The 1111768-nt window shown below is 44.4% G+C and overlaps 10 protein-coding genes and 1 long non-coding RNA gene across 27 annotated transcripts in view; 6 read left to right on the top strand and 5 right to left on the bottom strand.

The window, feature by feature from the left end:
- Window positions 1–19945, top strand: part of LOC119661690 (protein bunched, class 2/F/G isoform) — a 121505-nt gene extending 101560 nt beyond the window's left edge. For both annotated transcript variants that reach the window (XM_038071136.1, XM_038071135.1), the window contains exon 4: window positions 17926–19945. In XM_038071136.1, coding sequence (XP_037927064.1) covers window positions 17926–18150 — 225 coding nt within the window. In that variant the 3' untranslated portion in view covers window positions 18151–19945. The remainder of the gene's footprint in view (window positions 1–17925) is intronic.
- Window positions 19946–29178: 9233 nt separating this feature from the next.
- On the bottom strand, window positions 29179–56324 carry LOC119654153 (E3 SUMO-protein ligase ZBED1). 2 transcript variants are annotated; one of them, XM_038059323.1, is made up of 8 exons: window positions 55960–56324; window positions 47107–47825; window positions 46727–47048; window positions 46536–46669; window positions 30144–30311; window positions 29912–30069; window positions 29670–29848; window positions 29179–29505 (listed from the first exon to the last, which is right to left on the bottom strand). In XM_038059323.1, exons 2-8 carry the CDS (start codon window positions 47794–47796, stop codon window positions 29180–29182), a joined length of 1977 nt encoding a protein of 658 aa, XP_037915251.1. In that variant the 5' UTR covers window positions 47797–47825; window positions 55960–56324; the 3' UTR covers window position 29179. The 2 variants fall into 2 exon arrangements, with proteins under 2 accessions (XP_037915251.1, XP_037915245.1); XM_038059317.1 differs by having other exon boundaries at window positions 56034–56323.
- Window positions 39076–40646, top strand: LOC119654168 (isocitrate dehydrogenase [NAD] subunit gamma, mitochondrial-like). The gene has a single exon (XM_038059344.1). The coding sequence runs from the start codon at window positions 39252–39254 to the stop codon at window positions 40500–40502; it is 1251 nt and encodes a 416-aa protein (XP_037915272.1). The 5' UTR covers window positions 39076–39251; the 3' UTR covers window positions 40503–40646.
- A 488-nt stretch (window positions 56325–56812) lies between the features above and the next one.
- LOC119654164 (transmembrane protein 184C) lies at window positions 56813–76783 on the top strand. Its single transcript, XM_038059330.1, has 7 exons — window positions 56813–57112; window positions 57170–57447; window positions 72942–73077; window positions 73146–73216; window positions 73384–73489; window positions 73583–74361; window positions 76091–76783. The coding sequence occupies exons 1-6, from the start codon at window positions 56813–56815 to the stop codon at window positions 74339–74341; spliced, it is 1650 nt and encodes a 549-aa protein (XP_037915258.1). The 3' UTR covers window positions 74342–74361; window positions 76091–76783.
- A 7466-nt stretch (window positions 76784–84249) lies between these two features.
- On the bottom strand, window positions 84250–84767 carry LOC119646235. The gene is made up of 2 exons (XR_005248702.1): window positions 84507–84767; window positions 84250–84435 (listed from the first exon to the last, which is right to left on the bottom strand). It is a non-coding gene; the product is annotated as an uncharacterized LOC119646235 (long non-coding RNA).
- Window positions 84768–90677: 5910 nt separating this feature from the next.
- LOC119646419 (phospholipase A2 group XV-like) lies at window positions 90678–108603 on the bottom strand. Its single transcript, XM_038046865.1, has 6 exons — window positions 108191–108603; window positions 97861–98232; window positions 97542–97769; window positions 91286–91457; window positions 91103–91225; window positions 90678–91039 (listed from the first exon to the last, which is right to left on the bottom strand). The coding sequence occupies exons 1-6, from the start codon at window positions 108288–108290 to the stop codon at window positions 90814–90816; spliced, it is 1221 nt and encodes a 406-aa protein (XP_037902793.1). The 5' UTR covers window positions 108291–108603; the 3' UTR covers window positions 90678–90813.
- A 409-nt stretch (window positions 108604–109012) lies between these two features.
- LOC119646936 (cell division cycle protein 23 homolog) lies at window positions 109013–123040 on the top strand. The gene is made up of 5 exons (XM_038047627.1): window positions 109013–109916; window positions 109977–110156; window positions 110221–110385; window positions 122194–122630; window positions 122737–123040. The coding sequence occupies exons 1-5, from the start codon at window positions 109148–109150 to the stop codon at window positions 123004–123006; spliced, it is 1821 nt and encodes a 606-aa protein (XP_037903555.1). The 5' UTR covers window positions 109013–109147; the 3' UTR covers window positions 123007–123040.
- Window positions 123041–129590: 6550 nt separating this feature from the next.
- Window positions 129591–138172, top strand: LOC119646445 (protein FAM92A-A). Its single transcript, XM_038046896.1, has 7 exons — window positions 129591–129858; window positions 129927–130086; window positions 130631–130771; window positions 130842–131066; window positions 137494–137661; window positions 137728–137913; window positions 137969–138172. Exons 1-7 carry the CDS (start codon window positions 129719–129721, stop codon window positions 138107–138109), a joined length of 1161 nt encoding a protein of 386 aa, XP_037902824.1. The 5' UTR covers window positions 129591–129718; the 3' UTR covers window positions 138110–138172.
- On the bottom strand, window positions 138165–138995 carry LOC119646446 (heat shock factor-binding protein 1). The gene is made up of 2 exons (XM_038046897.1): window positions 138790–138995; window positions 138165–138719 (listed from the first exon to the last, which is right to left on the bottom strand). The coding sequence occupies exons 1-2, from the start codon at window positions 138886–138888 to the stop codon at window positions 138564–138566; spliced, it is 255 nt and encodes an 84-aa protein (XP_037902825.1). The 5' UTR covers window positions 138889–138995; the 3' UTR covers window positions 138165–138563.
- A 44256-nt stretch (window positions 138996–183251) lies between these two features.
- Window positions 183252–673925, bottom strand: LOC119660736 (voltage-dependent L-type calcium channel subunit beta-2). 11 transcript variants are annotated; one of them, XM_038069443.1, is made up of 12 exons: window positions 673630–673925; window positions 673391–673544; window positions 661219–661668; window positions 506655–506690; window positions 245428–245544; window positions 245137–245358; window positions 234356–234473; window positions 218015–218514; window positions 217760–217927; window positions 203381–203498; window positions 203022–203075; window positions 183252–184016 (listed from the first exon to the last, which is right to left on the bottom strand). In XM_038069443.1, exons 3-12 carry the CDS (start codon window positions 661309–661311, stop codon window positions 183595–183597), a joined length of 1848 nt encoding a protein of 615 aa, XP_037925371.1. In that variant the 5' UTR covers window positions 661312–661668; window positions 673391–673544; window positions 673630–673925; the 3' UTR covers window positions 183252–183594. The 11 variants fall into 11 exon arrangements, 10 of the variants coding, with proteins under 10 accessions (XP_037925371.1, XP_037925362.1, XP_037925340.1 ...); XM_038069434.1 differs by lacking the exon at window positions 673391–673544; XM_038069412.1 differs by lacking the exons at window positions 506655–506690; window positions 661219–661668; window positions 673391–673544; window positions 673630–673925 and adding an exon at window positions 306548–308752.
- Window positions 673926–940869: 266944 nt separating this feature from the next.
- Window positions 940870–1084454, top strand: LOC119652351 (protein abrupt). 5 transcript variants are annotated; one of them, XM_038056425.1, is made up of 7 exons: window positions 940870–941040; window positions 959704–960537; window positions 960711–960894; window positions 960995–961297; window positions 968716–968941; window positions 1075855–1076511; window positions 1080776–1084454. In XM_038056425.1, exons 2-7 carry the CDS (start codon window positions 960200–960202, stop codon window positions 1081267–1081269), a joined length of 2202 nt encoding a protein of 733 aa, XP_037912353.1. In that variant the 5' UTR covers window positions 940870–941040; window positions 959704–960199; the 3' UTR covers window positions 1081270–1084454. The 5 variants fall into 5 exon arrangements, with proteins under 5 accessions (XP_037912353.1, XP_037912342.1, XP_037912363.1 ...); XM_038056414.1 differs by having other exon boundaries at window positions 960711–960909; XM_038056435.1 differs by lacking the exon at window positions 960995–961297.
- The last annotated feature ends 27314 nt before the right edge of the window (window positions 1084455–1111768 follow it).

Here is a 1111768-nt window from a genome sequence, read left to right as displayed (position 1 = left end):
AACTGGTTATAGGGTACCTATTAATCATAGTATCTCAAGCAAGCCTATAACCGTTCGGAATTTTAGTATGTTCCCTACTTCCAAATCTTTCAACACTACATCTGGTATTAAGTGTTCTCCCAGATGCCTTGACCTACTTTGCACAAGTGTATTACACTCCACACAGAACCTGCAGGCAGTGTCGGAGATATCCCTAGCTTCCCTAGGTAATAGTTAAGCTGGCAGTGATCAGTGAGAATTCCCACTATGATTCGGAGCTTCTTCTTGGTGTAGTTTAAGCAATCTTTTGTGCGTTTGGGTTCGTATCCCCCAATGAACACTCTGGACTGCTCCATTCCTGGCAGACCCACCCAGTATAGTTCCCTCAACCGTTCCTCTTCATTTGTTAATGTCATAGCCATGAAACCGTTTCCGATTCCACAGAAGAGTTCTAGCCCGTGTAAAGGCGTCCCTGCTCCTTTTTTGGCTAGTTCGTCGGCTGCCTCATTGCTTTTCAACTCAAGATTCCCTGGAACCCAGTCTCTCAAGGCATTTCCATACCAGTTTAGAATTCACCTGGCTGGAACTAAGTGCCTTGTTCGCTGTTGGACTGTCAGTCAGAATAGCAACATTCTGCCCTCTGTAGTTCCTTTGGGGATTAAATGAGGCACGTCTGTCTATGGCGTATATTTCCGCCTGGAATATGCTAGTATACTAGCAATGACCCCGGCACCCGTTCCCTCTGCTGTGAGGGATCCGTCAGTGTACCAAGTAATCAGTTGCTGTCACAGTTTGCCTTGTTACTCCAACGTATTTCAAACTTCTTATGGCAGTAAAACCTCTTTGTCATGTTATCCCTTCCAAGGATGCCGTTGGGCATGTCTTCATTGCCTCACGGATACACGCGCAAACCATTCTTTGGAGTTTGTGGAACTCCCTGGCTTGTGTGCTGACTTCAGTTCTTTTTGCCCGGATTGTCGCTCCATAGGTAATCATTGTCCTTATTATTGCAGTGTATATCCAAAGTAGTTTCTTCGGGGTGCAACCCCATTTTTTCCTGCTATGGACCTACAAATCATCAGAGCCTTTGTAGCTTTCCGACAAGTGTTCCCGACATGCATCTTTCAGAGTAATTTTTGGTCCAGCATAAATATTTGACCTCTGTTTCTCGTTTCACTTCCATGTCATGCAGCCTTATGGTTCTCAGGTAATTAAGCCTACGTTTCCTAATTAATGGTACAATAGTAGTTTTGGCTGGATTGATACGCAGTCCCACCTTCTTGCATCAGGCAGTAGTAACCCAATTTGGATTCTATGACATAGGGAATAAAGACCACTTTGGCCCGCCTTCATTCCTTTGGTATAAATCTCAGGGCTATGCTGCCCTTTAACACCCTTAGAAGAGACTGCAAGATGATTTCTAGGCCTCTCTGGATTAATGTTGGGGAGAGAGATGCAATCTACTCCGGGTGATTTCAGTGGCTTAAAAGGTCCCACTGCCCACCTTACCTTAGCTTCCGAGCATACCTCTTTTGCTAGTTTTCAGTTCTCTTTTGTTGCCTTTTTATTCGTTGTTCGGGTGTCAAGCAGAAGTTTGTCGCCTAACGCCGTGGGGAAAGGCCCCGGGAAATGAGTTCTACTTTAGTACCTTGTGTGCTGCCCTTCCTTTTCGTGGCATTCGATTATTCTTCTTTCGAAACTATCGTAGAGTTTGAAGATGTCGACCGCACTAATACGACTCCATTCGTTTCGTACTCGGTCAACTAAAGATGACGATTTCTTGGAATAGGTTCCTTGAACAATGTAATGTAACCCACAGATTTTCAATGGGGTTAAGATCGGGTGAGTTACCAGGTCAATCTGTCCAAATCACAGGAACCGTATTGTTTGACCTTTTGGATACTGACTTTTGCAGTATGACAGCGAGCTCTATCTCGCATCAATAAATTGGCAAAATTCGATTTCGATAATTTTCGCTGTTAACAGTGCGATTTTCATCTATGATTATAGGCTCAGATTTTCCGTATAAACTGAAGCCTCCGGCCATCATAATTTCAAGCCCTTGTTTAGTTTGTTCCATTGGCTTTATCGACTTTGGATTCGATGTCCCTACTCATATGTTCTGCCGATTCGGTTCTGGGTAGTGTTCAATTGGACATTCGTCCGTAAAAAGGATGTGAGCTCGTTGTCATCCGTTGCATTATCTAAAGTAAAGCCTTCATCGATTAGCCTTTTACAGAAACTTTTCCAATCGTCAATATTTTTTTGAGTCAAAAATAGTTTCGTTGACTTTACGTAAGCATGTTTTCCCCCAGGAACAGCTTCTGATGTCATCGCTGACAGTTGTCCTTCATAATTTTTCCCACGCCATTGAAATTCTGGTGGTTCCAACTTTACCCTTGACAAGCGCCGATAACAGGACAGAGGTTCTACCACTTTTCCAGAATTCCTCAAGCTGTCCTGCAGGCCTTGTGTTCCATACTTTCACGGTTTTCCATGAAACTCCAAGTTTGTGGCTGATCGTAACAGTGCCGAAAATGAAAATTGTTCCGACTTTTTTGAAAATTATAATATATAAGGCAACTATGATCTGTACCCCTAGATACAACACCATATTCCACCTATTGTCATGCGGACTTCAACATGGATGATCTCAAGGAAGTTCTTGCGAAGCACAAGAGTCCGCTCCGAAGAATGATAAGATACTTTATTCTTATGTAAACTGGCCGATTGAAGAAACCAAATTACACTTTCCGAGCGCACTTAATGGGGCTTGGAGGGCCTTCCAACTGCCACAGGAATGAAGGAGAGTCAAAATTATTCCAATACATAAAAACCACATTGGCCTGAACAATACTATGAACTTCAGAGCTATTTCCCTAATACACATTTTCGTCGAAACTTTTATTGGGTTCTCAAGGAAAGACTGTCCTTTTTTTCTAGAAACAAAAAAAGGTGCTTGCGGAGCATTGTTTTGCGTACAGAAAAGGGAAATCGACCACAACGTGCTTAAACGCGCTATTGCTGAAAATATCTGTTGCCAAGAGTAAGGGCAGAGTCGTGAAAGCGCAGCAAAGCGTACCGACGAGTGGACCTACTCCTTGCCAAAACTATATTAATAATCGTTTGCGCAACAATCCATATTGGATCAGGGAGAGAGAAAAACGTGCCATTTGACATATACTCTTGCACCCTTCGTTTTCTGGAATACAAGGAGCTGAAGCTGGATGGAGTGGTTGTGCTCGGTAAATAGTGGCCTCCCCCAAGGACGTGTTTTAAGCCCGATGCTTTTCAATCTGTACATAACCTCGCTTCACTCCAAACTCAATGACTCAACAGACATCTATCAATACGCAGATGACTTTGTAATGCACTTAATGGAATAGGAGGATCAGACGATCATCCTAAGTGGCCGAGATCGACCTAGAGGGAAGAGACAAGACTGAAGTTCCATCAAAGTGCTCGGTAGACACGTTCTTACACGCCTCTGCCCTAGCTGGGCTTGGGAATGTGGCGGGGTCGTTTGAGCACTTTGATCCCTCGTGTATCATTAATACAAAATTAACGTGTCTATACCGATGTGTGGGTCCGCACCGGATTTCAAACTAGACAACAAAGGAAGGAATTCGTGACGGCCTAACGAATAAAAAACAGTACGCGAGCTAAAACTGAAAAATAAAGAAAACGGCTCGACCGCGCGCGTGGAACCGTAAGTCTCCGGACCAGAGTGCCGCGATCGAGAGGAAAGATCCACGACGGATCACATTCCCGATCATGGTTTCTTCTGCCTCAGATCGTGATTGAGGCGTGGCCCCTGAGGTTCTCTCTCATCCTTGACATCCTCAGGCCATTATTTCAGAGGATGTCCCTAAATTTTCGACTCCTTATTCACAACTCCCGCAAAATTCATGGATGGCCAAAATACCATTCCAACCTCAAAAATTGTTTCACCGGTGTGCAGAAAAACTTCCACACACGGTGCTTGTTAAGGAAGAAATAACAATCGAGTTGTTCCCCGTCGCAGAGTATGAAATAAAAAAAAACCAACAAAAGGGATCGCGAGAATTCAGTCTTCCTCGTCTGAAGTCAGAGAGCCAAGTGAAGATGAATCATCGAGGACGGAACGGCACAGCATATAGCCGACTACCTCCGTATTCCATCAAGGATTCACCTCACCCGACACTTCATCCCTACGAAGAAGAAAGAATATTTAATTTTTTCCAAACTCTGAAACGAAAAGATAGCCGTTTCACATGGAGGTAGGGAAAGACATTCCTCAGAAGCTCGGACGGCAATACCTTTCAGCATATAACCGCAAAGGCCCGTAGATCCAGAGACTTCCGGAAGGCAATCACCTACGAGACGTTAAGTCTCAAAGGCAAACACAACAAACGACTAGCTCTTATGGGATTCTACCAAGGATAGGGCAGGAAACTCTACGTTACAAGGTGAGAAAGGAAATTGAAGCTTAGGAACAATTGTTTCCAGGAAAAAAGACATGAAACCTAAAACTAGAAATATGAAGCCGGGAACAATGTTAAGAATTTATTGATTCTCAATTCGACACCATCAAACGAAGTTGTGAGCCGAAGTAGGCTATCTTCTACTGATTCAGAAAACCTGCAAATAAGAAATTAGGCCTGAGTCCAGGAAATGTTGGGTCCCACGTTGGGCGCCATTTGTAAGGAACTTATGGGGAATAGGAGAGGTCCATAGACGATCATCATAAGTGGCCGAGAACGACCTAGAAGGAAGAGCTACCCCAGAAACCTAAAAAGTTGGCGAAATCGATCGTGAAGGTCCGCCCGCAAACACACGTTAATTTTGTATTAATGTTACGTGAGGGATCAAAGCGCTCAAAGGACCTCTCCACATTCCCGAGCCTGGTTTGCACAGAGTCGTGCAAGAACGTTTCGGTGGGGCTTCAGTCTTTGCAGGCGGACCTTCACGGTCAATTTCGCCAACTTTTTAGGTTATTGGTCATTTACCATCCCATGGTAAAAAATGGTCTATTGGTAACTAATAAGAATTTCCAGCAAGCCTTTGGTAATTTCAAGATCTATGAGGAGGAAAGAAGGGTGGGAAACCTACTAGTCTGGAGTGGGTCAGAGTAGGGAAAGAATGGGAACAGATGCGGCTGGGTAGTTAAAATCCAAAATGAAATAACCGAACTCAGGAATAGTGGTTTTGGCCTATATGGAACTGATGCAGCAACATCGGCTGTGGCCTCCAGCTGCGCGGTAGTCCCTGACTACCCTCGAGTCAAAGTTGGCTACAGAACGGAAGCAGTGGCGTTCCTCTCTTCTGCACTGAATGGGACAAAGATGGCCACGCAAATAGCAAAGGAAAGATAAAAAATAAGATAGCAATAATCACAGACTCCCAAAAAGCCTGCACTCTTCTGGAGATGCAAGTTATTAGACATCCCATTGTCTGGAAAATAATTGACGCCATAGCGAGTTCTAGCTTCGAGGAGATAAAAATAATGCTCAGCTAAAACTGGAATTATTTTGAACAAGACGGCCCACTCAGCAGTAAAGGTAGCCCTAATCAGTGGAAGCACCATAGTTTTATCCTTTGCAGCTGAGATTGTACTATGTGTGGAGGATGTACTACAGGAAGATGAATACCAGGCAACGCCGAGATTAAAAGGCAAAGATTTCGCGGCAATCTTTCCGGAACTGCCCATATGCGTTAGCTGTGTCTAAACTTTTAACACGTGCCCTGCCTGTTCGGACAGGCTCCGACACAATTGCGCTTTCAAGTTTTGGTACAAAACGTAGTGAGTGGGATACCTAACCTAGAACGAATCTGACAACACAGGGTCCGGAGCCAAAAACGGAGTGACATTTGGTACACATAAACCAAAGGCATGACCAATTCTCTTCCCCAAGTACGATCATCGTGGGCCGGACCAGAAAGCTAGCTCTCTCTGTTAGCCTGCCGGGACGTCGTGGGACAACTAAAACCTACAACAGTAATAACAACAAAAGATGGATCAAAGGATCTGTATCAAATTTTGTATGAAAAAGAACCTTAAGTACGTTGAAGCATTCCGGCATATGGTGAAAGTACCCTTGGCCCAAAATAAGGTTTATCGGTCGTACAAAATTTTCTCAGAGGACCGAGAAGATGTGAGTGACGAACATCGTGCCAGACCTCTAAGCAAGTCAACAGCAGGCGAAAACATTGATAAAGTGAGTCAAGCGACGACGGCTTTACGGTTTCTTACCAGGGCAGAGGCAAATCGTCAGACGCTGCCTCACCTCTGCCCTGGGAGCAGCGTGACCGTAGCGGCTCGCAGATGTTGAATGCTCCTTTATATAATTCGTAGAACAACTGCGAGCCGCTACGGTCACGCTGCTCCCAGGGCAGAGGTGAGGCAGCGTCTGACGATTTGCCTCTGCCCTGGTAAGAAACCGTAAAGCCGTCGTCGCTTGACTTTTTTTAAAAGTTTGGGTGCAAGCCCTAAGCGAGGGGTCCGTGGACCAGGAAAGAGGGAGTAAGTTGCTCCCCATTTGGTCCGGTCCTGCATTAAGTTGATGCGGACTTAGGACCCCCTTCATTCTCAAAACGAATTGATAAAGTGAAAAAAAAAATAGTATTGGCGAATGGTGGAGTCAGCGTTAGAGAAGTTGCTGAGGATCTGGACATATCGACTGGCTCGTGATATTCGATTTTTACCAATGATATGGGGTAAAGACTGGTCCTCGCGAAATTCGTGCCAAAATTGCTCAATTTCGACATTGCTAAGAAGCTCTGTCCGCGAGGACCCAAATTTTCTCCAGCGGGTCATAAATGGTGGCGAATCATGGGTTTGTGATTATGAGGTTCCGCACGAGCCAAGACCGGAAAAAGTACGCCAAGTCCGATTGGATGTCAAGGTTTTGCTTACAGTTGTCTTCGATTGCGAGGGCGTAGTACCACAGGGTAGAATGGACAATAAGGAATATTACCTGTAAGTAATGCACAATGTACGCGAAGCAATCTTCAGGAAATGCCGGATTTGAGAAAGAAGAAAAATTGGCGTTTGAACCATGATAACGCTGCTGCTCACAAGGAAGTGTGCCATTGATTCGCCAGACCTGATTCCTGTGATTTTTGCTTACTCCCGAAACTAAGGCGGCTCATGAAAGGACGATGCTTCCCCACGATTGAGGAGATTAAGACGGCATCGAAGGAGGAGCTGAACAAAAAAACAATAAATTTTTGAAAAAAACAAAGTTCGCGATCTTTTTTGAGCAGACCTCGTATGATTTTTTCAAACCATATGATTAAATCCGGTCTGCAAAATATATTTCATTCCTGTTTTAGGCTCTTTGTTGGCCGTGAACCTTTATATTCATTGTTTTTTCCAAAAGCATAGCTGTCTGAAGGGATCAAATCAGAGATGCAACAGGTTTAAATAGTCTCTATCAGCTCACTTGTCTCTCTGGCTTTCGTCAAATACCCAGAAGAGAATACCAGCGCAAGTGTCCTTAGAACAATTACTACGTCCACTTGCGAAATAGTTCACTATGGGGTTTTGGTTCTTCATCTCTAGTTTCCATTAACTCATCCATCCTGAATGGTTCAAAAATTTCTCTGGGTTTATGCTGGAAAAATCCAAACTCAGTCCTACCCAAGTTTATTGATTAAAGTCCTTCCATTTATTGAGTGCAATTGTGACACCTATGTCAATTATTTTCTCGTTTTAAGATATTGCTCAATATCATACCCACAATCATTAGTAATATCCACAACAGTTCTATGAACTTTCATTCTTGTATTATTTGCCAATTTATCATGAGTGTTCTGCACCATTTTACCAATCGTTCCCTCTGCAGGACGTCCAGACCAATCATCGTTGTCCGTGCTCATATGGCTACTACGAAATTTTTCATATGACTTGTAAATCATTGGGGTCGGCGGAGTAGAAACACCATGATTATCTGGCTTGCCTTCATTTTCTTTGCTTTTTGTTTATCTTCAATAAGAACACACAATTAGCATGTGTTCATTTTCGAATCGAATCGAAGAACTCAATGAACTCTCAGAAGATAATTAATAAAATATATTGAACTAAATGTGTTGCAAGTTCCTGTATGATGTGTTTGAAACTCATGAAGGTCAGCGTTAAGTAACACGTGGCTACCTCTGTTTTATGAACTTTTTCAAGAAAAAAAGTTGGAAATAACCAATGGGGTTTTTCGATGTAACATATCTGAGTGCGAAATTCTTTAAAAATATTAAATGAAGGCATGGGGAATACCACGTCGGAATGATTTTTGGATTTGTACTTTTTCAGACATCACAATAATACTTCCTTTCTTTAAAGCGGCGGATGACACCTGCAGCGAGATTCTGCAGTCTTCCTTAGCATGTTTTTGGTGTTAAATAAAATCATATTTTCTTGGCCATTGTCAGTTTTAAGACCTGATTTCAACCGACTAAGTGCAATTTTTTTTTTTAAAATTTGAAATATTTGAGAGCATCTAGCTACCATTATTTCCAGCAGACCCACTAAAACCACCCCCGACTCTCTCCAAGCCCCGTGGAACCACCGTACGGTATTACATCACAGGGCGGAGTCAGCTCATTTTAGCTTCGTCTCTACGCGGCGTACGTAACCGCGCTTTTCTGATCTTCTCTGCCTTTCGCAGTTTGCTCTGGATAGATACGACCATGGAGTTGATCGCATCCCAGTCTTCCTGACATGTTAGCATTCTTCGCACCAGATTCTCTGGCACAAGCACCTCTCCTAGAGTCTCCCCTAGGCTCTTCCTTTCCTCCACAAACCTTGGACAGTGGAAGAATACATGCTCTGGGTCCTCTGGGACTCCATCGCAGTTTGGACAATGGGGTCAGGTATCCAGTTTAAACCTGGACAGGTACTGGCGATATCCTCCATGCCCCGTGAGAAACTGAGTAAGATTATATTTAATCTAACCGTGTCGTCTCTCCAACCACTCCTTGATGGCAGGGATGAGCCAGTGTGTCCACCGACCCTTTCCCGAGCGTTCCCAACGCTCTTGTCATCTATTTAACGATCTCTCCCTTTCGGCGTTCTTCGTCTGCGATAAAGGAGAGATAGACTTCGCATTATATATATTCGTCATCTCGTCTGCCAAGATGTCAATGGGCATCATTCCAGAAATGACGAATGCTGCATTATCTGAGACAGTCCTGAATGCCGAGCACACTCTTAGGACTGTTCTTCTGTAGACTGAACTCAGTTTGTTACCGTTAAATGTAACCGGCAACCGCAACTGGCTATAAGCAACCTGGAAGCATGCCGTGGCCCTCCCACGTTGCATCATTCTTGCCAGGGCCACACTCACAGTGGATGCTTTGTCATAGACATACTGCACATGTGCTTTATAGCTAAGCTTCCCATCTATCATCACTCCCAAGTATTTGATCGCAGGCTTAGAAGTGATGATATGATTCCCAATTTGAATACGGACAAAATTTCTTTTACGGCGCTTGGTGATGAGGACCGCCTCCGTTTTTTCCTCCGCAAGTGTCAGACCAGAACCTTCTAGCCAACTCTTAACAGCGCTGATCGCTTCGCATGAGTATAACTCCGCATCTTCGAGATGCTTTGCGACAACAACCAGCGCTATATCATCGGCGTAGCCCATCACCGTGGCTTCCTCCGGAAGGGGAAGATTAAGAACATCGTTCTACATAATGTTCCACAGCAGTGGGCCCAGTACGGAGCTCTGTGGGACACCCGCGGAGACAACGTACTCTTGGGGTCCGTCATCGGTGTCATACCAAAGCCTCCGTTCTTGTAAATAGCTGTTGATAATAGCTGCAAGATAAGCGGGAACACCAATCTTCGCCAGAGATTCCCGTGTTAGGTTCCAATTGGCCGAATTGAATGCATTTCTCACATCCAGGGTCACCACTATGCAGTATTTGCTAGTACTGCCCCTTCCGTGGAAAGCATTTTCGGCCAAGCCAGTAACCATTTTGATGGCATCAGTGGTTGATCTGGCTTTACGGAACCCATACTGCCGATCTGAGAGACCTCCCTGGCTCTCAACAACCGGGAGTAATCTATTATATAATAGATTACTCGCTTTTAAACACACAGTGTCCAAAAGACAAATAGGTCTGTAAGAGGTTGGCTCACCTGGTGGTTTGCCAGCCTTAGGCAGTAGCACCAACTTCTGTCGTTTCCATGATGCAGGAAATATCCCCTCGGACATGCACGCTTCCAGCAGACATCTAGCCGCTTTTATGGTAATCATGGTATGATTCAAACTAGCCAAAAATTTATAATTAAAGGATTGGAGTGGTGACACACACGGTACGGGTACTGAAATGACGAATACTCCAGCTAGAACCGCAAGCTATGAGTAAAATTGATCGTATAGCCATGACTATAAAAATACCAAAATTTACCCTTTCCTACTCAGTGGCTGAAGCCTTAAATCTACTTTTAATGGTTAGCACTTCAGAGTGATTCGAGATTCTAAGAAATCCCATATGATGAGTTTTCACTGGCTAAATTGGATTCGCTGGGGGTCTTTTTGTACGATGCATTAAGCATTATTATTATTCTGTTAAGGGAAAGTCGCACCGCCTCCTTGAAGAACTATTGTGCCCCTTTTACTGGTTATAGTGTACCTGTTGATCATAGTATCTCAAGCAGGCCTGTAACCGTTAGGAACTATAGTATGTTCCCTACTTCCAGATCTTTCAGCTTTGCATCTGGTATTAAGTGTTCTCCCAGATGCCCCGACCTACTTTGCACAAGTGCCTGACACTGCCCCAGGACGTGCATAGAGGTTTCGTCCTCCTCCTCACAGAACCTGCAGGCAGTGTCCGTTGATATCTCTAGCTTCCCTAGGTGATAGTTCAGCCGACAATGACCAGTGAGAATTCCCACTATGATTCGGAGGTTCTTTTTGGTGAGGTTTAAGCAATCCTTTGTACGCATGGGTTCATATCCCCCAATAAGCACCCTGGACTGCTCCATCCCCGGTAGGCCCGCCCAATATAGTTCCCTCAACCGTTTCTCTTCGTTTCTTAGATTCATAGCCATGAAACCGTTTCCGATTCCACAGAAGGGTTCTGGCCCGTGTAAAGGCACCCCTGCTCCGTTCTTGGCTAGTTCATCCGCTGCCTCATTGCCTTCCAACCCAGCATGGCCTGGGACCCAAAGTATCCAGACCTTGTTGGATGAGCCGATTGTATTCAGTCTCTCAAGGCATTCCCATATCAGTTTAGAGTTCACCTGGTTGGACCTAAGTGCCTTGATCTGCGTTAAGCATAGTCAGCTGAATAATGACCAATCATAGAGAGCATTATTAATCCCGACATATACGTTCTGACAGCCCTGTCAATTACGCCTGAACGGCCTGTCCGGCGACCGTCAGCCCGATGTCTCAATCCACAATCGAAGGAGTTCGCCTGATGGCCGAATCATTTTTGTTCACCGGCCGCCTTTACAGACCAGCTGGATCTATCGTGTAACAATTGCGAGAGAGGCGTCTTCGATGGTAAGGTCGCGGAATTTGCGCTGACGAGAATTCACTGCCCAAGATTGGTCTGAACATCCAACTCGATGGTAGGCGGCCGAAACAACGGTAGCTTGATACGCTGGATGGGGATTTACGGTAGCTTGATACGCTGGATGGGGATTTAAAAGCCTGGCGATTGCATCCAGATCAGGCATTTGATAGAACAAAATGGCGAAACCGATTAAGACAAGCCGACCCCGCTTGTGAACGAGACAAAAGCTAAAGAAAAAGAAGGACAAGATGAAAGAAACTCCTCGGGATTCTTCGGATTTCTTCTTTTTAATCGTTGCACTTTTACAACTTTTATTGGGAAGGTGTTTCCTTCGAGGAATCGAAACACATAGTTTTGAGGGATAAAGGCTCTCTTCTCCTTCAATTTTTCATTTTTGGCAAAATCGTTCGCATTTTTTGCAGTGTTAATTGTGACCCCACAAAAACGCGACAAATCGATTTTCTTTGCGTCATTGATATTGTTTAATTTGAAGTTTTTGATCGCTTCGAAAAAACTGAGACCATCCAGTCTTTTCCTAGATTCGTCTGGGCGAAAAACCTTGTCAACTAACACTGGGAAGGACTTTTTAAGGATGCCTTCGTCGTAGGTGACTATTTGCGCGTCCCAGTCGTTTTAGGGGGACCTTTTCAACAGGAACTAAAGCTGTGGACTTTGACATCTTGGAGGCATGCACAGGAACAGAAATGGCTGACTTACCTTTTTGTTTGTGGACAACAAAAACTGCTCATGGTAGGACCCACGGCACTAACGGACAGAAATTAAGTCGCAATAAGACTAAAATGTCAAGACAAAACAAAGGAAAAGGATCATTTATGAATGTAATAACCCAGTTTTCAACGTACTAAACTTGAATTGAAGGAGGAGCCAGGCTGCCAATATATCAAAAAACGATGGCTTATGACCATAAGAGCCCCAGTACACTTACTTGCTGGACGTACCTCATATTCATATATAAGCAGACTATTAAAGAGTACATTCGAGCCCAGGGTGAATATTGGTGAACCTCGGCGCAAAACCAAGATTTCCGAACTTCCTTACTAGGGCAGGCCTAGATACCGGTTCTTGCGCCGTTGATGATGATGATATATCTAATTTTGTTAAAGTCTCTATTTCGGTCTTTCGAGAGCGCCTTACTCAGGCAGAATCAACTCTTCTCCCTCTCATCAGACAACTGAAATATAACCAAAGGATCACAAGCTATTCGTCGGAAATGAGCCAAAAATTCTAAAGCCACTTGTGAGCAGCGGGTGATGCATTCGTTGACCGCCTCAAGGCCACAATTAGCGTCAAAGGCGATCATATTGGAAACTGCATCATCAGCTCCAAATTTAAAATGTTTGTGAACACTTTGGGCCAATAAAATGCAGTTTTTTCGCCTCACCAGTATTATTCTGATAAAATGTCGACTGGCATCAAGCGTTGAACATTTTCTGTCATTCTCTTGGTAAGCTAAAGTTGTTTTGATCCGTTGACATTGTTTTCTTCTTTATTTATCTAGATTTGGGGTGTGTGATCTAGATATCTACTTGTCTGAGATATATCTCTACAATAGTTTGGGGGCTATATGGTATGTTTGAAATTTAGTGCGTAGGTTGGCTGTCCTCAATTGAGGATTGATTAAAGCCGCGTAATATTTTAAAATGATTGAAGAAGGTCATTGAAACTATAGAAATGGGGATGAAGGAGAAAACAACACCAGAATATTGGCCATTACTAAACAAGATGTTCGAAGAATCTGTAGGCTCGGAAGCTGTTTCTACCGTATTCTTGAGTGCCGGGGCATTTCAAAATAATGTTGTGTTCTAGAATTTTCCTTGACGGCTGGATGCACCATGCACCACCATAAATGTTTTCTTCTTGTAATATCTCATTTTCATTGTCTTTTCCTTCAATTTCAGAATCACTCTCATGTTTGCTCAGTATGTACTCCCCCTCAGATTCACTTTCATGGCATGGCCTTTTCTCTACCGTCCATTTTAGGCGAGTTTCTTCAAAATTAGGGGCACCATATCTCACAATCTTTACCCTTTTCGAACGACCAGGGGCATTCTGATTAATCTTCCGCTGGCTCCTGACATACCGTTTTGTGAGCCTTCTGGAATAATCCTGTGTGTTCAGCGTCCTTTAGGTGAATCATTCTGTCTTCCTTGCCATTCGAAGATTCACTTCGTGCTAATTGCCGACGATAGGTTTCGCCGATTGCATATGATGGGTCATAGGGGCGTTGACCCTCGTTCACCAAGATGTGAATGGGGACCATGTCTGCTATCCCAGAAGCTGCTTCATCTGATGTTGTACGTTAGGGGGTTGCGATTTTTCTTCTATTTGCTTCCGTCTTCAAAGACGTTGCCCAGACTGGGGCTGCATAAAGCAAGATAAAACCACCATATACATATCTGGCAACATTCTTGCGAACAATGTAGCCACTCTGATAGCTTTGGTTTCGAAATTTTTGAAAATGGGACTTGAATTTCAGTCTTTGGCCAACCATGATCCTCCTGACCTTTATTGACGTTTGCTTCCTTCGGTTTTATGTTCTGCGAGCATAAGATCAGCTTCCTCTAGCCAAGATCTGATTTCAAAAATTGCCTCGTTTGTGAGTACTTCAATCTCTTGTGCCACGACAGTCACTCCGATGTCGCCTTCGAAACCAATGATTGTCACACCTCTGGGCAGTTGTAACTTTAAAATTCCGTCTTATATTATGATCCACAGGAGGGGACCGAGGATTGATCCTTGTGGAACTCCACAGGTTGTTCTATACGTAGATCCACCGTTCGAATCGTAATACAATATCCTCTCCCGGAAAAATTCCGTGACTATGTGCACCCGGTATTTAGGTTAAAGCTGCAATTATTTTGCTCCATTTTGCCATATTGAAGGCATTCTTTACGCCGGAAGTAACTATCGCGCAAGATTTATTGGCCTTCATTGCTTTTTCCGCAATTTCCGCCACTGTGCTGATCGCACTGACAGTAAATCTTGCGTTTCGGAATCCGAACTGCCTGTCTCAGAGATTACCCTCCTTTTCTGTGAGTGTTATAAGCCTGTTGAAGATGATCCTTTCGAAAAGTTTGACGATGCCATTTAGCAGGCATATAGGCCCATAAGACGAAGGATCTGCCAAAGGTGTATTTGGCTTCGGGGTTAGCACAAGCTTCTGTTTCCTTCAGTCTTCTGGGATGATTTCATCTTTAAGGCACGTCGTAAATGTTTCAGCGAACCACCTAAGAAGTGTTTTGACAGCCACTGTCAGTGCTTTATTCGGAATACCGTCTAAACCTCGGGGTTTATTCCTGCAAACTTCTTCGCGGACTTCTTCAACGGTTACTTTGGGTATTTCATCGGGCTTTATCTGGACAGTGGGTAGGTTTGATTCACTTGAAACTTGTGGGAAGAGAGTACTAATGATATCTCGCAGGAAATCAGGATAGGTGATCGTTGGTGAGCACTTACCCTTGGTTAATGCCGTGACTTCCTTGTATGCACCTCCCCATGGAAGTGTTCAGTTTTACTTCTAGAGATAGCTCTTCAGACTCAGGCCGGTTAATGCTACGTTGACTGCGTCTCCTGGCTTTAAGGCAAAGTTTATGAGGTTCTTCGATTTCGGCATTCCATCAGAAGTTGGGCATTCGTTTCTTGAGTACAGTGCGGCGGGGCATGGAAGCGTCACACGTTTTTTTGCATCTTTTCAAGAACCTGCGTCACCTTTTCTTCTACGTTTCCCACCAGTATTGCTTTTTGCAGAAGTATTTCCGCGGACATTTGCTTCTCAAGTATTTTTGATGTCTAACCCGCTACTGAAGTTTTCTTGATTCGTTTTGCTCCTGTCCTACGCTCCGTTTGGAGGATGATAGTTTGATGGTCACTGTGCGTGTATTCCTCGCCCACCTGCCGTTGGAGATCCTTAGATAATGTATCGCTAACAAACGTAAGATCTATCACCGATGCCATATCCCGTCAATTGGCGCCACCAATATTTGCTAGAACGACATTCAGACGTGAAAATACTTCAAGCAATATGCGATCCCTAGCATTTGTTTCGCATCTACCCCAATCTTCGGCCCAAATGTTAAAATCGCCTGCTATTATTATTGGGTTGTGGCGGCTTGCTTCGGAAGGTAATTTTTCCCTCATCAGTACGAATTCATCTAACATGAGGCTTGGCGCAGTGTAGCGTCTTCTGAGCTATTGCTCTTGCTGCTTCTGTCTGATACAAAGACACCACTGTGGAAATCTTTCTAATATTAGCATGTAATGGCAACGTCAATTTCATTTTCAAGCACGCTTTGAGAGAGCAATTTCTGAGTTGCCTAGCAATGGTTTAAATTCAGCTGTAGGAACTTCATTTACGAAAAGCTGAAATCTGACATCTGTAAGTGTCTGTGATATGGTCGATGCTACCCTCCTGTGTTTCTCTGCATAGCAGGCATTTGGGATTCCAAATTCTATTTTTTGGCAATATGCTCTTCTTCTTCGCATCTTGCGCACAACTTAGATCTATCATACTTGCTTGAACAGTTTCTAGATATTTGTCAAAATTTCAGGCATTTGAAACACCTCTTTGACGATATCTATTTTCCCAGTCGACATCTGAACCAGCCGACACGGATTTTGCCAAAAGCAATAGCCTTTTCCGCTGCTTCGAATGGTAAGGCTATTGTGGCCATCTGAGTACCACCGTATGCATTACGGAGCCTTATCACATTACAGACTCAAGGATCGAATCTAGCCCCAGTTGAGTCTTTAAGGCCTCGCAGATTTTCGCTTTTATGGTGATCTCATCTAGGTCCTTGCATTCAATAAGCATTGAGTCCTGGCTCGCCTTTACTTCCGCTGTTTTGACCAGTGACGACTCGGTCTTCTTATATAAATCGTGGGATTTATTCTCCCCAAGCCTAAACTTAAGGAGCAAATCGCCTTTCTGCGTGCGTCTTACTGGTTCACGTATTCACCCAGGCTCAGGCCAACTGACTGCAACTGTCTGTCTTCACTTTCCGCAAAATTTCCGTATATATCAGCTCGATTGTGGATTTTATAATCAGCGCATCTGGCCGCGACCTCTTTTGCGGCCTACCTTTTCTCTCTACTTTAGTCCAATTAGAGTCACTGACGCATATCTCCTGATGGTTCGGTGGACTTTCACCGGATATGTTTGCCGATTGCATCTGTTGTGTTTTACCCTTCTTGCGCTTTGGAGTTCTCTCTTGGGATTCTCTATTAGTGTCCCTATGCCGTTTGCGGGGTTCTATTATTTCTTTTTCGTCTCGAATGTGATCCACTAGTAGGTTATCAGCTCTAGTCCGAGTTCCAATCAATTGTATTGTCTGTCCGTCTGTCATACACATTTTTCTCGGAGACAATTGCAGCAATTGACACCAAATTTGGTGGAAAGGTGGGAACTGTGTGTGTGATATCTACGTCGCATTTAAGTGGGAGGGGGGTCCCGTACATGCAAAAGGGGGATGTCAATTTTTTTTCTTCATCAAATATAGTCATGTGGGGTATCCAATGAAAGGTCTCGGTTAATACTTTTCGAAGCCGGTCTTAGTTTTAGAGACTTTGAATGTCAAATACACCAAATGTTTCATACCTGAACCGTCCAGTTTCCGGTTTTCCGACTTATTTAGAGCTATATATGTAAACTTAACATTGTCTTCTTCCCCCAATTGCTCCCATTTTTTCTCGAAAGATCTCAGGCAACCACACCGACTCTTTCGGGTTTGATAATAACATTCTCTGATAAAATCTCAACTTTGCCGGGTCTAATCTCTTCCAGATTACATATCACGATCTTATCAAATCCGATTAGCTTGAAATTTGTATTGGTTTTTTCCATAATTAGCCTATTTCAATGCATCAAGTGGAATTTTGTAATCTTGTTGAGTTTTATTACTTTATTTTTGTGCGTGTTTACTTGGTAGACTTCATGGCATTACTTTGAATTTAGATTCATCTTGCAATTGAAGAGGTCATTCCGATTTTCAAGACGACAATCTGTCTGTCTGTCTAGCTCGTGCGCTAGTTTTGTTATCATATCGTAAAATTGTTTGGTAATGGAGAGAATTGGTGTACTCGTCAAAAGTTTGGTAGGTTTTTGGGTAATGTTCTTAGGTACAAAGATCGGGGTGTTTACGTGATAAATAGAGTCAATGTTGCCCTTGTTGGTGCAAGAATTTTTATTATTTTTTAGTACTTGAGGAAAAGACCTCTGAAAGCTAGCGATAGTTTCCAGTGAGTCGAAGGGGGCGTTTTCATAATATGAATTTGAAAGGATGAAACTAAATTTGCACGTCTGGAGGGGGAGTGTCTCTGAATCAGGGGATCATCTTTAACTTTTTGTTGTTACACTAAACAAAATAGATAATCTTTTCGGTGAACGTAAAGACTGATGCCAGGATATTGTTCTTAATTTTTCAGGATCTTGTGAAATCTCATTTGATGATTGCTGTCCGGGAAGAAGTGGAAGTCCTTAAGGAGAAAATCGCCGAACTGATGGATCGTATTAATCAATTGGAATTGGAAAACACAATACTTAAAGCTAACGTATCACAGGAAACATTATCGCAATTATCAGCAACAATGCAAACGGCTTCAGCAAAACCTCCGCCGAATCCCAACACAAGCAACGGACCTATCTCATAATTAGGAAACTATTTAAATTGTGACATGCAATTGTCGCTAGATCGAATTTTCGGATATACAACAACCACTCTTATTAGGATCGGATGCTTAATCAAGTAGAATATTAAGCGAACATTGATATGACTAACTAAAGTGTAGCCAGATGACTAATAACTACTCCTTGTGTATTGCGTAGTTGATATCCTATTTTCGAGGATTTCCTTTTATTTCACAAAAGCATGTCGTATATTACTACAAAACACACCATCAATTCGTCCAGTGTTAACGGATGGATGTTTGTTTGCATGAGAATGTGCGGAATAATTCACAAGTGGGCTTGGAAGCGACCATAACTCATAATACAACACACAGAAGACAACAGGGCTTCGCTCCGTGCGAGTGATTCACATAACATATTCAAGTTTACGAGGAACAAAAGTGAAATATCCCCCGCAGGATACCCAAAATAAAAAAAAATGTGATAATTTGCAAATGTAACTAAAATGAAATTTAACGAGTAATATATTTTTTTACAAGATAATTTTCTTAAACGGAGAAGCATAAACATATGTAATGATTTACTGTAAATAGAAAGCGCATTATTACATACTGTAAAAACCGAGGAGGGAGGGGGCAGCGTTTGCAGACTGTGAAGAAGGCCCGACTGAAGTTGAATGGGCGCAGTTCGACTCGGAGTCACGGGTTGACCCCGTCGGGATCCTACTTGATTCTGCAAAGCCGTTGCGATTTCGGGAGGAATAGGAAATATTGTTATTCGCCACGCGCGACCAATTATGTAAAATATTTTATTTATTACTGTAGTAGCTTTACGCAGAATTATTTTTATCAAGAACCATTTTACAAGATGTAAAAATGAAATACATGAAGTACGCATAGTGTAAAAACAGCTGACAGTTCAAATGATTAAACGCTGAACGAATTCTCTATAGAAAAAAAGATATGAATAGATCATATTTCATAATCCTATATAACTATATAGCATGGTAATATTTAATATCTACACATAACAACTAATACTCTGACGTATTAAGCACCGCCAACAGTTTCATTACACTACTCGTCCTCAATCATTCGCAAGATACAAGAACGCAGCCGTATCTGAATCATTGGCAAACTGTGCGAGTAATTTTTCATTAATTTTCCATTACATAAATAAACAAAAAAGAAAATTGTTAGTAGATACCGAGTTCCAACAATAGTTCTTAAGCAAGTAATCTAAATGGAATTATGCAAATACATAAACTCGAAGAGACATATATATGTAGTCGTACTGTCTTCATTTCGTTTCTCTTCTTTTTTTTATCGTTAATTTATCAAACTATAGTATATAAAGCAGAGATAAAGACGAAAGATAAACCTAACAAGCAGAATAAACACTTAAAGGTACGGTTAAGTGTGGATTAAGTACACTAATCTCCTTTCATACACACACACACACATACATCGCTGTCCCTTGAAAGCGAAATCAGAAAAATTAACAAAACCACATGGAAAAAATATTTAAAAATAAATTTAAAAGATGAAAAACAACAATTGTTACATAATTAAATTGAAATGAATTGAAAGCCAAACCATTGAAAAAGATAAAGGCGCTATTTAGCTTTGCATTGACAACCAATATCTAGCACTAAACTTACTCTTCAATCGTGGATTTTAGAGTTAGACCGTATTAAGTCCATATAAGTATGATGGTAAGCTTTTAGGACTGAAATTGTTATTGTGATATTTGTTTATTTTTAGTGAAATAAAATGGAAAATTTTCAATTTCATTTCGAAATCCTAAAAAAACAAACACTCAAAATTTTTCTTTCGGACTATGCACATTTTGGAATTGATTTTAGAAAAAAAAACAAAAAACAAAAATGGGTTTAATACAGGACTAGCTCTGGGTAGAAGGTTTAGGAAGTTGTCTCCTCTTCTGGAAGGTTGCAATCCTCTCGATCAGACCGTAGCAGGGTTCGGATGTTCAAAATACCCGTGAGGTCTTCACTTGTGTTTCAATCTTGTGTTTAAGTCATCACCTCGGTATGATCCTTTGAACGATTGATTTGGCTGAATTTGTATGTATGATTGCGAAATACCTGTAAGTTCCTAAAGCTTTTTTTCTTGTAGGATTCTTGGTTCTTTTGTTTTTTTCATTAAATTATCGTTTGACGAATTTGGCTGATTTTTTTGAGTGCTTTCTGAGCGCATTTAGGAACTTGTTTCTCAATTGGAGGTGTGCCTCCTATTTTTTATTTGTCTCACTGTGTGCTTAGCGCAGTTTAAAAAGTGGTAAAAAAACTTAAATGGCGAACGCAAACAAAACGAACGAGGAGAATTAGCTGGCTGCGTTTATATGCATCATGAAATTGCGTCGCTGGTCCCAACTCCCAGCGAAAGACGCAGCAAGGGCTGAAATACCCGACGAGACATCGGGATGCGCAAACAGAGAAGAAAACTCGCAAAGGGATGCGGCATCTGCAACGGAGAAGGGAACCTAGACAGTACCACGCAGTGCAATAGTTGTGGAAAGAGGCACAGTGAGAACTACCAAAACTAACCAAATGGTTTCGAATATAAGGCAAGTGGGAGCGCTGTCAACTACTCCGGCGAAAGCTGAAGAGGAAAGGCTCCTTAAGAAATGTGCGACGGTTGTGAAGCGCATGCCAGCTGCGACGGTCCTCCAGTAAAAAGTCAGCAAAAGGGTGAAAAACAGACTGATGGAGTTGGAATAGCTCCTGGACAGAATTTCATATTATAGGCGGACATGGAGAGTAAGAGAAAATGCGCGGCAAGCAGGAAACCACCGCGCCTCCCGATGAGAAATACTGCGAGTGCCAAACGGATAACATACGGTCCATTGTAGGGCGAACGGGCGAAAAAAAGAAGGGAGGGAGGGGCATTTAGAGGAGATTTCACTCAGGCTCTCTCCAGGGCTTAAAAGAAGAAGGCGAAGAGGGACATGAGAGGAGAATACGCCGAGTCATCAGAAAAACCTCTGCTTAAAATTACGGCGGACACGAAAATAAAAGTTGGGGAGACGAAAGAGTACCAGACCGCCAGCTCTACTTATTAAGGGGTTATATACAGTTAGAAGGCCGAAAAAAGCCAATTTTCCAGAATTTTTTTTGAGAAACATTTTAAAGTTATTGATCTAAATATTTGAACATATATTATGGTATCTTTTAGCAATATTTTCAGACTTAAAACTAGTAAAAATATTTATTTGGACAGGAGCTATAGCTGATCTCCGGAAGCTCCTCTCAAAAAAGACGTTTTGCGGTGACCACTATATCACTGAACTGGAACCTTTGAAATTAAAAAACCAAACAGATTTCGTTAAAGTAATGTTAAATCTAGTAATTAATCGAAGGAATAAGCAAAATAAATTTTTTTGACAAAATGGTGGTTTCTAGAAAAAAAAATTGATTTTCGGCCAAAATTTCGGCCTTAAATTGTTTATAAAAAAAAAAGTATTAATCGGCAAGATAAAATCTTCGATCAATTACTAAAAAATATATTTAAGAAGCTTGTGTCAAAATTTGAGATCAATCGGTGTAGCCATTTTTGAGTAATGTTGGTCACCGACTTTGAAAACACCATTTTGAGAAAAACGCGTTTAAAGTTTGAAAAGCACTTTACATAAGATGAAAAATTTTTTTTTTCAACTTACATGGAGTCGTCTATTCCAGGACCATATAATAAACCCTCCGTCACTTCGGCAGCTTCTAATAACTCGAGCTGATGTTGTCTGCGAGCCATTCTTCCATCTCGGGTGCTCTCACGCGCTCTGATATCGGAAATGGTCACGCGCTGCTCATATTCTTTTTCAGCATATGAATGCGCATTGGGTCCAAGTGTGATTCCTATTGCCTTCATATAATATAATAGTGATGCCATTCCTTAGCCCACAAAATTTTGCTACACCTTTTAACCCTAATCCGAGGACTCTCATGACAAATAAAAATCGTTGATTTATTTCATAAGAGTGCGCGACAAAAGGACTAGAATTTATGTTACGATCTGCACACTTATCACACAGCAAAACAATTTTAAAACCAAGTCCTCGTCCAGAAGCAGTTTGAAACTTCACATTTCGGTACAGGTCTTACATTTCACATATTCAGAAATTGCTGCAAACACTGTTATACAATTTAAAATGCGATACTCAACAGACGGATCACGCGGAACTGAGATTTCCTCTTGTTCTTTTTAAATTTTTTTGCCGAGGCACTGAAACTACTTTCATCCGTTTCGGCTGTTTTTGGATTAAAAACATTTTTTCGCTTTTTTGGTCTCGACTCACGTATTCGAGATTTTCTCATTTCTCTAGAAGCCTTCATTTTCAAATTACAAGTAGAATTTTAACGAACTCACAAGTTTACTGTTTGGATTAGCTGCTTATAGTGACTACCACTCTTAAATATTTTCCAGTTTGGGGAGAGCAAAATTAAAATTTACCTTTCAGGTATAAAAACGACAATAACACACTGATGTTTTACCCATCTAAATACATTAGAAGGGAACATTTAGAATAGGTAGGTGCACAAAAGGGACACAGCGTTCCAGGTAAGCGCTGCCGCTCCGGCCTTATGCTTCCAACCGCTCTGAAACGCCTTTTAAAATTTGCATGTAACTTCGAAAATATTCACCGGAACGATATGAAATTTTCTGTGTGTATTCTTAAATATATGTACATTAAGAAAATAAAATAAAAAAAAAATCGTTTTTATGAAAATTCTAACTATATATAACCCCTTAAATCGACGGAAAGAGATAAATAGAGTATAGTCGGAGTTATTCTACTATGCTAAATCCTATCTGATCTCTCTTGGTGACAGGTCCTGCGACAGGTCGACCAAGAAAATGCACAGAATGTCGTTACAAACATGATCATCGGATTGAGTCACAAGCCTCGGAGAAATGCTAGGGCGTCCACCTCAGTCGACGCGGCAGGACGGGCCGCGGTCCTGTCGAGAAATGGGCAAGGGTTCTTGACGCTTGGACGGCGTCAGGACGTAAGCAAGTTAGTCCGCACACAACGAACAAAACAAATACGTGTCTGCACACTAAATGTTGGTACCCTAACTGGAAAGACGGAGGAACTCGCAAGACCCCTTCGGAAAAGGTGCATTGACATCTGGGCTCTGCAAAAAAACTCGATGGTCTGGTGCCAAAAGCTGCGACATTGAACGCGAACGCGGTAAAAATGGCTACAAACTTCTCTATTTTGATAATCCACACACTCAATATGGTGTTGGCATTGCCATCTCAGAGGGTTTCCGTGATGCTATTAAAGAAGTCGAACGATTTGATGATTGGCTGATGAAGCTCACCATTATATCAGCTGATCGCACTATTTACTTCTTCACCGCGTATGTACCACAGACAGGTCGACTTGATGCCGAGAAAGATGCCTTCTGGCAACTTCTCGATGAAAAGACTTGTCACGTGCCTGCTGACGATTACATAATCATTGCCGGCGACCTTAATGGTCATATGGGTGAAAAGGCAGACGGTAACAGGTGCCATGGGGGAAAGGGGTTCGGAGCGCGCAATGAAGTTGGCGAGCGTGTCATCGATTTTGCGGACACCCATGACCTTGTACTTATGAATACATGGTTCATCAAACGATTGTCTCATCTTCCCACATTTTATAGTGGGAACAATAAAACGCAAATCGACTATATTCTCATTAGACGCTAACATTTTACCACTGTCACTGATTGCAAAGATACGTTCCCTATGAGAACATCGGCCGTTGATTGCCCTCCTGCGAATTAAACCACCGATAAAACAGCGTGAGGAACGCACTGGCCCCCCGCGCATTAAATGGTGGTGATTTGGTGAGAAGAAAGAAGAAACGGTCTCACTCGTGCGGTTGCCAACCATTACGAATGTGGAAGAATCATGGAACCAAATGAAAGACACGATCCACAAAGCGGCCTCTGCAACCCTCGGGGTCACCAAGCCGGGTAAGCGGTACATCAACCGAGATACTTGGCTTTGGAATGATGATGTTGAAATGAAGGTCCGTGAAATGAAACGCCTCTACCACAAATTTCTCGACGATAAAACCTGCTAATTGGCAAATTTATAAGAATGCCAACCATGAAGCAAAGAAAGTGGTCGCTGTCACCCGAGCGAACCATTTCAAAAATCTTTACAATAAACTGGACACTCGGGATGGCGAGAGAGATCTGTATCGACTTGCTAAAAGCCGTGATGAACGCACACAGGATATCGAACACTTCTGTTGTGTTAATGACAAGAACGGTACTTTGCTTACCAACCGTCGAGCCGCAACGGATAGATGGCGAGAATACTTCGAGCAGATTTCAACTGAAGAATTTGCTCATCCACAATCATTGCCGACATTTGGAGCAGTTCCACCAGTCAGCGCAACTGAAGTCGAGGAGGCAATAAAACAAATGAAATCGGGGCAAGCAACAGGACCTGACGACATCGCATCTGAGCTCTGGAAAGCGAAGAGCTGGGATCCAACACTGTGGCTCAGTGAATTCTTTAACCGGGTTATTCAGGAAGGAAGAACACCATCTGACTGGCAAGAAAGTACCACTGTTCCAATATGGAAAAAGAAAGGTAGTCCAGCAGAATGTTCAAATTACCGTCCGATCCGGTTATTTTCCGTATTCGCGAAATCGTTGAAATAACCGTGAATCAAGCCGGATTTGTCAAGAACTGCGGAACTACTGACGCAATACACGCTGCGCGGTTACTCATGGAGAAACACCGAGAGAAGCATCGCCCTCTTCACATTGCCTTTCTGGATCTAGAGAAAGCGTTTGACCGTGTACCACACGAACTCATCTGGTATGCTTTACGACAACACTTCGTGCCAGAAGAACTCGTGCGCTGGGTTCAATTGCTCTACCACGATCCGAAAAGTAAAGTTCGAAGTATGGCGGGTGTATCAAAACCGCTTCGTGCCTCTGTTGGAGTTCATCAAGGAAGTGCCCTCTCACCACTCCTCTTTGTCCTTGTTGTGGACACCGTCACACGGGATATCCAACGTCCAGCGCCCTACACACTGCTTTATGCAGATGATGTTTTCCTAGCATCTGATAACAAAAATGATCTCGAGCATCTTGTTCAAAAATGGAATGATCGCCTCATGCGACACGGTCTCAGATTGAATTTAAACAAAACTGAATTTTTGACGACCGATCCCCATGAAACAGGCACAATCACTGTCAGCGGCAGTGATCTGCCCAGAACTGAGCGATTTAAATACCTCGGGTCAACGCTATCAGCCAATGGAGAGCTGCGTTATGAAATTGCTTCACGCATTAACGCAACCTGGATGAAGTGGCGTTCCACAACTGGTGTCCTTTGTGATCGACGTATCAACGAACGTCTCAAATCTAAAATTTACCGCAATGTCGTCCGTCCAGTCGCTCTCTATGGTTCTGAGTGTTGGCCGACCATAAAAGACAATGAACGGCGTCTTGCGGTAATGGAGACGAAGATGCTACGTTGGACTAGTGGCGTCACACTTTTAGATCACATCCGAAATGAGGATATCCGCGATCGTTATGGGGTTGCACCGATCGTGGAAAAGTTGCGAGAGAGGCGTCTTCGATGGTATGGTCACGCAATTCGTGCAAACGAGAATTCACTTGCCAAAATTGGTCTGAACATCGAAGTCGATGGTAAACGACCAAAAGGCAGACCTAAGCAACGGCTTGATACGCTGGATGGGTATTTGAAAGCCTCGAGATTGCACCCAGATCAGGCATTCGATAGAACCAAATGGCGAAACCGATCACGACGAGCCGACTCCGCTTGTGAACGGGACAAAGGCTGAAGAAAAAGAAGATTTGACGTCGGATACCAGTTGGCTCAGCTGTGAATGAGTACCTGAGTCAAATCAGGGTAATAAGTTCGGGCGAGCGCAATGTTGACCACATTGCCTCCTACAGTGTACTGTAGTGTACCGTTACGGTCTTAAATGAACACTTTAAGGCCCTGACCCAATTGGATTGTTGCGCCAATGATTATTATTATTATGGAGAGTAAGAGAAAATCCGCGGGAAGCAGATATAACCGCGCCTCCCGATGAGAAACACTGCGAACGCCAAACGGATAACAGACGGCCCATTGTAGGGCGAACTGGCGAAAAAACGAAAGGAGGGAGGGGCATTTAGAGGAGATTTCACACAGGCTCTCTCCAGGGCTCAAAAGAAGAAGGCGAAGAGGGACAAGAGAGAAGAATACGCCGAGTCATCAGAAAAACCTCTGCTTCAAATTACGGCGGACACAAAAATAAAAGGTTGGGAGACGAAAGAGCACCAGACCGCCAGCTCTACTTATTAAGTCGACGGAAGGCATGACTTTTGCGAAAGTCCTCAGTAAAATCCGTAACAAGGTGAAGCCCGAAGATAGCGGAGCAGAAGTGTCCTCCATTCTTAAAACGAAGGGTGGTGGAGTCCTAGTTGAACTAGGCCCGAGGACAACAAATAGATTTACGTTCTGTGAAACAGTCAAGGGGCTTCTGGAAGAGAAAGCTTTGGTTTTCAGCCTGGAACCCATGTGTTCTCTGGAAATCCGAGACTTTGACTGCCCCACAGAAAAGAACGAGGTAGAAGAGGCCATAAAACGCGAATGTCCGGAGGTAACCAATACCGGGATTGGTATCACATTTGCGAACTTCCGAGGTCAAATACTCGATGTGGTGGAAATTGCAGAGCAATACGCGAGGAAGCTTCTAAACAGCGGGAAAATCAGGATTGGTTGGGTAGTGTGTAGGATACGAATCCGGAACGCGTCAAACAAATGTTGCAGATACTTGGATTATTGGCACACGTCTGCAATCTGTCGGGGACCTGACGGCAAGATGTCGTAAATGTAGTCAGGCAGGCCATAAAGCGAACACCTGCAACGAAAAGGAAAGCTGCGTCCTATGCAGGGACCGTGGCCAGAAGGAAATGAATTGTCGAAAAGACGAGAACATTACTGGTAGTTTTAAACATCGAATCCACCCCAACGATCTGGCGCTCTGGCTACAAGGGAAGAATTCCTGACGTAACCTTTGGGTCGGAGTCACTGGTGGAACAATGGAGTTCTGGAAGACTTCTTGACAAGTAACCATCAATATATTGCCTTCGAAATGTTGAACACGAATTCTCCGGGACAAAAGGGAGCACATGGGTTCAACCTTAAGCCCTTCATATCCTTTAGTGCGACGTGCCGCTATAGCATCATTCAGGGTGTATTGCTTAATTGGGTGGAAGAGAGAATCATTCAACCCTCAGAGTCTAATGTAAAAATAATTAAAGCCCAGAGGTTCACAAGAACTGACAGTGAAAACAAGGAGGTCAAAATACCCACGGCTAATATAAAATAAAACTTTCTGGGAGAAACGCTGCCGGAGTCAGTTATAATTGGGAAACGCTATTTCATAATAGAATAGCAAATCGAAAATTTACACGACCCCTGGGGCGAAAAATAACCAAAAATGAAATGAAATCATTCGCGTGGGTGATGCCTTGATCGAAAGAGGAGGCCGCCCCGATTACGGAAATGCATGAATTTTCTCACTACGATGCCGGGAAGGCGATATATTGCGGAAAATCGGCTGGCCAAAATCCCAGAAAATTGAAAATTTCCACGACCTCCGGATCGAAAAATGAGCAAAAATTAAGAATCGTGGAATTCGCGTGGGTGATGCCTTGATCGAAAGAGGAGACGGCCCCAATCTCGGAAGTGCAAGAATTTTCCCGCTACAACACCGGGAACGCGAGATATTGTGGAAAATCCACCGCAGGAGAGGCTGGCCGAAAGCTAAGAAAATTGAAAATTTTCATGACCCCCGGGTCGAAAAAATGACCAAAAATGAAAAATCGTCGGATTCGGGTGGGCGATGCCTTGATCGAAAGGGGAGACGGCCCCGATTTCGGAAGTGCAAGAATTTTCCCGCCACGACGCCGGGAACGCTAGATATTGTGGAACATCGGCGGCAAGAGAGGTTGGGTAAAATCCCTGAAAATTGAAACTTTCCACGACCCCTGGGTCGAAAAATGACCAAAAATGAAAAATCGTCGGATTCGCGTGGGCGATGAATTGATCGAAAGGGGAGTGTAAGAATTTTCCCACTGATATGCCGGGAACGCGAGATATAGCGGAAAATCGGCCGCGTGAGAGGCTGGCCGAAATCCCAGAAAATTGAAAATTTCCACCATCTTCGGGTCGAAAAAATGGCCAAAAATGAAAAATCATCGGATTCATGCTTCAATTTTCTGGAATTTCCGTCAACCTCTCGGGTGTCGGATTTTCCGCAATATTTCGCGTCGTCGGCATCGTAGCGAAACAATTCTTGTATTTCCGAAATCTGGGTCGATCCGTTTTGATCAAGGTCGGGGCCACGTCGGCATGGCATAAACCCCAATAGAATTGTCGCCCTTTCTCAACGTGATCTTTGCAGTGCGACCCAGGTGCCCGAACGCACCATGGGCCATCTTCTGGGCAACTGTCCCTTCGCACGGTGATCCCTGGACGACATATTCGAGGCTTCGAGCGACCATGGAGCGAAGTAGAATATCTCGACTACACCATCTGTTCCGAGGATAAGCTGCATTTCGAGTGATGGTGGCAATGGAGCTAATACTCCACTGAACAAGTTTCTTAAAGTAGGATACTATCTGCAAAGGATAAGAAGTCCGGCCTCTGCAACTGCATTCCAATGCAACAAAACATGTTGTTACTAAAATCTCTCCCTGTCTTTGCCAAACGCCACCTTCGCTCTGAGAACGGACGAACCCAAAATCGTCATTCGTCCTTGCCTGGGACAGAGATTTCCCTGTGGTACCTGTCGCCTTCTGGGATTTTTCTCCTGAAAACTGTCGAACAACGATGGACGAGTTTTTTCTTTATTATCTGTAGGCAATGATAAGAAGTGTTCGTTTGTTGAACAGAAGAAAAAACCTCAACACCCGCTGATTGTTTCACGCTCTATTTCTGATTAAGAATAAACGTCCCATCGGTGGCTGCCCATTCACAGATAATTGAAAAAGTAGTAAAAGCCCATTCACGTGTCATGCATTTTATTAAAATGTAAAAATAACAAATTTCGCTCGCAATCACTTTTAATCATTTGTTGCTTATTATAAAAATCGATTTGTTCTGTTATGCTTCGCTTAAAATTATTATTCACAGTGGCAGGTATGCAAAGGTAGTTTTGTGCAATTGCTTTCAGGTTCCGGTAGACGTAGCCGCACTCGTGCCACCAGGTTAGCGGACATTGCTCCATATCGCACAGTTCGTTCATATACTTCTGAATTTCCAGCTCGGACGTGGTTTTCACGACTTTTGAGTTGTGTTTCAATTCGTTGCTTTGGAAAAACATTTTCAAACCTGCAAGATGAATTCTGTTGTTAGAGGAAATGTTGACCTATTTGACTCTTATATATCTAAATGGGAATATGACATGCTCCACCCCGGGTGTGGGTTTCTAAAGGATACTGAAAAAATCCTTGGGTCGAATTCGGAGCGACAAAGGCTGACAATTCTTAACTTACTTGATCTTCGTATGCTCTGCTTGTCGCCCTCGCTCTTATCACTACCGTTAGTCTCATCTTTGGCTTTTTGTAGCTTGGAGCTGATAATATCCTTGATCATTTGGAAGTTGTCGGTGTAAGTATAGTTGAGAAACCGCGGGTCAAAGAAAGTTGCTTCCATGAGGAATGTTTTGTGAATGCTGAAAGCATCCGTTGTGAGTCAAAATGAATTCAAACAAAAGAAATTCAAGTTTTTGAGGTACCAATTAATTAATTTCCGGCTAACGGTTTCTTTCAACGTAGCAACAATTGTGGAGTCCTCGTCATAAAGGCAGAAATATTCGTTCAAAAGCTTTGTAGTCAGCGGTTTCAGTAGTGAACATAAGGCCACTGGTTCGTCAGATAAGGTTTCAAGTGTTACCTAGAAGGAGGATCAATTCTCTTCTTATTAAAATGAACAACTGAAATTTTTAAAAATGTACTGAGTATTCCTACCTTTAATGGAGACAGGCAACAGATTATTTCCTTTGTTTTGTCAAGAAGTTCGCTGGCTTCTTCGGTCCATGAAGAGTATGAGTTGGAATATTTGTCATAAAAGTAGGTTAACAGGTTCAATTTCGTTAAGGCAAATTTTTCATGTAATTGTGGAATGGTTGAGTCATCCTATTAGAGAGAAAAGGAAAGAATAGCTGTAGAGTAGGAACAATAATAGAAATTATTGTTATTGTAGGCTAAAATCTTTATTTTGAGTATTTACTGTATCTCCGGAACCACTTGGTGCCTTCTTCAGTATAAAATCTTGATGCAGTGTTATATTCCCAAGAAAAAAAAAATGTTATAGATTGATGGATTGCAGGACGGGCAAGGAACTATCCGGGTTAATGAAGCCAACTAAGAAACCAGACCTATTCCACAAAATTGTCGCGGCACATCGGAGGCAAGAACCCAGACTGCATTACCGACGGTGACAATACCTCGGCCGACGCACTGAATTGCCGCCGACACATTTGGCGGTCTGGCATGAGGATGGCGCGTTGTATTCTCACTTCCTTCTTGTGTTGACCACCGGAGAGAGTGGACGCCGGCCGCAACGCGGTGTAGATACAAACCTTCATTCTACGCAGATAATAAACTCTAAGTGAAGGACGTTTACAATATTTTCTCTTTTGAAGAAATAAAGTTCACTACAAACCTAGTGGATAATTATTATAAAAAGTAGTAGTAACAGAACGTGCTAAAAAGCTAAAGAAAGTGGCGAAATTGATCCTGAAGATTCGTCCGAAATGAATACAGCTCCACTAAAGCGTCCCGTAATAGAGTATAAAATCAACAAATCAAAAACCAGGGGAAACGAAAGAATTGAGTTTTTCTTGTTTAGAATCAGAGAATAAAGTAAGGATTCAACATTGAGGAGAAAATAGGCACAACCGAAGCGAACTGCGAAAATTGAAGTTCCGCTTGGAAATACTGAACCTCCGCTAAAGTGTCCCGTCGAAACGCGCTTCAATGCTTCCGTGCAAGCCAAGCTCAGGAATGTGGTCATTACAAATGGTGTTCGTCTTTCGTTAGGTTATTATTTCTAAGTTATCACAATCTCGGCAGATGCCGGATTTTACCTAATACTAGCACTAAGTGCCAAGCATTTAGGCTTGGACGGCCCTACCTACTTAAAAACTAAAGGGGCGCTGGTGGTGGTGGCCGGTGGTAGGTTAATGGGAGAATCCGTCGAGAACTCCCCGCAACATCGAGCACGTATGCAGAATGGTGTACTTCTGCATGATTTGAACCAAACTGTGCGAAAGTCCCAGTCAAGGGAAGCCGTGAGGGATTTAGGTACAATACCTGTAGCTGACAATATTATGGGAACTACAACCACCCGCTCGAGACGCCAAATTTCTTTGATTTCCCGAGCCAATGGCTCATATTTCACCTTCTTCTCCACGTATTTCCGTTCGAGGTTGCTATTATGGGGGATACCAATATCAATAATATACGCGGAGCGACCCGTCTTGTCAACTAACAGTACGTCAGGCTTGTTGTGTGCAGTATGGCGATCAGTCAGAACTTACCGGTCCCAATTCATGCTGTAAGCAGAACTATCAAGTACGGCTTGCGGCTCATATCGGTAAACCGGACATGTTCCCGTGATCAGCCCATGCTTGTATGCAAGGTTTTGATGGATATCCTTACATACAGCATTATGCCTGGTGATGTATTGCACCGGTGCCATAACAGTTCAGTCAGAAATGAGATGGTCCAACGTCTCTAACGCAGAACCACACATCCCGCACTGGTCGTTCTCCACCCGTTCTTTCATGATGAGCTTTTTATAAGCTCCGATGGCGACCACGCCATCCTGAATGGCACACATGAACCCCTCCGTCTCTGCAAAGACCTCCCCAGCACACAGCCATCTGTTCGACAAATGGCTGCCGAAGACAATTCACGTGTTTACCGTGCATTGCCTTCGACTTCCATTCATCGATCCGCTCTTGGTCCAACTTCACCCCACTCAGAGGATTGAAAGATCGATCCTTCAAGTTAACTGGAGTCAGCCCATAGTCTGCCTTACAGACAGCCGCATGGAATGGGTTCCGCTTGCTCCTTGCTGTAAAAATAAGCGCGCAGCGAGTCGACTTGACGACGATGTTGTACCGCCACGTCAACAACGCCCCTACCTCCGATGTCACGAGGTAGGTTCATCCGCTCCACGGCAGACTTTGGATGATGTATTCAGAATTTGGACATAGTTGTCCGTATCTGCTGCTGGACGTTTTCCAGATCGGTCTTCGTGCATGGCAATATTCCGAATGCATAAGCCAGTGAAGGGGGAGCGAATACATTCAACGCGCTTATTTTATTCTTCCCCGAGAGATGCGATTTCAGCACCAGCTTTACGCGTCGCAGGAATTCGGACAGCAGAGCATCCTTCAGATCACCAACTCGAGCATGCATTCCGTGCAGAATTCCTAGGTACTTGTAGAAGTCTGTCTCGGTCATAGCTTAGATGTGGAGGTCACCAATGCTATGTCCGGCATGCGGCTCGTGATGGCCTTTGCGGATGGCTTGAATTCGACACTTGTCTAATCCAAACTCCATCCGAATATCACGGCTGAACATGTCTATTATTCGCAACAGACTTCTAAGATGGTCGTCAGTCCCAGCATACAGTTTGTGTCATCTAAGTACATCAAGTGTGTCAGTTCGCACTTAGCACGTAGGCCATATTTTATTACAAAACCATGCCCTCTAGCATCATTCAGTAGCCATGAAAGGGGGTTCAGCGCCATACAAAACCAAAGGGGACTCAACGAATCCCCCTGGAAGATGCCCCTTCGTATACAGATGGGCTCTGAGGTATTAGCACCCTCAGATGTACGGACTGATAAGGTGGTATGCCACTCTTCCATGACTGTCGCCAAAAACTTTATTAGTTTCGGATCAATGCGATACAAATGTAGGATATCGATTAGCCAGGTATGCGAAACGCTATCAAAAGCCTATTATTATTATTATTCTGTTAAGGGAAAGTCGCACCGTGTCCTTGAACTATTGTGCCCCTTTTACTGGTTATAGTGTACCTATTGATCATAGTATCTCAGGCAAGCCTATAACCGTTAGGAACTTTAGTATGTTCCCTACTCCCAGATCTTTCAGCTTTGCATCTGGTATTAATTGTTCTCCGAGATGCCTCGACCTATTTTGCACAATTCCCGGACACTGTCCCAGGACGTGGTTAGGTTACAAACAAGTGAACCTATAGAAGATAGCTTTTTCCTACTCCCAAGGGATCCGACAGGAGGACAGCATGTCGCCGATGCAAAGACCTACAACAAAAACGAAAAGTGCGTTCTCTGCAAGGATCGTGGCGTGTCTGGTGAAAGTGTTGCACACAGTGCGGGATGGTTTCCAGTCTTCAGGGGGGATATAGCAAGGGCTACGACACAACTAACATGATCTGAATCCTACAAATTAACATGCACCGAAATGCAATCGTCCACGAGTTGCTAACGGAGTTCACTGCGTAAGTAAAAGCTGGTCTAGTGCTAATCAGTGAGCAATACTGGAACAAGGACCCGGCTTCATGGTATCTCGACCAGATACCGCTGCCATCTGGGTTGGGGAAGACACTCGACTCCGTGTTCTTACCCAAGGCCGGACTTTCGGTGCAGCCTCGATGTTATGGAGCACACGGTTTCGAGCACGGAGAGGCGAGTCTTGCTAGGCGATGACTTTAATACTAGGGCCCTTGAATGGGGCACGCTATACCAAGATTCCAGAGAAAAATGGATTCTGGAAATAGCAGCGAATAACTTCTAGTTTTAAACACCAGATAGACGCCAACGTTCCGGCGCCCAGCCTGAGAAGGAAACATCCGTGACATATTGTAACTTTTGCGTCGGAACCTCTGGCATCGTCGGTGGACGGGTGACGAATCCTAGAAGACTTCTTCGTAAGTGACCGTCACTAGATCGCATTCGAAGTGACGTTATTTGCCAGGGTGCTCCCTCCCGTGCGGAACATCGCGAAATTCGTCGAAGCTCTTGAACCAGGCAGAGTTGCGCTTCAGGGGGTGGTAGTAGTGCAGCTAACTCTGTCGTAAATTCAGGGATGGATCGGATAACCCCTTCCCCCCGCCAGCCTGTGAAGCTTCCATGTCCGGAGCGGCTCCAGCCGTGACAAGCCTTGTACGAGGGCATATCAAATATAAACGGTATTGATTTTTTAAAAATTACTTCAGTTACTATATTCTATTTACAAAGGTGTCTTAATGTTCTATATATTCTCCTGATAAGGGAATACATATTTTGCCGGGAATTGAGAATTTTTGAATCCCGTTGTCATAAAATTTCTTTGGGCGTTCTTGAAGCCACTGCCGCGTCGTCCTCAAATCCCTTTCATCCAAGCGCTCTTTTTAGTGACACAAAAAGATGGATATCGCAACGAGACAAGTTCGGACTGTAGTAAGGATGTTCTAAGGTTTCCCAGCCAATGGAGTCCAATTTTCGTTTCGTTAAATTGGTTAAAAGCGGCTTTGCGTTGTCATGAAAAATAATCGCGTTTCTGGTGGATTTTGTCTAGCTTTTTCGCTGAAATGCCAATTTCGCAGCATCGAGCATTTTGCAGTGATACTGTGCATTAATAGTGCGTTAATTGTGGAGAAAATCGAGATGAATAATACCCTTCCGATAAAAAAACAGTTCCTCTGTGAGTCTACGGACCCCCTCGATGTTTTCAGCGGTAACACTCATTTTTGGGCGACGATTTTCTTAGATTCTCGACTTCCTCACGCCCTCGGGCCTTGGAAACGGTATTTTCTCCGAATTGTACGGGCAATAGCTCCCAAATTTCAGCCGAATTCACTCCCTCACTCATGGCCAAAAACTTAATAATAATTCTTTGCTTCACGGATACGTGCACTTCTTCCTCGCTCATGGTTTCCTCGATACTAAAGGGTTCCGGAGAATTACAGTCAGCCCCCCTTTTCAATAAAGGTACCGGCTACCTTGTCGTCAATCCTTTCCAGGTATAATACGCCTTTGGAATCTTAACAAAAAATGAGTCCCGTTTATATTTGATACACCTAAAACGTACTGGTGGATGGCCGAATTTGGCGCCCTACGGAAGGAGTGTCATAAGTTCCACTATTTGGCACAATGTGTACACGCCCGTGAGAAGGCATGCGCCTGAAGGCAGAGTATAGATCAGCAATAATTATATAAATAAAAGTATAGCTCGGGACTGACAGAACCCACTTAACGAGGTAAATAAGGACCCGTAGGGACTTGGTTATTACCTGGACACCCGAAAAATTAGAGCGATACGAAAGCCCTGGATACTAATTATCGACCAGATGGACCGCATTTACGACAGCGCGGAAGGCGTCGAGGACTGCCCGCTTTTCACAATAAAAGAGCTCAAAGAAGCAGTGTTTACCATGAAAAGTAAGAAGACGCCAGGTCCTGATGGTAAACTGGTGAAAGTTTCCAAATTGGTGTCCTGCCAGACTTGCTACTCGGGGCGTTCAATGCCTGCCTGAAGGAGGACACTTTTCCTTGTTGCTGGAAGGTGGCGAGACTCACGCTAATCAGCAAAGGCAAAGGCGACCCTGAGCTGCCATCTGCATATGGAACGCTGTGTATGCTTGACACGGCCACGAAAAGCTTATCAGAACTAGACTCGCTGAAGCGATACGTGCTTCCGGAGACTTATCCTTCACAGATAGCCCCGTGTTGAGAGCACAAGACTGTCGTGGTTCAAATCTCACTGGTGACAGTGTATCGATTTGTATCGTGATTTCACGTCGGATACCAGTCAACTCAGCTGTGAATGAGAACCTGAGTCAAATCTGGGTAATAATCTCGGGCGAGCACAATGTTGACCACATTGTCTCCTATAGGATGCTGCAATCATGCCTTGAATGAAGTGCTCTAAGTTGATTTGGCTGTCCCCCAGTGTGTTAAAAAAAATTTGGAATGCATGAGAAGTCAGTTATAACTTTGAATGGCAGTAGATTGTTCAGGCCTTGCCGAGCTATGTCTATATCGGCAGTTTCCCTGTTCTCACATTCATTTCTCCATGTTGCTGTCCAAGTTTGTCTTTTTCCTTCTTATCTTGCTACGACAATAATTCATGACCCACATGCCCAGTGGCCTTGATAATCACGCAATACTTATTATTCTTAGCGTCGCCCGGTACCTCAGAGGTTGGGTTCGTTACATCGTTTACCTTTGGTATCATCTAAATATCAGCCCAGAATGCATGAATACTTTGGGTTGGAATTTCTTTCCTTTCTCTGATATTTAATTCAAATTCCAATTAAAACTGGAAAATCTATTTCTTGAAAGAACTGAAAAGAGGGACGAAGACGGCTACGGTTTCGTACTAGGGTAGAGGCAATTCATCAGACACTGCCTCACCTCTGCCCTGGGAGCAGCGCTCCCTTTGAAAATTCGTAAAATACAGCAAGGGTACGACATATATTCAGCGTAAATCCGTCCATAGTTCGGACCAAAGCTTGGCCGGAGCTAGACAATTTCTTTTTAGGGATTGAGGAGTCCTAAGTCCACAGCGTGAGGCAGCGTCTGATGAGTTACCTTTGGAATCTGGCATGCAAAGTAGTATCACTGGAGCGAGTGAAATGGGCATTTAACTCTTTCCATAGATACAAGTCTGCAGGTACGGATGGCATCATCCCTGCGCTAGTAATAGAAGGAATGGATGCCCTGGGTCTACACATTCGGAATATATATCGTGCATGCCTAGCACACGTTTATATTCCAATTAAATGGCGGGATGTGAAGGTGTTGTTCATTTCCAAACCAGGAAAACCCACCTACACAGACGCTTTCCATGGATCAGCCTAACGTTCTTTCTGCTAAAAGGACTAGAAAGACTAGTAGATCGGTTCGTAAGGGATACACACATTCCTAAGTGGCCACTTCATCATAGGCAACACGCCTACCAGAAAGGCAAATCCACGGAGACAGCACTCCATGAACTTACATCAAAAATTGAAAAGGCGATGTCCGAAAAAGAATGCGCCTTAGGCGCATTCATGGACATCGAAGGTGCCTTCAATTATGCCTCATTCGCGGCAAGACAGCATGGAATCGAACCGCTGCTAATAAGTTGGATCCTTCACATGCTAGAGTGCAGAAAAATCCACATATCGGTCGGCCAGAAGTCTATTGAAGCAGGATGTCTCAGGGGCTGCCCACAGGGAGGGGTTCTCTCTCCACTGTTATGGCTCTTGGTAATGGATACCCTCCTGTGGCTCGTGGAGGACAAAAAAGTCTTCGCGCAAGCATTTGCGGGCGACTTAGCCGTAATAATTACCGGCAAGTTTGCGGACACAGTATATGACCGCTTGAATGCAACGCTGCATGTAATCCACAGCTGGTGCCTCCGCAATGGATTCACGGTGAACGCTAGGAAGACTGGACTAGTTATGTTCACTAGGAACGTCAGGTGGGACAGCTATACGCTACCCACCTTAGCAGAGGCGGAAATCCAGCCGGCACAAACAGTCAAGTACTTAGGAGTACATTTCGACTCCGTGGAACGTGGAAGCATCATATCCAGGAACAATATCAGAAATCCTGCAGATTGCTCTGGTGCTGTAGGAATGCGATAGGTAAGACCTGAGGACTTTCACCTAAACGGATATACTGGATGTATACATCCATAATAAAACCCATTTTGATGTATGCATGCATCGTCTGGTGGCCAAGACTGAACTTTGCTAACAGCAGGAAGCTGCTAACGCAGATTCAGAGACTTGGTTGCCTAAGTATTACTGGAGCAATGAGTACTACGCCGACTGCGGCACTTGAAGCTATCCTCACTTTACCCCCCATTCACTTGGAGGTGAAACGGAAAGCGGCCAACGACGCATATAGGCTCGATACCATTGGGGCGTGGAAAGGCGGTCAATCAAACGATCATGCGTCTATCTGGAAATTCCTTGAAAAATATCCGGTAGCCCTGATGCCGACCGATCATATGGTTTCCAAATTCGTCTTTGAAAAGACATACTCTGTCGTAATCACCGAAAGAGAAGGATGGTCGTCAAGTAGCCATGAGTCTTTTCAGATTACAGACCTAATAATCTTCACCGACGGGTCAGTCATGGAGGATGGATCGGGTGCAGGGGTTTTCTCGGAGAATCCGATTATAGAACTGGCCCGACCCCACGCCCGACTCCTCGGAAAAATGACGACCATATTCCAGGCGGAGCCGAGGGTCTTTATCCACAATGGTGGGTCCAGAACCAGCTCTTGGAATCCGACCATCTACTGTCAACCGAGTGGAGAAATTTGGACTCTTGCCGGCAAGCGAAAATCCTTGTGAAAGAGCCTAGGGCCACTAGAGCGGCATTTTTGTTGTCCCTTAAGAAGTGGGACATGAAAACCGTAGTTGTCTTCGTCTCTCTTCTCATTTTTGAACTTTGGGTGTTAACCCGAAAAGAGGAGTTCGTGGACCATAACGAGTTGGAGCAAGTTGCTCTCCATTTGTTCCGGTCTGTCATTAAATGGATGCGGACTTAGGACTCCTCTTCTTCTTTTTCTTCAGCCTTTGTCCCGTTCACAAGCGGGATCGGCTCGGGACTTAGGACTCCTCAATCCCTAAAAATAAATTCAAAGAACTATCGAGGCGTGTATGTCGGGAAATATTTTTAACTTTAAAATGTTGATACCAACTGCTTTTTCCAAAGAACATTTTGGGAATTAGATGATAACGTTTTAAGAAAGTCCGGGGATTTTTGTTTATCATATTTAGGCTTCCGGAGGCTACAAAATTTGATTCACAGGAAAGATACTTGTCCCAAGGGTTCATAAAAAATTGGAATTCTTATGCGCCTTTACGATTTTACCCTTAAAAGTTACACACTGACCGATTGCACTAAGGATGCATTGATAGAACTTAGTTTAGTAGGCCCTGCTGTCCTGTAAATTTATTTGTTTCCTTTATTATTGACACAATTTTTATATTTTATTAAAATATTTAAAACTTCATTACTTGAGCTGTATGGAAAGTGTCCCTACATAGCATAGCTACCTCAAACGAACAAAAAATCAAGAGCGCCATTTAAAGGCCAAAATGCAGTCTATTTTACGCAAGAACGTTTTCAACCATGCGAACTTTTTCAAGCCGATTTCTCACTACGCAACTGTTGCAGATGATCCCATAGAAAACCGTGCGTTGATGACCCATGAATATAAAAGGGAGATCCGTAAATTTCCACCATCCGTATATGGCGGTATACATATTCTCACCTGCGTTTACAGCACGGGTCTAGGTTTGAAGTTGTTCAATGCTGTCCGAAGGATTGTAGATCACAGTGGAGCTCCCGTATTTTGGGAATCGTTCGCCCTACCACAATCCAAAATAAAACACCATTATATCGAAGAGATAACACAGTCGATACTTCGTAACAGAATAGCAGTGAAAAGCAATTTTGAGTTGGGTCGAAAAAATTTTGGAGAAGGTTCCATGTCCTATGCCAATAATTATATAATAAACTCGTTGGATTTATTTGCTGGTATTTTGAAGTTCCGAACTTTCGAAGGACTCAAAACTAAACACAAGAATGTCGATATGGCGGTAGTTTTCCAGAACAATTGGGGTGATTTCCATAATCTCGAATATGAACCAGTGAAAGGGGTCGTCGAAAGTATTCGCGTTGCACATGGTCCCCTCTTTGAAAAGCTTGTCGTCTATGCATGTAACTACGCAATGAGACGAGGACGTAAAAAAATAAGCATAGTCCATCACAAGATACACATTTCAATTGAGCAATCTGAGCAATTGTTCCTTGAGACTGCTAAGAAAGTCCAGTCAAGATTTCCTGAGTTAGAATTCGAACAAATGAACCTCCGTGAAACTATCGGTATCATCTTCAAAGATCCAAGCTACTTCGATATCATTTGTCTGACAGATAGATTTGCATCACCCGTCGCTTCAGCACTCTGTGGAATTTGTGGAGGACAAGGTCTCTTTTCTGGAGCCAGCTATAACGAGTATATAGCCATGTTCGAGCCGGCTGAAGTGAAATTGTGCTTAAGAGATAACAGATTGCTCAAAGGACCTAGTCCTATAGCCGTTCTCACTTCTACTATTGGAGCATTGAATTATGTCGGGCTGGGACAGTATGCGGACAAAATAGAAAAGGCTCTTTATAAAACGATTTTAAGTGATAAAATAAGAACATTAGATTTGGGCGGAAGGGCGTCAGCGACACAAGTTTGTGACCAGATAATGAGAAACATCGATGAGATAGATTATTGCGAGGCTAAGGAAATTCCGGAGGGTGGCAAGATCAGAGAAAAGAAAGAAAGTCCGTTGTTTTGAATGGCGCGCAGTCAAGTTTGCTCGTGAAATCGTGTCGAATTGTATTCTAGTTTGATATTTTATCCTTGGTCATGTTGACTGATTATTGTAAATGAGGTGTAAACACCGTACTTGTACCAATATGGATTATAACAAAAGATGATGAAGGTTGTAGTATTTATCTGATCCCATTTCAACCGGAGGAGGAGAACAATTTCTTATCATAAATTTCAAAAATGTCTTCATTAAAAACACCCCACACCTTGGCTCATTTAAATGGTCGTTGTAAATTCAATTTCGTTTTTAAAATTATAAAAATCGAAATCACGCACATAACGAGCCAGACGTACTCATCACGGCATGACTTCCACAAGCATTGATAGGCAAAACTAACTTCGAACAGGGGCAAGGCAATTCAGTGAGCTCCTTTCCTTGAGACTCAAAGGTACGAACCCTCCCCCAGCTCTCACTTCACCTAGTCGAATCAGCAAACTAAGGATGAGCTGTAGGCTACGATGCCACTTGTCACACCGCGGGGTTATGCCATTTTATGCCAAATATATGGCTGAGATGATAACTTGGATGCGAGCGGTTCGGAGAAAACACTAAACAGGGACAATAGCAAACGGTCAACAAAAGATGAATGGAACTCAAATAAACTTTCAACGTGGTAGAGTTCCGACAACGACAATCAGCTGGCTAATCAGTACCGACGATCTGGGTATAGTATTCGCCCAAGAGCCTTTTGCAGCAGACTGAAGAGTAGCCATGTTTGGCTATGTAGAACACAGGCTGCATCACCAACAACAGAGATGAAAAACTTGCTAATTTACTACTAACCCTAAACTTATCCACACACTATCACGTGGAGAACAAAAGACGAGGTGGAGGTACTGATCCAAACTTTGCTACTAAGCGGCGGAGAGATAAATGGCGACCGCCATCTCTTATGGAAATAGAAGTATGCTGAGAAGAAGGCATCAGGAAACAAGATGTAGTTTTTGGAATAATTGTGTTGTTAATCTACGACAGAAGAACACGTTCAGTATTATTTGAGAGCAAAAAGGACAGATGAATGGGAGAAATATAACCGAGCACTTATCTAGTACGGTAATGACTTTCGTAGAGCAAAAAGGGACTCATGAAGGAAATTCTGTGAGGAAATGAACTGCCAAAAAAGATGCGACTCCAGAAGAACGTAGCTTAAGATCCAGTTAACCCCGTTGAAATAAACACGACGAATCGTGAACAATAACTGGAAAAAAAACTCTGGCAAACCTTCTAGAAGCTTGAAGTAAAATCGTGTAGTGAAATCCAGTAAGACGAATTGGTCCCCTATAACAGGACAAAAACGGACGACTGGATATTAATGAATTCAGTGGTAACTTTGACCAAGATGTAATGGACGATAAATTCATTTGAACCCTAGATTAATGGAACTAATGGAACAGCAACTAGTGAACATAAATGGCAACAATCAGCTATATGCCGGAGGCATGAAGGTAGCTTAGAGTAGTCTTCCTAGCAATAACAGGTCGGGAGCTAAATCCAGGCCAAGGCTAGGACCAATTAGATTGGCCTTCTTCCTTGTCAAAACTGTAAAAAAACCTGGTTGAGAAACACATGAGGGAATGGTTGATCTCTCTACACCCCGACCAGCATGCTCACCAAAAGTAAATCCTATGGAACAACTTTGCATCAGCTAGTACGGAGCACTAAAACTGCTTTAAATAACGTAGAAACCACTATCGTTTTCACAATAAATGGACGTTTCGATAATATTTTCGGATTAGGGAGCACTGCAACTAAATTACGACGATCACTGCTAAAAGACAGGCTTACTCAATCACGTTTATGTGCCCCAGTTTTATGCAGAGAGTGTTTACAGGGCTACTACTGTGCTACTTTGTAATAGAAGAACTACTGATCTTACTAAACAATATTCTTATTATAGGAAAATACCTGCAAACGCTCTCAAAGAAAGCTTCCCCTTGTGTCCAGGTAAGACTCAGCACTACTTCATGTCGGCTTAGATGCTGGGTAAGGAAATAATTAATTTCGTCATCTTTTCTGTTTAGCTACAGACCTAAGTTTCCAAAAAATCGCGCACTTCATATGACTCATGACTCGCTTTCACAAGGAAGTAGCTACTCATCCAAATTAGGTTGCCATTCTTCTCGAGCAATCACCTTCCCTAAGTCCTAGCCTTTGCGCTTGTGGCTAATCAATCGGGAATAGCTAAAAGCCCGGATGAAACAACAGGACAGACCTTTGACGAATAGCGCAACCGATCACGACGACCCGACCCCACTCCACAAAGGCTAAAGAAAGAGAAGAAAGGAAGATAGTAACTGGTTTTGTGCGCCTTAGCAAGGCAAGCAACGCGAATCACTCCCGCGATTACCATCACAGCCGGTTTTGAGACAATAACGTAAGCGATCAAGAGTATCAGCTCATACCTCCGCGCTCTAGAGTAGAATGTTGCAGAGCGGTGCATTCATGAAAAGGCATCTCCTGCTGGAGGCATGGAGTTAGCGTTCGCCGTTAGCAGATTGAAGGCCAAAACATGATTTTATAATCGTCTTACCAATCGCCACGCATCAATACGAAAGTCTGCTTTGCCCCTGTTCAACAGCACGTCTGGTTACAATTGTCACAACATACATAAACGATTATGCGTGACTCTTCTGGCATGTCAAATCTTGGCGGACTATCAAAGAAAGCGTTCCAAGGATCTGGCCCTCTAGTGTCTCATACAGAGGAAAGCTGTCTCTCAAATAATCCCTCAATATCCGCTAAAGGTAGCCCGGCGCATGAAAAGAATTTTCGAATACGCCTAGTATATCTGCCAATCTTTTAGGCATTTCTGACATCAAGTGATACGAGGAGTACTATCCGGCCAGATCCACGACTATACGCCTCAGTTCGATAAATCGCCTCCATGAGAGCATTCACTGTGAATCCCTTGACTCTAAAATCAAACTACATTGAGGATAAGTTCACGGCAGGAAGTATCACTTCAGCGAGTCTACTTCTGATGAACCTTTTGAGTATTTTCCCGACTGCGTCAAGTATACAGAGTAGTCGGTATGCAGAAGGTAATTCAGGATTTAATTTGCCATTGCTAATCAGCACAAACCTCGCCACGATCAAACGAAAAAAATTTCAAAGTTTATTTATCAATAATTTTCGAATGGTGCAAGCGAAAGTTGACTGGGCAACTCGTTCTTGACCCTGCTGCTTATAAGGAAGTTTTGCTTCGATAACATATTATTGGATGCAGGTAAAGCGATTGGCCTTTGTTGAGATGATTGTGCATGCAGTAATGCAACCCAATTTGTGGTTGTTTTTGCTTTTGCTGCGCCGACTTTGGATTTTGAAGTTCAAGGTCGGGGTCAACTCAACCAAGGAAGCCGTAAGGAGAGAAATGGCCAGTTAGAAGAGGCGTAGAAGCTGGAGGGGTCGAGGGAGAAAACACGGAAGAGAAATAGGAGCAGAGAAGGTCGCATGATTGTTTTGGGGAGTTAGCAGTGGAATCAGTAAACTTGATGGAAGAAGGGAGAGAAACGGTGTCAAGTTACCGCGGGCAAGGGGGACTTCGACGCTCAACAAGTACCTTTTATGCGCTTTTTTAATCATGTACTTCACAATGGAGCGCATATAGTCTTAAAGTGAGCAAGGTCACATCATTCTTCGAAGCCCGAAACTTCTTCCGCAGTGCATGTTTTAGATGGACTTTATAAGGATCTCCGTTGTGAACCAAATTGGGTACGAACGCAGGCGAGCAGGGAAAAAAGGGATATAACAGGAGAGGAGATCGGACAGGATATTGTAAAAGGTGCTAAGCGTTGACTTGCATAATATGTAATCCCAGCTGATAGACGCTTAACCTTCAAAATTGGCTTTGAAAAAGTTGAACTTAGTGGATTTACGCGTAGTTTTGGAGTTTGAACGGGGGGGCTCTGCTTCAAATTCAAGTGAGGTGTGGTGAGCATCAGTTTTGACATACGGGGATCTGCAAAGAGATAAGGAGAAGTGGCGCTCAGGGAAGTTGGAAAGGAAGAGATCGATAGTGCGGCCCAAGGAGTTCTTGGTGGTATTGAAATTCAGGACAGAGTAAGTGTTCATAAAGGAAGAAAGTAGAAAAGAATGGAAGAGGTTGTTGGAAGGAATTGGCAGACTAGAATGATTAGGCGAGTGAAGCATGGGGAGGTTAAAATCTCCGTAAAGGAAGAGAGAGAGGGAAGGGAATCTGATAGTAAGGAGTACAGACAAACTATCAAACAATTCTTCGTATAGATGAGAGGGGCAGGCACAGAGGACGTATATACAAAATAAAATGAACGCGAGGGAGTTGAGCAGGGAGACACGAAGAGCAACACAGTCAAAAGGATAGCTAGAGGAGTAGAAGATGAGTTCTGCGCGAAGTGTATTTTTTATTGCAATTATGACTCCACCACCTATGGACTTACGAGATGGATCCCGGTCCTTGCCACAGCAGAAAGTGGAGTATCCTTCGGGGAGTTCGGAGTTTAATATGGCATCGTCGAGCCAGCTTTCAGAGATGCAGATGGCATGGCGTCGCTGAATCAGCACGGATAAATTGGAAGCCCAAGCTTAGTTGTTAAACCCCTAACATTTTGGTAAAACAGAGGGACAGTAAACACGAATCCAGTTATATTGCTCGGCTAGGCAGGCGGGTTGTCTTGGAATTTACCTACGAATTGGTGCGTTTATATGGCTTGATGAATACACCTTCAAGCTAGAAAAAAGGATTGCTGACGTCAAATTCATCAGGATAAGTGACCTTGAAAGACGCTATCACTCGGTTGCTGTTGCTATTGTTTGTTTGACATAGAACAGAGAAGAAAGTATACTAACGTTGTCCTTTATGTACTCCAGTGTATAGCCCGTAGAAGTTATTAACGCTAGCCTGGAGATAAACCGCTGTTTAGGTGGGGAGGTCACCTTCAACCCGGGGCCACTGGCACGGATGAATGAAGTGCCAGAATATAGAGCAGCGACGGGAAGCGGAACTTCGTTGGTAACGTGAACGATGTTAAAAGGTGGGGCGGCTGTGTCCCGTCCCGTTGAAGTCGCGATGGAGCGAGACTGGATTGGAGACTCGGTGGGCCGTAACTCTTCAGTTGAAGCAACCCTGATGTTTTTTGCTTTAAGTTTATTCTTAGGTTCTTCTTTTTTTTCTTTAACTCAAATATATTTTCATTCCTATTTATACTTTTTTTCTTAGTTTATACTGTGGTAATATTTCTTCATGTTTCTTATAGCTATTTTGCTACTGAAATTGGTGGATGAGTTCAAACTACAATTAACTACACCTTCTGTGATGGAAAAGCCACCCCTGGTAATTATCCTTAAAGCTAACTCCAGATGGCGAAACCAAATCTACGATCTTTGTAGAGAAGGCAACTCTACCTGCTCGCATTTGTTTCATGCTGTTCTCCTATCAGGACCTCAGTAGGTTGTAATCGTTTGCCTATAATCTAAACACATACAGCACTTGATGGGAGCTACCCATATTAGTAGCCTACATACTACCCAACCAATTCTAATGTTTCCATTGTTAGGAAGTTTTCTTGGGTATTGTTCGGTAACTTCCACCAAAGCAAGTTTTCGGTCTCGAGAATTCCTGGAAGTGGTTACACTTCCGCATAGGCCTTTTCTTGGAAACAGTTAAAATCTTAGATTTCCAGAATCGCCACTAGACCAGAGCCTCCTCCTCTAATAGATTTGACCGCCTTACGGAACGTACCCTTGCCGGTTGTTCTTTGATTCAATTCAGTGAGGACGGTTTTATGTGCAGATTCCCTTCTTTGTTTCCTCGCCTTTTCCTTTGTTATTCCGAAGAGTACACCCACCCTTGCCCTGAAGCTCCGAACCTTACAATGCATCATACAATAAATCACAAGGCTACAGAATGGGGGCACAAAACCCAATCTTGCACAAGACATCCATCCATCTATCCTCTCCAAAAGTAATCATTTACATATGTGCAAATTAGTAACAACAAACATAAAAGCTACTTCCACTTACTTGACAGGTTGTAGGCTCATTTGCTTTCAGGTACTTCTGCACTTCTTCATAAACGCATTCAACATGCGGCATTTTAAAGGCTAATTGAAGACACTCCTGTATCACTGTTGCAAAGCACGGGACAGTGGGAATTCCTGGAGAAGATAGTGCTATCAATTTTTACAGATATTTAAAAAAAACGTATCTTTTACCATGCGCAGTGCAAAAATTATTTATGATATCCTCTTCATAGTTAGTAACGGCCCCCGAGCATTTCGTCATATTTATGCCTTCGAAAATATCTAAATTTATACTATCAGATATGCAAACAGTCTTAAACAGAAACTGCTTCAATCGTTGCTCATTTTGCTGTTGTGAAATGAAATTAATATAGACATTTAGGAATTGCATTTGCTCCACATTGGTCCAAACTTCAAACCCCAATGAGAATGAATTTTTGTTCGCGTGCGACTTAATTGTTTCGAGGTGGCTGTTGAAAGTTGTTTGATATGAGTTTCTCAGTTGATTTTCGATCTGAGGGGGAATATTTAGAAATTGGAAATGTTGTGAAGTTGTCATGAGAATTTGTTACCCGTTTTCTGTTTGGCAGTACAATGTTGGGAGAAATAGTAAAAATAAAGTTGGTGAAGCCTTGGCCTTCCACTATTGACGGTGGCAATAAATCTCTGGTGAGCATGTCTGTCAACGATTCGTTAATAATTTCCTGAGTTGGTGCGGCCGACTCGTCGATCTCTTCCACTTGGTACGTCTGAGGATCCAATGAGGAACTGAACTCCTGATAATCATTCCGTTCACTAATCTTTTCCGAGTCATTTTCAAGTATGTCATTTTCAACTAAAGCTTCGATGATTGCAGTTTGCTCATTAATTTTTGTCTGCTCCTCATCAGCATTCAGCTCATGGAATTCCTTCTCTGATATAGCCTTAATGTTTCTAATTTTCATTTTGCAATCTTCGCTACTATCCGGATTTTTGTCATCTGTTTTCGTTCTTTTCCGATCATTTAGCTGGTACAGAGCATCAGGATGTTTCGCTACTAAGTGTGTCCGAAGATTCGTTGTGTTCTTATTGTATGATATGGCCGTGCTACACAAAGTGCATATTATTTTTTTCTTTGTAACTATGTTGTTGTAGTTGTCGCAGGGGAATCCAAAATATCGCCAGTAGGGGCTTCTCATTGTGGATGGGACAACCATGTGCGAATATTCGAAGAGTTCGCTGCCACTTACTTGGGTTGAAACGCATGACGAATCAACGTCCATCTTGAGTTAAATAAATTGTTCCCAAATATCTGAAATAGAAAGAAAACTACATTACACATTGAAAATTGATCTGCAGCATTGTTATTGCATCTTCCATTCTGTAGCCACAAGGCCCTACTCCGTCGACAGGTTCTTCAGACGGCTACTAGGACATCCCTGTTTTGGCCTCCACCTAGCAAAAGCGACTATTAATCCTGGGGCTATACCTAAGTCTCCGGGCACCCAAACACTGGCCCCATATGTATTTCCCAAACCAACGGTTAAACCAAATGAAATTTGATCTAGCTTCTGTACTTCAATAGTGGAGCACGTTGGCGTTGAACGGACTCTCTCCTACTTACTCACCCTGATCCAATTGAACTGTCGCGCCAACAATTATTATTATTATTATTATTATCAGAAGTACATCCAGCTTACCTCCGATGCCTCTCATGTGTAAAACTGATAAAGGATGGCACCCCGGCCTTTTAGGCACAATGGCATATTCTGGTGGGCGCAGTGTATTTTTATCAAACTTTTCCAAAGTAACAAAACTATGACAAAAGGACAAAAGTTTCCGGGACATCGTGCTTCACGGGCCAACATAATTCATTCGTTTATTATTGCTCTTCAGCTCAACTTTACCATAAACCACTTAAATCGTACTCTTGATTTTGTCCTCTTCGACCTGCTTATGTGTTGCTGGATTCTATCTGCAGGCGCATCCTACACTTAAACTCGTTGGTCTCAATTCCCATGTTGCGTGCAAACTACCTAAATTCAACTTTCAAAAGGCCAACTTACAAGGTCTGAATTTAGCCCTGTCAACTATCCACCGGGATCTCATTCTCATTTCCTTAACATTCGAGGAAACCCTTGTCTCTTTTTATACCTTTATACCGTTTTCTTGTTAGGCCCCCTATATAAATCCCAATGGCACCAGTGAGATTTGAACCACCCTTCCGCATGACAGCATTGTGCTCTAACCACTCAGCTATCCGGACACACTGGGGACTCATTAACAGAATTTAATTTATTGTCCCCATTTTTTCCCACAAGTTATAGGGAAGCAGTCAGCCTGGAAACGGAGTTCCAATGGTGCAATGCCCCTTGGTTACCTCCAAAGGTAGGGAAGATATTTGGAGGGGAGCCGCTGAAAAACAGTCTGATGTCACTGCAATTCATCCGATAGGCGCGTCGATTCCTTCACCTCGGTTACGGATTTTTGTAAGGAGGCTTAATCTCCCAACAGAAAAATAGGTACAAGAAAACAAACACAAATGAAAACGTCCTACTTGTCTGCGGCTCTCATTTACATGGGTAACTCGCGACATTTATAGCTGAACCTGTGGTGGGTCGTAACCTCAATATTCTGCCACTGTTTTCCATTGATGGGCTATTTAGGTCCCTAGGTTCGCATGACACTACTACCAGCTATGAATTTGCTAATTTTAGGTGTAAGCTCCGGCCATACAAATGATAATGGCGATCCTCTTCTTGCAAATTTATCTGCCCGTTCATTGTCGTTAGTACCTTTTCGGCCCTTAGGACATCCCCATACCAGTTTATATTTAGAGTTTTAATGTGGCCTGACTATAAGAGAAATTATAAATTCTAATGCGTTGATATTTCTCTGTAGTGTCTGATTGACACACAAGTTTACCGCATTCATGTTAATCTAGGGCCTATGACATATTGTGTCTCGGATCCATTTCAAGTATCAGTCCTAGTCCGTGGATTTCAGGAAAAACTGAATGGGAGTCACTAAGGCGCTTTCGGACATACCCACTCTTCCCCAAAGTCGGTAACTTTCACGGTATTTAAAATTCACTCAATGTCCCAAATATGAAAGCAACTTAGAAGCAAGGACTTTTTGGAACCATAAAGGCTTGTGTGTGTATGACTTTGTTTTGTTCCGCGAAGCCCCGGCAAACTAAAGATGCAAACTAATAACATCGGTTCGGCTTCCGATGACTCCAGATGAGAACGACGTGGCAGGCTGTTGCATATGTCAGCCATCACGAAACGTTGTTCAGTGGCCAATGAAGCTGCTCGTATGCAGTTCCTGCTTAGGTTCCACTTTCTGGGGGAGGAGCGATTGAAATCAGAATGTTCACATCCTCCGTACTGAAAGATACTTCCCAGAACCAGGGCTTCTAGGTAGCCCGTGGCACCGTGCGCCATGCATCTAAGAAAGCAGAGTGCGGAAGGTTATGAGAGAGGCCAGCCACCCTGGTTCGTTTAATAGTCACATTTGCCTTTTCATTATAAAAATTGCAGCTGTGCCCTTATTTTTATTATTAAACACGTGTTTCGGATACAACATGTGTCCTTCTTCAGTGCTTATTTTGTAATGATTTGTTTTACTTAACTATAAGCCTTATACCCCCCCCCCCCTTAGACCAATTAACATAACTAATATTTAATTAACTAATTTGTTTGAAATTATAATACCCCCTTAATTACTTACCCTAATTACCTGGAATAAACTAAATGAACAGTTGCCCATATCGGTGTTCAACAACCTGGCGTTAATTCGTTTAAATATTTCTAGACTTTCTGCGGCCTCTAGTTTGTGGACTTTTATGTATTTTTTGTATGATGTCCACATTGTCCCATGAAATGTTATGGCCGCTGCCGCTATATGTTTCGCAATTGCAGACTTAAGATGCCGTAGTGGGTTTTTAGTTGCTAGTTCCGGTTCTTTAGTATCGTTTTGTCTGTCCTATATATATATACTGGTTTTATAGATTCCGCTCCCTTCCTCTTTGGATTTTGGGTCCTTTACGCTCCTAAGTCGCGTTTTAAGTTGTGCATGTCTACTTGTTGGGACAGCCTCTATTTTAAATCCTTTAAGCGCATTACTAATCCTACACAACGAGGTGTATGTAATGCTCAATCTCACTGTTGTCTTATCATTGATGCCTGGCAACGACATCAATTGTTTCCTATTATTGATAGCCTGTTTCTTCCTTATTATAGCGTCTATAATGTCGGTGCTATAACCGTTCTTTTTCGCGGTGTCTTCTATATAAGCCAGTTCTTTGATATATTTCGATCTGGTTAAGGGGATGTTTATCATTCTATAAACCATGCTGTGGAGGACCGCGAATTTATGCTGGTATGAATGGAAAGAGCTGCTAGGAATGACTCGTTGGTTGGATGGGGGCTTCCTGAATATATCGAACTCGAGGTCTTCCCTGTTTCTAATGATTTTGATGTCCAGGAATGGTATTTCTCCCATTTGTTCAGTCTCCATAGTGAATATAATATTTTTATGGAGCTGTTTGATTTTTTATAGCAATCCATTCAACAGCGATTTGTCCACCATGGAAGTAAAACAAATCATTACAAAATAAGCACTGAAGAAGGACACATGTTGTGTCCGAAACACGTGTTTGCTATCTCAAAATATAAAAAGAAAAGATTCTATAGTTAAATTGGAAACCTTTCCGTTTTAATAGTTTAATTTGCTTTGAAGTGTTCAAAGTACAATATGGCAGCTCTCATTTTTCATTGGTAACAACCGCTCCCGCAGTTCGTTTTACAGCACTTACGTGTTGAGGGGGTTGCAGGAACTACCGACTCTTTCCCTTCCACTTCTCTCACCAGTTCTTCGGGATAGTGTACTTCCAAGAGGGTCTACACCGATTCCAGTCTGGAGTTCGTGGAAGTAGCCCCACTTGGTCGACTCATTCCTTTTATTGACTATTCACAGCCTTGAAATCTCTCTTTCGCTTTCCAGTTCCTCACAATACGCTCTAAAGGAGTCTCGTTTCGAACACCTAACAAGACTCTTATATTCATTCGATAAGTTTAACTAATCCTCATTCTTATTGCTTTTGCAAGAACGGTTCGGAAGTCGTTTGGTTGATTTTCTGAGTTTTTACAGTCCGCGGTTAGCCTTAGTTGCCTAGGGAGCTGCAGTTTATTGCCAAGAAATTCATTGAACTTTGTCCAAATCGTTTTCCTAGAACTCCGTCCTCGTATTTCAGATTGTTGACCTGCAGACTGTGTGGGTGGTCAAAGGGTAGTATAGGTCCCGGGGCGAAACGTGGATTGGTACCCACGATGGAGCATAAAACCTGGGAAATGCCTGCTGAACCAACACCAACAGCTCTACTACCAAACCCTATCTCCACCTCCACGTGGTGACCGCTGGGAGCTCTTTTTTGACGAAAAGCTGCAGACGGAGAAGGATGAAGGCGAGTCTCCCGCGCCTAAAAACGGGACAAATTGTATCAACTGGTCCTCCAGGTTGGGGTTTGGGTAGGGCTGACAACCCTACACGGAAAACAACTTGTTACGAAGCCACAACAGGAGCCTCGGACAGGACGGATTTTAGAACGACGGACCCGGCAACGACAACGGAACAACGATTTGCGTATTTTCTCATGGAACGTGCGCTCTCTGTACAGAGATGAAGCTGATGAGCAGCTAGCCGATACCCTGTCCCAATATAGGGCTGATATAACAGCGTTGCAAGAGATGCGTTGGACAGGGACCGGTTTCCTGGAGAAGAGCCGCTACACCATATATTATAGCGGTCATCCAGTAAACCATGTGCTCGGAGTAGGTTTCTTAGTCAGCCAAAAAATGAAACCTGCTGTTATAGGCTTGGAAAACATAAGCGAACGGCTATGCACTCTGCGCTTGCGAGGCAAGTTTAGAAATATAAGCCTCATAAACGTTCACGCTCCTACAGAGAAGACTGCACAGTCGGAGAAGGATACCTTCTACGAGGCAGTAGAACGAACCCTCGAAGCCTGTCCCAGATATGATATCAAAATCATACTTGGGGATTTTAACAGCCAAGTAGAGAAGGAGCCAGTATTCAGGCGATACGTTGGCTCCCATAGCTTACACGAGAAAACAAATGATAACGGACTGCGGACTATTCAATTAGCAGGGTCACACGAAATGGTTGTTGGAAGTACCTGGTTTGCGCGGAAAGCGGTCCACAAACATACATGGGCCTCTCCAGATGGGGCTACTTTCAACCAAATTGACCACGTGTTGATCGAACGCCGCCACCTCTCAGCCTTGATGAATGTCAGAACATATAGGGGGGCCAATATAGACTCGGATCACTATCTCGTTGGCATGGTGCTCCGAGCTCGAATAACAATACCACCTAGAATCCCCTCTGACAATCAGGTGAGAGTGAACACTGAAGCCATCCACAACACAACCTTCCGCGACACCTATAAGAGGGAAATGGATGCCGCAATAATCACAGTCAACAGAGGACCTGGAGATGAAGCATCAACAAATGATCTTCACAATCACCTGAAGAACGTTATCATGGATACGGCCACAAACATACTTGGCCCCAGCCGCAAAAGGAGTCGGAACGGCTGGTTTGACGATGAATGTAAGCTAGCAACGGAACGGAAGAATGCCGCATACCGAGTAATGTTGCATTCTCAAAGAACGCGGGCACGCGCAGAGACTTATCACGAACTCCGTCGAGTGGAGAAGCGACTTCACAGACGGAAAAAGGAAGCCTGGGAGAACCAACAAGTCTATGAACTAGAAAAGTACAGGGAGCAACCGCACCAGGCGCGCAAGTTTTACCAACAAGTCAGCAGGATGAAGCCTTATACACCTCGATGCTCATCCTGCCGAGACAAAGAGGGAAATCTGATTTCCGACAGAATGGGCATATTGGAGCGATGGGTTGAGTACTTTGATGAGCTACTGAACAACCAGAACATCGGCGAGTTGGAGGTCCCGCCAACTGAAGACGACGGACAAATACTGCCACCACTAAGTTCAGGAGAAACAGTCCGTGCAATTCATCGGCTAAAAAAGTCGCCAGGAGCCGATGGAATTACAGCCGAATTGGTTAAATATGGAGGCGACCAGTTACATCAAGTGGTTCATCAACTTGTGCTCAAGGTATGGGACAGCGAATCAATGCCTAACGATTGGCAACGGGGCATTATCTGTCTCATACATAAAAAGGGAGATATAACACAGTGCAGCGATTATAGAGGTATCACGTTGCTGAGTACCATCTATAAGATATTCTCCACTATCTTGCTAGGCCGGATAGCCCCATACGCCCAGAACATCATTGACCCATACCAAAGAGGCTTCACTCCAGGCAAATCAGCAACAGATCAGATTTTCTCTCTGCGGCAAGCGATGGAAAAACTGTTGGAATATGGACAACAGTTGCACCACCTGTTCATCGCCTATGATAGCATAGCCAGGGGTAAAACTGTACACGGCCATGAGAGAATTCGGTATCCCGATGAAATTAATAAGACTGACTAGGCTGACCCTGACCAATGTGCGAGGGTAGATAAAAGCAGCAGGATCACTCTCAAGAACATTCGGCATCAACAACGGTCTACGACAAGGGGATGCGCTAGCATGCGTCCTCTTTAACCTGGCCCTCGGGAAAGTGATCCGTGATGCTGAGGTAAATGCAAGAGGTACGATGCTCTTCAAGTCCACCCAACTACTGGCCTATGCTGACGATATCAACATCATGGGAAGAACCACCCGAGACGTACAAACTGCCTTCATCCAGATCGAGCAGGCGGTAATTGGCGCGAGATCTTGGGCTGCACATCAATGAAGGCAAGACAAAATATATGGTGGCAACGTCAGCACCGAAGACGAATCAACCAACAACATCAAACCGCACTGGTCAAACACGAAGAAGAATAAGGATAGGAGAATACAACTTTGAGACCGTTGACAATTTCTCCTATCTAGGGTCGAAAATCACAACCGATAACAGCTACGATGATGAAATCCGCGCACGGTTGTTGTCAGCCAACAGAGCCTATTTCAGCTTACAAAGACTGCTCCGCTCGAAACGTCTCACCATAGGGTCAAAGCTCTTACTGTACAAGACTATGATCTTGCCAGTCCTCATGTAGTCCTCGGAAACTTGGGTTCTTAGCAAGAAAAATTGCGAATTCTTGGCCGCGTTCGAGAGAAGAATCCTCCGAAGAATTTTTGGCCCCCTACATGAGGATGGACGATTCCGTAGCCTACATAACGACGAAATCTATGAGCGATACCATGACCGTCCGGTTGTGGATAAAATCCGGCTCAATAGGTTACGGTGGGCGGCTCACTTAATCCGTATGGATGAGGATGATCCCACCCGGAAAGTCAAGGGCAATATCTATGGTAGAAAAAGAAGACGAGGCAGACCCTGCCTAAGATGGAGCGATGGCGTGGGTCAGGACGCCAGACAGCTGTTAGGGATATCGAATTGGTGGACCTCGGCGCAAAACCGGGATGTCTGGAGTTCCTTATTAAGGCAGGCCTAAACCGGATACCGGTTGATGATGATGATCATTAAGGTCGCCGGCAATAATGATATAGCCACCAGCAGGCACGGGACAAGTCTTTTCATCGAGAAGTTGCCAGAAGACATCTTTCTCGGGATACCGGTTGTTGCGCCGTTGATGATGATGATGACCTGCAGACTAAATTCTAAGTATCGGCAATCTGGCAGTGATTGTTAGGACAATTAGTTCACCATTTTTCGGTCGCACGAAAGTAGGGAGGTTGCAGTCATGAAACCCATTAAATAGTTTCTCTCCTGTGGGATTGCATTTGCTACTGTCAGAGGGTAGACTCGTGTCGGATATGTATCACGTTCATCAAGAGGAACAGATCTGCCCACTCATAAGCCTTACTGATGTCAATGGATAAACCGAAGGCTTGTTTTTTTCGGCTCCTCTCGATGGAAATGTGTGGAAGAATTTGGTTGGGGCAGGAGGCAGCGGAGCTGTGCCTGATGGAGTTGTTGTTGGGTATGTGGTAGTCCTTGAGGCACTGGTTAAGCCTGGCTTTCCCCGTAGAATTCACAAGCTTAAAAAACACATTTAATAGTGAGAACCTGAAGTTGTTTAAATCATTCTGGGACCTTTCTTTCTTTAGAAATGGGACCAGTTTTATTTCCAACCAGTCCTCCGAAGGGGTCCGGCTGAAAGAGATCTCTTTCAACGCCCCAACAGCTCCAGAAAGGCTAATCGCGTGAAACACCCAACCTAGAGAATCTAGGCATGATTAGAAAAGGGCACCATCTGGCCTTTGCATAAAAAGCTAAAATTTAATTTACAAATCCAATGGACTCTGTTCCCGTTTCTGAAAACTTCAGCTGGAAAACAAACACCATACAAGAAGCAACAATATTCCCAATTATTTGCCTACAAGTTGTTCGGCAAAGCAGAAACTTCAAAATCCGCATACAAATCTGCGAGTATCGAAATAAAGACCGCCATTACCCGAAACACTTCTGCTCCTGATCGGTATTTTGTGAGACTCGTTCGTCGTCTATTTCGAATCACAGAAAACTGTTATGAGAACTTCAACAATTTACACAACTTTAACATCACTTTCTTCAACTGTTTAGCACTAAATTTAAACCGCTTTTTGATATATACGCATTTTTTCGTTATCTTTTATTTCGCGAAAGATGTTTGAGTGAAATGTTTGCCTATTTGACAACGAGAGCGTTACCAGACTAGAGAAGGCTTACTAAGCGGTGGAGTAGGTGTGTTTCCCTGGTTTACTTGAAGTCATCTGATTTGCTCGCATGCATTTAAAAATCATTTTCATTAAATTTGTCAGCACCATGTTCTTGGAGTATCGCTTAATAAGGCTTAATTTTCAAAACGAAAATATCGTATAGTTGCATTTACAATTCGTCCTCACGTGTACACCCCCCGCGCCCAGTGCATTCGCTGTCAGCTGTTTCACGTAAACATCTCGAATCGACATTTGTGTGCAATTGCACTCATCGTTTGACGTTTGTACTTTCACTTGAGTTGGCTGTCCGCGCTCTCGGTGTTATCGTTCGAGTTGGTGTCAAAACAAAAGCGTCTTGTGATTCATAATCCCGAGTTCCGGACGATAGTTGCGTTTATCTTTCCAGTGTCCCCGGATACAAGTGATATCTAGCGTTCATGAAAGATTCGCCTCGCCTATCAGCGGTCGTTGAGTTGACTCGTAGAAGGTTCAAGTGCAAGAACAAAAGCGATTTGCCGTCACAGATGCAGTGAAAATGTGTAAGGGAAGCTGGCGTCAGATTTGTGGCGAATGGCGACTATGGATTCGTCCACTGCTTATCCTAATTTATGTTCTGTTCGCGATCATTATCATTCCGCTGCTAATAGTGAACTCGGTGAAGGACGGGTTCACGCGCAAGGATCAGTTGATTCTGATTGGGGGCCTCTTTGTGCTGGCAGCTGTCCCCATTTCAGTTTGGCACATTACACAACATATCATCCACTTTACGAAACCCATTCTGCAGAAACACATCGTACGGATACTATGGATGGTCCCGATTTATGCATTAAATGCGGTAAGTGGTTGACCGTCTGGTGTCGAGTGGCCTTGAGTTGATGTCCTTGTCTTTCAGTGGCTGGGTCTGCTGTTTCCCCAACATTCGATCTACGTGGATTCCCTGCGAGAATGCTACGAAGCCTACGTGATTTACAACTTCATGGTCTACTTATTGAACTACTTGAATCTCGGCATGGATTTGGAAATGAGCTTAGAGCATAAGCCTCAAGTGAAGCACATATTCCCGTTGTGCTGCATGCGACCGTGGGAGATGGGCCGCGAGTTCATTCATAATTGCAAACATGGAATCTTGCAGTACACAGTGGTCAGGCCGATAACGACGTTCGTGTCCGTGTGAGTATGAGTTCTTCTACTGTTTTGGGAGGTTCGCCTCCGATTTGTTATTGGCAATTCGGTGTATATGTCGCCGGTGCAACCATATGAGTTTTGTTTACGAACTGAGCAACAGAGTGAGGATTGTGCTCGGTAAACAATATCTAAAAATAGCTTGGCGGTTGTGATTTCTGAGCTAAATCGATTGAAGACGTTGAAATTGAAGGACGCGTTGTTGGCTATCGTTCTGTGGTGTTTATGAATCATAAGAACAACAGATAATGTACGATAGGGGCATCATAATTGAGCGTTAATTATAGTGTTGCCTCCAGTTGACAGATATATTGGGTTGGGGAAAAAGTAATGTCGTATTTGTGATCGAAATTTGACGCTTTATTCAACATACTTAGAATTATCCGATTTAAGTCAAATATGCGCCATTTTGTTCGTAAACTTGTAGCCATTTAGAAGGCAACTTCATTATTCCCCCCCCAGCATGGCCTGGAACCCAAAGTATCCAGACCTTGTTGGACGAGCCGAGTGTATTCAGTCTCTCAAGGCATTCCCATACCAGTTTAGAGTTCACCTGGTTGGACCTAAGTGCCTTGATCGCTGCTTGGCTATCGGTGAGAATAGCTATGTTCTGCCCTCTGTAGTTCCTTTGCAGATTAAAGGAGGCACATTTGTCTATGGCGTAAATTTCCGCCTGGAATATGCTAGTGTACCTGCCCATTGGCTCAAAGTACATTTTCCTTGGACCAATGGCACCGGCACCCGCTCCCTCTGCTGTGAGGGATTCGTCAGTGTACCAAGTAATCAGTTGCTGGTTTAAGCCGTATGTCGCAGCTACGCTCTCCCAGTTTGCCTTGTTACTCCAACGTGTTTCAAACTTCTTATCGAAGTGAAACCTCGTTGTTATGTTGTCCCTCGGTATCAGTAATTCGGGATACCGCCTAGAAAGGATATCAATCTTCCTTCGATTTAGGCAGCTCCCCGCCTCACTCATACTACCGGCCATCCTGAATGTTGATCTCCTTGCTTGCATCTGTATGTGCAGATGGAGAGAGGTTAATCCCAGAAGGACCTCCAGGGATGCCGTTGGGCATGTCCTCATTGCCCCACTAATACACACGCAAGCCAGCCTTTGGAACTTATGTAATTCCCTGGCTTGTGTGCTGAGTTGGGTTCTTTCTGCCCAGATTACCGCTCCATAGGTAATCATTGGCCTTACTATTGCAGTATATATCCAAAGTAGTATCTTCGGGCTGCAACCTCATTTTTTTCCTGCTATGGACCTACAAGTCATCAGAGCCCTCGTGGCTTTCCGACAAGTGTTTCCGACATGTGTCTTCCAGATTAGAACAATGTCGTCCGCGTAGCCCTGGACTTGTATTCCAGTATTAGTTAACACGTCCAGGAGTTCATCCACTACCATACTCCACATCAACGGCGATAGTACTCCACCTGTGGACAGCCTTGAGTGGTGTTCATGATAATAGAATTTGTACCTGTTTGTACCTCTATTTGTCTGCTTTCTAGCATTTTGCCCGTCTAGAGTGCCAGGGTGTTTCCCACTCCTTTGCGGCTCAGGGCATCCTGTATCTCTGTGTGCGATGTGTTGTCGAATGCTCCTTCGATATCCAAAAACGCGCACAGTGCAATTTCTTTTGTTTCTATGGCGTCCCGTAGTACCTCTGTCAGCTGATACAGAGCAGTTTCAGTTGACCGTTCTGCCCGGTAAGCGTGTTGACAGTGATGTAGGGGATTACGCTTTAGAACGTTAGTTCTAATATAGTTGTCTATGACCTTCTTCACCGTTTTGAGTACGAACGATGTTAGGCAGATTGGTCTGAAAGATTTAGGGTGAAAAGGATCCTTTTTACCCGCTTTCGGAATAAAGACCACTTTTGCCCGTCTCCATGCCCTTGGTATGTAACCCAGTGCTATGCTCCCCCTTACCACCCTCAGAAGAGACTCTAAGATAATTCCTAGGCCTCTCTGGATAAGTGCTGGGAAAATGCCATCTCCTCCGGGAGATTTCATTGGTTGAAAAGTTCCCACTGCCCATCTTAGCTTCGCTTCTGAGCATACCTCTTTTGCTAGTTTCCAGCTCTCTTTCCTTCACCTTTTATTCGTTGTTGGGGCCGAGGGGTAGGACCCCGGGAAATGAGTTCTGAGAAGCAGGTGTGCCCTGTCCTCCTCATTCTCGGTGAATGTCCCATCTTCCTTTTTCATGCAGACAGAGGATATTCCCCCGTCTTTGGCTACAGCCTTGTACAGCCTGGTTGCTTCTGTGATCTGTTCAATCCCTTCACAGAATTCCCTAAAGCTGTTCCGTTTCGCTTCCCTGATCGCGTTGCTATACGCAGTCAGTGCATTTTTATACCTCCGCCAGTCCCCGGTTTGTTTTGCCCGGTTAAAGAGTTTTCGTACCTACGTTCTCATTCTGGCTAGGTTCCTGTTCTACCATGGTACATCCCTTGATGACTTGACTGTCTTAGCCGGACAGCTGGCCTCATATGCGTCAATGACGATTGTGTTGAGGTCTTCCACCACCGTTTCTAATTCCAATTCGCTCTTGATGTCACCGCCCCCTTGAAGGTGGGCAATGTTGTTGCTCAGGTGCGTTGTGTAGGATTCCCAATCCGTTCTCTTGGGATTCCTTATTATTCTTTTTATTTCGGAGTTACCCTCAATCTCGAATTTGATTATCCTGTGATCAGACATTGAGGGTTCATCCGACACCCTCCAATTCCTGACCATCCCGTTCATTAGGGTATTTCCTAGAGTTATATCTAGTACCTCTTGTCTGGTTCTGGTCACAAATGTTGGAGTGTTCCCTACGTTGTATATCTCTAACTTATTACTAAGAATAAATTCGAGAAGGTACTCACCTCTACGATTAGTGTCGCTGCTTCCCCACACTTCGTGGTGGGCGTTGGCATCGCAGCCGAGAAGAAGTGGTAACGCCCTCTCCTCGCAATACTCCGTCAGCTTTGCGACTTGTTCCGGTGGAGCCCGGCTCTCGTCTCCTGGGAAGTATCCCGATGCTACAACTGCCTCTCGAGTACTCCTCCCGCGTTCCAATGAGACTTGGATAGCCACAAGGTCCCCGGTTAAGAACTCTGAAAGACATATGTATTTTAAATTACGTTTGAGAATTATGCAAGCTCTTGGTTTTTCACAAGAGGAGTCCCAAATTACCTGCATGTCTCCTCCTTGCAGACCGCGAATCTGCCCCCGGTACACCTAGGGCTCCTGAGTCAGCACTATTCCAATGTTCTCCTTGGAATTTGCCCTTGCAATCACTGCAGATGCAGCTCTCGCATGGTGGAGGTTTATCTGGGCTATCTTAGTGCTGGCCATTGGCTCCGTTATTGTTTGGAGCTCTTCTCCACTGTCGGAGTGTCACCCTCCTCCTCCGACATGGCACTTTCCTGCGCGTCGCTGTCCACCCCGAGCCCTAGGAGTCCTAGGTCTAGGTCGTCCAGCTTCTGCTCTTCACTGGGCAGCAGGTCTGTTTCCCTGGTTGATCCAGTTCTTTCCGCCTCTATGGCTTTCGCGACTTCTCCAGGGACCTCGGTAAGTTTTCCACCCGATGCCTCCTCCGAGGTCTCTTTCCTTAGCTTTTCCTTGTGCACATGCACGGGTATGTTGCCAAATCGGTAGTTGATATGACAACTCCGACGTTTAATTGCCTCTAGGGATCGGTCATCTACCCCGATCGTGAGGAGTTTACCCTTTCCCTCCACCTTGCTTCTGAAGACTCTCCATAGTCGAGTATGGAGATCTTCATTCTGAGCAATTAGGAGTCTCATAAGGTCTTCTGTTTCTATTGCCGCGGCCTTTGGCAGAAAAACTGTCACCATATGGGCTCCTGGTATATCATTCCCAGCACATGTTGATAGTGCTACCCCTTCAAAGCCTGGCAATCTAGAAATTATGGTTCTAACCCATTCTGCGGTGCCTTCCGTCGCGCAGTCCACCAGTATACGGCCTGGTCGAAAGCGTATCCCGGTGAACACCAGTTTCGACGTCCAACCCTTGATCATCTGCTTGACGACAAGTTCCTCAACGATTTCCTGTTCTTCCCGAGTGAGTATTTGCTCGGGAAACCTTTTTGGCAGTATGGCCAGTCGAATGCCCTTGACCGCACTAGCATAGCTAATGCCGGGCTTCCTGGGTCCTGCCTTCACTCCTGACCTGCCCGGGTTTTCTCCTCCCGTGGGTTCAGGTCTGGATTTTTTGGGAGCATTCCCTTCATGCGGGCTGATCTCTGTTGCTCCTCGCTTTCTCGGCTCCAGTAGAGATGGCTTAGGTCTGTCCTGAGCCTTCTTAAGGGCCTCTTCTGGTTTCAGGTCTTCCTTCAGATAGCGCAGGTACCATTTAACCCCGGCCCCACTGAGACCTGTCTCCTTCCTGACGTCTGTTATATTTATCTCAGACGTGCTTTTGCTGGTCCCTGCTCTTTGAGCAGTGGTGTTCGTTGGCTGTAGTCCACGCAGTATATCAATGCTCACCTTGGATCCACTGCTTGACGTCCCAACTTCTCCCTTCTTAGGTGTAGTCACCTGGCTCTCAGTAATTCGGAGACGTGCCTCCGCCTGATTAACCAGTTTTGGTGCGGTACGGGGCCCCGCTTTTTTTGGTTTTTGTTTTCTTTTCTAGTTTTGTACTCATTTGATTCCCACGAGTATGGGGGTTAAGAGGTCCGCCGTGCCATAGCCCCCCGTAGCACGGTAAGGTCTAACTTACTCACTGAGGCGACCAGGTATCAGTGAGGCTCCGTTCGAATACAGTCAGTTACCCCCGACTGCAAACTATCCAATGGGCACGGTTTGCATGACACCCTGGATTGGGGAAGGTGTTTTTCGACTCCCCAGTCTAGATCCGTAGCGTTTTGTTAATAGTAGGGTCACCTCGTACAGGGTGTGGCTATCACCACTCACTAACGGTCTTGGTAGACGAGAAGCTTGGCCCCTGAAAAGGCACACACCGTCCCAGAGGAGAGACAATTCATCCTTAGAGAGAGATAGGTTGGCCTCAGGGAGCTATGTTCCGCATCAGTCTATCCTGCAGTGCACTGCTTGACCCCTTCCAACTTATTAGCACCAACAACGTTTTGCATGGACCGGAAGAGATGATAATCACTTGGTGCCAGGTCCAGACTATACGGTGGGTGCGGTAGGACATCCCATCCGAGCTCCCGTAGCTTCTGGCGGGTCATCAAAAATGTGTGAGGCCGAGGGTTGTCCTGGTAGAACACAACACCATTCCTATCGATCAATCATGGTCGCTTCTGGTCAATCGCCTGCTTCAAATGGTCGAGTTGCTCACAGTAGAGGACCGAATTGAGGGTCTGGCCATAGTTGAGCAGCTCATAGTGGATGATTCCTTTCCAATCCCACCAAACACACAGCAAAACTTTCCTGGCCGTCAATCCGGGCTTGGCCATGGCTTGCGCCGGCTCGCCGCGCGTCGACCACGATCTTTTCCGCTTGAGGTTGTCATACGTGATCCACTTCTCTTCACCAATCACCATCCGGTTCAAAAATGGGTCGAATTCCTTCCGTTTCAGCAGTGCATCGCAGGCGTTGATTCGGTCAAAGAGATTTTTTTGCGTCAACTCGTGAGGCTCCCAAACGTACGTTTTGGAAACCAATCTTCTGCAAATGGTTCCAAACGGTTTTATGGTCTGTACCCAGTTCCTGGCCAATCTAGCGAATGCACACATGCCGGTCTACTTGGATGATTTCGACGATTTTGTCGGTTTCTACGACGATTGGCCTACCAGGGGTGTATCTTCGACATCCACTACACCAGAACGAAATCGATCGAACCAACGCTGTGCTGGGCGAATCGTTACAGTATCGAGCCCATAAACTTCACAAATTTTTTCGACCGCCTTCGTTGCATTTTTACCTCTCAGGTAGTAAAAACGTAAAATATGACGAATTTCTTGCTTGGTGGACTCCACCTTTGACGCACTATAACCTGAGACTGAAACGTACGATCACAACACTGTCAAAGATACACTTGTAGCACAGATTGTCATCTTCAAATCGCCGTATAGTATGACCCGATGCGATAAGTACAGCATAAGATATGTTTAATTGCCCCCATCTATTGACAAAATACGTCATCATCAACGGCGCAACAACCGGTATCCGGTCTAGGCCTGCCTTAATAAGGAACTCCAGACATCCCGGTTTTGCGCCGAGGTCCACCAATTCGATATCCCTAAAAGCTGTCTGGCGTCCTGGCCCACGCCATCGCTCCATCTTAGGCAGGGTCTGCCTCGTCTTCTTTTCCTACCATAGATATTGCCCTTATAGACTTTCCGGGTGGGATCATCTTCATCCATACGGATTAAGTGACCCGCCCACCGTAACCTATTGAGCCGGATTTTATCCACAACCGTACGGTCATGGTATCGCTCATAGATTTCGTCATTGTGTAGGCTACGGAATCGTCCATCCTCATGTAGGGGGCCAAAAATTCTTCGGAGGATTCTTCTCTCGAACGCGGCCAAGAGTTCGCAATTTTTCTTGCTAAGAACCCAAGTTTCCGAGGAATACATGAGGACTGGCAAGATCATAGTCTTGTACAGTAAGAGCTTTGACCCTATGGTGAGACGTTTCGAGCGGAACAGTCTTTGTAAGCTGAAGTAGGCTCTGTTGGCTGACAACAACCGTGCGCGGATTTCCTCATCGTAGTTGTTATCGGTTGTGATTTTCGACCCTAGATAGGAGAAATTGTCAACGGTCTCAAAGTTGTATTCCCCTATCCTTATTCTTGTTCGTGCTTGTGTTTGACCAGTGCGGTTTGATGTTGTTGGTTGATTCGTCTTCGGTGCTGACGTTGCCACCATGTATTTTGTCTTGCCTTCATTGATGTGCAGCCCAAGATCTCGCGCCGCCTGCTCGATCTGGATGAAGGCAGTTTGAACGTCTCGGGTGGTTCTTCCCATGATGTCGATATCGTCAGCATAGGCCAGTAGTTGGGTGGACTTGAAGAGGATCGTACCTCTTGCATTCACCTCAGCATCACGGATCACCTTCTCGAGGGCCAGGTTAAAGAGGATGCATGATAGCGCATCCCCTTGTCGTAGACCGTTTGTTGATGTCGAATGGTCTTGAGAGTGATCCTGCTGCTTTTATCTGGCCTCGCACATTGGTCAGGGTCAGCCTAGTCAGTCTTATTAATTTCGTCGGGATACCGAATTCTCTCATGGCCGTGTACAGTTTTACCCTGGCTATGCTATCATAGGCGGCTTTAAAGTCGATGAACAGATGGTGCAACTGTTGTCCATATTCCAACAGTTTTTCCATCGCCTGCCGCAGAGAGAAAATCTGATCTGTTGCTGATTTGCCTGGAGTGAAGCCTCTTTGGTATGGGCCAATGATGTTCTGGGCGTATGGGGCTATCCGGCCTAGCAAGATAGTGGAGAATATCTTATAGATGGTACTCAGCAACGTGATACCTCTATAATTGCTGCACTGTGTGATATCTCCCTTTTTATGTATGAGACAGATTATGCCTCGCTGCCAATCGTCAGGCATTGATTCGCTGTCCCATACCTTGAGCACAAGTTGATGAACCACTTGGTGTAACTGGTCGCCTCCATATTTAACCAATTCGGCTGTAATTCCATCGGCTCCTGGCGACTTATGATTTTTTAGCCGATGAATTGCACGGACTGTTTCTCCTAAACTTGGTGGTGGCAGTATTTGTCCGTCGTCTTCAGTTGGCGGGACCTCCAACTCGCCGATGTTCTGGTTGTTCAGTAGCTCATGAAAGTACTCAACCCATCGCTCTAATATGCCCATTCTGTCGGAAATCAGATTTCCCTCTTTGTCTCGGCAGGATGAGCATCGAGGTGTATAAGGCTTCATCCTGCTGACTTGTTGGTAAAACTTCCGCGCCTGGTGCGGTTGCTCCCTGTACTTTTCTAGTTCACAGACTTGTTGGTTCTCCCAGGCTTCCTTTTTCCGTCTGTGAAGTCGCTTCTCCGCTCGACGGAGTTCGTGATAAGTCTCTGCGCGTGCCCGCGTTCTTTGAGAATGCAACATTACTCGGTATGCGGCATTCTTCCGTTCCGTTGCTAGCTTACATTCATCGTCAAACCAGCCGTTCCGACTCCTTTTGCGGCTGGGGCCAAGTATATTTGTGGCCGTATCCATGATAACGTTCTTCAGGTGGTTGTGAAGATCATTAGTTGATGCTTCATCTCCAGGTCCTCTATTGACTGCGGTTATTGCGGCATCCATTTCCCTCTTATAGGTGTCGCGGAGGGTTGTGTTGTGGATGGCTTCAGTGTTCACTCTCACCTGATTGTCAGAGGGGATTCTAGGTGGTATTGTTATTCGAGCTCGGAGCACCATGCCAACGAGATAGTGATCCGAGTCTATATTGGCCCCCCTATATGTTCTGACATTCATCAAGGCTGAGAGGTGGCGGCGTTCGATCAACACGTGGTCAATTTGGTTGAAAGTGGTCCCGTCTGGAGAGGCCCACGTATGTTTGTGGACCGCTTTCCGCGCAAACCAGGTACTTCCAACAACCATTTCGTGTGACCCTGCTAATTGAATAGTCCGCAGTCCGTTATCATTTGTTTTTTCGTGTAAGCTATGGGAGCCAACGTATCGCCTGAATACGGGCTCCTTCCCTACTTGGCTGTTGAAATCCCCAAGTATGATTTTGATATCATGTCTGGGACAGGCTTCGAGGGCTCTTTCTACTGCCTCGTAGAAGGTATCCTTCTCCGACTCTGCAGTCTCCTCTGTAGGGGCGTGAACGTTTATGAGGCTTATATTTCTAAACTTGCCTCGCAAGCGCAGAGTGCATAGCCGTTCGCTTATACTTTCAAAGCCGATAACAGCAGGTTTCATTTTTTGGCTGACTAAGAAACCTACTCCGAGCACATGGTTTACTGGATGGCCGCTATAATATATGGTGTAGTGGCTCTTCTCCAGGAAACCGGTCCCTGTCCATCGCATCTCTTGCAACGCTGTTACATCAGCCCTATATTGGGACAGGGTATCGGCTAGCTGCTTATCAGCTTCATCTCTGTACAGGGAGCGCACGTTCCATGAGAAAATGCGCAAATCGTTGTTCCTTTGTCGTTGCCGGGTCCGTCGTTTTAATATCCGTCCTATCCGAGGCTCCTGTTGTGGCTTCGTAACGGTTGTTTTCCGTGTAGGGTTGTCAGCCCTACCCAACCCCCAACCTGGAGGACCAGTTGGTACAATTTGTCCCGTTTTTAGGCGCGGGAGACTCGCCTTCATCCTTCTCCGTCTGCAGCTTTTCGTTAAGAAAGAGCTCCCAGCGGTCACCACGTGGAGGTGGAGATAGGGTTTGGTAGTAGAGCTGTTGGTGTTGGTTCAGCAGGCATTTCCCAGGTTTTATGCTCCATCGTGGGTACCAATCCACGTTTCGCCCCGGGACCTATACTACCCTTTGACCGCCAGACAAAATACGACATTTCTTTTTCCTCAACCGAATATGAATTTAACCCTGTTGTTTGCTGTGTTTTTTTTTGTATCGTGTTTCAGTTATGATAGGGCTGCTGATGCTTGACAATATGCTTTGGATTTCACAAATGCTGATGTATTGTCTACAATTTTAAGTCGACCCGCAGCATATAGTGGGCTTGAGAGGATATGGCTGGTGAAAATCTCTATCCCAGAACAATCACTGCAGCACAATCTTAATCTGAACCTCTTCTACCACTCAAAGGTCGGAATTCTTTATAGCATGCAGTTTACTAAAAAACAATTTAGTAAACATAAAACTTCCCACAGAAACAAACACTATAACCTCATGCCTACAGACTGTAGGGAAAATCATTTTTTGCACTAAAAACAATTCTAGGAAGTCAAAAGGGCTGATAGGACCCATCCATAAAAGCTCCTACGGAGTTTTTCTGGCCACATCTAACCCAAGGAGGTGCGGCGGCACATTGGAGGCACGAAGCACGAGCGCATCGCCTTGATGATGTGCCGCCACATCACTCCGCTCCCACCTGAAACCATGCTCACGTGATCCCGCCAATAGACTTACTAGGTGAACCTAACGCTTCGCGGGCGCTTTTTTTTGAAGCGTACGCCGGTCCATCGAACGGTTTCAATCTCGACAAGGAGACTCACTTGGGCCCACCTCGAACGTCGAGCTTGTGGGGGTGCTCACCCCGCTCCAGAACTCTTAAGGGGCCCTCGTATGGCTGTTGCAGCGGCCTCCGAGGAGCGTCCACCCAAATGAGGACCTGTGAGCACGTCTCGAGGTTTCTGAGGGTGTCGATCTCCATTGTTGTGCGTCGGGAATATAGAGCAGCTTCGAAACCGCGTCTCTGAGCAGACGCAGCATGCCGGAGTCGCTTAATCCTGCCCTAATATCCAGCACAGCGTCAGGTGGAGGCGCAGATTCTCCCCGTACACCATCTCCGCGGGGCTGGCCATGAATTCCTCTCGGTAGCCCGTTCGAAAGCCACGGACTGGCCATTGGACTGCGGATGGTATGCAGTAGTCCTGTGCCGTTTGAAGCCAAGAAGCATGCCCAATTCCAAGGAAAGAGTAGACTCAAATTGTATTCCCTGGTCCGTGATGATAACGACTGAAACACCAAAACGCAGATTCGACTCTCGGCAGAGGGCCTCGGCACATGATTGTGCCGTAATGTCAGCCAGAGGTATTGCTTCAAGCCACGGCGTAAACCTGTCGATGATTGTGAGGCAATACTTGTATCCGCGCGAGTTTTGCAAAGGGCCAATGATGTCGAGATGGATGGTGTGGAAGCGCTTGGTCGACATAGGGAATACGTCTACTTCCTTTCTTACGTGCTTGTTGACTTTGCACTTCTGGCACGCGAAGCACTGTCTGGCTCAAGAGTTTACGTCCTTGTTCATGGATGGGCATTGGTATTTGGCAATGTCTAACCGATTCATATTTCTGATGATTAGGTGCCCAAGATCGTGTATTGGGTTAAATACTTCCCTGCGAAAATCGGCCGGAATGAATGGCCTAGGTCCCTTGTACTGAGGTCTCGCAGAGTAGGAGTTTAAACCAAAGATAGGAAATTCCTTGAACTTGCATTTGGAGTGTGTATCTGTTCTGCGTCGTCTTTCTATGCTTCAGCGATTGCCGTATAATTTACCGCGGCGTCAGCAACAACATTGTCTTTTCTAGACACGTGTTGGATATCAGAAATGAATTGGCGGATAAAGCTCAAGTGCCGAAATTGCGGAGGGGACGCTTTGTTAGGCTTTTGTTTCAAAGCAAAAGTGAGTGGCTTATGGTCCGTGAACAATGTGAGGGCCTGTCCTCAAGAAAGAAGCGGAAGTATAATAGTTACGTTGAGCTGGGTTGAGTTGCTTTGAAAAGAACTTCAACGGTTACTAGGTTTGATTCCACTTCTGGTGAAGACCGGTGCCTACCGCTTTATCTGAGGCATCGACGAACACAGGGGAGCATCTGGTCGTGGACGACCTCACGGGAATCTTTGGTTTTGGACCCAGAGAAGTAAGCGTTGAGGATCGCTTGGTGATGAGCGGCCTTGGGCTAGAAACTACTTTAGAAGTTTAACATGCCCTTCGCATATCCTTCACCGTGGTTGGCAGGGACAATTTCTTAATTGCTTCTACCTTGCCTGGGTCAGGTTGGATTCCGTCAGGGGTAATCATGTGGCCGAGATATAGGTGATACGCCTTGGCTAGATCCAAGGCCATGAAAATAAGGCAGTTTGTAAATGATTGCGTGAAATCATGGATAATTGGAATAGGGTACCGGTCGGGAAATAACTGAGCATTCTGACCCCTGTAATTTCTGCATGAAGTCCATTCGCCGTTTGGCTAAGGGACCAAATGAAGTAGAGATGACCAACAGCTATTGGAAGGTCTGCGTGCGTACACCGCTGTGAGAAATTACTTTCAGTAATGATGTTGCGATATTTTCTGAAGAGTGCGCGACTATCCGAATGCCTTTTTCAGGAAGCAGACCTCGACCGTGATTGCGATCGATATCAACCCCCCGAACGCAAAGTGCCTACCGTCGCTGTGAGCTTGAAAACTGCGTCCGCAATTGTCGTCACCATTGCTTTGAGGCCGTCGACATCCCAAGTCGCGTCTCGGGAAACCGTCGCGATTGCGGGGCGTGCGTACACTTCGTGTACTTTGTCAGCCGTGGCGGACAAAACCTCCAGCGATCCCGAGTCCGCACAGGCAAAGGTGGCGCGAGTGCTCTTCGGGAGCCGCTGCAGCCAGAGGGACTTCGGTAACTTAGAGCCAACCATATCCCCATCCAGGTGCTTGATTTCTTGAAGAAACTGGCTGGGGGTACGGTCGCCTACCGTCAGTTCATTCAGCAAGTGATTAAGCTTCGCTTCCTCACCCATCGCCGTATCAGCTGCTCTTTTAGACGGACGTAGGAGCAGTCCTCCAGTACTTCCGTGGCGAGTTCAATGGTCTTCTCGTCGGGACCGATTAGAGCTTGGTTGAAACGGATGGCACTCATTGTGACGTCAGCCAGTGCAAATTGCATCTCTGATTGGCGGAACTACGCCGCTGGATTGCGCCGGCAAAAGGGGCTGGCTGGATCTTGCAAACAAGAGGAGCGTCTTAGATAGGAAAGGCAGACTCGTCACCGGAAATCATTAGGCAAAGTCCCGAGAAAATTGATAAAGCGAAAAATGCAACGAAATTGAAAGTAGAATTTCCACCGCCGATTAATATTAACCACAATCCCTAAACAAAAATTGTCTAGCTCCGCCCAAGCTTTCGTCTGAACTGTGGGCGGATTATTATTATAGTTGGTTATAATTCGCACCCTTGTCGAAATTTGCGTATTATAAAAGGGAGTGTATAACACCTGCGAGCCGCTTTGGTCGCGCTGCTCCCAGGGCAGAGATGAGGCAACGTCTGATGATGATGATGCCTCTGCCCTGTTACGAAACCGTAGCCGTCTTCGTCCCTCTTTTAATTTTTGTATTAGGGGTGTTAAACTCAAAAAAAAAGAGGAGTCGGTGTACCATAAAGAGTAGGGGCAAGTTGGTCTCTATTTGATCTAGTCCGACATTAAGTGGATGCGGGCTTGGGACTCTTCAATCCCTAAACAAACATATTAACGGAATCGATGCAAGCTAAAAGCCTACTATCGGCAGCCATGATGAAGGAGTACTCAATAATTGCTCTAAACAGGATTCTGAGATTGAAATTTGCTAATGTGCTAACCGACGGTTCCAAGTGCGTTTTTCTTGCACCAACGATTCCGGCATCTGCTCCATCTGCCGTGAGGAATCCGCCAGTGTACCAGGTTATTCGCTTGGTTTGCCCCTTACCTTGTTATCATGTTATCCTTTGATATTAGTAATTCGGTATACCGCTTTGAAAGAATATCAATTTTCCTTCGACTTAAGCCGCTCCTATCTCACTATTACTCGTTCGTTGTTGGGGTGTCAGGCAGGATGTTATCGCCTTTCGCCGTGGAGTAGGACCCCGGGAAATGAGTTTTGGGAAGCAAATGTATCCTATCCTCCTCATTCCTAGCAAATGTCCCATCTTCCTTCTTCGGACAGACAGAAGATATTACCTTGCTTTTGGCTATTCCTTTATACGAGGTTAGACAAGTAATGAGACTGATTCCATAAAAATCGTATATTTAAAAATTATTCTACAATTCTGTCATCCCCTTCAAAGTGGGCAACTCTACAGCGATTCCAGCGCGTTTTCCACTCTTCGTAACATTTCTGGAACGCTTTGACTGAGATGTCCGCGAGTACCTTCGTCACGGCCGCTTGGATGTCCGTAATTGAGTCAAAATAGGTTGCTTTGACCACCGATTTTGTTTTAGGGAACAAAAAAAGTCACATGGTGACATATCATATCGATCAAGCAGTGTGGGATGGTTTTCCACTTGTTCCAAACAGTCTTCTGCGACGGTCATTCGATGCTGCTTTTGCTCCTCAGAAAAGTTCTTTGGAACTATTTTCGCGCACAATTTTCTCATCCCAAAATCGTCTGTTAAAATTTATCTGACTTTTTCACGGTTCAATCTCAGTTCGGAGGCCAATATTCGAACTGCTAAACGCCAATCTTCACGCATTAGGGCACGCACACCCTGCGCATTCGCGTCAGTCTGCACCTCGACTGGTCTCCCGTTCCCGCCTCGTTTTTACGCCCCTCCCTTAAACTCTTTATGCCATCGAAACACCTGGGCACGACTAAGAGCACTATCACCAGGCACTTTTACAATTTTAGCGTACGTTTCCGAAGCTGTTTCGCCAAATCTGGTGCGAAATTTTATCGCGACGCGTTCCTCTAAATTTCGTTTTTCCATTTTCGTGACGAGCACCACCAGCACACATCTACTCAACACGATATAACAGACGAACTAAACAAGCTTGAGCGATGGTGAATATATCAATGGAGTGGCGAAGGATGCCGGGGAAGGGGAAAGGAATTTGAAGGTTGCAGGTTTACCACAATCGCGGCTATAAAATCAGTCTCATTACTTAATTGTCTAACCTCGTATAGTCTGTATGCTTCTGCGGTTTTGTTCATTTTACAGAATTCCCTGAAGCTGTTTCGGTTTGCTTCCCTGATCGCGTTGCTATAGGTCGTCAGTGGTCTTTTGTTTCTCTGTCAGTCCCCGGTTTCTTACGCCCGGTTGAAGGATTTTCGCACCTCCTTTCTCATTTTAGCTGGGTTCCTGTTTCACTAGGGTACGTTCCTTGATGACTTATCTTAGTCGGACAGCTAGCCTCATATGCGTCAATACCAACTCTATTGACGTTCACCACAGTTTCTACCTCTATTTCGCCTCTGATGTCATCGCTCACCTATAGATGAGCCATGTTTTCTTTTAGGTATCTTGTGTAGGAGTCCCCGTCTGTTCTGCTGGGACTCCTTATTATTCTATCTACTTCCGAGTTATGCTCATTTCCGAATCTTGTTACCTAGAAGATCTAGGTCTAGGTCGCCCAGCGTCTGCTCTTCACTTGGGAGCTGGTCTACTTCCCTTTCCGCCTCTATGGCTTCCGAGAGTTCTTCGGGGTCCTCGGTATGCTTTCCCGCCCGGTGCCTCCTCCGAGGTGTCCTTCCTCGGCTTTTCCCTGTGTACGTGCACAGGTATGTTGCCAAATTGATAGTTGATAGGTCAACTCCAACGTATGGCAACGAAGAACCGTCGGCGTAAAAGTCAGTTGGTCAGAAGGCAGAACGGGCATTGGATAGGTCACACATTAATGAAGAATGGCAATTTCATTGCTGGCCATGCCATGCAGTAGAACCCACTATCCGTGGATGGCCGACAAGTGGGTGGTCAAAGGATGACTTGGTGCAGGACTGCGAGAGCGGAGTGCAAGCTAAGTACATAATTCGCTGGTATAGTAAATGCTCAAGGTGACTTTGTAGAGAAACAAATTTTCTATGCTCTACCGTTACATATGTATGTACGTTTATTATCAAATTAGTAAGACAAGTGTAAAATCGTAAATAATTGATTTTTTTTTCGTTTTCATTCCAGCATCTGTGAGATAGGCGGGGTTTATGGTGAAGGAACCTTTAAAGCAAATGTTGCTTTTCCATATATTATATTTGTAAATAATGTATCCCAATTTGTCGCTATGTATTGTTTGGTATTATTTTATCAAGCCAACAAGGTGAGCTGACTATTGATTACCTTCAAATTGGTTTGCCCAGGGGAAGTATAGCATTTGGATATTTTCAGATTGATTTGAAGCCGATGGGTCCAATACCAAAGTTTTTGTGTATTAAAGCGGTCGTTTTCTTCTCATTCTTGTGAGTATTTTGAAACAGTCACTTATTGTCGCAATGAGAACATTTTAAGAATATGAATTTAGTGTGTGTGGGTCAAATTTGGTAATTCGGTTTGCCTGTCCAAATCAGCTTGAAACGAAGCTTTATATCTATTGTTAATTATAGCGTGTGAATTCTCCCTTTCATAGCCAAGGCGTCATCATCAATTTCCTAGTATATTATGGATACATTAAGGGTATATTTGGTGCCGATGACGAAACAGATGATGCAAAAGGGTTGGCATCAGAATTGCAGGTAAAAGATAAGGACATGGGGATAGTTTTCTTTTTCAAGTTATTGGAATATGGCATTTTTTGCAACTTACTCTTTTATCATTCGTTTTGTTAGAACTTCCTTATCTGCATTGAAATGTTTCTGGCAGCATTGGCTCACATCTACAGTTTCCCACATCAACCATTCCACCTGCCACATTACACTCAACACCGGAGCTGGTATGATGCATTACTAGCAATGCTCGACATATCAGACGTACAGGAAGATGTAAGCGAACACATAGGAGTTGTAGGAAGTTCGCTAAGTCGACGATTCCGCGGACGAACAAACTATCAAGTGCCTCGTAGCGGCTCAAATAACGAGACCCAATACTTGATACCGCATATGAGTGCCTCGCAATGCTATCAGAGCGGACTGGAAACTGGCCCTGCAAATGCAATATCAAATGTAGCCTCAACTTCAGGTAGCCAATCGAAAAATAAGTATGGAGCGTTTGATTCTCACCGGCAACAGGCACCGTCATCAAATCAAGGCATAACTATCATTAAAGAGGCGAGAGAGTACTCTCCACACCACGGAGCCCCTACGTCGTCCAGTAACTTTTTGCTGAATCGTTCCGGACCGGGTGCAGGTGATTCAAGTATATCAATGAAAAACGACATAACGACAAACACATCGTCGAAATCTGAGTCGACTTCAGTGCATACAGGTGCTGTGGCGAGTGGTAGTGGAAGTGGCACTCAATCGAATATAAGAAAATCAGATAGTAGTGCCAGCGACTGGCTAAGTACACCAACAGATGAAATGATGGGAATCGATGTGAAAGGTGTCGAGAAGGACCGGATAACATTCTTCACGGACCCACGAGCATAGAGGGGACTTTTATCTATCATGTACGTTTATGTGTTCTACAATTGGCTTTGCTTTGTAGCATCTAAGCTAATTCCATCATTGTGATGTGATTTACGTTCTAGTGAGATGTTTTTGGCGAGAACGTCTTGCTGAGCGCACTAGTTTGAAATATTTTCTCCATTTTGAAAGGGAGAATTTTCAGAATCAATTTAAAGAATTTCAAAACATCGATCATCCAAATGAATGGTTTCCAAAGGCTGATTGCAAAGAAGTAATTAGTGCAAGTTTCGACTTTTCCAACAATGCTAACACATCGTTCAATAAGTCCCGGGACTAACTATGAAAACAACATTTTATCGGCAAAATTCTTTATTATTCATCAACATAATCTCCTTCAAGGGTAATACAATCATTCCAACGCTTCTCTAACTTTTCAATGCCAAGTTTGTAGAACGATTTGTCTTTTGACTCAAAATGAGCCTCAGTGACAGCGATCACCTCCTCATTTGAGCCAAATCTTTTTCCCTGGAGCATCTTTTTGAGATCCGCAAAGAGCCAGTAGTCGCTGGGGGCCTGATCCGGCGAGTATGGAGGATGAGGAAGCAGTTGGAAGCCTAATTCGTTGAATTTGGTCATCGTTTTGATTGACTTGTGGCACGGTGCGTTGTCTTGATGAAAGATGACTTTCTTATTCTTCATGTGTGGGCGTTTTTTCGCTATTTCGGCCTTCAAACGATCCAATAACACTATGTAGTAGTCGCTATTGATGGTTTTTCCTTTTTCCAGGTAGTCAATGAAAATTATACCATTCGCATCCCAGAATACGGACGCCATCACTTTAGTGGCCGACTGTTATGTTTTTGCACGCTTCGGGCGGCTTTCACCGGTCGTACGCCATTCAGCTGACTGCCGACTTGACTCCGGAGTGAAATGGTGAATCCATCTTTCGTCCACTGTCACATATCGACGGAAAAAATCCTGTTTATTGCGAGTAAACAGTGCCAAACAGCTCTCCGAATCATTGATTCGTTGTTGCTTTTGTTCCATTGTGAGCAAACGCGGCACCCATTTGGAAAAAAAACCCTTTTCATAGCCAATTTTTGGTGCAAAATAGTAAATGCACTACCAGTTGATATGTTCACCATCTTAGCTATCTCGCGCACTGTCATTTTGCGGTCATCCATCACGATTTTCAATACTTGCTTGGTGTTTTCGGGAATTACTCCCTCATTTGGCCGACCCGAACGTTCCGCATCATTTGTATCAGCACGACCGCGTTTCACGTCGAAAACCACCGACAAATGGTTGTTTTCGACGGAGTAGAGTCCGGATAACGGTTTTCAAGCCATTGCTGAGCTTGAACAGTGTTTTTTCCCCATTAGAGAACAATGTTTTATCAACACACGAAACTCGTTTTGGTCCATTTTTTCACGATTGCAAAGCTAGCGTCACTTTAACCACTATACCTTTCTTGGTTATGTTTCGAATTACATCAAATTTTGACACATCATATCTGAAGGTTGGTACTTCTGAACCTTGGTATATAAATGGCATTATTAGTGCCATCTCTACGCTAGTCCCGGGACTTATTGAACGATGTGTTAAGTTCTGATCATGACCAGGTTGATTTCCAAACCTGATAATTCAATATAAGATTCAATCATTCATATGCTTCTGAAAATTCCCCCGTTCATAGTGTCCTTTTTAATAACTCTCATATCCTCTTTTTTACTTAAATACGTATTTATTAATTTATAAATTGTGATTAAGAGACCGAGTCGGCTGTTGTGTGGAAATAACCGCCTGAAGCGTGGCGAATAAGGGCGGGTAGTTAATTACATATATTCATCGCTTATATCCAACTTTTCAACTTATTGTTATGCTACGAGTATGTTCCGTTTAGTTCTAAGACAGATTAATAAGTAAACGTCTTTTTGTTACTCTCATTTTTTTAACGATATTTATTCATGTTCGATACATTTTCCACATTTTATTTAAGGCAGATTATACAGTGATCAATGCTTAATAAAATCATATTAGATAGCCTATGACATAGCCTAGCAAACTTTCCGCAAAAAAAAAATCTAAGATATTGCTGCGTCCATGCGTAGCTTTTGTGTATTTAAAAATATTGAAGATAAGACTTTGTTACCGAAGAATTTAAAAAGAAATATATAATGTTAACAGAATTGTAGATATAAACACTTTTTTCCAATCATTTTTTTTATATATTATGCAAAACAACTGTAAGATTCATAATAAGAACAGCTTTTCGTGTTTTATGTTGAGAAGTAAAAGAGGAAGATATATTTATAAGCTTTGGGAAGGAAGTAGGAATAACTATTGAAAAGTATTCAGCGTCTACCAGAGATTGTAACTAAATTCATTGTTTTGGAATGAGATCAAATCACATGGATAACATTGATTCCAAAATAAATATAGATATTTATATTTCTAGTCAAATATGTGGTTTTACTTTCATTTCCTTATTAAAGACAACAAACTCACTTATTTCAATTTGCATTTATTTAGATTGTGAGACATTTATCCAGTTTGGGCATAGAAGCGATTCTGCGGGCCTCCCTTTAGAGGCAAAGGTCACAATTCCTCGGAATCCTGACGACTGACGTCTCGATACCTCTTATTACCGCTACTGCTGCCTTTCGTGGCAAAGTTCAAAGCCAATCCGCCTTGTCTTTTACCGCTTCCGTGGCTGGTGGATACGTTCGGGCGGTATGTTTTGGAGGTGTGTTGATTGGAGGCAGGCCCAGTCCGGATACCGGTTGTTACTCCCTTGATGATGATGATTGGAGTCCATTGGATAGTCCTGTCACTCGGAATCCTCAGAGTTGGTACTGTTGTCAACTTGCTTGTCGAAGTCTATATGTTGATTCCTTTGAATGCTGCAGTCTCCAGGAATGCAGGCTTCAGGCGTAGAAATGCTGATTTCTTTTCCGTTGAAGTCAATTTTATATACGACTTGGGATATTCTGCTCAGGATCCTATGAGGTCCGGAGTACGGTTGTACTAGCGAGTCCCGTCGAAGAAAAACGTGAGTGCCGGTTTCCAAACTCTTGTCTCGAAAAACTTTACGTTGACAATGATTTGCAGCTCGCACGGGTCGAAGTGTTCGCATTGTTTCTCGAAGTTGCTTGATGAATGTGTTCGGCTAGGTGTGTTTATTTTCGAACGCTATGAACTCCCCTGGAGACACAAGCGTTTTTCCGTAGAGTACTGGATCCTCCGATATCGCCCTTATAACTATTTTGTAATTGAAGTAAAACCGTTGGAGGCCTTAACGGGATCATCCCGTGTGAAGGCCGTTATTTCGCTTATTTTAGAATTTTTTGTAAAGAACCGGATAAAGAAACAAATATGATTTTTTTCACCATATATTTATTAATATTTTGAGCATGCGTAGTAATTTTTCCAACCCAATCACATAGCTCATTATTGAAATACAGAGCAATATGTACATCCATTTGTTTTCCCGCTACCACGCTAGAGGGCGCTGTGATCATCTTAAAGAAAAAATGTAAACGATATTTTAACGTGCGGACTTAATCACAGTCCGCAAACTAGGATTATTAAAAAATATTGGAAGCTAAATTTTTAGTGCCTTGTTAAACTTTTTTTCTGTAAATTATCCTATTTTTCGAACCGTAGAAATATGTTCTAAGTCGTGAAAATTTCAAAGAATTTCATTGGATGGATTTTGGGTTAAAGTGACAACAGATTTTCAACATGCAGTTTCGAGAAAAACGCTTTTAAAACGTAGAATGCGATTTTCAACCATCAAGTCTTCTTCTTCTTTTTCTTCAGCCTTTGCCCCGTTTACAAGCGGGGTCGTCTCGTCGTGATCGGATTCGCCATCTGGCTCTATCGAATGCCTGATCTGGGTGCAATCTCGAGGCTTTCAGATCCCCATCCAGCGTATCAAGCCACTGTTGCTTAGGTCTGCCTTTTGGTCGTTTACCATCGACTTCGATGTTCAGACCAATCTTTGCAAGTGAATTCTCGTTTGCACGAATTGCGTGACCATACCATCGAAGACGCCTCTCTCGCAACTTTTCCACGATCGGTGCAACCCCATAATGATCGCGGATATCCTCATTTCGGATGTGATCTAAACGTGTGACGCCACTAGTCCAACGTAGCATCTTCGTCTCCATTACCGCAAGACGCCGTTCATTGTCTTTTATGGTCGGCCAACACTCAGAACCATAGAGAGCGACAGGACGGACGACATTGCGGTAAATTTTAGATTTGAGACGTTCGTTGATACGTCGATCACAAAGGACACCAGTTGTGGAACGCCACTTCATCCAGGTTGCGTTAATGCGTGAAGCAATTTCATAACTCAGTTCTCCATTGGCTGATAGCGTTGACCCGAGGTATTTAAATCGCTCAGTTCTGGGCAGATCACTGCCGCTGACAGTGATTGTGCCTGTTTCATGGGGATCGGTCGTCAAAAATTCAGTTTTGTTTAAATTCAATCTGAGACCGTGTTGCATGAGGCGATCATTCCATTTTTGGACAAGTTGCTCAAGATCATTTTTGCTATCAGATGCTAGGAAAACATCATCTGCATAAAGCAGTGTGTAGGGCGCCGGACGTTGGATATCCCGTGTGACGGTGTCCATAACAAGGACAAAGAGGAGTGGTGAGAGGGCACTTCCTTGATGAACTCCAACAGAGACACGAAGCGGTTTTGATACACCCGCCATACATCGAACTTTACTTTTTGGATCGTGGTAGAGCAATTGAACCCAGCGCACGAGTTCTTCTGGCACGAAGTGTTGTCGTAAAACATACCAGATGAGTTCGTGTGGTACACGGTCAAACGCTTTCTCTAGATCCAGAAAGGCAATGTAAAGAGGGCGATGCTTCGCACCGTGTTTCTCCATGAGTAACCGCGCGGCGTGTATTGCGTCAGTAGTTCCGCAGTTCTTGACAAATCCGGCTTGATTCACGGTTATTTCAAGGATTTCGCGAATACGGTTGTCAAGAATGCGTTCAAAAATCTTCATGGTATGGGAAAGTAACCGGATCGGACGGTAATTTGAACATTCTGCTGGACTACCTTTCTTTTTCCATACTGGAACAGTGGTACTTTCTTGCCAGTCAGATGGTGTGCTTCCTTCCTGAATAACCCGGTTAAAGAATTCACTGAGCCACAGTGTTGGGTCCCAGCTCTTCGCTTTCCAGAGCTCAGATGCCATGTCGGCAGGTCCTCTTGCTTTCCCCGATTTCATTTGTTTTATTGCCTCCTCGATTTCAGTTGCGCTGACTGGTGGAACTGGTCCAAATGTCGGCAATGATTGTGGATGTGGAGGATGAGCAAATTCTTCAGTTGAAATCTGCTCGAAGTATTCTCGCCATCTATCCGTTGCGGCTCGACGGTTGGTAAGCAAAGTAGCGTTCTTGTCATTAACACAACAGAAGTGTTCGATATCCTGTGTGCGTTCATCACGGCTTTTAGCAAGTCGATACAGATCTCTCTCGCCATCCCGAGTGTCCAGTTTATCGTAAAGATTTTTGAAATGGTTCGCTCGGGTGACAGCGACCGCTTTCTCTGCTTCCCGGTTGGCATTCTTATAAATTTGCAGCAGGCGTTTTATCGTCGAGAAATTTGTGTTAGAGGCGTTTCTTTTCACGGACCTTCAACCATCAAGTCTTAACTGACCATTAATCTGCTATACCTAATCCATAAACCTTAGGTTTCTTGAAGAAACCCATGTAAAGGCTTCAATTCTTATGATTTTAGCGAAGTCATTTAAATGTCATTTGGATCGATAAATACCGAGCTTTATTATGGCGATCGACATAAACCTGGCATGTGACATTTTACCTGTTTAACACTGTAATTTTTTGCCCATATATTCTACACTATGCCTAGATACAATTGATGTAAAAAAAAATCGATTCCTCGATGTCAGCGTTCCAGTATTCCGTTCGCTGCGGGAGGACAGGGGGTTGTGTGGCCCATTCGTTTTGTTAGGGTTTGGAAAAGATGAACTCCAATTTGGTCCCCTTATCTGTAGTCACTGTGTGTGGGACGCCGAACAGGAAAATAAAAACAGGGAACAGGGAAATAAACTGTTGCAAAGGATGCGGCCGTTTGATCCGGGACTGGTATTGCGTCGGGCCATTATGGGCAGACAATATAACATATAAGACCATTCGCAAGACTCTCGAACAAAACCTCGATCCAACCCCAAGGAAGTGTCGCACATTATCTTTCTCCGATCACTGCATGGAAGGCTTTCGAGCTACAGCGGTGTTCTGTTTGATTGATTTTAAAAGTATCTGGAGTTCAGGATTCTCTTGGTGTTCCCTGGTAAATTCGTCAGCATTGATTGCAGCAAGCAAGTTGATTGTTACAACGCTCGATCAGGAACTTTGTCTTTGTCACCCTGAATATGCTTTATATTGTTGGTGAACTCCGAGAATGAAGCTTAGTTATCGGGTTTGTCGCCGTGTTGCTTTTTCTGTTTTCTTCTGGAATGCGTACGTAAGGGGCTTGTAATCCGTCCGGCCTGAGAAATCTCTGGTCTCCAGGTAATGTCTGAAGTATTTTATGCTGTAGTGAATGGCGAGAAGCTCCCTGCCATAAACGCTGTAACGTTTTTCCGTACCAGAAAGCTTTCGTTGTCTTGCAGCTGTTGTTGTAGGACTGAACCGATTGTGGTGTTCGATGTACCCACTACTAATGAGAAAGGTTGATTTTTTATAGTGAACGAGAGTTATCGTGAGGGATTCTTTGCTTGTGCTCCGGGCTCGAATTACGACACTACCTACAATCCCCTCTGATAATCAGGTGGGAGTGAATACTGAAGCCATTCACAACACAACCCTTCGTAACACCTATAAGGGGGAATGGATGCCGCAGTATCAGCAGCTAGCAGATGTCTTGGAGATGAAGCCTCAATAAATGATCTTCACAACGCCCTGTGAAGAGGGTTACCTTTGATACGGCCACAAACATACTTGACCCCAGCCGCAAGAAAAAACGAAACGTTTGGTTCGTCGGGGAATGTATGCTAGCAATGGAATGGAAGAATGCTGCATACCGAGTAATGTTGCATTCTCAAAGAACGTATGCACGCGCAGAACATTATCACGAAAGTCGTCGAGTGAAAAAGACAGGGAGCAACCGCACCAAGCGCGAAAGTTTTACCAACAAGTCAGCAGGATGAAGCCTTATACACCTCGATGCTCATCCTGCCGAGACAAAGACGGAAATCTGATTTCCGACAGAATGGGCATATTAGAGCGATGGGTTGAGTACTTTGATGAGCTACTGAACAACCAGAACATCGGCGAGTTGGAGGTCCCGCCAACTGAAGACGACGGACAAATACTGCCACCACCAAGTTTAGGAGAAACAGTTCGTGCAATTCATCCGCTAAAAAATCATAAGTCGCCAGGAGCCGATGGAATTACAGCCGAATTGGTTAAATATGGAGGCGACCAGTTACACCAAGTGGTTCATCATCATCAGTTGTGCTCAAGGTATGGGACAGCGAATCAATGCCTGACGATTGGCAACGAGGCATTATCTGTCTCATACATAAAAAGGGAGATATCACACAGTGCAGCAATTATAGAGGTATCACGTTGCTGAGTACCATCTAGAAGATATTCTCAGCTATCTTGCTAGGTCAGATAGCTCCATACGCTCAGAACATCATTGGCCCACACCAAAGAGATTTCACTCCAGACAAATCAGCAACAGATCAGATTTTCTCTCTGCGGCAAGCGATGGAAAAACTGTTGGAATATGGACATCAGTTGCATCATCCTTTCATCGACTTTAAAAACCGCCTATAATAGCATAGCCAGGGTAAAACTGTACACGGCCATGAGAGAATTAGGTATCCCAAAGAAATTGATAAAACTGACTAGGCTGACCCTGACCAATGTGCGAGGCCAGATAAAAGCAGCAGGATCACTTTCAAGACCATTCGACATCAACAACGGTCTATGACAAGGGAATGCCCTATCATGTGTCCTTTTCAACCTGGCCCTGGAGAAAGTGATCCGTGATGCTGAGGTAAATGCGAGGGGTACGATCCTCTTTAAGTCCACCCAACTACTGGCCTATGCTGACGATATCGACATCATGGGAAGAACGACCCGAGACGTATAAACTGCCTTCATCAAGATCGAGCAGGCGGCAATCGGCGCGAGATCTGGGGCTGCACATTTATGAAGGCAAGACAAAGTATATGGTGGCAACATCAGCACCAAAAACCAACCAACCATCAACATCAAACCGTTCTGGTCAAAAGGGAAGAATAAAGATAGGAGACTACAACTTTGAGACCGTTGATAATTTCTCCTATCTAGGGTCAAAAATCACAACCGATAACAGTTATGACGATGAAATCCGCGCACGGTTGTTGTCAGCCAACAGAGCCTATTTTATCTTACAAAAACTGTTTCGCTCGAAACGTCTCACCATAGGGTCAAAGCTCTTACTGTACAAGTCCTCATGTATTCCTCGGTGACCTGGTTTCTTAGCAAAAAGAATTGCAAACTCTTGGTTGCGTTCGAGAGAAGAATCCTCCGAAGAATTTTTGGCCCCCTACATGAGGATGAACGATGATCGATACCACGACCGTCAGGTTGTGGATAAAATCCGGCTCAACAGGTTGCGGTGGGCGAGTCACCTAATCCGTATGGATAAGGATGATCCCACCCGGAAAGTCTATAAGGGCAATATCTATGGTAGAAAAAGAAGACGAGGCCCTACCTGATATGGAACGATATCGGTTGTTCTGCCGTGCCGTTGTTGATGATGATGAGAGTTGAAATTTTGCTGAGTTAGAAGTTAAATTATTAACGAAATTTTTACAATATTTACTAAAAAAAAAGAAAAACCTTTGCAAACGCGAAAAAAAAATAACCATCGATTTCTTCCAAAGTAATTTTAGTCTATAAAAGTAGTTATGAATTAATTGCGTTGATTTTGCTCTAACCTCCCCAGGTAAACGTCAGTTCTCCCATTTATTTAGGGTTCTCCCCATTATGTTAGAATCGGCAGGGGCGAACGTTTAGGTTGGGGTGGGCCGCCATGTCATCTGGCCCCCATGAAGAGGAAAGGAAGACGGAGGCCACTCGTTGCGTAGATGCCTGAATCGGCTCAGGGCTAGTCCTTTCCCGTTGATCTTGCGCGCTTTAGGTTTTTGTGATTTAGTCCCCGCTCTTGTTATGCCATTTAGCTCCGTTGGGATTGAAATTTTGGATGGTATCAACCGGGCTTTTAGTATTGAGTCAAGATATGTGCTAGCATTCGGGTTAGCTCCAGCATCTATGGTCATCTCTCTATTTCAAAATTCGGTACAGATTTTTAGGCTTTTGTTAGGGTTTTCCTGATGTCTGCCAGTAACACATTGCATGATTAGATTATGCCACATGTTGGCTTATCGCACGTCCTATCAAAGTACGCGAAAAATCGTAGATGGCTTTACGTTCCTTAACAAGAAGGGCGACAGGGTCACTCCTATGATCACCATCACAGCTCTGAGGTTTTGCTGACATTCCCATACCAGTTTAGATATGTTTTGGTGTGACACAACAGTTTTTAATGCCGCCTGACTCTTAGAGAGAATATGGACTGTTGCACTTTGAAAAATCCAATTTTCTTTGACAGTAAGTCGGACTTTAAAGCTATAACTTCGCTCCAAATCCTCTTAATATTCATGAACCTTGTGATGTCTTCTACAGTCCCGTGTGATTCTAACTTTAACTTCAATTCTCACGAAGTAAGGTGCATGTCGTTCAAATGATGGTGTTAAGCGAATTGTAAAATCTAAGATGGATGATAGCCTTTGGATCTTTGGAAGATCCTTGGGAAATAAAGAGTATACCTTCTCCCGATGGAAAATTCTGCCAGTTACGGCCAAATGCAGATTCAAAAAAAATCATTTTGCAGTTCGTGTTTATTCATGGTTTTTATAAAGTCGCCTTAACTGCTACAGTCAATAAAGAATGAAAAGAAGAAACTCGCCTTTTACCACTCTTGTATTGGCCTTATTAGCTGCAATCGGAATTTATACAACTACTTTCTCCATTTCGTTTCGTTTGTGGCATCTTCCTAGAACTAACTTCTGTGGAAAAGAAAGAAAACATCTTTAAAAAAACGCAAATCAAATAAGGCCCGCATTTTGGTGTTATATACCTTCTAATACTATGACTAAAGTCAGTACCCCAGCCAGCATAAGATCAAGTTTAACGATAATATCAGCCAAGAATTCCAGAATTAGCATGTTTATGCGCAATAACTCGCTTCTTTTAACACATAACAAAACGCAATTGAGAAGTAGATCTAATTTGGTGGTGGTAAGAATAGGGAGCTTCTCTCCAGCTTGGTTGAAAGGCGTACATACTAAAATAGACAACAAAGCGTCAATCAAACGCGTTCATCGTATCACTTTATTAGATTACTTTGATTAGATTAATGAAATGAACTAATTCCAAATAGGGGAAATGAGTTAATTCGGGAAAAGCATATGATAGGTTGCATGACAAGTTTTTTTTCGCAGTTCGTGTGAGATTATAGCACATAATTAAAAAATAATTTCATGTTTGGATCTCAAAGCGTGCAAACTGCAGAACAAGTCTCAGCGTAGTGGGCCGCATGGCGATCAAAAACTGAGAAATCCACTCTTATTTACCACCTACAGCTCTGCTACCAAATCCTACTCTCACCTCCACGTGGTAACCGTTGGGCAATGCATCTGCAACTAACGAGAAAGGGTCCCGGCGGGTTCCTTGCGCCGGAAAACAAGGTCTTAAGCTATGGAAAGGTCAACCTGAAAATAAACCTAACGAGCGCAAAGTGCATGGCACACGTCCCTGGAATACAATTTGGATCGTTGATTTTGGGCTGACTTTTGCAGGATTCTGAAAAAAATCCACATTTGTTACCTGAGTACGTAAGGTGAAATCTTACCAAAATGCCATTCAGGTGAATGTTGTGAACGCCTCCTTCCCGTTGAAACCCTCAATGTTTCGTCACCATTAGGTTGGTGGTGTAGGTTCAAATGGACTATACCTGATTAGCACCAATCCAGCTGAGCGTTAGATCCCATAAGGGCTTGCGTCAACCCGGGCATGTCTTCTTTGATTACATAGATAACCATGGGATCACTTAGTGATTACACACCCGGACACACAACGGAGCGTCAGCGAATGCGAATCCCAAACGCCAATGAACGTGAATATGTACGTGGACTTATTTCCACAAACTCAGTGGGCAAATTAAAAAATTGGTCGAGATGTTGGAGGTCGAAAAAAGACGTTTCATTTATCAAACAATGAGAGTATTAGGGCTCTTTATAAATTTACGGAGATTGAAAAGAAAGAAGCGATTGAGAAAAATAACTCCAGGATAAAAGGCTTCCGCGGTAAAGAGTAACAATATCCCGAATGTGGACTCCTCGAACTCGAGACGCACGAAAGAAATGACACAGAAGCCGCGAATGGAGAATGCAATTGTTACAAACCTAAAACGGATGGACGATAGAGAAGTAGTTACCTAGAAACAGATGGCGAAGGAAAGCAAAGAATTAAAAAAACCGAGGCCCGACGTTATTTTGATTAAGAAAACGGAGGAAATGTCGTATGCGGACTTAAAAACCGACCCTAAATTGGTGAAAATGGGCAAAATGGTGTCCAAAATTAGAAGGACTCAAAACGGGGATCTATTGCTAAAACTTACCGAAATAGGAGAAAAATCAGCTGAGTTCAGATGGACCATTGGAGAAGCCCTAGGCGTACAAGTAGAGGTTAGAACCCTAGTCCATCGCATTACCATCGAATGTAAAAACATCGATGAAATTACTACCAAGGAGGACATAGTCGCGGCGATTCGCTCTCAGTTTAAAATCGGGGAAGCATGAACCTTAGCGGCGCTTGTCCTTCCTGCAGAAAGCGCGAAGAAGTTTTTGGAAGTAGGAAAAATAAAAGTAGGTTGGGTTGTCCGTCGCATCCGGGAACAGGCGATGATTACAGTGTTTCAAATGAGGAAGATCGTTCCAAGCTATGCAGGAGATGCGGAGTTGAAGGCCATATAGCGAAGGACTACGATAATGCACCATAATGTATGTTCTATAAAAAAGACCAGGCAACAGATGCTAGCCACATAGCTGACAGTAGTAAATGTCGAGTGTTCAGAAGGGCCTTGAATACTACGAAATCAACATGAAGGTAATACAGATAAACCTCAATCGTTGCGAGGTGGCTCAGGATTTCGTGGCACAAACTATAGTAGACGAGAGATCGGACGTGGTTTTAATCAGCGAATCATACAAAATACCAGATAAAAGTGCATGGATTCATGATAAGAGTAAATAGGCCGCTATGTGAGCATGCGAGGAGCAAGCGTTCCTAGAAATCGAAAAAAAACGGCATCAACTTTTACAGCTGCTGTGCAAGACCTAGTTGGACAATAGAAGAATTCCAGACAATGGTAGACCATATGGTGACAGATGCAAACACTAAGGGTCCACTAGTTATCGGCGGTGACTTCAACGCATGGGCAACAGAGTGGGGTAGCAAGCATACTAACGTCAGAGATTGAAGGCTACTGGAAACGTTTGCGTCTTTGGAATTGGGAATTGCAAATAACGGTGAGGCAAACACCTATCGCAAAGCTGGTATGGGTTCGATTATAGACATAATTTTCGCCAGCTTTTCGCTTCCGCCTAAGTTGAGGTGGTATGTTAACGAAGAACTCACCAACAGTGATCATCAGGCGGTCGTGTTTGAAATCAAAGAGCATAGAATGGCATAGAATTTCAAAGTATCCAAAATGGAAGGATAGCCTCTTCGATGAACATGCGTTTGACTTGGTAATGAACTCCGCCAGTATGGTGCAGAGAAGTTGACCAGCTAATTCAATCTTCAATGCCGAGAAGAGTTCCTAGCAGAAGAAGCTCACCATGCTACTGTGACGCTGAGAGCAAAGTGCCTGCAAGCCCGAAGAAGCGTCCAACGTTCGAGGAGAAGATTGGACTTTCAGGAGCTGCTCTTCACATTCAAACAATTAAGGCATGATTTGCGAAAAGCCATCAAGCAAAGCAAAAGCAGATGCTTTAAAAACATCTGCAACGAAGCTGGGTTTACGTCAGGGAACAGTTATTAAATATTTTTAATTTCGGCATGGTCATAAAGGAAAGTGCCTGTCATGTGCTGCTTCTTCTCTTCCTCAGCTTTGGTCCCTTCAAGTGGAGGGGTCGGTTCACCTGGATCGGGTAAGCCACTTCTTTTGATCGTAAGCTCGGCCCACATGAAATTGAGAGGCTCTTAAGTCATTGTTTAGCGTATGAAATTATCGTTTGCGCGTTTTGGACGTGATCTTGACAGGGAAATTGCTCTCATTATTGTTGGTAATCACTAAGCGTTTGGAACCGGAGAGAGCGATGATTTGTCTCTCTTCATATTTAGACGTAGTCCTGAAAATTTGAGTGAAAATCTTGAAATCATTTTGCACGGTCATATGGGGTCGAGTAGCTTTCAAGTCACCATCTAGCATATCATGCCATCGTTGTTCCGATCGGCTGTTTGGTTGTTTCCATCGATTTCGATGTTCAGACCAATCTTTACAAGTGAGTTTTTGTCAACCCATACCATCGAAGACGCCTACGAGCGGTGCACGTAACGTAATCACCTGGGTATTTATGAGACGCTACTGAGTTGTGGGCACTAACTAAGGAAGTTAGCCTTGTGAAAGTATACTTTAGGATTTGTCTCTGTATCCGGAATTCACGTTCAAATAGTTCCCCAAAGTTAATAGGTTGGTATTGTTGAGGAGTTTTCTAGGCCTGCCTTAGTAAGGAACTTAAGACACCCGGGTTTTGCGCCGAGGTCCACTAATTCGATACCCCCAAAAGCTGTCTGGCGTTCTGACCTACGTCAACGTTGTATCTCAGGCAGAGTCTGCCTCGTCTTCTTTTTTTGCCATAGATATTGCCCTTATAGACTTTCCGATTTTATTCACAGCTATACGGGCGTGGTATTAAGCATATTAGCAAATGATATATATGGGAGACACGAGCTTTCAACCGTTAAAAGGCAAGACTCGTGTTTGGGGATTGTATTACGCAATAATGGATTACGTCCGATTCAAATCCTTTGGCTGAGAGCTTCAGAGATTAGTATCTCCTTTCAACCAGAAGCGAATTGCGAAATTTCTGAACCTTTTAGCATCGGAGTTGATACGAGTCTATATTTTGAAAAGTTGAATCTCTCTCCAATGACCGTTGGCTAATCTTTATGAATTTGTTCTGAAACTGAATCCTAAAGAAAATAATCAGCTTATTTCGAAGTAATCTTGAATAATTTTCTCAGCTCCCACGAAAATCCTTTAGTACTTTGGAATTAATCGTTGCCACCGAAGCCAACATGCAAGAACAGTAATAACCTCTCGTCTGTATAACAATAACATTCCGTTTCACTGGAGTTTTCTCAGGACGATATTTCGATGCATTCCTCCTTCCTCTAGGAAGAAGACAAGCAAATTAGCCGAGGCGCACTTCGAGTGCTGCAGATTTATCTGCGTTACCCTCAGCATGATCTGCTTGCGTGGGGGTTCGTCAGTCCCCGTCAGACCATCGATCGTCATCTTCTCCAACAGCTCGTTGGCGACGTCGATTGGATCTAGGTCGTCGTCCGGTTTTGCAGAACGGAACATTTTTACTTTTGCATTCCTGACTCCGAACCACACTTTATAGTTGACTTTTTCCAGTACCTCCAGGCATTCTTCGTTTATACGGAGTAGAAAAGATTGGCTGTTTGTCTGGAGTTTTGAAGGCACAGGAATTGGACGAGCTTGTCCTTATCTATGCGGATCTTCGGCAACCAGATGCGAGCGACCAGTCTCCTGGAAATCTCGTCGTAAGGGATGACATTGAGCTTTACGTCCTCCCAGGCGTCCGTCGCTGATCTCAGTGGCGCACGAGCTGAGAAAGTCCCTAGAGAATTGGTTCTGGCAAGCTATAAAGTGGAACCCACGGGCCACCTGAGAGGAATCAAAGCAGGGAGTGAGTCTCGTGTGTTTGCCTCCAGTGTCCAGGAGATGCTCAAAGACCATCCCCGACAGCCTAGCCTCAACACTGGTCCACACCTCCGGCGCTAGTTTACCGCCAGCGCCACACGTAAGTGGCTCCTGGCTGACGTGAAGTGCTGCGCACTTTTCTTCGGATGTTGTTTAGCGTCTGAGCTCTTGCCCACTCTGCTCCGCTTGTGATCTTTCTTGACCTGGTCTTGAGATCGATTGCATTTCAGAGCGATGGGGTTCGCCTTTGCGGTTTGCTATTATACATATTTCCCAACAATCGCCTGGTATTTGGCGAAGTCTTTTCCATCCCGTGTCCGGATAGCTGAGTGGTTAGAGCACAAGGCTGTCGTACGGAAGGTCGCGGTTCAAATCTCGCTGGTGGCAGTGGGATTTGTATCGTGATTTGACGTCGGATACCAGTCGACTCAGCTGTGAATGAGTACCTGAGTCAAATCAGGGTAATAATCTCGGGCGAGCGTAATGCTGACCACATTGCTTCCTACAGTATTCTGTAGTGTACCGTTATGGTCTTGAATGGAGTGCTCTAACACACTTCAAGGCCCTGATCCGATATGGATTGTTGTGCCAACGATTATTATTATTATTAACAGCGTATAGAGTGGTGATGTCTAAGGGAAGAAATCACGGCAACTAACTTGTCCGACAATGCTGGCATCGATAGTGAAGACACTGTACTCTACCTAAGACGTTGTGCAATTGATCAAGAGTGAGGAAAAGCCATCATCAATGACGAGGATAGCTCAAGGAAAGATTGATGGATGCATAAGCTGATTCCGATCATACGTATGTGGGTCAATCGTCGCCACAGTTAACGCAGTTTCTATTTTGTCATGGTAGATACCGCAAATATCTACACAAGTTTGGGCATGACGAATCGCCAGCTAGCAAAAGAAGACGCGAAGCATGCAATATTCTATTGCAGTCGCTTCGTGGCGTGGAGCACCGCGCACCTTCTGGTGGAGCGCATGCGAAGACAAATGGCAGGAATTAGTGTAACTAATATGCAAAAAGAGCTATGTATAGCGGAAAGGAAAAGGCGAGCGAATTGCTATACACGGCCCCGTGAAATAATATCTAACGACAGTTCCGCGGGGTGAGCGGTTGAAAGATGCATGGGAGTGATTTAGTATGTGGGCGCGGATTTACGTCCGTGAATCGTGCACGTCAGCGGTTTCTGCCAACGTCTTTGGAAGATTCCACATCATAATTTGGCCAAAAAACCTAATATTATTCTTAAAACACAGTTTTTTTCTATTTAATTTTATTATTTTTATTTTATTTTTTTTTTCACTATAACTTTGGGTATGATAACATTCAGACTTTCGAGCTTACACCTAATAAAATCCACAGCATTCAAAGCGACATGGGAGCAGTTTCTTTCAGGCAATTAAAACGAGTTTTAAAACTATGTCTCGATTGATAGTACATCCACAATATATTTAATCACATCCGCATTCGTTAAGATCCCCATATGTTCAGCCTTATCGAAACCTTTAGAGTAAATCTTTTGAGTTTGGAACTGCTCCCAGTATTTACAAGATTGGAGGGATCGTGAATTGACGGTTCCATCGCCATCACCCATAACTAAGGTGGGTTTCTCCGAAACGCTTACGCTTTTCTTATATCGCAATCTAACAGGAGAGGAAGAATTATTTATTTATCAATTATTCCCTGCAAACTTATTTTCTACTCACTTTTCAACTGTATCAAGTCCAGTTCCATACAGACAATGTACTTCAACATTGAGCGGGCTGAAATTCAGAGAGTAAGTTATGGTGTCTTTGCGCATTTCCCAGCCGGTCGTATAGTCTAGATCACTGGAAAACAAGAAAGTTGATTAGTGTTTGAACAGATGGTGTTCAATCAATGGTACATACGCAAGGAATTCTTTCAATTGAGCCATTGTGTATTGGCGGTCAGGCGTTTCGACAAGAACTTCGTTTGGCTTCCAAAACAGTGGAGACGGGAGTAACCAGCTCATTGAGGGATATGATATTTGTAGTGGACGCAATGTTTTTCCGCTTAATGCAAATGAACCCAAATCGTCTCCTGTAAAGTTGAAAACGAGTCGGTGATTTTGATTAAAATGTGATTATCCCAAAATCGTAAAATTAAGAGCGTTCAGAAAAGCATAAAGAACCATTTCGTAGTTTTAGCGTGAAGTGAAGTAATATAGTAATATTCTTGGCAATGCAAAGTAGCAGACGAGAAAGGATGAACGGCGAGTTCTTCGTCCCGTAAAACAGAGATGAATCGACTAGTCTCCAAGTTTGGGGGCTGTGCAACAGACCGATAACCTGCTCTCAATATACTTTTTCTTTGGAACCCGAAATTGAGGCTCGAATTGGATCGCAAATACAGCGATGGCTACGGCAACGGTAGAAAGACTACGAGTTTGAAACCTGGAACTTGTGCTCCTTGATCACAACTGGCACCCTCAGAGGACTGAAGACGCAAGGCAGGGACGGTTCTGTAAAAGACGAATTCTATAGTCGCCTTGAAATCACTTCCCATGTATGACGTGAAGATAGTACTTAACTCAAAGATTGGAAAAAAATTGGTCCATCGTGGCGCTAAAGGAGCCAGAGTCTCCACAATATAACCAACGAGAACGGGAGCAGATTCATTGTTATTGTCAGTCTGACGAGTCATCGAAATCTGCATTAATGGGCAGAGCATCGACGGGCGTCGATCAATTTGTATACCTATGAAGCGTGGTTTCAGCTGTCGGTGGCTCTGAACAGGATGTCACTCAACACATTAAAAGAGCTAGATCCATGTGGCCTTGTCTAAAATCTGAAAATGCAGTGTTCCTTCTGCGTTGCTATTTGGGAGTTGCACATGGAAAGTGACCCCCATTGTCACTGAAAAGCCTTAAGTCTGTGTACAAGATATTATCGGAGTATCTGGCCTGGTACTATTTCAAACAAAGAAGTTGAAAGACGTATAGGCCTGCCACCTGCGGGCGATGTGATCGGAAGGTCGAAGTGACAGTGGATAGGCCACACAGCGACAATTCCATTGGTGGCTGCAGTAGAGGAGTGTACGCGTTCCGCAATGGAATTGTCCGCACGAAGCAACAATTCTATTGCTGGCTGCAATAGAGGAGTGTGGGCGTTCCGGAAAGTCTTGAGGGAAGTTGAAACGCATTTCCGCGAACCGTAAATGATGGTGCGTAGATGTGGTTGACGCGTTATACCCTACCGAAGGCTGACTTGAATGATATCATCACAAAACCGGAGAGTTGGGATGACATCAAGTCACAATCTGGGTCGTGGAATGCTTTCCTTCAACAGGGATAGATAGAATAAGACAGAGAGAAAGAGGATGAAAGAGAAAGAAGAAGGGGGAGAGAAAAGAGAAAGTGCATAGAGAGTAAAAACGGGAGGGAGAGGAGAGAAAAAAGGAAGGAGGAAAGGAAAAGAGAGAGTGGGAGATAAAGAGCGAGGGAGATAGAAAGAAAAAAGAAGGTGAGAAAAGAGGAGGGGAAAAAGGGCATAGAGAAAGAAAGAGAAAAGGGTATAAAGAGGGAAAAGCAGAGGGAGAGAGAAAGAGAAAAGGAGAGGGGGAGCGCGAAAAGGGGGGAGAGAAAATGAGAGGGAGTGAGAGAAAAGCTCGAGGGGGGGGGGAAGAAAAGGGAGGGAGAGGGGAAGAGGAGAGAGAAAGAGGGCGATAAAGAGAGGAAGACGGAAGCAGAGAGAAATAGAGAGAGGAAGATACAGAAAAAGAAGAGGCGAGATGGAAATAGGAGGAACAAGAGGGTCTTCCTCTTCCTTTTTCTCTCGATAGAGAAAGAAGGAGAGAGGAAAAAGAAAGAGAGAGGAGGTTCAATATAAATTCATCAAAAACACATTCCGAGGAAGAAGTTCCTGCCCCCTAGAATCTATGCTGACTTAGTCAGCCCGTCGGCCAAATCCTTAATACGTAAGTCCAGAAACGAATATCGGACCACTGTTGAAAACTCACTGAAGTGCGGAAACTTCAAGCCTTTCTGGTCCCACGATCGCAGCTTCCGCTGTCCTGCCCAGCTATCCCAAACCAGCTCCTGCCAAACCTCTTTTTGCTTAAAACTGGTCAGTCCATCTCCCTTCTCCTATGCCTTATTTTCAACACAGGCCTCGAAGAAAATCATTTTCCCGGCTTGTGGAAAAAGGCTCAAACTATCGTCTCTAAGCGTTCTCTTTTGATGGCTGCACATTCCTCTTCTTCTCCCCCCCCCCCCCTATCTGGCGTCCCACAGGGATCTATTCTGAGTCCTTTATTATTTGTATTTTTTATCAATGACCTTCTCCCCCTTCCTTTTCTATGTCGTCGCCTGTTTTCGCCGTGTTTTCCTTCAATATAACCTATAGACCCTCTGGATCGTTGATGGTCTGCTTATGGTTTAGCGCTAAACTTAAGAAAGTATCACTCTATGTGCTACATGCGTAAATTATTCCACTTAAGACCTTGGAGTCACTTTCGATATCCATTGCCCCGAAGTCACCAATCGGGCAGCAAAATTGTTTGATTTTGACTCCCTCCAACCCTCCTTAGCTCTCTTCAATTCCCTTGTGAGGAGTACCCTCGAGTACTGCTCCGTGATCTGGTCACCTTCCCGTAACTGTGATAGTCTTTCATGAAAATATCCAACGTAAATTCACCCGTTCCCTCTTCTTTAAGAAAAACTTCCCTCGTGCGGGCTACCCCTCCCGCCTCCGCTTTCTGAGACTACCCCCCTACAACAGCGTAGATTCTATCTAGATTTATGCATATTTTTGGAACTCTCCTCCTCGGCTCCGCCTCTAACGACATCACCTGTCGTCCTGCCAGGCAATTTTAACGTGCCCTTTGCAAAGTTTGAAGTCTCCTTCCATTCCCCGATTCCTAGACTTTGTCGAAGTTACAACGCACAACAGCTTGGCCCCTTTAAACTTTATGATTATTACTTTTTCCTGCTCCTGGGGCAACAAGTAATTGGATAATTGCTTTACTAAAAAAAATTTTCCCTCTACAAATATGCATTTTCAGCGACTGCATATCACTTTCCTCGGCGCTAGGATTTGTATGAAGAAGCTTTTCCTATATTTTTCCCGCCTGTCAGGATGGCTCAAGTGGATAGAGCGCTGGACTGCCGTAGCGGAAGGTCGCGGTTCGAATCTCACTGGTGGCAAAAGCATTTGCTATCGTGACTGGATGTGGGACACCAGTCGACTCAGCTGTGAATGAGTACCTGAGTCAAATTAGGGTAATATCCTCCATATTACCTTATACAGTGTACCGTTTAAGGTCTTGACTGAAGTGCTCTAACACACGTCATGGTCCTGATCAGATTGCATTTTTGCGTCAACGAATATTATTATTATTATTTCCCGCCCTTCGAATTGTTCAATTGAATCCTGATCAACACTTCCCCAATGATTCCTCGACTCGCCGATGGAGCAGAGACTATAATTAGTTTCTCAAATACGTTTCTTGATAATTTTAAATAGTCTGGAACCACATGATCCACCGGATTTAAGTCGTTCCGATATCCCCGGAACGCGTGGTGAAACAGACAAAACACATGCTTACTCTGGATTGACATTCCAGAGAAGAATAGAAGAGAAATTGAAAGTAAATCAGCGGATATGGCCCCAATTTCTCTTCTGTTGTTATAGGAACAGGGAAGCAGAGTCCAGCCGGGTCGGATCTTCAGAGCCAGCCCGTAGCATTCACGAAGGAAAGCAGCTCTCCGACCCTGCAGCTAGAAATCTCACTGAGGTCCCCAAAGAATGGTTTACCCAGTGTCCGCAGCCTGACTCGAACCAGAGCTGGGCAATCGCAGAGAAAGTGCATGAGGGTTTCCCTTCCTTCTCCGCAGCTTCGGCAATGCGGGTTGTAGGGTAAGCCGAGCCTAGCGGCATGGTCCTCTATGGGCCAGTGCCCCGTGCAGACCGCCGTAATCTTGAAAGCATTTGCATGCGTCTGGCACAGGAGCTCTCGTGATCGGGCTATGTTATAAGCGGGCCAAATTCTCCTTGATTTGGCACAGCTTGTAAGCCTTCGCCATCTCAGGCCCGCGGCTGCTAGGTAGTGCGAGTAGACTCGGCCCCTGACAGCCACCAGCGGAACACCGACTGTATTCCCCGAGGGACTGCCAAGAGCAGAGCCTTGCCCGGCCAATCCGTCAGCCCGCTCATTCCCCTCTATGTTCCTATGCCCGGGAACCCAGAGGAGAGTGATCTTGAGCGTGCCGCCCAGATGGTTGAGCGTGTCTCTGCACTGCCCCACCAACCGGGAAGATATCGTCGTTGAGTACAAGGCCTTGATGGCCGCTTGGCTGTCGGTCAAAATGGCTATGTTACGCTTGGGGCTCGAATCACGCTCCAGCCATCGACAGACTTCCAATATCGCCAGTACTTCCGCCTGGAATACACTGGTGAAACCTGGGAGACCATACGACTTGGATACACCATGTGTATTCGAGAAAACCCCCGCGCCGACTCCATAGGCCATCTTTGATCCGTCCGTAAAGAATACCGTGTCGTAGTCTTGCAACACGCCGCAGGTTTTCCACTTTGCCTTGGTTGGAAGGTCCACAGCAAAGTTTCTCGTGAAGTTCAGCTTGCGTGTGACATAGTCCGTGGAGGATGCCCAGATTTCTCGAAGTATTTCATCTAGAATGTTGCTGTGGCCGTAGGACTTCGCTGTCCAGCATCCAGACTCACGTAGTCTGACGGCACTGCACGCTGCAACATATTTGATGTGGAGGTCTAGGGGGAGGAGATGCAGGAGTACATTGAGAGCATCTGCCGGGCAGGACTGCAGAGCCCCCATAGCACCTGCACACGCGGTTCTTTGAATCCTATTAAGCTTCGTTCTATTGTATTTCTTCTTCAAAGCCTGCCACCATACAATAGATCCATACGTCAGGATCGGACGCACTACAGCGGTGTACATCCAGAGAACCATCCTCGACCGGAGACCCCATTTCTTCGCAAAGGTTCTCTTACAGGCATAGAAGGCTATACAGGCCTTCATAACCCTCAGTTCTATGTTCAACCTCCAATTTAGCTTAGGATCCAGGATTACACCCAGATACTTTACATTAGAGGAAAGAACCAATCTTTGTTCATTCAGCCGTGGTAGATGGAATTCAGGTATCCTTGTCTTGGTGGTGAATAGCATCAGTTGCGTTTTGGTTGGGTTTATGCTGAGTCCGCATCTTGCAGCCCACAGGCACACCTTTCGCAATGCTCCTTCCATGATGTCGCTCATAATGGACAGAAACATCCCTGATACTAATATCACCAAGTCGTCGGCATACGCCACCACCTTCACCCCGCTGCTGTCCAATGTACGTTAAATTTTGTCCATTACTATTAACCAGAGCACCGGTGAGATAGCACCATCCTGGGGCGTGCCTCTGTTCACAGCTCTGGTCAAGTGGTTGCCTCTCAGATCGGACTGGATTATCCTGGTAATCAGCATGGAAATATAATGGAGGATACGAGGTACACATTCTAGCGTTATTGCCTCGTTCCGGAAGCTGATTATCCTATCATAGTTCTTCTGAATTATTATGTCTTGAAAATTGGCATACCTTGCCAAAACTGACAAAATGTCACCCCTCTCGCTTCAAGAGCTGACTGACTTACGCGGTGTTCTCAAGTCATGGTTTTTCGTTTCTTGACAATAAATAATGCCATGAAAATCTTCTACAGTTTCTTATCAAAAAATTTCCTCGTAAAATCGACTTTCTACTATCCTAATTTCAACATAGCAAAAAGAATGTTTGCTGATATTGCAAATAAATTGTGTATATGAATCACTTTCACCCTAGTCTTTTCCCATGGTACGAAAAATAAGAAATCAACGCATCACATTTCACTATTGCTTCCATGGGAAACGATACAGCCGTTGAATGACGAATGTAGTTTTGTTAAAAAAATTCGCTTAGTTTCAACAAACAAATTCTCAATTTTCGTCTTATCATATTACGGCCTCTCCACAGTGATAAGGCAATAGATTCCGAGAAAACTGCAAAGTATTGTAAATGAATCGCTAGAATTTATAAGTGTTTACTTATCAATGTGTTCTATTTACGTGTGCCATTGAAGGCTCTTTAAAAAATGATTCCACAAAGCATGGGGACAAGCTACAATCACATACCCATTGCAAACACTTTTACAGCTTTTATGCTTCCAGCCCAAGCTCCTGCTAAGCTGATTACTCTTCGAATATATTTATTCTTCCATTCGTCGGGAAGCTGCTGGAGCAAAACCATTGTCATGGGACTGCCCATACTGTGTGAGATTATTGTCACTGCAGTATCATTGTTCAGCGTATAGGTGTCCTCGATCAAGTCTTTCATATCGGAAAACCATTGTTTGTTTTCATCTGAAAATTTAAAAAGCACAAATTAGTAATGCAGGTTGGCCGGATTTGTAAACATATTAATTTTTTGCTACATAAAGGAACTTTTACTTACTTGGGGCTTTTCGGAAATCATAGGGGGCACCTCTAATTGATTTCATCCGTTCGTATCCGAGCGGGATAAGAGCTTGAGAGATATCCTGAAAATATTTTCCAGTTGAACTATGGCTTGGATCGATCCACTCAACAACTTCTGGATTGCCCCAACCAGGCATGCGAACTTCAACACCCGGAGGATTGTATGATTTTCGTGTTACATTATCGTAGATCAGTCGCATGTTGTCAATAAAACAGTCTATGACGACTGGTACTAAGAGTTCCATATTGAGCCATATATTGAACCAATCAGATTGCTTCTGACAAATATAGTGAACAACATTTGGTTTGTTGAGCTTAGCTTCCACTTGACTGCCTCCATCGCCCGGCACTGCAAAGAGAATTGAATTTGCGATTTTAGGAAATTCTTTAAATTATTTCGACAAGTGCTAGCTCTACAACTATAAGAAAACCAAGGAAATCCACACTTCAACTTGAATACTCTGATCTAATAGTTGAAGCATTTTCTGGCCAAAACCTTATGGACGTGATTACAGAGCTTTATCGACAACGAAAGAATATCCCATTCGAACGATAAGGAGGGAATTAGAACCCACCATTTATTGCCATTTCGATGGACATTTTGATGGTGCGAAACGCAATTAGAGATATTTGCGGTTGGGGTAATAAGATCTCCTGTGCATGTGGGTAAAAGCATCGACAAACTCGCAAAATCGAAAGCAGGTCAAATCGATTTATGATTTAATGGCTCTGAGAGATTTTGCAATATTTGCAGAGCAATATCGTAGCTTCTTGCTTGGGGAATATAGTTGGGGGTTGCTCAAAGCAGAAGAGAATTTGCCTGCAATTATCTTCACTTTGGGGCCAAACATTGTAACTGCTTCCTCTTGACAGAAAGTTAAGGTAGTTTCCATGCCTAAGCCTGGGAAAGATGACTATTCAAATCCAAAGAACTTTTGGCAAATCAGCTTAACATAATTTTTGCTAAAATGTCTGGAGAGACTGATTGAGCGTCACATTCACGAGAAGGTGCCAAGGTCGCACCCACGAAATGAAAACCAACGTGGAAAGTCCTGCGAGTCTGCTCTTCGCTGCTCTCACTTCTCTCTCTTAGGTGGCTGTGCTAATTGTTGGCCACGATGTTATTATTTACAAAAAGGAAGAAACTGAATGGTCTTTGTCTTTCAGAGATGAAGGATACAATCCTTCAACTCTCTGAAGAAATGAAATATTTGGGAGTTATTTTAAACAAGAAGCTTCTTTGGAACAAACATGTAGGGACTTAGGCCTGAGGTAGCAATGTGGATATATGTTGCTATCATTAGGCCTGTAAAAGTATTTAAACGCACAAATAGAAAAACACAAAATTAGTCCGTCAATTTGTCTTTTATTCAATGTTTCGTGCTCGATATTCGACCGAGATCTTTTCTCTTCTATAATCTTCTTTTATCTAACTATTTCACGGCTTATCTCCGATTGAGATCCTTTCTTATCTTAAAGCGTAAAAACTGGACAAGTGGAAGGGTTTCAAGCTAAACCTGTTTTCACACACACAAATTCACCACACACATGTATTATTGGAAGATCTCCGTCAAGATCCATTCCCAATTTTCTCATTTGTGTAGGATTGCAAGCTATGGCAACAAGTTAGTACGTCTACTGATTGCGTGTTACCATGCTCGTCCTACACGTTTAACTAAACCTCTTCCACGACAATTATGTAATTACATAGTTTTCATCCGATTGCGCATTGATAATCAATGAGTCGGAGACACCTTAACTTTCATTGCACATTCCGAATACGAAATAAGTGAGAGATATAGAGCTCATATTTTGTCTCAGTTTTAGCTTTTTACACATTTCGATTTCACCACTTAACAAGGCCGATGTTCGTTTATGCATCCGTAGAGTGGTAGGTTAAGGTGAAACAAAAGAGTTTTCAATGTAAACTAGCCACATTGCAAAGAACTATGTGTATCACCGGTGCCATGAGCACCATATCCGGCGCTGAATGCATTGGTCAATTTGCAGCCCTTGGATATGTTTACTCAGAGAACTGCACGAGAGACTAATTCGATTAGATCTATTGGGAAACAATGGACGTGGGGGAAACAGAGCATTGAAAGATTGATTGGGAGAACTGAATCCAGTTTTCGCAATGCCTTCTGATTCTCGGATTTCCATACAACTGTTTGGTAGAAGATGTGACTCCCCTAAATCATTAGGAATATGTCGTTTGAGGTGAAACCCACGGAAGGAGGGATACCACCGCTGGCGGCAGTCGCCGTTAGGGTGCCTTCCTTTTAGCGACGCAATCCGGCTGCGTGATTCACACAGCTGGGAGCGTAATTTGCGCTGGCGGACGCCAAACGGTTCAACCACACCATCATCGATCTCGACGAGGATACCATCGGGCTTATTTCGCTGAATGAGCTGACGTTAGGCGACCGTAGCCCCAGCCAGTTGCTTCCTGAAATGAGTTGGGTAGGAATAAGGTTGGTTCAGAGCTGCTGAAGTCTTTCTGGCTGCAGCGACTTCCATGGAGCACCAGCGCCATCTTGGCCTGTGCGGACTCGGGATCGCTGGAGGTGTTGTCCGCCATGGCTGATAAGGTGCACGAGGTGTACGCGCGCCCCGTGGTCACGGAAGTTTCCCGAAACACAACTTGGGAAGTGAAGGACCTTAAGTCCATGGTGACGACACTGGCCGATGCGGTCACAAAGCTCGCCGTGACAGTTGGTACTTTACCATCGGAAAGTAGATCTCGATCGCAATAACGGTCGAGGTCCGCTTCCCGAAAAGGGCGTTCGGGTAGTCGCACGCCGGGACCCTCATCGGCCTCGACGGTTTGTTGGTACCATCGGAAATACGGAGCTCCAGCGACTAAATGTATTACCGGATGCACGTTTAGCACAACAAAAAACTAGGCTGGCTGGGTGCCCGGCGACGGCTACTCGAAGCGCAGTACCACGTCGCCTTACAATCTTCGACCCCCTGAGCAGACGTTTCTTCCTGGTCGACACGGGAGCTGAGGTGTTGGTTCTCCCTGTACTCCGTCCGAACACCCTAGTTTCGCAATTTCTACGACTGGCGGCCGCGAGTTCTTCTCCCATCCGCACCAATGACTATAGGCATGTGTTGGTCTTCTCCACTTTATTTGGTCCCTAAGCCAAACGGTGAATGGCGGCCATGTGGAAATTATAGGCGTTTGAATGCTCAGACAGTTCCAGACCGATACTTCATTCGCCTCATCTATGATCGCAATCGCTTACGAACTGCCGTGTTTTCACGACTTTGAATCTAGCGAAAGCGTAGCACCAAAACCCTGTCGCTCCCGAAGACATACCGAAAACTTTACGAGTTCACCAGAATGACTTGCGGCTTGTGCAACGCTGCGCAGACTTTCTAGAGGTTCATATACTCCATCTTCCGAAACTTGAACATTTATTTCGTCTACATGGATGATGTTCTGGTCGCTTCCTCTTCAGAATCTGAGCACTTGGAACATTTCGAGTGCATTTTTCAACGTCTCCTTGTCCTAAACGTTGAAAAATGCAGATTCCTCCAGAGGCTGGGAAAAATTCTCGACCATTTGACGGTATTGAACCTGGCCCAGACAAGGTTAAGGTGGTAAAGGTCTTCCCCTTACCAATCACGGTAGAGGATCTGCGAAGGTTCTTGGGCATGTTAAACATGTATTGTCGTTTCTTGCCTAAGGCCGCTCATCACCAAGCGATCTTGAACACCTACTTGTCTGGGCCCAAAACTAAAGACTCCTGCGAGGTTGCTTGGTCTCCTAGGTCGTCCATGCGTTTGAGTCAGTCAAACAACAGTTTGTTGATGCAACACTGCTGGCATTTCCTCAGCTTAATTCACCCCTAGCTGTGTTCGTCAGTGCATCAGATACAGCGGCAAGCGCCGCTCTTTACGAACGGGTATATCAAATCAGGCGACCGTTGAACTTCTTTTCAAAACAGCTCAACCCAGCTCAATGCAACTACAGCGCCTACGATCATGAACTACTCGCCGCGCAGAACTTCAGAGCCTGAAGGTAAACTCCAAATATAAATTCAAGAAGTTTCCTATTTTCGGTTCAAACTCTTATTTACTCTGCGAGACCTCAGATAAGGGACCCAGGCCATTCGTTCCGACCGATTTTCGCAGGGAAGTATTTCACGCATACACGATCTTGCGCAACCAGGCGTCAGGACGATGAATCGACGAAAAATACTTCTAGCCGTCCATGAACAAGAACCTAAACTCATGAGCCAGACAGTGCATCGCGTGCCAAAAGTGCAAGGTCAACAGCACGTACAAAAGGAAGTAGGTGTATTCCCTAGGTCTACCAAGCGCTTCCACACCATCCTTCTCGACATCATCGGTCCTTTGCGAGACTCGCACGGATTCAAGTATTGCCTCACAAGCATCGAAGGTTTACGCGGTGGCCTGAAGAAATATCTCTGTCTGACATTACGGTACAATCATGTACTGAGGCCCTCTGTCGAGAGCGTATTCCGCGCTTGGGTCTTCCAGGCGTAATCATCACGGACCAGGGAATGCAATTCGAATCCACTCTTTTCATGGAGTTAGGAAAGCTTCTTGCCTTCAAATGGCATAGGAGGCGTTATTGGCTCGCGACGATCCGTCGTGATCGCGGTCCTTGCCTTTCGTCCTCCCTACCACCCAACGAGAGGAATTCACGGCCAGCTCCAGATGATGTGCGATCAAGCGACTCAAGAATGGTGCGTCTGTTCAGGGACGCAGTTTCGAAGATGCGGTCAATCCCACCGTCCCGACACGCGACAGCGGAGGTCTACCCAACCAACATTCGAAGACCCCTTTAGAGTGCTGGAACGAGGCGAGCACTTGTTCAAGCTCGACGCTCGAGGTGAGCTGAAGTGGGTCTTCTTGTCGAGGCTGAAGGCTTTTTTTCAAAAAAAGGCCCGCGGAGTATTAGATTCGGCCAGTGACCCTCATTGGCGGGCATCCGTGTGGTGAATATGTGTGTGTGAAAACAGGTTTAGCTTGAAATCCTTTCACTTCTCCAGTTTTACACTTTAAAGTAGATAAGAAAGGATCTCGATCAGGGATACGCCGTGAAATAGTTAAATAGAAGACGATAGAAGAGAAAAGATCTCGGTCGAATAGATACGACGCGAGCACGAAAAATTTCAAATAAATTTAAATTGATGGACTTATTTTGTGTTTTTATATTAGTGCATTTAAGTACCTTACACAGTCCTTTGATCCCTTCAAAAACCGTTCAGAAATATAGAAATCGATAGAACTCTGTTTCTAGGTTGAATACGGTGGGACTACTCTGGGTACCCGGTTATTGCGGTGTAGAGGGAAATGAAATCGCGGATGATTTAGCAAAAGAGAGTTCAATTCCCCCATGTCTGGACCGGAACCAGCAGTTGGGGTGTCAGTAGCCTTAAATAATGCTGCTATCAAAAACTGGGAACAAGTTTCTCATAAGAATAGGTGGATGAGCCTTAATGATGCTAAACACACCAAACTTTTCCTGTCAGAACCAAAGAAAGATACGGTAACGTTTATCCTGTAGAAAAGTAGCCGGGCATATGTTCACAATAGGAATTCTCCAAGATGATGCGTATCCATCCTGTAATGAGGAAGCGCAATCCACGAAACATTTTCTACATGAGTGCCTCGCCTATGACGCATCATACATCCGATTTTTGATGCTGATGTGCTGTAACTGGAGCAATTAGCATCACATCTACTAAGGGGAATCCTGCGATACATAAACGAATCCGATATTCCGTTAGACGGGGAAATCGAGTAGAATGGACGACTATCCCCATCTCAAATACAGACACACTCCCCTCTTGGTCGTCTCCGGCCACTCATGATGTTCTTTGGCCATCGCCAATCCATTTTGTCATTACAACTGGCACCCCACGTTGGACTCTCCTTAAATAAGGGGAATCCTCCAATAGAATAGCCTGAGGATGCCAAGGCAGAGAGAGAACCTCCACGCGCACTGTGGAGCCGTTTTTTTTTATTTTATTTCAGGTTTATCTCGTGTGATGTTATTTCGCTAGGCTCGTGCGAATCACCCTCTTTTTGGGATTTTCTAGACTCGGTATGAGCCCACGTACAGAAAAGGACACGTGAATTTTGGTATAATGACACATGAGAGATCGACGTGTTCAAAGGACCCCCATATTCCCGATTCTGGCTAGCACAGGGGCATGTAAGCAATTGTCGACGGAACACTCTGGATGTTGATTGACCATCGCCATTAACATTAATAGAGGAGCTCACATAATTTCCACCCCGAGCCCGGATTTTCTTTTGATTGTCCTAACAGTGCTACATCCGCTTGTTTTATTTAAAATTTGGAAAAGCAGATACCTCAACAGCACTCAAGTTTAGGTTATTCCATACCAATGTTCTCTAGCTTTTAGCCTTCGGTAACACCAGTCCCTGCCGAACTCCGCCATGCTATTAACATAGTATGCTGGTCCCAAGCCCAGGTAAAGGAGGAGGGTTTGAGGCAACATACTCTGTACTATCCTCAGTAAAAAAATAAAATGCTGAGATCAGGGAAAGAGATAAATAGAATATAGTTGGAGTGATTCTACTATGCTAAATCCTACCTGATCTCTCTTGGTGACAGGCCCCGCGACAAGTCGACCAAGAAAATGCGTAGAATGTCGTTACAAACATGATGATCGGATTGAGTCACAAGCCTCGGAGAAATGCTAGGGCGTCCACCTCAGTCGACGCGGCAGGACGGGCCCCGGTCCTGTCGAGAAATGGGCAAGGATTCTTGACGCATGGACGGCGTCAGGACGTAAGCAAGTTAGTCCGAACACAACGAACAAAACAAATACGTGTCTGCACGCTAAATGTTGGTACCCTAACTGGAAAGACGGAGGAACTCGCAAGAGCCTTTCGGAAAAGGTGCATTGACATCTGCGCTCTGCAAATAATCCGATGGTCTGGTGCCAAAAGCTGCGGCATTGAACGCGAACGCGGTAAAAATGGCTACAAACTTCTCTATTTTGGTAACCCACACACTCAATATGGTGTTGGCATTGCCATCTCAGAGGATTTCCGTGATGCCATTAAAGAAGTCGAACGATTTGATGATCGGCTGATGAAGCTCACCATTATATCAGCTGATCGCACTATTCACTTCTTCACTGCGTATGCACCACAGACAGGTCGACCTGATGCCTTCTGGTAACTTCTCGATGAAAAGACTTGTCACGTGCCTGCTGACGATTACATAATCATTGCCGGCGACCTTAATGGTCATGTGGGTGAAAAGGCAGACGGTAACAGGTGCCATGGAGGAAAGGGGTTCGGAGCGCGCAATGAAGGTGGTGAGCGTATAATCGATTTTGCGGACACTCATGACCTTGTACTTATGAATACATGGTTCATCAAACGATTGTCTCATCTTCCCACATTTTATAGTGGGAACAATAAAACGCAAATCGACTATATTCTCATAAGACGCCAACATTTTACCACTGTCACTGATTGCAAAGTCGTTCCCTATGAGACCATCGCACCTCAACATCGGCCGTTCATTGCCGTCCTGCGAATTAAGCCACCGATAAAACAGCGTGAGGAACGCACTGCCCCGCCGCGCATTAAATCGTGGCGATTTGGTGAGAAGAAAGAAGAAACGGTCTCACTCATACGATTGCCAACCATTACGAATGTGGAAGAATCATGGAACCAAATGAAAGACACGATCCACAAAGCGGCCTCTGCAACCCTCGGAGTCACCGAGATACTTGGCTTTGGAATGATGATGTTGAAATGAAGGTCCGTGAAAAGAAACGCCTCTACCACAAATTTCTCGACGATAAAACGCCTGCTAATTGGCAAATTTATAAGAATGCCAACCGGGAAGCAAAGAAAGCGGTCGCTGTCACCCGAGCGAACCATTTCAAAAATCTTTACGATAAACTGGACACTCGGGATGGCGAGAGAGATCTGTATCGACTTGCTTAAAGCCGTGATGAACGCACACAGGATACCGAACACTTCTGTTGTGTTAATGACAAGAACGGTACTTTGCTTACTAACCGTCGAGCTGCAACGGATAGATGGCGAGAATACTTCGAGCAGATTTCAACTGAAGAATTTGCTCATCCTCCACTTCCACAATCATTGCCGACATTTGGACCAGTTCCACCAGTCAGCTCAACTGAAGTCGAGGAAAGCAACAGGACCTGACGACATCGCATCTGAGCTCTGGAAAGCGAAGAGCTGGGACCCAACACTGTGGCTCAGTGAATTCTTTAACCGGGTTATTCAGGAGGGAAGAACACCATCTGACTCGCAAGAAAGTACCACTGTTCCAATATGGAAAAAGAAAGGTAGCCCAGCAGAATGTTCAAATTACCGTCCGATCCGGTTACTTTCCCATACCATGAAGATTTTTGAACGCATTCTTGACAACCGTATTCGCGAAATCGTTGAAATAACCGTGAATCAAGCTGGATTTGTCAAGAACTGCGGAACTACTGACGCAATACACGCTGCGCGGTTACTCATGGAGAAACACCGTGATAAGCATCGCCCTCTTTACATTACCTTTCTGGATCTAGAGAAAGCGTTTGACCGTGTACCACACGAACTCATCTGGTATGCTTTACGACAACACTTCGTGCCAGAAGAACTCGTGCGCTGGGTTCAATTGCTCTACCACGATCCGAAAAGTAAAGTTCGAAGTATGGCGGGTGTATCAAAACCGCTTCGTGTCTCTGTTGATGTTCATCAAGGAAGCGCCCTCTCACCACTCCTCTCTGTCCTTGTTATGGACACCGTCACACGGGATATCCAACGTTCAGCGCCCTACACACTGCTTTATGCAGATGATCTCGAGCAACTTGTTCAAAAATGGAATGATCGCCTCATGCAACACGGTCTTAGGTTGAATTTAAACAAAACTGAATTTTTGACGACCGATCCCCATGAAACAGGCACAATCACTGTCAGCGGCAGTGATCTGCCCAGAACTGAGCGATTTAAATACCTCGGGTCAACGCTATCAGCCAATGGAGAGCTGCGCTATGAAATTGCTTCACGCATTAACGCAACCTGGATGAAGTGGCGTTCCACAACTGGTGTCCTTTGTGATCGACGTATCAATGAACGTCCCAAATCTAAAATTTACCGCAATGTCGTCCGTCCAGTCGCTCTCTATGGTTTTGAGTGTTGGCCGACCATAAAAGACAATGAACGGCGTCTTGCGGTAATGGAGACGAAGATGCTACGTTGGACCAGTGGCGTCACACGTTTAGATCACATCCGAAATGAGGATATCCGCGATCGTTATGGGGTTGCACCGATCGTGGAAAAGTTGCGAGAGAGGCGTCTTCGATGGTATGGTCACGCAATTCGTGCAAACGAGAATTCACTTGCAAAGATTGGTCTGAACATCGAAGTCGATGGTAAACGACCAAAAGGCAGACCTAAGCAACGGTGGTTTGATACGCTGGATGGGGATTTGAAAGCCTCGAGATTGCACCCAGATCAGACATTCCATAGAGCCAAATGGCGAAGCCGACCACGACGAGCCGACCCCGCTTGTGAACGGGACAAAGGCTGAAGAAAAAGAAGAACACCAGTCCCTGCCGAGTTGCGGGTGTCCCTTTGCCTGAATTGACGATTGGGTCAGTTATCGTTAGATGTGTTGATTAAGGGGTGGAAATGGCAGTGGGTAGATCACAATTAAAGAAAAGGCGACGAATGCATTGCTAGCTAGCTTTCTCAGAGTGACCGATAAACGAGGGATTCTAGAAGCATTTGGTACAGAACAATAGAGGAATGTAGGTCTCTCGGGAACACCTGGGGAGTGCTAATGGGCATCTTGTAGAGCCGAAAACGGTGGCGCATTACTCCTTTCTCTTCTGCCTCAAAATTTTATGATACCTACATTTCACATTGTATCAATTTAATAAATTGCGTTTTGGGCTCTAAATTACACACATAAAAGCCATAGCAACCACACAACAAACGTGATTTGTTGTATCTTCCGCGAATCTCAACTACTCTTACATATTCTGGGGAATTCATTCATTTTACGGGTGAGTTGCAAAGCAATAACAGATAATTGCTTGTCATTATTCTCCTCGATCATTCACGCCAGCTGGGAAGGTACAACGACACCCGATAGCGTCGTTTCCACGCTTCACATGATGCTAATTGTTTTCAATTCTATTCTGGGTCCTATGTTTTGCGAACAGAGTGTTTGGACTCAACTAAGCATTGGAATTGATTTTTCACTCCCGCCGCTGAAAAGTCCTTCAAATCTTAATCCTTTTTGGTTGGCTACTCACCGAATATCACTGGCGACAGCTTCTCCGGAATACTCCTGGCTGCCACAAAGGAAGCCAGTGAAATCGCACTAACAACACAAATCACTAATCGAATCTTCATTTCCCGAACAGGCCACTATTAGCTCCTCTGACAAAAACTAAATATAAATTCGAGTCTACACGGAACAAAGACACATCACACGAAAAGAACGATTAACTTAGCAAATTGAGCGCTTCTCGCACTGTGCCCGATACCGCCGACCGTTATTTACTATCTGAGATTGACCAGCATCGTCTGATTCTAAATCTGCTCCGCACTCGACCTTTTTGATTTATCGCAAAAAAGTTTGTTGTTGTTATTCGCAATCAGTAGAATCACGGCCACGGCTAGTAATGACGATTGTCGGGGAAAGAAATTGACATTTGCAGGTCATTACGAAACGGAAGACAACAACAAATAAGATGTCAACATTAAGATGGAAGATATTTGCGGAGGAAGAGTTGGAGGAGTATTACCAGGACGTGTGTGGTTAGGAAAAGGGGGCAATACATGGTGGGTTTTTCACAAGTAATCAATCGCGTGATGAGTTTTTCTCATATGATCATGTGTACTTTCAATTCCGTTCTATTAACGCCGATTTTTCGAGTGTAAAATTAGATCCCAAACAAACTTTTAAAGATCCATTAGATAGCCTTTGACTTTAAATTTTGTAAAATTGATTTTTATTAAGTTTTTTCTTCACGATATTAATTTTAACGATCAACAATTATGTCGTCCACTTCCGGTAGAAAACTTCAAACCTCGAACCGGTTCATATAACTGAAAAGTCTTGACATCTCCATGCTATGGCAATGCCTTTATCTCCACTGTCATTACTCCAACCCGGTGAAGGTTATGTTTTAGAACAACAACAACCGTCGTAAACATTCTAAAATCTCTGACTTGTATACCTCAGCCGAATCACGAAACTCCCAGCAATGACTGCCGATATTTTCAACTTGCAACTTCCAGAGGTGAAGCGGGATCTCTACGCGGCCATAATCGAGTGCAATAAACGATGTCTGACGCGAACCGCCAAGTGGTTGGCCGAAATGAACCACGGACTGGGCGACATAGCTGTGCCCGAAAATGTCCATCAGGATGTCTCGTCCGGTATAGCAGAGAAGGAGTACGATGACTACTATCTGGCTAAAAGTTACTTTGATTTGAGGGAGTACGACCGGGCTGCGTACTTCACACGGAACTGTGAGTCGCCGGTGCCTCTGTTTCTACGTTTTTACTCGACTTACATGGCCCGAGAGAAGAAACGCTTGGACAGCATAACAGATAATTCGAACCTGAATGACAGTGGATATATCAAGGACTTATCGGACTTGTTAGCGCAGTTAAAATCGCTGCACAGTCAAAGGAAACTGGATGGATATTGTCTGTATATTTATGGAGTTGTTTTGAAGAAGCTGGACCTGACGCAAAGTGCCGTGAATATCCTGATAGAGTCTATCCACGCTTGCCCGATGCTGTGGGCATCATGGGTTGAACTCTCACCGCTGATTACTGATAAGGAAAAGTTGCAAAGTCTGAATCTGCCGAAGCATTGGATGAAACAGTTCTTCATAGGCTACGCGTTGATTGAACTGTACTTGAACGACGAAGGATTGAAACATTATGAGGAACTGCAGGCGGCTGGCTTCAACAAATGCGTGCACATCACCTCGCAAATGGCCATCGCCTATCACAATAAAAGAGGTAAGTTGCCAGCATATCGAATGCAAGGCAAGGAAGGTTGCTTTAGTTTCCTCGTTCTAGATGTGGATAAAGCCATTGAGGTCTTTCGCGGGCTGCAACAAGTTGATCCCTATCGACTAGACAACATGGATACTTACTCAAACTTGTTGTTTGTGAAGGAGCTGAAAGCAGATATGGCGTATCTGGCGCACAAAGCAGTGGAAATCAACAAATATCGACCGGAAACGTGTTGTGTAATAGGTAAGGCGAGATATCGTCCTTAACAAAACGCGTTTGAAATCGAAATTTTCTACCATGATTGCAGGGAACTACTACAGCATACGAGGGGACCACCAGAAGGCGATCGTCTACTTTCAGAGGGCGTTGAAACTGAATCCGCAGTATCTGGCGGCCTGGACGCTGATGGGGCATGAATTTATGGAATTAAAGAACATTAATGCCGCAATTCAAAGTTATAGGAAAGCTGTTGGTAAGTTTCAATCCTTTTATATCAGGTAAGAAAGCGTGGTCGAGTGGTTAGAGCACTAGGCTGTCGTACGGAAGGTCACGGTCCAAATCTCACTGGTGACAGTGGGATTTGTAGCGTGACGTGACGTCGGATACCAGTCGACTCAGCTGTGAATGAGTACCTGAATCAAATCAGGGCAATTACCTCCGGCGATCATAATGCTGACCACATTGCCTCCTACAGGGTACTGTAATCCTGTAGTGTACCATGTACGGTCTTGAATGAAATGCTCTAACACACTTCAATGGCCTGGTCCAATATGGATTGTTGCGCCAACGTTTATAATTTCTTTAGTTGTCACAGATGCTGGATTTGACCTAATACTAGTGCTAATTGCCAAGCATTGAGGCTCGGACGATCCTACTTAAAAGATAAAGGGGCGCTGGTGGTTGTGGCCGATGACAGGTTAATGGGAGAATCCGTACGGACAATCAATCGCCTGAGAATATCGATGTACATTGGGCTGCCATAAAAAATGCTCTTTTCTCAGGTGCTACACACATGGTGGGCCACGTCTCAAAAGAGCGTCATAAGATCTGGCACACTGTGGAATCGTGAAAGCGAATCGATAAAGGGAACAGGTTGAAGGCTCTACTGATTGCTGCAGGTGTTGGCGAGCGTGACGCGCTGGAACTTCCATGTCAAAACAGAATTTGTTATTGCACTGGTCAGGGAAGTGGAAGATATGGCAGATCGCAATGATTTTAGAAATGTATACCGCATCACGAAAGAGCCAGCATGCGGTCACAAATCTGCCGCTGGCTCTGTGAAGGACTTTTTTTCTTTTTTTTTGAAGGGGGGGGGGGGGAGGGTAGGTGAATCCATTTGCGCATACAGTGTTGGACTCCCGTCTCGGTACGTCGTCGGACTACTAACAAAACACCTCCCCATCGTCAGAGAGGTAGTCTGGAACCATTTATCACATTACTTCGGGCTAATCCCCGAACTCTCCCGCCTTACGGAGCCTTCAAATCAGGGAATTCCTTTCACCAACGGGAGGGGAGAGGAGGAAGGGAACTGTCAGTTCAAGGAACCCCCTGCCATCCGGCTCCTCCACCGGTTGAGTTCTATCTTCTTAGCAACGAGAAGGGCCCGAACGTAATAGGCAACACGTTTCCACCTGCCAGCAGTCCTCAGCATCTCTTCGACAATGTTGTCTGGAGAGAGATCCCCTGTGTTTAAATAGAGCTGCTGACGAACCCCATCCCACCGTCCACAAGAAAAAAAAGTGTGGTGGGCGTCGTCCAAAGCTCCACTGCAAAACACATAATCCGGAGAACGCGCCTTTCCAATCTTGTGCAGGTAAGACTGAAAACCTCCATGCCCACTTAAAAATTGGGTAAGGAAATAGTCAGTCTCACCATGTTTCCGATTCAGCCACGCACCTAAGTTGCCGATGAGCTGCGCAGTCCATCTGCCTCTAGTTTCATTTTGCCACGAGAACTGCCACTCGTCTAGAGTGTGCTGCCGTTCTTCGCGAGCAATCACCTCCCTTGGCTCATCTCCCTTGCGCTTGTATATGGCCTGATGCTCCTTAGCAAGAAGGGCAGCGGGGATCACTCCCGCTATCACCATCACGGCCGGTTCAGAGACAGTGCGGTACGCAGACGCCACCCGCAAAGCTCCCCGTCTCTGTACTTGCGCGAGGCCTCCACGATATACCTCCTTGTTAAGAGCGCCAGCCCACACCTCTGCGCCGTAGATGTAGGACCCCCAATGTTTGCCGGTCGCGGAAAGGGGTCGCCTTTCCCTTTATGGATCAGCGCAAGCCTCGCAATCTTTCAACGAGCAGGGAAAATGCTCTCTTTCAGGCAAGCGTTGAATGCGCCGAGCAGTAGGTCTGGCCGGTGTTGGAATAGCAGTTTGTATACCTCTGCTGGAGTACCATCGGGTCCTGGCGCCTTCTTGTTTTTCATAGAGAGGACTGCCTGTTCCAACTCTTTTATAGAGAAAAGTGGACAGTCCTCTGCGCTCTTGGCTCCGACGTCATCATCCCATACGGGGTGCGCAGGGAAGAGTGCCCTTACAATGCGGTCCATCTGCTCGGCCTTAAGTGAACAGTGTTTCCGCACAGCCCCGATTTTTCGGGTTACCATTTTGTAACCGAGTCCCCACGGATCCCCATTCACCTCGTCGACCAGATCTTGCCAGCAGCGAGCTTTGCTCTTGTTTATTGCGCTGCGGAGTCTCCTTTTGGCTGATTTGTACTCCATCATTATGGCGGAGCCTGTGACACTCCTTCCGAAGCTCTGCGAAGGTTTGCCGCGCCTCGATGTCTTCCTGGGCATGGGGGCTCCGCAGACCGTCGTTATCAAGTTCATAACTGAATTTACGACAGTTTCAGCTGCGGCGCCACCGCCCCCAGGAATACCCTCAAACTTGGCCCCACCTGTTCCCAGAGTTTCGACAAACTTCCCGGTGTTCACTTTCGCGACATTCCATGCATAGAAAGATCGCCGGGGTGGCGCACACCGAGAGTTTGTGTCCACCACTTCGAAAGCAATATATTGGTGGTCACTTGCCGAGAAGTCTTCCAGAACTCGCCACCCGTCCACCAGTGATTCCGACGCGAATGTTACGTCTGGAATGCTTCCCTCGCAGACCGGGCGCCGGAACGTTGGGGTGGATCCGGTGTTTAGAACTACCAGTCCTGTTCTCGCCGTCATTTCCAGAATTCGTTTCCCCCTGGAATCTGTGTGAGACATGCTCCATTCAAGTGCCCTAGCATTGAAGTCACCCCCGACCAGGGCCAATCCGTGCCTAAGATAGCGTCCTCCAAAGCATCAAGCCTCCGACGAAAGTCCGGCATCGTCTCATTCGGCGTAAGATAGATACTAAAAAACGTTATCCCTGAACACCGAATCCAGACAAAGCCGTCCCCTCGGCCTTGGGCAAGAACCCTAAGGAGGGTGCCGTTCCGAACCCAGATGGCAGCGGTACCTGATATGTCAGGGTGCCATGAAACTCGGCCCTTGTTTTGGTACTGCTCACTGATGAGTAACTAAATCAGCTTTGGTCTCCACAGCGAACTGCGCTAGCAACTCGTGAGCAGTTGCACTCCGGTGCATATTGATTTGTAGGATGCGAATCATGTTGACCGTGTCCTAGCTCTTTCTAATTCTGCTCTGAAAACTGGACACCGCCCCGATCCCGCAGTGTGCCCAACGCTCTCATCAGTCGCGCCACGGTCCCTGCATAGGACGCAGCTTAGAAGCTGTTTAGAAGCTTCCTCGCGGATTGCTCGGCAACTTCCACCACAGCGAGTTTTTGGCCTCGGGAGATCGCGGAGGTGATACCAATCCGAACATTGGTTACCTCCGGGCATTCGCGTGGCCTCTTCTACCTCGTTCTTTTCCGTGAGACAGTCAAGGTCTCGGATATCCAAAGAACACGTGGGTTCCAGGCTGGAAACCAAAGCTTTTTCTGCCAGAAGCCCCTTGACTGCTTCACAGAACGTGACTTTATTTATAGTCTTCGGGCCTAGTTTGACTAAGATCGAAGGACCGTAACAGTCGAATTCTCATTCACGATGATGAAGAACTGAAGAAGTGGAAAGAACACTTCACCATGGTTCTTAACCGTATCACATCCGGTAAGGTTTTTCCTCTTGTGGATGAAATGGCTGGTCACTGTAACATGCAGATACGGACCGTACCTCCTAGCAGAAGAGAAATCATTTCGGCCATCAATGCACTCAGATGGAGTAAAGCCGCTGGGCCTGAAGGTTTCCCCGCAGAGTTATTTATCGCTGCACCTGCAGTTACTGTAGATTTGGTACTTACACTCATACGAAAATCTTGGGAATCCGATACCTTTTCCTGAGAGTGGAAAAAGAGGATGATCATTAAGATCCCAAAGAAGAGGACCCGCTTTCCGTGTGACAATTGGAGGAGTAGCTGCGTGCTCCCTGTTATCGCAAAGATAATAGTTAAAATAATCCTGAAATGCATGAAAGAACATCTACAAAGCTTGATCGACAAAGAGCAGCGGAGACAACTAGAGTTGGAATGAAGATAAACAGCAACAAAACCAAGGTTCTCAGCCTGACGGGTCATCGCACTCTACCTATTTCTGTTAATGACCAGAGTATCGAAGGCTTCGATCAATTTGTATATCTAGGAAGCGGTTTTTCTACAAACGGTGGCACCAAACTGGATGTTGCCCGACGCATTAATAGCGCTAGATTCACTTTTGCTGCCCTGTCTAAAATTTGGAAATGCAGTTCAACATCTCAACATCAAGATCAAGTTGAGGCTGCTCTGTGCTAGTGTTCTTTCTGTGTTGTTATATGGGAGTAGCTGGCTACGCCATGCAATGCAATCCACTCTCTTAAAATGGTCCCAAGAGCCCTTGGCGCAGAACAGTATAGAATGAGTGCGAGCATCTCAGAAAAGCATTGCAGGTAACCGCGAGCGATGTCGCTTAGGTGTGGTTGACCCGCGATACCCCACCAAGGGGCGAAGGGCAACGATATTTCATAACCGTAACGCGATGGTTCATCAGGACCTTTTCCCAACAACAGTAGTGTCTGGTGTTTACATTCTCCACCAGACGTGTCTGGAACAAATGTTTCCATATTCACTCACGCAGAGAGTTTTCTAAACCTATCGTTCTTGTTTTGACCTACGCTTGAGATTTCTGCGAGCATCTTTGTAGGTAGATTCCTTGATTGTCTGGTCACTCGTCTAGTACGGTAACATACCGTCGAAGCATTCATGTCCTCAACTTTTTGGCTTGTTTCTCGAACGGAATACGGTTGCCTGATGGTTTATCTAAACCCCGCCAGCCACGTTCAGTGCGGCCTGTCAATTACGTCGGAAGAGCCCGCAATGCACCCGGTCACCAGTTGAACTGAAAGCGCCATTCACCGGCAAGCGGCAACATCATTAGTTCAACTCTGGACGTGGAAGGCCATTAGACGAGAATTTGAGATATTTTTGTTTGTGTGAATTTATCAAAAATGTTCACTAACGATAAATATACGCATAAAATTCTTGTTCAAAGCCTAAACAAACATGAAATCCTCGCTCATAAACCAAATAATAATGTCTGTTCGATTGGCATACAGACCAACTGCATCCCATCCACGTTACGGTCGCCGATCAAATGCGGACTTTTCAGGCGTAACTAACAGGCTGAACTGAATGTGGATGGCGGGGCTTTAGTATAGTGTACAGTATCGTTCTGATTCATGTCGTCAAATGGCAAAGGATTTTCCTTTTGACGCTCGACACTTTAACTTTTTTTGGAATTTTTTTTGGCAAAATTGAAATCCTTTCAATTTAGGGTCTTCAATTATGATGCGGTAATGTGAAAGCAAAAATTCAAAAGTTTCCTTATTCTGTATATTTGTCTTTATCGTCCGAATCATGATTATAATTTTACCTTAATAAACATTAAAATGGCAGAGTTATAAAGAAAAAAAATCAAATATCGCACCTTTCCTTCATGTTTTTCATTACCCAAGATAACAGTAAAAGAAATATTAACGTAGTAATGGTGGTAATGGTTTGAAGAGGGTAGGTAAGTATCATTGGCCGCTCCGAGGAGCCTAATTAGCGTTGTGGTGCGCCATTTTGATGCCACAGACTCCTAAGACCGTGACTGCTGTTATGAGAGCAGGGAGAAGAGTCCAGTCGGCACGGATCTTCAAAGCCAGCCTGTAGCATTCACGAAGGAAAGCCGCTCTCCCAGCCTGCAGCTAGAAATCTCTCTGAGGTCCCCAAAGACTGGTTTACCCAGTGTCCGTTTCCCTTTCTTCTCCGCAGCTTCGGCAATGCGAATTATAGGGTATGCCGAGCCTGGCGATATGGTCTCCTTTGAACCAGTGCCTCGTGCAGGCCGCCTTAATCTTGAATGGTTTTGCACGCGTCTGGCACAGGATCTCTCGTAATCGGGCTATGTTAAAGCGGGCCAAATCTTCCTTGACTTGGCACAGCTGGTAAGCCTTCGCCATTTAAGTCCTGCGACTGCAAAGTAGTGCAAGTAGACCTCGGATCCGACAGCCGCCAACGAAACACCGACTGTATTCACCGAAGGGCTGCCAATCCGTCAGCCCGCCCAGTCCCCTCTATGTTCCCCTGCCTGAGAATCCAGGGAAAGATGACCTTGAGCGTGCCGCCCAGACGGCTCAGCGCGTCCCCGCACTGCCCCACCAGCCTGGAGGATGTCGTCGCTGAGTACAAGGCCTTGATGGCCGGTTGGCTGCTGGTCAGAATGGCTATGTTATGCTTGGGGCTCGGATCTCGCTCCAGCTATCGAAGGAATTCCAAAATCACCAGTACTTACGCGTAGAATACACTGGCGACCATGCGACTCGGATGCACTGTATGCATTCAAGAAAACCCCCGCGGTGACTCTATAGACCTTCTTTGATCCATCGGTAAAGAATACTGAGTCATAATCTTGCAACACGCCACCGGCCTTCCACTTTGCCCTGGTTGGAAGGTCCACAGCAAAGTTTCTCGTGAAGTTCAGTTTGCGTGTGGCGTAGTCCGTGGGGCATGCCCAGATTTCCCGAGGTATTTCATCTAGGATGTTGCTGTGGTCGTAGGACTTCGCTGCCCAGCATCTGGACTCACGTAGTCTGACGGCACTGCACGCTGCAACATATTTAATGTGGAGGTCTAGGGGGAGGAGATGCAGGAATACATTGAGAGCATCCGCCGGGCAGGACTGCAGAGCCCCAGTAGCACCTGCACACGCGGTTCTTTGAATCCTCTTAAGCTTCATCCTATTGTAGTTTTTCTTCAAAGCCTGCCACCATACAATAGAGCCGTACGTTAGGATCGAACGCATTACAGCGGTATACATCCAGAGAACCATCCTCGGCCGGAGACCCCATTTCTTTGCTAAGGTTCTCTTGCAGTCATGTTCTATGTTCTATCTCCAATTTAGCTTGGGATCCAGGATTACACCCAAACACTTTACATTAGCGGAAAGAACCAATCTTTGTTCATTCAGCCGTGGTAGGTGGAATTCAGGTATCCTTGGTGTCTTGGTGGTGAATAGCATCAGTTCTGTTTTGGTTGGGTTCCTGTCGAGTCAGCATCTTGCAGCCCAAAGGACACCTTTCGCAACGCTATTTCCATGATGTCACTTATAATGGACGCAAACATCCTTGACACTAATATCACCAAGTCGTCGGGATACGCCGCCATCTTCACCCCGCTGCTGTCCAATATTCGTAAAATTTCATCCATTACTATTAACCAGAGCACCGGAGAGATGGCGTCATCCTGGGGCGTGCTTCTGTTCATAGCTCTGGTCAAGTGGTTGCCTCTCAAATCCGACTGAATTATCCTGGCCCTTCTTCTTCTTCTTTTTCTTCAGCTTTTGTCCCGTTCACAAGCGGGGTCGGCTCGTCGTCGGTTTCGCCATTTGGCTCTATCGAATGCCTATTTGGGTGCAATCGCGATGCTTTTCAATGCCAATCAATCGTATCAAGCCACCGTTGTTTCGGCTTACCTTTTTGGTCGTTTACCATCGACTTCAATGTTCAGACAAATCTTGGCAAGTGAATTCTCGTTAGCACGAATTGCATGACCATACCATCAAAGACGCCTCTCTCGCAATTTTTCCACGATCGGTGCGAGCCCATAACGATCGCGGATATCCTCATTTCGAATGTGATCAAAACTTGTCACGCCACTAGTTCAACGCAATATCTTCGTCTCCATTACCGCAAGACGCCGTTCATTGTGATCGATTGCATTTTAGAGCGATGGGATTCGCCTTCTGCTCGTCTACCAGGCATTTGTTGTTGTATTCCTCAACAATCGCCTGATTTTTAGCGAGGTCTTTTTCATCCCACTCGTCGACAGCGACAGCAATCTTGCTGGGAATATGCACGTTCTTCTGGTACTGGCTCTTGAGCAGGACGCCAGTGGACCTTCGCTTCTTAGTTGGTTTCCGATGACTGACGTTTTTGTCGGTTTTCACTATTGAGGGATCCCCGACGTCGAGGGATTCGGGTTAGGGGCATTATGCTTGGTACTCGCTGCATCCAGTTTGAAGGCAGTGGATTCCAGGCTGGAAACCACTAGTGCGTCTGCCACCTCACTCCGGGAAGTCCTTGCGGTTGATTTCAGCACAGCGGTGCTACGACTGGCACCGAGTGTACTGCTCTCGACGACTACTGTCTTCTGGCTGGATGCCAGCAGCTCGTGCTCCGATGGTACGCCTGGCATCACCCCCTCTTCTTATATCGTCGGTTTTTAAGGTTTTGTGTGAAACAAAACCTCATTAGAATCGAGACGGTGTCTGTCTGTCCGTCTGTCCGTCTGTCTGTCTGTCTGTCTGTCACACTCGATTTATTCGGAAACGACTAGACCGATTGTCACGAAAATTGGTGAGAGTATGTAATCTGGTGATCCCTTTACATGCAGTAAGTGGCGCCATCTTGTGTTAAGTTTAAGGGGGGCTCCCCGTACATGTGAATGGAGGGTGCAAATTTTCTTTTCACAGAATGTAGCCATGTACAATTAGTACTTTTCGAATCTGGTTCAATATTTGATATTAGATGAAACATAGGGGAGTGAGGGTTCAAAATATGACCCACAAAAAGTGTAACAGGTCTCGTTCTCAGAACCTATCCAACCGAAAAATCTGAAAAAAATCACAGTGGTGCATCTCTACGAAATCTAGGCCTCAAAATATATCCGGTTCCGATATCTGCACAAATAAAGTTAATAATAGTATATTTCCACATCTTAGAAATTTACCCGGCACCCCCCCTTATGTTCATCCCAGAAGTACAAAATTTGGCATGTGTGTAACGAAGAATATAATGCACAGTTTGGTCAAGTTTGAATAAAATGCAACTATTATTAACAAAGTTATAGGGGGTGAAACTTTACAATTTTTTGTGAATTTCGTGCACTCTACAACCCGCATGACGTCATCATCACATATCAATTCGTCAATACCACAACGAAATGAATTCTTATGAATTGGGTCGCAGACAATTATTTTGTTTTAGTTTTTTAGTTATTTGTCAACCAGACATGTGCGTATGTAGGTATATAATATATGCGTGCTAATGAACTTTGCGGATAGTGCCTAATTCAGCTAGATATAAGACGTAAATCGGAAATATGGGTACGATAAATTTAGATACGTGCATATATGTGTACAGTAGGTAATAGGCAGTTTGTTTGTTTAGGGTGAGCGTGATATCTATGGCTCTAATATGTACGTATGTCTCGTAGTTTGGAAAAATATGAAGGATTATGTTGGATTTGTAACTATATACGGACAGAAAAATGTGCGTCTCTTACATAAGATGAACACAAAACCTTTATACCCGAAGCGCGAGCTTCCGGTATTCCGACTTGTTTTATGTTTAAAATTGAGTCCATGTCTTGGTCCCACGAGTAGTCCGGGAAGAATATCCACCCTGGCTAGCCCGGGCACCAGGGCAAGGGTCTTATTTGAAACTGAAGGTGTCCAAGGTGTTCACAGTTCGCATACAAAAGACCAAGCTCCCCATTGGCCACGCAGTCCTCGGCGTATGATGTTCCACCTTCGCTTGGGGTTCTTTTAGCACCTTCTCCAGGGCAGGGAGGACGATCCCCGGGCTGTTGCTTCGGTCCATCCTCCCGCCAGATCGACTTGCCCCTAACACATGACCAGCAGGCAAGCAGATCCTCCCATAAAGCCGTTCCACCTGCCAAATCACCGACACCGACCCTATTACTGTCAAGGTCTGCGCTAATTGTGGAAATTTGCTTGTCGATTCGTAGGTAGTCCGCGAATGGAAATTTTGAGCGGCCCTACAGCGATGCAGGTTATATTTACTATCGCACAGCATGCATTTGGGTTCTTCATCGCATTCACTAGCAATACGAGAATTTTCCCTGCACCTTCTGCTTCGATCAGATTGATGGGTAGGACTTGCACATTACTTCGAGATTCCTGTACTTAAAACATTTGAAACATCTCTTGCAGAAGGTCCGCCGACAAAGGCTACAGAAAACACATCCAATGTAGGCTTCCTCTGTCCATTAACTTTTTCAATCGGGATCAGCTTTCATCTTTCTTAAGTTGTCTGGATAAGATTGGATGCCGATTTGCTTAATGGCTACCACCTACCGAGGTTTTTGTTTCTTGATCACCTGAACGTTACCTTAGTGTTCCTCTTTTCTTCGCAGGCTGGCCAGGGCCAGTAGTTTTAGGGGTTTTCTTGAGAGGAAGTGATGATTTTCCCCATTTTCTTCAGATTTCCGATTTCTGATTAATTGAAGGTATCCAAACCATCGTGACGAGGACCTTCCCACTTATGTGGTCCAGCATGCATATCGTACATGGCAGGGGGCAGGGGTGTTATTTAAGGGGAGGTTCTACACTTGCGGTTTTAGGAAATCGTTTTTTTTTTAATTTGAATGTATCTACGAATATGCCACACAAGAATTTTACCGAAAACATATTCTTTCCTAGGTTCCTGGGGCCTCGAAGGTACCCATCTCCAGCCTTTTCATGCGTCTAAGCGCGACGCGGTCGCGACGTCCCTTTTCCAGGTATAGATTCTTAGAACGGGTTTATTTCTTTGATTGGTTTAATTTGTGTGAAAGGGTGGGTGCCTTTCTATTGTGTAATAGGAAATTCCTTTACTACGTTCAGTGTCGAAACGAGCTTCGTGTTGAAAACATTCCAATGGCTCCAATTTCGAGGTTTTTGGCTTGATACGGATTCGAAATACAAGGACAAGAAGGGCTATAATCGCGTGGCTGGACGTACGAAAAAGAGAGCAAATAAGAGCCTTTTTTGGCTGAGAATAGTATGGAGTAAACAAGCGCGTTGGCGCGAAAGTTGAAAAACAGGCGGTCGTTGGGAGCTACTATTTCTGCTGCTTTTTCCTACTGATTTTGTTTTGGTCTTTGCTCCTATTTTCGCAAATGTTGTCTGCAAACGATGTCATGGAAAAGTCACATTTTCCCAAAGTGATAAACGTGGTGCGGAATTCAAACTGACAATGCACTGCGGTAAATGTGAGGACAGATTCGTATTGTTGCGACATTACAGCGATTGTTGTGGGTTACAGCGGGAAAGCACTTGACACGCTTGTCAAATTTAATTTTTGTCAATCGTGCAGTAATCAAAAAACATTGATGGGCGAAAATTCCGACGAATTTGCAGATTGGTTCGCAGATCACGAGGAAGATTGTTCCATCAATCATGAAGGAAGTCCGGGAAAGATGGAAATTGAAGCGATCGTAAGCATGTTTGCAACGTCTCAATCGAAGCACGGTTTCAGGTGCGTTCGATACATCGGCAATGGGGACAGTTAGACTTTCAAACGGATTCTCGATTCGCGGCCGTATGGGGACGAAGTAATTATAAAAAAAAGAGCGTCGGTTACGTCGGGAAAGAAAATAAACCTGTTGGTGGAAAGGGTAAGGGGAAGTTGGCTGATCGGCTTATTGGACAGCTCACAGTAACATTTTTAAGGGCGGTCCTAGGTCGCGGAATTCAATTTTGCATTTCTTCAAATACAGTGTGAAAGTAGAAGGATGTGCCTTTCAATAAAAAAGAGTTTGTGTCGATATTTTTACTAGATCCTTTCAATTCCCAAAATATAGGCACGATTTAGCCTCTCAAGTGTAGAATCTTTAAGGGTATATCCTGTATACTAACAGACCAAAAGGGCCATTTCGTTTTCTTGGTTAGTAAAATATTTATTCTTCGCAAATACGGATCCTTCGATGGCCGGGAATGACAGGACCTTCTTCTCCGACTCTTTCACTTAACTCCTGTCCATTTTATTTGCAGAGGTCAACCGACGGGACTATCGTGCATGGTACGGTCTCGGGCAGGCCTATGAAATACTCAAGATGAATTTCTACAGTTTATACTATTTCAAAATTGCACACCAACTAAGGCCCTACGACAGTCGCATGTTAGTTGCATTGGCTGAAACTTACGAGCGCCTAGACAAAAATCCCAATGCCATAAAGTGTTATGAAAAAGCCTGCAACGTGGGTGATATTGAGGGTGTTGCACTTTTCAAATTAGCGAGTCTTTATGAGAAATTGGGAGACGTGGAGAAAGCAGTTCCTGCGTATGTTCAGTTTTGCATGGACGAAAGGGCAACGTGTGATAAGCAGTCACTGTTCCAGGCTTACATTACTTTAGCGAATTATTATGAAAGCAAAGGGAATTATGAGGAGGCATCGCACTATGCGTATAAGTGCTTGGAATCTGACGAGGTAAGTACATTGTTATAGTTGAATTTTTGTGTCTATAATTTATAAAATAGCATTAAGAAGGGTGAGTAGATCATCATCATCAAATTGTTGTTTCCATCCATTCTAGAAAAAATCAGAAGCAAAATCTCTTTTGAAAACCATCGAGAATAGACGGACACACCGACCAGCTACACCTCATTCAGCCAGTGAGGACATCGATTGCCATGAAGTTTGGATGGATGAAACGGATATGGTCATAGAGAATTCGCCGAGTGGAGAAAATTCCTGTACAACCGAACCGATTGCCAGACAGGACGAACAACAGCCAGTACGGGATACTGGCGATTTGAATGATCGAGATGACGAATTAGATATGTCGACTATTTCAATGGATTAACAGTGGTTATTTGTTAATAAAGAAAATTGAAGGATTAGAAAAAGTAATTTCTGTTTCATTTGATTTGAAGAATTTTGTTTTTTTGTGGATGTTATGCTTCCTTCAAAATTTTGCGGAACGGGAGTAGTCTGCAATTATCGACGAACCAGAAAAAAGACCCCACCAGACATGAGTTACCACTCGAAAAGGAAGAGAAATTTTAATTATTTTGGACTAGATAAACCCCCCGATTATCTATTTCGAAGAAAAGTCCATGAAATTCCGTTATCCAATCGAGAAGGGGACGATGTTGACAACCTTATGAAGGTAGGTATAGGACCCTGTTCATATCTAAAAAGATGTTGAGACTGAGTAACATTTCATGAACGTGGGACGATCAAAGTCCCTCCCGAGAAATAACTCATCAAAGTCCTGCGACTAATTTTAGTAGGGGTAAATCTCATGATTGCTGCAGTTAGCGCAACAAGGAAATTTTCACCTAGTTAGATTCGATGGCCAAGGTCACCTGATAGCAACTAACAGTATTTTGTTGCATTTGACAAAGTGAAAAACTTGTTTGACAAAATAAATCTCATATATAGTACCTATTCGAGGTAATGACATAATTTACACGTTAAACGCTACGCATAGATTGACGAAACAGTAGTTCTACATAAAAGCTGAAACTCCAAGCCAAGCACCTGAAACCGCTTATTCAATGACCATTTTTGCCAATCTGAGAACGCTTTCCAGAGGCGGACAGTATGGGGATTCTAAGTTGAAGGAAGTCCTTCGAAGTTTAGGGAGCAGTATTCCGTTAATAGCTCTGATAGCAGCCTTTGAATCTGTGCAGTAGCTACCTATTGTTACTAAAGTTGTAAAGTTCAGCCTTGGCCACCAAACGATGCATGCATACATCAAAATGGGGTTTAATATCAATGTGAATATCCAGTGACCCGTTGTGGTGGAAGCCCCTAGGTGTTAATATAGTAGTCCTGCAACTCTAGAGTAACTTGCCAATAAGTAATACCTAACGGCGCCAGCCAGGAATGTGCATATCCTTTATAAGACAATCTACTAATTCTTTCAGTCCTTTTTGTCGCCCTCTATGGTTCTGAGTGTTACCCGATTATAAAAGGCAATGAACGGCATTTTGCGATAATGGAGACGAAAATGCTGCGTTGGACTAGGAGCATAACACAGCTTGATCACATCCGAAATGAGAAAATCCACCATTGATATGGAGTTCCCCCGATCATGGGAAAATTACGAGAGTATGTAATTCGCGCTCGCCAAGATTAGCCTTCACTTCCAAGTCCATGGTAAGCGACCAAAAAGCCAGCCGGAACAACGGTAGCTTGATACGGTAGATGGGGATTTAAAAGCCTCGCGATTGAATCCAGATCAGGTCTTTGATAGAACAAAATTGCGCAACTAAGCACAACAAGCGGACCCTGCTTGTGAACGGAGAGGAAGAGGAAAAATAATGGAAGTTAGACTGATCTTTTGGACGTTCTTTGCACCCGTGTAGCAGGGCTTCCCTGGCTAGAGAAGTAATTGGAAAATTAAGTTGGGCCAAGCAAGTGCGATATATATTCCGAATATACACAGCACCCATTCCGTCCATTACAAGGGCAGGAATGATAGAACGGCAAATTTGCGTCTGTGTAAATAGTTATATGTCATTTCGTTCACTGAAGCGACAAAACTTTGTAATCCAAAGTCCAGTATCTGAGTTGAAGGCAAAATTTGGCTGTTGGCTTGGGTTATAATTTTGGATTCTGTCTCAGAACTGCACTTCCTGTGTGTGCTTTTTGTTTTTGAACGTAGTTTATCCAAATGCTGGCTACGTTTTTCGATAAGGGAAGCGTCTCCATGATAATCGTTTACCCGACCTTATGATTTTCTTCAGAACTTTCTGACCTCCTTTCTACTGGTTCCAGTCAACAGCTGAATCAAACTTCAGAGTTCAGCTGAGCAGTGCCTTTGTCGTTCTCTTCTGTTTTGCTATAAACTAAATTTCGCCGTGCTATTTTACCCTTTTTTGGGATACTGAGGGGCGGGTCGAAAAGGCTACATACAGGAGGACCAACTTCAGCGTCAAAGAAGCACGGAATCTCATTATGTACCTTTCGGGTAGGGACGAGGCGGTTGGTAAGTAGTTTTGATGTGTCGATGTTGCCTAGATGGTTTTCTTGTGTGGGTTTTTTCATCTTATCTCAACTGGAAACGGATGCATCCGAAAGATTGATCTTGAATGCATCTAGATACGTATTTCCTCCTCATTTCTTAGGGGAACAAACATGGATCTATTGTCGATGATGCTGTGCGTGTTTGCTTTCACTAATCTTCCCATAGAGGAATTTTGAAGTATCACTCGCTCAGTCATTCCATTAAATCCATTATCATTAATTCGAAATAAATCTTTAAGGAAGCTTTGCCTTTGGTTCCCACTGGGATGTGCAAAGTCATAAATAGCTGTGCAGCCCTTATGCGCGGAATTTGCCTCAACTCCCGGCGCGGTCGAATGAGTACAAGATTTTCCCGTCTCCATAAAATGAAGAAATACAAAGTTAAGAGCAAATCTACGAAAAAGGTTGTGGGATCCGTTTCCTGGGACGCTGAAGGAATTATGGTGGAATATTTGAAAAGGGAACCACCATTACGGGTTCTTACTACGTAGGGCAAATAAAAAGACTGCAAAAGAGAACTCCCTTGTGTTTAAATAAAGTTGGTGACAAATCCCATCGCTTCTTCCACAAGAAAAAAGGTGTGAACGGCGTCGTTCACGATGGATACCTGCGATACTCCCATCCTTCTCTGGCCTTCTAACGTCTAATAGAGCACGGAGCGTTCTCTCAGATAATCTCTCAATATTCGCAAGAAATAGTTTAGCAGTTTTCTAATGTAGCTAACATATCAGTACATCTTACGGAATTGAAGGCATTTCTGACATCAACCGTTATGAGGTGCACTATTTGTCGAGGTCAGCGGCTGTGTGTCACGACTCGATGAACCGCAACCAAGACTTACATGACAGCATCTACTGTGGATTTCGCTGTTCTGAAACCGAAGTGTCTTGGGGATAACTCTCTGACAGCACGTATCGCTTCACCAAGTCTACTTCTAACGAACTTTTAGAGCACTTTTCCGGCTGTATCAAGCATACAAAGTGTCTGGTATGCAAATGGCAGCTCAAATTCGCCATTCTCTTTGCTATTCATCGCAAACCTCGCCACCTTCCAGCAGGAAGGAGAAATGTCCTCCTTCAGGCAATCGTTGAATACACCGAGCAGTAAGTCTGGCCGTTGTTAGAACCACCAATTTGTATACTTTTGCCAGGGTAGCATCGGGTCCTGGCGCCTTTTTGTTTGTAGAGAGTACTGCCTATTCCAATTCTCCGCGCTGGTGTCGAAAACCCTTACGTGATGGGCAGGAAATATTGCCTGTACAAGACGGTCCATCTGCTCGGCCTTAAGTGAGCCTCGATTTTTCGGGTTAACAGTTTATAACCGAGTCACCATGATTACCCATTCACCTCGTCGCCTAGATCCTGCCAGCATCGAGCTTTGCTTTTATTTATCGCATTGTGGACTCTCCTTTTGACTCATCTATATTCTGTCATTCGGGCGCATGCCTCCTCCCGGTCGTTTAAGCCTTGTGTAAGGCGGCGGAATTTAAGACAATTCTTCCGAAGTCCCCCAAAACATAGAATGTTTCCCATCCTTCGATGCCACTGTCCACGCACAAGGGAGTTATCGACAACCACTTCTAACGCGATGTATTGATTGCCGCTTGCCGAGAATTCTTCCAGAGCTCGCGATTCATCCAGCAATGATACCAGTGACTCCATCGCAAAAGCTATGTCGGGAATGCTTCCTTTGTAGCCTGAGTGCCAGAATGTTGCTACAGTTCCAGTGTTTGAAACGAGCCCTGTTCTCGTTGCAAATTCAAGAGTCCGTTTCCTTCTGGAGTTTGCGTGGTCCGCCTCATTGAAGGACCATGGCACTGAAGTCTCCTCCGACCAGGATCCGCCTCTCCGTGCCCAAGAGGGTGTTCTCCAGAGCATCAAGCTTGCGTTGATAATTCGGCATCGTCTCATTGTTGCAGAAACCCTGACAAACCTTAACTCTAAGAACCAAATGCAGACGAACCCATCCTTTCGCCTTGGGCAAGAACCCGGTTGCCGTCCCTAATCTAGATGGCAGCGGCACGCAATAAGTCGAGGTGCTGTGAACCTCGGTCCCTGTTCCGGCACTGTTCCTTGATGAACATTAAATCAGTTTTCATCTCCGCAGCGAAATGCGTTAGTGACTTATGAGCGGTTGCAATCCGGTGCATATTGATTTATGGGATGCAGATCATGTTAATCGCGTCCTATCAAGCGCATAATGATTCTTGCATAGAACAACAATCTCATTTCGTTTCAGGTATTTGCCTTATGACCTACCTGGCCGCATCTTCGGCATTCCGCCCTCCTGTCAGGTCCCCGGCAAAGTGGAGACATGTGCCAATAATCAAATCATCATGAAGCACTTGGTGGGGACGACTGAACCAACCAACCAATTCTGATCTTCCCGCTGTTAAGAAGTTTCCTCGCCTATTGCTCGGCAACTTCCATCATAGCTGGTTTTTGGCCTCGAGAATTGGCAGAGGTTATATAAATGCAGGGATTAGTTACCTTCAAACATTGGTGATTAATGGCCTCTTCTACTTCGATCTTTTCTATTAGGCAGACAAGATCTCGGATTCCCGCAGAGCACGTGGTTTCTAGCCTAGAAACCGAAATTTTCGCTCCCAATGGTCTTTTGACCGCTTACAGAACGTACTTTTTTTACTGTGTTCGGACCTAATTCAACGAGGATTCTACCACCCTTCGTTTTCCGACTGGAAGATCCTTCTATTCCACTGTCTTCGGGCTGGATCCTATAAAGGATCTCGCTGAGGACTTCCGCAAAGGCCTTACCTTGCGTCGGCTTAATGGACAAAACTTTCCTTCGTCTCCCTGCCTCTTCTTTTCGTGCGCCGCCATTCGTGTATGCTTTAAATTTAGGCAGAGGGTTTTCGCTGTGTTTCTACGCCTTCTTCTTTCTTACCCCTAAAATCTCCTTCAGATTTGCCTTTTTCCCTTTGCTTTTTTTCGAGTTCCCAATGCAACGGACTATCCGCGATCCGTTTTGCGCTTATGGTGCATTCAGTAGGGGCACGGTCGCTTCTGCTTTTTGCGCATCCTCTGTTCCTCTCTATGTTCGCCTGTAGAAGAAAATGTGGTCAAGGGGTTCCTCCAGCTCTAAAAGCCCATTTTTCACGTCTTTGTTGACGTTTTTCTGAAGGAACATTGTAGACCATATGCGCTTTGCAACTGCTACTCATTTTCTGATAAACGGTTCCTCTTCGGTTTTCGCAGGACAGTCGATTGTGTCTCCAACTAACCTTATATTTGAAGCCATCTGCCCAGCTTTAGCGGTCTCCTCTGTGCCTATTTCTGGGATAGCAGCACTCAATCGTACTGCAATTGCCATGACCGCCCCGAATGTCGCATCATTTTGCGAGTTTACTATATTTGGTTGTATGCATCATCCCTCCTTCCCTATGCTTTGCTGTAAGTGGCACATTTCTCCTTCTCATCCTTGTTTGTCTCCATTTGTTTTACCAGTGCGTTGTGAGTAGGTCGCAATAGTCAGGAACGATTGTATCCTCGGGGACAAAGTCCTTACACCCTGAGGTCCCTGAGGTCCGATCTATGCTTAGCTGATCCTGAAACTTAGGAACGGATCAAAGTTCGCTTGGAATAACGCGGTCTATACCGGTTCAATGCACACTACCCGACAAGCGTCCCGATGGGGCTAGCACCTCATACATGCCACCACCTTGGCTAAGCTAAGCTCACATCATTCCATTGACTTCAGTAAAGAATTATCAACTGCCCCGGGGACTGGTAGTGTGTCCTGGCTTGTATCAGTCATTAGCAGTTTGCTCCTCATTGAGAAACTTTCTCGAGGCTACTACCTAGGGCGCAGGTATAGTGTCAGCTAGGGGGTCAGAACTAACTTGCCTGGGAACCTCGGGGACGCCGCTCTTTGTATCGTAAGTGACCCGCTTAAAGACAGCTGATGACTCCTGAGGGGTCGGGGTTTGATTATCGCTTTACTTCAGGCTCTCTCCTTAACTACAGTAAAGTAGATAGTACTCGAGGGGGTACCAGAGGATGTATGTAAATTAGCCAATTAATACACGCATAGATAGATAAGGTTTTGGTGGTTTTATATTTTTTTTTAGGTCAAAGTGTTCCGCTCAAATGCATTCCAATTTTAAGTAGTGAACAATAGGCTTACTCTGATTGGCATCGCTCAGAACAAGCCCATATATCTTCCTCTTGACCTTTCGCTTTAATTGATTAAATATAAAAGGCATAAGCTCCTACCTAAATCAACTAATTAAATTCTGGCAACACAATAATAAATGGCACACTCAGTTCTAGGCAGAACCATTAAATATGCGCATAATTGATCAAATAATCCAAATCCAATGGTTCCCAGATTTACACTTTCTTAATGGCTGCCATGGTGACCAGAACTGACCACAACAAATCAAATCCCAGCGAGAGGTTTTACGTCAAAATATTGCAGTTTGTCGGTTTTCGTCCTGATTGAAGTAACATATGGAGGATATCCTTAATTTTCCTTAACAATTAGTAGTTTTCGCTTCTCGCTCAAGTGATTTAGGTGCCACAATGATCAGCAAGGGGCGATCAATGTTCACCCCCGAAAAGGACAATCGCATTCGTATCATGAATGATCGTATAAACTTTGTGGAGAAACATTTTGGGGAATTATGTTCGGCATTTGGTGCATATACAAGAAAGCTGGGAAGGTGAGTGGATATGAAGGTTATTGCGTTTTATTTTTGAGGTTGATTAATGTAAAAGTGCACTTTTTCAGGTACAGGGATAAGCACGATGAATTGGCTAAAGCATTTCAAATGTACTCTGAGGAGGAACCTTTCAATAAAGGAACCGCAGTGGCGCTGGACAGTCTTACAAAGGCTATAACCTTTCTAGCTGATTATATGGATATGGAGGTCCAACGACTTGAGAGCAAGGTAAGATTTTGGGATGTTAATTACGGAACTAATTTTGATCCTTGTATCCCTGATCTGGTTGGAATCGACGATTCCGTAGCCTATATTATGATGAAATTTATGAGCGATATCACGGGTGTCTGGTTGCTCAATAAGCTGCGGTCAGGCGGGTCATATAATCCATGTGGGTGAGGATGATCCACTCCGGAAAGTCTATAAAGGCAATATCTATGGTAGAAAAAGTAGACGCCGAAGATCCTGGCTTAGACGGAATGATAGCATAGACTAGTACGCCAGATAGCTATTAGGGATATCAAATTGGTAAACCTCAGCACAAAACCAGGGTTTCTTGAGTTCTTTTGAACGGCAGTCCTAGATCGGGCAACAGTGTTGGGGGTTTTCCTCGAAATGGGGTATAATAATGTTTCATTTGAATCATGGATGGTCACCCAGGGATACTTGGCAGGATAGAAATTGCTTAAATTATAGCATGAGTGGTCCAGACATAAAATTGCATTCCATTTCGTTAACAAACATTTCTATACAAATACATTTTCCCCTCTAGGTAATAAATCAACTGACTCCCTATGAGAACTATTGTCGCAGCACTCGGGAATCATTGAAATCAGCGATTCTTATACGTGATAAAGAGTTAGCACGAGAGAAACAGCTCATGGAAATTCGAAGTAAATTCACAGCCAACACCGTAAGTACTGAGATCTCCAGGTCTGGGAAGCCTATGTGGACCAATTTACAGATTTGCTTCAAATTTACAGTCAGCTGCTGACTCGGAACTGCTCAAAGTTAAAGTGGAAGTGAATCGAACAAATAAGGATGTGGAAAATGTTATGGAAAATTTCGAAAAGCGTAAATTGAAAGATATTAAAACGATACTTTTGGATTTTATTGCCATTGAAATGAAACAGCATACAAAAGCGTTGGAAATTCTTACGGCCACATATCAGGATGTTGATGATATTGATGAAAAAAAGGACTTTCAGGTATGTTTAATATTAAAATAGTCTGGTTGGTTCGGCAGTGGTATTCTTATTGAATATTGAACACTTCTGTTGCATTAATGACAAGAACGGTACTTTGCCTACCGACCGTGAAGCCGCAACGGATAGATGACAAAGCCTAATTAGGGCGATCAGACCCGACTCTACACGGGGACTCATCTGAAGTGGCAATTGGTCACGAAACTTTACCTTTACTGGTACCATGGGACCCGGGACAGCCCCTCAATTCACATGCTGCAATAGATTTTCTGTTATTTGTGCGTTCAGCTCGGTTGTTGCGGTTGGCCCCCTGGTGAGCGCTTCATGAGGGTTGTTGGTTATGTTCAAGCGAACAGAGACCTTCGGGCCGCGACATGGTGTTTCGTTTCGATACAGGAGCCGTACTCCTTAGTTCGATAGAGATTTAGGTAGGTCTTCATCCACCAATATGAATGCTGAGCGATGCGCTCGGTATAGATTGGTACCGCTGTAGCTTGTCGCAGCGGGGCTATGATTGTGGTCAATCCGTGTCTTAAGAAGACCATAGGATTAAGTCCCCGAGACAATTACCCACGTAAAACCATAGAGATAGTAACTGTCAGCGCAACTGAAGTCGAGGAAGCAATAAAACGAATGAAATCGGGGAAAGCCACAGGATTTGACGACATTGGATCTGAACTCTGGAAAGCGAAAAGTGGGATCCAACAACGTGGTTCAGTGAATTCTTTAATCGGGTTATTTAGGAAGGGAGAACACCATCCGACTGACAAGAAAGTACCACAGTTCCAGTATGGAAAAAGAAAGGTAATTCAGCAGTTCAGAATGGCCTGAGGAAGTTGGGAATAACCATTAAAAATCATCGAAGTTGATCGAATGAATTCAATTGAACATTTTTGCAAAAAGAAGAATTATGCTACAAGTTTTACCGGCTGGTCCCGAACAGAACGGGAGAAGAAGTTTATTTATCGATGAATTGGGTTTCAATCTTTATGTTCGTAGAAAGCAAGCTCGCTCTCGACGCGTTAATCCTGCTGTTCTAACCATAACAACACTTCGAAGAAGAAATATAACCCTCATAATAGCCATGAATAACCAAAAAATAGCCCATTTTAAAATCATTCGTCATCATCAACGGTGCAACAACTGGTATCCGATCGAGGCCTGTCTTAGAAAGGAACTCCAGACACCACGGTTTTGTGCCGAGGTTTGATATCTCTAAAGGCTGTCTGCCGTCCTGACCTACGCCATCGCCTCATCTCAGGCAGGATCTGCCTTGTCTTCTTTTTCTACCATAGATATTGCCCTTATATACTTTTCGGTTAGGATCATTCTCATCCATACGGATAAGGTGACCCGCCAAACCACAATTTTTAGTTTTCAATGTAAATATATATTTCCGGAGCAACTTACCCCCTTCATCAGTAAAAAGCTACTAAAAACAAATGCCATTATACGGTTATTTTATATTTATTGACTAATTAATTAAATTATTTTTAAAATTTTTTGAAACTATCAATCTAATTACCTGTTAATTACCGCGGCGAGTCTTATTAATTTTGAGGGGCAGTTACCTGAATTTGTGTTTAATAACAGCGTCGCGTCGGTTTGTATGACGCAAGACCTCAAGCTTTTCCTGTTGAATGCTATGGTCTTCTTCGACTATGTGCGCTGCCACTGATGATCTTGTGCACGACTTTTGTTTCCCAACACTACTTACCACTTCCTTGATGTGTTCATTAAATCTAGTCGTTATCATGCGTTCAGTCTGTCCTATGTATATCTTATTACAGTCCCTACACGTCATTCGGTAGATCTCGCTTTTTTCCTCCGCTTCCAAAGGATCCTTGACGTTTCCTAGTAAATTCCGTAAGGTGAACGATCGACTTGAACCTACGACTTCCAGTTGAAACTTTTTTCTCCAATTCCTGATGTTGTTAAATAGGTAGAAATACGGGATACTTATCCGTCAAGTGATTGCCTCTTTATGCTGCGAGAATAGTGTTATATAGGCATGCCTTTGTGTTGCTTGGTTTTCCTTACTATCAGCTTCTCAATAGTCTGAGGAGTATACCCATTCTTAATAGCGGTGCCAATAATATGCGGTCGTTCCTTATTGAATCCGTATTCCGAAAGAGGGTATGTGATCAGTCGGTGAATCATGCAATTATAGGCTACCATTTTTTGGGTAAATGTATGGTGTGAAGTTGTTGGTATTGTTTTCTCTCAGATCTAGGAAAGGTAGAGCCCCATCCTTTTCTACCTCTAAAGTAAACTCGGTTTTATGATGAATCTTGTTTATAGAGGAGATAACCATGTCGATATCGTCTCTTCTAACAATCGCAAATACGTCGTCTACATACCTAAACAACACTTGAGGGATTATTCGCCCATCCCTATGTAGGGAGCCAAAATTTCTTCGGAAGATTCTTCTCTCGAACGCGACCAAGAGTTCGCAATTTTTCTTGTTAAGAACCCAAGTTTCCGAGGAATACATGAGGACTGGCAAGATCATAGTCTTGTACAGTAAGAGCTTTGACCCTAGGGTGAGACGCTTCGAGCGGAACAGTCGTTGTAAGCTGAAATAGGCTCTGTTGGCTGCCAATAACCGTGCGCGAAGTTCATCATCATAGCTGTTATCGGTTGTAATTTTCGACCCTAGATAGAAGAAATTTACAACGGCCTCAAAGTTGTAGTCTCCTATCTTTATTGTTTTCGTTTGACCAGTACGAGTTGATGTTGTTGGTTTTTTGGCGCTGTCGTTGCCATCATTTACTTCGTCTTGCCTTCATTAACTACTTTCAGTAGTGATGTTGCGATTTCTTCTGAAACTTTAAAGAGGTTGCGGGGTCTATTAATGCCTTGTTCTGAAGGTCCACCAACAGTTCATAGTGACACAGGAAGTCTGCGTTTAAAATGATGGTGCTAATGTCCGCCAAAACGAATCGCCACGAAAACGTTCGGCGTAGTCCGAGACTTACGCCCACTTGCCTGTAACCATAAGTGCAGATGGGACAGCGAACCTAGTTTTTGTTGCATTAAAAGTGCATCCGGCGGTACATTTAGTCGCTTGTTCTCCGAATTTTATGGTTTACCCGGAAGTCGTCGAGGCCGATGAGGGCGCCGGCCTGCCACTACCCGAACACAATTTTCACGAAACGGACCTCGACCTTGACTGCGATCGAGATCTACCTACCGAACGCAAAGTAACTACCGTCGCCGTAAGCCTCAAGACTGCGTCCGTCAGTGTCGTTACCATTTCCGGACCGGACTCTTAGATGGACGGAGATTTATGCGCCTTCATCGAAAATTGAAACGAAAAAAGTTTATGCGAAGTACCTGCTTGTACCCGTCGCAGAGCGCCGAAGGTTTGCGCTATCGACGTAGTTTACGCCGTCGGCTCGTAGCATTTTGATGGGATTTTGTACCATGTGTCCGTATTCCCAGATTTTCCAACTCAATTAAATCGCACAAAGGCAAAATCACGACGGGGTCACCACTTTAGCTTAAATTTGTTCTAATGGCAATTAATAAACTGAGTTGAAGTCTTGAAAGACGTTACGAAAATCCACCCACGTTGCTTGCACTTTGGTAGAAAACTGTACTGATGTCCACAATCACACAGCGAAGCCGAGAAAAGCGCTAAACCATTGTGCAGGATTTTCTTATTTTTGGGAAAGCGACTACTCGCGCCGGCTGGCTGGATAAGAAGGACGCAAGTGAGCACGCCGGCCTCTTGCTAGGCCGTCAGTCGTGTCGGCAGAGGCGAATTCTATATGGTGTTAAGGGCTCGCGTCTCCGATATGTCACCACAATGTGCAGCACGAGATCTTGCGCCGCCTGCTCGATCTGGTTAAAGGTAGACTGTACATCTCGGGTTGTTCTTCCCATAATGTCAATGTCGTCTGGGCGTAAGGGGTTATCCGACCTAATGAGATAGCGGAGAATATCTTATAGATGGTACTTAGCAACGCCATACTTCTATAATTGCTGCACTGCATGATGTCCCCCTTTTTATGTACGCTACATATAATGCCTCGGCGCCAGTCATCAAGCATTGATTTGCTGTCCCATACTTTGAACATCAGTTGATGAACCACTTAGTGCAGTTGGTCGTCTCCATATTTAATCAATTCGGCTGTAATTCCATCGGCTCCTGGCGACTTATGGTTTTTAAGCCGATGAATTGCACGGACTGTTTCTTCCATGCATGGTGGTGGCAGCATTTGTCTGTGGTCTTCAGTTGGCTGGACCTCCAACTCGCTGGTGTTTTGGTTGTTGAGCAGTTCATCAAAATACTCAACCCATCGTTCCAATATACCCATTCTGCCGGAAATCAGATTTCCCTCTTTGTTTCGGCAGGATGAACATCGCGGTGTGTAAGGCTTCATCCTGCTGACTTATTGGTGAAACTTCCGTGCCTGGTGCGGTTGCTGCCTGTACTTTTCGAGTTCACATACCCGTTGGTTCTCCCAGGCTTCCTTTTCCGTCTGTGAAATCGCTTCTCCGCTCGACGGAGTTTGTGATAGGTCTCTGTTGACTGCGGTTATTGCGGTGTTACGGAGGGCTGTGTTGTGAATGGCTTCAGTATTCACTCTCACCTGATTGTCAGAAGAGATTGTAGGCGGTGTTGTAATTCGAGCCAACGAGGTAGTGGTCCGAGTCTATATTGGCCCTCCTATATATTCTAACATTCATCAATGCTAAGAGGTGGTGGCGTTCGATCAACACGTGGTCAATTTGGTTGAAAATAGTCCCGTCTGGAGAGGTCCACGTATGTTTGTGGACCCCTTTCTCTGGATAATCCGCAGTCCGTTATCATTGGTATCCCTATGTAAGCTATGGGAGCCGATGTATCGCCTGAATTCGGGCTAAGTTCCTATTTGACTGTTGATCTTCAAGTATGATTTTGATATCATACCTGGGACAGGCTTCGAGGGTTCGCTCTCCAACTTTGCGGTCTCCTCTGTAGGGGCGTGGACGTTCATGAGGTTTATATTTCTAAATTTACATTGGAAGCGCAGAGTGCATAGTCGTTCGCTTATATTTTTAAAGTCGATAACAGCAGGTTTCATTTTTTTGCTGACTAAGAAATCTACTCCTAGCACATGGTTTAGAGAAAATGCGCTGATCGTTATACTTTTGTCGCTGCCGGGTTCGTCGCAACAAAATCCATAATGTCCGAGGCTTCTTATGTGGCTTCGGGTTCGGGTTTTCCGTGTAAGGTTGTTTACTCAACCCCCAACCTGGAGGACCAGATGGTATAATTTGTCCCGGTTTTAGGCTCGGGAGACTCGCCTTCGTCCTTCTCCGTCTTCAGGTTTTATATTCCATCGTGGGTACCAATCCACGTTTCGCCGTGGGACCTATGCTGTCCTCTAACCCTTAAGCTCATTATTGCAGGAAATTGTAATGCGGTCCGTTTCAAAGAATTTTTGACGAAGCTACAAGAGAAAATGGAAAACACCAACGGTGCTGTGCTGATAATGTAAAATGCAGCTATTCACATAGCGTCAACAGTTAAGGAGAAAATGCATGAACTCGGGTTTAATGTCAAGTACCTCCCTCCATACTTCCCGTAATTAAGTTAAGCAGAGAAAGGGTTTTTTTTTAAATCAAGATATTTGTGAGGAAATGTCCGGATAGCTGAGTGGTTAGAGCACAAGGCTGTCGTACGGAAGGTCGCGGTTCAAATCTCGCTGGTGGCAGAGGGATTTGTATCGTGATTTGACGTCGGATACCAGTCGACTCAGCTGTGAATGAGTACCTGAGTCAAATCAGGGTAATAATCTCGGACGAGCGCAATGCTGACCACATTGTCTCCTACAGTCTACTGTAGTGTACCGTTACGGTCTTGAATGAAGTGCTCTAACACACTTCAAGGCCCTGATCCAATATGGATTGTTGTGCCAACGATTATTATTATTATTATTTGTGAGGAACGTTGTTTCCAATGTGGATGGAGAACATATCCTTTCCAATATTATTGAGGAAGGGCGAAAAACTTCTGAATTCGAAATGGAAATTTCTGATTTTGGAATGGTATTAAATTCAGAATCAGAAAAAAAATACTAGCGAAGGCGCAGGACCTACAATCTCAGAATGTGCACTAATTACAGACCGGTTAGTTGATCAAGGTTGAAATATGGAAACTCTTCCAACTTCTGCAACTAGCTCAAGGTCTTCCACTTTCGTAGGAATCATTCATGATAAAATCACTCAGTTTCTTTTAGCAAGAATTGAAAGTTTTAACAAAGTCCGTGCATTCCGTCAGGCAGTCGAGCATTCTGACAAATCAATTTTTCTTTTATTGTTTTACTCGTAAATATTTTGGAGTCTAATGCAAAATCAGCAAAGTTTGCTTGCTGCTGCTCTCAACTACTTCCGGTACCTTTTCGTGGCCACAATTGATTCGATTCTCTTTTATTTTAAGGAGTTCAAGCGTGCGCTGAAATCCAAATTGAACACATTTTCTAAAACGAGCCGAAGAGCGCGTTCGCAATCGTTGGAGAGCTTGGGAATACCAAGACCTTTACATTCGAAGAAGTTGGGCCTCTCAAGAAGTCATCGAAATCTAGCCCGGGCAGCTGCTGGCAAAGAGGTGGTTCGACACGACCTTTACTTCGTGCGATGTGATCAAATTAAATATTTTGTTTTCATATTTCAGAGCGTTGAATCAGAAAACTCGGAAGCCGACGACGATGATGATGATGATGACGACGACGAGGAGGAAAGGCTGCCGCCGCCCGATCAAGATTCCGCCTCTGAAACTTCCGAAGAGGAGGACTCTACTCTGGACGATGGGTGTCCCGGGCCACGTTCGAAACCAGGCAAACTTCTTGCATTTCAACGAGTAAAAGATCGTCAATAGTTTCGCTGAAATGTTTCTTGATACTCATCACTCCCAGGTTCCCACGTTCAAGACATTTTGCGAGGGCGTAGAGTATTCTGCACAGGAACGAAGGGACATGGATGCACTGAAGCCGCCACCGCACACCTCCCATGCCGTCCAGATCAATTCAGTGAATGGAATCCCGAAGCGACGATGAGCGCTGCTAGGACTTTGTTGTATGGTTTCTTTTCAAGTAAATAAAACACCCGAAATTCACGTACACAAGTTGTTTTTTTTTCCTTATTACTTTCTGCTTGCTGGTTACATGTTAGGTGAACAATTCAGTGCTTTTGAGATACAAACGTTGACAATAAAACAAACCGTGTGGAGTTATCGAACTCGCGGGTCCCGCTCCAGTGGCTGCAGGTGATAACGAGCGAGTTCAACATCTAATGAATATGCTTAGAAATAAAAACGACGTAAATGTTACAAATATTGTGTGTAATTGAGACGACGACATGTTTCCACTATGACTAAGGTTTCCTATGCTCCACACTCCGTACCGACTAAGTTATGCTAGATGAGGGTGCTGGGCGTCGTATGGCTGATATTGCTGTTGATTGTTCCGCCCCTCACAGCCTGTCACCGTCGAGGGGCAGCTGAGCTGGGTCTCACTTCTCCGGTCCCTCGACGCCCGCCTGAGTCATCAGATCCGCAATGCTCTTCTCGAGGTCGTCTATTCGGTTGCCCATGTCGTCGATTCGGGCGATAATTTGATCGGACATGGATTGGAATTTGTCCTGAACGTTCTGAAGGAGGTTCTGCACCTGGAACGGGGGAAAAGCGAATGAATGAGTCTGTCCCCGGACGGTGGTTTGGTCGAGACTCTGAGCTTACATATACCGTCAGTTCCTGCATGTTCTTTGGATCTGCGTTGCTGTTTAGTGAGTAGTTTTGATCTAAGTCGCTGTCGATGTCCGCCTTCAAGTCCGTCATTATGACGCTGAGTGGAATTTTCGCTACGAAACAAAGACTGAAAAACTGCGAAGGTAAACCACACCAACCAGGCACTGTAGACACAACAGAATGACCAGATGACAGTTGACAATTTGTGTTTTCCGCAAATGAAGGTGGATTCTGGTGTTTTAAAGTGGTGGGTTGTCATAGAGACGGAATTGTTTACGATATTTCAACAATGAGAAAAGAAGTTTTATCGATATTTATATGGCAATGGTGAGGGCAACGCAGGTGGTACGAAATGTTGGCAATTGGGTAATTTCCTAATGAATTTTAATTTATCGCTTCATGTTCTTTTGCATTTTTTTCATAGTTTGATTGTCGATGATTGAACACTATTCGCGCGGTATTTTTTAAGCATCGGATCGTATTGCATTGGTTGCAATCAAAGAAAAAAATCATTTGAAATATATTGGGTTGGGGAAAAAGAAATGTCGTATTTGTGATCGAAATTTGAGGCTTTATTTAACATACTTAGAATTATCCGGATCAAAGATGGCCTATGGAGTCGGCGCGGGGGTTTTCTCGAATACACACGGTGTATCCAAGTCGTATGGTTTCGCCAGTGTATTTCAGGCGGAAGTACTGGCGATATTGGAAGTTTGTCGATGGCTGGAGCATGATTCGGGCCCCTAGCGTAACATAGCCATTCTGACCGACAGCCAAGCGGCCATCAAGGCCTTGTACTCAACGACGACATCTTCCCGGCTGGTGGGGCAGTGCAGAGACGCGCTCAACCATCTGAGCGGCTCGCTCGAGGTCACTCTCCTCTGGGTTCCCGGGCATAAGAACATAGAGAGGAATGAGCGGGCTGACGGATTGGCCAGGCAAGGCTCTGCTCTTGGCAGCCCCTAGGCGAATTCAGTCGGTGTTCCGCTGGCGGCTGTCGGGGGCGGAGTCTACTGGCACTACCTAGCAGCCGTGGGCCTGAGATGGCGAAGGCTTACAAGCTGTGCCAAGTCAAGGAGAATTTGGCCCGCTTATTACATAGCCCAATCACGAGAGCTCCTGTGCCAGACGCGTGGACATGCATTCAAGATTACGGCGGTCTGCTCGGGTCACTGCCCCATAGGGGACCATGCCGCTAGGCTCGGCATACCCTACAACTCGCATTGTCGAAGCTGCGGAGAAGGAAGGGAAACCCTCATGCACTTTCTCTGCGATTGCCCAGCTCTGGCTAGAGTCAGGCTGCGGACAGTGGGTAAACCATTCTTTGGGGACCTCAGTGAGATTTCTAGCTGCAGGGTCGGAGAGCTGCTTTCCTTCGTGAATGCTACGGGCTGGCTCTGAAGATCCGAGCCGGCTGGACTCTGCTTCGCTGCTCCCATAACAACAGTCACGGTCTTAGGAGTTTGTGGCATCAAAACGGCGCACTAAAGCGCTAATTGGGCTCCTCGGAGCGGCCACTGATACCTACCTACCTAGAATTATCCGATTAAGTCAAATATGCGCCGTTTTGTTCGCAAACTTGTTGCCATTTAGAAGGCAACTCCATTGTTCCCTCCTCCTTATAAAGCCCCCCCTCTTTATTTGTAAAAAACTCAGACAGCCAGTTTTCGGAAGCCTCTTTTGAGGCCAACTTAGTAGCTCCAAGAGCGTTTTGGATGGACTGAAAAGATGGTAATCACTTGGTGTCAGGTCCGGAAAATACGGTGGGTGCGATAGGACATACCATCCGAGTTCCCGTAGCTTCTGGTGGGTCATCAAAAATGTGTGAGGCCGAGCGTTGTCTTGGTGGAACAGAACACCATTCCTATTGACCAATCCTCGCCGCTTCTGGTTAATCGCCTGCTTAAAGCGGTCGAGTTGATCACAGAAGAGGACCGAATTGAGGGTCTGGCCATATTTGAGCAGCATAATGGATGATTCTCTTCCAATCCCAACAAACACACAGCAAAACCTTCCCGGTCGTCAATCCGGGCTTGGCGATGGTTTGGGCAGGCTCGCCGCGCTTCGACCACGATCTTTTTCGCTTGAGATTTTCGTACGTGATCCATATTTCATCACCATCCGCTTGAAAAATGGGTCGAATTCGTTCCATTTCAGCAGTGCATCGCAGGCGTTGATTCGGTCCAAGAAATTTTTTTCCGTCAGCTCGTGTGGCACATCTTCTGCAAATGGTTCCAAACGGTTTTATGGTCCTTACCCAATTCCTGGTCTGGTCGAAATCATCCAAGTAAATCGGCAGGACCAGACTGCCGGTTTACTTGGATGATTTTGACGATTTTATCGGTTTCTACGACGATTGGCCTACCAGCACGGGATATATTTTCGACATCCACTACACCAGAACGAAATAGATCGAACCAACGCTGTGTTGTGCGAATCGTTACAGTATCGAGCCCATAAACTTAACAAATTTTTTTGGCCGTCTTCGTTGCATTTTTACCTCTCAGTTAGCAAAAACGTAAAATATGACGAATTTCTTGCTTGGTGGACTCTATCTTTGACGCGCTATAACTTGAGACTGAAACGTACGATCAAAAAACTGTCAAAGAGACACCTGTACCCCAGATTGTCGTCTTTAAATCGCCGTATAGTATGACCCGATGCGATAAGTACAACACAAGATATGTTTAAATGTCGCCACCATTGACAAAATACGAGATTTCTTTTTCCCCAACCTACTATATGCTTAAAATAAAATTTATTCAAAAACGGTTTGGGTAGGTCTTTGGCCACTCCGTGGAGTCTATTTACTGCTGCAGCATTTCGCCGATTTTTCACTATTTCCTGGTTGAAAAGGCCACCGCAAAATTCCTTTTGAAGCGTAGCGTTGGAAATACTTAGCATTCTCTAGTTACTTCATCTTTTTTTTCTCGCACATAACACGGAGGATGAAAATAGTAGAAAGACATGCTCGCTCCAACTCGATCGCCCAAACGTCGGATGTAGAGCGAGCGATATAGGATTCGCACCCACTAAAAACCACCCCCGGTCTCTCCAGTCCCAGCTCCGTGGGGACACCATTTAAGTGTTACTTCGCGGGATGGGTTTGCTTTTAGGCACTTGTCCTTCTCCTCGCTACTACTGCATTTTCACGATTGCGGAGGAAACCTTACGCAAGTTCTCCTTCGACCTCAGCATCTACGCAGCTAAGTTCTTTGGGCTGACGTTCCTGCCCAACGTTCGGTTTAGATTTCTGCTCTCCATTGCGAACCTTGGGGAGTGAAACACCACATACTCTGGATCCGGTGAATCGTTGAATCCAAGGCGGTATGGATACTGCCTGCAGCAACTACCGTGTTCCATGAAGAACTGGCGGAATGAGCGTCCACCGGCCCTTCGTAAATTCGTCCCATCTACGTTGCCAGATATCGTTCAACTCTGACCCTGTTGCATTCCTGCGTTTTGTGTGCCCCTCCATATGTCTGCCATGGTACAGCAGACCCATTTCTTTTGCCTCAATGTCGACAGGGATCATGCCCGCCATTCCCAGTGCTGCCTGCTTCCGTCTCTGGGAGTTTACAAGTGCCTCTGCCCACATAGGTGACGAGTAAATAAGGATGGATGGCTAGAAGCATCCTCCGACAATGTTTCGGCCCTCCAATAGTTGGTAACCTTTTTGCCAGTGCCACGGATATTTCTGCTTCCGTCGCGTAGACTTCCACATGCCCTGGGTGCTTATGCAACCATCGTAGTACTCTATGGGACGAAAAGAGCAACCATCCCATAATACATGACATTCAACAACAAGAACAAGAATCGTTGGCGCAACAATCCATATTGGATCAGGGCCTTGAACTGTGTTTGAGCACTTCATTCAAGACCGTAACGGTACACTATAGTACAATGTAGGAGGCAATGTGGTCAGTATTGCGCTCGCCCGAGGTTATTACCCTGATTTGACTCAGGAACTCATTCACAGCTGAGTCGACTGGTATCTGACGTCAAATCACGATACAAATCCCCCAGTGAGATTTGAACCGCGACCTTCCGTACGACAGTCTAGTGCTCTAACCACTCAGCCAAAAAATGAAACCTGCTGTTATCGGCTTTGAAAACATAAGCGAACGGCTATGCACTCTGCGCTTGCGAGGCAAGTTTAGAAATATAAGCCTCATTAACGTTCACGCCCCTACAGAGAAGACTGCAGAGTCCGAGAAGGATACCTTCTACGAGGCGGTAGAACAAACCCTGGAAGCCTACCTCAGATATGATATCAAAATCATACTTGGGGATTTTAACAGCCAAGTAGGGAAGGAGCCAGTATTCAGGCGATACGTTGGCTCCCATAGCTTACACGAGAAAACAAATGATAACGGACTGCGGACTATTCAATTAGCAGGGTCACACGAAATGGTTGTTGGAAGTACCTGGTTTGCGCGAAAAGCGGTCCACAAACATACGTGGGCCTCTCCAGACGGGACCACTTTCAACCAAATTGACCACGTGTTGATCGAACGCCGCCACCTCTCAGCCTTTATGAATGTCAGAACATATAGGGGGGCCAATATAGACTCGGATCACTATCTCGTTGGCATGGTGCTCCGAGCTCGAATAATAATACCACCTAGAATCCCCTCCGACAATTAGGTGAGGGTGAAGCCATTCAGAACACAACCCTTCGCGACACCTATAAGAGGGAAATGTATGCCGCCATAACCGCAGTCAAGAGAGGACCTGGAGATGAAGCATCAACAAATGATCTTCACAACCATCTGAAGAACGTTATCATAGATACGGCCACAAACATACTTGGCTCCAGCTGCAAAAGGAGTCGGAACAGCTGGTTTGACGATGAATGTAAGCCAGCAACGGAACGGAAGAATGCCGCATACCGAGTAATGTCGCATTCTCAAAGAACGCGGGCATACGCAGAGACTTATCACGAACTCCGCCGAGCGGAGAAGCGACTTTACAGACGGAAAAAGGAAGCCTGGGAGAACCAACAAGTTTGTGAACCCGAAAAGTACAGGGAGTAACCGCACCAGGCGCGGAGGTTTTACCAACAAGTCAGCAGGATGAAGCCTTATACACCTCGATGCTCATCCTGCCGAGACAAAGAGGGAAATCTGATTTCCGACAGAATGAGCATATTAGAGCGATGGGTTGAGTACTTTGATGAGCTACTGAACAACCAGAACATCGGCGAGTTGGAGGTCCCGTCAACTGAAGGCGACGGACAAACACTGCCACCACCAAATTTAGGAGAAACAGTCCGTGCAATTCATCGGTTTAAAAATCATAAGTCGCCAGGAGCCGATGGAATTACAGCCGAATTGGTTAAATATGGAGGCGACCAGTTACACCAAGTGGTTCATCAACTCGATTGGCAATCGTTAGGTATTGATTATTATTATCTGTCTTATACATAAAAAGGGAGATATCACACAGTGCAGCAATTATAGAGGTATCACGTTGCTGAGTACCATCTATAAGATATTCTCCACTATCTTGCTAGGCCGGATAGCCCCATACGTCCAGAACATCATTGGCCGATACCAAAGAGGCTTCACTCCAGGCAAATCAGCAACAGATCAGATTTTCTCTCTGCGGCAAGCGATGGAAAAACTGTTGGAATATGGACAACAGTTGCACCATCTGCTCATCGACTTTAAAGCCGCCTATGATAGCATAGCCAGGGTAAAACTGTACACGGCCATGAGAGAATTCGGTATCCCGACGAAATTAATAAGACTGACTAGGCTGACCCTGACCAATGTGCGAGGCCAGATAAAAACAGCAGGATCACTCTCAAGACCATTCGACATCTAAGACAAGGGGATGCCCTATCATGCGTTCTCTTCAACCTGGCCCTCGAGAAAGTGATCCGTGATGCTGAGGTGAATACAAGAGGTGCGATCTTCTTCAAGTCCACCCAACTACTGGCCTATGCTGACGATATCGACATCATGGGAAGAACGACTCGAGACGTACAAACTGCCTTCATCCAGATCGAGCAGGCGTTGATTGGCGCGAGATCTCGGGCTGCACATCAATTAAGGCAAGACAAAATATATGGTGGCAACGTCGGCACCGAAGACGAATCAGCCAACAACACCAAACCGCACTGGTCAAGCACGAAGAAGAATAAGGATAGGAGAATGCAGCTTTGAGACCGTTGACAATTTAAAAATTACAACCGATAACAACTACGATGATGAAATTCGCGCACGGTTGTTGTCACCCAACAGAGCCTATTCCAGCTTACAAAGACTGTTCCGCTCGAAACGTTTCACCATAGGGTCAAAGCTCTTACTGTACAAGGTTATGATCTTGCCAGTCCTCATGTATTCCTCGGAAACTTGGGTTCTTAGCAAGAAAAATTGCAAACTCTTGGCCGCGTTCGAGAGAAGAATCCTCCGAAGAATTTTTGGCCCCCTACATGAGGATGGACGATTCCGTAGCCTACATAACGATGAAATCTATGAGCGATACCATGGTGGGCGGGTCACTTAATCCGTATGGATGAGGATGATTCCACCCGGAAAGTCTATAAGGGCAATATCTATGGTAGAAAAAGAAGACGAGGCAGACCCTGCCTAAGATGGAGCAATGGCGTAGGTCAGGACGCCAGACAGCTTTTAGGGATATCGAATTGGTGGATCTCGGCGCAAAACCGGGATGTCTGGAGTTCCTTATTAAGGCAGGCCTAGACCGGATACCGGTTGTTGCGCCGTTGATGATAATGATGATGATATGGCTTGATGAATACACCTTTAGGCCAGAAAGAAGGGTTGCCGAGGACTTCAAATTCGTGTGGATAAGTAACTTTGGAAGATGCGATCACCCGGTCGGTGTTGTTGTCTTTTGTGAGTTTAATGCAGGACAGAGGAGAAAGTAAACCAACTTTGCTCCTTATATACTCCAGAACATCGTCCGGAAGGTAAGGGCTAAGGAGTTCTCTGAGTTAGTTAGTTAGTTTAGTTAAATGGGGGGAGCCGCAGCTCCGAGCGCTCAGGCCATTATTAGGCCCTTTGTACTATCCCCGTAAGTTGCCTATTCAATGGCTTCCCGCCTACGGTGTTCGCAGGCTTTAGCGAATCTGAGAACATTCTCAAGAGGCAGAGAGTGTGCAGATTCTTCATTGAAGAAAACCTTGCCAAGGTGTCTTCGTCTGAGATCTGAGGATGCCGGGCAGCTGCATAAAAAGTGCAGGGCTGTCCCTCCTCCTCCTCACATTGGCTGCATACAGCCGAAACCATTACCCCAATCTTTTCCATATGGTAGTTTAAGGGGCAGTGTCCCGTCAAAAGCCCTGCTGGGGTTTTCATGTCCCACTTCTTAAGGGACAACAAAAATGTCGCTCCAGTGGCCCTAGGCTCCTTCACAAGGATTTTCGCTTGCCGGCAAATTTCTCCACTCTGTTGCGTGAATCCTTGCAATTTCACTCTTCAGAGTAGACTTGATAGTAGATGGTCGGATTCCAAGAGCTGGTTCTGGCCCCACCATTGTGGATCCAGACCCTCGGCGAGCCAAACTGTCAGCCTCCTCATTACCGACGATGTTAGAGTGCCCCGGCACCCACATCAGGAATGTTTCGTTCAGTCGGCCAAGTTTCAGCAGCACCTGATGACAACTCCACACCAACTGGCTTGATATGTTGTTGCCATTTAGTGCTGATAATTCCGCCCGACTGTCGGAACAGATTCGAATGGTGCGACCCCTCCATTTTTGTCGCAGACATTCTTCTGCTGCCAGTGAAATAGCATATATCTCCGCCTGGAATATGGTCGTCGGATGTTTTCCAAGGAATTTCCAGATAGACGTATGCCCGTTGGATTGGCCGCCTTTCCACGCCCCAATGGTATCGAGCCTATATGCGTCGTTGGCTGCTTTCCGTTTCACCTCCAAGTGGATGGGGGGTAAATTTAGGATGGCTTCAAGTGCCGCAGTCGGGGTAGTACTCATTGCTCCAGTAATACTTAGGCAACCAAGTCTCTGAATCTGCGTTAGCAGCTTCCTGCTGTTAGCAAAGTTCAGTCTTGGCCACCAGACGATGCATGCATACATCAAAATGGGTTTTATTATGGATGTATACATCCAATATATCCGTTTAGGTGAAAGTCCCCAGGTCTTACCTATCGCACTCCTACAGCACCAGAGCAATCTGCAGGATTTCTGATATTGTTCCGGGATTCATATCCACGTTAACTTGGAGTCGAAATGTACTCCTAAGTACTTGACTGTTTGTGCCAGCTGGATTCCCGCCCCTGCTAAGGTGGGTAGCGTATAGCTGCCTTAATGCTGCTAAACAGACCAAACTCTTCCTGTCAGAACCAAACAAACATACTGCAAAGTTTATCCTGTCGAAAAGCAGGAAGACTTGCAGAAGTATTGTAGGCATTCTGACTGGCCATAATTCAGAATAGGAATTATCCAAGATGTTACGTGTCCATCCTGTAATAAGGAAGCGAAATACACGGAACATTTTCTATGTGAGTGCCCCGCCTACGGAAATCAGACAGACAGACATTCAACTGATTTTAATAAAATTTTGTTTCACAAATAAAACCTTAAAAAGGACGACTGGAGGACTGTAGCTAGGATTCTCTCAATCTTCAAACATTAAATTAGTTTCGGCCAAGCTGTAAAGTCTGAACAAGGTGGTTTTTGTGCTGGTTAAATTTCGCACCCATATTGTCTTTGCGGATATACTACTGTGATAAAAAAGTAAGGTGAAATTGTCATTTAAAAGTCCAGGACATTAGGAAGACAAGTAATTTTTTTTTTAGGATGGTAGGACTGTCTATAACCTCTGTCATGTGTCTGTTGGTCAAAAGATTTAATCATCTCATCTCATCTCCATTTTTCGATTTTTACAATGGGTGATTTTGTTGAGAAAAGAACTTGCATCAAATTTTGTTTGCGGAAAGAATATTCTTGTGCGGACACGTTGAAAATGTCGCGGAAGGCCTTTGGTGATCAAACTATGGCGCAAAAAAAATTTTTATAAGTGGCACAACGAGTTCAAAGCGGGCCGAGAATGCATTGAAGAAGAACCGCGCCTCTGAACGACCATCAACGTCTACCGACGAGGGTCACGTCCAAAAAATCAAAGATTTGGTTCTTGAAAATCATCGATTGACAATTAGAGACCTCATTAGTAGTGTTGGAATATCATTTGGCTCAGCCTAAGCCATTGTGAAGGACGTTTTGTATCTCAAACGCATCAACTCTTAGCTGGTGTCAAAATCGTTCAATTTTTCGGAAAAAAGCGTCGCGTTGTTGTTTGTGAAACTTTGCTGTCTGACTTTCAGGACCACTTTAATTGCATCATTACTGGAGACGTGGCTCCGTGCGGCTTCTGGCTATTCAAGAAACTCAAAAGGCCAATGCGGGGACGCTGTTTTGACACGACTGAGGAGATAAAAACCGAATCGAAGAAGGTTTTGAAGTCTGAAAAAAGACTATTCCCACTGTTTCCAGGACTGGAAAAAACGTTGGCAAAAGTGCGTTTTATCGGATGGAGATTACTTTGAAAGGGATGAAATTGATTTGGAAGAATAGATAAAGAATTTACATTTTATAAACAAATTCACCTTACTTTTTGATCACAGTAGTATATAAGTTAACGTCAGCATATTAACTTCAGCATAGACATCGATATCGACCGGACAGACAACACGCGCGGTATCACCTGAGTCAGCGGTCATCGATACAGGTGAAATCAAAACAAATGCATAATTGGCAAATTGCAATAATTCGTGCTACTTTTCATGTTTAGTAGTAAGAATTTTGTAGTTAGTCTTTAGCAGTATATTGTAGATTACACATCTCGAATAATAATTAAATTTTTTAAAATAAAATCGTTGATGGTTCTTTAACTGGCGCCCGAGCAGGGACCACACTTGCACAAGCAACATAACTATCTCGCGCTAATTGAAGTGTTAACTTTTTCCTTCATTCGGTATCCTTTTCTACGAGCAATAACCAAGCCGTGTCAAAGGAATCCAACGCGAGTTTAATATTGTGTGGAAGCGATAACCAAGCAGCCAATAATTAACCTGTGATTACCCAATCGCACGAGTTGCAGTGTAGCATCGTGGATTCAGGCTCCTTAGTACTTTAACAACCAAAGGAAGGAAGAGGACCAAGCCATCCAGATCGAAGTAGTGGTCCGAACCAATTTATAATCATTGTAAGCCAGTCAACGAGATTTTGTCGAAAAATAAGTAAATTTCCAAGACTAGGAAATGGAAACGACGATAAGGTTACTGTAAGTTATCTCTTATTAAAATTAATTGAATTTAGCAAAAACTAATTAAATTGAAAAGTAAATTAAGGAAACTCATTACAATTGTGTAAAAAGATTAACAAGCAATTAACACAACAAGTGAAAAAAAAGATTCCGCATGAAAAAGATATTTTGTGATTTTATGGAAAGTTATTGAGAAATTTTAAAACAGTAAATAGTGGAAGGTAATATTCTGTTTTGAAGTAGATTTTTACGATTTTATTGAATTTAATTGAATTTTTCAGTGGCTGGTAAAATTTTTTCCCTTTTGATTGACAGTTTGTAATGCGGTGTTGTTGATTTTAAATAAGGTTTTTGGATACGCAAACGGTTAAATTGATTATAATCAGTGTGAATTTTCGGTTATTTAGAATTGCAAATCTCGATTAATCAGCTCTATGTCGAACCCAAATAACCTTATAAGACCGTCAAGACTAGGAGCAAATAATATGCCTCCACCAATTCCTGAGGAAGGAGCGGAAATTCCTCAAATAAATCCCAACCAATTCTTTCCGTAATACCAAATAAGATAGTGGGTTATGCAGACGTAGCACTGGAATCCTACAATACACCCCTGAATTGGGAGAAGATATCCAAGTGCCTTACTCTTCATTATGCGGATAAACGGGATTTAGGAACCCTTGAATATCAACTAACTACTTTGGTTCAGGGTACAAATAATATTCCCGAATTTTACCAACTTGTTTACCACCACCTCTCCCTGGTTCTCAATAAGCTTTCTGCTATGGATCTCGGCCAAGAGTCAATGAACGTCATGAGGAAGGCTTATAGGGATAAGTCCTTAAATACGTTTGTCAGAGGTTTAAAGGGTGATCTACCGAAGTTACTGAGTGTTAGGGAACCTGCTGATCTGCCACAGGCATTACACCTTTGCTTGAAATTGCAGAATATGGACTATCGTACACAACATGCAAATAATTCACAAGGTTTGGCGCGAAAGCCACATTTCTCAAATTCCCCACCAGTTTCTCCAAGAAGGAATATGAATTCTCATCCGCAACCGGTTCCTGCACCCAGACAAGGATTTTATCCGGAATTAGTACATAATCCGCAATCTTTTAATTCTAACGGTAGGATGAACTGGCAACCCTTGCAACAGCAGCTGCCATTTCCAAACGCAAGATTGCATCAAAACCCTTCTTATAATCTGCAGATGAGACGACCGCAATATCATAATCCCCAACCACTCCCTCCTAAACCACAACCACGCCCGGAACCAATGGACGTGGATAGGTCAATTAGGTCAATGGCTGTAAACTATCAAAACAGACCGAGAAACATACCACCGATCGTTGCACCGAAACGTAATGTTCCACAGCAGGATCATGGACCGAACAAACTTCAGAGAACATTCTATACGGAACAAACGGACGAAACCGATCCAACATTGACAGACTACAAAGAAAACATGGACAAAGAGGACGACAATTACGAACAGAGCATCGCCGACTACACAGAAGGACTCGACGAACCAGAACATTTGGACGATATCTATTTTTTAGACTAAGGTCCTCTTCGCTACCTTATTTCGAACACGTTACAAGGAGCGGAGAGATATTAAAATTTCTTATAGATATCGGCTCAAATAAAAATTATGTGCAGCCGAGACATATTAGATACCCAATTCTCAATGAAAAAAACTTTTATGCAAATTCGGTCGGAGGGAACGTTAAAATTAGCCAACACTCTTTGATATCACTTTTTGGACCAGAAATAGGGAAACTGAAATTCTTCATTCTTCCGACTCTCATCGCATTTGATGGGATAATTGGAAACGACACTCTGAAACAACTAGGCGCGGTAATTTATACCCAGGATAATTTTATGACAATCGGTCCAGGCATATCCATACCCCTTAAGCAGCATATCTCAGAAACAGTTAATAATTTGAATCTTCGGACTTCGCATATGACCGAAAGCCAAGTATCCAAATTGATGAACGTCTTTAAAAAATGTCCTAGTATTTTTGCTGACCCTGACCAGAAGCTAACCTGCACCACTAACGTTAAAGGGGAAATACGAACTACCACCAAAGATCCTGTTTACACCAGATCCTATCCCTATCCTAGGGCTCTGAAGGACGAGGTTGAAAAGCAGATCAACGAACTTCTACGAGACGGCGTCATTCGCCCATCTAAATCCCCATATAATTCACCCATCTGGATAGTTCCAAAAAAACCCGACGCATCAGGCCAGAAGAAATACAGACTTGTGGTCGACTTTAGGAAACTAAATTCAGTCACCATTCCAGAGGCCTATCCAATCCCCGATATTAATGACGTTATTGCCAACCTCAGTAAGAAAAGATATTTTGCAGTTTTAGATCTCAAAAGCGGATTCCATCAAATACCTCTCCTAGAATCCGACATAGGAAAAACCGCCTTTTCAATAAATAATGGTAAATTTGAATTTACTCGTCTTGCTTTTGGACTAAGGAACTCACCACCCACTTTTCAACGCGCCCTAGACGACGTTCTCAGGGAACACATCGGGAAACGGTGTGAGATCTACATCGACGATATAATTGTCTATGGTGAAAACGAAGACGAATTTTTTGACAACTTACGGAAGGTTTTAGAGACTTTAGAGGTGGCGAATCTAAAACTACAGGCAGATAAGTGCGAATTTTTTAAAGATGAGGTAGAATTTTTGGGCTTCATTGTTAGCAAGAACGGTGTTAAGGCAAACCCGAAGAAAGTAGAAGCAATAGTTAATTTCCCAGTACCCAAAACACTCAAAGACTTTAGATCGTTCCTCGGGATGTCGGGTTATTACAGACGCTTTATCAGGGATTATGCTAAAATCGCCAAACCCCTAACACTGCTTTTAAGAGGGGAGGATGGACTAGTGTCCAAGAACATCTCGAAAACGAAGCCCATTCATATGAGCGACGAAGCCATAAAAGCATTTAATAACTTGAAGAATTGCCTCATTTCCAATGACGTTATTTTAATGTACCCTGATTTTGAAAAAGAGTTCGAGCTGACGACCGACGCCTCAAACCATGCTATTGGCGCGGTTTTGTCTCAAGATAACAAACCCATAACCTTTCTGTCCCGGACTTTGAGCAACACTGAGGAGAACTATGCCACAAACGAGAAAGAGATGTTGGCCATCATATGGGCTCTAGGCTCGTTGCGGAACTATTTGTACGGTTCAAGGAAAGTGAAAATATTCACTGACCATCAACCGCTAACATACGCGCTGTCCAATAAGAATACCAACTGTAAGATGAAGAGATGGAAAGCGATACTAGAGGAGTACAATTATGAGCTAAGGTACAAGCCAGGGAAACAGAATATCGTAGCTGATTCCTTGTCGAGACCTCCTCAGGCAAACGCCATCAACTCCGTATCTTGTTCTGAGCACAGCGATGATAGTTCCTCGCATAATTTAATTCCGACGGTAGAGGTACCGATTAACGTATTTAGAAACCAGCTAGTTCTTAAAATCGGAGAGGAGGACAGTTATCAAATCATTCATCCTTTTAATAACTACACTCGTCATATCATAACTAAACGCCAGTATAACGATACAGACTTTATACAGATATTCAAGAGGTATCTTAATCCTAACACCATTAATGGACTACAGACTAGTGAGGAAAATATGGGCAGAATCCAACAGACAGAATCCGGTATGCGCAAAGAATTGTAGAGGATATCCCTAATGAGATGGAGCAAGAAGAGAGGATTCTTCGCGTACACCAGCGAGCTCACAGAAATGCGGAGGAGAACAGAATCCAACTTTTGGAAAACTTTTATTTTCCCAGAATGTCTTATAAAATTAAAAATTTGGTAAAAAATTGTAGAATTTGTAAAGAAAATAAATATGACCGACACCCTAGTAAACCCTTCTTGAATCCAACTCCCATTCCGAATTATCCCGGTCATACTGTGCACATAGACATCTTTTCGACTGAAAAAAAATTAGTACTCACCGCAATAGACAAATTAACTAAGTTCGCTCAGGAAAAAATTATTCCCTCCCGTTCCATAGAGGATATCAGACGCCCTCTAATAGATATCTTATTCTACTATTGCGTTCCACAATTTGTTGTTATCGACAATGAGAAAGCATTGAACGCTGCCTCCATAAAATCAATGTTAGAAAACGAACTGCGCATTAACATCTTTAAAACTCCTCCATATAAGAGTGAAGTTAACGGCCAGGTGGAACGTTTCCATTCAACCCTCTCAGAGATTATGAGGTGTCTCAAATCCGAAAATCCCCATCTCGATTTTGACGAACTTCTTGCGCGTGCCGTGAACGAGTACAACCATAGCATTCATTCCGCAACAAAGAAAAAACCAGTAGAGCTATTCTTCGGGAGAAACCCCAGGGTCAGTCCAGAAGATTTTGAGCAAGCTCGTTTATCTAATATAGAAAAGATCAAACGGCGACAGGAGAAAGATATTACTTATCATAATAAAAGAAGAAAACCAATCAAAAATTATCAGCCAGGGGAGATCATTTACATTAAGCATAATAAAAGAATAGGTTCGAAATTGACGGTTAGGTACACAAGGGAAGTTGTCCAGGAAAATAGGAATAGTACTGTTATTACGGAATCAGGCAAGACTGTTCATAAAAGTAATATTAAAACGTAATTGTTTTTCACAGGTTTATTCTTCATATTGTGGCTGGAAGCGTAGAAATTCTGGACTACACCAACTCTCAGATTGTGACAATAGACTATGGACAGGCAAAGATACAGACGGGGAACTTTAAAATCGTCCATGATGTGGACCTTAAACAATACGACAGACTGCTACTAGAAATCGAAGGAACTTTAAGACAAGACATTACCGTTGAAAATCCCTTACACCCATATTTAGAACACGAGTTGCAACAAACTCGGGAATTGTTGGATAATCTTAAACCTAGAGTAGGAAAACGTTCGTTAAATTTTTTGGGTTCAGCGTGGAAATGGGTAGCGGGCAGTCCCGATCATGAGGATTACGTTACGATACAAGACAAAATTAATAATCTACTTAAAAACAACAACCAGCAGGTCATCATAAATAAATCCCTTAATGAACAGTTAAACAAGTTAACGAATGTTGCAAACAAAATTGAGAAATTTGTAAAGACCAGCCAAGATTATAAGCAAGAATTTGTAAGTTCCACGCAATACAAACTAAAACTTATCAAGGAAGAACTTGTGAATATTAGATACGCTGTAAATTTTGCCAAAAGTGGAACCATTAATACAATGATGTTAACCCCAAAGGAGATAGAAATAGCTCTCAATGTATTAGATAAAGAAAAACTTCCCTACTCTACACCGGAGGAAGCTTTAGCATTTTCTAAGGTGAAGGTTATTTCCAATGATCTGACTTTATTGTACATTGTTAATGTTCCGGTAACTTCTGCAGAAACATTTGCCAAAATTTTAGTAAAACCGGTCAAGAAAGGAAATGCAATAATAGAAATCTTTAGTAAGTTTATTCTGAAAAATGAAAAGAAAATTTATAGCATTATAAAAGAATGTAGAGGAGAAGGTCTAAATTTGGCCCCTGCTGGTAATTTGGCCCCCTACGATTCTACGCGACACAAAACAGCCACAGATAAAAACGCCACTGTGCAACAACCACAATCTTAACAGCTGTTTTTTCATGTATCCATATGTCATTTAAATGACAAATGGTAGAGACAAATTCTAGTTTCTGTTCTTTGTGTTCTTCTAACTTTCTTCCAAGAAGATATTTGTTGTCGGTATTCCTGTAAATGTGGCATGTTTAAATGGTGTTTTGTGCTAAAAAGTTTTTACAGGTTCAGCAGTATTACATATCAAGGTAATGCTGAAGCACGGCTTACTTTTCGTTTTATTTTTTGCTTTTTTTTTCTGTGATTGCATAAGTCTAATATGGCCCCCCGTTCGGTTTCGATTATGGCCTCCGGGGGCCATAATCGATGTTTGAAACACAAAAGTATTAAAGATTGCTGCATTGTTTCCTATAGATGCCCCGGAACAGCATTATGTTAACCGTAGCCAAAAAGAGGAAAACATGGGACCCGGAACAAATGAAAAAAGCTATAGATGCAGTCAGTAGTAAGACGATGGGTTACAAAAAAGCCGTAAAAATGTTTGGCGTACCGAGGACTACATTAAGAAGGTTGTTGCACGATCTAGGAGAGTCTGAAAAAATTGTTGAAAAACCGCTAGGCAGGAAAACTGTACTTCCACTTAATATAGAAAAGAAACTCGTGGAGTATATTCTTCTAATGGAAGCGAAATACTATGGTCTAACACGAATAGATGTTCGGCGAATGGCCTATCAGTTAGCTTTGAAAAATAACACACCCAACAATTTTACAAAGGAAATAGCAGGGCGTTCGTGGTTAGACCTTTTTCTACGAAGACACAAACACGAACTTTCTTTAAGGAAACCATTAGGAACATCTTTTGCCCGTGTTTAAGGCTTTAACCGTGAGGCAGTAAAGGAGATTTTGAAGGCGGAAATGGAAAAAATGCGATACCCTCCTGATCGCATTTTCAACGTTGACGAGACCGGGCTGACAATCGTTCAATCTAAAGTTCCTCAAATAATTGGGAAGAAAGGCAAAAAACAAATAGGTGCTTTAACTGCTGCGGAACGAGGATCATTGATGACCGTGGTTTGCTGTATGAATGTTTCCGGGTTTTTTATACCACCCATGATGATTTTCCCCAGAAAAAATTATTCCGATATACTTATGAAAGGAGCTCCGCATGGTGCTATCGGCAAAGTCCACCCATCCGGCTGGATTCAAACGAATTTATTCACCGATTGGTTTCGTCATTTTCTTTCTAAAACAAATCCAACTAAGGAGTCGCCTGTACTGTTAATACTCGACGGGCATTACAGCCACACTCGTAACATTGAACTTCTGGAGTTAGCTCATGAGAACTATGTAACAATAGTTACTCTTCCACCTCACACCACGCATAAATTGCAGCCCCTGGATAAAACCTTTATGGGGGCACTAAAAACCTATTATAGTGAAGAAATCCGAAATTTCTTGTTGCATTCCGATCGGTTGCTTAAACCCTACGATATCGCCGAATTGTTTGGTCGAGCCTATCTACGAAGCTCAACAGGAGAAATCGCTGCAAATGGATTTCGCGTCACCGGAATCTACCCCTTTAATCCGCAGATTTTTTAGCAGAAGCTCAAGTTTATAACGATGAGAACACTTCCGAAAACCGCCCAGGGAGCAACACACAGGAAAATTTGACTTCATCGCAAAGAGATGAGTTGTTGCATCATCAGTTAAACATCATAGTTTCACCAGAAATTATTCAACCAATACCAAAACCTAAAAATAAAACTTCAAATCGAGGGCGAAAACGTACCACACCAAAAGTACTCACTTCTTCTGCATATAGAACACACCTGGCAGATACATCAAGTGCTTCAGATGGAAATCAGAATCCTGACAATATCCAAAGTCGTAGCCGTGGAGGGAAAACCACTGTCTCAGATGAAAATCATTTAGACACACAATCCGACAGCTTCGACGAAGGACCTTCAAATGATAAAATACCGACGAGCTTAGATGCAGAATGCTTATTTTGTGATGCAAGGTATTCAAATGACCAACAAGGGGAGGAGTGGATTCAATGCCAGGGATGCAATTTATGGGCTCATTGCGTTTGTGCGGGAAACGAAGGAGATTATTATATTTGCGATTTTTGCCGATAACTTTATTTTATATGTATTTTATCTTGATTTCGTTTTTATTATGTTCATTATTATTTTTTTATTAATGGATTTACTTAATTTTAAGAAAAGAAGGTAATTTATTGTTTATTTTTTACTTAATTGTTAAGTTTTGGAGAATATTTTTTAAAGAATTTTTCATACTTCCAATATGGCCCCCGGGTGCCATATTACCCACACTTTACATCAAAACCAAAATTTTGGATACGTCGAAATATACGATTTTGTTAAAAATATATGGAATTTTATCATGTTTTTTCCTTACGAATCAATGACCAGGAGAATATTGAAATGCATAGCACATGAAACTTGACATGCCGATCTTCATTTTTCTTTTCATGCTCGAAAAACAAAAGGGGGGGCCACATTTAGACCTTCTCCTCTAACAATATAAACAGGTTGTCAATATGTAATCAAATGAACTTAATAGATATTAGTAACACTTCTTGTATTCCTAGATTATTATTGAGCTCTGATTCCAGTTGCAATAAAATTAGCGGACAGCAAGTACCGACATTGGAAGAAATTACATCCGGCATACTTCTCGTAAATGATTATGAGGGACTCGTAAATATCAATGAAACTTCCCGTGAGCTAAATGGCACTTTTATCATAAAATTCGAAAATGCAACGATCAATCTGAATGGCCAGTCATTCTCATCTAATGATGCTTCATACTTACAGCCTCTACCTGCAATTTTCCAGCCAACACCACGAGAGAAGAAGTACAAAGAGATACTTTCATTGGAGTCAATCAGAGAACTTCATATTAACAATTTCCACGAGTTTGAGCTAATGAAAACCGAAAATAATATCGTAAAACTTACCAACTGCGGTTTCGCCATAATTCGTGCTACTTTTCATGTTTAGTTGTAAGAATTTTGTAGTTAGTCTTTAGCAGTATATTGTAGATTACACATCTCGAATAATAATTAAATTTTTTAAAATAAAATCGTTGATGGTTCTTTAACTTATATATAAGGGATTGATCTACACATGGACCACTTTTGGTCATGTTGCTTCCAAGGCAGTGGTGAAGAAGCGTCTGATGAAATGGCTCTGCCATGGACGTCAGTCGTCCTTGTTTACTTTTGCTATGATTCTCTACACTTGATCCCAAAAAATATTACTGTTAGCAAATTCTCTTTAACATTTTGTGTCCCATTTAGGCATCCTTGTATTAACTTTCTAGCTGGAGAGATTAAATGGTTAACATAACCAAAAACAAACAAAATTTCAGTTTGAAAATCGTAAGCAATTTATATTTTTAGTAATAACATTACATAGATTATTTTCATCTCCTCATCTTTCATCATTAAATTCCAAGACAATTTCAGAAAAATAAAACTGAATCATTTATATATATTTATCATATATTTAATTGAAAACGAAAATAAAAACAAAATATTTTAATACTTAAAAATTCGTTCTATGTATGCGTATATGAAAACGTTTAACAGTGTTTTGCAAAAATTTTTGCAAATATTTTTGAAACCTATAAGAATCAGGAACAAGGAACAAGAGTCAATACAAATATAATATAATCCAGAAAACAATGCGATTCAATTAATATATTATAATATTTACTTTACATTAATATTAAGAACCACTTTTTTTTGTTGTTGTAATAAAAACAAAAGGAAAATCATCTGGATTCTCTCATATTTTGGGGAGGGGGAGGGTTAGAGGATGAAACATTTTGTAAGCGTTTTGTCTATTTTTTGTTGATTTTTTCGTTTTGGTTTTGCGAATTCTGATGATGCTGAATGATGGATTTGATAGTTTTATTTTGTTTTATTAAAGTTTTGCCTTTTTTTGTTTGGATATTTTCCCCGGTAGTAACTATATCCACTCCTTTTTCCTTGTATTTTCCTTTGTTGGTTGGATATTGCATTCAGTTTTTCCTTGTTTATCTTTCAATCAAGTCGTTATTTATGAATAATAAAAAAGATGATTATTCTTGTTTATTAAAAAGTGTTGTCTTTCCAATATATTATATATATACTTTTCTGAATGTTTTTTGTTGTTTTTTTAATATTTCTTTTTGCCTTCAAATATTTATTTATATATTTACCTAATTTGCAATATTTTTTTCTGATTTCTTCTTACTTGTTTTTGTTTTTTGAATTATGTAAAAAAATTTATATCATATTATCATATTTTATAGTTACATTTTAAATATTTATTTTTTACAGAAATATATTTATACCTATTTACCTTTAGTGAATATTTTTTTTCATGTTTTCATTTTTTGGTTGATTTTGGATATTTCACTTAGTTTACAAAGTATTTAAGGATTTTCTATTCAATGGAAACAAGTTGTCTATAAGAACAAATGGCAAAACAAATAAGGGAAATTTTATCTATGAAAGAATTCTTATTTTATCTAATGAAAAATAAGTGCATCATTTATTTATAATATTTATCTATTTTACTAGAACTTTTTATTTTAAACGGTAAATCAAAGAATGATCGTATTCCATTAAAATTTGTTTCTTGATTTAGTAATATGGCTTTTATTATTCGATTTTTTTTGTTATAGTTTTCCATTTGTTACCATTTTTTGTTCGTTTTTGTAGGGGTGCAAGAATCTTTCGATTACTTTTCTTGATTGTTTACCACTTTTGAGTTTCAGGTTTTGGTACATACTTTCAGTGTATTCTATGTTTTTTTTCTCGTACTCTTCAACTTGGACCTGGCAAAATATTTAAAGTGAATTTCTATTAATAAAAATATTCAACTCTGTTTACGGTGAAATTATCAGCAGAAAGCGTGCCTTCTTATAATTTACAAAACTTAAAATGGTTTCTTGTAATTATTGCCTGTGGGATTTCTTGTCTAACACAATTTAATGATGCTTTAGAATAGTATACAGTTTGGAATTATAATTCTGAACTACACTAAAATCTGATTGTTCTTTCAACTATAATATTTTCACCGTAAAAAAGACTAATAATCCATACTTTGAACTATTTAATGATTGAAAATAGAAAACAATCCTTATGAATTCGAGATTTGTATTTTTTAAACATTCACAGGTAAAGCATTTTGAATTAAGATAATAAATATTTTGCTCCTAGCTATTAATACATATCTGTCATTTGTTTTTGTTCATTTCAAATTTAAGGTATGTATTATAAATACATTAAAGATCTGCAAAGATGCACATAAATATGATGCGATTTATATTTAAGTTTATAACGCACGTATAAAAGAGAGCACTTAGGAATGGGTCAGGTCAGATATGACATTAATTTATTTATTAACAATTTTCCATTTATACATTTTAACACTGTACATTTGTGAACTGATAGAAGAAAGTTAGATCTTAAATTTGCTATTCAACTGCTGCTATTAAAAAAAAAATTAAGAAAAATGGTTGCTCCAGTTGCACCACTCGAAGTGCCGAGGATTTTTGTTAAAGTATCAAACAAACATTTGAATCTGAATCTTTTTCTAAAGATTCAATCCAACTCGTAGTACTATGCTACGTCAGTAAAAACTATTTTAACTATTAAAACAAGTAGGGAAACCGGAAGCTGGACGCTTCAGATACGAAAGGTTTTGTGTATTTCTTAGTACGTAGCACGTAATATATCCATATATTATGTGAGAGTATCCACTTTCGGGTGATATTGACATTCATAGTCTTCAATTTTCAAAGAAGTAACAATTTTGATGTATTATAACTTTGTTAGTAATAGTGCAATATTCACCAAACTTGGTAAGATCATGCTCTACATTATAGCCTACATCACTTCGTGGTGTTAGGATGAAGGATGAAGGTATTTCGGAGCCGTGGCACCATATAGTGGCAGCCTCCTGATTTTCTTCAGATTTTTCGGTTTGGTAGTTTCTGAGAATGGCCCCCTTAAAGAAACGACCACTTTCAACCCCCCGCACTTCCCACCTTTGAAAGAAATGTAAAAACTAAGACCGGCTTTGAAAAGTACTAACCGAGACCTTTAATTTGATACCCCACATGACTATACTTGATAAAAAAAAATTTTACACCCCCCTTTTGCATGTATGGGGACCCCCCCCTTAAATTCGACGTAAGAGAATGTAACTCACTGTATGTGTGAGCGTTCACAGTTTCCACCTTTGTACCAAATTTGGTGTCAATCGCTATAACCGTCTCCAAGAAAAATGCGTGTGACAGACAGACAGAGGGACAGACAGACAGACTGAGTTAAATTACTGTAAGCAGTGGAGGAAGCGGAGGACTCCGGTGGGCTTCCCACTAGCAAAATGGCTAGTGGGGAGTCTCCACTGTTACCTTCTAGCGCGAGTGATCCTTTCAAGGAGAGCGCAAAATTAGTGCGATCACCAGCAGCGAATTCGACGGAAAAACGCATGTTGGGCCCTAAGAGTAGCAGCAGTGTAGTTACTGCTGAAGCCGAGGGTGACGCATTTACGAAGCTGGGATCGATGATTAATAATCTAATGGAGTACGTTAACCAACGCAATAATGTACACCACGCGATAAAGGATCAGGTGCGTTCTATTAGGGCAACTTACTTCAAGGCCAAAGAGGAGGTGAAAGCACGGGCAGAAGCAACAGTGCCGATAAGCCAACAAAAAGCTATGGTTGCCGTAGCAACCCAAACCACGCAGAAGACATCTCTTCCCAAAAAGCTCTTTGGCAAAGAACTCTTCCAAAGGGGAAATGATATCTCGGAAATTCGGAACAAACGATTAAGAGACCCAAATGAAGAAGTGCTATCTCCCCAACGAACAGCAAAAAGGAAAAACAGATGCCGGTGCAACCTGGGAATGACGGAAGATTATCTGGGCATACGGAAAAGGCCACTAACAGCGCCGAAGACACTTGGACTAAGGTAGGACCTAAGAAGAAGCTGCAAAAAAGAGCCAGGCCGGACGCGCTAATAATAACAAAAACCAGCGAGTTGACGTACGCGGAAATCTTACGCAAGGTTAAAGCAGATGCCTCCTTGACGGATCTGAGTGCAAATGTCACGCGGATAAGACGAACACAGAAAGGCGATCTGTTGTTCGAACTTAAAACTGGTGACGACGGAGGCGAAAACCTACGGAAAAAAATTGAAGCATCACTAGGTGAGGCTGCGGCGGTCAAAATGAGTAAGGATTCGGTGGTGATCGAATGCAAGGATTTGGATGAAGTCACCACAAAATCTGAGATCTGTGAGGCCTTGCAAACCCAATTGGGATTACAATCAGTGAGCGAGTCTAATGTGCTACGACTTAGAAAAGCGTACGGTGACACGCAGATAGCGTCGATAAGTCTTCCTATTGAAGCAGCGAAAAAGGCGATTGCAGTGGGCAAAGTACGTATTGGATGGGTGGTCTGTCGGTTACGGGAACAGAGTCCAGTACATAAGTGCGATAAGTGCTGGCAGGTTGGTCATATAGCGAAAGCTTGCACTAGCTCCCAAGACAGATCAAATTTGTGCCGCAAATGTGGAGAACAAGGCCATTTGGCAAAGGACTGCAACGGAATGCCCAAGTGCGTATTCTGCGTGGAAGCAAAAAGTAGTGACAGTGCCCACATTGCAGGAAGCAGTAAATGCCCAGTGTTCAGAAAGACGTTCATAAATAAAGCCAAATGAAGTTTATGCAACTCATTCTGAATCACTGTCGAGCGGCCCAAGACCTACTTTCCCAAAGCGTATTCGAGAACAACGTCGACGTTGCGATTGTATCTGAACAATACGAAAATCTGCATAGCGGAGTATGGATAGCAGACAAAATCAGTAAGGCGGCAATATGGAGCTGCGGAAGCCAAGCGATAGTAGATGCGAAAAAACATCCAGAAGATGGGTTCACCCGTGCCAAGATTGGAGGGATATATATCTATAGTTGTTACGCAGCATCGAGCCTCACATTAGAAGAAACCGACCTGAGTTCGAGGAGCTACACGTGCAATATAAAAATGCGAGGAAAAAATTGCAAGTAGCTATCGCAAAGAACAAATCCGAACATTTCAAGCGGATGTGCACTGAAGCTGACTCTGACCCATGGGGTGGCGCATATAGGTCGGTGATGTCATCACTAAAAGGCGAGCGCTCCCCACCGATTACTTGCCCAGAGTTGTTGCAGAATATAGTGAACCCTCTATTCCCAGTGGATCTGAATGGCACAAGTCTGCCTGCAGTACACTTAAATCCCGACGAAGTCCCGATAGTGGTAAATGAGGAGGTTCTAGACGCAGCAAAAAGATTGATTGAAAAAAAGACTTTAGGACCGGATGGAATCCCTAACATTGCCCTGAAAGTAGCCGCCAGGACAGCACCAGATATGTCTGCCCAAGTTTTCACGGCATGCCTTAGGGAAGGAGAATTCCCCGAGCAATGGAAGGTACAAAAGCCAATACTCATTCCGAAGGCAGGTAAACCATTGGGTGACCCCTCCTCATATAGGCCGATATGTCTGGTCAATACCATTGGCAAACTATTTGAACGAGTAATATATAACAGACTGCTCGCTGTTGCGGAAGGTGGGCCAAGACAAAGTCGACGTCTTCTGCTCTCCAGGGTAGTCAGCTCCGTGCTACTCTATGCAGCTCCAGTTTGGGCAACTGCTCTGAATAACAAAGTGAACTGCCGAAAATTGGGAATGGCGTATCGGTTAAGTGCACTCCGGGTATGCAGTGCATATCGGACAACATCAGGAGAAGCAGCATGTGTACTAGCAGGGATGCTCCCCATAGACATCTTGGCGAAAGAAAGTCGGCGACTCTACGACAAAACATATGCAGCTGGAGAGTCTAGCGCATTTCGTCGGCAGCTGGCACGGTGGGAATCTATCGAATGGTGGCAACAGCGATGGGACGAGTCCCAAACTGGTCGTTGGACATACCGTATCATTCCGGATATTCGGAGATGGTTTGAACGAAACCATGGGGAATTAAGCTACGAGTTAACACAATTCCTGAGTGGAGATGGAGGTTATCGTGTTTATTTACATCGATTTGGTCACGACGAATCACCATGCTGCCCAAGATGTGGTAACGTGGCTGAGAATGCGGATGCATGTCATATTTGATTGCCCCAGGTTCACCGCGCACCGAACAAGAATGGAAGCGGTCGCACACAGGCGTTTAACACCCGAAAACATTGTGGAGTTTATGCTGGAGTCAACGGATGTCTGGAACCAGGTCGTAAGGGAACTGCAAACTATTCACCAACAGCTTAGGCAGGAAGGGCTACGACGAAAACAGGGAAGGGAGAGAACCATAATGAGCCGCAGTTAAAAGCTGATCCAGCCCCGCGACGCAATACTTGATAGGAGTTCCGTGGGGAAAGTGGAATGAGAAGGAGGTGATTTTGGTGAGTAGAAGTCTCACATAACTGCGTGGCAGGAGCCAGCAGTAGGTTTTGAACCTTTCCACCTTCCAACATTGGAAAAAAAAAAAAAAGACAGACAGACAGACTGACAGACATGGTTTTGGCTAACGAAGGTGCTGTAAACACCTTCCAGAAAGGGGGGTCAGGCTCCGTTGTAGACCTGACCTTTGTCAGCCCTTCGCTGGCGCGTGGTATGCCCTGGTGCGTCAGCGACCACTACACCCACAGCGATTACCAGGCAGTTTTCTTTGAGACATGTGTCGAACCTCAGGGCAAAGAGCTATCATGCCTGAAACCGTCTGCAAAATCTTTGGATGAGCAGAGCTTCTTAGAGGTGTGGTTAGATCAACCTGATATAGCAGGCGCCTCTACGGAAAGAGCTGTCCATCTGGCTCAATGCATCGCCAAAGCATGTGACGCGTCCATGCCTAGAAGGTGTTCATTCCCCAGTAGAAGACCAAACTATTGGTGGAATGATGAACTGACCGGCCTTCGATCAGCCTGCCACCGAGCCAGAAGAGTGGCTCAGAGGGCGGTAGGTAGAGTCGAACAGGGACAAAAAGAGCTCACCTATAAGGCAGCCCGCAAAAACCTCAAGTTCGCCATCCAGCGAAGCAAGAGGGAGGGCTTTAAGGAGCTCTGCTCAGAAGCGAACATAAACCCGTGGGGGAATGCCTACAGAATCGTGATGGGACGATTCAGAGGCCGTTCATCTCCGCAGATCACGTGCCCCACCCTCTTGCTAAAAATCATCCAGGGGTTTTCCCCCCGCAAGAGGAGAGCACCGACACATTCCAACCACCTCTGAATGTGGCGGCAATTCCGCCAGTCACCAGAGACGAGTTCCTGGAGATCTGCGGCAGAATACAATAAAGCACCGGATCTGGACGGAGTACCGAATAAGGCCCTTAAGCTTGCCGTGAAATCCAGGCCGGACATGTTCGCTGAGTTGTTCGAAGCGTGCATGTCCGAGGGAATATTTCCAGCGGTATGGAAGCGGCTGAAGTTGGTGCTTCTGCCTAAGCTTGGTAAACCTCCAGGTGAACCATCCTCATACCGACCCATATGTCTTTTGGACACGGTGGGGAAAGTGCTAGAGCGGGTAATCTATAATAGATTACTCCCAGTAGTTGAGAGCCAAGGCGGCCTTTCAGATCGGCAGTATAGGTTCCGTAAAGCCAGATCAACCATTGATGCCATCAAATTAGTTACTGGCTTGGCCGAAGATGCAATCCACCGAAAGGGTAGTAGCAGCAAATATTGCGTTGTAGTAACCCTGGACGTGAAAAATGCATTCAATTCGGCCAATTGGAATCTAATCCGGAAATCCCTAGCGAAGGTTGGTATTCCCGCCTATCTCGCCGCAATTGTCGATAGTCATTTAACTGAAAGGAGGCTCTGGTACGACACTGATGACGGATCGCAGGAGTACGTCGTTTCCGCGGGTGTCCCGCAGGACTCCGTATTGGGCCCACTACTGTGGAACATCATGTACAACGATGTACTTAATCCCCTTCCGGAGGAAGCCACAGTGGTGGGTTACGCTGACGACATTGCACTGGTTGTTGTCGCAAAGCATCTCGAAGATGCTGAGTTATACTCAAGCGAGGCAATCAGTGCTGTCAAATGCTGGCTAGAGAGCTCTGGTCTGACGCTTGCGGAGGGAAAAACGGGAGCGGTTTTCATCACGAAGCGCCGGAAGAGAAATTACGCCTGTGTTAGAGTCGGGAATCATATCATCACTTCCAAGCCGGCCATCAAATACTTGGGGGTGGTGATAGACAGGAAGCTCAGCTATAAACAACACGTACAGTATGTTTGTGATAAATCATCCAAAGCTAGTATGGCCCTGGCGAGGATGATGCCGAACGTGGGAGGGCCACGGCATACCTCTAGGTTGTTTATAGCCAGGGTGGTGACCTCAATCATGCTCTATGTGACCCCAGTTTGGAGCGAGGCGTTGCGGACGTCAGTTAACACTAGCAAACTGAATGCAGTCTACAGGAGGACAGCTCTGAGGGTATGCTCTGCCTTCAGGACTGTCTCAGATGATGCAGCATTCGTCATCTCTGGAATGATGCCGATTGACATCTTGGCAGATGAGATGGCGAATATATACCATGCGAAGCCAATCTCTCCCTTATTGCAGACGAAGAAGGCTGAGAGGGAGAGGTCCATAAATAGATGGCAAGAGCGATGGGAACGCTCGGGAAAGGGTCGGTGGACTCACAGGCTTATTCCTGCCATCAAGGAGTGGTTGGAGAGACGACACGGTGAGATTAATTATAATCTCACCCAGTTTCTCACGGGACATGGAGGATATCTCCAATACCTTCACAGGTTTAAATTGGAGACCTCACCCGACTATCCAAATTGCAATAGAGTCCGAGAGGACCCAGAGCATGTATTCTTCCACTGCCCAAGGTTTGTGGAGGAAAGGAAGAACCTAGAGGAGACTCTAGGGGAGGTGCTCGTACCAGAGAATTTGGTGCGAAGAATGCTAGCATGTCGGGAAGACTGGGATGCGATCAACTCCATGGTCGTAACTAACCATAGCGAACTACGAAAGGCAGAGGAGACCAGAAAAGCGCGGTTACGTACGCCGCGTAGAGACGAAAGGGGACCAAGCTAAAATGAGCTGACTCCGCCCCGTGATGTAATACCGTACGGTGGTTCCACGGGGCTTGGGGGGAGTCGGCGGTGGTTTTAGTGGGTAAGAATCCCACATGCTGGCGTGTCCAGGCCAGTGTCTTTTGAAGATTTCCACCTCCTCAAAAAAAAAAAAAAAAAGACAGACAGAGGGACCTGTGCGGAGTTGCCAAATCTCCCATCAGGCGCATCCCTTCGTGCGGATAAGGGAATGCTCGGCGGATGCGTAGGAATATGTACATATACGCATTTGGAGGTGTGCGTGTATGGGCATGCTTATGCGCAGGCCGGGCAGGTGGGAAGTAAACGCCCGCCCGTGGATCAAAATTGGCTATGGGAAGGATACCCAGAAATAAAACCAAACATGGAGGAACAGAAGGAGAATAAAGTTACGGTGCAGGGCTTCGGAAACCCAGTACCGGCGGCTTTTGGGAGTGGGCAAGCAGGCTCCCGGCCGTCTGCAGTGCCTCGGTGGTGGATTACTTGGCCACCGTTACATAAAATACTACAAGTAGCCTGGAGAAAGAGGCATTTAAAAAGAGTACATTACTCCCGAGAACGCCTGTTCAAAACCCAAGAAAAGATGGGGCACAAACTGGTCAGTTATTAGTCCATAGCGGGGTAACTACACCTGGTCGAAACATGTCGCAGGACTTAGTGGTTGATCCATTTAAGAGAAGCTCGACGATCGTGCGATCTCCTCCGAAATCAACCTTGATGAAGGAAGGAAATCAGGGAAGCTCTCGGAAGGCTAATAAGTACGTAAGCGCCCAATGTGAAAATTAAGCGGAGGAGCTATGTCAGAGTCCGGAAGAATCATCGTTTGCCCTACTCGGAGGTAAAATAGTAGAGTTGTCTGAATTTATTAAGGACAAACACAACGTGCACCAGGCCATCAAAAACATGGTCCGTACCATTCGGGTACTATACAATGGTGCCAAGGAAGAAAAAAACGCCTCGAAGAAATCAAGCGTCACCCAGGCAACACAAGTGACACCCCCTCAAAATCCAAAAGGCGGTAAACTTGAAAAGAGGAGTAGAGAGTGCGCGGACGATTCTTTCGGATCCTTACAGGACGCGAAAAGCCAAAAAGGCCTCTCACGGGCAAAAGGCAAGGGAAACAAAATTACCAACATCGTGTAAACTGCGGCGCCGGCTCCAATTGACCCAAGGGAGGCAAAGCCTCAAAAAAGGACCTAGGAAGCATGGACCAAGGTTGGCGGAAGGAAAAATACAACGCAGAAAAGAAGATTACGGCCCGAGTTAATCATCATCTCCAAAAAAGGCGATATGACTTACACCGATATCCTTAGGAAGGTCAAATCCGATCCTGAGCTAATGGACCTTGGAGAAAACGTCAGCCGAATCAGACGCTCCCAGGAAGGAGACTTGATGCTGGAGCTGAAGAAGTCTCCGGGCAAAAGGGTGGAAAATTTCCTCGGCAAGGTAGAGAAGTCTTTAGGAGAAGTAGCTCAAGTACGGGCCAGAAAGCAGGAGCTTGTCATAGAATGTAAGGACATTGACGAAATCACGACCAAGGAGGATATCCGTGACGCCTTAGAAAAGCAGTTCGAACCACTTGGCCTGCAAGATTCCGCAATTAGGGGACTGAGGAAGGCATACGGAGGCACGCAAACGGCAACCATAAGCTTACCAACTGAAGCAGCGTTCAAACTGCTGGCGGCAGGGAAAGTAAAAATATGTTGGGTCGTTTGCCGACTCAGGGAGCAGGTGTCCCTTAAGCGCTGCTTTAGATGCCTGGAATTCGGCCACATAGCGGCGAAATGCACCGGTGACTGTGACAGGTCAAAATGTTGCAGAAAATGTGGGGGAGAAGGCCATATGTTCAGGGAGTGCAAGGCTGAGCCTGAATGCATGCTCTGCAAGGAAAAAAAGGGCGTCGACTGTCGGCACGTTGCAGGCAGCAGCAGATGCCCAGTGTTTAGGCGAGCCTTGAATGCAGTAACAAAATGAGGTTGATACAAATCAACCTCAACCACTGCGAGGCAGCGCAAGACCTTCTCTCGTAGACCATCTATGAGAAGGGAATCGAAGCTGCCATAATCAGCGAGCCTTATCGCAACAATAAGAGCGGTGTCTGGACTGCAGATGAAACTGGCAAGGCGGCAATATGGGCGTGTGAAAATCAGGTCATTCAAGAAGTGATGGAGATTCCAGAAGTTGGATTCGTCAGGGCAAAAATAGCTGGTATCTATATATATAGTTGCTATGCTCTACCAAGCGCGACGATAACAGAATTCGAAGGAATGCTAGGTATGCTAGTCTCGGATGCAAGAAGTCGAAACCCCAAGATCATAGCTGGTGATTTTGATTTGATTTGGGCAGTCGCACTAGGAACACCAGGGGCCGTATCCTGCTCGAGGCTTTCGCGGAGCTAGATTTGGTGCTTGCCAACACAGGAAACGTTTCCACTTTTCGTAGGACAGGGTCGGGCTCAATAGTCGATCTGACATATGTGAGTACCACATTGGCGAGGAGAATGACATGGTTTGTCAGTGAGCATTATACTCACAGTGACCACCAGGCGATTTTCCTCCAGATCGAATATGGGCCATGCGTCGATGCGTGTTCCCGTGAGGCTGGAAACCGGGGCTGGTCCGTGAAAGGGCTTGAGGAGGATGCATTCATAGAGATGCTATTGGAAGGCCAAAGTCCCGGTGGTGCGGCTACGGAAAAGGTAGAGCAAATGATGGGACGCATAACAAGAGCATGCGACGCTGCTATGCCGAGGCGACGAGTTCTCGCAAAAAGGCGCTCAAACTATTGGTGGAATGAAGAGATCACGGTGTTACGGGATGCATATTTTCGTGCTAGAAGGATCTGCCAACGATCTAGAGCAAGACCAGACTTCGACGAGAAACGACTAGCATATGTGAACCTTCGAGGTAGGCTTAAGCAGGCTATACGGACCAGCAAGCGAGAAGGAAGGAGCTTTGCAAGGAGGCAGACCAAAGCCCCTGGGGAACAGCGTACAGGATAGTTATGAAGAAGATGAGAGGGCGAACACCACAATTGACCTGCCCGCATCTTCTGCTCGATATCGTGACGGCGCTCTTCCCCCCGGATAAAGGTGAGCGCAAAAAACACAAGCGAGCACTGGACGTCTACACCATACCTGCGGTAACTGAGGAGGAACTTACGCAAATTTGCCGGAGAATTGGTGATAACAAAGCACCTGATCTGGATGCTGTTCCCAATAGTGCCCTTAAACTCGCTGTTAAAACCAGACCCGACTGGTTTATCAGCGTGTTTGAAACATGCATGATAGAAGGAGTTTTCCCCGACCGGTGGAAGAGGCAAAAACTAGTTTTGCTCCCGAAGCCGAATAAGCACCCAGGATGGACTATCGGAGCGACAATTTGGATTTCGTCAAGCCCACTCAACGATCGACGCCGTAGACGTTGTTTTGAAGCTGGCTCGAGACGATGTCGTCTAGAAAATGCTGTGCCGTAGTGACATTGGACATGAAAATTGCGTTCAATTCCGCAAGCTGGGAGTGGATAAAAAGTTCACTGGCTGAAACGGGTATCCCTAGTTACTTGACTAAGCTCCTCAACAGTTACCTTTCGGAGAGGACACTGTGGTACGACACGGATGAGGGATCCAAGCAGTACACCGTCACCGCAGGAGTACCACAGGGCTCAGTGTTGGGTCCTCTCCTGTGGAACGTCATGTACAATGGGGTCCTTGTCCTTCCCGTGCCAAAGGAGGCCACGATAATCGGTTTCGCAGATGATCTAGCTGTGGTTGTCGTCGCGAAAGAACCTGAAGACGTTGAAATGTACACTAACGAAACCATTAGCGCCATAAAAGCGTGGCTGGAGATGGTTCAGCTTGACCTTGCAGAACAAAAGACGGAAGCGGTCTTGATTACCAATCGTAGGAAGAGGAATACGATTAATATTCGCGTTGGTAGTCACGTCATCACTGCGAAGCCGGTTATCAAATACCTAGGGGTGATGATTGACGCTAAAATCAATTTCAAGGGACATCTGGACTATGCCTGTGAGAAAGCGGCAAATACCAGCGTATCATTAGCGTGGATGATGCCTAACATTGGAGGTCCAAGGTACAGTCGCAGATTACTTGTGGCCGGAGTGGTTCGCTCCATATTATTATACGCGACACCAGTTTGGGAGGAAGCATTAGCGTGTGAGAGTAATCGTAGGAGAGTGAATATGACTTACCGCTTAGTGGCGCTAAGGGTGTGCAGCGCCTTCAGAACAATATCAGCCGAGGCAGCGTGTATTATTGCGGGAATGATCTCGATGGACATTCTGGCAAGTGAGACACGCTGCCTGTACGAGACAAGGAAAATGAATCCTCTTGAAAAGGATGCAGAATGCCGAAAGGTGGCAAGGCGAGAGTCGCTGGAGAAGTGGCAGAAACGGTGGGATGACTCGCAGAGGGGTCGCTGGACCCACACTTTGATTCCCCGTATTGAAGAGTGGATCCAGCGACGACACGGTGAGATTAACTACCATCTGACGCAATTCCTGTCAGGACATGGCGGTTACAGGAAGTACCTGCACCAATTCAGGCTGGATGATTCTCCCTTGTGTCCTGAATGTGGTTGCAACACCTGAGGAGCCGGAGCATGTTATGTTCCACTGTCCACGATTTCTCTCAGAAAGGAGGAGTCTGGAAGACTCCCTGAAAACCACCCTAAGCCCGCAGAACATCGTCGGGGAAATGTTGAAATCGGAGGGAAACTGGTGTGCGGTGAACGCCGCAATCAAACGAATACAAGAGGAACTGGGAAGAGCGGAGCGCGCAAGGAGGACACGAAGAACGGAAGGCGTGTCTTTCTAAGATTTCCACCTCCATCCATAAAAAAAAACAAAAAAAAAAGACAGACAGACAGACAGACAGTAAACCGATTTTAATAAGGTTTTGTGTTTACACAAAATCTTAAAAATTAGCACTATGAAGAAAGAATTAGCACTATGATGAAAGAATTAGCACTATGAAGAAAGAATTAGCACTATGAAGAAAGAATTAGCACTATTCAACCATAACCTTTACCTCCAAGTATATATGAGCATAAAATTTAGCAAATACAAGACCTAACTTTCCGTGAAGAGAAAAAGGCTCTTAAAAACTTATCATACCCTTGATTTCGTAGCAAAAATTATACTTATATATCGCTTGATTATAATTGAAAAATGAATAAATAGTATACTTCTATTTTCCGTATTTCTATCGTAAATAAAACAAAATATATGAGATTTTTGTGCATCGTAAATAAATTTCTCAGAAACTACCATTTCAAATTTTCACCATGCACATTGGAATATTCCAAAAATTTAAAGGGAATCAAAACAAAATGTATACATAGAGAAAACAGTTTAAGCTCGACATTTTTCCTTTCATCTACATTTTATTAAGGAGAACGTATATTTTTTTTTAAATAAATTCTCAAGATTTATTTAACTACTAAAAAATGGAATATCAATTTCAACATTTATAAAATGATCCACAAGATTTGCCCATTTGATCGCTCTAAATTAATTATTTCTCCAATGTAAATATCAAATTTTATTTATTGCATTTTTTATATTTATATAATTTATTTTTAGGTATTTACAAAATTTTCTGGAGTTAGTTTTTCAATTTTTTAATTTACTCGTTTTCCTTGTTTTTTAATTTTTACTATTAAAAATCATATTTTTTTTATATAGTTATTAATTATATTCAAAAAGTTAAAGCTGACACTTAAAAATATTCGGATCAGAAGTGAAATCTTTGGTCATTTTTACAAATGTTGAAATCCACATTTTGATAATTTTTTAATCGATTTTCGGTCTACAGCAAACCGATACAGAAAAAAAATTATTTAAAATAAATGAATAAATAAAAACTTTCATTTCAAAGCTTATAATTCTTGAACTTGGTTTTTTTCCTTCCTTTTTAACAACGATTTTTAAAGATTTTTATTTTTAATTCTGTTTTATAATATTTTGGCACTTAAAGTTTATTAGTCCAGTAATAAGAATACCCTGCTCATAGTTGAGTTTTGAATTTAATTGGAGTTGGAGCAACATCTTGCAAACGAACAAATTTTTAGGGGAAATCAATTGAGACGTGAAGAAATTAGTTTTCAAGCATTTTGGATAATTTTTGAATTGCAATTTGTAGTCAAAAATGGTGAAAATTTAGTTGAATGGACGGGGAGGGAGTCGTAGGAAGAGGGGTTCAAGAAGAAGAACTTTTTTGAACCGATGGGGCTGTTTCGAATAACTAACATTCCTGGAAAATCCTCTTCTCTCTCTCTCTCTATGCGGGCCTCCGCGATTCAAAGTTTCTCTGTGGAAAATATGTAGTGGAAGGCCACTGAAAACAAGTCAACTCAAAACTGGACGCTATCCCTATTACAAACTTTATTTGAGGAGTTTTCAGTATGGATGGTATTTGGGATTTTTCGGTTAGGTAGTTTCTGAGAATGGGTCCGTGAAAGAAATGATCACTTTCGATCTCCCGCACTCCCCACTTTTTCAACAAAAGACAAAACTAAGACCGGTTTCGGAAAGTACTAACCAAAACTTTCCATTTGATACCCCACATGACTATATTTGAAAATTGACACCTCCCTTTTGCATGTATGGGGACCCTCCCTTAAATTCGACGTAGAATTATGTAACTCACTGTATGCATGAGTGTTCACAGTTTTCACCTTTCCACCAAGTTTGCTGTCAATCGCTACAACCGTCTCTTAGAAAAATGCGCGTGATTGACAGACAGACAGACAGACGGACCTGACTGACCATCTCCCATCAAGTGCGATCCCAGGTGGCGGATAGGGATCAGCCTGTCACCGAGCCAGAAGAGCGGCTCAAAGAGCGGTAGGCAGAATCGACCAAGGGCAAAAAGAGCGCGCCTATAAGGAAGCCCGCAAAATCCTCAAGCTCGCCATCCAACGGAGCAAGAGGGAATGCTTTAAGGAGCTCTGTTTAGAAGCGGACGTAAACCCGTGGGGGAGCGCCTATAGAATCGTGATGGGGCGATTCAGAGGCCGATCATCTCCGCAGATCACGTGTCCTTCACTCCTGTTAAAAATTATCCAGGGGTTATTTCCTCAGCAAGAGGAGGGCATAGACAGCTTCCAGCGACCTCTGAACGACACGGCAATACCGCCAGTCACCAGTGACGAGCTGCTGGAGATCTGCGCTAGGATAGGAGATAATAAAGCTCCGGGTCTGGATGGCGTGCCGAATAAGGCCCTTAAGCTTGCCATGAAATCCAGACCGGACATGTTCGCTGAGTTGTTCGAAGCGTGCATGTCCGAGGGGATATTTTCTGCATCATGGAAACGACAGACGTTGGTGCTACTACCTAAGGCTGGCAAACCTCCAGGTGAGTCAACCTCCTACAGACCTATTTGTCTTTTGGACACTGTGGGCAAAATGCTAGAGCGAATAATCTATAATAGATTACTCCCCGTTGTTGAGAGACAGGGAGATCTCTCAGATCGACAGTATGGGTTCCGTAAAGCCAGATCAACCATTGATGCCATCAAAATGGTTACTGGCTTGTCCGAAGATGCAATGCACGGAAAGGGCAGTACTAGCAAATATTGCATAGTAGTGACCCTGAATGTGAGAAATGCTTTAAATTCGGCCAATTGGAACCTAATACGGGAATCTCTGGTGAAGATTGGTATTCCCGCTTATCTTGCAGCTATTGTCAACAGCTATTTACAAGAACGGAGGCTTTATTATGACACCGATGATGGACCCCAGGAGTACGTTGTCTCCGCGGGTGTCCCACAGGGCTCCGTACTGGGCCCACTGCTGTGGAACGTCATGTGTAACGATGTTGTTAATCTTCGCTTGCGGAGGAAGCCATGGTGGTGGGTTACGCCGATGATGTAGCGCTGGTTGTTGTCGCAAAGCATCTCGAAGATGCTGAGTTATACTCATGCGAAGTGATCAGTGCTGTTAAGGGTTGGCTTGAGAGTTCTGGTCTGACACTTTCGGAGGAAAACACGGAAGCGGTCCTTATCATCAAGCGCCGTAAAAGAAATTTTGCCCGTATTCAAATTGGGAATCATATCATCACTTCTAAGCCTGCGATCAAATACTTGGGAGTGATGATAGATGGGAAGCTTAGCTATAAAGCACATGTGCAGTATGTCTATGACAAAGCATCCACTGCGAGTGTGGCCCTGGCAAGAATGATGCCGAACGTGGGAGGGCCACGGCATGCTTCCAGGTTACTTATAGCTAGGGTAGTGAGTTCGATCCTGCTCTATGTAGCTCCAAGTTGGGGCAAAGGCATTGCAGGTTACATCTAACGCTAACAAACTGAGTTCAGTCTACAGAAGAACAGCCCTAAGGGTGTGCTCGGCATTCAGGACTGTCTCAGATGATGCAGCATTCGTCGTCTCTGGAATGATGCCGATTGACATCCTGGCAGATGAGATGACGAATATATATAGTGCGAAGTCTATCGCAGACGAAGAACGCCGAAATGGAGAGATCTCTAAATAGATGACAAGAGCGTTGGGAACGGTCGGGAAAGGGTCGGTGGATACACAGGCTCATCCCTGCCATCAAGGGGGGGGGGTTAGAGAGACGGCACGGTGAGATTAATTATAATCTTCCTCAGTTTCTCACGGGGCATGGAGGATATCGCCAGTACCTGTTCAGGTTTAAACTGGATACCTCATTCGATTGTCCAAATTGCGATGGAGTCCCAGAAGACCCAGAGCATGTATTCTTCCACTGCCCAAGGTTTGTGGAGGAAAGGAAGAATCTAGAGGAGACTCTAGGAGAGGTGCTCGTACTAGAGAATCTGGTGCGAAGAATGCTAGCATGTCAGGAAGGAATGCGATCAACTCCATGTTCGTATCTATCCATAGCAAACTGCGAAAGGCAGAGGAGACCAGAAAAGCGCGTAGAGACGAAAGGGGACCAAGCTAAAATGAGCTGACTCCGCCCCGTGATGTAATACCGTACGGTGGTTCCACGGGGCTTGGGGGGAGTCGGGGGTGGTTTTACTGGGTAAGAATCCCACACGCTGGCGTGTCCAGGCCAGTGTCTTTTGAAGATTTCCACCTCCTCAAAAGAAAAAAAGAAAGGTGGCGAATAGGGGCGTACCTATTGATGTGTAAATATGAGTTCATGCATTTTTCTTTTCTGACTGTGCCACGGGCTAGCGTTTGCTCATTTCTGGTGGGTGGACAAAAATGACTATGGGAAGGATACCCACAAAATAAAACGAGCATGGACGTATTAAGAAAGAGTAAAATTACGGTGCAGGGGCTCGGAACCCCAGTACTGGCGGCTTTTGGAAGTGATCAAGCGGGCTCTCGGTCGTCGATATCCCTCGATTGTACGGCCTCGGTGGTGGACAATTTGGCCACCGTGGCATCTAATGCAACAAGTGTTTTAGATTTGGAAAAGGAAGCGTTCAAGCGAAGTACCACTCTACCAAGAACACCAGTGACAAAATCGAAGAAGGATGAATTGAAAGCAGATCGCTGGACGACAAAAACAGCAACAACACCGACCGCACATATTCAAGAGGAGCAGCAGCAGGAGGTACTCCAGGACCAGGAAAAGGACCCAGTCAGAAGAAGTTCGTCAACTTTAAGATCTCCGCCAATGGCAAACATGAAAAAAGATAAAACGGAGGGAAGGTCAATGAATGCCAAATGTGAAGGACTATTTAAAAGTAATAATCCAATCAGGATTCATGGAGAGCAGAGTCCTGAAGCAGAGCTTGGTGCAAAAATAGTTGAGCTGTCTGAGTTCATCAAGAACAAGCACAACGTGCACCAAGCCATAAAAAATATGGTGAGAGCTATTAGAGTGCTTTACAACAAATCTCAGCAGGAGGAATGAAATTCCAAGTTCAAGTCCAAATCTGTTGCCCCAACGGTGTCACAGGTGACCCAAGTGACACCTAATCGTATTGCAATCAACCTGCCACTAAACATGAGAGTGCAGGAAAGAAATGTGGATCCTCTGTAAAATCAGCAGGCAGTTAAGAGGGGAAAGGCTATACAAATAGTTCCGAAAAACCGAACTAAAAGCAGCGAAGGGAGAAAGCAGGTCCCTCAGGTGCGAGTTCCGGCAATCGAATCGGCAAAATCCAAGGGGAATGAGAACGGTGGATGGACCAAGGTAGTTAAGAAAAATGACAAAAGTGCGAATTCTCCCAGCAATCTACAGCAATGGAAGTTTGTCCTACGCGGAGATACTGGAAAAGGCCAAAGCTGACTCCGACCTAAAAATGTTAGCAAGATTCGAAGGACCCAAAAGGGTCAACTCATGTTTGAGCTGAAAAAAAACTAGCTTGGCAAAAACTGATCGCTTCCGAACTCAGGTTAAGAACTCATTTGGGGAGAATGTCAGAGTACGGACCCAAAAACATGAGGTCTATATCCAGTGCAAGGATTTCGATGAAGTGACATCCAAAGGAGAAATTTGCACTGCCTTGATGGAACAGTTCCAAGTTGGAGGACCGTGCCGAGGAGTCCATTGTGAGTTTGCGGAAATCCTATGGCAATACTCAAACGACCACATTGTGATTACCAGTGGACGCAGCGCAGAAGTTATTGGCGGCCAGGAAGGTTCGAATCGGATGAGTTGTTTGCCGTCTGAGAGAGTAGATTTCTCTAAAGAGGTGCCATTTTGCGAAGGCATGCACTAGCAACATCGATCGGCCCGACGTTCTCCGCAGATCACGTGTCCAACCCTCTTGCCGAAAATCATCCAGGGGTTATTCTCCCAGCAAGAGGAAGACACCGATACATTCCAGCGATGTCTGAATTTGACGACAGTTCTGCCGTCACCAGAGACGAGCTACTGGAGATCTGCGGCAGAATAGGAGACAATAAAGCGCCGTGAAATCCAGACATTTTCGCTGAGTTGTTCGAAGCGTGCATGTCTGAGGGTAAGCTTCCGGGTAAACCATCCTCATACAAATCCATATGTCTTTTGGACAATGTGGGGAAAATGTTAGAGCGGGTAATCTATAATAGATTACTAGCGGTTGTTGACAGTCAAGGTGGCCTTTCAGATCGGCAGTATGGGTTCCGTAAAGCTAGATCAACCATTGATGCCATGAAATTTACGGGTGTGGCCGAAGATGCAATTCACGGAAAGGGTAGTACAGCAAATATTGCGTGGTAGTAACCCTGGACGTGGTTCTGGTATGACATCCATGACGGATCCTAGGAAACGTTGTTTCCGCGAGGGTCCCGTAGGGTTCCGTATTGGACCCGCAACTGTGAAACATTATGTACAACGATGTACTTAATCTTCCTCTTCCGGTGGAAGCTATGGTGGTGGGTTATGTTGACGATAGCGTTAGTTGTTGTTGCAAAGAATCTCAAAGATGCTGAGTTATAATTAGGCAAGCCAATCAGTGCTGTTAAAAGTTGGCTAGAGAGCTCTCGTCTGACACTTGCGGAGGAAAAAATGGAAGCGGTTCTCATCACTAAGAGCGCCGAAAGAGAAATTACGCCTGTATTAGAATCGAGAATCATATCATCACTTCCAAGCCGACCATCAAATACTTGGGGGTGGTGATAGACAGGAATCTCAGTTATAGGCAATATGTGCAATATGTTTGCGACAAATCATTCACTGCATCCCTGTCAAGGATGATGCCGAACGTGGGAGGGCCAAGGCATGCTTTCAGGTTGCTTGTAGCTAGGGTAGTTAGTTCAATCCTGATCTATGCAGCTCCAATTTGGGGAAAGGCATTGTAGGCCGCATTTAACGCTAATAAACTAAGTGTACGCAGAAGAACAGCCCTAATGGTTTGCTCGGCATTCAGGACTATCTCAGATGTTGTAGCATTCATCATCTTGGGAATGATGCCCATTGACTTCTTGGCAGATGAGATAACGAACATATACAATGCGAAGTCTATCTCTTGCAGTCGAAGAAAGCCGAAAGGGAGAGATCTCTAAATAGATGGCAAGGGCGTTGGGAACGCACGGGAAAGGGTCGATGGACACACAGGTTCGCCATAAAAGAGTGGTTCGAAAGACGGCACGGTGAGACTAATTATAATCCTACCCAGTTTTTCATGGGGCATGGAGGATGTCGCCAATACCTGTTTAGGTTTAAACTAGAAACCACACCCGATTGTCCAAACTGCAATGGAGTCTCAGAGGACCCGCAGCATGTATTCTTCTACTGTCCAAGATTTGTGGAAGAAAGGAGAGGTACAGGAACCAGAAAATCTGATGCGAAGAATGCTAGCATGGCAGGAAGACTGGGATGTGATCAACTCCTCCTCCTCCTTGGCCGCATCTATACAAAGCAAAGTGCGAAAGGCAGAGGGGACTAGAAAAGCGTGGCAATGTACGCCGAGTAGAGACGAAAGGTGACCGCCCCGTGGTTTAATACCTTATGGTGGTTCCACGGGGCTTGGGGAGGGTCGAGGGTGGTTTTAGTGGGTAAGAATATCACACGCTGGCGTGTCCAAGACAGACAATAAACCGATTTTAACAAGATTTTGTTTTACACAAAACCTTAAAAAAGATGACAGCAGTTGTCTTGGGTTGAGGGCGCTAACATTTGTATGATTCCTGTTCAGTCCTTTTTGGAAGATACGGCACCCATACAGTGTTTTCATTGTTATTGCCCCCTCCCCCCCCCCTTTAGAATTGGCGATTTTGACACTGAAGACGCTGGATAGTCAAGAAAACCTTTCAAGGCACCGAATTGGAAGGACCATTGAATGAAGGTTTGTAACAAATCCCAGAAGAACTTGCAGAATTAGTAGGAGTGTTGCAACCAGGCATTTCCGCACTGGAAGCATAAGAAATGATCCGAAAGGAACGAAATTGTGTACCATACGAATTGAAGGCGAGAGACGTGTAAAGGCGTTTTTTCAAATCTGAAGAGAAGAAGAAAAGACGGCGCTGGCGATGAAAATTGGATCCACTACGAAAACCTCTAGCGAGAAAATTCCGGTTACCCGGTCAAGAATCAACATCGACGGCAAAGCGAAATACTCACGGGTCGAAGCTCACGCTTTGCATTTGGTGGGAGCAGAAGAGCGTCCTGTACGAGCGAAACCATCACGGCCAGAATATTCAAAAAGACATGACAAGGTGATTTTTCAACTTGATAATGTTCGGCTGCATGCTGCAAAACCCGTCGAAACTGGTGTATGCTACCCCACCCGTTATGCAACCCAGAGATTGCTCCTTCTGATTTCTTTTTTCCGATCAATTGCGCATGGGCCAGTTGATCAACACTTTCGTCCTTACCAGGAAACCAAAAAGTGGCTCAATTGGTACATTATATCAAAAAGGAGGAGGAGCCCTTTTCACACGGAATCCGTATGATACCAGGAAGATGGGAAAAAGTAGAGACTAACGACGGACAATATTTTGAATAATCGCATTGCAAACATTTTTTCATAATAAAGGTTTAATGTTACAAAAAAATAAGGTATTATTGCTTTCTTAGCCAGGGTCGTCTTTCGGTACCAGCGATCATCCGGATATCTTCTAATATTCGCATTCTTCTTGAATGGGGCATGCCTCAATCAGACTCCAGAGGGAAACGGATTCTGGAAATGGCGGCGAGAACACCAATACGACGTTCCCCCTGCGTGTGGAATGTCGCAAGGGTGAACATAGGAAAGTTCGTCGAAGCTCTTGTAGCAGGTAGGGCCGCGCTGGGGGGCACTTCGTAAATTCAGTGATGAATCTAATAACGACGGCGTGTGAGGCTTCCATGCCCCGGAGAGGCCCCAGGTGCGACAAGCCTTCTATGTACTGGTGGACGGCAGAAATTGCCGACCTACGGAAGGAGTGTCATAAGCTCCGCCGTTTGGCACAACGTTTGTACGCCAACGGGGAGGCATGTGCCATAAAAGCACAATATAGATCAGCAAAAAGGAGACTCCGCAGCGCTATAAATAAAAGCAAAGCTCGCGGCTGGCAAAATCTTGTTAATGAGGTAAATGATGACCCGTGGGGACTTGGCTATAAGCTTGTCACTCGGAAAATCGGGGCTCTGCGGAAGCCCTGCATATTGAGCACCGACCAGATGGACTGCGTTGTGCGGGCATTGTTCCTCAGACACCCTGTACGGGTTGATGTAAATAGCGCGGAAAGCGTCGTGGATTGCCCCCTTTTCACAATGGGAGAAGTCGAAGAAGCGGCTCTTATTATGAAAAACAGGAAGGCGCCAGGTCCTGATGGCATCCCGGTGGAAGTTTACAAACTGGTGTTCCGCGAACGGCCAGAATTGCTGCTCGAAGCGTTCAACGCGTGTTTGAAGGAGGGCATTTTTCCTTGTCGCTGGAAAGTGGCCAGACTCGCGTTGATCAGTAAGGGTAAAGGAGACCCGAAGCTCCCGTCTGCATACCGACCGCTGTGTATGCTTGACACGGCCGGAAAAGTGCTCGAGAAACTCATCAGGGGTAGACTCGCTGAGGCGATCTGTGCTGCCGGGGACTTATCCGCAAGGCAGTTCGGGTTTAGAACAGGGAAATCTACAGTGGATGCTGTTATGGAGGTCGTAGATGTGTTTAATTGAGCCGGGGAACACAGCCGCCGATCTCAACGGATAGTGCTCCTCATAACGCTTGATGTCAGAAATGCCTTCAATTCCGTAAGATGGACAGATATGCTAGGTACACTAGAGGACTCCTTTCACGTGCCAAGCTATCTCTTGCGGATATTGAGGGATTATCTGAAAGACCGCTCCCTGCTCTATGAGACGCTAGAGGGCCAGAGGAGGATGGAAATCACGTTGGGAGTAGCGTAGGGATCCATCCTAGGGCCGGACCTCTGGAACGCTTCCTACGATAGTCTGCTGAGACTCGATATGCCCGAAGAGTCGCGCCTGGTCGGTTATGCAGACGGCGTTGTGGCACTTGTTGAACAGGCGCAAAGCAAACTTGGCATATTGATGCGACAGGTAAGCGGATGAATGACTCATGGTTTCAACCTTGCGCTGGAAAAACCGAAGTAGTCATCCTGACCAGAAGGAGAATCCCGACCTTGCGTCCCAAATCGATCGGCGAGTTGATTATAGAGTCAAAACCAGCGATTAACGGTTTTTGGTTTTTGGTTTAATGCTCGACTCGAAGATGAGCTTCTTCGAGCAAATCAAAGCAGCCGCGCAGGAGTCGCGGCCTTGAGTCGGCTAATGGCGAATGTCGGCGGCTCTGTATCAACTAGGAGACGTCTCCTCATGGGAGCAACGCAGTCCGTCCTTCTCTATGGTGCGGAGGTATGAGCTGATGCCCTTGACAAGGAGGTGCATCGTAAACGCCTCGCTCAAGTGCAGAGGCGGAGAGCTTTGCGAGTGGCGTCTGCTTATCGCACCGTCTCCGATCCGGCTGTGATGGTGATTGCGGGAGTGATCCCCGTTGCCCTCCTTTCCAAGGAGCGCAAAGTTTTCTATCGCCGTAAGATCGAAAACTTAAGAGAAGTGGTTGCCCGTGAAGAACGTCAATGCACCCTTAGCGAGTGGCAACTTTCTTGGCAAAATGAGCCAAGGGGCAGGTGGACTGCGCGGCTCATCGACAAATTTGACCCATGGTTGAACAGAAAGCACGGTAAGATTGATTACTTCCTTACCCAACTTCTAAGTGGGCATGGAGGTTTTCAGTCTTACCTACACAGCGTTGGGAAGGCGCGATCTCCTGATTGTGTGTTCTGCAATAGAGTGGCGGATGACGCTGAACACACCTTTTTCTCTTGCGAGAGGTGGGACGGCCTCCGCCAGCAGCTTTATGCAGACATAGGGGAGCTCTCGCCAGACAACATTGTCAGAGAGATGCTGAAGAGCGCTGAAGCTGAAGGCTAGCCCGAAGTAATGTGTCAAACGGTTCCAGGCTAGTTTTCTGATGACAGGGAGGTGTTTAGTTGGTAGTCCGCCAGCGTGCTGTTGCGGGAGCCCAACACTCTGTGCGTAAACGCATTCACCTACCTTACTCCCAAAAAAAAAAATATTCGCATTCTAAGATATCGCGATCGAACTTCAGATGACGGGAAGATAGTCATACCTGGGTTGGATACTGCCATCCGAGGAAATGTTAGACGTAGATTTTTTCTTTATTTCTAATTCGAGTTTCACCAAAATTCTTAAAATTGCATTTCATATAATCACCAAAATGCCGAATAAAATTGAATTAAATAAATTAGCAGAACAGTTCAGATTTAAATAATTACAGAATATGCTATATTATCTGTTCATATCGGAAGAGCAGTATTTGTAAGGCAACAACAATAGGATGCGGCCTACGATTTATCAGTCAGTATACGTTCCTAGTGCGGTAGAATGTTCCAACAAAACCCTAAAAATATTAAGAAACGGCACTGGACAATAACGTTTTTGTGTTGAAATCACATGTTCATATCTTATATGATAGTATAAGGATGACAAAAGGCATCTTTTCAGTTTTATCTCACGTGTTTAAGCCTATATTTAAAAAAAGTGAGAAAAACTCTTCTTTTATTAGAAAGTAAGCGATACTCGTACCTGCAAAAATTTGTGTGAATAAGTTGAAGCTGTTTAACATATTATTAGCCCTATTTATTGCTTAGTTGTTGAAAATAAGACCTACTTTATATCTGAAGGTTGAAACAAAGTTCAGAGTTCAAATGAGTGTATCAAAACCGACCGCTACCGATACATTCTCCTTAATAAAATTTATCGCTATCCGAATCAACGTCACCATCCTTCCCGTCAATATTGTTGGAAACATTAATATCATGATCGTCATAATCTTCACTATAGTCATCATCCTCGATGAAATTACAATCGACCTGATCCCACCCCTATATCCACGATTCCTACATGGCATTAAGTACTCTCCTACTGCTTCCGCCACCTCGGTGTGGGCTGTATTCATCACGATCACGCCTACTTGAGGATTGCTGTAAGGACTGACTCGATGGGGGTGGATAACGTCCTCCGTCCCGATCGTGCATTAGGTCAATATCATCACCGCCGCCGCCACCCCCGCGCCCTCGATGTCCTGATGACATGTGTCCACCCCGACTCGTATAATCCACACCATAGTTTCGTTCATCCAGGAGATCATCACTATTCAAGTCGTAGTGCATCATATCACGTTCACGAGCGTGAAGTCGCTCCCGCTCCCGATCACGTTCACGCTCCCGTTCACGTTCCATCCGCTCCATCCTTTCTCGGTCCCGATCACGATCACGATCGTGGCGCGTTGTAGAGCGCCTGTTGTGATGATAGGATGCACCTGGGGGGGAGGGGCAAAAGAAAAATTTATTACTGAATTTGCCTCTGGTAGGGGGTTGGTCATAAGCTTGAAAACATATTAGCAAAGATTTAAACAAAAAAAAACGGACACTCCTGAAAAAAAAACTCAACAATTTTGGGGACTGTCGCAATCTTGTTTGTAGTTTACCAAGCTGTCGTTTGCCAATTCGCAACAAAAGTCAAAGCAAGCAAATTATTTTTAAGGACGAAATACTTGCTCTAGAGGCCAAAGATTAAAAACTAAACACACAAAGACAAAGTATAGCGTTCTGTAAAAATAAGTAGAAAAACTGCAACTAATTAATGAGGAGTCTATTGCCATGAATGAATGGTCTAGGTTGGCCAGTTGCTATGTGTTACTACCTAAATACCCTTTCCATATGGCTAAAGTATGAGCTTACCAAAAAACAACCTACGAAAATACAAGGTGCGGCAGCATAACTTCCTTTTTTAAAATGCGCGCCACTCAGTTAGTTGATGTCATAGCGGAGCGCTAGTGGTCCCGACATGGTTCAGTCACCATCATGCGTTGGAATAGTGAGGAGCGTGCCTTTGCCGTTGAGGTTTACTTTTCATGCTATTGTTTTTTTAGCGATGAAGCCCATTTTCATTTGTGTGGGTCGGTTAACAAACAAAACATGCGCTACTGGGCTGACACCAACCTTCGAGAATTGCATCAAAAGCCTTTGCATTCACCCAAAGTCACAGTGTGGTGCGCAATTTCCTCAGCTGGAATTATTGGTGCCTGGTTTTTTGAGGAAAATGAGTGTTACAGTGACAGTGAATTCGGACCGGTATGTAAACATGCTACAGAATTTTTTTTTCCCACGGCTAGAAAATTTGGATTTGGGGGACACTTGGTTCCAACAAGACGGTGCAACAGCACACACTTCAAGAGCATCGATGGCTGTTTTGAGGGAACACTTTCCAGAGCGCCTTATCTCAATTAGAGGCGATTTGGAATGGCCGGCACGCTCTCTCGATCTGTCCCCTTGTGATTTTTTTCTATGGGCTTTTTTTGAAATCCCGTGTTTATGTGAATCATCCAAGAACCCTACAAGATTTGGAGACCAACATCCAAGAAGAAATTGCCAACATAACACCTGCTATGCTAACAAGAGTCATGACAAACGCCAGAAATCGGTTTACGCAACGTATGGAGAATGTGGGACGTCACCTAACAGATTTGATCTTCAAAACAATGTAAATAAAAACTTTAGACATGTACCTACATTATAAAAAATAAATAAATATTTTCTGATGCATACAAAAGTTTTTATTGAGTTTTGAAAAAAGGAAGTTATGCTGCCGTACCCTGTATATATGGTCCTAGATCTTTTCATCATAATACTGGTTTTTAGTGACTTAAGGCTATGGGAAACTCCTCCTACAACAAGCCGTAATTCTGCAATGTACATCTACTACATAGTACGTATTGAGTCCTATCATAATATTGCATTGAGGACTGGAACTTCACGTGGTAGGAACAAGGACGTAGCCCCAAAAAAACCCGAAAGATGGACTTTCGACGAAAAATAAATGATGTATCGAAAAGAGCTGCCAAAATTGGAAGCCTGTTCCTAAAGATCCAACCTGGATCCATCCACACAGCTAACCAAGTCATCGTTGCTGCTGATGGTACGGTAACGCCGAATCGCATTACCTTAATATAAACGACCCACACCTGAAGATGTCAGTGATCCTTGTGTGGCAAGTGTTGCATCATTATGTCGGAAGACGATGAATTGGCTGGTACCGGGCCAACCTTCTAGACAGATGACTCAGCGTCCTGGAGCTCGGGGACCAAGCAGTGGACTGTAGGATAGAGCAACGCGAAATGTAGCTTCCTGAGGGCCAACCTGTCTCTCTTTGAGGTTGACATGTGAGTCTCCAGGAACGAAGCCTGCCGTCTACTAAGACCGTTAGTAGGTGGTGTTAGTACGAGGTGACCCTACTATAAACAAAACACTACGGATCTAAACTGAGGTGTCGAAAAACACCCATTGAATAGTTTGAAGTCGGGCATAACTGACTGTATTCGAAAGCCTCAGTGAAACCTGCTGGTCTTAGTGAGTAAATTTGACTTTACCGTGTTACGGAGATCTATGATATGGTGGACCTTCTGACACTCCGTGGGAATAAAATGAACGAGCAATTAAAAAAAAGTGCCTGTGACAGACAGACAGACAGAAGTTCCCATGGCAAGCGAAAAGGAGGTCCTCGAAGCTGCGGATAAAATTGTTGGAAATAAAGCACCTGGCTTACCTTACCTTAAAGAAGGAGCATTTCCTACACAATGGAAGAGGCAGAAATTATCATAATTCTAGTCCCCAAGCCAAACAAACCTTTGGGTGAAGCTTCGTCCTACAGGTCGATATGCCTTCTAAATAATACTGGCAAACTATTCGAACAAGTAATCTATAACAGATTAATTCGAATTGCCGAAAAGGAGGGCGGTCTCTCCAAAAATCAGTTCGGTTTTCGAAAGGGGAGGTCTACAACGGATACACTTGTCCTAGTAGTTAACACAGCTAAGACCGCACTTGGGGAGGGCAAATGTTGTGCAGTGATTACACTTGATGTGAAGAATGCCTTCAATTCCGCTAGATGGAGCAAGATACTTGAGTCCCTAATTAATTTAGGCGTGGCGAAGTACCTGGTGCGTATTGTTGCCGACTTCCTAATCGATAGGATTCTGTGCTGCGAATCAGATGAAGGAATGAAATCCTACCAAATGACATGCGGAGTACCACAAGGGTCTGTCCTAGGGCCACTCTTATGGATTATTATATATAACGGGGTACTGACCCTAGACCTTCCTACTGGTGTGGCCTCCATTGGTTTCGCGGACGATATTGGTGTGACGGTTGATGCACGCCTTCTCGAGGAAGATTAAATCCTGAAAAAATCAAAAATGACTGACGGTTTCGTCCAGGGCAGAGGCAACTCATCAGACGCTGCCTCACCTCTGCCCTAGGAGCAGCGTGACCGAAAGTGCCAACAGGTGGAAAGACGTGGAAATACGACAAGGTTGCGAGTTATATTGGACTTAAAACGCCAGTCGTTGTAGTCTAAGCTAGACTAAGGCTAAAGCTAGGTTGTTGTTTAGGATCTGCGGGATCCTAAGTCCCCATCCACACGATGGTGGACCGGACTAAATGAGGAGCAACTTACTCCCACGTTTTTTAGTCCATGGATCCCTAGTTTGGAGCGTAGCACCCCAAGCATTACAAATTGAAAAAATCAAAAATGACTGACGGCCGTTGGACTCACAAAATCATATGGGATATCCGGAAATCGATCGAGCGACCTCATGGCGAAGTAGGTTTCGACCTAACTCAATTCTTGAGCGGACACGGAGGCTATCGAGCATATCTGAAGTTGAAAAAGTGATTACAGCCATCGGAAAGAAGCTTAGGCAGGAGGAAGTCATCCGAAAGAATGAATGCGAGAGGAACACGAATGTTGACATGAGCGCAGAATAAATTCTGATCCAGCCCCGCGACGTAATACCAAAAGGGAGTCCCGCGGGGAGAGTGGAAGGAAAAGGAGGTGGTTCTAGTGGGTAAGAGTCCCACATAACCGTGTGGCAGGAGCCTGCGGTAGCTTTTGAAGCTTTCCACCTTCCATCGGGGGAAAAAAAAGACAGACAGACCGGACATGTTCGCTGAGTTGTTCGAAGCGTGCATGTCCAAAGGAATATTTCCAGCGGCTTGCAAGCGACAGAAGTTGGTACTTCTGGCTAAGCCTGGTAAACCTCCAGGTGTACCATCGTCATACCGACCCATATGTCTTTTGGACACGGTGGGGAAAATGTTAGAGCGGGTAATCTATAATAGATTACTCCCGGTTGTTGAGAGCCAAGGCGAAAAGCCAGATCAACCATTGATGCCATCAAATTGGTTACTGGCTTGGCCGAAGATGCAATTCACGGAAAGGGTGGTACCAGCAAATATTGCGTGGTAGTAACCCTGGACGTGAAAAATGCATTCAATTCGGCCAATTGGAATCTAATACGCAAATCCCCAGCGAAGGTTGACATTCCCGCCTATCTCGGTGCTATCGTCGATAGTTAATTAACTGAAAGGAGGTTCTGGTTTGACACTGATGACGGACCCCAGGAGTATGGTGTTTCCGCGGGTGTTCCACAGGGCTCCGTATTGGGCCTAGTATTGTGGAACATCATGTACAATGATGTACTTAATCTTCCCCTTCCGGAGGAAGCCACGGTGGTGGGCTACGCTGACGACATAACACTGGTTGTTGTCGCAAAGCATCTCGAAGATGCTGAGTTATACGCAAGCGAAGCAATCAGTGCTGTTAATAGTTGGCTAGAGAGCTCACGTCTGACACTGGCGGAGGAAAAAACAAAAGCGGTCCTCATCACGAAGCGCCGGAAGAGAAACTACGCCTGTATAAGAATCGGGAATTATATCATCACTTCCAAGCCAACCATCAAATACTTGGGGGTGGTGATAGACAGGAAGCTAAGTTATAAGCAACACGTGCAGTACGTTTGCGATAGATCGTCCACTGCTAGTATGGCCCTGGCGAGGATGATGCCGAACGTGGGAGGGCCACGGCATACCTCTAGGTTGCTTATAGCCAGGGTGGTGACCTCAATCATGCTCTATGCGACCCCAGTTTGGAGGGAGGCATTGCAGATGTCAGTTAACACTAACAAACTGAGTGCAGTATACAGAAGGACAGCCTTGAGGGTATGCCCTGCCTTCAGGACTGTCTCAGATGACGCAGCATTCGTCAACTCAGGAATGATGCCGATTGACATTTTGGCAGATGAGATGGCGAATATATACCATGCGAAGCCAATTTCTCCGTTATTGCAGACGAAGAACGCTGAGAGGGAGAGATCCATAAATAGATGGCAAGAGCGGTGGGAACGCTCGGGAAAGGGTCAGTGGACTCACAGGCTCATTCCTGCCATCAAGGAGTAGTTGGAGAGACGACACGGTGAGATTAATTATAATCTCACTCAGTTTCTCACGGGACATGGAGGATATCTCCAATACCTTCACAGGTTTAAATTGGAGACCTCACCCGACTGTCCAAATTGCGAGGGAGTCCCAGAGGACCCAGAGCATGTATTCTTCCACTGTCCGAGATTTGTGGAAGAAAGGAGGAATCTAGAGAAGACTCCAGGAGGGGTGCTGGTACCAGAAAATCTGGTGCTGAAAATGGTAGCACATCAAGAGAATTGGGATGCGGTCAATTCCATGATCGCATCTATTCAAGATAAATTGCGAAAGGCAGAGGAAAGGAGAAAAGCGCGGTCACGTGCGCCGTGTATAGAAGAAATGGGATTAAGCTAGAGTGAGCTGACTCCACCCCGTGATGTAATACCTTATGGTGGTTCCGCGGGGCAGGGAGAGAGTCGGGGGTGGTTTTAGTGGGTAAAAATCCCACACGCTGGTGTATCCAGACCAGTGTCTTTTGAAGATTTCCACCTCAAAAAAAAAAAAAAAGACAGACAGACAGACATTGAACCGGTTTTAATTAGGTTTTGTTTTACAAACAAAACCTTAAAAAGGAAATAAAAAGAAAACCAATCACAAACTGGCCAACCAGGCAGAGACACTTCTCTGCAATAGTGCGCCAGGTGACTACACCCAAAAACGAAGAAGTTGGAAAGTCAAGCAGTGGAGCCAAAGTCAGCATTGTGAGGAGTGCAAAACTTCGTCTGAGATCAGTATATCAGCCGTCGGGAAGGCGACAGGTCTCAGTGCGCAGATGCTAAATAGTATTTGCGTTTTTTCAAGGAAGTCCTGAAACCAGAAGAGGCCCTTAAGAAATCTCAAGACAGAAAAAACTTAGGGGGAGTCTAGAGTGGGTCAGGGGTGAAGATAGAAGCCAGGAGATCCGCCGTTGGCTATGTTAGTGCGGTCAAGGGGTCGTCAGCGATCTTTAACGAACAAATCGCATTATATATGCGGTCTAGGTAGTAGCCTGGAGAAATTTTCTCGATGAAGTGCAAACTGCTAATGACCGATACACGTCGGGACACATTGGGAGCCTCCGGAGTCGTCGAAAACTCCTTGCTGACGATGTGCGCTTAGCTTTGACAAGGTGGTTGTTATGGCGTTTATCAGGGATCAGCCTCTTTGCGACCGTGGTAGGGCAGTTCAAATGGAACCTGTGTTAGTAGACCGCATTTTCCCGAGTGACCGCTAATTCGTCCGTGAGTTGCGGGATCAGCCAAGAGTAGATTAGGTCCGGGAAAACTGGGCTCTGACCCCGAGGGTATATCTGTTACTGACTATTGCGGCCCGTTCTGTTGCACACGATGTTTTTGTAAAAAGTTCAATGGAGAATAAAAATAACATAAATGAGGAGTTATTGGGAACGGAGAAAGCGTTTCTAATGAACTAACGGGATTACGATGTTCAAACGACCATCCCAGGTGTCCGTGGACGACCTAGAGGGAGGAGTTATCCCAAAAACCTAGTAAAATTGAACGTGAAGGTCAGCCCGCAAATACTGAAGCTTAATCCAATTTCTCGGTCGACACGTGTCTGCACACCTTTGTGCTAGCTAGGCTCGGAAATGGGGGGGAGGGGGGGGGGGGGGAATGGTCCTTTGAACGGATTTTGAAAATAATCACACAATCATGGGGACTCGCGTAAGCCTTGCGAGATGAACTGAAACGCGAGCTAAAACCTGAAAATAAAAAAAACGAAGGCTTGGGCGGGCCCATGGACTCGTAAATCTCTGGACCCAAGTGTCGCGGTCGAAGGGGGAAGATTCGCGACGGATGACAGCCTGAATTCTTGTTTCTTCTGCCTCAGATCTTCAGTGAGATGCTGCCTTTAAGGTTCCCTCCCTAGCTTGATCCCCTTCCCGCCATTATTTCTGAGGATGTCTCTAATACTTCGCCTTTGGCCAATTCTCCGACTTCAAAGAGCAAAGATTAGATTGGCAAGGATATCGTCCTGATTTCGTCTTCATCTTCTCTCTTTGTAGGAAGGAAGTAAAGCATGAGCGTGCGGCATTTGATTGGATAACGGGGATCGCAGCTCCGTTCCGGGTCCGGCCGTCCTCAAGGGTGCATTCTCATTTCGTCTAAGGATTTCGGATAAAGAAGAGTGGATTCTCGTCTTTCTCTTATTTTTTTTTGAGTTTTGCCTATTTATCCTCCTATTTCGCGACGGGAAAGGACTCGTTCAGTGTTTCTTCTACTGAGTATATTTGGTACAATTTTTGGGGTTCGGGTCCATGAGTTTTGTAGGAGATTTGGAGTTGGATTGAAGGGAATGGAAGTTCCTCAAATTTTTCCACTTAGTTCATTGCAAGTTGGTTGCGTTTCTGCGCAGCATGAAAATGCATGGTTCGTCGCGGAGCTCGGCAAAGCAAGCAGCATGGTTTGAAATACCCAACGGGAGATCAGGATGCGCAAACAAAGAAGAATACTCTCAAAGTGATGCGGCACTCGGAACGGAGACAGTACCCCCCAGTCCGGAAGAGGCACAGTGGAAACCGCTAAAACTGACCAGGTGGCTGCGAATATAAGCCGAGTGGGAGCACAGTCGAATGTTCTTGCGAAACTCGCGCGGTCTGCGACGTTCCCCCAAAACACATCAGCAAAGTCGTGAAAGATGGGCTGATAGAGCTCCTGGATCGGATTTCGAACTACAGGTAGGCATGGAGAGCAACAGAAGATGCGTGAAAAGCAGAAGAAGCCGCGCCCCTCTGAGAACCCCGCAAGCGCCAAATCAATCGTAGATAGTTCGTTGCAGAATGAATTGGGGGAAAAACGAAGGGAGGAAAGGGCATCTGAAGGATACTTCAATTAGGCTAAGGGGGACGAGGCTACAACACGCTGCGTTGACAGAACAACTTCTGTCCAAAATTAAGGCTGATACGAAAGTTGGAGAACCAAAAGAAAAGGTGGTGAGACGACGGAGGGACAGACCGCCAGCTCTGTTTATTAAGCCGACGAAAGGTAAGGCCTTTGCGGGAGTCCTTAGCGAAATCCATTATAGGATCAAGCCTGAAGATAGCGGAGCAGAAGCGTCATCCATTCAGGAAACGAAGGGTGGTGGAGACCTCGCCGAACTAGACTTGAGAACAACAGATAAAGTTACGTTCTGTGAAGCAGTCAAGGGGCTACTGCGAGAGAAAGCTTTGGTTTCAAGTCAAAAACCCACGTGCTCTCTGGAGATCCGCAATCTTGACAAAAAAAAAACGAAGTAGAGGAGAACATCAAGTGCGAATGTACGGAGGTAATCAATGCCAAAGGTAAAAAACTCACTGTGGTGGAATTTGCCGAGCAATACGCCAGGAAGCTTTTTGACAGCGGGAAGATCAGAAATGGTAGGTAATATGTAGGATGCGAATCCAGGCGTCCTAGCCAACTGAAACCTATGCTTAGATTAGGGGCATACATCTGAACCTGATAGGGAAAAGCCAAGAGAGCAACATGTCGCATATGGGGCCTGGTAAGCCATAAAGCGAATGCATGCAACGAAAAGGAGAGTTGTGCTCGGGAGCACAACCACTCATGAGTTGCTAACACAGTTCGCTGCGGAGATCAAAACTGTTCTAGTGCTCATCACTGAATAGTACAGAAACAAGGATCCAACTTCATAGTACCTTGTCGGGTGGTACCACGGTCAAGGTCATTCGATAGGCTATCTTACCGAGAACATTTCTGAAACCAATACTCACTCGTGAAGAGCAGGAAATTGTAGAAGACTTTGTCGGCAAGCAGGCCCCCAAGGCAGAGGTGAGGCAGCATCTGATGAGTTGCCTCTACCCTGGACGAAACCGTTAGTCGTCTTTCTTAGTTTTTTTAATAATCCGCTATTAGCAATTTTTTTGTGGCCTAGATGTCATATAGAGCTAACACCATGATTTCTGTAGGATTTTTGTATCGTGTGTAGTTTTAAAGAATGAGCCCTGGAAATAAATGATGTTTTTCTGCCTTCTCACCCCTCCCTCTTTTCAATTGGCGCCTGCTTTGAAAAGTACTAATTAAGTCCTTTCGTTTGATATCTTACATGACAGCATATGAGGTCCATTAGAGGCTTTTGCCCAATTAGATCTGGCTAACTAAGGTACTTTAAAATTTTTTTGAGAAGGTGGGCCTGCCTCAACCGTTGACCTGACTTTTGTTAGTCCTGCGCTGGTGCCTGGTATGGTCTGCACGTTACTGAGGAGAATCACAGTGACATCAACCGCATTCGAGCGTAAAGGGTTAAGGGGAGACTCCCTAGTATTGAGAGCCGGACCCGTTTAAAAGAAGCTAAACGATTATGAGATCTCCCCCAACATCCCAAGTGGAAAAGGACCTGGGCCAAAGGAACTCCGTTAAAAAGAATGTGGAACAGAAGTCAGACTTGGAAAAATCGTCCTTCATTATGTTTGGAGACAAAATTGTTGAGATGTCGGAATTCATCAAAGATAAACACAACGTGCACCACACAATGGCGGGAAGATTCAAAGGACAGACTTGAAATTATTCCTTGGACAGTAGCACAGCCAACGCAGGTGACACCGAACCGTATACTCGTGGATGGACACAGGAAAAAGAGGGTTCGGGAAAAGGAAGACGAACATTCAGAAAATCAGCAGGCTTCCAAAAACCAAAAAGGCGTACCACCCGCTTTGGAGAAAGGGCCTAAAACCTCGGTAGGCGAGAAAATAGTGCCTAAAACACTAGCGCCACGAACGGAGCCGATGTCTTAAAGGACACTCGGCAGCTGGACTAAAATTAGACCAAAGAAATCAATAAAGAAGAAGGTGAGAATGAGGATCCGTCCTGAGGCCATCATCATTTCAAGCAACGATAATATGTCCTATGTGGACATAATAAGAAGAGCGAAAGCTGACTCTGATCTCAAAGACTTGGGGGGGAATATAAGCAGGAACTGAAGGAACCAAAATGGAGATCTCATGTGGGAATTGAAAAAGTTCGAAGAGAGCAAAGCCGTAGGCTTCTGCAACCAAGTTAAAAATTTACTTGGAGAAAGTGCTGCCGTATGGGATCGCCATACAATGTAAGGACGTAGATGAGGTCACTTCTAAGGTGGAAATCTGCACTGCCTTAGCGGAGCAGTTCAAGCTGCACGACGTGCCGGAGGCATCCATTGTAAGCCTTAAAAAGGCGTATGGAGGTACACAGACAGCGTTCATCCAGCAGAAGTAGCGCGGAAGCGGATGTCGGGAAGGTCCGTATTGCATGGGTAGTCTGTCGTCTTAGAGAGTAAATCTCATTGAAGAGATGCTTCAAGTGTCTCTTGTACGGACACCTAGCGAGAGTGTGCACAAGTGAGGTTGATCGGTCTAGCCGATGCAGACGTTGCAGTGAAACAGGCCACAATGCTTGGGATTGTAAGAAGGATTCCAAATGCATGTTGTGCGATGAAAAGGAAGGTGCGAGGACCAAGCCATATAGGAAGGTGTGAGGCAGCCCACAAGTGGGTTCATATAGGCAAAAATAGACGACTTATACGTCTACAGCTGCTATGCTCCCCCCATGATGTTGGCTAAATTCGTGGACATGTTGGATAAATTGGACTTGGATGCAAAAGGGCCTATACCAAAAGTAACTTCAATGCATGAGCCACAGGATGGGAAAGTTCACTGACGAATGCACCAAGGTGTCCAATGCTGGAGGCCCGCGATGCACTTGTAGACTCCTTATAGCTAGAACTCTATACTGCTCTACGCAGCACTAATTATGTCAACTGCATGTAATCCTCAAAAGATGAGCGTGGATTACGGAAAGACTGCCTGGAGTATGCTGTGGTTAAGGAACCATTTCGAACGATTCGGGCTATGCATTAGTCATAATGATGCCAATTGACATTTTGGTCGATGAGATGGGACGCATCTATGTTGGACCCGATTCTCCTTCTGATCCGCACGTGAGAAACGCCGAAAGGGAGCAATTGTTATGCAGGTGGCAACAACGGTGGGAACGGGCGGAAAAAGGTTGATGGAACCACAGATTGATTGCCAGCATCAAGGTGTGGGCAAAGAGAACGCATGGCGAGATAAACTATGATCTCACGCAGCTTTCCACGGGACATAACGGTTACCGTAAATACCTCTATAGGTTTAAATTGGACAGCTCACCCAACTGTTCCAGCTGTGATAGTATTCCGGAGGATCCGGAGCACCCGGAGCATGTTTTCTTCCATTGTCCCAGATTTGCAGAGGGAAGGAAGAGTCTATAGGAGACGTTGGGAGGAACGGTAGCACTGGAGAATATAGTTGGTAAAACGCTTGCGTGCCCGGAGAACTGGAATGCAGTGAACGACATGGTAGACGGATTCAGTGCAGGTTGGGACAGGCAGAGGAGACAACAAAGGCGCGGTTGCGAATGCAATCAAAGGATAGAGCCGTGTCCACCCCACGATGGTGGTTCCGAGGGGAAGAAGGCACACGTTGGCATATGTGTACCAGTGTCTTTGGAAGATTTCCACCTCTAGAAAAAAAAGACAGACAGACCGTCGGACAGCGAGGCAGCATCAGATGAGTTGCCTCTTCTTCTTCTTCTTCAACGGCGCGACAGGTCAAATTGGCTCCTGGCCTCCAGGATAGACTTCCACCAGCCATCTCGATCTTTTGATCGCCTCTTCCTTTTGCAAAATTTTAGCAGCCTTTTACTGGCCTCGTCCACTGGGTCCCCCCAAGGTTTGTGTTGTGGGCGACTAGTATGGTCTGGCACGTTAGCAAGGATTATACCCACAGCAATCACCAGACAATTACCTTCGAACTTCGGAGACCCAACGCTCAGAAGAACATCAGAAGGAAGGACAAAAGCATTGGACGAGCAAACCTTCATGGAAGTGTGGCTAGAACATGTGACCATGAGGATGTGGCACAATATATCGCCATAGCATGTGACGAATCCATGCTTAGGAGATGGAGTGTCCTACTATCATAAAAGACCCAACTACTCGTGGAATAGTGAACTGGCTAGCCTTCGATTAGCCTGCTACTGTGCCAGACGATCAGGTGCAAAAATAGTATGAATATTAGGAGCAGCAGAGCAAGAGGGAGTGTCTTAGGGAGCTTTGCTTTGAGATGGATATAATATAGAATTGTAATGGGATGACTCAGTGGTCGACCCAACCCTCTTGTTGAATGTCTTCCAGGGCCTATCTTCCCAGCAAGAGAGGGGCGCCAATATCGTTCAGAGATTTTTGAATCTACCGGCAATTCCTGCAGTTACCACAGACGAGATGTGGGGGATCTGCAGCAGAATAGGCGACAACAAAGCTACAAGCCTGGACGGAATTCCGAATAGGCTTTTAGTCTCACCATCACATCTAGACCGGGTATATTTTCTGAGTTGTTCGAATCGTGCGTGTGAAGGGCATATTTCTTGTACCCTTGAAGCGGCAGAAGTTGGTACTGCTGTTTGAGGCTGGTAAATTACCAGGTGAACCATCCACTTATATATCACATGTCTTCTAGACACTATGAGGGAAATATTAGAGCAGGTAAACGATAATAGATTGCTCCCGGTTGTGGTTGGAGCCAAGGAGGTTCCTCAGAACAGCAGTGTGGGTTCTGTAAAGATAGATCAACCATTTCACATCCTGTGCGGAGTTGCCAAATCTCCCATCAGGCGCGTCCCTTCGTGCGGATAGGGGAATGCTCGGCGAATGTGTCATGGGCATTCACATGCACGCATCCGGAGTTGTGCGTGTATGGGCATGCTTATGCGCAGGCCGGGTAGGTGGGAAGTAAACGCCCACCCGTGGATAAAAATTGGCTATGGGAAGGACACCCAGAAATTAAACCAAATATGGAAGAGGAGAAAAGTAGCTTTTTTACGGTGCAGGGCTTCGGAAACCCAGTGTCGGCGATTTTTGGGAGTGAGCAAGCGGGCTCCGGGCCGTCGATATCCAACGACCGCAGTGCCTCAGTAGTGGGAAACTTGGCTACTGTGGCATCTAATGTTACAAGCGTACGGGAGGAACTTGAACTGGCTCCAGTGATGGACCCGTTCAGAAGGAGCTCGATTTTTCGGAGATCCCCTCCCACACGGGCACAAGCCCCCACGATCGCTACCCCCAGTGGGAAGCGTATAGCGGGAGTCTTCGATGAGGAAGAATCACTGACGCCGATCCACCCGAGCGATGTTTTGGGCAATGATTAGTCTGGAGCTGCCTTTACTGCCCTCGGTAAAAAGATCATGGAGCTGTGTGAGTTTATAAAGGAGCGCAGGAACATTCACCAAAATATAAGGGCCATGATAAGAGGCATCCGTTTGACGTACGGCAAGGCCCAGGATGAACGAGTAGGGAAGTCGCCGATTGGAAAAGTGAACCAGGCAACTCAAGTAACGCCGGTTCAAAACACAAAAGGGGAGAAACCGGGGAAGAGGCTGCGCAAGAAGCTGAATGACTCAACAGGTCAGCAAACCCCGAAAAGAAAAAAGGACTCAACTCCGAAAAAGGCGGAGTTCATGAAAAGTACGTCTGAAGCTACCAGTGAAAATACTGCAGTGGCTACTTCGGGAAAAGGGATCGAACCTTCAAAGGCGGATGCGGAAGCTTGGAGGAAGGTAGAACCGCGGAAAAAAAGTTATCGGAGGAAGATTAGACCGGAGGTGATTTTCATTTCCAAACGGGGCGAAGGAAAGTGAAGGCAGACCCTGAATTCACCAATTTGGGAGACAACGTCAGCCGCATTAGACGGTCGCAGAAGGGAGATCTTATATTGGAACTTAAGAAAGCCAAGGATGTAACCGCGGACAAATTCTTGAGCCAAATCGGGAAGACTTTAGTACAGGAAGCCGACATAAGAGCTAGCAGGCCGGAGATCACTATAATCTGCAAAGATATAGATGAAATCACGACGAAGGAGGAGATTCGCGAAGCGTTGGAGAAACAGTTCGATCTTGCCGGACTACAAGAGTCAGTGGTGAAAACGCTAAGGAAAGCCTATGGGGGAACACAAACCGCCATCATCAGCCTACCAGTGGGGAACGCACTCAAACTGTTAACAGCAGGGAGAGTGAGAATAGGCTGGGTTATGTGTCGCCTTAGGGAACAGGTGGCGTTAAAACGGTACTTTAGATGCCTTGGCTTTGGTCACATTGCGAAGGCATGCACTAACCCAAATGACAGGTCAAAGCAATGCAGGAGATGCGGAGTGGAAGACCATATCAGCAAGGACTGCGGAGCTGACCCAAATTGTCTACTGTGCAAAGAAAAGGAGGGTGTGGATTATCGACACATTGCGGGCAGCAGCAGGTGCCCGGAATACAGGAGAGCCCTTAGCACAAATCGCAGATGAGGTTGATACAAATCAACCTCAACCACTGCGAGGCGGCGCAGGATCTACTCGCGCAAACCATCCGCGAGAAAAACATCGATGTGGCTATACTAAGTGAACCATACCGAAACCGCGGTGGTAGCGTTTGGGTCAAAGACCAAACGGGCCAAGCAGCGCTCTGGACTTGTGGAGAACAAGCCTTCCAGGAAATAATGGAGCACCCGGAGGAGGGCTTCATCAGAGTGAAGGTGAAGGGCATCCACATCTACAGCTGTTATGCTCCACCCAGCGCTACACTCGTCGAGTATGAGCGGATGCTTGCTGCTCTTGTTTTGGATGCAAGAGGACGTTGGCCGATCATAATAGGAGGCGATTTCAATGCGTGGGCTCTTGAATGAGGCAGCCGGATAACTAATGTCAGGGGACGTGTCCTCCTCGAAGCATTCGCGGAGCTGGACGTGGTACTGGCGAATGTTGGGTCTTCGTACACTTTCCAGGGAAGGGGCCTGGGGTCTATAGTGGACCTGACATACGTGAGTGCCACTTTAGCCAGTAGAATCGCTTGGCATGTCAGTGAGGACTATACTCACAGCGACCACCAGGCAATCTGCATAGAGATCAAGGACGGATCGAGCTCGAAAAAGAGTTTTCGCAGAATGCCGGGTGGTATGCTTGGCTGGACAGTGAAAGTTTTCGAGGGGGACACGTTTTCCGCGGTGCTCAAATCCGACATATCCCTGAATGGTACGGCTGGAGAGAAAGCCACGCAGATCACTCGATGGGTGACGGAAGCATGTGATGCTACTATGCCCAGAAGGCGATTACTCCCCAGTAGGCAACCCAACTACTGGTGGAACAACGAAATCGCAAGTTTGCAAGCCGCATGTTTTCGGGCAAGGAGGCTTTGCCAGAGGCTCAGGGGAAAACCCGGTGGCGACGGTCGAGAGGATGCACACAAGCAATTGCGTGGCCGCCTAAAGGAAGCCATTCCCGGGAGCAAAAGGAACTGCTTCAAACAGCTGTGCGACCATACCGACATAAACCCTTGGGGTGAGGCTTACAGAGTGGTGATAAAAAGGCTGCGGAAATCACCCCAGGTGACCTGTCCGCGCTTCCTGAAACAGATTGTTACCACTCTGTTCCCTCACCACGAAAATAGGGGAAGGCAAATTTTTGTGCAGCTAAATGACGGCATAATACCGCCTGTAACTGTGGAGGAGCTGCGGGAAATATGTGGTAGGTTCGGTGACAACAAGGCCCCAGGTTTGGATGGCATCCCCAACCGAGCTTTGAAACTGGCAGTGAAGACTAGGCCCGACCTTTTCGCCAACACCTAAAAGAAGGAATATTCCCTGCCTAGTGGAAAAAGCGAAAGTTGGTGTTGCTTCCGAAGCTTGGCAAGCCACCTGGAAACCCAGCGTCGTATCGTCCTATCTGCCTGTTGGATACAATGGGGAAGATGATGGAGAGAGTCATCTACAACAGACTCTTGCCCATCGTAGAAGCCAACAATGGTTTGTCGGGACGCCAGTTTGGTTTCCGACGCGCCCACTCTACGGTGGACGCAATTAGCATGGTGGTAAACCTGGCAAAAGGTGCACTGATTTTTGGCGGCTGCTGTGCCGTGGTGGCGTTGGATGTCAAAAACGCATTCAACTCGGCCAACTGGAATAGAATTAAAGGGGCGTTGGCTGACATAGGTGTCCCCGGATACTTAGCGAATTTGGTGGAAAACTACCTCTCAGAGAGGACTCTCTGGTACGGGACGGATGAGGGCCCCAAAGAGTACATTGTCACAGCTGGGGTACCACAGGGATCGGTACTTGGTCCCCTGTTGTGGAATATCATGTATAATGGGGTGCTGGCAACAGTGAGAGCGGTAAAGTCCTGGCTAGAGAAGGCCGGACTGACCTTGGCGGACGCGAAAACGGAAGCGGTCTTAATAACGAAACGCAGGAAAAATAATACTGTAAAAGTGGAGGTCGGTGGACATACGGTCGTATCAAAGCCGGTTATCAAATACCTGGTGATAATAATTGATACCAAATTGAGTTTTAGGGAACATCTAGAGTATGCATGCCAAAAGGCAGCCAGTGCCACCACGGCGCTTGCAAAAATGTTGCCAAATATTGGTGGACCGAAACACTGCCGGAGGTTGGTGCTAGCCGGAGTGGTGCGCTCCATCCTGCTCTACTCGTCGCCTGTGTGGGCAGAGGCGCTTGCAAACTCTCAGAGACGGAAGCAGGTGAACTCGGTTTACCGGCGGATGGCTTTGAGGGTTTGCAGTGCTTTTAGAACCACATCAGATGAGGCAGTATTGGTGGTGGCAGGCATGATCCCGGTTGACATTCTGGCCAAAGAAATGAGTGTCCTGTACAATGCAAGACATATGGAGGGGCATGCACAGCGTAGAAATGCGGCAAGGTCAGAGTCGCTTGATCTCTGGCAACGTAGATGGGACGAGTCTATGAAAGGTCGGTGGACGCACAGGCTCATTCCCAACATTAGGGTGTGGTTTGAGCGAAAACATGGGGAGACCAACTACCACATTACTCAGTTCCTCACGGGGCACGGTGGTTGCTACAGGCAGTATTTGCACCGCTTTGGGTTGGATGATTCTCCGAACTGTCCCAGATGCGATGGCATACCGGAGGATCCAGAGCATGTGATGTTTCACTGCCCACGATTTGCGATGGAGAGAAGGAGCTTAAACCAGGTGCTGGGCAGGAGCGGGACCCCGGAGAGCTTGGTTACTGAGATGCTGGAGTCCGAGGAGAAATGGCTTGCGGTTGGCTCTGCAATCATCCAAATGCAGGAGGAGTTGCTGAAGGAACAAAGAAGGAGGAAAGCCGGAAATAGGAAAAGGATGAGGGCCTAAGAGCAAACCTACCCCGCGAAGTAATACCTGAATGGTGGTCCCGCGGGGCTGGGGCTGGAGAGACCGGGGGTGGTTTTTAGTGGGTGTGAATCCCACACGCGCCCGCTGTAGTTCTGTAGTCTATACAAGGGATGATGTATCAAATGATTGATGGAAATTCATTGATTTTTTGAGAATGAACAAGAAAAATATCTAACGACAAAAAAAAATTGACGAAGAAAGGAAATCACATTCAAAAATTATTCATCGAATTGATGATGAAGAAATGTCTGAACACAAAAGCCAGGAGAGTTTTAATATCACTAAGGGAATCAGGTAGACTGCACACATTGTCATGCACGGGAGTATAATACTTACGAAAAAATAAATGATTGACATTTTTTTGAATTAAAACATAAAACACAAGTAGACGTTGACTAAATAACACATAATAGTTTGAATATAGTGTTTGGTTGAAAAATATTAGCTTATCAATGATAGTGACATTTTTATAGCCGCAACACCGGTTGTTGTTGGCACAACAACTCCTGGAGTTACTAAATAGCATAAAAATAAATTGCATTTAATAATGTCGCTTTTATGGGGGAGATTTATATTTTTGTCTCTTATAAGTTCTAATTCAATGTGTTTTCCATGGAATTAATAAGATTGAATGATGAATAAATTTAAGCAGATGCTGGAGAAGCAAGGGTTTGACATGATTACTCCTAGGGTGTAGATTTAGGACCCTAATAAACTTTAAGAAGGAAGGAATAGTTCGATGTTGGTAGTTCTTTGAATGCGCAACAACCTACCCTTGAATAAGCAATGGTTTTTTTGAAAAAAAGATACTTTCCGATGTATCTTTATTGGTTTATCGTTAGCAAAGTTAAGTCTTATTTGGAAATAGATATTTTTTATGAAAAAAATCGTGGTTGTTAATCAGTTATTACAAATGATTTAAAAAAAAATAATAAAAAATCCAAACCAAGAACTCTTGGAGTTAGCTTGAAATATCTAAACCGAAAACCATTTTATTAATAAACAAAAACAAAAAATAAATATATTTAACATTAAATACTAGACAGAAAAAAAATAATAAATAAAAATTCAGAAACCTGTTTCCTATGAATTTATTTATTTTCGAATGAAAAGGAAGTTGCCGGCATTTTGAGTGGTTGTCCTATGATTGATATGATGCTAATTGTTTTAACAAAAAAGGATTCTTATGAAAGGCAAAGAAAGCTGCATTTGATTTGGGATATTTTATGTATTGATCTATTTATTTAAAGATTCAATGTTGATCCTGGAATATCATCTGGAGTAAAAGCTGAAAGTAGAAATGCGCGTTTTGTGATGTCTTTTGTAAAAAGGCTGACATGTGGTGATTTTAAAACTAAAATATCCGAATTACTACTCCCTGGACTTTTGTAATTATAAATATATTAAATATGGAATAAGTTTCTGGTGAACGAACGATTAATTTTCAGATAGAAGAGCTTCTAATTGTTTTTTTCAGATAATAGACAGGAAGACTATCTAGTTGAGGAGTACTTTTTCTAGTAGATATGATGCTATAACACATAACATTTTCAATTTCTATCCATACTTTCTAATTTATCTTTTAACTATTCTTTGGATGAAATAGAATTCTAATTGGAAGTTAAAGAAAGCAAATAGCTTTAGATTAATTAAATAATTGTTGAAAACGTAAGAAAAATACTGTTGAGTTGATATATATGCAAATTTCACAAATAAAAGTACACATACGAAGCCTAACGCAACATTTTCAACTGAAGCATAAATTTGTTTGTTGCATAAACAAATTGTTACATGAATTCTTTTTATATATATATATATATATGTGTGCATGTTTACCTCGTTCGCGATCTCGTTCATTTTTATTATAAGCTTGTGATTCCCTATCAGCTACTTTGTTTTTTTTTTGTTTTTTTTTTTCGGTGAAGAGAATAGAAATGGTAAAGGAATACCAGTTTAAATGTGATTGTTTCGTTCAAGGATATTAAATCATAATTATGAATTATAACAGCAATAATCAAAATATTTTGTGCAAAAATAATTTTTTTTTTGATATTTTATCTGAAAATTTCAAAGATATTTGATGCCTGCTTGTTGTGTGATATGCACTTGCAAGGAAGCATGTGATTTGATTTGATTCCGAATTGAATTATAAATGAATGGTTGGAGGGATGTTTTGGTGTTGATTGGATATTTACCTGGTGGTGTTGGACCCATCCTAGGCTGCTCCGTCGACGGTGACGCTTCCTGAGATGGGAGCGGCCTAGGTACTGTTGAGGCTGGTCGTATAGGGGGATGTGTTGCTCTCCAATATGCCTGGAATTATTTGTAAAAAAAATTAGATAATAGAATGTAGCAAATCATTGATATTGTGAAGGTTTTCCACATTTCATATGCATAACAACAATGCCCTCTAATGAAATCTTCAAAATGGATACCGTTGTGGCGGCACATCGGAGGCGCAAACCTGAACGCCATTGTGATTTCGCCTCTGCCGCTGCATTGAATGACCGTGGACAGAGTGTCAAATGTCAGGAATGAAATTTTGTCATTTCAGGACTCTGATCTCATCCGCTGGCCAGGGAAGAGCCATTGTTTTGTGTTGAATGAATTCAGTGACAGTTTATAAACTCTAAACTTAACTCAAGGCCAAATATAAAAAAATGAAGTTTGTAGTAAATATTGTGCAATACTGTATATGTTAAGAGGAATCAAATGGACAGTGAAAGAAAGCGGATCTTTTGTTATCATTGTGGAAAACGGTTCCCCAAATCATCCTGATTATTTTACTCAGGAACTCGTACACAGTAGCCCAGCGCTCTAACCATTGAGTCATCCGGAATATGTAATAAGATGACGCGCGAGGGAGTGATGCATCCAAAAGGATATATTCGAGAGCGAAAGTTTTTCCTGTGCCCAGGATTGAGTCAAGTTTTGGGGTTGGGACAGCATATTGGCCATCCTTGGGTTCAGGGCAGTGAGTGCCTTTTGGAAGTTTTAAAGCTTTATTTTCTAGAATGTTTTTATTTCTTAATTTGATTAATTACACCATTTGGCTCTTTTAATATTTATTTTATTTTTTTGTTTGACTCTTGTGGACATAATTGCTTTCGTTATTTTTCTTCTTACCTGATGCCGATTTTATTGATTTCTTAATCTTTGTCGCATTTCTTCTTTTCTGCCTTAGAATTTTGTTTTTTTTTTGGGTGGAAAAATTGTTCATCCTTTCTTTTTTGTCACTTTATGTTTTTCCATCAGCTCATTGGAGCTCTGCTGAGCTTCCTTTTTCGGCGCATCACAATGGTTGACAGTGGCACTAGGCCATGAGGAAAGTTGCCGTAGAATTGGTTGGCCCTTCCATGCAGGATGCGTGAGTGACAGGCGCTTATAATGCCTCACGTTCAAGAACGATTAGCTGCAGGCAGCCTGGATCGTCTAATATCGTCTCAGCGGATTGTGGCTACACTAGAACGCAATGTAGGAAGATGTAACCAGTTTCGTTTCCGCTTGGAAGTAATGGCCAACTTAATCCTAAGAGGGGATCTCAGTCGGCTATATACTCATATACACACTCATTCCAGACCTAAGGTACTAGATTGGTACTGGAATTATCATCAGTCTGTCGGAAGAATTAAGGCTTTTCACCAGTGGTTTAGGGACTTGTTAGATGAGTGGGATATTTTTGAATTGATGCCAGGCCGCACTCAAGATCTATGCAAGTATTTCGATAGCTGCCTAAAAGGTATGCGTCCACTAGCTGATAGGTTAGAAACTTCCTTAATGGCAATACGGCTCGGGAAATTTAGACAAGCGTCTCTCAAACAGGCTCTCTAACCAATTTGGAGAGGATGTGAACATGTAGTCTATTTCAGACAATCCTCAGTTTGAGGATCAAGGTTTCAGTTCTAATTTGCTTTGCTGAAATTCTTAGAACAATAGGCATATGTAGGAATGTTGCTTGGTAGATTCTAGAGTATTGGAATACGATTGCGGGTGAGTTTGCGTTCAAAAACTATGGTTGGTGACAAATTGAGTAGCACAAGTGATTATCATGAGTTACAGCTTCAGTTTGGGTAATGCTACATCAGAATTTTAATAAAAAAAGCTTATTATTGAGCCTCGAGGTGAAATGAAATTCAGGCCCCTGGAATAAACTTTTTACTAATCGCAGAAGGGAGTTTTACAGTCCCACCCCTGCTAGCTTTCCGCGGTATTCCCTTCTTAAATTTCAGGTTGCGGTACGAACAAATACGTGTATCCAAAGGACTCCTCCACCTTACCGAGCCTAGATAGCACAGCGGCATGTAAGCATGTGTCGAACGGACACTGTCAATTTCGTCAACATTTTAGATTGTTGGGCCTGGTCACTTCTGATCACCTCGGATTGCCCACCGCCCAAACCACTGAAGTCATTACAAATCGACAAGCGTCAACGTTTCCTAGGCTTCTTATGCTTCCTGCGGCGTTAAGCCTAAAAAGAAGAATGTTTCTCTGATGACTGCATGAAGCTACTGAAATCGCTGAACGCTTAATAGCAACCCACAGAGAATCACGCCACCAAGGTTTACAAATGCGACTCCATCCTTAAAACCCCAGGCAATAATTATCTGTGCCTTCCACAGGCAAACTGCTTCCGGAGAAACTATCGCGGATATCATCTTATAGCACCCACTACTGAAACGTTGGTTGCAATTTTTGTGACCAGGGAAGACAAGCCCATCTCCTTGTCAAATCTCAATCTGGGCGTTTTATGGTCACCATAAGCAAGTGCAGGGTTATAATGCCAAAATTTCGGACGCATCGGTCAAAATTGCTCGGAAGTTTTATTTTACTTAAACTACGATCAAACTGGAAGCTACCGGGGCAAGAAATTGCCAAAATCGGAATTGAACTGGGAAATCCTCGATCAAGTAAATGGTAGCCTAACTATCATAGATTTTGATCAGCATAGGCATGTTACCTCAAATGGGCTTTTCACAAATATAAAAATAACGACAATGCAGAATACAAAGCATTACCCTCTTGGATTAATTGCCTGAATACAATTTTCCGGCAAATAGTGGAAGATTTTTGCAACACAATTCCCGATTGGCGTCAAAATTCCGCTAGCGGCAAACTAGCGCCGGAGGTGTGGACCATTGATGAGTCCAGGCAGTCGGAGGTGAGTATCTCCTGGAAGCCAAACGCGAATACACGGGATTCATCCTCTGTTTTGATTTCTCTTAGGTGGACACGGGTTCGACGTTATAGCTTGTAAGGGCCAAATTTATTCCCTACGACGAAATTCCCAGGAGACCGGATGTTCGCATCTGGTTACCGAAGACCCGCTTGGATAAGGATAAGTTCGGCCAATCCCTGCGGAGGAACTCCAGACAAACAGCCAACCTTTTCTGCATATAAATGAAGAGTGACTGGAGGCACTGGAGAAGGTAGACTTTAAGGTGCGGTTCGAAGTCAACGCAAAAGTGAAAGTGTCCCACTCTTCAAAACCGGACGATGGCCTGGATCCTATCGATGCCCCTAACGAGCTGTTGGAGAAGGGTCGACGGCTCGATGGGTTCTGATGAACCCCCATCCCCCTGCAAGCAGATCATGTTAAGGGTAACGCAGATAAATCTGCAGCACTCGAAATGCGCCTCGGTTAATCTGCTGTTCTTCTCCTAGAGGAAGACACCGATATTGGGTCGATCAAATCATCAGAAGAGCTTCTAAGCAAATAAGATAATTTATTCCACAGTGCAGCAGGCGGTGATCACGATGGGCCTAGAGCATGTATCCTCGCGAGGAAGAGTCTCTAGGATTCTCTGTGTCTGAACCTGAGTTCTGCGATTTAATCGATTTAATCAACTGGAACAGGCGGGGGCAGAGAACGTGTATATTTCCTCGGTATACATGGCTCACGACCGATCAGCTCCACCAAAATAACTACAACATTTGACGAGGGTCATATTAACAAAGAAGACCAACCTGTTGATAGGCTAAGACGCCAATGCAAGGCATACACTTTGAGCCAGCTCGAAAAGCAACGAGAGAGGTGAATCATTCTTTGATTTTACGATTAATAGGAATTTATCAGTGTGGAACGGGGGCAGTACACCAACCTTGCATTTGCCCTGCTCGGAGAACTGTGGCAGTTGGGAGGGGGTCCTTGATATCACTCTACTAACCGGTAATGGGATTCTTAGAGTGGAGAACTGGAGAGTGTCTGCCCAGAGATCCTTCTCAGATCATAGTTGGATACTTTTCAGTCTAGATTTCACCTCAGAAGTCTCCAAATCCTTCAGAGACCCTAGGAAGATCGACTAGAGGAAGTTTGGTCAAGTAATTAAGAACAAACTCTCCGGTGTGAAAATTGGCAAGATTGGCATGAAAGACAAACTGGAGTCAAAGCTTGGGGCTCTGGAAAAGGCACTTGATACCGTCTTTAAAATCTTATGCCTTGCTAAATACAGCAAAAAGACTGCCACCGTGGTGCATGAAAATCTGTCCAGCCTCAGGAGGCTGACAAGGGAAATCTTCAATATCCGCTACAGACATAAATACTCGTAGTCATACAAGGACTGCTTGAAGAAGTATATGTTCGCCATCAAGACCGTCAAGAGACCGTCTTGGTTAGACTATTGTCAGACCACCGAAAGCACCAGCGAATCCGCAAGGCTCAGTAAGATTCTGTCCGAGAGACATAGAAGTCCATCCTTCCTTAAAAAGTCGGAAGGCTCCTGGATGGAATCTTCTAGTGAAACCTTGGAACTGCTGGTTCAAACGGATATTCCCACCAGCGAGGAGGACTGTGAGTCAGAACCTTGCTTGGAGGGCTTGCGGCCACCCCAGCTGTGCGAGACTATCAAATCGGTAATTACCGAGGGTAAGATCGGTTGGGCTATAAACAACTTGTCCGCATATAAATCTCCAGGCCCAGATGGCCTAATGCCAGTCATGCTACAGAAGCAGCAGGAAAGGGTTGTGCCGTGGCTTGTTGAGGTTTACCGGAGCTATATCTTTTTTAGGGTCACAGTCTTGGAGACGTATACGAGTGGTCGTCATACCGAAAGCGTGCAGGCGCGGTCATGGGTCCGCGACCAATTAGCCTCACCTTTTCCGTGTTGAAAATCCTAGAACGTGTCCTTGGACTTCCACTTAAGGGCGATTATGGAGAGAACATCTTTTTCTAAGTCCTAGCATGCCTAATTCAAAGGCAAATCCACAGAAACTGCTCTGCACGAGGTAATTGGCATGGTTGAGCGGTCACTGCAGTACAAGCAGTATACCCTAGCTGCTTTCTTGAATATAGTGGGAGTATTCAACAATGTTAGTACCAACGCCATCAAGGAAGTATTGGATTGGAGGGGTATCTTACGCAGTGGATTATGTGAATGCTAAGAACCGGGATAATCCAGTCGGATCTGGGATAGTCTGCGGAGTCGATGCGGGGGCGCTCTCAAATACACAGAGTGTATCCGAATCGTATGGTCTTTCAGGCTTCGTTGATATATTTCAAGTGGAAGTATTAGCAATACTGGAAGCCTGCCAATGGCTGGGGTATAATCCCAGCTAAGCTATACTAGCTTAGCTTTCTAGCCTGCCTTATAACTGACGATCAGAAAGGTGGAAAAGAATGCCTTCTTCTTTTCTAGCCTTTGTCTTGTTCAGAAGCGGGGTCGGTTCGTCTCGATCGATTGTACTATTTTACTTGGTCAAAGGCTAGATCGGGGAGGGAGTCAAGAGGTTCTCGAATCAGCATCTAGCGTATCAAGCTAGTCTAGATGGAAAAATACAATAAAATAAATAAAATTTCTTGAGCTGAATGTTTAGGTATGATACTCGACGATAAGGTCAGCTGGAAAAGACACATTCTAAAAAGAAAGGGTGAGCTAAATGTTAGATAAAGACAGATGTACTGGTTGCTGAGGAGGAGTTTCCAGCTCACCATCGACAAGTTGTTAATTTATATATAAACAGGTTCTGAATCCTAAATGGAGGGACTGCGCCAAGCAAATTAGTTTGAAAGTTGTTCAGACTTTCCAAAACAAAGTGCTAAGAAGCATAGTAGATGGTCCTTGGTATATTCGTTCTACATAGTGACCTGCGACTATTAATTGTTATTTGAGGTAACCAATTAAGGGCAGTCACCAACTCCGCCATGCTATTAACATAGTATGCTGGTTCCAAGCCCAGGTAAAGGAGGAGGGTTTGAGGCAACGTACTCTGTACTATCCTCAGTAAAACAACAATAAAATGCTGAGATCAGGGAAAGAGATAAATAGAGTATAGTTGGAGTTATCCTACTATGCTAAATCCTACCTGATCTCTCTTGGTGACAGGCCCCGCGACAGGTCGACCAAGAAAATGCATAGAATGTCGTTACAAACATGATGATCGGATTGAGTCACAAGCCTCGGAGAAATGCTAGGGCGTCCACCTCAGTCGAGAAATGGGTTCTTGACGCATGGAAGGCGTCAGAACGTAAGCAAGTTAGTCCGAACACAACGAACAAAACAAATACGTGTCTGCACGCTAAATGTTGGTACCCTAACTGGAAAGACCGAGGAACTGGCATGAGCCCTTCGGAAAAGGCGCATTGATATCTGCGCTCTGCAAGAAACCCGATGGTCTGGTGCCAAAAGCTGCGACATTGAACACGAACGCGGTAAAAATGGCTACAAACTTTTCTATTTTGGTAACCCACACACTCAATATTGTGTTGGCATTGCCATCTCAGAGGGTTTCCGTGATGCCATTAAAGAAGTCGAACGATTTGATGATTGGCTGATGAAGCTCACCATTATATCAGCTGATCGCACTATTCACTTCTACACCGTGTATGCACCACAGACAGGTCGACCTGATGCCGAGAAAGAAGCCTTCTGGCAACTTCTCGATGAAAAGACTTGTCACGTGCCTGCTGACGATTACATAATCATTGCCGGCGACCTTAATGGTCATGTGGGTGAAAAGGCAGACGGTAACAGGTGCCATGGGGGAAAGGGGTTCTGAGCGCGCAATGAAGGTGGCGAGCGTATAATCGATTTTGCGGACACCCATGACCTTGTACTTATGAATACATGGTCCCTCAAACGATTGTCTCATCTTCCCACATTTTATAGTGGGAACAATAAAACGCAAATCGACTATATTCTCATAAGACGCCAACATTTTACCACTGTCACTGATTGCAAAGTCGTTCCCTATGAGACCATCGCACCTCAACATCGGCCGTTGATTGCCGTCCTGCGAATTAAGCCACCGATAAAACAGCGTGAGGAACGCACTGGCCCGTCGCGCATTAAATGGTGGCGATTTGGTGAGAAGAAAAAAGAAACGGTCTCACTCATACGATTGCCAACCATTACGAATGTGGAAGAATCATGGAACCAAATGAAAGACACGATCCACAAAGCGGCCTCTGCAACCCTCGGGGTCACCAAGCCGGGTAAGCGGTACATCAACCGAGATACTTGGCATTGAAATGATGATGTTGAAATGAAGGTCCGTGAAAAGAAACGCCTCTACCACAAATTTCTCGACGATAAAACGCCTGTTAATTGGCAAATTTATAAGAAGTGGGAGTTTCATGGTGGTTGTGGTTGTGCTCAAGCGAGAAGAGACCTTCGGGCCTCGACGTGGTGTTGCGTATCAACACGGGTGCCGTACTCCATAGTTCGGTAGAGATTTAGGTAATTCTTGCATCCACCAGTATGAATACTAAGCCATGCACTTGGTATAGACTGGTACCGTTGTGACTTGTCTCAGCGGGGCTCTGATTGTGGTCACAAATTCAATCCGTGTCTGAAGAGGACCGTAGGATTAAGTCTCAAGACAGGTGCCTACGTAAAACACTATGGGCTTCACTGTCAGCGCAACTGAAGTCGAGGAGGCAATAAAACAAATGAAATCGGGGAAAGCAACAGGACCTGACGACATCGCATCTTCCCATACCATGAAGATTTTTGAACGCATTCTTGACAACCGTATTCGCGAAATTGTTGAAATAACCGTGAATCAAGCCGGATCTGTCAAGAACTGCGGAACTACTGACGCAATACACGCTGCGCGGTTACTCATGGAGAAACACCGTGAGAAGCATCGCCCTCTTTATCTATCTCTCCGGTGCTCTGGTTAATAGTGAGTGGGTTGAAGGTAGTGGCGTACGCCGACGACTTGGTGATATTAGTGTCAGGGATGTTTTCGTCCGTTATGAGTGATATCATGGAAGGAGCGTTGCGAAAGGTGTCCCTGTGGATGACAAAATGCGGACTCATCATAAACCCAAACCCCCTACAAAAAGGGGAACTGATGCTATTCATCGCCAAGAATAGGGCATCCTCCAAGTATCCAAAGTATCTGGGTGTAATCCTGGATCCTAAGCTAAATTGGAGGTTGAACATAGAACTGAGGGTTAAGACCGCCTGTATAGCCTTCTATGCCTGCAAGAGAACCTTTACAAAAAAATGGGGTTTCTGGCCGAGAATGGTTCTTTGGATGTACACAGCTGTGGTGCGTCCAATCTTAATGTATGGTGGCTGGCTTTGAGCAAAAAGTACAATAGAACGAAGCTTAATAGGATTCAAAGAATCGCATGTGGAGGTGCTGCTGGAGATCTGAGTTCTGCTCGGCAGATGCTTTCAATATACTTCTGCAGCTCATCCTCCTAGACCTCCACATTAAATACGTTGTAGCTTGCAGTGCTGTTAGATTACGGGAGTCCGGATGCTGGCCAGCGAAGTCCTACGGTTATAGTAAAATTCTGGACGAAGTGTCTCGGGAAATCTGGGCATTTCCCACGGACTATGCCACACGCAAGCTAAGCTTCACGAGAAATTTTGCTGTGGACTTTCCATCAAGAGCAGAGTGGAAGATTGGCTGCTGCAATGCTATGACACAATATTCTTCACCGGTGGATCAAAGATGGCCTGTGGAATCGGTGCTGGTTTTTTCTCGCATACGCACAGTGTATCCTAGTCGTGTGGTCTCCCAGGTTTCGCCAATATATTTCAAGCGGAAGTACTGGCAATACTGGAAGCCTGTCGATGGTTGGGGTATGATCCGAGCCCTAAGTGTAACATAGCCATCCTGACGACAGCCAAGCGACCATTAAGGCCTTGTACGCAGCACCGACATCCTCCAGGCTGGTAGGCAGTGCAGAAACACCTTTAACAGTCTGGGCGACGCGTTCAAGGTCACATTCCTCTGGGTTCCCAGTCATAGGAACTTTAGAGGGAATGGTGGGGGAGGGGGGCTGACCGATTGGCTAGACGGCGCTCTGCTCTTGGCAGTCCTGCGGTGGGTACAGTCGGTGTCTCGCTGGTGACTGTCAAGGGAGGAATCTACTCGTACTACTTAGCAGCCGCAGACCTCAAATGACGAAAGCTTACCACTTGTGCCAAGTCAAGGAGGATTTGACCGGCTTATAACAAAATCCGATTACGAGAGCACCTGTGCCAGACGCGTGCAAATGCATATAAGATACGGTGGCTTGCACGGGGCATTGGTTCATAGCAGACCATGCCGCCAGGCTCGGCATACCCTTCAATTCGCATTGTAGAAGCTACGAAGAAGAGGGGGAAATCCTTAGGCACCACGGACACTGGGTGAACCATTCTTTGAGGACTTATGGGAGATTTATAGCTGCAGGGTGGAGGAGCTGCTTTCCTTCGTGTTTGCTACAGACTGGCTTTGAAGACCTGAGTCGGCTGGACTCTGCCTCCCTGCTCCCATAACAGCAGTCACGGTCTTCGGAGTTTGTGGAATCAAAATGGCGATCTACAGCGCTAATTGGGGTTCTCGGAGCGGGCACTGATATCTACCTGCCTACCGCTTTCTCTATGTGAGAAAAGATTGTGGGGGAGGGTTTAAGGGAATAGTGCATCCAGTGGCATTTGTTGCCATTCAGTGTTAGCTTGTTGACCGAAGACCAACGGGCTAAATTGTCAAGGTTGGACTGTAAGAGAGCACAGTCCAACGGAAACGAAACAGAGGCAAACAATTTAAGGTCGTCTGCGTAAAGCAAATGCAGGCAGGTGGGGATGGAGGCGAGGTCATTGATTAAAAACAGAAAGAGTAGGGGGCCAAGTGTAGAGCCTTGGAGAACACCAGAGGAAGGAGAGAAGGAACGAGATGAATGACCATGAAAAGAAACTTTGCAGGAAAGGTATGAGAGATAGGAGGAAAGCCAGGAGATGACTGAGAGAAGGAAGTCTAGTAATGAAAGTTTGGAGAGGATAATGTTATGGTCAACGGTATCAAAGGCTTTGGAAAAATCGGTATAAATAGCATGTACCCTCTGTCGTGAATTCAAGCATTTAGCAAGAATGTTGGTAAAGATCAGAAGATTTGAAGCCGTTGATCTATGTTTCACGAAACCATGCTGCTCTTTGACAATGAGGTGACGCGGTCAACCAGTCGTTGACGTATCTTTCTAGGATTTTGGAGCAAGAGAAGAGAAGAGAAGAGAAATGGTGTAGTAGTTCACAGCAAGGGAAGGGTCTCCGCTCTTGAGGAAAGGAATGATAAGGGCCTGTTTCCAGAGACGGGGAAAGTAGCATTCATCTAGACTTTTGTTGTAGATTATACACAGGCGAACACAGAGAGGGGATCTGATGCTGGAGTTAAGTAGATCCGCCGACAAGTCGGCCGATAACTTCCGCGGGAAGGTGGAAAGTATACTAGGAGAGGAAGCTGAGGTAAGAGCTCGGAAACAGGAGATAGTGGTTGAATGCAAGGACCTAGATGAGGTCACCTCACGGGAGGACATCTGTGCTGTGCTAAAGCAAGAGTTCAACCTTAGCGATATAGACCAGAGCGCCATAAAAAGGATGAAGAAGGCATATGGCGGCACACATACCGCTATTATTAGTTTGCCGGCGGAATCAGCTATTAAGTTAATTACCGCGGGCAAGGTAAGAGTAAGTTGGGTCGTGTGCAGTCTCAGGGAGCAAATATCTCTAAAGAGATGCTTCAGATGCCTCGATTTCGGCCATTTTGCGGCGGCATGCACTAGCCAGCATGATAGGTCCAGGAGTTGCAAGAAGTGTGGGGAAGAGATTGCACCGGAGATCCAAGGTGTATGCTATGTAGTGGGAAAGATGGCGTGGATGACCGGCATGTCGCGGGAAGCAGCAGATGTCCGGTATATAGGAGGGAGCTGAACCCCACAGGCAAATGAGATTGATACAAATCAATCTCAATCACTGTGAGGCAGCTCAGGACCTGCTCTCGCAAACCATTCGAGTTGAATGTGGATGTCGCGGTTATTTGCGAGCCGTACAGAAACCACGGCAGTGCGACTTGGGCGGTGGATGCGTTTGGGAACGCCGCAATCTGGGCGTGCGGAAGACAGGCCATTCAGGAAGTCATGGCTCCCCCGAGGGGGCGAAGGTCAACGGTGTCCATATTTACAGCTGCTACGCTCCTCCTAGTGCAACCTTAGCACAATATGAGGAGATGTTAGACAGTCTAGTGTTGGACGCTAGAGACCGCAGCCCTAAAATCATTGCGGGCGATTTCAACGCGTGGGCCCTGGAGTGGGGAAGCCGATCGACGAACACCAGAGGTCAAATTCTGTTGGAGTCATTTGCGGAGCTGGACATCGTGCTGGCCAACGTTGGATGCGTTCCCACCTTTCGAGGATCGAGGAAGAGGGTTGGGTTCGATCGTTGACCTGACATTTGTTAGCACTTCACTGGTGAGGGAGATGGCTTGGCAAGTGAGTGAGCACTACACCCACAGTGACCACCAGGCCATCTTCCTCCGCATTGGGAACCGGGGAAGCAGTCAACGACGCTCTGGAGGTGGAAAGGCTAAGGCGGTTGGCTGGTCTATCGAAGCTTTCGAAGCTTTCCTGGCCGCATTGGAGGGAGCCCATGATCCGGATGGAACAGCGGTGGAAAGGGTCACACAGCTGTCTCAGCGTGTAACCGAAGCATGCAACGCTACGATGCCACGACGACGTTTGCACCACGGCAAGAGGCCAAACTACTGGTGGAACACGGAGATCGCTGCCTTGAGATCCTCTTGTTTCCGAGCGAGGAGACTTTCCCACAGGACAAGGGGAAGGCTGGAGCACCAGTAGCGTGAGGAGGAATACAGGAATCTGCGAAGCAACCTTAAGAAGGCCATTCGGAGAAGCAAGCGGGAATGCTACCAGAAGCTCTGCATGGAGGCCAATACGAATCCGTGGGGTACAGCCTACCAAGTTGTAATGAAGAAGATCCGCGGGAAAAAATCACCTCAAGTGACATGCCCACTTCTCTTGTTGCAAATAATTACAACTCTTTTCCCGCAGCAGGAGCAGGACGAAAGAGAACCTCAGCTGGCAGCTCAGCAGGACGTCTTCTCGATCCTTCGAAGAGGAACTTTGGGAAATCTGCAGACGTACTGGGGACAGCAAGGCTCCGGGATTGGACGGAATTCCGAACAGGGCTCTGAAGGTGGCGGTCAAGGCCAGACCAAGGTGGTTCGCAAACACATTCGAAGCGTGCATGGCGGAAGGAGTGTTTCCCGCCCAGTAGAAGAGGGAGAAGCTGGTCTTGCTACCGAAGCCCCGAAAACCACCCGGTGTGCCCTTTTCATATCGCCCTATTTGTCTCTTAGACACCATTGGGAAGATGTTGGAGAGGGTGATATACAACACGCTGCTCCCGTTCATCGAGCTGGCGGGTGGTCTTTCAGAGAGGCAATATGGGTTTCGGCGAGCCCGTTCTACGGCCGATGCAGTAGCAAAGGTCGTGGAATTGGCTCGAAATGCAATGGCCATGGGCAAATGCTGTGCTCTGGTGACACTGGACGTCAAAAATGCTTTTAACTCAGCCAACTGGGGCTTTGGCCAAACTGGGTGTTCCTAGCTACTTGGCTCGGCTCATCGAGAGTTACCTTTCGGACAGACTTCTCTGGTATGAGACGGACGACGGGCCGAAAGAGTACATTGTGACAGCAGGTGTGCCTCAAGGTTCTGTATTGGGACCGCTGCGTGGAACATAATGTACGACGGAGTGCTTGGCCTGCGCGTGCCGGAGGAGACAACGCTGATTGGTTTTGCGGACGACCTGGCGGTAGTTGCAATTGCAAAGCATCCCGAGGACGTGGAGCTTTATGCAAATGAAGCCATTCATACCATCAAGTCATGGTTACGAATGGCCAAGTTGGACTTGGCGAACGAAAAGTCGGAGGCGGTCCTCATTACCAACCGTAGGAAGAACAACACGGTTACCATCCGGGTTGGTAATCGAGAGGTCGTTTCAAAATCGGTTGTCAAATACCTGGGGGTGATGATCGATGCCAAGCTGAGTTTCAAGGGACACTTGGATTATGCGCGAGAGAAGGCAGCAAATACCAGCTCATCCCTTGCAAGGATGATGCCTAACGTGGGAGGGCCGAAGTATAGTCGCAGGCTACTCATCGCGGGAGTGGTGAGGTCGGTCCTGCTATACGCGGCCCCTGTCTGGGCGGGAGCGTTGAACGACGCTGTCAACCGGAGGAAGATATGTTCGGCATACCGGCCAATTGCGCTAAGGGTGTGCAGCGCATTTAGGACGGCGTCGACGGAGGCAGTGTGTGTCATCGCAGGAATGATCCCTATAGATCTTCTAGCGAGCGAGGCACACTGGCTCTACGAAAAACGGAAGGCAAATCCAGCCGAGGTGAATGCGGATTTCCGAAAAGCCATCAGGAGAGAGTTGTGTGGCAAGTGGCAACAACGGTGGGATAACTCCGACAAGGGCCGGTGGACCCATACATTGATCCCGTGTATCGAGAAATGGGTGGACCGAAAGCAGAATTGAATTATCACCTGACATAGTTCCTTACGGGACACGGTGGCTATAGGAAGTACTTGCATCGCTTCGAGTTGGGCGAGTCTCCCAACTGCCCTGAATGCGGTGCTACATCCGAGGACCCGGAGCACGTTATGTTCGATTGTCCCAGATTTCTGCAGCAGAAAAGGAGGTTGAACAGTATCTTAGGGGCGGACATCGAGCCCTCGAACCTGGTGGAAGAGATGCTGAAGTCGGAGGAAAACTGGATGGCGGTAAATGAGGCAATAGCCGTGGTGCAGACGAAACTCCTGGAGTTGGATCGAGCTCGGAAGGCGGCGCGACATGGACGAGCTGGTATAGCGAAGCAGAGCCTCCCCCGCGAAGTAATACTTCACGGTGGTCCCGTGGGGAGGGGCGGAAGAGTGGGGGTGGTTTTAGTGGGTGCGAATCCCACACACTGCTGCAACCTGCAACACTGCTCCTCCATCCATCCAAAAAAAAAGAGATTATACACAGGAGGAGGGAAATGTGTTTTCTACAGTTAAGGAGGAAGAGATTAGGAAGCCCATCGGGGCCAGGTCCGACATTGGGGTCAAGATTACCAATGAGGAACTCAACCAAGGAAGGCGTAAGGAGAGGAATGGCTAGAGGTTCGGGGGAGTCTGTAGTTATGAAAGGTGTAGAGGGTGGAGGGCTCCACTAGCGGAAATCCTGCGATATATAAACGAATTTGGGGTATTCTGTAAGGCGTGGGAGTCGAGTAGTATTTCTGAAAATTCTATATTTCATTGGTACCTATGAAAGTATCTCTAAAAAAAATTTACTTACTTCTAAATATTCGGCAATATGTTCGCAAGCATCGTCTAATTGATTTTCATCTAGTATCACATCGAACATTTCTGGCGGACATTGGGCTAACTTTTCGGCGGCAACCATTTGTACGGATAAATTTTTCGCCTGTGCTTTGCCACGTGATTTGATTAAACGCTGTAAAACCTGGAAGAAGCAGGAAAGGATTAAGGTTAGTTTGCAGTAGGGTAGGGTAGGGTAGGGTAGGATCCTCCCGGACCGGGGGGCACTCACCTTACTACTACTAATTTTTAAATAGACTATAGTTGGCGCTAGTGAAGTCTTCGCTAATTGCGACGGATGATTGATTGTATCACAATCGAGTACGACTAATTGTAATGTTCTCGCTAATTCGAATATCCTTTCAATTTCCGCTTGTACTTCAGCTAAACACGACGACCGACTGTTGGATCGCTCCATAATGGCACGTTTCGATGGATTATTCATAAGTGAACGTTTCGCTAATGATATATCCGCCATGACGCGTGTAATTATAATTTTGCCAGCGAATCGATGTTTCAGAAAATCGAATAAAGCTTTTTGCATCATATCGGTGACTTCGTATCCTTTTAAGCTTGGACCCACTAAGACAACAGGACGCATCGATGGCACCACGTCGTAGGGTGATGATGTCTCCTGTTTTTTGAAAAATGGCTTTCGTTTCTCCTTGGTTGGTGGCGTGGCTAATGGTGTCTTCCCGTGACGAGATGGTCCCATAGAATCTGATTCGTCGCCTGATATTAGTATCAAGAATATTTTTTGCTCTTATGAAATAAATTTCTACTCACTACGGCGCCATGAGTTTTGAGTAAAAAAATTTTCTTTTCGATTAAGAAAAAACTTAAAAAAAGAAAAGTTTTCACTAGTGAATTAGTTTTTCTTTTTTTCGTCATATTTTCTGTTTTCTTTTCCCAATGGATTTTCTTTATATTTCGCTATCTGAACTTGAAATTAGTTTATGAGATTGTTGTTAACAAAAATAGCTGAGCTGAGGGCGGAAAATATGTTAGTCATGTCGTTGAAGTTCCAAGTATGGATCGAGTATTTGCACGAAAAACGGATATGGAGCACACGAAATGGAAGCAATGGAGATGGAAATGTGGAGGCTGCCTCGTCTAGATGTTGTCTTCAACACCACATGAAGCGGGACATGCATTACTCACTACGTCACTACATCAATAATCACAACAAATAAACGCTTTCTACTATTGTTCTGGTGGAAGCCTTCGGGGGAGGATGTGCATATTCTGTGTTTGTACTAAGCAATTTGTTCGAATGTTGCACTAGGTCATGCAGGGTTTCGAGTGTGGTACCCAGTAAGGGGGCAGTTGAAAAGAGGACCGTGTACGAAATGGTTATGAATAAACAAATCAAAAGATACAAGAAATGATACAAACTGAACAGTTAAAGGAAATAAATAAATAATTAACGATAATAAAAGTAAATTAAAATTGGAATAAAACGGACCCTTGGTTTTAGATAACGAACCTCAGCCTACCTTTGGATGTAGTGGGTGAGTACGTAGAGTTTGCTTCAGATTTTCTATCCTATTTGTCTTCATTACTGTGTGCATAGGCTCTGCTTTAAAGAGGAAGTAGTAAGGAACCTAAGTGGTCATACAACATCGTACAATAACGTCGGTAAGGGGGTGAAAAACGGCCTAATGGAACTGGAAGAGCTCCTGGACAAGATTTCATACTATAGGCGAACATGGAAAGTAAGACAAAATCCGCAGGAAGCAGAAACAACTGCGCTTCCCGAGGAGAACACCACGAGTACCAAACGGATCGCTGACAGCCCATTGCAGAGTGAACTTGGTAAAAAACGAAAGGAGGAAGAGACATCTGAAGGAGACTTCACTCAGGTACTCTCCAGGACTGAAAAGAAGAAGGCGAAGAGGATCAAAAGACAACAACACGTCGCGCCATCAGAAAAACCTCTGCCAAAAACTAAGGCGGACACGAAGGACGGAGTGCCAAAAGAAAAGGTGGGGAGACGAAGGGGGACTAGACCGCCAGCTTTGCTTATTAAGCCGACGGAAGGCAAGACTTTTGCGGAAGTCCTCAGCGAAATCCGTTACAAAATCAAACCCGAAGACAACGGAGCGGAGGTGTCTTCCATACGTAAAACGAAAGGTGATGGAGTCTTAGTCGAACTAGGTCCGAAGACTATAAATAAAGTCACGTTCTATGAAGCAGTCAAGGGGCTTCTAGAAGTAAAAGCTTTGGTTTCTAGCCTGGAACCCACGTGTGCTTTAGAAATCCGAGACCTTTACTGTCTCACGGAAAAGAACGAGGTAGAAGAGGCCATCAATCGCGAATGCCCGGAGGTAACCAATGTCCGGATTGGTATCACCTCCGCAAACTCCCGAGGCCAAAAACTCGCTGTGGTGGAAGTTGCTGAGCAATACGCGAGCAAGCTTCTAAACAACGAGAAAATAAGAACTGGTTGGGTAGTGTGTAGGATACGAATTCGGGCCGCCCCAACCAAATGTTACAGATGTTTGGATTATGGGCACACATCTGCAAACTGTCTGGGACCTGACAGAAGGGCAACATGCCGTAAATGCGGTCAGGCAGGTCATAAAGCGAACAGCTGCAATGAAAAGGAAAGCTGCGTCCTATGCAGTGACCATGGCGCGACTGATGAGAGCATTGCGCACACTGCGGGATCGGGGCGGTGTCCAGTTTTCAGAGCAGAACTGGAAAGAGCTAGGATACGGTCAACATGATTCGCATCCTACAAATCAATATGCACCGGAGTGCAACCGCTCACGAGTTGCTAGCGCAGTTCGCTCCGGAGACCAAAGCTGATTTAGCACTCATCAGTGAGCAGTACCGAAACAAGGGCCCAGTTTCATGGCACCCAGACATATCAGGTACCGCTGCCATCTGGGTTCGGGACGGCACCCTCCTGGGGGTTCTTGCCCAAGGCCGAGGGGACGGCTTTGTCTGGATTCGGTGTTCAGGGATAACGTTTTTTAGTATCTATCTTACGTGGAATGAGACGATGCCGGACTTTCGTCGGAGGCTTGAGGCCTTGGAGGACGCTATCTTAAGCACGGATGGGCGGATCCTGGCCGGAGGTGACTTCAATGCTAGGGCACTTGAATGGGGCATGCCTCACACAGATTCCAGATGGAAACGAATTCTAGAAATGGCGGCCAAAACAGGACTGGTAGTTCTAACCACCGGATCCACCCCAACGTTCCGGCGCCCGGGCTGCGAAGGAAGCATTCCAAACGTAATCTTCGCGTCGGAATCACTGGTGTCGCTGGTGGACGGGTGGCGAGTTCTGGAAGACTTTTCGGCAAGTGACCACCAATACATTGCTTTCGAAGTGGTGGACACAAACTCTCGGTGTGCGCCACCCCAGCGATCTTTCTGTGTATGGAACGTCGCGAAAGTGAACACCGGGAAGTTTGTCGAAACTCTGGGAACAGATGGGGCCACGCTAAAGGGTACTCCTGGGGGCGGTGGTGCCGCGGCTGACACTGTCGTAAATTCAGTTATGAACCTGATAACGACGGTCTGCGGAGCCTCCATGCCCAGGAAGACATCAAGGCGCGGCAAACCTTCCATGTATTGATGGACAGTGAAAATCGCAGAGCTCCGGAAGGAGTGTCACAGGCTCCGCCGCTTAACACAACATCTAGGCGACCGGGGGGAGGCATGTACTATAATGATGGAGTACAAATCAGCCAAAAGGAGACTCCGCAGCGCAATAAACAAGAGCAAAGCTCGCTGCTAGCAAGATCTGATCGACGAGGTGAATGAGGATCCGTGGGGACTCGGTTACAAACTTGTAACCCGAAAAATCGGGGCTCTGCGGAAACCCTGTTGACTTAAGACCGAAGAGATGGACCGCATTGTGAGGGCACTCTTCCCTGCACACCCCGTATGGGATGGTGACGCCGGCGCGGAGAGCGCAGAGGACTGTCCACTTTTCTCTGTAAAAGAGTTGGAACAGGCAGTCCTCTCTATGAAAGATAAGAAGGCGCCAGGACCCGATGGTATTCCAGCAGAGGTGTACAAACTGGTATTCCAACACCGGCCAGACCTACTGCTCGGCGCATTCAACGCTTGCCTGAAAGAGGGCATTTTCCCTGCTCGTTGGAAAGTTGCGAGGCTTGCGCTGATCCCTAAAGGGAAAGGCGATCCCGAACTGCCGTCTTCATACCGCCCATCAGAAATAGACTCGCTGAAGCGATATGCGCTGCCGGAGATTTATCTCCCCGGCAGTTTGGTTTTAGGGCAGGGAGATCGACAATTGATGCTGTCATGCAGGTCGTGGACGCCGTTCAACGAGCAGAGGTATATAGCCGCCGAACTCGACGGGTGGTGCTCCTCGTAACGCTTGATGTCAGAAACGCCTTCAATTCCGTAAGATGGAAAGACATTCTAGGCACACTAGACAATACCTTCAACGTGCCGAATTATCTCTTACGGATTTTGAGGAACTATCTGAGGAACCGCTCCCTGCTCTATGAAGCACTAGAGGGTCAAAGGTGGATGGAGGTCACGTCGGGGGTTGCACAGGGATCCATCCTAGGGCCGGATCTCTGGAACGCTACCTATGACAGTCTGCTTAAACTCGACATGCCAGAAGAGTCGCGCCTGGTCGGCTACGCAGATGATGTCGCAGCGCTTGTTGCTGGACGCGCTGTCGAACAGGCGCAAAGCAGACTCGGCATATTGATGCGACGGGTAAGCGGATGGATGACTACTCATGGTTTCAACCTTGCACTGGAAAAAACCGAAGTAGTCATCCTGACTAAGAAGAGAATTCCGACCCTGCGTCCCATATCGTTCGGCGAGTCGATAATCGAGTCAAAATCAGCGGTAAAGTACCTCGGGTTGACTCTTGACTCAAAGATGAGCTTTTCTGAGCAAATCCAAGCAGCAACAAACAAGGCTGCGGCTGGAGTTTCGGCGTTAAGTAGGCTAATGGCAAACATTGGGGGTCCTACGTCTAGTAGGCGACGTCTCCTGATGAGCTCAACGCAGTCTGCCCTGCTCTACGGTGCAGAGGTATGGGCTGGCGCTCTTAACAAGGAGGTATATCGTAGGCGCCTCGCGCAAGTACAGAGATGGGGAGCTTTACGGGTGGCGTCTGCGTACCGTACAGTCTCTGAACCGGCCGTGATGGTGATCGCGGGAGTTGTCCCCGTTGCCCTTCTTGCTAGGGAGCGTCAGGCCATATGCAAGCGCAAGGGAGATGAGCCAAGGGAGGTGGTTGCTGCAATGCAAATCTATTTTCAAGATTTATCAAGGAATTATAAGAAATGATGGTGCTTTACACAAAAGCGACCGGATTGAAGTAATGCCGATTGATAATCGGGAAACCAACCAAACTCAAATAGCCAAGGTCTGAAGGGCTGAAACACCCGACGAGATATCGGGATGCGCAAACAGAAAAGAGGACTCGCAAAGTGATGCAGCACCTGCGACGGAAACGGCAACCCAGATAGTACTACACAGTCCTACAGTCACGGAAAGGGGCACAGTGGAAACTGCCGAAATTAACTAGATAAGTTCGAATATAAACGCTGTCGACTATTCTGGCGAAAGCTGAAGAGGAAAGGCTTATTAAGAAATGCGCGGAAATAGGGAAATGCATGCGATCTGCGACGCTGCTAGACGAGCTCTCGGGCAGAATTTCGTACTACAGGTGGACATGGAGAGTAAGAGAAAATTCGCCGGAAGCAGAAACAACTGCACTTCCCGTTGAGAACACCCCGAGCGAAAGACAGATCGCAGACAGCCCGTTGAGGAGCAAAGTGGGGAAAAACGAAAGGAGGAAGGAGGCTTCACTCAGATACTCTACAGGGCTCAAAAGATGAAGGTGAAGAGGGATAAGAGACAACGACACGCCGCGTCATCAGAGTGGTTTCTTTGAATTGACAATTCCCTGATTTGAAGGCTCTGAAAGGCGGGAGAGTTCGGGGGCTAGCCCGAAGTAAAGTGACAAACGGTTCCAGGTAGCTCTTAGGTGATGGGGAGGTGTGTCCGGCGACGTTAAACACTTTGTGCCTAAATGCAGTCACCAACCCTACCTCCCAAAAAAAAAAAGACTCTACCTAAAATTTAAAAACCTGGCAACGAATTTCGAGAAGTTATAGTAGCTACAAACTCGCACACCCAAAATAGTAGGTTCAAAGAAGTAGGCGGGCTCACCCTCTGGAAGATCTGCTAGGAATAGGGAGAATCTCATCAGGAAACTAAACGATATGGAATCTATGTCACCGGATAAACGATTAGTGTTATTCAACATGAAAGTATTATTTCCAAACATTCCGGTGAAGGAGGCGTTTCTTTACCTGGAGGAATGTTGAGTGGATGTTATGCTGGAGTTCCGAACAAGGTGCACCAAAATCTACTATTTACGATGAAATTGAAGATGGCTCCCATTTATAGATTTCGAAATTATTAGACAAAAAGGGGATCCTCTTTGACAAATGTAGGAAACCAACCTACATGCAACGAACGATTCCGGAAAGTCCATGCCACTCCAGTCTGCAGCAGAAAACTGTCGTCCAATTACTTGAGTTATCGAAGGTCAAAAGTCGGCAAAGCTTCTCAAAAATGATCAGTACTAACCTAGATCGACCACAATAGACCAAAAAAGGAGGAATCCTAAAAAATGTAGGCCTGGACACAAGGGGAAGAAGCTTCGATTAGCGTAGGATGACCACGGGGATTATATTGTCAATTCTACTTAAAACGTGTCCTGGATGAGAAATGATCAATTTAAAAATTAACCATTGAAAAGATGTACAAAAAATAGAAGACCAGACTTATGTTCCAGGGTACATCTTTTCGATCAGGACTACTATTAATACTAGTGGATTGAGCAACGGGCAATACAGAAAAATGGTTTATATCCTTAGATCCTGGAAAGTGTTTAGGAGCAGTTCACGATCATGGTGCTTCGAAGTGGATAAAGAAGAATGAATGTGTCATCAGATATAGGTTCCAGGTTAACCAGCTTGGCTACATGCTTCGTTCTATTTAGTCGTATTTAAAGCTATGAGTGGACAGTACGCTCTCTCGTTTTAACTAAGGAAGGAACTCTTTGTGATTTTGATTCATTGAAAGGCACAGTTTCCTGTGTGGAGTTGTCAAATCTCCCATCAGGGGCGTCCTCTCGTGCGGATAAGGGAACGCTTGTTTTTTATGGTGTAGGGCCTCAGAAACCCAGTACTGCCAGCTTTTGAGAGTTGGCAAGCGGGTCCCAAGCTATCGATACCCAACGATCGCGATGCCTCAGTAGCAGTATAAACTTGGCTTCTGAGGCATTTAATGCTAAAAGAAATATTAGTGGAGTGGGAATGAAATCCACACAGGATCCTTTTTTAAGTCCTCGAAGTTTGAAAGGTCACCACCCAGGGGAACATTATCCCTCAGCGGACGAGATTCGATGCAGGTCTCGGAATGGAATGCAGATAGATCCCGGATCGATAGTCTTTGTCTCTTTTACAAGCGAGGCCGGGTAGTCCTGATTGGTTTCCTCATTTGGTTCTATGAAAAACCTGATCTGGAGACAATCGAGAGGCTTTCAAATCCCCATTCAGCGCATCAGGCCACCGTTGTTTCCGCCGGCCTGTTGGTCATTTACCATCGCGGATCGACATTAATACTGCAGTTGGAAAAAAAGAAAGAAGAAGGCAGCAAACTGCAACAGTTTTTTTTAATTTGAAGAACGCATAAATGAACTCTATTAGTTCATCAAGGAGAGGTGGAATATCCATCAAAATATCAAGGCTTTGATACGGGGCATAACACGCGTGGAAAAGTCACGCTAGAACACGGGTGGCACCTCCTCAACATAAGGTAGGTGAGGACACGGGTAAATGGAGTAGAAACAGTTTTAGTGAACCTCTTGGTACCCTGCCAGAGGTCAAGGAGAAAAAAGAAAAAGAAAGCTCGGTCAGCGAAAATTACAGGGAAAGTCGGTAGTTCCTCGAATAAGGGCACAATTTTCACAGAAGGGAAAGAATCTATAAGTCGCAGACCAGAGCAGAAGATAAAGGTGAGCATCAAAAAGCGGCAGAAGAACAAAAAGGAGGTCACTCCGGAAATAATTATTATTCCCAAGAAAAGAGATATTTTGTACGCCGATATACTTTGGAAGCCAGACAGCAGACCACAAATTGACAGACTTGGGTGGTAGTGTGAGCGTATCAGGTGAACACAAAACCAGAACAGGAGCTAAATAAATCCAGTAAGAAGTCAACGAGGGAGCGGAATCGTATGGCGAAATGAGGTTGATATTATATAAATCAATCTGAACCATGATATTGAACTAGCCAAGGTTGGATGCTTGCCCATCTTGCTCTGTAGAGGGCTAGGCTCGACCGTCGATCTGACTTACCACAGTACCTTGTCGAGAGGACTGCCGAGTGAGTGAACACTACACCCACAGCGATACCAGGTCATTTCTCTCGACATTGGAAATGGAGAAGGCGACAGTCGAATGCGCAATAGAATTGAAAAAACCAGGATAGTTGGTTGATCCGCTGGAGCTTTCGAGGAGGAGTCATTCCTGCTGGCTTTAGGAGGTCACGCCCAAAGGGAGTGATGTTGGAAAAAGTGAGTTAGTTATGTCAGCGAGCAACTCCGATTCTCCAGTGCTGTGACCGCGCTTCCACCTTAGTAAAAAACCGAACTACTGCTGGAACCAGGAAATCTTCCTGTTTGAAGTTTTCTCAAAGCACGGGAGAGAAGCCAGAACATCGGGAGCTGACGAAAGAACACTACGATCTTTGGAATAGTCTTAGGAAAGCCCTTCGGAAAAGCGGAATTGCAGCAGGCAGGTGTCCTGAGAAAAATACGAGCCCGCCTACATGGTTGTATTTAGCAAGAATCGCGGGCAAAATTCTCCCCAAGTGACTTTCCTCCGACTCTTTTGCAAAGTAATTGCAGCTTTTTTTCCCAAAACTTTAAGAAGTGGACCTCAGCCAATGACTCAACAGGACAGTTTCTCGATCCTCGAGCCGACTGTGAGGGAACTACAAGAGATCTGTGGACGAAATGGGGATAATAATGTCCCGGGATCGGATGGAATTCCGAATAAAGGCTTGAAATTGGCTGCTAAAATGGGGCCCATATGCACATTTGAATCGTGCATGGTGGAAGGAGTGTTTCTCGCTTAGTGGAAGAGGCAGAGATTGGTTCTGCTTACGGAGCCCCAAACACCACCAGACGCACACTCCTCATATCGTTCTATTTGTATTTTATACACATGAGGAAGACGTTGGAGAAGGTGATATACTACAGGCTGCCCTTTTCACTGAGCAGTATGGATTTCGGCGAGTTCTATCTACGGTTGATGCGATAGCAACGATCATAGATCTGGTTCAGAAGCCGTTGGCCGTTGGTAAGCGTTGTGCGTTGATGACACTGGATATCAGCAATGCCTTTAACTCGGTCAACTGGGTTTGGATCAAAGGCACCTTGACTAACCTGGGGGGTCCTTTGTTATTTAACTCTGATATTCGAAAGTAGCCTCTCGGAGAAAATTCCGATTATCTGGCCGAAAGAATATTTCGTGGCAGCAGGTGTTTCTAGAGGCCCCGTTTGGGGTCTCTGCTGTGGAACATAATGTTTGACGGAGTGCCTGACCTTTATGTGCCAAAGTGGTAACGGTTTTACAGACGACCTGGCGATAGTGGTAGTTGCAGTAAAACCATGTAAAACCATGTATGCTATCAAAGCATGGTTAGGAATGGTTAAATTGGACCTAACGGATGAAAAGATGGAAGCGGTCCCTGTTACAAACCACAGGAGAAACAATTCTACGCAAGCGCGGATTGGTAATCACGAGGTCGTTTCCAAATCGATCATTAAATATCTGGGTGTAATGGTTGATGCCGAGTCGAGCTTTAAGGTGCACTGGAGCGAAAGAGGGCAACAAAGACCAGTTTATCTTCAGAAAGGTTGATGGCTCATATCGGAGGGTTAAAATATAGTCGCCGGTCGTTTATCGCAGGGGTTGTGTAACCTATCTTGCTATACACGGTTCTTGTCTGAGCGGGTGGTCTGGACAATGCAGTGAACTGGAGAATGCTGACTTTGACGTACCTGTGAATGGCGCTGAGGGTGTGCAGCGCATATAGGTGAGTATCGGTTACGGCAGCGTGTGTCGTCATGGAAATGACTTCCTTGGATCTTCTAGCGAATGAGGCACATTGTCTCCACCAGAGAAGGAGGACGAATTCGGCGGATGTGTTGCAGATTTTTGAAAAGCCTAAAAAGGAGCTATACAGGGGATGGAAGCAACGGTGGGATAATTCCGGAAAAGGCATTAAGTCCGGGCACTGTGAAATGGGTCGAATGAAAACAAGGAGGTTTGAATTACGGATATCGTAGTTATAGGAAGTGTTTGCATCGCTTCATATTGGGTGAGTCCCCCGATGGACCCGAATGCGCCACTACACCCCAGGATCCGGAACATGTTTTGTTTCGTTGTCCGAGATTCGCGGATGAAATAGGGAAGTTGAACGGCACCCTCAATGTACGAGTAGTCATCTGGCGAACCTATCTAGGCGAGGTCTGGCCTGAGCGTTGTTGAGCCGTGAAGACCAGGGACCGGAAAAACACAGGCTAGCATGATACGTGCCACCTTGGAACGAAGCATTGACGGGTTTTGTTTTGTGATTTCGGAATAGAGCTTCCGTGCCAAACATTCGTGCTAACAAATCCTTGTGCTCTTGGTAGGTGGCCTTTGAGAAGCTCGTTACAGGGGTCAATGTATCCTAAGCCCTTAGAAAGCAATGCCCATACAAGTTGAGTATTCCCAAGAATTGCTTTCCGAAAGTCCCGAATGGCCTGAACTTCAAGCGCAGGAGGATTGATACCTTTCGCCCAGAAGATGTACTCAAGGTATTCTACCTCCCGATTGCCAAGTATGCATTCGTACGGGTTGATGCTCCGCATTAAGCGGAATGGTGAGAAGCTGCCGTAGGAGGTATTGCTAGTGGTCGTATGAAACCACAGAAATGTAGTCCAAGTAATACCTTGCGAATGGACAATTGTGGAGGAAGAGGTCAATGGTGCATTGGAACGATTGGAATTCGTATCTTGACCCATCGATGAACTAGTGAGCTTGAAGGGACCGAATAGTGTTGTAATGGTTGTTTTTGAGATGTCGTTTCTCCGCCATATGTATCAGGTAGTAAGTTTTACTAAGGTCGATTACATAATACCTTCCATTACATTTGGAGAAAGTTTTTGATGATGGACAAAGGATAATAACAGGGAATTTGGTACGTACTCAGATACCAGTATTTGTTAATGATTTGCCTTGTACCATTGGCTTTCCAGAAGAGTTCAAGTGGGCTTGCTTCTTTATTGGATGACGACTGAACGATAGCACCTTGAATCTCTTGGTGACTTTGGAGCGAGAACGATGGGCCTACGTGGTCACTCGGAGATAGTAGGACCAAGTGTTTGAATCTTTTGGTTTGGGAGTAGGTATGGTAGATGACTGTGCTGTGAGGAGAGTAGACACCACTAATTTCTTGAAGGTGTGATGATGGAGATCCTGCGTTGCCTTATGAGGTGAGACCAGTTGGCGAGTGGAATAGCTGCTTTCTCCCTTGGATGTCAAAAAGGAGCTCGTAGTAGGACGAGAAGTTTGCCCCGATGATGGTGGATGAGCTGCGATGATGAGCTTTTGATCGAATGCATAGAAAGGGAGATTAGTTGGGCCATGCTGAAGTTGTGTATACCGACGGTGGAGACGGAAGAATCTATCGAGAGTATCCCGCCCGTATGAAATTATTGCTCGTTGAGATTAGATGCTTTGAATACGTTGGGCAATTTACTCACATTTGGGGGAAACCGTTCCTCCAAACTTTTACCTGAGGATCATTTTGATGCTGGTGCGCTAAGCGATATGTCGGAAACTTTCCAGACAATGCGAGAGTTGAGAAAGTCTTGGTTACTTTCCGTTGCTTTCTTGCGAAACATAAACATTGCATTATGCATTCTGCAACCCTGAGCAAGATTAGCTGAAGACATAGTAACCCTTTGTCCCTCCTTTCTTGTATGCAGAGCGCGACAGTTGATTTCTTGGATGAGGAAATAACAAAGGTACTCTTTGTTTAGTGTCATAAATTTCGGGTTATTACGAGCGAGACCCTGCCAGGAGGGAATCAGAAAATGAGAGAGGTATAGACCAGGAACCCAGCTATTTTGGTTTTTAGACAACCTCGTATTCAATGAAGAGTTTGGTTTTTTTTTCTTCGGGTTCACATGGGCAGCATTAAGCATAATTAAACATTTTGTAAGGGATGTTCATAGTGAGTGGAGAAATTTGGAAATACGTCAACCCTGACAATTTGAATAAATGCGAACTGTTGCCCTACAAGTGCCTTTAGCTCTCAGGAGAGTCGCTATTACTTTTTCTTCATTGTGGCTGGGGTAGCATATTCTGTTATGGAATATGTAGTCAAAAGGTTTTGCACTATATCTGGTAGCAACTGCTGGGCATTGTAATATATCGAAACCTGGTTGTCCGGTTGTAGATGTCATGTCAATATTATTTACTGGACTAATGAAGAGGAAGATCAGAATGGACTAACGAATGTGGCAAACTCATTTTAAGTTTTGAATTTTTCAGATGAGTCCCAGCTAATACTGTAGCTGTGTAGTGGACGAATCTCTTCAATGAACTAGGAGTTTTTCTAGTGAGGAGTCTGTAACTCACTGGAAAGTGGACGAAGGTTAGAACTGAGGGACGGATATATATAGCTTCACTGTAGCTGGTTGCAATATCGGCTTTGAAAGGAGGAGATATGGAAAACTTTGGTCTGAATAGCTGAAGACCACCACAAAAGGGAGGAGGGGCGAAAACATAAAAACTTTGTGGTCTTGTAGATTACTTAATCAGGAGGCTGCCATGACAGTAGTAGTTAGGTTTAAAGTGCAGACTAGTCCCGCTTTATCATTAACAGTTGAACAATTTCGATCGCAATCAGGGAATGTGAACAATTTTATTTATTTATTTATTTAATTAATGGACAACAAACAGATAGAATTCCAATTAATTATTGTCCTCAGGAGGAGGAGAAAGCAAAAAACTTATCCTACGTTTAAAATTACTTAAAGTAGGGAAGTTAAAAGGACCAAGCTGTTTTGCATTATAATTTCGGCAAAGCCTGGGAATCGGGGAATGAAAATAGACTTTGAGCTCCGCGAAGGGCACGTTGAAAATATCTGCGTTACGTGTGTCATAAGACGCAGGACGGCAAGTGATCTCGTCAGCGGCGGAGCAGTCCATCAGGCCCGAGGAAAGTTTAAAGAATGTGCATAGATCCAGAGAGGATCTACGCTGTTGAAGGAAGGGAAGGTTTAGAAAGCGGAGGCGGGAGGGATAATCCACACGAGGGAAGCTTTTCTTAAAAAAGAGAGAACGGGTGAATTTACGTTGCACATTTTCAAGGGCAAGACAATCACAGTTACGAGTGGGTGACCAGATCACGGAGCAATACTCGAGGGTATTCCTCACAAGGGAATTGAAGAGAGCTAAGGAGGGTTGGATGGAGTCAAAATCAGAGGAGGAGCGAAGAATAAAGCCTGACAATTTTGCTGCTCGATTGATGACATCGAGGCAATGGGTGTCAAAGCGGAGCTTATTGTCGAAAGTGACTCCGAGGTCTTGAGTGGAATTTAAGCAGGATAAGGAATGTCCGTCAAGCGAGTAGGAGAAAGAAGTAGGTGAAGATTTTAGGGAGTAGCACATAGAGTGACACTTTCTGACGTTTAGCGCTAAACCATTAGTCGAGCACCAACGAACCAGAGTGTCCAGGTTATTCTGAAGGGAAACACAGTCTATAGGCGACGATATAGCGGAAAACAGCTTAAGGTCGTCTGCATAGAGCAAACAGGGACAAGTAAGGAGGGGAGGAAGGTCGTTAATAAAAAATAAAAATAGCAAAGGACCCAGAATAGACCCCTGTAGGACGCCAGAAGAGGGGGAGAAGGAGCGGGAAGTACAGCCGTACAAAAGAGACGCGGCAGGATCGGTTGGAAAGGTAAGAGGCAAGCCATAAAACAAGTGGTATGGGAACGTTTAGGGACGAGAGTTTGGATAGAAGTATCTTGTGATTTACAGCGTCGAAGGCTTTCGCGAAGTCAGTGTAAATGGTATGCACTTCTTGCCGTGAATTTAGACATTTGGCGACAAAGTTGGTAAAGTCAAGCAGGTTGGAGGCAGTGGACCTACGTTTAACGAAGCCGTGCTGTTCTTTCACTATGTGATGGCCAAAGTGGGCGGACAACCAGTCGCTGACATATCTTTCCAGGAATTTGGAACAGGAGGAGAGGAGGGAAATGGGACGGTAATTCTCGGCAAGGGAACGATCGCCACTTTTGTGAATGGGGATAATGAGAGCCTCTTTCCACAAGCTGGGAAAATGATTCTCTTCAAGGCTATTGTTGAAAATAAGAGATAGGGGAAGGGAGATGGACTTACCAGTTTTAAGCAAAAAGAGGTTTGGAAGACCATCGTGGCCAGGTCCGACCTTGGCATCAAGTTCGCCAATGAGGTATTCGACAAGGATAGGGGTAAGTAGGGGAATGGTAGGCGATGCGGGGCAGGCTACATCTACTATCGGGAGGGATTCGGAGGAAGGGGGAGGAACATAGGCTGACGAAAAGTAGCGGCAGAGTAAATCACAAGATCGTTGGGGGGGAGTTAGCTGAGAAGCCAGAGAATTTAATGGACGGAGGGGATAACTTTGCAGGGCAGCGGGAGTTGCGAATGTGGGACCAGAAAGGTTTCAAATTTCCGCGCTTTAATGAGTCTTCCACGCTGGACAAATATTCGTGTCTGGACTTACGTATTAAAGATTTGACCGAGGAACGAAGGGATTTGAAAAAAACTAAGTCAGCAACGTTTCTAGAAGACAGGAACTTCTTTCTCGCAGTCTGTTTTTGACGTAGTTTTTTGTGAATTTCAGTGGTGAACCAGACGGGGTAAGAGCGTAAGCACTTAGGAAAGGAGGGAACGTAACAAGGAAGAAGATCAGATAAAATGGTATAGAAAGTGTTGAGTGCTTGGTCACATGTAAATGGAGAGAGCAGGGGGATTCAGTTGATTGACGCCAGGGCTGAGTTCAGACCTTCGAAGTTCGCCTTACGAAAGTTGAACTTGGTAGGCTTGCGAGCGACAGGAGAGTGGAGTCGGGATATCTGAACATCGAACTCGAGAGCAGGATGATGGGCGTCAGGGGCAACGTAAGACGGAGCATGAAGCGTTATAGCGGAAGTTGGTGGAAAATTCGAAGGGAGTGGTGGTATCAACAGTACCAGGTCGTACTGCGGCACGGTGGTCTGAGCATAGGGAACTCATCACATATTGTCTCACCTTTGCCCTAAGAACAATGTGATCGCAAATGGTACCTAGGAAAAACTTTTTCATTTTGTCCAAGAAGCCGGTTCTGTGCACCAATGAGTACCCTTTTTACGAGGCAGTAGAATTACCGAAAATTACCTAAAATTTTTTAAGGAAAACTTGCAAGGGAAAGCCAGTTAAGATAGGAAAAATCAAAGCCCAATTCGAAGTCAAACGGGACAAGTATCGGAGAGAGTTGGAGAGTAAATTCCCAAGGAATCTTTCATGGACAAGATTTAGGGAGTTGCAGTTGAATTTTTGCAGCACAGTAATGAGTAAATCAACATCAGGAGATGAACTAAATCAGAAATCAGTAAAAGGATCAATATACGTACAGCTGAACATATTTCAACAATAGCAAATGCTTACTCCTTGACTTCGACTAAACGTTTCTTGAGGACTGCAATAAGTCAGCATAAATTAGAGATAAATTCAAAGTAATTTTTTTCTATATCAGTACAAACTTAGAAAATAAGCAAAAAACTGTAACAAATTTCCATTTGAAACGATATTCTTTCAGAAGAAGCTAGAAAAAGTAAGATAGTTTTCAAAAATACGTTTGCACAGAAAATACAGTTAAATATTAAATTTTTCTTATTATTTAAAAATTTGCTTCTCTCCAAAACGATCTTTGATGCTTCTTCAAATTGGTTGGATCAAAATAGGTATTTTGGGGATATTTTCAAAATTTTTTTTATCTTTTTTCGATTGTATCTGATCCTTTAGTTGAAGGAACATCAAACCTTTATTAAAAATAATTATGGTTTATCTTTGGTTTAGCTAAACATCTTTTCATTTTTTTGATATTTATTTTTAAAGAAATTCAAAAGATAGAATTACTTTATGATAATTTTAAGATAATTTTAATTTATTTGCCACAGAAAATTTTACGGAAGATATTCATTTCCTTTCCATCAACATACGTTATACAGAGAATACTTGAGAAATAATAGTTATCACATATACACGTACAAATATGCACGAGAAACAAGAAGAGTAAATTGTTAACGATTTATATTTAATTATGAATATATTTTTTGCTTTATTTTGCTCATTGGAAAATATACGAAGGGAATTTAAAATAAAAATAAAATAAATATATTTAAATAAATTATAAAAAAAATTATAAAAGAAAAATAAATAAATAAAATGATAAAAATGGAAAGTGTGTCATACCAGGTGTAGGGGGTGTGCTACCACGTGAAGGCTCCGCACCTGGTACTCCGGGGCCACCTAAATTACCGCTGGATGATCCTTTTGTTGCGTACAGTCGTGAGGATCGCGCAGCGGATGCCTGAAAAAGTAAATATATAAGACTGAATGTAGATATAAATTTTCTTTTTGAAAATATGGTAATGTAGGACTGATGTGCCTTCATTTATTTAATTTAGAAGAAGTTGTAAAGGTTCTTTGAGGTTACTATAGGCATTATATACCAGGTGTACTCCTAATTAATTTCCGTTTTCTTTTTTTGGATAGATGGCGTTCTATGTTTTGTGTCGCTGTTGGTCACACATACCTGTCATTTTATTTAGTTGTTGTCGAGTGTCTAAAATGCGTTGACGTTTCTCCAAAAAGTTCCTCTAGCAAGTTTTTATTGCCCGTCAAATATGTCGGCGTATGTACCGAATTTCGAGCATATACTCCATGCATTGCTTTTCATGTTCAATCAAGGAAAAAAAGTGTCCGAGAGCCAGTATGCACTTGTGGAAGTTTATGGCGATCGTGCATTAACACTTCGAACATGTGAAACGTGATTTCGACAATTCGAAAATGGAGATTTTGACCTGAATGACGCCGCACGCGAAAATCGTTTGATGACGCTGAATTGCAAGCATTATTGGATGAAGACAGCACGCAAACGCAACAACAGCTTGTAGATACGTTGGGAGTTCGACAGCAAGCAATTTTAAAACGTCTACGAGCCATGGAAAAAATTCAGAAGTGTGGAAAGTGGGTGCAGCATGAACTGACCGAGAGACAAATGGAGAACCGAAAAGTGACGTGTGAAATGCTGCTTCAACGGTACAAAAGAAAGTCTTTTCTCCATCGAATTGTTACGGGCGATGAAAAGTGGATTGTCTTGGAGAACTCTAAACGCAACAAATCGTGGGTGAGTCCAGGTGAAGCATCGACATCGGCGGCACGACCAAATCGTTACGGTCGGAAGGTCATGCAGTGTGTGTGGTGGGACCAGACCGGTGTGATCTACTTTGAACTGCTGAAACCTAGTGAAACTGTGAACGCCGTTCGCTACAAAGAACAAATGAAAGATTTAAGCCGAAGGATTGCGGAGAACTGACCAGAATATCGAGAAAGACAGAAGAAGGTGATTTTGCTCAACGACAATAGCGACACGCTGGAAAAACTCAAGTGGGAAGTGCTTTACAATGCGGCTTACTCACCACACCTGGCCCCATCGGATTACCACCTCTTTGCCTCATTGGGCAACGCACTTTCTGAGAAGCACTTCGACTCCTCCGAAAATTTGCGGAAATGGCTCACTGAATGGTTCAACTCCAAAGACAGTCAATTTTACTGGCGTGGTATTCACAAATTACTAGAGGTTGGGAGAAATGTGTAGAAATCGATGAAAAAAATTTCGAATAAAATAACTATTACGGTTCCCTTGGAATTATGTGTTTTATTCACAAAAAAACCGGAAATTGATTAGGAGTACACCTGGTATATGATTGCATGCCACTCTTTGTTGCGGAATAGCGCGCTCGCCGTTACCTGAAATACGCTTCAGTTCCCCCCACGACTTCTCGAGACGCTCGCATTCTTCTCTACTGTTCTGCGCTAAGTGCTCTTGGGGCGACCCACTCGTCGGCCATCTTGGGAGAGTGGATTCCACTGCATGGCATAGCCCGCAATACAATTGTCACCCCGCCTTAATGTGTGACCTATCCACTACCACTTCCGTCTTCTTATCACATCGCAGACAAGGGCCAAGCCTGTGGGCCTGTGACGAGGCTGAGCTGCGAGAGCTTTTATCTGACTTAGAATTAGGACACCAGCGGTCGCCGCATCTCTTGCGAATTAAAGACGCAACACGAGTGTCTGAGACGTTCCTCAAAAGATTATGCCTGCACAGGTTGCCTAAGGATATTCTTAAAATTGTCTGCGCTTCAGAGGTTGCGAATCTCCCGCGCCTGGTGGAAATAAGAGACAGGGTTCATGAGGTGCGGGACTCGGTGGACGTGGCAGCCATCGAGCGCGACAAACAGCTCGCAAAGACTTGGATGCCATTCGATAAGAGCTCAAAAAAGCCCGATCGGTTGTGTTTCTTCCACATGCGTTTTGGCAATCAAACGCGGAAGTGTGGGCCGCCGTGCAGGTGGGCTCCGAAGTGGAAGAGTCCGGAAAACTAGAGTCGACATTGTCAGTGGGTTGTGACTGACAGCGTGCAGACACCTAGTCACTTTTCCGTCCGGGACAAGCCGACAAATCTTCTTTTCCTCTTTCACGCTGGCACCGATATCTTGGTTATTCCATGCAACTGCGGGTTGTAGGTGGTCGAGGACAAATTATATGCGGCGAAAGGATCCGAAATCAGAACCTTCGGGCAGCAGCTATTTACAGTGCACTTGTTTTTTCCGGCGAAAGCTTCTCAGTTAAATTTTGCGTAGCTGACGTACCCCAACCAATCATCGGCGCGATTTTTATCCGTCATTTGGCCTCATTATCGGTATTAACACGCACGACCGGGTGCTATGCGCTTTGGCATGTTTTAAATGACTTCGCCCGCCAGTGGCCCAAAAGGCTCGATGGGTCACGCCCGAGAAGCCTGCGGCAGCTAAGGCAGAATTTGAATTCCTTTTGAAGATGGGACACTGTCGATCGTCCAGCAGCCCATGGGAAAGCTCCACGTCATATCCAAGGAGGACGGATCATGGCGTCGTTGGACGGATTATCGCCGCCTTAACGCAGTCACGTGTCCCGACTGCTAGGACATTCTCGAAGGTTTCGCGGGTAAACGCACTTTTAGTAAAGTCGGCCTAATGAAGGCGCTTCATCAGATCCCGATTGCCAAAAATGACACTCCGCTCGGCTTCCGAAACCAGCGTTTCATGGAAAAGACACTTTGTGGGCTTGATTTTTTTATGTCATACGTAGACGATATTTTGGTCGCATAGGAAAACCTTGAGCAACTTGTTCAAAAATGGAATGATCGCCTCATGAAACACGGTCTCAGATTGAATTTAAACAAAAATGAATTTTTGATGACCGATCCCCATGAAACAGGCACAATCACTGTCAGCGGCAGTGATCTGCCCAGAACTGAGCGATTTAAATACCTCGGGTCAACGCTATCAGCCAATGGAGAGCTGCGTTATGAAATGAATTATGCGTGAAGCATTAACGCAACCTGGATGAAGTGGCGTTCCACAACTGGTGTCCTTTGTGATCGACGTATCAACGACGAAGATGCTACGTTGGACTAGTAGCGTCACACGTTCAGATCACATCCGAAATGAGGATATCCGCGATCGTTATGGGGTTGCACCGATCGTGGAAAAGTTGCGAGAGAGGCGTCTTCGATGGTATGGTCACGCAATTCGTGCAAACGAGAATTCACTTGCAAAGATTGGTCTGAACGTCGAAGTCGATGGTAAACGACCAAAAGGTAGACCTAAGCAACGGTGGCTTGATACGCTGGATGGGGATTTGAAAGCCTCGAGATTGCACCCAGATCAGGCATTCGATAGAGCTAAATGGCGAAGCCGATCACGACGAGCCGACCCCGCTTGTGAACGGGACAAAGGCTGAAGAAAAAGAAGACTATAACCAGTAAAAGGGGAACAATAGTTCTTCATGGACGCGGTGCGACTTTCCCTTAACAGAATAATAACAATAACAATAACTATATCTATATATAAGCTATCTCAACACCTGGCAGCTAGGGATAAAATGCACCACCAACAATGAGAAGAAGGAGAAATTTGAGGTCCGGTACGGATAACCGGCGGGAGTCGTGTGACTTGGTGACTGGGTCGGGCTCTCGTAATGGACAGCACGGGGTCGAAACCGCTAGTCGTGGGGCGGTTCGACGTCTAGGCGCCACGACGACCAGGAGCACAGCTCCACCTGCTGCAGCTGTTTCGCCACAATCTGTGGCGACCACTTCAGCAGGTTCGCGTAGGAAGCGGATGAAATGGGCTGAAGAAATGAACCTCTTCATCATCCGCTCCTACTACGAAATAACGGCGGGGGCGGGTACAACATCTTACCGCCCCTTGTTGCACCAGAGATTCGTCGAGCGTTTCCCGCAATTCGCGCACGTGACTGTGCAGCGCGTCGCAGACCAGTACCGCTTTATTACTCGCAGCGACACAATCCCGGCCCACCATCAGGGAGCGTGTTCGACTTGAAGTCATCGGGGAAACTGGTGACGGAGAATCGATGGGGGCAGAGGCGGTGGCATCAACAACACCACGCCGCACTGCAGGCAACAGGTTCAGTACTCGCCGAAGCACTCTTCTCCACTGTCCAGCTGAGGTTTCCGCTGAGGTTCGGGACGAATTCCAAAGAGCGTGTATGGAATTCTCGGATGTGGATCCTTTGCATAGACCAGGTATTCCCAGGCTCTATGCATCTCCAGCAACTCCGGCAATTCTATCTCAAATCAATGATGAGATTGCATCTCGACTGTGTGCTGATATGTCGCTGCTGCAACTACAATCACTTGTGTATTGTGGTGCAGTTGCGGCTATTAGATTGCACGGTCAGAAGATTCGCTTTCGCGTTATTGGTTTGAATGACCAAAGAGATCCACCATGGAAAATTCGTCTGGAACATCGGCGGGACTCACTAAGGCAAGACATTGCTAGACTGATCCAGATCAGCACTGGCAATGTCAGCAGACGGGTGAGAAATAAAGTGCAGAGGGTTTACCGGAACTATGCCATCCCCTGTGAGACACCCGTAGTTGAAATTCTGGACACACTAAAACAGAAACTTTCTGTCATATGCAGTCGGTTACGACGGTATGGCGAAAGTTATTCCAGACGTGTCCAGAATGCAACATACGCGAGGAACCAGCGGAGCTTTTTCAGATCTCTCAACGAATCCCAACAGAGCGCCCAGACTATATAGTTCTCGGTGACGGAAGCGAAAGAGTATTGGGGTGGACTTTGGGGGTTACCTGCCCAGCATGCTAAGCATGCTGAGTGGATCATCGCCGAAGGCACCCGCCATGCCAATACACCTGGCATAAATTTCGCGGATGTTACCGAAGAGGAAGTTCGACGAGCCATAAACAGCTCGAAGAACTGGAGGGGCCCAGGTCTCGATCGGGTGCAGAATTTCTGGTATAAGAAATTTACCAGCGTACACAGTCGGTTGGCACGCAGTATAAATGAGGTCATGAGTCGGCCGGAGGAATTTCTACCTTTCCTCACTGCGGGGATTACCTACCTTATCCCTAAGAAGGACACGGTGCAGGACCCCGCAGACACAAGACAGATCACTTGCTTACCAACCCTCTACAAATTCATCACGTCCATTATTAGTGGAAGGATCAATGCGCACCTCGAGACCAACAACATTCTGTCCAAGGAGCAGAAGGGCTGCCGAGTTGGGTCAAGGGGTTGCAAAGAGCAACTCATTATCGACTCGGTAGTTGTAGGACAAGCAACTAGAGGCCAGAGAAACCTCTTCAGTTGCTATATCGATTATGCCAAGGCTTTCGACAGCGTTCCGCATACCTGGCTAATTGGTATCCTACATCTGTATCGCATTCTTCTTTTTCTTCTTCAGCCTTTGTCCCGTTCACAAGCGGGGTCGGCTCGTCGTGATCGGCTTCGCCATTTGGCTCTATCGAATGCCTGATCTGGGTGCAATCTCGAGGCTTTCAAATCCCCGTCCAGCGTATCAAGCCACCGTTGCTTAGGTCTGCCTTTTGGTCGTTTACCATCGACTTCGATGTTCAGACCAATCTTTGCAAGTGAATTCTCGTTTGCACGAATTGCGTGACCATACCATCGAAGACGCCTCTCTCGCAACTTTTCCACGATCGGTGCAACCCCATAACGATCGCGGATATCCTCATTTCGGATGTGATCTAAACGTGTGACGCCACTAGTCCAACGTAGCATCTTCGTCTCCATTACTGCAAGACGCCGTTCATTGTCTTTTATGGTCGGCCAACACTCAGAACCATAGAGAGCGACTGGACGGACGACATTGCGGTAAATTTTAGATTTGAGACGTTCGTTGATACGTCGATCACAAAGGACACCAGTTGTGGAACGCCACTTCATCCAGGTTGCGTTAATGCGTGAAGCAATTTCATAACGCAGCTGTCCATTGGCTGATAGCGTTGACCCGAGGTATTTAAATCGCTCAGTTCTGGGCAGATCACTGCCGCTGACAGTGATTGTGCCTGTTTCATGGGGATCGGTCGTCAAAAATTCAGTTTTGTTTAAATTCAATCTGAGACCGTGTTGCATGAGGCGATCATTCCATTTTTGAACAAGTTGCTCGAGATCATTTTTGCTATCAGATGCTAGGAAAACATCATCTGCATAAAGTAGTGTGTAGGGCGCTGGACGTTGGATATCCCGTGTGACGGTGTCCATAACAAGGACAAAGAGGAGTGGTGAGAGGGCACTTCCTTGATGAACTCCAACAGATACACGAAGCGGTTTTGATACACCCGCCATACTTCGAACTTTACTTTTCGGATCGTGGTAGAGCAATTGAACCCAGCGCACGAGTTCTTCTGGCACGAAGTGTTGTCGTAAAGCATACCAGATGAGTTCGTGTGGTACACGGTCAAACGCTTTCTCAAGATCCAGAAAGGCAATGTAAAGAGGGCGATGCTTCTCACGGTGTTTCTCCATGAGTAACCGCGCAGCGTGTATTGCGTCAGTAGTTCCGCAGTTCTTGACAAATCCGGCTTGATTCACGGTTATTTCAACGATTTCGCGAATACGGTTGTCAAGAATGCGTTCAAAAATCTTCATGGTATGGGAAAGTAACCGGATCGGACGGTAATTTGAACATTCTGCTGGGCTACCTTGATCCGAAACTAATAAAGTTTTTGGCGACAGTCATGGAAGAGTGGCATACCACCTTATCAGTCCGTACATCTGAGGGTGCTAATACCTCAGAGCCCATCCGTATACGGAGGGGCATCTTCCAGGGGGATTCATTGAGTCCTCTTTGGTTTTGTATGGCACTGAACCCCCTTTCATGGCTTCTGAATGATGCTAGAGGGCATGGTTTTGCAATAAAGTATGGCCTACGTGCTAAGTGCGAACTGACACACCTGATGTACTTAGATGACATCAAGCTGTATGCTGGTACTGACGACCATCTTAGAAGTCTGTTGCGAATAATGGACATGTTCAGCCGTGATATTCGGATGGAGTTTGGATTAGACAAATGTCGAATCCAAGCCATCCGCAAAGGTCATCACGAGCCACATGCCGGACATAGCATTGGTGACCTCCACATCGAAGCTATGACCGAGACAGACTTCTACAAGTACCTAGGAATTCTGCAAGGAACCCATGCTCGAGTTGGTGATTTGAAGGAAGCTCTGCTGTCCGAATTCCTGCGACGTGTAAAGCTGGTGCTGAAATCGCATCTCTTGGGGAAGAATAAAGTAAGCGCGTTGAATGTATTCGCTATCCCTTCACTGGCTTATGCATTCGGAATATTGCCGTGGACGAAGACCGATCTGGAAAACGTCCAGCGGCGGATACGGACAACTATGTCCAAATTCCGAATGCATCACCCAAAGTCTGCCGTGGAGCGGATGAACCTGCCTCGTGACATCGGAGGTAGGGGCGTGGTTGACGTGGCGGCACAACATCATCGCCAAGTCGACTCGCTGCGCGCTTATTTTTACAGTAAAGAGCAGGCGAGCCCCTTGCATGCGGCTGTCTGTAAGGCAGACTGTGGACTGACTCCACTTAACTTGAAGGATCGATCTTTCAATCCTCTGAGTGGGGTGAAGTCGGACCAGGAGCGGATCGAGGAATGGAAGTCGAAGGCAATGCACGGTAATCACGTGAATTGTCTTTGGTAGCCATTTGTCGATTTGCATCTGTCGAACAGATGGCTGTGTGCTGGGGAGCTCTTTGCTGAGACGGAGGGATTCATGTGTGCCATTCAGGATGGCGTGGTCGCCACCCGAGCTTATAAAAAGCTCATCATGAAAGAACGGGTGGAGAACGACCAGTGCAGAATGTGTGGTTCGGCGTTAGAGGCGTTGGACCATCTCATTTTTGGCTGTACTGTTATGGCACCGGTGCAATACATCACCAGGCATAATGCTGTATGTAAGGTTATCCATCAAAACCTTGCATATAAGCATGGGCTGATCACGGGAACATGTCCGGTTTACCGATATGAGCCGCAAGCAGTATTTGATAGTTCTGCTTATAGCATGTATTGGGACCGGCAAGTTCTGACTGATCGCCATACCGCACACAACAAGCCTGACGCACTGTTAGTTGACAAGACGGGTCGGTCCGCGTATATTATTGATGTTGCTATCCCCCATAATAGCAACATTGAACGGAAATACGTGGAGAAGAAGGTGAACTATGAGCCATTGGCAAATTTGGCGTCAGCTACAGATATTGTACCTAAATCCCTGACGGCTTCCCTTGATGTCCTGGGACTTTCGCACAGTCTGGTTCAAACCATGCAGAAGTACACCATTCTGCATACGTGCTCGATGTTGCGGGGAGTACTCGACGGATTCTTCCACTGACCTACCACCGGCCACCACCACCAGTGCCCCTTTAGTTTTTAAATATGTAGGATCGTCCGAGCCTAAATGCTTGGCACTTAGTGCTAGTATTAGGTAAAATCCGGCATCTGATAGATGCAAAGAGAGATTGTGATAACTCGGAAAATAATATAGAAGATTCTGCCGACCGTCGTCGAGTGCTTGGGCAAGCCCCTTACATTCGGTGCCAAAGAAAGGAGGCTGCACCCATGTGGCGATTTCCGTCGCCTTAATGCCGTCACAAAATCGGACCGCTACTCACTTCTGCACATCGAAAGCATAATGGCCAACCTCACCAATAAGAATATCTTCACGAAACAGAATGTCGCTGAAGTTCGAAAACCTCCCAGGTGATCGGAAAAGCATAGTGTGAGATACTTCTCTGGGACTAGCTCGACCTTTGGTCCCGAGAGCCTTGCGCAGACACATTGGACGCAACATATCGGCATTAGCAAGCAAGTCGACAACCACACCAACTCAGAGGATTCCAAGTGATAGGGTGATTTGATGGACTCCAATTAACGCACCTTAAAACATACCGCCCGAACTTATCCACCAGACAGCGCTTCGAACTTTGCCAGGGGAGGCAGCATAGATAAAGGGAGATATCGAGACGTCAGCCGCAATAACACCTAACCTTCTAGTTTAATTTTAGTGTTCTCGGTTGGAATAAGTGAAAGTAAGTAAGAAGTGAAAATCATTGCTAGGGGCCTACCCCATACTTGCAACAACTGAGGAGGACTTGTGGAGATTCGCCTGAGAATTGAGGACTTGACTTAAGCTTAATGCTAGGATCAGTATGCATGGAAGAAGAAGTTTTCACATCATCAGGAAGCACCCTCTGCCAGACTCCGTTAAAAGAGTACAGAAGGCTCTGGCGAGATGCAAACCCATCATTAAGAAAGCAGCCGAGCTTATGTAGAATGCCTAACCTATCTCTGCCTAGAATCAAATGCTTCCCCCAAATATATAGAGAAGGCAACGATACCAAGACCCAAAGTATTGTGAAGTTGCTCCTTGAAGAAGTCAAAAGCTTAGGACTTGAAATAGGAAAACGGTCACTGGGAAACAGCAGGGTCATTGCCAGACTCAACAAGGCCGGGCAGATACAAAGTGATGAAATACAAGTATCCTTCGACGGAAGGAAGTATTGCTCCCAAACGTACCGATGAAGGAAGCTCTAAACTTGTTCGAAAAATGGATCACGACACACGAAAACTCTTCCGAATAAACGAAGAAGGCCAAACTGTATAGAAATCTGGCCTTCACTTGCATGAGTGAGTTCTATTTCACATTCAGAAATGAGTGTTATAAAATAACTTCTGGGGCAGCAATGGGTTACCCGCTAATACCGCGCTATGCGAGGTAGTTATGGAGAATCTAGAGAATGAATTCTAGGAGGCTGGGGCACTCCCTAGATTCTGGAAGAAATATGTGGACGATGTACTTAGCAATCATCAAAACATAAGAAACAGGAACGATCCTCGGGAAACTCTAACGTGCCCACAGGAACATCGAGTTCACCATGGAGATCGAAAAGGACGAGAGGAGATACCGTTCCTGGATACGGGAAAAGAGGATACAATTTTATGATTCCCATGGTGGTCACAACACCGCTTAACGAGGAGAGAAGGAAAAAGGAAACGGTCCACATCCTGGACGTAGCCAAAAAAACGAACTATGTGGAAACCGGGAAATATCAGCGCTTCGCTAGCATGTCCAGGCCTAAGATATAGCTGCAGATACTCGTGGCCCGAGCACTTTCAGCAGGGAAAAGCTATTACAATAGTTGGATGATTTGCAAAAGGATCACATATTGAGAAGCTACTGCCTGAAACAGTTCTTGACAGCGCATGGTGGTTACAAGAAGCAGCTTTACCGGTTCAGGTTGAATGGTTTTCATTTCTGGGAGTGAGGGCAGCTTCAGTGGGTGGGAATCCTACATATCGTTGCAATCTGGTGAAGCAGCGGAGTTTAATAAGGTTCTGTTTTCCACAAAGTCTTAAAAAGAACACAAAAAATCCTTGTAAAAGACCGACAGGCAGACAGATAGACGATCTGTCTTTTTGTGTGATTTGGATGCATAAATTCCGACGTAACAATTTCAAAAAGTTTGGATGAAAGTAGGGAAATTTTAATCTTTTTTCTGGCTTCCCATTTTTTCTTTAAAATCGAATTTTTTTCTAAATTCATTTTTTATGGATCCTACCTGCATTCGTATATGTTCTAGCTTAACGGGGCTGGGTATAAAGCCCACATCACAGCCTTCTTTGACTTTTCTTCCAATCCACCAGTTATTGTCATATTTCTCCTTAATATGAAGAAAATCCCTAACCTCAAAAGATACAGCACTACCATGTACGGGTGAGTCATCATCAATTGATCCATCATATGATACATTTGTTCGCACAGCGAACGCAACAGGTTTCGTCTGAAAATGATAATTGGAAGATACATTAATTATTACAGAAAGTTAGTAAGCATTTTGAGGAACCCTTACCCTTGCTTTATCCAACTGGCTAATGGCCTGACGCTCCCTTTCTCGCCGAAGCGATTCTTTGTCCTCGTCTAGCGACAGATCGGATGACGGTTGCGAGTAATTTGAATCGGCAGAACCCTAAAATAGAAAAAAATTAAATGATTAGTTCTGTCGGACGCGTGACTCCTATAATAATGATAACAGATCTAGGTTTTGAAACTAGGAGGCAATGTGGTGAGCCTTTCGCTCCGAATTAAAATCCTTAATAATAGTAGGATTTCCACCAAACTTTTCAAAATCACGCTGCAGTAAACACTGCCCTAAACTCTGGTGATGTAAGAGTTTGTGTCTAACCATGCAGTTGTTTAAGCCCCTATCATGCATTGGTTCATTGCCAAAAATATAGCAATATCGGGCTGGCTTTCTCAGTAGGTTCAACTTTCTGGGTAGCCTTTTTAAAGAGCATTTTGGCAATTTCTACACGGAATTGCCTAGCTTCATTGAAGAAGCAAGACTTAATATATAATTTAACAGTGTAAAGACCAGCTTATAGGTTTCATATTATACGGTTTCACACGAATTCAACACTCACCAGTTGAATTAGGGTACCCAACCTGGATCAGCCAACGCTGCCATGGGTATACTTAGATTCAACCGCATAAACTATTGGCAGGTCCAAATCATGCACGGAAGTTATGGAGCGCCAGTCGTTTGAGATTATCGAATCGGGTAACACCACGGTTAAAATCAATTGGGCTATAAATAACTCAAGTAGTATTGGTGTTAGCAATGTTCCCTGAAACATGCGAACTCGGTATAAATCCAACCAAAACGGAGCGGAAATGATCTACCACCAAAACCAGGATACCCAAATTCAACCTACCTTCAGTGCAAAATATCTGTGTGATCCTGAATCTTATGTTAGATTAAAGAGCTGTCTAGGATCTATGGAGCTCTGGAGTCCTGTTTGGCAGAAGCCCCCAATGTATTCCTACATCACTTTCTCCTGGACTTCCATTTTAAATATTCTGTATCGTGCATCGGTATCAGGCTCCTTTGGATGTTGAATAACATCCTACGCCTATAGAAACACCCTGGGCCAAACACTTCAGGGGCTTGTATTTTCCACGGACTACGCTGCATGCAAGCGGAGCTTCACCGACTGATCAAAGGTAGTCTGTGGAGTGAACGCGAGGTTATTCTCGAATACATAGAGTAGAGCTAAGTTGTACGATTTTCCAGGATTCGTCAGTGTATTCTAAGCACAGGTATTCCAAGTGCTTAGAGGCTTATAGGGGACTTCGAGACCGGCATAATATAGCCATTGTGATCGATTGCACAAGAGGCATTAAGGCTTTGCACTTAGTGCCAATATCCTCCAGACTGGTGGGGCAGTAAACAGACCTGTTGGAAGGTCTAGCTGAAACCCTTCTAGGGGTTCTCGGTATTAGGAGGATATAATGGGGGTTTCTGCCTCTTGATAAGGATTTATCTGAGCTCCAACTCTTCTGAAGAAAATGGACTCTACCTGAATAATCTTTCCTAAAAATTGTTTAACTTTTAGCGGTCGGCTTTCCCGGAATACTGTCCCGCCTGTCAGCCATCTGACGCAGACACGACACGAGGAGCTTTTATGCCGCAAAACACTGAGCGCATTGTCCAGAACTGCTCGATGGTGCACAGGTGCTTTAAGTATACAAAATAAAAACATGGTTGACAGAAGCGAAGCATATAAGGGAGGTGGTACGAGCGAAGCAAACAGTGATAGAGATCTCACACAGTTTGACCAAACCGGGTGTTCCTTTCATACAATTCGCTAGAGGATCTTCAATGAGTACCTGAGTCAAATCAGGGTAATAATCTCGGGCGAGCGCAATGCTGACCACATTGCCTCCTACAGTCTACTGTAGTGTACCGTTACGGTCTTGAATGAAGTGCTCTAACACACTTCAAGGCCTAGATCCAATATGGATTGTTGCGCCAACGATTATTATTATCTTCAATGGCAAGCGCTCCCCAAGCTGACCCCGAATTAATAGCCCAGCAGAATAGCTTTGCAATTCAACGAAATTTCCAATCCGTTGAATAGCAGGAACGGTCAATTCAAAACCTACATTTGGCTCTCCTAGCTTGCCCCACTGCCGATATCGTCTTAGGAGGTCGTGGGATTAAAAGGGCGGATCATAGCGCTAATTGGATTTCTCGGAGTTGCGACTGATACCTACCAACGTATGTATTAAACAATCGCAGGCAAGTGTTCACGAAGGCATGGAGCTTTTGAGTAGCAGTGGGGATCACTTTTCATGTGCTACTTTCATATAGCAACACAAAAAGAACGTTAGCAGTTAGTCAAGAGAGCGAAACTGAATCTAGCGCTGGTAATGCGGCGAGCGAGATCAAGTTCAGTTCCAAATCCAAAGCCGTCAGTGAATTCGAAGGTGTTTGAGGAAAGATGTCATGGTCTGTTGAATCCCTTCGAGTTCTCTGGACTAGGCAACATGACAAACGTCATCGATAATAAGAAGAAATAATATCGGTGTCCTGTTCTGATTTTGCTTCAGGTTAAGATTATATAATTCGGCAAGTCCTCATACCACCTCCTCGTAGTAGCCGCTGGAAACCGTCTTCGGCGGACTAAGAGTGAGTAGGGCCGGAAGTTTGCTCACCCAACTGACAAGGATCTGCTTGCCTGCCGGTCATGTGTCAGGGGCAAGCAGATCTGTGAGAAATGACCCGAAGCAACAGCCCAGGGATCATTCTCTTTGCATTAAAGAAGATACTAGGTGGAACCCAAGCCAATTGGGAACAGCTTATGCCGAGGAAGTTAGTAGGCGGCCTCCGAATACATTGAGCACCTTCAGTTTTAAATAAGACCCTTACCCTGGCGGCCGGATAGCCAGGGTGAACATTTTTCCTCGACTATTCGTGGGACCAAGACATGGATTCAACAAAATAAAATTACCAAAAACGGACGATAGAAGAAGAGGTGGTGATGCCAGGAGGACGAGTTGCTGGCATCCATTCAGAAGACAGCCTTTGAGAGCAATACAATCGGTGTCAGCCGTAGCAGCGCTGGGTTGAAACCAAACGTAGGGACCTCCCAGGGCGGCAGACGGACTAGTGGTTTCCAGTTTGGAATCCAGTGTGGTAGCGAGTATCAGCCATAGTACTCCTAACCGGAAACCCAGAAACTTGCTTAAAAGCAAGGTAGCACAAGAATGGTGGTCATCGGAACCTGGCTAAAAACGGGAGGTCCACTGAAGTCTTGCTCAGGAACAACTGGCAGAACAGTAAAACTGCGGACAATATGTACTGTTGACGAGCGGGATGAAAAGGAAATCGTTAAATATCAGGCGATTGTTGGAGAATATAACAGCAAATGCCTGAGAGACAAACAAAAGGCGAAGCCTACCACCTTCAAACGCAATTGATCTCAAGACGAGGTCGAACAACAACACAAACAGAGCAGAGCCTGCAAGGGTTCGGGCGCAAAGCAACCTTTGCAAAGAGGTAAGTAGGAACAGCCGGTCGACGAGCCACGAATTGCAAAACCCTTGAGCTTGAGTCAGAAGTTACTTACGTGTGGCGCTGGTGGATAGCAATTCCGCTAGCGGCAACTGGCACAGGAGTTGTGGACCAATGTTGAGGCTAGGTTGCCGTAGATGGTCATTCAACAACCGGACGACGACCTGGATCCATTCAACGCAGCCAACGAGCTGTTGGAGGAGATGAAGATCGACGGCACGACGAGGACTGCAAGCAGATCAAGCTGGGTGTAGCGTAGGTAAATCTGCAGCACTCGAAGTGCGTCCCAGCTAATCTATGTTCCTCCTAGAGGAAGATGTCTGCGTCGTGCTAATATAGGAGCCTTGGAATCATTAACTGCTGCACCCGCACACGTGACTTTACCGTCGATTCCACATGCAGGCTCAAAATCACCATCAGCTCTGCTTCCTGAAGCTGCTGCTTCATCGAGCGCCAGCGTAACCTCGGCTTCTGAGACGCCGCTGACAGGCTCTGCTTATACCTTGCCGGTAATTGTGGTCAGCGCCATACCTAACTCGCCTCGGTCGACTAATTCTTTGCGTTTATCGGCCACGCATTGTTCCAGCGCGTCTATAAAGGATTGAGCAGCCCGAAAACGTCCGCAAGCTAACTTAAAAATCGCCCTCCATCCGAGGGACATGTTTCTTACTCAGCATCGACTGCGCTACGCAGTTCTGATGAGTGTCGCTGCTGCTGTCGGTGCGCCACCGAACGCCAGCTCTTGAGCATCACCAACGTTCGCCTCCGTTAAACCGCAGGCCTTTTCGACCTCATGCCACCCGAGCGGTCCTCGCCACCGAAACAACTGCTCGTGTCGAAGTTAGCGTACTCCACCACTTTCGATGAAATTCTGGCCAATATTACAAGCAGCTCCAACTCAGCTTTGCCTCCTTTCTCATGTATGAAACTGACGAAGGATAGCTCCCCTGACCGAGTGATAGCTTCCTTCAAAATGACGTATCCCCACGACTTCGATGCTGTCGTCCAATCTTTCTTTCATAGGGAGTCTTCGTCAAGCCTTTTCAGAGGACTAAGTTTCGTGAAAATTCCCAACCAATCTGCCTGTTTCGCCGAACTTAAATGATTCTCGCAACTTCACACTATTCTATCAAAATGTAAAGAGTCTAAGGACCAAGCTGTCGGATTTTAAACTATCTGTCTTAACATTCCAACATCACGACCTCTGGATTTCTGACACCTGCTTGGATGACAGGATTTTAGATTTCGAGTTCCTCGAAGGTTACTCTGTCTTTCGTTGTGACGAAGACTGCACTGCGCTTGGTAGGCCAACCGGCGCAGGTGCCTTAATAGCTGCTAAGTCTCCTCTCCGTGCTGAAATCATCTTTTCTTCCTCCTCCTCCACCTACGAGTCATTCCGCCAAACGTATGCCTGCCTATATTTTCATATCCTTCCTAAATTTTCCTTGCCTCAGGCCCCCTTCTCTGTATGAGGATTTCTTCGACAGATTATTAGAAGTCCTAAACGTGTTGTTCGCCTCACTTCCTTCCATCCTTTGTGGTGACTTTAATCTTCCTATACTTTTCTGGCCTTTCTTCGCTCCATAATAACTCCACCTACCCTTCTCTTCCTTTATCATGTACACCTGCATTTTCCTCCAGTTTAACCTTTCTAGAAACCACTCCTCTTTAACCTTCCTGTACGTTGCCTTTCCCAATCCCCTCATGCCTCCTTTTACATTGCCCCTGATGCCTATCATCCTGCTTTCGAGTTCGATGCTCCGATATTCCAATTCCACTAGCCTGTCGCGCAAAAACGTATCAACTTCAACTTTTGCAAGACGAACTTCGAAGGTCTGAATTCAGCCCTGGTGGGAATCAACTGGGTTTCCCCCTATCTCCATTAACGTGTGCATCATTTTATGTAATCTTCCTCCCTGTTGCGTTTCTCCTCTCCTAAGTGCTTACACTCTTACCCTGTCTGATTCATCACTGAAGTCCCCAAAAAAAAGTACGTCAAAAACACACTGCGAGGAAGAAGTTCATGTCATATATTGGCTTGTTTTGTTTTTCAAAAATCCGCACTCCTCCGTTAAATCCTTAATATGTAAGTCCAAAAAGGAATATCTGATCAGTGTTGAAGCCTCACTAAGGCGCGGAAACCTAAAACCTTTCTGGTCCCACATTCACAACTCCCGTTGTCCTGCCCAACTATCCCTTCCATCCATTAAATTCTCTGGTTCCTCAGCTAACTCTCCCCACCTATCTTGTGATTTACTCTGCCGCTACTTTTCCTCAATTTATGTTCCCTCTCCTTCCTCCTGTTCCCTCCTGCTAGTGGATGAAACCTGCCTCGCATCGCCTACGATTTTTCTTCTTACCCATCTCTTGCCGAGTACCTTATTGGCAAACTTGATGTCAATATTGGCCTTGGCTACGATGGTCTTCCAAAGTTCTTTTCGCTTCAAATTGGTCAGTCCATCTCCTTTCCTCTATCCTTTATTTTCAACAAAAGCCTCGAAGAGAATCATTTTCCCGGCTTGTGGAAAAACGCTCTCATGGTCCCCATTCAGAAAAGGGTGATCGTACCCTTGCCGAGAATTACCGTCCCATTTACCTCCTTTTTTCCTGTTCTAAAATCTTGGAAAGATATATCAGCGACTGGTTGTCCGCCCACTTTGGCCACCACGTAGTGACAGAGCAACACGGCTTTGTTAAGGGTAGGTCCACTGCCTTCAACTTACCCGACTTTACCAAAAAACAACAAATGCACGGCAAGGAATGGATACCATTTACATTGACTTTGTTAAAGCCTTCGACACTGTAAATCCCTTATTTTTTATGAGCGACCTCCTTTCCCTTCTTGCTTGTCCCTGTTTGCTCTACGCTGACGACCTTAAGGTGTTTTTCGTTAAATCGTTGCCTATGAACTGTATTTCCCTTCAACCCAACCTAGATACTCTGGTTCGTTGATATTCTGCGGTATTCCAAGCGAAAATACTAGCGATGCTGGAAGCCTACCAATGGCTGGGGCATGATCCCAATTCTAAGCGTAACACACCCATTCTGACCGACAGCTAAGCGGGCATTAAGGTCTTGTACTCAGCGGCAACATCCTCTATGTTGGTGGGGCAGTGCAAAAACGCGCTGAAAAGTCATAGGAACATAGAGCCCTGTGCTGGCACGTGGTATGTCCTGGTGCGTCAGCGAACGCTACACCCACAGCGATTACCAGGCAATCTTTTTTGAGATATGTGTCGAGCCACAGGGCAAAGAGCTATCATGCTCGAAACCGAAAAAGATTTCAGGCTGGTCTGCAAAATCTTTGGATGAGCAGACCTTCATAGAGGTGTGGTTAGATCAACTTGATAAAGCAGGCGTCTCTACGGAAAGAGCCGTCCATCTGGCTCAATGCATGGCCAAAGCATGTGACGCCATGCCTAGGAGGTGTTCATTCGCCAGTAGAAGACCAAACTGCTGGTGGAATGATGACGATCAGCCTGCCACCGAGCCAGAAGAGTGGCTCAGAGGACGATAGGTAGAATCGATCAGGGGCAAAAAGAGTGCGCCTATAAAACAGCCCGCAAAACCCTCAAGCTCGCAATCCAGCGAAGCAAGAGGAAATGCTTTAAGGAACTCTGCTCAGAAGCGGACATAATCCCGTAGGGGAGTGCTTATAGAATCGTGATGGGACGATTCAGAGGCCATTCCTCTCCACAGATCACGTGTCCCACCCTCTTGCGGAAAATCATCCAGGGGTTATTCCCTCAGTAAGAGGAGAGCACCGACATATTCCAACCACCTCTGAATGTGACGACAATTCCTCCAGTCACCAGAGACGAACTGCTGGAGATCTGCGGCAGAATAGGAGACAATAAAGCACCGGGTCTGGACGGACTACCGAATAAGGCCCTTAAGCTTGCTGTGAAATTCAGGCCGGACATGTTCGCTGAGTTGTTCGAAGCGTGCATGTCCGAGGAAATATTTCCAGCGGCATGGAAGCGGCAGAAGTTGGTGCTTCTGCCTAAACCTGGTAAACCTCCAGGTGAACCATCGTCATACCGACCCATATGTCTTTTGGAGACGGTGGGGAAAATGTTAGAGCAGGTAATCTATAATAGATTACTCCCGGTAGTTGAGAGCCAAGGCGGCCTTTCAGATCGGCAGTATGGGTTCCGTAAAGCCAGATCAACCATTGATGCCATCAAATTGGTTACTGGCTTGGCCGAAGATGCAATCCACGGAAAGGGTAGTACCAGCAAATATTGCGTGGTAGTAAACCTGGACGTGAAAAATGCATTCAATTCGGCCAATTAGAATCTAATACGGAAATCTTTAGCGAAGGTTGGTATTCCCACCTGTCTCGCTGCAATTGTCGATAGTTATTTAACTGGAAGGAGGCTCTGGTACGACACTGATGACGGACCGCAGGAATACGTCGTATCCGCGGGTGTCCCGCAGGGCTACGTATTGGGTCATGCACAACGATGTACTTAATCTTCCTCTTCCGGAGGAAGCCACAGTGATGGGTTACGCTGACGACATAGCACAGGTTGTTGTCGCAAAGCATCTCGAAGATGCTGAGTTATTCGCAAGCGAAGCAATCAGTGCTGTTAAAAGTTGGTTAGAGAGCTCAGGTCTGACACTGGCGGAGGAAAAAACGGAAGCGGTCCTCATCACTAAGCACCGGAAGAGAAACTACGCCTGTATAAGAATCGGAAATCATATCATCACTTCCAAGCCAACCATCAAATACTTGGGGGGGGGGGGGGGGGGGGGGGGGGGTGATAGACAGGAAGCTCAGTTATAAGCAACACGTGGAGTATGTTTGCGATAGATCGTCCACTGCTAGTATGGCCCTGGCGAGGATGATGCCGAACGTGGGAGGGCCACGGCATACCTCTACGTGGCTTATAGCCAGGGTGGTGGCCTCAATCATGCTCTATGCGACCCCAGTTTGGAGGGAGGCATTGCAGATGTCAGTTAATACTAAAAAACTGAGTGCAGTATACAGGAGGACAGTCTTGAGGGTATGCCCTGCCTTCAGGACTGTCTCAGATGATGCAGCATTCGTCATATCTGGAATGATGCCGATTGACATCTTGGCAGATGGGATGGCGAATATATACCATGCGAAGTCAATCTTTCCCTTATTGCAGACGAAGAACGCTGAGAGGGAGAGATCCATAAATAGATGGCAAGAGCGGTGGGAACGCTCGGGAAAGGGTCGGTGGACTCACAGGCTCATTGGTGCCATCAAGGAGTGGTTGGAGAGACGACACGGTGAGATTAATTATAATCTCACCCAGTTTCTCACGGGACATGGAGGATATCTCCAATACCTTCACAGGTTTAAATTGGAGACCTCACCCGACTGTCCAAATTGTGATGGAGTCCCAGAGGACCCAGAGCATGTATTTTGTCCGAGATTTGAGGAAGAAAGGAGGAATCTAGAGGAGACTCTAGGATAGGTGCTGGTACCTGAAAATCTGGTGCCGAAAATGCTAGCACATGAAGAGAATTGGGATGCGGTCAACTCCATGATCGCACCTATTCAAGATAAATTGCGAAAGGCAGAGGAAAGGAGAAAAGCGCGGTCACGTGCGCCGCATATAGAAGAAATGGCATTAAGGTAGAGTGAGCTGACTCCGCCCCATGATGCAATACCTTATGGTGGTTCCGCGGGGCAGGGAGGGAGTCGGGGGTGGTTTTAGTGGGTAAAAATCCCACACGTTGGTATGTCCAGACCAGTGTCTTTTGAAGATTTCCACCTGCTCAAAAAAAAAAAGGTCATGCTAGGCTTTGCTTTTGGCAGTCCTTCAGTGGGCACAGTCAGTCTCTCGCTGGCGACTGTCAAGGGCGGAATCTATTTGCACTACTTAACAGCCGCGAACCTCAGATAGCGAAGGCTCACCGCCTGTGCCAAGTCAAGGAGGATGTGGTCTACCTATAACAAAACCTGAAGCCTGTGCAAATGTATACTGGTATGCACAAGGCCCTGGCCTATAGGGAACCATGAAGCAAGATTCGACATATCCTAAAATTTGCATTGCCGAAGCTGCGGATAACATGGAGAAATCCTTAGGCACGTTTCTTGCGACTGCCCAGCTCTAGCTAGAGCCAGGCTATGGAGACTAGATAAACCCTTTTTGGGGATCTCAGAGATATCTCTAGCTGCTGGGTGGGAAAGCTATTACGGACTAGCTCTGAAGATCTGAGCCTCTTTGCTTCAGATACACTCCTTGCAGTGAAGATGTGAATTCCGTGCGCTGTATCCAAAATGATCCGGGGGGTTGATGCGCACAGTGCAGAAGGAGCCAAAGAGGAAACTAGAAAAAATACCGCTTCAGTTGTGGTCCAGTGTCCTTTCTGGGAATCCTAACGATGATCCGCTTCTTCCAAAGATCTTTGACTGGTATTCCAAGACTTCAATTAACTATGGGATTCGCTGTGACCTTCCTCTCCACTCCCTCAATTATTAGCCATATTACATTTGACATTTCAGGTCATATTTGAAAATATCTCAATATTTTATTCAAAGTTTCTCGTGCTTGCAACAGATACGTTCCCTTTTTCCTCCTCTATTGATTTCCTGATTGGATTTACTTCAAAGAAGAATTGATGACTTTTTTTCGAAATCGAATTAATTGTTGCTTCCTTTCTGGAAAACAGTTAACAACGAATGACCCATGCGCCGGGAGAAGTATCTTTTACAGGAAGAGACGTAGATGCGATCCGTAAATCAATTATGTTGTGAAATCAAAAGGTTTTTGTTACTTTCAAAGGTGGAATAAATGCTTCATAACTTAATAAACTGTTTTGAGCGACTCAAAGTGCTGTTGGTAAGGAAGACTTGACCCAATCAAGAAGTATTGCATGTGCAGAATGTCCTTTTGAGAGAGATGAATTGAATTCTTCCTTTACCACTTTGTGGCATGCAACTAGTTGAAGAGGTTTTGTTTGATCCTTTCGTCGTCGCATCTCAATCAAAATTCTTGAATGAATGAACACTAACACCTTCCCCAAACACATCCTTCCATGTCCTTATTGTATCAACGGTATAACAACAATAACAATTTCCTTTAAACAAATTTACTCACTCAAGGAAGCAAGGAAGCATATGCATAAGTAAAATTCACATGTTCGCCTAGTATCACTCAGCCACAAGCTGGAGCTGAAATTTTAGTCATTCAACCTGAGCGGAACTGCAGAAAGGAATCCTCTTAGGGGATGACAAACATTGCACTATTCTAATTCCTATCTCGAATGGCACTACAAAAGCAAGAGTTCATTAAAGTTGCAACTGTGTATCTGGCGTAGTCAAGCTTTGTCTTTCATCCTGTTCGTATTTAGTCATCCTTTCCTGCAGTAGGAAGCCACGGAGGTGGAATATGCATGACATACATATCTTTCAACACTTTTGTCTGAGATCTATTGCAGACATCCTTGTGTGATTGGTGTTCCTTGTGGTAAGAGGAAACTTAAGTCGGGGTAGGATGATTGCCACAATGAAAATGTGATAAGACGGTATTTATGATTATATTATTCAGGATTCTAGGGGCTTATTACTTCGAAGGGTTGAAGTTTTCGTCAATCCCTTTGAGACAGGAAATTTGGCGGCATGTTGGTAGGGTACGTGTAAACCAGTTGATTAGAAGACGGAAGCGATGGTGACTACGCAAAGAGGATTGTTAAGAATTTGTACTCATCCTTGATGGTTTGGACATTTTGAGTCCTAACTCCTCCATTATCCAAACAACTCTGAAAGTTGAGTCAATTTCCGTCTCCACTATTCGCCTTTACTTTCAAGCCAATTCCCTCTTTAAGGTCAAACCAAACCCCGTAGTTGGCAGCATACCTGGGTTCTAGGTAGAAGCCTTGAGAAAGCCTGTCGGTGAAAAATGAACCGCGAATGACATGGTACACGTCGGGATATACTGGGAGTCCTCGAATCAGTCGACAGGTCTCTGTCGATGCCAATGGAGGAGGAGCCAACCCCTTCGGAACGTAGTGAGGATTGATTTGGCGTTAGTAGACCGCATTGCCCCCCTAAGCGTTGATTTGCCCGTGAGTTGCTCTTAGTGAAAGAAATAGTGAGGGCTGAAATACCTGATTAAACACCGGGACGAATAAATAAACGGGAGCATTGCAAAGTATCCTGCAGTGTTCCTGTTCCAGAAAAAAACCCAGACAAAGTCGCTAGACCTGAGCAGGTGGAGTTGGATGGGATTCATCAGAAAAACGCAAGACGGTGGTGAAGGGTATGCCGTCGGTAACGTTCCTCCACAAAAACGTCCGCGGGCTCGTGAAAAACGGGCTGATCGAACTGGATCGCATATCCTTCTGCAGGTAAACATGAGCAGCAGTGGAAGATACGGGTAAAGCAGAAATAGTCGCTGCTAGGGCATGCCTCACGCAGACTCCAGAGGAAAATGGATCCTGGAAATAGCGGCGAGAACCGGACTTAATTCAATGACAACAACCTATGAAGCTTTCATGCCTCATAGGGGCATGCTCCATATCAAGACCATGTTTTCTTGCATTTGACGCGTAATATTTCTAAATTTTTCAGTTCGCTTCGAGATCTCGTAGTGAACGGACGTGTTGCGGAGCAATCCCAGTGTTCTAGGAACGGAAAATTAAAAAGTGACGGAAGTGTTAAGCGGAGTGCTCTGTAGAGCAATTAAACAAAGGAAGTATCGTTCTGTTAACAATATACAATATTATTGAGACACCGTATATTAAAGTATAATTTACATGCGGTTGTTTTTTTCTGTTTTCTTTTAGTGAACCGAATTCCTGACATCCACGCAGGACGGGCTTGGGGATAAAATGTCCGCCAAGAGGACGAAGAGGGGGGCCCGAGCCCCGGAGACGAGAATCGAGCAAATCTGCTCGAGATAATAAAAATGCTGAAGGAGGAGATCGCGGAGCTCCGGGCAGAGCTCAGAGCAGAAGGAAAACGTGCAAGCCGGACAGCCCATTGAAGTGGACGACATCGTGGGATGTGCGTCTACTTTCGCCGGAGATGTCTCGGGAGAGCCGACCAACTTAGAAGCCAGCAACATTGAAGCCAACAACGTTGGAGCCAACAAAACCGTAACGAGCAACATCACCGCTGCAACATCGGAGGATGAAGACCCATTCAACTTCGTCACAAGACGTAAGTCAAAAAGGAGTAAGGTTAGTGCCAAAAGTGTTAAGATTAGTCAAAGCACTCCCCAGGCAAATATTACCCCAACCCCCGTTCAGAAACCAAATAAGCAAAAGATACCGGTGATTACCGGATATTCATTAAATGTTCCTGCTCTGCTAAAGTCCCTTAAGGCAAAAGGGATAAAGGCAACGTTCAAGAACACGAGGGCAGATAAGACCCTCATTTTCGCCGAATCCATCGATGATCACGGCAAAATCTTCGCTCTCATCAAAGAGCAAGGCTTAAACGCCACAACTAGCACCCCTGAGGACGCAGTCCCTCATTATTCGAGGATTACATCGGGAAACCGATGCTGTAGAAATTCTGGCGGAGCTCAAAGCTGAGCATTTGCAGCTTAAAATCCGGTCTGTAGCCACCTTCCTGACAAATCAGGACAAAGCTCTACATAAGGAGAATCCTTCTCTCCCAATGAAGTCTCAATCGGGACTTTTTATAGTGACCTTCGAGCTCTCTCAAGAGCTCAACGACGCCTTCAAGGTGAAATACATTCTACACCAGAAGGTTACCTTAGAAAAAATAAGACCGTTGGGACAGATTCAATGTTTGTTGTCAAAATTTTGGGCACGCTGCTCAAAATTGTACAATTGTACATCGGTGCGATAAATGCACCACAAAACATCCGCGTGGCGACTGCCCACGCCCCTCAACGGAGATGCCGCAATGCTGCAACTGCGGCAAAGTCGGACATCCCGCCAGCTTCCGCGGTTGCCCAGCATATAAAGATATGCTGGCCCGAAAAGAAGCTGTCAAAGCCCGCAAATCTAAAGAAGCACAGCAGACCAAACAGGCAGTAGCACAACTGTCGCAAAGTTTGGCCAAACCAGGCATATCTTACGCCGAAGCCATGAAACAATCACTGCCCCGCGTGGCCCCTGCACCTCCACCTCCAACAAAGTCTCTCCCAAACCAGCCGGCTGCATTCCGTGAATTGGTTGGAGCCATCAGCTCAGCCAGCACGAATGAACAACGGCAATTCGCTGTCATTAAACTTATTCTTAATTTATGGAGTTAAGTATCGTTACTTTTAACTCCGCGTCTCTTGTATCTCACGCCAAACGTGCCACTGCCCAGGTGTTGATCGGCATAACGTGAACTTCACCGGATATAATACCATCCGGGACGATAATAACACCGGCTCTGCCCTATTAATCAAAAAAGATTATGAATTCGAGGAAGCCGTCATAGACAACCTGCTAACCTGTTCCGTCGCGGCGGCTTTCACTAAAACGGCTGGCAATAAACGGATTCTCATTGTCTCCGTTTATATTAGGTGCCAATCTAGAAATGAGGAACTGGGCCATGACTTAAAAGTCTTGAGTGATCTCCAGTTGAAATCTAATTACCTTGTCTTTGGAGGCGACTTCAACTCCAGGCACACTCACTGGGGCGACGCGGCCATTAACTGTAATGGGAAAACCCTGCTCAAATGGATCCACGACCTTTTCTCGCCTACCAATCTCGTGATGATCTTGCCGAATTCTCCGTCAAGGCCCAGTAGTCAATCTATATTAGACTACTTCCTTCTGTCTATGGAAATGAAGCAAAGCTTTCAGGTAATATCATGTGATACCTTACCAGGCATGTCCGACTATTTCGCGGTCAATCTTAAACTGTCCTCACCTTTTTCTCTGAAAAAGAGAGTAATGACCACAATTAGGTCTTTCGCCCACATTGACTGGGATAAATTCAGGGCTGAGTTAGCACCAAAACTCAACTTGAAAAAGCTCTCAAATAATCGCAATCTGTCGGACAAAGAAATCGACGAGGCTATTAACTTGGCGTCTGACGCTATTGACACTGCTACACGCAGAAACTCTAAACTGATAAAAGTCGATGAGTTTGAATTCAATTCTCTTCCACATGAGATAATGCTCCACTTGAAAGTTAAGCAGATTTGGAGGCGTAATCTTAAGCGAAAATTTCACAAGTACGGGAATAAAATAAATGCGGAATATACAGCATTACTCTCCCGGATTAACTGTCTCAGTACGCTAATCCGTGGTATGGTGGCGACCTTCCGTAGCAAGGAATTGACCCGCAAACTTGCAAACATTAAGCCTGGAGCTAATATGTTCCAAAATATCAACAGGCTAACCGGGAAATACAAAGCCCGCAACTTTGTTCTAACCCAAAACAAAGTGCGAGTTTGCAGTGATGCTGAGAAAGCAAAAACACTTGGGGAATTCTTCGAGCGACAGCTCAACGCAATACCTCCGAGCAACAGAACGGCTCTCACTAAGACTGTTGATTCAACAGTCAGAGATTTCACTTCTAGGAACTGCTACAGAATCACGTCTTTTTCTGCCCAGAACCCTTCCAACAAGCTTTCTGATCCGAGCAATTTAGCCTTAACGGTAAAAAGTCAGCAGGCCCAGATGGAATTACGAATTTCGTTTTAAAAAATCTTCCAGTAGCCTCCATTAAGTTCCTGCTTGCGGTTTTTAATAACTGCATTAATAATGGCTACTTCCCATCCACCTGGAAAATAGCCAAAATTATAGCCATTCGGAAAGGAGGTGTCTCCTGTGAACCTGGTAACTTCAGACCCGTTTTACTTCTATCTAACCTGGGGAAGCTTTTTGAGAGAGCATGGACCGTAGGGCTGGTCCAGCACTGCAATCTTAACAACATTATTCCAGACCATCAGTTCGGTTTCCGTGCTAAACACGGAACACAGCACGCCCTGAGCTACCTCCACGATACTGTGGCCAGCAGACTTAACGTCAATAACAAACCCACGGTAGCTTGTACTCTGGATTTAGAAAAGGCCTTTGATTCCGTCTGGATAAACGGGCTAATCTATAAACTGATCAAATACGAATTCCCAATCCCGACTATCAGACTTGCCATCAGTTTCTTTGAGGATAGACATTTTTACGTCAGTGTCAGAAATGAGATTTCCGATCTCTTGCCGGTTACTTCTGGGGTGCCGCAGGGATCCATTTCTGGTCCTACTTTATACAATATTTTCACTGGTGATGTTCCCTCCCCTGAGGTCGGTACAGAAGTTATGCAGTATGCCGACGACACACTCGTCTACTCCTCTAATTTTCGCCCAGAAAAGGCAGTTAGCGATATAGAGGATTATTTGGTTGACCTCTGCTACTACTACCAGAGCTGGGGTATTAAAATTAACTCAACCAAGACACAAGTCTGTATCTTCAGGAGGAAATCTACATACTCGGGATCTAGATCTATCCACAATAAGGCTAAACGCCTGAAACTGGAAATCGGGAAAACAATAGTAAGAGGGTCGAAATCGATCAAATATCTAGGAATCAATTTCAACGAATTCCTAAGATTTAACGACCATGTTAAACTCGCCATTGGAAAAGCAAATGGTGCATTGCACAAGATCTACTTTCTCCTTCGCAAAAAAGTGGGTCTAAGCACCAAAACTAAGCTGATCCTATATAAGACTCTCATCAGGTCCATCATATGCTACAGAGCCCCTTCGTGGATCACTTGCTGTTCGAAAGCCATGGATAAATGCATGTCTTTCGAACGCCGTGTATTAAGACATTGCACTGGATTGTCTTACAATTGGAAGACTAAGAAGTGCGGCAGGAACGCCATAGTATACCGGCGAGCAAATATAGACCCCATTAGAGAATATATTCTCAACATTACAGAGCGGTTTTTCAATAAACTTGAAAACCATCCAAACCCAAAAATTAGAAGACTGCATGAGCAGGGCAAAACAATCCCACTAGCGACTTTCCTTAGGCCGTGCCAGATACTGAACCCTGACCTAAAATCAATAATCCTGTCCCTCTGCCCTTGCCTGGTAGGAGTGCAAAGAGGCTAAGCACTATATGAATATTAAGTGCTATTGTATATAGTAGAATTAAGTATTTATGTAAGTAAATATAAGTAGTAATAAGGTAGATGTAAGTAAGTAAAACAAAACCTTCTCGCGTCATTAGTGCGGACGCAGTTTTGAAAATAGGTTGCAAATGAAATGTCGGATATTTGAGTAAAATTTCAAAAAACTATAACTTTTATGAAAATTAATTTTATTAGTCAAAATGAGAACCAGCAGCTTCAATGCACTTCTCCCAACGAGATACAAGGGCATTTATTCCAGTTTCGTAAAAGTCTGGGTTTCTAGAGCTAAGAAATTCTTCAAAGGCACTTTTGACAGCTACTTCATTGCTGAATTGTTTCCCCGCCAAAAAGTGATCCAAATGCTTAAAAAAGTGGTAGTCGGTTGGCGAGAGGTCGGGTGAATATGGTGGATGAGGAAGAGTCTCATATCGTAATTCATTTAATTTTTGGACCGTCATTCTGGAAACATGTGGTCAGGCGTTATCATGGAGCAGTATCACTCCATCTCTGTTGACCAATCTAGGCCGCTGAACACGTAATTTCTCGTGCATTTCATCAAGTTGGGCACAATATTTCTCTGCATTAATTGTTTCACCACGCTCCAAAAACGAATAATGAATAATTCCAGATGCAGACCACCAAACAGTTACCATTACCTTCCTCGGGTGAAGGCTCGGTTTTGGCATGTGTTGTGGAGGCTGATCGGCATCTAGCCATTGCGCTGATCTGCGACGGTTGTCGTACAATATCCACTTTTCATCGCATGTCACTATTCTGCGCAAAAAGGGATTGTTCCTGTTGCGGTTGAGTAGAGAACTGGATATTTCCATTCGCAGCGCCATGTTTTGCTCGTTGAGTTCATGCGGAACCCACTTATCAAGCTTCTTCACCTTTCCAAGCTGTTGTAAGTGCCGAGATACTGTCAAATAGTGTACGCCTATTTTCTCTGCAATGTCACGAATCGATGATTGGGGATCAGATTTCACTATCAAACGCAACTCGTCGTTGTCGATCGATGGTCCTGGGTGTCCACGAGGTTCACTTTGGGGGGTCATGTCGCCTGATCGGAATTTTTCGAACCACCGCTGTGTCGTTCGTTCGTTTGCTGCGTCAGCTCCAAATGCTCTGCAAATGTTTCTGGTTGCCTCCGCTGCGTTGTGACCAAGTTTAAATTCATATAGAAAAAGTAGACGTTTTTGACTCCCTTCCATGCTTCCATAATTATCCCATACCACCAGAGTCACCTTCCGGCAGTTTTAAACATTAAAATCATAACTAACTTCACTTCATTGAAAAATCCGACATTTCATTTGCAACAACCTAATACAAAGCCAAGGAACGTTGTAAATTACAGTTTGTTTTTACACAATAAAGTTAATTACAGAGAAGGTCGGGTAGGCCAAACAATGTATAGCCACCCATTGTAATAATTCTAAGCTAGCTAAGCTAATTCTAAGCTACTTTTAAGCAAAATGTATCAGATGTAAGACACTAATTGGAAATAAATAAAATGAAATGATTTCAACGCAAAGTCCCCTCATTGGGGTTCTCGACTGACCACCCCGAAGGGAAAGCAACTCCTAAAGTCCATATATAACAATAATCTTCACTGCATTTCTGGTGGGTCACCAACCTACTGGCCAACAGACAGGTCTAAAATTCCCGATCTAGTCGACTTTGGAGTTGCAAAAAATGTCAACCCAAGGCTTATTAGCGCAGTAACTACTAGTGAACTCTCATCTGACCACCTACCCACGATTATTACTATTAACTCTGAGCCAACGCTTATAAATAACGAAATCAGACTGACTAACGCAAGGACAAACTGGATTGCATACACGAAATACTTTGAAAAAGACTTTTGCCCTCACATTAGACTGAAAACACAAGAAGACATAGACAACGCATTGAACTACCTAACAGACATCATCACCGAAAGCGCAAATATTGCAACACCTACAATTACTACAAATGATGACAGAATTACATGTCACTACAACAGAGAAATTCTTGACCTACTAAGAATTAAAAGACAGACAAAAGCTGCATGGCAGAAAACACGTTCTCCATCAGCTAAAGCAGCTTTCAATAAAGCTTCATGGAACCTAAAAAAAGAGCTTTATATAGACAGAAACAACAAAATACAGGGCTTTATCAGTGGCCTTTCCAACGAAGCCGATACCAATTACTCAATCTGGAAAGCAACAAAGAAAATTAAAAAACCAGTAGAAACGGAAACACCTATAAAAGACACTGCAGGAAACTGGGTAATGAATAACGAAGCAAAAGCCAAAACATTTGCTAAGCACTTAGCCGAAGTTTTCAGCCAAGAGGACACGGATCTTGAAACAAACATAGACTCACCGACCATACATGAGGGAAGGCCCTTGAAATTCTCACTTCCCCAGCTACGTAGCAAACTTTCCGAAATAAACCCCAATAAAGCCCCAGGACATGATAGTATCACTGGAAAGATGCTCAACAAATTACCTATAATGGGATTAGTAGCCATCTTACACATCTTCAACGCAATTCTACGCTTAAACTATTACCCAAACAGTTGGAAGCATGCTAGGGTCATAATGATCCCAAAGCCCGGCAAGGACCCATCTATAGTCTCATCCTACAGGCCAATAAGCCTGCTGCCAGTTCTATCCAAACTCTTTGAAAGACTCTTGTTAGATAAGCTTCTACCCTCCCTAGAAGAGAATGGAATAATACCCGACCATCAATTTGGGTTCAGAAGCGGTCATAGTACCATTGAACAAATTCACAAAATCACTAATTATATCAAACTGGCCCTTGAAGAGAAAAAATATTGCATAGGACTCTTTCTCGACATTTCCCAAGCATTTGATAAGGTTTGGCACCAGGGCCTCTTCCTCAAAATAGCTAGGTACCTCCCCACGAAATTTCACAAAATCCTCTTCAGTTACCTTCAAGGACGGACCTTCAAGGTCAAATACAAAGAGGCTCTAAGCAGAAAATATCTGATAAAAGCTGGGGTGCCCCAAGGTAGCGTCCTTGGCCCAATTCTCTACTTACTATACACTTTTGATCTTCCAACATGTGCAAAAATATTAACAGCCACATTCGCAGACGACACTGCAATACTCTTTTCCCATATAAATCCGCAAACTGCCTCAAGGGTACTACAAGAACTAACAAACAAAATCCTATATTGGGCGGATAAATGGAAAATAAAAATAAACCAAGCAAAAACCCAACAGATTACCTTTACCCTGAGGAAAAGAACATGCAAACCAAAAAGTAAGCTAGAGGTCTAAGTAATGATCTAATTCTTGCTGTAATTAATTAAAATGTAGAATAAAAAAAAATGAAATGAAAAAAATTTCTAAATTTAAGTTGCCTTTACGCAGGACGAAACCGTCAGTCAATTTTTGAAACATCTTTCTTCAGATCAGTCGACAGACGTCAACAGCCAGGTATTGCTCCAGCATTGCAGAAGTAACCTAACTCCCCCATGCTATTAATATAGCATGCTGATCCCAAGCCCAGGTAAGGGAGGAGGGCTTGAGGCAACGTACTTTGTACTATCCTCAGTAAAACAAAAATAAAATGCTAAGATCGGGGAAAGAGATAAATAAGGTATAGTTGGAGAGATTCCACTATGCTAAATCCTACCTGGTCTCTCTTGGCGATATATTCCACGACAGGTCGACCAAGAAAATGCATACAATGTCGTTACAAACATGATGATCGGATTGAGTAACAAGTCTCGGAAAAATGCTAGGGTGTCCACCTCAGTCGATACGGCAGGACAGGCCCCGGTCCTATTGAGAAATAGGGAAGAGTTGTTGACGGTTGGACGGCGTCAGGTTGTAAGTAAGTTAGTCCGAAGAAAACAAATAACTATTGGTACCCTAACTGGAAAGACCGAGGAACTCGCAAGAGTCCATCGGAAAAGACGCATTGATATCTGTGGTTTGCAAGAAATCCAATGGTCTGATGCGAAAAACTGTGACTTAGAACCTGAACGACGCGTATAGACAGGATATCGAACACTTCTGGTGCGTTAATGACAATAACAGTACTTTGCTCACTGATCATCGAGCCGCAACGAATGGATAGCAAGAATATTTCGGGCAGATTACAACTAAAGAATTTGACCATCCTCCACTTCCACAATTCATTATCAACATTTGGAGTAGTTCGTCAGCGTAACTGATGTCGAGGAAGCAATAAAACGAATGAAATCGGTGAAAGTAAGAGGACCTGACTAACGCATCTGAGCTCTGGAAAGAGAAGAATTGGGGCCCAACACTCTGGCTTAATTCTGTAATCGGGTTATTTAGGAAGGTAGAACTCTTTCTGACTGGTAAGAAAGTACCACAGTTCGAATATGGAAAAAGAAAGGTAGTCCAGCAGAATTTTCAAATTACCATTCGATACGGTTACTTCCTCATACCATAAATACTTTCGAATCCATTCTTGACAATCGTATTCGCGAAATCGTTGAAATAACCGTGAATCAAGCTGGATTTGTCAAAAACTGTGGACCTAATGACGCAAAAACGTCAAAAACTATGGAACTACTCACGCATCTGCATTGCGTTATTCATGGAGAAACACCGTGAGAAGCATCGCCCTCTTTACATTGCATTTCTGAAGCTGGAGTAAGAGTTTGACCGTGTGCCACACAAACTCATCTGCCATGCTCTACGACGACGCTTAGTGCCTGAAGAACCCGTGCGCTGGGTTTAATTGCTCTACCACGATCCGAAAAGAAAAGTTCGAAGTGTGTCGGTGTATCAAAACCGCTTCGTGTCTCTGTTGGTGTTTATCAAGGAAGGGCCCTTTCACCACTCCTCTTTGTTTTTGTTATGGACACTGTCACACGGGAAATCCAACGTCCAGTGTCCTATACACTTCTTTATGCAGATGATATTTTCCTAGCGTCTAATACCAAAAATGATCTCGAGCAATTTGTCCAAAAATGGAATAATGGCGCTGACGTCTCAACGAATGTTTTAAATCTAAAATTTACCGCAATGTCGCCCAATGAGTGTTGGCCGACTATAAAAGACAATGAACGCCGCCTTGCGGTAATGGAGACGAAGATGTTGCGTTGGACTAGTGGCGTGGCACGCGTTGATCACATCTGAAATGAGGATATCCGCGATCTTATGGGGTTGCATCGATCGTGGAAAAATTGTGAGAGAGGCGTCTTCGATGGTATGGTCATGTAATTCGCGCTAATGAGAATTTATTTGCCAAGATTGGTCTGAACATCGAAGTCGATGTTAAACGGCCAAAAGGCAGGCCGAAACAACGGTGGCTTGATACACTGGATGGGCATTTAATAGCCTTGCGATTGCACCTAGATCAGGGATTCGATAGAGCAAAATGGCGAAACCGATCACGACGAGCCGACCCCGCTTGGGAACGGAACAAAGGCTGAAGAAAAAGAAGATGAAGTGATACCACTGTCACAAAAGAAACTGAAAAGTCTAGAGCGCCCCGAACGTCGAGCTTGAAGGAGTGCTACTGTCGCTCCAAGAGTTCAGCGGCCTCCGTGGAGCGTCCACGGTGTGAGTCCCGCAGGGGGCCAATGATGTCGAGTTGGATCGTGTGGAAGCTATCAGTTTTGAAAAGTACTAATTGAGCCTTTTCATTTGATACTTCACATGACCATATTCAGTTATAAAAAAATTAAATCCCCCTTTCACATGTATGGGGAGCCTCCTCTTTAACCCAGTGTAAAATGGTACAACCCGTTGTATCTATGGGAAGCAAGCATAGCAGAAGTAAGAAGGAGTAAAGTTACGGTATAGGGGCTGGGAACCTCAAAAGCTTCGGTTTCTGGGATTGGGGAGGCGGTCGCCACACCTACCGCGTCTATCCAAAAAGGACTATCGCAGGAAATTCTCCAAGATCAATTGATTGACCGATTCTGGAGGAGCTCTTCAATTCTCCGATCTCCACCAATGCAAAGGATGGCAAAAAGTCTGGAAAGCACATTAAATGCTAAGGATAACCGAGTGTTTAAAATAGAGAACAGACCCCTGACATGGAGGGCCTACTCTTTATGCAGCTTATAGCAAAAATAGTTGAGCTATCCGAGTTCATCCACCACAAGCACAACGTGCACAAAGTTATTAAAAACATGGCGAAGACCATCAGGATCCTCTATAATAGGTCGCAGGAAGAGGAAAGAGCATCCAAGCAAATGTTTAAACCACCCGTCCAAACAATGTCGCAAGCGACCCAAGTGACACCTAACCGTAGTGCCACCGGCCTGCCACCAAACAAAGGAGTGCGGGAAAAGATAGTGATCCTTTGGGGAACCAGCAGGCGCCTAAGAGGGAGGGGTGCACAAATAGTTCCGAAGGACGGAGCTAAAAGCAATGAAAGGAGGCTTGAGGCGCAATCATCGGCGAAAAAAGCGAAATTTAAGGGAACCGAAAATGGTGAATGGAAATCGAAGGTGTGAATTCGTCCAGAAGCAAGGGCAATCTGCCATACGGGGAGATATTAAAAAAGTCAAAAATGGAGAGGTATGCGGCGAGTAGCGCACGATCGTAGGGGCTGTATTTACTTTGAGCTGGATTGAGTTGCTTCAAAAAGAAACTCAACGGTTGTCAGGTTTGATTCACCTTCTAGTGAAGAGCGGCGTATACCGCTTTCTCTAAGGCATCGACGTACACAGCTGGGGGTGCATCTGGTCGACTTAATGGCAGCAGTGCTGCACCAACAAGCTGTTATTTGACGGTTTCAAATGCCCGGACAGCTTCAGTAAAGCAAGCAACCTCCCGGGAGTCTTTGGTTTGGTGACTCAGACAAGTAAGCGTTCAGGAAAGTGTGGCCGAGAAATTTCACCTGCTTCTGTAGGAATGTTCATTTTTCAAAGTTTAGAACAAGTTTAGCCTCAAGGAGACGTTGAAAAATATACGCAAGATGGTCCAAGTGCTCAGATTAGGACGAAGAAACGACCAAAACATCATCCATGTATACGAAACAAAAGTTCAAGTTTGGCCGACTGAACGAAACATTCCTGATGTGGGTGCCGGGGCAATCTAACATCGCCGGTAATGAGGAGGCTGACAGACTGGCTCGCCGAGGGTCTGGATCCACAATTGTGGGGTCAGAACCAGCTCTTGGAATCCAACCATCTACTGTCAAGTCCACTCTGAAGTGGAGAAATTTGGACTCTTGCCGGCAAGTGAAAATCCTTGTGAAGGAGCCTAGGGCCACTAGAGCGGCATTTTTGTTGTCCCTTAAGAAGTGGGACATGAAAACCCTAGTAGGACTTTTGACGGGACACTGCCCCTTAAACTACCATATGGAAAAGATTGGGGTAGTGGTTTCGGCTGTGTGCAGCCAATGTAAGGAGGAGGAGGAGACAGCCCTGCACTTTTTATGCAGCTGCCCGGCATCCTCAGATCTCAGACGAAGACACTTTGGCAAGGTTTTCTTGAATGAAGAATCTGCACACTCTCTGCCTCTTGAGAATGTTCTCAGATTCGCTAAAGCCTGCGAACACTGTAGGCGGGAAGCCATTGAATAGGCAACTTACGGGGATAGTACAATGGGCCTAATAATGGCCTGAGTGCTCGGAGCTGCGGCTCCCCCCATTGAACTAAACTAACTAACTTACTACTCACTGCATCGAAAGGGCTTCACAGACTAGACACCCTCACCAAATCTCGTGAAAGTAGGTTCAACCGCCTTTGAATGCATTTAGTAAGATGGGCAGAATAACAGACATTAAACTGATTTCACCATTACCCAAAACCTTTACTTTACAAAAGATCTTAAAAGGCTGAAAAAAAATGAATCTTTTCAATTTTTGATTCAGCTATAATAAAACAGCAGCAATCCCAAAATTGTCACCCATTTAAGTACTAATCGATTCCGACAACGCTTAACTTTGTTGATCGGACTAGAACCAATTTTTCCAATAAAATCCATTTCATTTATTGTGCCGATAATGTACGGAATATGAAAGTGGTTTTCAATCTCAGCAGGTCTCTCAGGATACGGGCAGTGACGTCCTCAAGTTGCCCGAGTGACAGCATACCTGCATTCGTGTTAGTAACCTTGAAAAATCATCTCTATGAAGAAGGAACCACGAATGATCGGTACACATCGGGACATATTGACAATCCTCAAAGCGGTTGACAACTGTCTTTTGACGTCGATGAGGTGATGTGAACCTCGTTCTGCCAGGATGTTAGTTGTGGCGTGTATCAAAAGTCAGCCCCTTACATCCTGTTCGTATTTATGGGTTTAGGGCTGTATGTATTGAACCGGTAGTAGTAGACCACGTTGCCTCGAGCGAGCGCTGATCTGTCCGTGAGGTCCGGGATCAACTAAGCGTAGGTCAGGCTTCAGGGATTTAAGGTAGGGGCTTTGTCCGCGAAGGAACACCCATTCTTGACTATTGCAACCGATACCTTGCACACGATTTACTGGTAAAATATCCAATGAGAATGAAAACAAAACAACTAAATCGATGAAATAGCAAAGAAGGAGGAAGAGTTGCCTTAGATTGGGTGTAGCGCGAAAATCCCTCGATCACGGCGTTATCGGCGGAAAAGGTAGCTAGGGCTGAAACACCTGGCGAGACAACGAGGCGCCTAAATAAGAAGGAATCCTTGGAAGGTGACGTGGTTGCTGGTGCGGGGATCATCTCCAGAAGAACGTCAGCAAAGGTGTGAAAAACGGGCTGAAGGAACTGGAGGAACTACTGCAACTAATATCCTTCTATAGGCGTACATGGAGAGCAGCGGAAGATGAGTGAAAAGCAGAAACAGCCGCATTTTCTTCTGAGAACACTGTAAGCGCATTGTGGATTGCAAACAGCCTACTGCAAAGCAAACTGGGGAAATGTGAAAAGAGGAAGACCCATCTTAAGGAGACTTTATTCAAGTAGTCTCTAGGGCCCAAAAAAGAAGGCGAATAAGCTCGAACGAAAAAAAACACGCTTTGCCTCCAGCAACCCACTTCTCCAAAGACAAGGAGGCTACGAATAGTAGATCACTAGCAAAAAAGACGAGGAGATAAAGAAGGACTAGACCGTCGGCTCTGTTCATTAAACCGCCGGAAGGCAAGACATTTGCGGAAGTTCTCAATGAAATTCGCTATAAGATGAATCCCGAAGTCAGTTGAGCAGAAGTGTCTTCGATACGGAAAACGAAGGATGGCAAGTCGTCGTTGAATTAGGCCCAATAACAACTAGAAAGAGTATGTTCTGCGAAGCACTCAAGGACCTACTGGGGGAGATGTCTATCGTTTCTAGTCTTGACTAGATCTTGAATGCTACTTAAAAAAGTTTGGAGTGGGGGACGTCCAGAGGTAGCCAATGCCCGAACCATTACCACTTTTGTGAATACTTTAGGTTAAAAAAATTGCTGTGGTGGAAGTCGTCGAACAACACGGGACTCCTTAACAGCTGATAAATCGATTGCGGATAACCCCCACCAAGTGCTACAGGTGCCTGGCCTGGCAACAGGAGGAGAGCATGCTGTAAGTGCGGTCAGGTAGATCGCCAAGGGAAGACTGGCAGTGAAAAAGACAATTGCATTCTCCGCAAGGATCGTGGTGCGTCTGATAGCGGTTTGGGGGCGAGGTCCACTTTGCAGTGCGGAATTGGAAAGGGCTAGGATGCGGTTAGCATTATCCGCATCCTACAAAATAACATGCACCGGAGTGCAACCGCTCAGGAGTTGCTAATGCATGTCCTTGCGGAGGTAAAAGTTGATCTAGTACAAATCAGCGAGCAATACCGGGTCAAGGATCGGCTTCAAGGGAGCCCAATTCATCGGATACCGCTGCCATTTGGATTCGGGAAGGCATCTGACTTCGGGTTCTTATCAATGGTCGAGGAAATGGCTTTGTCGTGAGGATCCGATATTTAGGGATAACATTTTTTAGCTTTCACTTAACGCCGAATGAAACGATGTCAGACGTTCGAAGCTGGCTCGATGCTCTGGAGGGTGTCGTTTTGAGCACGGAGGTTCGATTGGGGCATGCCTTACCCAGATTCCAGAGGGAAACCGATCCTGGAAATGACGATGAGAACCGGGATCTTAGTTTTAAACACCGGATTCATGACATTCCCTGACATAACTTCTGGTGCCATCGGTGGATCGGTTGCGAGTTCTAGAAGAGTTCTCGGCAAGTGACTTCCAGTACATTGCGCTCGAAGTGGCTGACGCTCTTTGTTGGGAGGGAGACCATTGGCAGGTTCGTCGATGCCCTTGCAACAGGCAGAGTTGCGCTAGAGGAGACTTCCGAGTTTGGTTTCGTTGCAGCTGACACTGTCGTAAATTCAGTTATTAGCCTGATAACAACGGCTCTAGCTTTAATAAGCTTTTTATAGGATGTGCTAGCGGATGGCGAAAATTGCCGATCTACGGAACGAGTTTCATAAGCTCCGCCATTGGGCAAAACATTTACATACCTGCGAGGAGACATGGGCTACAGAGATCAATTAAAAGGAGAGTCCGCAGTGGGATAAATAAAAGCGGTTAGCCAAAAATGATAGTACAGCAACTCCCTTAATGAAAGGTACTGGAAACCTGACTTCGGCCGGCCTGTCGGTGACACAGTTGCCTAACTATTTTAAAGCACGGAAGAGGAAGGCTCGGCAGAAGGGAACTTCAGTCGCAAAGGAGAAGGGAATACAGGCTTGCCTGTCAGAAAATTCTCCTGCCCCCCCATGAATTTTCCACTAAGGGCCCAACCGCAACAACTAAGCCGAACGCCCAGGCAACAGGAATTCTCCTGAAGTATCTGAATTCAGGGGTTATCCAGGGTCCCATGGTACCATTATACCCCTGGTAAGGTTTTGGGTTCTATTGTGGCCGAGAAATTTCACCTTCTTCTGCAGGAATCTGCCTTTTTCAACGTCTAGAACAAGTGCAGCCTCAAGGATACGTTGGAAAATGCAAATGGTCCAAGTGCTCAGATTCGAACGGATCATCCATGTATACGAAACAAAAGTTCAAGTTTCGCAGGACAGAGTAGATTAATCTCTAAAATGTCTGGGCTGCATTGTACTAGCCAAAAGTCATCCTGGTGAACTGGAAGGGTTTTCGGTATGTCTTCGGAAGCAACAGAGATTTGATGATACGCCTTGGCTAGATTCAAGGTCGTAAAAATAAGGCAGTTCGTAAGCGAGTGCACGAAATCATGGATGAGTGGAATAGGGTATCGGCCGGGAAATGTCTGAGCATTCAGACGCCTAAAATCTCCGCATAGCCTCCAATCGCCGATTGGTTTAGCGACCAAATCGAGTGGTGAGGATCAACAGCTATTGGAAGATCTGCAAACTCCCTATTTCATTAAATCGTTGAACTCTTCCTTTGCAACAGCAAGTTTCTGAGGTGAAAGAGGACGCACTTTTGAGAAGATTGGGGAGCCGATAGTGTTGATGTGGTGCTGCACATCGTGTTTAACTAGCTGGGAGAAACTACTTTCCGTAGTGATGTTGTGGTAATTTCGGAGGAGTGCGCGAATGCGATGGTCAGCAACGTCCTCGAAAGTAATCGAAAGAGTGCCATTTGCACAGCTGGAAATTTTTTCCGACGTCTGTAAAGAGGTTGCGAGGTCCATTAATGCGTTGTTCTACAGGTCCACTAACAGTCCATAGTGACACAGAAAGTCTGTGCCTAAAACTGGGATGCTAATGTCGCCAAAATGGAACGCCACAAAAACGTTCGGCGGACTCCAAGACTCACGTTCACCTGCCTATAGCCATAGGTGCGGATGGGAGAAGAGTGCGCGGCAACCAGTTGTAAGTTTTGCGGTATTAGGATGTTCGGACGATGTATAGGGAGAACTAACACCTCAGCGCCCGTGTCGACCAGAAAACAACGTTTGGGGGGTCGAAGATGGTAAGGCGACGCGGTACTGCGCTTCGGGTAGTCCTCGCCAAGGCACTCAGCGAGCCTAGTTTTTTTGTTGCGTTCAACCTGCATCCGGGGTTGCATTTAGTCATTTGACCTCCTTATTTACGATGGCATCAGCATATTGTTGAGGTCGATGAGGATCTCGGTGTATGATTACCCGAAAGCTCATTTTGGGAAGCAGAACTCGACCGTGATTACAATCGAGATCTACCTCCCGAGAGCAAAGTACCAACCGTCGCTGCGAGCTTTGTGACCTCATCGTCCAGGTCACCATAGACTTCAGTTCATCTACCTCCCGAGTCGTATATCTGGAAGCCCCCGCGACTACGGGGCGCGCGTGCCAAGATGGGGCGGGTGCTCTCCGCGAGCTGCTGCAGCCAAAGAGTCTTCTTTAGAGCCAGCCTTATCCCCACCCACAATGAAGTCGCCGTCAGCTGCTCTTTTAGACGGACGTAGGAGCAGTCCATGCAGTTCAATGGTCTGCTCGTCGAGACCGATGAGGACGGGGTTGAAACGCGTGGCGTCCGTTGTCAAGACAGCCCAGGAGACCACGGCAATGCACTGGTTGTTCGAGCCTCTGGTGTGCCGCCACAAGTTTGTGCACCTTTTGCGTTGGTAAATCATGCTATGAAGAACGAATATTATAGCTACAATCTCCCATTATCGTCACGATGTGCAAGAAGGGGGGGGGGGTTACAGTAAGGGTTGCCGTCTTGTCTCTCTATAGTCCCCTTTAAACGTCGTGACGATGAATGCCTCCGCCATGAACTTATTAGTGATACGAAAATAGATCATTTTCGAGCGGCCATGACCTTTAAAGCGGGATGACTACCATATACTTTTCTAAACCCTTGCCTCAACTGAGATGGGCCTGACAAATCTACCTTTACCATGATGACATTAAAATACCCACCTTTTGAAGCATCACCACTTTTTAAGGGGGTATGACCGCCTCTATTTTCTAACCTCCTGTCTTACCTTCCTTTCCGCCATAATTTAGCGTTCCTTAGCTTTTTAAGGAGGAATGCTCGCCGCAATTTTGTACGGGGCTTAGTAAGGAAGGCCTTTTCGCTTCGCAACAACAAAAACTTTAAGCTGCATTTGTGGGCATGAGAATAGTGCAGTGCACATTCAGCAGTTTCATAGCTTTACATACATCAAAATTTCTTTATTGTCTTCGCGGGGCTGCTTAGATGAAATGCATTTAATTGCACTTATGCTTAAGCATACACATAGCGTTGCAATACTCATCATTTTAATTTTCTAAAGTACCTACGTAAATATATAATGATAAAATAGGATCAAGGGTTGTCGGAGATTTTAGGGTTGATGGATTTTGGGGTAGAAATTGGTTGAAAATGTGATTTTATTTTTAATGTCAGTCAGGATGAAAATGCATAATGAAAAGAACCAGAACAACCAACCTCAACCAGTTCGGCACAAAAAAAATAAGTAAATGAGATGTTTTGCAGGTTATGAAATCGCGGTTATTAAAAGTCAGCTGGAAAACACTGCTGAGGACCAATTAAGATGTACATATTCCTACCGGGCAAGTCCTTTTAGACCAAGTCTGCATATGTGTTGTGAAGAGATTACATCATAGGCTATTCATCAAGAAAAAGGGGTGGGGGTTCTTTATTGTACACAGAATACCTTGTTCCTATTATTCATATCTCACATTTTTTTTTTTTTTTTTTGTGTGTACACGGAGGTGGAAAATCTTAGAAAGACACGTCCGCCGCAGCTCCGCCGCCCGAACGCCGGAACTACAGCGGGTGCGTGTGGGATACACACCCACTAAAAACCACCCCCGGTCTCTCCAGCCCCAGCCCCGCGGGACCACCATTAAGGTATTACTTCGCGGGACACTCATCCTTCTCCTATTTGCAGATTTCCTCCTTCTTTGTTCCTTAAGCAACTCCTCCTGCATTTGGATGATTGCGGAGCCAACCGCAAGCCAGTTCTCCTCGGGCTCCAGCATCTCAGTAACCAAGCTCTGCGGGGTCTCGCTCCTGCCCAGCACCTGGTTTAAACTCCTTCTCTCCATCGCAAATCGTGGACAGTGAAACATCACATGCCCTGGATTCTCCGGTATGCCATCGCATCTGGGACAGTTCGGAGAATCATCCAACCCAAGGCGGTGCAGATACTGCCTGTAGCAACCACCGTGTCTCGTGAGTAACTGGATAATGTGGTAGTTAGTCTCCCCATGTTTTCGTTCAAGCCACACCCTAATGTTGGGAATGAGCCTGTGCGTCCACTGACCTTTCGAAGACTCGTCCCACCTGCGTTGCTAAAGATCAAACGACTCTGACCTTGCCGCATTTCTACGCTGTGCATGCCCCTCCATACGTCTTGCATTGTACAGGACACTCATTTTTTTGGCCAGAATGTTAACCGGGATCAAGCCTGTCACCACCAATATTGCCTCATCTGATCTGGTTCTAAAAGCACTGCATACCCTCAAAGCCATCCGCCGGTAAACCGAGTTCACCTGCTTCCGTCTGTGAGAGTTTGCAAGCGCCTTTGCCCACACAGGTGACGAGTAGAGCAGGATGGAGCGCACCACTACGGCTAGCACCAACCTCCGGCAATGTTTCAGTCCACTAATATTTGGCAACATTTTTGCAAATGCCGTGGTGGCACTGGCTGCCTTTTGGCATGCATACTCTAGGTGTTCCCTAAAACTCAATTAGGTGTCAATTATTACCCCCAGGTATTTGATAGCCGGCTTTGATACGACCGTATGTCACCGCAATCTGCAGTGACAGTCAAGCTGCACTGAGCGCATTGAGCAGTCCTTTGATCACCTCGAAAATCATTCAGGAATGCAGAAACCGTTTGAACTCTATGTCTAGATTCAATACGGTGGAACTACCCTGGGTACCTGGTTACTGTGGCATAGAGGGAAATGAAATCTCGGACGTTTTAGCGAAAGAGGGGTCTATGTCCCCTATGCCGGGACCGGAGCCAGCAATTGGGGTATGAGTAGCATTGGCTAAATCTGTTTTCAAAAACTGGGAACAAGTTTCCCATAACGACAGGTGGCAGAGCTTAAATGCTGCTCGGCACACCAAACTTTTCCTGCCAGAATCCAACATACGTACCGCAAAGTTTATCCTGTCGAAAAGCAGGAGGACTTGCAGGTGTATTGTGGGCATTCTGACAGGCCATAATTCACTAGCTGGGCATATGTTCAGAATAGGAATTACCGAAGATGATACGTGTCCCTCCTGTAATGAGGAAGCGGAATCCACGGAGCATTTCCTATGTGAATGCCCCGCCTATGGACGCATCAGGCATCAGATCTTTGGTGCTGATGTCCTCCAATTGCGACGGGTAGCATTACATCCACTAACGGAAATCCTGCGATACGTTAACGAATCCGGAATATTCCGTTAGACGGGGGAGGCGAGTACAATGGGCCAACACGGCCTGAGTGCTCAGAAGCTGTAGCTTCTCCCCCACCATACACACACACACACACATGTCCACCGACCTCCACTTTTACAGTGTTATTTTTTCTGCGGTTTGTTATTAAGACCGCTTCCGTTTTCGCGTCCGCCAAGGTAGCCCGGCCTTTTTTAGCCAGGACTTTACCGCTCTCACTGTGTCTGTTGCGTAAACCTCCACATCTTCTGGGTGTTTTGCTGCAACAACCACAGCTAGGTCATCAGCAAAGCCGACAATCGTAATCCCCTCTGGGACGGGAAGAGCAAGCACCCCATTATACATGATAATCCACAACAGGGGACCAAGTACCGATCCCTGTGGTACCCCGGCTGTGACAATGTACTCTTTGGGGCCCTCATCCGTCCCGCACCAGAGGGTCCTCTCTGAGAGGTAGTTTTCCACCAAATTCGCTAAGTATCCGGGGACACGTATGTCAGCCAACGCCCCTTTAATTCTATTCCAGTTGGCCGAATTCAATGCGTTTTTGACATCCAACGCCACCACGGCACAGCAGCCGCCAGAAATCAGTGCACCTTTTGCCAGGTTTACCACCATGCCAATTGCGTCCACCGTAGAGTGGGCGCATCGGAAACCAAACTGGCGTTCCGATAAACCATTGCTGGCTTCGACGATGGGCAGGAGTCTGTTGTAGATGACTCTCTCCATCATCTTTCCCATTGTATCCAACAAGCAGATAGGACGATACGACGCTGGGTTTCCAGGTGGCTTGCCAGGCTTCGGAAGCAACACCAACTTTTGCTATTTCCACTGGGCAGGGAATATTCCTTCTTTTAGGCACGCCTCGAAGGTGTTGGCGAAAACGTCGGGCCTAGTCTTCACTGCCAGTTTCAAAGCTCGGTTGGGGATGCCATCCAAACCTGGAGCCTTGATGTCACCGAACCTACCACATATTTCCCGCAGCTCCTCCACAGTTACAGGCGGTATTATGCCGTCATTTAGCTGGACAAAAATTTGCCTTCCCCAATTTTCATGGTGAAGGAACAGAGTGGTAACAATCTGTTTTAGGAAGCGCGGACAGGTCACCTGGGGTGATTTCCGCAGCCTTTTCATCACCACTCTGTAAGCCTCGCCCCAAGGGTTTATGTCGGTATGGTCACACAGCTGTTTGAAGCAGTTCTTTTTGCACCTCCGAATGGCTTCCTTTAGGCGGCCACGCAATTGCTTGTGTGCCTCCTCTCGACCGTCGCCACCGGGTTTTCCCCTGAGCCTCTGGCAAAGCCTCCTTGCCCGAAAACATGCGGCTCGCAAACTTGCGATTTCGTTGTTCCACCAGTAGTTGGGTTGCCTACTGGGGAGCAATCGCCTTCTGGGCATAGTAGCATCACATGCTTCCGTCACCCATCGAGTGATCTGGGTGGCTTTCTCTCCAGCCGTACCATTCAGGGATATGTCGGATTTGAGCACCGCGGAAAACGTGCCCATCTCGAAAGCTTTCACTGTCCAGCCAAGCATACCACCCGGCATTCTGCGAAAACTCTTTTTCGAGCTCGATCCGCCCTTGATCTCTATGGAGATTGCCTGGTGGTCGCTGTGAGTATAGTCCTCATTGACATGCCAAGCGATTCTACTGGCTAAAGTGGCACTCACGTATGTCAGGTCCACTATAGATCCCAGGCCTCTTCCCCGGAAAGCGTACGAAGACTCAATATTTGGCAGTACCACGTCTAGCTCCGCAAATGCTGCGAGAAGAACACGTCCCCTGACATTAGTTATCCGGCTGCCCCATTCAAGATCCCACGCATTGAAATTATTATGATTGGCCAACGTCCTCTTGCATCCAAAAAAAGAGCGGCAAGCATCCGCTCATAGTCGACGAGTGTAGCGCTGGGTGGAGCATAGCAGTTGTAGATGTGGATGCCCTTCACCTCCGCTCTGATTATTTTATTATTTCCTCGAAGGCTTGTTCTCCACAAGTCCATAGCGCTGCTTGGCCCGTTTGGTCTTTGACCCAAACGCTACCGCCGCGGTTTCGATATGGTTCACTTAGTATGGCCACATCGATGTTTTTCTCGCGGATGGTTTGCGCGAGTAGATCCTGCGCCGCCTCGCAGTGGTTGAGGTTGATTTGTATCAACCTCATCTGCGATTTGTGCTAAAGGCTCTCCTGTATTCCGGGCACCTGCTGCTGCCTGCAATGTGCCGATGGTCCACACCCTCCTTTCCTTTGCACAGTAGACAATTTGGGTCAGCTCCGCAGTCCTTGCCGATGTGGCCTTCCACTCCGCATCTTCTGCATTGCTTTGACCTGTCATTTGGGTTAGTGCATGCCTTCGCAATGTGACCAAAGCCAAGGCATCTAAAGCACCGTTTTAACGCCACCTGTTCCCTAAGGTGACACATAACCCAGCCTATTCTCACTCTCTCTGCTGCTAACAGTTTGAGTGCGTTCTCCACTGGTAGGCTGATGATGGCGGTTTGTGTCCCTCCATAGGCTTTCCTTAGCGTTTTCACCACTGACTCTTGTAGTCCGGCAAGATCGAACTGTTTCTCCAACGCTTCGCGAACCTCCTCCTTCGTCGTGATTTCATCTATATCTTTGCAGATTATAGTGATCTCCGGCCTGCTAGCTCTTATGTCGGCTTCCTGTCCTAAAGTCTTCCCGATTTGGCTCAAGAATTTGTCCGCGGTTACATCCTTGCATTTCTTAAGTTCCAACATAAGATCTCCCTTCTGCGACCGTCTAATGCGGCTGACGTTGTCTCCCAAATTGGTGAGTTTGGGGTCTGCCTTCACTTTCCTGAGAATGTCGGCGTATGACCCTTCGCCCCGTTTGGAAATGAAAATCACCTCCGGTCTATTCTTCCTCCGATAACTTTTTTTCCGCGGTTCTACCTTCCTCCAAGCTTCCGCATCCGCCTTTGAAGGTTCGATCCCTTTTCTCGAGGTAGCCACTGCAGTATTTTCACTGGCAGCTTCAGACGTACTTTTCATGAACTCCGCCTTTTTCGGAGTTGAGTCCTTTTTTATTTTCGGGGTTTGCTGGCCTGTTGAGTCATTCGGCTTCTCGCGCAGCCTCTTCCCCGGTTTCTCCCCTTTTGTGTTTTGAACCGGCGTTACTTGAGTTGCCTGGTTTACTTTTCCAATCGGCGACTTCCCTACTCGTTCATCCTGGGCCTTGCCGTACGTCAAACGGATGCCTCTTATCATGGCCCTTATATTTTGGTGAATGTTCCTGCGCTCCTTTATAAACTCACACAGCTCCATGATTTTTTTACCGAGGGCAGTAAAGGCAGCTCCAGACTGATCATTGCCCAAAACATCGCTCGGGTGAATCGGCGTCAGTGATTCTTCCTCATCGAAGACTCCCGCTATACGCTTCCCACTGGGGGTAGCGATCGTGAGGGCTTGTGCCCGTGTGGGAGGGGATCTGCGAAAAATCGAGCTCCTTCTGAACGGGTCCATCACTGGAGCCAGTTCAAGTTCCTCCCGTACGCTTGTAACATTAGATGCCACAGTAGTCAAGGTTCCCACTAGTGAGGTACTGCGGTCGTTGCATATCGACTGCCGGGAGCCCGCTTGCTCACTCCCAAAAACCGCCGGTACTGGGTTTCCGAAGCCCTGCACCGTAACTTCATTCTTCTTCTGCTCCTCCATGTTTGGTTATATTTCTGGGTATCCTTCCCATAGCCAATTTTTATCCACGGGTGGGCGTTTACTTCCCACCTACCCGGCCTGCGCATAAACATGCCCATACACACACATCTCCGGATGCGTGCATGTGAATGGCCATGGAATCCGACCATCTACTGTCAAGTCTACTCTGAAAGGTGAAATTGCAAGGATTCACGCAACCAAGTGGAGAAATTTGGACTCTTGCCGGCAAGCGAAAATCCTTGTGAAGGAGCCTAGGGCCACTAGAGCGGCATTTTTGTTGTCCCTTAAGAAGTGGGACATGAAAACCCTAGTAGGGCTTTTGACGGGACACTGCCCCTTAAACTACCATATGGAAAAGATTGGGGTAGTGGTTTTGGCTGTGTGCAGCCAATGTGAGGAGGAGGAGGAGACGGCCCTGCACTTTTTATGCAGCTGCCCGGCATCCTCAGATCTCAGACGAAGACACCTTGGCAAGGTTTTCTTCAATGAAGAATCTGCACACTCTCTGCATCTGGAGAATGTTCTAAGATTCGCTAAAGCCTGCGAACAGGGTAGGCGGGAAGCCATTGAATAGGCAACCTACGGGGATAGTACAATGGGCCTAACAATGGCCTGAGTGCTCGGAGCTGCGACTCCCCCCAGTTAACTAAACTAAACTAGTGTGTGCAGAGTACCTTGCTCCTACTGCATAAAAATTGTCTATTCTCAGGACTTCTCCCCAAAATCATGCACATTGACACATATCCCTGCATATATAGGCCCAAAGGATCTCTCATTTTTGTTTGCATATTTCCGTCATTCCGATGAGACTTGGCTTCCATTCTGAATGCGAAAAAAGCTACAACAAGTGAAATTGGCCCGTCCTTTGTAACCAATGTGTCCTTTGTCGCAGGAGCACTTCACAAAGGAAGCTGCATGGATATGAATATGAATTCGATTAAATAATTGGGAAGAAGGATTGCATGTGTTATGGCTTTCATATACCCTCAAAGGAACTTTCACTTTGGGCTGATGAATGCAGAATGGCTTTTCCACACGGGCAAGGTGACGGAAAAGGACGCTATTAATCATTGCGTGTTATTATACTCCCTGAATGGAACGTACACTCGTATTTTGAGGAAATGGACGCGTCAACCACTTGAACAATTTTCCAATTTTCAATGTTGAATTGCGGCGTATTTGGCGAAAAGCCAGAATTCATTATTCAAATTTAAAGAGGGAGAGAAGCTTCCTGAACTATTCTTTTGAAATTCTGATGGTTTCCATGCGAGCGTTGAAGGCGGGGTAGTAATGAAAAATGTTCCTGTTTATGTTACAAAAGCATTTGAGCTGTTTGAAATTCAACGGTCCTCCCTGGCAAATGCTCGGCTTCAATTAGCTTGACAGGTATTGCGGGCAATTTTCCGAATTATTTTTGGATTTCAGCTTCAATTATTTATTTTATAGTTTTCATGAGATGTTTAGCGTAAATTGTTTACATTTGACCGATATATCTCATTTTCTAAACTGCACATGTACATACATAATGGAATTTGAAATGGCCAAAGATTGGTTTGGTACGTGGCTAGGAAGGGGCTCTGCCTTAGAATCAGCGAGGAAATCTCGCGGGGGATCCGTAATAAAAATCTTTGGCAACCGAATTTTCCCATTGATCTCGGTGGTGTTGAAACCCGAGCAGCAGGAGCCCAACTGAAAACAATGCTATTTTAATAGCAATAATTAACGCGCTTCAAGTGGAGCATGTACTTAGCATTCAAGGTGGACTGGGCACTCGTGACTTTTCAAAGGAAATTCGAGTTTTCATCCATTCTAGATTTCGTAGTTTTAATTAGAGCCAACCATAAATTACTGCGAAGCTACGGATTCCGTCCCGAAATGCAAGGGTCATTAAAATTGGTATTAAAAGGCTAAACTGCATAAACATAAATTTTTTGAAAACGTGATTCAAGTGAAATTGCCGTCGCGAAAATGCAATGAAAATTCGAATGTTTTTCACATTCTTGAAGGCAAAAAATGTGGAAAACTGGCTGAAAATTTCAGGGTGAAAACAAAGAGATTTATGTTCTGTACACATTGCTTGGATGCAAGATGCAAGTCGGGAATCAGAACGAAAGCAATATTTAAATTGAAAATAGTCCAAATGTGACTCCATAATGTGATGTTCTATTTTAGAGGAAAAAGGGAAAATATTTTCCGATACGAAATTGGGTCCAAGGTGATGGAGAAAAGTCTACATGTTCTGCTTGGAGAGAGCCATCGAAATGAAGGGTTGGAATGTGTAATTCTCTGAATAAATCTAGGTTAAGGGGATGTCCATACCAAGAGTCCGTTGTCATTTAGGCGTTCAAGGCTTTTTAGTAGATTTTGAGAAAGTTAACTAATTCGAAACCGTTGCCAGCGAAAGTCAAACAGGACGCCAGAAAATCTTCTCTTTCGAAATATGTATAAATATGGCGTCTCCCACGTCCAGTCCAGTTTCGTACCTAGAGGGAGGACTCAAAACGAGACCGTCTTTGCCGTCGAAAGGTGTGTGTATAGTATGGTGGGGTAGAAGCTACAGCTTCTGAGCACTCAGGCCGTGTTGGCCCATGTAGAAACATGAAAAAATTTCGTTTTTCGGTTCTACCCATTTATTCAAATTCGAGAAAAACAATTAAGTTACAAACACTGAGAAGGTCGAGAGAAAGAGCGTCTAAAAGAGTCGGATGGCTTCGAATTTATATCCTTGCCGATCCATATAGTGACGTTACTTTGTTGAGCATATCAGCTGTTGAGAGGCGTTGCCATGTTGGTGCTGTCATGTCATTACCATGTCGCTACACCCATTGTACTCGCTACCCCATCTTACGGAATATTCCGGATTCGTTAACGTATCGCAGGATTTCCGTAAGTGGATGTGATGCTCGCAACTGGAGAAGATCTGATGCCTGATGGGGGTCTATAGGCGGGGCATTCCTCCAAGCTCTCTTGCTTTTGGACAGGATAAACTTGGTGGAACGCATGTTCGGTTCTGGCAGGAAAAGTTTGGTATGACAATTTCCGAAGAAAGCCTTAGCTAATGCTACGGATACTCTAATTGCTGGCTCCGGTCCCGGCATAGGGGAGATTGACCCCTCTTTCGCTAAAGCGTCCGAGATTTCATTTCCCTCTATGCCACAGTGACCAGGTACCCAGAGTAGTTCCACCGTATTGAATCTAGACATAGAGTTCAAACGGTTTCTGCATTCCTGAACGATTTTCGAGGTGATCAAAGGACTGCTCAATGCCCTCAGTGCAGCTTTACTGTCAATGCAGATTGCGATGCGCCTGCCCTTCAACCGCTCGTCAATCACCCAGTTTGCCACCCTTAGGATCGCATAAACTTCGGCTTGAAAAACCGTTGCATATTGTCCCAAAGGAAAAACCCACTTCTCGTTTTTATTCGAGAAGTAGACTCCGGCTTCAGAACCCTCTTCTGTTTTTGAGCCATCGGTGTAGAAGACTTCCGTATATCCCGCCACGCATTCCTCTGGGTCTTCCCAGTCCTCTCTATGCTTCAGGGTAACTACATATCTCCCACCGAACAGATGTATGGGGACACGAGATTCGGAAGGCATTGTAAGAACTGGATTCAGTCCTCCCAGTAACTCTTCAAATGCTCTGTGCCCTCCACATCCGTTGTTTTCCCATAGATCAAATCGAATTAGCCTATGAGCTGCTCCCATTGCAGTGCTTTGAATAAATATATCCAGGGGCTGCAAATTGAGCAGTGCATTCAGAGCTGCGCCGGATGTCGTGCTCATGGCACTAGTGATACCCAGACAAACAGTTCTTTGCAGTGCGTCTAGTTTACGGTCTCACCTTAACCCACCACACCACGGATGCATATACGAACATCGGCCTAATGATGGCAACGTATATCCATATTACCACATGAGGCCTGAGTCCCCATGTCGAGGCAAAGGTCCGTCTGCACAGCCTATAAGCTGTGAGAGCTCGTTTCATCTTTACCTCTACATGTTTGTTCCAAAGAAGTTTTTTATTTAGAGTGACCCCCAGATATTTCACTTCTTCGAAGAGTTGAAGGGTAGTACCCCTCATCTCAGGGAGACAAAGTCCATCCAGTTTTCTCCTTTTTGTGAATAAAACCATTGTGGTTTTATTTGGATTAACTGACAAACCATGTCTAAGGCACCAGCTGTCTATCAAATCAACGGCATGCTGTATATTCCTACACACCGTTCCAAGATCCCGATCAACAGCAAGTATAGCCACGTCATCAGCATAAACTTGAGCGTGTATTGGCAAATTTTGCAGTTCGCATAGCAGTGAGTCGATCAGCATACTCCACAAAAGCGGCGAAAGCACACCTCCTTGGGGGCAACCCTTCGTTGTTTCCGTAGTCAGGTAGCGATCGACCCCTACCTCAGCGCACAACAATCTTTGCGTTAGCATAGCATGGATCCACTTAATTAAAGCATCATCAACACCATGCGCTCTGGCGGCATCACAAAGTTTTTGAAAAGGCGCACAGTCAAAAGCCCCTTCAATATCCACGAACATCCCCATCGCGTACTCACCATTCAAAGTTGCATCCTCTATCTTTGTGACCAAAGAATGAAGAGCAGACTCACAGGACTTTCCACGTTGGTAAGCATGTTGGTTTTCACTAAGTGGGTGTGACCTAAGTGCGTTTCCACAAATGTGACGCTCCACCAGTCTCTCCAAAACTTTCAGCAAGAATGAAGTCAAGCTGATCTGTCTGAAGTTCTTTGGATTAGAATAGTCATCTTTCCCAGGTTTCGGTATGAAAACTACCTTAACGTGTTGCCAAGAAGAAGGCACGTAGCCCAGAGCAAGACATTCTCGAAAAATATTTCTTAGAGGTCCCTCTAAATGCTCCATACCCTACTTTAGCATTGCCGGATAGATGCCATCCATGCCAGGTGCTTTGAAATGTTCAAAGGACAGTATGGCAGCTCTCACCTTTTCATGGGTAACAACCGCTTTCGCAGTGTTCCAGTTTCCCTTGCAACGCTTGCGTGTTAAAAGGGTTGCAAGAACCGTCAACTCTCCCCCTACCACTTCTCTCACCCGTTCTCCCGGGTGGTGTACTTCCAGGAGGGTCTGTACTGATTCCAGTCTGGAGCTCGTGAAAGTACCGCCGTGTTTTCTAAGAGAATCCAACTTGGCCGACTCATCCCTTTTGAGGACTCTGCACAGCCTTGAAGTCTCCCTTTCGCCTTCCAGTTCCTCACAGTACGCTCTAAAATGGTCTCTTCCGATCATATTCGCCGGCATATTCCCATATGCATACATATGGCGTCTTCCACGTCTAGTCCAGTTTCGCGCTTAAAGGGAAGACCCAAGCCTGGTTTTATCCCACGTTCCACCGCCGACTTTACCTCAATTCAGCCCTCCTTGACATTGCTGTATAGCCTCATCCACCTTCCGCATTCATGACTGACGCTCTTGAAGTTGTACAATCTAAATAGACCCGGACCCTTTTTTCAAAAAGAACCTTCCACGGGTTGACTATCCGTCACGGCTCCACACCATCAATCTCCCTGCCCTGCAGCAACGCTGCATCTTCCTTAATATGTGTACTCTTTTCAAGCTCTGTAATTGCCTGATGGACTGCTCTGCCACTCCTCAATCTCGAGGCTCTGCCGGAAAACCAATTCAGGCTGCAGTAAAGAACGTTCAACATATGTCGCATCTGTTCGGACAGAAGGAAATACGACCTCACCGGCTCCTCTATTCGCCTCCGATCCGGAGGGGAGTGAAGTTCTCCTAAATTCGCTACCAATCAACAGATATACGTATCTGGAAATAACAATACCGAACGTCTCAGACAACCATCCGATCGAGAGCAACACAAGCTGCTCTCTCAATTGGAGCTGGGCGACAAAAATATCTTGTAGGTTCTTAGGCAGATCCGCCCACTTCGAACCGAACCAGGAACGGATATCACCGAGGGTCGGGGTACTAGAGGTAAAGTGGATAGAGTTACTACCAAAAGTGCTCAAGGGCTCTAATCTTGACCAGCAGTTAATCCTTGCAGATGAGCTTGTTTCCTCGGAGCCTTTGTCTCCGTGACCCATTTCTATATCTGGCGTTGACCCAGTGGCTTTGATTTAATATGGCATCTCTTTAATTAGGCAGTCGATCGAAAGCCTCCACCAGCCAACAGCGAAGGCGAGGACGTTGGAGACTTCGTTTATTATTTCGAAATTAGCCACACCCTCGGGAGAACTCAGCCGTCGCTACCCTGTTCTGCTACAAGAAATCATGGACGTCTACTCACCATACTGCTTTGGCATCTAGCAGTATATCACGAATTCGGCAAAACGAGCCTACCGATCTTCGAGTGCCCACGTAGGTTCGTTCGACTATCGTCAGTGAACCAACTTACTCCACCTCGTCTTAAGTGCAGATGGAACGTGACCTGGGACTCCAGACTTTTCTTTGGTCAACCTCGGCAAAACCTGTCACCAGATTCCGATTGCACGAAAGGACTTTCCGAAGATGGTTATCACACTGTTCTTTCGTGCGATACTACTTGGACGCCATATTCGTGGTTTTGAACGACTAGGATCAACACCTTCTGTAGGGGAGAGGAATCTCTGTCCTGTTTCTCGCAAAATTACGCATCAACCTGGACGAATGCCGGACAGGAGCAAAGTACTCGGCTACACGGCTTTTTCGGATGATGCCCGCTCTTTCGCGGAATACTTAATTTATAACGCTCTGCATTCCACGGTTGCTGGCATATTAGCTCCACTGAACGAGTTTATCAAGAGGCTAACAGAAGCAGGAATTTTCCATTAGTATTTGACATCCTCTAAGTTTCGTCTTTCGGACTGTCGAACAGCGAGCGATGTTTTAGCGCCTACGATCGAGAGCTGTTTGCTGTTAGTATTGCCATTTAACATTTCCAATGCCTTCTGAATGGCTGCTCTGTTACAGAGTATACCAGTCCCTCCCTCGGTGGTGGTTGTTAGCGTTGCAATTCTCTGCTGCAGCTGGCAGGCTAGTTTTGACGTGCTATGAGACACCTCGCCAACCACCGGTTGCGCTTTGACCTCATGAATTTTATCGGTAGTGGCACCCAATGTCTCTAGGTTCACCGAATTCGCCAGGATGGCTTGTATGTCCTTCGGAAGCCCTTGCAATCGTATATTCATGCGTCCATCTGGAAATTGCAGATGGACACATTAAGTAGCTTTGAGGCATTCCAAGATTCGTCCTTGTGGAGACATATGCTGCCGTAATCGTCAAAGAAAAAGAATGTCCACATGTCTTATAAACTGAATGTCCAAATGTCCAGCTAGACAGCGTTATCAGCACTAAATTGCAACCCCATACTCATTTGAATTAAGTAATCTACTGGCAAGTCTAGACTTAAAGGTGAAGCTCCCAGGGTTGACCACTGTGGCATCTAATGCTCCAAGTATTTTAGATTTGAAGAAAGAGGTGTTCAAACGAAGCATAGCCTTGTCAACAACACCAACAATAAAGGAAAAGAATGATGGACTAAAAGAAGATAGCTGGCCAAAAAAGGCGATTTCTACAGCTACCGCATCTGATCAAGAGGTTCTAAAGGAGCGCAAAAGAGACCCATTCAGGAGAAGCTTATCAATTTTAAGATCCTTCCAAGCGAAAGACGGCAAAAGAGAAAGGTCATGGAAACTCAGCAAATGATAATGGTAAAAGACTAATCTCGCCAAGGCTTACCAATAACAGAGCCTTGAACTGCCTTTCGCGCAGTTTGGAGTTAAAATAGTTGAGCTGTCCGAATCCATCAAGGACAAGCACAACCTCTACCAAGCCATTAAAAACATGGTGAGAGCCATCAGTTTGCCTTATAATAGGTCGCAGGAAGAAGAAAGAAGATCTAGGGAAAAGCCGAAAATTATTGTCTCGACAGCGTCACAGGTGACCCAAATGACACCAAAGCTCAAGGTTATAGACCACCAGTCAAGTAAAAGAGCACGAGATGAAAAGGGAGAAATTTTAGGGAATCAACAGACACCAAAAAGAAATAAAGGTATTCTGAGTAGTCCCAACGGGAAAAACAGGTACCCACAGTGAGAATCTCGGCTACTGAAGCCTAAGGTCGTAAATAAAAAGAAGAACAAGAAACCAAGGTTGTGAATTCGCCCAAATCCCATTGTAATCTCCCGCAAAGGAAATCTATCATATGTGGAGATACTAAGAAAGGTTAAAGGTAGCCCCGACCTAAGAGATCTGGGCGGTAATGTCAACAAAATCGAGAGGACTCAGAAAGGACATCTGATGTTTTAGCTGAAAAAATCCAGCATCCAGCAATTGACAGCTTTCGTAGCCACGTTATAAGCTCGCTTGAGGAGAATGAATACGTACAGCGGTATCCAAAAACATGAACTCTATATACTGTGCAAGGATCTCGATGAAGTGACATCCAAAGGATAGAACCGCCCTGCCTTGAAACAAGAACTCAAGTTGGAGGAATTCGGAGAAGAATCCATCGTGACGCTAAGAAAAGCTTATGGCGGCACTCAAACGGCCAAAATGCGGCTGCCATTGGGGAAAGCGCAGAAGTTGTTAGTCGTAGGGAAAGTCTGAATTGGATGAGTTGTTTGCCGTCGAAGGGAACAAAGTTTTCTAAAGAGGTGGTTTAAATGCCTGATGTTTGGACACTTCGCTAAAGCATGCACTAGCGGCATTGATCAGTCAGATCGATGTGGGAGGTGTGGAGAGAAAGGCCATATGATCAAGGAGGGCAATAGGGACCCCAAATGCATTTTGTGCGAAGGAAACGAGGGATGGGAGGGGTTTGGTTCCGGTGTAGGTCGTCCCCAACGCTGGCGCGTAATATGTCCTAGCAAATCAGTGAGGACTTCACGTACAGCAACCACCTTTGAACGAGGGACAGAGCCACAGGCCAGGAGACCCGTACACGAAATGCCAAACTCGAAAAGAACGCCAGGATGGTCTGCAAAAGCAATGGATGAGCAATCTTTCATGGAGGTGTGGGTAGACAAGCCTTAGACGAATAGAGCTCTCCATGCCACAAAACGCATCACCAAGGCATGTAATGCATCCATGTCAAGGAGATGCTCGTTCCACACTAGAAGACCTTATTAGTGGTGGAATAGTGAACTGGTCAGTCTTCGATCAACTTGCCACCGAGCCAAACGACCGGCTTAGAGGGCAGCACGTAGGATCAATCAAGAGCAAAAGAAGTGCGTCTATAAGGAAGCCCACAAGGACCTCAAGCTCGTTATCCAGCGGAGCAAGAGGGAATGTTTTATGGAGCTCTGTTCGAAGGCGACGTACACTTGTGGGGTAGAGCCTGTAAAATCGTGATGGCCGTTCATCTTTGCAGATCATGTGCCCTTCTCTTGTTAAAAATCATCCAGGACTCACTTTCCCAGCAAGGGGGGGGGGGTACTGCCACCTTCGAGCGACCCCTGAATGTAACATGGATTTTGGCAGTCATCAGAGATGAGCCGTTGAAGATCTGCGATAGAATAGGCGACAGTAAAGGCCCGGGTCTAGCCGTCATACCGAATAAGATCCGTAACCTTGCCATGAAATGTACAGACCCATATGTCTACTTGATATTATGGAAAAAAATGTCTGAGAAGGTAATTTACAATAGATTACTCCCGATCATCGAGAGCCAAGGAGACCTTTCAAATCGGAAGAATGGGTGCCGTAAAGCCAGATCATGTCATCAAAATGGTTACTGACTTCGGCCAATTGGAACCTTATACGAAAGTACCTGGAGACGATTGATGTTCCCACCTATCTCCTTGTTATTGTCGATAGCTACCTGCGACAACGGAGACTCTGGTATGACATCGATGGTGGAGCCAAGGAGTACGTTGTTTTTTGAGGGGTATCCCACAGAGCTCAATACTGGGTTTATTACTGTGGAACATCAGGTACAATGATATACTTAACCTTCTGGTTCCGGAGGAGGTCAAGGTGGTGGGTTACGCCGACGGCATAGCACTGGTTGTGGCCGGAAAGCATCTCGAGGATGCTGAGTTGTACTCAAGCAAAACAATCAGTGCTGTTAAGGCATGGTTAGAGAGCGCTGGATTGGCACTTGTGAAGGAAAAGACGTGAGCGGTCCTCACCACTAAGCGGCTCAAGAGAAATTACGCCTGTATTAAAATTGGGAATCATGTTATTACCTCCAAGGCTGCTATCAAATATTTAGGAGTGACGACTAATGGAAAACTGAATTTTAAGCAGCATAAAGAGTATACTTGGAAAAACATCAATCCACGGGAATGGCTCTAGCAAAGATAATGCCGAACGTAGGAGGGTCGCGGTATACTTGCAGGCTGCTCATAGCCAGGGTCTTGAGTTCCATCTTGCTGTATGTAGTCCCAATTTGGGAAACAGCGCTGCATGTCTTATGTAACGCACACGTCTTATGTAACGCACACAAACTGAGTGCGGTCTATAGTCCTAAGACTGCGTTTTGCCTTCAGGATAATCTGAGATGATGCGACCTTAGTTATCTCGGAAATGATCCTGATTGATATCTTGGCAGACGAGATGATGAACATATATAACGCCATGTCCATCTCCCGTTTATCGCAGGTGAAGAAAGCCGAAAGGGAGAGATCCTAAGCAGATGGTAACAGGGTAGGGATTCGTCAGAAAAGGGTCGTTGGACTTCCAGGTTGATCCTTTCCATCAGAGAAGCATGGGGAAAGAAAACATGGGAAGACTAATTATAATTCCACTCAGTTTCTTGCAGGCTATGGAAGATACCGTCAATATCCTCGTAGGTGTAAATTGAATACCTCATCTGAATATCCAAACTACAATGCCCGAGGTTCGTGGAAGAAAAGAAGAGAATATCTAGGTGCTATCAGCGAAAAATGTTGTCCGAGGAATGGTAGTTTCCCAGGAGGATTGGGATGTGATCAGCATAAACTGGATAAACTGCGAAAAGCGAAGAAATGAGGAAGACATTGTTGCGAATACCAGGGTTAGAAGAGAGGAAACCTAGCTGGAGAGCTAGCTTCGTCCCTTGAAGTAATACCTAATGGCGGTTCCGCGGGACAAGGGGAATAGTTGGGGCTAGTTTTAGTGCGTAAAAATCTCTCACTGTGCCATGTCCAGGCCAGACTCTTTCGACGATTTCCACCTCCTTAAAAAAAGACACACGGACAGAATAGATAGAACGTACACCGATTTGGATTGGAGGTGACCAAACTACCAAAGGGTTCGAAATGAAATATTAGAATTTATTCCTCATCATAAGAAACCCCGATCGGGATAGATGATGCATTCTGGACCCTTTTTTGTGGTCAAACTAGAGCAGGCAGGAGCGAAGAACGTGTATGTTTCCCCGGCTTATATGACTTTCGACCGATCAGAAGAACATTTGGTGTTCACCACAGCCGCAAAGAGGCCAACTTGTTGATAGGCTGCGTCGCCTATGGAAGGCGTATGCTTTGGGGCAGCTCCTGCCGATTGATTTTATTATCAACACACATCCATTGGTGTGTAATAAGCCCAGTACACCAACCCGTCATTTTCCCAGCTCAGAAAACTGTGACAGTTTGGAGGAGGTATCACTGTTCTCAATTCGAAGCCATTGACTGGTGAGGATTGCCAACGTCCAGCAGGACGCCAGAAAATGGTCTCTTTCGATTATATTCGCAGGTATGAATATGTATAGATGTGGCGTCTCCCACGTTTAGCCCAGTTTCGCGCCTATAGGGAAGACCCAAACCGAGACCGTCTTTACCGTCGGCAGTACATCCACATCTCGCACTATGCCAATGGGAAGGACTGGATACAACTCCAAGCTATCCCTCAACGCTAAACATAGTGGGATAAAAGGAATGGTTCCCTCGAGGATTGCACCTGGCGATCTGGAGATGTTTTCGAAACCGATTTCTGGATGGAACTGCCAATGGATGGATCAGAAGTGTCCAAAATATTATGTATTGGAGGTAAACGTGAATTTCCTTAGAGATATTGTCTTAGAGGATATTGTCCTGTTGCCCTCAGGGGTCGTCAGCGACCTTTAACGGGCCCCTAACTACGAGTAAGTAATTCTGACCCCCTAGCTGGCACTCTACCTGCGTGCTAGGTACTAGCCTCAAGAAAGCTTCTCGGGGAAGAGTGAACCGAGAATGATCGGTACACGTCGGGAAAAACTGGGAGTCTTCGCAGCCGTCGATAACTTTCTGTCGACGTCGACGGGGTGATGTGAACGTAGCTCTACCAAGGTTATGACGTGTATCAGGAGCCAGCTCCTATGGGACGCTGGCCGGATAGTGTGCATTGAACCGGTGTTAGTAGACCGCGTTGCCCCGGGGGAGCGCTGATTCGTCCGTGAATTCCGGGATCAGCTTAGTGTAGGCCCGGCCTCAGAGAACTGGCGAAGGGACTGTGTCCCCAAGGGTTCCTGACTATTGCGGCCCGCTCACTTGTACACAATGCGCTGGTTAGTTTTCCATGGATAATATACATAAATTAATAAAAAAAATCTACGAAACAACAGGAAAGGAGGAAGAGCTGAGTGACGTGACACCGGGGCGCCCAAATAAAGAGGAAGCCCTATCAAGTGGCGCGACTGACCGTGCTGAGATGGCACCTCCAATACCTTGTAGTGCCCCTGTTCCAAAAGAAAGCTCAGTCAGAATCGCAAGTCCTGGGCAGATGGATTCGGGCACACACCGAGTGCAAGCGCAATCGACCGTCCTAGCTAGAGCCGAAGAGGAAAGGGTCATCAGGAAATGCGCAGCAGTGGTGAAGGAACTACTAGATCGCATCTCCTTTTATAGGCGAACGTGAAGAGCAGTGGAAGACGATTGGAGAGTAGAAACAGCCGCACTCCTCGCTGAGAACGCTGCTTACGTGAAATGGACGGCAACCCACAGCAAAGCGATCCGGGGAAAAAGCGGAAAGAGGACGAGCTGCCTGAAGGAGACTTTATCGAAGTAGTTTCCAGGGCCCAAAACGAACGAAAAGGAGAAACAACTGACAACAACAACTGACGCCGCCAGAGACACGTCTGTCCAAAGACAAGAAGGCTGCCAATCAAAAGCCTGGAGCAGAAAAGACGAGGAAACGAAGAACGACTAGACTGCCGGCTCTGCTCATTAAGTCGATGAAAGGCAAGACATTTGCGGAAGTTCTTAGTGAAATCCGCTACAGGACGAAACCCGAAGACAACGGAGCAGAGCTGTCTTCCATACGGGAAACGAGGAGTGGCGGAATCCTCGTCAAACTGGGCTCAAAGACGACTAGCAACAGTACATTCTGCGCTCTAAAAATTCGGGATCTTGACTGCCTCACAGAAAAGGTCGAAGTGGAGGAGGCGACAAAGCGCGAATGTCCAGAGGTAACTAATGCCCGGGTAGATATCACCTCTATAAAAGGTCGAGACCAAAAGCTCGCCATGGTGGAAATCCCCGAGCAATATGCGAGGAAACTCCTTATCAGCGGGAGAATCAAAATAGGATGGGTAGTATGCAGGGTGCGAATGCAGCTAGTCCAAACCAAGTGCTACTGGTGTCTGGACTATGGACACACGTCCGCAACTTACAAGGGACCGGACAGGAGAAGAGCAAGCGGGAGTTGCATTCTCTGCAGGGATCGTGGCGCGTCTAGTGAGAGCGTCGCACACACTGTGGGCTTAGTGGGGTGTCCAATCTTCAGGGCGAAATTGGAAAGGGCTAGCGTGCGAACGGCATGATCGAGGATTGTGCCTGGTGAGCTTGGAGATGTTTTCGAAACCAATTTCTGGATGGAACTGCCAATGGATGGATCAGAAGCGTCCAAAATATTATGATCGCTTCTCTAATGCTCTTTGTATTTGTATTGGAGGCAAACGTGAATTTCCCACGACTTTCCCCAAAAGATATAAGCTTAGGAGATATTGCCTGGTGAATGAACTTTCTGTTTGCCTGGAATCGTGTAAAGAGGATCCAATTTTTCGTTTCTTCTCTGGTTGTTGTTTTGACTACGCTTCAAATATTTTCCCTATAAATTTTCCGATTTTGAAAAATTTACAATTCTGGTCTTCACCTTTCTTGATGGTCCTTTCCGTTTCTTTTTGATTTCAGATTTCTTAAGGCGCTGCAGTGTTTCCAGATAGATAGGCTCCCTCTTGTCCCTCACTTTTATTTTATCAGTAATCCCAAAACACGACAAGGTTACGAATTATATCCAACGCAAATTCGTCCACAGTTGGGACCAGAGCTTGGTCGGAGTTACACAGTTTTTGGGATTGAGGAGTTCTAAGTCCAGCCTTGTCGTGTTTTGCGAATTATAAAAGGGAGCGTATAACACCTGCGAGCCGCATCGGTCGCGCTGCTTCCAGAGCAGAGGTGATGCAGCGTCTAATGAGTTGCCTCTGCCTTGGTAAGTAACCGTAGCCGTCTTCGTCCCTCTTTTGATTTTTGAACTTTGAGTGTTAAGTAAAAAAAAAGGAGTCCAAGGAGACCATAAAGAGTGGGAGTAAGTTGCTCTCCATTTGGTCCGGTTCGACATCAAGGGGATGCTAATTTAGGACTCCTCAATCCCTAAACAAAAAGAAAACGAAATTTATGTCAGCATTCTGCAACTTAAGGGGAGTATACTGGGTTACGTCAAGTGCATGCTTGCTGTTCATACCACTGAACTTGAGGTCCACGTAATATCCCTGTCATCTTCGGATACCAGCTACCACTTGGAGAAAAGTAGTATCGCATACCAAGTTCAAGGCGCGTTTGCCCTTGATTTGTAACCACCTTGTAACCACTTCGACGAGCTGTTGGAGATCTGCAGTATAATAGGCGACAATGAAGCTCCGGGTCTGTAATTGGAAAGTTCCTGGCGACGATTGGTGTTCTATGCCACATTATGCCCGAGGTTCGTGGAAGAAACGAGGAAATTAGAGGAACCTCCAGGTGCTATCAGCGTAAAATTTTGTCTGGAGAATGGTAGTTTGTAAGGAAGATTGGGATGTGAACAATAACCCAGGATAAACTGCGAGAGGCGGAAGAAGCGAGGAAGGCGTGATTGCGACTGCCGGGGTTAGAAGAAAGGAGACCTTGCTGGAGAGCTAACTCAGTCCCTTGACGCAATACCTAATGGTGGTTCCGCCAGTCAGGGGAAATGGTCGGGGCAACTTTTAATGGGCAAATATCCCACACTGTGCCATGTCCAGACTCTTTTGACGATTTCCGCCAAGCGGGATAAATGATGCATCCTGGACGCTTTTCTGTGCCCGCACCAGAGTTTCAGCAACCTAGTCGTGGTCAAACTAGAGCAGGCAGGAGCGGAGAACCTGTATATTTCCTCGGCTTACATGACTAACGACCGATCAGCTCAGCCAGAAGGACATTTGGTGTCCACTATAGCCGCAAAGAAGGCCAACCTGTTGATAAGCTGCGTCGCCTATACAAGGCGTACGCTTTGGGGCAGCTCCTGCCGATTGATTATTAACACAAATCGATCCGTGTGTAATAGGCGCCGTAAACCAACCCTTCATTTTCCCAGCTCGGAAAAGTGTGACAGTTGGGAGGAGGTATCCCCCAACTAATCGAGAAAGGGATCCTTAGGTTCAATTTAAATCTCGCCGCAGAGGTCTCTAAACTTTTTAGAGACTCCAGGAGGGTCGACTGGAGGAAGTTTGGTCAAGTTACCAAGAGCAAACTCTCCAGTGCGCAAATTGGTAAGATTAGGACGACAAATGAACTGGAATCATAGGTTGGGGTTCTGGAAAAGTTCTTCGAAACTGCCTTTGGGGTTTTGTCCCCTGGTAATTACAGCAAGGAAACATTGCCACCGTGGTTCAATGAAGCTCTGTCCAGCCTCAAGGGAGATCTTCAACATCTGCTACATGGACAACTATTGGCAACCATATAAGAACTATCTGGACAAAGTATAAGTCAACCATCAAGAGGTAGTTCTGGTTGGAGTATTGTCAAGAGGTAGTTTTGGTTGGAGTATTGTCAGAACATTGAAAACACCAATAAACAAGCGATACTGAATAAGATTCTATCCAAGCAACCTAAGAGCTCACCCTTATTCGAAAAATTGAAAGGCGTCTGCATGGAATCTTCTGGTCAACGCCTGGAGCGACTTCCACGCCAGCAAGGAGGACTGTGAGTCATAGCCTTACTTGAAGGATATCATGCCCCGGTCGTGTCAGATTATCAAATCGGTAATTACCAGGGTTAAAAATGGCTGGACTATAAATAGCTTCTCCGCCTATAAATCTTTGGGCTCAGATGGGATGATGCCCCTCCTCCCTCGACGATTACTCAACTTGTCGGGGTGAGGGAGCTCAATAAGGAAGATCCTCCAGAAAACCAGGGGGGACACCTGAAACCAAGCGGTAATCAAAACCCGAAGCCAAGATTTGATTACCGCGCGGAGGGCTGAATAGTCACGGGGGTTATGATGTGGCCGTAGACGGTGAACTCTGGGTACCAGGCGACCCCCAGTTTCAACTAGCCTTGTCTCGATAAAAAGGGGCTTTGCCGAGGTCGACTTACTTTCCCGGATAAAACTGAGGCCACGGCAGCCATGGGGGAAAAAAAACAAAAACCTTTAAAAAAACTACAATTAAATCTCGATCGTGACGATCCAACCTCGAGTGAAGGAGCAACCCTAAGCTCATCGATGGAGAACATGAGTCTAGACTCAAATTCTCCACTTACTCAGGTGGGAACCAATCTAATTGGCACCCACTCTTTAAGGGACGAGCCGGAGTAGGCCCTTTCTGTTAGCACTCCTGACCCCAGGCTCCAATTGGCGCCACCTGCTGAGGCTAAAGTTTTCCCCATGTGTAAGCACCTGCCCACGAAAAACAAACAGGCTTCGGGCAAACCGCCTCCGGGTAAGCCGCCTCCGGGCGCCTTCGGCAAATCATAATCCACGGGCTGTGCCAAGGTTGAGGAGAAAGGATCGTTCGGGGCACCTGCGGCTAAGGTGAAACCGAAGTGGCAGCGGTCCTAGGATGATCCCAACTCTTCGACACAAAAGGCAGCAAAGAGGGTTCGACCGGCAACGGCTTGGCCATCATTTGCAGCCAAAACTATCGAAACCGATGGATGGGTCTTGTATGACAACTCTAATCCATCCGGTTACGATACTGAGCAGTGCGAACAGTTTACGAGGAAATCCCTCCTAGCTGTAAGGACTGCATCCTCGCAGCTTTGATTTGAATCGCTAGGTGTATGTATATATGTTACGGCTAAATTTTGCCGACGAAGGCACGAACGAGTGACTCAAGGAGTGGTCCTCCTCCCTCAACGATGTGTGGGAGGGTAAGCGACTAACCCTGAAAAGGGTCTCTGAGCTGCCATCGTTAAAAAAGTTCTTCCTCTGGCTTCCAGAAGAAGAGCGGAATGGTGCTTGGGTTCTGGAACAACTTGGTGTGCAGAATAACCTGAACACCTCCACCTGGCACCTAGGCCGATAGGGTGGGAACTTTTCTCACTATCGGCGTTCCCAAATCCGATGTTAAGAAGGTTCGGGAACAATTCGGCTGCCGGCTCTACTACGGGCTAAGGACCGGTACGTTACAAGTGTCGGCTCCTAAAACACTTGAAGCGGACGTGCAGTCCTCGGCATCTGCATCTGAAACGTAGATGAGGTGCCACATTTCCCAAATAAATTTGCAGCATTGTAAAGCGGCGACTGCACTAATCAGTCGTCGGATCAATAGCTGCAAGACATTTATATACTGCATGCAAGAACCGTGGGTTGTTTGTAAGGTAATCAGGGGCCTAAACTTCCAACATGCTGACCTATTGTATGCCAATGGAAGTGATTGACCCCGCTCCAGCATGGTAGTCTCAAAAGACTTCCAGGCTAATTTGGTTAACGACCTATGTGATGGTGAGACCACATCGGCTAAACTAACCATAAAAGTCAACAGGGAAATAGAGGGATACTATGGTGTTCTGCATATTTCCCCTATGACGCAGAAGACGTTCCCAGTGGAGCATTCATCAGAGCTATCCAATATGCCAAAAGTAGAGGCATGGGGGTAATAGCAGGATGTGATGTAAAGGTTCACTACATATGCTGGGCAAGTTACAACATCAATGCAAGGGAATCGAGACCACTGGAGTATCTAGTAGGAACCGATTTGAGGATCCTTAATTTGAGTAATGAATTCACTTTCTTTAACGTTGTCAGGCGAGAGGTCATCGACATCACGGTGGCATCCCCTGACATCGTGGCTCTGATCGAATCATACTCTCGGAAGTCGAGACGCATTGATTTCGTAATGGGCATAGAAACACCTCCGCCTACTTCATTTCGAAATCTGCGGAAGACAGATTGGGCGACGTATAAAATAGAATTGAGCGTCCGAGTTACGATCCCTGGGAAGCGCATCAAATCCATTGCTGGAATTGGGAAGACAATCTAGATGAGAAGCTTTCGAAGAGCGCTGTTCACTCAAGATGCCAAAGAAGGGTAAAACACCATGGTGGAACTCGGATTTGGCAAAACAAAGGAGAACGGCAAGGATGCTCCTCAATCGCGCTCGGAAGCGTGACTCAGTCGCTAGCTGGAATCTGCAAAAAGAGGCACAGAAGGCTCTAAAGAGGAGCATAAGATCGGCAAAACGATCATCATGGAGACGCTTTTGCGAAGAGACTAACTCTCTTGAGTCAACCTCAAAGCTGAAGTGAATTCTGGTTAAAGAACGCAGCTAGAAGCTAGAGTGGAGAAAAATCCACATATTGGTCGGCTAGAAGTTTATTGAAGTAAGATGTCTTAGGGGCTGCCCCCAGGGAAGGGTTCTCTCTTCGCTTTTATGGCTCTTGGTAATGGATACCCTGCTGTGGCTCCTGGAGCAATAAGTACTACGCCGACTGCGACACTTGAAGCTATCCTAAATCTGCAAGGATTCACGCAGCCGAGTGGACAAATTTGAACTTATGCCGGTAGACGAAAATCCTTGTGAAAGAACCTGGGGTTGCCAGAGCGGCATTTTTGTTGTCCTTTAAAAAGTGGAACATGAAAACCCTAGTACAGTTTTCAACGGCGCACTGCTCCTTAAACTACCATATGGAAAATATTGCGGTTGTGGTTTCGGCTATGTGCAGCCAATGTGAGGAGAAGGAGCAGACGGCCCGGCACTTCTTATGCAGCTGCCTGGCTTCCTCAGATTTCAGACGAAGACACCTTGCTAAGGTTTTCTTCAATGAAGGATTGCACACTCTCTGCCTCTGGAAAATGGTCTCAGATTCGCTGAAGCCTGCGAACGCCATAAGCGGGAAGTCATTGAATAGGCGATTTACGGGGATAGTACAATGGGCCTAACAATGGCCTGAGTGCGCGGAGCTGCGGCTCCCCTAGTAAACTAAACTAAACGAAATTAAACTTGCTACTGTCCTTTAGAAACTAGGACATGAAACCTCTAGTAGGGATTTTAACGGGACACTGACAATTGTGCGGCTTCTGGAGAGCTTATACGGAGATATCTTGGGAAGGTTTTCTTAGATGAACAATCTGCGTATTCTGTACCTCCGGGAGGATGTTCTCATATTCGCAAAACGGCCTGTCGGAGGTGGGAGCCCGATGAAAAGACGAGCATAGTAAGAATCCTGAGTTCTTGGAGCTCTGACTTGCTCCGCTAAACTAACCTAATTTAACCTAAGAATGGTTTCAGGTCAGAGAAAAGCATAGTTTACGCCACGAAATGACGATAGGACATGGTCGAAATTGGGTTCATTTTTACAGTTTTGTGTAAACACAAAACCTTATTAAAATCGGTTTTTTTTTATTTATGGATGGAGGTGGAAATCTTCCAAAGATACTGCCGCGCCAGGTTGCAGGAGCGTGTGGGATTCTCACCCACTAAAATCACCCCCACTTTATCCTTTTTCCTTCCCCGCGGGACCGCCGCAAAGCAGTACTTCGCGGGGTGGACTGCGCTTTAAGCGACCAAGTCTTCCGTTCTTCGCGTCCTCCTTGCGAGTCCCGCTCTTCCAAGTTCCTCTTGTATTCTTTTGATTGCGGAGTTCACCGCACACCAGTTTCCCTCCGACTTCAACATTTCCCCGACGATGTTCTGCGGACTTAGGTTGGTTTTCACGGAGCCTTCCAGACTCCTCCTTTCTGAGAAAAATCGTGGACAGTGGAACATAACATGCTCCGGGCCCTCAGGTGTGCAACCACATTCAGGACACAAGGGAGAATCATCCAGCCTGAATTGGTGCAGGTACTTCCTGTAGCCACCATGCCCTGACAGGAATTGCGTCAGATGGTAGTTAATCTCGCCGTGTCGTCACTGGATCCGCTCCTCAATACGGGGAATCAAAGTGTGGGTCCAGCGACCCCTCTGCGAGTCGTCCCACCGTTTCTGCCACTTCTCCAGCGACTCTCGCCTTGCCGCCTTTCGGTATTCTGCATCCTTTTCAGGAGGATTCATTTTCCATGTCTCGTACAGGTAGCGTGTCTCACTTGCCAGAATGTCTGTCGAGATCATTCCCGCAATAACACACGCTGCCTCGGCTGATATTGTTCTGAAGGCGCTGCACACCCTTAGCGCCACTAAGCGGTAAGTCATATTTACCCTCCTACGATTACTCTCACACGCTAGTGCTTCTTCCCAAACTGGTGCCACGTATAATTGTGTGGAGCGAACCACTGCAGCCACAAGTAATTTGCGACTGCATCTTGGGCCTCCAATGTTAGGCATCATCCGCGCTAATGATACGCTGGTAGTTGCCGCTTTCCCACAGGTATAGTCCAGATGTCCCTTGAAATTGATTTTAGCGTCAATCATCGCCCCCAGGTATTTGATAACCGGTTTCGAAGTGATGACGTGACCACCAACACGAATATTAACCGTATTCCTCTTCCTACGATTGGTAATCAAGACCGCCTCCGTTTTTTGTTCCGCAAGGTCAAGCTGAATCATCTCCAGCCACGCTTTTATGGCGCTAATGGTTTCGTTAGTGTACATTTCAAAGCTCTCATCTGCGAAACCGATTATCTTGGCCTCCTTTGGCACGGGAAGGACAAGGACCCCATTGTACATGACGTTCCACAGGAGAGGACCCAACACTGAGCCCTGTGGTACTCCTGCGGTGATGGTATACTGCTTGGATCCCTCATCCGTGTCGTACCAAAGTGTCCTCTCCGAAAGGTAACTGTTGAGGAGCTTACTCAAATAACTAGGGACACCCGTTTTAGCGAGTGTGCTTTTCATCCGCTCCCAGCTTGCGGAATTGAAGGCATTTTTCATGTCCAACGTCACCACGGCACAGCATTTTTTAGACGACATCGGGTATGGAGCCAGCTTCAAAACAACGTCTACGGGGGGCTTGACGAAATCCAAATTGTCGCTCTGATAGTCCATCCTTATATTCGATGATAGGGAGCAGTCTGTTGTAGATGACCCTTTCGAGCATCTTTCCTGCCGTGTCGATAAGGCAAATCGGTCGGTATGATGATGGGTGTCCTGGGTGCTTATTCGGCTTCGGGAGCAAAACTAGTTTTTGCCTCTTCCACCGGTCGGGGAAAACTCCTTCTATCATGCATGTTTCTGTCTGTCTGCCTTTTTTTTAAGGAGGTGGAAATCTTTAAAAGACTCTATCCTGGGCACGCCAGAGTGTGGGATTTTTACCCACTAAAATCACCCCCGACTCCCCCCTACACCGTGGAACCACCTTTAGGTATTACATCACGGGGCGGAGTTAGCTTACTTTAGCTAGGTCTCCTTCCTGCGACCGTAACCAGTGCTATGTCATCGGCGTAACCCACCACCGTGGCTTCCTCCGGAACCGGAAGGTTAAGCACATCATTGTACATGATGTTCCACAGTAGTGGGCTAAGTACAGACCCCGGTGGGACACCCGCGGAGACAATGTACTCCTTGGGTCCATCATCGGTATTATACCACAATGTTTGCTCATGCAAATAGCTATCTATGATAGTGGCGAGGTAGGTGGGAACCCCAATCGTCGCCAGAGACTTTCGTATAAGGTTCCAATCGGCCGAGTTGAATGCATTTCTCACATTTAGGGTGACCACCACACAATATTTGCTGGTAGAACCTGTTCCGTGAATTGCATTTTCGGCCAAGCCAGTAACCATACTGCCTATCTGAAAGGACGCCTTGGCTCTCGTCGACTGGGAGTAGTCTATTATAAATAACCCGCTCCAATATTTTCCCCATAGTATCTAGAAGACATATGGGTCTATAGGAGGACGGTTCTCCTGGCGGTTTGCCAGCCTTAGGCAGCAACACCAGCTTCTGCCGTTTCCACGTCGCTGGAAAGATACCTTCGGACATGCACGTTTCGAACAGCTCCGCGAACATATCCGGTCTACATTTTACGGCAAATTTGAGCGCCTTATTCGGTATGCCATCCAGTCCCGGGGCTTTGCTGTCGGCTATTCAACTGCAGATCTCCAGCAGCTCGTCCCTGGTGATTGGTGGAATCGGCGCCACATTCAAGGGATGCTGGAAAGTGTTAGTACCCCGCTCTTGCTGGGGAAATAACCCCCGGATTATTTTCAACAAGAGCATAGGGCACGTGATCTGCGGAGATGATCGGCCTCTAAATCGCCCTGTCACGATTTTATAGGCGCTACCCCACGGATTTATGTCCGCTTCCAAACAGAGCTCCTTGAAACATTCCCTCTTACTCTGCTTAATGGCGAGCTTGAGGTTCTAGCGGGCTTCCCTATAGGCATGCTCCTTTTGCCCTTAATCGATCCTAGCTATCGCCCTCTGAGCCATTCGTCTGGCTCTGTGGCAAATCGATCGAAGACTGGCAAGTTCACTATTCCACCAATAATTGGGTCTTTTAGAGGAGAATGAGCATCTCCTAGGCATCGACGCGTCACATGCTTTGGAAATGCTTTGTGTAGCATGGGCTAGGCAGGTCTAGCCACACTTCCATGAATGTTTGCACATCCATCGCTTTTGCAGACCATCCTGGTGTTCTTTTGAATTTCGTCTTCCGGGTTGCGTGTCTCCGGCCTTGTGGCTTCGTCCTTAGTTAAAAGGTGACTGCCTGGTGATCGCTGTACGTAAAGTCCTCGCTGACTTGTCAGGGCATGCCAAATGCCAGCGCAGGGCTGACAAAAGTCAGATCTACAATTGAACCAGTTCCCCCTCTCCGATAAGTGTTTACATTGCCTTCGTTGGCCAGAACTACATCTAACTGGGCAACCGCCCCGTTGCGTTAGTCTCTTTGCTGCCCCACTCGATACCACACGCATTAAAGTCACCGGTTATCACTTTTGGACCTCGTCCCCTTGCGTCGGGAACAAGATTATCTAACAGTTCTTCAAACTCAGGAAGTGTGAGGCTCGGTGGAGCGTAGCAGCTGTATACGAATATACCGCTTATTTTCGCCTACGCAAAGCCACTAGCCGCCTGACGCATACTATATTGTATGGCTTGACGACCGCACGCCCATATCGCCGCTCCACCAGTGGCATCTGTGACCCATACACTACCGTCAAGATTTCTGTACGGTTCACTAATGATAGCAACCTCCATCGCGGATTCGTAAGTGGTCTGCGCAAGCAAATCTTGTGCTACCCTGCAATGATTAAGGTTTATTTGTATTAACCTCATTTTTTCATTGCAGTTAACGCCTTCCTTAATTCTGGGCATTTACCACTTCCGGCAATATGCCGGTTATCCCTTCTCTCCTTTTCTTCGCACAGAATGCATTTGGGGTCTCTATTGCACTCCTTGGCAATATGTCCTTTTTCCCATACCTTCGACATCGATCGGACCTATCGATGCCGGTAGTGCATGCCTTTACGAAGTGTCCAAACATTAGGCATTTGAAGCACCTTTTTAAAGAGATCTGTTCCCTTAGTCGGCAAACAACCCATCCAATCCGAACCTTCCCCACGGCCAACAACTTCTGCAGTCACAGAGTGGCCCTTTGAGTACCGCCATAAGCTTTTCTTAGGCTCAGATTCTTCCCTGAATTCCTCCATCTTGAATTGTTCCTTCAAGGCAGTGCAGATCTCTTCTCTGGATGTTACCTCATCGAGATCCTTGCACTGGATATAGATCTCATGTTTTTGCGAGCGAACCGCGACATTCTCCCCAAGTGAGTTTAAAACTTGGTTACGAAAGCCGTGAGTTTTCCCCACGCTGGATTTTTTCAGTTCAAACATGAGATCCCCTTTCTGGGTTCTCCGGATTTTGCTGCCATTTCCGCCTAGGTCTTTTAGGTCGGGGTCAGATTTTACCTTCTTCAGTATCTCCGCATACGTTAGATGTCCTTTGCTGGAGATTACAATTGCCTCCGGGCGAATTCGCATCTTTGGTTTCTTGTCTCTTTTCTTGTTCACGACCTTAGTCCAACCACCGCTCTTATTTTCTCTCGGTTTCGTTTCGCTAGCCGACGTTCCTACTTTGGGTACTTTAGGTCCTTCTGAACTTTTAGTTCCGTTGGTTGGATTGGTCGAGACTTCTTCCTTCCTTTTTGGTGCCTGTTGATTCACCAAAGTTTCGCCCTCTTTGTCTCGCACTCGGTTACTTGATTGAAGATCGGTGACCTTCTGCTTCGGTGTCACTTGGATCGCCTGTGACACTGTTGGGAATGGAATGTCCGGCTTTTCCTTAGGGTTTCTTACTTCTTCCTGGGACCTACTGTAAAGCGCTCTGATGGCTCTCACCATGTTCTTAATGGCTTGGTGCACGTTGCGCTTGTTCTTGATGAATTCGGACAGCTCAAATATTTTAGTCCCAAGCTGCATAAAAGGTAGTTCTTCTTGGTCAGGGCTCTGTTCTCGGTGAGTCTTGGCCAGATTACTTCTTTTACTGACTGCTTCGCTTTTTTCAATTAATGAGTTCCCAGGGACTTTCTCTTTTGCCGGCTTTAGTATTGGAGGCGAACGTCTGTCTGTCTGTCTGTCCGTCACATGCATTTTTCTCGAAGACGATTACAGCGATTGATACCAAATTTGGTAGAAACCTGGGAACTGTGAACGCTCACGCATACAGTGAGTTACATCCTCTTACGACGAATTTAAGGGGGCGTCCCCATACATGCAAAAGGGGGGTGTCAATTTTTTTTCATCAAATATAGTCATGTGGGGTATCAAATTAAAGGTCTCGGTTAGTACTTTTCGAAGCCGGTTTTAGTTTTGACATTTGTTAGAAAGGTGGGGAGTGGGGGGGGGGGGGTGAAAGTGATCATTCCTTTAAGGGGGCCATTCTCAGAAAATACCAAACCGAAAAATCTGAAAAAAATCAGGAGGCTGCCACTATATGGTGTCTGGGCTCCGAAATATCCTCTATACGAATATCTGTACAAATGAAGTTAATAATTGTATATTACTATAATTTTTAGTAATTGGCTCCAAAACCCCTCTCAAGTTCATGGTAGCACCACGCAGCAATATAGGGCATAACATAGAGCATGATCTCACCAAAGTTTCGTACCTGAAGCGTCCAGCTTCCGGTCTCCCGACTTGTTTTAGTAGGATTTCAGCACTGAGTTGGTCCTTTAATGCAAATATGTTAGTGAAGTGGTAAGTTTCCAATTTTTGGTTAGTGGGGAGTTAGTTCCGAGACCCATAATTTGGTTTTCTGACCACCACAAAAGGGATTGCTGGAATAAATAGACGACACACAAAATAAGGACATCCCAAAAAACTTCCGGAGACATCACGATAGACAACATCTATAACAAGAACAAGTATCGAAACCAACCTGTGTGAAGAGCTTATTATATCCGCCTTGGTACGATGCATAGCCAATACCGAGCCCCATTCGTGATTCACGATGATGCTGTTGCTGCTGATACTGATGCAAGTGATGTTGGCCACCCCCGCCCGAAACGGATGGGGCATCAGACGATGAGGCTCTTTGAACCATGGGCCGGTCAGGCCGCCAGTCTTCTTCTAAACCGGATATTTTGTATTAATTTTACAATTCCGGTTTCCGATGTATTCTACGTAATTTGTTAAGGAGAAATCTGACAGTGAGGTCGTCACGTTGTCTAACCCCGGTATCGCGGGGGGTTGTCATATATATCCTTAGTGCATGTGAATGAACCGATGACCGAGAGGGTTGGAAAATCCTGCGTGACACTGGAGCTATCAAGGGAAACGGAGCACTTCCCTTCTGATTTCGGCAAAGAAACGAATTATACTTGGATTATTACTGATTAAGGATCAAAGGATTCACCATGATTTTCATTGAGTTGCGGACACTTACACTACACTTTCGTACGAATATATTTACAATACTTTAAGATTAATAAAGCTATGGACCAAACTGAAATCTTGCTTGGACAAAGGAGGGACTCTTCTGACTACTCAAACGGAACAGGAACTACGGTTGCACTCGGACAATCATGAACGGTTGCGTGGCATGCGTTTTACTCTAATAAGGACTAGACGATTCGCTTTGTTTTCTAGCTAAGGACACAATAACGTCGAGGGTGAATTCAGTTTTTCACATAATTCCTTGGCATTTTTCGCACATTGAGTTTTTCGTTATCTCTTCTGAGTCTTGGCGATGACAGTGTTGATGACATCGGCTTTCCAGGCAGTTCCAGGATACGTCAAACGCAAACGGAAAGGGAGACTTAATGACAAAAATACTTGGTGCGGATTAACTTCCATTACACATAGTTTGTTTTAGATTTCGCGATTCTGTTTCGATACAAAGGGGTAGAAAAATGAAAACACAGGAAAGACCACACATACATATACATCTCACATTGTAAACACGATACGTAAAAGGATAACGTTTGCCCTATATATACGCCGCACAGGTAGACCAATGCCTCACTGCGGCATGACAGAAACAAAGGATATGCGCGTTTTTGCCGTCGTCGTGGGAAACCCTAGTGGAATTTTCACTCCACAAAGGGAGTTTTCCCTTCGGAGCCGATTAATCAGATGATCTTGAAACTAGTCAGGCAATTTACATATTTACAAAAGGTTCCACACTGCGGATGTCATGCTTCCTAACACGATGGTGACGGGGCGATCCATTGCAATGCAGAACTGGCTCCTCGGCTCAGTGGTAAGGCTAGGAATGGTCCTTGGTAATTCACACCAGCTTGCGACTGGTTCGAGGCTCCAGTGCCTTAGTCAGCATATCGGATAAGCAATTAAATGTCCTAGGACCGCGCCGGAGCCTCAGTGACCGAGCATTAAAAATATCAATTCAGGAAACATTTACACTTGTTCCGATTGGGGTTGTGATTGGTTTCAGCGGGGACGTCGCAACACAATGTCGGGACTCAAATATTTACAGAGTCATTCGGCGGAAAACTGCCAATAAAACGGTCTAAGTCCTCATGTTTTCGTAGGAGCAGGGAACAGTGCGGATATGGGATCATAAATTTGTTCCGCGGATAAACCGATATTAATTATGTTTCAAGAACTCAAGCAATGTCAATCCATAGTATTTATAACGAAAGGAAGTTGGGAAAATCCACCAGACAAACACTGAATGCGGGGAGTTCGGGGGTTAAATTAATATTCCTGGAGAGCAAAAGGAAAACTGCTTTCTAATTCGTAACTAACGCAGATGTTTTCGCACCTATAATTGTTCTATTTTCCGGAATAATAAAACGGGAAAATCCGACACGACCGGACGACAATTTACTTATGAGAAAGGAAAAATCTCGACGAAACTTTTCCAACCCCACTTCTCTGCGTGCTCGGACACGTTCACCGTGACAATCGACTCGAGTCGACTGATTTTCATCAAATTTCCTCTGAGTCTGGTTACAATAATTTTCACTTAATCCACCATTCAACTGGACCGGAGATGTTTTTCTCTCGATATTTTCCGCACTCGGAAAAACAGACCGACTTACTGGTTTCTCAAGAATTTTTCTTATTCAAATTTCGCGACGAACACGATGAAAAAACAGAGCGAAAACAGGAAAATGGTCTTTTGAAGTTTTTCCCTTTTTTCTGTGTCTCTGATTCTGACTTTTCTTCGATTGGAAAACTCTTATGCTGGTGTGTTGTTGTCTGGAAAAGCGGGGAGAACTCCAACGCATACATACAACCTTTTGGATACTCAAGTAATGTGTGTCTCCCGATTTTCCCGATTTCCCACCACTCACGCCAGACTTAGACTTAGCGCTTCCTCCATGATGTCATGTTTGCTGGGAAAACTCTCCATGCCAGCTCAGTGTGCTCTCGGATCGGTCGGTTTTTCTCAGAGTTTTTCTCGTCTCACATGACGAGCGCTTGGTGGTTTCATTGTGCCGCCAAATGGGATCTCTTTCTCTCCACTTACTTTCATATTTTCCCCTTTGCAATATTAATATCCATTTTGTTGTTGCTGTTGTCGCGGTTGGGAGGAAATGTGGGAAAATGCGTGTGTTTGGGGGTAGTGCTGAACGCGAGGCGACCAAGTAATAATAAAATTGCCGACTAAGTGCTTTGACGTATCTTCAGAAAATTCGTCAATGAAATTTTATTTTGGTTCTTCCTTTTGCTTTGGAACGTACGGGAGAAGCGGAAAAATGTTGGAAGTGAGTAAAATGGGATTTGAGTGGGCGGATGGATGTAATTGAGTGAGAATTTTCATGATGAAATAGTTGAATTCATGTCGGAAGTGGATTCTTTTGTTTGTTGATATCCTTCCTCTGTGATTGGTACTTTCGAATTAAAGGGAAATTGAAAATACTGAAAACAGGACATCACTTTCCTCCTTCATCGTTTTATATAATACAATAAGGAATAAAAAGATCTAATCGACCAAACGGCGGAAGAAGCTTTGTAGATCATCCAAAGTGTACCTGGCCCTGTCAGTTGGGGCTGAAGAATACACTGAAAGTCTTCCCTGCGTGTCCTAAAAGGGGTAGAAACTTAATTGCTACCGAAACGTTAACAACACTTTCGGATAGGAGCTGACCCCACGGCTACAACCTTTCGTTATCGAAAACGAACCATGATTGGTTTCTGGAATGTGCGCACGTTCCTCGACGAGGGTACCGAGAGTCCTCAGAATGCTCGCTTTCTGTAAGTTCCCCGGGAATTCCGACGATATAAGCTGCACATTTGGGGCCTGAGCGAAGTAAGATGGCGGGACTCTGGAGAGTACTCCTCTCCCTCTTGCAGCTTTTGTACTCTGCAAAGCCAAGTGGTAGCAGACGCGAATCTAATGTCAGGTTGCTTCTGTGACTACCGCAAGGGGCGTTCAAGTTTGCGGTTCAAGTTAAGGGGCACCACAATTGTACAATACTATGCACCAACGGAGACTTCCGATATAGTGGAAACGATGCTTTCATCGGAGAATTCCACACAGTTCACGGGAAGCTTCCCAAAGGTGATGCTGTGATCGTGATGGGCGATCTGAATGCCACGGTGGTCTCTGGCAACACCTTGTTCAGACATGTACGAGCAATCAGATTGACCGCTTTACGATCAGCAGTAGATTTGTGCTTAATAAAAGAGGCGCTGTCATCGGACTCCAAAGGGATCACCATCGATGGTCGCACGGTTAAGGATCAACCCCCTAAATTCAACATCGACCGCTTGTGTATCGACCCAACTGTTGCTCGACAGAGGGAGAGCTATCTTGTTAATCGAACGGGAGATATACTGACCAACCCGCCTGAGAATATCGATGAACATTAGGCCGCCATCGAATACGCTGTTTCTCGTTTGAAATTATTAAAATTTGTCTTTTTTATTCGCTGGTGTTATTTATTGATCTTGCAAAACCCGATATTTCGGGAACCAATTCTTGCCTTCATCAGAGCTAACAAGTCCACTATCTCGACTGCTGCACTGGCCATCAGCCACGTTCCATAAGCAGCATCATAAGATCTGGCTGACTGCGGAATCGCGGAAGCAGATCGATGAACGGAAGGGGTTGAAAGCTTTATTGATTGCTGCCAGTGATGGGGGGCGTGACGCCCCTGATACAGGGCAAATATCCGGGAAGTTCACCGTAGTATGCGGCGTGCCAAGATAACATTTGCTATTGCGCTGGACAGGGAAGCGGAAGATGCCGCAGATCGCAATGATTTCAGCGATGGTCCTGTGAAGAACGTTAATTTTCAACTTCTCATCCACGATGACGAACAACTGCAGAGGTGGAAAGAACACTTGAGCAAGGTTTTTAACTGTCTCAAATGGTGAAGTTTCTCCTCTTGTGGATGGAATGTTCCTCCTGAGAAAAATCATTTCGGCTATCAATGCACTTAAACGGAGTTAATCCCCGCTGAGCGCTGAGCGGTTTCCCCGCAAAGTTCTTTGTCGCTGCACCTGCAATTTTTGGCAACCTAGTCTAATTATGCTTCAGTTTAAAGTTGCATAATTCATAACTCCTTACACGACCTCCTCGTTGTGGCAGCTGGAAACCATCTTTGGACGGGTCAAGAGTGTGTAGGACTAGGCTAGGAGTAGGCTTTCCCAACTGATCTACTTGTGTGCTGGTCATGTGTTAGTGGCGAGCGATTGTGGTGGGAGATGAACCGGAGCAACACCTCGGGGATCATTCTCCCCGAATTGGTGAAGGTGCTAATTGGACCCCAACCTAAGTTGAGACAACGTACGCCGAGGATTGTGTGGTCAATTAGAAGATATCGAGTATGCGAACCGTCAGTTTTAAAAAAAAAACCTGACCCTGGTCGCTGGCTAGCCAGGGTGGACATTCTTCCCGGATTACTCGTGGGGCCAAGACATGGACTCATTCTTAAAAATAAATAAACCGACGATTGAAGAAGAAGAGGTGATGCTATGTGCATCATCGCAGCATGAGCTGCTGGCATCCAGCCAGGAGATTGTAGCCGTCGAGAGCAGTACACCGATGTGCTGAAACCAATCGCAGGGACCTCCCGGAGTGAAGCGGTATACGGACTAGAGGTTTCCATCCTGGAATCCACTTCCGTCAACCTGGGTTTAGCGATTATCAAACATAGTACGCCTAACCCGAAACCCTCGACGTCGAGGATCCCTCAAAAGTATAGACCGATAAGAACGTCGTTCACCGAAAACCGACTAAGAAGCGAAGGTCCACTGGTGTTCTGTTCAAGAGCCAGTACCAAAAGGCCATGCATATTCTCAGCAAGATTGCTAAGAATAAGGGGGCTGGTACTGTTGATGAGCGGGATGAAACCGACCTCGGTAAATACCAGGCGATTGTTGAGAAATACAACAGCAAACGCCTGGCAGGCGAACAGAAGACGAAGCCCATTGCTCTGAAACACAATCGATCTCAAGACGAGCTCGAGCAAGATCACAAGCGGGGCAGAGTGAGCAAAAGCTCGGACGCTATGCAACATCTGAAGAATATTACGCAGCAACAGCTAGCCGACGAGCCACGAACTGCGAAACCTTTCAGCCGCGTGGCCAGGAGCCACTGACGTGTGGCAATTCCGCTAGCGCAGGAGGTGTGCACCAATGTTGAGGCCAGGTTGCCAGAGATAGTTATTGAGCATCTCCTGGACGTCGAAGGCAAAAACAAGGGATCCATCCCCTGCTTTGATTCCTCTTAAGTAGTCCGTGGGATCCACGTTATAGCTTGCGAGGACCAATTCTCCAGGGACTTCCCGTTTCGTGCGTCGTTAAGATCAGCGACGCCTGGGAGGGCGTAAAGCTCAATGTCATCCCATACGACGAGATTCCCAGGAAACTGGTCGCATGCATCTGGTTGCCGAAGATCCGCATGAGTAAGGACAAGCTCGTCCAAACCCTGCGTCTTTAAAATCTCAGTATTTTCAAGGACGCCTGGGTTGCGGCGACTGTTTTGTTCTGAAAGAGGAGTAACCTCAGACAAACAGTCAACCTTTTCTACTCCGTATAAACGGAGAGTGCCTGACACTGGAAAAGGTCGACTATAGATTGCGGTTCGGAGTCAGAAACGCAAAGGTAAAAGTGTTCTGCTCCGCAAAATCGGACGACGACTTAGATCCAATCGACGCCGTCAACGAACTGTTGGAGGAGATGAGGTTCGACGGTCCGACGGGGACTGATGAACTCCCCACGCAAGCAGATCAAGCTGAGGGTAACGTTGATAAATCTTCAGCATTCGAAGTGCGCCTCGGCTAATCTGCTTATCAAGAAAAAGACATCGACATCGCATTAATACAGGAGTTTTGGGTTGGAGGCCATCGTACCATCAAAGGACTCCAAAACAAATATTTTAATTTATTTCACAGCACAGGAGGCGCTGGTCAGGACAGACCTAGGGTATGTATCCTCGAGAGGAAGAGTCTGCACGCTTTTCTGTGGACCTGAGTTCCAGCGACCTAGTCGTGGTCAAACTGGAGCAGGCGGGGGTAGAGAACGTGTATATTTCCTCGGCTTACATGGCTCACGACTGATCGACTGGGGAAAATGTGGTCATTTAATTAAGAACAAACTTTCCAGTGCACAAATTGGCAAGATTGACAAGACATACAAACTGGAGTCAAAGGTCGAGGCTCTAGAAGAGGCATTCGATACCGCCTTTCAAGTCTCGTGCCCTACAAAGTACAGGAGGAAGACACTGCCACCGTGGTGGAATGAAGATCGCTTCAGCCTCAGTAATTCGCGGGACTTAGTAAGATTCTGTGTAAGAAACACATGAGCCCATCCTTTCTTAAAAAGTCGGCAGGCTCCTGGACGGAATCTTCTGATGAAACCTTGGAGTTGTTGGTTCAAACGTGCTTTTCTGCCAGCGAGGAAGACTGTGAGCCAGAGCCTTGCTTGGATGCTACAGAAGCAGCAGGAAAGGGTTGCTTCGTTGCTTGTTAAGATTTACCGGAGCTGTATCCCTTTAGGATACGTACGACAGTCCTGGAGACCAGCACGAGTGATTTTCATAGCGAAAGCGGGCAAGCACGGCCATGAGCCACTTGACCAGAGCGGTAAACAGAGGCACGCCTTAGGATGGCGCCATTTCTCCGGTGCTCTGGTTAATAGTGATGGACGAAATTTAACGAATATTGGACAGGAGCTGGGTGAAGGTAGTGATACTGGATGGAGCGTGGTCCGAGCCCCAAGCGTAACATAGCCATACTTAGCGACGACATCCTCAAGGCTAGTGGAGCCGCGCAGAGATGCACTGAACAGTCTGGGCGGCACGCTCAAGGTCACCCTCCTCTGGGTTTCCGCTCATAGGAACATAAAGGGGAATGAGCGTGCTGATGGGTTGACCAGGAGGAGCTCTGCGGAGGGTACAGTCGTCTGGCGGTTGTCAAGGGCGGATTCTACTCACACTATTTAGCAGCCGCGGGCCTCAGATGGCGAAGGCTTATCAGCTGTTCCAAGTTAAGGAAGATTTGGCCCGCTTATAAAATAGCCCGATCAAGAGAGCTCTTGTGCTAGACGCGTGGAAATGCTTTCAAGATTACATTATAGAGGACCATGTCGCCAGGCTTGGTATGCCCTACAATCTGCATTGCCGAAGCTGAAGAGGGGGAAACCCTCATGAACTTTTTCTGCGATTGCCCAGCTGAAGCTAGAGTCAGGCTACGGACACTGGGTAAACTCTTCTTTGGGGACCTTAGAGAAATTTCCAGCTGCAGGGTGGAAGAGATGTTTTTCTTCATGAATGCAACGGACTGGCTCTGAAGATTTGAGCCGGTTGGACTCTGGCTCCCTGCTCTCATAACAACGTAAATAGTAGTAGAAGTAAGTTATGACTAGAGCAGTTTATCCCACTAAGTAAAAGCATGATTCATCTCACGATTGCAGTTAGACCGCCATTTAAACAAAATACTTTTTTGTCAAGGCATATATTTACCATCAAAATGGCTAACCTCGGTTTCCTCACGGTAAAAACTAGGTTGGACACTTTTACTGAGCATTTATGGCAAACAAGGTCTCATCGATGTTTTGGCAGCGGCAGAAGCCATCGTGTGAGCCACTTTCGCTTTTTTTATCTAAGAGGAGTATATTTTGAAATCTGCTGTTCTGATTGAACAGTTTCTTTCCGAACTGAAGAAGGTTTTGTTATGATAGAGTTTACCCGGTTGTAACATAAAACGAGTAGCGAAATATCATATCGCCGGGTGGCTTACGTGGCGATAACCACAGTCCGAATATGGAACGGATGACACTGTTTTCTTCGTCTTCAAAATTAAACCCGCCCCAGAAAGCAGCGCGATATTCCCTGTTCCAATCGGACTACTCAACGCATTCGTAAGCAACGAGGACAGTCCTTATCGTTCAAGCCTACTTTTGCTTTTTATTTAAGACTTTTTCCATTTTTTTTTTTGCACGACTGCATAACATGGCCAATAAAGTTCCCCTCCCCGTGACTTCCCGGAGCTGTCCTGACTCATACACCGATGATCGAATGATGTCCCAAGCCTATCAGCTGTATTCCTCCCGAATGACCAGCTGATCCCCATTGTATTCGACAAGTTCACTACATCATCTATATAAATATTTCTATATTGCTTAAACTGAACCGCTTAGGTAGAATGCAATCAATTGCACCCTAGCATGGGCATGTACAAAGCATTGCGATGCAAATAGTAAGAAGAGTCAACGAGTGTGAACAGCTATATAAACCAAGCTGGGTTGTTTGTGCTGAAATCAGCGGATACTAGATTTGAAGTGAAGCAGGCAATTCATCCTCTAGTGTTGTTACTAATAAATCTAAAAACCGATCATGCGCGTATCGATCGCAATCATTTAATTTTCTCAAAACATCACGCACACACTCTAAACAGGAAACAGAAATTGACAAACTATTCCATTGATATTCACTTTACCCCAGTTCCATGGCTCCATACATTCAATCCTGCTTCGAAATCTCATTCAACTTCCAGTCCACATTTTCTATGAGAGTCATCATCGGGAAAACGGGGGGGAGGGGAAACTCCGTTCATGTGTTGGTGGAACAGAATGGAATCTGAACTGGCGTCTGACACTATGGTACGCTAGCAGCTTGGAAGGGATGAAAAAGTGCACGTGCAAGCCGACACCGTCTTCATACATGCTATGCTCGTATTTCGGGCTCACGATGCTCCCTCTTCAAAAAACATGGGGAGCATGTGTGTGTTTGCATGCATGCACCATAAATGTCATTATTATAATCGAATGTCACATGAGTCCTTTACAGGACAAGTCTAAGGGGTGACTAGTACTCGGTCTAGTGCTGTTGAACTTGCCGTTTGTCAGGAGCTCTCAATTGATGTTGGGGCGATAGTAATGGTATTCTTATTGCTTCATTTTCGGATGATGAGCCGGAGTAGGGGGGAGGGGCGGTGGTGAGGGTGGGGGTGGGAGATTCTAAGATGACGCTGACGACTCCGATAGAGGAGGCGAAATACTGACATGAACATTGTCTGGGGAATTATGTGGTGTGGAGGGCTGCGCCTGCATTATGTCATCGTTGTCAAGTATCCACGTGGGACGGATGGAATACGTAAGCATTCGCTGAAGTTTAGGAGCTAGTGATTGGGGGGTTGCATTGTTTACAAAGATTATTAAGGAATTATGTAGTTGGAAGAGTTTCGGGACATGATGAGCTTTGCGGAGTTTTTTTTTTGTAGTTTAGTTGATAGAATGCTACGAAACGATGTTATCATGCTTTGTTGTTGCTTTTCAGTTTGTCCTTGGAACTGGGAGTTCGAAGATCTACTTGAATCGTAGTGATAAAGTGTAGTCTAATGAGTTACACAGGTCAAATATCCTAAAAGGTAAGAAGTAGTAGTTAATGTTACCGAGACAACACAGTATGCAGCAGAAGTTCCGGATGGTCCTATATACTTTGGTGCCAAAGGCAATTAACCCATGGTGCAGGCAATCTCTTGCTTTCTTACTTCATCGAAGTGGCAATTGGCTAACTTGCTAAAGCGGTGGACAGTGGAAATCGCAGAGCTCACAGGCTCCGCCGCTTAACACAACGTCTAGGCGACCGGGATAATGATGGTGTACAAATCAGCCAAAAGGAGACTCCGCAGCGCAATAAACAAGAGCAAAGCCAGCTGCTGGCAAGATCTGGTCGACGAGGTAAATGGGGATCCGTGGGGACTCGGTTACAAACTGGTAACCCGAAAAATTGGGGCTCTGCGGAAACCCTGTTCACTTAAGGCCGAGCAGATGGACCGCATTGTGGGGGCATTCTTCCCTGTCCACCCCGTATGGGATGGTGACGTCGGTGCGGAGAGCGCTGAGGACTGTCCACTTTTCTCTATAAAAGTGTTGGAGTTGTTCTATGAAAAACAAGAAGGCGCCAGGACCCGATGGTATTCCAGCAGAGGTATACAAACTGGTATTCCAACACCGGCCAGACCTACTGTTCGGCGCATTCAACGCTTGCCTGAAGGAGGGCATTTTCCCTGGAAAGTTGCGAGGCTTGCGCTGATCCCTAAAGGGAAAGGGGACCCCGAATTGCCGTCTTCATACCGCCCACTATATATGCTTGACACTGCTGGGAAAGTGCTCGAAAAGCTCATCAGAAGTAGACTCGCTGAAGCGATATGCGCTGCCGGAGATTTATTTCCCCGGCAGTTTGGTTTTAGGGCAGGGAGATCGACAAGTGATGCTGTCATGCAAGTCGTGGACGTCGTTCGACGAGCAGAGGCACATAGCCGCCGAACTCGACGGGTGGTGCTCCTCGTAACGCTTGACGTCAGAAATGCCTTCAAATACGTAAGATGGAAAGACATTCTAGGCACACTAGACAATACCTTCAACGTGCCGAACTATCTCTTACGAATTTTGAGGGACTATCTGAGGAACCGCTCTCTGCTCTATGAAACACTAGAGGGTCAAAGGTGGATGGAGGTCACGTCGCGGGTAGCACAGGGATCCATCCTAGGACCGGACCTCTGGAACGCTAGCTATGACAGTCTGCTTAAACTCGATATGCCAGAGGAGTCGCGCCTGGTCGGCTATGCAGATGATGTCGCAGCCATTGTTGCTGAACGCACTGTCGAACAGGCGCAAAGCAGACTCGGCATATTGATGCGACGGGTAAGCGGATGGATGACTACTCATGGTTTCAACCTTGCACTGGAAAAAACCGAAGTAGTCATCCTGACTAAAAAGAGAATTCCGACCCTGCGTCCCATATCGTTCGGCGAGTCGATCATCGAGCCAAAATCAGCGGTAAAGTATCTCGGGTTGACTTTTGACTCAAAGATGAGCTTTTCTGAGCAAATCGAAGCAGCAGCGAACAGGGCTGCGGCTGGAGTTTCGGCGTTAAGTAGGCTAATGGCAAACATTGGGGGTCCTACGTCTAGTAGGCGACGTCTCCTGATGAGCTCAACGCGGTCTGTCCTGCTCTACGGCGCAGAGGTATGGGCTGGCGCTCTTAACAAGGAGGTATGTCGTAAACGCCTCGCTTAAGTACAGAGACGGGGAGTTTTACGGGTGCCCCGTTACCCTTCTTGCTAAGGAGCGTCAGGCCATATACAAGCGCAAGGGAGATCAGCCAAGGGAGGTGGTTGCTCGCGAAGAACGGCCCGAGTAGCAGCTCTCTTGCCAAAATGAAACTAGAGGCAGATGGACTGCGCGGCTCTTCGGTAACTTAGGTGCGTGACTGAATCGGAAGCATGGTGAGACTGACTATTTCCTTACCCAATTTTTAAGTGGGCATGGAGGTTTTCAGTCTTACCTGCACAAGATTGAAAAGGCGCCTTCTTCGGATTGTGTGTTTTGCAATGGAGTTGGACGCCGCCCACCACACTTTTTTTTCTTGTAGAAGGTGGAATGGGGTTCATCAGCAGCTCTATTTAAACACAGGGGATCTCTCTCCAGACAACATTGTCGAAGAGGTGCTGAGGACTGCTGACAGGTGGAACCGTGTTGCCCATTACGTTCGGGCCCTTCTCGTTGCTAAGAAGATAGAACTCGACCGGTGGAGGAGCCGGATGGCAGGGGCCCCTTGAACTGACAGTTCCCTCCCTCCTCTCCCCTCCCGTTGGTGAAAGGAACTCCCTGATTTGAAGGCTCCGCAAAGCGGGAGAGTTCGGGGACTAGCCCGAAGTAATGTGACAGGCTAGCTCTCTGACGATGGGGAGGTGTTTAGTTGGTAGTCCGACGACGTACCGAATCGGGAGTCCAACACTGTGTGCGTAAATGCATTCACCTACCCTACCCCAAAAAAAAAAAAAGCGATGCTTGGCTGACGATGCATGCGGTCTCGATTGAGCTTTTGTTTCCAGTTGACTTAACTATTTCGGTTTCGCCCTCAACCAAACGAAGGGTACCTAGGAAGGTGCCAAGCTTTTCGGTACCGACGACTACGTGGCAAAGAAACATTCCAAAAATTGACCCAGATAAATCTGTAGTACTCAAAGTATGCCTTGCCTAACCTACCGATTTTCCTCCGTGAAGAAGATATCAACATTGCATTAACACAGTAGCGCTGGATCAAAGGAGGTCAAATCATGAAACGGTCCAAAAGCAAATATTACAATTTATTCCACATCGTGCTGTGGTCAATCCTAGTGCATGTTTGCCCGCCAAGAAGGGCTTCCACCCCTTTCTGTCGACAGCCTGCGTTCCAGCTACCTAAACATAGTCAAACTGGAGCAAGCGGAGGCGAAGAACTGGCTCCCGAACAATCGGTACAACTGACAAAGTACAAGCTTTTAGGCATTTCCTCGACTTTCTTAGTGCAGTGTACCAAAATTTGATTTTCCTATCTCCGCGAATTTTGACGGTTGGGAGGTTATCCTTAAGATCATCTTACTAACTGACAATGGTACTTTTAGGCTAGATCCTTCTCGGTTTACAGTTGAATACTTTTCAATCTGGATCTCGCTATAGTGGCTTCCATCTCTTCACAGACACCGGAAGTTTGTTCAACGCATTAAAACTAAATTTACCTGTGCAATGGTAAAATCCGCAAGACGCACAAATTGGAGTCAACATTCTAGGCTGTGAACAAGGCATTTGAAATGGGCTTTAGGGTCTTGTGCCTAGAAAAACGCAACAAAAAGCCAATGCCTCTTTCACGAAGACTTGCCGAATCCCAGGAAGCTGACCCGGGAGGTTTTCAGAATCTGCTACAGGCATAAATACTGGCAGCCTTACAAGGACTCCCTGAAGATGTGTATTTCGGCTATCAGGGCTGCCAATAAATGGCCCCGGCTGGAGTATTTTTAGAACATTAAAAGTATTAACTTAGGCTTCTGGACGGAACCTTCTTGTGAAACCATGGAATTGCTAGTCCAGACGCACTCATCGTTAGCGAGGAGGACTCTGAGAAGAACCCGCTTAGAGGTTGTGCAGCCCTAATCGTTCGGGAATATTCGTTCACTCTTCATCGAGGAAAAATATAAGCCGGGCTATAAACAGCATACCGCATAAAAATCTCCTCACCCAGATGGAAAAATAACAATCATGCTCCAGAAACAGCAAGAAAAGGTTGGTCCATGGCTTGTAGAGTCTTACGGGAGCCATGTTTCGTTGAGGTAGGCGCACCCTTGGATACGTGCCTGTGAGGTTTTCATTACTGAAAACGGCCTTTTAGTCACTTAATCCAAACCTCTTTCGTGTTGAAGATCCTAGACTGCGTCGTGGGTGTTCACTTAAAGACGATTATTGAGAGGCCACGTTCCCAAAATCTCACTATCAAGGAGGCTCTAACTAGAATAGCATCGAAGGCGTGTCTTGCGCAATGAATAGTATTTATGTATAAAACGGGGATAATTCAATCTGATTTGGAAGCGAGCCCCTTGGCCAGAGCTGAGAGCAGAGGGACGCTCCAGGTTCACGTCATCTTCCTGGTGCTCCCGTTGATATTGATAGATAACCTGTTATTTAGGTATCATTTGGCGGGGTCGGTTTGCCTTCAGGTACTCGCACTACTCCTCCTTTGAGTTTTCCCACTAGTTACTTTTTTCTCCAGTTTTCTCTGCATTTTTACAATTGCAGAAAAACTCGTGAGGGGGTTCTACTTCGACTTCATTATTTCCGCAGCCCGGGCTCATCTTTTGGTCCCTCGCGAATCAGCTAGATCAGAGCGGTGCAGATACTGTCTGTAGTAACCACTGTGTCCCGTGGGGAACTGGGTAATGTGGTATTTCCCATTAAGCCATATCCTAGTGTTGGGAATGAGTTTGTGCGTCTACCGACCCTTTGAAGGTTCGTCTCATTTGCGTTGCCAGAGATCTCCTCCATACGTTTTGCGCACACTAATTTTTCTCTTCAGAATATCGACTGGGATCATGCCCATCACCACTAGTACTACCTCGCCAAACGCGGTTGCAAAAGGCGCTATAAATCCTTAGAGTTGTCAGCGGGTAAACGGAACTGGCCTGATTTCTTCTCTGAGAACTTGCAAGCGCCTCTATCCCAGCAGGCGATACGTAAAACGAATGAATTACGCCACTCCGGCTAAAAGCATTCTTCCATGGTGTTTCGATCCGCAAACACTCGACAACATTTTTGCAAGTGCCGCAGTGGCACTAGCTACCTTTTGACATGCATACTGTACTTGATCCCTAAAACTCAGTTTGGCGTCAAATATTACTCGAAGGTATTTGAAAGTCAGCTTAGAAATGACTGTATATCCACTGACTTCCACCTTGACAATGTTCTTTTTTATACGGTTTGATATTAAAGCCGCTTCCGTTCTTAATCTGCCGTGGTTATACCAGCATTTTCCAGCCAGGTCTTCACAGTTGCGACTGTCTCCGTCACGTTGACTTCCTCTAGGTGCTTTTTGGAGCAATTACAGCCAGGTCATTGGCCGAAAATCGTAGTTTCCTCTTGAAAGGGGAGCACAAACCCTCCATTATACATGGCAGTTCGCTTCAGAGGATCTAGAACCAAGCCCTGTAATACCCCTTGTTATGATGTATTCTTTGGGACCTTCATCCACACCGTACCCGAGAAATCTTGCTGAGAGGTAATTCAGGACAAGACCCGGCCAAGATCCAGGAACCCCTATGTCAGCCAATGCGGCCTTAATTCGACTCCAGTGGGAGGAATTGAATGCGTTTTCGACATCCAGCAGTCACTGGAATTCAGTGCATCTTTTGCCAAACGCACTACTGTGCTTAGACAGGTCATTGCCACTCTTCAAGCCTCACCTAAAGGGTTTATAGCGATATCTTCGCACAACGGTTTGAAGCAGCTCCTTTCGCGAATCGCTACTTTAAAGTGGCTCTGCAGTTATCTATGTTATGATTTTCGCTATCGGGGTTCATTCTAAGCTTCTGGTAAAGCCTCTTTGCATGTGGCTCAAAAACTTACGATTTTTTGTTCCATCAGTAGTTGAGTTGACTACTCGGGAGCATTCGTCTTCTGGGTATACTTACCATCAATCATTGGGTGATCTGGGTGACTTTTTCTCTCCCTGAATAACATTCAGGGATATATCAGGCTTCAGCGCTACAGAAAACGTGCCCCAAACAAAAGCTTTCCCCGTCCACCCCGAGCACTTACCTCTTTTGGGGCCCGATTTACCCCTGATATCCATGTAGATTATCTGCTGGTCACTGTAAGTGACTCCTTAACTTGTCAAGTACGCTCACTTACGTTGTTAAGTGGTGAAATTGAAATGTGTAAAAAGCTAAAACTGAGACAAAATATGAGTTCTATGTCTCTCACTTATTTCGTATTCGGAATGTGCAATGAGAGTTAAAGTGTCTCCGACTCATTGATTATCAATGCGCAATCGGATGAAAACTATTTAATTACATAATTGTCGTGGAAGAGGTTTAGTTAAACGTGTAGGACGAGCATGGTAACACGCAATTAGTAGACGTACTAACTTGTTGCCATAGCTTGCAATCCTACACAAATGAGAAAATTCGGAATGGATCTTGACGGAGATCTTCCAACAATACATGTGTGTGGTGAATATGTGTGTGTGAAAACAGGTTTAGCTTGAAACCCTTCCACTTGTCCAGTTTTACGCTTTAAGATAAGAAAGGATCTCAATCGGAGATACGCGGTGGAACGATAACATAGGAGATGATAGAAGAGGAAAGATCTCGGTCGAATAGATACGACCCGAGTAAGAAATAAAAGACAAAGTGACGAAATTATTTTGTGTTTTAATATTTGAGCGATTAAGTACTTTACATTTGGTCCTTCGAGCCGGATATATCGCATCGGCAATAAACAATTTGCAATCGTGTAATCGAATAAACTAATAAGAGTCAATGAGGTGTCGGTTGCGGTTAAATAATTATTGAATGTTTGTGTATTGAATAAATTTGGTGAATTCCTAAATTTTGTCGGAAATTTACTTTCATGTTGGGAACTGACCAAGTCTTGTAATTTGTTGTCTCGGGAGTGCGTGCCAAATTCGAAGACGACAGAAAATTACGAAAGGACGGCGTGCGAAACTGCTGCCGCGGATTGTGAAATAGCGTGACAACTGCAATTATGCCCCTATCGTTGCAGCCTCGGAACTGTCATGGGCTAAAATCAGTGATGGAAGTGATTTTGCAATGAAAAAACAAAGTCTCATCGAAAATTTTACTGTGAAGATTAACGCGCAGGAGGCATCTTCCGTATCTATGGTGGATATCTTTCGTGGCCGAGGAACACGTAGTCTTGTTGCGAAGTTGTGCAGCGCTATAAAAGTAGTTGTGTCTCAGCACCGTGTTTGTTTCAGTTTACTGTAAGTGTTATCTGCGGGCCGTTAGTCCGTGAATATTCGTGAATCCCATTGAAATCGGTGTAGTTTTGTTGTTCGTTTTGCCGGCAGCCAGCCCATCGCGATGGCAACGATTGTTTAGATTGCGGTTTCTAGCAATGTTAGGTCGGCAGGCGCATGCATATTTCTTGCTTTTGCTCGGCATCTGGATTCTATTTCTGTCGTTAGTGATCCGCCGGTTGGTGACCTTGATTTCCACCCAAGCGACGCTTCTCGCCCAGGCAGAGGTCTCCATGAAGCAAGCCCAGAGTGCCACCACCGCTGCTCGCAGTCTCTTCGAACAGAAAGCAAAGTCGAGTGACGCGGAAGAGGTCAAGTCAGAGGCAGCAGAAGAGCATACATATGTGTCTATGGTGTTTTGTTTCTTTCGCGGCCTGATGTCCGTGGGAGGATGGACGATACCAATTTGGAAAACCCGGAAAACAAAATGATTTCAGGAAGTGTATAGTCGACAAAGTGGTCAACAACAATTTTAATTTACTTTTTAGTTGGAATGTTTCAACGATTAAATTATATTTCCAGATAGGCAACTATTATTTGCTTGCGTGTGTGTATCAACTCATTTTAGCAGAAGAGGAGGAGCTATAACCGAACGATATATTGATTGTGAAATTGCCAAGAATCGTGCTGTCTAATAAAAGTAGGCTGAATCGTGCGAGATTTTGTTGGTGCCAATTTTCTCGCAGATCGCATTTGTGGTGAAATTCCTTCCGCTATGTTGGATCCTTGCAGCGACAACGGACTAACAAAAAAAAAAGGAAGGTTCTGTATTCAGGTCATTTTCTCCTTTATTTATGTATTGTTGCTGTATGTTGACTCCTGTTAATCTTTTGTTCGACGACGTGTGGTTTTGTGAATTTTTAGAAGAGGATAGATTAGCAGGAGTAATTGCTTCAAAATATCGTTTTCGACTGGATGGTAACCAGCCATACAAATACGGAATTAAATAACAATAGGATTCCATTTATTTAGATATCAGCCCAGTTTTATTTAACTCTGATTTAAGTAGAGAGAACGATCCTAGATACCAACTTCTGTCCTAGATATCTGTTTATATGCACACAAGCGCCATAGTACATTGTTGATGCATCCGAAAATCTAATCAATGCAAATTAAATCAACAATTTCGAACTCATTCAACTCAAATGATCTATTAATCTTTACATTTTCTAAAATTATAAATTAACACTTAAGAATGTTTCAAGTTTTTAGAAATTCAGCTGGGACCCTATTATCCCTATTTGCTTCATATTTCCATATTTGGTGCATTGAATATTTTGTCATTAAAGATGTTGGAGCCAAATAATCCCATTGGATCAGATATCATTGAGATCTTACTTAACATCGTTCTGTTGATCATGGTAATAATAATTAGGAAAGCCAAAATACTCATGCAAGACATTCCATGAAGGCGCCTAGTACTTTTGGATGTAAATCAAAAAAATCCCATATGTGAAATGTTCTTTACTATTTGATAAGAGTTCAAAAATCACTTGCGTAATTCAAGTTTCTTTGGAATACTTTTTATTTTATTTTTTGTTTTCGTTAATTGCTCCAAGAATATGCTTCTGCTGATAAATCGTCTATATAAGGACAAGAAATTATAATTTGCCGTTCTTGGGGGTATTTCTTTTTATCTGAATAGCAAGCGATTGTAAACGTTGCAACGCCCACGCTATCAAAGGTAAATGTCAATAATTCAAAAATGTTGGCCTAATGGCAAATAATTATTCAATGACTACAAGATGAAATGCAGGATGCATTAAAACCACCCTTCGGTCTAATTGCTGCTAAAGGGTGCGGTACTCTATGATGTTGCAAAGGATAGCCAGTAATATCACTTTGATGTTAATCGCATCTGTTTCAAATTTAAATATTTCATTATCCATTCTAAATAACGTATATTCAATTCATTATTTGCTGGCAATTTTTGTTCTAATCTTAGCTGTTGAGTTGGTGATTCTTCTCCAAATCAAATTGGCTGTTTGTGGTCAAAGAATATTGTGAAGCGCTTGGGCAGACTCCCCATGAGCTTTAAAATAGCAAAGTCTTGATTACTTGAACAACATAAAACATTTAATTTGTCGAACATCACTTACATGTACAAATTTTCCTTATGTTGTAAAATTCTTACTTATGTTCATAAAAAATTCTGCATTGTGTCTTTGTCAAGGTTCTGCTCACACCAATTTTCCATAAGTGAGCAATGTTGTGTGAAAGAATGTTAACCTTTATTATACAAAAGAATTTGAATAACTGGCGAATGAGGAACGGAATAGGAGAAGTCAATTTGTGATTGCAATATTCGCGAATTTCATTTGTTTACATGATTAAGTTTGATAACTTATATACAAATTGCTGTGAGTCAACTTTATACTATAGATGGTTTGGATACATTTCATAATTCCAAACACTAGTAATCTCATTAAGGTGTGTCTGTAATTAATCAATTAATTTTTTCTTTTCATTGAAATAATCCTGAAAAGTGGATCTGCCTTCGTTGGTTTTCGGAAAAGTTTCCAAAAGAATAATTTTATTGGATTATTCTTTTATTCAATGCAGTTAAAACTTCTAATTGATTTCTTTTAGTGCCTTAACATAATGAAGTGTAATTAAGCAGATAATAATTTGAAGTCTAACTCATGATCTGAAGATTTCATTATGTTTGGCTAATATGATTCCATTGAGTCGAATAAAATTCGAAGTATTGCGAAAATATATTTATATTAATAACATAGTGGGACTTTGAATATTTCTAATCCTGAACAAAGGTACGAATATTCTACAAGCACAAGGCGAATCCAGCTGATTATATTAGTAGAGGTTCCCAATAAAGAGAATTAAAAATAAAGTGTGGTAGAATGGTCCAGATTTTTTGAAAGACTTTTCAGAGTCTTGGATTTTACATAAAGTGGTAAAATTTCGCAAAAGAAAAGTTGATTCACACTGAAAAAAGTAGTTCAAGTTCAACAAGTAGAAGTACTCTTCCTTTTCAAAGACAAAAAGGATTCTAGTTTACATTTTGAGATTTTTCATAGCTTTGAAAATGTCGATTTAATTTTTAATTTTGAGCAAGCTAAGAATCGTGGAAGTGAAACTAATAAAATACATGCAACAACAAGTATTTTCGAACGTATTAAGTGAATTAGAAAAAGGAAAAGATCTTAAAGCATTCTTTTTTACTTCTTTGTGATCAGAATAAAACAGTTAGAGTTGAAGGAAAGATATATGATTATATAGAGAATTTAAAGTTGAACTTACAATCAAATCACGGGCAATTTGCTTGAAATCATGTAAGACCAAGTAGGATTTCCTCGGTTATGAATGTAAATCATCAAATTACTGCCTGATGCCTTTTTGTGGCATTCAAAGATTTATCGGTAACCGAGGATTCTTCTTGAGACTATATTGAACTAATGAGGCTAACTCTATACTATATATAACTCTATACTATATATAACTATATACTATACTATGAATGAGATACCTTAAAAGCATATAATACAATTCCCTAAATTTTGTATGAAATAGAATGAAATTTAATTTCCAAGCGTTGGGTTGTTGAAAAGAAAATATTAGACCGGTGAAAATGTATTTCAAAACAAAAAATATGATATGATCTGTTTGTTTATTCAAGGCGAATTACGCCATTTCGAACGGTTCAAACGAATTGACTATATTGACGCTATGTGTTTTTAATGAGTGATCCCCTAAAACTATATATGTACTTAAGTAGATGAAAATATTGAATACTCAGATCTGTGTGCAACAATAAGTTAAATACGCAAAACCTTAAAAAAATGAACAAATTGGCGAAAAGATATTTAATTTGAATAATTAAATTAAATTAAAAAAGCAAAGTCAATATTGAATTAGATATTGTGGCTATTGAATTAGATAATATGGCTATTGCAAAAGATCAATTCCCGCAGCAGTACAAATAACAAATATAATATTCAATCAATTTTTCAAATGAATAAAGGCACTGCTGCCCGGGGAATATGTTAAGTGGTGAAATTGAAATGTGTAAAAAGCTAAAACTGAGACAAAATATGAGTTCTATGTCTCTCACTTATTTCGTATTCGGAATGTGCAATGAGAGTTAAAGTGTCTCCGACTCATTGATTATCAATGCGCAATCGGATGAAAACTATTTAATTACATAATTGTCGTGGAAGAGGTTTAGTTAAACGTGTAGGACGAGCATGGTAACACGCAATTAGTAGACGTACTAACTTGTTGCCATAGCTTGCAATCCTACACAAATGAGAAAATTCGGAATGGATCTTGACGGAGATCTTCCAACAATACATGTGTGTGGTGAATATGTGTGTGTGAAAACAGGTTTAGCTTGAAACCCTTCCACTTGTCCAGTTTTACGCTTTAAGATAAGAAAGGATCTCAATCGGAGATACGCGGTGGAACGATAACATAGGAGATGATAGAAGAGGAAAGATCTCGGTCGAATAGATACGACCCGAGTAAGAAATAAAAGACAAAGTGACGAAATTATTTTGTGTTTTAATATTTGAGCGATTAAGTACTTTACATACGTCATGTTGATTGTAGGAATCAGGTCCCTGCTGAAATTGTATGAGGTGCCAGCATTCGCTTAGCTCCGCGAATACTTCGAACAGAACACATGTTCTCACATTCATTGCCCGATTGGCCCATTTAGGAGCCAACGCAATCAATTCACCTGTAATGATTGTTGGCCAACCTCCTCTCTTAAAAAACAAATTAGCATAGCAGCTGTTTATGTGAACTACTTTCACCTTTGCCTTCCATTATTCCCTGGAAGGCTTGTTCTCCACAAACCCATTATCCTGCTTGGCACGTTTCAACCATGCCGCAAATACCACCACCGTGATTTTTATATGGCTCACTAATTATGGTCACATTAATATGTTTTTTTTGGGGATGTTTTGCGAGAGTAGGTCCTGGGCCGCTTTGCATTGGTTGAGATTCATCATCATCAACGGCGCAACAATCGGTATCCGGTCTAGGCCTGCCTTAATAAGGAACTCCAGACATCTCGGTTTTGCGCCGAGGTCCACCAATTCCATATCCCTAAAAGCTGTCTGGCGTTGGTTGAAATTCATTCGTATTAAATTCATCTGCTACTTGGGTTTACGGCTCTTTGGGTCAGCTGATGGGACCTTCTTCTGGTTCTTCATTGCTTCGATCTACCATCTGCACTTATACTTACAATGTGATCGAAGCCAAGGTATCTGAAGCATCGTTTCAGTACCACCTCTTCCCTCCGATGACATATAGTTCAGCCCATTGGTACTTTTCCTTCCAATAGTCGGGGTACTTCCTTTACTGGTAGGTTGATGATGGCCGTTTGTGTCCCATCGTAGGCTTTCTGTAGCGTTTTTACTGCTAACTGTCGAAATCCAATAAGGTTGAACTCCTTTCCAAGGCCTCACGGACCTCCTCCTTTGTGGTGACCTTACCTATATCTTTGCAGACTATAGAGATCTTCGACCTTCTAGTTCTTATTTTGACTTCCTGTCTTCAGAACTTTGGCTCAAGAATTGCGCCGTAATGTGTTTGGATTTCTTGGCATCCAACATAAGGTCTTCTTTCTGGGACCGCCTAATGCGGATAACATTATCGGCCAAATTGGTGAGTTTTTAGCCTACTTTCACTCTCCTGAGAATTTCAGTATATAACCCTTCACCGCGTTTGGAGATGATAATCACCTCCGGTTATATCTTCCTCTTATCTGTCTTATTCCGAGGTGCCATCTTTCTTCAGACTTCCACATTTACCTTGCACGTGAATTTTACTGTCCTCTTCACCTGCTTTAACTTTGTTGTGAGTTGAGTGCTATTTTCTCTTAAAGGCTTGCTGCTCTGTTGATTAGTTTAGCTGTTCACGCAACCGCTTCCCCGCGTTTTGAGTGGACATCACTTGTGTTGGCTGGTTTACTTTTTCACCTTATGCCTTCACTACTTTTTCAGCATGGAATTGCCGTACGCCAACCTGATGCCTCTTATCATGACCCTTATATTCTGCTGAAAATTCCGGCGTCTGGCGCATAAATTGGCAGAGGTCCAAGATTTTATTACCTAGTGCGATAAAGGGAGTTCCCAATTGGGCATTGCACCTTACGTCTCTCAGATAGTTAGGCATCATAGTTTCTTCCGTTTCGAATCCTTCCCCTATACTCTCCCTCTTGGAGGTAGTATTTTCGTTCGTGGGGGCTTGTGCCCATAAGGCTGGAGTTTGTGAAGTATCGAGCTCCTTCTGAACGGGGCAGCTAATGAAACCTGTTCCTTATCTGCACGAAAGGACGGGCCTGATGGGGGATTTAGCAACTCCACGCAGCGACAAGGGCAGAGATTGTCACTTCTGGCTAATATAAAGCATCTGGGTGTGATCCTGGCCTAAAACCAGAAGAGGCCCTTAAGAAGTCTCAGTAAGACTTAAGTCATCTTTATCGGAGCCAAGAAAGTGAGGAGCAGCGGATATTAGCCTGCATGAAAGGAATAATCCCAAAAAATCCAAAACTGAACTCAGGATGGGAGAAAATCCGGGAAAGTCAGGGGTGAAGACAAGAATCAGGAAGCCCGACATTAGTGATGCTAGTGTGGTCAAGTTCATTCGACTGGTCATACTGCCAAAAGTGTTTACTCACTGGTGAGGAGCAGGAAACTATCGAAGACTTTGTCGTCATGCAGATGTGCAGAGTCGCTTAGGACCATAGTTGCTAAATTGCCAGGCTGGGAAGGATTTGAACTGCCGACATGTGCTTGGGATGATATACCATGAACATACATGGTGACAGTGTTTCTTCGGAAAGCCACAGCAAAGAGATGGAAGATCTCATGGACCTTTTAATCGCTCAGAATCAGGATCTCCATACGTGATTATGGGGTCTTCAAAAACAAGGTGGAGGGCAAGGGTGGACTCCTTACGATCGGGGTAGATGACTGATCCCAGGAGGCAATCAAACGTTGAAGTTGCCATATCAACTATCGATTTGGCAACCTACCTGTGCATGTTCACAGGGAAAAGTCGAGGAAAGACATCTCGGAGGAGACACCAGGTGGAAAGCATTCCGAAGTCCCCGAAGAACTCTCGCAAGCCATAGAGGTGGAAAGGACTGGATCAGTCAGAGATCAATCCACTGCCCAGTGAAGAGCAGAAGCTGGACGACCTAGATCTCCTAGGGCCTACGGTGACAGCGATGCGCAGGAAAGCGGCATGTTGGAAAGGAGGGTGATATTCCGACAGTGGAAAACAGCTCCAAACCATAACGGGGCCAATGGCCAGCATTAAGGCAACTCAGATAAACCTCCACCATATGAAAGTTGCTTCTGCGGTAAGGAGAATATTGGAATAGCGCTGGCTAAAGAGCCCTGGGTGTAAGTGGGGTAGATTTGCGGTCTGCAAGGAGGAAGTATGCAGGTAATTTGGGATTCCTCTTGTAAAAAATCAACGTGCATAATTATAAAACGTAATTTAAAATATATATGTCTATCAGAGTTGCTGACCGGGACCTTGTGGCTATCCAAGTTTCCTACATTGCTGGAATAGGAACTTAGCCAGAATGAGAACAGAGGTACGAAAACTCTTCAATCGGGCAAAACAAACCGGGGACTGGACTGGACTGGACGAGGTACAAAAATGCACTGACTGCGTATAGCAACGCGATCAAGGAAGCAAAACGAAATAGCTTCAGGGAATTCTGTGCAAAGATTGAATCAATTACAGAAGCAACCAGGCTTCACAAAGCTGTTGCCAAAGACGAGGCAATATCTTCCGTGTGTTTGAAGAAGGAGGATGGGATATTTACAAAGAATGAGGATGACAGAGTATACCTGCTTCTCAGAACTCATTTTCCGGGGTCCAACCCCACGGCAGAAGGCGTCAACATTCTGCCTGACACCCCAACAACGAATAAAAGGAGAAGAAAGGAGAACTGGAAACTAGCAAAAGATGTATGCTCGGAAGCTAGGGTAAGGTGGGCATTCGGAACTTTTAAACCACTGAAATCGCCCTTAGTAGACGTCATCTTCCCAGCACTAACCCAGAGAGGCCTAGAAATTATCTTAGACTCTTTTTTGAGGGTGGTAAGGGGCAACATATGGGATATATTCCAAGGGCATGGAGCGGGTAAAAGTGGTCCTTATTACGAAAGCAGATAAAATAGATCCTCTGCACCCTAAATCTTTGAGACCAATTTGCCCAACATCGTTCGTATTCCAAACGGTGAAAAAGATCATAGACAACTATATTAGAACTAACGTTCTAAAGCGTAATCCTCTACATCGGTGTCAACCTACTTACCGGGCAGGACGGTCAACCGAAGATGTTCTGTATCAGCTGACGGATGTACTACAGGATGCCATAGAAACAAAAGAAATAGTGTGCGTTTTTGGATATTGACGGAGCATTCGATAACACATCGCGCACAGAGATACCAGATGCCCTGGGCCGCAAGGGAGTGGGAAATACTCTCGCTTTCTGGATGGGCAAAATGCTAGAGAGTAGGCAAGTAGAAGTACCGACAGATACAAATTAGGAGTACTATGAATACTACTCAAGGTTATCCACATGGTGGGGTACTATCACCGTTTATGTAATTTAGGCAGACAGAACTGAACTCAGCACACAAACTAGGGAGTTACACAAACTCCAAAGACTGTTTTGCGTGTGTATCAGTGGGACAATGAGGATGTCCCTAACAGCAAATTTGGCAGCCCTTTTGGGATTAACCCCTCTCCATCTGCACATACAGATGCAGGCAAGTAGGGCAAACTTCAGGATGGCTGGAAGTATCAGTGAGGCGGGGAGCTGCCTAAATCGAAGGAAGATTGATATTCAAGGTGGTACCCCGAATTATTGATAGCAAGGGATAACATTACAACGAGGTTTCAGTTCGATAAGAAGTTTGAAACACGTTGGAGTAACAAGGCAACTGGGAGAGTGTGGTGTGACATACGGCTTAAACCAGCAAATGATTAGTTGGTACACTGACGAATCCGTCAGAGCAGAGGGAGCAGGTGCCAGGGTCATAGGTCCAAGGAAAGTGTACTTGGAGCCAATGGGTAAGCACACTAGCATATTTTAGGCGGGAATATACGCCCAGCAGCGATCAAGGCACTTAGGTCCAATCAGGTGAACTCTAAACTGGTATGGGAATGCTTTGGGAGACTGAATACGTTCGGCTCGTTCAATAAGGTCTGGATACTCTGGCTTCCAGGTCATGAGGCAGCGGACGAACTAGCCAAGAAGGAAGCAAGGGTGCCTTTATACTGGCTAGAACTCTTCTGAGGAATCGGAAACGGGTTCATGGCTATGAGAATAAAAAAAATGAAGAGGATCGGTTGAAGGAACTGTGATGGGCAGGTCTACCAGAAATGGAGCAGTCCAGGGTGCTTAAACCTCCGAATCATAGTGGGAATTCTCACTGGTCACTGCCGGCTAAACTACCATCTACGAAAGCTAAGGGTATCTACGGACACTGCCTGTAAGTTCTGTGCGGGGTGTGATGAAACCTGTATACACGTTCTGGGACAGTGTTCGGTATTCATGCAAAGTAGGTCGATTTTGAGGTAGGGAATATAATAAAATTCCGAACGGGGGGCAGGAAGCATAATAAGATCAAGTTTAACAGGAACCGAAGAGCCGCATGTATAGGTGCTACTGGTGCTTTGCAATCTTCCAGTCAGATGCCCTTAGTGTATCCCAATGCCCTCCCCCTTTTGGAGCTACATATTAAATACACTGTATCGTGGCGTTCTGTCCGAATCAGTCTGTGTTGATGCTGGACAGCGACACTCTGCTGACATAGTAAGACGAAGGCGAAGTATCATGGGAACGCTGGACATTCTGGACTATGCCGAAAATTTATTGAGCTTCAAGAGAAATTTTGCGGTGGGATTTGCAACCAGGAGAGAGTGGAAGACTCGAGCGAAGTTACGATACAGTATTCTCTATCGAGGGATTAAAAATGGTCTACGGAGTCAGAGTTGGAGTATTCTCGGATACGCAAAGTGTAGTTGTGTCGTACGGTTTAAAAGATACTCTAGTGTACTTCGAGCGGAAGTACTGGCGATACCGGAGGGCTGTCAATGGTTGAGGCATGATCTCAGCAGAGACAACCGTCTACCCTACTTCTCTCCGCCGTAAATGCTACGGGCTAGTTTTGAGGATTCGAGCTGGCTAAATTCTGCTTCTCTTGACCAGTTTGAGTTTGTGGTATCAGAACGGTGCATCACAGCACTAATCTGGATCATTGGACGATCCCTAGAAGGGTTTAGTTTAGTGTGTAGTGTGAGAAGGGAAAGTATCTTTAATTTACAGACTGAGGAAGATTTGATTTTCAAAGGAAATCAGGAAGGAAATTTCGATCAGGAAAGATTGGCAGCCGATTAGGGAGCCAGGTTTTAAGTGCTGGCAAACTTACAGAGCTCAACCTATTTAAATGATCCAAAACTGACTTGAAACCGTAATATTCAACCGCCTTAGAGACCATAGGTTAGTTAGTTAGTTAGTTTAGTTAACTGGGGGGAGCCGCAGCTCCGAGCACTCAGGCCATTATTAGGCCCATTGTACTATCCCCGTAAGTTGCCTATTCAATGGCTTCTCGCCTACGGTTTTCGCAGGCTTTAGCGAATCTGAGAACATTCTCAAGACGCAGAGAGTGTGCAGATTCTTCATTGAAGAAAACCTTGCCAAGGTGTCTTCGTCTGAGATCTGAGGATGCCGGGCAGCTGCATAAAAAGTGCAGGGCTGTCTCCTCCTCCTCCTCACATTGGTTGGACACAGCCGAAACCACTACCCCAATCTTTTCCATATGGTAGTTTAAGGGGCAGTGTCCCGTCAAAAGCCCTACTAGGGTTTTCATGTCCCTCCCTCATGTTCTTAAGGGACAACAAAAATGCCGCTCTAGTGGCCCTAGGCTCCTTCACAAGGATTTTCGCTTGCCGGCAAGAGTTCAAATTTCTCCACTCGGTTGCGTGACTCCTTGCAATTTCACCCTTCAGAGTAGACTTGACAGTAGATGGTCGGATTCCAAGAGCTGGTTCTGGCCCCACCATTGTGGATCCAGACCCTCGGCGAGCCAGTCTATTAGCCCCCTCATTATCGGCGATGTTGGAGTGCCCCGGCACCCACATCAGGAATGTTTCGTTCAGTCGGCCAAGTTTCAGCAGCACCTGATAACAACTCCACACCACTCCACTTGATATGTTGTTGCCATTTAGTGCTGATAATGCCGCCCGACTGTCGGAACAGATTCGAATGGTGCGACCCCTCCATTTTTGTCGCAGACATTCTTCTGCTGCCAATGAAATGGCATATATCTCCGCCTGGAATATGGTCGTCATTTTTCCGAGGGGTCGGGCCAGTTCTATAATCGGATTCTCCGAGAACACCCCTGCACCCGATCCATCCTCCATGACTGACCCGCCGGTGAAGATTATTAGGTTTGTAATCTGAAAAGACTCATGGCCACTTGTCGACCATTGTTCTCTTTCGGTGATTACGAGAGTGTATGTCCTTTCAAAGACGAATCTGGAAACCATATGATCGGTCGGCATCAGGGCTACAGGATGTTTTTCAAGCAATTTCCAGATAGACGCATGCCCGTTGGATTGGCCGCCTTTCCACGCCCCAATGGTATCGAGCCTATATGCGTCATTGGCTGCTTTCCGTTTCACCTCCAAGTGAATGGGAGGTAAATTTAGGATAGCTTCAAGTGCCGCAGTCGGCGTAGTACTCATTGCTCCAGTAATACTTAGGCAACCAAGTCTCTGAATCTGCGTTAGCAGCTTCCTGCTGTTAGCAAAGTTCAGTCTTGGCCACCAGACGATGCATGCATACATCAAAATAGGTTTTATTATGGATGTATACATCCAGTTTAGGTGAAAGTCCCCAGGTCTTACCTATCGCATTCCTACAGTACCAGAGCAATCTGCAGGATTTCTGATATTGTTCCTGGATATGATGCTTCCACGTTAACTTGGAGTCGAAATGTACTCCTAAGTACTTGACTGTTTGTGCCAGCTGGATTCCCGCCCCTGCTAAGGTGGGTAGCGTATAGTTGCCCCACCTGACGTTCCTAGTGAACATAACTAGTCCAGTCTTCCTAGCGTTCACCGTGAGTCCATTGCGGAGGCACCAGCTGTGGATTACATGCAGAGTTGCTTTCAAGCGGTCACATACTGTGTCTGCAAACTTGCCGGTAATTATTACGGCTAGGTCGTCCGCAAATGCTTGCGCGAAGACTTTTTTGTCCTCCAGGAGCCACAGCAGAGTATCCATCACCAAGAACCATAACAATGGAGAGAGAACCCCTCCCTGTGGGCAGCCCCTGAGACATCCTGCTTCAATAGATTTCTGGCCGACCGATATGTGGATTTTTCTCCACTCTAGCATGTGAAGGATCCAACTGATTAGCAGCGGTTCGATTCCATGCTGTCTTGCCGCATCACAAATTGCCGCGAATGAGGCATAATTGAAGGCACCTTCGATGTCCATGAATGCCCCTAAGGCGTATTCTTCTTCAGACATCGGCTGTCTCCATGGATTTCCCTTTTTGGTAGGCGGGTTGCCTATGGTGAAGTGGCTACTTAGGAATGTGTGTATCCCTTATGAACCGATCTACTAGTCTTTCTAGTCCTTTTAGCAGAAAGGACGTTAGGCTGATCGGTCGAAAGCTTTTTGCGTCTGTGTAGGTGGGTTTTCCTGGTTTGGGAAAGAACAACACCTTCACATCCCGCCATTTAATTGGAATATAAGCGTGTGCTAGGCATGCACGATATATATTCCGAATGTGTAGACCCAGGGCATCCATTCCTTCTATTATTAGCGCAGGGATGATGCCATCCGGACCTGCAGACTTGTATCTATGGAACGAGTTAAATGCCCATTTCACTCGCTCCAGTGATACTACTTTGCATGCCAGATTCCAGTCTCTCGGTTGAGGGCTGGATTTTGCCTGGGAAACGTACTTCAAGCAAATGATTTGCCGTTTCTTCATCGCTTTCTGTGGACTTCCCATTCTGTAAGCGAAAATAACCCAGTTTCTGGCTACGTTCTTTGACCAGAATCCGCTTCAGCTTTGAGGTTGCCTCAAGAGAGTTAGTCTCTTCGCAAAAGCGTCTCCAAGATGATCGTTTAGCCGATCTTATGCTTTTCTTTAGAGCCTTCTGTGCCTCTTTATAGCGATTCCAGCTAGTGCTTGATTCGTCCTTCAGAGCACGATTAAGGAGCATCCTTGTCGTTCTCCTCTGTTTTGCTAAATCCGAGTTCCACCATGGCGTTTTACCCTTCTTTGGCATCTTGAGTGGACAGCTTTCTCCAAAAGCTTCTCTCATGCTAGTTGTGATCATCTGGGTTGTCTTCTCAATTCCAGCAAGGGATTTGATGCGCTTCCCAGGAATCGTGACTCGGGCGCTCAATTCTGTTTGATACATTACCCAATCTGTCTTCCTCGGATTCCGAAATAGAGTGGATGGAGGTAGATCCATGCCCATAACGAAATCAATACGTCTGTGATCCGAGAGTGTGATATCGTTTGATACTCTCCACTCTCCGATCAGAGCCGCGATGTCAGGAGATGCCACCGTGATGTCGATGACCTCTCGCCTGACCACGTTGAAGAAAGTGGGTTCATTACCCACATTTAGGATCTGCAAATCGGTTCCTACTAGATACTTCGGTAGTCTCGATCCTCTTGCATTGATGTTCGAACTTCCCCAGCATATGTGGTGAGGGTTGACATCACATCCTGCTATTACCCCGATGCTTCTACTTTTGGCATATTGGATAGCTCTGATGAATGTTCCACTGGGAACGTCTTCTGCGTCGTAGGGGGAAATATGCGCACCATAGTATCTCGTTATCTCCCTGTTGACTTTTTATGGTTAGCTTAGCCGATGTGGTGACGCCATCACATAGGTCGTTAACCAGGTTAGCCTGGAAGTCTTTGGAGACTATTTATTTATTTATTTTATTTATTTAATGAGGACAATACACAGAAAGCTAATTTCTTATTACATATTGTCCTCAGAGGGAGGAGCAAGTAAATGGCATATTTTGCGCTTAAAGCTAGAGAGGGACATAGAGTCAAATGAACCAAGCTGTAGGGCATTGTACGACCGGCAAAACCTCGGGATCGGAGAGTGAAAGTAAATCTCGAGCTCGGCGAAGGGCACATCAAAAATGTCCGCATTACGTGTGTCATGAGACGAGGCGATACGGAGAGTAATATCCGAGTTGGCGGAGCAGTCCATCAGACCATTGCAGAGTTTGAAAAGAGTACACATATCAAGGAAGATACGGCGTTGCTGTAAGGAGGGGAGATTGAGGGTGCGGAGTCGTGACGGATAATCAACCCGGGGAAGGTTCTTTTTGTAAAAGAGGGTCCGGGTGAATTTGCGTTGTACAGCTTCAAGAGCGCGGCCGTCACGGATGCGGTAAGGGGACCAGACTACACAGCAATATTCAAGGATGTTTTTGACAAGGGAATTGAAGAGTGTTAAGGAGGGCTGGATTGAGGTAAAGTCGGAGAAGGAACGTAGTATAAAACCAGGCATTTTGGAAGCTCTATTGATGATGTCAACGAAGTGGGAATTGAAGCGAAGTTTATCGTCGAATATTACACCCAGGTCTTTGAAGAAGGTCAGTAATGAAAGGGGTTGATCACTGAGAGAATAGGAAAAGGATGATGGGGAGGGTTTCAGGGAATAGCGCATCCAGTGGCATTTGTTGACATTCAGTGTTAGCTTGTTGACCGAACACCAACGGGCTAAATTATCAAGGTTGGATTGTAAGAGAGCACAGTCCAATGGAGAGGAAACAGAAGCAAACAATTTAAGGTCGTCTGCGTAAAGCAAATACGGACAGGTGAGGATGGAGGCGAGGTCATTGATAAAAAACAGGAAGAGTAGCGGGCCAAGTATAGAGCCTTGGGGAACACCAGAGGAAGGAGAGAAGGAACGAGATGAGTGACCATGAAAAGAAACTTTGCAGGAACGGTATGAGAGATAGGAGGAAAGCCAGGAGATGACTGAAGGAGGGAACTCTAGCGAAGAAAGTTTAGAGAGGAGAATGTTGTGGCCAACGGTGTCAAAGGCTTTGGAGAAATCAGTATAAACAGCATGTACCTCCTGTCGTGAATTCAAGCGTTTAGCAACAAAGTTGGTAAAGACCAGAAGATTTGAAGCCGTTGATCTATGTTTCATGAAACCATGCTGCTCTTTGACAATAAGGTGACCGAAGTGCGCGGTCAACCAGTCGTTGACGTACCTTTATAGGATTTTGGAGGAAGAGGAGAGAAGGGAAATGGGGCGGTAGTTCACAGCAAGGGAAGGGTCTCCGCTCTTGAGGATAGGAATGATGAGGGCCTCTTTCCAGAGACGGGGAAAGTAGTATTCGTCTAGACTTTTGTTGTAGATTATACACAGGGGGAGGGAAATGTGTTTTCTACAGTTAAGGAGGAAGAGATTAGGAAGCCCATCGGGGCGAGGTCCGACATTGGGGTCAAGGTTACCAATGAGGAACTCAACCAAGGAAGGCGTAAGGAGAGGAATGGCTAGTGATTCGGAGGAATCTGTGGTTATGAGAGGTGTAGAGGGTGAAGGGCTCGAGGGGGAAAACACTGAAGAGAAGTAGGTGCAGAGAAGGTCGCAGGATTGTTGTCGGGAGTTGGCAGTGGAGTCAGCGAAGCTGATAGAAGAAGGGACAGAATGAGTTGGATTACGAGAGTTGCGAGCGTAAGACCAAAAGAGTTTTAAGTTACCGCGGGCAAGGGCGGCTTCGACGCTCAATAGGTACCTTTTACGGGCCTTTCTGACCATTGACTTCACAGTAGATCATATAGCTTTAAAGTGAGCAAGGTCGGCGTCATTTTTAGAAGCCCGAAACTTCTTCCTCAGTGTATGTTTCAAGCGCATGTTAATATGAAGTTCCGTTGTGAACCAAGTTGGGAAAGAACGTAGGCAGGGAGGGGAAGAAGGGACATAACAGGAGAGGAGATCAATTAGCGAATTGGGGCGCTTATACGGCTTTATGAATACACCTTCAGACCAGAAAGAAGGGTTGCCGAGAACATCAACTTCGTGTGGGTAAGTAACCTTGAAAGATGCAATGACCCGGTCGGTGTTGTCGTCTTTTGTGAGTTTAATGCAGGACAGAGGAGAAAGTAAACCAACTTTGCTCCTTATATACTCCAGAACATCGTCCGTAGACGTTGTGAACGCTAGCCTGGAGATGAAGAGCTTTTTAGGTGGGGACGCCACCTTTAACTTGGGGCTACTGGTATGGATGGTTGAAGTGCCAGGATATATGGCGGTAGCGGGAAGCGGAGCTTCGTTGGCGACTGGAACGATGTCAGAAAGTGGGGCGGCTGTGTTCCGATTCAAAACTTGCTGAGGAGGCTGCGGATATTGTCCCCTCGTAGGCGCGATGGAGCGAGACAGGATCGGAGGCTCGGTGGACCGTAACTCGTCGCATGGGGGCCGCTGGATTAGGGGTGTAGAGCCAGTGGAAGCAACCCTGATGTAGGACTACCATGCAGGTGCGGGGTCGATCGCTTCCATTGGCATACAATAGGTCAGCATGTTGGAAGTTTAAGCCCCTGACTGCCCCACAAACAACCCATGGTTCTTGTATGAGGTATATAAATGTCTTGCAGCTGTTGATCCGACGACTGATAAGTGCAGTAGCCGCTTTACAATGCTGCAAATTTACTTGGGATATGTGGCACCTCATCTACGTTTCAGATGTAGATGCCGGGGGCTGCATGTCCCCTTCAATGGTTTTAGGAGCCGACACTTGTAACGTGGTGGTCCCCAGCCCATAGTAGAGCCGGCAACGCTGATAGTGAGAAAAGTTCCCGGCCTATCGGTTCTCTCTCCTGTTTTGCTGCCTAGCAGCAATCAGGTGGAAGTGTTAAGGTTGTTCTGTACACCAAGTTGTTCCAGAACCCCAGCACCATTTCGCTCTTCTTCTGGAAGCCAGAGAAAGCACTTTTTGATCGATGGAAGCTCAGAGACCCTTTTCAAGGTTAGTCGCGTACCCTCCCACACATCGTTAAGGGAGGAGCAGTACTGCCTGAGCCACTCGTTCCTGTCTTCCATAGGTTAAACTCGTGGGTAGCGTTTAATAGAGGTAGAGGTAGGCAGAGATTTCAGAGAGGTTTCAACCTTGGAAGGAAACGAGCACCTTCAAGCAAGGCTTAGGACCAAGATAATCCTGAAAAAGTTGCGCACTTTGCGGTTTTTTTCGAAAATCATGTTGAAAATGAACAGCTTTTCCCATGGGTACTGGGTCAAAAAAATCGGTGTCCAAATTTATCTGATTTGACAGCATTTCAGAATACTCTAATGATCTTATTGTGTTGTGGCAAAGATATTTCTAGATCTTTCGCCGAATCATCAAAATCCAACTAACAAATGAGATATTTTGTGCCAAATATTTAGGCGGTCGGTTTTATGGGAATTATAAACTATTTTCTCGTCTTTTATGCTATCTTACCCGTCTCTTCATAAACGGCGGTTTGTATGTCGAATGGTGATGGTTTTTATGGTGGTGATGATGATCCTTGTCTTTATTTTTGTGAAGATGCAGCTTGAAGTGCGCCATTTTCTTTTTGTTTGGATCTACAGACACTTAAATTTTATTTATAAAACGCACAACCCAGATTTATCTAAGATATTCACTTATCATTAATTTCCTCTATCACAATTCACCCGGTTCACTGGGACGGTATCAGCAAAAATTCAAACTTGTTCTTGAGAGCGAACAACTGCAACGGGTCATGACTCTGAACTTAATTTTCAAAATTTTCTAGAACTTCATTCACTGCCATTTGGGGGTGAAAAGCGGACAAGCACCGTGAAAAACTTGCGCTCTTTCCCGCACTAATCTGAATTTTTCGTCAACTTTTAGACAATAATAGAAAAGTTTGGCGTTGGTAGAGAGAAACCTGGGGCTCGATGAGTCGTGGAATTTTCCGGGTCACGTTCTCCAAACACTCGAAGCACTTCCTCTCCTGGTTGTAAACAAATATTTTATCCAACAATTACAATTCTAATGGGTTTATTGCTGAATTATATAAACATTTTCCGAATGATCAAGCAGCGATGAAAATTTTATTGAGCCTCGATTTTCAATATGACGCGTGTCAGCCGCCCGATTACGTGAAGAGCCGAGGAGATTCCCTTCACCAAGAGAAATAATTTCGGAAAAACTGCACACTTAAAACTAAACCGATCGATTTTCCGCAATTTCACTTTTCAATTGGTGATTGATATCTGAAAAATCACTACCCTAAGTTTCGCTCTAGAGAACTCAAACCAAATAACGATTTGGCTACGAACATTCATCCAAAGAATTTTCTTAAAATAGAAAATTTCGATGAAAAAAAATCAGGAAAATCACAGCGGCAGACAGGGAAGACCAGGGAAAAAATACTGTAGAAAAGAAAATCAAGACAAGAAAATTTCGTATATAAAAGTAGAATGCGCGGACGGAGCAAATATTCACTGTGGCGTCGGTGAAAATGATCAGACCCGGTTGAACACTGATCCGGGCCGGGAAAATTTATTTGCATGGTTTGCGAAAAGTCAACACACAGAGGCGACAATAGGATGTGAAAAAGAGACATCGACGATGATTTTCTTGAGAACAATCCACTTGGGAAAATTATGTCATTGTTGCCAAATCTTTTTTGTCTCCATTTTCATTGAACCCCCCCTTCGGGTGGCTTTTCTCAGTCGGTGAAAATTTGAGCAACTCACGGTTCGGAATTAATTATAGAAAGTTTTCTGTGGAGATCAGTGCAGGAGGGAGGGAGTCTTGGCCACTCTTTCTGTGCTTGGTGTGATCTATGAGTTTTGGGTTTTTCATGAATGAAAGTTTGTGTGTCATCGGTGGTCAAATTCTGCGAATTTTGTTGCTAATATTTACGATCTGAGAGGGGGTGGTTTTCATTCGTTGTCCTCTGTGAATTCGGACTGAAGAAATCTGCACCCACACTGAATGCATCAATTATTATAGTCGGGTCACGTCTAAGTTAGAGCGTTGTGATTGCTGGGTTGATCCCCGGAAATCAACAGCATTGACATCTAAGGTTTTCCCCCCATACCACCATACCCCATATGTGAAACAAAACCTTATTAAAATCGGTTCAGTTTCTGTCTATCTGTCTGTCCGTCCGTGTCTCCCTTTTATGAGTGGAGGTGGAAATCTCAGGCAGACATTATAGAGGCAGGTTTCAGCATTGTGTGCAATTCCCATCCACTAAAACTACCCCTACTTTTTCATGGAGAATATTCATAAACTTATAAAAAAAAACGGCGAAACAACAGGCAAGGAGGAAGAGCTGAGTGCGTTTGGGCGGAGCACAGAAATGCGTCGTTCACCGCAGCGATCAGCGAAAGAGGCAACGAGGGCTGACATACCCGATGTGACACCGGAGCGCCCAAATAAAGAGGAAGCCTCATCAAGTGGCGCGACTGACCGTGCGGAGATGACAACTCCAATGCCTTGCAGTGCCCCTGTTCTGGAAGTAAGCTCAGTCAGAATCGCTAGTCCTGAGCAGATAGATCGAGTGGAAGTGCATTCGACCGTTCTCGCTAGAGCCGAAGAGGAAAGGCTCATCAGAAAGTGCGCAGCAGTGGTGAAACGTATGCGGTCGGCAACGTTCCTTCAGAGGAACGTCAGCAAAGGCGTCAAAAACGGGTTGATGGAACTGGAGGAACTACTGGACCGCATCTCCTTCCATAGGCGAACGTAGAGAGCAGTGGAAAACGACTGGAGAGCAGAAACAGTCGCACTCTCCGCTGAGAATGCCGCTTGCGTCAAACGGACCGCAGATAGTCCTCTGCAAAGTGAACTGGGGAAAAAGCGGAAAGAGGACGACGCGCCTGAAGGAGACTTTATCGAAGTAGTCTCCAGGGTCCAAAAAAAAAGAAGGCGAAAAAGGAGAAAAAGAAACAACGGACTCCGTCGCCAGAGACACGTCAGTCCAAAAACAAGGAGGCTGCCAACCAAAAGCCACGAGGAAGCGAAGAAGGACTAGACCGTCGGCTCTGCTCACTAAGCCGATGGAGAAATATGGGATCTTGACTGCCTCACAGAAAAGGTCCCAGTAGAGAAGGCGCTAAAGCGTGAATGTCCAGAGGTAACCAATGCCCGGGTAGGTATTACCTCTGTAAATGCTCGAGGCCAAAAACTCGCTGTGGTGGAAGTCCCCGAGCAATATGCGAGGAAACTCCTTAAAATCGGATGGGTAGTATGCAGGGTACGAATGCGGATAGTCCCCACCAAGTGCTACAGGTGTCTCGACTATAGACACACGTCAGCAGCTTGCAAGGGTCCGGACAGGAGGACAGCATGCCGGAGATGCGGTCAAGTGGGTCATCAAGCGAAGACTTGCAAGGAAAGCGAGAGTTGTGTTCTCTGCAGGGATCGTGGCGCGTCTGCTGAAAGCGTCGCACACACTGCGGGCTCGGGACGGTGTCCGATCTTCAGTCCGGAATTGGAGAGAGCTAGGGTGCGAACGCCATAATTCGCATTTTGCAAATTAACATGCACCGGAGTGCAACCGCTCACCAGTTGCTAGCACAGTTCACTGCGGAAGTAAATGCTGATCTAGTGCTGATTAGCGAGCAATACCGAAACAAGGACCCGTCCTCATGGTATCTCGACTTATCGGGCACCGCTGCTATCTGGGTTCGGGACAACGTTCGACTTCGGAAGTTTACAAACTGGTGTTCCGCTAACAACCAGAATTGCTGCTTGAAGTGTTCAACGCGTGCTTGAAAGAGGGCATTTTTCCTTGTCGCTGGAAAGTGGCCAGACTCGCGTTGATCAGTAAGGGTAAAGGAGACCCGGAGCTCCCGTCTGCATACCGACCGCTGTGTATGCTTGACACGGCCGGAAAAGTGCTCGAGAAGCTCATCAGGGGTAGACTCGCTGAAGCGATCCGTGCTGCCGGGGACTTATCCGCAAGGCAGTTCGGGTTTGGAACAGGGAAATCGACAGTGGATGCTGTTATGGAGGTCGTAGATGCGTTTAATCGAGCCGGGGCACACACGACGGATAGTACTCCTCATAACGCTTGATGTCAGAAATGCCTTCAATTCCGTAAGATGGACAGATATACTAGGCATACTAGAGAATTCCTTTCACGTGCCAAGCTATCTCTTGTGGATATTGAGGGATTATCTGAAAGACCGCTCCCTGCTCTATGAGGCGCTAGAGGGCCAGAGGAGGATGGAAATCACGCCGGGAGTAGTACAGCGATCCATCCTAGGGCCGGACCTCTCTAACGCATCCTACGATAGTCTCCTGAGATTCGATATGCCCGAAGAGTCGCGCCTGTTCGGTTATGCAGACGACGTTGCGGAACTTGTTGCCGGACGCACTGTTGAACAGGCGCAAAGCAGATTTGGCATATTGATGTGACGGGTAAGCCGATGGATGACTGCTCACGTTTCAACCTTGCTCTGAAAAAAACCGAAGTAGTCATCCCTACCCGAAAGAGAATCCCGACCCTGCGTCCCATATCGATCGGCGATTTGACTTCGAGCAAAGCAAAACAGCAGCGGACAGGGCTGCAGCTGGAGTCGCGGCCTTGAGTCGACTAATGGCGAATGTCGGCGGCCCTATATCAACTAGGAGACGTCTCCTCATGGGAGCAACGCAGTCCGTTCTTTTCTATGGTGCAGAGATATGGGCTGATGCCCTTGACAAGGAGGTGCATCGTAAACGCCTCGCTCAAGTGCAGAGGCGGGGAGCTTTGTGGGTGGCGTCTGCTTATCGCACCGTTTCCGAACCGGCTGTGATGGTGATTGCGGGAGTGATCCCCGTTGCCCTCCTTGCCAAGGAGCGCAAAGCTATCTATCGTCGTAAGGGCGAAAACTTAAGAGAAGTGGTTGCCCGTGAAGAACGTCAACGCACCCTTAGCGGCTCATCGACAAATTAGACCCATGGTTGAGCAGAAAGCACGATGAGATTGATTACTTCCTTACCCAACTTCTAAGTGGACATGGAGGTTTTCAGTCTTACCTGCACAGGATTGGGAAGGCGCGATCTCCTGATTGTATGTTCTGCAATGGAGTGGCGGATGACGCTGAACACACCTCTTTCTCCTGCGAGAGGTGGGACGGCCTCCGCCAGCAGCTTTATGCAGACGCAGGGGAGAGCTCTCCAGACAACATTGTGAGAGAGATGCTGAAGGGCGCTGGCAGCTGGAACCGTATTGCGCATTATGTTCGGGCTCTTCTTACTACGAAGAAGATTGAACTCGACCGGCAGAGGGATCGGATGGTAAGGGGTTCCCTGAACTAAAAACAACTCCCTTCCTCCCCTCCCCTCCTGTTGGTGAAAGGAATTCCCTGACTTGAAGGCTCCCAAAGCCGGGAGAGTGGGAGGGCTAGCCCGAAGTAATGTGTCAAACGGCTCCAGGCTAGTTCTCTGATGACAGGGAGGTGTTTAGTTGGTAGTCCGTCAGCGTGCTATTGAGGGAGTCCAACACTCTGTGCGTAAACGCATTCACCTACCCTAAAAAAACTACCCCCACTTCCTCCTTCTTTCTTCCCTACGGGGAAAACTGCGTTTTAAGTGACCAAGTCTTCCGCTATTCGCGCGTCGGGCTTTTCCAAGTTCTGTCTGTATCCTTTTGATTGTGGAACTCACTGCGCACTAGCTTGCCTCCGACAAATGCTTCCTTGACGATGTTCTGAGTGATTATGCTGTTTTTCAGAGAGTCTTCCAGGCTCCTCTTCCCTGAGCCAAATCGTGGAAAGTAGAAATGACATGCTCCTGTTTCTCAACAAGATATGCTCATTCAAGGCAAAAGGGAAACCCGTCCTAAATCGGTGCAGATACTTTACGGTGCACTGACAGAAATTGGGTCAGGTGGTAGGGTAGTTAATTTCGCCGTGTCATCGCTGAATCCACTATTCAATAGGGGAAATCAGAGTGTGAGTTCAGCGCGCAGTTCAGCCCTTCTGCTCCGCGGACAGAATGTTGTTGGTCTCCAGGTGCGCTTTGACCCTTCCACTAATAATGGACATTATGAATTTGTAGAGGGTTGGTAAGCAAGTAATCGGTCTTCTGTCTGCGTTGTCCTGCACCGTGTCCTTCTTAGGGATAAGGTAGGTAATCCCCGCAGTGGGGAAGGGTGGAAATTCCTGCGGCCGACTCATGACCTTATTTATCCTGTGTGCCAACCGAATGTATACGCTGGCAAATTTCTCATACCAGAAATTCTGCACTCGATCCAGACCTGGACCCCTCCAGTTCTTGGAGCTGTTTATGGCTCGTCGAACTTCAGGTAACATCCGCGAAATTCATGCCAGGCGTATTGGCATGGCGCGTGCTTCCGGCGGTGATTTACTCAGCACGCTGGGCGAGTAACCCCCAAAGCCCACCCCAGTATTCTTTCGCTTCCGTTACCAAAAGTCGCACTGTCTGGACGCCTTGTTGGGATTCATAGAGAGATCTGAAAAAGATGGTTCCTCGCGTAGGTTGCATTCTGGACACGTCTGGAGTGACTTTCGCCATACCGCCGTAACCGACTGCATATGACAGAAAGTTTCTGCTTTAGTGTGTCCAGAATTTCAACTACGGGTGTCTCACTGGGGATGGCATAGTTTTTGTAAATCCCCTGAACTCTATTTCTCACCCGCCTGCTGGCATTGCCAGTGCTGATCTGGATCACTCTAGCAATGTCCTGCCTAAGTGAGTCCCTTAGGCCCCCTTCGGTAACTCAAACCAATAACACCAAAGCGAATTTTTTGACCGTGCAATCTGACAGCCGTAACTGCACCACAATACACAAGTGATTGCAGCAACGACCTAACAGCACACAGTCGAGATGCAATCTCATCATTGATTTGAGATGGAATTCCGGAGTTGCTGGAGATGCATAGAGCCTGGGAATACCTGGTCAATGCAAAGTGTCCATTTCTATTCACGGTTTTAGGAATTCGTTCCGAACCTCAGCGGAAACCTCAGCTTGACGGTGAAGAAGAGTGCTTCGGCGAGTACTGAAACTGTTGCCTGCAGTGCGGCATGGTGTTGTTGGTGCCGCCGCCTCTGCCCCCATTGACTCTCGCTCACCAATTTCCGCGGTGACCTCAAGTCGAACACGCTCCCTAATGATGGCCGGGATTGTGTCGCTGCGAGTTATAAAGCGACACTGGTCTGCAACTCGCTGCAAAGTCACGTGTGCGAATTGCGGGAAACGCTCGACGAATTTCTGGTGCATTAAGGGGCGGTAAGATGTTGCACCCGCCCCCGTCGTTATTTCGTAGTAGGATGATGAAGAAGTCCATTTCTTCTGTCCACTTCATCCGCTACCTACGCGAACCTGCTGAAGTGATCGCCACAGATTGTGGCGAAACAGCTGCAGCAGGTGGGGCAATGCTCCTGGTCGCCGCGGCGCCTAGACGTCAAACCGCCCCACGACTAGCGGCTTCGACGCCGTGCTGTCAATTATGGGAGCCCGACCCAGTCATCAAGTCAAACGACTCCCGCCGGTTATTCGTAGTGGACCTAAAATTTCTTCTTCCTCTCATTTTTGGTGGTGCATTTTATCCCTCACTGCCAGGAGTCAAAAGAAAACTTCAGGCTGATGGTAGCATGGTTCCTCCAACTTGGGGCCCAATTCACATTGACTGACGTCACTGCGGATGCCGTACGAGAAGGGAGTTGAGTTTGTCTCCGACATCCTCGCGGACTGTTCTTATAGGCAATTAAAAGAGCAGCTCATAAAACGCCTGCCAGTGTGTGTGACGGGTAATCTTAACCGTTTACTGACAGAGCTAACGCTAAAGCTGCGTGAAATGAATCAGTTGGGTAGTGAGGAAGTCGGCACCAAGCTGGCTGCAGAGGCTTCCAGAGAGTTCACAGGCCATCCTGACGTGTGTCGATTCGGGGTCTTTGGATACTTTAGCCGCCATCGCGAACGAAATTCATGAGGTCCACATGCGGGCCATGGTTGATGAGGTGGCTCATCTCCACCAGATAGTGCCAGCATTAACAGCCACCGTCTTTGAGTTTGCAGGGGTTATTGATACTTTGCATCTAGACTAGATCAAGATTTAGATCCGCCTCCCGAAATAGGCGATCGGTTAATTGGTTATCCTTCTTCAAAAACACCGCAACACCGCTACCGAGCGTAGTCTCTCTGATCCCATTAAGCATGATGTTCAGCACCACATCAACCTTACTGGCTTCCGATTTTTCTCTAAGGTGCGTCCATTGCCACCGCAGAAGAAGAAGAATTTGTAGACCTTCAGGCACTTCACATGGTCCCTAAACCCAATGGCGAATAGAGACCTTGTGGCGACTACAGACGTCTGAATTCTCAGCCCATTTTAGACCGCCACGTTAATTATCTCTCGAGGGAAATAAATGAGCGCGAAAACAGTATCTTGCCCATCCGCACAATACTGAGAGGTTACTATGGTTTCCAAAATATCTAGCATTTTCTTTATCATCAAGCTATGTTTACGATGGCTTCAAATCTTTGTAACCCCATCCGACGTTTCAAGAAACTTACATGCTATAAAGTAGAGGTTTTCTACCATAAACAGCTAATTAGCCCTTTGATCATTTATAGTTTCCCATTTCACGGCATATGTGAGCGTTACTTGTCCAAAAAGACAAATCTTCCAGTAACACCCCATTCGTTCAATTGCTGAGTGTTTGAAAATTGAAATTATCTCCTGCGTGTCATTTAACTCTAGCGCTACCCGTTGACCATAATGAAATAGTGGCTTCCATGGGATTGCATATCCTGCAATGGAGTTATCGCTCTTTCTCAATGTGTGATCTATCTACTGCCACTTCCGCCTTCTCATCAATACGTTCACGGGTTTTTAGCCCGTACGCCAGCGAAGTTCCTAATTTTGTAAAGTAAAATTCTGACAGAAGTTTACTGGGTTCGAGTAGTACTGTCAAGCGTGAGAAAATATACATACAATGCAATGGAATGCAGAATAAAACGTTTAACGACGGGACAACAGTTTAATCCTGAGTTAGTAATTGATAATTTACTACCGCACCGCGGACCATTGTAAACATGTCTCCAAAAGCTACCAGATGGTGTACTAACTGCATTCATGGGAAATTTTCTGATTTCCAAGTGAAATTAAATTTCTGTCATTTGATCCTAGATGTCGTTCGTAACATACAATGTGTCTTAACTAAGGAAATTTTCTTGTCACATATCTGACTTAGCAGATGCAACAACCAATGGCAATAGGACTTTTACAATGAAGTGCAAAAATATTGGGCTGCATCCATAGTTTGGTTTTTGATTTATTTTTATGCAGGTAAAAATGGATTTCAATGTCATTTGAAGTTTTATCCTGATCCAGTACGTGATAACGTATCTTGCCCCTTCATAGGATATGTTGGTATCAGCTATTACTTTCTCCGAAATACCTCCCCTGCGGACGTAGCTCCACTGTGTCCTGAGGGGTGTTGGTTTGATCAATACAGGACGATTTAAGCGGAAGCCAATTTACTTTTTGTCAATCAAGCCTTCGAGGTGTACTTTGATGCTCAGATAATTTAAGAGAAATCCTCCTCCTTCTTAGCTGCTATTGAGCTGTTAGACCGTAATCTTACAGTCAGAACCTTTCCCTCTTTTCCAGGTAATAAGGGTGCATTAGTTCAACATCAGAATCATATTTTCTTTCGACAGTCCTTCGCAGAGCCTCACTATTTTACTTCACAAGTTGGGGAATGATAACATTGGGCATACCGTTTTCAAAGAGCGTATGATAATTCTAAAAACGACTTCTTATCTGTATGTGATCATGGAAGATAGCAGTCTTTATCCGAATTGTGGATGATTGATTGTTAGTCGTCAGTTGATTCCGAAATTAGCAGGTTGCTGAGCATACTTCCACGATCTTCTTTGGAAATGGATTGATTTCTGGACCATAATCAGGCCCGATTTATACTGAGAGCTCAGTATTCAGAACAGTGGCTACGAGGACTATCTAAAACCTTTGACGCAATTAAGGGGTATGCTGCCGGATTCGTAAAGCGCACACAAAAGCATTGCTCCCCAATATGGGCATAACCACACCAGAATGCTTGGATAGGTAGGTAGGTCTGTAAATGCTCGAGGCTAAAAACACGCCGTGGTGGAAGTCCTCAAGCAATATGAGAGCAAGCTCCTTAGCGGCGGGAGAATCAAAATTGGATGGATAGTATGCAGGGTGCGAATGTGGATAGTCCCCACCAAGTGCTACAGGTGTCTGGACTATGGACACACATCAGCAGCTTGTAAGGGATCGGATAGGAAGAGAGCATGCCAGAGATGCGGCCAAGTAGGTCGTTAGACCTGCAATGAAAGCGAAAGTTGCGCTCTCTGCAGGGATCGTGGCGGGTCGGGTGAAAGTGTCGAAAACATTGCGGGCTCTGGACGGTGTCCAATCTTCAGGGCAGAATTGGAAAGGGCTAGGGTGCGAATGGCATGCGCATTTTGCAAATTAACATGCATTGGAGTGCAACCGCTCACAATTTGCTACCACAGTTCGTTGCAGAAGTAAATGCTGATCTAGTGCTAATTAGCGAGCAATACAGAGCCCTGGCTTCATGGCATCTCGATTTATCAGGTACCGCTGCCATCTGGGTTTGGGACGACGATCGACTTCGTGTTTCTTGCCGAAGGTCGAGCGAATGGGTTTGTCTGGATCCGGTGTTTAGGGATAACGTTTTTTATTGTTTATTTGACCCCGCGTTTACCGGACTTTCGGCACCGGATTGCTGCTTTGGAGGACGCCGTTTCGAGAACGTAGGGAGGAATCCTGGTAGGCGGTGATTTTAATGTAAGCGCCCTTGAATGGGGCACGCTTCAGTCAGACTCCAGACAAAAATGAATTCTGGAAATGGCGGCGAGAACCGGGTTCATAGTTTTAAACACCGGATCCACGCCAACGTTTTGGCACCTAGGCTGTGAAGGAAGCATTCCTGGCATCAATTTTACGTCGGAATCTTTGGCATCATCGGTGGACGGGTGGCGAGTCCTAGAACACTTCTCGGCAAGTGAGTACCAACGCGATGCTTTCCCTGCCTGTGGAATGTTGTGAGGGTCAACATCGGGAAGTTTGTCGATCCTCTTGGAGCAGGCAGAGCCGCGCTGGAGAACGCTCCGGGGGTTGGTAGCGTCGCAGCTGACACCGTCGTAAATTCAGTGATGAACCTGATAATGGTGGCGTGTGAAGCTTTCATGCCCCGGAAGGACCCCAGCCGTGACAAGCCTTCTACATAGTGGTGGACGGCAAAAATTGCTGATCTACAGAGGGAGTGTCATAAGCTTCGCCGCTTGGCATAGCGTTTGCACACCAACGAGGAGGCATGTGCCATAAAGGCACAGTATAGGAGACTCCGACTCGTGGCTGGTAGAACCTTGTCCACGAGGTGAATGAGCAGCCCTACGGAGATCTTACATACTAAGTACCGACCAGGTAGGTAGCATTGTGCGCGCATTGTTCCCCAGATATTCTGTACGGGTTGATGTCAATAGCGTGGAAAGCGTCGAGGATTTCCCCTTTTCACAATGAGAGAGCTTGAAGAAGCGGTTCTCCCGGCGGTTCCGCTAAAGGTCAGACTTGCTGCTTGAGGCATTCAACGCTTGCTTGAAGGGGAGCATTTTTCATTGTCACTCGAAAGTGACCAGAATCGCGCTGATCAGCAAGGGCAAAGTAGATCCGGAGCTCCCGACTGCATACCGACCGCTGTGTATGCTACTGGGCCGCTGTGTATGACACCACCGGGAAAGTGCTCGAGAAGCTCATCAGGAATAGACTCCCTGAAGCGATCTTGGCAGCTGAGGAATTATCCCCAAAGCAGTTCGGGTTCAGAACAGGGAGAATCCATAGCGGATGCGATTATGAAAGTCGTAGATGCAGTTCTTCGAGCCGACGCACACAGCCGCCGATTCCTACGGATATGGCTCTTCATAACGCTTGATGTCAGGAATTACTTCAATTCCGTAAGATGGACAGATATGCTAGGCACATTAGGAAACTGATTCTACGTGCAAACTACCTTTTGCGGAAGTTGAGGGTTTATCTGAAAGACCGCTCCCTGCTCTATGAGACGCTAAAGGGCCAGAAGAGGATGGAAATCACGTCGGGAGTAGCACTGGAATCTATTCTAGGGCCGGACGTCTGAAACGCTTCCTACGGTAGTGTGCTGAGACTAGATATGCCCCAAGAGTCGCGCCTCGTCGGTCGCAAAGCAGATGTGGCATATTGATGCGACGGGTAAGCGGATGGATGACCGTCCACGGTTTCACCCTTGCGCTGGAAAAAACCGAATTAGTCATCTTGATCAGTAGGAGAATCTCGACGCTGCGTCCCATATTGATCGGCGAGTTGATTATAGAGTCAAAACTAGCTGTTAGATCCCTTGGTTTATTGCTCGACTCGAAGGTGAGCTCTTTTGAGCAAATCAAAGCAGCAGCGGACAGGACTGTAGTTAGAGTCTCGTTTTTGAGTCATTTAATGGCAAATGTTCATCATCATCAACGGCGCATCAACCGGTATCCGGTCTAGGCCTGCTGTAATAAGGAACTCCAGACATCCCGGTTTGGGTCGAGGTCCACAAATTCGATATCCCTAAAAGCTGTCTGGCGTCCTGACCTACGCCATCGCTCCATTTCAGGCAGGGTCTGCCTCATCTTCTTTTTCTAACATAGATATTGCCCTTATATGGTAGACTTTCTGGGCTGGATCATCCTCATCCATATGGATTAAGTGACCCGCCCATCGTAACCTATTGAGCCGGTTGTTGTTTAGGATCTGCGGGATCCTAAGTCTCCATCCACTTGATGGTGGACCGGACTAAACCAAACTAGGGATCCATCGACTAAAAAACGAAGGAGTAAGTTGCTTCTCATTTAGTCCGGTCCACCATCAAGTGGATAGGGACTTAGGATCCCGCAGATCCTAAACAACAACCTAGCTTTAGTCTAGCTTAGACTACAACGACTGGGGTTTTAAGTCCAATATAACTCGCAACCTTGTCTTGTTTTTGCGATGATAAAAGGGAGCGTCTTTCCACCTGTTGGCACTTTCGGTCACGCTGCTCTCAGGGCAGAGGTGAGGCAGCGTCTGATGAGTTGCCTCTGCCCTGGACGAAACCGTCAGTCAAATTTTTGAGTTTTTCGATTCCTATTGAGCCGGATTTTATCCACAACCTGACGGTCACAGTATCGCTTATAGATTTCGTCGTTATGTAGGCTACGGAATCGTTCATCCTCATGTAAGGGGCCAAAAATTCTTCGGAAGTCTCCGAGGAATACATGAAGACTGGCAAGATCATCATCATGGCGAATGTTGGCGGCCCTATATCTACTAGGAGACGTCTTTTTATGGGAGCAAAGCAGTCCGTTCTGCTTAATGACGAGGAAGTATGGACCCTTGAAAACGAAGTGCATTTTAAGCGCTTTACAGAGATTAGGAGCTTTGCGAGCGAGGTCTGCTTATTGCATTGTCTTAGATCCGGTCGTGATGGTGATCACGGGAGTGACCCCTGTTGCCCTCCTCTCTAAGGAACGTACAACTATCTACAGGCCGCATGAGGCAAAACTTAAGAGAGGTGGTTGTCCGTGAAGAATCCTTACCGGCTTACTATTTTGGTAAAATGAGCAGGCAAAGGGCATATGGACTGCGTGGCTCATCGATAATTTAGATCCGTGGCTGAACCGAAAGCAGGGTGAGATCAATTATTTCTTTCCCAATTTTTAAGTGGGCATGGAGGTTTTCAGTCTTACCTGTACGAGATTGAGAAAGCGCGATCTCTTAATTGTGTGTTCAGCAATGGAGTGGCAGACGATACAAAATACACCTTTCTTTCTTGTGAAAGGTGTTATAGCTTTCGTTAGCAGCTTTATGCACACACAGGGGAGCTCTCCAGACAACCTTGTCAGAGAGATGCTGAGGAACGCAGGCAGATGGAGTCGTGTTGTTCATAATGTTCGGGTTCTTTTTATTGTGAAGAATATTGAGCTCGACCGACGGAGCGACCGGATAGTAAAGAGGTTTCCTAAACTAACAACTCCTTTCATCCCCTCCCGTCCCGTTGGTGACCTTTCACCCGCAACTCCTTACTTGCTTCACTTGTAGGCTCCCAAAGCGGGGAGAGCGGGAGGGCTAGAAGTAATATGCTAAACGGTTTCAGGCAAGTTTTCTGATGACAGGGAGCTGTTTAGCAGGTAGTCCGACAAAAAATAGGTGGATGGAGGACAGACTTACTGTTTCCTACGCAATTGCAAAAAAGTGTAGGATAAAATGTTGAAGAGGAGGAAAATCTAAACGACCAGAAACACGATTGGCTAGAGGTAAAACCATCCAGGGCTGGGGTTGAGGCTGAAGACTAATGAGAGAGACTGGAGTTTAATGCCAGGATAGGTTGCTTTAAGGATTTCACATGGGGCACCGTTTTTAATTCTACTAGAAGATTCCGCTAAGTTTTTGACCAACGGCAACAACCAACAAGATATGCTAACAAAAATAAAATTTGACCAGTTGCAAATAGAATTCAGGAAGGGTGAGTTGGCAGCATACGTCCTTTCGGTATTCATTGAGTGTAAGGAACTTTGGTATCGCTTTGATAATATTGGTTTGCACGAGAGTAGATTTGAATTTCGTAGCACCTAAATTTATCTATAGTCGCGAACCTTTATTTACAAATATTCAGATCTTAATTTTGGCTTGAACAATGAAGGTCGTGCAGAATACACATTACATTTTCCAATGCGTACACATGTCAAAGTCATAGTCCCTTCCAGACTGAGCACTATCTATTTCTCACACCACCCCCTTTGCAATCTGAAAAACTTATTTCCGGTCAATGACATTTCCCATGGAAAATAAGATTCCTATAAACTCAAAATACCAAACAAAAGATACCAAAATAGACTAAATCTACTTCCAAAATCAGGTAATGCCATCTTCAGGTTCATTGAACCACATCGTCCCCATCTCTGTCACCCGAGGGCCAGCGTCATTAAATGCACCTCGAAATGTGCGAGAAAAAACTGAAACTAATGTGCATCACGCGTCTAATTGTAATTAATTCCCTTCCAAAAATAGTGACATAAAGTACCTCGACTACAATCCAGCATTCCCGTCCGTGTCACACTCCTACAAGCTCCCAGATGATACCAGGAGAGCCACAGCATCACACCGGCGAGGGCGAGTGATTCCTTTCTTTTTCCATCCCATCTCATTTTCATTCCTGGCTTTTCTTCGGTTTTCCACGCAAAGGCGAGTCTAAAATAAATTTTTCTGTGTTTTTCCAGCAGAAAGACGCAAAGTTTTCCTCTGAATCTTTTGAATCCGACATGGATGAGTCTGTGGATTCGGATTTTTCAATCCGTCGGAAAACTATTCTTTGCTGAGATGCGTCCCTGGTCTGCGAGGTGGTGCTAAAGGATGATATACGGCGGACCACGTGATAGAGTTGTTTGTTTGGAGTTGGGGACAAGTGAGGATTGGGAAATGTGGAAGTCATAATGAAATATGAAAATTCTGTCCCTTTGCAGGTCGACGTCGGCGCGAGGGGTCTGCAGCTTTAATGTAGTGTGACTTAATATCATTCACATGTTGACTTAGTGTATCTAAGCTGCTGGGAAGTGGTGTACTGGAGAAATGGAAATTTAGCTCTTTGATTTAAGTAATGAAGTATGTACTTGCTTTTTAATTACGGATAGGGGTTTCAGGGAAACGAGGTTTGAAAATATGTAGTTGAAACGTTTAATGTTACTAAAGTATTATATCTTCTATTATCCTTCTTCTCGAATGTTTGAGAGCATTCAAGAATTTCCTATTGCATATCAACTTTATTGATATAATGAGCTTCTATGTGGACCCACACCTGGTTTGCAGTGCCGCGAATCAAAAGCCTTAATTTTTATACCAAAGGTCCAAAACCAATGCTGCAAAAAAAAGGATAATTATTTCAGCAGGGAATTTCTAGTGCAACTATTAACCTCTGGGTTAAACGGGTTTCTTTCAGAAAAGTTATCCCCGCCATAAATGGCACAATGATATTTGTTTATACTGAGTGCAGGTTCATCATTCATACCAAGGGATGCGAGGCTTATCTGATGCCTTTTTTGTACAGCGCGACTACACACATTAATCTTACAAGAAGTTCTGTTTGTGATGCGGGCATAAACACAACCACCATGAAACTCTGACAAGGTGGGCAAACCTCGAATAACGGGGCAAATCAACCAGAAATCCGTCAAGAGCCTACGCTCTCAGAAAGGCATCCGGAGCCCAATGGTACCAGTTAACTCTCCTGAGAGTTTGAGGCAAAAACCACTATAAATTAGGAATTTGCCGTCTGATTCCCTATCGTAAGTTCTGCGTAGGCAATTGCTAATGGTTCAAGCTGATTCCAGCTTACTGCGGAGAACTGCAGCCAAGTCGTTCCAGCAATTACAAACCGCAGCACATACGTCGCCGTTGGCCAAGACTCTCATAAAACACATGAAGCTAAAGACACCGTTTACTATATGAACGCCCATGTCGTTAAAATTGCAGAATATGGCGGATAGACACAGAGGGCATGTAACCAATCCAATGAAACTGGCCCACACAGAACATAATCCTGATTCGAAGCAAGGTTCTAAGAGAAGAGATACCCGTTGAAGTTACTATGCCATCATTTCAAGATCAAAGTACACGATAGAGTTTCCACTGGTAGATACATATTTGACTTACTTACATATTATCTGTCATTTAGAAGTAACACTGTCGACCAGCAACCTTTTAGCCTCAAGTTGTCCTAGTTCTCCCACCCCACTATTACTGATAAGATCATATTTCAGCAAAGGTATGCTGTTTCTGATCGTGTAGATTGTTACTAAACGTATTACCCCCAGGTTAGGATGAGGAACACCTAAAAATACCTGCATTGCAGCGTTACAAACCTTATTACACATAGAAAGAAAAGCTAAGGTACCATAATCGCATCTTCTCTCAGCCTAGGGGACTCATATGTAGAGCGCGCAGTTCCACTGTTTAGACTCAATTTTTACTTCATCACACGCTTCAACATTCGGTCAATCAAACTTGTTCTGAGCTCAACCAAGTATGATTACAGGTACTTACGCTCCGCAATCATCATCATCATCATCAACGGCCCAACAACCGGTATCCGGTCTAGGCCTGCCTTAATAAGGAACTCCAGACATCCCGGTTTTGCGCCGAGGTCCACCAATTCGATATCCCTAAAAGCTGTCTGGCGTCCTGACCGACGCCATCGCTCCATTTCAGACAGGGTCTGCCTCGTCTTCTTTTTATACCATAGATATTGCCCTTATAGACTTTCCGGGTGGGATCATCCTCATCCATACGGATTAAGTGACCCGCCCACCGTAACCTATTGAGCCGGATTTTATCCACAACCGGACGGTCATGGTATCGCTCATAGATTTCGCCATCGTATAGGCTACGGAATCGTCCATCCTCATGCAGAGGGCCAACAATTCTTCGGAGGATTCTTCTCTCGAACGCGGCCAAGAGTTAGCAATTTTTCTTGCTAAGAACCCAAATTTCCGAGGAATACATGAGGACTGGCAAGATCATAGTCTTGTACAGTAAGAGCTTTGACCCTATGGTGAGACGTTTCGAGCGGAACAGTTTTTGTAAGCTGAAATAGGCTCTGTTGGCTGACAACAACCCTGCGCGGATTTCATCATCATAGCTGTTATCGGTTGTGATTTTCGACCCTAGATAGGAGAAATTGTCAACGGTCTCAAAGTTGTATTCTCCTATCCTTATTTTTCTTCGCATTTGACCAGTGCGGTTTGATGTTGTTGGTTGATTCGTCTTCGGTGCTGACGTTGCCACCATATATTTTGTCTTGCCTTCATTGATGTACAGCCCAAGATCTCGCCCCGCCTGCTCGATCTGAATAAAGGCAGTTTGTACGTCTCCGGTGGTTCTTCCCATGATGTCGATATCGTCAGCATAGGCTAGTAGTTGGGTGGACTTAAAGAGGATCGTACCTCTTGCATTTACACCAGCATCACGGATCACTTCCTCGAGGGCCAGGTTAAAGAGGACCCATGATAGTGCATCCCCTTGTCGCAGACCGTTGTTGATGTCGAATGGTCTTGAGAGTGATCCTGCTGCTTTTATCTGGCCTCGCACATTGGTCAGAGTCAGCCTAATCAGTCTTATTAGTTTCGTCGGGATACCGAATTTTCTCATGGCCGTGTACAATTTTACCCTGGCTATGCTATCACAGGTGGCTTTAAAGTCGATGAATAGGTGGTGCAACTATTGTCCATATTCCAACAATTTTTCCATCGCTTGCCGCAGAGAGAAAATCTGACCTGTTTCTGATTTGCCTGGAGTGAAGCCTCTTTGGTATGGGCCAATGATGTTCTGAGCGTATGGGGCTATCCGGGCTAGCAGGATAGCGGAGTATATCTTATAGATGGTACTCAGCAACGTGATACCTCTATAATTAACACTCCGCAATGGTTATCCCCAAAACACAACTTGCTTCCCGTACTGTAAACGTATTCTGTTCAACTTAGACGTTGGACCTCGGTGTTTCCTTTCACCACCATCGCGACAATTTTCTGATTTGAAACCGAGACACCGCCTTTCTCCGACCACGTATTAATGATACCTATAACCTGTGGACCCTTCAGCTCAAGTCGACTGTTCCCCTTGGCAAGAATGAGGAGATCATCCACGATACAACTTATTCAACCATCGAGCTAAGCTCACCCAGCAGTTCATCCATCATTAAATTTCATATGAATGAAACTGCTACGGACACTTTTAGACAACCCCGTTCGACATTCATGCACATGCGCTCACTGACAAGAACAGGAATGATGCTTTTTTACCAAGGGTGTAGCTTGCTAGCCAACTTTGGTTATCAAATTCACCTTTGAAACCTACAAACTACTTGTCAGATCAACGAATAACAAAGTTTTCACAAACACGGAGGTGTCATTGGAGGTTCTGCCAGTTCCGAAGTTGTACTGCTTGCTCAACACCAGATGGGTTGTTGTCACCCGCAGCTACTGGATGTTAATCCTCTCCAGGACGTTACCAAAGACCGGGGGATTAATTCCTGTACGACTGAAGATACTCCTATCCCTCACCGGCGACTTCAGGAGTACAAAAAATTCAGGGAAATAGCTCTCCCTAAGGTAATAATTATACAAATACCCGACATGAAATGGGACAGATGGCTTTGCCCATCTCCCCAGGCCTCCTATCTCAACCACAACACTGTAAACAAGGTTTTTTTTTAGTCGTTCAGTACCATCATCAAGAGACAATGAAGGTCCAAATCTCGGAAACAATTCGCCCTGAGGAGCACAAACACTATCAACCTATGTCTTCATAGGTTTTCTGTTCGTCACCGGTGAAACACCTTCACTATGCTTACCGATGAATTACCTTCAGTTTTCATCCTTTGACCTCCTTAGCAAATCTGTGTAACATGGGAGAATTCACTTACAGACGAGCCTAGGTTAGTCAAAATCAATGCGGAGATTGACACACTTTGACGTCGCGCTTTTTGAATTATTTAGGCATATCATCATTCAAAGAGCACATCGGCTCCTTCAACAACTTTGCTTTTTCATCCTCAAGCAAAAGCACAAACTCAGAGAAAGAAGAGCGGCGATTAACCCCTCCAACATATTCCGTCCCAATAAACCCGCTAGTATGCCATCGAATCGATGTAAGTGGAAGATCAACATTCGCATTCATTTTCTTATTGAACAGGATGATCTCAACTAGGTTGTTGACACTAACTTTGCATCCATCTAATATTTCCCATGACTTGGCAAACACCTTCGGTGCAACAATCACGTACGGAACATCAATATCACTGATACCTCCGGGTGTGCGCAATGCAACCTTTCGGTATCACATAGGGGAGACTGCATATGTGTCCGTGTCAAAGACACAGAATCACCTCATCCAGGGGCGTGATATATGCCTTGATGAAGTAGGTAGACAGTACATACTTAGGTAAAACTAATATCTCAAAGGCCCCATTCTTTAGTGAGGCTCTAGACACTGACATAATCTAGAGGCGTATCATTTATTACAACAACCGCCTTGGCAGATCTCCTTGCAGTGAACACTCGTATGTCCGTAGGCAATCCCCTGATCCCCTGCATCACCGCGTCCTAATGCTATGCATTGACCGATATCATGTAAAACGGTAGTTGCACTGGCTCAGTTTCACTGCAACAGTGTGAACAACATGGTATTTAGTTCCGGGGTTTATAGGGTGCAATGTAAACCGTAGCCTTTATCCGCCCGGATGTCCCCAAAATGCGCAGTGGCAGCGAATTTCATTACTTACTGTAAGAGCAACGAGTGCAGACATGGTCCTTCGCGTAACAGTCGACCACCCTGTGGTCGGGATCCAAGCATGTAAAGCACTTCTCTCCGTGGACAACAGGGCGACTGGAAACCTTCTCTTTCTTTCTGAACCACTCTAAGGACGTATGGTTCCTCATGGTCGTAATTTCAAGACGCATCGTAAATGATGGTTCAAGGTCCTAACTGCTGCTGTGGTCAGAGAACTTAAAGTTGTCTACAGGCTTCCTTCTACGCTCCTTCTCAACGGATCTCGGACATGGGAAGAATACGTGCCTGGATATTTCGGGAATCATTGCTGTTTGGCCAATCAGGTGAAGTGTCAAATTTAAATCTGTAGAGGTATTGACGGATTCTCGACGTTCCTGAGAAACTGGGTGAGATTATAATCGCTCTCTCAGCAGCCACTCCCCGGTGACGGGGTCAACGTGTGACTAAATATTGTTTTTTGAGTAGTTCTTCTTCTTTCGGGGGAATAACCCGTAGATAATTCCAAACAAGAGCGTATAGCACGTGACCCACAGAAATAAACGGCCCGTGATTCGTACCACAACACTTCTCTAGGTGCTTCCCTACAGGTTTACACTTCCCTCCGAGCGGAGTTCTCTCAAGCATGCTCTCTTGTTCTGGTGGATAGCTAGTTGAAGTTTTCTACGGGTTTCCTTACACGGGTTCCCTTTTCAGCCTAACAACTTCGTTACTCGTCAGGCTTTGTGGTAAGTGGATCGAGTCATATGTTTTGAAGATGAATCGTGTTATATAGAGAGGTCTATACGGGGAAGTGCCTACCTTTTTAGGGTAGTATGACTGCCCATCCAACTCGACCTTCTTTTCGATTTTGGCTTTGTCGGTTTGGGTTGTTTCTTTCGTAACTCCTTTCGTTGTGTGAAAGTGATTGCTCCGTGGTCGTTGTAGGTAAGTCCCGGTTAATATGCCAGGACATACTACACGCCATTGTAGGGCTAACGACAGGGGGGGGGGGGGGGGGGGTCAGTCATAGGTGGAGAATAAGAATTGGGCACATTTTCCGAAAGTTCTCGAATGGGAATGGCGAGAAAACCCTTGAAAGGAATGACCGCTAAATTTCAAATATACGCCATTCTAGTTGGAGCAAAGGAATGGCTGCGGCTAAACTGAAGTAGTTGTACCGCTCGAACCTATATATACTGACAGTTTAGTGACGTGAAAAGGACTATATTAGGCCAAAAGTTGTGAAATTACTTCTAGGTGTTGCTTAGACCCGGTCGGTTAAATGAAGTGATCCTGAATTGATGATGGGACCTTGAGTTGGCTTACGTTACAACAGCACATTCTGATTCCCTGCGAAATCAGCCCTGTCTTCAGACTCACTACTCAGTTGGGACGCGCAAAACATCACATTGGTAGGTAATGTGATTTCATATCAGTTTTTGAGTAGGAAAGCAGTAGAACACAAACACTATCACGCGGTGCTACGATAAGCTTCCATGTTGTTACCTGCGAAGCGTTTTCGCTATGTTTACCAGTGAATTTCCTTTAGTTTTCTTCTTCTGATCTCCTCAGGATAGGTAATGTGATATCATATCACTTTTTGAGACCATCGTTCTTTACATAATACAAATAATATATTACCAAATGATATAATAAACATCATCTTCCATTACCCTAATTGTACATGTGATATTATATTAACAACATCACATATTATACCCGGCAACTGTTAAATAATCTCTATCACTAGACTGATTCTTGAGAACAAGCATTACTTATCAGTTAGAATTGTACCCATTTGCTACTGCTTTGATCGTCATTGTAAAGAATCTCTACAGTAAAATGTTATGCCACAACAAATCCGAAATCTTTAACACATTCGTGTAATGTTTCGAACGATACGTTAGAGGATTACTTGATGATGTTTAGTGATGTGATCTCTTATCGGCGTGGGCATTATCAAACATTATTTATCACAAGAGTAATATCATCATCACTTCTCCACTGATTGGTGATGTTTTAATGTTGTGATGCTTGGATCACTCGGTGATACAAATGTGATGCTGCTCTTTCAAGTGATAACACTTAGATAATAATATTACATATATCACCTACCAATCTCCATTACTCAGTTAAATTTTCTGGCGCCATTTTGGGGGATGCCTGTATCTGAAAAAATATCTTGTGTGTCTATAACTTTAGGACGACTGTAAAATATTTCAAACGTTCGGATGTTCGGTAATCCAGTCGAGAAAGCTTCTAACTTCTTATTTTCCTTAGCCTTTGTACCGTTCACAAGTGGGGTCGGCTTATCTAAGGTTATAACTATAGAACTTCAGTTAATAAAATTTAATATGTTGATAGAAGGTGAAGGGGCGCCCCTAGAGGAAAGATTACAAAAAACCTCCAATTCCTATAGCTGCTTTATTTGAGCGGATCATTTACGAGGGGCGGAGACGGATAGGATGGCGATTGGTGATGGGAAGGAAAGGGGGTTAAGAATGATGTGAGCAATTTTACTTGGGTGATATAGATGAATATCGTATTTGTCGAACAGACGGTTATCACTGTAACAAGGAATAAGGAGCTGCGGGAATTGGTTCTTATTGAGGAAATATTGTTCGTTGATCTCAATCCGAAGACACTTAACAACTAGAGAGTTGGAGTGTGATTGACGCATTCCTAAGAATTTCACTGCGTATCTGGACATTACGGCATTCATACGCGGGAAAGTTAACCCTGATCTCAAAGGCTTTGGGGGGAAATGTAACCAGGATTCGGACGGAACAAAAGGGGGATCTCATGCTGGAGCTGAAAGGTCTGCAGCGATCAGAGCGGAAGGGTTCCGTCAAGTAAAAAATTTACTTGGGGAAAGTGCTGCCGTGCGTGTTCAAAAGCATGAGTTCGCAATACAGTGTAAATATCTAGATGAGTTTACCTCCAAACTGGAAATCTGCCTTGTCTTAGTGAAACAGTTCTAGTTAGACGGTTTTCAGGAGGCATCCATTTTAAGTTCCAGAAAGGTATATGGAGGCATACAGACGGCGACCATTTGCTCACCAGTAGAAATAGCGCGCAAAATGCTAGATGTTAGGAAGGTCCGTAGAGAATGGAAAGTTTTAGAGAGCAAATCTCTCTCAAGAGATGTTTCAAGTGTCTCTCGTACTGACATTTGGCCAAAGCAAGCACAAGTATGATTTGACTGATGCAGGCGTTGTGGGGAAACTGGTCACACTACCCGGGAATGCAACAAGGATCCCAAATGCATGTTGTCTTATGAAAAGGAGAGCCTGGATTTCGAATGGGTTGATCCAAATCAACCTCAATCGCTGTAGGGTTGCTCAATACCTGCTTTCGCAGACCTTCCACGAATCCAAGATACAGGTAGTAATAATGCATGGATAGTCGATTCTATAGGTGGTGCGAGAGCCAAGTTATACAGGAATGTAAGAGGCAAAAATAGACAGCCTATACGTCTATAGTTGCTATGCTCCTCCAAGCCTGACATTGACTGGATTCAAGGGCATGCTGGGCAGATTGATCTTGGACACAAAGGGACGGAGATCAAAAGCCATTGCCGGTGATTTCAACGCATTGGCGTTGCTTCTTGTAGGCTTTCGGGTAGGTAGTATCATATTGGCTAACGATGGTGAAGTTAATACTTACTGATTCGGTTGTGGATCTGAATTTTTTTAGTCGTTCACTTACTCGCGATATGTCCTGGAATGTCAGTGAACCCTATATCGACAGTAATCACTAGGCAACCGTTTTTGACTTGAAAGGCAAGCCTAGCGGTTGTAGACCTACTCGTCCAAGAATAAGGAGAACATCAGGTTGGCCTGCGAAAGCAATTGAAGAGCAAACCTTCATAAATCTATGATTGCACCAGGATACTATACCAGTTACACCCTCGGAAGGAGCCCTGTATATATCGAGAGGTGTATTGCGACAGAGAGTGGAAGAAGGGGATGATAGTTAAGATTCCAAATAAAGGCAACCGTTTTAAGTGCGACAATAGAAGTGGTATCCAGGTGCTTCGTGTCGTTGCAAATATAATAGCTAAAATAATCCTGAAACGCATCAAAGAACATATCAGAGGCCTGATTCACAGAGAGAAGGCTGGTTTCCGCTCCGGATCCCCTTGTATTGGAGGCACATCAAAACCCCTGCGAATCCTTTTTGAACAGTACCCGGAGTTTAGATCTTCGCTCCACCTGTTCTTTAACGATTTCGAGAAAGACTTCGAGAGCTTGGAGAGGGAGTGCACAGTAGAGACATTCCAGGGTTGCACCTTGTCATCGAAATGATTTCTCCAAGCTGTTTTATCCAGAGGACGTGGAGGAATTCAATGGACATTTTTCCTTAAACAAGTCGACAACGCTGATGACATCCGGTTGCTCTCTCACCGCGTCATGGACCTTGGCCAAATGGGTCTGTATTTGGGAAGTGGGGCCATTTGAGTTGGACTAAAGATAAACACCATCAAAACCAAAATTCTTAGTTTGATGGGTTGATGCAGATAGGAAGACTATCTATTTATTGATAGACACAGATAGGAAGACTATCTGCATTAAAGCACAGAGCTTCGAAGGTGTCGATCAATTTGTATATCTAGGAAGCGTGGTTTCTGCCGACGGTGTCATCGAACTGCAGTCCAAGAAGTAGCAGTCGATAGATCACAAATTGAGGAGGGGCGACAATCACATTGCTGGCTATACCAGTGAAGTGGAATGCGTTTTCATAAGTTGGCCAACCAGCGTGTTGTCCCAAGGGCACTTGGCGCAGAACAGTAGAGAAGGGGTGCAGGTGTCTCGGGAAATCGTGCAGAGAGCTGTAGCGCATTTCAGGGAACTGTCTCGTAGGTGTGGTTGACGGGCTATATCACACCAAGGGGTGAATGGCTACCATATTAGTAAGTCTATTCCTCCTTTATTACAGATGAAGAAAGTCGAAAAGGATAGATCATTAAATAGATGGCAGCAGCAATGTAATGGCTCAAAAAAGGATTTGTGAACATGTAGGTTGATACCTGTCATCGGGCAGTGACTAGGAGAAATCAGGGAGGAATCAATTAAGTCTCACTCGTTTGAAGGATATCCGTCAGCAGTCAGTTGGGATACGGTCCTGGAGACCCAGAGCACACATTCCTCTATTGTCCTTAATTTATGAAGGAAGGGGGAAATGTGGAGGAAACTCAGGGTGACCTCAGGGATCTATTATAATTCTGCCCCGTGATGTAATACCTGATGGTGTTAGCCACATGGTATTTTATGCTATTTTTGATCATTGATTGAATTGTTTAAAAGATAAGCAGCTGATGCTAGCCACTTACATATATGCATCCATACATTCTATCTGTGTCTATCAATAAATAGATTCAGATTCCCCGGTACCATCTAAATATAAAAATTGTCTCCAAATCGGATTTACATGTTGCTCACGTTACAAGGAAAACATCTAAACGGAAAACACAACAAACCAGCCCAAAATCCCATGTCTTTCACTACATTTCACGGAAATGGAATCAGTTACGGTTCCATATCATTGCGATCCCCTCAAATTACTCCATCGCGTTCTTAGTCAGCACCAATGGCAGAACGTATTAGTTAATCCAGACATTATCCAGCACCACTACCTCATCGGCGAAACGTGGGCGTCTGATAATGGATGTCCTCCGTGATTCAAGATAGTTTCTGAGAGCAGTTGTCTTATCGGATATTTATTGAGCTCCAGCAATACATGGCACTCACCAAATGATCCCCACATGAAATGAAAAAATTCACACCTCACGTCTTGCACTTCCTTTGCTTTAAGATGGAAGATGCACCTCGATCGTTCCGTACTGGGACAAGTTAGGCTCATGTTTGTGATATTTTTGGAGTCTAATTGCATCCTCCATGGGAAATTTATTGCAATGTTTGATGTTACTGTCGCATTACGCAGGAGACACGAATGGTGGACATAATGATACAGTGGAGTGAAATAAGTGGGGACAGAAAGGTTTTGGGATTTTTGTAGTCTAGGCAGGTAAATCTGTAACGTATTGAAAGGTTTCAGTGGGGGTTGAGTCCTAAAGACTTCGAAGCCCCTCAGTCATATTTTTTTATCAACCGTTTTGAATTAAATTTGCTGATTTAGATCAATAGAAAAATAGTCCTTCATGACACCCTTATTTTTGGCGTTCTCATGTCCTACCACCTCTACACCCCACTCCATTTGAAAAATAGACAAAATACGGAAATAAATTGACAACGCACCGCTCCATATCAAAAGTACCTTGAGTGCCGATAGTGGCATGTGTTAGGGCGAGGAAGCAATCATGGTACGTTCCTATGGTACTTCAGGGGGCAGTATTTTTGGACAATACTCCGAAGCGAGGCGCGTGCGATCATTAAATTTAGGACAAACATGAATTTATATGCTCAATTATACGCTTTACCATCGGAAGATTCGACACAATCTCTAGCGCTGACTCCAAGTGTTTATGACATTTTTATGTTACATTTTACAATTTTTTTATGTTTCTAATTTTAAGCACGGGACGTGATGAAGATAAACGTGTGGATGGGATATGGGATATTCATATGATCATTTTAATTTTTTTTTTTTTGAGATCATTTACACGGTGGCTACGGACTTTGAAGTGGCTGGTTGTAAGTTTAATTGCACATTAAGTAGTTGCTTTAAGACTCTATTAGATATTATTGAGCACTTCAGCTCCACAGTTTAGATAATTCAGTGAAGAAAGTCTTTCAGTTTCAGTTGATTTCAAAAACACTTAAATCACCAAAGAAATCTTTTTATTAAATCGAAAATTGTCCTGAAAATCGCTTAATTCATTCGGCCTTAAACGATATTGGCAGACATGGCAATGACGTGTCTATAGATCATTTGCCTGACGCTAAATGCCTTAAAATTGAAATATTAATAATCTTCACATTCCAATCTTTCATATTTCATTGAACAAACCCCTCACACAGTTGCCTCCACGCCAATCTTTTGTCTTAATTCCATTGATAATTCTTGTATCTTCAGCTTCTGTGAATTCACTTTAGCTACGTCTAAGGGTATTTTCGGTAAAAATCGATCGCCAATTACGACCCTAATTATATGTTTTCAAAAAATCCTTTACTCAGTTTCGTAAGTTCTAAATAAATCCTTTTTTTCATTTATTTTTATATTTATTTTATATTTTCGAGAATTCCTTAAATTGTCGATAATTCAAGGTTAATTTGAAAGATACATTTTGATTTTCTACATTTCGGATAAGCATATGAAGCCCTCTAGGCATGTAACGGTGATTGGATAGGTTTATTATTATATTGCAAGAGATAGGATCAAAAGGGATGGTCCAGGATCGCTAGACAATGAACGCTTTTGGGCAAAAACCTTGGGAATTAATTGTTTTCAAAGAAGTTTTTAGAAAAATCTGTGTGCATGTGGATAGTTGTTTTGAATGCGTATGGAAGATAATTCTATGCAAATTCCATAGATTGGAGGAAACGAGATTGCATTCGAAGAAATAGAAATTAAAAGATAATTTTCTTGGTTGTCTCTTAGTTAATATGGTCCATTTCAAAGGAAAAGTAGTCAGAAAGGGAGATCAAGATATCTTTTTTTTCCGGAGTTGGAAATCTTCCAAAGACACCGGTACACATTTTCCAGCGTGTGGGATTTTTACCCACTAAAACCACCCCCTAACTCCTGTCCTCTTCCCCGCGGAACCATCATAGAGTATTTCGTCGCGGGGTGGATATGGCTCTAACCTCTCCCATCGCTCATCGATTGCATTCGCAACCGCGCCTTTGTCGCCTTCTCTGTCTCTCTTAATCTGAACTGAATCCGCCCTACCATGTCGTTCACTGCATTCCAGTTCTTCTGGCATGCAAGCATTTTTCCATTTATATTTTCCGGTGCTACTGTTCCTCCCAATGTCACCTCTAGACTCTGCCTTTCCTCAGCGAATCTAGGACAATGGAAGAAATCATGCTCCGGGTCCTTCGGAATACCGTCGCAACTGTCTAGTTTAAACCTACAGAGGTATTTACGGTAACCGCCTTGTCCCGTGAAAAACTGCGTGAGATCCTAGTTTATCTCACCATGCGTCCTCTGCGTCCACACCTTGACGCTGGGAGTCAATCTGCGGGTTCATCGACCCTTTTTTGTTCCCACCGTTGCTGCCACCTGATTGAGGATTCCTCCCTTTCGGTGTTTTTCATTTGCCGATCAGAGGAAGCATCGAGTTCATCATAGATACGTGCCATCTTGTCGGCCAAAATGTCGATTGGCATCATTCCGGCTACAGTATAGGCTGCTTATTCCGAGATGGTTCTATAACCACAGCACACTTTTAGGGCGGTCTTTCTATACACTGCGCTCATCTTTTGAGTATTGCAAGCGATATGCAATACAGTTGACCTAATTGGAGCTGCGTAAAGTAGTATAGAACTCACCACTCTAGATATAAGCAGTCTACGAGTGCATCGCGGTTCTCCAATATTTGGTATCATTCTTGCCTTGGCGGAAACATTTTGTAAGTGCTGTCATCACTCCAAGGTACTTGATTGCTGGCTTTGAAGTGATGATATGCTTCCCCATTCTGATACAGGCAGTGGTTTCCCTACGCCACTTCCTGATAAACACTGCCCCTGTTTTATCCTCCGCGAGTGCAAGACCTGCATCTTTCAGCCACTTCTTTATAGCAGTGATTGCTTCAGACGAATATAATTCCCCATCTGCCAGATTTTTTGCAGTAATAATCACCGCTATCTCAACAGCGTAACCGATTATTGTTACTTCGCTAGCAACTGGGACATTAAGGACATCTTTATACATGATGTTCGACAATAGCAGTCCCAGCACAGGCCCCTATGGAATACCCGCGGAGACAATATATTCTTTGGTTCCATTGTCTGTGTCATACCAGAGCCTTCTATCTGTTAAGTAGCTTTCGACTAGTGCAGTAAAGTAACTTGGTACACCAATCGCCGCTAAAGACCTCCTTATAAGGTTCCAACAGGCAGAGTTGAACGCATTTGGAACGTCACATAGCACAATAGTACCATGCCTTCAGTGCATCGAATTTGCAGCTAAACCAGTCACCGTTTGATGGCGTCGATCGTTGATCTGGCCATCTCCGACATTTTCCCCATATTGTCAAATGGACATATAGGCCTGTAGGAAGATGGTTTACCAGCAGACTTACCTGGTTTAGGCAACAACACCAACCTTTGTTTTTTCCATGTCTCAGGAAAGATCCCTTCCGCCAAACATGCTTCAAACAACCCTACGAATATATCTGGCCTCGACTTGACGACCAGCTTAAGGGCTTTGTTTGTTATGCCGTCGAGTTCGGGCACTTTGTTGTCTCCCAGCCTACCACAAATCTTCAGTGCTTCTTCCTTCGCTACTGGGGGTATTACAGCCACATCTAAAGCTGTATGTAGACTGTAACCGGTTGTGTCCCCCTGAGGGAACAAACCCTGAACGCTTTTCTGTAGGAGATCGGCACATGTAATTTGCTGAGTTGCCTGACCTCTAAATCTCCCCATCACAACCTTGTAGGCGCTTCCACGTGGGTCTATATCCGCCGCTGCGTAGAGTTGCTTAAAGCAGTCCCTCTTGCTTCATTGTATACCCAGCTTCAGGTTTCTTCGAGCTCCCTTGCAAGCACGCTGTTTCACCTCCTGAGGCGTCCAGGTTCTGGTTTTTCGACTTGCTTACATTTTGCAGAAAGCGTTTATCTGTGCCTACCGTAAAGGAGGAAATTTCAAATCCATCCTATCAAAAACTAGGTTGCCAGAATCTACAGTTAATGTGTAGCTAACTTCTGAATGGTACGAGGTCTGGGTAAATTCAGAAGGAGGGAAGGACTTTTACATCCCTTTTCACAAGTATCAGGTTCTTCACTGGAAGTCCCTGGAGCCGTCGTCAACTCCTTGTCGACGTCGATGGGGTGATGTGAGCTAAGCTTCGCCAAGGTGGTAGGTGTGGCGTGTATCAAAAACCAACCCCTTCGGGACCCGGTACCCCGGAGCGAGGATCAGTGCTCCGTAAGTTCCGGGAGCAGCTAATCGTAGGTCAGGTCTCAGGGAACGAGGGTACGGGCTTTGTTCCCGAGGGTATACCCGTTCCTAACTATTGTGGTCCGCTCCCCAGCTACTAAAAACTTAAATGGCGAACACAAAAAATATGAACGAGGAGATAGTGGGAATGGAGAGTGAGCTGGCTTCGTTTATACGCAGCACGAAATTGCGTTGCTCGCCCCAGCGCCTATTGAAGTACGCAGCAAGAGATGAAATACCCGACGAGACATCGGGATTGGCAAACAGAGAAGAAGATTCACAAAGTGATACGGCACCTGCAACGGAGATAGGAACCCAGACCATACCACGCAGTGCTATAATTGCGGAAAGAGGCACAGTAGAAACTGACGGAACTAACCAAAAGGTTCCGAATATAAGCGGATTGGGAGGGCTGTTGAGTACTCTGGGGAAAAGCTTATTAAGAAATGCGCGGCAGTTGTGAAGCGCATAAGATCTGCGACCTTCCTCCAGAAAAACGTCAGGAAAGGGGTGAAAAACGGCCTGATGGAGCTGGAGGAGCTCCTGTACAGAAGCAGAAACAACCATCCCCACTGAGAACATCGCAAAAGCCAAACGAATCGTAAACAGCCCATTGCAGAGCAAACTGGGAAGAAAACGAAAGGGGAAGGGGCATCTGAAGGAAACTTCACCCAGGTGAAGGCGAAGAGAGTCATGAAGCAACAACACGCCGCGTCAAAAACCTCTGCCTAAAATTAAGGCGGACACAAAGGATGGAGCGCGAAAAGAACAGGTGGGTAGACGAAGGAAGACTAGACCGCCAGCTCTGCTTATTAAGCCGACGAATTAGGCATAAGGACAACAAATAACGTTTTGTGAAGCGGTCAAGGGGTTACTGGGAGAGAAAGCTTTGTTTTCTAGTGCAGGACCCACGTGTTCTCTGGAAATCCGGGAACTTGACCGCCTGACAGAAAAGAACGAGGTAGAAGAGGAAATTAAGTGCGAATATCTGGAGGTAACAAATGTTCGAATTGGTATTACCTCTGCGAACTCCCGAGGGCAAAAACTTGCTGTGGTGGAAGTTGCGGAGCAATACGCGAGGAAGCTTCTTAACCGCGGGAAAATCAGAATTGGTAGGTTGATATTAAGGATACGAATCTGGGCCACCCCGAACCAAATGTTACAGATATTTGGATTAGGGGCACACCTTTGCAACCTGCTAGGGACCCAACAGGAGGGCAACATGCCACAGATGCGGTCAAGCAGGCCATAAGGTGACCGCCTACAACGAAAAAGAGAGTTGTGTTATGTGCAGGGATCGTGGCGCGACTGGTTAGAGCATTATGAACACTGCAGACACGAGGGGGTGTCCAGTCTTCAGAGCAGGACAGGAAAGCTAGGGCGCGACCAACATCCTACAGATAAATATGCACCAAATGGCAATCGCTTACGAGTTGCTGGCACAGTTTGCTCCGGAGACCAAAGCTGATCACTTTAGGGTTCTTGCTCAGGACAAAGAGAAGGGTTTTGTTTGGGTTCGGTGTTTGGAGGTAACGTTTTCCAGTGTGTATCAAACGCCGAATGAGACGATGCCGGACTTTCGAGGCAGGTTTAATGCTCTGGAGGATGCTATCTTGGGGACAGAGGGACGATCCTAGTCGAGGCTGATTTCAATACCAGGACACTTGAATAGGGCATGCCTCACCCAGTCTCCAGAGGAAAACGAATTCTCCAAATGGCGGCAAGATCACGACTTGTCATTTTAAATACCGGATCCACCCCAACATTGCGTCGCCTAGGCTGCAAGGGAAGTATTCCCGGCGTAACCTTCGCGTCCGAATCACTGGCGTCGTTGGTGGACGGGTGCCGAGTTCTGGAAGACAAGCGTTCATCGAGTGCTTGGCACTAGCCATCGGTGTACGCCACCCCTGCCCTCTTTCTGTGCCTGGAACGTCCAAAAGTGAACACTGGGAGTTTTTTCGAAACTATTGGAACAGGTGGGGCTGCACTCCTCGAAATAGGGGCACTGCAGTTGACACTGTCGTAAATTCAGTTGATAACGGGCGCCTCCGGAGCTTCCACGCCCAGGAGGGCATCGAGACGAGGCAAGCCGAGGCAGACCCGAGTCTGCACGGGGACTCATCGGAAGTGGCAAATTGGTCACGAAACCTTACCAGGGGTATACTGGTACCATGGGAACCACTGTCAGCGCCACTGGGGGAGTTCCGTCCCCACGTACTCGAGGAGGGCGATCAGACTCGAGTCTGCAAGGGACTCATCTGAAGTGGCTCTGCCACGAAGCCTCACCCGAGGTTATCTGGTACCATGGGAACCGGGATGGCCCTCTGAGAGCATATGCTCCAGGAGAATTCCTAGAGGATGTGTTCTCGGCCCGGTTATTTGCGGTTGGCCCCCTAGTGAGAGTTTCATGGTGGTTGTGGTTATTTCTACATCGCGGGCAGAGCTTCTCGGAGCTCGAGTGTGGAGTTGCGCTGTACAACTCGGGTGCCGTACTCCTTAGTTGCGGCAGAGGTTTTAGGTAGGCCTCGCATTCACTGGTATGAATGCTGAGCCTGCACTCAGTATAAACCAGGACCGCTGTGCTTGCATGGCGGGGCTCTGATTGTGGTCCCAAAATCAATCCGTGTCCGAAGAGGACCGTGGGATTATGCCTACACGGCAGGTACTCACGTTAAACCCCCCAGGACTTTCATGTCAGCGCAACTGAAGTCGAGGAGGCAATAAAAGGAATGAAATCGGGGAAAGCAACAGGACCTGACGACATCACATCTGAGCTCTGGAAAGCGAAGAGCTGGAACCCAACACTGTGGCTCAGTGAATTCTCTAACCGGGTTATTCAGAAAAGAAGAACACCATCTGACTGGCAAGAAAGTACCACTGTTTCAATATGGAAAAAGAAAGGTAGTCCAGCAGAATGTTCAAATTACCCCAATTGGTATTCTTTGTGATCGATGTATCAACGAACGTCTCAAATCTAAAATTTACCGCAATGTCGTCGTCCTCAATGGTTCTGAGTGTTGGCCGACTATAAAAGACAATGAACGCCGTCTTGCGGTAATGGAGACGAAGATGTTACGTTGGGCTAGTGACATCACACGTTTAGATCATATCCGAAATGAGGATGTCCGCGATCGTAATAGGGTTGCACCGATCGTGGAAAAGTTGCGAGAGAGGCGTCTTCGATGGTATGGTCACGCAATTCGTGCTAACGAGAATTCACTTGCCAAGATTGGTTTGAACATCGAAGTTGATGGTAAACGACCAAAAGGCAGACCTAAACAACGGTGAGTTGATACGCTGGATGGGGATTTGAAAGCCTCGAAATTGCACCCAGATCAGGCATTCGATAGAGCTAAATGGCGAAACCGATCACGACGAGCCGACCCAGCTTGTGAACCGGACAAAGGCTGAAGAAAAAGAAAAAGAAGAGGAAGAAGAAGAAGAAGGAGGTGAGTTATGACAAGTCTTGGATATTGCAAGTGTGTAATCACAAATATCTGCGTGGTATCCAAGCATGCCCAACGATCTCTTGGTTAATGGAGGACAACGGTTCATCAGCTTACCGCTGGATGGCATAGGCTGTTGGAGTTTGGAGTGCGCTCCGAATTTAACAAATTTCTAATTCAATTGAACGGGCTATTGCACCGGCTTCAGAGGAGTTTATAGCAAACGTATACCTCGGAGTTGAGCAATGGTCCAGGTATGCTTGGTATGTGCTCAAAGGTGGAGTTGGACTCGAAGTGGTTGTGGTGTTAAATAAGTCAACCTGCTAGAGGTGCACCCCCGGTGAGGGTCTTGTAAGGGTGCACCTTTCGAGAAATCTTTCATCTGGTTTGCCAGGAAAAACGCCGTCTCTTCGGAGGCGAATTTTGCCCGTAAGGTTTAGGCACTTTCAAGGCACGTGCTGTAGACACAAGGATCCTGCTCCATAATCGAGGAAAGAAGCTGATTGCGGTGCTGTAGCTGGACGTGTTCCTGTAGATTATAATTGCGGAAATGGTCAAATTAGAGGAGAAGGTTTTTGGTAGGGGGGGGGGGGGTGACTATGATTAAATTAAGCTCCGTCGCGTCTCATGATCTATCGGATTATAATTAATTTTGATTTAACATATTTGCATCCACATGTTGCACAAGGAAAGGGCAGCTTTTCTTTTATTTTTCGAAAACTATACTTTTATCTCCTATTGGGTTTTTGTCCCAAGGATATGGACAAATTGGTCTGAACCCTTAGATGTGGGTAACAAGTAGTACTAGTACAAGAGCTTCCTCATAAAGTACAGGTTTTTATAACACGAACAGCAAGTATTCAAACTCGTTCGAAATTTCCTAAAAATCGATTCCTATATTCGCCACAATCCTTTCTGCATAATTTTCCTTGGAATAAAATATCTTTTTATTCCTTTTCTAATCGTTCGGATTCGATTTTTTTTCCATTCTGAAGACCAAATGGCGGATGTTGTCTGTGAAAATTGTGGACTAGAACCAAATTGTTTGCTTGTCTACCTACCTCAGGCCTTCAGGACTTTGCAACAGAAGGAGCTCCATTTGATAATGCCCGGCAACGAGCCTATGGCGAACGAAGCATATGTTCACAGACGAAAGGAAAGGTTGGGTCATAAATAAAAGACAGGTTTGCAGATTTTATAGTCCTTAAAATATCTATTTTGTTTCTTTCGGGAATATTGTTTTAAATATGGAAAATTATCTTTGTTCCTATTCGATTGCATCCGGGAGAAGGCACTATTGATTTTTTATGAGGAAATGGGGACGGGAATTGAGGATACTCGAATGTACGGACGAAAAGTCATAGCTTCGTTTTGCGGATATAAAACGGACATTTGCATATATGAGTATGGAATTTAAATGGAAGTAATCAAGACAGGAAGCAAAAGGACAAATGCTGTGGGGGAGCAGTAAATTTAGGAAGTCTGAATGAGGAGAAAATGGCCCGGAATACCTGAACATCTGTTTGGAACTTTATAGGAAGAAAGTATCCTTCAGCATTGTCCAATCATAAAATTCATCGGAAATTGAAATTTATTTGAAGGAGGCGAGCAAACTGCACAACGAAACACAACATTAAACATTCACAAAAAGTCCAAACATTTTCTAGTGAAAACTCGCAAACTATCAGGTTCACTTATGCAACCTTTGAGGGTAACAATTACCAGTTCTTACGATGGAGGCGTAATTTGAGAACTTTAATCCTTTGTCGGAAGATCTTAATTACCACAAAGAACATAAAAAGTTAGGGAGACGAGAAACAAAGAGACTTTTCGCGATAAAAAAGAAGTTTGGAGGAGCATGGCATACTGCATTGTATAGAACATGATCCCTTTCGGCGGCAGTTAGTGGGGCAGGTGTTTGATATACATCGAGACATGAGCCAGTTTGGGAATTCCTGATAACTATACTTTGCAGCGGCGCGATCTTAAGTAGAACTACCGAAACATAGTGCAAAGGGACGAGAAGATACAGGAGGTGATGCGACTGTTGTACGTATTTATTGCAGGCAGGATATTGAAGATGCGTCGACATTTATGTAGGCGCGACACCCGTACTTTGACTCGTGCTCGTTGTGGCCGTTTTTGCCGCAATGGAGTCACCAGCAAATTGGCGATCAAGTGTGCAAAAAAAGAGTTAATGAAGGACATTTGTAATTTTAAAGGTGGACAGGCGATAAGGGAATAAAAAGAAAATTATCTTTATTATGATTACGGGAGTATTGTGGGGTCAGCTTGCGTTGGGGGTAGTGCGTTGAGATGTTTCTAGCAAGTTCGTTCCTTGGTAGTCCAAGAAAGGATAGATGACATAGGGGAGCTAGTCTGGACCTCCATGATTTTTGAAATTATACTAGTTGTAAAATTGTAGCATATAATTAATTGCATATATTTCGAAAGAAAAGCTGGTGACTCTTTTTTGGATAAAATTGGGCCAAATTCGAGTCAACGGGCGACTAGACATTTCTGACCCAAGGGAGATGGAATACAGCCAGAATGTTCACATAGCATTTTGTCAGTGCATAAGAATTGGTTGGGTAGTGTGTAGGATACGAATTCGGGCCGCCCCAACCAAATGTTACAGATATTTGGATTATGGGTGCACATCTGCAAACTGTCGGGGACCTGACAGAAGGGCAACATCCCGCAAATGTGGTCAGGCAGGCCATAAAGCGAACGCCTGCAATGAAAAGGAAAGCTGCGTCCTATGCAGGGACCGTGGCGCGACTGATGAGAGCATTGCGCACACTGCGGGATCGGGGCGGTGTCCAGTTTTCAGAGCAGAACTGGAAAGAGCTAGGATACGGTCAACATGATTCGCATCCTACAAATCAATATGCACCGGAGTGCAACCGCTCGCGAGTTGCTAGCGCAGTTCGCTGCGGAGATCAAAGCTGATTTAGTACTCATCAGTGAGCAGTACCGAAACAAGGGCCAGTTTCATGGCACCCAGACATATCAGGTACCACTGCCATCTGGGTTCGGGACGGCACCCTCCTGGGGGTTCTTGCCCAAGGCCGAGGGGACGGCTTTGTCTCGATTCGGTGTTCAGGGATAACGTTTTTTAGTGTCTATCTTACGCCGAATGAGACGATGCCGGACTTTCGTCGGAGGCTTGATGCTTTGGAGGACGCTATCTTAAGCACTGATGGGCGGATCCTGGTCGGGGGTGACTTCAATGCTAGGGCACTTGAATGGGGCAGGCCTCACACAGATTCCAGAGGGAAATGAATTCTGGAAATGGCGGCGAGAACAGTACTGGTGGTTCTAAACACCGGATCCACCCCAACGTTCCGGCGCCCGGGCTGCGAAGGAAGCATTCCAGGCGTAACCTTCGCGTGGGAATCATTGGTGTCGCTGGTGGACGGGTGGCGAGTTCTGGAAGACTTTTCGGTAAGTGACCACCAATACATTGCTTTCGAAGTGGTGGAAACAAACTCTCGGTGTGCGTCACCCCAGCGATCTTTCTGTGTATGGAACGTCGCGAAAGTGAACACCGGGAAGTTTGTCGAAACTCTGGGAACAGGTGGGGCCACGCTGAAGGATACTCCTGGGGACGGTGGCGCCGCAGCTAACACTGTCGTAAATTCAGTTATGAACCTGATAACGACAGTCTGCGAAGCCTCCATGCCCAGGAAGACATCGAGGCGCGGCAAATCTTCCATGTATTGGTGGACAGTGGAAATCGTAGAGCTCCGGAAGGAGTGTCACAGGCTCCGCCGCTTAACACAACGTCCAGGCGACCGGGGGGAGTCATGTACCATAATGATGGAGTACAAATCAGCCAAAAGGAGACTCCGCAGCCCAATAAACAAGAGCAAAGCGCGCTGCTGGCAAGATCTGGTCGACGAGGTGAATGGGGATCCGTGGGGACTCGGCTACAAACTGGTAACCTGAAAAATCGAAGCTCTGCGGAAACCCTGTTCACTTAAGACCGAGCAGATTGACCGCATTGTGAGGGCACTCTTCCCTGCGCACCCGGTATGGGATGGTGACGTCGGAGCGGAGAGCACAGAGGATTGTCCACTTTTCTCTATAAAACAGTTGGAACAGGCAGTCCTCTCTATGAAAAATAAGAAGATGCCAAGACCCGATGGTACTCCAGCAGAGTTATACAAACTGGTATTCTAACACCGGCCAGACCTACTGCTCGGCGCATTCAACGCTTACCTGAAAGAGGGCATTTTCCCTGCTCATTGGGAAGTTGCGAGGCTTGCGTTGATCCCAAAAGGGAAAGGCGATCCCGAATTGCCGTCTTCATACCGCCCACTGTGTATGCTTGACACTGCTGGGAAAGTGCTCGAAAAGCTCATCAGAAGTAGACTCGCTGAAGCGATACGCGCTGCCGGAGATTTATCTCCCCGGCAGTTTGGTTTTAGGGCAGGGAGATCGACAATTGATGCTGTCATGCAGGTCGTGGACGCCGTTCGACGAGCAGAGGCACATAGCCGCCGAACTCGACGGGTGGTGCTCCTCGTAACGCTTGACGTCAGAAACGCCTTCAATTCCGTAAGATGGAAAGACATTCTAGGCACACTAGACAATACCTTCAACGTGCCGAATTATCTCTTACGGATTTTGAGGAACTATCTGAGGAACCGCTCCCTGCTCTATGAAGCACTAGAGGGTCAAAGGTGGATGGAGGTCACGTCGGGGGTTGCACAGGGATCCATCCTAGGGCCGGATCTCTGGAACGCTACCTATGACAGTCTGCTTAAACTCGACATGCCAGAAGAGTCGCGCCTGGTCGGCCACGCAGATGATGTCGCAGCGCTTGTTGCTGGACGCACTGTCGAACAGAAGCAAAGCAGACTCGGCATAATGATGCGACGGGTAAGCGGATGGATGACTACTCATGGTTTCAACCTTGCCGTGGAAAAAACCGAAGTAGTCATCCTGACTAAAAAGAGAATTCCGAACCTGCGTCCCATATCGTTCGGCGAGTCGATCTTCGAGTCAAAATCAGCGGTAAAGTACCTCGGGTTGACTCTTGACTCAAAGATGAGCTTTTCTGAGTAAATCCAAGCAGCAGCGAACATGGCTGCGGCTGGAGTTTCGGCGTTAAGTAGGCTAATGGCAAACATTGGGGGTCCTACGTCTAGTAGGCGACGTCTCCTGATGAGCTCAACGCAGTCTGTCCTGCTCTACGGCACAGAAGTATGGGCTCGCGCTCTTAACAAGGAGGTATATTGTAAACGCCTCGCGCAAGTACAGAGACGGGGAGCTTTACGGGTGTCGTCTGCGTACCGCACTGTCTCTGAACCGGCCGTGATGGTGATCGCGGGAGTTATCCCCGTTGCCCTTCTTGCTAGGGAGCATCAGGCCATATACAAGCGCAAGGGAGATGAGCCAAGGGAGGTGGTTGCTCGCGAAGAACGGCAACACACTCTAGCCGAGGCAAAATGAAACTAGAGGCAGATGGACTGCGCGGCTCATCGGCAACTTAGGTGCGTGGCTGAATCGGAAGCATGGTGAGACTGACTATTTCCTTACCCAATTTTTAAGTGGACATGGAAGTTTTCAGTCTTACCTGCACAAGATTGGAAAGGCGCGTTCTCCGGATTGTATGTTTTGCAATGGAGTTGTGGACGACGCCCACCACACTTTTTTTCTTGTGGAAGGTGGGATGGGGTTCGTCAGCAGCTCTATTTAAACACAGGGGATCTCTCTCCAGACAACATTGTCGAAGAGATACTGAGGACTACTGACAGGTGGAACCGTGTTGCCCATTACGTTCGGGCCCTTCTCGTTGCTAAGAAGATAGAACTCGACCGGTGGAGGAGCCGGATGGCAGAGGGTTCCTTGAACTGACAGTTCCCTTCCTCCTCTCCCCTCCCGTTAGTGAAAGGAATTCCCTAATTTGAAGGCTCCGAAAGGCGGGAAAGTTCGGGGACTAGCCCGAAGCAACGTGACAAACGGTTCCAGGCAAGCTCTCTGACGATGGGGAGGTGTTTAGTTGGTAGTCCGACGACGTACCGAATCGGGAGTCCAACACTGTGTGCGTAAATGCATTCACCTACCCTACCCCAAAAAAAAGAAAAAGTGCATACCAGTAACCCCTTGACAGCCACATTAAACTTGAATGTCCAAACGAGGAGGCAAGAAACCATAGCGCCTTCCTCCGTCGTTCATTGGATGGTCTCTTCAACTACAACAGTGGAACAGCATTCTAGCTACTACAGTATTCTACCCTAGTCACAATAAACCAACTATGGAGTGAAACTGAAGACTTCAATTACTCAGGTCTCACCACTCTTCCCAAGGACACGATATGGGGAAATACATTCAACTTGAGAGTATAGTGCAAGATCATTGTATTGCGTTAACATCCAAAGGAACGAAAAAGGTTTCAGCAGTTTTTTCGCCAATAAGTGCATCACCGGTCAGCCTTCCTTGGATCATCACCCCAAAATTCGGTGGTCATTACTTGAAATGGCGGCCATTATTTGATTTATTCCCACAAAAATGACGCACAGTCAATCTCCGCCTACTGCACAAAAGCGGTGGTATCGTAAAACAAATGTCATTGGTGAGGCAGAGGAGCTAATCAGACTTTTATCATTCACTAAAGACAACTACGCTTCAGCCTGAAAGATGATGAGTAGAATAACATCAGTCGTGATTCAAAAAAAATAGTTTACCAGCTACAGAAGTGAAAAGCTTGGGAATTAGGGAGTGGGAGGTTGACAGAATGTATCGCCAGAGCTCAAACCATTAAGTCATTTTTGAAAGTTTTGGAGAATCCTTTTCAACCACGTCAATCAATCGGTCGGAAAGGCAAGCAAGGAACTGATAATCCAGCAGATATTGTATCAAGGGGGTTAGCTCCAAAGAATTCAGTATTACTCAACTTGTCTTTTCTCGGCCATTCTTCTTGTACGGAATGAACCCGCATGACCAGCTCTCTTTTTTAAGAACTTTTCCGCGTAAGCCAGAGTAAACTCAGATGAGAAAGGAAAACCAACAAGCGCGGTAGTAGCATCAGAAATTGAAGTAAGGGATTTTTTTTGTTGAGGATGCTGGGAGTCCTGAGCTCGGACCTACTTTATGACGGACCGGACCACTTGGCAAGCAACTTACTTCCTCTCTTGTGGTCCACGGACTCCTCTTTTTTGGGTTAAACACCCAAGTTTTTCAAAAAAGTTTATTGGCGGTCTCGTCCTGGGCAGATGTAACTCATGAAGTAAGGGACTTTGCATATAAGGTTAATCATAGAAATTCCCATTCATCAATATACCAAGCACTCTGATCGACCATATTCAATTCAGTTTGCTGACGCCACTACAACTGCATGATGCCCTAATGATAATTGTTAAGAAAATTCAAAAGCTAAACATGATGGAGCCATTCAGATAACTAAACAAACACGTGGAAGATGGAAAATCAAGAGTCTTGAGCTGCCTGACTCCTTTTGTAGACGATAAAGAAATAATTCGAGTAGGAGGCCGGCTAAGTGTTTCAAATTTTTCTTATGAAGGTCCTTGGATCCAGGGCCCTCTACGGACACGGATTCATTTGGAGGCCACAATCAGAGCCTGGTGTATACTACGGTCAGGCTCAGGATGTGAGGCTTATCTGACACCTTCCTCGTAACTACGGCGCCGAAATTGTACAATTCGACTCCGCGCTTGAGTCCCCCACGCTAGAAGCGTATGCTGCGGTCCGCATATTACGGGGTTTTCCCCACACCGTACCGCCAGAGACTCGATCCCCTCGCGTTTGATTTCTTTGAGAAAAGTTGCACTTGGGGGTACATCAGTTCCCATGTCCTCATCCATGAAAGGTCTCATGTCATCCCGCAGAGCATTCGTCCGTGTTCCACTTAACACCTTCACTAGTCTGCGGCGTCAGGTTTGCATAGATGCGATCACTCGAACTGGCATCAAGCCAGTTCCGTTCACGTCTCTGGCTTCCCTTTCTTCTGCCTATTCCGGAAAAGGTGTAGGAGGAATTACTAGCGGGGACGATTTACACTGTAATCCCTTCACCAGTGCGAACCCCCATAGGGGTGTTCCACCCCTTTATGGACTATCCTCCGCGCAGCTCATTGTGGGAGAGCGCACAGAAGGTGTTGCAATTTACTCTTAAATGTGTGAGTCGAAGACCATCATTGTTCTTCGCTATCAAAATGGAGATGCGCTACAGTTTCCTGATATGATTGAATTTCAATCTATTTAGGAAAAAGTGGAGGACCATATCGTGACTTCCCCCGGGCACAGTAAGACTATTTTGGACGAATACCAAGCTGAAGCCCTCCACGTTTGTAGATTTGTCCTTCCTGAACTTTACTCTCCAGGGTCCGAAATCCATGCCCGTGTTCTGTTCCTCCAAACAAACGGATGATGTTCTCTGCCTTTTTTCGAGGCCCCGGTAACTAACATCCGACATGTTCTATCTTGCGCAGCTCAAGTTAAACAACTCAAAGCCGGGATTACCTGCAGGAGCCACTTTAAGGCAGCCTCGTCAGCGCACTCCAAATGGAGAAGCCCATCACGAAAACCTTGATCGGTCAATCGTGGCTTCGTTCCAGGCTCCAGCATTTTTTTCCACAGGCATTCTTGGAAGATACAACCACCAAGACACTCCCACAAAGCGGCCAACTGCAAGAAATGGGCTAAGAAGGCAAGAAATTTCCTAGAGCATATGCTCTTGGAGGGCCATTCCGGTTCCCATGGTACCAGGTAACCTCTGGAGAGGATTCATGGCAAAAAACTAGTCCTGATGAGCTCCACTGCAGATTTGGGTCTGATTGTCCTTCTCGAGTAAGTGGGGGCGCACTTAATTTTTCTTATGATGCTGAACTTCCAACGGGGCTTCCCTACATCCATTGACTGAATTTTCAATGAGAATGGTCCATGAAGATAACTTTCACCACGGACCACAAAAATGGCTGCGATTCACCCAGAAATAATTTTGACCAATTCATCCTTAGCTAGATCAGTTGTCTTGCTTTGTGTAGTGCGATGCAAGCCCAGGCAAAAGGTACTGACAAAGTTGATGGGAAACCTCCCTCATCCCAGAGAATAACCAGTCTGCTCATTGGTGAATTCATGGAATTAATACTTTGGTCCTTTATGGGTATACTACAAAATACGTGGAAAGAAACAACAAAAGACTGTCCATTCAAAAATAGCAAGTGATCTGACTACAGAGACATTTCTTAGAGCTCTTAAACGATTTATGGTGGAAGAACAAAGAAGGTCGCAGAATTGTTGTGGGGAGTTGGTTGTGGGGTCAGCAAAATTAATGGAAGAAGGGGGTGGGGTTACAGGAATAGTGAGTGTGGGACCAAAATGGTTTCAAGTTCATCATCATCATCAACGGCGCAACAACCGGTATTCGGTCTAGGCCTGCCTGAATAAGGAACTCTAGACATCCCGGTTTTGCGCCGAGGTCCACCAATTCGATATCCCAAAAAGCTATCTGGTGTTCTGACCTACGCCCTCGCTCCATCTCAGGCAGGATCTACCTCGAATTCTTTCTCTACCATAGATATTGCCCTTATAGACTTTCCGGGCTGAATCATCCTCATCCATACGGATTAAGTGACCCGCCCACCGTAACCTATTGAGCCGGATTTTATCCACAACGGGACGGTCATGGTATCGCTCATAGATTTCGTCGTTATGTAGGCTACGGAATCGTCCATCCTCATGTAGGGGGCCAAAAATGGTCAAGAGTTCGCAATTTTTCTTGCTAAGAACCCGAGTCTCCGAGGAATACATGAGGACTGACAAGATCATTGTCTTGCACAGTACGAGCTTTGACCCTATGGTGAGACGTTTCGAGCGGAACAGTCTTTGTAAGCTGAAATAGGCTCTGTTGGCTGACAACAACCGTGCGCGGATTTCATCATCGTAGTTGTTATCGGTTGTGATTTTCAACCCTAGATAGGAGAAATTGCCAACGGTCTCAAAGTTGTATTCTCCTATCCTTATTCTTCTTCGTGTTTGACCAGTGAGGTTTGATGTTGTTGGTTGATTCGTCTTCGGTGCTGACATTGCCACCATATATTTTGTCTTGTCTTCATTGATGTGCAGCCCAAGATCTTGCGCCAATCACCGCCTGCTCGATCTGGATGAAGGCATTTTGTACGTCTCGGGTGTTTCTTCCCATGATGTCGATATCGTCAGCATAGGCCAGTAGTTGGGTGGACTTGGAGAAGATCGTACCTCTTGCATTTACCTCAACATCACGGATCACTTTCTCGGGGGCCAGGTTAAAGAGGACGCATGGCGCTTTTACCTGGCCTCGCACATTGGTCAGGGTCCAGCCTAGTCAGTCTTATTAATTTCTTCGGGATACCGAATTCTCTCATGGCCGTGTACAGTTTTACCCTGGCTATGATATCATAGGCGGCTTTAAAGTCGATGAACAGATGGTGCAACTGTTGTCCATATTTCAACAGTTTTTCCATCGCTTGCCGCAGAGAGAAAATCTGATTTGTTGCTGATTTGCCTGGAGTGAAGCCTCTTTGGTATGGGCGATGTTCTGGGCGTATGGGGCTATCTGGCCTAGCAAGATAGTGGAGAATATCTTATAGATGGTACTCAGCAACGTGATACCTCTATAATTGCTGCACTGTGTGATATCTCCCTTTTTATGTATGAGACAGATAATGCCTCGTTGTCAATCGTCAGGCATTGTTTCGCTGTCCCACACCTTGAGCACAAGTTGATGAACCACTTGGTGTAACTGGTCGCCTCCATATTTAACCAATTCGGCTGTAATTCCTTCGACTCCTGGTGACTTATGATTTTTAAACCGATGAATTGCACGGACTGTTTCTCCTAAACTTGGTGGTGGCAGTATTTGTCCGTCGTCTTCAATTGGCGGGACCTCTAACTCGCCGATGTTCTGGTTGTTCAGTAGTTCATCGAAATACTCAACCCATCGCTCTAATATGCCCATTCTGTTGGAAATCAGATTTCCCTCTTTGTCTCGGCAGGATGAGCATCGAGGTGTATAAGGCTTCATCCTGCTGACTTGTTGGTAAAACTTCTGAGCCTGGTGCGGGTACTCCCTGTAGTTTTCGAGTTTACTGACTTGTTGGTTCTCCCAGGCTTCCTTTTTCCGTCTGTGAAGTCGCTTCTCCGCTCGACAGAATTCGTGATAAGTCTCTGCGTGTGCCGGCGTTCTTTGAGAATGCAACATTACTCGATATGCGGCATTCCTCTGTTCCGTTGCTAGCCTACATTCATCGTCAAACCAGCAGTTTCGACTCCTTTTGCGGCTGGGGCCAAGTATGTTTGTGGCCGTATCAATGATAACGTTCTTCAGGTGGTTGTGAAGATCATTTGTTGATGCTTCATCTCCAGGTGCTCTGTTGACTGCGGTTTTTGCGGCACCCATTCCCTCTTATGCGGAGGGCAGTGTTGTGGATGGCTTCAGTGTTAACTCTCACTTGATTGTCAAAGGGGATTCTGGGTGGTATTGTTCTTCGAGTTCGGAGCACTATGCCAACGAGATAGTGATCCGAGTGTATATTGCCTCCCCCCATATATCCTGACATTCGTCATATGTGAGATGTGGCGGCGTTCAATCAACACGTGGTCAATTTGGTTGAAAGTGGTTCCGTCTGGAGAGGCCCATGGATGTTTGTGGACCGCTTTCCGCGCAAACCAGGTACTTCCAACAATCATTTCGTGTGACACTGCTAATTGAATGATCCGCAGTCCGTTATCATTTGTATGTTGGTGAAAGCCTGAATACGGGCTCCTTCCCTACTTGGCTGTTAAAATCCCCAAGAATGATTTTGATATCATATCTGAGACAGGCTTCGAGGGTTCGTTCTACTGCCTCGTAGAAGGTATCCTTCTCCGACTCTGCAGTCTCCTCTGTAGGGGTGTGAACGTTAATGAGGCTTATACTTCTAAATTTGCCTCGCAAGCCCAGAGTGCACAGCCGTTCGCTTATGTTTTGAAAGCCGATAACAGCAGGTTTCATTTTTTGTCTGACTAAGAAACCTATTCCGAGCACATGGTTTACTGGATGACCACTATAATATATGGTGTAGTAATTCTTCTCCAGGAAGCCAGTCCCTGTCCAACGCATCTCTTGCAACGCTGTTACATCAGTCATATATTGGTATAGGGTATCGACTAGCTGTTCAGCAGCTCCATCTCTGTACAGGGAGCGAACGTTCCATGAGAAAATGCGCAAATCCTTAATCCTTTGTCGTTACCGGGTTCGTCGTTGTAAAATCCATCCTGTCCGAGGCCCCTTGCGTGGCTTCGTAACATCGGTTTTCATGTAGGGTTGTCAGCCCTACCCAACCCCCAACCTAGAGGACCAGTTGATACAATTTGTCCCGTTTTTAGGCGCGGGAGACTCGCCTTCATCCTACCCCGTGTGCAGTTTTTCATAAAGAAAGAACTCTCAGCGACCACCACGTCGAGGTGGAGATAAGGATTGGTAGTAGAGCTGTTGGTGTTGGTTCGGTAGGCGTTTCCCAGGTTTTAGGCTCCATGGTGGCTACCAATCCACGTTTCGCTCTTTGACCTATACTACCCTTTATGGTCAATATTTTCCAATGAGTGTGGAATAATTGAATTCACAGGCACAGGTCGAGGACGGGAGTTTTCTATGCATCCGCATCCAAGCAATTTACAATAAAGTTTTCGGATTACAGTCCTGCGAAGTTGGTCTACTAGCCAGCGAAGAAAAAAAACTGTAAGTTCACGGGGCTGGAAACCGATGCAATGTGGCTTTAGCTGAGGCCTACAAATAAATGGATTTTCACCGTTGAGACATCGGCATGAATGACCGTAGTATGCGGGACCGAAACTCCATAAATAGAGGGCTCTAGGATGCTTCGTGTTTCAAATAATTACGGCCTGAAAAGTAGCCTGAAAAGTCGTCTTCTAACTATTGAAAGGCCCGATATCACAACGAGTACCATCTGATCCTGACCTTAGACCAAATAAGTGGCTTAACTTAACGCTTAAAACTAAGGAAGGAAATAGAACCAAAGGACTGAAGCTGTTTGTTGTTGTAGGACCCTAATAGTGTCTGGATCAGACATAGAGAATTAGATGTCGAGCTCTGCAAAGGGGACTTCAAAAATGTCCTCCGCGCTATGTGTTCTACGAGAGGTGATGCCGAAAATAATATCGGAGTTATAGGAGCAGTCCATCAGGCAATTACAGAGCTTGAAAAAGGTTCATATATCAAGGAAGATGAGGTGTTTCTGCGGAGAACGGAGATTCAGGTACCCTGAGGTTCTTTATAAAAAAGAGGGTCCGGGTGAGTTTGAGTGGGGGTATAATCGTGCGGCGACGAAACAAAGGCAAATAATGTAAGGTCGTCTGCGTAAAGGAAACACGGGCAGATGAAGATGGAGGATAGGTTATTGATAAAAAACAGGAATAGAAGGGGGGCCAAGAATAGAGACTTGAAGAACATTTGAAAAAACTCTGCAGGAATGGTATGAGAGGTAATAGGAAAGCCAAGGGATGATTGGGGGTGGGGGGGGAAGTTGTGTAGAGAGAGTTTGGAGAAGAGAATGTTGGGGGTAGCGAAGTTGAGTAGAGAGAGTTTGGAGAAGAGAATGTTGGGGGTAGCGATATCAAAGGCTTTGGCGAAATCAGTCTAAATAACATGTACCTCCTGCCGTTCATTACGGCATTTACAAACGAATCTGTTAAAGACCAGAGGGTTTGCAGCAGTATATTGATGTTTCATGAAACCATGCTGTTCTTTCACAATGGGGTGATCGAAGCGCGCAGTCAGCAAATTGTTGTTGCATCTTTTGAGGATTTTGGAGCAAGAGGAGAGAAGAGCTAGAGAAGGATCTCCGCTTCTAAGAATAGGGATGATGAGGGCGTCTTTCCGAAGATGAGGACAGTGGCATTCTTTGAAACTTGATGATTATGCACAGAGGGAGGAATATTAACAAAGAAATGGTTAGAATGCCCCTCGGGATCAGGTCCCACATTGGTGTCAAGATTACCAATCAGGAGCTCAATTAAGGAAGGCGTGAGGAGTGGAATGGTAAGAGGTTCTGAGTAATCTGCATCTAGAAGAGGCGCAGTGGCCGAGAGAGTAAACACGTAGGGAAGCAAGAACAAAGAAAGTCAAGGGATGGCTGTAGGGATTTGGTAGGTGGGTCAGCAAAATTGATGGAAGAAGAGGCTGGGAGATTAGATATTGTCTGCTATTTGTAGTCCAGCCTAAAATCGATAGACCAGTAGCTTCCTCTAAACTACAATTTTTAATTTTCAATGAAGATATATATTTCGGGAGCAACTTACCCCCTTCATCAGTACAAAGCTACTCAGCAGGGGGTAAGGGGGTGGGGTTACAAGAATAGTGAGTGTGAGACCAAACTGGTTTCAAGTTACCGCAGGTAAAGGCGGCTTCGACGCTCAACAAGCATCTCTCATCCTCTTTTTTAATCATCCACTTCACAGTGGAGCGCATAGCCTGCAAATAAGCAAGGTCGGCGTCATTCTTACAATCCGAACCCGAACCAAGTTTGGTAAGAACGAAGACAAGTAGAAGAAGAAGGGATATAACAGAAGAAAAGATCGGGCAGGTATTATAAGAGGTGAAGTGAGTTCGACTATCTGTAATCCCAGTTGATTGATGCTAAGGCTGAGTTGAAACCGTCAAAGTTGGCTTTGAAGAAGTTGAGCTTAACAGATTTGCGCGCAGTTGTGGAGTTTGAATGGGAGAGCTCCGCTTCAAATTCAAATGGGGTTTGGTGAGCATCAATTTTGACATGTGGAGATGCGCAAGAAAGTAAAGAGAAGTGGTGCTCGGGAAGTTTGGAGAGGCAGAGATCGACCGGGAGTGCGTCTCAAGAAGGTTTTGAAGGTGTTGAAATTCAGGGCAAAACAAGTGTTCATAAAAGAAGAGGGTATAAGGGAAAATTGGTACAGGTTTGTTCGAAGGAATCAGAAGGCTAGGATGATGAGAATGGCGAGTTTAAAATTTTCTCAAGGAAGAAAGAGAGGGAAGGGAATTTGACAGTAAGGATCTCTGACAAGCTGTCAAACAACTCTTCGCATATGTGAGAAAGGGGAGCACAGGGGGCGTATGAGCACGATACAAGGAACAGGATGAAGTTGGGCGGGGTAATATGATGAGCCAGAAGAGGAAAAGGTGCAGCGGAAAATGAAATACTCACCAGGGAGCTCTGAGTTCAGTATATTATCATAAAGCCAGGTTTCACGTGCGTATATTATAGATTGGAGGTCTCCAGCTTGGTTCTTGAACCCGCTAACATTTTGAATACGTTAGGGGTTTAAGATCCCACCCAATGGAGGCAGCCGCAACACCGTATTTCCCCACGTTTTGAAAGAACAATGGGTTATTGTTGTCTTATTTTGAACAATTAATTTCCTGAAAAAAATATTTGTACAATAGGAAGTCAAAACAACTATCCCTGGTTTTAAGGTCATGTTGGTCATCCAAGGCATGTGCCACTAATGAGGATTCTTTAACCACCCGGTCTTCACTAATACTTCTTTTATTACTTCTCCAAAATATTAACTACCACTACGATATATGAAAAACTCCCTACTACCACTACAAATCCTTCAAACTTGAACATTTTATATTTCTATTGTACCTTCTGGCTCTGCAAGTATCAGCAGTTGCGAATTAAACGAGTGATTTTAGGTACTGATAGAGAAGAAAATAAATCCCGTTAAATCTGAAAATAAAAAGATATTTTAAGTTTTCCAGTAAATATTCAGATTTAAAATTTGAATTTCTACGGATGTTTGTCGGGACGTTCACTACTGGAGATAGGAAGCATGAAATTGAAGTAACTATGCAAGACGTATGACTACGAGTACTTCAGATACGTTTCCAACACTATTTTCACTAAATTTATTAATTTTAGTGAATACTAAACCTTTTCTTCTAGCCTTTGTTGCTATAGGTCCAACCAATCAGTCTAAAAACTCTAAGATACTAAATATTTTCTAAAAACAAAACCCACTAAAAAGTACGCCGCGGAAATGAATCCTTTTTAAATGGCAGACATTTTGCATTCGTTTGGGTTTTTTTGATTAATGAGTTTCAAATTTTTATATGGTCGTTTATATGCAATGAGATGGAGCGCATTCAGACCACCATGAATTCCTTCTGCACTTTGTTTGATTCAATTGGAACTGACTCAGCTCTGTCCGCCCATCATGGCGGTATATGTACGGATTCGGATGAAGGATGAGCGATAGTAAAATTTATGTATGGAAATTGTATTCAAAAACTTTGATGATGTGCCTTTTTTTCATGGGAAGTCAATGGGATTCACTTGGGTTTAGAGTGGTTGGGCTTTGCAGGTTAATCTCCATTGTAGTCAGTTGTGGGTTCATGGGGGTAGGGACGATCAAATATGGAGTGGAAAAGTTGGGAAAAATTGGAGTTTACTAGAAAGCTATTTCTTCTGACAATTATGATATTAATATCCTTTGGAATTCTGCCCAATTAATTCCCTACATCATTTATCCCACATCATCAAATATCATATACCAAAAGATAAAGCAGTTTGTCTAAAAGCATTAAAGCTTTAAGACTGAGGATTCGGCACCAATATCTCTCAAGCCTTAATCGTTTTGTTTCCCTCACTTTCTTTCATCCTCTGTGGCGGCTTTAATCTTCCTATTTTCTTCTGACCCATTACTCCTGGCCTTCTCTCCCTCCCTAATAACCCGACCCACCCTTCCCTTCCTCTATCCACTTTCATGTACACCGGTGGCGCCCTCGAGTTTAATCTTTCTATAAACCACTTAGATCGCACTCTTGACTTTGTCCTCTCTAACCTTCCTGTGCGTTGTCTTTCCCAATCCCTTCATGCTCCGTCTTACGTTGCTCCTGACGCCCATCATCCTGCTCTTGAGTTCGATGTTCAGATATCCAAACTCCACTCTCCTGTCGCTCGCAAGCCTACCAAATTCAACTTTCGTAAGGCGAACTTCGATGGTCTGAACTCAGCCCTGGCGTCAATCAACTGGGTCCCCCTCCACTCTCCATTTACGTGTGACCAAGCACTCAACACTTTCTAAACCATTTTATCTGATCTGCTTTCTTGTTACGTTCCGTCCTCTAACGCTCTTACCCCGTCTGGTTCAGCACTGAAATTCACAAAAAACTACGTCAAAAACAGACTGCGAGAAAGAAGTTCCTGTCTTCTGGAAACGTTGCTTAATTTGGTTTTTTCAAATCCCTTCGTTCCTCGGTCAAATCCTTAATACGTAAGTCCAGAAACGAATATTTGCCCAGCGTGGAAGACTCAGTAAAGCGCGGAAACCTAAAACCTTTCTGGCCCCAGTTATCCCCTTCGTCCATTAAATTCTCTGGTTTCTCAGCTAACTCCCCCCAACTATCTTGTGATTTAATCTGCTACTTTTCGTCAGTTTATGCTCCCCCTCCTTCCTCCGAATCCCCCCGATAGTGGATGTAGCCTGCCCCGCATCGCCTACTATTCGCCTTCTTACCCCTATCCTTGCCGAATACCTCATTGGCAAACTTGATACCAATGTCGGACCTGGCTACGATGGTCTTCCAAACCGCTGTTTGCTCAAAACTGGTAAGTCCATCTTCCTTCCCCTATCTCTTTTTTTCAACAAAAGCCTCGAAGAGAATCATTTTCCCGGCTTGTGGAAAGAGGCTCTCATTATCTCCATTCACAAAAGTGGCGATCGTTCGCTTGGCGAGAATTACCGTCCCATTTCCCTCCTCTCTTCCAGTTCCAAAATCCTAGAAAGATATGTTAGCGACTGGTTGTCCGTCCACTTAAGCCAACACATAGTGAAAGAGCAACACGGCTTCGTTAAACGTAGGTCCACTACCTCCAACCTGCTTGACTTTACCAACTTTCTCGCCAAATGTCTAAATTCACGACAAGAAGTACATACCATTTACACTGACTTCGCGAAAGCCTTCGACACCGTAAATCACAAGATACTTCTATCCAAACTCTCGTCCCTAAACATTCCCATACCATTTGTTTTATGGCTTGCATCTTACCTTTCTAACCGATCCTGCCGCGTCTCTTTTGACGATTGTAGTTCCCGCTCCTTCTCCCCCTCTTCTGGCGTCCCACAGGGATCTATTTTGGGTCCTTTGTTATTTTTATTTTTTATTAACGACCTTCCTCCCCTCTTAAATTCCACTGAAGACCTCGGAGTCACTTTCGACAATAAGCTCCGTTTTGACAACCATTGCCTCGATGTCATCAATCGAGCAGCGAAATTATCAGGCTTTATACTTCGGTCCTCCTCTGATTTTGACTCCATCCAACCCTCCTTAGCTCTCTTAATTCCCTCGTGAGGAATATCTTCGAGTATTGCTCCGTGATCTGGTCACCCTCCCGTAACTGTGATTGTCTTGCCCTTGAAAATGTGCAACGTAAATTCACCCGTTCGTGTGGATTACCCCTCCCGCCTCCGCTTTCTGAACCTTCCCTTCCTGCAACAGCGTAGATCCTGTCAGGATTTGTGCACATTCTTTAAACTTTCCTCGGGCCTGATGGACTGCTCCGCCGCTGACGAGATCATCTGCCATCCTGCGTGTTATCACACACGTAGCGCAAACATTTTCTGGATTAAAGCATCTGTATCCATCCAACGGATCCTTAGGTGATCCGCCCAGAGCAATTTACTCGCCCGGACTTTATGCACAACCAAACAGTTGGATAGGTCACACATCAAGGAGGGGCGACAACTGCATTGCTGGCTACGTCATGCAGTGGAATCCACTCTGCTATGATGACCGTCGAGTGGTTCGCCAAAAGAGTACTTGCCACAGAACAGTAGAGTACGAAATATTCGTTTTGAATGAAGTAGAGTACGAGTGCGAGAATTTCTGGGAGTTCTGGTGAGAGGTGAAGCGGGGGAGATGTATTTCTTATATCGCAAATAGGCTTCCAGTACATATTAGATTCGAAATTGCCATACTCCCTTATGCCTAGAATACTAATTCCGGCCGGCCTGTCAGTTACGCTCGCAATTAACAGTCAGCCGGAATTTGTGTGAGATCCTGCCAGTTCGCCTGTACAGGCGACCAGTGTTTTATTGAAATACAATTTGGCCATCCGGGTGGAATGAATGAAGATCAACATACTGTCTCAATGCCTCTCACTACCAGAGTTGCACAGTTGGTACCATCTGGCTTGCCAGTACATGTGTGGTGCTCCCAGTTTAAGGGGCGACCAGAAGGATCGTTCACTGTTCAGGGGTAACTGAAAGGCCGTTACGACTGAATAGCCCCCGATTAACTGCCGGCCGAAATGTGTGTGTAATCCGGTTAGCCTGCCAGTTCGCCTGCACATGCGACCGGTGATTTATTGAACGACAATTTAGTTATCCGGCCGGAAGAGTCGCACTGTTGGTGCTGTCTAGCTTGCTGGTACGTGTATAGTGCTTCCAATTTACCGGGGGCCGGGAGGAGCGTGCACTGTTCAGGTTTAACTGACAGGCCAGTCAGTGCACTAGACTGAAAGTGTAATAGAATGGCTGCCGTCAGCTCGGAATTTAAGGTGTTCTTTGCTGCGTTCGAGGATGATTTTCGCTAATATACCACTCGGCCTGGCGTACTCCAATTGGATACCCTTTTTCCAAATCTTAACTATCATCCCATTCCATTCATTGGGAAAGTCCTCAGATTCCCAGAAATTTCGAATGAGTGAAAGTAGCAAACCTACGCAGAAGTTCGGTAGGGAGACTGTCACCGTCGGCTTAGTTCCGTTTGAACATTTTGGTGGCAAAGGCAATTTCGCTCCTCTTTTGACGAGCATGTTATCAATGCTACCACATCAATAAAAGCAGGTAAAATTTCTTATATGACTCCGAATAATGGTGAAGTGCTCCTTTCACTTTCTCGGATCGTCATTGTGAATGGGAAACCTACCATTAACCTCCTTCAGGACCATCGGTATAAGTTGACGAAATCAATATTTTTTGCAGTATCTTCTCAACGTGTTCAAAGAAATGCATCACGTTTACGTTCGCTCGCGGCCATTTACAGAGCTCTCCTTATGTTCACCACACGTTTCAGGTCAGGTTTTGTAACGCGCTCTGTAATTAGACGCCGTAGAGAATCATAAGTGAAGGTAAGCGAGGCCGTCATCAGTTCCTCCTTAATTCCATTTAGAAGACAATTCTTAAATTTACTATTGATTGCCAGTTTGATTGGAAGTTCGTTACAGGTCAGTCAAAACTCAACTGGCCTTGAGGCGCGAACAGTTTGTAATCGAATAAGGTGAGGTGGGGAAGTTTTTAGAGTCCACCTTGCTTACAATCTTGAAGTCAATCTCCTGTAAGAAACTGACTCCCAGGCTCCAGGGTCATCCAAAAGCTGTCAGCAACAATGCGGCATCAAATTCACACTTACTAGGTTTTCTGTAATGCATAAGCTCAGTACCGCAAGAGGGAGAGGAGTAGGGTGAATCACACTATCTCATTCGTCTAGGGCTAGAATGCCTAGCCTATATGGCCGGAATTCTCCCGCAAGTTAGAGAAAGCAAGTATTGTGGAAGCGCTCGATACTGCTGTCGATGAGCGTGCGTACATTGCAGAAAGGATTGTCAATAGCCAAAGGTCGTAGTCGTGAGGTCAACCCTTATCCGGGCGATGTTAACGTTTCGGTTGTAAGGTAGTTTCAAAATGTCCATCTTCCTACCACGTAACCTTTTATGACAAGCAGGAAATACTGTGAGTGTGTTCTTAAACATAAACTCATCAAGGGATACTCGAGGTGGGCCGAAGAAATTGAAGTTTAGTTTGGAAGCTCTGTGGAGAGCAGAAACATTGCCATGAGAGTCTCCCCTGCGAAATCATCCTTTTTTCAGTTCAGTTGTGAGGTCCAGAACGTTCTTCACAACCTAATGCGTTTGTGGTAATGATCCAAGAAATCGATGGAGTCAGTTCTCTAGGAAAACCAGAAGCGCCTCGTGACAAGCCTCGTCTTTTTCAAATCAAATATGCGTCAAAAGAACCCAAACGCTGAATACTACGTTTACATTAGAATTGGCGATGGAATGATCTAAAATCTTTGCGTCTATATTTTCGTGGTTTTTATTCCCATCCTTAGCCATAGTATCTATGCTTCACCATGGAGTTAACTGCATTCCAGTTCGACTGGCAAGCAAACATTTCTCCAACTAGATTTTTCAGGGCTACTGTCCTTCCTGTGAGAAATTGCGCGATATTCTAGTTTATCTCTTCGAGCCTCCTTTTGTGTGCAAACCTTTATGTCGGGAATTAATGGGTGCACTGATCCTTTTGCGGTCAAAAGGTAGTTTAGGCCCGCACGTTTCCGCAGCCACCTACCTTTTGCACCGCCCTTTTGGCACGTGATCGACAACTTCATTTCTACTCCAGATAAGGCAACTTTTGATAGCAGCACAGTGCTCATCACCGATTTTTTGGTTCCCCGTTGTTCGATGACAGCTGGACTGTGGAGACTTTGGTGCCGACGTTCTACCCTCCTGCGAGCAGACGCAATAGCTATCAGGCGTTGGTTTCTTTCTAGATCGCTGTCAGCACCTCCTTTGTTAAGCACATTTAGAAGACAATTTCTAAATCTATGGTTTGATTAGATGTTTTTTGCAGGCCAATAAAAACTCTCCTGACTATGTGGCTAGAATAATGTGGCAGAGAGAGAGAGAGAGAGGGGGGGGGGGAGTTCAAGAAACTTGCAGAAACTTACAAACCTTGCACCAGTGTCGCAACCAGGGCCTTTCCATCCCAGCTGTTGCCAGAGTCCACTATGGCGTTCAGATCAGCCACCATGATCACAATGCCACTTTTAGGAAACTTCACCTGAAGTGCGTGTAGTCGTATTTAGGAAGGGTCCTACCCCTCTAAATCTGAAATCTCCATTGCTGGTTAGCATTCCACAATTGTAATTCCCCTCAACCTGGATCGGAATTTTGCAGCCAATTTCCTGTCAGAAACTGGCTCCCAGGCTGCAGGGTCTTACAAGATCTGTCAGCAGCAATGCGACGTCAGATGCATACTTGCTAACATTAGTCTTTTGACGTACAAAAGCCCAGTGACACAAGGAGGAGGGGACTAGGGTGAGCCTTCACCTCTCATTTGTTTAAGGCTAGAATGTCTAGGTTACATCGCTGGATTCTTTCCATAAGTTAGAAAAAGCGAGTATTGTCTCCGGCCGCTTCAGATTCGCCTGGTGCCCCCCCCCCCCTGGGATCGCGCGGACGTTTTGCTTTATTGAACCTGAAACCAGGTAAGGACGAAGTGATGTGGCGCCACATTGGAGGCGCGAACCTGAGCCCCATCACGAATTCGCCTCTGCAGCCGTGGAAACAGGTGAGAATGACAAGAAGAGAAGAAGACTCTCGAGGAGACAGTCAGCGCGCAAGGTTTAAATAAACGTAAAAATAAAAACTTTTTTTTTTAATTTGTATAGTTGAGACAAACTAATCCCAAAGCAGTATGGGTTTTTGGCGAACCCATTCTACGGTTCATGCGATAGCAATAGTTATGGATCTGGCTTGGCAGGCGTCGGTCCCTTGTAACTTGGTACTGCACGGTGCTGACCTTGGGAGTCAGGAACGCTTGCCAACTAGGGTTAGATTAAGGGAGCCTTGGCTAAACTGCACCTTTACTTATTTGGGATAATCAAGAGTATTCGGATAGCTGAGTGGTTAGAGCACAAAGCTGTCGTGCGGAAGGTCGCGGTTCAAATCTCACTGGTGGCAGTGCAATTTGCATTGTGATTTGACGTTGGATACCAGTTGACTCAGCTGTGAATGAGTACCTGAGTCAAATCAGGGTAATAATCTGCTCATATAGGTAAACCCGACATGTTCCCGTGATCAGCCCATGCTTATATGTAAGGTTTTGATGGGTCATAGCATACAGCATTAAGCCTGGTAATGAATTGCACCGGTGCTATAACAGTACAGCAGAAATAAGATGATCCATCGTCTCAAACGCCGAACCACATATTCTGCACTGGTGGTCCTCCACCCGTTTTTTCGTGATGAGCTTTTTATAAGTTCGCTTGGCGACCACGCCGTCTTGAATGTCACACATGAACCCCCGTCTCAGCAAAGAGCTCCCCAAATGCAAATCGACAAATGGCGGATCTATATAAGACGAAAGCGAATCTTCTGACCGTATAATTTGACAGCCGTATCACAAGTGATTATAGTTGCAGCAGCGACATATCACCACACAGTCGAACTGCAATCTCATCATTGATTTGAGATAGAATTCCCGGAGTTGCTGGAGATGCATAGAGCCTGGGAATACCTGGTCTATGCAAAGGATCCATATCCGAGAATTCTATACACGCTCTTTGGAATTCGTCCCGAACCTCAGCGGAAACCACACCCGGACGGTGGAGACGAGTACTCTGGCGAGTACTGAAACTGTTGCCTGTAGTACAGCGTGGTGTTGTTGATGCCGCCGCTTCTGCCCCCATCGGCTCTCTGTCACCAGTTTTCGCGATGATCTGAAGTCGAACACGCTCCCTGATGATGGCCGGGATTGTGTCGCTGCGAGCTATAAAGCGGTACTCGTCTGCGACTCGCTGCACAGTCACGTGCACGAATTACGGGAAATGGTCTGGTACAACAAGGGGCGGTAAAATGTTGTACCTGCCCCCGCTATTATTTCGTAGCAGAAGCGGATGATGAAGAGGTTCATTTCTTCAGTCCACTTCATCCGCTGCCTATGTGAACCCGCTGAAGTGGCCGCCACAGATTGTGGCGAAACAGCTACAGCAGGTGGAGCAATACTCCTGCTCGTCGTGGTGTCTAAAAGTGGAACCGCCTCACGATTAGCGGTTTCGACGGTGTGCTGTCCATTACGAGGGTCCGAACCAGTCACCAAGTTAGACGAATCCCGCCGGTTATCCGTACCGGACCTCACATTTCTCCTTCTTCTTATTAGATGGATTTGCATTTTATATCCAACTGCCAGGTGTGGGGATAGCTTCCTCAATGAGTAATCTGTAAAACTGCAGTGCTCCTGCACTTTCCTCACCTATGCTATGAGACGCTGCGGTGACGTACAGCTATTCATACTGAAGCTATTCATCTCTCCTCTTTTCACAACCGGGCCTGGAACCGGCTACGGAGTTACCTCTCGGGGAGTTTTTTTTTGTTTCGAGAAGTCGCAAAAATAAGTTGTGACTGCAACAGTTCCCAAGGCTTTGTATTGGGAACATAATGTATGGTGGAGTGCTTGGTCTTCGGCGTCGTGCCTGAGGAGGCAACGTTGGTGATTTTTGATTGATTTGATGATGGTTGCAGCTGCAAAGGACACCGAGGCGTCAAAATCCGGGCTGCTTATGGCAGGGGTGGTGAAATTCTTCCTGCTAAATCGCAAGCGAAAACAATCCCTTACAGGACAGGATCAAGAGCCTAAACGTCACCTTTCAGTGTTTGTCCATTTGCCTTTAGATGCTATTGGATCTACACAGTCAATTTTTGCCATTTTAAGGTTCTTGGAATAGCTTGGTCCTTGTGATTGATTTTGGTCATTCCAAGGATTCGTTTCGGTTATTTCTCCTGATTGTGATATATAGTTATATATAGTTTTTCCTTTTTCAAAGGGAGCCTTCAAAGGTCTTCCCGAAGGTGTTGTCATTTGGTTCTTTGAAGGTTGATAGTAGACACGCAGAGTATCTGAAAGACTGTTTGAGTTTCGTATTAGCCATTCTTAGGTAGTGAAAGGCTCTTTGCTAATATTGGAGGCTGTAATGTCAGGCACCGAGTGAATTAAGATGAAAGGCGAGTCTGTACTTCTAGTCCGATGGATGAATGGCCTGAACTTTGCTGCCTTTTTTTGAAGAAACTAACTGAAATCGGATTCAGGTTTTTTTGGAAAACTTTTTTCTTTCCGAGGCCTCACATTTATGCTGTTTTTTAATGATGTTTTGCAGCCCAGCATTTTATTGAAATAACTGTAAAGATTTTATAAATAAAACTATATCAATTCAGTTTAGGTCATCGTTCCTGAAACATTGCTACACAAGACATTAGTTATACTGTCATCAGTCTTACTTGGATGCTACCAGAAATACGCCTCTCGAGCATGCAAATGAATCTTCACTTTATCTTTTTTTTGTTCCAAGATTCAAACAATTTCCATTCAAAGATTGAATTCAATAAAAAAAACGCATAATCATAGAATACTCATATAGAGTCGATCGAATTGATTCACCAAATAAAACAGATAAAGATACAAACGTCCAAAGAAGGTATCGAATTTAAGATATTCATCCAACCTCTCCCAGTTTATGAGATAAAATGGTGAAGACTTTTAATTAGCTACTGAATTAAAAAGTTGAAATCCTGCTGATTTCCTCACTCAAGGTACGCATCTAGAATGTCTTAGATATTTGTTCTGGATTCTTTCTAGACCTGGATACATATGCGCGGGGTATGGCCTATTGGATGAGGTAGAACCATCTTAAGATCTCCACGATGAACGTCTGAGGGACTGCAAAAAACTAATTTGGTTAGACACGGTTTTCACTGACATTGCAAGAAAGGGGCAAGACAGTTGTTAGGTACCAACTTCTGAACTGACCATTGGACCAAGTCTGCAAAACTATGCGATTGCTCTTCCGCTCGCCAACTTGGTCTTCTTCTGGAGAAAACCATGTTTCTTCCCAATAAATCATAGCCCGTTAACGGTTAAAATCAATGTTTAAAATTTCGTCGACATACTTTAATCGTCCAGTGAAATACACGAATCCGTGTTTAATCTTGCGATTATGCCTAATGTTTTTCAGTTCGCAAATAATCTTCTCAGGCTTCTGATTGTTTTTCAATTAAGATCCACACGGGTGAATGTAGACCTCATTAGTGCATGCGCAACATGGTCTGTGAAAAATTGCTCAACATACGTTAATCAGGCGTTTTTTTTTTGGGCGATTTGAACTAGTATCTTTAGTTTGAGTGGAGTATCTTTATGTAGCTCTGGACATCATGTCGTGTAATCTATCTAATAGCACTTTTCGTTTACGAGGCTTGGTGGTGGGCTCATTTGTAACGGTGTCAAATGAATTATGCGTGTAATGTGATCAGTTCACGGGAAGATTCTTGGGGACCAGATGTCCAAAGTAAATGTACATCGCAAGTAGATACATTGATAAATTGTATGTACCTCAAGGTTTTTTGCAGATATTTTTTTGTCAACTAGTTTTCGATTGATTACGGTGGGCAGAGGATTAGTTATTCCTTTCATGATATTCCTACAAAAAACTGAACATCTCGACTGACAAATTTACCCTGTCTGGAGCAAACAAAATAACATCAGAAATTGAGGAAGTATCTCAGAATGAAACCAGGATTATAACGAGTTTTGTCCAGTTAGACTTTGACGATGCTGTTCTTCAAAAAAAAAAGATGGTCAGAGTTGATTTTGAATGAGATTGATTTCAAACATGTGTACGTTACTTGACCTTCCGGCAGCCGCCAAAGGCAGAGTTTATTACTTCAGGGGATAAGCAGTGCACTGCAAGATAGACTGACGCGGAATATGGCTCCCTATCCCTTGTTGAAAGTGAGCTGTCTCTCCTCTAGGGTGATGCATGGCTCACGATGGGCCAAGACTCCCGTCTACCAAGACCATTAGTGAGTGTTGTATGCCACACCATGTATGAGCTGACCGTACTATTAACAAAACGCTACAGATCTAGACTGGAGAGTCGAAAAACACCTCTCCCAATCCAGGGTGTCATCCGAACCGTGCCCATTGGATAGTTTGCAGTCGGGGGTAACTGATTGTATTCGAATGGAACCTCACTGATACCCGGTCGACCCAGTGAGTAAGTTTGACCTTACTGTGCTACGGCGGGGTATCGTACGCTTGACCTCATAAACCCCTTACTCGTGGGAATCAAATGGCTAACGTTACAAAAACAAAGAAAATTTACACAAAACAAGCTGGACTTCGTACCGTAGACAAACTGGTTAACACACGCACATCTTCGAAATACTGAGAGCCAGGTGATTAGACCCAAGAAGGGAGAAGTTGGGACGTCAATCAATAGATTTAAGATCAACGTTGGTATACTGCGAGGGCAACAATCAACAAAGACCACTGTTCAAAAAGCAGGCACAAGCAGAGGCACGTCTGAGATCAATACATTAGACGTTGAGAAGGGGGCAAGTCTCAGTAGCGCAGGTGCTAAATGGTACCTGCGTTATCTGAGCGAAGGTCTGAAACCAGAAGAGTCCTTTAAGAAGGCTTAGGACAGATCTAAGTCATCATTATCCAAGCCAAGAAACCTGGGAACAGCGGAGATTAGCCCGCATGAAGGGAATGCTCCCAAAAAATCCAAACCTGAAGTCAAGGTAAGGTAAGATTTTCTAGATGGCCGGGAGTATCAGTGAGGTGGGGACCTATCTAAATCGAAGGCAGATTGATATTCTTTCTAGGCGGTATTCCGAATTATCGATACCGAGGGACAACGAGGTTTTACTTCGATAAGAAATTCGATACACGTTGGCTGCAAACTGGAAGAGCGTGGCTGTGAAATATGGCTTAAACCAGCAACTGATTACTTGGTACACTGACGGATTCCTCACAGCAGAAGGAGGGGATGCGGGGTCATTGGTCCAAGAAAAATGTAGTTGAAGCCAACGGATATATACACTAGCGTATTCCAGGCGGAAATACACACAATAGGCACATGTGGCTCCTTTAATCTCCAAAGCAACTGCAGGGGGCAGAATATTGCTATTCTGATTGGAAGCCAAGTCGCGATCAAGGCACTTAAGACCAGTCAGGTGAACTCTAAACTGGTATAGAAATGCTCTGGATACTCTGGGTTCCAGACGATGCTTGGTTGGAAGGCAATGAGGCAGCGGCCCTACTATCCAATAAGGCAGGACAACTCAGTATATTGAACATTCAATAGTGCCACATCGCAAGCCAGTATACATCCTCAGCAGCAGCAACCACCGGCGCAAACGCAGCAAAATTATAGTGTTATACAGAACAAACCCAAGGTTCCACCGCGTGATCCATCTCACATCTACGGACAGCCAGGAGGGGTAGGAATTGTAGAAGGAGGTTGCAGCGACTTCCGTAGAGCACCCGGGCTATCTTGATCGACGTTGGGGTCGCTGGTGGTGCGGTTCGCCACGGCCGACAAAGTCCACGAGGTGTACGCGCGCAAAATGTCTGAGAACACACGACAGGATGTCGAGGACCTTAGAAAAGTGGTGGCTTCCCTTGCAGGCGCAGTCTCCAAGCTGACGGGACGTAGATCTCGATGGTAGTCACGGTCGAGGTCTACTTCTCGAAAAGGTCGCACCCCGGAGCTCAAGCGACTAATTGTATCACCGGATGCAATTTCAATGCAAAAAAGTAGGCTCACTGGGTGCCTCGGTAGTGGCTACCCGAAACGAAGTACAGCGTCGCCTTACCATTTTCGGCGCTGAAGCCAACTCCCGACCGATACCCTATTTCACTCATCCAAGACTTTGCGCATTCTCCGACAAACTGTCGTGTTTTCACGACCTTGGATATGGCCAAGGTGTATTACCAAATCGCTGTAGCTTCCGAAAACGGCTATTTGGACACTATTTTGCATTTTCCCGGCCAGATTCATCTCTAGCCATGGATCACCGATGCGTCATGCACAACCGTAAGCGCCGCTCTTTTCCAACAGGTGAACCAGACCTGGCAATCGTTTAGCTTCTTTTCAAAACAATTCAACCTAGCTCAGTGTTACTATAGTGCTTACTATCGTGAGCGGCTTGCCCTGTATCTCTCTATTAAATACTTCCGTTTCTCCCTTAAGGTCAGGCCATTCACTGTGCTTACGGGCCACACGCCCCTTACGTTATCGGTTAAATAAAAGCCCAACAACGCGTCTCCTGGCTAACTTTGGCAACTAAGCTTCACCAGCCAGTTTACTTCCGACATCCAACACATGTTTTGAAAAGACATCGAATCTCGGAGGTTACAGTTTTCGCGCGGTCGCTGAGGCGCAAAAAAACCACACAGAGCTTTGGAGCTTGAGGAAAAACTTCAAATACACATTCAAGGAGTTTTCTATCTTCGGCTCAAACTCCTCCAGAGTTTTCAGATCCCAAGAAGTTGCAGACCTGACGAAAGGGGCGAAAGGAGGTTCGATAATAAGGAGACCGAGTTTTCTTTCTATGGGACTGCCTGTGGTCTATAAAGGCTATAGCGAAGGTGGACTTCTTGAATTGTTTCGAATATTGATTAAACAAGTCAAAATATATTTAAAAGGAAAAATAACGGTTATTCGGTACTTGGGGATAACCGAAGAAAATTCCTGGAGTATGGTTAGCCACCTTGTGAGGGTTCTATGGTGGTTGCTGGTAGAACCATTTGTGGGCTCATTGGGTCGAGTTGCGCTTAAAATCTCGGGTGCTGTAACCCTTAATTGCGGCAGAAGTGTTAGGTAGACTTTGCATCCACTGGTACGAATGCTGCAGTCAGCATAAACCAGTACCTTTGTACTAGCTACGGCGGAGTTCCCATTTTGGTTTCCATATCAATCCGCGGTTCACGACGAGAACACTATGAGTACCAAACGGATCGCTGATAGCCAAACCAAACCAAAGGAGGAAGGGACATCTGAAGGAGACTTCACTCAGGTACTCTCCAGGGCTCAAAAGAAGAAGGCGAAGACGAACAAGAGACAACAACATGTAGCGTCATCAGAAAAACCACTGCCTAAAATTAAGATGGACATGAAGGACGGAGCACCAAAAGAAAAGGTGGGGAGACGAAAGAGGACTAGACCGCCAGCTTTGCTTATTAAGCCGACGGAAGGCAAGACTTTCGCGGAAGAGCTCAGTGAAATCCGTTACAAGATTAAACCGGAAGATAAAGGAACAGAAGTGTCTTCCATTCATAAAACAAAGGATAGTCGAACTAGGCCCGAAGATAATAAATCGAGTTACGTTCCCTGAAGCAGTCAAGAGGCTTCGGGGAGGAAAAGCTTTGGTTTCCAGCCTGCAACCCGCGTGTTCTTTGGAAATCCGAGACCTTGACTGTTTCACAGAAATGAACGAGGCAGGAGAGGCCATCATACACGAAAGTCCGGAGGTAACGAATGTTCGGATTGGTATCACCTCTGCGAACTCCCGAGGCCAAAAACTCGCTGTGGTGGAAGTTGCCGAGCAATACGTGAGAAAGCTTCCAAACAGCGGGAAAATATGAATTGCTTAGGTAGTGTGTAGGGGCCACCCCAACCAAATGTTACAGATGTTTGGATTATGGGCACATATCTGCAAACTGACCTGACAGAAGCGCAACATGCCGTAAATGTGGTTAGTCAGGCCATAAAGCGAACACCTGCAATGAAAAGGAAAGCTGATGAGAACGTTACGCACACTACGGGCTCGGGGCGGTGTTCGGTTTTCAGAGCAAAATTGAGAAGAGCTAGGACACACATCCTATAAATCAATATGCACCGGAGTTCAACCACTCCCGAGTTGTTAACGAAGTTCGCTGCGAAGACCAAAGTTGATTTAGCACTAATCAGTGAGCAATACAAAAACAAGGACTCAGTTTCGTGGCACCATCATCAGGTACCGCTGCTATCTGGGTTCGCGACGGCACCCTCCTTAGGGTTCTTATCCAAGGCCGAGGGGACGGCTTTCTCTGGATTCGGTCGGTGATCTTACACCGAATGAGACGACGCCGAACTTTCGACGGAGGCTTGATGCTTTGGAGTACGCTATCTTAGGCACAGATGGGTGAATTCGGGTCGGGGGTGACTTCCATGCTAGGGCACTTGGAGCATAATGGAGCAACGTTCCGGCGCCCAGGCTGTGAAGGAAGTATTCTAGAAGTAACCTTCGCGTCGGAATCGCTGGTGTCGCGGGTGGACGGGTGGCGAGTTCTGGAAGATTTCTCGGCAAGCGGCCACCAATACATTGCCTTCGAAATGGAGGACACAAACTCTTGGTGCGCGCCACCTCGGCGATCTTTCTGTGCATGGAACGTCGCGAAAGTGAACACCGGGAAGTTTTTAGAAACTCTGCCCAGGAGGGCATCGAGACGTGACAAACCTTCTATGTATTGGTGGACAATGGAAATCGCAGAGCTCCGGAAGGAGTGTCACAGGCTCCGCCGCTTAACACAACGTCTAAGCGATCGGGAGGAGGAATGTACCATAGGTGACGGAGTACAAATCAGCCAAAAGGAAGCTCCGCAGCGCAATAAACAAAAGCAAAGCTCGCTCCTGGCAAGATCTGTTCGACGAGGTGAATGGGGCCCGTGGGGACTTGGTTATAAACTTGTACCCCGAAAATTCGGGGCTCTGCGGAAACTTTGCTCACTTAAGGCCGAGCAGATGGACCGCATTGTAAAGGTGCTATTCCCTGCGCACCCCGTATTGGATGATGACATCGGCGAGGAACGCCTACCTATGGTAGTCTATTTAAACTCGACATGCCAGAAGAGTAAAGCACCTCGGGTTGACTCTTGGCCCAAAGATGAGCTTTTTTGAGCAAATTAAAGCAGCAGCGAACAGGCTGCAGCGAACAAGGCTGCAGCTAGAGTTTCGGCGTTAAGTGGGCTAATGGTAAACATTGGGGGTCTACCTCTACCAGGCGACGTCTCCTGATGAGTTCAACGCAGTCTTTCCTGCTCTACGGCGCAGAGGTATGGGCTGTCACTCTTAGCAAGGAGGTATATCGTGAACGTCTCGCGCAAGTACAAAGACGGGGAGCTTTGTGGGTGGAGTCTGCGTACCGCAATGTCTCTGAATCGGCCGTGGTTGGTGATCGCGGGAGTGATCTTCGTTGCCCTTCTTGCTAAGGAGCGTCAAGCCATATACAAGCATAAGGAAGAAGGGGTGGTTGCTCGTGAAGAACGGTAACGCACTCTAGACGAGTGGCAACTCTCACGGCAAAATGAAACTAGAGGCAGATGGACTGGGCGGCTCATCAGCGACTTAGGTTCGTGTCTGAATCGGAAGCATGGTGAAGCTGACTATTTCCTTACCCAATTTTTAAGTGGGCATGGAAGTTTTCAGTCTTACCTGCACAAGATTGGAAAGGCGCGATCTCCGGATTGTGTGTTTTGCAATGGAGTTGTGGACGACACCCACCATACTTTTTTTTCTTGTAGAAGGTGGGATGGGGTTCATCAGCAGCTCTATTTGAACACAGGGAATCTCTCTCCAGGCAACAATGTCGAAGAGATGCTGAGGAGAGCTGACAGGTTGAGTTTTGTTGCCAATTGTTGCCCGGATGGCAGAGGGCTCTTTGAAGGTCCTCTCCCCTCCCGTTGATGAAAGAAATTCCCTGATTTGAAGGCTCCGCAAGGCGGGAGAGTTCGGGGACTAACCCGAATAATGTGATAAACGGTTGCACCCTCACTGCATTAAATAATTCTCCGTCATTTAGGATCTAGTAATAACCATAGTTTAGTGCCCACCGTGAAGGGGATGAAGGATCTGAGAAAAGCCGAGGTTAGGAAAGAATTTTTGAAAGTGCAATACATACTACTGGTGACTGAAAATAGTCTCCAACTACTAATTCTATTCATGGAGCTGTAAATAAAAGTATCAGATGCTACAACACAGAACATTTGCTCCATTGTCTCTGCAACCCCATTCGAAACACATTACTCTGATGTTAATCTGCCTTTATTTCCAGAAGTGCACCTTCTTAAGTGCAACACATAATTTTTATTATTGAACATCGGTGGATCGATATTATCCATTTCCTTAAAATGACACAACTCATTTATAAATAAAATGCATTGAACCGATTAAATCGCCTTTTTCAACGCAATGTTTGGTACGACTCGCTGGTGTCGTTAAATCAAATAATACTAAATTTATTACATTTAAAAACTGCAAGAAAATTCCATAACGTCATTTCATTTTAATAACAAATTACTCAAGCTTCCAAGTGACTAATCGTCTACGGATAAGAAGTTAATCTACTCCATTTACCAAGGTAAGCTCCAGGTAACACTGTACCCGCAAAAGAAGTGGTTCAGATGTGGTTAAGGGGGATTCCGCAGAAGTGATGTATGGGGATTTCCATGTCATGTTCGGAGATCTTTTTATCTATGGAAAAAGATACATTTGTTTCATACTTATTGGGATTTTTTCTTGAATCTTATTCCCTATATTAGGGGCTATACGGAGGGGTAGTCTTTCAAATATGATGGGACAAACGCATAAAATTGGCACCCCCTCCATGAAATGCCATTTTCTACATAGAGTCAAAACTCCCCCGGATAAGCCCCCTTAAAACCCCATGGCCGCACCTCGCAGCGCGAGCTAAATTTCGGCATCAATCTCACTTGCATTCTGGTACTCGGTGCCCCATTTGATCGATACGGGTCCAACATAACAAAACCATTAACTGGCTTAATGCAATTCGAAAAGTGAATAAGTCTGTCACGGAGGATTCGATGGAGGACCGTTGAAATAAGAGCAATCCAGGTGATATTGCAATCCGAGCACAATAAGAGCACTAGCCCAGGCGAACTGCGTAGAAGCTAAGTGAAATTTTCAGGCTACTCCTAACGCGACTGCATACCTCCCAAAATACCTGTGGTGTGCCCGAATTACCTGCAATATTGCGAAATAAGAACAACTGAAGGACACATGGGTGAATTTCATGTGCTAAAATGATACAAAAATTTCGCGGTAGAGATTAATGCAATTCAGGTTAGATAGTAGAGAACAAAATTAAGGAGGGTTACACATTGGGAGAGAACTTAGGATTTAGTCAAATTCATCCGGGTTTCTTCGTGATTCTGATTTAAAGTCATGATAAATAGTTGCACTAGCAAAGTTCCCCATCGAAAGTAACCCATTCTGTTTTCCAACTTCTGATTTAATAGGTCCGCACTATTTGACTTAGAGAGGACCGTATCTCTACCGACTTTCTTTCTTCAGTCCGTTCCTAGGACCGTCTCCCATTTCTCATAAGTCAGTGATGGCCTTTTCTTGCTAGGTCATTACCGCTCTCACACTCTCAATCGGTAAAGCTCTGCTGGGTCGAGCAACACGAGCATTCCATTATTCACCATATTCCATAGCAGGGGACGTATTACGGAGTCCTGCGGTACTCCCTGTAATGTTGCTCGCTTTGTTCTTCATGTAGCAGGCTCGGAAGATAACGAAGAACACCCACTTCAATCAATGTGCATTTATTTCCGTTCTAGTTCTAGTTCCACTGTCACGGCACAGGAGCCACCAGAATGCCTATTGCAGCCACCATCGGGTGGGCGCGCTCCGACAGACTATTGCGGCTTTCAACGGTGCCTAACAGTCTGTTAGATATGGTACTCTCCATCATCTTCCCCATTGTATCCAGCAGACATTTCGGATGTAACACCCACCAACCACACTGGGCAGGTAATATTCTTTCTTTCAGGTACGCCTCAAAGATGTTGGCAAAATAGTTGAAGCTAGTCGTCCTTGCCAGCTTCACAGCTTTGTTAGGGACCCCACACAAATTTGGTGTCTTTTATCCCCGAACTTACCACATATTACCCGCAGTTCCTCCTCAATAACTGGGGGTACCACATACTTGTTGACCTGAACAGTCGTTCGCCGTCCGTTGCTTTCGTTCTGAGGAAACAGAGTGGGCTACAAGTTCTTTGGAAACGCGCGGGTAGGTCACATTGGGTGATCTTTGCACTAACGTTTATATTGGTATTTGTTTGAAGCAATTCCTTTTCTTGGGCGAATCTTCTCTTTGGAGCGTCTCCGCAGTTGTCTGTGTTCCTCCTGTAGATCCTAAATATCCAGCAAACCCTCCTCGCTTGAAAATATGGAGGCTCACAACCTGCGATTCCGTTGCTCTACCGGTAGTTGAGTTGCATGCCGGGATGATTTGGGTGACTTTTTCTATGGTCATACCATTCAGGATAATGTCAGGATCGTGTTTGCCAGGGAGCCCCTAAAAAGCTTTCGTCGTCCACCCGGGATATCAACGCAGTACTCTGCGAGAGCTTCTTTGGAAGCTTGTTTTGCCTTTGATCTCCATGTATGTCATTCAAGGTGAAATAGACAAGCTTTAAGTATCGCGAGTCAAATATCCAAGCGAGTGCCCCTCAAGGCAGTGTTTTTGAACTGACACTACCTCATCATTAGATCTACTCACTGACCCTTACCTGATAGCTTCTACGTTTGCAGATGATACTAACATTTGAAGTATTCACCCACCAATCCTCAGGTTGGATCAAAAAACTTTAAAATCCACAAGGAAAGCAGCTGAGGGATTCAGCGTGCCCATCTAACATTGAGTTGCTGCAGAGAGTCCGGGATACTATGGATGATCACCAATGGTGTATGAAAAATGAAAACAACTAGAGAGACCCTAAAATTGCTGCAGTAAGAGAAGAGACTTCATTTCAGGTGACGAAGTATAAAGGAAGGTTAGGTTCACATCCTAACCTCTTGGCTAGGAGACTGCTACAAAAGCCTAGTGTCAGTCGAATAATGTATTCTATAGCACTGGCGAGGAATTCACCTGCAGTTTAGCTCTAAGGTTTCAAAACTTAATATTAGTTTCTATCAGAAAAGGATTGAATAAAATAAATATGTCGTAAAAATCTCTATTCAGGTTGTCTGGTGAGCGTAGTCATCATTAACCTGCCAGGCAACTCCTCAATCTGGAGCGGTGCCCAAGTATGTCAGGTCTATAGTGGACCCCCCAAGCTCTTCAGCTGAAAGTATATGAGCTTCCAACTTTCGCGAGCACGAGGGGGGGGGGGTGGAATGCTTCGAGCATGATATGTTGTCTCACATTCGGTGTTCGACTACTCCATGTCCACACGTTGAAATCCGGATCCAGAACGCTTAGCATTTAGCAGCTGTATATGTGCACTCCTTTGACTTTTGCTCCAATGAATCCTTTTCCCGGGTGCTCCTTTATTCCCTGCAAGGTTTATTCTTTGCAAGCCATAACGGTGCTTGGCCCGTTTGATCCTTGACCCAAATGCACCTCCATGATTAGGATATGGCAAATTAATTATTGTTACATTGGCATCTTTTCGATAATGGTTTGCGAAAGTAGGTCCTGCGGCACCTGGCAGTGGTTGAAGTTGACTTGTTTCAGCCTCATTCACGATTTGTGCTGAGGGCTCTCTTGTATTGTGGGCATCTGCTGCTGCCGATGGTTACTATCCTCCTTCTCTTTACACAGCAAGAAATTTGAACCAGTTCTGCAGTCCTTGCTATTATGGCCCTCCGCTCTGTATTTCGTACATTAGTTTAGCCACTGTTCCATACATCTGGAAAACTCTGTTTGATGAATGCTGTTCAGGTGTTCCAGTGTTTTTTTATTGCTCTCCTCTATCGTATGAAACCGATCTCCTCTCATTGGGTACTTGAGTTTTGGGAACAGTTAGAAGTTGCATGGAGTCAGGTCAGGAGAATAGGGGGGATGGGGTTGTCATCGAGGTTTTGGCAAAAAACTCGCGAATGAGGAGCGCGATGTGACAAGGCGCATTGTTGTGGTGGAAAAACCACTTGCCTGTTGCCCACAATTCTGGCCGCTTCCGATGAATCTTTTGTCATAAAGTTGTAAGGATTTGGAGGTATCGTTAACGATTGACTGTTCCACCTTGTGGGAGGAATTCATGATGGATGACATCCTTCGAATCGAAGAAAACAGTGAGCATCACTTTAACGGTTGATCTCACCTGGCGAGCTTTTTTTGGTCATGGTGAATTTTTTTACCTCCACTGGAATGACTACACCTTGGTTTCAAAGTCCTAGTCATAAGCCTAAGACTCGTCACATGTAATGATGGTTTTCAAGAAGTTTACATTAGCAATGGCCATTTCAAAGAGCTCCTGATAAGAATCCAGGCGAAGCGTTTTTTGATCCTCTGTCATCAGTCGGGTCAAAATTTCCTGACATGGCTCACGTGAGCTGTAGCACTTCTCTGCCATCTCTCGAATCGTCAAATGAAGATTGGAACGCACAGGAGCATTCGCTTTGGCCACATGAAATTCGTCACTTGAGTTTGAAGGCCTTTCTGAACCAGGGTCATCTTCCGTTGATGTTTTGCCTTCCTTGAACCGTTCAAACCACTCGTAATACCCTGAACGGCTCATCACTTCATCATCAAAGGTTTGTTGCAGCATTTGAAAAGTTTCCGTGAATGATTTGCCAAATTTCACGCGAACAGGTTGCTCTTCCTTCATGTTTATGACAAAAACGTGGAACTCGAAAAACAGGCTTCACTAAAACAGCTGAACAATCGGTTTGGCGAAGTTTAGAGGAAGGAACAAGGTTTGACGGAAGCCAAGACCTTTCAACACTTTCAGTGCCACCTGCTCCTACTTTCATTGATGCCAGCAGTTTTAGTGCTGCCATCACTGGTAGGCAGATGATGGCGGTTGGTGTCCCACTGTAGATCTCCCGGTTGGTCGCTGCATGTTACATCGCTCGGGTAGTTAAGCACCAAAGTTTCCTCCTTTCTGTATCCCGTTAATCGTGGGAACTTTTGCCCGTAAGGAATGGAATCTACAAAGAAACGAAATTCTTTGTGAAGGAGTCCATGAATGGAACCAGTTCTACTCTATCCCGTGCGCTAGTTATATTTGATGCTATAGAGGCCAAGGTTCCTAAGACTGAGGTACTGCGGACATTGGATATCGACGGCTAAGAGCTCGCTTATCCACTCCTAAAAGGCTCCGGTATCGGGGTTTTGAAGCCCTATGCCGTAGCTTTATCTCCCCTCTTCACCTCCGTTTTATTTCTGAGTGTCCTTCCCGTAGCCAATTTTTATGCAAGAATGGGTGGTTTTTCCTAAGCGTAAATATGCCCATACTTATCCCATTATTTCAGTTACATTACAAGTTTCATGAGTCGATTACTCTCATTCCTATTTAGAACCCTTCCGATATTTGGCTGGACTGCATAGCAAATATTTTCGAATCGCTGCCACTAGTCTCCACAACTCAAACTGGTATCTCTGCTATCTCCTATATATAGACCCAATGAAAAAAGCCTTTCAGAGGGCTGGAAAACGAAGTTGATGTTAAACAATACATTTTTCCACTCCCTTAAGTTTCAGAGCCTTCAGGGTCGTCTTCAGAGAAAACATCGTCCAAAGTAAATACATATATATCATCCCTTCTTCTACTCTTTCGAAAAGGCCACGGATTCTCAAGAAGGAGAAACTCCACTGGATGTGGTATACTTAAGAACCATCTTTTCACCTCTTCAGTTGATCGTGATCGTGGATGAGGAGTAGACCGTTGATGCCTTCATAGGACCATCGAGAGATTTACGACTTTAGGTAAGTTGCGGTATACACTTCTGAAATCATTGCGTTTTGCAGCGTCTTTCTTTAAACCTTTTGGTTTATAAATCCGGTTTCACGATTCCACAGTCAGCCAGATTGTGTTACACCCTTTTGAGACGTGGCCGGTGACCTAAGTAGCGCCCGAGGAAAGAGTTTTTTTTATGGTAGTCCAATGCTTATCGATACTTTCAGGCGGGCTACTAAGTATATCTGCAGTCCGATCAGCAAGACAGTTCTCCCACTCTCGAGCGACAACTGGTTGTATAGGTCGATGTTGAATTTGGGGGGGTCGCAACTATCCAACCCTACGTGAAGTGGCAGACGTAACACGAAATCGAACGTAAGCGACCATCAGATGGTGATCCCCTTCGAAGCCGATGTCAGTGCTTATTGCTCGTACAGTATCGGTCAGTTGAAAACCAACAGACCTTATGGCAGTCTTTGTCTTTGAATTCATCCCACTCAAGTTGGAGACGGCAAACATTTTGAGGACCCTCCAAAAACCAATCATGGTCCGGTTTCGATAGCCAAAGGTCGTAACCGTGAGGTCAGTCCCTATCCGAGGCGTTGTTGATGTTTCACTATCATTAAAATTACAAAATTTGCAGCTTACTAGCCACCGATTATCCATCCCTATTAGTCGACTCTTTTGACAAGCAGGGAGGACTTTGAGTGCATTTTTAAGCCCAATCCACAGGCCAGGTATATTTTGTTAATATGCATGTGATTGACGATCGCTGTCTAGGCTTCCGCGCGTTAAACCTGCTGTTGGTTCTTTGCAGCGTGTTCCAATGCTATCTGCAATTTCTCTCTTCTTTTGTGCCACTGATGAAGGAAATTTCATTGGATCCTCCCAGTGGCAGCGATGTTCTTGTAAAACATACCTTTCGAGTGACCATAGTGATCAATGACCTCATGCAGCAGCACTCAGAGAACATTCGTCCGGGAAAGTTTGCTGATTCTGCCGAAATATTTCTTAAAAGCAATAGAAGCAAATGGTCTTGAGGTTTAAACCAAATGCATTGTTTCTCAGTTTAAAAGCTGGTATGCATTATTTAGACATACCCCATGACCTGTCATGTGGCACTGTAAGTGAACTACGAGGATTCATTGAAGACGACCCTTCTTCACAGGTATTTTTCAACGCCAGGACTCTTGGTAATTTCTACTGGCAACAATATGACCGAATGTTTTAACGATGACGTTATATTTCTGTCCGACTTTCTACGGCACCTGACTACTCTTAATTGTGTGCTTGATTCTTAAGACCGCCCTGAATCGACGGTTAAGTTTGTTAGCAAGTGTTGGTACTTTGATGGGGGACCAAGTGCTTTTATTTTTCAATTTCTTTAATTTTTTTGTCATTTTTGCCATCCGCGAGTGAGCGGTTTCAGTTACTTGACAATAAAAAGATTGCTAGACTAAAATAATAGATAAAGTAGCTACTTTTCTATTTTTTTTATATGCTCTCGAAATAAAGCTCGATTCTCATTGCAAAGACAAGATTGTAGCAAAAGATAATAATTTTATCGTATATGTTGGGTTCCTAATATAAAAACTCAGACTGGCTACTTCCAAAATCTTGTTACTACATATCATCGCCGGCTCATGGGGGAGGCAAATAAATTCTGAAGTATTCGCGTACCTGACTCGTACCTATGGTCCCAAAGATGTATCCTTTGGCATACTTGTATCTGTACATTCACGATTGTATCTACGAGAATGTGAGCACTAAGTCTCCTGCCCCGTGATAAAGTACAATACAAGAATGCATATGCACATATCATACAATCACATGCAACTTAAAATAATTAATGAATGCCGTGAGGTAAGGCCGCTGTATTTTGGGCAGGTATTCTTTTGGATTCAGACATTATCGCAATGGTCTTATTCTCTTTATTGCATGACGATAACTGGCTTTTGCGCGATTGCTTCTTCGTTTAACGACCAAAATGGCATTTTTGGTAATGATAATTTTTGAGGCTGCATCTCGAGGATTTTTGCGTCTAATTGCATGTTAGATGCCAAATGCAATTCATACCTAGATAGCATATTTATTGTAGATAGGATTACTAACTGAAACTGATAAAATTGATCACTGGTCTGGACACACGAGCGTGTGGGATTTTTACCCACTAAAACCATCCCCGACTCCCTCCCTGCCCCGCGTAACCACCATAAGGTATTACATCACGGGGCGGAGTCAGCTCACTCTAGCTTAATCCCATTTCTTCTATACGCGGGGCACGTGACCGCGCCTTTCTCCTTTCCTCTGCCTTTCGCAATTTATCTTGAATAAATGCGATCATGGAGTTGACCGCATCCCAATTCTCTTGATGTGCTAGCATTTTCGGCACCAGATTGTCTGGTACCAGCACCTCTCCTAGAGTCTCCTCTAGATTCCTACTTTCTTCCACAAATTTCGGACAGTGGAAGATTACATGCTCTGCGGTCTCCAATTTAAACCTGTGAAGGTATTGGAGATATCCTCCATGTCCCGTGAGAAACTGGGTGAGATTATAATTAATCTCACCGTGTCGTCTCTCCAACCACTCCTTGATGGTAGGAATGAGCCTGTGAGTCCACCGACCCTTTCTCGAGCGTTCCCACTGCTCTTGCCATCTATTTGTGGACCTCTCCCTTTCAGCGTTCTTCGTCTGCGATAAGGGAGAGATTGGCTTCGCATGGTATATATTCGCCATCTCATCTACCAAGATGTCAATGGGCATCATTCCAGAGATGACGAATTCTGCATCATCTGAGGCAGTCCTGAAGGCACAGCATACCCTCAGAGCTGTCCTCCTGTAGACTGCATTCAGTTTGCTAGTGTTAATTCGCATTCGCAATGCCTCGCTCCAAACTGGGGGTCGCATAGAGCATGATTGAGATGACCACCCTGGCTATAAGAACCTAGAGGTATGCCGTGGCCCTCCCACGTGCGGCATCATCCTCGCCAGGGCCATACTGGCAGTGGATGATTTACCACAAACATACTGTACGTGTTGTCTGTCCTGTCTGTCCTGTCTGTCCCCAAGTATTTGATGGTCGGCTTGGAAGTGATGATATGATTCCCGATTCTAACACAGGCATAATTTCTCTTCCGGCGCTTCGTGATGAGTACCGCTTCTGTTTTTTCCTCCGCAAGCGTCAAACCAGAGCTCTCCAACCTGCATTTGACAGCACTGATTGCCTCGCTTGAGTATAACTCAGCATCTTCAAGATGCTTTGCGACAACAACCAGTGCAATGTCGTCAGCATAACCCACCACTGTGGCTTCCTCCGGAAGGGGAAGATTAAGTACATCGTTGTACATGATGTTCCACAGTAGTGGCCCCTATACGAAGCCCTGTGGGACACCCGCGGGAACAACGTTCTCCTGGGTTCCGTCATCAGTGTCATACCAGAGCCTCGTTTCAGTTAAGTAACTATCGACGATAGCAGCGAGATAGGCGAGAATACCAACCTTCGCTAGGGATTTGTGTATTAGATTCCAATTGGCCGAATTGAATGCATTTTTTACGTCTAGGGTTACTACCACGCAATTTTGTCTGTCTGTCTGTCTGTCCGTCACACGCATTTTTCTCGGAGACGTTTATAGCGATTGACACCAAATTTGGTAGAAGGATGGGAACTGTGAATGCTCACGCATGTAGTGAGTTACATCCTTTTACGACGAATTTAAGGGGGACAAAAGGGGGGTGTACATTTTTTTTTCATCAAATATAGTTATGTGGGGTATCAAATTAAAGGTCTCAGTTAGTACTTTTCGAAGCCGGTCTTAGTTTTGACGTTTGTTGAAAAGGCGGGTAGTGCGGGGGGTTGAAATTGGTCATTTTTTTTAACGAACCCATTCTCAGAAACTACCCAACTGGAAAATCTGAAAAAAATCAGGGGGCTGCCACTGTATGGTCCCTAGGCTCCGAAATACCCTACATACCGATAGCTGTTCAAATAAAGTTAATAATAGTACATTACTATGATTTTCAGTAATTGACAGGAAAACGCCAGCAGTAATGTAGGCTACAGTATAGAGCATAATCCCACCAAATTTAGTAAAAATCGCACTATTACTAACAAAGTTATACTGGCTCAAAACTGTCGCTCCTCCTTCAAATTCAAGACTATGAATGTCAATATCACTTGAAAGTGGCTATTTTCACATAATATATGCATATTTTACGTGCTACATGCTAATGGGGCAAATGCACACTCAAATCTCTTTATAAAAGAAATACACAAAACCTTTCATACCTGAAGCCTCTAGCTTCCGGTTTCCCGACTTCTTAAAATAGGCCTAGGAAAAATAGAATAAAAGGAAATGGGGAACCTGTGTAGATCGGAAGGTATCTTTGGTACGTTCAAACTTTTAGATGTACACAGCATATCAACTGAATTATAGAGTCTATCTTCAGACTTCAGGTTGGTCGCCGCAGAGGCCTCCCACTCGTATGCACTGCGATCGGAAGTGGCAGTGGATAGGTCACACTTTAAGGAGGGGCAACAATTGCATTACGGCTACGTCATGCAGTGGAATCTACTCTCCCAAGATGGCCGACGAGTGGGTGGCCGTAAGCGCACTTGGCGCAAAACAGTAGGAGGAGAAGCGCGAGCACCTCGGGAAATCGTGGGGGGAGCTGAAGCGCAATTCAGGTAATCGCAAATGACGGCGCATAGGTGCGGTTGACACCCTATACCCCACCAAGGGGTGAATGGCAACCATGTCTTTAGATTTGAAATTTATTAGAGACCGTGGTTACCAGTAGAAGTTACACCGCGATGATCTCTTTTGAGGGTACTTTCGAGGCCTTTCCTAGTAAATGTATTGAAAAGACAACTGCTGAATTTGTCGATGACGTGGTTCTATATTTGTTGTGACTCATTTAAGTTGGGATTCTCCTATTGAGGGGTTTTATTTTAACGGTATATTAGGACGCCGAAGAACCTCGTGTTATAAATGTCGCGAACGTAAAGGCCACATTACTCCTTGCCAAAGCAAGTGTGGTGAAAATTTCCCATGTTATTTTGATGGCAACTTAGTTGATTGGATTATTTCCATGGGATTCACTTCAGCTGAAAAAAAAAACGTTCATGCGACCATAGATACTGATAGCGGGGAAAGGAAAAATTTGCAAATGTAAATCCGGTGACGGGCTCTTTCTGACGTCTACCGCAAGGCCGCTCTTTTGATCTGGGAGCCGGTTTCCTAAGAGTGACACTGTGATCGTGATGTATGATCTGAATGTCAATGTCTGACAAAACTGCTCGGACATGTGATGGGAAAGGTGGTCTTGGCAACCGTAATGATAATGGTGGGCATTTTGCGGATTTCTTCAGCTTCCTGCACCTCGGTTGGGAGGGCACATTGTTTGACCACAGAGGCTGCTTTATAGCATATATAATAATAATATATAATATAGATTTTATAATCAGTTGGGTTTCTGCTGATCGAAACTGCACGAGTAATCACATCGACCAATTCGCGATCAGCAGTAGATTTAGGAGTTGTCTCCTGGATCTGTATAACAAAAGGGGCGTTGACATCGGTCTCGTAAGAAATCACCATCTGATGCTCGCTTACATTCGTTTGCGTGTTGTATCCGCCACTTTTCGCAGAATTGGGTAGCTGCGACCCCTAAAGTTCAACATCGGTCGCTTGTATGATTTAACTGTCGTTCGACAGAGAGAGAGCCATTTTGCTGGTCGGATGACAGACATAACCCGTCTGAGAATATCGACGAACATTGGGCTACTATCAAAAAATGCCCTCCGATGGTGCGTCACAAGATCCGGCCGACTGTAGAATCGAGGAAGCAGATCGATGAAAGGAAAGGGTTGAAGGTTCTATTGACAGCTGCGAGTGATGGGCGGCGTGACGCGGTCTCCGATATCGAGCGAAATCCCGAGAAGTTGAGCATAGTGCACGTCGTGACAAGAGAGAATTTGTTATTGCGCTGGTCAGGAAGATGCCGCTGAACACAGTGATTTCAAAAGTACATACCGCATCACGAAAGAGCTTGCAGGTGTTCGTAAATCTTTTGATGGTCCTGTAGAGGGCATCAATGGTCGATTTTATCCACGATGATAAGCAAATGAATATTGGAAAGAACACTTCACCATGGTTCTTAACCGTATCCCATCCAGTGAAGTTGACTAGTCAACGTGTTGCTCGGTCTTCTCAATTGCAGTTGATATCGATCTCTAGCTTATCCTTGGCATCGATTTTTTTGTTTCAGGTTATCATGATGTATCCACTTTTCGTTGTCAGTGCCAAATGATGCAAAAGAAGACTGGAGTGACAATCCTTGAGGAAGGATCTACTAGATATGCAAAGGGAAGCGAAGCCACGACATGTCAACACTCGCATGAATATTTCCCAGATCCAAGCCTTCGGTGCTTCCTGACGACCGCACTGAAGTAGCTAAAAAAAACTCCTCTTCTGCAGTGTTCTGAGATCAAGGAAAGCTTGGCGAGATCTGTAGAGTCGTCCCATCTGGTGTCTAGTCTTTATCAGTGCACGGGCGGCTATTCCCCTGCGTTCTGGAAGATTGCCAAAGATGGTTTTCCTCCTGAAACCATCGGTGAAGGATAAGAAAAATCCTTGGTCGTACAGAGTCATACCACTTCTCCCGGCCCTTAACAAGATCCTGGAGAAGATTTTGGTCGAGCGACATGGGATGAAGACCATTCCAATCCCAAGTATATCTTTGGAATCGTCGTAGATTTCCAAGGCGCGTTTGATAACCTAAGTTGGCAAACCGAAATAAGCCCTGTGGAAGAGCTACTTCCATTGTAGGAAAGCATTCGTCCAAGGTGCCAATGAACGTGTGTGGGTTAATGTGGAGCGCGGCTGCCCACAGGGATCTGAACAGGTCAATTTATATGGAATCTGTTGATAGATGAATTATTGGATGAGCTTAATTCCGTGGTTAAATATGTTGCTTACGCAGATGATCTCCTCATTCTTGTTGAGGAGAAAAGCCGACTTGAGCATGAGTATTGGGGTACTGAGTACATTCACATCATTAGTTTGTGGTCTCAAAAAGTCGGTGTTGTAGTTTTAACGGAGAAAACTCTAGTTAAGTCAAACGGAGAGAACTTAAAATACCAGAAGACAGTGGTATATTTGGGAGTCATAATCGCGGAATGTTTGTGCTTGCGTCCTCACCTGATCAAGCATGTACCTTTGCTGCAAACCGATTTAGTTAGTAATGATCAGGTTGAGAAGTTAAATAGAACGAATGTGGCCAACGCCGGGTTACATATGAGTACGTGAAATGTGGGTCTGCCAGAGCAAGTTGTATCATGGACTTCGGGCTTGAGATGGACTTCTTCCTGACTTAACATGGTAGTTTAAAGGAAAAGACGACCCAGAGATGCTGTCTTCATACCGATTACTTTCAACGCCTGACATTGTTGGGAAATCGCTCGAAAAAGTCATCAGAACTAGAGAAGCGATACGTGCCGCCACAAACGACGAATAGTGCTTCTCGTAACACTTGACGTCAGAAATGCCTCTAATTTCGTAAGATGGAGGGCATTCTAGTAAAACTCTTGCAAATATTGGGAGATTATCTGAGAAACCGCTGGTATCTCTATGAGAAGTTAGCGGATCAGAGAAGCATGGAGATAATGTCGGGGGTACCGCAGGGATTCATCCTAATGTCGCATTATTGGAACGCGATAGTTTGCTGGAACTCGACATTCCAGAAGAGTCGCGCCTAATCACTTATGTAGATGATGTTGCGGAATTTTTTGCCAGACGCATTGCTGAACAGGGGCAAAGCAGACTTGGCACATGATTACGACGGGTAAGCAGATGGATGACTACCTATGGCTAGGGTTACGTTGGCTAACATTGAAGGTCCTACATCTAGCATGGGACGACGCCCATCACACCAAATTCTCTTGTGAAAGGTAGGATGGGATTCATCAACAACTTTATTTAAACACAGGGGATCTCTCCCCAGACAGCATTGTCGAGGAGATGCTTAAGAGAGGTCACAGGTAGAGCCGTATCGCGCATTACGTTCGGGTTCTTAACGTTGTACAGAAAATAGAACACTACCGGAGAAGGGGTCGGATAGCAGGGGGTTCCTTGAAGTAACAGTTCCTTTTTTTTAAAGGAACTCCCTGATTCGAAGGCTCCCAAGGGCGGGAGAGCTCGAGGTTAGTCCAAAGTAGTGTGACAAACGGTTCCAGATTAGCTTTCTGATGATGGGGAGGTATTGAGTTGGTAGTCTGGCGATGTACCGTTGCAGGAGTCTAATTCTTCGTACCTAGACGCATTCACCTACTATACTCCAGAAAAAAATGGTAGTTTAAATGAGTTTTTCGTTACACGGAACCTTGCCTCCAGTTGAGTTTGTATTTAGTGTAAGAAAGATTTAGAGGTCTGTTCCATATCTCCTGTGTTTGTCCAGCGTACTATGGTATCTAGAAAACGTAGGTCTTCATGAAGTGAGCGGTATCTTGCCGTGTTGTGAATTGTAGATAAGGGAAAAACAAAACCTGACAACCACTTCAGTGACGCTACTTCCAGGGCAGACGGATTGTATGTTGAGTCTGCCCAGGACGAAAGCGAAACTGGTCCATTTTTTGTATAAATTTGGGTTCTAGCCTAGAATAGAGGGATACATGGTCTAGAAACCGAGGAAGAAAGTGTCTTTTTAAAAAGGCACGGGTGAGGAGGTTATGGAGGGGGAGAACCAAGGTGCTTTTTCTTCAAAGCCGATGAAGATTTGCGTTTATTTATTTATTTAACGGAAAACAAACAGAGTAAACTCCAATTTCTTAAAGAAGAGGGAATGGGTGAATTTACGTTGCACATTTTCAAGGGCAAGACAATCACAGTTACGGGAAGGTGACTAGATCACGGAGCAGTACTCGAGGGTATTCTTCACGAGGGAATTGAATAGAGTTGAGGATGGAGTCAAAATCAGAGGACGAGCGAAGTATAAAACCTGGCAATTTTGCTGCTCGATTGATGACATCGAGGCAATGGGTGTCAAAGCGGAGCTTATTGTCGAAAGTGACTCCGAGGTCTTGAGTGGAATTTAAGCAGGATAAGGAATGTCCGTTAACAGAGTAGGAGAAAGAAGTCGGCAAGGATTTTAGAGAGTATCACATAGAGTGTCTAGGTTAGATTCAAGGGAAATACAGTCCATAGGCGATGATATAATGGAAAACAGCTTAAGGTTGTTGGTATAGAGCAAACAGGGACAAGTAAAGGGGGGTGGGATGGGAACGGAGGTTGGAGGCGGTGGACCTACGCTTAGCAAAGCAGTGTTGCTCTTTCACTACGTAAAGGCGGACAACCAGTCGCTGCCATATCTTTCCAAGATTTTGAACTGGGGGAGAGGAGGGAAATAGGACGGTAATTCTCGGCAAGCGTACGACCGCCACTTTTGTGAATGGAGATGATGAGAGCCTCTTTCCACAAGCCGGGAAAATGCTTCCCTTCGAGGCTTTTGTTGAAAATAAGAGATAGGGGAAGGGAGATGGACTTAACATTTTTGAGCAAAAAGAGGAGACCATCGTAGCCAGGACCGACATTGGCATCAAGTTTGCTAATGAGGTACTCGACAAGGAGAGGGGTAAGAAGAGGAATGGTAGGCGATGCGGGGTAGGCTACATCTAGTAACGGGGAAGAAGGGACTGAGGAAAAGTAGCGGCAGAGTAAATCGAAAGATAGTTGGGGGTAGTTAGCTGAGGAGCCAGAGAATTTAATGGGCGGAGGAGATAGCTGGGCAGGACTGCGGGATTTGCGAATGGTGGACCAGAAAGGGTTGTGATTTCCGCACTTTAGTGAGTCTTCAACACTGGTTGAATGTTCGTTTCTGGACTTGCTTATTTACGATTTGACCGAGGAGTGCAGAGATTTATGTTTTTGACGAAGTTTTTTGTGGACTTCAGTGGTGAACCAGAGAGGGTAAGAGCGTAAGTACTTTGGAGAGGAGGGCACGTAACAACGAAGAAAATCACATGAAATGGTATAGAAGGTGTTTACTGCTTGGTGGTTGTCAGGGCTGAGTTCAGACCTTCGGTTTGCGCGCGACAGGCTAGTAGAGTTAGGATATCTGAGCATCGTACTCGAGAACAGGATGATGGGCGTCAGGGGCAACGTAAGACGGGGCATGAAGGGATTGGGAAAGGCAACGCCCAGGAAGGTTAAAGACGGCGAGGTCAATAGTGCGATCTAAGTGGTTTCTAGAAAGATTAAACTGGAGGGCGGCACAGGTAAAAGTATACATGAAAGTGGATAGAGGAAGGGAAGGATGGGTGGAGTTATAAGGGGAGGGAGGGAAGGCCAGGAGTATCATTTAAGTTCGGCGAGGCAGGCGGGGGGGCCGGAAATTTTCACGAAGCTTAGTCCTCTGATAAGGCTTGACGAATACCCCTTGTGGCCAAAAGGAAGATTGGACAATATCATCGAAGCCGTGGGAATACGTCACTTTGAAGGAAGCTATTACTCGGTCAGGAGAGCCATCCTTCGTCAGCTTTACACATGAGAGAGGTGACAAAGTTGAGTTGGCTTTGCTTCTGATATAGACCAGAATTTCGTCGGACGTGGTGAAGTACGTTAGCCTTGACACGAACACGAGGCGATGTTCAGTTTGGGCCTGCCCGTGTTGATCAATCTTCCTGGCTCCTCAAAGTGGAGTTTTCTTGATATCATTATGAACAAGTTTGAATTTTCGACCTTAGCCTATAGGGGTAGAGAGTGGGGAGGATATATAGAAGAAAGAGGAAACTCCATTTTCCAATCCCGTTAAAGTATTGCGTCGGTCATCAAACTTTTTATGGTAAAAAGCTAGGGTTTATTATGAAAAGAGGAGGGGATATTTCGATATCATCAAAAAAATTTGGTTGGCGACCGCTGCATGATGTTATAAAATAAACAATGTAAGAAGCCATAAGTGGGATGACCGTCGTATGTTTTCATCGGTTTTGAAGGAAGGGCACCTCCCCCCCTCCCTTCATAAGCTTTGCTCTTCTGCGGAGATGGGGTTGGAAATTCAACATGTTTCGTCAAAAAATATACTCATATAAAACACAGAATTTGGAAAAATTTATCGAGAACTTAAAAGACACTGTCTGTGCCTTAAGGCTCTATTTTATATCAAATGAAGACTTTAAGTTGTCATGTAAATTCTCGGCTTGTTTCTCGTTCAAAAAAAAAAAATCCCTGAGCTTGCTATTCAGTCAAAACTACAAGCGAAATCGAAATGCATTCGAAAATGCATAAATAATTGCATTCCGATTAAAATGCATATTTGATGCTATTATTTGATGATAATTTTATTGTTATTGCATGTTGGGCTTGGAAAACTGAAACCATTCAGTAGGGGTCGCTGATAAATTCACGCTACCTCTATCAGATGCAAATACGGACACAATTGATTTTCGGAAATATTGAGCGATTTACATAATCCTTTCATTTAATGTACTCAAGCTTTCGTTTCACTGTGTCCAGCGATGACTCCGCGAATTAAATTAATTCGGAGAAATGAATAATTTTTATAGTAATTTGTACTTTACTGTTACAGTCCATGGTAGGAAATAGATGTAATACAGCAGAGATTACGGCAGGGCAAGAATCCATGCCCTGAGAGTAATATCTGAATATCAATCTTAAGATTTATGTATCTGGAACAGTGGAAGCTAATCAAAATTCAATTCTCTTCTAAACAATTTCCGAGGGTGATTTTGCCAATTAGACTGGATTAATTGAAAACAATAACGACCTGGAAGAGTTGCAGAATTGGAAGGTAAAAACCGGAGTCGTCCTGCGGCTCGCAATTGTCATTAACTAAATTTCAGTGTTTACGACCAAAAAACCACAAATGCATGGACGTGGCAAAAGTTCCGAACCCTTCCAGCAACCACCGATATCGACTCCGCCATGAGGTTGAGGGCACTTTTTCTAGCCCATTTCGAAGAAAGCATATGCCTATTTTTGGTGGGACCATGGCCAGACAACATTTTCATGTCGCGTTTCGCGAATTACTTACCCTTGCACAAAATGCACACAGACAAGTTGTGCGGTTGGTTGATTACTTCCACGTAGTCTCGTCCTTCTTTTTGGATGCAAAACGTTTATGCAGCCGAGCATAAGGTAACAACAACATACGCTATTTTAATGGTACACCATGGCCGGGTTAGGCATAACACGCCATCACTACCCAATATATGCGCCCACTTATGTGTCTAGCAAAGACAAGACTACATACGTGAGTATTAAAAACCCTCCCTAATTCTAAGAATTACGGTCGCGAATTTTTAAATTTTGGCCAACACATAAAAAAGATTTTTTGGCAAAAGTATCTTAAGAGAGACAAAAGCAACAAGACCAAAAGGGAAACGAAGGAGAAACCAAAATCGAGAAGAAGAATTGCAACTTATACACGATATCTGTATGTTTGGTTGGGTTAAAGATACTGAGTCGTGGCTAAGTATCGCGAGTATGGATAAAAAGAAGATACTGTGGCTAAGGAGTTGAGACATTTGTTGGATGAACGAAGGAAACATTGGGTGCGATCTATAAACTTCCAGTTGGTGTTTCCTCTGGATTGGAGTCCTCATTGTTGCTCTGTGGAAGTTGTAGTAATGCGACTCATAAGAGGGCTATTTATAGATGGAAATTAATCTCCAAAATCGTACCTAATCGTACGCTTAGATCCTAGAACAGGACTAATTTTCGAACCCAGACTTTGTAAATGGTCCCTGAAAACCGCATAGAAGCACTCCTCGACCCATTCTAAAACTTACCAGCTTCATTGTACTCCCACGGATAGACACCCTGGCAGATTGGCTTACCCAGTATGGTCTGGTCCCGGTCTGCTTGGTTGCATTAGGACGCATACAGAAAAATGATCATGAAAGCGACGAGGATCATAACCAAGGCTCATGCCAAGGCAGGGTCTTTTATTGTCGTGCCTCACCTCGTCCTACCTTGGCCGTGTCTGGCCGTAAGCACTTTGGATCTCAGTAAAACCAAAATTAAGTATCCGCGCTATGTCGTATATTTCGGTCTTATCTTCAGAAGTTCACTTTGAGGAAAGACGCAAAGCAAACCTGGAAAAAAGAGGCAACAAGACACCAAGCTGGAAATAGGCTAAGGTTGGCAATTCCCGAGAAGACACACTACTGACCAACTTTTATGGGATCTGCATTATATGCAGTAAAAATAAAAGTGGATATTGAAGGAAGTTTAACTCACATTGGATGGGTATCCGTGCATGCATGTATAGCGGTTGTATCATTTTATTTAGGTGAATAAGAGTCGCGAATGTGGGCAATGGTTGGTTGCGGTATGAACATATGCTTCGTGTTCGTGATAAACTGTTTTTCTCGGAAGCGAAAAGTATAAACTTCGTTCCAATGAAGCAGGATAATTTTCGAGGAATTGCAGGTGACTATTGAATCGTTGCATTATGGGGTTTGAATTTGAACATGCGAACTTATTGCACGTTACACTAATGGACGGGAGGTACGTTCATTAGGGAGCATGTCAGCAAGGGTTGCCCTCATGTTTGATACTAATGAACCATGAAGGATAGATTCCGGAATCGTGTTTGGGGTTTTAGGGAGACTGGGATGAAAAGAATGTCAGTAATCATAAGAGGGTTCCCGGTCCTTGATTTTAACCCATTTCGAAATTTAAGGGAGAACACATTCTATTCATTCGTGATGTATCAATTGTTGGTCTCTAAATCCTCGAGGAAGGCAATCAGACCTAAGTTTGCAAATTCTAGGTCACCTAGTACCACGGGAACCGGGATGGCCCCCTGAGAGCATACACTTCAGGATGAGCCGGAGTATTTGCGGTTGGTCTTCTTGCGTTCATGGTGGTTTCGGTTACGTCGATATCGCGGGCAAAATTTCTTGTGGACTCAATGTATGGAGTTGAGCTTTGAAAATTTGGGGTCAGACTCCTTAATTGAGACAGAGGTGCAATAGCCCGGTAGTGCCCGCCGCATTGCGACCTGTGCAACATTTCATTTACCTTATTCAGTGATAATCTACAAGAGAGTGAGTTTCCTGATATGCAGAATTGCTTAGCACCCTAGCTTCTCCAATACCCTTGTGGCGGCACATCAGAGGCATGAACCAAGGCTGCATTGCCGACGGTGCATTCGTCTCCGCTGATGAACTGTACTACCGCCGACAAAGCTGGCGGCCTGGCACGAGGTCGGCACGCGAACTTCTCTCTCTTCTTGTTAGAACTGCCGGCGCAAGTAAATCTCTTGAAATTGTTCATCCTAGACACATTTTTTGGACTAACGAGAAATTCCAGACAACTGTTGCCCACTTTGCACTTTTGTGTAAGTTATTTTTGGTTACATTCCGAAGTAATATTGCATTTTTGACTAGACCGGAATAGAGGCTTCTAAATTGGTGGCCCCACGAAAGAAGTGTGCACTCTTCTGTGCCCGGATTGAAGCGAAAATTTCCTCAAGAAAAGATTTATCGCTGAAGCTCCGCTATTTCAGCGCTGGGTGGTCTGTGTCTACTTGAGGAATACGAGCCAGTGGCTGTAAATATTTGTATTGTATAGTGGCAAGCCCCGAGGTACTGCGAACTCCCTACTCCGCGCGCTAGTGAAATGCTTCTCTTCGTATAGACCTTGGCACGCTCGAAGGGGATTTAAGAAATACAGGAATTGCAGTAAAAAAAAGTGAGAACAAACGGCAGTCCGAATAACAATGAGTTTGTGTTAGGCTCTGTACGGCGAAAACAACGCGGCGGCTCAGCAAACACGCTCATCAACGGTTTGTTGTAGCGGATATCAGTAGTCTCATATTAGGCTAACGGAAACGGAAATATGCACACCTTTCAGAACCTTCAAGTTCACATGCATACCTTACGGTCTGTGCAATGCGGTGCAAACTTTTTAGAGGTTCATCAACTCTATCATGCGAAACCTTATCTTTTGTTTCGTGTACTTAGATGATGTTTTGGTCGCCTCTTCTTCAGGGTTTGAGCATTTGGAACATCTCGAATGCATTTTTCAATGTCTTCTTGAGGCCGGTCTTGTGCTTGAAAAGTGAAAAAAAACCGGCAACAATAGGTGACTTTTTAGGCCACATGATTTCCCTGAGGGAATCCAACCAGGTCAGGACAAGGTTCAGGCCATCACAGGCTTTCCACTATCTAAAAGGGTCAAGGATCTGCGAAGGTTTTTGGGTATATTAAACTTCTATCGTCATTTATTCCCCAACACCACAAAATATCAATCGATCCTTAATGCCTACTTGTCTAGACCAAAGATTCACGAGTGATTGAGTGGTCTATAAAGGCCGTCCAGGCTTTTGAGCTATCCAAACGACAGCTGGCGGACGCTACACTTTTGACATTCCTTTAAACAGATGCACCCCTAACTATATTCGTCGATGCCTCAAACACCGCAGCAGGGGCTGCCTTTTACCAAAAGGTGAGCCAAATGTGGCAGTCATTAAGTTCCTTTTCCAAGAAATTGAATACAGCTCAACAGAACTACAGCACCTACGATCGTGAGCACGTGCTCGGCAAGGATAAAATAGTTGCAGACATTTTCTCATGTGTTTGAGAGGTTAAAGTCTCTGTCATGGTCGATTTTTCGACAATCACAGAAGGCACAGAAGGATGATGCAGAACTTCAGAGCGTCAGGAACAACTCCAAATACAAATTTCGGGAGACTTCCCTTTTTAACTCAACCTACTCCGCCAGACTTCTGAAAAAGGATCTAAGCCATACACTCCGGCCACTTTTCGCAAGGAAGAATTCCCTGTAGTACACGATTTTGCGCACCCACGCATTCGGACAACGAAACGGTTTGCCACTTATAAATATTTCTGATCCTCAATGAATAAGGATGTTAGCATCGCGTGCCCGAAGTGTTAAGTCATCCAGCCCTTACAGAAAGAAGTAGGCTCATTCCCACGGTCTACAAATCATTTTCACACCATTCACATCGACATTATTGGCCTTTTACGAGATTCGCATGGCTTTAAATATTGCCTCGCAATCATCGATAGGTTCACCCGATGGCCTGAAGCAATACCTCTGGCCGACATTTCCGCAAAATCGTGCGCCGCGGCCCTTTGTCGGGAATGACCAGAGAATGCAATTCGAGTCTACCCTGTTCTCGGAGTTGGGCAAACTCCTTGGCTTCAAACACCACCGGACGACTGCGTACCACCCGCAATCTAATGGGATACTGGGACGCTGGCATAGGACACTGAAGGCCGCTATATAGTCGCACGTCGTGCCTTTCGTTCTACTTGGCCTGCGTACATCCTTTCGTGAAGAGTTTGCCGCCAGTTCCGCCAAGCTAGCATAAGGGCAGAATTTGAGACTACGCAGCGATCCTGTGTTCGATACCAGGTCGACCCTTTCCACCATTGGACTTTTAAGTTTACTCCGGGACACCGTAGCAAGATTAAAATCACCCCCGCCATTCCGCCATTCTTCGACGAGGGCTAACACTCCTAAGGACAAGCACTGCGCACATGCCTTGGTTCGCGTGAATACTTCCCGGAAGTCCTTGCAACCACCATACGAAGTGTTGGGAATACGTCTTCAGGATTGACGTCGACGACAGGCCTAAGAGCGTTTCCGGGGCTGAAGTTTCGGGGAAAAAGTGTGCACGGCGCGTGATATTCGATCTGCGCTCCTAAAGCTGACAGGCCAGGAGTTTTGTCGCTGAGACCCAGTATCAGCTGGGAGGGGGTGGTGTGGAGGTGCCACCAGAGTATTGGAACTCACCACGAAGGGAACCTACCCGGAACGAAGCTATAGAAGGAGACTCTGGTAGGATGGAATTTACAACGACGAACCTGGCAACGACAACGGAATAACGATTTACGCATTGTCTCATGGAATGTGCGATTCCTTTACAGAGATGGAGCTGTCAAGCAGCTTACTGATACCCTGTCCCAATATAGGGCTGATGAAATAGCGCTGCAGGAGATAATAATAATAATAATCCTGGACTTGGACTGGCTTTCAGACAATGTTGAACTGTGTCACGAAATTGCTTCGCTCATTAGCGAACCTTGGACGAAGTGGCGTTCCACAACTGATGTTCTTTGCGTCGATGCTAAGCGACCAAAAGACTGGCCGAAACAACGGTGGCTTGATACGCTAGATGGGGATATGAAACCCTCTCGATTGCATCCATATCAGGCTTTTCATAGAACCAAATGGCAGAGCCGATCACGATGAGCTAACCCCGCTTGTGAACGGGACGGGTGAAAGCTGAAGAAAAAGAAGAAGAAGCGAAGACATATTAAGCCAGTTGTTGTGGGCTGAATAAAACAACCCTGATCGTCAGTAATGAGCAGAGTGACAGACTGACTCGCCAAGGTTCTGGATTAAAAATGATAGGGCCAGAACCAGCCATCCATTGTCAAATCTATTGTTCTCTGAAAAGTGAAATTGTAAGAATTCACGTAGCCGGGTGGAAAAATTTTAACTCCTGTCGACAAGCGAAAATCCTTGTAGAAGAAGTTTGGGCCAATAGAGTGGTATTTTTGTTGTCCCTCAAAAAGCGGGATATGAAAACCCTAGTCGGGCTTTTAACGGGACACTGATCCTTAAACCATCATACGAAAAAGATCGGGGTGATGGTTTCCGCTATACGTAACCAATCTGAGGAGAAGGAAAAACGGCACTGCACATCATATACAGCTGCCCGGCCTCCTCTGATCTCAGACGAAGATACGTTGGTAAGGTTTTCTTCAATGAAGATTTTGTACACTCTCTGCTTCTGGATAATGTTCTTAGAGTGGTTAAAGCCTACGAACGACGAAGGTCGGAAGCTATTGAATAGGCAGTTTATGGAGGTTTTACGAGGGGCCTACAAAGGCTTGACTGCTCGGAGTTGCGCCAATATACACTAACTAACGTTATGGAGTCTTGCGCCTACTCTTGCCCGAGGTGGTGGTTGGTCTCGCCGATAATATTGCCGTGGTTGTAGTGGCCGAGCACATTTGCGAAATCGAGGCAGTATAAAATGAAGCGGTTCGGAAAATCGAAGGTCTGGTCATCTTGGAAGAACCTGGAATATATTGAAATACGAGTTGGAAACCAGATCATAAGAAGCAAGGAGGTAGTTAACTGACAGGGAATAATGCTTGATAATCGACTGGACTTAAACGTCTATAGATAAATATCGGTCGACTTAGATACCTTAGCAGAGTATTGGACTCTCTTGTCAATAGTTAGGTTCTGATTTATGTTACTTTCTTAAGGGCCAAGAAAATCGGAAAAAGGCGGCCGCAGCAGTAAAAGATATTTGTTTTGGGGATGATTAACGACTTTCCACCGACTTTCAATGAGGCAGCGTTAGTCATAGCCGGTCTATTACTAGCAGACATTTTGGTTGAAGAGATGTGAGGAATCTACCTGGGAGAACACCAACCAAAAACTACGTCAAAATTACCAAGACCGAAGAAATGGCAACATCAATGGTCAGACGGTAGACCCGATGGAATAGCTCCAAGAAAGGCCAAAAGGCACATAAGTTAATTTGATGACGGTCTGGTCACGGTGGATACCGTAAGTATCTATATAGGTTTGGTCGCGGTAAGCCCCTAACATCTCCTACTTACCCAAGCCATGGTGGAGTATATATTGCTTTTAGAGGCCGGGTGATTGGATGTAATGGAATTGCAGCAAACGTCCCAGAAGAGCCACGAAAGGCGGAAAGTGAAGGGCGAGCGATGGCCATAATTTCTAACCGGGCCTGCGTAGTAATATCTAATGGCAGTTCCGCGGAGTAAGGGAGTGAATTGCTACAAGAGTATAATTTGGTACGTAGGTTCGGATCTTCGTCCGCGAAAGGTGTACGTCACCGGTTTCCGCTGATAGTTCCACTCCTAGAGGTAAGCCGAAAAATTTTCCAGCATGTTCGTGCCATGTTCTTACTTTGAAAAGAAGACCCTCGTTCCCTGTAAGATTTTTAAAACCGAGATCAGCTTAGATTTTTCCAATTTCCCCTGTTTGGGATGACAATTATTTCGTGGTGAATTTGTATCCTTATCAGTTAATTTTTTTTTGCTTGCTGAGATTTTCACTTAGAGCCTCAATTTGCCTAAACCCTTCGTGTGCAGTGTCATCGAAGGAAGTCTTACAATTAACTGCTAACCACGTTAAAAATAATTGTGAGGAGTCCTCTCAGAGAGGTGGTCTTATCTGAAATTAAGCCCAATTTTTTCTTGGTTTAACTCAATGTTCATACAATAATTCCAGCAATAATTTCATGTTCAGCGTAATTATATCTTCTATGGTGATACTTCCCACCAATTATAATCCCCATGAAGGCTATAAATATTGAGGTGAACTTGAAAACCAGACAAATCGAGAAATTATGTCCAGTGCTCCATGAAATAGATCGGCTGCAATAAATACCGTCGTGAAAACCAATAATTTAAAACTATTCAAATACGAACCCCTTCTTCCTTCGCCTAAGAGTCCACGGCCTGATCAATACCAAAAGGTCAATAGATTCGTAATCGTCTCCTAAAAAAACTTGAACTATAAAATTTATTCAGCCTTGAATCAACTCCACCTTACACGACGATACCTTTTATTGACCAGCGCAATGGTCCCCTTTCTGGTAATAGCATCATGTCCACTATCTACATCACCCGAAATAAATTATTAATAACCGAAATCTGAAGAATTTCCGATTTATGTTGTTCCTTGGGAATAATGATATTACATTACGAACCTATGAGTGGTCCAGGGACGGTCCTGGGAAGAAGATCACACAGTGTGGAACCTGATCAGAACATGATCACTGAACATGGCCAGGGAAAGGTAATGGAAAAGGTAAATTCATTGGTTTCGGAATGGGATTGATGTGAGAGGGGTTCGTTATCGTCTGACGGTTAGGCTCGGATTTGAATTTTTCCGGAAAATTTATTGCTTGAAATTGTATACGCTGCCGGGAATTACGGGTGTAATAAAGACGGTAATCATGAGTATTGTAACGAAAACTCATTTGAGGAATTTTCATTTTTCATTTTTATTTCAAACAAATATTGAATAGTAATAATGTAGATGCAGAAAAATGAATGAAAAACAATCTTATATCTTAAAAAAACTAGTTCTGAAATTTAAATTTATTCTTAACACTTAACACAGTTGTTCTCGATTCCCGTCCAATTCGTCTCCTGCCAAAATTGACTCCACCATGCAAAAGTTCAGGGCCTGATCACCCACCCACCACGTCCTTGACTTCATCAAGCAAAAAACCACTCTACGTCGCCAACTCCACCGACACAGATACGTTCTCCATTCAATCCCTTCAAAGAGCGAATTGACTCTTTAACACACCTCATCCTATCCCATATCTAGACACTATACGCTGACCACTATGTATTGGGGCATACGGGTGCCTCGCTAAATCAGCAGATCTGCAACCAACTCCGTGGAGCTTGTCCTCGCCCAGCGAAATTACGCACAGCAGTGTCCTCCCCCATCAATCAACCGGCCCTGACCACATTTCAATCATCACCTTGGAAAAATTCGCGAAAACCCTGAGCCCTTTTCTGTCCCAACTCTTCAACCTATGCCTCCTATAGGCAAATTTTCTCACTTCATGGAAAGAATCCCATAACGTTCCTTTCCTAAAAAACCAACAAGCATCAGCTTCCCCGGACAGCTATCGCCCCATCTCCTTCCTCAACTCCTCACAAAACATCTCCGACGGTGCCATTATCCCTCTATTCCAGTGTGCCAACAAGCGTGGCCATGGTACCTCATACTCCCTCCTAGTTCTCAAAACTGACATCTCCTCTAAATTAAACAAAAACATCCCCATCACCCATCCGTGACATTTAGAAAGATTTCGATGCTGTCTGGCATGAAGGCCTCATCTTCAAACTCCCCCAGACATTCAAACTCTCCCAGGCATTCAAATTTCACCCACAACTATGCAGACTTATTCTAAATTACCTTTCCGATCGCCAGTGCCTAGTCCGCATTCATGAAACACTATCCGACCCATACAGGCCTCCTGCAGGCATCCCTCAAGGGTCAGTTCTGTCAGGAACCCGATATCCCCCCCCAAGCTGTCAAAACCAGTCAATACGCTGACAACTTGATCCTGTACACCTCCTCCCAAAGTATGGAAGCCACCCAAAACCGCATCAATGCCACCATCCTAACCCTCAAAAAATTCCTCCACTCCTGAAACCTTCTCCTCAACCCCAACAAATGTGAAGCCATCATCTTCCACGGTAAAGCCACTTTTACCCGCAAGATGCTAGTTGACACCCGTAACCTCGTTATTTAAATCGAGATCATTGGGAAAGGGCTTTACTCGACTTAAACTCATCGATGGCAGCAGTCTAATTCTCATAATGTCAGAACCTCCTCTACCAGGGAAGGCTGCAGAAAGCAAAGCCTGCGATGTGAATGCAGCTGAGCGAATACCAGTAGAAACATAGCCATGCAGACCTGACATCGCGAACTTTTGAAGGCTTGTAGCTGATGGCAGCAAAAAGTTCTCCGAAGTAAGGCGAAATGAGGAATTGGGCGTTGCCAAACCACCTAGTGCGACCATATTCCGAGAAGGTCTGGGTCTGGAATGTCTGGGTAAGCTGGTAAGCTCGGTATGTGGTTTTTCAGCAATATTAGGCTAGGCTGCCAAAATTGCGCCTTTATATCTTTTTTATCCTTGCCCTGATATTAATTTTAGTAGAAGGGACCATGTTGAGACAGTTCTCTTCCCAGGACCAGTAGTAGCTGTGGTCATCTCACAATACCAGCTTAATGGTAAAAGGGAAAGTGCCACACTTGCTTCAGTGCACCTACCCTATGATTTTCTGTTTTTCAATTGCCACTAGAATTAAGGAATATGGTGGAGTATGCGGAGTCAAGTGGTATTAACCTCTTAATAAGTTGTCATACGAACTTTTGACATATTTGTTGGGGAGCAACAAATGCAACCCTAGAGGATAGAAGCTATTCCATTAATTCATTCAACCCCAACAAATTTCATACAATTCAGTTTAACATTATTCTCACAGGGATGCCCGGGAAAGCTGGTGGAGTGGAGTGCTAAGGTCACATTGACCTAATGAAAGCCAACACATTTACCAGAGTGGACAGTCCTCTGAGTCTGCGTTCCATTCTTTGATTTCAAAAATAGAGGGCACAACTGCAAAAGAGGGATACGTGAAGGGCGTGTTCGTGAACTTTGAAGGGACTTTTGTCTCTACGCCTTTCCAGAAACTTTGGCATACGCCAGATTGTATGGTGCCGATGCTAACAACAAAGATTGTTGATCGCTACCTAAAAACAGAAACGACCAAAGGCTGCCCCATGCTGATCCATTCACTAAAGTGTGAACTCTGAAATCAGCCTTTGATTTGTTTGGCAGGTGGTGCTTCAGGAAAGGGCTTTCAGTAAACCTAAAAAAGATGATAATGGTAATATTCACCAAAAGGCTGAAACTGAAAGGTATTCACCTTCCAAGGATGAGGGAAATAAACTTTCAACTCTCTGAATACACGAAAATAGGGAAAAGAGGGAACTCTTTTTTGAAGAAGATATGCAACGTTGTTTCAGGCTGGGGTGTATGCAATCTCAAAGGTGTCAACTTGGGGCATTGGCGAGCTACTGAAGGCCAGGTGTTTCGTAATCTACATGTTCTATTCAAAAATGTAGAAACAATACTGTCCTTACACTCCGGGTGGTTTAACGTGGTCCCGCTGTGGAGGTCCAACCACTCTTGCCTTTTTAAAGTACGGACTGAGTTTGCCTCCACAATCAGAACCCCGTTGTGACTAGTCTCCAGTTTATACTGAAAAATCTAAGGAGTAAGGCCCCCGAGCTGTACAGAGCATCTCCACGTTTGAGGTTCGAGGGTCTCTGTCCGCGATGTGGACACAAGCACAAGCCCCATGAAACTTCCACTAAGAGCCAATCGCGAATAACCGGGCTGAGAACGTATGCCCCTGAAATTTTCCTAGCATATAAATACCTTGGAATAACTCTCAATGCCCGCCTATCACCCGTCACCCAAATAAATTCCATCCGCTCCAAAACCTTAGCTGCGCTGAAAACCCTATGGCTTATCTTCAAGAAAGACTCTGCCATTCTTCCCAAAGTCAAACTCTTCTGCTATAAACAGCTTATCCGTCCTCTAATCACGTATGGATTCGTCGCAGGATAAAGATAGGAGACTACAACTTTGACACCGTTGATAATTTCTCCTATCTAGGGTCGAAAAACACAACCGATAACAGCTACGACAATGAAATCCGCTCATGGTTGTTGGCTACCAACAGAGCCTATTTCGGCTTGCAAAAACTGATCCGCTCGAAACGTCTTACCATAGGGTCAAAGTTCTTACTGTACATGAAAGTCCTGGGGGTTTTACGTGAGTACCTGCCATGTAGGCATAATCCCACGGTCCTCTTCGGACACGGATTGAATTTGTGACCACAATCAGAGTCCCGCCATGCAAGCACAGCGGTCCTGGTTTATACTGAGTGCAGGCTCAGCATTCATACCAGTGGATGCGAGGCCTATCTAACACCTCTGCCGCAACTAAGGGGTACGGCGCCCGAGTTGTAAAACGCAACTCCGCGCGTGAGCTCCGGGGAGCTCTGCCCGCGATGTAGGCATAACCACAACCACCATGAAACTCCCACTAGGAGGCCAACCGCAAATAACCGGGCCGAGAACACATCCTCCAGGAATTCTCCCGGAGCATATGCTCTCAGAGGGCCGTCCCGGTTCCCATGGTACCAGATAACCTCCGGTGAGGCTTCGTGGCCGAAGCCACTTCAGATGAGTCCCTTGCAGACTCGGGTCTGATCGCCCTCCTCGAGTACGTGGGGACGGAACACCCCAACGGGTTAACTGGAAGCTCTTACTGTACAAGACAATACAATGATCTTGCCAGTCCTTATGTATTCCTCGGAGACCTGGGTTTTTAACAACAAAAAAAAAACTGTGAATTCTTAGCCGCGTTCGAGAGAAGAGTCCTCCGAAAATTTTTTTGGCCCTTTGCATAAGGATGGACGATTCCGTGGCCTATATAACGACGAAATCTATGAGCGGTACCATGACCGTCCGGTTGTAGATAAAATCCGGCTCAATAGGTTACCGTGGGATCCGGATCATCCAGTCCGGAAAGTCTATAAGGGCAATATCTATGTTTGAAAAAGAAGACGAGGCAGACCCTGCCTGAGATGGAGCGATGGCGTAGGTCAGGGCGCCAAGCAGCTTTTAGCGATATCGAATTGGTAGACCTCGGCGCAAATCCGGGATATCTGGAGTTCCTTATTAAGGCAGGCCTAGACCGGATACCGGTTGTTGCGCCGTTGGTGGTGATAGTCCCCATATCTCCCAAAGATTTTGTTAACGCGAGTGAGCAGAAGGCTTCTCACTTCTTTGAGCCGTTTACTGGCTGCAGTTTCATATCCTTCCATATTATTGCGAGGTTTAATCTTAGGGACGACCTGTTCAATTATATCCGGCGTCAATGCTGCTGAAGCATTTCCTCAAGTTCCTGTCACTTGGCGCAATAGTATTATCGTTTTCCGCATCAAAAGGTGGGCATTCCTCTCGATATCGCCGAATTTTGTAATTTCTTCCAACTTTTTGTTTAAAGTTTAGCCTGTGGACGCCGTTGTTCATCGGGAGAAATATATAAAGGAGCACTTAACATCTGCGAGCCGCTTCGGTCACACTGCTCCCAAGGCAGAGGTGAGGCGGCGTCTGACGATTTGCCTTTACTCTGGTAAGAAACCGTAAAACCGTCTTCGCCTAATATTTTTTTAAAGTTTGAGCGCTAAGCCCTAAACGAGGGGCCCATGGACCAAAAAAAGAGGGAGTAAGTTGGTCTCCATTTGGTCCGGTCCGACATCATGTGGATGCGGACTTAGGACCCCGCAATCCTCAAGAAAATTTATTATATAATGTCCCGGATCGAGGTAGGCTTCTGAAATAAAGACAATGTCAAGTGGCTGCCTGGCAGTGAAGTCAAAGTACTCCGCTCTTCGGTGGATTCCTACGATAGAATTCCTATTATTCGCGGTGATCCGGATACCATCCAGCGGTACAGTTGGGACTACAGACCTAGCAGTGGGCATGCTGTTTGTGTAAATATTCTGTTATACTATTTAGTTTTGTATTGCGTGCGTGTAGCGTATGTGGCATGTTCTTACCAATGGTTAGTATTTTATTGAGGATGATGTTCATCCTGCCAGTTGCATCTTGTTGGGGCTTCTTAGTTCCCCTTTGTCGGACTACTTCTGCAAACAGGATTCCCTGGACAATTGGTCCCGAAGGGACGGTATCGTCCAACTCCGCTTATACCTTCGTCCTTGGGCGGCATGGTCTTTCCCGCACTTTACATAATGTAGGGTCATTTGACAGTTCACTGCCGAGTGACAATAGTGCTGGCATCTTCGGCGCTGGACTATTTCGCCCCTCAGCAGGCGCTCAAACCTGAATTGCCTAGTAATTAAGCGACCCGATGCTGATCAGGTCGATTCCCCGGCTGTCCGGGAACGCACAAGGAAGTGCGGGAGAATTCGTTTTTCCAAAACGGATCACCTCATACTAAAATGTGACTCTGAGAGGAACTTGGCCTCAGTTCCCGTCGCCCGGAGCATTTTGAGCACTTTATAGAGCTCTTTCTCGGCATCCAAGTCGTTCTGAAGGCTCTTCCTTTGATGTGTAGGTGAAGTGAGCAGCGTTCACTCGCTTGAGGACCTCCCTTGCTATCTTGTAATCCGCTATTTGTCTACATTTGATTTGGACTCTCTCCACCTCCGCCTTTTTGATAATAAAATTTGTGAGCCACGTGGCGTTCCACAACTGGTGTTCTTTGTGATCGACGTATCAACGAATGTCTCAAATCTAATCGGAATATCGTCCGTCCTGTCGCCCTCTATGGTTCTGAATGTTGGCCAACTATAACAGACAATGAACGGCGTCTTGCGGTAAGACGAATGTGTTGCGTTGGACTAGTGGCGTGATCACATCCGAAATGATGATATCGCGGTCATTATGGGGTTGCACCGATCGTGGAAAAATTGCGAGAGAGGCGTTTTCGATGGTATGATCACGCAATTCGTGCTAACGAGAATTCACTTGCCAAGATTGGTCTGAACGTCGAAGTCGATGGTAAACGGCCAAAAGGCAGGCTGAAACAATGGTGGCTTGATAGGCTGGATGGAGATTTAAAAGCCTCGAAATTGCACCCAGATCAGACATTCGATAGAGCCAAATGGCGAAACCGATCACGACGAGTCGACCTCGCTTGTGGACGGGACAAAAGCTGAAGAAAAAGCCAGTTTTCCCTACCGCAACCAGCCTGGTTAGCACCCTCGTCGGGGATACTTCCACCACGAACGTTGTCACCTCCTCCCATACCGTCAGTTTGATGGTTTCCTATGTCCTCCATATGGACAGATTCGCCGCCAAAACTTGCTCGTCCTCAAGGCAGCCCGGTTCCTCCATGATTGCAAAAGTAGTGGAAGAAAGCTTCACTTTTTTTCTGGCTACCTTTGGAGACGGCGGACCCGCCTCCCCAGCCATTAGCTGCTCAAAAAGTTTTTCGGTTTTCTCTATTAATATTGACATTTGATTTTTTGTGACCTTCAAGTGTCTTCGCCAGCTCGCCATTTTTTCTTTCAAGGTTGGCTATCCTTACTTTGGCTCTTTTTGGACCTGGATCGTTCGTATTACGGGCATCTCTACAAATGTCCCTCATTTGAGGAATCAAAGGTACTATTTTCACTATTTTAGTAGATATCGAGTGGGGAAACTATTCCTCTTCAAATCTTGAAGGGGGCAAGGCTCCTTCTGTTGTAGGCAAACTGTGGATATTTATTGCTGGATCAGCTTTTGATCCGTGATTCTACTGATAAAGTCAGTTCCATTAGCAACCCATGGATTCGCAGATCAGCATAATTGAGGGAATTATTCCATTCAATAAAGGAAACGTGCAGTATCACCTTCAATACGCTCTTCAACTCCAGATTATTCAGTTAAACAAATGAACGAGCGAAACAATTAATCTTTATAAACAAAAATTTTGAATCATTGCACTTACCAAGAGATTTCACACTAAATTGTTTATGAATAGAATCGATTTGAAACCTAATACACCGCGTCCAAACGGGAGAGGTTCTCCCATCTAAGAAGCTTCCTACTAAGCACCAGCATGACGCATGCCCTTGAGTAGTTCTTCCCTCAAATTGTTGCTTATCACCAAGGAAAACTCCTCAATCCACCATCAAATCGAATCGGGCTTAGTCCTTCATCCATGCAACTTTGGTGTATCAATCAAACTTGGGAGTCATATCCAACAGCACAGATTCCGGTGCAGGAGGGAGTTGGGCGAGTTGAGCATTCTTCAACCTCAAGTACCACCACCTTCTCAGCAAATTGTTTAGAACTAATCGAAATTATGCGCTCAGCTCAGCGCATTAATCGCCTTTAATTCCATCTGAGTTCATACTGGACGTTTAGAGTAAGCAATAATAACGTTAAAAAAAAATAAACGAAATCAGATGGGCAACAAGTGGATTAGTTACAAAGAGATTACTTGGTGTGCCGCAAAGTTCCACCGTTTGGCCTGATTTGTTTATGTTCCGCTTTTTTTGTGGGGATTTTCGGGCCTTGTATCTTGTGCAACCGCGATTTGTTTATTTACTTATGTAGATTTTGTATTGTTTCCGATACAGTAAGTTGTTTTGCTTATTTGGCATTATTTACCGTCAGTTTTGGTACGCTTCGTATTGTATTATTCTTTCAAATAAATAAAATTGACTTTTAATTGGACTTTGTCTAATTGATATCAATTGGCCTATTTGGGTCAGTATCTTGCTCGCAGAAATCGACTTACGTGCTGAGTCCGCATATCACTCTATGGTTAGAAAGATTATCTATTGGAAAAGCAAGTAAAGATTGTAGATACATATTAATTAAACTATATTTCGTCGAACTAGCAACCTTGATACTATAATATAATACTAAAGGTTATGGGGGGGGGTCAAGCAATGCACTGCAGGATATACTTACGCGGGATATAGCTCCCTGAAGCAAACCTGAGCTGCCTCTCTTTTAGAGTACCGTATGGCTTTTAAGGAACCAAGCTTCTTGTCCACTAAGACCGTTACTAACTGGTGATAGCCACAACCTCTACGAGGTGACCCTGCTATTAATAAAACGCTACGGATCTAGACTGGGAAGTCGAAATACACCTCCGCCAATCCAGGGTATCATGCGAACCATGTCCATTAGACGCGGGTAATTGACTGTACTCGAAAGGAGGCTCACTGATACCTGGTCGCCTCAGTGAGTAAGTTTGATCTTACTGTGTTGCAGGAATCAATGGGACGACAGACCTCCTAATCCCCATACTCGTCGAAATCAAATGCATACACGTATTAAAAGAAAGAAAACTACAACCAAACAAGGGGCATCCCTTCCGCAGACAAACTAGCCAACCAGGCGGAGGCCCATTTCCGAAATACTAGGAGCCAAGTGATTACATCCAAAAAGGTAGAAGTTGGGACATCAAGCAGTGGATCCAAGATCAACATTGGTACACTGCGAGGATAACAACCAACAAAGACCACTGCTCAAAAAGCAGGGAAAAGCCAAAGCACCTGCGAGGTCATTATATCAGACATCAGGAAGGGGACAGGTCTCAGTGGCCTAGGTGCTAAATGGAACCTGCGTTATCTGAAGGAAGGCCTTAAATCAGAAGAGGTTCTTAAGAAGGCTCAGGTCAGACCTAAGCCATCTTTATCCGGGCAAAGGAAACGGGGAGCAGCGAAAATTAGTCCGCATGAGGGGAATACTCCAAAAAAACCAAAACCGAAACCCGGGCAGCAAATACTTACTTGTGAGGAGCAGGAAACTATCGAAGATCTTGTCGTGAGGCAAATGGAAGGGATGGACTACGTAACTTGTGTTAACCAATATACGATTTCTTGCAGGTCACGACGGAGAACACTGCAGAGTGGCTTAGGACTACAGTTCTTAAATTGACAGGCTGGGAAGGAGCAGAACTGTCGACATGTTCTGGGGATGATATACCAGACCCCATATGGTGACAGTGTTTCTTCCGAAAGGCGCAACAATAGAGATAGAAGATCTCATGGGCCTCCTAATCGCTCAGAATGAGGATCTCCATACGCGATTATGGAAAGTCTTCAGAAGCAAGGTGGAGGGCAAGGACAGAGTCCTCACGATAGAGGTAGATGACCGATCCCTGGAAACAATCAAACGAAGGAATGGCCATGTCAACTAGAAATTTGTAACATATCTGTGCACGTTCTTAGGAAAAATCACTTCGGGGGAGACATCGGATCCCTGAATGAATTTCGGAAGCCATAGAAGCGGAAAGGACTGGATCAATCTGGGAAGTAGATCTACTGCCCACTGAAGAGCAGAAGCTGGAAGACTTTAGTCTAGATGTTTTATTGCCTAGGGTGGACAGCGAAGTGCCATGTCGGAGGAGGACAGTGAAGAGGAACTTTTTGTCATGGAACACGCAATCCTGAGCTTTTCAGAATTTTGCATGACACCGAATTTCGAGCGCTTCGTGTTCGTCTCCATTCGCACTGATCAATCAATCAATGCTGATCGCAATGCCCCCTTAGTCTACTTACTCGTACGTTGCCGGTTAGTTAAAGTTCAACTGAGCTTATGGCTAGTTCCGTGTTTGGTCATGTTTTCCCATTACAAGTCCAAGAAGGTGTTGTCGGAGTATACCTTGGCACTTAGACCTTCCTTCACAATCATAATGTCACCTTTAGGAAGCCTCTCCTGAAATGAATTCGATTTCTCGTAGAAAGCATCCTTCTCCCTTACATCGAAAGTCGCCGCTAGTGCGTAACACCGTGCTATTGAACTTTGTATTTCTCATTCTGGACCGGAATAATCTTGCAGTCAGTATCTTCTCCGAAACCAATTTCCGGTTGGGGTAAGCATCCAATATAAAATTTGTACTTATTTCCGCTTGGCTCTCAAGGACAAAAGCACAGCGTCACAAGAGAGAAATACCAGCAGCTCCCATTGTCACTCTTCATTGAAACCAAACAATAACGGAGCCAGTGGCCAGCACTAAGGTAGCTCAGATAAACCCCCATCAAGGGAAAGCTGCATCTGCGGCAATTGCGAGGGCAAGTTCCAGGGAGAACATTGGTGGTGGCTCAGGAACCGTGGGTACACCAGGGTCAAATTCGCGGTCTGCCCGGGGGAAGCACGCAGGTGATTTGGGACTCTTCTTGTGAAAAACCAAGAGTTTGCATCATTCTTAAATGTAATTTAAAATATATCTGCATTTCAGAGTTCCTGACTGGGGACCATGTGGCTATCCGAATCTCAATAGAAGCCGGGGTAGCAGTCGAGAGGCAGTCGTGGCATTGCAGGAGACGACATCCGGATTCCGCCGGAACAAGTCGCTAGATTGGTAAACTATTATGAGAGGGGGGTGTTACCACTTTTTCTTGGCCGCGATCCAAATGCCCTTCACGAAGTTTGGGGAAGCATCAACACCAATCGTAGAGGTAAGCACCAGCAAACCGAGTGTAAGTGCATTCGACCGTCCTTGCTAGAGCCGAGGAGAAAAGGCTCATCAGGAAATGCTCGGCAGCGGTGAAACGTATGCAGGCGGCAACGTTCCTCCAGAGGAACGTCAGCAAAGCGTCAAAAACCGGCTGATGCAACTGGAGGAACTATTGGACCGCATTTCCTTCTATAGGCGAACGTGGAGAGCAGCGGAAGACGATTAGAGAGCAGAAACAGCCGCACTATCCGCTGAGGACGCTGCTTGCGTCAATCGGACCGCAGATAGCTCACTGCAAAGCGAACTGGGGAAAAAGCGGAAAGAGGACGACGTGCCTGAAGGAGACTTTATCGAAGTAGGAAGGCGAAGAAGGAAAAAAGGAAACAACTGACTACCCCGCCAGAGACACGTCTGTCCAAAGACAAGGAGGCTGCATACCAAAAGCCAGTAGCAGAAAAGACAAGGAATCGAAGAAGGACTAGTCCGTCGTTTCTGCTCATTAAGCCGACAGAAGGCAAGACATTTGCGGAAGTTCTTAGTGAGATCCGCTACAGGACGAAATCTGAAGACAACGGAGCAGAGGTGTCTTCCATACAGAAAACAAGGAGCGACTAGCAAGAGTACGTTCTGCAAAGCGGTCAAGGGGTAATTGGGGGAGAAGCCTAGAGTTCATGTGCTCTCTAGACATCCCGGATCTTGACTGCCTTGCAGAAATGGTCGAAGTGGAGGAGGCGATAAAGCGTGAATGTCTAACAAATGCCCGGATAGGTACCACTTTAAATGCTCGAGGCCAAAAACTCGCCGTGGTGGAAATCCCCGAGCAATATGCGAGAAAACTCCTTAGCAGCGGGAGAAACAAAATTGGATGAGTAGTATACAGGTAGGCTTGCCAGCTTGCAAGGGACCAGACAGGAGGACAGCATGCTGCAGATGCGGCGAAGACCTGCAATGAAAGCAAGAGTTGCATTCTCTGCAAGGATCGTGGCGCGTCTGATGAGAACGTCGCACACACTGCGGGCTGGGGATTGTGTCCAAACTTCAGGGCGGAATAGGAAAGGGCTAGGATGCGAATGACATGCTCCGCATTTTACAAATTAACATGCACCGGAGTTCAACTGCTCTGGAGGACGCCGTTTCGAGCACGGAGGGATGAATCCTGGTAGAAGGTGATTTTAATGCCAGGGCCCTTGAATGGGGCATGCCTCAGTCAGACTCCCAGGCTGTGAAGGAAGCATTCCTGACATCACTTTTGCGTCGGAATCTCTGGTATTGGCGCTACTTGCTGGCGAGGACCAACGCGACGCTCTCTCTGCCTGTGGAACGTCGCGAGGATGAACATCGGGAAGTTCATCGAAGCTCTTGGAGCAAGCAGAGCCGCGCTGGAGGGCACGGGGGTGGTAGGGTCGCAGCTGATAACGACGGCGTATGAGGCTTCCATGCCCCGGAGGGGCCCCGACCGCAATAAGCCTTCTATATACTGGTGGATGGCAGAAATTATCGACCTAGGGAGGGAGTGTCATAAGCTCCGCCGTTTGGCACAAAATTTGCACGCCAACTAGGAGGCATGCGTCATAAAGGCACAGTAGAGATCACCAAAAAGGAGACTCTGCAGCGCGATAAATAAAAGCAGAGCTCGCGGCTGGCAGAACCTTGTCAACGAGGTGAATGAGGACCCTTGGAGACTTAGCTACAAGCTTGTTACCCGGAAAATCGGGGCCCTGCGGAAGCCCTGCATACCAAATACCGGCCAGATGTACTGCATTGTACGGGCATTATTCCGCAGACATCCTGTACAGGTTGATGTCAATAGCTCGGAAAGCGTCAGGAATTGCCAATTTTTCACAATGCGAGAGCTCGAAGAAGCGGTTTTCACTATGAAAAACAAAAAAGCGCCAGGTCCTGATGGCATTCCGGCAGAAGTTTACAAACTCGTGTTCCGTCAACGGCCAGAATTGCTCCTTGAGACGTTCAACGCTTGCTTGAAGGAGGGCATTTTTCCTTGTCGCTGGAAGGTGGTCAGACTCACGCTGATCAGCAAGTAGCTCCCGTCTGCATAACGGCCGCTGTGTATGCTTGACACGGCCGGGAAGGTTCTCGAGAAATTCATCAGGAGTAGGCTCGCTGAAGCGATTCGCGCTGGCGGGGACGTATCCCCAAGAAAGTTCGTGTTCAGAACAGGGAGATCCACAGTGTATGCTATTAGGGAGGTCATAGATGTATTTCATCGAGCCGAAGGGCGCAGCCGCCGATTTCGACGGATAGTGCTTCTCATAACCCTTGATGTCAGAAATGCCTTCAATTACGTAAGATAAGTAGATATGTTAGGGATATTAGAAAACTCATACCACGTGCCAAGCTATCTTTTGCGGATATTGAGGGATTATCTGAAAGACCGTTCCCTGCTCTATGAGACGCTAAAGGGCCAAAGGAGGATGGAAGTTAAGTCGGGAGTAGCACAGGGATCCATCTTAGGGCCGGATCTCGGGAACCCTTACTATGATAGTCTGCTGAAACTCGATATACCCGAAGAGTCGCGCCTGGTCGGTTATGCAGACAAAGTTACGGCAATTGTTGCCGGCACACTGTTGAGCATATTGATGCGACGGGTAAGCGGATGGATGACTATTCACGGTTCCAGTCTTGCGCTGGAAAAAACCGAAGTAGTCATCTTGACCAGAAAGAGAATCCCGACTTTGCGTCCCATATCATCGGCGAGTTGACAATAGAGTCAAAACCAGCCGTTAAATACCTTGGTTTAATGCTCGACTCGAAGATAAGGCTCTTCGAGGAAATTAAAGAGCAGCGGACAGGACTGCAGCTGGAGTCGCGGCTTTGAGTCGGCTAATGGTGAATTTTGGGGGCCCTGTATCTACTAGGAGACACCTCCTTATGGGAGAGCAACGCAGCTGGTTCTGCTCTATGTGCGGAGATATTAGCTGATGCCCTTGGCAAGGAGGCGCATCGTAAGCGCCTTGCTCAAGTGCAGAGGCAGGGAGCTTTGCGAGTGACGTGGTCAACGAACCAGCCTTAATGGTGATCGCGGAGTGATCTCCGTTGTCTTCCTTGTAAAGGAGCGCAAAGCTATCTACCGCCGTAAGAGCGAGAACTTAAGAGAGGTGGTTGTCCGTGAAGAACGTCAACGCACCCTTACCGAGTGGTAACTTTCTTGTCAAAATGAGCCAAGGGGCAGATGGACTGCGTGGCTCATCGACAATTTAGACCCGTGGTTGAACCGAACGCACGGTGAGATTGATTACTTCCTTACACAACTTCTAAGACGGCGTGGATGTTTTCAGTCTTACCTGCACAGGATTGTGAAGGCGCGGTCTCCTGATTGTGTGTTCTGCAATGGAGTGGCGGACGATGCTGAACACATCTTTTTCTTTTGCGAAAGGTGGAACGGCTTTCGCCAGCAGCTTTATGCAGACACAGGGGAGCTCCCTCCAGATAATATTGTCAGAGAGATGCTGAAGAGTGCTGGCAGCTGGAATCGTATTGTGGATTATGTTAGAGTTTTTCTTGTGTGAAGAAGATTGAACTCGACCGGAGGAGGGATTGGATTGTAAGGGATTCTCTGAACTAACAACTCCCTATCTCCCCTCCCGTTGGTGAAAGGGTTTCCCTAACTTGAAGGCTCCCAAAGCCGGGGGAGCGGAAGGACTAGCCCGAAGTAATATGTCAAACGGTTCCAGGCTAATTCTCTGATGACAGGGTGGTGTTTGGTTGGTAGTCCGACAGCGTACTGTTGCAGGAGTCCAACACTCTGTGCGTAACCGTATTCGCCTACCCTACTCCAAAAAAATCAGAACGGCGTACCATAGTGTTAACTGGGCTCCTCGGAGCATGCATCTGCCCCATGGAAGTCCTGCAGATTTGGTCTTCTGGCGAAAAAGGTGAAATTCATGCAAGGGATGAGGAAGTAGTGTTTACTAACTCAATAATTAGACATACCAAGGGCGGGAATTCTAGTAGGTCGATCAGTTTGAACGTTATTCTGTCCATGGAAGAGGTTCTTGTCATGTCATTCTAATAATTATCGATGGCTCTGAACTGAAGATTGAAGTGTCTCCCTTCATTTTGGGACCATCGAAGCTCGAAATTAGTACCTCAACTTGGTTCATTTATCGTTGAGTTGGCTGATATTTGGCCCCTAACTCATGAGGCAAGCCGCACTGTCATCAGTGGGATTTGAACTATGACCCCCATTTGTGAATGCTCCGTTCTCTAACTACTAAGCCATTTGGCCATAAAGGTCAATTTGGTGTCTCCCTAAAACGTGTTCCCTCCATACGATGTGAAAATACAAATGGCAAGAATTGTTTTGATTTATGAATATCTGTATCTGCGTACTTCAGAAAAAGATATCATGAGTACAAAATCATCCATGCTAACAAAACTTCTTGAACAAAATACCACATGGAGAGATGCTAATTGCACCCTTGCCTTTTGCCTAATAAAATGAGAGTGAAGATACTATCAAATATCTTAGAATTCAAATAATAGTCTCAGATACTCATCTGTACAATTTATACATATTTCAAATGAAAAACTATAAAAATTCAGGCCTCCCGGAATAGATTTCGAAGACATATTTTGTCCAAATATATTTATAGATTTATCTTAGATTGAATTGAAGAAAGCTTTGCTACAGATAACAACCGCTCAACGTTTTTAGTAAAACCTGAAAGATATGTACATCTTGGCGACAAAAATATTCAAAGTAAAGATTGAAGATATTTATTAGGAACTGCTTAGATGAGCATGTATGACTCGGAGATAAATTAAGGGTAACTGGTAGATGTGGAATTAAGATTTTCGAATTATTTCGCTGGTGTCATAGTTAGTTAGTTGTTAAATTTAAAAACGCGACTTTTCGGAAAAGTTTGGGAAATTTGAAATATTTTTTAGATAATATTTAAAGATTGAATATAAAAAAAAAGATTTTTTTTGGCAAAATTTGTATTATTTATGGTACAAATACCATAATTTGGGAATCAGGGGGAGGAGCTGGTTCCCGAAATACAGCAGCAGTCGTCATAATAGTGTTTTTCTGCCAATTCAGCACTAAAAGAGAAATAGGTCCCTTAAATTTTGAGTGGAAAAGAAGGGCCTTTGCCCATATTTTGTTCCATTACTCCACAAACGTTGATCCAAACTTCAGATCCCTCCAGGAAGCGTATGGGGTCCCCTTAATTAAATTAAACATACTCATGTGCCCGTTCACATCTCACTAATTTATGACTCACATGTGTTTGTTTTAGTTATTATACTTATACGTATGTACGAACGAACGAATGAATGCAAGCCATTTAATGGACCTGGTAAAATAATTAATTGAATTAATCAAGGTGTGACTAAATATACTCAGCTCGCAGGCATAGAGAGAAAGCACCACTTCATTAAATTCACTTTAAATGTGTGTCATGGTGCAGTTTCCAGCAATTGTCGGTATTTAAATACTGAAATATCTCTTATCCGTGGTGAATGCTTCGAAAGGTACTCCCCAAGATCTTTTCGTCCAAAAATCCTATGCGCAATTGATATTTCACTTGAATTACAGACGAATCATCTAAATTCTCGTTAAAAATGATAGTCATCTGGTGCAATGGTGCACAGCATCTTGGAAGATCTTGTTTGCAAATGTATTACTGGTAACGTTTTTGCGAAAATATTCTTGAGAAAAGGTTTGGTCATGCAAGATACAAGGAAATATGTAGGCCCTTGGGTATGTGCGTTGCGCACGTTGTGAGGGCTATCTGAACCAAGCAGCAAGGGCACAGAAAATAATCAGGAAATTCTTCAAATTTTAGCATGAGAACAGAGCTATAGATGTTGATAATTATTTTGTTACAGAATAGGGGGATGTTGTTTGTAGTTTGTAAGTTTTTAACCAACTTGGACCTTGGATTCAAAGGTGAAGTTCCGTTTCCAAAAAAAAAATCGGCGTTCTGTTTTCTGGACGTACGGAGTCACAGAAATCAGCAAGAAGTGCCGTGAAAACCGTGCCGGATATAGCAGCAGACCTAGCACTGCCACGGGAAATCCGCACGATCGCAGAAAATTCCATGTGCATTTCCTTATTGGCTATTTCGGCCCGGCATTCATTCTAGTTTAAAGTACCAGAAACGAGTCTCCTTGATGTTTAAAAAGGGAAGTCAATCCAACGAGCTATACTCTGTCGTGATCACGGCCTACGCCCAGCTGCCAGTAAGTGAGTAAGCGAGGCTGAACCACTTGCTGAATGAGCTGACGCTTGGCGACCGTACCCCCAGCCAGCTTCTTCGAGAAATGAGGCAGCAGGGTGGGGATAAGGTCGGCTCAGATCTATTGAAATCTCTTTGGTTGCTGCGACTTCCGAAAAGCATCTGAACTATCTTGGCCTGCGCGGACTCGGGGTCGCTGGGGGTGTGGTCCGCCACTGCTGATAAGGTCCACGAGGTGTACGCGCGCTCCGTGATCGCGGAAGTATCTAGAGACACACGGCAGAAGGTCGAGGACCTTAGACAAAGACAAGACAAAGTCTCCAAGCTGGCAGAAACTCAGGAGGGGAGGTAGACTGCGATTGCAGTCACAGTCGATCTATGCTTCCCGAAAGAGGCGTTTGGTTGGCGGCACGCAGTGCGTTCTGCGGTCCCTACAATTTGCTGGTAGTACCGTAAATTCGGAGTTCAAATGAGTAAATGTACCACCGGATGCAATTTGCACCAAAAAAAAATATGTTCGCTGGGTGCCTTGGCAGGGCAAACCGCAGTACCACGTCGCCTTATAATTTTCGACCCTCTGAGCAGACATTGTTTTCTGGTCGACATAGGCGTGAAGATGTCCCATCCAAATACTTAAATACTGCGAAACTTACGACTGGTTGCCGCAAACTCCTGTCCCATCTACACTTACGGCAGATGGACGTGAGGCTCGGATTGCGCCAAACATTTTCGTGGCTATTCGTTTTAGCGGATTTTGGCATTTTGGCATTTTTTTTTTGGAGTAGGGTAGGAGAATGCATTTACGCACAGAGTGTTGGACTCCTGCAACGGTACGTCGTAAGACTACCAAATAAACACCTCCTTATCGTCAGAGAGCTAGTCTGGAACCGTTGGTCACATTACTTCGGGCTAGTCTCCGAACTCTCCCGACTTGCGGAGCCTTCAAATTATGGAATTCCTTTCAGCAACGGGAGAGAAAGAGAAGGAAGGGAACTCTCAGTCCAAGGAACCCCAGCCATCCGGCTCCTCCGCCGGTGGAGCTCTTTCTTCTTAGTAACGAGAAGGACTCGAACGTAATGGCCAACACGGCTCCGCCTGTCAGCATTTCCTCGACAATGTTGTCTGGAGAGAGATCCTTTGTGTTTGAATAGAGTTGCTGACGAATCGCATCCCACCTTCCACAAGAAAAAAAGTGTGATAGGCTTCGTCAATAACTCCATTGCAAAACACACAATCCGGGGATCGTGTGCGGGTAAAACTAAAAACTTCCATGCCCGCTTAAGAACTGGGTACGGAAATAGTCAGCCTCATCATTGTCGCTATTCAGCTATGGACGTAAGTTGTCGATGAGCCGCGCACTTCATCTGACTCTATTTTCATTTTGCCAAGAGGGTTGCCACTCGTCTAGGATGCCCAGCCGTCCCTGGCGAGCAACCACCTCCCTTGGTTCTTCCCCCTTGCACTCAACAGTCTTGCAACGGGGGCAATGGAGATCAATCCCGCGATCACCATCACGGTGGGTTCAGAATCACTGCGGTGCACAGACGCTCCCCGCAAAGCTCCCTGTCTCTGAACTTGCGGCAGATGCTTACGATATACCTCTTTGCCAAGAGCGTCAGGAGTGGAGGTGACCCTTCGTCTTACAGGCCTATATGCCTATTTAATGTCATTGGAAAACATTTCGAATGGGTCACCTACAATAGGCTTGTACTGGTCACAGAAAAGGAGGGTGGCCTCTCAAATAGGCAGTTCGTATTCTGAAAAAGAAAATCTACTGTCAATGCGATCAGTACGTTGGCGAAAATTACTGAGGAAAGAATGAAGGCTACTAAATTTTGCCCGATAGTTACTCTTAACGTGAAGAATGCCTTCAATACTCCAAAATGAATCAAAATAATTGCGGGTGTACTCAAATTGGGCGCTCCCAAATACCTGGGGCGCATAATCATAGAATTCCTGAGACAGAGGCTATTGTGTTACGATTCCAACGCATAGAACAACTTGTGAGTTTCCACAAGGATCGGTCCTAGGTGCTAGGTTTCGCAGACGACATCGGAGTGACTATCGTGGCACAAGATATTGAGGAAATCGAGCTCCTCACAAAAGAGACTATTTTTAAATAAGGTCTTGACTAGAAGACGCTGGTCTGACGCTCGCAGCAACCAACGCTTAAATATCTTGGCGTCACGGTTGACCAAAGACTAAAAGTCAAGGAACAAAGGCGTCCGGGGTTGCAATATTGTTGGCAAGAATGTTACCGCATGTAGGCTCCTTATCTTGAGAGTTGTCAGCTTCATCTTGCTTTATGCAGCTCCAGTGTGGACATCAGCATTAAAGTTAGAAGCAAAAAAAAAGAAGAAAAATCGCAGCTCCATATCGATTGACTGCATTACGAACGTACGCTTATCGTACAATATCAGATGAAACAGCATGTGTGATAGCAGGCATGACCCCATCGACATCGTGGCGAACGAGGGTCAACGCCGCTATGACCCATCATATGCAATCGGCGAGTCCTGTATCTATCGTCGGTAATTAGCACGAAGTAAAGCGACTTTGAAGTGGTAAAAAAGGTGGAATGATTGAACTAAAAGACGCTGGACTCATATGATTATTTCAGATGTCTTAAAATGGAGCAACCCAAGGCACGGGAAAGTTAACCCGACCTAACTCAATTCCGAACCGGATGCGGAGGGTACCGTGCATACCTTTATCGCTTCGGGCGTGACGATGATCATCGTACGAGATGATTCTGGAGGATGTGGAGAATGTTGTTTTTAACTGTCCGAGGTTTGCCGTACACAGAGCGGAGGCGAAAATTGACGCCGGGGTGCGGTTGGCACCCGGAAATATCGTGGATGAAATGTTAGCCTCTGAAAAAATTTGCTGAGGAAGGTGGAGCCGCAGTTCGTAACTGATTCTGCCTCGCGACGTAACACCCAAGTCACAGGGGTAAGCGAAAGGAGAAGGAGGTGGTTTTAGTGAGTAAAAGTCTTACATAACAGTGTGGCAGGAGCCAGTGGTAGGTTTTGAACCTTTCCGCCTTTCAACGCCATAAAAAACGGACAGAAAGTAAAACGATTTTAATAAGGTTTTGTTTTGCTGGAAAATATTAATTATAATTTGTATTATTATGAATTGTAAATTATAAAATTGTTCTATAATTACAGTCTTTCAATCATAAAGGCTATCATAATAATCAACTAAGTGTGAAGAGTCGATTTGTGACTTTTTCGCGTAAAGCGTCGAATATACCGGCATTTCGAGAACCAGTTGCCCTCTTCCACAGTGAATTTTAATCTAACACTAATAGGTAATAAAAAAAAATATACTGCATTTAAAAAACAATTTAGTCTTTTGTTTTTTGTTTTTTTAAGGTTTTGTGTAAAACAAAACCTTATTGAAATCGATTCACTGTCTGTCTGTCTGTCTGTCAAACGCACTTTTCTCCAGAACGGCTAAACCGATCCAAACGAAATTTGGTGAACAGATGGGAACTATGAAATCTCACGTATACAGTGAGTGACATAAATTTAGGTAGAGTTGAAATGGCGGCTCCCCATACATGCAAAGGGGGGGATTTAAAAAAATGTTTCACCGGATATAGTCGTGTAGGGTATCGAATGCAAGGTATCAATTAGTACTTTCCGAATCTGATTAGTTTTGATGTGAATTGCAAAGTGTGCGAGTAAGGAGTCAAAATGTACGTACTTAAAGTGAGACAGGATTCTTTTTCAATAACTACCCAACCCAAAAATCCGAAAAAAAAATCAGTGTGGTGCACTTAGATGAAATCTAGGCCTCAAAATATCTCCTATTCCGATATCTGGTCAAATAAACTTGCTAATAGTACTTTACCAACATTTAGAACTTGGCTGGAAAACCCCTCTTAAGTTCATCTTAGTAGTACTAAATTGCACCGGCGTAGAGGACAGTTTCGTGCATACACGTTCCAAGTTTTATGGAAATCCTACTATTAGTGTCAAAGTTGTAGCAGTTCGAACTAATCAATTTCGTGCGAATTTATCGCATCCTAAGCCATACAAATAAGATGCTGACGTCATAATTAACGAGAATAATCGACAATCGAATGAAATTTTAAAATTCCATTCATGAAGAATCTACTTCTCCCCAGCCCTTTTTAAGGTCTTGTGTAAAACAAAACCTTATTAAAATCGATTCAATGTCTGTCTGTCTGTCACACGCACTTTTCTCCAAAACGGCTAAAGCGATCCGAACGAAATTTGGTGGACAGATGGGAACTATGAGATCCCACGCATACAGCGAGTGGCATAAATTTAGGTGGAGTTTAAAGGGGGGCTCCCTATACATGCAAAGGGGCGATTCAAAAATTTTTTTCACCGAATATAGTTGTGTAGGGTGTCAAATGAAAGGTCTCCATCGGTGCTTTCCGAAACTGACATTAGTTTTGGCATAAATTGCAAAGTGCGTGAGTAAGGAGTCGAAATGTACGCACTTGAAGTGAGACAGGACTCATTTTCGGAAACTACCCAACCTTAAAATCCGAAAAAAAATCAGGGTGGTGCGCCTAGATAAAATCTAGGCCTCAAAATATGTCCCATTCCGATATCTGCTCAAATAAACTTACTAATAGTATATTACTACTTTTTAGAAATTTACTGAAAAACCCCCCTTAAATTCATTCTAGGACTTCCGAATTTTGTAGCAGCATAGAAGAGGACAATATTTCGTATATACGTGCTAAATTTCGTGGAAATCTGGCAATTAACGCCAAAGTTAGCAATTTCGCGCGAATTTACTGCTTTCAAAGCCATGCAAATCAGATGCTGACGTCATAATTACCCGGAATAATTGACATTCGCGTGAAATATTAAAGTCGCATTTATGAAGAATCTATTTATCTGCAGCCCTTTTTAAGGTTTTGTGTAAAACACTTATGTGAAATCTAGTCTTCAAGAGATGTCCCATTCCGGTATCTGCTCAAATAAATTTACTAATAGTATCTTATCAACTTTTAGAAATTGACTAAAAAACTCGCCTTAAGTTCATCCTAGGTATTCTAAATTTTGCACCGACATAGAGGACAGTCTCGTGCATACACATGCCAAGTTCCACGAAAATTCAACTATGACACTAATAGTTATAGAAGTTGTAGAAGTTCAAACTTATCAATTTCGTGCAAATTAACAGCATTCTAAGCCATACAAATAAGATGCTGACGTCATAATTAACGAGAATAATTGACATTCGAGTGAAATATTAAAATTCCAGGCCAATCGAATTTTTAACTATGTGACACGGAACTGTCAGGCTCATCGCTCCTTACATCTTCTTCTTTTTCTTCAGCCTTCAGTTCACAAGCGGGGTCGGCTCGTCGTGATCGGTTTCTTCATTTTATTTTATCAAATGCCTGATCAAGATGTAATCTCGAGACCTTTAAATCCCCATCCTGTGTATCATGCGACCATTGTTTTGGCCGGCTTTTTGGTTGCTTACAATTGACTTCGACGTTCTGATCAATACTGGTTGTTGAATTCTCGTTAGCGTGAATTACGTGAGCACACCATCGAAAACGCCTCTCTCGCAGTTTTTCCACGATCGGTGCAAACCCATATCGATTGCAGATATTCTCATTTCAGACGTGATCAAAACGTGTCACGCCACCAGCGCAATGCAACATCTTCTTCCCCATTACCGCAAGACGCCGTTCATTGTCCTTTATAGTCAACACTCAAACTATAGAGAGCGGCAGACGGACGACATTGCAGTAAATTTTAGATTTGGGACGTGCGCTGATACGTCGATCACAAAGAACACCAGTTGGGGAATGCCACTTCATCCAGGTGGCGTTAATGCTTGAAACAATTTCATTACGCAGTTCTCCATTGGCTGGTAGCATTGACTCGAGATATTTAAATCGCTCAGTTCTTTCAATGGCAGTAATCTGCCCCTCCAGATATTTAAATCGCTGAATCGTGGCAATGGCGGTAACCTGCCCAGAAGTGAGCGATTTAAATATCTCGGGTCAATGCTAAAAGCCAATGGAGAACTACGTTATGCTGTTCACAAAACTTTTTATACCTGAAGCGTCAAGCTTCCGGTTTCCCGACTTGTTTTAAATTGTAAATGGGGTAGATTTCTTCAATCACTATTCGGACAAATTTATAGTCTTATTAGTATTGTTCTTTGCGTTGATTGTAAAGTGCTACGATATTACGCGCTAATTCATGGATATTTAAAAAATATTTTGGAGACCATAAATACTGAATTATCTTTATACATAGGTACATACTATAGATTGTGTATCCACTTTCTCAGAATGTCACGCATATGTTGTGGATAAGAACGATTTATGGTGCAATGAAAGTCGATTGCAAAGCAAGTTCTCCACTTTCAGCACACCAACGTCTTCCATACAATGTATCTGGATTGTGTGCACGAATAAAAATCTACATGCAATATCTATATATGCAATATCTATATATGTACATACAAAGTACGAGTAAATACAAAATCTTAAAAAAGCTTGTACAATAATAATAATTTGTTTTCCAAAACGAAAATTCAAGGCCAATCTTTCGCACAATCTTATGTAAGTGCGCACTTCTGTGTAAGATTTTTTCAAGACCCGGTCGGCGTAAAGCGCATACAAATGCATTTCTTGCAAAAATTATGCACGCCATGCATATTGTGCCGAAAACTTCTTAACTTTTCAGTGTGACTGGTGCTGGATGCTAGGTGGAAATTGGATCATTGTTGAGAACTAAAAAAAGATGCATTTTGTATCTATGATGGAAGAAGAATTTTCGAACAAGTAAAAAGTATTTTTTAGATTTGCTGTTTCGTCCATTGGACGGGTTGGGGAAAAAGTAATGTCGTATTTGTGATCGAATTTTAACGCTTTATTTAAGATACTTAGAATTATTCGATTTAAGTCAAATATGCGCCATTTTGTTCGCAAACTTGTCATTTAGAAGGCAACTTCATTATCCCCCCCTTATAAAACCCCCCTCCTTATTTGCAATAAACTCAGACAGCCACTTTTCGCAAGCCTCTTGTGAGGAGCTCCCGTAGTTTCTGGCGGGTTATCAAACATGTGTGAGGCCGAGCGTTGTTCTGGTGGAACACAACACCATTTCTATTGACCAATCCTGGCCGCTCCTGGTCAATAACCTGCTTCAAACGGTCGAGTTGCTCACAATCAAAATATCTTATCTTCGGTGGCGACTTTAACTCACGGCACAAATCCTGGGGCGATAAGGCAGAAAATTTAAATGGGAAAACCCTGTATAACTGGATCCACGACCCTTCCACGCCAACCAACCTTGATGTGGTCTCGCCGGATTCGCTGACAAGACCCGCTAGTCAATCCATCATTGACTTTTTCCTACTGTCTGATGAAACCAAGCAAAGTTTTCAGGTAACTTCCTGTAAAACCTTGCCAGGCATGTCCGACCATTTTGCAGTTGAACTCAAAATGGCCTCAACTTCACAGCTGCAGAAGCGAGTTAAGATAACCACCATCAGGTCATTCGCCCACACTGATTGGGATAAATTCAAGTCAGATTTAGCACCAATGCTGAACTTGAAGAAACTCGCTACAGATCGCAATCTGTCGGACAAAGAAATCGACGAAGCAATCATTTTGGCCACGGATGCCATCAATACTGCTACACGCAGAAATACCAGGCTTATCAAAGTCGATGAGTTTGTATACAACAAACTCCCGCATGATATCATGCTACATATGAAGGTCAGACAGATTTGGCGCAGGAACCTCAAGCGCAACTTCCATAAAAATGGAAATAAAGTTAATGCTGAATACAAAGCATTGCTCTCCCGGATTAATTGCCTGAGTACAATTATCCGGGAAATGGTGGCGCAATTCCGCAATAAAGAATTAACCCGTAATCTCGCAGATATTAAGCCCGGGCCAGATATGTTTCAACATATAAATAGGCTAGCGGGGAAAAATAGGTCCCGTAATTTCGTTCTTACCAGGAACAAGGAACCAATCTGCGGAGACGCCAGAAAGGCGCACGTCCTTGCGGAATCATTTGAGTCTCAGCTCAATACCCCTCCGCCTCAAAGTAACCCGGCAATAGTGTCGATGATTGAAACAACTAACGTCGACTTTGTCTCTAGGCATTCAAATAGATTAGTCACATTCTCCCAAACGAACTCCTCGGTAAAACCAACGGATTCGCAACAATTCCTGAGTTTATCACAACTCACTGCCTTGACCTCAAACCAAAAATCAGCCGGACCTGACGAAATTCCTAATTACGCAATTAGGCAACTTCCCCGAGTCTCCATCAAATTTTTGCTGGCAGTATTTAATAACTGCATAAATAATGGCTACTTTCCCACCACCTGGAAAGTAGCTAAAATAATTGCGATCCGAAAAAAAGGCGGCTCTACTGAGCCTAAAAACTTTAGACCCGTTTCATTATTATCCAATTTAGGCAAACTCTTTGAGAGAGCATGGACAATCGGGCTAGTCCAATATTGCAACCTCAAAGAGATTATACCGAACCATCAGCTCGGGTTCCGCAGCAACCACGGAACTCAACATGCACTTAGCTACCTTCACGACACCGTCGTAGCAAGACTTAACGTCAATAATAAACCGACCGTAGCATGTGCATTAGACTTAGAAAAGGCCTTTGACTCCGTATGGGTAAACGGACTAATCTACAAACTGATAGATCTTGAGTTCCCAATTCCGATCATTAGAATTGCACTAAGCTTCTTCGAAGATAGGTATTTCTATGTCAGTGTGGGGAATGAATTCTTCGATCTCTTGTCGGTAACATCGGGAGTACCGCAAGGATCCATTTCTGGACCCACCTTTTATAATATCTTCACGGCTGACGTCCCAACTCCCGAGACCGGCACCGAATTCATTCAATATGCCGATGCAGAGCATTAAGTACTTAGGAGTTAAACTTCACGAACTCCTTAAGTTCAAGCCACATCTTGCGCTCGCGATCGGTAAGGCACGCGGTGCATTCAGTAGGATCTACTTCCTTCTTCGAAAGAAGGTAGGACTCAGCACCAAGGCCAAACTGACTCTCTACAAGACCCTGATCAGACCCATTATCTGCTATGGAGCGCCCGCGTGGATCACTTGCTCCACCAGAACCATGTCCAAATGTGAGGTATTCGAACGCCGGATATTAACGTACTGCACTGGTCTTTCCTATAATTGGAAAACCAAGAAGGTTGGAAAAAACGCCGAGGTATATCGGCGCGCCAAGGTACAACCTCTTTGAGAATTCGTTCTCAACTTGGTGGAACGGTTATTCGAAAGAACGGAGAATCATCCAAATCCACTAATCCGGCAACTCTACCAACAGGGTAGCACCTTCCCATTGGCCAACTTCCTAAGGCCCTGCCAAATAGTGAGCGAAGCTCTTAAACCCGCCATCCTTTCCCTATATGATTCTCCCTGCCTGGTAGGGGTACATCGAGGCTAAGCACAAGACATGTAATGTGATATTGTAAATAGTGGCGCTTTTAGTGCAAGCGCAGTCTTGAAATAATTCAGATCAGTTAAAAATAAATGTGAAGATTCATGTATTAAATCAATACAATTAACGTAAGAATTACACAGAAGGTCGGGTAGGCCAAACAATTGTAATAGCCACCCATTGAAATAAAGTTAAGTTAGTTAAGCTTAATATTTAAGCTAGAATGTAATTAATCATGTATTAGAAAGTAAGCCACTATCATGAATAAAAAAACTTAAACTTAAACGAGTTGCTCACAGTAGAGGACCGAGGGTCTGGCCATAGTTGAGCAGCTCATAGTGGATGACTCCCTTCCAATTCCACCAAACACACAGCAAAACCTTCCTGGCCGTCAATCCGAGCTTGCCGATGGTTTGGGCCGGCTCGCCGCGCTTCGACCACGATCTTTTTCACTTGAGATTTTCGTACGTGATTCACTTTTCATCACCAGTCACCATCCGCTTCAAAAATGGGTCAAATTCGTTCTGTTTCACCAGCGCATGGCAGGCGTTGATTCGGTCCAAGAATTTTTTTCCATCAACTCGTGTGGCACCCACACATCCAGCTTTTTTTGAAATCTAATCTTCTGCAAATGATTCCAAACAGTTTTATGGTCCCTTCCCAGTTCCTGGCCAATCGAGCGAATGTTCACATGCCGGTCTACTCGGATGATTTCGACGATTTTAGCGGTTTCTACGACGCTTGGCCTACCAGTACGGAGTGCATCTTCGACATCCAATACAGCAAAACGAAATCGATCGAACCAACGCTGTGCTGTGCGAATCGTTACAGTATCGGACCCATAAACTTCACAAGTTGTTTTGGCCACCTTCGTTGCATTTTTACCTCTCAGGTAGTAAAAATGTAAAATATGACGAATTTCTTCCTTGACGGACTCCATCTTTGACGCGCTATAACTTGAGACATAAACGTACGATCATAAAACTGTCAAAGAGACATCTGTAGCCCAGATTGTCGTCTTTAAATTGCCGTATAGTATGACCCGATTCGACAAGTTCAACACAAGATATGTTTAAGTATCGCCATCTATTGACAAAATACAACATTACTTTTCCCCAACCTAATTAATCAACAGAACTAGATGGGGTAGACGAGTAATTCCACCTTAAGGTTTGAGGGCGCCGATGGAAGTCTTCCCTTTCCCTTTGCCCTTTGTTATCGGTGGAGCTTGGTTCCTTACGTAAAATTTCAGTAAAAAATCCTTATCTGAGCATTTATATCTTTATCAATGACGTTTTAAAAAAAATTACTGATAACTAGCTTGAAACCTTGACTTTTGAGTAATATTTAAATGTTAAATCCTTGTGGTACTGACCAGAAAATTTTCTTTATGAGTACAGTAGCTGTTGTGGGCTCAAGACCTCAAATTCACTCCTAGGAAAGCTCTAAGAATTTAATATTCAACTTTAATTGAATTTTAATTGAAAAACCCCATCTACAAAATACTAAATTTCCAACTGGATTTGTGGCAGGACAAGATATAATTTCTTTTATTTTTTCATATTCCACATATGCATGTATCCCAACGTGCATGGTATGTGCGAGTACAATGGAAGTGATCATGATTTTCATGAATACGCGTTGTAACCTTGACTTTGAAATTCCTGTCGTGAATTTAAATTTGTTGCAATGCACTTTTTGCATCATTGCAAACCGCCAGACATCCTCGCAATCGGATTTATTTTTGGATAAAAATCTTTTTTTTTTGTTTGTTCAATTTTATTTTTGTTCTTTCATTACACAGAAGAAATTTGGTAAGTTTAAGTGTTCATGCTGAGAATGGGTTTTTGGTGATACTTTGTCGACTATCGTGACAACGATTGTTGCAAGGGTATCCTTAGGAGGGGACTCAGATATAGATATAAATATATAAATATGCATATATACATATAAAAATATACAGAGTTTGCAATTACAAAAGTAGATTTTCTGCAAATTTAATCCTGTGAGAAGGTTAAGGTCCGCACCACCTAGTAGTCAGAGAACTAATCTGTCGTAACAGAAGGCCTGATTTTGAATCTCACTGAGTGAAAAAGTATTTGCATCCTAGGATACGAGTCAATGCAGCTGTTCGAAAGTTCCGGCCAAAAAGACTATACACAGGAGGAGCAACCCCCAAAGAGACACGGAACCTTCCTGTAGACCTTTCAGCTAGGTACGAAGTAGGTAATTGATATTGGTGTGTCGATGTTGCCTTGATGGTTTTCTTATGTGTGTTCATTCATCTTATCCCAGCAGGAGCGGATGCATCCCAAAGGTTGATCTTGGCTGCATCTACTTATTTGCTCCTCACTTCCTAGGAGAGCAAACATGGATCTATTACCGAGAATGTGATGCGTGTTCGCTTCCTCTAAGCACCGCATAGAAGAATTTTCAAGCATCATTCGCTCACTGATTCCATTAAAATCCATTACAATTAAACCGAAATGAATCTTTAAAGAAGTTCTGCCTTTGGTTCTCGTTGGGATGTGGCAAGCCATATATAACTGTGGAATGTTTATTGTTATGAAAGATGCAGCTACGTGCTCGAAACACTTGGGCATTTACTCGCAAACACCTGGGCGCACACCAAACCACTGCATCACATGCACGGCACTAACACCAGCCCTTATGCGCGGAATTTTGTTCGCGCAACTCTCGTCGCGGTCGAAGATGTGCAAGACTTTTCCGTCTCCATCAAATTCCTAAGAATGTGTTGAGAATTGAATCTCCAATGTATACTCTTCTTCGGTCCGGAGTAGAAATAACTAGTTGCGGAACCGCAAGCTCGCCGCTTCTGGCATGAAAGGTTTTGACGTCTTATTTTACAAAGCCATTTAAGTGTGCATTTGTCCCACTAGTACCTAGCACGTAATATATTATGTGAGAATACCCACTTTCTCGTGATATTGACATTCAAAGTTTTGAATTTGCAAAAAAAGCGGCAACTTTGACTCATTGTAACTTTGTCACTAATAGTGTGTAAATCCGTGGGGAAGTGCTTTTAGAATCATGATGGGACGATTCAGAGGCCGTTCAGCTCCGCAGATCAAGTGTCCCACTCTCTTGCTGAAAATCATCCAGGGGTTATTCCCCCAGCAAGAGGAGAGTACCGACACATTCCAACCACCTGGGAATGAGACGGCAATTCCGCCTTTCACCAGAGACGAGCTGCTGGAGATCTACGGTAGAATTGGAGACAATGAAGCTCCGGGCCTGGACGGAGTACCGAATGCCGTGAAATTCAGGCCGGACATGTGCTGCTGAGTTGTTCGAGGGATGCATGTCCGATGGAATATTTCCAGCGGCAGAAGTTGGTGCTTCTGCCTAAGCCTGGTAAACCTCCAGATGAACCATCTTCAAACCGACCCATATGTCTTTTGGACACTGTGGGGAAATTGTTAGAGCGGCTAATCTATAATAAATTGTTGTGGGTTGCGTGGTAGTAAACCTGGAAGTGAAAAATGCATTTAATTCGGCTAATTGGAATCTAACACGCATATCCCTAGCGAAGGTTCGTATTCCCGACTATCTCGCTGCTATCGTCGATAGCTTTTCATCTGAAAGGAGTCCCCGGTATGACACCGATGACGGACCCCAAGAGTACGTTGTTTCCGCGGGTGTCCCGCGGAGCTCCGTATTGGGCCCACTATTGTGGAACATCATGTACAACGATGTACTTGATCTTCCCCTTCCGGGGGAAGCCACAGTGCTGGGTTACGCTGACGACATAGCACTGGTTGTTGTCGCAAAGCATCTCGAAGATGCTGAGTTATACTCAAGTGAGGCAATCAGTGGTGTTAAGAGTTGGTTAGAAAGCGCTGGTCTGACACTTGTGGGGGAGAAAACTGAAGCAGTCCTCATCACTAAGCACCGGCAGAGAAATTACGCTTGTATTAGAATCGGGGATCATATCATCACTTCCAAGCCGGCCATCAAATACTTGGGGGTGGTGATAGACAGGAAGCTCAGCTATAAGAAACTCGTGCAATATGTTTCCGAAAAATCATGAATTGCAAGTATGGCCCTGGCAAGGATGATGCCGAACGTGGGAGGTCCACGGCATGCCTTGCTTTTTCCCAGGGTGGTGACCTTACCTCTAGGTTGCTTTTTCCCAGGGTGATGACCTCAATCATGTTCTACGCGACCCCAGTTTCGAGGGAGGTGTTGAGGCTGTCAGTTAACACTGACAAACTGAGTACAGTCTACTGGAGGACAGCCCTGAGGGTATGCTCTGCCTTCAGAACTGTCTCAGTTGATGCAGCATTCATCATCTCTGGAATGATGTCGAAAAATAAAGACAGACAGACAGTAAACCGATTTTAATAAGGTTTTATTTTCCAAAAACGCCTGATTTTTATGAAAGATAGACTGCTGTTGTGATGTTGTTAATTATTTACAATTATCATAAATAAAATAAATACAAATTAGCTTAATTATTAATTTAATAGCTGAATTGGTGACCCCGCAAAAAAGCCGCAAGAGTCGGCGCAAGGTTTTTGTTAAAGACAAAGATGGGCAGACGATGGCTTCTGACGCTCCGCTGGTTTTCTTGGTCTCTTATCGTGTTATTAATATTGAGGCTTGAGTAGTATCACTTCGTGGGTGAGTTCCATTTCGGTCGTAGTGCTGCTAAATTTCCGTACGTTGTGGAGCTCGGAGGATTCTTCGCTCGCAAATTTGGCTCAGACTCGCAATGTCCACAGCAGCGATACGGGTGCCACCGTTTTGGCGACGGATCCCGGAGGCCTGGTTTCACCAAAGGCGCAGTTTGCGCTCACGGGCGTCACTACTGATGCCAGGCGATTTGATCACGTGCACGTTCGTCTGAATGAGAAGTCGATTGGGCTCGCCGCCGACCGGTCCCCAAGTCAACTGCTGCGTCAGATGAAGCAGTTGGGCGGGGATAAGGCCGGGGTTGCGCTGTGAAGTCCCTCCCGGAAAGCACCCAAGCGATCTTGGCCTTTGCGGACTCCGGATCTTTGGAGATGTTAGCAAACACCCCTGACAAAATCCACAAGGTGTATATGCGGATGAGTCCAGGAGGTAGGTCCCCCCAACTGAAATGGGGACCTCGACGACTCCTGTAATTTGCTAGTACCACCCCATCTTTGCCGACAAGGCAAGGTCTGCCCGAACTTATGTAAGTGCAGCACCGTCGAGGGATTCGCAGACATCGTACTAGCTAGTTCAGGAATGTAAGAAGAGGTCCTTGGTACCTTGCTTTCCCAAATTCTGAAATTGGTTAGCTGCGACCTATGAAAACCTAAAACGTGAGCAAGCAAAATTTATGAACCCATCTCATCTCATTCCACAAATTTCAGTAGTTTTATCATAAGAGTACTAATCACAAATTAGTTAGCTTTCCCCTAACTACTGAAAGGTGAAAGCGGTTCTGGCTAGCACACCTATTTTTTCTAACTAGCCGAAGAAAAATGACTTAGCAATGCAAAGTGGCAAACATCAAGTTCAGCCCCTGAGAACCAATAAATCCGACCGATCATACAGAAGTTACGCCTAATGCATCTGTTCACTTTCCAAAAAGCTACTAGCCAGCAGAAAAATAGGGCCATGCACAATTAGACAAGGTTACAGCCTTTGCCTAGGCATTAAGACAAGGTTACAGCCTTTGGCTAGCTGAAAAGCAGTACGCTCGAATTATCGAAAGATAGGCGAATCCTATTGGAAGAATTAGGTACTCCTCTGGAACGGGTCCTGTCCCAACATTTAGAAGATCTCAGCAATCACAATGACTTCTAGTCATATATTTATAGGGGGAACATACCAATAAGATATTTCAAGTGGCAATTCAGGTGACACCTTAATTGACCGATACCTGTGAATCGACCAAGCTATACCTGAATAAGAGAAGGGGAGCGATATCTTAGAGAACTTATAGGCCTCCGTTTCTTATTTTATTATTGTGCTTTAGATAATAAAAGCAAACTTAATGAATTTTCTTTTGTTTTCCTTCGTCTGGTCCATCTTAACATTCAACCATTATTTAATCATTTTCACCCCAATCAGCATTTTTCGCTCCTTGGAAAGACAGGATCTGGGTTGTGTTTGTGGTGAATTAAATTGCAATAATTTGGTCAAAGGGTAGTATAGGTCCCAGGGCGAAACGTGGATTGGTACCCACGATGGAGCATAAAACCTGGGAAATGCCTGCTGAACCAACACCAACAGCTCTACTACCAAACCCTATCTCCACCTCCACGTGGTGACCGCTGGGAGCTCTTTCTTAACGAAAAGCTGCAGACGGAGAAGGATGAAGGCGAGTCTCCCGCGTTTAAAAACGGGACAAATTGTACCAACTTGTCCTCCAGGTTGGGGGTTGGGTAGGGCTGAGTAGGTTTCTTAGTCAGCCAAAAAATGAAACCTGCTGTTATCGGCTTTGAAAACATAAGCGAGCGGCTATGCACTCTGCGCTTGCGAGGCAAGTTTAGAAATATAAGCCTCATAAACGTTCACGCCCCTACAGAGGAGACTGCAGAGTTGAAGAAGGACACCTTCTACGAGGCAGTAGAACGAACCCTCGAAGCCTGTCCCAGATATGATATCAAAATCATACTTGGGGATTTTAACAGCCAAGTAGGGAAGGAGCCCGTATTCAGGCGATACGTTGGCTCTCATAGCTTACACGAAAAAACAAATGATAACGAACTGCGGATTATTCAATTAGCAGGGTCACACGAAATGGTTGTTGGAAGTACTTGGTTTGCGCGGAAAGCGGTCCACAAACATACGTGGGCCTCTCCAGACGGGGCCACTTTCAACCAAATTAACCACGTGTTGATCGAACGCCACCACCTCTCAGCCTTGATGAATGTCAGAACATATAGGGGGGGCCAATATAGACTCCGATCACTATCACGTTGGCATGGTGCTCCGAGCTCGAATAACAATACCACTTAGAATCCCCTCTGACAATCAGGTGAGAGTGAACACTGAAGCCATCCACAACATAACCCTCCGCGACACCTATAAGAGGGAAATGGATGCCGCAATAACCGCAGTCAACAGAGGACCTGGAGGTGAAGCATCAACAAATGATCTTCACAATCACCTGAAGAACGTTATCATGGATACGGCCACAAACATACTTGGCCCCCTGCCGCAGTCAGAACGGATGGTTTGACGGTGAATGTAAGCTAGCAACGGAACGGAAGAATGCCGCATACCGAGTAATGTTGCATTCTCAAAGAACGCGGGCACGCGCAGAGACTTATCACGAACTCAGTCGAGCGGAGAAGCGACTTCACAGACGGAAAAAGGAAGCCTGGGAGAACCAATAAGTCTGTGAACTAGAAAAGTATAGGGAGCAACCACACCAGGCGCAGAAGGCGGAAGTTTTACCAACAAGTCAGCAGGATGAAGCCTTATACACCTCGATGCTCATCCTGCCGAGACAAAGAGGGAAATCTGATTTCCGACAGAATGGGCATATTAGAGCGATGGGTTGAGTTCTTTGATGAGCTACTGAACAACCAGAACATCGGCGAGCTGTAGGTCCCGCCAACTGAAGACTACGGACAAATACTGTCACCACCAAGTTTAGGAGAAACAGTCCGTGCAATTCACCGGCTAAAAAATCATAAGTCGCCAGGAGCCGATGGAATTACAGCCCAATTGGTTAAATATGGAGGCGACCAGTTACACCAAGTGGTTCATCACCTTGTGCTCAAGGTATGGGACAGCGAATCAAACCCTGACGATTGGCAACGAGGTATTATCTGTCTCATACAAAAAAAGGGAGATATCACAGAGTGCAGCAATTATAGAGGTATCACGTTGCTGAGTACCATCTATAAGATATTCTCCACTATCTTGCTAGGCCGGATAGCCCCATACGCCCAGAACATCATTGGCCCGTACCAAAGAGGCTTCACGAAGCCAGATAAAAGCAACAGGATCACTCTCAAGACCATTCGACATCAACAACGGTCTACGACAAGGGGATGCCCTATCATGCGTCCTCTTTAACCTGGCCCTCGAGAAAGTGATCCGTGATGCTGAGGTAAATACAAGAGGTACGATCCTCTACTGGCCTATGCTGACGATATCGACATCATGGGAAGAACCACCCGAGACGTACAAACTGCCTTCATCCAGATCGAGCAGGCGGCGATTGGCGCGAGATCTTGGGCTGCACATCAATGAAGGCAAGACAAAATATATGGTGGCAACGTCAGCACCGAAGACGAATGAACCAACAACATCAAACTGGACTGGTCAAACACAAACACGAAGAAGAATAAGGATAGGAGAATACAACTTTGCGACCGTTGACAATTTCTCCTATCTAGGGTCGAAAATCACAAGCGATAACAGCTACGATGATGAAATCCGCGCACGGTTGTTGTCAGCCAACAGAGCCTATTTCAGCTTACAAAGACTGTTCCGCTCGAAACGTCTCACCATAGGGTCAAAGCTCTTACTGTACAAGACTATGATCTTGCCAGTCCTCATGTATTCTTCGGAAACTTGGGTTCTTCTTGGCAAGCAAAATTGCGAACTCTTGGCCGCGTTCGAGAAGAATCGTCCGAAGAATTTTTGGCCCCCTACATGAGGATGGACGATTCCGTAGTCTACACAATGACGAAATCTATGAGCGATACTATGACCGTCCGGTTGTGGATAAAATCCGGCTCAATAGTTTACGGTGGGCGGGTCACTTAATCCATATGGATGAGGATGATCCCACCCGGAAAGTCTATAAGGGCAATATCTATGGTAGAAAAAGAAGACGAGGCAGACTCTGCCTAAGATGGAGCGATGGCGTAGGTCAGGACGCCAGACAGCTTTTAGGGATATCGAATTGGTGGACCTCGGTGCAAAACCAGGATGTCTGGAGTTCCTTATTAAGGCAGGCCTAGACTGGATGATGATGATGAATTTACATAGAATCCACAGTTTTATTTTATTCAATTGAATACTTTATTTTACGAGCGATATTTGAATGAGATCACTCATATTAGCGGATCCTGTCCATGTTATCCTTTTAAATTTATTGCTGTGGGTAGGACTGAAATTTAGACAGCATGTAACTGAAAACGTTCTCGTGACCACAGCATTAAATAGATGATCCAATTAAAAAATTTGATAAAACTTGGGATACGATTGAATTCCAACCATTTGTCACTATCATCTCAACTCGTTCTTCTAATCCCAACTCCTTGTCACCCTTCACCTACCAAACCGATGCCTGCAATTGCATTGCAAAAGGATGGGAAGTCGGAACCATCTTCACCATCACCGAATTCCGACTAATTCCAATGGGAGCAAAACTGCTCAAGGTCAAGTGCAAAACATCTTCCCTTTCCGATCGGTAATACCTTCTTGGGCCTGTCCACCGGCGGTTTAGCTTTTCGTTTATTGTCTGTCTCCGAAATTCTGGACAGGTAAGCTGCTGGCCGCGAAGGTATGTAAGCCTCGTACACCTTTGGACGTTAGGCTATTAAAGAAAATCGAAAGTAAGTCGATTCCGGACTTAAGTGGCTATTCATGTTTGTGTTGTTGTTCTTATTATTGTTTCCGATGTTACTTTGCGTCTTGGAATATTTTCGGGTAGTCTTGGTCAAGTTCTTTGGGACGCATTCACATATTACACTTACACATGGCCAGGGAAGGGTACCTATGCCGTTTCCGCGCATTGTGGAAGCGTTTTGTCCTTGTTTTTTTGTGTTCTTGAAATGTACGTTTCGGTGTTGCATGGGGCAGTCATCGTTGACCGATACCTGTGAATCGATCAGTGGATGTTATTAATACCCTTTGAGGTCGTAATTTAGACGATTATGGCCTCGAGGCTGCGGTACTTAGTCATGGGATACCATTTTCGTAAAATTATAAAAGAATGGTTTTATTTGTAACAAGCTATATGCATTCTATACTTTTCAATTTTTCATTGCTGATGCTGCAGGCACAAATTCATTATTCAATTGAGACTATGGAGGTCAAACGACCACCATCGTCATTATAGAGCTTATCCTAGCGACACAATCCGCATTTGTCGCGAAATGTATCGCAATCGTCCTGCATTCGTTATTTTAGGATAAGATTCCTAGTTTTGTTCATGTTTTTTAATTTTCCACGAAAGTGAATTTTTCACAACAAAAAAAATATAAGGGAAAACACTTTCCACACTCCTGCGGCTCAGAACGGGGGCATTGTCCACCAAAAATGAGGAACCGATTTTCTCCATACTTGAAGCCGCTCAACATAAAATGAATACGGATTCAGGACTTTCCAAATAAACATAAAGAAAATACACCTTTAGAGTTAAGGCTTTGCTCCCGACCTAATGGCCCTTTTGGAGCTAACCTTCCATAGAGGACGGACTCACTCACCAACTTTCATCGGCTGGTGGTATTGTAGCTAAAAGTCTGCATGCATTTTTCAAGCTACTTCTTCGTCTTTAACGTTTGTCCACCTTTGCCGTTGTCGAAGACTTCTCAACTAAACAATATGAGGATCGGGGCTATCCACAATTGATGCGAGTGAAGAAGGGATCCAAGTGGCTAGACTGGCTAAAGCACACAATCGCCACTATTGACAAGTGGTGCTTCTTGTGACGCTACATGTAACAAGGGCCATTAATTTTGCAAGGCGGTGTAATATGCTGCCTACTTTTTATGGATATGAGGGACTAGTTAAAGGACCCGCCAAGACAGAATAGAATGAGTATCACATAGAGTGTGGCTCAGGGATCTATTCTTGGTCCGGACCTTGGGAATGCCATATATGATAGTCTGCTATGACTCGAGTTGCCTAGCCAATTGGAGCTGGTTGGATGCGAAGACATTGCCGCACTGATCGCCCCATACATAGTCGAACAAGCTCAGTGTACACTGGGAATGGTAATCAGCAGATGGTTGCCTGAACATGGATTCTCCTTACCTCTGAAGAAAATCGAATTGATCGTCCTGACAAAGCAGAGTATTCTCGCAACTCCCCTTATTCAGGTTAGTGAAATCAGGCGGTGAAATACCCTGGTATAATAACAGACATAAAGATGAGGTCTTTCGAGCAGATTCGGAATATTGTAGGCAGATAGGTGGCAGGTGGAATGTTTGCGATTCATCGGCCGATGGGAGGAATTCCTTTATCTAGTAAACGTTCACCCTTCTGTACGTTTTTGAAGTATCGGTTGGCCTAAAGGCCAGGAGAGGTTTTGCAAGCATCTAACGTGAGTACAGTAGAAAGGAGCTTTGCTAGATGCGTCCACCTATCACACCGTCTCGGATCCAGAGTTAGGAATGATAGCAGGAGTGGTTCTGATCGCTATTCATGCTGCAAAGAGAAAGGAATAGCGAAATAAAGAAGTAGTCGCTCGTGAAGGTTAAGCCCGCATTTTTAGTGCACGGCAGCCATCCTGGGAAAGAGAATCAAGGGGTGGACGAACTGTGCATCTTATCAAAGATATGCTGTCTTAGTTTAGTCGAAAGCATAGTGACGTTGCCTATCACTTATCACAGCTACTCAACGGCCACGAGTTTTTCAGTCCTATCTGCAATTCACTGCAAGGATGGGGTGGATGATGCCTGTCAAACCTTTTTATTCCATATCGCCTATCGACGGAAGGATGCCAAGTGTTTCCAAACACAGTAATTGAAGTCATGTTACAGGGCGAAAACACGTGGAACAGAGACTCTCAAGGTATTCTTAAGCTGAAATCTGACTAATGGATGGGAGTAGGGAAGGCACGGTAGTTGAGGCTCCTAAACTGAAAAGCCTTGGCCTGAGGTAATGTGTCAATTGGTTCCGTGCTAGCGTTTCAGGTATCAGTCTGTTTAAGACGTGGGGTCCGGCACTAAATGCATTTCACCTCGCGACGCGAAAAACCGTCTACATTGCTTGCGTGAGATAATTGGAAGGGTTTCCAATTCGCATGGTTTTGTTATCCTTTTTGGCTGTCTGCTAGTTCGAATTGGAACCTAGGAACGCAGAATAATCAGAAAAGGCTGATCTTGGATTTTAGAACCATTCTACTCAAAAGCGTTTTTATATCTTCTCTCGCGACAGTTAGTTATTGTAGCTTATTTGAAAAAGTTGATTTTGATAAATCTTCATTCAGATAGCACCTATGATGATATTTAGAATGTGGGTACTAAGGTTTTTTCTTCAATGTTACCGGGCTAATTTGAAACAAAGAGACAAAGTTGTGCTTGTTCAGCAATCCAGGCTGTCAGGCCGTGGGCTGTTTAAAGATAACAACTTCCAAAGCCAAAGGGTCCTTGTCTGCAGAAACTTCAAAGCTGAGATCCAAGTCAGTTTCGGAACCATACACTGAATGGAAAACGTTTTGTCAAATCAATCAATCAGTCAAAATCAATAATACGTGGCACTTTGAAGTAACTTCTGAAGTAATATGTTTTAGCCTAGATGGAGAGCTACGAATCAGCAGGCGAAGAGCGAAGAAAATTTATCAATATTATACGAAAATTGTCCGATCAAACAAGGAGTTTTCAAGAAAAGTTTCCCCGATACACGTTGAGAGTGCCTTCATCACTATGTCGCCGCAAAAAGCATTTTCCCTCGAAATTCATGACGGGAAACTCAAGTTAAGCCCGCAGTATCCAGCGCGTCCCGTGCTATCGAAGTGAAATGTCATTTCGTCAATTCGACGTTATAGAGAAAACTGTACCAACTTCAATCTGCTGAGATGGCGAAACAATTACTCCGGAGTTGAGTTTTTCCAACCATCAAAGCATAGTTATTTACAATTTCTTAACAAGAGAAGCGTCAAAAGCCCATCTACTTTTCCACCGATCAGCGAAGGGGTATGCTAGAGTGTAGAGATAGCCACAGTTGCGAACCTGCAAGATCACCACTCGCCACATTCCTACATTAGGTTGACCTCTAACCAAAAGTCAACTCAGGAAGGTTTTTTGACATGTTTGCCAATGACCATAATATGAATTATACTAAGTTCTATCTGCGCAAGGGAGTTTGGGTGGGATGTCCCATTGGATGAAATACATCCCATGGAAACCATACAGCCTGGCACATACTGGCGTCATGGGGAGTTGATATTTATTGTCAAACCAGGAAATCCACCTACACGCACATAAAATTTTCGGTCGATCAGTTTAACGCCCTTTCTGCTAAAAGAACTGGAAAACTAGTTGATCGGTTCTTAAGGGATTCATATATCTCGAACCAGTCATTTTACTGTAGGAAACATTCCTACCAAAAAGATCACGGAGACAGCACACCATGAATGCACGGCAAAGATGGAGATGGAGGTGTATGAAAAAATACACCTTAGGTGCATTCATGGAAAACCGTCTCATTAGCGACTATTTGTAACGCGGCAAGACAGCATGGGATCGATCCGCTGGATCCTGCACAGGGTGGAGCTCTCTCCTCTGATATGGCTGCTAGTTATGGACACCTTACTGTGGCTCCTGGAGGACACAAACGTTTGCGAACAAGCATTTAGCGGGCGTTGTAACCGTAATAATTATCGGCAAGTTTGAATACAATGTAATCCACAGTTAAGGCACCTATAATTAACTCACGGTGAACGCTAAGAAGACTGGACTAGTTGTGTTCACTAAGAACGTCAGGTGACGGCAGCGATATGCTACCTACTTTAAGACTGAGGAGCTGATTGTGGCACTCGAAGCTATCCTAAATCTACACCCCATCCATTCGCAGTTGAAATGGAAAGCAACTAACGACGCATATAGGCTTGATACTATCGGAAAGGCGGTCAATTATAGGGTCAGGAGTCCATATGGAAATTTCATGGCAGGCAACATCAGGTAGCTCTGATGCTCGCCGGGCATATCGTTTCCAGATTCGTCTTTGAAAAGACATATTGCGTCGTAATCACCAAAAGAGAAGAATGATAAATGACCACGAGTCTTCTGGGATTGCAAACTTGAAAATCTTCATCGACGGGTCGGTCATGGAAGGCGGATCGGGCACAGGAAATCCGATTATAGAACTGGCCCGATCTCTCGGAAAAATGACGTCCATATTCCAGGAGGTATATGCTATCTCATTGGCAGCAGGGGAATACTTGGTACTCAAATGGTGGGGTCACACTATTCGACTTTGTTTCGCCAGTCGGGCCACATTATCAGCACTAAACAGCGACGACATATCAAGCCAGTTGGTGTGGAGTTATCATCAGGTGCTGAAACTTGGGCGATTAAACGAAATATTCCAGATGAGGATACTAGGGCACTCAAACATTGTTGGTAATGTTGAGGCTAACAGATTGACTCGCCAAATTTCTTGATCTACAATGGTGGGGCTAGAACTAGCTTTCGGCATCCGGCCATCCACTGCCAAGTCTGCTCTGAAGGGGGAAATTAGAGGGATTCATCCAACCGAATAGAAAAATTTGAATTTCTGCCGGCAGGCGAAAATCTTTGTAAAGGAATCCGGGGTTGTTAGAGCGGCATTTTTGTTGTTTCTTTATATTAAAACTCTAGTAGGGTTTTCAACGGGATACTACTCCTCAAGCTACCAAACGGGAAAAATCGGAGTGGTCGTCTCGGCGAGATGCAACCAATGTAGGGAGAAGGAAAGGGTGGCCCTGCACCTCGTCTGAAACTGGCCGGTCTCCTCAGACCGCAGGCAAAGATACCTTGGTAAGGTTTTCTTCAACGAAGGCTCTGTACATTCTCTGTCACTGGAGAATGTTCTCAGGTTCGCGAAAGCCGGCACACGCGCTGTAGATGAGAGGGCGTTGAATAGACTATCTCGGGTGTAGTAAAATGAGCTCAACAAAGGTCTGAGTGCTTTGAGTTGCGTCCCCCCACTAAACTAAACTAATTAACATAAAAACAGTCCAAGATTAAGACGAACACATTATACCTGAAACTAACACGAAACCTACCAAGGATTCTATATTTTAGAAGTAACTCAGCTTTGTGCCAGGGTTGATTTACTTAAGTTTTGTATTCCTACCTACGACTTAACCGAAGTTCCAATAGCTTTGGGATTCTTGGTTTATTCCATTATGGAAACTTTGTAGGCACAGCAGTATCAAGAACCCTTCGCCCTTTCCGAATTAGCTTACAAAGCGGTATTCAAGTGTCGATCGAAAGCAGCTTCTGCGGAGTTCCATTGATCCTACATGGTCGTAGGTAGCTAACCAAGAAAGATGAACGTAAACCAATATAGTCCTTCGCAAATGTTCTTCCCACTTCATCTACTTCTCCTTCACCCCTTGTCCTGTTCAGAAGCGGGGTCGGCTCGTCTTGATTGGTTGTGCCATTCAGCTCTATCAAAGGCAGTAGTCGTTATGCAGTCGCGTGGCTGTCAAATCACCATCCGGCGTATCTAGCCAGAGTAGTTTTGGACTTCCACCTCAGATAATCAAATAATGCCATGGAATCCAGCAGTACTGTAAAAAGGAAATCTGGGTCAAGGGTGAAAGTTATGCGAAAAAATTGTTGCTGACGTGAAAGGAGGATTATGCAGGCTCCCAAATTATCCCTTTTTTCTTACTGTCTTCAATGAAATGCTCTAACACACTTCAAGGACCTGATCCAATAGGGATTATTGCGCCAAGGATTATTATTGCTATTATTATTCGAATACGCTGGAAGGATAATTCCTCGGCTATCTAATTACTCCTGAAGGCATCCAACTGGACCCAGTCAAGTTGTAAGCGATTTCGAATTTACCGCTCCCCAAAACTGTTAAGGATCTGAAAAGATTCTTGGGCATGTTAAACCTGTATCGTCACCGCCCACCATCAACCGATTGTCTGGGCCGAAGTTAAAAGACTCCCATCTGGTTGTGTGGCTTTTAGAGGCTGCCCAAGCGTTGGAGGCCACGAAGCAACAACTGATGGATGTTTCCCTTCTGGCCTTCCCTCAGCAAGACGCATCCCTAGATGTATTCGTTGATGCCTTCGACTTTGCCGTAGGTGCTCTTCACCAAATAGTGAAACAAATCTAGCAGCCGTTGGGCTTCTTCTCGCTCAACAGAACTACAGTACCAATGATCGAGAACTATTGGCCACGTCCCTCGCAATTAAATACTTCCGGAATTCCCTTGAAGGCAGTCCGCTCACATTGTTCATGGACTATAAGCCATTCACTTTTGCTGTAAAACAAAAGCCCAACAAAGCGTGCGCTTGCCAACAACGCTGACGCTTTGTCACTGTTGCAGAAGGACGACGCAGTTCTTCAGAGCTTGAGGACCAACTCCAAATAAGAGTACACATTTAGGGAGTTCCCTATCTTCGTCTCAACATCCAGTATATACTGCGAGACCTCAGGCCATATGGGGTCGAGGCCATATACTCCGGAGGATTCCCGAAAGGGAGTATTTCACGCCGTTCTCGATATAGTGCACCCCGCCATTCAGACAATGAATCGGTTAATCACCGCGAAGTATTTCTGGCCGTCCATGAGCAAGGACATTAATTCTTGGGCCAGACAGTGCATCGCAGTCCATACCAGAAGTGCAAGACTACAGAGCATGTGAGAAAAGGGGTAGGAGCGTTCCCTTGGTCTTCCAAGCGTTTTCACACAATTCACATTACTGCATAAACTTGTGTTGAGACCCTCTATCGAAAATCTATTCCACGCTTTGCTGTGGCGGCAATTATAATCACCGACCAGGGAATGCAGTTTAAGTCATTCCATTTCTCAGTGTTGGCAAACTCCTCGGCTTCAAATACCACCGGACAATCGCATACCATCCACAGTCTAATGGGATGCTCGAAAGGTGGCACAGAAAGCTGAAGCCCCCCCTTTTTGGTTGTAGGCCCTGCTACTCGCTCTACTTGGCCTCCGGGCAGTCAATCGAGAAAAATGTGCTGCAAGTCCCGCGGAACTGGTATACGGAGGGAACCTGAAACTCCCCAGCGACCTTGTTTTCGATATCACTACATCGACAATGCTACCGCGAAACACGTGGCTAACGTGCCCAGGGATCTCGAATCTTGCACATATGTCTTAGTTAGGAAGGACGCTTCTTGAAGGCCGGTGCAGCCAGCTTACGAGGGCCCCTTCAAAGACCTCGAGAGAGGCTGACACCTTTATAGCCTCAAGGTCCATTGCATAGTCAAACGGGTCTCTTTGGCTTCCAGAAAGAAAGGTCAACAAGGAGGGGGCGCACGGCGTGTCCATGTTGACTTGCGGCAGCCGAGCTGAGCGAGCCATGTATCTGGTTCCTCGCTGAAACCTGTTTGAATTCAGCTGGGGAGAGAGGGGGGGGGGATGTTGTGGCGGAGCGAGCAATTTGCGTATTGAACGCACTCAAGTGCGAATCGCGGTGGTCATAACATTGAAAAACAATTTTTGAGAGCGAAAGTTGTTAGATAGAGAGTACAGGATGGAGGAAGTTCAGAGGGACATTTTATTATTCTAGCGAAGCTGCATATAACAGAATTGGTCCTGCACGGTCGCTGATTGTCATTTTCGTTCATTTCGACGCAGTTCTGCCCAAAAGCTAACCCAGGAAGGTGAGGAAAACCTCATTACAGCCTTGTTGGAAACAGGGGGACCAATACAATATTTTTTTGAAGTTTTGTTTCCGCCCCATATAATGAAATAAAGTCATTGAAGGCAGGACCGTAGGGAGGAAATCAGGGTCAGGGTGAAAGTTATGCAAAAAAATCGTGCCTGACGCGAAAATTATACAGGGGGGTGGCCTTGGGGTGAGAACTATGCAGGCTTACTTCTAGGTCCTAGAGTAAACTTCTACCGCTTCCCGTCAGCCCTGAATCCAGAGAGTTAAAGTTCAACTCCAGGTGAGTAGGTATAATAGGGAGAAAACAACTTCCGCAAAGTACACAAAAGGGGGAGGATTAGCACTCTTTTTAAGCTCATTAGCATTGAAGAAGAAAGTCATTTCTCAAAAATCTGAGGACACGCATTTTAAAGTTTGGTATTCGTAACTAACCCAAAATTGCATCCTGAGCGGTACCTCTGTAAAACTTAACTCATCATTTCAGGCTCTACCAGAACAGTATCTCGAATATCAAAGATTCCTGTGTACCAGCAAAAGATACTCATAAATACACACACAGGACACGACCTCCGCCATACTCTTGAGCTACTTTATATTTACTCTCAATTCCGTGAAATTTTCGGCACTTTTCAGGTGCAATCTGCTGTGTCAAATGCTGTCAGGCTTGCACTAATGCACTTTTCTGGTCATATGCGTTGCCAGACAAATTTAGATACTTGGACGTCGTACTCCAGCTGGACCTTTTTGTTTTCACAGAGGACGACGGAAGTTAGGTAGACAAGAGAAGCTTCCGAGGGTTCGAGTGGGTTTGCCTAAATGTTAGCACAAACATTGCCGGTCCAAAAGATGGGTATGGATGTGCAGATGCGTATTTGGCAAGCTTTGTTGATCAGATACTGATAAGAATTTTTGTACAAGTCAAAGTCAGAAACGTTTTTCAATTCATTATTCGTGTATGACTTAGTATGTCTGAAAATGCGGCATTTCTTATGCACAACTTGTTCTGAGAGACGACGATCAAGACAGAAATTAAATACGCGAAATGACCATCAATTTTTGACTAAGTGGAACTCTAATTGAATGATAATTTCAGAACCATTGTCTGAGCAAAATAAATAGTTTTGATGAGATATTGGATATGTTTTGGAAGCTTTAGATTGTAAGGGTGGCGTTTGACTTCAGAGGAAACAAGTTTCATTGTTTAGTACTGGTCTTTGGTCTGTTTCTTCTTTGGTTCGTGTCTTCTCGCGGGTTCAGTGAGTATCTTTTGTGGGTTCAGTGAGTATCTTTTGTGGCTATGTGGTATATTTTTGACCTCTTGGTATCACAATTTGTGGCTACTGGGGAAAAGTGCATATCTGAGAACAGAGACTCAGTTCACCGACTTCTGAAGTGCCAATCCTACCATAAGGGTCCAAGTGCTATCTCCCTTAGTGAACACCACTTCCATTTCGGTTGCGAAGCTAGGAGCACCCCCTCAACTCAAGCCTCATTTCTCAAACATTTGAACTAAAAGTTCGTTCCAGTATCTAAGCGCATGAGTCTCCTCAAGATACTCCATTGCCCTGGAGAAGGCTGACTTTTGGTAATTCAAACAGTTCATATGAACAATAATTGACAACAACAAGAACAATTGTCGATAATATTGGACACGAACTGAAATGTAATTTAAGAGGCATTTAGCCATTTGTACAGACCAACGATGGTAAGTTGAAGTCAATTGAAAGGCGCGGTAAATACGAGCTTATGACTTGCCTATGTATTTGCATTGCAAAATGACTGAAGATGGCATTGAAATTCCAGGAAGTTTTCAGGCGATCGCATCATAAGTTCTATTAGAATGAATTAAAGAGAATGAGGAGGAACATACGAAAGATACGTAGTGAATTGTGACGGTTAATTCTGGGCACGGATATCGATATCCGCTCGTATTTTATCTTGAAGATACTTATTGAAGCTTAATTGGACATGTGTATGGATGGTTGGGTACTGACGTAAAACCGTGACAATTATCTGGTTGTTATCCAGCTCAATACCTTCATCTGTGCCAATTATACAAGCAAGAACAAATCCAAATTAAAAAATTAATACAGAACATGAAAAAATTAGCTTTGGGACCATTAATTAGTATTAGCCATTAAACCGTACTTTCGTGGTGGGTCAGCGACCTTCATTACGGCCATGGCAATCCCAGAGCTGAAGATACTGGCATAAAGCAAGTATATTATCTACGATCTGATCACATTAAAATGTCCCGCTGCTAGACAACAACACCCAACTATAAATTTAAGGCATCAGAACCTGGAGAGAAGCTCACATGTGACTTACTCTGGTCAATTTGTCTGTTGTCTCCAAGATAATATTCTTGGTCAGTTGTCGTGATTATTCTTATTATTTTCCGGATTCTTTCTCATGACCAGCATCTTAGTTGAATCTACCTTCATCGGACATTCGATATAAATGCATGGACCACGTAATTTATGTGCTCATGACCTGATCATTCGGAGACTTTGAAAGAGTGTGGAAAAGTATAATAGATTGAGGTTTGTTACTGTTCATTTTAATGAAGGGATTAGGCTTTGGTATCTATCAGATATCATGCATTCCCTCTTTTTCTTAATTATATATTAATCGTTTGGAGAAGTTCAGCACTTTCCCAACAATCACAGTTTCATCCTATCAACAAGTATCTTTCCGAGTACCCAAAATGGTGTGAATCAAATCCGTAAATGGAAGAGTTAATCCTTTGCATTGTTTCCAAACTCTAAGGGTGTCTACAAAAGCATGAAGATGGAAATAAAGCCCAATTAGCTCTGTGCTGCGGTGTTTTGATGCCACAAACTCTTAAGACCGCAAAGCAGAGAAGCAGAGTCTATTCGGCTCAGATTTTCAGAGCCAGCTAGTAGGATTCACGAAGGAAAGCAGCACTCTTCAGCTAGCAATCTCTCTGAGGTCCTGAAAGACCGGTTTACGCAGTGTCCGTAGCCTGACTCTAGCTAAAGCTGAGCAATCGCAGAGAAAGTGCATGAGGGTTTCCCTTCCTTCCCCGTCACTTCAGCTATGCGAATTGTAGGGTATGCCGAGCCTGGCGGCATGGTCCGTTATGCGCCAGTGCCCCGTGCAGACCGCCGTAGTCTTGCACGCGTCTGGCCCAGGAGCTCTCGTGATCGGGCTTGTTGCTTGTTGTAAGCGGACCAAATTCTACTTCGCTTGGCACAGCTCGTAAGCCTCCGCCATCTAAGGCCCGCAGCTGCTAGGTAGTGCGAGTAGACTTCCCCTTTGACAGCCGCCAGCGCAGCACCGACTGCATTCACCGAAGGGCTGCCAAGAGCAGACCCTCGCCTGGTCAATCTGTCAGCCCGCTCATTCCCCTCTATGTTCCTACGCCCGAGAACCCAGAAGAGGCTGATCTTGAGCGTGGCGTTCAGACGATTCAGCGCGTCTCTGCACTGCCCCACCAGCCTGGAGGATGTCGTCGCTGAGTACAAGGCCTTGATGGCCGACAGCCATCGACAGACTTTCAACATTGCCAGTACTTCCGCTTGGAATACACTGGCGAAACCTGGGAGACCATACGACTCGGATGCACTATGTGTATTCGAGAAAACCCCCGCGCCGGCTCCACAGGCCATCTTTGATCCATCGGTAAAGAATACTGAGTCATAATCTTGCAACACGTGCCCGGTCTTCCACTTTGCCCTGGATGGAAAGTCCACAGCAAAGTTTCTCGTGAAGTTCAGCTTGCGTGCGGCACAGTCCGTGGGGAATGCCAAGATTTCCCGAGGTACTTCGTCTAGGATGTTACTGTGGCCATACTTTGCTGCCCTGTATCTGGGCTCACGTAGTCTCACGGCACTGCACGCTACAACATGTTTAATGTGGAGGTCCAGGAGGAGGAGGAGAGTACATTTAGAGCATCTGTCGGGTAGGACTGCAGAGCCCCAGTAGTACCTGCACACGTGGTTCTTTGAATCCTATTAAACTTCATCCTATTGTATTTTTTGAACAAAGCCTGCCACCATACAATACATTACAGCGGTGTACATCCAGAGAACCATTTCCAGCCAGAGACTCCATTCTTTTGCAAAGGTTGTCTTGCAGGCATAAAAGGCTATACAGGCCTTCTTAACCTTCGGTTCTGTGTTCAATCTCCAATTAAGCTTTGGCTCCAGAATTACACCCAGATACTTTACATTGCAGGACAGAACCAATCTTTGTTCATTCAGCCGTGGTAGATGGAATTCAGGTATCCTTGGCTTGGTAGTGAATAGTATCAGTTCCATTTTGGTTGAACTTATGCCGAGTCCGCATCTTACGGCCCGCAGGCACACCTTTCGTAACGCTCCTTCCATGATGCCGCTCGTAATGGATGGAAACATCTCATCACTAATATCATCAAGTCGTCCGCATACGCCATCACCTTCACCCCGCTGCTGTCCAATGTTCGTAAAATTTCGTCCATTACTATCAACGAGAGCACGGGAGAGATGGCGCGACCTTGGGGCGTGCTTCTGTTCACAGCTCTTCGCTTCGACTGGATTATCCTGGTACTTAGCATGGATATAATCCAATGCATAAGGTACCCTTCCAATCAAATACTGGTTAAGGCTTCCTTGATGGCGTTGGTACTAACGTTGTTGAAAGCTCCTTCTATATCGAAGAAGGCAGCAAGGATATACTGCTTGTACTGCAGCGACCGACTCAACTGTGCCAGTTACCTCGACCCTTCTTGGCGGTTTTGGTTGCCGACTTCTTCAGAGAGTCCTTTTATGGCTGCCAATATTTATGCCTATACCAGATGTTGAGGATTCACTGGTCAGAGTCACTGGTCAGCTTCCTGAGGCTGGAGAGATCTTCATTCCACCACGGTGGGAGGGTGTTTTGCTGTAGTGTGTGTAGTGTAGTAGGCACAAAACTTTAAATCGGGTATCGAATGCCTATTCCAGAGCCCCGACCATGACCTAAGAATCCCATTGTTGGTTATTAGGATGATATCAAGGACCTCCTTCCAATCGTCACAGTTCTCCGAGCTGGGGAAAGGTTGGCCTTCTTTGTTGCTATAATGTTCGTCAAATGTTATAGTTCTTCTGGCGGAGCTGATCGGTCGTGAGCCATGTAAGCCAAGGAAAAATATACGTTTTCTGCTCCTGCCTGCTCCAGCTTGAACACGACTAGGTCGCTGGAACTAATGTCCGGGCACAGAAATGCGTGCAGACTCTTCCTCGCGAAAATACATGCTCTAGGTGTGTCCTTATCAGCATCTCCTGTGCTATGGAATAAATTAAAATATTTGCTTTGGAGCCCTTTGATGATTCGGTCACATCCGACCCAGGACCCCTGTATTAGTGTGATGTCGATGTCTTCCCCTTGACAAGCAGATTAGCCGAGGCGCACTTCGAGTGCTGCAGATTTATTTGCGTTACCCTCAGCATGATCTGCTTGGGTGGGGGCTTGTCAGTCTCCGGCGGATTGTCGATCGTCATTTCTTCCAACTTGGCGGTGTCGACTGGATCTAGGTCATCGTGCGGTGTTGCAGAGTGAAAAACTTTTACCTTTGGGTTCCTGGCTCCGGACCGCACTTTATAGTCTACCTTTTCTAGTGCCTCCAGCCACTCTTCCAAGTGGGGAGAAGTCATAGACTTCGAATTCATCGGCGACTTTGTGAAATCAGGTCGGGCCGAGGCGCGGATTTTGGAGGCGTCATCAGATTCATGTGTCTCCGCGCAGAAATCTGTGAAAGACAGGCTCTCGACTTTAGTGGAAAACCTGCACGGTGCCTACGGCGCGGTCCGCCAGAAAAGCTAGTACCCCTTGATGAGTGGAGTTGGAAACCTGACAACGGCCGACCTGTCGGTGACACTGTTGCCTAACTCTTCCAATAAACGGAAGGAGAAGGCTCGGCAGAAGGAAACTTCCGTGGCAAAGGAGAAGGCACCACAGGCTTGCCTGTCAAAACTTTCTCCTTCGTCTCTACCAGGAGAAATGAAAGAAGGAAAAGCTGGAAGCAACACCAACAAGTGTGGCGACATCCGGAGAAAGCGAAACTTTCGGCGGAGATGAGGACAAGCTTGTAACCTTGGTGAGATCCACACTGAACGCAGCAGAATTTTCAGTTAGGGTACAAACATAGGAGTTAGTTAAATTAATCTGATGCATTAGACTATTTGGTGGTCAAACGGTGCTACAGGTCCCAGGGCCAAACGTGGATTGGTACCCACGATGGAGCGTAAAACCTGGGAAATGCCTGCTGAACCAACACCAACAGTTCTACTGTTCTACTACCAAACCCTATCACCACCTCCACGTGGTAATCGCTGGGAGCTCCTTCTTAAAGAAAAGCTGCAGACGGAAAAGGATGAAGGCGAATCTCCCGCGCCTAAAGACGGAACAAATTGTACCATTTGGTCCAACTAGTTGGGTAGGGCTGACAACCCTACACGAAAATAACTCGTTACGAAGCCACAAAAGGAGCCTCGGACTGGATGGATTTTACAACGACGATGGAATGTGCACTCCCTGTACAGAGATGGAACTACCAAGCAGTTAGCGGATACTCTGTCCCAATATAAAGCTGATATAACAGCGTTGCAAGAGATGCGATGGACAGGGATTGGTTTCCGGGAGAAAACCCACTACACCGTATATTATAGTGGCCATTCAGTAAACCATGTGCTCGGAGTAGGTTTCTTAGTCACCCACAAAATGAAACCTGCTGTTATCAGTTTGGAAAACATAAGCAAATGGCTATGTACTCTGCGCTTGCTCATTAACGTTCACGCCCCTACAGAGTCGGAGAAGGATACCTTCCACGAGGCAGTTGAACGAACCCTGGAAGCTTGTCTCAGATATGATATCAAAATCATACTTACATATCAAAATCATCAGGCGATACGTTGGCTCCCATAGTTTACTTTAAAATACAAATGACAACGAATAGGAATCCTGCAAGGCGCCCAGTCCTCATAAAAGGACTTAGGCGCCCCCATAAGTGACTATGCTTTGCCCAAAAACGACGTGATTAGATCGATATACAAACGTTTAAACACTCGATCGGAGATGAGAACTTTTAGGAGCGTGTTGAGAGGTTTTGATGTCTTGCATGTTTCACAATTACGGATGTAGTCCTTGACCTATGAAACCATTTTAGGCCAATAAAACCACACCCGCAGTCTACCCATGTGCGCTCAAAAGATAGTCATGGGCGCAGGTGATCACCTTAGTCGTCAGCTACTCCGGGATCCAAAGCTATCAAGCCAGTTGTTCTTGCAGTTCATCTCCAGAAGCATGATTGGTTCGGTTGAATATCATATATCATCATATTATTGGGATTCTCCTTAATATGCTCGATTAGTCGTAAATAGTCTGCAAACCGAAAATATGGGGAATCAAAATCCACGTCTGCGTTGTTCCCATTTCTCTACAAAGCATCTACCTCCACTAGTGAATATATGGGAGATTGAGAATCCAGCACCAAATGTTGTGATCCATTCCTACCTTTGACGATGAACGAGAATCCATGAAGTTTCACTATCTATCTGGCCAGTCTACCGTGAAGGGTTTACTGATTCAGCAGCCATTTGAGCGAAGGGTGGTCAGTTATCAGATCGAATGGGCCTTCAATGTACGTTCTGAATTTGCACACTGCCTTCACCGCTGCCAAACATTCCTGTTCAGTGACAGTGTAGTTTCGCTGAACCTGAGTAAGCTTCTTTGACATATACGTTATCAAAACTTCATCTCCAACCTCTGAATTTTGTATCAGCACCGCTCCTATGCCATGTTAACTTGCGTCACAATGTATGGCCAAAGGTCTGGAGAAATCAGGGCTATGCAAGACTGGAGCGTCGAGGGCCGAGATGGCTTTCTCAGTCCAGCAAAACTAACGCTTCTCCTGGAACATGTCTGTCAACGGTGCAGTCAGCGTAGCGTAATTTGGTACAAATCGCTGATACCACGTGTACATTCCAAGAAACCGCGGTAGCTGTTTTATGGTTTGATGCAGCACCTTGTCGGAATCGGTACAAATCTTCCCATTACCGATGATGTGATCCAGGTATCGAAACTCTTTCATGCCAAATTTGTTCTCCAGAGTGTTCAATGTCAGGCCAGCGAGTCTCACGCAGACTTCGCTTATGAGCAGCGATTTCTAGTCGAATGTCTCTGCGATAAGCAGCAAGTCATCGAAATATACGAAAATTTGATGCGGGAATTGGGCGGGGATCACAATGTCTATCAGTCGCTGCATGGTTTGAGGAGCATTACAGAGTCCAAATGGCATGAACTGATAACGTGGTTGCCCTGAAACTGTCGAGGTAGTCTTATCCTTGGTTGCCTCATCCAGCGGAATTTGCCAGAGCGCATTTTTCAGATCTAGTCTCGTAATAAATCTAGCCTTCGGGAGATGATTAAAGAAGAGAATTCCCACTATGATTCGGAGGTTCCTTTTGGTGAGGTTTAAGCAATCCTTTGTGCGTATCGGTTCGTATCCCCCAATAAGCACCCTGGATTGCTCCATCCCTGGTACGCTCACCCAGTATAGTTCTCTCAACCGTTCCTCTTCATTTCTTAGATTCATAGCCATGAAACTGTTTCCGATTCCATAGAAGGGTTCTGGCCAGTGTAAAAGCGTCCTTGCTCCCTTCTTGGCTAGTTCTTCTACTGCCTCGTTGCCTTCCAACCCAGTATGGCCTGGTACCCAAAGTATCCAGATCTTGTTGGACGAGCCGAGTGTATTCAGTCTCTCAAGGCATTCCCATTCCCGTTTCGAGTTCATCTGGTTGGACTTAAGTGCCTTGATCGTTGCTTGGCTATCGGTGAGAATAGCTATGTTCTGCTCCCTGTAGTTCCTTTGCAGATTAAAGGAGGCACATTTGTCTATGGCGTATATTTCCGCCTGGAATATGCTAGTGTACCTGCCCATTGGCTCAAAGTACATTTTCCTTGAACCAATGACACCGGCACCCGCTCCCTCTGCTGTGAGGGATCCGTCAGTGTACCAAGTAATCAGTTGCTGGTTTAAGCCGTATGTCGCAGCCTCACTCTCCCAGTTTGCCTTGTTACTCCAACGTGTTTCAAACTTCTTATCGAAGTGAAACCTCGTTGCCATGTTATCCCTTGGTATCAGCAATTCGGGATACCGCCTAGAAAGAATATCGATCTTCCTTCTATTTAGGCAGCTCCCCGCCTCACTCCACCAAGGTGGAAATAAGTCCTGTGCGAGTCCGAACTTGTGCATAAAATCAGTACCAAGGCATAAATTTTGGGTTAACGACGGGATAAAGAGAAACGACATCGGTTCTGTCCGATCATGAAACGTAATATCGGCCAACACTCTGCCTACTTTCGAGTGGCTAGTCTCGTCGGATGTCCTAAGATCAAAGCGTGATTTGTCCCACTTGTTCCGACCATCGTTAATAATTTTTCGGGTGAAATTCGAAGCCAAAAAGTCTACGGTGGGTCAGGTGTCAATCAGTTCCGAGACCCGTTTACTCAAGACGGTGGCATCCGGATATGGATTCAATCAATCAATGCTGACGTAATTGACGTAAACGAAGCGTAGAGTATCACCACCTCTACTACTCCGAAGGTCCGTTCTCTCTCTTCTAGAAATAATGGGTGGTGGGGTAGGTCAATTCTAGGTTATTTGACCGCTTCAATACGAGAGGCGGATGCGGCAGTTTGCGAGATGATGCGCAAAGTCGTGGATGAGTGGAATGGGATATCGGGCAGCAACAGTCTGTGCGTTTAGCCTTCTATAATCCCCATAAGGGCGCCATTCGCTGTTTGGCTTAGTGACCATATGAAGTGGAAAAGACCAACAGTTGTCTGAAGGTCTGCAGATTCCTTGTTGCATAAGTTGTTCGAATTCTTTCCGTGCAATAGCCAGCTTCTGGGGTGGTAGAGGACGCACCTTTCAGAAAATAGGGGAACCAGTGGTGTTAATGTGGTGCTGCGCATTGTGCTTCACTGGTTTAGAGAGACTACATTCAGTGGTAATCTGTCTGAACTTTTGGAGGAGTATCCGAACATGGGAGTCTGTAATGTCCTCCAAAAGTACGGAAAGATTTTTGTTGGGGTGAGATAAGATTCCGCCTCACGAATTAAGGTTGGTTGTGGAGTCTATAAGGGACCTGTTCTGCAAGTCCACTAGTAACCCATAGTGACACAAGAAGTCTGCGCCTAAAATGGGGAAGCTAACATCCGCCAGGATGAATCGCCACGGGAAAGTCCTACGTAAGCCAAAACTCACGTCCACTTGCCTGTAACCGTAGGTATTATTGCGCGAGGAATTCGCCGCCGCAAGTTTCAAAGGTTGTGGGAATAGCCGGCTTCGGGAAGAACTGAAACCTTCTCACCAGTATCAACAAGATAACTGCGCCTGCTGAGAGGGTCATTAATTTTTTAGGCCAGGACCCCCCGCGGACGTAGTTTTATGAGGTAGGCGCGAATTTACACGGGAGCGTACATCTGGTAGCTTTTTCGCCGAATCTACGATGGTACCAACAAATGCTTGGGTCCGTAGGCTGTCCTGATGACCTGCTACCCGATCGCCCAGATAGGCAGTAGACCTGCTGCCCGAACGCTGAGCGTCCAGCGTCGCCCTCATTTTCGCTATGCAGGCCACAAAAGCAGCGATTTCGCGCTTCATCTCGCCTATTTCTTCTGAAGGCTGCTGAACCGCTGCTATCGTGGGACGCGCGTGCACCTCATCCATCTTATCAGGCGCAGCGACCAGCCCCTCCAATGAACCGAAGACGCATGCGAGGACATTCTTGGTGGTCTCCGGAAGTTGTCAAAGCCAGAGCGACTTCAGCAAGTCGTCGTCGAACTTGCTCCGACCGAATTGGCTCATTTCGCGAAGCAATTGGCTGTTAGTTCGACAGTCCAACGTCAGACCTGCCAGCAAGTGATCCAAATTAGCTGACTCACTTACCGACAGGGGCTTAGTTAGCTCCGTTTTGAGAACATTGTAGGAGACCGTTTTGACAATGTCTGCGACAAGGAGGACGGTCTCCCCGTCCAGGCCTACAATGGCGTTGTTAAACTTGGTCGCGTCCGCTGTGATTCCGGACATCTGGAATTGTGCCTCCAGATGAACGAACCACAGCTCCGGGTTCCTTCGCTAAAAGGAGGGACGCAAACAGCGAGGGCGGTTCGAAGGGTCTGCCGCGTCTTTGTTGTCCAGAGACATGACGATAGTTAAGTTAAACGATGCGAGAATTTGAAAAGACCCTAATTTGACGACGGCAGGTCGCACCCCCAAATGCCCGTACGAAAGAGAAAAGAAAAACCACCGATGCACTCCGGAGCGGACGCTTGAAGCGCAGATCAAAATAAAACTCGACCACGAGAACGCCAACGGCGAATTTAAAAAATGTCGTCGCCTTCTCCTGCGGCGGTTCTACAATTTTTATTAATTCTATAATTATTATTAAATATGGTTAATGCTTTCCGGGGATGTTCGCCTGATCTTGGCACCCTGGCACTCGTCGACGGAGCTGTCAGGCTGGCGCTATCTGCTGGGGATCGAACTGCTACTGTGTTCCTAGCAGCAAGCCGTCTCGTCGGCTTTTCTTTGGAGACTGCGCTGAGCTGACGACCTATTTCAGGTTTCAGGTCGCGCGCTGATACGCTGATACATCCAGTTTCGACAATGGACGCTTTGGAGTCGGACCTTCAACCGTATGACGCATGGTCAAGCAAACTTACTAGTTCTCAAATTTTTCAACCCATCCACGTAATTCACGAATGGTAGTTATATGAATGCAAAAAATTGCCCGCATGATTTCGGGTCGCAAGCTGCATCGCAGGGTCTCAACCAGTTCAGTCTCCTTGTGAGGTTCCTGGAGTCTTGACAGAGGTCAATATTTGGCAGACGATCCCGGAATTGAACCCGGTGAGAGTCCCGCAGCTCCGGCCACTCAGGATGGGCTTCTGATCTTCACAAATCCTATTCAATTATTGCAGGTGTGTACCAACCAAGCCTCCTCCACATCCCCTTTTCACCAAACATTGCTTCGTCAGGTTTTTTTCTTGGTTTAACCTGGCCTTACTGCGAAGCATCACGTCGAAAACTAGCTTAATCAATGGGACTGTGTATGTCGCCGGAAAAGTTCGTTACTATAATATTTTAAATGTGACAGAAGGTCATAGCCCCCAATCAGAGATCCTTGAATGGTCGCTTTGTGATCCACTCGTTTTCTCATAAAAGTGTGGAGACTCTTCTGGATATGCCAGAATCATTGCGACTACGTCATCAAGCAATCATTCTGGCATTTCTAATTATGAAGTTTTGATCAAATATCCTAAAATCGATCCAAGTTTAATAGCCCAACTAGTCAAATTATAACCGAAATATATAGTCAAGACTCCATTAATTTTTTGCATAACCATGTTCCCCATTTCTACTGTTCTGCAAGCCTTCCATTACCAGTTTCTGCATTAATCCCCGAGCGAGGAGTAGCCAATAATAATTTTTCATTTCTTCTCCGTCCGTTTATTGGCAATTTCGCATATTAAAATTCATCTAACAATAATCTATGCAAATATCGAAATGAAGATAATGAGGGTCTTCTTTCTACATAAGCTGAATTGAGTGGCTTTTTTCCGCCATTCTCTGATATTGTCATAATCGAAGGCATTCTTCGCGATTCGATCTTTTGTGCAGCTCCGAGGGCAAAGACTTTTCTGAAGATTTCCGAGATTTCAATTTCGGCCATTCCACAAAAACTAAACACTTAGCGCCTGTTCTTGCAGACGGGATCTAGGCAATATTGTTATTAATGGAGCCTATTTGTTTGTGGCTTCCAAGTGTGAAAGGCTGCAGACTAGCAGGAATGCCGAGTCTTATGCAAAATATGGCAGTTGCGACGGAATGAGAAATGAATGTGCATAAATATGTATGGGTTCGGTGTTAGGCGGGGTTGAGGCAAGCATAGAAGAGAGAGGCATTTCAGGACATTATAGATTCATGCAGTGTTTATGTTGACGCCTACAGTTACCAAATAAATTTTATCCATATCCATATCTTATCCATCTAGTTTTATTTTCAATGTTATTATGTTTATGTTGTTCCAATCCTAATTCTAAGAAAAAAGAATTTTTTTTGCTTTTGATTTGTAGTTTTTTTGAACTTTTAGTTTGTCCGATTCTGGGAAAAAAATGCTTTTCGAACTGAAAGCCAGACAGAATTATTTTTTTTTGGTAGCAATTTTGATTGTAAACAACACGGAAGCACTGGCTTCTGATCTATGTCTGTTACTTAAGGGGTGATATCATCTTGGGTACGATGAAAGAAGGGTCATCTTCAACGTTTTTTTTGAAAACATAACCTAATAAAATGGGCGCAGTTCCGGTCGTGGCGTAAATCTTCAAATGACACTGTCCTCGAAATGTCAGTGTGTTAAATTTTTATCGGCTAAAAGCACTCCGACTTCCTCCTAGACCCTTCGAATCACGATAAAGGTTTATTTCACCGGCTTTAGTTAGATCTGCCTTCCACGAGGTCATAAGCGCGATTTACCCTGGATTGATTCGATCATAAGTTGATCGCATCCTAGTTCTGCTGAAAAGCAAGCATCCTTCATGCCAGTACCCCACCAAGTATTTTCCCTCAGTATATCCTCTCGTCCGAGAATCTCTGACAGTGAATGAATACATGCTCTGCGGTCTCTGGAATTTCACCGCAGTTGGGACAATCAGGGGATGTGACACTTTTAAACTATTCTCCATTTACCGCGCTGGCTAAGATTTTAATTGATCTTTCCATGCCATCTCATTTTACTCCTTGATGGTAGGCATCAGGCTGCGTTTCACCAACCATTTCTCCGAGTGTTTCCTCCGCTTTTCTAATCTATTTACAGATCTTGCCTTACGTTCTCCGTCTATGATAAAACAGATATGGACACGCTAGTCATCTGGTCTATCAAGATGCCAATCAGTATCATCCTCAACATGGTGAGTGTTTCGACATCTAAGATGGTTCTTTAAGCAGAACACACTCCTAGGGCTCTCCTTTTATAAACCGCATCCAGCTCATGTCGGCTATATAAGATCTGAAGTACCTTTACCTCAACTGTGCATGCATAGAGAAAACCCCTCCTCACCACTTTTTGTATGGTATAAGCAGCATACAAGTATACCTTGGCTTCCTTACATTCGGCGTAACTCTTGCCAGGATCATATTCGCCATTGACGCTTGTCGCGCGCACAGTGTCCGAGCTGCTTTTAACTAAGTTTTACATCTGCTATCACCTCCAAATAGTCAGTCTATTAGAGTTCTTTAACCGATCTTTAGCAGTACTGATTACTTCGCATAGATATTTTCCTGACACTCAGACTCTCAATCTACATACCATCTTGACCCTCTCCCGACTCTAGTCATCACAAAATTAGCTCCTTTTCTCGAAATTCTTAAAATCAAAGGAGACATAAGCTTTTAAAGTCTTTTCCAAGATTCCTACAAATTTCAGCAATTTTTTTGGCACTCAGGTCCCCAGCCTGTATACCATTTTGAAGCTCAGACACTCCTCCGACCTTAGTGATCACGAACTTCGTTGATTTTCTCCAGATTTTGAATATTAACGGAGATACAAGTGTTTAAGGTTTTCCCCAAGATTCCTGCAAATTTCATCAATTTTTCTAGTGTCTACACCCTCCAATCTATAGACTATTTTGAAGCTGAGAACCTCCCCTCACCCTAGTCATCACGAAATCCGCTCCTTTTCTCGAAATTTTCAATATCAACGGAGACACAAGCGTTTAAAGTTGTTCCCAAGGTTCCTACAATTTTAGCAATTTTCCTGACATCCAGGCCGCCCAACCCATATAGGATTTTGAAGCTCAGAACCTCCTCCGATTCTAGTGATCACGAATTTCGATCCTTTTCTCCAGATTCTGAGTATTAACGGAGATACAAAAATTTAAAGTTTTCCCCAAGATTCCTACAAATTTCGGCAACTTTCCTGACGCCAAGACCTTCCAACTTATACACCATTTTGAAGCTCAAACCCTTCCCAGACCCTAATGAATTTTGATTCTTTTCTCGAAATTTTCAATATTAAGGGAGATAACAGCATTTAAAGTTTGCGATAATAATTACCGCTGTGTCGTCTGCGCAAACTAATACTGAAAGAAGTTGAGAACCTAATTGCACATGATGATTTACAACAGTGGTCCTATTCCGGAGCTCTAGAGGATACCCATGACGATAACGTACCTCTACCGTTTGCCATGCTGGAGCCTCTTTTCTGTTAAGCGTACTAGCGACAATAGCAGCGAAATTGGTTGGAATACCAGTCGCTCCAATTGACTGAGTTCAACACATTTCTCATATCCAGTTTATTACCAAGCTATAATCATTTCTACCCTTTCCATAAATTGCACTTCCGACTAAGCAATCAAGAATACATATGAGACTGTAGGAAAATGGTCCACCTTGAAATTTAATAGCCATAGGGAATAGTATCAGCTTCTATCGGTTCCATAATGCTGGAAATATTCCATGCATGCTTTGAACAACTTAGCGAACATAATCGCTATAGTCTAAGCACCTTTTTCAGTATAACCCTGAGTATCAGAGTTTTGTGGCCCCTAATCCACTGTAAATCTCCAACAGATCGTCTTAAAATACCGCAGGAATTTCCGCTATATTCAGGATCGCTGGAAGCTATCTCTTGCTGCGAATATATCCTGGATGATTTTCAGCAGAGAAGTTGGACACATGATCCGATGAGATGAACGACCTCTAAGTAGTCCAATCGAAATTCTATAGACGTTCCCCCACAAGTTTACGTGCGTCTTTTAGCACCATATTATCATGGTTAAGCCACACTTGTAGGAAGGTTTGCTCATCTAAAAGTTTTTGCAAACTAACCGTCTTCCTTTCTTGGGTATGTCGCCCTTTATGTTTCTCCTAAGTTCAAAAATAAGTGCTCCGTGGTCGCCGTAGGTGTTGTCCTCGCTAGCGTGCCAAAATATATAACGCGCCCGTACAGAGCTTTGTCAGTCTCTCCCTTTCTTTACTTGCATCGAGAACAAGGTTTTACACCACTTACCTTCGATGTAACTCACTCTGTATTGTATGGCTTCTCCAACCGCACGCCTATATCGCCATTCCACCAGTCGAACTTGTGGCTTTTATCGCCAAGCTTTTTGTAAGGCTTACTTATAATGGCAATCTCTACTTAGCATTCGTAAGTGATCTACGCAAGTAAATGAATGAGCCATCCTGCAATGATTAAGGTGTATTTGGCTACTTTCTCACTGCAGTTAACGCTTTTCTAAGTCCCTAATATTTGCCACTAATGTCAACATATTTGTTATGCCATTCCTTCTTTCCTTCACACAATACGTATATATTTGGGGTCATTCACTCCTTGCCAATATGAACTTCTTCAGCAATCCTTCTGCATCGATCTGACCGATAAATTCCGTTGGAGCTGAACTTCCTGAATGGTGCAAACATAAGGCATTTGAAAGACCTCTTTAGGCAGACCTACGCTCTTAATCAATCATTTCAAGGCTTCTTGGCTGGCAACTTGTGCGGTATCTTGACTAATAAGCGTACTGGAGCCGTTTGAATACCGCCGTAGGCTTTCCCCAAATTCTCCAAGTTCGTCCAACTTGAATGGTCCTTCAAAACAATGGATGTGACTTCAACGAGATCGTTTTAGTTCCATTTCATGGAAATGCTAGTGTTTTTGCTTGCTGAGGATATCTCCTTTTTTCCTTACTTTTTTATTTGGCCGAAACAATAGCAGTGCGATTAGGTGTCGCTTGTACCGCCTGTGATACCGTGTGGACAACATGTTTCCGCTTTCGCTTGGAGCCTCTTTCTTCTTTATGCGATCTGTTCTAAAGAATTCTAATAGCTCACACCGTATTCATAACCGCGTTGCTTGTGTCCTTGGTAAACGGCAATAGCTTTTTGCCCCAAGTCAAGCGAAGGCAATTCCTCCAGATTAGGATTCTGTTCTCTATAAGTCCGAGTCAAATTGATACTTTTATTTAATTTTTCTCTTTCGGTATCAATTGACTATTCGTATGCTTTACTTTTCGCTGCCTTGGGCACTGACAGAGATCTTGGAGTTGAAGAGCTTCACCTGAATGAAACCATCTCTTGGTCCTGGAGTATCCTCTGCGGTCGTCACTTTTAAGTTCATCCTTATTCGGTTTTTATTATTTTGTTCTCCGTAAGATTATAATTCCTTTGAACACTTCTTTCTTAAAGTCTAAATTATAAGTAGCGCTGGATCCAATGGTGTCCAAGTTATCCACTATCGAGACAAAACACTCGAGGGATATCGCTGGTTGGGAGCACGTTTGCTCACACTTGAAAACAACCTCTCATCTGCCATTTTACATTGTTTTCTTGGTATCTTTCGAGCTTCCATTTTGGTCCATGCACAAATTGTTGAGATTCGAAAAACAGGATGCATTGTGGAATCCAGGGCTGGCTTGCTGTGATTTCCATTCAAACGGCCGAACCGGCTGGCTGCACGTTCCATCCAAACAGGTTCTAGCCCAAAATCAGAAAAACCGGTAGAAACTTGACGCACGAACATTTAGAGCCTGCTCGGTAGTTAAAAGGAAGCTGACACGGTGTGGGGATGTAAGGGTATGTGTGGCTTCCAGTTTAATTAATTAGGTAGAATTGTCTGCATGCTAGAGGAAAATCATCCTTTGACGGCGAATATTAAGCCTGAAGAACGGCAAAAAGTTCAGGAACCCAGACTGTACTCACATGCATCCTCCCAGGGCTAACTATAGCGCAGGCAGGCCCATTCCTCATGAAAGCAACGTCTGGCACAAGGAACGGAAAACCAGTTGATTTAAGACCCTCCACAGCCCCACTACACTTAGCCACGACATGGGATCTGCCGGCGCTACCCAAGCCTTACGACACGACAACCTGAAGCTGTTAGAGGTTGTGGGAGTAACGTTAGGAATTACAGTATCGAACAAGCTTCGGAAAGATTTATAGATCGAGGACAGACCATTGTCAACATCTGGGTTTCTAACACCATTTAATAAGTTTTAGGATTCTTTCTTTTAATTTAAGAAGTTCTTTGGCTCCCAGAAGAGGTCTTCTGGTGATGACTCTTTGGTCAGAGCAAAGACCTGGTGTAAAGGCGTGGTTCTGATCAGCCCCAAGCAAGATCTTGAGTTGAATTTGTTATCAAAGTACTTTGAAGGGTCCATAGTGGAAGTGGCTGCATATTCTATGATGGGCCTTACGAATGATCTATTGATGTTAGTAGCCTTTTACGGTGGGAAGCCACAAGAAACGAGAGAGAGATTATATCACTCAAGGTCACCAAATCAATCTTCTCATTGGCATTTTTCACATCCAGTACCACAGCCAATACCTGCTGACCTTTGTTGGAGCGATAGCTAGTCAAAAGTTAAGGGTTCTTAAGTGTTTTGGGGATGGGTAGCTCCCTATTAATAGACCAGTCCTCAGGCGGACTTAACCTGCAGCAGATGAGGTTCACACCTGGAGCAAGGCAGAGAAAGTTTGCGGCGCCCACCAGCGTATTTACTGGTAAGTAATATTGTCAGACCCAGGCGGAGACACGCAAGTAGTTCTCTCTTCTTCAGAGAAGCGATGAGAAACTGTGAGATATCCAAGGACATCTGGAAGAGAGGAGGATGAGGCAATACTGCCTAGCCAGAGGTTGAAGATATTCAAGGTTTTTGTCCGGGATCCACCACGGCGATTTGTCACTAAGGTAGTTGCGAAAACCCTTCATGGATTTCCAAAAAGACTTGACAGCTTTTGTCACATTTAAGTCATTCCAAATTTCACGCGATTGCTTCCTCTTCGCATCCACGACGACCATATTCCGTAAGCCTAAGGCCCCCACAAGGAGGAGAAAATTTGTGGTGTTTGATGTAGCCCTGAATTGCCTATATGCGGTTGGTTTCTTTTTAAAGAAAATCTTTAACTCCGGGGTCCACCAAAACTTGGGCTGGCCTGTGGTGTGGTTCAATCAAACGTAAGTCAAGTCATTGGGTCACACTGAACTTCCTTAATTTTCCTGGGCGCTAAAGAGTCGTCAGTGTTTAGAAAGTAACTAACAAATTGTCCATCTTGTAAATCCAAAATATCTACAATCTTCTCAGATTAGTGAAATCTAATCTAAATAAGAATATTGTTGTTGTCCCCGCGATTATTAAGCAACATATTTCCGTTCAGCCCAGACTATTCACAAATAATTTTTCATTTTAGATGAAATGATTTCAAAAATATTTTCAAAATCTATTTTTATTGTTATCTATGGTTTATTTTTGAAGGCATTTATCTTAATTTTAGATCAAAACGCTTAATCTTCCATGGCTACTCACCACAAAACAAAAAAAAAATATTTAATTTTATTCGTTCCCTAAAAATGTCATACACACATGTGTGATCGTATTGTATGGGTAGAGTCAGACAAGAATTGAACAAGAAATTGCTGTTATTTTTAAAAATTTTTTTTTTGATATGAAATTTATAATGGCGAATAATTGTGATTTTGTTTGTGAAAGTAGATGGCGGGCAAAGCCTGTTGTTTACTGTAACGCTCCACACGTTGATTTGAAGATTTGTTTTTTTTTTTTTAATTTTGGGTTTTCCTGTGTTTGCGCTATTTTCGACAAAGTAAGCGAAAAAATGCTTTGTTTTTCCTGAATAACTGTTAGAATGTGTGGGTGATACTTGTCATATAAATTTTTGTTTTATGAAAATATATTTTATTTAAATTATTTGCATTAATTTTAGCGGTAATTTGGGTGACAACAAATGAATGAATAATAGGAAAAGAAAGAGCATGTGCCAATTTGAAATGCCGTGGTACAGCCGATAAAATATTTATTATGACTTTCACACACTTGGTCGGAATATATCATCATTCAAAAAACATCTAAAACAAACGTACTTTTCAATGTAGAATTTGGAAAAGAAGCATTTTTGTACCCTAAGTGCACTAAAATAATATAATACAAAAACCTAAAATGGTGGAAACATTTTTCAGAAGATAAAACACTGAAAAAGGGGACAGTTGATCCCCGAAATACGTATTTGTTTAAATTAAATACTTTTAGTCAATAAAACGGAAAAATATCTTCCAAGCCAATCTTTCATTTTAATATTATAATGTTTATTCGGATAAAATATGACGAGAATCACTTTGGAAAATTATGTGTGACGTCAATGTAAATCGTAGTAATGACAATTAGCCAGGACACCCAAATTATTTAATGGTAGGGCGAATATTAAGCTAGGATAATCGTTAACAGATGACTTTAATGTCGGTAAGGAAGATCTTATCAAAGGCGCGAAGTAGTTTTCAAATTGTTTGCATGCCTTTCTGGAATGTTACGGGGGGTATAAAAGGTCTGGAGGTTCGCCCACGGAGTCAGTCTAATTGGAGCTAGAACAGATCGCGTTGGTTATGAATACGTCTCGAATTGTACCAGTTAAAGGAATTGTTCTATAATTAATTATGCAGTATGGTTGTATATTTTAGCGTTTAATAAACGCTTTTCCTTCGAATTGCTTCGTTGTCGCTTCTAAAATGCAGTTAGTCCTCACTGCCTATAGTATAACAATCCATCCATTCAAATTTAGTTGAACCGTAAGGTAATCAAATTATCTGAGTGTAATTACGCGGTGTATCTCGCGATTAATTATTTGAAATAATAAAACTCGTTTTTTTTTATTCGCTAGTATTGACTTTTATTTTGCAAATACCGATATTTCGGGAACCACTTGTTCCCTTCATCAGTGCTAACAAGTCCCTCAAGGGGCTCCAATCCCAGCCCATGACGGCTGGGTAATGCTTAGGTTCCCTTACGCGAAAGCGGACGACGGCCTGGACCTAGTCGGCGCCATTAACGGACTGATGATATTTCTTAGCAAGAAAATCATTCCAGGGCCAGATAAATTTCCAGGGCTTGAAGTGTTCTTCAGCAAAACTGTTTATCGGGGGAAGTCATCGACTTCACGTTAGTACAGGACCCCTGGATCGGTGGAAGCCGACCCATTACCGGGCTCCAAAGTGAATCTTACAGTAAATGATGTGCTGCAATTCCAGGGACCTTGCCGTGGTCAAACTGGGGCTCGGCTTACCTGGCTCACAACCAATAATCTCGTCTCGTCTACCATGATAAAGGGGGTTACCTAGTGATAAGTTGCAGCACCAATACCACACGCGTTGGGTTGCTTGAAAATGAACGAAACAGGTGGGCGATGTAACAAGAGTAGTGCGCCAAGTTTGGGTGTTTAACCCAGAAAGAGGAGTCCGTGGATCGCAAGAGAGGGAGTAACTCAGGACTCTCTTCTTTTGAACATACGACGCGGATGCATTATGGGCATGTATATGTCAGGAGGTAGAAGGAGAGCAAACTCCCACCCGGGGATAAAAATTGGTTGTTTGAAGAATACTCCGAAATCCAGAAAACCAAGTATGAAGGACGAGAAAGGAAGTGTATTTACGGTGCAGGGCTACGGAATTCCAGTCTTGGCAGTTTTTGGGGGCGGGGAAGCAACTCCCGGCCGTCGATATCCAGGGACTGCAGTGCTTTGTTTGTCTTCTTTTTTAGCCTTTGTCTCGTTAACAAGTGGGGTCGGCTGTTGGTGATCGGTTTCGCCATTTGGTTCTAATCAATTCCTAATCCAGATGCAGTCGTTAGGCCTTTAAATCTCCGTCCAGAGTATTAAGTCACTGTCATTTTGGCTGGCTTTTTGGTCGCTTACCGTCGACTTCAATGTTCAGACCAATCTTTGCGAGTGAATTTTCGTTAGCGCGAATTATGTGACCATACCATCGAAGACGCTTCTCTGGCAATGTTTCCACGATAGATGCAACTCAATTTCGATCGCGGATATCCTCATTTCGAATGTAATCAAAACGTGTCACACCACTAGTCCAACGCAACATCTTCGTGTCCATTACCGCAGTATCTCGTTACGTGGGAATGGTGGAGTAGTGGAATGGAAATGAGAGCAATAATGGATCGTATTTGCAAGAGTTCAACAAGGTCACCGACACGGCGGAAAATCCACCAAAATATCAAGGCTCTGATACGGGACATTAAGTTGTCATGTGTCAAAGTTACGCGGGTGGTGGTGGTGAATAAGTGAATCCCATGGTGCCCAACAAGCTGCGAAGAAGAAAAAAGTCTCTTCGCCGAAGGAAGCTGAGCCGGAAAAAGTTTTGGGCAGTTCGTTGATTATGGCCCCCAACTTTGACAAAAGGGGAAGAGTCTACAGCTCATGAACTCGAAGAATGGACAAAAGTGGGCGGCGGAAAGCGGCAGAAGGAGGAAAAGAAGATTCATCCGGAAATAATCATCATTTTTAAGAAAGGAAATCTGTCTTACACCGATATCCTTCGGAAAGCCGCAGATAGTAATTGAGTGCAAAGACCTAGACGAGGTCACATCAATAGAGTATATCTGTGCTACGCTAAGGGAACAACTCAACCTATGCGAAATAGAACACGATAGGTCAAAAGGTGCAGGAAGTGCGGAGAAGAGGGCCATTTCATCAAAAGCTGCACTGTTGATCCACGATGCCGGTGGTGACAAGTGTCCGGCATATAGGAAGAAGCTTAATCGTAGGGCTAAAAGAGGTTGATAAAAATTAACCTCAACTATTGCAAACCATTCGAGAGCAGAATGTTGACGTGTCGGTAATCTGTGAACTTTACCAAGATAATTGTACCGCTACATGAATGAAAGACTCATCTGGAAATCCGGCGATATGGGCATACGGGAGGCAAGCCACTCAAGTAACAATTGCATTCACGGAAGTCGGCTTTACAAGAGTAAAAGTCAACGGCATCCACATCCATATCTATATCTCCCATTGTAACATTGGCGCAATGTCAGGATATGCTAAAGGACTTGGTATTGGATGCTAGAGACCACAGCCCCAAAATCACCCCAGGAGATTTCAACGCGTGGGCTTTAAACTCGGGAATTCGAGTGACGAACACCAGGGAACCAATCCTGCTTGAAACTTTCGGGGAGCTGGACATGTTACTGGCCAACGTTGGGTGCCCACCTTCAGATGCAGAGAGCTAGGCTTGATGGTTGATTTGACTTACCTCAGTACCTCGTTGGTCAGGGTGATGGTTTTCTCAGGTAAGTGAACACTATACCCATAGTGACCACCAGGCAATCTTTTTCGACATCAGAAACGAGGGAGGCAACAGGTGAGTGAGCAAGGGAAGTGGAAAAACCAGGAGAGACATTCCTGGCGGTTATAGAAAGAGGTGATGAATCGAAGGGAGTGGCGCCACTATGTCAGCGGGTAACTGAGGCATGCGAATATGCAATCCCGCAGTGGAAGTTTCACCACAATAGGAAATTAAACTACTGGTGAAACTAAGAAATCTCGTTGTTGACAGCATGGTGTCTGCAAGCGATGAGGCTTTGCCAAAGGACAAAATGGAAGTCAGAAGAAAGAATACCGCTATTTTCGAAGTAGCCTTAAGAAGGCTATACGAGAAAGTAGGCGGAATTGCTACAAGCAGTTTAGTCTTGAGGCAAATATGAACCCATGGGGTGCTGCTTACAAAGTTGTAATGAACAAGATTCGTGGATAAAAATCATCCGAAGTGAGGGTGTCCGTAGCTCTTGTTCAAAATAGTCGCAATCCTTTTCCCGCAACGCGACGTCAACGTCGTCGGGGTGACTGAGGAGGAACTATGAGAGAGTTGTGACGAATTGGAAATAATAAGCCTCCGGGATTGAACGGGATTCCGAACAAATCCCCGAAGTTGGCTGCTGGTTCATATGCACATTTGAAGCCTGCATGTTGGAAGGAATGTTTTCCTCTCAGTGGAAAAGGCAAAGGTTGGTTCTGCTAACGAAGGCCCATCTGTCTTTTAGACACTATAGGGCAAAGGTTGGAGAGCCCGGCGATACGGGTTTCGTAGAGCGTGGTCCATGGTCCATGTATTGAAAACGGTCGTGGACTTGGTTCGGGAGGCATCGGTCGCTGGTAAGTACTGCGCAGTGGTATCGCTGGACGTCAGAAATACCTTTAATTCAACCAACTAGCTAAACTGGGTGTCCCTTAGCTCGGAGGCAACGTTGATTGGTTTTGCAGACGACCTAACCATGGTAGTAGTTACGAAACATCCCCAGGACGTGGAATTGTGTGGAAGTGAAACCATCCATGAAATGAAAGTAAGGCTCCAGGTGAAACTAAACCTGGAGAACGATAAGGTGGAGGCGGTCCTTACTACCAATGGCAGGAAAAACAATACTGTCAAAATCCGACCTCGTGATTATCTGGGCAAGTCGAGCCTCAAATGGCATCTGGACAATGCGCGCGAAAAGACAACAAAGGCAAGCTCATTTCTAGCGAGGATGATGTCTAATATTGGAGGGTTAAAATTAAGCCGCTGGCTGCTTATCACGGGGGTGGTGAAAACCATCCTGCTATACGCGGCACCTGTCTGGGAGGCAGCACTGAAAACACGGTGAATCAGAGAAGGATAAGTTCCGCATATCAGCCAATCGTGCTGTGGATATGGGACAGTATCCGGTAAGGCAGTGTGTATCATCGCGGGGATGATTCCTTTGGGTCTTCTAGCGAATAAGGGACAATGTCTCTACGGGAGAAAGGAGGCGAATCCGGCGTAAATGACGTGAGGAGCAGGCTTCCGAAAAGTCACGAGGAAGGAGTTGTACAGGAGATGGCAGCAATGGGGTATTGAAAAACGTCGACGCTTCGGATTGGATAAGTCACCAGTCTCTCTCGAATACTCCGCTACACCTGAGGATCCGGAGTATGTTATGTTCCACTGTACGAGATTCGCAGCTTAAGGTTGAGGTTAAACGATCCATAATTTCGTAGAGAAGATGTTGAGGTTGGAAAAATTGCAGTGGGATAAACATAACAGTAGCTACGATACAGGAAATGCTGCAGGAACTGGCTAGAGTTCTCCTCCTGAAGTAATACTTCGCGGTGGCCCCGCGGGCAACGTTCTAATTGAGACCTTTCATTTGATACCCCAAATGACTATATATTTACACCCCCCTTTTGCATGTATGGGGACCCCCCCCTCTTAAATTCGATGTAGAATTATGTAACTCACTGTATGCGTGAGTGTTTACATTTCCCACCTTTCTACCAAATTTGGTGTGAATCGCTACAACCGTCCCCGAGAACAATACGTGTGACGGACAGACGAGACAGACAGACAGATAAGGCAGCCCGCAAAACCCTCAAGTTCACCATCCAACGGAGCGAGAGGGAATGCTTTAAGCAGCTCTGTTCGGAAGCGGAGGTAAACTTGTGGGGGAGCGCGATTCAAAGGCCGATCATCTCCGCAGATCATGTGCCCTTCAATCTTGTTAAAAATATTCAAGGGTTATTCCTCCAGCAAGACAAGGCCATTGACAGATTCCAACGACCTCTGAATGTGACGGCAATACAGCCAGTCACCAGTTACGAGTGGCTGGGGATCTGCGCTAGAATAGGAGATAACAAAGTTTCGGGTCTGGATGGCGTACCGAATAGCGCCCTTAAACTTGTTGTGAGATTCAGACCGGACATGTTCGCTGAGTTATACAAAGCGTGCATGTCCGAGGGGATATTTTCTGGAAGCGACGGAAGTTAATACAACTGCCTGAGGCTGGTAAACCTCCAGTCTTTTGGACACTGTGCAGAATTTGCTAGAGTGAGTAATCTACTATAGATTATTTCCGGTTATTGATAGCCAGGGAGGCCTCTCAGATTGGACGTATGGGTTCCGTAAAATCAGATCAATCATTGCTGTCGTCAAAATGGTTACTGGCTTGGCCGAAGATCCAATCCACGGAAAGGTAGTATTAGAAAATTTTGCGTAGTGGTGACCTTCGGCATGAGAAATGTATTCAATTCGGCCAATTGGAACCTAATGCGGGAGTCTCAAGCGAAGATTGGTATTCTCGCATACCTTGCAGCTGCTGTCAACTGCTATTTACAAGAATGGAAGCTTGAAAGGTATGACACTGATGGCGGACCCCAGGAGTACGTTGTCTCTGCGGTTATCACACAGGGCTCCATACTGGGCCCATTGCTGTGGAACACCATGTACAACGATGTACTTCAGCTTCTCCTTCCGGAAGAGACTACGGTGGTGGATTACGCTGACGATGTAGCGCTGGTTGTAGCCACAAAGGATTTCGAAGGTACTAAGTTATACACATGGGTTAAGGGTTGGCTAGAGAGGTCTGGTTTGAAACTTGCAGACAAAAAATGGAGGCGGTCCTCATCACCAAGCGCTGTAATAGAAATTATGCCTGTATTCAAATTGGGAATGATATCATCACTTATAAGCCTCCCATCAAATACTTGGGAGTGATGATAGACGGGAAATTCAGTTATAAGCAGCATGTGCAGTATGCTTATAACAGAGCATCCACCGAAGTGTGGCCCTGCTAAGAGGGAACATGGGAAGGCCACGGCATGCTTCCAGGTTGCTTATAGTTAGGGTAGTGAGTTCGATCCTGCTCTATGCAACTCCAGTTTGGGGAAGCCATTGCATTTCGCATTTAACGCAAACAAACTGAGTGCAGTCTACAAAAGAACAGCCCTAAGGGTGTGCTGGACATTCAGCGCTGTCTGAGATGACGCAACATTCATCATCTCTGGAATGATCCCCACTGGCATCTTGGCAGATGAGATGACGAAACCGTCACGGTGGCATATGGGTCACACATTCGACTGGTGGAGCAGCGATATGGGCTTGCGGTCGACAGGCCATACAATATACTGCAAGTCAGGCAGCCAGTGGCTTTGTGTGGGGGGAAAATAAGTGGTGTATGTGTATACAGCTGCTACGCCCCACCAAGTTTGACACTGTTTGAATTCGAGCGAATGTTTGGTAATCTTGTTCTCGACGCAGTCGAAGTCCAAAGGTGATTGCTGGCTGATTTCAATGCTTGGGTCTTAGAGTGGGGTAGCAGAGAATCAAATGCTAGGGGGCGCAGTTTATTAGAAGCTTTTGCGCAGATGGACATGATAATATCTAACGAAGGTGCTGTAAACACCTTTCAGAAAGAAGGGTCAGGCTCGGTTGTAGACATGACCTGTGTCAGCCCTGCGCTGGCACGTCGTATGTCCTGGTGCATCAGCGAACGCTACACCCACAGCGATCACCAGGCAATCTTTTTTGAGGCATGTGTCGAGCCTCAGGGCAAAGAGCTACCATGCCCGAAACCGAAAACGATTTCAGGCTGGTCTGCAAAATCATGAGCAGACCTTCATAGAGGTGTGGTTAAATCAACCTGATAAAGCAGGCGTCTCTACGGAAAGACCCGTCCATCTGGCTCAATGCACCGCCCAAACATATTACGCGTCTATGCCTAGGAGGTGCTCATTCGCCAGTAGAAGACCAAACTACTGGTGGAATGATGAACTGACCGCCTTCGATCAGCCTGCCACCAAGCCAGAAGAGTGGCTCAGAGGGCGGTAGGTAGAGTCGATCAGAGACAAAATGACTGCGCCTATAAGACAGCCCGCAAAACCCTCAAGCTCACCATCCAGCGAAGCAAGAGGAAATGCTTTAAGGAGCTCTGCTCAGAAGCGGACGTAAACCCGTGGGGGAGTGCTTATAGAATCGTGATGGGGCGATTCAGAGGCCGCTCATCTCCGTAGATCACGAGTCCCACCCTCTTGCTGAAAATCATCCAGGGGTTATTCCCTCAGCAAGAGGAGAGGCAATTTCTCCAGTCACCAGAGACGAACTGCTGAAGATCTGCGGCAGAAGAGGAAACAATAAAGCACCGGGCCTGGATGGAGTACCGAATAAGGCCCTTAAGCTTCCCGTGAAATCCAGGCCAAACATGTTCGCTGAGTTGTTCGAAGCGTGCATGTCCGAGGGAATATTTCCGGCGGTATGGAAGCGGCAGAAGTTGGTGCTTCTTTCTAAGCCTGGTAAACCTCCAGGTGAACCATCGTCTAACCGACCCATATGTCTTTTGGACACTGTGGGGAAAATGTTAGAGCCGGTAATCTATAATAGATTACTCCCGGTTGTTGAGAGCCAAGGCGGCCTTTCAGATCGGCAGTATGAGTTCCGTATAGCCAGACCAATCATTGATGCCATCAAATTGGTTACTGACTTGGCCGAAGATGCAATCCACGGAAAGGGTGGTACCAGCAATATTGCGTGGTAGTAACCCTGGACGTGAAAAATGTATTCAATTCGGCCAATTGGAATCTAATACGCAAATCCCTAGCGAAGGTTGATATTCCCGCCTATCTAGCCGCTATTGTCGATAGCTATTTAACTGAAAGGAGGCTCTAGTACGACACTAATGACGGACCGCAGGAGTACGTCGTTTCCGTGGGTGTCCCGCATGGCTCCGTATTGGGCCCACTACTGTGGAACATCATGTACAACGATGTACTTAATCCTTCCCTTCCGGAGGAAGTCACAGTGGTGGGTTACGCTGACGACATAGCACTGGTTGTTGTCGCAAAGCATCTCGAAGATGCTGAGTTATACTCAAGAGAGGAAATCAGTGCTGTTAAAAGTTGGCTAGAGAGCTCAGGTCTGACACTGGCGGAGGAAAAAACAGAAGCGGTCCTCATCACGAAGCGCCGAGAAGAATCGGGAATCACATCATCACTTCCAAACCGACCATCAAATACTTGGGGGTGGTGATAGACAGGAAGCCCAGCTATAAGCAACACGTACAGTATGTTTTGCGATAGATCGTCCACTGCTAGTATGGCCGGGCTCATCCCTGCCCTGGAGTGTTGGAGAGACGGCACGGTGAGGTGAATTACAATCTCACTCAGTGGAGGATATCGCCAGTACCTGTTTCCATTTAAACTAGATACCTGACCCGATTGTCCAAGGTGCAATGAGTCCTGAAGGACCCAGAGCACGTATTCTTCCACTGTCCAAGATTTGTGGAAGAAAGGAAGAGCCTATAGGAGACTCTAGGAGAGGTGCTTGTACCAGAAAATCTGGTGCGAAGAGTGCTAGCATGCCAGGAAGGGTAAGATGAGATCAACTCCATGGCCGCATCTATTCGGAGCAGACTTCGAAAAGCAGAGGAGACTAGAAAAGCGCGGTTACATACCCCGCGTAGAGACGAAGGGTGATGAAACTAATGAGAGCTGCAATATCTTGTGGTGGTTCCATGGGGCTTGGAGGGAGTCGGGGGTGGTTCTGTGCTTTTAGTGGGTGAGAACCCCACACGTTGGCGTGACCAGGTCAGTGTCTTTTGAAGATTTCCACCTTCTTAAAAAAAAGACAGACAGACAGCCATTGAACCGATTTTAAATTTTAAAAAAGAAACCACGGGAAGAGTGTGTGGAATTCGTCTAGGGGTTTCGCGTAAAGGGGCTTTGGAAGGGTCAGGTAACTAGGGCAACTACGAAAGCTCTGCGTGTATCTTAAGTCTTACATTACTTCTTCCGTACTAGTTTAGGAATGCTAACTTTATAAGTTTTCTTCGCCGTTCATCTTAGATACAATACGTAGTGGCGCTATGTGAGCAACATAGCGCATATTGCAGCCCAGAGGCTGATCTCTGCGCCTCTTAGTCTGAATCATGACCGTGCGAATGGTCAGCATCGGCCAGAGTTCAGGCCGAATTGATTTACAGCTAAATAATTGCATTTCCAGTGATCTCCATAAATCTAGGTTAGTCTAATTATTCACCATGTTTACGTAATTCTAAACACCGATCCATACACATGAATGAAAACAAATTAAAATGCTGACCCAATCGAAAATAGATGCAAGCAGAAGAAGTAGAAGTAAAAAATCTTTAATTAACAATTACATACCAGTACAGGATTTTGAAATATCGCGTTGCTAATGAATGACCCCGGGGTCGACTCACCAGAAATCCCGTCCACGCCAATATTTTACTGTAGTTATCGCATCTGCACCCATCTACCAAGCAACCCACAAATTAATTCACATCACATGTGATGCCAGGACAGCTCTACATGAATTATTATCAAGCAAAAGTAAGTAATAGTGCAAACACCGTTTACGTACACACATCCACGTTGCCGTGATAAATTAAGAAGAAAAATTAACAGAAAATCGGACGATATGCCGGGTACGGGCAACTCATCAAAAGATACGAAAACAACAATGGAAACATGCAAAAATGATGGATGTGGTGTGAAAAAATCTGAAAATTGTGATGGTTTTTATCTTTTACTTTTCTGGTTCAGTTTAGTGTTTTTGTGGGACAATGTTTGTTGGGTTTTTAGTTTTTAAGATGGAAATGTTGTAGACATACGTTTGTTTGTTGCGTTTGTAGGTGGGAATTTATGGAAAAGGAAAAAACAGAAATGGAAAAAGATCAAACGACACTAATTAGATAACAACATCAAGAGATACATCTAAAGAAAAATAGAGACAGAAGTGAGATAGTGACACTGAGATTTTGTGATAAACACGACAATGACACACACAATAATGGTTTTGTGGTTAGGCTAGAGCCCGAGGACTCAGTACTACTTACTTTTGATGAAATAAGGGTGAGGGTTGGTGAGGATTCCTGAAATTTCAATGAAATGATTTTTTAATGAATTTCGATTGCTTCTGAAGATGGAGATCTAGGAGTGTCAAGGATTTAATTTTTTTTCGGTGACGTGCCAATTTATTTGTAAAGGTAACTGATTCCCGAAATACGGGTTTTGTTTAAATAATGAAATGGTTGAATTTTCGATGCCATCTCCGGAAGGAAGGGGAAGTCCCTCATCCTCGGAAATGTTCGGGAGCCTATGGAGCGGAAGAGGAAGGCCCTCCCTGTTCAACCTTGATAAAAACTTGTGGCTTTTAAGCCGTTTTCAAATAGTTATGATGCCCTGAAATATTTTTTTTTATACATTGGCCACTCGAAAATTAGAACTTGCAGAAAAGCTTGGCAATCTTTATCATGGAAATTAGAATAAGTGGTTCTAATTTCTGAGCTAGAAATTCGTTTTTCGTTTATTTGATATATCTATTTTTTATTATATTTCCAATATGTGCCCATATTATCGTTTCTATCCTTGGGTAGGGTAGGCGAATGTGCCTCAAAGGGTTTTCGACTCCCGTAATCGTAACCCGTGCGATTACCAACCAAACACCTCCTTCCCATTAGAGAACTAACCCTTCGGCACACTACTTCGGGCTAGCTTTTCCATTCTCCCCCTTTAGGAAGAAGCAAACCTTTGCCATCGTCAATCTTCTTCGCGAGAATAAGAACCTGAACGTAATGAATAAAGCTCCTCAATTTGCTAACAGCCCTCAGCATCTCTCTGACTCTGACAATGCTATACGAAGATCCCATCCCCATCCCAAATACCATCCCACCTCCGGCAAGAAAAATTTGTAATCAGCGTCGTTCGCCAACCCATCGCAGGTACATAGTCAAGGAATTGTGCCTTCCCACCTTTCTGCAGATAACACTGAAAACCTCCGAGCTCACTTAGAAGCTGCGATCTCCCACGGACCTAACTTTCCGCCTAGTCCATCTGCTTCTTGACTCATTTTCCCAGGAGAGTTACCACTTGTTTAGTGTATGTTGCTATTTTTCATGAGCAGCAACCTCGCTTGAGTCCTTTCCCTTGCGCTCACGAAGGGCAACGGGGATTATTCTGCGGTAGGCAAACAACACCCGCAACGCGTCTCATCTCTTTGCCTGTGCCAAACGCTTACGATACACCTCCTCACCAAGCTCCACGGCATGGTACAGAATGAACTGCATTGCATTTATAACAAGGCGTTGCATGTGAGGGTTCTTTTGGTGAATAGGCTAAGTAAATGCGTTTACGCACGAAGTGTTGGACTCCCACAACGGTGCGCTGTCAGACTACCATCCTAACAACTCCCGGTCATCAGAGAACTAGCCTGGAACTGTTTGACACATTACTTCGGGCTAGCAAGGAGAGCAACGGGGATCACTCCCACGATCACCATCACGACCGATTCTGAGACAGTGGGATAAACTGACGTCATTCGAAAACTACCCGTCTCTGTACTTGAGCACCTCCTTGTCAAGGGCATTGGCCCACAGCTCCGGGCCTTAGAGCAGAAACGATGCGTTGCTCCTATAAGGTGTCTCCTAGTAGATATAGGGCCCCCAACATTCGCCATTAGCCGACTCAAGGCCGAGACTCTAATTGCAGCCCTATCCGCAGCTGCTTCCATTTGCTTGAAGAAGCTCATCTTCGAGTCGAGCACTAAACCAAGGTATTTAACCGCTGGTTTTGACTTTATACTCAACTCGCCGATCGATATGGGGCGCAGGCTCGGGATTCTCTCTCTGGTCAAGTCATCCTGACGGTTTTTTCCAGTGCAAGGCTGAAACCAATGATCGGTCATCCATCCGCTTACCCGTCGCATCAATATACTAACTCTGTTTTGCGTCTGTTGAACAGTGCGTCCGGCAACTAGTGCCGCAACGTCATCTGTATAACTAACCAGACGTGGCTCTTCTGGCATGTCGAGGCTCAACAGACTATCGTAGTAAGCGTTCCTATGATGGATCCATGTGCTACTCTTGAAGTGACCTCCATCCTCCTCTGGCTCTTTAGCATCTCACAGAACAGGAAGCAGTAATATCCGCAAGAGATAGCTTGGCACGTGGGATGAGTTTTCTAATGTGCTTAGCGTATCTGTTCATTGTGCATTCCTGACACCGTTCATTATGAGGGGTACTATCCGCAACACCTCCACAACAGAATCTGCTGTGGGTCTTCTCCCTGTTCTAAGCCCGAACTGTCTTGGGGATAAGTCCTGGGCAGCGCTTCTCTAGAATTTTCCCGGCCTTGTCAAGCATACACAGCGGCCGGTATGCAGACGGGAGCTACGGGTCTCCTTTTCCCTTGCTGAGTCTGGTCGTCTTCCAGTGAGAAGGAAAAATGCCCTCCTTCAAACAAACGTTGAACGTCCCAAGCAGCAAGTCTGGCCGTTGGCAAAGCACCAGATTGTAAACTTCCGCCGGGTTGCAATCAGGATCTGGCGCCTTCCTTTTTTTTATGATGGGAACAACGTACCATGCGGTCCATCTGGTCGGTATTTAGTATGCGGGGTTTACGCAGAGCCCCGATTTTCCGGGTGACAAGCTTATAGTCAACCTCAATGACCAGGTTCTTCTAGCCATGAGCTTTGCTTTTATTTATCGCGCTGCAGAGTTTTCTCTTTGCTGATCTATATTTTACCTTTATTGTGTATGCCTCCTCGTTGGCGTGTAATCGTTGTGCCAAACGGCGGAGCTTATGACAGTCAACAATTCTGCCGTCCACCAATGTATAGAAGGTTTTTCACAGCTTTGGCCCCCCGGGGCATGGAAACCTCATATGTTGTTGTTATCAGGTCCACCATTAAAGTTACAACGGTGTCAGCTGCGACGCTACCACCCTCTGGAGCGCCCTCCAGCGCGGCTGTGCCTGCTCCAAGAGCTTCGACGAACTTCCCAATGCTCATCCTCGCGATATTCCACAGGCAGGGGAAGCGTCGGGTTGGTGCACGAGGGCAAGTAGCGTCAATCACTTCGAACACGATATACTGGTGATCACTAGCCGAGAAGTCTTCCAGAGATTTCGACGCAAAAGTGATGTCAGGAATGCTTCCTTCACAGCCTGGGCGCCGAAATTTTGGTGTGAATCCGGTATTTAAAATATGAGCTCGGTTCACGCCGCTGTTTCCAGAATCCGTTTCCCGCTGAAGTCTGGCTGAGGCATGCCCCATTCTAGGGCTCCAGCATTAAAATCACTGCCTACCAGGATTTGCCCTTGTGTGCCCGAAACGGCTTCCTCCAGAACTTCAAGCCGGCTCTGAAAGTCCGGCATCGTCTCATTCGGCGTCAGGTAAACGAAAAAAAAACCTTATTCCTGAACATTGAATCCAGAACACGAAGTCGAACGTCGTCCCGAACCCAGATGGCAACGTTATACGATACGTCGAGATGCCATGACGCCGGGTACCTCCGCAGCGAATGCGCTGGCAACTGGTGAGCCGTTGTACTCCGGTACATGTTGATTTGCAGAATGCGAATGGGCCCTTTCAAGTTCCACCGTAAAGATTGTACATCGGCCTGAGCCCGCAGTGTGTGCGAGGCTCTCACTAAACACGCCAGGGTCCCTGTAGGGAACGCAACTTTCGCTTACACTGCAGATCTTTGCTTGGTGACCTACCTGGCTGCATCTACCGCATGTTGTTCTCCTGTCCAGTCCGTTGCAAGTTGTTGACGTGTGTCCATAGTCCAGACACCTGTTGCACTTGATGGGGATTATCCGCATTCGTGCCCTGCATACTACCCATCCAATTTTGAGTTTCTCGTTGGTAAGAAGTTTCCTGGCATATTGCTCGGGGGTTTCCACCACGGCGAGTTTTTGTCCTCGCGCATTTATAGAGGTAATACCTAACCGGGCATTGGTTACCTCTGGACATTCACGTTTTATGGCCTCCCCCACTACGACCTATTCTGTGAGGCAGTGAAGATTTCGGATTTCTCGAGAGCATATAGGCTCCAGGCTAGAAACAAGAGCCTTCTCTCCCAATAGCCCGTTGACTGCTTCGTAGAACGTACTCTTGCTAGTCGTTCTCGGGGCGAGCTCGACTTCGCCACCCTTCGTTTTCCGTATGGAGGACATCTCTCCTCCGATGTCTTCGGGCTTCATCCTATAGTGGATTTCACTAAGGACTTCCGCAAATGTCTTGCCTTCCGTCGGCTTAATGAGCAGAACACCTGGAAACTACTTTGATAAAGTCTCCTTGAGGCATGTCGTCTTTCCGCTTTTTCTCCAGTTTGCTTTGCAGTAGGCTATCTGGGATCCATTTGTGTTCTCAGCGGGAGTGCGGTTGTTTCTCCTTTCCAATCGTTTTCCGCTGCTCTCCATGTTCGCCTATAGAAGGAGGTGCGATCCAATAGTTCCTCCATTTCCATTAGCCTGTTTTTTGATGCCTTTGCTGGCGTTCTTCTGGAGGAACATTAGAGGTAGGCACCTCTAATTGCGGCTTAATTTGTTCGACAAAGTTCATCTTCGGGTGGAGGTACTCAACCATTGGTTTCAACTCCATTATGGACTCCCCAATTGAGACGAGACGCAGAGTCGAGATTCTCTCTTTAGATTAGGTAACTATTTCGGCGCGCCTCATCAGTCTATTTTTCGTTACAAATGGTCCCACGTTGGGCGCTATTTATAACGAAAAATATACTCTGAATGGTCGCTTGATCGACCCACGTTGGGCGCCATTTGTAGCGAAAAATAGACCCTGGATGGTCTATTAACCATTACAATGTCAATTTTTCGTTACAAGAGGCCAGAGGGGCCTGGGCCCACTCGCGTACAGGATAGTGCCGACCGCGAAGAGACTTTCTCCCAATGCGGGAAGACCATTGTCGCTAGGGAGAAAGGGCGGGCCTACGCCAGCCTGTGTTACCGTTGGCGTAGGGAAGAAATTTATAGGAAGCAGGGCAATATCGTGGAAGAAGATGTTCAAAAGTTTTTGGCCTAAGATGGAGCCTTGAGTCTACAGGGAAGTTGATGGAGTGAAGTCCGTCGAAGTGCACGTGACAAATTCTGTTGGTGAGGAAGTTTACAAGAATTCTACATAAGGGGAGGAGGCAATTAGTCTGGATTAGCTCTTTCCAAACTAAATCGAATGCCTTTTGTTTTCCAAATGGTTGAGGATGTGGTTTTGTAGGTAAAGGATTGCTTGTTCGGTGGATCTGAGGTGTTCGAAGCTGAATTGATTTAGTGAAATAATAGAGGAATGATGCCTGCTGAGGTGGATTAGTAGGATACGTTCGAACCAACCCTTCCTAGAAATAAATATTAGGAGAGCTGATTTTCAGGATTCAGGGAAGTCCCCGTAATTCAGGCAGTTGTTGATTAGAACGATGAGACGTTCACTAATGCTGGGCACACACGTCCGTAATATGAAGCAGGAGGTACTGTCAGGACCGGATGATTTTCTTTTGTTAGACCGGATGATTGCAAGTTCAGCTTCTTCTTGGGAAGTAAATAAGGGGGCGAACGAGCCGATTTTGACCATGTCAGCTGTGAGAAAAAGGGCACAGGTAGGACCCTTCCAAACTCAACATTTCATCGTTGACAGCAGTGGCGACTGTCGAGTTCCAGATGGGGTCTGCAGGCGACCTGGCTCTGAATGAGTGACTGAAATAGTCTACGTAGGTAGATATTTTTTCGTTCGGGGAGTAGAACCTGAGGTTTCCCATTTTTAGTTGACGTTGAGAAACTTTTTTCATCAGCGAGTCAATTAGTTATTGAAAAAACTTAGGGGCCAGGTTTGAGGGACTTGAGAAGTTTCTTGTAGGAGGCATTCAGTTTGGATCTAATAGCTCCATCAATTTTGCTGGACAGGTTTTTAATGATCTCGGAGATGAGACGGTAGTCAGCATTGCATCTGGTACGTAATCGATGGAATAATTGTTTCCTTTGCTACAGGAGTCTGTTCCTGTTGCGGATAAGATGTTGATTGAGCAGGAAGAGTATCTGTATTTATAGGAGCCAAGCTATTCAGAGGCAGGGTTGAATTTCCTAATGTAAATTGCGAGGGTTTGAATACGCGTTTTGTCCAGGGGAGGACCCACTGCACTGGACCCAATTTGTCAGATTGAAGGGTTTGCATTTGTATGGACGGGGGAGGGAGGGGAGAATTTGCTGTAAATGCATAGAGAGACTAAGGGCATGATAGTCGGACTGACCTGCCAGTGAGGAGCAACTAGCGTCACACGCTGAGAGATTGGACGAGATTATAAAGCCGTCTGGGATGAAGAACCTACGAGGAAAGGTTGGTACTTCCACATTAATGATATCCCCGCTATGAAATGGGCCTGACTAGAACCAATCAACGAAAACTTTGCCGTTTTCCTTATTAACTAAGTCGCCCCAAGTTACATGCCTGGGTGGAGGTCACCTCCAAGCAGGAAAGCGTCAAAACTGACCGCGATTTCTCAGACCCGCCGTCTCTCCTGACAAGCAGTGTCGCTTCTGCTAGCAGGCAGTTTGAAGCAAGCAAATCCAATGGGGGATGGTATTTGCCCTTACTCCCAATTTGACTAGGATGGATGTGTCTCTGCCCGGGGCACTGCGGAATTGATATATCCGAGAACGTGTAGTTTAATATTGGGAGCTCTGGTCTGATTTCGTTTAGGAGAGCAAGATTGTGGTTAGTTTTTTCGAGCAACTTGTGAAGAGCAAAATGAGCGAATTAATATTGAGTGTGAGCAACTTTATTTTTGGTTGTCTAGAAATTTGAAGAGGAATTGTAAGTATCCTTCGGGTCTATTTTCAAAGGAGAGACGAAGGTAGTTCTGATAGAAGCCAGAGATTGTGGTTCTGCAGAACTCCACTTAGGAGCGAATATACATGGTCATCATTTGTCATATTTAGGTTGAAAAAATCATTTGGATGGTTTGGTCATCTCTCCATTCTGTAGGAAGACACTTATCCACAGGAAATCAAAACGCATGAAGCTTTTACTTAATAATTTCTAAAACTGAACCACCGACCTTGACCCCAATAGATGATGCCGTGTTTCTACTAGCCTAGTTCTGCTCGTCACAAGAGGGTAGATCTATGCATTCAAACTAAGCTGAATCTGCCGAAGAACCTTCTAAGACTCTGGTCTGGACTGAGGTCTATAGTTAGTTTAGTTAACTGGGGGGAGCCGCAGCTCCGAGCACTCAGGCCATTATTAGGCCCCCCGTAAGTTGCCTATTCAATGGCTTCCCGCCTACGGTGTTCGCAGGCTTTAGCGAATCTGAGAACATTCTCAAGAGGCAGAGAGTGTGCAGATTCTTCATTGAAGAAAACCTTGCCAAGGTGTCTTCGTCTGAGATCTGAGGATGCCGGGCAGCTGCATAAAAAGTGCAGGGCCGTCTCCTCCTCCTCCTCACATTGGCTGCACACAACCGAAACCACTATCCCAATCTTTTCCATATGGTAGTTTATGGGGCAGTGTCCTGTCAAAAGCCCTACTAGGGTTTTCATGTTCCACTTCTTAAGGGTCAACAAAAATGCCGCTCTAGTGGCCCTAGGCTCCTTCACAAGGATTTTCGCTTGCCGGCAAGAGTCCAAATTTCTCCAGTCGGTTGCGTGAATCCTTGCAATTTTACCCTTCAGAGTAGACTTGACAGTAGATGGTCGGATTCCAAGAGCTGGTTCTGGCCCCACCATTGCGGATCCAGACCCTCGGCGAGCCAGTCTGTCAGCCTCCTCATTACCGGCGATGTTAGAGTGCCCCGGCACCCACATCAGGAATGTTTCGTTCAGTCGGTCAAGTTTCAGCAGTACCTGATGACAACTCCACACCAACTGGCTTGATATGTTGTTGCCATTTAGCGCTGATAATGCGACCCGACTGTCGGAACAGATTCGAATGGTGCGACCCCTCCATTTTTGTCGCAGACATTCTTCTGCTGCCAATGAAACGGCATATAACTCCGCCTGGAATATGGTCATCATTTTTCCGAGGGGCCGGGCCAGTTCTATAATCGGATTCTCCGAGAACACGCCTGCACCCGATCCATCCTCCGTGACTGACCCGTCGGTGAAGATTATTAGGTCTGTAATCTGAAAAGACTCATGGCCACTTGTCGACCATTCTTCTCTTTCGGTGATTACGACAGTGTGTGTCTTTTCAAAGACCAATCTGGAAACTATATGATCGGTCGGCATCAGGGCTACCGGATGTTTTTCAAGGAATTTCCAGATAGACGCATGCCCGTTGGATTGGCCGCCTTTCCACGCCTCAATGGTATGGAGCCTATATGCGTCGTTAGCCGCTTTCCGTTTCACCTTCAAGTGAATGGGGGGTAAATTTAGGATAGCTTCAAGTGCCGCAGTCGGCGTAGTACTCATTGCTCCAGTAATACTTAGGCAACCAAGTCTCTGAATCTACGTTAGCAGCTTCCTGCTGTTAGCAAAGTTCAGTCTTGGCCACCAGACGATGCATGCATACATCAAAATGGGCTTTATTATGGATGTATACATCCAGTATATCCATTTGGGTGAAAGTCCCCAGGTCTTACCTATCGCATTCCTACAGCACCAGAGCAATCTGCAGGATTTCTGGTATTGTTCCTGGATATGATGCTTCTACGTTAGCTTGGAGTCGAAATGTACTCCTAAGTACTTGACTGTTTGTGTCTGCTGGATTTCCGCCCCTGCTAAGGTGGGTAGCGTGTAGCTGCCCCACCTGACGTTCCTAGTGAACATAACTAGTCCAGTCTTCCTAGCGTTCACCGTGAGTCCATTGCGGAGGCACCAGCTGTGGATTACATGCAGAGTTGCATTCAAACGGTCACATACTGTGTCTGCAAGCTTACCGGTAATTATTACGGCTAGGTCGTTAACAAATGCTTGCGCGAAGGCTTTTTGTCCTCTAGGAGCCACAGCAGGGTATCCATCACCAAGAGCCATAACAGTGGAGAGAGAACCCCTCCCTGTGGGCAGCCCCTCAGACATCCTGCTTCAATAGACTTCTGGCCGACCGATATGTGGACTTTTCTCCACTCTAGCATGTGAAGGGTCCAACTGATTAGCAGCGGTTCGATTCCATGCTGTCTTGCCGCATCACAAATTGCCGCGAATGAGGCATAATTGAAGGCACCTTCGATGTCCATGAATGCGCCTAAGGCCATCACATAGGTCGTTAACCAGGTTAGCCTGGAAGTCTTTGGAGACTACCATGCAGGTGCGGGGTCGATCGCTTCCATTGGCATACAATAGGTCAGCATGTTGGAAGTTTAGGCCCCTGACTGCCCCACCAACAACCCACGGTTCTTGTATGACTGAGGTCTATGCTCTTCAGGATTACTAACACTCAATGCTAATCTAAATATCACGCTAGTTTCTAGTGTGAAAATATGTATGTTATTTCGGTGCAGTACCTGCTCTTTTCCTATCATTTACACATAAAGGGTGCTATCAGTTCCATGGTTAATTTTTTTCCATTGCAGATATGCACTCCACCCAACTCCAAATTAAGATAATTTTTCTGTATATGTTGACAATATCGTATCTAGTTTCTTATCGTTCAAAGTGAGTAGGAGTTAGCCCTATTGGGTCAACTAACGCTTGCTTTTCCCACTCATCATCATATTCAGATATGACAAAAAAACGGCACTAAGCCAATGAATTCTATCGACCTGAGAACATCACCAATCATCCTCCTCCGATATCGGAAGGTGTACCCAACAAATGAAGACATCCCCGGGATAATCGCCTTTTCCGTGTGAAAAGATATCACGTTCAACATATAATAGACACGTTTCGTTCTAGTCTCATCCAGTATCGATAGAGATAAGTCAAAGGCGAAGGCGACCGTCCGTCAACCAATTTTCCCATTTCAGAAAGATGACGATGCCAGAATAGATGTATAGAGTGGAACCCCGACCAAGACGACAAAAATCACCACGAATGTCGGAACCGCTACAATTCAGAGGCTATACGTAAAGAAGCCGCCAAAAAAAGCGAAAAGAAAAAGAAAAGTCATCAAGCACTTTTGGGGGCAATCTGACACGTATGATTAGTTATCATGTCATCAAGTGACATGCGGTGTCAACTACTGTCAAAGTTTTCGTTTATTTTGATTGATTAATTATTTTTTTTGCTGATATACACGAAAGGCGTTCGTGGATTTCAAGAGGTTAACGCCGGTTACATTAAGGGGCAAACAAATGTGGTATTTTGTAAATGAGAGTTTAAATTGGGAAGCTATTTAACTGTTGAATTAAGTGGTCATTATCTATGCGTGTACACTGAAGGTAGATGGAATGGCGGCACTTTCATGGAAGGAGTTGAAGCTCATTGCTAAGAACCGATTTTTAGAATGAAATGTTCTAACACACTTCAAGGCCCTGATCCAATTGGATTGTTGCGCTAACGATTATTATTATTATGCATTTTCAAATGACAGGATCAATAAGTTTTTAACTGAAAGCAAAGAAACCTTGTTGGAAGGTCTTCTCATCTCACTGAATACCCTTTTAAAAAATGGACAATTTAATCCTTTGGCAAAAACTGAACATTGGGGTCGAAAAAATCATCAGTTGGTTGGTCTACTTTTGGCATTAATTCTGCTAAAGATTTAACCTCAAGATACACATGAAGAATGAAATGGAGATACTATATATTCCCGCATGATTCCCACCCTCTATGCTCTCCTGTTCACCTGCCTCCCAACCCCAAATTCAACTCTAATCGAATTGAACCGAACATTGTCCACTGTGTGTAGAAAAATTTCGCCCATATCTAATCATCTTTTGTGGCTAACCGTTAAAATTTTTCAAAAATCAGATTGGCCATTCTTTGATACTTAATACGGCGCCTCCTCCACAGCTAATGGCCAGCGTTGTGTTATAAAAAAATGTCGACTGAATGACGAGTGAAAATGACCGCCCAATTGGCTTTGATTATTCATTTGGTGCAAATTCAAGTTAATGGGATGACTTTTAAGACTTATTCCTTTCGTAATTTTCTTAGATATGAAGTGGACATGGAGAAGTAGATTACCAATTTACTGGCGGATATTTGTTTACTGTAAATCGGAAATTTAAAATTTTGAGGGATATCATGCTAGCTATAACTACATAAACAAGTCATGGCCATTGTTTCCTAAATGCCCCTTTATTATTGCTGAAAACGGATTACGGTCTATAAAATCATGAAGGATGGTTGCTACGGACGACGCTAGAAGCATCTGTCCTTAAGAAATAAACTTGTAGCGGTTCATACCTTGGAAACTCCGCCTTTTATTCAGATGGTATGCAGGTTCCAAACTCAGATAAAAGGTTTCAGGCAAGTAGTAACTTCGGTAAAATTAAAATGCGGAAATTAGGAAAAAAGATAAAAACAATAATTTGAGTAACTTCACTACGCTAAATCGAACAAGACTATAATACAAGAGGAGCAACCTCAACGGCAAAGGGGCACGGAATCTCATCGTGCACCTTTCGGTAGGGACGAGATAAGTGAGTAGTATTGGTGTGTCGGTAAGTTGATATTGCCTAGATAGTTTTCTTCTGTGCTCTTCTTATCTTATCTCAGCAGGAAACGGATATATCTAGAAGATGGATCTTGGATGCATCTACTTATTCCCTTCTCACCTCCTAGGAGAGCAAACGTGGATCTATTGCCGAGAATGTTGTGTGAAAAACTTTAAATTCTGAATTTTGCTCGCGCAACTCCCGTCGCAGCTGAAGGTGTGCAAGACTTTTCCGTCTCCATGAAATTTCAAAGAATGTGTTGGGAGTTGAATCTCCTGTGTATAGTCTTATTGGCTAAATTCTAACTCACTTCACTGTCAATTAAGTCTCGGAATATTCTAGGGTATCCACTTCCGTCGAGCTGGTATTCTCACTGGTAAGATGGAGCCCTTTGGAAGAGATGCAACATATTTTCGCTCTGCAAGAAACTCGATGGGCTCGGTGGACATCTAGAAAGTAAGTATACTTTTCCATCTCCTCCTTCACATTTTCTTTCGAACCTTTGCGAACCTTTCCCTGCCTACATGAAATTTCAGGTAAGTGAACAGATGGTGTTCTGAATGCGCCTTGTCAGGGGAATGGTCCAAACAAGCCAGAGGGTTGTCTCGTAGCGTTGGGCGTGGTAGGTCTGGAATTATCAAACAGGAAGCAGTCTTCCTTGCTAGCATTCCTCTTTTTTTATTCCGAATTGGTTTTTCAAATTTTATTAGGGTCTAGGAGTATCTTGAGCGATGATGGTATCTTTTTCAACTTGATTTTCAAGCAAAATTATGAGTATTTAGGGGATGTAAGACAATAAATGCGATTTCACTTTCACGATCTCGACCTCATGCCCCAGGTTCGAATACCGAGTATAGTCACGGATGTTTGTGATTATCTTTTCAGGAGTTTAGGTTAGTCCAACGGAACAACGGTTTCCTCTCCTGTTTTTTTCTAAAAAAAAGCCTTTATGGTTCTAGGACACAGATGCCATTGGCTTTCGGACTGAAAAGGTCTGACGTCATTATTGAGATTGCGGTTTGGCTTCAGGCATGTAGCGGGCAACCCCCATGAACAGTTTTAACCTCATTAAAAATCCCAAGTTGAATTTTTCTTTTTACATCGAGGTAGCAAATGCCGGCATGAGTTTCACACTTGGCGGGAGATTGAATTGATATTTTTGGCAAGAGATGATCCTAGATGAAGGGTTTTCAACATAATAACCTCGAATTGGTCTCGATTTCAAGGAGTGGAGTTAGGCTACATGGCAGCGTTGCTAACATGTCGAAAAGCGATTTCCTACAGTTGTAAAACCCTCACACTTACTTTCTGGATGCACCTTGTATAACCTCCTGTGGTTTGGTGCCCTGGTACCCAAAACACTCATGCTTTTGGCATTGCCGTCTTTGAGGGTTTCTGTGAAGCCAGACTGGATATCGGCATTCAATATAGAAACAAATAGAAGAAAAATCGTAGACCCATATCGCGCGCTTACCGTACAACATCAAACGAAGCAGCATGTGTGATAGCAGGCATGGTCCCCATCTATGGGAACGAGGGTCGACGCATCTATAATCAATCAATCCATCGGCAATGCTGTACCTTACGTTGGCAATAAGCACCAAGTGAAGCGATTTTGGAGTCGTAAAGGAAAAAGACGGCAGACTCATAGGATAATTCCAGATGTCTCAAAATGTATCAAATGGAGGCAGAGTGAAGGTAAGCGGACACGGAAGGTACCGAGCATACCTTTATCGCTTCGGGCATGACGACTTCCCATGTTGCCCATCATTGGAGATGATTCGGAAGGATGAGGGGCATGTTGTTTTTAAATGCCCGAGGTTCACCACACACAAAGCCTGGGAAAAAATGAACGTCGCGGCGCGGTTGTCAACCGAGAACATTATGAATTAAATGAGGAGCGTTCGTAACTAATCTTGCCCCGGGACGTAAAACCGAAATGGCAGTTCCACGGTGTAAACGAAGGAGGAGTAGAGTAAAAGTCTCACATAACCGTATGAGAGGAGCCAGGGGTACGCTTTGAGCCCTTCCACCTGAAAACGCCAAAAAAGATAGACAGATAGGCGGACGGACAGGGATACAGACAGATAGACATTGAGCCGATTTTAATAAGGTTTCGTTTTAACAACAATGTCTTAAAGAACATGCCATTTCCATACATGCTTGGCGCTCCATATTGGATGTCTCCTAATATTCTTCTTATTTGTGATGTATAAAGTCCGTCATGCACATACAGTTCGGCCCATCGGTTACGCAGGAACAATCCAAAATGCATCCACCCACCAGTTGATCTGAATCCACGTACTGGCAAGCTGTAACATCATTAGTTCAACTTTGGACGTGGAAGGCCTTGAAACAAGAATTTGAGATATTTCTGTGTATGAGCATTTATCAAAAATGTTCATTAGCGATAAAGGTGCCCACAAAATTCTCGCTCACAGCCTAAACAAACCTGAAATCATCGCTAATGAGGCCAGATAAAAACAGCAGGATCACTCTCGAGATCATTCGACCCCAACAACGGTCTAAGACCAGCGGATGTCCGATTATGCGTCTTCTTTAACCTGGCCCTTGAAAAAGTGATCCGTGATGCTAAGGTAAATGTGAGGGGTACGATCCTCTTTAAGTTCACCCAACTACTGGCCTCCCTGACGATATCGACATCATGGGGATCAAGGGAACTGTTCCGATTGAAACGCCTCACCATAGGGTCAAAGCTCTTACTGTACAACGCAATGATCTTGTCAGTCCTTATGCATTCCTCAGAGGCTTGGGTTCTTAGCAAGAAAAATTGCGAACTCTTGGCCGCGTTCGAGAGAAGAATACTCCGATGAATTTTTGGCCCTTAAATGAGATTGAACGATTCCGTAGTCTACATAACGACGAAATTTATGAGCGATACCATGACCGTCAGGTTATGGATAAAATCCGACGGGTCACTTAATCCAGCCCGGAAAGCCTATAAGGAAAATATCTTTGGTTGAAAAGGAAGACGAGGCAGACCTTGCCTGAGATGGAGCCATGGCGTAGGTCAGGACACCAGACAGCTTTTAGGGATATCGAATTGGTTGACCTCGGCGTAAAACCGAAATATCTGGAGTTCCTTATTAAGGCAGTCCTAGACCGGATGCCGGTTGATGCGCCGTTGATGATGATGGTTGAAGGAGTGTTTCCCGCCCAGTGGAAAAGGCCTAGGTTAGTTCTGCTACCGAAGTCCCAAAAACAACCTGGCGCAACCACTTCATATCGCCCTATCTGTCTTTTAGACACTATGGGAAAGATGTTGGAGTGGCTGTACAAAAGGCTGGCTCCGATCGTCAGGCTAACAGGTGGTCTTTCGGAGCCGCAATGTGGGTTTTGCTGAGCACAGTCCGCGGTCGAGCCAATAGCAACCATCATGAGCTTGACTCGGGAGGCATTGGTCGATGGGATGTGTTGTGTGGTGGGGATGCAGAATGTCAGGACTCAGGACTGGCGTTAAGTTCGCCAACAGGGGTTGGATTAAAGGCACCCTGGTTAAACTGGGTGTCCCTAATTATTAAGCCCGGATAATTGAGAGTTCTCAAAGAGACTTCTATGGTACGAAACGGACGACGGGCCGCAGTTATTCTCCAAGGTTTCGTATTAGAGACCCTACAGTGGAACATAATATATGACGAAGTGTTGGGCGTGCGCTTGCCAATGGAAGAAACGTTGCAAAACACCCGCAGGACGTGGAACTGTATGCAAGTGAAATCGTTCTTGTCATCAAAGCATGACTCCAAATAGTGAAACTGGATCTAGTGGAAGATAAGACGGTGGCAGCCCTTATAAAAACAATAGTGTCAATATCCGGATTGGTAACCACGAGGTAGTTTCAAAATTGATCATTAGATACTTGGGGGTAATGATCGATACCACATTGAGTTTCAAAGGGCACCTGGACTATGCGCGTTAAACGGTAGCAAAGACTAACTTATCTTTAGTGAGGATGAGGCCTAATATTTGAGGGCCAAAATCTAGTCGCCGGCTGCTTATTGCAGGGGTGATGGAATCCATCCTGGATAACATAGTGAACCAAGGAAGAGTAAGTTCGGAATACTGGCCAATTACGCTGAGGGTGCATAGTGCATATAGGACAGTGTCTGGTGAGGCAGCGTGTGTCATCACGGAGTTGATTCCCTTGCGTCTTCTAGCAAACGAGGTACACTGTCTCTGCCGGAGAAGGAGGGCGAATCTGTTTGAGTTGACTGCGGTGATTTCCGAAAAGCTACTAGGAAAGGAGCTGTATAGAAGGTGACAGCAACGATGGGATAAATCCGAAAAAGGTTGCTAGATCCATACACTGTCTTGAAAGATGGGTCGAGCGAAAGCATGGGGGGGGGATTCCACACGTACTTGCATCATTTGTGATTTGATGAGTCCCTAAACTGTCCGGAATGCGCCGCTACACCCGAAGACCCGAAGCATGTTATGTTCTATAGTCCGTGATTCGCGATTGAAAAAGGGAGATTAAACGACGTCCTCAATGCTGAGGTCCAGAAAAAATTGGAGTGTGACAAACGCAACAGTGATGATACTGAAGAAGCTACAGAAACTGGATCGTGTCCGGAAAGCGCAATAGGGGATATGGGTTGAGAGGTGGGGGTGGTCTTAGTGGCGCAGCAGCGTATTTTCAAGATTTCCACCTCCACCCGTAAAAAAGATACAATACGAAACTGGTATGTGATTTTTTGTAGTAAAGCAGTATGCAAGCACATGTTGACGGTTATTTCTGCGCTTGATTAATTTTCTCTACTTTTTTGGTCCCTGGGGATATCTCTGACTTCCTTGTAGAACTCGACTTTTGAATTTCTCCTGGGGGTTCCTGCCAGTCAAGCAGACACCTGTCAGCTTAACTTTCGGAATATTTATTAGAAATTCAGCAAGAAAATTAAATGCAATCACTTCCTTTCCAGATGGAGCAACTATTATCACCCCCGGAGGGCCTCATTTTCAGACTGTCCGCATTGCTTGGTTGTCCGAAAAAATAAATCACTTTTCTGCAGAAATCAGAATAAAACTTCTCCTAAATTGTTTATTGTTTTTAGAGATACTGAATCGGTCAATTCTGATTAAAAATCAAACACTCAAATGGCCAAATACTCCATCTGAACTCGCCAACAAAGAAGATAGAAAATATCTTAAATTCTAATGTGCAAATTTGAAATGTTTTCTAATATTATGCGATACCCGAAACGCCAGTTTTGTCTGCAGGCAATATAAATAATATATTATTAGGCATTAGATATTCCCACGTCTGCATATTATTAGGAACAGGTTCGTTATTCGCATTATTCCACAAAAGACTTTTTATTTCGCGAAAAAAGAGAAACATTCACTTAAACCCCATCTCATCAATTCTATTAGCTGGAGGGGCCATGCAAAAGTCATATAACTAAAGTAGTAAAAATTCAAAAATTTTTAGTAAACTTGCTCCTCACATCCGCCGTTCGAAGTATCTAAATATCTGGAAATCGGGTCCATTTACCTTTTCCAGCATCCAATCTCCACTTGTCCCCACCGGTATTGTCACAGAGCGTAGTGAATGTATTCGTTTTGTAAATGAAATTCGATTATTGGATATTTTCGAAAAAAGTAGATTTTTGAGGCCCAAGTAAAGATGGCTACCAGTCTCACCGCGGTGTAGCGTCACCCATACAGATACTTAAGGAAGTATCAATTTTAATTGTGCCTTAAATTGATGAGATAAAGATGGTCCGAGTGTAACCTTAGACATGCGTTCAAATGAGAGGTGCGTAACCAGCATTTTTCGATCAGGAAGGTGTATCTTGTCGGGGTCGAAAAAAGATTCTTGGGTAGATGGCCCTAAGATGCAAGGGAAGGACTCGTTCTGACCTTAGTATCCAATGAACTTCAGATACGCTCAAAAGAACCCAGTAAGCCCAATTCAAAGAGAAAACTCGCAAACCACTGACCTACGCGACTAGGTCGACCAAAAAGAAAGGGGAACATCTAGGTGAGGCCGGTGAATACCAGCCAAAGAATTGCTATAGCGCGGTCATAAGATGGACATCAATTTCTATTGAATAAATTATTTTTTCTACTCTAGCCTTTACAATTTTTTGGATTAATTCGTGTATTTTTGAAATAGTCTACAGATCGCACCGAGCACTCGAGAGATTTTGGTAAAGGGGGGGGGGACAAAAAATAGAAACGAAGATGCCAAGACGATTAAGTGAAAGATGGGCAGAGACAGAAAAAGAGAAGATACATTGCTTCGGAAGATTCGAAAGGTAAATAAGATACAGCATCTTTTACTGAGGGTTTTTTCGTTAGTTTATGTCATTTCTATTAATGGCGTTTTTATCTAGCCAAAATACAAGAATAGGAGGACGAGGAGGTGACGATTATTTTTGTGTATTGTATCTTATATTTTTTGTATAGAGTTTAGATTGTAGTTACTTGAGTAGATCGGATTGCTATTAGTCTTGGCCGCCATGATCATCTATTATTTTTGTACATATAATCGGGGTAAGGAAACCTCTCACTGAGACTTTATTGTCACACAAAACCTGAGATACAAGAAAAAATTAATGGAGCAATTTGAATATTGAATGTGTAATAGGTGTAAGTTCAATGGACTTACGTGGCCGTCAGGTATTTATGGGAGTTTATAAAATAATCAAATGGAAATTTACTAACTTTGTTTTAGGAAATTTTAATAGGGTGCTAGCCGAATGTATGATTGTGTAGCTGATTTACTGCACGTTTTTTGAAGATGGGTACAACTACAGAGAACAGGAGGAGGAGGCTTCCTTCTTTAAGCCTTTATCACTTCAGTAGAGGGATCAGTTCATCTAGATTTGGTTCATCACTTTCCTAAAGCTTAAGCTAGGTCTGAATGGAGGTTTTTGAATCATCGTTTGGCGCATTTGTTTCAAGGGGCTTTAGGCTCTTTTCCTATTACATGTGTCCTTTTCACCTCTTTCTCCTTTTTAGTTTTCAGTGACACTGTGCTTCCTTTTCATTATCATTTGAATCAATGCTGCCTCAGTGATAATCCTACAGCGGCGGGATAGCACAGAGACGAACACAAATATTCATGACCAAGCAGGGTTCGAATCGAACTTCAGATCTTGGTATATTACTAAATTGTTCTAGTCCTAGAGTATTATATTTTGCTAACTATTCAGAAAGAATATTATGTTGAATAATATTATCAGATCAAGCCTTTTCCAAGGAAAGCATATAGAAAGGAAGCAAGAAATGCAAAGCTAGGCCTTCCAGTCATACGTCGTAATGTCCCTCAGGGCATTTGACTTTCGTATAAAAACTAAAGATTCGGTTTGGCACTGACACACGGTTGATTTCTTTAACGTGACGAACTTAAGATTCTGGAGTCAAATAAGGTAAGATGACTATGGAGAGCAGCATAAGTTCTAAGGATCCTTCAAAACCTCGGCATGACTCCAATACCTAATTTATGTTGGCGACATTGACAAGTTACAAACCCTTATCCGCTAGTTTAAGACAGAAGTCCTATTGAAAGCTGCTGATCCAAACTGAGAAGCATCTAGTTTCGAAGGAATCTAGTTTTCATCAGAGTTGCGGTAGTCCAGTTGGTTTAGAGTCAAGACTTCGTTTTCCTTCCATGTTGCGGGTAGAAGTCCTACTCAGAGTTGCGGTTTGCACTTTGATGGTCATACTTCTCAATGGCGGCAGCGATGTTAGATAGACCTCAAATCCACTAGAAACTGCCTTCAGACGGCCGAAAGTACGGAGGGTCGCACTGGGAATAAGCTCATCCAAATGACGAGGATGTGTTTGTCTGCTGATCACGTGTTAGGAGCAAGCGGATCTGCCCGGAAATCGTCTTCCTTGCACTGGAGAAGGTGCTAACAGGACCCCTAGCTTGGTTTCTGAATACTTCGGGCATCTTCAGTTTCAAATAACCCTGGCCGGACTAGCCATGGTGGCCACTATCTCCGGACTACTCGTGGGAGTACGACATGGACTCAATAAGAAAAAACACAAGAAAAAAAACTGACAAAAGAAGAAGAGGTGGTAATAGCAAGCACATCGTCGGCGGACGAGCTGGCATCCAGCGAGGAGACAGTATTCGTCAAGGACAGAACATTCGGTGTCAGCGTAACACCGCAATGCTGAAACCAACCGCAGAGACCCCCGGAAGTCAGGCGGCAGACGGACTAGTGGTTTCCAGCTTGGAATCCACTGTATAGAGTACCCAACATAGAAGTCCTAACCCAAAACAATGAACCCCTAAAAATCAAGGGCTTACAAGAATGTTGCTCATCGAAAACCGGCTAAGAAGCGGAGGTCCAGAAAGCTATTCATATTCTGAGCAAAATTGTGAAGAGGGATCAGTACTGGCGACGAGTGGATTAAAAAGAACCTCGTTAAATACTAGAAGAATATAACAGCAAACGCCTGCAAAACTAGCAGAAGGTAAAAGCCATCGCCTTTAAACGTAATGGATGTCAAGAGTTGGTGAAGCAAAAATAGAAGTGGAGCAGTGTGTGCACGGGCTCGGACGCCAAGCAACCTCCCCGGAAAGGAAAAGCAACAGCCGGCTGACGAACCACAATCTGCGAAACCTTTCAACGACGTGACCAGGAATCGCTAACTAGCTAACTAGCCCCGGAGGTGTGGATCAGTGTTGACGCCAGGCTGAGAGGAGATGATCATAGAGCATCTCCAGGACGACAATTCCTCTCAGGTGATTTGTGGGTTCCACGTTATGGCACGCAAAGATCAATTCTCTAGAACTTTCTCGGTGCGTGCGTCTTTAGGCGACGCCTGGGAGGGCGTAAAAGTCAAAGTCCTCCCGTACGACGAGATCCTCAAATTGCCGAAATGCCGCATGAATAAGTACAAACTCGTTCAATGCCTGCGCCTACCAAACGCCAGGATTCCCATGTACGACCACCTTTTATGCTCCATATATACGGAGAGAGTGTCCGGATGACTTAAGTAGTTAGAGCGCTGGGCTGAAGTAGCGGAAGGTCGTGGTTCAAATCTCACTGGTGGAAAAGGGATTTGTTATCGTGACTGGATGTCGTCGTCGGCAACGAGAAGTTGTGCCCGACGGAGACTGACGAGCCCCCTACTTAAGCAAATATGCTGAGGGTAAAGCAGATAAATATGGAATACTCGAAGCGCAGCTCAGCTAATATGCTGGTCTTCCCCTTAGAGGAGGACATCAATGTCGCATTAACATAAGGGCCTTAGATCGGAGGTCGCCGAACCATCAAAGGGTTCCAAAGGAAATATTATAATTTATTACATAGCACAAGAGGCGATAATCGAGACAGACCTAGAGCATGTATCCTTTCGAGGAAGAGTCTACACGCTTTTCTGTGGCCGAACCTTTCCGGCGGAAGCGGAAAACATGTATATATCCTTAGCTTACAAGACTCACGACCGATCAGCTCCACTAGAAGGACTGCAATATTTAACGTCCACCATAGAGGCAGTTCGAAACCAATGAAAGAGATGAGTCATTCTTTTATTATATTATTAACACAAATCTAACGGTGGGTTACAAGGACAATGCACCGACCTTCTATTTTCACAAGAAAGTCCTTGATATCACCCTACTAATCAGTTCTTAGGGTTGAGAACTGGACAGTGTCTGACCAGAGATCCCTCAGATCACTGTTGGATACTTTTCAATGTTAAGACCTCAGGAGGATCGAGTAGAGGAAGTTTGTTGTTGTTCCAACCTATCTCTCTCTGGGGCTAATGTGTGGCTCACCAGGAGCCAGACCTTGGTAGATCGTTAGTGGGTGGCGATAGCCACAGACTGTACAAGGTGGCCCTACTATTTACAAAACGCTACAGGTCTAGACCGAGAAGTCGGGAAACATCACCCCTCGTATGCGAACCGTGCCCACTGGATAGTTTAAAGTTGGGGGTATGTGACTGGACTCGAACGGAGCTATATTGATACCTGGTCGCATCAGTGAGTAATCTTGACCTGAGCGTGCTAGGGAAGGGGGAGGGGGGTTCTAGGCACGATGGACCTGCTAAGTCCCATACTCGTGGGAATCAAATGAGCAATGCAATAAGAGAAACCAACATATGAAACAACAACGCACATTAACGGGCCCATCAGACGGAGGCACATCTCCATAACACTGAGTGCCAGGTGTCCACACCCAAGAAGAGAGAAATTGGGAAGTCAAGCAGTGGAGCCAAGATTAATATGGGTCTACCGTGAAGACCACAGCCAACTAAGGTCCTCACTCAAAAAGTAGGGACGAGCAAGGTACGCCGGAGATCACCATATCGGGCCTCAGAAAGAAGACAGGTCTCAGTAGCGCATGTGCTAAATGGTATCTGCCCTATTTAAAGGGCGGTTTGAATCCAGAGGAGACCCTTAAAATGGCTCAGAATAGGCGTAAGCCTTCAGGATCAGAACCAAGATACGCACGCGTAGTTTTTCTACTGAAAGCAGGTAGGCACGGCCGTCAGTCAATCAGTCTATCTTCTTGTCATTCTCCTACGTGTTGAAGACCTTCGAGCGTGTCATCTGCCTAGGGGACGATTGTATAGAGAATGCCTCCCTCAAAGCTCTAGCACGCCTAGCTCAAAAGTGATCAAAGATGATCCGTAGTGCAGGAGTTTTCTCGGATGGATACAGTATCTTCGAGTGGTACGGTCTCCCAGGATTCGCCAGTGTATTCCAAGTGAAAATACTGGCGATACTGGAAATCTGAATGTGAAAATATTACTGCTTTTTTCACAATTGCTTCATCAATCTTTTCTCCTCCTGTAATTTCTACCTACTCCCTCTCTTTCTCACGTATAAATACTGTGGCTGAATTGCCAGAAGATCTATAAGGATCATTCCCACGATGACTAACCTGATGTTGTTATATGTGGACTGTAAGCTCTCAGTGCTATGGGATTAAATGTCAAGGTCCGAATTTTCTAAATCGCGGCAGTGGTAAATACTCCTTCCTAGATGTGACCAGGATTGATCACAACCCTCTGACCAGAAGCCTTGCCATGTTTTTTATTTATTTAGAATTATAATACACAGAGGGTCAATTTTTAGTTCCATGTTGTCTTTGGAGGGAGAAGTAAGTATTATTTTTGCAAGGAAAGTTGCACTACATCCTAAAAGAACTATTGTGCCCCAAGGGGACCCATAATTGTAAGTAAGTAATTTACGCTTATGTTAAAACTAAGAAAGTGGGTTGAGCTAAAGGACCCAAGCTGTAGGGCATTGTAGGAGCGGTATAGGTATTCTCTGGATCGGAGAATGGAACTAGATATCAAGCTCCCCGAAGGAAAACAGAGGCAAATAATTTAAGAGAAGAACAGCTGGGTTGGGCAAACACGGGCAGGTGAGGGTGAGAGGGATGTCATCGATAAAAGACAAGAATAACTGTGGGCCGAGTATATAGTTTTGGGAAACATCAGAGGAAGGAGAGAAGGAACGGGTGATTAACATGAAAAGAAGCTCTGCAGTTACGATATGAGAGGTTGAGGGAAAGCGAAGAGATGAATGGGGGCGCGGGGAGTTGAGTAGAGAGAGTTTGGAGAGGACAATATTTTACTAACTTTGTTTTAGGAAATTTTAATAGGGTGCTAGCCGAATGTATGATTGTGTAGCTGATTTACTGCACGTTTTTTGAAGATGAGTACAACTACAGAGAACAAGAGGAGGAGGCTTCCTTCTTTAAACTTTTATCACTTCAGTAGAGGGATCAGTTCATCTGGATTTGGTTCGTCACTTTCCTAAATCGTAGGCTAGGTCTAAATGGGGTGTTTTTGAATCATCGTTTGGCGCGTTTGTTTCAAGGGGTCTTAGGGTCCTCTTCCATTACATGTCTCCTTTTCACCTCTTTCACCTTTTAGTTTTCAATGGCACTGTGCTTCCGTTTCATTATCATTAGAATCATTGTTGGGCCAGTGATAAGCCTACAGGAGCGGGATAGCACAGAGACGAACACAAATATCCATGACAAAACAGGATCCGAATCTGGGACAACGATTCCATCCAAGGCAAGCATATAGAAAGGAAGCAAGAAATGCAAAGCTAGGCCTTCCAGTCATACGTCGTAATGTCCCTCAGGGCATTTGACTTTCGTATAAAAACCAAAGATTCGGTTTGGCACTGACACACGCTTGATTTCTTTAACGTGACCTACTTAAGATTCTGGAGTCAAATAAGGTAAGATAACTATGTAGAGCAGCATGAGCTGGAATGATCCTTCAAAACCTAAGCATGACCCCAATACCTAATTTATGCTGGCGGCATTGACAAGCTACAAAGCAGAATCCTTATTACTAGCTTCTGATCCAAAGAAGAATCTGAATAATGCAGTGCTGCATAGTAACTTGCATAGTGAACACTAGGAGAGGAGTCTCTTGCTTTATACTACTCGTAAAATCCCTCGACGATTACCTATCTTGTCGTGGTGAAGGAGCTTAGTAAGGAAGATCCTCTAGGAAGCGGGAGGTAACACTTGAAGTCAAGCGGTGATCAAAACCCGAAGCCAAGGTATGACCCGTGGGCTGAATGGTCACAAGGGTTAAGATGTGGCCGCAAACGGTGAATTCTGGATACCATGTGACCCCCAACTAGCCTTGTCTGTGCAAAAACGGGCTCTGCCCAGATTGACTTACTTTCCCTGATAAAACTGAGACCACGGCAGCCAATTATGAGAAACCAAAAAAAAAGCCTATTGAAAAACTAAAATTAAATCTTGGTCGTGACGATCCAACCCCGAAGGGGGCTCAGTCTAGAGTCTAGGCTCAGGTTCTCCATTTATTCAAGTGGGAACCAATCTAATTGGACCCAGTCCTTAACGGTCGAGCCGAAGCAGGCCCCTCTTGTGTGAGAAACAGCCCGGAAATCGTTCTCCCTCCACTGGAGAAAGTGCTAATAGGACCCCAAATCATGGTGGAAGAGCATACGCCGAAAGTTGCGTGTCCAATGGGAAGCCTGGTCTTTAATATGGGAATTCTGAATACCTTGGGCGCCTTCAGTTTCAAATAAGACCCTGCCTGGTTGCCTGGTTGTCCTGGTGGACATTATTCCAGGACTACTCATGCGACCACGACAAGGACTCAACAAAAAAAAAAATCACAAGTCAAAAATAGACAATAGAAGAATAGGTGGTGATACTAGGCGCGTCATCGACGGACGAGCTGCTGGTATCCAGCCATCGAGGGTAGAACAGTCGATGCCAGCCGTAGCACCGCCGTGCTGAAAATGACAACAAAATCTTCCGGGGACAAGGCGGCTGACGGATTAGTGCTTTTAAACTTGGAATCCACTGCCGTCGAGTTGGATAGAGAGAGTACCAGCCGTAGTAGTCCAAACCCAAACCATCGACGTCGGGGTCGGTAATTAGATTGTTGGTCACCGCAAACCGGCTATGAAGCGAAGCTCCATTCAAACCCTACTTAAGACCTAACACCAGAAAGCCATTCATATTCTGGGCAAGATTGTGAACAATAAGAGGTCAATCAAAAACACAAGTGGAGCAGTGGTTTCAGAAGCCAAGCAATCTCTCCGAAGAGGGTAAGCAGCAGCAGCCAGCTGGCGATCCACGATCTGCGAAACCTTTCAAAGACGTGGCCAGGAAGGAGTGACTTACGTAAGGCATTGGCGGACGGCAATTATGCCAGTAGCAACCTAGTGCCGGAAGTGTAGATCAGCGTTGAGACCAGACTGTCGAAGATGGTCATCGAGCATATCTTAGCCGACAAAGGCGAGCACACGGGATTCATTCCCAGCATCGATTCCTTTCAGGTAGTTTATGGATTCCATGTTATAGCATGCAAGAGTCGATCCTTCAGCGGCTTTCTCGGTTCGTGCATAGCTAAGATCAGTGACGCCTGGGAGGGCGAAAAGTTTAAAACCATTCCATACTACAAGCTTCTCCGGGAACCTGTTGATCGCATCTGGTTGCCGAAGATCCGCATGGATAGGAACAAACTCGTCTAATCCCTGTGTTTTGAACACCCCTGAATTCCCAGGGGCGACTGGGTAGTTATCAACCGAGTTTGATCCGTATAAGCGGAGAGTGTCTGGATGTCTTGGAAAAGGCAGAATACAAAGAGCTGTTCGGAAGCAGGAACGAAGAGGTGAAAGTATTTCGCTCCGCGCAACTGGACGACAATTTGAATCCAGTCATCATCGCCAACGAGCTGTTGGAGGAGATGAACACCGACGGCCCGGCGGGGACTGACGAGCCCCCTACTTAAGTAGATCATGCTGAGAGTAGCGCAGATAAATCTGAAACACTCGATGGGCACCTCAGCTCATCTGCGGGTCTTTCCTCTAGAGAAAGACATCAATGTCACATTAACATAGGAGCCTTGGATCAGAGACGGCCGAATCATAAAAGGGTTCCAAAGCAATTATTATAATTTATTACACAGCACAAGAGACGATAATCAGGACAGACCCAGAGCATGTATCCTTGCGAGGAAGAGTCTACACGCTTTTCTGTGTCCGAACTTTACCGCCAGGAGCCGATCAGCTCCCCCAGAAGGACTGTAATATTTGACGTCCACCATAGCAACAAAGTAGGCCAATCAATGTAAGACATACGGCTTGAGGCAGCTCGGAAATCAACGAAAGAGATGAGCCATTTATTGATTTTATTATAAACACAAATCTAACGGTGTGTTACAGGGACAGCACACCGACCTTCTATTATGACAAGAGGAAGTCCTTGATATCACCCTACTAATCGGCTATGGAATTCTTTCGGTTGAAAACTGGACAGTGTCCGACCAGAGATCCTTCTCAGATCACTGTTGGATACTTTTCAATGTATCCTGTCTTAAAAAGTTGGAGTCATGCTATAGAAGCAGCAAGAAAGTCCTGTGCCATGGCTTGTCAAGATATTTTGGAGCTGCATCTTTTGAGAAACCTACTGCAGTCTTGGAGGGATGCATTAGAATGCAGCCTTATGCGAGCTAATCTCTCTCTAGGTTTAACGTGTGGCTCACCAGGAGTCAACTCTCTTGTCTACCAAGATCGTTAGTTGGTGGTGATAACGACAGCCTGTACGAGGTGACCCTACTATTAACAAAACGCTACAGGTCTAGATGGAGGAATTGAAAACACCTCCCCTGTTATGCGGACGATGTCCGTTGGATTGCTTGCCATCGGGGTTAACTGACTGAACTTGAACGGGGCCATATTGATACCTGATCGCCACAGTCTGACCTACGCCTGCAAGAGAAGTTTGCAAAGTAATGGAGTCTCCGGCCGAGGTTGATTCTCTGGATATAAACAGCCGTGGTTCGTCCCGTTCTAACGTATCATTCTATTGTACGGTGGTAGGCGCTGAACGGAAAGCACAGTAGAACGAAACTTAATAGGATTGAAAGAACCGCGTATGCAGGTGCTACCGGGGCTGTATGGATTTGCCCGGTAGATGCTCTCAATGTATTCCTACACCTGCTCATCCCATACCTCCATATTAAATACGTTGTTGCGTGCAGTACTGTCAGACCCCACTAGTGAAGTCCTATGGCCATCACAACATCCTAGACGAAATACCATGGGAACTCTGGGCATTCTCCATGGACTACGCCACATGCAAGCTGAACTTCACGAAAGACTTTGCTGTAGGCTTTCCAACCAGGGCGGAGTGGAGGCCGGTGGTGTGTTGTCCAGCTATGACGCAGTGTTTTCTCTCAAAGGATCAAACTTTGGCTGTAGAGTCGGTGCGAGAGTTTTCTCGTGTTGAAGTGTGTTCAAGTCGTACGTCCCCCCAAGATTCGCCAGTTTATTCCAAGCGGCCATGCTGGCGGTACTGGAAGGAGCGTTGTAGGGGCGGTATAGGTATTCTTGTGATCGGAGAATGGAGGTATGGAGATATCAAGGGGACTTCAAAAATGTCCGCACTACCTGTATTACAAGAGGCAATGTGCAAAATAATATCAGAATTGGCAGAGCAGACCATCAGCCAATTATATTACATTGCAAAAGAGGGTCGGGTGAATTTATGTTGTACACCTTCAAGAACGCAACAGACAAGGTTGCGCAAGGGGGATCATACTACATAGTAGAATTCAAGAATGTTTCTGACAAGGGAGGCTGGCTGGAGGCAGGCTGAATTGAGGTAAAGTCAGAAGATGAACCTAGGATGAAAGCAGATATTTTGGAAACTCGATTGATGATGGCAAGGAAGTAGGAATTGAAATGAAGTCTGTCATTGAAAATTACACTCAGGTCTTGAAAGGAGGTCAGTATGGAAAGGGGTTGTTCACTAAGGGAGTAACGAAAGGATGTCGGGAACATTGACATTCAGTGTCACCTTGTTAACCGAGCGCCGACCAAAGTATCAAGGTTGGACGGCAAGAGAGGATAGTTCCTCACGGTCAAAACAGAGGCGAATAGTTTAAGGTCGTTTGTATTGAGCAAACACGGGCAGGTAAGGTTGGGGAGGTGGCGGAAGTTATTGATAAAAAAACAAGGACAAAAGGGGGGGGGGGTGAACACGGAAGTGAAGGAAGAACAAAGAAGGTCGCAGGATTGCTGCAGGGAATTGACAGAATGAGTGGAGTCACGTGAATTGCGAACGTGGGACCAAAACGGTTTCAAGTTACCGCATGCAAGGCCCCCCCCTTGCATTGACCCTCGTCAAATATACCTTATGTACTTTTTTTGCTTATCGACTTGACAGTGAAGCGTAAAGCCTTGAAATGAGCAAGGTCGGCATCATTCTTATAAGCCCGAAATTTTTTCGGCAATGCCTGTTTCAGGGGGTATTATTAAAAATCTCCGTTGTGAGTCAAGTTTGGTAAGAATACAAACAGGTAGGAGAAAATGAAACGTAACAGGAGAGGAGAGTGAGAGAGTTAGACAATATGTATGTCTGAGTTGGCTTTGCAGAAGTTGAACTTAGCTGATTTACATGCAATTTTCGAGTTTGAATGGGTGATGAGCGTCAATTTTGTTATACGAGGTTGTTCAAAAAGATAGAGAGAGGTGGGGGAGTTTGGGAAGGAAGAGATCGAGAGAGTGACCCAAGGAGTTTTCGGTGATGTTGAAATTCAGAGCAGAACAATTGTTCATAAAAAAGGAGAGTTGAACGGAAGAGTGGAAGAGGTTCTTGGAAGGGCAGGAGAGCATGGAGAGGTTAAAATCTCCGGATAGCAAGAATGAAAGGGAAAAGAGTTTGACAGTAAGGAGTTCCTACAAGCTGTCAAACAATTCCTCATATAAGTGAGAAGAACAAGCACAGAGGACTGCCATACAATGAACCATAGAGAATTGGGTGGGGAGATAGGTAGGGAAACATAATCATAAGGACAGTCAGAGGATGGAAAGATGAGTTCCACGCGGAGTTGATCTTAGATTGAAATTAGAACCCCGCCGGCAGTGGACTTACGCGATGCAGCTGATTCCAGCCGCAGCGAAAAATGAAATACCCTCCGAGTTCAGTATATTATCGTTACGAGGAGCGTGGAGGACGTTAATTCATGCAAAACAAGGCACAACTTAATGAATTTTTTTTGAGGACACAGTTAAAATCTACCAATGGTACTTTAAGGTATGGCATTCGGAGAATATTGCGTAAAATTTTCATGAAGAAATATTAAAAGATAAGTCACTTATTCGGAAGCATCTCGGAAAAAAGTAGAATCGCGGTGCCTCTCATAATTCGTTGCTGGATCATCCATAAGCGAGTTTTAGCGGCTTAGTTCACATTAGATCATCGATACTTGGTCCATAAAGTGAATGGCTTATTTTACGCTTAAAGCTAGAGAGGGACCTAGAGTCAAACGACCCAAGCTGTAGGGCATTGTAAGACCGGCAAAACCCCTGGATCGGAGAGTGAAAGTAAATCTCGAGCTCCGCGAAGGGTACATCAAAAATGTCCGCACTACGTGTGTTATGAGACGAGGCGATATCCGAGTTGGCCGAACAGTCCATCAGACAATTGCAGAGTTTGAAAAGAGTACACATGTCAAGGAAGATACGGCGTTGCTGTAGGGAGGGGAGAATGATGGTGCGGAGTTGTGACGGATAATCAACCCAAGGAAGGTTCTTTTTACAGGTTTTGTACAGGTTAAAGAGCGCGGAAGTCACGGATGCGGTAAGGGGACCAGACAACACAGCAATATTCAAGGATGTTGCTGACAAGGGAATTGAAGAGTGTTAAGGAGGGCTGGATTGAGGTAAAGTCGGAGGAAGAACGTAGGATAAAACCAGACACTTTGGAAGCTCTATTGATGATGCCAACGAAGTGGGAATTGAAACGAAGTTTATCGTTGAATATTACACCCAGGTCTTTGAAGGAGGTCAGTAGTGAAAGCGGTTGTCCACTGAGAGAATAGGAAAAGGATGTTGGGGAGGGTTTAAGGGAATAGCACATCCAGTGGCATTTGTTGACATTCAGTGTTAGCTTGCTGATCGAACACCAACGGGCTAAATTATCAAAGTTGGACTGTAAGAGAGCACAGTTCAACGGAGACGAAACGGAGGCAAACAATTTAAGGTCAGCTGCGTAAAGCAAATACGGGCAGGTGAGTCTGAGCGAGGTCATTGATAAAAAACAGGAAGAGTAGGGAGCCAAGTGTAGAGCCTTGGGGAACACCAGAGGAAGGAGAGAAGGAACGAGATGAGTGACCATGAAAAGAAACTTTGCAGGAACGGTATGAGAGGCAGGAAGAAAGCCAGGAGATGATTGAGGGAGGGAAGTCCAGTAATGAAAGTCTAGAGAGGAGAATGTGGTGGTCAACGGTGTCAAAGGTTTTGGAGAAATCGGTATAAATAGCGTGTACCTCCTGTCGTGAATTCAAGCATTTAGCAACAAAGTTGGTAAAGACTAGAAGATTTGAAGCCGTTGATCTATGTTTCACGAAACCATGCTGCTCTTTGACAATGAGGGGACCGAATTGCGCGGTCAACCAGTCGTTGACGTATCTTTCTAGGATTTTGGAGCAAGAGAAGAGAAGAGAAATGGGGCGATAGTTCACAGCAAGGGAAGGGTCTCCGCTCATGAGGTTAGGAATGATAAGAGCCTCTTTCCAAAGACGGGAAAAGTAGCATTCATCTAGACTTTTGTTGTAGATTATACACAGGGGGAGGGAAATCATCAATGGTGTCGTGGTTCGAATGGCAAAAAGCTTATGCCATCATGTCCATCTATGAAGATCTGAGCGAAGATGCCTTCCTGGAGCGATGAATGTGTTTTACATAGAACAACAAGGATAGTTCGAACCAGCTTATTTGGAAAATTTCACCAAAGCCTTGAGTGGAACCTCTGTCATCGTTGAGATTGCAGCTTATGTGGTAGCCTGTGTCTTTAATGGAGGTTGTTAGCTTTACTAACTTTTAAGCAAGGTTAGAGAATCATTAGTGGATCAAGCGCCCATGAATGGGTGCGATAAGCCGTGTGAAGTCAGAAGCTGAAAAACAGACAGTCGTAGACAGGAGCGTCAACGATTCAGTGTGAGCTAAACCGATAAAACTCGGTTATGAATGTTTTATTCCAAATTCGTAAGGGTCCAGGACGTCAAAGCGTTTTTCCAACAATTCACTTTTTTAAAGTCGGTGCCCCTCATAACTCCAGAATCACTGCACCGATCCTTTTGAAATTTGTGTGAAAAATTGAAAATTCGAAAAGCCCTCCCAACGTTACCGGAAGAAAGCGATTATCTAATGAAAGATCTTTGACGAGGCAAAATCCAAGTACCCTCTAATTTTAGACTGATATTAATCATCCCCCCGGGTACATAGTCAGCAACTTCGAAACGACCCTATGGTCACCAACTTGAAGGATGTCCACAGAGAAGTGAAAAGAATAGAACGAAAATGGAAGAATCTAATTTCTTCATTTACTTATTCAGAATATCGGATATAGAGAAATTTTCCGTGCATAAGACCAAGCTCTTCTCTCATCCCCCTTTGACTTAAGGTAATAATTAGCAATGGAATTCCTCAGCAATTATGTTGAAGTCTTTAATGCCCTTCGATTCTTGTTAATGATTACCATTACCTCGATCAAAAACTTCCAATTGTCCCCAAGCCCATAAACCCTTTCAGCTATCCGATATCGATCGAGGTCACACAAAAAACCAACATCTCTTCAACCATGGTCACTTTTCCATTTCTTTTTAACACAAAAGTGAATATTTTATTGCCAAGTAAAATTGTAACCGGTTCAAAAAAAATCTCAAATTTTCAATAGATCTTCAATGGAAGGTGAATTAGAAGTTACCACCAACGAGAAAGGGAAATGGTAGAAAATGGGAGATAAAATTGAAAAGTGTAATGAAAACCAGCATCTCGGACCGAGGCAGAGAAAGCAAATTAACAAAAGATCGATAAAAATTGGGAAACCGAAAAGAATCTTAACATTACGGACAAAGGTATGTGTTTATTTATTGAAGATGCTGTGGTCCATGCATTGCCAAGTACGATATATGTGGACGGAGTCAAATAGTTTTGTGATACTTTAATTTATGTGGAGCCATTCAGGGTAGGTTCATTAGACTCTTAAAAGTCAATAAGAAAATCCAATAAAAATGTTTTGGAGAGACGTGGTAATAGCAATTGAACTGATATTATTGCATTTAGAACAGGGCTAGGATTTCGTCTGATGATCTGAAGGCACTTGGAGGTTGGTGACCATTGACACATCTTTGGAGAGACTAATTATAAGATGCTGCCCCAGACGTACTAAAACCTAAAGAGATTTTATCATAATACTGGAGACTTGGAAATTTTTCTGTGCCTTATTAATCCCCACTTTGGTGAACTAGATTGATTGTTAGTTATTTAGGAGGAATATCTGAGATGCAAGTGGAAGTAAAAATGCAGAATTTTTGAGACCAAAAACCCGTCCGGTGGTCTTCAAATAGCGAGGATTTATCAGTAGCTCAATATCTTATTGAAATTTAATGTCTTACATTCAGAGAATTACCCATTGACCATTCGTTGCTATAGATTGAATGCACTTAATTACTTTTAACATCCGTACTGAATCGCAGCAGCAGCACATCCTATCCAAAGGAACTGAAAAGTTTAATTACCTTCAATGATTTTCCCTCTTCAGGCTTTCTAATTTTAACTGATCTGTATCTGAACGCATAGCTACACCAAACGTTCGTGTAAATTCTCATTTCCCAGAAAATTACAATGAAACGTGACGTATTCAATCCTGAACGTCTTCAGAATTTTTTGCCTCTCCTCAGGTGTGCATTGATACAAACCTAACTGACCTCCTCCACAGATTTCACTGCACAGCACCTAATCGAAGTATCTAAACCGAAAGGAAGATAAGATCGTGTTCGAGACAAAAACTCCCGGACAATATTCACACTACAAAGGACATTTTCCTCTTGCGAAATATCTAATCCGCAAATTGGAGCAAATTTCATGTACTCTAATTCTGTGGTGGGTGTTTTCAATGAATCTTTATCTATGAGGAATATCACGTACAGGAATCTCGGAGATGGTCACTATCTTTTGTGCGAGTGAAGGCGTGAAAAATTTGCTGAAAGGATTCTTTTCTTGCCGAGTAAGCATTTGACGTTGGCAGAGGAATGAAAATCATTTTTCAATTGAACAATGAAAATTTGTTGAACGGTTTTTCGGGAGTGATGTGCATTTTTAGGGGTAAGCGGCTTTGGATGCACTCTTTATGTGATGCTCTTAGTGTATCTTAAATGTGAGTAATTTTCTTAATAGGATTATTTATTGGGCTATGTCCTCCGTAGTTGGCTTTAGTTGAAATAAAAAATAACCCTGCAAGTATACTTTCGTCCTGGTTAGAATTTAACTATGAGTTATCGGCACTAGGGTTCGATTAAGTAGATTCATGAGGTCCTGGTTGTCCCGCCAGTTACTATTATTATATCAGGATAATCTAAGCTGAATTCCAGCGGTTTTGAAAAGAGATAGTTGCCTTAAGATGCTGCAGATAATACCAGGCCGCCTTCTTTTACATCGGAAAGGAAGAAATCGTCAACGGAAGGTGTTCCAATAGCAAGACCCTTAGGGTCCTTAAAAAGTCTGCTTGGCCTTCTGAAGAGAATAAATTTCTAGTGACTTTGAAAGGAGGTGAAGATAAAAATCAGCGGTAAAGAAAGCTTGGCAGTCGTTTCTATCCATCAATAAGGTGCATGAAACTGCGATGAGGAGTCAAACAACCACTAATCAGGAAATAAGGCATTGAGGCTTTCCTGCTTCCGAAAAAAGTAGGCTTTGTCATAAAGAAGCGACAGAGCAGGAGCTGAAGGAAGAGCAATAAGATTTGCGAAGTAAATCGAAGCGGCCTTATATTCTAATTCAAAGGAACATTCTCTAGATTCCTTCAATGTTCGAGGAGTAACCATGAGATATCTGTAGGCCAATGGGGCAGAATAGGACAAGGTAGAATTCAAAACAAAACCCTCAAATTGGCTGCAAAAACCAGCCTCAATTGATTCGCTAACAATTTCGATTTATGCGTGTAGGTGACACTGACCGTCAAAAATTCGTCTAATCGAAGAATACCTGAAGGAGCATGACTTGCGGTTTCGTCGAGGGCAGAGGCAACTCATCAGACACTGCCTCACCTCCGCTCCTCAGAGCGGTTGATACCTACCTACCATGATGGAATCTGTGAAATGACTGTCCTACTTACCGGATCAAATGGACCACAGAGTTTAGTTGATTTCAGTTGCGCTAAGCATGATAAAAACAGAAGCGATCGTTATGACGATAATAGGACCAAAACGTTGCAGGGTCTATATTGCTGCTGGAGGAGGTCACTTCGGAACCGGTTAAGTGCTTTCACTAGTAGTGAAGTAGTAGAATACTTACGGTTACAGCATGTAATCTATTATCCAATTTGAAATTGAGAATTCCATTTCAAGGCGCGAATGTATGGGTAGATGCCCTAGGCAAGGAGGTGTGTCGTAAAAACTCTGCGCAAGTGGCGGGGAGCTTTGTAGGTGAAGTCTGCCTACTGCCCTGTCTCTGAACCGGCCGTGATGGCCATGGCGTACCGTTACGAGAGTCCAACGTTCTGTGCTTAAATTCATTCACATACCCTACCTTCCCTCAAAGAAAAGACTCGGTGAGAGAGCAAGCAGATGTAATGAATGTAGTCGTGGTACTTGTGGAGTAATATCATGGTCTTTTGAATTCTTCCACGTCCTCCGGAGGTTGAGCACAGAGAAATCATCGAAACTAAGAGCTAAGAATGTAATTCTGGCGGACTTCCTCTTTGGGGCCGATGAAAGTGTGGCGGCGCATCAGAGGCGCGTGGCTGCGGCTCTGTGGTTTCGCCGGTTGGAGGCGTAATTTGCGCTGGCGGGCATTGTGGCGGATGCCAAGGTTCAACCACGCACTTATTTGCCTCGACGAGGAGACCTTAGAACTCGTCAAGGACGTGCTGGAGGAGGAGTGCTCGTACGTCCGCTTGAAGGAGTAGCTGATTCGGCGCCTTTCAGTGAGGAAGCAAAGCTGAATCACTTGCTGAATGAGCTGACGCTAGCCGACCGTACCCCGAGCCAGTTGCTACGAGACATGAAGCAGCTGGGAGGGGATAAGGTCGGCTCAGAGCTGCTAAAGTCTCTCTGGCTGCAGCGACTCCCAGAGAGCACCCGCGCTATCTTGGCCTGCGCGAACTCGGGATCGCTGGAGTGTTGTCCGCCGCGGCCTACAAAGTGCACGAGGTGTACACGCGCCCCGTGGTCGCGCAAGTCTCCCGAGACACAACTCGGGAAATCGACGAGCTGAAGTCGATGCTGGTGTCATTGACTGACGCGGTCACCAAGCTCACTGCGGCGGTAGGTACTTTGCGTTCGGGAGGTAGATCTCGACGTTGCCGACCATCACATTCGCGCACTCCTCCGAAATTTTCGCAACATCACTACGGAAAGTAGTGTATCCAAGCCGGTGAAGCACATTGTGCAGCACCATATCAATACCACCGGCTCTCCAACCTTCTCAAAGGTGCGTCCTCTTTCACCCAAGAAGCTTGCTCTTGCGAAGAAGGTGTTTGAAAATTTGATGAAACGGGGTACCTGCAGACCATCAAACAGTTGTTGGTCCTCTCCGCTTCATATGGCCCCTAAGCTGAACTGCGAATAGAGGCCATGCGGAGATTATAATCGTCTGAATGTTCAGACAGTTCCAAACCAATATCCTATGTCTCTGCCATGGACGGAACCGCAAGTCATGTATTTTGCAAGTTGGGTGCTTCCCCAAGGATGAGGATTCCGTGAACTTTTCAACTTTTGAATTATGTAGGTGACGACAAAGGATAGTTCCTCGTGGCCGGATTTATGCAGCTCCTGTTTGGGCGGAAAGTTGGTCATTGCCGTGAACCAGAGAAGGGTGACTTCGGTAAACAATGTTCTACTGTCCGAGATTTATGGAGGTTGATGAGATTTCGAAATAGAGAAACGCTGGACCACGATAAACGGCACAAGAATACATACGGAGAGTGAGATGGGCGGCTAATATGAATGATGTAATTCTGAGCTCTCCCCAAGAAGTTATGCTTTCCAGCGTTTCACAGTTGTTTCAATATCTGTGTCGTTCTAGGATTTTTATCTCAAATTATAGAAGAAAATAAAAGCTGTTCACATGATTGAAACTATTAACGAATAATTCAAAGTCAGTTTTCAAACGGTGTGCCAGAGGAAACTAGGAAAGGGTTGACAGAACTGACAGCTGACGGATTTCAACACCCTTTTCGTTTGATATTCACTACATATGTAGCCCGCATAAAACACCAAGCAAATGACAAAAGGATTAACGACTGAGCCCACCTTTTAATTGATTTCTGGATTTTTCACGATTTCACCTACTTTTACGACCCCCTCGTATACACGAAGTTTCGACCCTTTATCCACCAGGTTTCAAAATATGCAAACTTTTTCAGAATACTTTCTTTTGTTCCATCAGCGTGGGGTTTTTATAGCTGAAAAGACCTAGGTCATCACTACTAGAAAACCTTTGATCAATATTGTAATGACAAAAAGTAGCTCGGACGATGGTCAAAACATCATCCTGAGTTACAGGAGACGACCGAAAGAGCACTTCCTCCGTTTTGCGCTCCAAAAACTCCAAAAAATGAAGAAAGTTTGTTTGCCTCAATGCTTGCAGGCACGTGAATTCCTTTGAACACTTCCATTCCCGTCGTATCATTTAACAAAACTTCACATATCATTAACCGATGGCTTGGTTCATGCCGAACCTATGGACGACTACATGCGAGTTTAACCTGGAAATTGAAAATAAAGCCGTAAAACGGTCGAGAGGGAAGAATTACGACGGATCACATTACCCATCGATGCTTCTCCTGCCTCATATGTACAGTGAGGCGCAGTCTTTAAGGTTCCCTCCCCACCTTATCATTTGCAAGCCATTATATGAGAGGATGCTCCCTTGGTCACTACAAATGGCGCCCAAAGTGGGGCCCAATTCTGAGATTAAGGGTCTCATGCAGCAAATCGACCCTGTAATTGTAACTTTATCAGTAATAGCACGATTTTGATGAAAGTTGGGAGATATCATGGTTTTTACTATTAATCTATGTTCATAGTAATATGCTATAATATCGATAAAAATAAAAAGTATTTTGAGGCCTGGACACCCTATAGAGGCAGATTCATGATTTTTTTTCCAAATTTTTCGTTTGGGTAGAATGAATAGAGTTAGCATGGGTCCATTAAAGAAATCATCACTTTCGACCCTCCGCACTATCCGCCTTTCCAGCAAATTTTAAAACTAGGACTGGTTTCGAAAAACCCTAATCGAGATCTTCAATTTTATATCCAACATAACTATATTCGATGAAAGAAAATGTTGCACCCCCTTTGCTTGTATAAGAGCCCAATCCCCCCTTAAACTCAACGAAAGATGTGACTTACTGCATTTGTTGGTGTGTCATTTTACTACCGAATTACGTGTCAATCGGTTTAGTGGTTTCTGAGAAAAGTGCATGTGACAGACAGAGAGACAGACAGACAAATGGACACCTTCGTCATCCTGGCACGTGGAATGTCCTAGCGAGAATTACACCCACAATGATCAGCGGGCATTCCACTTTGAACTATGGGGGAGCCACAGCAGAAAACCATCAAGCCAGAAACCGAGAAGGTTGTCAGGTTGGTCTGCAAAAGTTTTGGATGAGCAGACCATCATAGAAGTGTGGTTAGCCCAACCTAATAAGGCAGGCGTGGCTACAAAAAAACCCCCCATATGGCACAATGTACCGCCAAAGCATTTGACGCGTCCATGCCTAGAAGGTCCACACTCCCTGGTAGAAGATCCAACTATTGATGGAGTAGCGAATTAGCCAGCCTTCGATTAGTCTATCACTGAGTCAAACGAATGGCTCAAAGGGCGGTAGGCAGGATCGATCAGGGACGAAATAGGTCATTGAACAGAACAAGAAGGAATGCTTTAAGGAGTTCTGTTCAGAGGCGAACGTAAATCCGTGAAGTAGCGCGAATTTAGTCATTGGAAAATGACAAGTGCGAACTCACTCCTTGGTAAATAACATATGAGAGATCGTAGTGTTCAATGGACCCCACTTTCCTGAGCCTGGCTAGCTTAGAGGCAAGAAAGCGAGTGCTGACGAAACATTTCAATGGAGCGTCAGTATTTGTGGACGAATCATCACGGTCAATTTCGCCAACTTTTTATTTTTTTTAATCTTTGGAATAGCTCTGCGTTCTCGGTCGTTTCCGGCCACTCAGGATGGTCTTTTGTTCATTCACCAAATAGTCCCTTTTGGTGGTACAATCTGCCCACGTTAGTTTTTTTGAAATTTTGCATCCAATGCTATGCGTGCGGGCAGTATGCGAGGATCAATATCAGGGGATGGAATCCAGCTTCAGGGTGGGTGTTTTTTGTTTTCCATTGAGAAATGCTTCTTGCTTACGGCAAAGAGAGGGTAATATGCTATTTGATGATCTTCACTGATTACATCGATTCAAACAGATAAGGTGGAGAAATGTTCCACCTCCCTCAGGAAGTAATATGCTGATGGTAACAGGCTATTCTGCTAAAAATTTTCGACTAAGGACTGTAATGCGTATATCAGGTAGGACACTATCATCATCATCATCATCAACGTCGCAACAGCCGGTATCCGGTCTAGGCCTTCAAACAACCCGGTTTTGCGCCGAGTCCATCAATTCGATATCCCTGAAAGCTGTTTGGCGTCCTGATCTACGCCATCGCTCCATCTTAGGCAAGGTCTGTCTTGTCTTTATAAGGGCAATATCCACCATAGATAGACTTTCCGAGCTGGATCATCCTCATCCATACGGATTAAGTGACCTGACCACCGTAACCTATTGAGCCGAATTCTATCCACAACCTGACGGTCATGGTATCGCTCATAGATTTCGTCGTTATGTTGGCTACGGAATCGTCCATCCCCATGTAGGGGGCCAAAAACTCTTTGGAGGATTCTTCTCTCGAACGCAGCCAAGAGTTCGCAAAGTTTTCTTGCTAAGAACCCAAGTCCCCGAGGAATACATGAGGACTGACAAGATCATAGTCTTGTACAGTAAGAGCTTTGACGCTAGGTGACACTTTCGAGCGGAACAGTTTTTGTAAGCTGAAATAGGCTCTGTTGGCTGCCAACAACCGTACGTGGATTTCATCGTCATAACTGTCATATCCCATTTTTTATATGTGGGACAGATAATGCCCCTTTGCCAGCCGTCAGGCATTGAGTCGCTGTCCCATACTTTGAGCATCAGTTGATGAACCGCCTAGTGTAATTGGTTGCTTCCATATTTAACCAATTCGATTGTAATTCCATCAGTCCCTGGCGACTTATGGTTCTTAAGCCGATGAATTGCACGGACTGTTTCTTCTATGCTTGGTGGTGGGAGCATTTGTCCGTCGTCTTCAGTTATTGGGATCTCCAACCCGCCGATATTGTGGTTGTTGCACAGTTAATCAAGATACTCAACATATCACTCCAATATGCCCATTCTCTCGGAAATCAGATTTCCCTCTTTGTCTCGGCAGGATGAGCATTGCGGTGTATAAGGCTTCCTCTGGCTGACTAGTTGGAAAAACTTCCGCGCCTGATGCAGTTGCTCCCTGTACTTTTCGAGTTCACAGACCTGTTCTTTCTCCCAGGCTTTTTTTTCCATTTGTGAAGTCGCTTCTCCGCTCGACGGAGTTCGTGATAAGTCTCTGCCCGCGTTCTTTGAGAATGCAACATTACTCGGTATGCGGCATTCTTCCATTCCGTTGCTAGCCTACATTCATCGTCAAACCAGCCGTTCCGACTCCGTTTGCGGCTGGAGCCAAGTATGTTTGTGGCCGTATTTATGATAACGTTCTTCAGGTGATTGTGAAGATCATTTGTTGATGCTTCATCTCCAGGTCCTCTGTTGACTGCAGTTATTGCGGCATCCATTTTCCTCTTATAGGTGTCGCAGAGGGTTGTGTTGTGGATGGCTTCAGTGTTCACTCTCACCTGATTGTCAGAGGGGATTCTAGGTGTTACTGTTATTCAAGCTCGGAATACCATGCCAACGAGATAGTGATCCGAGTCTATATTGGCCCCCCTATATGTTCTGACAATCATCAAGGCTGAGAGATGGCGGCGTTCGATCAACACGTGGTGAATTTGGTTGAAAGTAGTCCCGTCTGGAGAGGCCCACGTATGTTTGTGGACCGCTATCCGCGCAAACCAGGTACTTCCAACAAACATTTTGTGTGACCCTGCTAATTGAATAATCCGCAGTCCGTTATCATTTGTTTTTTCGTGTAAGCTATGGGAACCAACGTATCGCCTGAATACGGGTTCCTTCCCTACTTGGCTGTTGAAATCCCCAAGTATGATTTTGATATCATATCTGCGACAGGCTTTGAGTGATCGTTTTACTGTCTCGTAGAGGGGTGAACGTTTATGAGGCTTATATTTCTAAACTTACCTCGCAAGCGCAGAGTGCATAGCCGTTCGCTTATGTTTTCAAAGCCGATAAGATCAGGTTTCATTTTTTGGCTGACTAAGAAACCTACTCCGAGCACATGGTTTACTGGATGACCGCTATAATATATGGTGTAGTGGCTCTTCTCCAGGAAACCGGTCCCTGTCCATCGCATCTCTTGTAACGCTGTTATATCAGCTCTTTATTGGGACAGGGTATCGGCTAGCTGCTTATCAGCTTCATCTCTGTACAGGGAGCGCACGTTCCATGAGAAAATGCTCAAATCATTCATCCGTTGTCGTTGCCGGGTCCGTCGTTTTAAAGTCCGATCTGTCCGAGGCTCCTGTTGTGGCTTCGTAACAAGTTGTTTTCCGTGTAGGGTTGTCAGCCCTACCCAACCTCCAACCTGGAGGACCAGTTGGTACAATTTGTCCCGTTTTTAGGCGCGGGAGACTCGCCTTCATCCTTCTCCGTCTGTAGCTTTTCGTTACGAAAGAGCTCCCAGCGGTCACCACGTGGAGGTGGAGATACGGTTTGGTAGTAAAGCTGTTGGTGTTGGTTCAGCAGGCATTTCCCAGGTTTTATGCTCCATTGTGGGTACCAATCCACGTTTCGCCCTGGGACCTATACTACCCTTTGTCCACCAAATCAAATCTCATTTAACCTTATTTCGTCTCTGAGGTTTCAAACTGCACAAACTTCTACCAGAATAATTTCTTTTGATTCCGCCAGCGTGGGGTATTTTATAGCTGAAAATGCCTTGGTTGTCCCTACTAGAAAAACTTCAATCAATGTGACCAAAATATGATTAGGGAGATGGTTAAAACACCATTCTGAGTGATTGGAAGCGGCCAAGAGGGAAGAGCTAACTCAAAACTTAAAAAGGAAGAAAGTTGGCGAAATTTACAGTGAAAGTCCGTCGCAAATATTAAAGCTCCATCGAAGTGTTTAGTAGGCACGCGCTTGCTTGCCTCTATGCTTGTCAGGCTCGAGAATGTAGGTGATTCCGCTGAATACTTCGATCCCCCATATGTCATCTAACAAACCTTTACGAATCACTAACCGTCGTTTCCACAATGACTCGACCGTGTGTGTGAAGTAAAACGATCGAAAAGGAAGATCCACGACGAGCTGCGTCATCAATCATCAATGCTTCTCCTGCGTTAGATGTACAGTGAGGCGCGGCCTTTGAAATTCCCTCCCTATATTGGCATACTTAGACCATTATATTAGAGGATGCCCCTTTGGGCACTACAAATGGCGCCCAATGTGGAGCCCCCATTGTCATTACAAATAAAAATAAGCCTACGCTCGAAGAAAATAGAGAAAAGAAATACGAAAATAGTACAGAAAGAAAAATAGCAATAGGAGTCTATGCCTAACCAAAAAATGGAAGGATATCGTGCTTCATAATATAGTCTATGTTGCTGTAAATTTTTATAACTCTGGGGTAAACTTAAGGGGGGTTTCTACTCAATTTCCCCAAAAACATTTTAATATACTATTGGTAACTTAATTTAAGTATATATCGGTATAGAGAGTTTCTTGGGACCTGGACACCGTGTAGACGGAGCTTCATGATTCTTTACAAATTTTTCGGTTGTGTAGCTTCTTATCATCATTACTTTCGACCCTCCGCACTCCCTGCCTTCCCAACAAATTTCGAAATTAAGACTGATATCCAAAAATCCTAATCGAGACCCTTCATTGGATATCTAACATAACTAAAATGTTACACCCCGCTTTTGCATGTATAAGGACCGCCCGCCTCCTCAAATTCGACGCAGAAAAATTTAACTTACTGCATGTTTGGGCTTTCACAGTTTCCGCTTTATCAACAAATTTTGTGTGAATTCGTTTTGCCGTTCTGAGAAAAGTGCGTATGACAGACAGACAAACGAACAGAAGAGAGGATCTACCTAAATCGTAGACCTGACTTTCCTCAGCTTGGTACGTGGAATGTTCTGGTGCATCCACCGTGATCACCAGGCAGCCCTCTTTGAACTATGGGAGGAGTCACTGTGGAGAAAACCATCATGTCAGAAACCAAGAAAGATGTCAGGCTGATTTGTAAAAGCTATGGCTATGGCTAGACTAACCTAATAAGGCAGGCGTCTCAACAGAAAAAGCGCGTCCAGATGCAGATTGTTTGGTAGAAGACCCAATTACTGATGGGTTTCTGACGGGGCAAGGAGGATATCGCCAAAAGCTTTGCAGGTTCAAACTGGATATCCAACACGATTGTCCAAATTGTGATGCAGTTTCAGCGCATATTCTTTCACCTTCCAATATTTGTGGAAGAAAGGAAGAACCTAGACGAGACTCTAGGAGAGGTGCTTTTGTCAGAGAAAATGCTAGCACGTGGGGAGTGTTGGGATGCCGTCAACTTCATAATCGCATCTCAACTTTCATGGTATACTATTGAAGGAAAGCATAGGAAACCTTTGCTCTACAAGGTGGGATGAGAAAATGAGGCAAAGGAACACTTCCTTCTGGGGAAACGGGCGTGAAACCTACAACTCGAAAGATGAAGTCCACGTGGAGCCTTGATGGAAAGAAAGTTGGGTGGCAATTGTATCTCTATCCGGCAAACCAAAACAAAGCCGGAATAAGTTATTTTCGTGAGCTCAATTATCCGTATTGGGTAATGACTTAAGTAGGGCATCCTCCAATGGATAGAAAATCTACAACGGATCGCAATCTTTCCCTTCAATGGATACTTCACCATTGAAGATGCGATCCCTTGTGAATCTTCCCCCCCTCCATCGTGACATTCAACTCCACGATTTTACACAGAAGGGTCGTTATTTGTTTTATTTCATTTTCAGGTTTGTATGCTGATCTTTCGCTGGTTGTTTGATTTTTCAGGTTCCGGTGCGAACTCACTCATTGGTAAATGGCACGTGAGGAATCGAAGTGTTCAAAGGAGCCCCCTCATTCCTGTGCCTGGTTAGCATAGACGAAAGCAAGCGAGCGTTGACGGAACATTTAAGTGGAAGCTCCATTTGCTCCACTATTTGTGGACGAACCATCACGGTAAATTTCGCCAACTTTTTGTTCCCTTTAGGCTTTGGAATAGCTCTGCGCTTTCGGTCGTTTCCGGCACTCAGGATGATACTTTGCTTATTATCAAATAGCCCCTTTTGATGGTATAATCCAACCACTTTAGTCTTTCTAAAACTTTGCATCCAGCTTCAGGGTGGGTGCTTCTTGTCTTCCATGGAGAGATGCTGCCTGGTTATGGCAAAGAGAGGGTAATATGCTATTTGATCCTCTTCATTGATAACATCGATTCAAAAAGATAGAGTGGTGAATGTTCCAGCTATCCCATTTGTTGTTGTCATTTCCATTGAAGGGAACGACCAGAACCCATTAAGCGTCCGAATAAAAAGCTTTTTTTGAGTCCCTTTCGGGTCTTATTTATATTAATAATTAGCCCATGTCAATGGAGTTCTTTCATTGGTTAATTTTAGGATTCCACGCTTAATGGGATTTGCCAAAACCTATGACAATCCTTACGGAGACCAGCAACCGGCAATAGGGGAAAACTTAGGACATAAAGCGAAAATTATGCAGGTTACCTACAGTTTTAAAATCAACCTTTGTTTTTATTAAGGTCGTATTCCTGGGCGCCTGAGCAAACTCTGGGTCTTAGGGGACTTACCTCTTTCTCCCCCTCTCTTGGAGAGTTTGTCAGCGATTTCACTTATTCATCGTTGAGCAGAAAAGTTTGAAAGTTGCTGGTGTTCAGCGACAGTTCCTTTATCTTTGGCCGCGTCTTAAGAGGAGTTGCAACTACATTTGCCTTCCCAGTGACACCAAATCACTCCAAGCGTTACAAGAAAAATTTTCGACTAAGAACTGTAATGCGTATACCAGGTAGGACCTCATATCATGGAAATATTGAAACGTCACCAAGTTCTGACTCAGGAATCAGGCTGGGGCATGCTTTCTAATAAGGACCTGCACTTACGTATTTTAAACTTCATCTTTATGAGGACGAAGTCAACCTTACAAAGCAGATGAAGCCATTTCACTATTATTGACAGAGCCTCACCCTACCCCCACCAATTTACATCTTCTGAAGTTAACTATTGTATGACATTTATCCTAACCTTGCTGACCTTGTCTTATCTCCTGTCAGACCTTTTGTTTTTCTTCTTATGGCAGTCCAGGTTTCTTATCTTAAGAATGCTAGTGGTTTAAAATCACCATTTTCACGTCAGACTTTACGAGGGGTAGGAAAGTTGGGGGTAATTTCACTTATTTACGAGCCAGTTGCAAAGATAAAAGTGGCTTATTTTGAAGATTTTCAACATTTAATCAGCAATAAGCGTTGATTGGTGTCATATAATCTGGTAGGCCTGGAGCTATTTATGTCATATTTAAACCATCTAAGCGTTGAAATGCTTGCATTATGAAGGGCTATTGTGCGACGGCAACTTATCATCCCCCAAAAATAGACACCCTTTGCGATTTACAGATTCCTTTCTAGTCTAGTGTGAGCAGAGAATGCATTCTAAGAAATTAGAATTAATGGCAGACTAGGCAAAGTGGGTCACTGCTGAAGCGATCTTTTCAAATAATCAGATGGATCCATCTCAAAATTTCTCTTTATGAAGATATCTAGACAAGCGAATTTTAACTAATAACAAAAAACAAAACATGTAAATGTTTGGACCTCTTTTGAGAACGAAAGTGAATGTAAAAATTCTTTGATAGTGAGGCTCCCAAAAAGGCCACCTAAGGTTAATGCTGGTATTTACCCAAACCATTAATCACATCTCGAAGTTGATCAAATTTTTTTCAAGAAGGTTTAGTAATAATTATTAAAAACTGTATCAACAGTAAGTTAATGGTAATATATTGGATGGCAGAGTCTGTAATTGTGTAGCAAGACTCCATCAACTCTGTCTAAAGACTTCCAAGCACTATAGGCTCGGCCCAATAGTATTTGCTGATCCATAGCCATCCAAGTATCTGGGCTGTACTGAGACGCGCAACAATAGATATCTAGATTATAGTTATGCTAATTAGTGTATCTGAGACGTCCAGCCTTAATCCCTAGGTAGCAACATTATGACGAGCCAAACCTTATTAATGATGAGCTGAGCTCATCAATTATATCTTCCCAGGTTAGTGTGATCCACCACACGGAAGGCATCTAATGTAGTGACAAAACTTTCGAGATTTTGTACCATTTGCCCGTTGACCACAAAAAACTTGTATAACATTTATGTAATGCATCCGTACGCAAACAAAGTTTATTGAGCGTATTGACAAAAACCCAGATAAAAAGATGTAAGTTTTTTGGTTTTGTCTCTTGAAAAAAAGTACGTTATGACCGTTTCAGATCAAGTGAGGCATTCGAACCTGAAATTCTCAGGCGTGATCTCCATGAAAAACTTGTTAGGGGAGCAACTCTGCCTCAGACGAACATCGATAAATACATGGTACATACGGACACGGAGGATTGTGGGAATTAATTACACGATGCCCCCTTGTTCGGATGCTGGTCGTCGTCATTACTTATTATTTCACTTGAGATACTATTCATTAGAAGTTAGTTACTCTTACCTGGATTAGTGTTACGACTATAAATGATTATACCCGCTGGACATTTATTCCGGAATTAATGTGTCGAAATTAGGTACCCGTGGCTGTATGTGTGTATAAATTATTTGCCTCTTGTTCGGATTGTTTCTGGAGGTTGAAATTATAAATTTTGAAGGGTCCACTGAATAACTAATATTGCGATATTTGATACTTTTGTTTGGATTCTGTGTTCGCTTCATAGCGGAACTATGAAAATGTTAGATACTTTAGAGAAAGCACATGCAGTTCTTCATCTTCCAATTGGCTTGGTAGCTTTAACGAATCTTCAATCTTATGCTCATCAAGATAAGCCAAGGACGATATGTCCAAGACCAAGGTCCATGTTTCGAGCCATAGCGTGAGTTGAGCGAAATTTTGTCCCCTTCATCAGGGCAAAGTTGCTGAATGGCAACGATCCTGGTTATTTCCGAACCAAGTTGACTTGCGCCGCCCAGTTGCTAGCCTCCCCTCCCTCCCGTTAACTTGGTTGTGAACTAACGTGGGCGCCGATAACGACCGGCCATTCCCCATGGCATGGATTTTTGGTTTGGCAAACGATTCGCACTAGGTTGCACATAAGTTGACAGCTGTGGCATTCTGTTACCTTCGTTAGTTTAGTTAACTGGGGGGAGCCGCAGCTCCGCGCACTCAGGCCATTGTTAGGCCCATTGCATTATCCCCGTAAGCTGCCTATTCAATGGCTTCCCGCCTACGGTTTTCGCAGGTTTTAGCGAATCTGAAAACATTCTCCAGAGGCAGAGAGTGTGCAGATTTTTCATTGAAGAAAACCTTGCCAAGGTTCTCAGAGACCCTTTTCAAGGTTAGTCGCGCACCCTCCCATACATTGTTAAGGGAGCAGCAGTACTGCCTGAGCCACTCGTTCGTGTCTTCGTCGGCAAAGTTCATCCGTAACATTTTACGGTATATACCTACCGACTCAAAGCAAAGCTTAATGCCTTGCGCGGACGCAGTCCTTACAGCTAGGAGGAGTTTCCTCCTAAGCTGTTCGCACTGCTCGTAGCCGGATGGATTGGAGTCGTCATACAGGACCCATCCATCGGCTTCGATAGTCTTGGCTGCAAATGAAGGCCCAGCCGTTGCCGGCGGAGCCCTCTTTACTGCCTTTTGTGTCGAAGAGTTAGGATCGTCCAAGGACCGCTGCCGCTTCGGTTTCCCCTTAGCCGCAGGTGCCCCGAACGCTCCTTTCCCCTCAACCTTGGCACAGCTCTTGGGTTGTGCGCTGCCCGGAGGCGGTTTGCCCGGAGGCGGTTTTCCCGAAGGCGGTTTGCCCGGAGGCTGTTTGCCGAAGGCGGTTTGCTGTCCGTGGACAGGTGCTAACCTATGGGCAAGACTTTAGCCTCAGCAGGTGGCGCCGATTGGAAGCTGGGGTCAGGAATGCTAACAGAAGGGGCCTGCTTCGGCTCGTCCGTTAAGGATTGGTTCCCACTTGAGTAAGTGGGGAATCTGAGTCTACACTCAGGTTCTCTATCGATGAGCTCAGGGTTGCCCCTTCACTCGGGGTTGGATCGTCACGATCGAAATTTAACTGTGTTCTGTTACCTTAGTATACGTGACTGATATTCCGTGGAAACACTTTTCAGATTAATATTGCATCTGCCTCCGTCCCGATAATAAACTCAATAGGGCTGCACTTACGTTTAAACCTGTGACAGATTTAAGTTGGCAGTGCAGATTTAGTTAACATGGACTCCTGCCCACGACTTTGAACATAAACTAGCATTACGAGTTCTGCCAACCCACAAGTGACTTCCCTGCTCTCATAGACAATCACTGGGAACACTTAAGGCGACTACCCTTTCTAGCGGAGATAGCAGCTTGCAACTGGGACCAAAACTACAATGACAACAGCAGTAACACCAACTATAAACGCGTCGACATAATCGGCAATAGCCGAAATTTTTAGCAGGAGCAACAAAATACCACCTTCTCCGTTTCTGCCAGCTTAAATGGGAGATTTCGCTATAAATCCCATTGCAAAAAGCGTGAAGTTACGACGCACGGTCACCTATTGAGAAAGTAAGAAGCCCACTGTCCCAACAGTGAAGGCAACTGATGGCTGATGACACTGTAGAGGCTAGAGAGAGGCCATAAAGTGGAGGCACCTTGAATTCGAGTTTGGAAAAGAGACCAGGAGAAAAGATGGCAGGCTCCCAGCTGCGAGAAATCCTTTGGTCGAAAAAAGGGCGATAACTCTTTAACCAGTCGGAAACGCAAGCCACCTCACCGGAGAAGATGGACTAACCGAAAGGCAAGGTTAGAGGAAAAAAGAATACTCATGAAGTGCGGGGTGGTTCTACGAAAAATGAAAGCTGCTACCATTATCCATCGAAAGATTTCAATGAATGTCAAAAATGACATAATAGAGATGGAAGAACTTCTGGACCTTATTGCACACCAGCGAAATTCTTGGAAGACATCCGAAAAGGGACTGAGGAAAAAACACATCGCTAGTGCAGCCTCTAGTTGCACACAATGCAGGCCCTGCAGAGGGAGAACAAATCCACAAAAGGAGGTAAAGAAAAAAGAACGTCGATCTGTGCAGCAAGAAGATTTTCTCGAGTCGGTAACCAGAACGACCAAGCAGAATCGAAAAATGGAGAAAATTCAAGAGCAGCAACCTAAGTTGAATAGTGACATCAATGGATCCCCTATAGCAAAGTCGAAGTTGACTACGACGTCAACATCAGCGCCAAAGAAGAAGATAAAGAGTAAAATACTATCAGATGACTATTCTCATCAGCCAAACGAAGGGAGATCTTCCGCGGAAGTTCTTCGAGGTGCCCGCAATAACGTCAAACCAGAAGACGCCAGGGTAAACGTTAAATCTATCCGGCGAATTTGAACCAGTTTACCAGCCTAGAACCCCTTGAAATAAGAGATCTGGATTATCTCACTAACACGGAAATGGCAGAAGAAGCGACAAAAAGGGATTAACCAGATTGAGCAACCTTAAGGTGGGAATTATGTCTATCAACTGCAGACGACAAAAAGTGATCATTCCCAATGTCCTTGAGACGGCGGTGGGCCAACCTTCTCATTGAGGGACTTTGATGAGCCAATAGAGAAGTGCATTATAAAATTGCTTCACGCATTAACGCAACCTGGATGAAGTGGCGGTTCACAATCATGTTCACAATGTTCTTTGTTATCGACGTATCAATGAACGTCTCAAACATAAAATTTATTGCAATGTCTTCCGTCCTGCCGCCCTTTATGGTTTTCAGTATTGGCCAATTATGACAATGAACGACGCCTTGCGGTAATGGAGACGAAGATGCTGCTTTAGACTAGTGGCGGGACATGTTTTGATCTACGATTCGAAAATTTATAAGAATGCCAACCAGGAAGCAAAGAAAGCGTCCACTGTCAACCCAAGGGTCTATCACAAAATTCTTTACAATGAACCGGACACTCGGGATGGCGAGAGAGACCTGTATCGACTTGCTAAAAGTCGTAACGAACGCATACAGTATATCGAACACTTCTGTTGCGTTAATGACAAGAATGGTACTTAACAGCTGTCGAGCCGCAACGGATAGATGGCGAGAATATCTCGAGCAGATTTTAACTGTTCCAGCTCCAGTTCCACCTGTCAGCACAACTTGGTGCTCAGAGGTGGCGGCGAGGAAGATGGGGTGGCAACCCTATCGGCCAAACCAAAACCAAGGGGCCGAGGAGAACCTCCATAGTGGTGGCACCGGGAGACGCTGTAATCACTTTGGTTTGCCGGCCGTGATTCAGTAGGCGAATGGTCCAAAGGCCTAATTAGGGCGATCAGACCCGAGTCTGCACGGGGACCCATCTGAAGTGGCAAATTGGTCACGAAACCTTACCAGGTGTATACTGGTACCATGGGAACCTGGAAAGCCCCTGGACTCACATACTTCGGGTAAACTCCTGTTGTATGTGAGGACAGCTCGGTTATTTGCGGGATGCCCCCCTTGTGGGAGTTTCATGGTGGTTGTTGTTATGCTCAAGCGAGAAGAGACCTTCGGGCCTCGACGTGGTGTTGCGTATCAACACGGGTGCCGTACTCCTTAGTTCGGTAGAGATTTAGGTAATTCTTGCATCCACCAGTATGAATGGTAAGCCATGCACTTGGTATAGACTGGTATCGTTGTTGCTTGTCTCAGCGGGGCTCTGATTGTGGTCACAAAATCAATCCGTGTCTTAAGAGGACCGTAGGATTAAGTCTCACGACAGGTGCCTACGTAAAACACCATGGGCTTCACTGTCAGCACAACTACTCGAGGAGGGCGATCAGACCCGAGTCTGCAAGGGACTCATCTGAAGTGGCTCTGCCACGAAGCCTCACCGGAAGTTATCAGGTACCATGGGAACCGGGATGGCCCTCTGAGAGCATATGCTCCAGGCGAATTCCTGGAGAATGTGTTCTCGGCCCGGTTATTTGCCGTTGGTCCCCTAGTGGGAGTTTCATGGTGGTTGAGGTTATGCCTACATCGCGGGGAGAGCTCCTCGGAGCTCGAGCGTGGAGTTGCGCTGTACAACTCGGGTGCCGTACTCCTTAGTTGCGGCAGAGGTGTTAGATAGGCCTCGCATCCACTGGTATGAATGCTGAGCCTGCACTCAGTATAAACCAGGACCGCTGTGCTTGCATGGCGGGGCTCTGATTGTGGTCCCAAAATCAATCCGTGTCCGAAGGGGAGTGTGGGATTATGCCTTCACGGCAGGTACTCACGTTAAACCCCAGGACTTTCATGTCAGCACAACTGGTGCTCAGAGGCGGCGGGGAGGAAGACGGGGCGGCAACACTGTTGGTTGAACCAAATCCAAGTGATTGAGCAGAACCTCCATAGTGGTGGCACCGGGAGCCGCTGTATCGCATTGGCTTGCCGGCCGTGATGCAGTAGGCGAATGCTCCAAACGCCTAATTAGGGCGATCAGTCCTGAGTCTGCACAGGGACTCATCTGAAGTGGCAATAGTCACGGAACCTTACCAGGAGTATACTGGTACCATGGGAACCGGGATAGTCCCTGGACTCACATACTTCAGTAGAATTCCTATTGTATCTACGCTCAGCTCGGTTGTTAGCGGTTGGCCCCCTAGTGGGAGCTTCATGGGGATTGTGATGATGCTCAAGCGAGAAGAGACCTTCGGACCTCGGCGTGGTGTTGCGTTTCAACACGGGTACCGCACTTCTTAGTTCGGTGGACATTTAGGTATGTCTTACATCCACCAGTATGAATGCTAAGCCATGCACTTGGTATAGACTGGTACCGTTGTTGCTTGTGACAACGGGGCTCTGATTGTAATCAAAAATCAATCCGTGTCTTAAGAAGACGGTGGTGCTCACGTAAAACCCCCAAGGACTTAACTGTCAGCGCAACTGAAGTCGAGGAAGTAATAATACGAATGAAATCGGGGAAAGCAATAGGACCTGATGACATCGCATCTGAGCGCTGGAAAACAAAGAGCGGGGACCTATCACTGTGGCTCAGTGAATTCTTTAATTGGATTATCCTAGAAGGTAGAAAACCAACTGACTGGCAAGAAAGTACCAGACTGTTCAAATTACCGTCCGATCCGGTTACTTTCCCATACCATGAAGGATTTTGAACGGATTCTTGACAAAAGCATTTGAAAAATCGTTGAAATAACCATGAATCAAGCCGGATTTGTCAAAAACTGCGGAACTACTTACGCAATACACGCTGCTAGAGGAACACCGTAAGAAGCATCACCCTCTTTACATCACATTTCTGGATCTAGAGAAAGCGTTTGACCGTATGCCACACGAATTCATCTGGCAACACTTAGTGCCAGAAAAACTCGTGCGCTGGGTTCAATTGCTGTACCACGATCCGAAAAGTAAAGTTCGAAGTATGGCGGGTGTATCAAAACCGCTTCGTGTCTCTGTTGGTGTTCATCAAGAAAGCGCCCCTTCATCACTTCTCTTTATTCTTATTATGAACACCGTCATACGGGACATCCAACGTCCAGCGCCCTATACACTCCTTTATGCAGATGATGTTTTCCTAGCATCTGATAGGAAAATTGATCTCGAGCAACTTGTCCAAAAATGGAATGATCGCCTCATGCGATCACCGGCAGTGATCTGCCCAGAACTGAGCAACTTAAATACCTCGGGTCAACGCTATCAGCCAATGGAAAACCGCATTATGAAATTGCTTCGCGCATTAACGCAAACTGGATGAAGTGGCATTCCACAACTGGTGTCCTTTGTGATCGACGTATCAACGAACGTATAAAATTTAAAATTTAACGCAATGTCGTCCGTCCTGTCACTATCTATGGTTCTGAGTGTCGGCCGACTATAAAAGGCATTGCACGATGTCTCACAGTAATGGAGACGAAGACTTGTGGCGGGACATGTTTTGATCATTATGCGAAATGAGGATATCCGCGATCGATAAAGAGTTCCACCGATCGTGAAAAAATTGCGAGAAAAGCGTCTTCGACGGTATGGTCACGTAATTCGGACTAAGGAGAGTTCATTCGCTAAGATTAGCCTGAACATCGGATTCGATGATAAACGACCAAAAGACCGGCCGAAACAACGGTGGCTTGATACGCTGGATGGGAAATTTAAACCCTCGAGATTGCACCCAAATCAGGCAGAGAGCTAAATGGCGAAACCGATCACGGTGAGCCGACCTCGCTTGTGAACGGGACAAAGGCTGAAGAAAAAGAAAAAGAGTAAGATCTTCTATTAACAAGGAGCACTGCGACTTCCATCACACTACTCCTAACATTCAGTTCGCAATCCGATCTAATCACGCAGTCGAACACGCGATTCTTTCCTCACCTCTGTAAGCTAATCCTTAGCTTCCCTGATCCGGCCGGAAATTTCAAAACAAGATTCAAATAAACCTTTCATCCCTTTACATACATATATCCAGCAGGAGTTCCACAAGGTTCAGTTCTTTCAGTCACCCTGTTTTCCCTGTTCATTGCTGACCATCCTGAACCGAGTCCTAACCCTAATCCTATCAAAGTCACCGATTACTAATACCTTACCCATTGGACATTATCCCATAATTGCGTTTCGTGACATCATGATGATGTCTTGATAATGACGTGAGATGGACTTAAGTATCTAAAAGGACCCGTGCATTCCCGAACCTGGTTGGTACAGAAGCGACCAAGTCCGTATCTAGAGGTCAATCCAGTTGAGCTGCACTTAGGTACTGGCACACCTTCAAAGTTAGTTAAGCCATGTTTTTTAGCCTTTTATGTAGCTTAGGCTTAGGCTCATCAACCGGGGTCATCATTTAGTGGTCCTCGACTCAGTACAAAGTTTGACTTATTCCATATACCATATCTGCCTTAGTTGGTACCTCAAAGTTTACCAAATAAGAGAATAGCAGACCATTGACACCTGAAGTGCCAAAGTCAGGCTAATGACAAGGTTATTTTTCACTTTCCTTTGGCTCGGTGTATCGGACTTTGTTTACGAGATGGAAATCTTGAGAAAGATAGATTCTTCTTAAGGCATACAAAGAACACTGAAAAACTATAAAGTGGCATTTCTTTACAATTCCTACGATTTGGCAGTTGTCACCATTTTCTGGTATCTATCGTTTAGAGGAATCTTGTTTTATCTCGAGTATCTTTAAGATACTTTATAAGAAATTAAAAGAAATCATTTCCGGGAGATTGAACCCAAGTAGGTTATATGCTGAACAATTGCATGCACCTTGAGGTATCTTTGACCATTCTACCAAACGAGGAAGATATTGTGAAACCAAGAGCCATAGCTTATGTTACGACAATACAATCCAAGATCCCACATTTAGCGCTAATAAAATTTAAATTGCAGTACAGAAACGTAACCGAAGCGAAGTCGGCCGGAAACAAGACTTTTGCAAAAGTAAACGGTTTATTCGATACCCATCAGAAACAAAGGGTAATTAATACCCCGAGTGCACCCGTAAGCAAACAATCCTCTCACAGTTAAGCTACAAGTATCGGGCAATAAGCACTAGCCCCACAGATTTTAGCTGCAGATTGCTAAGATACTTTGGGCCGCGGTACCAGACAATGCTGTTGCCCAATGCCTCCACCGCGGCCTCCACCTCAGCCTCTTTATTATTTTTATAGTTCAGGTAAACAACGTGTACATTATACACAAATCCAAGTGAAACATTATAATTCAGGCGAATCTGAAGAAAAAAAATTATTTATGATGCGTACTACCCTAACCATCAGATTAGGAGTACTCCGCGGCCGAAGCAAACAGATTTGAAGCTGGCAATGAATTAGTGGCCGGGAGTGGGCCATTTGCATTGTCTTGAGAAAAAATTGAAGAAAACCCAACGAGAAATCCAAATAATTGGCATCGAGGTTGACCGCGGGAGTATTTCGCGCAGGCGGTTCTCGCTAATTAAAACACTTAACAATGAAATAATTCATGAAGAGAAAAATAGAGTAATAACGAGAGTAACTAGAGTCTTATTAGATTGAGGCCAGTGTCGGCCGAATGTCTTATTAATTCGTCTGAAAATGAATTACGACTAGGGTAATGGCAGCCAAGCACAAAAAGAATGTAATAAAGCCTATTTGGGCTTTAATGTAGATATTTCAAAGAGTACAGACAAATTAACTAAGATTTCATGCGGGATAATTTGGCGAATTTCCGGTTACATACATTGTAAGTTGGATTTTATTGCGTTGTTATTATCAGTGGTATAGGGTGGATGATGGATGCGTTTATTTTACTAATTACTTATGAGCGTTTGCATACATAGAAGAAGTATCTTTCAAATTCATAATTTTTTTAATTGGACTTTAACACGCAAACTCTGATGAGAACCTTCAAAAACGGAAGGGCAGACTAGAAAAGTAAAAGACGAAGGTTCCTGGAGCGAGACTGTCGGAATTTTCACTTCTTAGTCACTGTCTCGCTTTTTCTCTCCTTGCTAACGTTAGGTTTCAATAAGTTTTGAATTTAAAAATTGTAGCTCCAAGATCGCCTATCCGTCAGCTTTCGCGAATGTAAGAACCTTCTCTAGAGACAGAGAATGCCCACACTCTTCGTTGAAGAAAACCTTTCCAATGTATCTTCGTTTCAGGTCTGAGGAGCAGCTGCATACGAAGTGCAGGGCGGTCTCTTCCTGCTCCTCACATTAGCTGCATAGGGGTGAAACCACCACTCCGATTTTTCCACTAGGGTGATCATATCCCACTTCTTAAGGGACAACAGAAATGCTACTCTAGCGGCCCCGGGTTCCTTCACAAAGATTTTCGCCTGCCAGCGGAATTTCAAATTTCTCCATTCGGTTGTGTGAATCTTTGCCATTTTTCTCTTCAGAGTAGACAGGCCCCATCATAGTGAATCCAGAACCTTAGCGAATCAGTCTGTCAGCTTCATTATTACCAGCGATGTTTGCGTGTCCTGGCACCCACATCAGGAATGTTTCGTTTTGTCGGCACGTTTCAGCAGCACCTGATGCTAACTTCATCCCGACTGGCTTGATATGTCCTTGCCGCTTAGTGCTGATAATGCTGCTCCATTTTTGCTGCCAATAAAATGGCATATATCTCCGCCTGGAATATGATCGTCATTTTTCTGAAAGGTCGAGGCAGTTCCAGAATAAAATTTCCCGAGATCACCCCTGCTACCGATCCGTTTTCCATGATTGAACCATCGGTGAAAATTATTAAGTCTGTAACCCCAAAAGACTGGTGGAAATTTATCAACTTTCTTCTCTTTTGGTGATTACGACGAAGTATGTCTTTTCAAAGACGAATTTGGAAACCCTATGTTTCGCAGGCACAAGAGCCACCGGATATTTACCAAGAAATTTCCAGATGCACGCATGACCGTACAATTGGCCCTTTTTTCAGACACCAATAGCCTAGATGCGTGGTTAGCTGCTTTCTAGTTCACCTCCTAATGGATTGGGGGTAAATTTAGAATGGCGTCGTGTACCGTGGTCGGCGTATTACTCATTGCTCTGGTAATACTTAAGCAACCAAGCCTCTGAATCTGCGTCAGAAGCTTCCTGCCGATGGCAAAGTTCAGTCTTGGCCACCAGACGATGCATGCATACGTCGAAATGGGTTTTATTATGGGTGTATACATCCAATGAATCCGTTTTGGTGAAAGTCCCCAGGTCTTACCTATTGCAGTTCTGCAGCACCAGAGCAATCTGCAGGATTTCTGATATTGTTCTTGGATATGGTACTTCCACGTTAACTTGGAATTGAGATGTATTCCTAAATGTTTGACTGTTTGTACCAACTGAATTTCCACCCCTGATAAGGTGGGTAGCGAACAGGTTTCTTGTGAACACAACTATTCAAGTCTTCCTAGTGTTCACCGTGAGTCCAATACGAATGCCGGACTTTCAGTGCAGGCTTGATGCTTTGAAGAACGCTATCTTGGGCACGGTTGGGCGGATCCTGGTCGGGGGTAACTTCAATGTCGGGACCCTTGAATGGGGCATGCCTCACTCAGACTCGAGAGGCAAACGAATTTTCGAAATGGTGGCGAGAACAGTACTGGTAGTTTTAAACACCGGATCCACCTCAATGTTCCGGCGCACAAGCGGCGAGGGAAGCATTCCAGATGTAACCTTCGCGTCGGAGTCACTGGTGTAGTTGGTGGACGGGTGGCGAATTCTGGAAGACTTCTCGGCAAGCGACCATCAACACATCACCTTCGAAGTGGTTGACGCAAACTCGCGGTGTGCGCCACCCCGGCGCTTTTCCTGTGGATGGAACGTTGTGAAAGTGAACACCGGGAGGTTTGCCGAAACTTTTAGAACCGATGGGTTTGCACTGGAAGACACTCCTGGGGGTGGTGGCGCTGCAGCTGACACTGTCGTAAATTCAGTTATGAACCTGACAACGACGGCTTGCGAAGCCTCCATGCCCGGGAAGGCATCGTGGTAAACCTTCTATGTAAACCTTCTAGGTATTGGTGACGGTGGAAATTGCAGAGCTCCGGAAGGAATGTCACAGACTCCACTGCTTAACCCAACGTCTAAATGACCGGGAGGAGGCATGCACCATAATTGCACAGAGTACAGATCAGCCAAAAGAACACTCCGCAGCTCAATTAACATGAGCAAACTTCATTGCTCCACGAGGTGAACGAAGACCCGTAGGGACTCGGTTATAAATCGGTAACCCAAAGAATCGGTGCTTCGCAGAAAACTTGTTTACTTAAGACCGAGCAGATGAACCACATTGTACGAAGGCCGGAAATCTGGAACGTTACCTATGATAGTCTACTTAAACTCGTCATGCCAGAAGAGTCGCGCCTGGTTGGCTAAGTAGATGATGTCGCTTTGCTGGACGAACTGTCGAATAGGAACAAAGCAGAATTAGTATACCTATGCGACGGGTAAGTGGATGGATGATTGCTCATGGCTTCAACCTTGCATTGGAAAAAACCGTTCGGCGAGTCGATAATCTAGTCAAAACCAGCAGTAAAACACCTTGGGCTGACTCTTGACTCAAAGGTGAGCTTTTCTGAACAAATCAAAGCATTAGCCAACAAGGCTGCAGCTGGAGAATCGGTGTTAAGCAAGCTAATGACAAATATTGGGGTTCCTACGTCAAGTAGGCGGCGTTCTTAGCAAAGATGTATATTGTAAGCGGCTCGTATAAGTACAGAGACGGAGTACCGCACTGTCCTTGAACCAGCCATGATGGTGACCGCAGGAGTGATCTCCGTTGCCCTTCTTACTACAGAGCGTCAAGCCATATACAAGTGCAAGGGAGAAGAGCCAAGGGAGGTGGTTGCTCGTGAAGATCGGCAGCGCACCGTAGATCAGTGGCAACTCTCTTGGCAAAATGAAACTAGAGGCTCATTGGAAACTTAGGACTTAGGACTGAATCGGAAGCACGATGAGATTAACTATTTCGGTACCCAGATCTTAAGCGAGGAAGGAGGTTTTCAGTCTTACCTGCACAAGATTGGAAAGACACGATATCCGAATTGTGTTTTGAAATGGAGTTGTGAACGACGCCCATCACAATTTTTTTCTTGTGGAAAGGTGGGATGGGATTCAAGGGGCAGCTATATTTAAACACAAGAGATCTCTTTTCAGACAACATTGTCGTGAAGATGCTAAGGAGTGCTGTCAGGTAGGGCCGGGTCGCTTCTTCTCGTTGCAAAGAAGATAGAGTTCGACCGGTGGAGGAATCGGATGACAGGGGGTTCCTTGAACTGACAGTTCCCTTCCTCCTCTCCCTTCTCGTTGGTGAAAGAGATCCCTTGATTTGAAGACTCCGCAAAGCGGGAAAGTTCGGGGACTAGCTCGAAGGAAGACAAACAGTTCCAGGCACAAAAACGACAAAATGGCATTATGGACCTGAGAAAACCGAGCAATTGAAAACACGATCAATAGTTGGGAAGCGAACTCATGTGGGCTGAGTTCTTATTGAGGGAGGAAAGACTAGTTTCCGCGCCAAGCCGCGATTTTAACGCTTGGTTGGAAGTAAAACTGAACACTTCAAGAGATCACGTAAGGAAGGGGAGTCTGTCGCTTGGGAAAGTACATACATATAAGATGGTCATGTCATCAATTAAAGTTAAGCGCTCACGGCTGATCACCAGCCATGATTTCCAGCGGGATATAATTAGTAATCTCTTCCCACAAGTTCCAAAGCAAATCTAACCTACTCGTAATTCAGTTAGGTAGTGATGAAATTCCCAAGATCACCACAGAAAAATTTCTTCGGGTCGCGATGAGACTTGTCGAAAGCAAAGCTTGAGGCTTAAAGGAAAGAAGGACATTGAACCTACTGCTGGTATCTGACTTGACACCTTGGTTGGTAATACCAAATTTTTACATGGCTGTGTAACTTTTTCGTTGTCGTGCCATCAAAGGCCACTTTAAAGCCAATGAAAAAATGGTGTAACTCATGTCCATATTCTAAACATTTTTCCGTTAACTGGGACTTATGATTCTCTGGGCATATTGAGTTATCCGGCTTAGCAAGATAGTGGAGTATATCTTATAGTTATGGAGTGGAGTGAATGGAGTGTTTGGAATTCTCACACACTAAAACCATGCCAACTTTCCCCTTCAAATCCCAGCAGATACACGTTAAAATATCACTTTAACGTGAAGGGCTCTGGCCTATACCAGCACCATTAAATCAAGCCTTCGTAGTGCTTCCTGGGTTCTTTGCACTACTGAAGCTTTAATTATATCGCAGTAATTGCTGGCTTTGCTGTTCTAAAATTTGCTTCCAACCTCAGGAGGGGAAGGGGGTCTAACGATCTTTTCCGGAATTATCCGACCCAGACAAAGTCCTCCGGCCCAGACAAAAGCTGTATATAGCAGGATGGATTTCATCACCACTGCAATTAGCAGCTGGCGTCTATATTAGAAATTATCCTTGATAGACATTTACTAGTCTTTGCTGCCTTATCTGGCACCCAAAGCGAAGTGCAACTTGGATTGTTACCTAGAATTTAACGATCAATTTTGAAACGAGCTATAGATTACCAACATGGATTTTGACAGTGTTTTTTGTTGGGATTTTTTCATCCGCCAAGTTCAGTTTAATCATTCTCCATGTTTTGTCGTCATCAATGTTTTCATGTCCTCCGGACACTTCTTAACTATAACCACCAGAGGTCGTCTTGAAATATGGCCAACTTTGCCTCCTCTGACACGCGCAGGCCTAGCACCTACATTTCGTACATTTTGCTGCATAGCATAGCCCCCAACACAGTTCCTTGGGGAACCCCTGTTATCACAACGTATTATTCCGGCTATCTTCTATCTCGTTTCAAAGAAGTCTCTCCTGTAGGTAACTCTTGATTATCTGAGTTAAGTATCTATGGACACCCGGTTTAGCCATGGTGCCTTAATCCAATCGCCGGCTGAATTATTGACATTCCTGACATCTAGCATCACCATTCCGCAGTACTTACCAACCACCGGCGAATGTCAAGCCAAATTCACGACCATTTCTTCAGCATCGACCGTCGAAAGGGCTCAACGAAAATCATATTGTTGCTCTGGTAGACCATTAACTAGCTCGACGAATGGATGGAGCCTGTTGTATATTAACCTTTCCAACATCTGCCTCATAGTGTCTAAAAGACTGATCCACCGGGCGGGAAGTAGTCTTTCCACCATTTACGATTGAAATGTGCCCATGAACGTGGGCCTGATTTCAGTAGTCACGTTCGGAATCCGGTCCAATCCTGGAGCCTTATTATCCGCTATTCGGCCACAAATCTCTCGCAGTTCTACCTCAATAACCCTGGGGATCCTGTTGAACTACTAGCTGAGGTTCACGTTCTTCGAATAACGGGAAGAAATTTGTAATTATTATGAACAGAGTGTGTCTGTAACACGGCACTTGCAGTGATTTCTGGCGAGGAATCCTGTTCATTACCGTCTTATAGGCGCCGCATTGCAGGTTCGTATTTATTTCAAGAGGCAGCTGCCTATATCAACTCCCTTTCCTTAACGCTACAATGAAGATCTCGATATTCTTTCTCAAGCGTTATTCCTTTCGAGTCGTAACTTCCTTCTGAAGCCGCCAAAACCGTCTCCTCCTTGAAGGCCTCACAGGACCAGTTATCCTGTTGCGCTTTCGACATTCGCCACCCCTATTTGTAATGTTGCGAAAGATAATCTGGTAGTCACTGTAGGGGTAATGTTTGCCCACCAGACATACCATCCCTCTCGCTAATGAGGTACTGAGGTAGGTCAAATGGACGGTGGAGCTTAATCCTCCTAATCCTCCTCCTAAGGTTTCAGGTAGGATTTTGTGCCTCGAACGGAGAAGAGTTTTCTCGCTGACTTCATTCGCGAGACAATCAGCAACTAATTGGTAAGTGTGTGACAGACACACCGTATTCGGTAAGAAAGGTATCAATGCGTGACTTTTTGGAGGTGGCATAGAGGATTTGGTTGGGTATATATTTCGTACCATTGTGATTTTTCAAATATGCCGGTATAATCGCGGAAGATTTGCCTTTCCTTGAGGAGCGTCTTCTCCATCTGATAAAGAGAACTATCGGGTGCAATGATACTGCGGCAGGCATGAATTTACAAGGGATTGTACATTTGTTGGCTTTATCGCCGAATCTGCGGTGGTACCAACAAATCCTTCGGTCCGTGAACTGTCCTGACGACCTGCTACCTGATCGCCCTTTTCGGGTTGCAGACCGCGAGTGAGCTCGTGATCTGGCGCCCGAACACTGAGCGTCCAGCGTCGCCCGCATCTCAGCCACACTGGCAGCTGCGACCGACAAAGTGCACGAGGTGCACGTACGCCCGACCATAGCGGCCGTTCAACAGCCATCGGACGAGGTGGGCGGCTTAAGGCGCGAATTAGCCGCCTTAACAGCCAGTGTGGCTGAGATGCGGACGACGCTGGAAGCTCAGCGTTCGGGCGCCAGATCACGAGCTCACTCGCGGTCTGCCACCCGAAAAGGGCGATCAGGTAGCAGGTCGTCAGGACAGTCCACGGACCGAGGGATTTGCTGGTACCACCGCAGATTCGGCGATAAAGCCACCAAGTGTATAATCCCTTGTAAATTAATGCCAGCCGCAAAAAACTAGGTCCCCAGGGGGTCCTAGCGACGGCCACCTAGAACTCAGCGCACGTCACCTAACAATTTACGACCCTCTCAGCAGGCGCAACTACCTCATCGATACTGGTGCGGAGGTTTCGGTTCTTCCCGTACCTCGGCAACATCAACTTTTTCCACAACCGCTCAAACTGGCGGCAGCAAATTCCTCCCGCATAAACACATACGGGTATAGGCAAGTGGACATTAGTCTTGGCTTGCGTAGGACATTTTCGTGGCGTTTCATCCTGGCGGATTTCAACTTCCTGTGTCACTATGGATTGCTGGTAGACTTGCAAAACAAGTCTCTTATAGATTCCACGACCAACCTTAATTCGTCGGGACAAATGGTATCTCACAATAATCTTTCCGTTCTTTTAGAAGACATTACCGACTCTCGTGTGCGGGCGCTTCTCCAAAGGTTCAGCCAGATTACTACCGAGTGTAGTCTCTCCAAACCAGTGAAGCACAATGTGCAGCACCACATTATCACTACTGGTTCCCCGATCTTCTCGAAGGTGCGTCCTCTACCATCCCAGAAACTGGCTATTGCACGGAAAGAGTTTGAACAACTCGTTCAACAGGGTATCTGCAGGCCCTCAAACAACTGTTGGTCTTCCCCACTGCATATGGTCCCTAAGCCAAACGGCGAATGGCGCCCATGTGGGGATTACAGAAGGCTAAATGCACAGACTGTTCCTGACCGATATCCAATTCCACTCATCCACGACTTTGCGCATCCCCTCGCGAATTGCCGCATCTTTTCGACCTTGGACTTAACCAAGGCTTATCACTAAATCCCAGTAGCTCCTGAAGACATTCCAAAGACGGCAATATGTACACCTTTTGGACTCTTCGAGTTCACCCGGATTGTGCAATGTGGCGCAAACCTTTCAAAGGTTCATTCACTCAGTCCTGCGAAACCTCGATTTCTGTTTCGTATATTTGGATGATGTTTTGGTCGCTTCTTCCACTGAGTCTGAGCACTTAGCCCATCTCGAGTGCATTTTTCAACGTCTCCTTGAGGCTGGGTTAGTCCTAAACGTTGAGAAATGCAAATTTCTTCAAAAACAGGTGAGATTCCTCGGCCACTTCATTTCCCCTGAAGGAATACAGCCCGACCCAGACAAGGTGCAAGCGATAACAAGCTTCCCGCGTCCAAAGACAGTGAAGGAGTTGAGGCGGTTCTTAGGCATGCTAAACTTCTACCGTCGTTTCCTGCCCAAGGCCGCCCATCACCAGTCCATTTTGAACAGATACTTGTCTGGCCCCAAAACTAAGGACACACGAGAGATCGTGTGGTCTGAAAAGGCTATCCGCGTGTTTGACAAATCCCGTCAACAACTGGCCGACGCTACACTCTTGGCATTCCCTCTGCAAGATGCACCCCTAGCCGTTTTTGTTGATGCCTCTGACATCGCAGTAAGTGCTGCCCTTGACCAAAAGGTTGATCAAGTTTGGCAGCCGTTGAGCTTCTTCTTGAAGCAGTTGAACTCCGCTCAACGGAGCTACAGTACCTACGATCGCGAACTGCTCGCCGTGTACTTGAGCATCAAATACTTCCGTTTCTCCCTAGAAGGCAGGCCGTCCACCGTGTTCACGGATCATAAGCCTCTCACGTATGCTTTGAAACAAAAGCCCGACAAAGCGTCCCCTCGTCAGCTTCGACACCTGAGCTTTATAAACCAGTTTACGTCAGACATCCAGCACGTGTCCGGCAAGGACAACATAGTTGCTGACGCTTTGTCTTGTGTCTTCGAGGTTAACATCTCCGCCTCACTCGATTTCTCGGCTATTGCCAAGGCGCAGGAGGATGACACAGCACTTCAGAGCCTCAAATCCAACCCCAAATACAAATTTCGGCGGTTCCCCACAACCCACTTCGACACAGTAGGGCCTTTGCGAGACTCGCACGGTTATAGGTATTGTCTCACAATCATCGACAGGTTTACGCGGTGGCCTGAGGCAATACCTCTGAAAGACATTACGGCGCAATCATGCGCCGAAGCCCTGCAGTGGTTATCACTGACCAGGGAATGCAATTTGAGTACACCCTTTTCTCGGAGTTAGGCAAACTCCTACGGTTTAAACGCCAGCGGACTACTGCATACCACCCGCAACCCAATGGGATGCTAGAACGTTGGCACCGGACGCCGAAAGCCGCCATTATGGCACGCGACGATCCGTCCTGGACCCAAGTCTTGCCTCTCGTCATACTCGGCCTACGTACAACCCGCCGAGACTTCCAAATGATCCGGTCTTCGACAAGAGATCGGGTCTCACAGAATCGGGGTTGGTGCGTCTGCTGAGAGACAATCTCCGACGCATCAAGGCCACTCCTCCCACCCAACACTCGTCCGCACCTTGGATTGCCGCCTTTCTAGGAAGCTTAGAATTAGCTTCCAGTTGTCAAGAAAGTAAGCTATTGTAGGTATCATGCGATTAATTCAGATCAGGACGAGGGTTTTCGTATGGTAGGCGAACTGGTCTTCTTTTATTTTTACTGTTGTCATACAGTGGGTGCGCCAAGGCCCTACAACTAAGTAACACATTGGTTTACAAGCGAATGGCGACGGAACTTTCTTAGGGCTGCGGTTCGCTGCGTGTGAATCTTTTCTAATCCTCAGGTCCATTATAGAAGTTCCTGCAGATGGCAAGGCTCGAAATGGGTCACCCTGTAGAGCTAATCTCTCAAATTAATTTATACAAATAATTCGGCTAATAATCTTTACATTCAATTCAGCATTCCAAAGCGGTCTAGATGTTTTCATCATAAACCAGGTACTTTCCGCCAGAAATCAAATATTCTAATTATTTCAGATTGTGCAGAATCTAAGATTTAATGGTCACTTTGTTCTGCGCTTTTATGATTTCCTCACTCCTTAGATGGAGCTGAGCCCCTTGCTGAGCCTCCGCAGACAGAGTGCACGCATCAACTTCACCTACTGTAGTTATTATTACGTATTATGTCTTTCCTTATTGCCTTTGTAGGTACATATTAAATACCTAATTTGTTTTTACGACAATTTATGAGTTATTGTTTCCCCTCATGCATGATGAATCTCACTGGACAACTTTACAACCCCAAGCTCAGTGCTCAGGTAAATTTACAGTTCACAGGTTTTATGGGCAGGTGAGGAAAAGCCGGTCGAGGTTACGCAGAGTTCGTCGAACAGCAAAATATGCGTACTATGTACAATGCGGACGTATTATATGATAACGAAGAAGTTTGTGTGTTGCAAATCAGATAAATATCTGAATTGGCGATGTGGATTTCGATCTGCGATAGTTTTACAGGTCATTTGCATATTAAGGCTAAACTTTCCAAGTTTCTTGCTGGAGATGAGTCGCATCACGAAACTCTAGATAGATTGCTTCCTAACGGTTCGGTAAAGCAGACCTAGTGGTCCAGGGTGCGGAGAGTGTCAATGTTTCGATATCAATTTATATGCATGTAATAAATCCATTTGTCCGAAATGATTATATTTAGGAAGAGGTATAGCTTGTCAAATTCATTGTGACAAATACCACTGTTTTTTGGTAGATGAGGTTAAGCCGGAAAGTTCAGAGGGTCACTGTGGTCCGGTATGAGTTCAAGCATAAAATATGACTTAATGATATGTGTGTAACCCAGAATGAAATATTAATGTCCACACCTACTTAAGTATGCAATTCAATGATGCGGAAAGTCACCAAACAATCAAAATGATATAAACAATAAATCAAATTGGAAATGGAGAAAAATTGGAGTGAAGGGGTGGGGCATATCACTGAATTAGTTCGGGAATCATTTGGAGAATTTATATCAACAATTTTTTTGTTTTTGTATTGCGTTACATTCGTTTTTAGACCTTTCTATTTAGAAAATAACAAAAAATCATCAAACCTTGAATCTAAAAACATCCCCCCATCCACCACCGTTCGGGAATGAACAGTGACCACTCGTTTATTACAAATACTTTCATTGGTGCATCGTGATTAACGCATTAATGTGTGGTCCTGAGTGCTGGCCGACTGTCGAAAACAATGAACAGCGCTTTGCGGCACTTGAGATGAAGATATAACGTTGGCTCAGTGATGTAACACATTATAATCAGATACGATTTGAGAACATCTTCTGTGGATATGGGGTTACACCTGTCGTGGAAAGATTAAGAGAGGTTCAAAGGGGTCTCGCTAGTATGGTCATGGGGTCAATGGGGATTCCATACCCTAGCTGTTAATTTAAAAGTCCCGTGACTTAACCCGGAGGCGACAGTACTACTGAACAGGACGAATGCTAAAACAAGTCGAGGAACCAAAAGCTGGACGCTGGATGTATAATTGGTTTTGTGTATTTCTTTTAAAAAAACATTTAAGTATGCATTTGCCCCATTCGTACATAGCACGTAATATATGTATATATTATGGGCGAATATTCACATTCAGGTGATATTGAAATTCAAAGTATTGAATTTGCAAAGAAGCGAAAAACTTAGTTCGTCCGCTGCATTATTGCTTTCCAAACCAACATGGCCTGGAACTCAAAGTATCTAGACCTTATTGAACGAGCCGAGCGTATTCAGTCTCTCAAGGCATTTCCGTATCTGTTTAGAGTTCACTTGGTTGAACCTAAGTGCCTTGATCGCTGCTTGGCTGTCGGTGAGAACAGAAATGTTCTACCCCTTTCAGTTCCTTTGGAGATTAAACTAGGCACATCTGCCTATGACGTATATTTCCGTTTGGAATATTCTAGTGTGCCTACCTATTGGCCGCAAGTAAATTTTGCTTGAACCAATGACACCTGCACCCGTTTCCTTTGCTGTAAGGGATCCATCAGTGTACCAAGTAATCAGTTGCTGGTTTAAGCCATATGTCGCAGCCGTGCTCTCCTAGTTTGCCTTGTTTTTCCAAAGTGTTTCAAAATTATTTTCACTGAGATATCAACCAAAAGATCTCGATTAGGACTTGAGTTGCCATCAGCTCCAAGGTAGAGGAGTAAATAGTTGTGCAATATTAAATTGAGACAGGACTCATTTTTGGAAACTATCAAAGTTGATGTCCCTGTCTAGAATCTAGGCTTCAAAGTGCATACCATACCTATTTCAATCCAAATTAAATCAATCATAGAATATTACAGTGTCCGGATAGCTGAGTGGTGAGAGCACAAGGTTATCGTACGGAAGATCACGGTTCAAATATCCTTGGTGGCAGTGGTATTTGTATCGTGATGTTACGCGGATACCAGTCGACTCAGCTGTGAATGAGTACCTGAGTCAAATTAGGGTAATAGTCTCGGACGAGCGCAACGCTGACCATATTGCCTCTTACAGGCTATCCTGTAAGGTACCGTTACGGTCTTAAATGAAGTGTTCTAGCACGCTTTAAGGCCCTGATCTAATTGGATTATTGCGCCAACGATTATTACCCGAGTTATCACAATATCAGCGGATGCCGGATTTCACCTAATACCAGCACTAAGTGCCAAGCATTTAGGCTCGAACAATCCTACTTACTTAAAAACTGAAGGGGCCAGTGGTAGGTCAATGGGAGAATCCGTCGACTACACCCCGCAACATCGAGCACGAGCAACATTATTATAGAATATTACAATATTTTTGAATTCTTTAGGGAAGCTCTCCTTAACCTAACACACAATTTTGGGTAAATAATATTAGAAAGTGTAATAACACTAGTGTGTAGTCACTGATGTCTTAACCCACCTCAATTCCAGCAACCAGGAGGCTTTACGGCTTCGAGTTTCATTTTTCGAGTACCAAAGGAATCTTAGTTGGCCATTTCACGGGAAGTCTTTCCAGGATCCACTTCTGGGAAGTGATGCTTTTGACCTTAAGATCCTACTATTTTAAGAATGGCCAAGCACTCCTGCTGATTCTCGAACTTCTTGATTCGCCCACGCACCTCGGAAATAGTGGCAACGTGAATGAATTAGATTATCTGCTTGATTTCGGATCGCAAACCACGTCGCAGGATCTCAGCCAATTTAGACTCCTTAGGCGGTTTTTGAAGCTCCGCTAAGGATTCTTGCTCGTTCTATGCCCGACTTTGGATCCGATCCCAGCGATCAATATCTGGAAGCCGACCCCGGAACTGATCTCGGACCTGCAGATCCGATCACCAGGCTTCGAGGGTGAGTCTAATATCAGTCCGCTGTTTACCCTGCAAAGAGTATATTGGTTTACTCTAGAAATAAAGAGAAGTTCTCTTGTATAATCGAATGGCTCAGGGATTCGACTCTAAAAAAGAACTTATCTATAGGCAATGGACCCTCTAAATCATAATGCCCTCAACGCAGGGGGACATCATGCTATGGGTCGGAGCTGGGGGTGTCAGGAGAGAGAGCGACGGCAACAGCGAAAGAGGAGTTGAATTAGGAGGTATATTGGATCATCGAGGGTGGCCGGGATCTAGCGCTGTTTGGCACGAGCCCCATGATAATGAGTCGGGTTTCAATTCAATGCATCTAGAAATTGGTCAAAGGGGACGATAATCAAAACAAAAATGAAAAAGCATAAGATTAATCCACTCGAAACCGAACAAAATGTAACCAAAACTTATTTATGAAAAAAATCGAGTTGCTTCCCGTCGCAGGGTATTTATAAACCAAATCAAAACAAAAGGGTCGCGAAATTTCAATCTTCTTCGTTTGGAATCCAAGAACAAAGTGAGCATTTAGTTGACTGACAAAGATTCATCTCACTTGTCACTACATTCCGACTAACAAGAAGGGATATTACATTTTTCAATTAACTGGACGAACCGAATGCCATTTCATAGAAAAGCAGGAAAAGACACTCCTCAGAAGCTCGGACGGAAACATCTTTCAAAATATAGCCGCAGAGACTTCTGGAAGGCAATGACCTAAGAGACAATAAGTCACAAAGAGAAACACCAGAAACGACCAGCTCGTGAGATATATGGTACTACCAAGGATAGGAAACTCTACTCTACAAGATGGGAAGGAAAATTGAGGCAAAGGAACACTTGCTTCTGAGAAAAGAGACGTGAAATCTAAACTTGGAAGACGAAGTTGCCAATCAGAATAGGCTATGCTTAATTGATTTAATGAGTGGGGTCTCATGTTGGGCGCTATTTGTAATAACCTATTAGGATTGAACGTTTCTATTTACATAATTGTTTTTATATGATTTTATTTTATATATATTGCTTATTGCACATATATTTCATCTAGTAAATACGTAAATTTTGAGGACTTCCTGTTCCAATCCACCATTTCCCCCAGAAAGCTCACGCTTATATAACGAGCATCCTCCAATAGAATGGCCTGAAGTTGCCAAGGCGGGGTGGCAACCTCGAAGGTCGCGATTCACCATACACCCGGCAGGAGAATCATTGACTGGGGATGCGCCCCTTCGTTAATTCGCCTTTTCGGTCGTGGAACTCGGGTCCTGAGTTTTACGGATTCACGCGCCCAGCCGAGCCGTTACTTTCTTTTATCTTTTGACTCTCCAATTTAGCTCGTGTGATGATATTCGGTAGGCTCGCGTGAATTTGATTATATTTCATGATTCTGTGCAGACCCACGTATCGGTAAAGGACATGTGAATTTTGGTATAAGACACTTTAGGGATCGAAGTGCTCAAAGCCCTCCCATCAATTCCCGAGCCTGGTTTGCACAGGGACATGCAATCACGTGTCGACGCAGTGCTTCGCTGGAACTTCAATATTTGCGGGCAGACCTTCATGGTCAATTTGACCAGGATTTTTCATGTTTGCGGCTTACCTTCACGGTCAATTTCACAATTTTTTTGAGTTTTGGCATAGCTCCCCCAAGATACTAAAGAAGCTTCACTCCATGCAAATCAGCAACAGATAAAATTTTATCTCACCGGCAAGCGTTGGAAAAACCCCACCCACCACCTTTTAATCGACTTCAAGACCGCCTATGATAACATAGTCAAGGTAAAACTATACACGACCATGAGAGAATTCGGTATTCTGACGAAACTGATAGGACTGACCCTCTTTAAGCTGGCCCTGGAGAAAGTGATTCGCGATGCTGATATAAATGCGAGAGACACCATCCCCAGCAAGTTCACTCAACTACTGGTCCATGCTGACGATATTGACATTATGGGAAGAACAACCCGAGATGAGGGGTGAGATCTTGAGCTAATGAAGGCAAGACTAAAAACATGGTGGCAATATAAGTACTAGTCGGGAAACCAGAAGCTGGGCGTTTCAGGTATAAAAGGTTTTGTGTTTCCCTATGTGAGGAGCACAACGTCGTTCTCCATTGGCTTATAGCATTGACCCGAGATATTGAAATCGCTCAGTTCTGGGCGAAAGCGATTTAAATATCTCGAAGGGCAGGTTACTGCCATTGCCAGAACTCAGCGATTTAAATATCTCGAGTCAATGCTATCAGCCAATGGAGAGCTGGGTAATGAAATTGTTTCACGCATTAATGCAACCTGGATGAAGTGGCATTCCGCCACTGGTGTTCTTTGTGATCGACGTATCAGCGCACGTCCCAAATCTAAAATTTACTGCAATGTCGTCCATCTGCCGCTCTCTACAGTTTGAGTGTTGACTATAAAGGACAATGAACGGCGTCTTGCGGTTATGGGGACGAAGACGTTGCATTGCACTGGTGGCGTGACACGTTTTGATCACGTCTGAAATGAAAATATCTGCGATCAATATGGGTTTGCACCAATCGTGGAAAAACTGCGAGAGAGGAGTTTTCGATGGTGTGGTCACGTAATTCAACAACGAAAATTCAACAACCAGTATTGGTGAGAACATCGAAGTCAATGGTGAGCAACCAAAAAACCGGCCAAAACAATGGTCGCATGATACACTGGATGGGGATTTGAAGGTCTCGCGATTACATCCTGATCAGGCATTTGATAAAATAAAATGACGAAACCGATCACGACCAGCCGACCCCGCTTGTGAACTGAAGGCTGAAGAAAAAGAAGAAGATGTGAGGAGCGATGAGCCTGACAGTTCCGTGTCACATAGTTAAAAATTCTATTGGCATCTATTTTTTAGAAAGTAATTTAAATAAATCATTTGATGGAAAGCCCTGTATTGAAATAGTCAACCTCATATGCTTCACACTCTGAGTTTAACATTATTAGCAAATGCCAACAATTTAACCAACATCAAATATAAAAAGGGGCTAGGGAGAATTAGATTCTTCTTGAATGGAATTTTAATATTTCACTCGAATTTTAATTATTCTCGTTAATTATGACGTCAGCATCTTATTTGTATGGCTTAGAATGCTGTTAATTAGCACGAAATTGATAAGTTTGAACTGCTCTAACTTTCCCATTAGTAGTTGGATTTTCATGAAACTTGGTATGTGTATGCACGAGGCTGTCCTCTATGTCGGTGCACTTAGGATGAACTTAAGGGGAGTTTTTTAGTCAATTTCTAAAAGTTGATAATATACTATTAGTAAATTTTTTAAGCAGATACCGGAATAGGACATCTCTCGAAGATTAGATTTCACATAAGTGTTTTACACAAAATCTTAAAAAGGGCTGCAGATAAGTAGATTCTTCATAAATGCGACTTTAATATTCCACGCGAATGTCAATTATTCCGGGTAATTATGACGTCAGCATCTGATTTGCGTGGCTTTGGAAGCGGTATATTCGCGCGAAATTGCTAAGTTTGAACTGCTATAACTTTGGCGTTAATTGCCAGATTTATATACGAAATATTGTCCTCTATGCTGGTACAAAATTCGTCCTAGGATGAATTTAAGGGGGGTTTTTCAGTAAATTTCTAAAAAGTAGTAATATACTATTAGTAAGTTTATTTGAGCAGATATCGGAATGGGACATATTTTGAGGCCTAGATTTCATCTAGGCGCACCACTCCGATTTTTTCCGGATTTTTGGGTTGGGTAGTTTCCGAAAATGAGTCCTGTCCCACTTCAAGTGCGTACATTTTGACTCCTTACTCACCCACTTTGCAATTTATGCCAAAACTAATGTCAGTTTCAGAAAGTACAAATCGAGACCTTTCATTTGATACCCTACACAACTATATCCGGTGAAAAGAAATTTTGAATCCCCCCTTTGCATGTATGGGGAGCCCCTCTTTAAACTCCACCTAAATTTATTCCACTCGCTGTATGCGTGGGATTTCATAGTTCCTATCTATCCACCAAATTTCGTTTGGATCAGTTTAGCCGTTTTGGAGAAAAATGCGTGTGACAGACAGACAGACAGACAGACATTGAATCGATTTTAATAAGGTTTTGTTTTACACAAAACCTTAAAAAGGTCAATGCTACAGTAGAGACTTTCTATATTAACCTTGAAAATATTTAAATGGATTTTAGGGTTTTGGGGGAAGTTAAAAAATGTGGGTATTTAGGAGGAGAAGGAGGAGACGAGTAGGAGAAGAAGAAAATATGCTGCATGCATGGAAATGAATCTTTCTTCAGGTCGTCACTGGACAAAGCAAACGAAATGATGCGAATATTATAAAGTTGCGGAAATTATAGGTCCTTCCTAATGCTCGAGACTGCCTAATACGGAAATTTATATGCATATTGCGGTCGGACAATACAGTGTAGCTGCGCGTAGATGCTTGCGGACTTACACAGTCATGCCACATTTTAGTTTTTGGGAGTGATTTCCTTCATAATTGGCCATTAACAGCCCGATGTTCACCTTCACCATTTTTAACATCAACTCTCACTACATAACTTTGTTTCTGGCTAGGTTCCACATATGCTTTATTTCCCCTCCCCCCATGAAGCAAGTGTTCCTTTGGCACATTCCAAACCCACATAGCAAAGTAGTTTCCTACTGCACAACAAAAATCGGGTTGGAATCACCTCTTTCATCAACAGTATTTAGATACATACATAACGTTTAGCGTTCGTCCAAGACAAATGCTAAAAATGCATTTGCCAGTAGACAGCATGATCAGATATCCGGCCAAGGCATGCCATCCATACCGACCAGATCAAGTTGATGTGTCTGACTATAATCTGGGCCTCAAAGTGCATATTATACCGACCTCTATTCATATTAAATTAATTATAGAATATTACAATTTTTTTGTACTTTTCAAGGAAGGATAATATTAGAAAGTGAAATGACACTGGTGTGTGGCCACTAGTGTTCTAACCCACCGAAATTCCAGCATCTACGAGGCTATATGACTTTGACCTCCGTTTCTTGAGTGCTAATGCGATATTGGCAATTTCGCTGGAAATCTCTCCAGCGTCCAGTCCTGTCAGGTCCTCGAACCCTAAGAGTTTAAAATATGTGAAATATTGTCAAGGGACACAACGCTAAGGTTGCTGACGAAATTGTTGCGAGCATCAGGAGAGGCAGCGACGATGGCAGCGGAACATGAGCTAGAGAGCGTTCAGCGTTCTGTGGTTTTTTTGGCCGATGAGCACTGTTCTTCATCCAGAACCTCTTTAATGAATAAGCTCACCATCGACATCCGCCTAGTCTCCAAATATGGGGGTGGGTGTCATCTGTGGAAGGACATGCTGAACCATCGCGAGTGTCCGAAGGCTCCTTTACACGAACAAGGTGCAAACAAAGCTGATTTGCATCCTGTGCGCAAAAAAACCCACAGTGTTTATCAACGGAGAAACATCAATCGAGTTTTTTCTCGCGGCAGAGTATCGAGAGAATCAAATTTTCTTTGTTTGAAGTACGAGAAAAGAGTGAGCATTTAGTCCACTGCTTCCGTATTCCATCAATGATTCATCTCACTTAATCCCGATGGTAATCTATTACCATTTCATACAAAGGTACGGACGGCAGTATCTTTCGACATACTGCCGTAAAGGTCCATAGATTCAGAGACTTCTGGAAGATAATTACCGACGACACATAAGTTTCAAAAACAAACACCAGAAACGACTAGCTCTTGAGGTATACTACCAAGGACAGGATAGGAAACTCTACAAAGTGGCGAGGGAAATTGAGGCAAACAGTTGTTTTCTGAGAAAAAAGGCGTGAAATCTAAACTTGGAAAACGAAGTCAAAGGCATGTCGAGCCTAACTAGGAACAATGCTAATAAAGGACAACCTCGAATAGAATGGCCTGAGGATGCCAAGGCAGGGTGGCGCGACCGCGGAAAAAACTCTTACTATGCAAGACAATGATCTAGTCAGTCCTAGGAGACTGTATTCCTAGGAGACTTGGGTTCTTAGCAAGAAAAATTGCGAACTTTTAACCACGTTCGAGAGAAGAATCCTCCGAAGAATTTTGGCCTCTTACTGGAGTTACGGATACTCAATCCGGCTCAATAATTTGCGGTTGTCTGGCCACTTAATCCTTATGGATGAAGATGATCCAGCCCGGAAAGTTTATCCCAGTATATTTGTCAGTTACAATGAATGTTCTACCAAGGCGGAGTTTACAATCTGCTCCGCAGAGATAGTAAATTTTAGAGGGCAGTATAGAGCTGAAATTTTAATTGGATCACGCCATTTCACTATACATATATGTTAGACGTGGCTTACATATAGTCCTCAGCGAAATGTTCCATGACGTAGTCTCTTTTACTCTTATAACCCCAGAAGCTCCATTATATATGTCGCTGAGGTGAGTCTCCAATATGAGGAGGATGTCGACCCCACGGTTACGAGGAATGCTTGTAATTTGATTTTATGTTGGCTAATACCGGTGGTAGATTGAATCAGAGCTCATTGTTTGTGTAAAAAGATCTGAAGAGTTAGGGTCTGGTTTCCCTTGAGTCCTTGCGTTGATGCCATAAATGGGTTCATACTCCAAATCAGTTGAACTATTATAGTTTCTTGGGTAGTTGCGCAGTAAGCACATGACAAAACTTATCGCCGTTTGTCAAAAAACTCGATATACTTCTACTGTGGTAGTAGCAGAAACTTTAGCTCTTTGAAATTACCATTTATTAAGTCAAGTCCGTCAAGAATGAAGGCACTACCGACTAACAAAGTGGTAAGTCACCATGTGTTTACTAAGGAAAGCATATCGTGAGAAGCAACTCTATAGGCTGCTTTTTGCTTCAGTGTCGAACTATTTTTGAGATTTGGCCGACAAAAGCGACTGTCAAAGTAAGAAAAGTGATGAAATATTAGTATTCTTAAATATAAAAGCGTTCTTCCCAAGTGTTCCCAAAATGCTATTCCTAAACAGATATTTCAAGCCTCTCGATGGTTGAGAGCCAATTAAAAAAATGGTTCCTTCTACTTTCTTTTCTGAACTTCTCAAGTAACGAAATTACAATATTTCAAATACTATGTCACGCTGACAACTGTTTCGCTGAGCCAAATCCCAAAACTACTCGCACAACGCACCGGCTCAACCGTCCTTCATAAGCCGTATACCCAATGTTGATCCCACTATATCCTACAATTAGCATCTTCATGCACAACATTTCGCCTTAGCGAGAAACACACGTTAGAAAACAACAACGAAAAACGTCAATGATATGTTAGAGACTTTCTATGTTAATCTCGAAAATATGTAAATGAATTTTAGGGTTTTGGGAGAAGTTAGAAGATTTGAGTATTTATGAAATAAAATTATAAAAAGAGATAGAGAGAGATAGAAGTTGCGAAAATTATAGATTCTTCCTAATTCTCGAGACTGTCTAATACGAAATTTTGCATGCATATCTAGGTTGGGCACTCCAGTATAGATGCACGGACTTACACAGTTAACTTCCGCTACCTAATAGCTCTTCTTCATAATTGACCATTATCAACCTGGATGTTAACGTTCAGCATTCCATACATCAATTCTAACTACACAACATTGTTTCCAACTAGGCTTCACGTATGCTTTAGTTTCCCTCGCCCTATGAAACAAGTGCTGCTTTACTACATCCCAAACTGCCCTTGCAAAGTGGTTTTCTATCATACAACAAAAATCTGGGTGGAATCACCTGTTCCTTCAGCAGATCCCTGCAGGCAATTAAACGTCGGAGTTGTCATATCAACTACCGATTTGGCAACATACCCGTGCATCTGCACAAGGAAAAGTCAAGGAAAGAGACCTCGAAGGAGGCATCGGGTGAAAAACTTACCGAGGTCCCTGAAGAAGTCGCGGAAGCCATAGAGGCGGAAAGAACTGGATCAACCATGGAAATAGACCTACTGCCCAGTGAAGAGCAGAAGTTGGACAACCTAGACCTAGGACTCCTAGGGCTCGGGGTGGACAGCGACGCGCAGGAAACCGCCATGTCGGAGGAGGAGGGTGACACTCCGACAGTGGAGAAGAGCTCCAAACAATAACGGAGCCAATGGCCAGCACTAAGATAGCCCAGATAAACTTCCACCATGCGAGAGCTGCATCTGCAGTGATTGCAAGGGCAAATTCCATGGGGAACATTAGAATAGTGCTGGCTCATGAGCCCTGGGTGTACCGGGGGCAGATTCGCGGTCTGCAAGGAGGAGACATGCAGGTAATTTCGGACTCCTCTTGTGAAAAACCAAGAGTTTGCATAATTCTCAAACGTAATTTAAAATACATATGTCTTTCAGAGTTCTTAACCGGGGACCTTGTGGCTATCCAAGTCTCATTGGAAGCCGGGAGGAGCACTCGAGAGGCAGTTGTAGCATCGGGATACTTCCCAGGAGACGAGAGCCGGGCTCCATCGGAACAAGTCGCAAAGCTGACGAACTATTGCGAGGAGAGGGCGTTACCACTTCTTCTCGGCTGCGATGCCGACGCCCACCACGAAGTGTGGGGAAGCAGCGACACTAATCGTAGAGGTGAGTACCTTCTCGAATTTATTCTTAGTAATAAATTAGAAATATACAACGTAGGGAACACTCCAACATTTGTGACCAGCACCAGACAAGAGGTACTAGATATAACTCTAGGAAATACCCTAATGAACGGGATGGTCAGGAATTGGATGGTGTCGGATGAACCCTCAATGTCTGATCACAGGATAATCAGATTCGACATTGAGCGTAACTCCGAAATAAAAAGAATAGGAATCCCAAGAGAACGGATTGGGAATCCTACACAACGCACCTGAGCAACAACATTGCCCACCTTCAAGGGGGCGGTGACATCAGGAGCGAACTAGAATTAGAAACGGTGGTGGAAAACCTCAACACAATCGGCCAAGACAGTCAAGTCATCAAGGGATGTACCATGGTGGAACAGGAACCTGCCCAGAATGAGAACAGAGGCACGAAAACTCTTCAATCGGGCAAAACAAACCGGGGACTGGCAGAGGTATAAAAATGCACCGACTGCGTATAGCAACGCGATCAGGGAAGCGAAACGGAACAGCTTTAGGGAATTCTGTGATGGGATTGTACAGATCACAGAAGCAACCAGGCTGTACAAGGCTGTAGCCAAAGACGGGGGAATATCCTCTGTCTGTTTGAAGAGGGAAGATGGGACATTTACCGAGAATGTGGAGGGCCGGGTACACCTGCTTCTCAGAACTCATTTTCCGGGGTCCTACCCCTCGGCGGAAGGCGACAATAATCTGCCTGACACCCGAACAACGAATAAAAGGGGAAGGAAAGAGAGCTGGAAACTAGCAAAAGAGGTATGCTCAAAAGCTAGGCTAAGATGGGCAGTGGGAAATTTCAAACCAATGAAATCTCCCGGAGTAGATGGCATTTTCCCAGCACTTATCCAGAGAGGCCTAGGAATTATCTTAGAATCTCCTCTGAGGGTGGTAAGGGGGAGCATAGCACTAGGTTACATACCTAGGGCATGGAGACGTGCAGAAGTGGTCTTTATTCCGAAAACGGGTAAAAAGGATCCTTTTCACCCTAAATCTTTCAGACCAATCTGCCTAACATTGTTCGTACTCAAAACGGTGGAGAAGGTCGTAGACAACTATATTAGAACTAACGTTCTCAAGCGTAATCCCCTACATCACTGTCAACACGCTTACCGGTCCTGCCCAGTAAGGTCAACTGAAACTGCTCTGTATCAGCTGACAGAGGTACTACGGGACGCCATAGAAACAAAGGAAATTGCACTGTGCGCGTTTTTGGATATCGAAGGAGCATTCGACAACACATCGCACACAGAGATACAAGATGCCCTGAGCCGCAAAGGAGTGGGAAACACCCTGGCACTCTGGATGGGCAAAATGCTAGAAAGCAGACAAATAGAGGTACAAACAGGTACAGATTCTATTACCATGAACACCACTCAAGGCTGTCCACAGGGTGGAGTACTATCGCCGCTGATGTGGAGCATGGTAGTGGATGAACTCCTGGACGTGTTAACTAATACTGGAATACAAGTCCAGGGCTACGCGGACGACACTGTTCTAATCTGTAGGGGCAAATATGAAGATACCCTATGTGATAGAATCCAAACTGGATTAAGGGTTACTAGTGCCTGGTGCAGGAAGGTGGGACTGCGGATCAACCCAACCAAAACCACCATAGTACCATTCACTAGGAGGCGTAAGTTGGATAACCTGAAAGCCATAACATTACATGATATGGAGGTGAAACGAGAAACGGAGGTCAAATATTTGGGAATCACGCTAGACCAAAAATTACTCTGGAAGACACATGTCGGAAAGCCACGAGGGCTCTGATGACTTGCAGATCCATAGCAGGAAAAAAATGGGGTTGCAGCCCGAAGATACTACTTTGGATATATACTGCAATAGTAAGGCCAATGATTATCTATGGGGCGGTAATCTGGGCAGAAAGAACCGAACTCAGCACACAAGCCAGGGAATTATATAAGCTCCAAAGGCTGGCTTGCGTGTGTATCAGTGGGGCAATGAGGACATGCCCATCGGCATCCCTGGAGGTCCTTCTAGGATTAACCCCTCTCCATCTGCACATACAGATGCAGGCAAGGGGATCAATATTCAGGATGGCTGGTAGTATGAGTGAGGCGGGGAGCTGCCTAAATCGAAGGAAGATTGATATCCTTTCTAGGCGGTATCCCGAATTACTGATACCGAGGGACAACATGACAACGAGGTTTCACTTCGATAAGAAGTTTGAAACACGTTGGAGTAACAAGGCAAACTGGGAGAGCCTGGCTGCGACATACGGCTTAAACCAGCAACTGATTACTTGGTACACTGACGGATCCCTCACAGCAGAGCGAGCGGGTGCCGGTGTCATTGGTCCAAGGAAAATGTACTTTGAGCCAATGGGCAGGTACACTAGCATATTCCAGGCGGAAATTTACGCCATAGACAAATGTGCCTCCTTTAATCTGCAAAGGAACTACAGGGGGCAGAACATAGCTATTCTCACCGATAGCCAAGCAGCGATCAAGGCACTTAGGTCCAACCAGGTGAACTCTAAACTGGTATGGGAATGCCTTGAGAGACTGAATACACTCGGCTCGTTCAACAAGGTCTGGATACTTTAGGTTCCAGGCCATACTGGGTTGGAAAGCAATGAGGCAGCGGATGAACTAGCCAAGAAGGGAGCAGGGATGCCTTCACACGGGCCAGAACCCTTCTGTGGAATCGGAAACGGTTTCATGGCTATGAATCTAAGAAACGAAGAGAAACGGTTGAGGGAACTATATTGGGCGAGCCTACCAGGGATGGAGCAGTCCAGAGTGCTTATTGGGGGATACGAACCCATGCGTACAAAGGATTGCTTAAAGCTCACCAAAAAAAAGCTCCGAATCATAGTGGGAATTCGCACTGGTCATTGTCGACTGAACTATCACCTGGGGAAGCTAGGGATATCTACGGACACTGCCTGCAAGTTTTGTGAGGAGGAGGACGAAACCTCTATGCACGTCCTGGGACAGTGTCCGGCACTTGTGCAAAGTAGGTCGAGGCATCTGGGATAACACTTAATTCCAGATGCAAAGCTGAAACTTCTGGAAGTGGGGAACATAGTAAAGTTCCTAACGGTTACAGGCCTGCTTGAGATACTATGATCAACAGGTACACTATAACCAGTAAAAGGGGCACAACAGTTCTTCGAGGACGCGGTGCGACTTTCCCTTAACAGAATAATAATAATAATGTATTTGAGTGGGTTTTAGGGTTTTCAAAACTTTTAAATGGTGACAGGGGCTCCGGATTAAAAATTGCAAAAGATAATTAAAGTGGTCATTTGATGCCGGGGTGGGAAGTACGAATTTCAAAGGTGGTGAGTGAGAAAAGGAAAAATGCCGCTTCTTCCCGCCAGCTCGTTGAAAATATATATCTGTCGCGAAGCCACGGATACTACAAGCACTTGTTAACCGGAATTGAGAGGCTCGGCCAGTCAATACTTCTTTGTACTTTGAATCCAGCTACTAAACATGGAGTTTCCTCTCAATTGGGCCATAATATATATAGATTAATCTGAAATCGCATTCTCAAGCTTTTCCCTAACCAAACAGTCGATCAATGAATATTCATATGTAAATTTGTGAAAATCGATAAAAAAGCAATCTTTTCTGTTCTAATTCAGGCCGCTATCAACAGAACTCTAGTGTGGACTTTTTTATTTAAGTTTAAATCATTCCATTGATTACCGAACATCCTCCATCGATTGCCAAGATACTTTCTACGGGCTAAATGGTTGCCCCATTAAAAACCATTAACGCTGCGTTTCTAATGTACCAAAACCCGAACAACGAAACAAGGCTAGGAACAGTGATTAGGCGACATCATACAGTCGTACTGTAACCTGTAGGCGTAGCTTAGCGACAAAGAACACTACGTCAATGGAGCCCACAAATCACAGTGCGCAACCTGTTCTTTCTTACGCTATGTACAAGGCGCAGCAGCCAGCCCAGAGCACTAACTATTCGTTGAACTTCCCAAAAAATTGTTATGGTTGTACCCACTCGTTAAAGAAATCACCATGGTCCGAACGGCCGAATAGGTAAAAACTAGTCGACCAAAGATGTGACGATGGTATCCATCCAATTTAATGACACACACACCATACACACATAATACTTTCGACATTTCTACATTTTTGGAAAAGAAAATCTACATAAATCGGAGATATACGTACGTTCAATTTATTGGTCGTCATGAAATAAATAGACAGATAAGTTGAGTTAACTATGGGATGCGGTCATGTACATGTTTTCTGATTTCGGTACCATTTTGTATCTCGATCTCTGTCGTTCTTGCACCGCGCCTGTATCTGACAAGCTCCAAGATACACCCAGCATAGATGAAGAGGAATTTGAATGTCGACTGTACGGAGAAAAAATTCAGTTTCTTGAATAAATTATCAATTATTCGGCGAGTAGTGGCTATTATTCTTCTTTTGTCCAAATTTGGATGTTTGCTTTTAGATGCCATTAGTGGTTTGTAAGTGGAAACGTAGATTCATGAGGTGTAATCAAATACGAAACGTATTAACTTGAGAAAGTTAGCCGCTATGAATATGGTATAATAGATGCAAATGTACTTATTCAGTTAGAATTATCTTGATTTGCTGGCTCTACTCTTCCTTTGAAAACAACAGCCATTTTATGAACGATCCATGTCTCCACAATACGTGCTTTTGCTATTGAAGTTTATTAATTCTTGTTGACCGCAAAAGTAGGAAGGACCAAACTAAACTGGGCCCACGTTGGGCGCCACTTTAAGTATTCCCCGGAATCCGTTTCCAATTGGTAGTATCCATCTTTTTATTGAGGTTCTCGGTGTCGTCCAGAAAGATCATCCTTTAGTTGCCATTATACCTGTATCCTAGGCACGTATCAGGACACACTGAGAGAGATAAACCTCTGCTGACGATGATGGGCTGATGTAACCTTGGCTCTACCAAGTCGGTATTTGTGGTGAATATCAAAAGCCGATACCTTCCGGAGCTTGGTGGGTCAGTGTGGAGTAAACCGATATTAGTTAATCACGTATCCCTAAGTGAACTTTAATCCGTTCGTTAGTTCTTGGGTCAGCTAAACGTACATCAGATATCAGGACACTTGGTTGGGAGCTTTATTCCAGAAGGTCCTTGGCACACAATGTGTTAGTATAATTTTCATGGAGAATGCAACAAAAAAAACCGGTGAGGTAACAGGGTAGGCACCCCCAGGCTGCGCATAGCATTGATGCAATTGGCGTCGCAGAGATCGCAAAGACGCATCCCCAGTACTCTGTAGTGCCTTTATTCGAAGGGGAAGCCCAGAGGATATCGTTAAAACTGGGCATATGGGGTAGTGGGAGCTCAGTCGATTGCCCTTGTCATAGCTGAAGAGCAAAGCTTTTTTCGAAAATACACGACAGTTCTGAATGGCATGCAGCCTGCAACGTGCTCCAAAAAAAATGTCAACAAATGAGGGAGAATTCCTCCTACAGGCGGAACCATTGTCCCTGCTCAGCAAGGTAAGCGTAAGACGGACGGAAGATAATCCATTGCAAATCGGGCTGGGGAAAAATCGAAAGGAGCAGAAAGTGTCTTTGGGAGATTACGTTCAGATAGTCTCTGAAGAAAGACAAAAGAAAACAACTCGTAATGCCGATAGAAAACCGTGTGCATAGGATCTAAGTGGATACGACTACTCAAGAACATCTAATCAGTTCTCGCCATTAAACCAGGGGGGGGCGGCAAAATCTTTGTGGAAGTCCCCAATGAGATCCTTAACAAGATCCAGTCCGAAAGAAAAACGAAGACTGGTAGAATCCTCGTCGAATCAGGCCTGAGGATGACCGAAAACGATATGTTCCATAAGGCGGTAAAGGGGTTGCTGCAAGTGGAGCTTTGGTTTCTGGCCTAAAGCTCATATATTTTTTAAAACCCACCCTTTCTTTCCAAATTCAAAGTCATTTGACAAGTGGAGCGGAAATATGTTGTTCTGGAAATTATTAGAGGCAACCATGTTGAGAAAATTCTGTTTCCAGAACTTTATTGTACCTAACTTACAATACCAGATTAATGGTAAGAAGATAAACGTCATAGTTGCCTTTGCTTTCTTACGCTATGATTTTTTGTGTCCTTCGCCCGAGCAAGCGCTAAATCTGGTAGTATATGCAGAACCAAATGGATTTGAACTCTTAATAGGTTGTAATGCATATTTGTTGGGGACGTAGAAAATGCAATCCTAGAGGAGAGAAGCTATTTAACTTTATCACTTCAACTGGTCTGATTCACTGGGCCAAGAATAAATGAAGTAATTGACCTAGCAATCTGCGCTTCAAAGTTGTTAGAGTTGATTAGAGACTGGCGAGTACTAGATGAAGTTTCCCTCTAAGATCACGTTCGTAACGAGACTCTTTTCGAGTATACTGTGAAGAACTGGCAGGTAAAAGAGAGACTTCCAGGCTATGCAGAATCCTTAGTAAGGATGAGTCGGCCAAATTGGACTCTCTTAGAAAACTGGATGCTACTTTTATGAACTCCAAAGTTAAGTCGATACTGACTCTCTTGGAGGTACACCACTCAAGAGAATAGGTCTCGGAAGTGGAAGGAAGGGAATTGGCGGCTTCTCTGAGCCTTTCAACACGAAAGTGTTGCAAGGTGAATTGGAACAATATTTTTTAAAGATGTCGTCCTCGGGGCTACGTGCCTTCCTCTTGGCAGGAGGTTAAGGTGGTCTTCTTACCTAAGCCTTCGAAATATAACTATTCAAATCCAAAGAACTTCAGGTAAATACGCTTAACATTATTAAGGTTGTAGCCACTAAATGAAATCCAACATGGTTACCAGCGTGGAAAGTCCTGTGAGTCTGCTGTTCACTCTTTGGTTTTAAAGATAAAGGACGCAATTCTGAAAGACGAGTACGCGATGGGGGTGTTCGTGGACATTGATGGAGCGTTTCAGGGTACCCCTTCCAAAAAGCTCTGTGATGCTGCCAGAGAGCGGTAGAACCCCCTGCCATCGGACTCGTCTATCGGTCGAGTTCTATCTTCTTTGCAAGGAGAAGGACCCGAACGTAATGGGCAAGCTCCACCTGTCAGCGATCTTCAGGACCTCTTCGACAATGTTGTCTGGAGAGCGATCCCCTGTGCTTAAATTTAGCTGCTGTCGAATCCCATCCCACCTTCCACAAGAAAAAATCCGGATATCGTGCCTTTCCAATCTTGTGCAGGTAAGACTGATAACTTCATTGTCCACTTAAGAACTGGATAAGGAAATAGTCAGTCTCATCAAGCTTCCGATTCAGCCACGCATCTAAGTCGCCAGTGAGTAATGCAGTCTATCTCCCTCTAGTTTCACTTTGCCAAGAGGGTTGCCACCCATCTAGGATGCGTTGCCGGTCTTTCCGAGCAACTACCTCCCTTGACCCTTCTCACTTGCGCTTATAAATGGCTTGACGCTCCCTAGCAAGAAGGACAACGGGGATCACTCCCGCGGTCACCATCACGACCGGTTCAGGAACAGTGCGGTATGCAAACGCTACCCGAAAAATTCCCCGTCTTTATACTTGCCCGAGACGCTTGCCATATACCTTCCTACCAAGACCGTCACCCCATACTTCTGCAGGGCAGACTTCGCTGAACTCATTAGGAGACGTCGCCTACTAGAAGGTGAGAAGGCTTCCAGAACTCGCCACCCGTCCACCAGTGACTCCGACGAGAAGATCTCCTGGCGTAACCTTCCCTGCTCCCCTCGCAGCCTGGACGCCGGAACGTGGATCTGGTGTTTAAAACTACAAGTCCTCTTCTCGCCATCATTTCGAGAATTCGTTTCCCTCTGGAGTCTGGGTAAGGCATGCCCCCTGGCATTAAAGTCAACCCCGACCAGAATCCAGCCATCCGTGCCCAATATAACGTCCTCCAGAGCATCAAGCCTGCATCGAACTGCCCTGGTGCCCGCTATGTTCTCATCAGACACGCCACGGTCCCTGCATAGGACGTAGCTTTATTTATTTTCGTTGCAGATGTTCAGTTTAGGGCCCGCCTGACCGCATTTGCGATATGTTGCCCTTCTGTCATGTTCCCGACTGGTTGCTGGCGTGTGCCCATAATCCAAACATCTGTAACATTTGGATGGAGCGGCCTGGATTCGCATCCCATACACTTCCCAACCAAATCTTATTTTCTCACTATTTAGAAGCTTCCCCGAGTATTGCTTGGCCACTTGCAAGCGACTTTTTGGCCTTGGGAGGTCGCAGAGGTGATACCAACCAGGACATTGGTTACCTCGGGACATTCGCGTTTGATGGCCTCTTCTATCTCACTCTATTCTATGAGGCAGTCAAGGTCTCGGATTTCCAGAGAACACGTAGATTCCAGGCTGGAAACCAAAGCTACCTCTCCCAGAAGACCCTTAACTGCTTCACAGAACGTAACTTTATTTGCTGTCCTCGGACCTAGTTCGACTAGAACTCCACCACCCTCCGTTTTACGAATGGAAGGCACTTCTGCTTCGTTATCTTCGGGTTTGATCTTGTAACGAATTTCACTAAGGACTTAATAAGCAGAGCTGCCGGGTTAGTTCTCCTTCGTCTTCCCACCTTTTCTTTTCTTTTCTCCGTCCTTCGTGTCCGCCTTAATTTCAAACAGAGGTTTCTCTGATGACGCAGCGTGTTGTTTTCTTTTGCCCCTCTTCGTCTTCTTTTTTTAAACCCTGGAAAGTACCTGAGTGACGTCTCCTTCAAATGCCCCTTCCTCCTTTCGTTTTTTCCCCAGTTCGCTCTGCAATGGGCTGTCTGCGATTCTTTTGGCATTCGCAGTGTTCTCATCGGGAGGTGCGTTGCTTCTGTTTCCCGCAGATTTTCTTTTACCCTCCATGTCCGTAAATTATATGAACTTCTGCTCAGGAGCTCCTCCAGCTTCATCAGCCCGTTTATCACCTCTTCGCTGACGCTTTTCTGGTGGAACGTCACAGATCCCATGCGCTTCAGAACTGACGCGCATTTCTTAATAAGCCTTTCCTCTCCAGCTTTCGCCAGAGTAGTCGACAGCGCTCCCACTCGGCTTATTCGGCTTATTCGAAACTATTTTGTTGGTTTCGTCAGTTTCAACTGCCTCTTTCCGCAACTATAGCACTGCATGGTACTGTCTGGGTTGCCGTCTCCATTGTAGGTATCGCATCACTTTGCGAGTCTTCTTTTCTGCTTTGCGCATCCCAATGTCTCGTCGGGTTTTTCAGCCCTTGTTACGTCCTTCGCTGGGCGCTGGAGGTCCCTCTCCATTGTCACTATCTCCTCGTTCGTTTTGTTTGTGTTCGCCATTTAAGTTTTGCACCACCGCATTGTGTGCAAGGGAGTGGGCCGCAATAGTCAGGAACGGGTATACCCTCTAGGACAAAGCCCTTACCCCAGTTCCCTGAAGCCTGACCTACGATTAGCTGATCCCGGAACTTACGGATGGATCAGAACTCGCTCGGGGCAACGCGGTCTCCTAATACCGGTTCAATGCACATTACCCGACCAGGATCCCCTAGAGGCTGCCTCCTGATACACGTCACAACTCTCACCTTGGCAGAGCTAATTTCACATCACCCCATCGAGGTCGACAAAGAGTTGTAACGGCTCCGGGGACTCCCAGTGTGTCCCAGCGTTTATCGGTCAGTAGCATTTCACTCTTCACCGAGAAACTTTCTCGAGGCTACTACCTAGGACGCAGGTATTATGTCAGCTAGGGGGTCAGAAGCCCTTGCTCAGGCACCTCGGGGACTAGTGGCATGACATGCTTTGATCACATCCGAAATGAGGACATCGGCGATTAATATGGGGTTGCAGACACTCGTGGAAAAATTGCGAATATCGGAGTTCACGGCTTCGCCGAGGATCTTCCTCTGTTTCTGTGTCATAGCTGCCCACGAGTTGCGGCAGTTGGTCCACTGACGAAGGACTACGAGAATTCGTTTACTAGTTTCACAGCCAGGAGTATCTGAAATTCCTCGGTGCCAAGTCTCATTTTGGTGTAGCTAGATTTCCACTAGATCCGACTTGGGGTGCACGGTGAGGAGGAGACTGAAGCTATTGTGGAGGCAATGACTAGCTGTGAATACTGTATTAAAAGGATTGAGGTAGTTCATTCAGGAGGCCTAGGCTCGACTTGGTCCCTTGGAATGGAGCCCATATTGAGAAAATGCAACATCCTCAGCCCCCTCCCCCCCCCAAAAAGTGCTTTTTTGAAAATTTATATTTCCCAACCTCCTACGGAAATGTAAATTTTGAGGGCCTTGACCCAAAAATTGGATATCTCAGCGTCTGTTCATCGTCCAACGACCGTAATGGATTATTAGAAACTATTGAAGTGAACTCAAATCTAATTGACCATCAATTTGAGTAATTTTCAAATCAGTTAGACATTTTCTTGGATTAAGTCAAATCACGTCCGAGTGCCCACAATTGAATGTCTTTCTTGTAGTTACTCCTCATAACTAATTTTCGACTCCGTTAAATGAAGGGCGGTGAGACAGGCGGAACAAGCGGAATCATGAACTACTCCAGGAGGTATTACGGCAAATTTCATAATTATTAGTATCCATTCATTACGGAGAATGTTTGCATGCGTTGACCAGCGAACTAATACCGCGGCTACAAGCAACAGAACAACAAAACGTTTTCTCGTTGTAATTTAGCTGTCACTGTAACGAATGATCATGTCCGACGAAATGTTAGACACAGACGAGTGTACACAATCAAATGAATAAATTCATAAAACAATTTCTGCTGTTTGGCATCAGGTCAGCCATACATACCCCATGACTGCGAGGGCAGCGCAGTTACGAAAATCATTGTAATATGTACCGCGTGTGTGGACAATGGACTGATGATGGTAAGCGAAAAGCATGGCCGCTTTGCATGTAACATCAGAACAAAAACCATCGGACAAATTTACATGTCCATCACTTATCATGTTTTAGCATTAGCACTTAACTTACAGCCGGAGCACATAGCGCTCAGTACCCGAACGATTATTTGAAAAGTTAAGGGAATAATCCATTTGGCAGCATCAACGGCGGAACTATGGAGGCATGCAATAAATCCAGCATAAAGGTGGCTTCACATGGGGGAATAGAACGGAAACATAGCATTAGAGTTGAGCTAGGAAGACCATCTGCAACCTAAAAGAATTGTGATCTAAATCCATGGCCCAAAAGGATTCAGTCCTTTGGTATACTCCAGAGCCATTCTCAGCAGTATGAGAAACTCAGGGCCTATCTAAGGGATGGATCTTCTCTTCAGTACTATGTATGATAAGGGGAGAATTCTCCTGCTAAAGCGGCTCAGAATCTCCTACAAAGAAATTGCATAAGTCGTTTGGTATCCCATCACCGATGAAACCTAAATGGGGTACCCTCTGCTACCTAAAATCTAAGCTCCTGGTGCTTGAAATCTCTACGAAACCAAAGAAGATAGTATCTACAACTCATAGTTACTGAAGCCACCGGTACATTACCACCTTTAAATAACAATTTTCACTAACTACAGTCCCGTACCCCGAAAGCTCACTATGTTATGTTGAACGTAGGTAAAATTGAAATGAACTCTGCAATTAGAGATTGTTGTATGTAGCGCAATGTGGCAGGTGACGAGCGTGATGACTTATTGTTCGTTATTGCATGACAGGTAGATCGGTACCTGTGTATAGGATGAGTAGACGTTCAAAACGTACAATGCCTGGAACATGCCAAACGCGAACTTTTAATGAGCATTTAAAAACCTAGCGAATAACGCATCCCGCGGCCATTCCCATACGCTCATATAGTCAAGAAAGCAAAGTGAAATGATGTTGAGCACTTGTAAATGGGGCGTTTATTATAATAATCCAAGCTGATATCTAGGTTAACCTGAGGTCTATAATTGTCATATACAGTACTTGACTTTGTGGTGCTCAGAGGTGGCGATGAGGAAGACGGAGCAGTAACCCTGTCCGCCAAACCAAAGCCAAGTGGCGAAGGAGAACCTTCATAGTGGTGGTACCCGGAGACGCCCTATTACTTTGGTTCGCTGACCGTCACAGAGTAAGCAAATGCTCCAAAGGCCTAAATAGGACGATCAGACCTGAGTCTGCATGGGGACTCATCTGAAGTGGCAGTAGATCATGAAACCTTACTGGGGGTATACCAGTACCTTGGGAACCTAGGTAGCTCGTGAATTTCCAATTTCCAGGAGAATTCTTGTTTCACGTGTGATCAGCGGGCTACTTGGGTTTCAACACGGGTGCGTACCTCATAGTTCGGTTGAAATTTAGGCAGGTCGTGCATCTACTAGTATGAATAAACTGAGCGATACCTCCATCGAAGGAGGATGCGAGACAGATTTCGGATATTCAAGAATTTTTACGATACGATGCCGGGAAGGCGAGATATTGCGAAAGATCGGGCGGCGGAGAGGCTGTCCAAAATCCAAGAAAATTGAAAATTTCCACCACCTCCGGGTCGACAAAATGGCCAAAAATGCAAAATTGTCGGATTCCTGTGAAAGATACCTCGATCGAAGCGGGATGCGACCCAGATCTCAGAAATTCAAGAATTTTCACGATACGATGCCGGGAAAGCGAGATATCGTGAAAAATCGGGCGGCGGAGAGGCTGTCAGAAATCCAAGAAAATTGAAAATTCCACGACCCCTGGGTCGACAAAATGGCCAAAAATGCGAAATCGTCGGATTCCCGTGAACGATGCCTCGATTGAAGCGGGATGCGACTCAGATTTCGGAAATTCAAGAATTTTCACGACACGATGCGGGGAAGGCGAGATATTACGGAAGATCGGGCGGCGAAGAGGTCGTGCGAAATCCAGGAACATTGAAAACTTCCACGACTCCCGGGTCGACAAAATGGCCAAAAATGCAAAATTGTATGATTCCCGTGAACGATGCCGCGATCGAAGCGGGATGCGACCCAGATTCCAGAAATTCAAGAATTTTCACAATGCGATGCCGGGAAGGCGAGATATTGCGAAAATTCGGGCGGTGGAAAGGTTGTGCGAAATCCAAGAACATTGAAAATTGCACGACCCCACCCCCCCCCCCTCAAAATTGTCGGATTCCCGTGAAAGATACCTCGATGGAAGCGGGATGATATTGCGAAAAAACTTCAAGAAAATTGAAAATTTATACGACAAAATGGGAAAAATGCAAAATCGTCGGATTCCCCTTCGATCAAAGCGGGATGCAACCCAGATTTCATAAATTCAAGAATTTTCGCGTTACGATGCCGGGACCGCGAAATATTGCGAAAAATTGGACTCCCCAGACCCACATCTCACGGCAAAGGGTTGTTCTTCGGTTTGCCGTTCATACCCAAGACTTTAATGCCGCTGCTCAACCGCAGATCTCAGGCGGCTTGTTTCTGGTGACTGCCGGAATCGCTGTCACATTCAGAGGTCACTGGCAGGTGTCAGTACCCCCGTCTTGCTGCGGAAATAACCCCTGGAGGATATTGAGCAAGAGGGTAGGGCACGTGATCTTTGGAGATGCTCTCATAAATTTTTAGATACTACCCTCATGGGATAATATCCGCTTACCAACAGAGCTCGTTAAAACCTTTCCTCTTGGTCTGCTGGATAGCGAGTTTGAGGTCTTTGCAAGCTTCTCTATAGGCATGCCCTCTTTGCCCCTGATTGATCCTACCTATCGCTCCCTGGGCCGTTAGTTTGACAAGTCAATTGAAGGCTGGCAGTCCTCTATTCAACCAGTAATTGGATCTTCTAGTGGAGTATGAGCATCTCCCAAGCATGAATGTCTCACATGTTTTAGCGATGCATTGTGTCGTATGGCGAGTTATATTCTCTTACAAGACTGGTCTAGCCACACCTCCACGAATATTTGTTCATCAATTGCTTTTACAGACCATCCTGCCATTCTTTTCAATTGTGATTTTCGGCAAGCAGGCTTCCTGCCCTGTGGCTCCGTGTCTAGTGCAAAAGTGATTGCTTGGTGGTCGCTGTACGTAAGGCCCTCGCTAACTTGCCAAGACATATAACGTGCCAGTGCAGGGCTGGCAAAAGTCAGACCCACAATTGAACCGGACCCCACTTTCCAATCGATGTTTACACCACGTTCGTTGTCCAGAACTCTATCTAACTGGGCGGGTGGGTCTTTGCTGCCCTACTCCATAGCTCAATCTGAAAAAATCCTCCAGCGCAAAACTGTGGTCGCAAAGAAACTAGAACCAACTTACTTTATGTGGTCCTTTGACAAACATTTCAAAAACTGTACCCTGCACCCCTGCACCAAATCGATGAAACTACGAAAAAGATGTGGTTGTGATCGAAAAAAATAACGTCCTCCCACTGTGCAACGGCTGCTTACTGTGGGCAGTTATTGATTTCGGGCATTCAGTCGTGGTGCTTTTCCCTCGCTCCTTTAGTTCAAAAAACCTTTGACTCATTCTTTGTGATCGACGTATCAACGAACGTCTCAAAATTTACCGGAATGTCGTCCGTCCAGTCGCTCTCTATGATTCCGAGTGTTGGCCGACTACAAAGGACAATGAACGGCGTCTTGCGGTAATGGAGACGAAGATGCTACGTTGGACTAGTGGCGTCACACGTTTAGATCACATCCGAAATGAGGATATTCGCGATCGTTATGGGGTTGCACCGATCATGGAAAAGTTGCGAGAGAGGTGTGTTCGATGGTATGGTCACGCAATTCGTGCAAACGAGAATTCACTTGCCAAGATTGGTCTGAACATCGAAGTCGATGGTAAACGACCAAAAGGCGGACCTAAACAACGGTGGCTTGATACGCTAGATGGGGATTTGAAAGCCTCGAGATTGTACCCAGATCTGGCATTCGATAGAGCCAAATGGCGAAGCCGACCGCGACGAGCCGACCCCGCTTGTGAACGGGACAAAGCCCGAAGAAAAAGAAGAAGAGGACACTCGTCGGTACTTCAATTCACCATGGACGCAGAAGAAAGGGGGCGCTCGAATTATTCTCGATAAAGGCGAACTGGCTTGGGGTTTTGTGTGTAAATACTGGGAGGGTTTCAAATTCTGCTAGCTTACTTCGAACTAGTGTGGTCTCTATTCCAATTCAGAAGGTGTTTGTTCAGTCATTAACGGAGTTGATTGTTGACCTTTCAAATATTCAAAAGATCCGTTTTATCCTCCAGATCACCTGTTATTGGCCACCCACGCAAAGTGGTTTCTCATAGAGCTCTTACATCGCTAACGTGCTTGCAACTCTGCTTGCCAACAATTGAAAGCTCAGTCAACTGGTTCGCTTTATGTCTCCATTATCCATCTAATTGCCTATAGTGCGAGCAGTGGCTTAGCAACCCTACTGACTGAATCAACATACAGCACCAGAGCAATCTGCAAGATTTCTGATATGTTCTTTAACCAGAATCCGCTTCAGCTTTGAGGTTGTCTCAAGAGAGCCAGTCTCTTCGCAAAAGCCTCTCCATGATGATCGTTTAGCCGATCTTATGCTCTTCTTTAGAGCCTTCTGTGGCTCTTTTTAGCGATTCCAGCTAGCTTCTGAATCACACCTCAGAACACGATTTAGGAGCATCCTTGCCGTTCTCCTCTGTTTTACCAAATCCGAGTTGGTCTTTGGTGTGGTGTGGTGTTTTACCCTTCTATGGCATCTTGAGTGGAAAGCATCTTCGAAAGCTTCTCTCATCCTAGTTGTGATTGTGGCGCGGCAGAATTCGCGGCATTCGAAATTTATTTCGAATGTTGCGAATACCAGCGGACAAATGACGTCACCGGCGTTCTTCACTCCTGTCGGGATTGGTGCGTCTGCTGAGAGACAATCTCCGACGCATCAAGGCCACTCCTCCCACCCAACACTCGTCCGCACCTATCTGTACGCACGTCCTGGTCAGGACGGATTCCGTCCGGACGCCTCTGCAGCCTCCTTATGAAGGCCCGTACCACGTTCTCGAGCGGGGAGAACATTTCTTCCAGCTCCAGAGATCGGTGGACACAAAAAGGCGGTCTCCCTGTCGAGGCTGAAGCCCGTGTGCACCACTAAACAGCGGCGCGTTCGCTTCAAAGACTGATGGGGAACACAGTTCCGGATTCGGTCGCTGAAACTCCGCGGTTTCGTCTGGGGGCGGAGTGATGTGGTGCGGCAGTATTCGCGGCATTCGAAATTTATTTCGAATTTTGCGAATACCAGCGGACAGATGACGTCACCGACGCTCTCCACTAAGTTTAGACCTCGCCACAGGAGTGAAGAGCAGAGTGCTATGAAGGGGACGGAAAATGTCATTTTTGAAAAAAGGGAATAATTACTAAACTTCTGTCTACGACTGCGAACCCTCGGGCGCTAAATGCTATTCTATACGTCCAATCTGTCTTCCGCGAATTCTGAAATGGAGTGGGTGGAGGTGGATCCATGTACATTGCGAAATCAATGCGTCTGTGATCCGTCATGTGTCATGTGTCATGCGGATGCACATGCACGCATCCGGAGGTGTGCGTGTATGGGCATGCTTATGCGCAGGCCGGGTAGGTGGGAAGTAAACGCCCACCCGGGGATCAAAATTGGCTATGGGAAGGACACCCAGAAATTAAACCAAATATGGAAGAAGAGAAAAGTAGTTTTTTTACGGTACAGGGCTTCGGAAACTCAGTGCCGGCGGTTTTTGGGAGTGAGCAAGCGGGCTCCCGGCCGTCGATATCCAACGACCGCAGTGCCTCAGTAGTGGGAAACGTGGCTACTGTGGTATCTAATGTTACAAGAGATAATGGTGGAGTGGAAATTAGGTCCACACCGGATCCTTTTGGGAGGAGTTCGAAGCTTGGGAGATCACCACCGAGAACAATGGTTCTTTTTGCTAGTGGAGATTCGTCGCGGGACTCTGAAAGAAACACGAATAGTCCCTTAATCGACATCATTCCTTGTGGCGCAAGGCGCGAAAGCAAACGGGAACATACCGGAATGGCGTTCGTTACACTCGGGGAACGAATAAATGAACTGTGCGAGTTCATCAAGGAGAGGCGGAATATCCACCAAAATATTCGAGCCTTGCTAAGAGGCATTAAATTGTCTTATATCAAGGCACTCGAAGAAAAGAATTCCCAAGCGTAAGTTGGCAAGGTCACAAAGGAAACGCAGGTGACGCCTCCCAATGATAAGGCAGGCGGGAAGACGGGAAAACGGGCTAGAGACGGTACCAGCGAGCCTCTTGGACCACAGCAAGTCCCGAAGAAGAAAAAAGCCTCTTCACCAGAAGGCGGAGCCGGCGAGAGTACCCGCGAAAGTCGGTAATCTCACGATTGCAGCCACAACACCTACAAAAGTGGAAGAAACCCACGCCCGGAGGCCCGAACAATGGACTAAGGTGAGCAACAAGAGGAAAAAGGACAAAAAGAAGCTCCGCCTGGAAATAATAATTATTTCCAAGAAGGGAAATATGTCCTATGCCGACATCCTCCGAAAGGTGAAGTCAAACCCGGAATTGAAGGATTTGGGGGATAGTGTGAGCCGTATCAAGCGAACACAGAGAGGGGATCTGATGCTGGAGTTAAGTAGATCCGCCGACAAGTCGGCCGATAACTTCCGCGGGAAGGTGGAAAGTGTACTAGGAGAGGAAGCTGAGGTAAGAGCTCGGAAACAGGAGATAGTGGTTGAATGCGAGGACCTAGATGAGGTCACCTCACGGGAGGACATCTGTGCTGCGCTAAAGCAACAGTTCAACCTTAGCGATATAGACCAGAGTGCTATAAAAAGGATAAAGAAGGCATATGGCGGCACATAGACCGCTATTATTAGTTAGCCGGCGGAATCAACTATTAAGTTAATTACCGCGGGCAAGGTAAGAGTAGGTTGGGTCGTGTGCAGGCTCAGGGAGCAAATATCTCTAAAGAGATGCTTCAGATGCCTCGATTTCGGCCATTTTGCGGCGGAATGCACTAGCCAGCATGATAGGTCGAGGAGTTGCAGGAAGTGTGGGGAAGAGGGCCACCTCATCAAAGATTGCACTGGTGATCCACGGTGTATGCTATGTAGTGGGAAAGAGGGCGTGGACGACCGGCTGTTGCGGGAAGCAGCAGATGTCCGGTATATAGGAGGGAGCTGAACCGCACAGGCAAATGAAATTGATACAAATCAATCTCCATCACAGTGAGGCAGCTCAGAACCTGCTCTCGCAAATCATTCGAGAGTCGAATGTCGATGTCGCGGTTATTTGTGAGCCGTACAGAAACCACGGCGATGCGGCTTGGGCGGTGGATGCGTCTAGCAACGCCGCAATCTGGGCGTGCGGGAGACAGGTCATTCAGGAAGTCATGGCCCCCCCGGCAGCCGGTTTTATAAGGGCGAAGGTCAACGGTGTCCATATTTACAGCTGCTACGCTCCTCCTAGTGCAACCTTAGCACAATATGAGATGTTAGACAGTCTGGAGTTGGACGCTAGAGACCGCAGCACTAAAATCATTGCGGGCGATTTCAACGCGTGGGCCCTGAAGTGGGGAAGCCGATCGACGAACACCAGAGGTCAAATTCTGTTGGAGTCATTTGCGGAGCTGGACATTTTGCTGGCCAACGTTGGATGCGTGCCCACCTTTCGAGGAAGAGGGTCGGGTTCGATCGTTGACCTGACACTTGTTAGCACTTCACTGGTGAGGGAGATGGCTTGGCAAGTGAGTGAGCACTACACCCACAGTGACCACCAGGCCATCTTCCTCCGCATTAGGAACCGGGGAACCAATCAACGACGCTCTGGAGGTGGAAAGGCTAAGGCGGGTGGCTGGTCTATCGGAGCTTTCGACGAGGAGACATTCCTGACCGCATTGGAGGGAGCCCATGATCTGGATGGAACAGCGGTGGAAAGGGTCACACAGCTGTCTCAGCGTGTAACCGAAGCATGCGACGCTACGATGCCACGACGACGTTTGCACCACAGTAAGAGGCCAAACTACTGGTGGAATACGGAGATCGCTGCCTTGAGATCACAGGACAAGGGGAAGGCCGGAGCACCAGGAGCGTGAGGAGAAATACAGGGATCTGCGAAGCAACCTTAAGAAGGCCATTTGGAGAAGCAAGCGGGAATGCTACCAGAAGCTCTGCATGGAGGCTAATACGAATCCGTGGGGTACAGCCTACCAAGTTGTAATGAAGAAGATCCGCGGGCGAAAATCACCTCAGGTGACATGCCCACGCCTCTTGTTGCAAATAATTACAACTCTTTTCCCGCAGCAGGAGCAGGACGAAAGAGAACCCAACTGGCAGGTCAGCAGGACGTCTTCTCGATCCCTGGTGTTACCGAAGAGGAATTTCGGGAAACCTGCAGACGTATTGGGAACAGCAAGGCTCCGGGATTGGACGGAATTCCGAACAGGGCTCTGAAGGTGGCGGTCAAGGCCAGACCAAGGTGCTTCGCAAAGACATTCGAATCGTGCATGGCGGAAGGAATATTTCCCGCCCGTTGGAAGAGGCAGAAGCTGGTGTTGCTAGCGAAGCCCCAAAAACCACCCGGCGTGCCCTCTTCATATCGCCCTATTTGTCTCTTAGACAGCATGGGGAAGATGTTGGAGAAGGTGATATACAACAGGCTGCTCCCGTTCATCGAGCTGGCGGGTGGTCTTTCAGAGCGGCAATATGGGTTTCGGCAAGCCCGTTCTACGGTCGATGCAGTAGCAAGGCTCGAAATGCAATGGCCATGGGCAAATGCTGTGCTCTGGTGACGCTGGACGTCAAAAATGCTTTTAACTCAGCCAACTGCGGCTGGATTAAGGGCGCTTTGGCCAAACTGGGTGTTCCTCGCTACTTGGCTCGGCTCGTCGAGAGTTACTTTTCGGACAGACTTCTCTGGTACGAGACGGACGGCGGGCCGAAGGAGTACATTGTGACAGCTCATCCCTTGCAAGGATGATGCCTAACGTGGGAGGGCCGAAGTATAGTCGCAGGCTACTCATCGCGGGAGTGGGGAGGTCAGTCCTGCTATACGCGGCCCCTGTCTGGGCGGGAGCGTTGAACCACGCTGTCAACCGGAGGAAGATAAGTTCGGCATAGCGACCAATTGCGCTAAGGATGTGCAGCGCATTTAGGATGGCGTCGACGGAGGCAGCGTGTGTCATCGCAGGAATGATCCCTATAGATCTTCTAGCGGGCGAGGCACACTGGCTCTACGAAAAACGGAAGGCAAATCCAGCCGAGGTGAATGTGGATTTCCGAAAAGTCATCAGGAGAGAGTTGTGTGGCAAGTGGCAACAACGATGGGATAACTCCGACAAGGGCCGGTGGACCCATATATTGATCCCGTGTATCGAGAAATGGGTCAACCGGAAGCACGGAGAATTGAATTATCACCTGACATAGTTCCTTACGGGACACGGTGGCTATAGGAAGTATTTGCATCGCTTCGAGTTGGACGAGTCTCCCAACTGTTCTGAATGCGGTGCTACACCCGAGGACCCGGAGCACGTTATGTTCCATTGTCCCAGATTCCTGCAGCAGGAGGAGGAGGTTGAACAGTATCTTAGGGGCGGACATCGAGCCCTCGAACCTGGTGGAAGAGATGCTGAAGTCGGAGGAAAAGTGGATGGCGGTAAATGAGGCAGTAGCCGTGGTGCAGACAAAACTCCTGGCGTTGGATCGAGCTCGGAAGGCGGCGCGACGGAGACGTGACATGGACGAGCTGGTATAGCGAACCAGAGCCTCCCCCGCGAAATAATAATTGACGGTGATCCCGCGGGGAGGGGCGGAAGAGTGGGGGTGGTTTTAGTGGGTGCGAATCCCACACACTACTGCAGCCTGGCGCAGGAGCGTCTTTCTAAGATTTCCACCTCCATCCATAAAAAAAAAAACATAGGGTTCGGGAACGTCGATAGTGAGAAAAGACCCCGGCCTATCGGGTCTCTCTCCTGTTTCGCTGCCTAGCAGTATTCAGGTGAAAGTGTTGAGGTTATTCTGCACACCAAGTTGTTCCCGAACCTCAGCACCATTCCGCTCTTCTTCTGGAAGCCAGAAAAAGCACTTTTTTAACGATGGCAGCTCAGAGACTCTTTTCAGCGTTAGTCGCGCACCCTCCCACACATTGTTGAGGGCAAGCTCTGAACATACCCACTCAGCTTTTGCGGAATATACTATCTGGATTTGAAATGCTAGGCAGAAGATAATTCGGAAGACTTATTTTACGGTAGGTTCCCAGTGTGTTGACCTATAAGATATTTCTCAGATTGAAGATGTATAACCGTTAGTGAACCAAGTGTTTTTGTAAAATTACTCTCTTCCATGTCATCTGCAAAAATTGAGTATTCAACAAAAAAAAACTTGGTTGGCGTCATCCAATGTTGATGACATTGTCTGCCATTTTTCAGATTGCATAAGAAATCCATAACTAACAATTCAATATATTTTTTTGTGCAATATCTTTTACCTCATTACAAAATTAATATTTTGTAAAGATAAAGATAACTTATAACGACTCATTTGAATTTTTCTATTCGAAAACACGTTTGACAATTGTTTTTACTTGGAATGGAAAATCTGCAGATATTAATTTCAGGCCAGCTGAAGGCATTGACTGGATTTTTGAATAAAGCTAGAAAAAACTCTCAATTAGATAAAATTTCTTGGGAATGCAGATACATACACAGATATTTCAACAAAATGTAGATTTCATTGGTTTTATCGGTTTCTGTAGTTCACACTGAAAACAAATTAATTTTTATGGAATAATTTATTCATTTTGGAAACAATACGTAGATTTCGGAGATATCTAAGCCTTCGGTATTTCGCACATTCGGCGCCTCATTGGCTTTTTTATCTAATTTTTTTTTGCCTAGTTTATCTTACTTGATATGAAAAGAATCCATGCCAAGCCAGAGTACAATAATAGAGAAGATATGCATCCAAAGATTCAAAAACCGTTCATATACAATATTTCAGATTTGCCATTGCTCCCCAGCCTTTTTTTTGGTCCCATCTAATCCAATAGTGATAGTGCGAAACCGCGGAAAGATAGATACATTCAGTAAACACAAACACACACAAGCCGAAGGAAGGTGAGTTCTGCCTTCTCAGATGAAGATGAGCACATTAACCCCGCGATAAACCTCGATAGCACCAAGAATGTCAACGGATTTTCAATACACGCTCGTATAGCGGCAATTCAAGATGTCATTCCACTATCCAAACCTCGATGCGAATTTCTGGTGCGCTACACAATTTCCTTTTGAAATTGATGATGGGATCATAATGAATTCCGTTCTGCGTGGAACATCTTCTTTCTATTCTAAATTGGTTTTTATCTGTTCCAAAATTTTTGGACATAAATAAATTCAACTGCTCAGATAGCGCCTGTGGGGCCTATAGCTATAGGTTTCACTAATACTGCACAGGAGCGGGGAGATATTACGGCCGAGATTAGAAAAGCAAACAAAACATGGGGACATTTTTAATAGATGAACGCTAGTTTCATTATTCAGAATTAACAAAAAAATTCCATAAATTATTTTATTTGGTAAATCTGCATTGGTCAAAAAATGATCAGAATTTATTTACTGGAATATTTGCATATTACAAAGCTAATTTGGAATCAACTTCTCGCAGAAAAAACTTTTGCTTTTTGACATTATTCCTAACGCATAGAGATGCATTGTTAAGACCCTGGTCATCAATCCTAAACAGCAAAAATCCTTAAACAAGTCAGGAAACCGGAATCTGCACGCTTCAGGTATGAAAGGTTTTGTGTATTTCTTTTATAAAGACATTTGAGCGTGCATTACCCCATTAGCACCTAGCGAGAGAATATCCACATTCATGTTTTTGGTTGGGTAGTTTCTGAGAATGGGTCCGTTAAAGAAATAACCACTTTCGACCCCCGCACTCCCTACCTTTCAAACAAATGTGAAAACTAATATTGGCTTCGGAAAGTACTAATCGAGGCCTTTCATTTGATACCCCACATGACTATATTTTAGGAAAAAAAGTTGACACCCCCTTTTACATGGATGTATGGGAATCCCGCCCCCCGCCTTAAATTCCACATAGAATTATGTAACTCACTGTATTTGTGAGCGTTCACAGTTCCAACCTTTTCACCAAATTTGGTGTAAATTGCTAAAACCGTCTCCGAGAAAAATAGGTGTCACGGATAGACAGACAGACAGAGACATAGAAGCCAGTCCGATGCCCTTATAACAACAAAAAAAAAGGGAACTTACGGTCACTGACATTCTACGCAAGGTCAAAACAGACATCTCGTTAATAGAGCTAGGTGAAAGTGTGAAACGCATAAGGCGAACGCCGAAGGCCGACTTATTGCAGAAAAAAATCGATTTGTCACTGGGTGACGCAGCAGAAGTAAGGATTTGGACGAGATTACAACGAAGAAGAAATTTGTCAAGCTTTACGATCCCAGCTGGGAATACAGTCGGTCCAGGAGCGAGATATTGTACGGCCAAGGAACGCATATGGCGGCACACTTGAGGCGGCCAAAAGGGCTATCATCATCATCATCAACGGCGCAACAACCGGTATCCGGTCTAGGCCTGCCTTAATTAGGAACTCCAGACACCCGGATTTTGCGCCGAAGTCCACCAATTCAATATCCCTAAAAGCTGCCTGGCGTCCTGACCTACCTCATCGCTCCATCTGAGGCAGGGTCTGCCTCGTCTTCTTTTTCTACCATAGATATTACCCTTATAGACTTTCCGGGTGGGATCATCCTCATCCATACGGATTAAGTGACCCGCCCACCGTAACCTATTGAGCCGGATTTTATCCACAACCGGACGGTCATGGTATCGCTCATAGATTTCGTCATTATGTAGGCTACGGAATCGTCCATCCTCATATAGGGGGCCAAAAATTCTTCGGAGGATTCTTCTCTCAAACGAGGCCAAGAGTTCGCAATTTCTCTTGCTAAGAACCCAAGTTTCCGAGGAATACATGAGGACTGGCAACATCATTGTCTTGTACAGTAAGAGCTTTGACCCTATGGTGAGACGTTTCGAGCGGAACAGTCTTTGTAAACTGAAATAGGCTCTGTTGGCTGACAACAACCGTGCGCGGATTTCATCATCGTAACTGTTATCGGTTGTGATTTTCGACCCTAGATAGGAGAAATTGTCAACGGTCTCAAAGTTGTATTCTCCTATCTTTATTCTTCCCGTTTGACCAGTGCGGTTTGATGTTGTTGGTTGATTCGTCTTCGGTGCTGACGTTGCCACCATATATTTTGTCTTGCCTTCATTGATGTGCAGCCCAAGATCTCGCCTCAATCGCCGCCTGCTCGATCTGGATGAAGGCAGTTTGTACATCTCGGGTGGTTCTTCCAATGATGTCGATATCGTCAGCATAGGCCAGTAGTTGGGTGGACTTGAAGAGGATCGTACCTCTTGCATTTACCTCAGCATCACGGATCAATTTCTCGAGGGCCAGGTTAAAGAGGACGCATGATAGGGCATCCCCTTGTTTTAGACCGTTATTGATGTTGAATGGTCTCGAGAGTGATCCTGCTGTTTTTATCTGGCTTCGCACATTGGTCAGGGTCAGTCAGTTCAGTCTTATGAATTTCATTGAGATACCGAATTCTCTCATGGCTGTGAATAGTTTTACCCTGTCGATGAAAAGATGGTGCAACTGATGTCCATATTCCAACAGAGGTTGCCGCAGGGAGAAAATCTGATCTGTTGCTGATTGACCTGGAGTGAAGTCTCTTTGGTATGGGCCAATGATGTTCTGGGCGTAGGGGGCTATCCTGAATAGCAAGATAGCCGAGTATGCCTTGAGCATCAGTTGATGAACCGCTTGGTGCAATTGGTCGCCTCCATATTTAATCAATTCGGTTGTAATTCCATCGGCTCCTGGCGACTTATGGTTTTTAAGCCGATGAATTGCACGGGCTGTTTCTTCTGTGCTTGGTGGTGGCAGCATTTGTCTGTCATCTTCAATTGGCGGGACCTCCAACTCGCCGATATTTTGGTTGTTGAGTGGTCCATCAAAATACTCAACCCATCGCTCCAATATGCCCATTCTGTTGGAAATCAGATTTCCTTCTCGATAACACTCCGAGCGCATGGTTTACTGGAAGGGGCCGCTATAATATATGGTGTAGTGGCTCTTCTGCAGGAAACCGGTCCCTGTCCATCGCATCTCTTGCAACGCTGTTACATCAGCCCTATATTGGGACAGCTAGCTGCTCAGCAGCATTCGGCCTGTACAGGGAGCGCACGTTCCATGAGAAAATGCGCAAATCGTTAATCCGTTGCAGTTGCCGGGTTCGTGGTTGAAACATCCATCCTGTCCGAGGCTTCTTCCGTGGCTTCGTAACATCGGTTTTCCATGTAGGTTTGTCAGCCCTATCCAACCCCCAACTTGAAGGACCAGTTGGTATATTTTGTCCTGTTTTTTAGGCGCGGGAGACTCGTCTTCATTTTTCTCCGTCTGCAATTTTTCATAAAGAAAGAACTCCCAGCGATCACCACGTGGAGGTGGAGGTAGGGTTTGGTATTAGAGCTGTTGGTATTGGTTCAGAAGGCGTTTCCCAGGTTTTATGCTCCACTGTGGGTACTAAACCACGTTTCACCCTGGGACCTATACTACTCTCTGACCGCCAAACTCGGACAGCTCAACTATTTTTACTCCAAGCTGAGTGAAGGGTAATTCCTCCGGATCGGGACTCTGCTCTCCATGAGCCCCGACAGGGTTACGCCTTTTATACGCCGCTTTTTTTGGCGTTTATTAACCTTGCCTGTACCCTATCCTTTATCGTCTTTGACATTGGTAGAAATGTCGTAGTTGACGAGCTTTTTTTGAATGGGTGCCTTTCTTGGTCCTAGGGTACCTCCTGCTGTCGCGCATTTTGAATATATGCAGTGGGTGTTATCACGGTTTTTGTCGTCCAAACATCTGCCTTTAGTTCATCTTTGTTTGGTCTTGTTGCCGGTGCTCTCGGTAAGGTCGTACTTTGCTTAAAAACCTCCTTTTCCAAATCTAAATCACTTGTGGCGCGCCATAGTGGTCAAGTTGTCCACCACCGAGGCACTGCGGCCGAGGGATATCGACGACCGGGGGCACATATTTACATATCAATAGTATGCCCCCATCCGCCAAATGGTCGCACCTGATGGGAGATCTGGTAACTCGTCACAAGCTGTCCATCTATCCGTCTGTCCCTCTGCTCAAAACCTACCGCTGGCTCCTGACATACGGTTATGTGAAACTTTTACTCACTAAAACCACCTCCTTCTCGTTCACTTCCCGTCTCGGGAGTCAACCGTGCCCCGACGTCAATTTCCGCCTCCGCTCTGTGTGGCTATATGGGGGTCGTCACATCTGAAACGATAAAGGTATGCTCGGTACCCTCCGTGTCCGCCTAAGAATTGAGTTAGGTGGTAACTAATCTCACCATGCCTTCGTTTGATCCATTTTGTGCGTCCATTAGTTGAATCATCCCGTCTCTTTTGTCACCCCCAAATCGCTTCATTCCGACGATTGGTATAGGACTCGACGATTGCATATGATGGATCATAGAGGCGTCGAGCCTCGTTCGTCAAAATGTCAAAGGGGATCGTGCCTGCTATCATACATGCTGCTTCGTCTAATATTGAACAGTAAGCGCACGACACGTTCGCAATGCACTCAATCGGTATGGGGCTACGACTTTTCTTCTATTTGCTTCCAACTACAAAGATGATGACCACCCTGGAGCTGCATAAAGCAAGATGGAGCTGACAACTCTCGAGATAAAGAGCCGACGGCTTTGCCTAGGACCACCAACATTCTTGCCAACAATATAACAGCCCCGAAAGCCTTTGTTGCTAAATTGGCAAGATGGGGCTTGGATTTTAGTCTTTGATCAATCATGACCCCTAGGAATTTAGGCGTTGGCTGCGAATGTAAAAAGTGTTCGCCAATTCTGACCTTTATCGACGTTTGCTTCCTTCGCTTAGTGATGAAAACTACTTCGGTTTCATGCTCTGCGAGCGTTATATCAGCGTCCTCTAGCCAAGACCTTATTTCAAAAATTGACTCGTTTGTGAGGACCTCGATTTCCTCAATATCTTGTGCCACTATAGTCATTCCGATGTCGCCTGTGAAGCTTATGATTGTTGGGCAATTGCATCTTTGAAATTCCATCATGCATTATTATCCACAGGAGAGGACCGAGGACTGATAGTTGTGGAACCCCGTTGTTCTATATTTCTTAGGTCCATCGTCCGGATCGTAACATAGTAGCTTTTCCCGGAGGAAATCTATGACTATGCGTCCCAGGTATTTGGGAGCGCCCAATTTGACTAAACCTGCAATTATTTCACTCCATTTTGCAGTATTGTGGACATTCTTAACGTCGAGAGTAACTATCGCGCAAGATTTATTGGCCGCAACTGCTTTCACAGTAATTTTTGTCACCGTACTGATCGCATTGACAGTATATCTTGTCTTTCGGAATGCGAATTGCCTATCCGCAAGGCCATCATAATAGGCATATAGGCCTATAAGATGAAGGATCGCCTAAAGGTTTATTTGGTTTCAGGATTAGCTTCTCTTTCCTCCACTTTTCCAGGAGAATCCCTTCTTTGAAGCACGTCGTAAATGTTTCAGCGAACCACCTTGGAACTGTTTTAACTTCCATCTAAGCCTAGGGCTTTATTTTCCACAATTTTTTTTGCGGTTTCCAGGACTTCTTTAGTTGTCACCTTGGGGGTTTCATCGGGATCTATCTGGACAATGGCCAGGTTCACGTTATTTGAAACTGTTTGAAAGAGGGTATTAACGATATCCCACAGCAAATTAGGGTCAGTGATTGGTGGCGAGCTTTAATTGATGCTATGATTGCCTTGCTTCCTTGCATAACCTCTTAAAGTTTTCAGTTTTACTTCTAAGGATGGTTGCTTGAAGTTCTTTCCTCGTCTTCTTATTTCAGTTGTGCAACTCTTCAGACTCAGGCCGGTTTCTGCTACGTTCATTGTGTCTCCTGGCTTTAAAGCCAACTTTGCGAAGTTCATCGATTTCAGCATTCCACCAGAAGTTGGGTATTCCCTTCTGGAGTACAGTGCGGCGTGGCATGAAAGCGTCAATGCTTTTTGTGTCGTTTCAAGAATCTGCGTCGTCGTTTCTTCTCGAACATTTGCTTGTCAAGTTCCTTGGATGTGCAACCCATGGTTTTCTTGATGCGTTTTGCTCTCTGGAAGATGACAGCCTGATGTTCGCTGTGCGTATATTCCTTGCTCACCTGCCATTGGAGATCCTTAGATAATGTGTCGCTACCAAACGTAAGGTCTATCAGCGGCACCATATCCCGTCTCTGAAAACTATTGACGCCGCCAGAATTTGCCAGAACGACATTCATTTGTTTCGCGACTACCCCAATCTTCAATGTACGACTGGAAAAACGTATATAAAAAGTTGCTCACATTAGGTCAACATAAAGCCTTTATACCTGAAGCGCCGAGCTTCCGGTATTCTGACTTGTTTCCTTCTCTTCCGAGAGTAGTGACGACATTAATGCTATAGTTGTGATTCAGTCTGAAATATGGTCCTAATGGAGTACATGACGTTAAAAGTCTTTCAGGGGCCCAAACGTAAAAGTCGTAATTTTTGTTTGTGAACAGAGGAATCCCCCGTCGAACGCAAGTTATTCTCACTATTGTTAGTCCACGGTCCCTTCTGTTTCGATAGCCAATCCGTAATAAAGAAAGACTTTCAGTTTCGTCCAAAGCAGAGGCAACTCATCAGAAGGTGAATAGCCTTTTCCCTGGGAGGAGCGCGACCGTAATGGTTACTAAGTGTTATCCGCTCCTTTATGTGAATTCACAAATACGTCATGGGCACAGACTATTAGGGCTTCACCTAATAAACTCAGGGTGTCCGGAAAGTTGAATGGTTAGAGCACAAAGCTGTCGTACGCAAGGTCGCGGTTCAAATCTCATTGGTGACAGTGGCCTTCCGGTTAACAATAGTAATATTATATGAAAATATCCCCAACTTTCGGGTGCATTGCAAGCTTTCTAGGGATGCTGAAGGTAGGGAATATTCGGTTCCTTTCATGGTATGGCTTGGTTAAGAGCTTTTTTTTTTTGGATGGAGGTGGAAATCCTAGAAAGACGCTGCTGCGCCAGGTTGCAGCAGTGTGTGGGATTCACACCCACTAAAACCACCCACACTCTTCCGCCCCTCCCCGCGGGACCACCGTGAAGTATTACTTCGCGGGGGAGGCTCTGGTTCGCTATACCAGCTCGTCCATGTCGCGTCTCCGTTGCGCCGCCTTCCGACCTCGATCCAACTCCAGGAGTTTTGTCTGCACCACGGCTACTGCCTCATTTACCGCCATCCAGTTTTCCTCCGACTTCAACATCTCTTCCACCTGGTTGGAGGGCTCGATGTCCGCCCCTAAGATGCTGTTCAACCTTCTTTGCTGCTCTAGAAATCTGGGATAATGGAACATAACGTGCTCCGGGTCCTCGAGTGTAGCACCGCATTCAGGACAGTTGGGAGACTCGTCCAACTCGAAGCGATGCAAGTACTTCCTATAGCCACCGTGTCCCGTAAGGAACTGTGTCAGGTGGTAATTCAATTATCCGTGCTTTCGGTTGACCCATTTCTCGATACATGGGATCAATGTATGGGTCCACCTGCCCTTGTTGGAGTTATCCCATCGTTGTTGCCACTTGCCGCACAACTCTCTCCTGATGGCTTTTCGGAAATCCGCATTCACCTCGGCTGGATTTGCCTTCCGTTTTTCGTAGAGCCAGTGTGCCTCGCTCGCTAGAAGATCTATAGGGATTATTCCTGCAATAACACACGCTGCCTCCGTCGACGCCGTCCTAAATGAGCTGCACATCCTTAGCGCAATTGGCCGGTATGCCGAACATATCTTCCTCCGGTTGACAGCGTGGTTCAACGCTCCCGCCCAGACAGGGGCCGCGTATAGCAGGATCGACCTCACCACTCCCGCGATGAGTAGCCCGCGACTATACTTCGGCCCTCCCACGTTAGGCATCATCCTTGCAAGGGATGAGCTGGCATTTGCTGCCTTCTCTTGTGCATAATCCAAGTGTCCCTTGAAACTCAGCTTGGCATCGATCATCACCCCCAGGTATTTGACAACCGATTTTGAGACGACCTCACGATTACCAACCTGGATGGTAACCGTGTTGTTCTTCCTACGGTTGGTAATGAGGACCGCCGCCCCCGTCTTTTCGTCCGCCAGGTCCAGCTTGACCATTCGTAACCATGACTTGATGGTATGAATGGCTTCATTTGCATAAGGCTCCACGTCGTCGGGATGCTTTGCAATTGCAATTACCGCCAAGTCGTCCGAAAAACCAATCAGCGTTGTCTCCTCCGGCACACGAAGGCCAAGCACTCCGTCGTACATTATGTTCCACAGCAGCGGTCCCAATGCAGAACCTTGAGGCGCACCTGCTGTCACAATGTACTCCTTCGGCCCGTCGTCCGTCTCGTACCAGAGAAGTCTGTCCGAAAGGTAACTCTCGATGAGCCGAGCCAAGTAGCCAGGAACACCCAGTTTGGCCAAAGCGCCCTTAATCCAGCCCCAGTTGGCTGAGTTAAAAGCATTTTTGACGTCCAGCGTCACCAGAGCACAGCATTTGCCCATGGCCATTGCATTTCGAACCAATTCCAAGACCTTAGCTACTGCATCGACCGTAGAACGGGCTCGCCGAAACCCATATTGCCGCTCTGAAAGACCACCCGCAAGCTCGATGAACGGGAGCAGCCTGTTGTATATCACCCTCTCCAACATCTTCGCCATGGTGTCTAAGAGACAAATAGGGCGATATGAAGAGGGCACGCCGGGTGATTTTCGGGGCTTCGGTAGCAAGACCAGCTTTTGCCTCTTCCACTGGGCGGGAAACACTCCTTCCGCCGTGCACGATTCGAATGTGCTTGCGAACCACCTTGGTCTGGCCTTGACCGCCACCTTCAGAGCCCTGTTCGGAATTCCGTCCAATCCCGGAGCCTTGCTGTCCCCAATACGTCTGCAGATTTCCCAAAGTTCCTCTTCGGTAACATCAGGGATCGAGAAGACGTCCCACTAAGCTGCCAGTTGGGGTTCTCTTTCGTCCTGCTCCTAATAATAATAATCGATGGGACAACAATCCATATTGGATCAGGACCTTGAAGTGTGTTAGAGTACTTCATTCAAGACCGTAACGGTACACTACAGTAGACTGTAGGAGACAATGTGGTCAGCATTGCGCTCGCCCGAGATTATTACCCTGATTTGACTCAGGTACTCATTCACAGCTGAGTCGACTGGTATCCGACGTCAAATTACGATACAAATCCCTCTGCCACCAGCGAGATTTGAACCGCGACCTTCCGTACGACAGCCTTGTACTCTAACCACTCAGCTATCCGGACACTGCTGCGGGAAAAGAGTTATAGTTATTTGCAACAAGAGCCGTGGGCATGTCACCTGAGGTGATTTTCGCCTGCGGATCTTCTTCATTACAACTTGGTAGGCTGTACCCCACGGATTCGTATTAGCCTCCATGCAGAGCTTCTGGTAGCATTCCCGTTTGCTTCTCCGAAAGGCCTTCTTAAGGTTGCTTCGCAGATCCCTGTATTTCTCCTCACGCTCCAGGTGCTCCGGCCTTCCCCTTGTCCTGTGGGAAAGTCTCCTCGCTCGGAGACAAGAGGATCTCAAGGCAGCGATCTCCGTGTTCCACCAGTAGTTTGGCCTCTTGCCGTAGTGCAAACGTCGTCGTGGCATCGTAGCGTTGCATGCTTCGGTTACACGCTGAGACAGCTGTGTGACCCTTTCCACCGCTGTTCCATCCGGATCATGGGCTCCCTCCAATGCGGCCAGGAATGTCTCCTCGTCGAAAGCTCCGATAGACCAGCCAACCGCCTTAGCCTTTCCACCTCCAGAGCGTCGTTGACTGGTTCCCCGGTTGCCAATGCGGAGGAAGATGGCCTGGTGGTCACTGTGGGTGTAGTGCTCACTCACTTGCCAAGCCATCTCCCTCACCAGTGAAGTGCTAACAAATGTCAGGTCAACAATCGAACCCGACCCTCTTCCTCGAAAGGTGGGCACGCATCCCACGTTGGCCAGCACGATATCCAGCTCCGCAAATGACTCCAACAGAATTTGACCTCCGGTGTTCGTCGATCGGCTTCCCCACTCCAGGGCCCACGCGTTGAAATCGCCCCAAGTCTGTACGGCTCGCAAATAACCGCGACATCGACATTCGACTCTCGAATGGTTTGCGAGAGCAGGTCCTGAGCTGCCTCACAGTGATTGAGATTGATTTGTATCAATCTCATTTGCCTGTGCGGTTCAGCTCCCTCCTATATACCGGACATCTACTGCTTCCTGTAATATGCCGGCCGTCCACGCCCTCTTTCCCACTACATAACATACACCGTGGATCTCCGGTGCAATCTTTGATGAGGTGGCCCTCTTCCCCACACTTCCTGCAACTCCTCGACCTATCATGCTGGCTAGTGCATGCCGCCGCAACATGGCCGAAATCGAGGCATCTGAAGCATCTCCTTAGAGATATTTGCTCCCTGAGCCTGCACACGACCCAACCTACTCTTATCTTGCCCGCGGTAATTAACTTAATAGCTGATTCCGCCGGCAACCTAATAATAGCGGTCTGTGTGCCACCATATGCCTTCTTCATCCTTTTTATGGTTAAGGGCTTAAGGTCATCAAAAATACCGAATATGTCGGTAGTCAACAATGGTGATTATTTCTCGGTTCACCCGGTGTTCTTTTGTTTCTCAGTCATTTTAGTACAGGTTTGACTTCTTTAAGTCTAACTAGGGGAACAGGCATCTGTCTGGCTTCTGGTACTGGAATATGGTGGTATCAGGTAGCTCTCCCGAAATATTGGGACAATTAATTTTGTATCTGCACTATGTCCCCAATAAGATTCCTTGGTCTACGTATTTTGTCCCGCTTGACTTTTGTGGGTCTCTCCTTATATTGTTTATATGTAGCGTATGCAGTTTTTCCCATCATTCTTTTTGCGCTACTTCACCTGATATGTTATTGGTATCCTGGTGTCGGTTTACTCTATGTAGGATTTGTTCTTATTATGCAATGACATATTTGGATGTCATTTCTTCGTTCTGGAGCTTTTGAGTACCGTATCTGACAGCTGTGGTGAGCCTGCTACTCTCATTATTTACTGTGGTGATCGATGTGATGCTGCGGGTGAAAATAGCTTGCGTTTGGAAGTCAAATACCCAATTTCGCTTCCTGGACAAGGCATCCACATTATATTTTTCATTCAATAGGGGCTCTAAGAGCATCAGCTCTGAACAAAGAATGCCCGTTCCAGGTTCCAAACTTGTAATATGTGTTCCGTAGCCGTCGTGGTATTTCCAATCTGATTGGAAGCCCAATTTCGGGTCCCAAGGCAATATCATACCGAACTCCGCCATGCTATTAACATAGTATGCTGGTCCCAAGCCCAGGTAAAGGAGGAGGGTTTGAGGCAACGTACTCTGTACTATCCTCAGTAAAACAAAAATAAAATGCTGAGATCAGGGAAAGAGATAAATAGAGTTTAGTTGGAGTTATTCCACTATGCTAAATCCTACCTGATCTCTCTTGGTGACAGGCCCCGCGACAGGTCGACCAAGAAAATGCATAGAATGTCGTTACAAACATGATGATCGGATTAAGTCACAGTCCTCGGAGAAATGCTAGGGCGTCCACCTCAGTCGACGCGGCAGGACGGGCCCCGGTCCTGTCGAGAAATGGGCAAGGGTTCTTGACGCATGGACGGCGTCAGGACGTAAGCAAGTTAGTCCGCACACAACGAACAAAACAAATACGTGTCTGCACGCTAAATGTTGGTACCCTAACTGGAAAGACGGAGGAACTCGCAAGAGCCCTTCGGAAAAGGTGCATTGACATCTGCGCACTGCAAGAAACCCGATGGTCTGGTTCCAAAAGCTGCGACATTGAACGCGAACGCGGTAAAAATGGCTACAAACTTCTCTATTTTGGTAACCCACACACTCAATATGGTGTTGGCATTGCCATCTCAGAGAGTTTCCGTGATGCCATTAAAGAAGTCGAACGATTTGATGATCGGCTGATGAAGCTCACCATTATATCAGCTGATCGCACTATTCACTTCTTCACCGCGTATGCACCACAGACAGGCCGACCTGATGCCGAGAAAAATGCCTTCTGGCAACTTCTCGATGAAAAGACTTGTCACGTGCCTGCTGACGATTACATAATCATTGCCGGCGACCTTAACGGTCATGTGGGTGAAAAGGCAGACCGTAACAGGTGCCATGGGGGAAAGGGGTTCGGAGCGCGCAACGAAGATGGCGAGCGTATAATCGATTTTGCGGACACCCATGACCTTGTACTTATGAATACATGGTTCATCAAACGATTGTCTCATCTTCCCACATTTTATAGTGGGAACAATAAAACGCAAATCGACTATATTCTCATAAGACGTCAACATTTTACCACTGTCACTGATTGCAAAGTCGTTCCCTATGAGACCATCGCACCTCAACATCGGCCGTTGATTGCTGTCCTGCGAATTAAGCCACCGATAAAACGGCGTGAGGAACGCACTGGCCCGCCGCGCATTAAATGGTGGCGATTTGGTGAGAAGAACGAAGAAGCGGTCTCACTCATGCGATTGCCAACCATTACGAATGTGGAAGAATCATGGAACCAAATGAAAGACACGATCCACAAAGCGGCCTCTGCAACCCTCGGGGTCACCAAGCCGGGTAAGCGGTACATCAACCGAGATACTTGGCTTTGGAATGATGATGTTGAAATGAAGGTCCGTGAAAAGAAACGCCTCTACCACAAATTTCTCGACGATAAAACGCCTGCTAATTGGCAAATTTATAAGAATGCCAACCGGGAAGCAAAGAAAGCGGTCGCTGTCACCCGAGCGAACCATTTCAAAAATCTTTACGATAAACTGGACACTCGGGATGGCGAGAGAGATCTGTACCGACTTGCTAAAAGCCGTGATAAACGCACACAGGATATCGAACACTTCTGTTGTGTTAATGACAAGAACGGTACTTTGCTTACTGATCGTCGAGCCGCGACGGATAGATGGCGAGAATACTTCGAGCAGATTTCAACTGAAGAATTTGCTCATCCTCCACTTCCACAATCATTGTCGACATTTGGAGCAGTTCCACCAGTCAGCGCAACTGAAGTCGAGGAGGCAATAAAACAAATGAAATCGGGGAAAGCAACAGGACCTGACGACATCGCATCTGAGCTCTGGAAAGCAAAGAGCTGGGACCCAACACCGTGGCTGAGTGAATTCTTTAACCGGGTTATTCAGGAAGGAAGAACACCATCTGACTGGCAAGAAAGTACCACTGTTCCAATATGGAAAAAGAAAGGTAGTCCAGCAGAATGTTCAAATTACCGTCCGATCCGGTTACTTTCCCATACCATGAAGATTTTTGAACGCATTCATGACAACCGTATTCGCGAAATCGTTGAAATAACCGTGAATCAAGCTGGATTTGTCAAGAACTGCGGAACTACTGACGCAATACACGCTGCGCGGTTACTCATGGAGAAACACCGTGAGAAGCATCGCCCTCTTTACATTGCCTTTCTGGATCTAGAGAAAGCGTTTGACCGTGTACCACACGAACTCATCTGGTATGCTTTACGACAACACTTCGTGCCAGAAGAACTCGTGCGCTGGGTTCAATTGCTCTACCACGATCCGAAAAGTAAAGTTCGAAGTATGGCGGGTGTATCAAAACCGCTTCGTGTCTCTGTTGGAGTTCATCAAGGAAGTGCCCTCTCACCACTCCTCTTTGTCCTTGTTATGGACACCGTCACACGGGATATCCAACGTCCAGCGCCCTACACACTGCTTTATGCAGATGATGTTTTCCTAGCATCTGATAGCAAAAATGATCTCCAGCAACTTCTTCAAAAATGGAATGATCGCCTCATGCAACACGGTCTCAGATTGAATTTAAACAAAACTGAATTTTTGACGACCGATCCCCATGAAACAGGCACAATCACCGTCAGCGGCAGTGATCTGCCCAGATCTGAGCGATTTAAATACCTCGGGTCAACGCTATCAGCCAATGGAGAGCTGCGTTATGAAATTGCTTCACGCATTAACGCAACCTGGATGAAGTGGCGTTCCACAACTGGTGTCCTTTGTGATCGACGTATCAACGAACGTCTCAAATCTAAAATTTACCGCAATGTTGTCCGTCCAGTCGCTCTCTATGGTTCTGAGTGTTGGCCGACCATAAAAGACAATGAACGGCGTCTCGCGGTAATGGAGACGAAGATGCTACGTTGGACTAGTGGCGTCACACGTTTAGATCACATCCGAAACGAGGATATTCGCGATCATTATGGGGTTGCACCGATCGTGGAAAAGTTGCGAGAGAGGCGTCTTCGATGGTATGGTCACGCAATTCATGCAAACGAGAATTCACTTGCAAAGATTGGTCTGAACATCGAAGTCGATGGTAAACGACCAAAAGGCAGACCTAAGCAACGGTGGCTTGATACGCTGGATGGGGATTTGAAAGCCTCGAGATTGCACCCAGATCAGGCATTTGATAGAGCCAAATGGCGAAGCCGATCACGACGAGCCGACCCCGCTTGTGAACGGGACAAAGGCTGAAGAAAAAGAAGAAAAAAGAAGAAGAAGGCAATATCATACCGTGGAGCACCAATAGGGCCAATTCTGTTTTACCAAACAAAGAAATCGCCGTTCACCCTCTTTCATCAACTGCTTTGCATTGGGGGTGAGAATAAGATTTGGTGATAGGGCTTTGGATGTTAAATCAGCGTACATTACCCAAGTATTTTTGGAAGATTACAGTACCGTATCTGCGAAACTTCCTAGGACTCATACTACCCCTCGGGCCCCCGTTACCATATTTAATTTAAATTAATTGTCAAATTCACTTTGAATAGATCTGCGTTTATTATAAGAGAATCAAACCAAAAAATCACCTACCGAAAAGTATTTCACACGATACCTGCAGCGTTCGTTAATTAAATGTGATGAATAATATTTTCATGACTCCCGTCTACATGAAACTACGTCAGTTGCCCAAAATAATAACAAAACCCAAACCACCATGAGTAATTCTTCCTAAGAAATTCTTCGAATTCAATTTTCAAATCCCAGCAAATCGGATTCATTAATTTTACTCGAATTCTCTTTACTTATCGTGTGTCACGGAGACAAAAAAAAAAATATTACGTTTTCAGGTACATCAACACACATACGATATGGACCATGTCTGCATGTCTGTCCAACGTTCTCAGGTACACCGCATACGGTTAGATCCCAATGATACCTTTCTTCATCTGCACAGGTGAAAAAATCTAAAAAATACAAATACCTAAGTGCATAGTACAGTTACAAGAAGGCCAGACAACAAGGAAAAAATTAACTTAATTTATGGATTATCTGGTCTACTGGCAGTGTTTCTCGGCATAGCATCATTATGATGACCATCATTATTACTACACTATATCGTCATGATGAGGAGCAATAGCCGTGGTGGCATTGTCTAATCTTTAACTTGTTACACTCTCTCCGGTGCAATCCATTTGTTCATGCATTTTATCCGGGTTTCTCAGTGAATCAGTTAACCCTAGTGAGTTTGAACCCTGAGGCTGAGTTAGGAAAGGATGGTCCTGCGGAGAGAACTGGAGTAGGGTCCTTCCCAACAGAAGCAAAGGAAACTATGAAGAGGTAGATTGCTTGGAGCCCCGAATTATAGTTCACGCGCCCTTCATTATATAGTTCATAAAGGACTCCTACTTCCTGATCCTACTGACCCACCTATTCCTACTCGTTCAATCCAGGGGTTAAGACCACCTTCCACCGCGATCATACACTCAATCCACCATATTGCATTTCACTTCGCGGCAGCGACATATCTCCAACTATCATCTAAAAAGCAAGGACCCTTTCTCTCCCTCTATTCCGAGGATATTTGCCGACAAGCCTTAAAGGTTCAAAAAGTATTTCATCCCCTCGACAAAAAAAACTGTATTTACTCACTTGAATTATTGACAAGGGTAAAGTGATGTTAAAGATACAGTCACAAAAAAGTAGTGATTTCTTCCTTTCTCTTTGCCTTTTTACGATTATTGTACCTGAGATTATCGAAGTTGAAGTTAAAATTGAAGAAAAAAATCCCAAGAAAATCATTTGAGAAAGTCATGGATGGTGGTGGTGAAGGTAGTTCGATATGCGTACATTTTATCATTACTCAAATAATGGTTTGCACGGTGATTGTTCAGCAGAGTCGGCGCAGATTGTTAGGATGACGTGTGCAGTATCTTGTGCGTTTCAGGACTGTAGGTATGTACTCAGAAAAGGACGTATGATTGCATTAGTCCATAGATACCATGACCATCTTCATGTTTATCCAGAAGATAAGAGGAATGAAATGTTTGATTTCATTATTGCTTTCCCGAAAATTATTGATTTTCACTTTTCATGAGGCTCTTATCGGCATTAACAGTGAAAAATTGTCTATATTTTAATACACGGAGGTGTTAAGAAATCTTAGAAAGACACATCCAGGTCAACTCTGCCGTGCGAACGTCAAAGCTGGCATGGATGTAGTGTGGGGTTCGCACCCATTAAAAAAGCACCCCCATCTCCTTCCTGTCCTTGCTCCACGGGACCACCATTTAGGCATTACTTCGCGGGGCGGGCTTGCCTTCCATAGGCCTTCATGTTTCTCCACTTCTTTGCTTCCTTCACCAGCTCCATTCTGCCTCTAGAGTACAGCCTCTCCATTTCTTTGCGCTCTTCTTGCGTGTGCTTCTCTCAGGAGCTGGGTTTGTATCTGCACAATTGTGTGGAGGACCGAAGTCCAGTTTCCCTCCAACCTGAGCATTTTCCGGATTAAGTTTTGGGGGCTCATGCCGCCTCTCAGGGCTTCGCTCAGGCTTCTTCTCTCCTCCCGAAATCTGGGGCACTCAAACAGCACTTGTTCACATCTATAACAGTTCGGGGAATCATCCACCCCGATACGATGCTGATACGTTCGGTAGCAACCACCGTGTCCAGTGAGAAACTGCGTGAGGTGTCGTCGGTCAAGCCGTTCCCTAATATCAGGAATAGGCTTGTATGTCCACCGACCCTTCGAATACTTCTTCCAACGTCGTTACCAGAGTCTATGCGACTCCTCTCTTGCCGTTCGCCGGTGATCTGCTTCCGTTGCTGATGGACCCGCCTACCTCCGTCCATACAGGCATCTCATCTCCCTCGCTAGCAGGTCAATAGGGACCATCCCTGCGATTACTAACACCGTATCATCCGAACTATTATAGTTCGAAATGTGCTGCTTACACTCAGTGCAATCAGACGATGGGCAGAATTTATCTTCTTCCAGTTCTGTACGTTGTCCAAAGGCTCCGCCCACACAGGCGGCGCGTACAACAATATGGACCGCACAACCCCGGCTATCAGCAGCCTGCTTCACCCACCTTCGGACTTTGCAGCTTTTTCACAGGCATAGGATATATGCCCTTTGCAACTCAGCCTGGCGCCGAGAGTTACGCCAAGATATTTAATGGTCGGCTGTGAGACGATCATATGGCTTCCAACCCGCAGATTGAGCGTATTTCTTTTCTGGCGATTTGTAATGAGGATTGCCTCCGTCTTTTGCTCCGCCAGGCTTAGTCCCCCCTCAGCCTTGACCAACTTGATGGCGTAAACCTCCACATCCTCCGGGAAATTGATAGACCAGTAGCTTACTTCAAACTACAATTTTTATTTTACAGTGTATATATGTATTTCGGGAGCGACTTACCCCCTTCATCAGTACAAAGCTGCTGTATACAATATATACACTGTAAAATAAAAGTTGTAGTTTGGAGTAAGCTACTGATCTATCAATTTTAGGCTTGACTACAAATAGAAGACATTATCTATCTCCGGGAGTTTTGCAACAATCACTATGGCCAGGTCATCTGCAAAACCGACCAACATGGCTTCCTCTGCTACGGGAAGCAAGAGCACGCCGTTATACATCACGTTCCAGAGCAGAGGGCCCAACACTGAATCTTGTGGTACCCTCGCTGTGATGATGTATTCATTGGGCCCGTCGCCCGTCCCATACCAGGGAGCTCTGTTCGACAGGTAACTCCCGATTAGCTTAGCCAAGTGACCAGGTGCATTAATTTTGGCCAATGACTGCTTAATGCGGCCCTAGTAGGTGGAGTTGAATGCATTTTTTAAATCCACCGTCACCACAGCACAGCACTTGCCAGAAAGTATTGCCTCTCGAGCCAAGTCCACCATTCTTATCACCGCGCCAATAGTAGAACGAGATTTCCGGAACCCATATTGTTCATTCGCAAGACCATTCCTGTCTTCCACCATTGGGAGCAATTTATTGTAGATGATGCGCTCGAACATCTTCCCCATAGTGTCCAACAAACAGATAGCCGATAGGATGCTGGATCCCCCAGTCACTTGCCGGGTTTGGGCAACAACACCAGTTTTTGTCTTTTGTCTTGTCTTTTTGTGGAGGAAATATGCCTTCCGCCATGTACGCCTCGAAGGTATTTATGAACCAATCAGGTCTGGTCCCTACCACCAAATTCAGCGCTTTATTAAGAGTGCTATCCAAACCCGGAGCCTTGCCATCGCCAATCTTTCCGCAGACTGGTAACGCGAGGTTTTACATCCACCTTGAATTGGGCCTCCGTTGGATGCCTGCTCCCCGTTTGGTGAGGCAAGAGCGTGGTTACAATTTTTTGCAAAAGCCGTGGACAGGCCACCTGAGGTGATCTTTGCCCCTGCAACTTCTTCATACCCAGCCTATAGGCCATGTCCCAGGGTTTTATGTTGGCATCCACACACAGTCGCCTAAAGCACTTTCTTTTGCTCCTACGAATGGCCTCCTTTATTCCGCCACACAACGTCCTATAATCCCGTTCGCACTCCTCGTGATCGGGTCTTCGCCTGGATCGCTGGAACTGCCTTTTTGTTCGGTGGCATGCCGATCTCATCCCCGCGATTTCGCTGTTCGCTTGCAAACTTTCGAGTCCGGTGCATAGCAGCGTGGCATGCTTCGGTCACCCATCGCGTGATTCTCAATGCCATTTGAGCCGTCGTGCTATTCAAGCCGTCATGACCCGCTAGAGCTTCAGAGAAAGTATCCTGATCGAACGCCTTCGTCGTCCAGCCCGGCATTCCTACTCGCTTTCTGCGAGCATTCAACCTGCTACTTGACCCACCAGCGACTTTAATAAAAATGGGCCGGTGGTCGCTGTGGGTGTAATGCTCACTGATATACCAGGTAGTTCCCCTTGCCAATGTGGTGCTCACGTACGTGAGGTAGACAATGGAGCCCAGGCCTTTCCTTCTGAACGTAAATGAGTTCCCAACATTGGCAAGTGCAACATCCAACTCGGTAAATGCCTCGAGCAGGATACGTTCTCACTCGTTTATCCTTCGGCTACCACACTCACAGGCCCAGGCATTGAAGTCACTCGTTATGATTTTCGGGGTATGACTCCTTGCATCCAGCACCAAATGGTGCATCAACTCTTCGTACTGCGCACGGGTTCGATAGGAGGAGAGTAACAGCTGTAGATATGAATCCTGCCCATCTTTGCTCTCACGAAACCAGCTTCCAGACGTTGCATAACTTCCTGAATGGCCTGCCCGGCGCACGCCCATATCGCTGCTTTACCGGTCTGGTCCCTGGTCCAAACACCATCGCCGTAGTTGCGATAGGGTTCACAAATAATGGCAACGACAATTTCCTTCTCTCGGATGGTCTGTGAGAGGAGGTCTTGCGCCGCCTCACGTGCTGAGATTGATTTGAATCAATCTCTCATTTGGGGCTTGTATTTAGGGCTCTCCTGAACACTGGACATCTGCTACTGCCAGCAATATATCGGTTGGCGATGTCCTCCTTTCCTTCGCACAGCATGCATTTGGGGTCAGCTGTCCATTCCCTGGCGATATGTCCCTCTCTCTGAGTCGACAGTTGACTCAACTTATCTTTACTCTGCCCGCTGCTAATATTTTGGACGCTGCCTCTGCTGCCAAGCTGATAACTGCAGTCTGTGTCGCCCCATCAGTCTTTCGCATCGATTTGACTGCCGATTCCTGTAGTCCCAGAAACTCGAACACCTTTTCCAGTGCTGCACGAACATCCTCTTTCGTGGTGAAAATTGTTTATTAGAAGGACTCATATCTGCATTAATATATTTCCTATTTTGCATCTTTATGGAGTCAGTTTCAAATCAGTACTATCTAGCTTCCATCCACCGCCTTACTCGTCTAATGAAGAAGGACGAAGATTTTTGCTGCATCCATAATTTTAGATACTTGCATATATGCGCATACAAACAGGACATTTCCATACAAACATCCTCAAATGCAGATATCTATTATCCCACTTCAAACCTCATCAAGCTCTCAGCAATTTGCGTTTTATTACAATGTTAACATTTCAAGAGAGTCCTTCTCACCTGTCCGCATCCGTACTTATGGCGGACTGTTTACTTTGCAGTTCATCTTTCACTAGTTTTACCTGAGAAAATACATTTACTTACATTCCTTGCAATAAAATATTCCAAAGTTTGTTTTCTTTGATCCTTAATAGAAATTCGAGTACCTTCATGAGGGAATATCGTAAAAACTCGACTTTTTGTGCAGCTTGTCTGGCGTTAGTTTACTTAGGATGGTTTGCGTTCTACAAGTGCACCGAAATGTACTATGCCCAAGTAACGCTTTTTACGATTCTTGCAAGAAATTCATGAGGTTCACATCCGCACAGATACTAAAATCTATGACGGCGAAATGTATTCAAAGGATGCGTGGAGAGTCCTGCGTTATGCCAAATCAATTTTGCTGCCTTGCGAGTGACCCAATGGGGCGTGCATTTATGTATATCTAGATAAACTGCAAGGCCCCCTTTTAATGCGAGGGTGTTGTCGACGACAGGTAGGTAGGTAGGTAGTCTGCTAGGTTGCTGAAGTCAGACGTTTATGGATAGTTGGTTATTCCAGATTCCCTGTATATTCCCCTGTACATTTTGTAATTGTACAGTCGCTGTTAGCTGTCCTCAGAAACCTCTCCCCGAAAATATATCTAATCGAGAAAGATGGAACCTTTGATAAATGACGGATTTGGAATTGATGGAATGTAGGTAGGTATCAGCAGTGGAAATCGGGTGGAGGCAGAATCTAGCCAGTTCAGATCTTCAGAAGCAGCGGCTAACGTTTGGGAAGGATAGCATCTCCGTCACCCTACAACCAGAGCTTTGCCTGCGATCTCTTCAGCGTTGTTCACCTAGTTTTTGGCAGCCTAGATTTGGTCGATCAGAAAGGAAGTATTCTTCTCGCTGTTCCGCATCTCCTACAATGCGGATTGTAAGGTATATTGAGCCTGGTTGAATAATCTACTGCATGCATTGTTCACGCTGGCCCAAAACCGGGGTCCTTCAAAAACTTAGCGCTCGTGGTTGGCAGAATTGATGAAGACAATACTGGTCTTACCTTCATCAAAAGCCTGAACACAATACTCTTAAGTCCTTCGCAAACTCACAAATGTCCTCTTCAGCTTCACATCATGCCCAAGCATAGTATCACTACCATGAATACCACGTTATTTCCATTTCATGTATAATAACCCTGTAAAGGTAAAAATTCAGTATAGACTGCAACTAGCTCCTTAAGGAATAATTAGTACATATCAAAGTCGGGAAACCGGAAGATCAGAACTTTTACGTTGCTCGTATGTATATTGTGGGATCGGATGCACTGCGGACTGCAGTTTCTAGAAGGAGCAGAAACAAGACAATTTACCACAAATAAAATCGTGTCAATCAGCAGCAACTAATGAAACTAGGAGCAGTTAACGATTGTACAACCCCGAGAAGTGATACCAAAACGGTAGACCAGTGGGGGGAGAGCGGACAAAACACATGGGAGATTTCAACCGGTAGGATATCCGCATGCGCGTCTTCGATTACAGATATGTCTTACCGACCGATTGCCCGTCACAAGAAGACAGGTTATAGTCCCTCACAGGACCATCCGAAGACTTCCGTAAACTTCTAGACGTTGTCGTGAAGACTTTACGTTCAGTTTCGGGCCTTGGCCTTCAGCATATCCCTCCAACCATCTTGATAAATCGACCGCGTCCTGAAATTTTGAAATCCGAGCAAGGATGCGTTGTCTTCGTCAACAGAATCTGTCCAGCGCATCCGAAGTTTTCCTACCGGTCTTCGTCCTTCCATTCTTTCTTGAAATTCGATTGTCGTCTATGCTTTCAACATCCCCTCAGGAGTCGTCAGCGGCGTTTAACGGGTCGCTTAGGATACGGAGTTTGACATCCCCGAGGTGCCCCAGTAAGTAATTCTGACGCCCTAACTGGTGGTATACCTGCGTCCTAGGTAGTGGCCTTGAGAAAGCCTCTCGGTGAAAAGAAAACCACAAATGACCGATACACGTCGGGATACATTCGAAGTCCCCATAGCCGTCAAGCTCTCTGTCATGGGGTGATGTGTGCGTAGCTCTGCCAAGGTGGTAGCTATGACGTGCATCAACAGCCAGCCTCTTAGAGACCCTGGTGTTGGCCCGAGCGAGCGCTGATTCGTCCGTGAATTCCGGGATCAACTAAGCGTAGATCAAGTCTCACGGAACTATGTCCCCAGGGGTAAACCCGTTCCTGACTAGTGCGGCCCACTCCCTTGCACACGATGCGCTGGTAAATTTTCCATGGAGAATAACCCCTAAAGTAACAAAAAAAAAATCGATGAAATGGCAGGGAAGGAGGAAGAGCTGAATGCGTTTGGGCGCAGCGCAAAAATGCATCGTTCACCACAGCAATCGGCGAGAGAGACAGCGAAGGCTGACACACCCGATGTGAAGGAAACATTCCTAGCATCACTTTTGCGACGGAATCTCTGACACCATCGGTGGACGGTGGCGACTCCTACAAGACTTCTCGGTAAGTGATCACCAATAAATCGCGTTCGAAGTGGTTGGCACTACTTGCCGGCGGGCACCAACCCGACGCTCCCCCTGCCTGTGGAATGTTGTGAGTGTAAACATAGGGAAGTTCGCAAGGAATCTCATAAGCTCTGCCGTTTGGCACAACATGTACACGCCCACGAGAAGACATGCACCATAAAGGCATTGTACGGGCATCATTCTTCAGACATCGTGCACGGGTTAATGTCAGTAGCGCGGAAAGCATCGAAGATTGCCCTCTTTGTACAATGAGAAAGCTTGAAGGAGCGGTTCTCACTATGAAAAACAACAACACGCCAGGTACTGATGGCATCCCGGTGGAAGTTTACAAACTGGTGTTCCATCAACAGCCACACTTGCTGTTTGGGGCGTTCACCGCTTACTTGAAGGAGGACATTTTTGCTTTTCACTGGAAGGTTGCCAGACTCAGCAAGGAAAATTACACCTGGAGTTCCCATTTGCATACCGACCGCTGTGTATGCTTGACACGACCGGGAAAGTGCTCGTCAAGCTTATCAGAAGTAGACTCGCTGAAGCGATCCGCGGTGTCGGGAAAATATCCCCAAGGCGGTTTGGATTCAGAACAGGGAGACCTACAGCGTATGTTGTAATGGAGGCCGTGGATGTGATTTACCGAGCCGAGGCACGTTCCGCCGATCTCGACGGATACTGCTCCTCATAACGGATGATGTCAGAAATGCCTTCAATTCCGAAAGATAGACAGATATGCTAGGCACATTAGAAAACTTATTCCATGTGCCAAGCTATCTTTTATGGATATTGAGGGATGATCTGAAAGATAGGTCCTCACTTTACGAGACGTTAGAGAGCCAGATGAGGTTGGAAATCAAGTCGGAAGTAGCACAGGGATCCATCCGAGGGCCGGACCTCTGGAACGCTTCCTACGATAGTCTGCTGAGACTCGATATGGCCAAAGATTCACGTCTGGTCGGTTATGCAGACGACGTTGTGACACTTATTGCCGGACGCACTGTTGAACATGGGTAAAGCAGACTTGCCATATTGATGCGACGGGTAAGCGGATGGATGACTGATCATGGTTTCAGCCTTTTGCTGGAAAAAACCAAAATAGTCATCTTCACCAGAAAGAGAATCCCGACCCTGCGTCCTATATCAATCGGAGAGTGGACTATAGAGTCAAAACCAGCGATTAAATACCACAGGGCCGCAGCTGGAGTGTGGGCCTTGAGTCGACTAATGGCGAACGCCTTGCTCAAATGCAGAGACAGGGAGCTTTGCGAATGGCGTCTGCTTATCGCAATGTCTCAGAACCAGCCACTTAGTGCGATGCCACTCACACTGCTGCAGTTGAACTTTGCCAGAGCGGCTGGCGGGATGCACGATCTCGGCCAGCACCTGCGCGAGCACAACATTAACGTTGCCATGTTGCAGGAACGCTGCACAGTTAATAAATGCGTCAGAGGTTTGCCTGGAGACATGCGGTTGTTCACTGCTAGGAGGTCGGCCAAGGGGGCCGTCGTCAATAATGATACGCGTTTAGATTACGTCAGTGCGGAGAGTCTCACTCATGAGTGGGGTGTATGTGTCTCAATCACGGAGCCTTTTTGGATGGTGGTTTTGCTTGACCATGTACTATCCACTTACATATGAATTGGAGCAGTATATCGCGTACGTGGATGAGGTGGCTTGTATTCGCGAAACATCATTCATTCAGGGCATGGACGCGAATGCGATCTCCCCTATGTGGTACAGGAAGGTTGCCTAAAGCACATCTTGCCACCATACTATACGTAGGGGGAGAGGTATTGCCCGAAACGTTGTTAAAGCACGATTTTTTCTGTTTAAAAGTCCCGTCAAATGTTTCTATGTTTGATAGCTCCCGGGGCGTTTGTCCAGTCATGGAAATTGTTGGATCAATGCAATGTGGGTGACCACACTCCTATTGAGGTCATGCTCGTCAATAGGGGTGTTAATGTGGGTGAAGATCCCCCCTTATGCCGACGCATTGGAATACGCGTGGGTGTAACTGAATGGAATATGTTGCTCGGATGGAGGAGTTAGCGAACCGCTCTCTGAGTTTCCACACTTGTCTATGGATGAGAAAGTTGAATTATTGAATGAGTGGATGCGTTGCTTCAATGATGACATGCTTACGAAGCCCAAACGGATGTCACATGGTGGACGAATCTTCTTCGTATTAAGCGGAGGGAAGTTCGTCGCCTGAGGAAAAGATTCCAAATGGCGAGCCGTCTAAGTGTTGTCAATCCTGATGTTGATCAACTTAAGTTCGCCTATAGGTGAGGTATTTCGCCTCATAAAAATCAATTGAGGCAGGCTAACTGGAGCCGATTCGTCCGTAAGCGTAGTAATGACCGCTGGGGAAAGGTCTGCAGGATATGTAGGGGGAAACGTAATCACGACATAGCCGGCATTCAGGAAAACCCATGCTGACATGGCGTGATAGTGTTTGTACTTTGCTGGGTGAACTATTTCCGAGATTCGAGTCTTCAATGTTTCCTGACGGTCGCGCTGAAAGAGGGAAAGGAATTCCTCCACTGAGGTGTTGTGAGATCAGGATGAGCCTGGCGAGGCTGAGGTCTCGGAAGTCACCTGGCTGGGATGGGATGACTGACGAGATGTGCAAAGCCATCTTGCGGGCCATCCCATCTCTTGTCCAATATCTGTTTGAATGTTGCCTATAGGAGGGTCATTTCCCAGGGGGGTAGTTGTGCTCCTGAAGTCACCACAGAAGGATAAGAATAATCCACGGACGTACAGGGCCACATCTCTTATCCCGGCCCATGGCAAGTTCCTGGAGAGGATTATGGTCCAGCGACTGGGTAGATCCACCGACGACACCTTAATGTATATGATGAACTTTGTTGTCCGTTGTCATAGCAAGTACGTCCGTGCTGTCGAAACTTTGTGAGTGTGACTGCTTGGAATTAGCTCTTGGGAAGAAAGCATGTGTCCAAGTTGTCAACGAGCGTATGAGGGTGAATGTGGAGCGCGGCTGCTCAGAGAGATCTATCGTAGGTCCATTTATATGGATCCCTGATGATTGATGAACTACTGGGTGAGATTTCTTCCGTACATAGCTGAGTGTGTTGATGTGATGATCACGTAAAAAATGTGTCTGCCAGAGGATGTTTCGTCATAGACTTCAGGCTTGAAATGAATGAGTTTCCCTCCTTGCGGAACCTTACCTCCAGTCAGGGTTGTGTTCTGGGTGAGGCAGACTTAGAGAACTGGTTTCATGTCCTTTGTGTCTGTCCAGCGTACTGTGACATCCGTAATCTAGAAATGGGCCTTAACGTGGTGAACGGTATCTATGATTTTAGCCAGAGCCTTGCTAACAGTGATACGCTGCGATGCGCTAATGAATATGAGCGTGTTGCCTTCCGACAAAGGATGGGCGAATGGCTATAGTGGCCGTGATGGACAGTCTTGTGTGTTTTGTGTTAGTGTTGTCTTGGGATGTCTTTCGTGTTGTATTGTACGCAGAGCGGTAGTTGACTGGTGGAAAGAGTTCGTTGGGGTTCTCCGCTCCGACTTAATTCGAGTCAACCCATTAGAGGTTGGCGTCCCCAGGTACTCGAGGAGGGTGATCAGACTCGAGTCTGCAAAGGATTCATCCGAAGTGCCTCTTGCCATAAAGCCTCTACGGAGGTTGCCTGGTACCATGGAAACTGGGATGGCCCTCTGAGAGCATATGCTCTAGGAAAATTCCTGGAGAATAAGCTCTGGGACCGGTTATTTACAGTTGGCCCTCATGTGGGGGCTCTATGGTGCTTGCTGTTAAGCCGACACCGCGGGCAGAGCTCTTTCTGAGCTCAAACGTGGAGTTGCGCTGTACATATCGGGTGCCATACCCCTTAGTTGCGACAGAGTGGTTAGATAGGTCTTGCATCCCCTGATATGAATGTTGAGTCTGCACTCAATATAAACCAGTACCGCTGTGCCAGTCATGGTGGGGCTCTAATTGTGGTCTCCAAATCAATCTATGTTCGAAGAGGACCATGGGATTATGCCTACATGGCAGATACTCACGTTAAACCCACAGGACCTTCATGTCAGCGCCACTAAAATCGAGGAAACAATAAAAGAAATGAAACCGAGGAAAGTAGCAGGTCCTCATGACATCGCATCCAAACTCTGAAAACCGAAGAGCTGGGACCCAACACTGTGGATCAGTGAATTCTTTAATCGCGTTTTTTAGGAAGATAGAACACCGTCTGACTGGTAAGAAAGTACCACAGTTCCAGTATGGAAAAAGAAAGGTCCAGTAGAATGGTCAATTTTATAGTCCCATCCGGTTGCTGTCCTATACCAAGAAGAATTTAAACGCCCTTTTGATAACCGTATTTGTGACATCATTCAAAAAACTTATAATCAAGCTGGGTTTGTCAAGAACTATGGAACTACCGACGCAATAAACGCTGCGCGAATACTTATGGAAAAATCGTGAGAAGAATCGCCCTCTTTATGTTGCATTTCTGGATCTGGAGAAAGCGTATGACCGTGTGCCACACGAACTAATCTGGTATGCTCTACAACAACATCTTGTGACAGAAGAAAAATGAAGTTTTAAGTGTGTGGGGGGGGGGGGGTATCGAATCAGCCTTCTTCGGTGTTCGTCAAGGGAAAGCCCATTCATCACTCCTCTTTGTACTTATGTTATGGAATTTTTTTCTTCATTAAAGCAATCTGAATTAAGTTGTTAAGTCCACAACTCGTGTCCTTTGTGATCAAAATATCAACGAACATCTCAAATCTCAAATTTACCGGAGTGTTGTCCACCCAGTCGTCCTGTATTCCGAGTGTTGGCCGACTATAAAAGATAATGAACGGCGTCTTGCGATAACGGAGACGAAGATGTTGTGTTGGATTAGTAGCGTGACACGTTTTGATCACATCCAAAATGAAGATTCCAGGAAAATTGCGAGAGAGGCGACTTCGATGATATGGTCACGTAATTCGCGCTAACAAGAATTCACTTGCCAAGATTGCTCTGAACAACTAAGTCGATGGTAAGCGACCAAAAGGACGGCCGAAACAAAGGTGACTTGATAAGTTGGATGGGGATTTGAAAGTCCTGCGGCTCCAGCGAAGTCAGGCCTTTAGTATAACAATATGACGCAACCGATCATGATGAGCCAATCTCGCTTGTGAACGGAACAAAGACTAAAGGAAAAGAAGAAGGTATATCCAGATTGTATCTTATTATAGGCGGTTGTTCAACTTTCTTGAATGAAGAAAAAGACACTCCGGCTGTCTCGGGTTATCTTCCTTCTGTTATTTTTGATTTTCTTCTTCTATTTTGACTTTTTGATTATTAGTTGCGGTTGACTTGTCGGTCGGTTTTGATTCCTCCTATTTGCAGGAGGGCATTTCAAGGACATTTTACTTACAGCATACTGCTGATTGAATGAGGAAACTTGTACCCTATACGGGCTAATCGGGTAGCCTTGGATCTGTAGCTGCATTTCCAGATGAGTTTCAAATGCTTCCCTATAGATGACATAGAGCCTTTGGAACTCGATACCTCTTCTTTTTTCAGGTTAGCATAGCCACTTCATCTTCTAGGCATTCATGCCTCATGTCCCTAAGTTGGACTGATTCTTTTTTATGACATATGACATCATTTTCCGCCCAGTATCCCATCCCCATCCCAATCCCAGTATTCGAAGTAGTTTGACTCTGAGGTTGAATCGATTTTTTAAAAGTTTTCAAATTTCTAAGGTCCCACCAAAGATACTATCAAGATCTTAATAGTTTTCGCATGACAGTCGAAGCCCTCCCTTTTGAGAGCCATTTCAAATTCATTTCAAAATCAAATTGAATTTAAAGGAGTAAATTCACAACCACCTGAAGAACGTTATCATGGATACGGCCACAAACATACTTGGCCCCAGCCGCAAAAGGAGTCGGATCGGCAGGTTTGACGATCAATGTAAGCTAGCAACGGAACGGAAGAATGCCGCATACCGCGTAACGTTGCATTCTCAAAGAACGCAGGCACGCGCAGAGACGAACTCCGTAGAGCGAAGAAGCGACTTCACAGACGGAAAAAGGAAGCCTGGGAGAACCATCTGAAGACGACGGACCCCGGACGGACTGCCACCACCAAGTTTAGGAGAAACAGTCCGTGCAATTCATCGACTAAAAAATCATAAGTCGCCAGGAGCCGATGGAATTACAGCCGAATTGGTTAAATATGGAGGCGACCAGTTACACCAAGTGGTTCATCAACTTGTGCTCAAGGTATGGGACAGCGAATCAATGCCTGACGATTGGCAACAAGGCATTATCTGTCTCATACTTAAAAAGGGAGATATTACACAGTGCAGCAATTATAGAGGTATCACGTTGCTGAGTACCATCTATAAGATATTCTCCTCCATCTTGCTAGGCCGGATAGCCCACTCCAGGGAAATAAGCAACAGATCAGATTTTCTCTCTGTGGCAAGCGATGGAAAAACTGTTGGAATATGGACAACAGTTGCACCATCTGTTCATCGACTTTAAAGCCGCCTATGATAGCATAGCCAGGGTAAAACTGTACACGGCCATGAGAGAATTCGGTATCTCGACGAAATTAATAAGACTGACTAGGCTGACCCTGACCAATGTGCGAGGCCAGATAAAAGCAGCAGGATCACTCTCAAGACCATTCGGCATCAATAACGATCTGCGACAAGGGGATGCCCTATCATGCGTCCTCTTTAACCTGGCCCTCGAGAAAGTGATCCGTGATGCTGAGGTAAATGCAAGAGGTACGATCCTCTTTAAGTCCACCCACTACTGGTCTATGCTGACGATATCGACATCATGGGAAGAACCACCCGAGACGTACAAACTGCCTTCATCCAGATCGAGCAGGCAGCAATCGGCGCGAGATCCTGGGCTGCACATCAATGAAGGCAAGACAAAATATATGGTGGCAACGTCAGCACCGAAGACGAATCAACCAACAACATCAAACCGCACTGGTCAAACACGAAGAAGAATAAAGATAGGAGAATACAACTTTGAGACCGTTGATAATTTCTCCTATCTAGGGTCGAAAATCACAACCGATAACAGTTACGATGATGAAATCCGCGTACGGTTGTTGTCAGCCAACAGAGCATATTTCAGCTTACAAAGACTGTTCCGCGCAAAACGTCTCACCATAGGATCAGAGCTCTTACTGTACAAGACAATGATCTTGCCAGTCCTCATGTATTCCTCGGAAACTTCCGAACTCTTGGCCGCGTTTGAGAAAAGAATCCTCCAAAGAATTTTTGGCCCCCTACATGAGGATGGACGATTCCGTAGCCTACATAACGACGAAATCTATGAGCGATACCATGACCATCCGGTTGTGGATAAAATCCGGCTCAATAGGTTACGGTGGGCGGGTCACTTAATCCGTATGGATGAGGATGATCCCACCTGGAAAGTCTATAAGGGCAATATCTATGGTAGAAAAAGAAGACGAGGCAGACCCTGCCTAAGATGGAGCGATGGTGTAGGCCAGGGCGCCAGACAGCTTTTAGGGATATCGAATTGGTGGACCTCGGCGCAAAACCGGGATGTCTGGAGTTCCTTATTAAGGCAGGCTTAGACTGGATATCGGTTGTTGCGCCGTTGATGATGATGATGATGATGACTTCGAGTGCAGCGTCGCTTATATGGCATGTTACACCATATTTTTGGATATATGAATGTTATCGAGCTCTAGTAACAGACAGTCGGTTTACGTCATTCTTTATCGAGGTCCATGGGCGGTCACGGTGTCTCTTTCCTCGTTTTCCGATGCAAGAAGACTGAATCCAGGTGGAGCAAACCCAGTGATTAAGAGGCACGGAATGTCATTGCGTATCTGTTGGGTAGGGACGAGCTAGGAAACTAGCCCGTGGCCTTTGTAGTTAATGAATTGGTTGTGTCGGTGCGCAATGACGCTTAGATGGTTTTCTTGTTAATGTTTCCCCATCCTAGCCATAAACAGCTGTGCAATGCCACATGTTCGCAACCACGTGGCCGTACATCAATGCATTGCATCATATACGTGGCACTAGCACCAGACCTTATGCTCGAAATTTTTCTTGCGCATTTACCGTCGCGGTCGAAATTACGCAATGATTTTTTCACATCATAAAATTTCGAGCAATGTACTGGAAGTTGAATCTCCTGTGTTCAGTTTCCTTGGTCAAATGATGCTACCGTGGAAACCACAACAAATTGTGAATCTTTTTAAATACTTGTGGATTCTGGTCGCTCCAATAACAGCTATTTGTTTAGACAGTCGCTGGATCAAAAATTGACCTCCTTCGGGAAGATGACTTTTTGACCAGAGTCTGAATCACCGGGCAACATCTCCAGTGCTCAGTTAACCAATTCACGGCGTTGTTCATGGTCCCCGTTAAATTTTGTCAATATCAATGTCAACCTAAATCCAAGCTCGAAATAAGCCTGGTTGACTCCCCGACTATGTTCAAGTATTTGAATGACCATGGCTGTATTGCGGTTGTATCCTATGTGTATAAGAGATATCTGCAGCTGGCTTGCGTACATCTATTTAAGAATTTTTTTTTACTTTATGGCGACACGCGAATTCCCTTAATTTTTAGTTTGCTTACATATTGGATTCTGGATACATCTTCCAATGGGTTTCGGCAGCTTTTATAAAAATTTAGTTAAATTGACACTCAAAAGTATCTTTAAAGCAAGGCGGCTTGTTTAGAATGTAAAGGGGCTGTGGCTTTAAGCGAAATACTATTGAATTTGTAATGTTAATTTTTGAGTTAAAATTAGGTTTTTTTGGTTTTTCAAAATATAAATTGAATAGATAGATTGAATGAGAATAGATGTAGAATGTGAAATAAACTATTGTCAATAATAGTTAGTAGATAGTAGTAAGAGAAGATAGAAAACGAATATGTAATTAGGTACCATCGTCAAACTTCTAAAAATAAAATTTTCAAACCGTTACATAGATAGTTTTGTATCAGATTTATTTGTATCTTTTGAACACTTTCACAGAATATGGTTAATTACTTCAAAGAAATTGCCAAGTTCAACCTGTTCGGAAATTTTTACAACATAGAAAAATTGATCATGGAAATAATGATATTTATTCAAATATCCAAAGCATAAATGCCAATAAATTTAAATTTATAATTTTCGCCTTGAATTACGCACATGTTTTATTCCATTCCGCGTAGTTAGTTTGGCGAACAAACCAAAGACAACCAGAATATTTGGCAACTGCTTTTGTGTGAATTCTAATTCGAGTCTAATGAGCAAAACTCCTTTGAGCATGTTTATAACCTTGTTGGGAAATGTTATAGGCCCGTCCAGACGAAAATCTATTATCTATAATAATTCTACCACTTATGCTTGGCCGTTGAAGTTGAAATTTTTCCGCAAGTAAGAAAATTATAATTTATGAAAAAGTGGCACGTGTAGCCATTAATGTGTTAAATTGTGACGTCAGTTTCGATTAATTTATTCAAAAAGTAAGTATTTATATAATTTATGGTCCATTGAGGGTCTTTCCCCAATCCAATATTTGAAGAGCTTAGGGTCAAAGGGAGGTAAGTTGTACTATGGTTGAGGTGATACCTAGAAAAAATGGAGAAACAGGTTTAGTTTGTGGAGCGGCGAGAGTAGTATCCAGTTGAAAAGCAGAAGTAAGCCTAGTAAGAGTTGCTGTGGAAATGAGAACCAGAACTGAACAAGTCGGAAACCGGAAACTCAGCACTTCAGATATAGAAGGTTTCGTTGATTTTTTATGTAAGAATATTTAGGTGCACTCCACATACCCGATGTCGCATTCGAATTGGTTCTGACATTTTATCTCTTAGAGAGTAGTCATTTGACACAAAAGTGGCAAACTTGGACATACTATAATTTTGTTAATAATGGTAGGATTTCCACCAAATTTTCCGAAATGCTACCCCATATCAAAACCTGTAAAAGTGCAATTTTACGGATTTAGGATGAAGTGAGGTGGGTTTGCAGTTAATTTTCAAAATATAAAAATTTATTTTTGTTGACTTTATTTGAGCACCACCGTTTTCTTTTTCAGATTTTTCGTTTGGGTAGTTTTTAAGAATGAGCCCCTGAAATAATTGACCCTTTTCGGACCCTCGCATCCCCACCCCCTTTCAACAAATATCACAACTAACCCGTGGGTAATAAAATACTCCTCTCATTTGATACCACACGTCGGTATATTCTGTGCAAAAAATTTGCACCTCTCTTTAAGTGTAAGGGGTCCCTCTTAAGTTAAGATAGGAGCATACCTATTGATGTTCTCATGTACTTTTCTTCTAATTAGCATGGGCTGGTGTTTGCTTATCTCCGGTGCATGGAACCGATACCCAGAAACTAAAAGCAACACGGAAGAAGTGAAGAGGAGGAAATTTTAGGGGGAAATTTAGTACTGGCGCTTTTTGGCAGCGAACAAGTGGGCTCCCGGCCGTCGATGTCCCTTGACCGTGGCATCCAATGCTACAAGTTGTTTAGTGTTGAGGCAGGAGGTGCTCAAGCGGAGCAAGACTTTACCAACAACACTAATAACGAAAGGAAAAAATGATGGGTTGAAAGGAAGTTGTTGCTCAACTAAGGCGTTTTCAACACCGACCGTGATTGTCCAAGAGTGACGACCACACGTGATACTCGAAGACCAAGAACCTGTCCCATCCAAGAAAAGTTCGCCAATTCTTCGATCTCCACCATTGCCAAAGATGGCAAAAAATTAAACACATTAAATGCTAGGCGTTTAGAAGGAGTAATTCGGCCAAGACTCATAGAAAACGGAGCCATGACCAGGGGGAACTAAATTTAAGCTCTCTAACTCTCCGTGTTTTTCAAAAGGCAAGCACAACGTGCACCAGCTATCAAAAATATTATGAGAGCCATTAAGGTCCTTCCTAATAGGTCCCAATGAAATGGCGAAACTTGCGATTTCAAAAGTATCACAGGCAGCCCAAGTGGCCCCAAACTGGAGTGTTAGCGACCTGTCATTACAGAAAAGAATGCGTGAAAAATACGGTGATCTTCTAAGGAATTAGCAGTCGCCTAAGGGAAAAAGTACACTAGCAGTTCTAACAAACAGAACTAAAAGTAGGGATCGTAGAAAACCTGTGGCCTAGTGCAAGCGTCAGCAATCGAAGGAAAACCTTAGAATAACGAAAATGGTCGATGACCGGAAGAAATTAACAAAAAACAAAAGAAGAAAGTAAAAATGCCAATTCGCCCAGAGACAATTGCTATCTCCAGTAAGGAGATTCTAATCAAGGTCAAATCTGACCCCGAACTAAAAAGTGTGGGTGGAAATGTCAGCAAGGTGTGCCGAACCCAGAAAGGCGATCTCATGTTTCATTTGAGAAAATCCAGCTCGGCCAAAACCGGTGGCTTTGGCACCCACCATACAGTGCAAGAATTGCGACAAAATGACATCCTCTCTGGATGTCACATGCGTGAGAGAAAATTTAAATTGGAAGATCTGGAAGAAGAATCCATCGTGAACTTGCAAACAACTACGGCAATAGTCAGAAATTATTTTCGGCCGGATAGGTTCGGATCGGATGAGTAGTCTGCGTCCGAGAGACGTCCGAGTTTCATAGAACAGGGGCTTCAAGTGCCTCATATTTGGCCACTTTGTTAAGGCATGCACCAACGGCATTGGTTGATCCGATCGATGCAGAAGGGGAGAGGAGAAAGACCAAAAGCCTATTGTGCGAAAAAAGTCATCATAAGTAAACCCTAAAGAAACTGTGGCAATGTTCATCAATCTATACAATACTCCATCAGTCAGTCGGCCAGCGAAAGTAAGCGGTGTGTACGTCTACCGCTGCTACGCACCACCTAGTCTCGCATTGTCTGAATTTAGACAACCTTGTTCTCGACGCAAGGGGACAACGTCCAACGGTGATGGAATCCATGGCACCATCGCTGGACGGGTGTCGGGTCCTGGATACAAGTGATCACCAGTATATCGCGTTCGAAGTGGTTGACGCTATCTGCTGGCGTACACCAACCCGACGCTCCCCCTACCTGTGGACGTTGGGAGGTCCGTCGATATTCTAGGCAGAGCAGCGATGAAGAGCACTCCGGGGATTGGTAGGGTCGCAGCTCACACCATCGCAAATTCAGTGATGAATCCATGCCCCGGAGGGGCCCCAGGCGTGACACGCCTTCAATATACTGGTGGACGGCAAAAATTGCCGACCTAAGGAAGGAGTGTCATAAGCTGCTGTTTGGCACAACGTTTACACGCCAACGTGAAGGCATGCGCCATAGATCAATCAAATACTTGGGAGTCATAATATTGTAGATACGAAGTACAGTTTTAAACATGACTCCGGCAAGGATAATGGCGAATGTGGGAGGGCCGCGGTATACTTATAGACTACTTACTGCCTGGCGCTGAGCTCGATCTTGCTTTATGCCACCCCCATTTTGGAGTGTGTTCTAAAGTGGTGGTGAGGAAAACGGGGCCAAACCAAAACCAAGTGGCCGAGAATAACCTCCGTGTGTTGGCACCGAAAAACCATGGGTTGCTAGTCGTCAAAAATCCTTGTTTGCTGGTGGATGTTTATCCCGACTATGCGCTTTGGAAGTGGCGATTTCGACGTCAAGGACAAACAACGCCCTGGTCAAGAAAAACAGGGATAAGAAGGACCAATCCACTACGAGTTGCTGAAATCAGGTGAAACCCTCGTGAAACAACTATTTCGTTTGAAGCGAAATAAAGTATTATTTTCATCCGAAAAAGTTCGGTTTTCAGTGCATACACCATATAACAATAAGTCACGACAAATTTCTAGGGATATATTGGTACCATAGAATCCAAGATAGTTCCTGGATTCAGATTCCTCATATGCGCCGCCTGGCCTAGCAGAGAGCACCCGGCCATCACAACTTGAGAAATTTACCGCAACGCGATTTTAATAAACACTATATCACACAGCTGGACCTGAAGTAGCTGCCCAGTGTAGTGAAGGAGCGACTTGGCGCCCATCTGTACCGGCTGACGGATGATCGTCGGAGAGATGTGGAGTGTTCTATGCGAAGGACATAAAGACTAGCTCTAAGGACATCACTAAGCAGCTCGCACCACACCACGCCCCTCGGGGCCGGGCTGCTGCACGTTGGTCTATCTCTTCGGACGAAGTTTATACAGCGGCGATCGAAAGGTCGTCATTAGTGGTGCAACCGTCGCTCGAGGCGATTGCCATCATCCAGAGGGTTCAAATGGATGTGTTGGTGGACCAAGCAGAGTAATTCCAGGGCGATTCCTGAACCAGCAGGAGTATCTATCCCTAGGCGAAATGCTTACCCAGAGTCTTCTCAAACTGGACTCGATAGACGCGCGAAGCCTGGATAAACATCAAGCCCGCTCGAAAGGAGGCCATCAGGCACGTCTACGAGTGCATTTCGGTGCTGAATGCAAAACTCAACTCAAACGTCGCTGACTGATTCCTCTAGGTTCACCTCCTTGCCTTGGGGCCGCGAAGCACCTGTGGTTTGTTACGCCCATAACATTTTCCAGGGCGATATAATTTTTCCAGTTTGAAATTAAAATTCTAAATTTCCAATCTGAATCTTCGGACTTCTGCGACGGAAGGGAAATTTGTCTGTGTGGCGCCCTGCTCTGCTTTGCCACGTTACATCACTGGGGAATTGGTTGGAGAAGGTGACAAGTGCGGAGTGTGTCATGCTCGTTTTTTTTTTATGAGGTTGGGATATTGAAAATTGTAAGAAGATAGTTGGTCGCCCAGGAAGAAAATTGACGAATAATAAGCTCTGCCATATCAAAGCCACTTAATGGTAAAAAGTGGATTGCCGTGACCTGCCGGACATATTCCGTTCTCCTATCGAGTGCGATAGCAAACATCGCCATTTTCCATTCTTGTTCCCAGATTAGTTGTGATAAGTTGTGCATTACAAGCAGATAAACAGAAGAGCACCCTTACCACTTTGGAAAGCGTCCGGCAATTTCCAATTGTAAACTCAAGAAAAATCCGGAAATTCAACCCCCGTGAGAGATAGATCCGAGATTTTTATTCTACATCACAGCCTTTGCGGCCGTTACGTTAGCCATCCTTTTTGTGGTCCTGTCAGGCGCAGACGTCGATGTGCTCCTCAGTAGCACCTTGGTCCCTTGTCGCAAACCGTAAGGAGGCGGTACCTGTCCAAGATGAGGATGCTGCCATGTCCGCGATGAAAACATCGTCCATCGAATCCACGGCGACTCTGATCGCTGTCGAGAGTGAACGCACCATGTCGACGTTAAGGTCAACCGCTTGTGAACGGGACAAAGAAGAAGAAAAAGAAGAAAATGGAGGATCAAGTTCCCCGATCGATAAATGAGAGGACTAGATTATTGTAAGTGTGCGCGGGTGTGGAGCCGTAAGTCTCCGGACCCGAGTGCCGCGATCAAGGAGGGGAAGATCCACGACGGATCACCATCTCAATGATCGTCTCTTCCGCCTCAGATCTTGTATGAGGCACGGCCTCTGAGGTTCCCACCCTTCCTCGACATCCTCAGGCCAGTTATTCATTTTGAGGATGTCCCTTGTATAGTAGTTCCGGGGGGGGGGGGGGTCAAATCCGGGTAGGTCAAATCTGGTTTATCGGATCGCTTCAACATGGTAACTTTCGGAGTTACTGTGGAAGCCGTTGTCGCAACGCCTGCGCAGTCACGTGCGTCCAATGCAGGAACGCCCTGATGACTGGGGCTGGGCTCTGGAACTCGACAGTTCGGACATACGGGCTTACGAGTGTTCGGGCGCCCGCAACCGAAACAAAAGACTTTGGAATCCTTCCAACAGTCTTCAAACAAATGTCCAATCTGCCGACAATTCCAGCAGACCAAGTCCAAATCACGATCATGAATCTCAGACTGAGAATTACCTGAGATGTTCTTTATGTCAACACCCTCTTCAGATTCAGCAGAATAGCTGTGTAATTGGTGAGAGAGCCTGTTTGAGAGACGCTCCTCTAAAATTGCTGCTCCTCTAAATTCTGCTGCACTAATTTACGCAGCTCGCGAACCGTACTAGCCAGAAAATGGAGAAGTTGCCTCTGAACGTCGGGTCTCAACCCACGACGTAGCGCAACTCTACCAACTTGTCTTCCGTTAAGGAATTTTCTAGCCTATTGGCTAGCGAACGCACAGCTTTATAGTAACTGTCGAAATCTTCGAATGGACCTTGCGTGCGATCTCGCATCAGTTCAAGGATATCCCAGTCATCTAAAGAATCCTTAAACTTATGGCGAAGAGCCTCACGAAAAGACGTCCACTCGATTCGTCCGGCAGACTGGTGATAGTCCCAGTACCAACCTGCTGCTCTGCCTCTGAAAAGGGTGTGTACATAAGTACACAGCAGGCCGAAATCCCCCTGTAAGGTTGTGTTGGTCAACGCCTCCACGCGGAACAGGAACTGGTTGATGGGCAAAGTTTTGGATGTGCCATCAAAAACCAAGTCCCAGGATGCCAAAATTGAATAAACACGATCCGCTGAGATGGTACTAAGCGGTCGTGCCTGGCATCCATACGGCGAATCGTCCTCGTCAGAGTCGGTAAAATCGTACATATAGTCGAGTCCGGATCTGTCGTCATGTCGTTGAAAGTTCTCGGATCCGGATCTGTCGTCAAGTCCGTAAAAATCAACGTTACGTCTATGGTCAGATGTGTAAAAATTATCTTTATTCTGTCCATAGTCACGTCTGTCTTCAAAATGCACTGCACGAGTTGAAGCAGGCTGATGTTGAGCTGCCTGATGCACTGAGTGCGTGTTCGGGTTCGAATCTCGAAGCGTAACAAATTGCTCTCAAACCAATCCTTCAACTAGTGAAGCGTCCGTCGCCCTAGCATCCCGCGTGGAAGGATCAACCCAACCTACAGGATCTCTCCTCGCCGCCTCATGCCACCGTCAGTCGTCACGGCGTGCTGGCAGGTCAAGCTCAGCTGAGCTCCACTGACCTGGAGGTAGCGTGGAAGGAAGGCGATAAAGGTCGCGAGACCCGTGTTATCGTCGGCCCCACGTTGGGCGCCATATGTAATGATAAAAGTGGGAATAGGAGATCAAGTCGAACATCCTGAGTGGCCGATAACGACCTAGAGGGCAGAGCTATACCAAAAATCTAAACAAATTGGCTAAATTGACCGTGAAGGTCCGCCCACAAAGATCAAAGCGCTCAAAGGACCCCCCCCCCCCCCACATTCCCGAGCCTGGCTAGCACAGAGGCACGCAAGAACGTGTCGACCGAGCACTTTGAGTGAGCTTCAATCTTTGTGGGCGGACCTTCACGGTCAATTTAGCCAATTTGTTTAGATTTTTGGGATAGCTCTGCCCTCTAGGTCGTTCCACTAAGGATGATCGACCTGATCTCCTACAACCACTCATATCATTACAAAATGTTTTGAGCTCTAGAGTTCTTATTGTTTCCTAACCCTCTCACAGGAAGCGTCAGCCCTCCCATGTTTATCTAGGTTTTCCCCCCTTATATTGGAAGCGGTAGGAGGCGAACGATTAGATTCGAGTGGCACGCGGAGACCATTCGTCGCGCAGATGTCCGAATCGGCTCAGAGCTAATCCCTCCCCATCCATCCCGCCCGCGTTAAATTTTTGTGATTTAGTCCCCTCCCTCATAAGGCCGTTTGACATTTTAACTCCTTTGGGAATAACATCTTCGGTGGTATCCTTCCGCCTCGGGACTTCACTTCTCTGTTAGAGTAGTTTACCCCAGGTGGGTGGAGCTCAGAGGTGGCGGCGAGGAAGATGGGGCGGAAACCCTATCGGCCAAACCAAAACCAAGTGGCCAAGGAGAACCTCCATAGTGGTGGCACCGGGAGACGCTGTAATCACTTTGGTTTGCCGGCCGTAATTCAGTAGGCGAATGCTCCAAAGGCCTAATCAGGGTGATCAGACCTGAGTCTGCACGGGGACTCATCTGAAGTGGCAAATTGGTCACGAAACCTTACCAGGGGTATACTGGTACCATGGGAACCGGGAAAGCCGCTGGACTCACATACTTCGGGTGAACTCCTGTTGTATGTGAGGACAGCTCGGTTATTTGCGGTTGGCCCCCCTAGTGGGAGTTTCATGGTGGTTGTGGTTATGCTCAAGCGAGATGAGACCTTCGGGCCTCGACGTAATGTTGCATATCAACACGGGTGCCGTACTCCATAGTTCGGTAGAGATTTAGGTAATTCTTGCATCCGCCAGTATGAATGCTAAGCCATGCATTTGATATAAACTGGTACCGTTGTTGCTTCTCTGTGGGGCTCTGATTGTTGTCAGAAAATCAATCCGTGTCTTAAGAGGACCGTAGGATTAAGTCTCACGACAGGTGCCTACGTAAAACACCATGGGCTTCACCCCAGGTGGGTTTTAATTTGTGTCTCTTGCCAGAGAGATAATATGTAAGAACCAAGAACCCCGGCAGACATCTCGCCGAACTGCTACCACTCGGATTAGTTCCAGTACGTGCCGTGCAGTTCCATATAATATCTCGCACAGTCGGCGTTCACGGCTGCCAAACCTGTTAGGGGAGTTAGGTTGGTTGACAGCCTTGGTGACCAAGGCAACGCTGGACTCTCATCATAACAGAGTTGGCGTCCAACGTGGGGTCACTGTTGTTGCGTCCGTTACAACCTGATACCGAAACATGTAGTGAGGAGAATGCTAGCATCGCAGGAGGATTAGGATGCGATTAACTCAGTGACCTCATCAATCCAGGCAAACTGCGAAAACTGGAAAAGCTGATGAGGGCGCGGTTACGAAGGTCGCGTGTAGAAATTAGGAGAGATAACAAAATTGAGCTAATTCCGTCCCGAGTGGTAATGCCTTATTATGGTTTCACGAGGCAATGGGGAAGTCGAGGGTGGTTTTAGTACGGTGTTCAAACTAAAGTCCTTTGAAGATTCACAGCCCCTTACAAAAAAAAGGCAGACAGACAGACATGATGCTCTAGTAACCAACGGAAATTGGACAAATTCCTCTGTAAATTTTCGTACTATGACTTCTTACTCATGTTACCAAACCTTTCTGAGCTCTTCTCCGTATTTGAATTTTTGAATTTTAAGTATCCGTATCTGTTGTACAATTATTTCACTCCTACCCTAAATAGATAAATAGAAATCCACTAAATGAAATTTCAGGCCGAAATGTGTGGATAATGGAGTTTTCCTTTGTTTATTAAAGCATCCCACTAGCAACCGCGAACATATTAATAACCAGTGACCGTTTAAAATGTGCGTAGGGTCAACAAAGCCATCCGCAACTCGGTTATGCCATTCAAAAATTACCTTTTAGGCCTAAGTAAGTAAGGCCTAAGTTAACGGCCTGTCCACAACGAGCGTGTAGGTGAGCTCTCCCTGAATAGGTGATATCTCTGAAGATCTATTAACGCAATTATCTGAAGAAATTACAATTTCGAACGATAAAAATTAGATGGGCTATTTATTAGACAACTTCCGCAATAATTCTGATGTTCATGATCTACGAAAAGATTTCAGATTTTACGGATCGCTGGGATTGTCTGTTGTGTTTGGTCTCGTTTTAAGTTTCAAACGATGACGGCGGTTCGGGGAGAACAACAAACGGAATAGGGTCCGCAAACATTTCTTTTTTCCTCGTTGTTTATATCAAATGTTCCTCTCAACTGCTTTAGAGAGGAGTTTAGATATGTTGAAAGTATAGATACTTTATTTACGTAAAAGCCATTAAATTTAAACGCTTTTGAAAGTGAGGTGACGGTAAATTAGCGTATAGAATGCATACGTACAATGGAAAAGATGACAAGAAGAAAGTTAGGCCAATTGTCGCTGGATGCTTACGTTCACATTCGACAGTCGAAAAGTATCTAGGAAACGAAATTATTGTATCTGAAACTATAAATAGCACTTTCTGTAGGCAAGGAATATTTGAATTTATGATGCCTGTGGAGGAGGCATCTACCGTGCGAAATTTTATTGACGGTAAAGTAACATTCACATCATAATTGAAGCAGGCGTTTGAAGAATTCCATTGTAGACAGATACATAAATATAATGGAAGTCTACATCTCTTGCCATGACGTTCGTTCAAAAAAGGAATGATAACCGGGTATGCGGAAGTCTGATTCGATCGAATGAACCAAGGCTTTGAGGTATCATACTACAAATAAACTTTGTCTGTCGATTAGCATAAGCCAATATATTCCACTGGAGAGAGCTTTCAATAATCGATGTTGAATTTTCAAAAGTATCTAAAATGAAGCACTGCATTATCTAATCATCGGAAGCATCCAAGCATGTCTGAACTGCAGCAAACAATTAAATCCGGGAGCTACAAATCAAGGTACCCTACTACCCTATCTCCTACTCTCTGGAGGATTACTCCTCCGGGAGGGTTTCAGTAAGCAAGATCTCCTAGGGAACCAAAAATCTTAAACAAAGGTGTTCAGATGTGGTCGCGAACGGTAAACTTTAGATACTAAGCAAACCCCAGACTTTTACAAGATTGACCTACTTTCCCCAGTAAAACAGGGCTTTGTTTCAGCACTTTGTCAGCACTCAGCTTGAGTTTTAATCGACGCCACCTGCTAGAGACAAAGTGTTATCTGTGGATGACAGTTTAGAAAGAAACTCCTACTCCTTCTAGCCATAAGGGCTGCTGTGACTCGTCGGGTATACCAGATCTGGCTGGACTCTTGATGACAAAAATTTTTATTTTCAAAATTATTCTACAATCGAATGCTTCCTTTCTTGAACTTATACTTTAATTTGTCCTCAGGCTCTCAAGCTCTGCGTCGTCTTTCTGCGGGGGTGGGGATTGCAACCTCTGAGATTCGTGACAAAGCGCCCGCAACGACGTTAACTTTTCCAGACATTTGTTGGATGTCGGAAGTAAACTGGCTAATGAAGCTCAGTGTCTGAAACTGGCGAGCAGACGGTTTGTCGATCCTTTGTGTAAACGCTAACCTAAGGGGCTTGTGGTCCATGAACACAGTGAACTACCTACCCTCAAGGGAGAAACGGAAGGATTTAATGGAGAAGTACGCGGCCAGTAGCTCACAATTGTAGGTGCTTATTTTGCGTTGAGCTAGGTTGAGCTACTTTGAAAAAAAGCTCAACGGTTGCCAGGTTTGGTTTACCGTTTGGTGAAGAGGGCTGTTTCTAAGGCATCGACGAACACGGCTAGGGGTGTATCTGACTGAGGAAATGCCAAAAGAGTAGAATCAATCAGTCGTTGTTTGACGGTTTCAAATGCCTGGACGGCCTCAGTAGACCACCCAAACTCGCATGAGTCTTTTGTTTTGGGCCCGGACAAGTAAAGGTTCAGGATTGCTCGGTGATGAGCAGCCTTGCACAGGAAACGACGATAGAAGTTGAACATCCCCAAGAATCTTTGCAGATCTTTCACCGTGGTTGGCAGGGGAAAGTTTTCTTTCGCTACATCCCTGTCTGGGTCTGGTTTAAATCCGTCAGGGGTGATCATGTGGCCGAGAAATTCCACGTGCTATGAGCCCGGCCTAAAGGAGTCGTTGAAAAAATGCACGCGAGGTAGTCCAAATGCTCAGATTCGGAAAAAGGAGCGACCAAAAGATAATCCATGTAGACGAAAAAGGAGTTTCAGTTTCGTAGAATAGAATGGATGAACCTCGGAAATGTCTGTACTACGTTGTGCAAGCCAAATGTCCTGATAGACTCGAAGAGTCCGAAAGATATGAAAATAGCCGATTTCGGAAGCCAAAGAAATTTGGTGATACGCCTTGGCCAGATCCAATGTCATCAAAACACGGTAGCTTGTCGAGGAATGCGCGAAATCATGTATAAGTGGAATAGGGTATCGTTCTGGAATTGTCTGAGCCTGTAATCTCCGCAAGTCCCCCGCTGTTTGCCTTAAAGACCATATGGAGTAGAGAGAATCAACAGCTATTGGAAGGTCGATATATACCCCCCATACATACATATACCCATTCATAAAATCATCAAACTCTTTTTTGCAACAGCTTGTTTCTGGGGTGAAAGGGGACGCACTTTTGAGAAGATGGGGGAGCCGATAGAGTTGATGTGCTGCATATCGTGCTTAACCGGCTCAGAAAAACTACTTTTAATAGTGATGTTGCGATATTTTCGGAAGATTGTGTGAATGCAATGGTCGACAATGTCCTCAAAAACAATCGAAAATGTATCGTTTTCGTAAGTGGAAATTTTTCTTGGCGATTTCAAAGAGGTTGCGGAGGTTCTATTCTGCAGGTCCACCAAGTGTTGTAGGAAGTCTGCGCTTAAAATGGGGGTGCTAATTTCCGCCAAAACGCATCGCCATAAAAACGTTCGGCGCAATCCGAGACTCACGTCCACCTGCTTGCAGCCGTAATTTAAGATCGGAGAGAAGTTTGCGAAAGCCAGCCGGAAGTTTTACGGTATTAACGTGTTTCGAAGGGGTACAGGAAGAATCGACACCTTAGCGCCCGTGTCGGCCAACGTCGAAAATTATAAGGCGACGCAATGCTGGGCTTCGGGTTGACCCCGCCGAGGCATTCAGCGAGCGTTTAAGCTCCCAATTTACTACGGTATCAGCAAATTGTGGGGATCACTGAGGGCTCTGTGTTGGCACTATCCGAACGCCTTGTTCCAGAAAGTGACCGCGATCTACCACCCGAATGCGAGGTACTCAAAACCCCTGTTTGTCTAAGGCTTTCGAAATCTTGATGTGTATCCCTGCATACTCTCGGGGTGCCCGTATACCTCGTAGACTTTATCGACTCTGTCGTTCAGCACCTCCAGCGGTTCCGAGTTCGCGCAGACCAAGATAGCCCGGAGCCGACCTTATCCCCACCCAGCTACCTAATTCCTCGAAATAAGTAAGTAAGTCACCTAACGTCAGCTCGTTCAGTAAGTGGTTAATTTTGGCCTCCCCACTTTCTGACAGCCGGCGTATGGGCTACTCCTTCAGTCGGACCTAGGAGCAGCCTTCCAAAACGGCGCATGATTGAGGCGCGTGGTATCCTTTGTGACGCCTGCAAGCATAAATTGAAAGTTGAGTAGAGAGAGTTTGGAGGGTAGTATAATATAGTCAACGGTATCAAAAGCTTTGGAGAAATCGGTATAAACAACATGTACCTCCGGTCGTAAATTAAAGCATTTAGCAGCGAAGTTGCTGAAGACCAAAAAATTTGAAGCAGTAGACCGATGTTTCACCAAACCACGCTGCTCTTTTAAAATGAGATGACCGAAATACGTACCTCTCCAGGGTTGGATTAGAGCAAGCGGAGAGAAGAAAGATGGGACGGTAGTTCACAGCTAGAGAAGGGTTTCCACTTTTGATATAGGAGCAATTAGGGCCTCTTACCAATAAAAGTAGCGTTCTTAGAGACTTGTTGAAAATTATACACAGAAGGAAGGGAATGTATTGTTTACAGGCAAGAAAGAGGTTGAAAATCCCACCGGTCTGACATTGGTGTCAATGATGAACTCAACTGAGGGAAGCATAATAAGAGGAACGGCGAGAGATTCGGAGCAATCTAGAAAAAGCATAGAAGTTCCAGTGGACGAGAAATAAACACGGAAGAAAAGTAAGAATACAGAAGGTCCCATGATTGCTATTGGGAATTGGCAGTGAAGTCAGCAAAATTGATGGAAGAAGGAAAAGATTGAGTGCGGTTATGTGAATGGCGATTGTGGGATCACAACGAATACTGACCGCAGGCAAGGGCGGCCTCGACTCTCAACAAGTATCCATTATGCGCTTTTATAGAGGAGCTCATAGCCCGAAACTTCTTATGCAGTCCATGCTTCAGGCGGATGTTGTTATGGATATCAGTGGAAAGTCAAGTTGGGTCAGAACGCAGATAAGCAAGAGAGGACGGCACATAACATGAGAGGAAATTGGACAGGATATTGCCAAAGGTGATAAGAGCTTGATGACACGTTAAGTTAGATAATACGTGATCCCAATTAATCGACGCTTCGACTGAACTGATACCGGCAAAGTTGGCTTTGCAGAAGTTGAGCCTAGCGGATGTACGCGCAGTTTTGGAGTCTGAACGGGGGAATTCCTTTTCAAATTCAAAGGGGGTAGGATTTGGGTGTTGAGCTTATATGCTTTCATCATTTCATTTGTATCTACTGACAAGAGAACTGTCAGATTGACAGCAATGACCACGACGACCCCCCAGCAGACATGGATCATTGCGAGCTAAGTGCGGTCGCGAGCGTTAAATGGCACATAGCTACTGCATTCAACATGCCTACCAGAAAAGTAACTTCACGCAGATAGCAGGCTATATCCGGAGAATAAAGCGCTAAGCTCGCCGCTTTCACTGTCGTTTTTTTCGTGGATATCAAAGCGATTTGTAACGCGACAACAATATATACTCAGACAGGATATCTTAGGGGCTGCACACAGAAATGGGTTATCTTTCTTTCGCTATAGTTTCTGGTAATGGATATCTTGACTCCTAGAAGACAGAGAGATCTTTGCGCCAGAATTTGCGGACCACCTAGCCATAATACACGGGCACAGTACGCGACTGCATGTGGTTCTGGTGCTGTAGGGGTGGAATAGGTAAGACCTGATGGCCATATTCCAACAGTTTTCCCATCGCTTGCCGAACAGAGAAAATTTGATCTTTTGCTGATTTGCCTAGAGTGAAACCTCTTTGGTATGGGTCTGTATTTATCCAGTTCAGCTCGAATTCCATGGGCTCCTAGCGACGTACATATAAGGGGGGAGGGGGTTGATTGTATGGGATATCGATTCAGCTACTTCTACTATCGAAACTCTAAGGTCCACCCGAGGTGCCTAATTCATATCGTCCCATCTGTCTTTAACAAACTACAGTAAGGATGTTGCAGAGGCTGATATATAAAAGACTCCTTCCATCCTTCGAGTTTGTGAGAAATTTATTAGATTGATAGTATGGATTTCGGCGAGCTTGTTCTACGGTCGATTTGATAGTAATGGTCATTAAACTGACTGGGGAAACGATATCCGTTGAGAAGAACTGCGTCGTGGTGACACTAGTTGTCAAGAATGCCCTTAATTTCGTCAGCTGGGTTAAGTAAACTTTGCTAAACTGGGTATCCCTGGATACTTCGGTTGACTAACTGGGAGGTTTTCTCTGGAACGAAAGAGAGAAAGTAGATTTCAAGTTTCCCTATTGAGGCCCCTGCGGTGTAACGTGGTATATTAGCCTTCGCGTATCAGAGGAGGTGACGTTACTTGGTTTTACAAATAACCTAGCAGTGATTCTAGTCGCAAACTTCCGGGGATGTGGATTTATATAGGGACGGTAGTGTTTATGCCATCGTGGGTACGGATGGTAGGACTGAACATGGCGGACAAAAAGGTGGGGCAACAATGATAATGTCCGCGTTAGTGATCACGAGGTCGTTGAGGAATGGATCATCAAATATGAGTTCCAAAGGGTTCCTGAAGCATGTGTTATGTGAGGAAAGCGAATAAAGGTCTACCAATGATACCTAATAACGATGGGCCAAAACAGAGTTGCTGATTCCTTCCTGCAATTAGGGGGTTGGGGAAGACCACATGATATTCCATTGTCCGAGCTTCCTGCATAGATGAGGCAGGTTCAACAAAGCCCTCAAGGTAAACATGGAATCCCATAATCTTGTAGAGTTGATGCTCATGTCAGAGGGGACTTAGATGGCAATGAACGCCCTAATAGCCATGGTCTTAAGAGAGACTTCAAAAACTCGAAAGGGGCCGAAAGCGCGTTGGACGTATCACCTAAAGGTGGTATAGACCAAAGCTCTCCGCGTGAAGGGATTTAGGGAGTGCGACTCCTACACACTGGTGCAACCTGGGATAAGCATGGGATACGACCTTGTCACGCTTCTAACATAACTTATTAAAAGAAGAAGCATAACACGTCAAACCTAGTAGTAGACTCAGCAACTGCTGGAGTATAACCCAAATCGGAGGAGCTTTCTTATTTGCGATTTTATGAGCACATTAAAGCCTCATCACATTACGTTCTTATTCTCTCAACAGTTTATTGGCTACACTCGAATCTAGTAAAAGATAGTCTTTGTTACCGTTCCACAAACACAGATACATTTCAAACCACATTAGATAGATGCTCATCGATATCCCCATTTTATATGGGCACTTTGGACCCGTTTCACCTCTTTGCGCTCGTCTTCGGACTTTTATTTATTTCTCCTTTTCTAGTTTATAAAAAAATCCACACCACAAAGATTTTACAATTTTTATTGGAAATGAAATAAATTCATGACGATTTATATTACGTTGATATTTACGTGCATGTTACGAGTATGTGTGTAGTACATGCAGGCATGGTTTGGTATTTCGGTGTTAAGTGCTATTCGAATCGGTCATCGATGATTTCCATAAAATGGACATTTTTTATTGATTTATTTCGACATACATGCATAGATGGCGATTGTATGATTTAAAAATTTTGAACAATTTCAAATGTTGTTTTTCGTCAATCTCGTTGACCAGGTAATAACAATAAACCAGTGCCGGAGTGACGGGGTCGACGGGGGCGTCGAGGAGCCGGAATAGAGTTTGATTATCAAATGGAGAAAGATATAAAAATGAGAAAAAAATGTTAATTGAAGATTACGGATATGTACGTCATGTTAGATGTTTGGTTACATATCGATGATTTACGTTTGGTACTCTAATGGCAACGGGGTTGGATGGGCTTCAAGTCTTCGGGTTTTAAGTGCAATGCCAGCTACAAATCGATAAATTGGATAATAAATTTTCAATAAGATGATGTATACGATCAGTAATTGTAGTGATTTTTTGAAAATCAGAGATGATTCTGTTGATATCAGTTTACTTTTCCTCCATTATTCAGGATGATTGTGTTGCCACGAAGAGGAGGAGGCTTGGGTCGTAAATGGTGATCGGAGTCAAACGAACAACTAAATTTAGTGAAATTTGAAAGGATGCGCCTATAGAAGGGTTTGATCCGAAATTCATTTCCTCGAGTTGAACATAGTATTTCTGTGCATTTATCGTTTCTCCAGGTGTTAAAAAAAATAGTGGATAACTCCAGCTGTAGACCACCAAAAAGTCACCATTACCTGCTTCGGATGGAGGCTCGGTTTCGGCATACGCTTCGGAGGCTTGTCAGCATCTAACCATTATGCTGATCGGGGACGATTGTCAGATAATATCCACTTTTCATCACATGTCACAATTCTGTGCAAAAGCTGCAAATTTCCATTCGAAGCCCCATGTTTTGTTCCGTAAGAGCATGCGGGACCCATTTGTCGAGCTTTTTCACCTTTCAAAGTTTTTCCATGTGCCGGGAATCTGTCGAATAGTGTACGCCCAGTTTCTCTGCAATGTCTCTCACATACTGACGTGTGCCGGATTCGACTAGCAAACGCAGCTCGTCGTTGTCAATCCATGGTCTTGGATGTCCACGTGGCTCACTTTGAAGGTTTACGGCGCCTGACCGAATTTTTTCGAATCACCGCCGTGTGGTTCGTTCGCTTACCGTATCAGCTCCAAATGGTCGCCTCCGCAGCTTTATGACCGAGTTTAAACTCATACAGAAAAAGTATACGTTCCTGGCTCTTTTCCATCCTTTTTTCTTTTTTATTCACTGTTATCACAACGATGATCAAAACTGAAATGACTCCTTGATTAAATGTGATTATCCGACACCAACAGCGCCAATTGGTGGTGGTTTGATAAAGTGAAATCGCAACTAACTTCACTTGACTGCCAAATCGGCCATTTCATGTGCAACAACCTAATAGAAAAAAAATAACCTAATAGAAGAACGTTCTCGGGGAAAAGAAAAAAATGGGCTGGACGGGCTCTTTCAAGATGGTTTTAGGGGCGATTTGCTATCATAATTTTCATTATTTCACACGGACACTTCTCATCGCACCAAACGAAAGAGAAATTAGTCCCAAATAACAAGAATATTGCAACAATAATGTGGACTTATATTCAAAACAAAACTTGGAAAGCGCACGGCAACAAAGGCCATCCACAACAGTGAGTAAGCTCTTTTGACACTTCCGTCAGTTTTCCGGATTGAATTGGCATATGGGAGCGGTTGGATCTAGAATCCAATTGGTATAAGATGGGAAGCTCTGGTTACAAGACGTCGTTAACTTAGCTTTAGTTATGTCGTTTGACAATCAAGACGCGGCAGGCCCATCTGACCCTCATGTGACCGCCTTCGCTGTCCGCGTCCCTCCATTTTGGCGACGGCATCCGGAACTGTGGTTCATCCATTTGGAGGCGCAGTTCCACATGTCCGGAATAACAGCGGGTGCAACCAAATTTAACCACGCGATTGTAGGTCTGGGTGAGAAGTCCTTCCTCCTGGTAGCCGAGATTGTCAAACCGGCCTCTTACACACTGTTGAAGACGCGAGTTAATCAAACGCCTGTCGGTAAGTGAGTCAGCTAAGCTGGATCACTTGCTGGCAGGTTTGTCGTTGGGTGATCGAACTCCCAGCCAACTGCTTCGCGGAATGAGGCAATTGGGTAGGAGAACTATTGACGACGACTTGCTAAAATCACTCTGGCCGCGACGGCTCCCGGAGGGCACCCAGGCGGTCCTCGCGTGCATCTTTGGAGGCGCTGGCGACTGCGGCCGATAAGGTACACAAAGTGCACGTGCGTCCAACAATAGCGGCCGTTCAGCAGCGTTCTGACGAAGTTGGCGAGCTGAAGCGCGAAATAGCCGCACTAGTGGCCAGTATGGCTGCAATGAGGTCGACGTTGGACGCTCAGCGTTCCGGCGCCAGGTCGCGAGTTCGTTCGCGGTCTTCTGCTCGAAAAGGGCGATCGGGTAGTAGGTCGTCAGGACAACCTACGGACCGAAGTGTTTGTTGGTACCATCGCAAATTCGGCGAGAAAGCCTGACGAGTCCTGGCGACGACCACCCAGAAAGCAGCTCCACGTCGCCTAACGATTTTTGATCCTCTCAGCGGGCGCAACTACCTCGTAGATACTGGTGCGGAGGTTTCGGTTCTCCCCGTACTCCGGCATCATCGGTTTTTTTCCGCAACCATTGAAACTGGTGGCAGCAAATTCCTCCCGAATCAAGACCTACAGGTATAGGCAAGTGGACGTGAGTCTTGGCTTGCGAATTAACACCACTGGTTCCCCGATCTTGTCGAAGGTGCGTCCCCCACCACCCCAGAAGCTGGCTATTACACGGAAAGAGTTTGAACAACTTATGCAACAGGGTATCTGCAGACCTTGGGACAGCTGTTGGTCTTCCCCACTCCATATGGTCCCTAAGTCAAATGGCGAATGGCACTCCTGTGGGGATTACTGAAGGCTAAACTCGCAGATTGTTCGAGACCGATATCCTATTCCTCTCATCCACGATTTTGCATCATCTCGCAAACTGCCGCATCTTTTCGACCTTGGATTTAGCCAAGGCCTATCACCAAATCCCTGTAGCTCTAGAAGACATTCCAAAGACGGCAATATACACACTCTTTGGACTCTTCGAGTTCACACGGATGACTTTCGGGTTGTGAAATACGGTGCAAACGTTTCAAAGGTTCATCCACTCGGTCCTGCGAAACTTCGACTTTTGTTTCGTATATTTGGATGATTTTTTGGTCGCTTCTTCCTCAGAGTCTGAGCATTTACCCCGTCTTGAGTGCATTTTCCAACTTCCAACTTCTATCGTCGTTTCCTGCCAAAGGCCGCCCAACACCAGTCCATTTTGAACGTATACTTGTCTGGCCCCAAAACAAAGGAAACACGAGAGATTATGTGGTCTGAAGAGGCTGTCCGCGCGTTCGATAAATCTCCACAGCAACTGGCTGATGCTACACTCTTGGCATTTCCTCACAAGATGCACCCCTAGCCGTTTTTGTTGATGCCTCTGACATCGCAGTAGGTGTTGCTCTTCGCCAAAAGGTGAACCATGGCAGGCAGCCGTTGAGATTCTTCTTTAGACAGTTAAACCCCGCTCAACGGAACTGCAGCACCTACGATCGAGAACTGCTCGCCACGTATTTGAGCATTAAGTACTTCCGCTTCTCCTTTGAAGGCAGGCCGTTCACAGTGTTCACGGACCATAAGGCTCTCACATATACTTTGAAACAAAAGCCCGGCAAAGCGTCTCCTCGTCAACTTCGACACCTGAGCTTTATAAGTCAGTTTACGTCATACATCCAGCACGTGTCCGGCAAGGACAACATAGTTGCTGACGCTTTGTCACGTGTCTCCGAGGTTAACATCCCCCCGTACTCGACTTCTCGGCTATTGCCAAGGCGCCGGAGGGTAACGCAGTACTTCAGAGCCTCAAATCCAACCCCAAATACAAATTTCGGGAGTTGCCCATCTTCGGCTCGAAATTCTTTCTCTGCTGCGAAATCTCGGAAAAGGGACCCCGGCCATACATTTCGGTCACCTTTCGCAAGGAAGTGTTCCACGCGGTTCATGACTTAGCGCATCCAGGCCCTCCATGAACAAGAATGTCAACTCCTGGGCCAGAGAGTGCATCGCATGCCAGAAGTTTAAAGTCACCAGGCATGTAAGGAAGGCGGTGGACTCATTTCCCCGTTCTACCAAGCGGTTCCACACCATACACCTCGACATAATAAGATCTTTGCAAGACTCGCACGGTTACAAGTATTGCCTTTCAATCATCGACAGGTTTACGTGGTGGCCTGAGGCAATACCTCTGAAAGCACTATGTTGTGCGGAAGTCCTCTGTCGAGAGTGGATCCCTCGCTTTGGCGTCCCTGCAGTGATCATCACTGACTAGGGAATGCAATTTGAGACCACCCTTTTCTCGGAGTTAGGCAAACTCAGGGTTTTCAAACGCCAGCGGACTACTGCATCCAATGGGATGCTAGAACGTTGGCACCGGACGCTGAAAGCCGCCATTATGGCACGCGACGATCTGTCCTGGACTCAAGTCTTGCCTCTCGGAGCTTGTATACGGGGAGAAGTCAAGACTCCCAAGTGGTCCGGTCTTCGACAAGAGATCGGGTCTCACAGATTCGGGATTGCTGCGCCTGCTGAAAGACAACCTTCGGCACATGAAAGCCACACCTCCCACACGACATTCGTTCGCACCTACCTGCGCACCCAAGGAGCTGGACACGTGTACGCACGCCCTGGTCAGGACGGATGCTGTCCAAAAGTCGCTGCAGCCTCCATACGAAGGGCCGTACCGTGTTCTCGAACGTGGAGAGCATTTCTTCCAGCAAGGAAAGCGAGAGTTGTGTTCTCTGCAGGGATCTTGGCGCGTCTGGTGAAAGTGTCGCACACACTGCGAGCTCCGGACGGTGTCCGATGTTCAGGGCGGAATTGGAGAGGACTAGGGTGCGAACAGCATGATCCGCATTTTGCAAATTAACATGAAGCGGAGTGCAACTGCTAACCAGTTGCTAGCACAGTTCGCTGCGGAAGTAAATGTTGATCTAGTGCTGTTTAGCGAGCAATACCGAAAAAAGGACCCGTCCTCATGGCATCTCGACTTATCGGGCACCGCTGCCATCTGGGTTCTGGACAACATTCGACTTCGTGTTCTTGCCGAAGGCCGGGGGGACGGGTTTGTCTGGATCCGGTGTTTAGGGATAACGTTTTTCAGCGTTTACCTGACGCCGAATGAGACGATGCCGGACTTTCGGCGCCGGTTTGATGCTCTGAAGGACATCGTTTCGAGCACGGAGGGATGAATCCTGGTTGGCGGTGATTTTAATGCCAGGGCTCTTGAATGGAACATGCCTCAGTCAAACTCCAGAGGGAAACGGATTCTGGAAATGGCGGCGAGAACCGGGCTCGTTGTTTTAAACAAAGGATCCACGCCAACGTTTCGGCGCTCAGGTTGTGAAGGAAGCATGTAAATGAGGTGAATGAGGACTCGTGGTTACTTGGCTATAAGCTTGTCACCCGGAAAATCGGGGCTCTGCGGAAGCCCTGCATACTGAGCACCGACCAGATGGACCGCATTGTGCGGGCATTGTTCCCTAGACACCCTTTACGGGTTGATGTAAATAGCGCGGAAAGCGTCGTAGAATGCCCCCTTTTCACAATGAGAGAACTCGAAGAAGCAGGATAAGGATGAAAAACAGGAAGGCGCCAGGTCCTGATGGCATCCCGGCGAAAGTTTACAAACTGGTGTTCCGCCAACGGCCAGAATTACTGCTTGAAGTGTTCAACGCGTGCTTGAAGGAGGGCATTTTTCCTTGTCGCTGGAAAGTGGCCAGACTCGCGTTGATCAGTAAGGGTAAAGGAGACCCGGAGCTCCCGTCTGCATACCGACCGCTGTGTATTCTTGACACGGCCGGAAAAGTGCTCGAGAAGCTCATCAGGGGTAGACTCACTGAAGCGATCCGTGCTGCTGGGGACTTATCCGCAAGGCAGTTCGGGTTTAGAACAGGGAAATCGACAGTGGATGCTGTTATGGAGGTCGTAGATGCGTTTAATCGAGCCGGGGCACACAGCCGCCGATCTCGACGGATAGTGCTCCTCATAACGCTTGATGTCAGAAATGCCTCCAATTCCGCAAGATGGACAGATATGTTAGGCACACTAGCGAACTCCTTTCACGTGCCAAGCTATCTCTTGCGGATATTGACGGATTATCTGAAAGACCGCTCCCTGTTCTATGAGACGCTAGAGGGCCAGAGGAGGATGGAAATCACGTCGGGAGTAGCACAGGGATCCATCCTAGGGCCGAACCTCTGGAACGCATCCTACGATAGTCTGCTGAGACTCGATATGCCCGAAGAATCGCACCTGGTCGGTTATGCAGACGACGTTGCAGCACTTGTTGCCGGACGCACTGTTGAACAGGCGCAAAGCAAACTTGGCATATTGATGTGACGGGTAAGCAGATGGATGGCTGCTCACGGTTTCAAACTTGCGCTGGAAAAGACCGAAGTAGTCATCCTGATCAGAAGGAGAATCCCGACCCTGCGTCCCATATCGATCGGCGAGCTGGCTATAGAGTCAAAACCAGCGATTAAATACCTTGGTTTAATGCTCGGCTCGAAGATGAGCTTCTTCGAGCAAATCAAAGCAGCAGCGGACAGGGCTGCAGCTGGAATCGCGGCTTTGAGTCGGCTAATGGCGAATGTCGGAGGCCCTATATCAACTAGGAGACGTCTCCTCATGGGAGCAACGCAGTCCGTTCTTCTCTATGATGCGGAGGTATGGGCTGATGCCCTTGGCAAGAAGGTGCATCGTAAACGCCTCGCTCAAGTGCAGAGGCGGGGAGCTTTGCGAGTGGCGTCTGCTTATCGCACCGTCTCTGAACCGGCTGTGATGGTGATTGCGGGAGTGACTCCCGTTGCCCTCCTTGCCAAGGAGCGCAAAGCTATCTATCGCCGTAAGGGCGAAAACTTAAGAGAAGTGGTTGCCCGTGAAGAACGTCAACGCACCCTTAGCGAGTGGCAACTTTCTTGGTAAAATGAGCCAAGGGGCAAGTGGACTGCGCGACTCATCAACAAATTAGACCCATGGTAGAACAGAAAGCACGGTGAGATTGATTACTTCCTTACCCAACTCCTAAGTGGGCATGGAGGTTTTCAGTCTTACCTGCACAGGATTGGGAAGGCACGATCTCCTGATTGTGTTTTCTGCAATAGAGTGGCGGATGACGCTGAACACACTTTTTTCTCTTGCGAGAGGTGGGACGGCCTCCGCCAGCAGCTTTATGCAGACGCAGGGGAACTCTCTCCAGACAACATTGTCAGAGAGATACTGAAGAGCGCTGGCAGCTGGAATCGTATTGCGCATTATGTTCGGGCTCTTCTTATTACGAAGAAGATTGAACTCGACCGGCGGAGGGATCGGACGGTAAGGGGTTCCCTGAACTAACAACAACTCCCTTCCTCCCCTCCCCTCCCCTCCCCTGACTTGAAGGCTCCCAAAGCCGGGAGAGCGGGAGGGCTAGCCCGAAGTAATGTGTCAAACGGTTCCAGGCTAGTTCTCTGATGACAGGGAGGTGTTTAGTTGGTAGTCCGCCAGCGTGCTGTTGCGGGAGTCCAACACAAAAAAAACAAAAATTTCTTCCAGCTCGAGATCGGAGGACAGAAAAAGGCTGTCTCCTTATCCAGGCTGAAGCTCGTTTGCGCCCCAAATCAACGTCGCGTTCGCTTCGCCGTATAATGGGGAACGCTGTTCTGGAGTCGGTTGCTGAAACCCCTAGGTTTCATCTGGGGGCGGAGTGATGTGGTGCAGTGCAATTAACAATATTCGAAATTTATTTCGATTGTTGTTAATTCGATAGACAGTGGCCACCATCGGTGTTCTCCGTGGCGGAGTAGGCCATGATAAAATCATAAATTCCAAAGAATGTGTGATGAAATAGTCACAAACAATCCAACAATATACTGGAACACTATCTACAACAATCCGGGATCTACTAGTCAAATCTATCTAAACAATATAGTAAGTCGATACTCACCTGTAGTTGCAGGCTCTCCTCGAAACCGTTTGGAAAATCAGTGCAAGTTGTATCCAATTGGGATAACGATGTTGCTAAATGTCTGGCATTCATCCCAGTTCATCGGTGAGCTCTCATCACACAGCACCTACTACACTCGCCAGTATTTCCCTGGGACTAGGACCGCTTTTTCCTATCTCAAACACTGAAAACCGATATTTCAAACTCAGATCGAATTTTCATCTAAACCTATACAAAATTCTTCCTGCAATTAATTCACTCTGCACTGAACACATACACACTTTTCATGATTTTAGGGGATGCAATTATTTTCACACTTTCCTGATCACAATTCGGGCTTTCCTTGAGCGCGTACCACAGCTCCTTATCCTCCTTTAGAAAGTAATTCAGGAAAATATGGAAGTCAACTACTTGGTGAAGTTTAAATTCAAAACTCGCTTCCTGCTTCCTCTGGAAAAATGATCACGGGAAGGAAACATGAAAACCTGTGGATTGTATGATTTTATTGTTGAATGTGACCTAGTTGAGGGGCTCGGCTGAATGGAGTGCTAACTCCTAGAGTTTGAATGAAATTCAAAAACTTGGTCGTACTCATATTCCACTCTACGTAAATTAACCCTTAAGTGATGTGATATTATACATACACTATTCATTTGAATGGAGATATCCCTGGATGAAGGCTAAATGGGAGGATTATAATAGACAGGCGGAGTTCACAGAGGCACGGTTTGTGCTGCAACGGAAGCAATGGAGAGTTCAGCGAAAATTGGGTTAACATTTTGTTCTAATGAAGTAGAAAATCCAGTAGTTGCGGGGCAATAAAGGAACTCTTCAAGTAGTGCATTTACTAGCCTCATCCTTAAACAAAAGGACTAGGGATGAGACATATCCTAAGTCAACCCTCGGCTTAAATGGTCCCTCTATTACTCCAAAAGATTATTCGACTTTATCACTAGGAACACATCACAACACCAGGACATTTTCCTGCATTTTCCGGACCACACACTGTCGATGAACACATACGATCCTGTACTGCAGGAGCGTTTTCCCTAAGGGAAACATGCAAGGTTTTCGCAATAATAAGCTAACTCATGTTTAAGTAATTGGCATTGGGCTTTTTGTCAAGAGAGTGCTGATAACATTATTCTATTTTGTACCTGTGTGTTGCGACGTTATGTGTAAATTAAATGTTAATTTTGATGATACCATAACGTACAATAGTTTAATGAAGGCATCACCTTAAATTATAATGAATTCCATGGATTTTGATGGTGATGATTGACCGTATTAACATGGAAGGGCTTCGTAGTCGTTTCTGACGAACGCAGTCGGTGGGAGGCATAGGAATATTGACAGTGCTCGGTAATTATGCTCATTTAAGCTAATTATTTTCTCTTGAAATGCATCTAATTCACATAGAAATAAAAAGAAAAAATAGGCTAGGATTCCCAGGAACTGCATTCACTTGAATATGGAGAAAAAGGACATAAACTCAGCCATCAGATACCTCTGCTTTCGAAAAAAAATGCTTAGCAAAGGCATTGAGAAACTCTGCTCCTCGATATTCCTCAAAAGCACGCTGCCCCAAGGGCAGAACATCCTCTGCATATGAACGTAGTAAAAGACGGTCATCCACGACCCTTACTACAGAAAAAATGGAAAAAGCCCAAGATCGAAGAATGACAACCAAGTTTCTGGCTGGGGCAAGAAGACATGACCACAAGGAATTCAACTTCCAGTGGAATGTTCGAAATTTTATGATGGTAAAAAATCATTGCGCATATTCGACCGTCTACGGTAAGTGCGCGAGAAAAATTCCATGCATTAGGTCTGGTGTTAGTGTTGAGTATGCAATGTAGTGCTTTGGTGTACTCTGAACACATGGCTGCGAGCATAGGGTATTGCACAGCTGTTTATGGACCGTCACATGGAATGAAGTATCACACACAAGAAAACCATCTAGGCGACGTGGGCACACAGTACATTAACAACAAGGATCATGAACCAGTTGACTACCTCGTCCCTACGTTCTGCGCCCCCTTGGCACTTGATTTGGTCGTCCAGTATTTAGTCTTCTTAAACTGACGCCAAAGAGGCCTCATATGGCAGCAAATAGTGTGTTAAGTACCGTAAATGTTAACCAATGAGCAAAAGAAGGAACGAGTCCACATTTCGAAGGAGAGTATCGAAAAGTTTCAACCCGATCCGAAAAATAATATTTAGCTTGTTCAAACACCCACCCTATTTGCCAGATCTAGCTCCCAGTAACTTCTTCTTCTTTCTTTAGGTCAAGGAACCTCACCAAGCCATAAAATTGGAAGACGATACCGAAAGGATGGCCCCTGTTTAGGAATTTTTGAAGGATCCTGAGTTTGGAAAATCTGCAATCAGCATGTTTTACTTTCATTACCATTACTTGAAAATCATCCCTCATTCAAGGATATTAGATCGAAGACAATTGGAATCCTTTGACTCCTTTGATATTGGCTTTGAATGTGGATTTCTTCCATGAGGCGAGCTTTGTCTTGAGATTAAAGATATCCGAAGGATCGCCATCTGCTTTATTAGAAGCTGCAAGGCCAGATGAGGATGTTGATTACATTGAGGTCCATTTTAGTGATCACTGGAATGCTCTTTACGATAATCTACTAGGATCTCACATGTTGGAAGAGTCGTGCCTGGTGCGGCTTTTGTTGCCTTGTTAAAGAAGTCCAGTACAAACCTGGTATATATATTGATGCGACAAATAAGCGAATCTATGAGTGGCATGATTTTAGGTACCTTTTCGGAAAAAAAATGAAACGAGTTGGTTAGAAAGAGAATCCCGAACCTGCGGCTGGTGGTGATAGGCAAGACGATTGCAGAGTGAGAACCAAGGGCTAAGTACCTTAGCCTTACCTCTCTCGAAGATAACCTACCTTGTCTGGTGAGGGAGCTTAGTGAGCAAGACCCTCTAGCAAACAAGAGGTGACAACTGAAACCTAGCGGTAATCAAAACCCCTAACCACGGCGTGACTACCGTGCCGAGGGCTGAATGGTCACAGTGGTTAAGATGTTGCCGTGAACGGTGAACTCTGGGTACCAACCGATCCTCGGTTTCAACTAGTCTTGTCTTGGCAAAAAGTGGCTCTGCCGAGGTGCTCTTTTTTTTCCCGGTACAACATAGGACATGACAGCCAAATATGAAGTCACGAAAAAACCTCAACCCTGAGCGAAGGAGTAACCCTGAGCTCCTAGATGGAGAACCTGAGACTAGATTCATATTCACCACTTATTCAATTGGGAACCAACCCTATTATGACCCAGTCCTTAATGGAAGAGTCGAAGCTATCCTTTTCTATCAGCATAACTGACCCCGAATTCCAATTTTCGCCACCTGCTGAGGATAAAGTCTGACCTACGCGTAAGCATCTATCTGCGGGCAAACAGCTTTCGGACAAAAAAACAATGACTCCGGGGAAAAGGCATTCGAGCAAACCGCTTCAGGACAAACCGCCTTCGGGCAAAAAGCTTCCGGGCAAAACGCCCTCCGGGATAACCGGCTTCGGGCAAAACACAACCCCGTGGTGGTGTCAGTGTTGAAGGGAAAAATTGTCTAGTGCATTTGCGGCGAAGGGCAAACCAAAGCGGCACCGATCTTCCGATGATCGCAAATCTTTGGCTCAAATGGCTGCAAAGAAGGCTCGGCCGTCAACGGCTAAGTCTTCATTTGTAGCCAAGGCTATCGAAGCAGATGGATGGGTCTTGTATGACGGCACTAATCCTTCCGGTTACGATACAGAGTAGTGCTTAGGAGGAAATTCCTTCTAAATGTAAGGACTGCATCCTTGCAAGGGATTATGATACGCTTTGAGTCGGTAGATGTATACCGTAAAATGTTACGAATAAACTTTGCCAACGAAAACACGAACGAGTGGCTCAGACAGTGCTGCTCCTCCTTCAACGATGTGTGGAAGGGTGCGCGACTCACCCTGAAGAGGATTTCCGACCTACCATCGTTTAGAAAGTGCTTATCCTCGCTTCCAGAATCGGAGTGTAATGGTGCTGAGGTCCTGGAGTCCAAAATAATGTCAACACCTCCACCTGGATGCTACTAGGTTGCAAAGCCTCCCCCTTGAATACCACCTTGTCATGGAGGGGAGCCTGCAGTAGTCCACTACTACACTAACAGTGTCCAAAACCTGAATATGGAAACGAAGAATTTAAACTTTCCAAGTGGTAAGATTTCACAGACTTTGAATCCACCGGCGACCATGAGCAATCACCACATTCATATTTCTCTATTGATAAATCTGTAGAAGGTATGCTTTCCAACTCGGTGGAAAGCTTGCATTTAGTGCCTACGGCGAAGCTAATCAGAAAAGAAAGTACGGAAACTCTCAACTTAAAAGAAGCTGGAATTTTACCCGGACGGAAAAGGAAGGCTGGGACTACAGGCTGAATCCTATCTGTCAGGACTTTCTCCTTCATCCTTACCGGAAGGAGTGGAAGAAAGGGAAGCTGGTGACGTGGATGCTACTGGTTTAACGCCGGTATATAGAAATGGACTCAAGAACCTGGAAAGGCCCTAAACCGACGGCAAAAGAGGCACTGCAAAGGAAGATGAATCACCTTGGGAAGGAGGACATGGACGTGGCTGTACCACTAGGTGCGTTAACGTCCAAACACGGATGTATTGATAAACTCGTAACCCCGGTGAGAACCACACTGGACGCACCAGACTCTTCTGTCAACCGTAATGCGCGCAAGAAGCATAAGACCAACACATTTGTTGTGGCCAACGCTTCATTGTGGTCCTCACCTGGGCTTACATCCACGCATATCGCGGGCATTAGGGCCGGTGCGCCAGGAGGTGATCAAATCAGCGCAAAAGCTCTCAATGAAGCAAGTCCCTCTCATAGGAATACGGACACGAAGGCAGGCGGAAGGAGGACGTTGTGCGGAAGCAGCAGCATCAGTCCTAACCGCTGCCATGGGAATTGTCGGAGGGACAATTTACCATCGTCCGGGAATGATTGTGGAAAAAACTGCGGGGGCCTGGAGAGAAGCCAAGATTTAACAACCAAGGTTTTCGCAATGGGCTGCTACATTTGGAGTGCACCGATGAGGCTGCCTTAAAGTGGCTCCAGCAGGTAATTCCCGCGTTGAGTTCTGGCGGTCGGCCCAAATTCACTATTGTGAACACTGAGCTGCGCAGGACTGAACATGTCGGGTGTTGGCTCCCGGGTCCTCGAATGAAGGCAGAGGATATCATCCATATGCTGGGTGAGCAAAACCCGGGCATGGCCTCCGGACACTGGAGGGTAAAGTTCATGACTGCAGGGAAGGACAAATCTAAAAATGTGGAGGGTTTCAACTTGGTATTCGAACTGAACCAAAAGAGTCTGAATGTGCTCAGGGAAAGTCACCATATAATGCTCCACTTCTTCCAAGATAGATTGAATTTCAATTATGTCAGGAAACTGTAGAACGTCATTTCGATTTTGAGAGCGAAGAACAATGATGGTCTTCGACTCACATAATACAGAGTAGCATCTTCGGTGCACTCTCCCACAATGGAGCTGTGCGTGGAAGATAACCCCGTGTGGGCGTCCGAACTGACAAAGGGACTATAGAGTGAATCCTACTTGCTAGTAACTTCTCCTACACGTTCAAGAAGCAGGCGGAAGAAAGGGGCGTGAACGGAACTGACTTGATGCCAGTTCCAGTGATCGAATCTATGCAAACGGGACACCGCAAGCCAGTCAAGGTGCTAAGTGGAAAACAGACAAATGTTCTGCGGGATGAGATGAGATTTTCCATGGATGGGGACATGGGAACTGCGGTCCTCCGAGTGCAGCTTTTCTCAAAAAAATCAAACACGAGGGGATCGAGTCTCCGGAGGTACGGTGTGGGGAAAACCCGTCGCACGCGGACCGCGACATACGCTTCTGATTTTTTTTTCATACGCCTCTAACTGTTTCCCATTACACATTAGACTACGTTTATGTCAAATTAACCAGCGGCATGCCAAAGCCTCCTCCTATCTGTTGGCATCAAGGCTGACAAAGCTGCAGGACTTTCCCTACATTTCTCTGGTTCAAGAGGTATGGGTTCGATTTAATAGAATCTGCGGCATTGGATCAGTCACTGTCAGATGACCGATATCTAGAATTCAATCTGCGGACGAACAGTCTGCAATATAAAGACGTAATCCGTTTTCCTAGGATTGGACAAAGTTCAATAAACCTTTTGGCAACAAAGTACATCCCTCTAGGCGACTAAGGACTCTATTGCCGTTGGGGCAAAATACGGTGGATTTCTTTCTGAAAAGGGAGTTCAACAGCGGAAGGCACTGGCACTTTAAAGAAGGATGGGATTATATGCTAAATGATTGCTAGACACCGCCTTCCTCTCTGTGAAAGTGAAGGAACTTACAACGAAAGCCGCAGATGGAGAAGTGGGTTAGACAATTTTTAACCCCAGGAATCGGAGGCGCGGACAACGTTCCTCTAAACAGTCAATTATGATGGGACTAAAAACTGAAATGAACCAGATCAACGGAAACTACTTTGACAGCAGAAAGGGAATTATTAAATCATTAAATGGAACCAGTGTAGTGAAGGAGCTCCTTTGAGTAGTATCACAACTGAGCTGCTCAGTTTTTAAGATTGCAACGGTCCAGATATGCGGAGTGGGAGCAAGTGCTAGTTTACAAACTAAAGGCATTGTTGAGTTGACAATAAAAGCGAAGAGCGAGGACTCCACAATCAATATATCAGCTCTACTATTACCAAATATTACTAACTTATGCCCAGTAGTCGAGACACCAGTTAAATCTCCAGTGACGCTATCTGTCAAAAATTTTGATGATCCCACGTGCGGAACCCTGGACGAATCGACATTTTACTAGGACCTGATGCTTACAGTGACATCATGCTACCAGGGTTTAGAAGAGGATCTCCCTGTGCAGTGAACATTAGATTCGGATGGATTTTGGTTGGTCAGACTTCTTCACAGACCACATAGCTGAAAATACATTCATTAATAGGCACAGAAGGCACTACTGATCAACTGGTTAAACATTTTTGGGAAATCAATGAAGTACCGACTGAGCAACCTGCAACGACCGACAAGAAAGCAGCCATTGAATGGTATCAGCAAACAACCGGACGTGATAGCATTGGGAGATATATTGTCTGACTTCCATTCAAGCAAGATGTTGAGCCTAGGAGAACGTTGAGCAATTCCATTCAGAAGGCGCATATCCGATGTGTACAATGGGAAAAATGGCTGACCAACAACGAATCCTAAAGATGTCAGTTCACAGCATTCATGGGAGACCCATAAACCTCGGTCACATGGTAGAAGTACCGAAATAAGATAGATACTCCAGCTGCGTCCAATGCATCTGAGTTAACACCATCAGGCAAATAACTCAACGGCACGTTATTCATTGGTCTTAGTATCCGGAACAGTATCGTGCGAATACTGATGAAGTGGAGAACATATCGGTACGTGATAGTATTGAGAAGACGTACCGCCAAATAAGAGTATACTCCCAGGATCAACATTTCCAGTGAATATTGTGAAGAAGCCATCCATCGGGACCCCTTAAACGCTTCAAATTAACCACAGTGACGTATAGTACTGCTAGCGCTTTCCATCAGCTGGCACACGACGACAAATTATACCATCCTAAAGCTTGTGGAATTCTGGAAGAGGATTCCTATGAAGAAGATGTCCTGATCCGCCAACTTATTCGATCCGATGGGATTGCAACCATGTGTCGTTGTAGGCAAAATATTGATTCAGCAATTTTGGCTACAACGAAAGAATTGAGATGAACCAGTAGAAAAGGGACTCGATGCGAAATGGCGAACATTCCGGTCACAATTACCAGCTCTGCAGAAGATTCCTTGATCGTTCTGTCTTCAGAGTCCTGTGATACATAGGCAGCCATCCAAAATCCTCCCGAAACTGTTGGTTAACCATTCATTATGGGGGAATGAACCAGATTGGCTGAGCGAAGCACAAGAGGCCAAAATCAAAACTTCCTTGCAACGAAGTGGTCACTAAGTTTGAATTTCGGCAAAAAACAACTTGATTGACGACCGGAACAGAAAACAGAAAAAGGAAGGATCTGTCACAACAGTTTCCCTCATAAACAAGACTGATCAGAGTAGTTGCGTATTGTAGGAAATGGAGGACGAAGTCTCGAAACTCATTTTTAAAGTCAGATGAACCCCAACAAGCGGAAAAGAATCTCATTAGGTTGATTCAGTAAGAGTTATTTGCAGGTGACCTGCAACCGACAAATCCCTGGCCAAAACTAGTTCACCGATTAGGTTAACACGGTTCTCGATTCCGACCAGATCCTGCAGGTTGGTGGAAAGATACAGCAAAGTTTTGGATATTTTTGAAAGGAAACATCCGATCTTGCTACCGAGAGGACATATGGCAAACCTAGTTGTCAAACATTATCATCATTTCTTGATGCACGGTCCTTCCCAACTAGTACATTCGACAATTCGGACGAATTCAGATTAAACTCAAAGCTGAGTCAACAATTAACGGGAGAGCTACCCGGCAAACCCTTTGCTTGAACTGGCGTTGACTTTGCTAGGCCGACCATGATTAAATGGAGTAACGGTAAGGGAGCCTAAGCCACCAAAGCATACATAGTTTTGTTTGTATGTCTATCCATTAAGGCTGAAAATCTTAAGTTTGCTAGCGATCTAACAGCGAAAACACGTATTGCAGTAATCAGGCGGTTTATCGCGAGGAGAGACATGTGTCATACCTTGATAAGTGACAGCAAGGATAATTTCATTTAGGCTGACGAGCTGTTATGTGAAGCGCCAAAAAGGATGATTGAGGAAGCGGAGGGAAAAGTGGCTGTGAACAACATCAACTGGAAATTTATTCCACCAGTGTCTCGCCACTTTGGAGACATTGGGAGGCAGCTGTCAAAAGTATGAAGCTATCAAAAACATCGGTGCGCATTTGTTAAACGTGGAAGAGATGTTCACACTGTTAGCACAGCATGACCTCCTGGACACTTTTTGACGGAGGAACAGTTGGAGGATGGAGATACGGAAGACAACGTAATTAAAAAATGGCAATGGCAAAGGCAGAAGTGACAACCTAGTATACCAAACAAAGCCGGATCACCATTTACTTCTTGGTAGTATATCGAGCGGCGTTCGCTTGGAACCATTTCGGAAATATTGCCAGCATTAGCCATAACGACTACCCTTTCTCGGATACAAGAAAAACTAGGAAGTGAACTAACTATAGTTCCGCAGAAAGCAGACAAAACTTGCGTTTCTATCCAGGAATATGGAATGACGATTTTCGGTTATTTCCACTTGTACTTCACTGGAGTACCATACGACTGATTCGGCAGCCTCGTAATTTTTTATTAAATTTTTCGGGTGGGTAGTTTCTGAGTATGGGTCTGTTAAAAAAAATAATCAATCCCGACCACCCCGCATTCCCCACCTTTCCAACCAATGCCAAAACTAAGACTGGTTCCAGAAAGTACTAACCGAGACCTCTCATTTGATACCCTACCTGACTTAGGATGATACCGAACGTAGGACGACCGCGGTGTAGTTGCAGGCTGCTCATAGCTAAGGTAGTGAGTTCAATCTTGCTGTATGCAGTCCCAGTTTGAGGAAAAGCGCTGCATGTTTGAGGCAATGCCCATAAACGGTCCACAGAAAAACAGCCCTGAGGATGTGTTCTGCCTTCAGGACGTCTCAGATGATGCAGCGTTCGTCATCTCGGGAATGATGCCGGTTGATATCCTGACAACCGAAATGATGAACATCTATAACACCAGTTTCATCTCTCCTTTATCGTAGGTGAAAAAAACCGAGGGGGAGAGATCCATAAGCAGATGGCAACAGCGATGGGACCAGTCAAAAAAGGGTCGTTGGACTTACAGGTTGATCTTTTCCATCGGGAAGTGGCGGGAGAGAAAGCATGGGGAGATCAATTATAATCTCACCTAATTTCTCACCGGCCATGGACGGTGCCATCAATACCTGTACAGGTTTAAATTGGACAACTGCGACGGGGTCCCACAGGACCCAGCGCACGTGGAAGAAACGAGTAACCTAGTGGAAACTCTAGGTGAAGTGCTATCACCAGAAAATGTTGTCCGGAGAATGGTAGCTTGCCAGGAGAACTGGGATGCCATCGATTTCATGATCGGAGTACACCAGGATAAACTGCCAAAAGAAGAAGAAGTGAGAAAGGGGCTTTTACGAACCTCGCGGGTAGACGGAAGGAGACCAAGCTAAAGTAAGCTAACTCTGCCCCGTGATGTAATATCTAAAGGTGATAGGGAGGAGTTGGGGGTGATTTTAGTGGATAAAAATCGCACACTCTGACGTGCCCAGGCCAGAGTCTTTTGAAGATTTCCATCTCCTTAAATAAAAAAAGGGACGGACAGACGACCAGACAGACAGTAAACCGATTTTAATAAGGTTTTGTTTTACACAAATCCTTGAAAATGCAACCAAAAGAGTACTACGTAGATTTGGATTCCCTTTACATGTACCGATTCATTCATTCCTTATTGGGTAATACCAATTACTTCTTAAATGTTCATACAAATGCGAACTTTTCCTATTAAATTTCAGAAGTGCTGCAAGCTTTCAAGAGTCCTAACTAATTCCGATATAAAAATTTTTCGGAGGGTCTCCCATGCCTTACGATATGAAATATCTTCTAAAGCTGCATCCGAAAAAAAAGTGTGAAACTCCCACAATTCAATGCACTGCATCAAAATGACCTTTTCGGAAGTTCGTGAAGAGCTTGAAAAACAACCCACGCTCTATTTGCTACTCACATGCATCCCGAAGCATATGTACACGAAAGAATGCTGTCCTTCGTATTGTGTAATCCCCGGCAGGGTGGAAAGGGAACAGTCGGAAGAAAAAGAAAAAACAATGAGAAACTACAAGACAATAACAGAATCATCAAGGGTGCGATCAATTTCACTTAACCCACATAAGGCCTAGTATTGGTATGACCGCAATCCATGGGATTCCATCATACACATGCGACGCACAAAATACTAGGTCAGGTGCTAGCCTTCAGATGAAATTGGCAATGGGAAAAGTGACTCTCAGTTGAATGTTCATTTTGACACTTGAGGATAGACGAGAGTTCAATAAAATGCGTCCTCAGATTGTAGGGCAGTTCTACCTCCTAAGGACATCGAGATAGATCCACTGACTTTAGTTAAGGACTCCCTCAAGTCGCCTAGGAGCAATTGGTAGTGTCTCATTTAAATAGTCAAGTTACTCACTAAAACTCAGGGACCGATTCCTCCTACCCCTTCTATCTTGGGAGTGCGACAAATACCAGAATGAAGACATCATCCTTCAAGCCGTGGTGACTTCATGTTCGCTTAAAGCTGGTTAAATCACTTGCATAAACGACTACATTAAAAAACATAAGAATGGATAAAAATGCACATAAAACTGTCACACTTAACAGTTAACGCTATAACCCCACACTATCCCGCGGAAACTGGAACAAGGAATAAATAGATTTGCGGAAGCTGTGAAACGTTCCCGCATAAATAACTGAAATATATATTTTATGCAAATAAGCTTAGCACAAGCATCCAGACCACACTTGCATAAAGTGAGAACAGCCCATCCCCCATCTTGAACCCCATAACTCAGTAAGGATAACAAGGAATACAAGCCGAAGACAGTGCGAAGAAGTTCCACCGAAAGCTACCGGAAGAAGCCGAACAGCAATGCAGTAAAACGCCTGTTGAATGGCAAATTAATATACGTTCACACGTACGTGCACACACTCGCATATCCTTCTTACATATAAGTGCAATATTGATCTAGGTTATGTTTATAAATCGGGTAACACTTTTTTGAAGATAACGATACTATTTTCACTGCTGAGAGGTAGACCTTGCTTCAGGTTTTCCCAGGAGTACCTGGCTTCACTGAGGCATGCCACTTGGTGCAACCGGCGGATGCCTGAAGCGCGGAATGTGGCCTACCCTGACTGGAACCCTTACGCTCAGTACCTACTAGTGACCTAGCCCGGTAACCTTAATCCACGTTTGAAACCATACAAGATCCGCCCGACATTAGTGAGAAGATCGAACGGACTTCGAAGACTCTCCTAATCAGGTCACAAAATAACTCACTGGGGACACTTTAAAATTGACCGAAGTGTCCTTTTTCACTGGGTTGTTGAGGTTAACAACATTTTCCACACAAAAGCCGCACACATTGACACCAGCGGAAATGATTTTCCATTGCGATGAGTCCTCCGATAGCCGCCGTGGATGCGGATGCAAACTATTTCCGTTAATTGAGATTCCGTTAGAAAACAGGATAACAGCAAAAAAAAAAAAACACTATTTCAGTTTTCTTTTAATTATACCTCTGCATGGATTACTGTAGTGGTGGTTAGACCGTGTAAAGATTACCAGCAAATGAGAATACATGCACACTCGCGAGCTTGTTAAGTAACGCGGTCCCGTCTCACTTCACGCGAGCCCCAATCGAACGAGGATTCTAAAACCGTTTGCCAATCACGTGTCCTTTTTTGAATCCGTTAAAATTTCACACACGACAATTCGTTGAACTTTTCTCGGATAATTGCATTATATATTTATATTGGGGTTGTTTCATTTTATTGCTAAAACTGCAATTTTAGCAGAGACCGAACCGAATCACGATTCGAATAATACATATTACGGAGAAACACTAATACACTGTCAATCTGGCTGGATGGGGTAGCTTAAGGGATGTAGAAGCGTGTACTATGGCACAGAAAGCTTCCTGGGCTAGAAGTTCATTTGGCATCTGCCGAAAGGGGATGGAATTTCGTTAAGTGACTGCATCTGCATGAGCAGGGTGCATGGGGCTCCGGTCATTTACGGATTCATTGCAATTCAGGGGCGTACAGACTACCTTAATTTAGGGGTAGTTGGAAGTAGTTTTTCCAGTTTTAGATATTCCATAAAGCTTACGAGTTCTACAAAATGAAGAGGGAGGGTTTACCGTACGAGTTAGGGATAATACTGGCCTTTAGGTTTGCTTAGTTGGATAACTGCGACGAGTTAAGGTCCACCGGGCCTCCGATCCTGTCTCGCTCCATCGCGCCTACGACGGGACAATATCCGCAGCCTACTCAGCAAGTTTTGAATCGGAACACAGTCGCCCCACTTTCTGACATCGTTCCTGTCGCCAACGAGGCTCCGCTTCCCGCTACCGCCACATATCCTGGCACTTCATCCATCCATACCAGTGGCCCCAAGTTAAAGGTGGTGTCCCCACCTAAACAGCTCTTCATCTCCAGGCTAGCGTTCACAACGTCTACGGACGATGTTCTGGAGTATATAAGGAGCAAAGTTGGTTTACTCTCTCCTCTGTCCTGCATTAAACTCACAAAAGACGACAACACCGACCGGGTCATTGCATCTTTCAAGGTTACTTATCCACACAAAGTTGATGTCCTCGGCAACCCTTCGTTCTGGCCTGAAGGCGTACTCATAAAACCGTATAAGCGCCCCAATTCGCGGGTAAATTTCAGGGCAACCCGCCTGCCTCGCCGAGCTATATAACTGGATCCATGTTCACTGTCCGTCTGTTTTATTAGAATGTCAGGGGTTTAAGAACCAAGCTGGGGGCCTTCAATTTATCCGCGCTGGCTCAGCAACACCATGCCATCTGTATCTCCGAAACCTGGCTAGATGATGCCATATTATACTCCGAGCTCCCCGAAGGGTACTCCACTTTCCGTTGTGACAGGGACTGGGATGCTTCTCGTAAGTCCACTGGCGGTGGAGTCCTAATTGCTATAAAAGATTCACTCCCCGCTGAACTCGTCTTCTCTTCCTCTGGCTTTCCTTTTGATTGAGTTGCTCTTCGTGTCTCCCCGCCCAACTTCCACCCTTTCATTGTTTCTTGTGTTTATGTCCCCTGTGCTAGGCCTTCTCACCTGTATGAAGAATTGTTTGACAGTTTGTCTGAACTCCTTACCGTCAGATTCCCTTCCCTCCCTTTCTTCCTTTGTGGAGATTTCAACCTCCCCATGCTCAACTGGCCTAATCATCCTAGTCTTCCAATTCCTTCCAACAACCTCTCCCATTCTTCCCTCCCACTTTCTTCCTTTGTGTATACTTGCTCTGCCCTGAATTTCAATACCACCAAAAATTCCTTGGGCCGCACTCTCGATCTCTTCCTTTCCAACCTCCCCGAGCGCCACCTCTCTTTATTTCCTGGCACATCCCCGTATGTAAAAACCAACGCTCACCATCCCGCGGTTGAATTTGAAGCGGAGCTCCCTCGTTCAAAACCCAAAACCAAGCGTAAACCCACTAAGTTCAACTTCCGCAAAGCCAATTTTGACGGTCTGAACTCAGCTTTAGCATCTTTCAACTGGGTACATATATTAAGCAATTCATCGCGTGATCAAGCTCTTAACCCCTTCTACAATATCCTCTCTGATCTCCTCTCCTGTTATGTCCCTTCTTCCCCTCCCTGCCTACGTTCTTACCCAACTTGGTTCACAACGGAACTTCATATTAACATTTACTTGAAACATACACTGCGGAAGAAGTTTCGGGCTTCTAAAAATGACGCCGACCTTGCTCACTTTAAAGCTATACGATCTACTGTGAAGTCAATGGTCAGAAAAGCGCGTAAAAGGTACCTATTGAGTGTCGAAGCCGCCCTTGCCCGCGGTAACTTAAAACCCTTTTGGTCTCACGCTCGCAACTCTCGTAATCCAACTCAATCTGTCCCTTCTTCTATCAGCTTCGCTGACTCCACTGCCAACTTCCCACAACAATCCTGCGACCTTCTCTGCACCTACTTCTCTTCATTGTTTTCTCCCTCGAGCCCTTCACCCTCTACACCTTTCATAACCACAGACTCGTCCGAATCACTAGCCATTCCTCTCCTTACGCCTTCCTTGGTTGAGTTCCTCATTGGTAACCTTGACTCCAATGTCGGACCTGGCCCCGATGGGCTTCCTAATCTCTTCCTGCTTAACTGTAGAAAACACATTTCCCTCCCCCTGTGTATAAACTACAACAAAAGTCTTGACGAATGCTAGTTTCCCCGTCTCTGGAAAGATTCCCTTATCATTCCTATCCTCAAGAGCGGAGACCCTTCCCTTGCTGTGAACTACCGCCCCATTTCCCTTGCCTCCTCTTGCTCCAAAATCCTAGAAAGATACGTCAACGACTGGTTGACCGCGCACTTCGGTCACCTCATTGTCAAAGAGCAGCATGGTTTCCTGAAACATAGATCAACGGCTTCAAATCTTCTGGTCTTTACCAACTTTGTTGCTAAACGCTTGAATTCACGACAGGAGGTACATGCTGTTTATACTGATTTCTCCAAAGCCTTTGACACCGTTGACCATAACATTCTCCTCTCTAAACTTTCTTCGCTAGACTTCCCTCCCTCAGTCATCTCCTGGCTTTCCTACTATCTCTCATACCGTTCCTGCAAAGTTTCTTTTCATGGTCACTCATCTCGTTTCTTCTCTCCTTCCTCTGGTGTTCCCCAAGGCTCTACACCTGGCCCCCTACTCTTCCTGCTTTTTATCAATGAGCTCGCCTTCATCCTCACCTGCCCGTATTTGCTTTATGCAGACGACCTTAAATTGTTTGCCTCTGTTTCGTCTCTATCGGACTGTGCTCTCTTACAATCCAACCTTGATAATTTAGCCCGTTGGTGTTCGGTCAACAAGCTAACACTGAATGTCAACAAATGCCACTGGATGCGCTATTCCCCGAAACCCTCCCCATCATCCTTTTCCTATTCTCTCAGTGGACAACGCCTTTCACTACTGACCTCCTTCAAAGACCTGGGTGTAACATTCGACGATAAACTTCGTTTCAATTCCCACTTCGTTAACATCATCAATAGAGCTTCCAAAATGTCTGGTTTTATCCTACGTTCCTCGTCCGACTTTACCTCAATCCAGCCCTCCTTAACACTCTTCAATTCCCTTGTCAAAAGCATCCTTGAATATTGCTGTGTAGTCTGGTCCTCCTACCGCATCCGTGACGGCTGCGCTCTTGAAGCTGTACAACGCAAATTCACCCGGACCCTCTTTTACAAAAAGAACCTTCCACGGGTTGATTATCCGTCACGACTCCGCTCCCTCAATCTCGCCCCTCCCCTATTGTCCTCATTAAATAAGTAAATAAACTCGGCAGTGAACCCTGACCCCCCCTTCACGAAGTCTGGGGAAGCAGCGACACCCATTGAATAGGTGAGTACCTATCTGAATTTATTCTTGGTAATAAGTTAGAAATGTATAACAAAGGGAACACTCCAACATTCGTGGCCAGCACTAGACAAGAGGTACTAGACATAACTCTGGGAAATACTCTGATGAACGGGCAGATCAGGATTTGGAGGGTGACGGATGGGTCCTTTATGTCTGATCACAGAATAATAAGGAATCCCAGGAGAACGGATTGATATTCCTATGCGACGCACCTGATCAACATCATGACTCGCTTTGAAGGGAGCGGTGACATTAGAAGCGAACTAGAACTAGAAAAAGTGGTGGAAAACCTCAACAAAGTCGTCATTGGCGCATATCAGATCAGCTGTCCGACTAGGATAGTTAAGTCATCAAGGGTTATACCCTGGTCGAACAGGAATCTAGTCAGAACGAAAACAGAGGTGCGAAAATTCCTCAACCGGGCAAAACAAACGAGGAACTGGCCAAGGTACAAAAATGCACTGACTGCGTATAGCAATGCGATCAGGGAAGCAAAATGGAACAGCTTCAGGGAATTCTGTGAAGGGATCGACAAACCACAGAACCAACCAGGTTTTACAAAGCTGTAGCCAAAGACGGGCCAATATCTTCTGATATCTTTGAAGAAGGAGGATGGGACATTTACCGAGAATGAGAAGGACTGAGTAAACCTGCCTCTCAGAACTCATTTCCCGAGGTTCAGCCCCACAGCGGAAGCCGACAACATTCTACGTGACACTCCAACAACGAATAAAAGGGAGAAGGAAGGAAAACTGCAAATTTCCCGTTCTAATTTCTTCAACGTCCGTGTGAGTACCTTTATCTGGCTTCCCGGTTTACGCTTCGTTGAGTTGCAACTTCAGGAGCTGGTATCTGGAATTGGAGGTGGGTTCACATCAAAGCGCAGGAAAGCATCATGCTCGCTCAACATATCTTCAAAAGGTGGCTCACCATCCTCTGGACTTTCTGTCGAATGCAAGGTCTCCCCAACTTGGTGATCTTGAATGGTATTCGGTGCCTCGTTGTTTCGTATGACATAAACGGTATCTTTCGTCAACACGTGCTCCTCAGTTCTCCTGAGATTCACTGTTTGTCCAGTCGTCTGCTCCAAATAGAAATCATTATAGTGAGCTTTTTCGGCCCTATAAGACTCTTTCCAGAATTGTACACCGCGCTAAATTTCTACTCGGTGTTCTCAGGGATTCAAACTCTGGAAGCTTTGGAATTCGTAGTGAAGTCCGGAAGCACACCTTTCTGTTCCGGGTCATTGTTGACTATTAGTCGAGGCTTGATACTGGAACTCTTCTTAGCTTGTCGAATTGATTGTTGATATACTCCAATCCATCTGGTTAGAGAAAATCTACCATATTGCTGTTTGGTTGAAATTCTTGAAGTCGCAAAATGATAAGATCCCCTGGAGCGTCTAGCACTCTGACCTGGAACCGTTGGACACATTACCTCAGGCCAGGCCTATTCAGTATTCAAGCAAGACCCCATGGATTCAGTGAGCCTCTGCTATCCTGACATCCCTTCTGTCCATCTCCCTCTTTTTCGTCTTAAGAATTCCTTGAGTGTAACATGTCACTCGGCTCCATGTGTCTTCGCTATGCAGCATGACCTCAATTGCAATGTCCTGGAACCCAAGGCTCCCTTTTATGGAAAGGTGACGGCGACGGTACTCTCTCCTTCTGCAGAAAACAAAGGTGTGGGCATCATCCATCACATCCTTGCAATAAATACAGTCGACGGATGGTGATTTCCCGATTCTTACCTGCACAAGTAAGATTGAAAATATCCGCTGAGCAAATGGGTTAGGTAATAGTCAACCCCATCGTATTTTCGGTTGAACCACGGCCGCACGTCTTTTATGAGATGTGTGGTCCATATGTCTCTCGATTCTGTTTCCCATACGCAGAGAGCACTGGCTTTCACTTCACAGGCGATAGCTTCGTTATTTCCCTCAACTTTTTTGAGGTATAAAAGCCTCCGCTAGACATCATGGAGACCTATCAAAATAACTTCCGGTGCGTTTGCGGTACATTTCCTTATTGAGGAAGATAGCCCATAGTTCGGATCCCGCCGCGTCACCGTTCCCAGTGTGTACTGAGGTTACTCAACCGTGGTAACGAGTCGTAGAACCCTGCCAATTACTTGGTAGGCAGCCATCCACCAATACATCAGTAATTTCCTGAGGCGCAGTTTCTTTTGGGAGCCAATGCATTTCAAGCTGTGGTAATAAGGCTCATTATTGAAAGAGCTAGCGATTCAATTGTCGTTCTTCAGTCTGCGATTGGCTCTTGTCGCTGGTTTACCCCTCTTGAGAGAGTTTTGACAAATTTCGCCACGTCGATTTCTCCGATGCTCCATCCGGTAGGTATTTGCCGGACAGCAGAACGGGAAGAGCCGTTTGTCATTTCGAAGGAAATATACTGATGATCTCTGGCCGTGAAATCTTCCAGTACCTTCCATCGTTGGATCGCTGACACTAAGGACTCCGTAGTAAAAGTTAAATCATACGATAGAGCCGTCGCAACCAGGGCGTCAGAATGTCGGAGTACTACCGATATTTAGGAAAATGAGACTCCAAAATCTATGTGCCTCTAGAAACTGATTGAGGGGGCATACGTCCTCGAGGGCTCTGGTGATAAAGTCTCCTCTGACTAGAATTCTCTCTTCCGTGTTTTTAATCTCATCCTCCAAGGCAGTGAATCTATTTCGAAAAGCTCGTATATATTGGTTGGGTGTGAGGTAAACGCTGAAAGACGTCACTTACTCATAACGAACTCGCACTCGCAAGTTAACCGTGTCTCCCACCCAGATGGCAGCAGTGCCAGATATATCGGCATATCACGATGGTGAGCTCCTATCTCGGTACTGTTCGCTGAGAAGCAACAAGTCAATTCTTCTTTCTTGGACCATCGGTCCCACCAGGTCGTGAGCAGTTGCACTTCCATGTCTGTTTTCTTGCAGGATGTGTAGCCTGACTTTTCGCTTTCTATAACTCTTCTTTGAACACCTGGAAACATCCGCAGTCCTTACAAAGGACACATCACTCTGCCGATTCACAAGTCTTTGCTTTGTGCCGGGTTTGCAACACTTGTAACACAAAGTGCTTTTGTTTTGCCCCTTGCAAGGCTCTGCTATATGTCCATATGCCCAACACTTAAAGCAGCGGGTAGGAATTGCCCTTCGCCTTATTCTGCAAATAACCCACCCGAACTTTATTTTCCCGCAATGGAGAAGTTGGCTCACTCTCTTCTAATGGCCTATTTTTGTCCTCCCTAGTTGACAGGCGTAACTTCCACCATAAGGTTGCTCACACCTGGGTTATTTTTATTTTTATCGCCTCCTCCACCTCTTCCATATTAGTGAGACAATCCAGATCCCTTATTTCAAGTATCCACATGGGCTTTAGACTGGAAACCAATGGTTTCGTACCTAGAACGCTTTGGACTATCTCCCATAGCGTACTCTTCTTTTTGGTCTTCGACCCAAGCTTTACAAATATATCGCCAGTTCGAGTCCACATCTACCCCAACATCATCTGGTTCGGCATTGTTGCAAACTTCTCAATGAACTTCCTTTCGTTCGGGTTAACGAGAACGACCTCTGGCCGTGATTTGTCCTTCTATTTTTCTTTGACGCTGATTTTGCCGTCGTAGTCGACTTTGACTTTGCTACAGTGGAGCTACTGCTGTCGCTATTCAAGTTAGGTTGTTGTTGCTGAATTTTATCCCGGTTTCGACGCTGCTTGGTCCGCTTGGTTCTGTTGCATTCTCGTAGGCAGATTCCCGCCGTTTTCCTTTCCCTCCTTTTGTTGATTTTTTGTCCCCCTCTCTGGCGGGCTGAGAGCAATACTATTTGCGCAACTAAAAGCTTCACTAGCGATGTGTCTTTTCGTAAGCTTCTCTTCGGCTGTCATCTAGGAGTTTCGCTGGTATGCAATAAGGTCCAGCTGTTTTTCCATCTTCATTATGCCATTTTTAACATCCATGGAGATGTTTCGCTGGACGATGGTAACAGCTTTCATTTGCCTTAGGACCACCCCTTAATTTTTAAGTAGCTTTTCTTTCTCCACTCTTGTATTTTGGATGAGGTCAATCCTCTCCGATGACTTGCATTTGCGCCTAATTGAAGGGTTCGTCAACTTTTTTTCCCGACAATAAGTAAATGACAGGTTGAACTGCCCCTGAATGGCGGGGATACCAATATCGTTAGAAGGTCCCGATATACTATAGTTAATTGTAAACAATGCATATCCTTCCTGCAATTTTCAACGAAAATTCGGAAAATGCTACCTTCCTCACCTTTTGAAAAAAGTCCTTACTATTCCTATGCTCTCAAGTAGCAACCTTACTTTAGCTGTGAACTTCCGCCCTATCACCCTCCTTTCTTCTTGTACCAAAATCTTCGCGGGATATGTCATAGACTGGTTGACCTCACAATCTGATAGCCCCATAGGTAATTACAATCCTTTTTGAACTCTCTTGGTGAGCCACCCCTATCACTTCTGGACTCCTTTCGAGACCAGAGTGTGACGGCCGATAACGACCCTCGTTTCAATTGCCACTTTAGAGCTTCCAAAAAGTCTTGTTTTATCTTATGTTCCTCTTCCGACTTTCTCCCTGGAAATACTTTTGAATATTGCTCTATAATTTGGTCTCCCTTCTACAACTATGACTGCCTGGTTTTTGAAGCTGTACACAGCAAATTCACCTAATGCCTCCTTTTTAAAGGAAGCTTTGCCGGTGTCAATTATCCTTTCTGACTCCGCACTCTCAATCTCGCTTATTTGCAACAATGCCGAACTTTTCTTGATATGTGTACTCTTTTCAACTTTTGTAATGGTTTTATGTTCAGCTCTGCGTCCTGGCGTATTATTAAATAAATAAAAAAACAAGCAAATGTCATCACATATAATACCTTATTTTTGACGTAAAATTTTAATGAAAATTTTTTTCCGGTTCATTTACGTTTCGACCCGAGGACCCCGTCTTAAATCGCTCTGATAATAGCTACTTTCTTCTTGCACGCCAATGTGTATCAAAAAAGTTCTCCTTTCAACCCCTTCATAAAGCGATACTGCGCACTGAGGATTTATATCTAACTGTCGACAGCAACTTGACGAAACCATAACGAATCCCAGCCGCTATACATGTGGTTGGCACTCAGCTGTTAGGATGTTACGTCAGATAACTCACAGTTCTTCCGTTCAACCCCGGTCCGCCCCGTCACAAAACAGGAAGCTCATTTATACCAAATCATCCAAGGGGTTGAAAGCACATAGTTCACCCTCCTCCTGTACTGCGCCATCGCCATAAATTCTCGAACTGAAGACATGCAATTTTGTTAGTAGGTTACCGGGACAGAGAAATTCCCGAAAAGAAATAATAAAGAATCGGGAAAAAATGTGGGCGACCGAAGGGGTGGGTGGATGCAAGTTGCCTGGTGCAGTTTTCTTCATTTTCTTGGATCGCAGTCATATCGCGTCAAGTTTGAATAAAGTCATGTCACACATATCTTGGATGAAAAGCACAAGAATGAAGCTTGAAGCGTGTTTTGGATTTATGGGAAAATGGGTCGGGAGCAGCGGGGATGGCTACGGGGATGCAGCATGGAGTCTATGCAGTGCATACGAGGGTTCCGAAACCAACTACAAGTTTCTGGCCTGCACTCCGGCAAAGGTGGAACTGATGTACGACTGCAATATTGGAAAATCTTTTCAAGTGTGCTTGCCAAAAGATGGATAAAGGTGCATTGAGATAGCGCCACTTTGTTTTTGCTGCTTATGATGGATTTCGAGATGTCTTGAGAAGTTCAGATACCGCATTGTTCTTGAGTTATTCACTTCATTTCATCCTTGCGACTGTGCATTTCAAAGGGGATGAATCAGCGAATATTTTGTATCTTGAAAGATAAAAAGACCGCCAGGAATTTGGTGGAACCGGTAACCGTGAAGTTTGTTTGATAAAAAAGTTTACACCTTCAAGGATTGAATCTGGGTAACCGGTACCATTCAGCAGAGCCACGCTTCCAAAAATCCTGTTTGACTAGTTTGGGGATGAGTGGCGAACTGGTTGCGGACCCAAATGCACATCTTTTCCTATCTTCAATGCCTCATAATAAAATTCAAAAGATATGTCCGGATTTAGATGCAGGTGAATTGTCGTTCATCGCTAAAAGATACACACCCGATTTCTAATGAGCCAATTTGCACCAAGCGGTTGTTTTCCGGATAATAATTCTTGTAATTTAGGTGGTACTTGCTCTAAACTGTCGCATCTATTCACGGAAAACTAATCCCCTGTTTCAAAGAAATCTGTGTCAGCTAACAATCTGATTTCAACAAGCATCCGAAAAGGGCACGCCTGAACATCATGTTTAAATTTAAATTGACGCAAATATCAAGAGTTTCCCATTAATTACCACCAACATCTCAAAATCCCAGTTCCCCGTAGTCATGAGTCTGGGCTTTCGTCACTTTTATTATTATTACATCGCGTACAATTCGGCGCGACAATTCGGCGGCATTCATGTCCGGAAAAAGTTTCAATACTTGCCAGCAATAAAAGTATCTTGCTCGCCTCCCACCGACTGATCTTGGCAGTGTCACAGCATCACCGGATCTCATTACAGCGCGATCGGCTAATCAGCATCTCCACTTCACTTGATTCTAAGCAAACATTCCCCCAGCATAAGAAAGTGGGAGGTGCTCCGAAGATCACCCTACCCGCGCGATCAGCGTCGCCAGTCCCCGGCAATTGGATCATCATCATCCGCGAGATCAACACCGTCATCGCGGCAGCATCGGATAATCACAGATTGCGCGCGGCTTATGTACTTACCTGACGCGGTGTGCGCGATCCGATCATGATCGCACGGTACGGAGTAGCGGCTTTTCTCCAAATGGAGGTAGCCCCCTGGAAGCACATGGTCCGGTAGTAAGACCCACTGTTTGCTCGTAGTACATACATACGGTAATGGAGCGTGTGCAGATCGCTTGTGATCGCCTCGCGATCGTGCTGGGCGTTAGGTGCTTGAAGAGCCCAGAAAAGATAGTCACGCGGTGAACAAAAGATATTAAGAGGCTTGCTCTTAGCATGATCTCTCGGGAGCATCTTGAATGTGTTCAAGTGCTTGGGTAAGATCACTCTTTCAAAGTTGAATAGCTCCTCGATGATCTTGCTAGTGGCTCTTTTTTTCTAAAGAATCTTTATCTGGAATCATAGTGCAGGCCATCGATTCTAGCGTTTTGGAATGGAGAATTCATCTAATTCGCTACAAGATTGGCTTCCGCTTCTAGTGGAATCTTTTGCTAAAAAGTGGATCTTGGGAATCTTGAAACTAGTCCCCTTTAATTAGTCAACTAAAGTCCATCTTAGTCAGGATAATCTTTCCTGCGCTGCTGGCCTGTTATCCATAAATTTCCTGATACCAGCATTTTCCATAAAACTTCCTAATGTTGAATGAAGAATGAAGACAAAGAAGTCCTGGATAAGGCTGGAAACCGGAAGCTGGACGCTTGGGTTTTTTTTTTTTGAGGTAGGGTAGGTGAATGCATTTACGCACACAGTGTTGGACTCCCGATTCGGTACGTCGTCGGACTACCAACTAAACACCTCCCCATCGTCAGAGAGCTAGCCTGGAACCGTTTGTCACATTACTTCGGGCTAGTCCCCGAACTCTCCCGCTTTGCGGAGCGTTCAAATCAGGGAATTCCTTTTACCAACGGGAGAGGAGAGGAGGAAGGGAACTGTCAGTTCAAGGAACCCCCTGCCATCCGGCTCCTCCACCGGTCGAGTTCTATCTTCTTAGCAACGAGAAGGGCCCGAACGTAATGGGCAACACGGTTCCACCTGTCAGCAGTCCTCAGCATCTCTTCCACAATGTTGTCTGGAGAGAGATCCCCTGTGTTTCAATAGAGCTGCTGACGAACCCCATCCCACCTTCCACAAGAAAAAAAAGTGTGGTGGGCGTCGCGCCTTACCAATCTTGTGCAGGTAAGACTGAAAACCTCCATGCCCACTTAAAAATTGGGTGAGGAAACAGTCAGTCTCACTATGCTTCCGATTCAGCCACGCACCTAAGTTGCCGATGAGCCACGCAGTCCATCTGTCTCTAGTTTCATTTTGCCAAGAGAGCTGCCACTCGTCTAGAGTGTGCTGCCGTTCTTCGCGAGCAACCACCTCCCTTGGCTCATCTCCCTTGCGCTTGTATATCGCTTGACGCTCCCTAGCAAGAAGGGCAACGGGGATAACTCCCGCGATCACCATCACGGCCGGTTCAGAGACAGTGCGGTACGCAGACGCCACCCGTAAAGCTCCCCGTCTCTGTACTTGCGCGAGGCGTCTACGATATACCTCCTTGTTAAGAGCGCCAGCCCATACCTCTGCGCCGTAGAGCAGGGCAGACTGCGTTGAGCTCATCAGGAGACGTCGCCTACTAGACGTAGGACTCCCAATGTTTGCCATTAGCCTACTTAACGCCGAAACTCCAGCCGCAGCCTTGTTCGCTGCTGCTTGGATTTGCTCAGAAAAACTCATCTTTGAGTCAAGAGTCAACCCGAGGTACTTTACCGCCGATTTTGACTCGATTATCGACTCGCCGAACAATCTGGGACACAGGGTCGGAATTCTCTTCTTAGTCAGGATGGCTACTTCGGTTTTTTCCAGTGCAAGGTTAAAACCATGAGTAGTCATCCATCCGCTTACCCGTCGCATCAATATGCCGAGTCTGCTTTGCGCCTGTTCGACAGTGCGTCCAGCAACCAGCGCTGCGACATCATCTGCGTAGCCGACCAGGCGCGACTGGCATGTCGAGTTTAAGCAGACTGTCATAGGTAGCGTTCCAGAGGTCCGGCCCTAGGATGGATCCCTGTGCTACCCCCGATGTGACCTCCATCCACCTTTGACCCTCTAGTGTTTCATAGAGCAGGGAGCGGTTCCTCAGATAGTCCCTCAAAATCCGTTAGAGATAGTTCGGCACGTTGAAGGTATTCTCTAGTGTGCCTAGAATGTCTTTCCATCTTACGGAATTGAAGGCGTTTCTGACGTCAAGCGTTACAAGGAGCCCCACCCGTCGAGTTCGGCGGCTATGTGCCTCTGCTCGTCTCCGGCAGCGCGTATCGCTTCAGCGAGTCTACTTCTGATGAGCTTTTTGAGCACTTTCCCAGCAGTATCAAGCATACACAGTGGGCGGTATGAAGACGGCAGTTCGGGATCGCCTTTCCCTTTAGGGATCAGCGCAAGCCTCGCAACTTTCCAACGAGCAGGGAAAATGCCCTCTTTCAGGCAAGCATTGAATGCGCCGAGCAGTAGGTCTGGCCGGTGTTGGAATACCAGTTTGTACACCTCTGCTGGAATACCATCGGGTCCTGGCGCCTTCTTGTTTTTCATAGAGAGGACTGCCTGTTCCAACTCTTTTACAGAGAAAAGTGGACAGTCCTCTGCGCTCTCCGCGCCGAAGTCACCATCCCATACGAGGTGTGCAGGGAAGAGTGCCCTCACAATGCGGTCCATCTGCTCGGCCTTAAGTGAACAGGGTTTCCGCAGAGCCCCGATTTTTCGGGTTACAAGTTTGTAACCGAGTCCCCACCCGTTCACCTCGTCGACCAGATCTTGCCAGCAGCGAGCTTTGCTCTTGTTTATTGCGCTGCGAAGTCTCCTTTTGGCTGATTTGTACTCCATCATTATGGTACATGCCTCCTCCCGGTCGCCTAGACGTTGTGTTAAGCGGCGGAGCCTGTGATACTCCTTCCGGAGCTCTGCGATTTCCACTGTCCACCAATACATGGAAGGTTTGCCGCGCCTCGATGTCTTCCTGGGCATGGAGGCTCCGCAGACCGTCGTTATCAGGTTCATAACTGAATTTACGACATAAGGAGATGGAGTCGAGCGATGAGAACGTTGATTACAAAGGACCAGGCGCAATGCCTTCCTGAAACAGCAACAGCTTCAGGAGAAGGAATCACCCAAGAAAGTCTAGGTAACGTTGGCATGCCAGTTTGTTGCTACCAGGAATTGTCACCGATTCAAATTCCCGTTCTTACTGGACAAAGTAGAAAATGGGGCCAACTCATCGGGTTTTTAAGGGCCGTGATTCACAATAGTCCGTTCTTGGCCGATATACAAAAATTACAGTATCTGCTTGAATACTTACAAGGGTCTGCATAGGGTGTGGTGGCCTTCCTTCAGTTGAGTAGCACCAATTACGAAGCAGCACTAACCGTCCTGAAGGAACGGTTTGCAAACACCCGACAAGCAGTATCATCGTCATCGTAACTTCCGTTTTCCGTGTAGAGTTGTCAACCACAACCCCACAACCTGAAGGACCGTTGGTACAATTTGCCCCGTTTTTAGGCGCGGGAGACTCGCCTTCATTTTTCGTTGTCTGTAGTTTTCCATTAAGAAAGATTACCACGTGGAGGTGGATAATAGGGTTTGGTAGTAGAACTGCTGGTGTTGGTTCAATAAGCGTTTCCAAGGTTTCTTGTTCCATAGTGGGCACCAATCCGTGTTTCGCCCTGAGACTTATATTACCCTTTGACCGCCGGATTAACTATAGGTAGGTCATATATATATGGTTGGCATTTAGCCCTTGGTCGGGTAAAACGCCTCAACCACACCTGCGCGCCATCGTTCGTAGTTACCTGAAATGTCCTTGAGCTTCCCCAACGTTAGCTATCTTGAGAGAGCTGATTCTACTGTAGTCCATATGACCATTCCAGTGTTACTTCCGCATTCACTGGAGATAATGTTGGGCCAGCGTACTCCGTTGATACAACGCAGACAGGTGGTCACGAAGGCTTGGAGCGTTTGAGTAACAGTGGAGTTCATTTTCCACGTGCTTCTTCCATATTCCACAGAGAGAACAGTACCACTGAAAAGTTTCAACATGGTTTTAGTGTTGAGATAACTGAATTTCCAGATTTGAGGTAAGGCAACGAAAGCGGATATAACGCTGATAATGCATCAAGTAGCACCCAGTTCGGTGCTACTATCCGTAGAAACCACGCTTCCCAATGCAGAGAGGGAGAGTACGATGACCCGGCGAACTGAGAACCTGAGTTTTGTTAGTGTGTATATTCAGTCCAACTCTACCTCAACCTTTTTCCAAACCCAGACGCCATAGTTGACATCAACAAGCTGGATTTCAAATCCGCATATGGGCTGATGGTGATGTATACTACTATCTGCACTGTTTCACTGGATTACAGAATCTGGGTTCGCAACAAAGGATTGCAATCCCATTGTAACCCATATCGCCATGCGAAAGTTCGATACGAGACCCTACGCATTTTTTAAGACTCCATGGCGGATATAAGAGATTTTCCGACGTTGGGCAAGCTTTGTGCATTCCTTTTGAAAAGGTACCAACTAGTGGTTGCATTTAAATCACAACCTTCTAACAATCAGACTTTAAGGCGTTTGTGACGCTATCGTAGACATCAAAAACCTGCTCCTATTGCAAAGGCGAACACATGCTGTTTGCTTGCGATGCTTTTAAGAAGCTTTCCATGGAAGAAAGGTGTCGTTTCGTAAATAGCAGATGTGCCGAAATCGTCTAGCGCATGTATTCCAGAAAATGCAACAGCATAATACGTTGTACTTGAAAAGGATGTAAGTACGAACACGGCTAATGAGGGACAATTTTCCGGAGTGCTGATGGCCACAGCCCTGGTGAAGGTGACAGATGTTAACGGGGGAACTAGAAATTTAAGAGCCTTAGTCGACCCAGAGCCCCAAGCATCGTTCATTTCTTTGAAAGCCGCTATTAAGTTGGGCCTCAAAAAGAATAAAACGCTAGGATCAATTAGCGGTATAGGTAGAGTGCACGCGGGAACCATTAAGAAAACCGTTTCTGTAAGCATAACATCGTACTCTCAATCCATTTATAAACTGACAATGGAAGCTTATGTAATGGATCCACTGACAACTCTGCTCCCAAACGAAGGATCTGTCATCCGTAAACCAGAGTGGACCACCAGCCTACAGCTAGCGGATCAATATAAAAGCAGAGATCGACATGATCTTAGGAGCGGAAGTTTCCGAAGAAATAATTGTACAAGGTTTGAAAAAGGATAAGCCGTTCCTAGCTCAAGAGACAAAACTGACTTGGGTACTGTCAGGCAAGGTGCCGCTTCGCAAACCTAGGGTCAACGCCTTCATATCCAAATCTTCACGGCAGATTTCCAGAAGTTATTGCACCCCTTTTTCGACTCCGATGACATGACGGAGAACGTGCGTTCAAATAATGGACGCGAAATTAAAAAAATGTCAGGCAATGACGGCTTTACGATTTCTTATCAGAGTTCGATGATCCGTGATGAAGACGGTAGATATGCGGTAAGACTTTCTTTTAAGAGTAATCCTAAAATCGCGCCTCTGGGAAATTCCAGAAACAAAGCGTTCGATTGCTTTAAGCAATTGGAAAAGTGCCTTGATCGGGATCCGGGTCGTCGACGTTCCTACCGAGAAGCACTGCAACAATATATCGTTCTGGGCCACATGCGACAAGTGGTCCCATGTATTTGAGAAGATAGGAATGTGTACTATCTCCTCACCGTCCGGTAATAAAGTTAGAGAACTCCACCACAAAAGTTCGACCAGTATTCAATGCTTCTACAATAACCTCAACAGGGGTGAGTCGGAACGATAAGCTGCATACCGGGCCTAAACTGAAAGATGACAGATTTTACTTAGATGGAGAAAGCATGAAGTCGTGATCTCGTCTGATATTGAAAAAATGTTCAGAATGGTTAGGATGCAACCTTCCTATCAGGGTTTTCTACGTGTGCTATACAGGCCGTCGAAGGATATGCCAGTCCAGGAATATATCCTTACAACCTTTTCCTCTGGAGAAGTCCCTGCTACTTTTTTGTCCATCAAAACACTATGGCGAAGGTGGGGAAGCGAGGTTCCCACTTGCAGCAGAGAAGTTAAGGACGGATTTTTATGTCGGCAATTTGCTAAGTGGCGGAGAAACTAGACAAGAGGCGAAAGTTCTGATCAAACAAATGACGAAGATGTTGAGATTCGGAGGATTTAACCTACACAAGTGGACATCAAATGATCCTAGCCTTTTAAAGAATGTTTTTGAAGGTTCTAAGGAAGCGCGATTCCACGAGTTTGTAGAATAGTCTACAATAGCTGCTTTTGGCCTGTTATTGGATATGATGAAGGACGACTTTCGACTGAAAATAATGAAATATGACCCACTAAAAACGCTAACGAAAAGATACCTTATATCAAACATTGCCGGGATTTATGACCGCCTTCAATGGCTGGCGCCTACGACGATTAAAGTGAAACTTCTGATGCAAAGAATTTGGTAGTCAAGTGGGAAACTTTCGAAGCAGAAATGCCCCTCCCTTAAGCCATTCCAATTCCTGGATGGATCCATTATCATCATCATCAACGGTGCAACAACCAGTATCCGATGTAGGCCTGCCTTAATAAAGAACTCGATACATCCCGGTTTTGCGCCGAGGTCCACCAATTTGATATCCCTAAAAGCTGCCTGGCGTTCTGGCTTACGCCATCGCTCCATCTTAGGCAGGGTCTGCCTCGTTTTCTTTTTCTACCATAAATATTTCCCTTTTAGACATTCCGGATTGGATCATTCCCATCCATACGGATTAGCTGATCCGCCCACCGTAACCTATTGAACCGAATTTTATCCACAATCAAATGGTTGTGGTATCACTCACAGATTTCGTCGTTATGTAGCCTACGGAATCGTCCATCCTCATGTAGGGGGCCAACATTTCTTCAGAGGATTCTTCTCTCGAACGCGGCCAAGATTTGCCAGTTTTTTTTACTAAGAACCCAGTTTTCCGAGGAACACATAAGGACTGGCAAGCCCAAAGTCTTATACAGTAACAGCTTAGGCCCTATGGTGCGACGTTTCGAGTCAAATAGTTTTTCATAAACTGGAAGAGGCTCTGTTGGCAGCCAACATCCGTGCGCGGATTTCATCGTCATAGCTGATATCAGTTGTGATTTTCGACCCTAGATAGGAGAAATTTTAAACGATCTTTATTGTTTTCTTGTCAAGCTCGAAGTACTATGCCAAGGCTGAAAAGTGGCGGCGTTCAATCAACACGTGGTCAATTTAGTTGAAAATGGTCCTGTCTAGAAAAGCGTATGTAAGCCCTATGTAAGCTATGGGAGCAAACGTATCGCTTGAATACGAGCTCCGTCCCCACTTAACTGTTGAAATCTCCAAGTATGATTTTTATATTATATCATACTTGAGACAGGTTTCGAGGGTCCGCTCAACTGGCTCATAGAAGGTATCCTTCTCCGACTCTGCAGTCTCTTTTCTAGGGACGTGAACATTTATGAGGCTTATATTTCTAAATTTACCTTGCAAACGCAGAGTGCATAGCCTTTTACTTATATTTTCAAAGCCGATTAAGCTGATTAAGAAACTTACTCCGAACATATGGTTTACTGGATGGCCGCTATAATATATGGTATAGTGGCTCTTCTTCAGGAAACCTGGACAGAGACCCCAGTGCATCTCTTGCAACGCTGTTACATCAGCCCTATATTGGGACAGGGTATCGGCTACTTGCTTGACAGCTCAATTTCTGCACAGGGAGTGCACGTTCCCTGAGAAAATTACGCAAATCGTTATTTCATTGTCATTGCCGGGTTCGTCGTTTTAAAATCCATCCTGTTCGAGGCTCCTTCCGTGGTTTCGTAACTTCCAACCATAAGCTCCAACCTGAAGGACGGGTTGGTACAATTTGTTGCATTTTTAGGCGCAGGAGAACCGCCTATCCGTCTGCAGTTTTTCATTAAGAAAGAACTCCTAGCGATCACTACGTGCTGGTGGAGATTGGGTTTCGTAGTAGAGCTGTTGATGTTGGTTCAGCAGGCGTTTTTCAGGTTTTATGCTCCATCGTGGGTACCAATCCACGTTTCGCCCTGGGACCTATACTACTCTTTGACCGCCCAGGTTTTGTTATATGCGGGCCAAATCCTCCTTGACTTGGCACAAGTAGTGAACCTTCGCCATCTGAGGTGCGCAGCTGCTAAGTAGTGGGAATAGATTCCACGTTTGGCAGTCGCCGAAGGACTGCCAGGAGCAGAGCTCCGCCTGGCCAGTCCGTCAGTCTACTCATTCCTTTTTATGTTCCTATGACCGGGAACCCAGAGGAGGGTGGCCTTCACTGTACCGCCCAGCGTTCAACGCGTTTCAGTACTGCCCCACCAACCTGAAGGATGTCACCACTGAGTACAAAGACTTGATGGCTGCTTGGCTGTCCATCAAAATTGTTAACTTCCGCTTGGCGCTGGGATCATGCCCCATCCATCGATAGTGTGTGTATCTGAGCTAACTCCCGCCTCTACTCCACAAACCATCTTTGATCCGTCGGTGAAGAATACTGTGTCATGACCTTGCAACATACCGCCGGTCGTCCACTGTGCCCTAATTAGAAAAGCCAAGACCAAAATTTCTCGTGAAGTTCGGCTGGCGTATTCCGTGGAAAGTGCCGAGATTTCCCGAGGTACTTCATCTTGGATGTTACTATGACCGTACAGCTTTGCTATCCAGCATTGGCAATCATGTAGCCGATAGCGCTGCATGCTGCAATGTATTTAAAGTGGAGGTCTAGGGGGACACTTGCCGACGTGATTCTTTGAATCCTATTAATCCTCGTTGTATTGTATTTTTTGCTCAAAGCTAGCCACCATACAATATTGCCGCACGTTAGGATGGGACGCACCACAGCTGTGTGCATCCAGGGAAGCATCCTTGGGGGAGACCCCATTTCTTTGCAAAAGTCCTCCTACAGGCGTAGAAGGTTATACAAGTCTCCTTACCCCACACTTCTATGTTCTTCAGTCAATTTAACTACGAATCCAGATTACACTCGGATACATTGGAGGAAAGAACCAATCTTTGTTATTCAACGCGGGAAGTTAGAGTACTACTGTCTTGGTTGAAAGAGATGAGGAGGATTGGTCGGAAGTTCTTCGCGGAATCATGGCCTGCCCATTTTCATGCGCATGCGCATGCGCGTCCCCAAGACTGTGTTACGTATCCCAAAAGGATACAACACCGGTAAACCTGGGCAAGCCACGGCAAATGACTTTCTTATTGCTTCTGTAACATGACTGCCATTATGTCATCTAGATCCAGAGATTTATATGTGGGGAAGCTATTTATAACTCAACTGATTTTATCCTCGTTAATTGCCGATTTAATCTTAGACAGCTGAGCTGCATACCCTTCAAAATAAGGCTCTAACTCACAATCGTTCTCCCTGGCCGGGAAGTGCGTCTGAATCAGCAGCTCCAGGGTTTTACCAGAAGATTCCGTCCAGGAGTCTTCCAATTTTTTAAAAAGGCTGGGCTCTTATGTTTCTTGGATAGAATCTTACTAAGCATCGCAGATTTGCTTCTGCCTTTAATTTTCTGATAACACCGATAGGACCGCCTCTTGACTGACTTATACTTCTTTAGGCGGTCCATGTATGACTGCCAATATGTTTGCCTGTTGGAGATGTTAAAGATCTCCCAAGCCAGCTTCCTGAGGCTAGAGAGATCTTCATTGCGCCACAGTGGGATTATCTTCTAGCAGTATTTAGCAGGGCGTGGGACTTTAAAGGTAGTCTCGGATGCCTCTACCGGAGCCCCGCCCTTTGACTCCAGTTCGTCTGTCTTGACAATCTTACCAATTTGCGCACCGGAGAATTTATTCTTGATAACTTGATCAAACTACATTCAATATCGATCCACCAGGGATCTGTGAATGGTTTGGGTACCTTCTTTGCTGAGATAGTGGACGTCAAATGTAGCAGCACTTCGGGTAGAGCACCGATCAGCAGTGACCGTTCTCCGCTTCCAGCTGCTCTAGTTTGATCACGAGTAGATCGCTGGAACTCAGGTCACAGAAAAGTGTACATACTCTTCCTCGCGGGTGTACATGCTCTAGATCTGTTCCGATCAGCGCCCCTTGTTGTGTGGAATAAATTACAATATTTACTTTTAAGCCTTTTGGTGGTTCGCCTCCGATTAAGGGCTTCGTCGATGTTTTCCTCTAGGAGGAAGACAAGGAGATTAGCTGAGGCGCACTTCGAGTGTTATTAATCTGTGTTACTCTGATACGTGGTCTGCTTGCGTAAGGGGTTCATCAGTCCCGATCGACTGGTTCCAGGTCATCATGCAGTTATGCGAAGTGGAACACTTTCACCTTTGCGTTCCTGACTTCGAACCGCACTTTGTAGTCTGCCTTTTCCAGTGCCTTCAAGCACGCCTGCCTGAGGTTCCTTCTCCTTCATAAGTGAGAAAAGTTGGAAGTCAGTCATTGAGACCTGGACCTTTTTCATATGTGACTTATCTTATGCGTGGAAACTTTCCAGGCAACTCTCCAAAAAGAGCCATGCTCAGTAACCTAGCTCCACTTGTTCTCAACCATATCCCACCATACATTCGACACCCCTCGTACTTAGTGATCAGTTACGATGCCCTACAAGGAAAGGTTGCATATCAGTCGTATTGTTACACCCCCCGATGACCGTTAAAGTCGACTTACTGCCATCGGCAAGATACTTGACGTAGCAAGTCAACGTGTTTTGCATACTTTACTATGGCGATCGGAAAGGTAGGGGTGCTGCCGAAACCCTAGTACGGATTTGGACCTCTGTTACAAAATCACATTTGATTGGGTACTGAACAAGTTTTTGTATATCTAAAGACTAGTAACGAAGGAATCCATTATACTTTGGTGAATATCCAAATTTTGACTCTTTATTGCATCGGAGAAATAAAATAAATACAATTACATCATTGTATCATCCTCCGTCCTTATTTCTATAATAAAATCATAAAAATTCCATATCCCCTTTGCGAATGTAAATCGTAATCGTTTACGATATTTTCACTTGCCCATAAGGCTCACGAACCGCCCCAGCATTTTCATATTCCCTACGCCCCAAAAACTAATCCCTTCGAAAATCATCTTTTCAGCTATTCACAGCACATAAACGATCCGAGAAAAAAGCGAAGGAACAAACAGACATTATCCACGTGTATAATGGGCGCAGGACAACATACACGTCATAATGGAAATCGAACGAGAGATAACTGGAATTTATACAAATAGCATCTCAATATAATCGAAAGTAAGGCTAGAAATCCATCCAGGACGAGAACCGGAATTAGGACACGAGTGTATAAGCGCACGGAAACTTTATCCCCGATACGCCTGTTCCTATGGTAAAGTGGACCGTTTATATCCGGGACGAGGACATCATCATCATCATCATTTTGAAAATGTCGAAGCAGGATATCTTTCGGGATAGTGTAAAATGCTCCTTTTCGTCTTTTCAGATGCTTACATCGGACAATCCACCACACGTGAACACGCATGGATCATGAAACTCGCCTTATTTGGGGTAAAAAAACGAAAGTATAAAAATAAAATAAAGACGAGTCCTTTCGCTCCGCGCTGTGTCCGTCTAGCAAAATGGAAGAAGTCATTTCAAACACATTTGCTATGTGATTCGTCCTGGTCTTCGGCCGGCTGCTATTGTATGGCTGAAGGCAGTTTCCCAAGCATTTCACAGCATCCTTTTCTCGAACTTCAAATTTTCTCTTCCATGCTCCTTGTCCGATATAGTTAAGTCACGTCTTCTTCCCTAGCGTTTTTTACTTCCCTCCCTCGACAAGCCGATTCCTTGACAATTTCGAACTTTAAAGATGTGGACAATGGAGAGGATAAGGAATCACCGATGATGGGACGAAAAAAGTCATGAATTATAATTGTTCACTGGTCTGACTATAAAATACTCTGGATTATATGAGGTTAGAATATCAGGAAGAAATGAACAGTTATTGAAGAATTATGATAGACCTGAGAAAGGTTTTTTCAAGTCAATTCGGAGCACTTCACCTGAAACATTGCAATTAGCTGGTTGATGGCCATTTTTGAGGTCCCACAACCATCTTTATCTATGGCTCTGAAGATGACTCGCGCTCTTATTGTAGGACTTCGTCATCGTCTCTCTGGCACAGAGGGTCACAGGTGGATCCAGAAAACTTAATTGACGTGATGCTTCCAAATGGAGACATGTGGAGTCAGCTGACAACTTGCATTTAGGGCACCCTTAAGGTGTAAAAGATAAAGAGATGTGGAGGAAACGAAAGGTAATTAATGCTTCCTAAATCAAGGGTTGTGTGTTCCTCAACTGGAGAAGTCTAACCCTTTATGATTCTGGGTTAGCGTTCTAAAGGCAACCCAGGGATACTTTAGCCAATAACCTACCCAAGAAGCAAAGTCATTTTGCGTCACAATGCATTTCTCGTGCTGAGTCAAAAAGAAGTCGGGACCCAGGTGCTTCAAACGTGTGAAGTCTCCTGGAATTTTTACATGTAGATACGTGGAAGTACGATGGTTCCATTCCATACCACACCACTGGAAGAATTTTCCCGAAAACATCCTGGAATCGCCAAAAATCGAAGGATGACATGATTTGGCTTACGATGGCATAAGGATCATTAAAAGCCGGATCAGAGGAGTTTTCTTAGAACTCAAGAAGGCACAGGAGGAGACCAAGGCTAATTATCAGAACCTAGTAAGGTCCTTAGGGAAAGAAGCTATTGTGAGCTAATTACCTCATGATTAAGCAGCACTTGCAAAGGCCTCGATAGAGGTACCACGAGGGGCGACAATTAAGTCCTTCAGTGTTTAACGTAGGTACCTGTCGTGGAGACTGAATCCTACGGTCTTCTTAAGACACGGATTGATTTTGTGACCATGGCTTAGCATTCATACTGGTGGATGCAAGACATACCTAAATCTCTACCGAACTAAGGAGTACGGCACCCGTGTTGAAACGCAACACCACGCCGAGGCCCGAAAGTCTCTTCTCGCTTGAGCACAACCACAACCCCCATGAAACACCCACTAGGGGGCCTACCGCAAATAACCCAACTGTGTGTGTATGTGTATGGTGGAGGAGAAGCTACAGCTTCTGAGCAGTCAGGCCCTGTTGGCCCATTGTACCCGCCTCCCTCGTCTAACGAAATATTCCGGATTCGTTCACGTATCGCAGGATGTCCGTTAGTGGATGTGATGCTACCCGTCGCAATTGGAGAGCATCGGCACCAAAGATCTGATGCCTGATGCGTACATAGGCAGGGCATTCACATAGGAAATGCTCCGTGGATTCCGCTTCCTCATTACAGGAGGGACACATATCATCTTCGGTAATTCCTATTCTGAACATGTGCCCAGCTAGTGAATTACGGCCTGTCAGAATGCCCACAATACACCTGCAAGTCCTCCTGCTTTTCGACAGGATAAACTTTGCGGTACGTATGTTCGGTTCTGACAGGAAAAGTTTGGTGTGTCGAGCAGTATTTAGGCTCTGTCACCTGTCATTATGGGAAGCATGTTCCCCGTTTTTGAAAACATACTTAGCCAATGCTACTGATACTCCAATTGCTGGCTCCGGTCCCGGCATAGGAGAGATTGACCCCTCTTTCGCTAAAGCGTCCGAGATTTCACTTCCCTCTATGCCACAGTGACCAGGTACCCAGACTAGTTCCACCGTATTGAATCTAGACATAGAGTTCAAACGGTTTCTGCATTCCTGAACGATTTTCGAGATGTTCAAGGACTGCTCAATGCCCTCAGTGCAGCTTGACTGTCACTGCAGATTGCGATGCGCCTGCCCTTCAACCGCTCGTTAATCACCCAGTTTGCCACCCTTAGGATTGCATAAACTTCGGCTTGAAAACCCGTTGCATATTGTCCCAAAGGAAAAGCACACTCGAGAGGTAGATTCCGGCTCCAGAACCCTCTTCTGTTTTTGAGCCATCGGTGTAGAAGACTTCCGTATATCCCGCCACGCATTCCTCTCGGTCTTCCCAGTTTTCTCTACGCTTCAGGATAACTACATATCTTCTACCAAACAGATGTATGGGGACACGAGAATCGGAGGGCATTGTAAGAACTGGATTCAGTCCTCCCAGTAACTCTTCCAATGGTCTGTGCCCCCCACATCCGTTGTTTTCCCATAGATCTAATCGAATTAGCCTATGAGCTGCTCTCATTGCAGTGCTTTGATTAAATATATCGAGGGGCTGCAATTGAGAGCTGCACCGGATGTCGTGCTCATGGCACCAGTGATACCCAGACAAACAGTTCTTTGCAGTGCGTCTAGTTTACGGTGAAAACCTTTTTGTCTCACCTTAACCCACTACGGATGCATATACGAACATCGGCCTAATGATGGCAACGTATATCCACATTACCACATGAGGCCTGAGTCCCCATGTCGAGGCAAAGGTCCGTCTGCACAGCCCATAAGCTGTGAGAGCTCGTTTCATCTTTACCTCTACATGTTTGTTCCAAAGAAGTTTTTTATCTAAAGTGACCCCCAGATATTTCACTTCTTCGGAGAGTTGAAGGGTAGTACCCCTCATCTCAGGGAGACAAAGTCCATCCAGTTTTCTCCTTTTTGTGAATAAAACCATTGTGGTTTTATTTGGATTAACTGACAAACCATGTCTAAGGCACCAGCTGTCTATCAAATCAACGGCACGCTGTATATTCCTACACACGGTTCCAAGATCCCGATCAACAGCAAGTACAGCCACGTCATCAGCATAAGCTTGAGCGTGTATTGGCAAATTTTGCAGTTTGCATAGCAGTGAGTCGATCAGCATACTCCACAGAAGCGGCGAAAGCACACCTCCTTGGGGGCAGCCCTTCGTTGCTTCCGTAGTCAGATAGCGATCGACCCCTACCTCAGCGCACAACAATCTTTGCGTCATAGCATGGATCCACTTTATTAAAGCATCATCAACACCATGCGCTCTGGTGGCATCACAAAGTTTTTGAAAAGGCGCACAGTCAAAAGCCCCTTCAATGTCCACGAACACCCCCATCGCGTACTCACCATTCAAAGTTGCATCCTCTATCTTTGTGACCAAAGAATGAAGAACAGACTTACAGGACTTTCCACGTTGGTAAGCATGTTGGTTTTCACTAAGTGGGTGTGACCTAAGTGCGTTTCCACGAATGTGACGCTCCACCAGTCTCTCCAAACGTTTCAGCAAGAATGAAGTCAAGCTGATCTGTCTGAAGTTCTTTGGATTAGAATAGTGATCTTTCCCAGGTTTCGGTATGAAAACTACCTTAACCTGTTGCCAAGAAGAAGGCACGTAGCCCAGAGCAAGACATCCTTGAAAAATATTTCTTAGAGGTCGCTCTAAATGCTCCATACCCTCCTTTAGCATTGCCGGATAGATGCCATCCATGCCAGGTGCTTTGAAATGTTCAAAGGACAGTATGGCAGCTCTCACCTTTTCATGGGTAACAACCGCTTTCGCAGTGTTCCAGTTCCCCTTGCAACGCTTGCGTGTTGACGGGGTTGCAAGAACCGTCAACTCTCCCCCTATCACTTCTCTCACCCGTTCTCCCGGGTGGTGTACCTCCAGGAGGGTCTGTACTGAATCCAGTCTGGAGCTCGTGAAAGTACCGTCGGGTTTTCTAAGAGAATCCAACTTGGCCAACTCATCCCTTTTGAGGACTCTGCACAGCCTTGAAGTCTCCCTTTCGCCTTCTAGTTCCTCACAATATGCTCTAAAGGAGTCCCGTTCCGAGCACCTCACGAGCCTCTTATAATCATGGTGTGAGTTCCTGAAATTTAACCAGTCTTCGTCCTTGTTACTTTTGCAAGCACGGTTTAGAAAGCGCGTAGTTGATTTCCTGAGTTTTTGCAGTTCTCGGTTCCACCAAGGAACCGTTTTACCGCTTTGGCCTCGGGAAATAGGACAAGCCTCTTCATAGCACTCTAAAAGTGTGCAGTTCAGAGTTTTCAATTCATCTTCCAGCACCAAAGGAGTCCTTAGTCGCCTAGGGAACTGTACTTTATTGCCAAGAAGTTCATTGAACTTTGCCCACTCCGTTTCCCTAGGGAACCGTCTTTGTACTGCAGACTGTTCGCCCGCAATAGTCAGATTGAATTCTAGATATCGGTGATCTGACAGTGAGACCTCGTCTAGCACTCGCCAGTGTGTAATCAACTCTAACAATTTTGGGGTACAGATTGTTAGGTCAATTACTTCGCTTCTTCTCGGTCCCACGAACGTAGGAGCGCACCCTACGTTTGCAGTCATTGAAGAAGCCTAATCTGGGTTAGCGTTCTAAAGGCAACCCGGGGATACTTTAGCTAATAACCTACCCAAGAAGCAGAGTCATGTTGTGTCACAATGAATTCCTCGTACTGAGTCAAAAAGAAGTCGGGACCCAGGTGCTTCAAATGTGCAAAGTCTCCTGGAATTCTTACATGTAGATACGTGGGAGTACAATGATTCCACTCCATACCAAACCGCTGAAATATAATAGTTTACCCGAAAGACACGCTAAAATCGTCGAAAATCGAAGAATGACACGACGTAAATTGGCCGGATCAGAAAAGTTTTCTTGGAGCTCAAGAAGGCGCACGAGGAGACCAAAGCTAATTATCAGGACCTAGTAAGGTTCTTAAGGAAAGAAGCTATTGTGAGATAATTACCTCATGATTACCTGCAAAGGCCTCGATAGAGGTACCACGAGGGGCGACATCAGGAAAGAACTTCTCGATAATTCCAGACACCAGAGGAGGCGTGGATTTAATAAAGACCTTGTTAAAGATACCCACTGGCAGTCGCCGAGTTAATATCGGATGGGCTGTCAGCAAAATTTGTGAGAAAGTCTCTGCTGTTTATGCCCCCCAGTCATAGATGGTGGAACAGTTCTCCCAATTAAAAGGCCAGTAGGTCGTTGGGGCATGCTTTAACAATGCGCAAGTATTGGCGTTTACCGTCTTGTTTTGTAAAAACCTTTTAGTTTCACCTTTAAGGTTCTATCAAGTCCTGCGGAATCCGTTCTCCAGATCAGATCGCACACCGGACTCCACCATTTTAAATCCTGCTCTTGGTTCAGTATATTTCTACCATGGTAAAGATTTGCGTTTATTGAACCACAGGACCTCATGACCAAATAGATTCTTCGTATTACACGTGGACTGTTAAGAGAGCCTTGTGAGAGCATTCACCTATTGCATCCACCACCGCCAATCAATGAGAACACAGCATATTTCACCCTTCATCTTCCTCCCTCGCTAATATCTCCGACTAACTTTTTCGACCAGGTTCCTTGTGGATGGCCTTTCTGATCAATAGCCTTTTATTGACTCGTTCTACCTCCCCTGTCATTCCGTGTGATCTGCCACTAGCCCCGAAACCAATGGTGGGCACCCCAGCAAGGAGATTCAGGGTGTGTCTGTGAGATAATTATGTATAGAATTATCCACAAAGTGGACTTAGGACAGGCTCTTGTGGGACGCTGCCTTCTGTTCGGTATGATTTTGGTCATTCATCAGATTCGAAGGACAGAAGCCTCCAGGTACTTAGGCCGGACTAATTTTATTATAGCTCGTGGTATTTTATTCCATCTTGGGAATGGAAGGAATTTCTTGTCTCGCTTCGAGTACGGCTTCCCCTATCTTGTAAACCTCGTCTTTTCAAATATGAAATGATTCTCAGAGGGACCACCTTTCTTTTCGGTAATCGGAAGAATCTGTTAAAGATTATCCGTTCAAATAATTGGCGAGTATTACTTAGAAGGAATATAAGCCTGTTGGACCAAAATTCACCACTGGTTGGCTTAGGAATGGGTACTACCTTTTGATTGTTCTACAATATGTTTCGGCAAACATATTTGGGGCTTTTTGGCTGCTGTCTTAGGAGCTTTGTTGGGAGTGGAATCAACTCTGGTTTACCAGTAATGACAGCTAGCTGCGCTAGATTCCTAGGCAAATCTGTCCAGGAGCTTAATATCAAGGCGATAAGTAAACAGCATGGTAGGCCCCCGCCACCTCCCCTAGAAGTTATAAGGGACTAGTTCAAAGAATCACCTGCAACTTGAAGACATCGTCTACCTTATTTTCGCTGGATATTGTATACAATATAATAGGTTGCGCGAATGATATACGCTTCATAGGTATTGCACAAAAAAAGAGATTTAGTAGGCGAAGTTACATTGTTCAAAGTAATGGAGAAGAGAAAGGTAAGCATCATAAGAAATGCAAAGTAACAAACATCACTAGATGGTGCGGTGATGCCAATTTTAAAAGGTGCCATAATCAAAGAGTATATCCTCAAGTTGTCGAGGCCACTCCACGCACTGAGTCCACAAGAAGATCTGCTTGTAATATGGACGTGATCGTAGCGGCCATGAAACATCTACAAGGAGACGCACCACAAATAACCAGACCAATAGTGGAGCCTCCAGAAACCCGTATATGCCCACAAGAAGCAACCACTTGTCCCATAGTACTAAATAACCGGTGAGACTTTGTTGCAACATATATGTCCGATGAGTGGATTGTAGACACAGGTTGGATCGCCCACCTCGGGTATCCAAAGGAAGGCCAAACCAAAGCCATCCCTTTACTGCCCTATTTCATCATCATCAACGTCGCAACAATCGGTATCCGGCCTAGGCCTGCCTTAATAAGGAACTCCAGACATCTCGAGCACGCTTCCCCCCTGTGGCTCAGTCCTCTGACACGATATCAAAAACTTGGGGCTTGCTGTCAGCAATCATTCTGATACTCATTCTATGAACACTGTTTAGTATATTTTTCACTATACATTTTCGTCGGTGTTGCTAGTGAAAGGGTCTTCGGAATGATTGTCGTTTTCTACTTTTTCCCTACCCTTTCGAAACAGCTTGTACCACTCAAAATCACCCGGTCTACCCATGGAAACATCGTTTAATCATGTCGGAGTCTCTTTGCTCTTTGATAATCCTTGATAGGGCGTTTTGACTGGGCTTGATAGTATAAATGACCTGCCCTTTTCAACCGCCGAGAGCCAAATGCTAATTTTTCTCAACGTTCGAAGTATCCTCCACCACAGAAGCACTCGTGATTGGGCTGAATCCTCCTTAACTTAGCACAGGTGGTAAGCCTTCGTCGACTGAGGCCCACGGCGGCAAAGCAGTGCGAGTATATTCTGCCCTTGATAGTCGACAGTAAGACACACACTGTACCCGCGGAAGGACCGTCAAGATCAAAGCCCAGCCTGCCCAATCGATCAACCCGCTCATTCCCCTCTACGTTCCTATGCTCGGGAACCCAGAGGAGGGTGACCTTGAGCATGCCGCCCAGACTGTTCAGCGCGTTTCTGCACTGCCCCACCAGCCCACTAGCCTGGAGGGTGTCATCGCTGAATACAAGGCCTTAATGGCCACTTAGCTGTGTCATAACCTTGCAACTCGCCACCGGTCTTCCACTTTGCCCTGGTTGGAAACTTCACAGCAAAGTTTCTCGAGAAGCTCAGCTTGCGTGTGAGATAGTCCGTGAGGAATGTCCCGAGGTACTTCGTCTAGAATGTTACTGGGGCCGTACAGCTTCGCTGTCCAGCATCCGCACTCGCGTAGTCTGAAGCTTGCACGCTACAATGTATCTATTGTGGAATTCTAAGGAGACAACATACGCCACCACTTTCACCTTGCTGCTGTCCAATGTTCGTAAAATTCCGTTCATTACTATTAGCCAGACCACGGGAGAGATGGCGCCACCCTGAGGCGTGCCTCTGGTCCGGTCAACTGGTTGTCTCCCAGATCTGACATGGATATAATCCAATGCTTAAAATCCGGTCAGGACTTTCTTGATGGTGCTGGTATTAACGTTGTTGAATGCTCCCTCTGCATCTGAGAAGGCAGCTAGGGTATATTGCTTGTACTGCAGTCCTGGCTTGTATTTATGCCTGCAGCAGATGTTGAAGATTTCCCTGGTCAGATTCCTGAAGCTTGAGAGATCTTCATTTCACCACGGCGGTATCGAATGCCTTTTCCAGAGCCCCGATCTTTGACTTCAGTTCGTCTGTCATACCAATCTTGCCAATTTGTGCACCAGAGAGTCTTGGAAGGGTTTGGTGACCTCTAGACTAGGCGAGATCTAGGCTGAAAAGAATCCAATTGTGATCTGATCAGACACTCTCCAGTTCTTCACCATAAGAATCCCATTGTCGATTATTAGGGTGATATCAAGTACCTCCTTCCAACCGTCACAGTTCTCCAAGGTGTAGTCGACCTTTTCCAGTGCCTCAAGGCATTCTCCGTTTATACGGGGCTGAAAATTACCGAAAATTACGAATTACCACATGTAAGTGGATCCTGGCCACGTCGCTGAAGGGGTTCGAAGTTCATGACCTGTGAACTGGCTGTTATTGCGTAGTTTTATCCAGATGTTGCTTAGCGTCCGAGCTTTTGCCTACTCTACTCCGCTTGTGATCTTGTTCGACCTTGCCTTGAGATCGATTGCGTTTGACAGGACCTTCTGCTCGTCTGCCAGGCGTTTGCTGTATTCCTCACTAATCACCGTTCGTTCACAGTACCGATCTCCTTATTCTTAGCAATCTTACTGAGAAGATGCATGTCCTTCGAGCAGGACACCAGTGAAACTTCGCTTCATTATTGGTTTCCAGAGGTCGACGTTCTTATCGGTCTTTACTTTTGAGGAATCCCCCGACATCGAGGGTTTCAAGTTAGGAGTGCTATGTCCGGTACCCGCTACACCCGGTTTGATGACAGTGGATTCCAGGCTAGAAACCATAGTCCGTCTGCCGCTTCGCCCCGGGAGGTCCCTGCAGTTGGTTTCAGCGCAGCAGTGCTACAGCTGGCACCGAGTGTGCTGCTCTCGACGGCTACTGTCTCCTGGCTGGATGCCAGCTACTCGTTCTCCAATGATTCGAATGGCATCACCACTTCTTCTTCTATCGTTGGTTTATTTGTTTTTTTTTTGTTTTTTTGTAAATTTAGTCCACGATTTGGTCCCACGAGTAATCCAGGAAAAATATCGGCCCTGGCTAGCCCGCCACCAGAGTAAGAGTCTTATTTGAAACTGAAGGTGCTTAAGGTATTCAGAGTTCGCTTACTAGTTCGCTTACTAGTTCGCTTACTACTGAGCGTATGCTGTCCCACCTTAACTTGGGGTCTTATTAGCACCTTCTCCAGTGCAGGAAGGACGATCCCCGGGCTTTTGCTACGAAAACGGTTCCCAGTGGCCACAGCGAGGAAGTCGTCTGAGGACTTGCCGAAACATAATTAGACCAGGCCACCCTTTGGATCGGACATGATCTTCTTATTTTCTCGGCAGACTAGCGCACACTTACTTCATCAGGTCATTGCGTAGACCAGAGTCCTTTCTGTTAGTGCATTCTATATAAGGCACGTCTGCACTTGCTGTTATACTCCCCTTGAATCAAACTTTGGAGACTCAAAACTTTTCATGCTGTTGGACCCATGGAGTTTCAAAAATAGCTGCTTCACCATCCAACAATATCGTGGATTGTCACCCAACAGCTAAGTCACTACTTAATACGCTTCCTGTGCATCTATAAGGAAACCCGCTACTGAGTTTAAACTATTTCCCGGCCATGTCTCCTGACATCATTGCATCATCCCCACCCAGAGTATAAACTAACCATAAAAAGGATGTTAGCATTGAAATCGAAATGGAGATGCGACGACGACATTATCTAAGGCGACGGCCAGAACGAAACGAAAGATGGACAAAACTTTTATTCGCACATAGGAAACGGACATTAAAGTGTCCATAAAGCAATTCCTTCACCCTTCAGGACTTATTCCTGATCGAATCGCTCTTATTCTGTACAAGTTCTGTTCGTCCGAACTTGGTATGACCGAATGTTGAAAATCTTCATCAGTGCCAGAGCGTAGGCTGCTATGTTTCGTGTCGACTTCTCCTAGGAGAGGAGCACTAAAAAGGGACTCGACGGCTGGCATGAAAGAGTTTCAAAAGGACAATGGCGACAGCATCATATACAAAACCTTTCACTTTTTTTTTTCTAAAAGGAGCCTTCACCGGCGCCATTAGTTTTAAAGGGACTTGGGAAAAATGAGAAAATCTGAAAATCGAATCGAAATCCAGGATGACACATATAAAGGATGAAAAGGCTTTGCCAGTATTTGAGCCGATGCCAAAGTCGGAACCACAAGAAGTGGAGTTTTGGCGAGAGGTTTTAAGATTTTTGGATGCTATAAATGTGTATTTGGGACGATTTCCTTTTTCAGGATACCAGCATATAACCAAGTATTCCTCACAATTATTCAGTCCTTTTTTGCCTGCCTCCTCTGCAAGTATTGTTTCACAGAAAGTACGCAGTGTTGACTTTTTCACCTGAAGGTTAAGTAACAGAAAACATTTTTCCATTCGTCCTTTTCATTGATGAAAATACCTCATATCATTTTCATCCTGTCTAGTCTGTTGATTGCGTCACGGATTTCACTTATCTTTGTCGCATTATCCGGTTCCCAGCGTTAGTGAGATGGCTGTGAGCCTATATCCTTCGATGGTAGACGGGGCGAGATTGTCCTCATTCCCCACCCAGGGTCAGTTAGATGGAAGGTACGGAGCTGCGATAACCGGAGTCACGTACAATTGAAAATGTCAGCACATTGGAAACTTCAATTAATATAATTGGAGTCCGGATTACTGTATCACATTAAAGCGGTGCCGTAGAGAGTTTAGATACATTTTAGTGAAGCGTAGGAGGGAATGAGGCGAGGAGCTGTCCCAGTTGGGGGTATTCGATTTGTAATGAGCACTGAAGCAGGAGAGGGTCGAGAATGAGTGGAAATATTAAAGCGGAGCAGTTGAGTAAAACAGTTTACAATTATCCTCAGCTAATTAATTCTAATCGCAATGCTTATAAAGTTCTGAGATTTCGGCTCCTTTCAAATAGGATGCCCTACTCGTCCTCCTTTTTAGAAAGCCATGTCTCCCTCATCACGGTCGCCCTTCCCCTCGTCAAAAAGCATTCACACTGAATTAAAAACACTATCTTAGATCCTCCGAAAATGTCTTCCAACTTTCCGAGATATACACGCAGGCGACAGTCAACATTCCGGGTACCCCTTGAAAACAAAGTGCTTATCTGCTCAAGTCGTCCGGCCCATCAACGTTCACCTTTGCATTGTTTCCAAAAGTACCCATAAGAAAGCTCCAGGACGACATTGAATGAAGGCAAACGGGGTGTTGAGTCTATTCGCCTGCTGACTACCCCAAACCAGGAATCCAATTAAAAAAAGGATATTGTCTAAGTGCGAACAAGTCCATTAAAATGTAAGAAGATTTCAAAGGATACGCGTGATGACAAAAGGCTGTACAACTTTGGTTAGAGTTCGTCGAGCATCAGCACATTCCCTTTTTGCCGAAAACAGAACGCAATGAGAGCCCACAAGAATATCTTTTACCCGAAAAAATGGGTAATTAAAAGAATATATCCTCAGATATTTTTTTTGGCTCGTGCTCCTTGACAATATTACACTTTTTTTTCATCATTCTGGTAACAATAATTTTTTGCATTATTCTTTCACGTACACAAAAAGGGACACTTCATCTTTTTTTGTCTGCTCTCTTGAAAAGTGACAATTTCCAGTGATTGTTTCAATATTGATTGGGGACGATCCTTTGTCGTCACGTGTATGCATCCCTTTTTCGTTACGAAGGAACCTTGGCACATAATGTTAAAGAGGCGGTTTTATTTTCGTTCTATTGTTTCGGATGGAAATGTGCTTCTAAATTTTTGGAAAAGATAAAACATTAAGTCGGTTCGATTTCGGAAACCATTGCATTCAGGTCCTTTCACTTTACGCTGAAAGAAGATTGATATGTTACAAACGGGCTACCCCACGCCAAGCCCCAAATTAATTAAGTAAGGAGAAGGGGACGGAAAACATTATTAGCGTGGCAGTGTTACGCGTGGCGTAGGCGCTGATATTAGGTACTCTTTTCAAAATTTGACAGGACTAGACATTTGGGTTCCAACATATATAGGACAGTTGAGATGAGGGTATTATGCGAAGGCCTCGTTTCAGCCAGGTAGTCATACCACACTTAAACTATCCAGAAACTTAATTATTCAACATTTGTAGCTGTTGTTGCTTCAAGGAATTATTTTATTTTTTTATATTTAAATAAGAATTGAAAAAGGATATTGTGGCTAAATAATTTGCTTAAGAAATTATAAAGGTTTTTGAAAAGATCGTCCCTGTATAATCTGCCTAGTAAAAAGCTCACATTGAGAGTGTTGAGTGTCTCGCTTTGAGATACCCTGATGAGGTCACATTGCCAATTATAAGGCCACCTGTCTCAGCACTAGAACGCAACGGTTCCCGCATGAAGCCCGTGTAACCAGCCCGTCTTGGTCAAGCAGTGCACTGCAGAATAGACTGACGCGGAATATAGCTCCTATCACTCTTTAAGAGTGAACTGTCTTTCCTCTAGGATGATGTGTGGCTTTCCAGAAGCTAACCCTCTCGTCTTTTTTTTGACGAGGTGGAAATCTTCAAAAGACACTGGTCTGGACACACCAGCGTGTGGGATTTTTACCCACTAAAATCACCCCCGACTCCCTCCCTGCCCCGCGGAACCACCATAAGGTATTACATCGCGGGGCGGAGTCAGCTTACTCTAGCTTAATCCCATTTCTTCTATACGCGGCGCACGTGGCCGCGTTTTTCTTCTTTCCTCTGCCTTTCACAATTTATCTTGAATTGATGCGATAATGGAGTTGACCGCATCCCAATTCTCTTGATGTGCTAGCATTTTCGGCACCAGATTTTCTGGTACCAGCACCTCTCCTAGAGTCTCCTCTAAGTTCCTCCTTTCTCCCACAAATCTCGGACAGTGGAAGAATACATGCTCTGGGTCCTCTGGGACTCCATCGCAATTTGGACAGTCGGGTGAGGTCTCCAATTTAAACCTAAAGGTATTGGAGATATCCTCCATGTCCCGTGAGAAACTGGGTGAGATTATAATTAACCTCACCGTGTCGTCTCTCCAACCACTCCTTGATGGCAGGAATGAGCCTGTGAGTCCACCGACCCTTTCCCGAGCGTTCCCACCGCTCTTGCCATCTATTTATGGATCTCTCCCTCTCAGCCTTCTTCGTCTGCAATAAGGGAGAGATTGGCTTCGCATCGTATATATTCGCCATCTCATCTGCCAAGATGTCAATCGGCATCATTCCAGAGATGACGAATGCTGCATCATCTGAGACAGTCCTGAAGGCAGAGCATACCCTCAGAGCTGTCCTCCTGTAGACTGCATTCAGTTTGCTAGTGTTAACTGACATCTGCAGTGCCTCCCTCCAAACTGGGGTCGCATAGAGCATGATTGAGGTCACCACCCTGGCTATAAGCAACCTAGAGGTATGCCGTGGCCCTCCCACGTTCGGCATCATCCTGGCCAGGGCCATACTAGCTTTGGATGATTTATCACAAACATACTGTATATGTTGCTTATAGCTGAGCTTCCTGTCTATCACCACCCCCAAGTATTTGATGGTCGGCTTGGAAGTGATGATATGATTCCCGACTCTAACACAGGCGTAATTTCTCTTCCGGCGCTTCGTGATGAGGACCGCTTCCGTTTTTTCCACCGTAAGCGTCAGACCAGAGCTCTCTAACCAGCATTTGACAGCACTGATTGCTTCGCTTGAGTATAACTCAGCATCTTCGAGATGCTTTGCGACAACAACCAGTGCAATGTCATCAGCGTAACCCACCACTGTGGCTTCCTCCGGAAGGGGAAGATTAAGAACATCGTTGTACATGATATTCCACAGTAGTGGGCCCAATACGGAGCCCTGCGGGACACCCGCGGAGACAACGTACTCCTGCGGTCCGTCATCAGTGTCGTACCAGAGCCTCCTTCCAGTTAAATAACTATCGACAATTGCGGCGAGATAGGCGGGAATACCAACCTTCGCTAGGGATTTCCGGATTAGATTCCAATTGGCCGAATTGAATGCATTTTTCACATCCAGGGTTACTACCACGCAATATTTGCTGGTACTACCCTTTCCGTGGATTGTATCTTCGGCCAAGTCAGTAATCAATTTGATGGCATCAATGGTTGATCTGGCTTTACGGAACCCATACTGCCGATCTAAAAGGCCACCTTGGCTCTCAACTACCGGGAGTAATCTATTATAGATTACCCGCTCTAGTATAATATTTTCCCCACCGTGTCCAAAAGACATATGGGACGGTATGAGGATGGTTCACCTGGAGGTTTACCAGGCTTAGGCAGAACCACCAACTTCTGCCGCTTCCATACCGCTGGAAATATTCCCTCGGACATGCACGCTTCAAACAACTCAGCGAACATGTCCGGCCTGGATTTCACGGCAAGCTTAAGGGCCTTGTTCGGTACTCCGTCCAGGCCCGGCGCTTTATTGTCTCCTATTCTGCCACAGATCTCCAGCAGCTCGTCTCTGGTGACTGGCGGGATTGCCGTCACATTCAGAGGTGGTTCGTATGTGTCGGTGTTCTCCTCTTGCTGGGGGAATAACCCCTGGATGATTTTCAACAAGAGAGTGAGGCACGTGATCTGCGGAGACGAACGGCCTCTAAATCGTCCCATCACGATTCCATAAGCTCTCCCCCACGGATTTACGTCCGCTTCTGAGCAGAGCTCCCTAAAGGATTTCCTCTTGCTTCGCTGGATGACGAGCTTCAGGGTTTTGCGGGCTGCCTTGTAGGCACACTCTTTCTGCCCTTGATCGACTCTACCTAATGCCCTCTGAGCCGCTCTTCTGGCTCGGTGGCAGGTTGATCGAAGGCCGGTCAGTTCATCATTCCACCAGTAGTTTGGTCTTCTACTGGGGTATGAGCACCTCCTAGGCATGGACGCGTTACACGCTTTGGCAATGCATTGAGCCAGATGGACGGCTCTTTCCGTAGAGGCGCCTGCTTTATCAGGTTGATCTAACCACACCTCTAAGAAGCTCTGTTCATCCAAAGATTTTGCAGACCAACCTGAAATGTTTTTCGGTTTCGGGCATGATAACTCTTTGCCCTGTGGCTCGACACATGTCTCAAAGAAGATTGCCTGGTGATCACTGTGGGTGTAGCGTTCGCTGACGCACCAGGATATACCACCCGCCAGCGAAGGGCTGACAAAGGTCAGGTCTACAACTGAGCCTGACCCACTTTCTGGAAGGTGTTTACAGCACCTTCGTTAGCCAAAACCATGTCCATCTGCGCGAAAGCTTCTATTAAACTGCGCCCCCTGGCATTTGATTCTCTGCTACCCCACTCTAGGGCCCAAGCATTGAAATCACCAGCAATCACCTTTGGACTTCGTCCCCTTGCGTCGAGCACAAGATGATCAAGCATTTGCTCGAATTCAGACAGTGCCAAACTTGGTGGGGCGTAGCAGTTGTATACATATACACCACTTATTTTCGCCCACACAAAGCCACTGGCTGCCTGACTTGCAGTACATTGTATGGCCTGTCGACCGCAAGCCCATATCGCCGCTCCACCAGTCGAATCTGTGACCCATACGCCACCGTGACGGCTTCTGTACGGCTCACTTATGATGGCGATTTCCATCTCTGATTCGAACGTGGTCTGCTCAAGTAAATCCTGAGCGACCCTGCAATGATTGAGGTTTATCTGAATAAACCTCATTTTCTTATTGCAGTAAGCGCCTTCCTAAATTCAGGACATTTACTACTTCCGGCAATATGCCGATTATCTTGCCCCTCTTTCACCTCGCACAATAGGTATTTGGGGTCCCTATTGCACTCCCTGGCAATATGGCCCTTCTCCCCACACCTTCTGCATCGATCGGATCGATCAATGCTGCTGGTGCATACCTTGGCGAAGTGCCCAAACATGAAGCATTTAAAGCACCTTTTTAGTGAAGTCTGTTCTCTTAAACGGCAGACAACCCATCCAATCCGAACTTTTCCGGCAGTCAACAACATCTGCGCTGCCTCCGCTGGTACTCGTATTGTGGCCGTTTGAGTACCCCCATAGGCTTTTCGTAAACTTACAACAGACTCCTCTGTAAGTTCTTCCAACTTGAATTGCTCCTTCAGAGCAGTACAAATTTCTGCTTTTGATGTTATTTCATCGAGATCCTTACATTGTATGTAGATCTCATGTTTTTGGGCACGCACTGCGGCATTCTCCCCAAGTGAGTCCTTCACCCGAGTGCGAAAGTCATCAGCCTTGCCCACGCTGGATCTTTTCAGCTCGAACATGAGATCCCCTTTCTGGGTTCTTCGGATTCGATTCACATTTCCGCTCAGATCTTTTAGGTTGGGATCCGCTTTGATCTTTCTGAGTATCTCCGCGTAGGACAGATTACCCTTGCTGGAGATAACAATCGCATCTGGATGGGTTCGCAATTTTGCTTTTCCTTTCGCTTTTTTGCTCGTAACCTTAGTCCATCCATCGTTTCCGTTCGTCTTGGGCTTCGCAACGCTGGTCGACTTTTCTACATTCGCTGTACGCTTTCCTCCTTCAGAGCTATTAGTGCTGGTTTTTAGAGTTTCCTGTCCGCCTTTTTTTCTCTTAGGTGCCTGCTGATTATTTGAAGGATCCCCCTCTTTTTCCCGTACTCGTTTATTTCGCCGTGTTTCGATGGTAGTACGGTTAGGTGTCACTTGGGTCGCTTGTGACACTGTTGGTGCAGCGGGGTTCGGCGTATCCTTAGTATTCTTTTCCTCCATCTGCGATCTATTATAGAGGACTCTAATGGCCCTCACCATATTCCTTATGGCTTGGTGCACGTTGTGCTTGTCCTTGATGAACTCGGACAGCTCAACTATTTTTGCCCCAAGCTGGATAAATGGTAATTCCTCCGGATCGGGACTCCGCTCTTTATAAGCCCCGACAGGGTTACTCCTTTTATACGCTGTTTCACTTTTGCCAGTTATTGATCTTGCCTGTACTTTATCCTTCATCGCCTTTAGCATTTGTGGAGATCTCAAAGTTGATGAGCTTCTTTTGAATGGATCCTTATCTTGTTCCTGGAGCACCTCTTGCTGTCGTGCATCTTGAACATATGCTGTGGCTGTTGTTACAGTTTTTGTCGTCCAACGATCCATCTTCAGTTCATCCTTGGTCCCTCTCGTCTACCAAGATCGTTAGTGAGTGGTGATAGCGAAACCTCCTACGAGGTGATCCTACTATTATCCAAACTACGGCGGGCTATGGCACGGCGGACCTCTTAACCCCCATGCTCGTGGGAATCAAATGAGTAATGTTACAAAAATAAAGAAAACTTCAACCAAACCAGCGAGACGCCGTACCGAAAACAAACTGGTTCTCCAGATGGAGGCACATCTTCGAAATACTGAAAGGCAGATTGGTATACTGCGAGAACAACAACCAACTAACACCACTGATCGAAAAGCAGGGACAAAGAAGAGCACATCTGAGATCAATATATCAGACTTCAGGAAAGAGACGGGTCTCAGTGGCGCAGGTGCTCAATGGCGTTATCTGAAGAAATGCCTGCAACCAGAAGGATAGATCCAACCGATCGATCAGAGCCAAAAAAGCGAGGAACAACGGAGATTAGTCTGCATAAAGGGTATGCTCCCAAAAAATCCAAACCTGAAGCCAAGAGAGGAGAAAATTCGAACAGGTCAGGGGTGAAAGTAGGAAACAGGAAGACCGCCATAAACTATGCTAGTGCGGTCAAGAGCATTCAACTGGTCATACTGACAAAAATGTTTCCTGAGCAAAAATCCACTCGTGAGGAGCAGGAAACTATCAAAGACCTTGTCGTCAAGCAAATGTGCAAGAGATGGACTGCGAAACTTGTGTTCATCGGAATACGCTTTCTACCAGGTCATATACTGGCGAACTGTGCGGCCGAAGATACTGCAGAGTGACTTAGGACCATGGTTTCTAGATTGCTAGGCTGGAAAGGAGCAAAATTGTCATCATGTGCTGGGAATGATATACCAGGAGCACGCATGGTGACAATGTTTCTCCCGAAAGCCGCCACAATACAAAACGGAAGATCTCATGGACCTCTTAATCGCTCAAAATGTGGATTTCCATACGCAATAATGCAGAATCTTCAAAAGAAAGTTGGAGGACAAGGATAGACTCCTAACGATCGGGGTAGATGCCCAATTCCTGGAGGCAATCACTTGTGCAAGTAGGTCGAGGCTGGGAGAGCACTTAATACCAGATGAAAACTTGAAAGAATTAGAAGTCGGTAATATGCTAAAATTCCTAACGTTTATAGGCTTAGGAGTTGGGGGGGGAGGGCGGTAGGTGAATGCAATTACCAACTCTTCCGCCTTGCGGAGCCTTCAAATCAGGCTATTCCTTTCACCAACGGAAAGGAGGAAGGCGGAGGTGGGAGGAAGAGAATTGCCAGTTTAAGGAACCCGTGCCATCCGGTTCCTCTACCAGTCAAGTTAAATCTTCTTTACAACGAGAAGGACACGAACTAAGCAACATGGCTCCACTTGTGAGCGCTCCTCAACATCTCCTCGACAATGTTGTCTGGAAAGGAATCCCCTGTATTTAAATAGAGCTGCTGACGAATCCCACAAGAAAAAAAAAGTATGATGGGCATCGTCAACAATTCCATGCTAAAACACACAATCCGGAGATGGTGCCTTGCCAATCTTGTGCAGGTAAGATTGAAAACCTCCATGCCCACTAAAGAACTGGATAAGAAAATAGTCCCCTCAGCCACGCACCTAAGTTGCCAATGAGCCTCATAGTACATCTGGTTCTGGTTTCATTTTGCCAAAAGAGTTCCCACTAGGGTGCGTTGCCACCTCCCTTTCCTCTTCTCCCTTGCGCTTGTGTATGTCTTGACGCTCCTTAGCAAGAAGGGCAACGGGGATCCCGTGATCATCATCACGCCGGTTCAGAGACGGTGCCTACTTTTGAGTCAAAAGCTCAAGGTACTTTACTGCTGGTTTTGACTTGATTATCGACTCACCAAACGATATGGGATGCAGGTTCGGAATTCTCTTTTTGTGCAAGATTGCGACCATGAGTAGTCATCCATCCGCTTACCCATCGTATCAATATGCCGAGTCTGCTTTACGCCCAACAACATCATCTGCATAACCGACAACATCTGCATAACCGGCCAGGCGCGACTCTTCTGGCATGTCGAGTTTAAGTATACTATCATAGGTTGCGTTCCAGAGGTCCTGCCCTAGAATGGATCTCCGACCTGACCCCCATCCTCCTCTGGCCCTCTAGCGTTTCATAAAGCAGGGAACGGTGCTTCAGAAAGTCTTTCAAAATCCGTAAAGGATAGTTCGGTACGTGGAAAGCACTGTCTAGTGTGCTTAGAATATCTTTCCATCTTACGAAATTAAAGGCGTTTCTGACCTCAAGCGTTACGAGAAGCATCACCCGTCGAGTTCGGCGGCTATGTGCCACCGCTTGTAAAATGACATCCACAACTTACATGACAGCATCAACTGTGGATCTCCCTGCTCTAAAACGGAACTGCTTAGAGATAAGTCTCCGGTAGCGCGTATCGCTCCAGCGACTCTACTTCTGATCAGCTTTTCGAGCACTTTTCCGGCAATGTCAAGCATACAAAATGGACGGTATGAAGACGGCAACTCAGTGTCGCCGTCCCCTTTGCTGATCAGCACAAGCCTCGCCACCGTCCAACGAGAAGGTAAAATGCATGCTCGGCCTTTTCGGGTTACCAGTTTGTAACCGAGTCCCCATGGGTCTCCATTCACCTCGTCGACCAGATCCTGCCAGCAGCCAGCTTTGCCCCTATTTATTGAGCTGGGGAGTATTCTTTTGGCTGATCTGCACTCTATCATTATGGTACATGCCTCCTCCCGGTCGCTTAGCCGTTATATTAAACGGCGGAGTCTGTGACACTACTTCTGGAGCTCTGCAGTTTTCGCCGCCCACGAATACATAGAACGTTTGCCGCGCCTCGATGCCCCCGCCCCGCAGGCATGGAGGCTCTGCAGGTCGGCGTTATGGGGTTCATAACTGAATTTACGACAGTGTTAGCTACAGCACCACCACCCCCAGGAGAACACTCCAGCGCGGCTCCCCTTATTTTAAGAGTTTCGGCCTTTCATTGTCCACCTTCGCGACGTTCCATGCACGGAAAGAGTGCCGGGATGGCACACACCGAGAGCTTATGTCCACCACTTCGAAGACAATGTATTAATGGTCGCTTTGCCCAGAAGTCTTCCAGAACTCGCCATCCTTCCACCAGCGATACCAGTGACTCCGACGGGAAGGTTACGTCTGGAATGTTTCCCTCGCAGCCTGGGCGCCGAAACGTTGGGGTGGATCCTGTGTTTAAAACTACCAGTCCTGTTCTCAACGGCATTTTGAAAATTCATTTCCCTCTGGAATCTTGGTCTAGCATGCCGACCGTCCCTCTATGCCCAAGATAGCGTAGAGCATGAAACCTGCGTCGAAATTCTGGCATCGTTCATTCGGGGTAAGATAGACACTAAAAAACGATATTACGAAACACCGAATCCAGACAAAGCCGTCCTCTCGGCCTTGGGCAAAAACCCTGAGGAGGATGCTGTACCCAACCCATATGACAGCGGTACCTGATATGTCAGAGTGCCATGAAACTGGGTCCTTGTTTCGATACTGCTTACTGATGTTGCCCTTCTTTCAGGTCTACGACCGGTTGCAGACGTGTGTTCATAATCCAAAAATCTGTAAGATTTGGTTGGGCGGTCGAGATTCGTAACTTACACACTACTCAACCAGTTCTGATTTTCCCGCTGTTTAGAAATTTCCTCGCGTATTGCTCGGCAACTTCCACCACAACAAGTTTTTCACCTCGGGAATTCGCAAAGGTGATACCGATCCGGACATTGGTTACCTCCGAACATTCGCGTCTGATGACCTCTTCTATCTCGTTCTTTTCCGTGGGGCAGAGAAGGTCTCGAATTTCCAGAAAACATGTGGGTTCCAGGCAGGAAGGCAAAATTTTTCTCCCGGAGGCCCCTTTGCTACTTCACAAAACGTAACTTAATTTGTTGTCTTCGTGCCTAGTTCAACTAAGAAACCACCACCCTTCACATCACGTATGGAAGACACTTCTGCTCTCTGGTTTGATCTTGTAACGGATTTCACTGAGGACTTCCGGAAAAGTCTAGCCTTTCGTCGGATTAATAAGCAGAGCTCCCCACTCCCACTTTACTTTTGGTGCTCCGTTATGCTCCTTAATTATAAGTAGAGGTTTTTCTAATGACGCGGCGTGTTGTTGTTTTTCATCCTTCTTCGACTTCTACTTTTGAGCCCTGAAGAGTACCTGAGTGAAGTCTCCTTCAGATGTGCCTTCCTCTTTTCGTTCATTCCCCAGTTCGCTTGGCAACGGTCTGTCTGCGGTCCGTTTGGCGCTCGCAGTGTTCTCATCGGGAGGTGCAGTTGTTTCTGCTTTCCGGGGATTTTCTCGTACTCTCCATGTCCGACGGTAATTATGTCGAGAAGCTTCTCCAGCTTCATCAGCCAGTTTTTCACCCCTTTGGTGGCGTTTTTCTGGAGGAACATCGCAGATCGCAAGCGCTTCACCACTGCTGCACATTTCTTAATAAGCCCTTCCCTTCAACGTTCGCCAGAGTAGGCGATAGCACTCCCACTCTGCTTATATTCGAAACCGTTTGGTTAGTTTCGGCAGTTTCCACTGTGTCTCTTTCCGCAACTATAGCGTGTGTGTGTGTGTGTATGGTGGGGGAGAAGCTTCACCTTCTGAGCACTCAGGCTGTGTTGGCCCATTGTACTCACCTCCCCCGTCTAACGGAAAATTCCGGATTCGTTAACGTATCGCAGGATTTCCGTTAGTGGATGTGATGCTACCCGTCGCAATTGAAGAACATCGTCACCAAAGATCTGATGCCTGATGCGTCCATAGGCGGGGCATTATTCACATAGGAAATGCTGCGTGGATTCCGCTTCCTCATTACAGGAGCGACACGTATCATCTTTGGTAATTCCTATTCTGAACATATGCCCAGCTAGTGAATTATGGCCTGTCAGAATGCCCACAATACACCTGCAAGTCCACCTGCTTTTCGACATGATAAACTTTGCGGTACGTATGTTCGGTTCTGGCAGGAAAAGTTTGGTGTGTCGAGCAGCATTTAGGCTCTGCCACCTGTCATTATGGGAAGCTTGTTCCCAGTTATTAAAAAAAACTTAGCCAATGCTACTGATACTCCAATTGCTAGCTCCGGTCCCGGCATAGAAGAGATTGACCCCTCTTTCGCAAAAGCGTCCGAGATTTCATTTCCCTCTATGCCACAGTGACCAGGTACCCAGAGTAGTTCCACCGTATTGAATCTAGACATAGAGTTCAAACGGTTTATGCATTCCTGAACGATTTTCGAGGTGATCAAAGGACTGCTCAATGCCCTCAGTGCAGTTTGACTGTCACTGCAGATTGCAATGCGCCTGCCCTTCAACCGCTCGTCAATAGTAGAAAAATCTGAGTGAAAGACACGGTTAACTTGCGAGTGCGGGCCCATGATCAAGGTGACGGCTTCGTTTGGGTTCGTTGTACTGAAGTGATGTTTTTCAGCGTTTACCTTACCCCGAACGAATCTATACAAGCTTTTCGGAATAGGCTCGAGGCCTTGGAAGACGAGATTAGAAACACTAGTCGGAGGAGACTTAAACCCCAGAACCCTCTAATCGGGCATGCCCCCCCCCCCAATTTTTCAGCTTACAGATTTGGGAGATAGCCGCCAGGACAGGACTCATTGTGCTAAATACCGGTGGCACTCCCGCATTCCGACGCCCTGGTTGCGAGGGCACAATCACTGACATAACTTTTGCTGCGGAGTCCTTAGTATCAACAGTCCAACGATAGAAGGTACTGGAAGATTACACGGCCAGTGCTCATAAGTACATTTCTTTCAAAACACCATCAGGGAAAATCGACGTGGCAAAATTTGTCAAAGTTCTCTAAAGCGTGGTAAATCATGTCGCTGATACCCAGGCGCAGACAGAAGAACTGTAACTGAATCGCTAGTTCATTCAATAATGAGCCTTATTACCGCATCTTACAATGCATCAGCTCCGAAAAGGAAACTGCGCCCCGGGAAATTAACAGTATACTGGTGGATGGCTGAAATTGCAATCCTACGCGCGCAAGAGTCCAAGACGCGGTGACACTTAAAACCGCAGAGCCACGAAATCAACAGGCCCTGGTAAACAGAGAACCATGGGGGCGTCGGGTATAAGCTAGCTTCCAAAAAACTGGGTACCCATTGGTCGCCCTATTCCACTGAAGCAGCGAAAATGAAAGAAATCGTGCAGCCCCTTTTTCCTGTTCACCCTTTCCGAACTGACGTTGTCAATGAAAAACTGAATACTGAAGAATGCCCACTTTTCACTGCAAAGCAACTAGAGGAAGCGGTCTTGTCCATGAAGGACAAAAAAGCACCAAGACCGAATTGTATTCCCAGTATAATGTTGAAACTCGGCATGTGAACACAAGTCGAGCTTGCTACTCGGGGCATTCAACGCATGTATAACTGCGGGTGTTTTTCCTCCCGCTTGCGAGACTTGTTATGATAAGCAAGAGCAAAGCCGACGCAGAGGCGCCATCAGCGTATTGTCCGCTCAGTATGTTGGACACAGCAGGGAAGTTGCTTGAGAAGCCCATCAAGCCCTACTACCCTCCAACAGAATATGGTTTTTGGAGACAGGGCAGTGGCTAGAATGTTTGCGATTTGCTGGCTGATGTCCAACGTCGGAGGGCCCTTATCGAGTAGGCGTGGCCTGCTGATGAGCGCGATTTAGTCCGTCCTCTTTTACGGGCCCGAAATATGGGCTGACTCCCTCAATAAGGAAATGTACTGTATGCGCCTAGCGCAAGTACAAAAACCAAGGGCTCTGCGAGTTGCGCCCGCCTATCGTATCGTCTCGGTGATAGCGGGAGTTATTCTGATTGCTCTCCAAGCTGCCGAGCGAAGGCTTATATTCTGCTGTCGGTTGTGAAGTGAGGGCCGGTACTCTCTACGCATAGCAGTAATTTTGGTAAATAGAATCGAGAGGTAGATTTAACACGCATCTGGGCGCGTGGTTCAGTCGTCACCTTTCGTCTCCACGCGGCTTACGTAACCGCGCTTTTCTGGTCTCCTCTGCCTTTCGCAGTCTGCTCCGAATAGATGCAGCCATGGAGTTGATTGCATCCCAGTCTTCCTGATATGCTTGCATTCTTCACACCAAATTTTCTGTTACGAGCACCTTTCCTAAGCCTCCTGTAGATTCTTTCTTTCTTCCACAAATCTTGGACAGTGGAAGAATACGTGCTCTGGGTCCTCTGAGACTCCATTGCAGTTTGGACAATCGGATGAAGTATCTAGTTTCAACCTGAACAGGTATTGGCGATATTCTCCATGTGCCTGAGAAACCGCGTACAATTATAATTAATCTCACCGTCCCGTCTCTCCAACCACTCCTTGATGGCAGGGATGAGCCTGTGTGCCCACCGACCCTTTCCCAAGCGTTCCCAACGCTCTTGCCATCTATTTAGGGATTCCTCCCTTTCAACTTTCTTCGTCTGTGATAAAGGAGGGATAGACTTCCCATTGTATATGTTCGTCATCTCATCTGCCAAGATGTCAATAAACACCATTCCCGAGATGAAGAATGCTGCGTCATCTGGGGCAGTCCTCAATGCCGAGCACACCCTTTTTTTATAGAGGTGGAAAGCATCGAAAACGACAGTATGAGACTTTAATTCACTAAAGCCAGCTCTCCTCACTCGCTCTGCTCCACGGAACTATCTAGAGACATCACATCGTGGGGCAGATTAAAGCCCTATCGGCTTACTCCCACTGTTAGAATTGTTCTCTCCTTGTTGCTTTTTCGTAAGCGTTCTAACCATTGAAGCTCCTCCTTACGGTTTCACTAACTGCATTCCATACTTCTTGGGGTTCGAGCATTTGCGGGATGATCGTTTCCACTTGGAAGCGTCATGTCAAGAGAAGTTGGAGCTGTTTCCTCTCATTTGCAGATCTCGGACATACGAAGAATATGTGCCCAGGGTCCTCGTATTCGTTTGTATACTCAGGACAGAATGGAAAATCGTCATGCCCAAAACAATCTAAAAAGCTACGGTATGCACTATGTCCAGTTAGAAATTGGGTCAAGTGATAGTAGACATCTCCATGGCTGCGCGTAATCCAACGCTGGATATTTGGAATCAGCCTGTACGTCCACCTCCCCTTCTGAGAACGTTCCTGCCACACCCTGGGTGTGCACGCTCTTTCTTCTCTGGTCGATCTTCGGCATTATGGTCACTATGTGCTTACCAATGGCACGACTACGAAAGTAGTTTCCTCTGACGTGATACACTCTGGCTAGCAGCAGCCTCCCCGGTAGTTCCAATATTGGGCATCATGCCAGTTAAAACAGCTACAATTTTCGTTGCTTTATCATCCACATAGTTCAAGTCTTCCTTGAAGGTTAATCGATGATCCAGCATAATGCCGACTTATTTGAGGTTTGGGTTCTATCTCATGGTGCCGCACTCGAAACCGTGGAGTTTCTTTTAGTTTACGGCTGCTGACCAGTGCAGCCTCAGTTTTGTGTTCCGCGAAATCTAATCCATGTGATACCAACCAATCCTTGATCAGCCTAGCCGATGTCTCACATGCGCAGATAACATCCTCCAGGTTTTTGTCCACTACAACAATTGCCATGTCGCTGCATAAGAGTAGCTTGTCGCAGAAGTTTGATGCGCAGCACATGGTCATGCATCACGTTCCACAGTAGTGGGCCCAGCAGTGATCCTTGGGGCATCCCGCCGGTTATCAAATATTCTACTGGGCCTACGTCGGTATCGTAGAGGAATTTCCTATCCATGAAATAATTCCTGATGATTAGCTAAATATACGAGGGAAGATTCAGCTGGTTTAAGGATCTTATTATATGCTGCATTTGTGCTGAGTTGAAAGTATCCCTCACAACCAGGGTGATGATGGCACAGTACTTTTTGGTATCACCCTGCTACCTTATACTTGCATTTGCTTCCCCTGCCAGATTGACTACTGCGCTGATGGCATCCACCGTTGATCAGCCTCCTGTTTCTTCTGCAATTAGGAGCAGCCTGTTGCATAATGTGCTCCAGCAACTTTTCTATACTGTCCAGCAAACAACTGGGATGATACTCTTCAGGTGGTTTACCATTCTTTGGTAACTGCACCACCATTTGCCTTCTCCAATGAGTCGGGAAGGTGCCCTCTTCCAAGCAGGCATTAAAAGTGGAAACCAACGACTCCGGTCTTGCTTTTATCGCCGCCTTCAAAGCCACGTTTGGTATTCTGTCCAGCCCGGGTGCTTTTTAGCCCCTACCTTTTCGCAGGCAATGGTAAGGGTATCCTCCGTTATACTTGGGATATCCGTTGTGGGATGCTCTCCTTCAACCGCAATAGTGCATTTGCTTTGCTGTGGGAATAGAGTGGTCACTATTCTTTGCAATAAAACTGGCACTTTATCTGCGGGGCCCTGCTTCCTTTCAACTTAGCCCCCACGGGTTAATGTCGGCCTCTTCGCAGAGTTCTTTAAAGGAATTCCGTTTACTTTCACGGATTGCCTTCCGCAGCTCACTTCGACTAGTTTTGTACCTCGCCTTCCTCCGTGCAATTACCTGCTCATCATTTGCGCATTGGTAGTTTCTTCTGATTTCGTCATTTCACCAAGGTTTCGCATGGCTCCATTCTCCTGTTCTCCACTACACTAAACAGTATAGCTTGGTGGTTACTATGCGCGTAGTGTTCACTAACTCGCCAGGTAATATTTCACCAACGCGCTGCTTACCACGGTAATATCTACCACTGAACCTATCCTCCCTTTCTGGAAGGTATAGGTACTTCCGATGTTAACAAGAACAATGTCTGGCGAAGAAAAAGCTTCCAGAAATATGAGCCCCCTGTTCTTAGAAACCTTGCCTCCCATTCGGTAGAGCATGCTTGAAGTCACGTACACTTGCGTCTGACATCAGTTCATGTAACATTCGCTTATTGCACTTGGTGGAGGGTAGCAACTATTGACATGAACACCGTTAATTTTAGCTCTTACGAACCCATTTCCAGGTTATTTCTTCAAACGGGTATCGTCCTGCCATCGGAGCACTTTTCATTTTTGTCGATGTCCCATATCGCGTTATCTTTTCCTGTGTATGGTTTGCTAATAATCGTCACGTCCACATCGAGCTCTTGGACTAGCTCAAAAGTTGGTGTGCGGCCTTACGACGGTTGAGATTTATCAGACCTATTGTGCTTGCTTGTGCAAGATCTGGCTATGTGGCCGTACTTCAGACATTTAAAACACATAGCAGGAGATATTTCCTCCCGAATCTTACAGACAACTCATCCGATCTTCACTTTGCCAGATTCCAGCAACTTGTTTGCCCAAGCAGCTGGCATCCTAATGGCTGCCGTTTACATCGTGCTGACATTGCCGTCTAAATTTTGAAATTGCCGCACCAGTTCTCACTATATGTCCTCCTTCTCGTCAAGGCCCCTACACACTCCACAGTTACCTCGTGGCTTAACTGCCTTGGCGTAACTTCCTCACCCAAAGATCTACCAACCAATTCCTGGTAGTTCTGCGTCTTCCGAAGCTTCAGGAGTAGTTTTCCCTTCTGTATTCTCCTGATCCGTGTGACATGACATGGGAAACACCCAGACCGCTCAGCGTCACACACCCTTAGTCGACAAACTGGCCAAAACTGCAAAATCGTCGGATTCCCGTAGGCGATACCCTGATCGAACGTGGAGGCGGCCCAGATCTCGGAAATTCAAGAATTTTCACGCTACAATGGCGGGAAGGCGAAATATGGCAAGATATCGAGGGCCAGAAAGGTTGGCCGAAGTCCAAGAAAATTGAAAACTTCCACGACCCCCGCATCGATAGAATGCTCAAAAATGCAAAATCGTCGGATTCCTTGAGCGATACCTTGATCGAACGGGAAGGTGGTCCAGGCCTCGCAAATTCAATAATTTTCACGCAACGATGCCGAGGACGCGAGATATCACAAAAAATCTGAGGCCCAAACGGCTCCAAGAAAATTGGCTGATTTTCTGTAGACTGCACTCAGTTTGTTAGCGTTAAATGGAACTGGAGCTGCATAGAGCAGGATCGATCTCACTGCCCTAGCTATAAGCATCCTGGAACGAGTTTGCAATATTTAGGCAACGTCAACTGGGACAGCGTGCGTCATTGTAGGAATGATGTTTATAGATCTTCCAACAAATTGTGTATACTATCTTTAGAGGTGAGATAATATCCTGTATTTCAGAACACAGAGGACAGGGGACAGGGGACAGAGGACAGAGGACAGAGGACAGAGGACAGAGGACAGAGGACAGAGGACAGAGGACAGAGGACAGAGGACAAAGGACAGAGGACAGAGGACAGAGGACAGAGGACAGAGGACAGAGGACAGAGGACAGAGGACAGAGGACAGAGAACAGAGGACAGAGGACAGAGGACAGAGGACAGAGGACAGAGGACAGAGGACAGAGGACAGAGGACAGAGGACAGAGGACAGAGGACAGGGGACTGAGGACCGAGGACCGAGGACCGAGGACCGAGGACCGAGGACAGAGGACAGAGGACAGGGGACTGAAGACTGAGGACCGAGGACAGAGGACAGAGAACAGAGGACAGAGGACAGAGGACAGAACACAGAGGACAGAGGACAGAGGACAGAGGACAGAGGACGGAGGACAAAGGACAGAGGACAGAGGACAGAGGACAGAGAACAGAGGACAGAGAACAGAGAACAGAGAACAGAGAACAGAGAACAGAGAACAGAGAACAGAGAACAGAGGACAGAGGAATAGACGCTAACCGAAAACCTAAGGGCACTTATTTGAGAGTTCCCGCACTGATTGCGATCCTCTCTTAAGAAATCCTTAAATTCAGTTTTGGAGAAGCGGTTAAGAAGGAAATTGGCCAACAACTTATAAGATGCATCAGAGAGATGCTTTTAATTCCTCAATACGTGATTTCAGTGGAACTACGACAAGTCCATGTTTCCATTGACTGTGATTGGTGCAGAACACTATATCGGAAAGGAGCAGTATTACCAATTTGCCTGAGAGACTGCTTTATCCGGTTTTGTTTTACAAGGCCAAACCAAGTTTTCGTGTCCCGAAATAGTAACTTGAACAAGATCTAATTTTTTTAATAGTGATATACAGGCTGAGATTTTCTCTCCAGGCCATGTGCGACTATGAATTCTATGTGATAGATTGCCCTTGGTGGATTGGTACTCCGCCGAAAGGAAGGAAGTTTAATGTCAAAAGGATACTCTGCCTCAAAAAAAACTTTATGTAGAGCAGGTCAGTCTGCTTTTTGATCAGTTAAATTCGGGCAAAAATAAAGGCCAATAATAATGGGAGGGTGGTTCGTGAACGCAAAAGAAAAGGTTATCTACACAGTATTGTGATTGACGAGGAAAACTGGATACATTGCTATTACGCTAAGTGTCAGATCATTGGATTTGTGTGGCCTATTTGTCGTCTCCTCTTCTCATTACCACTTGATCAGTTCTATTCTTATAAGGACACCAGAAAATGGGAGTTTTTGATAGCGACAAAGAACTTCTTGTTTCTTCCACATGAAATTCCAGTATCTCCAGGACAGTTATATGACCTTCATTTGAAGAGTTCTCCCAAAGGGGAGCAACACTATCATCAGGATACTGTCTGCAAAGAACACTCCATCAACTTACAAACGAACAAATAGTTACGATTGCAATAAATACAGTCGCCCATCTAGCCAGACGCCATTTAAATCACCAAAAATATTCAAAAAGATCATTGACTGCTGAGAGAGAATCTTCCAATCTTTAAACATGTTTTTATCTACTTTCAATATTTCTGAAATCAGTGTAAAGTAAAGAAACTTGTTTCATTGATACTAGACGCATATATATTCCTACATAATGTGTCATATGTATATTGCCAAGAACTGGTATGCTCTGAGACAAATTTTTAAAATGTGATTCAATTTGATGATCGTTTGCTTCTTAGATTCTTGCTTTTCGGAAATACTTCATTCTCAATCAACAATTGGCCGCCCCCACAAGCATGAGGGAAGAGAACCATCCGGGTTAGAGGATTATAGGAAATAGAAATGATTCATTTTGGAAATTTAATATTTTTATTGTACAATTGGAAGCAGGGAGTCTTGAAATCACTCTATACAGTTAACTTCTTCCAAAGGTCGGATTATTTTCGGAAAAAAAATATTCTTCGAACCAAACCAACTAGCATGAAAAGGGTTTGAAAGGATTGACTAGGAATATGAACCTGTCGGCGCAGGTGACCCTCCTTCAGACCATGAAATCTGAACAAGAGAAAGAAATGATGTTGCCAAAACGGTTGGGTGAATTGGCTGAGCATCAAGGAAGAAATGCTTCAGAACCTGTTGGAAGACGTAGATACAAAACTAGGGTCTTGAGAAGGAAGTTAACTCTCATGAAGAACAAAGATAGGAGAAGGATACGACGGGAAATGATCATCACCTCTACATGATACGATAAAACATATTCCACCATTTTCCAGAAAGTTAAAGCTGATCCAGAACTTATCAGCCTAGGAGAAAACGTCAGCCCTTTTAAGTGATATCAAAAAGGATGTCTCGTTTTAAACCTTAAGGGGTCGAATGAAGGAATGTTAATCAAGTGCTTAGGTCAAATCGTCCTCAAGAGAAAAGGTAGAAGTAGAGGATAACAGACAAGAAACTATCATTGAATGCACGGAAGTGAAGAGTCACTACAAAAAGGGGGAGGACTTCCAGCAATGATTGCGGAGTCGCCCCAGAAAGGGCTTGTAGATAACCGTCGTTTTCTTAACAAAAAAATACTTTTTATAGAGTCATAAACAACTAACCTAACTAATTCGGGACAAAACGAACGTAAAAGGGTCTATCAAAATAAGAGACAAAACGCCAACTAAATTCTGAAATAACAGAAACACACTTACCTTAAAATTTACTGAGTGAAATAACAACCAGTGTCCCAAAATAAAAACATCGCGGAAGGAACCCATAGCTAAAAATGCTAGTTCCTCATTTATGATTGTCGGACGGAAGGCTATATATAAGTTAACTTCAAGCGCAGAAAAAACTTCGGCACAAAGCAGAGCAATGCGTAATGCGATATGCTGAAGTCTTCTCCGCCGATAGCTGAAAAACAGGATGAGGATGTAGACATTTGAGAAAAGCAACCTTTTTCTTTGGAAAAATATGCAATGATTTTGCAGGCTAAAGTATATTCCGTCCTAAAAAAGAAAAAAACCTGAATTATTGACAATCGATTGATGCAATATGTACGCATAACCAAGCTGTCAAGAGGCGCATCCCGGAAGAACTAATAGCCATTATCAAAGCGACATATGATGACGCAAATGTTGCCGAGGAAAAATCACAAAGGAATTTGGGGTCCAAAGTATAGACCGCCGTGGTTGCATTTCGTCACCGATATTATTTCTTCTTGTCATCAGTGACGTTCATACCACCTTATTCGAAAGACGTGGAGGAGTCCAATAGACCGTGATAGTTTTCCTCAAACAACCCAATTACGCTGATGACATCTGTTTGCTATTTCACCGGGTCATGGACCTTGACCAATTGTCTCTGGATTTGGAAAGAGAGGCAATTAGAGTTGAACTGAAGATAAATACCAAGAAAATCAAGGTTCTCAGTCTGATCGGTCACCGCATTTTCCCTATGTGCATTAATGGGCAAGGTTTCGAAGGTTGTATCGATCAAGGTTTATGATTTAGGTTTATGAACACTTAAAGCATTAGCGGTTCGCAGACATAAAAGCAGGTTTGTAGCCAATTTTAACATACGGCTGGCGCTGAATTTAACTCTACGAGTCACAAGCCCAGATAAAGGAGGAGGGATTGAATCCATGTACTTAGTCCTATCCTAGGAATTTTGGCCACGAAAGCGGCCGATTTGTATGATAAACTTGGCACTCGGGACAATTTGTCAAAAGTCAACACCAGCACCTACCGTATACCACGACATATTGTAAGAATACTTCGAACGGAAAATCTTCTCAACCATCATTTCCGCTAGCAATGCCCATATTTAGAGCAATTGCAAAGAGTTCAAATAGACAATGAAACCAATAAAACTTAAAATTCCCTTAGGATCCAGCACAAGTTACACAACTGGGTCCTTTACGATGGACACATCATCCTGAATGCTAAGTCTATCCCAATGTCATCTGCGCTGCCAGATTCTATGATTCTGAGGGTTGACCAACGATGATTCCCGCCTAATGGTAATGGTAAAGAAGATATAGGATTGGTGTAAAACGCTATGATCACATCCGAAAGACATCTATGATTGATATGTGGTTACATTTATCGACCCTAGTCAGAGGTTATCTGGTACCATGAGAACCGGGGTGGACCTCTGACAGCATGTCCTCCAGGTGTATTCTTTGGTGATGGACTTTCCGACCGGTGTAAAGATTTCATAGTGGATGTGGTTGCGTGAATATCGTAGGCAGAGTTTTTTGCACAACTCCAGGGTCGTCCTCCTTTATTCCGAAGAAGGTGTTAGATAAGCCTCGTTCTACTGATAGGAATGTGGAGCTTGCGCTCTCTATAAACCAGCACCACTGTACCAGCCACGGTGGAGCAATTATATCGATTTTATCAGGGTTTTACTTTTTGTTGTGTTGGAGCACAGAGTAACCTAGAGGAAGCTATATATATATGAAGGCCGTAATAATAGGAGATGCAGCATCTGCAACCTCAATCGCAGGTCACCGTTTCAAAAACAAACGCCAAGATTATGAAGCTGCTGCTTAACAGGCGCACTGAATGACCTCGGTTACCATTTGCTTACTTTTTTGCCAACAAGAAAAAGTCTTGCATGCAACACACAACTTGGTACTAAGTCGAATGTCCAGAGAATTCAAACTTGAGCTCAAATAATTCTGAAATGTTTCTGAGTTCTTATATCAGGACATCATATAGAATGGATTGTGAGTTAAAAAAATAGAAGAAGAAAACACGTTACTGGCGGACCCACATGATGACCTCAAATCCCAAGCGCACAAGGATATGTTGAACATATCCTGTCACCATTCGTCCACAGCCAGATTATCACATCAAGCTAATTAGTACTTGGAAATCTCCTTAAGATTCATTGGAGGACAAGAAAAGGATTCGCAAGTTCCTCAAAGGGGGCACACTGATTGATTTATAGTTTACAGCTGGCAGACTGTCTGTTAATCCACAACGAAGGCAACTTTCGCAGAGCCACCAGGTCGTTGAAATCGGCGAAGACAATCATTATCAGGCTCGGTGACTGTGTCGAATAATAGATCGAATTTCAGAAATTCGGTCGGAATCGTCAGGATGAAAATAGGTAATTTTTATATTTCCAGTTGAAAGAATCCTCCCAAAGTAAAGATAACACAATATGAGTACTAGACGAACTGATTTTCAAATCATGTCATGCTCTCGGTTTGCGCCTGAAAGCACGAGAAACCCTATGGATTTTCGAGGGCAAGGTTCATGCTCAGTGGTCGATCTGACATACGTAAGCGACATTAGCGAGAATACCCTGGTGGGTTATGGAGCAATATGCTCCAAAGGCTACTAGATAATACTCTCCGGATCAAAAATGGTCATGGAACAGAGAGCGTTTTCGCAGTGGTGTGTAGGAATTCCAGGTTGGTCATTAGAAACCTTTGAGAAAATTCCATTCGCTGAGTTGCTGGGCATTGCTAGCCATTATCTCAAAAGAGTGGCTACAGGAAAGACAACAATTGACACAGTCATGCTAAGGAAACAAGGACTCACTAATAGTCTGGCAAAATATTGGTGAAACCAAGAGCTTGCGAAGTACCAAATTACGTCCTTTCGACCAAAAGTTTCCACCAGATAAAGGGAGAATGTCAATAGTAGCCATACCAGCAAACTGAACCCCTGGAAGTATCGTGCAAGCTTGCTTGCTTGCCCGTAGCTCCTCGCCGTTTACCTAGCTTGTCATGCTAAAGGAACCAGTAAGGAAGATCCTCTTCGAAACCAGAAATGACACTTGAAACTAAGCAGTTATCAAAACTTCAAGCCAAGGTATGACTACCGTGACGAGGGCTGAATGTCCGTGAATGGTGAAGTCTGGGTACTAGGCGACCTCCAGTTTCAGCTAACCTTCTCTCGGAAAAAACGAGGAGTTAAATGAAGACCAACCAATTATTACAAATCGCGAAACAAAAAACCTAAAACGAAACAAAAACCAGATTCAAATTTCGAGTGTGGCGATCCAACTATGAATGAAAGGGTAATCCTGAACACATCGATGGAGAACCTGCGTAGAAGTCGGTTCTCCGTTTATTCAAGTGACAACTGGTCCATTTGAGACGCAGTCCTTAACGGACGAGTCGAAGTAGGCCTCTTTTACCAACACTCGTGACCCCGGACTCTAATCGGCGTCACTTGTTGAAGGTAGAGCATCTGCCTTCGGGCGAACCGAAGTGGCAGCGGCCCTCTGAAGATACTAACTCTTTGGCCCAGAAGGCAGCAAAGAGGAGTCGACCAGCAACGGCTGTATGCTTTTGCAGTTAAGACTATCAAAACCGATGAATACGTCTTGTGTAACGACACCAATCTATCCGGTTACGATACCGAGCAATGTGAACAGCTTAGAAGGAAACTTCTCTTAACTATAAGGACTGCATACACGTAAAGCATTAAACTTGACCTTGAGTCGGTATAAAACGCAAAATGCTCATCTGAAGCATAGATGTGGTGGCAAATTCCTCAAAGGAATTTGGAGCATTGTGATAAAGCCAGACTCAAGACCCATGAAAACCCTAGTGCAGCTTTTAACAGGGCACTGCTCCTTAAACTACTACATGGAAAATATTGGGGTAGTGTTCTAGGCTATATGCTGCCAATGTGAGGAGGAGGGGAAAACGGCCCTGCACTTTATATGTTGCTGGGCAGCCTCCTCAGATTTCAGATGAAGACATCCCGGTAAGGTTTTCTTCAATAAAAAATCTCCGAACTCTCTCCCTCCACATTAAACTATCTTCTTCCAAATATTGTCAAGTTAAGATTCTTTCTGAAAACATCATCGGGGAGCGGTTCAAATCGAAGGAAGCCTAGCGCGCCAGGAACTCTTTTAACAGAGGCGGAGTTTGACAAACAAAGTGCGATGTGAAATAATACTTCGCAGCAGTTTTGCGAGAAAGATGGTTTTAGTGATGTGAATCTTGGCAGAACGATTTCAAAATTGTATCTTAATTTTGCTGCATTTGGACTCCTAATAGTAAGGACCAAAAACTCAACAATAAATCATGAACTTCACCCTTTGACTTACGAATTTATCCCTCAGGATAAGTCCGGAGAACTAAACTTAATACCCCCTCCCCCCCCCACAATCTTGTGAAGTGCTCCATGTGTGTAATTTTCTAATTCCAATATCTCCATTGGATTGTGTTCCAATGGGCTCAACGATTTTCCAGTAAATTACGTGTCACTAACAGGCAGACACGTAAGTACAGCCTAGTCTACCTAGTCTAACTACTCAGCGCTAACATGTGGAAAAGCACTGCCTGGCTTCACTGTCCGTTGACCCTGATAGAATGATTATTATTATATGACTACAATTACACTGAGTATGACTGCATGATTACGTAATTACGATTACAATTGCACGACTACATGGTTCCATGGCTATAGCCGCAGTCGGGGGAACGTGATTACGATTATAATCACATAATCATGTAATCATATTTCATTCTAGCTGGATGTTATCAAGCGCAAATACTTTATTTTTTTGTTGTAATCAGATAATAATTGACTGTGATTATGGCCGGCTCTCGTTCCCGACACGATTTGCGCTGAGTTCATTTCAACTTACAAGCAAAAGATACTTGTGCGCTTTCGAGCAGAATTCGCGGTGTTAGAAGTAAATGTGTTACCTTGGACTGAAAGTGCTGTGTTGCGCGAGTTCTTGGTGGAGGTGCTTTATTTTTGTTTCCAAAGGTAAATTTCCAGGTTTGCATCTTATTGTTAAAACTGATAGATAAGTGACTACTTCGACCATCTTATAAGCAACAAATGTTAATTTGTCTTTAATATAAAGTTTGAGTGTTCCGAAGTTAATAAGAGACAGGTGAAATCGAATTGTCACCTTCTCCTGGTACACGCTGGAGCTATAGTGCTAGTGATTGAGGTAACGAGTGTGAAACGAGCCGGTAAACTTCCATCACATTACCACTGTTCTGCCACGAAAGTAACTTAAACATGAATCAGAAAATACTTCGATAATTACCACTACTAAACAGGTGATCCTCTAATTGGCAATACCATAGTGCCGCTACTGTTAAAAAAAAGTTAACATAAGTTTTTTGATATCCGCCTTTTATTCCCTCCCCAAACTCCCATCCCCGTCCCAAATATATTGATCTTCAGCGCCCCAGCCAATAAAAGTTATTTCCTTACATTCTATCTTTGATATCAATACTATGATATTGCTGGCCATATGACAAACTGAATGTGTGGTACAAAGATGGGTAGGATAACAAATGCTTTAATTAGGTGATTGCAGATATAAACTGGAGGCTAGATTACTTTACGTAAGTGACAATATCTGACTATATACAACTCCTTGAGTGAAACTAACGATAGTTGATCGGCTGACAGAAGAGTTGGGCCCAGTATGCCAGCTATTTTCAGCGATTTTCTATTCATTTGGTTTCACAAGTAGAGTACAGTTCTTATTCTAAAAATTTAAATATTACGCGGGAGAGATTTTTTCGTTTTAACTTGTCGGAGATAGTAAGACGTAAATATCCCTAGCTTCTCCAAGTGATAGCCGGTAGCGAGCAGTTAGTATTCCCACTATAATCCAGAGACTCTGCTTGGTGAAGTTTAAGAATTTCTTTGTATCATAAGCAACCTGAACTGCTTCATCCCTGGTAAATACGCTCAGTATAATTCTTTCCTTCCTCTTCATTTTTAAATGTCGTAGCCACGAATCTATTTCCGATTCTACAGAAGGTTTCTGGCCCGTGCAAGAGATGCCTCTGCTCGTCTCAGCCTCTCCTTCCAACCCATGATGGCCAGAAACCCAGAGTCTCCAGACCTTATTGTCCAAGCGGAGTATGTTCAGTATTTCAAGACATTCCCATACAAGTTTAGAGTTCACCTAATTTGCCCTAAGTGCCTTGATCGTCGCTTGACTGTCAGTCAAAATAGCAATGTCTTGCCCCCTTTGCTTCCTTTGGAGGTTGAAGAAGGTACATCTCTCTAAAACGTCTATTTTCGTCTGGAATATGCAAGTGTGTCCCGCCATCCTTTCCTTCCGATGTGAGGGTTCCGCCGGTATACCAGGTAATCAGTTTCTGGTTGTCACAGGCACGCTCCCCACTTATCGAATGTTATTAGGTTGTTACAAATGAAATCGCCGTTTTGGTACTAAAATTTAAAACGTTTGTAAAGCTTACAAAAATTTATTTATTTAATCAAAATAGGTGCCAGTCGATTCAAAATACTTCTCCCACCGAGATCCAAGAGCATGTATGCCAGTTTCGTAGAAGTCCAACTGTCGGGTGTTGATAAATTCGTCAAAGGCAATTTTGACAGCCTCTTCGTTCCTAAATTGTTTTTCCGCCAAAAAATTATCCAAATGCTTAAAAAAGTGGTAGTCGGTTGGCGAAAGGTCCGGTAAATATGGGGGATCAGGCAGAATCTCATACTGCAATTCGTTCAACTTTTGAACCGTTGTTCTGGATACAAGTGGTCGTACATTGCCGGAGTATCACACCATCTCTGTTGACCAATCTCGGCCGTTGAATACTCAATTTTTGGTCATTTCCTCGAGTTGGGCACAGTATTTCTGAGCATTTCTCGTTTCTCCAGGTGGATAACTCAAGCTGTAGACCACCAAACAGTCACCATTACCTTCTTCGGATGGAGGCTCGGTAGCTATTGCGTGCTAGCTATTCTATGCAAAAAGGGATTGCTTCTATTGCGGGAGAGTAAAGAACTGCAAATTTCCATTCAAAGCGCCATGTTCTGCTCCGTAAGCGCTTGCGGTACCCATTTGTCGAGCTTTTTCACCTTTCCAAGTTGTTGCAAGTGCCGGGAAAGTGTCGAATAGTGCACGCCCAGATTTTCTGCAATGTCTCTTACAGACTGACGTGTGTCGGGTTCGCGTAGCACACGCAGCTCGTCGTTATCAATCGATGGTCCTGGATGTGGCTCACTTTGAAGGTTTACGTCGCCTGACCGGAATTTTTCGAACCACCGCCGTATGGTTCGTTCGTTTGCCGTATCAGCTCCAAATGCGCTGTTAATATTCCTGGTCGCCTCCGCTGTTTTATTACCAAGTTTGAACTCATACAGAAAAAGTATACGTTTTAGGCTCTTTTCCATCCTTTTTTCCTTTTCATTCACTGTTATCACAACAATGGTCAAAACTGAAATGACTCCTTGATTAAATGTAGGAGTATTTATACTTCATTATCCGACACCAACAGCGCCAACTGGTGGTGGTTTTATACAGCACAATCGAAACTAACTTCACTTGATTGCCAAGTCGGCCATTTCATATGCAACAACCTAATAGAAAGGATATCAATCAGCCTTCGATTCAGACAACTCCCCGGTTCACTGATACTCCCGGCCATTCTGGGGATCACCCTCCTTGCTTGCATCTGTATGAGCAGATGGAGCTTGACTTTTCGCTTTCCGCAACTCTTCCTTCAAGACCTGGCAACGCCCAAAACCGAAAACATGAGCTACCTCTCCTTTTTGCAGACCGCGTTCCTTGCAAAGAACACAGCCCTTTGCCGAATCACAAGTCTTCGCTTTTTTGCCGGGTTCGCCATACTTGTAACACAAAGTACTTCTGTCCTACCCCTTGCGAGCTTCTGCTATATGTCCGTATGCCCAGCACTTAAAAACAGCGGGTTGGAATTGCATTTATTCTAAAAATAATCCAATCTCTATTTTCCCGCAATGAAGAAGTTGGCTCGCTATCTCAACTTTGCTACAGTGGAGCTGCTGCCGTCGCTATTCAACTTAGTTTGTTGTTGCTGAATTTTATATTGTTTTCGACGTGGCTTGGCCCGCTTGGTTACCCGCTGTCTTCCTCTCACCTCCTTTTGCCGATTTTTTGTTCCCCTCTCTGGCGGGCTGTGGGCGTTTCCTTTTGTGCGACTAGGAGTTACACTAGCAATGTCCTTTTCCCTCAGCCCCTATTTGGCTTTCATCCAGTCCAGTGTCGTTAGTGTGCAATAAGGTGTATGCCATTTTTGACAGCCTTCATATTCCGTAAGACAACTGCGCATTTCTTGAGCAGTTTGTCTTCCTCTACTCTTGCTTTCAGGATAAGGTCCATCCCCTCTGGTGAGGTGACTGGCGTTACTGCCTGACTGGACAGTTCGTTTCCTTTTTTGTCTGGCAAAGGGGGTGTCAGGCAGCTCGGAGTTTGCCAACTTTTCTCGTGGCTCCTTTTCCGAACTGGAGTTCGCTGCGACTCTCCTTTTCGGTCGGCAGGACCCTTAGCCTATACGATGCCACTCCCCTTTCCACTTCCAGTTGCCTTCAGCGTTAGGACAGCGGGCCTTTCTACTTTTTCAGTAGGTGCCTGTCTTAACTTCGCCCTTCTTGCAAAGAGATTTATAGTGGAGTCTCCCATTCTCCACAACCGATGAAAGTGATGTATTCCTCTTCCTCCCTAAAATTTCGATTATCGCCGATTGTGTTGTCGTGTTTGTTGTTTCTGTTGTTTTTGTTCTCATTTTAATTTGAGTCCCAGCCTCAAATCGCTACGTCCGCTAGAAAGTGCAGTCGCCTTAAATGATCCCGAAAAGTCAACCACCTTGATCCATTTCTTGAAAGCAAACATGCATAGAAGTGACTTCGATGGATTGCTCAGCGCGGAAGGGGCCAAGACGAGGTGACGCTTAGCACTGCAGAATAGAAGAGTGGGAAAAAGGAACTTCGTTACGAAATCAACAGTCAGAAGGCACGTTACTAACTTCGGGCATATACTGGTTTGGAAAAAACTCGATGCCCATCGGTCACGCCAGCGAAGATGGAAAAAGTGTGCAGGTCCTTTTTTGTCTCCACCCCATCCAAACTTATACTACCAATGAAGGAGTCAAGACTGATGAATGCCTACTCTTTACTACTAAGGAACTAGAATAGGCACTCTTGTCTCTGAAGGACAAAAAGCGCCGGTATCGGGCGGTATTTCCAGCGAAGTGTATGTAAATATAAGCCGGACCTGCTACTCGGCGCATTCAACGCATGTTTGGCAGCGAGTGTTCCCGTTGGAAGTTTGCGAGATTTGCGCTGATAAGCAAGAACAAAGGCGACCCAGAGGCGCCGTCAAACTATCATCCGCCCAGAATTTTGGACACAGCGGAGAAGCTGGTTGAGAAGCTCAACAAGCCGCGACTGACTGACGCAATACGTGCTGCGGGAGACTACTCACGAACACAATGCGGTTTCGGAGCGGGGATCCACAATTGATGCCATTGAGGAGGTAGTCCTGGCTGAAGCGCACTTTCAGCGAGTCATGCTCCTTATTACCACCCTCGATCTAAAAAAATGCCTCCAATTCTGCGAGGTGGTGCTACATGCTTGAGGGCTCTGGAGAATTGTTTTCATACTCCAGGCTATCTATTGCGGATGTTGAGGGTCTATTTAAACGACCGTGCCGTACTCTACAAGACCCGAGAAGGACAGCGCCCCTGGTTGGAAAGTTCACAGCAAAGTTTCTCGTGAAGTTCAGCTTGCGTGTGGCATAGTCCGTGAGGAATGCCCAGATTTCCCGTGGTACTTTGTCTAGGATGTTACTGTGGCCGTGGGACTTCGCTGCCCCGCATCCGGACTCACGTAGTCTGACGGCACTGTACGTTTCAACGTATTTTATGTGGAGGTCTAAGGGGAGAAGATGCAGGAGTACATTAAGAGTATCTGGCGGGCAGGGCCCCAGTTGGACCACGCACGCTGTCCTTTCAATCCTATTAAGCTTCATACTATTGTATTTTTTACTCAAAGCCTGGCACCATACAATAAAGCCGTACGTTGGAATTGGACGCACCATAGCGGTGTACATCCAGAGAACCATCCTCGGCCGGAGACTCCATTTGCAGGCATACAAGGCTATGCAGGCCTTCTTAACCCTCTACTTCAATCGTCAATTTAGTTTTGGAGCCAGGATTTCAGATACTTTACAATCGAAAGAACCATTCTTTGTTCATTCAGCCATGGCAGTGGAATTTAGGGTATTCTGCTCTTGGTGGTGAATAGCATCAGTTCCGTTTTGGCTGCGTTTATGCCGCTCCTTTTATGATGTCACTAATATTGGAAGGAAACATATCTGACACTAATATCACCAAGTCGTCGCCATACGCCACTACCTTCACCCCGCTGCACTCCAATATTCGCAAAATTTCGTCCAAAACTATTAACCAGAACACCGGAAATATGGCGTCTCCCTGGGGCGCGCCTCTGTTCTCAGCTTTGATCAAGTGGTTACCTCCCAGATCTGACTGGATTATCCTGGTACTCAGCATGGATATAATCCAATGAGTAGGATACCCCTGTAATCCGATACTGGTTAAGGCTTCCTTGAAGGCGTTGGTACTAACGTTGTTCAAAGCTCCCTCTATATCCAAGAAGGCAGCTAGGGTATACTGCTTGTACTGCAGTGACCCCTCAACCATGCAAATTATCTCGTGGAGAGCGGTTTCTGTGGATTTTCTTTTGGGGTAGGCATTCTGGGTCTTAGTGAAACGCGTTCTCTCCATAATTGCTCTTAAGTGGATGTCCAGGACGCGCTCTAGGGTCCTCAGCACGAAAGAGGTGAGGCTGTTTGGTCGAAAGTGCTTCGCGGACTCATCGCAGCGCCTGCCCGCTTTCGGTATGAAAACCACTCGTATGACACGTATCCCCTTTTCTGCTGCTTCTGTAGCATGACTGGCATTATGCCATCTGGGCCCGGAGATTTATATGCGGAGTAGCTATTTATAGCCCAGCTGATCTTACCCTCGGTAATTACAGATTTGATCGTCTTGCACGGCTAGGGAGGCCGCAAACCCTCCAAGCAAGGCTCTGACTAACAGTCCTCTTCGCTCGCGGGAAAGTGCGTCTGAACCTGCAGCTCAAAGCTTTCACTAGAAGATTCCATCCAGGAGCTTTCCGACTTTTTCAGAAAAGATCGTCTCTTATGTTACTTGGACAGAATCTTGCTAAACCTCGCGGATTCGCTAGTGCTTTTAATGTTCTGACAATAATCCAACCAATATCGCCTCTTGGTGGTCTTGATGGCCGACTTGTACTTCTTCAGGCAGTCCTTGTATGGCTGCCAATATTTATGCCAGTAGCAGATGTTGAAGATTTCCCTGGTCAGCTTCATGAGACTGAAGAGATCTTCATTCCACCACGGTGGCAGTGTTTTCTTGCTGTACTTAGTGGGGTACGAGACTTTAAAATTCGTCTGTCATGACAATCGTGGTAATTTGGGTATCGTAGAGTTTGTTCTTAACTACTTGACGAAAATTTCTCCAGTCGATCCTCGTGAAGTCTCTGAAGGGTACCCAACTGTGATCTGAGATGCATCTCTGGTCAGACACTCTCCAGTTCTCCCTGCTTAGAATCCCATTGTTGATTGTTAGGGTGACATCAGGGGCCTCCTCCCACCCGTCACAGTTATCCGAGCTAATGAAATGGAAGGTTGGTATACTGCCCCTGTTATACACCTTCAAAGTAATAAAAAATTCAAAGAATGATTCACCTCTCTCGTTGATTTCCGAGCTGTCCCAAAACGTATACCTTGCATTGGCATCACAGCCTATCAACTGGTTGGCCTAATTTGGTGCTATGGTGTTCGTCAGATGTTGTAGTAGACCGAGGAAATATATACGTTCTATGCCATCGCCTGTTCCATTTTGATCAGGACTAGGTCGCTGGAACTCAGGTCCGCGAGGATACATGCTCTAGGTTTTTCCTGATCAGCATTTCCTATGCTGTGGAATAAATTAAAATAATTGCTTTGGAGCCCTTTGGTGGTTCGGTCGCCTCCGATTCAAGGCTTCTGTATTAGTGCGATGTCGATGTCTTCCTCTAGGAGGAAGGTTCCACTTGCGTGGGAGGTTCGTCAGTCCCCGTCGAAGCGTCGATCCTCATCGATTGGATCGCAATGGTTGCAGAGCGGAACACTTTTACCTTTGCGTTTCTGACTCCGAACCGCGCTTTATAGTCGACTTTTTCCAGTGTCCCCTGGCACTCTCCGTTTATACGGAGTAGAATAGGTTGGCTGTTTGTTTGGAGTTCCTCGTTGATAACAACCCAGTCGTCTATGGCAATCCCGGGGTTTTGAAAGCACAAGGATTGAACGAACTTGTCCTTATCCATGCGGATCTTCGCCAATCAGATGCGAGCGACCAGTCTCCTGGCAATCTTGTCTTTGATGACTTTGAGCTTTGCGCCCTCCCAGGCGTTGCTGATCTTAGCCACACACGAACCGAGAACGTCCCTGGAGAATTAGTCCTCGCAAGCTACCATGTGGAACCCACGGACCAACTGCGAGGAATCAAAGTAGGGGATGGATTCCGTGTGTTTGCATTCAGCGTCCAGGAAATGCTCAATGGCAATCTCCGACAACCTCAACACTGGCTGAGACCTCCGGCGGTAGTTTGCCGCTAGTGGAATTACCATCCGTCCGTGCCACACGTAAGTGCCTCCTGTAAACGTTGCTAAAGGGTTTCACAGTTCGTGGCTCGTCGTCTGGCTGGTGCTTAGCGTCCGAGCTCTTGCCCACTCTGCTCCCTTTTTAATCTTGTTTGACCTCGTCTTGAGATCAACTGCCTCTCAAAGTGATGAGTTTCGCCTTCTGCTCGTCAGACTTTGCTGTTGTATTCCTCAACAATCGCCTGGTGTTGAGTGAGGTCTTTTTCACCCCGCTCTTCGGCAATATCGACCTCCTTATTCTAAGCAATCTTCCTAAGAATAGGCATGGCTCTTGAGCAGGACATCAGTAGACCTTTGCTTCTTAGCTGGTTTCCGGTGACCGACGTTCTTGTCGGTCTTTACTTTTGAGGAATCCCCCGACGACGAGGGTTTGGCGTTAGGAGTACTATGTCTGGTACTCGCTACACCTGGTTTGATGGCAGTGGATTCCAGGCTGGAAGCCACTAGTCCGTCTGCCGCCTCGCTCCTGGAGGTCCCTGCGGTTGGTTTCAGTGGAATTTGTCTAGGCTCTACAGTGGACCTGACATACCTGAGCGCCACTTTTATCAGTAGAGTTGCTTGGCAAGTCAGTGAAGAATATGTTCACAGTGACCACCAGACAATTCGCATGGAAGGGCATCAAGGGCACGTCGAGATCGAAAAAAAGGTGGTGCAAAATTCCAGGTGTTTTCTTCGAATGGAGCGCGAACGCTTCTAAGAAGGACACGTTTTCCGTGACGGTCAAGCCCGACATATCCCTGAATGGTATGATCGGAGAAAAAATCATGCAAATCACGGAATTTTACCCAACCCAACTACTGGTCGAACGGGGCTGTTAAAAGAAGCCATTCGGAACAACAAGAAGCATTGCTTCAAACACTTGTCCGAGTATGTATATAGATATTATAATTTTTTGGGGCCTACAGGAAGGTAATGAAAAGACGTTTTCTCTAACACCTTCGCAGCGTGCCTAAAAGAGAGAATATTCCCTGCTCAGTGGAAAAAGTAAAAGCTGGTGTTACTTCTCAAACCTAATAAGCCACTTGGAGACCCAACATCAAATCGCCCAATCTGCCTGTTGCATACGATGGGTAAGGTGCTGTAGAGAGCTGTCTATAACAGATTGCTTCACATGGTTGAGAGCAGGAATGACTTATGGGAGCGTCAGTAATGGTTTCGCACTAGGCTCTGGTGGCTGCTATGTCATGTTACTGGAACCGAATTAAAAGTTCTCTGGTTGGCTGGTGCTCCTGAGTATTTGACCAGCCCGTACGGGACCGATGGGAGCCCTAAAAACTACATTATCGCAGCGGAGGTAACATAAGGCTCGGGATGCTAGGTTCCTTGCTCGGCTATGTCAAGTATAATGGGATACTTGTGCTTCCCATCCAAGAGGAGGCTACAGTTATCGGCTTTGCGGATGATCTTGCTGTAGTTGTCACAGCGAAGTACTTAGAGAATGTGGAGGTCTATGTGACGAAGACATTAAGAGTGGTAAAATTATGGCTAGAAAAAGCTGGGTTGACATAGGAGGGAGACAAAACGGAAGTGGCTAAAGTGAAAATCGGTGGACATACGGTCGCCTCAAAACCGGTTAAATCCTTGGGGTGATGATTGACGCAAAACTAAGCTTTAGGAAACACCTAGAAAATGAATGTCAAACGGTAGCTTGTGCAACCGCGGCACTTACAAAAAAGTTGGCAGGCCGGAACAATGTCAGAGGTGGCTTTTAGCCGGAGTGGTGCGTTCTATTCTGCTTTAGTTGTCAGCCGCGTCGGTGGTGGCCCTAACAAACTCTCACAGAAGGCAATCTCTGGCAGACATGATTCTAGCCCAGATTCTGGTGTAAGAAATGATTGGGTTACATCATGTAAGACGTATGGAAGGGCTCACAAAATGCAGGAATTCGACAATGCCAGAGACATATGATCCCTGGCAACACAGATGGGACGAATCTGCGAAGAGTCGTTAGGCACAGAGTCTCATTCTTAACACTAGAGTAGCGTGGGCTTGAGCGGAGACAAAGGGGGAGCGGCAGGGTTTTGATGATATGTCTTGACTAGATGTTTCAAGGTCGTCGTCGTTCAGACGCCTGCAATCTCCGCATGGCCTCCACTTCTGGAAGGTCTGCTAATACCCTGTTTCATTAAATCCTTGAACTCTGTCTTTGCAAAAGAAAGTTTTTGGGATAAAAGAGAACGCACTTTTGAGAAGATTGGGGAAACGGTAGTGCTACACATCATGCTTAACCGGCTGGAAGTAATTACTTTCCGTAATGATATTGCGGTATTTTCGGAGGACTGCGCGAATTTGATGGTCGGCAAGGTCCTCGAAAATAATCGACAAGTGGAAATTTTCCCTGACGAGAGGTTGCGGGGATCTATTGATGTCTTTTTTTCCGGGTCCACCAACAGCCCATGGTGACATAGGAAGGCTACACCTAATATGGAGGTGCTAATGTCCACCAGGCCGAATCGCCACGAAAACATTCGGTGCAGTCCAAGACTCACGTCCAGCTGCCTATAGCCATAGGTGCTGATGGGAGAGGAGTTCCCGGCAGGAGTCCCTCCCGGACGGGGTGCCAGGAGAACCGACCTCAGCGCCCGTGTTGGCCAGGAAACAAGGCCTGTTCAGAGGGTCGAAAATTGTAAGGCGCCTCAGTAGCATGGGAACCAGGATGGCCCTCTGAGAGCATATGTTATGGGAGAATTATGTTGGCCCCCTGCGGTGTGGTTTTATCCATATCGCGGGCACCGTATCCTTTAGTGGTAGTTGAGATGTTAGGTGGGTCGTCAGTATAAATCAGTGTCGCTCATGATTGTAGTTTCCGAAGAGGACGAAGGGATTATGCCTACAGGGCAAGTACTCACGTCAAACATGCAGGACTTAAATATATCATGCAAGACGTATGGAGGAGCATACAGAGCGTAGGGCGGCAAGGTCAGAGTCGCATGATCTTTGCCAACACAGATGAGATGAGTTTGCGAAGGGTCAGTGAACGCACAGGCTCATTCCCAGCGTTAGAGTGTTAGAGCGTGGTTTGAGCGGAAACATGGGGAAACCAACTACCACAGTTCCTTACAACACACGGGGGTTGCTACAGGTAGTATCTACAGCGCTTTGGGTTGGATGATTCTCCGAATTGTCCTAGATGCGGTGGCATACCGGAGGATCCAGAGCATGTGATGTTTCATTGCCCAATATTCACAATGGTGAAGCGGAACCTAAACCAAGCGGTGGGAAGGATCGTGAGTTCAGAGAACTTAGCTGCGGAGATGCTGAGGTCCGAGTAGGAATGGCTCACGGTTTGCTCCACAACCGTGCAAATACAGAAGGAGTTGCTGGAGGAGCCGAAAGGAGGAGTAGGACGCGAAGTAATACCTAAATGGTGGCCCCGTGGGACTTTGGGTGGAGAGACCGGGGGTGGTTTTTAGTGGGTGCGAATCCCTCATACGTCCGCCGTTTGTGCGGTGGAGCTGTGGCGGACGTGTCTTCGCAGATTTTTTCGAGTATTTAAACTGGCACAACTGACCAAATTTCCCTTATCTCAGCTGAAAATAATAAATCACGGGAGAAACAAGAAAATTTGATAAGAAGGAACACGAGGTGCTGCACTCTTCCATAAGAAATCCCTCCCCCAACTTCACCACCCCCATCAGCACCCCGGACGCTGAATCATAAGAAGATGCAATCCACACTCGCTGAGTAATGCTCCCCCAAAACAAATCTTCGGTACAAAAACGTAACGCAAATGACGAGCAATTGGCACCGACATTCACCCCCAGACCCAGTCCCAAAGATCCACGTTGCTGGCCCCCTAGCACTGGTCAACTGACCGGCCACCCAGCCGCCCACCAGCCCATGTGCTGTATGTAATGTGCGATGTGTGCCTCACATGGGGCACCAGCTCTCTCAGAAACCCATCTTGTGCGTTATATACCAGGAAATTAAGAGAGCGGCCAGCATCATCTCAAGAATTTAAGAGTGCGAGGATGCTGTGAGCTGGAGCCGATTAGAAGACGATGGTAAACAACAGAATGAGGCATGGAGGCTGGTGGAGCACGCTGGGGCCTCCGCCGACGGGTTGAGGGAGTCATGTGTGCACGATTGGGTTGGAGGAGTGTGTGGTGCGCCCATCTGAGGGAGAAGCGGACCGTTTAGTGCACAAATGAGCGCGACCAGCACTCGAAGCATTTTAACGGATGGACCAGAACCGTACATGCATGTAGGGAGCGCGTACACGCCTGAGGATGGAGACCAGGCAAGGTATGTGCACTGGGGAGACATCCGGGGAACCGGAACGTCTTGAGACGACCGGACTGAGTGGACGGGCGACCTGCAAGTGACTGGACTCGACCGCTTGGACCGAGATGCTGGGCTAGTGGACAAGGCACCGAGCGCACACGTTCAATTTCTTGTGCGATTGAAGCATTGTCCGAGTCTCGTTGTCTCAAGGCAAATTCCAAGATACAATTCCGAATCGAATGAATCTCAAGCCCGCCCTGGCCGCGCCGCCGCCTCCTAGCCGTTGGCTGTCTCAAGACGGAGCCAAGGAAGCGGTGGAAGATGCGCGCATAGCATCGTTGCTGTCGTCGTGCGGATGGACGGCGTTGCGCAGGTTTCACTACACAACCCGTACTCGTTCCGTACACGGTCCAACCGAGTCGGTACTTTCAGTACATTTTTGGCAATCAGGCGGGCAAGAAGTGCACGCGTCCTCGCCATTGCAGCATTGCGTTCACTTCACTTCACTTTGAGTTGTTGCCACTTGCATTGCACATTTTTCTGTGTGCACTTGCACCTCTTCCGGTAGCGCACGTTATTCAGTGTGTGACACGACGTGTGTGTGTTTTCTGTTGTTGTTGTTGTTTGCCGCGTTTGGCATAGAATTTTCGCGCTCCAGTGTACGTTTTTTGGGGGGTTGTGTGTTTGGCGGCGCGAATTTAGCGGCTTTAGTGCAATTTTGAACGGTGGGTGGCGGTGTGGCCAAACGGGTGACGGCCAACCGTGTTTTCTGTTTTTTTTTTTTAAATCGGTTTTCTGTCCACGGTTGTTTTTGTATTGTTTAGTCCGGACGTGGTTTGGTCGTGGTGTTTCCCTTATAGTGCGTACGACGGATGGTCGGATGCATGCAAGTCAATCATGTGCTTGTCGCGAAGATGCAGTCCGTGTTGCAGTCGACCTTGCGAAAATGTTGCAACCGTTCTTGAACAACATGTGGGATGGGTTGTTGTCTAGGAAATGTTGCTAAAGTGTGAAAGTATCTTGAGTGACACAGATTTTGGTTTTTCCGGTTTGTAAAGGTTCCCGGTGAGAGTAGGAACAGCTGAACACGATCCTTTCGAAAGGATCTACTATCGCCACTGTGTTGATAAGAGAACAGGAGCGTGTTTCAGTGTGGAAAAGTGGATTAATTGCAAAGCACAATTGTTTTTCGTCGTGAAATCACACTATCCTGGGCTAGCGTTCTATGTCCTTTTTCCCAAACAGTCTCCTGTCAGTTCAAAGTGCAATCCTTCCTTCGGAGTTTATCCTGTTGGTGCACTATCAAGTTCCTAGAAATTCCGCATAATTTCGTAAATCAGTTTCTCGCTGTCTCGTGGAATTGCAGAAGAAAATCGATTTGACTATTCACTTTCTGAATGAGTCCTTATTAACCCTTCGATTGGTGCATTTCATACTTACAGTGAAAGCCGTCTAACTCTATTGTTTTCCTAGCAACAAACACAAATTTCTAGTGAAGTTTCCGTGAAAAAGCAAAAGTGATTTCCCAGAAAAACTTATGAATAAATGGAAAAAAACTGTTCCCCGATACTAAGAAATTACTTCTGGTTGTAAAAAGTGCATTCATTAGTCAGTTCCCCAATATTATGTTTCCTGCAAAGAAGAAAAACAAAGTGTGAAAGTGTGAAAATTTCCTTGGAAAATCTCCAAATGTTCCTGTGTAGTTCCGTCGCTTTGGTTACATTTTTCCGAAATTCAGTTCAAATTCCATTGCATAACTAACAGACTTAATACGTTATCAAACCCCATCTGGATCCTGGAAAGGAGGCGTTAAAAATCTCCGAGGTAAGGCCAAACCTTTGAAATTACCGAATCCCATCCCTTATCAAAAACCTTCCATCCTCTCGCCATGAATCATCAAAAATCAAATAATTGCAATTTCAAAAGGAAAAATTTTAAGGATCAACGAAATAGTTTGAAAGGGTTAGAAAATTACTGAGCGACAGAATCGTGTCCATTCTATATTTCCCCTGAATGGAAAGAGGGTGAAATTGGCAAGAAACTAATTGTAATGTACAGAGGAGTACAGAGATTGTACGATGGGAGGGTGGATTAGAACCCGGCGGGGGGGTTGAGGGTAGCGTGATGATTCGGGGTGGTTAATTGTGATTGTATGTAATTGTGTACTTGAGGATACGAGACAATTCGTTTGGGTCTGTCTATGTACTTGCCGTTGGGGGGGGTGTATGTTGCGTTTTCAGTGGGCGAAGGGTGCGGAAAGTGAAGCCTTAAGAATAGAATTAATTTACTTATTCAATGTTTACTCCGTTAATTCGCTTATTCCAGACTGTACTTCGATTAATATTGGATTGAAATAAATGTCGTTTGTTAAGTGGATTGGAGAGGGTTGTTTTGCTGCGGTATCTGGCCTACAATAAACTAAATGCCCAGCACGGTCGCAGGTTGTGCATCTAAAACTCAAATAAAAGTTTGCATTTTTAGTGGCAAAACCAGATTTTTACTAGACGTTCCTTCAGAGAAAACTAAATTCTCGATTTCCCTCCAGCAAAATTTAGATGGGTATGAAAATGCCCGAAAAAAGAATCAACGAAATAATGGATCCTCCAATCCCAGCTTGAAGAACGTTGGTCACTTATCGCTTAAAAGAACGTGATTTTCTTGTAATCATTATTTGTTTCGTGGCTAAGATCCAAGTTACCGATTTTCCTTGGGAAAATGAGGGAGTCCTGACTCCCACATCCACTTGATGGCGAACCGGGCCAGTTGGGAAACAACTTACTCCTTATGAAAATAGAGGAATTCCTGATTCTGACATCCACTTGATGGCAGATCGGACTAGTTTAGAAGCAACTAACTTCCAAGGTTGTAGTCCAAGAACCCCTCAGTCTTGGGCAAACCTTGTAGACTTATGTGACTTAAGGTTTCGTCTGGTCCGGTCCGCCAATTAAGTGAACGGCATACTCAGAACTCCCTTAATTTGCCAACCAAAATCTAGTTTAGCTTCGTCCGGCTTAGGTCTGAATTTTATTAGACGATTTTGTGAATGTCAAACTCTGGACTCCTTCCATTTCCTAAAAAAAATCTAGTTTAGTTTCGTCTGGGTTAGGCCCCCAATTTGGGCAAAACAATCAATACCCTGTAGGCCTGTAAGAACGTACTTCATCAATCTTTGAAAAATTGCCGGTGACCCTTTCAAGCCGAACGGAATACGTCTGAATTTGAAGTGCCTATATTCCGACCTGAAACGGATTTTGGCTCGGTCCTCCAAATGTACCAACACCTAATGAACCTAATGCTAAATCAAACAGGAAAATGTATCTTGAATGTTCAAGTTTCTTTACTATTTCCTCTGATCGAAACAGTACAAAGGAGTTTAGAATGATCTTTTCTTTTCTGTTTGATCAAGGCTTTTTTGGAACTAGCGATAATGGTGAGTTCAATGGGCTTTTACTTAGCTGCTTAATGCATAGTTGACCACCTGTGACCTACCGGTAAATTGATGGTAATCTATATCGTTTTTGATTAAAAGATGTCTGATCTGATACAAAATCAATTCAATGGTTGATATCTCACCTGCATGTCAACCTATCTCCCTTTAGATGTCGTCGTTGTACTCGTATCACAAATCTCTAATGGGATTCTCTTTCTTTACAATCAACTGATCCCCTACGTCCAACTCCTTCCTCAACTGATACGATCTCGTTTGTCCAGCGTTGTTAGTTGTATCATCGACTGCGAATAGTTGACCTGGGTGGACAACAGGATTTTATTTTTCTAATCTCCTTCTCAGCAAGGATAGATGGCGGTTCAACTTTAAAAAAAACCTTATCCAATGCGAACTCATCCTGTGTGTATTGACAATTGGAATAATTAGTTTTCCGGTTGTACCGGGTAATATTAAGCTTCCGATGTCGAAACCATTACTTTTTTGTACTTCCTATGACAGACAAAGGGTGTCCTTTTCTTGGGAAATTGAGGGAGTCCTGATTCCGACATCCACTTGATTGCAAACCGAGGCAGTTTGGAAGCAACTTACTTCCACGGTTGTGTTCCAAGAATCCTTCAGTCTTGGGCAAACCTCCAAGCAGCAAACTTATGTGACTTATGGTTTCGTCTGGTCCGATCCGCCAATCAAGTGAATCGCTAACTCAGGACTCCCTCAATTCCCCAAAAAAAATCTAGTTTAGCTTCGTCTGGTTTGGGGCTGAATTTTATTAAGTGTTTTGTGAATGACAGACTCAGGACTCCTTCAATTTCCTAAAAAAAGTTTAGTTTAGCTTCGTCCGGCTTTGGCCTGAATTTTATTAGGCGGTTTTGTTTTGATTATAATTCATACAGATGTCCTGTTTTGAAATTTATATAAGGAAGTTTTCCAACAACCTTGTAACCACTTCGACCACGCTTCTCCCAGGGAAGAAGTGAGGCAGCGTCTGATTAGTTACCTTTTCCCTGCACGAAACCGCAAGTTACATAAGTTACTAACGCATACAAGTAGCTGCTATTCAGTCGTGGTCGTCCGGTTTTTATTTTTCAAAGAAATGGAACCGTTCGAAAGACTAATCCCACGGTTAAAATCCTCTGATTGTGTGATATCTACTAAATCATCTCTTGCTAAACCCCGGCGGATATTTTCTCCATTCAACAGCTTCCTTTCCATATTTCGAGCTCAGATTTGTAAAGGAAAAAGCCAGTTGTCATTCTTCCCCACTACTTTGGTTGGCTACAGGACTGGCTGTTCTTCATACGTCTTTTGGCAGTTTGTCCTTTAATTAATTTGAGTCGTCTTGACAGACTTGTGCTATCTGTCAATTTTCGGAATTTTCTGACTTTTTTGACGTTATTCTCATGGGAACTTGGCTGCTAACTTTAGTTAATCTCATGCTGACCTCAATGACCTCACTAACCATCTGTATTCGCAGGTCTCTATACAAATCCTCATTTCGAAATGTACCAGCGAATGTCTACAATGCTTCTTCTGGTTTTGAAAAGTTTGAGCAACTTTCAAGTCAGCTTCTTTGTCAGCACCCCAAAGAGGTATGCCATGCGTGCATATGAGCTTCAGAATCGATGGTCAGCTCAGAATTCCTTACTAACAACAAGTATATCTGTCTGTATCTGGCGTTGTTATACCTAAGTATTGAACGTTATTAGGCTTTGACACGCTTTATCCGTTAATGATGACTTTGGTTGGATTCACTTTTTTGTTAGTGAAGTTAATGTCAGTGGATTTGGTTTATTTAGTTTGATTTCTCATGTCCTGGTTCATCGTATAATCCGGCCGATAGCTTTAAGTAAGTTCGGTATTGTTTCTGTGATATGCCCTACCTTACTGCGGTATAAGAACAGGATGTATGAGAGCGAGCATTCCTTTTTCTCTATGTTGGTCAAAAGTTGTTTCGGCATCCCATACCTGGTCATGAAATGATCAGAAAAAAGAAAGAATACCTTTGCTACTGTTTCAGTTTCGACATTTGACATTGCGTAGCGCTCCATTAATTTATTTAGACTGTCCTGGATGGGTAGTAAGTATGTACTGGTTCCCAGTAGTGGTGCTCTCCTGAAGTCCTAATATGTCTTTGTTAAAAGGTATCTCTGCTATCTCTGTTATCACAATCTACATCTGAACAGATGAAGATGCTTCTTTACTTGGCATTTGTGGTATTTTTTCATGTTCATTTTCAATATCCTTTAACATGCTCGCCATCAGTACTTCCTTCTTACGCGCTTGTATGTTTTCATCTTTGGTAAATCATGGTGGTCGCGCAGAAGTGTAGCGATTTCCTTTGAGCTTGTCAATACTTCGATTTGATGTCTCCTTTGTTCATTCTCACTTTCGGGAACCGTGCTTGGTTCCTGATTCTTCCTTTCCTTCCGCTCCCTTCCCCGCATGACATGGTTAGTTTTATGTTACAATGAGTGCATATCCTTAGCTGCTCAGTTTCTCCCACCTGTACGCTTTTCCTATCTTTGTCCTCGGTGTCTGTGTAAGAGGATATTCTACATATTTAAAGCCTCTGCATTAATGGTGTACTTTCCCGGTTTATATTCCTACAAATAATCATTTTTTGACAGATTATGATGGAATCTCACCAACCTGGTGGTAGGATCCTGTAAATTAAAAATTCCCTTGAGTATTTTATTGTCTGTGTGAATTTTCTAACCTGCATGGAAATGTTCTTCGCGGCCCAGGCAACAGTTCCATTTCTGTCGAGAAACAGTTGCATTTCACTCGGTTCAGTGTTCTGCTAACGTAACCTATAGGATGATCTTTGCCTATGGGTCCTTGAGAAAGGACCGCACCTAGCGCAAAATCCGCATAACGCAGTATGTCAAGTGATATTAATGCCAATTTATTGGATTCAAATGCGTGTTCGCATCTTTCCACCCATGTGAACTTGATGTTTTTGCGAAGTAGATTTTTGAGTAATCGGACTATCTTTAAGAATTGGGGAATGAACTTTCAGTACTAACTAGTTAGTCCCAGAAATGGCTGAACATATTTCATGTTTGTGGATCTCGGAAATTCACGGACGCTAGCTATTTCCTATACCATTTCCTTGTAAAGTATCTTACATTTTTTGCGGTCTCCTCAACATTCACTATATCATCTAAATAGGGAAAGCAATCAATACCCTGTAGCCTGTAAGGACGCAGTTTATCGATCTCTAGAAAGTGTCCGATGTCCCTTTCAAGCTGAGTGGCATACATCTGAATTTAAAGTGCCTATATTCCAACCTGAAAGTGATTTTGGCAAGGTCCTCCGGATATACGAACACTTATGATAACCACTTGCTAAATTTTAAGTGAGAAAGTACCTTTAATGCCAAATTTGGTTTATTATCTCTTCTATTCGAGATAATGCAAAAGAGTTTCCAATTATCTTTTCATTTAGCTTGCTGAAATCAACCACAACTCCCCATTTTTCTCACCATCTGATCAAGGTTCAAGGTCTTTCGGAACTACCAATAATGGTGGGTTCCAAGAGCTTACTTAAGTGCTTAATGCATAGCTGATGGCCTATGACGAGTCGGTAAATTCTAGTAACCTACACTGTTTTCAATAAATGATGTCTGATTCCGTAGTAGTGAGATTGGATGGTTGATATCTCGTCTACATGTCAACCTATTTCCCTTTAGGTGTCGACCTGTCTTCGTTCACACCCAACTGATCCCTTACTTCCAACTCTTTCCTCAAATGGTTCCACTTGACTAGCGTCGCTAGTCGCATTATCGGCTGTGAAGAGTTAACCTGGATCGTTTATTTTTATACTCTCCTCATAGAGGGTATATATGCACATGATACCTATCTAGTGATTCAGTTTTCAACAAAACCTTATCCAATGCAAACTGATCCTGCATGTTATTAACAATCGAAATAATTAGCTTTACGGTTGTATGGGGTAATATTACGTTTCATATGTAGATACCATTGCTCGCTTCCTTTGAAAAACACAGGGTGCCTTTTTCCAGTTTTACTAGTGTCCTGACGACTGAGTGCATGGTGGTACCTTCATCGTTATCTACTGTACAGCAATGTTTCACCTGCATTCGATTAATTCAATTGTTCATAGGAGTCTTGACAATAGGTGTACCCCTTCGATCCGCCTACTCCGAGTTCGTGTGGTCCTTTGGCATGATTCCAACTGACAAATGGTTTGTCCAATCCCTCCTCTTCGGTGTTCGAAGCGGGTTCTAAATTCCCCAAAAGTACCTGAAATGGCATGATCTTAGTTCTTTTTTTTGGAACATCAGCTGCCGCACTGCAGTGTTCAGACAGTCAGTTTCAGACAGTTTTTTAACAACCCATTTACTACTTTTTTATCTCCTTGATATGACTTACTTCAGTGCCAATATCTACGGCAAGTTCCACCTTCTTCTTGCCGCTATATACAGGGAAGGATGAAACCGCCAGTCAGTATATTGGATTACACCCTAAGTAACTATATATATTATAGTTGTTGAGGTTGGGGATTTCAACTCGACCTTTGGGCGTTTAACTGTTGACGAGATTCCTACTTTCTAAATTTACACTCCTTTAATCTTTTGTCATATGCCCAGTTCGTCCTTCGAAATAGCAACTCTTTTTTCCACTTAACTGTGCACGATTTGCTGAACTGTCTGATCCTGTCTTCGAGGTCCTGCTATTATTTGCCTTAGATGCGCGATTCCAAAGTTATTTTCTCTAAGTCTCTTTCTACTTAGTGACCCAAAAGGGATAACTAACTCCACACATAGGGAGTTAGCTTGGTGCTTGTTTTATTGATAGTAATTTGTTTACCAATTCCTGGTACGTTTCCCTTGGCAGATAGTTTCTTGATAGTAGCTTTAGTCCTATCTCGAAGATTGAAGGCTGACTTGCCATTACCAAGTGGCCGGTCTTACCCCGAACCTAGTTGAATATACTAGTATCTGATTGAAAATTATTTTTTGTAATGAAGCCAGGCGAGACTGAACACTCTTACAACACTCCATGAAAAACTTCAGTCCGAAATGAAAAGTCAGAGACTGTCTCCCAGAAAATGTTGAAGTCAATTGAGACACCAGATTTGTGATTTCCGTAAAGTGGCTTTTGTTATTCGTAAGGTTTGGTAGTTCCTGTACAGAAGCTATTGCTATTTCTTGTAAACGTGGTAAGGATAGCAGTGTCACCTACAAATGTCACTACTTTGGCGAGTTTTGGGTTCACCAATAGCACGCCTTCCAGTAATGGATTGGTGGATCTAAACCACTGACCCCTGAGTACATTTGCTTTTTTGCATTTTCAAGCAGATTTGTGATCCTCTGTACCAGTTGAACTGTGGAATGGTTTTGACAGTAATCAAATTCTTGAGCTGGTATAAGATTCCGATTCGCGATGACATTTGTAAGTCTCATCTGAAGTAGCCTTTCAAATAATTTCGCCGTAGTTGGGAGAAGCAATATTGGCCGATACGATTCGGTTTGTTTTGGTTGCTTTTCTGATTTAGAGGTGTTTCGGCCACCCTCCATTGTCCAGGAACTTTTTTTAGTCTGAAGGCTACCGGTTCTTTGAAGCAAGTTTCTATACTATTTTTGGCAATCTTTTTAACATTATCCTTGCAATGAGTTTATAGTCAGGAGGTTTATGAAAAAGCATGTTTGTTATACTTCTATCATTGGTTCTGATTTTATATGATCTTTTACACAATGAGTAGCTTGTGCCTTTGTGCTGTCAGATATGCAACATATCTGCAGAAGGACTCGTAGACACGATTCCGAATTAAGTCGTCAACCTATAGCAGATTATAACAAGTCTTCATCGGTCCTTGTTAGCACTGGTGAAGGGAACAAGTGGCTCCCGAAATATTGGTATTTGCAAGACCAATAAATTAACACTAGCGGATAGGAAAAACAAATTTTTATTATTTCAAATTGATTGAAGCGGTTCCTAGATGCTATCTGCTCCCTAGTGTAGATTAAAAACATATTGAGGCGAAGAGTCACCTAGTAAATCAGGCCTAATCCAGCTGAAGCAGAACTATTTTATTTTTTTCATTTCAACAGTAGTTTCAACACTCAGGTCTTTATTGGGTTCCTTGTTTTTATTTGATGATTGAGGGAGTCCTGAGTTCATAATCCAACCAATAGCAATGAAGAGAAACCAATAGCAATGAAGAGAAAATTTCTCTACTGTCAGTTAAAGGCTTTTATTTTTGTAGCAGAAGTGTTGCACCGATCATGGAAAAACTGTAGGCGAGACGTCTTCGATGGTATGGTCAGAGAGAATTCATTTGCCAAGATTGGTCTGAACATTGAAATCAATGAACCAAAAGGCCGTCCGAAACAACGGTGGCTTGACACGCTGGATAGAGATTTAAAAGTGTCGAGATTGCATACAGATCAGACATTTGATAGGGTTAAATGGCGAGGCCGATTACTACGAGCCGACCCCGCTTGAAAACAGGACAAAGGTTAAAGAAAAAGAAGAAGAAGTCCATCCCTAGATTGAACGGTACATCAGTTTTTACTTTCTTACAAAATCCATCCCTACAATTTCTCGCCAAAAGAGAGGAGATAATGAAGAAGTCTTTATGATAGACTTAGTCTCAAATGGGCGCTCGTTTTTTTTTAAGAACTGGTTGCAAAGAAGGTTCATTGAAAAAAAATGGGGGAAACCATGGAAATGCATCGACGAAAACGAAGGAGGCTTTTTCCCTTCAGATATGGTGTATATTTGAGTAAATCGATCATTCAGAATATCCTGAAGAAACTGAGGGCAACAAAGTTTTTGTTGTTTGTTTTGTTCCATTTGCACGTTCCTAAAAATTCAGAATATTTCATTGTGTGCTACCAAAATCAAAGATACATACATACTGAAGACAAGTTTTTGGTTACGCTTACGGGATACATACCTATATACGCATCTAACTTGAAAATCACAATTTTCCAAGTACGCCGATTTAGTTAGTTAGGTTAGTTAACTGGGGGGAGCCGCAGCTCCGAGCACTCAGGCCATTATTAGGCCCATTGTACTATCCCCGTAAGTTGCCTATTCAATGGCTTCCCGCCTACGGTGTTCGCAGGCTTTAGCGAATTTGAGAACATTCTCAAGAGGCAGAGAGTGTGTAGATTCCTCATTGAAGAAAACCTTGCCAAGGTGTCTTCGTCTGGGATCTGAGGATGCCGGGCAGCTGCATAAAAAGTGCAGGGCTGTCTCCTCCTCCTCCTCACATTGGCTGCACACAGCCGAAACCACTACCCCAATCTTTTCCATATGGTAGTTTAAGGGGCAGTGTCCCGTCAAAAGCCCTACTAGGGTTTTCATGTCCCACTTCTTAAGGGGCAACAAAAATGCCGCTCTAGTGGCCCTAGGCTCCTTCACAAGGATTTTCGCTTGCCGGCAAGAGTCCAAATTTCTCCACTCGGCTGCGTGAATCCTTGCAATTTCACCCTTCAGAGTAGACTTGACAGTAGGTGGTCGGATTCCAAGAGCTGGTTCTGGCCCCACCATTGTGGATCCAGACCCTCCGCGAGCCAGTCTATCAGCTTCCTCATTACCGGCGATGTTAGAGTGCCCCGGCACCCACATTAGGAATGTTTCGTTCAGTCGGCCAAGTTTCAGCAGCACCTGATGACAACTCCACACCAACTGGCTTGATATGTTGTTGCCATTTAGTGCCGATAATGCCGCCCGACTGTCGGAACAGATTCGAATGGTGCGACCCTTCCATTTTTGTCGCAGACATTCTTCTGCTGCCAATGAAATGGCATATATCTCCGCCTGGAATATGGTCGTCATTTTTCCAAGGTGTCGGGTCAGTTCTATAATCGGATTCTCCGAGAACACACCTGCACCCGATCCATCCTCCGTGACTGACCCGTCGGTGAAGATTATTAGGTCTGTAATCTGAAAAGGCTCATGGCCACTTGTCGACCATTCTTCTCTTTCGGTGATTACGACAGTGTATGTCTCTTCAAAGACGAATCTGGAAACCATGTGATCGGTCGGCATCAGGGCTACCGGATGTTTTTCAAGGAATTTCCAGATAGACGCATGCCCGTTGGATTGGCCGCCTTTCCACGCCCCAATGGTATCGAGCCTATATGCGTTGTTGGCCGCTTTCCGTTTCACCTTCAAGTGAAGGTATCCATTCCTTCTATTACTAGCGCAGGGATGATGCCATCCAGACCTGCAGACTTGTATCTATGGAACGAGTTAAATGCCCATTTCACTCGCTCCAGTGATACTACTTTGCATGCCAGATTCCAGTCTCTCGGTTGAGGGCTCTATGCACCTGTTGGCCCCGAGATTAGATTTTGGATGCTGCCTGGGAAGTGTACTTCAAGCAAATGATTTGCCGTTTCTTCATCGCTTTCTGTGTACTTCCCATTCTGTAAACGTAAATAACCCAGTTTCTGGCGACGTTCTTTGACTAGAATCCGCTTCAGCTTTGAGGTTGCCTCAAGAGAGTTAGTCTCTTCGCAAAAGCGTCTCCAAGATGATCGTTTAGCCGATCTTATGCTCTTCTTTAGAGCCTTCTGTGTCTCTTTATAGCAATTCCAGCTAGTGCTTGATTCGCCCTTCAGAGCACGATTAAGGAGCATCCTTGTCGTTCTCCTCTGTTTTGCCAAATCCGAGTTCCACCATGGTGTTTACGCCGATACATGTGATTCTGAATATTTCTATTTTACTTCGTATGCAACAGTTTATCTATGTTAGCTGAATATTGCACACTGAGCACGTTGTGTGCCCCTGAATTACTTGACACTTTGCATAAACATATATATCTCAAGTAACAGAGATTGATTTACAAATAACTAACTAGAAAAAGCTAAAAATGTAAAAATGCGATGCGTTACTCTTAAAGTACAATAAATTGGCAAGAAAAAGACATTTTTGACCTACTATAGTTTTGTTAGTAATAGTGGGATTTCCTCTAAACTTTCCAGTATTGTGCTCCATAATATCTTGTATATTTGCGTCAAAGTTTGTATGTCTAGAATTTTACGGGATTTTCATCTCCATAAAAATTAATTGCATTTGGAATCATACCATAGTAATTCTAGGTTGCGAAGGATATGGAAGACTCCTTCTTCACCGGACGATTATTTTCAGATACAGTTCCTTAAATGTCTCCTTCAAAACCCGGGCAATATCTCTTGTTTGCCTACGGTTTCAATTCGAGGAGGCAGAGTTCCATGAATCCTTTACCATTGCTAAAGCGGTCACTAAGGATTTGTTGCATGCTTGCTTACCTTCAGAAGACAATAGTAAAATGCAGAGTCTCCCTCCCACCCACTATCTATCTTACTTTGCCTAAAATCAGAATGTTCAGTATGTACCCCTAAAATTCCTGACTAATTTGACACATTACGGAAATGTCAATAATATAATTAAATTCATAACTAAAAGTATCTTTGTATCTGAATACGCTTCGGATAGAACGTTCACCCGCTAGCAGATAAAACTGTAAATGCATCCAGTGAGCCTGTCCTGAAGTAAGTTCTGCTTGGTTTGTCTAACAGTTTGGGTGCCATATTCTTCCAGATTTTACTGATCCCACTGCGGATTATCGCGCTTCTTCAAAAATTCAATCATTACAAATTTGCAATATTTCTTACTAAATTCATGGCACCTTCAGAAGCTGGTTGTTCTCACCTTCCAATTTCTATCTAACGGTCAAACATTGACTAACTTGCTGAACAATCTACGAAAAAAAAGCTTCAATAAGGACAAATCAATGAAAGATTAGAGGAATAGCTCTTTATTGACGTCATTTGCATCTTTCGATTGTATCTTTTGTCGTTTAATCGTTGAATTTAACTGTAGACCATCGAGTGATGATTGCTAAAATGTTAGATGCTATGTGCAGACCTTTGTTGAAACGAATTGAGGTGGTGGAATTGACCTGGTTATTGTTTTATTTTTGGCACGATTCATATCTTCAATGATTTATTCGAGATAAAATGCATATGCAAAGATGTCCGGTAGCATGTAAATGCATATAGATACTTATATCTAGTAAACCTCATGAATATTTATGCATACATATGTACTGTGCTTGTCGATTGGTGTTAGTTTTTGTGTAAAACTTTTTATAAGTCATTCAATTTAGAATAGTTTTTCTATCCTCGATTCAAAAAAGATGTTAGATACTTCCAAAACTGATGTAGCACTACTTCTATTGGTTTAGAGTTTGGACGCGAGAGTAGATAGGTAGGTACAATAGCTTTCAAGGACTTTTTAGGAGATAAAAACAAAGGGGTAGCTCCAAAGTTATCCGCAATGGGTCCGGTGTGTCAAGTTTCCAAATGTATTTCTTCCAAGCAGACTTAAGCTGGCACAAACAAAGCCATTATTTTGCCCTTCATCAATTGGGTGTGAACTCAGGACTCCCTCAGTTAAGAAATACTCTCTCTCTCTCTCTCTCTCTCTCTACTCTCTGTGTTAACTGTCATGGCTAAGGCAACCAGGTCTTAAAAAGTTTCGAAAACAAGAAATCTCATAAACTAAGATGACAACTGGTTCCCCAAATGCGATGTCTGCAAGGAAAAAAAAACAAATTTTACTAAAAAAAGGACTCTTGCTCTCATTATTTTACCTAATCTTAAAAGATTTATTTTCTTTCAACATAATTGTGTGAAGTAATTGTGTACTCGTCGCAAGTCAGAGAAGAAAAGGCTCTTTCAGTAGACACCGTGATGGTTTATGCAAGCGTTTTAGACTTCCAATGAAACTGCGTAAAACCCTGATCGCTTACCTGGTAAGACCGCACCTAGTTAGAGAGGTAAAACTGCTTGACTGGCTTGATCGAACTACTCTCAAACCCACACTGCGCTGTCAAACCAAGAAAAATACAATGACGAATTGGCCATTGTTTGACTCATGACTAGCCCCAAATGTCATAAGTTGCGACTCAGATTCTCCTTTTCATTCTGGTAAATAAATTTTTCATCAAAAAAGGTATGTATTATTCTTATTTTTCCACATATTTGTTGTTCTAATGAAGTCGGTCTTGGGGTCGAAGACATTTTTGAGTCCTTACATTTGTGGGACCTAGTCCTTATCAAAATTAAATCCCTCATTTAATTCAACAAGGAGCACGAAATATTATATGTTGAAGAACCTGGTCTTTGATCCTTCGGAGCGCAGCTTTCACGACACATGCCCTGTAAGTCGCCCATTGTTGCTTGCCTTCCTTTCATCGACGAAGTGTTTCCAGTTGGATTAACTGATTATCTTGGTGGAGTTGCAATTCTTGTCGAACGAAGTGTTCTTCTGGAGCATCTTCCAATTCAGAGACTTTTGCAAACACAGACTTTCAGGGATAAGGATCGTGCTTCATTCTTGGCGTTGGCATGTCACCTAACACTGCTCACTCAGCATTACCTCTTGTTGACAGAAAACAAGAATTTCTCATCTACTGTCGCGATCCTGTGTAGGAATGGTTCCGGCGTCATGCAATATGTTGAATAGTGAGTCGAAAAGTTCTTTTTTAAAAGCCTTGTAATATACTCGATTTCAAAATTCTGTCGAAACCAGCCGATTAAAACGGGTAGCAGATTGTCATTGCATTCATCTTAGCAACCAATTCTCTATAGGGAGGTAACTACCTTTAAAAGGGGTTTCCAAAAAACCACATTGAACGTAGAAATATCAGGACCACCCACTCCGTCACTTGTAAATTTGGCACGTCTATTTCAAGTAGACCTTTCATCTCCAACGCACGTAGGGACGACCAAAGTAGCCATTCGAACTGGTTGCCATCAATCATAAGAGTATGTATAGGGAAGTCTGACCATACAGGTTAACCGGCCCCTGTGTGTTTGGTGATCAGACTCGCTCAGGAAGCGTTGATGAAGCGCGGCTTCTGGTACTTCCACTTTCTTCAAAACTTCGGTAATATGTTGTGGGTATGCATTTTTTACGAATATGAGTTTTTGTGGGAGTTAGGCGACAGAAGAAGGAGTCTTTGTTATAGGAAAAAGAATATCAAATTTTTCAATTGAATGAACGAACAGTGTATCGTTTGACACAAAGTTAAGGAAATGCACTCCTCAGAAGCTCGGACCGCAATACCTTTCAACATGTAGCCACAAAGGCACGTAAATCCAGATACTTCTTGAAGGCAATCACCTACGAGATACTAATTCCCAAAGACAAATACAAGAAAGGATCAACTCTTGAGGTATACTACCAAGGACAGGGTAGGAAACTCTACTCTACAAGGTGGTAAGGGAAATTGAGGCAAAAGCGAACTTGAAATTGAAGTCAAGTACACGTGGAGCCTAGACATGAAAAATGTTCAAACTATCGTATCTCTATCCGACACACCCAAACAAAGTTTTGAGCCGGAATAGGCTACCTTCCACTGATTCAGGTAATCTAAACCTAGGAAATTTTGGACCATGATTCTAGCGACCGCTGGACCCACGTTGGGCGCCGTGACTGAAATAGGATCGCCGATGGTGAAGTGGTATAAATTCAAAATTCACGGAAATTAGAACGAACATTGCCCGAATGAAAGGTTTGATAGACTTCTTAAGGCGTCACAACGACTTCTGCGGCAAAGTAGCAACCCCATTGGAATTTATTTCTCTAAACTTCTCGGCCGATGACCTGCTGACAGCCAAATTAGAAGTGCCTGCAATCCAGGTGCACTCAATTTCAATTGTTTATTGACAATTTTCACTCATTTTGTCCCAAAATTCGTCTATCCCAGGGAACGATTTATTTGTGCATCAGGAGAATGCCACAAATTCGACCACTTCCGAGTTCACCCAATAATATCTTCCCTTGCCAGACTCATGTATCATACCTTTCCGGAAAGACCAGGTTTTTTATTAATTAGCTTTCCTTTAGTTAGCAAATCTGGGGAAAGGCACTATAGGTTGAGGTATTTCGTCATCTAAATTCTACAATTGAAATAATAGGAATGAGATCTTCGGAATAATTACCTATGTTGACCCATTTTGCGGCCATCTTCTTTCGATCTGTTAGAAATGGCGTCCTGCACGTTCAAAATCTGTGTCACTTGGACCGCGTGGCGGTCATCCGATCTGCCGTAGTTTTAATCCAATCGTACTTGGACGGTACCAGGTCCGGTGAGTAGCTTCCAGCTAAGTTGCACTAACTTTTGTTCCGATATGGGGTCTGACATTGTAATGATGGAATGTTTCTCTGGCAATCCTTGGTCTAATTTCATTAGCTGCATACAACAGACCTTCCAACGGATCTGTTCTTCCCCGAGGAAGCAGTTCATAGCAGCAAGTACAGCACAATGATCCCACTGTATGGATAATAATATCTTCTGATGCAGGCCAGTCTTTGGGGTGACAGTTGACGGTTCGCCAGCGATTCATTTTTCGTTGCCAGTCACCATCCCTTTGATTAACGAATCGCTTCCAAGCCGCTTCAGAAGTAAATTGCAAATGGATATGTGGTTCGCCAGGTTCTTCTCAGTTATTTGTTTCGGCAACAGGAAAATGCCAGGAATTCGACTATTTCCCAGACTACCCAAGAATTTCTTCTCTGACCGCACAGGTGTATAGTATACTACCCTCTAGGAAGGACCCGTTTCCTTATTATTTAACTTTCCTGTAGTCAGCAAATCCGCAGAAAACCGTTATAATTAGAGGCATAGCGTCACTTAGATTCTACCTTCGAAGTCATAGGGATCTTTGGATTAATTCATGGCATCACCTTATTTTTTGGTCATCTTCTTTCGACTTAGTAGAAACAGCGTCCTGCGAGCCTGGTGTGTGTCACATGGCGGTCATCTAATTCACCGTGGGGGTATAATCCATTGGTAGTTGGACGGTGCAACGTCCGGTGAAACAAAACACCCCAGTGAAGTTGCACTAATTTTTATTAAGTAATTATTCCGGTGTGTCGTCTGGCATTGCCATTATGGAGTATGACACATGGCGATCGTCCAATCCACCGTGGGAGCAAGCAGCCAGTAAGGCAGAATATCCTGATGATCTTCCCGTATGGTTAGCAAAATCTTCTTCGAATACAGGTCAGCCATTGGGGTGGTATTTAACTGCTATTCCCCACGATGGTCAGAGTTTCCTCGTTCAACTTGTGCGGCATCCAAATTTCGAACCGGGACACCAGCTGTCAAGCTGTTGAAAATGACTTTGAACGATTCCATAACTATTTTGAGTGTCTCCACAATCTGTCTCACTTGTAGCGTCCGGTTTTGCTTGGTCAGTGCCTTGATATCAGTTGAATCAACTTCGGTGGACTGATCGCTGTGGGGTCCCTCTTCGGAATGAAATTTGGCAAACCATAAGGATCCACTCAATATTATTGAATTTTGAAAAAAAATGAGATTGTATCAAAGATGTTTCAGGAGATAAGAGAAAGGAATTTTTGGTGAGCACTTACCTTGCATTTCAATCCTATCGACAAGGGAGACAAAAAGTAGGAATATAGGCCGGGATGGAAGTATTACTTTACGTAAGGTGCACACTTGCTATTTTTACTAGTGGATATAGGCCTATATGGAGTCCTTCTTTCCTTTGTGTAGCTAGTATAGCTCTCGGTTGGAATTTCAAGAACTGACTTTTTCATAGAGGAAAGCTATAAATGTAAGGACGTAAAAATGACGCAATAAATACCACTTCCACAGGGTTTACAGATCAAACTTTCGGTCAGACACTAACTTGTGGGAAACAAAACCTTACTAAAATCGATTCATTGTCCATTTGTGTGTTTGTTATATGCGACTCCCTCAGACATAGTGATTCCTACAGTCTGATATGATGGGGATGGAAGAGGGGTTTCTCCCGGGCCCGGGGTTTTCTAAGGGGCTTGGAATAAAAATGTTAAAAAAAGGGAATAATAATAGGGCCCACGGAAGTTTCACGCTAGACCCATATAATTTTCTTCCTGGAATCCATTTTATGCATAATTTTTACCCCGGGTCCGAATTTTTTAAGGCCCTGGCCTACCGACTTCAAATAACGCTTGGAAAGCTTGGAACTTTGAGCTAGCATGGGGGGGGGGGGGGGCGTTTCACCTGCTAATTTTTTTTAATCGGATCTAAATTTTTGGCCCGAAGATACGGCCGTTACTCAAGATTTGCTGAACTGAGAGTACGCTATCATTCGTAGATGTATTAGATCGTCCTGCTGCTAGATGATGCGAATGAAAGGCCTTCACGCAAGAATTGGTAACGCGGCGTCAGCTTGTAGGTTATCGTTGAATGGTAGCATTCGGTCTTCTTCCTCCTGTATGGTCATTATAGAAAAGTTACCAGAACAGACTGTGGTTGAAATTTTGCTTTCTGTTTGACAAATCAGGAATACTTCAACATGTTTTCAAGGCGGGTGCTATGAGGCTTCCACAAGTTTTGTCGTTTTCGGCGCCCTTCATCGTTTCAAAACGATGCAAACGTTTAAAAAAAATCGACAAAAAAAATAGCCAGGATTGTCGTTTTACGATCGACAAAGTTTCACAAGAGATAGGCGTCAGTTAGAGGTCATACCAGCGGATTTTAACTGAGAAATTGCAAATAAGACGTGATGCCGCTAAATTTGATCCACATTTTCTCAATCAGGATAAAAAGGACAATCATTTTGAGCTAGAACTTGAAAAAAAAAATTCAAACTTTTCACCTGAAGTTATTATTGGTGATGAGAGCTGCTGCTATAGATATGACTCAGAAAACGAAGAAAGCCTTAAGTCAGTGGAAGACTCCCAATTTCTCCAGACCAACAAAAACATGATAAAAGTGAGGTTGCATGTCAAGACGATAGTTGTTATCATTTTTGATATTTACAGAATTGCGCTTCTGCTTGGTCAGATTGTTGACCAGGACTTTCCAAATTTTGGCGCCTAGAGCTTTGTCATCAAGGGACCGACTCCTTCATCATGGCAGTGCCCCCGCGTATGGTCCGAGTAAACTGGTATTTGACCTTTCAGGGGTGGTCTGTCATTCCCCATACTTCATATTCGCCAGAACTAGCTTCGGGCTATATTTTCCTTGACTGAAATAATAAAAACTTGTTGTTTCTTTTTCGTTGGTGTGGATATTTATTCTTGCAAAAACCGATATTTCGGGAACCACTTGTTCCCTTCATCAGTGCTAACAAGTTGATGAAGGGAACAAGTGGTTCCCGAAATATCGGTATTTGCAAGAATAAATATCCACACCAACGAAAAAGAAACAACCAGTTTTTATTATTTCAATTAATTAATCGTTGGAAGTTTTGAAGTTCCGGTGTCTGTCAAAACAGTTTCTGAGTGGGCACTGGATTATATCAAAATTGAAGGGTTCCAAAGGGGCTTTATATAGTGGAGAAGAGATTTGTCAGGCCCATCGTGTCTAATGGAAAGTACTTTCAGGGTGTCTTAAACTGGTAACACAAAGGTATGTTTGGTCATCTATCAAAACCGATTCCAGGAATTGGACGGTTGCGATAATTCTCAGCGAACAAAACTGACACGTCATGTGACTGCATCAGTCGGGACTTTTGCGCCATCATCATCTTGATTCGAGCACCTTCATCTAGATCTTGTGCCTTATAGCCACGGTCAACGCTACTGCCTGACCATGGTAGACCATTTTTTACGTTGGCCGGAAATAGGACCAATCCCCGACCAAGAAGCCATCCCAGTTTTCAGAATGTTCCTTGACACATAGATCTCCAGGTTCGGAATATCACTTCGGACCACCGCAGATCAAGGAAGATAGTTTGAATCGAAGTTGTTTCAAGAACTCAGCAACCTGACCGATGTAACCCACATCAGAAATACAGCATACCATCCGGTAGCCAATGGCACGGCCAAGCGTTTTTACCGTCAGCTCAAAACAGGCATATCACGTCACAATAGCCGCTGGACGGAAACATTGCATCTCGTGCTATTAAGCACAGTTTGGAAGGAATACTCTGGTGCAACAGCGGCAGAAATAATATACCTTTGTGCCAGCCATTACGCTTCGCAGGCGACTTACATTCCAACAACGAACAGGCATACACGGCTAATTTTGCCAACGAGTTAGACAGCGTTTCCGAATGTTATGTGCAGTCAATGGGAGTCAACATGACAGCCAAAGACTCTTCATATTCCAAGACCTGGTCTTAGTTCGTAACGATGGTCTATATATATTCCAACAGCTCCAACTTGTGTCGCTTCCATGCTGTTGGGGCTGTCCTCCAGGGTATGCATGCTTCAAACATCCCAACAAAGATGTCCGGTCCAGATTTCATGGCCAGCTTAAGACCCAGAACTTTGTTGTCACCTATCCTGCTGCAGATTTCCAGCAGCGTATATGCGGTTACTGCCGAAATTGCCGCCGCATCTAGAGCACTCGTGAGTGATGGGTTCTTCATTTTTTGACGAATAACCCCTGGATGATTTTTAAGAAGTGTGACACCGGTGCACCCAAATAAAGAGGAAGTCTTATCAAGTGGCGCAACTCCAATACCTTGTAGTGCCCCTGTATCGAAAGAAAGAAGAAGAAGAAACAACAAGTTTTTATTATTTCAATTAATTAATCGTTGGAAACACCGCCTAATTTCACTCAGATATATTTTCCTGTTTTCAAGAAAGGAAAAATTCAAAAAGGAAGCGTTTGGAATTTCCGGTGTCTTCAAAAAAGTTTCTGAATGGGCACTGGATTATATCAAAATTGAAGGGTCCTTAGGGCGCTTTATATAGTGGAGAAGAGATTTGTCAGGCACATCGTGTCTAATGGAAAGTACTTTGAGGGTGTCTCCAGGATTTTTTTTTAAAAAATGTAATAAATTGTTTAGCGCAAAAAATCCCTCCCTCCTTCGTATGGTTTGAACTGAAATTAAGGTTCTGCCAATTTTACATCCAGCAATAGCAGAACTCAAAAAATTAAGTAACCGCCAAGAAATTATTAAGACTCGGATGAGTAGAATTCGGCACACATCCTTCTGGATTTCTCTTCTCTCTATCTCATTGCGTATCTTTTGGCCGACTTTCGGTGTCGACTGTGCTAGACACGTGATTTTTTCATTTGATAAGGCATTTGGAGAGCAAAAGTCTTGAGGATCCTGCTTTGTTTTTGGCACTTGCTGGCACGTCCATCTAGGCATCTGGCTCTATCTCGGTTTTACTTATCAGACCACCTATTATGTCGTTACTAAGCAAACTCGGATCATCTATGAAAGCTTCGACTTCATTGCGCTTGATTTTATGCACGATATTTCAAAGGAATCGCACGGTATCACTTCTGACCTCAAGGCTCGTTAAATCTTGTAAATTTCATGGTAATTTTTATTAAATTCTATTCATCAAAAGCTGCTTGCCATTATCATTCCTTAGAAACTCTGGGAAAATTTTATTTATTTTTTGCTGAATTAGTCGTTGTAAAACCTCATGTCAATTGACGCAGTCGTTTTATCTCAAAGATGCCTCAGACGTAATAATTTTCCTCTGACATTAGTACGATATTGTCTGGACTTCATATGTGGCGTTAGTCCGATTTCCAAGGCTATTTTTATTCCAGTTCATCGTCCTAGATTTCGAGTTTGGAATAAAACCGAAAAATTCGAATAATATCAAAGTCTAATGTATTATTTCATGAATCTTGGGAAATTTGTTAGTCTGCCTTTTATTGACCATCCTTTCGGCACTACCCTTCCTATCCCAACCCACCCTTCAGTTCTATCAATTTATCTATCTTTTCACTCGTTGTTTACAAAAACATCCAATCAAGAAATTTAATTGCTCTTTGTCAATTCAATTCGCATCAGGACAACAATCGATGCGCCACCTCCACCCATTCCAGCTCTCGCTCCTTCGGCCCAGATCCTGCCATTAGCATGACTTCCACCTAATAATAATCGTCATCATCGCTAACTTAAGATTGGCAGCAACAGCAGTCATCCTTTCTCCCTTCTGCATTATCTGAGGTCCATCCAACCCCATCATTACTTAAGACGGGGCTATTCGACCGACAACGATGACGATGATATGGTTGGAGATTTCTGTGTTTGGCTCAACTTTAGACTTTTTAACCCACTTTCGTGTTTTTTACGAAAATGTGACAAAAATGTCGTCTTCACGCTCCCAGGCGACAGCAACGAGTGAAAAATTGAATTTTTTTTTCCGCTTTTCTTGTGTATAAAGAAAACACACAAGTTGCAAAACATAAATAGATAGTAGGCGCCGGAGGTGAGGGGCAATCGATAGAGTAGACAAAAAAGATTGATGGAAAAAATTACGATGAAGTGGATAGTATGGAAAAAAAATTTAGATTCCAGTTTTGTGTGAGTTTTTATTGAGCCATATTCCGTCCTTTAGGAAGCAACAAACTCGATTTAGTTCATACGTTCACTGAGGATATGTAGACCGGAAAAAAGGACCTCACTCGTCATCGTTCATTCCTGTGTAGATTTCGGGAAAGCCAAGTTCATGAGATAGTACGGGAAAGTCAGGAAATAAATTTTGTGTTGAAACCATCCCCTATGCACTTACTAACCAAAAGTACCCTCAGATGTGGTCCTAAAAAACTAATCTAAACATTTACTCTAAACTTTCAGATCTCGAAAATCCACACAGCGTGCAGCAGTTCGCCCGAAACATCTAACATCAAACAACAATAAACAAGGTAGGTGCATTCGTCATCTCTTATGCATGCCCCCCCCCCCGTGTCAGTGGGGATGCTTTCAATGTGGCAACACTGCGGAAGCGGATTTTCCACGCAATCGCATTCGTGTGATGCAATAAAAAATGCACACGGACATAGCACGTGGTTTTACATTTTACCCCGAGAGTTGGTTGAGAGCGAGCGGGCCAAACTGGAAGGATACAAGAGTGCCCACCGTCGATTCTCACCATCACCCCAAACCACCCACCCCAATCATCTTTTATTCTGTCAAAAGCCATCCTGCTACCTATGTTGTATGTACTTGCTGCCATGTCGCCTGCTTCCACAAGGATGCTATCCTGTTATTGTTGTTGTTGCCGTCAGCGATTTCCTTACACTCGCAGCTACTATGTCTCGCGCTTCCACATCTATCCCATGCTCTTCCTTTTTTATCGCCATTCCACTGTTTTTTTTCTGTTGATGTTTTCGTGGTACGTCGACATCTCAGACGTCGTGGTAGTCGCCGGTCTCACTCATATTTTGATTTCGTTGATTTTCCCAACAACAAGAGGGACTTTGAAGGCTACGTCAGGGCCGACTTCAATGAGGATTTTCTCTTTGGTTTGGAAAATCGTGGTACACTGATTTCCCGGTATTTTGTATAAATTTACATGAGAGAAAGATTTTTGGCGGAAATGTTTACGATTTGAAAGGAAGAGTAAGGAAGTCAGTAAGTCCTGGCTGGTAGTATTCAGCGCTTTGTAGCGGACGAATGGTGGGGAGAAGCGTTTAATTTGAATTTGTGAATGAGAGCGATTGTGCATTTCGATGCAATGAGCGCTTTGATACCTGGAGCATTTTCCATGGAACTGTTTCTTTTTTTTCGTTGATTTGAATCCTTTTCGAATCCTTCTGAGTTTCATGAATTCTTGGTCTTCTGACCCCTTTCTCTTTTAAAGCAGAACATTTTCAGCTTTTATCTAAATAAAGTTATTGCTAGAAAATTGTCAAGTAAGCAACTCATTCTGCATAGGAAATATGGTCCGTATTTTGACAGAACTCTGAAATAGGTATCACCTTGCAGAAATCCAGGATTTTTGGTTAACAAGCTGGTTTTACTAGTGGTTCAATGTCCTTTATGCAAAGCATTAGACTTGAGTACAAGTGATTTTAGTTATACTATCGCAACCTGGATTTGGATTTGTCACCTTTGAAGCTAGAAGTCACCTTCCAACCACGAAGGACTTTTTTATCCTTATGTCAAGAGAAATCCAGTTTTATGAACTTATAATCATTAACAGATCTAATTTGGCTAAAATGATGCCTTTGACCAGGCTTACTGGACTCCGGAGCTAATGTCACCTGACTTTCACTAATCATGGTGCATTGTGAAGCCAATTTTTTATCAAGGATTGAACTGGACCATAAACGTTCACTAACTACATAGAAGCAGGCCCGAGTCATCATTCCAGAACAAGTCGACAAATTGGTTCACCACAAATGTCATTTTTTATAAGAAAGTACCGAAATTACCGAAATTATAGATTCTATCATAAAATAGGTGGTTTTCAAATGACTAACGCTCGCTTTTTCAGGAAAAAGGTTTTCCTTCTTTTTCATGATTAAGCTGAAGTCACGACACTGTCTTTTCGCTTGTCAGGACATTTTTTCGGTTTTCTTATTTTTATTTTTTTATTTTTTTTTATTTTATTTTATTTTATTTTTATTCTATTTTTATTTTTATTTTTTTAAATTTGAATATGCAAACAAAAAAATTGCTTAAGGATTGCGAAGTCTTGAGTCTGCATTCACTGGATAACCGACCTGACCAACTGAGAAGCAGCTTTACCTCAACTCAGACTAAATTAACAATTTTCAAATCCCTCAAGGCTATATGGTGAGTCGGTGAAACTTCCCAGCCGAGCTCCTCCAGTTTTTGTCAGGTGACCAAAGATGTGTGTGATCTCACATTGTCCTGCTGGAAGAAGATGCTATTATGATAACATTTTCTTAATTACTTCACTTAGTCTCTCTGGTTTTTGACAGTAAAGGTCCGAATTAATAGTTTGGTCAGGCTAAAGCAGTCCATGTGGATGTTTCCCTTGTAATTGCACTACACAGAGAGCATCACCCCTTTGTTCGTCAAACCTGGCTTTGCGAATGTTTCTGCAATTTTCCATCGCTGCTTCAGTGACCGTTTTCACCACTCATTGTCGTACGTGATCCATTTCTCGTCTATAGTGACCATTGGTTTCAACAGCTGCTTATTTTTGAACTTTTTCAGCTGCTCATTCCTTGCGGAAGTTTGGTCAATTAATTTGTTTGCACTCTCATTTGTCGAGCTTCTCGGACAATCCAGCGGAATGTAAATGATTTAAAAAAGTTATACAATCAAGCTCTTGAGCAATTTCACGAGTGGAGTGCATGTGAATTTTCATGGACTTTTTCTAAATTTTCTCGATTTTTCCAAAACTGTCACCTTTCATACTAGTACCTATTTGTCAAAGTCGATACAGTGTTGCTACAGAAAATACAGTTCAACCTTATCTTTCGACAAAATACGACATTAGTTTTCACCAACCTAATATTTGGTTAGGTTGGATCCGCTGATTGATTATTTCAGAAAGATGGGGCCAAAAAAAAGAGTAAAGTAAGGTATATTCTTCAATATTGGGTGCCATTTGTGATGAAAGCCAATAGTTCATCACAGTTGCCTATGGCCAATTTCTAGTAAATGTGGGGTTTTTCACTTTTTTGGTCACTGCATCATGAGCGTCATCATCATCAACGGCGATCAACGATATCCGCTTTAGGTCTACATTAATAAGGAACTCCAGACATCCCGGTTTGGCATCCGGATCTACGCCATCTTTCCATCTCAGGTCTCGTCGTAATTACAAAAAGTAACTAGAAAGTATTTGTAATTTCAAAAATTACCTGGCCCTAATTTTGGTTTTCTAGGTCCTATTTAGTGACGAAACCATCTTATGGGCATTGACGGAGCAATCCGTTTTGGTTTGACGATGACTAGGAGAAAAATATCATCCTTTTTGCCTTCAAGGAACTGTTAAACTCCTCCTTCAATGATGGTTTGAGAAGGAGCAGTGAACAAAAGTCCTGGTTCCTTGTACTTTATAAAAGACAGCATGAACCAACAACCATATTTAAAAGTCCTAAATGATGTTCTTCTGTCATTTAACAACGAAAATTAGGATTCCACAATCTTTATATAGGACGCCCTGTGCCTTACCATCCCGCGAAAGATTTTTTGTTCAGCCGAAATATTGCCACTCTTCCTCAGTCTTCCAATTCTCAAAGTTCTGTTGTGGTTCCATTCAGGCTTTCTGCCTTGTTTTTTTTTTTAAATATGGGTAAAATCTATTACTCCATTGTATCTTGTTCTTTGGATCTACTGTGCTACTCCCATTCCCGCTATTGTAGCTCATTAACGGAATGGTGGAATTCCTTTTGTCATGGTATACGCTACATTACCTTTCTCGAACTTTACTCCGGTAACGGTGCTATAACGTGTTGCGCCTATCAATGTAGCTTGTAGAGCTATCAACTCCATACGTTCATCGATCTGCCTCTACGCTTCTATGATCAGCCAGGTCTTGTAATATTTTTTTGTGACGTGGTTGACAATTTTAACTGTGTCAGAAGTAAGAACACTTTTGATGCCTACATAGTGCTTATCAATATTCTTGATTGGGTTTTTTCGAATTCGCGTGGTTTGCACAAGAAGAAACTCATTCCACTATTAAATGACAGAAAGATTCCAAAAATCTGACTTTTTAGAATTTAGAACAGACGCAGTAGCGACACCCAGGCAAAGGTACGTGACCATCAGGTGATGGTCCCTCTCGAAACTGATCTCAGCACCCTTTTTGCTACGCACTTTCTGAAGACAACTCTAAAATCTAAAGCAGATCGTGATGTGGCCGATCTGATTTGATGTTGGTAGCCGGTCAGTCAAAACCCAACTGGGTGGCCCTCTACTCGAACAGTGCTGATGACGAGGTGCGGAATTTGCAGAAATCTACAAACCGTTTACTTTTGATATAACGATCATTAAAATCCTGCCTCTCTATCATATGTCAGAGGGAGGTACTGCCAGAATCCACCTTCTCATTCAAATCACCCGCTACGATCAGAATACCACCTTTTGGGAGCCTGTCCTGAACAGCGCCATGTAGAAAATACTTTGACCCTAAAAATCACAGTCTAGTAGACATTCTACATTCGTAGTGGGTTATATTCACGAGACGGAGACATCCTTATCAGTTGATAGGTTTTTATATTTAGTAGAAACCTGGACACACTCTACTCCACAAGAGAATTTCGCCTCCTTGCGATTTTGCTGTAGATCGGGTCTAGGAGCCATCAGAGGAATTAACTGATTGGAACTTCCGAATACACTCGGAAAGAGGAAAGGACAAGCCTTGAGGAAGTTTAAAAGCGGATCAGAAACCGCGCGTAAAAAGATAAGGAGTCATTCGCTGATTATTATCAAGAAATCTGCACGAAACTTCATTAAGTGTGTACATAGATGAGAGCATGGTTTAAGAAGGATGGATGAGATTTCAGCGATGGTCGATACATTCATTGCAGTACTTTTATAGCCACTGGAGAAGTACTTGTAGACAGCAGCCAGCAACCACTCTATTTGCTATTTCGAGAATAATGGAGTCACTAGGGCAATATATATTCTTAGTCGCTTACCATCAACTTTGATGTTCAAACCAATCTTGACAAGTAAATTCTCGTTAGAATGACCATACCAGTGAAGGCGCTTCTCTTTTCCAAGTTCGGTGCAACCTCATATCAATCGCGGATATCCTTATTTCGGACGTGATCAAGGCGTGTTTCACCACTCGTCCAACGCAGCAACTTCGTCTCAGTTACCGCGAGGCGCCTTTTATTGCCTTTTATAGTCGGCCAACACTCAGAACCATAGAGAACGACAGGGCGGACGACACTCTAGCGGCCGATGATCAATTTCTAGTGAATTTGGTCCTGTCTGGCTGTTTAGAGATTTGATCCTGGATTTATACCTATGTAACTGAGTTTGGATTTCTATTCTGGAAATTCTATGATTTATTGGTAGAGATGCCTGATATAGGATCATCTGATTCTCCAGTTTAGACCAGTTTGGTCCAACAAATTCAAAGGTAATACTAAAAAAACAGTTTTTCTAAAAGACGATTATTAACATAACTTACTAAATTCTGGTGAATAATATAGTGCCCCTACTAGATACAACCCGACGCTATTACTAATATGGCATTATTCCTGGTAAAGAGGCTTTTTTGTCAATACTTAATGTCAAGGTCTTTCTCTGCCTCTCAGGGGGTTTGGACTATTAGCCCGTAAAAGTATCTACAAGTAGTTTGCAGATGGTAAGTAGATTATTTTAAAGTGCTTTCCACAGCCAGTAGGTAAATGACATTTAGCTTAAGTAATCAACTCATTATGCATAGGAAGTATGATGCGTATTAGGTGAAATAGGTACCAGGATTTTGGGTTAACAAGCTGATTTTATTAGTGGTTCAATGTCCTTTATGCAACGCATTAGACTTGAGTACAAGTGATTTTAGTTATACTATCGCAACCTGGATTTAGACTTGTCACCTTTGAAGCTAGAAGTCACCTTCCAACCACGAAGGACTTTTGTATGCTTATGTCAAGAGACACCCAGGTTTATGGACTTATAACCAATAACAGATCTCATTTGGTTAAAATGACTCCTTTGGCGTGGTTTACTGCACTCCGCAGCTTAAATCACCTGACTTTCACTAGTCATGGTGCATTGTCTAGCCAAATTTCTATCAAAGATTGAACTGGATTCACTAACTCGAGTCATTAGTCCGGAACAAGTCGACAGTTTGATTCACCACAAACGTCATTGTATGATAAGAAAGTAATTGCCGAAATTATAGATTTTGTCATAAAATAGGTGGAAGAGGATTTTCCTTCTTTTTCATGGTTAAGCTGAAGCCACGAAATTTTAACACGCAAAAAAAAATTCTTTAAGGATTGATGGAGGCTTGAGTCTGCATTCACTTCATAACCGACCTTACCAAGCGAGAAGCAGCTTTACCTCAACTCAGACGTAATTAACACTTTCCAGCTCCTTCAGGGATATACGGTTAAAACCCTCCGAGCAGGTACCTCCAGTTTTTCTTGGGTTACCAAAAATGTGTTTGGTCACGCATTGTCCTCTTGGAAGAAGATGCCACGAGATTCCCTGAATTATGATGGCTTTTTCTTAATTACTTCGCTTAGTTTCTTTAGCCGTTGACAGTAGAGGTCGGAATCAATAGTTTCACCAGACTGGAGTGGTCCATAGTGGATGATTCTCTCGTAGTCCCACCACACACAAAACACTATCTTCTTATTCGTCAATTTTGACTTTGCGACTATATCTAGAGCTTCAACGAACGTTTTCATTGCAGATTGTCGTACGTGATCCATTTCCGCACAACTTGTAAACGGTTGATCAGACCGATGCCTTTTTTTCACGTAAACTATTATGTGAACTGTCACCTTGCCAACGCGTGCCTATTTGTCAAAATCAGTACAGCTTTGTACGGAAAATACAGTTCAACCCTGTCCTTCGACAAAATACGACAATAATTTTCCACCAACCTCATATTTTTGCATTTGAAGTCATTCATTACCTGCTCTACCTGCTTTTTCGCGAATAATGCGGTTACCATGAGAGTAACTTGGATCGGCTGATTGATTATTTCAGAAGGGCGCGGCCAGAGAGAGCAAAGTAAGATAGTTGACTGACGGTTTCGTCCAGGGCAGAGACAATGCCCTTGGAGCAGCGTGACCGATAATAATGACAGGTGGTAATTGGCATGAGTGCGAACTACATTTAAATGAAAACCGTCGTATGTTCAGGTTGATAGCAGTGAGCCGAAATATTTAAATCGCTTAGTTCTAGGCAAGTCACTACCACTGATAGTGATTGTGCCTGTTTCATCGGGATCGATGGGGCCGACCACATCAACTGCCCCGAAAATGAGCACATTTTCGATGCCGTCCCCGGTGCACATCTATATTCTCGGCTGTGTTGTTCAGAGTGTGCATGGTTTGCGCAAGAAGAAAGTTATTCCACTACTGGATGGTAGCCCGGTCGCGAAACTGAATCCTTTTAGGTTGGTAGGCCGACATTCTGTTCGTCTGCAAGACACAGTAACGGCTTGCAAACGATAAGTGACCTTCAGATGATGGAATCTCTTCAAGCTGATTTCAGCACCATTTTGACTACGCACTTTCTGAAGACACCTCCAAAATCTAGAGCAGATCGTGATACGGCCGATCTGATTTGATGTTGGTAGTCGGTCGGTCAAAACGCAACTGGGTGGCTCTCTGCTCGAACAGTGCTGCTGATGACGAGGCAAGGAAATTGCAGAAATCTACAAACCTTTTATCTTTGTTACCACGATGAATAAAGTCATGACCGAGCGAGGTACTCCCAGCGTTCATCTTGTCATTCAGATCACTCGCCAACGTCAGAATATCGCCTTTTGGAAGCCTCTCCTGAAGGGAATACCTTAAGCCTAAAAGCCACAGTGCAGTGATATTCTCAAGACGAATGCATCCTTGACAGTTGATACGTTTTCGTGCCTAGTAGAAACCTTGACACATTCTATTCCACAAGAGAATTTTCGACTCCTTGCAATTTTGCTTTGGATCGGTTCTAGGAACCATCGGAGGAATTAACTGGTTGGAACTTCCGGATGCACTCAGAAAGAGAGCAAGTTTGTCCAATGAGGAAGTTGATTATTCTCAAGAAATCAAGATGGGAGCATTGTTTGAGAAGGATGGCAGAGATGGACGATACATTCAATGCAGTTCTTCTATAGCCACTGCAGAGATACCTTTAGACAGCTGCCTGCATCCACTCTATTTGCTATTACGAGAATAATGGAGACACTATGGCAATGAATTCAAAGTGGGAATGTGACCTGAGTACCAATTTTTTAAACTTTCGTACTATTTCACTGTTGGGTAGTTTGAAAGTTTCAATAGGGTAGAATCAAAAAGATAGACAGTGAAAGAATTGAATCTTAATAAAAAGAAAAACAGGAAAGGACATTTTCTTCAATACATGTTGAAAACTATAGGAGAGAGTGTTCGATGAACCCTAGCTGGTCCTTCTTTTTCTTTGGCATTTCTCCTACTCATAAGCGAGGACGGCTGGTCGTGATCGGTTGCGCGGCTTCCAAATCCCCATCCACCGTAAGTCGGCATTGCTCCGGGCAACCTTTTAGTCATTTTGATGTTCAAACCAATCTTGCCATTTTCTCTTTAACATGACCATATCAGCGAAAACGCCTCTCTTTTCCACAATCGGTGCAGCCCCATATCGATCGTGGATATCCTCATTCCGGATGTGATGAAGGCGTGTTTCACCACCCGTCCAACGCAACAATTTCGTCTCCGTTATCGCGAGGCACCCTTATTGTCTTTAATAGTCGGCCAACACTCGGAACCATAGTGGGTTATAGGGCGGATGGCACCATACCTGCCGATGATCAATTTCTAGTGAATTTGGTCCTGCCTGGCTGTTTAGAGATTTTATCGTGCATTTATACCTTCCTAACAATCCGCAGATAATTTTGGGATCCAACAAGAAAGTGTTCTCTATAGCATTCAAATGTAATAAGTTGCTTGTTGCGAGGAAAGCTCAGGATACTAAGGTTCGTTTCGATTGCAAGTAATAATAAAAATATTTGTGGTAAAGCCAAATAAGCCATCGGTCAGGTAAACTTACCGTTTTTCGTGGCACGCTGTTTCCGAGTTTGTATAATAGTTTTGAAGGAGGTTAACGATAGCAGAAGCGTTTATGAGTAGAAATCTCTGAAGTAGGCTGGTCTAATGTTTCTCTAGTTTAGGTATCAATGCGGGCCGAAGAAATTGTTTTTGTTTAACTGGCATCATTCCTGGTAAAGAAGGTTTTTTTGTCAATGCTTAATGTCAAATCCTTGCTTTTTCTCTCAGGGTCTTCGGAGCCCCTCAAAGGATCTACAAGTAGTTTGCTGTCGGTACGTAGACTGGTTTAAAGTGCTTTCCATCTGTATAATACCAGGAAGGAAAATGACCTTTAGCTATTTAAAAAGGAGATTAAAATAAATTCGTAACTTCCGCAAAGGGTGCTGCCTCTTGCGCTTAGTCATTTGTCGAGTAAGGGTATAGTTGATTAATGAATCATTTTTGTCCAGCATTATGATGAACAATGGCGGAGAGATTGGACGTTCTTGTTTGACTGCTTATCTATGCTGAGTTGACTGCTCCGCTTCCTGGTACAGATATCAGAGTTTGTTATATGATGGTAGGTATAAATGGCCGCTCCAAAATGTCCAATTTGTGCTTTGATGCACCGTTTCCTCTATAAGCAAATTCAACGATGCGAATTGTATGTGTAGTACGTTCGCCTATAGGCCAGTCTCCCGTGCCAATTGCTGTAATCTTATACGCATTTGTACGTGAGTGATTCAAAAGCATTCGTTGCTGAAAATTATGGTAGGGCCAAATTTACCTTAATTTGGTGCAAGTCTTGAGACTCGCCAGCTGAAGTCTATAAAATTAATTTTATCGAATTATATTATATCCGGCTTCGGATTCGCTCCCAGAGATCAATGTCTGGCAAACGATCTTGAAATTGATCCCGGAGAACATGCCGCGGTTACCCTGTCGAAACTCCCAATACCAATCCGCCGCTTTTCTGGTAAACAATATATAAGAATATTCTAGTAAGAGCGAAAAGTTCCATTGCAAAGTTCAATAGGCCGAGGACTCGATCCTGAAAAGAAACTTGTCAATCGGCAAAGATCCATCGGAACCGTCATATCGTGGGCCCCAACATGGAGTCTTCGAATGTGGCTGAAGTCCAGGGCTGTTTCGCGCGAGCCCCCTGATGATGGGTCGTCGTCCAACCCACTGCTCCTCTTTCATCGATGCTAGGTTTAGAGACGCGTCCGCTATCCGAGATATTGACTCCAGATCAAACGGGCGAAGAACTCAATGATTACCATGTCACGATACAAAGGAGCTGATCAGACTGTCAAATAAGAAAAAAACAAGTGAAATACTCCTAATTTAACCACAGCTCCGTCAAATTTATTCTTGACAATGTAGATAAGAAATATAGAATGCCAGATACTAATAATGCAATTGATCAATCCAAAGGTCCCAAAATTCAACCAACATCTCAACACAAAGAAATCTCATGGACTCCTTCCTCTCTAAATTTTCGACTCCTTGACTCCCTCCGCAAAACTCTCGGATGGCCAAAATGCCATTTCAACCTCAGAAATTGAAAGGAAGACCTTAATATTTAGATGGTCAAATGGCCATCCTGAGTGGTCAATATGACTTAGAGGGTAGAGCTATCCCAAAACCTAAAAAAGATTGGCTAAGTGGACTGTGAAGGTCTGCCCGCAAATACACAAGCTCCATCAGAGCACTCGGTTCACACGTTCTTGCACACCTCTGTGCTAGCCAGGCTGGAAGTGTGGGGGAGGGATCCTTTGAGTGCTTCTGTCCGTCACGTGTCATTATACAAAATTAACGTGTCTGTACCGGTACGTGGGTTCGCATTGGATCTGGAAACCACCAAACAAACAAGGGAATTCGCGACGGCCTAACGAATTAACACAGAACGCGACCCGACACTGTGATCCGTCGTGGATTTTACACCCCCTCGATTGCGGCACTCGGGTCTGGAGGTTTAATGCTCCACGCGTGCGGTAGAGCCATTTTTTAAGGTTTTTTGTCTGTGTGTCTGTCACACGCACTTTTCTCAAAAACAGCTATATCGATCCACACGAAATTTAGTGAGAAGGTGGGAACTGTGAACTGTTCTCAGGCATGCAGTGCGTGATATCTTTCTACGTTGAGATTAAGATTATTTACTTTTTGAAAATAATATCTTGAATGTGACCTCCGTTCTGTCCAATACACTGAGGGAGTCGAAATTGAAAGTTTTGTCCCACTTTGTCCAGTCTGTCCGTATCGACGTTAGCAATAGCAGCACGAATATTGGTCTTCAGAATACCCAAGGTCTTTGGATGATTAATCTACATCAACGATTTGAGATATCCCCTCAAAAAAAATCGCAGGGTACTAAGTCTGGCGAGCGTGCTGGCCATTCAAGATCGCTCCTCAAAGAGATAAGACGTTCAGGAAAATGTTCGCGCAAGAGAGCCTTTGATGTTCGTGCCGTCTAAACTGTGGCACCTTCTTATTGGAACCATACATTCTTCAGATTCATTTCTTCAGGTTTGGGAAGGAAAAATTCTTTAATCATCTGGATATAATGGTCAGTAGTAACTGTAATGGCCTTGTCGCTTTCTTCAAAAAACCAGAGTCCAATAATGCCACCTCTATATAATGCGCACCAAACAGTCAAACGTTCTGCATGCAGGGGCTGCTAGTGAATTTTCGGAGGTTCGTGTCACTCCAATATCGAAGAACCCAAACGGTTCGATAAAGGCTTTGTCGTGACCTCCACTTCCACTGTCCACTTCTTTTTATCACTAAAACTCTTTATTTCCATTTCTTAATGAAATTTATTTCACTTCTTACATTTACATTACATTTTTCACTACCTTGCCGGAATTTTCACTGGACGGCTCCTTGACAGGTTGTTGCTTGATAAGGGTGTTCCTTTTCTTCATATATCTAATTGCTGGCTGTCGACCGAAGACGTCACTTTTTCTGCATTTGACTTAATCGATTGATCTCGTCCTGCTGTCCTCCTCCACCTGACATATGCCATCAACACCACTGCAATGATAATAACGAACATAATGCCTAGTGTACCTGCTGATGTGTACATATGCAGTCTCCCCGTTTCTTGATGTTGTCGAACGAGTTCCTCCTCCTTAACTCGTTTTGCTAGCTCCTCCACCGCCCGCTCACCTAATCCTTCAGCGCTCAGTACGTGCAAGGGCCTTGTTTCGTTAAGTCGCACGAGCTCACGAATCTCTTCCGGCAACGGCTGAACCACGTCACATCATTGGCCCGTATGAATGAAGACCTCTTTCTTTACCACATCTTGCGACGTCAAGCGAAACCCGTCCGCCCACAAAACGCACCGCTCTTCAAGTACCAACACTCGTATTCCGCTGAGGGTGCTATCCTCTTCTTGCCCATCTGAGCAGAGGAGGTGTGTGTGTTTATTTTAATTATTCCATCCCAAGGGCTAGCCCAACTGCCACGGCAGCCCTTATTACCAATTTTGGCAAAAATGCTGGTCAAACACATCCTTTCAGCCGACACAATGATAGGGACTTTCTTTTCGAAGCGTGTCTCATCAGCTGCCATTAGCAATTGATGATCCAGACTCAAAGTCTTCATATTCAGAGGATCCCGATTTGGTAGCTGTTTCAAGAGTGCTAGGAGGTCCTGATTATGAGGTAAACCTGGGTGTAGCCTTCCATATTTCACGCTCTCAATGATCCCTCTTAGAGTCCGTTACGGTGAATTTCCAACTGCGCTGATAAAAAGAGCTGGATTACATCACTCCGTCGCTCCTCGAAGTTCACCGCACTCGCTGTCGAATTCAAAGCTGCTGCTAAAGATACATAGAAGAACACGATTTGCTTTCTGCCCCCTGCCCCCTGTCCCCCTGCCATTCAAAAAACAAGTCGGAATACCGGAAGCTCGCGCTTCGGGTATAAAGGTTTTGTGTTCATCTTATGTAAGAGACGCACATTTCTCTGTCCGTATATAGCTACAAATCCAACATAATCCTTCATATTTTTCCAAACTACGAGACATACGTACATATTAGAGCCATAGATATCACGCTCACCCTAAACAAACAAACTGCCTATTACCTACTGTACACATATATGCACGTATCTAAATTTATCGTACCCATATTTCCGATTTACGTCTTATATCTATCTGAATTAGGCACTACCCGCAAAGTTCATTAGCACGCATATATTATATACCTACATATACACATGTCTGGTTGACAAATAACTAAAAAACTAAAACAAAATAATTGTCTGCGACCCAATTCATAAGAATTCATTTCGTTGTATTGACGAATTGATATGTGATGATGACGTCATGCGGGTTGTAGAGTGCACGAAATTCACAAAAAATTGTAAAGTTTCACCCCCAATAACTTTGTTAATATTAGCTGGATCTTCTTCAAACTTGACCAAACTGTGCATTATATTCTTCGTTACACTCATGCCAAATTTTGTATTTCTGGGATGAACATAAGGGGGGGGGTGCCGGGTAAATTTCTAAAATGTGGAAATATACTATTATTAACTTTATTTGTGCAGATATCGGAACCGGATATATTTTGAGGCCTAGATTTCGTAGAGATGCACCACTGTGATTTTTTCCAGATTTTTCGGTTGGATAGGTTCTGAGAACGAGACCTGTTACACTTTTTGTGGGTCATATTTTCAACCCTTACTCCCCTATGTTTCATCTAATATCAAATATTGAACCAGATTCGAAAAGTACTAATTGAGACCTTTCATTTGATACCCTACTTGGCTACATTCTGTGAAAAAAAAATTTGCACCCTCCATTCACATGTACGGAGAGCCCCCCCTTAAACTTAACGCAAGATGGCGCCACTTACTGCATGTAAAGGGATCACCAGATTACATACTCTCACCACTTCGTGACAATCGGTCTAGCCGTTTCCGAATAAATCGGGTGTGACAGACAGACAGACAGACAGACAGACGGACAGACAGACACCGTCACCATTCTAATAAGGTTTTGTTTCACACAAAACCTTAAAAAGGGTTCAAATAAAGTGACTGTTGTATGAGAGGCGAGGACCAAATCTAGTCGGGCCAGATCTACCAGCACTGACGTAGTGTTCATGATAGCACCTTCTCTATCCTATCATCAGAGATCCTTGAGGTTGTCAAAGAATTCTGCAGTGTCCACAACTTTTGTTCTAACTAAAGTCAGCCAATCACGAAGGAACGTCTCTCTTTCCTCTAGGCAACTTCGACAAGGCGAATTATATGGTAATTATGGTCGCCCATTGGTTAGTGCCAAATGCTGTGCGCGATTTGAGGACTAAAAAGACCTTGTTTTGATGCATGTGTTAAGACCTCGCCATTTGGAGTTAGCGGTTGACAAACAGTGGGTTTTACTTTTCACAGCCACCAGTGTAAAGCAGACTTCATCCACCTAAGGGCTGTCAACAGCGGAGCGCCTGGTTCATTCTTTGGTCTTCTCATTTTCCTCGATATTCCCTGGACCGGGAGCTTAGGGAAGGGATTGGATCTTACCCCCCCCCCCCCCCCCCCCTTTGAAGTCGGCCTTCTGGCTACACAGGTCTTCGTAACCCTCAGTTATATGTTAAGTCACCTCCAATTTAATTTGGTGTGATCAGACTCAGATGCCTTACATTGAAGGACAATCTTTATCTTTTTATCCGTGGGAAGTAGAATTCGAATATCCTTATTTTGGTGGTAAATGGCATCAGCTCCATTTTGGTTGGATTTATGTCGAGTCTGCATTTTGCATCCCACAGGCACACCTTTGTCAACGCGGCCTCCATTGTCTCACTAATAGGTGATGTGATTCATGACTTACTTCTGAAGCGAACATCCTGCATTTGGGTTGTCTTTTCAGTCCTGGTCTATTCAGGGGTGAGAGAATGAGGATGTGTTCAGTGGTGTAACCCTTTGTCAATCATGTACTGAAACTTCTCCGAGAGGTAAGAAGCCGAGAAGGGCGTGACCAAAAACTTGTCTGATGAGAGGATAATAGATAGATAAAGCTAGATACATCTAAGTACACTTTAGATTCCCATTTAGTTTTGCTGGCAAGCAGTCCTGTCAAAGCTGGTTAGAAGCCTGTCAGTCATACACACCATTTTGGTCTAAAATTCGAACCGAAACGAACGAAAGTGACCAGTCTTCATCTGCAACTACCACTGAACCTACATAGCAGCGTTGAATAAAATTTATTACTCCGCTAATAACTAATCCCAATTCTTCTCTATACGAAATACATTTCAAGCCAAATGACCAGCTCGTGATTCGCCAATTAGTTAGTCGCTTTCACGAAGCATATGCATAAAATTTCAGGCGTCCAAGTAACCGCGCTACTTCTTACCCTGCTTCACCCATTCACCCCCCTCCCCCCGCCTCTGGGCGCGTACATCTTCAATGAAAATCAAAAGAAATTAAAAACTTTTAAAAAATCGACAATCATACTAATTGCTGAAGCAATCATACAAGTTTCTGTGAGGAGACAGCAGACATACAACAATCACATATTACCATGTCGGACGATAGAAGACGGATACAAGATAGTCAGTCATACGTAGCAATACTTTTCTACATACAAATATATCTAATAGATGCGCACGAGCTTTAAGTAAGTGAATTTGAACAATTTAAAATGTTTAAATGTTTTTAAGAAAAATGAACAATTTAGGCGGAGATTGTGAGTCCCGGGACTCAATAGATTGTTCTTGTCATTGTTGCTGTTGTTGTTGCGAGTATTGCATCTATTAGACAGTTTAGATACAATTATTGTGTATTTTTTCGGGACCCGACCGCTCTCTCATCAAATGTGACAAAAACAATGTACAACAAATCGCTAATTAAGATGACCATCTTTGGTTTACTTTTCTTATTGCGGACTAGGCTTTTGGGCCCCATTGGATTTGCCTACGTCAGATAGATATGTATCTCGGCGAACCAACATTACTGAGTAATGGTTTTGTAGTTGAAATTTAATTAAAGGAATTAGACAAGACAATAATTGAGGGCCCGGTCAGTCGTAGGTAGATATGCATTGTGGATCATCGCATACTGAACGAAACGGTTGCATGAAGGAGGAGGGTATATCTGGGCACGCATCTGGACAGTGCCTCGTATGATATAAGGAGAGTTTCACACTTTTAGGAAGGTACGAAGATGTTTATTGCTCGTAATTCCATTATTTTACCCGCATCGTTTTTCAGAGTGCAACTTAGCACTATTGTTAGGTCTTTTTTTTTCGAGGTTGTGAAAGTTAATTGCTGATATCCTATAAGTATCTTTTATTTACAACAGTTACGAAATCTGGTTGACTTTAGTGTGTTGGGCAATAGATAGTTGAAGCTGCAGATTTTTTGTTGCAGTTGAGAAATTTGAATGTTTTCACACTTTGATGTAGAAAGTCAGGTGTCACGAGTTAATGTCAGAGTCTCAATGGAAAATTGGCGACGAAGCGTATCTATTCGCACCAAAACAGCAATATTCAGCCACGGAAGTATCTAATTACCTTTGAAAATTTACCAACCCCCTAAACGAATTACTGTTTCACGAACAGCATCCCCTTTCCATCATCATCATCGGCAACGGCGCAACAACCGGTATCCGCTCTAGGCCTGTCTCAATAAGGAACTCCAGACATCCCGGTTTTGCGCCGAGGTTTACCAATTCGATATCTCTAAAAGCTATCTGGCATCCTGGCCTACGCCATCGCTCCATCTTAGGCAGGGTCTGCCTCGACTTCTTTTTCTACCATAGATATTGCCCTTATACACTTTCCGGGTAGGATCATCCTCATCCATACGGATTACCGTAATCTATTGAGCCGGATTTTATCCATAACCGGACGGTCATGGTATCGCTCATAGATTTCGTCATTGCGTAGGCTACGGAATCGTCCATCCTCACGTAAGGGGCCAAAAATTCTTCGGAGGATTCTTCTCTCAAACGCGGCCAAGAGTTCGCAATTCTTCTTGCTAAGAACCCAAGTCTCCCAGAAATACATGAGGACTGGCAAGATCATGGTCTTGAACAGTAAGAGCTTTGACCCTATGGTGAGACGTTTCGAACGAAACAGTCTTTGTAAGCTGAAATACGCTCTGTTGGCTGACAACAACCGTGCGGCGATTTCATAATCGTAACTGTTATGGGTTGTGATTTTCGACCCTAGATAGGAGAAATTGTCAACGGTCTCAAAGTTGTATTCTCCTATCCTTATTCTTCTTCTTTCACCAGTGCAGTTTGATGTTGTTGGTTGGTTCGTCCTCGGTGTTGACGTTGCCACCATATATTTTGTCTTGCCTTCATTGATGTGCAGCCTAAGATCTCAGGCCAATCGCCGCCTGCTCGATCTGGATGAAGACAGTTTGTACGTCTCGGGTGGTTCTTCCCATGATGTCGATATCGTCAGCATAGGCCAGTAGTTGGGTGGACTTAAAGAGGATCGTACCTCTTGCATTTACGTCAGCATCATGGATCACTTTTTCGAGGGCCAGGTTAAGGAGGAAGCATAGTAGGGCATTCCCTTGTCGTACACCGTTGTTGATGTCGAATGGTCTTGAGAATGATCCTGCTGCTTTTATCTGGCCTCGCACATTGGTCAGGGTCAGCCTAGTCAGTCTTATTAATTTCGCCGGGATATCGAATTCTCTCATGGCCGTGTACAGTTTTACCCTGGCTATGCTATCATAGGCGGCTTTAAAGTCGATGAAAAGATTGAACCATCCATATTCCATATTCCAACAGTTTTTCCATCGCTTGCCCCAGAGAGAAAATCTGATCTGCTGCTGATTTTCCTGAAGTGAAGCCTCTTTGGTATGGGCCGATGATGATCTGGGCGTAGCAAGATAGTGGAGAATATCTTATAGATGGTACTCCGCAACGTGATACCTCTATAATTGCTGCACTGCGTGATATCTCCCTTTTTATGTATGAGACAGATAATGCCTCGTTGCCAATCGTCAGGCATTGATTCGCTGTCCCATACCTTGAGCACAAGTTGATGAACCACTTGGTGTAACTGGTCGCCTCCATATTTAACCAATTCGGCTGTAATTCCATCGGCTCCTGGCGACTTATGATTTTTTAGCCGATGATTTGCACGGACTGTTTCTCCTAAACTTGGTGGTGGCAGTATTTGCCCGTCGTCTTCAGTTGGCGGGACCTCCAACTCGCCGATGTTTTGGTTGTTCAGTAGTTCATCAAAGTACTCACCCGATCGCTCCAATATGCCCATTTTGTCGGAAATCAGATTTCCCTCTATAAGGCTTCATCCTGCTGACTTGTTGCTAAAACTTGCACGCCTGGTGCGGTTGCTCCCTGTACTTTTCTAGTTCACAGACTTGTTGGTTCTCCCAGGCTTCCCTTTTCCGTCTGTGAAGTCGCTTCTCCTCTCGACGGAGTTGGTGATAAGTCTCCGCGCGTGCCCGCCTTCTTTGAGAATGCAACATTACTCGGTATGCGGCATTCTTCCGTTTCGTTGCTAGCTTACATTTATCGTCAAACCAGCCGTTCCGACTCCTTTTGCGGCTGGGGCCAAGTATGCTTGTGGCCGTATCCATGATAACGTTCTTCAGGTGGTTGTGAAGATCATTTGTTGATGCTTCAACTCCAGGTCCTCTGTTGACTGCGGTCATTGCGGCATCCATTTCCCTCTTATAGGTGTCGCGGAGGGCTGTGTTATGGATGGCTTCAGTGTTCACTCTCACCTGATTGTCAGAGGGGATTCTAGGTGGTATTGTTATTCGAGCTCGGAGCACCATGCCAGCGAGATAGTGATCCGAGTCTATATTGGCCCCCCTATATGTTCTGACATTCATCAAGGCTGAGAGGTGGCGGCGTTCGATCAACACGTGGTCAATTTGGTTGAAAGTGGTCCCGTCTGGAGAGGCCCACGTATGTTTGTGGACCGCTTTCCGCGCAAACCAGGTACTTCCAACAACCATTTCGTGTGACACTGCTAATTGAGTAATCCGCAGTCCGTTATCATTTGTTTTTTCGTGTAAGCTATGGGAGCCAACGTATCGCCTGAATACGGGCTCCTTCCCTACTTGGCTGTTAAAATCCCCAAGTATGATTTTAATATCATATCTGGGACAGGCTTCGAGGGTTCATTCTACTGCCTCGTAGAAGGTATCCTTCGCCGGCTCTGCAATCTACTCTGTCGGGGCGTGAACGTTACTGAGGCTTATATTTCTAAACTTGCCTCGCAAGCGCAGAGTGCATAGCCGTTCGCTTATGTTTTCAAAGCCGATAACAGCAGGTTTCATTTTTTGGCTGACTGAGAAACCTACTCCGAGCACATGGTTTATTGGATGGCCACTATAATATATGGTGTAGAGGCTCTTCTCCAGGAAACCGGTCCCTGTCCAACGCATCTCCTGTAAAGTTGTTACATCAGCCCTATATTGGGACAGGGTATCGGCTAGCTGCTCATCAGTTTCATCTCTGTACAGGGAGCGCACGTTCCATGAGAAAATGCGCAAATCGTTATTCCGTGTTCGTTACCGGGTCCGTCGTTTTAGAATCCGTCCTGTCCGAGGCTCCTGTTGTGGCTCCGTAACAAGTTGTTTTCCGTGTAGGGTTATCAGCCCTACCTAACCCCCAACCTGGAGGACCAGCTGGTACAATTTGTCCCGATTTTAGGCGCGGGAGACTGGCCTTCATCCTTCTCCGTTTGCAGCTTTTCGTTAAGAAAGAGCTCCCAGCGGTCACCACGTGAAGGTGGAGATAGGGTTTGGTGGTAGAGCTGTTGGTGTTGGTTGGGCAGGCATTTCCGAGGTTTTTTGCTCCATCGTGGGTACCAATCCATGTTTCGCCCTGGGACCTATACTACCCTTTGACCACCATTGGACTTGCCTACGCCAGATACAGATGTTAGGTCTTTTTTTTCGATGTTGTGAAAGTTAATTACTGAAATCCTATAAGTATCTTTTATTTACAACAGTTACGAAATCTGGTTGACTTTAGTGTGTTGGGCAATAGATAATCGAAACTGCAGATTTTTTGTTGCAGTTGAGAAATTTGAATGTTTTCACACTTTGATGTAGAAAGTCAGGTGTCAGGAGTTAGTATGAAATGACTCAGAGTCTCAATGGGAAATTGAGTATCTATTCGCACCAAAACAGCAATATTCAGCCACGGAAGTATCTAATTACCTTTCAAAATTTACCAACCCCCTAAACTAATTACTGTTTCACGAACAGCATCCCCTTTCCATCACAGTCACTAAATCCCCTAATAAAATTTAATACAAATCACATTCCTGCTGCGAAGACCTTGATTTACACCTGACCCTCATTGCAATCTTGCCGAATCCCTCGTGTCCACCTACCCTCCCGCCATCCATTGATTCATTCCATTCATTACTCGCACGGTATGGAATCTCCGCAACTTTTGGCCGCTCACGTACGTTTATGTGCGCATACCTGTGAAACGCTGAACAACGCCAAAAAGTATCACACTCAGCGGCCCGGATAATTCTGTGCGTTCCGCTCCGTAAATTTCAGATTTTACGTCACATCCAAATAAAATTTAAATAATAATGTATAAAAAAGCAAACATTAAAGAATTATTCGTCTTTTTGAATTATTGGCGGTCATAAAACATAAAAAACAACAACACAACGACAAGGGAACGAGGGTGGGCAAGTCCCAGGAGTTTGGGCTAAGTTAAGGAAACGTTTTTCTGAAATAATTTTCGACAATTTCTCACAGTACGTGCTGTCATGGACTTATTGCATTTAGGTATAGGTAGTTAGCACGTTAATTTTTCTATGGGCTGTTAAACAGGGTTACCAGCTCATATGTTGGAAGTTGGGTCGTCTGAATGTGGCCCATCCTCGATTTCATAGAAGCAAATCGGTTTTGGGGAAATGTTATAAAAAGGGGTTGGATTCTTTTAGCGTTTTGACAAAGTGTTGACCCTAATTCATCACAGAGCTAAATCCTTTTCAAAAGAAAGTACCTGTCTTCCTCCCTACGAGGCTAAATCGTAGAGCCGAGATATTTGACCCATTTGACCCATTGATGACTTCAAAGAAGAGAAAGCAGGAAAATATCCTTAAACAAAATTTCAACACAGGAAATGTTCTCAGCAAGGAAAGGACCAACATTTTGCTATCAAGCTTTCGGCACACTTGGTAGCTCCAAACCATAGTCCTCCATCATACCTCTGTAAACGGAGGTTGGTTGCAGGTGATACTTTCTGAGGATTGTACTCATTGCTTAGCCTTGACAACTGGTAATACATGCCTGACAGTAGCGCGTCGAAAGGAGGTCATAACTTATCCTAGCCAGCTTTTTTCCATCACAAAACTGAAGCCCATTCACGGCGGAAATGAAGATTGACATGGTTTTGTATCTATCGTGAAGAAAGGCGTTCCTTCCTATGGTCATATCCATGCTGATGATAACTCTCTAGCTAATATTGTCCCGTATACTCCAGGTGATGGAAAATAAGTTAAATTGCGGAGGTTTAATACGTCAGATGGAGATATGAGAACATGTCGATTGCACCTGGACCAAGTTCTCCATCAATATAAATGGCGAACTCGATCCACATGAACTGATCCCATTACTGAGCTCGACAAGACCTAAAGAATCACATCAGATGAGACAGATGACTGATGGTGGCGGGCATGATCCTAGTCGACAATCTGGCGTGTAGTAAGAAGTAAGTGTGCTATGCCATCCAAAACACATGGAGTAGCACACAGAACGCGGGAATACGACAAGATCAGAGTCGATTGACTTCTGGCAACGCGGATGAGACGAATCTACTAAAGATCGCTGGACGCAGAGGCTCTTTCCTAATATTGTGCTGTGATTTTAGCGGAAACATGGGAAGACCAACTGTCTCATTGCCCCGTTCCTTAGGTGGGGTGGCATATCGGAAGATCCAGAGCATTTGATGCTTCGCTGTCCAAGATTTGCAATGGAGAGGAAGAATATGAACCACGCGCTCGGTGAGAGCATGAGCTCGGAGAATATACTTGCGAAAATGCCGAGTTTTAAAAGAGTGTTGGCTTACGGTTTTCTCCGCTACCGCAAAATTACAGCAGGAGTTGATGAAGGAAAAAAGAAGGATATGATAGTTTGCGAAGCCAGAGGTTTTGTATTCTCGGAGGCATGTCGGTAGCTAGAGTATGGTCCGAACCCCCAGTGTTAACAAAATCATTATGACTCACATTCAAGGCAACATTAAGTTCTTCTACTCAGTGGCGATATACTCAAGGCTGGTAGGGTAGTGCAGGGATTGTTGAGTACTCTGGGCGACACTCTCAAAATCACCCTTTTCTGGGTTCTCGGTCATAGAAACATAGGGAGGAATGAGCAGGCTGGCGTCTTAGTCAGGCAGCGGTTCGTTCTGGAATTTAAGGCGGGCATAAAGAGAAAGATATTCATAAGTCAGACATGCCCAAAGGACTATCGGATTACGGCGTTTTGCCCGAAGATGAACCAATTTTTCTACGTAAATCTTGTCGTATTCTAGACAAGTTATCTTGTAAATCCTGCCCTGTTCTGTCAAGATTTTTTTTGTCTTGTTTCAATTGGGAGTGTTTAGGTGACTTCTCCGATGTTTTTCATTGATCGCTTTCCTGTGTACAGTCCTAGACTCCTTACTTCATTTCACATTTTTTTTGTATCACTGCAATAATTTTCCGGAATTGGTTTCCCATTTTTGTGAATTTTGGGGAGACATTTTATTCAGGGTCATGAGGGGACTGGCATTCTTAAGTCTGGGACTTTCCCTGATTAGTAGCTTGCATTCACTGATGGTCTTTTCTACTCTTTTTATGGGGGCTGTGAGGGATATTCTTTATTCATTATGACTAAAGGGGTGTTTTGCCTATTTGCAGGTAGTACACTGACTTTTCCGTTAATTCCTTGATGGGTCCTTTGTAAAAGATTGAAACCTTTTCTATCTGACTTTGCTGCTTGGTCAGTAGTCGTCAAATTCTTCTTGGATGTCGTTTCTTACTGTTATGCGTACTTGATCTTCGCTTGGATGACCATAATGAAGGTGTGCGTGCCACGCTTAGGGCAATAATTAACATACCTACACGGTCCTGGGATCTGCGGTTACAAAGATATAAATAACTATCACTATCAGGATTGGAAATCTTAACCCATTCATACCAGAGACTTAAGTTCGAAATATTCCTCACCTGAATTAGCTCATGACAGATTGAAAGTAGAAGTGAAATCGTTGCTTACGGAACTAGGGCCGAGTGCTTTCATTTGCTCGCCCGGGGTCACAGGGAAGATCGCAACCTTCCTGCACTTCTGTTAGCGCACATATGAGTATCATATCTCCTTTTCAGTCGTTTATGGAGTATGGGGCGTCCATGTTTTCACGTTATTTTATTTTTCTTTTTGATTTTCAATTAGACCGTGCTTTAGTTTTTTTATCCTCACACTTCTTGCTATGCAATTGGTAAGCCTTCAGTACCGGGGCAACACCAGGACGAACACAAACATCAATGACGATCAATATTCGGACTTGGAATAGGGTGGAAAGGCAATTTCATGCTACTTCTTATACAATCGCCCTCTACTTATGCCAAGAATAGAAGACCTAATCAGAAGTCGTGAGAAAAGATATAAGCCTGCAATTTCTGGAAGATTTTTACCTCTCATATCATTATTCTATCACCAAATTCACGTGGCTAACACTGCTGATGGAATTCAGGAAAAAATTTCAGTTCTTAATGATGCTGAAGATGAATTGGGGACATATCTTCGTCAATTTATTTTCGTGACGGGGGCTTAAAGTATTTCTAGGAATTTTCCAAAAGTTTTGACTACGTTTTCACATAAAGTTTTCATATAGTAGTATAAAGTAAGACAGCTTTTGATTGGTTGCCTAAACTGTAGATGATATTCGGGCTTTGATTGCTCTTGACTATCCGTTCGCAACAATATTACGTATTTTAACGAACCATTCCGCTTGATTTGGGCCTAAGTTGACCGAAATCTAGTGATTTGTTTTTTGTTGATGCAAGAATTCCTAACTGCATAAATTCATAATTGTCTTTTTTGGTTTTCATACTGTTCGGTAGCGTCTTCTCTCTCTTGTAAGTTTGGTTCACGTGGAATCTTTGGGAAACTTTGGGTTGTCTTCCGTTGACGTGGATATTCAGGCAAATTTGAGTTGGCATTTTTATTTTGTACATCAAATACGTTCCTTTCGAAATTTGTATCCGATAAATACTGTACAACGCCATATCGAATGCGGATGTTCTCTTTTCGAATAGGATCATAGCGAGTAATGGTATTGAGTCGGCAAAATATCCTCGTCTCCAGGACCGCGAGGCGACGTTCATTGTTTTCGATGGCTCTTCGGTGTCAAGGTAAACGGCACTGTGGTAGATTTTGTAGTTGAGCCCAAAGATACTTATTAAAGAACACAATTAATCTGGGCTACATTGGTATGTAATAATAATAATAATAATCGTTGGCGCAACAATCCATGTTGGATCAGGGCCTTGAAGTGTGTTAGAGCACTTCATTCAAGATCGTAACGGTACACTAGGAGGCAATGTGGTCAGCATTGCGCTGGTATGTACGGGAAGAAATTTCATGGGCCAGTTCTTTATTGGCTGAGGGCATAGATCTTTGATACTTAAATCGCTAAGTTCTACGATAGACAGTGATTTACCGTCTTCCTTAAAGTTCGTCGTCTTCGACATAACGCTAGATCATGCTGTGGGAGTTGTTCATTTGGAAACGAGTTGGGGTTCATTGGGAGATGCTAGAAAGATACTGCCTGCACAAAGTAGTATGTAAGGAGTTCAACGTTTGATATTCCGTACAGAATTTTTCATGACAATAACGAAAAGGAGAAAAGAGTGCATTCGTTCTCGGCACTAGCGTCGGGTAGTAATGTACCTACTACACTTTTAAGTCTGCTTTTTATATCGTGTATTTTAATCCAGATGAGTTTGGGTGGTGCGTAATCAAATCACTTGTCCAGATCGATAAAAGCAATCTAGAGAGAGCGGGGGCAATGTTTCGCACGAACCTTAACTGCAAGCAACTGCGCAGCGTGTGCGACATCATTGGTGCTACAGTTATCAATAAACTTAACCTTAGTTAATAGGAATTTTTACGATGTCGCGAATGTACTTTTGAAGAATACCCTCTAAAATCTTAATGACATCGGACAGTACCTAAATTTGTTGGTAATGTGACAATTCATCAGACTGCCGGTTGTTGCCTTTCTAATCTACTTCTTAATGACACGATTGGCGATCTTACTGAGCCTGGTCATAATTTTCAAAGGCTCAGCTGCTATGCCTCCTGTCTCCTTACTTTCCACGGTTTTATTCGCTTGATTGTTTCTTCAACTGTTAGAGCGCTAATCGGAGTAATCGCTTCCAATGTCGGCAGTACTTGTGGTAGGTGTAGATGAACAAGTTCATCAGTTGAAATCTGCTTGGAGATTTGGATTGCCTGAGTGCATTGACAAAATATTATAAAACTCTGTGAAGGTTACATATGTCCAATTTATCGTAAAACTCCTTGTTGTGGTCTGTTCGGGTGACAGCGATTGCTTTCTCGACTTAACATTTAATATTCGTACAAACTTATTAACTGCTGGTGGCTTTATCGGCGAGGAGCTTGTGGTGGATGCATTTTTTTTCATAAGAGTAGACCTTAGTTTGGACATTGCCGCTCCAGATCCAAACATCACCGCTGATAAGTTGATAAGGGGTTGCTCGCTTTATATCAATCAAAACATGTGCAATTTCTCGATTGCAGACCAAAACGCTTCAGATATTTGTCCTGATATTGAGAATTACAGGAATCACACCTATCCAAAAGTGTCTATAGTGACTTTTGGGCTGTATTGATAAATTTTCAATTGCAATTCAACCCGGTTTGGATAATTAACTTCATGAACTCGGTGAAATACTCTGGGTTTGCAGTGAATTATGAAGTATCAGTAGAGCGACCCCTTGGATCCTTAGTTAATGAGATGACGATAGTATATGATGCCTAAGAGTAATTGAAAGCGGCCCTGTGCGACAAAAAAGTGAACAAGGTCACGGGATTCCGTGGTATTCCAGCTGAACTATTACAGACGGGAGGAAATTATCTGGATAACTTATCCGATACGCAAAAAAGGAGACCGGATAATGAAAAGTAAACGGGTGCACAGGAAAAATAAACTCCGATTTTACAAGACCATAATGCGATCTATACTACTGTATGGCTGAGAAGCGTGAACTCTAACGCAGGCGTTAGAGAAGTCCATCGACACATTCGAACGTGAAGTTCTGCGTCGAATATTTGGACCAGTAAAATATGGAGCTGACTGGTGAATTAGATACAACCATGAGTTGTACCAGTTCTATGACGACCCCGTGGGCCAATCACATGGAATAGATAGACGACAAGTGAATACCTAACAGGGTATTCAAAAGCACATCCGAAGGACACCGTCCAGTGGGGAAGCCGCGCAAACGGTGGGAGGACTCAGTGGATCAGGCCAGTAAAAAGCTGCTGAAATTTTCCAACTGGAGAACGCGATCGAAACATCGAGATGGCTGGAGAAATTATATCCTGAAGGTCAAGGGCCGATTTGGCCTGTCGTGCCATTGAAGAAGAGGAAGAGTAATTGCTGATTGATCCTCATAAGGATGCCTGCTATCTCCAGTGAAGTCTGAATACAAAGGAGTCAAAAGATACAATAGATACAATTTTCTGCTAAATTTATATCTTTCCGTGGGGTTACATTCAAATGGGGGAAAAGCTAGCTGACAAGTCTCAGGATCGACAGGACCATGTGAGCCTTTCATTATGAATTCCTAAAAATTTAAAAAGGATCATTTTTGAGAATAATTTTGATGAACCTGCGAGATGATTACACGCTTTCCTCGTTCTCTTTGCTTGAGTGTTGAGTATACTAGAGAACACTCGGTACACAGATTTTCCTAGCCTTTAGTTCTTTTGTGTTCTTTCCCCTCATCAGTTATTGTAGCAACCTAAATATTCAATTCCACTTATATGGTAACCCTAAATTGAGAGGAAGGTTGACCTAATTAGTGTAAATGCGTTGCACTTCTTATCCAGTCTTTCATGAATGATTTTGATATAATCACCAAACTAGTAAGGGACGACCTTTTCGGGTTTGATACCACATAAAAGGTTCGAAATCCACCAAACTGAATGGTTTTTCCTCCATCAAGCATCATACAGGTCACCCTTCCTTTACCAATTTTGCCTTCCCTTCCCCAACAGTCCGAGATCTACCACTGTAAATTATTCAGATCTCCATCGTGGACACGTCCCCACATTTAAAACTGGAGCGGCCAGAGCCCCAGCTCGACTGTGGCCTCCGTTGACTGGCCACGTCTTTCACATTTTCGCTACTTAGGATGTACTCAAATTAGGAAGCTTAATTACGGCCATTGCTGTAATTGCATTCTTTAATTGGGAATTGTTTTCTGTTTTTTATTGCTCTTTGTTTACGTTTGTTCCAGCGTTACTACACGGAATTATATCGTGGATAGATACGAGGGGTCTGAACATATTACATAAAGATCTGACGACCACGACGGCCTTCCATCATATTCTTTTCTTCTTCTTACGCCTTTCCACCAGACGCAAGAAAAGAAAAATCTTTGAATCTATCTTTTTTATTTTCCTTCAGATTCACGTAGTTGCTCTGCAAGTTATAAATTTTTGTTCATTTGCAAGTTGGATATGGAGATATGGAGATACTCGTATTCTTCATGGATCTGTGGTGATAATTTGTCTAATTTCTCATATTTTTTATGGAATAGAAACGAATGGACAAAAAATGGAAAAACATTTGAAAGTAATATGAGCTACATTTCAGATTTAATTTTTTTACTTATTAGATGAGAATTTGCCCGAGGAACTTGAGAGATTTCAATCTTTCAGGCTGTTGTTTTTATGAAGGTTCAGATTGACCTTAAAGCTGGACGAGCATGAGTGTAAATGATGGAGTTTATTCAGGGGACGCTTGATGCAAAAGATTTAGGTTCATTGCTAATTACAGTAATGATCTTGTGATCGTTTGCACAGAGGGAATTAAACGGGGCCCACTCTAGTTCCCCAGTCTTTTCAATTGTTCAGAAGTTAGGCACACTAAATTGTATGGTCTCAAGTAAAACGAAATGAGCTCATGAACAAATCATAGTCACGTTTACATTATTATATGCTATTCTACCATATCTGCACCAACAACAGAAAAAAGTCGTTATTATAGACCATTGTTTTTCACTATAGAGCTCCCTATGTTCAGATCTAGCAGGAGGTATCGTAGAAGACGGAGTAGATTCATCACAGAATTAGATTGTTATCGAATTTTCTGCTCAATAAATCCCCTGCAGCTCCCGGTGATTTGATGATTACATACCTAAAGCTCAGTTTAAGCCTACTTCCAACCGACATCTTTAACCACTAACCTTTTCTCTTAAGTTTCTACTTGGCCAGATTCTTCAATTGCCGATCAACTTTTTTCCCTGTGCAGGTCCTTCTTGCCACTATTTCTTGGTACCGAAGTTTTACTTTCGGAATTCTTAGCATGAGATGACTTATCATAAAACATTCCGTAAAACCTCCTTGATTCAAAGTAGAATCTAATCGACAACTAACCATCGTAGGCTCGTGTTGAAGTAAATTCATTCCCAAAAGGTGACATAGGCATCCAAAACATACCCAATAGTATCTCAAAAATTTCTAAAGTCCGCCTTTTCCACTACACCCCAAAGGGCCAACTATCAATCTCAAAAATTCAGTTATCTAACCACCACTTTTCCACGTCGCAAATATCATCAAAATAATTATCTAACCATCTAATTGTCAAGGAAATGACATAGCATAGCGAAATTGGGTCGGCGGGTTCAAAGACACATATACATAGGTCCATGATGAACAATGCGAAAATGCACAAAGAATTACTTGGAAGATAGGTGTGTCATGGCTGATGAGTTTTGCGCCTCGATCCTGTCCTCAGTAAACTAGGATTGGCAAGATTTTGGTAGGATTCTTTTCTATTGGAAGGTGTGTGATATGGGCTCCCAAAATGCTGTCGCCCGCTACGCAGGACAGTAAAGAGAATTGTTAGGCTCAATTGTCACTGGCGGCGAAGCTTGGGAGAACTATAGGATACCCTAAACTAATCTTGTCAGTGGCTGGATTCGCTAGAGATCGCGAAAGGTAGGCATTGACTGCGTGTAGCGTTTTTCTTTTGTGATATTTCTCTTTTCCTTACCATTTGAGTTGACAGAAAAAAGGCGTGGGTGACCAAAAGGATGCACGTGGAGCCTAGTTTAGACTTTAAAGATGAAAGTTGATTTTCTACAGGTTACTTGCCCTGCGGTGTCATCTTTAGGGATGTCTTCGTTTTTCAGATTTTCAAATTTCCCAGCGGTCGATTCAAAAGTTCTTGCAGTACTGGTGCCTCATAACTGATTTGGTAACACTCTAGGTTTTCTGTAGTCGTTTTTGCTATGTTAAGCATTATAGGGATCTGACTAATTCTTTCGTTTTATTCTTTATTTTTGACTCTTTTCTCTATTTCACACTGAGGGGAATCAGGAAACGTCAAGAGCTAATTGGTTTGGTTGCCATTGGTAAGCTAATTGGTTTGGTTGCCATTCTACCACTTCCTCGTCATCGTTTTTTTCCTACAGCGCCTCTGGTAATCAAAATTATCTAGACCTTATTGATTGGGGTACGTCTTCCTTCACGTGGTCCTTTCAATATAATTGCTGAGCAGAAATTATTAAATCTGATTTTTTCCTCGGAAACCACTCGTCCAGCCACTTTTTTGAAATTTTTTTTAATTGGTGCAATCCAGTTTTTGACGGTTTTGACATCAAGTCAGTCCACTTTTTTAAAATGCCAAACGCTTACAGAGGTGCCTCTTGCTTATGATTTTTATACGTTTGTCGGTCTGAAAATTAAATGGATTGCCGCCAAGATTAAACTGATCAAAGATGGAAGCGCATAATTCTTGACATCGCTCAGTCACCTTTAGATCTGAATATTTGAAACTATGATGCACCCATTTTTTAAAGTTTTGTGTAAAATATTCCAGCCCATGTAGAAGCACCTCGCTAGGTATCCGTTGTTTTCGTCTATGTATGGAAGGCTAACCTATTATGATACTTCGTCGGTGTAGACAACACTCAGTTCATAAAGAAAAGTGAATAATGGACATTTTCTCCTTTTTCCTCTAGTAAAAAAATGGTAATTCAAGTACGATATATATAGCTTGTGAACGGGACAAAGGCTGTTTCAAAATAACCCCGGCTCTTTCATTTGCCCTGTTAAATTACCATTACAGAGCAGGATTCGTCATTAGCTGTTGGCCCTTGTTGCTGCTTTTCCTTTTCCTTCGAAGCTCCTACTCCCTCAGATCATTTTAAATCTTCTTTATGACATTTTCCAAAGCTTTCCATGTTATTTCCAAACCCAGATTATGTTAAACCATATTCGTAGCGGGCCCTATTCTTTGCCTCCAGTTTGCATTCTACGTGGTTCTTGGACATATTGTCCTCGCAAGAGATAATACTCGTTCGCTATTTAGAAAAAACCTATCAGCATTCCACAGATCATTCCACAGCTGTCAACATAAAATGGAAGTTTATGGGGTAATGATCCATAGTCTATTAACAATTTCGCACCTACCTGAAGACTTCGACTAAGAAAAGCATTATATTGTGAACACTGCAAAGTAAAACGAGCATCACTGCACCAATGAAGGGATGGTCCAAAAACACTTCACGATAAGGCTGTCACTGGCGGATATACATTTCACGTAACCAAAGGTGATCCGAACTTCGCTACCTTCGTTCTATCTAATCTGCCACTTAGATGTTGCAAATGGTGAACAAAAGTTGCCTATGAGCAACATCGCAACAGTTTTCAGTACCACGCTGCTCGAGCTTAACTCGGCCGTTCCCCTCTTTAAGAATAAAGAGGTCATCCACGTAAGCAACGCATCCAACCACCGAACTAAGCTCACTCAACAGTCCATTCAACATCAGGTTCCATGCAAATGAACCTTTGATAGATATTTGTGAGCAATCGCGCTCCAAGTTCACTAACATACACTCATGGATACCTTGGAAGTGAACTTTCCTACGATGCAAATAGTTCATTTCTGACAGCCACTTTCGGGAAACTTCGACAACACAGACGATCTACTTGGATAATCAAATGTCCCTTTGAAATCTGCAAAGATGCCAAGGAGATATTTGCTAACACAATGGATGGCAACGTTTTTCAGATGCATCAGGGCCTTGCTGCTGGACCTGCCAGTTTGGATGCCATACTGCCTTCAGACGCCAGATGGGATGTTTTTACCGCTGGATCACAATCCTCTCCAGAATTTCGACAAAGATCGAAAATATAGATATGACCCTGTATGATCTTGCTTCCTTCTCTTCCAAAAGCGACGAAATAAACCTTCCGTATGCAACACTCATACAGATACTGGAATGAAATGGAATGGCCTAACAAACGGGCCCATCCCATCCCAGCCAAGTGACTTCTGAGACCTGAACCTCACTATACCCTCCTCAATATCATAACACTACAAAGGAGTAATTTCTTTCTCCCCATTAGAGCGTTCGTCAGGCTCGGATTTCGGAAACAACTCAGCTATCACGGCATATCACTATAGGCCCCCAGTCCACTAAAATGCTAGTAAAGTCATGACTTCGTATCGTCTGCATATCTGGTAGACCCTTCTCCAAGGGTCATCACTATGCTCACTAATGAAGTGCCTACGGTCTTCTTCCTCAGACTACCTTAGACAATATACCTTGTCTTTAAGCAAACCTAAGTTGGTCAACATCAAAAAGGGGAGAAACTTCATTTTGACGGCACGACCTTTGGATTCTCTTCCTCAGGCGATAGACTTTCCCTTACTTGCGAAGGGTATTTCCCCCACACTGTAATATACTTCAGGCTCTCCGTTCGGGCTTTCTGAGCATAGCATCATTCACCGAACACATCCACTCATTCAAAAAGTTAACTTTCTCATCCATTGATTGAAGCACACACACAGAGCGAGCGCGGGCGGCCGATTAACTCCTTGGTTCGACCAATATATTCCACCTTGTTACACCCACCCGTATTCCGAGATAATCGGCTTCGCCCCGAGCGTATATGTTGGTACTACTGGAGTTTCAATTCTGAAGCCACGAAATGCGCGAAACCATGTAATTGGACTTTGGAGAATGCGAATGACCCCGTTCCAAGCCCTTCGCAATGCCTCTTTTTGTCTGATCCAAATATGAAAGTAGAGTTGCTTATAGGCACAGGCGTCTATATAAGCATTTACTCGCATTCCAAAAACTAAGGGCTATATAAAAACAAGCGTTCCACGCCGGGCACGCTCTCTTGACCAAAAAATGCAATCTGTGGTATCAATATCTCAGCAAACGATTCAACAAAGTACGTTTGCCAAAGAAATGCTCCTGCTACAACCAGCGCGCACATTGATCGTCTCAAATCTTCTTATGCGATTGCCAATAACGTCGAAGGAAGCCGATCTTAAACCAACACCAGAAAACCATCGCGACAATACTCGCTCTCCGGAGAGGTATTCCAAAAACTGGTCAAACTCTTGCTCAACAACCTGCGTCTAGAATAGGGTACAGCATCAACCATAGCATATAGCCGGCCGGCAGTTCACCTGGTTCCTGCAAAAAGATAACATGAAAAGAAATGGTCTTAGTGCGGCTCTCAGACTATTCGCGAATAAATCCTAGACACTTAAAGCACGCAAGGAGCCGATCAAGCCCCATCCACTTGGGAAATGACAACTACGTTCCATGGGGGGGGGGGCATAACTGATGGAATCGCCCTGTCAGCTGTTGCCCTTCCTCAAGATGTAACTTATCCACTGCCACTTCCGCTTTCTGATGAAAACGTCCACGAGCATCTACTCCGTACTCGGACGAAGCTCTTCACTTGTTTCTGTTCCACACTTGATAAAAGCTTCGAATTTTTGAGGGAGCAAGCAGATATAAAGGAGCGTAGTTGAGATACTTGAGGAAAAATGACATCGTCTATTGAGCCCCTCCACATCCTTCGGTTAAGTACGAAGAACGTCACTGATAGCAAGAAGAAAATTATTGGTGATGAAATGCATCCTTAGCGTACTCCGTTCTAGACTTCAAATTTCTCTGAGACATTTTGCGCCGTCATATGTCGCTCTGACAGTAGCTGTCAATCCCCTTTTCTTTTCCAAATATTTAGACCTCAAAAATTCTTTTCTTTTCCGGATTCCTCTTACGTTGTGATGAGATTTGTTCTCAGTTGTGCTGACCTGAAAGTTGAAAGTTCCAACGTATTGATGGACGAATCTCTTTGGAAGGGCTGGGACGATTTGCGTAATTTGAGATTGTGGCGGTATTAAGTAGAAGATTTGCAATTTCAGAGAACCAGAAAGGCAACGAAGGAAAAGATCACCAAAAACGCAGAAAGAGAAGCATCTCCTTCAATGAGAGACAGCAAAGCGAACGTAAAATTCGGTGTCATTAGTTATGTGTTATGTGTTTAAAGAGTATCCCAGCGGTTGCCAGCGTAAAGATGTTGGGGAAGACGTCCAGGGATGTTACATTCACGTAAGAAAGTGTGGATCATTAGCATATTTCGATGTTCTCGCTACCACCTTACGTACACTTCTTCCGTGGACATTAGCTTGTCGATTACAGAAGGTGTCCCTTTAATGACAACATTGCTGACTGCCTCAAGATTCGATGGTATCAGGAGACCTAGAATGTCCGTCCCTTTTGTGATCCGCTCGCAATTACGGATCTTCGCTAATGGCACCTCTAACCCGTGCTCGGAGAACGTCAGGTTTTACATCATCTTCTTCCTCTTCTCCTCAGAGGGAACCGTAAGCCCCTTCGTCGGACCCTAACTCCCGGTCAGAAGTCACCTCACCCGTTACCTCGCGCAATATCCTTGGGTGAAGCCGCCTTTTCACTACAACCGTGCATATCTCGTCCGACTTTGCCACCGCAGGTAAGCCAGTGACAACAGGGGTGACCTGTCGCCCACCACTGGCAATTGGCAACGCTACATCTAGCCAACTGGCCACCTTTGACGGTTATTAGGCCCTCTGCTTTGCCCTAGTATAAACTACCTTCTCGGCCATCCAGGTCGCCAGATGTATTCTAGGATGAGCTCACTGATAATCTCAAAAATGACTTCACTTGACACTCCGCTGTTCAGTAAAATACCGAGCCTCTCAGCTATCTGCTTGCCTGCAATTATCTCTTCAACCTGACTATTTTTCACTTCACCGGGTTTCGAACAGTTGTGCTCTTTGCTACGCTCCTTTCTCGGCTTCAAGTGTACTTTGGCAGGATTATCAGGGCACTCATATCCCCAACGGAGTAGTGCCCACTTTCATTGCTATTCCAATTCTTACTCCCATCCTTCTCCTTCCTAGCGTCACTGAGGCTCTTTTTGGCCTTTATTTACAGGTCAACCCTCCTAAGAGAAACCTTTCCAATAGACAGCCCCGCATGTCAAAAATCAATGAAACCTGGAACGCTGAGCTTTCAGTTTCTGACTTGTTACAATCTTTTGCAATTTTGGTCATCCATAACACGGACGGGCAGAAAGGCAAATTGTTGATGAAAATATGTACAATATCTTTAATTTCAAGCAAGGGCATTGTACGGACTCACCGTCCACATGCTCGATCAATGAAACTGCATCATTGAGCCGAGTTCATCGAAAATTCAAAATAAGCCGAATTACCCAATCATCCAATTACGGGTGCAAAATGAAGAGATTCAAGATCGTGCATTAAATACTCTAATTGTTTTCAATCATAACTACTTAAAATGCCTAACCTTGAGCCAAATTAAAAAAAAAAACGGTGATTCAACAAAAGATCTCAAAAATCATTGCTATTGTTTGACGGTTAGTTTCCTTTCAACAGAAAAATAATGATCGAAAAACCTTAAGGCATTTTTCATATTTATTTCATATGTTGAGCAGATAGTTGCATGCTCAATAAAGTCCAGATACATAGCATAATACATTCCAGTGGTAATTATCCTCCAAAGTTGAACATATGCATGATGCCAAGTGCATTTACCAGGGTACTATCTGCAAGGCATGCGAGGTTGAGTACCATGTGCAATCCCTTGTGCGAGGACCTGCCTGGGCCAGCCCAACAAATCACAAAACTCATAAATTACCAATGGTCAAGTGAATCTAAGGAATCACTTCAGGATGGTCTTAATGAAAAACCCGGCATTGTGTTTTCAGACAGTACCGGGGCGCGAAAACGTACTAGGCCAAAGACTGGTCTGCTCAGGCACACCACCATCGTCGCCGTCAACATTCACTGACGACTTCTATGCACAATGGTATGAGATGGTCATTAAATCTGATGATGATGCGTAACTTCTGTGCCCGCAACAAATCGTTTTTGCGATATTTTCTTTCAGTACGTATTCGAAATTATTGAAAAGATTCATTTTAGGTATGGCTGGAGTTACCATATCTTGTTTGCCTTTGGAGTATCTATCGATGCCGAGGCGACTCTTTGACATATCGGAAGGGAAAAGTCGACATGACAATTGGTCTAAACTCAAATTATCTGTACACAAAGTAGATTGATTAACCAGATTTTTATATCTAGAAATATTCGATCGAGTGCACCTCATCTATGGGCTATGAATGCACCTTAAAGAGTTCTGGGAGATCCTACATATAAAACTGAACGTTTCACTCAGTTATTCAGTAATATTTGACCTCAAACAACATTGGGGAGTGTATTCATTCAGCCCCACCAAATTCTATGCCCTGTGCTGCAGGATAATGATGTCCTTAAAGTAGCCTAAACTAAATTCTCTTGCACTGACTCCCTCAAAAACAATGGTAACACCCTAAGACCAGTCTCCTTCCCAGCCTTTTTCTTCAAAGATAAATTACTTCCAAGCCCACATAAATGTGCAATATCTGCGCACCAAAAATGAATTATGTCCAATATAAAAAGAACACATGTTATCCTTTTACCTGACCTCACACGCACACATCCACCGATGCAATCCATCCATTCCAAAAGGTGTGGATAATCTTGAAATTTCCTATTTCATACCTGTCCGGCGTAAGATTAAGAAAATCTCGGCCCAAACAGAAATATCCACACACAAAAAACTGTAGGAACTGCAACATCAAACGAAAATCCTTTTAAGGATAAATGGAAAATGCGTTCAAATCTTTAAAATAAATGCACAAGTGCATCCATGCTAAATTGCACATTTTGATCTCTCAAGATTTTTTCTGTTCAGATGCATTGTTCGGGAAATAAGATTTCGAGGATAAGACCTGGAGAAAATCCTGAAATAATAAGAGGACATGACTTTTGGGTAAATTGTTTTTCTTAAAGATTACCGCACTTTGTAGTGGACTTTGAGGGATGATTTGTACAGTTTTCTGCACTTTTGAATTGTTTGAATTCACTGCAATTTTAGGATGCTATGTACTATCATTGCGTGTACGGATTTTAAGGAAGAGGATATCTATGGCATTGTGCCGGCGTTGTATTTTTAAGGGATGAAAAGGATGGTATTTGGTTTCAAGGAACGCATTTTCACAGTCAGTACTGAACCTTACCCTCCCACATTTTTTCTAGCCGAAAGAAAGGAACCTAAGCGCCGTTTCAACGTTTGATTGACCGGTAGGGTTCCGAGATCCTGTGGTGATAAAAGATGTCCTGCTGGTCATGATTGAAGATTAAAAGGTTGAGGATTTTTTTTTTTGCGGAGACTCAGTTTTGATAAGAACCTGCTAATGATCATGGCTCAAAAATTCCAAACGAGAGCTATCATTAATAACTTTTCGTAGCGGTAAGAGTCCTTTTTTGGGGTTTTCCTTCATTATCGGGATGACCATGTTGACCCATTTGATTCGATGTAAGATAGATTGGCGTCGAAAAAATATTAATAGTCCAGAATTCCTTGAAGTCAATCTACTTTCTGTACAACACAGTAGCAATCACTTGCTTCCTGAATCGATGCCCCAGAAAAGGATACAAAAATAAATGAAAAGGAAATTAAAGTTGAGTTGATTGAGCATTAGCCTCTCCATCTTGTTCTCCGGGCTAGAATCTCGGTTCCTTCTGGATGTTTGTGTTTGTTTTGACTCCGCCTCGTTGTCGATCGCTGATAGCATTAAGGAGGAGACATCAATGTGATCTGGAAGTCACAAGTCAATAAAGTTATGGTCGAGACAGACTAATGTAGTTGTAACAAAATGGGAAGTTAGGATGGCCCGAAATTACTATCCGGGCTAGCTGCCGCAATCCACCAGGGCACTAGAATATTTCAATTTTCTAAAAAGAAACGAAAATTCACTGTACAGGTGCCCCAGCACCTAAGTGGAGTTCAACTGGAATACCCCGGTAGCATGGGGTCCTTGCTCTTTGCCCGTACGCTAGCCAGGCTTGGCAATGGGTCAATCTGTCAATCGTAGCATTAATAACAACTGCAACGAATTTCACAGTAGTTGCGCTTACGCCTTTGCTTCTAAAACTCACATCTTAAATCGAGGTTAATGCCTCGTTTGAACTTCATCGCAACAGGAGTTTTAGAAGACGTGATCAGACCCTGCTCTTTCGATCTATGAGGACGGTTTCATCAGAGTGAGAAATCTCTGACTGCTGGGTAGTCTGTACTGACTCGCATTCTATTTGGCGGAGATGCAGTCAATTGGTGCTGGGAATACCATCTCGTCCAGGGGGATCTTCGGAAAGTCCACAGAAATCAATTCTGGTATTGATTGATAAAGATCTTTGGAAGCGGATCCCTAGTTGCCCCAACCAGAGGCAAAATTATTCGGAGTTTTTTTTAAAAAAACAAATGGTTACGGTAGCCTTCGCAAGGAATAGAACTCAGTGGCGCTCTCCAAAGAGGTTCGGGCCCAGAATTTATGCAAGCCTTATTCATGGAAAGTACACTACTGAGTGCACAATATGAAAGTTAGCAGGATCGCCTAGTCACTCCTCTCCACTTTTTATCCGCACGTCGATGACTTTCCGAATTGTGCAGTGAACCTTCCGTAAGAGCGAATGTCGACAAAAATGCTTCGCACACGCTGAAGGCTTTTCATCCCCGTCGATTATTGGTATTATCAGCAACGCCGGCACCGGTACCGGCTTCACATGGGCGCGATCAACATCTTCAAGTTACAGTGCTTTGAGTTCTTTGATCCAAAAAACGCCCAGATCGAGAAACTGCCGGGGGATTCCGGGAAAGTAGCCTCCTCTTCGCCTCCTCATCTTTGTTTCCTTACAATGCGCAGCTACCTATGAGAGACTCTTACCTCCCCATCCTCTAGTTGTTCATTCTTTGGTCAAAGGAAGTTTATTCCCTTTCCTTATCAAAGATAAAATATTGAAGATATGGTAATTAGGCCATTATTTTTTTCCAGGATTCCGCACTATATTTGTTAGTATATGCAACGAGAGGGCCATTTAGACCTCCAGGATGTTTTGGTAATCTAGAGAAGAAAACAAATTGTTTACCTGAAAGTGGCTTTTCGTTTATTTTAAAATTTATATATTTTAATCATTTTTTGAATATGATGTCGCATAGATTGCCGCCACATTAGTTAATAATGTAATCGTCTTATTTTTTGACAACTCCTCATTTTTTGACAACTCCTCATTTTTCGAGTTGTTTCCGACTAAATAGCACCCATTTCCTATCAAATGTTGTCCTTGGCGGCTTCGAGGATCCTTTACAGCCGCACAAACAGAATTTTTAGCGGATCATGGAAAGCAAAGGACCCAATGAAGCGATCGTTGCTCGAGATGTTTGAACTGAGGTACTATGTTGCTTACCAAGTCCTTATTATTTAGAATTGACACAAAAAAAAAGTGTTGTTATACCCAGGTGACAGCTACGGTTGGTCCTGCGTCATCTTCCTAGAAGAACGGTCAAATGATTCTTTCGACACAAAAGTCGTAGCAAACAATCAGGCATTCCCAACTCATTCTCATATTTCTGGACCGGTCTAGCGTCCCGTTCCGGCCATTCATCTTTGAGGGCCTGAATCAAACGCATTATCTACAGTCAGCAATGATTGCCAGTAATGGTTTCAGACAGTTTAAGGAGTTTATAACGACACCATTCTGATTCCACCAGATGCACAACATCACCTTTGAAGCGTGAATAAAATATAATTTTCGTTGTCGGTGGACCTGGTTCATCTAGCAGTACAGAAACCTTTTTGACGCTTAGGGTTAGTCTTCATCAAATAACTCCTGTAGTTGAGTATCTTGGAATTTTTTCTGTTGATTTGCGTGTTCTTTATCACTCACATCCTCATCATCATCATCATCAACGGCGCAACAACCGGTATCCGGTCTAGGCCTGCCTTAATAAGGAACTCCAGACATCCCGGTTTTGCGCCGAGGTCCACCAATTCGATATCGCTAAAAGCTGTCTGGCGTCCTGGCCCACGCCATCGCTCCATCTTAGGCAGGGTCTGCCTCGTCTTCTTTTCCTACCATAGATATTGCCCTTATAGACTTTCCAGGTGGGATCATCTTCATCCATACGGATTAAGTGACCCGCACACCGTAACCTATTGAGCCGGATTTTATCCACAACCGGACGGTCATGGTATCGCTCATAGATTTCGTCATTGTGTAGGCTACGGAATCGTCCATCCTCATGTAGGGGGCCAAAAATTCTTCGGAGGATTCTTCTCTCGAACGCGGCCAAGAGTTCGCAATTTTTCTTACTAAGAACCCAAGTTTCCGAGGAAGACATGAGGACTGGCAAGATCATAGTCTTGTACAGTAAGAGCTTTGACCCTATGGTGAGACGTTTCGAGCGGAACAGTCTTTGTAAGCTGAAATAGGCTCTGTTGGCTCAACGGTCTCAAAGTTGTATTCTCCTAACCTTATTCTTGTTCGTGTTTGTGTTTGACCAGTGCGGTTTGATGTTGTTGGTTGATTCGTCTTCGGTGCTGACGTTGCCACCATATATTTTGTCTTGCCTTCATTGACGTGCAGCCCAAGATCTCGCGCCAATCAGCGCCTGCTCGATCTGGATGAAGGCAGTTTGTACATCTCGGGTGGTTCTTCCCATGATGTCGATATCGTCAGCATAGGCCAGTAGTTGGGTGGACTTGAAGAGGATCGTACCTCTTGCATTCACCTCAGCATCACGGATCACTTTCTCGAGGGCCAGGTTAAAGAGGACGCATGATAGGACATCCCCTTGTCGTAGACCGTTGTTGATGTCGAGTGGTCTTGAGAGTGATCCTGCTGCTTTTATCTGGCCTCGCACATTGGTCAGGGTCAGCCTAGTCAGTCTTATTAATTTCGTCGCGATACCGAATTCTCTCATGGCCGTGTACAGTTTTACCCTGGCTATGCTATCATAGGCGGCTTTAAAGTCGATGAACAGATGGTGCAACTGTTGTCCATATTCCAACAGTTTTTCCATCGCCTGCCGCAGAGAGAAAATCTGATCTGTTGCTGATTTGCCTGAAGTGAAGCCTCTTTGGTATGGGCCAATGATGTTCTGGGCGTATGGGGCTATCCGGCCTAGCAAGATAGTGGAGAATATTTTATAGATGGTACTCAGCAACGTGATACCTCTATAATTGCTGCACTGTGTGATATCTCCCTTTTTATGTATGAGACAGATTATGCCTCGTTGCCAGTCGTCAGGCATTGATTCGCTATCCCATACCTTGAGCACAAGTTGATGAACCACTTGGTGTAACTGGTCGCCTCCATATTTAACCAATTCGGCTGTAAATCCATCGGCTCCTGGCGACTTATGATTTTTTAGCCGATGAATTGCACGGACTGTTTCTCCTAAACTTGGTGGTGATTTTCAGAGGGGATTCTAGGTGGTATTGTTATTCGAGCTCGGAGCACCATGCCAACGAGATAGTGATCCGAGTCTATATTGTCAGCCCTACCCAACCCCCAACCTGGAGGACCAGTTGGTACAATTTGTCCCGTTTTTAGGCGCGGGAGACTCGCCTTCATCCTTCTCCGTCTGCAGCTTTTCGTCAAGAAAGAGCTCCCAGCGGTCACCACGTGGAGGTGGAGATAGGGTTTGGTAGTAGAGCTGTTGGTGTGGGTTCAGCAGGCATTTCCCAGGTTTTATGCCAATCCACGTTTCGCCCCGGGACCTATACTACCCTTTGACCACCTTGACACTCACATCCTCCACTTCGAAATCATCGAAATCACTCTTTACAAGTTGTATTTAATGGAGGGTGATCACGGCAAATATTGCTCAATATGCGGCACGCTTCAGCCGCACTTTTCTTTGAGAGGTAATAATGAAGCATCACTTCCCGGAAATGCTGTTTTTTCCAGGCGAACGTTGACATTTTTGACGTCAGATAAAAAGATGCTACAAACGAATCTTAACTACTGCGGTGGAAGCCTCACACATATATCTCCAAATCAGAGGTATAGTACTAAAACGAACACAAAAATAGCATCAGCAGCGACATCTCTTTTACGAAAGCGCACTTAATTTATCAAATATAGGAAAATACGATTGCCAAGTTTATATGAATAGATACCGATGCGAACAGTATTTTGAAGCCTGGATATCACAATCTATCACGATTTTTACAAGGTCTTTTCGGTTGAATAGTTCATGGGAACGCAAGCCTGAATATTACTGAACATTTTTGACTCTGCTTCCAGTTATGAGGTTTCATAAAACTGAAGAGAGGAGTCAGAATCTTGAGATGAGGGACAGACAGATAAATTAAAATAAGAGAAAGAGGAATTAGATCCCTGAAATGAATTCCACACTTAGGCCCAATTTGCTAAAACTAATGAAACCCAAAGTACTGTCAATTTGTAAAAAGTATTTTGGGACTAGGGACTGAGCAAATTCAACAGTAGTTGTAGGATCACTACTTCCTTTAACCCAAACGATGCCTCATTAGCACGTAACACGGTTCACTCTTTTCCAAAATTTGAAGTAAGGGAAGGCATATTGAAAAGCACTATTAACTCGTATAGAAAGTCAGAAAAGGCCAAACTCTGGTGGGGGAAGGATTTGGCCTTTTCTGACTTTCTATACGAGTTAATAGTGCTTTTCAATATGCCTTCCCTTACTTCAAATTTTGGAACACCTAAAAGCGTTTACCGCAGGAAGAGAAACCTGAAAGAGAATGAGAATTATCATGAGCAATACTAACTGCCTAATTGGTACCGCAAGAGTAGTTACAACACCCTCATCAGCTAAGCAGAACTAGGAAAAATCCTCAACCCCAAGTTATCGGTACCTTCTTATACAGCTTACCAAAATAACGCGGGAAGACATACGGCCATATTTACCGCCTATGCATTCAATTCAATCGGATGACTTGATATTTGGCAACCCGTCGAGAAGTACGAGTTTTCAAAAAAATGCTGATTGTTAGTGATTAGACCCTTGCTTTTTGAAATATCTGAATTTAATATTTTTGTATCTATACTAGAAAGGGATGCAAAGTATTCATTCTGAGAGATCCCAGTAACAGCTCAAATGGGATTAGGTTATTGAATTGGTTTCAATCGATACCTGTTCTGAGCGTGAATATTATCAAAGGAGGAATCTCGTTGTTTCCATGATGGTTCATTCTTTCTTGATTGCTTGTCTCTCTTCTACGATCGCGAAAAGAGTGCCTGATTGTTTCTTCATAGGGACCCTATTAGACCTTTACAGCTTGCGTCTAATGAAATCGAGAAAAAGTTTACACATTGTATGTCAATATAAATCCATAAAGGTTTTACGATCATGACGCTTTTCTGCTTCCTTCCGCCTAATATTGCCTTCTTTAAACCCATTACCATAGGTGCTACAGATAATAAATAGGGTCTCAGGAGAAAAAAAGTGTTCTTTTCAATCTAAACAACGCTCAAACGAGCGGGAACAAAGTATCAACCTTTCTGGTCTTCTTTATCCAACTATTCGAAACAAGGGTGGATGCTGTTACAGGCTGGAATGGCATATTGGTGACGGGCGTTAGTGAAAATATCGTTGGATTAGAATGTTCCCGTATATTCCAGGTTTTCCGCAGTGAACTGACGATGTTAGTAGCAATTCTTCTGCAAACTTCACCACCTCTATACCAGGGGTGAAAGCAGAGCTGAAATTGGGGCTCCCCAAGGACATATAATGTTTTTTAGCTGTTAACTGCCCTTCTGGATGACATGACCTTGCCCCCATCGTCTAGCTAATCCGTTTTTGACACAACCACGCAACACTTCTGCCAAGATTCAATTCCGCTTCCAATACAGCAATCGTTTCATTTTTTCAAGGGGCTTAGTATAGGTACTGGTCTCCAAAACTGATCAGATGTTATAGTCCATTGAATTGAGGTCCGCATCTGTGATCTTATTCAGAAAATGTGCCTTGCTTTAGCCCTCAATGATTTTCACTCTATGGGCCAGTGTCTTCTTGAAATGTAAATCCTTGATTTGATTTGTCAAAGTGGTTGTAAGCTCAGACGACTCCTAGAATGTTCTCACGATACATCTCCCGCTACACCAAGTCTGGTCCAGATTCTTACAGTATTCTACGATAACCAATATACCGGAAGGCTCTGCAGACGAGATTCTGTCATTTTAGTGATTGTACGCTTCCATGGTATAGGTTGGTATGGTATCAATGAAAGCAATCCTTTTCAGAGGTGCAGGGCGGCAAAGTACTCTTTTCCATTTTTCAAGTCACACTTCCTTGTCAAAAATTAGAAGTTGCACTTTTCAAAGTTTATGCGATTTGCTGTGCAGGTCTTTCATGGCTACTCAGCGCACAGATTTCCGAGTGATACAAGTTTCTTAGACGTTTATTTTTTGAGTGGAAACTCTGGATCTTCGTCTAATCTACTGATGGATGAAGTTGCAGTTGCTGGACACTCAAACGTTGAGCTTTCTGCCTTTTGCTGGACCTCGGTTTGTCGAGCAGTTTTGGACAAAAACTGGAAAAATTGTGATTCCAGTTTTCTACGGGAATGTGACGTCATGTACCAATTCCCTTGGTATAGACGATTCTGTGAAGTTTCTTGATTAATTCCTTAAATTCAATTTTTTCGCCCCATTAATTTCCATGAGACTCGGAAAATCCGATTATAGAACTGGCCCGACTCCTCGGAAAAATGACGACTATATTCCAGGCGGAGATATATGCCATTTCATTGGCAGCAGAAGAATGTCTGCGACAAAAATGGGGGGGTCGCACCATTCGAATCTGTTCCGACAATCGGGCGGCATTATCAGTACTAAATGGCAACAATATATCAAGCCAGTTGGTGTGGAGTTGTCATCAGGCGCTGCTGAAACTTGGCCGACTGAACGAAACGTTCCTGATGCGGGTGCCGGGGCACTCTAACATCGCCGGTAATGGGGAGGCTGACAGACTGGCCCGCCGAGGGTCTGGATCCACAATAGTGGGGCCAGAACCAGCTCTTGGAATCCGACCATCTACTGTCAAGTCTACTCTGAAGGGTGAAATTGCAAGGATTCACGTAACCGAGTGGAGAAATTTGGACTCTTGCCGGCAAGCGAAAATCCTTGTGAAGAAGCCTAGGGCCACTAGGCATTTTTGTTGTCCCTTAAGAAGTGGGACATGAAAACCCTAGTAGGGCTTTTGACGGGACACTGGCCCTTAAACTACCATATGGAAAAGATTGGGGTAGTGATTTCGGCTGTGTGCAGCCAATGTGAGGAGGAGGAGGAGACGGCCTTGCACTTTTTATGCAGCTGCCCGGGATCCTCAGATCTCAGACGAAGACACATTGGCAAAATTTCCTTCAATGAAGAATCTGCACACTCTCTTCCTCTGGAGAATGTTTTAAGATTCGCCAAAGCCTGCGAACACCGTAGGCGGGAAGCCATTGAATAGGCAACTTACGGGGATAGTACAATGGGCCTAACAATGGCCTGAGTGCTCGGAGCTGTGGCTCCCCCCAATTAACTAAACTAACTAACTCCATAAGACTGTTTCAGTTTCATTAACATTTTACTCAATTCAACAGCGAAAAACAGGAATACGCACAAATATTCTCGACTCAATCGAGATTCGAATCTGGGGCACGAGATTGAGGGACTGATTCTCAACCAACTCGTCTATTCTTTGAATGATTGGACCAAATATGGCTGCGTAACGTAATTTCTATTTAAGCAATTTTTGAATTTATTTTTCAGACTTTTCTGATTTGATTTTATGTTAATCCTATTAATTTTTCTCTTTAAAGGTTTGTATCTGAAAACTTGGAATAATATCTGTGAAACTCTTCTCAGATAAATCAAAACTATTATATTCTTCCATTATCACAATGGATTACAATAACTGGAGCCCTAATACATAACGAAATAATCCGTATTGTTATCACAAAAAAAACGTAAGTTCACCACAACAATTTTCCCAAACATTCAAATTTATAATAAACTTTTATTTCTATTTTTATCCTACCCAATTCAGGATGTTGTTATCCGGAAAAAAATGCACACAAAATACGTTATAATTACACGTCACATGATAAGCAAGAATGAATTAATAACATATCTCATTACTGGAAATAAGTTGATTCTTTTTCTTTGGTTGTGCACTAGCCGTTTTTTGATTCAAAGCCCTCATTACGAGAAATCCACACTGGCTTTGATAAGAAATATTTTCCCATAATACCGAAATATTTTGATGTATACAAGTACGTATAGGGGTATATGGTACATCTATCCACAATGGGAATTTTATCTTGATTAGTTTCATTAAAGAGTGGAAACAGTCACTCATATATTTAGGCAAACTATACCTATAATTCTGCCAGGCCAAAAAACAATTAAAAATTCATGGATGCTAAATAATTATAATAGTGTGGGCGGAAAGATGCCTAGAGGTGTTATTCCAATCGTCGAAGGTACTGCAAGTAATTGTCATTAAGATGAGAATCTCCTAATTAACGCTTGCTCATAGACTTAAAACTCGCGACCTATGTGCCGTGATAGAGGGCTAACATCCATCACTGAACACATCTTGAATCGAGGTATCTCCTCCCTCAAATCTTGGTGAAGCGCGGTTACTGTCGGAAAATTTCAGCACACACAAGAGCTTGTAGGAACGTTGAACCCTTATCTGCATCTCACTTTCCCATATCCCATCTGTGCTTCGAGTGTCACTTGCCAAAGGGTCAAATTTCGCCACACCATCCGTGAAATGGAAAATAATCCTTGTTGGAGTTTACAAAAAAATTCTGGACCCAATTAATTATGCTTTATTTTCAGCTTGAACACAGAACCTCTCACAGGGGTCGATATCTAGCGTACGCCTGAATTTCACGTTTCTACTCATGTTCTTCATAAAATCCAAAGGATCAGTTATGAGGATATTTTTTTCGAAGCTTCTCAAATGCCTTGCCAAAAAGATGAATTCAAGCCCTCCTTATGGCCATCATAACTAGGATCGGGGAAGTAGAACGCATACGCCGGGTTTGTTTCCCGTTTCACTCCTTTTCGTCTGGTCCGGAGATGAGCTTTAGTCGGAGGCGCTCTATATGATGGGGTGGCATGGCCTGATCTTCTTGTCCGGACCTTCTCAGTGGTGATAAGGCAAAATTCAAACGATGCAAATTTGTTCACAGTAGTTGGAAGAATCACAGTTCAGAGGACTCTGGAGAGTCTCCCCATTTGATGGACTACTTTAGTTTCCTGACGAAATCCAAAGTGTAATCGCAAATGTAAACCTTCAATTTTAGATTCTCCTCCGGCACTATTTCCGTACTTCTTACTTTCTCCATAGGGGCGGAATCGTATTCGTATAACTGCTTTCTCTACATAGTGACAGGTTCGCAGGCTTCTGGCTCGCCTTCCTGCGGGTGCATGATTCGTTACACGGAAAAACATTCGACAATGCACTACTTCTGAGCGGTCCTCATTTAATTCGGCAGCAGGTTTTTCACTCCAAACAATCTTCCTGTTGTTCTGCTTCCACTTCTCCTCTGAGATGTACGGGCAATTATCGCTTACAAAGTTAAATCGGATTTTTCCAATGATCTGTTATATTCACAGCTGTTTCATTTTACCAGCAACTCCTCACGGCTTCAATTTCGACTTTTCATCGACCCTCCAGTAGCTATCATTCAACCTCGGACTCTGTAACACTGGAGACATATTAGGAGCGAAACTCGTTTTTTAACCGCCTTAGAACCTCTAGATTTCTAAACCAGTATAAATTTCAAAATTTTTACTGTCACATAAACTTTGCTAGTGCCGAGATCGATCCGCTATACAAAAGTGTATTCATTGCTTGCTATCATGGTCAAATATATGCTTAACCAATGAACTTTTTCGAGGGAAAAGAAGCCATCGATGATTGTGAATTACTATTTAGGATTATAGGGAATTTAAAGGTGACAAGGTTTTTTGTATAGAAATTAGAAAAAAATGTTAAAGAGATTTATTTATAATTGATCTTTTTGTTTTTAGTTTTTAAGAATTTTTTTTTTTTAAATTTTAAGAATTTTTATTTAATTTTTAAGAATTTTTTTTTAATTTTTAAGAATTTTTAAAATTTTGTAGAAAATTTTTAAAATTTTGAAGAAATTTTTTTAAAATTTGAAGAAATCCTTTTTAAAATTTGAAGAAAAATTGAAAATTTGCCAAAAAGAGGTAGAGATGATTTAGAAAAGACTTTTAAAAGATACTTTCATGTTATTTAATGTGAATTCGGAATGGAATTTAGGTGCTAGGAGTTGGCAAAAAAGGGTGGATGATTCTGGAAGAAGAAGAATTCACCAGGAACCCTGAGTGTTGCGCCATAGAGCATCACCACTTTAGATGCCTGCAGATTGTTTTTAAAAATGATGCGGAAGCATAGGGGTATGGACCAGAAGCAGCAGGTTGGGTCAAGGCTGTTTTAAAGTTTGACTAATTCGGAGAACAAGATGAGTTCAATCTGGGCGCTCTGGTCTGATGTGATGGCGTCCGATGTGGGGTGATCCGCCTGTGAGGGTTCTTGTAACGGGTAACCGCTTACTTTTCTGAAATGAGTACTATTTTTGGTGAGGCAGTACTGGAGACCTTGGCGAAGAAAGCTCGATGAAATGAAGGTACAGACGCTCAGACCGTCCCTCCGGCATAGAAAAGTTCCCCAAGGCCGCGTGGATATATCCATAAATCTTAGGCTGTTGTCAGCGCTCAGAGGAGTGCGGCCAGCGATTGAGACACCGTATTTCGAAGAGACTATGGTAGGTAGTGCCAGACAGTTCCCGTAGAAACATCGAAAGAAATGGAGAAATTCAAGATAACAAGTAGTTGAAGATCCAGACTCAATGTTGGTGTAGACATGGATATAAAAAACCTCGATAGCTGTTCGTTGTAGCGTCAATAGTAGGTAGGGCCTGACTATTTCCGTGAACACTTCACAGATGATGGAGTAGTCGGCAGTTGTGATCAATTGAAGATTCGGACTCCGTGTGCTTAGAATGTGTGGAAACTCCTGATTCTTAGCTTGCGCTAAGGGAATGGACTCCGAATCGAGCTTAAAAATGATGATGATGCGAGAGAGCCTGCCAGTGTCCAAGTTGTCTTCTCAATTCAGCTGAGTGAATTTGGTGTTGAATTGTAGATTAATATCCGGCTGGCGTGCCTAGGCTACACTTTATCCACATTTAGAGGTGAAGAAGAAGAAAAGGGAATTGTAATCGTGGTAGATCATGAATCACCTGTCCTCGAGGATTCTCTGAAGTGTTTTTACAAAGAAAAAGATAGCCGGGAGCTCGTGATTGTAGGCTCTGTAGAGCTCTTCATTGTCGGAAAGTTCTTAGAGAAGAACGCCAGCGGTCTCCACAGATCATGAAGGTGCTACCCTTCTAGGATCAGGAAATCTGAGTCTCGTTGCGTAGAGCTAATGGAGCGCCAGATCTAGGGAAAGTGATGGAAGCTGCCTCGCAAGTGGGAATTTTGCTATGAAGAAAGGCGATGCCTCCTTCGGGTATTCGGAGATCTCTTCCTGTTTTGTCGTTAAGGGAAGCCTTTGAACATTCCCTAAATGACACTAGGATGCTGGCTGACATCGCCATGTAGCGGAGATATTCGGTGAGATGCGTCGACGAGCAAAGCTCTCCAGCTTGATTTCGTGTGGCGGAGATGAAAGAGCCTTAATAAATTGCCTACTGTTTTCAGAGGCAGTCAAAATAGACTGATACGAAAGGCAGACCCGGAAGAAGATTTTCTGCATTCCGCTGAACTGATTGTGCCACCTTCTGTGGATCCAGTGAAGACCGAGTAAACTCAAAGAGTCCAAAAGCCATCCTGACAGCGTCTTTGATATGTCCTTCTCAATGATGGGATCTGATAGAACACCAGAAGGGGATAACGATCCATAATTGCACAAACGTTAAGCCGCTTGTAGTTGCCTGTGATATGTCAAATACCTTTTAGCCTCAGGATGTGCTGTAGCGGACTCGTCCGCTCTCTGGGCAAAAGCGAGGATAATTCTTTAAACTCTTCCCTAGCTGCGATGAGATTGGAATCAGCGAATCTGCAAGGGCACCCGAAAATCAGGGGCCAGACGTGTCTATCTGATTCTTGAATGGAAAGTCAGGCAATTAGTCTGCCAAGTCATCTGGCTGTGTAAAACAAATTATCGTTGCTGGTCGCGGAGACTCTATATACTGACGTAAAAGCTAGGAAGCTCCTTGATGTAATGCCAATAGAGACGTCAATCAACTGTTGATCTCAAAGATCAGTGAGTGGTTGTAGTGGGTGAGGAAATCCTCATAAGTCAGACATAAACGTAGATTGAGTTGCACGCTCTGAGGATCGCACATGACTATCGGTAGTAAGTCAACTGTCGTAAGTGTCACGGTCGTTTCTCCTTAGGGACTACCTTCAGAGGGAACGAAATGACGAGACCCGAATAAATTAAAAAGTTGATGCGCGAATTTCTATCTAATATCAGCAAGTGGTTTTCTGCGCAGATAGCGCCGAATTTTGTAATCTTAATCGAGGTGGGGACACCTGTTTTCTGGTAGATTTGCAGACACAATAAATCTAACAAAAGCCTCTATATTTGGAGTCGCGTAGTTGCCTCTGAGGTGTCCTTGACACTGATTTTCTTCCCTGGAATGAAACCACGGATAGCCTTTATATCTTTCGCCAGAGGTTGAATCGTGAGAAGTTGAGCTGCGGCGGTGGTGATCGTCGATGGCATGTTAACTGCTACATAAGACGAATAGTCTTAATAAGCTCATCAGCCATTGAAGCCAGCTTGTGGAGAGAGGGTGGTTTACTGATCAGGGTGATGGTTGGAGGATGGAAGTCGAACAATTCGACACCTATTTACGCCATTAGTGGCGACTTGTCTTCAAAGTCGACCTCGAAAAGTTTGTACAACTGCTGGTCCGTTACACGTCTTCAAATCTCAGCTTCAAGAAAATCATATTTGCGTTACGGTGTAGGCTAGAAGTTTCGACCGTCTACTGAAGTTACCACTTCCGGGCTACTGACAAGAGCTCACCGAGTAAGAAACTCTCCCAAAATTCAACGGCAAAAAGGACTCATTGTAGAATTAATATAATAATTATAATTTAAACAAACCCCTGCTAGCGCCGAGTCTGGTGTATCGTGAGTTTCGGGAAGGTTCTCGTTATTTTCCCACTTCTGTAGCTATAGGACGCGACGCTCTTGTCGCCTACGTGGCATAGCCTCTGAGTTGCTGCTTCCGCAAGCATTGACGGTCGACTACTACCAGCTTGGGCTGAATGGTTTGGCGAGGTTACCTCCTCCTTCCATAGTGGTTTCGGTACTAACACTGAATCTACATATTGAGCCACTCAGTTGCAGAAAGCGGGAGGAAATGTAGGAAATTTACAAACCGAAATTGTTGCAGAGACTGCGTGGGCCCACGTTGATACTTAGAGGTTAATTTATTTTTCCGAGAATCGGTACCAAGTCCGTATTTTTGTAAGTTTGGTTCGACAAAACCATTAAAGGTATTAAAGCAAGTCCAGCTCCAGTAACTCAGAGGAAATCAAATTTCAGCCAGGAAGTAATACGCATCGAGTATAATACGAATCGAATACAGTTAAAATCCCTTTAATTAGTTACTATTCTTATTGAATCTTCTTCTTCTTTAGCCTTTGAAGAAAAAAAACTACTTTGTATCGAAACATCGTCATAAAATTAATAAAATTAAGTCTCCTTCCGAAGATTCAGTGTAGGAAAAAACCCTAAAAAGACATTTTCTTTTACTAATGCTACTATTTCTGGAAGTTCGGCAAATAATGGTTTACGTTTTTACTTTGAAGTCGTGGAGTCAGCCTGTTATTAAAGGAGGAAACAAATTTTCGGCTCCGTGGCATGGCATAGTATTAATTTCCTCGGATACAACTTAAAGGAGTGAATCAGAACTTTCAGTGCAAAGAAAAGACTGAATCCTTCCACGCAATATCGTAATGTCCATCTAATTGCCGGTAGTAGCAGCAATAGCATAGCAACATAAATAAGTGAATTAATATAGAAAAAGTTGAAAATTAAATCCATTGATTTGGAGAGAGTAATGAAATTGGTAGAAGTTTTTAGATTAAATTAAAGAAAATGTAATCTTGATGGCATGTACTGAGTTGGGGGATGATAGTTAGGATAAGTGTTGGCAGTTGGTGGCCATTTGGGGTCTTTGGGTCGTGTCAGAAATGCCTAAAATACAAGCTTTACGTGATACCATAGGTTCGATGTCCTCTTCAGGTTTAAATTTTACAAGCCGATTTCAAGCAAGCTCAACCGTTGAATAAAATTTAACCTGACACGACAAAAAGACAATCATTTCCAGCTTTGTTACCAAGTTATGTTTCTTTTTTTTCTTGAATTGGTTTTCTATCAAGCTCAAGTTTCTCAAAGTCATAAAACCAAAAAGGTAACTTGATCGCAAATTTGGCAGGGAACTGGAAATTGTATGAGTCTTAATTATCATATCCGTAATTACAGACCACTATATCTATGTTTCCGCAGACGATGGAAAGTTCAATGAAAATTATTCCCAGCTAATTAGAGGTTCTATTTAAACGTAAATTATTGGTTCTGAATCTAATTTGCATATTGATCAATAGTTGGAACTATTTCTTAGAAGATTTTTACAGTCACACAAGCAATTGATATAAAATGGGAACGAAATGGTTATTGAAAATTTTTTTTTGCTCCTTTTATAGTCAATCGTTGGATGTTTTTCTAGTATTACAACCTTTCGTGCTACATACAATTTGCGATTAATATCAATTTCTAGTCTTTAAATTCGGTAAGATTTTAGTATCGAAAATTTGATGCCTTGGGTTGCAAAATATGCACGAAATTTGCACTTATCCGGCAACAAATTATTAGAAAGCTAACAACAAACTGAATACCTGAATTGGGACTTTCGAAATTAATATTAAATTGAAGATGGTTCCTATTAGTTTTAATGCCACCTGGATATCTATCTGTACATAAAATCTAATTCCCAACTGGCCAGAGGACCAGTTTTTGCTTCATATGTAGCTTAATCGAGTACCTTTGGGTAGAATTGAGGAAATGATAAACTATGAGAAATTTTGCCATAAACGTTGTTAGTCTTTGAATTGTAACTTTCGAACTTCTTTGGTTACTCTATTTTGAAAATAAAAGATTGTTTTTTTTTATGCAAAAGCAACCTAGGACTGTAATGTTGGTACTTCTATAGAAGCCAGATGAGTCCAGATCTCGACTAATTCACTTTCATAAAAATCCAACGAATCCGATGTTCAATCAATTCCAACTTTCAGTGCGCAAACAAGAAAGACTAAATCCTCCTGCGAAATATCTCAACGTCCATCTAATTGTCCATAGTAGGAGCAATGGCATAGCAACCGCAGTAAATGAAATAATATAAAATTGATTTTGGTTGTTGGATTTAGACCTGGAGAGAGTAATGAAATTGGTAGAAGTTTTTAGATTTAATTAAAGAAAATATAAGCTTGATAGTATGTGATGAGATGGGGATGATGGCTACTAAGTGTTGACAGTTGCAACAGCCGGCCATCCTGGTACTAAAATGGTCTACTCTTGGACTGTAATGTTGGTGTGTGTATGTGTGTAGTGGGGGAAAAACTACAGTTTCTGAGTACTCAGGCAGTGTTGGCCCATTGTTTTCGCCATCCCCATCTATCGAAATATTCCGGATTCGTTAACGTATCGCAGGATTTCCGTTAGTGGATGTGATGCTACCCGTCGCAACTGGAGAACATCGGCACCAAAGATCTGAGGCCTGATGTGTCCATAGGTGGGGCATTCACATAGGAAATGCTCCGTGGATTCCGCTTCCTCATTACAAGAGGGACACGTATCATCTTGAGTAATTCCTATTCTGAACATATGCCCACAATACTCCTGCAAGTCCTCCTGCTTTTCGACAGAATAAACTACCCATGTTCGGTTCTGACCGTAAAAGTTTGATGCTCCGGGCAGCATTTAGATTCTGCCACCTGTCATTGTGGGAAGCTTGTTCCCAGTTTTTGAAGACAGACTTAGCCAATACTACTGATATTCCAATTGCTAATTCTGGTCCCAACCTAGGGGAGATTGACCGCTCTTTCGCTAAAGCATCCGAGATTTTATTTCCCTCTATACCACAGTGACCAGGTACCCAGAGTAGTTCCACCGGATTGAATCTAGAGATCGAGTTCAAACGGTTTCTGCATTTCTGAACGATTTTCGAGCTGATCAAAGGACTACTCAACGCCCTCAATACAGCTTGGCTATCACTGCAGATTGCAATGCGCCTGCCCTTCAACCGTTCGTCAGTCAGCCATTTTACCGCCCTTAGGATCGTATAAACTTCGGCTTGAAAAACCGTCGCATATTATCCCAAAGGAAAAGCTCACTTCTCGTTTCTATTCGAGAGGTAGACTCGGGCTCCCGAACCCTATTCTGTTTTTGAGCCATCGGTGTGAATAAATGTACCCAGGGGCTGCAAATTGAGCAGTGCATTTAGAGCTGCGCCGGATGTTGTGCTTATGGCACCGGTAATACCCAGACACACAGTTTGCAGTGTGGCTAGTTTACGGTTGAAACCTTTTTGTCTGACCTTAACCCACCACACTACGGATGCATAAACAAACATCGACCTAATGATAGCAACGTAAATCACATTACCACATGAGGCCTGAGTCCCCATGTCGAGGCAAAGGTGCGTCTACACATCCCAAAAGCTGTGAGAGCCCGTTTCATCTTTCATCTTGAGTGACTCCCACATATTTCACTTCTTCGGAGAGTTGAAGGGTAGTATCTCTCATCTCAGGAAGACAAAGTCCATCCAGTTTCCTCCTTTTTGTGAATAATACCATTGTGGTTTTATTTGGATTAACTGAAAGGCCATGTCTGAGGCACCAACTGTCTATTGAATCAGCGGCACGTTGTTTATTTCTACACACCGTTGCAAGATACCGATCAACAGCAAGCACAGTCACGTCATCAGCATAAGCTTGAGCGTTTATATTCTGTTAAATCGAACCCACGGCTCTTGCACCAGAGAGATATAGGGGAAGTCCTACAGTTTTGACAGTCTCGCTGCCATCAGATAGGAGGAGGCATGCTGCAGGTTGACTTGTGCAATCTTTATGTTTTTCGGCATAAACTTAGTCTAATGTCGTTGCCTCTGCCCTGGACGAAACCGTCAGTTAATTTTTAATTTTTTTCGATTTTTAATGCTTGGGGTGCTACGCTCCAAACTAGGGATCCATGGACTAAAAAACGTGGGAGTAAGTTGCTCCTCATTTAGTCCGGTCCATCATCACGTGGATGTGGACTTAGGATCCCGCAGATCCTAAACAATAACCTAGCCTTAGCCTTAGTCTAGCTTAGACTACAACGACTGGCGTTTTAAGTCCAATATAATTCCCTATCTTGTCGTGTTTTTTCGATGATAAAAGGGAGCGTCTTTCCACCATTTGGCATTTTCGGTCACGCTGCTCCCAGGGCAGAGGTGAGGCAGCGTCTGATGAGATGCCTCTGCCCTGGACGAAACCGTCAGTCAATTTTTGATTTTTTCGATTTTTAGTCTAATGTGTTATGGAAAACAGTTAGAAGCGTGGCCGCAATCCGCGTATGATGGAGTTTCCTCCACACCGTACCGCCAGAAACTCGTTCCTCTCGTGTTGGATTTCTCTGAAAAAAGCCGCACATGGAGGTCCCCCACTTCCTTATCCATGAAAAATCTCATCTCATCCCGCAGAGCATTCGTCTGTTTTCCACTTAGCGCCTTGACTGGTTTCCAGTGTCCGGTTTGCATAGATTCGGTCACCAGAACTGGCATCAAGTCAGTTTCGTTCACGTCTCTAGCTTCCCTTTTTTCCGCCTGTTCCTTGGATGGTGTAAGAGAAGTTACTAGCAGGTGGAATTCACTCAGGGGTTCCGCCCCTGGATGCACTATCCTTCGCGCGCAGCTCCATTCTGGAAGATGCTGCAATTTGCTCTATATTGTGTGAGTCGAACACCATCATAGTTCTTCTGAATTTCAGTCTATCTAGGAAAAAGTGGAGCACCATATGGTGACTTCGCCTGAATACATTCAGACTCTTTTGGTTGAAACCATCTACGTTCGTAAATTTGTCCTTCCTGCCATTCATGAACTTTACCCTCCAGTGTCCAAAGTCCATGCCCGGGTTCTGTTCACACAGCATGCGGATGATGTCCTCTGCCTGCCTTCGAGTGCCCAGTAACCAACATCCGACATCTACTGTCCTGCATGGCTCAGTGTTCACAATAGTGATCTTGGGTCGACCGCCGGAACTCAAAGCCGGGACTGCCTGCTGGAGCCACTTTAAGGCAGCCTCGTCAGTGCAATCCTAATAGAGAAGCCCATCGCGAAAACCTTGATTGTTAAATCGTGGCTTTGTTCCAGGCTCGAGCATTTTTTTACCACAGGCATTCCCGTCTAAATTGTCCCTCTGACATTTTGCCATCCTTGGAGGAAACTTCCACGGTAGCAGTCAGAACAGAGGTTGCAGCTTGCACATACGTCTTCTTCCTTCCTGTCTTCGTATCCGTATTCCTATGGGAGAGACCAGATCTCTCTCGCTGATTTGATCACCTCCCGGTACACCGGTTCTAATCCCCGCGGGACCCGTGGATGTAAGCCCTGGTACGGAGCACAATGAAACATTGGCACCAGCAAATATGTAGGCCTTACGCTTCTTGCGTGCATTACAGCTGACAGAGAGAGTCTGGTGCGTTCAATGTGGATCTCACTGCGGTTTCCAGTTTATCCCCACCTTCCGCCGGAGATTCCGCTTACTTGCGTCGGATTTCTCTGGACGTTACCGCACCTAGTGGTGCAGCCACCTCCATGTCCTCATTTCGGCTCTCTTCTGCCGCTGGCGTGGAGTCTTTCCATGTTCACTGTGTTCGGGCCGCTTGGATCCATTTCCATATTACCGGCGTTAAACCAGTAGCGTCCACGTCACCAGCTCTTTTTCTTCCGCTCTTTCCGGTAAGGGTGAAGGAGAAGATCCTGACAGGCAGGATTCAGGCTGTAGTCCCCCTCCTTAAAGGCCGAAATTCCTTTCTGTTGAGCCTTCCTCTTCCGTTTGCGGGTAGATTTGGGCTGTAGTACCGCGGACGGGCCGGCCGTAGCAGGATTTAAAGATTCTCCCAAATTACTGTACTTTCCTTTCTGGCTAACTTCGCCGTAGGCACTAAATGGAAGTTTTCCGCTGAGTTGGAAAGCATTCCTTCTACAGATTTGAATATGGTGAAGTCTCCAAAATCTGCGCCTCGGCCGTGACATGATTGCTCATGGTCACGGGTGGTGGATTCGAAGTCTGTGACTTCTTACCACTTGGAGAGTTTAAATCCTTCGTTTCCATATTCATATTGTGGACACCCTTAGTGTAGTAGTAAACTACTACAGGCTGCCCCATTATGACAAGGTGGTGTCCAAGGGGGGAGTAATGTTGGTACTTCGATAGAAACCAGGTGAGTTAATAATCTTATCACTAAAAACCCTTCCAATAAGATACAATCTAAAAACTGGACTCACTGCATTCCTCTATTTTAACAAGATCTCCCGAACGAGTTATCTGTAAAAAACCTAATCAAATATTTTCAATAACTCTTAATGTAAACTCGAACAGACTTTCAGTGCGAAGAAAAGAAAGACTAAATCCTTCTATAAAATGTCTCAATGTCCATCTAATTGTCCGTGGTAGGAGCAATAGCATAGCAATGATTTAGTTGGATTTAGATCTGGGGAGAGTAATGAGATTTGTAGAGTTTTTTTTACATTTAATTACAGAAAATGTAAGTTTGATAGCATGTGCTGAGTTGGGGGTGATGACTACTAAATTTTGACAGTTGCAACAACCGGCGATCCTGGTACTAAAATGGTCCTTCCTAGGACTGTCATGTTGGTACTTCAATAGAAACCAGTTAAGCCAATAATCTTATGACTAAAAACCATTCCAATAAGATACAATCTAAAATCTCAACTCACTGCATTCCTCTATCTCAACAAGATCTCCCGAACGAATTATCTGTAAAAAAACCTAATCAACTCTGTTCAATAGCTCTAATGTAAACTCGAACAGACTTTCATTGTACTCACACGAACATTACCTACAGTTAATGTTAGTAACGAGGCTAATTAATCTATTATTATGATGCCGGGGAGAACAGAAGAACAAGACCAACTGCTGTGACTCCAGATCTCGTCCAATTCACTTTCATAAAAATCCGATGTTCAACCAATTCCTGGAGGCCACTCCACAAGAAGGAAGGAATTTGAATCTAAAACAAAACCAGTACATCATCTCATGCAATCATATGTACCCAAACAGATACCAAGTTCATATCTGTGAGATTTTTTTTTGTCCTCTCGAAACTCCAGCATCTCTCCTGGACCATATGAGAAAAGAGCCGTTGTTGTATCTCGTGTTTTTCCGAAGGGGCGAAGAAACAAATAGCGCAACAAGACAATAATGAAATGTAGTTAGAAAAAGCGATCTTCAATCCTCCTCACATATTATAATGTGTATTATCCGAATTGCCCCCGGAGGCTTAAGATAACGATCGCCACTACACTAAATTGGCGCCTGAGAATTAAGAAAAAAACGCAAATTCATTGACCTCACACAACTAGTTAATAGTATGTTTTGAAAAATGCCTTTTTATCTCCGCCCGCTCCGATCATATGTTGCCCGACCGCCTGTACCCCCTAAATAATTGGACATGTAGAATTTATCCGATTCCAGATACTTTCAGAGATCTTTTTGGGAGGACAAGAGTAGGAGTTCAGAAATCCAAAGACCTCGCTTGTACCAAGTGTCCGACAATTATCTATACACATAGAACACACGACCCAAAAATACCCCCCATCCATTCTTGCTCGAATTCTAGTTGGTTTGCTAGTTAGTCAGCCCCGCGGTTCCATACTAAAGTACTCTAATAGATACACTTCTATTACTTGTTTCATTCAGATACAGAATTCATGATGTGTACCCGATTAGCTCCAATCAAAGATTTTCAATTAATTGCCACACAGTGAATTTATTTTCAGGTCTTGTTAGGATTAGGAACAAGATGATTTCTCTGAGGAGAAAAAATGCAGATCGGGTCTTATTTTAATGATTTCTCTGATCATGTTTGGGGTCTTGGTATCTGCTGGAGGCTTAGGACGTTTGCTAGTTTCCGTGCTAATTATTTACCTTAAATGAGGTAACTTCTACCGTGCTGACTGTATGATCGATCTGGTTGCGAACATACGGGATCGACGTTCATTGGCTCCAATATCGGACTATGAAGTTTTCAGTCACCAGAGAAATGGCCAAAAACATTAAATTGAAATCAAATTCAAAGCAATTTATTGTGCGAGGCTTTTTTATTTCAAAGACCAAATGCTTTAATTGAATGATTTCTACGAATGGTTAACGTAAGATTGTTTAGAGCATTTTCAGCAATGAATGTAATGGACGCAATGGTCTGCTGGTAATCTCTATGGCAGTCGCATAGTTTTTAGCTCAAAAATTTTGGGTGTTTAATTTGGAGGTGTTCTTCGGAAAGCCTCAACCTGGTAACTGCTGATCAGCAGGTGGAAAGCATCTTAGATTTTTTTAAAATCTAATCAATCACTTTCAGCAAGCATCATATTAACTGGCATCTTCTCAAGACTATCTCCTGCTTTGAGCTTTGATTTTAAGCCATCAGTATCTATTTAAGAACCAGTGCCTCTTCTCTACAGAGTTCTCATAAAGAAAGAGTGTTTTTGACTTATTGCAATTTTGATAATAATAGTAGGGTTTGCACCAAATTTACCAGTTTTGTCATCTGAGGTATCTCTTATTAGTGTACAGGTGACAGATCACTTATTCATGGTTATATTCGAATCATTGTCCGGAGGACTTAGTGGTGAGAAGAATTTTACTCTGCTGACATCAATGATATCCCGGTTGTATCATCATCCACGCAAAAATGTCATCAGCATGTTGTAGCAATAGTATGGCATCGTCATCAACCTTTCCTATTTTATAGGCCAAAATTAGGTTCTTGTATTTCCCAGTCGCTTATATTATCGCGTCCCGCAAAAATGAAGGTCGCCCTTGCCACCCCTCGGCCTCAAAGTCGTAATAACTACGACATTGTTTAAACATCACCCGGAGTAGATGGCATCTTCTCAGCACAACCCCAGGGGCCGTCTGTTAATGAGCGGACAAAAAAAAAAAGGAGGTATAATGACAAACTTTTGCAAAATTAGCAAAAGTTGAAATCTACCGCCTCGAAGTGCAACCAATCTCAGGATGGGGTCGAGCAGAAAAGCAGGAGGTGCAAAGTCTGGGGTGCCAAATAACCTTGGCAGACACTGGCCAGAGGATGAAACATTGGGAAACCCGCTCAGCGATGCGGCCAGCCGCAAATTGGCGCCAAAGTCACGGATCATCGTTCAGACCAGGCTGTCGAAGCAATTCATTTAACGTATCCTGGATGACAAGTGGGGACAGTCCGGATGTATAGTAGCATATAAAGACCGATGTTCAAGGGACTTTTTCGTTTGAAATAATAAAACTTGTTGTTCTATTCGCTAGTGTTATTTATTGGTCTTGCAAATTCTGATATTTCGGGAACCACTTGTTCCCTTCATCAGTCGGTTTTTGCATCAATAAGATCAGCGACACCTGGTAGGGCGTGAAATGTAAGATCGTCCCATACGGCAAGATTTGCAGGAGTCTGGTTGCTCACATTTGGTTGGCGAAAATCAGCAAGGCTAAGGATCCCAGAATTCCCAACGAACAACTAATGTTTGCTACTCTGCATGAATGGAATGCGAAACACACGGTTATGAGATCATTCCATTTTGTGCAAGTAAGAAATCTCTGTGTCCCAGCTGAATAAAGAAATAGTCAGTCTCACTATACTTCCAATGCTCGTTTTGCTAAGAGAGTTGACATTTATTTAGTATACGTTGTCGTTCTTCAAGAGGAACTTCCTCCCTTAGATCTTTTCCCTTATGTTTGCACATGGCTTTACGCTCCTTTGCGAAAAGAGCAACGGAAATCACTCCCGCGATGGCCATCATGGCAGTTCAGGGATAATGCGATAGGCAGTCGCCACCGGCAAAGCGGCTTGTCTTTGAACTTTCGCAAGATGCTTACTTCCTTGCCAAAAGCCTCACCAGTTACCTTCGCCCTGTAGGGCAGTATAGACTGCGTTGTACTCATTAGAAGGCACGCCTGCATGTAGAACCTCCGTAACTCCGCTTTACGCAAGTACCGCAACATTATCTGCATAATCGACTGGGTGCCATTCTTCTGGTATGTCAAGTCTAAGTAGACTATCTTAAGAAACGTTCCAGAGGTCCGGCCCTTCGATAGATCCCTCCTCTACCACCGACGTGACTTCCATCCTCCTTTGATCCATTAGCATCTAATAGAGCAGGGAGCGATCCCAGATAACCCCTTAATATCCGTAATCGAAAGCTCGCCAATTACAAAGTGTTATCTAGTGTATCTAGGAAATCTTTACATCTTACGGAATTAGAAGCATTTTGGACATAAAGCCTTACAAAAAGCATCACCACCGAGCTTAGCGGCTGTGTGTTTCGCCTTTCTCTAAAATTGAATTGTCGGTGGGATAAGTCTCCAGCAGCACGTATCGCTTTACGGAGTCTATTCCCGATGAACTTTTCAAGCAGTTTCCTGGCCATGTCGAGCATACAAAGTGGTCGATATGCAGACAGCAGCTCAAGACTGCTTTTCTCTTTGCTGGTCAGTGCAATTCTCGCCACTTTCCAGCGGGAAGGAACAATATCAAGTAAGCATTGAATGCACCGTGATATCATCCAGTTCTGTCTTGTTTTTTGTGGAGGGGACTGCCTCTTCTAACTGTTTTATGGAGAATACGGGTAATCGTCGGCGCCTTCGACGATGCTGCCGTCAACCCGTGAAAAATATGCAGGGAATAGTAATATAATACCGTCCATCTGCTCGGACTTCACCAGGTTTTTCCAGAAGGACCAGGTTTTGCCAGTAGCGAGTCTGGTTTTGCTAGCAGCGAGCTTTGCTCTTGTTTAACGCGCTGCAGAGCCTACTTTTGGTTAATCTGTACTTTGTCATTATGCTCCACAGGCTGCCTTTATCAGATCATAACTGAATTCACGGCAGTGTCAACCGCAATGTGACTACCCCCCGAAGTGTCCCCCAGCGCGGGACCACCTACTGTAAGAACCCTTCGATATTCACCTTCGCAAATTTCTGCGATCAGAAAGGCGCCCCGAGGGGGGGGGGGAGTGAACGTGATTTATTGATGGTCGCTTGCCAAGAAATCTTTCTAACTCACCACCCCACTAGTGATTCCAACACATAGTTGACGAGTGATACCTTCGCAGACTCGACACTGGTGCGTTGGGGTACATATGCGGTGCTTGTATTCGGTTTCCTCTGGAGTTTGGTTCAAGCATTCAAGTACCCTAGTCTTGAAGTTACGTCCAAACATGATCCACCCCTTCATGCCCAAAACAGGGTCCAGACAAAACTATCCTCTTGGCCTTGGAAAAGAAGCATAAGGCGGGCGCCATCCCGAATCCAGATAGTAGTGGTACTTGATAAGTTGAGCTGCCATGAAACTGTGGCCTTGTTTCTATACTTCTGAGCACTAGGTAAGCTTTTATCTTCGTAGCGAACTACGGTAGCAGCTCGTGAGTGGTTTCGCTCCGGTGCATGTTGATAGCACCATGTTAACCACGTCCTAGCTCTTCCCAGTTTTGGAAGGTCAAAATTTTTCGCAACCTCAACCCACACGACGACCTTTACTGAATCAACGCCGCCCACGGGTTCTTGGAGGTTCTGAAAACTGTTGATCTGACCAGATCATACTGTGGGTAGCGCAAATAAATTTGCAATGGTAATGATAATTTTTTTCGGTGATTCCTACCCAAACCCGCAATAACACAAGTTCCATTCGACGACCTCCTCCAGTTGGTCACTTTAACAGAAAAAGCTTCAATCAGTTGGTCACCAGGACCCATCCAGCCATTCGAAACCATCAATGAGAGACTGGTCCAAATGACGTTATTGTAGCCTCCGAAACCAACGCGTCAACAACTGCATGCACTGACGTATTAGATTTTGCCTTAGGATCCCTTTCAATATATGATCCATGAAAACTTTGAATAAATGAACCTTTTCTCGAAGAAATTAAGCCTATCTGAAACCAAATGCGGAGCTTCCGTCGACGAGCTGCTTGCGATAGGTTTGACAATAAAATATTTCAGGCACATGACCCGAAGTTCATTGTTCTTCGCCTAAACCAACCAACCTTCACAAGGCACCTAGAATTTAGTAGCCAACGCAGAAAACATACCTAAGCAACCAAGGTTTGCAACTACAGCTTGAGAAGGAAACGACAGAATTGAAAATTAGTCTTGCTCGTATTCCAGAGGCTGAACATTTTATTTTCTTGTAATCACAAGCAAGCGGATTACTCATCACTAGAAGCTTCAGGAGAGAAAAATTTAAGACACCTAGGTCATCCCTCAACCGACTGGAAGGAGTGAGCTTGAAGCCGAATCCAGAGTTAGCTCTCAACGGTGTCTACTCGGGTTAATAATTTGGCCTCGCTTTCCACACGTTCACTTGGACCTCATTGTCATGCCACCCTTTCAAGGTTACAGCGGCTGCTCCAGAGCTCTGTGAAACCTGGTTCGGAAAGCTGGTCCTACCTTTTCAAAAATGTAAATTATTTCCAATTACAATCCATCTACGGATCAACCCGCAGCCAACTGTTTGGTCAAGCTACTCCACCGACACTTAATGGTATGCTATCGAAATCATCTTTGGACACAAGCACTTCCTACAGCGCCCATGGGCATTCACTCAACATTTGAAGAGGATGTCGAAGGCACAACAACAGACTTTGTGGATGGGCAGTCACTACTGCTATCTGTTGAATTCCTTTGATCAATTCAGCCAAATAATCGTGGAATTGATACCAGCCCAACAAAGGTAAAATCTCCGGTGCAACGAGTAAATGTTATGTTTCGTAACTAACGCCTTTAAGCTGTAAGGCATGTCGCAAATTCGTGCCTGGGAGTACGACTATCGAAAAAATCACACTTAACCATTCATCCCAAACCTTCATCATACCATCTTGTCTCTCTGTATTCCGTGGATTCTATGTCTACTTGCTTGCTTTTTCTATTTATGCTTGTGAAAGAGTGCTGCGAGCCCATGTCGCTATCCCTCAAATGTTCAAGTCCATTTTGTGACTAGCCTCCAATTTCATCACTGTTGTACCTGTCAAAATCTCTTTCTCGCTATCTACCGTTACTGCGTTTTCAGTTGTCAGCATTTTGAGATTTTGCGGCAATGACTTTCAAGGTAAGGCTAAGAGGCTTATGCTTTGGAGGTTTATCTTAACTTCCGATTACACCACTCTTCTATTAAGCGCAGGGTTTCCTGAACAAGCTCTGAGGCTAAGATTTTTGTCATAGTGAGTATCCTGATATCACCAACTTGCCCCTGGGCAAAAACCCTGCAATCATTAGTAAGACCAGTAGTTCGTCTAGTATAGGATGCCACAATAGTATTGATACGGAACTCCTATGATGACATCCCATGCATGTAACGGCGTATATGACCTCACCACACAAGTGTGCCTAAACCAGCCTGCCTTCCAGCAATGATCGTATCAGTTCCTGTAAAGTATTTTCTACAACGTGAAACTTTGCTATTGTCATTTAATTTTTTGATATTAGCTAATGTAGGGCCGTCACATAGGATTTGTCGGGTTGCGATCCAGGAAGAAAGATGTCAACCCCTCCCCCTTATATTCCTCAACAAGCTCTCCAAAAGTTTTCACAAGGAAAGAGATTAGACAACTTTGGCTTGGTTCTGGCTCACCCTAGCTTTGTTAGGAGACCCACCCTTGCCTTGCTTTTCACGACCACTATACATAGTTACTCACAAGAATGAACTTAGGTCCATACCTTTGTGGAGCGCCAAATTGTTCGATATAATTTCGGTTAGTTACCATAATCGCAGCGCCAATGATAGGATCTTTAGTATTTTCTTCTTCATCTGATGGCCTGCAGCAACCAAACCAATGGTTGCCGGACAGGCTGTAGTGAGCACTCTGTTTATCACACAAAAACACATGAATTTAACGTACCGGGTCGTGCATGGAGTTTTCAGTTAAAAAAAGGGGCCGAATGGCCCTGTGGACTGTTCAGGTGTATCTAACAGGCCTACCGGAGCATCGGTGATAGCCGAATGCAATTTTTTTCTCGCCACTTTGTGTTGCTCATGTGGCTGCCCGTATTCAAACAAGTATATGTTTCGCCGGTGGAGTGATCTTGAGGCACGCCTTGCAGCATTCATCAATTCCAGAGGAATGCAGGGGAAATTCTAGTCTTAACACTGGTGTTTTGCATTTCCTCCAATGTCATCACTTTTATAACTGTCAAAATCTCTCTCTGGCTATCTACGTCAACGTTACTCCATTTTCAGTTGCCAGCATTTTGAAATTTTGCGGCAATGAGAATATATTCGTTTTAGCGCGCTTGTATTTCCTCTGACGAATAGGCTAATCATATAAACTGTTGCCTGGAATACTAAGGTAATTTAGCAGTGTTTCGCCTTCATTTTATCCTATCTTCCATGTATTCCTGCTTCCACCCTATCTTCTATTTTGGGTTCGTCGTGTTAGCATGAATTCCAATCCCTCCTAAGTTTTGGGGTCTAACCTTATCGCGGTCGCGGCAATATACAGTCACCGCCAATTCCAGAGTTAGGTTTGAATTTTCATAGAAGTTGACTGGATAACCTTATTGGGGTTGTATGCCGCAGGTGCCTAAAAGACATTTAATTTTTCTGCATGCAGCAAGCTTTCGTGGGAAGGGGTGGCAAATGTTCCTCATGGTACCTATTATACAGAGGCAAGTGAAGTTTTAAAGATGAGATAAATCTTTTCCAATATTCCTCAGATGTTCGTATGACCACAGTCGCAAGGCTCCATATATAAACGGACAGAAGTGGCAGTGGATAGGTCATACATTAAGGAGAAATGACAATTGCATTACGGGCTATCCCATCCAGTGAAATTCACTCTCCCAAGATGACCCACGGTCGCCCCAAGAGCACTTCTCGCAGAACAATAGAGGAGGAGTGCGAGCGTCTCGGGAAGTTGTGGGGGAGCTGAAGCGTATTTCAGGTAATCGCGAACGCTATACCCCACCAAGGGGTGAAAGGCAGCCATATATACATATTACCATAACTTCATTTATCGTCTGTTTTTAATTCCCGTGTCTTAAGTACAGCCATTCTTGTGGCAAAGGGACCCCACTTGCCTTGTTCACCATAAGCTGCTGTTTGTTCCGGTTGAATTTCGTGACCAGTATCATTTCCAGATACTTAGCCATTTTCCCCCATGCAGGTGTTTAGCGCGCTTCCCTTCCAGCAACGATCGTAGTGGTCCATGTATAGTATTTTGTGGCACCGCTATATTAAAACTATGATAGCCGACTCTTCGCAGTTGCCGTTTAATTCCTCGATAATAGCTGACGTAAGGGAGCCTCACGGATTTCTCTCATCACTGGACTTGTCAGTTTGGATGAATGCTTCTCCAAAATTTTGATTCGAGAGGAGGCTGGAATGATTGATCTTAAACTTTAACTGGGTTCTGGTATTGTCCTAGCTTTGCTTGGAGGACCATTCTACTGGGCCCCCACACCTTTGGTATGTAATAAAACGTTCAAACGACGACTTGCTTTGCATGACGAATACTTTCGACCAAAATTTCTCCGCAGGCTAATGGTGCATAGTTGTTCCCAGAACTTTAATCCTGATAGACGTACACTTCCTTCCAATAATGGTAAGTAATACTTTCGCCTTATGTTCTGCGAACGATTAACCATTGCTTATTGTCATAAAGTGTATCATTCATGGAAATATCAACCCCTCTGAGGAGGCGTAAAACAACTGTCCGTCCATTGTCGTTCATGAAACTAATGGTGGCCACATCAGCAGGAAGATCCAGTGTCGGTACTCTGCTATACTTAGAAGTCGACAATGATTCTTATTAGGTACTTCGGTCCGCCTAATTTAATAAGGACCTTTTGTATTTTGCTCGTTTGATTAATATCTACCATGTGATGGTCCTGATAATGGGTTATATAAGTTCGAATAAGTTGCTATTATTATTTAGAGGGGGTATTTGCTTGTAAACCGAAGGTTCACCCGACGGTTCTATTAGTTGGCGAATTAGCTTTCTGACCACAGCCTTAAGATCTTTGTTGGGATGCTATCCAGATCAGACGGTTTTTTCGGCTGTTTTCTTCACAGCTTCTAGGACCTCCTACTGGAACTTCGACGGGTTCTACCTGGACAATGGGAAGGTTAGCAGTACTCCCACTTTGCGAGAAAATATTCGTCATTCATGACTTGCGGGTTCGTGCCGGGCAAAGGCAACTCATCTGACGCTGGCTCGCCTTTGTCCTGGGAGCAGCTCGACCAAAGTGTCATTATACCGTGTAGCAGGTTAGAACAAATAATTAGTGTAGAGTGTTTGCCTTTGATTTTTTACATTACTGTTGGAGTCAAAGATCAAGCAATTATACACGTTAGGGTCAGCCTGTCAGTTGAGCCTGAACAGTCCTCAACCCGGTGACCGGAACGGGTATAAGGTCCAGCTAGCCTGTCAATTCCGGCCGATTGAAGCGATGAGTGTTCTGTAGTGACCAGGCCGACAGTCGCCAGGCAGCTGTCTAGCTAGTGAGCGCTGTGTTTATCCCAAAAAAGTACATGAAATTTACGTCCATCGTTTTTCACGGCTAGGGTTCAACCGATGGTGCCTATCGACTTTCCGGTACATGTATGGGAGTTCTCAGTTCAAAAGGTCAGATGAGCGGTGGACTATTCAGACATAATTTACATGCCTGCCGGAGCGTATGTGGCTGGTTTCAGTCAGTTAAATTACTCACTTTTATTTTTAATGATATCCACATCCAATCTTTTTTGCACCACTTTGTATTACCTATGATGCTCGTTTCCAAATCAAACGAAATCTGTTCGCTGGCTGCGTCTTCTACCCTTGAGATAGACCTTATGGCATTCACCAATTTCAGAATTCGGTACTCCTTTCTAAGAACCAGTCCCGCCGTAACTTTTAAACATTCCGTAAAGCCTTATCATTTGCCTTTTTCTCCATCGTTGTATTTCGCAGAAACCTCTTAGAAAATCTCCTCGTCAAACTTGTTGATTTCCCATTTTGTAGCTATCGTCCTGGGTTCTTCTGCCTGTCGATCTGTGTGTCTGTCTATCATTGGCATTTTCTACAGAAAGAGGTAGGAATAGGTTGGTTAAATGAAGGAGTCCCTGTCAGAAACTAGGCATGATGATAATGTCACTGGTTCAACGAAAATGTAAGGGTACCAAGTCTGGCAAAAGCGAAAAGCATACCTTCAAATCATTGGTAGCCAGGTACATCATTGGGGAGAAACATGCAATAACGGAGGATAACCTAAGGGTAATTAAGGAGGTTAATGACTTTCGCAAATTGGACGAATTTGTGAGTTTTGTCATCCACAAGATACAGAAGAAAAAAAATTAACAGTGATTTAGGAAACGTCAACAGTTGGCTTTTTGGTTAATTTGGTGATAAAATTATCTAGCAATTAAGGTCTCGATATACGTATTTAAAGACAAGCTGGACCATATGCAGTTCAGACAAAAACTGACTGAGAAAAAGGAAAACTGGTTCTCGAAATACCGGTTTTTGAGGAATAATGTCACTTGTTTTTTAAGTTTTTATAGGTGACACTCACCGAACTAACTACCTTTAGAATTGATGCTGCTACTCGGACCAAACCTATGATCGATAAAAGAAACCAAGATTCGATCTAATCGAGTCAACTCCGCTATCGAATAACCAAGGCTGAAGGAATAAATGATAAACCCATTGAGCAGAACCTACACAAAGATACCCAAATTCTTCAGAAAGCCAACTTCCCTTGTATTCCCTAGTGTACGATCATATTCAAAATGGTGAAACCAGACTTATTTGACGGATGTCACTTCAATTCTGAATTTAAAAAAAAACTTGTCTGCGTGCGTCACGGAGACACGTGAGGGGTACTTTTTACAGAAAGAACATGGGAAATACGTGTCTTCAACTCCAGACAACAAAAAAATAACGTCAGCTCGCAAAAAGTTATCCACCGGACCGGGCAGGGTCGAAGCTTTAAAAAAGTAGTCGTCAAAAAAATTAGGCCGAAATGTGGCTCTTCGAATGGATTAATGTTGTTGAAATGGATCGAGTTTGTTTTTCTACTTGTGTTGTCAACATAGGCTTACAAATCCCAGCGGTCTCAAAAACAATCTAAACTATAGTCACGCAAGATAAGTCTACGAAATCAGGTTTATGTATGGATTTTTCGAAGGTTTAGTTCAATGACTCAAATATAATTCGGAGTCTGCTGGTCTAATTGAACTGGAGCACCTGCTTGTCAATTTTGAATGATATTCTGCATCCACGCAGCAGAAGCGAACAAGAGGGATTGTTATTCCATACCTTTGCAAGGGAGACCAAGGGGACTTCCAAAAAGCTTAAAAGAGAAATCTGAGTATCTCTTTGCATAGTAGGAAGGCCCGTTTTTCTCGGGACTTCTGGAAGACAGTTAGGTGAAAAATCCCGAATTTGAGGGCAGGTTCAAAATTGTACTAGCGTAGGAAAGGATAGCAAGTCCCCTTTTACAAGGTGGAATACGAATGTGACAAAGGAACCTTGTCTTGTTAAGAATAAGGTATGAATACCGAAAAAGATGTGAAAATCAGCCAGGTGCACGTGAAGTTTGACAGATATGGTTTATCCGTTCCGGTTGATGTCGTCGCTGGAGAAGAATTAAACGTGGAAAATTAACAGACTTTTGACTGCTAGTTACACCAATGCCCATTCCTTCAAACTAGTTGTTTATCCAATTAAATGTTTACACACCTGAAATGGCCACGTTTGGACGTAATTTCCCACTGAAAGCTGGTTTGTTCTTATTGAAAAAAATTGGTTGCCTACCGATGTAAATATTTCAGTATCCATTACACTTTTTTTGAGTCTTCATATCTAAATACTTCTCCAATTTATTTGTACAATCTGACAAGTGATCTGTACCCTTGCTTTAGTAATGAATTCTTTATCTTTTCCCTCCCTTTCTGGCTTCAATGACATTCTGACCGGAATCAGCCTCTTAGTTACAAAACGTATCTTTTTTTGTTTTCATGAATATCACTTTCGCGATCTTACAAAAAGATCATCACACGATCATCAGATACATTTTGTAGATGTCAATTTTGTATCAGATCATTCAGATTCCTCTGTACACTGTAACCTGATTGAAATGGCACCATGTTCACTACGCTTACACTTGTTCTTGTTGACCGAGAATCTGACGGTTTGGGGGAGCAAAAAGCGGTTCAGCCCCAGTCATATTGAAAGTGATTCAATAGCAGTTTTCGTATTGAATCTAATCGCGATCAAAGCCCCCTCATCATCACTGACCATGACAATGTTTAATAACAAAATAAAGAAGTCACTGGAGGTGATATTATTTTGTACATTAATAATTAATGATTGCCGATCATAATTCGATGAATTTCAGTTGGATTTTTTTTGTCAGTTCGACCGGGGACTGATCTTGCATCGATCTTCAGAAGTTACTTGGATGTTTTTTGGTCCATGAGAGTTACCTTGACTTTGAAATCGGTTTCTTGTGGTGTTGTTGGTTATTACCGGTCATTCCTTTATTCCCGAATGCGGGGTTCTAGGGTCCGCTGAACGGTGATCGTGATTCATGAAACGATCGTGTAATTGACGTGTCTTGTTTTATCGATTGATGATCATTTCTGTTGTTACTCTATGTAGCTGTACTCATCATTTGTATGATAGTTAATGGGTACACAACAGTCCATGCCCAGTCAGACCCCTTCAAAACTGACTTGAAATCGCTGAGCAAGAGATTCCCCTAGCAGCGGTAGACAGTTCAAGAAATACTTAGGCCACATTATAGAGCTCAGTAATAGTCCGCCAAGTGATTTTTGGTTAATTAAACACTTTATTGATGGTTGCTTGATGGCTCATACCAACAAATCTGTTTTTTTTTTCGGCTCCGTTGTCTTCCAAGAGATACTTTTTATTGTATTTGATTTTTGCATTGCGCGATCCTTTTGCGCTGCCAAGCTTTCCATTGAAATTGTTAGGGTATGACTTTATGCTGAGGCATTTCCTCCTCTGACTCGCCGGGAGACTCTGCTCCATGTGTGTATCTTGGACAAACTAAAGATAGTTTTGCTCGTAAAGTAATTCGCATGTACTGTACATTGTGTCGTAATGTTCGCAACGACGGTTAAAGTGAATCGTTTCTGAGTATGACTCTACAAGTTTTTTAGGGTTGATACGATAATTGTCGAAATGATTCGTAATTACTTGCCAGCGGCGATTTTTCTGAAGAAGCTAAGTAATAACGAAATGAGGGTACACTTTAAGATCAATCACTATCATGAAATGCCATGTAATCAATGTTTTTTTCGGTGGATTCGAGCAAGCCAGCTTTCCAATGGGCATTGTGTTTATGGGAATGCTAATTGCTTTTGAATCAGAACTGAAAATGCCCGCAATTGCTGCGTTGGATCCGCAATGCAAACTTTTTATCTAAACATGTTTATTTGTTATTCCGGATTGAACTTAATGATTTTCAAGAATTTATGAAAATTAAAAATGAATTCCTCTTCTAATTCAGCACAAGCTGTTCGGATCCACTGGCTTTAATTAGTAGAAACAAAAGATGAGTTTCCTGTTTTTTTTTCAGCATGCCCATAGTGCTGGTCATATTAACAAAAAACAAGTCGAAAACCGCTTGACGCTTCTGGTATGAAAGGTTTTGTGTATTTCTTGAATACATTTGAGTGCAGAACTGTCACATTTGTACGTGTTCCTTTAAAAGCCCTACCAGGGTTTTTCATGTCCCATTTCTTAAGAGATAACAAAAATGCCCTCTAGTGGTCTTAGGCTCTTTCACAAGGATTTTTGCCTTCCGGCAAGAGTCCAAAATTCTCCACTCGGCTGCGTGAATCTTTGCAATTTCACCCTTCAGAGTAGACGTGACAGTAGATGGTCGGATTCCAAGAGCTTCTGGATTCCAAGAGTTTCTGGCCCCTCCATTGTGCATCCATACTGTCGGTGAGCCAGTCTGTCAGCCTCCTCGTTACCAACGATGTTAGAGCGCCCCGGCACCCACATCAGGAATGTTTCGTTCAGTCGGCCAAGTTTCAGCAGCACCGCATGACAACTCCACACCAACTGGCTCGATATGTCATTGCCATTTAGTACTGATAATGCCGCCCGGCTGTCGGAACAGATTCGAATGGTGCGACCCCTCCATTTTTTCGCAGACATTCTTCTGCTGCCAATGAAATGGTATATATCTCGGCCTGGAATATGGTCGTCATTTTTCCGAGGGGTTGGACCAGTTCTATAATCGGGTTCTCCGAGAACACCCCTGCGCCCGATCCACCCTCCATGACTGATCCGTCGGTGAGGATTATTAAGTCTGTAATCTGAAAAGACTCATTTCCATTTGTCGACCATTCTTCTCTTTCGGTGATTACGACAGTGTATGTCTTTTCAAAGACGAATCTGGAAACCATATGATCGGTCGGCATCAGGGCTACCGGATGCTTGTCAAGGGATTTCTAGATAGACGCATGACCGTGCGATTGGCCGCCCTTCCACGCCCCAATGGTATCGAGTATATATGCATCATTGGCTGCTTTCCGTTTCATCTCCAAATGAATGGGGGATAAATTTAGGATAGCTTCAGGTGCCGCAGTCGGCGTGGAACTCATTGCTCCAGTAATACTTAGGCAACCAAGTCTTTGAATCTGCGTTAGCAGCTTCCTGCTGTTAGCAAAGTTCAGTCTTGGCCACCAGACATCAAAATGGATTTTACTATGGATGTATACAGCCAATATATCCGTTTTGATGAAAGTCCCCAGGTCTTACCTATCGCATTCCTACAGCACCAGAGCAATCTGCAGGATTTCTGATATTGTTCCTGGATATGATGCTTCCACGTTAACTTCGAGAGGAGTCGAAATGTACTCCTAAGGACTTGACTGTTTGTGCCAGCTAGATTTCCGCCCCTACTAAGGTGAGTAGCGTATAGCTGCCCCACCTGACGTTTCTGGTGAACATAACTAGTCCAGTGTTCCTAGCGTTCACCGTGACTCCATTGCGGAAGCACCGACGGTGGATTTCATGCAGAGTTGCATTCAAGCGGTCACATACTGTGCCCGGAAACTTGCCGGTAATAATTACGGCTAGGTAGTTTTGTACTCCAGGAGCCATAGCAGGGTATCCATTACCAAGAGCCATAACTGCGGAGAGAGAACCCCTCCCTGTGGGCAGCCCCTCAGACATCCTGCTTCAATAGACTTCTGGCCGACCGATATATGGATTTTTCTCCACTGTAGCATGTGAAGGATCCAACTGATTAGCAGTGGTTCGATTCCCTGCTGTCTTGCCGCATCACAAATTGCCGCGAATGAGGCATAATTGAAGGCACCTTCGAGGTCCATGAATGCGCCTAAGGCGTATTCTTTTTCGAACATCGTCTTTTCAATTTTTGCTATAAGTTCATGGAGTGTTGTCTCCGTGGATTTGCCATTCTGGTAGGCATGTTGCCTATGGTGAAGTAGCCACTTAGGAATGTGTGTATCCCTTATAAACCGACCTACTAGTCTTTCTAGTCCTTTTAGCAGAAAAGACGTTAGACTGATTGGTCGGAAGCTTTTTGCGACCGTGTAAGAGGGTTTCCCTGGTTTGGGAATGAATAACACCATCACATCACGCCACATAGATCATCAGAAAGATCGTTAACCAATCTTTTGAGACTACCATGCAGGAGCGGAGTCGATCGCTTCCATTGGCATACAACAGTTATTGGAAGTTTAGGCCCCTGACTACCCAACCAACAACCTACGGTTCTTGTATGAGGTATATAAATGTCTTGCAGCTATTGATCCGACGACTGATAAGTGCAGTCGCCGCTTTATAATGCTGCAAAATTTGGTTGGGAAATGTGGCACCTCATCTACGTTTCAGATGAAGATGCCGAGGGCTGCACGTCCCATAGTAGAGCCGGCAGCCCGACTTTTCCCGAACATTCTTAACATCGAGTTCGGGAACGCCGATAGTGAGAAAAGTTCCCGACCTATCAGCTCTCCTTCCTGCTTTGCTGCCTAGCAGCAACCAGATGGAAGTGTTGAGGTTGTTCTGCACACCAAGTTGTCCCAAGACCCCAGCACCGTTGCGCTCTTCTTCTGGAAGCCAGAGGAAGCACTTTTTGAACGATGGAAGCTCAGAGACCCTTTTCAAGGTTAGCCGCGCATCCTCCCACACATCGTTGAGGGAGGAGCAGTACTGCCTGACCCACTCGTTCTTATCTTCGTCGGAAAAGTTTAGCCGTAATATTTTACGGTATACACCTACCAACTCAAAGCAAAGCTTAATGCCTTGCAAGGATGCAGTCCTTACAGCTAGGAGAAGTTTCCTCCTAAGCTGTCAGTATCGTAACCGGATGGATTAGAATCGTCATACAGGACCCATCCATCGGCCTCGATAGCCTTGGCTGCAAATGAAGGCCTACTCGTTGCCCGCCGAGCCCTCTTTGCTGCCTTTTGTGTTGAAAAGTTCGAGATCGTCCGAGGACCGCTGCCGCTTCGGTTTTCCCTTAGCCGCAGGTGCCCCGAACGCTCCTTTCCCCTTAACCCTAGCGCAGTTCATGGACTGTACGTTGCCCGGAGGCGGTTTGCCCGATGGCGGTTTACCCGAAGGCGTTTTGCCCGGAGGCCGTTTGCCTGGAGGCGGTTTGCCCGAAGGCTGTTTGCTGTCCGTGGACAGGTGCTTACCCATGGGCGAGACTTTAGCCTCAGCAGGTGGCGCCGTTTGGAGCCTGGGGTCAGGAGTGCTGACAGAAGGGGCCTGCTTCGGCTCGTCCGTTAAGGGCTGAGTCCCAATTGAATTGGTTCCCACCTGAATAAGTGGAGAATCTGAGTCTAGACTTAGGTTCTCCATCGATGAGCTTAGAGTTGCTTGGATTTGTACGTAGTGTGATACTGATATTTAGTATCCTGTATTGCAGTAAATTTACACCCAAGAGACAAATTTGAGCTACTGCAACTCAAGGCTGTCGTACGGATGTTCGTGCTTCAAATCTCACTGGTGGTAGTGGAATTTGTATTGTGATTTGACGTCGGAAACCAGTCGACTCAGCTGTGAATGAGTACCTGAGTCAAATCAGGGTATTTCAATCCTGTAGTGTACCGTTAAGGTCTTGAATGAAATGCTCTAACACAATTCAAAGTCCTGATCCAAATGGATTGTGGCGCCAATGATTATTGTTATCATACTATAATCTTTATTACTGCAAATTTGAGAATAGGTCCGTTAAAGAAGTGATCAATTTCCAGCTTCTGCACTCCTCGCCTTTCCAACGAATGTTAAAACTAAGACCGACTTCGGAAAGTACTAATCGAGACCTTTCAGTTCGTATCCCACATGACTATATTTGATGAAAACAATTTACACCCCCCCCTCCCCCCTTTTGCAGTTATTAGGATTTTCTTAAACTCCAAAGGTGTAATTCCATGCAATTTTCACCGTCCACCGAGTTGCATGTCAATCGGTATAGCCGTTTTTGAGAAAAGTGCGTGTGACAGACAGACAGGCGGAAACTCGAAAAGAGAAGTAGAGAGAGAGAGCGGGTTCAATAAACACAAGGGAGGCAAAGCCCAAAGAAAGAACTGCGGAAGCATGGACCAATTTTGGTGTAAAAAAAAGCGGCACACAAAAGAAGATTATTGATTGATTATTACCTCAAAAAAGCATGATATCATATACCCTATCAAGATGGTTACATCTGATCCGGAAATGATGGACCTTGGAAAAAGCGGCAGCCAAATCAGACGCTGCCAAAAAGGAGACTTAATGCTGGAGTTGAAGAAGTCTTCAGGCAAGGCGGCTGGAAATTTCTGCGACAGGGTAGAGAAGCCAGTTTCGACCCCCCGGATTGCAAGAGTCTACCAACAAGGGTTCAGGAAGGCGTATAGAGGCACCCAAACTGCAACTATCAGTTTACAGTAGTAGCTTAGATCAGCTGCCGACTCAGAGAGCAGGTGCCCTTCAAGAGGTGTTTTAGATGCTTCGAAGCACAAAATTTACCGATGCAATAAGTCAAAAAGGTGCAAAAAATGTGGAGGAGAAGGTCATATATACAGGGAGTGCAAAGCTGACCCTGAATGTGCGCTTTATAAAGGGCAAAAGGGCATCGATTTTTGGCATGCCCCAGGCAGCAGCAGATGCTCAGTATTTAAGAAAGCCTTGGATGCATTGAAGAAATGAGGTTAATACAAATCAATCTTCATCATAGCGAGGTAGCTCAAGATCTACTCTCACAGATCATCTATGAGAAGAAAGTCGAATTGGTCATAATCAGCTACCCCTGTCGCAACAAGAACCGTGGAGCTTGGTCAAAAAATATAACTGACAACATGGGCGTGTGGAAATCAAGCCACCAGGAAGTGGTGGAAGTGCGGAAGCTGGATTCGTCAGCATCTCGGTATCACCATACATATATAGTTGATATGCACCACCAAGAACGACGAAGGTACAATTTGAGAAAATGCTAAGTATGCTGATCTCCGATGCATAAGGTCGAAACTCTAAAATTACCGCGTGGACAGTCGAATTATTAACAGGTTTTCGCAGAACTAGGCTTGATGCTTGCGAATTCGAAAAATGTATCCACTTTTCGAGGTACAGGCTTGGCCTCAATAGTCAATTGGACATATGACATTGATGATGAGAATAATTTGGCTCGTCAGTGAGCACTATACTCATAGCGACAACCAGGCAATTTTCCTCCAGATCGAACGTGGCCCATGCAGCGAGGTGCATTCCCGCGAAGCTGGAAATCAGAGCTAGTCCGTCGAAACGTTTGAAGGGTATACATCCACAAGGATGCTATTGAGAGGCAATGATCCCAATGCAATGGCTTCATAATGAAAGCATGCAACGCTGTCATGCCGAGGCGACGAATCCTCGCCAATAGGCGCTATTAGTGAAATAAGGAAGTCGCGGAGCAAGGAGGGAGACAAACCGACTCCCTTAGGGAAGAGCGTACAGGGTCGTTATGAAAAAGATGAAGGTGCGAATACTACAACTGACCTGCTCGCATCTTCTTCTCGGTATAGTCTCGGCGCTCTACCCCTGCATAACGGAGAGCCAAAAAAATGTAAACGAGCGGTGGACGTGTTCATCATACTGCGGTAACTGCAGGAGAACGACTCCCAGTTTGGATGTTATTCTGGTTTATTAGTGTGTTTGAGGCATGCTTGGTGGAAGGAGTTTTCCCCGCCAGGTGGAAAACTAGCTTTGCTGCCAACGCCCAATAAGCAACCGCTCGATTTACTCTATAGATACGGTAGGAAAATGAAAGAGTCATCTACAATGGACTTCTCCATACCATAGGAAAAGGGGAGGCCCTATTGGAGCGAGAGGTTGGTTTTGGTAAAGGCCACTCATCGATCAACGCCGTAGACATGGTTTTGAAGTTGTCGCAATATCTTCTAATAAGTGCTATGCCTTAGTAAAATTGGACGTCAAAATGCGTTCTATTCGGCCAGCTAAAGGTGGATAAAATCATCATCAACGGCGCAACAGCCGGTATCCGGTCTAGGCCTGCCTTAATAAGGAACTCCAGACATCCCGGTTTTGCGCCGAGGTCCACCAATTCGATATCCCTAAAAGCTGTCTGGCGTCCTGGCCCACGCCATCGCTCCATCTTAGGCAGGGTCTGCCTCGTCTTCTTTTCCTACCATAGATATTGCCCTTATAGACTTTCCGGGTGGGATCATCTTCATCCATACGGATTAAGTGACCCGCCCACCGTAACCTATTGAGCCGGATTTTATCCACAACCGTACGGTCATGGTCTCGCTCATAGATTTCGTCATTGTGTAGGCTACGGAATCGTCCATCCTCATGTAGGGGGCCAAAAATTCTTCGGAGAATTCTTCTCTCGAACGCGGCCAAGAGTTCGCAATTTTTCTTGCTAAGAACCCAAGTTTCCGAGGAATACATGAGGACTGGCAAGATCATAGTCTTGTACAGTAAGAGCTTTGACCCTATGGTGAGACGTTTCGAGCGGAACAGTCTTTGTAAGCTGAAGTAGGCTCTGTTGGCTGACAACAACCGTGCGCGGATTTCCTCATCGTAGTTGTTATCGGTTGTGATTTTCGACCCTAGATAGGAGAAATTGTCAACGGTCTCAAAGTTGTATTCCCCTATCCTTATTCTTGTTCGTGCTTGTGTTTGACCAGTGCGGTTTGATGTTGTTGGTTGATTCGTCTTCGGTGCTGACGTTGCCACCATGTATTTTGTCTTGCCTTCATTGATGCGCAGCCCAAGATCTCGCGCCGCCTGCTCGATCTGGATGAAAGCAGTTTGAACGTCTCGGGTGGTTCTTCCCATGATGTCGATATCGTCAGCATAGGCCAGTAGTTGGGTGGACTTGAAGAGGATCGTACCTCTTGCATTCACCTCAGCATCACGGATCACCTTCTCGAGGGCCAGGTTAAAGAGGACGCATGATAGCGCATCCCCTTGTCGTAGACCGTTGTTGATGTCGAATGGTCTTGAGAGTGATCCTGCTGCTTTTATCTGGCCTCGCACATTGGTCAGGGTCAGCCTAGTCAGTCTTATTAATTTCGTCGGGATACCGAATTCTCTCATGGCCGTGTACAGTTTTACCCTGGCTATGCTATCATAGGCGGCTTTAAAGTCGATGAACAGATGGTGCAACTGTTGTCCATATTCCAACAGTTTTTCCATCGCCTGCCGCAGAGAGAAAATCTGATCTGTTGCTGATTTGCCTGGAGTGAAGCCTCTTTGGTATGGACCAATGATGTTCTGGGCGTATGGGGCTATCCGGCCTAGCAAGATAGTGGAGAATATCTTATAGATGGTACTCAGCAACGTGATACCTCTATAATTGCTGCACTGTGTGATATCTCCCTTTTTATGTATGAGACAGATTATGCCTCGCTGCCAATCGTCAGGCATTGATTCGCTGTCCCATACCTTGAGCACAAGTGGAGGTGGAGGTGGATAAAAAGCTCCTCGAAAGATGCCTCTTGGAAAGGCCATTTTGGTTCGATGCGAATCAGGGACTTAAGCAGTACACCGTCACAGCAGTAGTACCATAAGGCTCAATGTTGTGTCCTTTCCTGTGAAAAGTGATATAAAATGCGGTTCCCTTCCGTATCAAAGGGGCCACGATAATTGATTTTGCAGATGTTGTTGCGGTGGTTGTTCTCGCGAAAAAAGTTGAAGATTTGGAAGTGTATGCCAACGCCTTCAGTGCCATCAAAGTGTGACGTGGAGATGGTTTAGCGTGAGCTTGTGAAGCAAAAGACGGAGAAAATTGTTTCATACATTAACGCAACCTCGATAAGGTGGCATTCCACAGCTGGCGTATCAGTGAACGTCTCAAATCTAAAATTTACCGTAATGTCGTCAGTCCTGTCTCTCTCTATGGTTCTGAGTGTTGGCTGACTATAAGAGACAATGAACGGCGTCTTGCGGTAATGGAGACGAAGATGTTGTGGGGTGACACGTTTTTGATACCCTACACGACTATATCCGGTGAACATTTTTTTAAATCCCACGTTTCCATGTGTGGGGAGCCCCCCCCCCCTTTAAACTCCAACTAAATTTAAGTCGCTCGCTGTATCCGTGGAATTGCATAGTTCCCATCTGTCCACCCAATTTCGTTCGGATCGGTTGAGCCGTTTTGGTGAAAAGTGCGTGTGACAGACCGACAGTGGATCGATTTTAATAAGGTTTTGTTTTACACAAAACCCTAAAAAAATCCAATAAACTTTCATCACCAAATATCATTTCTGATTTCATTTCAATTTCGAATTATTTCTGTTGTATGTTGTCGCACATGTAAACTTGCCATTCTATTAACACACTTTGCTATCTAATTTTTCCACTAATTAATTCACAACCAACACAGTGTCATGAATCCACTTGAAATTCCGCAATATCAACTCAGCAAAAGAAAGATAAATTCGAAAAGCAACAACCAACAATCGAATAAAAATCGAACAATTCGAGAAGATTTTGGTACAAAGTCATAAAACTAGCAAAGATCGATAGAAAAATACAGATACAGGCGGGCAAGAAATGAACCAAAAAAAAAAACATGATCAAATCGAATTATAGAAGAAGAAATCGCATTGATTAAATTTATGACAATTTGCAAATAAGCCGGATTAGTGCTAATATGAATTTCATACCAAAAAGTTTTGAAATCATCATTTTTCCCATCTTTTCCTTGGTCTTCTCAGTCAACATGGATCAGACTGTGTGGGACTGTGTGTATCTACTATCGCATCTTCCGAATATTCACAACACATGCCAATAGAATGACTCCTAAATGTTTCAAATGTAAATGATAATAATTCCTTGATTAACTACGGAAAGCAGCAAATTAACCTGTTCTCGATTTTCAGGTTCTACATGCAAATTTTCCCGAAAATAGCATGAACACATTTCATGCTTGATCACTGCAAATAGAAATGGTTTCCACTGATAAACTTTGAATTTTTTTAGTAGCTTTTTTTTTTGTGGGAAAACAAAAGTAGAAATCATTTGGTATTCGTACGAGCATAGTATTTTGTAGTGTAGCCTCTTGTATAGAAAGTTCCGCTGTTAGTTCTCCCAATTTATAATGAATTATATAAAAAATAGGAAGATCAAACCACCATCCTAAGTGGACGGAGACAACCTAGAGGGAAGAGCTACCCCAAATCCCAAAGCTTAAAAGATATTGGCTAAGTGACCGAGAAGACCTGCCCACAAATACTGAAGCTCCATCAAAGTACTCGGTTGACACGTTCTTGGACGCCTCTGTGCTAACCAGGCTCGGGAATGGGGGCTTGGGTCCTTTGAGTAAACAGACACACACCGATGCGTAGATCCGCACCGGATCTAAAAATATCTCAAAGCACAAAGGAATTCGCGACGTCCTAACGAGATAAACCAGATTGCGAGGTAAACCTGGAAAATAAATAAACGGCTTGACCGCGCGGGTGGGGCCGTAAGTCGCCGGACCCGAGTGCCACGATCGAGGTGGACACAGACGGATCACAGCCTCAATCATTGTTACCTCTGCCTCAGATTTTCAATGAGGCGTGGCCCCTGAGGTTCCCTCCGATCCTTGAAATCCTCAGGCCACTATTTGAAGGATGTCCCTAAGTAAAAGCTTTTCGGGGTCAAGGAGGAGGAGAAAAGGAAGAAGTCCTCAAATTAAAAGGATTTAATTAGAAGTCATCCTACGATTTATATTATAAGTCCATAAACAGCAGTAGAATTAAAAGAAATATAAAATAAATTAGTAACCAAAAAGAAAAACCAAGCAAAAAACCCAACGAAAAAAAGATAAGAATTAACAAAAAATAACTAAATTCAATTGGTCAAATAAATAATGCAATAAAATGAATATTGTCTAAACAATTAATGAAACAAAAATAAAAAAAAAAGAAATAAAAATAAAAAAAAGAAGGACAGAGGCCACTCATCAGACGCTGCCTCACCTCTGCCCTGGGAGCAGCTTGACCGAAAGTGCCAACAGGTGGAAAAACGCTCCCTTATATCATCGCAAAAACACGACAAGGTTGCGAAGGAGTAACCATCGGCCGTCGTCACACAATCGAAAACTATCCTCCAATGACTAATGAAACAAATTCCCCGACTTTTCAACTATGCCTCCACGACCTCAGTCCTCGATGGTTAATTTACCCATCTTCCGTCTCGCTCACCAACTTCACAATCCTTCTGCTCCTTTTCGACCCTTAGAATCGGGAAGGATTATTCTGTATCCTCAAAGGCGGACTGTGGACCATATAAAAACAACTCTTATAACCTGACAACTCCTTCTCGAACGAAATACGAAACACTCGGCACCAAGCAGGCGTATCCATAAATACTTACAGAAACGAATAATCTATTCTGCCAGAATCCGGAGGTTTTTTTGGCTGTCCATCCACGAACCGGTCGCGATGCCCGCTACGCTCGCCTTCCGTTTCCTGTTTTCCATATAGTCCATTACAAATAGCGCCCAACGTGGGGCTGAACATTTTCTGGATGCGTTTGTTCTTAAGACTTAACGTCTCGTAGGTGATTGCCTTCCTGAAGTCTCTGGATCTACGGACCTTTTGAGCCTATATGGTCAAAGGTATTGCCGTCCGAGCTTCTGAGAAGGGTCCTTTCTTATCTTTATGTGAAACAGCTATGTTTCCGTTTCCCAATTTGAAAGAGTAAATATTCTTTTTCTCCGTAGGGAGCGCGGTCGAGCCTTTTTTTTATTTTTCAGGTTTAGTTCGCGTTCTAGTTTATCTCGGTAGTTCGTGGCGAATTTCCTTGTTCGTTGCGTTATTTACATACATACCACGGGCTGGTATGGAGACGTGAATTTTGTATAATGACACGTGAGGGATCGTAACGCTCAAAGGACCCATCACATTCTCGAACCTGGCTAGCGCAGAGGCGTGCAAGCACGTGTCGACCGACGGCTCCGATCGAGCTGCAGTATTTGCGGACGCACCTCCATGGTCAATTTCGCCAACTTTTTAGGTTTTTGGGATAGCTCTTCCCTCTAGATCTTCTTCGGCCACTCAAGATAGTCGTTTGATCATCCCATTTTTCATTAGTTTCATTACAAATTGTGGAAGCGGACTGAGAAATCAAACATCACTAGTAAAGTACAGAATCCGGCCCTGATAGCCTTCCCAACGTCTTCTTGATTAAAACCTCTAAGTTCATTTCCCTTCCTCTATGCATTATTTTCAATAATAGCGTCGAAGAGTGTCATTTTCCCAACGTGTAGAAAGAAGCCCTTATTTTTCCTATACATAATGGCGGTTGCTTTCTGAGAATTGCCTCCCTATTTCAGTCCTCTCATCCTGCTCCAAGATCCTAGAGAGGTACGTCAATGACTGGTTAACCACCCACTTCTACCACCTTATAGCTAAGGGGCAGCCCGGATTCATAGAACGGCGATCCGCTGCTACCAATCTTCTGGACTTCACCAACTTTGTGGGCAAATGCCTCAACTCTCGGCCGGAAGTCCACGTCATTTACATAGACTTTTCTAAGGCCTTCAATTCCGTTGACCACGAGATACTATTGCCCCTGTCAACCTTCCGCCATCACCTATTACATGGCTTGCCTCCTACCTGTGATCTCGATCGTAGCGTTTCCTTTGATGATTACAATTCTAGTCCTTTTTCCATCTCCTCTTGTATGTCACAAGGATCCATTCTAGGACCTCTTTTATTTTTATTCTTTATTAACAACCTCCCCTCTATCCTCACTTGTTCTTGCTTCTTATACACTGATGACCGCTGTTTCGTCCCCAATAGATTGCGCTTCCTTGCAGGGATATCTGAATACTTTGGTCCACTGGTGCACAGTTAATAAGTTAGCTCTTAATGTCAGCAAATGCCACTCGATGTGTTACTGGGTTAAAACCTCTCCCACCGTTTTTCCCTGCTCTCTTCGTGGTTGCTCTCGATCTGGACGTAACCTTCGACGATAAAGTCCATTTTATATCGTTGGGGCAACAATCCAATTGGATCAGGGCCTTGAGGTGTGTTAGAGCACTTCATTCAAGACCGTAACGGTACACTACAGGATTACAATACCCTGTGGTCAGCATTGCGCTCGTCCGATATTATTACCCTGATTTGACTTAGGTACTCAATCACAGCTGAATCACGATACAAATTTCACTGCTACCAGTGAGATTTGAACCGCGACCTTCCGTAGGATAGCCTTATTCTTCCGTTTTTGTGCTTCCAAAATGACAAGTTTCATACTGCGCTCCTGTACTGATTTCACTTCGGTCCAATCCTCCATAATGCTTTTTAACTCCTTTTTGAGAAGTATCCTTGAGTATTGTTCTGTGATTTGGTCCCCCTTGGGTAATTGTGATTGTCTTGCCCTAGAGAGGATACAGCGGAAATTCACCCACTCGCTCTTCTTCAAGAAGAACCTCCCCCGTGTTGACTATCCTGGTCGCCTCCGTACATTTCGTATCGCTTACCTCCAACAACGTAGAATCTTCTTGGATCTTTGCACACTCTGCAAACTCTCTACCGGCCTAATGGACTGCTCTGCTTCGGCTAATATCGTTCTTCGGAACGCGTGATACAATACGCATAATGCTGACATTTTCAGTGTGCCCTTCGCGGAGTTCGAATTTCCATTTTCCGATCCCGGACTTCTTTTCACACTTTAATTTTAAGTGTAAACAACGATCCTTGCTTTTTCCTCCTTCTGAGGGATGGGGATTTTTTCTGTTTATTGTCCGTTCAAAAGATAAATAATAAATATTACAAATGGAGGCCAACGTGGGGTCAAACATTCGGTAGGCTCGGGCAAAATATCCTTGTGTTCCAAATGAATGAACTTGTGGAGGATAGCCTTTTCCGGCTTCCAAGTTCGTTTTGGTCTGTTGGATAGAGAGACTTTTGACTTCGTTTTTCAAACTTTGGGTTGTACGCCTTTTCGATATGAACGTCCTGATTGGTTCGGGTTCAACGTAATTACCTCCTATGTAGACATAACCCCATGGTCTTCTTATGACACGGATTGATTTAGAGACCCCAAACATAGCCCGGTCTTGATAGATACGGTACGGGTTTATGCTGAGTGCAAGCGCAGCATTCATATCAATGGATGCGAGGATTATCTAACGCTTCTGCCGCAACTAAGGAGTACGGCGCATGAGTTGTACTGCGCAACTCCATGCTTCAGCCGACAAATGCTCTGGTGTGATATAGGCGCAATCACAATCATCACGAAACTTCCACAACGGGGTCAGTCGGAAATAACCGGGAGCATAACCTCACAGTCTCTAAGGGCAATATCTATGGTAGAAAAAGAAGACGAGAGATAGAGCGATGCCTGCCTGAGATAGAGCGATGGCGTAGGTCAGACACCAGACACCTTTCAGGGATATCGCAATGGTAGACCTCGGCGCAAAACCGAGATGTCTGGAGTTCCCTATTAAGGCACAGGTGGTTGCACCGTTGATGATGATATCCTCACAGGGTACCAACCCTATTTCTATGATACCAGGTAACCATCGGTGAGCTTTTTGTAACGAAACCCTTCCATCAGCCAACGAAAACTAAAAGCTTCCGATGGACAAATAAATTCAGAAAAATTGGTTAGCTGTGAATTATTATAGTTCTACGGAGTTACTTGAAGTAGCACATTTATTAATTTTCTAATAATTGTAGGCGTTATAGGAAATTTGGAAACCAATTCTGATTTTCAGAAGCTAAGCTGTGTGAAATGAGAAAATATCTTGACAAAAATTGTCGTTTGTAAGTAGGGGAATTAAGGATTTTATTCTCCACATATAATATCAAAATTATTATCATTAAAAATTGAATTCAAATGAAATAATGGAATAGAATTAATAAAAAAAAACAGAAATTGGAAAATTTAGGCAACATTAAAATATTATAACAAGAAATAAAGAATAATTAAAATTACAAAAAATAAAAAAAAACAGATTGAAATAACGGAAAATTAAAAAAAAAAATAATGAAAAATCGAAAAAAAGTAAATATTATTTACGACTAGTAATCTCTAGTCTTCCTGAGGAAATGATTAAAAAATCATTGACCTTACCAAAGGAAGGAATTACAAAAAGAAGTAGCACTTCTCAGCTTTCGCTAGGTTTTAGTTGTTGACTACTTTAACTTTAGACAGATAGTATAATATACTTGAGGAAATATCGAGTTAAAATAATTAAACAACCAAATAAATCTTCCATCATTATGACCCTCTAAATATAATAAACATCGTCAAAAGTTCCCACCGAAAATCTTTACTCCTCAATTAATCTTATAATATTTCTTACAATTTTTGAAAAACTCAAATTTAAACTATCCACAGTTTCATGAAGACGTCATTTTGCAGAAATTTACATAATCTTGTTTATACCATGAACTGAAACTCTGAATTTTCAAGCGTTAGTTTTATATATATATATGTATATAGAGAGACACGAAGAAGCGACAATTTGCATAAAATATAACAAATAAAAGAAGAAAAAGAAGACGAAAAACCTACTTTTTTTCAATTTTCAATTTGACCGAAATTGACCTTAAATTCCTGAGACGAAAGCTACTTGTGTGAATATTGATATTATTGAGATTTTCACAATTTTTTAATTTGTTAAGTGTTAATATTTCTTATCAATAGATGTACATATGTAAGTGGTGATATTTTTAGCAAATATTTCATAATGTTAAAATTTTGCGATGAAATGGATTCAATTATAATGTAAATTGATATAAACTTGTATTTTTTGCTCATTATTTAGTCTTTATAGTTGTCTAATATAAGATTGACGCTTATATAAAACTATAAATGCTATTTTGTTTATTTCTTTTCCAAAAATCTTCCTCAGCAAACTCAATGCCTTTGTAATATTTCAAGGATACTTCAATTATAACCATTTTATAGTGACAATTATAACCATTTCATAGTGACAATTATAACTATTTTATAGTGACAATTATAACCATTCCATAGTGACAATTATAACAATTTCATAGTGACAATTATAACTATTTTATAGTGTGTATGTCCCAAGATCTTATCTATGATAAACTATGATTAGATTAGAAAGGGCTTCTTTTTCTTAGTAATATCGCAAAGATCAGTGGTTAGAATATCAAAAAAGCCATCGCTGAGACTCTTAATAACAAGATAATTAATTATGCTATTTAACCACTCTAATTGTAATAAATCACAAATGTACTTTGATGAATATTTCAAAAGTTGTTTATTTCAATTTTGAATATTAAAAAATATTTCAAAAATGTTGAAATATAATATGTCTATTTGCACTTAAATTAGTGCTCATTGGGCCCCTTTCAAAATGATGCTTTTGCGTGGTATATATGCATATATCATTCATCTATCTTCAACATTAATCCAAGATTCTATAAATACTAGTGTTACCAATTTAATTGCGCAATACACATGAACATGTGCTTGACAATATCAGATAAATAACAATAAAAACAACTTCACTTGCTGACAAACATCATCAACAACGCGGTAAAACATAATAAAGAGATTTTTAAGTAGCTTCTGCAGACACCAGCGGATGACCTAGTATATATATATATATATTTTTTTTATTATCTTCCTCTCATTTTAATCCTCCTGTATTTTTAACTGTTTCACTCCTTCATTTCGACAAATTTTATAAAAAAACAAAAAATGGCCAATTTCACATCGTCCAGTGTTTTTTTTTTTCTCTGGGTCCAATTATTTTTATCCGAATGATTGCGCGATTGCGATTGAAATTTTTCCCTCGTTCATTGGATCATTTTTTTGGTGTGGTGTTTGTCTCCTGGTTTATTTTTAAAAAATTATAACAAAATTTTTCTGTTCATTTTCCGAAAAGCTAAAGTGTCCACTTGTAATATGATTTGCGTTTATCATTTTTTCTCCTCATACATACGTAGATTTTTTTTTTAATGGTGTTATTTGGTATTTGTTGTCAACACTAATGATACATTTGATAGGGTGGAATGGATTAGGAGGGGATGTGCGCAATGCATGGATTGAAGGCGATGGTGGCTGTATTTTTTTCACTTTTGTGGGCGAAAAATTGGGAAATACTCAAAATTCTTTTCGACAAGAATGTTATTTTTAATTATAGTTTAATAAACATGCCTAATTAGAAGATTAATGTGGAACTAAGGATTGGAATGGGTGTTCAGTTTGCTTGTTGCTGATTGGGTATTTGAATGCTAATTGTGGTCTACTACATGTCCAGATTGAACTGCTTTCTTGCCTCAGCGTAGAGGCATCCAAATTGATGGCGATCGGCCTATCTGGAGGAGGGGTAATTTTCCGAGGACAAAGATTTTCTAAAGACTATCAAAATTCGATTAATCCTGCAATGTGGGGCGGTCGCCTCCCAGTCCCCGAATATATTGTTATATATGTGTGTCAATCCCTTTTTCAAATCTATTATGGCAACTTCCTCGCCGATTTATGGTACTCTGTGTGCTATTTGTATTCGCTCCAAATTTTTAAACTGCGATGGATACTGTGGTACAACCTTCCACGCCAAACGTTTGGGGATTCCCTCTGCGTTCATAGATATTCGAGCAAAATTTTCACCGAACATTACCTACCCTTTTAACGCCTGTTGCGGTACCACACTATCTAATGCAATTCAACTGCAGCATCAACAATCGGCGACTTTAGCATCGATTCAACATGCTGTTTCAAAATCACCGTCAATTCTGCTCCCTCAAGCTGTGGGTTCATCGAGCGCCAGCGTAGCCTTTGCTCCTGAGAAGCCGCTGACTGGCTCTGCTTATACCTTGCGGCCAACAATACTGGCAGTATACCTAAGTCACTCCGATCAGCTAATTCTCGGCGTCTCTCTGCCACGCATTATTCCAGTGCATCTATAAAAGATTGAATCAATCCGACGACGTCCGCTACCCCACTGAAAAATCGTCCTCTATCCGAGGTACATGTTCCCTACTCAGCATTGGCTGCGCTACGCATTTCTGAAGATTGTCCTACTGTCGCTGTATTAGCACCACAACACGCTTTCTCCTGTTTATCGTCGACATCCACCACGGCTGAAACGCAGGCCTTTCCGACCTCATGCTGCCCGAGCGGGCCTCAATTGAATGTGGCCTCGCCGTTGAAACAGCTGGTCGTGTCAAGGCTACCGTACTCTGGCCTACATCAGAAGCAAAGTCAACCCAACTTTGTCACTTTTCTCATGTGTGAAGTTGACGAAGGATGGCTCTCCTGACCGAGTGATAGCTTCCTTCAACGTGACATCCCCACGACTTCGATGCTATCGTCCAATCTTCCTTTTGGCCACAGGGGGTCTTCGTCAAGCCTTATCAGAGGACTAAGCTTCACGAAAACTTCCGGCCCGCCCGCCTGCCTCACCGAACTTAAATGATTCCGACAACTATACACTCTTTTATCAAAATGTAGGGGGTTAAGGACCAAACTGTCGGATTTCAAACTGTCTGCCTTAGCATTCCAACATCATGTTATCTGCATTTCTGAAACCCGGCTGGATGACGGGATTTTTGATTCCGAGCTCCTCGAAGGTTAATCTGTCTTTCGTTGTGACAGAAACCGCGCTGCGCTTGGGAAGACAACTAGCGGACGTGCCCTAATAGCTGTTAAGTCCCCTTTAAGTGCAGAAATCAACTTTTCCTTCTCCTTCTCCACCTACGATTCTGTTATCATACGCGTCATTCCGCCAAACGTATGCCCCTTTATCATATCGTGTGTATATTTACCTGCCTCAGCCCGCCTTCTCTGTACGAGGATTTCTCTTTCCACTTTCATGTACACCTGTGGCTTCCTCCAGTTTAACCTTTCTAGAAACCACTTAAATCGCACTCTTGCCTCTCTAACCTTCCTGGGCGTTGCCTTTCCCAATCCCTACATGACCCGTCTTACGCTGCCTCTGGCGCCCATCATCCTCCTCTCAAGTTCGATGCTCAGATATCCCGATTCCGCTCTCCTGTCACTCGAAAACCTACCAAGTTTAAATTCCGTAAGACGAACTTCTAAGGTCTGAACTCAGCCCTGGCGGGATTCACCTGGGTCCCCTTCTTTCTCTATTTACGTGTGACCAAACACTGAACACCTCCTATACCATTTGATCTAATCTTCTTCCTCGTTACGTTCCCTCCTTTCCTAAGTGCTTACGCTCTTACCCCGTCTGGTTCACCACTGAAGTCCACAAAAAACTACGTCAAAAACAGACTGTCTTTTAGAATCTTGCTGACTTAGTTTTTTTTTCAAATCTCTACGTTGCTCGATCAAATCCTTAATACGTAAGTCCAGGAACGAATATTTGACCAGTGTAGAAGACTCAGTAAAGAGCGGAAACCTCAAACCTTTCTGGTCCCACATTCGCAACTCCCGCTGTGCTGCCCAGTTATCCCCTCCGTCCATTAAATTTTCTGACTCCTTAGCTAACTCCTCCAACTACCTTGTGATTTACTCTGCCGCTACGTTTCCTCAGTCTATGTTCCCCCTCCTTCTTCCGAATCCCTCCCGATAGTGGATGTAGCTTGTCCCGCATCGCCTACCATTCCACTCCTTACCCCTATCCTTGTCGAGTACTTCATTGGCAAACTCAATGCCAATGTCGGATCTGGCTACAATGGTCTGCTAAACCTCTTCTTGCTCAAAACTGGTAAGTCCCTCTCTCTTCCCCTATGTCTTATTTTGAAAAAAGCCTCGAAGGGAATCATTTTTCCGGCTTGTGGAAGGAGGCTCTCATCAAACCCATACACATAAGTGACGTTCGTGCGCTTGCCGAGAATTAACATCTCATTTCCCTCTCCTCCTGTTCTAAAATCCTGGATGTCAACGGCTGGTGAAAGAGCAACACGCCTAAGTTAAGCGTAGGTCTATTGCCTTCAATCTGCTTGACTTTACAAAATTTGTCGCCAAATGTCTAAATTCACGGCAAAAAGTACATACCACTTACACTGATTTGGCTAAAGCCTTCGACACTGGAAATCACAAGATACTTCTATCCAAACTCTCGCCTATAACCGTTCCCATAACACTTGTTTTATCACTTGCGTCTTACCTTTCCAACCGATCCTGCCGCGTCTCTTTTGACGGCTGCACTTCCCCCTCTGGCGTCCCACATGGATCTATTCTGGGCCCTTTGTTATTTTTATTTTTCATTAACGACCTTCCAAGCCCCGGTCGGCCTCTTGAGCTTGTGCCCTAGATACAAATCCTGGATTCAGTGACATATGTTTGTGTTTGACTTTGGGCTTTTGCCACTCTTCTTCTTTTTCTTCAGCCTTTTCCCGTTCACAAGCGGGGTCGGCTCGCCATGGTCGGTTTCGCCATTTGGCTCTATGCCTGACGGAAATCTTGAGGCTTTTAAATCCCCATCCAGCATATCAAGCCACCTCACTCAGAGGAAACCTCAGCTAGGTGATAGTCCATACTAATTTCGTAGAACTGTGCTTGTGTATTTAGACCACTGAATAATATCCTTGGACTGTTTTGCGGTGCGTAGAGAATGAATGATGATGGCTCCTCGGTGTAATTCCCGCCTTAATGGCGAGTAGCGATATGATCGAAACACCGCAGTTTTACACACAGATGCTGATAGAATTTTGGTTCGGAAGGTATACAATCTGTGATGAAGCATGAATTTCATCCTCAAATCACAGCGTCCGACAACCTAGGACACTAACAGTATGTCTTCAGTCCGCAATAAGTTGTTCCTTTACAAAATTTGTTACTGGCCTATCTAATCTGCCAAATAAGGCACGTGGACGACCCGAGAATCAGGCATGGAATCAGGCCCCATGCAAAAGCTATGCGAATTATCACTGATCATTGGTAGGTCGAGAAAAACAACTGTCAATTAATTAAAAGTGGATCAAGTTTGACAATCGCCGCTGAACATACAACATTACCTGAAATGGGACATCAACCAGAGAAAACTGATAGCGTTTTTTTTGTGGTCCCACTGACATTTCGAAATTTTACAAATAAGGAATCGATAGGCTGTCATCCCCTTACTGGGCAACGTTTGACTGCATTGCGGAAAACGACTGTGACCTAGCTATGGGAGTTGGAACGAAAATGAAGTTCGCGAGACGGGTGCACCCACTGACTACTCGTTCTCTAAAAATTTGGGTAACTTCCTTTGAAAAATTCAGTTTCACGGAGGCTTTTACGGTGACTATTGCAGGTCAGAATTCTATGGTAAAGGGATTGATGTTTGGTGGTTTGTCAATGCCCCGCGTACATGTATCTCGTACATATGCCCCTACAGGTTTGAACACCAATGTGCAGAAGAAACGCACACAGCTGAAAATCTCATTCGCATTACCTTTTAATATTAGTTCTTCGTTCTGCTTTCCTGGTTTATTGTCATCGTCATCAGTATCCGATCTTGTGCAAAATCTCTGTGTTAGTCTACTCCACGTTTCCCCAAAAGACCAAAAAATGTTCTCTAACCTTTTTCGGATTTGGTGGCTTCGTCTTCTTCGACGGAGGATTCTTGTCCTCCGCCCCGGAATAGTTGCCGCTGCTGCTGGAAACGCTTACTTATTTTTTTTTAATTAGCACACTTGCAAGTGGGTCAAAAAGCACCTCACTTTAATCCTTAGGGAATTTTTCCTGGAAAATTTGGATCCAAGATATGTTCGCGGATCACATGCAAAACGAACCACCAATGTCGTATAACACCGAATACATCGAAAGACATTATTTTAAATTTTTATATTCACCATAAATTTAAATTTATCCAGCCGTTTCACTATTCTTTTCTCCTCAAAGCACCAAACTAAAATAACATGTTCAGCTTATCAGCTGTCGCTGTAATGAGCCGGTCTCTCAGTGGAATAGCAAAAAGTTATCGGAGAAAAAGTGTAAAGAGGTTAATTTTTGAGAAGTGCTTACAGGAAAAAAAGATATCACTTGACGCCAATCTCTCATATTATACCTACCTTGTATGTTGATTATAAGTAACTGAACGAATATATATAGCTCTTGTTAATACGGGATCCATGTAGCCTTACGGACGAATTCTGGAACTGATTCCACAATTTGCAGTAATATCTGAATAAAAGTATTTTCAAGTTAAAGATTTCCCTCTTTCCGTGCATCAACTTTCATATTCTAGCTCCCAGGCCCATTCTAGTCTGCTAAAATCACAGTTTATACTGCTTCTCTCTATAAAGCGCTCTCCTGATCTATTGTTTTACACAACAATTACCACACCCAATTTCATTGTACTTAATTCTATTATCGTGAAATTTCACCTGACAGAATTTAATGCTATGTACACACCGTACATACAGGTACACCTACATCCACGCCAGAAAGCCAACTCTGCAGGAAAAAAAAGTAGAAAAGATGTTGTTAAACCTTCTGACTGGTACGAAAACTTTGTGGAAAAAAACAGGGACTTCCGCCATCCAATTACTATCAAAACATTTATAATTTACGTCGACCAACCGATAAAACGCACCTTTTAACGTCCATCCAAATCCATTAAACAGCCTAAACAGCCTAAGCAAAACCGGCGGCCGCTACTTGTTCTAAGTCGAGCAACCGAAAAAAAGCATGGAGAGAAGGAAATTATGGGAAAAAATAATAATAAGAAAGTGAAAAGTAGAAGAAATGGATGGAGATACTTTGGTGGCGGTCAATAGGTGATTTTTGGCTTTTGGGTGATAGGGTGCCCGAGGTTTGGGTTGATGTACGGCATGGAGTTTGGAAAAAGGATTTTCACTAAGGAAACACTCGAGGAGGTTCTACAGGACCATGTATGGATTTCTGTTAGTTCGGGGTCAGAAGTACTGAAAGTCATGGGATGTCTATGAAATTTATAAGGCGTAAGGATATTGCGAACAAACATTTAAGCAAGGATACGGAATTATAGTGGAAGTAGTATTGCTCACTGAAACTTTTTCGACAAGAACTAGATAAAGAACTATCTCATCTGTCTATGAAGAAAGATACGAAATACATAATCCATGAAGATCGACTCATTCCCTAACCAGGATATTCCTATACATCATAATCATGATATTAATTACTTCAAGAAAATACATCGTTGAAAATATCTGTTTCATCTTTGTCAAGCAACACTGCCCAACTTGTCCATAAACCCAGTCTTATTGCTGAATCACGCAATGAACCTGTAATTACGGCTATTGCTCTTTTCAATCGATTACTTCAGAGTAATCTGGCACTCGAGCAAAACCTGAAAATTCCACTGAATGTACTGAAAAGCAAATGGCAAAAGTAAGGGGTAATTACACTGAAAAGAGATACTTTGTGTAGGTTTTTAACTTGGATATTTATTTTAAGTATGGTGAGAAGTATGTATTGGTGCCTGTACTTGTTAAGTAGGCTCATGAGGAACTGTATATTTATGGTAATATCTAGTCGTTAAATCTATTTGATTTTAAAAGTAATGGAATGTTGCAGGAGCATGGGAAATTTATCGGAATGGGGGCAGATTCATGATTTTGAAGAAGAGGAAGTAACCAGGGTCGTAAACTAGGGAAAATTTGCAAGATTATTGGCCAATATTACGAGATACTTGAACACCAAGTTGACAAATCGCTCAGGAAAAAGTAAATTTACCAGACAAGCTACCAGTGAACCTAATGACACACCTTTAGGTATTACATCACGGGGCGGAATTAGCGTACTTTAGCTAGGTCTCCTTCCGTCTTCCCGCGGGGTAACCGCGCCTTCCTTACTTTCTCTGCTGTTCGCAGTTTCTCCTGGATTACTGCGATCATGGAATTGATCGCATCCAAGTCTTGCGGACAAAATTTTCCGGTGATAGCACTTCACCTAGAGTTTCCTCTAGGTTCCTTCTTTCTTCCACAAACCTAGGACATTGGAAGAATACGTACGCTGGGTCCTCTGGGACCCCGTCGCAGTTTGAACAACTAGGTCCGGTGTCCAATTTAAACCTGTACAGGTATTGACGGTATCATCCATGGCCGGTGAAAAACTGGGTGAGATTATAATTGATCTCCTCATGCTTTCTCTCCAGCCACTCCCTGATGGAAGGGATCAACCTGTAAGTCCAACGACCCTTTTCTGACTGGTCCCATCGCTGTTCCCATCTGCTTATGGATCTCTCTCTTTCGGCTTTTTTCATCTTAGATAAGGGAGAGATGGACCTGGTGTTATAAATGTTCATCATTTCCTTTGCCAGGATGTCAATCGGCATCATTCCCGAAATAACGAACGCTGCATCGTCTGAGACAGAACACACCCTTAAGGCTGTTCTTCTGTAAACCGTACTCAGTTTATATGCATTGCCTAAAATCTGCAGGGCATTTCCCCAAACTGGGACTGGCTATGAGCAGCCTGCAAGTATGCCGCGGTCCTCCTACGTTCGGCATCATCCTTGCCAAAGCCATACTCGTGGTGGTTGCTTTCTTACAAGTATGCTCTATGTGCTGCTTAAAATTGAGTTTTCCGTCCGGCAGGCTTGGAAGTGATGATAGGATTCCCGATTCTAATGCAGGCGTAATTTGTTTTGCGGCGCTTAGTGATGAGGACCGCTTCTATCTTTTCCTCCGCGAATGCCAGTCCAGCAATCTCTAGGCAAGCCTTAACAACACTGATTGCTTCGCTTGAGTACAACTCAGCATCCTCAAGATGCTTTTTTTTTGTTTATGGATGGAGGTGGAAATCTTAGAAAGACGCTACTGCGCCAAGTTGCAGCCGTGTGTGGGATTCACACCCACTAAAACCACCCCCACTCTTCCGCCACTCCCCGCGGGACCACCGTGAAGTATTACTTCGCGGGGGAGGCTCTGGTTCGCTATACCAGCTCGTTCATGTCACGTCTCCGTCGCACCGCCTTCCGAGCTCGATCCAACTCCAGGAGTAGGAGTTTTGTCTGCACCACGGCTACTGCCTCATTTTCCGCCATCCAGTTTTCATCCGACACTCACCATCTCTTCCACCAGGTTGGAGGGCTCGATGTCCGCCCCTAAGATGCTGTTCAACCTCCTTTTCTGCTGCAGAAATCTGGGACAATGGAACATAACGTGCTCCGGGTCCTCAAGTGTAGCACCGCATTCAGGACAGTTGGGAGACTCGTCCAAGTCGAAGCGATGCAAGTACTTCCTATAGCCCCCGTGTCCCGTAAGGAACTGTATGAGGTGGTAGTTCAATTCTCCGTGCTTTCGGTTGACCCATTTCTCGATACACGGGATCAATGTATGGGTCCACCTGCCCTTGTCGGAGTTATCCCATCGTTGTTGCCATTTGCCACACAACTTTTCGGAAATCCGCATTCACCTCGGCTGGATTTGCCTTCCGTTTTTCGTAGAGCCAGTGTGCCTCGCTCGCTAGAAGATCTATAGGGATCATTCCTGCGATAACACACACTGCCTTCGTAGACGCCGTCCTAAATGCGCTACACACCCTTAGCGCAATTGGCCGGTATGCCGAACATATCTTCCTCCGGTTGACAGCGTGGTTCAACGCTCCCGCCCAGACAGGGGCCGCGTATAGCAGGATCGACCTCAACACTCCCGCGATGAGTAGCCTGCGACTATACTTCGGCCCTCCCACGTTAGGCATCATCCTTGCAAGGGATGAGCTGGCATCTGCTGCCTTCTCTCGCGCATAATCCAAGTGCCCTTGAAACTCAGCTTGGCATCGATCATCACCCCCAGGTATTTGACAACCGATTTTGAGACGACCTCACGATTACCAACCTGGATAGTAACCGTGTTGTTCTTCCTACGGTTGGTAATGAGAACCGCCTCCGTCTTTTCGTCCGCCAGGTCCAGCTTGACCATTCGTAACCATGACTTGATGGTATGAATGGCTTCATTTGCATAAAGCGCCACGTCCTCAGGATGCTTTGCAATTGCAACTACCGCCAAGTCGTCCGCAAAACCAATCAGCGTTGTCTCCTCCGGCACGCGAAGGCCAAGCACTGCGTCGTACATTATGTTCGACAGCAGCGGTCCCAATACAGAACCTTGAGGCACACCTGCTGTCACAATGTACTCCTTCGGCCCGTCGTCCGTCTCGTACCAGAGAAGTCTGTCCGAAAAGTAACTCTCGATGAGCCGAGCCAAGTAGCTAGGAACACCCAGTTTGGCCAAAGCGCCCTTAATCCAGCCCCAGTTGGCTGAGTTAAAAGCATTTTTGACGTCCAGCGTCACCAGAGCACAGCATTTGCCCATGGCCATTGCATTTCGAGCCAATTCCACGACCTTTGCTACTGCATCGACCGTAGAACGGGCTCGCCGAAACCCATATTGCCGCTCTGAAAGACCACCCGCAAGCTCGATGAACGGGAGCAGCCTGTTGTATATCACCCTCTCCAACATCTTCCCCATGGTGTCTAAGAGACAAATAGAGCGATATGAAGAGGGCACGCCAGGTGGTTTTCGGGGCTTCGGTAGTAAAACCAGCTTCTGCCTCTTCCACTGGGCGGGAAACACTCCTTCCGCCATGCACGATTCGAATGTGCTTGCGAACCACCGTGGTCTGGCCTTGGCCGCCACCTTCAGAGCCCTGTTCGGAATTGCGTCCAATCCCGGAGCCTTGCTGTCCCCAATACGTCTGCAGATTTCCCGAAGTTCCTCTTCGGTAACATCAGGGATCGAGAAGACGTCCTGCTGAGCTGCCACTTGAGGTTCTCTTTCGTCCTGCTCCTGCTGCGGGAAAAGAGTTGTAATTATTTGCAACAAGAGCCGTGGGCATGTCACCTGAGGTGATTTTCGCCCGCGGATCTTCTTCATTACAGCTTGGTAGGCTGTACCCCACGGATTCGTATTAGCCTCCATGCATAGCTTCTGGTAGCATTCCCGCTTGCCTCTCCGAATGGCCTTCTTAAGGTTGCTTCGCAGATCCCTGTATTCCTCCTCACGCTCCTGGTGCTCCGGCCTTCCCCTTGTCCTGGAGGAAAGTCTCCTCGCTCGGAGACAAGAGGATCTCAAGGCAGCGATCTCCGTGTTCCACCAGTAGTTTGGCCTCTTGCCGTGGTGCAAACGTCGTCGTGGCATCGTAGCGTCGCATGCTTCGGTTGCACGCTGAGACAACTGTGTGACCCTTTCCACCGCTGTTCCATCCGGATCATGGGCTCCCTCCAATGCGGCCAGGAATGTCTCCTCGTCGAATTCTCCGATAGACCAGCCAACCGCCTTAGCCTTTCCACCTCCAGAGCGTCGTTGACTGGTTCCCCGGTTGCCAATGCGGAGGAAGATGGCGTGGTGGTCACTGTGAGTGTAGTGCTCACTCACTTGCCAAGCCATCTCCCTCACCAGTGAAGTGCTGACAAATGTCAGGTCAACGATCGAATCCGACTCTCTTCCTCGAAAAGTGGGCACGCATCCAACGTTGGCCAGCACGATGTCCAGCTCCGCAAATGACTCCAACAGAATTTGACCTCTGGTGTTCGTCGATCGGCTTCCCCACTCCAGGGCCCACGCGTTGAAATCGCCCGCAATGATTTTAGGGCTACGGTCTCTAGGGTCCAAAACCAGACTGTCTAACTCATATTGTGCTAAGGTTGCACTAGGAGGAGCGTAGCAGCTGTAAATATGGACACCGTTGACCTTCGCCCTTTTAGAACCGGCTGCCGGGGGGCCATGACTTCCTGAATGGCTTGTCTTCCGCACGCCCAGTTTACGGCGTTGCCAGACGCATCCACTGCCCAAGTCGCACCGCCGTAGTTTCTGTACGGCTCGCAAATAACCGCGACCTCGACTTTCGACTCTCGAATGGTTTGCGAGAGCAGGTCCTGAGCTGCCTCACAGTGATTGAGATTGATTTGTATCAATCTCATTATCCTGTGCGGTTCAGCTCCCTCCTATAATATATACCGGACATCTGCTGCTTCCCGCAACATGCCGGCCGTCCACGCCCTCTTTCCCACTACATAGCATACACCGTGGATCTCCGGTACAATCTTTGATGAGGTGGCCCTCTTCCCCATACTTCCTGCAACTCCTCGACCTATCATGCTGGCTAGTGCATGCCGCCGGAAAATGGCCGAAATCGAGGCATCTGAAGCATCTCTTTAGGGATATTTGCTCCCTAAGCCTGCACACGACCCAACCTACTCTTACCTTGCCCGCGGTAACTAACTTAATAGCTGATTCCGCCGGCAAACTAATAATAGCGGTCTGTGTGCCACCATATGCCTTCTTCATCCTTTTTATGGCACTCTGGTCTATATCTCTAAGGTTGAACTGTTGTTTTAGCGCAGCACAGATATCCTCCCGTGAGGTGACTTCATCTAGGTCCTTGCATTCAACCACTATCTCCTGTTTCCGAGCTCTTACCTCAGCTTCCTCTCCAAGTACACTTTCCACCTTCCCGCGGAAGTTATCGGCCGACTTGTTGGCGGATTTACTTAACTCCATCATCAGATCCCCTCTCTGTGTTCGCCTGATACGGCTCACACTATCCCCCAAATCCTTCGATTCCGGGTCTGACTTCACCTTTCGGAGAATGTCGGCATAGGACATATTTCCCTTCTTGGAAATAATTATTATTTAAGGGCGGAGCTTCTTTTTGTCCTTTTCCCTCTTGTTGCTCACTTTAGCCCATTGTTCGGGCCTCCGGGCGTTGGTTTCTTCTACTTTTGTAGGTGTTGCGGCTGCAATCGTGAGATTACCGACTTTCGCGGGTACTCTCGCCGGCTCCGCCTTCTTTGGTGAAGAGGCTTTTTTCTTCTTCGGGACTTGCTGTGGTCCAAGAGGCTCGCTGATACCGTCTCTAGCCCGTTTTCCTGTCTTCCTGTCTGCTTTATCACGCGGAGGCGTCACTTGCGTTTTCCTTGTGACCTTGCCAACTGACGCTTGGGAATTCTTTTCTTCGAGTGCCTTGATATAAGACAATTTAATGCCTCTTATCAAGGCTCGAATATTTTGGTGGATATTCCGCCTCTCCTTGATGAACTCGCACAGTTCATTTATTCGTTCCCCGAGTGTAACGAACGCCATTCCGGTATGTTCCCGTTTGCTTTCGCGCCTTGCGCCACAAGGAATGATCTCGATTAAGGGACTATTCGTATTTCTTTCAGAGTCCCGCGACGAATCTCGACTACCAAAAAGAACCATTGTTCTCGGTGGTGATCTCCCAAGCTTCGAACTCCTCCTAAAAGGATCCGGTGTGGACCTAATTTAAACTCCACCATTATCTCTTGTAGCATTAGATGCCACAGTAGCCAAGCTTCCCACTACTGAGGCACTGCGGTCGTTGGATATCGACGGCCGGAAGCCCGCTTGCTCACTCCCAAAAACCGCCGGCACTGGGTTTCCGAAGCCTTGCACCGTAAAAAAACTACTTTTCTCCTCTTCCATATTTGGTTTAATTTCTGGGTGTCCTTCCCATAGCCAATTTTTATCCACGGGTGAGCGTTTACTTCCCACCTACCCGGCCTCCGCACACCTCCGGATGCGTGCATGTGCATGCCCACGACACATTCGCGGAGCATTCCCTTATCCGCACGAAGGGACGCGCCTGATGGGAGATTTGGCTACTCCGCACGGGCCTCGAGATGCTTTGCGACTGCAACCAATGCTATGTCATCAGCATAACCCACCACCGTGGCCTCCTGCGGGGAGGAAATAGCCCCTGGATTATTTTCAAAAAGAGCATAGGGCACGTGATCTGCGGAGATGATCGGCCTCTGAATCGCCCTGTCACGATTTTATAGGCGCTACCCCACGCATTTATGTCCGCTTCTAAACAGAGCTTCTTGAAACATGCCCTCTTACTCTGCTGGATGGCGAACTTGAGGTTCTTGCGAGCTTCCCTATAGGCATGCTCCTTTTCCCGTTGATCGATCCTACATATTGCTCTCTGAGCTGTTCGTCTGGCTCTGTGGCAAATCGATCGAAGACTAGCAAGTCCACTATTCCACCAATAATTGGGTCTTCTTGTGGGGAATGAGCATCTCCTAGGCATCGACGCGTCACATGCCTTAGAGATGCTTTATGTAACATAGAGAGCTCTATCCGTAGAGGTGCCTGCTTTGCTAGGCAGGTCTAGCCACACTTCCATGATTGTTTGCTCATCCATCGCTTTTGCAGACCATCCTGGTGTTCTTTTGGATTTCGGCTTCCGGGGTGTGGGAATCCTGCTTTGTGGCTCCGTCCTTAGTTCAAAGGTGATTGCCTGGTGGTCGCTGTACGTGAAGTCCTCGCTAACTTGCCAGGACACGCCACGTGCCAGCGCAGAACTAACAAAAGTCAGATCTACAATTGAACCAGTTCCCACTTGCCGATAAGTGTTTACATCGCCTTCGTTGGCCAGAATTACATCTAACTGGGCAAATGCTTCTAATAAGCACCGCCCCCTTGCGTTAGTCTCTTTGCTGCCCCACTCGATAGCCCATGCATTAAAGTCACCGGCTATCACCTTTGGACTTCGTCCCCTCGCTCTGTCTGTCTGTCTCTCTGTCACAAGCACTTTTCTCAGAAACGGCTGTACCGGTTGACACGAAATTTGGTGAGAAGGTGGGAACTGTGGACCCCCAGACATGCAGTGAGTGATATCCTTCTACGTTGAATTTAGGGGGGGGGGGAGGGGAAACTAGCTAGCATAGAGACTGATTGATGTTCGCTGAGGTAACTGCAAGGAATTTCCAAAAAGGAAGGTAAGAGAGAACCTAAGGATATCTACCGTTGTATAACTAATACAAATATGAAGTAACAAAGGAGTAAAAGTTCAGATACGATTATGGCCTTGCAAGTGATAGTCCTAGATTTGCCAGAATGTGCACGCAAGTAAATCCCAACCTGACTAAACCTTGTTTAAATTCACTTCACTTGATTCTTTTCCATGGAAGAGCATAGGACATTCGAACAGGATGAGTAAAAAGATCATAAAGGACGAGTGGTTTTGAAGTAAGTCTAACATGTTTTTTCTGTAGACTCCAACTACGAAACTTTATAATAGTTCCTATTTATAGTAACTATTATCCTAGTGGGAAAATAATAAAACTATTCCGCGTTCATTTCAAAATCCTGAAACCTTATGAAACCCCTCAGTTCGCGCTGACCATACCACCAACTAAAATCAATAATAAACGAATAAAAGTGCACATGGACGTCATTAAACAAAATCTTCCCTACACTATCAAATTCAATATCCTTTCAGATCCAGTAACTCCTCCAGCCTAATCCTGACTATCACATCATCCTTATCAACGGACCATAAAACTCTCTTAAAACACAATTCATGCAATGAATTCCATTTTATGGTGACCTCCTGACAACACCCAATCCATAACGAATGAATATCCCTGACAGGATCCCCAATTCGGACAGCAATTAAGTTATGTTTTCAAATTAACATATTGCTGAATGCCGCGTGAAGGACTTCAGAATCGTTGACGGGGGAGAAAAAAAAACCAATAAAACCAAAGTAAAAGAAAAATTAACAGATAGAAAAGGATATCGAAGGAAGACGACCAGAAATCTTAAAACCCCAAAGAATAAAACTGAGAAATACACATGACGCCTCCAATCTTTGTTTCCATTTACACCACGTCTCGAGATTCCTTTTTTTTTTTTGGTCCTTGCCACAATTTTATGTGTGTCGTCGTCTCTTCCTTATTTTTCCCTGATCTGTTAGTGCTGGAATTCCTAGTGAGTAAAGTATTTCACACCGCACCCAATTCTTCATCATCATCTAAGGATGTTCCTTGGGCGAAAATCGGAAAGGCGAACAGGAGTAAGAAGAACAAAAGTAACTTATCCCCCGGATTCCTCCACAGTACCTCTGGTTAGAGTATGCTGGAAACAACGAGACAGAACGCCAGGCTGGGAAAAAAGGATGATAGCTTTCATCGCAAACATACGACGCTTTTATATATAATACTCGGGTTCAGTCGGTCTTGAATTCCTCATCGATATATGCATTGGTGTATTACCCATGTCCAGCACAAACAGGACAAAACACATATGATGCAGAGAATCTCACCATGTGTGCGAAAGGAAGGATGAATAATGGGTCAAGGAATTGGCGTTCTATCTTCTCCACCTCCGGCATTAATAGATCTCTGGACATGAATCCTCTCTTTTCTTCCTTACGAGCCTGATGCGTTAACGGCACATTTATATATAAAATATGTGGGAACCAATGACTACTACAATTACTCCTGAAATCGTCGTGTACTTGAACGTTCCCTCCGCCCGTCACGCTTTCTTATTCCCCCCGGTCCACCGCCGACCGTCCGCACAAGGCGTCTAGTGAAGCAAAAAGGATTCAGCTTTCCATAATGTCCAGTTTTATAGGAGCAAGTATGTTAGAGAAATCTACAAAACATTATACGTCTTTGCAATGATGTATGTACGGAAATCTGTACGAAGCAGGAATATGTACCCGAGGGTATCCAAGGAATGGGATGGTAGCTATCCATGCAAGGGTACACGGACATATGAATCCTGAAGACTGAAGGAAGCGTGTAGGATATTTCAATGGACGATGAGGAAGAAAAGACACAACCTTAGTTATAATGCCTCCAGTGGAATAGTTTGTCTACCGAGTGAACTGGGGAGTTTAGGGATAGTATGAGCGGTAGGAAAAGGACTATTTAGAATTTTGGCCCGGGGAGAAAAGTTTTCAGATGGTTTTTCTTTTTCTTCAGATATTTTATTGTTGTATTGTGGAAGAAAAATGAGTTTGAGCGAGTGAAAAGCTGGGAGGATTTCATTACCGAAGGCATTATTTTTCGATCGATATTAGTTTGATTTTGCTTTCGTTCAGTTTTAGTGATTGCGAAGGGATACGGATAGACAATCTTTTTTTTTCAATATTTTTAAGATTGTTTTAAATGAATCTATTAAAATTCTTCTTTTTTTTGCAGGATCTGCTGGAATAACAATACTAAAAACTGTAAGTAAATGTCAAGTTCTTGTTTTCCCTTTCAGACAATGGTAGATAGGTATCGATGGGCGCTCCGAGGAGCCCAATTAGCGCTGTGGTGCGCCGTTTTGATGCCACAAACTCCTAAGACCGTGACTGCTGTTATGGGAGCAGGGAGGCCAGCTCGAATCTTCAGAGCCAGCCCGTAGCATTCACGAAGGAAAGCAGCTCTCCCATCCTGCAGCCAGAAATCTCTTTGAGGTCTCCAAAGAAAGGTTTGTCTAGTGTCTGTAGCCTGACTTTAGCTAGAGCTGGGAAATCGCGAAGAAAGTGCATGAGGGTTTCCCTTCCTTCTCCGCAGCTTTGGCAATGTGAATTGTAGCGTATGCCGATCCTGGAGGCATGGTCGCCTATGGGTTAATACCCCGTGCAGGCCGCCCTAAACTTGCATACGTCTAGCACAAAAGCATTTGCACGCGTCTAGCACAGGAGCTCTCGTAATCGGGCTATATTATATGCGGGCCAAATTCTCCTTGACTTGGCACAGTTCGTAAATTTTTTGCCTGGCACATCGCCGTATGTAAAAACCGACGCTCACCATCCCGCGGTTGAATTTGAAGCGGAGCTCCCTCGTTCAAAACCCAAAACCAAGCGTAAACCCACTAAGTTCAACTTCCGCAAAGCCAATTTTGACGGTCTGAACTCAGCTTTAGCGTCTTTCAACTGGGTACATATATTAAGTAATTCATCGTGTGATCAACCTCCTAACACCTTCTACAATATCCTCTCTGATCTCCTCTCCTGTTATGTCCCTTCTTCCCCTCCCTGCCTACGTTCTTACCCAACTTGGTTCACAACGGAACTTCATATTAACATTCGCTTGAAACATACACTGAGGAAGAAGTTTCGGGCTTCTAAAAATGACGCCGACCTTGCTCACTTTAAAGCTATACGATCTACTGTGAAGTCAATAGTCAGAAAAGCGCGTAAAAGGTACCTATTGAGCATCGAAGCCGCCCTTGCCCGCGGTAACTTAAAACCCTTTTGGTCTCACGCTCGCAACTCCCGTAATCCAACTCAATCTGTCCCTTTTTCTATCAGCTTCGCTGACTCCACTGCCAACTCCCCACAACAATCCTGCGACCTTCTCTGCACCTACTTCTCTTCAGTGTTTTCTCCCTCGAGCCCTTCACCCTCTACACCTTTCATAACCACAGACTCCTCCGAAGCCTTCCTTGGTTGAGTTCCTCATTGGTAACCTTGACCCCAATGTCGGATCTGACCCCGATAGGCTTCCTAATCTCTTCCTCCTTAACTGTAGAGAACACATTTCCCTCTCCCTGTGTATAATTTACAACAAAAGTCTAGATGAATGCTACTTTCCCCGTCTCTGGAAAGAGGCCCTTATCATTCCTATCCTTAAGAGCGGAGAACCTTCCCTCGTTGTGAACTACCGCCCCATTTCCCTTCTCTCCTCTTGCTCCAAAATCCTAGAAAGATACGTCAACGACTGGTTGACCGCGCACTTCGGTCACCTCATTGTCAAAGAGCAGCATGGTTTCGTGAAACATAGATCAACGGCTTCAAATCTTCTAGTCTTCACCAACTTTGTTGCTAAACGCTTAAATTGACGACAGGAGGTACATGCTGCTTACACTGATTTCTCCAAAGCCTATGACACCGTTGACCATAACATTCTCCTCTCTAAACTTTCTTCGCTAGACTTCCCTCCCTCAGTCATCTCCTGGCTTTCCTCCTATCTCTCATACCGTTCCTGCAAAGTTTCTTTTCATGGTCATTCATCTCGTTCTTTCTCTCCTTCCTCTGGTGTTCCCCAAGGCTCTACACTTGGCCCCCTACTCTTCCTGTTTTTTATCAATGACCTCGCCTCCATCCTCACCTGTCCGTATTTGCTTTACGCAGACGACCTTAAATTGTTTGCCTCTGTTTCGTCTCCATTGGACTGTGCTCTCTTACAATCCAACCTTGATAAGTTATCCCGTTGGTGTTCGGTCAACAAGCTAACACTGAATGTCAACAAATGCCACTGGATGCGCTATTCTCTGAAACCCTCCCCATCATCCTTCTCCTATTCTCTCAATGGTCAACCCCTTTCACTACTGACCTCCTTCAAACACCTGGGTGTAATATTCGACGATAAACTTCGTTTCAATTCCCACTTCGTTGACATCATCAATAGAGCTTCCAAAATGTTTGGTTTTATCCTACGTTCCTCGTCCGACTTTACCTCAATCCAGCCCTTCTTAACACTCTTCAATTCCCTTGTCAAAAGCATCCTTGAATATTGCTGTCTAGTCTGGTCCCCCTACCGCATCCGTGACGACCACGCTTCTGAAGCTGTACAACGCAAATTCACCCGGACCCTCTTTTACAAAAAGAACCTTCCACGGGTTGATTATCCGTCACGACTCCGCACCCTCAATCTCCCCTCCCTACAGCAACGCCGTATTTTCCTTGATATGTGTACTCTTTTCAAACTCTGCAATGGTCTGACGGACTGCTCCGTCAACTCGGATATTACTCTCCGTATCGCCTCGTCTCATGACACACGTAATGCGGACATTTTTGATGTGCCCTTCGCCGAGGTCGAGATTTACTTTCACTCTCCGATCCCGAGGTTTTGCCGGTCCTACAATGCCCTACAGCTTGGTTCCTTTGACTCTATGTCCCTCTATAGCTTTAAGCGCAAAATATGCCATTTACTTGCTCCTCCCTCTGAGGACAATATGTAATAAGAAATTTGCTTTCTGTGTATTGTCCTCATTAAATAAATAAATAAATAAATCTTCACCATCTTAGACCCACGGCTGCTAGGTAGTGCGAGTAGACTCGGCCCCCACAGCCGCCAGCGGATCACCGACTGCATTCACCAAAGGATTGTCAAGAGCAGAGCCTCCCCTGGCCAATGCTCATCCCCCTCTATGTTCCTATGCCCGGGAACCCTGAGGAGTGTGACCTTGAACGTATCGCCCAGACGGTTCATCGTGTCTCTGCACTGTCCCACCAGGCTGGAAGATGTCGTCGCTGAGTACAAGGCCTTTATGTCCGCTTGGCTGTCGGTCAGAATGGCTATGTTATATGGAATACACTGGCGAAACCTGGGAGACCATACGACTTTGATACACTGTGTGGATGCGAGAAAAGCCCCCGCCGACTCCACAGGCCATCTTTGATCTGTCGGTAAAGAATACTGAGTCATAACCTTGCAACACGCCACCGATCTTCCACTTTGCCCGGCTGGAAAGTCCACAGCAAAGTTTCTCGTGAAGTTCAACTTGCGTGGGGCATAGTCTCTGAGGAAAGCCCATATTTCCCGAGGTACTTCGTTTAGGATGTTGCTGTGGCCGTAGGATTTCGCTACCCAGTAGCCAAACTCACGTAATTTGATGACACTGCACCCTGCAAGGTATTTAATGTGGGGGTCTAGGGGGAGGAGATGCAGGAGTACATTGAGAGCAGTTGCCGGGCAGGACTGCAGAGCCCCAGTAGCACCTGCACATGCGATTCTTTGAATCCTATTAAGCTTCATCCTATTGTATTTGTTTCTCAAAGTCTGCCACTATTCAATAGAGCAGTAAGTTAGAATCGGACGCATTACAGCGGTGTACATCCAGAGAACCATCCTCGGCCGAAGACTCCAATTCTTTGCAAAAATTGTCTTGCATGCATAGAAGGCTATACAGGCCTTCTTGACCCTTAGTTCTATGTTCAATCTCCAATTGCGTTTCGGTTGGGTTTATGCTTTCGCAACGCTCCTTCCATTATGTCGCTCATAATGCACAGAAACATCTCTGATACTAATATCACCAAGTCGTCGGCATACGCCACCACCTTCACCCCGCTGTAATCCAATGTACGTAAAATTTCGTCTATTACTATTAACCAGAGCACCGGTGAGATGGCGCCACCCTGGGGCATGCCTCTGTTCACAGCTCTGGTCACGTGGTTGCCTCCCAGATTCGACTGGATTATCCTGGTATAATCCAATACCGGTCAAGGCTTCCTTGGTGGCATTAGTACTAACGTTGTTGAAAGCTCATTCTATATCCAAGAAGGCAGCTGGAGTATTCTGCTTGTACTACAGCGACCGCTCAACCGTGCCAATTACCTCGTGGAGGGCAATTTCTGTAGATTTTCCTTTGAGGTAGGCATGCGGGGACTTAGAGAAAGGCGTTCTCTCCATAATCGTCCTTAAGTGAATGGACGCGCTCTAGGTTCTTCAACACAAAAGAGGTCAGGCTGATTGATCGATAGTCCTTTGCGGACTCATGACCACGCATGCCCGCTTTCGGCATGAAAACCACTCGTGCACATCTCCAAGATTGTGGTACGTATCCTAAAGGGATGCAACTCCGGTAAATCTCAACAAGCCACGGCGAAACCCTTTCCTGCTGCTTCTGGGCCCGAAGATGTATATGTGGCGAAGCTGTTTATAGCCCAGCCGATCTTATCCTCGGTAATTACCGATTTGATAGTCTCGCTAGCGGGAAAGTGCGTCTGAACCAACAGCTCGAAGTTTTCAATAGAAAATTCCATCCAGTCTTCCGATACAACCCTTTCCTGTTGCTTCTGTAGCACAACTGGCATTATGCCATCTAGGCCTAGAGATTTATATGCTCAGACGCTCTCACAGTTCACCGAGCAGGGGAAATGGAAGTTTGGTGTACTGCCCCTGTTACACACCGGTAGGTCTGAGGTAATAATAAAATCAAAGAATGACTCACCTCTCTCGTTGATTTCCGAGCTGGCCCAAAGCGTATGCCTTGCATTGGCGTCGCAGCCTATCAGCAGATTGGATTTTTTGGTTGCTATGGTGTTCATCAAATGTTGTAGTTCTTCTGGCGGAGCTGATCGGTCGTGAGCCATGTAAGCCGAGGAAATATACACGTTCTCTGTCCCCGCCTGCTCGAGCTTAACCACGACTAGTCACTGGAACTCAGGTCCGGACACAGAAAAGCCTGCAGACTCTTCCTCGCGAGAATACACGCTCTAGGTCTATCCTGATCAGCGTCTCCTGTGCTGTGGAATAAATTAAAATATTTGCTTTGGAGCTCTTTGATTGTTCGGCCGCTTCCGACCCAGGGCTCCTGTATTAGTGCGATGTCGATGTCTTCCTCTAAGAGAAGACAAGCAGATTAGCCAAGGCACATTTCAAGCGCTGCAGATTTATCTGCGATACCCTCAGCATGATCTGCTTGCGTGAGGGGTTCGTCAGTCACCGTCGGACCGTCCATCGTCATCTCCTCCAACAGCTCGTTGGTGGCGTCGATGGGATCTAGGTCGTCGTCCGGTTTTGCAGAGTGGAATACTTTTGCCTTTGCATTCCTGGCTCCGAACCGCACTTTATAGTCAGCCTTTTTCAGTGCCTCCAGGCACTCTTCGTTTATAGGGAGTAGTAAAGGTTGGCTGTTTGTCTAAGGTACCTCCTCCTTGATAAAAACCCAGTCGTTCACGAGAATCCCGGGGCTTTGAAGGTGCAGGAATTGGACGAGCTTGTCCTTATCTATGCGGATCTTCGGCAACCAGATGCGAGCGACTGGTCTCCTGGGAATCTCATCGCAAGGGATGATTTTGAACTTTACGCCCTCCCAGGCGTCGCTGATCTTAGCGACGCACGAACTGAGATAGTCCCTAGAGAACTGGTCCACGCAAGCTATAACGTGGAATCCGCGGACCACCTAAGGGGAATCAAAGTCCCGCGTGTTTGCCTTCGGTGTCCAGAAGATGCTCAAAGACCATCCCCGATAGTCTGGCCTTAACACTGGTCCACACCTCTTGCGCTAGTTTGCCGTTAGCAGACTTACCATCCGGCAGCGCCACACGTAAGTGGCTCTTGGCCACGTCGCTGACGGGTTTCGCAGTTCGTGGCCCGTCGGCTGACTGTTGTTGCGCAATTTTCTTCGGATGTTGCTTAGCGTCAGCTTCGCTTCTTATCTTGCTCGATCTCTTCTTGAGATTGATTGCGTTTCAGAGCGATGGACTTCGCTTTCTGCTCGTTTGTCAGGCGTTTGCTACCGTATTCCTCAACAAGCCTTGTGGTACTCACTCTTGAGCAGAACACCAGTGGATCTTCGCTTTTTATCCGGTTTCCGGCGATTGTCGTTCTTGTCGTTTTTCACTTTCGAGGGATCCCCCGACGTTGAGGGTTTCGGGTTAAGAGTACTATATCTGGTACTCGCTACACCCAGTTTGACGACAGTGGATTCCAGCCTGGAAACCACTAGTCCGTCAGTCGCCTCGCTCCGGGAGGTCTCTGCAGTTGGTTCCAGTACAGCTGTGCTACGGCTGGCATCAAGTGTACTGCTCTCGACGCCTACTGTCTCCTGGCTGGAGATGATGCACCAGACATCACGCTCTCTTCCTCTATTGTCGTTTTTTTGTTTTTTAAAAATTGAGTTCATGTCTTGGTCCCACGAGCAGTCCGGAAAAACTGTCCACCTTGGCTGGCCCGGCCACCAAGGTAAGGGTCTGATTTGAAACTGAAGGTGCTCAAGGTATCCAGAGTCCGCATACTTTCAGACAATAAGGACGTGAAATAATGAATTCAGATAAAATCTTTTATTCGAAAGATAACTGAAAAGTACAATTAATGCCTCATATTTTGTAAAGTTTTTAACAATTTACTCAAGGTTTCTTCGTGATCGAATGAATTTCCGCACAAACAAATTCAACAGCATCAGTCCTGCACCTCTTTACTGCCGTTTGTAACTACAAAATACAAACATAATCCAAGGTTTTCATAATAAACATAAAAGTTATTGGCGAATAAGATTGCATTCCACAAAAACCCGCCTAATTGGACTTATCCATTTTTATACTCTAAAATTCGGGTTTATCCTATGATGATCGCATTTTATACCACTATCCAGTCTGCATAATTAGTCAGATACCACCGAAAACAATAACTTATTGGTACAATGAAAAATGTCACCATCAAGGTTAGCGACCGTGTGTCTGTCCTGTTTCAATTAACATCTTTTGTCCATTTTGTCTCTAAATAATTTTATAATTTTCAAAAAAATCGTTATGCAGACACATGCTCAGTCATTTTTACTGAAATCATGCAAATAGGCTTACTTATAGACGATAATCCCTCACCCACCCCTCTTTGTTCTAGTATCAGACCTGTGGACAACTTATCGACGTATCTGATATCTTTTTGATCTTTCTGAGAATAAAAGATAGAATAAATATCATAGCAAGGTAGTGTGTGCGCCTCATATTTATATGGTAATTACATAGACTAAAAATAGGAACCCCTAATAGAAAACGGAAAAACAACCGCCTAATGTGAGACGCGGCAGCAACAAGTGGCATAATTAAAAAATTGAATCTTTTGGAAACAGGATTTGATTGCTTTTACATTAAAAATTCAAATTGCAGTACTAAAAAATTCAATAAAAATTGCTTGCCCAATCGCAATCGATGGTCGACGAACCGCAACAAAAAAAAAAGATAAAATTATTGGGGGAGAAGAGCAAAAACGCAAATAGACTTTAGTGACTAAAATTTTTAGTTTTGCATAATGGACAGATCAATATGAAGATTGGATTAGAGATCTTGTTTTGAGGTGGAATAGGAAATCTGTAAACCCAATCAGATACGCTGAATTTTTTAGCATTAGCGTACAGAAGCGTTAATTTGTATTTGGGCTACTGAATTGTCTTTGTATCCTCATTGACTACACGCGTCTGTAGCCTCTTAGCACGACCTTCACGTTCAACTCATCTCCTTTTGTTATATGGGTCTATCACCCTCTAGGTGATCATAAACCATACTTGACGAGGAAAATTCGAAAACAAACCCCGACTAGGTGGTCCAGCATAATCTAGTTTGAAATTAGATAGTTTTTTCTTTGAGTTGCCTAAAGGAATGTCCCTAGAAAAACTTCAACAACTTTAAACCGGTTGAACCTTTCTCCCATTTTTCTCGTTTCCCGGGTTCGAATCCTGTTGGTTACAACTGTTTTGCCTATGGAACTGATGCGTAGTCAAATTAAAATCGATTTTTACTATTTATTTTCTCAATATTTAGCACCAAATTTCTTGCCATCTAACCCCTGTATTGGCGGACCTACCTTGGGTTTGCCTAGATGTATTTGGCCTGACTCAGCCAACCTAACCAGGGACTCGTTAAACTTCTCTAGACAGGCCTAAGCTCTAAACTTGGCGAATCTGGCTAGCTGACGGTGCAGTACCCGATTTGGTTGAATGTCAGTCTCCCGATATCGTTGCCTCAAGTTCAAATCCCATTTTGTCATGGATGTTTATGTTGGTCTTTGTGCTGCCCCCATTTAAAATAAGGATATTTAGGAACTATCTATGTCAGTAAAGTGTTGATCTCCTGAACTACTTCTAGACAATAATGTATATATTCAAAATATTTTCCATCCCGATTTGTGAATTTTTCCCATCCCCCGCCATGAACTAGTTTCCTGGTTAACTTTGAATATAATTGTCATCTGCTGTTGACTCAAAGTGTCACCTTAACCCAAAATGGCTTCTAATGCTGAGATTTCAAAATTTTTCGTCGTACAGCCATGTTCTTCATGTTCTTCTTGAAAAGTGCGAGACCAAGTTCTATAGCGCAATTCGGACGAAACGTAACCATCTATGCCGCGCAAACGATTCGATACGATTCCGCTGTTTTTTTTAACTAGGAAGCGGACACTTAACTATTGCCAAATATCGAAGCTGTCAGATTCGAAATCGCATATTTTTATGAAAATCCCTATACTTTGTTGCAGAAAGTTGTCAAAAATATCCCAGGCGAAATTCCCTGGTACATACAAAAACAATTTAACAAAACAAAATTGCAAAAGCTATTGGTAATCCTACCCGCGGAGGTATAGCCGTCTATGCCTTGACAACGGTTTCGTATGCAGACACCTGGTACATGAATTACTCAATTCAATGTTGTCCTGGAAAATCTTCCAAATGAAGCAATACTCGAATGAATAGTTCCTCGTAAAAAGCCAGATTGTCATTGCCAAACCTTGGACCAGAGTCTCTTGGATCAGACCCCTTTTGCTGACGAGTTAAGCACCTTGGGACATCGTAGAACAGTCGAAGTTTGACGTTGAGAGTCAGAGTCATTCATTGACTTTCACGAATAGCTGTTCTCGCTACTTTTACAGCCAACTGCTTTCTGTACTTTCTCATCCATGATCAGATCTGACAAAAGGCCAAAGAGGGGGGGGGGGGGGGGTATGACTCCAGTTTGTTTTCCCGTGGGTACGAAATAAATAGGCACGACAGAAGCAAAGAGAGAAATGTCAACAAAAATTTTGTTTTTTATTATGTAAAGGTGCTTGCATTCACTTCCAACCAGCGTAATTGGGTTAGGGTAGGTTTGACGCAAAGCAGTTCCCACAATTTTCATCTTTTTGCATGGACACCTAAGCCTCTTGCCCGATAGGTATATGTAGTTCAGTATCAGTCTTCCGGCTCCTAAGTTTACAACGTTTTAATCGTTTTCCTGCCCGATTGCCCTTTTCTCAACAGGCAAGAGTCGTTGTCAGAAAGAAGAACTTTTAGATCTTAATTCCTCCCAAATCGGTTTACCAATAGGAACGCCCCTTTTTTGAAACGTCATTATAAGCAAACGCGTGAAGTTATCCTCAAGTGTCAAAATGCGTTTTGACAGTCAAAGTCTACCATTTATCGATGTCGAAGTTCATGCCACAAGAACGTCCCCAAATTATCAAAATTTATTATAAGAAGACCATTGTTCGTGTGGTGGAAAAGTTTGAGTCTAAATTTACTTTTTTAAATGTGAAGCCATCAAACAGAATGCGGAAGAAGCATTCCGAAGAAAATATTGCGGCTGTTTCATCTAATGTTAACGAGCATGAGAATAAGTCCATTACACGTCGATGTCAAGAGTTCGAAGCGTAGGAATCATACAGTAGCAGCCTCTTGAATTTTTTTTTTTCAAATTTTCCGGTTGGATAGTTTCAAAGAATGGGTCCGTTAAAGAAATGATCAATTTCAACCACCTGTACTCCCCATCTTTCCAGGAAATATCAAAGCTAACACCGGCTTCAGAAAGCACTAACCGAGGCCTTTCATTTGATACCCCACATGACTATATTTGATGAAAAAAAAAATGTCACCCTCCTTTTGCATGTTTGGCGAGGGCCCCCCCCAACCTTAAATTCGGCGTAGAATTATATCACTCACTATGCGTAAGCGTTTCCACTGATACTCTCGGCCTTTCTGAAGATCGCCCCCATTGCCTACATCTGCATGTAGAGAGGAGAGGAGGAGTTAATTCCAGAAGGACACCCAGGAATGCCGTTGGGCATATTTTGACTGCCCCACTGATACTCAAGCAGTCAGTCTTTGAAGTTTCTGTAACTCCCTGTAACTCGACTTTTCTGTAACCCCCTTTCCCCATTGTAGCAGCATGCAGTATTTTCGGAGTCCATCATCGTGGCCTTCTTCCTATGGAACTGCAAGTCATCAAAGGCTTTAAAGTTTTTTGGTGTATTTCTCCAACATGCGTTTACCGGACTAGTTTTTGGTCTGTTATAATTCGCGAATATGTGACCTTTATTTTTCAATAAATGTCGATGACATGTAGTCTAACGACTCTCGGATAGTCAAAGTTGCGCTTCCTTTTGAATGGTGCAATTGTGACTCCATCTGGACATGCACTGCCCACCATCTTTAGTAATTCTTAGTCCAGTTTGGATTCCATCACATTTCCCTAGAGATTAAAACAATGTCATTAGATCCGCTAGGGGTTCACCCATTACTATTATATAATTCTAGGTAGGCAGTCACAGTACCTCACCCTGGGGGCAACCTTGAGTAGTATTCTTGATAATGGAATTTTTTAACCTGTTGGTACCTCTATGTGCTTTCTCTTGACTTTCTGCCCATCTAGAAGACTAGGGTGTTTCCCGCTCCCTTGCGGATCAGGGCATCTTGCATCTCTGTGTGCGAAGCATTATCGAACGCTCCTTCGATGTTCAAAAATGGAAACAGTACTATTACTTTTATTTCTATGGGATTCCGGAATACATCCGTCAGCTGATACAGGGCAGTTCCGGTAGATCACCTGCCCGATAAGAGATATGACGCTGATGTAGGGGATTGAACGCTAGAACGTTAATATAGTTGTTTATGACCTTTTTCACGGTTTTCAGTACGAACGATGAGGTCTAGTGTGAAAAAGATCCTTTTTACCTGGTTTCGGAATGAAGGCCATTTTTGTCCGCCTCCATGCGCTTCGTATATATCCCAAGGTACTACCAAATTTGGTGTCAATCGCTACAACCATCTGTGTGCCTCTGACAGTCTCACAACTTAAAACAATTCCTCAATCGCACCAATTGTTAATCGGCTCGCCCTAAAAGTTTATTGTTTTGGTCTCCCGCAGCACATATTGGCATGAAGCCTGATGAGCTTCTCAAACAATTTCCCTGCTGTGTCCAATATTCCAATATTCACAAAGGAGTGAACAACGCTAGCCACAACGATGGAAGATTCATAAGACATGACTTTAAGCACTTGTTTCATAGCACGAGCCCCGTTGAAAACGGTCTATTCCGTAGTGAATCATCGAAGATACCGTGCTCGGTAAAACTTTTTATGCCTGTCCCTGTACCTTGTATCATCATCGTCAACGGCGCAACAACCGGCATCCGGTCAAGGCCTGCCTTAATAAGGAACTCCAGACATCCCGGTTTTGCACCGAGGTCCGCCACTTCCGTATCCCTAAAAGCTGTCTGGCGTCCTGACCTACGCCGTCGCTCCATCTCAACAAGGGTCTGCCCCGTCTTCTTTTTCTGTATCTATATCCATAGATATTGCCCTTATAGACTATCTGGGCTGGATCATCCTCATCCATACGGATTAAATGGCCCGCCCACCGTAACCTATTGAGCCGGATTTTATCCACAACTTGACGGCTATGGTATCGCTCATAGATTTCGTCGTTATGTACGCTACGGAATCGTGCATCCTCATGTAGGGGGCCAAAAATTCTTCGGACGATTTTTCTCTCGAACGCGACCAAGAGTTCGCAATTTTTCTTGCTAAGAACCCAAATCTCCAAGGAGTACATGAGGACTGGCAAGATCATTGTCTTCTACAGTAAGAACTTTGACCCTATAGTGAGGTGTTTCGAGCGGAACAGTTTTTGTAAGCTGAAATAGGCTCTCTTGGCAGTCAATAATCGTGCGCGGATTTCATCGTTATAGCTATTATCGGCTGAGAGGAGGTTGAGGAAAAGGATCGCCTCTCGCATTTACCTCAGCACCACAGATCACTTTTACCTGGGCCAGGTTGAAGAGAACGCATGATAGGGCATCCCCTTGTCTTAGACCGTTGTTGATGTTGAGTGGTCTTGAGAGGGATCCTGCTGCTTTTATCTGGCCTCGCAGATTGGTCAGGGTCAGACTAGTTAGTCTTATCAATTTCGTGGGGATACCGAATTCTCTCATGGCCGTGTACAGTACACGCTGCTCGCCCGGGAAGAGTGAATTCGAGGCCTTTGGGAGGACGAGGATCGACGTGGAATTTTAGGGCTATAGAGGAAGAAAACTGCGTATTCAGAGCAAATACCTCTGCTGGGGATCTAATTTTATTTAGTTTTAAAAATTATCGTAATCTGGATGGCTCAGTGGTTAGTGGACTGGACTATCGTAGCGAAAGGTGGCAGTTCAAATCCCATTGGTGGTAAACGGGTTTGCGTCGGGATTGGCTGTCGACTCAGCTGTGATTAAGTACCTGTGTCAAACCAAGGTGATAATAATTTTCCTCCATGCAGAAACGTCTAATCTAAATAGTACCCTTGACAAGTGTAGAAACACAACTTGTTACATTAGCGTCAAATTTTTACCTCCTATCTTCTCTTGAAATTAGACAAACCTCAGATCAATGATAGTTCATCACTTCGGTCAACTAGCTTGCGTGAATGTCCTGTGTCTCCATCGAAACTCCACTATCGAGAATTCAAAATATAGCCCTCAACAACGCTCTCTTCCGCTCTTCAAATTAACGCAAAGCATGACGCTGTTCCGGGGGTAATTATTGTCCAAACACTTTTAGCAAACCCTAACACTGAACTGCAAGGAAAAATTGGAGAGGATATAATGAGACATCGCCAGTCCTGGGAAAAGGACGAAAACCGAGGGGTCAAAGGAGCAAATCGAAGAAGTACAAAAAGAAAATTCGTCAGCTAGCCTATGGTACCCCGAGTACTACAACAACAGTTGAAATTAATTGAACACGACGCTCAAATGAAATTATTCAATTAGTTCAATTATGATGAATTTTTATCTTTTTTTTCCGTTTATTTCGATAATTCATCTCTCGCCTTGCGAATGATTGTTAGATATTGTCACAGTCTCCATTGGGCCTTTACTTGTTGTTGCTGTTACTACTTTGCTGAATTGAAGAATTACTCGTGAAGCGGTATGTCCTTCTGCTCCTTAGACTAAGCTTCACTAACTAAGCAGTATGACATGCTAGAACGCCACCCTACGTAAGCAAGGAAGACTATCCCTCTCGGAAAAAAAGGAAACTGGAAAAAATTGTTGATAGTCATCGTTGTAGGAGGCGAAAGGATGGCGGGACTGGTGTTGACAACAATTTTTGGATTTCTCCAAGTGTACTTATCCTGTGCTTCGCGCTCTGTGTCCTGTTACGAGAGTACGAAGGACAAACGAATTAACGAATAAGCGAACGCGCGTGAATCGATGACAACGACAACAACGATGATAATAAAATGGTAATTTTCCAGAGAGCGAGTGTTTAGATTAATGGATAAAATGATTGAAAAAAGGACATGGACTAAAATAATTACAATATCAATACAGTTAATAGATTCGGAGCTGTGCTGAGCGACAGTTTGAAAAAGGATGGGAAGTTTCGGGGATGAGAGTGTGAAAGGAAGAACGGACGAGAATTTTTGGTTGATTAGGTGCTGTGTGACTGGAGAGTGTGGAAAGCAGATGGAAATGTAGAATCCTATTGAAAGTGAATTAAGGATTCATTAAGAGATTTTTATAATTTCTGAGAACTGAGTTCTTGTTCGAGAACTGATTTTTTTGTAGGTTGGATTCTTGGGTTGCTTGTGGATGGGCAAGTTTACTTTGAAATGACTCCCGCCCGCTTCCGTTCCAATGGTCCACCGGGCTTCTCCTCTGCTTACTGAGCAGCTCGCAGTTGGAAGTTACTTCACCACCCAAGCAACTCTTAGTTATCAATCTGCCTAATTCTACCCCTTTAATTATTCCTGAGCTGACCTCCGGCGCCCATCATGTGTGAAGCTTATGGGATATGGCATCCTCGCCCTGTAAAGTTCCTCCGAGATGAAGAGCTCTGATATGATGCCCAAATCAGCTAAATCCAATTTTCAAAATGCCAATTTCCAAGGTCTGAATCCAGCAATTGGCAATTCATCTTCACTCTTAACATGCCACCAAGCTTTCAACTCCTTTTATACTATTCTACCTAACTTGCTTCATTGTTATGTCTATTTTTCACCCAAGCCCCTTTGCTCTTCCCAAAACCTGTCTTCGGGAAACCACGTTAATTTCCCACTACTCTGCGAATTTCAGTAAGGTATTTATAAATAGGTCTCCAAAAAATACTTCGCCGCACTGCCATCGAATTACGACGAAATAAACAGTACCCGAAAAAGAGGGGGATCCTTTCAGCAGGCGCCTAAGAGGAAAAATGGCGGACGGGCAATTCTGAAGACCAGCACGAATAGTTCAGAAGGACGAAAGCATATAGCCAATGTAGGAAAGTCGGCTCTGAAAGAGCAATTGAAGTTGAAAGAACATGCTGAGAAGTCTATTTTGTTTTTACGAAAAGCCTATGGCGGTACTTAAACGGCCATAATACAAGAATCAGCGGAAGCAGCGCAGAAACTGTTGGCGGTTAGAAAGTTCGGATTAGATGGGTTGTCTGCCGTTTAAATGAACAAACTTCTCTAAAGAGGTGCTTTAAATGCCTCATGTTTGGGCTATTCGTGAATGCATCAGCGGCATTGATCGATCCGGTCGATGCAGAAGGTGTGGCGAGAAAGTCCATATGGCCAGGGAGTGCAATAGGGACCCCAAGTGCCTATTGTGCGCAGTAAAAGAAGGGCAGGATAACTAGCATATTGCCGGAAGTGGTAAATGTCTGGAATTTAGGAAGGCACTGACTGCAATGAGAAAATGAAGTTTATTCAAATAGACCTAAATCATTGCAGGGTCGCTCAGGATTTATTTGAGCAGACCACGTTCGAATCTGAGATGGAATTCGCCATTCGCCAGAACCGAATCGTCATGGTAGCAAGGGCAAGCATAACATTCACCAAGCCATAAAGAATATGGTGAAGACTATTAGAGTCCTTTATAGTAGATCACAGATGGAGAAAAATAATACTAAGGATCACAGATTCGACTGGTGAAGCGGTGACATGGGCTTGCGGTCGACAGGCCATACAATGTACTGCGAAAGGAGGCGTCTCTACGGAAAGAGCCGTCCATGTGGCCCAATACATGACTAAAGCAAGTGATGCGTTCATGCCTAGAAGACCAAATTGCTGGTAGGATGGTGAACACCGAGGCAGAAGAGCAGCTTGTGAGGTGTTAGGTAGAGTCGATCAGGGGCAAAAAGAGTGCGCCTATAAGGCAGTCCGCAAAACCCTCAAGCTCGTCATCCAGCGAAAAAAGAGGAAATGCTTTAAGGTGCTCTGCTCAGAAGCGAACGTAAACTCGTGGGGGAGTGCGTATAAAATTGTGATGGGACGATTCAGAGGCCGTTCACCTCCGCAGATCACGTGTCCTAGCCTCTTCGTGAAAATTGTCCAGGGGTTATTCCCCCAGCGAGAGGAGCGCACCGACATATTCCAGCCACCTCTGAATGTAACGACACCCACGTTGGTGGGTTACCCTGACGACATAGTGTTGGTTGCTGTCGCAAAGCAGCTCGAAGATGCTGAGTTATACTCAAGGGAGGCAATCAGTGCTGTTAAAAGTTGGCTAGAGAGCTCTGGTGTGACGAAGGAAAAACGGCAGCGGTCCTCATCACTAAGCTCCGGAAGAGAAATTACGCCTGTATTATAATCCGAAATCATAGCATCACTTCCAAGCCGACCATCAAATACTTGGGATTGGTGACAGACAGGAAGCCGAGTTGTAGGCAACACGGGCAGTTTCTTTGCGACCAACAAACTGCCTCAGTTATAGGCAACCCAGGCAATATGTTTGCGACAAATCATTGACTGCAAGTATGGCCCTGGCAGAGATGATGCCGAATGTAGGAGGGCCACGTTATACTTCTAAGCTGCTTATAGCTAGGGTGGTGACCTCAATCGTGACCCCAGTTTTGAGGGAGGCGTTGCAGATATCAGTTACCGCTAACAAACTCAGTGCAGTCTACAGGAAGACAGCCCTGATGGTATGTTCAGCCTTCAGAACCGTCTCAGATGACGCAGCATTCGTCATCTCGGTAATGATATCTCACGAGGTTATCCAAACTGCGATGGTATTCCAGAGGACCAAGAGCATGCATTTTTCCACTGTTCGAAATTTGTGGAAGAAAAGAGGAACCTAGAGGAGACTCTTGGAGAGGTGCTGGTACCAGAAAATCTGGTGTTGAGAATGGTAGCACGTCAAGAGAATTGGGATGCGGTCAACCCTATGATCGCATCTATCCCGAACACACTGCAAATGGCAATGGAGAGGAGAAAACCACAGTGGCGTAGTGCCCCATGATGTAATATCTTATGATACCTCCACGGGACAGGGAGAGAGTCATGGGTGGTTTTGGTGGGTAAAAATCCCACACATTAATGTATCCAGACCAGTGTCTTTCCGCGGGGCAGAGAGGGAATCGGGGTTGGTTTTAGTGGGTAAAAATCCCACACACTGGTGTATCCAGACCAATGTATTTTGAAGATTGCCGCCTCCTCAAAAAAAAAAAACAAAAGAAAGGTGCCTGCACATACTTTGCACAACTGCCGGACACTGTCCCAGAATATGTTCATCACTCTCCACACAGAATCCACAGACACCGTCCATAGATATCTCTACCTTTCCCAGGTGGTAGTTTGGACTGCAGTCACCAGTGAGTATTCTCATTATGATCAAGAGGCTCTTCTTTGTGAGGTTTAAACAATCTTTCGAGCCCCATGAACACTCTGTATATGGAACAATATCTTGATAAATTCCCTCAGCCTTTCATCTTCATTTTTCAATGTGGTTGCCATGAACCCATTTCCGATTCCACAGAATGGCTCTGGCCCGCATAGTGACGTCGCTGCTCCTTTCATGGCCGCTGCATCTTTGCCTTCTAGCCCAATGTGCTTTGGAATCCAGAGTATCCATTGGATAGATGACCAGAATATTTGGAACAGATTTAAACTGAAAAATTTGTTCATCCTCCACTTTCACGGTCTTTGTGACATTTGGAGCAATTCCTCCTGTCAGTGCAACTCACATATTCAAGGAGGGTGATCAGACCTGATTCTACAAGGCACTCATCTGAAGTGGCTCTTACCACAAAGCCTCACCGGAGTTTATCTGCTACCATGGGAACCGGGATGGCCCTCTGAGAGCATACGTTCCAAGAGAATATCCTGGAGGATATGCTCTCGGCCTGGTTATTTGCGGTTGGCCCCTTGTGGGAGTCTGATGGTGATAACATCGCGGGTAGAACTCTTTGTGAGCTCAAGCGTGGAGTTGCACTGTACAACTCGGGCGCGTACCACTTAGTTGCGGCAGAGGTGCTTGATATGATTGCTGAACCTGCACTCAGTATAAACCAGTACCGGTGTACCAGTCATAGCAGGGCTCTGATTGTGGTCTTCAAATCAATCCGTGTCTGAAGAAGATTGTGGGATTAAGCCTACACGGAAGGTACTCACTTTCAACCCCTAGGACCTTCATGTCGTCGCAACTCAAATCGAGGAAGCAATAATATGAAAAAAATCGGGGAAGGCAATAAAACCTAGCGATATCGCATCTGAGCTCTGAAAAGCGAAAAGCTGGGACCCAACACTGTGGTTGAGTGACTTCTTTAATCGGGCTATTCAGGAAAGCAGAACACCATCTGACTCGCAAAAAAGTACCACAGTTCCAATATGGAAAACGAAAGGTACTCCAGCCGAATGTTCAAATTACCGTCCGGTGTATCAAAACCGCTCCGTGTCCCTGTTGGTGTAAATCAAGGAAGCGCCCTCTCACCGCTCCTCTTTGTTCTTGTTATGAACACTGTCACATTGGACATCCAACATCCAGCGCCCTATACACTGCTTTATGCAGATGATGTTTTCCTAGCGTCCAATAGCAAAAATGATCTCGAGCAACTTGTCAAAAAATGAAATGATCGCGTATGAATAAAAGTGAATTTCGCTATGAAATTGCTTCACGCAAGTGACGTTTCACAACTGATGTTCTTTATGATCTATGTTTTAAGGAACGTCTCAAATCTAAAATTTATCGCAATATCGTTCGTCCTGTCGATATCTATGGTTCTGAGTGTTGGCCGATTATAAAAGACAATGAATGGCATCTTGCGGTAATGGAGGCGAAGGTTGCGTTGGACTAGTGGCGTGCCAAGTTTTCAACAGATCCGAAATGAGGATATCCGCGATCGATATGGGGTTGCACCAATCGTGAAAAAATTGCGGAAGGCGCATCTTCGATGGTATCGTTACGTAATTCGCGCTAACGAGGATTCGCTTGCCAAGATTGGTCTGAACATCGACCAACAGGCCGGCCAAAACAATGGTGGCTTTTTACAGTGAATGGGGATTTGAAAGCCTCGCGATGGCATCCAGATCTGGCTTTTGATAAAACCAAGTGGCGAAACCGATCACAACGAGCCGACCCCACTTGTGAACGAGACAAAGGCCGATGAAAAAGAAGAAAGATTGAATGAGCCAAGTGGGTTCAGTTTGCTAGGTCAATCCCATATCAGTTTGGTATTTAGCTAGTAGGACCTGAGTTCCTTAATAGCCGCTTGCTTGCCGGTTAGAATAGCAATGTTCTGCCCCCTATAATTCCTTTCCAGATTGAAGGAGACACAACTGTCTACGGCATATATTTCTGCTTGATTCAAAGGGCTTTTTCTTTCGATCAATGACCCCGGCATCTGCTCCCTCTGCCGTAGGCATCAATCAGTGTACCAGGTGCTGGTTTAAGCCATATGTCGATGCCGTGTTCTTCCAGTCTGCCCTGTTGCTCCAACGTCTTTCAAACTTCTTATCGAAGTGAACCCTTGTTGAAGAGAACATCAATTTTCCTATGATTCAGTCAGCTCCTCGTGTCACTGGTAATGCCTGACATTCTGAAGATCGCCCTTCTTGCCTGAATGAGATGCAGATGGAGAAGAGTCAATCACAGAAGGATCTCTAAGGATACCGTTGGGCAAGTTTTTATTGCGACATTGATACACACGCAAGCCAGTCTCCGAAGTTTATGAGCTCCGTTGGGAAATAGTAAGTAGAACAACGTTGATCTTCCAAAGTACCATAGCCCTGTCTAAGCATGAACTAATATCGCTTTCTTTCCGTAATGTATCTTTGCTTGCGTCAACATTTCATTCATCCAAGTTTGTCGTCGCTATTTTCTCAATGGACAGTTTTTTTCTGTGTCTCCAAAGATAGTCATATCTATCGCGACATGTTCATCAATTCACAACTATTTGTATGAAATCCCGAATGATTTGTATCTATCTAAAATGAAAGACTATTCCCATATCAATCTCGTGTTGACCCAGCATTATCGTTGTTGTCGTCAATAATTTATTATCTTTTTATCCATCTATTGGACCAAAAATCTACACGCGTACACGCATGATTCAACATCTTGGCATAACAACAAATCGCTTACATTTGATTTCAAGAAATCGCTTTCATCCTGTTTCACACTTGTCCATTACCGGTCACTATATATTGCATACATTAACTATCCGATCATTGTTAATGGTACGTAGAATTTATATTGTACTTTGGTCAGTATAGAGAATCGAATCTTGCTATTTTTCCACGGGCTCATATCCCTCAAACAAATTACTGAAATCAAGAAAGATCTTGTCAAATTCAAGACGTATATTTATCATTAACAAATTGTATCTTTATACATGTTTTATCGTAGCTAAGATACGTTTACAGCGAATCTAATCGTAATGGCCGTTGTAAAATGAAGTCATACAACAACCAGCCAAGATAAGACAACAACGACATTGTTTTCATGACTCTCAAAGGGTAGATTAATGGTCCCATAAATTGATTGAATTAATTTAATTTTTTTGTGCAGGTTCGTGGCTTAATATCTGTGTACGTAGGAACTTTGGTTAAACTAGAAAAATGGTCGTAAAACTATCAAGACATACCAGATATAGTATTCCACGTCAATTGGCAATTTAGATGAGTCCCTTCGTCTTTTATGCAAATGCGTCCTTACAGTTTATTGCATTTAACTAGTCTCTGCACAGGCAGTAATTTCGTAACCTTCCTTACACGCAATTGTAATTCAAACCAGTACCCCACCCTTTGAACTTGCCCTACCATAGTACAGTACAGTTGAGAGTTACATGTATAAACTACTCAGGTCCTAGTGCAATAAAATTTTACACAACTACAACCCAAAACACCCTGAAAAGACGATCGATTGTCGTCCCCGTCTAAAAGCAAAATCTCAGATATTACCACCATAAATGAGGAAGTATTGCACCCAGTTAATAACTACCATAAAATTGCATCCTTTGGATCGACCTGGTGGTGCTCTAAATTTTGATTTTATTGAGCTAAATTGCAAAAAGCAGTTGCGCTCCTTTGATCTTACACCGACCTTTCTTCGAATTTCGGTGAAAAGATAAAAAAGATACAAATTTTAGTAAATTTACATATACTTCTAGCGAATTTGAATATCTTGTTCATTATTGGCTGCTTTTACAAGATGGGTTTAGCTTTCACTCGATGGTGTCTTCTGTGATTTGACCGCAATTGAAGTGGAGATGGATTCGCTGAGTATCTTTAATGTGATTCGCTTGATTACACTGGGTTTAACTATTCCAGCAGTAGCAATTCCGATGACTAATCAGCTTTGATATACGCTCTGTGCCTTGCTGTTTGTTGAATCAATTATTCATGGGAGTTAATTTTTGTTTTGGGGAATCTTCAAGTGTGTATACGAATAATATTAAATATTATAATATATTTAAAGGCTGAGATAAGTTCCCAAAATATTTCCAACTTTCCCTGACGACTGAATAGATAATTATTCAGTAGAAGCTTGAAAATTAGAACAACTCGAAGAAATTAGAAATGTTGTTGAAATTGTGGGAAACCAACCAACTCAGGTCAAAGAATGGATGACGACATTGTGATACCTATGTGACATCACATCCTTATTCTTAGATCGCAGAAACATGTCCAATCCGTCAATATGGGTAACCCTTTCGTAAAGGCATCTGCGAATATTTCCTCTATTGCATGATGCTGCATCTGGATCTCTTCTATATAACGCCCACGTGGTTCCTGCATGAGTGGTACCCGCAGATTTCTGATGTGACAGCTAGAAGAGGGTGGGTACCAATCTCCAAAAAAAAATCGTTTCCTCAATTCGCAAGGATTTGGACTTAAATTTATCTGAAAAACATACCCGGTGCATAATCTTTTGTCATACATGCACGGAGCCCAATCAGCATCGACCTAGCTTGTCACGCTACGCCCTTTGGTACCAAAAATGATATCTAAGTCCAGTGTATCTTTTTTTTTCCTTTTTTTATACGTTGGAAGGTGGAAAGGTTCAAAACCTACCGCTGGCTCCTGCCATACGGTTATGTGAGACTTTTACTCACTATAACCACCTCCTCCTTCGCTTACCCCGCGGGACTGCCATTTCAGTATTACATCGCGGGGCAGGATCAGTTATGAACTGCGGCTTCTGTCGTTATTTGTCACTTTCCTCCGAAGCTCTTCCCTCCTCAGCAGATTGTGGATCGCCTTCATTAATTTTTCCACCGCCCTCCAAGATGTTTCAGAGGCTAGTATGTGGGCCACGATATTCTCGGGTGTCAACCGTCCCTCGGCGTCAATTTCCGCCTCCGCTCTGTGTGCAGTGAACCGCGGGCAGTTAAGAACAACATGCTCCGCATCTTCCGGAATCATCACGCATGTTGGGCAATACGGGGAGTCATCACGCCCCAAGCGATAAAGGTATGCACGGTACCCTCCGTGTCCGGTTAGGAATTGAGTTAGGTGGGAACTAACCTCACCGTGTCTTCGCTTGATCCATTTAGATACATCTGGAGTAATCCTGTGTGTCCAGCGTCCTTTAGGTGAATCATCCCACCTTTTCTGCCATTCCAAAATATGACGTACGTAATGCGCTCAATCGGTATAGGGCTGCGATTTTTCTTCTGTTTGCTTCCACCTTCAAAGACGATGCCCAGACTGGAACTGCATAAAGCAAGATGGAGCTAACAACTCTCGAGATCAGGAGCCGACGGCTTTGCCTAGGACCACCTATATTTGGCAACATTCTTGCCAACAATGTAGCCACTCCGGAAGCCTTGGTTGCTAAATTTTCAAAATGAGACTTGAATTTCAGTCTTTGGTCAACCATAACTCCTAGGTATTTAAGCGTTGGCTCCGACTGTATTATGTGGTCTCCAATCCTGATCTTTATCGACGTCTGCTTCCTTCGCTTTGTAATCAAAACTACCTCGGTTTTATGCTCCGCGAGTGTCAGACTAGCTTCCTCTAGCCAACACCTGATTTCAAAAATTGCCTCCTTTGTGAGTACCTCGGTCTCATCAATATTTAGTGCTACGATAGTTACTCCGATATCTTCTGCGAAAGAAGCCAGTGATTGTCACTCCTTTGGGTAGTTGCAACTTTAGAATTCCGTCATACATTATTATCCACAGGAGAGGACCGAGGACTGATCCTTGTGGAACCCCGCAGGTTGTTGTATACGTTTTAGGTCCATCGTCCGAATCGTAACACAATATCCTCTCCCGGAGAAATTCCATGACTATGTGCACCGGATATTTAGGAGCGCCCAATTTGGTTAAAGCCGCAATTATTTTGTTCCATTTTGCAGTATTAAAGGCATTCTTCACATCTAGAGTAACTACCGCACAAGATTTATTGGCCTCCATTGCTTTTTCCGCAATTTCCGTCACCGTGCTGATGGAATTGACAGTAGATCTTGCCTTTCGGAATCCGAACTGCCTGTCTGAGAGACCACCCTCCCTTTCTGTGATTGGTACAAGCCTATTGAAGATGACCTGTTCGAAAAGTTTGTCGATGCCGTTTAGCAGGCATATAGGTCTATAAGACGAAGGATCACCCCAGCACAAGCTTCTGTTTCCGCCACTCTTCCGGGAAAATCCCATCTTTGAGGCACGTGGTAAACATTTCAGAGAACCACCTTGGAACTGTCTTGACGGCCACTGTCAGTGCTTTATTCGGAATGCCGTCTAAATCTGGGGATTTATTTTCGGCAATCTTCTTCGCGCCTTCCAGGACTTCTTTCGTGGTTACCTCGGGAATTTCACCGGGATCTACCTGGACAGTGGGTAGGTTCGACTCACTAGACATGTATGGGAAGAGAGTGCTAATGATTTCCCGCAGCAAATCAGAGTTGGTGATCGGCGGTGAGCGCTTTCCCTTGATTGTTGCCATAACTGCCTTGTATGCACCTCCCCATGGGTCGAAGTCCGCTTCCTTGCATAACCTCTTGAAGTGTTCAGTTTTACTTCTAGAGATGGCTGCTTGCAATTCTTTCCTCGCCTTCTTATATTGGTTGTGCAACTCTTCAGACTCAGACCGGTTTCTGCTACGTTGGCTGTGTCTTCTGGCTTTAAAGCAAACTTTACAAAGTTCTTCGATTTCGGCATTCCACCAGAAGTTGGGCATTCGTTTTTTGAGTACCGTGCGACGAGGCATGGAAGCGTCACAAGCTTTTTGTAACTTTTCAAGGACCTGCGCCACCTTTTCTCGTGCATTTCCCAACGGCATCGCTTCCTGCAGAAGTATTTCCTCGAACATTTCTTCATCAAGTTTTTTGGAGGTCCAACCCGATATTGCAGTGTTCTTGATTAGCTTTGCTCCTGTCGTACGCTCCATCTGGAAGATGATAGCCTGATGGTCACTGTGCGTATATTCCTCGCTCACATGCCATTGGAGATCCTTAGATAATGGATCGCTAACAAAGGTGAGGTCTATTACCAATCCCATATCACGTCTCCGAAAAATGTTGACGCCGCCAGTATTTGCCAGAACAACATTCAAACGTGAAAATACTTCGAGCAATATGCGGCCTCTAGCATTTGTTTCGCGACTTCCCCAATCTTCGGCCCAAGCGTTAAAATCGCCAACTATTATTATTGGGTTGTGCGAAAAGCTGAAATCGCCTTTTTAACTGCCTGTGACATGATCGACGTTACTCTCCTGTGTTTCTCTGCATAGCAGGCATTTAAGATTCGCATTGCACTCTTTGGCAATATGCCCTTCTTCTCCACATCTTCGGCACAACTTAGATCTATCGTACTTGCTTGAACAGTTTCTCGAGATGTGACCAAATTCCAGGCATTTGAAACACCTCTTTGGCGATATCTGTTCTCGCAGTCGACAGCTGACCCAGCCGACGCGTATTTTGCCAACAGTAACAGCCTTTTTTGCTGCTTCGAATGGTAGGGCTATTGTGGCCGTCTGAGTAACACCATATGCTTTTCGGACCCTTTTCACATTGGACTCAAGGATCGAATCTAGCCCGAGTTGAGTCTTTAAGGCCTCGCAGATCTCCGCTTTTGTAGTGATCTCATCCAGGTCCTTGCATTCAATTAGCATTGAGCCCTGGCTCACCTTTACCTCAGCTACTTTGCCCAGTGATGACTCGATCTTCTTATGTAAATCGTGGGACTTACTCTCTCCTGGCCTAAGCTCAAGGAGCAAATCGCCTTTCTGCGTGCGTCTTATACGGTTCACGTGTTCACCCAAGTCCAAGAGGGAACTGTCTGTTTTTACTTTCCGTAAGATTTCTGCATATGTCAGGTCGCTTGTTGATTTTATAATAAGCGCATCGGGCCGTGACCTCTTTTGTGGCCTACCTTTTCGCTCTACTTTAGTCCAAGTAGAGTCACTGACGCGTATGTCCTGATGGTTTTGTAAACTTTTACCGGGAAAATTTGTTGATTGCACTTGCTGTACTTTGCCCTTCTTGCGCTTTGGAGTCCGCTCTGGGGATTCTATATTAGCGTCCCTATGCCGTTTGCGGGGCTCCAGTGTATCTTTAATGTATGCAGCTTGTCAGTGACTAGCCCCAAAAGATTCATTAGATTGACCTAAAGCACTGGTGGTGTGACGCTATATCAGTGTGAGTCGTGACTAATAAATACCTGCCACATTCAGAATCGATCTAATATGTCTAAGACATATTTTGGCACATCATGCCTAAAATATGGGTAACTCTTCGTTCAAAAGCAGGTGCCTACAAAGCCTAGCCTGTTTTTATCTGTTTAATCTCCTTGTCATCTAAACAAGGTCTGTTCCCTGAAATTATCTCAGGTAACATCTTCTCGGTTTTGTCTTTAATGTTCTTGGATCCTTACTTCCTTTCAATCATAAACTTTCAAATTGTCTCGGTGTATTTTAGAACCTCCATCTAGATTTCCTCATCAATACAACCGAACAAAAAACCCGAGAGATGTTGAACTGTTTTATGTGCATCCAAATGCGCCACTTGAGGGTAGATCTCGCCATTCCAGGATTTTTGGATAATCCACTTGTGACTATCCTGCTCTTCCGTTTAGTTATAGAACCATCAGCGCCTATTTGCCAGGAGTATTCACTTACCACAGTTGACAGATCTTCCAGACGTTCCACCAAATCCCAAACAATAGTTGGATCATCCTTGACTTAATTTTCAGTAGCGTGATGCTTCCCTAGACTATCTGGTTTTCGTTTGAGTACCTTTACCGAAGTTGAAACTTCAAATAATGAAGCTGGGTTTACAACAAAGCGCAGAAAAGGATCATGCTCGCTCAATTATCATCTCGAACTTCTGTCGAATCCACTACCTTAATGATCACGAAAATTAGTCGGTCCCTCAGTATGACGTTAACGGTAACTATTTTTAAAACGTGCTCTTCGATTCTCCGACCAATATCCGACTTAGCTTCTGCCTCGTCGATATTGGCCAACCATCATCATTGTGATACTACAGCCCGATGCCGGGTCCTGACCACCTGGATTGTTATCCTTCAATCTTGGAAGCCCAGCAGTTGCTCGGCGTCCGTATATATTGCGTTTTCCCACCGTGCTTTCGGTTTCGACGTCCATTCATAACCTTTTTTGGCATGAGATCGTCGTATATTCGTTGGACATGACCCGCCCACCGAAGGCCTTATAGTTTAATGAATTTCGAGAGAGAAAGCTCATCGTACAGTTCATACAACTCATGGTGGTGCCGAATGCGCCGTCTGTCACGGTTATGAGCTGCTCCAAAAATTCATCGAAGGACTTTCCTTTCAAAGGCGTTTAGCAAATTTTCGGAAGTTTGGGTTAGCGTCCAGGTTTCGCACCCATCACGGTCGCGAACTGTTCTGAAACTTCACTGAAGGACTTTCCTTTCGAATGTGCTTAGCAAATTTTTGGAGGCTTGGGTTAGGGTTCAGGTTTCGCACCCATTGCATAGCACTCATCATATGAGGGTTTTGTAAACCCGAAGCTTCGTATCTCTGTACACATGCTTCGATTTTATTATGGGAAGAACCGAGAAGAAAGTCTTGGTCGCTAGCTATATCCGTCGCTTGACCTCGTCATTCTCATTGGCGTCCTTTGACAGGCTGCTACCCAGATATATAAAGCTGTCTACGAATAGGAAGTTTAGATTTCTTACGTTGATGCTCGAATGAGCTGGCGTCCTACTTCTTGGTTGCATTATTATTTTCGTTTTGTCCTCATTGTTGCGTAGTCCAACTTCTTTCGCAGCAGTGTCAAAAGCATGCAGAAGTTCCTCTGAATCGGTCAGTTTTCGAGACATGATGTTGGTATCAACTGCGTACGCTAACAATTGTGTCGACTTAGTGAGTAGCGTCCCGCTGGTGTTGGTATCCATTGTTCGGATAGCGTATTCGAGTGGCAGGTTGAGTCCGTTAAACTAATACGTGTTTCAAAACGATCGGTCAACCTGTTCTGAATCCTGACCTGTGGTACACCAAATGGCAGCATACAGCAACCCGGCCTGAAACCACCTTGGTACTCGCCAATGACTCGTTCGGAGTATGGTCTTATTCTATTCTCCAGAATTTGCGTCAGTATTTTATAGGACGAACAGACTAGCGAAATGCCTCTTTACTTTTCACAACGCAATTTATCTCCTTTTTTGTGGATAGGAGAGATGGTGCTCCTGCGCCAGTCATCTAGGATCTCCTCGTCCTTCCAGATTCACAGAAGTAGCTGGTGTATTGCATTTAGTAGAGCTGTCCCACCGGATTTTACCAGCTCGGCTGGAATCTTTGTTTAATTTCAGTAACCGCATCGCGAAATCAAATTCTTCTGCTGTCAGAGGATGTGTAGTGGGGCCAGGATCACCAATACCGTCATCGATTTGAGATAGTTATATGGGTGTGCCAGATGTCGGATTCAAAAGTTCTTCAAAATAGAACGCCCACCGTTTGTTGAAGCCATCGACATCACTGATGATGTTTCCATCTTTGTCCTTATCGGGGCTGCTCCTGGGTTGATAATCGTTGTTAATTGTATTCACTAGTCTACATGCTTGTCTGGTGTTTCTATTAGCTAGGTTCCTTTTAATATTCCACAACCAGTCAATTCGCAACCTTCTCTGTGAACTCTGTGATGGTGCCTTCAAGGTCTCCCAAGAACCCGTGGATATCTGTGTTGCTGATGTCGTGTAGCATATGTGATAATTTTTCCTCCAGAGGGGCTGTATGTGCCTGCGCCGTAGCATCGCTCAGGAGTTTATCAATACACTGAGAAGATTCTGCGCCAATATGTTGCCTTCACCAAACGATGGTCTGAATCGCAGTTTGCTTCTCGATAGGATCGTACATCCAGTACACGGACGCACTTCTTTTACCAAAGAAGACGTGGTCAATTTGCTTGACGGTATATGCGTCTTGTGATGCACCGGTGCGGGAAGCATTTGGACCTTACGACAAGATTTCTACTGCTGACGAAATCAATTAATCGTTGACGGTTATAATTGCATTCCTCATAGCGGAAGGACGCTATCCTTCAGTGGTTCCCCGATGCCAGCTTTCGTTTTCGATTTTCGCATTACAATCTCTCAACAGTGTTTTGACATCGTTTGTTGGGAGTGAGTCAAACAGTATCTCCAGGCATACATAAAGCTCGTCTTTCACTGCATCCTTTTTGAGTTTTAGCGGGGTGCACACATTGATGCGTCATAGGTGTCCTCGTGCGAATCGCACACAGGTTTGAAATTGATGACGTGCGGCTTGAGTTTTTTGCTCACTATACTTCAACTGCAAACTCCTTCAGACCCGATGGTTCGCCACTTTTGAAAATTATGTGCGAATCCATATCGCTTATTTCGCTACCAATCCAATTTGTTTCCTGGATTGCAATCATGCTTATTTTGTAAATTTCGACCTTTTGAAGAAGGACCTTGACAGCCTCTTGTTTGTTCAGGAAGCGTACATTCCAAGATCCGAAAGAATAGTCTGTTAGATGTTCGCTTGACCGTCGGTGTTCCTCAAGGATCTAAACTCTAAAAGCTTTGGAGTTTGTAGTGAGGCCCTGTACTCCTGGTTCCATTTAACAGTAACAGACGAATCAAATTCTTTGAAGTCTCTTACGTTCGGCGTGTCTTCCATTTACATCATGGCAGCACTTCCTCATCAAGTTCGCAGTTAAGATTGCTTCTGCCAAAACCGCCAGGAAGATATCGAAGCAGTTCATTTCGACGCGAACATTTCGAAGTTGCTCGTTACGACGCGAAAGTTTTGACGCAGCTCGTTTCGTTATGTACCTGAAAGATATAGACCAATTAATTCTTATTACACATTCGAGGAATCAGTTGGTCTATATCTTTCGGTATTGGAATAAAAGCATTCTGATGTTTGCCTTAGCACATCTCCGACAAACCTTGTCCGGAATCAATGCTTAACCAACCCCCTCTTTTACATACTGAGACTTCACAATTGACGTGAAAAGAAGAGCCTTATTAACACTGTTTCCACAAAGTTCCATCCCTCTATCCACTTGATTTAACGTAGATGAAAAATCGTTGTGCTAATCCTCTTCTATTCTCATAGCACAGCAATTTTTCCTATGATTTTCTTGGCCCTAATGTCCCTAGAGAGTAATTCTTTGGGAACAAAATTTTCATTTCTTTCAAATTTCCAGATTGTCGAAACTAATTATATAAAAGCAGTCTTTATATCTGTACCTTAAATTGGTAAAAAGTTTATTCACAAACTTTAATTATTAAAGTCACTGTCATGATATTGCCAGCATTGGGCAAGCTGGATGGACGTTAGCGGCGAAACTATAACAAAAATAATTTTCCTTTGCATGTGCTAGCGTTTATAAAAAATGAGTGCATTAAAGGGCATTGAACACCGCGATGGAGGGACATCCTAATAAAGAGTTGCTAGATAGCAATGTAGATACATTTAGTTTATAATTTTGAGGCCCTGACAGTTCGCCTGTAACTGATTTGGAAAGGTTCCGCGCAATCTCGGTACTCGGGTCCGGAGATCTACGGCTCCACGCGCGCGGTTATGAATGTCCTTAATTTAAAAGAGGGAGCTGATGCGGCAAGCGGAAGATTTTACTGGTGATAGGGATTTTTTTCGTGGGCCGCATGTTGGATATCTTTCGACTAAATTGAATCAAAGTAATTATGAGCATAATCGCGCTCGTAGCACCTCATACCGCGCATGAAGTGCTCTAACAGGCTATTTGTACTAGATTCAAAGGGGAAGCTATCTCCGAATTTTTGGTTGACATTTAGCCATAACTTCCTTATGAGGTACTGTAGAAATCAGAAATATATTATAATATTGATGTTATAATAATGAAAGTCTATAACAATACGAGAAGTCATAGCATTTTCTTGGCACGCTGAGATATGAGTGCTTCGTGACAGTTTTGACTCTATGAGTAGTCCAAAACTTTGTTTCCAGGAGTTGCTTGCAAACTACGTGGTCTTTCTAAAAGATCTGCTACGGCAATCTTAATATTGAACAAGACCGTGAACACGGCATTGTATGGTATGGTGGTACTTCATGCGAAAGGGGTGGAGGATATCAATGGACGATGACATCTTTCCCCAAACACCTCGACTACGCCGATGACATCTGTTTGCTCTCTCCCCTGATTGTGGACCTTGGCCAAATGGTTCTCAATTTGAAAAAAGAGGCAAGTAGAGTTGGACTGAAAATAAACACGAACAAAACCAAGGTTCTCAGTCTGACTGGTCATCGCACTGTCCCTATCTGCATGGGCAAAGCGTCGAAAGCTTTGATCAATTCACCGCATTTAATGTCACCCGACGCTTTAATAGCGCCAAATTCGCTTCTAGTGCCGTGTAAAAAATCTGGAAATGCAGTTATCTCAACACTAAGATTAAGGACTGACTTCTGTGCTAGCGTTCTTTGCGTGTCGTTATATGGAAGTAACATATGGAAAGTGAACTCCAATGTTACTCAAAAACTCCAAGCGTTCGCCAATATCTGTCTGCGTCGAATCATCGAAGTACGTTGGCCTGACACTATTAGCTTGATCGGCGCACAGGCTTGGCACTCCTATGCAATGTGACTGGAAGATGGAATTGGCAGTGAATAGGTCACACATTGAGGAGGGGAGACAATTGCGTTACGGGCTATGGAATCCACTCTCTCAAGATGGTCGACGAGTGGTTCGGCCCGATATCACTTAGCGTAGAACAATAGAGGACGAGTGCGAGCGTCTCGGGAAGTCGTGAGAGGGAGTTGAAGCGCATTTCAGGTAGCCGTCAGCGATAACGCTTAGGTGTGGTTGACGTGCTATGCTCCACCAAGAGAATTACAATGCTGAAAGTGTAATCACTCAACAAATATAAGATACACCCAAGTAATCAATAATTAATATAAAAATCGATTGATTACAATCAACTAAATACTGTATCTTACTTGTTAAGCTCATTATTAAAATAAATCAGTGGATTCACCTTCCACCATTTTGTGGTTGCATCATTCATTCATGAAATTCGATTCGAGTCTGCCAGAGATTGTTTGTGAAGCATTCAATCCGATACAACTTGAAATCATACGTGCCAGAATATACTCGTATGTGATTTTGTTGTTTATTAAAGATATTCAATAAAAAAATCAATGACTTTCCCCTCGGGGCTCAACCCGGAACATTTGTCGCATTTAATCGTGTTGCTTACGTTTCCACTGGTTTTAAACGATGTGATGCTGCTTTTTTTTCAATTTTCACCAACTAATTGATGATAGAAATTATTCAAAGCAGCAATTACAATATGTACATAATTGAGAAAAGATATTTGAATCTGAAGATTGTTTTTATGTTAAAATTTAAAACACATGATTTGGATGCAAGCTTGCGTGCTGCATTAACATGCTTTCTTGTCTCATATGAGGTCGGGGCGGATTTTCTTCCAATATTTGTTTGAATTTTTAAATAAAATCGAATTTTTAATGATCATAGTTACAGAGAGCGCATCTTGTGATACTCTCGAAGCATCGGATTATTTCAAATCATCAAGGAAGTATCTCGTCAAAGCAGTATCTTCCCGGATTAAAATCTTGAAAAGTGAATAAAGGATGAAGATAGATGAAGCTTGAAAAGAGATAAAAGAGACCATTGACTGGATCTTTACTATTATATCTTTAGCTAAAAAAAATCCCCGCCGTATTCGCAATAAGATATTACATAAATTGTGCAAAATGTTTAGATGACTTCAAGCAGTTTCGATATTTCTGTTTAATTTACACTTCAATAAAATTTAAGATTATGTTGCTTAGAGTGGTTTAACGAATGATGAGTAAAACACTTTTTTTTTCTGTCCCTGATGTATGTAACACAAGGAAAAGTTTGTCCATTGTAAGATGAACAGTAAATAATTGAGTCATAAATGGCAGACAGGTTTTTATCAAGGACGTATGTATGCATGAAAAGGTGATGAAGTTAGGTTAAATAAAAGAGTGGACTAAGTGAAGCTATTAGTCATGTTGGAAATTGAATCATTGAATGTAATATTTTATCTTTATTAATTTATTAACTTTATCAGCTCCGTCGACGATCTTACCAAGGAATCTTTTTCTTTTTCGTCACCAGTGGGCTAAAGAGACAAGACCATAATCAGGTTAGGCGATCACACCCTGGCATGTGTACCCAACATGCTACCCCTGACCTCGACTATTATTGTAAGATTGCTTATAGTGCCTAAGATATCAATGAAAGTCCTGCAGTTCTCCGCAAAGTTGATTGAAAACTGGAAATACTCAATTAAATGGACCTCATTCATATTCGAAGGTGACTGTTTAGTACGAACTTGACAATAACCCAAGATAGTGCATCGCCCTATCGGAGGTACCACAAGGCTTGGTACTACACCCTCACAGAAAGCCAAGAATTTCGCCTTTAGGAATATGTTGGTGGGTCAAAACACATTCGCCATCTATACGAGACGGCCAAGAGGGGATAGCTATTCCGAAAGCCTAACAAGATGACGAATTTGACCATGAAGGTCCGCCTGCAAACTTTGAAACTCCATCGAAGTGCTTCGTCGACAGGTGCTTACACGCCTTTGTGCTCGGTAATGTGGTGTGTCCTTTGAGCAATTCGAATTTTCACGTGGATCCACACCAGATCCTGAACAATAAATCAAACACTGGAATTCGCGTGACCCTAGCGAAATAAACAACACGCGAGCTAAACTTGAAAACATAAAATAAACAAGTCGGGAAACCGGAAGCTGGACGCTTCAGGTACGAAAGGTTTTGTGTATTTCATAGTACGTAGCACGTAATATATCCATATATTATGTGAGAGTATCCACTTTCGGGTGATATTGACATTCATAGTCTTCAATTTTCAAAGAAGCAACAAATTTGAGGTATTATAACTTTGTTAGTAATAATGCGATTTCCACCAAACTTGGTAAGATCATGCTCTATATTATAGCCTATATCACTGCCATTTCATTTCAAATTTCATGGTACTAGGATGAACTTAAGAGGGGTTTCTAATCAATTACAAAAAATTGTAGTAATATACGATTATTAACTTTATTTAAACAGATATCGGCATGGAAGGTATTTCGGAGCCCAGGTACCATATAGGCGGATGTCTCCTGATTTTTTCAGATTTTTCGGTTTGGTAGTTTCTGAGAATGGCCCCCTTAAAGAAGTGATGACTTTCAACCCCCCGCGCTCCTCACCCTTCCAACAAATGTCAAAATTAAGATCGGCTTTGAAAAGTACTAAGCGAGACCTTTAATTTGATGCCCCACATGACTATATTTGATGAAAAAAAAATGTACACCCTTCTTTTGCATGTATGGGGACCCCCCTTAAATTCGACATAAAAGGATGTAATTCACTGTATGCGTGAGCGTTCACAGTTCCCATCTTTCTACCAAATTTGGTGTCAATCGCTATAACCGTCTCCGAGAAAAATGCGTGTGACGGACAGACAGACAGACAGATCAGGGGCAGAAAAAGTGCGCCTATAAGGCAGCCCGCAAAACCCTCAAGCTCGCCATCCAGCGAAGCAAGGCGAAATGCTTTAAGGAGCTCTGCTCAGAAGCGGACATAAACCCGTGGGAGAGTGCTTATAGAATAGTGATGGGACGATTCAGAGGCCGCTCCTCTCCGCACATCACGTGTCCCCATCCAGGGGTTATTCCCCCAACAAGAGGAGAGCACCGACATATTCCAACCCCCTCTGAATGTGACGGCAATTCCTCCAGTCACCAGAGACGAACTGCTGGAGATCTGCGGCAGAATAGGAGACAATAAAGCGCCGGGCCTGGACGGAGTACCGAATAAGGCCCTTAAGCTTGCCGTGAAATCCAGGCCGGACATGTTCGCTGAGTTGTTCGAAGCGCTTGGAAGCGACAGAAGTTGGTACTTCTGCCTAAGCCACGTAAACCTCCAGGTGAACCATCGTCATACCGACCCATATGTCTTTTGGACACGGTGGGGAAAATGTTGAAGCGGGTAATCTATAATAGATTACTCCTAGAGAGGGATAGCGGAGAGGAAGTCTTTAAATTAGACAGTTAGGATTCATAGTGTTATAGTTCAGTTCAAGCAGTTACAACAACAAAAAGCATACAAGGGTGAAAAATATTCTATAAAAGAAATAAATCGAATTTAAAAGCCTAAAATAAAACCAAAAACCAATAAATAACCAAGAACCAATAAAATGAATAATAAATAATAGAATAATCGTAACAAATCGTAACAATCGTAAAGGAAATGAAATGAAATCCTCCAGAATTCCGCTCGTCTTCCACTTTTCACTCAAATTAAATTAAAGCCGCCACCAATACTGGATCGCCAGAAGTATTCTCCATTTTTTTTTCGCCACCGACAGCATCCAAAGAAAAAAGTCCACAAGTCCGCACAACACTTCTTTTTGGGCAAATAATTGTAACAATGGAATTATTTTATCTTTAACTACTAAATATGTCCCGAAAATCGTCATAATTTTAAATCTGAGTACCCTAAATTTTCACACTTGAATGCAGCAATTAATTCCCCAGCTGTTAGCTCTCTCACATCAGCACAGCAGAACTCCTCGTAACCAATGTCCTACTCAGGCAAACCCGATCCCCTTTTTCACATCTCCCGCTCATCAGCTGTCTCTCCCATCAGCCGGTCAGTCAACTTGGTCTTGAACTTCGAAGTTCATCCCGGCTCAGCGATAAAAACAACACCTCATGCCCCCTTTTACGGTCAATTACTAAAAATTATAGTAATATACTATTATTAACAGATATCGGTATGAAGGGTATTTCGGAGCCTTAGTAGCCTTACAGTGACAGCTTCGTGATTTCTGAGAATTTTATAATACTCACACCTGTCAAGGGTGTAGTACGAAGTATAGAATTTATTTTGAATGAATCTTATCAAATTATATAGACATTATAGAGAGGTCGTTGGTGCCCGGTGATTTGGAGTTTGAGAATACACTCGACAAGCCGTTGAAGGCGGTAGAAATATGTGGGCTACCAACCTGCAAATTCCGAATTTCACCGGTCCTGAAACATCTATAATTCCAAAGGCCTTTGCCTTTGGTTCCCGCTAGGATATGGGAACCTATAAACAGTTGTACAGTGCAATGTCAGTTCCTTTGGCACGTGCTCGCAGCCATCCTTCCTTGAGGATTCATTTAGAATTAATGTTAATGGATTTTAATGGAATCAGTGAACAAATGATGCTTCAAAATTGCTCCATGGGAAGCTTGGTGGATGCAAACATGCACAACATTCTCGGCAATAAATCCATTTTTTGGTGAAGATAATGGGAGCCCTGAATTCGCATTCACTTGGTGGCTGACCGCAGCACTTACTTCGTTTCTTGTGGTCCACGGATTCCTTTTTTTTGGGCTAGATACGCTGCCCCATTTCTGCCCTTTCGGTCACTCTGCTCCCAGGGCTGAGATGAGGCAGCGTCTAATGAGTTGCATTCATCTCAGCCCCTGGTGGAAACCGTCAGTTAACTTGTTCAATAGATTCATATTTGCTCTCCTAGGAAGTAAGAAGCAAATAAGTAGATGCTTCGAAGATCAATCTTTCGGATGCATCCGTTTCTTGGTGGGATAAAATTATGAAACATCATCATCATCATCATTAACCGCCTGCCTTAATAAGGAACTCCAGATATCCTGGTTTTGCGCCGAGGTCCCTAAAAGCTGTCTGCCGTCCTGACCTACGCTATCGCTCCATCTTAGGCACGATTTGCCTCGTCTTCTTTTTCTACCATAGATATTGCCCTTATAGACTTTTCGGGCTGGATCATCCTCATCCATACGGATTATGTGACCTGCCCACCATAACCTATTGAGCCGAATTTTATCCGCAACCTGACGGTCATGGTATCGCTCATAGATTTCGTCGTTATGTAGGCTACGGAATCGTCCATCCTCATGTAGGGGGCCAAAATTCTTCGGAAGATTCTTCTCTCGAACGCGGCCAAGAGTTCGCATTTCTTCTTGCTAAGAATCCAAGTCTCCGAGGAATACATGAGGACTGGTAAGATCATTGTCTTGTACAGTAAGAGCACCATAGGGTCAGGTGAGACGTTTCGAGCGGAACAGATTTTGTAAGCTGAAATAGGCTCTGTTGGCAGCCAACAATCGTGCGCGGATTTCGTCATCATAGCTGTTATCGGTTGTGATTTTCGACACTAGATAGGAGAAATCAACAGTCTTAAAGTGGTGGTCTCCTATCCTTATTCTTCCCATTTGATTTTCGGTGCTGACGTTGACGCTGTATATATTGTCTTGCTTTCATTGATGTGCAGCCCAATATCTCGCGCAAATAGCCGCCTGCTCGATCTGGATGAAGGCAGTGTATATTGGCCCCCCGTGGTCAATTAGGTTGAAAGGGGTCCCTTCTGGAGCCCCTTCGCGCAAACCAGGTACTTCCAACAACCATTTCGTGCGATACTGCTAACTGAATAATCCGCAGTCCGTTAACATTGGTATCCCTATGTAAGCTATGGGAGCCGACGTATCGCCTGAATAAGGGCTCCGTCCCTGCTTGACTGTTGAAATCTCCAAGTATGATTTTGATATCATACTTGGGACAGGCTTCGAAGGTTCGCTCAACTGTCTCGGGCCCGGAGTAGAAATGTCAATGAAGTAAAGGTGTAATACGGGGCCCCATATAGTTTTCACACACTGCCCATGTTTTCTGCGTAATTTTTGGTCCGGACTGCTATTTCCTCTGTACTCTGATATCACATATTGACGTTGACACATGCGAGCTCCTAGAATTGATCTCAAGAGTAAGAAAAGGGGCCGATTATGCCAGGAAACTGGTCTCTGCTTGAAACATGTTCGAGACCAGAGCAAAGTAATGAGCTTAGTCAGAAAAGCAAATATTCACCGAATATCCGTCACTTGAAGGATCTGTCGTCTATAACCGGGGAAATGAATCTGTCAAAATAGCCTAATGACCAAGGTTGCACATGAACCAGTAAGTAGTAAACTTGTCTACTAAAGCTTCCCTGACAGGATTTATGAAATTCACAGCAGAAGAGGTCCCTGATCTCTCGCAGCAGGCGATAGAATCGACAGTCAAGAAAATCGCCGCTGCATCAGCAAGAAATGGTGCAACCTGGAAATTCATTCTTATAGCCACGCCACACTTCAGAGGAAAGACGCAGTGAAGTCAGCTAAAAGGCACCCAAAATGTGAACTTGACCAAGCGAAAATAATTCCAAGATTTGAAGAATTTGTGATTGTGCTGTACCAGATTGAGGATTGTCGAAACCAATTGGAACAATCTACCAATCTCAAAGCATTATTACCAGGACATTTTCTGGTACAACGTCCATTGATTACAATTCCTGAGGTTGCTATAACTCAACCGAGTCTCTACGAATGATAGGAGCAACTAAAGGTGGTGTACCAGATTTTCGGGCAGAGGTGGTTCCGAGAGTATTTCTAGTATTTCCAGGGTAGTTCAAGATAGTTTGACAAGGCTCCTAATGAAAAGGCAGGATAACTGGTTCTCCTGCGAAAACGTGACATGCCAGCGACGAGGTGGCCATTGGCTCATATCCGAGAGGTCCACCCATGGGGTGATGGAAGAGCTAGATTGCCAGAAGAAGTAAGTTGGTATTGTGAATCTTTTTCCTTGGCCGATTGATCCAATGCATCCTGCCATCAGTGGGCATGCTTTAGAAGCGGAAAAAACGAAGGTTGTTGGAGTCGTCCAGTGCAGCATGAGAAGGTAATATGTTCCAGGTAAATGCCAAAGGCGTTGATATATCTCCACGACAATGGGAGGTTGGTACGAATAGTGTTATAACAAAACGTCCCCTCTGACTGCAGTTATCAGACCAGAAGTTTTTTCTTCAAGCTAGAGCGGCTTTTTTGTGTCTTTCTATGAAATTTGTATTAGCTCGAGTAAACTTTTGGTATGTTCTCTATTGGACCTCGATCCCACTATCATATAAGTTCCAAGGGCTCCTAAGGGTACTGGTATCTCTAACTTCTGCGCTAGATATGCATCCAATTACTTAAATAAATTTTTTGATAAGCAAATACCTAAGGCACTGAGCTTCTAGATAACCCTGGAAGACCTCCATCCATTGAGAGACTACTCCAGTCTTTTGACGTTTCAAAAAAACTTCCACTCATACCCCAATCTCTCCTAACTACTCTTAATAATTTTGCTCCAATACCCCATCCACATATCCATATATCAATATTTTTTCAGATAAAGTACAATTTTTGTTTTTATGATTCCTCCCGATTTAATGTTTCTCTGTACAATATGACGAAGCTGCTGCGGCTTTCCACTGTATTTTCAATAATGACATGAGATGCGCTGCCGGTGGCTGGTACCGCCTGCTGACGTACGCCACCGCACTCCCGGAAAGATACAAGATACCAAAGATTCTTCCACTACACCGAATAAATCCTATTGCTGGGTTACATTTCGTTTTGTTCTTCTAGTTATGTAGTTGTTGGTGGTATTGTTGGTACTACTCCTTCCCATTATTGCTGTTCTTGGTCATATCGCCATAGTTGCTTGTTTTGTTGTTGGTTTTTAAGGTTTTGTGTGAAACAAAACCTTATTAGAATCGAGACGGTGTCTGTCTGTCCGTCTGTCCGTCTGTCTGTCTGTCTGTCTGTCTGTCTGTCTGTCTGTCTGTCTGTCTGTCTGTCTGTCTGTCACACCCGATTTATTCGGAAACGGCTGGACCGATTGTCACGAAAATTGGTGAGAGTATGTAATCTGGTGATCCCTTTACATGCAGTAAGTGGCGCCATCTTGTGTTAAGTTTAAGGGGGGGCTCCCCGTACATGTGAATAGAGGGTGCAAATTTTTTTTTCACAGAATGTAGCCATGTAGGGTATCAAATGAAAGGTCTCAATTAGTACTTTTCGAATCTGATTCAATATTTGATACTAGATGAAACATAGGGGAGTGAGGGTTCAAAATATGACCATCAAAAAGTGTAACAGGTCTCGTTCTCAGAAGCTATCCAACCGAAAAATCTGAAAAAAATCACAGTGATGCATCTCTACGAAATCTAGGCCTCAAAATATATCCGGTTCCGATATCTGCACAAATAAAGTTAATAATAGTATATTTCTACATTTTAGAAATTTACCCGGCACCCCCCTTGTGTTCATCCCAGAAGTACAAAAATTAGCATAGGTGTAATGAAGAGCATGGTGCACAATTTGGTCAAGTTTGAAGAAAATCCAACTATTATTAACAAAGTTGTAGGGGGTGAAACTTTACAATTTTTTGTGAATTTCGTGCACTCTACAACCCGCATGACGTCATCATCACATATCAATTCGTCAATACCACAACGAAATGAATTCTTATGAATTGGATCGCAGACAATTATTTTGTTTTAGTTCTTTAGTTATTTGTCAACCAGACATGTGTGTATGAAAGTATATAATATATGCGTGCTAATGAACTTTGCGGGTAGTGCCTAATTCAGATAGATATAAGGCGTAAATGGGAAATATGGGTACGATAAATTTAGATACGTGCATATATGTGTACAGTAGGTAATAGGCAGTTTGTTTGTTTAGGGTGAGCGTGATATCTATGGCTCTAATATGTACGTATGTCTCGTAGTTTGGAAAAATATAAAGGATTACGTTGGATTTGTAGCTATATACGGACAGAAAAATGTGCGTCTCTTACATAAGATGAACACAAAACCTTTATACCCGAAGCGCGAGCTTCCGGTATTCCGACTTGTTGTACATTTAAAATTGTTTCAAGTAATTTACCATCTGTGAAATTATTGCAATCAATCAAAGTTGGTAATTGATTTTTAATGCTTAAGGGAGATCTCTCTACATGGTCTCGGACGCAAGTACTTTTTGGATCGTTGATATTTTCCTTCTCATATTGGATGTTTGCATGGCGAACGAGTACAAATAGTACAGACTTGGCCTGGGGCTATTCGGCGATGTCTTGTTGTGATTTGAAGATGGACAGCAGTCAGAGGTATTAAGGTGGGGGCTCCGATTATCTGGGCAAAAACCAGACTCTCATCGGGACTATTTTTTTAAGCTCCAAGGCATGACATTGCTATGTCCTCATTTTTTCAAAATATTTTCCCAAATTTTAAGGACATTTTCTTTTAAGGATTAGGAGAGTTAAAAAGAGACCATAGCTTCCTCCCCTAAGTCACAAAATAGTCCTGGGCCAGGACTTGCATGTTTCTCATAAAGCTTTTTCACTAAGGCTGGTATCTCTTCCATTCTTCTAGACTAGGAGTTTCCCTCACATGCTGCTAGCAGCCCTGGAATTCCATTACAAAACTACGAACAGGACCTGGACCATCGGCTTAAATATCTTAGCAACCATTCCCACCGGCGCTGCACTATGCTCAGTACTCGATTTTTATTTGTCTCCCCGAAATAAAAACAGCATGCATCCACTTTATTACACTGAACCGAATCGAGCATTGGTGCTGGTGTTCATCGATATCCAGTTCAATTCCAGCCCCTCACCCTTCTCGTTATCGTTGGGTTGGGATGCTGTGCTTCTTCCCGTTCTCCTTGAGTTATTCTTGCCCATTATTACTTGGGTTATGATATTTTGTTATTTCGGTTGTTGGATTACATTTGGAAGTTATGGTGTTTTAAGAGGTGAATCAATTCTGTATCTTTCAATCTACATACCGCGCACATCCCTGGGACTTTTATTATGGTTGTTGGTATTAATTAGGTGTGTTTTTCATTCGAATTACACTCGCTGGCCATTCAGGTTGTATATTTTTTTCTGGCTGTATATCTCCCGGAATCTTCAATAAACGAATGTACGTGTGTGTATCTTGAACAACCGATTTTTATTACTATGTCTAATTTTTATTGGTGGCCAGTCCACCCGGCATTGTATCCGTGAATCGGAATCTAAAGATTTGTTGGCTTTAATGAGCACTGAGATTTCGGAGTATTTAACTCCTATGTGAATGGTATGCCATCAATTTCAATCATCATTGTTGTTGCCGGTATGGATGGGCAGGTATTGTGTACCCTGGGTGTACCTCATACCCAGATAGTAGTGTGAATTGTACTGCGACTGGGATGTTTCGTTACTTTTACCTTGTGCCTTCTGAATTTTCGGGGGTTCGGTGCGGTTGGATATGTTACCAAGAAGCAGAATTTACCTTTGCCTCGGCCGCCCATAAGATTCATTTCGTTCTGGTTAATGATCAGAAAATTGCTTTGTTTCTACAGTAATTGATTTACATTCAAACATTTTCGTTATTAATGATATTTTACTGGTTAATATAAGGCATTGACGCTGGGGGTATCATATACTGGAAGAAACTAATGAATTGATGATTTTAAAGGTAATACTGATAAGTCTTTAGGACTGTTGCGCTCATTGGAAGAGAATTTAACCATAAGGAAAGGCGATTCTAACATTTCGTGTTCAATATAAGCATAATTTCCACTGAAAATTTGTGGCCTCATATCGTCCTCAATAATTTCTATCAGGTGCGACGAAGGGGGGGGGGGTGAAAAGGAGGGATCGCTCCAGAGCTCGGTGTTTCTTCGGGGGCCTACTATAACTTTCTATAGAAAACAGGAATAATAGGTGAACTCGTATAATTTTCACCCTAGGCCCATATACTTGTAGTTTTCATCTTGGGCCCCGTTTTTCCGCATAATTTTCATCCCGAATTTTCTCTCTGCAGCCCTGAGTTCTATTGTCTTCCATCGTTCCTTGCACTAGGCATGTATGTGCCTGAACACTAAGGAAAATGCTCTAGCAATCATCTATAAAAGAACGCTTTCTAGAGAGTCAAGGACGCTTATCAGATCGATAATTCAACTTGTGGACAATTTAGGGGCTTGACTAAAAACTGCAATGCACAGCAAGGGTGTTACTAGCAAGTATTACACAGTAATTACCATTCATGTGCAAGAAAAATACATTTAACTGGGACAATTGGAACCTCATGAGGAGGTCTCTACCGACAATTTTTGTAGGAGTCGTAAAGGAAGATGGTTTGGTACGACGCAGATGATAGATCCAAGGAATAAATTGTATCGCGAGTGTTCTATAGATCTTTTTGCTGGAACGTGTTTTTCCTTTTTTTGAGCGTACATGGAGCTGGAAAACCTTAGAAAGACACGTCTGCCGCAGCTCCCCGCACTCACTAAAAACCATCCGCGGTCTCTCAAGCCCCAACCCCACGGAACCTTTATTTACGCATTACTTTGCGGAGTGAGTTTGCATTAAGGCACTCGTCCTTCTGTTCCTTTCGGCATTCCTCCGTCAGCAACTCCTCCTGTATTTTTGGAACCCATTATTCTTCTTCAACCTCAGCATCTCCACAACAAAGTTTTCCGACCTCACTCTCTTACCCAAAAGCTTGGCTCAGATTTCTCCTCTCCACTGCGAACCTAGGGCAGTGAAACATCACATGCACTGGATCCTGCGGTACATCAACGCATCAAGGTCAATTCGGTGAATCCTCTAACCGAAGTGGTGTAAATTCTGCCTATATTAACCTGCGTGTCCTGTGAAGAACTGGGTAATATGGTAGTTGGTCTCCTCATGTATCAGCTCAAGCCACATGCTAATGTTGGGGATGAGCCTGCGCGTCCACCGACTCTCCATAGACTCGTTCTATCTGCGTTGCCTAAGATCATTCGAATCTGATCTTACCGCACTCCTACGTTCTGTATGCCTCTCCATACTTCTTTCATGATACAGCACCCTAATTTCCTTCGCCAGAATGTCGACAGTGCTGCCTCATCTGATGTGGTTCTAAAAGCACTGCAAACCCTCACAGCCATCAGCCGGTAAACCGAATTTTAAATAATTGAGACTTGCTTTTTCCATTCACTAGTAATATTTATTAAGCTTGCAAATACCGATATTTCGGGAACCACTTGTTCCCTTCTTCAGTGCAAACAAGTAAACCGAATTTGTCTCCTTTCGCCTTTGTCCACACAAGTGGCAAGTAAAACAGAATGGATCGCGCAACTCCAGCTAGATGTAATCTACGACAGTGTTTCGGCCTGTCCCTATTCGGCAACATTTTTGCCAGTGCCGCTGCGGCATTATGTGCCTTTGGCATACATAGGGGTTCCCTAAAGCTGAGTTTGTCGTCAATTATCACCGCCAGGTATTTAATAGCCGGCTTTGAGACAACCGTATATCCATCGACTACCACTTTAACAGTGTTCGTTCGTTATTAAAATCGTCTCGGTTTTTGCGTCCGCCAGCTCTTTCTAGTCAGCATTGAACCGCTCCCAATGTTCCTGTCGTGTAGACCTCCACAAATCCTGAGTGTTTTGATGTAGCTACCACAGCTAAATCATCCGAAAAGCTGACGATCGTAATACTATCTGGCATTCCACAACAAGCGACCCTGGAACCGAGCTTTGCAGTACCCTCGCTGTGACAATGTATTCTTTGGGGCAAATCGAGCGATATGATGCAGGGTCTCCAGGTGGCTTGTTGTGTCTGGAAAACGACACCAACTTTTGCTTTTTCCACTGTGAAGGGAATATTCCACACTTCAAAAGTGTTAGTAATAGATCGGTCCTAACCTTCACTGGTAGCTTCAAAGCTCTGTTAGGGATGCCACCACAAAGTGATGCCTTGTTGTCCCCGGAGGCGCGGACGAGTTACCTAAGATGATTGACGCGGCCTTTTCATTACCACCCTATAGGAATCCCTCAGGGGTTTATTTCATCATGGTCACACAGCTTTTTGAAGCAGTCCTTTTGCTCCTCCGAATGGCTTGTTTTTAGTCCCAACGCAGTTACCTGTGTGCCTGTTCTCGACCGAGCTTTCCCTTGAGCCTCTGGTAAAGCCACCTTGCCCGAAAAGTTACGGAAAGTGGCAAACTGAGGAGCAATCACTTTCTGGGCATAGTAGCATGGCATAAGGATGCCATCGACGTTTCTAGGAAGGCCACGATTGTGGGATACGTCGATGGCATGGCGGTGATTGTTGTTGCAAAACATTTCATGAACGTGGAGTTGTATTCATCCGAAGCAATCGTTGATGTAAAGAGGTGACTGGAAAATGCAGGCCTTGCTCTCGATGCAGCCAAAACAGAGGCAGTGCTTATCATAACCCATTGTAAGGAAATAACAGCTCACATCAGAATCCGAAAGCACACCGTCGCTTCAAACCAGTAGGTTCAGCTTTAGCACCCGCTCCCATTAATGCTGCGAATTCCCAGATTGGCCTAGCAAGAATGACACCAAATGTTGGAAGCCCGCCATGGCTTCTTATGCTAGAGTGGTCTCTAAGGAGGTGTGGAGAGATAAACTACAATTCCGTAGCTAGAAATTTCAAACCAAGTTTCTCTGATGAAGAGGACAACTGGTCCTAGAAAAATCGATATTTGAAAAGTAAAAGTACAAGTTTAAGTTACACAGCTCATCTACCTGTCCCAATTTTGATGGTATCCCATTCAGGTCTTCTTCCATTCTCCTGAATTCACAGATGAAAGGAAAAGTCTGAACGAAACATTGTGAAGGATAATAGCACCTGAAGGTCCAAAGATTCCAAAAATTCTTCCGTGCCAGGTCGACCAGAATAAAGTTAAGGGAATGGTGGCATCAGACAGGTGAGAGAGATCTGGTTGGGAATGCAATCGCGGAAAAAAGAGATAGTTAGGGGCCATATCCACCTCACGACATAATACTTTGCACTAGTTCCAGGTTAGCAGGTTGTTTTAGTGAAACCCCACCTTGTTCCCTTATCCCCACACTTAAGGGAAGCAGATTGTGAAATGCATTTGCTTGCACAGAAATATTCAGGATGTTACAGGGAACCCTCAGTTAGCAAGCTTTATCCGAAAAAAAGTTGTTAAAAGTCATACGAACAGTTCAAAAAAGGCCGAGATATAATGAAAGCGGAAACGCACCTCGAACAATTGTCAATTTCTACCGATGAAGTGGCATGTCAAATAAAGGGAAGATTTGGCAATCATTTGCGTCAAATATCGGATTAAAGAGGAGCGTCGCGCTAAATTCCTTGCTACCATTTGTCTTTGGTTTTCGTCGCCTTCTTCCTTTCTTCTCCTGACTGAACACTGTCTGACTTCGCGATATTTCAAAGCTTTAGTAAACCACTTTGAGGACACTACGTTCACTAAATCGAAGAAATGCAAACTAAGTCAAAAAAAAGAAAACTCTGAAGGCCATTTAGGAAATCGACTTAAACGATTGTGGCGAGGATTGGAAAAACGGCGTAGGTTGAGTAGTGTCTAAGGGGAATTGCTTTCAAGCCGAAAAGGTAGCCACTTCATATATGGTTCTTTAGTGCCTCTTCCATTAATTATGTCGTCAGTATTATTGCATTAAGATATATTGAAGTTGCACGAATTTGAAAAGTTAGTTACTGTAGCTTTGTAAAAAATGGTAGGGTCTGCACAAAACTTTCTACTATTATACATCATGTTATTCTTGACGCTGCCGCATAGTTTAGTACAGAATTTAGATTGAACTTAAAGAAGTCTTCCGGTCACTTCGGTAATACACCATTAGTAGTTTTTTTGAGTAGACATCATAATAGGGTATATTTCGGGGACTAGTTTTCTAATGGACCCAACATCACGAATTCTTTCAAAGATTTTAGTTGTGTAGTTTCACTTTAAGTTTGTAGTTTTTGATACCTCACGGCCTCTGTTATTTTGCAACGTCAAAACTAATATCTATTGAGGAAAGTACTAACGGCGATCTTTCATTTGATACCCCACATGGATGCATTTCAAGAAAAAGATTTTACATTCCCCTTTTTAATGTCCCATTTAAACTCCACAGATATGTATGCCAACCAAATTTTGTTTGACTGATGAGTGAGAAAAGTGTGTGTAAGAGACAGCAAACCGATTTTAATAAAATTTTGTTTAAAAAGATTGCTACAGAGCTACAAGAATCCCGGCATCGCTTTTGAATCGGAAAGTGAAAGTCGATAAGGGAGATTATTGGGGCGACTAGGCGAATGGGGGAAATTCTTCTTAGAAAAATAACAGGTTGAATTTGTGATCAAAAAGGTGACTAATTTACGAAACATATTCGATGAGAAGGGAATGAACTGTTAAGGCCTCATAGGAGAAGGTTAGAAAGCCAGGTCTAATGCTGGCATCAATAAGGAGCTGGCGGAAGGAAGTCGTAAGAGGCAAGTCACAGGATTAATGCGGGGAGTTAGCAATGGTAGCAGCGAATTTTATGCTAATGGGCATTTTCCAGAACTAGATTATGAGACGGCATGAAATCTCTACACTCATTAAGCCTTTATTACTATTAATTTCTCGGATGAGCGTAGACGTTTTAAATCAATGAAGCTAGTTAGATGTAGATCGAATTCTATGGCCAGCCTGCTGAAACATTGTATGTCCTACCAAAGTTTACTTAAATGAATAGTTCTCCCTATTGGTGAGGCTCAATAAATATTTGAATAGGTGCACTTAGCCAATCCTTTGTTCGGGATGTTGGAGGCCATCTTGTCTTCACTGCAAAGCCTGAATGTTGGCTCCTTAGTATATAAACTCATAGGTAAGCAGATGGTTTCATTGTGGACAATGACCAGTTTTTAGGCCGCTTAATGTTCTCATTTGTATTTTATCGAGTTTCATGCTATCGGCTGCTCCATCTTGAAGCATTCATTTTGCGGCCCTATTGCACATCGGTTTTATCCATCGATGGACTATTTGTTCAGTCTCACATTACTTTCGCCTGGTCAGTAGCTTTTCTACACAATCCACAGCGAAAATACCTGCCCATCTTGTTTAATTTAACCACCTCCGTATCTTCATTTGCACAGAGAATGGCACATTCTCAAGTTGCCCTGCTTCAGAGTTAGTTCTACCTCCAAGTATTCATTGTTCAATGAATACCATTACCATTTTCAAAGGGATGTTTTTCTGTAAGTTATTGACTCGCCATGTTTGTTCTACGTGATATTTTTACAGTTCGGTTGTTGAGAGAATTGTCATTCATCACACTATTTAAGGTCGCTCCCTTTTGAAGTTCTATGGCCCTCAATTTGATTGTAGAGGCTACCTACGCAGGGTTGGGTAAACTTTCCAATGCTGGTTTGTTTCTGGGCTCCATAAAGCTCCCTCCCTTTTGGATTAGGTTTATTTTTATACCAGTAATCGTAGTATTCATAGCACTTTCTTCAAGGTTGGTGTTTCCACCGCTCTGTTCAATCTACTACTACGGTTGGGACTGCGTCTGCCTTGAGCCGTAAGTAGGTTTACTTATGCTATATTGCCCTGAACACTGTTTGACCAGGTTCGACACGGTAGCATTTACACCTTGTGCTATTCACCCACCAGTGCAAATCGCATTGAGCTTGATTACTGCACAGCTTCGAAGAAAAAATCCCCTAATACATCTCCAGAAGGGGTAAATTTGAAAAGACCGAGAAATCTGGCAGTGAACGCACTTCCGCCCAAGGGCTACTAGTGTAGTCGGAAAAAAAATTGGTTTCAAGTCAGGAGTTGCCTGCTATATTGTATCGGTTGGAGCAGATGTTTTCTCGAAAACTCGGGTACAACGAAGCGATATCAATGCTGAGCATTTCGCCTCTTCGCGCAGCTATTGTTTGGAATGGGCTCTACCTCTTTTAAAGTGCCCCAAACTATGACGAAAGCGGGGTGAATGCGAGCGATACCTTTTTTTTTTTTGGGTAGGGTAGGTGAATGCATTTACGCACACAGTGTTGGACTCCCGATTCGGTACGTCGTCGGACTACCAACTAAACACCTCCCCATCGTCAGAGAGCTAGCCTGGAACCGTTTGTCACATTACTTCGGGCTAGTCCCCGAACTCTCCCACTTTGCGGAGCCTTCAAATCAGGGAATTCCTTTCACCAACGGGAGGGGAGAGGATGAGGGGAAGTGTCAGTTCAAGGAACCCCCTGCCATCCGGCTCCTCCACCGGCCGAGTTCTATCTTCTTAGCAACGAGAAACGCAATGGGCAACACGGTTGCACCTGTCAGCAGTCCTCAGCATCTCTTCGAGAATGTTGTCTGGAGAGAGATCCCCTGTATTTAAATAGAGCTGCTGACGAACCCCGTCCCACCTTCCACAAGAAAAGAGCGATAGCTTGAACGTAGCTTCTAGGGCACCCTATGTATGTGATGCCAAAGCAGACGCGTTTGGGAGGGGGCGTGAAGAATACTCCATTAGTCTTGTTAGAAAAAGTAGTTTTGCAGTGGTATTTGATGGAATTCGCGATGAGATGGGCCTTAAAATCCAAATTTATCGAGAATCTCGAATGTATCCGCGACAAGACCTCCAAAGCGAATATTTGCCGCGACGGGATAGGGGCTTATCTTTAGCTGGACCACGCAAAATAGATAAAAATAGAATTGCTCGATCAGGCGCAGAGAAATGCGTCTTTGTGCGGTTCTTGCATTCCATAATTTCTTTCAATTCAATTTAGGATAGGCACAGTCTACATCTGGATAAGACATTTTGTAAAGGCATAATCGTTCTGACCGTCGTAAAGTCTTCCCAAATGTCAAGAACATTTTCTATTTTAGTCCCGTATTCTTTTCTTATATCCTTCTCAATTGGCGGTTACTTTCAAATATGCCCTGTTCTTTACTGTAGACGTTTTCCATTTAAACTACCTTCTCGGTAGCTTTCGCGCATGAAAAAAACAAGTTAACCAAATGTTTCAGCAGCAGAACTGATTTCACCGACTTTTTTTGTGACCCATAGGTTAAAAAAATGATTTCGATTACTGCACTTCATAGTGTATGAAATAATTTTAACGTTTCAAAACTCGAATCTAAGTCTATGAATCTATCGGAGAACCAAAGGGCAGAGTTAAATCAACCACAGAAATTGGTGAATATTGATCGTAAGGGTTCGTCAACAATGACGGACAGTTCAACTGAAATGTCCTGGTGAAACGTGCTTCCACGGGGGTCGAGAGCAGCGAAGGTCGGTTGGACAGTTCACATTCGACCAGTTCTCTCCGCCACCGTCAACTGTCAAACCAGAATGACCAATCTTACCTCTCTGAATCATATCATCTATCCAAGCAAACACATAGGAAGGCACTTTCCTCTGTCAGGCTTGCACATGCGAATGAGAAATCCAAAATAAATGGAAATTGTTTAATATTAGCAGATTTAAAAAAAAATATCTTTTCACTAGAAATACTTGAAACCGAAGCGAAGTCAATTGACAACAGGAAAAAAATACTGAAATAAAGGAAATTTGCCAAGCCGATCCTCCCGCCACGTCTCAAGCATTCCGAACAATTTCCGTATAGTCTGTTGGATATTGGACTATTGATATCGTAACTTATGGAGCTTCCAGGGCAATAGTAGCAAGGATCATTTTATCCTCTGTTGAAGTATACCATTGAACAAGAACAGGAAAAAATATAGGCTCAAACACTCCACTCTACCCTATCTCAATACACCAATTTCTCTTGTACTTTGCCTCATAATGTTCTAAGCTTTGTTTTAGCCATTTGCAATGCACGAAGAAAAAATGCTGAATTAACAGAAAGCTAACTAACTATAATTGACTGTATCTAGTCTAAGCAAGATACATTCCATTCTCCTTTATCTTGGTATTTCTTGATCACCACCAACATTAGATACTTTCAAATTAGATTTTGAATATCTCTTTGGAAATAAATACACTTCCAGAGCCCCACAAAAAAGATTTGTAACATATTGGCGAACGCGAAACATTACCGATCGACGTAATACTGTTGTACATTAGATAGATACTTAGCATTTAGTAGGGTCAAGTAGGTACAGAATCGATTGAGGTTTTTTTTTTGCCCTGACGTTCTCGATTGATGGACACGAATAGAAAAAATTCAATTATCATACATTACATTTGCTCACTTATCCCTGATGGTTTTTTTTTTCAATTTTTTCAATTTAATTTTTATTATTATTTATGTTTGGACGTACGTTTTCTGGAGAGAGAGGTCCGGTCATGATGATGATGATGAGTAAGTGCAAGTTCAATTTTTTCGGATGGTCCATTGCTCGCAGATCCACTGGAAGCAAATATGAAAAATGACTAGAAAATTCGTTTCGTACGAATGAATCTATGGCGCCATGGCTTTTCGGATTTATGGTACAGTAGTTCTTAGCACTTCTGCAGAAGTATCTGAAAAATTTATTATTGAGTATGATCGATGAAAAATTTTTGTTTTGATTGAAATTAATTAGATTTGTTTAGTCTGAGATAGTGGACAGGCGGTGAAACTAGTTCGGGACGCAACATCGAATAGATTTAGCATTTCTATGACCTTCTCTCTAGGCAGATGTATCTTGTTGAGAAAGTGAGAAATCTTCATGCTTTCATCAGTAACAGATCACGTTCTCTTATTATAATTATTATTCTGTTAAGGTAAACTCGCCCCGCGTCTTTGAAGATCTATTGTGCCCCTTTTACTGATTATAGTGTACCTATTGATCATAGTATCTCAAGCACTGTTCCAGGACGTGGATGGAGGCTTCGTCATATTCCTCACAAAACCTGCAGGTAGTGTTCGTAGATATCCCTAGCTTCCCTAGGTGATAGCTTAGCCGACAGTGACCAGTGAAAATTCCCACTATGATTCGCAGGTTCTTTTTGGTGAGGTTTAAGCAATCCTTTGTGCGCACGGGCTCGTATCCCCCAATAAGCACCCTGGATTGCTCGATCCCTCGTAGGCCCGCCCAGTATAGTTCCCTTAACCGTTCCTCTTCATTTCTTAGATTCATAGCCATGAAACCGTTTCCGATTCCACAGAAGGATTCTGGCCCGTGTAAAAGCATCCCTGCTCCCTTCCTGGCTAGCTCGTCCGCTGCCTCGTTGTCTTCCAACCCAGCATGGCCTGGAACCCAAAGTATCCAGACCTTGTTGGACGAGCCGAGTGTATTCAGTCTCTCAAAGCATTCCCACACCAGTTTAGAGTTCACCTGGTTGGACCTAAGTGCCTTGATCGCTGCTTAGCTATCGGTGAGAATAGCTATGTTCTGCCCCCTGTAGTTCCTTTGCAAACTAAAGGAGGCACATTTGTCGATGGCGTATATTTCTGCCTGGAATATGCTAGTGTACTTGCCCATTGGCTGAAAGTACATTTTCCTTGGACCAATGACATCGGCACCCGCTCCCTCTGCTGAGGAATCCGTCAGTGTACCAAGTAATCAGTTGCTGGTTTAAGCCGTATGTCGCAACCACGCTCTCTCAGTGTGCCTTGTTACTCCAGCGTGTTTCATACTTCTTATCGAAGTGAAATCTCGTTGTCATGTTATCCCTTGGTATCAGTGATTCGGGATACCGCCTAGAAAAAATATCAATCTTCCTTCGATTTAGGCAGCTCCCCGCCTCACCGATACTACCGGCCATCCTGAATATTGCCCTCTTTGCCTGCATCTGTATATGTAGATGGAGAGGGGTTAATCCAAGGGGACCTCCGGGGATGCCGTTGGGCATGTCCTCATTGCCCCACTGATACACACGCAAGCCAGTTTTTGGACGTTATGTGATTCCCTGGCTAGTGTGCTGAGTTCGGTTCTTTCTGCCCAGATTACCGCTCCAAAGTAGTATCTTCGGGCTGCAACCCCATTTTTTCCTGCTATGGATCTGCAAGTCATCAGAGCCCTCGTGGCTTTCCGACATGTGTCTTCCAGAGTAATTTTTGGTTTAGGCTAATTCCCAAATATTTGACCTCTGTTTGTCGTTTCACCTCCATATCATGTAATGTTATGGCCCTCAGGTGGTCAAGCTTATACCTCCTAGTGAATGGTGCTATGATGGTTTTGGTTGGGTTGATCCCGAGTCCCACCTTCTTGCACCAGGCACTAGTAACCCTTAGTCCAGTTTGGATTCTATCACATAGGGTATCTTCATATTTGCCCCTGCAGATTGAAACAATGTCGTCCGCGTAACCCTGGACTTGTATTCCAGTATGTGTTAACACGTCCACAAGTTCATCTACCACCATACTGCACATCAGCGGCCCCGGTACCCCACTTTGTGGACAGCCTTGAGTGGTGTTCATGACATAGAATTTGTACCTGTCGGTGCTTCTATTTGTCTGCTTTCTAGCATTTTGCCCATCCAGAATGCCAGGGTGTTTCCCACTCCCTTGTGGCTCAGGGCATCTTGTATCTCTGTGTGCGATGTGTTGTTGAATGCTCCTTCGGTATCCAAAAACGTGCAATTTCCTTTGTTTGTATGGTATCTCGTAGTACCTCTGTCAGCTGATACAGAGCAGTTTCAGTTGACCCTCCTTCCCGGTAAGCGTATTGACAGTGTTGTAGGGGATTACGCTTTAGAACGTTAGTTCTAATATAGTTGTCTATGATCTTCTCCACCGTTTTGAGTATGAACGATGTTAGGCAAATTGGTCTGAAAGATTTAGGGTGAAAAGGACCCTTTTTATCCGCTTTCGCAATACAGACCACTTTTGCCTATCTCCATGCCCTTGGTATGTATCCAAGTGCTATACTCCCCCTTACCACCCTCCGAAGAGACTTTAAGATAATTCCTAGGTCTCTCTGGATTAGTGGTGGGAAAATGCCATCTACTCCGGGAGATTTCAGTGGTTTAAAAGTTCCCGCTGCCCATCTTAGCCTAGCTTCTGACCATACCTCTTATGCTAGTTTCCAGTTCTCTTTTCTTCCCTTTTTATTCGCTGTTGGGGTGCCATGCAGAATGTTGATGCATTCTGCCGTGGGGTAGGACCCCGGGAACGCGTTCTGAGAGACAGGTGCACCTCATTCTCGGTAAGTGTGCCATCTTCCTTCTTCAAATAGACGGAGGATATTCCCCCGTCTTTGGTTACAGCCTTGTACAGCCTGGTTACTTCTGTGATCTGTTCGATCCTTTCACAGAATTCTCTGAAGTTGTTCCGTTTTGCTTCCCTGATCGCGTTGCTATACGCAGTCAGTGCATTTTTGTACCTCTGCCAGTCCCCGGTTTGTTTTGCCCGATTGAAAAGTTTTCGTACCTTTGTTCTCATTCTGACCAGGTTCCTGTTCCACCATGGTACATCCCTTGATGACTTAACTGTCTTAGCCGGACAGCTAGCCTGCGTCAATGACGACTGTGTTGAGGTTTTCCACCACTGTTTCTAGTTCCAGTTCGCACCTGATGTCACCACCCCCTTGAAGATGGGCAATGTTGTTGCTGAGGTACATTGCGTAGGATTCCCAATTCGTTCTCCTGGGATATCTTATTATACTTTCTATTTCGAAGTTGCCCTCAATGCCGAAACTGATTATTCTGTGATCAGACATAGAGGGTTCATCCGACACCCTCCAATTCCTGACCATTCCGTTCATTAGAGTATTTCCTGGAGTTATGTCTACTACCTCCTGTTTAGTGCTGGTCACAAATGTTGGAGTGTTCCTTAAGTTAAATATTTCTAACTTATTGCTAAGAATAAATTCAAGAAGGTACTCACCCTACGATTGGTGTCGCTGCTTCCCCAGACTTCGTAGTGGGCTTTGACATCGCATCCGAGGAGAAGTGGTAACGCCCTCGTCAGTTTTGCGACTTGTTCCGAGGGAGCCCGGATTTCGTCTCCTGGGAAGTATCCCGATGCCACGACTGCCTCTCGAGAGCTCCTCCCGGCTTCCAATGAGACTTGGATAGCCACAAAGTCCCCGGTTAAGATCTCTGAAAGACATATGTATTTTAAATTACGTTTAAGAATTATGCAAACTCTTGGTTTTTCATAAGAGGAGTCCCAAATTACCTACATGCTTCCTCCTTGCAGGCGGCGAATCTACCCCCGGTACATCCAGGGTTCCTGAGCCAGCAGTATTCCAAAGTTCTCCTTGGAACTTGTCTTTGCAATTACTGCAGATGCAGCTTTCGCATGGTGGAGGTTTATCTGGGCTATCTTAGTGCTGGCCATTGGCTCCGTTATTGTTTGGAGCTCTTCTTCACTGTAGGAGTATCGCCCTTCTCCTCCGACATGGCACTTTCCTGCGCATCGCTGTCCACCCTAAGCCCTAGGAGTCCTTGGTCTAGGTCGTCCAGCGTCTGCTCTTCACTGGGCAGCAGGTCTACTTCCCTGGTTAATCCAGTCCTTTCCGCCTCTATGGCTTTCGAGACTTCTTCGGGGACTTCGGTATGTTTTTCTATGGTGTCACCTCCGAGGTATCCTTCCTCGGCTTTTCCCTGTGCACATTCACGATTATGTTGCCAAATCGGTAGTTGATATGGCAACTCCGACGTTTAATTTCCTCCAGGGATCGGTCATCTACCCCGATCGCGAGGAGTTTACCCTTGCCCTCCACCTTGCTTCTGAAGACTCTCCATAGTCTGGTATGGAGATCTTCATTCTGAGCGATTAGGAAGCCCATAAGGTCTTCTGTTTCTATTGTCGCGGCTTGTGGGAGAAAAACTGTCACCATGTGGGTTCCTGGTATATCATTCCCAGCATATGTTGACAGTTCAACCCCTTCCCAGCCTGGCAATCTAGGAACTATGATTCTAATCCATTCTGCTGTGTCCTCGGTCGCGCAGTCCACTATCCCGGCCTATCCCGGTGAACACAAGTGTCGAAGCCCATCCCTTGCACATCTGCCTGACGACAAGATCCTCAATGATTTCCTGCTCCTCACGAGTGAGTATTTGTTCAGGAAGCATTTTTGGCAGTATGGCCCTTTGAATGCCCTTGCACTAGCATAACTAATGGCGGGTTTCCTGAATCCTGCCTTCACTCCTGACCTGTCCGGGTTTTCTCCCCCCTGGGGTTCAGGTTTGAAGTTTTTGGGAGCATTCCCTTCATGCGGGCTGATCTCTGCTGCTCCCCGCTTTCTCGGCTCCGGTAAAGATGGCTTAGGTCTGTCCTGAGCCTTCTTAAGGGGCTCTTCTGGTTGCAGGCCTTCCTTCAGATAGCGCAGGTACCATTTAATACCGGCGCCACTGAGACCTGTCTCCTTCCTGACGTCTGTATGGGGGTAGGAAATCCGCGTGCCATAGCCCAACGTAGCACGGTAAGGTCTAACTTACTCACTGAGGCGACCAGGTATCAGTGAGGCTCCGTTCGAATACAGTCAGTTAGCCCCGACTGCAAACTATCCAATGGACACCAGATTCTCTTACAAGTCATATCCAAATTTAAGTAAATCTTCTCCGTTGAAAGTGAACGTATGTGCAAATGTGGCAAAATTATAACCGATGCAGTGAACTTTCCTATGACGTCAATTGATTGCGACAGACTGCTCGTAGCAGACTCCTCTAATGAATCGTCAAACATACTTAATTTATTCTGATTTCTTAGTTGTATCCATGCAGGATTAATCAGGGTCATGAGTACAAGTTTCTGTGGAAGCAATGAACAATAGAAATCAACAAGCAACGTTGACTTGTGCATGTTTGCAAGCATCTTCGTCTCATGCTCGGTCTTCAACTAGGCCAGGGCATCCATCCCGCTAGCTTAATCGCGCTTTATATTCAATCAATTAATCAACAACTGTTTATTGGTGCCTTGGTTCTTTTCCTCAACCCCTGCATATGTGGAGCGACTTACATACATCTTCCATTCCTTGATGCCCTCCACAAAAACAACTCAGTTCCTCATGTTCATGCTTTATATCAATGAGAGGTCCCTCCTTCGTCTTGGCCGTTATCTTTACCAAAATATCTTATTGCGAAAATAATGTTTACGTGTCGTATCTAAACTGCTCGTATACGATGGATATATACGAGTATGTGTATTCAATTTTGTGTCAATTGATCCAAATTTCTATTTTCTGCCTTCAATTACTGTCAATCGCTAATTACCCGTTCCTTTGTCTCCAGAATTGAACTAGATTTTTGTGAATAGGTGCCGGGGGCGGGCAAGCGGGTTACTCGGAACTATGGGGGTGGCATTACAGAGGGGAGAAAATAATTAGAGTGAAAGTTCAAGCTTCAATATTTTGCGACATAAAGGTTATAAATTATTGGTTATTGGTTATATTAGAGGTTGGTGTGATATTTGATACTTTGGTAGAAGGAGGAGGCTGGAAGGAGAGTATGTACGAGTAATGTTTGTAAGGAGTGGTTAATAACCTTGCCATAAGCGGATATTGTATTTTGGCGGCTAGTCTGGTTTTCGGGTAGGAAATTACTTTATCCTGGATGAATTCTTCTGAATAAAAGATACTTGGAATGGAGATTAAGTTAGTCCTGCCTTCTGTCAAGTGTTTCTTCTCATCTATGGGACAAATTCAACACCAGAGCAGATAATACCTTTTAGATTCAAGTGGTCTTACGAAATATACGAAAATTAGAAAAAAAAAGTTTTGGTTAATCCATTATGAGCGGCTACTGTATGCATACTGTCTACTGACGTCATACACACGACAAATGCACCTTGTAACACCAACGATGTCCAGTGCATTAACGACGTTTCCGAGGATGACGTGGGACTGGGACCCTGCCAACCGATGATAATGACTTTGAAAAACAGCAACAAATTCCTACGGAGTTACTGGCCTCGACGCTCGATGAAATGCGAACTAAGTATGAGAAATGAGAATCAGCGTACTGACGAAAACGATCAGCGATTTTAGGGGCACAGTAAAATCCCTGCAATCTATGCTGGCAACAGTTTTCCCCGCTATGAGCGTTGAACAACATGCTGCTGCCCTGACCAAACCAGCAGAAGTACCAGCTGACTATACTCCCGTGCAAGAACCACGTCAAGCAGCGACTTCGTCAGCCCATCCAACGGGAGAGGAACCCGCAAGTGAGCCAGAGCAGAGACCCAAAACAGAAAAGATGTGCCTTGAGGTAGTCGACGAAGAAGATCCTTTCAACTTCGTCCGTCGGCAAAACATCCCCAAAAAGCAAGAAATGAGTGCTAAAAGTGTAAGTGCTCCCCCTGTGCCAAGTCTCAGTGCCTCCCCTGCTAGTGTCTTAAAGCCTAAAAAGGAGAAAATTCCTCCAATTACGGCATATAATATTAATGTTCCGCAGCTACTGAAATTACTGAAAGGCAAAGGCCTGAAGGCGATCCTAAAAAACACGAGGGGTGATAGAACTCTCATTTTTATGGAATCTACAGAAGGCCTTACCAAATTTTTTTTCGCTCATTAAAGAGCAAGGGGTTAGTGCTACCACAAGAACTCCTCCATCCCTTGCAACTTAGTTCATAATTATTCGCGGTCTCCACAGGGGATGTGATTCTGACAAAATTATGACCGAATTCACTTCAGAGTACCCACTTCTGAAAGTTCGTTCGGTTGCAAACTTTCTGACCAAACAAGATAAGGCCCTCCACAGGGAGAATCCTTCGCTCCCTATCAAATCATAATCTGGTCTTTTTATAGCCAACTTTGAGCCCTGCCAAGAGCTAAGTGTAGTTTTGTAGGTAAAGTACTTCCTCCATCAAAAGATGACCTTCGAAAAGGTTAAACCAGTGGAGGAAGTGGAGTGTTACTGCCAAACGAGCCATCCACGTAGGGAATGCTCAAGACCTATGACGAACGTTCCGCACTACTGTAACTGCGGTCAAACTGGGCAACCTTCCAGCTATCGTCAATGTCCAGCTTATAAAGAGATGGTAGCCAGAGGCAAAGCCGCCAAGACCCGGAAAACAACTGAAAAATCTTCAGTCAAGTTTCAAAAAGTTTGGCCATCCCAGGCGTGCCATACCCGCAAGCTGCTAGGAAATCCCTTCTCAAAGCAGAAAGTCAAGGAAACGTCAAACAACCAAACAAGGGTTTCCGAGAATTATTTGAAGTTCTCGCTTCCGCACCCAGCAACGAGCAGGGTCAATTCGCTGCGATTAAACTTATCCTTGACTTATGGAATTAAGTATTGTCACATTCAACTCCTCATACGCCCAACGTGCCACCGCCCAATTGTTAATCGACACTGTGAAGGTAGGATTAGCATTTCGGAGACTCACTTTAAAAACAAGCATAACGTAAACTTCATCGGATATAACATTATTCGGAACGATAATAATAATGGGTACGCCCCTCCTAGTCCGAAAAGACTATGTTTTTGGGGAAGTCGTCATCGAGAACCTGCAAACTTCTGTGGCTGCGGTGGCAACAGTTAAAACTACCAATGGTAAACGGATCCTGGCAGTCTCCGGTTGCATCAAATATAATTCTAAAATTGAGCAGCTGGGCAATGACTTGCAAGTCTTGGGCAATCTCCAGTTAAAACCAGAATCTTCGGGGACGAGGACTCAAGGCACACCTCTTGGACCGACAAGAGAAACCTTGCTAAAATGGGTCCACGACCCTTTCTGGCTCACCAATATTGAGATGGTTTCGCCATATGCACCGACAAGACCGAGTAGTCACTTTATCCTCGACTACTTCCTGCTGTCTTACGAAACCAAACACATTTTTCAAGTGAAATCGTGTGAAACATCACCGGGCATGTCCAACCATTCAGTTGAACTACAACTTTCCTAACGTCCTAACGAATACTAGATCCTTTGCTCACACAGACTGGGTCAAATTCAAGTCAGACTCAGCGCCTAATCTGACCTTGAAAAAGTCGTTGTAACCAGAAGTTTGTCAGATGAAGAAATCGTCGAAGCAATAATTGTGGCCAGTGACGGCATCAACACTTAGAACTTCTAGAGCTGCTGAAACATCCTAAAAGCAATATGCATAATTTGACAACATGCGAGTTTGAGCTTCCACTTCAAGGGCTGCGGAAACATCACAACGACATGATGTACACATGACATAATGCTGTACCCTCACGACAGGCTTCAACAAGCTGCATTCAATTACAATGAAGACTACGAGTACAGAATGTCATGTCATAGCCAAAGTTTGTACTGAGTGCATGAGACGCCTATCTAATACCTCTGCCTCAATTAAGGGGTACAGGGTCCGAGTTGTATAGCGTAACTTCACACTAGAGCCTACCATGACCTCTGCTTTGAAACTACTACAAGGGGCCATCCGCAAATAATCGGGTCGAGAAGACATCCCCCAAGAATTCATCTGGAGCAAATGCGTCAAAAGCCATCCCGGTTCTGATGGTACCACATAACGTTCAGTATGCTTCATGGCAGGAGTCACTTCAGATGAGCCCCATTGCAGACTTGGGTCTGATCGCCCTCCTGAAGTACGTGGGAACGAAGTGCAAGCGCTATTTCTTACTCCTTCCAGTACACGCGGAACATCCGCAGTTGAAGTTGGAGTAGTTTTTCACTTCCTATCTAAATCTAAATAAAAATCTACCGACCCGTCTGTTCTCTTCAGCGATAATCACTGAAAGTGACCATTATCTATAAAGTAACTTGGTATAAGTACATATCTATGACTATTAACGGAAATAAGGCCGCGGCTAACATGATCCGCATCCTACCGATCGAATCAAGTGCTAATTAGCGAGCAATACCGGAGCAAGAATCAAGTGCATGGCATCCTGACATATCAGCCATCTGGGTTCAGTATGCACCACGTCGGATTCGGACCCCAGGACGAGACATTGGTTTTTTTTTTGGGTTTTATTTTTAAGGAAAAAGAAATTCGAGGTCTATCTAACACCGACGTAAACTTTATGCTCTAGGGGACGCTCTTTTGGGCAAGGAGGAGCCAATCTTGGTCGGTGACTTCAATGCCAGGATTCTTAAATGGGGTATGCCTCATCCAGACTCTAGAAGAAAAGGGATCCTGATAATCGTGGCAAGAACGAGCTAGTACTGTTAAACAGTGGACCTTCGTCAACGTTCCAGTGCCAGCCCATTGTGCGGAAGAAACTTTCCCCACGGAACCTTCTCGTCGGAATCAATGGTATCACCGGTGGTAAATTCTGGAAGACTTCCCGGCAAATGACCATCAATACATCGTGTTCGAAGTGGTTGACGCTATCTCTCAGCGTGCATCTGCCGAGCGCTCTTCCTGCTCATGGAATTTCGCGAAGATCAGCAGATTTGTCTAAGGTCTCGTTATAAACTTGGTAACGGCAGCCTGTGGGGCTTCCATGCTCTATAGGGAATCCGATGGTGGCTAACGCGCTATGTATTGATGGATGGCAGAAATTGCCGAACTGCGAAAGCAGTATCATAAGCTCCGCCATTTGGCATAAAGTCTAAACGACCGAGAGGTAGGGTAGGGCTTTCCATTTGAGCGTCTCCATGTAGGTTTTACTGGGTTTGGCAAGGTGAAGCCGAGCATTTTCGTGCAGTAGAATCACTTTTTCGTGCCTTTGCTCGTTCTGGGTCCGTCCTTCGTGCAGTTCTTGGCTCAGTCAGATTAATTAAAATCGGTACCATACCCCAATGATGGTTTCGTTCGGTTTGAACAGCTCTTGATTAATAATACCAGCCTGGTCCCACCAATTACACAGAATAAATTTCGCAACGTGTATATTCGCCTGAGATGAGGACATAGAAGCATGACCGGGCAGTCCATATTTTCTTTAGGTTACTGTAATGAATTCATTTTTCCTTTTCTTTCCTTTTCTGCTGCTAGAGCAGTTGTTCACAGGCAAAAAAAAAACGACCCTCAACGTCCCTTGGCTTCAAATCTTCTATGGTTTTTGGCCTCCCTTCACGGTGACAGTCATCAATATCGAAATCACCGTCTGTAAAGCCACGGAACCAATCACGGTACGTTAATTCGCTTAGACCAACATTTCCATAAACTTTTGACAACTGTCGATGCGTTTCAGCCGCCATTTTTTGCCAAATAAGAAATGTAACACTCCCCGCAAATGACGATTATTTGGCACAAAATCAGACATTTTCACGCAACTACAAGTATATGACGACACAATAAAATCAATAATTTGTCAAAGGGGTCTGTTTAACATATGTCTCAATTCGGTTGATGACGTTTTAGATATGTCAAAATTGATCTGGGCCTACCGCTGGAGCCATCTGTTAACAAATAGCGAGAACCTATTTGTACACCTGATACGATTATTAACTTGATTTGAACAAATATTGGTATAGGGGATACTTCGGAGCCTAGGCATCGTATAGTGGCAACTTCGTGATTTTTTTCTGATTTTTCGGTTGCGTACGTTCTGAAAATGGGTCCATGAAAGAAATGATCGCTTTTAGCCCGCGTCTTCCCCCCTTATGCATGAAATGTCAGAACCGAGACCAGCTCTGCAGCTTACCCCACATGACTGCATTCGGTGAAAAAACAAATTGCACCCTCCTTTTGCATGCATGGAGACTCCCTCCTTACTTAAATTCTGCGTAGAACGATGTAACTTACTTTAATCGTGGGCGTTCACAGTTCGCACCTCTCCACCACATTTGGTGTCAATCGGTATAACCGTTTCTGAGAAAAAAATCGTGTGACAGACAGGCAGACCGATTTTAATGAGGTTTTGTTTGACATAAAGCCTGAAAAAGACTCTGCAGCACGATAAACGAAAGCAAAGCTCGCCGCTGGTAGGACCTAGTCACAAAATAGATTCAGATTCATGTTGACCGTTATAAACTAATCAACCGAAGAAGTCAAGGTTCTCTCTCTCTCTGTGGACATTATTCCTCAGGGATCCCGTTCGGATTGTTGATAATAGCGTGGAAGGCGCCGAGGATTGCCCACTTTTCAACATGAGTTGGAAGATCAGTCCCCTCTACAAAATATAGCGAGACGGCAGAACCCGACAGTATCCCTGGAGTGGTGATGTTCCACCATCAGCTGGTGTTCGGAGGATTCAACGCTTACCTTAGGTGAGGCATTCCTTATCGCTGGAAAGGAGATTCTGAGCTGGCGTCTGCATACCTAATACTCTGTATGGTGGACAAAGCTCAATTTTAGAGTAGGGGCATTCATAGTGAACACTGTCCTAGATGTTGCGGATGCTGTTCGTCGAGGTGCGCCTCATGATGCTTGATCTAAGAAATTTGTTCAAACCTATGAAGGACCAAACCCTGCACTATTAGACGCTGTAAAAACAGAGGAGGATGGAAGTCACTTCGGTAATAGCGCAGGGATGGAGCCTTCGGGCCTCTGGAAAGTATCCTACGATAATCTACTAGTCTGGACATATCAGAAATGTCGCACCTACTCGGTTATGGAGATGCTGGGCGTATTTTTGAGGAGGAGCAGATAAGGCTAAACATATATGTATACGACAGGTAAACGAATGGTTTCAGCCTTCTTCCGGTAAAAACTGAAGTAGTGATTTTGACTAAAAAGGAAATCGTTTCGTTATGTATCAATTGGTAAAGCCAACAGTTAAGTACCTTGGATTTAAGGCAGCCTCAAAAATGATTTTTTTCGAGCAAATCAAGACAGCAGAGGAAGGCCGGACAAAATTAGGAAAGCATGATTCCCTGATTTTGTGCCCTGCAATGTGCTGTTATACGACGCCGATCACATTCCTTTTTCTCTTGTGGTAGATGGGGTGGGGTTCATCAGCAGCTTTATGCAGTTACACGGAGACTCTCTCCGGACAACATTTGTCAGAGAGATGTTGAGGCTCGCTGATAAATGGAGCCGTGTTTTCTAAAAGTGGAGGAGCCGGGTGGCAGGAGTTCTATGAACCAACAATTTCGTGCCTCCTACCCCTACTTTTGATAAAAGGAATTCCCTGACTTGGAGGCTGTCTAAGACAGAGAAGGATGAAAGGGTAGGTTCGCTGGAAGTAATATGTCATGGTTCTCTGATGACGGGAAATTGCTGAGTTGGTGGTCCAAAGGCTTACTGTTTGACTACCCTGAGTAACACGAGCCATTCTCACTAAAATTCTTGGACATATTAAAGTTAAAAATTTCGATTTATCTATAAAACTGTCCAATGAGTATATCCAGTCTTCCATGCGGAACTAATCACTTGTTCTCTTAACCACAATACCACGTACCCCATGGCGGTCCTACCTCGAATCTCAAAGCAAAAACTCCGAGGACATGTGGTCTAGATCCAAAAAAAAAAGATAATTATACATAATAAAGTATTCCCAACCAAATGTGACCTACGCCAGATAAAATGTCTACCTGAATACGAGTACCCACTCTATAAACACATAGACTTAGTAATAACCGGGAATCAAATAAAATTTATTGTCGATAATTGGTCAACCAATAACCACTAAGACGAAGGCGGCAGTATTTGTTCTTTTTCACATATTTCTTCCTTCATCTATTCCTTTTGTCTGTGAAGTAAATTCAATACGGAATATTTGTCTCGATTCTGATTATTACTACGGAAATTATTGTGTATCTCTCTGAAATACTTACAGATAATTTTTTATTCATGGATTTTATCTGTTCTAGACACAAAGACGATAAATAAAATGAATTCTTGGGAATGAAATTCACAAATTGAGGGAATGCTCCATCCAAAATTAGTCGGCAAAAATTTGCATAATTCGTTTTTCACCGAAAAAGATACAGATTTAATGGAAAGGTTGAATTTGTAATTAAAATAAGCAAGTGATTGGCTAATATTTGGTTTGCTAGAAAGGGGAAACGATTAAGTAGGTAGTAATGTGTGTGGGGAGCATCGGTTTTTTGTTAGAAGCTAATTATTTTAATATAAAACCACATGTCGCTGAAGTAAAACAGGTTGATGGAAAGTTGGTGGATCACACGGTTTTCTTAATATATTCTACCTTATCGATGGTGAGAATGGAGCCAAACGCCCAGTTTTTGATACTCTCCAATAGCAAATTTACTATTTTTCTACGGAGCTTTTTTTGCAGCAGACCCCAACTGATGCCGGTACTAAGGCGCTTACTGTATCTTACATCTAAACGCTCGTAAGATTGTCATTGCATTTGTCAGGATATGCCTCTCATTATTTTATCGGTTTAACCATCCTCAGAGTAGCACTTTGGCCAAAGTTGATGACAGAAACTATTGAGAAACAGGAACTATTCCTTTGGTACTGCATGCCCTCCTGCTGTTGAGTCAGCATAAGATCCTGAATCATATTGTACCCTGTTCATAGTGCCCAACGAAAAGGATACGAAAACTAGATTTAATGGTCCACGGGAGAAGCTATTCTCTTTCTTTTGTCAAACCGAGAGTTCATCTCCTAACAAACCTCGATTGCAACTTTAAATTATGTTTGACATAGGAAAAGAACCTTTTCCTTCTTTGTTTCCTGCAAGCTAAGAATGCAATGGATGTCTTCTGTTCACTCCTTTGTGGACTACATGTCCTCCACAGCCTTTTTTGTTGCATCTTTTTCTTGTCATTTTGATTCTCAAAGAGACTGTGCTTGAAATTCATTATCGTCCCACTTAATGTTGTACAGAGTATAAGCCGACAGCAGCAGAACAACACAAAGACTAACACAAGCATCCATGACGAACTGGAATCCGAACTCGGAGCAACAAGTCCGAAAGGCTGATGCTCAACCAACTCGACTATCACACCGTATATGTAGTGCCCCTTTTTCGTGAAAGGATAAATGAAGTATAGTGTTCGCAATTATCGCTAACATATATTCTGTTGATCCATCAGTCGAGTAATAACACTACATACACTTCGCAAAAGACTATCGTTGTTTCTATGGTGACAAAAAAAAAACTCCACGAGTCCCAGCTACGATTTTCTACCAACGTCCTCTTGCGTTCAAAACCAGAGCGCTCAGCATCTGGTCGTACTCGGCCAGTGCAGCGCTGGCTGAAGCACAATAGCTGTAGGTGTGAACTCCTTTTATTTTTGCTTTAACGAAGCCTTCCTCCGAGTGTTCCATTATTTCCTAGAAGATTTGTTCTGCACAAGTCCCTAGCCGTAATTTTGGTATGACCCACTAATTATAACCACGTCGATGTTTCTCTCGGGGACGGTTTGCGAGAGTAGCTCCTGCGACGCCCTAGTAGTGGTTAAAGTTGATTTGTATTAACCTCATCTGGAATTTGCATTGAGGTCTGTGCAGTATTCCGGGCACCTGCTGTTTCTTGCAACATCCAATGGTGCCTGTTCCCTTTGTTAGTTTGCGATTTGGGTCAGTTGCATACTCCTTGCTCCGATCTACATTTTCTACACTGCATCGACCTGCCATTTGTATGGTGAATGCCTTCCTAATGTGCTTCAATACTAACTGCTCACCACGCCGACACATAGCCCACCCTATCCTTACTCTTCCTGCTGTTGATAGTGATTAACTGGGTTTCACCCTTACCTTTTCTTAGCTTTTTTACCGCTGACTCTGGTGGCCTGATAAGTTCGAATTGTTTTTTCTAGGACTTGCGAACCTCCTCCTTGGCGGTGATCTCATTTATATCCTTCCAGACTATAGTGATAATGACTTTCCAATATGGTTCAAAAATTTATCAGCAGTTGCATCCTTGGAATTCTTAAGCTCTAACATAAGGTTTTCTTTTCTGTGACAGTCTAATGCGGATAATATTGTCTCCCAAATTGGTGAGTTCGGAGACTGGCCTCGCTCTCCTGAAAATTTTAGCGCATGATCCTTCCTCGAATATTTCTCTTTTCTGTTCCACTTTTCGCGAGTTGAGCCTTTTCTTCTTTTCAGGGTTTGCTGAATTGTTAATTCATTCAACTGTTGTTCTTGTATTTTAAACGGGCGTGATTTGCGCGCCTGGTTCACTTGTTCGCTCAACACCCCCTTTCCATCCTGGGCCTTATCATTCGTCTACCGGATGCCTCTTTCCTTATATTCTGGAGAATATTCCAACATTCCTTAATGAACTCACAAAGCTCAATGATTTTGTTGATAAAAGCAGTTTCCGATTGGTAGCTGCGTCTGATGGTTTCGAGTCAAGATTTATTATTCCTCTTCGTCCCCTTTCGCTAGGTACTTCCCACTGCGGATAGCTTTTCCTATCGGGGAGGCTTGCACCTATAAGGACGGGAAACTCTGAAGAATCGAGTTTCTTCTGGACGGCTCTCTCGGTGGAACCAGGTCTAATCCCTTCCTTGCACTTACAACATTGGATGTCATACTGACCAAGGTTTCCATTACTGAGGCACTACGCTCGTTGGATATCGTTGGATTCACGAAAAACTTTGCTATGGACTTTCCAACCAGGGCAGAGTGAAAGACTGGCAGCGTGTCGCAAGGTTATAGCACAGTATTCTTCACTAATGGATTAAAGACGGTCTGCGGAGTCGGCGCGGAGGTTTTCTTGAATATACACTGTGCATACAAGTCGTATAGTATGGGCTATCAGGTTTCGCCAGTGTATTCCAAGCGGACCTACTGGCGATACTGGAGGTCTGTCGATGGCTGGAGCATGATCCGAGCCCCACGCGCAACATAGCCATTCTGACCGACAACCAAGCAGTTATTAAGGCCTTGTACTCAGCGACGACATCCTCCAGGCTGGTGGGGGAGTGCAGAAACACGCTGAACAGTCTGGGCGGGACGCTTAAGGTCACCCTACTCTAGGTTCCCGGGCATAGGAACATATAGGGGAGTGTGTGTTGACAGATTGGCCAGGCGCGGCTCTGCTCTTGGCAATACTTCGGCGGGAATAGTCGGCGTCTCGCTGACGAGTATCAAGAGCGAAATCCACTCGCACTATTTAGCAGCCGCGGTCCTTTGATGGCGAAGGCTCATCACCTGTGTGCCATGTCAAGGAGGATTTGGCCCATTTATAACATGATCACGAGAGCTCCTATGCCAGACGCGTGCAAATGCGTTCAAAATTACGGCGGTCTGCACGAGGCACTGGCCCATAAGGGATCATGCCAGCAAGCTCGGATACCCTACAATTTGCTTTGCCGAAGCTGCGAAGATGGGTGAGAAACCTTCAAGCACCTCCTCTGCGATTGCCCAGCTGTAGCAAGAGTTAGGCTTCGGACACGGTGTAAGCCATTCTTTGGGGACCTCAGAGAGATTTTTAGCTTCAGGGAGGGAGAGCTGCTTTAATTCGGGAATGCTACGAGCCGGCTCGGAAGGTCTGAGCCGGTTGGACTCTGTTCCCTGCTCTCATAACAGCAGTCACGGTCTTAAGAGTTTGTGGCGTTAAAACGATGCACCACAGTGCTAATTGGACCCCTCGGAGCGACCGCTGATGCCTGCATAACTACCACCCTATCTGCATTAATGGGACAGCATCGAAGGTGTTGATCAATTTGGGTATCTTGGAAGCGTGATTTCTGCTGAGAGTGACACCGAACTGTGTGTTGCCCCAAGGATTAACAGCCATAGATCCGCTTACGTTGTAGGGGCGTGAACGTTTATGAGGCTTATATTTCTAAATTTTCCCCGCAAGCGTAGAGTTCATAACCTTTCGCTTATGTTTTCGAAGCCCATAACAGCCGGTTTAATTTTTTGGCTGACTAAGATGGATGGCCACTACAATATATCGTGTATTGACTCTTCTCCAGGAAACCGGTCCCCATCCAACGCATATCCTGCAACTGGACAGGGTATTGACTTCGGCACGTTGTTTTGTGTAGTCAATCCAGTCCGAGGCTCCTTTTGTCGCTTCATAACAAGTTGTTTTCCGTCTGAGGTTGTCAGTCCTACCCAACTCCCGACCTGCAGGACCTTTTCGTACAATTTATCCTTCTCCGTCTGCAGCTTTTCCTTAAGAAAGAGCTGCAGCGTTCACCTCGTGGAGATGCAGATAGGGTTTGGTGGTAGAGCTGTTGGTGTTGGTTCAGTAGGCATTTCCCAGGTGTTATGCTCCATTGTGGGAACCAATTCACATTTTGCCCTGGGACCTATACTACCAGTAGACGCGCTATAATCCACTTAAGAGTAAATGGTAGCCATATGAGTTCATCCTAGCGTTTCTTAGAGCTAGTAGGACTTTGTTACGCTCGGTTTACTACCAATTTTTGAGATCATTCGGAAGGACCGGTAGATCGGAACATTTCTGGAAGACAATCACTTATGAGACGGTAAGTTACAAGGCGAACATGCCAAACCACAAACTTTTTAGGTATGTTACCAAGAAAAGCGTAGGAAACTCTTCAAAGTGGAATGGAAATGGGAACATCCCAAACGAGTCCTTTCTGACTCAACTCGGCAAATGGAGAACTGGTATACCGTCATTGCGATGATTGTCCTTTTATCTCAAGAATGTAATGAACTGCTCATGTTTTATCTCCAGTTGCAATGAAGCTTAAGAAATCCTTTTCTCTCAATTCAAATCGCCTGAAGAACTCGCGAGCATTAGTCACCCAATCCAATTTGTTGGTTCTGTCAATTATTTTGGAACCAGGAACAGGGTATGAGGTGTTGTTGCTGTCGCTGAGTCGGCATGAACTTCAAAGTTCAAGGCAAGGTGTAGGGCGACCTGCTGATCGAAGAGACGGATGAACTGAGCAGCTGAAACGATGACGATATTTGCGGGAAAGAGTCTGTCTGTTGGAATCGTGTAACTTCTTGATAATTATCCTGTTTTTTTGTTTGCGGCCATTGAAAAGACACAAGCGCCTTACGGAATTGGAAAAACCGGATGTGGACTTTTCCTTGACACTGCAGCCTAAGAAAGGAGATACGAGGGGGGGGGGGGGGGTAATTTGGGATGGCGGCTTGCCCATAGATAGTGAGTTAAGTGGATCATCGACCAGCGGAGCTATTTATTATAATTGATTGGAGCTCGTTTCTGTGGTCAGCAGCTGCATGTGTGCCGATTGCAGTGTCCCACTGATGTCTGAAGGAGTTTGCGGTGTGCACAGCGGGTATAAGGAGGTGAAAATTTGCTGCTTGCAAAAAAAAATTAGTCGCCGTTCATACCATCTGGGAATTTTTGACGAAGGGGATGGCAAAAAAATCATGAGTAAGGAGGAAAGTTACTTACTGAAGTCCCTCCTTTCATAAATCTTATTTTTTTTTTTTTATTATTTTTATTTAATTACAAATTATTTATTTTTTTGTTTTCCGAGTTATCACAATCTCGGCAGATGCCGGATTTTACCTAATACTAGCACTAAGTGCCAAGCATTTAGGCTCGGACGATCCTACCTATTTAAAAACTAAAGGGGCACTGGTGGTGGTGGCCGGTGGTAGGTATTTTTTTATTCTTTTTTTTTATTTTTTATGATTTATTTTATTATTTTTATTTATTTTTATTTTTTATTTTTAAGTTATAACTTTGGATGATCATTTATCTTTCTTCGTTTTGTTTTGAAGTTTTTTTTTAAGATATATATCCCGCCTTATGGGTTCTAACTAAACCCTTTGATTTGCGGACTCCCTTTTCCTCTCTTCCTCCTTAGCCCCGGAAAACTCTCATAAATTAGGGACATCCTCAAAAATTATGGCCTGAGGATTTCAAGGAAAGGTGGAAACCTCAGAGGGCGCACTTCAAGAAACAATGATCGAGACTGTGATCCGTCGTGGATTTTTCCTCACGATTACGACACTCGGCTCCTCGCACCCGGTCGTTCCGGCCAGAAGTTCTTGCGTTAAATCTGCCCGCGAGTACACAATCTCTCGATCAAATTTTACTCAAAACACAGCTAAAAACAATTAATTTACCAGTCGCGGTTTTCCTCTTCTCAACGGTCACTCGTCACAAAAGGAAAACCCATAAAGAAGGTATCAACTGTATTTTTGGAGCGAGTTGAATTCGCAGTTCCATCTACTGACCACTTTTCCCACTTAATTCATCAAAAAATGCCCTTCTCGGTTATTCGCCAAAAAGAAAGCATCAACGGTACTTTCATCAAGGAAATCATTGCACGCTCTCTGTACATCAACCCTAGACTGCTTATGTTACCTATTTCGCAGCACCCATATGAATGTCCCGCAATTGCCTGAAAAGATCCCGCTATGTAAAATGCATTTGCCAGCACACAGTGTGAGCCATCATGTAATTCAAAGGAAAAGCACCAACAAAAAAAGTTAATGATCAATTCTTATATTAGAAAATTTAAGTATTGTAAGTGAATAATATTCAAGTAACTTGTTACGCTTCGGGGAGTTTAAACGTGAGACAGCTTTGTGGTAAAATTTTCAAAAAGAAATTAAAGAGAATTTGAATTATTGCAGAAAGGAAAAATTGTACATACAAGCAAATAGAATTTCTACCCAGCTCGGTGTAGAACAACGTCGAAAAGGTACTTTCTACCGAAAACATCCAATTGCACGAAATATAAATCAGTGTCAAGTGCACATTCGCCATTTATAACAATAGATGCGAGGCTTATCTAATACATCTGTCATCTTCGTGTGCTGGTATGTCAAACGAACTCATCTTCCAGATGTCCTTATTATTCAACATTTAATCTAATATTAGGTAAGTTCGCACCTGAGCACACTAGTTCACTATTTCAAATAATAGACCGATCACAAATAAACTTGCTCCCCTTGACATACCCATCACCATTAAGAAAGATACATTACAATTGTCAGTAATTGTTTTTACAAACACGGTTAATTACAATTGATATTGTATATCTTCTATCTTGAGACGGAAAGGTAATTGTAGACAATTAGCGTATGTGAAGTAATTGTAATTCTCTTATTTTCTCCCAACCCATGATTGATTGATTACCTAAGGGAAGGAATAGAAGTGTAGAAGTGACAACCAATTACAATTACTTGAATTATAATTGCTCACATGGCAATTAAAATACTAGTTACATCTATGCACCTGAGAAAATGCAGTTAAAAACAAAACAATTAGAATTACTTTGTTTTGAATTAATAGAATGCTATTTCACCAAGGAACACTATCAGTTCTAATTCTAGTTTATAGACGAAAGGTAACTATAATATATTGTGAGAAAGTTCAACAGTTCCTTAGAAATGGTGGGAGAGTCAAGATTTTTAAAAAAATCGAAATCATTTTAAGAATTCCTGTGCGTTGTGAAACCGATTTGTTTAAAAAGATAAAAGATTTCCGCTAATTGTTACCATTTGTTGGTAGTTTTTAGGTGAGTTATTAATTTATTATTCCAATTTAATTAATTTAAAGTTATTTTCTCTGGGAATTGAGTTTAAATAAACTCATTTTTATTTAAAACAATTAAGACTTGTTTTTTTCAATTCGCTAGTGATATTTATTAATCTTGAAAATCCGGTATTTCTGGAACCATTTGGTCCCTTCATCAGTTCTAAGAAGTCTGCAGCAGGCTTTATATTACTTCAAATATTTTTAATCGCTAGAAACACCACGAAATTACATTTAGATACTCATTTTTTTGTATCTGCTGATTTAGTTTTTACGTTTTTACTTTCCAAACTAACATACTTTTAATCTCCTATTTAATCCAGGAGGATTTGTCCCAAGTCCTGAAGGATTATTCCAATTCTTCTTCTATTTTTATACCACAATAATATAAATATAAACTATTTAAAAACAAAATTAAACCTTTTATAAGAATTCAATTATTCTCAGCTCTGAATATCCTCCAAAAAATTGGCACCATATCTAGAAAATATCCTGATACAAAATCTCTGAAAATAATGACAATAAAAATCCTTTCCGAACTATGCATTGTCCTTTCATTAAGGTCGTTATACTGTCGGAGGAATAGAAAGAAGTATTTGGCCATAAAATACTCTTCGCCAGTGCGTAGGAGTTCTAGCCTATATGACTGTTACATGGACTGCTACATGTGCGAGTAATGAGGACAATGGATACACAGGCAAGCATTTTTCTTTATGCTGCTTGGGAGGGCACTTTTCCTCATGCTTCATGGGACGACACTTTTCCTCTGCATAGATAAATATGTATGTTTTCCATGTCCACTTTTATATCGGGATCATGAGTAGTTTGGCTAATAGTCTTGCGCCTAACTTATAAACATTCAATTTGGTCGACCTTATTCCTTCAGCAGGCTCCATCGTAGTTACGTATGATGATTTTTTGGCCTTAATGGCGCCCAAAGTGTAATGCAAGATTGATTTTCGTACAATAATAATTTCCAATTAATTTGATTTTCATTTTCTTTTTTTTATATCATTTATGATGCCTCCTTCAATCATCGATATTCAAGCATATGTACAGAGTTCATGTGAACCCCTTTCCTCTTGTTCCTGTAAGAGCAAACAGTCACAAAGGGATAATGGGATGAGAGATAAGCAAGGATGAAATGGCGTTGACGAAAAAGGCCAAAGAATCGGCATCGAGTGGGGCCTAAGCCGGAATTGGCATTCTTCGCCTTCAGAGGTTCCCACTTACACGAGCATGAACGGCACATTTGTCAACCCCATGTGTTACTTAGTACTCCAGCCATTTCTAACCTGGAAGGCACCCTGATGTGCCAGCTAAGTAAGTATTAGAGAACTAGTAACTTTCTCCTACTTCCTAGCAATCGACGGAGTTGATTCCCAGGCTCAGACATCCTCTTCTGCGCTGGTTACGCTCCCGCGCTGATTTCTGACCGGTCTCCACTGGAAGCACCATCAGATGGCCAGAACTGCTCGCTTGCTTTACCAATTTAGGGATTTCAAGGAAAGAATTCAAAGTCAAACTTATACATCGAGAAAGTTCTTTGATTAATATCATCGGGCCATTAGGAAACTACTGAGTCATTGTCACCCTATCCATAGCCCTGAGTTTAGCTAACTTAGAGACAAGTATCCGCGAATTGACGGGATACTTCAATTGAGCTGCGCTTAGACTCTGGTTGGGTCATGTTGAGTCGGAAGACAATGAGGCAGCGGACGAACTAGCCAGGAAAGAAGCATAAAGAGGAACAGCTTAGGGAACTATACAGGGTGCTAATGAAGGGATACTTACACAACCGCGCAGAGGGCTACTTACACCTTATCAAGAGGAACGTCCGGATTATCGCAGGCATACACACTGGTCACTGCCTAGTAAACTGTCAACTGGGGAGACTAGGGATACCTACGGACACTGACTGCAGGTTCTGTCTAAAAATTCCTGACAGTTATAGGCTCACTTGATCTACCATAGTTACTAGGCACACTACAATCAGTAAAAGGGGCACAATAGTTCTTTCTTTTAGTACGCAGTGCAACTTCCCTTAACAGAATAACAATAATAACAGCTAAATATGAAGAATTTGAGGTGCCACGGTTCCAGAAATATAACGAATACAAAAAGAAGATTCCCAAGCCCTAGACCCTCGTCCTATCTCCCTTCTTGTTAAGTCCCACTTCCGGTTATTTCACATGCCCCTCCGTAGCCTTCCGAACTCTATCTTTCTCGATTAACTGACCACCACCCACAATTTCAAATACCGAACAGCATGCACTTACCAGTTATCAATCTCCAAGTCTCTCTACTACTTTCAAAGCTTTCAAGTGGTCATTATTTTCTACCTTTCCTTTGATTAGGCGACTTAGAATCATCCATTCGTCCTTCCTCTCTACATGACCTACTCACTGGAGTTTGCAGATTTTGATATGGGTTTTGGCTTCTGGCTCGTTACACGGAGTGTATAACTCCCTGTTGTATCTAGTTTACCACTGGGCCATCCTCCCTTGCTGAGGCTAAAATTTGTCTGCGAACTAGCCGCTCAAATGGACTGGTTGACCGCCCTGCGGTCTAATTTATCTTTCAGATCTAACTTGCAGTAATATAAAATTGTCCAAAATAATGTCTTGTAGTCTCTTGTCAGGGTTTGTCAGGGATCGCTTTGCTGACCAGTGATTAATTCCGTCAACCTATTCTTTGAGTGACATCCAATTCGTTGGAAGAATACACTTAATTTGAAAAGATAAGCAAATTCTTGGTCCCAAGTTCCTACTTTTGTAACTTTTAAGGACGATAACTTATATTTAAACGATGTTTGGTCTTTTGCCCTTACATCTCTTCAAAACTGTGATCCTATTGGGCGATTCTCTCTTTCTCGGAATCATTTCTTGAGACGAAGGTTTGTAGTTTCCAAAGTGGATTTTCAATTCAAGCAGGGAGTAGGCGAGTAGCACACTATCTAGTTGTTGGCGAAAATTAAAATATCAGTACATCATCCGATTATATAAGTTTAGTGACTCATCAGATCCAGCGTTCGCGAGGGTACCTATTCGGATTGGCTGTCGCAACAAAAAGACCATACTCTATATGAAAAAGTGGCGAAAGCCAATCATGCGGGGCCGCGAACATATGGGGGGAGTCAGCTAAAGTGTCCCGCCGATATGCACTCACTTGCCTTTTCGCTAACCAGGCTCAGGAAAGTGGATGTGATCCTACAGTTTGCACCTAGCTATGTTTTGTTGTCTCCACCCACCTCTGACAGAAATGCTGCAAAAAAAAAGTTCAGCTTTACTGATCTGAAGAAACTATCTTTTCCCTTAGCATTCGAAAAACGATTGTTTCTTCAACTACGGATTTGCATGGATCTAACTTTTGATCATCTACAGGCTCAGTTCGGCATTGAGCATATGTACACGTACAGATTGATTTTGTGACCACAATCAGAGCCCCGCCCTACCAGTCTACCGATTCCAGTTTATACCGCGTGCAAGAGTCAGAATTCATATTGGTGGATGCAAGACCTACCTAAATCTCTACCGAACTAAGAAGTACCGCACCCGTGTTGAAACGCAACACTACACTGAGGCCCGAAGGTCTGTATTCGCTTGAACGCAATCACAACCACCATGAAGCTCCCACTAGAGGGTCAACCGCAAACAACCGAGCCGAACGCACATAAAATAGGAGTTCACCTTAAGTATGTGAATTCAGGGCCTATCCCAGTTCCCATAGCACCAGTATACCCCTGGTAAGGTTTCGTGACCTATTGCCACTTCAGATGAGTCCCCGTACAGACTCGGGTCTGATCGCCCTAATTAGTCCTTTGGAGCATTCGCCTACTGCATCACGGCCGGCAAGTCAATGTGATACAGCGTCTCCCGGTGCCACCACTATAGAGGTTCTCCTCGGCCACTTAGTTTTGGTTCGGCCGACAGGGTTGGGTCTTCCTTACCGCCACCTCTGAGCACCATCGGTTCTGACAGAAGAACATTTTTCTGATGTGCCGCATGATGATTACCCATGGTGGTACCTATTCCTTCTTTTGGTCCCTAAACTCACTCGAAAATGTCGTGCAATATTGAACTGCTTAGAACGTATATTCAGGAGTACATCAGACTAGTAACAATTTGCATCTGTAAGTCATCATCAACGGCGCAACAACCGGTATCCAGTCTAGGCCTGCCTTAGTAAGGAACTCCAGACACCCCGGTTTTACGCCGAGGTCCACCAATTCGGTATCTCTAAAAGCTACCTGGCGTTCTAGCCTACGTCATTGCTCCCTCTCAGGCAGGGCCTGCCTCGTCTTCTTTTTCTATAATAGATATTGCCCTTATAGACTTTCCGGGCTGAATGGTCCTCATTAATACGGATTAGGTGACTCGCCCACCGCAACCTGTTGAGCCGGATTTTGTCCACAACCTGACGGTCATGTCATCGCGCATAGATTTCGTCGTTATATAGACTACGGAATCGTCCATCCTCATGTAGGGGGCCAAAATTCTTCGGAGGATTCTCGGTATGCAGCATTCTTCCGCTCCGTTGCTAGCTTACTTTCGTCGTGAAATAAGCTGTTCTGACTTTTCTTGCAACTGGGGCCAAGTGGGTTTGTGGGCGGATCAATGATAACGTTCTTCGAGTAATTATAAATATCATTCGCTGATGCTTCATCTCCAGGACGCCTGTTGACAGCGGTTATTCTGGCATCCATTTCCCCCTTATAGGTGTCACGGAGGTCTGTGTTATGAATAGCTTCAATGTTAACTCTCACCTGAGTGTTAGAGGGGATTCTAGATGGTTTTGTTATTCGAGCCATGCCAACGAGATAGTGACCCAAGTCTATAGAGGTGAGGGCGTTCGATCAACATGTGAAACTTTCCTTGTCAAATCCCAATTCTAGTCGTTTAAATACATTTTGGGGTTGTGGTATCATCTTCTTATATGGTGATATCGCCCGATGTTGGCTCTTTCCCTCCTGGACGCCTTCTCGACCGAGTGACCGCGTTCTCCAATCTTACAAACCTAGCGTCATGCGACTTTCGTTGTCAGTCGAGTGTGCCTATCTGTTTCTGAGCTTTCCAAGTCTTCCTTACCTTTCTGTAGGCGTCTTGAAATTCTTCTTTTTCTTGTCCACTGGATCATACGTCTTAATTCGTCGTCCACTTCATAACACCACGACAATGCCGTGAACATTGCGTTCGGCCGATACTAAGGTATCCTAACCTAGTTTGCCAATGAAACCTCCCTTTGTCATTTGCAGCACAATCGTCGGTTGGGTGGTTTTCGCGCTACAGACAAATTAACGCGGTCTGGTGAATACATTGTGGTTCGTTTTCCAATTATGTTCAGGGCTCGTCTTGCTAACAGAGTATATAGTTTCGTCGTGATACCCTACTTTTTGACAAAATATACTGAATTCCAAAACATAGGCAGTTTCCGCCCAAAACTTCGGCTTTTACTGGACCGTTCAACTTTATAAGGGATTTTCGTCTACTGTTAAACTACTCCTAATTCTGTAAAGCCCTCATCTCACTGGTCGATATGCTATTTGTTGGGGAACAATATTTTCGGAGTCATTTCTTGGATTCAATAAATAATTAACTTGTTTGGAAACTTGTTAGGCATTCTATCAAAATTTTCCAATTAAAGTTGCATTATGTCATGCGGAATGCAAAAATCTGAAGTTTAAAATATTCAAAAATTCGATCCAACCAGATATGGTCGCCAAGTGTCAAAAATATTTTCAGGTCTTTCAAAGGTACCTTATACAACGACTTCAGAGAATACCGAAATGACCATTATCTATCGTGATTAGGGAGGTAGAAACTATTCCGAAATTTGAAAAAGTAGCACTGACTGCTAAAGGAACCAGAAACAGGTTGGTCATGAGGACCACTTGATAAGGATACATTTCTGGAGGTATTGTGGCGAAACACCGAGTTTACTGGAACGGCCATAGAAAAAGCATCGCAGCTGTCCCAACAGATATATCGAGCATGTGATGCTTCTATGCCAAGACGTGTGCACTCCCGGAAGCGTAACCCTAATTACTGGAGGAACACTGAAATAGCGAAGTGTCGTACGGAAAGCTTGAAGCCCAGAAGGCGGAGTCAACGCCGAAGAAACATGCCAGAGTATGAACAACGGTTCCTCGAATATAAACAGACATGAAAAATGATGCAGTGGGTCATCACGAAAAGTAAAAATTAATGCTTCAAGCGACTCTGTAATGAGGCAGGCTTGGATCCATGGGGAGGAGCGTACAAGTCCGTTATTTCAGAAATAAACGGCAAAATGTCCCCTCCTATTATGTATCCTAGATTATTTTGGGAGATAGTTTCGACATTGTTCCCCCAACATCCGGAAACAATTTTCCCAATGATACCAATGAGCGCCCAAGACATACCTCCAGTAACCACAGACGAAAGGGTCCGGGATGTCGCCGCCCCTAGCATTGATCGAATCCCGAACAAGACGCTGAAACTGGCAAGGGAAATGGCACCAAGCATGTTTGCACGGGTAGTTACAGACTGCATGAAAGAAGTTTCGTTCGCCGCAGAGTGGAAAAGACAAAAGCTTGTATTGATGCCGAAGACAGGTAAGCCGATAGATGAACCAACATCCCATAGACCTATCTGTCTTCTGAATAAAATAGGCAATGTCCTCTAGCGGTGGCGGTTATTTATCGAATAGGCAGTTGGGCTTCTGGACGGCTCGGTCAGCGGTAGATTTTACCAAACTAGTTTTTGAACTAGCCAGAAAAGCCTACGACGAAGGGAAATACTGCGCACTGGTGACTCTTGACTAGCAGTCAGTTAAAATGTCCCGCCGATATGTCCTTGTTTGCCTTGGTGTCAACCAGGGGGGGGGGGGGGGGAGGAGAGGTCTTACGATTCGCACATAACTACGTTTTGTTAGTTGCACGGCTGACAGAAATGCTAGAAAGAAATTGTCAGTTTTACTGATTTGAAGTAGTTATCTTGGCGTTTGACGCTTCGGCTCCAGCTCTAACTTCATCTTTTGCCTTTCATTTGAGCAGTGACACCTTTAACGATCTGCTCACTCAGACTGGCATTGCGTATATGCACATGGCTGTATGGCTGGCTCCAAATGAATCGTCCCACCTTAGTTGCGATACGTATCTATTATCGGTTCCGACTAGAAGGGGGAAGTTGTCAATTGTGCCGTACATTTGACATGACATGTTTCGGTAGGGACCTCACTTTTTTACTTCTATAAAGTATGATGCTTGCATGCTCTGAGAAGTACCGCGTATTATTGAATTTGTCGGATGTTCAGGAGCACATCAGTTGAATACGGAAAACACGAAAGATAAGGTCTCTAGCCCCGAGAGATCCTGGCTGGTAACGATATGCATAGAAGACCCTTTGCTTAAAGCAGCGCTGAAAAGAGGTATAATACCAAGCTGGAATGGAAAACCTACATAAGGGTTTCAGGGTTTCAGGACATTTGTCCATTTTTGTAAGATTTTTGTTTTCTTGGTTGAGAACCTCCCAAGAAGAACCTATCCGCCCCATAGTATCAAGGAAAGTTCCAAAAATCTTCTAATAGGTACGTAAAATGAGGAGTTGGTCGTCTCAGGTTGAGTCAGTGACTCGATAATATCCTAGGCATTACCTGTAATGTTACTTAATCCTGTTCTCCGCTTTTACATTGTCTGGGGCACCTAGTTACTGTTGCTTGTGATTATCCTTTGAGTTCATTTTTAGAAGTCAATGACGAGCAACATTTATCTGCTTATCTGGAGCTTTCCTTTTGTGAATATTTTTTTGATAACTTATCTACCCATTTCCATTGGTTGGGTTGAATTATTGAGCTCAAATGGGGGACTTCCTCAGACTGAAGGACTCGTTATAATTAGTTTGGTCTTCCCCATCATTCGGTTACGATTGTCCTTCGGCGGTCTGGAAAATAGCTTTCTTCCATACTGATTTGAAGAGTGAAATGGCCGCGTTGGTTGAGTTTGAGACTCTAAATCACGTTATCTCAAAATCCTGGTCGCGTCACGGATGTTTATGTTCTTCATTGTGTTTGTCCTGTCGTTTTAGGTTTACCGCTAAGACTTATATGTCATGATAAATGGAAAATAAGGTGAAGGATGAAATAAGTACAAGTCAATAAGTGAGAAGTAAGACCAGATTGGGTGGATGCTATCTGTTCGATGTAGGAGTTGGCACCTGATAAGTGACAGGTGATTATAGGAGAGGGGATCTATATATGATTATAAGAGGGGAGCATAACTTGTTCAGAGCCAACCCTGTGTTAAAGATATTTTTATAAGTTTGATTTATTATTGGATGTCATGATTTATCTAGGATTATTATTCGCCTGATAGGTACCCCCTCCTGATAAGTCACAGTATGTCAACATAGGTTTCTTACATAATAAATAGAGACGTTGTTTCGGTTTTATTGTAGCTCATACAAGTGATATAATATAGAAAAATTCACAACAATCATACTCCGAAATGGAGAATACAATAAAGTGTCACCGAATAATACAGAATATCGTGCGTATATAGACATTTACGTAAATACATATTCATGTATACGCAAGGACTATCAGAACGTACATATTTTCGAGTGTGATTCAAAGATGGTCGATTATTTTTTATTATCCATCATTCCATTCAGCTTGGAGACTTGGGGAGCTTTACTTCATTGCCAGTAATGTGACCATTCAAAACGGATATATGTTAGTCAAGGATTTTCTGTCCTGGTTGCTTTCGTGATCTTATTCCTCCTTTTTCCTGCCGTTCGACTCCTTGAAACTAAGATGAAGATAATGTTATAGTTTTGTGATTGTTTTTCAAAGGTTTGCCGATTAACGGTCTGGAAGAATTACCCAACAATGACAGCATGAGGACAGTGTAAAAGGATTTGGAATTGTATCTTTTTTTTTGGTGGAACTATTCTGGTAATAGTAGTGGTGATGGGATTGAGATATGCGTACGTAGTATAATATGGAATGGTTAATGTACGATTTCATCTATTTAATTTGGATGAAAATGGGATGTTAATGTTACGAAAACAAAGTAATATTTTTTTAGGGTATGCTGAGTGCGATAAATTCGGATTTTATATTTCAATTGGGGAAAGAATGGGGAGAGACTTGTTAGTTTTGGTTTATTCGGGTTGATTTATCGAAAATCTGATACAATATGGAATGAATTAAGGAATGTCATTGATATCGTTAACTGATCGTTTGAAGAGGCATGATTGTAGGTAGGGTAGAGAATAGGGAGCCAATGACCCATAGAACCAAAAAATACAAAGATAGGAAAAGGAGCAAGCCTGGATATTTCTAGAAACGGCGTACGTTTCTGAACGTACTCTTTCTATAATAATTTCTGGGATGAATCTGTTCCGTTGTTTGGGGAAGGGAGGATAGGTTCGTTCAAAGTCGGTGACGACGTGCCAATGCTATCTGCTCCTGGCAATGTGTTTCAACACACCCAAAGCTTTTCCAGATGCTTATACTTTTCCTCAACTGCTGTATGCGATGTAGCTCTAAGATGACCAACTCATTGGCTAGTCATCCTGCAATAGTAGATTCCAATATATGGATCACTATGGATTTATCTAATGTTACCTCCTCATCTACGGGTGTGTGGCTTTTGCTCCGACGATTTTTTTCATTTGACATGGTCTCCGTGACACGATGCAAACATGAGTTTATGAAAGTTTGGCACTTGTGAGTGATACTGGCGGTCATTTTCCATATGATGCTCCAATTGATATCAAATTCGGTGTAGTCGTCGGCAGAAACAAAATATCCCACTCTAAAGATGTTGCTCACCTAGGACACGGTTGTGGGGAGTTCTTCAACTTATGTTGTTCTCTAGGAAGTCCTTTACAATGCTTCTGATTCCTTATGACATCCACCAGTGAATTGCAAAACTTCTTTCCTTGTTTTGTGTCCAGCGATAGTTACTGTTCCGTTTATCGCACTCCAAATTCCTTCCGGCCTCAACATCTCCTCCACGAAATTGTGGGATATCATGACTGCGTTGAGGGTATCGTTCAATCGCGAATCTCGGACAATGGAACATAACATGCTCTGGGTCCTCGTGTCTGGGGACTCATCCAATCCGAAGCGATGCAAGTACTTCCTGTATACACCGTGCCCCATTAGGAACTGTGTTAGGTGATAATTCAACTCTTCATGCCTCCGCTCGACCCAACTCTCAATACACGGGGTCAGTGTATGGGTCCAACGACCTTTTTCTCCTATACAGCTCCTTGCTAGTAGTTTTTCGGAAGCCCGCAGTCACTTCGCCCGGATGTGTCCTTCTTTTCCTGAGAAGACCGTATGCCTCATTCGCTAGAAGATCCAAGGGAATCATCCCCGCGATGACACAAACTGCCTCACCGAATATTGTCCTATATGCACTACACACCCTCGACGCAATTTGCCGGTATGCCGAACTTACCCTTCCCTGGTTCACTGTGTTAATTAACACACGCACGCCCAGACAGGAGGAGCGGATAGCAGAATGAATTTCATCACCCCTGCAATAAGCAACCGGCGACTAAATGTTGGCCCTCCAATACTAGGCATCATCCTTGCTAGAGATGAGCTAGCCTTTGCTACCTTTTCGCGCGTAATCCAAGTGTCCCCTTATGCTCAATTTGACAATTTCCAACTCCGATGTTGACAGTATTGTTTTTCTTGTTATTTGCCTCCGTCTCATCTTCCGCTAGGTCCAGCTTCACTATTTGCAGCCATGCTTTGATGACATGAATGGTTTCACTTCCATACAGTTTCACGTCCTGGGACTCTTTCGCAACCACTACTACCTCTAGATCGTTTGCAGAACCAGTCAATGTTGCCTTCTTTGGCACTCGAACGCCGAGCACTCGATCATTCATCATGCTCCACAGCAAGGGTCCCAGTACGGAGCCTTGGGGAACACCTGCTGTCACAATATATTCCTTCGGCCCGTCCGCCGTCTCGTATCACAGAAGTCCCCCCCAGAGGTAACTCTCAACTATCCAAGCTAAGTAACCAGGAACACTCAGTTTAGCCAGGGCGCCCTTAATCCAATCCCATTTGGCCGAGTTAAAGGCATTCCTGACATCCAGCGTCACCACCCCACAGCACTTAACAGCAGTCAATGTCTCCTGATTCCACCAATAATTTGGTTTCCTACTCTTCCTACGGCTTCTCCCGTCGCGATATTGTAGAATCGCACGCCTCAGTTACCCGCTGACATAGCTGGTTCACTTTTTCTAGCGCCGTTCCTTTCGGGCCATGATCTCCTTCTAAAGCCGCCATGAAAGTTTGTTCCTCGAAAGCTCCAGTGGACCAACCAGCTATTCTGGTTTTCCATTTCTGTTGCTAACTCGACCGTCGCCTGCTCCGTTTCTGTTGTCGAGAAAGATAGCCTGGTGATCAATGTGGGTGTAATGTTCAGACCATCCCTCTCGCCAACGAGGCACTGAGGTAAGCCATATAGACGATTGCGCCTAGCACTGTGCCTAGGATGGTGGACACGTATCCAACATTGACTAGTACGATATCCTGCTCCGGGAAGGTTTCAGGCAGGATTTGACACCTAGTGTTTGTCACTCGACTTCTTCAGTCTAAGGCATTGAAATCGCTGGCAATGGTGTTGGGGCTGTAGTCTCTAGCGTCCAACACCAAGCTGTCTAGCATATCCTAATATTGCGCTGGTCTTGCACTGGGAGGAGCGTAACAGTTGTAGATATGGACGCCATTGACTTTTCCCTTACAAAACTGGCTCCGGGGAATACCATTGTTTCTTCAATAGCTTGCCGTCCGTATACCCATATCGCCGCATTTCCAGTTAAGTCTTTCACCCACGTAGCACTACCGTAATTTGGGTAAGGTTCACAAATTACCGTCGCGTCCAGATTCGATGCTGGAATGATTTGCGGCAGCAAGTCTTGAGCCTCCCAGTGGTTGATTTGTATCAATCTCATGTAGCCCTATGATTCAGCTCCCCTCTGTATGCCGGGTATCTGCCGCCACCACCTGCAACATGATTACTATCCCTTTTCTGCATACGCCTGATACGGATTGACTTTGACTTTCTGAAGGATCTCGCTGTAAGGCATATCCCCTTTCTTGGAAATAGTGACTGCTTCCGGAAGAATTTTCTTTTTTTTCCTTCTGCCGCTTTTACCCGCCCACCTTTGTCCATTGTTCGGGTTTACGAGCTATAGACTCTTCCCCTTTTGTCAAAGTTGGGGCCGTAGGCGAAGAAGTACTCGGAACTTTGCGTTTTTGGGCGAAGAGGCCTTTTTCTGCTTGGGCACCAAGGGGTTAACTTATTCCGTCCTACTCCGTTTGCCCGCATTCTCACCTACCTTATATTAAGGAGCTGTCTCCTGTGTTTCCCGCATGACTTTGGCTCATGACGCTTTGGGCGTTTTTCTTCTCCACCGCCCTTATATAGGACAACTTAATGCCACGTATCAGAGCCCTGATATTTTCGTAGATATTCCGCCCCTCCTTGATGAACTCACCGAGTTAATTTCATTGCGTTCCCCCAGCGAAGCAAACGCTTTCGCAGTTTGCTGCCTTTCGCGCTCATCTTTTACAGCATCGGTAATTATTTCAATCCGGGGACTATTCAAGTTCCTTTCCGAGTCCCGCGACAAATCTCGACTGTCTAGGGGCAACGTTGCCCTTAGTGGTGACCTCCCAAGTTATCAGCTTTTTCGAAAAATATCTGGTGTAGATATCATTTGCACTCGACTAAGAGAAAACTTGCTTTTCCTATTCGCTACTGTTGACTTTTATTTTGTAAATACTAAGTCTTGTTAGCACTGATGAAGGGAATAAGTGGTTCCCGAAATATCGGTATTTGCAAAATAAAAGTCAACACTAGCGAATAGGAAAAACAAGTTTTATTATTTCAAATTGTGCATACGTCCTCTGTGTTTGCCCTTCTCACCTGTATGAAGAATTGTATGAAAGTTTGTCTGAAGTCCTTACTGTCAGATTCCCTTCCCTCCCTTTCTTCCATGCTCCATTGACCTAATCATCCTAGCATTTCAATTCCTCCCAACAACCTCTGCCATTCTTCACTTCTACTTTCTTCCTTTATGAACACTCGCTCTGCCCTGAATTTCAATACCATCAAAAACTCCTTGGGCCGCACTCTCGATCTCTTCCTTTCCGACCTCCCCGAACGCCACCTCCTTTTATTTCCTTGAACATCTCCGAATTTGAATTTGAAGGGGAACTCCCTCGTTTAAACTCCAAAACCGAGCGTAAATCTACTAAGTTCAACTCCGCCAAACCGACTTTGACGGTCTGAACTCAGTTTTAGTGTCTTTCAACTGGACACATATATTAAGCAACTCAACGTGTGATCAAGCTCTAAACACCTTTTACAATATCCTGTCCGATCTCCTCTCCTGTTATGTCCCTTCTTCCCTTGGGTACCTACTTTCGTACCCAACTTGGTTCACAACGGAGATTCATAATAACATTTGCCTGAAACATGCACTGTGGAAGAAGTTTCGGGCTTCTAAGAATGACGTCGACCTTGCTCTCTTTAAGGCCATACCCTCCACTGTAAAGTCAATGATTAAAAAACGTGCATAAAAGGTACTTATTGAGCGTCGATGCCGCCCTTGCCCGCGGTAACCTGAAACCCTTTTGATCTCACACCCGCAATTGTCATAATCCCACTCAATCTCTCCCTCTTTCTATCAGTTTTGCTGACTCCACCACCAACTCTCCACAACAATCCTGCGATCTTCTCTGCACCTACTATTCTTCCGTGTTTTCTACCTAGACCCCTCCCTTCTTCTACACCTCTTCTAATTGCAGACTACTTCCTACTCCTACTTCTCTTCTTACGCCTTCCTTGGCTGAGTTCCAAATTGGTAATCTTGACCTCAATGTCAGACCTGGCCCCGATGAGCTTCCTAACCTCTTCCTTCTTAACTGTAGAAAACACCTTTCCCTCCCCCCCCCCTTCCCCTGAGTATAATCTACAACAAAGGATGCCCTTATCATCCCTATCCTCAGAACCGGCGACGCTTTCCTTGCTGTGAACTACCGCCCCTCCTCTTACTCCATCCTGGATGATTGATTGTAAAAGAGCAACATGGTATCGTGAAACAAAGATCTACGGCTTCAAACCAACTTCGTTGCTAAATGCTTTCATTCACGACACTCTTCCTGTTTCGTCTCCGCTGGACTTTGCTCTATTGCAATCGATAATTTGGTCCGTTGGTGTTCGGTCAACAAGCTAACACTGAGTGTCAGTGGAGGTGCTATTCACTTAAACCCTCCCCAACATTCTTTTCCTATTCTCTTAGTGGATAACCCCTTTCACTACTGACCGACATCCCCGACCTGGGTGTAATATTCGACGACAAACTTCGTTTCACTTCCCACTTCATTGACACCATCAATAGAGCTTCCAAAATGTCTGGTGTTATCCTACGTTCCTCTTCCGACCTTACCTCAATTCAGCCCTCCCTAACACTCTTCAATTCCCTTGTCAGAAACATCCTTGAATATTGTTGTGTAGTCTGGTCCCCCTTCCACATCCGGTACTGTCACACTCTTGAAATTGTACAACACAAATTCACCCGGATCCTTTTTTACACGCGGACATTTTTGAAGTACCCTTCGCGGAGCTCCTTTCACTCCCCGATCCCGAGGCTATACCGGTCCTACAACGTTCTACAGTTTGGGTCCTTTGACTCTGTGTCCTTTTCCAGTTTTAAGCATAAGGTAGGCCTGCTCCTCCCTTTAAGGACAATAGGTAATAAGGAATTCTGTTTTCTATATATTGTCTTCATTAAATAAATAAATAAACACTTGTTTAAGCCGACGGGTCACGCATTTGATGAGCAGCGGTTTGGTTCGTCTGTTCCAATGTGCGTCATTGGTGGAGGAAATTCAGACGTTTATCGCCGAACCCACGCACCTACAGAGTATGATGGAAGAAGAGTGTAATAGTTGCATGACCCGATTTCAACGAGTTAAACTCTCGATCTTTGCTTTTCCTTCCCATCGAGGAAAACTAGTCTTCTCAGTTCCGGTGTAAGACACTTCAGTTGTAAAGAAAATAGGATAACTCGATCTAGGACACAGACAACTCTTCGGATGCTGCCTCACCTCAGTCCTGACTCCAGCTAAAGGTGAGGCAACATTTGTTCATAAGTTTCATCAACATTGTGGAACTGGACTCACAATGGCTATCATCCGAGAAAGATATTACATTCCAGCGTTGCAGCAGAGAGTGAAGAAGTGGATTAGGGGATGCGTTAGGTGCGTTCGAATGCGAGGAGCCACTATAATCCCGAAAATGTCAGACCTTCCTCCCGAGCGAATCAGGTCATCCGCTGTTTTTGAAAATGTGGGAACCGATCTGTGCGGACCATTTCAAATAAAAGCATCAAATTTACGGACCACAAAATCTATGAAGGTCTACATAGTGGTCTTCGTATGTATGTCTACTAAAGCGATACATTTAGAGCTCTGTACGGATCTTACCACAAATGCATTTTTGGCTGCGTTTCAAAGGTTCGTAAGCCGGCGAGGCCAGCCGAAAATGGTTCGCTCCGACAACGGCACAAACTTAGTAGGGGCTTCCAAAGTTCTCAGGGAAGCCTGGGGAAAGATGACCAGTGAATGCGAGGAGAGGTTGGCTCAGCGTCAGATCGTATGCCATCATAACCCCCCAAGAGCCAGCCACTACGGAGGGCTGTTTGAGGCAGCAGTGGGGAGTCTAAAACGCTACATAAAGCGGATGCCTTCAATTTCCAACCTGACATATGAAAATTTGCCTCCCGAAGAGTAATTTTTGTTGATACCTGACGATTGCCCACTCCGTTAGCGGAAGTTTGCCTTTCCCTAGAGTTTCTGTGATTTTTCGGATGACGTCTTGAGCTTCTTTTATACTGGACGCCCCGTATAACAGATCATCCATATAGAACGCGTTCTTGATGATCCAGTTGACCTCCTCATCAGGAGCATTGTCGTCCGCCACCTGGTGAAGCGTTCGAATTGCTTGCCAGGGTGCACAGTCTAACCCGTAGGTCACCGTTTTCAAGTAAAACTCTCTTATCGGTTCTTGAGGCTTCGTCCGCCAGAGAATCCTAAGCTTGATCTGATCCTCCGGTCTCAAAAGTATCTGCCGATACATCTTAGTAATGTCACTAGAGTATACATACGCAAACCTGCGTATTCTAGTGACAATGTCGAAAATATGGTTTTGCAACTTTGGACCGGGATGGATCATCTCGTTAAGGCTCACACCATTTGATGTCGGACTGGAAGCATTGAAGACATTCCGCAATTTCGTCGACGTGGCCTCTTGGCGAACCACGCTTAAATACGGGATATAATATACTTCGCCACTAGTGTCAGATTGATGATCCTTTGGAACTTCAGCCATGTGGTCCAAATTAAAATATTTTTTCATAAACTCATCCGATTTGAGCTTGTGGTCTTTGTTTTTCAACCACCTTTTCTCTTGACCGAGATAGTGCTGCACAGCCTTGTGGTACGAGTTTCCTAGTTTAATATTATTTTGTCGCCACGGGGTCGGTACCACGTATCGACCATCGTTCTCTCGGTAATGACCCTTTACGAATAGGTCCTCACAAATTTCGTCATCTATGCGACTAGATTCATCTCTACTTAGGGGCATATCCCAAAAAGCCCTTAAGTCCTGTTCCCATTCCTTGATAGTGACATGTGTTGAGGTGAACTTCGATACCGAAGATTCCGCCGGACCAGACACAATCCATCCCAATTTCGTGTTCTGGAGCAGGAAACTATCTACGGTTTCTACTCCATTCACGAAAAGTTGTGGAAGGATACTAGACCCTAATAAAACTGGAACGTGAGATGCATGTTCCGTTACGGGATCCGCCAACTTCTTCCCTTGAAACAATGCCTTTACTTGCGGCGGTACCTGTGGAAGGGAACCTTTAGTTACCCGTCTGACTACTAACGCTTTAGTGCTGACCTCGGAACCATCGTCCAATTTAAGGGTGAGACACACAACCGCTGACACTTTCCCTGCTGACACACCACCTACTCCTGAAATTTCGATGTTGGTCTTTTTCTTTTTTAACCGAAGTTTCTGTACTAGATCTTCGGTTATATAGCTGCTCTGACTACCTTGATCGATCAAACACCGAACTGGAACGGCATGTCCTTCTCTTGCCTCTAGCTTAACGACAGCTGTTGGAAGAACGGTTCCGGACCATAACAATGCTGTCGAATTTTTGGCATGATGAACAGCAGAAGACGGATTATCCCCTTTGCACGGATGCATGGCAGTAAGATGTTGCCCTTTGCATATTTCGCATTGGAGATTCTTGCGTTTATTGCACGCTTCCCCCCTGATATATTTGTGGGAGAGACAGTAAATGCAAACATGATAACGGCGGAGCAGTTTCTCCTTGTCGGTACTTTCAATGAATTGAGGACACTGGGCTGTGAAGTGCTTCCCCATACATAAGAAGCATTTAATCCAGTTTCTCTTTTCACCATCCGACTTGGAGACCAAGGCTATCTCCTTCTGGGTTTTTCTCTTATTCCCAAGATCCTCCGCCTTGGATATCCCACTTAGACCATCCCAACCGGGGGACATGACCACATATCTATTTTCTAGAAATTGGTCGATGTCGTTTATCGTAACGGGCATTTTTGGATCTCGTAACGTTAAATCTAACTCCCTCCGAGTTGTCATATCCATTTTCCTCGTCAGGACGAACGGAATGAATGGAATACCTTCATCTGCATTGAATCCTGCTTTCCGTAGGTTCTGAACTGCGGAACGCATGGTATCCAATGCTCTTCCCATAAGTTTCACCACACACTTCGCATCCGAAGGTGAGACTAGCGTTTCAGTTTCTTTAAAAATCTTACATTATGTTCTGTCTTATAAATGACGGACAATGATCCCTGAAAGGACATATTACCTTTACAATTTTAGGGCATTTGAATGCATATTAACATGTAATGCAACCAGACATGTATGCCCGTTCAAAAAGTAAAACTATATTCCATGCAACCAACATTCAAAAAAATCTTATTTCTTAAACATTTTCCTTTCAACTAATTTCTCACCTTCTTGAAAAGTGAAATGAATATCTAAAACGTGCGCTTATTGCGTTATGACCTTTAGAAAATTAGTAGGTGGAATTCATTGCAGTTTAGATTTGAGAACAATAAAAAATAAATTGAATCTGAGATGTTATAATTTCCAGGAAATTATATAGATACGCGAGAATGAAAGATATTTTGCACGTTTTTCTGTTATGCGGTTATGGTTTAGTTTTAGTGCGTTATTTTTTTGCATTGTAATTGTTTATTAAAGAAATATATTGAACGGATGGAGAGTGCCAGTATCTTCGACCTCTTGGGGGGAAAGTAATTATCTTTGAAAAAAAAGCGAAATTTGGAGAAGAGTGAACTGGATTTAACATAATTTGATGAGTGGGAAATGTTGGTTTTGCCCCAAATTATGCAATTCCACTTATTATCCTTGGTATTTCGAATAAAGTTTCATTATAGCAGTGAAAAGCTGCCAATAGATAGTCAGATTTTTCAAAAAGATACGATATACCCTTGGACAATCAAAAATCTTTTTCACTAATTCAACATTTTTTTTCTTTTCTTCCAGATAAAGTCCGTCCAAAGACTGAACCCAGACGACTCTACTCGCTAAATTGCATTTGGGCTGTGTTTATCCTGTTCACAAAAAAAAGGATAATCCTAGAAAGATGTTTCAAAAATGTCGCAACCACACTTCTACACGATGACACTGCAGAAATCAACACGAAGAAAATAGATTTCTGCTGAACAGAAAATCTGAATGCGTGAAATATTCTAAATCTCCCAAAGAACAGAGGACGACTACAATAAAATGGCATATTCCTGAAACCATGCCATTCATTTAACATTTATTTTTATGATTTCTCGCCGAATCCGTTAGTGATTTTAAACTAAAAGCTTTTTGGCAAAAGAAAACAATAACAAACTGTCAAGGATAGGAAGAGTGACAGGAAAAAAAAAAGAAAGGAGGAGGAGAAAGGCGAAGAGACAAAGGAAAGGATATCATCTATCCTATCCCAATTAAAAATCACACACAAACAAAAATAGCAGATAGCACATCCTAAATGACTGAATCAACTCAAATTCAAACGACCGAGAATAATAATACGGGGGTGGCTAAAATGGATCCGGCACCAGTATCACCCTCACCCTCCGAACAGCAATATGCCCTGAAATGGAATGACTTCCAAACCTCAATATTGTCCTCATTTCGACATTTGCGAGATGAAGAGGATTTCGTCGATGTTACCTTAGCCTGTGATCAGAGATCATTTACAGCACACAAAGTAGTCTTAAGTGCATGTAGTCCGTATTTTAGGAAATTACTTAAGGCAAATCCTTGTAAGCATCCGATTGTTATATTGCGTGACGTACGAGCCGAAGATGTCGAGAACTTATTAAGGTAATTGTTATTGGTTTGTTGTGGATAGTGTAAGGATGTCGGTAGCTGGGTAGTGCATGAATGGATTATATTAAATCGTGGTGGTAATATAATTAGAGTTTGGGGTGGGGGGGACGTATCCTGGCTGGATTCTTTCAATTGAATTGATTGGAAACCCTCTTGTCTCTCCCCAGATTTATGTACAATGGCGAAGTGAACATAGGCCACGAACAGCTAAGTGATTTCCTCAAAACAGCACAACTCCTCCAAGTGAGAGGTTTGGCTGACGTGACAGGACCCTCATCGAAAACATCTACCTCTACAGTGAATCCATTGTCATCATCAACACCTGCCGTACAGGAACTCAAGGCGTCGCCGGTAAGACGGATAAAAGTAATGTGACAGTTCCATACAACCGAATTGTCCTTGACTACAACTAGAATTAGATTCAATCTAAATGTAACCCATTCCCTTTCAGACATCCACTTCTTTACCATGGGAACTATCGGAGAATCGTCCAAATCATCTAACACCTCCGCCACAAAAACGCATTAAAAGTGCCGATCTGTATCGTGCACAGCACGGAATTAGTCCTGAAAGGTTACTAATAGATAAAGACTTGCCACCAGATCAACATCCTTTGCATCGGGAGCGTGATAGAACGCGTGATCGAAGCAATAGTAGTCGAGAAACATCACGGGATCGTGATCGAAGTTTAGAATTAAGAGACTCACTACTCGGACAGGCATTGGAGAGTGGGCATCAGTTGCCAACAGGACAGGTAGGTTATTTCCATGGAATCGGAGAGTAGTGAAGTGTTAGCAGTCATCAAAAGGAGCAAAGCTCCGGAATGCAGTACTAATCTCCAGGACAATGTGTGGAGGAGAATGAACTAACATAAGTTAACAAATAGTTTACTTGGTTGAACTACAGGAATTCATGTAAAAGGATCAATGGACGTTGGAAGGAACCAAAAGTCCTGCTTCCTTTATGAACAGTCAAATTAACTGCAGAAGGAATTTCGTATGAACCAGTTCTGACTTAAATGGTTTCTGAAAAGTATAAGGGAAGGAAGAAGGCATAACCTTCCTATGGCAGAAACCAAACCTCCAGCTGCCACCGACTTAATCACTGGAACAAATCAGATGGTATAGGCCCAGAATTCCCTTAAAATGATCGTGCAATTCAATATCGAAACAAGAAGCTCAATATTGCTTAGACTACACTCATGGCCTCTGCGAATAGACTAAAATATCCATAATTTAACCATAAAATAATATTTTTATTCCAAGACTAACATACATCGTGCATTCAAAAATACCAAGCAAAAAATCTAAAACCTACAATTGACCTGGTTGTCGTAAAGGGATATAGTAAGCTTGACTGGTTTGGTTGACTTGTTACGTCATTGCCCCAGCGCTTATGCCACTCATTTTTTGTATCGTCATAGGTGGTTGTTGTGTCTTAGCTAAAAGGGTTGTGTCTGCTTCTTTTCTGATTGGTTTACCTCTATTTGAACTTTCCTGAAGGTCGACTGAATTGACATCCGATCCGTAGGTTTAATCTGGAAGTACAGCTATCGAAAGAAAACTTGTTAACCTCTTTCTTCCAAAGAAACACAGAGGTAGGCCACGATATGTAGTGCCAATAACGCCAAAGAAAGAAGCTGCCCTAAGCCATTTCGTGGCTTAGAAGAGTTGGAGTGGAGTATAAATTTCTCAAGTAGTCCTGGAGAAAATTGAAGTAAATAACAAGGAGATAATATAGACAAATCAAAATTGCTGGCATCCCCCGAATGACGGTATCAAACAACCACATTATTGTTGCCGTTCCCACATACTCCAGAAGAGTGATCAGTCCTAAGTCTACAAGGGAGCCATCCGAAATAGTTCTAGTCAATGAGCCCCATCTGTAGTTATCTAGTACCGTGTAAAGCAGACAAATTCATTGAAAGCCTACCCTCTAAAAGAAACCTTGAAGAACATGTCTTGTGTTCGATAGGTAGGCATAAGTGGCCGCTTCTGATAGCAAAGCATAATTAGGACTATGTCATTTTGATGCTGCCACTCCCAAGAATATGATCGTTCAAGGGGCGAGAGAAGTAGATTCAATCTTTGGAGTTCACAAAAGAGATCCATTCCCTTACCGTTCACCAAAAAATTGTCTTAAGATCCCGAAAGAATGGTTTACCCAGTGTCCTTTGCCTCCGGTTAGAGATGGACAATCGTAAAGGAATTTCATGAAGATCTTGCCCTTTTTTCAACAACTTCGATGACGCATATTATAAGGTATGCAGAGTATGGTCCCCGTTTGATCAATGCCTACAACCCCTGTTATCCCGTAGATATTGACATGTGCACGCCTCATAAGTTCCCATGTCCGAGCTTCGTTGTAGGTAAATCAAATCGATTTAGCGCGGATAGTAAATCTACGCCAATTTCAATCAGGAGACGAGGAGTTTTATGCCTTCCACTCCTAACAGCAGCCAGCGGGATGCAGACTGTCTTGCTAGTTCATCGAACCGCCAATTTTGCTCAATTTTTCTGTGTGCAGGAACCCTGACGAGAGTTCTTGACTGAACCATATAGACTACTCAGTATATTCTTGCATTAATTCATTAGTTGGAGAAGATTTAAAGCCTCTATAGCGTCTCACCTCGACCACTGATAAGTCTTCGTATCGTCAGAATCCCCACCGGAAGTACATTGTCATATTTTGGAAGAGAATACGATCCTGATATTTTGTATGTTTCCAAGAAAACTCCTGCACCACCTTTACGCCTATTTCAAATCGACTAGTAAAAAATACTGTGTCATATCCACAGGCATTCACACCACTCTCGTTGGAAATCCCGCTTGAAGCACTGTTTTTTAGAGATTTCTAAAGTTCCCTTGGTAGAAGATCCAGGCTATTGCTAGGGCCATACGAATTTGCTATCCACCATCCCGATTAAAAAAGCCTTATCCGAATTAGATGAGTTTGAACTGGAAGTCATCTGGTTTCAGCAAGATGGGACGACGGTCCATACAGCAAGCATCTTCGTGGACTTTTTGAGAACAAGGGTTCCCGGACATGCTATCTCTTTAAGAGAAAATTTGAACTGGTCAGCCCGCTCTCCTGATTTGGCCCTTTGCCATTTTTTTCCTGTGGGGAAACCTCGCATCCAAAGTTTACAATGACCACCTAAGGCAACCATCAAGAACCATATCCGGGTAAATATCGCAGAAATTCCTGTGAGAATGAGTCAAAGGGGCACGAAAACTTCAGAGGAAACAGGTATAGTGTATACGAGGGGACGAAGCACATTTGAGTGATACACTATTTAAAACTTCGTAAATTTCATTCCATTGTTAGAAAATGAGGGAAAAATAGAAAGTCTGGAAAATGCTCAGTAGTTTATGATTTATTCAAATTTGTAACCTATCTGTCTGTGGCGCTTCATCCTTTATAACGTTCATTCAGTTGTGCTCAATGCTTCATGAAGAGTAGTATCTGTGGATTTTCCTTTGAGGTCGGCGCGTTAGCGGTTGAATTGAGGCGCTCTTTCCTCCGCGAACATTTCAGTCCCTCACGTGTCATTATACGAAACTTCACGGTCCCTTAAACCGATGCATGAACTTGCACTAGCACCGGAAAAACAAACAAACGTCGAGATATCGTTCAAACCTTTAGAAAGAAAACAAAGAAATTAAAACCGAAAATAAAGGAAGAAACGGCTTAATGGCTGCATGGAATAGTAAAACTTGGGGCCTGAGTGCCGCGACCCTGGGGGAACATACAGGACGGATCACGTCCTCCATCGATGGTTCTTTCGCCTCAGGTTCTCATGAGGTGCGGCCTTTAAGGCCCTCTCCCTACTTTGGCATTTCCTCTTCTGACGTGTCCAGGTGATTCTTCCAAAAGATTGGTGGTAGTCTCAGTACAAATCTGCCGCTTCACCTCTGAAACTCTCCTATAGAATTGAGAGGTTCGAAGCCTCAACGTGGAACTAGAATTGGTTGATTGGCAAAAATGTTTGTGTGCTATCATGGAGCAGATTCAACAACAGTGTAGACACGGCCCACTGAGATGGCATTAAGAGGCCGTGCCTAAAATCTTAAAGATGAGTCGTCATTTACATGTGAGGTACATGTAGAGGCAGGCTAATATTGTGTGGCCTGATACACTAAGTGTGTTCAGGTTCGAGATTTAAATTGCAGCGAATGGCTTTCGAACGAATTCTTCAATTCGTGAAGGGAGATAGGTGTAGGTCACCCTTGCATCCTACATAGAAGGATCAGCCCAACACACAAGGACTCTGCTCCTGGCATTGTACCACCGCCAATCGAATCAGACACCACAGCTTGTAGCAAATACTGAGGACATTCCTAGTAATCTTCCTGAGATCAGACAGATCGTCACTCCACTACAGTTTTAATACTTTTTGGGAGTCTTCCCACAGTCACAAATGAAAAAATTATCCAGCAGTGATCTGAGAAGGGTCTTTAATTAGTCACTCTCCCTGAAATCCCATTGTCAAATAATAAGCATATCAAAAACCTCCCCTCACCCACCCATCGGCATTTTCCGAGTTGAAAAGGCAAAAGGTTATTCTACAAGGATAGGTGGTACTAATAATAAAATCGAAAAAGAGGCGGACCACATTCGTTGATTTCCGAACTGCCCCAGAATGTGTGTCCTGCATTGCAGATTGTGAGCAAGATCGCTTTCTTCAATTTGTTAGTGGATGCTATCTTGTTCTCTTTAACCTTCCTACGTACGTTGTCTTTCCCAATCCTCTCATGCCTCGTTTTAAATTGCTCCTGATGTCCATCAACCTGCTCTCGTTGTTTAATGCTTAGATCTTCCGACTTTACTCCCCTGTCGTGCGCAAACTTGCCAAATTTAACTTTTGTAAGGCAAACTTCGAAGATCTGAACTCAGCCCTGACGACATTCATTTGGCCTGTCTTCCTCTCTCCAGTAATGTGTGTCCAAGTACTGAACACTTTCTGTTCCATTTTATCGAGTTAGGTGCCCTCTTCTCCTAAGCCGCTGCACTCTTACCCTGTCTGCTTCACGACTCAAATCCACAAAAGACTTCGTCAAAAATTTCCTGTCCTCTGTACCGCTGCTGACTTCGTTATTGTCAAAATTCTGCATTTCTCGGTCAATTCCTTAATCTTTAAGTCCAGGAAGTAATATCTACGTGCCGACCCCGTTTGTGAACGGGACAAAGGCTAGAAAAAAGAAGAAGAAGAAAGGAATATCTGATCTGATTCGAGTGTTAAAGACTCACTGGAGCATGGTAACCTCAAACTTTTCTGGTTCCGTTTCACAACTCCCGCAGCCCACTCCCCTGCCATTTTCTTTTTCCATTAAATTCTCTGACTCTCCTGCTAACTATCCCCAACAATTTTGTGTTTTACTTTGTCTCTACTTTTCCTCAGCCTATATTCCCTTTCCTCCCCCTACTAGTAGATGAAGCCTGTCTCGCATCTCCTACTATTTCCCTTCTTACCCCTCTCTTTGTTGAGTACCTCATTGGTAAGCTTAATGCCAATTTCGACCCTGATTACGACGGTCTTGCAAGCCTCGAAAAGGACCATTTTCCTGGCTTATGGAAAGAGGCTCACATCATCCTCACTCACAAAAATGGCGATCGCAGTCTTGTCCAGAGTTATCGTTCCACTTTGCTTCTCACCTCCTGTTCTTTGGAAAGGTATGTCAGCGACTGATTGTCCGCCCATTTTGGCCATCTTGTAGTGAAAAAACAACATGCCTCTGTTAAGCTTAGGCCCACCGCCTCCAACCTGCTTGACTTCACTAACTTTGTCGCCAAATGTTTAAATTTACAGCAGAAATTGGACACTATCTACACTGACTTTCCTAACGTCTTCTATACTGTAAATCACAAGACACTTTTGTCGAAAATTTTGTCTCTAAGGGTTTCCATTTCATTTATTATATGGCTTGTCTTTTATCTTTCTAACCGATCCTGCCACGTTTCTTCTGATGGCTGCACCTCCTGTTCCTCCTCCCATTTTTTAGCGTCCCACAAAGATCTATTCAGGGTGCTTTATTATTTTTATTTATTCAACGATCTTCTCTTTCTCCTTACTTGTCCCTGTTTGTTCTATGTCGACGACTTTAAGATGTTTTCTTCTATATCGCCGCCTATCGACTGTGTCTTCCGCATCTCCTAGACACTATGATTCGCCGGTGCTCTACTAATGGTTCAGCGCTAAATATCAGAAAGTATCCCTCTATATGCTACTCGATTAAATCTTCACCCACTTCCTTTTCTTACTCCTTTAACGGACATTCTTTACAATATCAAAACTCCCCTCAAGATCGCGGAGTCACTTTTGACAATATGGTAAGCTCCGTCTTGACACTCACTGCCTCAAAGTCACCAATCGAGCAGCAAAATTGTTGGGATTTATACTTCGCTCCTCCTCTGATTTTGACTCCCTTCAACCCTCTTTAATTTACTTCAACTCCCTCGTGAGAAATGCCCTCGAGTATTACTCTCTGACCTGGTTGCCCTCCCGTAACCTGTGATTATCTTTCTCTTGAAAAGCTGCAACGGTAAGTCACACGGTCCCTCTTCTTTCAGAAAAAACTTTCCTCGTTTGGACTATCCCTCCGGCCTCCATTTTCTGAACCTCCCATGGATTTATGTACATCTTTCAAACTTTCCTCTGGTCTGATGGACTGCCCCGCCTCTAACGACATAACTTGCCATCCTGCGTCTTATAATACATGCAACGCGGACATTTTCAACGTGCCTTTCGCGGAGCTTGAAATCTATTTCCAATCCCTCATTCCTAGACTTTCTCGACGCAAAACAGCTTGGTCCATTAAACTTCTCTTCATTCAGTAGTTTTAAGCGTAAGCTTAGGTTCTTGTTTTCTCCTCCTCCTGAGGGCAATACTCTGTTTATTGCTCGTTAATAATAAATAAATGAATGCTGCAACTCTTCCGACGCTACAGATCGACCCAGAGCCATGTAAATTTAGAATATATAAAAGCCTTCCGTTCCTATGGATTTCAGTTTATATAGCCTAAACGTTCTTCAAGTGCTATAGTTTGCTCTGCACTACCATCATTATCGTCTGCTTTTGTAGGGACGGATGTCGTCTTTCTACATCACGTTACCGGTGTTAAGTGAATTTAAGCCGCCATTTGACTTCCAGGAACAGAAGTCTTTTATCTTTGTGTCCTTAGGGGCTGCATCATATAGTTAACGCAGGCATTCGGCGGCCAAATCCGATCTACAGCGTTTTACGCTCTCCCAGACGTCGCTGATTTAAGCATGCTGAGAAAATCCCAGGAAAACTTTGGAGGTCCTCGCCTATTATAACGTGATACTCATCGTTCAACTGCAAGGATACATAATATGGGATAGGTCTCCCCTGATCCGATGCACTACCAAGGATTTAGCAACGTCACCTACAGGTAGCATTGACGAGAAACTGTATGGATGCCAAGCTACCTTTGACGAGCATGCGTTGTTCAGTTTCCATACTTGGTCCCACAAGTTTTCTGTAAAAGAAACCAACGCGAATTATTCCAATCACCATTTTAAAAGTCCGAGACCTAAGGCTTCTAAGGTATGCGGAGCCCTCATACACGAGACTTAGCTCCTCTTTTATCCTACAGGCTTCAGTGTATGTTGTTTAATTTTAGCCCGAGGTCAGATGACGACGATAAGTCGCTGAGGGTCTTTCCTCCCTTAGAAGGGCCCAAATACGACGGAAGCCTCATACACGAAACTAAGCTCTTTTGTCCTATAGTCTGCAGCGTATGTTGTCTAACTTTTGCCCGTGGTCAGATGGTGATGATAAGAGGATGATGTAGACAGGAATAAGTGGTCGGTACTGAAACAGCCTGCATAATCGTTGAGGTCTTTCCTCCCTTACAAGGGGCACAAATACTGCTTCGAAGTGAGCACGCGGCAACCTTTTTAACGATCCCCTCAATAACCACGTCTACCAGACTTTCGTCTGCATCAAACCGCAAAACCAAAGGGCGGAAACATTGCCAGGACGAATCAAAAAAATCATGTGATACAGCAGAATGGAAAATTGTCCTTTTTGAATGCACGACGTATACATTACCAAGAAAAACCATTTAACGTTCTCGATTAAGAACCTTAGGCTTAATCCATGCTTAAGTTAGCGAGTCATTTCACTGCACTTGTCTCCTTTATTTACAGAAACATCCTGATCTTGCATCACTGCAAGCCCAGAGTACCGGCGAAGATTCAAATAGTAGTGATACCGAACCTTCTGATCGAGGTGATGGTCAATTAGATGTTACAATGGATAGCATGAATGGTTCAATGGACAACACGAGATCTCATTCGTTTCCATTCTTAGGTCTACAAGGTATACCTGGTCTGATACCTGGTCCATCAGGAATTCATGGTGCTGATAATTTTGGTAAGTACTTTTAATGAGTTTTTAATTAATGAGGTATTATCTGCCTATATAGATTGTCATAATTAAAAGGCACACATTTATTGGTTCATGTTTTAATTGGCCCGATATTATCTAATGAATTTCTGTTCCGTTAAATTTGTATTCTCATTCATATGTGCATGCTAGTGTAGATGTTTTTTTGATTGTAAATAACTTAGCCATTAAAGTTTCATATGAAGTGTACCATTCCATGGTGAAGTTGGAGTTTATCGGACATAAATAACCCAAAAAATGTGGTATTTTTTTGTCGAGTAGGGTAGGTGAATGCATTTACGCACAGAGTGTTGGACTCCCGCAACAGTTTGTTGTCGGACTACTAACTAAACACCTCCCTGTCATCAGAGAACTAGCCTGGACATGTTTGACACATTACTTCGGGCTAGTCCTCCCACTCTCCCAGCTTTGACAGCCTTCAAGTCAGGGAATTCCTTTCACCAAGAGGAGGGGAGGAACGGAGCTATGTGTGTCAAAGAACCTCAACAAATGCCGCAACGTCATCTGCATAACCGACCAGGCGCGACTCTTCGGGCATATCGAGTCGCGCCCTTCAGCGTGGCTCTGCCTGCTCCAAGAACTTCGACAAACTTCCCGATGTTCACCCTCGCGACATTCCACAGGCAGGGGAGCGTCGCGTTGGTGCTCGTCGGCAAGTAGCATCAACCATTTCAAATGCGATATACTGGTGATCACTTGCCGAGTAGTGTTCTAGGACTCGCCACCCGTCCACCAGTGATGCTAAAGATTCCGACGCAAAAGTGATGTCAGGAATGCTTCCTTCACAGCCTGGGCGCCGAAACGTTGGGGTGGATCCGTTGTTTAAAACTACGAACCCGGTTTTCGCTGCCATTTCCAGAATCCGTTTCCCTCTGGAGTCTGACTGGGGCATGCCATTCAAGGACCCTGGCATTAAAATTACCGCCTACTAGGATTCGTCCCACCGTGCTCGAAACGGCGTCCTCCAGAGCATCAAACCGGCGCTGAAAGTTCGGCCTCGTCTCGTTCGGTGTCAGGTAAACACTAAAAAACGTTATCCCTAAACACCGGATCCAGACAAACCCGTTCATTTAACCTTCGGCAAGAACACGAAGTCGAACGTCACCCCGGACCTAGATGGCAGCCGTGCCCGATAAGTCGAGATGCCATGAGGATTGGTCCTTGTTTCAGTATTGCTCGCTAATTAACACTAGATCAGCATTTACATCCGCAGCGAACTGTGCTAGCAACTGGTGAGAGGTTGCACTGCGGTGCATATAAATTTGTAAAATGCGGATCATGCCGTTCGCACTCTAGCCCTTTCCAATTCCGCCCTGAAGATTGGAGACCGTCCCGAGCCCGCAGTGTGTGCGACGCTCTCACCAGACGCGCGACCATCCCTGCAGAAAACGCAACTCTCGCTTTCATTGCAGGTCTTCGCTGGATGATCCACTTGGCCGCATCTCCGGCATGCTGTCCTCCTGTCAGAACCCTTGCAAGCTGCTGACATGTGTCCATAGTCCAGACACCTGTAGCACTTGGTGGGGACTATCCGCATTCACACCCTGCATTCCACCCATCCAATTTTGATTCTCCCGCTGCTAAGGAGTTTCCTCGCATATTGCTCGGGAACTTCCACCACGGCGAGCTTTTGTCCTCGAGCGTTTACAGAGGTGATACGTACCCGGACATTGGTTACCTCTGGACATTCACGCTTTATCGCCTCCTGTACTTCGACCTTTTCTGTGAGGCAGTCAAAATCCCGGATTTCTAGAAAGCACATGGACTCTAGGCTGGAAACAAGAGCCTTCTCCCCCAATAACCCCTTGATCGCTTCGCAGAACGTACTCTTGTTAGTCGTCTTTGGACCCAGTTCGTCGAGAACTCCGCCAGTCCTCGTTTTGCGTATGGAAGACACCTCTGCTCCGTTGTCTCCGGGTTTCATCCTGTAGCGGATTTCACTAAAGACTTCCGCAAATGTCTTGCCTTCCGTCGGCTTAATGAGCAGGGCCGACGGTCTAGTCTTTCTTCGTTTCCTCGTCTTTTCTGCTCCTGGCTTTTGGTCTGCAATCTCTTTGTTTTTGACCAGACGTGTCTCTGGCGGCGTAATCAGTTGTTTTTAAGGTTTTGTGGAAACAGAAAACCTTATTAAAATCGGTTTACTGTCTGTCTGTTAGTCTGTCACACGCACTTTTCTCGAAAACGGTTGTAGCGATTGACACCAAATTTGGTAGAAAGGTGGGAACTGCGAACGCTTACGCATATAGTGAGTTACATCCTTTTACGTCGAATTTGAGGGGGAATTAGAGGGGAGTGTACATTTTTTTTTCATCAAATATAGTCATGTGGGGTATCAAATTAAAGGTCTCGGTTAGTACTTTTTGAAGCCGCTCTTAGTTTTGACATTTGTTGGAATGGTGGAGAGTGCGGTGGGTTGAAATTGATCATTTCGTTAACGAACCCATTCTCAGAAACTACCCAACCGAAAAATCTTAAAAAAATCAGGGGGCTGCCACTATATGGTACCTAAGCTTCGAAATGCCCTCCATACCGATACCTGATCAAATAAGGTTAATAATAATACATTACTATAGTTTTTAGTAATTGACAGGAAAACCTCCCTTAAGTTCACCCTAGAATCACGAAATTTCGCAGCTATGTAGGCTACAGCATTTGGTGAAAATCACACTATTACTAACAAAGTTATACTAGGTCAAAACTGTCGCTTCTCTGAAAATTCAAGACTGTGAGTGTCAGTATCACTTGAAAGTGGAAATTTTCACATAATATATGCATATATTACGTTCTACATACTAATGGGACAAAGGCACCCTCAAATCTCTTTATAAAAGAAATACGCAAAACCTTTCATACCTGAAGCGTCTAGCTTCCGGTTTTCCGACTTGTTTCCTTCTTCGCCCTCTTTTTTTGGGCCCTGGAAAGTACTTCGATATAGTCCCATTCAGGTACGACATCCTCTTTCCGCTTTTTCTCCAGTTCGCTTTCCAGAGGGCTATCTGCGGTCCGTTTGACACAAGTAGCGTTCTCAGCGGAGAGTGCGGCTGTTTCTGCTCTCCAATCGTTTTCCGCTGCTCTCCACGTTCGCGTATAGAAGAAAATGCGGTCTAATAGTTCCTCCAGTTCCATCAGTCCGTTTTTGATGCTTTTGCTAACGTTGGAGGAACGTTGCCGACCGCATACGCTTCACCACTGCTGCGCATTTCCTGATAAGCCTTTCCTCTTCAGATCTAGCTAGGACGGTCGGCTGCACTTACACTCGGTTTGTGTCCGAATTCATCTGCTCAGGACTAGCGATTCTGACTGAGCTTTTTTTCCGAACAGGGCACTAGAAGGTATTGGAGTTGCCATCTCCGCACGGTCAGTTGCGCCACTTGATAGAGGCTTCCTCTTTATTTGGGCGCTCCAGTGTCACATCAAGTATGTCAGTACTCGCTGCTTCTTCCGCTGATCGCTGCGGTGAACTACGCATTTTTGTACTGCGTCCAAACCCACTCACCTCTTCCTCCTTTCCTGTTGTTTGGTCGATTTTTTTAAGGTTTTGTTTGCAAAACAAAACCTTATTAAAATTGGTTCAATGTCTGTCTGTCTTTTTGTTTTTTTTTTCAGGAGGTCGAAATCTTTAAAAGACTGGTCTGGCCACATCAGTGTGTGGAACTTTTACCCACTAAAACCACCCCCGACTCCCTCCCTGCCCCGCGGAACCACCCTAAGGTATTACATCACGGGGCGAAGTCAGCTCATTCTAGCTTAGTCCGGTTTCTTCTATGTGCGGCGTACGTGACCGCGCTTTTCTCCTCTCCTCTGCCTTTCGCAATTTATTTTGAATAGATGCGATCATGCAGTTGGCCACATCCCGATTCTCTTGTTTTGCTAGCATTTTCGCCACCAGATTTTCTGGTACCAGCACTTCTCCTAGAGTCTCCTCTAGATTCCTCCTTTCTTCCACAAATCTCGGACAGTGGAAGAATATATGCTCTGGGTCCTCTGGGACTCCATAGCAATTTGGACAATCGGGTGAGGTCTCCAATTTAAACCTGTGCAAGTATTGGCGATATCCTCCATGCCCCGTGAGAAACTGGGTGAGATTATAATTAATCTGTGAGTCCACCGACCCTTTCCCGAGCATTCCCACTCCTCTTGCCATCCATTTATGGATCTCTCCCTCTCAGCGTTCTTCGTCTGCAATAAGAGAGAGATTGGCTTCGCGTTATATATATTCGTCATCTCATCTGCCAAGAGGTCAATCGGCATCATTCCAGAGATGACGAGAGCATACCCTCAGGGCTGTCCTCCTGTAGACTGCATTCAGTAATTGACATCAAGCAACGCCTCTCTCCAAACTGGGGTCGCATAGAGCATGATTGAGGTCATCATCCTAGCTATAAGCAACCTAGAGGTATGCCGTGGCTCTCCCACGTTCGGCATCATCCTCGTCAGGGCCATGCTAGCAGTGGATGATTGATCACAAACATATTTTACGTGTTCCTTATAGCTGAGCTTCCTGCCTATCACCACCCCCAAGTATTTGATGGTCGGCTTGGAAGGGTGATATGATTGATATGATTCCCGATTCTAATACAGGCGTAATTTCTCTTCCGGCGCGTGGTGATGAAGACCGCTTCTCTCTGTCTGTTTGTCTGTCTGTCACATGCACTTTTCTCAGAAACGGCTATACCGATTGACAAGAAATTCAGTAAGTACTATCCTTCTACGTTGAGATTTAAGGGGGTCTCTATACATGTAAAAGGGGGGTGTAACAACTTTTTTCACCGAATATAGTCATGTTGGGTATCGAATGGAAGGTCTCGATTAGTACTTTTCCAAGCCGGTCTTAGTTTTGAGATTGGTTAGAAAGGCGGGGAGTTTGAGAGGTGGAAAGTGATGATTTCTTCCACGGACCCATTCTCAGAAACTACTCAACCGAAAAACTCTGAAAAAAGTCGTGAAGCTGCCTCGATATGGTGTCCAGGCCTCAAAATACTCTTCATATCGATACCTGTTCAAATTAAGTTAATAATAGTATATTATAGTCAAGAACGGGTGTACGCTCGGGGACACAGCCCCTACCCCAGTTCCCTGAGGTCTGACATACTCTTGTGTATGTGTGTATGGTGGGGGAGAAGCTACAGCTTCTGAGCACTCAGGCCGTGTTGGCCCATTGTACTCCCCCGTCTAACGGAATATTCCGGATTCGTTAACGTATCGCAGGATTTCCGTTAGTGGATGTGATGCTACTCGTCGCAATTGGAGAACATCGGCACCAAAAATCTGATGCCTGATGTTTCCATAGGCGGGGCATTCACATAGGAAATGCTCCGTGGATTCCGCTTCCTCATTACAGGAGGGACACGTATCATCTTCAGTAATTCCTATTCTGAACATATGCCCAGCTAGTGAATTATGGCCTGTCAGAATGCCCTGACATACCCTTAGTTGATACCGGAATTCATGGACGAATCAGCGCTCACTCGGGGCAAAGCGGTCTACTAATAAAGGTTCAATGCGCACTACCCGACCAGCATCCCAAAGGGGCTAGCTGCTGATACACGTCATAATTACCACCTTGGCAGAGCTACACTCACATCACCCCGTCGACGTCGACAAAGAGCTGTTGACGACTCCGGAGACTCCCAGTGTGTCCCGACTTGTACCGCTCATTCACCGCTCGCTCTTCACCGAGAAGCTTTCTCGAGGCTACTACCTAGGAAGCACGTATACTGCCAGCTAGGGAGTCAGAACGCTACGCTCACATCAGAGAGCTGTCGACGGCTCCGGAGACTCCCAGTGTCCCGACGTGTACCGGTCATTTGTGGTCCGCTCTTTACCGAGGCCACTACCTAGGAAGCAGGTATGCTGCCAGCTAGGGAGTCAGAACTTCTTACTTGGGCACCTTGAGGACGTCACACCCCGTATCGTAAGCGACCCGTTAAATGTCGCTAACGACCCCTGAAAGGAAAAATGTGGTATGACTGTCTGGAAAATTAACATGGTCCACCAATCTTAGGGGCGAGTACAATAAGATACTTGTTCTCAATTGTGGATTATCGTGGCCTCATTGAACACTAAGAAAGGATCCTTGTGGACCCTTTTTTTGCAAAGCAGCAACCTACCCCTGTACCGACACCATTAATTCAACCGTTCTACCCCTTCTACAAGCTGATAGCTGTTCCAATTCTTATCATACTTTCTACATCAATACAATGCCACACATTAAAATGATAATATCAAAAATGTCCTATTCGTTTAATTCTAATCGAGTTTGACCATTTGGTTACTTATGGCATTCTTATCCTTCCCCCTTTCATACCCTCCCACCCTCACAATCCCTAGCATCAACTCTCATCCGTATCCAGTTCGCCTTTGTATCGGCCAAGAAAGTTTTCTTTATGAATTCATTCGTTCACTCTCTTTCTATTCCCCATCCGGTTCCTTTCATTCCACATAATCCAGAAGTTTATTCCTTTATCATACTACATTTTGTATACGTAATCATTGTACGTTGTTGCTTGGACTATTTAGACCACCCTTACAGGGCTCATATCGGGGCTGTTGGCTCATATCGCACATGTGAAAATGCCGTTGCCGCCGTTTTCGTATTCCGTTCGCATAGATCAAAATGGGGGCGAAACTGAAGCAAAAATCGAATTTAATATCATAAACATTCAATAAGAAGACGTCATAAAGGCCAGAATAAAAAGAGAAAAGTCGAAATATTGGAAAAGAATGGCGAACAAAAAAATATTAAATCAAATGGACATTTGTAGGTACCCCCACCCCGGGGGGTTGGTGCGGGTGCCAAGATGGGCATGGAAGATCTAGGCCTGCCAGGGGTGAGTGTCCTCCAAAGGCAGCAGTTTTTTTTTTCATCCCTCAGAAGGAAAGTTTTATATTCGCACGCACATGGTTTTCATTCCTTTATCTTTTTTTTTCCACATTACTTTTCGATTTTTTTCCTTTTATTTCGAAATGGAGCATTATCGGGAACGAGGTATGAGTTGCGGCCAGTTGTGTGTGTATTTATCAAAGTTTAGTTTAAAAATCGGTTGGATTCAGAAGGGCTCGTTGGCCAGTACGAATCGCTGAGGACGCTGCTCCGGATAAAAGTTGGCCTAAACTTTATAATATATAACTTTTCCATGCCCACTTTTTTGATGTATAGAACAGATTCCATTGTAGAAGAGATAAACTTTCCGACCGAAGAAGAAAAGAATGAAAAGTTTACTTTCCAGATATATATATAATTTTGAGCTAGAAAAGAAAGGGTATTGCTACGTGCACGTCAAAAATGTTCCCCCTCCCCCGGTCCCACACTCCTCCTATCCACGAGCATCTAAAAAAGGCCAAAGAAGACAAGAATACGTAGAAATAAAAAAGTGAAAGTTTGGCCAATACTTACATTTTAGAAAAGAATAGAATAAAAGATACGTTTCAAATAAAAGAAATTGAATCCTTTCACGTTTCGAATTTATTCTGATGTGGTAACGTTCTGATGGCCGCATCACGTTCAAACCCTTGTAGCATCCCCCCCCGGACTCGTGGGCGCGGTACATTGGACTCAACCCTGGACCATCCTCCACCATCATCTCGTGTTAAGCTTTGACGGCATTTAGAATCTACATATCTTCTATTTTATTCAAATTGATATGAAATTAGAATGGACATAGCCCGTTATTGTTGTGACCACATCTGCGTTTACTTAATATGGTTTTCCTCCCATATTTCTTCTTTTTTTTTGTTTTTTTTTTTCTTCCTTTCTTGGATGGCAAATTGAAGTTTTTAGGGTTTTTTTTTCTTTTTCCAGGAAATGAATAATGCTTGGTCAAAATGCAGAATATTTTCTTTTTTAAGAGCAGGAGAACAGAGAAAACGGTCAGATTTGAGCAATAGCCTTTGTTTGCGAAATTGAATATTCAAGAAAGTTACTGTTTGGGTCTTTTGTGTTCTTAGGTTTATTTACTTCTGATTTTACCATCTTAGAATCCATTTTATATCGAATTTCACATCTCAATTTTGTGGATTTCTATAGAAATATTGTACAATCATAAATACATCTTGGCTATTGATAAGAAGAGAGTCCTTGCAGCCATACTCACAAGCGGCCCAAATTGAAGCCAATACCCTCACTCGAACCAAATGAAGTACATTCTTTTGTCCATTTAGGTATCAACCCACGCCGATTTCGCTCAATTTAGAGCTCTGAGAATTTCAGTGAAGTCCAGGTAGGGGTATTTGGCCAGTGTCAAGGGTTTGCAGAAACTTCAAGCCCTTCTGGTTAAACCTCCGCAATCCCCCCCAGTCTTCTCCAACTTTCATCTAGCTCGAAAGCCCATCTGATACTCGTCTCAATTATTGTGTGGCTTATTCTGTTATTACTATTCCCCGTCCATAATTCCTTTCCTTCTTTTTCCTTTCTCCACCGACTGAGTACAGCCAGCTCCGCCTTTCTCTGCAATTCCCTCCTTATCACTTCCTAAGTCGAATATTTCATTGGCGATCTTAAAGACTCCTTATTTTTTGCCAAAAATCCAACCAAAAATTTTGATTTTCAATAAAAGTTTCCAAAGTTGTCACTCCCCTGGCCTGTGGAAGAATCATCCATATCTGTATACACAAAGGGGTGACTATAACCCCACCGGCAACCACTATCCTATTCACAGGTCATTTTCTGTTTGTAAACTCTTGAGAGATGTGAATGACTGGTTGATTGCTCGCTTTCACCACCTTATATTTTAAGAGAAGCAAACGTGAAACGTCAGCCCACTGCTACCAACCTACTAGACTTCACCAATTTAGCAGTTAAATGTCTACTTGTCCTCGGCAAGAGCTGTGGGTTATGTACACATACTTCTCTAAGGCCTTTGACTATGTTGACCACACGATACTTCTGTCCAAAATCACCGTTCCTGCCGCGTTTCTTTTGATCATTGTATATTATTGTATCCTTCGTGCTGTTCTGGGTTCGCTAATATTTTGATTCTTCATCAACGACCTTCCCTCTCTCCTCACATGCCCTTGCTTGCTTTACGCCAGTAATCATCAGCACTTTTACTCTCAGACTTCCCCAGAATGTGGTATGCCTCTATAGCCGCACTTAGAAACTTTGATTCACTAGGACTCTGTTGATGGTTTGCACTAAATGTCAGCAAATGCTCCTCACTTAAATATTGTCTCTCTCTGTTTTCCTACTTCCTTGATAAACGTGATCATGCCTCGAAGGCCTCCGATGATGAACGCCGCTTCCATTGACATTGCCCTCGTGTTAGTTCCTCTTCTTGCTTTGACGCGGACTAACGTTCCGTAAAAGCCTTCAACGATCTCCTTTGAGCATCCTTGAGTATTGCTCCACGAGCTTTCCCCCTTCCAGCAGCGATGACTGACTTGTCCTTGACAGGACAAAATTCAGCCAATCTCTTATTTTAAGGTTTTGTGTAAAACAAAACCTTATTAAAATCGGTTTACTGTCTGTCTTTTTTTTAATGGTAGGAGGAAAATTTCAAAAACTACCGCTGACTTCTGCCATACGGTTATGTGGGACTTTTACCCAATAAAACCACCTCTTCCATCCACTGCTCGAGCGGGACTGCCTTATGGTATTATGTCGTGGGGCTGGATCAGTATTTAACTATTATTCGAAATGGTGATCCTCTCCCTCTCTTCCTTCCTTCTACACTCTTCCTCATGAATATTCTTTATTGCTCATTCTACCGCTTTTCATACTTCAGTCAAACTCAACATATTCTTCACTATGCTATGAAGCTACCGCTTCCATTTCCGTTCTGTATGATGCGAACCTTGCGCAATAGAAAAGTACATGCTCCGTTACGTACTCGCAAATCGGACAGTTCGGAAAATCTTCATTGCCAAATCGGTGGAGGTATCCTCGATAATCACCATGTCGGCCTAGGAACTGTGTCAAATCATTGCTCACATTACCATGCCTATATTTAGTCCAGTCTTCAACATTCGGTATCAACCTATGAGTCCAGCGTCCTTTTTTGCTCTCATCCCAGTGTTTTTGCATTCTACCAGTGATAGATGCCTTACCGACTGACGTCGAGCCGAGTTAGGTTCACCAGCTTCGCGAATCCGTAGGGCTCCAGTTGCCAGGATATCGATAGGTATTCTTCCTGCGCTTAGTGATCAGCACTAACTCTGTTTTCTGCTCTGCGAGTGATAGTTCAGCATTTTCCAACCAACACTTCATCTGCCATATTTCTTCGTTAGCGTACGTTTGCTACGATTGTATTTCCGATGTCATCTGCGAATCCAATAGAGGTGACACCGCCAGCGAGAGGCAACGTAAGCACTGCGGTATACATAATGTTCCACAATAAGGAGCCGAGAACTGATCCTTGTGGTACACCACAGGTTTGGCTTCGGAATGAGTATCAATTTTTGTTTCTTCCACTATGCAGGGAAAACATCCTCTTTCAAGCACGCAGTAAATACGTTTTTGGTGCTATCCCTACTGCCAATTTGATAACTATGTTCGGTATGCCTTCTAAGTCGGGAGCCTTGTTGATTTTTATGTTCTTGGCCGCTTCCAATACCTTTTCGTAGCTTATCTCTTGTAATTCATCAGAGTTGATTTGAACGCTCGGAAGGCCATCTGTCTGTCTGTCCGTCTGTCTGTCACGCGCATTTTTTTCGGAGACAGTTGTAGCGATTTGCATGCAAAATTGGGGTGTACATTTTTTTCATCAAATATAGTCATGCGGGGTATCAAATGAAAGGTCTCGGTTAGTACTTTATGGTCATATTTTTGACATTTGTTGGATAGGTGGTGAGTGCCGGGGGTCGAAAGTGATCATTTTTTGAACGGATTCATTCTCAGAGACTACATAACACAAAAATTTGAAAAATATCAAAAGGCTGCCACTATATGGTGCCTAGGCTCCGAAATATCCTACATACCGACAACTGTTCAAATAAAGTTAGTAATATTATATTTCTACCATTTTTAGTAATTGGCTGGAAAATCCACCTTAAGTTTATCTTAGTACCACGAAATTTTGCAGCAATGTAGACTATAATATTGAGCGTGATTCTACCAAGTTTGGTGGAAATCGCACTATAACTAACAAAGTCATAATAGTTAGCTGAGCAGGGACTAAAGGAAATGTCAATGTAATACCGTGGACCAATTCAACACTTGACAGGGCACATGATTACCGTCTTCCACAATCAATACCAACGTTCAACTAAACCGTGGAAAGTCGGGTGGTAAGCCGATGTTCGATTTCTTGAATAGTCGATGGGTAGGAAGTTGTTTAAAAAATTGCGATTCGAAAGGGCAGTGTTCCTGATCATACGATCCAATTGCTGTGAAAACAATTTGCCACCGAATGGGCTGTTTGGTCGCCCAACGGGCATCCGCGCTGGCTGGTAATGTGACCGACGAATTTCACACTAGAAACACCAAAAATACATTTTGTCACATTCTTGACTACCCCGTTTTCACTGAGCCTTACACAAACCTGTTGAAGGTGATCCATTTGTCGCTCCAGTGACTTTTACGCAATGAGGCTGTCGTCTAACTGGCACACTGCAGAACTCGAATTCTCTGAGGACGTAATCCCTTAATCTTTGAAAGCGTTTGGCTGCATTCCTGAATCCTGAACCAGGATGGACTTATAAAACTACAAAAGTACCGTCACGACTGTCTCCCTGTCTCCCTCGACTGTCTGGGGGATGTTTTCGGCGGTGACAGGCATCTAACGGAAGGTCAATTTATGGGGATACGATCTTATTCGACAAATCGAGCGCAACGTCAACGATATGCCTCATTTAGTCAAGTGGTGACCTTCAGTCTGCGGTAGTTACCCCATGAGCGCCCCGCTCCATTTTTCTTCGGGACAAGATGAAGTGAGTTGGCTCAAGATCTGGAGGATGGTTATCAGTAACCTTTTTCCAATAAAAATTGACTCTCAAACAGAGCTCGCTTGAGTCTTCTAGGGCTAAGTCAGTGTGTAATGTGTCAGTCAATGTGATAAGTTATTTATAGACGGGTTCGAAAAACCAGGTAATTTCTGCGAAATTTTGAGATATGAAGAACCTCTCGTGATAATATAGACAGCTACCTGTTTCCTGTCAAAAACGCCCGATATTCTGGTGGCAGCGTTAGACTATTTTAATTTTTTTGTTTTTAATGTCAAATAGAAGACCGTAATGCGACAAAAAAATCGGCTTCAAAAATGAAAATTCCTACGTTTCACTATACTGGACGTTTAGTTCCCCGGGAAACCTTTAAGGACTTCATACTGTCGTTAGCAGTGTATAATTTGAACTCAAAGGCCTTCTCAATTTCCCCGATCCTTTGAGCATTTTACTAAGGTTGTTGAGTGCTGGAACGCCCGCTACTGCGAAGATGGGCAGGACTTTATTTGGTAGACGCTGCTTCCGGGGAATGTTGAGCAAATTCTCCATGATTCCACATCTAGCTTGAGAGTGCAACTGTCGAAGAAATTTTAAAGGGGGTTGGCCTACCAGCTCGAATCCGTGAATGAACTGGAAGGTTTTTCCATATTCCGGTGTCTTTAATGTAGAAGGTAGACCAGTTTTAGGTGCATTGTACTTCCTTTTTTGGAACGGCGAATGTACGATGTACGATGATGGGTACTTGATTCAGGCCTGAGATTTTCTGCTCGGCAGCGACTCTGCCGAATAGCGTAACGTCAATATGTATACAGTGGGGCAGGAAAAGCTCATCGACCAGTATAACACAGTGCAGGATAGTGCGGTTAAAATGGTAGCATTCTTCATTTTCGGCTTCAGTTCGTCTTCGAAACGCCGCCACTCGGACGATTGCCAACTTGCCTCCAAACTTGTAGACCCACGATTGATCAACAGTAATTAGGCACTTCATGAGGGTCGGGTCATCATTCATTTCAGAAATCATATCCCCTACAACCGTTTTTCTATGCTGCTTTTGCACGAAATTCAGTTCTCTTGGGACGAGACGGGATACGACAATTTCCACAACAATGTGGTGAGCGATTCCATATGCAATGCCAAATTCATTAGCAATTTCTCTGAGGCTGAAATGCCAAAGTACCATTTCTTTCAGTTTTTGATATTTTCGTCGGTGTATGACGTAGATGAACATCTGGTACCAGGTAAAGCGTTTAATGCCGTACGGCCATTTTTAAAGTCTTTATACCACTCGTATGCCCGAGTTTCCGACTGAGCAGACTGCCCAAAGGCTTTTTATGATATTTTCAATGCACCAGCAAACGAAATTTCAAACAAACTCTTTGGTCAACAAAATTATTCATATTAAAATGCAACAAAAGGTAAAAAGTTGACTGATGTAACCAGACGCCAGGTAGATACTAATAATGCAATGTCGCTAAAATATTGACATGTACCTATGTCAGTTAAGGTATTACCAACTGGAAAATGGTTCTGCCTTGGGCGTTTCGTTTAAATTAAAAAATCCCAGTAGTTTTTGATTATAGGGTATTCATATGAATCCTTTATTGCAGCACTCTTAATTGACGTTCTTTCGCTTCTTCTTTACTTCTTCTTCTTATTCCTCTAGTTCCTTTTTCGCGTCTCAGTTTAGTGTAGTGTTGTGCAGCTACAGGTTTTTGGCGAAAGTAATACAAGTTTGCCGGAAATTTACTCAGATACAAATATTAACGAAACACTTGTCTGTTCATCGATGCAATTTTACCAAATTGTATCTATGCGATCAGATGTAATTTGACCATCTTGTTGTCATTAGTCCTTGGACATCTCTTTACCAGTCGACACTCTTTTCCTTCCGTTTCCAGAGCCCTTTAAATTCAAGACGTTCCTGAAAGCAGCAATAAAAAATACAATTCAAACTATTCCCTTGAACATTTGCATCACATTTGCCTATAGTCAAATGAATCCAAAATATTATCTTAAGATATTATAAAATTCGGAAAAGCACTTGAGTGCGTGAGAATATTGAAAAAAATTGTTGAACCATTTTAGTTTTCGAGGACGGTTTCAACCGAATACTATAAAAACAAAAATTTGGAAACTGTGTAGGCTGTACCCCCCCCATAATATCGATGTGGAATAAAGGCATAAAAAAAGGATATGATCCAGTAGTGTTCGCAACTCGTTTTTGGGGTTTTTTTCCAATTTAAATAACTGCTACCTCATGATATCCTTTTGAATCCTTTCTCTCTGTTTTTTTTTTTCTTTATTTTTCTCCTTTTCAAATATATTCCATTCTCATATCCAAGGATATCCATCGTGCGGATATTTTGTATGCGTTTTAAGATAGTGATGGGGTGGTGGCGGGCAGTCCAAAGTAAGGAGGGGGAAAAAAAGTACGATTGGTTTCTCCTCAAGACCCCGGAACTGACGGGGGAACGGAGTGAATGGCTGGTTCACATTGGACAATAATCTCGAAGAAAAACCCGTGGCAAACATACGAGTACATATATTCCTTTTCTTTCTCCTATCGACGAAATTGGATCTTTGATGGAGAGATCCCTTTGTACCACACACATCCTTGCGTCGGACACTGTATCGAATGTTTCGATTCAGAAAAAGTGTACCGAATCGAATGCCTAAACCGAACCAAACGACTGACTATAATATCAGGATTAGGCGGTTACATATGGAAAATATCGTTGCCACCCATTTTTCAACCCCTTCGATGTTTCATTTTAAACAGGCGGAAAACATCCGAAGTGATTTGATAAAACCTGGTAGGTACGGTAGAGTCCGGCAGGACTATCTGAATTGTTACGTGTATCCTTGAATCTCCTGCTGCCTGGGTAACTACATGCCTATAATGCTAAACACACTATATCGGCTTTCGTGTGCTATGCACAGACCGATTATGTTATTTGGGAAACAGCGTGATGAAGGGCTCTATTTTGAGACCGGGGGACGACGAGCTTGGGTACGGAACGCAAGGAATATGCAGAGTATGGAAAAAGGGTTGAGCATCACATTGAATCGACGGCGGTCGTCTCTTTATCATTGGGGTAAGTACTTTATTAATACCGTAATAGCGTCCATCGCATTAGGATGTACATGTTTTAAGACGGTTCGCCTTTAAGACGAGGGTGAGAGTCCTTCATGCGAACGGAGTTGTCAGACTGATGACGATGTGAAATGAAAGGAGATGACGAGTTAAATTGGGCAGAAAAATATTGAGAAGCTTCTGACGTTCTGAGGCAAGTTAACAATTTTTTCCAGTAATCTGAATCGAGAGTGGCTTTACACGGGGATGTTTTTTGGAGGTCGATATGAAGCGCAGGATAATGTAAATTTTTGGCTATAGGAATACCTGGCAGTTGCTAAGCTAAGGACTGGTATTATAGGAATTAGAAGAAAGGTCATGATCTCCTCGGAAATTCATCCAATATCTGCCAATCCTTCCTGATGTGACTTACAATTGGAAATCTAACTAATCCACATTGACAACCCTCCTCTGCAACACCTCCAGGGAGAAACCGAAGTAACAAGGAAAATTCATTGAATATTTCAAATTCAACTCGGTTTTTCCTCCCTTTCTCATCATTTAAACGTACCAAACGTCTCCCCTTTTCACTCGGTCTTTTGCATGATGATTTTTGGTCAAGCAAAAATATTTTAAGGACATGACCGAACCTTTAGTCCCGTTTGGTTTGGTTGGACACCATTACCGGTTGAATTGTCCATTTACCTGGAAAGAAGATTTTCATTTTCAATTTCAAAGATGTCCATTTAGGAAGAAAAGGTGCGTGCGTACACAGTGGGCGTTCGATCCCGGGGAGGACTAGTTGGTCATACGCAATTCTCAAAAAACGGATATACATATATATTAAGGACATTTTCGTGCATCCACACATATACCCACGACATGATCGGCATTTAGAACAGAATCCATTGAAAATTCTATTCCGGTGTTCGACGCTCGGATGATAGTGTCGAAGAAGGGATCTCTGAAGGAACGTCAGCTTGGAGCCTGGAAACCTAGAGGAAAACTTAAAATTCCTATTCCAAAGATGTTTTATTTTACCAGTTTTTCTTTCTTCCTATTTTTTTCCTGATATGTAATATATTTGAAATTGCGTTTTTCTTTTCGTTTTCCAAATCGAAAAGGAATTGGAATAGTCCTGGGCCGAGAACTAGTACCGGGTAGTGTTCCTAACGATGGGGTGAAGTCGGTCGACATACACACTCGTCCGCATGAAGGCTTCCCCGAATTCGGCCAAAGTACAAAGTTGTATATCGATATGGGATGAAAAGTTGGACAGATATAGAAAACGAACAACCGAAAGAATGGAAAAACTTGAACAAAAGTGTACTATCGGAAAAAAAAGAAGAAAATTCCCATCGAATCAAGTCAAAGAAGTTGGCCAGGGCCGAGGAAGCAGGAAGCGGATAGAGAGGCGAGGAAGTTAAAGCCTATCCTTTTAGTCTTGCCCTGCTTTTCATGCCTACGCAATATATCTCTTATCTTCACATCCGTCTTAGACACGTTCAATGTATTTGATACGTGCGTGCAAGTGAGTGAATCGATTGGATAGAGTAGATAGAGTATGGACGGATGGCATGGCAAGTGTGCTGAGGCCTAGCTCGGTCAGAGGTTGAGGAGCGGAGTCAGAAACTTTAAGGATTTCATCCACTGACGTGCAAGGGTGGCCACGGTAATGGTGGACTTCATATCAAATGGTAGAGAATTCTTTGAGACGGGGGTCGAACAGGAAATTCGGACATTACGCATTGTACGAATATGTATGGACGAAAGGCTAGTTTCAGTACAGTTGGTTAGGGTGTCAGTAGAGGACGAAGGATTTCGTAACATATCTTCACACATTCAGAATGTGCTAACGAGTACGGCGGACAATGAGATGAAGTGTACAATGTTATTGATAAGAAATGATGCGAGTTTCTAATTAAAGCCGAAGGAGCAAAGTTTTTTTATAGGTATTCCACCCAATTGGTCTCTTATTACAATAACTGACCAAAAGATTGAGGTTACTATGTCTGTAGGAGTTCAAACTCTTCCATAAGAGCTGCTATATAAGATTCTTAGATTTTCTGTATGTGGAATTATTATAGTAAACGCCCGCAATAATAGTGCTGGAAAAAGGGCCAAAAAAATTTTTATAGAGACCAAACGACCCTAGTTTGACAGGAGGTAAAGCAATGCAGTAGTCACTGACCGAACAAATTTTTAAAAGGACTCGGTTTAATAAGTAAGTACACTCCACTTCTATCACAATTCGTAACCCATTAGCGCGACAATCATCCTTAGCTTGGTACTGTCCTCTCATGATGCAAACCACATCAGATCCCCACTCTACGTTCCGTTCTATGCCAACTAAACGTATATCCTTTCAAAATGTCCATCTTCTATCCTCCTTACTATCCCGAAATTGTATTTGCTACAATTGAAATGATTCTGATTTAGTTCTATGACCCAGGAAAAAGTGGTAGCCCCAATCTCGGTGTAACATACGAAATTCAATGAGAAAGGATTTCAAAATGTGGCATCATCAAGGAGTATGGGAAAGGTCTCGTTCGATGTTTCATGTGCCTATTCCTTGTCTTCACTTTTCAATTCGGACACATTTCACTTCATGTCAAAAGGAAAATGTTCTTAGGACCGAATGAACCTGATAAGGCGGCATGATTTCACGCAAACGAACGGACCAACTCATATACATTATCCAAGGAGGTAGTAGTCCTGGCAAGAAAGTTCATATAGTTCAACCTCGATTTTCACTCCTTACTGCATCAATCCGAATCCTTGTGTGTTGGAAACACATCTATTTCTCTATATACTAAAAATTTCAGATCCAGTTTCAATGCTAAGGAGCCGATGAACAAAGGCTCGAATTCTGAGAAAAGACCATGACGGAAGTCGTCAGGACGAAAAGGGGAGGCTAGAATTCAAAGAATAAATTCTCTCTATTTCGGGATATATATAATATAATAGTTTATAATTGAATTTATGGTTTGATATTCGGCAACCTATTTGGTCCTGAGTGAAGATGATGGACATGGAAGGAGACATGAAGGACTAGAACGGATGAATGGCATGCGTTTTGTGAAAAGCCAAATCAAAATTGAAAATGAGAAATGAGGTTGAGAGATGAAAAACCCATAGATGAAATAGGGCCCGTCGTCGTCGTCGTCGTCGTTTTTGAGGTCAAGTGAAAAGGGTTAAATTGTATTATTTTCGACATATTTTCCATAAAGTAGCCTTAAAACTCGTATATGATTGTTGACCTGTAATCTGATTAGGAGGTTAGTTTGGTAATCATTTTTGGGATGGGAGATTTTTGTGAATTAGAAATTCAAAAGTGGATGGATTTGAGCTTTGAGGGGATGACATGTTTAGGTGAGAGAAACGGAAGGTTGGAATATGTGTAAGGATTCAAAGGAACTAGTGGCTACATCGAGAATCCAGTGGAGGTGGGCATGTGGGAGTAGAAAGGAAAATTTGGATATTTTTACGGCTCTCTCCACTTGGAATTTCAAGCAAAAGATTTTCTGCTCCTACAAACGTGGCAACGAAATCGAGAAGGGAACGTGGGTCGGCCAAATTGCGTCTCTTGTTCGTTAAAAATGTTCAACTAAACCTTGTGACGGAGAAGGCGTGAATACCATTCACTGGCGGATCAATCGCATCCAAGCTCTTATCGCCTGGCGTCCTGCATCAAATTTAAAAACATTCCAGTAACGTTTAGAATTCTGCATAGCATAGAAATGGAGCTGTCATTCCTTTTTAACGTGTGACCTTTCCACTGCCACTTCAGCCCTCCAACCAGCGAGTACGCGAGAGTTCCCTCCGAGAGTTCCGCCTTTGGAATGAAATCTCTGGCAACCGGAAATATGGAAAAACCATCCGAAAACCGGAATAATTTTCAGGATATGATTCTACAGTGAAATCTCACTTAATTTAATTAATTTTTGTTACAAGGACCAGCCAACAAGAATCCTGCCAAATGTCTCTCTTCAGACTCTATTTTTCGTAATTGTCATTTTTCTAACACTTTTCCTCAGCTGATGCCAGGCCATCTGTTGATGATACTGCGGCCATTAATACAGCGGCGGAGGCGAATCCACGTTGGCACTGACCACGTGATTCCGCCAATGGAAGCCATCGGGCGAACCTGACACTTCGCAAACGGCGAGCTTTGATGAGTGCTCGCATCGATTTAGCACTCTAAAGGGGTATATGGTGGTTGCAGCGCCCTCCGAAGAAAGCCCACCCTGATAAGGACCTGGTCACACGTCTCGAGGCCCCCGGAGGTGTTGACCTCCGATGTCGCGTGTTGGGACGGTGGAGTCAGCCGCATCTTCCAGGCCGCGTCCTTGAGCAGATGCAGCATTCCTAATTCATTTAACCCTGCTCTGATGTCCAGTACAGGGTCGGCGGGGAGGCATAGATTCCCCCCGTAAACCATCTCCGCTGGACTCCGCGAACTCCTCTCGCTGGGCTGTACGGATGCCGAGGGGGACGAAAGGCAAAGACCGCGACCAAGACAGGTCATCGCGAGCCATTAGAGTGGTCTTCGGCGTTCAGTGTCAACGTTCCAGCATACCATTGGACTGCGGATGCCAAGGCGCTTTCCTAACTCCACGAAAAGAGTAGATCCGAATTGCATTCTCTGGTCCGTGATGGTAACGGCTGGAACACCAGAGCGCGAAATCCACTCTCAACAGAGTTCATTGGCATACGATTTCGCCGTAATGTCAGATACAGGTATTCAGACGTGCGTAAACCTGTCGATGATTGTGAGGCAATCCTTGAATACGTGCGAGTCTCACAAAGGGCCGATGAATTCGGGATGGACGGTGTGAAAGCGCTTGGTTGACCGAACGAAAACACCTTCCTTTCGAACGTGCTTGTTGATTTTGCAGTTCTGGCACGCGATGTATTTTTTGGCTCAAGAGTTTACATCCTTGTTCATGGACGGTCAGAAATATTTATCAGTGACTAACTGGTTCGCCGTCCTGATGCCTGGATGCGCAAGATCGTGAATCGTGTTGAATACTTCGCTGCGAAAATCGGCCGGAATGAATGGCCTGGGCATCAACAACAACATTGTTCGCAGTATCAGAGGCATCAACGAACACAGCTAGGGGCGCATCTAGCTGAGGAAATGCCAGCAGTGTTGCATCAACAACCTATTATTTGACTGTCTCAAACGCAAGGACGGCCTCAGCAGACTACGGAACCTCGCGGGAGTCCTTAGTTTTTTTGGTACAGACAAATAGGTGTTAAGGATCGCTTGGTAATGAGCGGCCTTCACCAAGAAACAACCATAAAAGTTGAACATGCCCAAGATCCTTCGCAGATCCTGCACCGTAGTGGGTAGTCGAAAACTCTTAACCGCCTCAACCTTGTCTGAGTTGTATACCGTCATGGGTTACTAAGTGGAGTGTAGGAATATGCATTTTGCTGGGTACCTAGAAGCTCATTGATTTTGTCTCTACTTCGTTTCCCGCTATTAGGTTCGCTGGATGTCATCGGAGAACCTACCGTGGATCTAAAAATCATCAAAGCTCTTCCTGTTTTGTCACATATATTAGAGTCATGCGTTTTCCAAAGTAACTTTTGATCTAAAGAACCTCTTAGGTATTTGACCTCAATTTCTGCTCTGGTTCCTGGATGTGTCAATTGACGGCTCTCAAGTGTTTCAGCTTATGCTTTTTATTGCTAGAGCATCAGTTCATCGCTGTTCTTCTACTCTAATTGCCAACCAGTTTTAAGGTTCCAAGGTTCCCACTGTCCATGTTTCGCCAGCTTCCAAGGATACCTCTTTTGCTATTCTCCAATTTTCTTTGTTTCTCTCCTGTCTGATATAGGAGAATCGCACAGCATAGTATTGCCTTCCACTGTAGGACAGGATCCCAGGAAATGATTGTTACAAGGTAGGGACACCATGTCCTCTTCATTCTCGGTAAAGGCATCATTTTCTGCTTCCAGACAGACACAGAATATTGTTTTGCCCTTAGGTAACCCCTTATAGATTTTGGGTGTTTTTATGGCCTGTTCAATGTTTATCAGTAGCTAATCCACCACTCTGTATTTCCTAACTATCTCACTCATACAAGCATTCCCTAGAATCTTGTCCAGGACTTGCTGCTAGAAACTATTTCTACCAAGGATAATTTCAAAGGGCTATTTACCTCCGGAATTATTCCACTATGCTGAATCCTACCTGAACTCTCTTGGTGACGGGTCCCGCGACAAGCCGACCAAGAAAATGCATCCAATGTCGTTAGAAATAATATGATTGGAAAAATAATGGATGATGATTTGAAAGCCTCCCAATTGCATCCAGATCAGGCGTTTGATAGAACCAAATGGTGAAACCGATAACGACGAGCCAACTCCGCTTGTGAATGGAATAAAGACTGAAGAAAAAGAGGAGACCTTGTTGTGGACGTTCATATCGCAGCCGACCAAAGGTGGTAGCGTCTCGCCTCGTGATATTTCACCAGTTTATCGATCCATAAGACTCTGTCTCTCCTGACATGTTAACATTTTTCGTACCAGATTTTCCGGTACCAGCAATTCACCTAGAGATTCCTTTAACTTTCTTCTTTCATTCAGAAATTTCGGGCAATGGAAAAATTCGTCCTCCGGGTTTCTATCGTACTTTGGACAATCAAGATGTGGAATGCCCTATTTAACTCTTTAAGGGTAGTGGTAGTAGTATCCTCGATGCCTTTGAGAGAAACTGTGTGAGATTTTCAATTGCTTTTTCCTTAATGACTTCTTGATGATAACGATCAGTCAGCCAACGCGTTTTCTATAGCTCCAATGGCATCCCTTTATTATAGATCTCTTCTTTTCCGGCGTTCGTCATTGGCGATAGAGGGAGATTGGGACTAGGAGCACTCTAATCTCTAAGATGACTAGTTCCGGAGGTCCTCGAGAATATATGGAACTATAGGTTTACCAATGTCAGACAGCAGTGCCAACTTTTGCCGCACCCAAGGTGCGGTAAATATGCCTTATTATGTGCACGTTTCGAGCAACTGAATAAACATATCCGTGCTAGATTTCACCCCGTTTTTAAGGCTCTCATTCAGTATACTGTCTAGGGCCAAAGCTTTCTTTGCTCAGATTCTATTCCAAATTTCTCTACCTCTGGTTGCTGCGTGAATGACCACCTCATCTGAAAATCTCTACGAAATGTCAGTATTCCTGTTTTGCTTGTGAAAGTTACATCTGGACAATCTCTAGCAAGGAGGTAAGACACTTAATCTGCAGAAACGATCGGATTCTGAGTCGTCCCATTAAAATTCTAAAAGCACTCTCCATGGGTTTACGTCCGCCTCTATGTAGAATTCCTTCAAACCTTCCATCTTGCAGTCCTGGATGCCCAACTCCTGGAAGCTTCTTTATGAATCTGTCCTTTATCCTCTGACCGGTCCTTACTGCTGCCCTCTGAATCATTCGTCTGGTCTGGCAAGCCTATTAAAGGGTAGCCAGTCTATCGAAGGGATCAGTGATATATCTCTTCTCTTCAAGTCACGGCCGGATTATCTTTTTTACCTACTCCCTCCGTGTCCTTAAACTTTATCTTTTGCCGCCTTTGGTTTGGTTCTCCTGAACAGGTGGACCTGCTAGTCCTAGGGTACCATCCGCCGCCATCTCTTTTAGGAAAATGCAGCACCTTATTTCGCCTTTTCATGGTAAATACTCTTGGTTGCTTTGTTGTATGCCTTCTTCTCTAAATCACTTGTGTCAATGACAAAGTAACTAAGTTATTCATCAACGGGGAGTGCCAACAAAGTCGAGGGCTATCATCAGGATCCACCACCATTACTGAAATTTCGGGTTCCTCTATTGTAAGTTTTCCCCTATTTTATTGCTCTTTTCTCTCGTATGTCATTTTGGTTTTGTGTTCCCAGTATCCTTCTCATAGCCATTTTATTTCAGCCAATGAACTTTGATTTTAGCTATGCTAGGTCTGTTTTCAAATTGCCTATACCGGCCCACTTCTTTCAATTATAGCTCCGATTTTAACATTTCAAAAGGACAACGTAAGTCAAACACGATTTCCTAGCTCTGTTTGACCTTTCCTGATTGTCACCTGATAGGCATTTCTACACTTTCTACAAGGCCTAAATCGTAGGAGTTAATACTTGAGCTGTCATTAGCTTCATGGCCTCTTCTGGGTTTTTCATTGTTAGGCCCACGCTGAAATTTTTCAGGACTAATTTTCTACATTTGCCGTGTCACCTATATATGATCGATTTCGTCAAAACTAAGAAATAACCAGCTTCTGCCAAAGGAACCCAAACGAAATTGAAAAAGGACGGAGCTGAATTCTCAACGAAGTGGAAAATTATCTTAGATGCTAGGAGCCTGTAACATAGAGTCTTCTATGATGAATTTCCAACTCCATATAAATATGAAAGACATAGCCTTATGGTTTTCAGTTCAAAATTTCAACTAGAATTCCAATACCTCCTACACTAAGCTTCCACCCTCAAATAAATAAAACTAGGTCATGATAACTCAACTTTTCGCACTCCTACATAAATTTCACACTCTCTCCGCTACAAACCAATGGTGTCCTGTAACAAAATGAGGAATAATCTACTGGGCGAAAAGATTTTCCGACCGCATCCTCCTTCTTCATCCAACAATTACATCCTTTTCCAATATACCCCATAAATTGGTATTTGTCAACCAGACTCCTCTTTGCCTCTCTCGCGCCAGTTCGGTTGAAACCTTTTCCGATCCAAACCACTTCACATTTCGGGGACCACCATCATCTACACTTTTGGTCTTTTATCCCACTACTTGAAATTCGATTCATACACTATTCTATCATCGTCATTACGGTCAGGATGATGGTTTTTGTCTTCGCAGTCTTTCCCATAGTTGGTCGCAGGATTTTCATTGTGTCGACAATGTTTCCTTGGCGAGAAGTAGCACGTTCCCGCATATGACCACAGATTCTCCTCCATACATCATCCATATGCATGAAAGTGGCGATGTGTTAGCCCGTCCTGGCCCCATCTACTCCCACTTGCCTCCACTTGTCCTGTAACTGTAATGTAGGGTAATAGTACCACATCGGTTGGATACTACTATCCCTGCGACAATAATATATAGAGAGTACCCACTACTGTGTACAAGTACAGCAATTCTCACTTTAACCATTTCCTTCTCTACACAAATCATACACATGAAAGTAGTATAATAGGCGACAAGATTAGTACACTGTAGTTAAGAGGTAGTGTAGCGGTGGCGGCAGCATGTAGCGAAAGGACGAAAGGAACATGAGCACCGAGATGCGAGGGATAGTGATACGTTGTCCCTTGTAGGGACAAATGGGAAAGTTTAAGGACAATAATTTCATACCATACCCTTCACTTCCGGTAATGTACACAAAACTTTTCGAAATCTAACTAAGGACGAGAGACTCCTCTCCCTACTTTTTGCGCTCGTTTTCAGATGAAGAGCCCACACGCTCTCCGGTAGAACTAGAAGGATAAATGTGATTAAAGCAAACGCCATTGAAAATGGATGTGAGAAAAAAGAGTAGCGACGAAATGATTGAAATCCATATATAAGGACTGATCCTTGCATGTTGAAAATATATTGCTCACGTAGAATATCCTTTTGCTGAATGTTCACAGAATAGTAACGAGCCGATTATTTGAAAGTGAAAGGTGTCAACTCTCTTGAATACAAACTATCGGTATCGTTTGAAAATATGGTGGGTGAGCTTTCGACTAGTTCGTCCACCATTTTAATCCACAATTTCTTGAAAAAGAAGCTGGGAAAATGCGGTGTCCTTTGAACTTAGCCAGTATTGGTAGCGAATCCTGATATCATACTTTTTCAATTTCAAATGAAAGTGGCTTATCAGAGCCCTGTAATGGCATTAGACATTCCCTCATATCTGGGTTTCCTATCTAAAGGACTCTTGTTCGGTCAAATACGAAACAATCTCTCCTGCGTCAAAAATCGTTTCAGAAAAGTTACGTTGTTTTCCATACACCTAAAACCGATAAGCAGGCATCGAAACCCATTTCATCTGCTATAATTTTCTCCCCCACTAGCTGCCCTCTGTCAAACCTATAGTTGTCTGTACAACAAATCAGTGGCAACCTCCATCAGTTGCGTCCCAATAAAGCATTATCGACACTGAAAAACTAGAAAATCCAAAAATACTTTCCACCGTATAAAATATGCGGAGCTTGGTCCTTCACTCCCACAAGGTACCATTCCCATCAGATGGACAATAGGTCCTGGCGGCCCAAACTGAAATCGAAAGTTGCTACTTACAACGAACAAACACACAAAATACGGGAAAAATTCCGACAGCCTCACCAGGCAAAAACGACAAATAAGAATAGAAAGGAGTTCAATACATCTCTCCCAATAAAGAAACAAAAAAAAAATGTTTAGATCCTTCATTCGGCCAAGTATCGGGTGATACTATGAATAGCGCGGTGTGACCAGGATAAAAAGTTTCAGTACTTCAGTACCAGTTACATCGTCAGGACTCGTGGTTGGACGGGAATGGGAAACATTACGAATCGTATGTCGGTGAGATGGACAAAAAGCCTCCAGGATACAGTTCTTGTATCCTGAATTCGCTTCTCGTTTTGTCGTAACCGGTCAGCAGCCTTAAATGATTTCGATAAGGGTAGTTTTTCCTTTGTTTCATACGCTCCTTTTTTTTTTTTCTTTGATTCGTCCTCGCCTATGCCCAGATACCCCTTTCCAATAAATGCTCCCGTCAAGAAACGGTGCCTGCAAGTTTTCGTAACCCCATCCACATCATCCTGTCTCAATGCCACCTGCCGCCACCCATAGTGAATCCCCATACATAAGAAAAGGATCTGACGCTTTTGCACAGTCCACATCATATTGATTTATTGCTTTTGAGTTTCTCTGTTTCTAGTTTCGCATTAAGTGTCCATGAGTATGGAATAGTACGTAATATATGTGTACCGTACGTATCTCCGGTTCGTCCTTGTACGTCCTTTCTCATCCTTCGATCCATTCTTCATTGGAAACGAACGGCATGAAGGACGACCACCCAATTTCATGTACGCTTTTATCATTTACTATCTGGCATCCATAGTGCCAAGTGCGCCAACAAATGCTGTAGTTCACTGAGAGTTGTGCCTACCCCCCACCCCTCTGGTAAAGTCCCACACTCTCGGCATACTCCCTAGTTAACCAATGGTTATCTGTAGGATTCTATTTGGTGAGTACGATGTGTACTGTACAGTTTGATGTATAGCCTGAGAATATCAACATTGAAGGGCATAAAAGTTTGCCGAGCATAGACATGTTTTTGGAGATAGTAGTATCCGCAAACTTGTCTCCCCCGTCCCTGTGTCCTTTTCTTATTTGTCTCACTTGTTCTCGAGTACAGCCACCTTCAATCTACCCTTTTTTCGCATGGTCCGTTCACTTGCCACCAGTGAAAAATGTACGTAGACACTATTCCCGAAAATTATAGTGTTTTCGGAGATGGATTGAAAGTGAGATGCGAAAGGGGCCTGAGGTTGAATTGTGTGTAGTTTCGCTTATCGTTTTGTTTCTATCCAATCCCATTTCCACAAATTTCCCCATCCCTTACTCCCGGTCCTCTCTTTATACTCGTGCTAACAATTCATGAAGAGTTTTGTTGATATACAAATTTTATCTATTTGCGAAAACCAATAAAAGCTTCAGCAAACACATTGCAGAAGATGTATATCGGGTGATTCGTCCCTTGTAGTTTTTCACTCCATACTTCATTTGCGGATGTGTGAGTGTTTCTATAGTATGTACACGAGCGTTTTGCCACCTCGTTTTGTTATTATTGTTCATGGGATCCTTTTTTTTTCTCGGCCCATTCTGTGTAGTTAGTTTTCTCGATTTGGATTTAGTTTTTGTTGTTTCCGCGGTATATACTATTTTTGGGGATGTGGGAGGGTAGTTCTCAGTTTGGTAATGTTTTAGAGACATTATGGCGCGAAAATGGATTCACTCCATTAATAAATTGCTCAAGGACTTCAAAATCTCACTAATAAAATGGTGGCAATCTAAGTCATGCATACCTACTTTCACAAGGCTCGCTTTCCAGACACATTGAGATGATAAAGATACTCTTTATTTGGAGGTGCTTTTTTCACCCCTATTTCGACTGCAGCCATTCATCATCATCAGTAACAAAGTAGAACAAACCATAGATCAGTTAGCATGAGGGAGGGGTTTGGTTTGGTTTTCGTCTTCAGTCCAACTCTGCTTCCCTCTTTTTCTCAGTCTGGAGGTTCATGACTTGGTAAGAGAGCAAGCATATGTCACCAGCGTAGTCGAGATGTTTGAGGAAAGTTGACTTAGTCCATTGTAGCTCTCCACGTCCTCCAATTAAGGCAGCACGATGAATGTTCATGATTTGGAGGAAAAAAGTGTCGGTGATAAGAAGCAACCTTACTGGACTTCGCTATGGACTTCAAATCTTCTGACATTCTACTTCAATGCACTGGGTGACATTTTAAACGGTTATATAACCCTCTGATAAAAGCATGCCAAATATACCCCCTATTGACGCTGTTGAAAGTCTGCTCGGAATCGACGAAGAGTGGATAGAGCGGGGATCTAGACTTCGGGTATTCCAAAGAGTCCGAAGTTCCGAAGAGAAGAAACCAGCTTGCTCAATGTTGATTAAACTCTTAAGGTGTTCCTTGATGCGTTTCAGGGTGGTTTTAGATAATATCAGGAAAGCACAAAGCACATAAATACCCATCTAGCTGTCACACTCAAGATGGTTATCGTTCTTTTGAATCTTAGCGGTCATCCCCGTCTTCCATCCAGAGCTCAGGTTTGCAGCATTTACGGATGAGGTTCGTATAAGTTGATGAATTGTTTAGTATGGCTGGTCATTTCTTTATTGAATTGTGTTGAGCTGTGATTCTTAAGGCGAGGAGTTGTACGAACCCTTTCTTCCATTCGTAGTTGTGGTGGTGGTATCTGTTTGTAGTCTTCAATAAATGATAAATTCATCAAAATACTCAATCCATTGATCAAACATTTCCAAACGTTTGGAAATCCGGAAGAATGAGTTTGAAAGTGGTATCATCTTCTTGACTCGTTGGTAAAACTTCTGCGCCTGCTTTTTCTCGAGCTTCATTCTTCTGTCTTTAAGTCGCTTTTTAGCTCCTTGGAGCCCGGCACTCTGCACTGGTCCGTGTCCTTTTAGACAGTCGTATTCGTATTACCCAACATACTGCATTCCTTCACTTCTTTGCTAGCATACAATCCGTGGACCAAGAAAAGAGAGAGTAAGCTGCTCCCCATTTGGTCCGGTCCGGCATCAAGTTGATGCGAACTTAGGATCCCGCAATTCTCAAAAAAATAGCATACAATCATCAGCGAACTAATCATTCTGATTTTGCTTGCAATTAGGACTATATATGTTCGTGGTCATATCAATGGTAATATCTTTTAGGTGATTCTGAAGGTCAGTTGTAGATGATTCATCGCTAGGGCATCTGGTGGGTGCGGTTATTATAGTATTCGTTTTTCGAAGGACTTTTTCATGGATCGTTTTGGGTGGTATTGTTATTTGAGACCGGAGCACTATGTCAACGATATTTGTTCTGCCATTGATGAAGGCTGAAATGTCGCAGTATTCGACTAACATTTGGTTAATTTGGTTGGTAGTGGTTCCACTTGGACTGACTTGCGTTTGTTTGAGGATCTTTCTCCACGCAAAATAGGTGTGACACTGTAAATTAATTTTTGTTTTAGAATTGAGGGAGTTTGCCATCTACCTGATGACCGACCGGACCAATCAATTTTCAAAAAACAGACGACTAGCGTTGTCATCCAGGGCAGAGAAGATTCACCAGACGCTGCCTTATTTCTGCAGTGGTACTTGTTGCCTCTGCTCTGGATAAAATCCGTTGTCATTGGTACACTCATTCAATCTACGGGTGTCGATGTTTTGCCTGAACACGAGCGCTGCCTTGAACACGCAAAACGCACAGTCGTTTCCGTTTATTATCAATACCGACACACATGTTGCATCCACATGGCTCAGCAGGACACTATCACCAGTGTCTATCAGACTGGGATTCATTTTCTAGTCATAACTTCCTTTCATATACCTGATGAGCGGAAAACAATTTTTTTTTCTTGTACTTGCGAGCGGTTCGAAGATCCTTACAAATGCAGTTTGTTATTATAAGTGGTGGTGGTATCTATCTTATTCCTTAGACGCAGCCTCCACAAGACTGCAAGTAGTTTCCTGCTTCCGTCGTTTGAAATTGCTTCATATTCAAGACTTTGCTCCAAGATTAGAAAAGCTGTGAGTTCACTCCCTGATCCGTTACAATGGCCAGTGGTATAGAGTGATGACTAATTACCTCATCAAACCACGCTTTGGTCACTGGTCTAGCTTCTTGATCAGGAATCGGCGCGACATTCTCAAACCCCGCCAAATCCACTATGAAAAGAATGGATTTGCAACCTCGTGAGGTCTCGAGCAGCGAGAGTTCTACCAGGCCGATATATACCTTTTCAAATAATTTGTCCGACGACGACGTAACCACCAAGAGCACTCTTTTTTGACGATGGTTCTTGGCACTTCTAACACCTGGCCTCATATAATAGGTCATCTTCTTTCATCCCATTCTATTTGAAGAATCTCCTAATTCATAGCAAAAGTCTTGTTGTCATAAAAATGGCTTCCTAGCATCCAGTCGCGGTAATCTCTGGAGACTAGCCACACTTCCTTCGAGTTCTCTTCCTCAAGCACATCCTGTTTTCCAAACACTTCAGACTGCCTCAAATCTCAATTTTCCTGCGGCTTCCTTCCAACGACCACTTCGCGATCAACCTCCAACTGGCTTCCAGATCGGATTACCAATGAACAACCAGCTCCAGGCTCCACTAAACCTTCCTCTTTTTAAACCGCTCTGCTCAGAGTCATATTTAGACAACTTTTGCTCAAGGCGAAGCATCTGGATAATGGTATGTCTAGCTTTTAGCACGCCCTTCAACGGTTTCTGATTCATGAAAACCATAAATGGTTTCATTGAAAGTTATCAATGGTTTTTTTGTCATCCACATAAACGTCAAAAGTTCTCGTCTTGATAGAGTAGTTCGGCAATAAATCTCTCTTCGTGTGCCCGCTTTTTTTGGGATTGCTGCATTTCTCGGCATGAAGTATCCGTCTCCTCCGCTACTAGAATACAATCATTATCAAACCAGTGATTCTGACTTTCTTAGAAATTGGCTCCAAAAATGTTTGTGGCCATACCTACTAGTGGTATCCCATATCCCTCAGAGGATTGTGGAGGTCGGTTATCGGTACTTAATCTCCGCGACATCTGATGACTACTTAAGAGCATCAGGTAGAAAATAAGTATTATGCGGCTCAAAAAAGTTGATTGATGGTTTCTTCTAGGGCAGAGACAACTCACCAGATCCTGCCTTAGGGAGACGCTTTCGATTGAGAAGAAAGTCCTTCAGTTGATCTTGAGGTTTATCTCTGAAAGACTGCTTTGGTCCTTAGCCCGAACAAGTAGTTATTTTTCTATCACTGCTCTTTGACCTTCTAGACTCCTTTAGGTCTTTAGTAGCTTAATAGGCATCCTGACCTGTGTTTGAGTATATGTCCCCTGCTCACATTTTGTGAAGCACAGAACATCCCTTCGCAATCGTTATGCCTTTCCCATTCCATTTTTCTTCAACTTGTATTTTCTAATACTAATATCTCAATGCTTCTAAGTCATAAACCCACCGCAGCGGGACAAGCACAAAGACAAAAATAAACGCCCATGACGCATCCCGGATTTCAACCTCAGATTCGCATTTCCCTTTGTAGATCAGTACCGGTGCTCAGAGGTGGTGGCGAGGAAGATGGGGCAGCAACCCTATCGGCCAAACCAAAACCAAGTGGCCGAGGAGAACCTCCTTAGTAGTGGCACCGGGAGACGCTGTAATCACTTTAGTTTGCCGGCCGTGATTCAGTAGGCGAATGCTCCAAAGGCCTAATTAGGGCGATCAGACCCGAGTCTGCACGGGGACTCATCTGAAGTGGCAAATTGATCACAAAACCTTACCTTTCATGGTGGTTGTGGTTATGCGCAAGCGAGAAGAAACCTTCAGGCCTCGACGTGGTGTTGCGTATCAACACGGGTGCCGTACTCCATAGTTTGGTAGAGATTTAGATAATTCTTGCATCCACCAGTGTGAATGCTAAGCTATGAACTTGGTATAGACTGGTACCGTTGTTGCTTGTCTCAGCGGGGCTCTGATTGTGGTCACAAAATCAATCCGTGTCTTAAGAGGACCGTAGGATTAAGTTTCAAGACAGGTACCTACGTTAAACACCGGGGACTTCACTGTAGATCAGTACCAGCCTCGCCACTTTCCAGCGAGAAGGAAAAATTCCCTCTTTCAGGCAACGTCTGCTCGATGTTTTAGTATCAGTTTCTATACCTCTGCTGGGATTCCATTGCGTCCTACTGTCTCTAGCAGCTCTTTTATACATAAAAGTAGGTAGTGCCCAGCGTCTTCCACACTTCTGTCATCAATCCCTACCGCATGTGCAGGGAATAGTGTCAATACAATACGGTCTCCTTGCTCGGGCTTAAGTGAACGGGGTTTCCTCAAAGCCTAGATTTTTCGGGTTACCACTATATAACCGAGTTCCCACAGGTCCTCATTCACTTCGTTGACCAGGCCCAGCGAACGGGGTAGTCTTCCTTTGACTGATGTGTACTCGGTCATTGTGCTACATGCTTCCTTCCAGTCTTGTAAGCGTTGTGTGAAGCGTCGAAGACTGTGGTTCTTCTGTAGTTCGGCGATTTCTGCCGTCCACCAATATTTAAAAAGTTGATGCCCTCCTGGACATGAGGCTCATGGGTAATCGTTATCAGCTTCATTATTGAATTTACGACAGTGCTGCAGCACCACCACCCCCAGGAATGCAGTTTTATCTATTCCAAGAGCTTCATCAAATCCCCCGGTGTTCACCCTCGCAATGTTCGATGCACAGAAAAAGCGCCCAGATAATGCACGTCTTGATGTTACATTTACCAGTTCGGGCGCGATGTATTCATGGTCGCTTGCCGAGAAGTCTTCTAAAACTCGCAACCCGGCTACCAGTAAAATTAGTGATTCCGACGCAAAAGTTATACCGGGAATCCTCAGTTCGCAGCCTAGGCACCGGAACGTTATGATGGGTCAAGTGTTTAAAACCACGTCACCATTTCATGAATTCGTTTCTCTTTGGTGTCTGGGTGAAGCATCCCCTGGTATTAATGTCACCCCCAATGAGGATCCATTCCTTCATGCCCAAGATATCCTCCTTCCGAGCACTAACCCTGCGTTAGAAGTTCTCATTTGGTGTTAAATAGACACTACCTTTAAACACTGAATCCAGACAAGCCATCTCCTCGGCCCAAAGGAAGAACCCTAAGGCGCACGCAGCGGTACCTGATAAGTCAGGAGTCTTGAAGCTGAGTTCTTGCTTCGATACTGTTCACTGTTGAATACTAAATCAGCTTTTATCTCTGAAGCGAACTGCCCTAGTTCATGAGTATATCATGCTAATCACTTCCTAGTTCGTTCCAGATTTGCTGTGAAGACTGGACAGCACCCCGAACCTGCAGTATATGCAACGCTCTCTTCAGACGCACCATAATCTTGCATAGAACGCAATCCTCCTTTTCGGTGCAGGTATTCACTTTTAATCTACCAAGCCAGATCTGTGGCACGTTGATCTCCTGTCAGATCCCCGGGAGATGACAGACGTGTCCCCATAATCTAAACGTCTTTATTTGTTGAGGGCGGGCTGAATTTTGATTCTATATAATACTCAACAAATTTTGATTTTCCCGCTATTTCCTTGCGTATTGCTCGGTAACTTCAACTACAAGGAGCTTTTGACCTCGGAAGTTCTCAAAGATGATACCAATCCGTACATGGGTTACCTCCGGACATTCACGATTAATGGCCTCTTCGGTCTTTCCTGTCAGGCAGTGAAGATTCGGGATTTCCATAGAGCACGTCGATTTTAGGCTCTACAAAAGTTTTCTCCCCAGTCATTCCGTGACCGCTTCACACAATGGACCTTTATTTGTTGTCCTCGGGCTTAATTCGGCGAAGACTCCACCACCCTGTGAGGCAGTGAAAATTTGGCATTTCCAGAGAGCACGTGAATTTTGGGCTCCAAGAGAGTTTTCTCCCCCAGTAGCCCCTTGACTGCTTCACACAATGGACCTTTGTTTGTTGTTTTCGGGCCTAATTCGACGAAGGCTCCACCACCCTTAGATTCAGTGAAGATTTGGGATTGCCAGAGAGCACGTGGATTTTAGGCTCCACAAAAGTTTTCTTCCCCAGTAGCTCTTTGACCGGTTCACACAGCGTACTTTTGTTTGTTGTCTTCAGGCCTAATTCGACCAGGACTCCACCACCCTTCGTTTTCCAAATGATGAAACTTCAGCTGCACTATCTTCACGGTTGATTCTATAATGGATTTTGGAGAAGGGGATCTTTTGGAGGCAGAAAAGTCTGCCCGTAATTTAAAACCACCTGAAAACTGATTCCAGAAATATTGAACCTTTTCACGTAAAGTTTAAGGTCAACCTGCTACTATGGTTGCCACGTTAGTTTTTTAACAACTCCAAGCTTATCATATCTCCTTTCGTGTTGTCAAAATTGTCATGGTGTCTACCACGAGTAAGATTTCAGCTGCAGTTTTATCCCCACTTGAAGGCCCAAACTACAAGACTGCATCGTCAGCGCTGCTACTTATGGAAACTTCATTTTGCTGTGAATCCGACGTATTAAGCACAACATGGCAGTTCCAGCTGTTATCAACACTGTGTTTTGGCTGAGTTCTTGTGAAGCATCACTAAAATCGAGAAAGTTTTTGGTTTTCAGGCCAAAGTTAACACAAATCTCTCATATTTGTTAGATTCTTCCTAGGAAACTGAGGAAGTCTCTTCACAGCTTTCACTTCTTCCAGACGAAAAGTCATGCTTATCGTGTTTCACAACTACGCATTAACCGACGGAGAAGATACCTGTTATTTACCTCATCATTCCGTACCTAGTACCAAGAGCATCAGGACCTTACCGCTCGTCTCAGGACCTTACCATTCTCCTCTTAGGTAAATCCAACCAGTCAGTCACTCAATATAGTACAGTCTGGGTCGAAGATTTAGGAAGACCCATTTTTTCTATCCTTGGCTTGCACCATGATACGTTTTCAAATATAACGTATCCATCTCATTCAAGGTCAAACCGAGGGAACAACCAGATTTTATCGCTAAGAGAACTATCTTGACGTAAGTGGTCACGCTGTTCGACCCATTAGGAAGGCTAGCTTGAGTCTTTGTTCGTGGCTTTCACTAATTAAAATAAACTTACAACCCGAAGTTCTTAGGAAACTCACTGGGTGTCAGTCAACATATAGGTTTTTCGTAGAACTTATCTACCTTATTCCACTCAAAGTCTGGTTACCACACTTTCAGCTCCTCACAGCTAAATTCAAAAATACCACCAATCGAAACCATTAGTGTAACGAACATGCAGGACCACTTTCCTTGCAAATTTGATTGTCAACTGTTTGGTATACCCTGAATTGGCCCCAAAATATGTATATGTGATGTTGGACCATCTCTTAAGAAGCTCGAAATTAACGTCCTCCGTATGTCTCACAGCAAAACCCTACAGGCTAGAGGATGTTCTCTACGACAACCGTGAGATGTGTCCATCCTTGGCCATTTCAGGATTAGTCGTATTGGCTTCATCAAGCAGTAAGCATCTTGGAAATCACATCCACAAATTAAGAGACACGTAAAGGAGTAGTCGCTACTATTTGCCTAACTCAAACAGATCAGTCAGCCCTTATGGGTCCAGGAATTCTTGCCTTCTGATCCGATAATCAACGTTGAAAGCTAGTGTCAACATTGGTGAAAATCCTTCGTATCATCTAATTAACCACAATCCGTTGAATGACTGTTGAATTCTACTTCGTTTCGTACAGCATGAAATGTTTAACAAAGACGTCAGAAGTATCGGTCAAGGCAAATTCTGCTCATGTATCCCTGCTAAAACTGGTCTGCAGAAAAAAACCGAAGTCCAAATTTGTTCAGCTTGTACAGGTTTTGGTTTGGTCTCTCCCGGTTTTTGTTAAGACCATTCTAAGCTACCTCCATGCCGTCGGTAAATTGTCAACTGCATTGCTATGTAAAGGGCATTTTAAGTCCGGACCAAGTAGGATCCAGGGTTCAGTCGATCTTATCCCTCATTTCACATTACTTATAGTCACCCAATAAAGTTCACTAATTTGCAGGCATGCTTCTTGGCCCTGGTCTGCTGAAGCGATTTACCTAACTGGATTTTACTTCAGAGACTAGGAATTGAGACACCCAGAGAGGTCTCCAGAGTTTCAATTCAATGTCTTGTGTATATTTCGTCGGGTTTCTGCAGCGCCCCAATAGGATTAAGTTAATCCTGCTAAGGTCTCCTAAAGTGCCTTACTTCTAGTAAGATCTCCATTTCTTCAAAGGACCTCCTACATGGGTCCCTGTTCGCTTTATGAACTCCTCTATTGTACTAGTTGAGTGTTCGGTGTCTTCTGTCATACACTAACAAAGCTGTAATTCCACCAGCTTCCATAAAATTTGATTACAAAAAGTTTGCAACCACCTCGATGTCCTGTTTGGTGTCAAGCCTTCATTACTCGCCTGATCTCATGAGTTTTGATTTTCTGAATTATCGGTTTTGTCCATTTTCATGCAAATGTATCTATGGCTCATAATATGTTGGAAAAGCTAGTGTCGACTACTTCTTTCCGCTGGCTAGTGACAAAAGATACCTTTACTTGCATTGCTGTTGTTATGTGTTACCAGATTATGTCTTACAATAAATTCATAAATCGCCTCCCCAGGTCCTATGATGCCAATTCGTACTGCGCTAACAATTATGTGGCGAATATGCAACCCGCGATAGATTATCAAGCGCTCCATCTTCGTTGGCTGGGGAGGACACTTAGTAATCCCGCTTATTTCCGAGTATTCGATGAAATTATTTGAATTTTGTATTTAATAAAGGGTATGCCCCGTCCCTTGCCAGAGGATCTACGTTGATTCACTTCATACCTTTCCTAGTACGGCCAAAGTTAGTTATGTCGCTATGTCAAAACTTTGGAGTTGATTTAGCCGGCTAATCAGTGCTATTGTGGCTCTGTCATTTTCAAGATTTATTCTGAAGTTTGGCTGAAAGGTACCGAGATCACCTCCCTACTTGGTGACTTCAAGGACCTTCAGGTCGTCGTCTTCGATTCTTAGGCAAAGCTAATTCCATTCTCACCACATTTGAACGGTCCATTCTTCGTTTTTGAGCCTGAATGTGTCAGGTTGGCAATAAATTTTCTTGAGGATACACATTTAGAATGTCTTTATCTAATATCCAGACCGCTATTTATTCTGGTCACACCACGTTACAAAGGATATCGTTGCCTGCGACCAATTGTCAGATGAGCACGCATCTGCACACTTTATGATCATAGCACCATTTTCCAGATAACTGTCCGTAAACGGTGGCCCAATAAAAGGTCCACGCATCCACACTTCATAATAAGGATCATAGGTAAGGGTAGAAATTGAGGGAAAGGGTTCTCAAAAATTGTCTGATTGGTTTAATTTTGTCGGGAGTTTCTCTATTTCGGGGCCGAAGAGAATCATCTATCTCCTATCGCTCTCGGCGGGCTTGCGACTAGTTTCAGATGGATGTTTTCCTAAGCTTCATATTTTTGCCAAGTTTTCGTCCTTTGGGTATTTTGAAGGAGGGTGGCCCTGGCTTTGATAACCATTTTAGATTCGTTTGGAACTCCGCACCTTTGTAGAACCTCCCCTTCGCCTGTTATTTTTTTTTGCTTTCCTTGGGTTTTGGGCCTCAGAGAGCTTTTTTCTCATAAACGTCAGTTTATCTACTGGAAGAGGTTGCATCCATGGCCCAGAGAGCTCCTTTCTCATTAACGTCAGTTTCTCTATTTATTGGAAATAGTGGCATCCATGGCGTTTACCTCGCAGTGTGTTATGCCATTCCTCTGTTGAGTTGCCTGGGGTTGGAACTTTGTTTTAACCTAACCTATACTGACTAGCTCTACTTGGGTTTTATTCTGTCCTGGATGTACGGCCGATTTCCACGATGCTCAGTTAATGCTCAGTAAGAGCCTTGGACAGATGGTGGACCTTTCACTAGCTTGTTCTTGGTCAAGTTTCCTCGCAACTGCGCGCTGCGGGTAGGTATCAAGCAAACGAGAGCTTTATGAAGTCGATGGGATACTTACCTTGTTTGAGTGTTCCACCTCACGACGGTTCAACCGCAGACCGAATAGCATATCGACAACGATCAGTAATTATTTGAACATTTAAATCCAATTACGGCGCACAACAGGGTCGACAAATGGGTGCCACTCTCTGAGTCCTACCCGAGTAGGAGTGACATGTGTAGCAGCCATTATAGGTACGATATTTTTACGAGGGATTGTTGGGTTAGTGGAACCAAGTGAAACCGTATACATGTGCTTGTTTTATACTGGTTGGAAATTAAATCTTGCCTCGTCAATGAAGCTACCCAATTTGTAGAAGTGTAGAAGTTGCTGGAAAGATCCTCAAAAATATCAGTGAATCGAACACCCCGAAAAGACGATGTTTGGGCCTGATATTGGTATATTTTTTGACAATTATACGCTATTTGATCTTTCGTTTCCCTTACACCCGCAGATATCGGAGGATAAAGCGCCAATTTTGGTGAGGAAGGACTTGTTTAGAGTGCGATGGTGAGCACTTTGTCATTGATCCTTGTGGTTTCAGGCTTAGTCTTAATTTTGTTGAACTAGGAAGTCCTGGGAAGGTTGGGAATGGTTCTGGCAAAGGTTAGGCCAATGAGGGTCAACTTTTGTTAACATCCTCCTTCGCACTGTTCCCTACCGATGTCAGAATATATGGCAGTGTTCACTGCAACATGGGCCTCTTCATTAAAGGAGTCTCAGCTGGGGACCACAAATTCATCAGTAAATGATAGTAAAAATGGGGGAGGGGCAATGCGGATTTGATTGACCATGTAGTGCGTGCTGTCGGTAGCGTTTAGAGAGGAGTGTTGATATCACGTGACTGAACTATTGTATGGAGATTTGGAGGTGAGATCATAAGGATTGTAAGGCCTGTAGTGCGGTGATGGCAACGCTGGCTCAGTTTTGGGGGATTCAAGATAAGGTTAGTTAATTGAGTCATTCCAAGCAAAATCGCCGTCCCTTTGGTCGATAGGTGTTTATTTATTTATTTAATTAACGGACAACAAACAGATAGAATTCCAATTAATTATTGTCCTCAGGAGGAGGAGGAGAAAGTAAAAAACTGATCCTACGTTTAAAATTACTTAAAGTAGGGAAGTTAAAAGGACCAAGCTGTTTTGCATTATAATTACGGCAAAGCCTGGGAATCGGGGAATGAAAATAGACTTCGAACTCCGCGAAGGGCACGTTGAAAATATCTGCGTTACGTGTGTCATAAGATGCAGGACGGCAGGTGATCTCGTCAGCGGCGGAGCATTCCATCAGGCCCGAGGAAAGTTTAAAGAATGTGCATAGATCCAGATAGGATCTACGCTGTTGTAGGAAGGGAAGGTTTAGAAAACGGAGGCGGGAGGGATAATCCACACGAGGGAAGCTTTTCTTAAAGAAGAGAGAACGGGTGAATTTACTTTGCACATTTTCAAGGGCAAGACACTCACAGTTACGAGTGGGTGACCAGATCACGGAGCAATACTCGAGGGTATTCCTCACAAGGGAATTGAAGAGAGCTAAGGAGGGTTGGATGGAGTCAAAATCAGAGGAGGAACGAAGAATAAAGCCTGACAATTTTGCTGCTCGATTGATGACATCGAGGCAATGGGTGTCAAAGCGGAGCTTATTGTCGAAAGTGACTCCGAGGTCTTGAGTGGAATTTAAGCAGGATAAGGAATGTCTGTCAAGCGAATAGGAGAAAGAAGCGGGTGAGGATTTTAGGGAGTAGCACATAGAGTGACACTTTCTGACGTTTAGCGCTAAACCATTGGTCGAGCACCAACGAACCAGAGTGTCCAGGTTATTCTGAAGGGAAACACAGTCTATAGGCGACGATATAGCGGAAAACAGCTTAAGGTCGTCTGCATAGAGCAAACAGGGACAAGTAAGGAGGGGAGGAAGGTCGTTAATAAAGAATAAAAATAGCAAAGGGCCCAGAATAGACCCCTGTGGGACGCCAGAAGAAGGGGAGAAGGAGCGGGAAGTACAGCCGTCAAAAGAGACGCGGCAGGATCGGTTGGAAAGGTAAGAGGCAAGCCATAAAACAAGTGGTATGGGAACGTTTAGGGACGAGAGTTTGGATAGAAGTATCTTGTGATTTACAGTGTCGAAGGCTTTCGCGAAGTCAGTGTAAATGGTATGCACTTCTTGCCGTGAATTTAGACATTTGGCGACAAAGTTGGTAAAGTCAAGCAGGTTGGAGGCAGTGGACCTACGTTTAACGAAGCCGTGCTGTTCTTTCACTATGTGATGGCCAAAGTGGGCGGACAACCAGTCGCCGACATATCTTTCCAGGATTTTGGAACAGGAGGAGAGGAGGGAAATGGGACGGTAATTCTCGGCAAGCGAACGATCGCCACTTTTGTGAATTTGGATAATGAGAGCCTCTTTCCACAAGCTGGGAAAATGATTCTCTTCAAGGCTTTTGTTGAAAATAAGAGATAGGAGAAGGGAGATGGACTTACCAGTTTTAAGCAAAAAGAGGTTTGGAAGACCATCGTAGCCAGGTCCGAACTTGGCATCAAGTTCGCCAATGAGGTATTCGACAAGGATAGGGGTAAGTAGGGGAATGGTAGGCGATGCGGGGCAGGCTACATCTACTATCGGGAGGGATTCGGAGGAAGGGGGAGGAACATAGACTGACGAAAAGTAGCGACAGAGTAAATCACAAGATTGTTGGGGGGAGTTAGCTGAGAAGCCAGAGAATTTAATTGACGGAGGGGATAACTGGGCAGGGCAGCGGGAGTTGCGAATGTGGGACCAGAAAGGTTTCAAATTTCCGCGCTTTAATGAGTCTTCCACGCTGGACAAATATTCGTGTCTGGACTTACGTATTAAAAATTTGATCGAGGAACGAAGGGATTAATGGCATGATGCTCTTGACTGTTTGTCAGAATTCATGCAAATTGCCAAGGCTTACCTTGGTAGATGTGTATCTACTTAATATAAATTGGTTATACCTGCGATACCGTCTTTCAAATATACCAAACGAGATATTGACAGCTCGTTTGACTCCCACATACTGTGTCAAAATTTGGTACACTTGTCACTTCACAGGAGTTATTTGATTAACAAGCGGTTAAAGCTAGAAAGTCTAATCATCTTTAATTAATCCACTTCTTAGAACGTTCAACATTCATGTGGATACAGTATGGATATCTTACCACCTGAAGTTTGCTGAAATAGATCCAAATCCGTCTCATACGGACACAAAGGACCCCAGACTTGTGCCGCATTAGATATCTGAATAGATTCTTCTCCATTCCTGATTCAATTTATAGACCTGGTAACACAATCATGCCAACCAATGTACATCCTTATTCCCATCAACAACATATCAAGGAAACATACATGCAAACCATGATGGAGATTAAGTAGAATAGATATGGGTTTGAAAGATTTCCACTATGCGGTTATTTATGCCTGCCTACATGCCCCAGGATGGAAGAAGTCCTGGGGACGAGACGCACACGCCGAAAAGGGTTATTCATCTGCAAATTTTGAAAAAGTACCTACACACAACCCAATTTGTAAAAAGGTTTTGAAACATTTCCTAGCCAATTCCTCTTCTTATTATAGGTAACAAATACCACTGAAATGAGGGCCGATTTTCTACTTGGTCTAATACCGAATTTCTCGATTTATGTGTGGGCATTAGCTTTTGTCGATTTGTTAGCATTAGTTGCATTAGATCCGAGGAAAAGTTAAATCGGTTGATGGAACTTGGGGGGGGGGGAAACGGTAGAAAAATAGAATGGGACACCGACGAAAAGGACTTAGAAAATGTCTCGGATTGTTTGTACCCTCTTTGTAGTGTAACATGCGCGCAACATCTTGCTTCCCGGTCGCATCCGTCCCGGGGATATAAAGTCAAAGGTTAAGCAATTCAGATTCCATTCGAAATATATAATCAAAAAGTCCAATTTTATTATAACATTTTTATTTTATTTTTATCGTCTTTTCACTACTCGCCCTATTATTACTACTGCCGCCACTAACGCCACTACACTTGGTCCTGATATAATTTACTCTTGTTTTTCACAATTTTTCTTTTATTATTGTTAATTCTTAAATTTACTGCTAAAGTTTTAATGGCCGTTTCGCCCTCTCCCTTGATTTTATCCGTGCTCGTATTCGTATCCGATGTAGATGACGAAATATGTCATAAAGTCAATACGGAATTGCTCTTTGAAACATACAAAGATTAATGGCTGCAAGTTGATTTGGTATCGTCCTACCAACCGTTCCAGGGAAGCTGAATCGATGGAAAATCTAAAAGAATGAGAGAAAGTTTTCATCTGGGAAATTTTTCCTTGCACTGTTCCATGGAAGAGTCTCATATGGAGGAGGGCTCGGTGGAAAAATGAAACAATGTTTGGTACGAAGGGTGCGCTTCAAACTATTCGCCATGTTAATTTTTGGAAAGTTTTTTATGTTTCTTTGGATAGAGTTTGTTGAAAGTAATACAATGTGAACTGAAGGAACTTTGTTAGGGCTTTTTACAGCTATGTTTCCATTTGAGGGTGTGGAAAATCATATACCTTGAGTGGGAGATATGTGCTCGATTTGAGGGTGATCAAACTTGTTGGGTGATTAAAAAGGGAATGTAGAACGTTTTCATCAGAACCTACTCAACCATAATCAGACTCCGAATAAATAATTGAGAGAGACGAAAAAGTTAATTAAATAGTCCAATGAGGGTTAGGGTATTCGCATGCCTTATCGCACTCCAATTTGCTGCGGACTTCAGCATCCCCTCCACGAAATTATGGGGCCGATAACTGCGTTGAGGGCGTTGTTTAACCTTCCACTTTCTTTCACGAATCTCGGACAATGGAACATAGCATGCTCCAGGTCCTCGGGTGTAGCGCCGCATTCGGGACAGTCTGGGGACTCATCCAATCCGAAGCAATGCAAGTACTTCCTATATCCACCGTGTCCCGTAAGGAACTGCGTTAGGTGATAATTCAATTCTCCATGTTTGCGCTCGATCCATTTCTCAATACATGGGATCAGTGTATGGGTCCAGCGGTCTTTTTTAGAATTATTCCGCCATTGCTGCCATCTCCTGTACAGCTGCTTGCTAGTAGCCTTTTGTCACTTTGGCCGGATTCGCCCTCTTTCTCCGATAGAGACAGTGTGCTTTTTTTTTTTTGTTGAGGAGGTGGAAATCTTCAAAAGACACTGACCTGGACACGCCAACGTGTGGGATTCTTATCCACTAAAACCACCCCCGACTCCCTCCAAGCCCCATGGAACCACCGTACGGTATTACATGACGGGGCAGAGTCAGCTTAGCTTGGTCCCCTTTCGTCTCTATGCGGCGTACGTAACCACGCTTTTCTGGTCTCCTCTGCCTTTCGCAGTTTGCTCTGGATAGATACGACCATGCAGTTCATCGCATCCCAGTTTTCCTGACATGTTAGCATTCTTCGCACAAGATTCTCTGGTACGAGCACCTCTCCTAGAGTCTCCTCTAGGTTCTTCCTTTCCTCCACAAACCTTGAACAGTGGAAAAATACATGCTCTGGGTCCTCTGGGACTCCATCGCAGTTTGGACAGTCGGGTGAGGTATCCAGTTTAAACCTGAACAGGTAGTGGCGATATCCTCCATGCCCCGAGCATTCCCAACGTTCTTACCATCTATTTAGAGATCTCTCCCTTTCGGCGTTCTTCGTCTGCGATAAAGGAGAGATAGACTTCGCATTATATATATTCGTCATCTCATCTGCCAAGATGTCAATGGGCATCATTCCAGAAATAATGAATGCTGCATCATCTGAGATAGTCCTGAATGCCGAGCACAATCTTAGGACTGTTCTTCTGTAGACTGAACTCAGTTTGTTACCGTTAAATGTAACCTGCAATGCCTTTCCCCAAACTGGAGCTGCATAGAGCAGGATCGAACTGACTACCCTGCCATGGCCCTCCCAAGTTCGGCATCATTCTTGCCAGGGCCACACTCGCAGTGGATGCTTTGTCATAGACATATTGCACGTGTGCCTTATAGCTAAGCTTCCCATCTATCATCACTCCCAAGTATCTGATGGCAGGCTTAGAAGTGATGATATGATTCTCAATTTGAATACGGGCAAAATTTCTTTTTCGGCGCTTGGTGATAAGGATCGCTTCCGTTTTTTCCTCCGCAAGTGTCAGACCAGAACTCTCAAGCCAAACCTTCACAGCACTGATCGCTTCGCATGAGTATAACTCAGCATCTTCGAGATGCTTTGCGATAATAACCAGCGCTATATCATCGGCGTAGTCCACCACCGTGGCTTCCTCAGGAAGGGTAAGATTAAGAACATCGTTGTACATGATGTTCCACAGCAGTGGGCCCAGTACGGAGCCCTGTGGGACACCCGCGGAGACAACGTACTCCTGAGGCCCGTCATCGGTGTCATACCAAAGCATCCGTTCTTGTAAATAGCTGTTGACAATAGCTGCAAGATAAGCGGGAACACCAATCCTCGCCAAAGATTCCCGTATTAGGCTCCAATTGGCCGAATTGAATGCATTTCTTACATCCAGGGTCACTACTATGCAATATTTGCTAGTACTGCCCCTTCCGTGGATTGCATCTTCGGCCAAGCCAGTAACCATTTTGATGGCATCAATGGTTGATCTGGCTTTATGGAACCCATACTGCCGATTTGAGAGACCTCCCTGGCTCTCAACAATCGGGAGTAATCTATTATAGATCACTCACTCTAGTATTTTGCCCACAGTGTCCAAAAGACAAATAGCTCTGTAGGAGGTTGGCTCACCTGGAGGTTTGCCAGCCTTAGGCAGTAGCACCAACTTCTGTCGTTTCCATGATGCAGGAAATATCCCCTCGGACATGCACGCTTCGAACAACTCAGCGAACATGTCCGGTCTGCATTTTCAGGACAAGCTTAAGGGCCTTTTCGGCACGCCATCCAGACTCGGAGCTTTGTTATGTCCTATCCTAGTGCAGATCTCCAGCAGCTCGTTACTGGTGACTGGCGGTATTGGCGTGTCGTTCAGAGGTCGCTGGAAGCTGTGTGAACAGTGTGTCTAATTTGCTTGAAGATCTAAGGGAATCATCCCCGCGATGACACACACTACTTCACCAGATATCATTCTATATGCACTGCACACCCTCAGCACGATTGGCCAGTATGGCGTACTTACCCTGGTTCACTGTGTTATCCAGTGCGCACGCCCATACAGGAGCCTCGTGTAGCAGGATGGATTTCACCACCCCTGTGATATGCAGCCGGCGACTAGATTTTGTCCTTCCAATATTAGGCGTTATCCTTGCTGGAGATGAGCTAGCCTTTGCTGCCTTTTCGCGCGAATAGTCCAGGTCCCCTTGAAGCTCAACTTGACATCAATCTGCGAAACGACCTCGTGATTTCCAACCCGGATTTTGACAATATTGTTTTCCTGTGATTGGTAATAAGGATCGCCTCCGTCATATCTACCGCCAAGTCTAGTTTCACAATTTGGAGTCATGCTTTGATGGTGTGAATGGTTTCGCTTACATACAATTCTGCGTCCTGGTAGTGTTTGGCAACTACTACTACTACCAGGTTGTCTGCAAAATCAATCAATGTCGCCTCCTTTGGCATGCTAAGGCTGAGCACTAGGTCATACATTATGTTTCGCAGCAGGGGCCCCAGTACAGAACCTTGGAGAACACCTGCTGTCACAAAATATTTCTTCGGCCCGTCATCCGTCTCGTACCAAAGAAGTCTCTCCGAAAGGTAACTCTCGATAATTTGAGCTAAGCAGCAACGGACACCCAGTTTAGCCAGGGTGCCCTTAATTCAACCCCAGTTGGCCGAGTTAAAAGCATTCCTGACATCAAGCGTCACCACCACGCAGCACTTACCAGTGGCCGATGCCTCCCGGAACAGGTCTAGGACCGTTGCAATGGTATCAACCGTGGGCCGCTCTCTGCGAAACCCGCACTGCTACTCCGATAGACCACCCGCTAGCTCGACGAACGGGAGCAGCCTGTTGTATATCACCCTCTTCAACATCTTCCCCATAGTGTCTAAAAGACAGATAGGGTAATGTGAAGACGGTACGCCGGGTGGTTTTTGGGGTTTCGGTAACAAAACTTCCACTATGCGGGGAACACTCTTTCCACTATGCACAATTCAAATGTACTTAACCATGCGGGCCTAATTTTTACTGCCAACTTCAGTGCTTTGTTCGGAATTCCATCCAATCTCAGAGCTTTATTATTCCCAATTCGTCCACAGATATCCCGTGGTTGCTCCTTGGTAACGCTTGGGTTTCTGAAGACGTCCTATTTCACTGTTGATTGAGGTCCACTTTCTTCCTGTTGTGGGAAAAGAATTGCGATTGTTTTGAACAAGAGTCGCTGGCGCGTCACTTGCTTGCTTCTTGTGTACGAATCTTGTTCATTACACCTTGTAAGCAGCGCCCCACGGGTTCATATTTACCTCAAGGCACAACTCTTACTTTCCCATATAGCCTTCTTAAGGCTTCTTTCTACACCGCGGTATTACTTCTCCAACTGCTGATATTCTACCTTCCTTCTGTTCTTTTGGATAAGCCTCGTCGCTCGCAGACATGATGCTCTCAATAGCGCAAATTCGTGGTTCCACCAGTGGTTTGGTTTCCTACTCTGGTGAACCTTCCATCGCGGAATTGTAGAGTCGCATGTCTCAGTTTCCTCGTGACATAATTGGCTCACTTTTTACAACGCCGTTCCTTTCGAGTCGTAACCTCCTTCTTAAGCCGACAGGAATGTCTCTTCCTCGAAAGCTCCAATGGACCACCCAGCTATTCTAGTTTTCCGCTTCTGCTGCTCATTGGACTATCGCCCCCTCAGTTTCTGGTATCGAGAAAGATGGCCTGGTGGTCACTATAGGTGTATTGTTCACTCACCCGCCAGACCATCTCTCTCGGTAACGTGGTACTGAGGTACGTTTGATCGACGATTGAGCCGAGCCCTCTGCCTGGGAATGGTGATCATGCATCCAACGTTGGCTAGTACAATGTCCAGCTCCGCGAAGGTTGGATTTGGCCCCTGGTGTTCGTTACTCGACTTCCCCAGTCTAGGACCACGCGCTGAAATCGCCATCAATAATCCAACAACAACCTGTCTAGCATCTAGCATGAAGGAGCATAACAGCTGTAGATATGGACGCCCTTGACTTTTGTTCTTATAAAGCCGGGTCCTTAGAATGCCATTGTTTCTTGGATGGCTTGCTGTCTACATGCCCATATCGCCGCGTTTCCCGATGAGTCTTTCATCCACGTAGCACCAATGTAATTTCAGTAAAATTCAAATATCACCGCCACGTCCACATTCGATTCTCGAATGGTTTGCGAGAGCAAATGTTGAGCTGCCTCGCAATGGTTGACGTTGATTTGTATCAACCTCATCTGACCCTACGATTCAATTCCCTCCTATATGATGGGTACCTGCCACCACCTGCAAAGTGCCGGTCGTCCAATCCCTTTTTCTCTTTACACAACATGGATCGTGGATCTCCCGTGCAGTCTTTGATAAAGTGGTCCTCTTCTCTACACTTCCTGCACCTTCTCGACCTATAATGCTCAGTAGTACATGATGCTGCAAAGTGACCAAAGTCGAGGCGTTTAAAGCATCTTTTAAGAGATACTTGCTCCCCAAGTCGGCACACGACCCAACCTATTCTTACCTTGCCGGTAGTAATCAGTTTAATCCCTGGTTCCACTGGTAAGCTAATAATAGGGGTCTGTGTACCTCCATATGCCTTTTTCATCCTTATGATGGCACTGTCTTCTAGGTCGCTAAGGTTGAATTGCTCCCCTAGCGCAGCACAGATACCCTCTCGTGATGTGACATCGTCTAGGTCTTTACACTCGGTTCCTATCTGTTGTTTTCGAGCCTTCACCTCTGCTTGCTCATCTAGCACCTTTTCCACCGAACCGCGAAAACTATCCACTGTTTTCTGGCTAGATTTGTTTAGCTCCAGCATCAGATTCCCGTTTTGCGTACATCTGACACGACTGACACTGCCGCCCAAGTCTGTCAATTCCCGATCGGCTTTGACTTTCTTAAGGATATCTGCAGAGGACATATATCCTTTCTTTGATATAATGATTATTTCCGGACGAATCTTTTTTTCCTCCTTGTGCCGGATATGTTGGCGGAGTTGTTCAAAGTGTTCATGCTTGAGCGAATTCCTGCATCATGAAAGCAGCAGTTTCTACTGCTGACCATGGCTGGTAAGTCTCCAGGGGTGTGGGTCCTATAGACCCATATGTGTGCTGGACAATATTGCGAATATTTTGGAGCAGATAATTTATAATAGATTGCCCCCGGTTGCCGAAAGCAAAGGAAGCCTTTCAGATCGACAGAGTGGTTAGTACACTGGAGCTTAGGAACAAGTTGGTCCTTAAAACCAGTGTGATCTGCCCTCAGGAGGATGAGGCCTCAGGACTCTTCAATTCTCAAGTAAACTTTTACTCTGAATTTCACGATGCATGTAATGAATGAGTGTTGAGAGTCTTTCACTAACTTTTCCAAGTTTTCCGACTTTGTCAGGTCTTCGTCTACTATGGGGCACTCCGTCTACTACTGTCGAGAGAAAGATAAGGGGGATGACCCGTCCCGGGCTCGAGATTTTCTTAAGGACGCAGAATGTAGAGATTGATAGTGCAATTTTGGGGGTGGAGGTCCAAGTTAAAATTTTCACTACGAGTCCGGATTTTCTTCCTAAGTCCCTGGTGACAGGTGATAATGATGTGTCTCATCTATCAATTGGCCTTAATAAGGTCAAAATGTTTGTTGTTCATAAATTCAAGCTTGCTCTGGATAAGATGTCCTTATTTAAGGGCTTGCCTGTTGTCTTCCCTACGAGGTTATTCGTCATTTCCAAATAGAACTGTGAGGCCTCAGCTCCCAACTATTTGAAAGAACAATGGACCATGATATTGACAGAATAAATTGATTGGAAACTCTTATGTCAAATTCACTATTAAAACGGGTAACTCAGCCTCATTATATGATATTAGGTTTCATGTAGTAAAAGTAATTAAAAAGCATCCTCCATGCCTTGTCATATACCAATTATCTGGGAAACTAGCTAACTTTAGTGGAGCAAAACCACCAAAAGCAATTAAAACTTGGTAGTAACAAAATGAGGTTGGTTTTTGCCTGTAATTACTTCAAGGACATGGATAGAATGTACTTACTTCCTGTATTACTAATAGTTTTCCATAGGAAGTGATGACGCTAATGGACAGGTCCCACCTAATATTATGAGGAGTTTATATACGGCGAAGTCTGATGTTGATAGATTTTTCATCGCAATTTATAGAAGGATTTTCGCATGCAAAGTGTTTTAAGTAATGGAATTATTAATCAGTAGCACGATATCCTTCGAAACTTCCAATTATATAATAACCAAAAGTGAGAGTTTTCTACCATTCCTAGGGGTTAAAAATAGGAGTGATTTCCAATCAGCAATCGGCTCTATTACATTCCTACCTTTCGCCATATTTCGTTTTCACTCCATATAAATCATATATTTCCATCGCCACTCCCAAATATGCACAATCCGCCCATATTTCCCATTTTATCATCGCACTCTTATTAACATATTATGAGGTCCGGCCAAGGAATAAGGAGGCATTCGCCCATATATAATTACCTGTCACAGTAATCATAATACACACATTTTCTTCACGGAGTATAACCGAAACAAATCATAAAACTGTCCAAAACTAATTACCTATAATTCGTTTGTAATATTTATGACCGATTCCTTTCTTGGCATTTCTTCCCTCGATTTTTGCTCCTTCTCAACGGAGCAAAGGTGGCAACAGCAAACCTTCACTACAGTCCTGCCGTACACCAGATCTAGTCGCAACCACTGTGCAGTATCCAGCCCGTCCGAGCAACTCTCTATCCTTCTAACCCATCGTGAAGGCAAAATCGATACAGCAAATGATAAAAAACCATCGAGAACAAAAGTCCATCCCAACCCCAAACGGCAATAATATCTATATCTCCTTGAACATACCTTAAACCCATTTAACTTGAGAATATCCGTAAATACGCACCATAACACACATTATCGAAAGAATAACGATTCTGCCAAGCCCGCAATTTCAATCCATCAAAACTAATTTACCTAAAAACGTACAGAAACGAACGCACAATGGTGGTCTGCCGTTGGCCCCCACAAGTCTGTAAAAAGAAGACATTGGCATGCGGCTAAGACGGACCAGAATGAGGGCAAGGAAAAAAAATATGAGAAGTGTCTCCCCCACCCTAGTTCGTTGCTTTCAAAAATAAAGTTCCGTAAAACCACGCAAATGAGCGAACCTCGCCAAGTTCGAAAAGGGGTGGCTTAAGGTCGCCACTAGGTGTACATATCCAGCGTGGCCAGGACTCAAGTAAACATCGCCACCACCATGCCATCCTGTGGACCTTTGATCGACGCCACTGACTGACTTACATACACCTCAGGTCGCCGTCTTCCGACCATCGTCTTATCCTTATGCACCATCCACCCCACACGAACTTCTATCTCTTCACTTCCTGTACAATGCGAATGTCTGGTGCGGCAAGGAAAACAAGGACTAGAAAAACCAGAAACTCGGAGACGGACAATTTGCTGCCTTTCTACAAATTTTAACGGCCATGAATCACGTATATCGTCAATTTATTTTCCTTTTTTTTTTCGCTTTCCACGGTCATCCGTTTTCCATGGTGGGTGGAATGGGGACGCGAATGTGAGGGGATTTCCCAGGAGCCAAGCAAGAGTGCCATATGCTGCTTATCGATAGCTGGTCGCGTTGCAAACGAATGGTCAAATGAGGAAATCGGGAGCGGTGGAAGGAGAACATTCAGTACATCTACTTGGATATGTCCGCTCCTACATTTATGTCCTGCATGTAGGGTACTTACTCGGGGCTCATAGCGCTCGTCCTTCGTCTCGGCTGGGAGAGTGCGTACGTCTGGAAGAAATAGCAATAACAGCAAAAGGATCACAAAATGATAGATAATAAAACTACGGACGCGCACAACAGTTCCGAAATGGGCCAAAATCGACTGGAAATCCATCAAGAAAATGTTCCGTTCGACCATCATCAATACCATGAGGTGCGCTCCGGTTTGGCAAGTTAATAGTGTACAATGGATAAGGGAGGTTGCTCTTCCGCTTAGGGGGTTTCATACATGCGGGAATTAGCAATAAGGATGGATTCGTGTACATGTGCAATTGGCCGAAATTGAGTCGACAACGAGGGCTTTAGGGAATTGGGAGAGGTAGCGATTTTCAGTTGATTAAAAGATGTATCTTTTGATATTAGGAACTATCTGATCCTTGAGCATTGTCTTATGATGAAGAAACAATTTGGGCGTCTTCAAATTGATGTCCAATAAAAGTAGCTCGAGCTCGAACCCACAAAAGCACAAGTGATTTCAAGCGAAGAAGATTTTCCGGGAAATCTCCTCGTCCTTAGCTATTATAGAACAAATATCATTTCCAGGAATCACTTCCGTGACCGAAAACCGGCCATCATTTATTTGCGTGTACGGTTTCTTTAAATCAAAGAACAACAACATAAACATTCTGACAATAGACTACAATATCAAATATACGAAGTTATTCACTCCAACGTACTAAACATTTTATATCTACCCCCGTAGAGGTTCATAAAGTCTGTCACCACCTATTGTCTCCCCAAATTCATAAGATATCGCGCTCTGTTCCAGGAAGACAGGACACAAGACACACATGCTCATCCGACCACCCACTCGATTATCCCTCTATACATCCTAATACTGCCATCGCATTCCATCCCCTCTCTCCCAAGTAACCTCCAATGTGGGCTTCTCATCCCCCAGCTGAGATGTAACAGCCAACATGCTGGGAATAAGAGTGAGTGCTTTTACCCGAAACTCTATTAAATGTCTTTTTATTACTTAAATATTATTTCTTTCCGGGAATCGAAATCGGAAATAAATATCCCTTCCATATGTGGAATGACCATTTAAGGGATGGAATTTGGACGACCAAGGAAAAGAAGAATGTTAGGATGTGAAGAAGAAATTGGGACACAAAAGGAAACGATAAGTACTCGACATGTAGTATGGGAGAGGAAAAAAAAGAGCCGATTTCTGAGAAATCGAAAAACACAAGAATATGACCATGGAGGGTAGGAGAAATATCTGAAAATAGGATACTTACTAGGGTCGGTTAAGTAAATGTGTGGTTAAGGGGGTAGTGTGGTATTTTATTGTGAATTTATTTTTATTTTGAATTCTTATAGAATTTTCTGTGCAGGCTGGTGTTTTCGATTCATTGTGGTTACAATGCGGACTTCTTCCGATTCAAATGAATTCTCAAAGGACATTAAGGCTATCATCAACTGTTTTTTAGGCAAATTGTTCCATTTTTAAGGCCATACCGTCAGCCTAACTATGAAGTGAAATTCATGCAGGACTAAACTTCTTTATAGTGATTGAAACTCAAAAGGGTGCATAGACATCAAAATGTCTCCAAAAAGGACCCAGCCATGACTCCTGATTTCTCCCAAATATCACAGGATTAAAATCCTTCATTGAGAAGAACCTACTCCGTCAATTTCACCTTAATTTCAACCCCACCGAATTCCCAAAAAAAAAACCCCGATGCTCTTGCAAGCCAAGTGAAAGAACATGTTCACATCTCCTTTGGGTTCTTCCTTCTTCAACTCGCTTCTCTGGCAAGGCTCCCCCCTCTTTCATCCCCTTCCACATACATACATAATTGTTCGGCACGCATTTCAAATATCAAAATAAATGATCTGTGATTTATAAATATTTGCTAGGGATTATACTAACCATTGCTCTATTGCTCTATTCATGTTATTCTGGTTAGTAGAGGAGCGAACATCGTATGATTTGAAAGGACGAAGAGACGAGAGAAAGTTGAGTAGAAGCTTCATGCCCGCTCTGCGATGTGTATGCGTGTAATAGAAGCAATCATAAGGACTATAAAAATATAAGCGATCCCATTACTAGATACCTTTCAAATATTATTTTGGGATATGAAAAAAATGTTAGAATATTGTGCGAGGGCTATTTGATATTATCTTATAAATGTTCCCTATGTTTCTAGTTTATTTCTTGAATATCCTTAAATTGTGATTGGAATGTGAGTGTAGTGCGGAATACTTATTGTGAGAATGGTGGATGCATGTAATGCAAAGATATCCTTGCAGAATTTTTAAGCGGCAGAATCAAATTCTATGGTGTCCTTACGTTATCCTTCGGTCCTATTTATTGATCTGATGGTCAAAGCCATCTTGGGACGTTAAGTTTCAGAAAATGTTAAGACCTCTGCAATTGCCTTTTTTTGAAAAAAGTGGTCCTCGGGATCCTTGCTTTCATGCTTAGAATTGTCACAATTCTGAAGAATTTATTAATTTACTCTCGCCGAGAATTTTCGTCCTGTTTCCTTCTTCTCCTTTGGTTCTAAAGTATTTTAGAGATACCATAAATCAGGAACTGATTGACTGTTCAATTAGGCAACCTTATAACTGAAGAGTGATGTAGCTTTATCACATGCTACTAACCTACTAGAATTCGCCAACTTCATGGCTAAATGTCCTTTGACTTCATTAAATACGCAGTACTTCCATCCAAGCACGCGTCACTTATCATTTCTTCTTCTCCAGTATGCAACAAGGATGAATTCTGAACCCACTACTCTTTTTATTCCTCGCCAACAACCTTCCCTTTTTCCTCACTGTCCCTTGTTTGCTTTACGTCAATAACCTTAAGCTCTTTTCCTCCAAAGCTGCCCCAATAGACTGTAGGTGTATATACTTGAATTTTGACACTCCTATTCGCTGGTGCTGAGTAACCAATAAACTTGATCAAATGCCATTCTGTATGCTACTCCCACACTCTATTTTCCTACTCTCTTAGAGACCACGCTTCATCATACCGCTGTTCCATCCAAAACCTCAGTGTAACTAACGATGATAAGCTCCGCTTGGGTAGACACTTTTCTTGATATCAGTAACCTCGCTTAGAGAATGTCTAACTTCATATTGTCTACCCAAGAAGACTACATACAGGAGATTCATCTACCACATTGCTTGAATTTGTATTGTGGAAGAAGAGCATTGCGCATCGAGCCGATCCCGCTTGTGAACAGCACAAAGGGCTAAAGAAAAATAAAAGCAATGCGCATTTTCAATGTTCTTCAATCACTTGCGAGTGAAAAATTTCTCGCATTTACTATGATGTTAGTGACGTGAAAGTGATGTACGGGATGGAGAAACATACAAAAGCAAACCCTTCAGGCGTGATCCACACACATTGTGTACCTATTCTGACTTTGACTCTGTCCTACACTCCTAAATACTTTTCAGCTCCCCCGTTCGGTGTCTCCTTGAGTGATGCTCCGTGATATGTCCCCTTTTCACTGCTGTGTCTTGTATTTGAAAAAGTTCAACGCAATTTCCCCCGATCTCATGCGGGACTATCTCCCCTGATTCCAGTCTCTTTTAATCTTCCTTATCTAAAATTAAGCAGATTTCTACTAGCCTTATGGACTGCTCCGCCTCTGTTGACATCATTTACCGCACAGCTTCGTATAGGACTAGTAATGTCAAACTCTCAAAGTCCTTTCACGAAGTTCGAACTTTATTTCCATACCACGATTCAGAGGCTACGTCAGTGGTGGAATGCATTATGGCTTTGTCCAATAAACTCTTCCACCTCTTTAGCTTTCAACTTTACCCACAAAATTCAGGAAAACTGGTGATGTCAAGAAAAAGAGTCCTTCACGAACAGGAAGGTCACCATAATATTTAGCTATGGGAAGAGGTTCAGTTCATGGCTCCTGAAGGCTCTGCCAGGAAATAGATGTGTGCTCGTTCAATTGTACTCCCCATGTATTCTCACTACGGAAGCGCGCTGTCAACAGTACTTAAGGTACTTAAGTTAAGGGAATACATTAGAAAATTACACTGAGAAGAGTTCTCAAGCCATTAAAGTAACACAATATGGAGGAGTTCAACGCCTTACGAAAATGCCGTATTGAATGTGTTCAACTCATTAAAAAATGGACTAGCGAGAATGCTCATTACACCAAGAGAATTGACTGTCGAGAGTACTAGTCGTGTCAAAAGGACGTACCATCGCCAGTGCACCGATTTTAACAAAACAATCAAAGAAAAGGAGGAAAATGCCAAAAAAATGTCTTTTCGGTCAGGACGAAATTTAATGACTTTCTCCCCACCCATACTAACTTGAAGGCAGGGAAAAAAGGAGAAAAGATGCCGCCATTTGTTGCTTGACCAGCAGGGGCACTATGCTAAACCCCTAAAAAACTGCGGGCCTGGAAAAATCATTCTTTGCCCGACACTGTCCTAACTCAACGAGCCTTCTTCTTCTTTTTCTTCAGCCTTTGTCCCGTTCACAAACGGGGTCGGCTCGTCGTGATCAGTTTCGCTAGTTTACTTTATCAAATGCGTGACCTGGATGCAATCTCTAGGCTTTTAAATCCTCATCCAGTATATCAAGCCACCGTTGTTTCGGCCGGCCTTTTGGTCGTTTACCATCGACTTCGATGTTCACACCAACCTTGGCAAGTGAATTCTCATTAACGCGAATTACGTGACCATACCATCGAAGATGCCTCTCTCGCAGTTCTTCCACGATCGGTGCAACCCCATATCGATTGCGGATATTCTCATTTCGGATGTGATCAAAACGTGTCACGCCACTAGTCCAACGTAACATCTTCGTCTCCATTATAGCAAGACGCCGCTCATTGTCAACGAGCCTGCTTGACAGATATCAGAACAGAAAGAAGCAAGTCCTAACGAGTACAGACCAGAGGGAAAGCAAAAGCTTACTTCACGGGCAACTTCCTGCCAAAAAATTAGCTAAAACTGTGTATGTTAATGCGTATTAATATGTTAAACCAAGGAAACTAGTTAGTTTCTCATCACAGTATAAGCCTAACTACCTATTTTTTTTTAGGGTAGGGTAGGTGAATGCATTTACGCACACAGTGTTGGACTCCCGGTTCGGTACGTCGTCGGGCTACCAACTAAACACATTTCCATCGTCAGAGAGCTAGCCTGGAAATGTTTGTCACACTACTCCGGGCTAATCCTCGAACTCTCCCGCTTGCGGAGCCTTCAAATCAGGCACTTCCTTTCACCAACGGGGGGGGGGGGGGGGTGAGGAGGAAAAAAACTGTCAGTTCAAGGTGCCCCCTGCCGTCCGAATCCTCTACCGGTCCAGCTCTAGCTTCTTAGCAAGGAGAAGGACCCGAGCGGAATGGGCAACACGGCTCCACCTGTCAGCACTCCTCAGCATCTCTTCGACAATGCTGTCTGGAGAGAGATCCCCTGTATTTAAATAAAGCTGCTGACGAACCCCATCCTACCTTCCACAAGAAAAAAAGTGTGGTGGGAGTCGTCCACAATTCCATTGCAAAACAGACAATGTGAAGATCGCACCTTTCCAATCTTGTGCTAGAAACACCGAAAACATCCATGCCCACTTAAAAAATGGATAAGGAAATAATCAGTCTTACCACGCTTCTAATTCAGCCATGCGCCTAAGTTGCCGATGAGCCGCCCATCTACCTCTAGTTTCATTTTGCCAAGGGAGTTCCCACTCATCTAGAGTACGTTGCCGTTCTTCAAGCAATAATCTCCCTTCGCTCATCTCTCTTGCGCTTGTATATGGCTTGACGCCCCTTAGCAAGAAGTTCATTGGAGATCACTCCCGCCATCATCATCGCGGCCGGTTCACAGACAGTGCGATACGCAGACGCCACCCGCAAAGCTCCCCGTCTCTGTATTTGCGCGAAACGTTTACGATATACCTCCTTGCCAAGAGTGTCAGCCAGCACCTCTGCGCCATAGTGCAGGACAGACTGCGTTGAACTCATCAGGAGACGTCGCCTGCTAGACGTAGGACTCTCAATGTTCGCCATTAGCCTTCTTAACACCGAAACTCCAGCTGCAGCCTTGTTCACTGCTGCTTTGATTTGCTCGAAAAGCTAATCTTTGAGTCAAGAGTCAACCCGGGTACTTTACAGCTGGTTTTGACTCGATTATCGACTCACCGAACGATAGGGGACGCAGGGTCGGAATTCCCTTTTTAGTCAAGATGACTACTTCGGTTTTTTCCAGTGCAAGGTTGAAACCATGAGTAGTCATCCATCCGCTTACCCATCGCATCAATATGCCGAGTCTGCTTTGCGCCTGTTCGACAGTGCGTCCAGCAACAAACGCCATGACATCATCTGCATAGCCGACCAAGCGCGACTCTTCTGTCATGTCGAGCTTAAGTACACTATCATAAGTAGCATTTCAGAGGTCCGGCCCTAGGATGGGACCTTGTGCTATCCCGACCTCCATTCTCTTTTGACCCTCTAGTGTTTCATAGAGCAGGGACCGGTTCCTCAGACAGTCCCTCAATATCCGTAAGAGATAGTTCGTTACGTGGAAAGTATTGTCTAGTGTGCCTTGAATGTCTTCCCATCTTACGGAATTAAAGGGCGGTATGAAGACGACAACTTTGGGTCGTCTTTCCCTTTGTGGATCAGCGCAAGCCTCGCAACCTTCCAACGAGCAAGGAAAGTGCCCTCTTTTAGGCAAGCGTTGAATGCGCCGAGCAGTAGGCCTGGCCGGTGTTGGAATACCAGTTTGTATGCCTCTGCTGGAATACCATCAGGTGCTGGCGCATTCTTGCTTTTCATAGTGAAGACTGCCTGTTCCAACTCTTTTATAGAGAAAAGTGGACAGTCCTCTGCGCTATCCGCCCCAACGTCATCATCCCTTACGGGGTGCGCAGGGAATTGTGCCCTTATAATCTGCTCCATCTGCTCGGCCTTAAGTCAGCAGGGTTTCCACAGTGCTTCGATTTTTCCGGGTTACCAGTTTGTAACCGGGTCCCCACGGGTTCCCATTCACCTCGCCGACCAGATCGTGCCAGTAGCGAGCGGTTGATTTTTACTCCGTCATTATGGTACATGCCTCCCCCGGTCTCTTAGGCGTTGTCTTCAGCGGCGGAGCCTTTAACACTCCTTCCAGAGCTCTGCGATTTCCAATGTCCACCAATATATAGAAGGTTTGCCACGTCTCGATGACCTCCTGGGCATGGAGACTCCGCAGGCCGTCGTTATAAGGTTCATAACTGAATTTACGACAGTGTCGGCGCCTGTTCCAAGAGTTTCGAAAAACCTCCCGGTGTTCACTTTAGCGACGTTCCATGCACAGAAATATCGCTGGGGTGGTGTACACCGAGAATATTTGTCCACCACTTCGAAGTCAAGACGTTTTTCACGTGCATTCACTGCATGCGTGAGATGGTTAAGATTTTGAGTGTTCATAGCTGAGACGAGGAGTTAGTTTTGTTTACTGGGGAAAGCCGCAGCTCCGAGCACTCAGGCCATTGTTAGGCCCATTGTATTATCCCCGTAAATTTCCTATTCAATGGCTTCCCGCCTAAGGTGGCTTTAGCGAACATTCTCCAAAGGCAGAGAGTGTGCAGATTCTTCATTGAAGAAAACCTTGCCAAGGTGTCTTCGTCTGAGATCTGCAAGACCGTCTCCTCCTCCTCCTCACATTGGGTGCACATAGCCAAAGCAATCACTCCAATTTTTTCCATATGGTAGTTTAAGGAACAGTGACCTGTTAAGAGCCCTACTAGGGTTTTCATGTCCCATTTCTTAAGGGACAACAAAAATGCCGCTCTGGTGGCCCCAGGTTCCAAGCAATCAGCGTTCATAAGCATTTCTCCCTTCCGGCAAGATTTCAAATTTCTTCACCCGGTTGTATGAAGCCTTGCAATTTCACCCTTCATAGTAGACTTGACAGTGGATGACCAGATATCAAAAGCTGGTTTTGGCTCCACCATTGTGGATCCAGACCCTCGGCGAACCAGCCTGTCAACCTCCTCATTACCAGCGATTTTTGGGTGCCCCGGCACCCATATCAAGAATGTTTCGTTCAGTCTTCCAAGTTAAAATAGCACCTGATGACAACTCTACACCAACTGGCTTGGAATAGATTTGAATGGTGGGAATCCTCTATTTGAACGCCGATAGTAAGGAAAGTTCCCAGCCTATTGGCTCTCTCTTCTGTTTTGCTGCCTAGCAGCATCCAGGTAGAGGTGTTGGGGTTATTCTGGACTACAAGTTGTTCCAGATCCTCAGCATCATTACGCTCTCCCACTGGGTTAGTCGTGCAGCCACCGTTGATTGCGGAGCAGTATTGGCTGAGCCACTCATTCGTGCTTTCGTCGGAACAGTTTACCCGTAACACATATACCTAACGACTCAAAACGAAGAATAATACCTTGCGAGGAAGCAGTCCTTACAGCTAGGAGGATTTTCCTCCTCCTATTCAGTATCGTAACTGGATGGATTAGTGTCATCATACAAGACCCATCCATCGTCCGAGGACCGCTGCCGCTTCAGTTTCCTCTTAGCTACAGGCGCCCCGAATGATCCTTTCCCCTCAACTTTGGTACAGACCGTGGGTTGTGATTTACCCGAAGGCGGTTTGCCCAGAGTCAGTTTGCTGTCTGTTGACAGTTGCAAGGCTTTATGCTCAGCAGGTGGCGCCGATTGGAGCCCGGGGTCAGGAGTGCTGACAAATTGGACTTGCTTCGGCTCGTCCGTTAAGGGCTGGGTTCCAATTAGATTGGCTTCCACTTGAGTAAGTGGAGAATCTGAGTCTAGATTCAGATTCTCCACTGATGAGCTTAGGGTTGCCCCTTCACTCGGGGTTGGATCATCACGATCGAGAGTTAATTTTAGTTTTTTAATAGGTTTTTGTTTTTTCTTTTTTTTGGTTTCTTATAATCTACTGCCATGGCCTCAGTTTTATTGGGGAAAGTAAGTCGATCTGAGCAGAGACCCTTTTTTGGTGAGGCAAAGCCAGTTGAAACTGAGGTTCGCCTGGTACCCAGGGTTCACCGTTTCAGCCCTCGGCATGATAGTCACACCTTTGCTTGGGGTTTTGATTGCCGCTTGGTTTCAAGTGTCAAGTCTCGTTTCCTAGAAGGCCTTCCTTACTGAGCTCTGACTCTTCGAGGGAGCCTAAAAAATATTACCTTATATTGACCATTAAATCATGCCCTTCACTGCATGCGTAATATGGCTGAGATTTTGAGTGTTCATAGCTGAGACGAGCAGTTACTTAGGCTAACTGATTGAATTACTTGACATTTTTGGCTCAGGCTGACTCTTGTAGGTGTCGATTTTTAGTTGACCTAAAAACAACTTTATTCATTCAAAAGAATCCTAAAATATTCTAGATTTGAATTTGAATCGAAAACGTAAATTCCAATTAAGATTTGAATGATATTTTCGAAATAGTCTAAAATTTCTATAAATTTGAAAACGTAGACTCAATTAATCAAGGATGAAACCTTTCTACAGTCAAGGGCTTGTCCTTATATTAAAGTACCATAACAGTGTTCGAGTACTAGAAGACTCCGGTTTCCATGTCACTATCGAGGCCAACTGCCATATTTCTGTCTACTCCATTTCTCTTATGAAATCATTGGTCAATTACTAGCGTTCCTTTTAAGCCAGGAATAGAAACCCCCTCGCTAGCTAGGAGTGAGCCTGACGAGTTCAACAAAACATTGATTATCAGGATTTAATTAGTAGCATAACCACCCTGTTGAGTAAAATAAAAGAAAACAACATTTAGCAATGAATCGAAGAGAAGTAATTATTCGTATATAGTGATTGTACATTATAGCCTCGCCTAACCCTGTTCCTTTACCCCCCAATCTACCGCTTTCCCTCTATTCCTCCCTCTGACCACAGCAACCCCATTGACTTTCCATTGGTGTCCTTGTTGTGGCTTTTTCCTTTTGCCTGCAATGAAAACGAACGCTATGGATTTTTGTTTGCCGATCTTTTTGACTCCTTTCTTGGACGTTTATTGCTTTTAATTACAGTTTAGGCTTTTATTAATTATTATTGTGTTTAAAAAAAAACAAGGAGTAAATAGCCAGGTGAAAGCAGACATTTCGAAGAACTAGAATAATTTATCGGCTGCCTATTGCGATTTGTTAGGATTTATTATGGCGGCAAGGATGACCACGGTTGGTTGCGTAATGAGTTATTGCCTGAAACGACGTTCAATTTGGGGAATCATAGTTTGTAATTATGAAATTGTTAATTGTGGTGGGTGGGCTTTGTTTATTACCATTGAGTTTTGTAATTGGTAAGGATAGTCGGGTAATATAAGTGTTTCTTTGACCTGACGAAATTGGTGGTAAATTGGTTATGACCTTAGATTTGTAGAACAAATACACTCCCCAGTGAAGCTTGAATGATTTTAATTGTTGATACCTGGGGGGTTTCCAGACGTAAGGATTCTAGGAGTTGAAATGTGGGTGATTCGTCCGTTTGCCCGGTGAGAATGTTTGGAATATAGTTAGGAATCTAATTATATTCCCCCACAGAATTCTCCTTTGATTAGTCCTTTTTCCGGAAATACCGAATAAACAATACAACCATGCAGCAAGGACATACACATCCCTTTGTATTTCTATACTTAGCCCAGTCAAAAATAAGTTCTCCGCATCTCCATCTTTATACTCACAGTCAAAAATCCCAAAAAGTCATAAACATTTCAACGGAACTTTTCTCAATCTCCCAATGATGATTTCAAAGTATCTTCTACCGCATAGTATCCTTTTCAAAATCTCTGCCCATCCACGACAAGCACCCATACAAACATGAAATATGATTTTGCGTTTTTGAAAATAATTGAACTGAAAACTGAGTAGAAAACAACAACTATTCGTACAATTCAAATTTACCATAAATAGGATAGAAGGGAAAATCCTTTAGCCTAGAAATGAAATTATCCGAAATAACACACGTGGGACTAAAATCATTCCTTCCAAGTTATCATTCTTGCATGTCCACCTCCTTCCTTCGGGGTTAGCTTTGTTTTCATTTCATGTCTACAAATTTCACGATGCTATCCACCACCATCTGTTCCCTATTCGACTGGTCCTGTCCACACGTTCGGAAGAGTAGACTCATTGAGGAGAATCATATAATTATAATCTATATAACATGTATTAATCTTGGGATAGTCCTTTTTTTGAAAGGATAGACGAACTGACTAATATATAGAGATAAATATGATATCATTCGATGGGTCTGTGTTTAATGGGTTTAAAAGTACACGAGAAATTGTCTTGTGTGTGTTTGTAGGCATGCAAAGTCCTTGTTTACATCTTGCCCCATAAATTTACATTCCAACAAGAAATATACTATATGTGAATTTCATATACATTCATTTTACTTATTATGTACATGAGAGGATGGGGTGGGGAATCGGGCTGGATTCTTCGTTTGAAATTTCATATTTCTTGGGTACATACCAGTGGAATAACTGATTTATAGTATTAGTCTTCGTTATTTTTAGAATGGTTGGAAGTATAGATTCATTAGATAGATACATACACACTCATATGTAGTATCTTTCCTTGCATACCCTCTGAATCTTGATAAACGATACATTCATAAAGAAGAAACATTTAACTTGTAAAAAAGAGGAAATCCTGTTCTAATTGACAAAGGTAGACCGGAAATATCTGAACAGTCCCTTACTCTCAAACGATAACTAATGTTACCTAGACGTCACCGTCAAGTATTACGACAAGAATAGCGGTCCCAGTACCTTAACCACTGCCTTTCTTGTCGCTCTCTCCCTGATATGTGAAAACTGTCGTCAATTCCACCGTCCTCTAATGTGTCTCCACCTCATCCATCGAAATGTCAATCGATGTTACTTACGCTTCTGCATAGCTAGCTTCATCGTACCTTCATCTTTGAATCCTAAACCCACTTAAGCTTAGCTTAATTTCTTATTTCGTAAATTTAGATAGACTGACAATTTGTTTTCTTTTTTTTTTGGTTGACTCAATTTGACCTAGCCTTCGGATTTTTTTCTGCTTTAGGATAAAATGCCTGATAATTATTGGGAGAATCTCTAGGCTTCTGAGTAACATCAGGACTACAGCAAGAAACACAAATATAATTTGTAGCATAGCGTTCTCGGTCAACCGTTTGTTGGACCTTCACAAATGGGTCACTAATTGCACTTCAGATGATTTTAGTAGTAAATTTCACTGAAAATGATATCCGACTGGCTTTTTCTTTTTATGTGTTTTCAATGTTATTTAATTTTATTTTTTATTTAATTTTACTTTTTATTTATTTTTTTTATTTTATTTTATTTTTTATTTTATTTTATTTTTTTATTTTTTTACTTATTTTTATTTAATTTAATTTTTTTTTATTTTTTTTTATTTTACTTCTTGTTCTATTTCTTTCATTTTTTTTTATTATTTTTAAATTATTTTTTTTTTATTCTATTTTATTTTTTATTTTAATTTTCATAAAAATATTGAATTTTTTAGTTTCGCTTTAAGTTTTTCTGGAAATTTTTTGTTTTCTTTTTTTTTCTAAAAAAAGGAGGAGAAGTAGATTGGGAAAAATACCACACATAACCTGCCATGAATGTCGATTGTTTAGTTGTGACACTTATTATGTGTATTTTAATTTTAGATAGGTTCATTACAATTGGCACCGGGGCAAATCTTCTCAAACCGGCCTCCTTGAACTTCTTGGAGTCATGAAATTTGAGACTTTTGACAGTAGATTTACTTGACTGGAAATTTTATTCTAAATCATATCTACTGCACTGCAGACTGACTACACCCAGAGAACAAAAATGCTCAGCGGTGATAGCAAACCACAATGAGAGATATCAGATCTTTTTAACTTAGACTTTTCCAAAAGCATAAAACCCACCCCCTTTTTTGATCGCTTTTTTCCAAGCTTAGCTTCGACCATTCACCATTCTAATATCTCAAAACCCCAAAGAAACCTATCTGGTTTTACTATCAACAGCATGTTAGTAGCTATGTAACCTTGATTGCCAACTTAAAGTCAAGCGATGAATCCGACTTTGCGTAACTAAGACTAGAACCCAGCTCCCTTATTTCAGAAATGCACCGAAGTGATCAATGAACTTGTTGCTACAAAACAAAGCCTATGATGTGAATGGCAACAGTTCTGGTCACTGTCTTTGAAAGCCATCTGGCTCCCATTGCGATCTCAAACTGTTCTTCGTAGAAAGCAGTTGAAAAGCTCAACACGCCAGCCTGTGTGGATCACCAATGTATCCCCCAAATAGAAATTACGTTGGGAATTACACTAAAAAGTGGTCCTTTTTCACTCAGCACTTACTGCACATGTTTGACCTTATCCCTCAGTCGGCGGACTAGCAATTTGCACTTCCAGCTTTCCACAATGGTGGAGTCAGAACAAGCTGTCGACACCTGATCATCCATTGTCAAGGATGAAATTGCAAGGATTCACGTAGTCGAGTGAATAAATTTTATGTCTTGCCGACAGGCGAAAATCCTTGTGAAAGAACCTGGGGTCGCTAGAGCGGCATTTTGATTGTCCCTTAAGAAACGGAACATCAAAACGGGGTACTGCTCCTTAAACTATCATATGGAAAAGATTAGGGTGGTGGTTTCGACCCTGCAATTCATATGCAGCTGCCCGTCCTCTTCAGATCGCAGACGAAGAGACATTGGCAAGATTTTCTTCAATGAAGAATCCGCGCACCCTCTGCTTCTGGAAAATGTATTCAGATTCGGCAAAGCCTACGAACGCCAAGGCGAGAAGCCATTGAATAGGCGATTTACGGGGATAGTACAATTGGCCTAACACAGGCCTGAGTGCTCGGAGCTTCAACTTCCCGCATAAAACTAAACTAACTACAGATCTGTAAGTCAATTATCCATCCTCTCCAACCATTTGAAGATCTTTTACTCCCAAGACTCCAGCAACTATCATCATTTAGTTACGAATAAAATCTTTCCATCTGACCAATTTAGGATAGGAAAAGAAGACGAGGCAGACCCTGCCTAAGATGGAGCGATGGCGTGGGCCAGGATGCCAGACAGCTTTTAGGGGTATCGAATTTTTGGACCTCGCGCAAAACCGGGATGTCTGGAGTTCCTTATTAAGGCAGGCCTAGACCAGATACCGGTTGTTGCGCCGTTGATGATGATGATGATGATGATCTGACCAATTTGAGTTCGGAGAAAAATATCTGGTATCATGGGAACCGGGATGGTCCTCTGAGAGCATATGCTCCGGTTGGCTCCTAGTAGTGATTTCATGGTGGCTGTGTTTGCATCCATATCGTTTGTAGGCTCAAACGTGAAGTTGAGATGTACCACTCGGACGCTATACCCCTTAGTTGCCTCGCATCCACTGATATAAGTCCTGAACTATAATCAGTAAAAACCAATACCACTGTGCTTGCACGGCGGGACTCTGGTTGTGATCTTCAAATGACTACGTGTCCGAGAAGACAGCGGGATTATGTTTACACAAGTACTCAAGTTAAACCACCAAGAACTTCAATACTTTCATGCTGAACAAACAAACAATCATATTGTGATTTTGGCCGTTTTATTTCCAGGCCGAAACAGCACACAAAGAAGCAATGAGGTTATGATTGCGCACCTAATTTGATTCAGATACTCATTCACAGCTGGGTCGACTGATATCTGACATCAAGCCCACGAGATAAATCTCTCTGCCATAAGTGAAATCCGAATTTGGACTGTCTAGCGCACTCAGTCATTCGAGCGCAAACATTTTTTTGTAATGAATAGATGACTTACAGTTTCATCAAGGGCAAACGCAACTCATCAGGCACATCCCTGCCTCTCCTCTGGGAGCAGCGTGATCAACGTTTTTCCAGGTGTTATTCAACAAATCCGCGTACCGTGAACTCCCAATCCGTCTACCAAATGGTAACAAGGTTAAGTATGATGCTGAAAAGTAGTCTTCTTTCACTCAGCATTTACTGGGCGAATTTCAGCTTAACGCTAAGTCGAGGTATGTCAAAGAGAATTCGCCTTTTATTCTCCCTCATGTCCAAAGCGGTACGAAAATATGTTGGTCTTAATAGGTCACTGGTCTACAATCTAATCGCATCATACAGCTCCCTACATATGCCATGCTCGAGTTAAAACACATATTTAACAAAAACGCTTCACGATGGTTTGGTAAGGAAATTCCTTGAACCGTTTCTTGTGCTGGATTGCCTCAAGGTAATATGCCTACTCTACCTTTGGAGATGACTCAGCACACTTTCGAACACTGAAGTGACACCTTGGGACAATCAAAATCGTCTGAAATGAAATAAAATTTTGCAACGTTACTTGGAGAATGCCGTCCTCATGCAGGGGACTCATTTGAAGTGGCTCTTGCCATAAAGCCTCACCGGAGGTTATCTGGGAACCGGGATGTTCCTCTGAGAAAATAGGCATGTATGCTCCAGGAGAATTTCTAGGGGATGTGTTCTCGACCTGGTTGTTTGAAGTTGGGCCTCTTATGGTAATTTCGTAGTGACTGCACAGGCAGACCACCTTGTGGGCTCAAGCGTGGAGTTGTGCTATACCATCCGGCCACTGTACCCCTTAGCTGCAGGAAAGGTGTGTTATATAAATTTTTTTTCATCGAATATAGCCATGTGGGCAAAAATGTAAAAGTGAGACAGGACTCATGTTCGGAAACTACCAAACCCAAAAATCCGAAAAAAATCAGGAAAGTGCACTTATATGTAATCTAGGTCTCAAAATATGTCCCATTCGAATATCTGCACAAATAAACTTTCTAATAGTATATTACCAACTTTTAGAAGAGACTGAAAGGTCTTCCTTAAGTTCATCCTAGGAGTACTATCAGTATCGCACATGTGGATGCCAAGTTTCATGGAAATCCGGCTATTAGTGTCAAAGTTATAGTAATTCAAACTTATCAATTTTGTGCGGATTTACTGCATCCTAAGCCATGAAAGTAAGATGCTGACGTCATAATTAACACTCGAGTGAATTCCATTGATGAAGAATCCACTTCTGCCTAGCCCTTTTTTGTATCTTTTGTAGGTTATCCTTCTTCACATTTGTTAATAATATTGAGGTCCTAGGGTGAAGCGTTGACTGCTATGAATACAGTGCTTTCCAGATCAAATTGTTTGTGTAAATGTACATGTACACGGGGGCCTACAATGCACTCATCATTCCTCACATTGGGAACCGTAGACCCCTTCATCTTGAAGCATTTAATTTCCGGTTTCCCGACTTGTTTTCCCTTCACTTTAGCACCGTCAGTAAAACTGTTTTCTCTTTAGGTTCTTTTTCATTCGTGGAGAGGGAAAATATTAGATATTAGCTTAGTAGGTGACATGATATCACATCACTTTTGAAAAAAGTAACATCGCTATTCACTTTTCATTACCTTTTCTGGACATGTGATGTTATATCACCACCACCATCACATATTACATCGGCAGGCGATATTACCAAATATTACTTATTGCCTTTGCCTTGTATTTATTACATTCGTGGCGTTAGTGAATGAACTTCCATTCATACAAGAAAAGAAAAAAACAAAAAATAGATAAAAGTGTATTGTAAGATATTTTTCCATGTAAAAAACAGGGATTCATGATTTTTTCGAACGAGCAGGCGTCTAAATTTGAGTAATAAAAGTTATCACACACAAATCTGAAATCATTTTCCAGGCTAAAGGCAGCCAAAAGAACAGGAAATTATAACACTAACAGATTCGGAACCACTGGTCAACATTTGACGTTCGCCTAGCTATACTAGGGAGAACGGTGTGATCGTTACTTATGACAAGAGTAATATCATCATCTCTTCTCTACTGGGTGCGACGATGTGATGTTAAGTTTTAAGTGTGTGGTGTGATGTGATGTTAAGTCTTAAGAGGAAAAAGAAGATACGATTCAAGAATTTTTGATTTTGTAGATGAAGCCTTCATGGCAAATCTGGTCAAATGTTTGTTCAATATCAAGGAACACGGCCAAGCAGTACTTTCTACCTTTCAAAGCAAATAAGCTATGGAAGGCTATGGTCTTTCGGGAATCTTAAGACTTCGGGAACGAATCACTTGGTGTGTATCTTTAGGAATCGAAAGTGGTAATTCTCCTTCCTTTAGCTGTGGGTTTGGTTGAAAAACGACACTCAAGTTTTGAGTAAAGATTGAATTAATTTTTTTCTCGGCACCACTCCTCACTCATTGGAGGATTTCGGTCCCACTGTTGACAAGGAATACTTTTAATTCTATTTTGTGTTGGCTTTGACCATTTTCATTACCAATGGCAAATTGTAGTAGAACTAATTTTTTGCGTGAAGTGTTTGGATAATCACCGTTTGGTTTCGCATTAATGCCAGAAATTGGTTAATGCTTTAAATGAGTTTATTATAGATTCTAGGTTGGTTGCGGATTCGGTGCGCTGCTTTGATTTGGAACGATTGAATTTCACAACATCAGCATAAGATAAGGTCGACTGATGGTGTGTTCGGAACGTAGGAAACAGTATTTGGATTTAGATCGCCTTTTAAGGGTCTTTCGGTTGTTGGTCGGGATCTTTGACTCACTTCAACATACACAGGACCCCCTTAATTAGCAGTGTGGTTGTTATCGCAGTTACCGACGTTTTTGACGGAGGGATCTTCCTGTCTACTGGCCATTTAGTTGTAGGATTGGTTCGCCGCATATGACGAATACACATTGGAGTGCACAGTATGATTTGGTGTAACCAAACTGTTTAAAATCATTGTAGGTCCTTTTCGTTTCGTCAGTTCTTCAACTGTAGCCTCCGATATAAAAGGTATCATATGTTATCTGTGGGATGCCTTTCACCTTTGTTGAGTTCCTTTGATTCCAGCTCCACCTTAAAAAAAAGGCCATAGTACTTTGAGTCGGTTGGATTAAATCCTGAAACCTTTTTCTGAGAGCGCCATTAAGTGGATGGCGGGCTCAGGACAACTCATTCTCAAACAAAATCGAAGTCGTTGGTGACTTTACGATAGTCGCCTTCACTGTATACCTTGACTTTTATCTCGTCAACATTGCCTTTTTTCGTTGGAACAATATGTTGCGTCCAATCTTCTGAATTATGGAATTAACCATTATTGATCTGTTACGCTTGCGTAAGTAGATTGACTCAGCTTGGATAATTTAGCATTCTCAGCATAAAGGCCACTATCTTCATCCTCAGCAGAATGTCCACTATTGTTGTTATTGCGAAGGATGCTGAATCGATTCTGTGGGTACTTGCTAGCTAGTAATTTTTCGGCAATTTTTGCCACCCATTCTTTCTTGCGAGGTTCAGGGCTCCTCATGCATTTGGAGACGACTATGATGTACTCATCTCACCCTGTCTGTATTTTTTTGGAGTGGAGTCCGCCAGTTTTATTGGTGCTTTGGTTAAAAACTTAATACTGACCTTATTATGAGGTTTTCAGTTGCGATCGGCGCTGGATGTCACAAGTTAGCGTATAAGAAAGCTATGCAGCCAACCACCATAAAACACACCTTTTCTGCTATAATTTTTACGTAATTTTCTCAAAATTTCCAAGCAGGAAGCCGATTTTATCCAAAAGCATGACTGACATCTACTATGCCATGCCCCCTCTCCCGCTAGCACGTGATGTATATGCAAATAATTCGTCAAAATATCCACTTTTGGGTGATACTGACATTCAAAGTCTTGGGATTTGCACTGAAGCGACAACTTTGACTTATTATGACTTCGTTAGTAATAGTGCGATTTCCACCAAACTTGGTAGGATCAGGCTCTATATCACAGCCTATATTAGAGCAATTTCATGATTCTAGGATGTACTTAAGGGTAATTTTCTAGTCAATTGCTAGATATTGTAATAATATGCGATTATTAACTTTAGTTGAATAGATGTCAGTGTGAAGGCTACTTCGGAGTCTAGGCACCATAAAGTGGTAACTTCCCGAATATTATCAGATGCTTCATTTGGGTTGGTTCTGAGGTGACCCCGTGAAAAAAATTACCCTTTTTCAGCCCCCGCCCTCCCATCTTGTGAATTAAATGTCAAAGCTGAGAAAAGTACTAATCGAGACCTTTAATTTGATACCCCACAGGACTATATTTGGTGAAAAAAAGTCCACTACCCCCTCATTGCATGCATGGGGACTACCCATCTTAAATTCCACCTAGAACGATGCAACTCACTGCATGCGTGAGCGTTAACAGTTTCCACCCTCCCACGAAGTTTGGTGTCAATTGGTATAACCATTTTCTAGAAAAATGCGTGTGACAGACAGACAGACTGACAGACAGTAAACCGGTTTTTTTACACAAAATTTTAAAAGTTCTATAACAGATTTTGGAAGTAAAGCGTAAACTCATTTAGTAAATAGCTTACGTGCTCCTATTCCATTAAATTTACGATGATCCACTTGTACCCATAATCATCGAACATTTTGCAGTGGTCCTGGAAAAAAGTCAAAATGGAATGTTTGAAGGATAATCAGGGCCTCACTCCTGGAACTGCTAAGTTTCTTCCAAATTATATGAAGGTACAACGGTATGCAAGGCAGGAGTAAGATCATATCCAACTATAGTATATAAGATAGCGTTAAAGATATGAAGTTTATTGCTAGGAATACGAAGGTCCTTATTACGAAAGAGGATATGGATAACAACTTTCCAGAAAAATAAATCTAATGAAGATAGTTTCATCTAAAAGACAGAAAATAAACTTCATCCGCAATTCTCCCTTCCATGCATTTGGCTCGGATTTAGTCTATGGTATCCTTGAATCTTCTCCGTATTATGTCCCGTACAAGTTGAATTTGTTCATGGCTTGCTTATGGCTTATATCCGGGCTTCACTAGTCACCAGATTTGCACCGCAACCTTGCAAAAACAACGTCTAGAAATAATAACACAAACAACTACAGATTTTATCTCTCTCATCTAAAATGTCGAGTAGATAAAATTCGGATAATGGAGCCGGTGGAAGGTTGCCACCTGAAATGTCCTGGCGCCTTGTATGGTTAGTAATCTAAACTATTTGCACGGAAGACTTATTCGATAATTAAATTAAATTGTGCATAGTTTTCTGAAAGTATCTAGCAAGGATATGCAGAAATATCAGGATGCATCCTTGGCCAGGTGGTACGTACACCGTAATTAATCGAATGCATGCTCGAGGATGCATAAGGGGAATATTCCTAAAGATAATCAAATTAGATTTTTAAAATTTCTTCTTGGCTTGACTGCAATGGACTTGGTACCTTTTAAGGATAATTTGTTGTCTTGGTTAATAAAGAAGCTGGAAATTGTTCAATGCACTGAATAGTTGCAGATTTGTGTATTTTGCGACTCAACTATTGCAGAAGAGCCAGGCAGCAAGTGATGCGGATGACTGGGTTCCCTTCGTGTTGAAAACCTGTATCCTTGGTCCTGCCAGTCCAATCGGCATATTTGAAGTTCAATTCAATCATCCAGAAATAAAACGTTTTAGTGCAATAAAATTGAGGCCTATCTAATTTTCCTTACTTGATATTCAGTACATTATCGGGTGTTTAGTTGTTTCCTCCATGGGGTCTGGTATCCACGTACAGGAGGGTGGCTCCTCCAACTAATTTCACTAATAAAAATATATTGCCAATCAAATAAGGCGAACGCTTACCATAATTTTAATAGCACAATACGCCAAATACTCTGCTTCCTCGACATTACATAAACCCAGAAAACAGATACAGTATCCTTTGCATTGGCAGAAAAACAAACCAAATTCCCCGCAAAAAAAAAATATCTACGCATAACCACTATAGTAAAATCGAAGGTCCTGGAATGGAATGGGTGGATCGAGGGTTGAGCAATAATAAATGGGTGCATTGAGTCATAAAATAATGTCTGGATTCAACCAAAGTCAGAGGAAAAAAAAATTATAGGCACACAATACTGTAAAAAGTGGCAATAGTACTAACGAAAATGGGAGGTGGAGTAGGGGTTAGTTCCTTGAGCAACAAGGAGCGGATATACACATACAGCAATGATGGCGAACTGGCGGCGACATAGAGTGACGGGAAAGCAGCAATGAGTATTGGATATTTGAAAGGAGAGAAAAATATGCAAATAAATTATGAAAAATTCGAATAATGTAGAGATGGATTGAGCCCAATGGAGGAGTCGAGTCTAAGGGAGGAAGTAGATGAGGCTTGAAAATTTCATCGTATCGTGGATTTCCTCTCGTTCATTCATGATTTCTTACGAAAAATTGACTTACGTATTTGGAAGCTTTCTGGGGAATAAATAAAGGGAGCAATAGACAGTAATAATAATACGAGGGATTACTTCCTAACGTTTCACTCTGCAATTGTTTATTTACCTATTTAGGATTTTTTAGTAATCGAGTCTATGCTTTGAACGAAATTGATCAAACAATCAGAAATTGCTTTTGGAGGGGCGAGGTGAATTGTCCAATTTCAACTTTTTTTTATGGATACTTTTCGTTTTCATTTGAAATAAATCAAGCTTGAAATGGAAGTGAAGAGGTCATTTTGAAAAGAGGGGTGGTTTGACGATTAGTTCAAAGGTAGCTGGAGCCAATCAACTGGCTCGCTTGGTTAAACCAAAACCAGGAATAATTATTGAACCAAATTGAAGAGGATCCAATGCTTTGTTTAGGTTCTTACTCTCCATTGTGTTCTGGATTCCCCGGTATGCCACTGCATCTAGGACAATTCGCAAAATCATCCAACCCAAACTAGGTGCCGATACTACCCGTAGCAACCAGCGTATCCCTTGAGGAACCGGCTAATGTTGTAATTGGTCTCCCTATGTTTTTGTTCAAGTCACACCCTAATGTTGGGAATGAGCCTGTACGTCCACCGTCCTTTCGTAGACTCATCCCAACTGCGTTATCAGAGATCATGCAAATCTGATCTTGCCGCATTCCTACGCTCTGTTTGTCACATTTCTCATTCACTCATTTGTTTCACCAGAATGTTGACAGGTATCATACCATTTTTTTTTTTTTTTTTTTTTTTTTTATGGATGGAGGTGGAAATCTTAGAAAGACACTGCCGCGCCAGGTTGCAGCCACCACCCCCACTTTCTCCTTTTTCCTTCCCCGCGGGACCGCCGCAAAGCATTACTTCGCGGGGTGGACTGCGCTTTACGCGACCACGCCTTCCGTTCTTCGCGTCCTCCTTGCGCGCTCCGCTCTTTCCAGTTCCTCTTGTATTCGTTTGATGGCGGTGTTCACCGCACACCAGTTTCCCTCCGATTTCAGCATTTCCCCGACCATGTTCTGCGGGCTTAGAGTGGTTTTCAGGGAGTCTTCCAGACTCTTCCTTTCTGAGAGAAATCGTGGACAGTGGAACATAACATGCTCCGGGTCCTCAGGTGTGCAACCACATTCAGGACACAAGGGAGAATCATCCAGTCTGAATTGGTGCAGGTTCTTCCTGTAACCACCATGTCCGGACAGGAATTGCGTCAGATGGTAGTTAATCTCACCGTGTCGTCGCTGGATCCACTCTTCAATACGGGGAATCAAAATGTGGGTCCAGCGACCCCTCTGCGAGCCATTCCACCGTTTCTGCCACTTCTCCAGCGACTCCCGCCTTGCTGCCTTTCGGCATTCTGCATCCTTTTCAAAAGGATTCATTTTCCTTGTCTCGTACAGGCAGCGTGTCTCCCTTGCCAGAATGTCTATCGGGATCATTCCCGCAATAACACACGCTGCCTCGCCTGATATTGTTCTGAAGGCGCTGCACACCCTTAGCGCCACTAAGCGGTAAGTCATATTCACTCTCCTACGATTACTCTCACACGCTAATGCTTCCTCCCAAACTGGTGCCGCGTATAATAGTGTGGAGCGAACCACTCCGGCTACAAGTAATCTGCGACTGTACCTTGGACCTCCAATGTTAGGCATCATCCGCGCTAATGATACGCTGGTATTTGCCGCTTTCTCACAGGCATAGTCCAGATGTTCCTTGAAATTGATTTTAGCGTCAATCATCACCCCTAGGTATTTGATAACCGGCTTCGAAGTGGTGACGTGACCACCAACGCGAATATTAATCGTATTCCTCTTCCTACGATTGGTAATCAAGACCGCCTCCGTCTTTTGTTCCGCAAGGTCAAACTGAACCATCTCCAGCCACGCTTTTATGGCGCTAATGGTTTCGTTAGCGTACATTTCCACGTCTTCAGGTTCTTTCGCGACGACAACCACAGTTAGATCATCTGCGAAACCGATTATCGTGGCCTCCTTTGGCACGGGAAGGACAAGGACCCCATTGTACATGACGTTCCACAGGAGAGGAGCCAACACTGAACCCTGTGGTACTCCTGCGGTGACGGTGTACTGCTTGGATCCCTCATCCGTGTCGTACCACAGTGTCCTCTCCGAAAGGTATCAGGTATCAGTATCATACCTGCCACCACCAATACTGACTCATCTGAGATGGTTCAAAAAGCACTGTAAAGCCTCAATGCCAGCTGATAAACTGCGTCCACCTGCTTCCGTCTTCTGTCTCTAATAGTTTGCGAGCGTCTCTGCCCAAACAGATGACGAGTAAGGATCATGGAATGCACCACTCCGGTGAAAAACAACCTCGGGCAGTATTTCGGCAACGGTAGAACTGGCTCCCTTTTGGCATACATAATCTATAATAACACTAATAATCGTTGGCACAATAATCCAATTGGATCAGGACCCTGAAGTATTTTAGAGCACTTCATACATGACCGTAACGGCACACTACAAGATTACAATACCCTATAAGAGGCCATGTGGTCAGCATTGCGGTTGGCCGAGATTATTCCCCTGATTTGACTCGGTACTCATTCGCAACTGAGTCGACTAGTATCCGACGTAAAATGACGATACAAATCCCACTACCACCAGTGAGATTTGAATCGCGACCTTCCGTATGACAGCCTTGTGACAGCTATCTGGACACAAACATGCATATTCTAGGTGTTCCCTAAAGCTCAATTTAGTGTCATTTATTAGCCCCAGGTATTTGATATGACCGTATATCTACCGATTTTCCCTTTCACATTGCTCTTTTTCCTGCAGTTGATTATTAAGGCCGCTTCCGTTTTCGCGTCCGCCAAGGTCAGCTCGGCTCTTTTTAACCAGGACAATTTCCGTCTTGTAGACCTCCACATCTTGTGGGTGTTTTGCTGTAACAACCACAGCTAGGTTATCGGCAAAGCCAACAATCGTTGTCAGGAAGAGCAAGCACGCCATTATCCATGATATTCCACAACAGGGGACTCACTACTGATCCCTGTGGTACCTCGGTAATATGATAATTTTGCACCAGATTCGCTAAATTCCCCGGGGACACCTATGTCAGCCAATTCCCTTTTAATTCTGTTCCAGTTGGCCGAGTTGAATGCGTTTTTGACGTCTAGCACCAACACAGCGCAGTAACCGCCAGAAATCAGTGCGCCTTTTGTCAGATTTACTACAATGCTAATTGCGTTTACCGTAAAGTGGGTACACCGGAAACCAAACTGGCGCTCCGACAACCCATTGCTGGCTTCGACGATGGGTAGGAGTCTGTTATAGATGACTCTCTCCATCATCTTTCAAATTGTATACAGCAGATGATACGATACTAGGTTTGCAGGTGGCTTACCTAGTTTCGAAAGCAACACCAACTTTTACTTTTTCCACTTCTTCTTCTTCTTTTAGGCGTACCTCGAGGGTGTTTACAAAAAAGTCGGACCTAATCTTTACTGCCAGTTTTAAAGCTTAGTTGTGGATGCCATCCCCACTTGGAGCCTTGTTGTCACCGATCTGACCAAATATTTCCCGTAGCTCCTCCACAATTACTGGAGGTATTCTGCTTTCATTTAGGACAGCCGTTTGCCTTCCCCTATTTTTGTGGTGAGGGAAGAGAGTGGTAACAATCTGTTTCAGAAGGCGCGAACAGGTCACCTGTGGTGATTTCCACAGTCTTTTCATTACCATCCTGTAGACTTCGCCCCAAGGGTACATGAAAGTCCTGGGGGCTTAACGTGAGTACCTGCCGTGTAGACATAATCCCACGGTCCTCTTCGGACACGGCTTGAATTTGTGACCATAATCAGAGCCCCGCCATGCAAGCACAGCGGTCCTGGTTTATACTGAGTGCAGGCTCAGCATTCACACCAGTGGATGCGAGGCCTATCTAACACCTCTACCGCAACTAAGGAGTACGGCGCCCGAGTTGTACAGCGCAACTCCACACTTGAGCTCCGAGGAACTCTGTCCGCGATGTAGGCATAACCACAACCACTATGAAACTCCCACTAGGGGGCCAACCGCAAATAACCAGGCCGAGAACACATCCTCCAGGAATTCTCCTGGAGCAAATGCTTTCAGAGGGCCATCCCGGTTCCCATGGTACCAGATAACCTCCGGTGAGGCTTCGTGGCCGAAGCCACTTCAGATGAGTCCCTTGCAGACTCAGGTCTGATCACCCTCCTCGAGTACGTGGGGACGGAACTCCCCAACGGGTTAACTGGAATCAGTCCGAGGCGGAGAACCGCAACGGAACCTTTAACCAGCTAACTACCGCTCTGCGTACAACACAATACAAAGGACATCACAAGACAACACAAACACAAAACACACAGGACATCACAAGACAACACAAACACATAACACACAGGACTGGTGGCTATCCACCATGGCCACTAAGGCCATTCACCCAACAACCGCAGGTGAAGCAGCGTCGAGAAACTCCCTCCTTCGTTGGAAGGCAGCACGCGCGAAAACATTAGCACATCGAAGCGTCTCACTGCTAGCAAGGCACTGGCTAAAATCAAAGATACCGCTCACCACACGAACGCCCATGTCGTCTAGATTGCGGATGTCACAGTACGCCGGACAGACACAGAGAACATGGAACCAGTTCTCTGAGTCAGCCCCACACAGAACACAACCCTGACTGGAAGCAAGGTTCCGCTTGAAGAGAAACTCATTCAAGCTACCATGCCCCGTCAGGAGGAAGCCCATCTCAAGCCCAAAGTCCACGACGGAACTTCCTCTGGCAGACACATATCTGACGTACTTATATGTGACCCGACCTTTCCCACATTCGTTCCATCTAAGCTGCCACTTAGATGTTACACTCTCGTCTAACATCTTTTTGACCGCAAGCGGCCCTAGCCCTTCAACCTGATTAATACTAACTAGATCCTGATCCTGTAGGCCGTGGCACGCCGGACTACCTCCAGATCAAGAGGAGGAACACCCGACAAGACCTGCATGGCGTCGGTCGAGACCGTACGACATACAGGAAGACACGATGACAACGCCACTCGCTGACAAGCGTAGAGCAGCTGCCTACCCTGCACCGTCAACGCAAAATCATACAACAAAGGGGGACCCATACGTACAACATGCCAGAAAGAGTCCCACATAAATGGATCTAGCAGCTCTCCTGCTTAGACCCCACTCACACCTCATCACTCGCCTCAACATACACACCAATTTAGTCAACCGTGGCTTGAGCTCGCGCAGGTGCGGATCCAAGTATATGCGTTCCGCGATCGTGACTTCCAAATACGTCACTTTCTTCCGGTATTTCAATGGAACTCCATTGAGTTTAACACATGGCGTACGACGCAGGTAGCCTTTCAGCATCATCGCGACGGTTTTTTCAGTTGAGATCACGACACCTACTTTTACAGACCACGAGTTAACGATGCGCATGTACTCAGTACCCTGCTGTTCCCCTCAACAAGAATGAGGAGATCATCCGCGTAGGCAACACATTCAGTAACGGTCGAAAGGCCCCAAGGGTACACATCACCATGATTACATAACGGTTTGAAGCATTTTTTTTTGCTCCTCCGAATGGCTTCTTTTAGGAGGCCATGTGCCTCCTCACGGCCGTCGTCACCAGGCGCTTCCCTGAGCCTCTGGTAAAACCTCCTTGCCCGGAAACATGCGGCTCAATTTCCTAGTTCCACCAGTAGTTAGGTTGCCCACTGCGAAGCAATCGCCATCGGGTGATTTGAATGGCTGTTTCTCTAAATCCCCTTCAAAAATCCCGACATATCCCCGAAGAGCACGGCTAGAGAAAAAGCCACCCAAATCACCCGATAGCGAATGCTCCCCAGTAGCGTCGCTGAAAACGTGCCCCCTCAAAAGCTTTCCCTGTTCAGCCGAGCATACCACCCGACATTCAGTGAGAGTTCTTTTGAGCTCGATTCGCCCATGATTTCTATGCAGATCTTTCGCTATCCCACCGAGCATACCACTCGCCATTCTGTGAGAACAATTTCGAGCTCGATTCGCCCATGATTTCTATGAAGATTGCCTGGTGATCACTGTGGGTAGCGACTCTACTAGCTAAAGCAGTACTCACGTATGTCACGTCCATTATAGCCTCCAATCCCCTTTCCCTGAAAGTACATGAAGCTCCAACATTCGCCAGTACCACGTCTAGTTCCGCAAATGCTTCGATGAGAGCACGTCCCCTCACATTAGTTGTCTGGCTCTCCCATTTAAGAGCCCATGCAGTAAAATCGCCTACTATTATGGTCGGCCAACGTCTTGAGCGACAAACATCTGCTCATACTCGACAAATGTAACGCTGAGTGGATCATTGCAACTTTAGATGTGGACGCCTTTCACTTTCGTTCTGTGAAACCCTCCTCAAGATGCTCCATTATTTCCTCGAAAGCTTGTTCTCCACAAGCCCATAGCGCTGCTTGGCCCGTTTTTGTCTTTGAACCAAATGCTACCACCGTTGTTTGGATATGGCTTACTAATTATGGCTACATCGATGTTTTTTTCGCGGATGGTTTGTGAGAGTAGGTCTTGCGGCGTCTAGCAGTGGTTTAGGTTGATTTGTATCAACCTCATCTGCGATTTGGGTTAAGGACTCTTTTGTATTCCGAGCACCTGCTGCTGCCCTCAATGTACCAATGATCCACACCCTCCTTCCCTTTGCTCAGTAAGCTGTTTGGGTCAACTTCGCAGTCCTTGCTGATATGGCCTTCTACTCCGCAGCTCCTGCATTGCTTCAACCTGTCATTTGGACTAGTGCATGCCTTCGCAATGTGACCGAAGTCAAGGCATCTAAAGCATGGCTTCAATGTCACCTACTTCCTAAGGCGACACATAACTCACTCTATTCTCATTCACGCTGTTTCTAATAGTTGGAGTGCTGTTTCTACTGGTAGGCTGATGATGGCAGTCTATGTTTCCCTGTAAGCTTTCTTCAGCGTTTTCATTGTTGTCTTCTGTAATCTAACAAGATCGAATTGTTTTCCAACGCTTGGCGAACCTGCTCCTTCGTAGTGATCTCATTTACACTTTTGCAAATTATAGTGATCTCCCATCTGCTAGCCCCTATATTGGCTTCCTGTCTTAAGGACTTTTGGGTTTGGCTCAAGAGTTTGTCCACAATTACTTCCTTGGATTTCTTGAGCTCCAACATAAGATTTCCTTTCTGGGATAGTCTGACATTACCCCCCAATGTGGTCAGTTCGGGATCTGCCTTTACTCCTCTGGGAATGTCAGCATATGGCCCTTCATCTCTTTTGGAAATGATAATCCTGCTCCTTTGGGATACCACTTTTCTCCAGATTTCTGCATCCGCCTTTAGAGACCCGCTTCCTTTTCTCGGGATCACGACTGCAACCGTTTCGGCGGCAGCTTCAGCAGTAATCCTCATGTCCTCCGCTTTTTTGGGAGTTGAGTCCTTTTTTCTTCTTCGAAGTTTGTTGGACTGTTGAATCGTTCAACTTTTCGCGCAGCCTCTTCCCCGGTGTCTCCCGTTTCGTATCTTGAACAGGCGTTCCTTGAGTCGCCTGCTTCACTTTTTCCTTCGACGGTTTCCCCCCTCTTTCGTCCTGGCCTTATTGTATGCCAAAGGGATGCCTCTTATCATGGCCCTTATATTTTGGTGAATATTCCTGCACTCCTAAATTCACATAGCTCCATGATCTTTTTACCCAGTGCTGTGAAGGTGGCTCCTGATTTATCGTTGCTTAAACCATCCTCCTGGTGATTTGGTGCCAAGGATTCTTCAGGGAGTTCCAAACCTCCTGTTTGTTGACCACGGTGACATCACAGGGCTGCTTGCTTTTCTTTCTTTATCTTGTGATATTTGACCTAGTTTATCCTTTTAGGATAATTACGACCAAATACGATCAAACGTAAGAGCATGGTGTCCTGACAGCAATCCTCCTCTCCACACTGTACTCCTTTCGTGAGTAACTTTTGCCATTACAGCTAGAATGTATCGAATCGTGTACTACAGTCATATTATAGTGGCGTCACATCAATCCCATTCCCATTCCCATCCTAATCACAATAATAGACATTGGTAATATTCAAACGGAGCCGTAAACACACCTTAAATGCTACTTTTATTTCGTACGTGTAGATATTGTGTACGTAGTCCCGTCGTGATATATTCCACTGCTACCTCCATCCAACTACAGTGCACAATGTTGTAATTTCTGGTATTTCAGATCCTTAACGGATTTTCGACATGCGATAGTTTATTTATTTTTTTTTCGTTCGTTCGCTTGTTTTTTTTTTATTATTATTATTCGTCTTCTTAGGAAACTCGGTACCCACCCTTTTCTCAATACCGAAGGATATGTATTGCACGTCTACAGATATTATATCTAATACGGCATCCATTTATGTATTCGGCACCTTTACACACCTCAAAGGCAACCAACCCCGAGCGGAATGTAGTGGAACATATGTTATATCATCTATGACAGGTTATAGCCTCTAATAGCGAGAAAATGTATATTTTATTTCAATTCCAACCCTTTTTTATTCGACTCTTTTAGCATAGTTATCCTTGCGGAGTGTTCATATGAATATGAGAGGTCAAAATTGCGTTTTCTCGGTATTTTTTCGGGCTCGGATAGAGGAAAGTCAAAAGGACACTTTCACTTTCTCCTTCACTTTGTTCTAATTCATTTTGTCCTGGAAAATATTTCGGGTAATGAGAGTATTCATATTCATAATATTGCCCCCGCATCGACTACGTGTATTTTTGAACTCGGCGAGGATCCACCAGCGTGGGTTCGGTCATCATTACTATCATTTTTCCAATGATGATAATATCATCATTATCGTTTTTGTTGTTCCTTTATTCCTGTTTCTGGTACACTTCTATTTGGTTAATAGTAATTTTATAGACTTGTAGTTGTTTGTATTTTTTTCGAAGGATTTTTATAACTCCGGATAGGGGTAAGGATTACAGATATCCTATTAGAATAATATCTTTTCTTTGGGTTGGTGAATTATGGGGAAAACGAAGGGAATTTATGAAAGTTTTCATATGTACGGGAAAATATGTTTCAATATCACGAAAGTGTTATCCTTTTTGCATTGTAGGTGGTATTAACATAAATAGGGAGCCTATTCGAAATGTGAATATTTTTTTTTTTTTTTTGTACGTACACGGAGGTGGAAAATCTTAGAAAGACACGTCCGCCGCAGCTCCGCCGCCCGAACGGCGGAACAACAGCGGGCGCGTGTGGGATTCACATCCACTAAAAACCACTTCCGGTCTCTCCAGCCCCAGCCCCGCGGGACCACCATTGAGGTATTACTTCGCGGGGTAGGTTTGCTCTTAGGCACTCATCCTTCTCCTATTTGCAGCTTTCCTCCTTCTTTGTTCTTTGAGCAACTCCTCCTGCATTTGGATGATTGCGGAGCTAACCGCAAGCCACTTCTCCTCGGACTCCAGCATCTCAGTAACCAAGCTCTCCGGGGTCCCGCTCCTGCCCAGCACCTGGTTTAAGCTCCTTCTCTCCATCGCAAATCGTGGGCAGTGAAACATCACATGCTCTGGATCCTCCGGTATGCCATCGCATCTGGGACAGTTCGGAAAATCATCCAACCCAAAGCGGTGCAGATACTGCCTGTAGCAACCACCGTGTCCCGTGAGGAACTGGGTAATGTGGTAGTTGGTATCCCCATGTTTTCGCTCAAGCCACACCCTAATGTTAGGAATGAGCCTGTGCGTCCACCGACCTTTCGCAGACTCGTCCCATCTGCGTTGCCAGAGATCAAGCGACTCTGACCTTGCCGCATTTCTACGCTGTGCATGCCCCTCCATATGTCTTGCATTGTACAGGACACTCCTTTCTTTGGCCAGAATGTCAACCGGGATCATGCCTGCCACCACCAATACTGCCTCATCTGATGTGGTTCTAAAAGCACTGCAAACCCTCAAAGCCATCCGCCGGTAAACCGAGTTCACCTGCTTCCGTCTCTGAGAGCTTGCAAGCGCCTCTGCCCACACAGGCAACGAATAGAGCACTCCGGCTAGCACCAACCTCCGGCAATGTTTCGACCCACCAATATTTGGCAACATTTTTGCCGTGGTGGCACTGGCTGCCTTTTGGCATGCATACTCTAGGTGCTCCCTAAAACTCAATTTGGTGTCAATTATTACTCCCAGGTATTTGATAGCCGGCTTTGATACGACCGTATGTCCACCGACCTCCACTTTTACAGTATTATTTTTCCTGCGTTTCGTTATCAAGACCGCTTCCGTTTTCGCATCCGCCAAGGTCAGCCCGGCCTTTTCTAGCCAGGACTTTACCGCTCTCACTGTTTCCGTTGCGTAAACCTCCACATCTTCTGGGTGTTTTGCTGCAACAACCACTGCCAGGTCATCAGCAAAGCCGACAATCGTAGTCCCCTCTGGGACGGGAAGAGCAAGCATCCCATTATACATGATATTCCACAACAGGGGACCAAGTACCGATCCCTGTGGTACCCCGGCTGTGACAATGTACTCTTTGGGACCCTCATCCGTCCCGTACCAGAGAGTCCTCTCTGAGAGGTAGTTTTCCACCAAATTCGCTAAGTATCCGGGAACACCTATGTCAGCCAACGCCCATTTAATTCTATTCCAGTTGGCCGAGTTGAATGCGTTTTTGACATCCAACGCCACCACGGCACAGCAGCCGCCAGAAATCAGTGCACCCATTGCCAGGTTTACCACCATGCCAATTGCGTCCACCGTAGAGTGGGTGCGTCGGAAACCAAACTGGCGTTCCGACAAACCATTGCTGGCTTCGACGATGGGCAGGAGTCTGTTGTAGATGACTCTCTCCATCATCTTCCCCATTGTATCCAACAGGCAGATAGGACGATACGACGCTGGGTTTCCAGGTTGCTTGCCAGGCTTCGGAAGCAACATCAACTTTTGCTTTTTCCACTGGGCAGGGAATATTCCTTCTTTTAGGCACGCCTCGAAGGTGTTGGCGAAAAGGTCGGGCCTAGTCTTCACTGCCAGTTTCAAAGCTCGGTTGGGGATGCCATCCAAACCTGGGGCCTTGTTATCACCGAACCTACCACATATTTCCCGCAGCTCCTCCACAGTTACAGGCGGTATTATGCCGTCATTTGGCTGGACAAAAACTTGCCTTCCCCTATTCTCGTGGTGAGGGAACAGAGTGGTAACAATCTGTTTCAGGAAGCGCGGACAGGTCACCTGGGGTGATTTCCGCAGCCTTTTCATCACCACTCTGTAAGCCTCGCCCCAAGGGTTTATGTCGGCATGGTCGCACAACTGTTTGAAGCAATTCTTTTTGCTCCTCCGAATGGCTTCCTTTAGGCGGCCACGCAATTGCTTGTGTGCCTCCTCTCGACCGTCGCCACCGGGTTTTCCCCTGAGCCTCTGGCAAAGCCTCCTTGCCCGAAAACATGCGGCTCGCAAACTTGCGATTTCATTGTTCCACCAGTAGTTGGGTTGCCTACTGGGGAGCAATCGCCTTCTGGGCATAGTAGCATCGCATGCTTCCGTCACCCATCGAGTGATCTGGGTGGCTTTCTCTCCAGCCGTACCATTCAGGGATATGTCGGATTTGAGCACCGCGGAAAACGTGTCCCCCGCGAACGCTTTCACTGTCCAGCCAAGCATACCACCCGGCATTCTGCGAAAACTCTTTTTCGAGCTCGATCCGCCCTTGATCTCTATGCAGATTGCCTGGTGGTCGCTATGAGTATAGTCCTCACTGACATGCCAAGCGATTCTACTGGCTAAAGTGGCACTCACGTATGTCAGGTCCACTATAGACCCCAGGCCCCTTCCCCGGAAAGTGTACGAAGACCCAACATTCGCCAGTACCACGTCCAGCTCCGCGAATGCTTCGAGGAGAACACGTCCCCTCACATTAGTTACCCGGCTGCCCCATTCAAGAGCCCACGCATTGAAATCGCCTCCTATTATGATCGACCAACGTCCTCTTGCATCCAAAACAAGAGCAGCAAGCATCCGCTCATACTCGACGAGTGTAGCGCTGGGTGGAGCATAGCAGCTGTAGATGTGGATGCCCTTCACCTTCGCTCTGATAAACCCTCCTCCGGGTGCTCCATTATTTCCTGGAAGGCTTGTTCTCCACAAGTCCACAGCGCTGCTTGTCCCGTTTGGTCTTTGACCCAAACGCTACCACCGCGGTTTCGGTATGGTTCACTTAGTATGGCCACATCGACGTTTTTCTCGCGGATGGTTTGCGCGAGTAGATCCTGCGCCGCCTCGCAGTGGTTGAGGTTGATTTGTATTAACCTCATCTGCGATTTGTGCTAAGGGCTCTCCTGTATTCCGGGCACCTGCTGCTGCCTGCAATGTGCCGACCTATCATTTGGGTTAGTGCATGACTTCGCAATGTGACCAAAGCCAAGGCATCTAAAGCACCGTTTTAACGCCACCTGTTCCCTAAGGCGACACATTACCCAGCCTATTCTCACTCTCCCTGCTGCTAACAGTTTGAGTGCGTTCTCCACTGGTAGGCTGATGATGGCGGTTTGTGTTCCCCCATAGGCTTTCCTTAGCGTTTTCACCACGGACTCTTGTAGTCCGGCAAGATCGAACTGTTTCTCCAACGCTTCGCGAACCTCCTCCTTCGTCGTGATTTCATCTATATCTTTGCAGATTATAGTGATCTCCGGCCTGCTAGCTCTTATGTCGGCTTCCTATCCTAAAGTCTTCCCGATTTGGCTCAAGAATTTGTCCGCGGTTACATCCTTGGATTTCTTAAGTTCCAACATAAGATCTCCCTTCTGGGACCGTCTAATGCGGCTGACGCTGTCTCCCAAATTGGTCTGCCTTCACTTTCCTGAGAATGTCGGCGTATGACCCTTCGCCCCGTTTGGAAATGAAAATCACCTCCGGTCTAATCTTCCTCCGATAACTTTTCTTCCGCGGTTCTACCTTCCTCCAAGCTTCCGCATCCGCCTTTGAAGGTTCGATCCCTTTTCTCGAGGTAGCCACTACAGTATTTTCCCTGGTAGCTTCAGACGTACTTTTCATGAAGTCCGCCTTTTTGGGAGTTGAGTCCTTTTTTCTTTTCGGGGTTTGCTGGCCTGTTGAGTCATTCAGCTTCTCGCGCAGCCTCTTCCCCGGTTTCTCCCCTTTTGTGTTTTGAACCGGCGTTACTTGAGTTGCCTGGTTCACTTTTCCAATCGGCGACTTCCCTACTCGTTCATCCTGGGCCTTGCCGTACGTCAAACGGATGCCTCTTATCATGGCCCTTATATTTTGGTGGATGTTCCTGCGCTCCTTTATAAACTCACACAGCTCCATGATCTTTCTACCGACGGCAGTAAAGGCAGCTCCAGACTGATCATTGCCCAAAACATCGCTCGGGTGAATCGGCGTCAGCGATTCTTCCTCATCGAAGACTCCCGCTATACGCTTCCCACTGGGGGTAGCGATCGTGGGGGCTTGTGCCCGTGTGGGAGGGGATCTGCGAAAAATCGAGCTCCTTCTGAACGGATCCATCACTGGAGCCAGTTCAAGTTCCTCCCGTACGCTTGTAACATTAGATGCCACAGTAGCCAAGGTTCCCACTACTGAGGCACTGCGGTCGTTGGATATCGACGGCCGGGAGCCCGCTTGCTCACTCCCAAAAACCGCCGGCACTGGGTTTCCGAAGCCCTGCACCGTAACTTCATTCTTCTTCTGCTCCTCCATGTTTGGTTTTATTTCTGGGTATCCTTCCCATAGCCAATTTTTATCCACGGGCGGGCGTTTACTTCCCACCTACCCGGCCTGCACATAAACATGCCCATACACGCACATCTCCGGATGCGTGCATGTGCATGGCCATGACACATTCGCCGAGCATTCCCTTACCCGCACGAAGGGACGCGCCTGATGGGAGATTTGGCAACTCCACACAGACGAAATGTGAATATATAATGAAATGAGTACGTCCATAATCCAGCTATTGTTCTTTGTTTCCGGTCTCCGTTGTCTCCAAGGAAGGGATTGGATCTGCTCTCATAATCCTGTCAACAGTTGTCTAATAGACCAGTCGTCCTTATCACAAATCGAGTTTCACTACTCGATAAAAATTCAACCCTCTTCCCGTACCCGTAGAAACATATGGGTGTGGATTCAAATTCGAGTTTCATTCAAACCGGTCTTTCAAAAATTCCTCAAATTGGTCAAAAGTTCGTCCTTAACCAACCTCTAAAACTGCATGTCATAGCCACTGAGATACAACAGAACAAAAGCAGTCGAAACATATCCACTGCATGTAAGAGTCCAATTGAATTTTAGTAGATATTAGACTTAGACTTTGATTTTAAATTTATATCTAAATGAATGGGGGCAAAACTTTTTCTTAGCCGCCTCTGTTTTATTGCAGGGGCGGCTGAGATAAAGATGTCACCAAAGCACCAACAACCGCACGAGCCATCTCCGCAATCATCATCAACGGACACGGCGAATTCAAACAACGAAAAACTACGCATCAAAATCGAAGAGGAAGAAATTACCGAAGAAATTATGAATGACGATCCTGAAGACGATATGCACCAATATGACTTTCACCAACACCAACAACATCATGACTCCAAGCTGCATGAACATCAACGATCATCATCGCAATATCCTCCTCACCCGCCGCTTTCACCCTCGGCGATGTTTCGTCTTCTAGGGGCTCATTTTCAATCATCACTGCCTACACCAATGCCTAGTGGTTCTGGTCAATCAACAACACCAACGTTACCTATCTCATCAACCGGAACAACATCACCACCTTCTCATCCATCTATGTTCATGGGTGGTTCGCCTCAGCATCAGGACTTTTCAACACAATCCAGTAGTGGTGCAGCTGGTATTATAGGTCCTCAGTGTCCGCATTGTGGAAAAATCTACTCCAACGTTAGTAATTTACGCCAACATGTCCGGAATGTACATATGGCTGTGGACAAGTCCCTTTGGCATACATGCCCAACTTGCGGGAAGAAGCTAAAAACAAAACATTACTTAATTAATCACCAGCTGCAGGCGCATGGAATTCACCAACGTTCAACTGGGTCTAATACGTAAATTTTTTTTTGATTTAATTGTAAATGGTATAGAGGGAACAGTTAGCTGATATGGTTTTTAATAAGTTCAAATTATGTATATATAGTTGAAGGGTTAGGGTTTCCCCATGTAGATATATATATTTGTTGAGCTGTGCTTTTCACCAATGAAATTAGAATCGAATTACTGAGGAAAGTAAACCATGAGATAATCTAGAACCTTGGAATATCACGCATTATACAATACCTGAATAAATTCATCCCTTTGTGCTTGAGGAAAAAATCCTTCGTATTATATTATAATAAAGAAGGGGAATTACTGAAAATTCCTAGCCTCCTAATCACGGCGTTTTACATCGACATTGTGGAAATCATTTGCGTTCTGTTTTCTATTAATTAAATTGATTAATTCCATTAACAAACAAATTGGCTGCATACATTTCTGTTAGCCCCCTCTGCCACTACTATAAGGAACTGTATACAGGAGATTCGACTCCCAGCCCATTGTTCGAAATTTTATGGTGGAGAAAAGTCATTGCGTACCTTCAGCTGTCGACGGTAATTGCGGGAAAAAAATCCTCACATAAGGTCTGGTGTTAAGTCCGTGTATGTCATGCACAACTGTTTATGGCTTGTCACATGGGATAGAAGAACCTATCGAAAAGACATCTAAGTACCATCGACACGCCCCCCCCCCCCCCTACATTGTGTGAATTGGCATTAACCACATAGGTCACGGGCCAGTTAGCTACCTCGTTCCTTCCCCAAAGATACACAACGACATTCCGTTCCTTTTTTCCGCAGGATTTGCTCCTCCTGTACACAGTGGTTTTGCATGCGCAATAATTTTAATGTCCTAATTTTTGACGTGCTAGACTTGGATCAAAATGAATCCGCAATTCAAGCATTTGAAGCGGCTCCGCGACAAAATTTATAAAATATATGCGAAGCTAAAAACTAAAGAAAAAAATACCCACTCGACCGCTAGCGGAGCCAGAAAACTTAAAGCCGGACTGCCACGATCGCAGGACCCTGGTCCAGTATTTCTCGTATTTCAGATGTTGGTTAGGCGCAACCTACGGAACTCTTACCCTACTTCTCCATTTTTAGACCCTCAATTTATTAAAATTCCGTTAAAATTCTTATACGAGCCTTAGGGGGTAAAGGGACAAAGGATATCCTATGCTAAAATTTACAAGAAGCAGTAATGCTTTCCCCTTTTTCGTTTCTCTTGTCCAGCTCCAAACGGATCCTGATTGTGGGGAAAATACATATATAGTCTCCTGTTAATTAATCTGTAGAGTAAAGGACATCCACACTACCTCCTTTTTTTATTCTTGCTTTTTTTCTCATTTTTTTCTTTCAATTAGATGGCTTCATTTTCATTATCTTCACACTTAATGCTTTTCATGTGATAAACCTGCAGCAGCGAGCCAAACACAAAGAGGACCACAAGCATTCATGACCACCGGGATTCGAACTTGGGTGAACCAGTTCAAAACGCTGATACTTACTCAATTGAACCATCGCGACGTCATTGGGAGAAGACTCACGGCAATTAATTTATGGTCGCATGTATCTCGCTAAGGTTGCCGGAGATCAGCCCTCCTATCCACATTTCTAATTGCCAAATATGCACCATTGTTTAGGATATTGTCAGTAAGAGTAGGGCACCACAGGATAGAGGACTTCTCGGCTCTCTTCAGGGCATCGTGGGTGATCGTCGTTTCAGCACAAATCAATAAGAGATCCTAATCCGTTTGACATCCGTCAAGAAGTTTTTTTCCGTTCCCTGAAGACAGGGCATATCATACCTTGTGGATTGATACCAACTGCAGACCAACTTTGGAGATGACTAAACAGTGAATCTTTCCCTTGCCCCGTCAAATTCCCCGGCCGATAATCATAAGTCTCATTTTCACATAATTTTTTATAATGTTTTATGCCAATAAAAAAACCCTTACTGTGAAAGGATGTGGAAACGATCCAACACCACGAGCCCGGAGGATGTCGTCGCTGAATACAAGGCCTTAATGGCGGCCTGGCTGTCGTTCAGAATGGCTATGGGGCTTGGTTAATACCCCAGCCATCGACAGACTTACAGTATCGCGAGTACTCCAGCTTGGAATACAATGGTGAAACCTGGGAGACCATACGAATCGGATACACTGTGTATATACCAGAAAACCCCTGTACTATCTCCGCAGACCATCTTTGATCCGCCAGTCACTAATACTACATCATAGCCTTCCAACATGCCGCCAGTCTGCCACTTTGCTTTGGTTGGAAATTCCACAGCAAAGTCTATCATGAAATTCAGCTTGCGTGTGACATAATCCGCGGGGCAGATTTCCTGTGGTACTTCCTAACATCCTAGATGTTACTACGGCCGTAGGGCTTCGCTGTCCAGCATCCGGAATCACGCCTCAACGTATTTGATGTGGAAGTCTAAGGGGAGGAAATACAGGAGTACATTGAGAGCATCTGTCGGGCATGACGAAAGAGTCCTGGTAGCACCTGCAAAAGTTGTTCTTTGAATCCTATTAAGCAGTGTTCTATTGTGACCTTTAGTGCAAGCCTGTTACTTACAAAAAAGTCGTACGTTTTGAGACGCACTACATCCGTGTGCATCCAAAGAACCATCCTCAACCGAAGATCCCTTTTCTTCTCAAAAGTTGTCTTGGGGGCATGGAAGGTATGCCTCCTTAACCCTCAGTTCTATGTTATTATACTTCACACTGGAGGAAAGAACCAATCTTTATTCATTCAGCCGCGGTGGGTGAAATTCAGATACCCTTCTTAGTGGTGAATTATATCAGTTCCGCATCATGCGACCCATATGGACACCTTTCGCAACGCACCTTCCCTAATGTCGCTGGACGGAAACATCTCTGACATTAAAGTCACCAAGTCATCGGCATATGCCACTATCATTACTCCGCTGTAGTCCAATATTTGGAAAATTTCGTCCATCAGTATTACCCCAGCACCGGGGAGATAGCGCCACCTTAGGGCGTGGTCAAGTGGTTGCCTGTGGTGGTGTGTGTCAAGTGGTTGTCTCCCAGAACCGACTGGATTATCCTGATTCTTAGCATGGATATAATCCAATCCGAAAGATACCTCTGCAATCCAATACTGATCAAGGTTTCCTTGATGGGGTTGGTACTAACGTTGCTTGAACTTGAATTTGGCTTTGAGGTTGGCATGCTGGTAATTAGAGAAAGGCGTTTTCTCCATAATCGCCCTTAAGTGGATGTCCAGAATGCGTTTTAGGGCCTTCAACACGAAAGAGGTGAGACTGATTCGTCGAAAGTCCATCGCGGGATTATGGCCGCGCCACCGATTTCGGTATGAAATCCATCCGCATCTCTAAGGCTGTGGTGCGCGTCTCCAAAGAGATACAGCCTTGGTTGATCTCGACAAGACACGGCACAACTCTTTCCTGCTGCTTCTGTAGCATGATTGGCATTATACCATTTGGACCTGGACAGCTGGATCCTCGGTAATTACCGATTTGATAAACTCGCACGCCTGGAGTGCGTCCTCCAAGTGAGGCTCTACCTCATAGTCCTCCTCGTTGGGTAGAAAGTGCGTCTGAACCAGCAGTTCCAAGATTTCATCAGAAGATTCTGTCTAAGAACCTTCCAAATTCTTAAGAAAGTATGGGCTCCTATGTTCCTTGGACAGAATCTCACTAAGCTCTGCGGATTTGGCGATACTTTCAATGTTCTGACAAAAGTCCCACCAATACCGCCTCTTAACGGTGTTGATGGCCGACTTGTACTTGTTCAGGCCGTCATTATATGGCTGCCAATATTTATGCCTGTAGCAGATGCTGGACAGATCTTTATCCCACTACGGTGACAGTGTCTTCTTACTGTAATTAGCAGGGCACGAGACTTTAATGACGGTATCGAAAACCTTTTCCAGAGCCGACCTTCGATCTATTAGTCGTGCCAAACTTGCCAATTTGCGCAGTCGATATTCCTGCGGACTTATCGACAAACGTTCAACCAAAAAGTTTTTGACGATTTTTCGACTTTCCTTGAACTACTTGCACCGCACAGATGCACTGGTTTTTGTTGGTGCTGAATCCCCACAAGTCTTATGCATGACCTTTACTACCATCGTTTGGCAATACGAAATTTGATACAAATTCTTTGTTCAATACTTTTACTTATTGCAAAAATCAGCATATATTACTCATATCGGCCAACCTCCCCAGCGGTTGTAAATACACTAATTGGCAGTACCCACTCTCAGAGCGAATGTATTGGGGATGCTTACACATCATAGACCCTGCACACAAGAGGAGCAAATGCAGTGACAAAGGGGCACGGAATGTCATTGGATATCTTTGATCCATGTGATTAATGAGTCGATATATCGATACCGCTTAGAAGGGTTTTTTTTTTTGGGGTGTATTTCCTCATCTCCTGTGACACCCCATGAGCACCTGTGCAATGCCACATGCCCGCAACCACATTGCACACCAGTCACTGAACCACATACACAACACCCACAGCGGATCTTATACAGTGAATTTTTCTCCCGCAATTACCGTCTCGGTCCAAGATGCGCAATGATCTTGCTTCCCATAAAATTTCAAAGAATACATTGGGGGCTCAATCTCCCGTATATAGTCTTCTTGCTCTAAACTAACAAAAATGACTGTGAAGATCATCATTGAAATCCTATCCAAATGCTGGGTCGAAACGTGCTTACACGCCTCGGTGCTAGCCAGGCTCGTGAATCTGGCTTGGGGACCCTTGGAATATTTCGTTCCTCCACGTGTCATTGCACAAAATTCACGTGTTCTTTCCGGTGCGTGGGTCCACATTGGATTCTGAAAAAAAAACACAAACACGGGGACATACCAATCCGCAAGTAAACCTAAAAATACAAAAAAGGACGGGTTATCCACGCGCGTGGTTCAAGTGCCACGATCAAAAAGGAGGATCCACCACACCACAGGGGTAGTTTAGGTGAATGCATTTACGCACACAGTGTTGGACTCCCAATTTGGTACGTCGTCGGACTACCAACTAAACACCTCCCCATCGTCAGAGAGCTAGCCTGGAACCGTTTGTCACATTACTTCGGGCCAGCCCCCGAACTCTCCCGCCTTGCCGAGCCTTCAAATCAGGGAATTCCTTTTACCAACGGGAGGGGAGAGGAGGAAGGGAACTGTCAATTCAAGGAACCCCCTGCCATCCGGCTCCTCCACCGGTCGAGTTCTATCTTCTTAGCAACGAGAAGGGCCCGAACGTAATGGGCAACACGGTTCCAGCTGTCAGCAATCCTCAGCATCTCTTCCACAATGTTGTCTGGAGAGAGATCCCCTGTATTTAAATAGAGCTGCTGACGAATCCCATCCCACCTTCCACAAGAAAAAAAGTATGGTGGGCATCGTCCACAACTCCATTGCAAAACACACAATCCGGAGAACGCGCCTTTCCAATCTTGTGCAGGTAAGACTGAAAATTTCCATGCCCACTTAAAAATTGGGTAAGGAAATGGTCAGTCTCACCATGCTTCCGATTCAGCCACGCACCTAAGTTGCCGATGAGCCACGCAGTCCATCTACCTCTAGTTTCATTTTGCCAAGAGAGCTGCCACTGGTCTAGAGTGTGTTGTCGTTCTTCGCGAGCAACCACCTCCCTTGGCTCATCTCCCTTGCGCTTGTATATGGCCTGACGCTCCCTAGCAAGAAGGGCAACGGGGATAACTCCCGCGATCACCATCATGGCCGGTTCAGAGACTGTGCGGTACGCAGACGCCACCCGTAAAGCTCCCCGTCTCTGTACTTGCGCGAGGCGTCTACAATATACCTCCTTGTTAAGAGCGCCAGCCCATACCTCTGCACCGTAGAGCAGGGCAGACTGCGTTGAATTCATCAGGAGACGTCGCCTATTAGAAGTAGGACCCCCAATGTTTGCCATTAGGCTACTTAACGAAACTCCAGCCGCAGCCTTGTTCGCTGCTGCTTGGATTTGCTCAGAAAAGCTCATCTTTGAGTCAAGAGTCAAACCAAGGTACTTTACCGCTGATTTTGACTCGATTATCGACTGGCAGACGTTGAGTTATAGGTGCTTCAGAAATTAGCAATGCTGTGAAAGACAGTGCAGAGGACTTCATTGACTTTTTCAACAGCTTTCGATTTTACGGGAATGTTGGTCGTCCTCTAAAGTTCCGATTTGTGAGGAATCTGATTGCTTGCACTGCGCTATCATTTCAATACATTGTTAGGACTCTATTGATCTGGTGCTACTCCAAACACTGAAGTTCTTGTTACGTCTTGTGCACCTAGTATAATGATCCTAATATCGCTAATGTCGAAGGAGTCACACAATTTACGAAGAAAAAGAGAGCATCCTCTAACTCATCAATTCTCACTTTCTGATAAAGATGTGGGAATGTGTTCTTTGTTTACTTTTTATGCAAAATCACAAGCTTTTCTTATGCACGGTGTTGAGTATTCCCCAATTATATAAAATAAAGTTTGAAAATTACGAGATTTATATTCAATGAATTCACTACCGTCCGATATCTTATAAAAATCCATGCCAGATCTAAGGATCTTGACAAAACGTCTGACTCCCTTCAAGACACACTATCAATTCCCCGGTTCAGCTGTTCCACTGTCAATCGATCAGCCGGTCTCGCTGATTTTCGTTCTTGGTCCATCGTCTTGAGCTTAAAACTCTATGCCAGGCTCAATGTCAACGTGCACTGTCGTGTTGAAGTGTGCAGTAAGTCTTTTCCCCTAACCACGATCAATCGCCTGCCTGCACCCAATGATGTGTAATATGGGCAAGTTTATGAGGATCAACGAATGGTTGGCCCTGTCAATTCTGGCTTGCATCATTGGAAAATTATGAAAAACTGGAACTTGAAATTGCTTATATTAGAATTAGACTATGGAATTTAGGGGAAAGAGACCAGTTGTTGGATTGTTTTAAAAAAAAATTTCGCTAAACCGCGGATAACACTTCGTTTTTCTTCACTTGTCGCATCACAATTTGATTCATTTGTTTTGCATGGTAATGAAATGATTTTATTGTGTTATACAAAGCTTAAATTTCATTGTATTTTTTGCACCAAAATATTCATAGTTTATGTATCTGTTGTAAATTACATTTATATGTTGGATCATTTTCATACAAATTAAAAACAAATTCGGGAGATTTTATCTATTATACTTACAAATGTTCATTATATCTAAAGGTTTCATTCCAACATATACAATAATATTTAATATTTGAAACGACCGTGATCTAAACTCTTGTTGCATTTACTTCGATGTTTTTGGCAAAATTTATTTTTCTAAAAGCAAATTTGAAAATTGTTTAACCAAATATTAATAACAATTCGGCCTAGCAATGATTTAATTCGGCTTAAAGTGGTATGATCAAAACGATTAGAACTGAATTACAATTGGCCTACACCTCATACACCAATAAGTTTTTCAATAATTCAACAAAAAAAAAAAACAATGGATCGAAATGAAACTCTTTTTGGTGTAAATCAAGTTCTTATTACCTTATTCTGTTTATTTGATTTTATTTAATAATCATTCGAAAAAGTGGTAAGGTAAATTTTCGGGGCTGTTGTTGAAAACGTTGGTGAAAGTATTTCTAGGAAAAATTTTATTGGAATCGGAGAAATATTCGGATTGAAAGATGAGAAAAGTATAAAAAAATGGAAATGAGAAATGAAAATTGAAACCGAAAATGAAAAATTCAAAATGAAAAGAAATATATTCAGTTCTGTTGTTGTAGTTGTTGAAGTTGTTGATGCTTATGAAGACAGATCAGGGTCGGATATGTGCTCGTGCAACGAATTTCCAAAAAAATTTCACGAATGCATTAAAACAAGTATATAATCACACACAAAATATACATTGTTTTTAAACCTTCCTCAAACCAAAAAAAAAAAAAAAGTCAAAATAACCCTATATTCACCAATCAAACGATTGAATGATTATAAATCTCTAAACGTATGCAATCCTCTGGCCGATTGCAGATAGACAAAATAAATTTGGAACGATATCCATCAAAAAGGAAGAATTGAGCATCGATATGACGCAACAAGAATCACCAAAGCAGCCTCATAGTAATCATCATAAAGAAAGTGCCGTGTCGCGTGAAAATTTCGCCTCACCTTCACCAACACCATCGACCGTCTCATCGAACGGTTCATCAGTAACTTCATCAGCAATTTCGTTATCAATGAATAAAATAAATCATAAAAATAGCACAAATCCGACAATTGCTTCATTGCATCATGACCATCAACAACTTCACCAACGCCATCAGCACAATCTGTTTAGTCGCTTTCAACAACAAAACTATGACGATGATCACCAACATCATCAACAATGTCTCGAAGATCTTCAAACGCACCATCAAATGACTGCGAATCTATTCATGGCGAGAACAATCGCTCTAAGTACGTCTCGCGATCTAGATTTACTACACCAATCAACAACTTCATCAACATCAACAACAACACCAACCAATTCAACAACAGCCTCGATATCGGGCAATTTTTTATTACCATGTCCATTGTGTGAGACTCCGTTAGAACCGCGTCTTTTTCGTCAGCATTTGGACCGACACTATCCACGGGATAGTCCTGTTTGTCCAGTTCTACAATGTGGTAGAAGATTTGCCCATCCGAATTCGGTTCGTAATCATATGCGAATCAAGCACACTATCCAGTGGACAAAAATGAAAGCAATGCGATCCTCGGGAGGTCCTTTCACCGGAATGCCGGATTACAAATGAAACGTTCGCGCAACTTGTTCAGTATTTGATAGTGTAAGGGTTGCAGAGGAATCAACACTGCGTATTGGTGAATGTGAAAAGTGCTTTAATGTAGTATTGCAGAAGATGATATTTATACAAATAAAACCATTAGATGAACTAATATAAGTCCTACGAACGCAATCACATCCTTAGCTGTATTGAAAGGATTTTGGCAAACACAAAGCTTTCTCGTTTAATTGATAATTCGTTTTTCAACCCCTTGCGCTCTCCACTGGAAGCCTGAATTAGAAACAAAAACGCCCAATCAATTGCTTCGTTAATAAAATTTTTCCAAAGGATATAAACCACGAACAGGAATTTTGAAGTTGTTTTGTGTTTCGCACATCAAATTTTCAGGATTCGTTCAATATGCAACGTACCCTCGCATAAAATCAACGCAAAACCAGAGCAAAGTGCTCATCAGTCTTCACAGCTTTCCACTCGACCCCACCTCCCTGCTAGCCAACAATGGACCGCCTGCCAACCAATAACGATTCGTAAAGGACTCACTATCCCAGAGGTGCAATGTATTGCATCATATTGCATTCCATTCATCCTTTATTGCGCTATTTGTGATTTTTCCCGGATTCTCAACTTTTTTCCCGTCAGCGCGAAACTACTGCATTCACTGCAACTGCTGGAGACCCAGAAGCTCCCTCGTCCTGCTTTTGCAACCCACCCAAACCTGTGCAACCAAGCGCACCAAGCATATTCCTAGATACCCTTATCCATGTATCTGAAGTGATAATTTAGCTTTTCTGGCTTCAAAATCAATTTTGATAATATCAACAAAATGCAACATTTTGTGGATTTTTATTAGTGCAGCAGAAATTTTTCGTTGGCTAAATTCCAATACACCGAGGCACGAAGGGTAGGCATGCTAACGCCCCTAAATCGAATAAAATGAGAATATACTAGGACTGGGACGAAAAAAAAAAGATATTGTGAGATGTGGCGAGAGAAATTGAAAAACTAAAACTGAAATGTTGATGTGGAGCGGAGATTCCAGACTAGAATATTTTTGTCCTGATATTCTCTCTCATTTAAGCCCCTTTCCACCTACCAACCCCGAGTTTATTTTTCTGATGTACATCGCAGTTTTTTGTTTGTTGAATAGACATTTTGATATTCATTTTTTGCCTCTATTCCCTGATTCAGATATTCATTACGAATACTTGCCACATGTAGGGAAATAAATTGCTAACAGAATAGAAATCTACATTTTCTATGACGGGCTTTTTTCTGTGATTGCATATTGAATTTGGGGGTTGGGGAGGAATTAAAAACGACAACCAGGAAAAATTGTTTTGTGGATGTGAAAAGGCTTTATCATCAACTATGCCTGGGAATGGACAAACTACGAAATTGAAATAAAACATTTGGAATTATTGTTGGTTTTTATGGCAGCTGCGGTAGCGGAAAATATCCTTTGAATTTTTTTATTTGGAAATCCGATAGAGCTTGTGAAATTCATTTGGTTTTTTTCCTACATAAATATCGTCTAAAACGCCTCCATTCTAACTCGATTATCTATTGATGAACAATCATTCCTTGAACAAGAATAGGAGCAAAAACTGGGAATTGTTGAGGGCCATAATTACTATAGATCTCCCATCCTCCATGAAGTCTTAAAGATTTATTTGAAAGTGTGGCTACCAATATCTTCCGCATTAAACCACCGATTTTGCTAATCACAGTACAGTCGAAAACTGCAAGCGCGAACATTGTCACTTATTGTGTTCTTGCTCTGTCCCCCATCCAAATACTAATCACTCTCAACAACGCTTAACTTTGGCGATTGCAAACTTCACTTTATTATTAGGTGTATAACTTTTATCCGGCAACAAACAAATCTCGCATCGAAAGAACTCGTCATCCTTTGAGGGGACCCACGAATCAATCCAATTTTTCACTTCATCCTAAAAACCAAAGCGCTGGTCGGCCAGGTCGTACGCCATTCATCGGAAAAGATGGTAATAATATGAAGCAATGTCATGGCGTCTGAGGTAGAACTTCCCATTTCAGCATTTCCAAATACGTTTTCATCGGTCGCGCCACATCGAGACGAGCATTGTCATTCAACAAAATCACTTTGTCGTGCCTTACTTCGAACTAAGACCGTTTTTCCTTCAGTTCCCGTCTCAGATACATCAGTTGTCTTACCAGCTTGTAGCAAAGTACACCGAGCTGGTCCCACCAAATACAAAGCATAACCTTAGAGCCGTGAACACCCCTTAATTTTCTGCGTCTGCGATTTTTCGTTCTCCTGCCGTCGTTGCCTTTGAAGCAGCTGTTCACAAGCAAACAAACGCCATTCAACGTCCCTCGGCATCAATCATCATCATCAACGGCGCAACAACCGGTATCCGGTCTGGGCCTGCCTTAATGAGGAACTCCAGACATCCCGATTTTGCGCCGAGGTCCACCAATTCGATATCCCTAAAAGCTGTCTGGCGTCCTGACCCACGCCATCGCTCCATCTTAGGCAGGGTCTGACTCGTCTTCTTTTTCTACCATAGATATTGCCCTTATAGACTTTCCGGGTGGGATCATCCTCATCCATACGGATTAAGTGACCGGTCATGGTATCGCTCATAGATTTCGTCATTGTGTAGGCTACGAAATCGTCCATCCTCATGTAGGGGGCCAAAAATTCCTCGGAGGATTCTTCTCTCGAACGCGGCCAAAAGTTTTTTCTTGCTAAGAACCCAAGTTTCCGAGGAATACATGAGGACTGGCAAGATCATAGTCTTGTACAGTAAGAGCTTTGACACTATGGTGACACGTTTCGAGCGGAACAGTCTTTGTAAGCTGAAATAGGCCCTGTTGGCTGACAACAACCGTGCGCGGATTTCATCATCGTAGTTGTTATCGGTTGTGATTTTCGACCCTAGATAGGAGAAATTATCAACGGTCTCAAAGTTGTATTCTCCTATCCTTATTCTTCTTCGTGTTTGTGTTTGACCAGTGCGGTTTGATGTTGTTGGTTGATTCGTCTTCGGTGCTGACGTTGCCACCATATATTTTGTCTTGCCTTCATTGATGCGCAGCCCAAGATCTCGCGCCGCCTGCTCGATCTGGATGAAAGCAGTTTGTACGTCTCGGGTGGTTCTTCCGATGATGTCGATATCGTCAGCATAAGCCAGTAGTTGGGTGGACTTGAAGAGGATCGTACCTATTGCATTTACCTCAGCATCACGGATCACTTTCTCGGGGGCCAGGTTAAAGAGAACGCATGATAGCGCATCCCTTTGTCGTAGACCGTTGTTGATGTCGAATGGTCTTGAGAGTCATCCTGCTGCTTTTATCTGGCCTCGCACATTGGTCAGGGTCAGCCTAGTCAGTCTTATTAATTTCGTCGGGATACCGAATTCTCTCATGGCCGTGTACAGTTTTACCCTGGCTATGCTATCATAGGCGGCTTTAAAGTCGATGAACAGATGGTGCAACTGTTGTCTATATTCCAACAGTTTTTTCATCGTTTGCCGCAGAGAGAAAATCTGTTGCTGATTTGCCTGGAGTGAAGCCTCTTTGGTATGGGCCAATGATGTTCTGGGCGTATGGAGCTATCCGGCCTAGCAAGATAGTGGAGAATATCTTATAGATGGTACTCAGCAACCTGATACCTCTATAATTGATGCACTGTGTGATATCTCCCTTTTTATGTGAGACAGATAATGCCTCGTTGCCAATCGTCAGGCATTGATTCGCTGTCCCATACCTTGAGAACAAGTTGATGAACCACTTGGTGTAACTGGTCGCCTCCATATTTAACCAATTCGGCTGTAATTCCATCGGCTCCTGGCGGCTTATGATTTTTTAGCCAATGAATTGCACGGGCTGTTTCTCCTAAACTTGGTGGTGGCAGTATTTGTCCGTCGTTTTCAGTTGGCGGGACCTCCAACTCGCCGATGTTCTGGTTGTTCAGTAGCTCATCAAAGTACTCAACTCATCGCTCCAATATGCCCATTCTGTCGGAAATCTGATTTCCCTCTTTGTTTCGGCAGGATGAGCATCGAGGTGTATAAGGCTTTATTCTGCTGACTTGTTGGTAAAACTTCCGCGCCTGGTGCGGTTGCTCCCTGTACTTTTCTAGTTCACAGACTTGTTGGTTCTCCCAGGCTTCCTTTTTCCGTCTGTGAAGTCGCTTCTCCGCTCGCCGGAGTTCGTGACAAGTCTCTGCGCGTGCCTGCGTTCTTTGAGAATGCAACATTACTCGGTATGCGGCATTCTTCCATTCCGTTGCTAGCTTACATTCATCGTCAAACCAGCCGTTCCGACTCTTTTTGCGGCTGGGGCCAAGTATACTTGTGGCCGTATCCATGATAACGTTCTTCAGGTGATTGTGAAGATCATTTGTTGATGCTTCATCTCCAGGTTCTCTGTTGACTGCGGTTATTGCGATATCCATTTCCCTCTTATCGGTGTCGCGGAGGGTTGTGTTGTGGATGGCTTCAGTGTTCACTCTCACCTGATTGTCAGAGGGGATTCTAGGTAGTATTGTTATTCGAGCTCGGAGCACCATGCCAACGAGATAGTGATCCGAGTCTATATTATCCCCCCTATATGTTCTGACATTCATCAAGGCTGAGAGGTGGCGGCGTTCGATCAACACGTGGTCAATTTGGTTGAAAGTGGCCCCGTCTGGAGAGGCCCACGTATGTTTGTGGACCGCTTTCCGCGCAAACCAGGTACTTCCAACAATCATTTCGTGTGACACTGCTAATTGAATAATCCGCAGTCCGTTATCATTTGTTTTTTCGTGTAAGCTGTGGGAGCCAACGTATCGCCTGAATACGGGCTCCTTCCCTACTTGGCTGTTAAAATCCCCAAGTATGATTTTGATATCATATCTGGGACAGGTTTCGAGGGTTCGTTCTACTGCCTCGTAGAAGGTATCCTTCTCCGACTCTGCAGTCTCCTCTGTAGGGGCGTGAACGTTTATGAGGCTTATATTTCTAAACTTGCCTCGCAAGCGCAGAATGCATAGCCGTTCGCTTATGTTTTCAAAGCCGATAACAGCAGGTTTCATTTTTTGGCTGACTAAGAAACCTACTCCGAGCACATGGTTTACTGGATGACCGCTATAATATATGGTGTAGCGGCTCTTCTCCAGGAAACCGGTCCCTGTCCATCGCATCTCTTGTAACGCTGTTATATCAGCCCTATATTGGGACAGGGTATCGACTAGCTGCTCATCAGCATCATCTCTGTACAGGGAGCGCACGTTCCATGAGAAAATGCGCAAATCGTTGATCCGTTATCGTTGCCGGGTCCGTCGTTTTAAAGTCCGTCCTGTCCGAGGCTCCTGTTGTGGCTTCGTAACATCGGTTTTCCGTGTAGGGTTGTCAGCCCTACCCAACCCCCAGCCTGGAGACCAGTTGGTACAATTTGTCCCGTTTTTGGGCGCGGGAGACTCGCCTTCATCCCTCTCCGTCTGCAGCTTTTGGTTAAGAAATAGCTCCCAGCCGTCACCACGTGGAGGTGGAGATAGGGTTTGTTAGTAGAGCTGTTGGTGTTGATTCAGCAGGCATTTCCCAGGTTTTATGCTCCATCGTGGGTACCAATCCACGTTTCGCCCTGGAACCTATACTACCCTTTGACCACCTGACAACTGACAAGAATTTCTGGGCTAGTAATCTGCAAATATTGACCCTTCTACCTGTTAGGTGAATGTTATCCATGCCTCTAAGAACGGATGGATTTATCGATTAGCGCTTTTGGAGGGCCTCCAGAATACTCACTTTCTTCAATTGGAGCATTATAACATTATAGGGTTGGACATTCTAAGGCTCTACAGAGCACTTCTCTTCCTTTTGCATCATCGCGCTCTTGTACTTCCCAAAGCCTGACGGGAGCAGGCATGAATCCAGTCTAACAAGAGAGGATCATCACCTGATAGTCACTTGTCTTCTTTTTTGTGTTGCTTCCTCTCTCGCTGGAGATTCAACCCTCCAAATTCAACAAGGACGTTTTACACGATCCTGCTCTCGTTTGACAATGTGAGAATTATCATCTGAATAGTTTCCTTGGGAAAATTGATGAGCGGTGGGTCGTAGTTGAAATTGGTGTTTTCTCAGACGGTATTCCCGTTGCCAGTCACATTGGTAATGAGTGTCACAAGACCCGGTTGACTACGAAAAGGTAGAAGAGTAAGAATAGGATGCATATTTCGACAGCATTAATAAGAAATGCGTCTATGCAGGAGAGGGATACTCTAGAAACTAGAAGGTATTATGAGAACGGCATATGGCGACGAAAAATATCTCATTTCTGCATCAAAGTAAAATTTCTGAGGAATTTGAAGTCCTAGTAGAGTCTGCCAGGGTTGCATCCTATAACCGACGTAACTTCTTCCCGTTTTCAATTACATTTTTGATGCTGCCTTGTCCAGAGGACGTGCAGGACTTGAACAGACCATGGTAGTTTTCCTAAAACATGACTACGCTGATGACATCTGGTTGCTCTCCGATCGAGTCTTGGACTTTGACAAAACCGTTCGCGTCTGACGAGCTGAACCCAATTCTATCTGGCTATATTCATGGACACACAATTGAAGGCTTTGATCCATTTGTATATCGAAATAACGTTCTTTCCGCCAACGGTGGATCCGACCTTGTGGCTCAACACATTAATAACTCAATCCACTTTTGATGTTTTGACCAAAATCTGGTTATACAACTACCTCAAGAACAGCTTCAAATCGAGACTAATATTCGAAAGCTCCAAGCCTTGGTCGGCATTTATCTGTTTTGCGTTATCGGATAGTCTGGTCTGGCAAAATTTAGAATAAACGGTTTCATCTGTCTATGCATTAGGTACCCGTAGAAGTGTTGATTAGAAGGCGGAAGTAGTAATAGGTAGGTAACACATTGGGAAAGGTTGACAGTTCGGTTGCTGGATACGCCATATAATTGAATCCGCTATCCAAATACGACGGACGAGTGGGTCGTCCAAAAAACACATGGCACAGAACAATGCAGAATGAGAGTGAGCTTCTGGGAAAAGTTGGGGAAGAAACATGTGGTTAACCATGTATTGTATTTTTCTACGATGAAGGGAGGCGTATAGCTCGTAAGTTCGATATAATTTTTCCTGTTTATAGTGAGGGTATTTGAATGAAAAATCTGGTTAAGTGCTGGTAGATGTCTTTTCGTTTTTGAAAATAGGAAATGTCTTAGTCTGTTTGGCCTCCCCGTCACCAATCACGAAAAAATAGGACAAGATCGATAGGTCTATCGATGATATCACTGAGGAATTTCAGAATAATCCCAAAACAGCATAAAGCTACTTAGGAAGCAGTTGTTACAAAGAGAAGCCTAACTTCTGTAAAGTTTTAAAATGTATCAGACTTTCGAATATCAAAAGAAGCTACAATTGATGATGGAAAAGCAAACGAAATTAATGTTCCCAAGAAACCACATTCAAAATCCTGAATTTGAACTGGAAAATTCGGCTTTTGAAATGAAAATGTCTGAATTTGAAATGGTAGGTTCTGAAATTGACTTGTAAAAGTTTGAAGTCGGTTTGGGAAAATCTGAATTTGTTTGGAAAATTCAGAATTTGATTTGGAAAATTCTGACTCAGACTTGCAAAACCTTCAAGATATTATTTGATCGGCTAAAGTTTGTCACTTCCTATGACATAAAGTAATATCCTCTCTGTGAGGTATTGCTATCTTGAAAATTTTCCCTTCTTAGTCAATTTCCTTCTACGTGTCTCAATATGGAAAGTATCCAAATTAGCAACGGTTCCTGCAATAATGGGGGAGAGAGAGTCTGTAACTCTGTTGATATTTGATAGAGAGTCGGTTCTCGTCTCAAGAAATAGTGCTTGTTGATAAGATCATACAAACCACAAACCACCTGTCTTAACACATTAACTTCACTCTTCGAACAGGCAGCCTCAAGAGCTGCCTCCAGTTGGCTATTTTCAACCACAGAAGCAGAGTTAGTTTGATTTTGGAAACCTGTTGGTCGTTATGGTCCGCTACACTAAATTGCAGCTCTTAATAAATGGCCTTTAACGTACACTTTCATACTGCTATGTTAGTCCAGGAATTTGGGCAGAGTCCTTTGTACTTTTGTCCTTGACACGTAACTTACAAAAGTGTCACAAGTTCTCCCTACAGCGCGTTCAACTTTTCTCCGAAATGAGCTTTAAACCCCAAATAGAACCGAAAATTTGAGCATGGACGTCTGGACCGAAAAACACTTGAAGATGAACACCTCGCAGTCCCGTCTTGATTATAGATTGAAGTTACATATATAGCTATATGACAGTTAGAACTCACGAACTGACTTACTGATTCGAATTTGCCAGTCTGAGTAACCTGTAGGTTTTAAATGGCCAAGTAATCCACCGGATTCGTTCTTATCCACTACAATGGCAGAGCTATCCTAAAATTTGAAGGGCTGTCGAAAAGATACCATGCTTGCACGCCTCTATGCTAGCCAGGCTCGGTAATGGGAGGAGGCGGTGGTGGTCATTTAAACACTTCGATCCCCCACGTGTTATTATGCAAAGATTCACGTGTCCTTGCCCGCACGTAGATCCGCATCGGATCCTGGAAAAATTTGGAAGTAAAAAATTAGAATAAAAGGACGGCTCGGCCACCGTAAATCTCTGGACCCAAGTGCTGCGATCGAATGGAAAGATCCACGACGGATCTTATCCGCAATCATTGTTCATTCTGCCTCAGATGTTCAGTGAGGCGCGGCGTCTGAGGTTCCCACCCTTCCATGGCATCCTCAGGCCATTCAGGATAGTCGTTTGATCATCGCAGTCTCGCAAAAGTCATTGTAACTTCACATTTGGTATACTGGGAAGAAAGAGAATATAATTAATTAGATGAACTTATCCTTGAAACTGCTGAACTAGAGATTAGGGATATGCGGATACTCCTTAGGTCACGAAACCAGGGAGTACTACAAACTGATACTTCGGCGTCAACCTGAATTTGAAGGGGCCTGGGTGCATCCTTACTTCGGCAGCACAAGACTGATATTTCGGAAAGGTGCTGGGCTTCTGAAACCGGTCATAAGATTAGCTGCGGATAGAATCAACCGCGACCGTTGGTTAAAACATACAGGAATATTGAAATTTTGCGCTTTCGCCTAGCATTGCCGGTCGTTGAGACTCATTCATTCAGCTGTTTAGTGAAATAGTGTTTTCCCTACTATCTAAGCAGGAATTCTCTCGTTCGGTTGAAGCGAGGAATTCGCAAGGACTTAATAAATTTATAATAAATGGTGTCGGTTGCGAATTCCAGTTCGTTAAAGGCATTTGTGTTTCGTCTTTGTGCGTGTCCTGCTATTGCAGGCTTATCATTCCCAGATCATTGAGTGATCCTTTCACCTCTAGTGATTTTTTTTGGTAGGCAGAGGGACCTCCTTATCTTCTCACATTCAGGATTCGTCATATGACTATGACTGCTAATTGTTTTATATAAAAAAGCCGCAATCAACATCTTCCGTTTCCAATCTACTTTCTTGCTTATTCCTCCAACCCTGGGAAGATTAACTCCTTCAAGCGCTTACATAAGGATTTGTCACTGTCCAGGTTTTAGCAAAATTAATCAACGAAAGCCATACCAAACCAATAAAATGAGAGAACGTAGATGATTTTAGCACAATACTTCACAGATCTTTTTTCGAAGAATTATTTTCTGCATTTGGTCCATTCGTTAGCCGGCTTCTCACAAAAAAAGGGCATTGGAAATTAATAAAACTACGTAATGGGATGACATATGTATATAGAAGGAAATTCTAGAAAGTGCTATCTCAAAACCAAAGGCATTGGAAAGATAATTCCCTTAATTTTTTGCACCTTCACTATTATTATCAAAAAGTTCCTAATTTTCAATAATACACGAAATTATTTTTGAAAAATTCAAATTGTTTTGCAGAACCAATGTATTATTGCATTGTGATTTCAAGACATTTTATTTCCTAAATCTACCAAAATTCAACTAGAAAGAAAAATGTATAATACAATTGTGAATAATTAGAAAATATTTTTTAATAAAAAAAGTTGATCCATTAATTTGCAGGACAGTAGTTCGAGCTAAGACCAAGTGAACATTTAATGATGTTTTTTATATTTTTATTTATTTATTTCATCATATTTTCTATTTAATTTTTTTTTTGACTTCTGAAAAAAAAAAAATAAAAATTAAATAGAAAATGAATAGTATTACATTTTTATATTTTTTTTATAATTTTATTCCATAACAAATGATTTTATTAATTATCTTTTTTTTGCAATTTTACTCTTTTTTTGTTTTACTGTATAATAAAATTATAATGAAATGAAGTAACATCAAATTAGTATTTTTTATTCCGGTCTTAACTCCAACTATCGCATTGTAACTAGGAAATAGCTTAAAAAATTACGTGACCACTGAAGAAATCCACACATACAGCCACTCAATAAATAGAATTACTATAAAACCAACTATTATAATAGGTGTATCAAATGTATCAAAGCACAAACAAGTAGCTGCTTTATTATTTATGCATACATCAACAGAATTACATACATTTATAAAACTATATATGGATTAAAATATAACTGAAACACACAAGATAGAAAATGAATGAAAAATGCAGTACTAAATAGCGTATTGTGATTATTTATACTATTGTTTAAGGGATTTATAGAATCTAAGCTAGAATTTAGCTATGAAAAGGATATACATAATTATAAATAGCAAAGAAATGGGAATGAACAGTATTGAATTAGATGTGCCTAAGCAAATTTAAATAGAATGAAAGAGAAAAAATTATTATTATGTAAAGTTAAAAATGTGTAATGTAATTGACAAAGGTCATTTATAAGTTCCTAAGTTGGTTTATAAATAAATCATGATAAATGGTACGATTGATGGGTTAATGGGTTAATGAAACATTTTTTTTTTTAAATAAATTTTAAAATATTCGGCTGTCATTATTTTCGGTATAAAAAACCACGGAAACAAACCAAATGAACTGAAAGTGTTATTCGAATTTGATTTGATAATTTAGATGAGAATGAGAATTTTATTATTTTATTAAAATACTTTCCGGGAATTTACAAAAAAAAGATTTTATTTGGCTCGCAGATTTCTCTTGTAATCTCTAATTTCAATAGTTTCAAATATAAATGAACTGCAATACTGTTCAATAGAATCGTTTATCAAAATACCGCGCATAATAATATATTTATATAACTATACAAACATCTAAATAAATATGTAAATCAGGTTCCTACTAATATATACTCGATATTATTATGTAATAAACCATTATAGATATTTAAAACAAGAATGACATTAAAACGAACGCCGTGTTTCTTTTGTCTCTCGTTTTTGTCTTGAGAAGATGTGTTATTTTCTTAAAAATGATGAAATGACAGAATAAAAATGGTATATATAATTCAAACAGGATTTTGTATTTATCTGTTTATTTATGTACTCGGATAAATAGATTTAAATTATTTTTCTTTCATTTATTTTGTCTGTAAATTATCTTATATGGTTTTATATTTTTATTCCCAAATTTGATAATTAGCACTGGGAATCAATTATTAATTTGAGTCTTTTTCATCTCTTACAGTCTCTCGTCGAATACATGAAATGCGAGTCCGTGCAACGGATCCCCGTCCATGCCCGAAATGTGGTAAAATCTATAGATCCGCCCACACTCTACGCACTCATCTGGAGGACAAACATACAGTTTGTCCCGGCTATCGATGTGTCCTCTGCGGTACAGTGGCAAAATCACGGAATTCCCTACATTCGCACATGTCCCGGCAGCATCGTGGTATCTCAACAAAAGATCTTCCCGTCCTCCCTATGCCAAATCCATTTGATCCTGATCTAGCATCACGTCTGCTAGCCAAAGCAGGAGTGAAAGTTTCACCAGCCGAACTGAGAGCTCGTGCATCACCCACAAGTGGTACCAGACGAGGAGATTCAAAATTGGATTTGAGAGGACAAGATGATGATACCGATGATCCTGAGGATTTGACAACCGGCAATAATAACAATAATAATAGTTCGAGTCGTTATAGTGATGGTTTATTGGGTTATGGTCATTCGAATACAACTATCACGAGGATTCCGCATGATGCAATGTCACAGAAGAGTTCAGACGGGCTATCGTCTAAGGATCATTTAGGTGGAGCAAGTACGCCGCTACCGCCAACAAGTGGTGCACCTGGACAATCACTGTTGGACACCTATTTGCAGTTTATAACCGAGAATCCATTTGGTAAGTAGTTTTCTTTTCTCCTATCCGCTCAATTTTCATAGATTAGGTTGGGGAAACTGTTTTTTCATATTTTAAAGATAGATGCCTTTAGAGTCGACTGTGTATTCGGTAGAAATATGACCGCAACTGAAAATTCTTTCGAAATGTTTACCAAGTCAAAAGTAGCAAAACCAATAATCGACATTCACTTTTTGAGTCCTCATCGACTGGCTGAATCAACGTCTAAATCGTCTAAAGGGACACCCAATCAAGGGTCATATCCAGACGACACTTTGACTGGGGATTGTCAGCAAACCACATCGTTTTGCCCTTATAAACACACTATCGAAAAAAGGGGCATGGCATGTCCTTTGGGACAATAAACAAAATGCATTTTTAGACAATCAGAAATCGATTTTTCCAGCTATCTAGTCCCCGGCGCAGACAGATGTCCCTTGCCTAGTAACACTAATTTATAATTTTACAAGACCCGTGAGCTTTGAAACTGCATATTCTCCTTTCGTCAAAACCCCGAAAAAAATATCACCCCCAGCTAATTCCCTCACCATCGATATTAGACAAGCCGTTGGCAAACAAATCATCCTAGCCAATCCTCTCCTACATCTGCAAGCCCCTCCCCCTCTCGAATTATTCCATGCATCCTCATTGAGATAGGGAAAGGAGAGGGGGTCGGAATTTTCTCGTGAGGCTGCAATAGAATAATTAAAAAAATTAGCTATTCAGCTGTCTCTACTGTCCATCTCCCTGTTTTCCACTTTAAGCATGACTAGAGCCTTTGCCCCACGTGTCCTCAATTATGGTGTCTGGAGACCTTTGGCACTGTTCCACCAACAGGCGAAGGCAGGCATCATCCACCACATTGTTGCTGTAGCTGCAATCGGGTGATCACAATTTCTCGATTGTATGCAAGTAAGGCTGAAAATACCCATGTCCGCTGAAAAACGGGTGTTGTCGATCGAATCACGCAGTATATCTTTGATGTCATCATCATCAAAGTCGCAAAAACCGATATCCGGTCTAGGTCTGCCTTAGTAAGGAACACCGGGACACCCCGGTTTTGCGCGGAAGTCCATCGCTCCACCTCAGGCAGGGTCTGCCTCGTCTTGTTTTTCTACCATAGAAATTGCCCTTATAGACTTTTCGGGCTGAATCATCCTCATCAATACGGATTAAGTGACCCGCCCACCGCAACCTGTTGAGCCGGATTTTATTCACAACCAGACGGTGGTGGTATCGCTCATAGATTTCGTCGTTATGTAGGGGGCCAAAAATTCTTCGGGGGAGACGTTTCGAGTGAAACAGTTTTTGTAAGTTGAAATAGGCTCTGTTGGCTGGCATCAACCATGCGCAGATTTCATCATCATAGCTGTTATCGGTTGTGATTTTCGACCCTAGATAGGAGAAATTTTCAATGGTCTCAAAGTTTTAGTCTCCTATCTTCATTATTTTCGTTTGACCAGTGCGATTCGCGTTGCCACCATGTACTGCGTCTTGCCTTCATTAATGTGCAGCCTAAGATCTCGACAGACTATGCATCTCGGATTGTTCTTCCCATGATGTCGATATCGTCAGCGTAGGCCAGTAGTTGGCGGGACTTAAAGAGGATGGTGCCTCTCGCATTTACATCAGCGTCGCAAATCACTTTTTCCAGGCCCAGGCTAAAGAGGACGCATGATAGTACATCCCCTTGTCTTAGATCGTTGTTAATATTGAATGGTCTCGAGAGTGATCCTTCTGCCTTTATCTGGCTTCGCACAATGGTCAGGTTCAGTCTAGTCAGTCTTATCAATTTCGTTGAAATCCCGATTTTTCTCATGGCCGTGTACAGCTTTGCTTTGGCATTAAAGTCGATGAAAAGATGGCGCAACTGATGGCCATATCCCAACAGTTTTTCCATCGCTTGCCACGGGGGGGAAAATCTGTTCTGTTGCTAATTTGCCTGTAGTGAAGCCTCTTTGGCATGGGCCAATGATGTTCTGGGTGTATGGGGCTATCCGACCTAGCAAGATAGAGGAGAATATCTTATAGATGGTACTCAGCAACATGATAACTCTATAATTGCTACACTGCGTGATATCCTCCTTTTGATGTATGAGACAGATAATGCCTCTTTGCCAGTCGTCAGGTATTGATTCACTGTCCTATAATTTAAGCATCAGTTGGTAAACCCCCAACCTGGAGGACCAGTTGGTACATTTTGTCCCGTTTTTAGGCACAGGAGACTCGCCTTCATCCTTCTCCGTCTGCAGTTTTTCATGAAGAAAGAACTCCCAGCGGTCACCACGTTTTGGTAGTAGAGCTGTTGGTGTTGGTTCAGCAAGCGTCTCCCAGGTTCCCATTTTCTTACCATTAACCTGCGATCAAGCCCTCCTCTCCTCTTATTCCATTATGTCTGACCTCCTTCCTAGTTACATTCTTTCCTCCCCCAAATTCTTAAGCTCGTACCAATTGTGGTTCAGCGCTGAAATCGATAAAAAAAAATCGTCTGAAGCAAACTGCCAAGAAAAAGTTTTTATCCGAGATTTTGACCATTTCAGCGCTCTGCAAACTTCAGTTAAATCGCTGATAGTTAAATCTAGAAAGGATTATCTGGACAGTGTTGAAGTGAAAATGGCGCATGGTAGCTTGAAGCCTTTCTGGTCTCACATCCGTAACACCCGTAATGTCTCACAGTCCCCTCCCACTTGCATCAAATTCGATGGCTCCACTGCTACCTCTTCTCAGCTATCCTGTGATTTACTTTGCAGTTACTTCTCCTCGGTGCACAACTCTTCTGCCTTTCTCCCCCTTCTGACTATAGCCTCCTCCGAATCTCCTGCCATTCGCCTTCTTACTCCCTCTTTGGTGGAGGTACTCCACAACCTTAATGACAATGTCGGACCCGGGCCCGATGGTCTCCCCAACCTCTTCCTAATTAAAACCTCTCCCCGCCCCGATGGTCTCCCCAACCTCTTCTTAATTAAAACCTCTAAATTCATTTCCCTTCCTCTCTGCATTATTTTCAATAAGAGCCTCGAAGAGTGTCATTTTCCCAACTAAGTAAGAAGCCCTTATTTTTCCCATACACAAAGGCGGTGATCATACTCTTGCTGAGAATTACCGCCCTATTTCGCTGTTCTCATCCTGTTCCAAGATCCTCGAGAGGTACGTCAATGACTGGTTGACCACCCACTTCGGCGACCTTATAGCTAGGAGCAGCACTGCTCTATAAAACGTCGATCCACTGCTACCAATCGTTTGGACTTCACCAACTTTGTGGCCAAATGCCTCAACTCTCGGCAGGAAGTTCACGTCATTTACATGGACTTTTCTAAGGGCTTCGATTCCGTTAACCAGAAGATACTATTGTCCAAATTCGTCTCTCTCAGCATTCCACCACCATTTAGTATATGATTTGCTTCCTACCTCTCCTTTCGATCCTGTAGCGTTTCCTTCTATGCTTGCGCTTCTATTCATTTTTCCCCCTTCTCTGGTGTGCCACAAGGATCCATTCGTGGACTTCCTTTAGTTTTATTCTTTATTAACGACCTCCCTCTGTCCTCACTTGTCCTTATTTGTTACACACCGATAACCTCAAGCTGTTTTCCCCTGTTTCGTCCCCAATGGATTGCGCTTCCCTGCAGGCAAATCTGGATACTTTGGTCCATTGATGACCAATTAATAAGTTGGCTCTTAACGTCAGAAAATGCCACTCGATCTATTACTCGCTTGAAGCCTCTACCACTGCTTTCTTCAACTCTCTTGGTGGTCGCTATCTGTCCTATTTGAACTCTATCCTCAACCTGGGCGTAACCTTCGACGATAAACTCCGTTTTGATAGCCGCTACTTCGCTATCACCAACCGTGCTTGCAAAATGTCAGGTTTCATACTGCGTTCCTGTACTGATTTCACCTCGGTTCAACCCTCCATAATGCTTTTTAACTCCCTCGTGAGAAGTATCCTTTAGTATTGTTCCGTAATTTGGTCACCCTTTCGTAATTGTGATTGTCTTGCCTAGAGAAGTTACAGCGCAAATTTACGCGCTCTGTTTTAAGATGAACCTCCCCCGTGTTCACTATACCGCCCGCCTCCGTACCTTTCGTCTCCTTTACCTCCAACAACAGGTCATCAAGTTTGCTTATTCAATGTAATAACAAAAATATAGCTGATTTTAGTAAAAACTGTGTCCTCAACCTAATACTCTAGAAGAGATTATCCTTGATCAATTTTTACTCGAAACTTCCTTCTCAAATCCTCAAATCAAACTCATTTGTTTATTTTCAGGTTTAGGAATGTCCCAGGAACATGCAGCAGCTGCCTTACACGCCGCCAAAATGGCCCAACTCAATGCCATGGGTCATGGTTTAGACAAACTCCCACCTGGTCTCCTGCCACCTCATCTTGATCTCTCCAAAATAAGCCATAATAATACTGAAATTTCAAGACATTCACAAAGTGGTGGACTTGGAAGTAATAGCGCGGATTCCCGAGGTAATTCAGGCAATGTGGGTAGCGGAGGTTCACATAGTGGTAATGCGGGTAACATAGGCAGTAATAGTGTAACTATTGAGCCAGCCATAAACAGACATGAGGTTTCACCACCGCGACAACACACAGCCACACCACTTTCAAATAATGGTCCGGATATTCGACGTGACTCTTCCGAACCAATGGATCTCGGATTGGATAACAATCAATCGGGTAGCAATAATGATGGTGCCAATTCCGATGGCGAAGATGCCAACTACTCGGAAGATGAGGGTGTTCATAATACATGAATAAGAAATTTTTTAGTTACGAGAATTATCGATAATTACTTAAATTGCATTAGATGAGACTTCAGATTATATGTAAAGGATTAGAACAAAGGAAACCTACAAACTCATAGGAAAGTAAATAATAAGTTGATCTTCAAAGCACAGCATTGTTAGGAGCAAAGCAAAGAGCACATAACAATGATAATTTAGGTTCTAATAACTCCCATTCAGTTCTTCCTTCTTTTGAAGAAATCTTGAGAAACTAATGTTGAACAGGACACCAAGCATTCTGTCCTGCAGTTACTTGTCTGATGTCGTGAAAACTCGAAAGCCTTAATTCGTATACCAATACTAAAATCATATAAAGCTTATATACAAGTGAAAACCTACAAATTTTTAAAATAAAAAAAAAATAAATGTGAGGAAAACATTTATAAAAGGAATATTAAGAAATGAACTGAACAAAAAAATGTAAGAAAAGCAAAAAATAATCTGAAAATCTGTTGTATACGCAATGTTTATACGATTTTCAAATCATAATCATCAGATGAAATATTTAAATGAAACAAAAGAAAAATATTCAAAATATTTATTTAAAAAAAAAACAGTGGTGAATTGCTTTGATGAATTAAAAAGTAGAAATATAAAAAAATAATGCAAAAAAAACCAGACCGAATGCTGAAAAAAATGTTTGTATATTATAAATAGTAGCATAAAATATTTATAGAATATTGTTATAAAACACAACATACACTCGAACAAACAAACAAAAAATGTGAATAATTTAAGATAATCTTAACGTAGTAAATCACCCACTTAACATGCAACTCTATGTGAAATGAAAATCAGTAACACAACTCATGTGTTCGTAACAACCAATAAAAAAAACAGAGAAAATAAGCAAATAAAATATATTACACTCCCTAGCGCCAGTAAATATTAAGGACTTTAAACAAAGAAAACGGGTTACATATGTGAAACTATAACTTTGTGAGATCCTATTTGTGCCATTTCATATAATAATGTAAAAAAAGGAGAAATGAAGAGAAACCTCATAAAATAGACAACCACAACAGGAGCGAATGAAATCTAAAATTAAAAAATTACATAAAAAGTGACGTCAGGAAACAATTGCATTAAATACACCACATAGATCATCGGAATCAATCCTTAAAAGGTTGTATAGAATCAGGTATAATGACACGTATTTTTAATTTTTTTTTATTTTTGAATTTATAAATTTTATTTCTTTTATTTTTAATTTGATTATTTTTCTTTACAATTTCTCAAAACACGATAGTCTCCTGAATACAGTAGGAAAAAAATTAACTTAAATTGATGTGATGGTATAAAAATATTTTATTTTATTTATTCCTTTCAGGTTTATATGTCTTCCCCAAAAACCCATTTTAATTAAAAAAAATATTTTTTTTGGATACAGCACAAAAAAAATTATACTCGAAAGTATAAAATAAAACAATTAAAAAAAAATGCATAAATAAACAAATGATTTGCTTTCATACACAAATAAAATAAAAATAATTAAAGTATTTTATGAAAACAGTCAAAATTGCTAAACCTGGTAAATGTTTTCCTGATTACATTATACCCAACTAACTCCATCACATCACAATTTCTCGAAAACCTTGACTTTTACGTCGTCTCGAATACTTTCCATGCAACTTCAAATACCTCTGCAGAAATGTGATAACAACGTACAGTACCTCTTGAATAATATCTCAAAATATCAAAATTCCTATGATTATAATTATAACACAGACAAAACTTAATGCAAAATAAATACCTCACAAATCTTCACTGTAATAACTTTATATGTGATAGATAAAAACATAAATAAATCAATTCAATTCTCCACTTTAAATAGATGAGCCCAGAACAAGAATTATAATTTAAATCAAAATTGGCAATTTACATTACATAAACAAAAAAATACATTAAAAGTCCCACTGCCTTGCTTTAATTTTTGTTTTAATTTTATTTACTTTAATTTTCGTTTATTTCAAAATAAAAATTCTTGCCATTTTATTCTGTAAATTTCTAGCCGTATGAATAATAGATAAAAGGACAACATAAGCCCAGTTAATAATTTTTAAGCAACATAAATTTGCCATACATTGAACATCCATTCAATATGACACTGAAAACATGTTGGAAATAAACAAAATCAGTAGAGATACACATATTTTGATATAATTGCTAAGTATCCAACAAAATAGTGAATATATAAACAAAGAGAAAAAAATTAATGCAATATATCATGATAAACCATTTTTAATTTTTAAACTTACAATCGAGCTTTTGATTTTGTTTCCTTCATTTTGTTTATGCATTTAGTTTTTTAGGGAATGTATGTAATGTATTTATGACGTACTTCATGTAAAGAAGATCTGAATATATATTTTATTTGTAATTTAATATTACTTAATTATTTTATCTTAAAGATCAAAACATTCATAGCATAACAATCTTTGAAATGAAAATATCTTGCTTGGAAGCAAATCCATGATATTTAAATCAAAACGAAATCTCATATTTTACTTCAAAATGAATGAATCTTAAAATACCTCATAAAACTCAGTTATTTTTTCCTAGATTTTAAGATAAATGAAAACGAATACCTCCTACCTAGTATATACATTATATTGTTTTGATCAAACTCATGTTTAAATGTTAATTATATTACCTCTGCCGAAACGTGTATATTTTAATTTTAACAAAAAATGAAAAACAAAACAAACAAAACACAAAACGCGTCTCATACATAATTTTTGTTTACTTATAAGATATCTTTTTATTAATAGTGACAAGAAGAAGAAGAAAAGAAAAAAAATAAGAAAATCTTTTAAATTTTTCTTAAAAGTGTTTTTATTTCGATTCATGTGTTTTTAAGTAAAAAAAAAATTTTCCTTGCATATAATTTTAAGATTTTCTTTTTATCTGATACTGAATTGTGTAATTTTTTTGATAATTATTTTTATTTTATTTTTTTTTTGTGCGTAATGTTTTAATATTTTTATTTTTTTTCTTTAATTATAAATTAAGAATGAACATTGTTTAAGATTATGTTTAATGTAATGAAGCAAGAAAAACGAAAAATCATCAAAAAACAAAAGTCTACCTCAAGAAGAAAATCAAAATAATATTTTTAACTTTATTTTGTATAATTTTTATGTTATAAACGTTTATTATTTTGAAAATATTATTTTTTAAAATAAATTAATTGAAGTTTTATTTTTTTATTTCAATTTCCATATGATTTGTACTGAATTTGGATATTGAATCTGCAAAAAAAATGTGAAGTTGTTCATTTATTTTTGAACATACGCCGCTATCCTCTTAATGCACTTAGTCCAGCAATCTTTCGGCACTTCGGCGATTGATTTACAACAACTTTTCTCAGAAAGCGCCTCAAAAAATGTATATTCACGATGTTTCTAGCGGTTAAACAAATAAATAGAATTTTTGACGTTTTTTTGGGAGTAGGGTAAATTTGCGCACAGAGTGTTAAACGCCCGCAACGTCAGAAAACTAGCCTGGAACTGTTTGACAAATCACCTTCAAGTCAGGGAATCCCTTTCACCAACGGAAGAAGAGGGGAGGAAGCGAGTTGTTAGTTCAGGAAACTCCTTGCCATCCGGTCCCTCCGCCGGTCGAGTTCAATCTTCTTTGCAATAAAACGAGCCCAAACATAATGCGCAACACGACTCCACCTGCCAGTGCTCTTCAAAATCTCTCTGACAATGTTGTCTGGAGAGAACTCCCCTATATCTGCATAAAGCTGCTGACGAAAGCCGTCCCTCCTTTCATCATCATCATCATCATATCATCAGCGACTCCATTACAGAACACTTAATTATTCCCAATCCTGTGCAGATAAGACTGAAAACCTCTATGCCCGTTTAGAAATTGGGTAAGGAAGTTAAGTCCTTGGGGTTTTAACGTAGGTACCTGTCGGTCTTCTTAAGACACGGATTGATTTTGTGACCACAATCAGAGCCCCGCTGTGACAAGTAACAACGGTACCAGTCTATACCAAATACATGGCTTAGCATTCATACTGGTGGATGCAAGACCTACCTAAATCTTTACCGAACTAAGGAGTACGGCAGCCGTGTTGAAACGCAACACCACGCCGAGCCCCGAAGGTCTGTTCTCGCTTGAGCATCACCAACAACCCACGTGAAGCTCCCACTAGGGGGCCAACCGCAAACAACCCAGCTGTACTCATATACGACAGGAATTCTCCCGAAGTATATGAGTACAACGGCTACCCCGGTTTCGATGGTACCAGTATACCCTTGGTAAAGTTTCATGGCCGAAACCACTTCAGATGAGTCCCCGTACAGACTTGAGTCCGATCGCCCTAATTAAGCCTTGTAGCATTTGCCTACTGCATCACGGCCGGCAAGCAATGCGATACAGCGTTTCCCGGTGTTACCACGTGGAGGTTCTCCTCGGGCACTTGGTTTGGGTTCAGCCGACAGGGTTGCCGCCCCGTCTTCCTCCGCGCCACCTTTGAGCACCTGGGTAAAGAAGTGAAACCCATGGTGTTTTACGTAGGCACCTGTCGTGAGACTTAATCCTACGGTCCTCTTAAGACACGGATTGATTTTGTGACCACAATCAGAGCCCCGCTGAGACAAGCAACAACGGTACCAGTGCACGGCTTAGCATTCATACTGGTGGATGCAAGAATTACCTAAATCTCTACCGAACTATGGAGTACGGCACCCGTGTTGATACGCAACACCACGTCGAGGCCCGAAGGTTTCTTCTCGCTTGAGCATAACCACAACCACCATGAAACTCCCACTAGGGGGGTCAACCGCAAATAACCGAGCTGTCCTCACATACAACAGGAGTTCACCCGAAGTATGTGAGTCCAGGGGCTTTCCCGGTTCCCATGGTACCAGTATAATCCTGGTAAGGTTTCGTGACCAATTTGCCACTTCAGATGAGTCCCCGTGCAGACTCGGGTCTGATCGCCCTGATTAGGCCTTTGGAGCATTCGCCTACTGAATCACGGCCGGCAAACCAAAGTGATTACAGCGTCTCCCGGTGCCACCACTATGGAGGTTCTCCTCGGCCACTTGGTTTTGGTTTGGCCGATAGGGTTGCTGGCCCATCTTCCTCGCCGCCACCTCTGAGCACCAAGGGTAAGGAAGTAATCAATCTCACCGTGCGTTCGGTTCAGCCATTGGTCTAAATTGTCGATGAGCCGCGCAATCCATCTGCCCCTTGGTTCATTTCGTCAAAAGAGTTGCCACTCGGTAAGGCTCCGTTGATGTTCTTCACAAGCAACCACCTCTCTTAATTTTTCGCCCTTACGGCGCTAAATGCTTTACGCTTCTTCCGCGATCACCATCACGGCTGGTTCTGAAACAGTGCGATAAGCTGACGCCACTTGTAATGCTCCCCGTCTGTGCACTTGAGGAAGGCGCTTACGATCCACCTTCTTGACAGGGGCATCAACCCATACCTCCGCGCCATAGAGCAGAACCGACTGCATTGCCCCCATAAGGAGCCTCAGATAGCGCTTTGTATTATGCCTCTGTCGTTGATAACGCCACAGTTCTCTGTTTCCTGGACTTACAACTGACCGCGGCTTCTCCCAGTGTGAATGCGTATCCTGTGTACGACTTCGAATATACGAGATCATTTCCCCAGTCTGCGTCGGCATATCCGGCTAACTTATTCACTGGTCCTTCGTAAGATCCGGTGCTCCTTTTAGATATCTGAGCACTCTCTTTGCCGCGAACCAATGTTTCTCTTTTGGATCCTCGTTGAACTACGCTCGACTTTTCCCTCGCCATTTGTCTTATTTTTGAATATTTTGGGTGCCTACTACTCTTCCTTCCTCTGGACACTTTACGAGCTCCCACGTCTCGTGTTTGAGATGAGAACGTATCTCTTCTGCTATAGCACGCTTCCATTGCTGCGGCTCAGGTCCTTGAATCGCTTCTTCGACGTCAATATCCACCATTAGAGCCATTTGTTCGATGAAATTCACTTCCATCTATTCGTCGTTGTGTTCCTCCGTCTGGTCGTTACTAGGTGACGTATCTGGTTGGCTCACGTGTGTATCTGTAGTTGAACGTTTTTCTATAATTGGCACAAACGACGTCTCAAGCGGTAATTTTGCTCCTGGAGTTTCTTCTCCACTTTCTTGGCCAAAAACTTCATTGTCGCCATCGTGCTCTGAATGATCATCTTCTTACTGCGTAAAACCTTCGCAACTTGAAGCACGCCTCGAAGAGACACTCGACGCACTGACGTATCTGTATAATGTTTTTGGTCGTCCGGGTCAGTCTTTAGTTTTCTGGGTCTGCCTCTTGTTCGTTTTGGCTGTTGATCCTTTTGACGCTCTTCTTGAACATCTTCTTTTCTCATTTCGTCCTCTCCTGGGTGGGTATATTCAACATCCATTGTCCATACCATTGTCAGATTGTAACGCTCTCGCTGCTGTCGATGACATGTTTACCAATGTCGCCACACATTCCTGGATGTCGGTCAGTATGTCCTCGTTGGAACACATGTGTGCGGTGCATCCACTATCCAAACATAATCTCGTCGTGGATGTCACGTTCTTGGCTTCCTCTGGTCGTGCTACCTCAATGTAGTGGTTCTCGTTCGTCTCTACCGCTGAATTGACGTCTCCTAGTAGATATAGGGCCCCTAACATTTGCCATTAGCCGATTCTAGACCTAGACTCCGGTCAAATCCTGTCCGCTGCTGCTTTGATTTGCTCGAAGAAGCTCATTTTTGAGTTGAGCATTAACCCAAGGTATCTAACCGCTGGTGCAACAGTGCGTCTGGCTACAAGTCCCGTAACCTTGTCTCCATAACCGACCAGGCGCGACTCTTCGGGCATATGGAGTCTCAGCCGGCTATTGCAGGAAACGTTCCAGAGTTCCGGCCCTAGGATGGATCCCTGTGCTACTCCCGATGTGATTTCCATCCACCTCTGGCCCTCCAGCGTCTCATAGAGCAGGAAGCAGTCTTTCAGATAATCCCTCAATATCGGCAAGAGGTAGCTTGGCATGTGGAATTAGTTTTCTAATATACCTAACATATCCCCGTCCATCATACGAAATTGAAGACATCTCTGATATCAAGCGTTACGAGGAGCACTATCCATCGAGATCGACGGCTGTGTGCCCCGGCTCGATGAACCGCATCCACGACCTCCATAACAGCATCCACTGTGGATCTCCCTGTTCTGAACCCGAACTGCCTTGGGGTAGGTCTCCGGCATGAGCTTCTCGAGCACTTTTCCGGCCGTTTCAAACATAAACAGCGATAGGTATGCAGACGGGGGTCTCCTTTACCTCCGCTAATCAACTCGAATCTGATCACCTTGCCAGCGTTGAACGCCCCAAGCAGCAAGTCTGGCCTTTGGCAGAACACTAGTTTGTAAACTTCCACCAGGATGCCATCAGGACTTGGCGCCTTCTTGTTTTTCATAGTGAGAACCGCTTCTTCGAGCTCTCTCATTGCGAAAAGGGGGCAATCCTCGATGCTTTCCGCGCTATTGACATCAACCCGTACACGATGTCTGGGAAATAATGCGTACAATGGGATCCACCTGGTCGGTACTTAGTATGCAAGGTTTCCGGCAAGCCCGAATTTTTCGGGTGACAGCCTTATAGCCAAGTCCCCACGGGTCATCATTCACCTCGTTGACCAGGTTCTGCCAGCCGCAAGCTTTGCTTATATTTATCGCGCTGCGGAGTCTCCTTTTCGCTGATCTTTACTGTAGTTTTATGGCGCATGCCTTCTTGTTGGCGTATAAACGTTGTGCCAATCGGCGGAACTTATGACTCTCTCCGTGATCAGCAATTTCTGCTGTTCACCAGTCAATAAAAGGCTTATCGCGGCTGGGGCGTTATCAGGTTCATCACTGAATTTACGACATTGTCATGCTACCACTCCACGAAGCCTGCTCCAAGAGCTTCCACGAACTTCCCGATGTTCACCCTCGCGACATTCCACAGGCAGAGGGAGCGCCGGGCTGGTACTTGCCGAAAAGTCTTCCAAGACTCCGTCCAACGATGAGGAGCCCAATTTGCGCTATGATGCCGCAAACTCTTAAGACCGTGACTGCTGTTATGAGAGCAAAGATGCAGTGTCCAGCCGCCTTAGATCTTCAAAGCCAGCCTATAGCATTCACGAAGGAAAGCAGCTCTCCCACGCTGCAGCTAGAAATCTCTCTGAGGTCCCCAAAAAATGGTTCACCCAGTGTCCGTACCTTGTAGTTAGCTAGAGCTGGGCAATTGCCCCTCCCCCCCTTCTTCACAGCTTTGCCGCAGGAGTACATTGAGAGCATCTACCGGGCAGATCCCCAATAGCACCTGCTCACTCTATTGTAGTTTTTACTTAAAGCCTGCACGATACAATAGAGCCGTACGTTAGGATTGGACGCACCACTGCGGTGAATATCCAGAGTACCATCCTCGGCCGGAAACCCCATTTCTTTGCAATGGTTCTCTTGCAAGCATGGAAGGTTTTAAAGACCTTCTTGACCCTCAGTTCTATGTTCAATCAGCCGTGGTAGATGGAATTCAGGTATCCTTGTCTTGGTGGTGGATAGCATCAGTTGCGTTTTTGTTGGGTTTATACTGAGTCCGCATTTTGTGGCCCACAGGCACACCTTTCCCAACGCTCCTTCCATGATTTTGCTCATATCACCAATCGGCGGCTGCGTTAGCTGCTCTAAAGCGTCTAGAAGTCAGGGCGCTCAAGTATTTGTCAGTGAACCCAACTATCCTTTTCCGTGTCCATTTTCTCATTTTCTCCTTGTACTCATCAAATATGAGGGTTGGATGACCATATCTTTCGTCTATTTTTACGCATAATAAGTCAGTTTCTGGTTCCGGATGCTGCATATCCACAAAGCCACACACCATTTTATTATTGCCAGGTTTTCTATTATACTTGCACCTCCGATTCATAGGTGATCTGCGAGCAAGTCTTGAGCGACCTTACAGTGATTGAGATTGATTTGAATCAACCTCATTTTCCCACTGCGGAATATTTACCGCTTCCGGCAGTATGCCTGCCTTTCTTCCTTCTTTCCATTGCACAACATGCACCTATGTTACCTTCCCGGACAATATATCCCTTTTCCCCGCACCATCTGCGCCGATCAAATCAATCAGCACCCTTTGTACATGCCCTCGCCAGAAGTCCTCCTGTGTGCCATCATATGCCGTTCTAAAGCCGATAGTGGATGCCTTCTTTTCTTCTTTTCTGCGCGAGAATGACCTCTGATGCTGCTTTCCCCAAATTTTAGAGAGCTCCTTTGGTTCACATCTCTTACTGACCTAGATCTTGGAAGAAATCTCTTAATGGCTGAGCTTCTCCTGAGAGGATAAATCTTTGGAACCTGGGGAACTTCTAGGGAACCCCTATGCTTGGATGCGGTTCGTATCATTATGGCTTCTGGCATCCTTCTGCTAATTTAGGGAGGGGCTCACTGCCCATAGTAGCATAAGATACCACTGAGGCCAAGCTCTCTACCACTGAGGCACTGTGGTTGAAGGATATCGACGGCTAGGAGCCTAAAAACCTGCTGTTAAAAGTCGCCCGTGTTGGGGTATTAAAGTTTAGACTTTTTCTCTGTTCCCATATTAATCTATTGTCCTGAGTGACCTTCCCATAGTTGTTCCATGATGAGCGTTTTCCTCAGATGCGTACGTTTAGAAGTATCCACACGAAGGGATGTGCTTGAAGGGAGTTCCTGCAACTCCTCAAAGATCTACCTTCCCGTCTGTTGCAAGCACATTTTTAAAAAACGATTGCACCTATTGACACAAAATTTGATGGAAATGCTGGAGGGCCACGAATTTGTTCTACGTTAAGACTGGGGTTAAGCGGGGGTGGGTATTTTTTTCTCCCAATTTATCCATGCAGGGTATAAAATGAAAGGTATTGGTTAGTGCTTTGTCGAGTACGTCGAGTACGCTTTGACATCATCCGTCATAGTTTAAAATTAGTCACTTATTTCAAGGATCCATTTTCAGAAACAAGCCAACCAATAAATCTGGAACATCGGGCATCAAAAACACCTACAAAATCTTCCATAACTGAGCATCGAGCTTTTGGTTTCCGACTTGTTGTTGTGGGTTCAATTCCCCTAGCCTATTTGATGCATAAGCCCGAAACCAATATTATAATTCCGAAAATAGCACTTGTCACCTTTGCTTTTTTTCTTTTTTTTTTAACTTCGCTTACATTATTTTCATTGTTGTCAGTTTTTTAAATACTGCGATATATCTCAGCAATATACATTTTCTACAACCAAGGAAAATTGATAACTAAACCCAAGCGCAAGTATACCCACGCATAAATGCACAACTAGTATACGGAATCATTATAATAGTTATAAGATAAACTGCAAATTATCACTTTTAGTATACCATAAACCATGAATGGATATTTATTCTCCACCAATAATACCTGGTAAATAAATTCGGGTGCCTTTATATATTTATACTAATATAAACCGCAAACAAGTATACAACAAAGACATTCATCTTATAACACATAAACTACGAGTAAGAGATAAAACAAAAGCACTCACATCTGTAAAATAACTAAAGTAGATAAAATGTTAATACTAGTGAATAGCAGTGTTAAATGATAAATGGAAATACTAACAAAAGTTGCTGTTCTTCATTTGGATCAGAAAAGGATGTTGAAAGGAATTGAGATAAAATTAAACGATTTTTTGCAGGAGAGTTTTAGATTCACTCACCATTTTTGGATATGGAAGATTACCAAAGTAACATAACAATATAACATAAAACAACATAAATCAATACTTATATTACGTTTATATATTTATATAATATTTCATAAATTAAAAATTACAAATGAACAACTGCCATTTTTTCACATTTTTTACATTTTTTTAAAAATCTGATCCAAACGAAAAACAAACGCTTAATATAATGCTAAATATTTATGTAAATAACGATCAAGGCAAATGAAGTTCCTATTTATCAAAGGAGGATGTGCTTATCGTTTACAACAAAAGCACTAAATTTGATACATGATGAAAACTTAAGTACACAAAATGCAATACAACTCTAGAAATATTAGGGTATTGTAGATCTACAAAACCAGAATTATATAGTAGCATGCTTGTATAGAGTATCTTCCCAAATGAGATTCCAATTCGAAAAACTGCTTCTTCCGAACCTCCTACTACCAGGAACTTGGGGCTTTCTGACAAATATAATAAATACGAAGAAAGTTTTAAGAAATCAGTAAAGCAATTCCCAAGAATTGACAATAAGGGCAAAACCTTTTCTTCCAAAATGTAAACGCAATCAAACTATCACAAAACCATTTGATACAAATCAAAACCTGCCCGAAGTACAAAACAAAAAATCCATGTCTTCAGATATTCGCTTACCAATTGAGCATGATCCAAAGTGAATCCAAGATACAAAAGTTACCTCAACCGCTCTGGAAATAGATTCGATAAAAGAGAATAATAACAAAACAAATATAAATGGTATAAATGGTAAAGTAGTAAATGAATCGTGTTGAAAAATTTGTATAGTTTAAGCAAATAGTCCTGGTACTTAGCAAAATGAATGTTTTAGGTGAAAATGTTGCAAGAAATAATATACAAGAGCATTATTACTATGGACAACTAAGATACGCATAAGTTGATGTAATATTAATTCAGTAAGAATAAAAATATAATATATTTCTGATGATATCGCATCCACGACAAAACCATGCGAATTCAATGCACATATAAATGGGAATAGAAATGTGTATAAACAGCAAACAAAGTATACTCAGTAGATCTAAGAAGGATTATACACGTAGATTAGAAAAATTAACATAAAGTTATAATAGAAATTGTTAGATCAAATGAATGACAAAGATACAGTAAATTAGTTCATTCAAAATTGTAGTGCAACCCCAAAGTTTTTTGTTTTTGCTTCTCCCAGTGCTATTGTAAATGTTCATTTCTTTTTTGGAAATATACTACACATGCATATACCACACATACATATATTTTTTGTTAATTTTTTTAAATAAAAGAAATGCTAACGTTATGATAGAGTTTTAAGAATGCAAAAATTGTTTTAATGAAATCGTATACAAATGCAAATTGAAATAATGTAATGCTTGGATATTTATAATTGATATAAATAAAATTTTAAATGAATAGGAAGACTTCACTTTTTATTTATTATAAAAAAAGGCAAACGACAACCTTCAGTTGACAACTGCCAGCTACGAGGGCAAATCGGTGCCTCACTTTGGCAAATTAGCAATTATTTACCGGTTGTATTTTTTATTTTAAGGAGGTGGAGGTTTTCAAAAGACTCTGGTCTGGACACGTCAGATTGCGGGATTTTTACTTACACTAAACCGACACTCCACCCCCCCCCCTACTCCGTGGAACCTCTTTTTGGAATTACATCACGAGGCGGAGTTAGCTTACTTTAACTAGGCCTGCTTGCGTCTACCCGCACCTTCCTCACTTCTTTTGCTTTTCGCAGTTTACCCTGGAGTTGATCGCATCCCACTCCTCCTGACAAGCTACTATTCTCCGGAGAAAATTCTGCACCTAGAGTTTTCTCTAGGTTCCTCCTTTCTTCCACGAACCTAGGACATTGGAAGAATACGAGTGCTGGGTCCTCTGGGACCCCCTCGCAGTTTTGACAGTTAGGTGAAGTGTCCAATTTAAATATTCTTCCCCTGCTTGCCCGCGGTAACTCGAAACGCTTTTAATCCCACACTCGCTATTCTCGTAATCCCACTCGATCACTCCCTTCTTCTATCAGTTTTGCCGACTCCACTGCCAACTCCCCACAACAATCCTGCGACCTTCTCTGCACCTACTTCTCTTCCGTGTTTTTCCCTCGACCACTGCACCCTCTATGCCTCTTTTATCTGCAGACTGTTCCGATTCTCTGGCCATTCTTTTCCTTTCGCCTTCCTTGGTTGAGTTTCCCATTGGTAATCTTGACCCCAAATATCGGACCTGGCCCCTATGGGCTTCCTAACCTCTTCCTTCTTTGTGTATAGTCTACAACAAAAGTTTAAAAAAATGCTGCTTTCCCCCTCTATGGAAAGAGGCCCTTATCATCCCTATCCTCAAGAGCGGAACCCTTCTCTTGCTATGAATTGCCACCCCCTCCAAAATCCTGGAAAGATACATCAACGACTGGTTGACCGGGCACTTCGGCCACCTCATTGTCAAAGAGCAGCATAGTTTCGTGAAATATAGATCTACGGCTTCAAACCTTCTGATCTTTACCAACTTCGTTGCTAAATGTTTTAATTCACGACAGGGGATACATGATATTTATACTGATTTCTCCAAAGCCTTTGATACCGTTGATCAAAATATTCTCCTCTCTTAACCCTCTCTACTGAACTCCCTCCATCAATCATTTCCTGGCTTTCCACCTATCTCTCATACCGTTCCTGCAGAGTTTCTTTTCATGGTAACTCATCTCGTTACTTCTCTCCTTCCTCTAGTGTTCCTCAAGGTTCTACACTTGGCCCCCTACTCTTCCTGTTTTTTACCAATGACCTCGCCTTCATGCTCACCTGCCCGTGTTTGCTTTATGCTCCTCCATTGGACTGTGCTCTTTTGCAGTTCAACCTTGATAATCTGGTCCGTTGGTAGTCGGTCAACAATCTGACATTGAAGATCAGCAAATTCCGCTGAGTGTGCTATTCACTTAAACCCTCTCCAACATCCTATTTCTATTCTCTCAATAGACAACCTCTATCACTACTGACCTCCTTCCAAGACCTGGGTGTAATATTCGATGATAAACTTCGTTTCACTTCCCACTTCGTTGACATCATCAATAGAGCTTCCAAAATGTCTGGTTTTATCCTACGCCCCTCCTCCGACTTTACCTCAATTCAGGCCTCATTAACACTCTTCAACTCCCTTGTCAGAAACATCCTTGAATAGTGCTGTGTTGTCTGGTCCCCTTCCCTTCCCTTGAAGTCATACAACGCAAATTCACTCGGACCCTCTTTTAACAAAAGAACATTCCAAGGGCTCATTATCCGTCATGACTACACACCCTAAATCTTCCTTTCCAGCAGCAATGCCACATCTTGCTTGATACTGGTGCCATTTTCAAACTCTGTAATTGCCTTAATGATTGGTCTGCCAACTCTGATACTATGTTCCGCCCCGCCTCTCATAATGCACGTAGTGCGGACTTTTTTTACCTTTCACGAAGCTCGAGATTTACTTTCACTCCTCAATCCCGAGTCTATACTGGTCCTACAACGCCCTACAAGTTGGGTCGTTTGACTCTGTCTCCTTCTTTAGTTTTAAGCGTAAGGTAAGGCATTTACTTTCTCCTCCCTCCGAGGGCAATATGTAACAAGGAATTTATTTTCTGTATATTATCCTAATTAAATAAATAAATCTGCACAGGTATTGACAATATCCTTCATGGCCGGTTAGTCACTGGGTGAGACTATAATTAATCTCCAATGCTTTCTCTCCAGCCACACCCCGATCCAACGGATCGATTTGTCGGTCCAACAACCGTTTTCTGACTTATCCCAACGCTATTGCCATCTGCTTATGAATCTCCCTCTTTCAGCTTCTTTCACCTGCGATAAAGGAGAGAATCGGCATCATTTCCGAGATGGCAAACGCTGCATCATCTTGGACGCCTCGGAAGGCAGAACACACCCTTAAGGCTGTTCTACAGAAGACCGTGCTCAGTTTATGTGCATTGCATGAAACATGCAGTGCTTTTCCCCAATCTGGGACTACATATAACCAGATAAAACTCACCACCAATGAGCAGCCTGCAAGAATGTCGCGATCCTTCTACGTTCGGTTTCATCCTTGCCAGAGCCACACTTTTCAGTTGGTTCCTGTTGGCTTCCAATTGGATACCCTCGGACACGCACGCTTTGAAAAAAACCGCGAACTTATCAGGTCTACATTTGACGGCAAGCTTGAGGGCCTTATCCGGTACGCCGTCCAGACCTGAGGCTTTCCTGTCGCCTATTTAACTGCAGATATCCAACAGCTCGTCTCTGGTGACTGGTGGAATCGACATCACATTCAGGTGCCGGATTATTTGTAACAAAAGGATAAGGAACGTGATTTGCGGAGATGAACGGGCTCGGGATCGTCCTGTCACGATTTTATAGTGGCTACCCCACGGATTTATGTCTGCTTCCGGACATAGCTCTTTAAAACATTCTCTTTTACTCCGCTGGATGGCGAGCTTGAGGTTCTTACGAGCTTCCCTATAGGCATGCTCCTTTTGCCCTTAATTGATCCTACCTATTACAAAAACAATTGGGCATTCTAGCGGGGAATGAGCATCTCCTAGGTATCGATGAGTCATATGCTTTAGAGATGTTTTGTGCGGCATGAAGAGTTCTGTCCGTGGAAGTGCCTGCTTTGCTAGGCAAGTATAGCCACACCTTCATAAATTTTTGTTCATCCGTCGCTTTTACAGACCATATTGGTGTTTTTTTTTGGATTTTGACTCCCAGGGTGCGGATCTTCTGCCCTATGGCCCCGTTCCTAGTTCAAAAGTGTTTGCCTAGTGATCGCTGTACGTGAAGTTCTCGCTTACTTGCCAGGACATATGCTATGTCAGCGCAGGGCTCCAATAAGCGTTTACACCACTTTCATTGTCCAAAATTGTATCCAGCTTAACAAATGCTCCTAATAAACACCGCCCCCTTGCGTTAGTCTCTTCGCTTCCTCACTCAGCCCGACTATCACCTTTGAACCTCGTTCGTAAGTGGTGTGGGGAAGCAAATTCTGTGCGACCCTGCAGTTCGCCTTCCTAAATTCCGGGCATATACAACTTCCGGCCACGGGCCGGTTATCCCATCCTTCCTTTTCATTGCACACAAAATCCATCTGGGGTCCTTATTGCACTCCTTTGCAATATGTCCCTTCTCCTCATACCTTCGACATCGATTGAACCGATCAATGCGATACAGGCCTTCGCGAAGTGCCCAAACATTAGGCATTTGAAGCACCTTTCCAAAGAAATCTGTTTCGTTAGTCGGCAAACAACCCATCCAATCCGAATCTTCCCCGCGGCCAACAACTTCTGCGCTCCCTCCACTGGCAGTAGCATTGTGGTTTGAGTTCTTGCCCAAATTCCTCCAACTTAAATTATGGTTTCAAGGCAGTGCAGATCTCTTCTCTAGATATTACCTCATCGAGATCCTTGCTCTATATATTTATGTTTTTGAGAACGTACCGCGACATTCTCCCCAAATGTCTCATCTGTTATGCTCTGCGCCAATACCTAGTGACATAGGAGCCTAGTACACCGAGTTAAATTGCTGTGTCAAGTGTCCGTGATTTTGCGATACGTACATTATTTCATTCGACTTGTCCAGTGACAATTTGACAAGGAAGTGCATTCGCTACTTTGCAGCATTTCTTTATTCTTTCCTCACGTCTTAACATCCCTTTACCAGTACAGTCCGTCCAATTTTCTAATCTTCATCCTCACATCATTTATTCTGCCCCGCAAAAGTTTGGACTCACCAAGAAAAATCGTTTTTTTTTTTGTATTTATCACTTCAATTATCGTTTTTGAAGACATTACCAAAACTAAGATTCGCTGCTTAGACGCAGTTTCCGTACCTCTCTCTCCAGCTCATCCCTGTGTCCCTTTTGTGTTCAGTGTGAAGGGGGCTCCCCATACATGCAAAAGGGGGGTGTACATTTCTTTATCACCGAACATGGTTATGTGGGATATCAAATAAAAGAGCTCGATTAGTACTTCCCGAAACGGATCTGATTTCTATTATGTGAAACATAGGGGAGATAGGACTCAAAATGTGTGTCCCAAAAACTGAAACAGGTCTCGTTCTCAACCCGAAAAATCTGAAAAAAATCAAAAGGATGCAACTATATGAAATCTAGGCCTCAAAATACACCCCATTCCGATATCTACACAAATAATGTTGATAATATTATATTACAATTGTTTTTGAAATTTTTTTTTCTTTTTTGGGGGGGGGGTAGGGTAGGTGAATGCATTTACGCACACAGTGTTGGACTCCCGATTCGGTACGTCGTCGGACTACCAACTAAACACCTCCCCATCGTCAGAGAGCTAGCCTGGAACCGTTTGTCACATTACTTCGGGCCAGCCCCCGAATTCTCCCGCCTTGCGGAGCCTTCAAATCAGGGAATTCCTTTCACCAACGGGAGGGGAGAGGAGGAAGGGGACTGTCAGTTCAAGGAGCCCCCTGTCATCCGGCTCCTCCACCGGTCGAGTTCTATCTTCTTAGCAACGAGAAGGGCCCGAACGTAATGGGCAACACGGTTCCACCTGTCAGCAGTCCTCAGCATCTCTTCGACAATGTTGTCTGGAGAGAGATCTCCTGTGCTTAAATAGAGTTGCTCACGAACCCCATCCCACCTTCCACAAGAAAAAAAAGTGTGGTGGGCATCGTCCACAACTCCATTGCAAAACACACAATCCGGAGAACGCGCCTTTCCAATTTTGTGCAGGTAAGACTGAAAACTTCCATGCCCACTTAAAAATTGGGTAAGGAAATTGTCAGTCTCACCATGCTTCAGATTCAGCCACGCACCTAAGTTGCCGATGAGCCACGCAGTCCATCTGCCTCTAGTTTCATTTTGCCAAGAGAGCTGCCACTCGTCTAGAGTGCGTTGCCGTTCTTCGCGAGCAACCACCTCCCTTGGCTCATCTCCCTTGCGCTTGTATATGACCTGATGCTCCCTAGCAAGAAGGGCAACGGGGATAACTCCCGCGATCACCATCACGGCCGGTTCAGATACTGTGCGGTACGCAGACGCCACCCGTAAAGCTCCCCGTCTCTGTACTTGCGCGAGGCGTTTACGATATACCTCCTTATTAAGAGCGCCAGCCCATACCTCTGCGCCGTAGAGCAGGACAGACTGCGTTGAGCTCATCAGGAGACGTCGCCTATTAGACGTAGGGCCCCCAGTGTTTGCCATTAGCCTACTTAACGCCGAGACTCCAGCCGCAGCCTTGTTCGCTGCTGCTTGGATTTGCTCAGAAAAGCTCATCTTTGAGTCAAGAGTCAACCCGAGGTACTTTACCGCTGATTTTGACTCGATTATTGACTCGCCGAACGATATGGGACGCAGGGTTGGAATTCTCTTTTTAGTCAGGATGACTACTTCAGTTTTTTCCGAAAACCCCCCTGAATTTCATCCCAGAAGTACGAAATTTGACATCAGCCTATGCGATAATATAGGACACAGTTCTGTTTACGTCTGTTACATAAGAGCGTGGTCACTGTTACACGTAGGTAAAAAATCAGAGCGTCCTGTTTCTTTTTCTATGACATAGAGGGCACCTCAGTCCTTCATGCTTTTTGTAAAAAGTCAGCTCTCTGTCAAATTTAGTCTTCAATTGAGTGGTTTTTCGAAATGAGTGCTGTTTACGCCTCTCGCTTTGAGGCAATTTTTCTATGTTTGCATGAAAAAGGACCCAAATAAACGCAAACTGCCGCTGCGAAATATATGGGAAAATCGAAGCAGTTCGTTAGCAAGTGGATAAATCGCTATAAAAAGGTCGGTAACGTTGATGATTTTCCTGATCGCGGAAGTGCAAGCAAAGTCTCAAAAAAAGACGAAAAAAAGATTCTCGCATTGTTCTCGAAAGATCCAACTTTGACTTTACGTGAAGCTGATGTGAAATTGAAAGCAAAAGGTGTTGACATATGTTACGGAACGATTCGCAGGCACTTGCTCGCCAATAAACTGAAATATCGCAGTACTTTGGAAAAACCAATGTTGAGTGCAAAACACGTTGAAAAACGAGTGGAATGGGCGAAGGAAAACTTGGACCGCGATTGGAGCAACGTAATTTTTTCTAATGAATCCTCCTTCTGGGCATTTCCGAGCATCAAACACGTCTGGACAACCTCCACCAGTAGAATGCTTCAACGGACTGTTGAACACCCCGTCAAGGTCCATGTTTGGATGTGCTTCTCAAACAAAGGTTTCGGTACTTTGTTCTTATTTACCGAGAATTTAAATGCCGAAAAAATGAATAAAATATATCAAAAGGCTTTGTTACCATCTGCTAAGCAATGGTATATCAAGAAAAATGAAAGCTGGATCCTTCAAGAGGACAACGATCCGAAACATCGGAGTCGAGCGTGTAGCGAGTGGAAGGCGCAAAACGGAGTTGTCACTTTAGAATGGCCATCTCAGTCACCGGATGCAAATCCCATAGAAAATGTGTGGGCTCTGATGAAAATGCAGCTTCGCAGACGCAAGCCATGTAATTTTGATCAACTTTCTCGACAAATTCGGAAAATTTGTAGGTGTTTTCCGGTAGAATATACAGAAAAACTAGTGGAAAGTAAGCCCCGACCGTGCCAGGCCATAATTGACAATGCAGGAGATTGGACTTGCTACTGAGGTATTTGCATTGAGTATTGACGACCAAATTATCAATAAATTTGCGAATTTTCGAAAAATCAATTGGTGTTATTATTTAACAGTGACCACACTCTTATGTAACAGACTGTACTATTTAGGATGAGCACATGATACGTATGTACATATGTATACCTTGGAGTTCGGCGGAATATGACGGAATATTTTGTATTCTCAGCTAAGTATGAATGGAAAATCGTACATAGAGAGTTTCTCACATAAAATTAACACAAAACCTTTCAACCCCAAGCGCCAAGGTTCCGGTATGCTGACTTGTTTTAGATTTTGATTTGTCTCCAGTCACCACTCAAAATTGTTTCTGACCATAGCCAAATCACACTAAGTCAAAACAGAGTAAAGTTCAAAATGGGTGGCAAGTATATGAAAACCGCTTCGTGTCTTTGTCGATGTTCTTCAAGGAAGCGCCCTTTCATCACATCTTTTAGTGGAACATGCAACGTCCTACCCCCTATACGCTGCTCTATGGAGATGATGTTTTCTTTCCGTCTCATAACAAAGCTCATCTCGAGAAACTTGCCTAATTGATGATTGTTGATGACCGAGCGCAATCAAACAGGCACTATCTCTGTCATTGACAGTGACCTCCGGAAAACTGCGCGATTTACATATCTCGGCAGCGCAACTTGGATAAGGTAGCATTGCACAACTGAATTTCTTTATGATAGACATATCAACGAAAGTCTTAAATCCAAAAATTACCGCATTGTTGTTTGCTGTGTCCCACTGTCGCCCTCTATGTCCCTAAGTGTTGGCTGACTTTAAAAGACAGTGAACGGCACCTCGCGGTAATAAAAACAAAGATGTTGTGTTGGGCCAACAGTCTAACACGTCATGGTCACATCCGAGTTGAGCACATACGCGATCAATATGCATCATCCCAGTGAATCATACATTGTCACCATCGATGATCCAGCTCATCATTTGGAAAACTTTCCTCAAATTTGAAGTTTCCTCGTTTTAAAGATGAAAACTCCTTGTGGGTGCCTATCATTCCTATCCTCAAGAGCGAAGACCCTTCCCTTGCTGTAAACTACCGCCCCATTTCCCTTGCTCCTCTTGCTCCAAAATCCTAGAAAGATACGTCAACGACTGGTTGACCGCGCACTTCGGTCACCTCATTGTCAAAGAGCAGCATGGTTTCGTGAAACATAGATCAACGGCTTGGAATCTTCTGGTCTTTACTAACTTTACTGCTAAACGCTTGAATTCACGACAGGAGGTACATGCTGTTTATACTGATTTCTCCAAAGCCTTTGACACCGTTGACCATAACATTCTCCTCTCTAAACTTTCTTCGCTAGACTTCTCTCCCTCAGTCATCTCCTGGCTTTCCTCCTATCTCTCATACCGTTCCTGCAAAGTTTCTTTTCATGGTCACTCATCTCGTTCCTTCTCTTCTTCCTCTGGTGTTCCCCAAGGCTCTACACTTGGCCCCCTACTCTTCCTGTTTTTTATCAATGACCTCGCCTCCATCCTCATCTGTCCGTATTTGATTTAAGCAGACGACCTTAAATTGTTTACCTCTGTTTCGTCTCCATTGGACTGTGCTTTTTTACAGTTCAACCTTGATAATCTAGTCCGTTGGTATTCGGTCAACAATCTGACACTGAATATCAGCAAATGCCACTGAGTGTGCTATTCGCTTAAGCCCTCTCTTCTACGTCCTTTTCCTATTCTCTTAGTAGACAACCCCTTTCACTACTGACCTCCTTCCAGGACCTGGGCGTAATATTCGATGACAAACTTCGTTTCAATTCCCACTTCGTTGACATCATCAATAGAGCTTCCAAAATGTGTGGTTTTATCCTACGCTCCTCCTCCGACTTTTCCTCATTAACACTCTTCTAGTCTCTTGTCGGAAACATCCTTGAATATTGCTGTGTAGTCTGGTCCCCCTTCCGCATCCGTGACTGTAGCGCTCTTGAAGTCCTACAACGCAAATTCACCCAGACCCTCTTTTACCAAAAGAACATTCCACGGGTTGACTCACGACTCCGCACTCTCAATCTCCCTTCCCTGCAGCAACGCTGCATCTCCCTTGATACGTGTGCACTTTTCAAACCCTGTAATTGCCTTATTGATTGGTCTGCCAACTCTGATATTATTTTCCGCATCGCCTCTCATAATACACGTAGTGCGGTCATTGTTGAAGTACCTTTCGCGAAGCTCGCCTTACCGCTTGGGTCGTTTGGGTCTGTCTCCTTGTTTTAGTATTAAGCGCAAGGTAAACAATTTACTTTTTCCTCGTTCTGAGGACAATATGTTACAAGGGATTTGTTTTCTGTATAATGTCCTAATGAACTAAATAAATAAATAAATTTATGCAGATATTGACAATATCCTCCATGGCGGGTGAGACACTGGATGAGATTATAATTTAAACCTCATGCTTTCTTTCCAGCCACACCCCTGACTGATCTCAACGCTGATGCCATCTGCTTATGGATCTCTTCCTTTCGACTTTTTTCACACTGCACCATTTTGGATGGTAGTGAAGACAAAACACACCCTTAAGGTTGTTCAGTTTATGTGCATTACATGAAACATGCAGCGCTTTTCCCCAAACTGGAACTACATACAGCAAGATATAATTCACCACTCTGGCTATGAGCAGCCTGTACGTATGCCGCGGCCCTCCTACGTTCGGCATGATCCTTGCCAAAGCCGCACTCCTCCGCGCCAGTCCGCTAAAGTATAACTCAGCATCTTCGATATGCTTAGCGTCCACAACCAGTGTTATGTCATTGGCGTAACCCACCCAGCTTGGCGAGCATTCACCCAAATAAAGAGAGGACAATATTCATTTCAATTTATTGGGGAAAAATATTGCCTAAAGCAGCAAGGTAGGTAGGAACACCAACCGCCGCCAGGCACTTTCTAATTGGCCGAGTTGAATGCAGTCCTCACGTCCAGGGTCACCCCCATGCAATATTTACTGATACAACTTTCTCCGTGAATTGCATTTTCGGCCAAATCAATAACCATTTTCATGGCATCAATGGTTGACCTGACTTTGCGGAACCAATACTACCGATCTGAATGGCCTCCTTGGCTCTCGACAACAGAGAGTAAACTATTATAAGTTACCCGCTCCAACATTTTCCCCATAGTGTCTAGAAGACATATGGACCTGTGGTGGACGGCTCCCCTAGAAGCCTGCCAGCCTTAGGCAGCAGCACCAGCTTCTGCTGCTTCCATAATGCAGGAAAGATACCCTCGGACATGCACGCTTTGAACAAAGTCGCGAACATATTGGGTCTACATTTTACAGCAACTTTGAGGACCTTATTCGGTACGCCATCCAGACCCGAGATTTTCCTGTCGCCTATTCGACTGCGGATATCCAGCAGATCGTCGCTGGTAACTGGTGGAATCGACGTCACATTCAGGTACCGCTGAAAGGCGTCAGTACCCTCCTCTTGCTGAGGAAATAACCCCTAGATTATTTTTAACAAAAGGATAGGGCATGTGATCTGCTGAGATGAATTGGGTCTTCTAGTGGGAATGAACATCCACTCCGGATCGATGCGTCATATGCTTTAGAGATGCTTTATGTGGAAGTGCCTGCTTTGCTAGGCAGGTCTAGCCACACCTTCATAAATGTTTGTTCATCCATCGTTTTTGCAGACCATCTTGGTGTTCTTTTGGATTTCGGTTCCCAGGCTGCGGATCTCCTGGCCTGTGATCCCGTTCTTAGTTCAAAGGTGTTTGCGTGGTGGTCGCTATACGTGAAGTCTTCGCTAACTTGCCAGGACATATTCTATATCAGCGAAGGGCTGACAAAGTCAGCTCTACAATTGAATCAGTTCCCCTTTCCGATAAGTGTTTACATCACCTTCATTGACCAAAACTATATCCAACTGAGCGAATGCTTCTAATAAGCACCACCCCCTTGCGTTAGTTGCACAAATGTAGTTGGGGTCCCTATTGCACTCCTTGGCAATATGTCCCTTCTCCCCATATCTTTAACATCGATTGAACCAATCGATGTTGCCTTCACGAAGTATCCAAACATTTGGCATTTGAAGCACCTTTCTAAAGAACCCACCCAATCCGAACCTTCCCGGCGGCCAACAACTTCTGCGCTGCTTCCACTGGCAGGTTCTTGCCCAAATTCCTCCAACTTAGATTATGGTTTCAAGGCAGTGCAGATCTCTTCTCTAGATGTTACCTCATCGAGATCCTTGCTCTATATATAGATCTTATGTTTTTCAGAACGTACCGCGACATTCTCCCCAAGTGTCTTTATATCTTGGTTACGAAAGCCGTCAGTCATGCCATCCCCTTTCTGAGTCCTCCGGATTTTACTGACATTTCCGCCTAATTCTCTTAGGTCGGGGTCAAAGTTCACCTTTTCCAGTATCTGCGCGTATGAAAGATTTCCTTTGCTGGAGATTACAATTGCATCTGGGTGAATTGGCAACTTTGGTTTCTTGTTCCTTTTTTCATTTACGAGATTAGTCTATCCACCGTTTCTAGTTTCCTTTGGTCTCGCTTCGCTAGTCGGCATTCCCACTTTGGGCACACGTTTTCCTCCTTCTGCACTTTTAGTTCCGTTTAAGCATCGCGCTTTCTACATAGCGTTAGTGAATCTAGAGAAGCGTTTGACCGTGTGCACACAAACCCATCTGTTATGCTCTGCGCCAATACCTAGTGACATAGGAGCCTAGTACACCGAGTTAAATTGCTGTGTCAAGTGTCCGTGATTTTGCGATACGTACATTATTTCATTCGACTTGTCCAGTGACAATTTGACAAGGAAGTGCATTCGCTACTTTGCAGCATTTCTTTATTCTTTCCTCACGTCTTAACACCCCTTTACCAGTACATTCCGTCCAATTTTCTAATCTTCATCCTCACATCATTTATTCTGCCCCGCAAAAGTTTTGACTCACCAAGAAAAATCGTTTTTTTTTTTGTATTTATCACTTCAATTATCGTTTTTGAAGACATTACCAAAACTTAGATTCGCTGCTTAGACGCAGTTTCCGTACCTCTGTCTCCAGCTCATCCCTGCGTCCCTTTTGTGTTCAGTGTGAAGGGGGCTCCCCATACATGCAAAAGGGGGGTGTACATTTCTTTATCACCGAACATGGTTATGTGGGATATCAAATAAAAGAGCTCGATTAGTACTTCCCGAAACGGATCTGATTTCTATTATGTGAAACATAGGGGAGATAGGACTCAAAATGTGTGTCCCAAAAACTGAAACAGGTCTCGTTCTCAACCCGAAAAATCTGAAAAAAATCATAAGGGTGCAACTATATGAAATCTAGGCCTCAAAATACACCCCATTCCGATATCTACACAAATAATGTTGATAATATTATATTACAATTGTTTTTGAAATTTTTTTTTTTTTTGGGGGGGTAAGGTAGGTGAATGCATTTACGCACACAGTGTTGGACTCCCGATTCGGTACGTCGTCGGACTACCAACTAAACACCTCCCCCATCGTCAGAGAGGTAGCCTGGAACCGTTTGTCACATTACTTCGGGCTAGTCCCTGAACTCTCCCGCCTTGCGGAGCCTTCAAATCAGGGAATTCCTTTCACCAACGGGAGGGGAGAGGAGGAAGGGAACTGTCAGTTCAAGTAGCCCCCTGCCATCCGGTTCCTCCACCGGTCGAGTTCTATCTTCTTAGCAACGAGAAGGGCCCGAACGTAATGGGCAACACGGTTCCACCTGTCAGCAGTCCTCAGCATCTCTTCGACAATGTTGTCTGGAGAGAGATCTCCTGTGCTTAAATAGAGCTGCTCACGAACCCCATCCCACCTTCCACAAGAAAAAAAAGTGTGGTGGGCATCGTCCACAACTCCATTGCAAAACACACAATCCGGAGAACGCGCCTTTCTAATCTTGGGCAGGTAAGACTGAAAACTTCCATGCCCACTTAAAAATTGGGTAAGGAAATAGTCAGTCTCACCATGCTTCCGATTCACCCACGCACCTAAGTTGCCGATGAGCCACGCAGTCCATCTACCTCTAGTTTCATTTTGCCAAGAGAGCTGCCACTCGTCTAGAGTGTGTTGCCGTTCTTCGCGAGCAACCACCTCCCTTGGCTCATTTCCCTTGCGCTTGTATATGACCTGACGCTCCCTAGCAAGAAGGGCAACGGGGATAACTCCCGCGATCACCATCACGGCCGGTTCATAGACTATGCGGTACGCAGACGCCACCCGCCGACCCGCCGAACGATATGGGACGCAGGGTTGGAATTTTCTTTTTAGTCAGGATGACTACTTCAGATTTTTCCGAAAACCCCCCTGAATTTCATCCCAGAAGTACGAAATTTGACATCAGCCTATGCGATAATATAGGACACAATTCTGTTTACGTCTGTTACATAAGAGCGTGGTCACTGTTACACGTAGATAAAAAATCAGAGCGTCCTGTTTCTTTTTCTATGACATAGAGGGCACCTCAGTCCTTCATGCTTTTTGTAAAAAGTCAGCTCTCTGTCAAATTTAGTCTTCAATTGAGTGGTTTTTCGAAATGAGTGCTGTTTACGCCTCTCGCTTTGAGGCAATTTTTCTATGTTTGCATGGAAAAGGACCCAAATTAACGCAAACTGCTGCTGCGAAATATATGGGAAAGTCGAAGCAGTTCGTTAGCAAGTGGATAAATCGCTATAAAAAGGTCGGTAACGTTGATGATTTTCCTGATTGCGGAAGTGCAAGCAAAGTCTCAAAAAAAGACAAAAAAAAGATTCTCGCATTGTTCTCGAAAGATCCAACTTTGACTTTACGTGGAGCTGATGTGAAATTGAAAGCAAAAGGTGTTGACATATGTTACGGAACGATTCGCAGGCACTTGCTTGCCAATAAACTGAAATATCGCAGTACTTTAGAAAAACCAATGTTGGGTGCAAAACACGTTGAAAAACGAGTGGAATGGGCGAAGGAAAACTTGGACCGCGATTGGAGCAACGTAATTTTTTCTAATGAATCCTCCTTCTGGGCATTTCCGAGCATCAAACACGCCTGGACAACCTCCACCAGTTAAACACTCCGTCAAGGTCCATGTTTGGGGGTGCTTCTCAAACAAAGGTTTCGGTACTTTGTTCTTATTTACCGAGAATTTAAATGCCGAAAAAATGAATAAAATATATCAAAAGGCTTTGTTACCATCTGCTAAACAATGGTATATCAAGAAAAATGAAAGCTGGATCCTTCAAGAGGACAACGATCCGAAACATCGGAGTCGAGCGTGTAGCGAGTGGAAGGCACAAAACGGAGTTGTCACTTTAGAATGGCCATCTCAGTCACCGGATGCAAATCCCGTAGAAAATGTGTGGGCTCTGATGAAAATGCAGCTTCGCAGACGCAAGCGATGTAATTTTGATCAACTTTCTCGACAAATTCGGAAAATTTGTAGGTCTTTTCCGGTAGAATATACAGAAAAACTAGTGGAAAGTAAGCCCCGACGGTGCCAGGCCATAATTGACAATGCAGGAGATTGGACTTGCTACTGAGGTATTTGCATTGAGTATTGACGACCAAATTATCAATAAATTTGCGAATTTTCGAAAAATCAATTGTTGTTATTATTTAACAGTGACCACACTCTTATGTAACAGACTTATTTAGGATGAACACATGATACGTATGTACATATGTATACCTTGGAGTTCGGCAGAATATGACGGAATATTTTGTATTCTCAGCTAAGTATGAATGGAAAATCGTACATAGAGACTTTCTCACATAAAATCCTTTATACCCGAAGCGCCAAGCTTCCGGTATGCTGACTTGTTTTAGATTTTGATTTGTCTCCAGTCACCACTCAAAATGGTCTCTGACCATAGCCAAATCTCACTAAGTCATTATAGAGTAAAATTCAAAATGTGTGGCAAGTATATGAAAACCGCTTCGTGTCTTTGTCGATGTTCTTCAAGGAAGCCCCCTTTCATCACATCTTTTAGTGGGACATGCAACGTCCAACCCCCTATACGCTGCTCTATGGAGATGATGTTTTCTTTCCGTCTCATAACAAAGCTCATCTCGAGAAACTTGTCTAATTGATGATTGTTGATGACCGAGCGCAATCAAACAGGCACTATCTCTGTCATTGACAGTGACCTCCGGAAAACTGCGCGATTTACATATCTCGGCAGCGCAACTTGGAACTCCGCCACACTATTAACATAGTATGCTGGTCCCAAGCCCAGGTAAAGGAGGAGGGTTTGAGGCAACGTACTCTGAACTATCCTCAGTAAAACAATAATAAAATGCTGAGATCAGGGAAAGAGATAAATAGGGTATAGTTGGAGTTATTCTACTATGCTAAATCCTACCTGATCTCTCTTGGTGACAGGCCCCGCGACAGGTCGACCAAGAAAATGCATAGAATGTCGTTACAAATATGATGATCGGATTGAGTCACAAGCCTCGGAGAAATGCTATCTGCACACTAAATCTTGGTACCCTAACTGGAAAGACGGAGGAACTCGCAAGAGCCCTTCGGAAAGGTGCATTGACATCTGCGCTCTGCAAGAATCCCGATGGTCTGGTTCCAAAAGCTGCGAAATTGAACGCGAACGCGGTAAAAATGGCTACAAACTTCTCTATTTTGGTAACCCACACACTCAATATGGTGTTGGCATTGCCATCTGAGAGGGTTTCCGTGATGCTATTAAAGAAGTCGAACGATTTGATGATCGGCTGATGAATCTCACCATTATATCAGCTGATCGCACTATTCACTTCTTCACCGCGTATGCACGACAGACAGGTCGACCTGATGCCGAGAAAGATGCCTTCTGGCAACTTCTCGATGAAAAGACTTGTCACGTGCCTGCTGACGATTACACAATCATTGCCGGCCACCTTAATGGTCATGTGGGTGAAAAGGCAGACGGTAACAGGTGCCATGGGGGAAAGGGGTTCGGAGCGCGCAATGAAGGTGGCGAGCGTATAATCGATTTTGCGGACACCCATGACCTTGTACTTATGAATACATGGTTCATCAAACGATTGTCTCATCTTCCCACATTTTATAGTGGGAACAATAAAACGCAAATCGACTATATTCTCATAAGACGCCAACATTTTACCACTGTCACTGATTGCAAAGTCGTTCCCTATGAGACCATCGTACCTCAACATCGGCCGTTGATTGCCGTCCTGCGAATTAAGCCTCCGATAAAACAGCGTGAGGAACGCACTGGCTCGCCGCGCATTAAATGGTGGCGATTTGGTGAGAAGAAAGAAGAAACGGTCTCACTCATACGATTGCCAACCATTACGAATGTGGAAGAATCATGGAACCAAATGAAAGACACGATCCACAAAGCGGCCTCTGCAACCCTCGGGGTCACCAAGCCGGGTAAGCGGTACATCAACCGAGATACTTGGCTTTGGAGTGATGATGTTGAAATGAAGGTCCGTGAAAAGAAACTCCTCTACCACAAATTTCTCGACGATAAAACGCCTGCTAATTGGCAAATTTATAAGAATGCCAACCGTGAAGCAAAGAAAGCGGTCGCTGTCACCCGAGCGAACCATTTCAAAAACCTTTACGATAAACTGGACATTCGGGATGGCGAGAGAGATCTGTATCGACTTGCTAAAAGCCGTGATGAACACACACAAGATATCGAACACTTCTGTTGTGTTAATGACAAAAACGGTACTTTGCTTACCAACCGTCGAGCTGCAACGGATAGATGGCGAGAATACTTCGAGCAGATTTGAACTGAAGAATTTGCTCATCCTCCACTTCCACAATCATTGCCGACATTTGGAGCAGTTCCACTAGTCAGCGCAACTGAAGTCGAGGAGGCAATAAAACAAATGAAATCGGGGAAAGCAACAGGACCTGACGACATCGCATCTGAGCTCTGGAAAGCGAAGAGCTGGGATCCAACACTGTGGCTCAGTGAATTCTTTAACCGGGTTATTCAGGAAGGAAGAACACCATCTGACTGGCAAGAAAGTACCACTGTTCCAATATGGAAAAAGAATGGTAGCCCAGCAGAATGTTCAAATTACCGTCCGATCCGGTTACTTTCCCATACCATGAAGATTTTTCAACGCATTCTTGACAACCGTATTCGCGAAATCGTTGAAATAACCATGAATCAAGCCGGATTTGTCAAGAACTGCGGAACTACTGACGCAATACACGCTGCGCGGTTACTCATGGAGAAACACCGTGAGAAGCATCGCCCTCTTTACATTGCCTTTCTGGATCTAGAGAAAGCGTTTGACCGTGTACCACACGAACTCATCTGGTATGCTTTACGAAAACACTTCGTGCCAGAAGCACTCGTGCGCTGGGTTCAATTGCTCTACCACGATCCGAAAAGTAAAGTTCGAAGTATGGCGGGTGTATTAAAACCGCTTCGTGTCTCTGTTGGTGTTCATCAAGGAAGCGCCCTCTCACCACTCCTCTTTGTTCTTGTTATGGACACCGTCACACGGGATATCCAACATCCAGCGCCCTACACACTGTTTTATGCAGATGATGTTTGATCTCGAGCAACTTGTTCAAAAATGGAATGATCGCCTCATGCAACGCGGTCTCAGATTGAATTTAAACAAAACTGAATTTTTGACAACCGATCCCCATGAAACAGGTACAATCACTTTCAGCGGCAGTGATCTGCCCAGAACTGAGCGATTTAAATACCTCGGGTCAACGCTATCAGCCAATGGAGAACTGTGTTATGAAATTGCTTCACGCATTAACGCAACCTGGATGAAGTGGCGTTCCACAACTGGTGTCCTTTGTGATCGACGTATCAACGAACGACTCAAATCTAAAATTTACCGCAATGTCGTCCGTCCTGTCGCTCTCTATGGTTCTGAGTGTTGGTCGACCATAGAAGACAATGAACGGCGTCTTGCGGTAATGGAGACGAAGATGCTACGTTGGACTAGTGGCGTCACACGTTTAGATCACATCCGAAATGAGGATATCTGCAATCGTTATGGGTTGCACCGATCGTGGAAAAGTTGCGAGAGAGGCGTCTTCGATGGTATGGTCACGCAATTCGTGCAAACGAGAATTCACTTGCAAAGATTGGTCTGAACAT

This window comes from Hermetia illucens, chromosome 1, assembly GCF_905115235.1.
Source record: "Hermetia illucens chromosome 1, iHerIll2.2.curated.20191125, whole genome shotgun sequence".
NCBI classification, from domain to species: Eukaryota; Metazoa; Arthropoda; class Insecta; order Diptera; family Stratiomyidae; genus Hermetia; species Hermetia illucens.
The sequence above is the reverse complement of the archived record's forward strand: the minus strand, read 5'-3'. Positions and strand labels throughout refer to the sequence as shown.

Coding starts and splice junctions, on each gene's coding strand:
- LOC119654168 (XM_038059344.1), top strand. CDS start 39,252: ATGCAGTCTATTTTACGCAAGAACGTTTTCAACCATGCGAACTTTTTC.
- LOC119654153 (XM_038059323.1), bottom strand. CDS start 47,796: ATGGACGTTGATTCGTCATGCGTTTCAACCCAAGTAAGTGGCAGCGAA. Junction 30,070..30,143: donor GTTGCCTGTCTCCATTAAAG/GTAGGAATACTC, acceptor TCCTCCTTCTAG/GTAACACTTGAAACCTTATC. Junction 29,849..29,911: donor AGCCGGAAATTAATTAATTG/GTACCTCAAAAA, acceptor GGATGCTTTCAG/CATTCACAAAACATTCCTCA.
- LOC119654164 (XM_038059330.1), top strand. CDS start 56,813: ATGTGTAAGGGAAGCTGGCGTCAGATTTGTGGCGAATGGCGACTATGG. Junction 57,448..72,941: donor ATAACGACGTTCGTGTCCGT/GTGAGTATGAGT, acceptor TTTTCATTCCAG/CATCTGTGAGATAGGCGGGG. Junction 73,217..73,383: donor GTCGTTTTCTTCTCATTCTT/GTGAGTATTTTG, acceptor TCCCTTTCATAG/CCAAGGCGTCATCATCAATT.
- LOC119646419 (XM_038046865.1), bottom strand. CDS start 108,290: ATGAAGATTCGATTAGTGATTTGTGTTGTTAGTGCGATTTCACTGGCT. Junction 97,770..97,860: donor TGATTTCCGAAAAGCCCCAA/GTAAGTAAAAGT, acceptor TTAAATTTTCAG/ATGAAAACAAACAATGGTTT. Junction 91,040..91,102: donor GGACTTGATACAGTTGAAAA/GTGAGTAGAAAA, acceptor CTCTCCTGTTAG/ATTGCGATATAAGAAAAGCG.
- LOC119646936 (XM_038047627.1), top strand. CDS start 109,148: ATGACTGCCGATATTTTCAACTTGCAACTTCCAGAGGTGAAGCGGGAT. Junction 109,917..109,976: donor CGCCTATCACAATAAAAGAG/GTAAGTTGCCAG, acceptor TCCTCGTTCTAG/ATGTGGATAAAGCCATTGAG. Junction 110,157..110,220: donor GGAAACGTGTTGTGTAATAG/GTAAGGCGAGAT, acceptor CCATGATTGCAG/GGAACTACTACAGCATACGA.
- LOC119646445 (XM_038046896.1), top strand. CDS start 129,719: ATGATCAGCAAGGGGCGATCAATGTTCACCCCCGAAAAGGACAATCGC. Junction 130,087..130,630: donor TCCAACGACTTGAGAGCAAG/GTAAGATTTTGG, acceptor TTTCCCCTCTAG/GTAATAAATCAACTGACTCC. Junction 130,772..130,841: donor GTAAATTCACAGCCAACACC/GTAAGTACTGAG, acceptor TCAAATTTACAG/TCAGCTGCTGACTCGGAACT.
- LOC119646446 (XM_038046897.1), bottom strand. CDS start 138,888: ATGACGGACTTGAAGGCGGACATCGACAGCGACTTAGATCAAAACTAC. Junction 138,720..138,789: donor TGCAGGAACTGACGGTATAT/GTAAGCTCAGAG, acceptor CCCCCGTTCCAG/GTGCAGAACCTCCTTCAGAA.
- LOC119660736 (XM_038069412.1), bottom strand. CDS start 306,712: ATGGTTCAAAGAGCCTCATCGTCTGATGCCCCATCCGTTTCGGGCGGG. Junction 234,474..245,136: donor TAGAACATATACGAATGCAG/GTAGGATCCATA, acceptor TTACTTTTTCAG/GCATCCGCTGCGCGATCCTC. Junction 203,076..203,380: donor GATGGGTCCAACACCACCAG/GTAAATATCCAA, acceptor AAAAAAACAAAG/TAGCTGATAGGGAATCACAA.
- LOC119652351 (XM_038056414.1), top strand. CDS start 960,200: ATGACTGAATCAACTCAAATTCAAACGACCGAGAATAATAATACGGGG. Junction 960,538..960,710: donor GATGTCGAGAACTTATTAAG/GTAATTGTTATT, acceptor GTCTCTCCCCAG/ATTTATGTACAATGGCGAAG. Junction 961,298..968,715: donor ATCAGTTGCCAACAGGACAG/GTAGGTTATTTC, acceptor CTTTATTTACAG/AAACATCCTGATCTTGCATC.